The sequence below is a fragment of the Lissotriton vulgaris genome, chromosome 8 (genome assembly GCF_964263255.1).
Source record: "Lissotriton vulgaris chromosome 8, aLisVul1.2, whole genome shotgun sequence".
NCBI lineage: Eukaryota > Metazoa > Chordata > Amphibia > Caudata > Salamandridae > Lissotriton > Lissotriton vulgaris.
In genome coordinates, this window is record NC_141696.1 from 1123053288 (window position 1) to 1124173312 (window position 1120025).

At 47.7% G+C, this 1120025-nt stretch overlaps 1 protein-coding gene across 1 annotated transcript; it reads left to right on the forward strand.

Annotated features, from left to right (window-relative positions):
* The first annotated feature begins 87401 nt into the window (after window positions 1-87401).
* KPNA3 (karyopherin subunit alpha 3) lies at window positions 87402-943389 on the forward strand. Its single transcript, XM_086934956.1, has 17 exons — window positions 87402-87614; window positions 230384-230428; window positions 278946-279035; window positions 279152-279181; window positions 279472-279524; window positions 279604-279699; window positions 346399-346484; window positions 382214-382300; window positions 446242-446411; window positions 448421-448465; window positions 448568-448699; window positions 543542-543670; window positions 651246-651350; window positions 720092-720163; window positions 797129-797291; window positions 892295-892386; window positions 940869-943389. The coding sequence occupies exons 1-17, from the start codon at window positions 87546-87548 to the stop codon at window positions 940965-940967; spliced, it is 1563 nt and encodes a 520-aa protein (XP_086791082.1). The 5' UTR covers window positions 87402-87545; the 3' UTR covers window positions 940968-943389.
* The last annotated feature ends 176636 nt before the right edge of the window (window positions 943390-1120025 follow it).

The window sequence follows — 1120025 nt, forward strand, 5'->3', positions numbered from 1 at the left end:
ACGTCTGGAAACATGCTACTCTCCTCCCGCTGAAAAAAAAAACCTAATGGGGATCCAGAAGACCTCAGTAATCTTCGCCCGATCTCGCTATTTGCTGCCCCGGGAAAAATGTTTGAGAAAGTAATACAGTGCCAGCTGAGTAAATTCATCGAAGTAAATAAGATACTTCATGAGACACAATCAGGCTTTCGTCCCGGCTTTAGTATGGAGACAGCGCTAATTGAGGTAGCCGAGTCAGTAAGGTGGTCGATGGATGCAGGCAACTCAGCGATGCTGGTACTCCTGGATCTGTCGGCCGCCTTCGACACGGTTGACCACGCCAGACTACTGATGCGTCTGGCCGAGACAGGTATCCGTGACAAAGCACTGGGGTGGATACACTCGTATCTGTCCCAGAGAACACAGAAGGTGGCACTAGGGACGGTCTCTTCAGCACCCAAAGTCCTCAGTTGTGGAGTCCCGCAAGGGTCGGCACTTAGCCCCCTTTTGTTCAACATCTACCTCGCTCCTCTCTTTAGGTTGATTGCCAACTGGGGTGTCAAGGTAATTTCTTATGCCAATGACACCAAGTTGGTATTTCCGTATTCAGAGGTGTCGCAGGAGTCCTTCTCCAACTTCAAAGGCTGTCTCCAAGATATAGCCTGTTGGATGTATACGAACAAATTAAAACTAAATGCCAATAAGACTGAAGTGATCTTCTTTGGAAAATGCCCTACTCCTCCCTCAGAACTATGGTGGCCTACGGAGATGGGCCAAGCCCCCTTACCCAGCCGCACGGCAAAAAATCTTGGAGTGAGGTGGGACGATAGCCTGTCCTTTACCTCGCATATCCAACAAGTTGCCGGCTGTTGCTTGAGTAAGCTGAGGAACCTCCGTAAGATCCTGAGACTCCTCCCGGAGAGTTGCCGGAAAACTGTAATCCATGCCACTGTTACATCTAGGCTGGATTACGCCAACGGACTCTATCTGGGCCTACCAAAATACCTGACGCAATAACTTCAGGGGGTCCAAAATGCGGCTGCGAGACTGCTGCTGCGAATCCCTTTCAAGCAGTCAGTCTCTCCGCATCTGCGATCACTGCATTGGCTTCCAGTTGCCAGCAGAATCAAATTTAAGGCACTCACGCTGGCCTTCAGATCTCTGTATGGTACCTGCCCGGAGTACCTGAAAAGCCGGCTCCCGAGATACTCCCAAGCCCGCGCGCTGCGCTCCAACTGCCGCGTTCAATTGGCTGTCCCACGAACTAGAGGGGCTCCATTAGGAGGTCGAACTTTTTCGGCAAATGTTACAATATTATGGAAAGCCCTACCCCCAGCAATCCAGCAAGCCCCCTCCGAACTTTGCTTCAAGAAGTTGCTAAAGACTTGGCTCTTCACTCAACCTCGCTAACTCTCTCACTTCTTACCCCCAGGTCATCTGTGTTCTCCTAGCGCCGGGACACCTCCTAGCGAGGTAGCTGTTCGCACTTTACAAAATGCTGTATTATTATTATTATTATTATTATTATTGGTAAATAAACAAGATATCAAGAAAACAGCAACAGTGGACCTCAGGGTAGGGGTCATGCAGCATGGTATGTGCTTGACAGTGGAGCCACATGCAGCATCAAGTGTGCGTCGGAGTATGACAAATGAGCCCCAAGCCACAACTATCGCTATTCAAGGTTGATGTCTTCACATGAGATGCAAAACGCCCAGAAATGAACTTAGGCAAGTTTGCAGTGATGTTCACATACAATGACACGTCCGTGCTTATGAGATAGATGGCTTACGAGCAGTGGCGGCTGGTGACATTTGAAAGTGTTGAAGCGTAAAATGTATGGTTGAACGCAAAGCGGCGAGCGAGCGGAGCGAGCGAGCCCGATCGGCATAAGGAGGGTTCGGCTGGATTTCCCCCGAGAAATGTTTTAAAAAGAGTGGGCAAATGGTACAATTTCAAGCAAATTTGAGAAAGCAAGGAGGTTAAAAAAGCAATTGTGAAGGTACAGTTATTACATTAATAAAGAGATGTCAATGTCATATAATATCATAGGTAGTTGCTTATTCAGTATAACCACAGAACTATATAACAGACTTCGAGATAACAATGCTGAGTACCATTCATACATAGCACATTTGCCATCAAAATGCTCTTTTTTTTAAGCATTCATCTTAACTGTTTGAGCTCGTAAAATAAGTAAAGCAGTGGCAGCTGGTGATTTATCAAAGTGTATAAAAGTTAGAACCAAGTGAGCCCAACCAATATAAGTCAAGATCAGGGGGAGGGGGTTCTTCTTCTGAGAAGTTTAAAATAGTGTATTTTAAGCTAATTTAGACAAAAAAAATAAACGGCAATAAGAATCCAGACCACATAAAGGTTGCACGACAATTGAGCTGCCTCTTTGTTAATGGCATTATTGTAAGGACGGAGGCTGAACACTTCTAGTAAAGTACACCTGCACCCCAGTAAGCAGTCGAGGGACATAGTTTTGGACTAAACCTGACTTGTATTTTTATTTGTCACAAATCTAACAAAAAATTATAACATAAGTGGGCATTGTAAGGCACAATACCCACCATGAAAGCTTTAACCACATCGCTGCGGCGGCTATTCCGCCGCAGCGCTAAGGGGGCGGGGGGGGGGCCACGCAGCGGGCCCATGCTGGTGACGGAACTGCTCCGTCACCAGCCGCGGTTGAGCTGTGCTCATGACGGAGCGGTTCCGTCATAGCCCCGCCCGCTCAATAGAAACGTGCCGCGCAGGCGCGTCGGGCGGGCCTTGACGGAACCGCTCCGTCATCAGCACAGCGCCACAGTGGCTGATGACGGAGCGGTTCCGTCATCAGCACGGAACCGGTTAATGTGAAAACACCCTTCCTTCTGTAATAACTGAGACATACACAGCGACAGTCCTATCCTGCCTCTGCATTGTGGCTTTTATTGAAGAAAGTACACTAGACGGAATACATAATCTCCAAAATACATTCCGTAACTATTTCTCACAGCGAAACATCGATCATATGCATCAGTGTACAATGTTGTTATTCTATAAAATATAAAATCCAATAGTTGAAAAACTGCTGAAAAAACTATTTAAAAATCATAACAAAGCACAACAATGCATCAATGCTGCATCATCAGTAGATTTGTCTGTAAATTGGGCAGTCACTCGAGGTCAGCTCTGTACCCCCAGAAACATCAAAGTCCAAGATCATATAGGTGTTTTGCAAGGTATGGGAGATTGCATGCACTTTACTTGCTGCAGACAATGTTTGTGGTATTACAGAGAAATAAACAGTAAAAGCAGTCTTCCATACCATAAAACAGGAGCACAAACATAAAAAAATACTGCCTATTCTTTCCCGTTATTAAACGTTACCTCACTGTGTTAGTGATGACTTCACTCGGCCTCAGGAGTCTGCTGAGATAAGGCTTCCCACTTCACCTCTACTCTCACCTTCTGTCAGCAGAATCTGTTGCGCAAATTGCACTGCATTTTATGCTACTAAGTTAAAGGCATCAAATGGTGTGCCAGCCACCTAGCTTAGGTGGCAAGGAGCCTTTGATGTGGTTTCTAACACTTGCAATAATGTGAAACTCTAAGTGGGTATTTTGGGTTTGCAGACCTCTTTACAGCACTAAAGTGAAATAATGTGCTCTCTCTGACATACTTTGGGTGCTCTCGGACACCAATCTATAAATAGGAGCAGATTGGATTAGTTTGGCACACATGTATCCATGTCAGAAATTTGTGGCGGAACCTGCCATTGAGCAGCACTGATACTTGGTCCTGAATCCGAAAGTGGACCCTGCTTTAATTTGAAGAACCCTAAGTGCTTTCTGCCCTCTTACTCTCCCTGCTCTGCCAGTGGCTCTCTAATTACCCATCTGCCTCCTTCTACCCCTCTCTAAATCTGCCCTATTACTCTCCCCTCTCTGCCTGGGGTTCTCTTACTGCCTTTCTTTCTCTGCCCTCCTACTCTCCCCGCTCTGCCTGTCCTCTAACTGCCCCTCTGTCTCTGCCCTGCTCCACGCTCTTTCTCTCGCCGCTCTGACTGCCCCTCTGTCTCCGCCATCTTACAGTCAGAGGTCTGTCTCTGGCCCAACTGCCTCTCTCCTACCTCATGCCACTCTCTGTCTCAGCCCCACTGCTCTCTCTGCCTCCCAGGCTCTCCCTCCTCTTACTCTCCCCTCTCTGCCTGCAATTCTCTTACTGCCTCTCTTTCTCTTTCTCTGCCCTCCTACTCTCCCCGCTCTGCCTGTCCTCTGACTGACCCTCTGTCTCTGCCCTGCTCCTCTGTCCGTGCCCTGCTCCAAGCTATTTCGCTTGCCGCTCTGACTGCCCCTCTGTCTCTGCCCTTCTCTGCTCTCTTACACTCAGAGCTCTGTCTCTGGCCCAACTGCCCCTCTCCCTCCTCCTGTCACTCTCTACCCCACTGCTCTCTCTGCCTCCGAGGCTCTCCCCCTCTTAATCTCCCCTCTCTGCCTGCAGTTCTCACTGCCTCTCTCTCTCTGCCCTTCTCTTCCCTCCTACTCTCCCTGCTCTGCCTGTCCTCTGACTGCCCCTCTGTTTCTTCCCTGCTTCTCTGTCCCTGCCCCACGCTCTTTCTCTCGCCGCTCTGACTGCCCCGAAAAACCACAAACTTTTCTGTGATGTACAAGTTGATGAATATACTATTACAGAATTGTCGGTATATGTATTCAGTATTTCTTAATAAAAATATATCACACTCTCGTGTCAAATCCAATATTAACAGTCATAAACATGTAGTGATTACATACACGTGAGTGGACCCAGTGCACTCCCGGGTAATACTGGTGATGTGTCCATAATGTGGGTCACAGACATTTCTTTTTTATTAAACCTGGTGACCATGATCATTTTTCACATTGTAGATTAACAGGCAGGTAAACATTTCACCTATATTTTTTTCCCTTAGGTTCAGCCCAGAAACTGATGAATCAAACAAAGAAAATAATTACCTAAAAGTAGTAGTTCAAGTTGTGTTTGAGGTGACCCTACGCCTTCGTCGCTGCATTCTTAGGAGGGAAAGAACCTTGCAGTGATCAATAAAGCATTAGTTGTTTCTAAGTATAACTATAATAAAGAAAGTTTGAACATAACCTAAGGTAAAACCCATCCTACAGCCTGTCAGATGGAACCATAAAATACAAATCACTTACCTCGTGAGACAGGATTGGAAGTCTGCAGAGCACCATCTGGACTCTGCAAGTAGTGACGCAGCCATGAGTCCCAGACAACTGAAGTGGACACCTGTGCAACCTTCCCTCCACGCCACCATCGAGTCCAGGGGTCTGCTGCTGGCTGTCAGACAGTCCATTCATCACTGTGTAGTGCCCTACACATGTGATGCACCTACAATTCAGCACCGGAAACAGAAAACTAGAGTCTGCGCAGTGTCTCTTCAGGAATCCTGTGGACACACTGCGCAGATTCAATTTCTACGCTTCCCGCCTGCCTGTAGCCTCTAACCCAGCCCTTGCCAACTCGTCACAGGGTGGGACCAACCCCCTGGGACGAGTTGGAAATGGGTGGGGTAGTCATGCTTTTCACTCCCTGATTGACATGAAGTCCCAGCACTACAGGGCCTGAACCAGAAACGCCCGGGGCTAACTTTACCTCCGCGTCATCAGGGGGTGGAGACTGATCCTTTGGGCTATGTGTTTGCCGAGCTGATGACCTCACAGACCTCAGGTCGATGAGCTCTTCAGCCCAGCAAATAGTTTGCCCAGCGTCACTCAGCGTCAGTGACTCAGGCTGGCATTGTGCATTACTTATGGCCCCATTCACAGAAAACATTTTACCAAGGATGGCATGTATACTATTTACCGACAGAGTTTAGGTGAATGCAGCAGTCTGCATTTTTTTTAAATTTTTTTATTTTTTGAAAACCTTTATTGCACAGTATCGTGAAACAAATACGGGCCTACAACCATCCGGCCGGCCTCGACAACTTTCGGAGCACATCAGCAAACAATACGGCAACCCAGTAGTACTTCAAACAAAATACAGTCGACCTGGGTTACACTGGAGAGATTCGTACTACTGGGAAGCAGGAGAAGTGAAGGTTTATTTTAAAAGTTTTTTATGAAGAATATTAAACTGTAAAGACTAGAAAGGATCAAGGACCAAACATACCATCCAAAACTGAAGTGGGCGACGCGCATCAAATAAATCCAGCGAGCATTGAGACCCAATCAAAATGGCTGCACAAAGACATTACACAAGGATTGACTATCGCAGAATACGTTGTGTGCCGGTTGCAACCCACCCCCTTACAACTAACGCCATTGACCCAAAGAAGAAAGGAGAAAGGAAAAGAATATAGAAATAAAGAGAAAAAATAAGGCCCATAGAAACCAAAACGGACAAAATAAATCCCCCCCCCCCTACCCCCCACCCTACACGCATGCAGAGGCTACGGCCTACCCCCCCCCCCCCTAGCAGTGTGCCTGTCGCCCAAAAAGAGTACCCGAAATAAAGAAGAAAGGAAAGAAAGAAAAAGTAAACATGTATTACCGGAGGAGGGCCAAACGTATGCACCCGAGACAACCATCATGAATATTATCGGCCGCCTCACCCCGACCCCTAATCGAATCATAGCCAACGTCCAGCTCCCCCGTCTATCCATCACAGTCTTAGCAATGCAAACAGCAGTGAGTAAGAAGGGGAAAAGCAGCGTCAACCTTGTCCCTTGCGATCCAGTGTTCCAGTGAGGTACAATAGTGGATTAGCCTTGTGGAATAGGAGAAGCAGCCGGGGTGGCCACAGCAAAACAAGGCACCGTCCATCAATGTCCACCCAATGCAGAGCCATGTGATCCACAAATGTACAAAATGGGGCAGCGCACGGCAGCAATCCTCCAGAGGTGACCAACCAAAGCATAAGCAACATGCCCAGAATTAGAGTGCCAGACTCGCCAACAGATCTCAAAGGAGGTACCAGACATGGCGTCCAGGGGCAATCCCCCAACATCGGTACAAGTTCAGGAAGCATACTTTTCTCAACTGCTGTGGCAGACAATGTCGCGATGGTGTTCGGCTCTCTCACTCTCAGCGCCTCCATGCATCTCTGGAGAGGCAGCTCGCAACAGTCGAACCCAGGGTGTGGCGAAGTGCTCCGCACGCGAACGCCAGCTCGGCCAGTCGAGGAGAGCGGGGGCAGAATGGCGTCCAATCGGCCCCCCAGGTCTTGGGCATTGCAACACAAGGCAGCTCGCAAGCCGTCCAGGGCACTCAAGACATCGCCGATATGTAAGAGCGCCTCGGGAGGGGATGATGTTGCAGCTCCCTGCACATGGGGCTCTCAGGCGTGTGGCAATCCCCGAGCCCAGCCGCCGGCATCCATTCCTAGCAGCCGGTCATCACATCGGCACTCCGACGGGTACAGCCAGGGTGTGGGGACCAGGGTAGCATCCTCCATTCCAGCGCCGCGTACAATGGCAGGACAGCGTCGGTCGTAACAAGCGCCCGCATCAAAGACCGATTCGTCAAGTACAAGTGCTGAGCACTCCGTCCAAAATGGCCCCCTTCAATTCGCTTGAGGATGAGAGACTCACAGAGTCATCCGGGGAAAGGGATACAATTGTTGCAGTGGCGGCGGTGAAGCCGTGGAGGCTTGGATATCCGAGGAAGAAATGTCTCGCTGCTGCGGAGGACCCAGAATAGCTGCCGCGTCCCGCCGGCCGTCTCCGCCCTGCCCTCAATGGCCGATGTTGTCTTAGTCGGGCCGGCCGCCTCCGAGAACAAAGAACCGGTCCCCGTCGTCGAGCACCAGCAAGAGAACAAGGGCGTCCTGTCACTCCCACCGCAGGAAGACCGATGGGGAGCACATCGTTGGAACCGGCGTCGCTTCCCAAGTCCGATACCGCACCACAAATACAGGATAGCTTACAGGAGGAAAGGCGGCACAGTAGGGAAGCGGACGGGTCGGCGGAGCCGAGGGTTCAGGCGGCCATCGCGGTTGCCGGCTAGGCTCCTCCCCCAGCAGTCTGCATTTTTAATAACAAACTGCAAACTCTGTTTTTATTGTGGAGATGGACGGTGATGATGGGGGCAAAAGTAAACGGGGCGAAGCCCCGACGCCCGGTACGAGAAACCGCCACTGCTTACGAGGAGACATCCCAGCACCATGCTTGCTAAGCTATGTCACGACACAACTAATGGGACTTCTGGCCATGATATACCATCAGAGCATCATGGCATCTTGAAGGATTAACTAGTGCTCTTCAGACGGCTTGGAAAGCTGAAGGACACACTTGTCACTCTCTTCGTATCAATGAAGAAATCAAACTTGTAGCTCAGAATCATCCTTGAGTTCCAGTACACCTTCAACCGCAGGTGAAGGAAGAACTCAAGAGCTTACTAGCACAGGACATCGATGAACCGGCTGGAGGGCCAAGCTGTAGGTATCCCCCACTGTTGCCGTGCTGAGGAAAAACGCACAAAAAATACTGCATCTATCGAAGGCAGAAGTAGAAAAGGAAGGGCACCCAGGTCCTCACTTACATGATATGATCAGCTGCCTAAATGGAGCTTGCATGTTATCCAAATTAGACCTTGTCAAAGGCTACCACCAGTTGGAACTTGACTCTGGGTCACGCTACACCACACATTTTACACAAAACTGAGGAGGTTCTACTACAAACCCATAAGCTTTGGTGTGTCATCCGCAGCTGACATTTTTCAAGCAGTGGTGAACAGGGTAAGAATGCCCATAAAGAACTGTCTGAACTACAGTGATGACATTCTGATATTCACCAGTACGAAAGAAGAGCATGACACATCACTAAGGGAAGGGTGCAGTCTGCTTGAAAAAGCTGGGCTGACACCACTGAATGAAGACAAATGTGAGCTGGGGAAAAAGGAACTCATCTTCTTTGGGCATATTTTCTCCTGGAAAGGAATGCAGCTATATCCAAGCAAAGACGAAACACTGCATACGACAAGGACCCCCCCGAACGTTGCATAAGTGAGATCATTTGTAGAGTTAGAAAGCTACTGCGATTGTTACATCAAAGATTTTGCCGCAGTAAGCACCCCACTTCGAGAACTTAACAAACAAGAGCAACCATTCATCTGGACCCCAAAGTGTGAAAAGGCACTTAGGGACATTCAGTATGCTGTCACAGCTGTGGATCACCTCGCTTACTTTGACGCTTCACTCTGCACTGAGCTCACAGTGAATGCTAGCTAGGTGGGGCTAGAAGCCATTATAGCCCACCACAAGCCTGGTTGCAACTCACGAGGCGCATTGTTTCGTATTCAAGCAGAAGCCTAACAGAAGTGGAAAGGGCATACTCTCAACCAGAGAAAAAGAGCCTAGCCATGGGGTGAGCATGTGAGTATTATCAGTTGTTCATATATGGGAAGCCATTCACAATTGTGACGGACCACCAAGGACTACTCTACTTATAATATAATGCAACCTTAATGCAAAAATTCCAGCATGCATTGAGAGGTGGGGGATACATTTGATGGACAATGACTTCAAAATTGTTCCCAAACCAAGGAAAGACCACACCCTGCTGTTAACATGTTGAGACACCCTCTGCCGAGTACAAAACAGATACCTTCCATAGCTAAAGAATACATCAATTTTGTGCTGAGGCAAAATTCTCCAACTCAGATTACAGTGGAGGACCTGATACAAAAAAAACAATTAAAGATGTAAATGCTGGAAGTGGTGAAAGACATTATGAGGCAAAAGAGGTGGAGACACATGAACAACAGCAGCCAAGTGAGTGAAGGGATCATTAGAGAGGAAGTGCTTGCATTCAAACTTGTGAAGGGAAGACTGTCTGAAACGGAACATTGGAAATTTCTTCAAGGCACCAGAATAGTAATTCCACAGACTCTTTGCTGGCAGATAGTCATCCTCTCACAGGAAAACCACAGAGGCATGGTGGGTACAAAACAAAATGCTGAGGGAAAGGTATGGTTCCCAGTTCTTGACCTACTGGTAGAGGAGATGATCCTTACCTGCCATCTCTGTCAGACCACGGGGAAGCCATCTGAGCCAGAGTAACTACGCATGTCGGACCTCCCCGATGCTGTGTGGTCAACACTGGCCACTGACTTCTAAGGGCCATTGGATACTGATGAATACTTATTGGTCATCATTCGTGAGTACTCTCACTTCCCTCTAGAGTTCCAAGTGTCATCCACCTTAGCAGCAGTCACACTACCCGTTCTGGATGATATATTTGCACCTTGGGGCGCACCCCTGACATGCAAAACAGATAACGGACCCCCTTCTCAGGACAAGAATTAGGCAGGTTCATTGTCTACCTAGGAAAACATCATCAGAAAATAACGCTCCTATGTCTGCAAGCCAATGCATTAACACCTTGGGTGCTATGAGGTTTTCCCCCTGCGCACTGGAACTTGAGATATTCCATTGTTCATGACAAAGCCAGCTCGTCATAAGCACAGCGCAGGTAAAGCCCATGACGAGCTGGCTTTGTCATCAGCACTGAAGGGGAACATTTCAGGGGCAACATAAAGAAAGCAGTTCAAAGAGTAAAGTTGATGCAACTTTTGTTTGCCAAGCCCTATGCCAAGTACTCTAGGACTATCGTAACACACAGCTCCACGGGGCGCTGCCTGTCAGAACTAGTGCTGGGAAGAAAAATCTGAACTTGTTTGTCTGAGCTGGAGGACAAGACCTCACAAGAACACAGTGCCATAGTCGAACGTGACCAGGAGGCCAAGGAAAAGTGAAACAGCAGGCCGACACACAATGCTACGTATCCACCTCCAGGCTCAAGCCTGGAGTCCTAGTCCTCGTGCGCCAGCGTCAAACACGGAAACTAGATTGTCCTTCCTCCAGCCAGCCATTGACGATAACGGACTACGAAAGGAACAATGATCACAGCAGCGGAAGGGCCTGAAAGAATGTAATACTATATAAAATAGTAAAATAATCTATTAAGTTAAAATTACAGCAGCACAGCAACAAGACTGCACCCAGGAGAGTAGTCAGCACAACTGACCAGGGCATTACTAAACATTCTTAATTAGGATTCCAATGGAACTGAAACCCTATTTACAAGTAAACCTATGTACAGATGCAATGTAACACATCTCCCTTATATAAAAAGAAGAATGATCAGTGACAAAAAAACAACATGAGAAATTTCATAGAAACTTATCTAACATAATCTAAGAACCTTGCAGGTAGAGACCTAGACCGTGTTGAGTCTTTGACTCTATTTGCTACCGAATCCTGTTGTAGGTCATTAGTATTAGGATCTTGTAACAATAGATCATCGTTTATGTCAGGATTCTGAATCCCAACCTTAACCTTATCGGACATACAATTGTTCTTGAACGTACCAGGATATCTGGCAACATGCCTGACATTCCACACTTTACCATCCTGTGTTATAACAGAATTTCTGAAAACTCTTGTTATTTTAATGAGTTTATAGAACCTGCTGGCACACTTACCAGCCAAACCTGGTTTCTTAATTCTTACATATTCACCAACACAAAAATCATGTTCCTTAACATTCCACCTCTTGTCATACCAAAATTTTGATTTCCTTTGTTTTTCCTTCACTTTTAACTCTGTGTCTTTTCTATTCCATTCACTGTACAAGTTTTCACCAGACTTTTATTTAAGCCACCAAGGACAGATTTTTGAAGCCGGATCTCTGCCCTTTAGCAAACGAAAAGGGTTCACTTCAGTAATGGAATGCAGAGTAATCCAATACATTCATAATCTTTCCCTCAATAAACTTTTCAAATCATCTCCTAACTTGGTGACCTCAGAAATGTAACCCTTTAAAACCCTATTAAATCTCTCCACCTGACCATTTTGATGGGGCGCATACAATGATGTAGTAACATGAGTAATACCCTGATTTTTGTGACAATAATGGCTGGTGAACCTTCCTTAGAAGAAAATTTCCTTAAAAAACTCTAGTACTTTACAATAGGTGAGCATGGGAACCATCTTCACCTCCGGCCATTTAGATTGGTAGTCCACTAATACTAAAGCTTAACGAGAATCAGGTGGTAAATTAAGAAAAGGTCCCGAAATATCGAACGCCAATTTCTTCCAAGGCTCTCGTGGCCATTCCACTGGTTTAAGAGGAGGAACATTGAGTTTCAAAATGTTATCACTTGCATTACAGACATCACAATCTCTAACAACCCGATCAGCCATACGATCCATGCCAGGCCACCAAAAATAGCCCCAGATCAACCTTTTCATTACCAGAATGAGAATTATGAGCTATCTTAAGAATTTTTTCTCTCACTCCCAAAGGAGGAACACACTTACCATCCTTAAATATAAAATTACTGTCTAATTTTAATTCCTCTGATACCTTAAACAAAGGCATAATTTCTTCAGGAATTCTATGTTTCTGTGGCCATCCTTCCACCAGATACTTCTTAAGCAAATGCCATAACTCATCATTTCCTTCACATTCTTTCCAAGTTTCCTCAGATATATCTGCAAAAGCACCCACCACAACATCCTTAATGGTGGTAATAAGATCCAACTCATCATCCTTATCCTTTTTTTTTTTTTTTTTTTTGGTGTAAGACATTTATTTTGTAATAAAGAGACAGAAGATGTACACTGCGTCACGCCAACAACCCGGAGGCAGGCCGCTATCAGGTATACAATGCACAAGGTTCAGTAAAACAGTTCGGGGGCCTTGGTCCGGCCGGGTCTAGTACTCCCAGAGAGATATATAATACAGTAGTAACTTGGGTGTGAGCAGTGCAACTTCAGCGCGTAAATGGTCTTACTTTTCTCTCAGTGTCGTAGACACGCAGATATATCAGAAAGCAACTAGGCCGCCTCGGAGCGAGCAGCGGTCAACAACCTGCCGCAGCGGCAAGTTGAAAGGATACGTCAAACAGCACTGTTTTCTCCCAACGTACCCCGCCAACAAACAGAAAACGAAAACAGCAAGCTTCGGTGCAAGTACATAGAAACTGCTACACAACATATCATCCATCCATTGGGCTGCGCGGACCTGCGCTGGATTGTCATGAGCAAAGACGAGTCATGGTGAGGGTGGGGGTGTGGCGACTTCCACACTTTTCACATGTAGGCGAAAAGGGGAGGGGGAGAGGGAGGGGGGGGGAGGGGAGGATGTTGAGTGGGGCCATCCACCGAGGTCTGAGGTCGCAGGAGGGTCAGGGGGGACAGGGCCAGCGGCATACACAGGATCTGTGGGGCCGCAGGAACGGAACGTGTGACAGGGCAGGGCAGGTCCGCACTAGCGCAGGTTCACTGAGCAGCAAGCACTCTACCACGTAATGAACACAGTCAGCCCATATCATCCGAAACACCTGTATCAGGTGACCCCCCGAGGTGTCCGAGCCCTCACGTTCTCTAGCCCACTGTATGAATGGGTCCCAGATATCAGTAGGTCTGGAAGCGGTGGGCATGGTCTCCCAGTAGTGTGTCAGTTGTGTATGGCCATATGTTACATCCCTAATCCACCCCGTGAATGAGGGGAGAGCCCTTCTGCTCCAATGCAGTGCGATCTGTCTTTTGGCATAGAGAAGGAGTAGTGCATGTAGCTTCCTGTCGCAGGGTTCAGTATCCTTAACATAGCCTAGCAATCCCAGGAGCGGTGTCGGTGTATCATTTCTATGTGTGATTTGATTAATGGCTGTAAAGACCTCCGACCAGTATGCATCCAGTTTGGGGCAGCTCCATGCTACGTGGAGAAAGGACGCATCTTCCCCTCCACATTTCCAGCAGGAGGCATCCGCGCGGATGCCCATTCGGTGTAACAGTGTCGGCGTACGGTAATATCGGTGCAGGAATTTGAAGTGGATGAGCTGCAGCCGATAGTTCGGAGACAGCGCCGTGAGTTGCTTACAGCAGTATTCCCATGTGTCATCTGTTAACGGGTCTGCCAGGTCCGCAGCCCAAGCCTGTCTGGCCGTGGCCACTGTTAGCGGGGCCTGCTCCTGCATGCAGTTATACAGTCTCGATACCAGCTTTTTGGGGGAAGGCCGTGAAAGCAGATTTTGGAGGGCGTCCAGGGTGCATGGCTCCTCCGGGAATTGCGGCCCTATCTTTTTGCAGGATTCCCGAAGGGAATGGTACAACAACGCGTCCGCGAAAGAGTCAGGCTGGACATCCTCGCTCGCGCCCATCTCGACAAAGGTACCGTCCGGATATATATCAGCAAAGGTGTGTAGTCTTTTCCCTCGGATCATGAGGACGTCCCCCCTGGCGGTCAAACAAGGTAGCATCGGGTTACCCCGTAGGGGGATGGCCGGTGCATAAAGCAAGGAGAGTCCCGCCCTTCTCTGAAGTTCGCGCCAGGCCCAGCGAATCATCTCCACGGTATCCACCTCTCGCGACGGGCATGAAACCTTTCCGTATAGTGCCACACGCAGCGGCAATGGGGCGACCATGGCCAGTTCAACCGCCACATGCGGTTGATAGGGAGTAGGGAAGGCCCAGAAGTGTAGGAATTGCGCTTGTGCACAGAGGGAGTAAAGCCTCAAATCAGGAGCCCCAAGGCCCCCTTGTCGGAGCGGTAGTGTGAGCAGGTCCCAGGAGACTCTCGCCTGCCCACCAGCCCACACCAATTTCAGCAACAGCGAGCGAACACGAGCTTGAAAGTGTGCTGTCATTGGTAGCGGAACGTTCACAAACAAATACAAGAATTTGGGGAGAACCACCATTTTTGCTAAGGCTATCCTTGCAACCAGGGAAAGAGGTAGTTTGTTCCAAACCTCGATTTTACCTTCCAGCCAGTCCACCGCCCTCCCGAAGTTGAGTGACCACAACTCTTGCACATCCCGACTGACCCAGACTCCCAAATATTTGACAGCGTCCGTCTCCCACCTCAAAGGGTAGTCCGGAGCCGGGCGACCAGTCTCTTCCGTCAATGGGAAGGCAACCGACTTAGACCAGTTGATGGACACTCCCGCCAGGCCTTCAAACCTCACGAATTCCCGGAGTAGCGGATTCATGTTGTCTTTGGAATTGATGATGTATAAGGTGACATCATCCGCGTATAACGAGATTAGTAAGCTCCGAGAGCTGAATCCGATGCCCCTTGCAGTGTGGTGCTGCCGTATCCGAGCCGCAAGCGGCTCCATTGCAATGGCAAAAAGGAGGGGGGACAGAGGGCACCCTTGTCTGGTCCCCCTGGAGATACTGAAGGGCTTAGATAAGAGTCCATTCACACTCACCCTAGCTCTAGGTTCCGTGTACAGTAGTTTGATCAAGGTCATGAAGTTTTGACTGAAGCCCATCCGTTCCAAAACCTTAAACAGATAAGGCCACTCTAAGGAGTCAAAGGCTTTGGTGGCGTCCAGGAACACCACCGCCGCCTGTACAGATGGGTGCAAGTAGTGGAGGACAGAGAAAATGGTTCTGAGGTTATGCGATGTTGCGCGGCCAGGGATAAACCCTGACTGGTCAGGGAGTGCAGTCATAGGCAGCATTGGCTGCAATCTATCTGCAATCACTTTTGCGTAAATTTTAGCATCTACGTTTATCAGAGAAAGGGGCCTATAGGAATCCAGGCGCAGCTCGTCTTTATCAGGTTTTAGGAGTGTGATTATTAAGGCCTCCCGCATGGAGTCTGGTAGGGAATTTAATTCAAGGGCCTCAACAAACACAGAGTGTAGTTTTGGCGCCAGTTCATCAACATAAGTTTTATAGAAGGATGTTGTCAGGCCATCAGGGCCAGGGGCTTTGTTGGCCGGCATGCTTTTAATCACCTGAGCGATATCCTGGACAGTTACAGTAAGGTCCATGTATTGTCTGTGGTTGTTGTTAAACCATACGAGGGCAATTGAGTCAAGAAAGTCTTGCAAGGAGGTCGGTGTCGTGGGCTGCTTGGAGGTGTAGAGGGATGCATAGAAATCCGCGAAGGCGCCTAACACTGCCTCCTGACCTACTGCTAGGTTCCCGGCCCTGTCATATATGGTGTGGATGTAGTTGGACTGTGTGCGAGGAGCTATCAACCTAGCCAGGGTCCTGCTTGGCCTGTCCCCCTCCCCATACCTGCGTGCCTCTGCCTGTTTCCCCAGGAATCGCACTTCTCGCTCCGCTTCCTCATTAAAGGCTAGCAGCTTGGTTTTCAGAGTCCCAGCAATCTCTAACGACGGGTCAGCGCTAAAGGCAGTATCTAGTTCTCTCAGTTCTCCCTCCAGTTTAGCTAACGTGTCTCTGATGGCGCGTAGGACTCCCGCCTTCCGTGCTATGCACTGGCCTCTGATCACAGCCTTAAAGGCGTGCCATTCGATGGCCTCAGATGAGACTGACCCAGCATTTTCGGCAAAATATTTGATGATGTCTTCTCTAATCTCCTCTACAAATACTGGGTCCGTGAGCGCGTGTGGTGGAAGGCGCCATGTGAACGCCCTGTGAATAGTGTCTGGGGGCGCAACTCCAACATGCATGGGGCGTGATCCGACAGTGATCTAGCTAGTATATCAACATTCGACACCCACGTTGCAACCTCAGGAGACACCAGCCAGAAGTCTAATCTGGACCAGGCAGCTTTGTGGCAAGTGTAGCAGGTACCCACTTTGACATCCGGATGTCTAGCTCTCCACACATCAGAAAGCATACCCTCATTCATTACATCCAAGACTGCTTGACGTGCTCTAACATGCGGTGGTCTGCTCACACCCCTTCGATCCATGTCATCATTTAGTACAATATTGAAATCACCTCCCAACACGACCGACTGGCAGTCCAGCAAAGCAATTTCCGCCCAAACACCCCTGAAGAAGTCTGGATCGTCCACATTTGGACCATAGACGGCAGCTAGCACAATAGGCCGCCCCTGCAAGGAACCATGTAGTAAAACAAATCTCCCCTCCACATCCTGCACGCGAGAGTGTTCCCGCCAATCCAGCCCCCTGCGTATGAGTATAGCAACACCTCTCGCATAATTGGAATAAATGGCAGAGTAGACATGTGCCCATCGGGAATTCTTCAATCTGGGTGAAGGGTCGTGTTAAGATGAGTTTCTTGCAAGAAGCAAATGTCTACATTATGCCTTGACAATATACCATGCATCAAGCGGGCTTTCTTGAAATCTCCGAGGCCTCTAATGTTCCAAGTCCAAAGCTTAATCCCCCCCATCGAGTAGGTGTTGTAGAGTCGGATCCATCCCCAATTGTCCCCATCCCCCAAAGCAATAAGGTCGCCCATACATCATGACTATCAACACAATGCGCAAACAGGTAGTCCGTTGTAACAGTACTTTGCACCAGATTAGAACTAGAACTTGCAACTTCATAAACACCCCCCACCACCCTCCACCCTCAGCAACCCCCCAATCAGGTCGTGACATAACCCAAAAGCAAGCACGCAGGGCGTGCAAAAACCCCAACATCAGTAACAATGGGAAGCACCCCATGAGGCGTGGTGCGCCCAGCGTACACCCCCGTATGGACGGGGTGGCTACATACAAATGTTAAATCTCCTGGTTCCCAACGGAGCCCCCATCCCAGGGTCCACGAAACCCGTAGTTAACCATAGTCACAAATAGAGCATGGAGTCAGTAGCTTCAGCCTGGCGCCCAAGGGCGCATCAGCGACTTACCCCCCACTTACTCAGTTCAGACGCAACAGCCATGTGCCCAAGGAGAACTCAGACGTCCATTCAAGACTCGAAGGGGGGCGAAGGTGCAGTTGCACAGATTCACAGCAGTAGCCCCTTCAGTCATTGTCACTAAGGTGTTCCGAAGCGTCCTCCAGCCGTGGCGATTTTCTTCTGGCCCCAGCGCAGATATGTTTAGCGAACTTGAGCGCAGATTTAGCGTCTGTGAAGAAGTGCGAAGTGTTGTCATGCTGTACCTTCAGTTTCACCGGGTATAGTAGAGAGTATGGCACACCAACCTGCAGCAGCACTTTCTTCGCCGGCAGAAATTCTTTACGGGCCGCTTGCACAAGGGGGGTGAAGTCCGGGTAGAAGGAGATGTTATTCCCTTGGTGCGTGATCTTACCCTTCTCTCTCGCCAATCGTAGGATGAGGTCCCTATCCTGGTAATTGAGCAATTTAGCTAGGATGGGACGAGGTGTGGCACCAGGCGGAGGTTTTTTCCCAAGTGATCTGTGTGCCCTCTCGACTGTGAAGACTGGAGACAGATTCGGGTCGAATAGTTCATGTAGGAGGTCTGACACAAACGTCTCCATCTTGCCAATGTTTGTTGTCTCCGGAATACCCGTAATGCGGATATTGGACCTCCTGGAACGTGCTTCCAAATCGTCTGACTTGGTGCGTAGATTATCTATTTCCCGCTCCAGGGATGTGATATGTTGCTTGGCCTGTTGCTGGAATTCGCAGCATTCAGTCTGTCTGTTTTCTAGGCAGTCCAGCCTGGTTTCGTGGGCGTCCACTTTAGTTTTCACAGATTCTAGCTGCGAGGCCATGGTATCAAGTTTAGCGTCAATACTCTTTAAGCTGGACCTCACCTCCATAATAAGCACCCCGAAGTCTATGTCCGGCGGTGTTCCATGCGACGACGATTCGCCGCCCTCCATCTCTGTCGCTTGGTTTTTCGGGGGCCTCTTGTTATCAAAGCTGATTTTGGGCTGCCTGGCCTCGTTTTTCCCCATCCCTGAAGTCTGGAGGTTTCCGCTAGCGTCGCGAAGGATCAGCGCCTCTTTGTGTCTCTCTCAGCAGTTTTTTCGTGCAATGGATCTCGTGGTGTCAAGGTGCGCCGGACTTATCCAAGGGATATTGATGCACCGGCCAAGTATTGAGCACAAATGGCGAAGCTGCCCAGTGTTACTGTGAAGCTGCAGCGCGTAAAACGGGGCAGCACCAATCCTCAAAATGGCGGGCGCCGGAGTCCCAGCAGCGAGGTAGTGTGCCAGCCAATTAGTCTGTAGTGTCGGAGGTTTAATTGAAACCCCGGGGATCCGGTCAGCAGGGTGCATAAGTGTTCAAGTGGCGCTCCGTTCACCACAACGGTCGGCAGCCGATATGTCCCGGTGTAATGGCGCGGCGGGTGGATTTCCGATCGGCCCCCGCCTCGCCACAGCTCCGCTTTGCACCGTTCCCAATCTGTGTGGGATGTTTACAATCTTGAACACCGCCTCCCAGCCGAGCCCCGGGGCCTCCTACAGCTCACCGCTGCTCCGGGTGTTTGCCCGAGCTCTGCGCGGCGCCCCGGCTGGAGACTTGGTCAGAGAAGGAGCGTTGGTCTTCTTCCGCAATGCCCAGGACCACAGCAGCCAGCTCTCCACAGAGGCACAACCGGGACTCACCGGTATCCTATTCGGCAACAGTCCCTCCGCAGGCACCGTCCTTCGCTGCAGTACGTCGGGTCCCCGGAGGCCCACGAAGCCGCGGTCCGCGGTGCTCCGCAACGCCCAGAGACCTGCACTTCCGGCGAGGAGCAGAGCGGGCGCGCAGGTCGGCAAATGACTGGACTGCCGCCGCTCCTCAGGATTGTTGGCGATGCGCCCCAAACTCAAGCCGAAGGAGCACCTAGGGGGTTGGCGTCGACCCCGGGGATATCTAGGGTCCGCAGGCACCAGGAGTAGGATAAACACAGGATTAATCAACGTAGCCGGCGGAGCTCACTCAGAGAGCGGCCATCTCGCTGCTCGGCTAGCCACGCCCCCCCATCATCCTTATCCTTAGAATCCGATTCACATGGATTCCTTGACATAAAATCTGCCGTAAAAATTATTTTCCCAGGAACATATTCTGTTATGAAACAATATTCTTGCAATCTAGAAGTTAATCTAGCAATTCTTGCGGTCGAATTTCAACCACCACTAGGTGATAGAATATTAACTAACGGCTTGTGATCCATCCTTAAAATAAACTTTGTTCCCCAGATATAGTTCCTGTAATGCTCTATAGCCCAGACACAAGCTAAAAGTTTCCTCTCTATGACCGCGTAACGCCTCTCTGTCTCATTTAATGTCCTTGGCGCAAAGCATACATTCCACTCTTCAAGCCCACTCTTCTGAGACAAAACGCCTCCAATACCATAGAGACTAGCATCAACCGTTATTATGCATTGCTTATTCAAACAAAAAGGTCTTAGAGTGGGTGCATTAATTATGTCTACAGTTTTCCTGAACATTTTGCATTTATGAGCTTTAAGTGTTAAGCCATTTTTCTCTAATCTAGTACAAACCTCAGAAAGGTGTTTAAGATGATCCTGTTTGTTGCCAGAAAAGATCAGAATATCGTCCTGAAAACACTTTACAAACGAATAAACATCCCTAAAAATGTTAAACATAATCCTCTGGAACACCGAGGCCGCTGAGGCTAAACCAAAAGGCATTCTTGTATATTGGTATTATCCCTGAGGTGTGATAAACGTTGTTAATATTTTTGAATCATCAGCCAATGGTACTTGATGATACGCGGATCTCAAGTCCAGGGTAGAAAATACTTTGGCACCCCCCAGCATGGAAACTACTTTGTTAATATTGGGCAGTGGGTGACAATCCACAACTATCTCAGCATTCAACGCTCTCAAATCCACACACAACCATATACTTTTATCCGGTTTCCGGACTAAAACAATTAGAGAAACTCACTCAGATGAATGTATGGGTTCAATAATTTTTTCATTAACCAGATCTGATAACATTTCCTTGAGCTCTTCCCTTGCATTAATAGGTACCGGTCTTGTCCTTTGTCTAACCGGTTTGGCACCAGCTTTAAGTTTGATCAAATGCGAATAATCTTTAAGTTTACCCAAAGAGTCAGAGAAAACTTTTTTATACGAGTCTTTGATAAAAGCCTCCATGTCTTCCTCACCTGTAAAAGAAATGTGATTAGCAACAAACAAATCACCCAATATAACAGGATACTTCAGCCTGGGATTCAATATTATCCCTAATTTAAATTGATCCTTCCAACCCAGGACATTTATCCCTTTGACTGACACATATAATTTGATATTTGCATTTCTCCCTTTAAATAGCAGATCTGTTTTAAAATAGCCAATCATGTCAATGCGTGACCCATTATAACTGACAGGATTGATGTCAGATGGCATAATGTCCACTAAATCAAAAACTGACTTAAGTCTTTCCCAAAAACATTGTTTAGAAATTATGGTCCATGGTGACCCTGAATCAGCCATGAGCATTAATTCCACCTTTTCAACAGATACAACACACATAGGTGAATTTCCAAACGTCATGTCATCTTGATCATCAAGATTGGCCACTCTATTAGTAAGAGTGACAACAAAGCCAGTATTATTTTCTTGCGGAATTGAATTATAAACAACATCAGACCGTACAGAATTTCCTGAAACCCCAACTACAGATGAAACTCTTGGTTTGTATTGCTGAGTAAATTTCCTTCGCTCACGGCACATGTTAGCAAAATGTCCTACTTTCCCACAATTTTTGCAGTCTCTTCTTATCGCCAGACACCCACTAAAAGAGGACACATGGTTTCTGTTTCCACACCTAAAACAATAAATGTTCTTTGCATTCCTCTCAAACCTTCTATTCACATTTGGATTAGAAGTGTGACCTTGAACCGCATTTAAGTATTGATGATCATACTTTGACTCCTCTTCTCGTTTAATGATAGCAACTTCCTCTGTTTTCTCTGATTTGTTATTAATATTCTTTACTGTATGCATCAATTTTTCAGTCTGTTCATAAGCTTTTGCTGTAGATATAGCTTCTGACAACTTTGGATCACCCATGACCCATAATTGTTCTTGTGTTTTTTTACACTTTGTGTGAACAACAATTTGATCACGGATCATCTCATCTGCAATGTTACCAAAATTGCAATACAAACTTAGAGTACGTAAGGCAGTTAAAAAATTAATCAAAGGATTCACTTTCTTCCTGTCTCCTCGTATAAAATTTATATCTGTTTAACGCAATATTACTAGTGGGCGTACCTTTTTTTTCCATTGTCAGTAATGCCTCATTATATACAATAGTTGCCTCTGCATTCTCTGTTACAGTTAATTTAGGAAGTGATTTAAATACCATCTGACCTTCCGAACCTAGACAGTGTGATAAAACACTTTTTTTTCTCCCTGCTCCCATCCTTTCTCCATCAATAGCCTTCATATAGTTCACAAACTCTTCTTTCCATCTCGACCATGGTAATCGTGGTTCTCCTTCACTCTGTAAAAATTTCGCTGGTGGATAAAACTGCATTTTATCCAACAAATAAAAATAATATATTGATCTTCTCCCAATTTTTATTTTTATTTTTTAAATAAGTCTGAAAGATTACTTGTTAAGTATCCTCTGAAGTAGCATCTCCATAAATAAAGCAGGCAATAGCTCCTCTTTTTTTTATAAATGGTTTGGTTGACTCATAAAGCAAATGTGACTAATTCCTATTTTTAAGTACTTGTAAGTAATTTACTTTATATTCATAAAAATAAACTTAAGTGTTAATCACTTACTTATCTTATTCTTCTTAAAACGGCCAATAATCCCTTATTTTCAAGCATTATGAAGAAACGGCAACAACTGGTAATTTTCTCCACAGCACTAGCTTGTTGGTTGCAAAGGCTGTAACTTCAACACAAAAAAATGGCTGCCACGTACAGCGTGTTGATGTCATTTCCTCCCAGCATGCTTTGTTCCAGATCCACGCATTTCCGACTGTTCGCTTCCGACCGTTCCCCAAAGAGAATGGCAGCACGATGCAGTCTCGCGTATGCGATTCAAAGCATGCAGACACCGGTAAGCTTTTGAATGACGCCGCTTTCACAGTCTTCCGTTAGGATTCCCAATTCGATCCTAACGCTGGCCTTCTTTAAAAGATTACTTGTAAATAGTACATTACCAGTTGTTTGTCAACTCCTTCAGCAATATTCTTTTTAACTCCGTAGAATATTCTGCTTTCCAAATCAAATCCGATTTTCCGAAATGTAAAAAAAACGTAAAAATGATGTTGAATCTTCTTCCTTCCTCTTCGTAGACTGTTCCTTCAATTAAAAAAATCTTACCCACTGAGATGCTCTTCCGAAATGGGTTTAACGAACTTCCAAAATTTTTCCAATTTCCATTAAATAAATTTTTCCCGGAACACAACTCCTCTCTGCTGCCAACGCTCCTTCGTTGAGAGCGGTGTCCCGGTCCTCGTCGCCAATGAAAGAATGTAATACTATATAAAATAGTAAAATAATTTATTAAGTTAAAATTACAGCAGCACAGCAACAAGACAATGGAACTGGAACCCTATTTACAAGTAAACCTATGTAGAGATAAATTGGCAATGTAACAGGGCCCTTTTCCATCACAGGAATAGCTCTCACTTCGAAGATTTTCTGATGTCGGAAGATGATAAAGAGGAAGGGAGAAACGACACCTCAACACAGACTCCGAGACACCACCCGAGGAGCAGAAGGATCAACTCTGCCCAATGGTGATGGACCATTTCGTGATGAGGAAGAGGAAGATGGACCAGGCAGCTGGCAACACCAGACACGAGAGAGCTCATGTCCATTGCGAGTGGTTCGGAAGCCCAGATGACTAATTGAAGAAATATGATGTGCAGTTACGGGACAAAGACGGTTTTATTGTTGGCCACTACTCTCCCTCTCATTTTCATCCAGGAGATCTGTTAATTTGTTGACAAAGGGGGAGATGTCGCAGCGATGTATTGTAGCAGGACACTGTGACCCCGAATGCCCTGGTCACTGCTTTCGGGCAACAGGCGTAGAGCGGGATGTACAGGGGGTACTCGGTTAGGCAAGAACATATACTGCATGCAGACATGAGGGCAAGAAGTGTACCAGGGCTCTCCAGCATTCGTGTACTGATCCGGACTAGCACAAGAATAGAGAGTCCTCATCCCCTCCCTGCTTGCCTCTATGTGTTTCTTCTGCCGTGGGGTGGGGTACACAACAGTATAATTGTTTGGAAGATACCTAATAATTCCTTCCAATTCAATGACCTCTGACTGCCCTTGGTTGGGCATCTTTTGTGAGCCTCCTCACTCCCTAATGTTGCTCCCCTGCCTATTGGGCTGGCCCAAGTTACAAGAAAAACACAGGATGTCATGTGCCTCTGCACCTTCTCCCACAACCTCACTGGATCCTTTGTTTGGGATAATAGTGATATAAATGTTGCTCTCAGTCTCACTGCCCTCTCCTCTGGCAGAAATACCATGCCAATGTCTATCCTGCACTTTTTCCAGGTTGATTAAAAGTCCATGTTGATTCAGTCAATCCTTTATCAGTTTTTAACCCTCCATCATTTCCTCCCTTGATGGAGCACGTAGGAGCCAATTGTCTAATTATGGAAAAACATTTCAGTCCTGCAGATGTTGAAATGCCACCCTGGGAGCCATTATTTTCATAAATACTCTTGGGGCAGATTTGATTGCAAAGGCCAAGGGAACTGCTGATGCTACTTTGGTGCACAAAAACAGAGGTATTGCTGATGTATTCTTTTAATAGGAATCTGGAAGTAAGCATTGGTTACATATATCGTGATCATTAAGGCTTTGTCCAGGATTAATAAAATAATCATTTGTAATGTGTCCATCTTGAATGGAATTCTTTTTAGCCATCTATTAACTCCCCTTAGCTTTATAATCTACCTGAATTGTCCTTGCGGTTTAGGGACCAGGAACAAACTGGAGTACACTCCCTTGCCCCACTTCTCTTTTATGAATGGAGTAACAGCTCTTGTCTCCATCAGACTGTGAAGAGTTGCTCTCAAAGCCTTTTTCCTTATTATTCTGGCGTAGGAACGATCCCAGAATAAGTAGGTGTCAGCAGGAATTCCATCTGGTACTTTTCCTTTACCACTTGGTGAACCCAGGCATCAGAAGTATATTCATCCCATTCTGATTCAGTAAATCGTATTCTTCCTTCTACAGGTTGAAGCTGTCTTCTTTGGCACAGTAAGAAGGTCTGCTTTCAGGCGGAAAATCCTGATGCCCCATTTTAATCCCCTAGATTCCGGTTTCCTTTGCTTCTCTGTCTTCTGGAAAAAGGAAATTGTTGCACAGCTCTACTTGATGACTGCTGAAAGGAAGACTTTGAAAAAGTAGATGAGATCCAGAGCCACAACCATTTTCGTGGAATGATTGTAGGAGGCTGGCCCTGTATATTTATTTATTTATTGAGGAGTTTTATATAGCGCTGGCCAGACCCAAGGGTATCAGAGCACTTTACAACAGTTTCAATGCAAGTGTCACACAATAAGGCAGTGGTATACATATTGGTTCAGAAGTCCCAGTGTGCTGTACAACATTGAGGTAAGGAAGTCCTGCGATAACTTGGTTGAGTGCGCGTTGTCTTGGGCTGAACCTCTTTCACAGAGCAAGGAAAGGGATGGGAAGGGGGGAAGAAGCAGGTCTTAACGACACATGGTAAGGTGCTGCAGAATGCAAGCTTTTGCGCTTCGGCGGCTAGCAATTTGGCAAGGAACGGTTAAGGAAGAGGTCTTTTAGGAGTTTTAAAAATTTTATAAAGGAAGGGATAGTCCTAATATCAGCTGGAATGGAGTTCCACATTTTGGGTGCATTACCAGCGAAGGACCATGCAGCGTTTTATTCTTTGTGTGTTTTCATAGGGATGAGTAGAAGGGTGTTGGATATCCTGAGGTTCCTTATTTGACTGGCTTTCTTGAGTTTGGAGGCCAAGTAGTCAGGTTTCCCTGAGTGCAGGGCTTTGTGCGTGAGGCAGGCAGTTCTGAAGCTGGCTCTCCTTTCAATTGGGAGCCATTTTAGTTCTCTGTGTGCGGGTGAGATGTGATCATATTTCTTTTTTTTTTGGAAAACATTTTTATTGTTTTGTCCACATAGTAAAATACTTAACTGGCATGTCATCATCAAGCAACGTCCCCGTTCTCCCAGCCCCACATCCCCTCCATTTTCGTCACATTACAATGTCCCAACAACATAATACGAATGTTCTCTTCATAGCAGGCTGCCTCACAGTTCCACCCACCCTCTTAATTACATTCAGCATGTCCTCCCTTAGCTAGCCAGCATGGATAAGCTCATGCCCCTTCAGAGACCTCCGTCTAAGCCATGATAGCGTCTCCATTTACTCCATACTCTATGGAATTTTTTCGGGCAACCTCTCGCTCTGTATGTGACCCTTTCAGCTGCCATGTACATGTCGAGACCCCTCCACCACTCCTCCAACTGGGGTGTATCAGGCACCCCCCATTTCCTAGCTTAGTCCCTTTTGGCCACTACTATGGCCAACACTAGAAAGATTAGCAGTGGACGGGCCAAGTCTACATCATTAGTCATTCCCAAAAGGATGAGCTTCGGGTCTAATGGAATGTCTATCTCCAGCACCTCACTCAATTTGGCGGTGATCTCCGCCCAGTAAACCTGAATCTTTGGGCAGGACCATATTATATGTAGAAACCCCCCGTCCTCATGTACGCAACGCAGGAAGCTAGGATCAGTTACTCTCCCCATTTTACAGAGCTGTATCCTATCATAGTACGCCCTGTGTAGGACCTTGAACTGGATCAGGCGCAAGCAGGACTTGATTGCCACTTCCCTAGGGTGCATCAAAACCACTCCCCAGTCGACATCATCCATCTCCCCTACGTCATGTTCCCATGTGGCTCGAAGACCCTCCAGTCTATCTGGTTTATTGTTCATGATCGTCTTGTAAGTCAGGGACACAGCTTTTTCAGGAATCTTTTCCTGTAGTAAGCGGCCCTCTAGGGGTGCGTATTCTGGGAGCGGCTCTTGTAATGTGACTTCTGTAGTAGGGGATCTCTGTGTATAGTCATAATCTAGGGAATAGTCCCGCCCATGTGCGTGGACCCCGGCCATCAAATATAATCTCTTAAGTTGTCAAAATAATGCAGAAACTGCAAAGACACTTAAGAGAGAATTTAAAGACAAATAATGTAGCCTATATCCACAGGCTACACTGTCCAGTACTTCAACTAGAAATTCCACCAAAAAACAGCACACACAACACAGCCTGCCAGTTTCTACCATAGAGAAAATTGCCTCCTCCAGTCAAAGACTCTGGAATGATAGAGAGGAAGGTAGGGACAGACAAGCCCCATAGGCTGCCATTATGTGGCTTAAACAGGATACTGTGCCTTTAAGAGAACTTTCCAGAACTTCTCCCAGTATCCCAGAATGCATAGCAGGTCCCTCTACTTTCAGTTCTTTTTTCCGGCTCCTGCTTACAGGACCCTGGCATTGAGCTCTCCCTTGTTTCAAGGGTTTATTGGATATTTTGGCACTTTTGAGTTCTAAAAGTGTTTCAGTTTACTTTCTTGGTGTTCTCTTTCTCTGTTTTGTGCTGTTTTAGGCGTTTTAGGGCTCTAAAATGCCTGGCCTTTTTGATAAGTGCCCAGCATGTGGGAGGAAGAAGGCCAAGAGTGATCCCCATGATGTCTGCATCGTCTGCCTCCCTGAAGATCATGTCCCTGAGGATTGTGTCATCTGCCAGCAGTTTACTGCTCGGACTCTGAGGGACAGACTGAAGATCAGGCTTTCTGGCCTTGAGGAGAGGCGTCTGCAGGCTGCAGGTGGGTCTGGGCAGGCTGGGAAGGTTCCCTCTGCCTCTGCTGGGGCTCCCCAGGGGCAGGAAGTCCAGCAAACGGTCCCGGTCTCCGTCTCCGTCGATTGCATCGACGACGACGTCGAGAGGGATGACGGCGGTGTGCTCCCCTTCTCCCCGGGGCTCCGGGTCGAGACGGCGTGACGGCTCGACGTCGAAGATCATGGAGAAGTCGCCGTCGAAGCCACCGTCGACGTCATCGTCTTCGTCGAGGTCTTCCTATCGACGCCGAAGGCGGAGTGACAAGCATAGACGCTCGCCGTTGAGGCGACACCGTCGACGCCGAGGAAAAGAGGGTCGACGTCGCGGAGGCGGCGATCGACGCCGGAGTCAAGGAAGCGTCGTTCGACGCCAGAAAAGCGACGCTCTGCGTCGAGCAGAAAGCGGTCGGCGTCTAGGAGTCGTTCAGCCTCTCCAAAACGGCGCAAGAGGGATTCTAGTCCCAGAAGTCACGCTGCTTCTAGTGGAGGACGCAAGAGGAAGCGGTCACCTGCTGATGGGGCTGGCTCTCCGCCCCCTTCGCCTAAGGGATCACCGGGCTCGGTGTACTCTGAGGTGTACACACTATCTTGGCCTCGGACTCGGACTCCTCCTCCTGTTCCTAAGGAGGATCCTCCACCCAAACCTCCACTTCCTTCAGGCGACCCTCCACCACCTCCGGTCCCTCCGCATGGGCTCACCCCGCAGCCGAAGGTTCCTCCGCCAAGGTCCACTTCCCTGCCGTCTTTGCCTGTTCCTCCTAAGGGGACCCCGAAACCGAAACCCCGTGAGGAGCCAAGGACGACCCCGCCACGAAAACCGGCGGAGCGGCCACGGGCGGGCAGGTCTCGCTCTCGCTCTGGGAGAAGGGAGAGATCGCGACGCAGATCATCCACAAGGTCGAGACGCCGCCATAGGAGGCGCGAATCTCGCTCACACACGAGGTCCTCTGGGACCAGGGACTATTCTCCTACCCTATCGGGGTCACCGGACACGAGAGTGTCCCCGATAGATGACCTGGTGGCATTCCATGACGTCCTTTTAAGGGGCGCTGCGAAGTTGGGCATCTCCCTGACGGTGCCTACTCCGAAAACGTCAGTAATTTTTGAGACTTTACATCAAAAACACCTGTCTCGTCCTCTCCTGCATCTGGTGCCGGGCCTGGAGGAACCGGCTATGGCCCTGTTTCTCACCCCTGCGGTGACGAGGGCGGCTCCATCGAGGTTGCTGAAGAAGTACCGGGCTCCCGATTCGGATCCGGCCTTTATGAGAACGGAACCCCCTCCTGACTCTGTCATTCTGACGGCGGCCCGCAAGCAGCATGCCACCACTCCGTCCTCCACGGTTCCCCCGGAGAAGGAGTCCAGGTGGATGGATTCGGCGGGGAGGAAAGTCTGTGGAACTTCCGCTACCTCCATGAAAGCTGCGAGTGCCACGGCGCTGTTGGGCCGATAAGACCGCGCCCTCTGGGACTCCCTCGAGCGGTTTGCAGAGCATTTACCTCGGGAGAAGCGTGAGGACTTCATGGAAGTGCTGAGTGAGGGGATGCTGGTGGCGAACCAGATTATCAGCGCTGCAGCGGACTCTTCCCTGTTGGCTGCTCACGGATTTTGCCATGGAGTCAACCAACGACGCCACGCATGGCTCCGGCTTACGTCCCTGAAACCGGACGCACAGCAGAGGGTGGCCAACCTACCATTCTCCATTGAGACCAGCTTCGGGAAGCATGCGGACGATGAGATGGCCCGCATGAAGGCGGAGGCCGAGACGCTAACGGCTGTGGGCCTGGAGAAGCCTAAAGAGACCAAGAAGACGTACCGCCCTTTCCAACGGCGGTTCGGCGGGCAAGGCCGAGGACGGGGCCAGGCTTCGGGGCAATCGCAACAGCAACACCAGTTCCGTAAGCCGTTCCAGAAGCGCCAGAAGGGCAGAGGAGGCCAGCAGTCGGCTCCAGCGCCCAAGGGCCAGGCTGGGTCTAGGCCCTAGGAACCTACTTCCCCCGGATCTGTTACCCACTCCGGTAGGGGGAAGCATTCAATTTTTTCTGGCAGAGTGGAGAAAAATTACTCAGGACAAGTGGGTGCCGAATATTGTTTGCAATGGATACAGTCTTCGGTTCACCAGCCCTCCTCCAGCAATTCCCCCGGTCAGCTCGCAGTTTCAGCTGCGCGAGCTTCAGGCGGAAGCGGATATCCTGTTGAGGAAAAGGGCGATAGAAGACGTACCTCTGTCTCAGAGAGGAAGAGGACTGTACTCCAGGTTCTTTCTTGTTCGCAAGAAGGACAAGAACGAGTTCAGGCCCATTCTGGACTTGCGGCAGGCAAACAAATGGATTCGCAGGGAAAAGTTTTGCATGCTGTCGTTGCATCAGATTTACCCTCAGTTGCAACAGGGAGACTGGCTATGCGCTATAGACCTACAGGATGCTTACTTCCATGTGCCCATTGCACACAAACACAGGAAGTTCCTGCGGTTCCAAGTCGGCACCAATCACTATCAATACACAGTACTCCCATTCGGACTGAAGTCTGCGCCGAGAACATTCTCGAAGTGCATGGCGGTGGTAGCAGCACACCTGAGGAAGAACAAGGTGTTCGTCTACCCGTACTTGGACGATTGGTTGATCAAGGCATCCTCCTTCTCGGAAGCGCGAGCACACTTCCAGAAGACGTGCGTTCTCTTGAACAAGCTGGGGCTGCACATCAACATGGCCAAGTCTGTCCCGACTCCGGTCCAATGCATACAGTACTTGGGAGCCTCCATCAATACGCTGTCAGCAAGCGTGTCTCCTTCGGAAGAGCGACGATTATCACTCCTTCGGAAGGCTCAGGCTCTTATGGCAACTCCATCTACAACAGTGAGGACGGTGTCTTCTCTACTGGGATCGATGGCCTCTTGTATCTTCCTGACGCCACACGCACGGCTGCACATGAGACCGCTGCAGGAGTGCTTGGAGGACCAGTGGGATCAGAGGAAAGGATCTTGGGACGACAAGATTCGACTGTCACTGCATGCTCTTCAGTCTCTGAAGTGGTGGTGTTCGGCGGAGAATCTCCTCAGAGGGGTTCCCTTTCACAAGGACATTCCCACGCAGACTGTCGTGACGGATGCTTCTCTCCTGGGATGGGGAGCGCACTCCGGGACTCTACAGATTCAAGGAAAGTGGTCGCCGATGGAGGCCACGTATCACATCAATTTCCTGGAACTCAAGGCTGTTCACTTGGCACTGAAGGCCTTTCTTCCGTCCTTCCAGACCAACTCTCTGCTTGTACAGACGGACAATACCACCACGATGTATTACCTCAACAAGCAGGGGGGCTCGAGATCACGCACTCTGTCACAGGAGGCGCAGACGATCTGGCACTGGCTCCTAGCCAGAGGACTGACGATAACAGCCACCCATCTGCCAGGTGTGCAGAATGTTCAGGCAGACGCACTGAGCAGACTGGTTCAGGAAAACCACGAATGGGTCATAAACGACGAAGTACTAGGAGAAGTCTTCGCAAGGTGGGGAACTCCAGACGTAGATTTGTTCGCCACCGCCGAAAACAGCAAGTGCAGAAACTTCACCTCCAGGTACTTCCAGCAAGGGACGCTGGGTTATGGATCAACTGGACGAACAGCTTTCTGTATGCCTTTCCTCCCATTCCCCTGATTCCGGCGGTGCTCATCAAGCTGGCCCGGTCCAGGGCTCGGATGATACTCATCGCCCCGGAGTGGCCCAGGCAGTGGTGGTTCACGGACCTACTTCACCGGTCTCTCCTTCCTCACATTCGGTTGCCGTGCAGGCCGGACCTTCTCACGAAGTTCGGGGGACGGATGTTACACCCCAGCCTCTCGTCTTTGAGTTTGGCGGCATGGCTCCTGAGATAGTGCAATATGGCCATCTGAATCTGCCCGATGATTGCATGGACATACTGAAGGAGTCTAAGAGACCTTCCACTCGGACTTCATATGCTTACAAGTGGAAGAGGTTTTGTATCTGGTGCCAGTCTAAGAACCATGATCCTACGACCTGTAAGGAAGATGTCATCCTTCCTTACCTTTTACATTTGGCGCAGTCTGGTCTTAATGTGCATTCCATTAAGGTTCATCTGGCTGCATTGACTGCCTACAGGAAATGCCCTTCACAGACTTCCTTTTTCCAGATCCCTGTGATCAAAGATTTTCTGGAAGGATTGAAGAAAGTATTCCCTCCTGTCAGGCTTCCCTCGCCTTCATGGGAATTGAATGTGGTGCTGTCCAGATTGATGAAGGAACCTTTTGAACCTATTCATAAGGCTTCGTTGCAGCACCTGTCCTGGAAGGCGGCGTTCCTCGTGGCCATTACATCGGCCCGCAGGGTGAGTGAAATTCAGGCGTTGTGTTGTAATGAACCTTATACTGTATTTCATGCTGCTAAGGTTGTTATGCGTACTCACCCTAAATTTCTTCCCAAGGTTATTTCTGATTTTCATGTCAACCAGACTATAACTTTGCCTACGTTTTTTCAGAACCCTTCATCCCCAGCGGAGAGGTCTCTCCATTCCCTGGATGTTAGGAGGGTGTTGAAATTTTATCTGGATAAAACCAAAGATATTCGTAGGTCTGACCAGTTGTTCATCAATTATGGATCGGTCAGGACGGGTCTTGCGACCTCTAAGCAGTCCATTTCTAGGTGGATTGTGTCCTGCATACAATTGTGTTACCAAAAGGCTAATAAGACCTTAGGAGGTAAGCCTAAGGCTCATTCCACCAGGGGCAAAGCTGCCACGACGGCTCTGCTCCGTAACGTGCCGATTGCTGAAATCTGCAAGGCAGCCACTTGTAAGTCGGTTCATACCTTTGCTAAGCATTACTGCCTGGATACTGACGCCAGGGCAGACGCTCAGGTTGGGCAGGCTTCGCTGCGGAATTTGTTCGCACAGTAGTGGCGTTATGTGTTTATTCTCCACCGCCGCTTTGGTGTGGGGATGGGCTTGCCATTCTATTCACTAGATTATGACTATACACAGAGATCCCCTACTACAGAAGGAGTAGTTTCTGTCCTGTAACTCCAGTTCTGTAGTAGGGGTATCTCTGTTATAGTCATAAGCGCCTGCCCTCCTCCCCGGTGGAGATATTTCATAATGTAAAGAATGCGACAGGTCTGGCGTGCTTCGCCTTCAAAAAGAACTGAAAGTAGAGGGACCTGCTATGCATTCTGGGATACTGGGAGAAGTTCTGGAAAGTTCTCTTAAAGGCACAGTATCCTGTTTAAGCCACATAATGGCAGCCTATGGGGCTTGTCTGTCCCTACCTTCCTCTCTATCATTCCAGAGTCTTTGACTGGGGGAGGCAAGTTTCTCTATGGTAGAAACTGGCAGGCTGTGTTGTGTGTGGTGTTTTTTGGTGGAATTTCTAGTTGAAGTACTGGACAGTGTAGCCTGTGGATATAGGCTGCATTATTTGTCTTTAAATTCTCTCTTAAGTGTCTTTGCAGTTTCTGCATTATTTTGACAACTTAAGAGATTATTTTTGATTGCCGGGGTCCATGCACATGGGCGGGACTATTCCCTAGATTATGACTATAACAGAGATACCCCTACTACAGAACTGGAGTTACAGGACAGAAACTACTCCTTCCTCCCTCCAAGCATGTCGTAATTGTATGTACTTAAAAAACTGGGAGCGGTGTAGTCCAAAATCTGCCTGTAAGGAGGCAAAGGGTTTCAAGTCTCCATTTTTGGCTACATCCCCCAGAGTGGAAATGCCGATAGCATCCCATCCCTTGAACCCCTTAAGCTTGGCTAGTTCTTTGAGCCAAGAGCATTCCCATAACCGGGTCTGCCTCGTAGGCCTATGTGTCCACCCAGTAATATACGAAACTCTGTTCCATGCCCTCAGCATGATCTTTGTAGCTGGTAGTAATCGGATCTGACCCTCCCCCCCATATATGTAGTGTAGGCATGAATGTGCACCCATGGTGTACCTTTCCAGAGCATATGTGGGGTGTGTGGCAGGCGCGTGTATCCAATCATTAATGGGGGTGAGGTGTTCTGCCCAGTAGTAGGCCTCAAGGTCTGGAAGGGAAATCCCACCATCATACTGGTGCCGCTGCAATGTTGCCAATGCCACTCTAGGGTGTTTTCCCAACCAGAGGTAGGACCGGAGCTCCGCCTGGATATCCCGAAAGATCTTAGGTGGGACTGGGGAGTAATCATTTTGGAAGGCATAGAGGAATTTTGAGAGTGAGATCATTTTAAACATAGCTTCCCGCCCAAGTATCGTCAAGGGGAGCGTTTGCCACCTACAGGGGTCAAGCTTGAAGTCACGTATGACCCGGTTAATGTTACGTTCGTGGGAGAGGGCACTCTCTGTTGTGATAAATATCCCTAGGTACTGGAATCGGTTTTTGGTCGTCTGTAGTCTCTGTGGCAGCTGGAACCAGTCCGTCCAACCTAGGGGGTCATATAGCATCGATTTGTGCCAGTTGATCTGATATCCCGACTTAGCGCCATATCTTGCCAACTAATCGAACAGCACTGGTATTGTGGTCTTCGGTTGCGTGACATATAGCAGCACATCATCCGCATACAATGATAGCTTCTCGCCCTGTGCATCTGCCGGTCCCATCCGGAACCCCGTAATCCTCTCATTTTGTCTTACAGCGCAGGCCAGCACCTCGATAGTCAAGGCAAAGAGCAGGGGCGATAGGGGACACCCCTGATGGGTTCCCCACTGGATGGGAAAGGCCCTCGACATCTTCCCATTAACCCTTACTCGGGCACCAGGGTCTACGTAGAGTATTCCAATTTTGCGCCTATATTTGGGTCGAAGCCCATGCGTTCCAGCACTCCCTCCAAAAAGGGCCAATGGATAGCATTGAACGCCTTTTCTGCGTCTAATGACAGGAACCAGTGTGGCTCTGTTCTGCCTTCCACCTCACGGAGCCAATTATGTGTTCTTCGCAGGTTGTATCTAGTCGCCCTTTCCAGGATGAACCCCATCTGATCTTGATGGATCAACCCCGGGATGACCTTTCTCATACGAAGAGCCAGTATCGTGGCATATATCTTCGCTTCCACGTTCAAAAATGAGATCGGGCGATATGATGCGCAGTCCTCCGCCGGTTTCCCTGGTTTATGGATTGGGACGATCGTGACCTGCCTGATGTCCGGCGGGAACTGTCCCCCTTCCTCCGCATCTCGGAAGAGGCCCTGTAGGTGTCGGGTCAGGAGGTCAGCCATCTTCTTGAAAAACTCCGCCGGGAATCCATTGGGGCCCGGGGCTTTCCCCACTCGAAGTTTAGTCAACGCCACCCTGACTTCTTCCTCTGTGATATCGGACTCAAGGTCTATTCGGTCAGTGTCTTCGAGAGATGGAAGGGTGATGTCTGACATGTATTGCAATGCTTCCAGTTTGGATCCCAAATCACGAGCCTTATATAGGGTTTCGTAGTAGTCAGCAAATGCGTCAGCTATCCCGGCATCGGTTGATATCCAATCGACTTGACCCACACATAGCCTGTCTACCCAGCGTTCATCTCTCTCTTTCCTGCTAAGCCATGCCAAGAGTTTGCCAGTTTTATCTCCCACGTCGTGTGATCATATTTCTTAACTCCGGTGACCATTCTGGCTGCTGCATTGAGAGTTGTTTTGAGGGTGGCTAGGTGGGATTTTGCTATACCAGTGAGGACTGCATTGCCATAGTCGAGTCTTGATAGCACCAGTGATTGAGTGGCTTGTTTGAGGTCCTTTGGCGGGATGAAGGGTTTTATTTTGTTGAGTAGCTTCAAATTGAGGAAGGCACTCTTTGTGGAGTTCTTAATGTTTTTATTTTTATTTTTTATTTTTGGAGTTTTATATAGCGCTAGCCAGACCCGGAGGTATTGGAGCGCTTTACAACATTTGTTCATAACAGTTTAGTACACAAAGAGTGTCCAGGTAAACAGTGAATCCAAGGAGGTTCTTTAATCAGTAAACGTCTAGTAGTAATCGATGCAGAGTTGAAAGGTTGAGGTACAAGTAGGGGGGAGTAGTGTTCGGAATAGGGGTAAGTGTTATAAGGAGTGAACTTAACGTAATTGCCGGGCCTTCTGTCTTGAGGTAGGAAATTAAAGCAGGTCCGTTGTCACTTTGTGAGGATTCGATTGAGGAAGTGCGCTTTGAGCTGGCTCTTGAAAACTTTGTAAGAAGAGTTCGTCCTAATATGTATGGGGATGGCATTCCAGATTTTGGGTGCATTTCCGGGGAAGGACTTAGATAAGGTCTTTTGTCTGCAGGTTTTTGGAGGGATGAGTAGCAGAGAGTTGGTGGTGCTTTTGAGGTTTCTTGTCTGTCCCGCTTTTTTGAGTTTGGCAGCTAGATAGGTGGGTTTGCCAGTGTGCAGAGCTTTGTGTGTGAGGCAAGCAGTTCTGAAATTGGCCCTCATTTCTACTGGGAGCCACTTAAGCTCTTTTAGAGCGGAATGATATGTTTGTATTTCTTTACTCCTGCCACCATTCTGGCTGCTGCATTTAGTGTTGTTCTGAGCAGAGCCAGGTGAAGTTTAGCCGTGCATGTGAGGGTGGCGATCCCATAGTCTAATCTGGATAGAACAAGGGATTGCGTGGCTTGCTTAAGGTCCGTTGGTGGGATGAAGGGTTTGATTTTGCTCAGTAGCTTAAAGTTGAAGAAGGCACCTCTTGCGGTGTTCTTGATGTGTTTGATCATATCCAAGTTTGGCCATGTCAAGTTTTGAGTCTAGGGTGATTCCTAGTGATTTTACAGAGTTGGCCAGAGTTGGATTGATGTTGAGAGCATTGATTGCTTTTAGCCATTCTACGATTTGAGGGTTTTCTTCTTGAGATGAGGAGGATTTCTGTTTTGTCTTGGTTGAGTTTTAGGTGGTTTATTGATAGCCAGTGTTGGACTTCTCTTAGAGTGTCATTGAGTCTCTGAATGTCCTCAATGGAGGAGGTTTCCAGATAGATCTGGGTGTCATCTGCGTATAGGTGGAAGGGAATGTTGGCTTTTTTGAGTAGGGTGCTGAGGGGTTCCATGTATATGTTGAACAGTTGAGGGGAGAGCACTGAGCCTTGGGGGACACCTCTGCTGACAGAGTGTAGGTCGGACGTAAAGGTTTTGATTTTTATCGTTTGGGAGCAGTTGTGTAAGAAGGAGGAGAACCAGTGTAGGACCACCTCATCAGCACCTACCCTTTCTTGGAGAGCCTTGATGAGTAGATTGTGATCAACCCTGTCAAAGGCTGCCGATAGGTCCAGGAGAATGAGTAGGCAACATTGGTCAGTATCTAGAGACTTGTGGATATCATCCACAACATTGAGGATCGCAGTCTAGGTGCTAAAACCTTTTCTAAAGCCAGATTGGTTGGGATCTAGAAGGTTGATGCTGTCCATGTGCTGAGTTAGTTGTTGGAGAATGCACTTGGAGGATTTTGGAAAGGAGAGGCAGATTGGAAACGGGGCTGAATTTATTCAGATTGTTGGTCTCAAAGCCTGTTTTTTTCAGTAGTGGCGTGACTTGGATGACTTTGAGGCAATCTGGTATGACGCCCGTTTTCAAGGAGCTGTTTATGAACGTGCACCAGAACGGAGCTAGGGAGAGTTTCAGCTTTTTGGTCAATTAGATGGGTATATGGTCTAGGACATGAGATGTGGGTTTGGAGGTGGAGATCAGTTTGAGAATCTCAGCTTCAGGGATGGGGTTGAAGGATTTCCAGGCTTTCATGGGGTGCTTGCGAGTGCTGACTTTGGTCTCTGGGGCTGGGCTTTTGCAGGCGGATGGATGTTGATATCTAATGAGAGCTCAATCGTGGTGATTTTGATGTTGAAGAAGTTGGCGAAGTTGTTGCACAGGTCTTTGGAGGCCTAAACTGAGGTTGCAGGGGGCTTGGAAGTTTGTTGTTTGATGATGTTAAAGAGTTCTTTGGGCCTTTTTTTCGCATTGTCTAGAGCGGTGCCGAAGAAAGTGTTTTTTTCATTATTGATGTGTTTTTTGTATTTCCTTCGGGCTGCTTTGAGTTGCTCGTGGGGACTTGTGGAAGGGTTGTTCCTCCATAGTCGTTCTGTTGCTCTTAGTTGTCTTCTTTCGGCGTTGATGTCCATGTTGAACCAGGATCCGGATGGAATGTTCCTTTTTTTTATTTCAATGGGTCTAATTGGTCTAGTATGGAGGTCATAGTTGTGTTATAGTGAGAGGTGAGCTCTGTTATTGAGCGATCATCTGTGGAGATAGGAAGGAGCGAGCTTACCCTTTCCTCTAGGTCAGCCATGGTGATCTGAGTTAGATTTCTTGTCCATTTGGGGGGGGGGGGGTCTTGGGTGGGAGGTTGATATATGATCGGTTGAGTGATGTGGAATAGGATTAAGTGGTGGTTGAACCAGTCAACGGGGAGGATGTGGTTGATTGTGACTTTGTCACGTTGGGCGATAATGGCATCTAGGATTGCTCCTTTGTTATGGGTTTTATCTGAGCAGTGTTGGTTAAGGTTGTTGCTGTGTAGGAGCTCATTCAGGTTTTGGATTAGAGAGTTGTTTTTTTCATTCCAGTGCAGGTTGAGGTTGCCAAGAATTAGGTTGTTGCCATCTCGGAGTAAACAGCGAGCAATCAAGTTAGACAGGCGTTCAGTGAATGTGGTGGTGTTGCCTGGGGGATGGTACAGGAGATGGCAATGTAGTGTTTTGTTTAGCGTGTGTTAAAGTTGGCGGTTAAGCATTCAAAGGTGTTATAGTTAAAGGTTTCGATTTCCGTCACGGACATACCAAAGTAAGGTATAGTTTGCACAGAGTGCAGTGGAACCCCAAAGATAGGCAGAGGTAAAAGTAAATAATACCTCACTATTTGTGGAGAGTAAGCGATCAGTAAGGTTTTATCAGAGGGTAGTGTTAAGCATTTATTGTACACACCCAGGCAACAAATTATGTCACACACTCAAAGACTGAACTCAGACTAATTTATTTGTATAAAAATATTATTTAGCTGTATTTTATTTACCAGAACCAAGCCAGGCCTAGTCCAGGTAAGTGTAATATTACTTTGCAAGAATAATACAGTTAAATACAGTTTGAATGCCGTTGAATGCAATTGGATTGGTTACAGGTGAATCACTTGTTCATAAAACAGTTGGAATTACTTTTCGGTTACTACTGAGATTACTTTGAACATTACTTGTCAGATTACTTGTTAAGTTACTTTTTCTACTCAGTGTGACATGCCTAGATAACACACTGGGACATTTCCTAGATAAAAGGTAAGTAAATCAGTTTTTGTACATATGCAGTTTCTTAAAGTTTCATACAAACCAACTCCACACTTAAAAAATTTTCACAAGAAAGCAGTTAATGCAATCCTATGGGAGAAAACCAGGTTATCGGTTTAACTGGAAGTACTTAGGTTTGGGAGGTGGTTTTCTGGGGTTAGAACAAGGGTTGCCCCAAATGTCAAGGATGCACTCTCAAAGCCTACTCAGTGGCACTAGGGCGGCTGGGTGCAGAGTGCAGTTTTATCTAATGGGGGATAGGTAGTCTTCAGTTGGTGGCTGCTCACGAGCAGGCTACAAGGTTGTGGGAGCAAAGCACCTAGGGTTTAGCTCAGGGCAAAGGGGGATCCGAGTTAGCACACAAGGTGCACCCACAGTGACGGCCGGGTACAGGGTGCTGATTTGGCATAGGTGTGCCTTGTTGCTTTCAATGGGAGTTGCCGGTTTGGATTTTGGCTGTAGGCTCGGTCCAGGAAGTCTTCCGGGAGGAACCAACAGCTGGGCAGGTAAGTTGGAGGGCTTGGGGATTTAGGTGCACCTCAGTTACTCTTCTCCAGGGCACAGGGTGGACGGATGCAGGGGTGTATTTTGAGGTCAAATTCCACCTTACCAGGCCACAAGCGGTTGGGGAGAGTCTCCGTGTAGAGGCTGCAGGCAATGTTGAGGAGTCCTGGAGGGGTCAACCCACTATGGACTTGGATTCTGGAGAGCTGGGGGACCTCGCTGGTATACCAGTGGGCCACTCAGATTCTGGCCATATGTGTCGGGTGCAGTGATGGTTCCAGGCGTTGGGTTTCTTTGTCCTCAGCAGCCTCTCAGTTTTTCTTTGGTGTTTCTTTTGAACAGAGCTGCTGTTCACAGGAGATTTGGTCTTTGTTGAAGGCAGTCAGACCTTCCAGGGGTTCTGGAGGTCGCTGGCTGCAGGACAAGGACATTTTTGGTGCAGGATATCTGGAAACTGCAGACGGGCCGGTAGGGTAAGGCTGGGGCCAAGTCAGTTCTTCTCTGCAGTCTCCTCTGCTGGGAGTCTTCTTTCATCCTTTTTCTTCGTAGGTTGTGGGAATCTTTCTTCTTGGTTCAGGGTAGGCCCCTAAATACTGTATTTAGGGGGCATTTTAGAGGTCTTGGGCAAGTAGCTAATGGGCTACTGACCTTAGGGTGACTACACCCTTGGTGTGCTCACCCCACAACGGAAAGTGGGCACAATACCTAATTGGAGAGTGCCTGCCTTCTACAAGATGGCGGGCAATGAATAGTGGGCTTTACCTCGCCTTCCCCACCTGAGGGGTGGGGTTGGCAGAGATGGACACACCTTCTGGGTTATTTAATTTTTCCTGCTGTCTTCTCGCCAAAAAGGAGGGTAGACAGGAAGGGGTCCCTCTCCTGATAGCAGGAGAGGCTGGGGGTCACGTTACAAATGCAGCAAGGCCTTTGAAGCTCCCCTGCCACAGATGGTTCCTGACCTGGGGACGTGTGAGCACCTCTGCCCAGGAAAGGCTTTTTTTCTGGGCTCAGGGAGCAAAGGCTTCCACCCCAGGGGTCCAGAAACATGTCTCATGGTGGCAGGCTGGTGTTTACCAGTCAGGGAACCCACCAGAGGTTGGTCGTTTTTCAGGGGGAATCTCTAAAATGCCCTCTGAGTGCATAGTTTAATAAATCCCACACTGGCATTAGTGTGGCTTTATTATGCTGGGAAGTTTGATACCAAACTTCCCACAATTCAGTAAAGCCATTACGGTGCTGTGGAGTTCGTAATGACAAACACCTAGACCATATACTCTTTTATAGCTTTACTGCACTTACAATGTCTAAGAATGGACTTAGACACTGTAGGGGTACAGTGCTCATGCAACTGTACCCTCACCAGTGGTATAGTGCACCCAGCTAGAGGGGTGTCTTACCTATACTATAGGCAGTGGTTCATAGGCATGGCACACAGGTGTGTGTGCCATGTCGACTTTTCACTTTTGTCTGCACCAAAACAAGTGCCAGCAATGGCATTGTGTGTGTGTTAAAGTACAGGACCTCTAAGGGTGCCACAATATGAGCTTCAGCCCTTAGAGGCCTTCCCTGGTCACAGTGCCCTTGGTACCCACTGTACCTTTTACAAGGGTCTTAAATGTGGCCAGAGAGGTGCCAATTGGGGGTACAAAGGTACAGTTTGGGAAATAACACAGGCCCAGGGAACCTGATTGGCAGAGACCCAGGGCATATCAAGTCAAAGTACATCAGAAATCTGGCAAAAAGTGTGGGGGGGGGCAACAGAAACCCAGTGTCCTACAATGATAAAGAATGTTTCTTCTCCTTGAATATTTTGGGTAACTTTTCCACTAAGTATATTCTGAACAAAACCACTGACTTTTTTGCTTTGTCCTGATGTCATTCCTTCAAATAAAACTTCCTTCTGGCTCAAATTGTTGTTCCTGCTGCCAATGTCACTGCTCTCCCAATATCAAAAGAGATATCAGATAAAAATCCATCTTCTTCTCCAAGGCCTCCAAAAGCATGTAACATTCAGTACGTTCCTCAGTTGCCTTAAATAGGCTCTTAATGTCGTAGATTACAGATGAGTCGTTTAGGTTTTATATGTTCCAGGCCACATTGTTAGATTGGCCTCAGCATTCTTTAATGCTCAATCAATCTTCTTTTCTGTCTGATTTTTCAAAAACCTCTCTTCTGCCATGAAAGTCCATCCGACTAAACTGGTCACAAATGGATCCACCGGAACAGACTCTGGATTAGTCTTCTCTACCTCTTCAAAGGGATAGAGTGTAGGCATAAATATAGGGATGTTAATTTTATCAGTCCTTCCATTTTCTCTTCACCAAATTAGTAACATGATGGGGTATTGGTAGAGACTGAAACTGTCCAAAAACTGGCTCCAATGATGTACGAGCCAGTTCCTTCATCGGAAATCCCATGTTCTGCGTTACTGCTGCTAGGATTTCTGGCAGCATTTTCTTATCAGTTTATTTCCCCTTCAGTTCTCAAGGAATAATCTCCATGCCTTCCTATTCTGCTCCAGAACTAGAAATAGAGGAAAACTGGTCCATATTCAAAGGTAGCACTGGCAGGGGGGCAGTAATAGCTGACGTTGTTTCCAACACAATTCTATTGATTTTGTCCTACAGACAGCGACCCTCTTGACTTGCCTTTTTATGCGAACTGGAGGGAGATGAGTTGGAGATGAGTTTCTTAGTGTGCTTGCCCATCCTGGTAGAAACAAATCCCACGGTCTTCCAGCCGGCTCTCTCTGATGCCCAAAATTGTTAGCCAAACTGCAATAAAGACTGCAGCACCCTCCAACTTCCACGAAAAGTCGATCTGTAGCACACACACTGGGAAACATTCCCCATATGCTTATTGCTCCCTTTCATGCACGTGTGGCACCTGTTACATTCACAGAGTACGTACATCCCAATCATGGGCATCTAACAGATTAGGTCCTTTAACCCGCTCCGCACCCAAAGCAAATAATAAGTGGGGGAGACCAGGGACATCTTAAGGATTTTGGGGGCCCTGGGCCAAATGTATTTGCGGGGCCCTGCTGGGAACACCTTTGAATTTATGATAAAATTTCAGCTCTTTGATGCCGCCTTTGATGTGTATTTTCAATATTGTAACACAACAGCAGCGCACTAATATTACTGCAAATAATCTCTGTGACCTCCCCCCCACCAATTTCTCATATGTGAGGTCCATTTTTGATCTAAAGGGATTTTGCATGAAAAATGAACACAACATTTCTTGCAAAATGCCAGTAATATACTCTCAAACATCACCCACATTAAAAATGTATTAAAGGAAAACTATATTTAAAAACAACTGTTTATTAAAACAACTGTTTATGAATTTTGCAATGTCTTTAGAAAAATACTCAGCAGAAGAGAGCTGGCTCTATCATAAGGCCCCCTGAAATGCTGGTCGAATATGCCCATGCCTTAAAACGTCTCTGGGTGTACTACTTAAGACTTGCAATAATAGGATATGCTTAAACTCAGCACTCCCAAAGAGGAGGCAAATTTATTTATTACTGCACCTTTAACTGACACATGTAGAAAAGGAACTTAGCACTCTCGAAATGAAGCAAATTAACTGATCACAGTGCTTTTAAAAAGAAACATGTGTTTTATTAATATAGCACTTTTAAAAGGAATAATGCACCATTCCAGATGTCAAATGAAAGAAGTCAAATATAGAAAGCAAGTATACAACACAAAAATAATGTGCAATATACATTTAGAGCAATGAAACTTATAACATATATACACAAAGTAAGTAATAGAACTACATCACCGAAACAATGTCTTTCAGTATTCTGGCCAGCACGACTGGGGAGCCCTAACAGTCAGTAAGAAGTCTCGATTGGGAACACCGAAGGTCCCTGTGACAACACTTCGCCGGTGAGCTCCTGTCTGAGAGCCAAGATTCCGTGTCTTTAATAACTTTTACTCAACCCCAGGAGAGATTTCTTGAAACCTCACCCCCACCGTCCTTCTGTTGCAAAAACAAGGCTGGCCATACCGGTCTGTGTCGAGGTCACTCACAGAAGCTGGCCAGGCCCCTGTGTTTGCTTTGAGGCAGAACTGTTTATTCCACACATTTCTATGTCAAAAACAATCTCATCCCTGTAAACGGTACCAAGTGTGCATCCCACACGTTATGTCCCAACTTACTCTGCAAAGTCAACAGCGAAAACAGGTAAAGAGCAAAAACATCCACTCCTCACCCTGCAACTGTGTGAGAGCACAAATGGAGTCAATTAAACAAAAAGGAGTCAATGGTCAATGTATCTTTCCTCGTAGCATTACATTGGGGAAACCGCCTTTCCTTACCTTTGTTGGGCCAACCTAGGACCTAGACAGCAACATTCACAGGCCTCACAATCTGAGTCCTCTTCCCAGCAGCCAGCTCCAGTCTTAGGAGCTCTGGGGGAAACAGGTCAATTTCCACCTCCTGCCCTCCCCATATAGTGTTGCACACCCTGCCCAGTACATGGTGAACATGAGTTCCGGTTGCAGATACAAGCTTGGCAAGTGTCCTATGGCCCTGTTCTCGTCCTAGACTAAATGCAGGAGAAAACAACGGGAAGTGATGTGGGTAGGCTAGAGCTTATAGCTCCAATGGGGTGGGTGGGATTATCCCTTCACTTTCTATTTTTCTCCCTGGACTGTGATGGGCTCCACCTCAAAAGCAATGCTGAGACAAGGACCTGGGACGTAGGGATAATAAGCGTAAACTGTTAATGGAAGGTGGTGGCTGGGTAAAATAAGGCACACACAAACTTAATGTCAGTATTAACAATAACTAGAACAGGGCGATTTTAATGCGGTTTCCTCCCCGGCTCTTGACACAACGGGCCTTCCCTCTACCACTAGACTGGCGCAGGTGAAGAAACTATGGAACTGGTCCGAGTCTCTGGGTCTCTATGATGCTTGACGTACCATATACAGGCACGTATTGATGCAATTTTTGTCCCCTTAACCGACTGCTCCGCGATTCTAGATGTCCGTATCCTTCCCAGGGGGATTTCTGACCATTCCCCGGTGCTTCTTAGTACGGACCCCCCCTGGCCCGCCAAACATGGAGAATGAATTCAAAATGGTGGTGGGGACGGAGCTCAGGCAGTATTTTCTCACTAATGAAGGGTCGGTACCCCGGTCTTCCGTGCTGAGCTGGAATAGAACGTTATTTGGCAGACAATGAGGGTACAGCCACGACAACTGCCCTGGAATGGGAGGCCTTCAAGGTAGTGATCCGCGGCTTGTGTATTACCAAATGGGTGGGTGTACGGAAGTTGCTGTTGCAGGAAATCAACGTCGCGGAACAGACACTTAGGGAAGCGGAGAGGGCGCACTCGACTGACCCTGAGGCCTGGGATTTGGTGCTCCAGGCAAAGGAGGCCGTAGCAGTAGTCGTAGAGCGCTTAAGGTGTTTTGATCATAGGGCTTACCTAGCTAGGGCGCCTGCCGAGAGGGATAAGTGGGTACCTTATTGGCTTGGTTGGCCGACCCCATTCCCCTTGGCGCCCCTATCCTGGCGCTGAATTCCCGGACAGGTCAAGCGGAATATACTCAGCGTCAGATTAATATCTACTTTCGCAGTTTTTATGCAGATCTGTTGACAGCAAGCTACAGACTGGTGAGGTAGACGTCCGAACTTTTCTGGAGGACTTGGAGCTTCCTACATTGGAGGCAGAACAGGCTCATTCCGTTGGCCGTGACATTACCCTACCGGAAATTAGAAGTGCTATCAAGCATATGGCGCGAAACAAGACCTCGGGAATTGATGGCCTGCCCATAGAGTTTTATGCGGCATATGCGGAGCTTCTTGCCCCTAGATGGTTGGCGGTCTTTAGAGAAGCGAGAGAACTAGGGAGGTTGCCGGCCTCGACTAGGGAGGCTATCATTATTCCCCTATTGAAACTAGGAAAGGCTCCCACAGACCCTGCTGCGTATCGACCCCTGTCAATGCTCACCACGGATTACAAGATTCTGAGTCGCGTGTTGGCTACCCGACTCCTTCCGCACATGGTGCGCCTGGTCCATCCTGATCAGGCGGGCTTTATCCCTACCCGTAATACGGCGGGCAGTGTACGCCGACTGATACGAATATTGGGGGAAGACCACGATGGGGACCCAGTGGCGGCAATCTTATCTGTGGATATTGCAAAAGCGTTTGACAGTTTGGAATGGCCCTATTTATTCTTCGTTATGAGAGCTTTCGGGCTTGGAGAAGGTTATGTTCGTTGGACCGAAATATTGTCCCCCTCAGCATGCACAAGAGTGAAGGTGGGGATGGTTATTTCCTCCTCCTACCCGGTGGGCCGAGGCACACAACAGGAGTGCCCGCTTTCCCCGCTGTTGTTTGCACTGGCCATAGAGCCACTGGCTGTTAGGGCTAGATTGGGGAGGGCATTCCACGGCTTACAACTCTGGGGTCAGACGCATTTCATATCGTTATATGCAGATGATCTCCTATTGTTTTTAAATGGTGCGGGGACCGGATTGGAGGGGGCTCGAACACTGCTCCACAACTTTGGGGAAATCTCTGGACTAAGAGTCAACTGGGCGAAGACTTGTGTTTTCCCGGTTAATCCTGCGTGTGGCCCGCCTGAGGCGGCGCGGGGCATCGTGTGGGAGCCTCGCTGCCTTCCTTATTTAGGGACGCATATTTATCATACCCAGGAAGATTTACTGGATGGCAATATTGGTTGGGCGATACGAGGCCTCAAGACCAGCATGCAGTTCTGGGGGACGCTGCCATTGTCAGTGGCAGGTTGGGGGTCCCTGTTAAAAATGGTGGTACAAAAGGGGGTGGCAATGGACGGAGCATCTGAACCAATCAACCACTCACACCCAGTCAAAAGATCTGGGTTTAATCCATCACCGTTCTTTAGCCCACTCTGCCACCCCAGTTCAGACATGGCTATATGCAAATCAGTCTAGTCTGACCCTGTGCCTCATGGGAACAGTCCAGCCCAAACTGCCAAGTCATGCCTTCCCTGGACCGGAAACAAGCTTCCAAGGACCGGTTTCTGGCATTCCAGCCGTCTTCAGCCCAGCTTGCTTGAATCCAGTGGCAAAGTGAGCAAGGGACTCACGTCTGAGCATACCCTGCCACACTTATGGCGGCCAAATGCGGTACAAAAGGGGGTGGTAATGGACGGAGCATCTGAACCAATCAAACACTCGCACCCAGTCAAAAGATCTGGGTTTAATCCATCACCGTTCTTTAGCCCACTCTGCCACCCCAGTTCAGACATGGCTATATGCAAATCAGTCTGACCCTGTGCCTCATGGGAACAGTCCAGCCCGAACTGCCAAGCCATTTCTTCCCTGGAAGCTTGTCAGACTGATATGCATATAGCCATGTCTGAACTGGGGTGGCAGAGTGGGCTAAAGAACGGTGATGGATTAAACCCAGATCTTTTGACTGGGTGTGAGTGTTTGATTGATTCAGATGCTCCCATGTTTCTGCCCCATTTGCCGGAATTCGGACCTATGGGCTTTCTTCAGGACCAATCGTGGTGAGTGAGAGTGGCACAAGTCTACAGTACTATTGCAAACAAGTGTGAGAAAAGGGAAATTATCAACCTGTTTCTTCTTGATGGTCTCAATGTACCTGAAGTGTAGAGAACTTACAACTCCTTCGGGTATTACAATGGCTTTGAGGGGGCTAACGCTCCGCTCCTCGCGCCTCGCATTACGCTGAAGCTGCCTCTTGTTACCCGGAAGTACTTCCGGGTAACAAGAGGCAAATGGGGCTGAAACATCTCGGCCATTTTATATTATTCACTAAATGCCAGAGCGTTCTGAAATCCTAACCTTTTCAATAGAACGCACTATTTTTGGAGCATTCCCCTAGAGGGGCTACCCGAACCCAGAATTAATAAAGTTCAATATCTGGTTGTATGGGTATTTTTAATTGAACACTGTCCACATCACTGGGTCACTACTGTTTTTACCATGGGTAAGATCCTCCTGGTGGAGGCTGCATACCAAAAAACTAAACCTATGATTATGCACACACGTGTATGAAGAGCGGAGAATCAAGATATACCGCTACCCACACTTCCTAACACGTGCATGAGGGTTTTTTATCTGAGACACTTTACCTTTCTCTTGTATGGCATGAATGCTGATCCCGACCAAAGGGAACATTTTCTTTAACTTCATGGCTTTTGGGTGCTCCATTCCTTTAGTATATAAAGCCCCCTCTCCTTGATTTCAAGGTTCAAGATTCAGTAAAATATCAAATGTGTTACAGTACAAATTATTTTTGTCTAATTTTGGGAGACATTTTGCATCAGGGATATGATTATTGCAGTTTATGAATAAACGTAAACTGCTCACGTTTATCCTATTAGACAGGGAAGGGGGTCCTGGGGTAAGTTATTCACACAAAGTATCCTGTACTGTTCCAACTCCCAAAACGTCACAGGTGATTGCGTGTTGCTCATCCGTGTACATGAAAGTATTGTTTAATCCTACACAGTATACGAAGGGTATAATAAAATCTTTTGGGCTTGGCTTTGTAGTTAGTTATGTGCCAACCCTTATTCTTAAACAGTGTCTCTGTGCCTTCTTTAATTGTATGCGCAGGGCCCCAATGAAAGTGCAAGGGACCAACAGTAAACAGGTGACTAGGCGGGTACTCAACCCCCAAACATGTGTTGCTACCCAGTTTCATTTAGAGCTGCACGGCTGCTGCGTCGCGGGTAGACAGCGTAGTCGAGAGAAGCAGCTGCACCAAATCGACCCACCCCACCCTGCATCCTGCCCTCGGTGCGTTGATCATGGCTGCGCCCCATCCAGCCGTCGGACCAAGCGCAACGTATAGCCGTTCATACATCCAGGCAGCGAGTGCTCCACCCCTGCCATGCCGGCCCGCCTGCTTTATGACCACGTGGCGCCCAGCCTCACCAGTGGCAGCACCGTGCTGCACTCCCAGCCCCACGGGAACATAAGAGATTGGGCCCTGCCCTCAGCTATTGCTGTACAACTGTGCCTCAGCCTACATTACCAGCAGGGGCAAGTGTATGCCCTCTGAAGTGCAAATGTTCCCTGCCCATCAGACACCTCCACACTCTAAGGCCCAAGGACTAGTTGCCCATAGGCATGCAAGAGGCCCCAGCCAAGGAAATCAGGCAACTCCTTTGCACTGCTCACCCTTACGCCTCCGGAGTTCCTGTTTCATGCATCCCTTGAGAGAACAGGCCCTTGGACAGACTGCTGTGTCACAACACCGTACGTGGATCTCAGCGCTCATGCTGCGAGGTGCCACAGATGCAGCAGGAGGTGCCCATGCACCCTCAGGATCACACAGACCGATGGCCTCAATCCCGGCCATAGAGCAATTTATTGTGCCTCTAATTCTACTTAGAGAGCGCCAAAATTGCTGTTGAACAGTGCAGGGCTCTCATCTCATACCTAGGAGGAAAGGACATTCACAAGGAATACACAAGGTATACAAGACTTTACTCAGGACGCTCAAAGCACATTTTGAGTCAATGTGGAATAGGGATTATGAAGGTTTGTGTTCCGTCAGGCACACCAAGAACCAGAAGAATCCATACACCGTCCCCTGTTGCCTCAAAGAACTAGCAAGCACCTGTGGCTTCCATGATGAACAGGAATAGATTAGAGGTCAGGTAATACAAGGGTGCTCCTTCTCAACACTAAGATAGACAATTCTCCAAGAATCTGGAAAATTGCTTTAGAGCATCCTGATACTCGAACGGTCGCAGGAGCTGCCCAAAGCGATGGCGTCCCATATAGAAGCTGCTCTCCTCCGGCCAATAAAATCCGAACCAGTTAATGTCGTCCAGCCACACCGCAGTCCAGCAGCTCAGAAACAGCCTCCAGAAAAGCGCAAAGACTGCAGATATTGCAGAGGGCCACTCTACAAGCCAGCAGAGTTCCCAGCAAAAGGAAAGAGATGTTCTGTCTGTGGAAAATATAACCACTTCACCAAAGACTGCAGGTCATCAAAGAGCAAGCCTCAGAATGAAACAGTCCAGGTTACAGCTGGTAGCCCAGCCACACCAGAGGACATGGATGACGACATGAAAGAGTATACTATTCACACCGTCTTTGCCGTCGAGGGTTCCCGCTCATCTCACCGCCTGCTCCCACAATGCCAGTTTCTAATAGCGCCACAAAGAGTCACGACAACCATCAACACCGGAGCATCCATCGAACTAATGTCAGCTGACATATACCGCACCGTAGCTGAACCCCCAGAGCTGAAAAAGATGCAGGGCATGGTCTTCATGTATGGACAAGCATATACCATACCCCTTTTTGTGTGTTTCAAATCACTGGTGTCCCACAAAAGTGCAAGTATTGACACAGTCATCTATGTAGATGAAAAAGGACATGGCATGCTAGTTAGCGGGCAGACCGCTGAATCAGTTGACTTGATTTTGTTTGCATCCGGAGTGCATGAGGAAGAATTATCCACCATCCTCAACGAATTTGCTGAACTGTTTGAAGGTAGCAGCTATCTCCAATGTAAAGAGACAAGACTACACATCGACCGCTCCATTCAGCCAATAACTCTACGACATTGAAGGATCGCATTCCATCTCTAGTCAAAGGTAGAAGAAGAGCTAGAAAAGTTGGAACATGCAGGCTTAATAGAGAAGATGACGGGCCCCAACCTGTGGGTCTCACAGATTATAATCGTGAAGAAACAGAAACAGCCTGGGGAGGTCCGCATCTGTGTGGATATGTGTCTCCCCAATGTTGCGAAGTCCTCCAGAGGATCAAAGATTCTGGACTCACTCTACATTGCAAGAAGTGTGAGTTTCTGAAACAACGTATCAGCTTATTTGGGTATATGTTTTCAGGAAAGGTCCGAGATGTATAAGAAGCTCCTACACCCAACGACATCTGAGCAGAACGGAGCTTCCTTTGAATGGTGAATTACTGTGAGAGGTTCATCCCAGGCCTCACGGGCCTCACCCAACCCCCGTTGTACACTCACCAAAACAAACGCCACCTGGACCTGGGATACCGATCAGGAAGAAGCATTCCGCAAGACAAAAGAAGCTCTGTCGATGAACACCACTCTCTTCTACTATGATCCTCAGGAACCCACTAATATTTTGGTGGGTACCAACCCAAAGTACTTGGTCAGTTCTCGCTCAAAAGCAGCCAGACCTAGGTGGACTCTAGTCACTTATGCAACCTGGTCCCTCACAGAGACGGAACATTGATACTCCAAATAGAAAGGAAGCCATTGCCATACACTGGGTATGCAGGCATTTCCACCTCTATGTTTAAGGACAACCATTCATAGTCACAATGGACCACAAGTCCCTGGTGCCCATATGCCAAGGATCTGCTCCCAAGTTGCCACCTTGCATCAAAAAATGTATGCTGCAGCTACAGGAATAAAACTGCTGAGACGAATACTGACGGGTGCCACCAATCTGGCTGGCTACCTTTCTCGCCACCCTCATGCTGCAACCCTCCAAAGAAGCTGAGAAGACAGAAGAGTATGTCTGTTACATTACAGAGCGGTCCCGGCCACTTCCCTTCCACTGGACACCCTCAGACAAGCCACCAGTGAAGTTGCATGCCTCCAACTGGCACTCACTGCAGTCCAGTCAAAAGAATGGAAAACCTTGAAGGCACACCTGTCACAAAGGACCCTGGAATCCAAGAGAGTCCTAGAGGCTCTGTTTCAACATTTGCAAAGAACTCTCAACGGATGCGGGTGGAGGCCTACTCAGAGGACTGCACATGGTGATTCCACGCAGCCTCACAGAGCAAGCTGTGCAACTTGCCCACCATTGCCACGGGTGGTTGTTAAAACAAAACATAGACTTCGCATCAAAGTTGGGCTCCCAAGTATAGATGAGATGGTGGAAACTGCAGTAAGATCCTGCACTTGGTGCCAAGTCTCTGGATCTCCAGAAGCTCCTGCGCCGATACTCACTGAAGAAGGTCCACAGGGAGCCTAGGGAGTGTGCCAGTTAGAATTTTGGCCACCTACAGGATGAAAGGCACGCACTCGTCATGATTGACGACTTCACCAAATACCCAGAAATCAAACTCATTGGGTCGCAGACAGCATCTGAAGTCACTGCAAAAATAGAAAAAAAATTGCCACTCAAAGAGGTGTGAACCGACAAAGGACCTCCTATACCAAGCCTTGAATTTGTAGAATATGTTCTTTAGGAGGCTGGCTTGGTATATGGTGCTCACTTATATAAGTGTAGCACCCTGCACTAATCCAGACAACCCTTATTGTTATTTCACTGTCTTAGACAACCTTAGAAAGCTCTCTAAGTGGTCGATGTTGAGAGCAGAAGGAGTGTAAAGCAGCTTTTTTTACCAGTACTTAATCTTATGGTATAGGTTAAGTGAAAAAAGAACCACACAGTGTAGTTATTATCTATCTATCTATCTATCTATCTATCTATCTATCTATCTATCTATCTATCTATCTATCTATCTATCTATCTATCTATCTATAATTTATTATAAACACCCACTAACACATTGCAATAGCTCTTACCTGGAGACATAAACACAATACAAACAAATACTTTGGAAATAGAACACGTAAGTAGCAGAAATACACAGTGGTCTCTAGGGGAGAACAAACCATATACTAAAATAGTTGAATGCGAACCACGACCTAAGTCGAGAATGGATCCGGAAGACGTTAAAGAGCTGGGGACCAAAGGAACCACCCAAGGTGAGCATTTAGCATCCGCACAGAGGATGTGTGCAGAGTGGGAATATGACCGCATACGCAATGCAAGTCAATGTGTTTGTTGCGTTGCAGTTTTAAAGAAAAAGGACCCTTCCCAGGGGATACTGAAGACACCCTGTGGAAGATGGAAGGTTGGAGAGACACCCCACCCGTGGATGCACCTGGAACCAGGATACCTACACCAGGGAAGCCGGGTGCATAGGTGCGAAGTGATGTCGTAACCACCGTAAACCAAAATGAAGGAGTGTTCTTTGGCAGTCTTTGGCAAAGTCTCTATTATTCTTAATATAAATAAGAGTGCAGAATCTTGTAATAGAAAAAGGTCCGGACTGTTGCAAAGTTTCTTATGCAAATTCTATATTATAGTAATCCAAGACAGGCAAAAAAATCCAAGCACATATGTGGATTTCCCTTCTTAGCCGAAGCGTTTCGTCTCAAACACTGAGACTTCTTCAGGGCTAAGGATAAAACATAAAATGATTACATACTTATCAACCTGTACATAAATCTTTTTCTATTAGTTTTCTAAAAAACACAATAGAAATTTTGGAGCAAAACAATTTAGCATAAATGTTTTGTATACTGGATTCATCCAAATTGGCTAACACTTGGACTCGTATTTTTAACAGAACAAAAAAACAGAATGTACATAAGAGGTATTCTCAATGTAATATACGACAGTATCCTATTTAATTTAAAGGGTACTATAAACTATTAGAAGAAAGATCTGATATGGAAAGACCTCCTTATAACAGATTGGTTTCTAAAAGGTCTATGTAATACACGAACCCCAAGGACAACATGTATGTAGAGTGCATTTCTCAAACATCAAAATTAGTCAAAAAAATCAATACAGCAAAGTGAGATTCCTTGAGAATGGCAGGTTTATGATTCCTGAAGAGACATGTGAGAAATAAATTAAAATTTATGACAGTAGTTATATCTCATATTATCAACTTTTGCTTAGTTTTACAAAGAACAGTATAAATTAAAATTTATGACAGTAGTTATACCTCATATTTTCAACTTTTACTTAGTTTTATAATGAACAGTATAATACTAGTGATCTCTATTTGCTTGCTGAATGGAAATCAAGATTCTCCTATAAAAAGGAGTGTCTAGAAAAAAATGTTTTAACATAGAATGTTTTGGGAATTGCAGCACTTGTAAGGAAAGGTAATCACTAAAACGCCCTTAGTATGGACTCATACTGCTTAATAGATGATATTAGTTCTTAATTTCTCAGCCTAGTTTTACACTAAGAACAGTTGTTAGACCACCATCATAGAGGTTAGGTATTCTCTAAACCAAAGGGCATGTATTTGATTCCTTTTTACCTGTAGATCTTTGAAAAGTGTGATTAAGATAATTTGCTCAAGGAATAACTGTATATGTTGTTCTTGTCAGGCTGTAAACAAGATATAAAAAGCAAAATATTAGCAACATGAAGTCATTAGAAACAAAATTCTCAATTCTCTAGAAGTGAACTAAAGTATCATGTGTAGTTTTTTTTTAAAGTACCTGTATACATTATACTTTGTCTTGTTCTGCTGTGAGTGACGTACCGGGAAAGAGAAAAAAAGACAAAAAACATTTTCTATTACTAACCTTTAATCATGTAACCATTTTTTAGTAATGACTTATACACAATCTTTCAATCTATCAATTTCCCAGGTTGCTCCATTGATGAGTTTTCTAGTAAAGATGTCTAGTTGGCTTGTAATATCTTGACAGTCAGTATAATATCCTAAGCCGACGACACCCCACTCATCCTCTACCTCACCAAGGAACCTATCACCTCCAGACTCAGCTTCCAGGAAGGAATGAAAGACTTCGCAACCTGGATGAGCAGCAGCTACCGTAAGCTCAACTCGGAGAAGACAGAAATCCTCGGACCCTTCCCTTCTCCATGGGACCACACCTAGTGACCCACTGCCCTCGGCAGCCCTCTCACACCCCCGGACTGCGCCCGGAACCTCAGCATCATACTCGACTCCTCCCTCTCCATGACTGGACAGATCAACGCCGTCGCCTCCACCTGCTTTAACACCCTCTGCATCCTTCGCAAATGGATCCCCCTGAATCAAGAAAGGCCGTCACCCATGCACTTATAACCAGCAGATTAGACTACGGAAACGCCCTCTATGCCAGGATCAACAAATCCCTGCTCTGCAAGCTCCAGACCATACAGAACACTGCAGCCAGACTCGTCCTCTGCATACCCCGACACAAACACATCACCCCACACCTGTGAGAACTCCACTGGCTCCCTGTCACGAAGAGAGTAACTTTCAAGATACACACCCACGCATACAAATGCCTCCACAACATCGGACCCCAATTTCTCAAAGATAGAATCGCCTTCCACGTCCTCAAGAGAAACCTCAGATCCGCTGCCTTTAACCTCGCAGAAAACCCTTCGCATCCGCAGAGCCAGAACAGGTGGAAGAACCTTCTCCTATGTCACAGCAAAGACCTGGAACGATCTCCCGATCAACATCAGACACGCACCCACTCTGAACATCTTCAGGAAGACCCTCAAGACCTGGCTCTTCGACTGACCAGAGCTTCCCCCCACTCTCCCCCCACCCCCCCCTGTGCCTGAGACCCTCACGGGTGAGTAGCGCGCCTCATAGTTCCCTGATTGATTGATGGAGTGGTGGAGAGGTTCATGCGAACCTTAAATAAGGTATTCCGCATTGCTTATGCCGACCAACAACCCCTGGAGAGAACGGTTTAAGGATTTCCATGAGAATACTGTCAAACACCACACTTCACAAGTGGATAAGCTCTGGGGTATACCAGAATGGGATGCGTCATTGTGGACACCACCCTACATCACCCAGAATGGACCCAAACCCCATTGATGAAGAAAGAGTCCTTAGCAGAGGAGTTGCAATCAATCAGCGAGCCAGCGACAAACATTCAGACATTCAACCAGGAGATTTGGTGTTTGTCAAGGATAGGCATCCAGGTAGCAAATTCTGAATACCTTTCAATTGCCAACCATGGTCAGTAATGCAGCACCATCGTATCATTTTTTTTTTTTTTTCAAGACGTTTATTAATGTTCAAAGGTGCAGTACAAATAGCAAAGCCTACAACCCTGCGGGCCGGCTGCAAATGAACGGTGAATCGTGAGGTTGTAGGTCAGCATAAGTGGGCGTGTCATTGCGCCCCTTGTGTCCCCGGTGCACTAGGACGTAGATAAGATAGTCACATTACCAGAAGACAAGAAAGGAAAAGTCCATAAATGACGTCTTATTTTTCATTTTTTCTAGAACTGAGCCTTGAAATCGGCAAACTAAACAAAACAATTCGTATCAGTATGTCTCAATGTACCTATCGCGGCTTCACCACTTGAAGTCCGTCCCATTTGCACGGTGTTAGTAGGAGCCACCTCTAAGCGGTGTGTTGTTTGCTTATGCTGTTACAGTACAACTGATGGTCAGAGGTGTGTACGCACAAGCGTGCTCGAACTGAGAGTGGGACAGACCCTGTGGGCCGTGGTGTTTCGCCGGTCGCCGGCCTTGTTAGTGGAGCATGTGTCAGTCAGGTGGTGTAGCCTCGCTGTCGGTGTAGCAATCGGCGTCTATGCCTGCAGCCACCGTCTGGAGCGCCACCGGCGGCTTCTACCCACCTCAACATGGGGGGTCGGAGAGGCCACCGTCCGTGAGCAGGGGTCCGATACTGTAAACATATAAACCTATACATGTAAGTGGGTGGGGGGGGGGGGGTGGGATGTGCTCGCGGGGGCGATGCCGGTAACTCTGTGCTTGGGGCGCGCTGCTGGGCAATGGCCGCTGGTGGGCACGCGTGTGGGCGTCGGGTCGTGTCTGAGGCCTACGCGCTGGTCGATTCTTGTCTGTGCCGGGGGGGGGGGGGGGGGGCCGCATGCGGTGACTCCTGTGATAGAGCATTAGCCTCTGTGACCCACCTCCGGTGTCGCTTATTCTACGTGAGTCCTCTGATATTGCCCTCCCCCTGCAGGGACCCCAGGATACCGTCCCAGAGCTGTGCTATCGGGAACTGCCGCAGGCCCGTTATTTCTTCCCGGTGGAGCGCCGTGCCTTCCGCCCTGGCCCAGTTTGTAAAGGATGTAAACCAGTGTTTCGGGGTAGGCGGTTCCCGCCGCTTCCAGTGCCTTGTAAGCAGTCGTTTGTCAGTGATGAGGCCCAGATCCCAGAATCGTGCCTGTGTTTTGTTCAGCTTGGTTCTTTTATAGAGTCCGAGAATGCACGCCTCCCACGTGTCCGGCAGACCCGGGCCCGTGCTGTGGTTCAGGAGTGAGGTCACCTCCCCCCAGTACGCGGTCAGGGTCGGGCAGTGCCAAAGCATGTGCAGGATATCTGCGCCTAGCAGGTCACATCTGGGACAAACGGCCGTGTCAATCGCGAAGTATCTGTTTATCCTATCCGGCGTTAGGTATGCCTGGTGCAATATGTACAGTTGGATGATACGGAAGCGGGAACTGCGGGGGACGTTCACGGGGCTAGCTAGTACTAGGTTCCACTCCTTATCCGTCCAATCCCTCCCTCGGTGCGCCGCCCATTTTGCCCTAATCTGCTGTGTGGGTTGTTGCGTGTGGATGAGAAGCGCCTGTGCTAACCAATGCGTGATGTGCGAGCCTCTGCCCATTACATGCAGATATTGGATCAGGTGGTGCATTGGCGGCTCATCCTGGATGTCACCCCAGGAGTCAGTGTATGCCCGCAGTACCGACGCATGGAGTAGGAACTGCCCGACCGGGAGTCCCGTAGTGTCAGATAATTCCGCAAACGGGAGCAGGGCCCCGTCGGCATACAGGTCACCCATGGTCTCTACTCCGGCCGTGATCCAGTGGTCCAGATTCCGCGGCGTAACCATCCCGCTCCTCCGGGGGGTGCCCAACAGTGGGAGGGCTGGAGCATATGGTCTGGTAGTGTGTGTCAGCTTCAGGCTGCGGAGGAAACATTTGCGGGCCACGGCCATATGCAGGGGCAGAGGACGGGGTCCCCTGGTCAATGGGTGAAACAGGGCGCAGGTCTGGGGATGAGTCCACTGGTAGTCCGCAGTGGCCGTATCATCCAGGTGCGTGTCGCTGAGCCAGTACGTCACCCATTGGAGCTGTGCGGCCAAGTAGTACACCTCCATGTTGGGGACGGCCAATCCTCCCTCCGCGGTCGGGGAGTACAGTTTAGCCAGCGCCACTCGAGGTCGTCCCGCGTTCCAGATCAAACCGCGAAGCATTGATTCCAGGTCGCGGAATATCCGCGCGGGGACATACGTGGGGATATTCGCGAAGTGATATAGCAGCCTAGGGAGCACTATCATTTTAGAAAGAGCTATTCGGCTGGGCACGTTCAGCGGCAGGGTTTTCCAGAAGGACATCTGGGCTCGCAGAGAGGAGATGGCGCGCACCAGGTTGCCCTCTAGTACGTCCTGTGGGTCTCTATAGATGTGAAGCCCTAGGTATTTAAACGTAGTCGGGTGCCAAGCGAGCCTGGCCCCTCCAAGATGCACATCGCATTCCTCCTGATCGCGGCTGAACGAGTATACCCCGGACTTGGCCCAGTTGACCCTGAGGCCCGAGACCTCTGCGAAGGTCTGAAAGATGTCCGATAGCTCGGCAGGCACCGCGGTGAGGTCCCGCACATAAAGCAGCAGGTCGTCTGCGTAGAGTGAGATTATGTGCGTTCCGTCAGCCAGTGGGATCCCCCACTCCGCTCCTTTGTCCCGTAGCAGAGCCGCCAGCGGTTCAATGGCTAGGGAGAAGAGGAGGGGCGACAGGGGGCAGCCTTGCCTGGTGCCCCTGCGCACCCCGATCTTCTCCGACAGCAGCCCACCCGTCCTCACCCGGACACTGGGTCTCTGGTAGATCAGTCCGACCATGTCAGCAAATGCATCTCCCACTTCAAGCCTGTCCAGCACTGCTCCCAGGTATGGCCATTCTACTGAATCGAAGGCCTTCTCCAGGTCCAAGACCAGGCACCCCGATCTAGGCCAATTTGTCAGAGCCGCTTCCTGAACCCGGAAGAGGCGGCGTAGGTTACGAGACGTGCTCCGTGCCGGCATGAAGCCGTTTTGATCGGCATGTACCAGAGTTGGTGCCTCTAGGGCCAGGCGGCGGGCCAGGAGAGAGGTGAAGATTTTGTAATCAGTATTCAGCATGGCCAACGGCCTATAGGACCCCACTAGTGCGCCATCCCTGCCCGGCTTCAGCAGCGAGACCAGGTTTGCCTCGTTAAGCGAGTCTGGGAGTGCTGATTCCTCCATGGCAGTGTTGTACAATTTGAGCAACTCCGGAACTAGCGTGTCTGAACACGCCTTAAAGAATTCGGCGGGTAGTCCATCCGGGCCAGGGGATTTGCCGTTGGACAGAGCGAAAATGGCCTCGCGTATTTCTTCCGGGGAGAGTGGCGCCCCCAGGGCGTCTTGCTGCGAGCCCATGAGGGAGGGCAGCGGGATGTCCGCCAGGTATTCTGCTATGTGGGCCGCGGGTACTCTCAGTTGCGATTTGTATAGGGTCCAATAGTGGCCCACAAACGCTTGGTGTATCCTGATTTGGGTGTACACTAGCTCTCCCTCAGCCATGCGGATGGCGGAGATGGGCTCCGTGCGCTCCTCCTGCCGGACTAACCAGGCCAATAGTCTACCGGGCTTGTCACTGTGTTGGTGCACTCGCGCCGAATGTGCCACGAAGTTGACGTGCCGCAGCCGTTCCAGTAGCGCTTCGTGCTCCGCCCGGGTCGCCTGCAGCCGGTCACCTGCACCTCCCACCGCCTCTTGCTCCCCGCCGAGCAGGTCCGCTTCCACCCTGCGCAAGTCCTCCTCCAGCTTCCACCGTATGCTCCCCTGAGTGCTCAAACAATGCCCCCGTACCACCACCTTGAATGCGTCCCACTCTATTCTCGGGGAGGACGCCGTATCTGAATTGTCAGCAAAGTATTGCGCTACGCAGGCCTGCAGGGAGTCTCTAAAGGGGCCATCCAGCAGTAATGCAGGTTGCAATCGCCACGCGGGAATTGGTGGGCGCGGGTGTTCCCAGGCCATGTGCAGTGTATGGGGGTTGTGGTCCGAATGTGTCCTACCCAGGTATTGTGAGTCAGTGATATGGGGCAACAGTTCCGTTGATACCATGTATCTGTCGAGGCGAACGTGTAACGTATGTGCTCCCGAGAAATATGAGTACACCCTAGTGTCCGGATTGTGCGCACGCCATGCATCTTTCAGATCCCACTGTGCCGCCCACTGTGTAAGTGCCCTCGTGGCCCCCTGGGATGACGCCTCTGGCCTTGGCGGGGCCGAGCGGTCCAGCACTGGGTCCAGTACTGTGTTGTAGTCGCCTCCCAGGATCCATGGGACGCCGTGCCAGGGTGCTATTGTCTCTGAGATGCGCGCCAGGAAGGTGCCCTGATCCGTGTTTGGAGCGTAAATGGATGCCAGGACCACTGGTTGCCCGTCTATGCAACCCTTCACCAAGACATACCTCCCCTCCGCGTCTATGTGAACCTCTGACATCACGAAGGGGGTTCCCGGCTTTACCCACAGCAGCGCTCCGCGGGCGTATGAGGAGTAGGCAGTGGCATACAGTTGTCCCCTCCATCTCCGCCTCAGCGCTGTCACCTCCTCCCCGCTCAGGTGTGTTTCCTGCAAGAGCGCGACCTGCACGTTCTGCCTCTTCAAGTAGGAGTAGATTTGATACCTGCGCGCGGGTGTGTGCATACCCCTAATGTTCCATGTGCATATTTTTATGGCAGACATTTTAGCAATACACGGTCCTCCCTGACCCTCCCAGTAGTAGCGGCGCCACCAGAGGCCCCGGCAGCGGCCCTCCCATCTCCTCCATTCCCACCTCCCACAGCACACTCAACAAAGTTTGGGAAAACATTAGGACAAGGAAAAAAAACCATAAAGAACAACAACCAACAGCGGGCAATCCCCGCAAAAATACCAAAAGGGCAGTGGCAGAACGTGCCACCGTCCATGCTCTCATGAGAGAGGAACATTCTTACATAGTTAAGGGGCAGTGCGTGCTAAGCACAAGTTCAACAAGACGGATATTTAGTCAGTTAGGGGAAGCAGGTCGCTACCCTGAGCCATTCAATACAGGACGTTAGTAGCCACCCACTACGGTCCAGTGTTCCAAGTGACCCATCCTGTGCGCGGCCAGGCGCAGAAGCGTGCCAAAGGTCCACCCCTTCAGTGCCCTCCCTGCTTACCACTAGTGCCATAAGGGCAGTACTCACTGTTCCAGGTGTCCACAGTTCGGTCAGCTGGCAGGGGGGGGGGTGGAGGTGGCCCCAACAGTGGCGGGCGCCGATTGCGCATCATCGTCCAGTCTGCCACTGTCTGCCCTCCCTCGTTGTGGCAAGGCCATTGCAGACACCTCCTGTAGGATCAGTGAATCAGGTCTGAGGTTTGTGGCGTGACGATGGGCATTTCCACCGAGATCTGTGAGTTCGGGATCCCGTATATGGCCTCGTCGTCGTCGCTAGGTACCGGCTGTTGGCCGTCCTCCTGGGTCGTCTCATGGGAGAGTGAGTTGCTTATCTGGGAAACCTTCTGCAATGCGTCGCGTTGCTCTTGGAGCATCTGGTCCGGTGTAGGGAAGTGTCCCGCCCCCTCCTCCGTGTGCTGGGACTGTTGGGTCCTGTGTCTGCGGCGTCGTCGCGGTCCTCGCGGCCTGGTCCTCGCCTCGCCTCCGCGAGAGTGTTTCGGTGCCGTGTCTGTGCCCCCGTCCAGCCACTCGCTGGCCTCCTCGGGTGTGTTGAAGAAGTAAGTGCTGTCTCCCGCCACCACTCTCAGCTTGGCAGGGAATAGTAGGGAGTACTTGAGGCCCGCAGTGCGTAGTCTCCTCTTCACTTCCATGAAGTCGTGCCTCTGGCGCTGTACCTGGATGGTGTAATCGGGAAAGAACATGATCGACGCGTTGTCTATGCGTACCTCGCCCAATCGCCGCGCCTCTCGCAGCACCGTGTCTCTGTCTCTATAGTTCAGTATCCTGAAGAGCAATGGCCTTGGGTTGGCGCCGGTGGTATAGGGCCTCGTTGGCACCCGGTGTGCGCGCTCCACGACGAATTGCGGTGACAGCGAGCCTTCGGGCAAAAGTGTCCGCAGCCAGTCCTCCACATGTTCGGCCGGGCGGGCCCCCTCCCATTTTTCAGGAACCCCCACAAGTCTAATGTTGTTGCGCCTCGCCCTCCCTTCCGCGTCCTCCGCCCTGTCCTCCAGGAACTCCACTCTGTTCAGGAGGTCCTGCACCTGCCTGTCTGTCTGAGTGACCTTGGGCTCGATCTCCTTCACTACGCCTTCCAGGGTCTTGGTTCGGTCGGACAGCTTTCTGTGGTCATCACGCAGGAGGGTCAGGTCCACTGCGACCCCATCAATTTTGGACTCCAGGGAGGTTCTAGTTTGCTGGAGGGACTGCTCCATCCGTTCCACCGCTGCCAGCACGTTGTCAAGCCTCGCAGCCAGTTGCTCGGCGGCCATTTTGTGTATCTGTCTGCCCGTCTTCCCCCTCGGCGGGGCCCCACCAGTCCCAGCGCGGGTCCGCACCCCCCCGGACATGTGCGGGTGGCGCCCGCCTTGCAGGGTCAGTCCCCGGTGCCACTTCAGTGATGATATCCCCTTTAGTGCTGCGTTCCTGGGATGGGGCTCCGCGAGTGCTGGCTGGTACCTCGGGTTAGGCCGCTGTTGTTGCCCCCTGGGGGGGGGGGGGGGGGGGGGGGGGAGTCCTTCAGCGAGTGTTTCGCCCTGCCGTCCCACAGCTGCGCCTCACCGGCCCGGTTGTTGCTGTGGCCGAGGCGCCCGTGAGGTCCGGGCAGGTCAGTCGGTGCCTGGTCTTGTCCTCACTCATGCCCCATTTTTTCTCCCGCCGCTCTCACCTCCACTTGTGGGGGGGGGGTCTGCAGGGGCGCCCCTCCGCGTGTCTGCAAGGCGGGGCGGTGGGGCGGCCGTTCAATCTCCGGTGGCGCGTTGCCCTTCGGCCAGAGTCCCAGGCCCTCAGTGTCTGGCTCGGGGGGCCGCTGCCTCCTGCCGGCCCCTCGGTGCCCGCTTCAGCGTGGTGTGCGCCCCGGGCGGCGCCGGCTGCTGTAAGGTCCCTCGGGGGGGGGGGGCAGTCCGTCGTCAGTGCAACCGCCGTCGCCTGTGTCCTTTCCGGGTCGTTCTCCGCTCCGTCGTGCCTCTCTTTGGCCTGGGCAGGTCTTGTGCGGGGGCCACGGCGCGAACGGGGGGTCCTGCACTTCCCCTCGCCCGGGCTCGTCCCTGGCGACCTGTGGCTGTGCTGGGTGTCCTCCGGACCACTAGCGGGCCTGCCCGGCAAGGCAGCGTGTAGCCCGGGAGGCCCGGGCGGCTCAGCGAGGGCGGGCCGTCGGGCCTGGCTTCTGGGCCCAAGCCCCGGACTGCCGTGGATGCGCCGCCGGCCCGGGAGCGCTCTGTCCCGCAAGAGGGCTGTGCGAGAGGTCGGGGTCGGCCCCGCCGGAGCTTGAGTTTAAAAGTCCTCCAGACGCGCCGTGGCGGGTTCCGGGGGGGTCCGCTCGGGGTTTCGGGCGGCCTTGTCCGAAATTGCCGGATAATTGGCTCAGGGAAGGGGAGCCTGTAGCGGAGCTCTACCCAAGAGCGTCCGTCGCCATTGCGTGCTTAGCCACGCCCCCCATGCAGCACCATCGTATCATGATAACTTCCCAAAGAGGTGATGAAGAAATCACTGCAACATTTCCTTCTCAAGAAAGTCAACAGATCACCTCAGGAAACTACAGAAGCCTCTCCAGACCCTGCACATTGGGCGGAGCCAGAGAATAGGTCCCCTTCACTGTTGGCAGCCATGTTCCCTAGAGGATTTACTCAGGCTCCACCATAAGAGGTGCAGAGGCGTCAGAATACTTCACTTCAAGGTCCTCAGGCCGAAGTGACTACCGATGGTACCACCTGCGAGCCAACCCAACCCACCTGAAGAACTTCCTGGTCTGATGACCCGATGATGCATATCCCAGAAAAGAACTGTGCCCAGGGTGTGGTAATGTTATATCTGTCAATGTGCAATTCCACAGTCCAAAGACAAATGTTCTTGTGTTTTAATAAAGCTAGAGAGTGATGTACTGTTCCATCTCCCAACCGGTCACAGGTGATCGTGTTGCTCACCGGAGTACGTGAGAGTAAGTCTAGGGCATAATAAAAGCCTGTGAGCGTGGTTTGGTAGTTAAGTGCCAGTCCTTAATATCAAACAGTTTCTTTGTGCTTTTTTTCATTGTATGCTTAGGGTCCCAATGGTAGCGCGAGGGACCAACAGTACATATCCCTCCAGAATTACATTTACAGTTTCCAATATTTCTATCTATTTTAAAAGTTAGATGGCTATATTATCTATTCTGGGGACACTGAAATATGTCAACGTGTTTCCATTGTTCCTCGTGTAAGAAAGCATTTTTGTTAGGTCGAGCCTAGCGGCATCGCGCGTGCGCTGCTCGCTCTGCGAGGCATGCTGTAGTAGAGTATGCTGTGGAAGCCTCGCCCACTCTCCTCCCATATTTTTCATTGGCTGGTGTCATTGTCCTTGGTAAATGCTGGCTTCCGATTGATTTTGAGGCTTGTTAGTCCCTCCGAGTTACCGCCTTGTCGCCTTTTGTTACCTCCCATGAGGACTGGTTCTTTTAGTTATGGCGTTACACGGTCTCCTTCATAAGTCGGAAAGCACTTTTTTCTTTAATGATCTTCCCTATTCCACCCACAACATCTGGGCAGGCCCTCTGGTTTTACTAATGTATATATTTAAATTATAGCGTGTCCAATTTAACTATAGCGGTCGCGCTTATTTATTTACTTAATAACTGTCCGCTTTCGTACTTTATTTATATAAATTATAGCGCGTCTGCTTTAACTGTAGCGGATGAGCCTATTTATTTTTTTTATTATTAGTGAATGCTGCTTTAGTTAGGGCCGAGCAAGGGGGGGTACGCGTGCGGCATATGTGAGAGGTTGTTGTAGGAGTAAAACGCGGCAGGAAAATAAAATACGTAATGAACTTTCCAATTATCTATACAGATTACCAGAAAGGAGCATCTTGTATCCTCCTGTAAATAGAGAGATGGTTACCTCTGCTGCCTCTGTGTTTCAGATAGGTGTAGAAAGGGTGACTCTTGCTGCTGCAGCTGGGCAGGCCTGAAAAGGCCTGGTAGAGTGCACAAGGGACCCTCTACTGGAGTGCCAGGTTGACATCTAGGCAGGACAGGTGCGCAGGCATGGTTACAGGGGTGCCTGTAGAGATGAAATGACACACACGTCTGCATAGAGGTGCTGTTTTCATAGCAGTGCTTGTTCCGTGTATCCTACAGATACAATTGCCTTGAGTTTGCTTTGCTGCATCCTGCTCTGGAGCAGCCATGCCAAACATAAGGAAACACCATTCACTGTTCCTCAGCGTGTGTCGGATCAGATGTGCTCTGCAGGTGTATGGTTTATGCTTTTTTGCCTGGTGTCTGCAGTTTAAGTTACATTTTTGCATAAGAACATTGGAATGTGTCTCAATCCTGAATGGGTCGCATTGTGTGCGTTCCTACAGGAGAGGGAAGGGCAGGCTGGCGGGGTGAGGGTGCTTTTGCCTGTGGCCCTGTCTGCTTGGCACTCTATCAATCCCTATAGAGGCATAACTAGTTGATTCTATCAGGTCCAAAGACTTTTCTAGAGCAGACCTTTAGTTAACTGTTCTTAATGGTCATCCATCCACTATTTGCAGTCATTGAATGTATTACACAAAATAAAACTAACCGTATTGATGTGAAGGCAAAATAATCCACAGTCCTGCAGGTCTTTAGCTTTGCTACTTCTCACATAGAACTATTTTAGTGCGGAGGACAGTATGCATTAATCATTTGCCCTGATGGAAAGATGCCCCAGTACAAAGTCGTTATGGTTGCTCCGGTACAAATAATCCACATAATCTACTATTGTGAAATGTGAATCAATGTGCTGGGTGCAATTCACAATTTATGCATGGACTGGTTGCAGGCGTTTACCTAATTGTTGAACAGCCTCAAGCAGAATGTGTTACGACAGCATGCATGCTTGCAGCCACTTGGCAGGTCTTTTTGAAGAGTCGTAGCTCTGCAGAAGGTGAAGTCGCTCCTTGGTGGCAGTCTGTTGTTTCCCTGCTGGGGTCTACGCGAGCTACAGGTAAAATATAACTGTTCTCGCATCCCTGAATCCCCATTGCTCACCTTGCACCACAAGCAGGTCTTTCTGGCCCATCCTGGCCTGTTTATTTATTTATTTATTTTTGCCATTTATAAAGCGCAAACGTATACCCGCAGGCGTCTAGCACAATGGACAAGATCTTGGGCTTTTAGACTAGTGCGGCCGCTGGGTAAGCTGTATGATGGGTCCTATGTTAATAATAAATATGCATTTTAATTTTACTGAGTTGGTCTAAGGAGCTTTACTAGGAGATTTCTTGATTCAAGTGTGGGGTATGTACTGCTGATCCCTATCCCTTTTCACACTCTCTAAAGTAGCCACCTGTCTCCGTTTTGCTACAGGAGTAGACAAGACTGTCTTGGCGATACTGTGCATCTCTAGCTAGGAGCTACTCTTGTATTTCGGGCAAATTTGTTCCACTGAGCAACCCTGCTTCCTACAGTTGTCTATGCCACCTACCCTAATCACACTGGAAGCATTTTGCCTTAACCCTGACCTGAAGTACCTGCTTGCTTGAACATTCAGGGGATGAAAGCACCCCTAAATAAAAACATTAACATACGCCCTCATCCAGTACTGGCTGCCTCTTCTGATAGGAGACCTGGAGGATTGATGCATCCTGAATGGGGACTTCCCTATTCAGGACTCCAGTACAGACCCAAAGTTTTCCTTCCAGGCCATAACATCTGCAGTGATGAGTGATGGCAGGGGCCGCTGAGGAACGTATCAGTTCATTTTAGAGGCGTTGGTTTTACACACATTTTGCCTTTGGTGTAGCCTTGCAGCAACAATGTATCCATTCCTATAAGTACTTTGGGACATTATCTTTCATTAATTATGTCTCACTGTCCGGGTCCTAAAACGCGATCATCTAAAGCTGTGTTTCCCAAACGGGTGGTCGCGTAAATTCAAGCAATAAAAAAAGATTGCATTACATTTTGTATTCATCTGGTCAAATTATTGCGCTTCAAAGTCAGAAGTCAAATATCTCTATGTCTTCTGACAAATTGCCCCTTATTATTTATATTTTTTTTAACAAGGGTTTTGATGTTTACAAACTGCTCTCACTTTGCAGTTGGAGAAAGCAAAGTATAGTGTATTATGTGTCAAACATGCTGGGGTACAAAGAATGTGAAAGGAGAGGCTACAGGATCTTTTTTTTCTGTAATGCACAAAAAATGTAAATACCTTTAAATGGACTATACACATTAAGCATTTAGGAAAGCAAAAAGAATGCACACATTTTTTTATTCTGAAGTTTTAATAGATTTAAAACAAATTAATACACTTTACTTGGTGATGAACAATTGATAAGTGTTCATGAAGCCCGATTTCCATGCATCTTTTGTGTGAAATAAAGTTTCATCAGTAGAACTGTACATCTGTGCTTTAAATGTAGTGGCCATTTCAATAGAAAATGTGCTCTATGTAAATAAGTGTGTTGCTGCACGATGCTTTAGATGCATTAAAAAATAACCCTCGGGACGTGGCCAAGATGGCGGCCTAGACGGACGTGTCTCTGGGAGGCTCCTCGCTCCAGGCTCCTTTCTCCGGCCTAACTGGGCTCATAGTGTCCCCCAAAACCGCACTTTTTGAGCCGAGGTAGAGAGGAGGTGGGGAGCTTCCCTGGAAAGACCTTCGGGGGAGCAGCCCGCCAGCATAATCATCGGCGCTCACAAGGCCGGGTGTCCTGAAATGGCGTCTGAGCAGCGGCAGTAAAGAACTCAGCAGCTGTCAACGACCCGTGGCCGACTGCACTCCGACCCGCTACCCCGCTCTACTTTGACCCGATCCCACCGATAGCTGGATAAGGGCGGGCCGGGACAATCGTTGCCGAGGCGGAGGTGACCCCCCCACTGCCGAGAGGGGCCGCCAGGGTCCCGGGGCGGCCTTGTTGGATATCGAGGCCAGGGCTGCGGGGCCTCACCTGGCGCGGGGGTGGCCACCCGGTGGGGAGAAGACAGGAGCACCTCGGGTCCAGAGGGCTCCCGCAGGGCAGCACAGAGGACGCGGCACGGAGGAAAGGGTCGGCTGCCGGGAGGCCTTGCAGAGGACGGCGGCGCCAAGATCTGGCGACCAGGACAGGGAAATGGCGCCGAAGGTGGGGAATCTGCTTTGAGGCCTGTGCAGGACCTTCGCTTCACCGGCGGAAGAGCCAGCCGACCCCTCCCCAACTTATTGAGCCCCATTGGTCCATCACTTGCCTGGGAGCCCTCCGGCAGTCCGAGGTGCTTCACATCAGCGAAGCCTTATCACTGGGGCCAGCGGCGCAGGACTTGAGGCCGGGGATGCGGGCCTAGCACCACGAGGAATACCACAAGGAGGTGCGGCAGCCCCGGGCCGGAGACTCCACCCATGGCAGTCTCCGGGAAAGCGGGCACTACACACATCAGAAGGTGAGCGGCGAGGGGGGGCCTTTGCCAACGTGCCCATAACCTAGAGCATTGCCAAGCCACCCGGGGGCCCAGCGGTGGGGAGGAACTTGGAGGGAGATACGGACTTGAGGCCAGGCCCAGTATTGGCGGTTGGGAGTGCCATCCGGGGGCCCGATACCACCCAGCCTGAAGCGAACACTGGTCCCCTTCCAGCGGGGAGGGGCTGCACCACCATATGGGGAGAGCATTCCGCCTGAGGACCTAATCAGTGGTGGGGTGCTGATGGGGCAGGGGCCGGGGGCCTGAAGAGGAAATCGGGGGTGCCCCACGCATGGGCCTGGACATAGGCCATCGTAATAGCTGACATTCTGACGCTCAAGGGGACTCACCGAGTGCGGCGGCCCCACCCCACTGGGGCCCGACATGAACTCCTCTTGGTGGGCATCGTGGGCCTCCTGCCGGGGCGGCGCTCTATGCCTGTACACCCTAGCCGCGACCCTGTGGGTGTGTATTATTTGGAGATCTCACCGAGCATTGGGTCACAGCAGGTGGTTCAACCAGAAGACACAGACAGCTGGCCGGGACTTAACGGTGCCCCAGAGGCACTCCTAACCCAGCACAGGGGACCCGACTGCGGGCTCCAGGGGGTGGAGAGGCAATCATGGCCTCGACGTGCAAAAAAGGAGAAAAATCCCTTACGGACATGCTTATCAAGGGACCCAACAGAGGGAATAAATGCCCTCCGTCTCCATCCCCATCCAAGCTACAGTCGGGCAACGCAGAAGGGGAGGCACCGATCACTCGTACGTTCCTTGAATCGCTCTTTAACTCACTCAGGGAGGACTTCCATACGCTCAAACAGGAGGTGGCAGGAGAAGTGAGGGAGATACGGCGCGACGTGGATGGCCTGGGGGAGCGCGTGGCTGCTCTTGAGGACAATGACCAGTCCAGGAGTGCGGAGGTGGAACAACTCCAACAAGAACTGATCTGTCTCATGGAGCAACAAGTAGACCTTCAAGCCCATGTGGAGGATCTTGAAAATAGATCACGTAGAAACAATATACAAATCCGGGTGGTTCCGTCGTCCGCAGAAGGAGCAGACGTTGCACATCCTCAGCGCTGGTCTGGAGCTGGACATTCGGATTGATAGGGCGCATAGAGTGGGCCCACCGAGACGGGCCTCTGCCCCCCCCCCCCCCCCGCCAGACATCCTTGCCTTTCTGCCGGATTTCCCCCTAAAGGAAAAGATCCTCAAGGAAGCTAGACTGAAACAACCACTACAATATCAAGGTCACACGGTGGCACTCTTCCAAGACCTCTCTACCATAACGCTCCAGAAAAGAAAGGCGTTCAAAGAGGTCACATCTTTCCTCAGAGACAAAGGGGTTGCATACTCCTGGAGCCACCCCTTCAGACTATTTAAGTGGAACGGAGCGCTGCATCAGATGATGTCCCTCCGGGAAACCTGTGACCTTTTGGGTCTCGCCCACACGAACTCGGGAGGCTCGCCTCCCGGTCCCAGCAACCACTTGATGGCGGGTGGCAAAAGGTGTGCCGACAAGGAACCTCGACGGGGGCGAGCTGGAAACCGGACTTAGCCACCTTGTTACAAGAAAGAGAAGCTGCAGTGATGGCGGTGTTCAGAGATACCTCTCCTAATGCCTGATTGAATTCTCAGCGGGGCACATTAGCTGCGTTGAGGTTGCACACTCCAGCAGGTAACTTTACCACATGTCTGCGAGGCGGGAAGACAGACATGGGACTTGGATTGACTGTTGGGGGCATCCAGTTGGGGTTAGGGAGGGGGGTTGGGGAGTTTGGAAGGGTTGGGGAGGGGGGTGGGGGAGGCAGGAGGAGGACAGTTGGGGCTGGGAAGGGGGGTCAGGGGACGGAGGGAGGAACAAGTGTGTCATCTGGCGGGGCCCTCAGCAGTGCATCTCGTAGCGGCTAAGGATTTCTGGATAACGCTGTCTTACCACATCCTGACACTATGTTGGGCCCTACCTTGAAGATAGTTACCCTCAATGTAAAAGGGCTCAACAACCCCATCAAGCGTAGAGCCATTCTTTCCTACCTAGAGAACTCTGGGGATTCCATCTTTTTCCTTCAGGAAACACATTTGCTATCTAAAGCCTGGCACAGGATGCGATCCTGTGTCTTTCCTTACCAATACTATTCCTCCACCGCGGATAAGAAGGCGGGGGTCGCCATACTGGTTGCTGGACACTTCAAGGGCTCAGTGGGGGAGAAGGTGGTGGAGGTCAGGGGTAGACTGCTGGCATACACGATCAAGGTGGGAGGCATGACTCTGGTTGTGGGGTCTCTCTATGTTCCTAATACAGGTCAAGAATCCTTTATTAAGGGTGCAGTGTCGGATGTCTTACTGACTCAGGATAAATATGTTCTCATTGGTGGGGACCTCAACCTTGTTATGGACCTAGACCAGGATAGATCGGGTCACCGTTATGGTATGACAGGGGCAATCTCACTTGAGGGGTGGGCTTGGCTGAGCCGGAGAGGGCTTCTGGATGTCTGGCGGGTTGCCCATCCCAAGAGCACACAATACACATTTTACTCACACGTACATCATACGTACGCCAGGTTGGACCATTTCATTAGTTCCACAGAACTTTACCCACTGGTGGACGAAGTGGAAATAGTCCCTGCCGCACTCGTTGACCACGATGCCGTGTCACTCTCCCTCACAGTCCGCCGCACACACAAACCTAAGGGCAAATTGAGGTTATGAGAATCCCTATTACACAGGAAAGGGGTGCTTCAGCAGCTTAGCAAATGTATTACCGATTATCTCTCGACCAACGATGACAGCGCTCTCTGCAGTGGAAAATAGGGAGCGGGCGGAACAAAGAGCATTACTCACGGCCAAGGTCACGGAACTCGAACGGGTTCATAGCCATACGGGCTCCCGTAGGATTTGGCACCAACTGAAGGCGGCCAGGGCCCCACTCGCAGGCCTAGACCTAGATCGAGCGGAATTCACTGCCCTGAGGCTTAAACACACCTATTATGTGGGGGGGTAACAAAACTGGGTGCCAGCAGGCCAAGATTTCTACCATCAGCGATGCCCGTGGTGACACAGTAACAACCGACAAACTGATCGCTGACACATTTAGGGATTACTACGCGTCCCTATACAGCAGGGACCCGACCATAGACACGGCGGGCGAGGTCTACCTTAGCCAAGCGGCGACCACGGCCCTTAACACCTCGGGGGCAGCAGCTCTAGAAGCACCTATCAGGATTGAGAAGGTCATCGGAGCGATTTTCAGACTCAAACCCTTGAAATTCCCAGGGCTGGACGGCTTCTCTGCGGGATTCTACAAATCATTCTGACCGCTATTAGCGCCAATTTTTTTTAATTATTATTTATTTATTAGCATTTCAAAAGCAATAACATACAGCGTATATCCTTGGGTCGGATGTATGACATTATAACGCATGCTTTTACAACGCATGCTGTTACAACGCAGGTTTTACTACGCATACCTTTACAACGCATTACACTTTGGGGAGCTGGATAGTGAATAGTTTAATTTACTATTCCAACTCCAGTCCCCGTGGACACTAGGGAAGGTGTTGGATAGTAAATTAAACTTATTCCCTATCCTAGAGCGCCCCCCAGTGAATGCGTTGTAAAGGTATGCGTAGTAAAACCTGCGTTGTAACAGCTTTGCGTCGTAAAAGTTTCGTTGTAAAGGATGTTTCCCCATTGGGTCATATGCATATCACGACCAGTATACATCTATATAAATCAGTAGAATGGATACGCTCCAGCACCATTTCTCCATGTATGTTCAATCCATTACAATAAATGAGAAAGATCCCAACTCCCCCCAACCCTCCCACGTCCCCTAACCCATCTACCAGGCACTACAAATATTGCAGAGCCCCCTCACCGAGGAGACTCTGTTATAACATGTGCTACATGACGGCTAGTTCTTACATTGAGTATCAGCGTAACACAGTACAATACAGTATTCGGGACCAACACTGCAGAATTTGTCCAAACTGTGATAGATCAAAGATAAGGACTGCAGCGGCATTATGTATAAAGCCGCGCTTCCCCAAATATATCAGGATGCGCTACCATATATGCAGTCATGGTGCTCCAGAAGTCTTTAGGGCGGGAAGCTTCAGGCAGCTCTTCTTCATATGCCTGCAGCTGGTCTCTACAATAGGCCAGATCAGTAAGCCACAATTTTATAGTTGGAGCAGTCCGCGAACCCCATCTCTTCGCTACCACCCGCTTTGCCATCAGTGTGGAGATCACCACGAGGCGTCGACTGGCAGGCTTCAAGCGGTTTACATATCCCAGTAGACATATCTCAGGTGAACAATTAACAAGTTCTAGTACCACTTCCGACAGTGTGCGAGCCACCTCTGCCCAGAACGCCAAGACTTTCCCACACAGCCAGGCCACATGAAAGAAATCTGCATCATCAACTCCACATCGCACACACCTTGCTGATTCTCTTAGACCATACCTATGAAGTTGTAGAGGTGAATAATATATTTGGTGCAGGAACTTAAAATGAATGATTCTGAGATTACAATTGCCCGTTAGTCGACCAGTGAGTTGACAACATGCCGGACATACCTCCATCAGGATCAGACTGCCTATCGCGGTTTGCCAGTGTTGACGTGACTGATGGTCCTCAAACTCTTGTTCCCTCTGGGAGACAGAGTAGAGTCTAGTAATAAGTCCCTTACGGCTTCTCCCGCCAACATTACCTGTAATGCCCTGAGAGTCGTAGGCTCCTCTGGAAAGTTCGGGTATACGTCTAGGACAGCCTGTCGAACATGAAGGATCGATTAACGTCATTTTTAGCTGCTCCAAGAGTTTTGAAACTACCCCCTTCGTACAGGTCGCCCATGCGCCGAAAGCTCCTTTAAGGCAGCGGGCTCCCTAGCAGCTGAAATTCCCGGATGCAAAGCTATGGGCAGGAGGGGGGCATACAAATATGGAAGCTGAACTCTAGCTGCTAGAGCCCTCCACGCCCAGGACGTACACAGTGAGGGGTTGATTTCCTGCCGAGGACCACCGGAGCCACCCGATAAAACCATAGCCTGCACAGGAATGGGAAGAACAGCGTCTGCCTCAATAGCTACGTGCGGCTGAAAGCGTTGCGGAAAATGGCAATAATGAGCAAAATGCGCTTGAGCGCTGAGGTAATATAAGCGAAGATCCGGAGCCTCAAAGCCACCCCGATCAAAGAGCTGTACTAGAAGATCCCACCGACATCGTGATTGCTTACCCCCCATACAAATACAAGTAAAGCCGACTGCAACGTTTAGAAAAAGGCCAGATTTAATTTAATTGGAATATTAATAAAGAAGTACAGCATCTTGGGCAGAAACACCATTTTTACGACAGCAATCCTATCTGCCAGCGACAGGGGGGAGACAGGCCCACCTCTCCGTCTGCTCCGTTATGCGCGTAATGGCACACCCATAATTCTCTGCGACCACCACAGCTGGCTCTCTATGGAATTATCACCTCCAGGTACTTCACTGGCTCAGAAGTCCACGACAGTGGGAAGTCCAGCTCAACCTCTTTTGTGCATTCAGTTAGTGGAAAGACCACGGACTTGGACCAATAAATGCTCAAACCAGAAAACTCTCAAATCCGACATACTCACTCAGTGGCGGAGAAAGAGTTTGATGGCTCCCAGACATAAAGTAGCATGTCGTCCGCATACAGGGAGACTATTAATGGGCATTGTCGGAATCTTAAAGCCGCGGCCGAATGCTTTTGGCGAAGCTTGCACGCCAGAGGTTCTATTAGCAAGGAGAAGAGAATGGGAGACAGGGGGCAACCCTGTCGAGTGCCCTTTTCTATAGAGAATAGGGACGAGACCCTGCCACTGACACGCACTCTGGTGACAGGTCCGCTATAGACAACTCGAATCCATTGGAGAAAGAAGGGGGAACCCCATTTTGCCCAGTACCGTGAACATATAGGACTAGTGCACGGAGTCAAAGACCTTTGCTGCGTTGAGTAACACAGCAACGGCTTGAAAGTCTGGTTCAAAATAATGCAGCATGGAAAATATTGTACGCAGATTATGCGTGGTGGATCTCTCCATCACGAAACCCGACTGATCTGGCAAAACCAGCAGGGGCACCAGGGGTTGAAGTCTAGTGGCTATCATTTTTGCCAATATTTTGGTATCAATATTGATGATGGAGAGCGGTCTATACGATCCGCACTGATTAGGGGGCTTGTCAGGCTTCAATAATGTGACCAGTAAGGCCTCGCGGAGCGATGGAGGCAGAGACCCGCCGTCGTACACCTCAGCATAGACCTCCAACAACCACTGAGCTAAGATCGTAGCGAATGTCTTATAAAACTCACTTGGCAGCCCGTCGGGCCCGGCAGCTTTATACGTAGGTAAAGCCATTATAGCCTCCCAAACATCGTCCTCCCTGAATGGTTGCACTAAATATTTACAACGTGCATTGGACAACCAACCCAGTGCCACATCATCCAGGTGATCATGTGTTTCCTCATCGGAAGGGGACTCTCTTGCTGCATAAAGATCGGTGTAAGATTTCAATACTACATCACAAAGCTCTTCCATTGATTGCCGGATAGTACCAGAATCGTCAATAAGCTCATTTATGGGCTCATGGCTTCGGGGATCCCTCAGCTTCTGAGCCAGAGAACGGCCAGGCCGCCCACCCTCCCCATAATGCCATGCTATCTGACGCCTAGAGCAATGCTGCAGCTCCTGGTCAACAGTATCATTATGTTCAGTGACCAGTTCACGGATCTGTGCAAGTTTATCCGCCGTTGGATCGTCATCAAAGGCTCGCTCCAGGTCACTGATGTCTGCAGCCAACTTCCGTATCCGGCGCCTAATATCCCGCAGTACTCCCGCCTGCGCCCCTAAGCACGCCCCTCTGATGGTGACCTTGAAGGCCTCTCATAGGACCCCGCACTATCCACCATGCCGTTGTTCTCCTTAAAGTAGTTCCCAATCGCCTCCTCTACAGTGTGTTGAAACACAGGATCTCTCAATTCAGACGGCTGGAGCCGCCAGGCAAACTGCAGAGCCCTATAGTCCGGCAACTTTAACTCCATGAGCACTGGAGAATGGTCGGAAAGTGTTCTGGCTACGTGACAAACACTCTCAACACAGTGACACGCCTCACCTGAAATCAACCAGTAATCAATGCGCAACCTGGAGCCATGCCCCGTAGACACACATGTACTCTCACAAGCTTCCGGGTGGCGTGAGCGCCAAACATTCTGCACATGCCCAGCATCAATCAGGCCCCACAGCACCTCAGATGCACTCTTCTGTCGGATCTTGCCTGCGCCATATCTATCCTTAAACATGTCATGGTACATATTAAAATCTCCACCCCAGATGATTTCAGCAGGAGGAAACTGCATGATCCGTCGCCACACATCCAAGAAGAACACTGGATCATCCACATTCGGCCCGTAAATGTTCACTAGAAGCACGATCTCACCCCCAGCCTACCACGCATAATCACACACTGACAACTGTCATCCGTTTCAGTTTTGATTTCGGTATAGGGGACACCTTTCTTCACCAACGTGAGCACACCTCTTGCGTACGAAGAATAGGAGGAGGAAGCCCGCACACCAGCCCATCGGGCCCCAACATTCCTTACCGATGCCGCAGTCAAATGAGTTTCCTGGAGGAAAGCGACACTCACGCCCATTCTATCCAAGCCTGCAAACACCATCCTGAACTTCCGTGTCGAATTCAATCCGCGTATATTCCAAATGGCAAATTTAATAGAGCTAACCATTAACTGGTGGCAGGAGAGTTAAGTAGCAGATGATATATGCGAAACAATGTGCACTCAAATCACAGCCAACATTGCACATCTTATCTGTACGCCTGGTAGAAAACAACGAACAAACTCCCACCCCCATTCCCAGCCCTACCCGCCCACCACCCACTTCAGCACCCCAACCATGCCAAAGCCATCCCCAATCCCAACCTAACCCTCCCCCCCACAACAACAGTGATCAAGGTTTGGGGTACACCCATAAGAAGGGGGCACAGATGTGCAAAGCCCCCGCATAGCAGGAGTTGACCGAGCAGTCAGTATGGAAATATCCCAGCTCTATGTGACCAGCTCTGTATGTACCGGTGGGGTGGAATAAACCACCACAAACTAAGCAAAGGCAATTCCACATGTCCAGGCAGCCATAGAGCACATGCAGGCATTAAGTATCGGAGTAACCACAAAAAATAGGAAGGAGCAATGCAAGTAGGGCCCCCCATTAATAGCCAAATAGAGAAAACACCTGACAACCTGAACATTTCCAGCATCACCATACATGTGAAGACCCTCCCTCAGATAATCAGAAATACTTATAGGCTCTGTACGAGAAGGAAATATGAAATCGTAGATTGTATATAGAATCTGCCATGCCTAGGAGCCCTCAGTGCAGCAGCTCCAATAAGCACAGAGAAGAACCTTCAGCCCTCAGCATCCCACTGTTCCTCCCCCTCCACAATGAACGTATTTAGACAATTGTTCCGTGCCAAAAATGTCCGTGATGAGGCACTCCATATAGGTCTCAATCCTGCCCACATTCGTGGATTTCGGCAATCCCGTAACGCGGATGTTATTGCGTCGGGACCGAGCTTCCAATTCCTCATTTTTCGCCATTATGAGAGAGAGGACTTTTTCCATATTCAGAGCTTTATCAGTAACAGTGGACAGACCATCCTCTGCAGCAGAGACCTTCTGTTCCACTTCCCCCTTGCGTGCACTTTGTTTTTCTAGTTGTGAGGACATGTGATCAAGTCTGTGGCTGACTTCTGCCATAGCGCCTTCTATTGATTGTAGAGTCCGCTGCATGGCAACTAATGTGGCCTCCAGGGTGGGGGACCCATCAGGCGCTGCGTCCACCTCCGAATCTGATGCGGCTCTTAGGAGCATGTTTGGATTCAAAAGAGAGTTTAGGCTGTGACCTATCCGACCGACCCATGTTCTCAGGCTGCATCGCCGCAATCAAGACAGGGAATAAAGTAAAGCGGGAACCAGCAGCCAAACACAGGGGTGCGATGGCGATACAGACTTAGATCATCACATTCGGTGCCCTTGTATAGGTGTTCCTCAGGCGGCATGCGCTAGCTGGTCATTAGATCTGATGAATGTTGAAACTCCTCTTCTCAGTCATTACACGTAAGTGGTATTTATGCTGAGTGCATTCTCCAATGGTCAATGAAATCTAACAATGTGTCCAAGCTGCCCTCACAAGCACTGCACTTATACAGGTGTTCCCCTGTCAGTATTCGCAGGTGGGACCGTAGGTGTAACGGTGGGTCAAAGCCCCCCTCCCATTCATGATATTGCGGTGCTCCTTCTGCTGTGTGCAACCGCGTATGTTCAGCTAAGGTCAATGATGTTCGCAAAACAGGTTCCACATTCACTGCAAATCTATGTACTTTGCACTGCCTGTCTTCGCTGGTAGAAGCCACCGAGGTGGGAAGGAGACAGCATCCACTGGAATCAACACTGCCACTCGCAACCATGGCCCGCCGCTAATGGCTCCACATATGCAGCATGCACCCCCCGGACCAGGGCCCACACGGCACAGCAGCACCCAGCAACCGGGACCCCAGCAGTTCAGTCAAGTTCTCTTGCGGCCTCGCCGAGAGAGCAACAACACTCCCAGCATGCTATGTCCGTCAGAGGATCTCGCAGGCTGCAGACCCTGCAAAACAACGGCCTCCCGCCGCCGCCACCCACAGCCTGCACCAGATACAGCAAACCAGGCGCAGCCCAGTCCCCGGCCCGATCCCACCTCTGCGGTCCAAGCCGGGAGACAAGCCGACCCTCTCACCGTGTCCGGTACCGATGGGCACCGTTGTCTGGGAGCCTTACTCCTCCGCCACACGTCTCCACTCCCCGCTGCAGGTCTCCACGCCGACTCTGTCCATGCAGTCCGCCGCCGCTACTCGTCACCGATAGACCGGGAGGGCCCAAGGCACACCTCCCGTATCAGCCACAACTCTCCTGCAGTCACTGCCACTGTTGCGGCGTTCTCCGGTACACTGGGGGGCCGCACTCACCACCGCCAGGACGGGAAGGCTCCAGGCACGCCTCACGCTTCCGCCGCCGTAGGCCCGCAGTTGTATCAGGAGACGCGGCACCCTCCTAATCCAGTGAGGCCGCGCTCGATCCAATGGAGGTTGGGAAAGCTCCAGGGACGCCTCTCAGCCGATATTCAATTGCCAGCAGTTAGCACCGTAGTCGCAGCACCCTCCGATACCCAGTGCGGGCTACACAGGCACACGCAGATCCCCCCCAGATCCTTTGCACAGCGGCCTACTAAAGCCCAACGGCCGCCACAGGCAGGCCCCGCCACGAGACAGGCCAGAGACCACAGATCACTGCAAAAGACGGGTGGCTGGCGCCGCAAATTATCTCAAACGGCACAGGAGCTGGTCAGGATGGCACACCAGGCATTCAGGCAGTTCAGGAGCACAGGATGTAGCGGATATTGGTTGGATATATTCTCGGTCATGCAGAGCCTCACAGCAGTGCGGCCATCTTGCTGTGCGCCCTCTAGCTCCCCCTATTAGTGCCAATTTTAACCCAACTTTTTAATTCTTTTCAGGGGCCAGGCTCCATTCAACCGGATATGTTAAAAGCGGACATCATTGTGCTGCCTAAACCAGGGAAAGATGCTACCCAATGCTACGCGTACAGACCTATCTCCCACTATAATCAGTCGGATGCCATGCTACTGTCGATCGATGCTGAGAAGGCGTTTGACAGGGTAGATTGGGGGTTCCTAGATAAGACGTTGGCATCGGGGATCGCTTCAGGGCCTGGGTCGCGAGCTGCTATGACAAGTCGAGGGCATCGATTCGGGTGAATCGTACAACATCGCGTCCATTCGACATCCAGAGGGGAGCGAGGCAGGGGTGCAGTTTGTCCCCCCCTCCTCTTCGTGCTCTACATAGCAACCCTTGCCCAGACAATTCGGGAAATCCCCGATATTCTGGGGGTTTCCTTTGTGGGGAGCACCACACACTCAGACTGTACGCGGACGACATCCTGGCAGCCCTGGACACACCTAAACAACAGTGCCAGCGTTCCTGCGCGAGCTGGAGACCTTCGGTGCAGTGTTGGGCTTTAAAGTTAACACGTGGAAATCCATGCTTCTTCCCCTAGGTAGCAATGTTTCCAGGCCAGTGAATATAACCCCTGACTTTTCGAGCTTACCCAGAGATCCCATACTTGGGGATTACTCTAACCCAGTCCACAGAGCAGACGGTCTCCTCGAACTATGCACGACTCACTTCTCAAATCAAAGGGGATCTGCATTGATGGCAACAACATTTGCTGTCACAGCTGGGCCACATTCCGGCGATAAAAATGTCCATACTGCCTAAAATCTTATATGTCTCCCAAACCATCCCCGTCGGCCCACCCCTTGAAACACTCTGAAAGCTACAAGACACCATCCAACAATTCATATGGGCAGGGAAAAGGCAGCGGATGCCCTGGGACTTGTCTCATCGGGCTCCGAATGAGGGAGGGCTGGGGATCCCTAACCTTCTACAAAACTATCAGGCAGCCCAACTCCGGTACTTAGTGGATTAGAACCGGCCCGAGTCGGAAAAGAGCTGGCTCTTTCAGGACCGAGCAATGGCGCAGACTGCTCTCTGGAAGATACCTTTCCTGAGGCGAATGGACAGGCTGAAATATCTTAATAGATCCCCTATAACTCGCACAATTATAAGGGTCGGGGACGTAGTCACTTGTCGGAAGGAGCTCACTACTTTTCCCTCGCTGCTGACACCTCTGCTCGACAACCCCGAATTTGAACCCAAGATGGACAAACTAGCTTTCTTACAATGGCGAGCATCAACGTGCAAATCAGCAAACCATTTATTCGATCTCAAAGGATTTATGCAATTCTCGGACCTCACTCAGTTCTATGACCGTCCCAACTCAAACAGATACCAGTACTTCCAACTTAGACACTGGCTGATGCACCCGGAGGTACGCCCACTCGTAGGTAGGAAACTGTTGGATTACGAAAAATGGCTAGTCACTAAAGAATCGTATCAGAAGCTGATCTCGGAGCTCTATCAAATGCTTTACCCGCCGATCCCTACACTGCGATCAGCGGGTCAGAAATGCTGGGAGGGTGAACTGGGTAGGGCTCTTTTTGACCAGGAGTGGCAGGCCATATACTACAGAGCAAATCACACCGCGAGCAGGGAGGCGGCGGTCAAAGTAGCCACCTACTGGCATCTAACACCGATCCGCCTAAATAAGGGTAACCCTGATCAGAGCCCTACTTGCTGGAAAGGATGCGACGAGGAGGGAATACTGACTCACCTGCTCTGGGGCTGCCGGGATGTGGAGGCTTACTGGACAGAGGTTCTCCATGAAATCGACAAACACTTCGACACCGAAATCCCTAGATTCCCAGCATGAACACTTTTGGGCCTACCCAATAAACTTACCTTTTCTCTGAAATCAATACGGGGAAAACAGATGGGACTAACACTAGGGGTGGCAGTGCAGCACATCTTGTCGCTCAGGGGTACACAGACCTGACCGACACACAAGGTGGCTCCATAGATTTTGGTATATAGCGGGCATGGAGCGCATTCAGGCTTCCCTCACCCAATCCCGGTCCACTTTTGCTACTACTTGGCAGCCGTTGCTAGCAATCCTGTCAACAGAATTCAATGAAATCACATGCCCGAAATACCTCCACCTCCTGCGACTCACAGATTCTTTCCCTCCGGAGGACACTACTGGGAAATAGGCGTACCCACATCGCAACGGGTTAGCCACACACTGGGCCTATCTCAGCCACACAGATTCTTGGAGGGAAGGGATGGGGGGGGGGGGGGGGGGGGGGGGGTTGGTGGTTTTTGAGTTTCTGCTTGGAGAACTTGCCAAGGGTACTTGCCCTATCGGGCAATTCGGGACATTTGCTATAAAGGCAGACTTTACCAACGCTTCAAGAAGCTGCTTGGAGGGCGGGTGGAGGTACATGGGAGGCCCCTGTATGGTTGCAGCATTATAAGACGCTTGTACGATGTATTTTTCATTGTCTGAAACTCAATAAAACAAAGTTAACCAAAAAAATAATAATGATAACCCTCCCCGTCCATTAAATCTAGGTGGGTCTAGAAAGCTTGTAGTTCTAAAAATTGTGTTGTAGTTCTAAAGTTTAGGAAGCACTGGTATAAAGGAGCTCAAAACCCAGACCCCATTAGTTCCGACTTTTATCTCTGAACAGCACCTAATTTGCTGCACCTGCAGTATGTAGTTAACTATCTTTTTCAGCTCCCTCTAGAGGGCGTATGCCTTTTCTGTGTTCTCTAGACTGCATTATCCTTGTGGTTTGATATGGGTGACTCTTATATTTGCATTTGTTTTTTAGGTTGAGCCAGCAGCGTGCTTGCCCTGCAAGACATGGTGTGTCCAGTACATGGACTACAAGCTGGCCCATCGCTTGCCATTTGTTGTTCTGGATGCCTTTCTAAATTCCTTACTTTTGAATGGTAGATCCATTTGTCCCTCCTTTTGGACTGTCATTCCCTACCATTGCGGTTGGCCCAGTTACAGGGCTCATTTCGCTTCTGTCTATTTCAGTTTGTTTTGCACACTTTTTTTTTCAATTGCCTTGCTGGTGTTCTGGAAACGTTGCAAATGCCAGCAGCTGACCAGTGTTACTGCTTTCCCCTCCCACCCACCGTATCTCCATGTGCTCTCCCTTTTTCACCTTAGCTTTCACTTATGTTTTACGAGTCTGGGTCACTGAAGAACGAGTTGAGCAGTTGCAAAGTTAGAATGTTAGAAATTTGACTTTATTCGCTGCCTCCCTTGCACCTAATCTTTTGTTTTTAGCATTACTGGTGTTTCACTCGCTCTAAACTCTGTTTCTGTAAACAGGACTGTAAATCTTCTTCTTAATCTGGTCAAAAAATGTGGCAGTGGTATCTTGGTTAAGTCCCTTTTCTTAGTCCTGTAGGCAATGCTGCAGCTGTGTCTCTGTGCCCAGTGGTAATGCATCATTCTTAGTCCTTGAGGGGGTGCTGCTATAGTTGCTTCTCTGGTCCCATCAGTAATTCCTTATTCTAACTCCTCTAGGCAGTGTTGCAGCTGCGTCTCTGTTCCCAGTGGTAATTCTTCATTCGTAGTCCTCTATCCGGTGCTGCAGTTGCTTCTCTATTCCCAGTAGTATTTCCGAATTCCGAGTCATCTAGGCAGTGCTGCAGCTGCGTCTCTGTTCCCAATGGTAATTCCTCATTCTTAGTCCTCTAGCCAGGACTGCTAGCTGCCTCTCTGGTGCCAGTGGTAATTCCTCATTCTAAGTCCTCTAGGCAGTGCTTATAGCTGCTACGCTGGTCCTGTCAGTAATTCCTCATTCTAAGTCCTCTTCACAGTGCTGCAGCTGCTTCTCTGGTTCCAATGGTAATTCCCAATTCTTAGGCTTCTGGACAGTGCTGCTAGCTGCATCTCTGCTCCCAGTGGTAATTTCTCACTCTTAATCCTTTAAGCACTGCTGCTAGCTGCATTTTAATTTAACAAGAAGGGGTGGTGATGGACAGAGTTTCTGAATTAAGCAGAATACTCTCACCCAGTCAAGAGATCAAGGCTAGATCCAACACCGTTTTTTAGCTCACTGCACCATCCCAGCTCAGAACCTGGCCATATGCATATTAGTCTGTTCCTGTCCCAGTGCATGATGGGAACAGGGCAAACCAAACTACCAAGCCAATTCTTACACTGGGAAGGAAACAAGCTAACGGGGACCGGTTTCTGGCATTTCAGCCGTCGTCGGCCCGGCTTGCTTGAATCCTGATGGTGCAATGAGCAAGGGACTCACATCTGAGTATACCCTTCCACGCTTAGGGTGGACAAAATATTTAACAACAAGGGGTGGTGATGGACAGAGTTTCTGAATTAAGCAGAATACTCTCACCCAGTCAAGAGATCAGGGCTAGATCCAACACCGTTTTTTAGCTCACTGCACCATCCCAGCTCAGAACCTGGCCATATGCAAATTAGTCTGTTCCTGTCCCAGTGCATGATGGGAACAGGGCAAACCAAACTACCAAGCCAATTCTTACACTGGGAAGGAAACAAGCATCACCACCCCCTTTTCTGAATCATAGCTGCATTTTAAGTCATCCAGACAGTGCTGCTACCTGCTTCTGTTGTCTCATCTGTACTTTCTTATTCTAAGTCCTCTAGACAGTGCTACCCCTGCTTCTGTGGTCTCATTCGTAGTTCCGCATTCTAAGACCTCTCCACAGTGATGCAGCTGCTTCTCTGGTCCAATGGTAATTTTTCTTTCTAAGCCATCTAGACAGTGCTGCAGCTGCTTCTCCTTTCCCAGGGGTAATTCCTCATTCTTAGTCCTCCAGACAATGCTGCAGCTGTGTCTCTGTTCCCAGTGGTAATTCTTCATTCTTAGTCCACTAAGCATTGCTGCAGCTGGATCTTTGGCCCTGTCAGTAATTTCTCATTCTAAGTCCTCTAGTCAGTGGTGCTAGCTGCTTCTCTGGACCAGTCGGTAATTCCTCATTCTAAGTCCTCTAGACAATGCTGCAGCTGTTTCTCTGGACCCAGTGGTAATTCCTCAGTAAATGTCCTGTAGGCGGTGCTTCAGCCGTGTCTCTGTTCATACATCCCCTACACTGCAAACCAAAACACACATATTAGACATAGCCATTTACAATGCCTCTAACTCTGACAAATGCGTGACCTATTGCATTGCAAATGCTGGTTTTAAACGGCACGTTGTAGACACCGTTAACACAATACGAGGTTTGCTTTGGGAAGGGTTTGCTCGATTCACCGAAGCACCAAATATGGCAAATATTGCCACGTGCTTCTTTTCTATGTATTTTCTTGTCATGCTGCTTCAACCCTTTTGACACTTTTGTCCTTTTTAGGTCTCGGCTAGCGTAGGCTGCGCACATGCGTAATCTCGCCAGAGAGACTTAATGACTCTGAGTAGCGAGGGTAAACCCTGCCCCTCTTCTCCATTGGCTGGCCTCCTAAACGGCGGCCAGCCATTGGAGAAGAGCTCTCAGTGTCGTCATTCTCTTGCTCTAAGCCCAGTCTTTTTCGGATTGGGGGTGTGTTTTTTCGTTTTGTTCTACTAGTGACATTGTCAGTCAAAAACACACCCCCCATCGCAAAAGGACGGGGCTTAGATCGAAAGAAGAACCATTTGTCTGTAAGCCCCGTCCTTTTCAGACTGGGGGGAGTGTTTTTGTTTGTTGTTTACATCCTACAAAATATGCCCCCAATCTGAAAAGGACGGGCTTATAGACAAATGGCGAGCGCTCGATCTGCTTGTTATTTTCACGTGCTTGGTTGACACATTATTTAAGATTTGTGGTCCAGGCATCTCACTTCGTGGCCCCGGCTCTTCGCACGAACAGACAATTAATAATAGCCCGACTTTATTTTAAAGCACCGAGTTTTGAAACATTGCATTAAACCCAGACCTTATCGACTCACCTCGGCATGGAGCTCCCTCTCGCCTGCTCAGAGTTGCTGCTGGCCAGCAGAGCGCCATGTTCGCCGCCTCGGGGCAGGGTCACATCCCTGCTCCACCTCCACCGACTGCCATTTCCTGCGCTCGACCGGGGAGCGATGCGGCAGGCGCCCGGCTCAGCTCACACTACGGTCCGTCTCAGAGTTGCCGATGGCCAGCAGAGCGCCATGTTCGCCGCCTCAGGGCAGGGTCACGCCCCCACTCCACCTCCACCGACGGTCATTTCCTGCGCTTGACCGGGGAGCGATGCGGCGCCGGCGGCAGGCGCCTGGCTCAGCTCAAGCTGCGGTCCGTACGTAAGAAGGCCAGCCTCCGCTCTCCCTGGCGGAGTCACTGAGGCTGCTGCAGAGGGAGGGAGGAGAGCCTCCGAGAGGAGGAGGGCTGACAACTGCTGTTTCCAAGTTACTTCTGACAGAAGGCAGGAGGGCTGCGCGCGCCTCTTGTCTTCAGCTGATCTCAGGCATCCTCGCCCTCTCCGATATGTGTGTGGCAGTCCCTGGGCCCCAGGTGAGGCTGTTGTTTTTCGCCTTTACAGTTAGACGATGCGGTCTGCCGGTCTCAGGTTGTGGGTGTTGGCTCAGTTCTGCTCTACGGCACTCTCCTGAAACGTTGGCTGCCACTCCAAATTTACTCCTGTGGATGCACCAGGAAAACGGTTAACTGAATAGGTCGCATCCAGTGAATATTGGGAGTAGGAAGGTATGTAGAATTCGTTCTTAAGGGATTGTACATGCTTGGCAATGCAGTCGCGGCAGCGTTCGATTACGTGGCTTTAATACTCGTGCGTTTGCGATTTGTAAAGTACGAAGCTGAAGAGATGTAAACAAAGACTGAGAGTTTTAACAGCCCATATCAGCAGTTTCCTGCTACTGCAAAGATAGACTGGCACCACCTGGCAGCCCAACACCGTACTCTGATGAGCTCCTCCACTTAGCGAGAACGTGTAAGGCCTGATTCCCCCACCTCCACAAGAACTACCTTGCCGAACAGTATTGCTTTGCCCCACATTGTGGCCTGCCAGCACAGCCTGCAGAAGAATCCCACCCTGTATACCAGGATCACACACTGCACCATGCCTATGGCTCTCCCTGGCACCGCTGGCCTGGTGGTGACATGGGTGGACGCAGTTGAGTGGTAGTTGGGTGTATGGAGTGAGTGGGTGGAAGGAGTTGAGTTGTGGTTGGGTGGATGGAGTCAGTGGGTGGAAGGAGTTCAGTTGTGGTTGGGTGAATGGAGTCAGTGGGTGGAAGGAGTTCAGTGGATGCATGAGTTAGGTGTTGGATGGGTGGATTTGCATGTTGGATGGACAATTCAGTAGGTGGGTATATGTCTGGATGTGGTAAGTGGATGGGTGAATGGATAGAAGATGGAGCTGGCCAATTGATGAGTGAAAGAGTCAGTTGGTGCATATAGTGTACAGGTGGATCCATGGAGCTGGCCAGTGGGTGGATGCATAGATTGAGTCAGCCACTAGTTGACTGGATGGATGGAGTCTACTTGGCTCTTGGAATTAGGCTCTGTGTGTGTGTGTGTGGCTCTGTGTGTGTGTGTGTGGCTCTGTAAGTGTGTATGTGTGTGGGGCTCTGTGTGGGTCTGTGTGTTTGTGTGTGGCATTTGCGAGAGATTAAGCTATTGGCATTGTAAATGACAATGCCATTTATTTGTTTTCAAAACCAACACATAAATAAAAATGTTGTCATTTACAATGACAATAGCTCTAACTTTTGCAAAGACGAGACTCACTAATAATAAATCTCTACTACTCACTCTCTACAACTCAAAATAATTATACTACTAACTTTCTACAATATAATACCTATTACTTTATAGTACTCACTACTACTCTACTACACACTATATAAAACTATCTACTACTCACTATTACTCACTCTACAACTCACTCTCTACTACTAACTCTCTAATACTCATTTTATAATACCCTACTCAAACTATTCTAATAACTATATCTACAAAATACTACTCACTCATTACTACTCACTATAACACTCTGTATTATAACTATCTTATACTCTACTACACTTTACTAACTACTCAATCTACTACTACTGTAAGCTACTCACACATTACTCAATCTCTACTACTCTCTAATACTCTCAATTCACACTCTACTACTAGCTCAACTAATCACACTAATACACCCTCTAACTACTCTCTACTACATACAAGTCAAACTCCTCACAACTCACAAAATTACACTATCCACAATTTTATACTCACTCTCTACTACACTCTAATACTAAAAAGTACTAACTAACTACTGCTCTCTAATATATACTCTACTTTAAAAGTCATTTGCTACTCACTCCACTAAATAGATATACTACTCCATATACTATCTATAACTCACTACAATACATCTATTTCTATCCAGTACTTGTCATTACTCATCACTACTCTGTCTCTACTACTCACTAAATCCTACACGCTCTCTACATACTATCTACTACTCACTCTATACTACTCTCCACTAATCTACACTACTCACTAACTACTATTGCCTACAACTAACTCCTACTCTACTCTATACAAGTACACTCTCTATTAATCAACTAGTCACTCTCTACTATTAATAACTGCAAATACTCTCTAATACTTATCTATTGCCATTGTAAATGACAATACCTTATATTAATTGGTGTAAAAAAAATAAATGAAATCAATAACATTTGCAGTGCCAATAGCTCTAACTTTAACAAAGACAAGACCACTGCATTGTAATTGCTTGGTTTTTTTTTTCCGCAGAAGCCTTAGCCACCATGCCCACCTCAAGTCAACGCTTTCCGTGCTTAAGTTATACCCACGTGAGAACATAAGGCATTCTTACTGATAATCATCCCCACTCGAGATGGCCGCTGCGAAATGGAGTACTTCAAAAAAGATCAAGCGAATACGTTCTAGTCTCTATTAAAAATGGATTTTGCATGGGGGCGACAGAAGGCAGCAATCCCCGTGAAGCTTCTTCTGGCAGCCGCACAGGTTCAGAGACACAAAAGAAAGACAGTGATATTTGGTACTTGACGTTGAACTGATGAATACGGCACCATGGCGGAGTTTCCTCGATTTGAATCTCTTTCGTACACACTCGCTTCATGTGTGCCTCTATTGAATGGGTAGCAGCCACATACATGCCCACTGTTTAGACTATTCGTGTAAACACGTACTCGCAGCTCTAGAATAGAATAGCCACAAGCTGACAAGAAGTGTTAAGGTGAGCTGTCTATATATAAGGGATAAGTTGTTCCTGCTTCGGTTTCTATTGTGCCTCATACTACCTGAACGGTAATCCTGCACCATGGGACACATGGAGTTCACCCACACCCAACATGTCCGACCGGTGTCCTTCTGCCTTTTTGCTGTAGCCTTTAGTTGTTTACGCACCTCGTTCCTGACGTCACAGCCGGCGCTCTGCCGAAGCTGAGGGTGGGGGCAGGGTAGGGCTCGGCCACCTCCTGGCGGGCGGCGCGCGCAGTAGCAGCAGCAGCTCCTCGGAGTCCCGAGCCTCGGCCGCACGCAGCACCATGGCGGAGAGCGCCGGCCTCGAGAATCACCGCATCAAGAGTTTCAAGAATAAGGGCCGCGATGTGGAGGTAAGACTACATGCCGCCGTTGGCTGCCACCGGAGGGGAGTGCGGACTAGAGGCAGGCTCCGGCCTTCCTGGGCGCGGTCTTTTGCGCAGGGGGCCCCCCGAAGAGGTGAAGCTGTCCAGGTGTCACTAGGACCCACACCTATCAGCTGAGCAGGCCAAATTGGGCTGTAGGGAAGTGCTGAATCTAGCGACAGCCTATGCGGGGATTTAAAGCCAAGGGTGGACGGGCGGGCCTGCCTTGAGTGCACTGACAGCCTCATAGAGGGGGCCCGGTGTCCCCGCCCCACCTTCAGCTCATTGAGCTCCTCTTTGACTGCTTGTTGTACGGTTTGGGAGGTGGGCTCAGAGATGAAATGATTTCACAGCACTTTATAGCTATTCTAAGTATATTAAGTAGCAGTAAGTGCCATCCATTGCACCCGTCCTCTTCCAAATGTCGGTATTTCGCCAGTCTCAGTTCCCGATCTTCAGAAGCTGCCGGCATGCGAATGGCTTGGTTCCTCTTGGGCAGAAGAGCGGCTGTACCAGACAACCGGTCCTCTGGGGAAGTCTACTGTGTGGCGGATGATTGCCCGTCTGTTTTAGAATATTATAATCTTTTGGAAACTGTGTAGCTTGGTCTAGCAGATGTTGTGCTTTGTAATCTTGTTTGGTTTACGTATATGTTGGCCAGAGCAATATTGTAATTATGTTCTGTTGTGTGAAAGTGACAGGGATCCTTGATAGGCGCATTAACATTTTAGTTTATAACCCACATAGCATCTCTGTTAAGAAATTCCACTCCTGTGCTGTCATGAGCTTGTCATAATTACTGATGGTTTTCTTTTCAATGATGCATATAACATTTTGGCCGAGTGGCATTTATTGGAACCCAGTTCCACTAGTTAATTGTCAATTTAATTATTTGGCTGTTTCTGACTGCCACTAGTTGTCAAGCTGTCAAGCCCGTTTGTCCTTTCTAGGAGCCACGCTAGGGTGACCTCATGGATGAGCCCATTCCCATCAGCCTGTGCCTATGACTAATTCTTAAACCTGTCACTCTTTGTTTACCTCTCTTATATTCAAGTTTTCATCTACAGTTTTATGGTAGCTTTTATTCTCTTAACATATTCTAAAAGCTTGGACGTATGATATTGTGTTTATACTGCGCTTACTACTCCTGACGAGGTGTAGAAGTGCTTTTCGTCGAGGAGCACGCTACTTCGGAACCCACAACAAATTTGTGGTGGGTTGGGAAATACGTGTTAATTTAAGCAGTGGACATATGAGTGTTAGTTGGGATGTAGTATTTGACAGCCTTTTGACTCATTGTCATTTGTTACACTGTTAAATGTATTGACTATCAATCCACAAGATCTTAGTTGTGAGCGTCTCTAGTATTTTCCTTGAAACTGGTTCTGATCAGAGTGAAATGACTGTCTTCTTAAACGGGCACATCCGGAGTATGTTTTGGGGAGCATGGCTCGCAGTAATAACAATAATGTTTAAATGCATTTGGGCATAGGTGTGGTGAGTTCTTCAGTAGAATTTTATTGCAATGTAATCTGTTCTGGTGTATTATATTATATTTTAATCATGAATATCTAGGACCTTGTATATTTTATAGCTCGTATAGGAACATTTAGCAAAAAATAATAGCATTGTACAGGTGGATATACTGCCCCCCCCTCCCCCCACGCCCTTGGGCATTTCTGGAACATCTATCTTTTAACAGTACCTTAAGAAAAGTAACATTCGTGATAGATGGATATACGATATATGCTTTTTCTTTGTAACAATGATATTAAAGTCTCCCTCATAGTTTTTCGAAAACTACAGATGGTTCAGTTTGGGAGAGGACCATTTGCCTGAACAAGTGAGTATTTAAATACAACTTTATAGTGGAAATGAAGGCTCGTTTCTTTCGGAATACTTGTAAAAATGGCAGATGGGCCCATTTTTAAAGTACATTATCATTTTGCCGATTCTAGAATAGAAACCAGTAGACTGAACATTCGTAATCGCAGGGTGGGGATGTCATGTACTTGATAGTTGATATCATGTACCTGATAGTATTTTGTTGAAAAGTGAATTCATGGCACTACCATTTTTGTAAGATCAGTGCTACAAAATTGTAGTTTCATAAGAAAAACATTTCTTTTTAGCAGTGCAGACTTTTCATGTACTGTTACCATTTCTAAGCTGTAAAAGGCCTTTACAAGTTAGTTGCACAACCCTGGATTGTTGAACAAGACCATGTGCTATTTCTAATGAATCTGCCACAGAGCGCCTACATGTTGCTCTGTGCAGAAACTATATACTAGGGGTAAATAAGTTTTGAGATTGAAAGGCACAGCTATATGAGCTTCTTTTGCTCCAAATGTGTCCAACCCCAATGTTGATTATCCTGTAAGGACATACATCTATCATTAGCATAATCATGTCCAAGTACATTCACGCAAAGCAGGGGACAATGTACATGGTATACGTGGACTTGTCCTCTGCTTTCGATTGCGTATCCCACGCGAAGCTATGGACCCTTTTGAGAGATATGGGGGTGGACCCTCCACTCCTGGATTTCCTAAGAGAACTATATGCGGAAGCTTCTGCGAGAGTGCGCTACGGGACAAAGGGAGAGCTTACTGCGTCATTTAGAGTAGAGCGAGGAGTCAGGTAGGGGTGCGTCCTTGCCCCCTTCCTCTTCTCCCTGTATACTAACGGGTTAGAGGAGAAGATGTTGGGGGGGGGGGGGCAGGACCTGCCAAGATTAAGACAACGCCTGATCCCCGCACTGCTCTACGCGGATATCCTGGCCCACACATCAATAGAACTCCAGAAATCCCTGAATAAATACGCTGAATTTATGAGCGCTTTAGACCTGCACATAAATGTCAAAAAAACCTTTGTTATGGTGGCTGGTGGAGGGCGAAAACGCACAAAGAATATCCACCTAAATGAACAAAAACTTGAGGACCCCCCAGTACCCTTATTTGGGCATAATGATAGACGAAAGACTAAATTGGAAAGCAGCCATTGAGTCCAGGAGACACCTTTTTAAGAGGGCTATCGTTGCTTTGATGAACTTCTCACAAAGACTCGGAAGGAGACCACCAGTTGAGTTGCTAAAAATTTACTCCGCAAAATGTCAAGCCATCGCTCTATATGGGGCCGGTGTATGGGGACACGCTGATGTTTGCTCTCTCCAAATCGCTGAGAACTCGTTTATGAGATTTCTTCTATCTGCCCCAAAGTGTTCTTCCATCTACGCATGTCACGCGGAACTGGGAATCCCCTACATAGAGGATTTGATAAAAGTTCAGCCACTGTTACTCTGGAGACGTAGCTGGTTATCGGACAAAAACATGCTGACTAAAAACATCCTAGAGGACTCAATGGCACTGGATCGCGCGCACAAAATAGCCTGGCTCACCTATGTCAAGCGCTTCTTCACAGATCTGGGCCTGGAAAGATACTATCTCACTCCTACAACTCTAACTGAGATAACTAAGAAAGAGCTGAAGCAGAAAGCCATGAGCCATCTAGAGACTCTTAGAATTTCTCTGCTTTCAACCAAACAATCTGTGCAACATGCAAATATGGTACAGCTCACTCCACAAATTCAGCCCTATCTCACATTGGAAATCAGCACATACGATAAGATGCTCCTGACTAGATTCAGACTCAACCTCTTCCATAGACTAGTGGCTTTCCCAAAAAAGAACACTTGGGATACAAACCTGACTTATTGTCCATGTGACAATACCTCTCTACAGACGTGCATGCACACGATATTGTTTTGTAAATACTTTCACCCCCATAGAAAAATTTGGTTATTCCCACTGCTAAAGTCTTGGGGTTTCAGACCATGCCGCCCGGCTATGCTATCCCTACAGATGCTAGACTCTGAGCGCACCTGCTATCATGTATTGAATTTTTTAAAATGCATTATTAGGCATAGGAATAATCTTTAATACTGAATGAATCTATTTCTTTTTCGGAAATTCTACTAATGTACTATGTTACAATTCTTATTGTTGCTTTTACGGTTTTACAATGACAAAAACCGAATAAAGAATTTATTATTATTAATAGCATTGTACAGGTGGATATACTGCCCCCCCTCCTCCCACGCCCTTGGGCATTTCTGGAACATCTATCTTTTAACAGTACCTTAAGAAAAGTAACATTCGTGATAACAACTTTATAGTGGAAATAAAGGCTCGTTTCTTTCGGAATACTTGTAAAAATGGCAGATGGGCCCATTTTTAAAGTACATTATCATTTTGCCGATTCTAGAATAGAAACCAGTAGACTGAACATTCGTAATCGCAGGGTGGGGATGTCATGTACTTGATAGTTGATATCATCTACCTGATAGTATTAGTATTTTGTTGAAAAGTGAACTTATGGCACTACCATTTTTGTAAGATCAGTGCTACAAAATTGTAGTTTCATAAGAAAAACATTTCTTTTTAGCAGTGCAGACTTTTCATGTACTGTTACCATTTCTAAGCTGTAAAAGGCCTTTACATGTTAGTTTCACAACCCTGGATTGTTGAACAAGACCATGTGCTATTTCTAATGTATGTGCCACAGAGCGCCTACATGTTGCTCTGTGCAGGAACTATATACTAGGGGTAAATAAGTTTTGAGATTGAAAGGCACAGCTATATGAGCTTCTTTTGCTCCAAATGTGTCCAACCCCAATGTTGATTATCCTGTAAGGACATACATCTATCATTAGAGCAACCCATACCATCAAAATATCCGGTAGTGGCTAAGGACATTAATGATCCTTTCTTGACCGATGAAGGAAACCATAAGACTTGTCCTATTTTTTAAGTAACTTTGCATCTGTAGCACAGACCTAACTTTAACCCACACTTCATGCAGTTTTTGCATAAACTACTTGCAGATCTGTGTGTAAAATGGTAATCTCTGTTTTGTCTAGACCATAAGCTGACCTAGAAAAATGCCTTCTTTGATTTATCACAACTTTCATCCACACGTTTTAGGAGACCATCTCCCATAAGGACAATTTTTGAGAATCTGTTGCCACTGCTCCCTGAACGATAATTTATTCAGTCAAGCAGAGACTCTTAGCTACAAATTGGAAGAGAGGGTGCCCACGTACATGGGTATAGCCTCAGAGGTGCCTTATTTACACTGAAACAGACAGTGGCGGGCAGGTTAATAACATCACATGAATTCCTATTATCATACCTCCAAAATTATTACAAACGTTTCTTCTCAGCAGTGGATGTTTTTTTTTTAAATGGGACCTAATCAAAGATATCGACTGGTGAAAACGAACACCGGTTAACAAGCAAAATACTATCATCCTACAGCGTGGTTGAACTCCTATAAAAGATCACAATATATTTGGTAAATGTATTGTTTGTGAATTTTCTTCTAATACCAAACTTTGTACATGCAGATAAAATGTTTGCACTTAATTTCCATTCAAATTATAACGTCAACAATGTACTTTATTGTATATTGTCCCTGCCCACCTAATCTATATTAGGCAAACAAGTCAGAAAGTTAAAAACCACAATGCAGCAGGATATAATATAAAATCCATACAACACTATTGTCATTATACTATTTGGACGCCAGTCCTAATGAGAACCAATCGGTATGGCAAGTGATTAACAAAGAGAGCAAACCCCAAAAGGAGCAACATAGCCCCCATTTGTGGTACATTAGAACTGAAAAGATGGATTATCATCTGGGAATTGAACACTGAATGAATCAAACAACGTGGTCTAAGTCAGTGTTTCCCAAACTTTAGAACAATTAACTTTTGCAACCCACTGTCCTTTAGTGGACTTAAGGCAGAGCAGTTTTTGAATGCAACTAAATCCTTGTTGAACCGCATTATCATTTATATACTACAAATGTTACTTTGAAATAGCCACTAAATTTGCACAGACATACCTTTTTACTGCTACACAATTTATAATTTGTGGAAATCGATTTTCTGTGAGTATTTATCATTTGTGCATCACCAAGTAAAGTGTCAATTTGTTTTGATCCTATTAAAATCTGTTTCCAACACACTTCATAATTACAAAAATGTGCTTCATTTATGCATTCCGAACTCTTAATGCATACAGTTAATTTACAGATATTTACATTTTGTTGTGTTGTGCAAAAACCCCTTACAGCCTTTCCTTTCAAACTTCCTGTACTCCAGCAAGATTGTCACATAATTCACTTTAAAAACTCCTCTCACTTTGTGGTCAAAGAAAGAAAAGTAACCCCCATGTTAAAAGAATATCCTGCAATTTGTCACAAGACTTAGCCCGACATTTGACCTCAGTTTAAAGCACTGTTAAATGTGACAAGATAAACACAATTGAAAGCTCGTTTTATTTATTGCTTGGACTTTCCTCACACACCAAAAATCTTATACCGACCCATTGTTTGAGAAACGCTGGTCTAAGTTTGTAGGTCCCAGTTTTGCTCCTTGTGTTTGGAAATTATTTCATATATTATGCTCTTCTGACAATAGAGGAGTTAAGTGGCAATGAACCAAAATGTATTAATAAGTTAAATATTTCATATATTTTTGTATGCTAATATATTTTTATGTCTTGTAGCACAGAAGTGATTGGATATATGACTTTCTAATGCAAACCTCTGGATTATTGGTTCTGGCCGTTAGTTATAGCTTAATGCACAAAAGGCCTCCAACTCCATTTATTTAGCTAGCAAAAAAGGTTTAGGACTGGGGAAAGAAACGGTAAACTAGACTCTTCCCCCCTCTACCCCTCTTTGCATCATCTCATACCTCTTTTATTAGTCAGATCTCCCAAACAAGCCTTTCTAGACCCTTCTCTCTTACCTTTCCCTCCTCTGCCTCCCCTTTACTCATCCTAGACCTCCTACTGACTACTATGAGCTAAAAAGCTAAACAAAACAACCAAAAAACCTTTCTAGACCCTCCCCTCTTCTATCCATTCACTATCCTTTTCAATCCGGATAACAGACTAACATGTCCACTGCTCAAATTAATTTAATATTTCCCTAAACTAATTCACCACAAATACTTTTTGGGTTCTGTAGTAGCGTGTTACTCGCTGTGAAAGAGATTCAACGCCTCGTCCGGGGTTGTAAGCACTGTATTAAGGCAATTACAGAGGAATAAATATCATTGCAAACAGATCCAAATCAATTTTGAAAACGTATTTCATAAAATTTAGACTTCTTTAATTTTTTTAAAACATTTCGTATATTTTTTTACAGTATTTGCATACATATAAACATGTTTCATCTATTTATTTATTGTACTTCTAAGGCGCATCTGTCACCTTGCAGGCATCCTGGCGCTAAACCTTTCAGAAATACACACTACGAGGCCACACTACAACATGTATTAAATCTTTGGGAAGAGCCATGTTTTTAGCTTATTCCTGAAAGGCAGAATCTCATTAATTTGTCTGAGTTCCAGAGGCGGGGCATTCCAGAGCCTTGCTGCCGCCACCTCAAAAGATCTGCCACCTGATCTCACCTTCCTGAATTTAGGTACTTTCACCAGCTTTGCCCCTGAGGAGCGCAGATTTCTCATAGGTACATTCCAGGAAAATTTCTTTTGAAAGGAGACCGATCCCATCCCATTGAGGGCCTTAAACGCCAGGCAAAGAGATTTAAATTGAACTCTCTGCCTTAGTGGCAGCCAGTGTAGTTCCGCTAAAGCCTGTGAGGAAGAAGACCTTCTAGGCCAACCCAGGGCCAATTTGGCTGCCATAGATTGTATTCTCTGTAACCTATCCAATAGGAAGTTGGGAGCTTCCAGCAATAGGGCGTTACAGTAGTCTAATCTACTGAGAATGGTACTACGCACTATCACTGTACGAGCCATGGAGGGCAGAAGGGGAAATATCTTCCTCAGTGACCTAATGATGGCCAGACTACAGCCCACTGTTTTTGTCACCTGCGCTTCTAGCGTTAGCTGACAGTCAAAGAGAACGCCTAGGTTACGGACTGTCTTTACAGGTTCCAATGGCGTCAAAGTGTCTAAAGGCCAAAAATTGCTAGGCAGCCCACGAGGACTCCCGCCCTGTTTAAAAAAAAATGTTGGCATGTATCAAACACATTTTGCCAAAAGATGATGTAGGGTAATGGTAAAAGTATATGCAAAGTGGATCCGTACTGTAATGTGGCAATTACATGGTTGTCGTTTCAAGGGGGGTTGGGTCTACTTGTTCATCGTCCAAAGTCAACATGAAACTTTTTACCTATGACCCCAAAGAATATGTCCTGGGCGACAGGGATTCCACACCCCTGCTATCTCTTTTGTAATGGCTGTAAATGTACAGTCCCTGCATAGAAAATGTAATTTCACTGGTTCTGTACCCCTATGGTCTGGTTGTTCCTATTTTATTTTCAGTGGTCTCCTGTACCAGGCGAGCTCTCAGGTGTGCACTTTAAACACTTTCTTTTTAATGAAAACTTTGGTTTTGGTGTCTTCACTTTGTTGAGCACAGTATTTGCCGGTGTAGTTGATTATCCTTTTGCTGTATTGGATACTGTGTTATAAGTGGTGGCCTAGAATAGGTGATCTTCAGTTTTCCGTTTGTCCTCTAGCAGTGGTTGCCTGTGATTGTTTCTAGCTCTCTTGAAGCACTGGTGACTATGCATCTCGGATAGCCTCTTTGGGTGAGTTTGTCTGCAAGTTGTCTGCTTCAATATCGTAATCATTGAGTGAACAATTGTGGTGTAAGCGCAGGAACTTGCACCTGCAGATTATTCCGGAGTGTTAGTTTTACACTACAAACCTTTCCATCCTCTGTTGCTATCAGTTGGTTTGTATTGTATGCCTGTTGTTAAAACCTTGTTCTTTGCTATAATTTAGAGGTCGAGGAATGGTGGGGATATTTGTTTTCATGGTATAAGTGAAATGCAGAAATTAGTTGAAATTATTGCCCCATTTAATGACGTCTTTGGCTGTAGTCTCATCTCTCTTCTATATGACCAGCACTTCCTCATTGTACCGCCGCCATATTGTGATACCATTCCTGAAGCTGTTGTCAGAATAAATAACCTAGTCTCAAAGTAGTGGACCTATAAAAATGCTAAACTGGGAGAAAAGGTGCTTCCTATGGAAGTTCCATGTGAATTCAAACTAATTCTTTGTCAAGGCTATTCTTGCAAAGGTAATGAATTCTCTGAAAACCATGTTCCAGTTTTAATTGCATAGGATTCCTTCTATGTCCGTGATCGTCTCTTCTTGCAGTACAATTGTTTGACGTGTTAATATTTTCCATTCCGCTTCTAATTCAGATACGCCAGTGTAATTTTAATCTGATGAATGGACCATTGATATTCTGCCAGGCTGAAAGGTTGGCTGTACGTGAGTGGCTCATCATATCAATTTCATTTGGATAAAAGAACGAATATATTGTTGACCTGATCTCTCAAAAAGTCTGACCAGCCACTTGTCAATCAATGCACTTTACAGTGAAGAAATGCCCAGTTTTTTCTATATTTACAACAAGGGGTGGTGAGGGACAGAGTCTCTGAATTAAGCAGAATACTCTCACCCAGTCAAGAGATCAGGGCTAGATCCAACACCGTTAGCTTGTCTCCTTTCTGGTGAAGAATTGGCTTGGTAGTTTAGTCTGCCCTGTTCCCATGATGCACTGGGCCAGGGACAGACTGATTTGCATATAGCCAGGTTCTGAGCTGGGATGGGGCAGTGAGATAAATAACGGTGATGGATCAAGCCCTGATCTTTGGACTGGGTAAGAGTGGTCTGTTTAACTCAGACACTCTGTTCATCACCACCCCCTTTGCTAAACAGTTTTTTCTATGGGCTGTTTTTTTTTTTTTTGGGGGGGGATTTTTTTTTTAGGTTTGAATACTGCTCAGGAGGCACGTCGTCCTTACATCTGCACCTGTTGTAATGGATATCATTCCTTAAATAAATACATGATGGCATTGACCAAAAAATATTCTCTTGTTGATCCTTTTTATAATTTGTGTTTTTAAACGAATCAACAATTGTTGATGGTATTTATAATGCAGGCAAAAATATGTATAGCTCTTTTGGTGTGGAGCCATTGCTTTTTCTCTGTACTTTTTCTAAGCTGGGCGGCCATACAATAATTTTGAAATTTGCTTTGATTTTTTAAATTTTTTTTAATTTAATATTTTATTGAAACAAAAGTAGTCATCATCCATGTGGCAATCCATACATTACAGAATATGCATAATGGGCATTACATAAAGAACAGTACATCAAGAATCCTGACAACGTAGAGGTCCGGCCCTTGCCATGGCCATATCAGCTGTGGGGGAGCTACAGAGTTCACCCCTGTATACATTCCAATGTCCACATTTCATATCCCATTTCTCAGGACACCCCCTGACCTTATATACAGTTTTCTCAGGCAACATGCATTTGTCCATTGCAGCCACCCAACCCTCCAAAAGAGGTCTCTGTGGGGCGCCCCGTTGCATTGCTATTGCGCGTTTCACCAGCAGAAAGACGAGGGCCACCCACTGAAGTTACATCTCCGTGAGGTCTGTGGCGTCCCAAATGTTAAGGAGCCCTCCCTTAGGTGACAGAGGGAAAGGTTTTCCAAGTGCATCCGTCATTTTTCGGGCCGCCCTCTCCCACAGGTGTTGGATTACCGGGCAGTCCCACAGGATAAGATTAAAGGAGCCCATGAGGCTGCAACCTCTGAGACGTACATCATCCGTGCGCCTACCTATCCTAGCCGGGAGAGGACATATAGGTTCTGTTGGAACCTGGGATGTCAGGCCACCTAGGGTAGCCTGGCCTAGGGTAAGACACATTCACTAGAGGCACATGTGTGAAGGTTGCAAACCACCCAGTAGTAAATCCACGCAATAACACCCAAAAATGACGCTACACCAATATTTGGAAAAATACGTGCTTGTTTATAAAAATATTCTTTGTTTTTTCTGTCCTTTTAATTCACAGCTTAATATGGTACATTTTGTCAGGAGAATTATTAATACTCTTAAAGTTGCCAAAATCATGTCGTAACACAGTTCTGTTAACTTAACAGCACATTACATCTAGTTAGGAATTTGATATCCTTCTCAAAGTTAACAATACAATCCCCCTACTCGGCTTGTCACCTTCGCATCACAGAACAGTAGTTCCCATGTAGTAGAGACTGTCCTCCTTTAAGAAAGGTTACACATTTCCTTCCTCTCCACTACTGATGACCAGGAGGTCTGGCTATACCCTCAAATCTCCCCCCCCAAACATAGACTGGCTCTTCTGGGGAAATGACCTACTGTAGGCAATTAGCCGGTCTGGGTATTCCAGATAAAACAACATTCAATGTAGACCCTTCAGGGATACCTCATGGGCGCTGCACACTTTGGGTCAGATTCTCTGCTTTAAGTATCTGCGATGTCTCACTTCCCTGCCCTCGTTTTAGTTTCCCTTTGAAAACCACTCCCCCTTCTGAATCACCTCCTTACTTGTGGTAGAATTGTCAGTTGGGGTCTTGATACGCCAGAGGGAGGGGGAAATTTTCCGGCAGGACAAAGGAGCCGAACGCTGTCAAGGCTCACCAGCCTCTTGGGCCCCTCAGCTCTCCTCTCCCGCTCGAGCCAGCTCCTCCGTGTGGCGCTCGAGCAGGGAAAGGAAGTTACCGCAATGCCTTCAAGCCGCTGCTGGGCTCCTCAGCTCTCCCCTCCCGCTCACACCAGCTCTTCCGTGTGGCGCTCGAGCGGGGGAGAGATGATACCACAATGCTCACAAGCCGCTGCTGGGCTCCCGGCGCTTCCCCGTCTGGTCCCGCCTCCACCTTCCTCAAGGGGAACGGCGCGACCGGGCATGCGCGGGAGAACAGCGGCTCAGGATGGAGTCTGCTCGGCTCACTGGGACTGCCTCCTCCGGTCCCGCCCCCACGCGCCAGCAGACACGTTCCTTTGGCAGGGCCAGCACTGACTCGAAACCGGGAAAAAGAAAGGGCACTTCTCCTCACAATACCACCACCGCCGCAGCCACCGGATACAGGGCAACGTAGGTGGGCTGAATCGGGCGGCCAGTGCACTCTGTGGCGCCTCGCTGAGAGCACGTTTCCAGCCCCACCACAGTCACTTCAATTCCTCCTTGGCAAGGCTGCCCCAGGTAACGGGGAAAGGGGAAATAGGTTTGAGTTTTATGGCGATTGACTCCTCTCCTGCTCACAGTCCCTTTAGCTGAAGATAGAAGTATCCTGGAGTCACTTCCCTCAAGTTTCGCCCTAACGCCTCTATTCCTACTGGGTAGGGGGGGGGGGGGGGGAAGGCTTCCCTCAGAAACAGTCTCTCTCACCCACGCCTTATACTGGGACCAGGGGAGAATTGGTGCCCAGGGTCTCCAGGATTTCTCACCCAGCGGGGTCAGGTCAAATAACCAAAGGGAGGTCGGGTAGTGAATCAATAAAGAGCGTCCCTAGACTGGGAGGTCAACCCTTTGACTTTCCTACCCCCACCTTCCGCTACAGCCTGTCCTCCAGCCAGCCCACACTGCAAGACAAAATGGCTGACCAGCATTCCGCCTTTTATAGGCTGACTCTCAGAGGTCCAGAAGGGACCAGAAGGCTCTGGAATGCCCTACTCTATCCTATGGGACAGATTCTAGGTTTGTCAGTTGGGACAGTTGGTAGCCACCATTTTGTGTCTCCAACTATATTCCTGTCAGAAAAGGCCTCTCGGCCTGAGGTGAAAAACTATGAGGGTGAAAGAACACCTATCCCCTTGACCAACACCTTAAAAAAAAAACTAGTGGACACAAAAATTAATAAAGGTATGAGGGGCAAAAAGGAGACAAAATAAATAATTAATTGGAGGGACTACGCAAAAAGTCAGACAGGTCTAACAGGTTCTATGTAAGACTTTCAGCTGGATCAGTCTGAAACGGTGGTTGATCGCCGTTTCCCTGGGGGACATCAGTACCAACAGCCACTCGTCGTCCTCTAGGTGTCCCACGTCACCCTGCCATTTATCTCAAGGTCTGGAAGGAGTCAGGCATATTATTGCATAGTTTGCGATAGGTGCATGATATCGCCTTTGTCTGGAGGGGCTCTGAGAGCAGTCTATCCTCAAGAGGTGAGGTCTCCGGAAGGGATGAGAGATCGGGTACATAAGTAAGGATGGCATGCTTAATTTGAAGGTAGCGGTAGGCCTCGCCTTGGGTGAGAGCGTACTTCTGTTGGTCAGTAATTTACCTTTATGGATCATGTCCCCCAGAGTGGAGATGCCGATCATGTTCCACTTATCAAAACCCTGATGATGACCAAGGGAGCCGAGTTTTTGTGAAGCCCAAAGCGGTGTGGCCTTTGTGAAGATGTCGGACCATCCTAAACTTTTATTGGCGTGGTGCCAAATCGCTATCGTTTGTGTCATGGGCCCAACATACCAACTGTGCGGAAGCTTACTATATAGGGCTCCTAGGTAACCCTTCCGTCCCGTTTGATACCGCTCTAGGTGAAAAGCTCGGTTAGTAGGTGGGCCATGGAGCCAAGAATTAGTGGCCACCAATTGGGAGGCCCAGTAGTAGAGGCGTATATTCGGCAAGGCAATGCCTCCATCGTACCACCCTTGCATAAGTTTATGAAGAGCAATGTGGGGAGCCTTACTGTCCCACAAGAGGAGACATAGGTCTCCCTCTAGCGTGCGAAAGTAAGAATCGACTATAGGAAACGGGCAATTCTGTAGGACATATAAAAATCGTGGGAGTGCCAGCATTTTAAAGAGAGCCGCCCGGCCTGGGAGGGACAGACGCAACGCACGCCAGTGAGATATATCATTATGGAGTCTTTGCAGTGGGCCCTTTAGGTTTCGATCATAGAATAACTTGGGATCCGAAGTTACAAAGATGCCGAGGTATTTAAACCCGTCGTGGGCCACTGCGATCGAGTACCCTCTCGGGAGGGCAGGTGGTGGGCCTCACAGCCCATAAAGCACCGATTTGGACCAGTTTATAGAAAAAAACTGAATATTTACCAAAGTTGGTGATGACGTGTAGTAGACTGGTAATGGAGGATCTACGGGAGGAAACGTAAATAAGGATATCGTCAGCATATAATGACATTTTGTCAACCGTGTCATCACTCCACCGGAGACCCCTAATGGAGGCTATGCTGTGATTTTTAAACAGGAGTACAATCCTCTCTCAGTAATAACACTATGCTATTATTGGGACAGTATATCCTCTCTGAAGGGCTGTTGATCATTTACTGGGCAGGACCAACACTACTCTGCATTACACTTCTTAGGAGGACTGATATACTTTTCATAGACACTGTCAACGCTTCTATGCAGGGTTGGTAGGTTATCCATAGGCAGCACCCATAGTTCCCAGTGCAGCTTCCGTTCCTTTCTTTATAGGACAAATCCCACCCTTCTTGTTGGGCTACCATACATTTGTTAGGTTGTCAGCAGGGATGCCATAATGTTGTCGGCTGTACCAATAGCCAAATCTGGTGGCTCATTGGGCTAATGAATCCAGTGCATGCATTTGATTCGTCCACGTGTTTGAATTCCTAATCAACTCAGTATTTCATCCGGTTAACCCATTCTATGCGTCTGATGGTTGGGATCCACCGGACGGCTCCCGGCCGTACTCTCACATGGCACTGGAAATCCCTCAGTGTATCCTTTTAACCAAAACAGCCTCCGCTTCACCAGCTCCGGAAGCTGTTCAGGTTGTTCTAGTGAAATGACGAACAATGCCCACGGCGAACGCTGGGTGGTAGTGTATTTATGCCAGCGCGTTGATCCTATGCAGAAATGGAAGGAAATGTGATTCTTTATTAGCTAAATTTAAGGTTTACAAGGGATTCTGGGTATGGAAATGTTGGGGGGGGGGGATCAATACAAGCCACAACTTTCTGGACTCCCCTGGGTGTCCAGTTTTCAGAAATGCGTGGGTTTGATATTTTTCCCTTGAATGCTGCCGAGCCAGGGACAGAAAACTGAGGTGCCATGCTTTCCAAAACAGGTCGTTTTGCAATAATCATTTTGAGGTCTCCACAATGTTTTGGTACCTTGTCTGTCGTGGGTACTTGGCCCACCCACACAAGTGAGGTACCATTTTATCAGGAGACCTGGGGGAATGCTGAGTGGTAGGACATTTGTGTCAGCCCGATGATCCCGCAACCTTCCCATGGAGAAATGTGAGAAATTTATTTTTTTACCCCCAGCTAAATTGTAGGTTTGTAGGGGATTCTGGGTCCAAAAACCTAGGGGTATCCATGCAAGTCACACCTCTCTGGACTCCCCCAGTTGTATCGTTTTGAGAAATGTCTGGGTTTGGTAGGTTTTCCTAGATGCCCGCCGAGCCCGGGACCAAAAACGCAGGTGCTCCCCTAGCAAAACCAGGTTGTTTTGTAATTAATAATTTTGATGTCTTCACAATACGTTTTGGGCCCTTGACTGTCGTGGGTACATGACCCACCCAAACAGGGGGGGTACCATTTCTATCGGGAGACTTGGGCGAATGCTGGCTGGGTGGAAGTTTGTGACTCCCCACAGATTCCAGAACTTTCCATCACAGAAATGTGAGGAAAATAGGCTTAATTTTACAAGTTTGAGGTGTGCAAAGGATTCTGGGTAACAGAACCTAGTGAGTGCCTCACAGGTCACCTTAAACTGGATTCTCGTTTGTCTAGTTTTAAAAAATGTATACATTTTCTAGGTTTTCCTAGGTGCCGGCAGAGCTTGGGTCCAAAACCACAGCTAGGCACAGTGCGAAAAAAAAAAATCCGTTTTCGCTGGAAAAATGTGACGTGTCCAAGTTGCGTTTTGGGCCCTTTCCTATCACGGGCAAATGCTGGTCGGGTGGAAGTTTGTTGCTCCATGCAAATTCAAGAACTTTCCATCACAGAAATGTGAGGAAAATGTATTTATTTGACAAAGTTGGAGTTTTGCAAGGGATTCTGACTAACAGAAGTTAGTGAGAACCACACTCCATCCTGGATTGCCTAGGGTTCCTAGTTTTACATTTTTAAATACGTTTTCTAGGTTTCCCTAGTTGTGGGCTGAGCTAGGGTCCAAAACCTAAGCTAGGCACATTGCGAAAAAAGGGTCAGTTTTCACTGGAAAAATGTGATGTGCCCACGTAGCATTTTGGGTCGTTTTCCTGTAATGGGCTCTAAGCCTACCCATCTAAGTGAGGGACCATTTTTACTGGAGACTTGGGGCAACATAGGATTGTATAACAAGTGTTATTACCAATCGGCTTTTTATGTAATTTGTGCCTTACAAGTGTAAGGCAATGTGTAAAAAAGAAGTCCTTTTTAAGAATGTCCTCAAATCCACATGCTAGTATGGGTGCCCACAATTTCGGGGATGTGCAAATAACTACTGCAGCTAAACTCTAAATTTTGTTCCCATTTCGGAAATACATAGATGGCCTTGATATGTAAATTTCACACTATATTTTACCACATAAATTGCTATATCTCTTGTACACAATGAAAAACCTTTGCAAGGCGCAGCTCAGTTATTGACTTTGGTTACCTCGGGTTCTTGGTGAACCTGTGGGCTCTTGGTGAACCTACTAGTCCTACATATCACCAGAAGGGTCCAGTGGAGTAACAGTATATCGATTTAAAAAAATGTGCCATACTTAAAAGAAGTTACAGGTGAAAACGATGGCACAAATGGCTGTTTTTTTCCAACTCCTTTACAGTTTCTTTTTATTTCAACTGTTTCTGTAGGAAAACCTTGAAGGTTGTACACAAATGACCCCTGGCTTAATTCAGAATGTTGTCACTTTTAAAAATGTATAGCTTTCTGGGATCCATTATTGGTTTCACACCCATTGCTACCACTAACTGGAAGGAGATTTAAAACACAAAAAATAAGAAAAATAGGCTATGTCACAGTAAAATGACAAAACTGTAGAAAATGTTGATTTTCCGACAAGTGGGCCTGTTTTTGAAAGCTGGGAAGATGGTGGTTTTAGCACCACAAAACCTTTGATGCAATTTGCAGGGGAAAAAACTGATTCTTTCTTCTGCAGCACGTCGTTTGGCTAATTTCTCTGGCCTCTCTAAGGGAATCTACAAACCCTGGGTACCTTTAAAATCCCCAAGATGGGGGGGCGTGGCTGGCAGCCGATCATGGCGGCAGCATAAGGGACGAGCTCCGCTGCTGAAGCGGCCTCTTCGTCAATCCGACACATAATCCGGCACAATTTTCAAGCCCTATAGGAGGGTACCAGAGCCCAGGACCGGGTGGTGTAAGCAGCGACAAGCGGCGATACAATCCGACGTCTGGGGACCGAGATACGTCGTGGCCGAGGTTCGGCCTAATCCGACCTCCTGAGCCGGGGTCTCCCCTGGTCGAGTGGCCCAGCAGGAAGTACAGGCGGACCTGGGAATCTGGACCGGAAGTGCACGCTGACCGCGCGGGACGGCAGAACGAGTGCCTCCCGGGCAGTCAGACGCGGCGAAGCACGCAGGAAACAGGAGTGTGGCGGACAATAGCATTCTCGCCGGTGCCCCGGCCATCCCCGATATCGAATAGGCGGCTCTAAGTGTGAAGGAACCTGTGACGACGAGGGGCATCTGCCATTTTCTAGAACGAGGAAGGTGCTGCGCACTTGGTGAATACCGGCACTCTTCGCCCTACGGAACCGAGGCTTGAACACAATATATTTGGTTTGGGTGGTGCGATTACACCGCTCCGGACACCCTGGAGCGTAGAAGCACGAGGAGCTCGAAATCCAACGGAATGGCGGGGAAAGGTCCCAGGGGCGGCGCCACACAGACCCGCATCGAACGGTACACCTCCGACAAGCCAACTACCTCCCCGGTAACGGGGAAAGATCCGGGAGGCAAGACGACTGACACCCTGGGAGGAAAGAAGGCGACACTGGACGATGTAATGCATGCTCTGGCTCAGCTACAGACGACAGTGGGTGCGATTTCCACGGATGTCACCTTGCTCAGAGCAGACCTCCACAAAATGTCGGAGAAGGTTAAGAACGTGGAGGTGGTTACGAAATCTCTAGTGGAGGACGTCTCCGAACTTCAACGGGAAATGGGGAAGATGGCGCAAGACAATAAACTGCTCCGGGAGAAACTGGATGAACAGGAAGGGCGTTCGAGGCGAAACAACATCCGTATTATTGGGGTACCGGAGTCGGAGGGAATTAAAGTCATGGACCTCTTTGTGGAGAGCCTGATCACGGACTAACTTAAGCCGAAAGGATTGTCAACCTTTTTCTCCATTGAAAGGGCCCATCGGGTACCAGGAGGCCAACCAAAGCCAGGGGCAACTCCGCGGCCCATAGTAGCCCGTTTATTTAACTTCCGCGACCGGGGCGCCATTTTGCAGGCGGCCAGGACTTCTCCTCCTATTAAGATACAGAACGCTACCATCGCCATTTTCCCCGACTACACGGCGGAGGTCGCACGTCGGCGACGAACATTTTTGAGGTCAAAAAGGAACTGAGGTCAAGAGAACTACCGTACTCCATGCTCTTTCCTGCAAGACTTAGAGTGGTGGCTGAGAACAGGACGTGGTTCATCGACAACCCGGAGACGGTACAGGAATGGCTGGAAGGATGGAGGCCGGGACAGAATCCACGACGGACAAATCGACACAAGAAGGATCGAAACGCAGGTCCACGCCAGGGCTCCCAGGCTTCGGGAGGTGGACCAGAAAGTAGCGACTCCATGGGGGCAGAAGGCGGCCAGGAAGAGAATGAGGAACAATGAGCTTCAGACTTTAATATCTTTATAGACATTTAATGCTGCGTAAGCGCTTCCCGCCATTGGACACTGGGTGAAGGTCCTCCGAGGGTGTGAATGAGAGACTGCCAGCAGCGGAGAGTCCCTCACCCCAACGCGCAAGTACACTGTTTTGGGGATGGGGTATGCACTCTGCTCAGTTGGGGGGGCGGGCAGTTTTGAGTCCGTGCAGCAGGGGGGCAGGGAGGGGGGTGGCTAGGGGTTCGGGAAGGTTTGCAATACAGGACCCCTTGGTCCTGCGAGTTTTTGTTCTATGCACACATATGCTTATTGGTATGTTTCATTTTTCTGGTAGCATCTGGTCTATTTGGGACAGTGAGGAATTGGAATGTTGGAAGGAGTTACATCTACCCTACACTTGTCTCCGCACGCCACCTCGCTTACGGCGAAGGGGCTTCATGGTTGTTCACCACCTTTCTCATGGCCGGAACAGATAACCGTACCACACCGAACCCATTGCACGTCATGTCATGGAACGTCAGAGGTCTAGGGGACAAGATCAAGAGGGGTCTGGTGCTACAGGGAATTAGAAGACAGGGGCCTGCTCTAGTTCTCTTGCAGGAGACACACCTGACGGGGGCGGCCACGAAGGCTCTAGATAGGCGAGGTTATCGTATGATAGTGCATGCGGAATTTACTTCAGGATCCCGTGGCACGGGTATTTTGCAGAAGAAATCCTCCCAATTTATAGTGAAATCAACAGCAGTCGATGCTCATGGCCGCTTTGCGGCAGTCCATGGTCAGTGGGAGGGGAAATTGTTAAATCTAGTTTCCGTGTATATACCGCCGGCGCTACACTCCGTAGCCCTGCCGGACCTTGGCAGATTCTTGCTGGACCCCCTGATGGGGACTTGCTCATAGGTGGGGACTTCAATATGACACTCACGGACACCCTCGACCGGTTCCCCTCCCGAACACTCACAGACGGTCCCAGCAGGTTACAAACCTTTCTAGACGCACAGGGATTGGTGGACATATGGCGTACACTACACCCAGGCCAGCAATAATATTCATATTACTCGGCCACCCACAATAGTCTTTCAAGGATCGACTACTTTCTCGCATTGGGCAACGGGCATCTTACCGTGGCCGAGGCAGGTATACAGCCGAGGGGCATCTCGGACCACTCACCGCTCACTTTGACAGTCACCACCACAGGCACTAAACGACAACGGATGTTCCGATCTTCCCGGGATATCTTAAAGTCCCACAGATAAGTAAGGACCTGAAGAAAGCTACCCGGCTTTACTTTTTTTTTTTTTTGATCAGATATATTTTATTGAGTTCCACAGTGCAACAAAATACAGCGGGAGAAGACAAAAAAATACAATCATCATTGGCAAGGCAATAAAATAAATGCTGCGGGTGTAGGCTAGTGTCGCTAAAGTCCAGCCGGCTGAGAAACTGAGCAGGCATTTTAAATCATGCGGCATAAACAAGCCCATCTCCAAGTGCAAGAACTCTTTTCTACCCCCCCTCTGCCCCCAAGCCAACTCCCCCCCCCCCCCAACGAAGCCCCTCCCCCCCCACCCCCTCGGTGTGTTACTAGTAAGCATAACGGGGATCGAGCGAGAGCTGGATTAGACTTTATGTTCTGCCCTGGTCGTCTCCCCCCGGAATTCCTCCGCCAGTCTCAGGACCCTCAGGTATTTCGGGCATGTGAGCTCCGTGAATTCTTGAGACAGTAAAGACAGAAGTGGGTGCCATGTCTCGCGGAAGGCGTCTGAGGCCTGTGTGAGCGAGGCCTGGATTCTCTCCATCCCCATGATATACCATAGCCTTTGCAACCACCCCGTGTGTGTGGGTTTCCTCTGCGTGCCCCATAGTGACAGAATGTGGTGGGTCGCCGCCCCCATGGCCAGCCCCATCTGCCGCCCCCGCAATGACTTAAGAGGGAACATGAGTGCATTGGGGAGCCCAAGAATCGTGTATGCCGGGAAGCGCGGGATGTCAGTGTCAAAGTAAGCGGTGATGTCTTTCAGCACCACCTCCCAGTACTCCTTAACAGCCTCGCAGTCCCATAGTATGTGAAGCATGGTCCCGGTGTGTCCGCACCCCCTCCAGCAAGCGGGATCTCTGCTTGGGTTACCCTGGTGAAGGCGTTCGGGGGTCAGGTGCCAGTAGCATGCAATTTTCACCGCAGCCTCCCTGCTAGCTGTGTTTCGCGCAGTGTGGTGTGCTCTGTGAAATATGTCCCGCCATTCTCTATCGGACAGCGAGCGTCCCAACTCCCGCTCCCACCGTTTCTGGCCCGCGGACCGTTCCTCAGGGGGGGGTGGAGAGAGCAAGAGGTACAGTTCGGTAATGGACCCAGAGTCTGATTTTTTAGTCACAAGCCATTTCTCGTATGGAGTCATTGGGCGGCCCACCAGCGGGGCAACCTCAGGGTGAGTCAGCCAGTGGCGGAATTGGAAATACTGGTAGCGGTGGGGCTTATTGAGGTCGTAGCCCGCCACCACTTCGTCCCACGGGAGGAAGCCATCCGTGTCAAACAAGTGGCCTGCCGAACGACACTCCGACACTCGCCACTGGGGAAACGAGCCCGGCGGGAGCCCCGGGGGGAAGGCTGGGTTGTCCAACAGGGGTGTCATTGGTGATGGAAAAGTCGTGAGGCCCTTCGGGACAGCAGTGGCGTTCCAGACCTGTAGTAGGGTCCTAGTGATAGGGGATTTTCTCAAGTATGCCGGCCTGTCCCGGCGCGCCAGGAAAGGGACCTTCCACAGCGGCATGCCCGCCATGGCCCTGTCCTGGAATAACCAGTGTTTTTCGGAGGTGGGTCTGGACCACTCCAGCAGATATCGGAGTTGCGCAGCCTGGAAATAGCGGCGCAAGTCCGGGATTCCCAGGCCCCCCTCGGCAGTAACCCGCAAAGCCAGGTCGCGACGAAGTCGGGGTCGCTTGCCCGCCCACACATAGTGGTTCAGGGCATCTTGGAGCTTCTTGATCATCCCCAGCGGGGGGGTGACCGGGAGAGTCTGGAAGAGGTAGAGGATCTTTGGGAGAAGAGTCATTTTAACGGCCGCTATGCGTCCCAGCCAGGACAGTGGTTTTTGCCTCCAGCGAGCGATATCCCCTTGCACCCGGGAAAGCAGTGTAGTGTAATTAAGTTCGATCGTTTGAGCAGTAGCGGGAGTCAAATCTATCCCTAGATACGGTACCGTGGTGCTAACTTCCAGTCCCCCTATGCGAAGCGCGCGACTGTGAGCAGGCTTGGTGTTGCGCCCCAGTGGGAGGACCACTGATTTCTGAACATTCATTTTAAAACCCGACACCGCGGCAAAGGCCTCCATGTCAGATAGGAAGGCGGGCAGGGAGACCTTGGGATTGTCCACCGCGACCAATATGTCGTCAGCGTATAGGCTGATCGTTTGCTCCGCGCCCCCGAACCGGACACCTGTGATTGCCCCATTATCTCGGATCCGTTGAGCGAAGGGCTCAACGTATAGGGCGAATAAGAGTGGCGAGAGCGGACAGCCCTGTCGTGTGCCGCGTCGGATATCAAACGGTTTTGAGCTGAGCCCGTTCACCTTTATGGTCGCTCTGGGCGTCGCATAGCAGCCTCCTATCCAAGAGCGAAACCGGGGGCCAACCCCAAATTTCGCTAGTGTGGTCGAGAAATCGCCAGTCCACTCTGTCGAACGCTTTCTCGGCGTCCACTGAGAGCAGTGCGGCGTCCGAGGCGTTGTAGTGGGCCTTGTCGATGACATGCAATATGCGTTTGGTGTTGTCCGCGCATTGGCGGGAGGGGACAAAGCCTGCCTGGTCGGGCTCAATAACGCCCGGGAGGCATGGGCCGAGGCGTGAAGCCAAAATGCTCGTGAAAAGTTTCAAGTCGACATTGAGCAGAGATATCGGCCTATAGGCCGCGCATCTCCTGGGATCCTTCCCCGGCTTTGGCAGGACTACGACGTCTGCCTCCAACATCTCTGCTGGGATCGACCCCGGCCCCCCGAAGGAGTTAAAAAGCTTCATGAGAACCGGCGCGAGGAGGTGGCAAAAGGTTTTATAGAAACCCGCGGAAAAACCGTCCGGGCCCGGAGCCTTCAAGGGTTTAAGTCTGGCAATGGCCGACACCACCTCCTCCAGCCGGATAGGGCTATCCAGGGTGCTGGCGTTAGACTCATTGAGGGAAGTGACTTCCACGGTCTCGAGGTAGGCCCGCCCGGCCTCGCTCTCGATGGCCGGGTCCGCGGCGTAGAGCTGGGCATAAAAGGTGCGGAAAGCTTCGGCTATGCTAGCATCGTCCCGGAACTCCTCGCCGCCGTCCCCCTGTATGACCGGGACCCTGGAGCGGACCGTTTTGGCTTTAAGGGTGCTGGCCAGGAGGCGACCTGTTTTATCGCCCCCCACGTAGTACGTGTGGCGGAGGCGAAGCGCTGCATATTCTGCCCTGTCGAGGTCCAGGCCCGCAAGTTGGGCCCTAGCCGTTTTAAGCTGGCGCCAGATGCGGGGGGCTCCCGTGCGGCTGTGGGCCCTTTCCAGTGTCGTTACCTGCTCTTCCAGCTCCCTCCGGCGGTCCCTGCGCTCTTTGTTGTCTGCGGCCGCTATCGCTATGATGTCGCCCCTGACCACTGCCTTGAGTGCCCCCCACAGAGTCGCCTGGGTTACCTCCCCAGTGTCGTTAACCCCCAAATAATCAGTGATGGTCTGTGAAAGCCTCTGGACCGTCCCCTGCCTGGACAGTAGGTTCTCCCTAAGCCTCCAACGTCCTTTGTGTGGAGGTGTGTGAGGAACGCTCAGCTGAATGACCACTGCGTCGTGGTCCGACAGTGCCGCCGGGGTAGTGTCAATGTCTGTAAGCGTGGGAAGGAGGTCAGTAGAGCACAGGAAGTGGTCAATTCTGGCGTAAGTGTGGTGGACCGCGGAGTAGAAAGTGTACCCTGGGGCAGTGTGATGAAATTCCCGCCAAGCATCTATCAACCCCCTATCCGTGAGCCACTGCTTTCCCGCTGCTGAAAGTGCCCCTGAGTCCCCAAACCTCTTGCCCGATCTGTCTTTCTCATTGTCCATAACCAGGTTCAGGTCCCCCCCGATCAAGACATGCCTCAGGTCGCCAGACAGCGCCTCCGACAGGGCCCCCCGCAGGAAGGCCTCCTGGCGAGCGGTAGGCGCGTAGAGCGATCCCAGTGTGAAAGAAAGTGTGCCAATGTGGATAGTGTAAGCAAGGAGTCTGCCCTTGATCTCGGCCACCTTACCGCCCACCTGCCCCTTAAAATGCCTAGATACCAGGAGAGCCACCCCCGCCTTCTTCTCGGGAGTCGCCGAGAAAAACTGCTGCGGGAAGGCCCTAGCTTTCATGCGGTGCCAGTCCTTAGCCAGCAGGTGCGTCTCTTGCAGTAAGCAGAGTTCAGCCCCGGAATGTTCTAGAAAGGAAAGCACTGCCCTGCGTTTGATCGGGTTGTTAAGCCCCTTCACATTAAGAGATAAGACACGGACCCCTTCAACTGCCATGGGAGAATGTGGAAATGAAGCGCCGCGGGGCCAGCCCCCACCCGCCCTCCCCGTATCCTGCAGTATTTAGCACATCCCGAACACACCGAGTACCCCCCCCCCCAGCCCCGAACATGTCCCCCCCAAACCCAAAACCCAAACCAACAATCCCCAACAAGAACACATTGTCCGGAGCCTATGCGGCAATTGTCCAGGCCCCTGGTGAAGTCTCTGAAAATGGGAAAACGTGGCAATGGCGGACCTGGAGCCCCCCGTCCCGCCCCCCATAAATCGTGCTATGCATTAGTCTACCTTCGTGCACATGACTCCTCAAGGCACAGCCGCGGTGTCCGTGGAGACTTTCTGAATCGCCGCGGCATGTACAATCTCGACCTCCGAGGGGTCCGGCTTGAACCCTTTCCTGGGGGAACGGCGGTTCCGCACAGTTTGCCAGCCGTCCGCCTGGGAGCGGGAAGATCGCGCTTGGGAGGGTCCGGGGCCCTCGTCGTCGTCCTGGTTCTCCTCCTCTGCAGCGAGGCCCAGCACTGCACAAGTGTCCCGTAGGGACCGAAGTTGGTGAAGTGTGCCATTCCACTTAAAAATCAATCTAAAGGGATGGCCCCAGGAGTACAGGATACCTTTATCCCGGAGAAAAGTAGTCGCCACCCTGAATGTTCGCCTCTTTTGGAGAGTGATCGCCGACAGGTCTTGGAAAAGCTCGATGGCGTGGTCCCTGAAGTGGAGAGGTTGCTTTTGGCGGGCAGCCTTCAGGATGCGCTCCTTGAGGGGGTAGTCCGGGAGGAAGGCCAAGATGTCGGGCGGGGGGGCTGGTGCCTTGCGTGCAACGCCGACCCGGTGGGCCCTGTCGATGCGAATGTCGAAGCTGTCTCCCTCTCCCAGGACCTCCCGGAATAAGTCCCGTAGGTAGGCGGCAACATCGCTTCCTTCTGCCTTGAGCGGCACGTTCCTCACCCTGATATTGTTGCGCCTGGACCGGTTTTCCAGGTCCTCGGCATGGGCCTGGAGCTGAGTCTGTTGGTCGTGGAGCCGGAGTATTTCTTGCTGCAAATGCTCCACCTCCGCGCTCCTGGCCTGGTCGGATGCCTCAACGGCCGCCACCCGCTCACCAATGTCGTCCACATCGCGGCGGAGTTCCCTGAATTCCCCCGCCATATCTTGCCGGAGGGTCTGAAAGTCCGCTTTAAGGGAGGAGAACAGGTCCTCCATGAAGGCCTTGGTGGCAGGAGCGTCGCCCTCCTCGCGCTCTTTGCCTTTGGGTGGGGGGGTCGTCGTCGGCTTGTCCGGGCTCTTGTCTCCCTTGGAGGCCCCTTTCGCCAGCATGTCGGGGATAGTTTGGCCCCTCCGGCGGCCGTTGTTGGACATCTCGGGGGAGCCCGGTCCGCGCAGTACCCCAGACCGCGTGGAAAATGGCCGCCCAGCGGCCGGTGAGTAGCGTCTTCGGGCTCTGGCTCTGGCCTCCGGCTGGTGGGAGCGCGGGGTGGAGGATGCCCGACCGGCCGCCCCCCGGGGGTCGTCTCGTCTCGGGGGCTCGTAGTACCTCACCCCCCTGCAGGGGGACGGGGGGGGAGGCCCAAGCCGGGGCCTCGCGTAGATCCTCTGGTCGCCGCACCTCGCTCCTCCGCCGGGCCGTCCGCGGGGACCTCCCAGGGCTGCCGGCGGGGCCGCCGCTTGCACCGCTGACTCCACGAGTGGGTCACTGCTCCTGGCGCCGCTCCTTCGGTCCGGCCTCCCCGATCTCAGGCGCCGCCCTGCGGGCCCGGCCCTGCGGCTCCGCACTCGGCCGCGCCGTCCACTCTGGCGCCAAAGGGCCCGGGGCCGCCGCACGACCTTGGCGGGTGGGTCCGCCCGGGGCTTCCGGGGCCGGACCAACGGACAGATGGCCTCCCGGCTGGTTCAGCGAGCTTGGGGCACCCTGTACCCCAAAATTGGGCGAGATGCTGCGGCGTGGCTCTGCAACGGGGGGATCGGGACGAGGAGCTCCACGAAAACGCGTCCTCTCAGGCCGCCATCTCAGCCACGCCCCCCCACCCGGCTTTACTTTGAGGAGAACCGGTCCTCGGTAGACTCCCCCGCCACATTATGGGAAGCATATAAGACTGTGTTTAGGGGCCAAGCCATCGCCATTATTGCGAATCACAAGAAAACACATAGGAGGGAAGCATTAGATTTAGAGTTGGGCCTCAAAAGGGCCAACACCGCCCATATGGCAAACCCTTCGGAGGACACACTCCACGACCTACAGGTTCACCAGCGTCGCCTCACTGACCACTTACGAAGAGTCACTTTGGCGGACATTGCCGCGACTCAACACAGGGTCTACGACATTGGGGACAAAGCTAGCAAACTCCTAGCATGGCTGGATAAGAAGCAGGGGGGAGGGAGGAATATTCTACAGCTCACTGACTCGTGTGGCGTTGTCCACACCCACCCAGGCGAAATAGTGGAGGTCCTAGCTGATCATTTTAGTGAGGTGTACACTCCTGCGACAGTGGTGGCGGAAGATGAGGCTCGGGATGCCCTCGAATGTGTCCCTCTGCCGAAATTGACGGACGAGGCGTCGAAGGATATCGACGCACCGTTGACTGCTGACGAAATCCAGCTGGCCATCGGCTCCCTTCATTCGGGTAAGGCTCTGGGCCACAATGGAGTACCCATTGAGTGGTTTAAAACCATGTCAGAATCCCTGAGTACGCCCCTTCTTCAGATGTACGAGGAGTGTAGGCTGAAGGAAATGTTACTGCCGGACCAACGGATGGCGACTATTGTAGCCATCCCGAAACCGGGTAAACCCCCCAGCGATTGCTCGTCATATAGACCCATCTCCCTTCTGAACCCAGAGGCCAAAATAATAGCTAAAGTACTGGCGAACAGACTCCTGCCGTGCTTAACTCAATTGATTCACCCAGACCAATCCGGCTTCATGCCGCATCGAAGTACGGCCCTAAACCTTCGCAGGGTGCATGGGGTTGTGGCGAGGCTCTCACTGCTGCGGGAGCCGGCCGCGATCCTATCATTAGACGCCAAGATGGCGTTCGACATGGTAGAGTGGAATTACCTCTTTGCAGTGCTCGCACGTATGGGCTTTGGTCCGGTGTTTATCTCCTGGATACGTATGCTCTACAAAGACCCCATAGCCAGAGTGGTAGCTAATGGCCATATTTCTCGAACCATACACCTAGGACGTGGCACGCGGCAGGGATGTCCGCTTTCGCCCCTCCTTTTTGCTCTGGTTCTAGAACCGCTGGCGGTTACTATTCGTACCACGCAGCTCCTGAAAGGGATCCGAGGGAATCCGCAATGGGAGGATAGAGTGTCCCTCTACGCGGACGACATGTTGATATACCTCACGGACTTGGAGGACAGCCTTCCCAATCTCCTGGCTCTATGTAATTCACATGGGCGAGTTTCAGGCTACACCATCAACTGGGCAAAGTTGACAATCTTTGAGCTCAAAGGGCCACTTCCGCCACTCCCGGACTCTTGTCCGCTGGAGATAGCACCCTCTTCTTTTAAATATCTGGGGGTCCATATTACCCGCGACGAGGCGGAGTTTGCACGGCTTAATTTACAGCCTCCCTTGCTCCGACTCCGTAACGACGTGCTGCATTGGAAGGAACTCCCACTAACATTGCTGGGAAGGGCGGCGCTCTTTAAAATGATGGCCTTGCCGCGCTTTTTGTATATTTTTGAAAACGCCCCACGTTTGATACCGGACAGCTTCCTCCAAAAGATAACGGCACAGATCACGGGCCTGCTCTGGGGAAACCGGCCAGCCCGGATCTCACACATAAAGTTGAACAGGAGTTGGTACGATGGGGGCATCGCATTGCCCAACATACGGCTGTATTACTGGGCGGCCCAGCTTAAGATCCTTAATCAATGGATACATGTCCCGCAGGAGGATCCAGCGTTCAAGGCAGATAGGGCACAACTGGGCACAAACAGTCTGTTGGCCCCACTGTATCACCGCGGTATTGCGGCGAAGCTCATGGGACCCACGAAACACACTGTTTACCTATGGTACAAGGCGCAGGCAAAACTGAAATGGGATGGGACCATCACAAAACTTACACCTTTATGGGACACGAAGGCGCTGGGACATCTGCGACGCACTAAGGGCTTTACCCAATGGGATAACATCGGGATTTCAACTGTGGGGGACCTGTGGACGAGAGAGGGGGTGGTTTCTTTTGCAACTCTTCAGGAACAGTATGAGCTGGGGGATAACGAACTATACAGATATGTACAGATTAGACACGCCCTACAAGCGGCAATTCCACCAGACACATCCCCACCAGAATCCTCTCTGCTAGAGGACCGTCTGCTCACGGACTTCTTACAGGAGGGGGCAACCTCGCTGACTTACCGCAAATTGATTAATAACATGCCTGATCCACTTGAGAAGCTGAAGGACAGATGGATGACTGACGTCGGAGACTTAGACGAATCCGACTGGAATGCAGCCATGGCGTCTCCTCGTGAGGCAGGTATATCCTCCAAATTCCGCCTAGTGCAGTTAAAGATTCTACATAGGATTTACTACACTCGCACGACACTACATAAATTGCAAAGGGCAGAACATCCCTATTGTCTCAGGGGCTGCGGGGCAGAGGGCACGTTTATACACACGCTGTGGGACTGCCCGTTTATTTTTAGTTATTGGCAGCGGGTTCTACGTACCATCGCACAGACACTTCACACCTCACTCACACTGGACCCGCGGATGTGTTTGCTGAATGTGTGGGGACCTACTGACCTTACCTTTTACGCAAGGGCGTGGACCACGATAGGGCTGGTCACGGCCAAACGAGACATAGCACAGAAATGGGGGTCGGCTGACCTCCCCACATTGGCGCAATGGATCCGAAATATGGACATGCTCATGCTGACTGAAAGAGCAGTATACAAACTACGGGACAATCCCCGTAAATGGAACGGGGTCTGGCAGCCTTGGAATTCATATAGGGGAGACGAATGTGAGCCACTGGTTGAAGAGGATCTTGAGGGTTCTGATGATGAAGAAGAACACTGAATGGAGATTGGGGATGGTTGATGGGCAGCACGTATGGAGGAATGGGATGGGTATGTGTTGAGGGTCTGTGGCGGGGGGGATGGGGTGGGGCTTAGGGTACGGGAAATGTTTGATTGGTCCCTCACATGACAACTATGATGCTAGATGCTGTATCGAATTTACCTTAATGACATGCTGATTCATGTGTGCAGTTTTTTTTTAGTTTATGTTCACTGTTCTACAAAAAACACAAAACGCAAATTGTAATTTTTTACGGTACATTTATACGCTCCGTTCATCTGATCGCTTTGCTTAATGATGCTGCTACACGACCAGAAAATGGCCGGGAACATACCTACTGTTTTATATTTACCTTGTGTCATGAGCTGGCCTCACGAATGTAAGCGTTTATGTGATTGATGATGATGATATTTGATTTTTGCAACAAAAATATAATAAAAAAAAAAAATCCCCAAGATGGTGGGAGAAAAAGGGGCACATTTGGAGTGGATATCTTAAGTGGACAAAAAGTTACCGGGGCGCCTAAGCCTGAACTACCCAAATAGCAAAAAGGGGGTGGAGGGGAGGCCTAGCAGTGAAGGGGTTCAGGTTTATTAAGGTAAGTACCACTCAATTGAGTACCAATAAAGATGTATTGTGTCAATTATAAAACATCAATATGGGCTTTTCAAATGTGTTTTGGTGTTTTATCTAACAAAGTTAGCAGTATCTGTAGGGGAATTGAAAACGCTGCCAAATGGTCCCATGTCATTGGGTCATCTTCAATTCGATGCTTTTTAGTCGACACCTTTGATTCTCGGAATATTCTTTTCCCTTAACGAGCGTGTATTGAGATCACAACTTTCACTTTTCCCTGAAACAGCATAGACCCAGATCACAACTTTTTGGACATGAAGTTGACAATCTAGGAAACAGACCAGTGATCAATGCTGGATGAATACTGTAGAAACAAGCATTTGCAATGCAATAGGCCTTGCATTAGGAAAGTTTGAGCTATTGGTATTGTAAATGCCACATTTTTTATTTGTGTTGGTTTTGAAAATAGCTAAATTAATAGCTTTGTCATTTACAATGCCAATAGTTTTAACTTTCGCAAACATGACACCTATAGCATTTGTTATGCAATATGGTGAATTTACGTGATTTAGATGTATTGATATTACAAATAACAATGGCTTTTAATTTTTTTTAATAATTAATACTTTAAGTTATTGTAATTTATGGCAATAGTTTAAACTTTTATAAATAACTTTTGTGAAGATTATGTTCAGTGTATTTTATTGTGACAAATCCAAGAACAGAAGTGAAATAAAGTTTGAAACATTGAGAGAACATATTTGAACCAGTTGTTGTTGAATGGTTGCACAGAGTGATGCTGTGGCGTTCAGTGGTGCTGAGTGATGCTGTGGCGTTCAGTGGTGCTGAGTGATGCTGTGGCGTTCAGTGGTGCTGAGGGATGCTGTGGCGTTCAGTGGTGCTGAGTGATGCTGTGGCGTTCAGTGGTGCTGAGTGATGCTGTGGCGTTCAGTGGTGCTGAGTGATGCTGTGGCGTTCAGTGGTGCTGAGTGATGCTGTGGCGTTCAGTGGTGCTGAGTGATGCTGTGGCGTTCAGTGGTGCTGAGTGATGCTGTGGCGTTCAGTGGTGCTGAGTGATGCTGTGGCGTTCAGTGGTGCTGAGTGATGCTGTGGCGCTGATTGGTGCTGTGGCGTTCAGCGGTGCTGATTGGTGCTGTGGCGTTCAGCGGTGCTGATTGGTGCTGTGGCGTTCAGCGGTGCTGATTGATGCTGTGGGGTTCAGCGGTGCTGAGTGATGCTGTGGCGTTCAGTGGTGCTGAGTGATGCTGTGGCGTTCAGTGGTGCTGAGTGATGCTGTGGCGTTCAGTGGTGCTGAGTGATGCTGTGGCGTTCAGTGGTGCTGAGTGGCGCTGTGGCGTTCAGTGGTGTTGAGTGGCGCTGTGGCAATTTAAAATGTAGCAAGGCAAGAGCTGGAGGGGCCTTGTGATGAACCCGAAACATTTGAAGCTAACGAGAATGGCAGAGAGCTTATGAAAGGGATGCTTGTGGATGCCTGCCGGACGCTTGTGGATGCCTGCCGGACGCTTGTGGATGCCTGCCGGACGCTTGTGCATGCCTGCCGGACGCTTGTGCATGCCTGCCGGACGCTTGTGCATGCCTGCCGGACGCTTGTGCATGCCTGCCGGACGCTTGTGCATGCCTGCCGGACGCTTGTGCATGCCTGATGCTAATGGTGTGTGTGCCTATAAAGCGTGCACTGACGGCTGTTTGTGTCTGCCTGGTGGAAGCGTGCAGTGACGGCTAGTAATGTGTGTGTGCATGGTGGAAGCGTGCAGTGACGGCTTGTAATGTGTGTGTGCATGGTGGAAGCGTGCAGTGACGGCTAGTAATGTGTGTGTGCATGGTGGAAGCGTGCAGTGACGGCTAGTAATGTGTGTGTGCATGGTGGAAGCGTGCAGTGACGGCTAGTAATGTGTGTGTCTGGTGGAAGCGTGCAATTATAGCTGGTGGTGTGTTTGCCTAGTGAAAGTGTGCACTGACGGCTGGTGGTGTGTATGCCTGGTGGAAGCGTGCACTGACGGCTGGTGGTGTGTGTGCTTGGTGGAAGCATGCAATTATAGCTGGTGGTTTGTATGTTTGGTGAATATGTGCACTGACGGCTGGAGGAGTATGCCTGTTAAAACGTGCAATGACAGCTGGCGTTTTGTGTCTGTCTGGTGAAAGCGTGCACTAACAGATGGTAATGTGTGCCTGATGGAAGCGTGCACCAACGGCTAGTGGTGTGTGTGCATGATGGAATTATGCACTGACTGGTGATGATAGCTGGTGGTGTGTGTGTCTATAGGAAGCGTGCACTAATGGCTAGTGGTGTGTGTGCCTGTTGGAATCGCGCACTGATGGCTGGTGGTGTGTATGCTTGGTGAAAGTGTACACTGACGGTTGGAGTGTGTTGGTTAAAACGTGCACCGAAAGCTGCTGTTGTGTCTGCCTGGTTAAAACGTGCACCGACAGCTGGTGGTGTGTATGCCTGGTGAAAGTGTGCACTAACTGCTTGTGGTGTGTGTGCCTGGTGGAAGTGTGCACTAATGGCTTGTGGTGTCTGCCTGGTGGAAGCGTGTACTGACGGCTGGTGGTGTATATCGCCTTTAATGATTATGTGCAGCAAGGGACACCTTCCTGCACATAAACAATCATCCTTGCAACTCGGGCACCCTTTCACCATAGTTCCAGGGTGTCTGTGTTATAGCTAGGCTGGTTTTTTAGCACGAGCACAAGGGTAAACACATGGTTGCGCCGTATTCTTGTAAATACGACCCATCCCTGCGATTTTGGAATGACACAGTGCGGAAGTGCTAAATTGCTTGCAGCGCCACCATACACCATTTCTTTGTAAATATGCCCCTCAGCTCCGGCAAATGTGGTGGGGCAGGTCGAGTGCATGGTGCAGGCTCCAGAGACCCCGAAAACCAGCAGCCATAGTCACAAGAGGACTCGGAGGTAGAGGACTGAAGTGGACTTGAGTGAAGTGGTGTGGAGTAAAGGAGTTTAGTGACGTGGTGTAGAGTGCAGTGCAGTGGAATGGAGGGGAGGAGGGGGAGGGGGAGGGGGAGAGGGGGTGGGAGTGGGAGTGCATTGGAGTGGAGTGCAGTAGATTGAAGTGGAGTGCAGTCACTGAAGGAGGAGAGGACAACCAGACGTAACCATAGAGAGGATACTGTACAGGCAGGCAGGAGAGCAGGTAAAGGGTCTGTGGTAGGAGGTGGCGTTGGAGAGAGCAGGCTAGAAAGGAACTAGTCCGAGAAGGCCTTGTACTTTTGACAGAATGGAGGAGCACGGCCTAGCTTTGAAGACCTATCAAAGAGGATACACCGCAGAGGAGTTCAAAGGATCAGCTGAACTAAAGGCTGCTGCTGGCTGAAACTGAAGGACAAATGTTTAGAGGGGGTGAAGAATGAAGATGGAGATGGAGCTGGAGGCAGAGTGACTACCATGCAGTTATGAATACATATCGGGAAGAGTGCGGGTCTCGCACGTTCAGCAGGAGCCAGCAAATGTGATGGAAAAGGCCAGCCAAAAACTGGGTGGGAGAGAAGCAGGCAGAGGAGAGAGGTGAAATTGCGTCTTTGGGGCCTATAACCAGCGCTCTGGTACAGCACGTCACCCAGTGCTCTCCTGAGGTGCCTCGTATAGTGCTTCCTGAAGATGCTTCCATTGTGTTCCTTTGGAGCCCTTCACTATGAGTCTCTATGTGTGCGTCACCTCGTGTCATCGGCGCCACGTCATGTGCGACACTGATGCAATGTCCCTTGCTGCACAGCTTTAAGTATGGCTGCTGGCCTGGGTACACAGACACCTGTAGGTTAGGGTGTGCATGGGTGCCTGGATGCCAGCTAAACTTTGCATAACGGCCACCTTGATGCGCGCACATGCTTATCTTTTACACACAAGTTTCTATAAGCATTCAGTATGAAAAGGCGCCCGATTGCTTGGCTTTGTCAATACTTGGTTGACGGTTCTGCGCTCCCAGAACATTTCCGTCCTCCCACTAATGCTGTGACTAAGAGCCCTGTGAATATAATTTTTTTTCTCTATTTGTGGATTTAATGATAAGCTGCAGATTGAGCCGATGCTTACCATATGGCGGTGGGGGCTGAGGAGATGACACGTGTGGAGAAGTGTGGCTCACTGGTTAGAGGAGGCAGACCTCGAAGCAGAGGTCAGCCCGGGACCAGGGTTCAATTCCTGGCTCGGCGGGGTCTTGAGTCCTAAAATGTTCATGGACTCGACAATTCTCGCTCCGGTGCCTACTTGATTCACGGGTTCACACTCTGCGACTCTGGGCAATAGCTTGCTTAATCTCCACAACGGCCCCTCGCGGCGGGATGCCTGGTTTTCACCTTGCGGATACCCTGCCGGGGTTATCTCACAGGGGAATACCAGGACGGGTTCCCTAAGCAAGCGCTTAGAAACCGCTCGGTGATTTGCGCTATATAAATTCCTGTACATTTACATTTGAAGTCTGACTGCGGGACCCAATGTGCTAAAAACAGAACGAGCACAGTTCGAGCTGCTGCCTCGTCTTGAGCAGTAAAATAGACACCTCTCGGTTATTTCCTTCAAGTATTTGCAATAAGAGCACCAAGAAGTTTCAATAACAAGCTGAGGATCGCCGGGCGCGAAACTGAAAGCGCGGTGGGAGCGCACAAGATGCCGTCGTTGTGAGCGTGCACATCGGCTGGCCCAGCGCAAGCTGAAGATTGGCGGAGAAGACACACCGAGCTCCGAGTCTGAATTGGAGCCTGCTGCCGAGACTGACCTGCTGCGGAGGGAGAGGGACACGCTGAAAGAGCCCAGTGAGTGGGGGGGGGGAGGGGGAGGAAAGAGAGAGGGAGGGGGCAAATAGGGAGGGTGTGTGTGTGTGTGTGTGCAACATGCCGGAATCGGAGCGAGTGTTCACGCGCGCGACCTGATCCCGGCATGCTGCGCGTGCCCATCTCTTGTCTCCCTTTTGGCTCCTTGTAAGCAGAGCCGACAGCAATAGGTCTTGCTGCGACAGGGCTTTCGCCCTGTATCGCAGGTGCGAGACCTAAAATTTCCTACAGTGCTACATTCCCCATGCTGCAACCCCACTTCATAGTTTCCTACTGTGTATAGAAGAGTACCTTCTAAGCAGAGCACACAGATCCAAAGATACTATCCTATAGGTCTGACACATTTATTAGTAGTGATATTCCCTGTCCTAAGAGACCTGAAATTCAGTCAAGTAGGAACAGATGGAGGAAGCCAGACTGTGCAGGTATGGCTGGAGAATGAGATTGGGTTATGTCCTCAATTCCACGCACAATAGGTTGCACTTTATTTTTTTGTAAGTGTCGTAATTTTTTTTCGGTGTACTATGTGGCATTGATTTTGATGCTGACTACTTTTGATTGTGGTGGGTAGCTGCAGCCATATTCTTGTCTGTACCGGTGTCTTCAGTTCTTATGTCCATGTTACTCTAGTGTGTTTCATGGCCCAGTGTCCATGTCTGTGTCCCACTGTCAGCATTTCTTTGTAATTGTTTTGAATTCTGGTTTCACTGTTCTAATGCCACTGTTGTTGTTGTCCATGCCACTTAGCAAAACATGCAATTTCCTTTTTCCATGGCTGTCTGACCATGTCTACGTTCCAATGGCATTGTTCTCGTGACAGTGTCTTGTGTTCAATCCACCGTTATACGTCATAATCTCAGTGAAGCCTAATGTTCCAATGTTCTTGTTAGTGTCAATGTTCTCCAAGTTAATATCACTATATTAGCACCCCTTTGTCATTGTCTTCCTACATGTGTCACCTGGTCAGTGTTCTAGTATTTATATACCATTGACTATTTCAGTCTTTGAGTTTAATATCCCTGTGCGCAGTGTCTCCTTGTCATTACCATTCTCAACCTCCCAGTCTATGTTCTTGTGTCAGTAACTCAGGGTAATTCAATCAGTGAGTCCCAGGATGGTGTCCCTATATCAGTATTTCTGGTTCAGTGCCCCAATGTCAATTGGTGCCTGTCTGTTTTTTCCTTGTTCCTGTATTCTGGTATTTTCAGTGTCCCTGTGTCAGATTTTGTCTTTAAATTCATGGGTCTCTCCTAAGGTCTCCATATTAGCACCCCTGTTCTAGTGATCTTGTATCTCCATATTGTTGAGAATTCCTAGGCCATTGTGTTTCTTTAGAAGGGTCATGGACAGTGCCCCATGTCCGAATCCACGAGTCCTTGCTTCCCTTTCCAGATGCCAATCCTCCATCTAAGTGTGTCTCTGTATAGATTTAGGCTTTCAGTTTGTATGTTGTTTGTTTAGAGGATTTTGCCTGGCTAAGCCTGCTTGAAACTGCTGTTGGTGCAAAGAAGAGTAAGCAGGTGACGTGATGGATGGATAGGTCCTTGCATTGTTAATGAGTGAGAACCCAAGTGTTGCGAGGGAACCGATTGGGACCGCGAAATCCTTTAGTAAGAATAAAGTGAGAAACAAAATGTAACTTTTTTAAAATAAGAGATTCACGTAACTGTTGACAACTGGAAAGCATTTACATAATTATGAATAAATCTCACTTTACAGCATTACTGTAAACTATGAACATTCTTACGCCTGCTGAAAAGACAGGTTTACTGGTTTTGAAATGTTTCATTCATAATGCAGAACAGATATATGCCCTTTAATTGGACTTAGATGTTTAAGTCATAAGTGAATGTTTTTCTTTTATATAGGCTGAAAATGTCATTTAATATCAGTCACTTGACTTTAGTCACCTGCCTATTGCTCAGGAAGTTAGGGGAAAGACAGAAATTGAGTGTCTGGCTGGGCCATCATGCTCTCCCCACACCCGCCTGTGATTAGAGCCCTGCCTCCAATATCCCATTGACTTACATTCATGTCTGAGTTAGGCCCAGCTACTCGTAGAAAGAGTGGCGCTTTCTGTGATCTGCAGGCCATTCATTTAAATCCTGGCATGGCAAACCTCAGACTTCCATCATTTTGAGGTCAATAAATTGAATGCCATAAATGGGGCAAAAACTCCAGCAGTTATGCTGAATATGGTTCTTAAGGAGGTTTATTCGATCTTTATAGTTCTAGGAAATCCAAAACACTGATCTAAGACATTGTATGGTAATTAATTATGAACATTTGATGTTTTAAGATTGGTCTTGCTCTGGAGATGCTGCCAAACGACCACAGCTGCTGACTTTGGAACTGGGGACCAGAATCGAGTTGCAGCATTGTCTCAATATCCTTTGATTCTGGGAAGATCACTTAATTTTCCCCTGCCTAGAATTAAATAAAATAAGACCTCATATAATGTAATCTGGTGGTTGTGTAAAGCTCTTTAATGCATTTGGGCAAAGCTCACGCTATATAAAACTGCAAAACATTGCTTGAATGTACACACTTTTGAGGGCTGTAAACTGGCTGGATATTCAGAATGTGGTGAGATAAATGTACATGTAAATGTATGCAAGTTAATCTCGAATATTTCTGAAGGGAGATTTGAAAATCAGATTTGTGAGACCCTGGGACTAAATTTAGCGCCTTTTATGTTTGTGTATACTCACACTTGTGTGATCATGCTCACTTGTGACAGTATGCAGACTTGTCGCTGTATATGCATTGGCCACAGTGTCACTGTACACTCAGTAACAGTAATCGGACATGGTACTTTAGAAACACAGCTGTCTTTACAGTGGTATTACTGTGCATATACTTGCTATGCTTTAATCCTTTTGCTGTTACCTCCACCCCCATGCTAATGCTGCTTTTTGGCTATTTGGGGTAGCTCGCACTTAGGCCTTAACATTTTGTCCACAAAGGCTATCCACACCAAATTAGTGCCCTTTTTTTCCAACATATTTGGGATTCTAAAGGTACCCAGGGTATGTGGATTTCCTTGGAGGGGACCGAGAAATTAGCCAAAATATAGCTACATTTTGGTTTTTGGGGAGGAAAAATAGGAAAAAGAGCTGCAGAAGAAAGTGTCTTTTTTCCCCTGCAAATGGCATAAAAATGTTTGCAGTGCTAAACTCACCATCTACCCAGCTTTCAGGGACAGGCAGACTTGATTCAGGAAGCCACATTTCTAACATTCTATCCATATATTGCACATCCCCCCCCTCAAAATATAATCCCTAATGGTCTAGTGGGCAGTTTCGAGGAAAACTCATCCTACCTTCCGGGGGGGGGTTGGGGGAGACTGAGGAGGCGTCCCCAGACATTTATGCCCCTGTTAATAAATCCCTGGTGTCTAGCGCTCCTGATGTGAGGCAGATTCGAGGCTAGAACCTTATGGGCCCGGAGGTGGGGGTAGCACTAGCCTTTTGTTAGGGGGTAGCCCCCCTTAAAAGAAGATTCGGTGGTGTCTAATGAAGTGGAGCCTTGCACAGGGATTGGCCTCTTGTGGCAATCCCCAACCAGGGATCCACTAGGTAAAGGTACTATTGGAAAGGATAGATTCTCCCCTTTCCAATGTATATCTCCAATATGCTTTGATGCTCGGGGGCTGAGAGATGCCCTCGAGCACTGAATCAGTGAAAGTGAAATACGGTAAGTCAATTGGCTAATTTCACTTGAACTTTCTCTGAAATGTCACCGCACCACGTACTCCGATCATCATTTCAGAGGAAAGATTTAAATGGCCTCGGGAGCTGGGGGGAAGCCCCCCTCCTCCCCCCCCCCCCCCCCCAAACTACAGAGGGTAAAATAAATCAAAGGAAATCCTTCTGGTGCTTGCACCGTAGGGATTTCCTGCCACGGGTGCGAGTCCTACTTGGGGACGTCTTCAGGACACGAGGACTGGTGCTGAGGATGACAGAGCCGTCTTCTCCACCGAAGCAGTTAAACTTTTTTTTTTTTTTAATTTTCAAAAACTTTTTTTCACTTACAAAGTATTTTACACGGCTTGTAGCCTACAACCCTGGGGCCGGCAGCATGTGTGACATGTCTGCATAGTGCGGGCACATTGTACACAGCCATTAAGCCGGCATCCCGGAGGCCCGGCGGCGTTTAGTTATGATGTAAGGCGGGAACCTCCAGTCTCTCAGGTTATTCCAAGTACTTGTATGAGTTTCAAGCACCCTAATCAAATGCGTACTTCCACACACGTACAATTATCATGCCATGGCTAGTAAGCCGTGTACCAGCAAACATTTCCTTATACTATACAATCCTAAAGCCCTACCCCAACAACCCTCCCCTCCCACAACGCGCCAGTAGTTACCCAACTTACATACCTAGTAGTTGTCTATCAGCAACCCCTCCTTCTACCCACTAGGGTGAAAGGTTGTCCCATATCCAGGCTCTAATCTTCAGTGTCATGACTGTAGAGCTGATTAGTACTCTTCTCAGTGCAATTCCCCCATCAATTTCGTAGGGAAGTTAAGTATTCCCAGCCTCTATCTCCCCCCCAATTGGCACTATATCCCTCCCATTTCCACAGTACTCAGCACACTCTCTTAGTTTAGTAAGGACCCTCACTAATCATGTTCAGCATGTTCCCCAAGAGTTTCAAGTGGATCTATCGCCTCGGTCTGTTCTGTCTCCTCTTCTTCCCCTGAGCGTACATATGTTTGATATAGCCCCCAGACATTTTTAGGCCGACTCTTGGGCGGAAGCAATTCACTATCTATTTCCGACTGAGTGCAACAATATAACATATCTCTAGCCCATCTCTTCTTGGTTGGCAGTGGACCTCTCATCCAGCAAATAGCTACAACCCTCCTGGCCATTAGCAAAGCTATATCAGCCAATCGTCGTTGTGCAACCGGCAGTGGCTTGGAGAACCCCAGGAGTGCCAGTCGGCTGATATCTCAGAGTCGAATATTAGACTAAGCTCCGAAAAAAATCTCCTTCCAGAACGTATTAACGCCAGGACAGTTCCATGCCATATGGATAGAATCTGCTACTTGCACATGACAACGTTCACACTCCGCTGATTGTCTAAGCCCGTACCTATGTAGTCTCTCTGGAGTATAGTAAACACGTTGCAGAAATTTAAAGTGAACTAGCCTGAGCCTACCATTGAGACAGTTTCCTAGTGCAGCAATATTTCCACATCTCGTCATTAATTTGTATTTGCATATCACTCTGCTATTCTGTCCTAGCTTTTGAGTGTTGGAACTGTTATGTTGTACTCCTAGTTTATTGAGATTGGTGACTAGTTTGCGAGATGGCATCGATTTTAATCACATACATAAATTCCGGAATATCTGGCGGCTCCGCCATGTCCGGGCTTAAGAGGTCTAGCATCGCACTTCGAACCCTGTGGAATTGGAAACGTGATAGAAGTGAAGCCTCTGTTTGCATTGGGGGAATCTGCTCCCAGGATTAACCACCCCGTCTATGAATAAGTCTTCCATCTTTGTGATTCCCAGTTCATGCAATGCTCTTGTGACTCCTTTCTCCTTCAGCGGCGCCAGCCATACCGCCCAGTCTATCTGCATGAGTGGGGAATACAGTAGGTCACAGCCCTGCACCTGTACCAAAGCATGCCAAGCGTGATTCGTAGCTTTGATTGAGTCTAGTTTACCAATGCCACGGTCAACTGGAAAGCTAACAGTGGCCGGTAAGGGGGAGGGGGCCGTGAACAATCGTTCAAGAATTACATGAGGGATATCGGGGTCTCCATGTACCCATGTTTGCAGGCGGGCTGCCTGCGCCACTCTGTAGTATCTCTCCATGTCTAGAGCACCCAGTCCCCCCATTTCATAGGGAAGCATTAAGACCTTCCACCGAACTCTTGGTTGTTTGCCTCCCCAGGCCAGCTTAATGAGCACCTGAGTTAGTTGTTTAAAAAAGGCCTTGGATAGTACCACAGGGATATTATTAAACAGGAAGAGGAATCTTGGCAGGACCACCATCTTCATAATGGGACAATGGGAGCTTACACCACACTTCAACATCCTCCACTAGTTTTTTGTATGCGACCCCATAATTTTCCCGTACCAGTATATCTGGGTCCGTGTGGAGTTGTATCCCTAAGTACCTGACCGAGTCAGTAGACCATTGTAATGGGTATTCCATCTCAAACGGCAGGGTTACAGGTGTCAATGGGAATGCGACTGATTTGGTCCAGTTCACTTTTAGCCCTGAGAGGGCCCCAAATCGAACTACCTCTCTTAAAACTGAGGAGAGGTTAGTTTCCGGGTCACGAACATACAGCAGGGTGTCATCAGCATACGTAGAGATTACAATTTTGTGCTTTGGAAAGCCGATACCCTCCAGGCTATGGTATTCCCTGATCGCGCATGCCAGTGGTTCTGCAACCAGTGCGTATAGGAGGGGTGAGAGGGGACACCCTTGTTGAGTTCCCCTACTAATTTCGAAAGCGTCCGTGACTTTGTCGCCCATTCTGAGTCTCGCTGTGGGTTTGTAATACAAAGCCCCCAATATCTGTAGGAAAGATTCTCCCAGTCCCAGTAAAACTCTGAGCATGAATGGCCACTCCACGGAGTAGAAGGCTTTCTCCATGTCAAGAAAAATTGCCAATGCTTTATTTTCTTGACGCACGTGTTGCATGGTACCTAGCACCGTACGGATATTGTACGTAAGGTTTCTATCGGGGACGAATCCGGCCTGCTCCGGTGCCACCAGCTCCGGTACTAGCAGTGCCAGGCGTGTAGCTAGCACCTTAGCGAACAATTTGGCATTGACATTTAACAGGGAGAGTGGTCTGTAAGAACTACACGCATTAGGAGGTTTCCCTGGTTTTAAAATGGTAACAAGCAATGCTTCCCTCATAGAAGCAGGCATTCTGCCCTCCTTGCAGATGTCGTCAAATAGAGTTATCAGGTGTGGGACCAGTTTGTCTTTAAATGTTTTATAGAAGCCCACAGTCAGCCCATCTGCCCCAGGGGCACTGCCTGATCGCATCCCCTCCAGAGCCTCTAAGATCTTATCTTTCTGTATGGGCGCCATCAAGAATTCTCTCTGTGAGTTGGGCAAGAAGGGCATTTTAATGTAGCTAAGGAAATCCTCTATTTCCCCCTCGACTTGTGAGGATCTGGACTTGTATAGACCCGCATAATACTTTTTAAACTCTTGGAGGATCTCCTCCTTGTCAGTAAGCACATCCCCTGCAGATGTTATCAGTTCGTCAGTTACCAGAGGTAGTCTGTCGCTTCGCATCATTCTTGCCAACAGAGAGCCAGGCCTCTCCCCTTCTCCGTACGTGCACGCTGTGGCGTACTTGCCCATGTGTTGCACTTCCCTGTCCGCCTCCTCATGATACTCTGCGAGTAACCTTTTTGATTTGCGATGTAGTTTCAGCATCAGGGTTGATCTGTAAATGTCCCTCCAAGTCAGACAGTTGGGTCTCTAACTGCCTCAATCTGCGTCGTCTAGTTTTAAGAACACTCAAATGTTTGGACATAGCCATACCCCTAATATATACCTTAAACGTGTCCCATACTGTCTGAAAGCTATCAACAGACCCCAAATTCGTCTCAAAGAAAGTGTCTATGTCCTCAGCTAATTCTCCCCTGAACACCTCGTCTAATAGGGAATAAGGAGGGAACCGCCACGTAAATGGGGGGGATTCTCTTAGCCGGCACCGCAAGTATCAGAAGTAGAGGGGAGTGGTCCGAAAGGGTACGTGGTAGTATCACGCACCTCTTTATACTATTGAGCATTGCCTGAGAAGCCTGCCAATAGTCTATTCTCGTGTGGACATCATGATAGGCCGAGTAATGTGTGTAACCGCCTTTTGTGGGGTGTTTATGTCTCCAGATGTCAACAAGGTCCAACCTAACCAATTCCGCCTGCATGTGTAATGCCGAGGCCGCTGGTCGACGTGCTAGACCAGTCGATCTATCAAGGTCCGGGTCAAACACAAAATTGAAATCTCCCCCCCACAACATTCTAGAGTGAACATGCGATCTGCAATTTGTTTCCAGGGCAGTGTAAAACTCGGGGTTGTCATAGTTAGGCCCATAAGCATTCACCACTATAAGATTGTGCCCTTTGCCGACACATCTGGCAATTATGTAGCGGCATTCCGGGTCATTCATAAGAAGTGCTAATTTTAATTTTGATTTAGGATTGACCCATGTGACCACTCCTCAGGAGTTTGTAGTGAATCCAGCCGCAACACTATTTCCCCCTAACCCCATAGCTGTTAGCATTTTACTTGTAAGAGGAAGGTGGGTTTCTTGGAGAAGAGCGAGGTCAATGTGGTGCCTGTTCAGATAATTCAACACCTTCCTGAGCTTGCGATAATCGTTAAGCCCTCTCACATTCCACGACAACGCATTCAAAGTATCAGAGTCGCATATTGCATTCACTTCACTTATATCAGCCATCCCAAAGGGTAGATTGATAGGCAACCGACGGAGTACCACCGGTTCTGCAAACTATTCTCTGTAGAGCCGGATCTATCAAGGGCTGTCCAGAATAGGCAAAAATGGGCAACACAGTACCTGGCGTCTCCTTGAACTTCCCTCTCCCAGAACCAGACCTCAACCACCCACCCCACTCCAAACTTCCCCTCCCACAGCCGACCTCCCCCAACCTGGCCTTGGCAGAACCCTGCCCCCCCCCCCCTCCCCAACCCCCCCCCATTTCGCTCCTCGCTGGGACGAACTCGAACACCCCCTAAACTGGCTTCCATAGGAACCATTATAGCCAAAAGCGCTAGGGCAGAGGTGGCAAGCACAACCATACAACAGTACATCAGCAATTTATATCTAACCATTGCCCCAGCTCTACCACCCTGTAAGAGTCTCTTAACGTGAGGCTTAAATCAATACTGAATGGAGATTCTAAGGGCCTCGCCCTTCGTTACCCCCCCATCCTAAAGCACACATCATTAGCATTGTTCAGACACCATTTGCATTTGTTTATACGCTAAAATCATGTCCACTAGTAGTCTATGCATTCCCCCACCTGCTATCCGGAACATATTCATTGAAAAGATCTCACCGAGCGATTGTGCCGTTTTTCCATCACAGGACCCTCTGCTCCATCAGCATATCTCGACTTCCAAGGTTCACTGCACTGCGAGCCTCAGCAGCAACAACTTAGTCAATCAACCCGCAAGTCAATCATTATGTAACTCTGAGTGTCTCTCATCCAGTTATTCCTGTTCGTCTAGTTGGCTGTTCTCGTTCTGCTCCTCATTTTGACCTCTGGGACTACACCTCTGCTCCCTGGACCATTCCTTCAAAGATTTCTGGAGTTCTCTTGGATCCGTGAAAAAGTGAGTGACCTTGTCTATTTATCCGCAATTTTGCTGGGTACATCATAGCATAGTCTAGTCCAAGTTCCCGGAGTTGCTTCTTGTATGGGGCGAAGTGCCGCCGCTCCTCTTGTACTTTCACAGTGAAATCAAGGTATAAAGAGACATCCATGCCTTCGAATTGTAGTTTCCCTTTATCCCTTGCAACCCTCAACGCTGTGTCTCGATCCCTGTAGTTCAACAGTTTCGCTATTATCTGCCTCGGGGGCGCGCCCAGGCGCGGTCTGGGTCCCAACGTGCGATGTGCTCTTTCAACTATAAACATCGGCGAAAAGACATCCTCTCCCAATAGGGTGGTCAGGAGCTTCTCCACGAATAGTTCCATTTTCCCTGTTTGTGTTGTCTCCGCAATCCCCGTTGTGCGTATGTTTGAGCGCCTCGAGCGGGCTTCCAAATCCTCCGACTTGTCCTGTATAACTTGGAGTAGTCTCGTGAACTGCTTGCGGTCTTTGTCCCATTCGGACTGTGCTTCTTCCACTTCAGTGAGACGTCTCTCGGATGTGTCAATTCATTCCGCATGTTTGTCCACACGCTCCGACATGCGATCCATTCGGTACATGAGGGCGTCTATCTTCGAGCCTATGGACGCCATGCTGTCTTGTAACCCTTTTTCCATAGTCACCAGCATGTCCTTAATATCCGATCCGCATACAGTGAGTCCTCCTGGCCTCTGCTTGTCGGGGACGGCGCAGGTACCTGCGTTTCCGGTGCCTTGGGTCGTCGCTGTTCGAAAGCCAGCTTGGACTGCGTTTTGTCGTTCTTGCCCATGGTGATATGTCGGAGTCCAAGTCATTCTGTCTGAGAGCCATGTCGTACCTCATGGTTGCAGGAGCCTTGAACCAGTCGCCTTCACCAGCTGCCTTCACACACGTGTCGCATGGGCCAGCGCAGAGGAATTCCGCCGTGGTATTGTAAGGGGGTAGATAGCCGCAACTTGTTACTACACGCACAACTCTGTGCCCGCAGTTTCACTGTGGTCAGCTCCGTACAGTCCGAAGGCGAGCCCTCCTCGTTTTCCTCTCCTGTGAGCAATGATATTCCTCCAGTCCAGACTCCTACCGCTCTCTCAGCATTGTCCGTAGCGGTATTATAGGGTGACCAGGCTATTACAGTACTCTGGTGCGTACCTCAATGCTATCCGGCAGACCGTGCCTCTAGCTGTGTGTGCCCCCTATCCTGTGAGTATACAGGCGAAATGCTGAACTAGCTGGTATAGAACTCCGAGGTGGCGCTTGCACACTGACACCACTCACAGTTCACAGTGCACTCAATCCACACACTCGTGCCCACGGTGTCTTGATGGGAACGCACGTATTCAGCTTGAGGTGTGGGTCCCACAGGGTTTGCAGCAGATGCACTTTCCTTCGGCCGGCCACTTCACCACTAGGCGTACATCGAACTTCTCCCTCCACAGCACCGTGCCTCTGTGCTCTTCCCGCCACCCAGCGCAGGCCACATCGGGGGGATGGGGCAATTGTTCCGATAAGGCGGCTCTCAATATTACAGAAATAGTCCCGAGTGCAGTCTGTCGGTGTGCCTAGGATAATATTAGTGGACTGGGGGCAGGTTCCATTACCTACGAACACTTCCAATATTCTACTGATTTTCCGCCGCCATTTCCAAGGAAGGGAACTCAGCAGGTCTCAGAGTTCCCTTCCCTCCGTCTCCTCATTTCAGCGCCGTCCGAGGTAACTAACCCGCACTAGGCACCGGCATGCGCGGTCTCTCCTCCGCCGATCGCCGTCTTTCTTCGCGCCGCAGGCCGACCTCCAGTCCCGCCACTCCCCCGCCGGCCGCACGCAAGGGCACGTACAGCGGCTCGCAGCCTAAGCGAGTCCGCAGGTTCAGGCCTGGTCCGCGAGGAGACTCAAAAGTGTGCCGCCAGCTCTGCACTTCGTCAATTTTCAGCGGGGTGCCTGTCAGGTGTACCCTACCGTCTCCGGAGTGTGTGCTGAAGCTTCAGGGGTATATTTCCTCAGTTAATGCAGGATTTTTAGCAGGATTTTGTTGCCTGCAAGCTTCACCCCTGAAGCAGTTAAACGTTGTTACTGGACAAAACCATTCTATTACGGTTCATACAGTGCCACCGTATGCATGCTTGTGGTGTTTTTACACGTTCCTCAATTGCACACACATTTGCTACTGAATGTAGAATTATGAGCAGCTGTATATAAATAGAACACAAGGCCGTAATATAGTCACTATTTGCAGTAAACTTTAATTTAAACGTATTACTGTATTCACTGGCTTTGCCTTGTTCGCCAGCTTCACGTGTGTAGTTTTGTGGTACTGCACATACTTTTATTTCTCTGATTGTGCTACGGTACACAGGCAGGGTGGAAATGTAGTGTTTTTCCTGTGCTGGTTCGTGAGTCACCTGTGACTACTGCCATGTCCTTAAGATGAGCCATTTCTACTGTTTGCGTCTGTCTTAACTGAGCAAATATTTTCCCTGAAAACTGTCTCTACAAATTAAAACAAGCATTGGCATAGCCATTAGGTCCTTTTGGACCTTATAAGAGTGTAGCTATGCAGCACATTTTCCTGGGTAGGTGTTAGACGGAGACCCGGAGGGTCGGCCGAGGACAGGGGGAGAGGCCTCCGGTGAGGGCCGTCTCCGGTGATCGTACAGACAAGTAACTTCCTCCCCACAGATGGACACCACACAAAGATGAGTTCTGCACACTTTATATAGAAATCTTGAGGCAAGGTAATCAACGATACAGCGGGACCAGGATACGAGGATCCTGCCAATTCTAGTCTCTTTGGGGAGGGGGTAGAGGGACAGTCTTAGTACCGGGCCGGTACGGGAACAGCAATAGATGAAGCTCACAATCCTCGAGCTTGAGGGTTCGCAGAGATGGGCCGCGGCAGCGCCAGCAGGCTACGAAGATGGTGCGAGGTGGTTAGGGCCGCGGCATCTCCAGCAGGCTACGAAGATGGTGCGAGGTGGTTAGGGCCGCGGCAGCTCCAGCAGGCTTCGAGGATGGTCCACGACGAGTAGGGCCGCGGCAGCAGGCCAGGAAGATGGTTCACGACTAGGAGGGCCGCGGCAGCGCCAGCAGGCCTGGACGATGGTTCACGATGAAGAGGGCCGCGGCAGCAGGCCTCTAAGGAGGAGTTTGTCTCGGTGTCTCTCGACTCCAGGATACAACTGCCTTCCTGCTCTGGAGCTGCCTCAGTTATAGGTCTGGCGCCCTTTGATGTCCGGACCCTCGGACTTGGAGGTCGGGAGGTCCGGGATGAAGAAGTCCAGACACCCAGCAGGGGGCTGGAGCCAGCGCCCGGGGAGGCCGGGGGCGATCGGCACCTGGCGGAGGGGAGCCATTGACACTCCTTCTCCCATTGACCTGCCAAGTGGTCTCTTCACCTCCTGGGAGGATGGTGGTGCCTCGATGTCGGAGCCTGGCCAGGCCCAGGGTTGGGGTCGATCCGAGGCCACGCGACCTTGTCGTGTAGTGTCCAAAAATGGCGGCTGGGCCGGGGCAGTCGTGCTGAAAGGGGCCTGGGCCAGCCGATACCGGGGTGTTCAGGAGCTGGAGTCCCGTTGTGGACGGGCCGTGGGTTGCCCCGGTGGGTTGCCGGGATAGTTCTCGTCTTGGACACAGGGAGAGCAGGGGTCCGGGTCCCGTTATGCGGGGAGGGAGCGGGCCTTCCATGAGGCCTGTCCAACATGTCGTCCCCCCCCAGCTGAAGGCAGGGAGAGTCACCCATCCTCTTGGGTACTCTCCTCGCCGAGGCAGAAGAAGCGTGACAGGCCGTCTGCGTTGGCGTGGTCTTGGCCTGGACGGTGCTCTACAGTGAAGTCCATCCCCTGCAGGGAGATGGACCAGCGCAACCGTTTTGGGTTCTCTCCCCGCATCTGCATCAGCCATTGCAGGGGTCTGTGATCCGTTTGCACCCGGAAGTGGGTACCGAAGAGATAGGGCCGGAGCTTTTTGAGAGCCCAAACCACGGCGAAGGCCTCCCGTTCGATGGTGCTCCAGCGCTGTTCTCGGGCCAGCAGGCGTCGGCTGATGAAGGCCACTGGCTGATCGACTCCCTCGGTGTTGAGTTGGGAGAGGACGGCCCCCACGCCATGATCTGAGGCGTCCGTCTGTACTATGAACTCCCGGCTGTAGTCGGGGGCCTGGACTACGGGGGCGGTGCACATGGCGGACTTCAATCTCTCAAAAGCCGCCTGACATTCCGGAGTCCAGTTGACTATTTCGGGGTTTTTCTTGGAGGTGAGTTCTGTGAGGGGCCCCACAATGCTGCTGTAGTCTTACAAACCGCCGGTAGTACCCGGTGAGCCCCAAGAAGGCTCGGACCTCTGTTTGGGTGACTGGAGGTTCCCAGGCCTGGATGGCAGCGATCTTGAGCTGGAGGGGGGCCACCAGACCGCTCCCCACTTGGTGTCCCAGGTAGGTCACGGACCCTTGGCCAATCTGGCATTTGCTGGCTTTGATGGTGAGCCCGGCCTGCTGGAGGGCGTTCAGGACCCCCCGGAGGTGGTGGAGGTGTTCTGCCCAGTGGCGACTGTACACAGCAATATCGTCCAGATAGGCGGCGCTGAATTCTTCGAGTCCCGCCAGTACCTGGTTCACGAGTCTCTGGAAGGTAGCTGGGGCGTTTTTCATGCCGAATGGCATCACCTTGAAGTGGTAGTGGCCATCCGGGGTAGAGAAGGCGGATCGTCTTGGGCCCCTGGGGTGAGGCCGATCTGCCAGTAGCCCGCTGTTAGGTCGAAGATGCTCAGGTAGCGGGCGGCCCCCATGCGGTGAATCAGCTCATCTGCCCGGGGGATGGGATGAGCGTCGGTCCTGGTAACGGCGTTCAGACCCCGATAGTCCAACCAGAACCTGAGCTCGGGGGCGACGCCCGGGGCGGCAGCCTTGGGGACCAGCACGACCGGGCTGGCCCAGGGGCTGTCAGATGGCTCGATCACTCCCAGAGCCAGCATTTTGGAGACTTCTGTCTGGATGCAGGCGCGTACTCGATCAGGCACCCTGTACGCCCTGTGCCGGATAGGGGGGGCTATCCCCGGTGTTTACATCGTGAAGGCACCAGGGGGTGACCCCGGGGATGAGGGAATACAGGTCGGCGAATTGGAGCAGAAGGTCTCGACAGTCTTGGCGTTGCTCCGGGGATAAGGCATCGGAGAGTCTGACCCCTTCCACGGAGCCGTCTTTTTCGAGTGTTCTCAGCAGGTCAGGAAGGGGCTCGGAGTCTTCTTCAGCCCCACTGTCGGTAGCCATCAGGAGGCTGAGTTCTGAGCGGACGAAGTGGGGTTTGAGTCTGTTGGCGTGGAGGGACCCGCAGGGGGTTCCGGGGTGACTCCATGTCGATCAGGTAGGTGACTGGACCCTTGCGCTCTACTACCTTGAAGGGCCCCATCCATTTGTCCTGTAGGGCTCAGGGTTCAACCGGGGACATCACCCAGACCTGTTGTCCCGGCTCGAACTCGATGGAGGAGGCATGCTGATCATACCATCTCTTCATGTCTTCCTGACTGGCTTCCAGGTTGGCCTTGGCGAGTTCCCTGAATCGCCGGGTCTGGTTGCGGAGGGTCAGGAGGTACTTGTATACATCCGGAGGGGTCTTCTGAGGGGCCACCTCCCATCCTTCCTTGACCAGGCTGAGGGGACCCCGGACGGGGTGTCCATATAGTAGTTCGAACGGACTGAAGCCCAGGGATTTCTGGGGGACTTCTCGGTACGCGAACAAGAGGCACGGGAGCAGCACATCCCACTGGCGACGTAGAGGTTCTTCCAGGCCCATGATCATCCCCTTGAGGGTGCGGTTAAACCGCTCTACCAGCCTATTTCCTTGTGGGTGATAGGGGGTCGTGAATTTGTAGGTGACCCCGCACTGTTGCCAGAGGGACTTCATGTATTTAGAGATAAAGTTCGTGCCCCTGTCACTGACGACTTCCCGGGGGAAGCCCACCCGTGAGAAGATCCCCATCAGGTCTCTGCCTACCACGGGCGCCGTCACGGTCCGAAGAGGAATGGCCTCGGGATAGCGGGTGGCGTGGTCCACCAGGACCAGGATGAACCCGTGTCCTTGTGCTGTTCGGGGCTCCAGGGGCCCCACAATGTCTATTCCCACCCGTTCAAACGGGGTGGTGACGATGGGGAAAGGCTGCAAGGGTGCTTTGAGTTTTCGACTGCCCTTCCCGCTGGCCTGGCAGGTTGGGCAGGCCCGGCAGTGGTTTGTTACATCATTCCGCATCTTTGGCCAGGAGAAGTGGGTCACCAGGCGGCTGTACGTTTTGTCTTGCCCCAGGTGTCCGGCAAGAGGCACATCGTGTGCTAGGTTCAAGAGGAAGTCTCTGAAGCGGAGGGGGACCACCAGCACGCGGCTGTCCCCCAACTCGGCAATATTTTGCTCACTGTAGAGCAGGTCATTGTCCCAATAAATCCAGTGGGCCCCCGAGGTGTCTCCTGCGCTCTGGGTGTGGGCTTGCTGTCGGCGTCCCTCGAGGGAGGGACATGTTCTCTGCTCCTGTCGGAATTGTTCCTGAGTGGGGCCACCCTCTTGACGCCACTGGGCCAGTTCAGGAAGGTCCCGGAGCCGATCAAGTCCTTCTTCGCTGGACTCCGGGGAACTGGGCTCCAGGGTTGCTCCTTCAGGGACGATCGGTGGAGGGGGTTCCGGCCATTCTGGTTCTTCGGGACTGGGGATGGCGCGGGCGGCCATGGACCGGGTCATTACGCAGACCCATTCAGGGAGGCCCAGCATCCCCAGGTTCTCTCTTCGCTCGACTGCTGACCAAGGGGAACTTTCGAGGTCGTTCCCCAGGAGGCAGTCCACGGGGGCATCGTCGCGGACAGTAACTTTCAGCATGCCGGATACCCCTCCCCACTCGAAGGGAACGCAGGCCATCCGACACAGGCTCTCGGAGTTATCGGCCGACTGTACTGGGCAGAGTACATTTGGTAAGATCTGGTCCGGGGTCACCAGATGGCAGCGGACTGCGGTCACACTGGCCCCGGTGTCGCGGAGGGCTTCAGCCCGGTGCCCATTAATGGTGACCCACTGGCTGTACTTCTGCGTGTTGGCGGGAAGGGGCGCCCGCGGAATCAGGTCTCTTTCCCCTAGGCAGACCAGGGACATGGCGGCGGGTGCCCACTCGGGCTGGTCTGGGTCGTACTCTTCGGTGTCTTCTTGGGTTTGTTCTTCTCCCAGGGCGGCGGCAGCGACCTGGCGGGGCATGGGACTCTGGTTTTTCGGGCAGTTAGGATCATTGGCGTAGTGGCCTGGGCGTTGGCATCGGTGGCAGGTAACGTTGGCGCGGAACCCTTGTCGCGTCGGAGGGCTTCCTCTTCCGGCCGGGGGCGGGGTGTTGCTGGTGGGAGCCACCGGGACGGTGTCTCTGCCCCGACCCTGGCCTCCTCCTCCTCCTCCTCCTCCTCCTCCTCCACGGGGGCGATGGGGCCCTTGGGAGGCTCGGTTCTGTTCGCTGGGCCAGTTTCGGGCAACTCGGGTGCTCTCCCATCGGTCTGCCTCGATGGCGAGTTGCCGAGGTTCAGTCAGTTTACTGTCAAGGAGGTGCTGCCTGAGCTCGACGAAGCAGTTATTAGAGAGGTGCTCCCATACAATAAGGTCAAAGAGCTGCTCGTAAGTGGTCACCTTGCTGCCCTTGATCCACCCCTCGAAGGCTCGGCTAAAAAAGTTCACGTACTCCACCCAAGTCGTACCCGGGATCCGTTTGCAGTCGCGGAACCTCTGGCGGTACATCTCGAGCGTGAGTCCGTATCGAGTGAGAAGGCGGCTTTCATGTGGTCGTAGGACGTCATCTGATGGTCCGGGAGTTGCAGCAGGGCGTCTCGCCCTTCGTTGACAAACCTCCCCCATAACCCGGCTCCCCAGTCGCTTCGCGGGATCCGGTGGGAGGTCATTGCTACTTCGTAGGCTTTGAACCATTGCTGGATATCATCGTTCCGGTAATATTCTCTGACGACATCCTTGGGGATGTGGACCTTGGGGTCCGTAGGAGCAGGGGGGCTCTGGTGCCCGGGGACTCCGAGGTCTTTGTTCTGCCTCCGAATCTCTAGTTCCTTCAAGTTGCGCTCATGCTCGTAGGCTAGTCTTTTCTCTTCCAGCTCTCTGACTCTTTTTCTCTTCTCGCTCCTCTCGGAGCCGTAAGTGTTCTAAAGTTATTTTTTGTTCCGGCAACTTGAGTTCTCCGTCTAAGCGAAGTCGGGCCAGTTCCAACTCGTGGAGCCGGCTCTTCTCTCGTTCTCGGGCCTCCTCCTGCGAGAGACCCGGTCTTCTTTCTTCGGTAGGAGTGGTGCTTGTTTCGGCGGTCTTGAGGTTTTGGTCTTGGGGTACGGTCGTTCCCGCCTCCGCCCAAGATTCCAAGGCGTGTTTGAGGTCCTCTTTCGTGCTCAGTCCTGTGGTAGCAATGCCCAGTTCTATGCAGAATTGTTTTAGTTCTTTGTGGCTATATTCTTCTAGTTTTTCCATCAGGAATTTTTCCGTTGTTCCACTTTCCTTTGTCGTCATGGTGGCTGTGTGTCGTGGGGTGAGTTACTCTCTGTACGATTATGCGTCGGCTCGGATCGCGCCGCTGGCCACCAATGTTAGACGGAGACCCGGAGGGTCGGCCGAGGACAGGGGGAGAGGCCTCCGGTGATCGTACAGACAAGTAACTTCCTCCCCACAGATGGACACCACACAAAGATGAGTTCTGCACACTTTATATAGAAATCTTGAGGCAAGGTAATCCACGATACAGCGGGACCAGGATACGAGGATCCTGCCAATTCTAGTCTCTTTGGGGAGGGGGTAGCGGGACAGTCTTAGTACCGGGCTGGTACGGGAACAGCAATAGATGAAGCTCACAATCCTCGAGCTTGAGGGTTCGCAGAGATGGGCCGCGGCAGCGCCAGCAGGCTACGAAGATGGTGCGAGGTGGTTAGGGCCGCGGCAGCAGGCTACGAAGATGGTGCGAGGTGGTTAGGGCCGCGGCAGCAGGCTTCGAGGATGGTCCACGATGAGGAGGGCCACGGCAGCGCCAGCAGGCCAGGAAGATGGTTCACGACGAGGAGGGCCGCGGCAGCGCCAGCAGGCTTCGAAGATGGTTCACAAGAAGGGAAGAAGGGGCCGCGGCAGCGCCAGCAGGCCTCCAAGGAGGAGTTTGTCTCGGTGTCTCTCGACTCCAGGATACAACTGCCTTCCTGCTCTGGAGCTGCTTCAGTTATAGGTCTGGCGCCCTTTGATGTCCGGACCCTCGCACTTGGAGGTCGGGAGGTCCGGGATGAGGGAGTCCAGACACCCAGCAGGGGGGTGGAGCCAGCGCCCGGGGAGGCCGGGAGCGATCGGCACCTGGCGGAGGGGAGCCATTGACACTCCTTCTCCCATTGACCTGCCAAGTGATCTCTTCACCTCCTGGGAGGATGGTGGTGCCTCGATGTCGTGGCCTGGCCAGGCCCAGGGTTGGGGTCGATCCGAGGCCACGCGGCCTTGTCGTGTAGTGTCCAAAAATGGCGGCTGGGCCGGGGCAGTGGTGCTGAAAGGGGCCCGGGCAAGCCGATACCGGGGTGTTCAGGAGCTGGAGTCCCGTTGAGGACGGGCCGTGGGTTGCCCCGGTGGGTTGCCGGGATAGTTCTCGTCTTGGACACAGGGAGAGCAGGGGTCCGGGTCCCGTTATGCGGGGAGGGAGCGGGCCTTCCACGAGGCCTGTCCAACAGTAGGCAAAATGTTTCGAGGCAAGACGAGTAGGCAAAACATACACATCTCAAATAAACTACCCTAGGAAAAAAAATTCGACAAGCACAGTAAACAATTGTGGTGTTTTCAGAGTAGGACTAGAAGCACGGTCCAAAACAAGCACACAATTTAAAAAGAGAAAGGGGTTCGCTCATTGGGAAGTAATACAATTAATGTGAAAGTAAGACCCCTCTAGCACGTTTAAACTCCATATTGGATAATATTTATTAAACCGCTAAATAACCATTCACAAATACAGAAAGGGAGTGAGTATTAACTAACAAAATAAGAGAAATCTTTGATGCAGGCAGTGACGTCCCCTGCTCAGACGAAATTAGTAATTCTATGTCTGGACCGGAGGTTCGATTTATGCTTCTCATTTCTTTGCTTTATTTTTTACAGAAGCCAATCAAAAAACACCTTTATGAAAAACTACAAATCCCATGAGCACAATGCCCACAACAACCATAGAGTATAGCATATAAGAGGCACAACCGAGGCAACTTTTTCCTCTTTCTGTGCTACTCCACAGCCAGTTAAGTGCATCCTTCCTTTTTATTACTTGATTATGGTAGTGGTTTCTTGAATTGTGTTATTCAACGATCGCTAACACTTGCGCAAGGTTGTGACCTGCTATTACATGTCAGAAGGCTTTCCACATGCTTGCGACGCTTTGAGCTTGTAGCGCTTGTGTTCTTTTCCCCTGCAGGGCAGTGCGCTGCAGCGCATACCGGGTTGGGGGGTGGGGGTTGTTGTTGCGCCTGTTTTTTGTTTGGTGTCTGCGCATTTGGGAGCGCTCCTGCCTCCCCTGCAGGGTGTGACGCGTCCATTGCAGCTGCCGGTGGAGAAGGAGTGAGGGGGCAAGGACGCACGTCGCACGATCGCGCAGGCCTCTTTATGTTATGATGGGCGGTCGTTTCCGCGCTCGCGCGGCGGCCATTTTAGCTGTAATTCTCTCGGCAATTTCATGAAAGGAGCCAGTTTAAGAGTGAATTCTCTCTGTTTTAAATTTATAGGTGCCTGTTGCTGCCCCAGGTTACTCCCGCTGCTCAGACGAGTGCAGAGGGCCTTCTATTTGATTGCATAGGCTTTGCCTAGAGAGGTTTAGGCAAGCCCTCCCTCCACCTATATACATACAGACTGTGTCTGGCTTGCCTGGGGTTCTACCTCTCCCCTGTGATTACCCAGGTGCTGGGTCCGAGTTTGAGGATTACTCCTCCCATGTGTGATTTACCTCTGGTATATTTATTTGCTCCTTACTCTGAGATGGAGGATTTCACATATGACTATCAGTACTACTATGGGGAGAAACCAGCAGGCTCTTTGGAGCATGACCTAGTAGAAGCGCTGGACACTGAGGTCCAAAAACCAGTAAATACAGCTTTGGTGAGAGCTATTGCGCCTCTAAAGAGGCACCTTAACAAGTATGCCATGCAGCAGGGATGGATTCCTACCGTGTCTTCTCATCCTCACCCTAGCGCTGTGCAAGGACCCAATCCTCATAAGGAGGATTTCGCAAGGCTTGCTGATTCCTTGGCAAAAAATCAGGCCTCGCCCTCTCAGACCGATATTTCGGATTCTTTTTATGGGGAGACCAGGACTCTGACGATCAGGTAGCAGTTGAACCAGCCAAGAAGAAGAAAATGGAACGCCATTCGGAGACCCCTCAGCTGAAGGTTCTCACTTGTGAGCCGGACGATATCATTCACGCTATTTCAACTGCATGGCTCCCGTCGCAGGAGGTGGCGGACTATGTACAGTCGCACCTCCGTCGCCCTTACGATAAAGATGTCGGGGCTAGACTACGGTCTGAATGCCCTAGACCGGATCTGGCGGCAAAGGTGACTGGTTCCCCCGAAGTGGAACCCACCATGTTAAATTATCTAAAGAAATATTCCAAGGATCCGAAGAAGGGCATTGACCGTGCTTGGCGGTTATGCCAAGACAAGCTTCTTGACTTGTCTGGCCCCATCACCAAAATTCTAGAGATCGGATACAGAGCCAAGGAGACCGGGTCTTCCATCGATCCTGACGAGCTTATAGGATGGGCACAAAGAGTGGTGTGCAAGAGAAGACGGTCCATCCTTCTCAAGCTAGACCCAAGCTAGCAGAACTCTCCACTTCAGAGGCAGGTTCCATCGCTCTGCCTCCTTTTTGGCCAGTCCTTCTTAAAGGAACTTAAGAAATTTGTGGCGACCTTCATTGGTCTTGATAAAGCACAAGAATCCTTGAAACATGCGTTACGTCCTGTTTTCACCAGGGCCGGACGATATGGAGGGCGGTAGTTCGGCAGAGGAAACCAAGGCACCCCAAGAGGCCAGTATCAACAACCGTGGAGAGGATTTCAGGACGCCAATTCCTCCTTCTACTCCACCAGACTAATGCGGAATAGGTTCTGCAGGGGCATGTTCAACGGCAACCAAGTCAACGAGCAAGACACTGGAAATGCAGGTGTTTTTATGTTCAGAGGTGGTGTTGGGAGGACTCATTCAGTTTTTTTTCTTCCGATTTGCCAAACGATTCGCAGGATGCCTGGATCTTGGAGACCATTCAGGGTTACAAATTAGAGATGTACGGCACCCCCACTCAGGGCCCTTCGCCCCCTCCAATATATTTTTCCCAACACAATCAGAATTTCATCTCGAATGAGATTAGGTCTCTTGTGAGGAAGGGAGCCATTGCTCCCTCGCAGCCCCACCTTCGGGAGTTTGTCAGCAAAGTGGTCGTTGTCCAGAAGAAAGGGGGTGGGTCCAGGCTGGTCCTCAATTTGAGGGAGTTCAACAGCTGGATAGTCTAATGCCACTTCAAGATGGAGGGCATCCATCTTTTACGCAATCTGTTGCAAGAAGGAGATTGATGGTGCATCTAGATCTAAAGGACACATACCTCTCCGTTCCTATTTAAGCCCTGCATCGTCTGTTCCTCCAATTCGTCTGGAAAGGCATATGCTAAGAGTAAAAGATCCTTCCCTTCGGGCTATCTTCAGCACCTTGGAGCTTCACAAAACTTCTCCGCCTGGTAGTGGAATCCTTGAGAGTGCGCGGAGTCCGATTGATCGTCTACTTGGACGACATCATTATCATGGCAAATTGTCCTCGACTAGTAATCACTCACCTGGAATAGTCAATCTCTCTCCTTCAGAGCTTAGGCTTTGTAGTGAACCCTCTGAAATCCATCATGTCTCCTATGCAGTCCATAGAATTTCTTGGGTTTCAGATAGATTCGCGGAGCTGCCAGCTTCTACTTCCACCCCAAAAGATCAGATCCATCAAGAACGAGTTGCAGGTGATTTTGAACAAACTAATTGTCTCGTTGAGGTCTTTGGTGTGAATAGTGGGTCTTTTGGCCTCGTTGATACAAGCCATTTTCCTAGGTCCTCTTCATTATCGGGCAATCCAGCGTTTAAAGATTAGCATCTCCGCAAAGGCCTCGGGTACTCGGAAAAGATTGCTCTCTCCAAGGAAGGGAGGTGGGAGATGTTATGGTGGCTCTAACATATGGAATCGTGGAACAGCAGAGTCATATTCTGGTTCTGTCCCAACATTGTGGTTGAATCGGACGCCAGCCGCTGAGGCTTGGGAGCGCGTTGCGGTTCAGTCTCTACGGGGGGTCGTTGGTCTTAACAGCAACTCTCCTTGCACATCAATTAGTTGGAGCTGCTAGCGGGCTCTTTCGCGATCCGCAGCCTCTCACCCCATTTGACAAATTGTTGCATTCTCTTACGAATGGATAATATCTCAGCGGTCTGCTATGTCAACAAATTGGGAGGAACGAAATCCAGGATTTTGACAGAAATAGCCAATGACTTTTGGCATTATTGCCTCATTCACAGGGTCTCAGTGGTGGCAAAGTATCTCTCAGGGCGAAGCAACGAAGTAGCAGATTGGCACTTGCGTTACCTTTGGGACGTCAGCAATTGGAGGCTCCATCCTCGAGTTTTCCGAGCTCTGAATCTCATATGGGGTCCGTGCCATCTGGACCTCTTTGCCTTATGCCTCAACTGGCAACTACCAGAGTTTTACAGTTGGCGGCCGGATCCGGAGGAGATAGCCTCGGACGCATTTCTCCAGATATGTCCCCACACTCTGAATTACACGTTCCCGCCATTCTCGATGATTCCCAGAGTCTTGGCCCAAGCCATGCGTCAACAAGCAGAGATAGTTCTTATCACCCAGTTGTGGAGGGCTGTACCTTGGTTCACGAACTGTCCTGTGAGGTACCCTTTCTTCTTCCATAGAGATGGAATCTGTTATTAGAGCCTCAGAAGCCTCCTCATCTATTGATAGAGGCAGGACCGCTTCCTCTGGTGGCTTCACGAGTTTCTGGGATCGCTGGGAGATCCCAGGTCTTTCAAGAGATGCTCACAAGTTCATTAGTGAAGCATGGTCGTCCAATACCCACAACAGATTGTGTAGCTGGTGTTCTCAACGGGACGCTGATCCCACTACAGCGACTCTCTATGGAAGTGAATTTCCTGGCCTCTCTAGCGTCATCTGGTCTAGCTTGAACAACTATTAACAACTTTCGATCCGCCATCTCGGGCGGACATGTCTAAGTAGATGGTTAGTCAGTTGGGTAACATCCCTTGGTCTGTAAATTACTTAGGGGGTATTAGGATGGTAAAACCCCTGTGCTCTAGATATTCAGTCCTTTGGGACGTGTCCGTGGTTCTTCGGTTTTTAGAATCCTGGCCTGCCTACAAGTATTTTTCTCGAAAGCAACTTTCAGCGAAATTAGCCATGCTGTTATGCCTGGTTTCTTGCAGGAGAGTTTCAGACATCCACGCTCTCGATCTCTCCGGACGTCCCTTTTCTCCAGAAGGGGTAACCTTTGCGATATTCAGACGGACCAAAGGTAGTTCTACTTCAGTGTCTTATCCGGCGTTCCCAGATAACCCTAAGCTTTGTGTAGTTCAGTGTTTGAAAACGTACAAGGTGAGTACTGCTGAATTCAGATCAGATATGGATGGTCCATTGTTCATTGCTTTTCAAAAGCCCTTTAGACCAGTGACCCCAGCCACCTTATCTAGGTGGGTGCGTTGGCTCATGGACGAGGCAGGCATTGATGTTTCAAAATTTGGCGCCCACTTTGTGCGGTGGGTGAAGACATCCAAATCTTTTTCCATGGGAGTAAGTCTTTCTGACATAATGAATGCAGCTGATTGGTCAGCTGACTCTAATTTTAAGACCTTTTATTATAAACCTATTGTGGATGTCCCACAATTTAAACCTGTGGATAGACTGATCCTTAAAAGAAATTGGCGTAAGCTTAAACTGGAGGAGTTTGTCAAGATCTTAGATACGCAGCCCCTAGGCAATCTGCCGAATGTGGAACAGGGATACGAACAGTTTTGTAACTGGGTCCTTACTGCCCTCGACTCTCTTATACCTATGCGCTGGTCGAAATGTCACGCCAAAACGCGCAGCCCATGGTATAATGAGGCCCTTGCCGAGCTCAAGAGAACATGCCGGCAAGCTGAGAGGGCTTGGAGGAAATCCTTTGACCCCACGTTAAAATCGCTGTATTTTGCCCAGCTTAAGACCTACCACAGAGCTATCTGTCAAACCCGGGCTGCATATTATGCCTCCGAGTTTTTCAACAGCCCTAACCCATCCAAGTTAATCTTTAAGGTGCTCAAAGATCTGATGGGGAAACGGGCCACCTCGCTAGAAATCTGCACGGACTCTCACTGTGAAAGTTTGCCTGCACCTTCTCCACGAAAAAGGATGCCAATCTACCGAGGTTTTATGCCATCTATACCCGGGGATGAACCTAGTGACGTGAAGGCTTCGGTTTCCGAAACTCTGTCCTCCTTGCCTGCCATGTCTGTCGAGGTTTTTGACACTCTGAGCCTCAAAATTAAATCTGGCTCTCCCTTAGATCCGCTGAAGCCGGAGCTTATTACTCTTCTCCCGCCCCTCTGCCGTGAGCCCATACTGGACCTGATTAATCTCTCGCTCAGTGAGGGCGTGGTTCCTTCCTCCTGGAAGCAGGCAGTGGTCAGCCCCATTTTGAAGGAGCCCAACCTTGACCCCCTGCTGCCTGAGAATTACCGGCCCATCTCCCTCCTGCCCTGGACCGCCAAGGTCACTGAGGCACACGTGAACTCCATCTTGTCTGCCCACCTCTCTCGTAATAATATTCTTGACGAGAGTCAGAATGGTTTTCGCTCACAAGACAGCACTGAAACTGCTTTGCTCTTTATGACCGAGCACTTGCGTTCAGTGCTGGATGCGGGGCAGACAGCGGCGATCCTCTTGTTAGACCTGAGCGCCGCGTTTGACACGGTGTCTCATGACATTTTGATGCGGCGCCTGGAGGAAGTGGGTATTGAGGGGAAGGCTCTTCAATGGTTCCGCTCTTTCCTCTCGGACCGGTTTTTCAAAGTGGCCATTCCACCTGGTCAGTCCTCTTTCCATCCTTTGGGACTGGGAGTCCCTCAGGGCTCTGCGTTGAGCCCCACTTTGTTCAACCTTTATGTGAAACCGCTGGCTGCCGTCGTCAGGCAATGTGGCTTAACCATGACATCGTATGCCGACGACACGCAGCTGGCGGTGACACTCAGTGGGGACCCTGAGGTGACTGCGCCCAGATTCTGTGCAGGACTTATAGCTGTGGCGAATTGGATGCGCAGCAATTGCTTACAGCTAAATGCCAAGAAAACCGAGGTCCTGATCCTAGGGAAGCAGGCGGAACTTTGGGGTGATCAGTGGTGGCCTCCTGAGTTGGGGGTGTCCCCCATCCCAGCGGCCGAAGTTAAGAACTTGGGGGTCTGGCTGGATCCTAACCTCTCTTTTACCAGCCACACAAAGAAGATTGCAGCTACCTGTTATGGTATTCTGCGAGGACTGAGACCAATCCTCAAATTCTTCGACCCTCCTACTCGGCAACTGGTGGTCCAGGCCTCCATCCTCTCTCGGCTGGACTACGGGAGTGCACTGCTGCTGGGAGTTAACCAGGCTGAGGCCACTAGGCTGCAGAGGGTGCAGAATGCCGCTGCACGGGCCATTGTTGGCCTCCCGAGACGTTGTTCTGTCTCTGCAGTCCTGACCTCCCTTCACTGGCTGCCGGTCAGACAGGGAATCAAATTCAAGGCTCTCTGTCTGACATTTAAGATCCTGAAGCTCTCCTCTCCTCCTGCCCATGCGGGCCTTGTCTCTCCCTATGTCCCCACGCGGTCTCTCAGGTCGGAATCTCGTCATCTGGCGATTAAGCCTAGGTTCAGACTGAGTAGGATGGGAGGTCGCTCCTTTCGTGTCTTGGCGGCTGGATTATGGAACTCCCTCCCTGTCCATATTCGTGCCCTAAATAGCTTGACTCTCTTCAGACGCGCTATAAAAACCCACCTGTTTACCTTCGCTGACTGATTCCCTTTCTTTCCAGCATTTGATCTGTTGTGTTGTGGTACTCGATCAGGCGCCAGGACGCCCCTTCGCTGGGGCAGCTGTGCGCCGAATGAAAGTTATTAACATAACATATTAACATAACATGTGTCGTCAATAGTGGTGGCTCAGCTTTGAGCAAGCATAATCGAGCCTCCTGTCATGACATAGAGTTAAAAATTTGCGAACATACGTGACCAGAATTTTCAATTCTATTAAGGACAACGGAGGCATAGATTATCCCACCCGGACTTATGGGTTTGTTGTCATGCATTGTTGCTAATATTTAGCATTTTAAGCCTCTACTACACTGTATAAGATTCCCCCCCCCTGGTTTCTGATTGACATGTTAATAATCTGTGGAGTTTACCGATATTACGCATTTCCATTTCTATTTTAGGTGCTGAAGGCAAATGAAGCCTGGAACGCATTTACATTGATCACAGTGGCGTGTTCTTTCCGGACCTACGTTGGGGTCATCAGCCGGTTATCCAAGTTGCGAGGAATCTCCTTTACGTTATGAAGTTCAAGGATCTGTTCGCCGTAAAAGATGCTTCCTCCAGGATTACAGTTTCAGGATGAAGTTCGGACTGAGTTCTTTTGAGTTTACCAGGATCAGGCAAAGAAAGAGGAAGAGGTTGCCTCGGTTGTGCCTCTTATATGCTATTCTCTATGGTTGTTGTAGGCATTGTGCTCATGGATTTGTAGTTTTTTATAAATGTTTTTTATTGGCTGCTGTAAAAAATAAAGCAAAGAAATGAGAAGCATAATCTTCGCCTCCGTTGTCCTTAATAGAAGTGAAAATTCTTATCACGTATGTTAGCAAATTTTTAATTTATTTTGAACATTACCACCATAGAAACACGTTAAAAAGTATCCAGGCACTTTAAGATTCATATTCCGGGTCAATTGTGCATCCTAGGGAGGCAGCGTGCCCTGTGGCAGCACCTCACAACTGTGTGTCTGCAGCCACAACGTACGGATTTCTTTGCTCAGGCTAAAAAACGTTAAAGGTGTGATGTGGTTGTGTCTAAAATACACCCATGGTTATGTTCTCACATACTGTTTGAAACAACTCAAATTAATATTTATAAGTGCACATGCCATTTTAACCCCTTCGCTGCTCATGACGAGCTCAGCTCGTCATGCAGTACACTGGTCGTGTGCTCATGACGAGCTGAGCTCGTCATGAACAATGGGAAAAATGTAAAATCCGCACATGAGGAAAATCTCCCTAGCAGCGATGGTGTTAAGCATAAACCCAGCTCCACATGCGCACACACTACAAATGTGAAACACTCGCAGCGGCATTCGCTATTTGATGCTCCCCCCCCTCTGCTCAGTGCCACCCCTCAACCAGTTAAGCAACCAATACAACACAAGAAAGAAAATGTGTTACAAGCGACGAAAAAATATAACCACAAACTACTATTAAAATGTCCCTAAACATGCCACGTTTCCCATGAAAACATACGGTCAATTTAGGCAAACCTCAGAAATGAAGCAAATATCCTCGCCTGAAGTGACTAATTTCATGAGGTATCCGTAACTTATTTGCATAAAGATAAATTATGAAGACAACCCCTTATCTATTACAACTTTTATTTACTAAACTATTTCAGAGAGCAAAAGCAGCACCCGCTAACAGGCAGTCAAGTCTGAAATAATCAAACATTGGCACTAAAAGGGTAGGAGGGTGCTGGTAAAGCATGTGTAAGACACATGGTTATTAAACAGACCATGTGATTGGCTGCTGAGTCCGGAGAATTTGGTGGTTTAGGTGAACTACTAATGTAAACGCAATGGAAGTGTCTGTGCGAGGCCAACAATAACCACAGGGGGTGTTACTATGATTAGATTCCCAAGTAGCTTTATGTGTGTATACACAAATAAGGCTGTTCTACTACCGTAAAATTGGCAACGGTTGGTAAAAAAAATGCAAAATCGTAATATTGATGCCTACAAAATCCATAATTTTCACTCGCATGCCCACAAAATATGACGGCGCTATACTGGCCATTTGACTAAACGTAGCCCTCAGCAGTCCCAATTCTCATCAAGCATGGAGTGGCTTTTGTTCAGGAAGGCACCCTGCACTACTTGGCGCAAGGATGCTTGTGAAATGAATAATTTATTAAAACGCTGATGCTTTTGATAAAGTATCCCTTTCAGAAAAGCTCCCGCTTTGAAGCGTAATGTCACAATACAAAAAGGCAACATTTGGAGGGGGCGTGTGCATTTTATGCACTGTGCTTATGTAAATAGGCAAACTGATGGATGGATGAATGGGTGGATATACGGGAGGGTGGAGGAGATGCAATATATTCTTGCCCAGATCAGAATGAGCAGCAGTCTCTCCTCTGCTGTTTTACTTAACCACATGGCTGCTAGGCGTTTTCCCGTCCTGCGCTAAAAAAACATAAATCCCATAAATCATGACGAGCTGGCCTTGTCATCCGCGCACGGCAGGTAAGCGCCATGACGAGCCCAGCTCGTCATTAGCTTCGAAGGGGTTAACGGACAGGTGTGTAGCCCCAAGGTAAATCAATTGTTGATTATAGCCAAAAGAAGGGGGCGACATAACAGAGTAGTTTTGTTGTACCTGTACTGGTCCTCACAAGTGGATGTCACCCAGAGGCATGAGGAGCGGATGAGGGTCCAGCAGGGTGTGAGGGGTGTGAAAAGCACTGTGAGGACGGAGATGAGGCTGCAGGGGTGCTCAGGGATCCCCCCCCCACCCAGAGACCATCAGAGGACTGCATGGAAAACCCACCCCTGCACCTCAGGCTGGAGCCAGGTAAGAGACCGGGGGTCGAACACCTGCTGCAGCTGATCCCAGGGGGAGAGGAGTCAAGAGCTCTCATCTTGTGAACACGCCCTAACTGCATTAAAGCAATCCCAGTGCTAGGGAAGGAGTCAAGAGCTGTTGTCACGCGAACAAGACCTAAGGGTCTTGCAGCAATCTCAAGCTAGGGTGGAGTCAAAAGCCATTGTCACATGAACAAGCTCTAAGAAACTTGAAGCGTTCCCAGTGCTAAAGGAGGAATCCAGAGCTGTTGTCACGTGAGCAAGCTCGAAGGGCCTTGCAGCGATCCCAGAGCTAGGGGAGGATTCGTGAGCCCTCGTCGCGTGAACAAGCTCGAAGGGCCTTGCAGCGATCCCAGTGCTAGGGGAGGATTCTAGAGCTCTTGTCACATGAACAAGCTCTAAGAAACTTGAAGTGATCCTGGTGATGAGGGAGGAGTCGAGAGCAGTCATCACGCGATCAAGCCCTAAAGGCGTTGCAGCAATCCCAGTGGGAGAGAAGTCGAGAGCCCTCCTCATGTGATCAAGCCCTCTGTGCCTTGCAGCGATCCCAGATCTAGGGGAGGAGTTGAGAGCCCCCGGCACAAGATGTTAACCGCTCTTTTCAAGCACTTGCGCTTGTGCTGGCATCCACCTTGCGGGAGCGAGCAGCAGCGCGCGCAGCCATGCTAATTGGAAGCATATGGCCCGTGCGCTGCTGCTCGCAACCGCAAGGTGGATGCCAGCACAAGCACGAGTGCTTGAAAAAGAGCTGACCAATTTCTAAAGGTCATCTCCTGGTGCAGCGCATGCACGCTGCCTAGGAGAGACCTAAAAAAGGAACACATTAAACTACATCGTTGGAATTGTATTGACTAGGTCCTTCTGTGGCTAATGTGGACGTCTGATTTTCGTTTTGTATGGCTCTAATTTCACTGTTCTGCTGGAGTTGTAACTTACTGAAGAATTTGATAGTACCTTTACGGATTGGCTTTGCAAATTGCATTTCCTATTTGGTGTCCAAGGAACAAGATGCTTCAGAAATCAGCATATCATGTTAAAAAGAAAAATCCACTTGTCCCTTTTGGTGTCCTGCATTAACGTTCATATCACTGCAGTATTGTTTATGATTAATCATTGTTATGATCATAGCATCTGCTTATGCCACGGATCCTATTTGGTAAGTGTATGGACTGTAGCAAGACTCTAATTGTGCATCATTTTGCTTGCACTAAACACTCAAAATACCACCTATTTATCTAAATTCATTGAATAGTCACAGGCTCTTTTGCTCTGATGAAAAAAGGAACAGACTAAATTCGCATGAGGAACAGATTTCATAAAGGATAAGCATTCCTTGACACAAGCTGTAAACGGAATATTAGCGGGTATACTTCACTATTGATTTTAACGAGCCTAGAACAAGCCAGATGCGTGTGATAGAATCCTAAAACGTGGGCTGGCCTATCGCGCCGTAGTGGGCTCATCTAGGAGATTCATACTAATTAAGGAAGTACCAAGCCTCATAGATGGATGGAAGAGCATAACAATTGTTATCAAGTACATTATAGTGTTAAACATCGTTCACCTGCCCATTAATTTTTAAAGGACGGGAGTACATAATATAACTGTCTTGATAAAGAAGGTGGAATGAGATAAAGCTTTCGAAACGCGGCAACGCCTTTTTCTGTTGCCACAAATCCATCTATACCAACATCACCCTAGATATTGATGATATACAAGGCATCAGGCTGTTTGTACACAAGTTTAATTGTGGATTATGGTTATTTATAACAAAGATTACTGTCTGTTTTTAACTTTCGTGTTTTGAAGCATTGGTATTGTGATTGTTTGTAAGGATGATTCTATGGACAAAAATGGATTTAACTTGAAACAAATTCCATTTTTCTTTTTTAATCTCGTATAAAATGTTTTTAATACATTACAATCATTACCTTATGAACAATAGGTGTTTGTGCCAATACATTGTAGACACCAGTTGAGCGGTGACCTTTATGAATGGTGAGTGTGTGTATGGAGTCGGGGTTTGGCATATGAAAGAAGGTGCGAATGAAACAATATACTAAAATAATCCCAAAGGACGTAATTTTTAATCTTCTTTTGCAGGGACTCTGTTTTTGAATAGGTTTTGTTTAAGATCGTTTTCCCTCTGAATGTCAGCACTTCGATTGTGCAGAGTTCAGGTTTTATCATTTCTCACTTTAGTTTGAGGAAGCATCTGGTGAATTGCACTGACAAATTTAATCAGCCTTGATTTCACAAAATATCCTTGTAAATCTCCGGTTCTACTTGCAGCCTACTGCCCAGGTTGCTAAGTGGAATCGCGGAGAATGCTCCTGTTTGACATTATCTTCTCGACCACGTTGTGTAATTATTTGACAGAACATTACACGTTGTGCCAAAGTTACCTTGTTTCCAATAATTAAGTCCATACTAAGTGCTATATCAGTGACTGGGTGCTTTCAGCTTACAATTATATAAACAATGTAAAGTCATGGCAGTCCAAAATGTTTTTCACTCCTAAAAGGATTAACTCGTATGATGATTTTCATGTTAGCTTATCTACTCAAAGGATGAAGTAGGTGGGGGGAGTGGTCATTTCAGGCATGAATGCCATGTGTGTGTCTACTCCCATAAACCTGCTAATTGTTGGTATTCAACTTCTCGTTTCCTACTGTTCTTCAGCCTGAAAAAGGTCAGAAATCTACTCCTGATAAGGACAAGCACAACTTTTTCCTGAAGTGGCAAGGGTGTTTCTCCATGGGGGAAATATCCCATGGAGAATAAATTAATACATTTTAAGAATCTTGCTCACCAGGTTTTCACAAGAGCAAATAAACATTTCTATATTTGCTGATACAAAAATGGAATTCCCAGAAGTTTGTTCGGAATTTGCATGGGAATGTGCAGCTGTCTCCTTTATCCACGCCTACCTCTGTAAACTCTTATGAATTCCTGAAATGTGTAAATCTTCATAATGTAAAGGGTATAGATAAACATGTAAATGCTCTTCCATGATTTAAAGAATGGCCTCTATTGGCTTTACACTAGTATTTTTTTGGCTTTACACTAGTATTTTTTTAGGTCTCGCCTTGCCAATGCGCTTGCGCATTGCTGGCGAGATTATAGAAAGGGCAAAAGAACAGTACCAAAACGGCTGATTAGACCTAGTTCATGTGAGACAGGCACGTGCATGAGGCCAGCCAAGTCACACCACCATTTGTCTGTGCCTCGCATCACACTTCAAAGGCTGCTGCCCCCGCCCCCGCATGCACATTGTACACCACCACTCTCCTACTTCCCCTCGCACCTCCGCTCTTCCTATTCACGCGCTCTGCAGGTCACCATTTGCCAGCATGCGGGTGCTAGCGCTTTCATCCCTATCACTCCCCCCTCTCCCACTTCACCTCCCAAACAACATCGAGCCGGGAAGACTTGTTTAACGTTTATTTGTATCTTCTTACCCTCACCTCCCTCACACTGTTTTGTGAAGTCCAATGGAAAATAAAAGTGAGGCACGACTCGCAGCTCACAGGAACTTCCCCAGCAGTAAGTTTTTGAAAGGGAGGGAATCTAATGCATAATAAAGAAAAGTTCTACCTATGCGGAGTTACAAAGTGGTATTTTACGAGCAACTTCACATCTGTGAAATCAGCGTTAAACAGTAACATGTCTTTAAAAGATTTTCTTGTTAACTACTTTTGCGCAGGACGTAAATACAGGTGCATAACGTGCACATCGCCTGGCATGTATAAGGTAAGAAACCGTGCGCGGTCAAGCCATGAAATGGTTACCTATCACTTAGGTGTCTGGCCCTGGGGTATGGGGGTGGCGGCTTCCCGTCACTAGCACATTTGCTCTGCACACATGGTTTCACAGTCATCATGATTGCAACGTATAAGCCAGGGCTATTCTACTTTTCTTCAGTGTGGCTTTGTGATCTATAGTCTGTAAGCATGAGAACTATCCATATATCGTGTGCGTGATCTCCGTAAGTGAACTGATGGAACAGGGAAACATTTGTCTGAAGGCTCAGCTCTTGTGTCACACTGAACTACCTGTATTTCAGAGATTATTTAGAAACTTCCACCTTCTGGCTTTCTGACTTCATCGTCCTACATGTACAACTACGGCCTTAAAGAGCTGTTTTGTTTTCTACACCTGGATAAACTTAGGTTCTGAGAAATCTACAAATAAGATTTTTTCCTATACTTGAACAACAAGGCATGTCTCGCTATTGATAGGCCTGACGAGATTCTAATTATTCAGGCATAATTAGCAAAATCGAGAATTTTATGTTATGCGTAATTTCGCCATTATGCCGCAACTACAATTACGTGCCGTTCGCACCAAATTTTACATTAAGTAATTGGGTATACATACGGTCAAAACAGGAGCAGCCAATTCTCATGCCACTTTGCTCTTTTTAGTACTGCATAGTGCGCACTCGCACCAAAACCTAATACATTTTGCGCTAAAATCTAGATAACAGATTTGCATTTTGTGTAGTTACATATAATTTTGCATAACTTTCCCAACATTTCATCTAATTAGGCAAACGCAAATTACAGAAATTTTGCATACATCTAGCTACCATGGAACTGTTAGACGGGGACCTGGAGGGTCGGCCGAGGACAAGAGGAGAGGCCTCCGGTGAGGGCCGTCTCCAGCGATCGTACAGACAAGTAACTTCCCCCCCACAGATGGACACCACACAAGGATAAGGTCAACACTCTTTATATACGATTCTTGAAGCAAGGATATCAACGATACAGTGAGATCGGGACACGAGGGTCCTCTCAATTCTAGTCTCTGGAAGGGAAAGGGGGTAGCGGAACAGTCTTGGTACCGGTCTGGTACTGAGGTGGTACGATGAATAGCTCACAATCCTCGAGCTCGGGCTTCTGGAAGGTCGGGCCGCGGCAGCGCCAGCCGGCAAAGGCGATGGTTCATACAAGGATGGGCCGCGGCAGCGCCAGCAGGTCCCGACGAGGATGTAGGTTGCAGAGGGCCGCGGCAGCGCCAGCAGGTCCCGACGAGGATGTAGGTTGCAGAGGGCCGCGGCAGCGCCAGCAGGTCCCGACGAGGATGTAGGTTGCGGAGGGCTGCGGCAGCGCCAGCAGGTCCCGACGAGGATGTAGGTTGCAGAGGGCCGCGGCAGCGCCAGCAGGCAGGATGATGATTCACAAGGCAGGGCTGCGGCAGCGCCAGCAGTCCGTCAAGGATGAGTTCTTCTAGGTGTCTCTCGACTCCAGGATACAACTACCTTCCTGCTCTGGAGCTGCCCCAGTTATAGGTCTGGCCCCCTTTGATGTCCAGACCCTCGCTCTTGGAGGTCGGGAGGTCCGGGATGAGGGAGTCCAGACACCCAGCAGGGGGGTGGAGCCAGCGCCCGGGGAGGCTGGGGGCGATCGGCACCTGGCGGGGGAGAGCCATCGACACTCCTCTCTCCCATTGACCTGCCAAGTGGTCTCTTCACCTCCTGGGTGGATGGTGGTGCCTCGATGTCGGGGCATGGCCAGGCCCAGGATTGGGGTCGAGCTGAGGCCACGCGGCCTCGTGGTGCAGTGTCCAAGATGGCGGCTGGGCCGGGGCAATGGTGCTGACGGAGGCCTGGGTCAGCCGATGCTGGGATGTTCGGGAGCAGGCGTCCCGTAGGGGACGGGTTGCGGGTTGCTTCTGTGGGTTGCCGGGGTAGTTCTTCTGGTGACACCGGGAGAGCCGGTGTCTGGGCCCTATCATGCGGGGAGGGAGCGGTCCTTCCACGAGGCCTGTCCAACAGGAACTGATTGCGAGTGGTAACTCTGAACCCCAAAAGATCGACACTGCATAGTATCACCCTTCTAAAACTTCATAAGTAATGTTTAGTACTGGAGCATATTGTAGGATTTGTCTTTGCATGTTTTCCCACTACTCAGTACATATTCCACAGCATTTGAAAAGTGACAGGGTTTACTGCAACCAGTAATGCCAGGCATGCAGTAAAACCCAGAAACTTGTACACCACACACACACACGTACACCACACACATACACCACACGTACACCACACACACGTACACCACACACACACGTACACACCACACACACCCCACACACACATGTACACCCCACACACACATGTACACCCCACACACACATGTACACCCCACACACACATGTACACCCCACACACACATGTACACCCCACACACACGTACACCCCACACACACGTACACCCCACACACACGTACACCCCACACACACGTACACCCCACACACACGTACACCCCACACACACGTACACCCCACACACACGTACACCCCACACACACGTACACCCCACCCACACGTACACCCCACCCACACGTACACCCCACCCACACGTACACCCCACCCACATGTACACCCCACACACACGTACACCCCACACACCACCCCGCGCGCACACACCACCCCGCGCGCACACACCACCCCCGCGCGCACACACCACCCCCGCGCGCACACACCACCCCCGCGCGCACACACCACCCCCGCGCGCACACACCACCCCCGCGCGCACACACCACCCCCGCGCACACACACACCACCCCCGCGCACACACACACCACCCCCGCGCACACACACACCACCCCCGCGCACACACACACCACCCCCGCGCACACACACACCACCCCCGCGCACACACACACCACCCCCGCGCACACACACACACCACCCCCGCACACCACCCCCGCGCGCGCACACCACCCCCGCGCGCGCACACCACCCCCGCGCGCGCACACCACCCCCCGCGCGCGCACACCACCCCCCGCGCGCGCACACCACCCCCCGCGCGCGCACACCACCCCCCGCGCGCGCACACCACCCCCCGCGCGCGCACCCCCCACCCCCCCTCACACCACCCCCCGCGCGCACACCACCCCCGCGCGCACACCACCCCCGCGCGCCCACACCACCCCCGCGCGCCCACACCACCCCCGCGCGCCCACACCACCCCCCGCGCGCCCACACCACCCCCCGCGCGCCCACACCACCCCCCGCGCGCCCACACCACCCCCCGCGCGCCCACACCACCCCCCGCGCGCCCACACCACCCCCCGCGCGCCCACACCACCCCCCGCGCGCCCACACCACCCCCCGCGCGCCCACACCACCCCCCGCGCGCCCACACCACCCCCCGCGCGCCCACACCACCCCCCGCGCGCCCACACCACCCCCCGCGCGCCCACACCACCCCCCGCGCGCCCACACCACCCCCCGCGCGCCCACACCACCCCCCGCGCGCCCACACCACCCCCCGCGCGCCCACACCACCCCCCGCGCGCCCACACCACCCCCCGCGCGCCCACACCACCCCCCGCGCGCCCACACCACCCCCCGCGCGCCCACGCCACCCCCCGCGCGCCCACGCCACCCCCCGCGCGCCCACGCCACCCCCCGCGCGCCCACGCCACCCCCCGCGCGCCCACGCCACCCCCGCGCACGCCACCCCCGCGCACGCCACCCCCCGCGCACGCCACCCCCCGCGCGCGCACGCCACCCCCCGCGCGCGCACGCCACCCCCCGCGCGCGCACGCCACCCCCCGCGCGCGCACGCCACCCCCCGCGCGCGCACGCCACCCCCCGCGCGCGCACGCCACCCCCCGCGCGCGCACGCCACCCCCCGCGCGCGCACGCCACCCCCCGCGCGCGCACACCACCCCCCGCGCGCGCACACCACCCCCCGCGCGCACACCACCCCCCGCGCGCGCACACCACCCCCCGCGCGCGCACACCACCCCCCGCGCGCGCACACCACCCCCCGCGCGCGCACACCACCCCCCGCGCGCGCACACCACCCCCCGCGCGCGCACACCACCCCCCGCGCGCGCACACCACCCCCCGCGCGCGCACACCACCCCCCGCGCGCGCACACCACCCCCCGCGCGCGCACACCACCCCCCGCGCGCCACCCCCCGCGCGCGCACACCACCCCCCGCGCGCACACCACCCCCCGCGCGCACACCACCCCCCGCGCGCACACCACCCCCCGCGCGCACACCACCCCCCGCGCGCGCACACCACCCCCCGCGCGCGCACACCACCCCCCGCGCGCGCACACCACCCCCCGCGCGCGCACACCACCCCCCGCGCGCGCACACCACCCCCCGCGCGCGCACACCACCCCCCGCGCGCGCACACCACCCCCCGCGCGCGCACACCACCCCCCGCGCGCGCACACCACCCCCCGCGCACACCACCCCCGCGCGCCCACACCACCCCCCGCGCGCGCACACCACCCCCCGCGCGCGCACACCACCCCCCGCGCGCCCACACCACCCCCCGCGCGCCCACACCACCCCCCGCGCGCCCACACCACCCCCCGCGCGCCCACACCACCCCCCGCGCGCCCACGCCACCCCCACACACACACACACACACACACACACACACACACACACACACACACACACACACACACACACACACACACACACACACACACACACACACACACCCACACCCACACCCACACCCACACCAAGCATTGGCATAGCCAATAGGTCTCACCTTTGGGACCTTATAAGTGTTTAGCCGCGCAACAAAGACACACTGCTGCGCGCCGCTCGCTGCTGCGCGCCGCTCGCGGCTGCACCACCACATCACTCTGGGACACCACCACATCACTCTGGGTGTTTAGCCGCGCAACAAAGACACACTGCTGCACGCCGCTCGCTGCTGCACGCCGCTCGCTGCTGCACGCCGCTCGCTGCTGCACGCCGCTCGCTGCTGCACCACCACATCACTCTGGGACACCACCACATCACTCTGGGACACCACCACATCACTCTGGGACACCACCACATCCCTGTCCTTGCTTGTTACCAGCAAGCATTGCCATAGCCAATAGGACTCACATTAGGAAAGTGTAAGCTATTGGATTTGTGAATAACAATGCTATTAAATTATATATTTTCAAAGCCAACACGTTAAAAAAATTGTCATTTACAATACCAATAGCTCACACTTTCCTAATGCGAGACCTATTGCATTGCAAATGCTTGTTTTAAAGTATAGGCATGATCATACACAATCAAATGATGCTTGAGAAGAATGCTCTGTAAAGTTTTCCTTTCAAAGTTCGTTATAAAACCATCGGCATGTTGACGTTTCAAGTTGCAAATATGTTTGGGATTAATTTTATTTGGAAAGCAAACAAATTGCACAGTAGTGTCTGCAGGGTTCACTCATTCGCCCTCTCCCCAACACCATTGCAAATATTTTTTGATACATTGTTAGCTTTCGAAATGAAACCCCCTAATTTACTACCATTCTTTGGCATTTGTGCATAGACTAAACAAGCATTCTGGGAGGGTTTGAATTAGCCCAAAATGTTGACATTTTTCAAACTCGTACACTTTTTTTAAAATTTGGAACCGTGGTTATTAATGTAAGCTGAGTTTACAGCGCACTATAATTTCTTAGTGCTCACCCTGACAGTAAAGAGTTTTTTGTTAATGAAACCTGTACTTTTATGAACATCTTATACATATGGATGCAGGTCTTGCTTTAGTAGAAGTCTGGATGCTTTCCCACAACCATACTGTGGTACTGTAAACTGGAATCCATAGGGCTTATACTGCAGGGGTTTGAAGCTACTTATTCAGTGAACAAAATGAACATACTGGCTTATCCTTGACCCCAAGCAATATTTCCTGGGTTTTGGGTGATAGGAATTTCACACCTTTGCACACTGATACTGTTCTGATGTGAAACACAGCTGTAAAAACTAATATTGATTATTTTTGTTCCGCTCGAGTATGCATGGCTAGGGCTTCCGCCTTAGTGGGAAGGTTGTCTTCAGTTAATAAGTATAATTTGTGCCCATGATGGTGTGGTATTTGATGAAAGCTTTATTGATTATTAAATCAATATCAACCAGTGATGTGTGCAGGTTTTTGGTCTTGTAGTGTACCCAGGCCATTGGTCATATAGTGGCCTCTTTAATGTCAGTCTTGAAAAAAAGTAGTGGCCAATATGAATGGACTGTCAGCAAAAATAGTGTGTGTTTGTGACCATTATTGCCCAACCAATGCTGATTGTGATGGTCATATATCACTGGGGCAGTGGCCTTAGGTTATTTGTTCAGCCTGAGATCTTACTCTTTAACATATTTCACATGGTTTAGGGAGTTGGTGGTTGGTTTTACAGATTCTATGCAAGACTCTGGCCTGTATAATGTTTATCTATTATTACCTTATAACGGTCTATCCTAGTTTTTCAGGGCTGATACTAGGGATCAATTGCTAGCAGCATTTAGCTCCCCCTTTAATAATGGTGTGGTATTGGAGTGGGCTAACTCGGCTAGATTATTACTCCGGATCCTTCTTAGCAAAGAAAGTTTTCAAGAGAGGACCATATTTTTTATGGCTATCCATAGCGAAATATTGACTCATTTATTACATACAGTGGTCTTTCTTGGTGCAGGGACATTTTAGCTGTCTCATGTAGATTAGTGACCACTGCACACATTGTTCACATCCAGAACAACATTGTAGCCATCCCTGGCAAAAAATCCCTATTTATATATTGTGGGCTTTCTTGACTTAATGGTGATCTGTTGCCTAATGATGCCATTGACAGTCTTTGGCTTACTGTGGCCATTCTCAGCTTAATTTAGACTATCAGTGAAATAGTGTTTGTAGTTAAGACTTTTTCTGCATTGTCGCCCCAGATTTGTCTGCTTTTTCTGGGATTTATTTTTGCTGTGTTTAGGACTCTGTGCACTTTACCTCTGCTAACAGGAGTAAAGTGTGTGTTCTTCCTGTCAATCCATTCTAATAATGGTGTTGGATTTTTAGGTCTCGGCCTGGCGAAAAGCAGCGCATGCGCTGCTTTGCCATGCAGAGGACCTTTTGGAATCGATACGATTCCAGCGTGCACCCGGGGAGACAAACAAGACAGAAGATGTGCATGCAGGTATTGGCTCCTTTACTGGCTGTGTGATACTCTGTGGCCTTCTTTTCCGCCGCCAGTAAAGCCCGTCCCTGCGTGCACATCTTCTGTCCGCCCGGTTTAGAGAGATGCACGGGCGCACGCAATGCCAGCGTGCTTTATAGATTACTTCATTCACTGGCCCTCTGAGTGTCATGGAATGCACTGCCACGGAGGTGCTGGCACAGGCTGCTTGAAGATACTGACGCAGGTTTCTTTTCCACATGTGTTGCTGAAACAATTTCTTTGGAGACATCCCAGGCCAGCTGTAAGCTCTTGTTCTCAGTCTTTTAAAGGATTCATAGTTCCTGAGGAGTGAAACACCGGCTTCTTTTAACGTTAAAAGAGAGGAAAAAATCTGACATCATACCTCTAAATGCAATGCAGTAGCATACAGGCGTGATAGTAGTGATTCGACGGATACGGTAAAATGTATGTAACAGACAGTGGTGTAGCAGGTGCAGTTGCACCAGGCCCCAGAGTCTTGGAAGGCCAATTTAACCCTGATAATTGTTATATTTTACTACACCAACTGCATTCAAACACAGAAATTTTTTTAAGCTTCCACCAGGGCCCGAGACATGCTTAAAGCGCTACAGGTAACAACGTTGTATCTCCTAGATGCGAGGTCGAGAAGGTTACACTTATTTACAATGGGATGGAGTAAGGTCATGCTGAGTTGTGTACACCCAGAGGAAGTCTAACCTTTGACCTGCACGCTGCACGTAAATCGCTTTACCATTCAGCAGGTATGCTGAAAGTATGGTAATCCTGCTGAAAGTTGTTGCTAATGCAGTGCTTTGTCCAAGATCACACAATATGTCATCAGATGTTTAAAAAAGCAATGTGACGCCGGTTCTACAGTTGACATGACAGCCACTAGGAACAAATCTTCCCCAGTTTAAAGACCGACACTGCTACTGAAGCGTACCTTACATGAAACATACATGAAACGTACACGAAACATATCACAATGTTAGTGCAGAATGCTGTGCAGTTCTATTTCCATATGTGTCCTGTGCTGAGTGTCAGTGCCACTGTACTAAAGGCAGTATAGTCATGAACAATAGGAGTAGAATTCCATGGAAATTAGTGCAGCCCTGGTTATGAGTGCGAGTAATCCGCGAAAAGCAGCTCAACCCTTCTGAAGAGTATTTGTGCTGCCCCGTGGAAAACAGCCTGCTGAGCTGACAAGCGCCAGGGCTGTACTTTAAATGTAGCACACCCCAGCTTACCAGTTGCAATGTTTTTGCATTAGAAATAGTGCAGTCCTGCGGAGAGTTTTTAGTGCCCTTACATTAAAAGCAACACTTCTGTTAAGTTAAATCCATTTATTTATCGCGCACTGATACTCAGAAGAGTGTCCCGTCGCTCGCTCAAGAAAAGGAACCACTAACCAAGGCACTATTCAAAGAGGAGAGTTTTTAACTTTTTTTTAATTTAAGATCACGGAGTCTTGAATACTGTGTAAGGTCAGGGAAAGAGCATTCCAAGCCGAAGCAGCTTTGTGCACAAAAGAACTCCCACCTAGCCTCTGGCGTTTGAATCTAGGGGTCTCCAGTAAAAGCAATAAAGTCCTACCGAGGTGTGCAGATATTGCCTCCAAAAATGTTTAGCAGCCCTGCAGGTTAGTAAAATAGGTAGACTATTGCTGATTCAGGTGATTAAATGTAGAACTACTCCAAGGGAAGTACAGATGCTCTCCCTTTAAATGCAGATGTCATGTGTCAAGAAGTCAACAGATATCTTTGTACTGTGCCTTTAATTCTCTCAAAACACAAAAGCACGCTTCACCTTGTTCGCGCAGCTAATTTTAGAGCAATCTCCAGTAACCTTGCCCCTATTCGGGAAGCTGCTAGACAAAGACTGGTGGTGTTTGCAACGTACACCTGCATATTCCAAATCTAAATACACGACAATCAAGGTGAATTAGTTCAAAGTCTTCCGGTGCCTTTTGGTGACTGGCAGTTGGTGAAATACAGTGGCTGCCCTGGTAAGTCATCCGCAAACCGAACTGACGCTTTGATCAATTAATTAATATACTTTTACAGCCCACCATATCGATTCCTCACCTTTTTGAATTCCCCCAGGCGCAGTACCGGGTCTGAAAACTTTCCAGCAGTTTCTGTTGCTCCTGCATATGTTTTTCTTGGCGAGGTTTGATAACAGTTTATCTGTGCAGATTGCATGATGGGGGGTCAGGGCTTTAAGTGGACCGGGTCTCATTGGATCTGAGCTCCGGCAGTTTTTCTTAAGGAGGCCTCGAAACTGGTCTCTTATCGGGCTCTGTTTTGTGCCCTGGCACAGGCGGTCCGTGTTTTTTTGGACTGCAGTGACAGCAGTTGGTGTGCGCTGCTCACACTGCTCACTTCTTACTAGTGGAGAAGTTATGACATGACGTCATGCCAGGTGAGCGTTGTAGGGAAGGGAATTCCTTTAAAGAGTCATTTTCTCACTGGATTTCCCTTCTCTTTTTGAAACTCGGCCACAGCAACATCGTCGTGGTGTCACTAGGGCTTTAAGTGGAAGCTTTTTCAATATTATATACAAGCCATAGTTTCTGCTTATTTATCTTATGCAACTAACAACCATTGACAAAGATAATAGTACACGCTTGTTGTAGGTATGATGTTACTTGTTGTATCATATATCTGAATGCAATGACAGAAACAGAAAAATACAAGGCGAACGGCACACTGCTAAGCACAGATTTATAGCATGGGTGTTTTAAGCCACGCCCTTAATTACATTGGCCACGCTTAATTGAGGGTGAACTCATAGATCTGGATGAAATTTAATATCTGAGAAATCTGCATTTTTTGTTGTTGTAATTTTGCATTCCACAATTTCATATAACTTTTGTCCATGGGAAACTGGTTTATAGACAATGTCTCACCGGGAGATATTATCGAATCGTTACAAACAAGCATTAAAAATGCAATAGGTCTCGCCTTTCATTAAGTTAAAGCCATTTGCTTTGCTATACAATCACATTAGCAAAGCAAATGGCTTTAACTTAATCAAAGGCGAGACCTATTACATTTTCAATGCTTATTAAATACATTCGAAATGTAATTTTTTTTAAAGTTACCTTTACCATGCATTTCGATGTTGAAGGCTGATTGGCATTAGCTCTCCAGCAACTGCCCAGCCTGTACTTTGCCTGAATGAGGTGTGTAAGGGGTGTGAAAACTGCTCCTGGAGCAAAGATAATGGCCTAGGTGAGGTGTTTATTCCCCTTGCTGGAAGGCCAGTTAGGGTGGTCCCAGTAATTTCATTAACTTGAAAGGGGATCTGCTCTTTTACAAGTACATTTAAGGGGAGATTAGGAGAAGCATTGTTTGTCCCCCTTGTTAGCTTGGCACTAAACCAGTTTGGAAGAAAACTACCACCGGAAGGCGTTTTCCCATCTTGAATTTTAGGAATAAGGTACATGTGGTATTGTTTGCAGGTGGGCAAACAGGAACTTTTGTAAAAGTAGGAAGAGTTGCCCTTGGGAACTTTCATCCCATTAGATAGGGCACAGCAAGGAGTCACCCCCATTCTTAGAATATGTACGTAAGATTGGAAGAGGACTGGACATGCTTTCTCTGACCTGAAAAGAGCCCCGAAGGCTGAATATGCTCTCATTTGTACCCAGGGCAAAAAAGTGGACTCCAATGAGGTTTGCTCTAGGCACACAACGAGCTGCAAGAGGCCTTTTCTCCCCAAAGTACATAGCTGATCAGTGACTGGACTTCGCTGTTGGCCTTTGGCTGACACCTTGAGATTCTCTAAATGCCCTTGAGGCTTACTCCTGTGGATATATGAGCAGCAGGATAAAGTTTAGAAACTTTGGAAAAGTTTTCATAAAGATCTTGAGCAGGTCTTGACCGGTAAAAAATATGCAACTGACAGTTCCACAGCATCATATTGGATTTCAGCTTCATCCCGCTCAAAGGTTCCCACATCTCTGGGGGAAAAATTGACAAAGTTCCATTGGACCCAGGAAATTTCAACACTTTTCTTCTTCAAAAAAGCGACAAAATCCCTTCCTAAAGTGGAACTTAAAAACTTTTTTTTAAACTTTTTGTCTTCCAGACTTTCACAGAGAGACCAATCCGCTTGCCATATCCGACCAAGGCTCCATCGTAGTCTGCCTCAAATCGTGCCTAGATTTCAGTGTACCTGTTGCTTAAACTATCATTGTCTCTTAGTGCCCTTCGGCAATATTTTTACTTATTTATTTATTTGTTTTCTTTAAACAGTTATTTTCGTACCTTTATGGATAAAATAGCATATGTATAAATCTCATAATTTTGTAAAAAATTTTTTATTTATAAAGTTTTATATAGCGCGAACTTGATCCTGAAGGATATCGGATCGCTTTACAATTTAAGGCATTCCGAATCATAGTGCTATGAGGATGGTAGGAATTTTGTGGATTACTGCTCATTCTGGAAGCTACCATCACAGAAATGTAAGGAAAATGTGTGATTTCAGGCAAAGTCAGAGGCCTACATGGCGACGTGAGCAAAAGTCTCATCGGATCCATGCAAGGTACACCACCCTGGTCTCCCCTAAATGTCAAGTTTTCAAAATGTTAAGGTTTGCTAGGTATCCCTAGGTGCTGCCTGAGTTGGGGCACAAAATCCACAGCTACCCACTTTCCAAAAAACGGATCCGTTTTGAGTGGAAAATGTGATGTATCTGTTGTGTTTTGGGCCAATTCCTGTCTTGGGCACTAGAACTACCCACACAAGTGAGGCGCCATTTCCACCAGAAGACCTAGGAGAATGCTGGGTGGAAGGAAAGTTGTGGCTCCCAGTAGTGGCCGCTACCGAACAGGGGGTGGAGGGAAATATATATTTTTTTTAAAAAGCACCTGACCAGACCCCTGTCCACCGCCTCTTCTTCCTCTGTCTTCTGTTCTCCTTCTACAGGAAGCACACAGGCTGTGCTCGTGGAGAACATGCAGTGCACATGCTGCTTTGGCCAGCCCAAGATGGCCGGCCAAACTATCATGTGCAATTTAGGTGCTGCCAACACTCTTCTCCCTGTGACGCAGTGAGCTCAGCCCCACCCCCATGGTTTCAGCTCCAAGCCGAATACAGAAAACAAAAAGATAATAACAAACGTCGCTGAATACAGAAAATAAAATAACAATGAATGTTATCATTTTATTCCCTGTACTCTGCTTATAGTCCAAGCAGTGGGGCGACGTTGCATCCTCTTATTGGATTTGTTTTGGTGTCATTTTTTTATGAACATTTTTTTTTCTTTTCTAATTCAGTGTTTTACTGTTTGGTGTTAGGACTTATTACTTTTTTAGCACTGCATATTACTATTTTGGTATTGAATACATACTTTACCTATAGCTTCAAGTTATGTCGTTCTTCTCTGTGCAAGGAGGTTTTCATGAACACTTATAGATCTTGCTTGTTAGAATTTCTCTTATTCATCCACTATGGAAATTGTGTATTTCCTGGTAAAGTATCTTGTTTCAGAAACAGTTTGAGATCAAGCAAATGGTTCTACTTAAAAAGCCATCCCTCCTTCAGAACTGGAGGACCAAATCCATCGTTCAGGGGTCTGCACTGAATTAACAATGGGAAAGATGGGGTGCCATGTAATCAGACTTTTCTGCAGGTATAGCTCGGACACCATCCACAGAGACCATTTTGACCGTGATCATTCTCTGTATGTAATCGGCAGACTTTGCCTCCACCAACAAACTCCGAATTATAGCCAGAACCCAATTTATCAGGTTATTTCCTAAAAAAAAAATACAATTAGTTTCAAGTGATCATCAGCTTTTTAATACTCGAGGCAGTTAGAGCTCCTACCACCTGGAGTTGTGGAGCTTTAGGGTTTATATTGAGAAAGAAGGCTTGAGAACTAAACGTGCTCCCCTGTCACTCTGGCCACCTTTTTGCGGGGTGATCCAACCTCGTTTTGGCTGAGAAAACACAGCATGTTACACCTTTCCTAGCCTGTGTTATTAGCAAGGTGGGCAGGAAGGTAAGACCAACCATGTTGCGGATGCGGGACATACGCGGCCCCTGAAAAAACTAGAACAAGACTCTCTACTACTCTACTCTCTACTACTCTACTCATTCTCTAATACTCTACTACTCTACTCTCTATTCATTCTCTAATACTCTATCACTCTACTCTCTACTACTCATTCTCTAATACTCTACTACTCTCTCTTTACTAGTCTCTCATACTCACTTACTACTCACTCTACTAGCCCTCTACTAGCCCTCTACTAGCCCTCTACTAGCCCTCTACTAGCCCTCTACTAGCCCTCTACTGCTCACTCTCTACCTACTACTCTCTACCTACTACTCTCTACCTACTACACTAGTCTCTACTAATCACTCTCTACTTCTCACTGAAAAAACAGCATGACCTTACTGCAACCCCTTACTCTTTGCCTAAAGGCACTAGTGAAAAAACATTCAAAATGCAATAGGTCTCATCTTATCACACTTATAGCAATTCTGTTTGTAAACAGGTGGCTTACTTTTATTAGTGTTCGTAAAACTTTCATGTACATAACATGCATATATATGCATATATATATTCATATGTATGTGCATAAAAAATAAAATATATATATATCTCTCTCTCTCTCCTACTGGCGGTCGCCAGTAGGTGGTTATAGTTAGGATTTTTTTCAATGTTAAATCTCAAAATTCTATTTGGAATAACTTTGGCGCCGGTTGACGAATCTGCCTGAAAATTTCCTCAAAATGGCCTCTTTGAGCTCCGATCCTTCCCTGAAAGTTTAGGGGGGGAATTAGTCAAGCGGGGGCTGAGATAAAAGGGGGGTCCCAAAACGCGTTTTCCCCATGTTAATTTCCATAGGGCGGTCGACCTCACTTTTAGCCCGAACGGCTGAATGGATTTACACCAAACTTGGCAAAATTGTAGGGACTGGTAGCCCGATGTGCCTTTGCTATGTCTCAAGATATGTGCTCCAGTGGATTTTGAGTAATTTTAGGTTAAAACAATATATATATATCTCTGGCAGCGCTCCGGTACGCGCTCCGGGCAAGACACGCGAGGTGCGCACGGAAATCTGATTGGCTCTTGGGTGTCTGTAAACATTCGAAACAGTCCGGAGCGGCCGCCATCTTGTGTCTCGGTAGTATCGAATCACAGAAGGTGGCCAAAACAAAGGGGGAAATGACCATAAGGGGGCAGGGTAGACCCCCCCTGGCACAGGCACGTCGCGTAAGCGCGTCGGATGTTTACGTTGCGCGATCGTATTCGCTCGAGTGCTTCTGGGTGAGTTTACGCCGTGCGTATCACGCGGACGCGGCTACGCGATACGTCACGATCATGTTTTCGTTCGCGATCTTGGCGTTTACGGGACGCTCCCCGGGGCGCTTTATAAAAGTATGCTTTTTGGGGCGCTCCCGGGGCGCGCACCAAGAGGGCTCCAAAGCACAAATAAATAAATAAATAAAAAATTGGGAAAAATTGTAGGGACTGGTAGCCCTATTCTCAAGTGGTTTTTACGAAAATTAACTTTGAAAAAAATATACATTGTGCTACATTGGGCTATATATATGTTAGAGCCCAAATGTAGCCCAATGTAGCCCAAAGATGGCCACCAGAGACGAAAAAAAAAACAAATGTAGCCCAAATATCGGCCAGATGTAGCCCAACTGTAGCCCAATGACAGAATGTACCAGAGTGTTCTAAAGAACAACTAGAGCGCTAACAGTCTTACTTATAAAGTGAGACTTCTAGTTAGGAATTAGCATTTAAAAAACCTATGAAATTCACTGAAAAAAACATAGGTTTCACACCAGTTATAGTTAGGAATTATCATTTAAAAAACCTTTGAAATTCACTGAAAAAACCATAGGTTAAAGACCAGTTATAGTTAGGAATTAGCATTTAAAAACCTTTTAAATTCACTGAAACCATAGGTTTCACACCAGTTATAGTTAGCTGGAAATTTTACTGACATAAAACCAATGAAATTCCACGTTCTAGTTAGTTGGACTCACTATAACTTGCGCGCCTGCAATGCACTGCTGATGACGTCACATATTACATCACTCATGACATGGTCAGTGAGTGCATTAAGATTTTTGATTTTCATGAAAACATAACCTCTTAATTTTGAATGACAGACATGCCACACATGCAAACAAGCATTGGCAAATACAGCAGGGCTGGCTTTTGATGCCGTCCTTCAGATTTTGTCAATGCTTTTGTTTTGTTTGGTCATGGTAAAAATGTATTCTTAGCCACGTCCATCGCCACGGCCACGTCCATCGCCACGGCCACGTCCATCGCCACGGCCACGGCCACCGCCACTTAATATAATACGTGCGGTATGTCTTATTTTGAGAACCATATTTAGTGATAATTTGTCCATTATTAGAAGCTTTTCCTGTTGAGTAGGGTGGGTGTAGATGTTAAAAATTACCAGTGGAGAAAAATACTCCCATCAATCCACTCTCTATTTTGACTGCCAAATCTATGGCTCTTTTTAATTTGAAGACAGTGCTTTTCACATTTATGTCGGATCTTATGTGAATTGCAAGACCGCCCTTTCGAAATTTATTTAGCTCTAATATTAAATTCAATATACTGAAGCTGAGGAATCTATTGTTGGGCCCATATCTCTAGCAAAATTATGATGTGATACTTTTTTCAATTCTTGATTAGTTCTTATTCTTCAATTTTGTTCATCATACCACCCACATTCCAGGAGCACATGTATAGTGAACGTACGATAAACTGATTAGAGACCGGATTGTTCTTTGATATTCAATAAGTTGAGTGGATGGTTAGAACATTCGCCAGCTAGCTCAAGCCATGATTTATACCTGTGAAGTGTTGAACTCTATTACCAGTGTCAGAGTTGTGCTGGTTATGTTGAGGAGAATGGAGTATGTAGGTTCTCCATTCACTTTTAATGACTGTCTGAGGCAGAGATAATCCTTCTGCAATTTTGCTAATACTTACAAATAAGAGTTGTAAGAAAATGCCAATTTCTTTTCTTTTGTTTTTGCATGACCACCCGACAAATTTTAGACTCCTGCTGCTGGTTTTTCAACTGAGTTTACTTGAGGCCTGCTAACCAGACCTCGGTTCCCGTATTCTAAACCATTACAAAATATATGCTGAGTTGGCTACCCCCAAATGGCATAAGCTGACTTATAATTCCCTAGTATATGGTACCAAGAGTACTCTATGCATATAAAAGTGCCCCACCCGGCTACAGCACTGGTTGTGCCACCCTATGGGAGACAAAGTACACAGAGGCTCCCAGCTTGTCACTGTAGCCTGGAAGAGCAGAACTGCTAGTTCGACTTTGCCACTTAAACTAATGAAATAAACTTTACAGTTACTAATGGTTGTTGGCACTGTGGACTAAAGCTGAGACTTATGTTTTACTAAAAAAATCTATACCTCCAGAACCCAGTGGTGCATTTTGCTCATCTTGGTGTCTAAAAATTCATAATACAATATGTTTTTGTAACTTTGGTTAGATTTCTTTCCTGTGGTGGGACTTTCTTATTTTGGTGTATGGGGCTTTTAAATGCTTTACCCTAAATTCTTTATTTAGGCCTTCCTGCTCGAAGCCAAAGCTACCCAGCGTTGAGCTAAAGGTTTGACAAACGAGCTTGACTGGGCCCAATACATTTTTGCGAGTGTATTACACTGTAAGGTCGCACAGCCATACCATATAATACACCACGATGCTCACATACATTTTTATGCCCTTTTCAGTATTCACGTTTTACTTCATCATTATGATGATGCATTTATTCCTTTGGAAATTATGTGCGTGTGGATATCTCTGTGTGTGTATATCTGCTTTCATGACTCCTTTGACACACTCAGCGTTAACATCATTGAAGAATAGGTTAATCTAAGTGGTTTTAAAACTTAATCAATACCCCAAACCAAATGCTTAGCTACATGCAAATTAGTCTGTCCCTGGCCCAGTGCATCATGGGAACAGGGCAGACCAAACTACCAAGCCAATTCTTTTACTGGAAAGGAATTTTGGTCTGCCCTGTTCCCATGATGCACTGGGCCAGGGACAGACTAATTTGCATGTAGCCAGGTTCTGAGCTGGGGTGGTGCAGTGAGCTAAAAAACGGTGATGGATCAAGCCCTGATCTGTTGACTGGGTATGAGTGTTCTGTTTAATTCAGATACTCTGTCCATCACCACCCCCTTTTCTGAATCGTTTTGTCCACCATAAGCGTGGAAGGGTATACTCCGATGTGAGTCCCTTGCTCATTGCACCATCAGGATTCAAGCAAGCCGGGCCGAAGACGACTGTAATGCCAGAAACCAGTCCCCGGAAGCTTGTTTCCTTCCCAGTTTAAGAATTGGCTTGGTAGTTTGGTCTGCCCTGTTCCCATGATGCACTGGGCCAGGGACAGACTAATTTGCATGTAGCCAGGTTCTGAGCTGGGATGGTGCAGTGAGCTAAAAAACGGTGATGGATCAAGCCCTGATCTGTTGACTGGGTATGAGTGTTCTGTTTAATTCAGATACTCTGTCCATCACCACCCCCTTTTCTGAAGCGTAAGGAAATAGTCAATACGTGATAAACTACGGTGACACTAGAGAAATTGTTCACGTATTTATAAGCGGGATGAAGCGCCTGACCCACATCTGTCAAGCCTGTCGCCTGCACAAAGTCAGCCATTAGGTCTTTTGATTTCTCCCTAGTCTTCGGTGGGTGACGATAAACACTGTCATCTAAGGTCATATTGAAGTCTCTCCCCATTGTAAGTGTGCCCTCCCGGAGTCTCGTCAGCCTGTCCCCTAGTTCTTCCAACGCCGCCTTGCCCAGAGCTGGCGGAGCATATACTGAGAGTATCTTGATGTCTTTTCCATCCCACTGGGCCTTCGCCCCCACAAAACTACTTCCAGCATCCGCCCATGTCTTATGAACAATAAGGGGCGTATTTTTCCTAACCAGTATAGCTTTCCCCCTTCGGCCCGGGGTGTAGTCCGCGTGTACCAGGAGTTTTTATCCCTACCTAGTAAGGTAGTTGGTTTTCTGACCTACCAGATGCGTGTTTTGCAACAGGATCGCATCAGGTAAGTGTCTCTTTAGGTATCCCTGCACTATTCCCCGTTTAATTTGATCTCCAACCCGGTTGATGTTCCAGGACATTACTGAAAGGGTATGGTCTCTATCCTGCCCCATCCCCGTGTCACACATTCAATTCCAGTACTCGGATCATCGCTATGTAGGAAAAAACGTGAACCAGTCTACTCAGTAATTGCCGCCCAATGGTCGATATGGCTACTTTACTCTGTCAAATAGAAATACAAAAAACACTTGAACTCCCTTCTCTACCCCTCCCCTTAACCCCTGCCCCCTCCCTGCCCCCCTGCCTGTGGATTTAAAACTACCCACACTAAAACATGGCAGAGTGCCTCTCACCCCCCCTGAAATGCTGAAGTTGCGCGGGGTTGTTAAACTCCCGTCTCCCTGTGTACACATCACAATCGTCTTGAATGTTAGTCATCCACTTTGCCCATCGTTCTAGTCTTAATCAAATTACATCTATTCGTCCCATCAGTCTCAGTATGTATGCTGGAGCAACTCTAACTGTTCTCGCACCAATGGGTATTTCACCCCCATTCCCTCCCCCTCCCCCCATACTTGCGCTCTCAACAAGGTCCCATCACTGCACTGCCTTCTCCAGGGGTCGTCGCTCCTGCGTCCGAGAGTCCTCCTCCATTGGGTCATTAGTTGCTGTCTCTTTGCGGTTACCTCCTGGGTGTCCAGACCTGCCAGAACGATCTCTTCTCTGTCCCCCAGCCGTGTTCCAGCCCTCCATCCAGTCCCACACAGCGTCTGGTGACTCAAAGAACCACTATTTGCCATCTGATTCCACGCGCAACTTTGCAGCGAAGAGCATCGCGTACTTAACCTCCCGGTCTCGTAGTTCCTTCTTGACCGCCTGAAAGCTGCTTCGCTGAGCCTGAACCTTAGCCGTGAAGTCCGGAAAGAAGGCGACCTCGTAGTTGACAATTTTCAGCGGGGGACTAGATTGTGCTGTCTGAAAGATTATGTCCCTGTCTCGATAGTTAAACACTCGGGCTATGAGGGGCCTAGGCGGCGCTCCCGGCTTCGGCCTCCCACCCGGCACTCTGTGGGCCCTTTCAATGGAAAAGTAGCTTGACCGAGTCTTAGGCTTGAGGTGCTTCGTAACGAGATCTTCCACACTTAGGTCCGCTGCGGCCCCTCCGCCCTCTCTCCGTAACTCCTAGGATGCGAATATTATTGCGGCTAGCCCGGCCTTCATAATCATCCAGCTGATGCGACATCCCCTCTTGCTTCCTTTGCAATTCCAGCATCTGCGTCTGTTGTTCCGAGGTATCTGTCTGTAGGGTGCTTGTAACTAGCTTAAGCTCCTTAACTTTTTTATCCATCTTCCGGAAATCCACCCAGATAAGGGAGACCTCAACCGTCCCCGAATCCAGCGAGGTAAGCACCCCATTAATAGCTGCCATAGCATCATGTAAGGTTGGCTTCGATCCCTGCCTAGGGACAGCTGCCCCCCCTTCTTTCTCCATCTACACCAGATCACCTTTTTCTCCCGCCTTAGACCAGGCGAGCTTGACAAGTTGTTTTTGAGCGTTAGCCTTGGGTCCCTTCCCGCCCAATGCCATGAGTATGGGTAGACCAGCAGCACTCCAGACCAGGTCACAGGCCAACTCCCGGGGTAACAGCAGCCCGGTAAAAGGAATGTCCAGGCAGCACCACACTTCCTCTGAGTCGTCTCCCGTCCGCTCCTGCCCCTGTTTCGGCTCTGCAGGTTAGAATAGGCTCTTCGACTAGCACAGGGTCACCCCGGCAGGCTGCATCCCCGCGCCCATTGCCTAATTCAATCTTCACCTTTGTGCTCCTGCTTCACCGCTGCCAGCAATGTCACCTCCTGGAGTCCCTCACCAGGCCCCTCCTTACAGCCGCCTCCATCCAGGCCAGTCACAGTCCACAGGCCTGGCCATCTCACCACCTACGCACACCAAGCGGGGACCATAGATGACATTGCCGGACACCACAGGCCCCAGTCAGCTTACACTAGGTGGCCCTGAGGAATCACGCCCCAGGCCTTTGGGAGATCGTACGTCCTACAGGGATGCTTCACTGTGGGTATTCGAAGGTTAGACAGTTTTGACTCCCAACCTCCTCCACTGCTTCCAGTCTTTCCCCTGCAATAGAGTGTCCGATCCTAGAGGTACCACCAGGCCCGCTCCCCTCCAGTTGTTTGAGTGGGCACCAGTCTTTAAACAGTTATTTCCCATCTTGAAGGAGACGTAGGCCCCACATGTGTCTATGCAGGGCCCTCCTCACAGTAACTTCAGGCACCGAGGGCAGCAGACCTGTCCATGTACTGGCAGTCAGTGCCAGCTGTTCCTGTTGGAGCCTCTTTCACATGTATTTTCCAATTCTTGGCGCCTCCTATCCGGCGTGTGAGCCGCCGCCCCGCCTGCTGCTCTTTTACCCCCAGAAGAAAGAAAGTTGCTAGCCCTCTCAACTGTTTAGTCTCTGAACATTTTGAGACAACAAACAAAAATGAATCAATTGTTTGTAAGGGTAATTTTATTTAGCCCTTTTGAACTTATTTTAGTGGTATTGACCTATTTTAAAGGCGAGAAGAACACTTTACAAAAATTTACAAAACACAATAACACCTATTTACAACTACTATACAATTAACATATATACAGTTAAACAAACAATTATGCACAAACTTCTTTTACAAAAGAAAATAGCGATTATGTCCACAAATAATTACTCTTTGCGAAATTGCAAACCACTACAAAAACCACAAAGTGAAAGAATGGCACAAGACTTGAATTTTTTGTTTAGCAGTCAATTCAGAGATACTGAATAATCCCTTCAGGGGCAGATAATTTATAGTGCCTATCTGCCGATTGCCGACGCGTTTCGAATCTGTAAAGAATCGCAGATTCTCCTCAGGGCTCTTTCATTGTAGTTGATCTATACAAATAAGGATATAAAGGAAGTTTGTTTTAATAAATGATGCTTAGACACTTGTCGACCCCCTATGGTCGCTAAGAGTTACCGGACTAATTACCTTCGTGAAAAGGCGGTATGGTCTCGTGGTCCAATTGCTCACGAGGGGCTGTGAGCCGCAGATATTCAATATAACAGAAGATCAGTTCTGCAAAAAAATTAATTCATATGCTTACTAAACCACCCGGGGCAGCACAGTATGACTGATTCCAGACTGGAAAGGCACAAGTTTCCTACCTTTGTCTGATCTGACGGTAAGGCTGTGTCTAGATCCTTTCAGTGGTCAGTATAATTGCGATGGTACCTGTAAGGCACAAACGTTGTGCTCAGTATTAGAATCTACTTTGACACCCTGGACTAATAAGGTTATGCGAGGGAGTGTTTGAAAACATACCTATTGTTAGAAGGTAGAGCGGAGAACGCCGGTCGCCATGCCGTTTCCTCCTTATCGTTCTCTGTGTGAAGTATTAGTCAATGGCGGGGACCAAGGTTAAACACCTCCGCGGTATTCACAACGGCGTGTGTAAATCACGCTGAAATGAAAGGGGAGATTACCTTAGTTTCCAGCTAAAGATGTTAAGTTTGTCATAGTACTTTCGGAGTCTCGCTTACACTCACCTCGCTCTTGCGATGTCTGACCAGCAAATGCGAACACTTAGGCAGCCGTGTGGCCGTCTGGAGCTCCTACATCATAGTGAACCATGCACTCGGCATTGTGGGTGTTGTAGTTTTTATATTGTTTGATCGCATGGAAAATTTCACAGCCGTGAAATTTCCGAAAGTTAATTCAACCCAGTTTGAGTGCTGTTAAACTTGAGTATTAGATAGGCCTCCTTTCTCAATAGGATTTGTTCGATGTTGGTGCCTGATTTTGGCTGGTTTATGCTAAATAGTACGGTCCATGTGAAATCATTCTCTCCATGTTGTTTATCTAAGAAATGTTGGGCTAAGGGAGCAGTTAAAACTTTGTTCTTGATGCGTGACCTGTGCTGCGTCATACGTGTATTGGCCTGTTGATTGGTCTTGCCTATGTAGATTTTGGAACAAGGGCAAATGATGGCCTAAACAACATTTTTAGTTCTGCAATTGGTAAAGCCTGTATGTGACCATGTTGTGTTGAGATGTTGGAAATTTACCCTCAATAGTTGTGTCGCACGCAATGCAATTACCACATCTGTGGTGTCCTTCAATGGGTTTAAGGCCCCATTGAGACAACAAGTCACTTTTTGGTTTGGCTATTCTTATGTCTGCACGGACTATTTGCTGGCCAATATTTTGATTTCTTTTAAAAGCAAATATTGGGCGGGAATAGGTGTATCCAGTTCTTCAAGTAAATGCCAATGTTTTAACACCATTTGACGTATTTTGTGGGTTTCAGCACAAAATGTCGTCACACAAACCAGGTTCTTCAGGTCACGCTTGATTTTGGTTTCAAGAAGGCACTCTCTGGGTGTGTAGCGTGCTCTCTTGCAAGAGTGTTTCAATAATTTTTTTGGGGTACCCCCGTTGTGTTAGTTCCTCACAGAAGTTCTGCCCATGTTGGTCGAATTGTGCCAGCTCCGAACAATTCCTCCTAATGCGCAGGAGTTGTCCGTACGGCAAGTTAGCCCTCAAATTTCTAGGATGCGAGCTATTATAGTGCAGTATGGTATTTTTGTCTGTCGCTTTCTTGAATAGGGAGGACTTAAGGGAGCCTCCAGTATCTGTTATTTCAACATCAAGGAATGTCATTTTCACATTGCTGGAGTCAACCGAGAATTTTATGTCCCGGTGTCTGGTGTTGAGCCACTGGTGAAAGTCACTCAACTCGGTGTTGCTCCCCTGCCACAGGAGCCACACGTCGTCGATATAACGATACCAGTGCACAATATGTTTGAAAGGGTTATTTTCCTCCACAAATCTTTTCTCGTATTCGGCCATATATAATACAGCCATTTCCAGAGCATAAGGGCACCCCATCGCGGTGCCCTTGATTTGCAAAAAGAAGTCCTCATTAAAGCGGAAGTAGTTTCTTTTGAGGGTTATTTCAGCCAATTTCAAAATAAAGGAGGTGGGAACTCTATGGGGTCTTTCCCTTGAGTCTAGATAGCAACTTTCTTTCTTGTGATATATTTGGTCCAGCTGCCCCCTCGTCCCAGGACCAGACTCCGTTGTTTTGCTCTTTTACCCCCAGCACCTCACCGGTTGCAGGATCTGCGAGGCCTCAAGGCCGCAGCCTCATTTTGCGGATTGGCTCCGCCACTGCCGTCTTTTGGCCTCAGCGTCTCTATTCATGCACTGCTCCCAGTACTCAAGCTCGCCCCTGTCCATCCGCAATCCTCGGCAGCGCGAGCTGAGCACCTCTGGTCGGGCCCTCTCACCGCCACACCTCAGAGGTCTGTGCTGGTCTTCTCACCGGCGGTGCGCAGATCCCCGATCCGGGGTCTCTGGCCCCCACCACGTCTCAGCAGCACTCACTCCTGCTCCATTTGGTCGGGCGTCCACTGGGAAGGCAGCGCCGCTCGACCCTGTCACCAGCCGCAGGTCGTTGCACGTGTCCCCGCCGCGCCGCCACTCAACTCCCCAGGTCTTTGGCACCTCCGTTCTGCCTAGGCCGCGCCTCCTCCACTCTTCCTCTAAGCCGCCATCACCGCTCCGGTCGGAGCCTCGAAAGAACGGGTCCGAAGCTGCACCCACTCCACCGGGCTGGTGGTGCTTTTCGGGGGGGAGTCAGGTAGGGAGTCCAGACCCTTTTGGCGCTTTTGTGACTGTGGGTGGCTTTGTAAATGGCAGGATAAGGACACAGGGAGCGGGAGCCTTGTTAGACAGCGGCCATACTCGGTGGCCGCTAGCCATGCCCCCCCCTCGCCCCACTCAGGGTCGTTTTAGTTGTGCAAGGACTGCCCCGCCCAGAATGCCTACAGATGAGTGCACCCCCACGTCATACGGCTGAAGTCTGCATCAACTGCTGCACATTAGGGGCATGGCTTGGGCTCACCCCCATAAATTGCCCCACTACTGTGAGGGATCAGGAATGTCCTATGTGTATAATTATATTGGGTATATTTTAGTTGGATGTTACAGGACACCCGTTGGTATGCTGGCAGCCTCTCCCCACTCAGCGTCTAGGATGTCTTGGCTGTCTTCTTAGCCTGGCCCTAGTCCATGTCTCATCCCTAGGCCTGACGATTTCTAGACCGTGGCGATTTGCCTTTGTGCCAGTGTTAGAGCCGGCTGGCTCTAGTTGGCAGAGGTATACACTTCTGACAAATAGGGTCACTCCTTTTCTAGTCAGGGCAAGGGGATCACACCCTTTGATAACCCCTGCTCACCCCCTTGGTAGCTTGGCAGAGCAGACAGGCTTATCCCAGAGGCTGTGTGTTAAGCATTTATGACCACATGCAGTAATAAAGTGAATACACTACAAATGGACACGACACAGTAGTTTTATAAAAATAAGGATTTTTATATAAGGCTTAGCACAAGACCAAATAACGACAAAAATATACACAATCTTAATATATACTTTTGGAAGGGAAAATAAAAGTTCAAATGTGGATTCTTCTTTAGTACAAAGTCTTTTCGTATCAAAGCAACTCTTCTTGGCAACACAGTTTTTAGCAACAAGGTAACCCACACGGGAGCTACATGACGTCAAGGCAAAGTTAATCCAAAGGTCCGGCGTTGACCGCGAGGAGCGCTACGTCGAGCCCGGAGTCACACGGACCCCCAACAACACAGTACCTTGGAAAATGAAGCACACGATGATCAGCGGCGTCGAGCAATCCGGCGTCGCATCCTCGGTGTCGATCAGGCCTCAGTAGTCGTCGATGTCGATGATTCTGTTGCAAGTGTGAGCAGCGCTCACGGCGTCGAGAGGGCACGCGGGCGATGCGATCAGCAGCGGTGCAGACACGAGGTCCCTTGGAGCTGGAGCCGAGCTCACTACTCACTGGCATTGCTGCTGGCGTCGATCGGGCCCGGCGGCCTGCGTCGAGGAAGCGGGACACTGGAGCCGTTACTCACTATGTCGAGCTGGATTCGGCGACGTCCGTCGGCGTCGAGATTGCTGGTTCTTTCAGAGGTGCTGGGTTCACAGGTTCCAGCAAATAGCACTTTAAGCAGATGAAGTCCTTTAGCCCTGTGACTTCAGCAGGAGACTGGCACCCTTCCAGTCCTTGGAGATTTTCTTAGCAAGCGTGAGAGTACACACACAGTTCCTCTCTCCTGGTTCCTTGGCAAAAATAAAGAAGCACTGCAGGATTCCCCCCAGCAAACAGCACACTGGCATAAGGGGTAGGCAAGTCCTTAGATCAGCAGGCCTCTTGTCCTTGGTTACAGGGTTCCTTGTCAGAAGTCATCTGATTTCTTGGTTCAGGGGTCCTTCTCTTATACCCCTTTTCGGCTTTGATCCCTTTGTCCATGCAGGGGAATTTCCCAACATCCTGGGTCTGTTGTGGGCGGAGCCAGGCAGAAGCACCTGGCCTATTCACTGAGCAGGGCTGGGTCCTCAGATGCCCAGCAGGAGGTGGAGCCAGCATTTACACCGGCAGGAGCAGAGCTATCGGCCTCCTGGTAGGAGGTGGGGCTAGGATCGTCCATGGCAGGCACAGAGCCATCAGCCGCTTGGCAGGAGGTGGAGCCAGCATTGCATCAGGCAGGGCAGGCTATCAGCAACTACTCTCCCCCTACTCTCAACGCAAATGTCCCACTCATCCCACACTGACTCACTCAGACCTCTGGAGCCACCCAGTTCCTGTCACACACACGCAAGACCAGCAGAAACCAGAAATGGTTAGACAAGAAAATAGACACTTTCTAAAAGTGCTATTTTCAAACCCAGAGTCCAAAAACCATCCACACCAACGGATGCGTAATCAAACCCCGAGTTCAGGGATACCGAACTCGACATTGCACCATGCTCCCCGAGCCAGCTAGGATCATAGCATTAATAATCCCGGCGGCCCATTCTAACTAATGGAGAGCAGGCTACCTCGCCATAGTGAAGAACGAAGATGGCTGTTGTTCACTATTAGGACATGCCAACTTGGTCAGGCGTGTCCTACCTTATACTTACAACGCACCCTGCCCATAGGGGTGACTAACATGAAGTTAAGGGAAGGTTGGAGGGACTGGCAAGTAGGTATACTCGCGCAGCCTGCGTGACAGTACCAGACTGCACGTAGGTCTCGCAATGACCGACCCGTAGACATTCTTTTACGAGGCCGCTCTTGGGGGTGGCACAACACGTGCTGCAAGCCCACGAGCGGCATTTTGGATTTACAAGCCCCGGCACTCCTGGTGCACTACACTAGGGACTGATTGTATCCATGTTTGGCTTATTTGGTTTACTATCGATACATCAATTTAACATCGGGAGCACTTGCGCTGTGGCACTGATCAGCAGTGGCACAGCGCCCAAAGCATTATCCAGCAAAACATCGTAAAACAGTGGAGGCAAACAGAAAAAATGGAGGAGAGACTCAAGCCAATGATGTCGGGTCTAACAGCCAGTATCAAGGCACGGCATTGGAACCTATTACCCTCCTTTTTTTTAGAGTTGGGCCTGGGAAAGGATCCCAAAAAGTAGTGTAGTTCCTATATTCCCAATAGACTCTGCGCATTGGAATAATATATCCTATAGATGTGACGTAGGACTTACGTCGACTAGGTCTCTATCGAAATATATTAGACTTAATTGTGAGTGCCAGCTAGCTCAGAGGTCACTAGAAACATTCTCGAGTTCACAAGAAGGGATTTAGTTTCTGACAACCGCATAAACATGACCACTTTGTTTCCCAAGATAAAACGGATCTTCAGTCGTGGAAACAGTAGATAGATATCATGCTTCGTTTCACCACTGGTGCAGAGAAATAGATAGACTGGTGTTTTCAACAAAAGGATTTATTGAACAGTCTTCTTTCTCAAGCATAAGAAATGAACTGTACATTCGTAAAACTGGTTGCAAAATATAGTGCATACAGTAAAGAGTAGAATAAAATAATACTGTAAGAGCATTGTGTGGTTCCTAGACCATAGCTAAATACATACATTAATAACCGAGGCTAAAAAGTACTCAACTGGTGAGGTGTAGCATAAATTTAGTATTCTTTCCCAGGAATCTATCCAAGATTTCTCTTAGGGTCTAATCCGCTCCGTACCTTGGGTAAGAATGAAGGTCAATCTCCGGACTCTTATTTCCCAACAACCCACAAGGGTAGTTTGGAAACACTGGAACTGGATTTCTCGGAAGGAGAAAAGATAACGCCTCTCTCAGTGCGACTGCTGGAGGTTCGGCTTCCTTCGGCACTTGCTGTAGCATGGTGCGTCAGGCAAGCAGGCAGTCAAACTGCTCCAAACCACTGTGTGTTTGCTATGGCAAGTGTGGGCATATTTATACCTTGAATGTACAGAGTTTGACGTAAAGGTGGACATAATAACGTCATCAAAGAGTCTCAGTTCTCTCAAAACTACATGAGTTCTTGGACAAGTCAGTATTCAAGCAAAGGGAAGTCCCTAGCTGCTGAAGCAGTTTTTTCCAAGAAATCGTTGTGGATTTTCGGAACTAATGGAAGTAGCCCTGCCATATTTGGACTGCATTAGCTATGTCTAAATATGGTTATGATTTCTATGCCTATATAAGTATATGGTGATTTATACCTATATAAGGGCATGAATCAGGGAAAATTACAATAGGGTCCTAAAATGTTATACAACAAAAAGGCAGACTCCTATTGAATTCTCATGGGTGCGGTTCAGGGTCATTTTTAGTTGTACAAGGATTGCCCCCCCCCCCGAATGCCTACAGATTAGTGCACCCCTTAGTCATATGGCTGAGGTGTGCATCAACTGCTGCACATCGGGGGCATGGCAGGTGTATAATTATATTGGGTATATTTTAGTTGGATGTTACAGGACACCTGTTGGTACGCTGACAGCCTCCCCCACTCAGCATCTAGGATGTCTTGGCCCAGTTCAGCGGTCCAGCATTCTCGCATGGTGTCTCGGGGTTTCCCAGACATCTTATTCAGTGCTCTGTAGAACTATGTAATCAGGTGTCTGCTACAAAACCAGGTGGGCTGCTGGTTCTGCGTCTCACTGTCTCTAGGTGTCTCGAAATGCTTGTGAGAGCACCTCACATGTGAGGAATTAGCCTGCCGATAGGGTCGTCTATTCCATCAGGTCCGGCAGTGGGATAAGAGTGACCAGTTGGTAGCCGTCGCTCACAGTTACAATTCCCCACATCAGTCCAGGAGCTGCCCAGCTCTAAAGTATGTGAGCGGTTCTCTGTGATGTAATCTCATCAGTGGGAGTTCAGGGGCATAAAACACCATGCCTCTCGTCTAGTTAACACAGTGGAGCCAGCAGCTCAGGGTGTGGCTAGGAGTAGTCTCGGTTTCTGGATCCTCAGTGCAGGCCGGAGCAGTTTCGCGATTAATGTCCCCTGATTTGGTTCTTTTACTTGTTCTGGTAGTCCTTGTCCATCAAGCCACTGTGTGACCCACTGATGCTGCACCACTAGGTGGTATACTTCGAAGTTGGGGACCTGGAAGACTCCTTCCAGTACCCACAGAATCTCCTCCACCTCCATATGATAATACCACTGGTGATGAAGGGGATAATGAACCTCTAGGGGAAACTAGTCATCATTACATTCCAAATGACCCATGAGAAAATTATGGCACACCAGATGCTCCTAATGTACCACTAGAGGATGTCTACCCATCTACACTCGCAGAGGTTAAACAGCACTTTTTCTTTACTTACAGACAGCGTTGATTTAAGGGACTTCCTTCAAGGTCCTGCAAAGCGACGTCATAAACGTTTCATATACTCCGGTATTTATGCTGCTCATAATGAAGCATGGAAAGTCAAGCAAATGGAAACTGCAGAACGAATACGAGAAATTGATTGTATTCATTTAGAGAAAACTTGCTCTGTAGTTGATCATGGGTTAACAAAAGTCATCCAGAATTTATTCCTTGGACTGCATTGTATCCTCTGCCATAGACATAATGGAACAGGACTTGCTTATGTTACAACATGGTCAGTCTCAATTGCGTTCTAGAATGCTGCTAGGCTGTCCGTTACAAAATCTTCGTTCAGGCTATGTGCCTTGGCGTCTAATCAACACCACATCATTGTTTACTGGATTTAACCTTACAGATAAACAAATCTCTTTGGCACCAAGGGGTGCAGACTATACGGTGCTGAGCATAGAAAAACAGGAAAGATTACCATTGACCGTTTCTGAGAAACCAGCCATAAAATGAATAATACATGGCACCATTACGTTGCCAGTGACTATTTTCCAGTTTCAGTATGGCTTGAAACACCTACCAGCCTGTATGAAAGGTTGGGTAAAGAATACATTAAGTCAACCTGGGATTTACCATACACACACAAATGTTGGAGTGGGGAAAAATAAGTATCTTAGTGGTACACAATGCAACAGCACACTAAGCGGTACACTTTTATGTCCGGGTATTAATTTACACGGAGCCTGTGATGGTTCTTCGACCAGCTTATCCTGCCACCTGCAAACTTTGCCGGCAGCAGTGATAGATCCAATTTTTAGGCAGCTTTCCAAAGGGAGCTACATAATGTTGAATGATCACAAACTGCCCCATACATTTCGCAGAAATGTTAGGTCGTATCTTTAACATGTCTGATACCAGTGGTATTGTACATGTATTTAAGACTTTTTCTGGACTGTTAGCACCTTTTTGAAGCAGTCCTCGGCATATTTCCAAACTTTGTGCACTCTGTGTTTGGCGGACTGCCTCTCGTTTTGGGACTCTCAGCAGGAATTTTATTTTTGCTACTTCTGCTTCGATATGGCAAGCCAATCTACCAACGGCGCCCAGATTACCATCGAGAACACTCTCCTGGCAATGAAGTGTTGTGAGCGCATAATCCAAATTTTGGGCTTGGCTCGTTTAAGAGATCTGAATGCCACATGGTTTCTTTCATTCAGACCAATCTGTTCTATGATGGCTGGTATGTGGAGAACTACCGTTGTTTGGTGACGTTATTATATCCGAATTGATGTCAATCCAAGCACCTTCAAGGTATATATATGCCTACACTTGCTCTGGCAATCACACAGTGGTTTGGAGCAGGTCGACTATCTACTTGCCCGATGCAGCTCCCTACTGCAAGTGCCGAAGGAAGCCGACCCTCCAGCTGGCGCACTGACAGAGAGGCTGTCTTTCTCTCGCTCAGAATCCAGCTCCAGTGTTTCCAAGCTCCCCTTGCGGGGTGTTGGGAAATAGAGCCCGGAGACAGAGATACCAAATCTCCTTTATTCTATACCAAGGTACGGAGCTGATTAGACCCTAAGAAAAATCTTGAATAGATTCTTGGCAAAGAAACTAAACCTATGCACTTCTTCCCTCGTACTAGACTTAGGTTAGGTACATCGGGGTAGGCGAATTTTAGAAGCACCAGTTGAGTACTTTTAGTCTTTGTTATTTATGTATGTATTTTATGGCTTAGAAACCATACCATGCTTTTACAGTATTATTTTGTTATTTATGTATGTATTTTATGGCTTAGAAACCATACCCTGCTTTTACAGCATTATTTTATAATACTCTTCTTGCTGTCCGCATTATACTTTACAGCCAGTATTACGATTGTAGCAGTTCATTTCTTCTGCATGAGAAAGAAGACTGTTCAATAAATCCTTTTATTGAAAACACCCATCTCTCGATTTCTCTGCACCTCTGGTGAAACGAAGCATGCACAATTGACTGAGTGAAATATCTATCTATTGTTTCCACGACTCTGAAGATACGTTTTATCTTAGGGAAACAAAATGGTCATGTTTATGCGGTTGTCAGAAACGAATCCCTTCTTGTTTATTGAAGAAAGTTTCTAGTGACCTCTGAGCTAGCTGGCACTCACAATTAAGTCTAATAGATTCGATAGAGACCTAGTTGACTTAAGTCCTACTTCACATCTATAGGATATATTATTCCAAAGCGCAGAGCCTATAGTGAATATAGGAACTACACTACAGCGCCTCCTAGTGATTGATACAGGACACTGCTGTAAAGTTGTCTAGTCTCAAAAGTACTATGCAGTTCTTTAAGAATGAATTGAAACTCATCAGTGTGTTATAGCCAGTCATCATCTCTAGACAATATATGTGTAGTAGACATTCCTCTTGTGACCATTTGCCCCCTGTCTGTCATACCTAGTCTCGCACCTCATCCTAAATTGCCTGTCTGATTTCACTATGTAATCTGGGACTTTCCCGAAGATTGCCTTCCGAATCCAACTGCCCAGATTGTTCCACCTCCACAGGAGGTCCTCTTGTGCTTCTTGAGACTAGGGAACCTTGTCTGAGTACCAACGTCCGTTTCTCAAACCCAAGGAGTTTAGTCTCTGTAGTGCCCTGTATTGTAAAGGACCTGGTGAAACAGCCTGGATAGCAGATGACAGAAGGCCAACCTCTCTTGCTAAGGATCTTAGACTCCGATTATCTTTTGAAAGGACACAAGCTACTTCCTTCTTTATTTTGGCCAATTTGTTCAGGGGTTATTGTAATTGGCTTGTGATGGTATTCACCTGAAAACCTAGGAACTCTAGATTGTGAGTAGGAGTTGCTACATACTTTTCTGTGTTGACAGTGAATCCTAGTCCCTCCAAGAGGTCTATTGTCCCCTTCATATGTATTAACAATTTCTTCTGGGAGGAGCCAAGACGGCGGCCAAAATGGCCGCATAGACGCCCGGCTCCGCCGCTCGCCCTCTCCTCCAGCAACATCCTGCCCATGATCCTGCACCCCAGCCGTGGTCCCGTGCAGCGGAACTGCGGTGGAGCCCGACCGTGTGACTCCGGTCCACGCACCGCCCCGGACGACCGAGAATCGTCGTCCTGAAGTTTCTGGCCTTCGCTCTGGTGTGAGCCGGGACCTTGGGTTGCGTCACAGCCGCCCCGCAAGGGATACACAACGGCCTCGATCGGCCATGATGGTCCGGTGCCCCGAGTGGTGAAACCGAAACTACATTCTGCCGCAGCCCTTGAACGGGTCGCGGCAACGGACCATTGATCTTTGCAACGCATGTTACCGGCCGGTACCTGTGGCTTTGTGAAGGGTACTCCGTGAGGCAGAATTGCTTGCCCGGACCGGACTTTGGCCAAAATGCGGTAAGGGGCGTGTGGCGCTGTGTTTACGTGAGGGCTTGAGTGTGACTCTCTCCAACTCCTTCAAAACTGCGCACTGTTTGATGGAGCCGGGCCGCCGCTGAGACGGATTTTCTTTGTTCTGTGAGACCCGAGGTCCTGTTACACTGGCAGAGAGGAAATGGCGCTTACGGTGAAAGATGTTTGGCTGGCTCTTCATGACTTGCGCATTGACTTGCAAGGACTGCGGATGGATGTGCATACCTCGCAGTTAACCGCCTCTCCCGCTATGGAACATTTGGGCGCAGCTGCATGCACTGCGGAACGTGAGCCTGATTTCTCCCTGGTTGTAGAAGCTGAGGACCCCCAGGTGTGTGTGATGCTGGATGACGGGACCAGGGAGCACGATGATCGAGACTGTGCCTTTGTTACTCTTCTTGCTCTCCTACCGGCTGAACTGCTTCCTGACTGCCATTGCCCTGCCTTATTGCGGGAGATTGTTACATCCCGGAGGAATGCTCCTGAGTTATTACTATGCTCTTTGTTATGGACCTGTGTGGCCCCCTCTGGTACTGTCGATCTGTTGCTACTACCTGCGCACGCTTTGGGAGGATTGCTGACTTTTTCTCGGACTGGTCAGGGCTGACCACTGCCTGTATACGACACTTCTTTGTGACCTCGGTGCCGAAGCGGAACATTGTTTACACTGGAGACCTTGGGTGGCTGGGATGACCGTACATTAAAGCCCACGTTCCTTCTTAGTGGGCTTACGCTTTTTGGGGGTGGGGGGTGTGCATGGGGCTGGTGCCGCGGCCCTCCTCCGTTATTTCCCACTTTCGGGGTTCTTCTTGGGCGACAGGCATGCCTATGGGGGGGGGTGGGCCGTGGCCTTCCGCTGGTATGCAGGGTGGGGGGTTAGGGGATGGGGTGTGTTTTATGTTCTTCTGTGTTTCTATGGCCCTCTTTCTTTTTCTTATTACGTTTCTTTTCTGTCTCTATAAATTTTTTTTACTTCATTGGGGATCGGGGTTCAGTACCATTGGGGAGTATTATGCAATGTGTCTTCATGCGACTTAGCCGTGGCTCTTGGCCTCCCGAGAGTGGGACACTGTGATTCGATAAGTGCTTATTGTTCGTTATGCTTCCCAATTTGTGCTCCTTCATTGATGACTACTCTCCTGTTCCGAGATTTGCTCAATTTTTGATTTTGTGCATTTGCAAGCTACAAGATCCTCATATCTTACTGGAAAATGGAAGCCTCCCATCTCCTGGAACATTGTGGTCACGTCGATTCATTGATCCTTCCTATAGGCCTCCGTTGCCCTTACAGTATGGTCGCCCCTCGCCGTGAGAGGCTGTATATCCTTTGTCGATGCTTGGTGACTGTTGGCCTGTGCCTGCAATTTCCTGTAATGCTATATTTGAGGTTTCCAATAAAAAAATTTTTTAAAAAACAAAACAATTTCTTCTGACTCTGTGACATTGTCAACATATTGTCTAGATAACTTAGAATCTGAACACCCATTTTTCTTAGAAAGGCTACTACAGGTCCTAGAACTTTGGTGAATCACCAAGGAGCTGATGAGGCAAAAGTGAAGACAGCAGAATTGATAAATTGTTCCCTTCCATGAGAACCTTAAATATTTATGTGAGTTATAGTCCATAGGGATTGTGAAATAAGCATCTTTGAGATCCAATTTCACACGCCAATCTTTTTCCTGTAAAATGTCCCTCAAAAGATGGAGACCCTCCATCTTGAAGTGTCTGCATACTAAGAATGTGTTTAGCTGTTTAAGGTTTGTTACGGGCTGCTAGCCCTGTTCTTTTTTCTTTACTAAAAATATCGTACTCTGGGAAACCATCGTTTGAGTTTAGGACTTGGCAAATGGCCCCTTTCTGTAGCATTTGGATCACTTCTAGTTCCACTAAGGATGACTGTTCTTGGTCTAGGATTGACTCTCTGTATAGGTGTTTTTGATGTGGAGTGTGGGTAAAATCGATCTTTAAACCTCTTGCAGTATTGAGTATCCATAAGTCGTTTTATTAAACACTAGTTTTTTCTGAAGTCATAATCTTCCCCCTACCTTTAGAGGGGAAGAACCAAAAAGGAATTGGGACTCTTACCTTGGTTTCCACCTCCTTGGAATGTGCCTCTGCCGCCACAAGCTTGTGTAACGCGGCCTCTTTGAGGAAAGAAGGTATAGTTCCCACAGTATTGCCCTCCGAAACTACTTGGATTATTTTGGTAAGAATGGGACCTCTGTTGTCCACGGCTGGCAGCCAGTCCAGCCCCGCAAGCCCTTCCGAAAACGCTACCTCCAAACATACGCCTCATGTTAGCTTGAGCCCTGCTGAAGACTGAGAAAGCTAATACGTACTTTCCCAGAGTTTTGATAAGATTTTCTCCAAAGAGTAAACTATTGGAGTCCCGCTTAGGATCATTGTTGGCCAAGTAAGAGTTTAGGATTAATCCTCATAAGTATAGTACTTCTATGCTTTACCAAAAGATCAGCGTTAGCGATAAGCAAAAGACATAGTGCTTGTTGGCTCCAGCCACGCGGTAAGTCGACATCGACATTTGTGCCTTTTAGTGAAGTTTCTTCTGCCAAACCCAAAATTCTCGCAAGGTCGCCCAAAATATGTAGGACTTTGTCCTGGCATTGTTTGAGGCAACGCTCCAAGCCTTTCCTTGGATCCTTGCCAGTTTTAAATAAGGTAATCAATTTGGGATCCAAATTTGGGGTCGTCCCGGCTTTGTCTAGCAGGGGTCTATGGCATTCTGCCCTCTTCAAATTTCGTGTCTCCTTTTCAAGGGAATTGCAACTCCAATGTTTTGGCATACTGAGAACGCTGCGTAAATTCCTCCCCCTTCTGTCGGCGGAGGCTAAAGAAACGGTGGTCCGGGCGTTGATTCTTTCCCGTTTGGACTATTCTAACGCGCTCCTAGTGGGATGTCCGATCTATCTGATAAAAAAGTTGCAGGTAGTCCAAAACGCGGCTGTAAAACTCTTGCTGGGTCTTTCTGCCAGACAGAGTGTGCGGGTTCATCTTCGGCACCTTCACTGGCTCCCAGTCGAGGCTCGCTTGAAATTCAAAATGCTGGCCATTGTCCAATGGGCCTTATATGGACAGGGCCCACTTTATCTTCAGAAGCGCTTTGCTTTTTATACCCCTTCTAGGCATCTGCGGTCAATGGACCAACTCCTCATACAGAATCCGCGGTTTCTGCGTCACAGGTTGGGTGGGCGTTCTTTCACCCGCAAAGCTGGTTTAGCTTGGAATGAGCTTCCTTTTGCTCTTAGGAGGGTCGCTAACCCTGCAGTCTTTAAGAAGAAATTAAAAACACTACTGTTCTGATCCCTTTCCTCTTGATGCTTTTTCTCTTAGCTGGTGGGTGGGGGTCTCAGGGTAGCTGCGCCGGGACACTTTGAGTAGCTGTGCGCTTTAGAAATCCAGTATAACATAACATAGCATAAATTTGCATACGTGGTCCGTGGGCCACCAGTCTGACCCCCTTGGGTGAGTGATCTGATTAGGGTTAAACCTTTCCACCCCTGTTGTGTCTTTAATGGCCTTGGAGCTAGAGGGGTGCTCAAGGTCTTCATTGAGGAGATCATTGTCTAGGTCTTCTAGATGGTCAGATACATATTGATCCTCCTCATCCTCTGGGTACATATCATAGGAGTAGGTTTCATTTTTAGCTTGTTAATGTTAATTAGGCTTATATCGCGCGCAGCTGCCAGCCGGTGTCCTTTGAGCCATAATGGTCACTTGGTCTCCTTGTGTCGCGGTGGACACCTGGGCTTATTGCACCAATACGGCTGCTCTTGCTTATTATACCGCTATGGGTACCAAGGTCACTTGTAGCGCACAGGCTACCTGATGCTTGTTCTCTCTGTTTTGTTGTGGGCTGGCTACCATTAGTAAAGGGTACGTTAGTTAGGTGTTATGTTTTTTTAAGAACCTTACCTCCTTTTTTAGGTCTCGCCTACGCAGCACGCATGCGCTGCATAGGAGGACCTTTAGTAGTCGCTCTGCTCTTTTTGATGCTGGTGGCGGCATCCACCTTGCGGGGGCGAGCAGGTGCGCGCCACAAGTGCAGTGCTTGAAAATGAGCAGACTGTGCACGCACCACTCCCGGGCTCACCTCCTGGTCCCCCTCTCTCTCGCGCGCACCATAAACCGAGTGTTAGCTATTGAATTTCAGAAGTTTAATGGTAGTGAATTTCTTTTGTTGCTTTCAGTAGCTTTTTCACTTTATTTTTATTTGTGCAACCAAATGCCAATATTGTCTCACTGGTCTCGTTAAAAGTAGGCTGGGAATTAGCTGTTCAAACAATTGAGTTTGGCAGCAAATGTCACTGATACACGACACATGACCGAAATATAAGCCAGAATGCACCAATATTACAGAAATCCTTTTCAGTTTTGCAAGTGTTTCTTTTTCTTTGGTCGGTAAGTTCATGAAGGTTTTTATCTAATCTTCTCTGTAGGTGTGCCTTTTTCGCTGGGTCAACAGAGTTATCTTTGTGTCCGCTTCCAGCGTAAAGAACTCTTTCTTTGCTGATCCTTGCACGAGCATTTGCTTTAGCTTTCTCTCCGCAGTCATGGACCTGAAAGGCATACAATAAATACAGTTGTAATTGTGTGACCCGCACAACTTCATTTTTATTGTGTTACCTTTTTGAGTTTACAATGCATTTTTATGTATAAACTTCAGAGCTTCTATTGAGCTTCTGCCGACAACACTCCTTTTTACCCCCATGATCTGGCTTCTCAACGCGCACAGATGCAACACCACTGGCACCCTGAGCATCTTCACAGGATGCCATCCTGTGAGAATGGCAGCAGCTATAGAGGAGTTCCTGGCTGTTTTCTTCACAAGACCGAGGGTGAGCAGGAGCCTCGGCCGAACTCCTGAAACGACTGCAACACATACAAAACGCCTCTGCACGCCTGACCCTCGACATCCCCCACCACAGCCACATCACACCCCACCTGAGACCTGCACTGGATACCTGTCAACAAGAGGGTAACTTTCAAGCTCTTCACCCGTGCACACAAGGCACTCCACAACACCGGTCCAACATACCTCAACAGACAACTCTGCTTCTACACCCCCAAATGCAGCTCCGCTCAGCTGACCTCGCTCTCGCCACAATCCCCCGCATCCGAAGAGCGACCTCCGGCTGTAGACCGTTCTCCCACCTCGCCGCCAAGACCTGGAACAGACTCCCCCCCCTCCCCCCCCCCCCCCCCCCCCCCCCCCCCCAGCGCCTTGAGACCCGCATGGGTAACTAGTATGCTTTACAAATGTCTGATTGATTGATTGTTTGGAGACATCTCTGTAAAACCGCTGGCACAGCTGCTGGAATTCGGCAGTGGGCACCAGATGTCCCCAACTCTCAGAGACAAGGGCTTTCCATCAGGAACTACTTGCCTGGAGCAAATAGGGCATGTGAGACATGCTGTGCGTAGGGCCCAACGAGCATAGGAAACAGCTTATTGGGTTCAGAAGAACACAAGCTTGGGAGTTGCTAGCCCGGGAGAGAAGTAGCACATCAGATCAAGTGGGACCCTGGCAACCCCAGACACAGTAAAAAGGTTTCTCACAGAGGGACACTTTGCTAGGATGAATGAGTGGGTCCATATATAATGTGGCTCCCACCAGATAAAGACCAGTCTGGACTATCCATTTGCTCACAGGAATGGGCTGCTGGACCCTGAGTGTTGCTTTCCTCGAACCAATCAGCCTGCCCTGAGGAAGTGGTAGAGAAGGACATTTTAGGGTAGAATTCTACAACTGGCAAACAGTGAGCTCTTGAAATTATTTGAAAAATAAATTCTCTCTGAAATCATAAAGGGAGCATTGGGCATAGTATAATCAATGAAACCACAATATGTTTTCCTTTGGTTTGAAGCGTCTGAAGGGGAAACAGCCTTGTATTACTGTGTCTCAGGGAGATGTAACTGGCCTATCAATAGTAAGAGTGTGACAAAGCCTTTCTGAGATACTGAGCCAAGTTCCCACAGATTCTGGATGCAGCTACTTACACGATACTGAGCCAAGTTCCCACAGATTCTGGAAGCAGCTACTTACAAAGTGATATAAGTACCTCCCTCCCTCCTGTACCCATGGCTTACCATTGGGTGCATGGAACAGCTTAAAACTTCAATAATGTAATAGGTAATTACCTAAGGAAGAAACATCAAAGCAAACTAACCACCTAAAAATGAAGACTGTAATGTCCAGACAAAACAGATCTTAGGGTAAACAATTCAAGAAGAATATAAGAGCTAAAAATGTATGAACCGAAGAGCCATGTAGAAGGAAGAAAAGGAGGACCCCAGTTGCTTTGGCCCCAGCCCTGCTAGCCTGACCCAACCTCGACCTACTCCAGCGGAATCCCTGGCATGTCACGCATCCAGCAGTCCCTCAGAACCCAGATGACCTTCCCTGCAAAGTCTGTCTCCTGTGAGTACCAAACAAGCTCAAGAAACAGACTCTGGTTCCGGCCGAATCTGCGAGTCTGCTCCACTCTGCACCAGACGCCCACAGCCTGAGTTAGAGTGGCCCAACACCACGAGGAGGTTCCCTAAGTACACATTTTATTTACTTGAGTTTTCTATTGCACTGGCTAGACCCGAAGGCATCCAAGCACTTTACATGAGGAGAGTTGTATAACTTACAAATTATACATTGTTACTTAGGGTACAACAGTTACAACTTATATTTTTAGGTTAATGACATTTAGAGGGGTGAGGGGGTAGAGTAGAAGGGTGAGGAGAGGGAGAATTTAGCGGAGCATGGGTAAAAGGATAGACAAAGCAAGCAGGTGGAGAGGAATTCATGGGAGAGAGGAAGGAAAAAGGGAGGTAGCCAAAGAATGAAGGAGGGGAGCGGAGGTGGAGGCGGTAGGGGAGACAGCGTAGAGACTGGGAAAGTGACTGTGTCTGACGTCCGGTTGGGTGGGACAGGGATCATTCCCAGTCCTCAGTTATGTGTGATTCCCAGATTCACGGTGGACTCTCTCAGCTGGGTCGCTGAGACTCCAGGGCATAGGATGCAGGATCCCTCCCCAACAAGGGGAGAGGAGTGCTTTGTTCATGGGCACACTGAGGAATGAAGGGAAGAGGTGGGGGGTGGGATACCTGGCAGGAACACAGTCCGACGTCAGGCAGGGTATGGAAGGGGATCCGTCCAATTCCTCCACTAGGTGTGTCACCCATTTCACTGTGGACTATCTCAGAGGGGTCTCAGACTCCAGGGCGAAGAAGCTGGATCTATCCCCAGCAAGGGGAGTATGAGTGCTTTGGACACAGGCAAAATTTTGGGGCCAGTTAAGAGAGTCAAGCTGGTAGAGAAAGGCTCTCCCTGACCAGGGGTTTAGTGGTATTGTCTCTTCCCACTTGGCAGATGAATCGGAGTGCTTAACATGAACGTTACGCAACAAATTACAAATTAACATACAATACCAGAGCGTAGAAGATCATGGGTAGAGAGGACAATATAATAGTATTTGGAAGAATAGGAGGGGAAGAGAGTAGGTAACCGCAGGGAGGCGGGAGGAGCTGTGCCCACTGTCCGGCTGGGTAGGATACAGCAAGTTACAAATTGCAAAAGTTTCACAATAGTTACATAAAGGATAAATAGATAACACAGGAGTAAATTAATGAACACGAAAATCCGGTTAAGAAGGACCAGGGAAAGCTGGTAATCCACATGGAGACAGCAGCTGGGAGGAAAACAAGACAAATGTCCGAGATCCGGCTGGGTAGGTGACGGCCATAGCGGTGTGCCAGGGCCAATCTCCCCTAAAGCGTCGGAGCAGCTCCACCGGGAAACGGTCATGCATGTGTTTAGGGCACCGCAAGAGTAGAGTGAGGATCAGGAGGTGATCAAAAGACTAGAGTTCAAAGACTGGTGGTAGGCGCAGGGATGATGGTATAGCAGGAGAGGGAAAAGTGGTTTTGGCAGCCATCATAGTCAAGCACGACCAGTCAGTTAGTCTCTTTGGTACAGTGGCTAGTTCTAGTTGCCACCAGTTCTGAAGTTGGTTAAGATCGCAGTGGCAATAATCCTGGACGAACATCAGGACCCTGGTTGGCAACAAGGGACATCTACCTTCACCGGTGAAAGTACTAGCCGGGAAACTACAGTGGAATTAAGTCTTAACAAAAGTCTTGTTATGCGCCAGAAGGTTATCAAAGCCCACATTGGGAATTGCCTGTGACTGGTTCTTCGGCTCCCCACTCACCGCCACTTAAGCGAGTCCGCTGAGGATCCCGGAGGGCACTGCCGGACATTGACAAATGCCTTTTCCCTATCAAGTAGAGCCAAGCTCCGTAGCAGCGCGGGGAAGCGAGACGGCACAGAGCGGTAGAATCAGCCGGCATTTTGAGGTGAGGGCTGAGTTGTAGAGGTGTAGATTGCCAGTAGGAGCGGGGACCCACGGCATCACGGTGTGCTCCTCTCAGCACCAGGCGCTCATTTGGGGCTCGGGGAGCTCTCATAGCTTGGGAGCCATTTTGGTTTATTCAAAGGGAGGGACATCGCAGCAGAAATCTCAGCAGGGATCGGCCAGAGCAGAGCGAGACCAGAGTCAAAATGAGCTGCCTGCATTCATGCCGAAGAAACCCGAGAGAGGAGGGTTCGGCAGCATGGAGAAAATGCCGCGCCAGAGGCTAGACTGTGGGTTTGCAGCGCAGCAACAGATCCAGGCGGGCATGAAAAGAGCATCATCACGGCCGACTCCAAGCACTGAACTCCACTCCGTGGCCCATATGTGCTCCACGTCCACCAAGCATCCCTCGATGAGGGTCCATACTGGTGTCACCCTCCGATGCGGAGCAGAGGAGAGAGCAGTGTTTGGGCTGACAGCCCAGAACAGCATCTCTTCGCGTCCTGCTGGCTGTCCCTCACTGCCAGCATTAGGGGTGCCCACCTCGGTGCCCTCGCCGCCTGGTGAGTTCCGGTGTCTGCAATCCTCACCTCGGGTGCTCCGCACCTCGTTGCAGGCTCAACCAAGCTGCAACGGTCAGCCAGGCCAATCCACAACCAGTCAGCTCGGGGTACGCGCCGTATAGCTCACCGGTGCTCAAAACCATGAACTCCTGACTCTGGCCAGCCATTCCGGACCTAAGCACCTCACACCACACTCCGAGGCCGGTGGTAGAGAGATCGGCGTCTGCCTGAGTTACCTGGGAGAGAGAACAGCCCCAGGGGAACTCTGCCAATTGCAGTCAGTAGCGTCAGTCCGGGGTTGGCTGACCGACAACCGGAGAACGGGGGTAGTCGAATCCAGTGACCTCCGCTTTGCAAAAATCCAGACCAAAGGCACAGAAATGCGAAAATCCTATTACTTGTTGCCTAGTTCGATTCCTTGGCACAATGGGGTGGGTTCCACAGGGATCAATGCTGATGGCTATCCCTCACCTCAGGAGCTTGCTGAGGTGCTCCTGCTCCGTTGGCCATCTTGGGATATGGTGATCCCCGACCTACCTCCAGCCTTCGGACGAGGCCCCCCCTGCCGACAGTGACCAGAGCTGGTAAGAAACCCAGATGCCGAAAGACACCTCTGCACCGACACCCCCTGGCCTTGGGTGGCTCAGCTGACAGTATCGAGGCATCTCCTTGCACCCTAACTTACCTCTCCAGCCGGTGGTCGCCTCCAGGAAGCCTTTCTCTCCGAGCCTGCAGTCTTTGTTCTGACCTGAGATCTCCCATTGAAAACAGGGTACCCAGCACTAACTAATCACTCTGCACCCGGCTGCCCCGGTGGGTGCACCTTGTATGCTAACTCAGATTCTCCTTTTCCCTGAGCTGAACCATATGAGCTTTGCTCTCAAAACCCAGTGGCTTACTCAAGAGCAACCACCAACCGAAGGCCACCCCCAGCCCCATTGGCTAACATTGGGCCTCAGCACTCGGTTGCCCTAGTACAACTGACGGTGTTCTTGGATTGCATCCTTGACCCTGGGGGAACCCCTGTTCTAACCTCTGAACTCAACTCTCAAAACCTGCAAATCGATTACCACATTTTCTCCCTTTAGGATTGCATTGACTGTTTTTCCTCTGAAAAAGTTCTGTTGAGTTTTTGTATGAAAACCCAAGCACCTATGTTTAAATACAAAAGTGGTTTACTTGCATAAGTAGGAAATGTCCCAGTGTGATATCTAGGCATACCCCACTGAGTAGAAAAGTAGTTCAAAAGTTGTGTCAAACTAATCACGAAGTAATTATAACATAATGTCAACTGTCTTTAAACTTTTTACAAACCTGTAACAAAGCCAATTTCATCAAGCTTGCGAATTCTTATAAACCTGCTTTGGAAAGTTCAACTTTACTTACCTTTGCCAATTCAGGCTTGGTTCTAACAATAAAATACAACTAAAGAAATATTTTTTTATACAATTGGTCGGAGTTCAGTCTTTGAGTGTGACATCATTTCTTGCCTGATTGTGTACAATAAATGCTTAACACTGCCCTCTGATAACGCCTTACTAATTGCCCACACAATGACAATTAGGGAGCAAGGTGATATCTACTTTTAACTCTGTAGGCCTTTGTGAATCCACTGGATTCTGTGCACACTATACCTTACTTTGGTATTGTATATACAGAGCAAGTTTTCTACAATATGTAATCACTTTGCTTCTGTGGGGGGGGGTGTGGTTGGTAGGCTACCCTGCCTTATATAATGACAGCTCCCTTTGATTTATGGACTACTTACTGTGCTGATCGTATTTGTGAGGCAGTTTATTTATCCTGGCACGTATACTGCATACTATTGCACAATCGTTAAAATAAACATTTTAAACTTTTCTCCTGTCAGTCAGATCGTATTGTGGACTAGTATGAGAGTGAGAGCGAAAAAGTGTGTAGTGCAACTGCGATTCCTGGAAGGGTCTGGAGTGTTGTGTTCTGGGGTGTCTATTCACTTGCCCTCCTACTCACTCACAGAGGAACAATTGAGACACTGTAGCTAGTCGGTTCTGTGCTCATTTGTAGTCTGATGTTAGGATGACTTGGTCCCTGTCTACTAAGGTTCTATGATCCCAAGCATAATTCTGTGACTCCTCAGAATCCCTGCAACTCTCCCAAGGTTCGATGCCCAAGGGTCTTCTTTGTACCCCCCCCATACTTTTAATTTGTACATAAGGCCCCCTAGATCATTCCTTGAAATAATTGGAGGTCAGAATGTACAACTATGCGGACGATATGCTATTGCTGTTTGCGATCAATAACTCATCGGAATCGAAAGTAACATTCAAAATGTTATTCATCTATTATTGGATGAACAGTAATCCACTCAAATTATACTCTGAGAAGACTGAGATAGTCCTAACCAGTAACAAGCACAACTTGTGCAACTACACATTCTGTTGACCCTCGCCATCCCCCCGCCCCCTATTTGGGGGCAGTAACTTCGTCCTGTTTCTTGCAGCTTCGCAAAATCAGAAAGATAGGTACATTTCTTGCCTTCTAAGTTTCCATCCAGGTCAGTATCGCATTAGTCATCTCGAGGATTGACTATGCAAACTTTATCTACCTGGGCCTTTCCTTTGGTATCAACCATAACTGCAACTTCCACAAACTGCAGCCCAGAAATCGCCACATCACCCCCTGATAAGGAAACTACACTGGTTGCCGGTAGAGCAGTGAACTGTACTCCAGTCTGGCTGCTTTATTTTTAAATCTGTCTATTGCAGTAGCGCGGGCTTTATTTTAGCTTGTACCAAATTTACACACCTACCCGTAATTTGATATCCGCTCATTTGAATATTCCTACTATCACCCTCATTCAAAAAGAAGAAACTTGGCGGGTCAAGATTCACTGCACTCCCAACTCCCCCCTCTCGAACTGCCTTGCATTTGAGATTCTATGTCGTGTTACACAAGATTCGGGCAACTTCTGAAAACATGGCTATTTAAACAAGCATACAACTGAAATTGTGAGCAATGTGTAATGTTTCTGTTACTCTAGCGCCAAGAAACTGATCAATGTATGTGCTATATATAAATTGCTAGTAACATAACCTGGGTTGGCCAGTATTTATGCTGGGATTTGGGTTTGCTTACCAGTTGTTTGCTTATTGGCAATCTCATTTGTGTTTTTTGTTATTTGATGTCTTTCCTTGCTCTTGTTCTGTTTCTCGATCACCTGGAGCACAGTTTCTTTACCATCATTTGATTGGATGACTTGCATCCTTGCAGTGCTTACATTCAAGGAACTGCTTTTGCTTTTTTCCCCAGCATTTGATGGAAGTACATACGTTTATTGGCTCTCTTGTGTGCTGCTTCCACGTCTAAAATTAAAACCCTGCGCTTTTTTAATGCCTTTTGGAGAAGTGCGGCTCACTGGTTAGAAGCGGCAGACCCTGAAGCAGAGATCAGGACCGGGACCAGGGTTTAATTCCCGTCGCGGCAGGGTCTTGGGCTTAATGTCCGCGGACTCGATAATTTTCTCGCCTCGGTGCCTACTCTAATCATGGGTCCCATGCTGCAACTCTGGGCAATAGCTTGCCTAATCTCCACAACGGCCCCTACATCGCTGGGATACCTGGCTTCACCTGTGGGGGTGCCCAGGAGGGGCATCTCTCAGGGAGAGCCAGGAAGGGTTCCACAGCGTTATACAGCGCCGGGACGCCCCGTTGCTGGGGCAGCTGTGCGCTTTACAAGTATACTAAATTTACATTTATATTTTGTGATTCTCCTACTCCCACCAGCTCTGGATCCATCGCTCCGGGCTTAACTACTGCCACACTACAGACTACTTTGTTGCTTTTGCCCCTGACATCACTGTTCTTCTTTGGAGCAGCTCCAGTTTGCTACTGGGTCGTTCCATTTTCTTTCTTTAATGCACATTTAGGTATATTTTTAAAATCTACCTCCATGATTGACATCCACCATCTTGAAATGGTAAATTAAAAGTATTGTTGAAGTTGTTCTACATCAGCAAAATAAAAACAATGATTCCTTGCTGATGCTGAACAGCATCTGCTAAAAACATTGGGAAAGCTAAAAGCAAAAAGCTATGGATAACACAAAGCGAGAGACCAATTGGTTTTGCCACTGCTTGTTCTTATTTTCAGGCTTCTTTAGTCTTCGTCCTTTCAAGCACACACGCACTGACCTCCGTACCCCCGAGTCCCTCCACCAGGCGTTCTTTGAAAATCAGACACATTTTTCAGTGTTTCACAATAGTTTTTACTTCAGTTAATTTTTTTTACTTCAGTTTCGAAGTTTGAATGAATAAGGGGGCAAAGTAGAGTATGTCGATGATGAAACCACATAGACGTGAATACTAAACTTTCTTATTAAGTGGCAGTGCCTTTTTAGAACTTTGTTCCTTATAAATGTCGTGAATATGTAGGCTTCTAAGCCATGTCCAAGAACTTACAACACATCCAAACCGGAAATAGTATTCGCTGATCCATGATGTACTTCCTAAATTCATGCAGCAAACTCCCAAAACCAAATAGCACAAATGACGTGATGGACGCAGACATGCTCCAGAGTCGATGGGCAGCGTGGACGCTTCACCCCGGACCTGTTTTTGTAAAGCGAAAATGTATCAGTGCTGAGTCAAGAGCTCGAAGTAGAATGTAAAGTGAGCCTCCTATTAATCATGCTGCACTCTGGGAATGTGTGTAATTCGGCTCTGCCGCCTGGGAAGGAGAACACGACGTCACTGCTGCAGAGAAAGCGTACATAGTTTTGCTTTGCGATTGGGAGGCAAGTGACTTTCTTTGCAGTTTTAAGTTTATGTTGAGGTGAAAGAGTTTTCACTCTTATGCTTTTTCCCTAAGCCTTTATTCTGCTTTGCCCTTTTGGAACATAATTTGAAGTACTGCTAGAAGAGTGCGGCTATGTATGAACACATGTATGAGCTACTAAACCGGCAGTGTTGTAAAACTACAGGGAAAGAAGCCTTTTCCCTTATACTCTGTATAATGAATGAAATATTATTTATAACGCGCAACTATGCCCAGTGGGCGTCAAGGCGCCTAAACCAAAATATAAAGCTGTTAGCAGACAGAAACAGAGCCTACTGGTATGCCTTAATAAAGAGCCAGGTTTTCAATGACTTCCTAAAGAGGTCAAGGGAAGGAAGTCGTTTGATTTCGAGGGGGAGTGAATTCCACATCAGAGGTGCCAATATGGAGAAAGCTTTGGACCCCCATCTAGCCTTCTTGGCTCTGGGGATTACCAGTTGATGTTGCTCGCTGGATCGTAAACATCTGCCCGGAACATATCTGGCAAGTAATGAGCCAAGGGCATCAGCCGGGCCTGCAGTTAGAGCCTTATATGTAAGGCAAAGGAGTTTGAAAGTGATCCTTGACGGAATGGGGAGCCAGTGGAGGCTCTTCCTCGCTAGGGTCATAGATGACAACCAGGGCAAAGCGAGAGCAAACCGCGCTGCAGCGTTCTGTATGACCTGTAGACGCTGGAGCAAGCCCTTGTTGGCCCCGGCGTACACTGAGTTACAGTAATCGAGCCTTGAGCCAACAAGGGCAATCACCACCTGTTTCCGCGCCTGTGGGGACAGATAGTGCACAATCCTTTTCAGGGTCTTGATGACACCCCAACAGGTTGCCACCGTTCTATTCACCTGTAGCTCCATGGAGAGCTGGGTGTCAAAGATGACACCTAGGTTTCTAGCAGATTTGGTAGGTATGGGGCAGCTGCCTAAAGAAGGGGGCCACCAGTCATCTGACCATATGTCCTGGTCCTTGCCAAAGACCTGGACCTCTGTAACTCCATGCTACTTTATAAGCCAACAAGATAAATATAAAATGTTTTTCATCAACATTTTTGGTAAAGGCGATATCTATATGCACTCCTTTTTATGTTTAAAGTATTTTATTGCAGTAGGAAAGGAAAAGGGGACAACATTACAGACAAATAACCACAGGTGCACTCCCAAATCAGTGTGTACAATTCAACAGAGGCGTAAAGGCAGTTTGTTCAGAGCGATGGGCACGTTCGTGCCAAAGTCTCACGGCTAGCGCACCTGTGGGTGGGAACAAAACAAAAGGAAGGAAAAAAGACAACCCCCCCGACCAACCTCCCCCTCAACCCCCACCCTCAACCCCCCAACTCCCCCCTCCACCCCCTGTACTGTGCCATCAACCTTCCGCCTTCTCACTGTGGCAGCTTGGTATCCATCCCTCCCTCCAGTTGCCTACTAGGCCAGTTCATTCTGGCGGCGGCGTCAGCCGTAACAATCTGAGATACCTAGGGCAAGTGATTTCCTTGAATTCCGATCTTAACAATGTGTGGAATGGCGCCCACAGCTCTTCAAAAGTGTCCACCTCCCCCGCCACCACCAGGGACAGCTTTTCCATGCCCAGGACATGCCACAGTCTATGTAGCCAGCCAACAACAGTAGGAAGTGTGGTAGTGCGCCAGTGTATGAGTATGTTCTGTACCGCCGATCCCAGGGCTATCGCTATCTGTCTACCTCTCTTAGACCTTAGTGGGTACATAGGCGGGGAAGCGGGGTAATTCAATCCCAAAGCACTGGTCAATCTCATTCAGTACCTCATCCCAGTAAGGAGTCAGCAGGGGACAGTCCCATAGTATATGAGTGAGTGTGCCAGTCTGGCCGCAGTTGCGCCAGCATGTCTTGGGGAGGGAGTGGTCCATTTCATGTCATTTCTCGGGGGTGCAATACCAATAAGTCGTAATTTTGGTGAAAGTCTCCGTGAGCCCAGTGTGGTAGGCAGTGTCGCGCCCGGTAAGAAATGTGGTCCCAGTCAGTGTGGCTCAACGCTCGTCCAAGTTCTCGTTCCCACCGCTCCCTCCCGGGGTTGTAGATGTGAAAGGGGGGAGGTTGCAACATCTTGTTAAGGTCGGAAATAAGCTTGGCGTCCGATGAGCGAGTTACTAGCCATCGCTCATATGCCGTGAGTTTCCGGTCCGCCGTTGCTCGCACCTGCGGCTGTAGCGCCCAGTGGCGCGCCTGCATATATCGCATGCGTTCCGTCTCGGGAAGGCCGTAGTCCCGCCGCATGTCCTGGAAGGAAACCACACCCTCCGGGCCATACATATGAAATAAGGCGGAGCAGCGGGCTGCTCGCCAGAGTTCATAGGCTCCCGAATCCATCCCTGGGCCAAAGTCTGGGTTACCAACTATTGGCGTGAAAGGAGAGGGAAAAGTGGTAAGGTCATGCTTGATGGACACGGAGTCCCACACGCGGAGCGGGACCCGTGTTACAAAGGACGCATAGAGGTTGGGGGGGCGGTGGGCCCTCCGCAGGAAGGGCACCTCCTGCAGCGTCCTGCCCGCCACCGCCTGGTCCTGAAACAACCAGTGTTTGTCCGATTCCCACCGGCTCCACTCCACTAAGTAGCGCAGTTGAGCAGCTTGAAAGTACTTATGCAGGGCTGGTATCCCAAGGCCACCAGACTCAGGCGCCAGCGTGGCAATGGTTCTCTTGATCCTAGGCTTACGGCCCTGCCACACAAAGCGTGTGATAGCAGACTGAGTCTGCGCTAGCCATCCCTTGGGGGGTTGCAGCGGGAGAGCTCGAAATAGGTACAGGACTTGCGGCAGGAGGGTCATTTTCACCGCGGCCACTCTTCCCAGCAACGACAACGTGCCCCTGTCCCAGCGGGCCAGTTCCTCTTTGATCTTCGCACTTAAAGCCGTATAGTTGGCCGTGACCATAGCAGGGAGAGAGGGTGCTAGAAGAATCCCCAAATAGGGTACTCGGTCCTTAGACCAGCTCAGAGGAAAGAGCCTCTGTAAGTCAGTCCTGGTGGTGCTGGACAGCGAAATGTCAAGGGCCGCCGACTTCCCAAGGTTTACCTTGAAACCCGCCACGGTCGCAAAGGTTTCCAGTTCTGCGATACACGCAGGCAATGACCTCCGAGGATCATCTAGCGTCAATATCACGTCGTCCGCGTAGAGACTTAGGGTGTGATGGAACTCCCCCATACGGACACCTACGACGTTGGGGTTCTGGCGAACTCTTTGCGCGAAAGGCTCCATATAAAGAGCAAAAAGCAATGGTGACAGTGGGCACCCTTGTCTGGTGCCTCGCTCTATTGGGAAGTGTTGAGAGCTGCACCCGTTCACCCTCACTACCGCGGATGGGAATCGATAGCAATTGAACACCAGGTGCCTGAACTTCTCGCCTATGCCAAATTTGCCCAAGACCTTCTCCAAATAGGGCCAATGCACTCTGTCAATTGCCTTCTCCGCGTCAATGGAGAGGAGCATACGTTCCCCGGGTATCCGCGAGGCCTTCTCCAGTATATGGGTCACCCTCTTAGTGTTGTCGATAGTCTGCCGGCCTGGTACAAACCCGGCCTGATCCGGGTCAACCATGCCCGGGAGGTGGAGCGCCAGACGTACCGCTAGGATACTGGTGAAAATCTTCAGGTCTGTGTTCAAAAGTGAGATTGGTCGGTAGGACCCGCAAGCAGTACGATCCTTGCCCGGTTTCGGAATCACCGATACCGTAGCCTGAAGGAATTCCGGGGGGAAGGCGCCCGGCTCAGAGAACGTGTTAAATAGGCGCGTCAAAAATGGTGCGAGATCCTGACAAAAGGTCTTATAGAAGAGAGGGATAAAACCGTCAGGTCCCGGGGCCTTCCTGTTTTTGAGTCGGGAGATCGCCGTGACCACCTCCTCAATCCGAATCTCCCGCTCAAGATGTTGGGCCTGATCCGGCGTCAGGGACGGGAGCGACACAGACTCTAGATAGTCTGCTTCAGCTCGCGCTGAGGGGGGAACGCCGGCGTAGAGATCAGCATAGTAACCACGGAAAACTTCCGCTATCCGTCCATCCTCCGTGACCGTCCCTCCAGTGGGGACCGCCAGTTCCTTCACCCGGTGCTGTTGGTGCTGTACCCTGAGTTTGTGCGCCAGAAGCCGGCCGCACCTGTCTCCGCCGGTGTAGTACTTATGTTTCAGGCGTAGTACTGCGTACTCCGCTCTGTCCATGTCAAGCGCAGACAGGAGTTTCCTGGCGGCCTTCAGTTTCCTCCAGACACGGGAGGCACCCGTCCGTTGATGCACCTGCTCTAGCTCCCGCACCCGGTGGGTAAGTTCGTCCTTCTTAAGCTGGCGATCTTTGTTCTCCGCCGAGGAGATGGCAATAAAGTCACCACGGAGCACAGCCTTCAAGGCGGCCCATTGCGTCGCGCGGATGGTGTCGTCGTTGTCATTAATACTCTGAAATTCCGCTATGGACTCACGGATCTGTTTCACCACCAATTGCTTATGCAGCAAAGTGTCCCTGAGGCGCCAGACCCCTCTCGAGGGAAACACCGGAGGCAGTCGGAAAGTGCCTTCCACCGGGGCATGATCTGAGAGAGATAGGACCCCCATGTCGGCGCTCGAGGCCAGTTCGTACATAGGGCCCGTCACCAAGAGATGATCCAACCTTGCATATGATTTGTGGGCGTGGGAATAATAGGAGTATGCACGGGTCGCGGGGTGGAGGCGGCGCCACATGTCGTGCATATCAAGCTCCTCTAAACGGGTACGAACCGAGCCCGAAAGCTCCCCCGATTGTAGGCGCCTCTGCACCAACCTGTCCAAGGATGCATCAAAGACCACATTCAAGTCCCCCCCCCAATCACAATGTCTATCAGGAGTGGACGTCACGTCTTCTAGTGCCCTGTGTAGAAACTGATCCTGATGGTCATTGGGGCTATATATGGAGCCTATAGTAAACACTAAACCTCCCGCCTTGATTCTATACGCCAAGAGCCTCCCCTTCTGTTCCGCTACCTTTTGCAAAACCTCCCCCTTCAACCTCCTAGATATCATGAGCGCTACCCCTGCCGTCTTGGAAGCGCAGGAAGAGAAAAGCTGCGTGGGGAACTTTGGGGTCCGCAGCCTGTGGCAATCTTTAGCCAGCAGATGGGTCTCCTGCAGAAGACAAATGTCTGCCTGTGAGTCCTCCAGGAGGGACAGTACAGCCCGTCGTTTAACCGGGTTATTCAGCCCCTTCACATTCAAGGTAACAATCTTAAGGGCCATCAGTGAGGGGAATACCAGAAACGCACACCAAGGCGGGCAAAGCCCACCGGACAAAACTCAAAGGCCACAGCAAGCGGCTCCAGCGCACAGTGAGAGCAAACCACCCCGCAGCACAGTACAGTCCCCGGGCCCCAAAACCCGCAACAGTGTGAACCCCCGCTCCCCCGGAACCCCACACACACAACCCCACACTCCCCTCGCCTCCCCCGCCTCCCAGTGAACCCCCAAACTCCGAACTTGCCCATCCAACTCCCCTACCCACCCCCCTTTCCCCAAACCATTCAAAATGCGTCATTGTCCCAGTCCGGTCCTTGGCGGACAAGGCCGTGGAAAGTCGTTCTAGTGGACGTCCAGCCACCACCACCAGCACCAGCACCCCCGCCACCTCCCACCCCCGAAACCCCCGCACCTGCAATGAAGATAGGCTACTGTAGACTGCCCCCGGAGCAAGTTCAGGCCGTCAAGGCCACATCGCCATTCGCCGTAGTCCTGGAGGCCTCCTGGATGGCGCTAGACATTTCCGCTCGAATTGTAGGCGAGTCAGGCCTCGCCGGCGGCGGGGATCGTCGCTCCCCGACCAGCTGCCAGCCATCTCGCGTGCTCCGCCTGCAGCGAGGCGCCGGGGTGTCCGATGCAGTGATGCCTAGCACCCCGCATACATCTTGGAGGGACCGGAGCTGGTGCAAAGTTCCATTCCATCGAAAAATCAGGCGGAAGGGATGCCCCCACGAGTACTGCGTGTCGTGTTCCCTCAGGAAGTCCGTGGCAATCTTAAAGGCCTTCCGTTTCTGCAATGTTATCGCGGACAGGTCCTGATAGAGAGCCACCGGGTGGTCTCTGAAGCGGAAAGGCTGCTGCCGCCGCGCCTCACGGAGAATCCGCTCCTTCAAGGGGAAATCTGGTAAGAAGGCCAAAATGTCCGGAGGAGGCGCCGAAGCCCTGCGAGGCCGTCCAACTCTGTGTGCTCTGTCGATCCGAATCAGGAAGTCTTCGGACTCTCCTAGTATCTCACGGAACAGGGCTCCTAAGTAGGCGGCCGCGTCTTCACCCTCTTCGTTGGACGGAACACCTCGGACCCTGATGTTGTTCCGCCTGGACCTATTTTCAAGGTCCTCGGCATGGGCTTGTAGACTGATCTGTTGATCACTCAGCCTCAGGACCTCCTGTTGCAGATGGGTGATTTCCTCGTCCCTGGAGTGGCCAGCCGCCTCCACAGTGTTCACTCGCTCTCCCAGGGAGTCCACCTCTCTCCGGACTTCCCCGACCTCCCCGGCCACCTCCTGCTTCAAGGCCTGAAAGTCTTCCCTCAAAGAGCTGAACAGGGACTCCAGGAACGATCTAGTCACCGGGGGTTCCCCACCTTCGGCGCCCCGTGAGCTAGTCGGGGGGGCTCGGGGCGGGCTGGGTCCTGTCTTGCCTCGGGGCGCCGCGTTCCAGCATGTCTGGCAAAGTGCGATCGCCCTTCCTCTGCCCCCTGGCATTCGACATCGCGGGAATCACGAGAGCCCGCGGGCCGTGGTAAGGAGGTGCTACAGGCCGCGGTCCAGCAGCGGGTGGCAGGTCACACAGCTCGTGCCGGCGTGGGAGCACTCCCAGCGAGGTGCCTCCGCACTCCTCGGATGAGGGTCGATGCAGCTGCTCCGCACCCGTTCAAAATGGCAGCTCGTTCCGGCTTGGGGAACCAGCGCCAAACTGGCGTAGTCTCAACTCCCAGACTTTGTGTCGAGCTGCCCGATGCGGAGGTCCGGTGCTACCAGTGCATCTAGGTCCTCTCTGAGCAGTCTCTCCGGTGATCGCCCCCAAAACCACATCCGATGATTCCGGCTAGGCCCAGTTCCGGGGATCGTGGCAGTCCTTCCCCACTGGTCCACCCGAAGGTCGCACAGCCGGGGGCCAAGTTCGCAGATTGTGCGGCAGCCGGAGGTTGCGAAGGTGATCAAGGGCGCCGGAGGGCCTGGCAGCGCTCAGCAGCGGGCAGAGGAGGGGCTCCGGGACGGGCCACGTGGTGCAGGCCCCGCGGCCTTCCCGATCCTCGGGCTTGCGTAGTGACTTCCTGTCGACTCCGCCTCCGCTTCCACGGTCAATGCAGCTCCGCTCCGCCGATGAAGGCCGCCCCAGCACCCACCGGGGACGATTGCGGTATCTAGTCGTGTGCAACCTGTTGGCCCGCCCCGCGCTACAGGCTCCCCTCGGCGGGACACCAAGGTCTTGTGATCTGGGGCTCCCGGGCCTCTCGACAGGGTCTCCGGCGGCCACCGCCTCGGCTGGTTCTCTAGCGGTACCGCGGCGGCGGCAGGGTAACTGAGGGCTGCGGACTGTTCCACACCACCACGGGGAGCTCTGGGTGCGTTTTCCGCTCGATCCGGGGGAGATCAGCAGTGTAGAGCGGTGCAGGGTTTCCAGGGGCTCGGGAGCTCACGGCAAGTGCGTCCTCTCAGCCCGCCATCTTGGCCACGCCCCTATGCACTCCTTTTTAAAAATATACAGCATGCATTTTAATTTGCTAGCGTGACTCTGTTGCTGAATTTGCGTTCTCCCCCAAGCGCTCTTGCCGTTCTGACCCCTCCGCCTCCATTTTGTTGTTATTGTCCTCCTTAGCCCGCCCCGCCTCCCAGCTGAGCCGCCCTCCCACAGACAACAAACAGCGCTCCCTTACCTGGAAGCGCCGTGACTCGCTCTTCGCTTCCGAGCTGAGTGGTCGCTCCCCTGTGGCTTCGGTATCGTTGTGCAGCGCATATGATCTGATCTGGAATCTGATTAATAACTATTGCCTGCTGTGTGCTTTGATTGCCGCAGCGTGCTTTGATTGCCGCTTTGCCCATTTGCATTGTTTAATTGCCAGCGTGACTTTGTTGCAGAATTTGTGCTCAGTTCGCCGCTTTGCTCATTTGCATTTTAATTTGCTAGCGTGACTCTGTTGCTGAATTTGCGTTCTCCCCCAAGCGCTCTTGCTGTTCTGACCCCTCCGCCTCCATTTTGTTGTTATTGTCCTCCTCCTTAGCCCGCCCCGCCTCCCAGCTGAGCCGCCCTCGCCCCTCCCCCTCCACTATCCATATATGACAGTTGCTCCCGCGCGCAGCGTTCGCGCCCAATCCGCGCCGAAGGTGCGCCAAAGGTAAGCCCGTCTACGCCCGTCCGCGCCTGGACCGCGCCCAGCGCCAGACCCCCTGGCCCTTGCACTGCCCAACCATCCCGCATTACCTACGATGCCACCACCCTCCTAGCCCTTAACCCCGGCCGTCCCCCCAACTGCGTCCAAGCCGCTCCTGGACACACCCATGGACCTTTCTCATGCTACTCCTGCAAATTCATCGGCACCGTCAACAACCCCGCTACGATCACACCTCTGATTCCCGACCCCAAACACCTACAATGCATCTTGCTCAACACCTGATCGGTCCACAGGCACGCCATCGACCTATGGAATCTACTAGACACCTTCTCTCCGGACGTCGCCTTCCTCACAGAAACATGGATGAACGCCTCCTCCGCCCCTGACATCACCATTGCCATCCCAGAAGATTATAAGATCATACGCAAAGACCGTACCGGCCACACAGGAGGAGGAATCGCTATCGTCCATAAGAAATCTATCCACATCTCAACCAGCTCTGACATCAATCTCGCCAACTCTGAACACCTTCACTTCCAGATCCACATAGACCCCAAGACCACACTCAGAGGCACCCTCCTTTACAGACCACCAGGACCCTGCGCACAATTTAGTGAGGACATCACAGACTTCATCACTCCACACGCACTCCCCTCCAAAGATTACATCCTCTTGGGAGACCTCAACTTTCACCTTGAAAAGATCAACGACCGCAACTCCACCACCCTTCTGGACAACCTCGCCAACCTCTGACTTAGACAACTGGTCACTTCCCCCACCCAAATCGCTGGTCACACTCTCGACCCTATCTTCACCTCCAGTAATCATGTCTCCTTCAGCCACACTACGGCTCTCCTCTGGACTGACCACAGCTGCGTTCACTTTACCTACAACAAGCCCAAACCCAACAACCACCCCCAACCAACTCTGCAAAGAAACTGGAACAAAATCACCATCGACCAGATCTCCTCATCGCTTCTTCTAAACCCCCCAGCCCACCCCTCAAACCCCGACCAAGCCGCCTCCAACCTCTCCCTTTGGCTATCCAACAGCGCCGACATCCTAGCACCACTGAAAAAGCGACAAAGCAAACTTGGCAGCAAGAAGGCCTCATGGTTCAACGATGATCTTAAGAAATCCAAGAAACTCTGCCGCTCCCTTGAGAAGGCCTGGAAAAAAGACCCAACCACCAGCACCAAAGACGCCTTCAAAAACGCCACCCGCATACACCACCAACTGATCCGAAAAGCCAAGAAAACCGCCTTCAAGGAACGACTAGATAACAACGCCCACAACAGCAAGGAACTTTTCAACATCGTCAAGGAATTAACCAATCCCTCGGCCAACTCTAACGACATCACCCCCTCTCAAGAACTCTGCGACTCACTAGCCTCATTCTTCCACAACAAAATTGCAGACATCCACAACAGCTTCGACAACCAACCCGGAGAACAACCCTACCAACCATCTACCGGACCTGCACCCCCCTCAAACACCCTTAATGACTGGAACCCTATCTCCACTGAGGACACCATCCGCCTGATGAACTCCATCCACTCAGGATCCCCCACAGACCCTTGCCCTCACCACATCTTCAACAAAGCAGACTCCATCATAGCACCGCACCTCCGAGACGGCATCAACTGCTCCTTCAAATCCGCCACCTTCCCAGAAAGCTGGAAACACGCAGAACTTAGCGCCCTTCTGAAAAAACCCACAGCGGACCCCACCGAACTCAAAAACTACCGCCCCATCTCGCTCCTTCCATTCCCGGCCAAAGTCATCGAGAAAGCAGTCAACAACCAGCTTACAGCCTTCCTCGAAGCCAACAAATCCCTCGACTCCTCACAGGCCGGCTTCCGAGCAAAACACAGCACGGAGACCGCCCTCATCGCAGCAACAGACGACATTCGAACTCTACTGGACAATGGAGACACAGTCGCCCTCATCCTCCTCGACCTATCCGCTGCCTTCGACACAGTCTGTCATAGCACCCTTCTACAACGCCTCAAACATCGGAATCCAAGGAAAAGCACTGGAATGGATCACCTCGTTCCTCACCGGAAAGACTCAGCGAGTCCGCCTCCCACCATTCAAGTCAGAAGCCACTGAAGTCATCTGCGGCGTACCACAAGGATCCTCACTCAGCCCTACCCTCTTCAACGTATACATGAGCCCCCTCGCGACCATCGCACGCCAACACAACCTCAACATCATCTCCTACGCTGATGACACTCAACTGATCCTCTCTCTCACCAAAGACCCGAACATCGCCAAAACCAATCTGCATGAAGGAATGAAAGAAGTAGCCGAATGGATGAAACACAGCCGTCTGAAACTGAACTCAGATAAAACAGAAGTCCTCATTTTAGGTACCTCCCCCTCCGCATGGGACGAATCTTGGTGGCCAGAAGCCCTTGGAAAAGCACCCATCCCGACAGACCATGCACGGAACCTGGGCGTCATCCTGGATTCCTCACTTTCGATGAACAGACAAGTCAACGCCGTCTCTTCATCTTGCTTCAACATTCTTCGCATGCTCAAAAAAACATTCCGTTGGATCCCCACCGAAACTAGGAAAACGGTCACCCACGCTCTGGTCACGAGCCGACTGAACTATGGAAACACCCTCTACGCCGGTACCACAGCTAAAATCCAGAAAAAACTCCAACGAATCCAGAACGCTTCAGCCAGGCTTATATTAGACATCCCGCGTAAAGAACATATCTCCGATCACCTGAAAAACCTCCACTGGCTTCCCGTCAATAAGAGGATCACCTTCCGGCTCCTAACCCACGCACACAAAGCACTCTACGAAATCGGACCAGAATGCCTCAACACACGACTGTCCTTCTACACCCCTTCCCGCCAGCTACGATCAGCCAACCAGGCCCTTGCCACTGTACCCCGCATCAACAAAACCACCATGGGAGGTAGATCCTTCTCCTACCTGGCAGCTAAAACCTGGAATTCACTTCCCACTTACCTTCGCCTTACCCAGAACCACCTAGCATTCAGAAAGCAACTTAAAACGTGGATATTTGACAAGTAATTCCCCACCCCTCCTCAAGCGCCTTGAGACCCTCTGGGTATGTAGCGCGCTATATAAATTCTCTGACTTGACTTGACTTGCTGCCTTCAAGGTTACCTGATGTATTAAAGTAAGCAACAAACGTCCTTTTAAAGTAGGTTGATCTTTGAGTTAAAGTGCTACTTTAGAGGGATGAAACACGAAAAAAATACAGCAAGCGGTAAACCTACCAGGTAAAGAAATGTTTCTTCTTTTAGAAGATGGGTTTCTTTTACTTGTTAGGGTATGATGGCATTGGAGTTTCAGAGCTAATGGCACTGATAGTTTGAAAAGAGTGGTGGACATTTATAGGTCACATGATCTAGCAAATTGTAACAAGCACCGTGGAACTCATTTTTTAAATATGAACGAAGAATGTGCCAAGTCGTAGACCCACCAGAAGTGCGGGAAACTAGAACCCAGAGTCCAATGCTCACCTTGAAACTGGTTCCCTTGCTTTTTAGTATGTGAGATACTTAATCTCCATCTCCTCCCTAAATATGATTTCTCTAGGGAAAACTCCTTTCTCTAAACCCCTATCAAGTAGGTAATTACTGCTTCCATTAAGTTTCCTATCCTGGAACACAACTTACTCTGCCTTTCACAGGCATATATTTGTACACTTCCAGGTTCTGAAATTAACCCCAGGATTTTGTTTTCACATTATTTGAACAATGGCCTACTGCAAAAAATAGTGTAAATTGAGCAAGATTGAAAATTCAATTCATCTCGATTGCTATCAATTTATGATTCAAAAATTCCTCAAGATCTTAATCTGAAAATCAATTTGTGACATGTACTTTCATAAATTGCATTTTTGTTGCCCCATGCAGTGCAACCCCAAGCAACCTCCCCCAACCCACTGCAAAATCCACTATGCCCATTTTCCTCGTCCCATACTACACTACACATCCCCCTCAAAACATCATGACACAAAGAGCAAAGAAACATAACTGGAATCCTTAATTTTCAACACAAGAGCCACAAACAAACGTCAGCGTTTCTGATCTACTCTCAGAAACCACACCAGACCTCTTCTCTCAGCAGTGACTTTGCACCTACCTGGCATAAAGCCATCCCTCCTGAATTTTTCCAAATCTATAAAAATCGTATGCGCAAAATTAGAGGAGGCCTAGCACCATCCGTTTAAAATAAAATATAAAAACACATGAAAACCACACCATTGATTTTTTGGGGGGGGCGTGGGGGGGAGTGTTTCTTTTTCCTTTCAGGCTACTCACACTATTAAAGACTCCTTCGTCTCAATGTATAGACCACCACCCAGCAGTGCAAACTTTTAAGATGTCTTATTAGATACAGTGACCAAGATCCATCTGAAACGCCCAAGAACATACATTGTAGGCGACCTCAACATGGTTTGATCAGAAAATAATCAACAGCGATCACAATCAAACTTGAGGATTCAACCTCCAACTAATGCTTTCTGTTCCAACTTACTCTGCTGGACACACTGTTGAGTTCATGTTTGCCTGCTGTGACAGGCCGCAGTTGCGGATAACCCCTCAGTTCGGTGGAGTGCAAGATCAACTCATCTATCAATGGCAACACTTCTAAGCCATCGAAAGCCTACTACAAACCCGCATACAGACAAGGGTAAAAATTAATTAGACCTCAACTCCCGTCTTGAAAAACTTCAAGAAATATGTGGCTGTAAGACATTCACACCTGGATGTTCACTGCACTGGACAAATGGAAATCAATAAAGACAACGCCCAGGGTTGATCAATAAGACCATCACATAGATAACAACAAAAAAATGAAAGCAAAAGTCAAGGCCCTCCAAGAGAAGTCAGAAACCTAGGAATAAGCATGGATTCAGGCTTATCTTTGCTACCATGTCAACTTAAAACAAACATTGGCATTACCAATAGGTCTCACCTTTGGGACCTTATAAGTATTTACCCATGCAACAGTTAATGTTGTTGCAGTAAGGATATTGTGCTGCATAACTAAATACTTATAAGGTCCCAAAGGTGAGACCTATTGGCTATGCTATGCGTTCAATAAAATCATGTGGAGTAACTGCTGCAAGATTACATTTCAACTTTCCTAAAACGACCAGCTCACACCTGGGGAAAAAGCAGAGACAATACTTTAAAATAAAAGCTGAAACATTCTTTGACAAAGATTCGCATATCACATCAATATTTCATTTCTTCTTCCTGTTTCAATTTATCTTAACTGCCTGGAGATTATGACTCTTTACAGTAGCTTCAAATTTGTAAATGTCTTGGTCTACTGAGTTAGGGGAGACTAATTGGATTTTAACGTGATTTCTGCTGTCTTTTGAAGACATTCTGAACTTCCTGAAAGTTAGAAAGACTAACAAGATACTGAAGCTAAACAATGACACTTCCCATTGTATCACCAATGTCCTGACGAGCTTTCCCAACACAAGTAACCATGCCGTTTTAGGGAATTCAATGTAAACAAACTATACTGTTTGGTACACAGTTTTTAACTTAAAAAGCAGCAGATCTGATTCATTACAAGGTATACCACATCAGTCGCATGTATTAAATAAAAAATGTTAAAACTTAAGAACCTTTCTGATAACACCAGGATAGTTAATGCATCCAGCAACGTAAGCTTGTATATTTCAACCAAGAGAAAGATGTTTATTATATACCATGGGCCACAAATATCGGTTTAATGATTTTTTTTAATGCAAGCTTTATATAGGATGATGGTGTTCAATTTATGGTGTGATCTAAAGTAAATTAGGAGATGTTTGGGCGTCTCAGATTACAGCAGACATATTTACTGCATTGAAAGATCCAGAGCTAATCACAAAAATAATTCATGGTGCATTCTCAAGACAGTGCCTTTATTGGAAAAAAAAAAGTATTTCAGTGCGCCTTTGAAATGCTACAAGTAATACCTTCCTTGCTCTACTAAGCTATGGTTAATGTACATCTGAAATGTCTTGGTGTCATGGGAAAACTTTTTGAATGGGAGATAGCGCTTGTTTCAGTCGAAAGTATTGCATGCATGCAACATTTAGACTTTATTCCGCAGCCAGTAAAGTACTGTTGTCTGATATTTATCTGCCACTAGTGTTTTAAAGTGACAGGCGCTCTCCCCAGTACCTGCAAAACTTAAATTTGAAAGTGAGTACCAGCGTACATCAGCAGGGACTTATTACGTTACCTACCACCTGCAACAAGATGACAATGGTGGTTTAGAAACCCCACGTCAAGACGCCAGAAGGAAAGGAGCAATCTAAATTGACGTCCATGGAGATCAATCTCCGCCCTCCCAACTTGATGTAACCACCAAGCTACTTAAAACACAGCGCACGTGAGCATGATATACGCTTGAGACCAATGCATCATGCAGGACAGTAAACGTTAACTTTTATAACAAGCACTGAAACACAAGGGCGGCGCGGGGGAAGTTAATTGTGAGAGTGAAAGGGGGAGCAGGACGTGAGCCCGCGAGCGTTGTGCGCACTGGGGAGAGCAGTCTGCTCTTTTTGGAAGCACATACTCGTGCTTGTGGCGCTCCTCTGCTCGCTCCTGCAAGGTGGATGCCGCCACAATCACGAGTATGTGCTTCCTAAAAGAGCACAGCGACCGCTAAAGATCTTCCTATGCAGCTCATGCGTGCTGCATAGGTGAGACCTAAAAATAATGCCTTATACACGATGAAAATACAGCGCTGCATCTTTCAATATGCTAGGTATCAACAAACTACAAGCAATCCTTACACTCATAATCTCCTAACTTTACTGTGCCAGCATCCCATGTATACTTTGGCATACTCCAATTCAGTTACTCAAAACGCAGCTAATCCAAAATACTGCTTCAAGAGGACTCTTCCGTCACCTCAGAAAACACATGACTCCAGTCCTACCATTACTCTGCTGGCTACCTATAGCTAGAAAGGGCATTGCTCAATGCATTCTGCATTGTCTAAAGAGCATCCCAAGGAAAAGGACCACTCTACTTACTAAATCAATTCCAGCAGTATAAACCAAGCGGGACATGTGTTCCAGCCTTGCACCCCGAATAATCATACCACTCTACTATAAGAAATCCAAAGGATTCTCTGCTTTTTCATTATAAGCCACCAAGCTCTGGAACGAACTACCAGCCAAGATTAGAAGCGCCTAGGGTCCTTTACTCTTCAGACGACAGTTGAAAAGATGGCTTTTTCCAAGATGACATCATCCCAAAACCTCCAGTATAGAACCCGAAAAGGTAATCACATCTTCAAATTCACTCTGCATTTTACAGCCCACAGATCTTGATCAACCCAACCAGCACAATATTCTCTTTGTCCAGATAAGCTATGAAGGGCTGACTTATGGAAGACGAGTGTCGAAGTCTGAAAGTAATACTGGTCACAAATTATTCTTTTGTAAAAAAATGTCTATTATTGAAAAATTTCTCAACTTCAGATTCCTGCTCAATCTAACTTGTGTTTCGTAACACTAACAGTACATTGTTGCTACGCTAGGGCTTGTATCAATATTTTAAGGTCAACAAAAGATGCAACATTAAATGAGAAGGAACCCCAAATGAGTTGATTCAAACAAGTTAAAATTGAAAAGAGAAGGGAAAATAACAAAGGAAAATGATCTAAAAAGAAAATGTTAAAGCATGAATTGCAACCAACTTCCATAATAGATTACATTTATCCAAATCCATACATTAACTACAACATGATCAGATAAACTGTGCTCAAGAAATCAGAGAATTGGTTGAATATAAACTAGATGGAATCTGAGATGAATAGAATTAGATTTGCAAAAAGCAAAGGAGAAATAGTATAGGTGAGTTTTGACCTGGAGTGCTGCAAACGGACCCCATAGAAGCGTACACCAAAGAGGAGCTGATACAAAAACTTGGGGCAACTCTTTTGAGATCTAGCACTGCAATTATAAAAAACACCATTCCCAGTGAGTTATTGTAAAGATATTTGTAACCTATGGGGGCAAAAGTCAGGTTTCGACAGATGCGGGAAGATTTGGACATATGGTGCTACTGAAGTTCCCACATACTGATTAACTACCTCTAATCTAGTAAATTAATTAGAATATCCAGTCAATGACACTGACTGCTTTACCTTGCAACGAAATTCAGATAAGGGATGATCATATCTTAGCCCATCCAAGCAGATAGCCCCACTGTTTCTCTCTTCAGCAGTACCTGCTTATGACCAAACATGTATACCAGATTGAGGTTGGGCAACCCAGTGCAGTAACCAGTTAACTAGGCTATGATCATAAGAAATACCAAAAAGTACCTGCACAGCTACTCAAAGCTGCCAGCTTACTAAAAACCATAAACTTTCTTTTCTCTCGCATCGCTTCATCCACCAAACTGGTAAGCACTACATTGCATAGCATGATAACCACACACCAGTGGTCACCACGCACAGCATGGAAACATTTCCTGCACAGGCTAAAAAATAAAGACAACACCCATCTAACCCTACACACTAATTCCAACGTGCTTCCAATGTAGGTGAGTTCTTAAATATAAATACTGCAAAATACAATGTGATCATTATGCACACACAAAAATGTTGGGCTCTAGACTTCTGTATCTCGAGTCATCAAATCAAAACTCAGCTGGTTGCAATTTTATTGTTGCAAATTAAATCAAATAAAAGTATTTGCTTAGAGCACTAACTAAATGTACATCTGAAAAAAGCACGTCCCACGGCACATGTAATCTCCTCTTTCTGTTCATCAGTTGTGTGTCTTTTGATTTCTCGCCCCAAGTCAGTATGAAGTGGGTCCTGGCTCACTGTGCCACTGGATTCAAGCTATGCTGGTTGATGAGGGGTGAAAGCAGAAAACCGGTCGTAGGATGCATGTTTCCGGTCCAGAGAGGACCTGGCTTGGCAGTTCGGGCTGGGCTGTTCCCATGAGGCTCAGGGTCACTACTGATTTGTATACGGCCAGGTCTAAACTAGGGTGGCATGGTGAGCAAAAGAATGATTGATTTAACCCAGATCTCTTGACTGGGGGTGAATATTTTGATTTTTTTCTGAATTCCGTCCATCAATTGTGTGTTTTGTAATCTCCATTTCAGTAGTGCCTTCGGTATTTTCTTTGATTTCCTTTTCTAGGAAAGATTTGTTGTATATCTGACTAAAGCTTTTCAACCCTATGTTCCAGGCCGATCACTTCGATCGAGTAATCTCCATTTACTACAGGTCCCTAAAATAAAAAAATCTCGTCAGGGAGGTCGTGCTCTGGCACACACAGGACCCGCTCTCTGGAACTCCCTTCCCCTTAAACTCAAACTCATCACCAACCACTTAACCTTTCGTAAAACCCTCAAGACTCACCTTTTTACTGATAATTAATCAGCTCATGACTCACTACCTCTGTAAATGACCAGGCATGGTACAAATTTCCTTATCCAGCACAAGCGCGGAGATACCCCTTCGGGGATTTATTCAGGCGCTATAAAAGCACATAAATAAAATAATAAATAAATAAATCTGCTTTTTTAGGTCTGTTGAATCATTACAACAATGCTTGTAGGTGATTCCACAAGGCAACATGTTACTTCTATTGGCTGTAATATGTGCACCCCCTTACTTTTTTCTGTTTCCTCATTGCGCTCTTCAGTAATGTAAAACCACAGAGCAAGACCAGGACCAGCTGTTTTTTGTTGTTGTAGAAATTCAAAATATGGAGATTTCATTTGAGTTGGTCAAGCAGACTTCTTTGATCTTCCTATCATTACTGTGTCAGTACATTACAGTAAGATGACACATAAACCATCTAGTTTCTGAAGCAATACATTTTCTGGCCTGCTTTTTGTGTGAGAAACGACTGACTTGAGCTAATTTACACATTTTTCTTCTTTGAAAATGTAGTCTATATTTATGTGCCTCTCACCTCTCCTAACTTGAGCCTCTTCCATACCTTCCCCAGGGAGCATCCAGGCTAATCTGTCTCTAAAGCTTTAATGTTTAGCAAAATAGATGCCAAATCCTTCCATGCAATTTTATTTATAGAATTCATTTAAATTAACATGATATCCTTCAACTGCATACTAAATCAAGTAATTCTATCAACCCTTTTCAGTGATCTAAAGGAGAAACTGGGGCACAACAGCCTAAAGGACAAAAAAATGAGAAGCGCAGAAAGCTGTAATAACAGGGGTGTGCTTAAGCAAGGCCTGTGGGATGAAGAAGCAACTCCAGCAGGAACTATCTCACTGTGAGGGTAAGCGCGCAGAGGTATAGCGGGAGGAGGGGACCTCTACTGACGCTCACTGTCAGTTGCTGGACATATGGGGTAGGTCAGATAAGTATACCCTGAAAACCTATTACCAGGGGCTCATAGGGAAGGGACAAAACAATGCGGCTGCTTGCTTGGATGCTGTGTAGGGAGGTGGAGGTCCCATTGGTGTGCTGCTTGGTACACCTGCACGGCAAGACTGCGATTACACGGAGGGCTAATAAGAGTCTTCACTGATCTGCAGCGGCTATATGCAGAAGTGCCTGTTGACGACCCCAGTGGCATCCGGAGGTATGTGTTGGGGCTGGTTGCAGAAGGATGTCTGATATCGAGAGCCTGAAATGTGGGCCAGGGCACTCGGCAGTGATGTCTGCTATCCCCTCTACTGTTTGCCCTGGCGACTTTAGCCCTCCGTATTCGAGGGGACTGCACGACTGGGGGATTACACTTGGGGAATGCACTTGGTATCTCTCTACACCGGCAACCCTCTATTCTACTTGTGGGAGCCTCAGCCCATGCTGCCCCATATTTTGCGATTGTTGGAGGAGTTTGAGGAGATTTCTGAGCTAACTGACAAAGGAGACCTCCCGCCCAATTATATATAATCCAAGAATCGATTGGCATTCCACACAATGGATACAGAATATGTCTAAATTAATATCCTTTAACACATCATCCATATACAAACAGATTAATTAACACAACAAGAAGAATTGCGCCAAAGCATGTTTCGGTGTGACATAGATTTGTCATGCCTCCTTCATAAGGGGGCTGAACATAGTAAATGGGTGTTGGTTGGGAGCATCCAAGCAAGAGACAGATTTTTCAGGAAGCCCCTTTCCAATTATAATGTCTGTAAACATGAAAATGTAATAAATGATAAATATCTCCAATAAACATAGAGAAAATGATAAAGTATTCCGACAACAATGAAAATAAAATACCTGCAGTCACAGAGATGTGCCCAGTGGGAAAAAGATAGGAAAATAAAGGCAACAGAAAACCTCGTGTGTTGAGGATGGGAATGAAGATAAGAGTCTAAATTTACATAGGCCAACCCTTGTGCAGTTCATGTATCTCAAGTGACAAACATGCATGTGCATCATATAGTACCTTAATAAAATCTCATGCAACTAATCAATCACCCACTGTAGCCATATATTGCTCAGCTCTTCTCCAAAATTATAGAATTAATAGGTAAAGCAGTATACTTCAGCCGAACTCTATTGCAGATTCCAATCAGAAATGGTCCTTCCTGAATATGATGTAGAAATAGGGAAAGGTATTGGTTCTGTTAACAGATACATAAATCAACATTTATGTGCAACAGAAGGAACAAGGGCTTTCTGTTTATCAGATAACTCACCCTTAGAGATACTCCAGATGAAGGTAATAAGAGGGGAAGATCAAAATAGTCAAAGGTGCATCAAAGTTTTTGTATCCCCGGGCTACCCATTCCCAATAGTATTTCTTGAGTGCATCTTTGCTAATGGGAGGTGAATGGTCCTTATTGTCCCAGAGGTTATTAGACGCTTCTTGTGCTTCACCTGCAGGTAGGTCTTCTAATTATCTGATGAATGCTACATGATAGTTCTATTAGATTTTGACTCATGACGAATGCCACATGAGATTTATTGCGATATACGTCCACGATGATTAGAGACAGGGAGTTTCCCATTGTTTATCTTTAACCAACAGGGTCCGATGTATTTCCTGGTTTGAGCTTCATTATAGAGTCATTTGCCGATTAACACCATCATAAAGGCGTACTCATTATAGTTGGGTGCATTGCACTCTGTATAATTTTTCATACTCAGTATGACATTCGTGACCATAAGTATTGGTTAAGATAGAATCTTGGTTTCTCCTGGTCCACGCAGGAGTGTGTGTGTGTGTGTGTTTTTAACGTTGATAAGCGCTATCATTTACTGATAGAAAGATGCTATATAATCGCATTTTCCTAATTAAGATATGATATAACAGCACTTAGCAAATGATTATTCATTTTCTAGATTTTGATGAATGGAAAGTGGATTCCTCCAATTGATTACCGTATGAAAATACATCTATGTACCATGGTAATTTCTGAATCAGTTACTTTACCGCTCACTACGGTCTTTGATATTCACTATCGTTTTTCCCTAAATTCAAATGGGATCTCTCACTTATATTATATTATTTACAGAAATTGTAGTGCACCCCGTCTACACCCTTGTCCTGATGAAGACCCCGATGTAAGGCCACAAGTACGCCTACTGCTGTAGCGTGGGGTCGAAACGTCAACTGCTACCTCCTTTCTTCCTCAGTTGACACCGCCCGCATTTCTTTGGATATTTACATACCAGTGTCAATATAGACATTTTTTATAAATAATGGGATATGTTATGAACCTTTTCTTTGGCTCAGGGACCTGAAGCCGATTATTGTGTTTAATTCTTAATGAAATTGGATATACTCATTTGTCACGACTATTATCATTTCTCAATCTTTCTTTCCTTTTCACAGCATCACGCTATTTCACTTCTTTTCCTTTGGGGCACTGTTACCAAATTTATAAATTGTATTATTTACTCATTGTGATTAATTTACAGTGTGTTGATTGTTGATTGCTTTAATAAATGTGAATAATGATTATGCAGTTCACAGGGACCCTCATTTTGTACACTACATAGCACCCAGGTTGGTTGTTTTGTATGAATAATCGAATAAAGATCTTTGAATTTGACTCTTCCCCTTCGTATTTTTTGGTTTGGCGAACTTTTAGGGACATTGACCATAAAGATCTATTCTATCTATCTATCTATCTATCTATCTATCTATCTATCTATCTATCTATCTATCTATCTATCTATCTATCTATCTATCTATCTATCTATCTATCTTTCAATGCACCTTAGCCTATTTTAATCTTTCCCTCTGTTTGCCTTTATCTGGATTATCTCGAAGGGTGAGTATCTGATATGCAGAAAGTCCTCAGTCCTACTGTTGCACATAAATGCTGATCTATATATCTTTAACCAGGGCCAATAATTTGCCCTATTTATTTTTTTTGGAATTATTTTTTATTAATAAAGTGCATGACAGACAAACAGTAATTACATACAGTACTTGCAAGTTACATTTAACATCGCACCTGGGACAAAGGCCGTAAAAGCATATATATTAAACAGTTGCTTCTCTGTCTCTACTTCTCTGCATTTCCAATTCCACAACAGGTGACATACATCCCCCGAATTGGATTTCCACTTCGACCATTTCCTATCCCACTTCTTCGGGCACCCCCTAGCTATAAATACTTCTTTCTCAGCTACCATACATCTATTGAATTCTTTCAGCCATACTGCCACTGCCGGCGGCGCCACTCTGCTCCACCCTCTCGCTATCTCCCTCTTGATTAGCGTGAAGCCTAGCGTTGCCAATTGCTGTTCCGTCTCAGTTGGGTCTGTATCTTTCCATACATTAAGCAAGCCCAAGCGGGGCGTCAGGCTTAGCGTCTTTCCCAATGCAGTTTGCACATGAGTTGTGGCCCTATCCCATAGTTTCCGCACGAACGGGCATTCCCACACCATATGATAAAAGGTAGCCGGCTGCCGGCAACCCTTCAAACACAGGTCATTTTGTCGAGACCTGATTTTTCTAGTGTTATTCCTGTCAAATCGGAGCGGTGTTGGATACGAAGCTGGATTAATCTACATCTGAGCATAATAGCAGTCTCTCTGGGCGACATAAGCGCCTGTCGCCATTCCTTCTCATCAATCAACCCAAGGTCTCCCTCCCAGTGCTCCTTAAGCGTTCTGAATAAATCGGGCAAATTGTTACTAAGTTTTTTATAGGTCAAGGAGATCGCCTTGGACTGCAACAGCCCATCCAACAAGCGATCCTCAAGGGGTGATGATTCTGGTATGTTCTTGCAGCTAGGGAAGGCCGCCTGCAAAGCATGTCTGATTTGCAGATACCTAAAAACCTCTCCTGGTGCCAATTGGTAGGCCTTTTGCAACTCCTCAAATCTGAGAATCGCTCCTCTTTAACCAGGTCTTTGACTGTCGCGATACCAATGACATCCCACCTATCAAACCCAGAGTGATAGCAAAGCATGCCGAGTTTCTGTGAATACCACAGTGGCGTTGCCTTGGTGAGCACCCCTGCCTATCCCAGACGTGAGTTAGCTAACCTCCAGATCTCTACCATATGTAGAGTGGGACCAATATACTGTTGCTTCTTAGTGCGGGAATACAGAGCCCCCAGATAGCCTGAACGATCCATCTGATACCTTTCCAGGGCACATGCTGGGTCATCTGGCGGGGCGTATCGCAATCTGTTAACAGCCAGCAATTGAGAGGCCCAATAATACAGCCTTACTTCGGGCAACGCAATGCCCCATCATACCATCCTTTCATCAATTTCTGAAGCACAATCCTCTGGGCTTTATCATCCCCTAGCAATGTGCGTATCTCCCCTTCCACCGCTACAAAATATGTATCTGGAATATGGTGTTGGCAGTTCTGGAGAATGTTCAAAAATCATGGGAGAGCCAACATTCTAAAAAGAGCAGCGCGGCCCACCAGCGACAGAGGCAGCGACCTCCAATGCTTGACATCTGTGCGCAGCCTGGCCAACGGGGGTGCCAAATTGCGGCTGTAAAAGAGACCCGGATCTGGTGTGATAGAGACTCCAAGGTACTTAAATCCATCCGCTGAGACCACCAGCAGAGTCTTTAGGGAGACGGGGGGGGGTGGGTTTCTGCCCATGTAGCACATACAGCATGGACTTACTCCAATTAATTGCGTACCCCGAATACTTCCTGAAGTTCATGAAGATGTTAAGAACTGTGTGAATTGATTTATATGGAGAGGCAAGATATAGCAATATGTCGTCGGCATAAAGAGATATTCTATCTTCACACTTCGGCGACCATCTAAACCCGCGTACCATCATGTCACGAAGAATCCAGGCCGCCAAGGGCTTCAGCATGAGGGAAAACCGCAATGGGGACAGCGGGGACCCCTGCCAGGTGCTTCTCCATAGAGGGAACTTTCGGGACGTGTAGTTGTTGACTCTAACCTGCCCCTGGATGTAAGTATACAGCAGCCTCACCCACCATATAAATTTAGGGCCCAACCCAGCTCTCGCCAGAACCTCAAAAAGATACGGCCATTCGATGGAATCGAATGCCATGGATGCATCGAGTGATAATGACTGCATCCTCCTCCAGATACTCCCGACGCGCCATCACATTGTGCAGTCGGCGGATGTTAAGGGCAGTGTTTCTCCCAGGCATAAAGCCGGACCTACCCGGGTGCACCAAAGAGATCACCGTTCCCAGCCTCTTTGCAAAGACTTTTGTTAAGACCTTTGCCTCCACGTTTATCTGTGAGTTCGGCCTGTATTGGCGACAGTCGTCCACCGGCTTTCCGGCCTTATGAATAACAACTATACGGGCCAGACGCTGGTCAGGCGGCAGAACTCCCTTCTCCCAGTATTCCTCATATATTGCCCGCAGGTGCGGGACTACCTTAAAGGCCACAGTCTTAAGGAACTCCACTGGGGTACCGTTCGGCCCCATCGCCTTCCCAGACTTAATTTGGTTGATAGCCTTTTGGATTTCCTCATCCGATCGATCCGCATCTAACATATCCCTGTACATCTCCAAAATAGTCGGCACGTCGCTATCCGCCAGCAGCCGGCGCGAGTCCTCGTTGTGTAAGTCGTAGAGGGAGAATACACCTTCTCAAAGTGATCTGCTACATCGCCGGGGCTGTGCAGGACCTCACCACTGGGCAATGTTAGTCTGGGCACCCACCGCGCACCCTGTTCCTGCCCTGTGTCCAAGCTTATAAAGCCTGTGTTGGGTAGCTGCCTGTTTGGCCAACATGTGTTCATGTGCTTTGAGCTTGCACTCCTTGTGCTTAAATTTCAAACAATGCAGTGCTTCCTCTGAGGGATTTAACACGTGAGCCGCCTCAAGCCCTCGGAGGGCTTCCTCCAGCTGTACCAAGATCTCACGCCTTTTAGCAATAATTTTCCCTTTTTCTACGTCCTATTTAAAAACGACCATTTCTGATTGAATATCTTGTTTGGAATCCATGATATAATTCAGCTGAAGTATACTGCCTTACCTATTAATGCTATAATTTGGAAGAAAATCTGAGCGCCATATCGCTACAGTAGGTGATTTATTGCATGAGATTTTACTAAGGTACTTGTATGATGCACATGTATGTTTGTCACTAGAAAGATACATGAACTGTACACGGGTTGGCCTATATAAAGTTAGACTCTTATATTCATTCCCATCCTCAAAACACAAGGTTTTCTGTTGCCTTTATTTTCCTATCTTTTTCCCACTGGGCACATCTGTGACTGCAGGTATTTTATTTTTATCGTTGTCGGAATACTTTATCATTTTCCCTATGTTTATAGTAATTGGATGCATTTAGCATTAGTTCTATTTTCGGGTTTACATGTATTATTCTATTGGGAAATAGGCTTCCCACAAGGACTCTCTCTCTTGCTTGGATGGTCTCAATCACCACCTATATAATATGTTCAGCGCCCTGATGAAGGTTGCATGACAATCTGTGTCACACCGAAATGCTCATTGGCACAATTCTTCTCTGTGTTAAGTTAACCATTGATATCATTGAAGTATCTGGATGACATGTTAAAATATATTCATTTAGCCATATTCTATAACAATTGTGTGGAATGCCAAGCGATTCTTGGATTATATATAATTGATCAAGGAGTCAGAGTAACATCAGTATGGGATTCTAAGCATTGTTTTTAGTGAATTGGTTGGATATGTATTTCTTTGAATGAATGTGTCTGGATGCTTTGATACAAGAGTGATTTTTCGATTTCTGTAGTAGGTTAGGAAGCCCATGATCAACATAAATGTAAGTTTATGCATCATGTAATAAAATATTTTTTGAATGTCTTATTAATGATATTGATATCTTTTGAGTTATACCTATCTGAAAGTAAGTGGAGGAGCACTGGTTTTGATGCTGTAGTTTTCTGATTTTCCTCCTGGTTTTGTCTCCTCCTATCCTTAGCCTACAAGGCCCCTCTGGTGTCTAATATTGTGAGAGGATGTTAGAGTGCTTGTCAGGAGTCTTGTCTATCTCATCCCTGAAAAGAAATGGTATCCTTGGGATCTGGGGGGCAGGAGACTGCAACAAGGTATCAACGGTTATTCAGTAACATTAGAGTAAGTGCGGATAGCTGCAATATAGTCAGATTGTGAAGATCGCCCCTTTTACTCCTAGAGCATTGTGCAATGATCATGGCTGGCTGATAATCACCTCAAACTTAATGCACAGAAAACTGAGTTCCTTCTGATCTCACCGCCTGCGAAAATCTCCACCACCCAATCCTGGCTCAAGCATCTAACCGCACTCAATATCCAACCCACCATCGTAGACTCAGCGAAATCCTTAGGCATCACACTTGACGCCAATCTCAACATGCAACAGCATATCAGCAAAGCAACTAAGGGAGCTAATTTCCAAATCAACACTTTGAGGAAACTTAAACCCTTCCTCCCAGCTAAGGACTTCCAAACCGCAGTACAAGCCCTAGTCATCCCACGCATAGACTACGGAATTGTGGCTCTCATCGGACTCCCCCGTTCTACAATCGCACCACTAAGAGCCTCCCTGAACGCTGCAGCGAGACTGATCACTGGATCAAGAAAACACTCGCGTATTTCCCCTGACTTAAGATCTTTGAACTGGTTGCCATTTGAAGCCAGAATACAGTTGAAAATTGCCTGCATGACACACATGGCTGTACACCACAAGTCACCCAACTACCTCACCCAAAAGCTGACTGTATCAGGAGGCTCGAGAACCAATAGAAGATCTAAAAATCTCCTCCTGAAACCTCAAAGATTCCGGAAGGAGAAAACATACAAACGCTCCTTCTCAGGAATGGCACCCAGGATCTGGAATGCACTTCCTCCCGAAACGAGGCTGATCTCCTCCACTGCATTTTTTAAGAAAGTAGTGAAAGCCATCCTAATGGCTAAATACACCTGAATTCTATTTTGGCCCGAGCTAAGACTTTACACCGACTCTGTATTAGCAGTCTATTTGATTATCTACATCTATTATGTATTATATATTTTGTATTATGCCTGTATCTGACTGCGATCTTATTTTGTCACTCACGTACTACCTACTACCCGTACTGTAGCAAAATGTCTGCTCCCTTACCCCTTCTTTCTGTAAAGCGCTCTGATATCGGCAAAGATCCAGTTCGCGATATATAAAACTTTGAAAATAAATAAAATAAATAAATAAATAGGGGTTTGCAGGCCAATGCTCTGTACATTAGGATCTGAGTTGCCCCCGAAAGTCTGGTAAAATCTGGAGAGCTTGGACGAACCATTGGGGATGTTCTTTAATACCCTACCTTATAGGAGACTTTTTATACCTCCAGGGGAACACTTAATGATATACTGCTGTATTGAGTTGCAGGGCGGTGGGGTTCAGATGCGCTATGATTCTATGTATTATAAATGTCTTATGCCATGCACTGTATGAGGGTTGCTATAAAAATAAAAAGAATTTGACTGAATAGTTCTATCAACCTACAAAAAGCCTGAGGATCAAGGGTGTGCAGTTGGTAATTGTCATCAGACCTCTCATTCATCCTCCGCTGTCATTGTTCGCTTATTTCCATCAGAACAGTGCCTTGGTTGCATTGGATTTTAAAGATGACTAGTTTTTTAGCATACTTTTGAAGTTCTAAAAAAATGAGATGCCACTTATATTTGGATTATTTTTTTTGAAAGCCAAAGCATAGTTAACAAGCACAGTAGTGTCAGTGTGAATGCTAGGCTGATAAATGTAGCTCCCACAATCTTCCGCTTATAATGAAGTTATGAATGTTGCATGTTCCTTGTTGTTTTTCTGCTTGACTCAGTTGTTGTAAACAAAGGTGCAACATTAAAAATCGGCCACAAGTGTTGACTCTGTAGGATGCAAGTCTAGAAAATGACACTTCACATAAGTTTGCAGCTTGATGTATTGTTAAAACCATTTGGTCTATCTAATCAAGTAACTGTTGTGCATCCAGTCCAGTGCCTTATCAGTCAGTTTGTTAAAGCCCCTTTTTAGAAATAATATACTCCTTGTGGTACAACTGGCTCCGACCAATTACACCAGCACCTTGACCACTGTGAAGAACAGATAATTTACTTTGATGGTATTTTGTTCACGTGGGCATAAAGTTGCATTTACTTGTGGTGGTTCTTTGAGAATACTAAACTGCAACATTTAATCTTATAGTTGTTTAAAAAACAGTTTTCAGACCCCAGTAGATTTCCTCTTTCAGTAGTTGCTTTTAGGTGACTTCTCACTTTAAGAAAGGGTCCCTCTTTAAACATTTTGATCAGTTTTTCTTTTTTTAGTTAAAACATTTTGGTAGACTAATTGATGATCCTATAAATCCCTTGAAAATGCTCTTTTGCTAGCTTGTCTAGCATTTTTCCATTTGCTTTTGTGGCAAGGAGCATTTTTAATGAATGCGGTACATAGTGCTTTTCCTCTTCTCTCTGATACAGGCATCTCCTTTACCACCATTGCTACTTGTCCGGGTGACCAACTGTGCAGAATTCTGTTTTTCGCTCACTAACAGGACGTTGCTCACTGGTTCAATGTCCACTTTTTCTGCCACATGTGCCTAGTTAGATGAGAGGCAATGCAGTAAATTTCTGTTCCTGACAATGGTATATGATGCGAAATGTAACCACATTTTAGCCACTGTGTCTGTGGAAAAATGTATCCTGATCTACATCAGTTATCAACCAGTTTTGTTATTTTGTGTGAGGACTTTCACAAAGTGCTAGCATGTTGTGATGCATATTGATACGTTTAGAGATTTTTGGCTTGAAAATAATCTCTAGTGCTTTTAGTTGAGATAAGATAAACGTAAGAATAATCCTAGGAATCCTTTGCTGACTTTTGTGGCGGTTGATCCACACACCAGAAAGCAAAATGCTCTTATTGTGGGAAAAGGATCAATAGTGTTGGGCAAGTGGAAAAGTGTCTGGCGGCTAAGCGTTGGTTAGGAAATTAGGCAGATTGGCTATGCCATAACACATGTTATTGGTCAACCACACCATTCTGGTGCTGTCTAACTTACTTGCTACTATCTACTGATAAGATTCATATAGTCTTAACTACTCTATCCTTTTATTAGGACAGTTTCACGCAATGAAGGGCTTTGAAATAGTTGAAACCATGCAGAAATGTTACCCCAAATCTTTCATTCAGTTACTCCATTTTCTTTGGCTAATGAATTAACTATTGCATAATTTTGCTTGGGTGAAAAAATTGTGCCTTTTTTTGGAATTTAAGTACTTAGTTTTGTTGTTTCTTTCTAATATATTTATTTTTTTGCAGACCATGAGAAGACACAGAAATGAAGTGACAGTTGAACTGCGAAAGGTAACTTGAGTTCTCATCTCCTTCCTATTTATCACTTGTGAACAAATGATTGTGTATATTCAGTTCGGGTTTTAACATATTCAAAGACTATTCAGTTCGGGTTTTAACATATTCAAAGACCGCAAGAACAACACTTAGTGTAGTTTGAAAATCCATACTCCCTAGGCTTTTACATCTTGTATTGGACGAATGACAAAGGCAAACGTGATACAATATGTTAGCTTGAGGTGCCTGGGATTCTTCTTCTATAGATGTCCTTCAGATATACCTCTTCAGGGATTGGAGTAGCTGAATTAAAGAGCATATAACTTTTCAATCCCCCCAAAAAAGTTTGCTAACGAACCAACAGAAGCGTGTGACATGAAAATTAATTTACTACACATTACCTGCTTTCCTGATTCTTTTTAATTGGGATTTTGCATATGGTCAGGGCTGAGTTGGCCACAACTTCTACCTCAGGCATTGAAATCAGCTTATCCAATAACAGAAACTAACAAATTGCACAGGCAATCCCACTCACTCCACCTCGCCCATCTGCATTAAGTACATCATTATTATCAATCTTGTGTGCGAGCTTCCAGTCTGTCGGTTCCATTTAAAAAGAAATATATTTTTACTTTTAGAAGTGTCATGTTACACATATACCATACAGTGCATAAATATTTCCACATTTACAGATCAGCTCGTACATTTGTAAAGATCATTGCACATTCCGCCAACATTTTACAATTCGAAAAATGGTCTGTGACGCTTTTAACGTAACTAATGAAAAAAGCTCCCCTCCCTCCATATGAACCCATATGAGATTATATGACTGATCTAAAGATACAACACACTCAGGCAAAGTTTGGTCTAGCAGCAGCTCTCTTGCATAGAAAATGTTTCGTACTTTGACTTTTATCACGTCATGGCCGCCTTCTACACATTTGTTAATATATAGTTGCAGGACCCTGTATCTTCCAGACTCCTGCTATATCTCCTTTACAATTCTTTCGCCATAAAGTCTTCCAGTATCGTGTTCCATTCTAGAGAAGTAGGCTTTTTGCGCAAACCCCTGTCTTCTTCACTTTTAAGCTCCGCACTCTCTGCTTTGCCCTATCTCACAACCTCTCTATACCACTCAGTCACTAACTGGGCCTTAGTGGCTTTCCACGCCTGGCCAGGATTAGCGCTAAATTGACAAATCTGATTGTGGGATTGCCACTTTTGGATTTCATACCCACCCCTAGTAGGGAATGTTCCGCTTGTACACCCGCCTCCCCAGGGCCACCTCCCTTAGGACCTCGTGCACTTCCAACCAGTTGTGTTGTAAGCGCGGACACGTCCATAGCATATGCAACAGGCCAGCACTAGGGTTCCCACATCGTGGGCAGGCTTCTGATGTGTTCGGATACATTGTGTGTAGCCTGCGGGGGGGGGGGGGGGGTCAAATACTCATAATGCCCAATCATAAATTGGATAAATTTAAACTTTGCATTGCGTGACACCTACCTTGGATATTCCAATATAGTATCCCATTCCTTACCCGAAAATACCCTATTCAGGTCTGTTGACCATCTATCTCTGAGTGCTTGCAGTGATATCCCTGCATGTGATTGAATACCTTGGTAGAGCCATCTAGTCAAATGGTGGCCATTCCCCATTAAATATTGTAAATGTAAATGTGCGTGTGTCGAGGGTTCTTCACCAGTAGGAGCCCATGTGTTTCTAATTTATCGCAACATGGTTGCATGTAGTCGGAACAGAGTGTTCAGTACTTCCCTCTCCTCTACAAAGGTATCATGATTCATCAGTGTGTTATCTGCGAACAACATCCCAATAGTGTCTACACCCGCCTCCGCCCACGTAAAAATTTGTCTTTGCGAAACTATTCCCAGCATTTTGGCAATAGCCACCCTGCCGGCCACCGAAAGTGGGAGGGACGTCCAGAACTTAATTTGGCCTCTCAGTGAATTTATCGCACAGGTTACATTGCCATTGATGACATCTACTGGTTCCCTATACACGTTAATACCCAGATACTTAATCGTAGTTATCGCTACCTGGAATGACCACTGCCCAAATTGTATGGAGCCCTGCACCAACCTTTCCGTAAACGCGAAGGCATTATAATTAGTTTCATTTATAGCGAGCCCTGACAGTGAGGGAAATGTTTAGAATAGCACAGGGAGGGGCGAGGGGTCACCACCAAGGTCTGTGAGATATAGGATAATGTCGTCTACGTAGGCTGAGAAGGCATGCGTATCATGACCAGCTGTAATGCCCTTATGGATCGCCAGCCTACAAATTTTTTCCAATAATAGTTCCAGAGCTAGTACAAATATTGTCTCAATATATACTGTCCTGTGCGAGCTCTAGCAGTAGGGTTAGTGTATAAAAGGGAGACCCATTTTGTAAATGCATCCGGTTTTCTGAATTTCGGTAGGGTTCGGAACATGTAGTCCCACCGGAGAGAGTCAAAATTCTGACGCATGTCCAATAAGATACACCCCTGATGTTGAGGGTGTATTCTGGAGTGCAACATAAGGTGATGCAGCCGTCGAATGTTATGGGCTGTGCTGCGGCTCGGTACGAACCCGCACTGATCCGTATGCATCAGTCTGGTTATGTAGCATTGAAACCTATTAGCTAATAATTTACTTAAAATGTTAGTCGGTATTGAGTAATGAAAGGGGTCGATAACCTGCAATACCTCTACTGCGCCTGAAGTGTGGTAATTGGCAAAGAGCCAAGTTCCAGTGACTCCTCGTACATTTGCCGTAGGTGTGGGATTAGCAAGGGCATATAAGTCACACAAAACTCAACCGGTAGTCCATCTAATCCCGGGGTCTTATTTCTGGGCTGGGCCCTGATAGCAGTTCTTCTCTCTGCCTCCATCACTGGGTTCTCCAGCTCCTTCCTGATCTCATCTGGTGGGAGGTGGAGTTCCTCAAAGAAAGAGTCAAACTCGTTCTGATCATGCTCTGTCGGGGCGGCATATAATATGTTTGAAAGGCGGTATTTATTTCTAGTTGTGTGTTGGGGCGTACACCCTCTTGCGTATTAATTTCAAGAATCGGAGCCGTCTGTGGGGCGTTACGTATTATCCTGGCCAGACACAGCCCTGCCTTATCAGCCACAGCTTGCTGCTTTTGTGTATGAGGTGTAATCTAGTACTTGTAAGTCTTCCAGCAGTTCTGCATATTAAATATTTGCTTCCTGTAATTCCTCTTTCCCCGGAGCACTCTGTACAGCCTCCTTTTGTAACTCACCTAGTTTATTCTCAACGGTTTTAAGGCGATTGAGTATAGCAGAATGGGCCCCCACCTGTGTACTAATTGCAACTCCCAGCAGCACCGTCTTAAATGCATCCCACTCAATCTGACGCTTGCTGGCAGTATATGCATACACATCAAAATGATTAGTTATTGCTGTGGATAGCGCATCCCTGAACACTGAATCCTCTAGCAGTATATGGGCTGCAGTTTCCATGTCGGAATGGGTGTAGGCACCTTCCCCCATTTCACGACTACTTCTAACGGGTTATGATCAGAGAGGGTTGTACCTTAGTATGTAGTGTCCAACACATTAGCTACCAGTGACCTCGAGCAAAAAATCCTGTCAATACGAGTGTGAAGGCCGTGAGGTGGTGAGTAGGAGTATTCTTTAGCTGCTGGGTGTTTTGCCCGCCATATATTACTCACTCCCCATCCATCCATCCACCCACCCATCTACTCAGAGCCTCAGCTTGTTTCGTGCTTCCTGTATTTTGCAATGGTGGGTGAGACCTGTTCATATCTTTATCAAGCACTGCCTTGCAGTCGCCACCTGTCACCCAAGGGTAGGAGTCCCACCCCGTCAGTACCGTGGACAACAGTTCCAGAAATGTATCCTGTTCCGAGTTTGGGGCATATATACTTCCAAATACCACATGACTCCCATCTAGAGTAGGAATAAACAAATTGAATCCACTAATATAATGGAAGGGTTTCCCTACAATTGTTGGGAGCACCCAATGTTGGTAAAATACCCCTCACACACCAAAAGGACCCTTGGTGTCATGCTTCATCATTGGGGTCTTCGCACCCCTCCACGGGATGCGGCGTGCTGCGACCTACGATTACGCAGGAGCACTTTCAATGATTGTGTGGTGGGTGTGAGGGTTTGTTTTATTTGCGTGAGTGGGGAGGTTATCGATGAGTGATGTTTAAAAAGGGCCTGGCTTGTGGGGTAGACGCAAAAATTATTTTAATGTGCCCCCGGGCTGGCGCTGTTAAAAAAGGGTGAAAGAAGCGGAGGTGTGGTATGCAGATCAATGTGCATCACTCCTGTGTGTGTGTGTCAACATGTTTCGGAGTCGGAACTCATTCTTCAGGACGGGGTACACAAATCCCCGCCTTACTCACGTTTCTCTACTTTTTAAAATGTGTGTGATTTACAAAAAGTGAGATATGGTGCAGGTTATGCAATGTACCTACAAAGTCTGAATTCTTGTCGCTATTCAGCTGCCCTGCAAAGGAAGGGGACTACAATTTTTTTGGGGTGGTCCACTCCTTAGCATCCATAGGCACAGTGACCTGTGGGGAAAAAACCATCAATTGGTGCGGGCTCCGATCTCTAGACCTGAAATGTCATACTATGCGTGAAATCGTGCCTGGCGTGAAAAAAAGAAAGAAAGATACAGACAAGACACAAACACTCAACATAAAGCACACACTCTGAAAACTAACACACTTTAAAAGTTAGGTTGGTTGCTCATCTGTTAGCCGCCTTGTGTTGTCATAAGGGTTAAGGGTTTTAGTTACTACAGTGAACAGTACCAAAAAGAGCATACTATTATAAATCTATTTCAGTGCCTCATGAGCCTCAGGAAAACGTAGGGGTCCTCGTGCTGGTTCGCTACCTGTAAATGATGCATAGTTCAAGCGTTATCAAGTACTTACATTGTAGCAGGATTTAAAGTCTGGGTTCCATTGTATGTATACTCACGAAGCCTGAGAGAGAGTGCCTCCTGACTGCCCCGTACGCGGCTCCGATGAGAGTGCGTGATCTGCATGTCGGGTACTGTTATTTTCTTGTTGTAATTGCCAATTTGCCGGGCAATTAGCAGTTTGATGGTCGGATATGTCCTTACTTGGGTTTTCCGGTGTCCGTGGTCGCCTAACACCTGTGTAGACTGGTCCTGCTTGCTGCGTATGCGTATTCAAGGGACGCGCCTATGGGCATGAGCGTCTCTGAGGTCTCTTACTGGGCCTGCGTGGGTTGACAGTGTTCTATTGACCGAGTTTGCGTGCAGAGATACTAATTGCATTTCTCGTGTTGGTGTAATACGATGTCCACAAAAGTGCCTCCTCACCTCCCAAGGTTATAATATAATTATCTAAGTGGTAATGAATACGCTGAAGATTACGTTAACAAAAGAAGGGTGTTAGATGTATAAACCCTGGCAGTGAATGAATTAATGCTAATAAAGACAGGGGTGCCGCTTTGTTCATTGGGCAGCTAAAGGATAGGTTTTATGTAGCTATGCAGATAGCTGATGTGAACGCTGCTCAACTCCAGATTGGCTATCTAATGCGAAGTGTACAAGGATAGTTAATTGTAGATGATGAGAAGTAGATGGACCAGGATACCAGAGTTACAGAGGGGGGGGGGCGTTCTCAAATAAGTTTGTGAGTTGGCCCCAAGGAATTTCATCGTTGAGGCCTCTGGTGTGGGTGCCCAGCCTGAATACCCACCGTTGTTCCTTTTCAAATAATCCTACCTCTGATGGCAGTTGCTCTATTATTGTCCATGCTCTGTCGTTGACAGTGTTGCGTTTCTAGGAAATGGGTGGCCATTTTGGTGGTGCTTTCCTTGCACCGGATGTTACTTTTGTGTTCGTTTAATCGTACTTTCACTGCTCTAGTGGTCATTCCTATGTATTCTAGGCTGCAGGGACAGGTAATCATGTAAACTATTGCAATTTGTCAATTTGTGTTGGTCCCATTTCGCTCCATTACTAAATGTCAGTTGTTTGCTCTTTTTAGTAAGGTGGCTGCTGCCGCAGTTGCCACAAGGGTAGTGGCCTTGTATTCCATGTAGGGCGAGTGGTAGTTGCTGGTCGTGCTTAGGACGAGTATGGACAAGTATATCCTTGAGATTTTCCCTCTTCTGTGTGCGAACAATGGCTTCTCAAAATGCAATGGTTCGAGGCATGTGGGCTGCTGAATTCATATCTGTGCATAGATCGCCGCCTAGTGTTGGGTCCTGATGATTGCACATTGTTGTTCTGGAAGAGTCTTCGAAGTATCACAAGATAGGTGGCTCCATAGTTTTTTTCCGCCATTGGGTTCGGATATACTTTCCTTTACTCCAAGTTCGGAATCGAAAAAAACTTTTCTAAAAGGCCTTCGGACTTGTCGGTATTGTTTCTATCTGTGCCAACAGCTTTATTTACAGTTTATTCACCTCAGGACGTCGAATCGGGCCGCAGGCCTTCTCGACGCCAAGAAGACCTGTCGTCGATGGAAAGAAGCCCATTCAAAAGATACCCTCTTTGTAATTCTAAATACCCACATGTAGATAAACACCCTGTATGTAACAAGTGTTTATCTACTGAACATAATGAGACCGACTGCCTAGCCTGTGCCCAATTTCGATCCAAAAATACACTTCAGGCTCGACGAGCCACAAGGCAAATCATGCAGAAACTAGCTCCGGAGCCGGAAAATATCTTCGACGATGAACAAGATCTCATCGAGGCCGACGATTCAGATCAACAGTCGGATCAAGATTCAGAGCATGACTCCAACTACTATGTCGACGAGAATGAAGACATATTAGAGGTAGGAGCCGACTAACAAGGGATCGGGGCAGTCGAAGACGACTCCAGTAATGAAACGGGGCCGACCGTGAGTACAACGCCCCAAACATACACGTCTATGGTTCCACAGGCTTAGGTCGAGGCATCGCCGGAAGGCCTTAGCCAAGATCTCGAAACACATTCTATAGCCCCGCGATACAGTTCGGCTAGGAATATTAGAAAAGAGCCATCGGATCAACGTAACCCGAAGTTGTAGATATCGAAAACAAGTTATGGAACAAAAAACGAAACCGAAACTGATTGACAACACAGTCTTCGGACCAAACTATGTCGATCCATCGGAGTCCAACACAAGGGTCGTCGAGCCGAAGGCCGGCGCACCTACATCCACTCCAAAACAGAAGGCCGTCGAACTGAAGAGATCGGCGCCTACAGTCGACAACACAAAAAAGAGACTCAATCCGAAAAAGGTTGTCGAACCGAAACAGAGTCGACAAACCAATGGCTGTGAAACAAAAACATATCGAGCCGAAGAAAATCGACCTGAAGAAAAGCATCGAGCTGAGACAGCAAATCGGTCCAAAAACACAGGTTCCGAAGATGCTACAAAGTCATAAGGGGACTATCGACAACAAAAAATTTCGAAACAATAAAAACCTCGGCTCCAAAGAAACAGGCACAACCTAAAAAGACTGTAGAAACACAGAAAACTCTCGGACCAATCAAATTTGGTCTACCAATTTCCTCTAAAACAAAAGCCTTCTACCCAAAAACCGGTATCGACCCGAAACAAACTAAACCAAAGACATTGGCAAAACAGCCAAGAACTACTGAGCAGGAGATCTTATATCCAGACCCCTCTTCAGAAGAACAATCAAAACTTTACATTGACCCTAATTCTGGCAAAGTCACTCTCTACAAGAGAAAAATCAGACCAGAAACTGAAAGACTTTTGTCATCCCACTCCAAAAGAAAAGGGACTGTTCTACTTCACCTATTCTTTTTGAACCTGTAAAACCAACTATACCGAACACGTACTCATATACACCCTTACACTCGGATGAAGAGGTGGATTATGAGGATAATGAGGAATACAACTACACAGTAGACCCTGACCAAGACAGTCAAGCTCAACCATGGGCAGACCCAGTACATCCTGGTGATTCTCAGCCCATCCCAGATGAACCTGCATACCCTGCTAAGCCTTCTCCTACAGAGGATACAGCTGCTTTTAACACACTTGTAGATAGGGCAGCCCTCCATCACAATGTAGAGATGCATGCAGACCCCATTGAGAAGGATTTCCTCTTTGACACTTTTGCAACATCAGAAAGATCTGTCAAAACACTACCTATGTTAAAAGGGGTACTTAAACATGCAGGTGACATATTTAAAGAAACGACTAGGGCACAAGTCATTAACCCCAGAATAGAGAGGAAGTACAGGCCAGCTCCAGTAGACCCCACATATATTAAGGGACAACTGCCTTTGGATTCCTTACTGGTATCCAATGCATGTAAACGTGCAAACTCGCAAACCACTAGAGAAGCTCCACCTCCTGACATAATCAAAGATCTTGGAGGCCTCAGGGAAAAGGGTAGCAGCTCAAGCTGCTAATATATGGCGAATATCTAATTCACAAGCCTGGTTAGCTAGGTACGACAGGGCACTTTATGACCCCCCTCGAGACACTTCTCCAATATTTACCTGAACCTTACAAGGAACAGGCTGAAGACCTAGTGCAGGAGGGAAAGCTAATAACTAACGCCTCCATTAAATGTGCCCTAGACGTGGCAGATACAGCGGCCAGATCAATTAACACCAGTGTTCTGCTCAGGAGGAATGCATGGCTTCACACCTCAGGTTTCAAAAACGAAGTCCAGTCTACTTTATTGAACCAACCAGTAAATCCTGACTATTTGTTTGGTCCAGCTGTAGATACAATCCTAGACAAAATGAAAAAGGACACTGAAACAGCTAAGTCTATGGGAGCCTTACAATCCCAACGGCATAGAAGCTCCTTTCGTCGCTCCCAATTACGGAGGGGGCTGCAAGAGGTAGCTCATCACAGCAGACCTCACTCTACAAAACAAATACGCAAACCACCTACAATAAAAACAATAGAGGTGGATACCGGGGCAATAACATCAAAGGCAGAGGACTAGGGAATAACACCACCAGATCCTCTACCAACACAAAACAGTGACTTCTTAGCGCTACCCCCAGACCATACAACACCAGTCGGGGGACAATTACAACATTTCTTACCAGTCTGGCAAAACATCACTACAGACAAGTGGGTAAGGCAAATCATCCAGGATGGCTATTGCTTAGAGCTAACCTCCATACCACCAAGACACCGTCCTATGTCTGCAGAACACCTAAACTTATTGCAGCAAGAAGTCATCAGCATGCTGCAAAAAGGGGCCATAGAACTAGTACCATTAGAACATCAGGGTACAGGGGTATACTCACTATACTTCCTCATTCCCAAAAAGGAAGGGTCTCTTGGACCTCAGGCCCCTAAATCAATACATTTTATCAGAGCATTTTCATATGCTCTCTCTACAACAAGTCTTACCACTGCTGCGACAAGGAGACTTCCTCGCAACTTTGGACCTCAAAGACGCATACTTCCATAAACCAATACATCCTGCTCACAGGAAATATCTCAGGTTCACAATACAAAATCAACATTACCAATTCAAAGTCCTTCCATATGGTGTAACAGCCCCGAGGGTGTTCACAAAATCCCTAGCGACAGTAGCTGCACATTTGAGAAGACAACATATTCACGTCTATCCATACCTGGACAACTGGCTAATACAAGCAAAGTCGGCCCAGCAATGTGCCAGCCACATGTCCCGCACCATTCACCTCCTGCACAGTCTAGGCTTCACGTTGAACTACCACAAATCTCATCTTCAGCCGTCCCATGTACAACAGTACCTGGGAGCAACAATCGATACTCTAGTAACAAAAGCATACCCAAGCACTGCAAGAATCAACAGTATACAACTGCTTCTCCAAAAGTTCAAGCCCCAACACTCGCTCTCTGCCCGAGTGTTTATGCAACTCATAGGCATGATGGCTTTGTGCATCTTCATAGTCCCTCACACAAGACTACACATGCGTCCGCTACAAGAGTGCTTAGCACGGCAGTGGAACCAGGCTCAAGGACAATTAAAAGACCTAGTGTTGGTGACCAGTCGTGCATACAACTCTGCATTGGTGGAATCCACAAAACCTTTGCAAGGGACGACTGTTCCAAGAGCCTGTACCACAAATAGTATTGACGACTGACGCATCCCTGATAGGATGGGGAGCCCATGTCCTTCAGTATACAGTGCAGGGCCTATGGACAAAACAACAAAAGAAAATGCACATCAACTTGCTAGAGCTAATGGCAATTTTTCTGGCAATAAAAGCGTTTAAAGTACATTTATGCAACAAGACTGTGTTGATCCGGATGGACAACATGACTGCAATGTACTACATACAGAAACAGGGAGGAACACACTCCCGACAGCTGTCACATCTAGCCCAAAGCATGTGGAAGTAGGCCATTCAAAGAAACATTTTTCTCATGGTGGAACACCTCCCAGGCAAGGACAACCAAATAGCGGATCTGCTCAGCAGACACAGCCAACAGATGCACGAGTGGGAGATTCATCCCACAGTGCTACAACCATACTTCCAACAGTGGGGGCAACCAGAGATAGACCTGTTCGCCACAAGGGAAAACTCAAAATGCCAGTACTTTGCCACCAGGTTTCCACATCCGCAGTCACAGGGCAATGCGATATGGATGAACTGGTCAGGCAAATTTGCGTACGCTTTTCCCCCAGCACCGTTAATACCGCTAGTGGCACACGAACTACGCCAGCATTCACTGACACTAATCCTGGTTGCTCCAACATGGGCGAGGCAACCATGGTACACAACTTTTCTAGAACTTTCCGTGGTGCCTCATCAAAGACTGCGGCTAACACCCACTCTTCTCACTCAGAGCCATGGATACATTCAGCACCCAGATCCACAACAACTGAACCTTGCAATTTGGCTCCTGAAGTCTTAGAGTTTGGGTACCTAAACTTACCTCCTGACTGTATGAACTTATCAAGGAGGCAAGTAAACCTACTACCAGATCATGCTACGCTGCAAAGTGGAAGCAATTTGTCATTTACTGTAATAACAATGACATAAACCCACTAGATGCTTCAACGCAAAATGTAATTTGCTATCTTTTGCACCTACATCGTTGCAATCTAGCTTATTCATCTATAAGAATACACTTAGCTGTCATTGCAGCTTATCTTCAAAACAGGCAGCATCTTTCTCTCTGAGTGCCTGCAATTAAGGCATTCATGGAGGGACTCAAACGAAGTATCCCCCAAAACACCCACCTTCACCTGTCTGGAACCTAAACATCGTTTTAACCAGACTAATGGGACCACCATTTGAACAGTTGCATTCCTGTGAATTACAATTTCTAACATGGAAGGTGGCTTTTCTTGTAGCAATTACTTCGCTTAGAAGAGTTAGCAAGCTGCAAGCCCTAACTATTCAAGAGCCATTCATCCAAATACATGCAAATAGGGTAGTGCTTAGAACAAACCCTAAATTTATGCCAAAAGTGGTATCTCATTTTCATATCAATCGGACAATAGAACTGCCAGTGTTTTTTCCAAATCCAGTCAGTACCTGAAAGGGCGCTACACACAATAGATGTCAAGAGAGCTCTTCTATACTACATTGATCGAACTAAGGATTTTAGGAAAACTAAACAGTTGTTTGTTGCTTTTTCACCACAACACAAAGGCAACCCCATTTCAAAATCTGGGTTAGCCAGATGGATAGTTAAGTGCGTTGAAATGTTATCTAAAGGCAAAACGCACTTTAACAGTTCCCCCAAGAGCGCATTCTACACGCAAACTAGGGGCATCTATGGCTTTCCTAGGAAACATTCCTCTAGAGGAAATATGTAGAGCAGCCACATGGTCTACCATACATACTTTCACAAAACACTATTGTGTAGATGTACATTCCAAACAGCAAGCTGCTGTAGGACGGGCTGTTCTAAAAACTCTGTTTCAGACTGCTGCAGCTGGCACAGGTAGCCACCGCTAAGGGAGAGACTACTATACATTCTATGCACAGATATGAATTCAGCAGCCCACATGCCTCGAACGGAATATGCTACTTACCAGTATGCATCTGTTCTTGGCATGTAGGGCTGCTGACATTTATTTCGCCCACCCTCCTCCCCGGTGCCTGTCGCAGCTGTAACGTTCATTCTTTCTTTCTTTCTTGCATGGACATCTCTTACTGCACCATACTCCATCTCTGCCACAATGGCGAAAAACAATCTAAGGATGGAGAGGATGCCCATGCGCACTGTAGTCCAGGGGAGGAGCCACCTATCTCGTGATACTTCGAAGACTCTTCCAGCAAAACAATGTGCAATCATCCGGACCCAACACTAGGAGGCGATCTATGCACAGATATGAATGTCAGCAGCCCTACATGCCAAGAACAGATGCATACTGGTAAGTAGCATATTCCTTCCACATGTTAGGATGCGCCAATGTCTGTTAATGATCTTGGACACCTCTGTGTCGTGCTGTATGTCCACCACATGGAGACTAACCAGATTCTCCACACCCTCAACCCTTACAGACAGCGCATAATCACTTGGAAAAGGTACATCGATGATGTGCTTATTATCTGGCAGGGGGACCTATTGTCAGTCACACAATTTATGGAGTGGCTCAATGTCCAAAATCGCTACCTGAAGTTACACACTCCGTGTCCAAGGAATCATTGGTTTTCTAGGCCTTAACATCTACCACAAGGAGTGAATCTTGAAAACAAGGTCCCACTTCAAGCCCATGGCAAGAAACTGCTTACTCAGGTATGACAGTTTCCATCCCCGACACCTTTGGGCAAACTTACCTTATGGCCAGTTTCTCTGCCTGAGAAGAAACCTTACAAATGTGGCCGGTTACAAGTCCCAAGCATCTGACCTCAAAACAAAACTACAAAAGAGGCAGTACCCAGACAAAATCATAAATGCGGCCATGAAAAGGGCCAGGAATTACAGAGAAGCCCTACTGGAAGACAGAGTACAACCCAGCACAAAGCAGACTAGACCAGTTTGTGTAACCACATATAGTGCACACTCCGAGGTGTCCAAGATCGTTAACCTTCATTGGCGCATCCTAACATGTAGAACATTGCATTTTGAGAAGCCATTGCTCGCACACAGAAGAGGGAAAAATCTCAAGGATATACTTGTCAATACTCGTCCTAAGCACGACCAGCAACTGCCACTCGCCCTACATGGAATACAAGGCCACTACCCTTGTGGCAACTGCGGCAGCTGCCACCGTACTAAAAAGAGCAAACAACTGACATTTAGTAATGGAGCAAAATGGGACCAACGCAAATTGACAAATTGCAATAGTAAGAATGATGTTTACATGATTACCTGTCCCTGCGGCCTAGAATACATAGGAATGACCACCAGAGCAGTGAAAGTATGACTAAACGAACACAAAAGTAACATCCGGTGCAAGAAAAGCACCACCAAAATGGCCACCCATTTCCTAGAAACGTGACACTGTGTCAACGACATAGCATGGACAATAATAGAGCAACTGCCATCAGAGGTAGGATTATTTGAAAAGTAACAACGGTGGGTGTTCAGGCTGGGCACCCACACCAGAGGCCTCAACGATGAAATTCCTTGGTGCCAACTCACATAAACTTATTTGAGAAGCGCCCCCCCCCCCCCCCCCCCCCCCCCCCCCGCTGTAACTCTGGTATCCTGGTCCATCGATTTCTCATCATCTACAATTAACTATCCTTTTACACTTCGCATTAGATAGCCAATCTGGAGTTGAGCAGCGTTCACATCAGCTATCTGCATAGCTACATAAAACCTATCCTTTAGCTGCCCAATGAACAACGCGGCACCCCTGTCTTAGCATTAATTCATTCACTGCCAGGGTTTATACATGTAACAACCTTCTTTTGTTAACGTAATCTTCAGCGTATTTATTACCACTTAGATAATTATATTATAACCTTGGGAGGTGAGGAGGCACTTTCGTGGACATCGTATTACACCAACACGAGAAATGCAATTAGTATCTCTGCACGCAAACTCGGTCAATAGAACACTGTCAACTCACGCAGGCCCATTAAGAGACCTCCGAGACGCTCATGCGCATAGACTCGTCCTTTGAATACGCATGCGCAGCAAGCAGGGCCAGTCTACATAGGTGTTAGGCGACCACGGACACCGGAAAACCCAAGTAAGGACATATCAGACCATCAAACTGCTAATTGTGCAGCAAATCAGCAATTACAACAAGTATATAACACAGTACCCGACCTGCAGATCACGCACTCTCAACGCGTACGGGACAGTCAGGAGGCATTCTCTCTCAGGCTTCGTGAGTATACAAACAATGGAACCCAGACTTTAAATCCTGCGACAATGTAAGTACTTGACAACGCTTGAACTATGCATCATTTACAGGTAGCGAACCAGCACGAGGACCCCTACGTTTTCCTGAGGCTCATGAGGCACTGAAATCGATTTATAAAAGTATGCTCTTTTTGGTACTATTCACTGTAGTAACTAAAACCCTTGACCCTTATGACAACACAAGAAGGCGAACAGATGAGCAACCAACCTAACTTTCAGAGTGTGTTCGTTTTTAGAGTGTTTGCTTTATGTTGAGTGTTTGTATGTCTTGTCTGTATCTTTCTTTCTTTTTTTCGCGCCAGGCACGATTTCGCGCATAGTATGACATTCCATGTCTAGAGATCTGAGCCCGCACCCATTGATTGTTTTTCCCACAGGTCACTGTGCCCATGGATGCTAAGGAGTGGACCACCCCAAAAATGTTTTTGTCCCCTTCCTTTGCAGGTCAGCTGAATAGCGACAAGAAATCAGACTGTGTAGGTACATTGCATAACCTGCACCATATCTCACTTTTTGTAAAAAAAAAAAAAAACATTTTAAAAAGTAGAGAAACGTGAGTAAGGTGGGGATTTGTGTACCCCGTCTTGAAGGAGTTCCGACTCCGAAACATGTTTACACACACACAGGAGGTGATGCACATTGATCTGCATACCACACCTTCGCTTCTTTCACCCTTTTTTAACAGCGCCTGCTCGGGGGCCCAATAAATTTTTTGGGGCGTCTACCCCACAAGCCAGGCCCTTTTTAAACATCACTCGTCGATAACCTTCCCACTCACGCACATAAAAGATAAACCCTCACACCCACCACACATAGTCATTAAAAGTGCTCCCGATTAATCGTAGGTCGCACCACGCCGCATCTCGTAGAGGGGTGCGAAGACCCCAATGATGAAGCATGACACCAAGGGTCCTTTTGGTGTGTGAGGGGTATTTTATCAACACTGGGTGCTCCCAACCATTGTAGGGAAACCCTTTCATTGTATTAGTGGATTCAATTTGTTTATTCATATATTATCGGGGAGAACGTATCCATCTAAAACTCTCTCTCCCTATTTTGTTATTTACGAGGCCCATCTAGAGTACCCAGCAAAAGCACATATCTGCCATTCACATCAGCTCGCTGTTTTAACAATGAGAAGGGGTTGCCATTCTGTATCCAGATTGCGGCTCCTCTAGCAAACGCCGAATATGATGTGTAGAACTGCCCCCTCCATTTCTTTTGCATTTTAATTGCTTCAGACTTTGTGATATGGGACACTTGAAGGAAAGCGATATGCACCTTCCTGTGGTTAAGCTGCGCAAGGATTCTGTGTCGTTTGTGTATGAAGCCTAGCCCTCGTACGTTCCAAGACGTGAGTGTGTATGTGCTAGAGTGTGCCATCTATGCCTATATTACGGATAGGGACCGGTCTCATCTCCTTTTGGTTGAGTATGTTGCATACCTATAATATGGTTCATGTTAAAACTTTCCAAAACAACTCCCAATACTAGGTTCCCCTGTAAAACGATAGAGGACCAAACTAATAACCGTAGACAAGGGGGAATGCAACCACCTTGTTGTTGCATACAGTAGACTGCGTGCAGTAACATTATTTTCAGCGCTCCAACTCCAGCCCCATCAGCTCAAGTAATCTTAAAGAACGGGACCTACAAGTGGCATTATGTACATTGCAGCACAATAAGCTGCACTGTATACGATACCATCTTCTGGAGGGACCCCTACATCACTTTAACATTCATAGTCTGTGGAGTAACAGATGGAAATAATTTTGGACTAATCTGAGCCTGATTGTATTGTATCGTCCTTCGATGAGTGAACAGTCTTATCACAGGATTGGGAATCATGATCCGCCAGAGCCGCCGCCGTCAGAAGAGCGTCCCTTTGACTGTCCGAGATCTTCTCCGGGGATCGGCTCACACCGGTACCGCCTCCACGTCCACTGTTCCCTTCCGAGTCTGTTGGAATTCTCACCAAGGACCTCGCAGAGCGACTCGGTGATGTCCCGGTCTGCCACACAGACGGTGTAAACATAATCTCCAGCCAGTCTTCCACTAGCTCAGGATTATCAAAAAATAGTTTATTTTGTCATAGATGACCTTCAGACAGGCGGGAAAGAGCAGGGCGTATTTCAGGTTGCGTTGTTGCAATTTCTTTTCAGCATTGTGAAAAGTAGTTCTCTCTTTCTGAAATGCGACTGTAAAGTCCGGGTACAGGCAATTGTTTTGTTCTCATAACGGATGGGGGCGTTCTCACTTGCAGCCCGCAGGATCGTGTCCCGGTACTTCTAGTTCAGAATTCTGGCTATTGATGTTCTAGGCGGTGCCCCATAGGGGGGAGGATTTGACTGCACTCTGTGTGCCCTTTCTACACTATCAAGTTCCGTTAGGCCCTTGCTCGCCACGTGTTCCCGCAGCCATGTTTCCACAAATTGGGTGCGATTGCGTCCTTCACTCCGTTCTGGGATGTCCAATAAGCGAATATTGTTGCAGCGGGAGCGACCTTCGGCCTCATCCACCTTGTTCTGTAATCCCCGCAACTGATGTTGGAATTGCTCCATTTGGGAGGTATGCATAGTTTGTTGGGGTATCAGATACTCCAGTGCCAGTTTGTTTGATTTCTCATTTTCAGCCAGTTTCTTGTGGTCTGCCTGTAGTAGGTTCAAGCTAGTGGAGTGTGTCCCAATTGGTGTTTCAATCGCCCTACACGAGTCCCTTATCTCTTTTAGTATGAGGTCTAGCTTATCCTGTTGTTGGTCAGACCCCGTGGGTGGCACCACCTCAGTGTCCGAACTCTGCGTCCCGTCTTCTCGCACAGCGTTGTGCGCGTCGCCAGACGCAGGAGGATCAGGTTGTTTTGCACTGGGGCGGCCCTTTGGAGCAATTAATAATACATCCACTCCACAGAACTCGTGCAGGAAACACTCACAGAAGAATCCCTCTTCGGCCTTCACACTGTGCACTGCATGCAGACTGCACCACCAACCGGTGAGGTCTGACTCCCTCTGAATATACGCGTTCACGTGGGGCGCTCCCACCAACACACGCCAAGCCATTCAGGGGTGACCAGTATCGTACGACAGTGCACGGGGGACCTCTCTAGTAAACCACTAGCATGCCACAGCAGCGGGGATAACTTTGCCTCTCGTTTGGCATACTGTAGGTTACTCCGCTATGCGAGACAGAGCACAGGGCAGCAACGCAGCGCCGGTATCATCCTTGACCCCACCAGCGGGGCTCGCCCGGCAGGCCCTGTCTGCACTCCCCGGCCAAGTGTCTCGTGGGCTGCAGCTGTACAGCCCTCCACTATCTCTCCTGTCCAGCACTTCCAGCTACTCCACAGGATCACCTGACCCGTGGGATGATTATAACACCCCAGATGTCCCATAAGTCCCTCAGGATGACCTATACCGCTCAAGGCCTTCCCCACCAGAAGACACTATGGGTTTCAATCAATTGATTCACAGGGCTGCACAATATCATGGGGTAGACATGCATACAGACCCTGTAGATGAAGACTTCTTAATGGATACCTTTGATAATGCACAAAGGTCCTCATCCATTTTACCAATGCTTAAAGGAGTGATTAAGCATGCGCCTGAAGTCTTCAAAGACCCAGTCAGAACTCTGGTCATTAACCCTCGCATAGAGAAAAAATATAAAGCTGCTCCCTCAGACCCAGCATATATTAAAGGTCAAATACCACTAGACTCACTTGTAGTTTCCAATGCATGCAAGAGAGCAAACTCAAAAACTCAGGTGAAGCTTCACCACCAGATAAAGAGTCCAAGCTACTTGACGCATCAGGGAAAAGAACGGCGTCTCAAGCAGCAAACATGTGGCGTATTGCCAATACACAGGCATTATTAGCCAGATATGACGGCACATTATGACAAATTAGAATCATTATTGAGACACCTCCTTGATAAGTGCAAGGATAGAGCAAATGAGCTTATCTAAGAGGGGAAAAACATTACAAACACCTTTATCTGGTGTGCACTGGATGCAGCAGATACTGCCTCTAGGGCAGTTAACGCCAGCGTCCTATTACGTAGACATGCCTGGCTACGCATATCAGGGTTCAAATCTGAAGTACAAAGTGCCATTATTAACCAATCCTTTGATAAGCAACACCTATTCGGACCTAACGTAGATGTATCACTTGAAAAAATTAAAAAGGATTCAGATACCGCCAAATCTATGGGAGCCCTGCAATCACAGGCTTCTAGACGTTCATTTCGTCGCTCATCCTATCGAGGTGCCACGAAGGGATACTCTTCAGGCACAGCTTCTACCTTGTACAAAGCCCCTACACAGTCCACTTACAGCAAGGGCTACCAAATGGGTGGTTACAGGGGTAACAATAACAAAGGCAGAGGTAAAAATAACAACTCCCGCTCTGCCTCTACCCCTGCCCAATGACTCCCTTCCCCGTCCCATTCCACTCCTGTCGGGGGACGACTTCAACAATACCTGCCAGCTTGGGAAAACATCACATCAGACAGGTGGGTGCTCCAAATAATTCAGTCAGGTTACTGTCTAGAACTAACATCCACCCCCCCAAACATACCAACGAAGCAGCGTCCAATGTCACAAGAACATTTAACACTGCTCAGACAGGAGGTAATATCCCTCCTGCAGAAAAATGCAATAGAAATAGTTCAGAGCATCAGAAAAACAAAGGAGTATACTCCCTATATTTCCTAATACCAAAGAAGGACGGATCTCTAAGACCCATCCTAGACCTCAGACCTTTAAACATTTACATACAGTCGGACCATTTCCATATGGTCACACTCCAACAAGTCCTTCCACTTCTGGTACTAAACGACTTCCTGTCACTCTAGATCTCAAGGACGCTTACTTCCATATTCCCATCCACACAGCGCACAGAATATATCTCAGATTTGTGCTAGACTGGCAGCACTACCAGTTCAAAGTGCTCCCATTCGGAGTCACAACAGCACCAAGGGTGTTTACAAAATGCCTAGCAGTAGTAGCAGCACACTTAAGAAGACAACATAATCATGTCTTCCCATATCTAGACGACTGGCTCATAAAAGCTAGCTCATACAGCCAGTGTATACAACACACTCACTCTCCTATTCAACTGCTTCACGACTTGGGATTCACAGTAGCTACAATAAACACCCAACTAACACTAGCTTATCCCTCTCCAGCCAGGATAAGTAGGGTACAAACTCTCATAACAAAATTCAAACCGCAACACTCGCTACCAGCTCGAGTGTTCATGCAGCTCATAGAAATGATGGCATCTTTCATATTTGTAGTACCTCACGTCCACTTCAAGAGTGCCTAGCACACCAATGGAACCAGGCTCAAGGTCAACTAACCGACCTAGTGTTGGTAGACGGTCGGACTCCTCGTTCCCTGCAATGGTGGAACACCAAAAACCTTTCCATAGGGCGACCGTTTCTAGAGCCAGTACCTCAAATAGTCAAGACAGTGGACGCATCGCTCTCCTGCTGGGGAGCTCACCTACTGCATCAACCATGCAAGGCAGGTGGATACTGCAACAGAAGTTACTCCACATCAACTATTTGAGTTGCTAGCTGTGTTTCTAGCCCTAAAAGCATTTCAAACGTAAGTGTCAGGCAAAGCCGTCTTAGTCCCCACAGACAATATGACAGCTATGTACTACATAAACAAACAAGTGGGGAAACACTTTCTGTATCTATCTGTTAGCACAGCAGATATGGAGATGGGCTATACCACTAAAAGTCTTCATCTTAGCCAAACACGTCCCAGGAGTACAAATCACTATGGCAGATCTGCTAAGTCGACAAAAAACAGCAGATCCACGAGTGGGAACTTCATCCGTTCTTTCAAATGTGGGGACAACCTCAGATAGACCTCTTTGCCACCCACGAAAACGCAAAATGCCCAAACTTTGCCTCCAGATACCCACACCCATTGTCCAAAGGCAATGCGATATGGATGAACTGGTCAAAACTATTTGCGTACGCTTTTCCTCCTCTCCCACTACTCCCGTTAATGGTACACAAACTACAAAAACATTCCCTAACGCTCATTATAGTCACTCCAACTTTGGCCAGACAACCGTGGTACACCACGCTGTTGCAGATGTCGGTAGTACCACACCAAAAACTCAACCTATCTCCATGCCTATTAACACAGAACCATGGAGAGATAGACACCTGGACCTAGCTCAGCTCAACCTAGCGATCTGGTTCCTGAGGTCATAGTTTGGTTACCTCAACCTCCTTCCAGAATTTATGAACGTTATCAAAGAAGCTAGACGTCTCACTACTAGAGCATGTTATGCTGCTAAGTGGAAACGGTTTGTCATACTGTCAAAACAACCAAATAAATCCTTTAGACGCGTCTATTCAACACATCATAGCATATCTATTACACCTTCGGATGTGTAATTTAGCCTATACATCTATCAGACTACACCTCGCTGCCATTGCAGCATACTTACAAAATAGACAACATCTATCTCTTTTTAGAGTACCAGCTATAAAAGCTTTCATGGTAGGGCTCAAAAGAATAATTCCTCCCAGAACGCCACCTACACCAGTGTGGAACTTAAACATTGTTCTCACAAGGTTAATGGGACCTCCCTTTGAACCATTACATAAATGTGAATTGCAATTCCTAACCTGGAAAGTAGCTTTCCTAGTAGCAATTACTTCTCTCAGAAGTGTTGTGAACTACAAGCATTTACCATTCAAGAACCTTTTCTGCAAATGCATCATAATAAAGTGGTTCTTCGTACTAATCCTAAATTCCTTCCTAAAGTCATTTCACCATTCCATCTAAATAAATCCGCTGAGCTGCCTGTATTTTTTTCGCAGCCTCAAACAGTCGCAGAAAGAGCTCTACACACCTTAGATGTCAAAAGAGCACTACTGTACTACATCGAAAGGACACAAACTTTTCGTAAAACAAAACAACCTTTTGTGTTCTTTTCACTGCCACATAAAGGCAACCCCATATCAAAATCAGGGGTCGCTAGGTGGATTGTTAAATGCATACAAATATGTTACCACAAAGCCAAACGTACATTAACCATTCCTTCAAAAGCCCATTCTACAAGGAAAATAGGGGCTTCAATGGCATTCTTAGGGAACATTCCCCTAGATATCTGCAAAGCAGCTACATGGCTTACACCGCACACATTCACAAAGCATTACTGTGTAGATGTGCAAACTTAACAACAAGCCACTGTGGGCCAGGCTGTACTAAAAACACTGTTTCAAATAACTGCAACAGACACTGGTGGTCACCGCTAGGTGTGGGTACTGCTATACAATCTATACAATCTATGCATAGTGTGTAATCTGCAGCTCATATGCCTCAAACTGAAAATGCTACTTACCAGTATGCATCTGTTCTTGGCATGTAGAGCTGCAGAGTTACACACGCCAACCTGCCGCCCCGGCTACCCTTATCTTTTCCAGTATTATCTTAATTAGATACAAATCACATGGACATCACTATCTCTTGTACAGCTCCATCACTTCCCTAATGGTGAAAAACAATCTGGGGATGGAGCCGATGTCCATGCGCAGTATCATCCAAAGGAGGAGTCAACTATCCCGTGACTTCCAAAGACTTTTCTACAACAAAACAAACTGCAAACATCCGGGCCCTACACTAGGTGGCCATCTATGCATAGTGTGCAACTCTGCAGCTCTACATGCCAAGAACAGATACATACTGGTAAGTAGCATTTTCCTTATTGTCAGATTGCGCAAGCAACACAGGGCTCTGAACCCCAGAGGGCACTGCAGTATCAAATTATACATATACAAGACAGCGTCTGACTTTTGTTTACAGCAAATAATGCAACAATACGTGTCTTGTAATATGCGCTGGGATTTAAACCTCCCTCCCCAACTGTCCCCCCCCGTGAGTTGCCCAAGATCCACTTAGACCAGTCCATATGCGTAAACCATCAGACTAAGAAGAACAGTGAAAGCAAAGGAAAAACAGCAACAGAAGAATCCAGTCTTGGTGCACACACACCCGAGGCTACCCCTCTTTACCCCCTGTGCCACATCCAACAAACCCACTCCAGCCCTCATTCCACTGGAAGATCGTCCACATGGTTCGGAGGCTCCAGCCATAAACCCCTATAGTCCGCCCACCGCTTCCATATTTTATAGTGCTTACACTGGCATCCCCGGGAAACAAAGATTGGTTGTTCCAGCCCCATGGTAAAGTCAAGACGATTCCTCCCAGCGGCCAACGAAGGCGCCCGTGTATCCTTCCACATCCTAGCGATATCATGTTTCGCCAACGTGAGACCCAGCTGCATGCGATGCCTTTCATAGATATTGCCCCCAACCCCTTCCATCACGTGCAGTAGGGTGAACCGTGGAGTGCGTGGAAGTGTCCTCTCCAGAACCTTTGATAAACAGGAGAACACCCCCCTCCAGAAGCAATCGAGTGATGGACATTGCCAGACGGTGTGTATGAATGTGCCCTCCTCCCCGCCACACCGGAGGTTCTCCAGGGAGGCAATCAAACCCGCCTGCCACAATCGCAACCAAGTGAAGTAAACCCGGTGGAGGTATTTAAATTGTATAAAGCGAAGCCGCATTGCTATGGCCGCCCCACCGGGGGCTGCTAAGGCCTCCCTCCAGTCCTCCGCCTCGAGCGTCCCCACCTCCTCCCATACCCCCCAAAGCTTCTCCACTGTAGGCGCGCAGTGGCTGACCAGGGAATGATATATCCGCAAGATCTTCTTGGTTTCCAAATCCCCCCTAAAAACATTTGCCTCCAGCGGATTAAACTCATGTAGCAAGTCTAGACCCTCCAGGTTAGGGGAAAGCGCATGGCGGAACTGAAGGTACCGATAAAACTGGGACCTGGGCATGCAATATTCCTCCTGTAGATCCCGGAAGGTACTGAGGGACCCCTCTCGCACCACATTCCCCAGGGTAGAGATGCCGATGGCATCCCACCCTCTGAAGCCCTGTAAGGCCGCCAGCTCCAGCAGGTGCCCATTGTGCCATAGGAGAGTCTCTCCAGTCGGGGTGTTACACCACCCCATTCGCTTCAATGACTGCCGCCAAATTTGATAGACGACTATCGTCGCCGGTGGCAACGTGCAGTGCAGCGCCGCATCATAGAGAATCGTGTGAAGGGTGTGAGACCCCATAAGGTGTCGCTCCAGCGCATAGGCCGGGTCCCCCCTATCACCACTCATTTAGAACTAAGAGATGCTAGGCTTGGTAGTATGAAAGAATATCTGATGTCGCCAGCCCGCCACAGTAAGTGATAGAAAAGAAGTGCGTAACGCCAAGCCAGCCCCCTCTCTGAGAAATTGCCCCAGCACGGAATTCACCAGCCTAAACCATTTGGGCGCGATCGGGTACGGGTGGCTCTGCAGCTGGTACAGCAGGCGGGGGAGCGCAGCCATCTTAAATATCGCCGACCTGCCATATAGCGTTAAGGGCATACGCGACCAGGTCTTTATATCCACGTGAATGCTCTCCAAAACCGGCGTTAAGTTCCGTTCCCATGAAATGGCTGGCACATCTGACCGGAAGACACCCAGATACCGGAGGCCACCCACCGCCACCTGCAGCGCCGATGCCCACGTGCCCGCATAACCCGGAGCTACCACGACTCACAACGTGGACTTACGGGGATTCATATACAGCCCGGTCGTTTCCCTGAATATTTGCATAATTTCCAGAATTCGTGGCCTGACCTATCCAAAGCAGTAATAAAGAAAAGAACATAGACTGCACACAATTTGATCCTATCGGAGAGACCAGGAGCCCACTCAAGCCCAGTTAGCTGAGCATCCATGCGCACCCAGACCGCCAAAGGGTCTATGGCCAGGGCGAATACATATGGCGACAGGGGGCGCCCCTGTCTGGTGCCCGGCCTGATAGGGAAACTGGACGAGACCGCTCCCGCCACTCGCACAGACGCTGTCAGATCAGTGTAGAGAAGCATCAGGTTCGAGGCATGTGGGCTGCTGAATTCATATCTGTGCATAGATCGCCGCCTAGTGTTGGGTCCGGATGATTGCACATTGTTGTCCTGGAAGAGTCTTCGAAGTATCACGAGATAGGTGGCTCCTCCCCTGGACTACAGTGCGCATGGGCATCTCCTCCATCCCCAGATTGTTTTTTTCCGCCATTGGGTTCGGATGTGTTTCGGTTCCCTCTGTCGGAACCGATAGTAGTTTTGCGATTCGACTTGAGACCAAAAAGTCTTTAGGCTGGGCGTCGGTATTGTTTCGTTCGGGTTATCTTCTTGTCAGCTCCGAACGCTTCCTGCCCCTCCGCGTGCTCTCGGCGCGGACGGGCCTACTCGACGCTCAAAAGTTCCTGAACATGGAACGGACTCCATTCAAGAGGTGCCCGGTGTGCACCTCCAAGTATTCACACCTCGACGTGCACCCTGTGTGCAACAAGTGTTTATCACCGGACCATGACGAGACCAGGTGTATGGCCTGCTCAAAGTTCCGGTGCAAGAAGACCCTGAAGCATCGTCGAGCCGCTCGACTCCAGGCCCAGTTGGCGGCACCCCCCTGCGCCCTTGCCGGACAACATCTTTGAAGGATTTGAAGACGACGAAAATGTCTTTCAGGTTTCGGACTCTAACCCTGCGTCGGAGGGAGAGGACTACGACGCAGAAGATGAAGAGTTTGATGAAGCCGGCGACGAGGTAGGGGACGACGATGGGGCCATTGCCACCGTGGGGGATAGCTCAGAGGAGGAGCACCCCCAGACTGATTCGGGGGTCAATCCCCAACATACGGCCCAGGTCGAGGGATCGCATTCGGGCCTTACCCAAGACCTTACTAATAGTCCAACTGCCCGCCTCTCGGCCCGGCCGCGGACATTTCTGAAGAGCCACTCCCGTTGAAGAAAACGAAAGTGAAGCCATCGGGATCTACACCATCGGTTTCGAAACCGAAAGTGAAAGCTCCACTGGTGGGGCAGAAGGCTCTAGAGGCGTCAACACCTAAAAAAGTCAAAATGGCCGACTTGAAAGGCCACGCCAAGATGGCCGACCCCAAGGCCTCGGGGTCGACGCCGAAGACTAAGGTGGCCGACGCGGCTACGTCGGCGCCGAAGACGGTCGAGGTCGACGACCCGAAAAAGGCTCCGAAGAAGCACCAAAGCGACTCCAAGGCTCCGGCGGTGCCGGCTCCTACTGGGGGAGCCAAGGAGGGCAGGGTGTCGACTCCGAAGACGCTGCCCCTGGCAGACTCGACTCCCGACTCAGGGAAATCGCTCGAACCAGTCAAGCCCTCTCCGGCCCTTATGAAGAAGGTTGTCGAATCCCTCCAACGGATCCGAAACGCTGAGGTTCCCGTACCTGAGGGAGTGAAGCCGAAGCCCGCATCGAAGCCGGCGAAGGCGCAAACGCCTATCCGCTACACCCTGCCGCCAAAGTCGGCGCCGAAAGCCTTCGCTCCGAAGCAGGGGACGGACGTGCCTTCGAAGGAGGTGTCGACGCCCAAAGCGTCGCTGGGGGGGTCGAAGCCTCTGCTCCAGCCACTCGCTGAGGAAGAGCGCCGTGAGGTCTTCATCGACGCCAATACGGGGAAATTGTCCCTCCTCAAACGGAAAATCACCACGGAACCAGTGCTGGAACATTTTCGGATTCCTCTAAAAAACAAGAAGGACTCGGCGGGCGCTTCGGCCCCTTTGGGACCTTCGTCTCCCAAACAAGTGGAACGTTCTCCTACGCGTTCTAACACGGGGGAAGGTGACGATAAGGAGGAGGTCGAGTACAACTATCCGGCGTACTCGGATCCGGAGGAGGAACATGAACCTTGGTCGGCCGGAGCCGACCCAGATGACCCGCAATCGGGTCAGGAACCGCAGCTCTTTGCGGCAAAGACCTCGCCAACGGAGGACTCTGCAGCCTTCAACGCCTTGATTGAAAGGGCCGCAGCTAACCACGATGTTGAGCTCCACTCGGATCCTGTGGATGTGGACTTTTTGTTTGACACTTTCTCGGTGGCTGAGAAGTCGGTCAAAACCTTGCCAATGCTCAAGGGAGTGCTAAAGCACGCGCCGGAGGTCTTCAAGGAGCCCACTCGGGCGCGTGTAATTAACCCTCGAATTGATAAAAAATATAAGGCAGCACCCTCGGATCCAACATATATCAAGGGACACCTGCCACTGGACTCTTTGGTTGTATCCAACGCTCGGAAGAGGGCGAATTCACAGACAACTGGTGACGCTCCTCCCCCGGACAAAGAGTCAAAAATATTCGAGGCCTCAGGGAAAAGGATTGCTGCACAGGCAGCTAACATCTGGCGTATTTCTAACACGCAGGCCCTACTTGCACGCTACGATAGGGCTCACTATGACACCCTGGAGACACTGCTGCAGCACTTACCTGACCAGTACAAGGAGGCTGGGGAGATGCCAATTCAGGAGGGCAAGCTAATCACTAACGCTTCCATTAAATGTGCGCTAGATGTGGCTGACACTGCCTCCAGGGCAATCAACACTAGTGTGTTGCTGAGAAGACATGCATGGCTTCGCATATCAGGCTTTAAACCAGATATCCAAACCACCATACTCAACCAAACAGTTAATCCTGACCACCTGTTTGGCCCCGAGGTGGATGCGACACTGGAAAAGATGAAAAAAGACACGGACACTGCTAAATCTATGGGGGCCCTCCAGTCTCAGCAGTTTCGGGGTGGTTCCTTTCGCCGCTCCAATTCCAGAGGCACCTCCAGGGGTCAAGCATCGCAGTCCACCCAGTATTATAAGGGCAATACCCAGACCTCATACACAAACAAGGGTAGAGGTGGCTACAGAGGCAACAATGTCAAGGGCAGGGGACGTGGAAACAATAGCTCCAGGTCCACCACCGCCAACAAGCAGTGACGTCTTGTCACTGCCCCCCGACCACTCAACACCGGTCGGGGGGAGACTCCAGCAGTTCCTGCCCGCGTGGAAATCCATCACCACGGACAGGTGGGTGAGATCTCTTATCCAGTACGGTTACTGTCTGGAACTTACTTCCACTCCACCAAACATTCCTCCAAGGAGCCGTCCTATGTCCGGCGAGCACTTGCACTTGTTGCAGCAGGAGGTCGCAGTCATGCTGCAAAAAGGGGCAATCGAGCTCGTTTCACTGCAAGAAAGAGGAACAGGGGTTTACTCCCTGTACTTTTTGATCCCCAAAAAGGACGGATCCCTCAGGCCCATCCTGTACCTCAGGCCCCTCAACTGGTATATTCTCTCGGAGCACTTCCATATGCTCACGTTGCAGCAGGTTCTCCCTCTGCTTCAACAGGGGGACTTCCTGGCCACACTGGACCTAAAGGATGCGTACTTTCATATTCCCCTGCATCCTTCACACAGGAAGTATCTCAGATTCACAATCCTAGACCAGCATTACCAGTTCAGGGTTCTGCCGTTCGGGGTCACCACAGCGCCAAGAGTCTTTACGAAGTGCCTGGCGACTGTGGCGGCGCATCTGCGACGCCAAAACGTCCACGTTTATCCTTACCTGGACGACTGGCTCATACAGGCAAGGACAGAACAGCAGTGCGCAGACCACGTGTCCCGCACTATTCATCTCCTGCACGATCTGGGATTCTCGCTGAACTATCCAAAATCTCATCTCCAGCCCGCCCATGTACGGCAGTATCTGGGCGCGACAATAGACACGCTGGCAGCCACTGCGCAGCCGAATTCAGTGAGAATCGCCAGCATCCAGACTCTGATCCAACGATTCAGACCTCAGCACTCGCTTCCAGCGAGGGTGTTCATGCAGTTGATAGGCATGATGGCCTCCTGCATCTCCATCGTCCCGCACGCGAGACTACATATGCGTCCGCTTCAGGAGTGCTTCGCACGTCAGTGGACTCAGGCTCATGGGCAACTGACCGACCTAGTGTTGGTGAGCGGTCGGGCGTACAACTCTCTGCATTGGTGGAATCCACTGAACCTTTGCAAGGGCCGACCGTTCCAGGAGCCTGTGCCACAGATTATCCTGACGACGGACGCTTCTCTCCAGGGATGGGGAGCGCATGTACTCCTTTACACGGTGCAGGGACTATGGACACTACAGCAAAGGAAGATGCACATCAACGTTCTAGAACTGATGGCAATCTTCATGGCTTTAAAGGCATTCAAAGTACATCTGTCCAACAAGGTTGTGTTGATCCGGACGGACAACATGACGGCCATGTACTACATCCAGAAGCAGGGAGGCACACACTCTCCGCAGCTGACTCATCTGGCTCAGAGCATGTGGAAGTGGGCCATTCAGAGGAACATCTTCCTCATGGCGGAGCATCTCCCGGGCAAAGGCAACCAGATGGCGGACCTGCTCAGCAGGCACAGCCACCAAATGCACAAGTGGGAGATACACCCATCAGTACTCCAACCGTACTTCCAAAGGTGGGGTCATCCAGAGATAGACCTGTTCGCCACAAAGGAGAACGCAAAATGCCAAAGCTTCGCCGCCAGGTTCCCACACCCGCAATCACAGGGCAATGCGATGTGGATGAACTGGTCAGGCAGATTTGCGTACGCTTTTCCCCCAGCACCTCTGATACCGCTGGTGGCACGCAAACTCAGGCAGCACTCGATGACTCTCATCCTGGTTGCTCCAACGTGGGCTCGCCAACCAAGGTACACCACGTTTCTGGAACTCTCCGTGGTACCGCATCAAAGGCTTCATCTCACCCCCAGCCTTCTGACGCAGAGCCATGGCGACATTCAGCACCCAGATCCGCAACAGCTCAACCTGGCGATCTGGCTCCTGAAGTCCTAGAGTTTGGCTACCTCAATCTTCCCCCCGATTGTATGGACATCATTCGGGAGGCAAGGAAGCCCACTACTCGAGCTTGTTACGCAGCCAAGTGGAAGCGTTTTGTCATGTACTGTGTAAACCACAATATTGACCCACTGGATGCTTCCATACAGAACATTATTTGCTACCTGTTCCACCTGTACCAATGCAATTTGGCGTACTCTTCCATCCGCATTCATTTGTCTGCGATGGCAGCATACCTTCAGAATAGGCAACACCTATCCCTTTTTAAGGTCCCTGCTATCAAGGCTTTTCTGGAAGGACTCAAAAGGGTCATTCCACCGCGGACACCACCAGCTCCAGAATGGAACCTCAATGTGGTTCTTACAAGGCTGATGGGTCCTCCCTTTGAGCCACTGCACTCTTGTGAGCTTCAGTTTCTGACTTGGAAGGTTGCTTTCTTAGTAGCAATTACATCGCTACGGAGGGTTAGTGAGTTGCAGGCGCTCACCATCCAGGAACCATTCTTCCAAGTACACGCTAACAGGGTGGTGCTCCGCACTAACCCTAAATTCTTACCCAAGGTGGTATCTCAATTCCACATGAACCAAACAATTGAGTTGCCAGTGTTTTTTCAAAACCCAGAGTCACTGGCGGAGCGGATGCTCCACACCCTTGATGTTGAAAGAGCCTTGATGTACTACGTGGACAGAACTAAAGATTTTCGTAAGACCAAGCAACTCTTTGTTGCTTTTGCCTCACACCACAAGGGAAATGCTATCTCCAAAGCTGGGATCGCTAGGTGGATAGTGAAATGCATTCAGATCTGTTACGCTAAAGCTAAACGCACTCTCACAATTCCACCGAGAGCCCACTCCACCAGAAAGATGGGGGCCTCTATGGCCTTCCTAGGTAACATTCCCTTAGAAGATATTTGTAGAGCAGCTACATGGTCTACCACACATACCTTCACTAAGCATTATTGTGTAGATGTGCACTCTAAACAGCAGGCAGCTGTTGGCCAGGCTGTTCTCAAAACGCTTTTTCAAACGGCTGCAGCTGGCACGGGCGGCCGCCGCTAATGGAGGGACTGCTATGTATTCTATGCACAGATATGAATTCAGCAGCCCACATGCCTCGAACTGCAAATGCTACTTACCAGTATGCATCTGTTCTTGGCATGTAGGGCTGCTGACATTCATATCGCCTGCCCTCCTCCCCGGCGCCTGTAGCAGCTGCAGTGTTTTCTTTACACATATTTTCATACTCTTAGCATAGGGCATCACTCACATATGTCACTCCATCTCTGCCAATGGCTAAAAACAATCTGGGGATGGAGGCGATGCCCATGCGCACTGTAGTCCAGGGGAGGAGCCACCTATCTCGTGATACTTCGAAGACTCTTCCAGGACAACAATGTGCAATCATCCGGACCCAACACTAGGCGGCGATCTATGCACAGATATGAATGTCAGCAGCCCTACATGCCAAGAACAGATGCATACTGGTAAGTAGCATTTGCAATACGACAGGAAATGTGGACCGAAGTTAAGTCGACACAGAAGGGCGAACAGGTACACTCAACTAAAGGAGTCGAAGGCCCTTTCCATGTCCGCCAGCAGGAGACCAGCCGGCGCCCCGGTTCGGCAAGCCGCCACCAGTGCCACATGCGCCCGCCTGATGTTGTTGTGTCTCCCTCCGGGGCACCAAGGCCGATATGTGCGTCATGAGGCCGTTGGCCAGTGCTTTGGCCAAGACTTTGGCCTAGACATTGAGAAGAGAAATGGGACAGTAAGAAGCGGACACTGTCCATATTTAACAGGACTGAGGATTGAAAACAATCATTAGTCCAATACTTAACCACAAATTATCCTGCCAGGAGCTTTAGACAATTTATGTTACCTTAGAAGTGACCAACTTCTACCTGTTGAGAAATCTCCCCACCTGGCGCCTTCGCCGGATCTGCTGGTGTTCGATTCTATCACCAGATCGTGGGTGGAGCCAAAGATTGCTCTCCTGTTCCAGGCCTCCGTGTGGGTAAGCAACCACTGTATTTCCTTCTTCCTCTCGATAATCAACGGAACCAACTGGGAGTACATAAGACCCTTCTTCAGATTATGCGCCTTTAGACGCTGTAATGCTTGGTAGTGTAATGGGACGTGACAAATTGCTAAAATGAAAGAGAGCAGACCCACTAGTCGCGCGATTTTCTTGAGACATGCACCATCTGGCCAGTGTTTGGCGGAGTTTCTGTCTTATTTTATCAATCTTCTGAGAGGGAAGATTCAGGGATGAAGCGGTGGACTCTATGACAAACCCTAGAAAGGTCGTCCTCTGCGTCTGGGTTCAAAGAGACTTTTCGTTTATAACGAACCCCAAGCCTTGCAACAGATCTATCGCTGTCTGTAGGTGCACCTTCAGTTTCCTGGGGCATTGAGCTAGAATGAGCATATCGTCCAGGTAGCCGTATACCCTGAGCTTGCAGGAACTCCAGCACAGGCTTGAGGACTTTTGTGAAGCACCACGGGGCAGATGAAAGCCCAAAGGGTAGAGTGAGGAACTCTAAGATCTGATCGCACCAGACGAACTGCAGAAACGGACGATGAGATGGGAAGATAAGGAGGCGTTCAGGCTGAGAATCACAGAGGAAAGCAAAGCTGGGAAGATTAGGGGGGATTCAGGCGGAGAATCACAGAGGAAAGCGAAGCAAGGTGGTGGCTGTGTAGTTTGACTGTGGCAGAGCACCTACCTTAGCTCCGTCTACCCCTACTTGTTGGCTGTTTGTCGTACCTGGCTATTCAACGGCACAGAGATTCCACCCGGTCTTGGCGTGGTTGAACGGATTGATTGGGCGTTAGCTAGGGCACCCTGAAGCGGCATGATGATGGAGCCCAGCATGTCGTGTAGTTCCTAGGAATCCCCAGGACCTGAGCGTTTGGGATGACCTCAACTGAGAGCTTGGTGTCCAGACCGCATCCGGACACCCCCACACCATATGTCGGCTGTTAAACCAGCTAGCTCTACAGTGCCCCTACCACCCTCTTGTATCTTACAGTGGTGTATGTAGTTTCTGGCAACCAGTGAACAGGACAACCCTGATTCCTCAGGGATCATGGAAAACAGTACAGTCCTTTTCGCTCAGTCACCCGTGCTTACTTATTCTCAGAAAGTACACAGGATTCCAGTTAGGACGTTTTCAATAAGCGGAAGTCTTGTGTAAAACATACGTGCTGCGACATTCAGGAAATACCTAGTGCTAAGAAGATGAACATCTACAATTTAGATAAAATAGTAGCATTCGCATACTCCTATAATGCGCCCCTATATACTTTTCTTTAATGTACATAGCCTAGATATGTAGGTGTAGCATGTATATGTGTATGTAGCCAATAATCCCCTAGGGAAGCTCCAACCCCCACACCAGATGGTAGAGAATGAAGTACCCCATCTCTACTCAGAGGATGTCATTCCGCAAGGGATGTCAGACCGCTCCGTGTCGAAGATTCAGCATGCAGGATCCTGTGTCAGCTTGAAAGGAATTCTTCTCTGATTTGTAGGGGGGCTTAAGGGTCTAGTATACTAGAGTGGGCACTCCAGGGTTTCTTCTAGAATCAATATGTTTTGAAAACTATCATAAATGTTTTGGAAACAATCATAAATGTTTCTAAAACAATGTGATCATGCACAGTGGGCTGTTGGCCAAAGATGAAAAAAGTGGTGACTCTTATAAAGAATTATTATGCCGTGCCTGAGGTATGTCAGGTAAGGGGATTATGAAAGAATTCTAAGCATGGTGTCAAAGATACCGGAGCAAGCTACTAGGTAAAAGGTCACCTGTTTCATAACCGCTATTGTCACGTGGATGGGGACACGGTATATAAAAAGGTGTATACATGACATGAATAGCCTAAAGAACATGACTAGCACTGTGGATGTTTTTAGGGGGGAGCGCCGGTGTGCCGTCAGCACTCTTGGAGCGTTTGACCCGGTAGTGCTTCGGTGTCCTGTGGAGGTGGGTGTGCCTTGTTAGAAGAATCCCCAGATCAGCTCCAGTCTCAACGTCTGACTCTGCCTCTGGGTTAAATTCTCCTGCACTGTGTGCGTTATGTATTACGGCTTAGAAAGTTGTCAAACACCCTAAAGAGAAGGGGGATACGCTGCCTTCATCAGCATAGGCTGCTACACATGCATTGGGGCCAGGATCAAGACAGGAGTCCCCCGTCCCCCCAGTCCACATCGAAGAGAGTGTAGGTAAGCTGATAGACTCCCACAGTGCAAACAATCGGCGGAAGGTATGGGCGATGGTTTGAGAGCTGTTTAAGGAGTTTTACTCTGATTTTATAAAGCCTCCCCCACAAGGGTTTCTCGGGCCTCAAAGTTACATGTGGTCTCAGATCCCCACGGAAAAATTACTCCAGAAGAGCGATCCCTATTAGGGGCAGATATTTCTTTAGAAGAATTTCAGGCGTCTCTTCAGGCTCCCCCGTCAGGAAAAGCTGCATGAACTGAATCTACAAGATTTTCTATAGAGAGATCCATCAGTAAATGCTGGGGCTGTTTAAAGAAGTCAGAGATTGGGCACATCCCCTAGGGCTCTTGGTGTACTGCTAATATCTTTTTTTGAAAGACAAGGATCCTACAGCCCTTGGCTCCTATAGGCCAATTACACTAAACAGTGATGTCAAGCTGTAAACATTTTGCGAGTCGGCTAGGTAGTGTAATACAGCACCTAGTGTCGGTCGGACAGCACAGGTTTATCCAGGGGAGAGGGACGGCAGATCACGTGCGGCGAGTAATTTTATTGTTGGACGCCACCGAGGCCCTTTCGAAACCTATGACACTGAGATGGCTTTTCAAGGGTGTTGTGGGACTGTCTGTGGCTGATAATGGAGGCTAATGGCTTGGGGATACCCTTTATTAATGCAATTCGAGTAATGTATCTTAACACCACCGCTTATTTACAAACAATTGGAGGCAAGTCTAAGTCTTTCTCGATTCAGAGGGGAACAAGGCAGGGATGCCCTTCCCCTCCTCTCCTCTGCTTTTTGCATTGTATATAGATCATCTTAGGAGGCTGGAAACCTCGCTGGACATTCCCCCGTTAGACTTCAGGGCTGGGATACCAAAATGTTGACCTATGCTGATGTGGCAATAATCACCACTGAGCCAGACAGGGCTCTCTGCTCTGTGGAAAAAATAGAGGAAGCGTTTGGGAATCAGTCAGGGTTTTTGTTGAATAGAGCTAACACCCAAATCCTGATCAATAAATATACGTCGTCCTCCGTTAGCAGGATTGTTGAGGAACCTACATATTTGGGAGTCACCATAACAGCAAGAGTGGAATGTATAGTTGATTTAAATTTAATCTGTACTAAGGAGAAAGCCAAGAAGGATCTCAGTCGATGAGATAATCTGAAGCCCTCAATAATGGGTAGATGCAACCTTGTACAAAAGAAGTTGCTGCCAAAGTTATTGTATGTTTTTTGGTTCCTCTAGAAGTTCATAATGGCTGGCTTAAATTAATTGAGAGATTAGTGGCTAGATGCATCTGGTTTTACTAGAAGATTAGGAGGGCAAATGCTTTTTTGTGTTTACCCAGAGATGGGGGGGCTGGGGACGCTCCAATTTTAAGCTATATTATCTAGCTGCAGCTCTGCAACACTGTAGCCCTTTATTTAACAAGGCAGCGGAGGGAGATATGTCAGGCTATGTTCCCTCTATTTATGAGCTTCTGATTGGGCCAGCCGCTAAGGGCCGTCTGAAGTTCTTTGAGATGAGCTACTTCAAAAGAATTTGGTTTAAGACGCTGACTACTGCATTTCGAAACAGGCAGGGGTCCGGAAAAACTGAGTGTTGGTGGATATAGTAGTTGTACTTCCTTGATCAGGAATGATCAGCTTCCCAGGACACCAGCACAACTCTCAGTCCTTGCTATTTGGCAGATGGGGGGGATCCAGCCAACCAGAGTGAGGCGTATGCCCCCTTCCCACTGGATGGTGGCATAATAGGGGTTGTACACACCCCAAGGAAGGGGCCCATTGGCCCCAACCTTTTACTTACCTGTTACACCCCTAAAGTTAGTGTTTATGGGCATCCCTGAATCTTGCCTCCTCAGACAAGAATAGACTAAGAAGAAAAGAAGGACCGAAGAAGCCGTGCCAAAGCTAAGAAGAGGACGACACCCACTGACTTGACCCCAGCCCTACTGGCCTGTCCCCACCTTGAACCTGCAGAAGCAAAACTCTGATGTGTCCTGCAGCCAGCAACCTCAATCTGTGAGCACCGGATTTGCTCACCCACAGACTCTGGCTCTGGCCAAATCCGCAAGTCTGCGCTACTCTGCACCAGATGCCCACAGCCTGAGTTTGAGTGGCCAAACAACATGAAGAGGTCTCCCCGGTGATCCTGACCCGAGATCTGGTGATCTCTGATGTGCCTCGAATCTCCCAGCGACGCCTGCAGCCTCTTTCTGGAGGGTCCCCCAACTGTGACCGGAGCTGGTAAGGAAAACCTAATGCCTAAAAGATACCCCTGCACCCGAAGGCCCGCGGCCTTGGGTGGCCCAATCGACTGTGTCCCAGCATCCCCAGGCATCCCAACTTACCTCTCCAACCAGTGGTCACCTCCAGAAGATCTTCGTCCCCGAGCTGCAGTCTTTGTTGAAACCCGACCCCAAACCAGCACCCTGAACCCTGCCGCCCCTCCGCCAATACGGGTGCATTTTGTGTGCTAAACAGGATCCCCCTTTGCCCTGAGCCTAACACCAAGAGCTTTGCTCCCACAACCCAGTGGCCTGTTCATAAGCAGCCACCAACTGGAGGCCCCCTATCCCCCTTTGGATAACATTGGGGCTCAGCACTCAACCCCAAAAACAGAGTACTTACCTGGTAACCGATATCTTTCTCTCCATGGGAAAACATTGACTGTCTCTGAAGAATGTTCTACGTGCGAGTTGAGATGTATGGAAACCTGAAAAACTACAACTGTGCATAACTGATTTTACTTACCTTTTCTTTAGGAAATATTCCAGTGTGATATCTAGGCATATCACACGGAGTAGGAAAAGTAACTGCATAAGTAATCTGAACAGTAATTTCGGTATTTTGACTTATCTGTATTTCAATCAAACTGCATTTGAACCTGTATTCAATTGTAAACACTGCATAAGATTTTGCAAAGCATTTATTTCACTTACCCGTGCCAGGCTTGGCTTGGTACTAGAAATAAAATAACTTAATATTTCTATACTAACAAAATTGGTCTGAGTTCAGTCTTTGAGAGTGTGACATTTGCTGATTGTGTACAACAAATGCTTAACACTACCCTCTGATAAAGCCTTACTGCTCGCCCACACTTGCTCAAATGGAGAGTAAGGTGCCTTCTACTTTTACCTCTGCTTACCCTTGGGTTCCACTGGCTCTGTGCACACTTTACCTCATTTTGGTGTAGTTCAGTTCATTTCACAAACTTTATTCGGATGGACAATGTATCCATAAAAGGGCAACAATAATGAGAGAGAAAATTTGCAATATATAATAGAAAGAATTACAGTTGTATAAACATAATAACTTGAGATTCTTAGATGGTAATTTAAAAAAAAGATTCATCATAAATAGATCACTAGTGTATAAACCAATCCATTAGTTAATTAGGAACTGTCTGTACATTGTTAAAAACTCAATCCATAAGCATTGACTTGCGTGCCCTGGTAGCAATTCTCAAGAATGTGCTTAAACGAAAGACCAATTCTTCATTTTCTAAGGCAAGCATATGTGAATAGGCAGAGGCCATTCTGATAGGCCTACTCTTAGTGAAAAATGGGAGAAGAAGCCACTTAATATATTTCATGTCAAATGTTCAGAAAAACAAAAAATGCTGGGTTGATTGACCACTCACCCCGTCAGACGGGCAGGGTAGTGAATCAAGCTTAGAGCGGTTACCCATGGGAAAACACAATGCAAATTTCACTGTCCCGGCCTTCAAGCAGAATAAGAGGCTCCTTTCCCAACGACTTATGGGTAGGGTGAGATAGCTCGATAAAGGGTAGCAGTGCCGTTCATTGGCCATATAACTGGAGACAAGGTATTTCTTAGATTCCAACGCAGGTCTCGCAGTGCTATATGACGAATAAAGCGCAATTCTAAGTTCTTTTTTATTTACGTTTTCCACTTCACTGGGGTTTAAGAAAATAGATCCCTTGTTAACACTGCATAAGCTCAGGTACACTTCAGATAGCCAAGGAATGGCCATCCCCCTTTCACACTTCAAACAATCTGTTATGATGCTTTGTGTTAATGTGGCTGACTGGTTCTTCCAAACTGATATCCAGAAGAGGGTAGGGCGTGCACGTATAAAATCAGATATGTAATTTAGATTAAATTCCCTGTGGCAAATATATTGTGATGTTGAGATGGGTATGCTCAGCAGCTTTCTACAAACCCGATTTTCTTCCTGCTATTTCAGGAGCTCTCTACAGTGCCCCAAATCTCAGCACCATACGTATCCACTGGGACACACTGAAGTTAAAAAAAAAAAATTAGGATAGCTAAAATAGCACCTGTATTCTTAGGTCGGGAAAGCTAAAAATGGAGTTGATGTTCTTTGAGAACTTGCTCCTGGAGTGAGTAAGGTGCTCAGTCTAGGAGCCGTTCGCAGCAAAGACGACTCCTAAATAAGGGAATTTACTGATACTTGTCAATTTTTGATTGCCAGCAATAATGGCACTAAGCTGGCGCTTCCCGGGGTCACAAGACATAAGAAACTAATAATTAAAATTAACGTATAAATCCAAACTGTCCATATGTTTAACAAAGGACTGCACAAGAATGCACAGGGAGTTAGGGGTGCGGCCCATGAGGACTGCATCATTGGCGTAGAGTAGAACGGGGGAGGTTTCCCATGAATCATGGGAACATCATGAGTCATTGGTACCAGTGACTTGTTCAGACCGTTAATATAAATAATACAAAGGAGGGTGGCCAGGACACAACCCTGCCTGACCCCCCTTCCGACCCTAATGGCTCCCGATACCTCTACACCGCTTCCTATCCTCACCTGTGCCTGAAGGTCTTTGTGGAGATGTGCCAAAAAATGACCCAATGGCTCATCCAACCCATAAGCCAGTAGGATAGCCCACAACTTTGACTGATTCACAAAGTCGAATGCGGATGATAAATCCATAAAGGCCAAGTAAACTGGGGAGTGCCGAGCAATGGTGTACTTCCCGATTAGAAGATTAAGATTGAGACATTGTTCGGTAGTACCAATCTTGCTACGGAATCCTAACTGGTCGGGCTTTAAAATGTTGCATTCCTCACACCACTCCAGGATCTTATTGTATAAGACCCTGGCCAAAATATTGAGGGTGTTGTCAATCAGTGAGATCGGCCTGTAGTTACTAGGCTGTGACCGATCCCCCCTTTTGTATATGGGGACAATGATGCTCTTGGCCTAAGTACTAGGTAACGGAGCATTCTGCAGATTGATAAAAACATTCAGGGGGCGCGGGCCCAGAAATCAGGGTTCCATTTGATCAAATCTATAGGTAACCCATCTGGGCCCTGGGCCTTGTTCCCATCGCTCTGATGAATGGCCTCTTCTACTTCAGGGAGTGTCATCTGGATACCAATGAATGTGCCAAATGCATATTGGTCCATCACCGATGGAGTGGCATAAATATTAGAAAAATAATTTTCCCAAGATTCGCTGGATATGGTACAGCTAATGGGGGGATAGTATCTGTTCAGTGGATCAGAGGTCCCTTACAGCAGACCAAAACATTTTGCCCTTTTTATTTATAGCTGCCTGGGATAATAATTCCCATCAGTCATTTGAGAGATCTCCCTTCCTGTTATTAACAGCTACTTTATAATCCTGCCTTGCCAATTTCACCTCGGAGGCACACCTAGGAGTAGCTGTGAGAGCCCTGCGTAAGTTCCTGTTCTCCAATGAGCATTTATCATCAAACCATCTAGGGCTCTGCTTCCTCGGAGAGGTGGGCTTCAACAGAAAGGTTTTAATAACCCTGCAAAGTGCAGAGAAATCATTAACTACTGCTAGGTGTGATATTTGAAAAGACAGACATGAATTGATAAGTGGTAGATTATATTAATCTTAAATTATTGGACGATGGCGTCAAATTCTTAGCCCCACACTCTACTGAAAATATGGGTCAGGGTGCCAGTTTTAGGGCTAGTTTAATAGGGTTATGATCCCCATGTACCGTAGCGATAACCTCTGCGGCCAAGAAATGGACCATAAGTGCAGAAAAAATAAAAACAAAGATAATTGTAGAAGAGTGGCCCCTACCTCTGAAGGCTGATAACTAGTGGCGTTTGGTGGACGCATCTGGTCCATCACATTAACCAAATGGTGTGAGCTGAGAAATATGGCCAGCTCAGCACCCCTACGGAAGGCGGAATAAGGATTAAATATCTCTATGCCATGATTAAAGTCATTAAACTTGGCATTAAAATCTCCCCCTAAGATTATCCCGGTAATATCACCCGAATGTTGCTGACCATCTAAATTAGAGATAAAATCAAAGAGCGCGATAACATTAGGAATGAATTGGAAATCGATATTATAAAAATGTATCAAGTAAAAAAAACTTTTCTTTTGTAAAGTACACCTTGGTAAATGGGGATATTAGTTGGGAGTACCTTAAAACTACCTCCAGCTGCTACATTAATCCCAATAAATAGTCCCCCCGATGGGCGTCCCGGTTTATGATGAGAGGCTGCTACACTGGTGCAAAGAAACCCTTCAATATGCAAATCATTGGTGGCCCTAGTCTTCTGGAACATAAGTACATCCTTGTCCTTGACTAGGCACATCCAATCCTGGTCCCCAAGCTTAGACTACAACCCTGCAACATTCCAACTTAAGATATTCAGGGCTGCTTCAATGCGACTTTCGGTTGGGGTTAGCATTTCATTAGCATTCAAAGGTAATGCCATAGTGGCAGTCGGAACAGTTATACATCTGGGTAACTTATTGTTGGCGTTATAACATGATACTAAGGTAGCGGAAGGGGCCGCCGGGTTGGACTAGTGATACTGTGAGTCTAACATAAGTGGTGATTGTGAATCCTGTGCGTCTATTCTAGAAAGTGCATTGAACCTGTTAGATAACAAAGGACGGTCATGGGTGTCCCCAAGGGGTTTGACAGGTGGCTTATAAAAATAGCCCAAAGTAAGTGCGCGGGTGCAGGTATTTAGTGTGGAGTGATGCTCAAAAGTATTCGATAAACGGCGAACCATATGGGGTCTACGAAAATTCAATACAATACAGTCACAGTTAATATGCTTTTCAGAATGGCCGACCCACGCTACTCTTCTGGCCATAAGAATATCATCCATATTCGAAGGGTGAAACCCTTCTATTTACAGAGCCAGTCTACGGACTTATTGCGTAGGTCTGCCCAGCACTCCCTTTGATCCTCCACTAGGTTAGGGCCCCAGGCCAACACCAAAACGTAGGGACAGGAGGCAGGAGGTACATTTATTAAATCCGTATTTGGCCTCACAAGAGCCTTCCCAGGGCTACTGAGAGTATCCATCCTGGTTCTCAGATAGCTAATTGGTGGCTGAATGTAAGTACTGCTACCTGGGACAGGATTAGGATAGGCTACATTGGGTTGGGGGTTACCTACCCTCTCCACTGCTCACTAATAAATTGTGGTACTAAGGACACATTGAATCACCACAATTTATAGCATCTTTATTGTGAGCGGGTCAGATTGGGACTCGCCCCCTATGTACCACCTGAGATGACTGATGAGACCCCCCCCCCTTCATTACGAACAAGGTCCACCTCCCCCCCCCACCCCCCCCCCTTAAATTTGCCAGTTCAGAGTCCAAATGTTCAAGTTTGCCCCAAAGTGCATCAAAAATCGTTTTGATCAGATTCTTAAGGTTTGCCAATACGTCCCCAATGGGTGCCACTGCAGAGTTGGTATCAGTGGCGGCTCCTATAGTATATATATATTGGGGTGGTTGCTAACGGTTTTTGGGGAGGCGTCAGTCTGTCTATCCACCGATACGGTAGAGATGGCCATCTGATCTGATGCATTTTTGTCCAATTGGCAACTCATAGTATGTTTTGTCTTGGACTTAGTTGCCCCAAGGTTGTTCCTCCTTATCGCTGTTTTAGCAGTTTGTGATTTCGCTTTAGTGTTCCTTTTTGGGCATGCTGCCTGGGCTCTAGTATTAGGACTAGGTGCATCCAAAGGTAAAGACACTCAAGTGACCATGGCGCTTATTAATGCGCGTTCCCTGAGCAAGCACTGCCAGGAAATAGCCGATCTCATCAATGATCTCAATTTAGATGTTCTTTACATCACAGAGACCTGGTCAGATGAGGCATCTGCCCCAGACTATGTTACGGCGGTTCCCTCAGGCTTTAGTGCCTATCGCCAGGACAGGCCCAAAGGGAAAGGTGGTGGGCTAGCCATCATTGCGCGAGACCATTTGGAAGTTCGCTTCGCGCCTATACCCACTACCTCATGCGAAGCCATGCATTTTAATATAAAGCTGTCCCCGACTTACAACTTCAAGGGAGTGCTCCTCTATAGGCCCCCTGGGAACAGAACTGCGTTCCTTGATAATCTTAGTAATTTCACTGAGTCTATAGTGACAGAAGAGTCTACCACAATCTTAGGGGACTTCAACTTCTATCTGGAGCAAAGCAGCGATAAGGACACTATCTCCCTTATATCCGACCTAGAAATAATGGGCCTTAGCCAATTGGTCACGACCCCCACCCATCAAGCAGGCCATACGCTAGATGGAATTTTTTCTAACGTGGAAGGTTTGTGCATAGCCTCAGTTCTCCCCATGACATGGACTGATCACTCAGTCATTCTTAGCCACCTTACTATTAAAGCCTCGTCGAGAAAAAAGGCTGCTCACATGAATAGTGGCACTTTTAAAGCATGGAAGGACATCAACTCCAATGACCTTACGATGCTGTTAAACAACACCATCCCGGATCTATCCACTGATCCCAATACTGCCACCAACCAATTTCAGACATGGTTGGCTGAAGCCACCACTCAGCTGGCACCTACCAAATCTCTGTCAAAAAACAGAAATTTGCCTAAAGCTCAGTGGTATACTAAAGAACTGAAAATTCAAAAACAATTAACTAGGAATAGAGAACGGCATTGGCGAAGAACTTATGATAGCGAAAATAAGGAAAAATATAAACAAGCTCTTGCTTCCTATAAAGCTATGATAGTAGCTGCAAAAAAACACTATTTCACCACCAATATAGAGACTGCGAAAAATTCCAGCAGACAGCTATATAATATTGCTAAAACCCTTTCTGGAAATACCCCAGATCTCAACCCCCCCCCATCACAAGTACTATGTGATGCCTTATCTAAGTTCTTTTTCACGAAGGTCAATGACATTTACCAAGCTTTTAATTCAGACCCCGCCAGCAGTCCTGCCACGTCCTCAATGATCACACCGAAAAACACCATGACCAATTTTAAACCCCTCACCACCGACCAAATTAAGGGTATAGTAAAATCGATCAAAGCTGGGTCAGCTCTGGATCCCTGCCCAACCTCGGTAATTGCAACCGTACCAGACACAGTCATTCCCATTATCACACATGTCTGTAATACTATACTGACATCTGGAATCTATCCTGCTTCATTAAAAAACACACTGATAAAACCCCTGCTAAAAAAGCCTGGTCTAGATAAAGGTGAATTAAAAAACTATCGCCCTATCGCAAGCCTCCCTTTTCTAGCAAAAGTCACCGAAAAGGCCATGAACCAGCAACTCTCGGAATTCATTGAGTCACAATCTGCTGGATGATACACAGTTCGGTTTCCGCAAACACCACGGAACGGAAACCGCTCTCATCAAGGCAGCTGACGACATAAGAACCATCCGTGATCAGGGAGGTACAGCATTGCTTGTCCTTCTGGATCTTTCAGCTGCCTTCGACACGGTCGACCATAAGATCTTGGTCGACCGTGTCGAAAGGATGGGTATTCAGCTAACTGCCAAGGATCTTCTTGCCTCTTTTCTGGCCAACAGAACCCAGGCAGTCACCATGGGCCTTTTCCAATCAGCGGAACTGTCGTTGCCGTGTGGGGTCCCTCAAGGCTCATCCCTCAGTCCGACACTATTTAATATCTATGTGTCGGACCTTGCTAGTGTCATCAAAGCACACGGGATGAGCCTCACCTCATACGCTGACGACACCCAGCTGGTCTTGGCCATAAAGGGCGATGGACAGGAGGTAGCAGAAAGATTCCAAAGGGGGATGATTGCTATCGGTGAGTGGATGGCAAGAAATTGCCTGAAGCTCAATTCCGATAAAACGGAAGTGGTCATCTTTGGTAACCTTCAGCCAGCCTGGTCGGCAGCTTGGTGGCCATCGGTTCTTGGTGTCCCTCCTACCCCCACCGCTAAGGTTAGAAACCTAGGAGTGACATTTGATGACAAGCTATGTTTCATGGCCCATGCAAACAAGGTGGCAGCTAACGCCCATTTTAAGCTCAAAGTAATAAAAAAGATCATTCCTTACTTACCAGATTCAGCAGCCAAGACGTTAGTCACCTCCTTGGTCCTGACATCGTTGGACTACTGCAACGGTCTTCTGCTTAATGCACAAAGCAGAGTCACGAAAAAGCTTCAGACTGTGCAGAACGCAGCGGCACGCGTGCTATCCAAAAAACCCAAGTTTACTCCCATCTCGGACACCCTGAAAGATTACCACTGGCTAACCATTCAAAATAGGGCTAAATTCAAAGCATTATGCATAGTTTATAAGACCCTGCAAGATCAAGGACCGCGCTTCCTCAAAAAACTACTAATTCCTTATAACCCGTCTAGAACACTTCGGTCCTCCTCACTGAACCAACTTGTGGTTCAACGAAGTAGAACAGTCTCATGGGGTGATCGCCGCTTTTCTATCGCAGCCCCTAAAATCTGGAACTCCTTACCGAACCACATTAAAATAAGTTCCACGCTCCTCCAGTTCAGAAAGAAACTGAAGACGTGGTTATTCAACCAGTAAACCCAGATACCAATCTGCTGATCAGGGATACACCGCATTGCATACCAGCGCCGAGACGCCTACGGGTATTTGCACGCGCTCTATAAATATCATTAAATAAATAAAGGTGCCTGCCTTTCTAGATGCTCACAAATTCAATAAAGATGGACTGGATGGAACAGAACAGACTTCTGTTGGTGGCGCATTTATTGGGATTTTGCAGGTTATGCTGTCTATACCCAAGCCGCCTAGTGATAAACTAGATTGTAGGGACACAGGGTCTAACGACGCTCTGTGAGTTTTATTTCGTGGGTTAACAATGACTCCGCCCTCACCAGAAATGCATCTAATGTCCCGGCTGCTCCCCTACGTTTACTCATTTTCTAATGACCCGAGCACTTCAACTGGGGTCACAGGCTAACAAACTCACAATAAAAATGGGCAGCTGTGCAATTACATAACAGTGCTTGGCACTTACTACAAAGATGCTTTCCTCGATGGCAAATGTCTGGGGGGTGGCCCAGCCCAGCCTCTTACGGCCCTGGACGGGCTCTGACCTCGTTTAATATGCCTCCTGGCGCGAATTGCAGCCTCAGGGCCGCAAAGGATGCTGGGGAATGTAGTTGGTCGGTCCCCCAGGCTTCGGCAAACAATGGCGGCACGCAGCAGTTACCCTCGAGTAGCTGGGAGCAAGCAGTCAGCACCCAACAGCGTGGATAGCAGGTAAGATCTCTGAAATCGGTTTGGTGTAGTATATACAAAGCCAGCTTCCTACAAGAGGTTTCTAAAAAATCCCTTGGGATGAACCACTGATCGACAGATGACTCCTTTCTGCAGGAGGTCTGACACCTATTTGTCTATTAGCACCCCATCGTGGGCTGAGAAGCAAATGGGGCGGGCCGCTCGTAGTGGAGGGGGGAACCGTACAATTCTATTTGAAACCCTTGCAACATCTGTAAAACCCATGCGTCTGATGTAACAGAAGCCCAGGCTGGGAGAACCAACACCAGTTGTCCTCCCACTTGTAACTTGGCAGAGGGAATGGCACTTACTGGTTCCACCACCGCTGGTCACTTGTCTTTTAAAGCATCCACGGAAGCGCTGTCCTCGTTTTGGGTAGGAGTTGTTGAAGCATGGATTAGCCTGACATTGCCAGTGCCAGGAGCCTTGTCCACTGGAGGAAGACGAATAGGCGAAACTGCATAATCCTCGCCTCCGGTCCTGACATAGAATCAAATCTCACCATTATTTAAGTGTGCTCAATGTCTTCTTCGAATATTGCAGAACGACTCCCAGATGTTTAAGTTTATTTTTTTTCGGTATTAAAGTGCCATACACTTCAGCACTGAACTTACACCAGAGGGTATTTTGTATCCAATCTGTCACTTTTGCACATGGTTTGTTCCATCATCCCAGTACCACCTGCCTTCTTGCCAGTAGTGGCAGCAGGGCAGCAAGCTGTCTGACCAGTTTAGGGACATCAGCCAAATATCAAAGTAACACAGCCAGTGGAGTGACCAGCAATTCATATGACTGTTTCTTCAGCTCTTCTCCAATAACCTGTCAGAAACAAGAAGTTCTTGGGCAGGTCCATGCCAATTGCCTAACCCTGGCATGCGATGTCCTATACCTCAAACGTATATTATAATATTTGTGATATATTGTTTGAGGCATGTGAGCTATGCATAGCTCGTCATCTAGTGTTGGGTCCGGATGTTTGCACTTTGTTTTACTTCGAAGAAGTCTTTCCAGTCACGAGGTAGGTGACTCCTCCTTTCGATGATAGTGCGCATGGGCGTAGACTCCATTGTTAGATTGCTTTTTCTGCCATCCGGTTTGGACGTCTATCGCCGAGTTCCGGTTTGACACTGTTCCTTCAGTTTCCATCGGTGCACTAGGTACTCACCCTCGACGGTATTGTTTTCAATTGCATTTTCCCTTTTATCGCGTAAAATATTTACCTTGACAAAACCGAACTTTCGTTCGGAAAGCTCGTGAAGGCCGTCGGGCCTACCTGCATCGGGCCGACCTGCAGTTGATGGAATGAACTCCCTTTAAATTCTGCCCTCGGTGTCATGCAAAATACTCGAGCACTAACTCACACGAAGTGTGTAATCTGTGTTTGTCCCCCTAACACAGAGAGCAGGTCTGTGATGCGTGCCAAACTTTCCACTCCAAGAAGACAGTTTGCGACCGTCTGGCTCGACGCCGCGACATGCAGAGCCAGCACACAAGCTCCATTCCGGACATCTACGGACACCAATCGGACAAAGAGGCCGGTGAGACCAGTGAGGCCATGCGAACCGAGGTGAAGCAGGAGCCAATTCCCGTCCCAGAGCTCGACTCCGAACAAGAGGATGGCATCCCACATGGATAAAGTACCGTGAGAACAGCTACCCCCTCATCCCAAGACCCACCTCCGCAAATGAAGGTGGCTACTGTTCAACCCGCGCCCTCGGACTCCGGTCGGCACCGAGACAATGATTCAGACACCCCCACCTTATGGTTCGGCACCAAAGCCTACCAAAAAGCCTTCCAGCTCCAAAAAGACTCACTCCAATTCGGCACCAAAACACACTTCTGATCCAAAAACATCAACACCCAAGACTTCTGCACCAAAACCTTTGGCGCTGGAACAGTCCGATGTGCTGAAATCACCAAATAGGCACAGTTTCGACACTCTGATCAACAAACTGGATCCAAATCAAAAAGTGCTCTATATTAAGCCTCAGATTGGACATACCACCACTAAAGTGGCTTTAAAAAGGACTGATACTGAGGAAGAATACCACATTCCTTTAAAGAAATGAACAGTTTGAACTAACCCTTCCCCTTCTCCTCTTACTCTTCCTTCACCTCAGCTTCAGCCTATTTCACCTGAACATTCTCCACCACATACACCTGACAACCAGGATGATCGGGATGACAATGGGGATGATACTCCACTAATGCAAGACCCATGGGATGATTACAATACCAATTCGCCCACGGGCAATGATCCTGATTTATATCTTAACAAGCCCTCTCCACCAGATAACAGTGTAGGCTACATTGTGTTACTGGGTAGACCTGCCAACTACCATGGGGTGCAGCTACATAAGGAGTCCTTAGAAGAGGATTTTCTCTTTGAATCCCTGAGTACCACACAGAGGTCTACACATAAACTACCTATGCTCAAGGGGATGATCAGGCATTTAGATGACATTTTTAATGACCCAGTCAGAGTTTGTATTCTTACCCCTAGGGTGGACGAAAAATACAAGCCAGCACCATTGGACCCAGTATATATAAACGGTCAGTTGCCACTAGGCTCCCTGGTTGTGTCCAATGCAAGGAATAGTGCCAACTCCAAGACAACAGGAGATGCTCCATCCCCGATAAAGAATCCAAACTTATAAATGCTTCCAGGAAAACGGTGGCCTATCAAGCGGCCAATTTCTGGCGTATCTCCAACACTCAGGCATTGCTAGCCACAATATGACCGTGTGCAGTGGGACGAGATGGAGCAATTAATACAATATTTGCCACAGGAACACAAATCTAAAGCAGAAGACCTGGTGCGCGAAGGGCATTGTATTTCCAATAATGTTATAAGATGTTCCCTAGATGATGCAGACACTGCTGCTAGAGCGGTAAACAAGAGTGTCCTCGTGATAAGACATGCCTGGCTTCGCATATCATGGTTTAAACCAGAGGTGCAGACCTCCATTTTAAACACTCCCTTTGATAAGGACACTGAATTGGTCCAATCCATGGAAGCCCTTCAGTCAGCACAAAGCCTTGGCTCCTTTTGGCGCTCCTTGAACCACAGAGGTTCTAAAAATACCTCCTTGGAGACCACCTCCGTCTATAAGGGCAATAACCAACCCTCTCCATCCAGGGGTTACTTCAGAGGGGGTTACAGAGGTAACAGCAAAGGCAGGGGTTCAAACACACGTACCTCGCCTCCAATACAAAGCCGTGACAGCAGAGGCCTTTGACGTTTCCTGAAAATTCGAGAAATTTGGCAACAAACATTCAGGAACTGATTTTCACCAAAGTTTGACGTTTGCATGTCATTCTGGTTATCCCGGTTTACCAGCCCACTCCTTGCATTTCTGAAAACAAGAGGCCCAGGGAATCTAGAGTGGTGTAGCTTGTGTTGATTCCACTGCATTTTTGTACTCTGAATGCCCTGCAAATGTCAAAACTATGCCTACATCAGCCACAATTTCCTCTTTTTGCATGTGGGGTGGGGTGTTGTGATATTTAGGTCTTGCTCAGATTGACTAGCACAAACAAAACTCATCAACAATTGGCATTTCTGAAGTCTTGAGACCCAGTAGAATGCAGGGTCCTGTGGCTTAAATGGATCACAACACTTTTTCTTTAACCAAAAGCACTACACATCTAAGCCTAGGAATATGTGCTGTAATTGGAGTTGTCAGCTTTGAATCAGTAGGAAAAGATTTTAAATGTGCTATTTTTTTATTCTAGAACAAAAGAGATGAGCACCTACTGAAGAAAAGAAATGTCCCTCAAGAAGAAAGTTTAGAAGATTCGGATGCTGATGCGGATTTCAAGACGGTAATTGGATTTAAAATGACAATTTATACTATATTCATTAAGTAATACTTAATTACAGTTTTAAAAATGTGTTTCCCCTGTCATTTATTTCTAACAATTTTTTTTTTCTTTTAAAGCAAAACATTACACTAGAAGCTATATTACAGGTACGTTGGATTTCCTTTAACAAGAATTGAACCAGTTTACAGTTATCCAACCTTGTATAGACATTCATAGGAGCGGTTTAAAATATGTGAACCCTAAGTACTTAACATGAGTTTAGAACTCTTATTCTTGCAATGAGCATTTGCGGAAGAGATCTTATCTTTTAGTGAAATGGCATAGGTCGTTGACTTGAGGGCCTAATGTATCCCATTACCTCCAGCTAGTGACATCTGTTTACATGATTGTTGAAGGTTACCTACAATTCCATATGTACTCTTACTTATTTTTGCAGAATGCTACTAGCGATAACCCAGTCATCCAGTTGAGTGCCGTTCAGGCTGCAAGGTAAACACAAAACGAAGCATGTATTTTCCCTGTAGTTTTCGTGATTAAAGGAAACAACAGTGTTCTTTCTTTTTTCCAGAAAGTTATTATCAAGTGACCGCAATCCGCCCATTGATGATCTGATAAAATCTGGAATTTTGCCCATCCTGGTGAAGTGTCTAGAAGTGGATGATAAGTATGTTTTTGTTGTGCTACCGGTTTGTTTTGAAATGCTGCTGAATTTGAGCCTAATATTTGCACTTGCACAAGAATTAAATGTCAGTGTGTTTGTTTGATTCTTTATTTTTATGTTTGCTCTGTGCGAGGGGAAAGAAGGACGATTGCTCCAGTGGGGCTCAATTGATTAATAATTGGCAGATGAACTGTATAGATGTCCTGGTCAGAACGGGTAGGAGAAATGACACTCTCCTCCACAAAAGCGTTAGCCTTTTCTTATGTACATATCTCCACATGGGCAGGTAAAGATGATTTTTTAAATTTGTTGGCATTTAAAAAAAATAGGCGATATCATAGTATATATCAGGATTGCTTAGACATGTAGCATGACCAATTACATCAAAATAAAACAACAATCCAACACAGGCATCCAGTCAGTTGTAAAAAATGCAAGCATTAAATTCCCAGAAAAAGTCAGTATAGTGGGCAGTTGTGTGATGGAATGTGGCTTGAAATCGGGAGATCTATCAGTGGCGCAATGATATATCATATGGACATTTGGTGGATCGTGTCCAGCAAGAAGGTGGGAGAGTTTGTTAGTGGGCTACGCCAGAAGCCTTCGGATTTTGTGCAGTGTCTGCGTTGCGGGAGGATAGCCAAGCAAAGAAGGGACTCCAAGATGCTTGGGGCAGGAGTTCCCAATATGTGCTTAGCTGTTCCTGACAGATTGTGACATCGAGAACCCAGAGTTTAGCAGTAGGTGGACCCTGTTGGCCCCAAGCTCCCTCGCTTGGCCAGTAGGAGCAGCATGGCCAAAAGCCTGTGTAGTCGGGGTATAACATTTTGTACGTGGCCCAGAAGACATAATTTAGGGGACGGGGGATAACTGTATATCAAGAATCTCATTGATAAAGATATGAATCCTGGTCCAGTAGCTCTCAATCCCAGGACGGCCCCAAGCCATATGCAAGGAGGTGGTGTCAGGCGCTGCACATCTCCAGCAGTTTGCCTCAGGACAGAGACCCATCCGTTTAAGCTGCACGGGTGTTCTATAAATGCAATGTCGGTATTTAAAGTGTATAAGGCAGAGTTAATAGTTGGGAGACAGCATCTCTAACTGCCTGCAGCAACATTTCTACTGCGCTTCTGTTAGTGGGTCAGCCAGATCTTCGTTAAGCAAACATGAATGGTTACATTTCAATTCTTAAGTCCTGTATTTTTCAATGCCTGTTCTTGTTTTTTTTAAACAATAATCGCAGCACTTGTGGAAAGCATACAAGCAGCATCACATCCAAGCACCAAATCTCTAAACATAATCACTATTTTTTAGTATGTGAACAAAAGTACAAACAAAATATTTGTTGTAAACATAGTGCAGCTCACCAGAAGTTTGGCAGTTAAAGCCGAGGATAGCACAGAGAGAAACTACCGAGCCCATTACATGTGAAACCCAGAGTAGAAAAATATATAGAAGCGCTGCTGATCATTTCCCCCTGGTGGATTTCTGTTATCTGTCATCAGGAACTAGGCCTTAGAACAACCCTCCAGCCACGAGCCTGAACGCATATGTCACAAACTAACCCAAAATCAGAGATTGTCCCCCCCAGCTCGTCCGAGCTGCCTAGAAAAGCTTTACAAACTTCCACCTGATTGAAGAGGTATCTTCTACTTTGATGGGCTTCCTCCAACTTAACTCCTCAACCAAAATAGGCATGCAGCCTAATAAAAATATAATCTTTTGTTATCACCTGTCGAGCCCCTTTCCTAGCGAGGGTGTTTGGACTCCAGGTCAAGAAACAGAAGGCGGTTTCCCTCCAACATTAGTAACTCATTTCAAAGCACAGCAGGTCTTACTTTTTACGTTAGACTGCCGAATTGAAAACCTCCACCGCCCCCCCAGTGTTTTGTATGCTGCTTATCACTCGAGGACAGTCTACAATTTATGCATCTGCTGCTGTGCTGTCCCCTCTTTTTAAAGTTGAGTAAATCACAGAGGATTTTATCTATCAAATTGGTGAGGATCAGATATCTTACGGTGGTCTCCAAGCATTTAGAAATATGCCATCCTCTACTAGTTGTCTGTCTCTTCCATTTTTAGGTTTCTCCTGCACAACGCTCCTGCAGACGCCTCGAGAAAACCTGGCGAAACTGGAAAACCACAGAAGACATTAACTGCTACCGGAACGCCCTGAAGGAATACCACTAGTGTTTAAGAGACACTAAGTGGACCTTCTTCAGGAACAAAATCCACACCAACACAACGGACACTAAAGAACTCTTCAAAGTCACACAGCAATTCACCAAACCCCCAGCGAAGCCACGGACATCACACCGTCCCAGTAACTCTGCGACAAGCTCAGCTTCTACTTACATCTGAAGATCAAAGCCCTCTACTACAACTTCAGCGAACAGACGCTGGACACCACCCCACGCTCCACCACCTCCGACAAAGAGCTGACCATCACCACCTGGAATCCTGCCACAGTCGAACACCCACTCAGAAGCCCCCACGGACCCTTGTTCACCGCACATCTACCACAGGGCCGCCGCTTTCGCACCCGAACTTGGACGCACCATCAACACCTCATTCGAATCCGGCATCTTTCCCGATGACAGGAAGAGGGCGAAAGTCAAACCTTTCCTCAAGAAGCCCACGGCCGACCCGACAGACTTGAAAAACTACCGGCCCAGCTCTCTCCTCCCCTTCACTGCCAAAGTCACAGAGAGACTTGTAAACACCCAGCTGACCACCTTTGTTGAAGAAAACTCCATCCTAGACGCCTCCCAGTCCGGATTCTGTAGCAACCACAGCACTGAGACTGCTCTCCTCGCTGCCACCGACTACATCCGAAGGCTACTAGAACATGGGCACACCGCAGCCCTTATCCTTCTAGACCTCTCTGCAGCTTTCGACACCATCTCACATTGCACCCTCGCAGCCAGACTCCATGACGTTGGGGTACGAGGAACCACCCTCTCCTGGATCCGATCCTTTCTCTCCTTCAGAACCCAGAGGATCAGACTTCCTCCCTTCCTCTCCAAACCCACACAGATCAACTGCGGAGTTCCCTAAGGGTCATCGCTCAGCCCCCCCCCATTCTTCAACATCTACATGCCCCCCCCCCCCTCGCCGCCGTAGTCCGACAACACGGGCTCAGCATAGTATCTTACGCCGACGACACTCAGCTCATCCTCTCCCTCACGAAGAACACCAGACTCTGTTTCCAGGATGGAATGAGAGACGTAGCTGCCTGGATGAAAAGCAATATTCGAAAAGCAGCTGCCTGAAGCTCAACTCTGAGAAGACCCTTCGCCTGGGACGACACCTAGTGGCCCTCTGCCCTCGGGAGTCCGCTTATCCTGACAGACCACGCACGGAACCTCAGCATCATCCTAGACTCCTCCCTCACCATGACCTGTCAGATCAAACCCATTGCCTCCACCAGCTTGAACTGCCTCCGGATCCTCCACAAGATCTTTAAATGGATACCCCCAGAATGCAGAAAAACAGTCACCCACGCACTCATAACCAGCAGACTTGACTACGGCAATGCCCTACAGACTATCCAGAACGCAGCAGTAAGACTCGTCCTTGGAACCCCACAGCACGAACACATGACCTGACACCTTCGTGACCTCCACTGGCTCCCCTTCAAGAAGAGTTGCCTTCAAACTGATCACCCACGCCTACAAATCCCCACACAACATCGGATCCAAATACCTCAACAAGAGTCTCCTTCCACGTACCCAAGAGGAACCTTCGTTCCGCAGACCTCACCCTTGCAGAGACCCCCTGCAACCGCAGAACCCAAACAGGAGGTAGAGCTTTCTCCTACGTCGCAGCCAAAGCTTTGGAGATCTGCTCATGATGTATGATTCAACCCATTTGAGTACTGCGCCTTCAAATCCCATTCTTTTTTTAGTGTGTCAGAAATGTTATGGTTTACAGTGTCGAAGACTACAGAAAGGCCCAGAAGGATCAGGATACAGGAGTTACTGGAGTAGAGTACTCGCAGGGCATTGTTGATAACTTGTAGCAGTTCTGTTTCAGTGGCAGAGTCAAGGAGGGTTCTGAAGTGATTTGCTTGTTCGCTTCAGATGTGTTTGTGATAGCGTGATTTTGCGCAGTGGAGATTTGAGAGAATAATGATGGAGGGGGACTGCCTCCATTTCTTCTCCAGGTATCTCTGGGGGTTTTCTTTCATCATAGAGGGACTTATTGAACCATAGGGCATAAGGTGTGGACCTTGTCTTTTTGCTTTGTAGTGGAGCAACCTTGTCTATCAAGATGGAAAGCCTGGCGAGACACTGGTTGGTCAAGTTATTGACGTCGGAGTCGGGCTGATGCCTTGTAGTTCCTTTTTTGCTGAGTTGCAGAGAGTGCCTAGGTCGATGTTTTTAGTGTTGTAAAACCAAGTAGTTTTTATTTTGGTTGGCCCAGGGTTACAGAATGAGAGAGGTGCAGTGAGCGGGGGATGAGCAAAGGGTCAGACCAGTTTACTAGTATAGGATCATCAACATTTAGCAGGTTGTCTTTGGAAATCAGGTCAAGCGTGGAGCCCTTGGAGTATGTTGGTTTAGAGTTGTTGTAAAAGTTCATTTCCTGGCAGAAATGTGGTAAGCAGGTTGGCGGTCTAATCTTTCGAGATGCCCCATTGAAGATTAAAGTCTCCTAGAAAGATCAATTTATCGCTTTGTGAATATTGGTCATTTGCAAAGTAAGTGAATTCCTCTTTGAAGGCAGAGTGGTCACACAACAGGTTTTAAACGGCATAAAACTGAAAAGGTGGAGCTGTGCTGCTTGTGAAGTTCCAGAGAAAGGCATTTGTATGTGGGGAAAGAGCTACTGGGAAGTTCCCTGAATTGAAGAGTTTCTGAATATAGCTGCGACGCTGCCCCCGACTTTATCCACCTTATTATTCCTGATAAGTGAATAGTAGGGGGGAGCAGAAGATCGAAAATAGTGTGAGTTGTCCTTGAACAAGGTTTTACTGAGGAAAAGTAGATCCAGCTTGTAGTAATTGATGGTGTCTAAGATTTCCAGCTTGTTTTGTTGCAGATCTGCATTTGTTGAGCATACAAAGTAGCTCTGGGGTGACTGTTTTGGTGAAGCGGGTGTCAAGGCTTTTGGTAGTGATAAATGTGATGTTGCTGGGGGCTGGTGTCTGGGTTGTAAATGGCTGGCGTTTGGTTCGAACCAGGGAGATGGTAGGTATAGTGCATTGATTTGTGTTGTCTGGAGGAGAGAAGGTCTGGGAGCAAGAGATATTGTTGCCAGCAAATAAATTCGAAATTTCTGTTAGGGAGAGATTGTGCACAGCTCTTTTGGGGCATGGGAGAAGAGGATTCGGGATTAGGAGTTTGAGGTATTGTGTACTCGCCAAGAGGAGTACAGTAGACATGTACCTGAGGCCGAGAAGCCTGGATTAAGTACTTCTGATGGCCAGTGTCCTTCCACTGCAGATAAACTTTTTTTTTTTTGTCCCTGCACCCTCCCTCGTCTCACACTTGGGGCTGCTGCACACATACCCTCAAATGGGCCTGTGATGCTCTGAAAAAAAAACCAATGCTGTAGTCCCTCATTCAAAATTCGAAACCCCTTCACACCTGTATATGTACCCTTTTATCTTAGCTTCCCCCACCGTGCCATTGATTTGAAGAATGTTTTATTACGGTCGCGTGACAAGGCTGTCCATCATTCAAGTCCGAACCAACTCCCGCAGTAGCTTTAAACTAGATAATAGTGCCACGAGTCAGGCAATGCGCACATACACTGTGGAAATACGGTGTGATGCACTATATTAAACGAAAAAAACACAGCTTTCTGATGTGCACTGTACAGCCATTTAAAACCTTTCATACCACATACTTTGCCAAATGTGAGTCATGTTGCATAAAAAAGGTTTTTCGGTACTGCCCAGCAGATGGCGAAAATAATTACTACAAAAAGCCGAACCTTCTTTTTATTTTAAATGCAGGTGATATTTTCTTCTTTGGAAGTGAGCGTCATGCGGCTAGAGACACTGGTGATTTTTGTGGCACCAGTAAGTGACCGAATCTCACCTTGCCCTTGTCAGAATATTGAATTAAATCCCATACATCCTGCACGTCGCGAGGCTGTACTTCGACATTCAAGCCGGAACACTCCTGCTGAAGACAAGATGTTCAGCTCATCAAGTGATGAGACAGTTATTTGTATCGTTTGCACACATTGAGCACGTAGACTGCAACTTTCATATCACTGTAGCTTGTACTGATGGATGATCAGATAAGGAAATAACTATTTTCGCAATGGGTGAAGTAATCGACAAATGTGGAAAAGCATATGCGCATTTTGATTGCTACTAAAATCTGTAGGAAAAATAAAGCATCTTGTGCTTATTGAAGCTAAATCTGTATCACACATTTCGAATGCCCATTATTTACTATACAACCAAGAAAGTATCCAAAAGTGTTGTTCAGGGCAAAGCATGTTACTCAATTTCCTTTCCTAAAAAGAGAAACACTTAAAGGTTGAAGCTCATGAGTAAGCACCACATACAACAGGCTATGGTGTTTGTTATTTCTTGTTTGCAACAGTGGTTGGCAGTGTGTGAGGTTTCACCATTGAGTGAGGAAAGAAGGGTGGATTTGCCGTGAACAGCTCCAATTTGGTACTTTGTACCACTTAAAAAGTTTAAGCATTGGTATCTTTGGCAGAGAAGTCTCATGGGCTCATGACGTCATCGGGAAATTTCTGGTTACAGGTCCTGGCGTTTGTTATTCAAAGGGATTCAAACAAAATCAACCAAATTGGTTATTTTTTTCTCTGCATGTTGGACTTTTTGATCTGCAATGCAGGAAATTACAGAATTGCTTAATCAGAGAAAAAGGTCAAATAGAATATAAAGATCCTAGACCACCTTAGTCTAAACTGTTCTCACTTCTACTCCCTCTCCCAACTAAAGATTTAAAAAAATATATATATACATGGAACAAGCTTTGCCAAAATCTATTGACTTTGTCCGTGTTTCTTTTACATGCTGCGCAGCAGTTGATTTGCTGTTCGATATGGCTTTAGGTAAATGCAAAATGCGCTAGGGCCTGGTCAGCACTGATCGTGCCATATCACCCCTTTTTTTTTTTTATTCTTTGAGCCATGTTGCAAAGCTGCTGTACAGCATGTTTAAAAAAAACATTGACAAAGTCAATAGGTTTCACATACCCAAAACCAATTCTTGTTTTATTATGTTTTAGGGCGTGGTTAAACCGTTTTAAAAAGTGTTTATGCCACTATCTGTTTGAGCTCGCGTTCATTGCCGTCCAGAGTGCCGATCTTGGTGGTTGAATCAGACTAACCTCTCTTCCATGCCATCTTTATTAGGTGCCAGATATGAGCTGAGATGCACACACAGAAGAACATATTTTTCTTATGAGCCTTGTCACAACCAGGCAATACAGCTTATCAAGAATCCATCATTTGCTGACTGATTTTTCATAGTGCTGTTTGGAGAGCCCAGAGCAAGGATCCGCCTAAAACCTCAAACACTAGCCAGTGTGTGCTTCACTCTTCAGTTCCCGAAGATGGTAGATGTATACCCAGGCCACGGGGAGAGCTTGGAAATGTTGCAACTGCATTGTTCTCTCCCCAAGCTCACCTCTCCACCCCCTAAGGCATAATTGGAGCCACTTTAGGTCTTGGAGTGGCTCTGGTCCCACTATGGTACTACCCTGAATAATTTCTGCCAGTAAAACCCCCAGCATTGGCACCGCCCAGGTCACTGGGTAGGACTGGTTGGAAGTACCGTGGCAGACACCAGCTGCATATGGGTGAGCGGGTATATACCACTCAAAAGGGTGGGTTATGGGAAGTGGGTGGACAGTCCCCTCAGCTCATGCTGCACTAGTTGACTATGTCAATTCTAGGCAGTCACAACACTTTTTCCCATATTTACAATTTGTGAGCCTGATGCTTCAATGGCCACATGGCGGCTAGGAACAGCTCAGTTGGTGGAAAAAGAGGGCACAACACAGCAGTGGAATGTAGTGGCTATCTGGTCCCTCAGCAGACCATGCCCACCTTTCTTCAACTAATAAGGCACTCTTATGTGTACAGCAAATACACCATAACATAAATTAGAATAACATATAAATCAAATGTGCTTGCTTGGCATCTGACCTATTCTCATTGATGGATTCTGCTGAATGGGCTATAGCTACAGACTTCTTTTAACTTCTGGCAGCATATTTAATGCCAAAGATGACGTCAAAACCCAGATGTCATTTGAAGCTAGAGCAACATTCTACACCTACATCAATTCATTCAATAACTAGACTTTTTGTCCCTGCATTGACTTCAGAGTAATGACTACCTGGGCATCTGTGGCTGAAGTGGATGGTTTGTATATGTACCTCTTTCCATGCCTAATGCTTCTCCATAGTTTGGAAATGTATTTCAGAGACTTTTTTTAATTTGTATAAAAAAGAATGACCAGAGTACTTGTCCGGGAGGTCTTTTTAGGAATCTGCTGTTCTGCCCACTGCAACCTCAGGTGTCACATCTGTGTGTTTATTTTCCTTTCTCTATGATTTTGTCCCTTTTTCTGACTTTCTATTTGATGCTTTTCTTGGAGAGTTGGAAATATGGCGACAAGCTCTAAGAAACATAGAGGGCTACCCAATTAGGCCTGTTGTGTTTTATCCTAACAGTTTTGCAGCATACTACCTCAAGATTGAAGGCCCCCTCCAAACAAGTGGTAGATCAGCCAGTGCATCAGTCCTACCATTGGGCCAATTCCCGACCTCAGGACTAATCCTCTGCCTTCCCATGCCTTTCAGAGTTTGCTCAAATAGTTGCAGAGCTCGTAATGTAGTGGTCGTAAAAAAGTAACATTCTTGTCTTCACATATAGTCAATAAGTGGTTGTCCTATAGCCATGAGTTTCTTCTCGGTGAATGTAAGTTTGTTTGAGATGTGATCCATGGTCAGTATGTGCCAAAGATGACTGAACCGTAGAGCAGTTGCTGGGGCCTTTGTCTTTTTCCAAAATAGTGCTATGAGTGGCTTGGCTGCTCCCATCATGTGGCACAGCAATATCTAGTCTGTGTGTGTCATACCCTCCAGAGTGGAAAGTGGAGGGATCAGCTGGAATGGGATAACTTGGTGGCCTTAATATTTTCCAAAATCTCTTTCCAGAAGGTTTGGATAACCCCACAGGACCATCATATATGCAAGAAATCAAGTTGACTGCCTAAAACTCCAACAGATGGTAGAAGTTGAGGGAAGCGTACTGAGGTGATAACCATTGGCTCATCACCCATTATGCTTCATCTTTATGCTATTTCGATCTCTCGCCTGCTCTTCTTCACCTTTTATCCGCCTTATCTCCCAGTGTGTATCCTTTATTCTTCCATGCAGCTCTTATGATAACCGTAAATGACCACCCTTCACAACATAGTTTCATGTATATTGTTTCTGCTTTCATCAGGGACTATTTAGTTTCCAATTACCTTAGGAATTGATATATTTTCTTGGATAAGGTGAAATGCTAATTTGAGGTCAAACTCTGGGTGTATGGATCCCACTGGTATTTTATGTGCTGGTTCCTGTAATTCATTCTGGTAGCTATACACAGTATTTGACAAATAACAAAAATATTGTTTTTAAACTCAAAAAACCATGATGAAGGGAATTGCATCGTCTTATGTTGATGCTTGTAGCTGAACTTTTGACCAGATTGCAAAGACTACATGTCCACTGCACTGTGGAAACAAATGACATTTGCAGAAATTACATGAATCTGGTGGCAAAATTGCAGTCTATTTCATTCTATTTCAGAATATAGGCTAATCGCGTATGCTTTTTTACCTGCAATAGGAAAACCTGTCAGTGAGTATAATGGCTATAGTATTTCGAATCTCTAATTGAGAGCTTGCCATTATTAAAATGGATTGAAAAGGAATCCAATATAATTTTAGTGAAATTTGCCTCTTCATTTTTGGTATACCCAACTTGACTATCGTTGCTGCTTCATTGAGGATGGCAAATTTACCATACTGAAGTATTGCATGAAGTGAGTTCATGTATGATCTTTCTTTGTTAACCTGTTTAAACAATCAACCTTTAACATACATGGTGTCCAGGGAGTGCATTTTCCCAATTTGGCACAGTTGAGGTAACCGTTTATCTCCACATTGATGGTTTGTATCCAATGGTATTCTTCTCAAATTTGTTTTTCTGTCCAGCTGCGATTCATTGGCAGCCTCTGTTACTGGACCAGGGTTAAATGAACATGTAACTGTGCAGCTCAAGACCTATAGATACATACATTCTAATTGAGCAATGTGCAGTAGGTTTCAAGGGGTTTTCAAGATACAGCATGGATGGGAGGAGGGTATAAATCTCTGTCCTACATGTTACTTGTATGCAGAATATCATGTGTGGTCAAAGGAGTAGGTCTCAACTATAAGTGTGGGCCCAACTTCGCATCAAGTCAGAGGCTAAGTCATCAGACCCGATCAGGGCCGGTGATTGTTTAATGTTTGGTGATACATGTGCATCTACTGAAGTCCCCAGCTAGAGTTCCCCATCTGAAGCAGTGTCTTCCTCTCCCTCAGTGCCATTTTGGTCCTCTCCATCTCCCCACTACGTTCTCGGAGTGTGTAGACAAATACTTGAACATACTTCAAGATCCATTTCTGTGTGCTCATCCATGTGCACTCTCCAAAGCCTCCATTCCTCTTACACTGCCCATCCCAACAAATCCGTCCTCCATTTAGTGAGTACTGGGGTAAATGGACTGGCTCAGTGCACAGCTATACGGCGTTGTGCTAGCAGTAGGCCCAGTTGGGCAAACTTGTATAGCATTTTTCTCCCCTTCCTGGAGAGGGGTAGCAGTCTGCCCTATTTAGACGAGATGGAGTCAGATATGCTTGATAAATGAAATAAAAATGCACCAGTTTGAAGAGGGCATTGCTAGCCACTTCACTCACTTGTGTTCGTGCTCTTCGCCATTCATTACCTGATAATGGCTCTTCTAATTCCCCATCCCAGGCTGCCCGCTTTGGGTGCAACGTTAGTCTTTCTACCCGATTGCAAGGCTGCATTTAGTCAAGAGATAATGCTCTTAAAGGAACCAGGGTTCTGAATTACCGAGAGTACCCGGGGCTGCTCCAGCTCCTCTGGGAATGTGGGCATATTTCGCAGACAGTACGTGAAATACTTACATATTGCAAAAACTGTCTTATCGGCTCCATAGTGCGTTTCCATTTCCTCCATGGTCATAAAGTTCTCATTTAAATACAAGTCTTCCGCTGTCAGACTGCCCATCTATCCAGCCCTCGATATTCATAGATTCACAAATATGCAGGAAGGGGCGCAACCACCAGTGCTGGAGAAGTGAGGTGTGCAGTACCTTCTTGATAGCTTACCTAACTGTCCAATCCCATGCCGGTGCCAGCCCAGCAACACAAAAAGGGGTCTCCGCGGGAGGCCCTGCCACACATCAGCAAATGCGGGAGCTGAACAATGCTGGTGAACCCCGACATCAAACTCTTCCGAGTTGGGATCAGCATCACACTAGATACTGCAAGAGACCTGCCAAGTAGTACAGTTGTAAAATCAAGGCGTCCCAACCCACGTTCTAGATCCAGCTTCAGTGTCTCTAGCCAAACCCTGCAGCTTTTGCTCGCCCATATCAGATCTACTAATAGCTTATCTATCTGATGAAACATCGCCAATTGTAGGGCACAAAAAGAGTACTGCATTGTGTATAAACAACTGGGCAGGAGGACCATTTTGCTTACCATTCTACCCATCAATAACTGGGGCAATGTGGTCCAGAATCGGACTAAGCCTGTGACACCTTCCAGTATCCATCCCATATTTAGTTCATTTGAGTAATCTGGAGTCCAGGATAACGAAAGCTACACGTTTCCCACGGCATTCCCACTGCTGGGAGATCTGCCTCACCACTACTCACAAAAGCAGCCAGGGTGTAAGACCCAGTCTTGTCTGGTTACGTGAACCCTGCTGTATTGCCAAAATGCTTCAGTAACTGCAGGAGAAGTGACAGAGTGTTCAGGTACCCTCAAACAGGCTTCTCCAACGAGTAGCTCGTGAGCTACTTACTGGTAGCTGTCCAGCTACCTGGCAAAAGATCTTGTGTGTAGTCAACTCTACTAACTTAGTAGCTATTGTTTGGCTGAAATAATTTACGGATGCCACGATTGAGAGTGTGTATTTGTGATAAAAATGTATTTATTTTCCAGACTCATGAACTGATATTTTAAGGAAAATTGCTGAATTTTCAAAATCTTATTAACGTTGATATTTTAGTGATAAATGAGGATACATTTTACAGATGTTATTACCTCGGTAGTAGAGGCATTGTAGCTATGGCTTACCCATTTAGAGGCATTTCATACTGACAAATCTTTTTTTTTGGTATTATTGCTGGCAACCATGGCTGATGCACTGACATAATCGCTGGTAGGAAACTGTTAGAAACTTTGCATATGTTGGCCACTATTACAGTGCTAAATATATTCGTAGCTCTCAATGAGTTCCATTGAACATAATTCGCTCTCATTACAGAAAAGGTGGAGACCCCTTTACTAGTGTTTTATCAGCGAACATTGACACAACATGATTATCTCCTACTGGTATGCTCCAATGTTGCAATTGGTCCCTAAGATATATTGCAAGTGGCTCCATTGGCAACGCAAGCAAGAGCAGTGACAATGGGCAGCTCTCCTGCGTACCCCTTCCCACACTGAAAGCCTCAGCTACCTCCGTGCCCATCCACACTCGCCGTGGACAGTTTATAAAGCAACTGAACTCAACATAGATACCTAGTCCCAGACGCCATACAACACAGAACTTCCCATAGGTACTGCTAGGGCAGGGCATCAAAAGCCTTCTCTATGTCCACTGCTACCAAAGCAGCTCCAAAGATGGATGCGCGGGTCTCATGCATCACATGCGACAGTCGCTGCAAATTCATATGGGTACCCCTTCCCGATATGATACCAAGGTGATCTTCCTGCACCAAATGAACCATGACCCACTCCAGCCGGATAGCTAAAACAGTTGCGATTCATTTTACATCCACAGTCTGCATGGAGAGTAGTAGTAGGCGCTGTATAACGCTGTGGAACCCTTCCTGGCTCTCCCTGTGAGATGAACTTCCTGAGAACCCCCAAGGTGAAGCCAGGCATCCCAGTGTTGTAGGGGCCGTTGTGGAGATTAAGCAAGCTATTGCCCAGAGTTGCAGAGTGGGACCCATGATTAGAGTAGGCGCTGAGGCGAGAATTATCGAATCCGCGAACATTGAGCCCAAGACCCTGCCGCGTCTGGACTCCCGGGCCTGATCTCTGCTTCAGAGTCTGCCGCTCTAACCAGTGAGCGCCACTTCTTCTAGAGTAGCCTCTATGACCCTGGTTCCACAGGGTCCTTGCCCAGCTTTGGGAGCATGAGAACAGCTTCTCTCATATGTAGCAGGAGTTTGCACACCTGGTGTGCCTCCAAGAGGGTTTCTAAAAGTGATTGGAGCAAGGTGGCAGTATGTGCTTGATAGTACTCCACTAGCAGTCCGTTGGGCCTGACATTTCCCCCTCTCCTGGGCTCGGAGCTCCTCCCTCAATTCCTCCAAATGTATGGCCTCACCAAGACCCACCGTCTAACCCGGCGTTAATCGGGGGAGCGTCACCCGATCGAGGAAACGGTCCACTCCAGTACCCCCTGCCTGCACTGGCACTGTATAAATCCCGGTGAGGTGGTCATGCAGGAGTTGTGTAATAGCCATCTGATCCATAACCAGCACACCATTGGGAGCCCCCAGAACTAAATTAGTTGGTGGGCGCGTTCCCTCTTGAGGAACCGTTCCAGCATATGCCCAAACTGATCTCACTCTATGGAACTGATGCCGGTTATCTTTCTGGATGTCCGTCTAGCTTATCACAAACAGTTGCCACTGTTCTGTGTGGCTCCCACCCCTGCATCGGTCGCTGCAACCCAGCAAGTTGTGTTTCCTTGTTTGCCAAATCCCACTCCAGTTTCCTCCTACCATACGTCCTACCAAGACTCACCCCTCTGGTAACTACCTTCAGTGTCTTCCATTCACCCTCAACAGAGCCTGCAGTGCCCCAGCTTGTGTTGAAAATACACGTGGAGTATGTCCTGCATGTCAGTGGCATAATCTGGGTATCCTAGAGAGACCGGTATAAGCCTCCACCAAGGGATACTGGGCCCACATTCCAGGATCAGATGGGTGTGGTAGGAGAGAAACCTCACCTGATAAGACACTTTCACAATATTTGAACTCCCTCACCACCAAGGAGCAATCTATCCAATCTGCTGTGGGTGCCATTGGTTGGGTAGTAAAAAGAATACTTGTGTTGTGGGGCGAAGCTCCTGCCACACATCTACAAACTGTAGATGAATCATAACCTTCTGCAATCTAGCCACCATGCTAGGCTTTCTGCCCATCTTTGGTGGATGCCTATCTAAGTATCCATCCAAAACCAATTAAAATCCCCCTTCCAAACAACTGGAGTTCCTACGTACGGGAGCAACTCAGTTTTCAGGGTAGCAAAGAAGTCTCCATAGTCCATGTTAGATGCATAGGTATTCATAGGCCTAACACGACCATCCAGTATACCGTTCAACAATATATAACGCCCCTCCACATCAGCTGTCTGTCCCCTCAATTGTGAGGGAATCCCGGGCCACCCATATCGACATCCCCTTAGCGTCGGAAGAATAAGTGGAAGAGTACAACTGCCCTCACCATTTTTTTTACCAGGTTTTTGAGCTTCTGGCTCCACTAGAGGCATCTCCTGGCGAAAAAAGATGCATACTCCCAACTGTCTAAATTTGGTGTGGGGGGCATGGCCAAGATGCCGGACTGGTGACTCGCATCTCCCAGCGGACGTGGTCGTCGGCGTGGTGGCCACCTTGTTTGGGGGAAGTCCCCGCTCCCTGCCGTGAGGCCAGGAATCTGGGCGTGTGGCTCGATAAGGACCTCACCTTTGGCCCACATGTCGGTCGGGTGGCGGGGGTATGCTTCAGTGTTCTGAGAGCCCTCAGGAAAGTCTTAGACCTGCTTCCCATCTCAGCTCGTCAGACGCTGGTGCATGCCTTGGTCACCTCCCGACTTGATTATGGGAACCTACTCTATCTGGGGGCCACAGGCAGGGTCATCGGTCGCCTGCAGGTTCTTCAAAACGCGGCAGCGCGGTTGGTCCTCAGACTCCCCAGGAGATCATCCGCCAAGCCAGCCTTGCGAGCGCTCCATTGGCTCCCCATCGAGAGGAGAGTGAAGTTTAAGGCCCTTGCCACCTGCCACCGTATTCTGAATGGCAAGGCACCTCTCCCGCTCCAGAGCCTAGTAGCCCACTACGAACCTACACGCAGTCTCCGGTCCTCGCAGACCGGGCTGTTAAAAGTACCTAGAATATCTAAAGCTCGTATGGGAGGCAGGTCCTTCAGATACCTTGCTCCCAAATGCTGGAATAATTTGCCACTGGAACTTCGGCTTGAACCCTCCGAAATCCAGTTCAGAAAAAAACTTAAAACTCATCTTTTTCAGTAGATAGCTTGGTTGGGAGGAGGGGGGACAGTCACTCCACTTGTCATAGCGCGGGGACACGCCAGTGGCGTAACCAGGCGCTTAATAAATGTCCAATAATAATAATAATAATAATCTCCCGGCGGCTCCCCGCTCCTGGCTATCTCGCCCGGTCATTTCAGCGCTTTTGACCCTGTGATCGCTTCCATTGCCGGTGGTATCGCGAGAGGCAGTGGAGGGGCAGCCTCGGAGATGCACACAGTGAGGTTGGGTGCCCGATCAGCGCTTGCAGGCGGCCCGGAGACAAGGAGCAGAGGCGTGAGAAAATGGCGCCTGGACCTGGCAGCGTCTATTGCCGGGACTAGCTACATCCAGGGCAGCGGTAGACTGGCCACACAAGCTGATTACACACCAGGCGGCCGCAGAGCAAAGATGACTGGGTGTGCTGGGTGCCCGGTACTGACACAGCGGCTGGCAGGTCAGGTGCAGAACCTCACACCCCGGCGGTAATCAGAGCCGGTGAGCCCTGCACTGAGGCAGCGGGAAGCGAGGCCGTGGCGCAGCGTTCGGCCAGTGGCATCGCCGGACGGGGGCATAGTGGAGCCTGTCAGGGGCACGCAGAGAACAATACACATAACCCCTGGTCCTGGCTTGATATTACTGCTAACTGCCTCCGGGAGGGCGGCAGGCCCAGTGTGACGGTGGCTGGGCAGGCTGGTGGTCCCATCGATCCACAGTAGTTGGAGCATCACACAGAACCGCAGCGCGTCGGGAGAGGGAGCCTGATACCCGGCCAGGCTAACGAGTCGGGCACAGGCGGGAGCAGGTGGCGAGAAGATCAATATCACCCTAGAGTGGCCTTGTGAAATGCTGGGCACAACTTTGAATGGGGAACTCCCCCCTAATCTTCCCTGGGAGTGTCGGAGGGGTGCACTGGGAGGAAAGTGCTTTGCACTGGACTAGGTTGGTGGGCCCTCTGACCCGGTTCTGAGTGGAAAAGCTGTGGCACAAACAGGGCTTGTCGCGGCCTAACGCCACCCTGTCGGGCCCCCACTTTGCTTAGTTGGCATAGCGGGGATAGCCTAGCCAGTGAGCATCAGAGGCCAAGGTCCCAAGTGGCGGAATTACTGGTGCGGACGCATGCGGCGGAGGGCCCACCAAGAAAATAAGCTGGCTCGGAGGGCGAAGAGCGCCTCATCGAGGGAGTCGACCCTTCGGCCAGACATACCGGCGGGTGGCTGTGCGGCCTGAAGTGCAGAAGGGGTGAGAGGCCGGTACTAACTCTAGAAGTGCGGGGGGCCCCTTTGCTGATACCCGGCCCAGATATGTCCTCGGTGAGGGGGTAGAAAAGAGCCATCATTGAAAGAGATGCTCTGCCAAAGGCTCCCTGCTAGGGGAGAAGGGACCGTCTGGGAGTGCTGCAGGACTATGAAATTCGTATTGACCGAGCGCACTGAGTTGGATTTAGACGACTAGCTCCTGCCCCCCCGCCGGCCATCCTAGCCTTCCTTCCAGATTTCCCCCCCTCAAGGAATGCATCTTGCGAGAGGCCAGGGCGAAACAACTAGTTAAATACCTAGGGCACTCCCTAGCACTCTACCACGACCTAGCCGCTATAACCTTGCAGAAACGGAGGGAGTTTAAAGGGGTGACTGTGCACCTGAGAGAATTAAGGGTGGCTTATTCTTGGGGCACCCTTTCCGCCTGATTTTCGAATGGAATTGCAAGCTGCATCCGCTCCGATCTCTCCACAAAGCTTTCAAGATCCTTGGGATGGAGCAATAGGGCTCTGAGGAAGCGGCCAGCCAGGAGCGGAGGCCTTCGGAGGAGCAGTGGCAAAGAGTAGGACGGAGACAATAGCCTGCTTCCGGTCTATGGCCAGACCCTAATACCATAGCGCAGGAGCATCAGGCGGCTCTGGCAACAGTCTTCAAGGACACAGCATCCCCGGACGGTTCATGACTTTATAAGGGGCAACAATGTGCTTTGTGGTTGGACCGTTGGGGGGTGGGGGGGGGGGGGGGCTGCTGGAGGCGGGGTAACTTGGACCACAAATGCTTCCTACTTCTCTTTCCCCCAAGTTCCTGCTTCTTTGGGTGGCGGGCAATAGACAATGTTGGGGTTTTCGGGTTGATCAGTTGGGGTTAGGGTACAGGAGGTGGGGGAAACTGGTGTGCTAACGAGAAGGGTGAGACGAATGGGGCTGGGGTTAGAGCCACTTAGCGTAGCAGCAATAGGGGATCCATACGCAGCTGAGGTGGGCAGGAATATGCAGACGACACCGACCGCTCCCATGTCACATTCCACCTTCCAGGTAGTCACCCTCAATGTTCAGTGGCTTAACCCCATCAAACGACTATCTATATTGTCCTATTTGGGGAACTTGGGGGCTGATGTGTGTCTCCTTCAGGAGACCCATCTTCGCCCCAGAGATTGGCACTGGATGAAGTCCCGGGCCTATCCCCAACAATTCTTTTCTTCCATAGACAAGAAGGCTGGTCGTCAAGCGATTTCAGGGGAGGGTGGGAGACAAAATGGCAGAGGTTAAGTGCCGCCTCTTAGCCTATAGGTTGTGGGTAGGGGTTGTGCCCTTAGTGGTGGGATCTGTATATGCGCCCAATTCGGGCCAAGAGAAGCTCCTGACCGTGTCCCTATCCGAGGTTCTGAGCTCGCAAGAGCGGAGGATAGTGGTAGGCGGAGATCTGAATCTCATCATGGATGTGGCGATGGATAGGTACAGTCATCGTTACGGCCAAGCAGGAGCGTTGTCCAAGGCAGGGAAAGAATGGCTGCAGTCGAGGGGGTTGGTGGACATGTGGCGGGTAGCACATCCCCAGTCCTCACAATTTTCTTTCTATTCACATACACATCACACTTATACCCGACTGGATTACCTGTTAGGCGCCATAGAATTATGAGTTAGTGGACGTAGGGAACATCCCGGCAGCACTTTCTGACCATGACGCAGTGACGGTGACTATCAAGGTGCCCCTGACACATAGACAGAAAGGGAGTTGAGGACTTCAAGAAAACATGCTGCTCAGGAAGGGTGTGATTCAACAAATCCACAAATGCATTAGAGTACTTAACATTGAACGACACCCAGTCCACTTCTCTCGCTACTTTATGGGGGTCGCTCAAGGCGGTGGTACGGCGGGAACTAATAGCTATCTCAGCAGCTGAAAATAGGGAGGGCAAAGACAAGTGGGAACTTCTCTCGGCACAAGTGTTGGAACTCGAAAAGTCCTTTTGCCCGCTTCTAGTTCCAGTTCTGACACAGCTTTTTAACTCCTTTACAGGCTCTGGGACAATCCCTCCTGATATGATAGCGGCCGCCATTTTGGTGCTTCCCAAACCTGGGAAAGATGAACCTGAATGCGGCTCCTACCGCCCGGTATCCCTCCTCAACATCGACCTGAAGTTGTTCACTGGCGTCTTGGTGGCTAGGCTGGGTCCTCTGATGCCCAGCACTATTGAACTGGATCAATCAAGTTTAATACACAATCGGCAGTCCAGCGACCAAACCAAATGCATTCTTCAGCTCGTTAATAAAGCCCACCGTACGAAAATGGATGCTCTCCTGCTGTCGGTTGATGCCGAAAAGGCATGCGACCGAGTCGCCTGGGACTTTCTGTACAAAACTCTAGCTCACTTCGGTATTGGAGCCCGGTTCAGGGCTTGGGTGGCGAGCTGTTACAGTGCCCCCACAGCAACAATTAGGGTCAATGGGATTGCAAATTGCCCTTTTGAGATCCAACTGGGCACGAGGCAAGGGTGCCTGCTTTCCCCCCTCTTTGTGCTTTATATTGAACCCTTGGCACAGAAGATAAGGGACAACCCTGATATTCTGAGCATCCCATTTAGAGGTGAGAGACACTCTGTGAGCCTATATGCTGATGATATCCTTGCGAGCCAGAGCAATCAGTGCCAGCATTTTTAAGCAAACTGGAGTCCTTTGGCCGGGTCTCCGGTTTTCGGGTAAATATTGGAAAGTCCATGACTCTTCGGGTGGGCCACAGGGGGGGCTCTCAGGGGGAGGGTGGGTGGAACCCTTTGGGGGGTTACATCCCCGGAACTCAGTCCCATATCTGCTGGTGGATCTCAAAATGACTCACTCAGATCAAGAAAGACCTTCAGCAATGGAAGCATCACCAACTGTCGCTGCTGGGGCGCGTCGCTTCAATAAAAATGTCTATTCTTCCTAGTGCTCTGTACTTATTCCAGACGCTGCCGGTCTGGCCCTCACAGGGGACTCTGCATAAGCTACAACAGGCAATACAGCAGTTCGTATGGGCGAGGGCGCAACCTCGCCTCCGCAGGGACCTTGCCCACAGGCCCCCAGAAGGAGGGATAGGGGTCCAGAATGTGTTGGAATATTTTAGAGCAGCACAGCTTTGCTACTTGGTAGAATGGAGTCGACTGGAATCTGAAAAGAGGTGGCTGTACCAGAACGGGGAGCTGGCGAAACTCCCTGTGGAAGGTGACCTTGAAGAAGGCGGATAGACCACCGAACCTCGGGGGCTCAACCATAATTAATTCCTTGCTGTGAGTGTGGGATGGGGTGGCCCTCAGGAGAGGGTTGATGTCCTTCCCCTCACCTATGACTTCCTTATTTGACAACCTTCAGTTCAGTCCAGGGATGGAGGAGGGAGCGTTTTTGGTGTGGCAAGCCTGACTGTAAGGCGGCGGGGCACTTATTTGATCTGGATGGAATCCTCCCATTTTTTGAAGTGCAACAATTGTATGCCATTCCGGAATCGGATCGGTTCCAGTACTACCAACTCCGCCACTGGCTCCTCCAGCCAGAAGTACAGCCTCACAAAATACGAAAAGTGGCTGGTGAGGAAACATTCAGACAAGAAAATGATCTCTGAATTGTATAGCATGCTGAGACCTTCAGCCCCTTCGAGACCCACGGCTGGCCAGAAACGATGGGCGAGGGAGTTTGGGAGGGAGCTTACAGACAAGGAGTGGAGGGACATATATTGTCGGGCCAATCATACGGCACGCAACGCCGCCAGCAGGGAATCTGCAGTCGAGGAAGCCACCTACTGGTACTTGACACCAACCAGTTTGCAGAAGGGGAACCCGGACCGCAGTCCGACGTGCTGGTGAGGATGCGAGGAAGAGGGCACTCTAGTACACCTGCTATTGGGCTGTAAAGAAGTGACTGGTTATTGGACCAAGATTCTAGAGGACATTGACCGACAGTTTGAGGCATAGATACCACGGTTTCCTGCTTATGTAGTGCTGGGGCTCCCTAACCCACTAACGTACCCCCTGAAATCATATGGGGGAGGCAGGTGGGGCTGGCCATAGGTTCAACACATCTTATCACTTTGGGGGACGCAGACTCGACTGACACATACGGGATGGTTACACAGACTGTGGTACATATTAGGAATGGAAAAGATCCATGCTTCCCTTACTAACACCGAAGAGGGATTTAAAACTATTTAGCAACCCCTGATATCCCTGTTAGCTACGTAGATGAATGAAGTGACATGCCCAAAGTATCTTCGACTTTTCCGACTCACAGAGAGGGGGTTTGTGTAGTTTTTGGTATGTTAAATTTTTGACATGACTGAGGGGGGAAAACGTCGCAATACGCTGACAAAGAACAACTCCAGGGCCGCATTCTATGGACACTCGAGTGCCTCCAATTAGACATATCTGAAAGAAATAGGTTAGTGTTAGATTCCTTACGTTAGAATATCACCAGGCGTCCGACTGGATCCGGAAAGTTTTCGTCAGCAGTACCCTTGCGCGTCAGTAGGCGTTGTCTGCGGCTCCGCGTCTGTCGTCGTGGTCGCTAGGATGACGTCGCAGAGTTCTTAGACGCCGCCCTCGCGCACGGACGTCAGTTATTCTTTTTTCTGCACCAGCAAGCGCAGATCCGGGAAGAGCAGTTACCAAAGGTATTTTTTGACTAAATTTTTAGCCTCTTTTTGGCTATTCTTTTCGAGTCGATATCTACTCCTGGTGCCGGTATGGATGCCCAGGTTCAAGCCGTGCAACGCATGTCACCGCCTGATGTCGGTGACCGACCCCCACTGCCGGTGTCTATACTGCCTCTGGGCTGACCATGACGACAAGTGGTGCTCAGACTGCCGGCATTGACCTCGAAAGCTAGTCGGAGCGGTCCCGTAAGCTCCTCGACATCCGGCAGTCGGCTCCGTGCCGCTCGAGGTCCCGGTCGCGGAGCCCCAGCCTTCGACGCTCGTCGAGTCACCACCACTCGTCGGGCACGAAGTCCTCCGGTAAGTTGAGGAAGTCGTCGAAGAGGTCTCATCGCTCTTCTGACTCCCCTCGCCGGTCGCACGACACGGCTGAGGGTTCGGGTGACACCACCAGCACCGCTCCTTCGGAGCCGCGGGCGTCTCATCTGGTTTCATACCCTCCGGTCCCTGGAGTGCATGCGACGCCGGAGGAGATGCGCGACTTCCTCATGGCCATGAGGACTCCCTTCCCTCCGTTGAGGCCTGCTGGTGCGCCTTCGGGCCCCGCAGACCCCACTTCAAGCCTAAGATGGCCGGCGGCTTCGGCCCCGGTGCCGTCGGGGGCTTCGGCCGGTATTGGGAGCTAGATCTGAAAACCTGTATTGGGAGCTAGATCTGAAAACCTGTTCGATATGTGATTAGATCAGATGGGCGCCATCTTGTAGTGGATACCGAATGTTTAATATTGAATTGCTGAGTAGTGATGAAGATTCATTTCTAGTAACTAAAATGTGCAGTACATTCTTATGGCATAAAGTGGTGTTTTTTTCCTCATAAGTGCACTATATTCTATTTTAGATGCAATTAAACCTTGAAAGTTTCCTGGCCTACAATGGTGTTTGGTGTGAGACTCCGTCCTTATTCTACCTCTCTTGGAGTCCATAGGGCTTACAGTCTTATAATCAATGTGTTCCATGTGATTGGGTGTCCGCACTTCTGTTGCTGAATTGAATTTCACAATCATCATTGCCTCATGTCTTGATAATTTTGACTCCAGATCACCTCCTCTCTTATCCTGCTCCACTTTGGACGATTACTGTCCATCGTAACTCGGTTTCTGTATGGTTTTTGAGTTGCCAATGGTGTACCAAGGATACATTGGGGACCTTCCGTTTTATTCTTGATTTATGCTGTTGGATTCTTGTTTTAATTTCCTGATTGGTTTTGCCAATATACAGCAAATCGCACGGGCATTTCACTCCATATATCACGTAACGTGACTTACAATTAGTAAATGCTTCATGCTTCCATGTGACTTCCTTATGTTTGAAAATAGTGTCTTCTTCCGTGGTCGCACAACAATTGCAGCTGCCACATTTGTGGTGGCCTTGGATGGGTGGCAAACCAATCATGGTTCTTAGGGTAACTTGTTCTCCGGCAGGCATTGACGCTCTTACGAGTTTGTTTGCTATACTTCTTTTCGGAAGGCAAATAGAGGTGGTTTCGTGAATTCTTCATTTAAAATCTTTAACAAATGCCAGTTGTTATTGACTACCTTCTTTAGCATGTACGAATTAGGGCAATATGTTGTGACAAGTACCATTTGATCCATTTTTTGCTTAGTTTTCTTCTCCAGAAGGCATTCCCGTGGTGTCCACCACGCTCTTTTCATACACCGTCTGAGCAATTTTTTCGGATATCCACGCTTAATCAAGTTTGCAGTCAGCTTCTCTGGATGTTTCATGAATTCAGTTTTTTGTTGGCAATTCCTACGAATCCGTAGGTATTGCCCATATGGAAGGTTCTCCTTTAGGCTGCGAGGGTGATTACTAGAGAAGTGTAGTGATCTGTTCCGATCTTTTTCTTTTTAGGTTTTGCCTAGCAAATAAGTACGAAGTATGCATGCGCTAGGAAAACCTTATGTTTTTCTCTGTGGGGTCGGGTATCCGCCCCCTCCTCCCATTGGCTAGCTCCATAAATGGAGGCTAGCCATTGGGAGAGGGCTCTGTCCGTCAATCCCGGACCAGATTCGGGGGCGTTCCCGAGAATTTTTCTCTTTTGGCGACGTCACGCTACGTCAGCCAAAAGCCCTCGGAAACGTCCCCGAATCTGGTCCGGCATTGAGCCGGCACCCGCACAAGCACCAGTTGCATTACAGAAGGGCGCATTCATTTTTAGGCACAGAGAGATTAAGTGGTATTATGAAATGTTATTGGTCAATTGCGATTCACTTGATACCAGCCATGTCCATAATTTGCTTAATTGCGGCACATGTATAAACTGTCTCGCTCTGTATACTTTGTCCTACGAGGCCCTTGTACCTACAAAAGGTTCTCTCTCCCCATCCTCACTACCTTATGTCTCATTGTTTGTACCAATAAAGTTTTTATTCCCGTTTCATTCCGTTTGCCTCCGCCCCTCCCACCACCACGCGCCCCTTCCCTCCTCCCGCTGTCACTCATGCGTCACCCCTGATGCCCCTCCCAGTCCCACCATAACACCAGAGTAGCCCCTGGCACGTGACTTCATGACGTGCTGTACCCGGAAGCGCATGCTTTACTTAATCTAAGCAGCTTCACTATCGCTACATCATTTCAACTAAACCGCACACGAATGTGGCGGCCCGTGATTGATGCCTGCACTTGCCGTAGGCTCTGGATTTCAGTCTCCATTCACTTTACAGTAAGCCGCCCTGCTGGTATCCGCTTGTATCTGCACGACCGCACCCTCCGGCATCCCCTAACAATAGTCCTTTCCTCCCATAGATTCTGTTTTTTGCCTGGTGCTGTGCTTGGCACAGATCGCCACATACAACACGGCTGGCTTCACTCGGCGCAGCCCACAAGATATCGTCCTTGGGTAAGTTCCCCGCAGCAGCTAATTCCCATGTGATTCTAGTGAGAAACGCCAGGGCAATTGATAAGCTAGGGGAGGCTCCGTGTGGCAGGGTGTCGCTCCTCTGAGCCTGCAAGGCTCCCTCGATGTCCGGAGCCCTCTCCGGCCCCTATTGCCCACCCCCCCTTGTTCGTGCTTGCTTTCCTGTCGCCCCCCCCAGGCTGGCCGTGGGTCCGGCTGGGGGTTTGCCTGCCGGCGCTGGTTGGTCTTTTTTGTATTCTGCATCCAGTCCTAGTGGCACTGACCCTACGTGCATGCAGTGAATCAATAAAACTGTGAAGAGCACAAAGTCGAGTTACATAGTGATAGCCATGTGGTAAATAGTGTGTAATCTTCTTTTCAAGTAATGTGTTTATGGCAGTGCAGAGGTTACTCAAATAGGACCGTTTGTCTCATAAATAAGGTGAATGAATGAGAAGCTGTCTAGCAAAAAATAATTCCCATGTGATTCTAGTTAGAAAACGCCAGGGCAATTGATAAGCAGTGTAGAGATTGCTCATTTTATTTCATTCAGGAGAGATGGAAGAGCTGCTTGAATGAGTAAAAAATCAAGATAACAATTAAAATATAAAACAAGTGCCATCCATCAACTTTAAGCTTTCTTCTTCCCTGGAGACAAACCGATTTCCCTTCTTTTCCTGCACAGAATTTCCTACAGCATCTGCTCACCCCCCTTTCGGATCACAGAAGCAAGACAAGCCTGCATACATAAACACTGGATTTATTGCTTTCGAGATTGCGGTGCTTGAATCATTCTGTATTTTATCTGTGCATGTGATCGAAACAAATGCATTTAACTTCAATGACCCCCCCCACTTTCACCCTTTCTTTCCACATGAACAATCTGCTCCGGCCTCAACATTGAACATTGAGTAGAATAAATAACCATTCTTATTCTTAAAATTTGCATATCCACGTCCGCTAACGTGGCAGCAGTTACCAAGAGACTGCTAAGGGTTGACATGTAAATTCAGCAGTTCGGTAGAGTTCACCCCTACCTAGCACTGAAGTAAACAAGTAAAAATGATTTTTGTGCATGGGCATGTTCAGGCCAGCCAAGGCTGTTTGCTTCTGAAAAGCAAAAATCACAGCAGCTCAGAAGCTGAGTATGGGGCCATAGTTGACTTTTTCGGCCTGAGTCCAGTATGCCTGGATAGGGACAATCTGCATTGGAAGACCAATACCAATTATCGTGAACCTCTCAATTCAGAAGATGCAGTAAGTGCCTCTTTGAGGACGGGCCTCCAACAAGGACTAAAAGCTCCAAGGACTGTTAGCAGTTCTCCTGCCACGGTGGGAACCTTGCCATTTGTGCAGACAATTCTGTGCTGACTAAGCCTAAAGGAGGTCCTCAAACCATATTGTTGCAGCACTGGAAATTAAAGAGTCATGCTTTAGTATAAAGATTGAAGAGATGGCTGATGACCCTGTTTTCGTGCCTCTGTTGCCTGCTTGTTGTGTATTTCTTCCCTCGGTCTGCCTGGTGTTTTGTGCCGTTCTACCCTCTGTTACAATCATCCCCCCTCGTTTTTCTGTCCTTCTGCCCTGTCTGCCTCGTGATTTGTGCCATTCTGCCCTCCGTTACAATCATCCCCCCCCTCGTTTTTGTGTCCTTATTCCCTCTGTCTGCCTGGTGTTTTGTGCCGTTCCTCCACCTGAACTGAGCCCTTTAAAATAAGGCCATGCTCCAACAAGTACTGCAGCCCCCTGCCCTGAACCATAAAAAACTGCCCCCTACCTACGTGAAGTACTCGGACACTGCTCCCTACCCTCCCTTGGCGCCTAAAACCGTCCCCTGCCATGCGGCCTACAAAGCCTCGACTTAGTAAACTGTCCCTTTTCTGTGTGCTTCGAGGCCGTAAAATGTAAGCCTAGGCACAAATGGATGGTTGGATTTGTGGGGTAAAGTTTTATTTAACCACATCGCTGCTGTGCATTTTCCCCTCCTGTGCTGCATGAGGCTCATTTCCATTGTTCATGACGAGCTCAGCTCGTCATCAGCACAGCTCCACTGTGCCTCATGACGAGCTGAGCTCGTCATGAGCATCGAAGGGGTTAATGTAATTTTATGTAGCGCAAACTTTACCCGAAGGTGTCAGAGCGCTTTACATAAGAACCAGTTGCCAAACCTAAGGACTTTGATTTACATGCGTTAAGTAAAAGATACAAACAGGAAAACAATTGAAATGTACTACATGTAGTCACACAAAGAAGAGACTGTTGATTCTCGTTATATTTCTATATACATATGGAAGGGATATGAATAGATGTACTGCAAGAGTCACATAGGAATGAAAGGTCTACTGCATATACTAGTGAATACAGTCATCTCTATATACAGAAAAAATGAGTTATATTTAGAGGGGTCGGAGTGGGACACAGTGGGTGGATGGATGCATGATGGATGGATGGATGAATGTATGCATGATTTAGCTCCTTGGTTTTATCATCACTGGATTACTGTAATGGCCTATTTCTGAACACACAAACCAGAGTCTTGAGAAAATTACAGTCAGTGCAAAATGCCGCGGCTCGCCTGGTTTTCGGAATTCCTAAATATGTGTCCACTTCAGAAGCCATCTCGCGACTTCACTGGCTGACGATCCAGAATCGGATCAAATTCAAGTCACTATGCATTGTCTATAAGACGCTTAACGGACAGGGCCCACACTCACTGAGTGAGCAACTGATACCATATCAGCCTTCCCGTCAACTCAGGTCCTCCAACAGCAATCTCTTAATGATTCCCAGTGTCAAAACAGTATCCTGGGGCGACCGGTGTTTCACGGTCGCGGCACCAAAACTGTGGAACACCCTCCCGTTGGACATCAGAACTTGTCCAACGCTGCTCCAATTTCGCAAGAGACTCAAAACTTGGCTGTTTACTCAATAACTTTACATGGGTAAATTCAGAGAACTTTAATATCATCTAGACTTCTGCAAACAACTAGCGCCAAGACGCCTACGGGTATATGCCGCGCTTTACAAATAGCAATAAATAAATAAATAAATAAATAAATGATGCATGGATGTATGGGTGGATGCATGGATGGGTTGTTGGTTGGATAGGTTGGGGGATTGCATAAATTGTTGAGGGATTGGCTGTATATATGCATCTATCCATCCATCCACCCATCTGTGCATCTATCCATAGACACATCCATACACCCATCCATGCATGCACCCATGCATGCACCAACTCATCCATGCAAGCATTACAACAAGAGCCCGCAGCTCTCCTTCGTCTCTCCTCGCCCCCCCCTTCCCTGAGCCCGCAGCTCTCCTTTGTCTCTCCTCGCCCCCCTACCCTGTGCCATGCCCTGCTATTGTAAATGACAATGCCATTTATTTATGTTAAAAAAAAACATAAATAAAAAAAATGTCAAGAGCAATGCCAATAGCTCTAACTTTAACAAAGGCAAAACCATTGCAATATAAATGCTTGTTTAAAAAGAGTTGTTATTAAACCTCCTCCTTCTTCTGATGGATACATTTCAACGTCAAGAAAGGGCATTTTACTCCTAGAGTAATTGAGGCTGAATTTGATTTCATGTGTTCTGTTATTCAACCAGTGGTGGAAATTTATTAGTTCATCTTCTGGGCCTGTCCACACAAAAAAAACATTGGCGATGTAACGATTCCAATTTTTAATCCATAGGTTGAATGGGTAATTTTCGTAAATAAATTTCTCCTCATAGCTTGACATGAACTGCCAATTCTGGAGCAAATGGACAGCCCATTGCTACGCCCCCTACTTGGAAGTAAAAGTCTCCGTCAAAATTGAAATAGTTACGTTTCAAGGCGAATTCTGCAAGTAGGACAATAAAGTCGGTTGGCACCTTTTGTGGTTTCTCTCTTGTGTCCAATATTTTTCTTAGAATTTGTATACCCTCATCTTGGGGTATTTGGGTATACAAAGATGTTATATCCATTGTAACCATCCAGTGATTATTTCTATCAAATTCAATTTCACTCAATTTATTGATGAAGTCCATCGTATCTCTGATGTATGATTTAACGTTGGGCAAAAATGGCTTCAGGAAAAAATCCACAAATTTGGATATCGGTTCGATTAATAATTTGCACCCTGAAATGATGGGGCGTCCAGGTTTTTTTTCTTCATTTTTATGGACTTTTGGCAAGATGTAAAATAGACGGGGATTCTTGGATATTTGATCTTTAAATATTCAGATTACTTTTTGCCAAGGAAGCCTTGTTGGAAGGCTTCATCTATAATTGAGTGTAATTCATTTCTTAATTCTGGTGGGGAGTCTTTATTGACCTTTCGGTATCAGTTGACATCGCTTAGTTGTTTTTTAACTTCCTCAATGTATAATATACGATCCCAGACCACAATGGATCCCCCCTTATCAGCTTGTTTGATAATTACTGATGTATCTTTCTTCAGAGTGGTCAATGCCATGGATTCAGATTTCGTTATATTATGTTTAATCCATTTTTTCTTTTTCTCCATTTCTGAGATTGCGGACAGTATAGTTCGTTCAAAAGTTATCACTTCTTGGGGTATTTAGTGGTTTGGAGGGCAAAATGTGGATTTATTTCGTAGGCCAGTTGTTTCAGTCCCTGGATCCATTGGATTTTCTGAAAAAAGGGTTTTCAACCTAATTTTTCTACAAAATTCAATTGTTTCCGTCTTTAATTTAACAAAGTCCGGGGCGGTATGCAGCATGCTACTCTATCAGATGTGGACTTGATCCCACTGACTCGCTGGGCAGAGCGATTTCCACGACAGTGGCGATCCGTCGCCACGCCTGGCTGAGGTCCGCCAATTTTTCTGGGGATGTCCAGGCCAAGCTCATGGACATGCCCTTTGATGGCCTTTGCCTTTTTAGTGGCAAAGCAGACAGTGCCCTTAAGCGTTTCAAGGACTCCAGGGCTATGGCCTAGTCATTGGGCCTGTCGGACCAGCGCCAGCAGACTTCTGCTTTTTGCCCTTTTCGTGGCCAAGGAAGGGGCACCACCACATGTTCGTACAGCCACAGGCCACAGAAACCAGCCTCAACGCGGTCGCGGACGTGGTAACCGCCGTGACATTGCCCGGGGACAACAACAAGGTCCGTCCACATCCACTCCCGCAGCGTCTGCCTCAAAGCCTTCCTAGTCCGAGCTTTCAGGCCCATTCGACGCCAGTGGGGGGCGGGGTCTGCCCTCACCTCCTCCACTGGCGTTCCATCACGTCGAACAGGTGGGTGCTGAAGTTATGGCCCTCTTGGCCAAGGGGGCTATCGAGCGCGTTCCTGAGCCAGAAGTAGGACGTTGTTGCTACTCCCACTACTTTCTGGTACCCCAAGAAGGGCAAAGGAGGCCTACGCTTTATCTTTGACCTCTGGAGCGTCAACGCTAGAATGCGTTCCTACATTAGTAACATTAACTCACTGTGTGCCTTTCCAGTTCAATGTGGGCTTTTCTCTCTTACCATCTGGTGTTGACGTGGACCCACACCCACATTCCTCAATCACCCCTTCTTTACTTCCTTCAGATAGTGGCTATGTCCGCTGGCGAACTGCCTATCTCCTCCTGCAACTCTGGACGCTGGTGGTGCTGCTGATGTGACTTTCTCCACCAGCCCCCTGGCCTCTACTCTTTCCTGCTGCTGGGATTCCATTGTAATAGTGCTATCCGTTCTCACCACCACCCTTGCATCTGATCGTGTTCTTCTGCGTTTGCTCCATTTCTGCAGATGTTTACCCAATTCAGTTTGTTTGCAGGATAGATCATGTCTCCGCACCATGAATGTATCTTGCATTCGATCACCACTCCTTATATCCAACCAGTCCCACGTTTCTTCCTGTCATAAAAAAGAAGGTTCGATCATCATGGATCACTTTCATCCTGGTTGGATATAACATGTATTGTAATCCCATAGCTGACAGTTTTTGCTTAACACCCTGGAACAATTGCCTCTGCAGCTAAACAGCCCTGGTGTAACCTGGAAAAACGTGAAGGGTGACTTTATCAAAGCGCAGGTCTCCCTTCTTTCGGACCGTCTGCAGGATTTCATCTCTCACTCTATCATTCAAACATTTGGCAATAAATGTCTGAAGTGGAGCTCCGGGTTGCGGCGGGGCCAAGGGTTTATGTGCACTTTCTTCTGCAAAAAAGTTTGAAAGCTGTGCGGTCGGTAGCGTGGATTGTAATCCAGTCCTCCAAGAAAGGTTCTTGTGTGCCCTGTAGGAGAGTAGGATCCACTTACAATGGTCCCCCCCCCCCCCCCCCCCCCTTTTTGCTAGTGTTTCACTGTTTTTCGACTTTTGTCTGACTGGGGCCCTGCTATCCAGGACCCCAGCCTAGCTGCTTCCTCTCTAAATTGATTGCATGTACTTTAGGTTCACTCTAGATTGGTTACTGGGTTACCCTTGTGAGTGCCTAGTATATGGTACCTTGGCTACTAAGGGCATAGGTACCCCAGGAGCCTACCAGGGGCTGAAGCATGTATTATGCCACCCCTGGGAAGCCTTCCAAAATGGCTCCACAGGACTGCTACTGCATCCTGGGTATTGTGGTACATGCACCCCTTACTAAGATATAGGTTACCTATATCTAACTTTAGTCACTGACCATATAAACCTATAAGTCACTTATCAATCCTGAGGGCAGAGTGCTTGGTCTTGTGTGAGAGGGTGCCCATGCATGAGCAGGACCCCTCTGCAGCTTTTGGAACTTATTCTCTGCGGCTGTTCTGTGATGCTGCCAGACCATATACTCTTAAGTGCATTATAACCTCACAGTAAATGCTAACTTTGGAATGGTTGCATGGAAACATGTTGTGTTTGGTGTCAAACACTTTGCAATCCTACCCCCCCCCCCCCCCCCCCCCCCCGCCCCAGTCCTGGCGGTGGGGGTAGAATTCCACCCTTCTAGAGGGAGAAGACTTGTACACACTAACCTAACCGGTAATAGTCTGAAAGAGCCCCAGCATCACAAAATGGATGCTGCAGCCACAGACACTAGTCTGACCTCCTACTAATGTACGAAACTCTGTAACCATCTCCAAGACAGGCTTTAGTGTATTGGGGCTGGTGGGTGCATTCATAGAATGCTTTTCAGACTGTGCTGGGGGCACACTTGATGTCCCTGTGCATACCACAGTTCAAACCGGTTGCAGGGGCACTCAGCCCCTGCTCTGGTGCGGAACTGGACAAAGGGAATGGGTGTAACCACCCCTCTTCCCTTACCCTCCCATAGGTGGGTCCCCAGAGTATGTCCAACCCCCTAACTTAGTATAAGTATGGGACCCCAGTCCTTAGGACTTCAAGTACACCTGGACGAAACTCTGCAACATATATCCTGGAACTTCAACATTCTACACGACTTGAAGACGGAAGAATCTCCCTTGGGGTCAAGGAGTGGCTCCCCTGTTCCAACAGGCACCAAAGAAGCATCTTGCTGGTCTGCATTTCCAAGGCTACCGCCAGATCCCAACAGGTTTGCGACTCAGGACACGGACTTCCAGACTTCTCAGAGGCTGTCACGAGATCCCAGCAAAGCGGAGACCCGCAGCCCTCACGATTGACATGGAACCGGAACTCCTGGACACCGTGGACATTTGCTAGTGCATCCACTTTCCGAAGTTCAGCATTGGGCTACTTGTAGTCCAAGTCCCGAGCACCATTTGCACCGAAGATTGTGGGCCTACACTCCACGAGTGTTCCGTGGGCCTGCTTCTAGCATTTCCACTCGTGGCTCCTTCGCGAACCCTAGTCTGTCGACTGGTGGGTCCTCGCGAAGGTAAGCCTTCTGTTTCTTGGGCTTTCCTGGTTGCTCCAGACGTGCCTTGACTCCCCTCCAAAGGGTTAGTCCCTCAGACCTTGCTGATCTGCACCGAAGCCAATCTTTGCTTTTGCGTGGGTTGCTGTTTTCAAGGCTTGTTGGTTCCAATACGGATAACGACACTACAGCACTGGACATCCTTCGTGGGACAGCTCGAATCCAGCTCCTGGTCGTCGTCGACGCCTCTTGGTCCTCGTGGCTGAAGAGTCGAGCTTCACGTGAAATCCCCCGACATTGGTTGGCGTCTTCTCATCGCTTTTCTGGTCACTGGCAAGTGACCCAGACTCTGTCCCCTCTGCTTTCAGGTTCTTCACATCTCCAATACACCCATGGATCCACTCTGACATTTTCGACTTGGTCGCCAGCAGCACTTTGCAGCAGATCGCCATTGAAAACGACGACTAAACCCGACACCAAAATACACCTATGTACCAAGCTTCCCTGGGTGGGGTAACTCGAGTACTCCGGTGCTCCCGTGGGTATTGACTCTAGGTCTGCCTAGTTCTAATGGGGTTTGCTCCAAGTCCTCTTCAAAGTGTCCTTAATCTTTAAAATCCCAACGCGACTTTCCCCATAGAAGTTAATGGGGATTCGCAGCTGTGTTTAGACACTGCACTCGCCCCACGGTTCCCCTGTGTCACTACCTTGGGTGGTTCCTGGTGGCCCCAGCGGTTCTTAAGTCTCTAGGCCTTGTATCGGTCAGTCGTGGTTCTTATACCACTTTCTTAATATATGGTTTGGTACGCCCCTAGGGCTCGACGTATATTGTGCTAATTTACTGTGTGCTAAATAAGTTTACTGAATTTACCTTTGCCTCTAGCCTCATAAAGGGACTAGAGGGATGTGTTTAGAATAAATACATATATTTTATATATATATACCTGGTGTGGTTCTCCTTTCATTTGGTCATTCATGAGATTATAGATTGGTAAAACAAGCTGCTTTACATTACTTTAAGACTTAGCCTGAAGGCTGCTCCCCACAGCTACCACTAGGATAGCTTTCTATATAGGTTGTCTTTAAACCTACCATCAATAAGGGTCGTTTGGACTGGTGCAAGGTGCCCACTAGAATAGTGGACAGCATATGCCAGGTCAACTTATCACATGCCCCTCTGGACATCCTCCGGAAACCCCACAAATTGGAGGTTGCACCTACTTGAGAGCCCCTCTGCATCTTCCATCCTGGCCTCCATTTTATTAGAGAGATTTGAGGGAGACCACTGTTTCCCAGTTGAGAAACTTCTTCCCTCATTCAGTTTCATTCGGGTGTTCCGCCACCTTGTGCAGGTCTGCTTTCATCAAACTGACATTGATCTCTATTGCTTCAATTTCTGCTTGCACTCCCATTCCAAACGCTTAGATGGCTGCCAGAATTCAGTTCCCTGTTGGTTCAGGCGCCCCAGAGGGCGTATCTCTCTCCTTTGTCTTCTGGCCATTGCTCCTAGTTGGAGCAGTCGATTGGTCCATTTTTGTTTGTCGTATGGTCCATGCTACTTTACCTTTATTCGTGGGGCGGCCCAACATAGTTGCAGGTCTTCACCGGAAACGGTCACCACTGTCGCTATCCTCAGTGTTTGGATGTGCTGGGCACTGAGAAATCAAGTTCCCGTTGAGGTCTCCAGTGCAGGCGATGTCTGGGCTTCACGAGGGTGGCAATCACCATGCACACCACTGAACCGGTCCGAACCAGCACCTCAAGTAACAATGAACGACTGCTGACGCTGCAATAGAAAAAGTCTTGAATACGCAAGTGGCGTGTGTATAATGGCATGCCCTGCAGTCCGGGATGCACCTGATAGGGCCTAACGGGACAGTCCAGAATCAATCTTCCCTTTGGCAGGGTCAACCGCAGGGTCTCATGCTCCAGTTGGTGGCTCAGTCAATAAAGGAGGCACTATTGGCCTGTCGTTTCTGACTTATTATCGGACTTCTTAATCATGTGGGGAGGATGTCTGGTGACCCCTAAGGCTCAACTTCTCATAACCACCATGAGATATTGGGGCCACCTCAACCCTTCACTACCATTCAAGGTAGGTGAGATGGACCCACAACACACTGCCAGAACTCAGCTCCTGCAGAGATGGGGGAGCAAAGGTGATCTCGCTTCAGACAGCACAGCTGTTCACTCAGTGATGGGGGAGCCAACACCATCAGACCTCACTGCCTACTTTGGCGTGGGCTCTACAATGCACAGGGGGTTACCTCCGGGGCGCGTGCCGCTGCACCGTTACTCCGCTGCTGCACCACCCAGTCAGCTCATTCACTATACTGGTGACCGGCACCCAGGACAGCCCTCTGCCTCACTACTATGTCTGTAGTGGTTGCAGGTGGTCTGCTTCCACTCCTCCGCTGCCACACAAAGCATCCGGCACTCCGCTACTGCCGAGGGAGAGGATTCCGCTCCCCTATGTGGTTCCTTTCCATCAGGTATTGGACATTCTTTGTTTAGGGGCACGGGGTAGCAGGATTGACGGATTATGTGTTCGAGGCATATGAGCTGCAGATCTCACACTGAGCATTAGATCGCCATCTGGTGTTGGGCTCGGATGATTGCATGTTGTCGTCTTGGGAGAAGTCTTTTTAGTCACGAGATAGATGACTCCTCCTCTGGACGATGGTGCGCATGGGCATCGACTCCATCCTTAGATTGTTTTTCTCCGCCACTGGGTTCGGATGTAACTTTTCCGCTTTGGTTCGAAATCTACTTCTAAGTAGTTTGACGCGTCAAAACCTTACTTAAACTCTTCTAAACAACTTTCAACATCAAGAACCATTGACTCTATCTCTTCAGCTCGATTCCGGTCGTCGACGCGGGCCGTTGGGCCTATCCACGCCGTGAGGCCTACAGCTCATGGAAAGGACGCCGTTCAAGAAATGCCCCCAGTCTAGCAAAATTCCCGCACAGTGACCATCACAAGGTCTGTAAGCTGTGCTTATCACCAGAACACGACGAGCCAGCTGTCCAGCCTGCGCAATCTTTCGATCCAGACCATTCGGGATTGGAGGGCCCATCAACACATCATGCAGAGATCAGCGCGGGAACCAGAGGACATACTCGAGGGTCCAGGTGTCCCAGAGGAAGAATCCGATGATCTCCAAATCGTATCTGGGGCAGATGACTCCATACCTTTGGGTCAACGCGTGAGTACTACTGCCCCTGCCCCTGCCCCAACCCCAACACCTAAATCGAAGGCAAAGTTCAACACTCCGCCTCTGGGGCCCAGTTGAGACTGTAAAACTACTTCAGAAGCCCTGCCTTCGAGCCCGGCTCCGAAGAAAATAAAAAAGTCTTCCATTAGCTCTGGACCGAGCAAACCGCATGTGTCGATACCATCAGCTCCCTCGGCACCGAAATCAAAGTCCTGGTTCCGAAAGCCACTCCGAAACCATTGACTCTAAGAGACAAACCGGCTCTGAACATAAAGCCTGCTTTCGACCCTTCCAAGCCGACAAAACCAGCTTCGGCTCCAAAGCCTAGGTCTTCGGAGCAAAACCATACGCCAAAGGACCCTGCCACAAATCCTAATGCTAAGGACAAAGAAAAGTCAACCATGCTCTGAACTGAAAAAATCGGCTTTTTCACCCTGATCCTACACAGAAAAGATCTATATTGATCCAAGGACAGGACATGTTTCTACTGTACCAGACAGAAAGAGGAAGTTAGATACAGCACCTCCACCTCCAGTGCCTGTAAAGAAGGACTCTGCCACATCACCTATGCACCCTTCTTCTATACCTCCCTCTATTCCACCTCCTCAAAATTCTCCTCATTTTTCACTACAACGCACACCTCCTCATAATAATAATGATGATGATGATATTATGGGGGGTAGGGAATGACCCAAATTACCCTTTTAACGACCCAACAGATCCACCTGACTGAGAGTATCCAATCCCACCGGATGTCCCACCGGATCTACCAGATATCCCTGACACATATACATACCCATCCAAACCATCTCCTCCAGAACATATTGGGTTTGGACACTCACTCAATAGGGCTGCCATCCATCATGAGGTCACAATGTACTCAGATGAGGCAGAAGATGATTTTCTACTTGACACTTTTGAACAATCCCAAAAGTCAGTTCAGATATTACCTATGATCAAAGGGGTCATTAAGCATGCACCAGAAGTGTTTAAAGATCCTGTACATGCTAGGATCATAAACCCCAGAACAGAAATATAGGCCTGCTCCTGGGGATCCAGCCTACATTAAGGGACATCTACCTTTAGATTCCCTAGTCGTTTCAAACTCAAGAAAACAAGCAAACTCCCAAACATCAGGTGAAGCGCCACCTCCTGATAAAGAATCAAAGATCATAGATGCTTCAGGCAAGAGAATAGCTGCCCAAGCAAGTAACACTTGGCTCATAGCTAATACACAAGCCCTCCTCGCAAGATACGACAGGGCTCATTATGATCAGCTAGAAACACTCTTACAGCATCTACCTGACAAATATAAAGCACAAGCTAATACCCTTATCCAAGAGGGAAAGTTAATTTCTAATGCTTCTATCAATCTGTGGAGTGGTGTGGCTCACTGGTTAGAGGTGGCAGACCCGGGAACAGAGGACGGCCCTCGACCAGGGTTCAATTCCCGACGCGGCAGGGTCATGGACCAGGGTCAGCGGACTCGATAATTCTCACCTCGGTGCCTACTCTAACCAGGGATCACACTCGGCAACTCTATGCATTAGCTTGCCTCATCTCCACAAAGGCCCCCCCACATACGCCGGGGATGCCTTGTTTCACCTTGGAGATACCCAGTAGGGACCATCTCACAGGGAAAGCTAGGACAGGTTCCCCAGCGGTCTATTCGCGCCAGGATACTCCGGTAGTAATTGAGCGCAGTATAAAACAGCATATAACATAACATAACAAGTGCACACTTGATGCAGCAGACTATGCTTCTAGAGCAATAAACTCTAGTGTCCTCCTTAGGCGCCATGCATAGCTATGCATCTCAGGCTTTAAGCAGGAGGTGCAAACTATCATATTAAATCAGCTATTTAAGCAACAGCTTTTTGGCCCAGCTGTAGACACAGTACTTGAAAAAGTGAAACAGGACACTGATGCAGCCAAATCTATGGGAGCTTTGCAGGCCTCACAAACAAGGTTTCTTTCGTCGCTCCTTCTATAGAGGAGGCTCCAAAGAAGCTGGAGCAGACCATTCACCTTCCTTTAAAACCAATACGCAAACATCCTCCAATAGAGGATATTTTAGAGGAGGCTACAGAGGCAACAGCAACAAGGGTAGAGGTCGAGGCAATAACAACAATCTAACCTCTCCCACCACAAAGCATTGACTTCCTTCCGCGTCCCCAACAGCATTCCACTCCTGTAGGGGGGAGACTAACACAGTTCCTACCTGTCTGGAATTCAATCACCACAGACAATTGGGTAAGACAGATTATCCAGTATGGCTACTGCCTAGAACTTATAGCTACCCCTCCACATATACCACCCAGACAGCGTCCAATGTCTACAGAACATCTTACTCTGCTCAAACAAGAGGTTCTATCATTGCTTCAAAAGGACGCATTAGAAATAGTTCCATTACAACATCAAGGAACAGGGATTTACTCGCTGTATTTCCTAATACCCAACAAGGACGGGACACTAAGTCCAATTCTCGACCTCAGGCCCCTCAATCAGTATATACACTCAGATCATTTTCATATCATCACCTTACAAGTGCTCCCATTGTTAAACAAGGCAATTTCCTAACTACACTAGATCTCAAGGACGCCTACTTCCACATTCCCATACATCCTTCTCACAGGAAGGATCTAAGGTTTTTACTAGAAGGACAACACAATCAGTTCAAAGTCCTTCCATTCTGGGTCACAACTGCACCAAGAGTGTTTACAAAGTGCCTAACAGTAGTAGCAGCACATCTCAGAAGGCAACACATCCATGTCTTCCCATACCTCGACGATTGGCTCAAAAAAGCCAAGTCATTCAATCAGTGTGTCCAACACACATCTCAGACAATTCAAACATTGCACAACTTGGGGTTTACAATCAACTACACCAAGTCGCATCTCCAGCCCTCTCATGTACATCAATACCTAGGGGCTACAATAAACATGTCTACAGCTCTAGCTTATCCCAGTCCAGCCAGGATACAGAGCATTAAAGCCTTAGTCACAAGGTTTCAAAACCAACACTCTCTCCCAGCCAAGAGTGTTCATGCAACTAATAGGCATGATGGCATCTTGCATTTTTATTGTACCATATGCAAGACTACAAATGCGCCCATTGCAAGAATGTCTAGCACATAAGTGGAATCCGGCTCAAGGGCAACTTACAGACCTGGTGTTGGTAGACTGCTGCACACATCGCTCTCTGCAGTGGTGGAACACCAAAAACTTGTCCAGAGGGCGGCAGTTCCTCGACCCTGTTCCACAAATTGTACTTACAACAGACGCCTCCTTGACAGGATTGGGGAGCCCATCTCCTACACCATACAACTCAGGGAAGATGGACCACTCAACAAAAAGTGCTCCACATCAATCACCTGGAGCTGCTAGCAATACTCCTAGCACTGAAGTCCTTCCAAGTGCGTGTACAGAACAAAGCTGTCCTGATCCGGACGGACAACATGACAGCCATGTTCTATATTCAAATACAAGAAGGAACACATTCTCTGCAACTGTCCCAGCTTGCACAGAACATTTGGAGATAGGCCATTCCACAAAACATATATCTAACAGCAGAACCCCTTCCAGGAGTTCACAATCAGATTGCAGATCTGTTAAGTTGACAGACACAACAGATTCACAAATGGGAACTACAACCGCAAGTTCTACCATTCTTTCACAAGTGGGGTCACCCAGACCTAGATCTGTTCGCCACACACAAACCCAAAATGCTCACCCTTCGCCGCCAGGTATCCACACCCGCTGTCCAAGGGCACTGCGATATGGATGAACTAGTCAGGCAGATTTGTGTACGCTTTTCCACCACTCCCACTAATACCACTAGTAGTGCGCAAGCTAAGACAACAGTCTCTCAAAATTATCTTAGTAGCTCCCACATGGGCACGCCGTTTGAACTCTATTTCCACACCAAAGACTGTGTCTGACACCATCCATGCTGACGCAGAACCATGGAGACATCAGACATCCAGATCCAAGTCAACTGAATCTGGCAATCTGGCTCCTGAAGTCTTAAAGTTTGGTTACCTTAACCTGCCACCAGATTGTATGAATATCATTAAGGAAGCCAGAAGACCTACTACTAGAGCTTGCTATGTGGCAAAATGGAAAAGATTTGCCATTTACTGCACCAATAACAAAATTGGTCCCCTGGATATTTCCATCCATGATATCATCTGCTACCTTCTACACTTACAAAGATGTAATCTGCCATATTAATCTATAAGGCTACATCTTGCAGCCATTGCTGGGTACCTACAAAATAGACAACATCTGTCTTTATTTAGAGTACCTGCAATTAAAGCATTTATGGAAGGATTAAAAAGAATCATTCCTCCCAGGTTACCACCCTCTCTAGTGTGGATCCTAAACACTGTTCTTACCAGGCTCATGGGACCCCTTTTTGAACCTTTACACAAATGTGAACTGCAATTCCTCGCATGGAAAACTGCTTTCCTTGTTGCTATTACCCCTCTTAAGAGAGTGAGTGAGATTCAAGCTTTCACTATAGAAGAACCATTTTTACAATTACACCGTAACAAAGTGGTCCTAAGAACAAATCCCAAATTTCTTCCTAAAGTCATTACTCCATTTCATCTAAACTAATCAGTAGAGTTGCCAGTGTTTTTTCAAAACACAGACTCAGTAGCAGAAAGAGCTCTACACACCCTAGACGTGAAAAGAGCCCTTCTCTATTACATTGACAGGATCAAATCCTGTTGCAAAACATTTGTTTGTAACTTTCACGCCACCACATAAAGGCAACCCCATCTCTAAAGCTGGGATTGCAAGGTGGGTTGTAAAATGCATAGAAATATGCTATCAAAAAGCAGAACGTACATTAACAATTCCTCCTAGAGTGCACTCCACACGCAAACTAGGAGACTCTATGGCTTTCTTAGGGAACATTCCCCTAGAAGACACGCTGTATAATCGGATGTATGACGTTACAACGCATACTTTTACAACACATACCTTTACAAGGCATTTTTTTACAACGCAACATCCATTACAACGCATTCCATTACAACAAATTTTTAAAAACTACCTTTACAACGCATTCCATTACAACGAATACTACCTTTACAATGCATACCATTACAACGCATAACATTACATTGCATGTATGGTAAGTATTGGATAGTGTAGGGGTAAAAATTACTATTCTAACTCCAGGGGGTGCATCAGTAGGGTAAGTGTTGTATAGTGTAGGGGTAAAAATTACTATTCGAACTCCAGGGTGTGCAACAGTAGGGTAAGTGTTGGATAGTGTAGGGCAAACAATTAGTATTCTAACTTCAGGGTAAGTGTTGGAAAGTGTAGGGGTAAAAATTACTATTTTTACACCACGGGGTGCAACAGTAGCGTAAGTGTTGGGTACTATGTGTTGGGTACTATGTGTTGGAATGGTATGCGTTGGAATGGTATGCGTTGGAATGGTATGCGTTGGAATGGTATGCGTTGGAATGGTATGCGTTGGAATGGACTGCGTTGTAATGGACTGCGTTGTAATGGACTGCGTTGTAATGGACTGCGTTGTAATGGACTGCGTTGTAATGGACTGCGTTGTAATGGACTGCGTTGTAATGGACTGCGTTGTAGTGGACTGCGTTGTAGTGGACTGCGTTGTAGTGGACTGCGTTGTAGTGGACTGCTTTGTAGTGGACTGCTTTGTAGTGGACTGCTTTGTAGTGGACTGCTTTGTAGTGGATCTTGCGTTGTAATGGATCTTGCGTTGTAATGGATCTTGCGTTGTAATGGATCTTGCGTTGTAATGGATCTTGCGTTGTAATGGATCTTGCGTTGTAATGGATCTTGCGTTGTAATGGATCTTGCGTTGTAATGGATCTTGCGTTGTAATGGATCTTGCGTTGTAATGGATCTTGCGTTGTAAAAGTTTCGTTGTAATGGTAGTGCGTTGTAAAAGTTGCGTTGTAAACGTTGTTTCCCATTATAATCGATGCTCAGTGTGAGATCTGCAGCTCATATGCCTCAAACGTAAAATGCTACTTACCAGTATGCATCTGTTCTTAGCATGTAGAGCTGCAGAGTCTCATACACCCCCCCCCTCCCCAGGACCTGTATCTGTTCCAATTCTTTCTTACTTAGACATACACGCATGGATATCCCTTTTTTTTCTTACTAATAACTCCATCATTTCCCATCCTGGCGAAAAACAATATAAGGATGGAGTCGATGCCCATGCGCACTATCGTCCAAGGGAGGAGTCACCTATCTCGTGACTGCAAAGACTTCTTCCAAGACGACAACAACATGCAATCATCCGAGCCCAACACCAGGTGGCGATCTAATGCTCAGTGTGAGACTCTGCAGCTCTACATGCCTAGAACGGATGCATACTGGTAAGTAGCATTTTTTCTTTCATTGCCGGAGCGAGCGTTCACCGCTGTCGCTCGTCCATCTTAGTAGCAGGAATATTTGGAGCAGGCCACTTCCTAATGAATTCCTTTTTCACTAATGCAGTACCATGTCAGAACAAGTAAAGCTTCTGGGGGGGGGGGTTTACTTGAGTGTATCTTGTGAAGGGATAGTTTTGCAGCACAAACCTTTTCTGGACTCACATGCTGTCATTATTCCGACATCTGGTGGTTGGGTCCGAAATTCTTCCTAAACACTTTTGTCCTGTTACTGTGTTTTTTGTCGTTGGTGGGCGTCGAAGTGCCTACATTTGGTGCCTCTTGTGATATCATTGTACATTTGGTCCCCATCTTCAGATTTTTTTCTTCTGCCGTTGGGTTTTGATGTATTCGGAAGGCTCTCCAAAAATCAGAAGGAGAAAATTGTCGAAAATCGAGGAACAATTTGCCTAAGTCTACCGGAGTGCAGAAGACATCAGAAGAAGGTACCGGAAATGTTCTAGGTGCAGGACAAAATACCCTCCACGACGGTTCCGTAGAAAGTTCGTGTTGGGGACTCCCTGTACATGGTGATGTACAGAAGACACTTTTCCAGTTTTGTAAAAACTGCCATAAGTTTGCAAAGAAGGACTAGCACCCGGTCTGCTACCTCTGCTTGCTGGTAGATCACAGAAGTGAATGTAACGCCTGTTCATTGTTCACCCCAAAGACTCTGAGGGTGACAGCGACAGAACAGCCCAACATATCATGCAGAGCCAATATCCCGCTCTATCTCTACGAGACTTGAGTCTTTCCAGTGATGAAGAGGAGAAAGTTGCCGAAAGTCCAGAAGGGGATACGGAGGCTGACATCCAGATAGTGTACTCCGACCAAGGTGGCAAGTAGACTCCTCGAACAGATTTCATAATATCTACTGCTAGGAAGAAAGCTAACGTTTCCAGCACAACAGGACTTCCTCCTGATAAGAAGGGTAAAAGGATGGACCTCATGGGGTGAAAGGTTGAAAGGGGTGCTGCAAACCAGTGGCGTATTGCAAATTCCAGTTCACTGCCTAATCATCACGCCTACCATCATTGGGAGGAATTTGGTGAATTAATGAAACATTTTCCAGAGCTGTACCAAAAGAAGGCAGCACACTTGGTGGAGGATGGGAAAAACCTCACCAATACCCGTTTAAAATCTGCATTGCATGCAACAGAAACATCAGACAAATGATGATGGGTATTATAGAATGATGCCATGCCTAGTACAAGCTAATATACTAACTGCACCATTTAATGGGGAACAACTATTCGGGAATGCCGTTGACGAGGCTCTGAATCAGTTGCAAAAGGACAACGAAACAGCGACAGTCAATGGGAGCTCTACAGTTCAGAGGCCAGATGCATAGGGGAATGGTACCCTCACAAAAACGCATAGGAAGGGCTCCTTCCATCCAGGAACATCACATCAGTCGTACCAACTGACATATCAGGGAAGTAGTAAGGCAAGTCAACAATAACCACACAACTTGCATTACCAGCACAAAAGACAGTCCTTTTGTGGATGCCCATGCGGAAGATAACCACAAAGGGGAGGGACTCCTCCACTAAATAAGTGGCTAGTCAAAGTTCACATCCACTAAATAAGTGAGTAGTCAAAGTTCACAAAAGACACTAGTCGAACATCCATGAGTGCAGCAGTAGGAGTACAGACACACAAAGGGGCAAAAATAGAACATCAAGAACTTCTACATTCAACACCAGTAGGAGGCAAAATAATAAATTCCCTCCAGAAGTGGAGGAAATTCAGCACAGACAAGTGTGTTTTAAACCTAATGCATTTCAGATATTGCATAGAATTAGACAAGACACCTCCATGAAAAGGGCAAAAGAAGTTGCATTCAAAGGAGGAAGCATCCAGTCGACTGAAGCAGGATGAGGAAATGCTGTCAAAAGATGCTATAGAGTTAGTACAAAGACTAGAAAGAAACCAAATGATCTACTCAACATACTTCCTAATACCAAAGGTAGGTGGGTGACTCGGACCAATTCTAGACTTGAGGTTTTACATTTTTATTTTTGAAAAAAGCAAAAATTGAAAATGACTACCTCAACTACAAGTAGTGGATAATATGGCGACAGTAGATTTAAAGGACTCTACTGTACAGAAGCCACAAATTCCTCATATTTGTGGTAGTAGACAAACACTACCAGTTCTAGTTCAAGGGCTAGCATTTGGAATAAAATCAGCACCAAGAGCATTCACAAAGTGTCTGGCAACAGCAGCAGCATACTTGTGAAGGCAGGGCAAACATGTTTATCTTTATTTAGACGACTGGCTGGTAAGGGCAAATGCATACAAATGATGCAGTTAGCACATGAATAAGTATAATGAGAATGCTATATCAGCTTTAGTTCTCAGTACACATGGGGAAGTCATCGCCTGAACCAAAACAAGAGAAAATGTTCTTACCGTTTAGAATAAATTCGATCCAAGGGAAAGTATTCCCCTGCGAGAAAAGAACGTAGTACTATTAAAGGAGCTTCAGCTGTACAGGAAGGGGCAAGCTCCAACAGTGAGGATGTGGGGAAGCTACTAGAAATGATGGATTCTTGCACCCTGTTGATACCAAACACACGACTTTACATGAGACCATTTCAGAAATGGCTTCGAGGGGCGTGGTCTGACCAGCGACGCAGTGAGACGTGTCCCTTGGGAGCTCCGGTCATCCTCTCCACCCTTGAGGCTTGATCCAAGATGGCGGAGCTTCTGTTGTTGGGGGCTCACCGACCCGGGGCAGCAACTGCAAGTGGCCGACAGGGTAATGTCCAGTCCTTTAAGACAAATTGCATGCACCACTCCGACCCCCCTCCATAGCAGGTAATCGAGGAGCTTAGTAGAACAAAGGAGCCCGAACTACTAGGTCAGGGTATCCTACCATTCAGCCACACCCCGCTAACTTTCTCCTGACTTGCCACACAGCACCCTCAGCGCACCCCACGTGGCGGCTCCAATATGTAATGTGCCCCCCCCACCCCCGATAGCAGAGGACGCATAGTCAGTACAGGCAGCGCAGGGCCCCCAACCCTGCAGCAGCGCAGGGAAATCAATGTTTTACGGCCACATGGGGTACAAGATCCAAAATGGAGGGGGTGCACTTGCCTCACTGCGCCCCCTCCCTGGTCGCTCCCAGCTGTAGCTGCTCCACACCCTCCTCGTGTGTCCCCGAGGGCGTAGTCCAAAGTCCGCTCACCCTCTGGGCAAGTGAAGTAAGGTTGTAAATACACATCTCCAACCAAGTGAAGTAAGGTTGTAAATACACTTCTCCATCCATCGAGGGGCGCAAGGTGGTCTCCTCCCGACCCCCCTCAAGGGACCTAATATGCGCGATGATGTCCTGTTTAGCCTGTGAAGCGGACAGTTCGTCCAAGGAAGGCGTGCGCAGATGGCGATGGACAGTAGTCCAGGACGGCATGGCTGGGATCCGCTCTTGACGCCGTGTGCGAGATGGGCTTATCGGCAGTGATGTCGGTAGATGAAGCAGCTGTACCGCCTCCGTGTAGGTCCATATCACTTTTCGCTTGGCTTCCCACTGGAAAATGAAAGCGAAAGGGTGACCCCATTATTAGGAGAAGCCCATGGTTTGCAACTTCACTGGTTTGAAGGCCCGTTGTCAGAGTATTGGGCGCCAAGTCCTGGAAGATCTGTATCTTGTGCCCCTTGTAGCTAAGTTCTGGTTTGTCTCGTGCCGCCCTCAAGATGGCCTTCTCTGTAAAAAAGTGGACCCTTGTCAAGATGTCTGGAATGAGCCCCCCCCACCCCCTCGCGCACCCGGAAACTTGATGTGCCGGGAAACTCGATGTGCCCGGTCCAAAGCCGGCAGAGAGGCGTCCACATCCCCCCATACCTCATGGAAGAGTTGTGCCACAAATGTCAGGATGTCCTTCCCCTCCTCCCTGAGAGGAACCACCGGGATGCAGAAGTTATTCCGGAGGCTGCGGTTCTCCAAATCCTCCTGCTTCACTTGTAGCTCTGTTTTGCTTCTCCAGCACCGCCAGGCGTTGCCACAACTGTTCTTGGTCCTCTGTACAGGCATCCACTTTTTTTCCAGCCCATCTACCCGATCCCCCATGTCCGTAACCTCCGTCCGGAGTTCCCGCATGCGGGTGTGCACCTCGGAGCGTAGGGAACCAATCTCAATCTCCATCTTGAGCTCAGACATGAGAGGTCATGAATGCCTGGGTCACCAGCATAGAGTCCCCGGTGGCTTATGGTGGCCCCTCAGTGTTAGCTGTCGAGTCCTCCCAGCGGGCATTCACACAGTGCTTTTTATTGTTGCCTCTGCTTCCCGCCCTCAGGTCGAGCCTGAGGGGACCTGGGTGTCACTTTTTCTCTGAACAAGAAACTGCTCACAATTTCACCTTTTTGTTGTCTTCGGGGTTCTGTAGTAGATGATCTCTGTGTATAGTCATAATCTAGTGAATAGTCCCGCCCATGTGCGTGGACCCCAGAGCAATCAAAAATAATCTCTTAAGGTGTCGAAAAAATGCAGCACTGCACAGACACTTAAGAGAGAATTAAAGACAGATAATGTAGCCTATAAAACCAGGCTACACTGTCCAGTACTTCAACTAGAAATTCCACCAAAAATCCACAAACAGCAAAGTCTGTCCAGATTTCCCTTGCCTCAGCAGCAAAAACCCCTCTGGAATGATGGAGAGGAAGACCTGGACAGACAAGCCCCATAGGCTGCCATTATGTGGCTCAGAACAGGATACTGTGCCTTTAAGTTGGAGAACTTTCCAGAACTTCACAGTATCCCAGAATGCACTGCAGGTCCCTTTTACTTTCAGTTCTTTTTTCCAGCTCCTGCTAACAGGACCCTGGAGCATTGAGCTCTCCCTTTTTCAAGGGTTTATTGGAATTTTGTGTACTTTTGGTGTTTGAAAGTGTTTCATTTTGTGTGCTTAGTGTTTTTCTTCACTTCTGTGCATTTGTTCAGGCTTTTTAGGGCTCTAAAATGCCTGCTCTCTTCGACAAGTGCCCAGAATGTGGAAGGAAGAAGTCCAAGTCGGATCCACACGTCTGCATCCTCAGTGTCCCTGCTGCACATGCCCCTGAAGAATGTGACATCTGCCAGAACTTTTCAGCAAGGACCCTGAGGGAAAGGCTGAAAAGCAGGCTTCAAGGCCTAGAGGAGAGACGACTGCAGGCTGCAGGTGGGTCTGGGCAGGCTTGGAAGGCTCCCTCAGCCCCTGCTGAGGCCTCTGGGGGGCTCCCCAGAGGCAGGAAGCCCAGCAAAAAGTCCCGGTCTCCGTCGGTGTCGATTGCATCGACGACGTAGAGAGGGATGACGATGGTGTGCTCCCCATCTCCCCGGGGCTTCGGGTCGAGACGGCGTGAAGGATCGACGTCGAAGGGCCTGGGTAGGCTGTCGTCGAGATCACAGTCGACTGATTCTTCGTCGTCGACGTCAGCGTCGAGCCATCAACGTCGAAGAAAGAGCGGCAGGCGTCGGCACTTGCCGTCGAGGCGATACCGCAAGTCGCCGTCGAGAAGACGGTCGGCGTCGAGGACCTTGAGAAAGCGGTCGGCGTCGAAAAGGAGTCAACGCTCGTCGTCTAGGACTGAACGTTTGACGTCGCGGAGACGGCATTCGGCGTCGAGGAAGAAGCGCTCGACGTCACGGAGGCGGTGTTCGACGCCTCTACTACCGCTTCCGCCATCACGGCCACCACCACCTCTGCCTCCTCGGTCCGTCCCTGGGCCGGAGGTACCTCCTGTTGTTGCGCCGAGGTCGGTGCCGCTGCCTCGCCTCCCTACACCACCTAAGGGGACGCCTAAGCCGAACCCCCAGGATAGGCCACGAAGATGCCTCCGCGGAGACCTGTGGAGCGTCCACAAACTGGGAGGTCGCGATCTCATTCCAGGAGGAGGGAGCGTTCGCGGAGTCACAACAGGTCATCCGCGCGGTCGAGACGACGCCATAGGAGGTGCAGGTCCCGTTCGCATACGGGGTCTTCTGAGACCAGGGACTATTGACGGACGTTGTCGGGGTCGCCGGAGACAAGGGTGTCACCGGTTGACTATCTTGTGTCCTTCCATGATGTCCTGTTGAGGGGTGCAGCGAAGTTGGGCATCTCGTTTACGGTGCCCACGCCCAAGACATCAGTGATCTTCGAGACGCTGCACCAGAAACATCTGTCTCGGCCATTATTACCACTGGTGCCGGGCCTGGAGGATCCGGCCATGGACCTGTTTCTCACCCCGGCGGTGACTAAGGCGGCCCCCTCGAGACTCCAGAAGAAATACCGGGCGCCCGACTCGGATCCGGCTTTTCTGAGGGTGGACCCTCCGCCAGACTCGGTGATGGTGACGGTGGCTCGGAAGCAGCATGCCAGCACTCAGTCATCCACAGTCCCACCAGATAAGGAATCTAGATGGCTGGATTCGGCGGGGAGGAAGGTTTGTGGGACATCGGCGACTTCCATGAAAGCGGCGAGTGCCACGGCTTTGTCAGAGCGGTATGACCGAGCCCTCTGGGAATCCCTCCAGCAGTTTGTAGAACATCTGCCTCGTGACAAGAGAGATTTCCAAGAGGTGTTGAAGGGGATGTTGGTGGTGAATCAGGTCATCAGTGCTGCAGCCGATTCTTCCCTCCTGGCGGCCCATGGTTACTGCCATGGAGTTAACCAGCGAAGACACGCCTGTCTCCGCCTCACGTCGCTGAAGCCTGACGCACAGCAAAGGGTTGCCAATTTACCATTCTCTGGCGAAACCCTGTTTGGAAAACATGCAGATGACGAAATGGCCCGCATGAAGGCGGAGACCGAAACGCTCACGTGTGTGGGTCTGGAAAAGCCCAAGGATACCAAGAAATCTTACCGCCCGTTCCAGAGACGGTTCGGTGGACAGGGCAGAGGGCGTGGCCAGACTTCGGGGCAGCAGCAGCAACAACAGCAGCAGTTCTGAAGACCGTTCCAGAAGCGCCAGAAAGGCAGAGGCGGCCAACAGTCGGCAGCAGCGACCAAGGGCCCGGCCGGGTCTAGGCCCTGAGCGTCTACTTCCCCCACATCCGTTACCCACTCCGGTGGGGGGGAAGCATTCAATTTTTTCTGGCAGAGTGGAGAAAAATTACTCAGGACAAGTGTGTGCTGAATATTGTTTGCAATGGATACAGTCTTCGGTTCACCAGCCCGCCTCCATCAATTCCTCCGGTCAGCTCGCGGTTTGAACTGCTAGCGCTCCAGGCGGAGGCCGATATCCTGTTAAGGAAAAGGGCGATAGAAGACGTACCTCTGTCTCAAAGAGGAAGAGGTCTGTACTCCCGGTTCTTCCAGGTCCGCAAGAAGGACAAGAACGAGTTCAGGCACATTCTGGACTTGCGACAGGCAAACAAGTGGATTCGCAGAGAAAAGTTTTGCATGCTGTTGTTGCATCAGATTTATCCTCAGTTGCAACAGGGAGACTGGCTATGTGCTATAGACCTACAAGATGCGTACTTCCATGTGCCCATTGCACACAAACCCAGGAAGTTCCTGCGATTCCAAGTCGGCGCCAATCATTATCAGTACACAGGACTTCCATTTGGACTGAAGTCGGCGCCAAGAACATTCTCGAAGTGCATGGCCGTGGTAGCAGCACACCTCAGGAAGAACAAGGTGTTTGTCTACACATACCTGGACGATTGGTTGATCAAGGCCTCCTCCTTCTCGGAAGCTCAAGCACACTTCCAGAAGACGTGCATTCTCTTGAACAAGCTGGGGTTGCACATCAACATGTCCAAGTCTGTCTCGACTCCGGTCCAGTGCATTCAGTACTTGGGAGCCTCCATCAATGCGCTGTCAGCAAGCGTCTCTCCTTCGGAGGAGCGACGATTATCACTCCTTCGGAAGGCTCAGGCTCTTATGACCACTCCATCTACAACAGTGAGGACGGTGTCTTCTCTACTGGGATCGATGGCCTCTTGTATCTTCCTAACGCCACACGCACGACTGCACATGAGACCGTTGCAGGAGTGCTTGGAGGATCAGTGGGATCAGAGGAAAGGGTCTTGGGACGACAAGATACGACTGTCTCTGCATGCTCTTCAGTCTCTGAATTGGTGGTGTTCAGCGGAGAATCTCCTCAGAGGGGTTCCCTTCCACAAAGACATTCCCACTCAGACTTTCGAGACGGATGCTTCTCTCCACGGTCGGGGGGCGCACTCTTGAGACTTACAGATTCAAGGAACGTGGTCCCCGATGGAGTCCACGTATCCCATCAATTTCCTGGAACTCAGAGCTGTTCACTTGGCACTGAAGGCCTTTCATCCAGACCAACTCTCTGCTTGGAAAGACGAACAATCCGACCAGGATGTATTACCTCAACAAGCAGGGGGGCTCGAGATCACGCACTCTGTCGCAGCAGGCGCAGGCAATCTGGCACTGGCTTCTGGCCAGAGGAATGACAATAACGGCTACCCATCTGCCAGGTGTACAGAATGTTCTGGCGGACGCACTGAGCAGACTGATTCAGGAAAACCACGAATGGGTCATAAACGACGAAGTAGTAGAAGCCTTCGCAAGGTGGGGGACTCCAGACGTAGATCTGTTCGCCACCGCCGAAAACAGCAAATGCCGAGACTTCGCATCCAGGTACTACCAGCAAGGGATGCTGGGGAATGGGCTATGGATCAACTGGTCGAACAGCTTTCTGTACGCTTTTCCACCCATTCCCCTGATTCCGTGGTGCTCATCAAGCTGTCCCAGTCCAGGGCGCGGATGATCCTGATTGCCTCAGAATGGCCCAGGCAGTGGTGGTTCACGGACCTGCTTCACCGGTCTCTCTCTCCGCACATACGGCTGCCGTGCAGGCCGGACCTTCTCACGAAGTTCGGGGGGCAGATGTTGCACCCCAACCTCTCGTCTTTGAGTTTGGCGGCATGGCTCCTGATATGGGCATTTGAATCTACCTGAAGATTGCATGGACATACTGAAGAAGGCTAAGCGACCTTCCACTCAGACTTCCTATGCTTACAAGTGGAAGAGGTTCTGTATCTGGTGCAAGTCTATGAACTATGACCCGACGACGTGCAAGGAAGATGTCATCCTTCCTTACCTTCTACAATTGGCGCAGTCTGGCCTTAATGTTCATTCCATTAAGGTTCATCTCGCTGCATTGACTGCCTACAGGAAATACCCTTCACAGACTTCCTTCTTCCAGATCCCTGTGATCAAAGATTTTTTGGAAGGCTTGAAGAAAATATTCCCTCCTGTCCGGCTTCCTTCGCCTTCATGGGAATTGAATGTGGTGCTGTCCAGATTGATGAAGGAGCCTTTTGAACCTATTCATAAGGCTTTGTTGCAGCACCTGTCCTGGAAGGCAGCGTTCCTCGTGGCCATTACATCGGCCCGCAAGGTGAGTGAAATTCAGGCGTTGTGTTGCCAAGAACCTTATACTGTATTTGATGCTGCTAAGGTTGTTATGCGTACTCACCCTAAATTTCTTCCCAAAGTTATTTCTGATTTTCATGTCAACCAGACCATAACTTTGCCTACGTTTTTTCAGAATCCTTCATCTCCAGCGGAAAGGTCTTTACATTCCCTGGATGTTAGGAGGGTGTTTATCTGGATAAGACCAAAGGTATTCGTAGGTCAGACCAATTGTTTATCAATTATGGATCAGTCAGGACGGGTCTTGCTTCCTCTAAACAGTCCCTCTCTAGGTGGATTGTGTCCTGCATACAGCTGTGTTACCAAAAAGCTAATAAGACCTTAGGGGGTAAACCAAAGGCTCATTCCACCAGGGGCAAAGCTGCCACGACTGCTTTGCTCCGTAATGTTCCAATTGCAGAAATCTGCAAGGGGGCCACTTGGAAGTCGCATACCTTTGCTAAGTATTACTGCCTGGACACTGATGCCAGGGCAGACGCTCAAGTTGGGCAGGCTTCGCTGCGAAATCTGTTCGCACAATAGTGGTGTTTTTTCTCGTTTCTCCACCGCCGCTTTGGTGTGGGGATGGGCTTGCCGTACTATTTACTAGATTATGACTATACACAGAGATCCCCCCACTACAGAAGGAGTAGTTTCTGTCCTGTAACTCCAGTTCTGTAGTAGGGGTATCTCTGTTATAGTCATAAGCGCCCGCCCTCCTCCCCGATGGAGAGAGATGTTCATGTAAGGAATGCTACAGGTCTGGCGTGTTATGCCTTCAAAAAGAACTGAAAGTAAAAGGGACCTGCAGTGCTTTCTGGGATACTGTGAAGTTCTGGGAAGTTCTCTTAAAGGCACAGTATCCTGTTCTGAGCCACATAATGGCAGCCTATGGGGCTTGTCTGTCCAGGTCTTCCTCTCTATCATTCCAGAGGGGTTTTTGCTGCTGAGGCAAGGGAAATCTGGACAGACTTTGCGGTTTGTGGATTTTTGGTGGAATTTCTAGTTGAAGTACTGGACAGTGTAGACTGGTTTTATAGGCTGCATTATCAGTCTTTAATTCTCTCTGAAGTGTCTGTGCAGTGCTGCATTTTTTTGACACTTTAAGAGATTATTTTTGATTGCTCCGGGGTCCACGCACATGGGTGGGACTATTCACTAGATTATGACTATAACCGAGATACCCCTACTACAGAACTGGAGTTACAGAAACTACTCCTTCAGAGGAAATAATGACGCGAATGGTTAGCCTTTGTGCTTTGAGGAAAAGAAAACTGTCTAAAGTATTCTGCCTTCTCAGCTAATGATTGAGGGCATTTTCTAATTCGTTCTGTAGCGATTTATCTGTAGCCCTTACTTGGAACTTTATTTGTGTGAAACTAGTACTGGTTAATGTTTGTTATTCATCGAGTTCGTAAGAAAGGCTGAGCTGACCTTGCCGGGTTCTGAACCCCTGCTGCAGGGCTTTAAGTGGGATGAAAAAACTGCGGGGTCTCTCAAAGGGGCGTGGCTTTAAAACACCTACACTAAAAATCTGTGCTTAGCATAGTGTGCCGCCCGACTTGTATTTTGCAGTTTCTGTCTGTCATTGCATCCAGATATGTGATATAACAAATAACATCATACCTACTGCAAGTAAGGGCTATTGGCTTTGTCAATGGGTATTAGTTGCATAAGATAAATAAACTGCAACTATAGCTTGTTACATATAATATTAAAAAAGCTTCTACTTAAAGCACTGGTGACACTACCACAATGTTGCTGCTCTTGCGTTTCAGAAAGAGAAGGGAAATCCAGAAAGAAAAAATTCTTTAAAGGATTTCCCTTCCCCTACAATGCTCACCTGGCATGACTTCATGCCGTATTCTCCGCTAGTGAGAAGTAAGAGCAGCCCACATCGGTGTGCCTGCTGTCTCGAAACGGTGCTTGAGAAAGGGTGTGGGAGACCATAGAAGGGTGCCGTAAACTCTGGACTGTGTCAGGGTGAACAACTGACCGTTTGTCAACCACTATAATTATGGGCTGAACAAGGATAACCTGTCCCTGGGAGGTAAAGATCACTCACTCCAATACTCTGTGCAATTTTTTAGTGGGGATTGGACGCAAATGGCTGTGTGTGTGGGGCTGTGTTTGTATGTGTGTGGGGCTGTGTTTGTATGTGTGTGGGGCTGTGTTTGTATGTGTGTGGGGCTGTGTTTGTATGTGTGTGGGGCTGTGTTTGTATGTGTGTGGGGCTGTGTTTGTATGTGTGTGGGGCTGTGTTTGTATGTGTGTGGAGCTGTGTTTGTATGTGTGTGGGGCTGTGTTTGTGTGTGTGTGGGGCTGTGTGTGTGTGTGTGTGGGGCTGTGTGTGTGTGTGGGGCTGTGTTTGTGTGTGTGTGGGGCTGTGTTTGTGTGTGTGTGGGGCTGTGTTTGTGTGTGTGTGGGGCTGTGTTTGTGTGTGTGTGGGGCTGTGTTTGTGTGTGTGGGGCTGTGTTTGTGTGTGTGGGGCTGTGTTTGTGTGTGTGGGGCTGTGTGTGTGTGTGGGGCTGTGTGTGTGTGTGGGGCTGTGTGTGTGTGTGGGGCTGTGTGTGTGTGGGGCTGTGTGTGTGTGGGGCTGTGTGTGTGTGGGGCTGTGTGTGTGTGTGGGGCTGTGTGTGTGTGGGGCTGTGTGTGTGTGGGGCTGTGTGTGTGGGGCTGTGTGTGTGGGGCTGTGTGTGTGGGGCTGTGTGTGTGTGTGTGTGTGTGTGGGGGGCTGTGTGTGTGGGGGGGCTGTGTAGGGGGCTGTGTGTGTGGGGCTGTGTGTGTGTGTGTGGGGGGCTGTGTGTGTGGGGGGGGGCGCTGTGTGTGTGTGGGGGGGCTGTGTGTGTGTGGGGGGGCTGTGTGTGTGTGGGGGGGCTGTGTGTGTGTGGGGGGGCTGTGCGTGTGTGTGTGTGGGGCTGTGTGTGTGTGTGTGTGGGGCTGTGTGTGTGTGTGGGGCTGTGTGTGTGTGTGGGGGGGGCTGTGTGTGTGGGGGGCTGTGTGTGGGGGGGCTGTGTGTGTGTGTGTGTGTGTGTGTGGGGTTGTGTGTGTGTGTGGGGCTGTGTGTGTGTGGGGCTGTGTGTGTGTGTGGGGCTGTGTGTGTGTGTGTGTGTGTGTGTGTGTGTGTGGGGCTGTGTGTGTGTGTGGGGCTGTGTGTGTGTGTGTGTGGGGGGCTGTGTGTGTGTGTGTGTGGGGGGGGCTGTGTGTGTGTGTGTGTGGGGGGCTGTGTGTGTGTGTGTGTGTGGGGGGGGCTGTGTGTGTGTGTGTGGGGGGCTGTGTGTGTGTGTGTGGGGGGCTGTGTGTGTGTGTGTGGGGGGCTGTGTGGGGGGCTGTGTGTGGGGCTGTGTGTGGGGCTGTGTGTGGGGCTGTGTGTGGGGCTGTGTGTGGGGCTGTGTGTGGGGCTGTGTGTGGGGCTGTGTGTGGGGCTGTGTGTGGGGCTGTGTGTGTGGCTGTGTGTGTGGCTGTGTGTGTGGCTGTGTGTGTGTGTGTGGGGGGCTGTGTGTGTGGCTGTGTGTGTGTGTGGCTGTGTGTGTGGCTGTGTGTGTGGCTGTGTGTGTGGCTGTGTGTGTGTGGGGGGGGGGCTGTGTGTGTGTGTGGGGGGGGCTGTGTGTGTGTGTGTGGGGGGGGCTGTGTGTGTGTGGGGGGGGCTGTGTGTGTGTGTGTGGGGGGGCTGTGTGTGTGTGTGTGGGGGGGCTGTGTGTGTGTGTGTTTGGGGGGGGCTGTGTGTGTGTGTGTGGGGGGGCTGTGTGTGTGTGTGTGTGTGGGGGGGCTGTGTGTGTGTGTGGGGGGGCTGTGTGTGTGTGTGGGGGGGGCTGTGTGTGTGTGGGGGGGGCTGTGTGTGTGTGGGGGGGGCTGTGTGTGTGTGGGGCTGTGTGTGTGTGGGGCTGTGTGTGTGTGGGGCTGTGTGTGTGTGGGGCTGTGTGTGTGGGGCTGTGTGTGTGTGGGGCTGTGTGTGTGGGGCTGTGTGGGGCTGTGTGTGGGGCTGTGTGTGCTTGTGGCTGTGTGTGTGTGGGGGGGCTGTGTATGTGTGGGAGGATTACCTGCAAACTGTATCTGCTGTTGCTCGGGCTGCTGACCGAGGGTGCGCCTCTTCGTGGGATCCTTAGCGCTTCATCTGGGACCTTTGACCTCGCCGGACCCGCTTCGCGGGTCCCGCAGCGCCTGGTCATCTGGGGCTGCTGGTTGTCGAGAGTACACGGCTGAGGAGCGGGCAGGCAGAGGAGCCGGCGGGGCTGCGAGCACAGGCAGGGACTCCAGTATCCAGGAGTCCCTGCGCGCCCATTGCTCACACCTGGGCTGCTCTCCCCGCTGGCCACGCCCCCCGCCTTGGAGTTGAAAACCGGGCTGAGTCCATCGACCTGTGGATTACCTGCAAACTGTATCTGCTGTTGCTCGGGCTGCTGACCGAGGGTGCGCCTCTTCGTGGGATCCTTAGCGCTTCATCTGGGACCTTTGACCTCGCCGGACCCGCTTCGCGGGTCCCGCAGCGCCTGGTCATCTGGGGCTGCTGGTTGTCGAGAGTACACGGCTGAGGAGCGGGCAGGCAGAGGAGCCGGCGGGGCTGCGAGCACAGGCAGGGACTCCAGTATCCAGGAGTCCCTGCGCGCCCATTGCTCACACCTGGGCTGCTCTCCCCGCTGGCCACACCCCCCTGTCCACCAACCAATGACTGACACTGATAGGGAATAAAACGGACCAAGACACCCGCGTCGCGGGAGCGCGCCGGGAGAAGCCCGGGACAAGGGCGGGACCGTCTGTGGCCGAAGGAGGCTGGGCTGGGCCACCCCCCTTACCAGTGACATATAGCATCTCCTCCAGTAAGTGGCATAGAAACGTTGGTTTGATTAGTGATTAATATGGCAATGTCCACATCAACAAGCTCTGTAAATAGCCACCTGATAACTCCTCCTGTAGAGTCTGGTCCACTGGCAATTGGCCCCTTAGACAAATTCTTTTTTAACCGTTCACTGGCAATAGACAAAGAGCTAACCTTGGCAGAGAAGCGCGCAGAGCGTAGACTATCAATCGAAATACTTAAGAATTCAACGGATAAGTTTCCAAATCTAGCTTACCCCACCCTGGTAACTCCCTTGTCATCAGTGAACCTCCCAGTTGCAAATGAACATTTTGAGGTTCAGGCCCAAAAACTAAATAAGGATGTTGTGACAGAATCAAATAATCCTTGTGGTAGTAAAACCCAACCAACACCGCTCCCTGACTCTGGTGTTCAGGTTACATTGGCCCAACCCAAAATCGGGTCCAAAAGGAAACGACCAGCATCTGCAAGAAAATGTAAAAAGGTGGTCAAACCCCCACAAAAACTCAGGAAGTTACACAAACCCGTGAACATTGGAAAGGTCGTTACCGAAGAAACTCAAAGTACAGAAAGTGTCACACCCATTAATCTTGTCTCCTTGGATAGCCAGGACAAAGAAGACAATCCTTGTACTGACTCCACTGTACCATGTAAAGAAAAGGTGCTATCACTTGCAAATGTACTCCCTGAATTGGAAAAATTGTTTAGATCACTACTCACCCCTATTGAGGATAGAATTGCCAAGCTTGCAGATAGGCTAAACCATTTTGAACAGACAACATTAGACAATTTCTATTCTACAAAATCACTGATTAAAGCGAATAGGGCGGAAGCAAGCAGAAACTCTCAGGTCCTTAATAACCCAGTTATCCAGGATAAGGGAAGAAACCCCCGAAATAGCTCTCCTTTACCTCCCAAACAAAGCAAACCTACAGCTAAAGCCATTGTAAAATCCTCAGATAGAACTGAGAGAGCGAACGTTGGTTCTGATCTATCTCAGTCGACCATAATACACCTTACACAGCCCACAATTCCCCTGACACAAAATCCACCAACCGTTATGAGTGCTGAGGCTACAGCGAGTCACCAAGCGGGCAAAGTACCAACAACTGCAAACGTAATTAATAACATGCAGATAGCTCCGAACATTCCGGTGGGAGGGAATAGGGCTAACGTATGTCCGTTGGTAGGTAAAACTCCAGTACCGTCCCAAATAAATAACAAACAGGCGCTGAAGCCTGCCCCCCAACATGTCCCCCAAGTTCCCAAATCTATCCCACCGCCCTTGGCAAAGCCACCTCATAGAAAACCCCCAATTAATCTCACCCCAGACTCCTTCCCCTATGTAGCAGTTCTTATAAATGTACCACCACTACCCCCAGGACAGAGAGAAACTTTCCAGATGCTCAAAAACAAGATCATGCACTGGCTAAAGGAAAACCGTCCTCTGCCTGGTGATATCGACGGGCTAATCATAGGGGTAAGGAGAATAGATTGGATGGGATATACACCGAAAACCTTGGGTGGGGATTGTATAGTGGTTAATTTTCAAGATCCAAGGGTGGCGGGATGGATAACAAGGCAGGGATGGGGAACAAACAAGGGAGGTATCGGAATTGTAGACCTTACCTTTTTTTACCCCCGACCCACTAGTGTAACGACTAGTTTACTCAATGAACCCCTAATTCCCCCTACTGTATCATGGCCAGTCAATCCCTTACCACCTCCTCCTATTGGTCATAACCATACCACATATACATATTACAACTCTCATGTAGGATGGCAGGACCCGGGATGGGGATATTGACAAACCAGCACAGATAGTATAGGTGGGAATAATAACGAGCCAAAAGGGCTATGTGATGTTTATGGTAATACCATTGTTACAAACCAATCAGTCAATAATATCGAGACGGGGGGTTTGGCTGAAGAAGGTGGTTTTAAACTGGGAATCCTAAATACAAATGTCATGATAACATACCCAGCGACAGTTAACACGACTGTCGATCCAATAGATGACCTAGAAAGGCTGACTAATTCTACTGAAAGCCCAATGTTAGCCCAAGTATTTCCATTCACTAACACTCGAGATGGGCCAGATGCTAGCATTGGTACGCTTTTATCTTGGAATTTTTCTGGGTTGGCCAGTAAGTTGGATTCCCAATCCTGGGTGAACTTTATAAGTGGGTATGACATCTGCTGTTTTCAAGAAACCTGGGCTTGTGATCCCCTCTTTTGTTTTGGTTATTTGAACTATTGTATACCAGCGTTAAAAGGGGGAAGAGGGCGGCCCAAGGGAGGCCTAACTGTTTGGGTTAGACAGGACCTGCACATCAACATCAAAATGCTGGACCTGGGAAATAGTGATCTGCAAGTATTAAGAATCTCCATAGCCAAGGGTCAACCAATAGATTTGTATAATGTCTATGTGAGAGGTAACAATGTAACCAATTTACCCACTATTGAGCTGTTGTCTGCTGCCATAGAGGCCAAGTCCCAGGAAAGTGTAATGATAATCGTAGGGGACCTCAACATGACTTTTGAACCTTAGGACTGCACAAATGACCTCTTGGAGAGTGAAGAGGATAATCTCTGGGGAGTACCATCTCTATGCCTAAAACCTGTAAAGAGATGGACAAAAGAGATCTTATTACTGAATGGAATTTGTATGGAACATGGTTTAAGAGCACTGAATGGGAGGACACCTGGGGACAAGGAGGGCAGCTACACTTTTGACAATGGTATCAACAGGAGCCGAATCGACTACATATTGTGTAGTCTCCAGCTGTGGAATGGGGTTGTTGATATGACTGTTAGGCCCCGGGTTGAAAGTGACCACAACCCCCTCTGTGTGACTCATAGGTGGTGGAATACTGGTGCGGGAAACCCTCTAGAGACATACGATGAATCCCCTGTTATGAGTAATGATGAACGCAGGTTAAAATGGCCCAAGGTACTGGCAAATGAGGCCACTATGACTTACATCAATAACGTGGTTGATAGTGCAATTTCCGCAATGGAAGCAGCGGTTCCAGGGGATAGTGGTATCACCGAAATCCACAATAAGTTATTCTCCCTCCTGAGACCATGTTTCTTCATCAAAAAAAGGAAAGGGAAGAAACCTAAAGAAGTGGGAAGGTGGTTTGATAGTCATTGTAGATCAGCACGACTAGACCTGGGACAAGCCATAAGGAATAGGGACCGCGCCGCAGTGATAAAGAATAGGAAACTGTACAAAATGGCCATCTATCGTGCCAAAAAGAAATGGGATGAAGACCACTGGGCCGAACTAAAAGAGGCCTCTGATAACAAAGACTCCAGGTCATTTTGGAAAATTATCAAGTGGGGTAGTGGAGCTGGTCCTGCGAAGCCAGATAATAATGTAGCAGAGGGAGCTTGGGTTGATTATTTTAGACCACAGTATGCGGAAGTTAACCATCCCGTGGCACCTGATAGTATAACACCGGTTTATGCAACCGACGATCTGTTCTCCCTTAGAGAAGCGGAAATTGCCATTGGTTCCGCGAAATGTGGGAGGGCGCCAGGTCTAGACGGTATTCCCCCTGATATTTTCAAATATGATGTGACTAGATGGGCGAGATATACCCTCCTTGTAGCAAATGCCCTAGCGAAGGGGGAAGTGGTCCCAGACCTTTGGAAAGGTGCAACCATTATCCCCATCCACAAGAAGGGTGATCGTTCACTGCCTGCTAATTATAGGCCTATAAGCTTAATAGCCACCATACAGAAAGTAGTTGGGAGAATGGCAACAAACCAGCTTCTGGACTGGGTTGAAGACAACAATGCCCTTTCTCCATACCAAGCGGGATTCAGACGAGCAACCAGTACCATTGATCAGGTCTTCCGCTTCACCATATTGCGGTGGAAGACCGTTGTACTGGGAAGGGGCTGCCTGTATGTCGCGTTCGTCGACCTGCGGGCGGCGTTCGACCTAGTCCCCCGGTTTAAGCTATGGTTGGTTCTGCAAAAGTTGGGGATTCCTGCTGATCTGCTAACATTAATCATGCGATTGCATGAATCCAACTTCGCTAGAGTCCAGTGGGGTGGAAGTGGGGAGACAACAGCGGATTTCCCAGTGGAAAGGGGAGTCCGACAAGGCTGTTCCATGGCCTCTTTACTTTTCTCGTTATTCATTAACGGGATTGTCGAGAGAATGTTGAAGGCTAGTGTAGACGCCCCATCGTTAGCGGACACCAGGGTTCCGATCCTGATGTTCGCCGACGACACTCTTATCTTGTCTAAGACCCCCATGGGGCTGCAACGTGCATTAAACATTTTCAATGCTTTTTGCACAGAGCATGGGCTAGAGGTAAATGTGGGAAAAACAAAACTAATGGCCTTTTCCCCAGGACGCAGGAACTACCCCAAGGTAACCTTAAACAGCAGCAGGTTAGATATTGTCACGGAATTCACGTATCTGGGAGTACAGATCGCAGAGGGCATTGGCTGGACGCATCATGTGGATAAAGTGGTCTTAAAGCACCAGCAGCTTTCAGGTGCTCTAAGGGGGGAACACCGCAAATCCAAAACAAAACCTATAAAACCTGCAATAATAGTGTATGACGCGAAGGTTTTGGGTGCCACATTATATGGTGCTGAGCTATGGGCTTGGGATAGTCTAGCGGCTCTCCAGACTTCTGAGAACAAGTTCATGCGAGGGATTACAGGACTCCCACAGAGCACCCCCCTAATCCCATTGTTTTTGGAGCTGGGTAGACGTACCATTGTAGACAGAGCCCGATTGCGCCCAGTCCTCTACTGGAGACGCCTTTGGACGACTCCAGAAATAAGACAATATGTGGAGGGTTTTCTATGGATAATCAAGGAAGATATCTTCCATAAGATAAAATGGCTAAAACATCTGAAGTCCATGCTAGTAAACTTAGGGTTTTCAAATCTTTGGAATAACCCTGAGGGAGAAATCTTCCCTAGTAAAGAAGCCCTCAAAGAACAATATTGGGATTGGGTGGGTGGTAAGATGCTGAAAGACACCAGGGCCGACTCTGTCTGGTCGCTTCCTTGAGACAAAAATCCTTCCTGTCCTAGAAAATTACTGGGATAACATCACGGTACCAATGGACAGGAAACTCGTCTTTCAGTTAAGATCAGGATCTATCCCCCTTAAGAAACTGACATCTGGCTGGCACAGACCCACCAATAACTTATGTCCAGCATGCGAAAATGCCGAGGAGAGCATAGGCCATTTCCTTTTCGTATGTCAAGCTTACGCAAATCCGAGGAGAAAATGGCTCTCGCCGGTATGTAAAAACCTGGGGACACGAGACAGCGTAGTGGCTCTAAGAATCTTACGTACAACAACTCAGGATTCGATAGTCATAGGGGTAGCTAAATACCTGGGTTGGGCATGGGCAATTAGACGACGGTCCCTGGGGGGAAGCAGGTAATCAGGTATTCCTTTTAATAATGATTCATGTAATATTATCTGCTACAAATGGTTTTTATATGCAAACGTAGTATGAGCTGTACTCCATGTTTAATGAACTTTTACTCTGTAATTATGTATTATTGTATAATAGTTTTGATTTTATGTGCTTTTATGAGAACTGTCTCGAATAAAGCTTATACAAACGCAAACGTATGTGTGGGGGGGGGCTGTGTGTGTGTGGAGCTGTGTCTGTGGGTCCATGTGTGTGGGGCTGTGTGTGTGTGTGTGGGGCTGTGTGTGTGTGGGGGTGATCTGTGTGTTTGTGTGTGGCATTTGCGAGATATTAAGCTATTGGCATTGAAAATGACAATGCCATTTATTTATCTGTTTTCAAAACCAACACATAAATAAAAATGTTGTCATTTACCATGCCAATAGCTCTAACTTTTTCAAAGGCGAGACCGTTGCATTGTAAATGCTTGTTTACCTGTCTGTGTAGGTTTGAAGCTTGAAGAATTTTCTGGATTCACAAGCAAACCCACCCTCCGCAAAGAAGATGAGAGGAGGAAGCAGCAAAAAAAAGAGGAAAAAAAGAATCTGAAGATGGGGTAACCAAGGGAGTGAACTTCCGGGGGCTGCACGACTAAGTCACAAGCAGCACCAAATGGAGGCACGTCGACTCCCACCAACAGCAAAAAACAAAGCTAGTAGACGTTCAACAGTTTTTAGGGAGAATTCCGGACCCAATAACTAGATGGCGGAATAATGCACAGCATGTGAATCCAGAACATTTTTCAAGCTGCAAAACCACACCGACCGGTAATAAATTAGGGCCAGATGCAGGTAATCCGAATTTTAACGATTCGGTATTTAAGAATAGGTAAATGTGATGTAGATACATTTTCGGTAAAAATTACCGAATAGGTAAGATTCGGTATTTACAGAATCGGTAATTGCCATTCATTCTTATGGGCCTGAATGGCAATTACCGAATCGGTAAATACCGATTCGGTAAAATGGGGGAAACATTCAAGGGTGCCAGGGTGTAACTTTGACACCCTGTTGCACCCCTGAATAATGCTTGTGTGCAGTTGTTCAAAATAAAAAGTTTCTAACAATGAGAAAACACAGGATGTTACCACACTAACATCATAACTAGAGTTAATGAATAATAAAACATGAAACCAGGATAGTTTTTGTCTGAGGAGTTATTATTTTTAAATTCAAAACAAAGAATAGTTCTGTACAAAAAAATCAATCAACAGTAACATAAAACAGGGTACATACAAAGATATATGTTGGATATTAAAGGTTTTGGTTGCTTATCCTATAGTATATCCAAGGGCAATTGTCCAGACTGTTAAACAAGGGGGTGACAACTTGATTTCTACTATCAATCAGGAGAAAATCAATAGTCGGTACAAATCATATGGTGCAGAATTGGACAAGGTAGGTCGACGTTTCGGTCTTATCTTGATTATTTACAAGACCATCATCAGGACGGAATATTGATATATACAAGGTTGACCCTTTATTGTTCAAAGTCACAACACTTATAGACTTGGGTGGCCGCCTCAGCTAATTTCTTTAAGAAGCAGGCAATGTGCAGACTCAGTTTTTTGGTGTCACGCACTTATGCACACAGCAGAGTTGTGACAGACCGATTCTGGTGGTTTGTTCAAATCGCGGTTCTTTTGCCAAGTATTCACAGTTATTTGTTGTAATCGCGGGACGTCAGAAATGAACAGTCAGATTTGGGTACTCTGTTTATTTTTTAACAAGTCCTAAAGTAGTGCTGCAAACTCATATAAATGAAATCCCTTGCTGGCCAATTCATATTTTACTAAACTCTGCCCGAGCCCGCAAGGGTATATTGGGTTACTCACCTTCCTAACCATTTTGTGTGCAGTTGTGGCACACATACATGCCCTCAGGGCATGTATGTCTGTCACATGGCACAGTTGAAAATGCACAGATTTGCGATTTCAAAGGTATTCCTTATTTACCATTCACAAAACAAGACCTAGACCAAATAGGCATATAACATTCAATCAATTAATGGTGTACCATCAAGTGCAAACCTTTTTGCCCAATAAGAAGTGTGGCTCAATGGTTAGAGCGGCAGACCCTGATGCAGAGGTCTGGCCCGGGACCAGGGTTCAATTCCCGCCTCGGCGGGTCTTGGGCTCAAAAATTCCACGGACCCGATAATTCTCGCCTCGGTGCCTATTCCAATCATGGAGTCCCACTCTGCAACTCTGGGCAATAGCTTGCTTAATCTCCACAACGGCCCCCACAACACTAAGGATGCCTGGCCTCCACCTTGGGGGTGCCCAAGAATGGACACCTCACAGGGAAAGCCAGGATGGGTTCCACAGCGGTATTCGTACAAGCACCTTGAGACCCTTGCGGGTGAGTAGTGCGCTATACAAGTATCAATTTACATTTACTCCTCTCTTTTAATTGCTGAGGTAGGAGGTATATCCAAATTATGCCATAGTTTAAGGAAAGAATGCCCAAACCTTTGAAAAACATAAACCAGTTGTGAGACAACAGATAAAACACACCTTAGTGCCTAGATAGGTAAATGGAGAGAATTTGGAAAAAAGTGTTTTGAAACAGATGGAATAGGCATCCCTGAGGACTCATGTTTGTCAACCACTACTGGCGTACCCGCAGGAGCATTTTTTCCCAATAAATTACCGCTATCCAAAACATTCTGCAAGACAATCTCCGGGGCGGGAGTAGTACCATTTTCTGTGCTTTTTGCCAATAATACTTTCAATATCTGTGTAACTGAGTCCAAGATGCAATCAGAGCTCCCAACAAATTTGCCCAATAAAAACAATATGGAAGCCAGTAAATGTTCTAGTGCTATCAAGGAATCAGAGATAGGTCTATCGTCTTTGGGAAACTCAGGAACGGTGAAGGGGCAGATACCGGATAGATTAAGTGGTGGGCTCCTAGAATCATTCTGCATTGAAGGAATGTCATTAGATGTTATAGAAGGAGTACTACTATATAGCAATAATCCTGACGGCGTGGCCCCATTTGCTGTCTTACTGGGATCAGGGTGTTTCAGATTTCTATCCTCCATATAGCGACCACACAATTCAAGGTCGATACTGGACAAAAAAGACTCTTTTTATAGCCACGTCAGGACATTCTGCACCATTAGGAATGTTAGGTAGAGGGACCTTCGTATCTGCTATCCTATTATCGGGAAGCTCTCCCCCTACAGTGCATGCTGGGAGATTAGCAGCAATAATTAGTGGCAGGGGAGGCAGGTTGTTTACAGAGGCTGGCTCAGTGTTGGAATCTTTCTCCACATCAGGTGGTGCACCCACCAAAGGCACCATCTCAGAACCAGCAACTACCGGGACTTCTAAAGACTTATCAACGGGTTTTTCCCATAATTTCAGTAACTGCATCTGTCCCTTCAATAACACACTGTTGTCGTATTTATTCCTCAGGGGGTTAGATCTGGTTTTTATACATGACCTCCCCCCTAGAACTCTTCCAGAGCGTAATTTCTTTGCAGTCATCATAAACGGAGAAGTAACCAAGCAGCGGGATATTGTTCAGAAGATATATATATAAATAACAATAACTAGTCCATAAAAATGAATCATTGGAGAAGTAGACAATAGTTACTCGGCCAGTAATCAGAGATATCTCCTTCAAAGCGACACACCTCAAATCACGGAAATAGCTAATATGCAAAGAAAATGACGGGGCCCAGCCCAGCCTACCTCTGCCACAGAGGGCCCGCCCTTTGCCCGGGCTTAGCCCCACGACGCGGGTGGTGCCGGTGGTTTTGAAGGCGCCTCCGGGCGCTCTTGCGTCACTTCCTGTCCCCGAGTGCTGGGGCACCTGGGAGATGTAGTCTCCCTCCGCTCGGCGGCCGCGATTGGAACTGCGGCGGCGGGAGGGAGACAAGTCAAGCAAGCGGCGAGTCCTTTGCTTGAATGGTGAAGGCAAAGTGAGAATCCAAAGTTGCCTCGCAGAGAAATTACCCTGCCCCCCTGAGCTGCACTTCAATTCAACACCTCACCGCTATATAGCATCCAAAAGTGCCCTGCAATGGTATAATCCCGAAATCCCTGTTGAGTTGGAGAATGGTGAGCCTGGTCCTGGCTCACTGAGGTTAGTAGGAGCACTTGAGCAGACCGCGCATTGCAGCAACAACGGCGTCATTCATTTCCTCGAACTCCTCTGCGGCGTCACCTTTCTCCCCCCCACGGCCTATCTGCTCAGACTCACGCTCGTTTCTTCTCCGCCAAGCTCCGCACAGCCCAGGTGAGCCAGCAATGCAGCGCTGTGGGGAGGGAGGTTGAATCAGCGGTTTAATCGGCGGTCAGCCGGAACGCCGCCGTCCACCATCCGCCGTCCGATTCATCCAAAACGGCAGACACGACAGCTTGCAGCACGGGAGGGCCGAGGGGTCCGACAAGTACCGGTAGCCTAAAGTCTGATACCGACAAGCACTGCACGGCTCGGCTTCCAGCACCCTCTCAGCACGCTCCCAGCGTGTCCTCCCGCGTCCTCGCTGGTCGCGGCTCGTAACGTAGCTCCTCCTTCTCTCTCGTATCGCAGAGCACTCACTCACTCAGTGACAGTAGCGTTTCACTCTCTCCTCCTTGTTGGTAACTATTCCTTATTTACCACCAACTTATAGTTGGTGGTAAATAACGAATCCTAAAATGGGAAGAGCACTCATTTGAGTGCTTCCTACATTGCAAATTCGGTAATTTACCGATTCGGTATTTTGAAGAATCTGTAATTTACTGATTCCTTAAAATACCAAATGGGTAAATTACCGAATTTTCAATTTAGGCAACCTACGTCCCAAATGCCCAATACCAGTCAGTAATGGCCGAAATTCTCCGACCGGTATTGGGCCACCTACATCTGGCCCTATGCGTTTTGCATAAAGGCTGTAACACTAACTATTTTTTGTTTTGAAATGAGACATTGAAGCTCATATGCTAGTGCATAGTAGTGATTCATAATGTGTGTGAGTGATTATTCAAGTGGTAAATACGACCTTTAATCCAGTAACTGTGGAATCTTCATTTGTATTAATAGATGCTGGTGTGACTTTACTCTTTAGAGATTTCAAACTGTCCAGCAGCAGTTCTAGAATAGCTTTGCCATCCTCTGAGGAGCATTTCTGTGTCAGATGATTTCAGTTCAGATTGCTGGCTATAGCACGTTACTCTTTACTCCAATTTCCCTCTAGGGGACAGAAGGTTCAGCCAGTTTTCAATTCATGTTCTGCTGAGCACATTTTAAAATAAAATGAGTGTTGTGCTGCAAGTGTTTGCTGAAGCTAGATTATTTTAAAATGCAGTCATTTTAATTATTTTTGTTGTTGTTTATTAGCCCTTCGTTACAATTTGAAGCTGCATGGGCGCTGACGAACATAGCATCTGGTACTTCCGCACAGACGCAAGCTGTTGTCCAGTCAAGTAAGTAATGCTTGAAAGTTGCTTAGAAGCTAGTCTTTCATCCACTTTTGTAGCATCAACCAGAAGACATTTCTTATGACTGTGCATTTTTTAGTTTTGAGATGTCAAATTGTAGTGGCATTCGTATGTATGGAATGCATTCTCCTCAAACAGTAAAATAACCATAGAAGTCAGAAGTGAGTTGCAATTGGCGTTGCTTAAATTCAAATGAGTTTCTCTTTTTGACTGTCTGCAGTCCATAAAAATTACTCATTTTGAGCATCTGCATAATTTTTTGCAACCATCACTCAAGTGTACATGTTTAGTGAACCACTATTTAATGCAACAATTTCAAGTGGGTTAGATATCTTACAATATTGTTGCATTGAGAACATTAGTCACCAGAACCAGTATTAAAAAGTGTATGGCCTAGACAGACTTTACAACGGCTATCAAATAATTTTTTTCCATGCAATTTATTATTCCATACATTGCACAAAAACAGTTATGGTAATCTGAATACAGTTTTGAGCTGCAAACTTCCTTGCTTTTTTGGTATTCTAACTAGACGTCCTTCGATTCTCTGGCATTACAGAATTTATTATTCTCTTACATCTTTAGTTATTGATCTGTTGACTCTGGCAAGCAAGACTTTAATCACTCAAGTCAATTTGAAAGTAAAGTTGGTGATCTAGTAACATTATTATACAAAGATGTAAATTGATTGCAAATTTTATAGAGCTGGCTGCTTCCCAAAACAGGATGCCCTGGGGCTGTGCCAATCAGGTTTTCAGGGCCTGTGTTCTTTATCAAAACTGTACTTTTGTACCCCCAATTTGCACCTCTGGACACATGCAAGTCCACCAAGGGCACTGTGACCATGGGAGGGCTGCAACACACACACACACGCATGCCCGCATATGGTATAATTAAGACACCTTCTAGCTGGGTGCACTATACCGCTGGCTAAGGTACAGGTGCATGAGCCCTGTACCCCTACAGTGTCTAAGTCCATTCTTAGACATTGTAAGGGAAGTAAAGTGATAGAGTATATGGTTTGAGCGTTTGTGATTACGAACTCCATAGCACCATAATGGCTTTACTGAATTCTAGGAAGTTTGGTAGCAAACGTCTCAAGATAATAAACTCGTACTGATGCCAGTGTGGGATATATTATACCATGCACTCAGACGGCATCTTAGAGATGCCCCCTGAAAAACGACGAGCCTCTGGTGCGCTCCCTGACTGATGCACACCAGCCTGCCACCACAAGACACGTTTTGCGATCCCTGAGGTGGAAGCCTTTGCTACCTGAGCCCAGAAACAAAGCCTTTCCCGGGCGAAGGTGGTCACACCTCCCCCAGGCCAGGAAAAGCCATCTGTGGCAGGAGAGCTTCAAAGACCTTGCTGCCTTTGTAACATCACCCCCAGCCTCTCCTGCTATCGGGAGCAGGCCTCCTTCCCGTCTCCGCTCCTTTTTGGCAGGAAGACAGGCGGAAAAAATTAGAACAGCTCAGAAGGCGTTCCCCCCTCTGCCAACTCCAGCCCTCAAGTTGGGCGGCGAGGTGAAGCCCACTCTTCAGTGCCTGCCATCTTGCAGATGGCAGGCACTCTCCAATCAGTGTTGGGGATTGTGCCCACTCCCCCACGGAGTTAGCACACCAAGGGTGTAGTCCCACTAAGGTCAGTAGCCCATTGGCAACTGACCTAGAGACCTCTAAACCCCATAAATACAGTATTTAGGAGGCAGCACTGAGGCAAGAAGCAGATTCCCGCAACCTACGAAGAAGGATGTCTCAGGATATAGGTCTCATATCATGAATGGGTGCATATCTGGGAGATACCTGGTTACAAGGAACATAGAAACTACAGTAGCAATAACTGCGTTGAAAATAACATTTCTTTTTACTGGGAGCCGGTGCAGTTTATGTATATGAAAGGAAATAGGCTCATTTTTTTTGTGCTAAGCAGCGCATGTGCATTTTATTTTTATTGCTGTTTTTATAGCATTTAAACAATAGGTGTCCACATAGCAGAGGTGAGAGGGAAAATGAACAATCAGCAGTTTAAGCATCATTAAGATTATTCATAGAGGCGTCCATTCCAGTTTATACATCACTATAGCTTGATCATCCAAATACATGCGTTGCAGTAGTGCGGTTTGTCCATCATAGGGGAACCATTCTCTGGAAGGTTGCCTTGGCATGTGAAGGTAAGATTTGGCTTGTCCCGGTGACCTTGTGCTGAGTGGCGAAGTGCATGATCCTATAAATAATTTTGGAGGTCAAAGGAGAGGAGGTGGGGTGTGATGGGAGGGGGTTAACTAGGTGATAGCACGAGTGAGGGAATATGTGTGGGAGGGAGGACCCAGAGAGCAGCTGTATGTATGGTAGCTACTCGAGCAGCCGGGTCTTCCTCTTGACAGATGGCAGCTGCATTTTATGTCTTGTAATCTGCGAAAGTGCTTTTGGACAAATGCAAAAACAATAGTTGGACAGAATGCAGAACAATGTCTTACATTCACCCCAGTACAGAGATCTGGGCCGAAATCCATCGTTCTTTGCTCACCATGCCATTCCAGTTTGAACCCAGCCATATGCAAATCAGTCTTGACCCTGTGCCCCATGGGAACAGTCCCGCCCGAACTGCCAAGCCAGATCCTCCCTGGACTGGAAACAAGCATCCTAGGATCGGTTTCGGGCTTTCAGCCCTCATCAGCCAGGATAGCTTGATTCCAGTGGCATGGAGAGCACTCGACTCACGTCTGAGCATACCCGTCCCACTCGGGGTGACAAATGCAAAAACAATAGTTGATGGACAGAATGCAGAACAATGTCATACATTCACCCCAGCACAGATCTGGGCCGAAATCCATCTTTTTTTTGCTCACCATGCCATTCCAGTTTGAACCCAGTCATATGCAAATCAGTCTTGACCCTGTGCCCCATGAGTGTTGGATTTGCTCAAACGCTCCGCCCTTCATCCCTTTTGGTATCGCTTTTGGACAAGGCAAAGGAAAATGTAATTGCAGTAATCTAGTCTCTATATAAAAGATGTCTGAATTAAGGTCTTGTAACAGTTTTGGGGTATTTGTGTGTAGGCCCTTCTTTCAGATGATTAGGATTAAGCAACATTGAGACCTCTTTAGAGATGTGTTTTTGAAAAGTGTTACTGGTATCCAAAATTGATTCCCAGGTTTCTAGCTGAACAGGAAGCGGCAGGTAAAGCGATTACCGTTTTAGGCCACCAATTAAAACTCCATACTAGAGGATCACCAGATACTAAGAATTCCGTTTTTGGGGAGTTTAATAGCGAAGAATTAGAATTCTTTTAGTGTTGGAATCATAAATTGAAGGGAAAATAAATCCCGCTCATGTCTGAATATTTGTGTGTTTTTGGTGTTAAAAAAATAAATAAATTAGGCGAAACCAAGAGCAAATCAGTTTTGCTGACATACGGATTAAATAACGTTCGGCTCAAAACACAACCCTCTTGAACCACCTCACAAAAGATGTTTGAAGTTCATTGAAAAGGTGGTGTGGTGTCAGCATGTGATCTTAGTTTTACAGCAAGGCCTTCCATCCCTGGTTCCTCAAGTATATGAAGCAAAATGGGGTGGGAGACAATGTCAAAAGTGACTGATAAATGCAGTAAAATAAGGATGGCAGAGTTGCCATCCCCAAGCAAAGTCTGATCTCAGTCTCAGTTACCAGAACGGTTTAATTGCTGGGCATATAGTGCTCAGTTTGTCTGTACTTTTAGAAGCCAGTCCAAGCCAAAAGTGTACAAGAAGTGAGGTGCAACACTCTATTGTAGAACCAAGCATTAGGAGAGTGGGATGTGATTATGTCAGAAAACCATGGATGGAGGAGAGAGCAAGAATGGTCTGTCTTGGTTGTGAGGTGAGTTGGGAAGAGAAACCCATTTTTTTGTGGAATGAGATATGAGTGGGACAATTGTAAAGCTTATTAGTTAATCCGCTTTACCTTCTTTTTGTGAAATAGGCGAAGGCTTCCTTGTCTGTCTTTTATTTTTGTTAAAGGAACCTTTCGGTAAATTAGAAGTTTCTTATCAATTGATCAGTTTTCAGTTTATTTCTCTTCTGCCATTCCAGGTCAAAATTATGAAGATATAAGTCGATAAATTACTGTCAGATTTTCTGAAAAACCATGCCTGGTTAGATTCGGCCCCATTGGGGTTCTGACTGGCCTAATGTACAGATTCAGCTCTGGTCCCAGTTCTTGATGACCCTGGGATAACGATGAACAAAGGTCGCACAATGGCCCTTGTCCTGCTTGACCTGTCGGCCACCTTCAAAAGGGTTAACCAGAGCACCTATATTTTGTTTGGCTGCAATCATCATAAGAGGTAAAGCCCTGAAACAGTGCCAATCTTAACTTGACAATAAGGCCCGGTCCATCTTTCTCTCAAGCTTTCAGTTCAAATTTGGAGCTGTTGGACAGGAATTTCCACCAGGTTATTTTGACTCTGTTCAACATGTACTTAAACATCCAACTCTTTTGATCAGGCCCATGGTATGCAGTGAATGAATTATGCTAACGGCACCTAGCTAATTGTTTCAGTCACTCTGGAGATGGAACTGACGGCAGAGACTCAGGAAGCGATCCTGCGTTTGGAAGGTAAACCGTTCAGACCATGGCTGAACAAGGGTTGGAATGTCTCAAAATCCTCAGCTAGAACATAAACTACCTGAGGAACAAAGTTAAATGAGTAGTTGTGGCACAGTATATTAAGTAGTTACACCCAATTTTGTCTGCCTGTGGGAGACGCATATGCTGGGGGGAGAATGTTAGCTCCTCGGTCTGAATCAATACATTTCATGCAGGATCTTTCCGGGGGTTCATGAGAGCAGAGGCAGACTAGGATATACACTTGTCATTGTATATGCCCCTCCCTGCCTGCAAGGGGAAAGTTGGAGAAGATAGGCCTGATAGTTCTGGAAGTGGGTGAGGCACTACGGTAGTCGAAGGGGACTACAGCAACACTATGACACAGGACCTAGACAGAACGAGGGTCCTGTAAGAAAGAGATCTGCAATGCATGCCTGTAGGAAGCTGGCTCTTAATATGGTATATCAAAATTAGATATTGTGTAAAGAGTCCTGGTGTTCCTTTATGAGTTGTCAGGAGGCTTGCTATGTCAATCCCGAGGTGCTCTATTAGGGGAATTGTGTGGTCCAGCAGCATTAGGCTTAACACAGAGGTGCAAGATATCTGAAAATACAGACAATGGTCAATAAACGAGACACATGCCTCAAGGAGGAGATAATCAACAATTTATAAAATTACCCAGTATTTTTATGTTCAAGGCATGTGCGCAGTAGATCAGATGCTGTGCATAGCCCGCCTTCTAGTGTTGGGACCGGATGTTTGCACTTCTTCTTTCTTCGAATAAGTCTTTTCAGTCATAAGGTATGCAACTCCTCTTTGCGGTGATAGTGCGCATGGGCATCGACTCCATTGTTAAATTGTTTTTTTACGCCATCTGGTTTGGACGTGAATTACTGCGCTCCGGTTCAACACCGTTCCTTCGATTCCCTAGGTGCGCAAAACTCTCACCCTCGACGGTATTGTTTTCGATTGCGTCTCCCATTCTATTGTGTATTGTATTTACTTACTAAAATTAATCTTTCGATCGGAAAGCTTGTGGAAAGCTGTCGGGCCGACCTGCAGTCGATAGAACAAACTCACTTCAAATTCTGCCCTCTGTGACACCAAATACCCGCGCACCGACTCACACAAAGTGTGTAACCTGTGTTTGTCTCCTGGACACAGAAAACAAGACTGCAACGCGTGCCAGGATTTTCGTTCAAAAAAGCATTTTGCGACCATCGGGCTTGACTTCGCGACATGCAGAGACAGTACTCAAGCTTCATTCCGGACATCTTCGGGCACCAATCGGATGAAGAGGCCAGGGAGCAAAAGACACACAATTAATGGCCCTCTTCAGCCAGGATAGCTTTGATTCCAGTCCCCTCTTCAGCCAGGATAGCTTTATTCCAGTAAGAAGCCGGGAAGGCCATGGGAACTGAGGAGGAGCAGGAGCCAGTCTCGATCTCAGAGCTCGACTCTGACCACAAGGAAGAAATCCCATATGGACAACTTAATGTGAGTACAGATCCCCCCTCGTCCCAAGATTCAACTTCACATAAGAAGGCTCCGGTCCAACCTGCACCCTCGTGCTCCGGTTGGCACCGAGACCACACTTCCAATGCCCTGCTTTCTGGCTCGGCACTGAAGCTTACTAAAAAGCCTTCTGGCTCTGAAAAGAACCACCCCAAATCAAGCTGAGCCGAGACCTTCGAGGTTGAAACACAAGCCCAGCACCGACCCCCACCATTTGGCACCATAAGACACTTTGGATCCGAAAACACCAACGCCTAATCCGGCACTGAAACTTTTGGTGCCCAAACTCTCAGATGTGGCGAAATCACCGAAAAAAGCAGGTTTGACGCTCCCATCGACAAACCGGATCCAAAACACAAGTGTTGTATATTCATCCACAGACTGGACATATCATCACCAAAGTGGCTTTAAAACGAAGGACTGATGTAGAAGAGAAATACTGCATTCCTTTGAAGAAAAGAACGTACGTAACGCAGGTCGCAAGAGCAGGTGATAAGGTAGATAACATTATCCGTATTGCAGTTTGTGTGACATTTTTGTGTCCATGTTTTCCCGGGTTCAAGTTCAAGGGTTTTGGTGTGTGTAGTAAGGTACAACACACAGCAGTTGGCACAAGTTACGTAGGAATGACGACACGCAAAGTAAAACAAAGAATATGTGAACACCGCTCCAATATCAGGTGCAAAAAACTCCCCACAAAACTGAGTCGCCACTTCCTGGAACAAAACCACACTCCCAACGACATGCGTTGGACTGTTATTGAGCATGTAAGTGGTATGAGAAACACTACAAACCTCCTGTTTGAAAAAGAACAAAGGTGGGTGTATAGACTGGGTACCCATCTTACAGGCTTGAATGACGATATTCCCTGGAGTACAGTAATCAAATAGGTCGGAGTCTTATGATATCAGGTCTTTCTATTTTCAGATGCCAGAAAAACATAATAATGTAAACCCCTTGATCACTCTTGAATTTACTTCCTTGATAATCCATCAAGGCAAACCGATATGTCCTTAAGCCTTCCGATTACCAAGGCAACTAAAAACGCCTTCCCTCTGTCAAATTCGGCCATCCATAGCCTTAAGCACGCCCCGGCGTAGCCACGCCCCTATGACGTGCGAGACGCCAACTGACAACGCCCACCGGGAAGCAGCCTCTTCGTAGCAGACGCGAATGCCTCCCGGTTACCAAGGTAATCTAACCTGGCGCAGCTACGCTACTATGACGTGCGAGACGCCAACTGACAACGCCCACCGGGAAGCAGCCTCATCGCAGCTAACGCGAACGCCTCCCGGTTACCAAGGTAATCTAACATCGCGTCCACTCCTACGAGGCGGACCATTTTCCTGCAACACCAATAGAACGTGCACGTTGAGCGACGCCTCCATGTCGTTCCACAACGTCACTTTGGCCACGCCCACCCGGAAGCATTTGCCGCCTCGCTACCTTGCATTTAAAACACCGAACCCGCTCACTCATCTTCGGGGTCCGGTTCGAGGGCGACGTAGGTACACTACGGGTGCCGAGCGTCGAGGGCGTAAGTAGGAGCATTTTGCCTGCAACAAGCTAAGTATCGATCGCGCCCCACCTGCCATATGGGGTAAGAATGATTCTGATGCTGGTTTTTGTTTTCCTTGTGTTATGCCATGATTTAGGGTGTGCCAAATACGCTCCCACCCTCCTCCTGAGACCCATGGTGTTTATTCCCAACACCTCAAAAGTGAGACAATTTTAACTTGATTACTATTTGTATATATTTTAACTTGATCGCTAAACTGATGGTCTTTTTGAAGATCTTCACCTGTTTTTTTCCCTAGTCACTACTAGCCTGTGCCACAAATAGTACACCACACCTCTCCTAGCTCTTACGAACCCAGGGCTACCAGGTGGTGTTAAACATAACGCTATTTTGTCCACAGCTAGAGTGCCTTTCACGTTTGGAGCACTATTTTACCACAAAACTGATGACAACGAAGGAAAATTCTAAATGTTTGTCTTGTACCTTCTATGTGTCTCTGTCCCTTACTGTACAGGTGCAGAAACGGTCAGTAGAAGCCTCCTAAACCAGGAGTAATTAGGAATTACTTTAATATTCCTAATTTTTTTGCACTTTTTTCACCATCTATTTTTATAATTTTCACATCTCACGTCCCTAGGTAAGGGTGGGCCTTAGAGTGCCCATACCGCCAGGGTTTATCACACCCAGTCCTGAAGAATTGCCGGGTAAATTAACACCGTTTCGATGGCAAGAAACATGTTGACAACTCTCTAGGATCCCATCACTCAATTAACATTGGACTGGATCCTCACATATTTTATACCTTTTGTCTTTAGTGATCACTTAATAAAAATACTTCAGATACACTACTGACAATTTAAAATACCCTCATCACTCACTATTTGTTCATTCTCACCCAACACGCCCTGAAACTCACCAACCAGCTCCGCAGTAATCCTGGCGTTGCAGCACACCAAAGAGACATTCGGTCTCTTTGGTGGGGCCCGATGATGAAGCATGTCATCACTAGGTGGTGAGTGAGGGCCTTTCTAAACACCCTAGTGGGGTTGTTATTGTGCTCCAAATTTGGTTCCTATCCCTCCCAGACACTCTTCTTTTGTTGATTGATCCATCATTGGTAGCCAAGGTCATCCTGGCAACACTAAGGAAACATGGCATTTCTCAACTATATTGCTCTTTGGCCATAAATTCATCTGACATCACTCTATTAAATTAGCGTGGGATGAAGATATAAAGATATATGGCCTTTTGAAAACAAAGAATGGACGCAGGTTAAAATTGATCCTTGCCTTGTGAGCTGGCTACGTCAGCACGTTTATGCCTGATTGAGTTTAAATTCCCCGGAATAGACTGTACACTGGAGTATCCAGGAATCCCATTTTCCACACCCATTGTGGAATGGATTATGGGGACAGGTTCCACGTCCTCTGGAAAGGCCCAACAATTCTTAATTATTGGCACAGGGTGTCCTTGGTTCACTTGTGGACGTATCCACAAAACTCTGCCTATTGGATGTAATGGGAGAATAGAATAGTTCACGTTCAGCACTAGGTTTTGTTGTAGGGCTCTATTGTTTAATCATTAAGAGTATAGTGAGGAACTGGAAGTCAGGAGGGGCTCCTGCATGTGGAATTCATTCAGGGAATGGACTTGTATATCTGATTATTGAGGTGGTGTTCTACCAGGTGATAGGGTTCCTGAAGAAACTTAACCTCTACATACCCTATCGCAACCACTTTAACCTGGGCATGAATTGAAACTGATGTGCAACTTCATATGTGAGCTTGACTGATTTGTCCGATCTTTATATAGTAATTATAATGCTGTTTTGAATGCATATATTTGATTCTTCAATATGAACTGTTGTGTTTTAAATTCAGTAAAGAATACCTATGTTTATTTTGTTTTTAAAGAAAGGATGTGCAGGCTGCGTTGTATCAATAAATGCCAAAAAGGCCTTTGACTGCAGAATAATTGCTTTTTAGGTCTCGCCTGGCGTTGGAGCGGGCATGCGCTCCTCGCCTGCGAGAGCTATAGTTAATATATTTTAGAAGGGGGATTTAAGCGCATCGTTCTTTATGCTAATCGCAGCCTCGCGATTAGCTTTTCGTCATTTCGGTTACCACTCTGTGGACATTTAGGCCCGCCCATCCGGACAAGCGAACACCAACTTTGTTTCTGCACGTTATCTCGGACCTCAGAGAGGAGCTGTGCTGGGATTGGCTCCATCTGGGGGGTTGCCCGGACACAAGGGGCTTGTCACAAAGAGGAGCCACGTTGAGTGGAGGAGTTGGGAGACGTCAACAAGCAACCTGACTGCATCCCCCGATCAGCTGCTACCCGCCTGGAGAATCCGAACACACCGCACTACCAAGGTAAACATCCGGACCGGAGTCCTGGGAGCGGGAGTGTGTGGTTGCCTCAGACGGGGTTCGGGCTGCGGGATAACAGTCCTAGCGTAACAGCGAGGGGCATGGGGCAGTCTATACCCCGTTCCTTGGTGTTAGAGGGGCTCATAATTTAATTAAACTGCAGGACTGTGAGTATTGGCATCTTTAGTAGCGGGCACGCCCTGTAATTATCAGCATATGTAGTAGAGGACCAGCGAGGGGCATTGCACAAGTGAAAGACCATCCAACCAGCATAAACGTGGCATGCATTTCTAACCTGGTGACTAGCGCATTGATCTATTGGACTTGAGGAACTGTTGGGCGTTTTATTTTCCAATCTGCAGGCCTATTGACTCTCCACTTCTTTACCGCCACTGGTTTCACATTGTTTTGCCCCCAGCCTGGTGTTGGGAAGGCAGAAGGCAGCTGTATTGTTTGGTGTCTCAGGTGCCACACAGGTCTGCCAGCCAAAGCTTCTCACACTGCAAAAGGAACACCCCGCCTCCCGTCTCTATTTTAAATATATTATTTGTATGCAGATGATGTATTTTATGTCGGCAGGGGGGAAAAAACTGCAAGGAAATACTTTGCTTAACCGCTTTTCCCTGGATTGTTTGTTTTTAAAAGGACGTGTGTCGCATATCATTTTCCTGTAATTAATTAAAAAGGAAGGGGTTTAACCTAAGCAACAACACAGTAAAACACGATTATATGTTTTTTTTCCCCTCCCCTTGGCAGCTTCAGTGGTGATAAATTACCACCTTATGCCCGGAGTGGAGAGAGACCGCACACACAGCAGCAGCTAAACTAGCTCAACAATTTGCAAGAGGGAAATATTTAATTTTCTTCCTTAAAAGGCTAAGGGGCATATTTTTTAATGCAACTTTATTGTTCCGTTCCCTGCGGTGCTTGTTTTTTATTTCCCACCTAGCAACTAAAAGTCTTAATTTACATTGTGTTGGACCCGGCCCTTGGGGCAGGTTCACCCCAAGACTTTTTGCTTTTTCCTAGCCTGTTTCTGGAACCTGGTGGGGGTGATTTTAGGCCTCTGCTCACTTTTTCACTGTGGTACAGTGTAAAGTGCTTGAGCTCTCTGTATGTGTGGTGAGTGACCTGCCCTCCCATAGGAATGAATGGGGAATATGTATGCCCATGGATGTGTGGGGAGTGCAGGGGCGAGTTTGATATGTGCGAACTCGTGAGATTGAATGCTGCGTAATGGTATATGCGGCATGAGTGTGTCTAGTCTAGAAGTGCCACTTTTAGAAGTTGGCATATTTGTGTAATTTGTGTCTGGCGTGTGATTGGCTGGTGAGCCTGGGTCAGGAGTGCCTGGGCCTGCTTGTGGATTGACTGTCTGGTTTGAGGGTGACAGGGGTTGGAGAGCCCAGGAGGTTGTCTGAGTCAGCCCATGGATGAAAGGCAGCATCTGCTGCCAGGGAAGTGGGAGGAGATGGCACCTGATAGTGAAGGGCTGTGCCTGCCAAACCACAATGCTGGCTCCACCCCCTGCTGGGTGACTGTCACCTCTGTCCCTGATACTGACAAGACTTCCCTATAACCAGTTCTAGCTGGTTCTCACACTGCCTACACAAAGACTTCAAAGACTTTTCTGTGTATAAGAAGGGACTGTGTCCCTTTCCAAGTTGTTCTTGTTTCTGACTTGAATTTACCAGGGGCGGGCGCTGCCCAGCCCCTGGATGCCCTGATGGACTCCTGGGGGACTCTTCCTGACTGTCCCCCTGCCTGCTGCATTTCTTGGAGGACTTTGCTGGTCAATAGCGCTTAGGAGCGCTTTATTTGCCTTTCCTAGCGCTTGGGAGCGCTCTGCCTATTTCCTAGCGCTTTGGAGCGCTTTATTGCCCCCAAGCGCTGGAGAGCGCTTTATTTGTACTTACGATTCAGAAAAGGGGGTGGTGGTGAACAGAGTGTCTGAATTAAACAGACCACTCTTACCCAGTCCAAAGATCAGGGCTTGATCCATCACCGTTATTTATCTCACTGCCCCATCCCAGCTCAGAACCTGGCTATATGCAAATCAGTCTGTCCCTGGCCCAGTGCATCATGGGAACAGGGCAGACTAAACTACCAAGCCAATTCTTCACCAGAAAGGAGACAAGCTACCGGGGACCGGTTTCTGGCATTTCAGCCGTCTTCGGCCCGGCTTGCTTGAATCCTGATGGAGCAGTGAGAAAGGGACTCATGTCTGAGTATACCCTGCCACACCTATAGTGGCCAAAAACGATCTCTTGACTGGGTGAGAGCTTTCTGCTTAATTCAGAGACTCTGTCCCTCACCACCCCTTGTTGTAAATATTTTTGTCCACCCTAAGCGTGGAAGGGTATTCTCAGATGTGAGACCCTTGCTCATTGCACCATCAGGATTCAAGCAAACCGGGCCGAAGACGGCTGTAATGCCAGAAACCGGTCCCCGGGAGCTTGTTTCCTTCCCAGTGTAAGAATTGGCTTTTGTAGTTTGGTTTGCCCTGTTCCCATCATGCACTGGGACAGGAACAGACTAATTTGCATACAGCCGGGTTCTGAAACTGGGATGGTGCAGTGAGCTAAAAACGGTGTTGGATCTAGCCCTGATATCTTGACTGGGTGAGAGCTTTCCGCTTAATTCAGAGACTCTGTCCCTCACCACCCCTTGTTGTATTTATTTGTACTTACAGCGCTACTTGGCCCCAAGCGCTTAATAGCGCTTTAACTTTTATTGTTTTTTTTATCGAGGGTGCCACCCCTCGGATTGTGGTTCCCCGCCTGCCTGCCTGCGCTGGGCTGCTGCGCTGCCCGCAGCGACCCGGAAGTGGTTGGCCGGCCAATCCCAGCGCGGCCTGCCGGAAGTGCCCGCCCCCCGCAGACCGGAGTGGTGAAGAGGAGAAGATGGCGGCCGTTGCGGGGCTCCCGTGACCGAGAGAGAGCCCCGAGAGAAGGAGAGAAGCCTGCCTGCCTCGTTGCCAGTCTCCCGTGTGGAGAGGGAGACCGGAATTGCTGGGAACGGCATGAGGAGACGAGCGGAGTGGGCGCGAGGCACATTGCCGGTGCCTGCCCCCACCGCGAGCACAGGAGAGCCACAGGGAGAGAGAGGACGGCGCGCTGAGCCGGTGAGTGGGGCCGGTACTGTTTTTGGCAGCAGGGGGCGTCGGGGCACATTTCCGTTGCCCGCCCGCCCTCCCTCCAGTGTGAAGCGCCGGTCGTGTCACAGCCTGAGAGGCTCCGGGGGCCATGCTGGTTGTTTGAAGGCCACAAGAGGCCTTGGGGGCCACGACGATTTAAGGAGCCGGTGCGCTCCACGATGGTGGTGTAGTTAAGGGCGGCCCCGGTTGGCAGCGGGTCGCCCCAACGTTGTAGAGCCCTGAGAAGGCTCTGAGGGGTTATTTCTTTCTGTAGAGCCCCGAGGCCCCCTGCCCAAATGTTTGACGAGCCCCGAGAGGCTCATGGGGGCACATTTGTTTAGAGCCTGTGTGGCTCCCACAGTGGGTGCAGTTTGCGCCCAAGGGTCAGTGAGGACCCTGTCGCAGTTTCTTTCATGATTCTCCAGCTGCCCAGCAATTAGTGGGCAGCTGCACCGTTTAGGTGCAATTTCAGGAGAGTCCCTGTGTGGGACAGAGGGCACAGTGGTGCCAGGTCTTCACAGGTGCCCAGCAAGTAGTGGGCACATGCTACGTTTAGGCTTGTGCTTGAGACTGGCGCTGCATGGCAGCGCACCCTGACATTGGACACAGGGCGTCTTAGCCCCAACAAGGCCAGTTGGCCAAGGGACTGCCACAGGTGGTGGCTTATGTAAGTTTTGCGCAATTGTATGGTTATTGCACCTCTGAATGTGTTTTCTTGCATCATGTGTTATTCCTGCACCTCTGAATGTTTTTAGGCATTGTGTGATTTTTGCGCTATTGTATTGTTCTGGCACCTCTGAATGTTTTTAGGCATCATGTGTCTTCCTCTTCTTGCGCTGCACCTCTGAATGTATTTTATTGCGTCATGTGCTTTGTTCTGAACACCGCTGAATGTGTAGGTTTATGCATCATGTGTTTCCCTTGTCTTACACCTCTGAATGTTTTTTTTTTTTCTTTTTTTTTTTTTATCCTTATTTGCGTGCATGGCTCTAATCTATCAAGACTAAACACCGCCACAGAGCAATAAAGCGTAAAGTCGTGTTCTGTGCTGTCTCAGCATATAGCTGGCGGGAGATTTCATTAGGGAGGGAGGAAGACCAATTCCCAGCAGCACAATTCACACAGGCCACACATGATCTTGCTTAGGGCTGTACTTTAGTAGATAGTGCCCGAGTTACCGAGACCCCCATAACGCCATGACACTTGGTCAAGGAAACAGGGGTAGGCAATACGCGCATTAATCATAGGACCTGGGGGGAAAACAAAAAAAACCCCAGGCTTGTCGCTACTATCCAAGCATAGTCCAGAAAACTCTCCTACTGGGATTTCCTACCCTGGCGAGGTCGAGTTTGGAAATTCGAAGAAGTGATGCTCGCCATTCGTGCACTGTGGGTGGTTGGGCATCTTTCCAGTGTCTGCATATCTCCCTACGTGCCGCCAGTATGGCATAAAATAGCAGATTAGTTGCGGCATTGCGGGCTTTGCTTCTAAGGCCAAAGATGACAAGAGCGAGGTCTATAGAGATATGTTCACCCAAAGACTGTGATAATTTATTACTAATAGTTTCACTATAAGCGGATAGATTTGGACATTCGTAAAACATATGGATGTCTGTTGCTGCGATTAACCCTCATCTTGGGCATAAGACCGGGCCCGTTAGAGAAAACTTGGTCAACCTATGTGGGGAATAGTATGCCCTATGTATAGTAAAAAGGTGGTTCCTGCGAAGCCACGCAGGTTTAACTAAGTCCCAGAGTGTAGAGCAAGAGGCCGTCCAGAGCTCCTCCACATCTATACCTGGCATTAATGCAGCCCATAATGACGTCGGTAAGTGGAAGTTAGTATCTATTTCATCAATTATTTTATTATACCAACGTGAAATTTCTTTCTTTGCCACCGGGCTATCAAATAGGCAAGTCACCAAATCACTATGACCACCTATAAGTAGCTTACTAATCCGTGCTGGCTGCTCTTTATATGACTGTGACCAGCTAGAGATCTGGATATATTTAAATCACGACAAACTTGGTCCTACTTTGTTAATTAAATAGTCCCATGGAAGCAAAGACCCATCCATAAACAGATCTTCCCAACTATTAATACCGGCTTCTATTAGCGGATTGGTAAGTGCATCCATTGTCCATGGAGGGGGAACGGGTAAGTTCTATATAGGAGCCTTCCCAGAATAATAGCCCACTTTGGTCGCTTGCCTCACTTTATACCAAGTAGATGCTATCCCTTGTAAGACTTTCAATTTTATTTTCTTAAAGAATTTGGGGTCACCAAATTCAAACAAAAAACCGGATTGGTCTACTCTTTCACAGTCCAATAGTGTAGAGAATAAACGGCCCATCCCTGTAACTGTAGGAGTTTTAAGCAACATACGTGTGTGCGAGAGCTGGAACGCCCATGCGTAGATTTGAAGGTCTGGTCCAGCCAGCCCTCCCTTCTCCCTACGACGTCTGATTTTTTTCCACGAGATTCTAGGGCTCTTACTATTCCAAATGAAACTGGTAATCACGCTCTGTAGCTTTGAGATTAACTTTGAATAAAAAAAAAGTGGAATTGAATTGAACAAAAAAGAAATCTTCGGTAAAATGCTCATCTTCACCAGGTTAACCTTGCCCAAAACAGTGAGCGGGAGATGTGACCAGTCTCTCATGAGTTTCCGGCACTCTGCAGCTACTTTGGTAAAGTTTAGAGAAGCAATTAAGTTAATGTCTTTGACTATGTTTATCCCCAGGTAACGTATTTGAGTTTTGGATGTCCCATTGTTATCTGTTGTATTAATATTCCAGGACATTGACTCTGTCTTTAAGGCGTTAATCTCATACCCTGAGACTTTACCAAATTTGAGAGCCAGATCGATTATCTCTGGGTATGCTTCATCATAGCTTGTAGTGAAAATCATAATATCATCCGCATAGAGTGCCACCTTTTTATCCCAGCCACCAAAAATAAAAGGTTTAATGAGTGTATTGTCTCTTAAGGTTTGGGCAAAGGGTTCGATGTATACATCAAAAAGGAGGGGAGATGGGGGACACCCCTGTCTAGTTCCTCTCGTAACCCTGAATGTCTCAGTTAGACCACCGTTTATCAGAAGTGAAGCAGACGGGCAACGATATAACAGATTTATCGCTCTACAAAATCTATCACCAACATTGAACTTCCTCAAGGCCCCCGACAGGTATAGCCAATTCACCCTGTCGAAGGCCTTGGTAGCATCCAACGTGAGGACAGACAAAGGGGTAGCCTCTTTTATAGCTATATCTATGGAGCCTAGTAGTTCATAGGTGAGCTCGCATAGCTGTCTCCCTTTTATAAATCCTTTTTGGTTAGGACCTATGATATCAGGCGCTACCCGGCCCAACCGATTGGCCAATATTGTGGCAAAGATTTTGTAGTCGGCATTTAAAATGGAAATAGGCCGATATGAACCACAATCTGAGGAGGGTTTGCCAGGCTTCACGATAAGGGTTATAGAGGCATTATCCCATGATTCAGGTGGCAATTCGCCGTCTCTTAGGATTTGATTAAATAAGGTTACTAGGACTGGAGACACCTCTGTGATCAATTTTTTATATATTTCGCATGGTAAACCATCAGTGCCTGCAGCCTTTCCACCCTTTGCCCCCCCTTATAGCCTCCTCTACCTCCGTAATACTTATTTCCTCTTCCAAGGAGCAGCTCTGTTCTGATGTTAAAGATGGTAGAGAGATACCTACGTCATTCTGAGTAACATCAAGGTCATCTTGGTATATAGATTGAAAGAAGGTTCTAAAAACTTCTCTGATTTCTTCGTCCCTGGAAAAGGTACCCCTCACTGATGTAACAGAGGAAATGTTGTTTCGGGCCCGGTCTGATTTTGTTTTCCAGGCAAGTAATTTCCCTGCCCCTTCCCCATATTGGAAATGAGAGAGCTTACTTGCCTCCCATCTCTGCAAGATACATTTCTCTAGAATTTCCGATAAAGCATTCTTTAGTCTATCCAACTCTGCGTGTTTTACGGAAAGGTCCTGGTTATCTATTAACCCAATTCTGTCGATGTCAGTCTGAACTGTCAAAATGTTATCCTCGATAGAGGTTACTTCCTCTATATACTGTCTTCTTCTGTAGGCTACTTTGTTCTTAATGAGGCCTCTTAATGTACATTTAAATGCGTCCCATACAGTTCCTGCTGAGGCTGTGCCATTGTTAGTGTTGAAGAAGTAACGCGTTTCTAACTGTAAAAATTCTATATCCTCTATTGATGAGAGTAAAGACCTGTCAAAGGACCACATTCTTGTAGGAGGTGCCATACCCAGTTTTAATTCTAGCTCCATTGCTGAATGATCAGAGAGATGTATTGGGATATAGTGTATTGAGGTGATGTCATCAACCAAAGCTCTACTGGTAAGAATGAAATCTATTCTAGATTTATGTCTATACTTAAAGTTCCTGAATGAGAAGTCTTGTCTTTGGCCCTCTCTAAACCGCCAGATATCAATAAATCCATACTGGTTCATTAAACCTAAGAGACAGTTTCTAGATTTAGAGATAACTTTTTGTCTGCTGTTAGGGGATTTATCCAGAAGTGGGTTCAAAGTGATATTGAAATCCCCAGCTATGATCACCGGGTCTGGGAATCTTAACAAGTGATTGAATAGGGATTCCAATGCTGAGGGATCGTCAATATTTGGGCCATAATATCCCACTAGTGTTAACTTCATTCCTCCTAACTCTATTGCTACAATGGCCCATCTTCCTCCAGAGTCCACTTTCTGTTGTATTATCTTAAACCTAACGGATTTCTTGAAAAGAATAGAGACCCCCCGCGTATTAGATCCTTGTGATGTTGAAATCGAGGATTCTATCCATCTATTCCTTCCAACCAACTCAAGTATCTCGCTATCGATTAAATGCGTCTCTGGAGGATAATGATCCCGCATCGGCATCTCGAAGATATTGCATGATTTTATTAGCACGAAGCCTGGTACGGAGACCATTAACATTCCAGGATAATATTTTGAGTCTACTCATTATGTTGTGAGTCTGGGTTACTTGGTGAGACTGACAGTTTGTATGACAATTTATAAGAGTTCATGTTGTTTTGCTTACGATGAGTATAAAACCTTATATTCAAAAATTTAATTACATAGAAAGATTGGAGCTCATTCTTTGAAGTGTGATTGTGCCCCGCCACCCCCCCGTGCCCTCCCGACCCCCCCCTCCTCCCCTGGGAAAACCCTGTACTCACCAACCGTAAGTTTCCGGAAGTAAGTGCCCCTAGCTCTTCCCCATCTCGACCTCGTGTGCCTCTTATATTTATAGTGTAACTCGCCTTTGGATATACTACTTGTCTTATGGGCGAGTTTTTTTTTTTTTTTTTTCCTCCTACTCTCTTCCCTTTTTCTTTTTTTTTTTCCCCCTTTCCCCATGACAGTTTCACTCCTTTGTTTTCTTATTCTGTATTTTATCCTCCCTACTTGGTTGATAGAGGCATTAGAACTGTTGAAAGTGCTTTTACGGCTGTATTTCAACACAGCTCAGTTCTAGACCCTCTGTTTCCTGCTGCCAAAAGACAGTAAAAGTTCATCTGCAGCCTGCACTGATCTAATATTGTGCATTTTGTTATCTAGCATTATCTTGAGAGATGCGGGGAAACCCATCTGTACTGTAGCACCTAATTTGCGAAAAGCATCCATCCTCTGGCCCAGCTCCCACTGTTTGTCTAGGGTGAACCGGGATAGATCTGAGCGAATCTGAAAATTAAAGCCTTTAAATGATTGTGACTTTAGCTTAAGTGCTAGATTTAGGATATGCTCCTTCAAGGAGTAGGTATGGAAATTTACAAGGATTTTCCTGGGTTTAGTCCGCTGTGGGTTGCGTCTAAAAGGATCTCTATGTATGCGTTGAATGTCTGTAGCTAGCTCTTCAATAGAGTGCGTAAGATTTAAAGTTTCTTTTAGTAAAGTGATTATATAGCTCTTGATATCCGTGCCTTCGCTACCTTCAGGAACATTCAAGATGCGTATATAGCTACGCCTTGCATTGTTTTCTAAGAGCTCCATTCTCTCCGAAAGGGCCTGATCTTCTTTTTTTAATCTTGTGATGTCGTCCTCGGTACCCTCGGCCCTCATCGATATTTGCCCCACAGTTTCCTCCAGCGCTTGGGTTCTCACCGACAAGGTGCCTATTCTCTCATCAAGAGACTCGCAGAAACTCCTTATCTCCCTCTGGTTAGAGGCTGACTCAGCAAAGCCTTGCTTTATCTCCGCAGATAGTGCTGCAAACATCAGTTGTATCGAAGCTACAGAGATAGTCTCTGGACATGACCCTGCGGCGCCATTTGTTTCTTGGGACGTTATCAAAGGGGGTTCAGAAAATATTCCAGCTTCAAAATTGTCTTCCATGTTAACTGTTTTATCCGAGATAGTTACACTGATAGGGTCGCTGCAGCAATCTACTGGTACTGAGGGTAGTACTGTTTCCTCAACTGTCAAAACAGAGTCTTTTATGATTAGATCTGCTGGATTTTTGGGCAATAATCCCTCTCCCTCTCCCTCTGTAGAGGGCTTCTCTGCTAGTTGTAGTATGTGAGCGGAACCAATATCAGCCATTTGTAGCTGATTAGCAGCAGAGGTCGCTTCAGCTTACTCTTTAGACAGAGACAAGACCTGCTCTTTGGTAGTCATAATCTCCGAACCTGGGTTAAGCTTCGTGATAGAGTTACTGCACTGCTGGTGTTCTTTCCCAATTTTCAGGACTTGAGGAACTACCTTAAAGTAGGAGCGCAGGGATGGAGTGATTTTAGGTATGGAAGCGGTAGGGGGTTTCACCTTGCCGCGTTTTCTGCCCCTTTTTGCTTTTACTTCAGTAGAGAGGTAAGATGACGATTCCTGATCTGAGTGTAATTTTGCTCCGTTTCGAGATCTTTTTCCTAACTCAGAAACCTCCCTTCCAGCCTCCTCCTCAGCAACTTGCACCGCGCCTTTAACTCTTTTACGGGATATACTAGTCCCCACCAAGCCCTTAGCTGCGCTCTTACCTTTTAACTTCCTAACAGATTCTGCAGTGCTCCTGTGTGCCAAAGGTAAGCTTGTGGGTTCTCGGTAGCTTCTGGTGTTTTTCACCTCTTTAACGTGGTATTCATTTCCACCGGCTATTTCCTCGACTTCGACCTCATGTGAGGCTCCTGTGAGCGGCAGAGCAAAACAGACGTCGAACTGTAGGCTGTAATGCACTGGCCCCAAACGCTGACTTAATATTGTAGCAGGAACCGCTTATACGGGAGTCTCTGCGGAGACTTCGAATCCGCCTAGTTCTACGGAGCTCCAGGGCGGCTCGCTCCCAACGCAGCAGCTCAGGTGTGGGCTTGCCTCGGGAAGGGCGTTCACCTCTGCTGTTGCAGCTGATCGACTCCGCTGAGCCGCCGCGCCCTCCCTCCTGAGCTCCGTAGCTCGCCGCTTCCACAAAGCACATCAAGGTACGATCAAAAATCCCTGGTTCAAGCTTCGTCACGTACCGCAAACCGAGCGTATTCCAAACGTGCCCAATACCTCGCTCAAAACACCCGCATATCTCAGCGAGTCAAGCGCAGAGAGCAGGCACCTGGGGCTGAGACGTAGCGGAGCACCGCTGCAGTCAGCCGACTGCCGCCATGTTTTCCCACACCTGGCCTCTGAATGTTTTTATGCATCATGTCTTTCTTTCCTGCGCTGCACCTCTGAATGTTTTAGGCATCATGTGTCTTCTGGCGCTGCACCTCTGAATGTATTTTATTGCATCATGTGCTTTGTTCTTAACACCGCTGAATGTGTAGGTTTATGCATCATGTGTTTCCCTTTACTACTCCTCTGAATGTATATTTATGCATCATGGGTAATGTGTTCTTTCCTAGACCCCTAAACGCTGTGTGATACTTAGGTGGTTGTCCTTTTAGTACAGGTGGTCCTAGTGAGGTCCTGGTACCTGTTCCCAGTAGTTACTGGATGTGATTTATAACTGTTACTTTATGCTACAGTGATGTTATATCCTTTTATTCTAATTTCTGACAAGTATTTCTATTTCTAAAAGTGTTGATTATGACAGTGGCCTATGTGGCCCTGTCTTGTAAATAATCCCTTGTGAATATTGCCCGTGCCTGTGTATTTTGTGTGATCCTATCTGATGTGTTTTTACAATACAAAAGTTATCTTATAATAACCTTGTGTGGAGTTCATTTTGTGGTGTGCCTAGTATGTTGTTGCTGTTGTGTGCTGGCGCAAATGCTTTACACATTGCCTCCGAGTTTAGCCTTACTGCTCGTGCCAAGCTACCAAGGGGGTGAGCAGGGGTTATCTTGGCGTGTGACTTCCTTGCCCTGACTAGAATGGTGGTTTCTGCCTGGCTTTGGCGTCAGCCTTAGCCTACCAGAAATAGCCAGTTCTAACACATTGTTGCCAAGTGGCCTAATATCACATGTTATCCTCAAGTCGCACATTTTTAAAAATCCTGTAGTGCTTTAGTTGCTGAAAGCTTTCAATGCCTTAAATACAGTGATAAAACGAAACTACAAGTCCCAGAATGCAAAGTGCAGTGAACTCGAGCCAGGGCCGGTCAGAGTTTCACTCTGTGACACAGGTGTAGTTCTCAGCTAAGGATGCAGCGCAATTTCCTAAGAGGTGTGGGCTCGCTCCGGGCAGAGTCAGCCGTGAAGCTATGTGTTCGAGGCATGTGGGCTGCTGAATTCATATCTGCGCATAGATCGCCGCCTAGTGTTGGGTCCGGATGATTGCACATTGTTGTCCTGGAAGAGTCTTCGAAGTATCACGAGATAGGTGGCTCCTCCCCTGGACTACAGTGCGCATGGGCATCGTCTCCATCCCCAGATTGTTTTTTTCCGCCATTGGGTTCGGATGTGTTTCGGTTCCCTCTGTCGGAATCGATAGTTGTTTAACTTTCCTTACTTGAGACCAAAAGGTCTTTAGGACTCGCGTCGGTATTGTCTATCGTTCGGGTTGGTTTATTCATCGGCTCCGAACACTTGCTGCCCTTCCGCGTGCTGTCGGCGCGGACGGGCCTACACGACGCTCCAGACTACTTCAACATGGAACGAACTCCGTTTAAGAGGTGCCCAGTGTGTGCCTCAAAGTATTCACACCTCGACGTGCACCCAGTGTGCAACAGATGCTTGTCGCCGGACCACGACGAGGCCAGGTGTATGGCCTGCTCCAAGTTCCGGTCGAAGAAAACTCTCAAGCTACGTCGGGCCGCAAGACTGCAGGCCCAGTTATCGGCACCCCCACCAGCCAACATCTTTGAAGAAGATGTTGAAGACGACACCGTCCTACATGTTTCGGACTCTAACCCGGCGTCGTAGGACGAAAACTACGACGCGGGAGATGAAGAGTTTGAGGAAGTCGTCGAGGAGGTAGGGGACGACGACGGGGCCATTGCCACCGTGGAGGATAGCTCGGAAGAAGAGCATCCTCATACTGACTCCGGGGCCGAACCCCAGCATAAGGCCCAGGTCGAGGGATCGCCTTCGGGCCTTACCCAAGACCTCAATACTCGTCCCACGGCCCCGCCTCCGGGCCCGGCCACGGACATTGGTGATGCGCCACTCCCGGTGCAGAAACCGAAAGTGAAGCCATCGGGGTCCGCACCATCTGTATCGAAACCGAAAGTGCAAGTCGCACTGGTGGGATCAAAGGCTCCAGAGGCCTCGGCGCCGAAGAAATCCAAAATGGCCGCCGAAATCAAGAGCCACGCCAAAATGGCCGACCCGAAGACCCCCGTGTCGAAGCCGAAGGCGAAAACGCCCGACGCGGCTGCGTCGGCGCCGAAGAAGAAAGCCTCGAAGAAGCGTCAGGGCGACCCCAAGTCTCTGGCTGCACCGATCCCGGTCGACAAAGCCAGCGGAGGTGCTGTCGGCTCCGAAGACTACGCCTTTGGTCGCCGACCGAATCCGGACTCAGAGGACTCGCTCGAGCCGGTCCAGCCCTCCCCCTCCTTTACCAAAAAGGTCACGGAGTCCCTTCAGCGTATTCGGAAGGAAGCAGTGGCTCTCTAGCCGAAGGATGTGGCGCCGAAGCCTCCACAGAAACCGGCGAAGGCGCAAACGCCGATCCACTTCACGCTGCCGCCGAAGACTTTCGCTCCGAAACATGGGGCCGGGGTGCCCTTGAAGCTGGTGTCTACGCCTAAAGCATCCTTGGTAGTGCCGAAGCCACGGCAACAACCACTAGCGGACGAGGAGCGTCAAGAGGTTGTCATCGACGCCAACACAGGCAAGCTCTCTCTCCTTAAAAGGAGAATCACCCCGGAGCCTGTGTTGGAGCATTTTCATATTCCACTTAAAAAGAAGTTGGACTCTGCGGGTACTTCTGCCCCTATGGAGCCTGCATCTCCACAAGGTCTGGAGCTCTCACCCACTCACTCTAACGCTGGGGAGGGTGACGGGGACGAGGAGGAGGAGTACAATTATCCAGCGTACTCGGATCCAGAGGAGGTCAATGAGCCATGGTCTGCTGGAGGCGACCCTGAGGACCCTCAGTCAGGACACGAGCCGCAGCTTTTTGCTGCAAAAACTTCCCCAACAGAGGACTCTACAGCCTTCAACGCTCTAATTGAGAGAGCTGCGGCCAATCATGATGTCGACCTCCATGCGGACCCAGTGGATGTCGATTTTCTGTTTGACACTTTCTCGGTGGCTGAAAAAACTGTCAAAACATTGCCAATGCTCAAAGGAGTGCTAAAGCATGCGCCTCAGGTTTTCAGGGAGCCCACCCGGGCAAGAGTCATCAAGGGCAGTTGCCACTGGACTCTTTGGTTGTCTCCAACGCACGTAAGCGGGCAAACTCGCAGACCACGGGTGATGCTCCTCCCCCAGACAAAGAATCGAAGGTCTTTGAAGCCTCAGGGAAACGTATTGCGGCGCAGGCAGCTAATATTTGGCGCATTTCAAACATGCAAGCCCTACTTGCACGCTACGATAGGGCACACTATGACACCTTAGAAACCCTACTACAGCACTTACCTGATCAGTACAAGGAGGGAGCGGAAATGTTGATTCAGGAGGGGAAGCTTATCACCAATGCTTCAATTAAGTGCGCACTGGACGTGGCTGATACCGCCTCCAGGGCTATAAACACTATCGTGCTACTGCGTAGGCATGCATGGCTTAGAATATCAGGCTTTAAACCAGACATACAGACTACCATCTTAAACCAAACAGTTAATCCAGACCACCTGTTTGGGCCTGAAGTGGATACAACCCTTGAAAAGATAAAAAAAAAAAGACACTGACACTGCTAAGTCTATGGGTGCCCTACAGTCCCAGCAGTTTCGGGGTGGTTCCTTTCGCCGCTCCAATAACAGAGGCACCTCAAGGGGTCAGGCATCACAATCCACGCAATACTATAAAAGCAACACCCAATCCTCCTACACCAACAAGGGTAGAGGTGGTTACCGGGGCAATAACGTCAAAGGCAGAGGACGTGGAAATAACAGCTCCAGGTCCTCCACCGCCAGCAAACAGTGACGCCTTGTCGCTGCCCCCCGACCACACAACACCAGTCGGGGGGAGACTCCAGCAATTCCTGCCCGCGTGGAAATCCATCACCACGGACAGGTGGGTCAAATCTCTTATCCAATACGGTTATTGTCTGGAACTCACTTCCACTCCACCAAACATACCTCCAAGAAACCGTCCTATGTCCGGCGAGCACTTGCACTTGTTGCAGCAGGGAGTCCAAGTCATGCTGCATAAAGGGGCAATAGAGCTCGTTCCACTGCAAGAAAGGGGAACAGGGGTTTACTCTCTGTACTTTCTAATCCCCAAAAAGGACGGATCCCTCAGGCCCATCCTGGACCTCAGGCCCCTCAACTGGTACATTCTGTCAGAACATTTCCATATGCTCACGTTGCAGCAGGTTCTCCCTCTGCTTCGGCAGGGGGACTTCCTGGCTACTCTGGATCTCAAGGATGCATACTTTCACATTCCCCTGCATCCTTCACACAGGAAGTACCTAAGGTTCACCATTCAAGACCAGCACTACCAGTTCAGGGTTCTGCCTTTTGGGGTCACCACAGCGCCCAGGGTCTTTACGAAGTGCCTGGCGACTGTGGCGGCGCATCTAAGACGTCAAAACATCCACGTCTACCCCTATCTGGACGACTGGCTCATTCAGGCAAAGTCGGAACAACAGTGCGCCGACCACGTGTCCCGCACCATTCATCTCCTGCACGATCTGGGATTCTCACTAAATTACCCAAAATCCCATCTCCAGCCCGCCCACATACGGCAGTATCTGGGCGCGACAATAAACACTCTGGCGGCCGCTGCGCAGCCAAATTCAGTGAGAGTCGCCAGTATTCAAACGCTGATCCAACGATTCAGACCTCAGCACTCGCTTCCAGCGAAGGGGTTCATGCAGTTGATAGGCATGATGGCCTCCTGCATCTCCATTGTCCCGCACGCGAGGTTACATATGCGTCCGCTTCAGGAGTGCCTAGCACGTCAGTGGACTCAGGCTCACGGGCAACTAACAGACCTAGTGTTGGTGAGCGGTCGGGCGTACAACTCTCTGCATTGGTGGAATCCACAAAACCTTTGCAAGGGCCGACCGTTCCAAGAGCCTGTGCCACAGATTATCCTGACGACGGACGCTTCTCTCCAGGGATGGGGAGCGCATGTACTCCACTACACAGTGCAGGGACTATGGACACTACAGCAAAGGAAGATGCACATCAATGTACTGGAACTGATGGCAATCTTCATGGCCTTAAAGGCATTCAAAGTACATCTGTGCAACAAGGTTGTGTTGATCCGGACGGACAACATGACGGCCATGTACTACATTCAGAAACAGGGAGGAACACACTCTCCGCAGCTGTCTCATCTGGCTCAGAGCATGTGGAAGTGGGCCATTCAGAGGAACATTTTCCTGATGGCAGAACATCTCCCAGGCAAAGACAATCAGATGGCAGACCTGCTCAGCAGGCACAGCCACCAAATGCACGAGTGGGAGATACATCCATCAGTACTCCAACCGTACTTCCAAAGGTGGGGTCATCCAGAGATAGACCTGTTCGCCACAAGGGAGAACGCAAAATGCCAAAGCTTCGCCGCCAGGTTCCCACACCCGCAATCACAGGGCAATGCGATGTGGATGAACTGGTCAGGCAGATTTGCGTACGCTTTTCCCCCAGCACCTCTGATACCGCTGGTGGCGCGCAAGCTCAGGCAGCACTCGATGACTCTCATCCTGTTTGCTCCAACGTGGGCTCGCCAACCATGGTACACCACGTTTCTGGAACTTTCCGTGGTACCGCATCAAAGGCTTCATCTCACACCCAGCCTTCTGACGCAGAGCCATGGCGACATTCAGCACCCAGATCCGCAACAGCTCAACCTGGCGATCTGACTCCTGAAGTCCTAGAGTTTGGCTACCTCAATCTTCCCCCGGATTGCATGGACATCATTCGGGAGGCAAGAAAGCCCACTACTAGAGCATGTTATGCGGCTAAATGGAAGCGGTTTGTCATTTATTGTGCGACCCACGACATTAACCCGCTGGATGCTTCCATTCAGAACATCATCTGTTACCTGTTCCATCTGTACCAATGCAATTTGGCGTATTCTTCCATCCGCATTCACCTGTCTGCGATGGCCGCATACCTCCAGAATAGACAACACCTTTCACTTTTCAAGGTGCCTGCTATCAAGGCATTTCTGGAAGGACTCAAAAGGGTCATTCCACCACGGACACCACCAGCTCCAGAATGGAACCTCAATGTGGTTCTTACAAGGCTGATGGGTCCTCCTTTTGAGCCACTACACTCTTGTGAGCTTCAGTTTCTGACTTGGAAAGTAGCTTTCTTAGTAGCAATTACATCGCTACGGAGGGTTAGCGAGTTGCAGGCCCTCACCATCCAAGAGCCTTTTTTCCAAGTCCATGCTAACAGGGTGGTGCTCCGCACTAACCCTAAATTTCTACCCAAGGTTGTGTCTCAATTCCACATAAACCAAACAATCGAGTTGCCGGTGTTTTTTCAAAATCCTGAGTCGCTGGCGGAGCGGATGCTCCACACCCTTGACGTTAAAAGGGCCCTAATGTATTACATTGACAGGACCAAGGATTTTTGAAAGACTAAGCAGCTTTTCGTTGCCTTTGCATCACACCACAAGGGTAACGCTATTTCCAAGGCTGGTATCGCTAGGTGGATCGTGAAATGTATTCAGATCTGTTACGCTAAGGCTAAACGCACTCTTACAATTCCACCAAGAGCCCACTCCACCAGAAAGTTGGGGGCCTCTATGGCTTTCCTTGGGAACATTCCCTTAGAGGATATATGTAGAGCAGCCACATGGTCTACCACACATACGTTTACTAAACATTACTGTGTAGACGTGCACTCTAAACAGCAGGCAGCTGTAGGTCAGGCTGTTCTCAAGACACTTTTCCAAACTACTGCAGCTGGCACGGGCGGCCGTCGATAATGGGGGGACTCTATGTATTCTATGCACAGATATGAATTCAGCAGCCCACATGCCTCGAACTGCAAATGCTACTTACCAGTATGCATCTGTTCTTGGCATGTAGGGCTGCTGACATTCATATCGCCCGCCCTCCTCCCCGGCGCCTGTAGCAGCTGCAGTATTCATGTATATGCTCATAGCATGGTCATCACTCACATAGTTCACTCCATCTCGGCCACAATGGCTAAAAACAATCTGGGGATGGAGGCGATGCCCATGCGCACTGTAGTCCAGGGGAGGAGCCACCTATCTCGTGATACTTCGAAGACTCTTCCAGGACAACAATGTGCAATCATCCGGACCCAACACTAGGCGGCGATCTATGCACAGATATGAATGTCAGCAGCCCTACATGCCAAGAACAGATGCATACTGGTAAGTAGCATTTGCATCACTGTTTTATGCCTTCTTTCCATGCCAGTCGCTGCTGTAATGCCAGTTTTTCTTTTGTGTGTGTGTATTTATTTTTTGCCTGGTTTTGGTGCTGCCCCTGAGTGTGTGGTAAAAGCAGCTCAGCAGGCACTTGCTGCCACTGTTTGCTTCCTACTTCCCCAGCCCCGAAGTCGGCAGGCCGCCTCAAGCACAAGACCCTCCCCCTCACCACAATCACCCACTGCTGTCCGCCGCCACAACCCCGCGGTCCTGAGCCCAGCACGCTTCAGAGACACCACGCTTTAAAAAAACAACTTTAATAAGCATGCTGCCCACTTCACAAACATCGCACTCTGCAATACAATGGGTGTTGCTTTTGGTATTGTGAATGACCATGCCTTTTAATTTTTTATAAAAGGCATTGCCATTTACAATGCCAATAGCTCCAAAACTCGCAGTTGCGAAACCTATTGCATTGTCAATGCTTGTTTTTATCAAGTAGTTCAGAGGGTAAGGGTAAAGATTCTTCTCGATGTTAGTGGCAGGTTATCACACACCAACATCCAGAATAGGCATGAGTAGTGGAACAGGTGGCTCATTTTGGCTTTCCAGGAGAGCAAGGGTGGTGGGAATGCCCTGCCAGACTATTATTTGCCTCTAGCATTGAGTCAATTGCAACTCACATAAGAAATGAGATTGCTAGGATCCCTTTAGACTCTGATGTCTGCAAAATATTCAATTTTGCCAGTCATGTTCTTCTTACCTTGTCTTCCCCTGAATCATCCCTCTTGATAAAGCAGTTGACAAATTTGGAAAGAGTGACCGTTTTTAGGAGCAGTATAGCAAAGTCTAAGATTTCTAACTTTACACTGACTCTGGCAAACCTAGACACCCTACAAATGACCTCCCCAAAAATCTCAACGTGGATGAAACAAACATTCCATTATGCACAGCTGAGACTCTCCGTGATGCTTCCAGAAGAGAAAGCAGCAGCCTATTGTGGATTGTACCCTCTGTGAGAAACTAATTGTGGCAGCCACTGGGTCACAGGTCTATATTATATAGAACACACATAAAATACTGACCATTGTCACCTCAACTCCACAATGTGAATATTTCGAAAGATGGAACTGTATATTTGGAAGAAACCGGTCTGATAAATGAAAACTTTTTTTAGTGATACGTAGGAAAGGAATCCTCTACTATGCAAGGGAAGGAGGCTTACTACAAGGTTATGTTCAGTTGGTGCCTTCATCCTGCACAACAACACTTGTACTATCAATCTACCAACTCACTCTCTTGGAGAGGTTGTCGTTTGCTGGGGAATTGTTATCTTTCATGAGGGCAAGGAAGGGAGATATAATCACATTTACATAAAGACTCCCTGCGCCCACATATTTATTTAGACTTTTACTCTGATGCACTTTGTGGCAAAACCCGAAGAGTTCATATATCTTACTTTTATTTTCTCATCTAATTATTTTTTTGCATTACAAAATCCGTAATTTATTATATAAATCAAGACATTATTTAATCCAACACAATTATAAAAGAACACATGTTCGAGGCATATGAGCTGCAGATCACGCACTATGCATAGATCGCCATCTGGTGTTGGGCCAAGATGTTTGCAGTTTGTTATTGTCTTGGAACAAGTCTTTGGAAGTCATGAGATAGGTGACTCCTCCTTTGGACAATAGTGCGCATGGGCATCAACTCCATCTTCTGATTTGTTTTTTTTTCCGCCTTCGAGCTCGAATGTGTTTGACGCGTTCCAGTTCGGTGTTGTTACCAATCTAACTTTCGACGCACAATCCTTACCTTTTCTTCGGTATTGTTTTCAATGGCGTTTCCCTTTTGACGCGTAGTACTACAAGCTTCTACTTTGGTTCTGGTTGTCGAACAGACCTTCAGGCCTATCTGCGCCATCAGACCTTTTGGCTCATTGAAAGGACTCCCTTTAAAATGTGTCCTCAATATGGATCCAAGTTTCCACAAGCCGATCTTCATGAGGCGTGTAACCTCTGCCTTTCACCTGAGCACGAGGCCAAATAATGTTCAGCTTGCGCCTCTTTCCGCTCCCAAGAAAACCATAAGGGATCGTCTAGCTCGAAGAAGCATGGCTTGATCATCAACATCGATACTGGACGACATCTTCCAGGAGGGCATCAATGTACCGGAGAAGGAGCAGATGGAAGAAGGCACCTTTAGTGCTTCCGAAGTCGAAGACATCCCACCGGGGCAACTGGTCGTAAGTACGGACGTTGACCCCTCCCCGCCCCTTCCCCAGATCCACCCCCCCCCCCCCCTTCCCTGCCCATCTATTCAAAGGCTTCGGTAACCCCTTCGGGCCTAGGTGCACCCCGGGATAAAACTTCCCACGCCCTGCCTTCGGGACCGGCAAGGAAGTCAACATATAAGCCTTCAGGCCACTTTGGATCGAGCCAGCCTACCGTCTGTGCCAAAACCCTATCCTCAGCACCGACCAAAGAGAAACCAAAAAAGAAACCATTGTCTTCGTCCGCACCGAAGCCTGGTTCCACATTGGCGCATTCGGCACAGAAACCTTTAGACACTACTTTCGGATCCGAAAAAATCATCCGAACCAAGGAAGCAACTGGTTCCAAAAACCAATAGTAGTCAACCTTAGGATCCGAAAAAATCATTGGAACCGAAAAAAAAAACTGTTCCAAAGCCATATGGCACACACACACTTAGATCTGAAAAAATCATCGGAGCCGACCCAGCAACCGGTTCCAAAGACTCCAAGCAAACCTTCGGAACTCAACAAAACTCCTGATTCCAAACCTAAGGAGCATAAGACAACTCCAAAAACTGTGCCACACAAGCACTCTGACCCGAAAAAATCTGCACTGAAACATACTCTAAAGGAGGAGCTTTTTCGAACCCGATCCTACACAAAAAACTCTGGAAATCGACCCAGAAGCAGGTCATTTTAGGAGTAGTCCTTCCAACAAAAGGAAAATGGACAAACCTACACCACCTCCAATTCCTCTAAAGAAAAAAGACATTGCTGCTTCTCCTTTAAGAGTTCCATCTACACCTCCTCCATTTCTCCTATTCCATCTCCAGTGCCCAAAGAATCTCCTCAACCTCCAGATGATAATACCACTGGTGACGAAGGGGATAATGAGCCTCTAGGGGAACCTAGTTATCATTAAATCCCAAATGACCCACGGGAAAATTATGGCACACCAGATGTTCCTAATGTACCACAAGAGGATGTCTACCCGTCTAGACCATCCCCTCCAGAGGACACTATAGGGTTCACTTAGCTTATACACAGGGCTGCAGAATACCACAGGGTACATTTACATACAGACCCCAAAGAAGACTTCCTCATGGACACTTTTGCAACATGTCAAAGGTCCACCTCCATTCTACCAATGTCAAAAGGGGCAATTAAACACGCTCCTGCAGTCTTTAAAGACCCCCTAAGGGCTAGAGTAATTAACCCTAGGATAGAAAAAAAGTACATGGCTGCTCCAACTGACCCTGCATACATTAAGGGACAGCTTCCCTTAGATTCCTTGGTTGTTTCCAATGCCAGGAAAAAGGCGAACTCTCAAACCTCAGGTGATGCTCCACCGCCTGCCAAGGAGTCAAAACTCTTGGACGCTTCTGCTAAAAGAACAGTGTCACAAGCAGCAAACATATGGAGGATTGCCAACACACAGGGTTTACTAGCTAGGTATGATAGGGCGCACTATGATGAACTAGAGACCCTACTACAAAACCTTCCAGATCAATATAAGACAAGAGCCCATGGTCTTATACAGGAAGGTAAACTAATAACCAATACCTCCATTCGATGTGCCCTAGATGCCGCAGACACAGCCTCCCGAGCAATTAATACCAGTGTCCTTTTACGCAGACATGTCTGGCTAGGGATTTCAGGGTTCAAACCGGAGGTTCCGACTACCATACTGAACCAACCCTTTGACCAAGAACACTTATTTGGACCTACGGTGGATTCATCTTTAGAAAAGATACTAATACCGCCAAATCAATGGGAGCGTTGCAATCGCAAGCTCTCAGAAATTCCTTTAGTCGTACCTCTTATAGGGGCGCCTCTAGAGGCTTTAACACCGATAACTCCTCCACTTCCTATAAAAGTCCCACACAGACCTCCTCTACCTGATGTTATTACAGAGGAGGCTACATGGTCAATAACAACAAAGGTAGAGGCAAGATTACCAATACTCGCACTGCCACCACCTCCAATGACTTCCCGCCTCTCCCCACAGACCATTATGCTCCGGTTGGGGGGAAGATTAACACAGTTCCTACCTGTCTGGAACACTATCACCACGGACAGGTGGGTGAGACAAATAATCCAATCCGGTTATTGCCTGGAGCACACTTAGACTCCCCCCAACATACCACCCAAACAGCGTCCAATGTGAACAGAACATTTAACGCTTCTAAAACAAGAGGTGCTTTCCCTACTGCAGAGACATGCCATAGAACCAGTTCCCCCTTCACCATCAAAACACAGGAGTTTACTCCCTGTATTTTCTGATCCCAAAGAACGATGGAACCCTGAGACACATCTTAGACCTCAGACCATTAAACCTATACTTATAATCAGACCATTCAACGGGTCCTTCCCCTTCTCAAACAAGGCGATTTCTTTGCCACTTTAGATCTCAAGGACGTCTACTTTCCCATTCACCCTGTTCACAGAAAATATATTCGATCTGTAGTGAACTGTAAGCATTACCAATTAAAGGTTCTCCCATTCGGAGTTACCACAGCACCCAGAGTATTCACAAAATGTCTAGCAGTGGTAGCAGCCCACTTGAGAAGACAACAAATTCACGTCTTCCCATACTTGGACGACTGGCTCATAAAAGCCAAGTCACATACCCAGTGTGTAAATAACACACACACCACAATCCAGCTACTACCCAACTTAGGGTTTACAATAAATCTCCCAAAGTCTCACCTCCAACCATCCCGCATCCAACAAGATCTAGGTGCCACACCTGAAGAGGCCTTGCAGATCCCAATCCAGCCAGGATAGCAAGTATGCAGGCCCTTATAATAAAATTCCAACTGTAACACTCACTGCCAGCTTGAGTGTTTATGAACTAATAGGGATGATGGCCCCTTGCATATGCATAGTACCTCACGCAAGACTCCAGATGCACCCCTTACAGGAATGCTTGTCACGTCAGTGGAACCAAGCTCAAGGTCGGTTAACAGATATGGTGTTGGTGGACGGCCGCACACATTGCTCTCTGCAGTGGTGGTACACCCAAAACCTTTCCAAAGGGCGACCATGACTACAGCCGGTTCCACAAATCGTGTTAACAGCAGGCGCATCGATCACCGGCTGGAGAGTTCATCTACTACATCACACCATACAGGGCAGGTAGGACACTGCACCAGAATTTGCTCCACATCAATCATTTGGAGCTACTAGCAATATTTCTGGCATTAAAAGCATTCCAGAAACATGTATCAAACAAAGCTGTTTTAGTCTGGACAGACAATATAACAGCAATGTATTTACGAAAACAAGGGGGGACACGCACTCTACAGCTCTCTCAACTAGCTCAGAGCATATGGAGATGGGCAATTCCTCAAAACATATTCCTTTTAGCCCAACATCTTCCAGGAATACAGAATCAGATGGCAGATCTGTTAAGTCGTCAGACACAACAGATTCACGTGTGGGAACTTCAACCACTAGTCCTTCAACCGTATTTCCAAATGTGGGGGCATCCAGAGATAGATCTCTTCGCCACACATTCAAACATGAAATGCCCAAGCTTCGCTGCCAGGTATCCACACCCATTGTCCAAAGTCAATGCGATATGGATGAATTGGTCAGGCAGATTTGCCTACGCTTTTCCGCCTCTCCCACTAATTCAACTAGTGGTATGCAAGCTGCAACACCAGTCACTAACACTGATCCTAGTTGCTCCAACATTGGCCAGACAGCCATGGTACACAACCTTGCTGGAACTATCAGTAGTCCCACACCAAAAACTACATCTCTCCCCACAACTCTTAACACAGACCCATGGAGAGATCAGACACCCAGATCCAGCACAGCTCAACCTAGCGATCTGGCTCCTGAAGTCCTAGAATTCGGTGACCTCAGTCTCACGTATGAACGTCATCAAAGAAGCTAGGCGTCCCACCACTAGAGCCTGCTATGCAGCTAAGTGGAAAAGATTTGTAATATACTGTACCAATAACACAATCAATCCTCTAGATGTGTCTATTCAACACATCATATGGTGCCTACTGCATCTTCAAAGATGTAATCTAGCCTACATATCAATCTGATTACATCTCGCTGCCATAGCAGCCTACCTGCAAATTAGACATCTATCATTATTCAAGGTACCTGCCATTAAAGCATTTATGGAAGGCCTCAAAAGAATAATTCCTCCCAGGGTACCACCCTCTCCAGTGTGGAATCTAAACATCGTCCTCACTAGGTTAATGGGTCCTCTATTTGAACCTCTGCATAAATGTAAGCTGCAATTTCTTACATGGAAAGTCACTTTCCTTGTGGCTATCACATCTCTCAGAAGAATCAGTGAGCTACAGGCACTAACTATTCAAGAACCATTTTTACAACTCCATCATAACAAAGTTACAGAAAGAGCTCTTCATACACTAGACGTAAAAAGAGCACTTATTTACTACATTGATAGAACAAAACATTTTCGCAAAACAAAATGGGTTTTTGTTTCCTTCTCAACATGGCAATACTCTACATAAAGAGGGTGGAAAACGTTCTCAAATCTGTCAACAAAAGTTCAAAAATTAAGACATTGGGCAACTCATAACCGAGTTATCAACTATCAGTCAGGTTGCATTAGCAGACTGTTAGAGGATTGTCACGAGGAAAAAGTGGTAATTTATGGTTTACAAAGCGCTGTATACATGAAAATATGTATTACATATATTTGATGTTTTAACAGGATTGATGTTTTTTCTGTTATGTATCTTTTTTTGGAAAATGAATCTTTTTAAAAATTGAAAAAAAGAAGAAAAAATATAAAATTTTATGATGTATATAAAGAAATGAAATAATAAAAGAAATGAGAACGGAAATTAAACCGAGTGTCAAGATGATTTAATGTGTTATTGAGCCCATTGGTGAATAAATCCTTAATGGAATGAATAGATAAGCCATGAGGGAGTGCTTCTAGTACCTTTTGCAAAGAGTTGTATACCTTTCAAATAAAATAATAGTCTGTGGTTGCCTGAATCTAATAGCAATCTAACAGGTAGTTGTGTGTTGTGCCAAGTAATGAGGTGGGTGGGCTAACAAACTGGGCACTGCCTGCGAGTTTTCTAGCTGCTTGTGCCTAGAACTGCAATTTTAAGTTACTGATGGACTCCCACTTCGACTAGAAAGGGTTGAAGCATATGAATCTATGAAAGATGCCAACGTTGCAGAAACACAACAGGTAAGTAACTTTTTGTTCTCCAGAAAAGTCAGCAATTCAGTTTATCAAAACCACAGTTAATAAATTAGTAAAAATATTTTAACAAACTCAGGACGATGGTGGTTATAAATGTTGCATTTAGGGTATACTGCAGTTGATACCATGACCCTGAATTTAGTTTTGTTTGTGGTGACTGCCTTGCTATGGAACTTGGGTCATCTGATCTCATGTGAAGCCTTTTTTAATTAGCCTTCTCTATCTTACAGATGCAGTGCCGTTGTTTTTGAGGCTATTACATTCGCAACACCAGAATGTTTGTGAACAAGCAGTCTGGGCCCTTGGGAATATTATTGGTAAGTTCAGTTTTAATGATTTGAAATATGCTTTTCTGGTTGTGTTCACGTATGCAAGCTTGAGCGGTTTATAAAACATAACTTGAAAAAGTGGGAGGTCTGTAACTTGAGAAGTAGGGCTACCTAGGGCACACCTTTGCTCTCAAAAACAGGAACTGTTGGGAAAAATGCAGGTACTCCTGTCAGATCTTCAAGATGGGTAAATCCATACATTTGAAAGCACTTTTCCCTCTGATAATTGCCTGTTGGGTTTAAAGGTTCTATTGTATATTAGAAATCACAAAGAAAAACCACATACATCTCTGACTGGAATAAGCATACGCAATTGTTATAAAAGGGAGTTCAGTCTAGACTAACAAAAAATGATTTCTGGTAGTCCACCAGAAAGAACAGCAACATCTTCCTCCTATGTTCCACTCTCAACCTCACTTGATGACCCATAGACTCTGTCAACCTTTCTGTCATACAGTCATCAACTCTCTTCTGAACTAAAGAAAAATCTGATAGTGGCTATTAGTTGTAGATTCCTAACCTTAGAATTCCCTCGGGCGTCAGTCTGGATCTGGAAAATTTTCAACAGCAGTACCCCCTGTGTGTCGGTAGGTGGCGTCATTCGGCTCTGTTTCCATCGTGAATGCCGGGATGATATCGCCGATCCTATAGAGACGCTGCCCATGCGAGTTGATGTCAGTTCTTTCTTTTTCTGCACCAGCCTAAGCGCAGATCCGGATAGAACTACCCCGTTTTGGCTAGCCCTTTTTCGACTTTTTGTCTGTCTTTTTTCGAGTCTTGGACTTGTGGTGCATCAAGGATGTCCCAGGGTAGCACCGTCTTCAAGCCCTGCGGCTACTGCCACCGAATGATGTCCATGATGGATCCGCACCTCGTGTGCCTCTGGTGCTTGGCGCGCGATCATGACCCGAAGTCATTCTCAGTGTGCTGGGCCATGAATTCTAAGGCTTTGCTGTAGCATAAGTTGTTGGAGGCCAGGCGCTCTGCTTCGCTCCTGTTCTCATTCGAGAGGACGGTCCCGAGAAAGTTGGGCAAGCCCGCACTCCTCGTCGCATTCCAAGTCGTCGGTGAGGTCAGGTAAGCACCAGAAGTATAAGAATTACAGGCGTTCTTTTACTTCACCCTGTCGGTCGACTGATGCAACATGGGATTCTGAGCATCGTCTATCGAAGGCCCTGTCCCCGTAGTCTCCTTCTGAGACTACTCTGCGTGCGCCCCCCCCACTTTTCCAGGAGCCAGGGCATCCCCTGCCCAAATCCAAAAGTTCTATGAGGCACTCTTCCTCCTTTTAGGGCAGCCTGGCTTCCCTGGTACGCATTCAGGCCTGCTGAGTCGTTTGGGGGTCATAGGCCTCCAATGCCGTTTGCTTCGGCCCCAACTCCGGATGGCTCCTGATCATTGGTTCTCGATTTCAGACGGACGCCCATTGATCTTACTTGACCTTCCCGTACATCGTCCCAGTTGGTCACAACGTTTTGCTTGCCCCTAGGAGGGGCAGCTGGACCCTTTAACAGTCCAGCTCGAAGAATCTATGGACTGTCGAACGACCTGTGTGAGGCCAGTGCCTCAGCCTATGGCTACATCTTCAGAACCCCTTTTACTCTTCAATGAAGCCCTCATCGATGTCTTTCTGGGCACTTGGTTCAAACCCAGTACAGGGGCTTCTGTGGATAGGACAATCGCCTGCTGCCACTGCCCTGCTCCGGGCAACCCAGCGTTCCTCACGCAACATCTCTCCCATGAGAACTTGGTTGTCCAAGCCTCATCTTCAAAGTGTGCATTCCCTTTTGCACCCTCAGACAGCTGGACCACCTTGGGAATAGAATGTTTTCTTCCTCTAGCTTGGCATTTTGGTTGGTGAATACCACATGCCTCTTGGGCCGATACTGCCATACCATCTGGGATATTGTTGCGCATGTGCTGCATCAGTGCTCGGAAGAGGCCCGGGTCGTTCTTTCACAGACCGTTGCAAAAGGTAGAGACGCAGCTAAATTCACCATATGTTGTGAACTGGACACCACCTACTCATTGGGCAGAATGGTTGGCTCGTCGGTAGAACTTAGACGCTATTCCTGGTTGAGGACATCTGGTTCCTCGGTGATGTCCAATTGGCTTTGATGGACATGCCCTTAGATGGCACTCGCCTTTTTGATGACAAGGCAGACTCAGTGTTTGTGCGCTTTAAGGATTCTCGAGTTATGGACCGATTCTTGGGTCTCACGGCTACCTCCTGTCCACCTCCGTCTGCTTTTCGTGGTTACCCTGCTTTTCGTGGTTACGGAAGGAGGGCGCCCAGGCACATCCTGTCCAGCCCAACCACAGTCATGCAAGCTGTTCAGCCTCTGTGTGGCCACGAATGTGGGACCCAGCGTTCTTGTGGGTCACAGAGCCAGCAGGTGGGCCAGTCTACCCTTTCTCCCCCTGCCACCGTCTCTAAGCCTTCCTAGTCTGACATTTCAGGCCCATCAATTGCCAGTCGGAGGCTGGATTTGCTATCACCTCCTCCGCTGACAATCCATCACACCGGGCATGTGGGTTCTGCAGATCGTCCGAATGGGCTACTCACTCCCCTTTGAGACTACCTCTCCTGCCATTCAACCCTCCTAAGACTGAAGGTCCGAGGATCATATGGCGCTTCTCCATGATTGTTACAGCTCTCTTGGCCAAGGGATCCATAGAGCGAGTCCCAGTGAGAGGAATGAATCTGAAACAAATGGTCACAAGCCACCAGGAGTTGGGAGCCTCTAGTGGTTGTCACAGCAAAGGTAGAGAAGTAAATACAGTTGTGGTAATCAAAAAATGTGACCATAAGAAGACCATGCAAACCACCAATCCGAATGGTGAACAGGTGGATTCCCCAAGGATTGGGTAGCGCACACAGGCAACTTTAAAGTACGGGGACAGTGGAACAGCACAGATGCGCTAAAGTACATCAATTACCTGGAACTGAAGACCGCTTTCCTAGCCCTGAGGGTTTTCCAATCACACATAACCGGTCCAACCGTACTAATTCAAAAGGAAAACAGCCATGCTTTATCTCAACAAACAGGGAGGCACAAAATTGTCCACCCTGAGCAAACTAGCCCAGGAACTATGGAGATGAGTGATACCAAGACATATCACATGGCAAACAGTCCTCCTACCAGGAAAACAGAATACAACGGTGGACAGACTAAGGCAGGAAAGCTCCTCCCATGAATAGGAACTAAAACAAGAAACACTGGAGAAAACTTTCAAAGTCTGGGGGATGCCAAAAATAGACTTTTTACTGGTACTCAGAACTACTAGAGATGTCCTTAAGACAGACGACCACGGGACAGATGGCCACAATCTAAGTAGAACAAGATCCGCTAACAATGCGATACTGGAGAGTATACCACCCCGAGCCAGCAACACGCCTAGAAATCTGGCACCTGAATATCTAGAATTTGAGCATCCACAGCTTCTATCCAGCACAGTGCTTTCCTTAGAGAAGCAAGGAAAGCAAACACAAGGAAAGCAAGCACAAGGAAAGATTACACTGCAAATGGAGACGATGCTTTCAATGGTGCACAGAGCACAGGAAAATGGAGACAAAAACAGAACAGGAAACCTATCTCACTCACCTGTTAAATAGCAAGCTAACCTATGCATCATTAAAGGTATACCTGGCAACAATAGTAGTCTAAACAAGGGGAACTTTAGGTAACAGCTTCTTAACATCCTCAGTGGTGAAAACATTCTTGGAAGGCTAAAAGACAGTGGCACCACCATGATCAGTTCCAGCACTATTGTAAAACGTAAACACTGTGCTAACACAGTTAATGACAGACCCTTTTGAACCTAAGCACAACGCTGATCTAAAGTCACTCACTCTTAAGATGGTCTTTTTGATTGCAATCACATTGCTACACGGAGTGAGTGAGCTTAAAGTGCTAATAATACCAGAACCATACTTGCAAATACACAAGGACAACCCACAATTTCTGCCCAAAGTGGTGACTCGCTTTCATGTCAACCAAATCATAAAGCTACCAACTTTCTACAAAGACCCTAAAACACAGATGGAAAGAGCCTTGTACACCTTGGATTTAAGGAGAGTTTAATGTACTATCTGCAAGAAACAAGAGTTAGGAACGCCATGTTGTGTCAACTGTGCATAGACTGCCGGTCAGCAGTTGGCCGCATAGGTTGCGCCATAAGTAAACTATCATGTATTCAAAGTGTAGCACAATGTGGGTAGAAACCTTTTAATATTCATGCTTGAAAAATCACAAGAACTAGGTGTTCCTAAAAACTGTGGATGATAAACCCCTAACAACATGGATGTCTCCAGTAAAAGATGCAAGCACAAGTATTACTCAGGGTTCCCGCGAGTAAGTATCAGACCAAATCGTTGGCAGAGCCATGTTGCAGGGATTCTGCTCTGGAATAACTATGCTTTGGACCATTGAACATAGGGACTAGGCCACCTTACCACCTCAGTATCTATGAGCCGGAGTCCAACTAGCTATAGTGTCTCACTTGCCCTCCTAACCTTAACCGAGAGCGACAAGTGACTTGACATCCCAGAACACAACACTCTTGACCCTCTCGGGTATTGGGGTACCAGGACACACCATTTTCTTCTCTCACTTGTACTTGTCCACAATAAGATAAACAAGAGACATCAAGGAAGAAGTTTAAAATATTTATTTAAACTATTGTGCTGTAAGATGCAGTATTTGTGCCACAATTGGAAAACAAATGCGTATCAAAAAAATTGCTAGCATGGTTAATACACCATATACCACAAAAAGCCCTGTCATGTTCTAAGACAGATTAGCCTAAACTCCCCCTCCCTATTAAAATTATATAATTATATCTAACAGAGATGTGGGATTAGTGGCACACCCTGTACCTTAGCATACATAGATGGATGTTCTACATCTGAGCTGCCTCCGCAGTCTTGTCTAAGGCTCTTCGTTCTCAGTCTGTGTTTAAACTCCTACACTCAGTAATATGACAAGACGTGTGTTCATAAACAGCAGCTGCATTCTCTAGTTATGTTTAGGTGCTGGTGTCTGACCAGAGAGAATAACAAGGGGCATGGTTTGATCAGGTCTATGGTGCTCAGGAGAAGACCAGAACACGAAAAAATATGCAGGTTCTGTGTGAAAATACAGTGCAACACAAAAGCAAACCTGTTCCTATAGTAACGCGTGGAAAGAAAAAGCTGCCTATAACGTGCACAGTTAGGCTAACATAGGTAAACTACAATGGGCCATGCGAGAAACAAACAGTACCATCACCTCTGCATACGGTTTGAATGAACTGCAACCTCTTTGCAGCTGCCCTAGACAACTTTCTTCCCGGACAAGTTAGTGCTCAGGTCACGGATGGCTTTCGTACTCAGAATTGTGATGCCTTTCCCTGTTAATGTTTCTCTTTCCAATTTTTCTCCTCCTCCTCACCCTTCATATGTGAAGGAAAAGACTACACCAGCTCTATCCTATAAAGTAGTTTATTTGATATCCTGTCCGGCCAATGGGATCCTTGTATGGATGACCAGCTTTTTGTAACATTTTCTGCAGTGAAGAAAAGGAAGGCAGTGCAGAAAAGGCATTATTGTAAAGGCACCAGAAACTGCTTCACTGAAAGTATGCAACTTATTTGTTCGTTTGTATGTCTTGTAGAGGATTCCTGTTTGTAGGTCTAAAAATCCTTTGGTTTGCCTATCTAGTTACGTTTGGTCACTCTTCTTTTACTTTCAAGCAATTTGAAACCCACCTACATATCTGGATAATTTTTACGAAAAGAATGAAATCTTTCCACAATACTTTTTTCCGAAATTGTTTCTCCCCATCAATTCAGCATGCAAGATGGCCGCTGGCAGGCTGTAGTGTGAAGTCGCATCTCACTCCTCCTCCCTCTCACATAGTGATGCCCTGGCGGTTCTCTTTACAGCAATGAGACAAGGCCCCACCGGCCGAGGAATACGAGCAGTCACTGGCCCAAGAGATCATCCAACTTTGCTTCCCGTAATGATTCTGCTAAATATAATCCTGTTACGTGCACAAAGAGGCTCAGAATGCCACCGTGCCCTACCAAGCAGGTCAAGGATCAAAATGAGTTGGCACTTAAGGAGAAAGACGAAAGCAAGGCTGCAGTGGCTCCCGGCATGGTGCAACGATCTGTCAGTGTCAGTGCTACTAGAAGAATTCAACAAAAGGCTGGAGAGCAACGGGGTAATAACACCGAGGCCCCCGCCCTTGGGATCATTCGAGATGTCTTTGCGCAGAAAACCCTCAGGGGAAAAAGGCAAGACCAAGGACGCTTTGATGCGCCACCCACCTTGTCGGAAATCTGTGCAGCGAGACACCCAGAGTCAACGGAATCAGCAGACGCCAACGCGATCAGAGGTGAAGTCGATAGCAGCACCGTCCTCGAGGACGCTGAAGCGCTGGTAGCTAGGCGACAGCAGGAGCTGGTGAACGCGGCCGAGCACCACCCGAGCATGAGCTCTCGAGGCTGGAAGCGCTATCACGGACTCATCCAGAGGCAGCGGGCTAGAACAGACAGAGCTTGCTGGAGGATAAAAGACCCCCACAAATGAAAACAAGGGTGAGTCAAGGGCACGGATGCTGGGAGGGAGCCCATGCGATGCAGGCAGTGGTTAGCACTTGGGCAAGTAACCCTCTATTTGCATACCAGAACAACTCCAATGACAGCAGTGGCCCTGGGGAGAGGGGGTGCTGGCTCACCGGATGGGGATCGATTCTTCTCAGTAAATAAACTCCGAATCACTTTTGTCAAGTGAAATTAGTACTGAAGAAGATACTGACTCTAAAAGCAGTTCTACTGCTCAGAAAAGTTATGCAGAAAAAACGTAGATCTAGAAGGAAAGCCAACCCATCTGAAAGTCCTTCAGACCCTACAAAAAATTAACCTGGGATTATTCAGCTACATCTCGGGTATACCAGGATCACGGCAACCCACCTATGCAAACAGGGGAACACTCCTCTCCTCACCCCCAGCCTGCCTTATTGGACTTACTGTCCGGCACTTTGAAACAGATGAAGAGTAAAGCAAGGGTGGAGAGTCGCAGGGCCAGGCAGGGAACAAAAAAAATACAAAACTCACCAAGAAAGATGAATAAACTTTATGGAGAGGTAGCAGTGAGAGTGTCACAAGTCGAAGAAAGGACAGGGAAGCTGGAGGACGACTTTAGTAGTTTACAAACTTTTAAACAAGGCACACACAGTACACACAGCACAGCACAACGTCTTTGGTTTTTCCTAAAAAGCTGGTTGATAAGGCAGGAGAGCTCTTTGATGTGTTTTAATGACCCTCCGGATTGCCACAATTAACGTTTGTTGGCTTAACGATGGCACCAAAAGGAGGCGGGTTGCTGCACTTGTCAGGACAATGCTGTTAGATCTTCTCTGCCTACAAGAGACGCATATAGAGAGGGCAAAGGGATATCTTCTGGAGCAGCTGATTTGCTCGTTGTTAGCACACACAAAGCATGGTTCCAGGACTAGAGGTGTGGCCATTTTTGGTAAAGAAAGGGACGTTATTGTAAATGGGAAGGAGGATCAGTGGGGTAGATGGGTGCTGCTGGAAATAACAACTAGGGAAGAAAAGTTCACGCTGGTTTCCGTATGTGGGTCTACAGAAGACGACCCAGAATTTTTTTGATCAAATTTGTTTTTATTGGCAACAACATAGTACAGTACAGTGATAGGACAAATGCAATCTACCAACTCTTGTGTGCTCCAATCAGGGCTCCTGGTGTGGGGCTCCAAAATCGTAGGCCTCGGGCCATGTGTCCATGTATGCAGTGGAAGCCATTTTCAAGTAACAAGATACCCCAACAAACCCCTCTCCCCAACCCCCGCCCGTAACCCCTCTTATCTCACCAACCGTAGTTCCCGTCCCGCCCCCCCTCTCCCAACCCTCCCCCCCCCCCCCTGGTGTGTTCTGCCGAGACCTTATTAGGGAATCACCTGGGCTTTTGACGTTTCTTCGTCTGTCCTTGAGCATCGTTAGGTTTGTGAAACTCATCAACTAGTCTGAGAACTCTGAGGTATTTGGGGCATGTCACCTCGTGAAATTGAGTGGTGAGTAGTGCAATCAAGGGCGACCATATCTCTCGGAACGAGTCCGTGGTTTGTGTGAGAGAGGCCTGTATGCGCTCCATACCCATTATAAACCAAATTTTGTGGAGCCATCCCGTGTGAGAGGGTTTGCGCGAGCTGCCCACAGTGAGAGGATGTGTTGTGTCGCTGCGCCCATTGCTAGCCCCATTTGCTTCCCCCGGATTGATTTGAGTGGAAAAGTCAATTTGTTAGGTAGGCCTAAAATCGTGTATGCCGGGAAGCGTGGGATCTCCGTTTCAAAGTGTAAATCTATATCCCTCAGTACCTCCTCCCAGTAGTCTTGCACCTCTGGGCATTCCGACAGCAGATGGATCATGGTCCAAGTCTGTCCGCATCCCCTCCAGCACTTAGGGTCTCACCTAGGGTTACTCTGGTGGAGGCGTTCCGGAGTCAGGTGCCAGTAACAAGCCACTTTGACCGCGGCCTCCCTGCTCGCCATGTTCCTAGCCGTGTGATGGGCCCTGAAAAATATATCGTGCCATTCCCTGTCCGAGAGTGCCCGCCCTAGCTCTTTCTCCCACCTTTTCTGCCCCGCTGACTTAGCTGCCGGCGCTGGTGGGGTCAGTTTTTTGTAGAGCTCCGTGATCGCCCTCTTATCGTCCGATTTGGCCAGAAGCCACTTCTCAAAGGGTGTGAGGAAGCGGCCCACCTGCGGGGCAACTTTGTGAGTGAGCCAGTGTCGTATTTGAAAATATTGGAAGTTGTGCGGGCGTTCTATCCCGTAGCTCTCCTTGAGAGCCTCCAATGTCATAAAGCCCTGCCGGTCTAACAGGTGTCCTGCCGAGCTACATTCTGTAGATCGCCACTGAGAAAAGGCGCCAGGGGCCGTCCCGGGGGCGAACGCCGGGTTATCAAAAAGGGGTGCCATCGACGACGGAAAGGAGGTGAGATCTCTAGTTGTTGCTACAGCGTCCCACACTTGTAAGAGTGTCCTGGTGATAGGGGATTTCTTGATATATGCCGGTCTGTCGCGTCTTGCCAGGAATGGGACTCGCCAGAGTGGCATACCCGCCATCGCCCTATCTTGAAAGAGCCACCTTTTCTCTGAGGTCGGTCTGGACCACTCCAGGAGGTAGCGCAGCTGGGTAGCTTGGAAGTAGCGATGCAGGTCAGGGACCCCTAGCCCCCCTTCGGCTTGCGACCGTGAGATGAGATCGCGCCGCATTCTAGGGTGTTTCCCGGCCCAGACATATTGCTGTATGGCGTCTTGCAGCTTTTTAATCATGCCCAGTGGGGGAGTGACCGGGATGGTCTGAAACAGGTATAGCACCCTCGGCAGCACAGACATCTTGACGGCGGCCACCCGGCCTAGCCACGACAACGGTTGGTGTCGCCATCGGAGGAGATCTCCTTGAATACGGTGAAAGAGCTCGGTATAGTTATTTTCCACTGTTTGGGCTGTCGAGGGAGACAAGTCTATTCCTAAGCATGGTAGTTCCAGACGTTCTTGTAGCCCTCCGATCCGGAGCGAGCCTGTATGAGGCTGTCGCGCATTGGACCCCAGTGGTAGGATCACGGATTTCTGGATATTCATCTTAAAGCCCGAAACCTTCCGAAAATGCTCCATTTCTTGCAGAAATGCTGGGATCGTGACCCCCGGGTTTTCAACAGCGACCAGAATGTCTGCGTACAGGCTGATGGTCTGTTCCTCGCCTCCGAAGGTGACGCCCTTGATGATCCGGTTATCTCGCACTCGTTGGGCAAACGGTTCCATATACAGGGCGAACAACATCGGCGATAGAGGGCAGCCTTGCCTCGTGCCTCGTCGGATGTCCAGTGGCTTGGAGCCCTTCCCGTTCACCCTAATAGTTGCACGGGGGGTCGCGTAACAGCTTGCCACCCAGGCTCTGAATCTCTCCCCAAGCCCGAATCTCAACAGTTTCCTATCTAGGTGAGTCCAGTCCACTCTGTCAAACGCTTTTTCAGCGTCGACCGACAGTAGGGCAGCATCCGAATCGTTGTAGTGTGCTTTATCGATTACGTGCAACAGGCGTTTGGTGTTGTCTGCGCATTGACGTGAGGGTATAACACCCGCCTGGTCTGGTTCAATTATGCCTGGGAGACATGGCCCCAGCCTTGCAGCTAAGATTCCGGTAAAAAGCTTCAGATCAACATTCAGAAGCAATATTGGCCGGTAAGCCGCGCATTTAGAGGTGTCTTTTCCGGGTTTTGGCAGGACGATTATGTCTGCCTCAAGCATCTCTTGCGGGATCGAGCCCGGGCCTCGAAACGAGTTAGAGTTTTGTCAACACTGGGTCCAGAAGTTGGCAAAAGGTTTTGTAAAAGCCCGCGGAGAACCCATCTGGGCCTGGCGCCTTGAGTGGTTTAAGGCGCGCGATAGACACCTCCTCCTCCAGGCGGATGGGAGCGTCTAGCGCCTCGGAATTCGCACCATTCAGTGCGGTCACGGATTCATTCAAATACTCTGTCCCGACCTCTTCCTCTGAGGCCGGTTCGGCCTCGTATAGCTTGACATAAAATGCCCTGAAAGCCTCGGCTATGTGCTCGTCTTCGCAGTGCTCACTTCCGTTATCCTCGCGTATGACTTGCACCCTGGCCTTGACTGTTTGCGCTTTGAGTTTGCTGGCCAGCAGGCGACCGGTCCTGTCTCCCCCCACATAAGTGTGCTTGAGGCGTAGTGCTGCATATTCTACCCTGTCCAAGTCAAGACTTGCAAGTTGTGCTCTGGCAGCCTTCAGTTGGCGCCATATCCTGGGGGCCCCCGTCCGACAATGCACTCGCTCGAGTTCTAGTGCCTGTGCAGTTAATTCCTGGCGCCTTTCTTTTCGTATCTTGTTATCTGCGGCCGAAATCGCCATCAGTTCCCCTCTGACCACTGCCTTTAGTGCCCCCCATACCGCTGGCATGGCTACCTCACCTATGTCATTCCTGCTAAGGCAATCTGATATATTCTGGGAGAGTTGCTGCGTGACCCCTTTACGCGTGAGCAGGGAATCCCTGAGCCGGCACCTACCCTTGCCATAGTGGATGCGGGGGACTTGCAGGTGTTGTAGGATTGCGTCGTGATCGGAAAGGGCCGCTGGGGTGACCTCTACGTCCTTTACCATAGGGGCCATATCTGCCGATTAAAGGAAGTGATCTATCCTGGCATATGTCCGATGTACGTGTGAGTAAAAGGTGTACCCCGGAGCTGTGTGATGTAGCTCCCTCCATACATCCCGGAAGCCCATGCTGGCGAGCCAGCGCTTCCCTTCCGTAGAGAGAGCACCGGAGTCACCAAATCTGTGTCCTGACCTGTCTAACGCATTATCCATCACCAGATTTAGGTCACCTCCCACCAGTGTATACTTGGCCGCTGTCCCCAGAACCTCCGACAACGCCGCCGTGAGAAACTAATTTTGCTTAGTGTTGGGTGCGTAAATGGATCCCACTGTAAATTCCACATTACCTATGCTAACAGTGTGCGTTAGCAGTCTGCCCTTTATTTCTGTCACCTTGTCCCTTACCTTGCCCTTGAAGTGCTTAGCGAACAAAATTGCCACCCCCGCTTTCTTCTCCATAGTGGAGGAATAGAGTTGCGTCGGGAAGGCCCTGGATCGCATACGATGCCAGTCCTTTGCCAGCAAATGTGTCTCCTGTAGGAGGCAAATTGCCGCGCCGGAGCTCTCTAAGTATGAGAGCACCGCCCGCCGCTTAATTGGGTTATTGAGGCCCTTAACGTTGAGTTAGGACCTGCAAAGTGTCGGACGCCATTCAGGAATTAGGCCCTGCCCTGCTACCACCTTGCCTGTGCCAGATGCGCCCTCGAGGTCTCGTGTCAATCGCCACAAACCACTGTACGTAGCCCCCTCGGATCCCCGCTTGTCCCGCCTCTCTGGAACGAACACCCTGGGGCCTCCCACCCCTGTCCCCCCGGCAAAACTGAACCCCATCCCAATCCCAAACAACCCTTCGGGCGGCAAATTGTCTGTCCTCCCTCTTGCCCGGAATCAACCTTGTCCCTCCCACCCAACAATGTTCCCCTCCCTTTCCCACCCTAACCCCAACTTGTGGTTCCCAACCCAAAATCATAGTCTCAGGCCTATCCAGAGTCAGTTCAGGCCCGCAGATTAGAGAAGTAAAGGAGACTGTGGCAGTGGCAACCCATGCAGCTCCCCGCCCTTCTCCCCCCCCCCCTCCCCCCATTCAGAGAGAGTGCGTTAAGCGTGGCCCCCTGTCCGAGACACGCTTAGGATTTAGTGGTAGTGTCTTTAACGACCTCTTCGATAGCTGCGGCTTTGTCCTTGGCAATCGTCCCCGGGTCCGGGCAGAGGCGGTTTTTGGGCGCGCGGCGTCTCCTCACTTGTTGCCAGCCTCCTCCAGACGGCCCGGTCCGGGCTGCTTGCGAGGACCCCGGAGTGGAATCCCCGTCCGAGGTGTCGTCGGGAAGCTCGAGGCCTAGCAGGGCGCAGGTGTCCTGAAGTGAACGGAGTTGGTGCAGGGCACCCTCCCATTTGAAGATCAGGCGAAACGGGTGACCCCAGGAATATGGCACTCCTTTGTCTCTTAGAAACGTGGTGACGATCTTGAAGTCTTTGCGCTTCTGAAGGGTGATAGCTGAGAGATCTTGAAAGAGTTCAATGGGGCTGTCTCGGAAGCGGATGGGTTGCGCCCGACGCGCGTCCCTCAGTATCCTTTCTTTCAGGGGAAAGTCCGGGAGGAACGCCAAGATGTCCGGCGGTGGGGCAGGAGCCCGGCGGGGCACTCCTACTCGGTGTGCTTGGTCAATGCGAATGGGGAAGTCAGCAGGTTCGTTGAGGACCTCTCGGAAGAGGTCTTGGAGATATTCCGTGACGCTATTCCCCTCCGCTTTCAATGGCACTCCCCGAACCCGTATATTGTCCCGCCGAGAGTGGTTCTCAAGGTCCTCTGCGTGGGCCTGCAGGCCCACCTGCTGCTCTTCAAGACGGATAACTTCTTGCTGGAGGTGCACCAAGTCTACACAGCGCGCATGATTAGATTCCTCCACCGCTACCACTCTTTCCCCATAACCATCCAGGTCCCGGCGCAGTTCCCTTTGTTCGCTCACCAGTTCTTGCTTTAGAGTCAAAGTCTTCACGTAACGTGTTGAAGAGGGTTTCCAGAAAGGACTTTGTGATAGGAGCATCTTCAGCCTCCTTGGTCGGGCTGGCTGTCTGCGCCTTTGGTGATGTGGACGCTTGGGATTTCTCTGTTTTAGAGGAAGTTTTCATAAGTAGTTCGTTAATCGGCCGGCCCCCTCTACGGTTGGTATTCGACATTGTGGGGTGACAAGAAGAACAGCCTATGTCCCAGTGGAGTTGAAGTACAGCGTCAGATTTGGGCCTGCAGTTCTAGTCTCTTGATCGCCCTGACGCTGAGCCTTGAGATGTGTGCGAGTGTTGAGTGTGTCTTACCCTCGCCGGAGGTTCGGTTTGCGCCCCCCGAATGGCAGGGGGCAGCGCAGACAAGGGCAACACACCACTGTCCAGTTGATCCACAGGACTCCCAACACGCGCCCAGGGCGTGTCCGAAGCTCAGCTTTTGCCCACCCGGGTGCTGTAGGCAGTTTTGTAGTGGGTCCTGAGGGGGATCCGGCCGTAGACAGACACCAGCTCTCCTCCCGCCGGGGGCGCGATCACCAGGCCCCCGAGCACCCCCAACTCCTCACCTCAAGTGATGCCGTGTTCCGGATCGTCCACTCTATAGACGGGATGCAGGTGCCACTCCAAGGTCTCTCACGACTGGGTGGGAGGCCTGAATCCACAGGCCGGGGCAGACCCAGAGTGTGCTCAGCAGCCACCCCGAAGCAGGACCGTTATTCCCTGCCTCCGTCGAGCTCACAGTCGCAGTCCATAAGCTCAAGCCGGGGCCTGACTGAGGTGCTATTATCTGGGGCACAATGTGGGGCGTCTTGTGCCGCAGGTGGGCTTCTCTGGAGACGGGGACCGTGGGCACACCTCTATCGTGCTTGGCGGGCTCGCGCCAACTGTCCCTTTCTGCCACGTAGGCCCAAGTAGGCCCAAGCCGCGGCGTCCTCCGCTCCACAGCACAGGTCCAGAGGGCAGTGGTCCCATGCCAGTTCCAAGTAGGCCTCCCCGTCGGCAGCCTGGGCGGCGCAGTGCAAAATCCGTGCACACCCTCACCACTGGGTCTAAATTCGGGGACCGCCCGGGATCCGGCGCATTCCAGTCGCGAGGTGAGTCGGCACTCCAGGCTCCCCCCCCCCCCGTGTCCCGGGGGGCACCTCACACTGGGGATCGGCCTCCGGTCCGATGATGCAGCACTGCGGTGAATTCCAGGCGGCTACAGGGCCGCGGCAGGCCCGGCCAGCGCAGGGTCCGTTCCTCGGCGCTTTCCCGCCTCAGTCGGCGGTGGCGGCGGGTATGGGCGGCCGCAGCTCCGAGGGCTCACACACCGGGGCTCTGGGTCTGCCCCGCGAGTGCAGTGCGTGGGGGGCCAATTCAGCTATTTTCAGGGGGCTATTGTGGGGGTTACAGGGGATCGGGGCGAGGAGCTCCGCGGCTACACGTCCGTCCCGGCCGCCATCTTGGCCACGCCCCCGACCTAGACATTTTTGAGTTTTTAGATACAGAACTAGCGCGCTGGCCAGAACCCATTATATGCTTTGGGGACTTTAATATTAATGGGCTCTCGGGCTCAGGGATGCAGGCAGGTCTGGTATATAATTGTCGGAAAAAAAATGCATCGTGCAATATCCATCATGGCGTATCACAACTCGCTAATAGACCTCTGGGTAAAATTGCATCCTCAAGATTCTGGCAGTACATTTTACTCAGCACAACATCAAATTCTGGTAAGATTGGACTACTTCTGGATGTCCAACTCCCTAATTAGCAGAGCCGAAAAAGAAAAACACCCTTGAATAGTATCGGACCATAACCCGTTGATAGTTACGATAAAACTGGATAGGGCTGGAAGCAGGGAAAGTACTTGGACCTTTGAAAGGGCATTACTTAAGGATGATGAATATGTTAAATATATGAATGTTCGGATAAGGGTATTTTGGGAGATCAATAGAGGAAGCACATCTTCTGGCATAGCTTGGGACGCATTTAAGGCAGGAGTCCGAGGGGAGACGTTGAGTTATATGCTTCATAAACCGAAACAAGAAAAGGCCAGAGTAGAGGAAATAGTTAAAATACTAGCCAAGGCAGAGGAGAATTTAAACTTAGCAATCCAGCAGAAAGTACCTCTGGAACCATTTCTACTTAAAATAATTTCGGATAAAGCCAAAGCAGTAGTGGGCATTTCAAGTAAAGCAGCAGCAAGCTATCTAGTTAAGAAAGAAAGGTGCTATGAGTTGAGTGAAAGGGTGGGACACATATTAGCAATTTGCACTAGGCAGAAACTCTCGGCAGGAGAAATAAAGGAGATCTCAGACGATGGAGGTAACGTAGTATCTGATTCTGGGGGTATAAGAGAAATTTTTAGACAATTTTATGAAAATCTATATGGGCTGGAAAATGGAAGTGGTGTTGCGGATATACAGGGATACCTTAAACATATTCCATCACCGATCCTCCCTGAGGAGAAGTTCGCCTTAGACTCCCCGATTAAGCTCGAGAGGGTTGCCTTAAACTCGAGAATCCTCCATCTGGAAAGGCGGCTGGCCCGGACCAGATTGCTGCGAGTTTTATAAGGTTTTCCAAAGGGCTCTCATCTCCGATATCCAGAATACTGTACTTCAGGCACAACGGGGGGGACTCTATTCCAAGCTCTTGGGGGAGGAGGGGGGGGGGGGGCGACATCGTAGTAATTTTGAAAAGGGGCAAGCCACCAAAAGAACCGTGATCCTATAGGCCCATCACCTTGATGAATGCTGATGCTAAGATTTTTTCCAAATTCTTGCTACAAGGCTAGCTAGAGTGATCGAGGGTATGGTTAGCCTTACGCAGCATGGTTTTATACCAGGGGAGGGTACAACACAACACGCAAGACAAGTATTTACCCTGTTTGACGCCACGGGAATCTCAGGGGACCCTATGGCCGTTCTACTACTCACCGAAGAAACAGCGTTCAATAGGTTCTCCTGGGACTACTTGTGGATGGCAATGAGATGGAGTGGTATAGGAGAGAGATATATCCAGGCCATTCAGGCTCTGTATAGGGAATTTACAGCCCGGATTAGAATTAACAGAGGGTACACCGCCACGGTGCAGATTATGAGAGGAACAAGGCAGGGCTGCCACTCCTTGCCGCTTCTGTTTGCGTTATACATGGACCCTCTATTACGTAGGTTAGACTCCAACTCAAGGATCCCCCTCGGTAAAGATAAATGGCCAGGAGTTTAAGACAGTGGCTTATGCGGACGACGTGGCAATTGTCACTCCAGACCCCGTCCTTGCTATCAGGGAAGTCGAAACCGAAGCCCAGTTATTTGGTCAGGTTGCAGGCTACAGACTTAACAGGGCTAAAACCCAGATAGTTAAAAACACTAATACAGACTGTGATGATAGTCGCGTAGTCAGCTCTGTTGTTTATTTAGGGATCGATGTCTCGGCAGATCTGGATAGGGTTGTGGAACGGAATATGGCACCCTTGATGACCAAAGTAAGATCTGATCTCGAGAGGATGCATAATCTTCTGCTATCATTAGTGGGCCGCACGAATGTTATTAAAATGATAATTTTGCCCAAATTTCTTAATTTTTTCACGGCAATACCGTTATTTTTTTTAAGCTAAATGGTTTTCTGCATTAGAAGTAATATTGAATAGATTCATATGGGCACATGGCAAAACAAGGAGGGCATATAGATTTATCACTCTCCCTAGGGATAGAGGAGGATGGGGAGCCCCGGACTTCAAGATGTATTATTCGGCCGCTGCACTGCAGTACATGCAGGGATTGATAGGGAGCGGAGGTGGAGACCCAAAAATTACCTACACTTCCACTAACGTCTACGCAACGGTGTTGGGGGCAGACGCAGAGAACTGCTTTCTTAACTGCACTGACTCCACCTACTATAAAAGATTTAAGACTGTGCACACTGCTTACAAAATTTGGGCAGCCTTCGCGAAAAAATTTGGGCTGGGGAGGTTTTTCAGATACACTTGCTTGTTTAAAAATATATCCCTCCCAGGGGAGATATTCGCAGACTCTGTTATGACCGAATGGGCGGAAAAGGGGATTTTGAAGATAGGCGATGTTGTTGGCCCTGGTGGGATGTTGCAGTTCACGGAATTAGAGGCTACATTCCGCATTGATAGGAAGAGCTTCTTAAAATATTTACAGGTACAGAGTTTTATTTGTAACAAACATGGAGGGGCCGCAGGGTTTAGTAACAATGGAATCTTGGACAATATTGAAAAGGGTGGGGATTGCACAATTCGTAGATTCTATTTCAGTCTTGGCTGCAGCTAAACCGGATGATCTAGAGCAGCATGGAACTAAATATTCTGAGAAACTGGTATCGAACAAAACCGGTTTCAGGAATTATTAGAACTGGGCCGGACGATCCTATGCTCAGCTGCACTCCAGGCCCAGCATTATAAGACACTATATTCCCTTTACTTTACCCCTGCAAGAATAGCTCAGTGGGGGGGCACTTCAGGGATCACCTGCCCATGCTGTGACTCATCTGAGGCGGATATAATCCATATATGTGTTACCTGTCCGCAGCTCTACACACTTATTAGGGATATTGAACTATTCTTTCACAGATCTTTAGGGATTAAAACTACTCTCTCCAGTTTTGATACTACTTGGGGTTTCTTCAGACCTGGCTGGTCCCCACGACGAGTTTTTATTTGTGGCCATGGCGGTCTTCCGACTCTCTATAGCCAGGGCTTGGTTGGATAAAGTACCCCCTACACTACAGCAATGGCTCGCAAGCCTTTTGGCTGTGTATAACCTAGAAAAGGGAATATACGCTAGGAAAGGGAAAAGGGGGAGATTGTTTGGGAGAAAAATCTGGGAACCGATACAGAGGTGGAAGGAGGGTATGTGAAAGGGTTGAATGTATGTAATGTATAGTTTGTGTAGGGACAGCATCTTTGAAATGTTTAGGATTCCCCGGTTGGGAGAAAGGACTGCCCATAAGAGATGGATTTATGTTGTTGAGCCCTGTTTTGATTATGCTTTCTGTGCTGTATCACACAAACTTTTTAATAAAAATATATATTTTTTTAAATCAATTCGGCATGCTATTCATTGTAGTTAGGAGTATTTCCAATGACATGCATCAAGTCTCCCCAGTGTAACAGCATAATGGGTGCCTTCTCATGCAGCCCCTTTACTGTTTCACACAAAATAGGAATTGGAGATCATTCTAGCTCCATCAGTTCCACACCCGCTTTTGCAAAGTATAATTGTTTCCTGTAATGGTAAGCTAGTGGCATTATACTCACATGATTGGCTTCCATAGATATAATGTCTGGATCAAATCTAAAAGACCTTTACATTGCTCATATTCGGTGTGATATTGTGTATTTGTGACTTTCATCAATATGTATGCCATTATGTAATGGCCGGGTCTATTGGTTCAGATAGAGAATTCAGGCTGTTACCTAATGCAGTCCATTCATAACCTTGAAAGTTAGAAAGGATCCATTCTTCACACATAATTGGAAGTTGCAGCACCTTTAACACGTTTGGGCTTTTTATTTTTCCCTATAAGCCAATAGATAGCTGATCTGCTGAACTAAAACCTTGTAAAGTAGGTGGTAGGAGCCTATATAGGAAGGGCCATAAATTGATGTAACTGTTTGGACAAAGTAGCCAATTTGACTACATTGATATGGGTGACCAGTGACAGTTAAAGTGAAGTTTTCTCTCCTCTTTAGTAATTGAGTACAATCTTGTTATACATGCTTGCCAGCGCTAACTCTAAGCACCAGTTTCTCTATCCATTTCCTTCAAGGTTGAGAGTGCACCATGTTAACATATCGATTTGAGTAGGAAGCTGGCTCTGTATATACTATAGCATAGTAAGGTATAGTGTGCAGTGCAGAGTCCAGTGGATCACCAGAGGCTTAAGTAGATAATACTGTTCTCTCTTTTATGATAGTGTGGTTGAGCAGTCGGGCTCATCAGAGGGTAGTGTTAAGCATTTGTTGTACACACTCAGGTAAGAAATGTCACACTTAAGACTGAATCCAGACCAATAATTTGTATAAAAAGTTAATTTATTTTTATTACTAGAACCAAGATTTACTCAGCAGGCAAGTTATACTTTAAATACAGTAATACTTTTCCAAGATACTGTGTGCACTGGTTTTACAGAAACATACTAATTACTTTGCAGCCAAGAAAATGGTTTTTAAGCTCTTTAAAATACTGATAATTACGTTAAGATTACTTTTAGTTACTTTGTAGTTACTTTTCAAGTTTGGGATGATACAACCTCCCAACCTGTTTAAGCATTATAGTACAGCTGTAAGGAGGTTAACTCTTGTGAGGACACTCATTTTATTTGGTTGCAGTACAAGACAGTTTAACACTTGAAATATTTTTCAATAAAAACCCACTGTGCAATCCTAAGGAGAAAAACAAAGTGTTAGGTTTGCAGATAAGTAAATGGTTTTGGTAACAGAGTTTTTTGGGGGGGGGGGGGTGGCGGGTACATCCAAGGTTCAGGTTGGCACTTAAGGTGCACCACCAGCGGCACTAGTGCGCCCTGGCACAGAGTGCAGGGCGCCATGGTTAGTCAGTTAGACCTTGAATGCTTGGACCTACTAGCTCGTCAAGTAAAATCGGGATCACCATGCGATCCAGCCCCGCCAGAGATAATGTTGCTGGCAAGCCAGGCCGAGCTTCCCACCATAATGAACCTCCTGAACGCCTCCATCTCCTGCACCGTCCCGCCTGCATGGAAAAAGGCCAGGGTCCGGGCTCTGCTTAAAAAACCAAATCTTGATCCCGAGGATCCCGGCAGCTACCGCCCGATCTCCCTGCTCCCATCGGTGAGCAAAATTCTCGAGAAACATGTCAACACCCACCTAATGGACTTTCTCGAGAATAACCAGCTGTTAGACGCCACTCAAACGGGCTTCCGACCTAAGCACGGAACAGAAACCGCTCTGTTAGCAGTCACTGAGGAAACCCGAAAGATCCTAGATCAGGGGGGATCAGTGGCAGTCGTCCTCCTTGACCTGAGTACTGCTTTTGATACGGTCAGCCATGTCACCCTGCTGAGCCGCTTATTGGACGTCAGAATAGCAGGCAGGGCACTGCAGTGGCTCGAATCATTTCTGAGCACAAGGTCTTTCCAGATCTTTGACGGAGACACCGTCTCAACGAGCAGGCCACTGAGCTGTGGAGTTCCGCAGGGCTCCTCTTTAAGCCCTGCGCTTTTCAATATCTATATGAAACCACTGGCTGAGGTTGTTCATCCGTTTGGTATTAAAATCATCTCATACGCGGATGACTCAGCTAGCGGTCTCTTTGGCGCAGGAGGGCGGTCAATCATCTTCATCAGGATTATTGAAATGCCTGGAGGAAGCCAAGGGATGGATGACGACATCCTCCCTCAAACTCAATGGGGATAAAACGGAGCTGATGCTTCTGGCACCCACATCTCCGGTACACTTCAACTCTCTCTGGCCTCCTTGCCTAGGCAACCCCCAGCCTCCAAAGACAACATAAAGAGCTTGGGGGTCTGGCTGGACAAAGCTCTCTCCTTTAACACTCAGGCCACAAAACTGTCTGCAACTTGTTTTGGTCTTCTTAGGATGTTGAAAAAAGTCCTCCCTCTCCTGCCTATGGAGGCAAAACAGGTAGCCGTCCAGGGCCTGATACAATCTCGGCTGGACTTTAGTAATGCCCTGTATCTCGGTACCCCGGAATACACATTACGAAAGCTGCAGATAGTGCAGAACTGCGCAGCCCGCACACTGCTCCAGCTGTCCTGCAGACAATCAGCCAAACCTGGGCTGAACAAGCTGCACTGGCTACCAGTACGACAAAGAATCGCCTTCAAGGCGATGTGCATTTCCCATCAGGCATTTTGGCACACAGGACCAGCAATCGGCCGCCAATTAATAACCCAGTACTACCCCACCAGAAATCTTAGATCAAGTCAGTCCTTTCTGGCCTTAGTGCCCAGAATAAAAAGGGCAAGAGCTGGAGGGAGGATGTTCTCCCTCAATGCCGCCAAGCTATGGAACTCCCTTCCCCTCCAACTCAGGTCCAACCCCAACCTCCTTTCGTTTCGGAAACAACTGAAAACTTTCCTGTTCAATGCCCATCATTAATCTCCTAGCCGAACCCCCTTCGTTCAGCAACTACACCTCACACTAGCGCTTGGACGCCCCTGGGCAGCAATCGCGCTCTATAGATACATATTTCTTTTCATTTCATTTCAGTGGGGCTAGGGGGCATCTTGGTTGGGGGCTGCTAACAGGCAGGTTACTCGGTCTTGGGAGGCAAGCTTCTAGGGCTAAGGTAAAGGCACAAGGGGTCCCAGTGTTGGCACCAAGTCCACACCACCAGTGGCGCTGGGGCAGCCAGGTGCATGGTGCATAGGAGGTGTTGGGAGCCCAGTGCTTTTCTATGTAAGTTGCCGCTTGATAAAAAGGACTGCAGGCTGGAGCCAGAAAACTGGACAAAGGGAACGAAACACTGGAGAATGAAGTTGTAGAGTTGATGGACACCTGTACACTGTGTGGCACCTCAGGACTCGGGGGCTGCCAGTGCAAGGGTGTCTTTTCGTGACTGGTTCTTCTTGCAGGTTCTGCTTCCGGTCGGAGGGACCCTTCAGGATGAGCCTTCAGTTGTCAAGGAGAAGGTCGTACGAGGTAGTCTAATGCTGGAACCCAGGTCAGGATTGCCGAGGGGACCTCGCTGGGGTGTTGGGCCACTCATATTCTGGCCGTCGGTGTCTGAGTGGTGAGGACTCGCGGTTCCAGCTGGAACTGGAGTCCTGGCTTGGGTTGCTGTTGGCCAAATCCAGTGTCCGTGATATATTGGGGTCCTTAGGGATTGCAAGGCAGGTCCCCGGGGTTCTTGGAGGCTGCTGGTTGCAGGACACGCCGGTTTCAGCTTGCAGGGGTTCTGTAGCAGGATACAGGCTGGTAGGGCTGGGGCCAAAGCAGTTCTCGCCATCCTCTTCTGCAGCACATCTCTTGGTCCTTCTTCTGATACCCAGGCTCAGGACTGACCCCTAAATACTGTATTTAAGGGATGTTTTTGGAGTCTTGAGGTAGTGGCCTATGGGCAACTGACTTTAGGGTGTCAACACCCTTAGGGTGCTGGCCCCATGTGGGGGGTGAGCACCATCCCTATCCCGGATTGGACGGTGCCTGCCATCTGCAAGATGGCGGGCACTAAAGAGTGGGCTTCACCTCACCTCCCACACCCGAGGGGTGAGGGTTGTCAGAGGGGTACACACTTTCTGTCTTTTCACTTATTCCTACCTGTCTTCCTGCCGAAAAGGGGGGAGACAGCAAATGGGCCTGCTCCTGGTAGCAGGAAAGGCAGGGGGTTGCTTTGTAAAGGCGGCAAGGCTTTTGAAGCTCCTTGCCACAGAAGGCTCTCCAAGAAAGGCTTTGTTTCTGGCCCCACGGAGCGAAGGCTCCCACCCCAGGGGTCTGTAAGTTTGTCTTGTGGTGGCAGGCTGGTGGTCACTAGTCGAGAACCTACCAGAGGCTGGGTTTGTTCAGGGGTCCCCTCTTGAAGGGACTCCTGGGTAGAAGGGACCTCTGGGTTCAAGGAATAATAAATCTGACCCTGGAATTAGGGCAGGTTTATTATTCTGAGATGTTTGATACCAAACATCCCTAGATTCAGTAAAACCATTATGGTACTGGGAAACTTGCAATGACAAGTTTCCAGATCATATACACAGGATGGCTTTACTGGGAACTTTATAATATCTAAGAATGACTTTATATAGGGAACAGTCTGCTCTTTCAGATAGACCCTCACATGAGATATAGGGCACACTGCCTTAAGGGTTACTTACCTAGGCCTTATGCAGTGCTGCGCAGGCATGGCACTCCGGGTGCCATGTCGGCATGTTTTAGCTGCACCAAAACACGCAGACTGCAATAGAAGTGGTGCATGGTTTTGGTGAGTGGTCTCTGAGGGTGGCACAATACATGCTGCCGCCCTCCGAGGCCTTTCCCTGGCTACCATTCCCTTGGTACCATAGGTACCCCTTACAAGGAACTTCTAGGTAAGCCAGAGTTGTGCCAATTGTGAAGTCTATGGTACAGTTTAGGGAAAGGACACAGGCCTTAGGAACCTGATTGGCAGGAAGCCCGGGTGTCAAATTACATCTGGTATTTGGAAAAAAAGTTAGGGATAACAATGCATCCATCCCCACTCTGGGCTAAATTCAATTGCCAATTTTTGTGCTACTATTGTTGCACATGTATTAATTGTGTAAATCAGGACATTGTCCGTATAATTTGGATATAAGGGCAATTTTCTCACACTTAGGAGTCATGATTGTATCATGGTTTTGTACTGCAGCCAAAAAAGATTTCAAATACTCTATGGAGAGAGTCTGCATCCTGTCTGGTTAAATGCGTTCTGAGAGGTTCTGACATTTATTTACTAAAAGCCTTTGTTGAGGTTTTTGATAGAAGTGCTTTATCCATTCTATACATTTCAAAGGCCTGCCAAACCTTTCCAGTGATTTCCAGAAAAATGCCTAATGCAGGTAGTCCATGGCATTCTCAGCATTTAATGCGCTGAGAGTAGTCTCATGTTTTGTTAATGTCCAGTTGATAATAGAAACTCCAAAGATGGTGTGATCATTGGTATTTTTACCAGGTACACCATCATGTGGTTCAGCTGATACTAGCATAGAGCTGATTTATACACGTCTCTGCTAATGTACTGTTATATATCTTAACATTGACCGTTCTATGATATTGGGTGGTATAAACTAGTTTTATGCTGTTGATTCCCTTTTTTAGGGAATACTACATTCCGATAGATACTTCTACCTTCAAATTCCTCACCTTGATTCCTTCAAATTCCTCACCTTGATTCCCCCGAGATGCCAGACTGGATTACTGCAAGTTGTAAGTTTTGCACCGGCAGCTGGTGCTTGGTTCTGTTTCGACATCAAATTCAATCTAGATATGACATCATCAGATGTATACAGATGCCACCACGGCACCCTGATGTCAGTTACTTTTTTTTGGTGCCCTTCAACAGAGCAGCTCCCCGTGAAACTTTACTTCAAAAAACTTAGTTTCTTGTCAGTGGTAGGCAGGGTATAGCCTACAAAAAAGACCAAATTATAGTGCTGTCGTTCCTACTGTGGGAGTCTAACCCCTATAATGTCTTGACCTCAATATTGAATTGTCTACAAACTTTACCATAGGCAGTTCAGCTCCACAAATCTTCTCATTGATCTTATGGCAAGAAACTAACCTCCCCTCAATAGCACAAGCTTTGCAAAGTAAAATCATAATCATAATTGGAAAATGAGACCACACATGGACTAAGTTCTAGATAAAAATTAGTTTAAAAAAAGTTTAATATAGACTTGTCAAAATGTGCAACTCTGAGAAATTTGCATATTTTGCCGTGAAGGCCCAGACACAGAATGCAGAATCACAAGTCCTAACAGAAATCTTAGTTAGTAAATAAAAATCTCTCAAAGGTCTTAATGTCAAACTCGTGGGGAGTACTGACCGCATCCTAAGTGAGCAAAGTCAAAATAACCAGACACTTTCCGGAGGAAAATGAAAAGTCCCAGTTTTTCAAAACCAGTGTTTTGTTTTTAAATACAATGCATGCTTACAAATAATTAAACTGAATATTCTGCATTACCTGATCCTGGTAGGTCACATTGGCAAATGAAAACCATTTTTGTAAATTTGAAAGGTTCATAATACCAACCCATTTCTTAAGGTAAAAGAAATGTTCTGCTTGCATCCTCATAAACTGCACACCGGAGATGTACAACACAATATAAAACATTTTCTTTACAATACTTCATGGAATTATGTTCTACACATGTACATCAAAACTAAGAGTGGAAATCCTTCAGTCACAATCTAACACCACAGTACATTTACGTCCGTGCTTTCCATGTTCTGTGGAAGGCTTGCAGCCGGCAACTAATTGGGAGGAGGGATAGGCAGGGGCAGGGTGAGCAGAACACCAAAAGCTGCATCCATCACGGAAATGTGGCCTATATTTACTATTACACTTGCTGCTAAATGAGATATTCATATAGTTTTAAGTTCAAAATCACTTGTTCATTGGTATGGTCATATGCATCGTTAAAATTACTTATTCATACAAATAATTTATCAAAGAAGATTGAACATTAGGAAATAAATTTAACACTACCATAGTCAGATGTCTATTTTGGACTCCCACAAGGTTGGTCTGTTGTCCTTGGGACCGAAACATGACTTAAAGTTGTGCGAGCACTGTGGTCTCTTGCACTAGGAAGGCATTAGAGTGGGAAGCTAAGCTCTTTATGGTGCGAATGTGTGATGGGTGACCAGCCTGGAGCCATTCTTAATCGAGGTCCTACTCGAAGTCCTGGTCCTCCCTGGTTTCAAGGACAAGAAGAGGATATACAAGAAATTATGCAAGAGGATAACAATGAGTTCAGAATATATTTCTATCCTAGCGAATGGTGAGAATGTCTTTTGGGTCTTTTCCGTTGGGGACGCTACTGAATGTTTTGACACATTTTGTGTGTGACTGGGATAATTAAAGTAGCACACAGCAGTATTAAGTGGGAGTAATTCTGCACCTTCCAGGAACCCACCAAGTAAGACTTAACAGCTTATACCCTCTTTTCTGATTTCTAGAACTTCTGATGAATTCGTTAAAAATTCAGTTGTCTGCAGTTTGTCAGTCAGCTGTCCTTCACCCTCAATGACTGTTTACAGATGTTGCCTGATGTTTAGTAATTGCAGGCTGTTGTGTGCCCCTGCTACCATTATATTCTAAAGCTTTACATTTTAAATTCTTGTTCCTCTTAAGTCTAGATCTAGTTAACTCCATCATTTAGACCTAGAATTTCTTCCATTTATCTTGCTTCATATTGAATGATCAGCTACCTCGTAAATATTTTTGGAGCCTCCCATGTCACTTACTGGTGTGGCTATAATATTAGGTATACAAAATTGCTTATTTCATTCACTAAGAGTTCAGTGATCTACATCATCCAGTTACTTGATTGAAGGTCCATAAGCCAAATTTAACTTTTAAAGGAATTCTGATAAGCTGTAGGAGGAACAGATTTTGATCTGAAACCACTATAGAGCAGGTGACTAAGTATATGAAAACCGGTTTAGTGATCTGATATTAATGATCAGGAGAGTAGAATGTATATGCGTAACCCTTCTGGTACTTTGTTCTCCAGATATCCTCTAGTTACAGGATACTTACAAGGGACTTGATTGTGTCTTCCTTTAGCCATTATGCTCTTGTATTGTGTAGAAGTAGTCAATTTTCTGTTCAAATATACAGTTAAAAGGCTCCTCTCAGTGGATGGAAGATTAACCATTCAGTATATCAATGCTTTAAACAATCAGGGAATATCTTCATTGGGGGCAGTGCCTTGTACAAGTGGTCAATATATATATATATATATATATATATATATATATATATATATATATATATATATATATATAGCATTGTCCACTGTAAGTGTAACCAATGCCCATCTGCCTTTAGAATCAATCATGCTTTAAGTTTCATTTTTCGTTTTCTATTTCAGTGTGGATTTACTAGAACTATTGCTCCCTTCCCTTTCCTCCACCCAAATGACTGTTGGGCCATGCGTTGTATAGCAGACTCTTGAAAAGACTGTTTGAATATATTGTTTTGGCCCTTGTACAAAATTGACTCCTACATACATGCTATAGCTGGCTTGTAACTATTTGAATGCACAGGCTCGTTGCTGATGAAGGTGGCACAGCAAGCTAGTTGTGCATTGGAGTCCTACCGTTTCCCATATCGGGGGTTTTGTTGCTGTTTAAGCAGTGGTCCTGATCCCTCCCTAGTGTTGCTATTCACGTATCAAGGACAGCAATACTGGGTCCTCACCTGGACTGGTGGGCTACAAGGGGCTATTCTTTGTCTGCGGACAATGGGCATACTTTTACCTACCTACCTACCGTCCCAGGTGCCGAAGTAGTATACACCTCCCAGAGGATACATGAGTTAGCTAGAATGATTGAGGATCTGGCTGACTCTACTGCAGCAAGGCTGGGAAACATAACAGAGCTGTCCGCCATGAGGGCTGTAGTGATCCAGAATTGGGTTGCTTTAGACATCATCCTAGCCAAGGAGGGTGGGCTCTGCCACGTCATCCATCAAAAGTGCTGTTCGTATATTCCTGACAACAGCCGGCACATAGATAGGGCAATCCATAACATAAAGGATATTATGGAAATCCATAACATAAAGGATATTAGGGATGAGGCAGATGGCATACACACTGGGGAGTTTTGGGACAAACTGATGCTATGGCTGTCTGGTTGGGGGTCATGGGTCATAAAGACTGTCCTAATAGCGGCTGCATTGTTGACACTCTGCATTATGGTACATGTCTGCCATGTCTGCTGTGCATCCCTTGTCTCCTGCTGCTCACACTTCAAGCGCCGTGGCCATAAGCACAGCCATGAGCCGGAGCCACAGGCAGTGGCTGAGGGGCCTGGTATGGGTATGCGTCTGATGGCGCATAGGGTATATTGATTCGGTATCAGATGTGGGAATGAAGAAGCCATCTTTGATTTTTGATACCAAAAGTTGTAGCTTCAGGCCCTTTTAGCTTAGCCTATATCTAAATCCTCCATATTGGGTAGTTCTGCCCTTTCACAGAACAGAGAAATGCTGCCCTTGCATATCTCTATGCCCAGACGAGATACGTGACACCGCTTGCACAATATTCTTTTAGCGATAACAGATTTTGCAACATCACTCGTCTCCTTGCTTATGTTGCAGTTTTGGATGGAAATATACCAAGCCATGACAGCTTGCATTTGATTGACTGACCCCAATACTGCCCATTCAGATCACATGGTTAGCTACAGTATGTATGTGTCGGACCTTACAAGGAGATTTCTTGTTACAGATCTTTGTCCATTGGCTGTAGGAATCATGGTGGACTGTGCTACATATATTAAATCTTGCTACGTATCATATGGGTGGTTTTGTGGTTTATGTCTATAAATTATACCAAACACATCCTCTCTTTGGACGTTCAGGCTTTTATGCCGATTGTCTCCGTGTCACATGTATTTGGTGTTTTGTTTTTCTGATTAAATCTACCATCTTCTGAGCTGACTAAGAACTGTGGTCGTGTTATCATTTCTTTTATTTAATATTTCTCATATTACAGATTTCACTTCTACACAGCCACATCCCCTAGTTTTACTTTCCCTGCCACATGTTGCAGCTGCTTGCCTTTGCCCCAGCCGCCTCATCCTTTGCCCTGAATCTTACCACTTGCAACTCATCACCTGCTATCAGCACACATGGCCGGGCCTTCTCACGACCACCAGCACTCAGTGGAGTGGGCATAATGGTTCCTGGGCTCCATCTACATTGCAGTTCAAAGGTTCCCCTTCCTGTTACCATATGGTGCAGATTGGGACATTGTTATAGATAATCCTTTGTTCTTCATTGAAGATAGAGCAGGATTAGGCTATGTGATCGGGCAAGCGAGGGTAATTGTGACAAAGTCCTTTAATAGTGTGTCTGTTGAAGGCTTGGGGTGTTCCTGTGTGACAGTACTCAGTAGAATGCGGACTTCTTCTTTTTTTTTGGTTGTAATTCTTTATTGAGATATTAAAGGTATATACAACCATCATAAAACCATAATACATTATAGTAGAGCCATACAAGTCTAGGTATTTAACATGTATAGTATAACTAGCTTACCCGTCGCGCGTTGCTGCGATCTCAGAAGAAAGGAAATTTAAGGAAAATTGTTGTGATAACATTCAATTTACATTGTCATTTTTATTGAAACGTATTCATTTTAATATGGAAAACATTTAAAAGTGTGTTTTAATTCTGTTTATTTATTAGAGTGCTTGTGGATACACTGTATTTTTTGTTTTTCCGTCTGGTGCGTACACGAATAAATCGGAAGGTTTTCCCGACGCGCGAGCTGCCCACATACAGTTGTTCATGTGAGAAGCACGGATTCTCCAAATCTAGTCCACACATTAGCAGCGATTTGTCCTTGTGCAAGTTTGATGGTCATTGCAAAAGCGAGTCGCACCGGAAACTGTAAACGTTCAGTATTGGAAAGATTATGGGGGGGCCGATATTTAACAAATGTTTTTTTTTTTTGCCAGAAACTTTCGTGGGAGTGTACTCTACAACTTCCCAAAGTTTCATGCCGATCGGATGAATGGTGTAGTAATGCATAAAGGAAAAACAGAAAGACATACATTCGTTTTTATTATATATAATATAGATATGAAGAAGAAAAAACTTGCATATAATAAAGTAAAGGGGAGGAAATAGGAGAAATTAAATAAGACAAAGTGTAAAGAAGAGAAAAGGAGAATAGTGGACATTGTATGTTAGGAAATCTAACTGAATGCGGACTTCTAACATTGAATCCCAAAGTAAAGGATTTATTTTTATCAAGATTGTATTTCTGTGGGGGGGCATGGCTAACAGCCCGACATGTCGCTGCTCCTTAGGGAAGCTTCAACTCCCTAAACACCTCTTCCGCTATCCGTCCTCAATCTGCCATTGCCCCTGCTCAAAAACGACCGGAAATTAAAGAGGGCTCCACGGGTTCTCCAATCATACCTTGCCACCCTCCAGTGGAAATTGAGTTAAAGCAGCAAGGGGGCCCAAACATCCTCCATCCGCGCGGCCCTGGATTTGAGAAGGTCGTTGTGGCCATCTTGGAAACCACGCACTGCGATCACAAAGAAGCAGCATGATTCAAATGAAGGGATTTGCCTGTGATGGGGGGATCCCCCATGACTCCTGGAGGCTACAAGCGAAGGCTGCTTGCTCTGTTGCGGGGACTCTCCAGTGAGAACAAGATACAGTGGGTGCCAATGCTTGACTATTGGGGGCCCTTGAGGCGAATAAGGTCCGCTGAGAGCCCTCAGGATTGGGAAGGCGCAGTGAGCATGGGGAAGCACATGACACCTCCTATGTACCTCCGTAAAGACAGAGTGTTATAGAGGGGCCTACTCCTGAGTCACACCTGACATGGCCTGATATATATATGTTCGAGGCATGTGGGCTGCTGAATTCATATCTGTGAATAGATCGCCGCCTAGTGTTGGGTCCAGATGATTGCACATTGTTGTCCTGGAAGAGTCTTCGAAGTATCACGATATAGGTGGCTCCTCCCTTGGACTACAGTGCGCATGGGCATCCTCTCCATCCTCAGATTGTTTTTTCCGCCATTGGGTTCGGATGTACTTTCTTAACTCAAGTTCGGAATCGATATAAAACACTTTTTCACAAGGCCAAAAGGCCTTCGGGGCGTTGGTATTGTCTTTTCGTTCGGTGCCACGTACTTGTTCCAGTTCTTCGAGCTGGACGTCGAAGGCCGCTTGCCTTTTTCGACACCAAAGGCCCGTTCAAACGATGCCCCGTTTGCAACTCTAAATACCCTCACGTCGATGTGCACCCGGTGTGCAATAAATGCCTATACCCGGACCACGACGAGGCCAGCTGCATGGCCTGTTCTCGGTTCAGGTTGAAGAAAACGCTTCGGCTTCGACGCGCCGCAAGACAGTCGGCGCAGAAAACGGCGCCCGACCCGGAGAACATCTTCGAGGCTGAAGACGACAAGGGCGTCTATGAAGAGGATCCTGAACAGCAGTCGGATCCTGCGTCGGAGCAGAACTCTAACTATGATGAGGACGAAGATGAAGACTACGTCCATGATGAAGACGTCGTCTAGGTAGGAGACGACACACAGGCTATCGGAGCCGTCGATGACGACTCGAGCGATGAGCTAGGCCCAACCGCAGTCGCGGGGGCCGATAATGACACTGTACTTTCAAAGGCTCAGGTCGAGGCATCGCCGGAAGGCCTTAGTCAAGATCTTCAACCACGTTCTATAGCCCCGCGTCACGGCCCGGCTAAGAATATTTCTAAGGAGCCATCGGTCGATCAACCACAATCAGCGGTGAAATCGAAACCGCCGACAGACGCTAAATCGAAACGGAAACTGCTAAAGACAGTCCTCGGATCGACGACTTCGGATTCATCTGATCCAATCAAATTGAAGAGTGTCATCGACCCTTCGGGGTCACAAGGGGGTGTCTGCCCGAAAATCGGGGCGCCGAAGCCTGTACCTAAGGTCAAGCACGTCGCCCTGACGCCCTCTACGTCGACGTCAAAAGATGGCGACGCTAACAAGGGACTCAAGGCTCAGAAGACTCTCGATCCGAAGCTTCCAGCCTCCAAGCCACTGGTGGTCAAGGCCTTCGAGTCGAAGACCAAAATCGGCCCGAAAGAACATGTCAAGTCGAAGCAGAGGAGCGTGCCGGCTGCGCACTAAGAGCTTGAGTTGACGCAAGGCCACAAACAAACTAGTGATAAGACGAAGTCGGTCGGATCGAAGACTGCGCCACCCTCGAAGGTCAGTCCGTCTCCTATGCTTACGCCACCAATAAAGTACGGACTGCCCCCGTCCGCACGACCTAAGGCGTTCGAGCCACAACAAAGCACCGACACAGCCAAAAAGGTGTCGGTAGTCTCAAGAAATCAGCCCATAGAAGAGGACATCGTGTTCCAAGCGCCCACCTATGATAATCAGTCGAAACTATTCATCGACTCGGATTCTGGCAGACTCACTATTTATAAAAGAAAGATCATTCCAAAAAATCCTATGGAGTCATACAAGATCCCACTCAAAAAGAAGAGGGACTCTGCTACCTCACCTGTTCTTTTTGAGCCTGTAGAGTCCTATGGACAGGATTACATCTATTCTCCCACACGTACCACTGAGGATGTGGTGGAAGGATACAATGAGAAAGAATTTAATTATCCTATTGACACAGATCAGGAGGAGCCTCAACTCTGGACTGACCCTGGTGAGCCACATATCACGCCTGACACTCCTATACAGTGAAAACCTCGCCTGCTGAAGATACGGCTGCGTTTAACGCATTGATTGAAAGGGCAGCCAATAATCATGATGTAGAAATGCACGCTGACCCGGTAGAGGAAGACTTTTTGACACTTTCTCAACTTCAGAAAGATCAGTAAAGACTTTGCCTATGCTAAAGGGTGTCCTTAAACACGCTGGTGACATTTTCAAAGAAACCACAAGGTCAAGGGTTGTGAACCCAAAAATTGAATGGAAATACCGGCCTGCGCCTGTAGACCCTACGTATATCAAGGGCCAGCTCCCATTGGACTCCTTAGTAGTGGCTAATGTTCGTAAGAGAGTGAACTCTCAAACAAGTGGTGATGCTCCTCCTCCGGACAAAGAATCCAATATCTTGGAAGCTTCTGGCAAACGAGTAGCGGCTCAAGCGGCGAATATTTGTAGAATCTAAAATACACAGGTCCTATTAGCCAGATATGATGGGGCTCATTACGACTCGTTAGAGCAGCTACAACAACACCTGCCTGATGCTTTTAAGGAGGGAGCAGAAATGCTAATACAGGAGGGTAAGCTGATTTCAAATGCATTCATTAAATGTGTGCTAGATGCAGCAGACACACCAGCTAGGGCCATCAACTCAAGTGTGATGCTCAGAAGGCATGCCTGGCTACGCATCTCTGGTTTCAAGCCAGAGATCCAAACAACTTTACTCAATCAGCCGGTTAACCCTGACTTTGTATTTGGTACTGATGTAGACACGACCCTAGAAAAAATTAAAGACACTGACCGCCAAATCCATGGGGTCTCTGCAGTCACAACAGTTCAGGGGAGGTTCCTTTTGTTGCTCCAGTAACAGGGGAGCCTTTAGAGGTCAATCATCACAGCAAGCCCAATACAACAAAGGAGGCATACAGACCACCTATAACAAAAACAATAGGGGTGGATACCTTGGCAACAGCACCACAGGCAGAGGAGGTAATAATAATGCCAGATCCTCCGCCACCAATAAACAGTGACGTCTTGTCACTGCCCCCAGACCATATAACACCGGTCGGGGGAAGACTTCAGCAGTTCCTGCCAGTCTGGGAAGGCATTACCACAGACAGGCGGGTAAGACAACTTATCCAATACAGCTATTGTCTAGAACTAACCTCCACCCCACCCAACATACCCCCAAGGCACTGTCCTATGTCCGCAGAGCACATGCACTTATTGCAGCAAGAAGTCATCTGCATGCTGCAAAAAGGGGCCAAAAAAACTTGTGCCTTTAGAACAGGTTACAGGGGTGTACTCGCTGTACTTCTTAATCCCAAACAAGGACGGGTCTCTCAGGCCCATACTAGACCTCAGACCCCTGAACCAATACGTCTTGTCAGAACATTTTCACATGCTCACTTTGCACCAATTTCTACCATTGCTCAGTCAGGGAGATTTCCTAGCAACCCTAGACCTGAAGGACGCATATTTCCACATTCCAATTCACCCAGGACACAGGAAATATCTCAGGTTCAACATAAACAACCAGCATTACCAGTTCAACGTCCTGCCTTTCGGGGTCACTACAGCCCCCAGAGTGTTTACCAAGTGCTTGGCAACAGTGGCTGCGCACCTTCGGAGACAACACATCTATGTCTATCCTTATCTGGACGACTGGCTTATCCAAGCAAAGTCAGCCCAGCAATGTGCCAGCCACATGTCCCGCACAATTCCCCTCCTACACAGTCTAGGATTTTCACTAAATTACCTGAAGTCTCATCTTCAACCCGCACATGTACAACAGTACCTAGGAGCGACAATAAACACTCTGGCAGCAACAGCACAGCCAAACTCAGCAAGAATCAACAGCATGCAATTGCTGATTCAGAAATTCAGACCCCAACACTCACTCCCAGCGCAAGTATTTATGCAGCTGATAGGCATGATGGCCCCCTGCATCTTCATAGTCCCTCACGCGAGGATACACATGCGTCCGCTTCAGGAGTGCTTGGCACGACAGTGGAACCAGGCTCGAGGACGGCTAAAAGACCTAGTGTTGGTGACCGGTCGTGCATACAACTCTCTGCATTGGTGGAACACACGAAACCTTTGCAGGGGACGACCGTTCCAAGAGCCTGTACCACAGATTGTGCTGACGACGGACGCATCTCTCCAGGGCTGGGGAGCGCATGTTCTCCATTATACAGTGCAGAGACTATGGACGACGCGGCAGCAGAAGATGCACATCAACCTGCTGAAACTGATGAGAATCTTCATGGCGATGAAGGCGTTCAAATTGCATTTGTGCAACAAGGTCGTGCTGATCCGGACGGACAACATGACTGCTATGTATTACATCCAAAAGCAGGGAGGGACACACTCTCCACAATTGTCACACCTAGCCCAGAGCATGTGGAAGTGGGCCATTCAAAAACATGTTCCTCATGGTGGAACACCTCCCAGGCAAAGACAACCAGATGGCGGACCTGCTCAGCAGGCACAGCCATCAGATGCACGAGTGGGAGATACATCCCTCGGTGCTACAACTGTATTTCCAGCAGTGGGGTCATCCAGAGATAGACCTATTCGCCATGAAGGAAAACGCAAAATGCCAAACCTTCGCCGCCAGGATCCACACCCGCAGTCTCGGGGCAATGCGATATGGATGAACTGGTCAGGCAGATTTGCGTACGCTTTTCCTCCAGCACTGCTCATACCGCTGGTGGCGCGCAAACTGCGGCAGAACTCAATGACACTCATCCTAGTTGCTCCAACATGGGCAAGGCAGGCATGGTACACCACGTTCCTAGAACTTTCAGTGGTGCCTCACCAACGACTGCGACTCGCACCCAGTCTCCTCACTCAGAGCCGTGGAGACATTCAGCACTCAGATCCGCAACAGTTGAGCCTTGCAATATGGCTCCTGAGGGCATAGTTTGGCTACCTGAACCTGCCCCCTGACTGTATGAATATTATCAAGGAGGCAAGAAGACCTACAACCAGGGCATGCTATGCGACAAAATGGAAGCGATTTGTCATTTATTGTTCCAACATAAATCCGCTAGATGCATCAACGCAAAACATTATATGTTATTTGTTGCATCTACACAGATGCAATCTGGCATATAGTTCCATCAGGATACATTTAGCTGCACTAGCAGCTTATCTTTAAAACAGACAGCACCTTTCCCTTTTCAAAGTGCTAGCCATTAAAGCTTTTATGGAGGGACTCAAAAGAGTAATTCCTCCCAGACACCCGCCTTCACCTGTCTGGAATCTAAACCTAGTTCTCACCAGACTGATGGGACCACCTTTTGAAACTCTTCACTCTTGTGAGATACAGTTTCTAACATGGAAAGTGGCCTTTCTAGTAGCGATCACATCGCTAAGAAGAGTTAGTGAGCTTCAAGCCCTAACTATTCAAGAGCCTTTCATGCAGATGCATGCTAATAGGGTAGTGCTACGTACCAACCCTAAATGTATGCCTAAGGTGGTATCGCAGTTCCACATTAACCAAACAATAGAACTGCCAGTATTCTTCCCAAATCCAGATTCAGTGGCAGACCGAGCACTGCACACACTAGATGTTAAGAGAGCTCTCCTGTATTACATAGACAGGACAAAAGATTTCGGGAAAACTAAGCAACTGTTTGTTGCCTTCTCTCCACAGCACAAAGGCAACCCCATTTCCAAATCAGGTATAGCCAGATGGATTGTTAAGTGCATACAGATCTGTTATCAAAAGGCTAAACGCACATTAACAGTTCCCCCAAGAGCGCATTCCACACGCAAGTTACGGACATCCATGGCTTTCCTAGGTAACATTCCTCTAGAGGATATATGTAGAGCAGCCACATGGACCACCATACATATATTTACCCTAACACTGCTGCGTGGATGTACACTCCAAACAGCAAGCTGCTGTAGGACTGTCTGTTCTCAGAACTCTTTTTCAGACTGCTGCAGCTGGCACGGGCAACCACTGCTAAGGAGGAAACTGCTATTTATTCTATGCTCAGATATTAATTCAGCAGCCCACATGCCTTGAACGGAATATGCTAATTACCAGTATGCATCTGTTCTTGGCAGGTAGGGCTGCTGTCATTCATATCGCCCGCCATCCTCCCCCGGTGCCTGTCGCAGCTGTAGCACTCAGAATTATTCTCAAGCATGGTCATCACTCACTGTATCACTGTATCATACTCAATCTCTGCCACAATGGCGAAAAACAATCTGAGGATGCCCATGCGCACTGTAGTCCAAGGGCGGAGCCACCTATCTCGTGATACTTCGAAGACTCTTCCAGGACAACAGTGAGCAATTATCCGGACCCAACACTAGGCGGCGATCTATGCACAGATATGAATGTCAATATATATAGACAGCGTGAACAAGGGTACTTGTACTCGAAACGCGTCGCTGATGGTTCTGTGAGAGACTAATAAACTACATTTGCTGATTTCTGTGGTCCGTTCCTTTCCTTTGTTGGCGTGGAGGCGTGGGTCCCGAGCGCAGAGCAAGCGAAGAAGGAAACTTTGGTATTTGTGTGTGTGTGTGTATATATATATATATATATATTGACTACAGGAGGCAGCAGGGAGTAGGAGATCCTCTGTGAGGGAGAACTGTTCCTGCAAGATATTTTGAGGTTTTCCACAATGCCACAGCAGGCCTACCTTGGGACGATCAACTTCTCGTGGGTGTGCAATGACTTGTGGTGGGAGCGAGTTCGGTAGGGGGTGCAGGAGCTAACATCAAAAGGCTGCTGTGTCGAGGGACATTGACGGGGGGTGGGGTTTACCCTTCACCAGGTGGCCGAGGACCCCCAGGGAGGTCTAACCAAAGACTGATACATGCCCTGTGTGGGGGGGGACCACAAACACTCACCCAGTAAGGGTGAGTTCTACAAATTATTTTACCTGCCTGGTAAAACTCTCCCCCAGTTAAAAGTATAATATACCATGTTCAAAGGGGTGACCGGCACTCAGCAAGTTATGAGAAGGTGAGCCGGGTGGCCTACTACACAGGGTGACAGGGGTGGATGTTGGTTAAGGGGACACATTCAATGTTAATGTTGAAGAGTGGGTCCGATCTAACCTATGGAGATAGCATACAGGGTACTGGAACTTATGTGCAAGGTGGGACAAGACTACTGGATCATGAAGGAGACTTTGATGACTAAACACTTTAGTAACCTTTTAAAAGTACTGTCCTGCTGGAATGTAAACGGGTTGGGTGACTAGCTAAAGAGAGGGATAGTAATGCAATACCTTCAGAGACATAACTTCAATATTGTTTTCCTTCAAGAGACTCATCTTTTGTCAACTCCTGTAAAGCAATATCTAGATGTGGATATAAAATGTCAGCTCATGCAGGTTTCACATCTGGCTCCTGAACAATGGGGGGGGGGACACTGCTTAAAAATAGCATCCCATTCACTCCACATAAAACTTTGACTGACCCTCTGTGTAAATATTTAGCGCAGAAGGGCACGTGGGAGAGCCTGACTATAAACGTGTGCTCTGTATATCCCACCAAGGCACCAAAAGATCACACTCCCTGTGCTGAGCACCTTCTTGTTACAAATGCCAGAGGGCATCATGATCTTGGGAGGAGACTATAACGCTGTCACCACCCTTGCCTCCTTTATCACGGTTCTTGGCCTCGTAGACATGTGATGCCTCTGGCACTTGGAGAACGCCGGTATACCTCTTTGTCTGGGTACACTACAGTCTCTCCCGACAAGATTACATATTAAAACATAACTCCAAAATGATCAGAATGGCCGAGGTTTGGCATTTAGCCAGGGGCATCTCCGACCACTTGCTGGTTTGGCTAGAGCTCAGGGGGAACTCTGGGAGGAATACATGTCAACGTCCCATTACACATGCGGAATTCAAAATATCATAAAGAAGCTGCAGCACACTACTGACATGAATGTTAAAACAAACGATGGGGCAGTCTATTCGGAACTGATATTGTGGGAAGCTTATATGACCGTAATCAGGCGGGGGAGACTTATTCCCTAATTGCCTGGGTGTGGTGTGGGGGGTGTGTTTTGGGTGTGAAGACTTGCAATAGAGAGACTTGATTGCCTAGAGGAGGAAATCCACGACATAGAAACAAATACAACTAAAACCCAGACTCATAACTTTGCACACACTCTTACACTGAAGCAGAAGTAGTATAGGGACTTGCCAGATACGGCCATACAATGTAGGCAGTAAGATGGGGGAAATATTGGTGTGGCTGGAAAAGCGCGAACAAGCCCATGCCTGAGTCCTGCAGATAACTAATGACAGGGAAGAGACGAAGCCCAGCGCTGATGACAAAGTGGAAGAATTTGCTAGGTACTTTGAGGATTTATTCAAAGGGAGGCCCCTGAAAAGCAAGATGTAGAGTGGTAGGACCAGGGGAGAAAAACTACAGAAGTATACAATATACCAACTCCTCAACTAGTTGGTATCGGTGTGACTCATCCAATATCAACATACAAAGTATAATCTTGAGCCCAAATATACAGTATAAAGTTATGATTTGCAATGTGCATACCTTTCTCATATATTGACAGTTGTATACAATGTTATATACATTGTCCACATTAAATTAACAAAGCATATGATACATCATGCCTGAGACGAGTATGCCATCTCTTAGCTAAGCCACCATAAAACCAACTCATGCTAAAATATCACATCACCATTCACACATGTCAATCATACTTCATTCACTCTGGCTCATTCAAACGAAAGACAATTAAAACATAGTTCAACCTAGGGAACCAGTCAGTACCATTCTATGCAGGATATATTCACAAATGAGACTCTTGGTATGCTCCAATGACTTCAGTTAAAGAATGAATAAATAAGAAAGCAGCTTTATATCTAGGTAACCAATTCAATAATATCTTCAGATTTATTTCACACATAGACATGATTATATTTGTGTATTCTCTTAAGCTATGGGTCATTCTGACAACCCCTCTTCTCACATGTAGATAATGTGGTCTTCTGGCTCCCATTCTATTTGTAGTGGTGCTGACTTGCATTTTGGTGCAAGTCCAAATACTGTACCACCTTCAGGGCGCTACTTAACAAGCCCAGAAATGTGGTACAAAAAGGAAAGGGGAAGACTGGAGCCCACTATACACTATTAACTAGATCTGCAAAGAAAGAAGGCTCAAAGTACTAAAAATAAAAAAACAAAACCCATATTTCTTAGAGGACATGTACTCAGACAGCAGGCACCATGTAAAGACATAGCTTCAAAATGCCACAGCAGAGTAAATGGGGGTCTTTACCAGAAGAGAGAGATCCTCACATGTAGACCAATTGTACCAGGTGTGTGACAGAGAACAAAGCAATTGCACCCATCTAGGAAAAGAGACTGAACAACTTGGTGTGAACTACAGCATTTACATGCAACATACAATAACTGAGCATTTCCATATAATGTAAATATATATTGCTTATATCATAGAACGGACTAGTAGAGTACTAGTAATAGCTATTGATCAAACCAAAGGTGCAGCTAAAATAGCGAGGCCTAAGTAGTAGCAGATATGTACTATACAAATGCAGCTGGATGGTCCGGGATAAGCACAACTGGACCTAGGGGCCTAGTCCGGACGGAGCACCCACTGATATGGAGAAAAGAAACTCCAGTTGTAGAATATGCAATACATAAATTACATTATAAGACTGGTATATAAAACAATAAGTGCTTATCTAGGACGGGAGACAAACGGATTCAACTAAAAGGTGGCACGCTTTTACTGGTTTAACGGCCTTCATTCTATCAACATATTTCAATAGGGTATCAAACAAGGTATAACCTTGATATGAGATACTCCGCATCGCAGCTTTCAAGGATGCTGCAAGAAGAGAAAGAAGGGCATGAAAAGTCCTTGGTCTGAGACAACTGAGCTAATCCAGAAGCATGCTAGTCAGTTTAAATGGGGCATTGTGTGTTACATGCGGCAGGCAGGCTCCAATGAACTTGCAGCTCAATGCAAACCACTTCAGGTGGGGACTAAACAGTAACTGTAATTAGGTCAACCCAAGGAAGTGAGTCCTAAAGAAACTGGCTTAACTCCATCAAAAGAGCTCGACAGAATTGCATGTCACTTGTAAATTGATGAAGTGAAAATTTCTGGGAGGAATGGACCTTGTTGAAGAGAAATAGTTTGCCAAGGAATTTTGAGGAATAACAACATGGTTATCGTAAATTGAAAAACTAACCAGATAAACAGGTGGGACTAGATAGGCGCCACTCGATCCAGTGTCCCAAATTGAGGTAAGCACTCGTGTGTGGTGCCGCAATGCCATGTGTTAGCAGGAAAACTAATTAAGATACAAAATGCAGTCAAGATCTGCACAGTGTGGTGCCACAATGCCATGAGTTAGCAAGAAAACTAATTGCGGTATATAGTGCAGTAAAGCGAAGTACAGGGCCAACCTGTATCCAGTTTCATGTGACTCCCTCCGGCGTTCCCATATCATTTTCAATTGTCTATTTCGATAGGAGAATCATAAAAGAACATGACAATAAAAATTCCATTCAAGCACAGAAGATACATAAACAATTTTTAAAACTGAGATAATTTCGCTAAAAGTTAAAATGCGTACCAAGTTAACAGATTGACATTTTCAATTAATCAGACAGCTTTTACTGCATTAGTAATCTTGGTTTTAGAATGTATATAAAGTGCAAATGCATACTAGATTAACACAGTCCGAATAGAGAATTTGACTAAGGTTATGTTGAAAGAAGGTAACAGATACAATGATACATTTATTGGATACTAAGCTATTCTCTTCCAGCCAATTTAGTTTTTATTCAAGTTGCGCTGGAGTTTAATTGAAACATGGTCTGGTTTCGGAACCAATTGGTAGAACAAGACTTTGATATGACTACATTAAAATTTTAACCCTCTCTTTTTCCGTAGATAGCTAGCAGCCAACAAGAATCTGCTAACACCAAAAACAATGGGTCGTGAGCTGTCTGATTTTAGTTTTCTCAGCGCCTCTAGGTGTTTCCTAATATTCAGGCACAGCAGCTTAATCCATTTTCTTCACGGAATTGAGTATACTGAACTATAGGAAGCTAGCTCTGTATATACTATACCAAAGTGAGGTATAGTGTGCACAGAGACCAGTGGAAACCCAAAGGTAGGCAGAGGTGAAGTTGGATAGAACCTTATTCTCTATTTCTGGTAGTGTGGTCGAGCAGTAAGGCAGTATCAGTGGACAGTGTTAAACATTTGTTGTACCCACTCAGTCAGTAAATTAATTCACACACTCAAAGACTGAACTGCAGACCAATTGTTTTTGTATAAAAATGTTCTTTTAGTTTTTATTTTCTAGAACCAAGCACGCCTGGCACAGGTAAGCAATAAATACTTTACAGTAGTAATGTAGTTTGTAAACAGTTTGGATTGCAAAAGTAAATGTACTTTGATTTGACTTACAGTATCGTTTCAGAGAACTGCAATGATTTGTAATTACAGTACATAGACTTGAATGGGATTTTCAGTAAAATACCAGGTAAGTTACTTTTTGGATTACTTTTCTTACTCCTAGTATACCTGCATACTACTCTGCGACATTTCTTGCAAACAAATAAGTAGAATCGTTTTTGTTAAAACAGTGACATTTTAAGGAATTTCTTTAGGTTTTCAAACTAGACTCAGAAACTTTTCCACGAAAAACAGTCAATGTTATCCTAAGGAAGAAAATATGGTTATCGGTTTTGAGGTAAGTATTTGGTAGTGGGAGTTGAGGTTCTGGGGGAAGACTCCGGGGTCCCCCAGGGTCAGTGATGCACTCTTGTTACACCCTCGGTGGCACTAGGGTGGCTGGGTGCAGTGTTGAGGCCCAATGTTATCCAGTGGGGGATAGGGGGCCTCTGGTTGGTGGCTGCTGACGAGCAGGCCACTTTGCTGTGGGAGCAAAGCTCCTGGACTTGAGCTCAGGGCAAATGGGGAAACAAGCAAGCACAAAAGCTACACCCTCGGCGGCGCTGGGGCAGCCGGGTGCAGAGTGCTGTTTTGACGTTGGGTGCCCTGTTTTCAATGGGGATTTTCTGGTTTGGTTTCTAGCTGCAGGCTCGGTCCAGAAAGACTTCCGGGAGGAACCAACAGCTGGGCAGGTAAGTTGGAGGGCTCGGGACGTAGGTGCACCTCAGGTTCTTTTCTCCAGGGCAGCTGGATGCAGGGGTGTCTTGAGGTCGGATTTCACCTTATCCGGCCACTCGTGGTTGGAGAGGGGGGGGGGGGGGGGTCTCCGTGCAGAGCCTAAAGGGGTCGTCTGGGAGTCCTGGAGGGGTCAACCCAGGTTGGACTCGGACTCTGGAGCGCTGGGGGATCTCGCAGGGACGGTGGGCCACTCTAACTCGGGCCGTAGACCGGTGCAGTGATAGTTCCAGGCGTTTTAGTTTTTGTCCTCAGCAGGCTCAGAGTCTGTTTTCGGAGTTTCTTTTGAATAGGGCTGCTGTTCACAGGAGATCCGGTCTTTGTTGAAGTTAGTCAGTCCTTCCTCCCAGGGGTTGTGGAGTTCGCTGGCTGCAGGACAAGACGATTTGTGGTGCAGGATCTCCGGAAACTGCAGACGGGCTCAGTTCTATGTAGTCTCCTCTGCTGGGCGTCGTCTTTCATCTTTTTTTTTTTTTTCTTAGGGTGTGGGAATCTGGTTTCTTGGTTAAGGGCTGCCCCCTAAATACTGAATTTAGGGGGAGTTTTAGGGGTCTTCAGGTCATTAGACAATGAGCTACTGCCCTTGGGGTGATGACACCCTGGGTATGCTCACCCCATGTGGGGGAGTGAGCACAATCCCTATTCCTGATTGGGGAGTGCCTGCCATCTGCAAGATAGGGAGCACTGAAGAGAGTGCCTCACCTCGCCTCCCCCAGGCTGAGTGGTAGAGTTGGCATAGGTGGGCACACCTTCTGGGCTGGCTAGTTTTTCCCGCCTGTCTTCCCGCTGAAAAGGAGGCGAGACAAGAAGGGGGCCTGCTCCTGATAGCAGGTGAGGCTAGGGGTCACATTACACAGGCTGCAATGCCTTTGAAGCTCCCTTTCCACAGATGGCTCTTCCTGGCCTGGGGGAGGTGTGAACACCTCCACCCAGGAAAGGCTTTGTGTTCGAGGCATGTGGGCTGCTGAATTCATATCTGTGCATAGATCGCCGCCTAGTGTTGGGTCCAGATGATTGCACATTGTTGTCTTGGAAGAGTCTTCGAAGTATCACGAGATAGGTGGCTCCTCCCCTGGACTACAGTGCGCATGGGCATCCTCTCCATCCTCGGTTTGTTTTTTTCCGCCATTGGGTTCGGATGTACTTTCTCAACTCTAGTTCGGAAACTTTGTATTAACTCTTTCCTAAGGCCAAAAGGCATTCGAAGTGTCAGTATTGTCTCGTTCGGTGCCTTTTTCTTTTCCAGTTCTTCGAACCGGACGTCGGAAGCTGTTTCTCGCTTTCGACACCAAAGGCCCAGACTACGACGACGATGGATCGATCAAACGATGCCCCGTCTGTAATTCCAAATACCCCCACATTGACGTGCATCCAGTGTGCAATAAATGTTTATCCCCCGAGCACGACGAGGCCAGCTGTATGGCTTGCTCGAAGTTCCGCTCCAAGAAGACTCTTCGAGTTCGACGTGCAGCAAGACAGTCAGCGCAACAGTCTGCACCCGAGCCGGTCAACATCTTTGAGGCCGTTGACGAAGGCGCCGACGAAGAAGAAGCTCCTGACGAGCAGTCGGAACCAGCGTCGGAGCATGACTCCAACTTCGAGGTGGACGAGCAAGATGAGGAATACATCCACGAAGAAGACGTCGTCGAGGTAGGGGACGACGAAGGGGCCATCGCAGCCGTCGATGACGACTCCAGCGATGAGCCAGGCCCAACCGCAGTAGCGGGGCCTATAACTGACAATACGCTCCTTACGGCTCAGGTCGAGGCATCGCCGAAAGGCCTTAGCCAAGATCTTCCTTTACATTCTATAGCCCCGCGTCCAAGCCAGGCTAAGAATACTTCGAAAGAGCCATCGGTCGATTCTTCCAAATCGAAACCGAAACCCACAGAGCCAAAATCGAAACCAAAACTACTTAAGATGGTCGTCGGTTCGACGTCGACGCCAGTCACATCAAAGACTATCGACGACCCTTTGGCGTCGAAAGGGGCCGTCGCCTCGAAGACTGGAGCATCAAAGCAGGGCTCAACCGTCAAACACGTCACCTCGACGCAGTCGGCGTCGACGCACAAACATGATGACCAGGCCAAAGGCCTCCAGACGAAGTCTGTCGAGCCGAAGATTTCAGCGCTCAAGCCGATGCTAACCAAACAACTCTGGTCGAAAACCAAAGCCGACCTGAAACAGCAAGTGACGTCGACGCCTAAGGCCGTGCATGCTACGCACCGGGAGCTCGAGTCGAGGCATTCAAGCAAGCGTACTACTGAGTCGCCGAAGCAGCTCGGATCGACGACTACGGCAAGCTCCAAAAAGGTCGGCCAGCCTCCGATTAAATTTGGTCTTCCGCCAACGGCTCGAGCGAAGCAACTCGAACACCACAAAGGCACCGACCCTTCCAAAACGTTGTCTGCGCCTTCGAAGCCCACCCCTGAAGGGGTTGTGTTCCACGAACCCTCGTATGACAACCAGTCGAAACTCTTCATCGACTCAGAATCAGGCAGGCTTACCATCCATAAACGGAAGATCGCACCTGAACATCCCTTGGAGGGTTATAAAATTCCGCTTAAACGGAAGAAAGACTCGGCCACATCACCAGTTCTCTTTGAACACGTTCAGAACTATCCATAACAGATGGCATTGTCTCCAGCACAAAGCGAGGAGGACATGGGTGATGATTATGGTCAGGGGGGCCTTCACTTATCACGCTGACACTGATCAGGACGAACCTCAACAGTGGTCTGATGCTGTAGATCAAACTGTAGATCCTGATGATCCACAAGCTGCACCGGACGCTCAGTCCTACAACGTCAAAACCTCGCCAACTGAAGACACGGCGGCGTTTAACGCTTTGATAGAGAGGGCAGCCCTCAACCATGATGTGGAAATGCACGCAGAACCTGTGGAAGAAGATTTCTTATTTGACACTTTCTCAACCTCTGAAAGATCCACAAAGACTTTGCCTATGCTTAAAGGGGTCCTCAAGCATGCTGCGGACATTTTCAAAGAACCCACAAAAGCAAGGGTTATCAACCCACGGATTGAAAAAAAATATAGGCCTGCTCCAGTGGACCCCACCTATATCAAAGGCCAACTCCCATTGGACTCCCTCGTAGTGGCCAATGCCCGCAAGAGGGCAAACTCGCAAACTAGTGGTGACGCTCCTCCTCCGGACAAAGAATCAAAGATCTTGGAGGCGTCGGGAAAGCGAGTGGCAGCACAGGCTGCTAATATTTGGAGGATTTCAAATACACAGGCCCTATTGGCTAGATACGATAGGGCTCACTACGACACACTAGAACATTTGTTGCAACATCTGCCTGATGTTTACAAAGAGGGAGCAGAAATGATCATACAGGAGGGGAAGTTAATTTCTAATGCATTCATCAAATGCGCACTGGATGCGGCCGACACGGCAGCTAGGGCCATTAACACTAGTGTAATGTTAAGACGTCACGCATGGCTCCGCATCTCTGGGTTCAAGCCTGAGATTCAAACAACTTTGCTCAACCAGCCGGTTAACCCAGACTTCCTTTTTGGTCCCGAGGTAGACACAACCCTCTCAAAAATAAAGAAGGACACTGACAGCAAAATCCATGGGGGCTCTGCAATCACAGCAGTTTCGGGGCAGTTCCTTTCGTAGCTCCGGTAATAGGGGAGCCTCTAGAGGACAGGCTTTACAGCAAGCCCAGTACACCAAAGGGAACACGCAATCCACCTATACAAAGAATACCAGGGGTGGATACCGTGGGAACAGCGCCAAGGGCAGAGGACGTGGCAATAACAATGCCAGATCCTCCGCTCCCAACAAACAGTGACGCCTTGTCACTGCCCCCCGACCATCTAACACCTGTCGGGGGAAGACTCCAGCAGTTCCTGCCAGACTGGGAAGGCATTACCACGGACAGTTGGGTGAGACAACTTATCCAATAAGGCTATTGTCTAGAAATAACCTCCACCCACCCCCCCCCCCCGCCCCTTCCTCCCCCCAACCTACCCCCAAGGCACCGTCCTATGTCCGCAGAGCACATGCACTTATTACAGCAAGAAGTACTCTCCATGCTGCAAAAAGGGGCAATAGAGCTCGTGCCTGCAGAAGAACGAGGTACAGGAGTGTACTCTCTGTACTTCTTAATCCCAAAAAAGGACGGTTCCCTGCGGCCCATTCTAGACCTCAGACCCCTCAACCAATACATACTGTCAGAACACTTTCATATGTTAACCTTAGAGCAGGTCCTGCCGTTGCTCAGTCAGGGCGACTTCCTAGTGACCCTGGACCTCAAGGATGCATATTTCCACATTCCCATTCACCCAAGTCACAAGAAATATCTCCGGTTCACCATCAACAATCAGCATTACCAATTCAAGGTCCTGCCTTTCGGGGTCACCACTGCCCCCAGAGTGTTCACCAAGTGCTTAGCGACTGTGGCTGCGCACCTTCGAAGACAGCACATTCATGTCTATCCTTACCTGGACGACTGGCTTGTTCAAGCGAAGTCAGCCCAACAGTGTGCCAGCCACTTGTCACGCACAATTCACCTCCTTCACAGTCTAGGGTTCTCACTCAACTACGCAAAGTCGCACCTGCAGCCCGCCCATGTGCAACATTACCTAGGGGCAACATTGAACACTGACGGCAACAGCGCAGCCGACTTATGCCAGAGTCAACAGCATGCAGCTGTTCATTCAGAGGTTCAGGCCTCAACAATCGCTCCCAGCGCAGGTGTTCATGCAGCTCATCGGTATGATGGCATCCTGCATGTTCATAGTCCCGCACACGAGGCTGCACATGCGTCCCCCTCAAGAATGCTTAGCACGACAGTGGAACCAGGCTCTTGGGCATCTAAAAGACCTAGTTTTGGTGACCGGTCGTGCATACAACTCTCTGCATTGGTGGAATCCACAAAACCTTTGCAGGGGACGACCGTTCCAAGAGCCTGTCCCACAGATAGTGCTAACGACGGACGCATATCTCCAGGGTTGGGGAGCGCATGTCCTCCATTACACGGTGCAGGGACTATGGACGGCACAACAGCAGAAGATGCATATCAATCTGTTAGAGCTGATGGCGATCTTCATGGCACTGAAAGCGTTCAAGTTGCACCTGTGCAACAAGGTCGTGTTGATCCGGACGGACAACATGACTGCCATGTATTACATCCAGAAACAGGGAGGCACACACTCCCCGCAGCCATCTCACTTATCCCAGAGCATGTGGAAGTGGGCCATTCAGAGGAACATCTTCCTCATGGCGGAACCTCTCCCGGGCATAGACTACCAGATGGCGGACCTGCTCAGCAGGCACAGTCATCAGATGCACGAGTGGGAGATTCACCCCTCGGTACTCCAGCCATACTTCCAGCAGTGGGGTCATCCAGAGATCGACCTCTTCGCCACAAAAGAGAACGCAAAATGCCAAAGTTTCGCCGCCAGGTTCCCACACCCGCAGTCTCAGGGCAATGCGATGTGGATGAACTGGTCAGGCAGATTTGCGTACCCTTTTCCCCCAGCCCCACTCATACCGCTGGTGGCGTGCAAACTGCGGCAGCACTCCATGACGCTCATCCTGGTTGCTCCAACGTGGGCACGGCAAGCTTGGTACACCACGTTCCTGGAACTTTCAGTGGTGCCTCACCAACGGCTGCGCCTCACTCCCAGCCTCCTCACTCAGAGCCATGGAGACATTCAGCACCCAGATCCGCAACAGTTGAGCCTAGCGATTTGGCTCCTGAGGTCATAGTTTGGCTACCTCAACTTGCCCCCCTGAGTGTATGAACATCATCAAAGAGGCAAGGCGACCTACAACTAGGGCGTGCTATGCAGCCAAATGGAAGCGTTTTGTCATATACTGTTCCAACAATGACATTAATCCGCTAGATGCGTCCACGCAAAACATCATATGTTACTTGCTGCATCTGTATCAATGCAATCTAGCGTATAGTTCCATTAGGATACATTTGGCTGCTATGGCCGCTTATCTTCAGAACAGGCAATACCTTTCCCTCTTCAGAGTGCCTGCCATTAAAGCCTTCTTGGAAGGCCTTAAAAGAGTAATCCCTCCCAGACACCCTCCTTCGCCTGTATGGAACCTAAACATCGCTCTCACCAGGCTCATGGGGCCCCCCTTTGAGCCACTCCATTCTTGTGAGATACAGTTTCTTACATGGAAAGTGGCCTTTCTGATGCCATCACATCGCTACGAAGTGACCCTTCGTAGCTTCAAGCCCTGACAATTCAGGAGCCCTACCTACAAATTCATGCTAATAGGGTAGTGCTGCACACCAACCCCAAGTTCATGCCAAAGGTCATCTCGCAGTTCCACATTAATCAAAACAGAGAACTGCCAGTTTTCTTTCCAAACCCAGATTCAGTGGCAGACCGAGCACTGCACACACTAGATGTTAAGAGAGCTCTCCTGTATTACATCGACAGGACGAAAGACTTTAGGAAAACTAAACAACAGTTTTTTGCCTTCTCTCCACAACACAAAGGCAACCCTATTTCCAAATCAGGTATAGCCAGAAGGATCGTTAAATGCATACAGATCTGTTATCAAAAGGCTAAACGCACTTTAACAGTTCCCCCTAGAGCGCATTCCACACGCAAGCTAGGGGCATCCATGGCTTTCCTAGGCAACATTCCTCTAGAGGATATATGTAGAGCAGCCACATGGACCACCATACATACATTTACCAAACACTACTGTGTAGATGTACACTCCAAACAGCAAGCTGCTGTAGGACAGGCTGTTCTCAGAACTCTCTTTCAGACTGCTGCAGCTAGCACGGGCAACCGCAGCTAACTGCTATTTATTCTATGCACAGATATGAATTCAGCAGCCCACATGCCTCGAACGGAATATGCTACTTACCAGTATGCATCTGTTCTTGGCATGTAGGGCTGTTGACATTCATATCGCCCACCCTCCTCCCCGGTGCCTGTCGAAGCTGTAGCACTCAGAATCATTCTCCGGCATGGTCATCACTTACTGTATTACACTCCATCTCTGCCACAATGGCGAAAAACAATCTGAGGATGGAGAGGATGCCCATGCGCACTGTAGTCCAGGGGAGGAGCCACCTATCTTGTGATACTTCGAAGAATCTTCCAGGACAACAATGTGCAATCATCCGGACCCAACACTAGGCGGCGATCTATGCACAGATATGAATGTCAGCAGCCCTAGATGCCAAGAACAGATGCATACTGGTAAGTAGCATATTCCTTATGAGCTGAGGGAGCGAAGGCTCCCACCCTAGGGGTCCAGAAACCTGTCTTGTGGGGCTCCCACCCTAGCGGTCCAGAAACCTGTCTCGTGATGTCAGTCTGGTGTGTACCAGTCAGGGAACCCACCAGAGGCTTGTCGTTTTTTAGGGGGCATATCTAAGATGCCCTCTGTGTGCATTTTTCATTAAATCTCACACTGACATCAGTGTGGGTTTAATGTGCTGAGAAGTTTTAATACCAAACTTCTCAGTTTTCAGTGTAGCCATTCTAGTGCTGTGGAGTTCGTACTGACAAGCTCCCAGCACCATATACTCCTAATGGCAGCGCTGCACTTAGTGTCTAAGAATGGACTTAGACACTGTAGGGGTACAGGGCCCATGCACCTGTACCCTCACCACTGGTATAGTGCACCCAGCTAGAGGGGTGGCTGATCTATGCCAGGGCAGTGGGTTGTAGGCATGGCACACAGGGATGTGTAAGATGTCAACTCTTAACTTTGTTCCAAACCGAAACACGCAGCCTGCAAAGGTAGGGTGGCAGTGGAAACGTACAGGACCTCTAGGGGTGGCACAATTAGTGCTGCAACCCTTAGAGGCCTTCCCTGGTCACACTGCCCAGGCTACCTTGGGGACCAATTACCAGGGGCTGACCTGTGGCCAGAGTGTCAATTGGGTTTGGTACAGTTTTGGGGAAATAATACAAACCCTGGGAGCCTGAATGGCAGGGACCCATGGCACATCAAGTCAAAGTGCATCCGTAGTTCTGGCAAAAGTGTAGGGGTGGGTGGGAGGATTACTGCAACAGAAACCTACTTTCCTACATGGACAAAAGAATAAAATGTGTTCAATGTCTCAGTTAGTGCCGGACGAGCATAGAATACACTTGGGATCACTTCCCATACCCTGTGGTGTAGATCACGTGGCTGAGAAAGTTGATCTGCAACGTCTCGTATCGAAATTTCAAATGGTGTCCTTGCTAACTGGGATTCGATTTTGTCCAGATATTGTTTAAAACTAGGGACCATTTTAATAGAAGAAAAATGGTGTGGCAATTCTCCATGATGTGCAGTCTAAAGTGACTCTTTGCAGAATAAAGTTCCAAATGTGCTTAATCTCGCTTTTTGAGTCTGGCTTCAGCAGGTTAGAGTTTGCCTAATACCTACTCGGGCCCAACTCCTGAAGCCATTTCGCTGCATTCTCAATATAAAGACGCCAAAGTATCCATATTGAATGGGATGTCATGAAAGACCTAGGTAAACAGACTTAATGCCCGAAATCAACTCCTTGCAGTCCCCCAGATATCGGAGATGCTTCACTCTTACCTGCACGAGAGGAAGAAAAAGTTGACTTCCTGACTGGTGCATGTTAAGGCCGTAACTGTCAGCTTCAGAATAAATAATCTCAAACCTGTACGTTAGTGGGTATACGCAACTGAGCATGTGTACCTATCCAGCGCAAACCTCTAGATAGAAGCCCAGAAATCCGACGGACCTCATCTTGGATGAGGCGAAGTGTCAGGAGCAAAATAGTTCACCAAATAAGTGTGGCAAAAAGGCAATAGAAATTCAGAAGTATACGCCTGGCAAAAAATCTGTGGCACTATAAAGGGGACAAGAGACATTGCACTGGAGGGGGGGCGTGGTCTGGACGCCCATGGCGGAGGCGGCGTGAGCGGCGAGCTCCGTCCCTGAAGCCGCCGATTATCCTGAAAAACTGCCCTGATCACGGTGATGGAGACCACAAAGGACATCAGAAGGTAGTCAGTGGCATCTGTGCCCACCGGGTGGTGAATTGGTTCCTCCGGGAGCCCCTAGACACGTGTTACGATCAGTGGCCGCATCGATCTGAGCGGTGGCAAGATGGCGGCTGGACCCGATCGAGGGAGCTAGTTCGAGGACACGCGGGAACAAGGTGTAGTGGCGCGACTCTGGGCACGGACAGCAGCAAAAGTGCTCTAGACCCACCATGCCTTATATGTGCTTTTTGAGGCGGATGCAGGTGGAGGCGGATTGGGACTCGGCCGGAGGAAGGGCTATTTAGTGAAACTAAAATGGCGACTGTGGTGACGACAGCATCAATCACAAGGCCCACCGCTGAATGTACAGCGCAACCAGGAGCAGGCTGGCCTTTGGGCGTGGGCAGGTTCGATACGCAGCACGTGAGAGCGGGCATCCGGTGCCCTGGTTCTGAGGTTATTGGAGCTACGGGCACGACGACAGAGGCCTGAGACGGTGAGGCAAAGGCAGGCGTGCCCTGGAGTGGTGTGGCTGGAGATGTGAAGCTCGAGGCTCCCCTGCTGAGGTCATCGGTGAGTGCGATGTTGCGGGCCTGTTCTTAGCGCTGCGGAGGTGGGAGCGGGAGCAGGCTCGTGGCGCTGTTCAGCCGGGACTACGGAGGGCTAGACAGCGATATACCCCCCATGGCGGATATTGGTTACGACTAGTGGCAAGAGCTGATCGCATGGACCAAGCTTTGAGGGCCGAAGACTGGGCCTATTCACTGCTGAGAAATTAAGCCCAAAAATAGGATGAGGAAGACGCGGACCCCGCGGGGGCCCACGGAGGCGGCGATGTCGACGACACGTCGACGTCTGAGCGGAGATTGAACAAACGCTTTGATCAGATCCTGGATGCTATAAAAGCGACTAAAGAGTCCCTACATCAGGACATATCTCAGGTGGCAACGGGACTGGGGCTACTAAGAGCAGATCATTCGAAATTGGCGGATAGGGTCAAAGAAACTGAACTCCTTCTTCAAGACCTAAAACCAGCGGTCGTCACAGTAGAACATAAAATGGACGATGCACTGAGGCGGCTGGAGTCCCTGGAAAGGAGGGCCGAGGACGTGGAAAGTCGCAACCGGCGCAATAACGTCTGAGTGGTGGGTTTGCCGGAGCGGATTGAAGGGACTGATATGGTTGCATATCTGGAGAATTGGTTTAAAACTACAGTGGCCCCCACAGGTCTATCACCCTTCTTTACACTCGAAAGAGCACATAGGGTCCCGGCCAAACCACCTGCGCCGGGTCGCCCTCCTCGCCCGGTGGTGGCTAGAGTCCTCCATTACAAAGATAGAGATCTCCTTATCCAAAATGCACGATCTGTTGGCCCTTTTCAAGTGGACAATAGTGCTGTAACGATATTCCCGGATTACACCCAGGAGATACAAAGGCGTAGGGCATTATACCTCTGTTAAGAAAGAGCTTAGGGAAGAAGGCATACAGTACTCTTTGCTGTTCCCTGCTAAACTGAGGGTGATAATGGACGGGTCGACGCAGTTCTTCCAGAAACCGGAGGAAGCTTGGTCGTGGCTTGAAAAGTACAGGGCAGGCACGGACCGTAGGACTATGGGGGATAATGGAATGCCCAAACCACAACGGATGCGCCAATCACAGCGTCTCCGCTGGAAAAATAAACTACAAAAAGAACTGTAACGTGCGCGGATGGCAGCTGATAAGCAGGGAGCACTGGAGGCTACAGCCGCGATCACTGGTTCGCAGCAAGAGGACTCAACCAAGGGGACTGACTCCGAAGGGGATAGGAGGCGATCTGCATCAGAACCGTCGGACGACGAAAGTACCAGGGGACCGGAGGTGACACCCAGATCGGCCGATGATCTGTAGGTAGTTTATAGATGATTGAGATCAAGGGAGACAAACTGCCATACTGACATTGGAAAGCCAGGTAACGAATGTGAACTTTATCATTGTGCCTTATTATTGCGGGGTGACGGGGGCGGGGGGCTGGCGCGGTAGCTACCGCCTGTCGGAGTCAGACCACAATCCCACTGCCCTTAAGGGAGCCTGTAGTGGCTACTGCAGGATAGTAGTATGTGTTTTGGTTTGGTAGTTTGGACGGGAACTAATGTGTTATTGGGACCTGTTCTGGGGGAGAGGGTCAGGGAAGTTTTAAGGGGTTCATCGAGTTTGGGGTTTGGCAGTGCTGGTGTGGGCACACGAAACTTAGGGGGGGAGGAGGACTGGAGGAGCTGCAATGGGAACATTACCTGAGTTAAAGTGTATCACATGGAACAAGCGTGGATTACACACCATGTCAAGGCGTCACAAGGCACATGCATATTTAATGAGGGGGGTACAAATAGCGTTGTTGCAAGAGACGCATCTTACCAAACAGGAATGTGTTGCACTACAGAAAAGATGGAGGGGTCAGGTGTTTGGAACAACTTACTCTGCGTTTGTAAGGGGGGCATTAGTGTGGGTGAGGGCGGGAATCCCGTTCCAGGCAACACAAACAGTAGTGGATCCTGAAGGCAGATATGTGGCGGAAGCGGGGAGGCTATATGGTAAAGAGATGGCCCTATGTAGCATATACGCCCCAATTGTGGACCAGCCCCGATTCTTTGACTCCATATCTGGAAAACTAGCGTATTTCCTGGCAGGTCAGGTAATATTGGGTGGAGATTTTAACTCCATTACGGATGTAGAGCTGGATAGGTCACATCCCCCGTTAGAGGAATCCCATGTCAGAAAGATGGCAAAGAAGAGAGTGGAGTGGCAGAGTAGGTGGGGGTTAACTGACGTGTGGTGAGTGCAGCACCCTGAGGATAGAGACTGCTCCTTCTTTTCTGCTCTTCATGAGCTACATGTTAGGATTGACGCAGTACTGTGCAAACAATCACTGGCACCCTTAGCAACACATTCAGAGTACCTAGCAAGGACTATATATGATCACAATCCACAGTTGGTGTCCTTTGAATGGCAGCAGGTGAGGGCGGAGGTTCCCACATGGCGACTTAAACCTGACACACTGGAAGATCAGGCCTTTAGGGACGATATCCAGAGGGGTATTGAACAATATTTCACTATAAATAGGAATTCAACATCTGCTAGAGGAACGGAGTGGAATGCTTTTAAAGTAGTAGTGAGAGTGCTCTGTATTGGTAAATATAGGGGGGAAAGGACTGTGGTACTGAATAACGTCAAGAAGGCAGAGGAGGAATTAAGGGAAGTTGAGAAATTGAGACCGCAACCGAGAGAATTGCAGGATCAGCTTCTGACGGCTAGGGAGCGCTTGGCTACAGAGACAGAAAGGTTACGTAGTTATGACTATAAGCAGTATAGAGCAAAGATACACGCGGAGTGAGACAAAGTGGGCACGCTCCTGGCGAGAATGGCGAACCCAAGAGAGGGGGGTGGGGGGGGGGTGGTGTGTCTATGGTCCTAAATGTTCGATCAGAGTCCGGGGAGGTGGTCTATTCTCAGACTGAAGTTATTTCGCGCTTCTTCAGGTACTATACCACTTTATACCAGAGTCACTTGGAAGCGGAAATATCTGCTATTGAAAACTATCTAACGGGGATCACGCTTCCGCAGCTGGAAGAGGACGTAAAGGAAATTGGCCAGGCCATCACAATAGCGGAGATTAGAGGGGCAATCAAACACATGGCTAGAAACAAGACCCCGGGGGTGGATGGTCTCCCAATAGAATTTTATGCAACATACATCGACTCTCTAGTGCCCCAGTTGCAGGAAGTGTATAATGAAGCGTTTGAATTGGGTAACCTACCGGAATCCATGAGGGTTGTGCTGGTCGTCCCCTTGTTGAAACCTGGAAGAGAGAGTGAGGACGTGACCTCCTGTAGACCGTTGTCCATGCTGACAGTGGACTACAAAATACCGAGTCGTATTCTGGCTTCGAGGTTGCTACCTCATATGACTGCCCTGGTTCATGCTGATCAGGCGGGGTTTATACCAACTAGGAATACCTCCCATAATGTCCGGCGCTTGGTAGGAGTGTTAAATACTGATTTTGGAGTGGAGGTGACGCCAGCGGTACTATCAGTGGATATAGCAAAGGTGTTTGACAGCCTTGAATGGGAATATCTGGATAGGGTTCTAGAGAAATTCGGACTGGGCGAGAATTTCAGACGTTGGACAAGGGTCTTGTACTCTTCAGCAGCGGCCAGGGTGCGTCTGGGCTTGACCATATCGCCAGAATACCCGGTACGGAGAGGTACGAGACAGGGGTGTTCGCTATCACCACTGCTGTTTGCATTAGCAATAGAACCCTTAGCGATCTATGCCAGTTCAGGGGCGGAATATAGCGGCTTGGTCTGCGAAGGTTCTCCGCACTATATATCATTATATGCGGATGATTTGCTCCTGTTCTTAGCGAACACAACGGTTGCCCTGGAGGGGGCAGTGAGTATGCTGAGGAACTTTGGAAGGCTATCGGGACTGCGGGTGAATTGGACCAAAACATGTGTATTCCCACTGAGGGCGGATACACCCCAGCCGCAACTAGATGTTGGTTTGGTGTGGGAGCGCTCGTGCTTTACTTATCTGGGAGTACGGATATTTCATACAGTAGAAGACTTATTGGAAGGAAATATAGGGCGCTGCATAAGGGCACTGAGGGGCAACTTAGCATTTCGGGCAACACTACCCCTATCAGTATTGGGGAGAGTTGCACTACTTAAGATGGTGGCCTTACCACGCCTACTCTATTACTTCCGTACACTCCCGATATGGATGCCTCCTGGACGGAGAATGGTTGCCATGGATACGTTGTTGCGGCCGAAACAGGAGGGAGGACTAGCAGTCCCTAATTTTGAACTATACTATTTGGTGGTTCAACTGCAAATCCTAACACAACATATAGCACTGGAGTTTAGGGGCCCAGAAGAAGCGCGTGGATTGGGGATTCTGAGGCATGTTCTATCTTATATAGTTATGCAACAGCGCCTAGTGATCCGGGATTTAACCTTGGAGGAGAAGACCCTGACGATGTGCTGGAATAGGAGTCAAGAGAGCAAAAGTGGTGCACCCGTACGCACCCGAGATCCCTCTAGGCATGCTAACCGCATTGCCGCATGGAGGGGACTGGTCCCAATTGCTGGAGTGGTAGGAGATGGGGCTGCAAATGGTGGGCGACCTATATGCAGATGGGGAGTTGTTGCCCTATGGGGCGCTACAAGAACAATTCGGACTTCCTGTCGGAGGTTTTCTATTGCACATGGCAGTTACTACTGCTTTGCGGAAACATTAGAAGACTGGGCAGTCAGAACCGCAGACCACAATGGCTTGCCAATACGTGGTGATGGCGGAGGGAACGATCAAGGCGGTCACTTGCCTGCACTCACGAATGCTAAATGAAGGTCTGATGCCTCTAACGGGTCTCAAGCAGAAGTGGGAAACGAGTATAGGGAAATCGATACCAGATGCAACCTGGGGTCGCATCATGTTAAGGACCTGGAAGGGATGCAGGAATGCACGATTTCAGCAGGTACATTTCTTTATGATCCATAGGGCATACCTAACACCGGGGAAGATCAGGAAGTATTTCCATGTGCAGGACGCGGCGTGTCCCAGATGCCTGGCACCCGATGTAGAGATAGAACACATGATGTGGGAATGTCCGAAAATCGGAACATATTGGACTGAGGTGGGAAGGCTTCTCAATGAGGTAACTGAGAGGCAAGTAGAATACACTATGGCGACTTGTTTGTTGCTGTGGTTTCCTCACACCAGGAAGACCAAGTTAACTAGCAAATTCATTGATCTGGGACTCATTCTGGCCCAGTGGGAAATACCTTGGCACTGGAAGTCAAGGGAGGGTCCGACCAATAAGCGATGGGCGACCGAACTCCATAAATGGGCCCATAGTGAGAGCATGATCAGATTGCGCCAGGCAGCCCGTACGGCTAATGAGAAGTTTAGAAGCAGCGCGCGCATGGACCGAACTAGTGAGGGTGTTGAGTGATACCCTATCCCCAGACGAAGAATAAAATGTGAAAGATTAGAGAATTGTTCCATGTGAGTTGCGAATGCATAGAGGGAATCCAACAGGTCTCCTCCTTTTGAGTTGTCGAAATTAAATGTCGTTGCCCACACCACCTGCAGTTCGGGGGGAGGGGGGTTTACAGTTGGGAGTTCGAACCACCTGTCAACTGTAGCATATTAGGACCTATCAGTACCCAACAAATGGTGTGTTTCAAAGTAATAAGTAAATGAACTTTGGCTGATGACTCCACAAGAATAGGATGGGGAATAGAGCACCACTAGTAGTTCACTACAGGTAGATAATCCATACCACTAGGACGAAGCTCCAAATTGACAGTACTTGAGTAGCGCAAATCACCAAGTGCATGGGTTTGGTTAGTTAGATAAAAGATAGGGTGGGGAAGTAAAAAAGCAGATGCTAGACGTCTGACACACGATGACTAAGGGTTTATCACGTGGGTACTGCTTACAACACTGATCAAGAATGCCGCCCGACCTCCCGGATGTGGGCTAAATGGCTGTGTCATACTTATGTTGTACTGTAAATGGCCATGTCGCGTTGTTTACTGGTGAGTAAACCAGAATGAATAGATGTATAATGTCTAGCTATGCAACAAAAATAAAGTTTTAAAAAAAAGACATTGCACTGGATAAGGGGGGGTACACTAGTTCTTTGCACATACAGACTAATCCTCACAGAAGTCACAGGGAGTGCGACCATGATGTAAAGGTGCCTACATAGAAGGGAACTCAAAGAGACAGGGTATAACAAAAAAACGACTATGCCACCTTGTAGCTGACAGAGCAAGATATAAAGCCCCCAAATACGGCCAGATCCAAGAAAAGTAGTGTAAAGAGAGCAGGGGTTTCCCTCACGGATTTTCCCCTAGAATCATTTTGCTTTGTTCTGCCACACTCCTGACACAGTCGGTCTACAGGTGATGATCTAACTCTTCTGGTAAGGAACCCGATCTACACTGATGTGGCATTTTTTGTCCTCTACGAAATACAGGTTTATTTATTTTTATTTTTTTTTATTATTTGAGCCTTCTTTCATTGCAGACCTAGTAATTAGTGTATAGTGGGACCCAGTCTTCCCCTTTCCTGTTTGTACCGCATTTCCTGCTTTATGTAGTGACCTGAAGAAGGTGGTACCGCATTTGGTCTTGCACCGAAGCGCACGTCACTACAAAGTAAATGGGAGCCAGAAGAAGACCACATTATCTACATTTGAGCAGAGGGTTTGTCAATGTATGACCTATAGCTTAAGAGAATACAAAAATGAATCAAGTGTCCGTGTGAAATAAAAAATCGGAAGAAGATATGATTAAATTGTCTACCTGGATATAAAGCGGTTTTCTCTATAATTGTTATTGGATTCATACTAAGAGTCACGTTTGTGAACATTACCTGCATAGAAGGGTACTGTCTGGTTTCCTAGGTGGTCTTTATTTTGAAAGAGCCAGAGCGAATGAGGTATGATTGACAAGTGTGTGCGGTGATGTAAGATTTTAGCATGAGTAAGTTATCGGGTGGCTTAGCTAAGAGACAACATACTTGTCTCAGACATCATGTATCATATCCTTTGGTAATTTGATTTAATGTTGATCATGTATATGGAAATTCATAAAAGTGTCAATATATGAAAAAGGTATGCACACTGCAATTCATAAATAAATTAATTCTGTAAATTTGGGTTCAAGATTATACTCAATGTTGATATTGGATGAGTTACACCAATACTATTTGAGTTGGAAGATCTGTGTACTTCTGTACTAAGAGGACCTATACTCCGTTGGAGAACACTATGGGATAACTGACCTACGTTTTTCTCAATGAGATTGATGTCCCTAGATTTTCTAACTTGCATATACCGTCTTTGAATAGCGACTTTCAACTCAATGAGATAAACCAAGCGCTACGTTCACTAAGCTCTGGGAAGGTGATTGGACCCAACTGTATCCCCATCGAGCTCTATAAAGGATTGGCGAGGAAATTCAAACCCCATCTGCTTAAGATGTGGTTGGAAGCAAAATCATCCGGTCAGCTCCCAGAGGATCAGAGGCAGGCCACGATAGTGTTCATACACAAAGCAGGAAAACACCCAGACAGATGTAGTTTGTGTTGGAAGATAACGCTACTCAATGCAGAGATCAAATTACTCACCAAGCTGCTGGCTAATAGAATCTGTTAAATCTTCATGTCCCTTATACTCCCAGACCAATCTGGCTTTATGCCGACTAGAGGGTTGAGACTTCATTTCCGTGGCCTTTTTGGATGTGGGGCGGGAGATGAATGTCCCCACCATTGTACTGGTAATGGACGCTACCAAGTCCTTTGACACGTTTGAATGAGATTACATGTTTGGGGTGCTGGCGAGGCTGGGTTTCAGTCTCAATTTTGTAGGCTGGATACGTCTCCTCTACCAGGGTCCTCTAGCCTGAGTCAAGGTGAATGGGGTGATATCCTGTACATTTGCCCTCCTTGAGGGACCAGACAGGACTGCTTCGTATCTCCACTGATATTTGCCCTGGACCTTGAGCCACATGCAGCCTCGGTAAGGAAACACCTCCTAATACAAGGAGTCAGCTGGGGGGCGATTTGGGAAGAGCTTATTTTCCTGTATGCCGATGATAATTAATTTGACATCACTGAACCCCACCCCTGCCCCTCACGTACCCAGATTGATGCAGAGCCTAAAAATCTTTTGGAAATACTCGAGATACACCATTAACTGGGGCAATTCCCTTATGACCTGATCACAGGTCCCAGATCCTACATGCCTGAGGGTATGCGCATGCCAATGACTGTAGATGGGTTTAAGTACTTTAGGATATGTGTGACGAGAGACCCCAAATTATTATTTCGGAAAAATATTTCCCCCATACTGGACTGTTTTGCCGCAGATGTACAGTACTGGAGAAATTTACCGCTCTCCCTGTTGAGGGGAGTGGCTATGTTCCAAATGATGAATTTACACAGAATGCTTTGTGCCCTTCAAAGTACCCCCCTATCAAATCCCCGGGAAATTTTCCGCAAGACAGAGGCCTTACTTAGACTACTCCTTTGGGACAATGGAATGCTGCATATAGGTCCACATAAACTGATGCATGGAGTGTACGATGGTGAGATTGGTCTTACAGACATATAAAAATACGATTGGGCCGCTCAACTAGTGGTAGTTAATAATTGGGCATTTGCAACTTTGGACGAAGCGGCAATCCAGTTGGAGAGGCTGGCTTGGGGCAGGACAACTACATGGGGCACTGTATAAAGAGAAGTCTGCGTGGTCGCTACCATGCACCAGTACTGTGATACACACTTTGAGAGAGGCTGCTGCCTTTCTGGGGCAGAAGACAGAAATGGAGTCCCTTTGGATGAGTGACAACCTAGCAGAAGAAGTTGGTAGGCTCCAGGGGTTTTGAAATTGGGACCTTATTCGAATATCCAAACTAAGGGACTTTTGGCAAAGTGAGGACAGGCTTTCATTCCCCGACTTGGAGTGCCAGTATAAACTGAAACACACGGAGTTATATCAATACCTTCATCTTAGACATACACTAACAGCACATGCTACCAGACACACTATGCTAAAAAAAATCCTCACCTCTAGAGGATCATATACTGTCCGAGCCACTCAGTAAGGGGGCAATCTCATTGCTATATAAAAACGGATTTATAAATCCCCCTCCCCCCCCCTAACCTAATGCAACTGCTTGATACTAAATAGGATTCTGAGATGGGGGACTTTGTGGATGGAGAATGGGAGGAGGTCACTGGCGTGTTTCGAGAGATAACCATTCAAACTGGGTTCAGGCGAATACAATTGCTTATTTAGCATCAAACTTACTACTGCAGCACGGCATTACACGCCATGAGCAGATGCCCCATGAACATCTGCTTTCGAGGGTGTGGGGAAGTGGAATGTGGACCTGCCCTGCATTACTGGGCAACACAGATCTCATGAAAACGTAATGGCATACTATGCCTGATTTGGCAGCATGTTGATTATTTGGGGCTATGATCCCCCAACTAGATATAGCAGGAAGCGGTTATCCTTGGGGTTGGGAGTGGCTAAATGGAATATAGCCAGGAAATGGAGAGCGAGCAGAGATCCTGAAGTGGTGAAATGGAGTGAGGACACGGACTGGTGTATGCTTGTGGAAGAAACGATCTATCCCAGCAGAGGGTGCCCCAAAAATGGAAGAAAATCTGGGCCTCTTGGTGAGAGTATAGAGGATTAACGTGAAAGTCACTCAACTTGGACTTTACTCTTGCTATAAAATGCCTGACAAAACAGCACATGATGATGTCCATTGCTAGCTGTCTGACTGCTCGTCTCAATAAACCGTCACTGATTATGACTATGGCGGGATACCTTGAAACCTGTCTTTTGTTTTATTGGTTTATATTTCTTTCTCTCATCTGGAAAAGCAATGGAATTTTATATATATATATATATATATATATATATATATATATATATATATATATATTCATTCTTTCCACAAGTTGCCAAATTGGAAGGTCGCTCACGAGGGGGTTGATGCACACTTGCCGCCGGCAGCAACACAACAGCCTGCAGCACATCCGTCCATTTACATGCCAGACGCGTTTCGGGCGTCGTCCCGCCCTTGATCACTGGCTGTACAACGAGAAACAGAGGCTGATAATATGCACATGATTTATTGAATAACAAGTCCCACCCATGTGGGTGTGGCAAAGTTGCATTCTGGTCTCAGCAGTCCATTGCCCAAACTTAATCGTGCTACAACCCCAGTGGGCACCTCTGATTTATCGTTGTTTGTCAATGTTTTACCCCAGTGGGTGGAAGGAAATGTCATGCAGCGCCCTCATGCTGCCAATATTTACCAGCGGCTCAGGCCCCCCTTGTTCTGTTCGCTGCACAAGATGCTGAGCAGTGTAGATCCACTAGTTTCAGCGGCGGGACCTTCCGCGACCGGACTAGCCGCCTTAAATTCTTTCCACAAGTTGCCAAATTGGAAGGTCGAACACAACAGCCTGCAGCACATCCGTCTATTTACATGCCAAACGCGTTTCGGGCGTCGTCCCGCCCTTGATCACTGGCTGTACAACGAGAAACAGAGGCTGATAATATGCACATGATTTATTGAATAACAAGTCCCACCCGGATCCTGAGTGCCGGGAAACACTGACACTCGGTGGAAGGCAAGGGGCCCTAATCACAGGAATATATTGGCTGGCATGCAGTGTGGTGTGCGGGACTCCCACCCAACAGGGTATGATATTTTAATGGACATTTGGTTGGTCGCCACATGGAGAGAGAAACGCTGAGTCTGGGGGCATTAATTCAAGGACTACTATACCCATAATGCTTGCGCCCACAGGGGCGGGACTCTGAATTTCAATAAAGCATTGTTTTGAAACAGCCAGCCTCGAGTCCATATTGCCAGTGATCAAGAGCATGTTAGATGCTTGAAACGCGTTTGGCTTTCTGGGATGCCTGCTGCTTTCTGCATTTCCTGCTGCCTGTGACGGTTTGATGCAGTGACCCTTACCTGTGCGACTTCTTCTAGGGGGCAACCTTGGTGGAAAGAGATATATATATCTATATATATATATATATATATATATATATATATATATATATATATATATATATTTCTGGACTTGACCAAAATGGTGCAGCATATGGCTATAGAATCTACAAAACTGTTAACAAAAAACTTCTATATAACTGAAGGAATATCTTCAAATAAGTATCAACAAAGTGAGCGTTTATTTAACGTTCTTTAGGAGTGCTGGCCTGCCACGTTCATTATTATGATAGTGCAGGTCAGTATATGGAAAATTTTGTTAGCGGGCATATCCCTTGGGTTGAGAAATTAATTTGAATAGAATATGTAACAGTAAATATGTAACGTTGAGGAAACTTCCCCTGAATGCTTACACTGCCTAATAGACTCAGTCTGACATGACATGACAGCTCAACAATGCATTCAGCAGTACATGGCTGGTGGCTGGAGGGCAGTTGTGAAAGAGTCTGTCCTTGTTTTACCTTGTTCTCAATGCAAATGGTAAGAGTAGCCAGGAAGTTCTGAGTTCATGGTAAATGAAGTGACATTGAAAACTTAGACCGAGGGGGGAGTACTGGTTTAGCTCACTGCAATACAGATTTGAAAGGGCAGGTGCTGACTGTTAGTTTCCCGTAGGGTCTATAGCACTTCAGTTCACATTATATGGACCTAGGTTATATTTGCTGACTGTTTATATCACCAAATGGAAAAATAATTACTACTTGTAGAACAGGGAAGGTATAGAGTGTTTAGTTATGAATGAATTTAGAAATGTTTCTTTCAGAAACGTAAACCCTGTGTAGTTTCATCATTTTTAAAACCAGTATTTCCAATTTACTTCAACGTAGGTTTCTCTCTCCCTCACACAAAATAAATGTCGAATGTAAACTTGCCAGTCATGTTTTCCTGATTTATACCTTTCACATTGTCGTTATATAGCTAATCTGTTATTGTGTGATCGGATCCAATCCATGGGCATTGCTTAATAGTCTGGATAAAATTAGAAGTCTAGTGAAATAAAATGAATTACATTAACAATTAGTATACCTGTTTCATTACAAATGTGCTTTTTCATAAATTCTTCCCAACAGTCACATAACAGAACGTAAGCCATAGTCTACCTATTTTGGTGTAGTGTTTTTTTTTAAAGCATTTGAATTTTCTGTAGGTGATGGTCCTCAATGCCGAGATTATGTCATCTCTCTGGGAGTTGTGAAACCTCTTCTGTCCTTCATCAATCCCTCCATTCCCATTACCTTTCTCCGGAACGTCACATGGGTCATTGTGAATCTCTGCAGGAACAAAGACCCACCACCCCCTATGGAGACTGTACAAGAGGTATATGACCGATTCCATTAAGTGTTAATTGTTTTGCTTTTTACCTTTATCAACACTATATTTTGTTATAAGAGTTGCCCCTCGTGGCCTTTGTATCTAAGCTTGCTGCAGTTATTCTCCACTCTTGTACTGGAAATATTTTAATTTGCATTATTGTTTTAATGTTTTCATTTGTCTCCCGTGCACAGTTGAATTTTCCTTTTGTTAAGGTTTACACCAATGACTAGCTGTCAGTGGTGTTGGTTTTATTTTTCCAAAAAGTTGTTCGATTGAAGTCATTATTATACACTTTGCTTACGTGTCAAAGAAAAAAATGTGCGTTTCTGAGTAGAACTAGTGAGCCATGGTCACACAGTTCTAGTGGGATTGACTAATATGCATATCTCTTGCAAGTACGCTCTGCTGAGAAATTAATGTATTCATTTTGCGACGGGCTAAGTTCTGTATACTATCTTTCTACTTGTAACTGCTTGCAGTACTACTTTATTTATGCCGGTTCTCCATGTTAATATTTTTTGAAAGCCTTGCCAACCGAGGGTAACTATAGCTGGGTGACTTGTGTTGTGTAAAATTGACTAGATGCTGTCTTGACAAGATTGTGGTGAGGAGAGCCAGATGCTTCGTAGGCTATCCAGTTTCGCAATCATTGCAGACACTAATTGTCTTGCTGGCGTATTGGTGTAGCTCACTAGCTGGGCTGTGCAGACACATGGTCAAGACAATATGCTGAACAGATATGTAGAAGCACTGCTGCAGGGAGCCACACAAAATTACCAGTTCCGGGACTGATCATAGATGAAGGCACCAGCACACAGTCCACATGATTTCCTCACAATCATGGAAGGGGCAGACTAATAATAGGGAACTGGGTCACTCTGTCAAAGGTCACATCTGCTTCAGTCCCTGGCCAGTGCCTGCATAGCCTACAATCCACAGGCCACACCTCCTCTGCTGTGCTGCATACAACCATCACCAGAAACTTGCATACAGACCTCTGCTTGTCATGTGCCCACACAATTTGTTCTTGGTGATATATATGAAAGGGGCGAGCAGTCCATGGATAAACAGGACCTTCTGATTGTTTTTACTGTTCACCCATCTACTCTTACAGCTCTCATGAATAGCTAGATTTGGCAAAAGTCATCCCTCTATAGATGCAGAAACCAGAATTTGTCACCTGCCAAGACACACTACCACCACAGAGGACCAGCAACATGTGCCAAGAACTCGGTTATTCCTCATGTCACATGTCGCTGCACTCATTTCTGCTGCCAGACCACTGTGATCTGACACTATTTGTGTAGGTAACACTCCAGAGCCCCCTATCCCCTGTACAAAGGCCTCCACAAACCTATGGCTTTCCACATGATCCATGGGATGTGCCGTCCCAGTCTTAACCCCCCCCACAATCCTTAGTTGACATCTCTGATGTGTGTCCGGGTGCAGAAGGGGGCCTCTTTTCTGACCCTAGACAGCTATCACTTAAATGTTCCCTTCTCCAGGGGCCTCATTTTTACACCATCTCACCTGTGTGTCCTTTCTTGGTTCTGTGGCAGGGGAATTGGGAACTCCCACTCTACAATTTTTGGTGCATTTTCAATTTCATACCCATTTGCCGACAAGAGTCTTAAACTGCTGCTCACGAAGTCACACAGATGCATAACCCCCTTCCGCACAGGTCTGTCTGTCCCACACTTCTACAATAAGGGTTCTGTTACCTCACCACTTGGTTGAGACTCCTCCTCTCGATTCTCCAACCCGGAGACAGTCCAGCCAATTTTGACATTTTGTAAATGCCTTCGGACCCCTAGCTCCCAAACAACTGCTTTCAAGAAATACTGCAGCTTTATTCCACCAATCTGAGCTTAGCACATGATGGTTCTTCATGAGACATGTGCTTTCATTGCAAACGTAGTGGCCCTAATTGTGATGGTTTGGAAGCTTAAGAAAAATTCCATTAATCAGTTTTGTTAATTTGTTTTTGACCTAGATGTCTTATTTTTTTCCAGATTTTACCTGCATTGTGTGTGCTCATTTATCATACGGATATAAATGTAAGTAAGAGTTCCTATTTTTTACATTGAGTTTAGTAGCAAGTCTAATTTGTTTGTTAGTGTGTGAAGGGGACAAGTAAATACTGAAATTTTCTTTTTCAGATTTTAGTTGACACCGTGTGGGCATTATCCTACTTAACAGATGGAGGGAATGAACAAATACAGATGGTGATTGATTCTGGCGTAGTACCTTTTTTAGTGCCTCTTTTAAGCCACCAGGAGGTTAAAGTACAGGTAATGTTTGATTTTGTTCTTTTAGAATTACAAATGCTTTCATCAGTCATGCATAACATGATTGGTTCTCAGTTAAAGGTAACATTTTAAGATAAATAACGAGTAGGTTTAAATCTCAATTTAGTGGAGGCTATCTTAAGTATTTTGGGGGCCCTTAGCCTTTACATGTTTGGGTCCTCTTTAGGAACATTTAAACTTAGTCTTAGAAATATCACCATGACCTCAGCTATCCGGGTATCATCCTGATCATTTACTCTAAGAACCCACTTCCATTAATTCTTCATAACTACTTGCCACTTTCTCCTTTAAGCTTCTTTCACAAGCACCATTCATCTACTCTGCAGGTGTGATATCCGATAAAGATGATGCAAAAAATGGAGAAATTAAACTGAACAGGAAAAATGAAAAGGGGAAAAAAAGAGAATGTAACACAGAAGGGGGAATTTGAACATTTAACGGTGGAGAGCATAATATAGTAGGCAAAACAAGTTGACAGGGTGGGAAGCTAGAAAATAGACAAGCTAGATTTGGGACAAAATGGGTTTAGTCAAGAGGGAGTGTGAATGAATGTAGGAAGAAATCAAAGACCGAGATAGGTTTGCTGTGGGAAATTGTAGGAGGATGAGAGAAAGATTTAGGCAAGAGATTGGAAAGCAGACGAGCAAAGCTGAGAAATGAGGTGTTCATATGAGATAGATGGTTTGGTCTCATTAGTTTTTATAAACATCTGTTCGAAGCATATGGGCTGCAGACCCCACACTATTGCATAGATCTCCATCTGGTGGTGGGCCCGGATGATTACACTTTGTTGTTGTCTTGGAAGAGTCTTGGTCTGTTGGATGACTCCTCCTGTAGATCGTAGTGCGCATGGGCACCAACTACATCTTCAGATTGTTTTTTCTGCTTTCGGGCTCGGATGTGTTTATCGTTCAGTCCGGTTACTGATCGCTTTAGACTTCCAGTCCTACATCATACAATTGGTATCGTCTTCAACAGTAATTCCAGTTACCCGCGTCGAAGAATGGCTTGCACTTCTCGATTCCAGCGTTCGTCGGGCCCAACTGCGCCATTGGGCCTTTGACCCATGGAAAGAACACCCTTCAAGAAGTGCCCTCAGTGTGGACACAAATTTCCTCACACTGATCTTCATGAGGTTTGCAATCTGTGCTTGTCTCCAGAGCACGAGAGTCGAGATTGTGAGGCCTGCACTTAGTTTCGGTCCAAGAAAACCTCTTCATCGACACCAGACCTCGTCATAGACGAGGCTCCGATTGAGGTAGTCAGAAGAACAACAGCAGGACGACATTGTTTCGGAAGCAGAGGATTCAGCTTCAGGAGCAGAGGATCAATCGGAAGACGGCGATCTTCTTCCAGCTGGTCAACAGGTCATGAATACAAGCGTCAACCCTGTTCGAGAACGGGGATGCTCCACCCCCTGATAGAGTCCAAGCTTTTAGATGCTTCAGGAAAACGCACCATCTCACAAACAGCCAATGTTTGGAGAATTGCTAACACTCGAGCTTTGTTATCGAGATATGATCGAGCTCATTATGATGAGTTAGAATCACTCATCCAACATTTACCAGAGCAATATAAGACCAGGGCTTCTGACTTAATACAAGAAGGCAAGGTTATTACAAATACCGCAATCCGCTGTGCACTTGACACTGCCGACACAGCATCTAGAGCAATTAATACGGGAGTACTGTTGCATAGACATGCATGGCTACGCATCTCTGGGTTCAAGCCAGAAGTGCTAGCAAGTATCCTAAATCAACCCTTTGACCAGCAACATCCATTTGGTTCAACAGTTGATGCATTAGAGAAAATGAAAAAAGATACTGATACGGCAAAATCCACGGGAGCTTTACAAACTCAGACCCATAGAGCGCCCTTTCGTCGCTCCTCCTACAGGGGCGCCTCTAAGGGGTTTCAAACTGACAACACCTCCTCTTCTTATAAAGCGCCCACCCAAACCTCACCCAGTAGATGGTATTACAGAGGAGGATCTAGAGGTAACAAGAATAAGGGTAGAGGCATAGGCAACAATAACCGCAATGCCTCTACCCCCAAACAGTGACTTCCCTTCCATCGCCCCAGACTATTCCATTCCTGTCAGGGGGGGGGGGGGGGAAGATTGCAACAGTTCCTACCTATCTGGAACTCCATCACCACAGACAGGTGGGTAAGACAGATAGTTCAGTCAGGTTATTGCCTGGAGCTCACTTCCACTCCTCCAACACCACCCAGACAACGTCCCATGTCACAGGAGCATCTCACACTCCTAAGACAAGAGGTTGCATCTCTTCTGCAAAAGAATGCAGTAGAACCAGTTCAAAACATCATCAAAACACAGGAGTTTACTCCCTATACTTTCTCATACCCAAAAAGGACGGGTCCCTCAGACCTATACTAGATCTAAGGCCCCTAAACCTTAACATACAATCTGACCACTTCCATATGGTCACACTACAACAGGTTCTGCCGCTGTTAAAACAAGGCGACTTCCTTGCCACATTAGATCTCAAGGACGCCTACTTCCATATTCCTATCCATCAATCTCACAGAAAGTACCTTCGATTTATACTAGGTCAACATTACCAATTCAAAGATCTCCCTTTCGGAGTAACTACAGCACCTCGAGTGTTCACTAAGTGTCTACCAGTAGTAGCAGCACACTTAAGAAGGGACACCATTCATGTCTTCCCATACCTAGACGACTGGTTAATAGAATCCAAGTCATACCACCAATGTGTACAGCACACGCATCAGCCCATCTGCCTGTTACACAAGCTAGGATTCACAGTAAATCAAAAGAAGCCACAACTCCAACCATCCCTGTCTCAACAGTATCTAGGTGCGACAATAGATTCCTCCAAAGCAATTGCATACCCCAATCCAACAAGGATACAAAGTATGCAAGCTCTTATACAAAAATCCCCACCACAACACTCACTACCAGCTCTAGAGTTCATGCAATTAATCGGAATGATGGCATCTTGCATTTTCATAGTACCATACGCAAGACTACAAATGCGCCACATTCAAGAGTGCTTAGCAAGTCAGTGGAATCTGGCTCAGCAACAAATAACAGATCTGGTGGTGGTGGACGACAGGACATATCGCTCTCTGCAGTGGTGGAACACCAAAAACCTTTTCAAGGGCAGGCTGTTCTTGGAGCCTGTTCCACAGGTGGTGCTAACCACAGACTCATCTCTAACAGGATGGGAAGCGCATTTAGAAGAACACACAGTACAGAGTACATGGACACCGCAACAAAAGCTACTCCAGATAAATCATCTGGAGTTTTAAGCCATTTTTCTAGCTCTAAAATAGTTTCAACATTACCTATCAAGCAAGGCTGTACTAGTCCGTACTGACAATATGACAGCCATGTATTACATCCAAAAACAAGGAGGAACACACTCCTTACAGCTCTCCCGGCTGGCACAGAGCATATGGAGGTGGGCCATTCCTCAAAACATCTTTCTGTTAGCAGAACATCTACCAGGAGTTCACAATCAAGTTGCAGATCTGTTAAGTCGTCAAAGACAACAGATATACGAGTGGGAACTTCTTCCTCAAGTTCTTCAACCGTTCTTCAACAAGTGGGGTCAACCAGAGCTAGATCTGTTCACCACTCACTGCAACTCCAAATGCCCAAGCTTCGCCGCCAGATATCCACACCCATTGTCCAAAGGCAATGCGGTATGGATGAGTTGGTCAAACAAATTTGCGTATGCTTTTCCACCTCTCCCACTAATTCAGTTGGTGGTACGCAAGTTACAGCAACATTGCCTCACATTGATTCTCATAGCACCAACATGGGCAAGACAACCGTGGTACACCACACTACTAGAGCTCTCAGAAGTACCACATCAAAAATTAAAACTCTCCACATCTACTGACCCAGAACCATGGAGAGATCATACATCCAGACCCTATGTGGCTCCTGAGGTCTTAGAATTTGGATACCTCAGTCTTCCGCCTGATTGCATGAATGTCATAAACAAAGCGAGACACCCCACCACTAGAGCATGCTATGCAGCCAAGTAGAAAAGGTTTGTTGTGTATTGCACAAATAACATTAACACTTTATATGTTTCCATACAAAACATCATATGCTACCTTGCTCCATCTACAAAGGTGTAATTTAGCGTACTCCTCGAGGTTACATCTTGCTGCTATGGCAGCCTACCTTCAAAACAGACAACATTTGTCATTGTTTAGAGTACCTCCCATCAAAGCGTTTCTGGACGGACTCAAAATAATAATTCCTCCCAGAACACCACCATCTCCGGTATGGAATTTAAATATTGTTCTCACTAGACTTATGGGTCCTCCATTTGAAATATTACATAAGTGTGAGTTACAGTTCCTAACATCGAAAGTTGCTTTTTTAGTTGCTATTACCTCACTCAAAAGAGATCGAGGCATTAACAATTAAAGAACCATTTATACAACTCCATCACAACAAAGTGGTTCTTAAAACAAACCCAAAATTCCTTCCAAAAGTCATTTCACCGTTCCACCTCAACCAATCAATTGAGTTGCCAGTATTCTTTTCTCAACCACAAACAGTTGCGGAAAGAGCTCTACATACATTAGATGTAAAAAGAGCGCTCCTCTACTACATTGATAGGACAAAACCGTTTTGTAAAACAAAACAATTGTTTGTGTCCTTTTCTCCTCCACACAAAGGTAATCCCATTTCAAAATCGGTCATTGCAAGGTGGATTGTTAAGTGCATTCAAATCTGTTACCAAAAAGCAAAACGCACTCTATCCATTTCCCCTAGAGCTCATTCCACCCGAAAATTAGGGACATCTATTGGATTCCTGGGAAATATACCCCTAGATCTCTGTAAAGCCGCTACATGGACTACACCGCACACATTTACAAAACACTACTGTGTAGATGTGCAGGCAAAACAACAAGCTAGTGTGGGCCAGGCTGTACTCAAAACATTATTTCAAACTACTGCAACAGATACGGGTGGTCGCCGCTAAGAGAGAAAACTACTGTGCAATCGATGCAATAGTGTGTGGTCTGCAGCCCATATGCCTCGAACGGAAAATGCTACTTACCAGTATGCATCTGTTCTTGACATGTAGGGCTGCAGAGCCACACACGCCCACCCCCCTCCCCGGCTACCTATATCTGTTCCAGTAATATCTTAATTAGATACACAAGACATGGACATCCTACTCTGTACTCTTACAACTCCATCTTTTCCTCAATGACGAAAACAATCTGAAGATGGAGTCGATGCCCATGTGCACTACGATCTACAGGAGGAGTCATCCACCAGACAAAGATTCTTCCAAGACAACAACAAAGTGTAATCATCCGGGCCCACCACCAGATGGTGATCTATGCAATAGTGTGCGCTCTGCAGCCCTACATGCCAAGAACAGATGCATACTGGTAAGTAGCATTTTCCTTACAACAGCAGGTTATGAGCAAATTCAACAACATCCCTCCATTTCTCTCCAGAGTGTGAAGACGTTTGTAAGTCTTTACTCCGCAAGGTGTAGGGGTCTCAAGCTCCCCCTATTTTATTTTTTACTATTCACACTATTGATAAGATCTGTAGGTCCCTTAAAGACCTTGGGCAAATGAGTGGTCTACTCCTAGCAAAGAAAAATTCTAGTTAAGTTTGTGAACTCTGTCTCATTTCTATCTGTTTTGCAAGATTGTGTCCACTGCAAGCTCTCGCCAGTCTTTGATTTGTGTAGTGTTTGCTTTGCCCCCAGAAGTAATGTCATTGTAAGTTTGTTTTATTCACGGCGGAGCTTGCCGGCAACTATGGCGGATGCATAAACCCAGAGCTCTGCGCCGCCGCCAGCAAAATCCGTAATTTATCCTGATTTTCGCTGAATCTTCGGCAACATTATAGATACCGCTGGTGCTGACTGTCCCCCAGGAGGCGTTGGGGGCTGGGCTGCTCGGGCTGCTCTCCTGGGCGCTGCTCCGTGCCGCTTTCACCCTAAAGGTTCCGGGCTGTCAACCAGGTGTCAGACAGCGGACTCGAGTGAACCCGGCGCTGCGGCCTGAAGCGACCGCCTAGGTCCGACGGACTTCGGACGCCGGACTCCTGACCGAAAGACTGTGGCGACATAAACAATCGCAAGGCCCTTGACACCTGGGGCGGACCTGGAGGTCAACAGATTTGGCTACGTAGTGCAGCCGAAAGGGAGTAACAATCGACCCCCCTACATCGGGCTCCTGGCACATCACCCGCCATTTTGAAACCTACGCGGCCTGGAAGCCCTGAGGTGCGGTACCACTCCAGCAGGATTGCCGCCATGGGGAAAGGTGACAAGACCCAAAGCAAACTCCAGTTCGAGACCCGCCGTACCAAGACGAGCGACCTGCAGGATGGAGCCCAGATCTCCCCCACGAATGGCGTCGAAGGTGCAGACTACTCTGATATAAAAACTATGCTGCGTTCTATGGAGAAGGGCATACAAGACAGTTTAACATCTATTGGCACTAAAATAGACACCCTCACATACCGCATGGAACGCATGGCGGAGCGCGTGGACAAGCACGCGGAGCGCCTGGACATGTCTGAGCGTCGAATCACGGAGGTGCAGGAGGCCCATACGGAGCTGGATAAAGACCAGCAGACCATTAACCGGTTACTACAAGTCACCCAAGATAAGACTGAGGACTTGGAGGCCCGCTCTTGGGTCTTCCAACATACGAATCACGGGCCTGCCTGAAACGACGCAGACAGGGAACATGGAAACATTTGTAGAGAAACTCTTGGTCACTCTGCTGGGAGACGACGTTTTTTCACCGGTGTTCATCGTAGAGAGAGCCCACCGCTCGCTGGGTCTGCGCCCTCGCCCAGGGACCCCGCCGCGGCCCATCCTAGCCAAGCTCTTGAATTATAGGGACAGAGACACTGCCCTAAGAATTGCCTGTGATAAGAAAAGCCTGCAGTATGAGGGATCCGCCATTTCCTTGTATACGGACTTCACTGCAAGGGTGCAGGAGGAGCGCAGACACTTTGCGCCATATAAAAAGCAGCTCCGGGAACTTGGACTAGATTATGCCATGCTCTACCCTGCAAAGCTTAGGATAAACCGGCAGGGTCACTCCCATTTTTTCACGGACCCAAAAGCACTACAGCAGGCCCTGAAAGGGTGGGCCAAGGACCATCCAAGAGACAATGGTAACCGCCCGGAGGCAGAGGTCGGCGGGAGTCAACTCTACGAACAGGAGTGAGGAAGGATACCAGCATATTGAGTGGGTCGTCTTGGCCCCCCTACTTAGTAAAGGTGCATTGACTCGTTCTTGAGCCTGACAATCGGGCTGGACATACCTGCGCATCAGCCCAGGCGACCAGTTATCTGAAGTGGTCTGGGGACGTGGCGCCGCCACAACAGACTTAGGGTGAGACTGTTCTGATATACATGTGCCAGGTCTTGGGGGCTGGTGGCTAAACTTTGATACCCGTCATGGAGTGTGCGGGCGCAGCGGTTGGGGGCGGCTGTGCCCTCCGTGCTCCAGCCCAGGGCGATTATTCAGTGCTGTAAAGACACTTTTTGAACTTTCTAGATCCTTATGGCGGCGATGCGCGAGGCGGCTCTCAGGCTCGTTTGGAAACCACTTGGTTACTGTTTGCCTGGCGAACTCGGCCGCTGCGCTGTATGCATTTTCTGCCCCACAGTGGGGCTTCACTTGTTGTATAACGGGGTAGGGTGGGGGGACCTGAGGGTCTAATCATGCAAGGCCGAATTGGGGTTGGTCTGCTGTGGGTGGGGGGGTTGGACTTGTTTGAGAGGGGATTGTTTCGTTATTTTTGGGGTTCTGCTCTATCTGGCTCTATACTCTGAATGTGATCAGCACTGACGTAAGCTTGCTCCATTTATGCCCAACGGTGTTGTGTTATGGCTGACTCCACCTCAGACAGCGGGACATCACACACACCTAGACTTAAGGCACTTACTTGGAATGTCCGAGGCCTAAATGACCTCCGCAAAGTCAGGAAAGTCCTCAGTTATCTACAGCGCCAACATACAGACATTGCCCTGCTCCAGGAGACACATCTCCCTACACACAGTCACATGCTCAGATGCAGGGGGCTTGAGGGTAATATCTCTGTAGCGGGGTTCACCTCCAACTCCAGAGGAGTTTTGACATGGGTAAACCCTAAGTCCAAATTGCAGATACAAACCCTGGAGACAGACGCCGAAGGCAGATTCGTAATATCTAGATGCCACGGGCACTGTTGTCAACACCTATGGCCCCATCTTTGATTCACCGGAATTCTATAAGACTCTTGCTGCCAAGGCCAAACACTATGACCAGAGAAACATGCTTCTGTGGGGGAAAGACTTCAACCTCAACATGAACCCGACTCTTGATAGATCGTCCGGGCCTGCTCGCAGACCTTCGGCTGCTGCTCTAGAGCTGTAGAGTGCAATGATCTGCGTGGGATTGGGGGACGTATGGCGTTCTCGCAATACTCAGCAGGGTGGGTACACGCATTACTCAGCATATCACGACGTCCATACCAGGATAGATTATTGGCGTGCTCCCTCTTCCCACTTTGACCGAATTAGAGACTGCAGAGTGTTGCCCAGAACACTGTCCGATCACTCGCCAGTGCTGCTGGAACTACGCATCCCAGGTAAATCCATACTGCCATTCACATGGAGGTTTCCGCCTAATTCTCTCTTGGACCCGGTGTTTAGGGGAGAACTGGCTGAGGCCATAGATGTATTCTTCGAAACTAACATTGGCTCGGTGGATAGCTTCCAGGTGTCTGGGAGGCTTTCAAGGTCTATATCCGAGGGGTTGCGATGTCGAAACACTCGGGCATACTTAAGACCATACGGCGGAGACTGACAGACCTTGAGGAACAACTAGGCGAGCTGGAGCGTAGACAGCGCAACCTGGTAGACAAAACAGTGGGAGAAGAGATTAAGACTTGCTTGCAGAATATCATGAAGAAGCAGATAGGGAGGTTAGACACATGGGCAAATATGCCACTGCCAGGGTGTACGGTTAAGGTGAGCGGCCAAGTGCTGTTCTGGCCAATCTCATGAAGGGTGCAAGACTGCGACAGCACATTACGGTGGTGAAATCTGCCGCTGGAGAGCCGCTTACAGACGAGAGGGACATAGCTGATGTCTTCAAAGGATACTACTCAGATCCGTACTCCTCCAAGTGCGGTGATCTGGAAGAAGAAGTCAATGACTATCTTGGCCACATTGACATCCCCAAATTGACCAACTCAGACAGAGAATTCCTCATGCTTCCTATTGAAAAGGATGAAATCCTTGATGCGCTGGCCACATTGAGGTCGGGCAGTGCTCCGGGAGCGGATGGACTTACGGCGGGCTTCTACAAAGCTTTTAAGAACCAACTACTCCCGCACTTGCCGAGTCTTTGATGAAATATGCGTGGAGGGCAGCATGTCCCACTCTATGAGGGACAAAAGGGGGTGGTGATGGACGGAGCATCTGAATCAATCAAAGACTCACACCCAGTCAAAAGATCTGGGTTTAATCCATCTCCATTCTTTAGCCCAGTCTGCCAGCCCAGTTCAGACATGGCTACATGCAAATCAGTCTGACCCTGTGCCTCATGGGAACAGTCCAGCCCGAACTGCCAAGCCATGTCTTCCCTGGACCGGAAACAAGCTTCTGAGGACCGGTTTCTGGCATTCCAGCCCTGATAATAACCTATCATCGGTGCTCAGGGAGATGGTTCGCTTTGGTGCACTCTCTGGCTTGAGGGTCAATTGGACCAAATCGCTGGTTTTTCCACTGACTTCGATCACTCAGCCCACACCAATGGAATATCCGCTCCAGTGGACCACAGATTTGGTCCGTTATCTGGGGATTCAGTTACATACGGATGCGGAAATCCTTTTTAGAGCTAACTATGGCACTGCTGTCGGTAAGCTAGAAGAAGACGTAATTAACTGGAGTAAGCTTCCTTTGTCCTTAATGGGACGCATATCAATAATGAAAATGGTAGTCCTCCCCAGATTTTTGTTTCTGTTCCTGACCATCCCAATGGTTCTTCCCCAAATCATTCTTTACACTGCTGCAGCAGCAGATGACCAAGCTGGCCTGGGCGGGCGGCAACCGCGTGTCCGCTGGACGATACTCACTATGCCATATTCTATGGGGGGGCTTGGAGCCCCGGATCTAGAGGCATACTACCGTGTGGCTCAAGCGGCACATCTGCACACTTGGCTACATGGGGACCGTAACATACCGCATGTCCTCATGGAGACTCTTTGCAAGCCCTAACTCACTCCCACATACGATCTTCCAATCGGATCGCAGAACGGGCCTATTGGACTCTGTCACAGCAACAAATCTTGCATGGCATAGCCTCTTACAGATGCAAAACGGCGTGCTGCTATATTCGCCGGAGATGCCAGTAGACTGGGCCAGATGGTTGCCCCTGCTTAAGGAGAAGGGAGTAGTCATTGCCTTACAGAAACTGAACATAAAAACGGCGGGTGATCTATTCATTGACCGGGTTGCAAAGACATGGGAACAGGCCCTGGGAGCCTGTGATGCGCCCCCCCACCTCCCCCCTCCTGACACGATTCCAGTTCCACAGGCTGCGCCGCGCTCTGTGACCTGCTAGGCGGGGACATGGCAGAACCCCCTGAGGTTCCTGAGCTCACGTATGTCCTTAAAACTGCTTCTCCCCGGAAACTGCTGTCCAATCTATACAAACTAATGCAAGCAAGCATACAACACACATACACTAAGGCGCGATTAGCATGGCAGACTGATTGAGACACTATTTTGGATGATGACACGTGGCGATATTGCTGTACTAACACTAAGATAGCATCACTCAATGGCCGACATAGACTGGTTCACTTCAAATTCCTAAATCGGGTGTACTACACCCCAGATAGACTCTGCAGATATGGCTTGAGGGATTCTGGGCGCTGCGAGAGGTGCAGTACCCCAGAGGCAGACTTTCTACACCTCGCTTGGCAGTGCCCTGGCGTCTGGGACTTAGGGAAAAAAATTTCACTGATATCAGTGAGCTGGCTTGTTGGTGGATGAGAGGTACACAGCCCACTCCTAAGAGCTGGGCGCATGACATGCTCTATTGCTGCACTCAATCTGAAAATTATAGCGAGCTACAGACCCCCACTAGCAGACCCAAGAACTTCTGGGGCCTGTACCAAACTTACTTGACTAACAGAGAGGGGACCGACGGGGCAGCAGAGTGAAAGTGTACTTTGTGCTATAAAGAAGGATGGGTCTGGGCTGGGACTCTGAGTGTTGCCTTCGTATTGCTGTTGCGCACTGTGCAGATTGTCTCTTAACAGATGTATACTTTGCAAGTATCGTTGAGCGCCGCCTGCCCTACTACGGGTTGTTGGCTAAATGGCTGTGTATATACTTGTTAGAAGGATGCAAGGATGCTGTGCACGCAGAGGAAGTCAACAATGTCAGATGGGGGGGAGGGGGGATTTTGAGCTTGACTGTTTTATATTGAAGTTACCCCAGTATTGGAACTTTCATAGATTCCCATGCTTTGTATCATTCCCTGTCGTCGGAATGGGAGCCTTGGTAAATAAAAAAAAAAAATTATCATAACCATAGGTACAAAAGAGATAACCAGGCCTAGGCCTCATCTCATTTGGTAGCCTATAACCCTCTTTGTGTAAAACAGCCCAAACTTTCCACAAACACCAATCAGAATAGCCTCACCCCATAGAACCTTCGAGAGAGCTTCAGATTTTTCTACCGCACGTTGTGCTAGGGAGTCTCCACTGAGCTCTGCTCATTTTTCCCTTCTATTCAACTTATTTCTTCAACTTTTCATCTACAATTCAACTGTCCGATAAGGAAAAGAAGGCTTTATTCAGGTCCTGTGCGTCTTGTGGGAAAAAGAGGCTTTTTGTAGAAGATAAGCATGAGAACTGTATTTATTGCTTATACCCGGACCACAAGGCCACAGACTGCAAAATTTGTAGAACATTCTCTACAAAGACTTTGCGAGACAGGGAGGGCCGGCTTCTGACCTGGCTGCAGAAGATGAAGACTCGGAAGGAGGTGCTCTCATCGGATGAGGAAGATTCTACTTCTATGTCTTCCTCTAGGAGATCCAGGAAGAGGGGTAGGTCTCCTCCCTCTACTTCAGCTGAGCCCCCTTTCAAGGCCCCTCATAAGATCTCTGACTGATCTGTGAGGGCTGGTCCCATGAAATCTCCTCACGGAAGTGAAAAGGAGAGGCTGGGACAGGCTACTGGATTGGACACAGCTGCAAAGGACAAAAAGGAGGTTTCTATCACTTCTCCTCCGTCCAAAAAGGAAAAAAACTGTCGAAAAACACTCTGCAGTTACTCCAGGGACCATGCCAGAGAAAAAACGTCTTCTGTCGACGACGAAAACATCTGGTACGTCGCCGATGATTTCTTCCCTCAAAATTTCAAGTATTTCATCGACTGTCGACGGGACCGTCGACGATGGCGGAGTTGACGTCGACGACTCAGTCGGCGTTTTAGGTACCTGGTTGTTCGTCGACAATGACTTCTTCCTCGTCGATAATGGTGTCAGGGAAGGTGCTGTCGAAGGCTTCGTCGATGACGAAGACTATGACGACGTCTTCGACAACGCTAATGGTGATAACGACGAGCTAGACTACGAAACCGTTGACTATAATGCCGTCGACGACGATAAAGACTCCGTCGACGAAGTCCAGTGTGCTGTCGATGATCCCATCGACTATTCAGTCGACGAAGGTGGCTCCGACAACAACGTCGTCAACGAGGCCGTCGACGGGTCAAAAATTGCAGTTTCCATTACAAAAACTGAAAATTACTCCAGAAATGATGTCTCCTAGACGGGTTTCGTCTCTTCCACCATCAATGCTTCTGGATGACGAGTCGGATGAAGAGGAGGAATTTGGAGGCCATTATGGGGATGCCTACAGTCCCTCTGATTTGAATGTAAAATTATAAGAGACTGACACAGAGGAATACTATAAGCATGCGTATGAACTACAGGTGCATCACTATGTTCCTCCTGAGCGACGTCCTCCAGGGTTGGGCCAGGATATGGTGGCCATGCCGGCCTCTCTAGTCTCTGACTTACAAATGATGCTGCAGGTCTACAGGACCAGGTTTCCATCACAACCTACAGTACAGCCTGAACGACCTCCTGCTCCGGTGCTGCCACAGGCGCAGACAGTTGTCATGCTACCTCCTACACAGGTGGTACCTCGGACACCACCAGTGGTAATACCAGCGGTGCTATCACGGACAATGGACCCTGAACCAACAAATGTCGTTCTGCAGGATACATCTTCCGATGAGGAAGTACATGCAGATCCTGTGACTGATACATTGCAGGACCCAAACTTGGATCCCGGTGACAGTGGGTTGCAAGATCCGGATGCCACTGGACGGGATACGTCCGTGTCGCCGCCAGCAGATATTGGGGAGTTCCATAACCTCATGGCAAGAGCATCGAAAAGGTTCGGACTGCCAGTTACAACGGAGCAGCCTGACTGTTTCCTATATGATTTCAAAGAACAATTCAGAAAATCTGTCATCCATTCCCATAATTGAGCATGTGTGGGATGAAGGGATCAAGATCATGCAGAATCCGGCCACTGTCATCCCTGTTCTTCCCCGGCGGGAGAAAAAATATAAGGCTCCAGATGGCAGCCCTGCGGGTCTTCTTGGACAACCTAAGCCTGATTCGGTGATCTCGCAGGCAGCACAGAGCAAATCCAAGAACCCATCAACGCCTCTGACTACGCCTCCGGACAAGGACGGTAGGTGCTTGGATAACGTGGGGAAGAGGTTTTCTTCCATGGCCAGCTTGCTTGTTCGAGCAGCAAATGCTCTAGCCATTCTAGGCAGATACGACCGCCAGATGTGGTGTGACTTGGAGCCATTTGAGGAACAACTGCCAGACTCCTCAAGGGAAGAGGCCAGGAGAGTACTGATGGAGGTTGAACAATCATCCTCCGAAATAATTAATTGTGCTATGGATATAGCTTCTACGGCTTTTCGTGCCTTAGCAGGGTCGGCGGTGTTGCGCCGTCAGGGCTGGTTGCGGGCCACCTGGTTTCGTCAGGAGGTCCAAAACAAGATCCTGGACCTCCCATTCGACGGTGAAATGCTTTTTGGTAAGCATATTGATGATGCCCTGCAAAGTATTAAAAAGGATACGGACACGGCTAAGTCCTTGGGGTCATTGAATTATCGAAAGGTCCCATTTAAAGGAGCACGAGGCAGAGGTTTCTCTTCTTATAGAGGCAACAACCAGCAGAGGTATTCATCGCAGTCTTCGCAGTCTTATAGGACTCAATATTCGAACCAACGCCAGGGCCACTCGGCGTCTTTCTCTCGCCAAGCTCAGAGAGGGCGTCGGAACCGCCAGGGACGCGACAATGCCAAGAGACAATAGCGGCCTCGTGGCTCTTACTACTGTTCCTCCCCTCCCAGTCACATCAGTGGGGGGGCAGGATATCTTTTTGTCTGCACAGCTGGAAGAGTATAACATCGGACCGGTGGGTCCTGAATATTGTTCAGAGTGGCCACACGTTGGAATTCCAAGATCTTCCTCCAACAAGAGCTCCAGGCACCAACCGCACAAAACATCTGGGGCTGTTACATCTCGAAGCCCACCAGCTATTTATCAAGGGGGCAATAGAGCCGGTACCTCTTAGAGGGGCGGAGGTTTTTATTCCAGGTTCTTCCTGGTGCGGAAAACAGCAGACACTTGGCGCCCCATATTAGACCTACGAGAGCTCAACACTTATCTCATCAAACTGTCGTTCAGGATAGTTACACTCCAAGATATTCTTCGTCTACTGAACCCAGGCGACTATTTGGCGTCTCTGGATTTAGAAGATGCGTACTTCCACGTACCGATACACCCAGCTCACAGACAATATTTGCGCTTCACAGGAAGGAAGCAGCCATTTCCAATTCAAGGTGCTTCTGTTTGGCCTTCGGTCTGCACCTCGGATATTCACAAAGGTGTTGGCACCAGTAGCGGCTTTTCTCCGAAGACAATCCCTGGAAGTTTTCCCCTACTTGACGACTGGAAACTTCCCAAGCCGTGTCAACTTGCATCCAATTGTTCAGTCACCTGGGCCTTCAGCTCAACAAGACCAAGTCAGTTCTGCAACCCTCCAGGTCCACAAAATTCCTTGGGGCCATTTTGGACATGAAGCAATGCACAGCTCGTCCTTCAGACAAACGTCAGCAAAAATTGACGCCAGGTGTTGACAAAGAAATACCTTTCAGTACGGCTTTACAAGTCCCTGCTCGGGTCTGTCATCTTGTATACCATTAATACCGCATTGCAGGCTGCGAATGTGTCCTCTGCAGGAGGAACTAGACAAACAATGGTGCCAAGCAGAGGGCTCTTTCAACGACAAGGTGTTGGTAACGCCAGAAATGAGAGGCATGCGAGTGGTGGCCGGTAAAGGACAACCGCGCAGAAGGGCTGACAATCAGAATTCCACCATCTCCTATGATCATGACCACGGATGCCTCCTTGGAAGGCTGGGGAGATGTGCTCTGAGAGTTTCAAGTCAGCGGGCACTGGAGTCCAGAGCAACGCCAATGCCATATAAACCTTTTGGAGCTGACAGCCATTCGGTTAGCTTTGCAAGCTTTCCTTCCCAGAGTGCGGAATCAAACCGTGCTGGTCCGGACGGACAATACGACGGCCATGCACTACTTCAACAAACAAGGGGGGACAAGATCACAAACTCTGTCCAAAGAGGCTCAAAGAATCTGGGATTTTGCGATTCTTCACAAGATCAATCTGCAGGCCGAACACATGGCAGGTTCTCTCAATATCACAGCGGATGCTCTGAGTCGCCAGACAGATGTGAATCACGAATGGGAATTGAACCACCAGTCCATCCTGGAGGGTGTGTTCTCGGTCTGGGGAACACCGACCATAGACCTCTTTGTGTCTCCAGAGAACGCCAAATGCCGGTTTTACGCAAGCAAAGTTCACCATCAGGGATCGCTGGGGAACGCACTTTCGATTGCCTGGTACGGCGCATTTTTTTACGCTTTTCCTCCAATCCCCCTCATACCACGGGTACTCAGGAAAATCAAGGCGGAGCCATGCAGGATGATTCTCATTGCACCAGCGTGGCCCCGGCAGTTCTGGTACACAGAACTCCTTCTACTCTTCCAGGATCATCCCATTCGCTTGCGACAGATTCCGTCTCTATTATCGAGGGATCCAGGGTCAGGTGTTCCATCCGGATCCGAAGTCACTACACTTGACAGCGTGGCTCCTGAACACAGAGAGTTCCGTCATCTGACTCTCCCCAAGGAGTGTAGAGAGGTTTTGTCCCAGGCTGGAGCACCAAGCATTAATAAAACATACAAGGCAAAATGGAAAAGATTCTGTCTTTGGTGTCAAAGACAAGGTGTCAATCCTTTCAAATCTCTGCTTCATCAAATTTTGCCATATATACTATCATTGTCTAAATCTGGATTGGCACATTCTTCTGTAAAGGTGCATCTTGCTGCCATATCGAGGTTTCGGCGCACTTCTTCGGGCCCGTCCCTATGGTCCTCTCGAATTGTTAAACAGTTTTTGAAAGGATTGTTTCGGATGTATCCTCCAGTTCGCCCACCTCCGCCAATTTGGCAGCTCAACCTAAACCTAGTGTTGTCTCAACTCATGAAAGCTCAGTTTGAGCCGGTTCATAAGGCGGACTTGAAATTCCTGTCTTGGAAACTGGCCCTCCTCTTAGCGCTAACATCAGCAAGAAGAGTTAGTGAGCTCCAGGCACTTTCAATAGTGGATCCTTTCCTTCAATTCAGAAACGATGTGCTTATTCTTCGCACCAATCCAAAATTCATCCCGAAGGTGCCATCTGAATTCCATTTGAATGAACCCTTGATCTTAAAGTCATTTTTTCCGCGGCCTTCTACTCCGGCGGAGCGGGCATTACATTCTTTGGACGTTTAAAGATGCTTGAAATTCTACTTAGAACGCACATTGTCCTTTAGAAAGTCATCGCAATTATGTGTCCTACAGCGCACCACAGAAGGGGTTTCCTTTAGCAAATAGTGGCATTTCTCGCTGGATCTCTAGTGCGATTCAATTCTGCCATCAGGAGGCAGGCAAGCCCCTGGACAGAAAAGTCCATGCGCATTCCACAAGATCTGTTGCATCGTCGGTGGCTCTTTTCTCTGGAGTCGCTATCAGACATATGCAGGGCGGCAACGTGGAGCAGTACACATACCTTCACGAAGAACTACTGCCTGGAGTCCGCAGGACGGGACGACGCTGCTGTTGGTCAAGCAGTCCTTAGGAATCTTTTTCAATGAGAGGTGAGCTTTACCTACAATCCCTCCATCCTGGTAAGCACATTTTTTGGTATCAGCAATGTTTTATTTCTTGTCTACAATTTAGCAAAGTATGCTATGAGAATTGTCATATGGTTATGTGATGCCAGGTATACAACATGTGCTTTGGTGACTTACTGCTAGCTATTCTGATACAAAGCATGGGAATCTGAGAGTTCCAATACTGGGGTGAGAAAACAAGTTACTTACCTGTAACTTTGGTTCCCCAGTATTGGTAACTTTCATAGATTCCCATGCGCCCACCCTCCTCCCCTGGGAAAGCTCGGCCTTTTACTGAGATAGTGGCTGTTTGCACAACTGCTACGAAAATCTGAGGCTCTGAGGCTCTCTCAGGAAGTTTCTATGGGGTGAGGCTATTCTGGTTGGTGGTTGTGGAAAGTTTGGGGTCTTTTACACAAAGAGGGTGATAGGCTACAAAATGAGATGAGGCCTAGGCCTGGTTTTCTATTTTGTACCTATGGTTATGATAATTTTTTTTTTATTTACCGAGGCTCCCATTCCGACGACGGGGAATGATACAAAGCATGGGAATCTATGAAAGTTACCAATACTGGGGACCAAAGTTACAGGTAAGTAGCTTGTTTTCTTCTCAATGAAAACGCAATAAAGAAAATAAAAAAAAAAATTAAAAAAAGTTTGTTTTATTCACACCTTTCCTTTCTACCAAGTGACATCCAGGACCCATCCTAAATGAATACTAGCTGGTTCTTTGGGGATAATTGGTTAGTCTGATTTGGTGTTTCTCTGTGAGAACTGCATCCCAGAATTTTTCAATATTGGGATGCCTACTGACACTTGATTTGGATTAGGGTATCCCTGTTTCCGCACTGCCTCCAGGTTGAGTCTAGGCAATTTGAATCAAATATTTGTTTTAACTGTAATGTAATGCCATGTATAGAGAATCTTCCTACTCCTTTCTATACTCTCTACACTCTTTGCCCGGTGACGTGCCCCATTCATTACAAGTCCCATTCTGATGGATACATCTGCCTGTGTATTTCTCACCTTATGAAGATCCCCTGTGCCAGCATTCTGAAGAATTTTTTCCTAGCTCCACACCTACGAGGATGTCTGCTCCGCTTGCGACTACGCATGACGTGAAAGGAGCATAAGAGCCTCGTCGGCGTGATGACATCAGTTCCCTTTTTTCCGCAACGCCGGGCGCAACGGTTTACTTGCACTCTCCAAATTTTTGTGGAGTTACTTTGTTTTTCCTACTTCTTTAAGCGTTGCTAGAAGTCATGTCATCCTCGAGGAAGTCTGGTTGTAAGCCCTGTAGGTCGAATGTCCATCACTGACATGTTTATGGTGCTTGTCTTCGGATCATGATATGGAGGATTGTTCCTGTTGCAGGAAAATTAATCCTAAAGCATTTAAAGAACTAGAAGCTACGTTGTTTCTAGCTAAGGCGAAGCAAGGAGATAGAGGGCGTAAGCGTGATAAGCCGAAGTCGTCGACTTAACAAACATCGAAGTCGTGAAAGCACAAGAAAAAAACAGACATGGATCTCGGCACCGCTCGACTAAGGGTAAGGCTTCGAGGTAGACTTCGCCTGCCCCTCGACGTCTCCTTCGCACTCTCCTTCGCACTCTCCTTCTCCTTGTGCGACTCCGGAGAAGTCTTTTTCTCCTGGAGGACCTCCGGCACAGACTCCGGTGCCGAGGGGTTAACCAGCTTTAGACGCCGAGCTGATTCATGGTGTTCCATCTTCTCCTGTGCCTGAGATTGAACCAGTGGATTCGGCAGTGGATCCGAAAGTTGCGACGCCGGACACTCCCCATTTGGGTACTAGCTCGAATCCATATCTACAATTCCCGGCTCCAGGGGTGGATCCGTCACATTTTTTAAATGCTATGTACAGTGTTTTTACAAGGGCGGCTTTCCCATCTGGAGCACCTTCTGGTCCCGTGGGTCCGCTGGCATTCAACTTGGGTGTACCCCAGCACTATGCCCAGGCACCCTTCATGCCTTTCATGCCGATGGCGCCGTCATGGCAATTCCGGCGTTGAGACTTGATGGAATCCTCGGCGCCGTCTGGTGAGCCCTCCTCTTGGCCTCGTGTGGACCTTATGCCTCCTTCAGAGCCCCCTTCTACGCCGGCCCCGAAGCAGTCGGCGCCGCGTACGACGCGTTCACGGATTCGTTCACGGAGAGAGGCTGAGGCTTTTCGAAGATGAGCAGTATCGTAGAGAGGAGGTAGAAGAAGGCAAGTTGGAAGAGTCTCTGGATGAATTTGAGGTAATTTAGGAGGGGAGTGGTTTAGATACCTCTCCAGAGTGGGAACTCTCTTCTACAAGGGCTTCACCACCTCAAGAGATAGCTCCCTACCATTTGGTGATAAGGAAAGCTGCAGAGCTTTTGGATTTGCAGTTGCCTACTGCTGAATATAAACCTAATTTATTGACAGAGGTTTTGCATTCACCTTCCTCCACAGTTGAACCTCTGTTACCCTTTAATGAGGCTTTGTTGGATACTATTCTTGGGGTTTGGCGTAAACCACTCTCTTCGCCTGCTGTTTCTAAGGCTGTGGCCAGAAGGTATAGGACTGCACCAGGTGATCCAAGTTTTCTCTCTTCCCATCTATCTCCAGAGAGTTTGCTGGTGCAGGCATCCTGCTCCAAGCAAGCTTCAGTTACTTTTCCACAGGCCCCAGCTGACAGGGACTCAAAGAAGATGGAACTGTTAGCTAAAAAGGTTTTCTCCTCTTCAAGCATGGCTCTGAAATCGACCAATGCCACTTGTCTGTTGGGCCGTTACTTGCATGCTTTGATGGACTCGCCAAAACAATTGGCCCCTAAGTTACCTGATGAGGACTGGGAAAGCTTTATGGAGGTTCTGTTGGACGCTCAGGCTGCAGCTAGACCGGTCATTCAATCAGGTCTGGATACGTCTGACTCTGTAGCCAGAGTTATGGGCTCCTCCATAGCTACAAGAAGGCAGGCTTGGCTTCGTTCTTCTGTGTTTTTCCCTAATGTGTGAGAAAGTGCCATCTTTTTTGCATTGGTATGCCACCACATTTTGCTAAACTGCTGATTTGCTTAGATTGAGAGTGCCCTGGGCTCCTGCCAACTAGGTGCCCAGGGCCTGTGTTCCTTCCCTAACACTGTGTGAAAACCAACACCCAATTGGCATCTCTGGCAATCCTATCCATCCCTAGTAAATTGTACTCTAGGCACCCAGGGCATGGTGACCAGAGAATACCCCTAAGGGCTGCAGCACTTATTGTGCCACCCTTAGGGGCCCTGTCCCCTGACACCCACACACTGCCTTTGCAGTGCAGAACTAAACAGAGTTGACATGACACACATCCTTGTGTGTCATGCCCACAAAACTCACTGCCCTGGCATACCTCAGCCACCCCTCTAGCTGGGTGCCCTATGCCAGCAGTGTGGGCACAGGTGCGTGAGCCCTGTGCCCCTACAGTACCCAGGGCCATTCCTGGGCACTGTAAGTACAGTGATGCCATTAAGAGTATATCGTGCTGGGAGGTCGTCATTACGAACTTCACAGCACCATAATGGCCACACTGAAGACTGTTTGGTATCAAACTTCTCAGCACATTAAACCCGCACTTATGCCAGTGTGGGATTTAATGTAAAATGCACCAGAGGGCATCTTAGAGATGCCCCCTGAAAACCTAACCTACAATCCACGTCCGGACTGAGAGGCTGCCTAGGCTGCCACACAGCAGACATGTTGCTGGACTCCTGGGTGGAGAGCCCCCGCTCTCCTGGGCCTGCAACAATTCACATCTTGGCTGAGGTGCTACGTCTCCTCCCACAGGATGGGCAGGGGGAAGCTTCAAAGGCCTGCCGCCCTTGTGAGCTTCGCCAGGTCACTTGCTGTACTCGGCAACCGGCCCCCACCAGTTCTGACCCCACTCTGGCAGGAAGACTGGCAAGAAACCCTACGTCAGGAAGGGGGTGTGCCAGCCTGTGCCAACCCCCCACCCCCTCAGGTGGGAGAGGCTAGGTGTAGCACGACCCTGGGCTCCAGCCTTCTTGAAGATGGGGAGCCGTGCCCAATCACAGCTAGGCTCCTGCCCCCTCCCACAGGAGAGGAGCAGGCTATGGGATGTACCCACCCCAGGACAAAGACCTATTGGTCCCTGCCCTACCTGTAACGCCCCTAAATTCAGTATTTAGGGGCACCCTGAACCTTCCTTCTCAGATCCCAATAAGAAAAGAAGAAAGAAGATCATGAAGACCCGTCGTGCAGCTGCTAATAGTTCGACACCAACTGACTTGGCCCCAGCGACTGGGACCCGAAGTCCAGTGCCCAAAGACACTTCTCGACGAACCAGACGACACCTGCAGCCCCAGAACCAGGACCCCCCCAACCGCGACCAGCTGAGGGTAAGCTTTTCCCGACCCCAAGACACCCCAGTACCCGGCGCCCCACGGTCCCCTGCTCCTTCCTTTGGGGTACCTACCTCTTCTCCAAGATCCCAACTTACCTCTCGAAGTGGTGGTCGCACCTGAAGAATCTCTGTCCCAGAGCCTGCAGCCTTTGTTCACTTTTAACTTTCCCATTGGCTAACATTGAGCGCCTGACGGCTCAAAAGCACCCCGCACCCAGCTGCCCGAGTGCCGCTGGAAGTGCAACTACTACCCTACTCTACTTCCCCACTTGCCCTGAGTAAGTGACTAGGAGCTCAGCTCCAACAGCTGTGTGGCCTGCTTGCTAGCAGCCACTAACCGAAGGCCCCCTATCCGCCATTGAATTGCATTGGGCCTACTCTCTCTGCACCCGGCTGCCTCTGACGCTGAGGGTGTAACTACTGTACCTTCCCGCACCTGGGAGACTCCGGAGTCGATGGCCAGAACCTTAACTTCACCAGTTGAGTCTCACCTGGAAACCGATAATTCACTTTCCTGCCATTGGATAACATTGACTGGTTTGACTCGAAAAATCTTTTAAGTGTGAAGTTTTGAAACTCTAAAATATTTCTATAAAATCAGGCGAGTAACGAATTTCGAATTACTCACCTGGAGTCAGGAGAGGAGCAAGAACTGTACCTCTCAGCCCAGTACTGAACTGCAAAAAAAAAAAAATTAGAACTGTACTTACCCATATCCGGAATTTTCTCCCATAGGAACCCATTGACTGCTTTTCTCTGAAATTTCTTCCAAGCGTCTACTTTTGAAAATTACAAATATTCCTTAAAAATCGTACGAACTACTAAAACGTAAATACTTTTTTTTTTTTGTAAGACCTTTATAACAATTCGTCAATCACACACAGCCACGTGCCTACAACCCTGGGGCCGGCTGCAAATCAATAGACAGGATATAGCGACGTGTTATACATACATTTCTAATCACAATCACGTTAATTCCGGCATTACAATGCAGATCATGAGGTCTTGGAGTTTTTATAATTTTGTAGATTGTCAACTGTGAAGACAAAATAAACAAAATAGTAACATAAAAATTACTCTTACAAGCTACCTGGCTCATTAGTAGTATGGAATTGTATCATGGTGTCTATAGACATATGGGACCGAATGCTGCACAACTCCCATAGAGTAGCTCTTACATCTGGGTCAATCCTCCTCGCCTGTATTCAGTGTCAGTATATAGTCCGTGAGATAGCACCAGAAGTCTTTGGGCCTGGATTTTGCTGGCAATTCTTCTTCGTAGGTCTGTAGTTTGTCTCTACAGCTGGCCATATCTAGCAACCATCTGGATGTTTTGGGCACCTGCTTGCTGTGCCAGCATTGCGCAATCTGTCTCTTGGCCAACAATAGTGCTATCGCGCAAAATTTACGCCGTGTAGCTCGGAGTTGCGGTACTACACCCAGCAGACAAGTGCGGATTGTGCATTCTATCTCAACCTCCAACATAGTGGATAGCGCAGTTACAACTTCCATCCAATAAGCATGCACCGCAGGACAGTACCAAGCCAAATGTGCAAACCCTGCTCCCTCTCCATTACATCTTTTACACCTGTCATTATCCTGTAGTCCAAATTTGTACATGCGCGCGGGTGTGTAATACGCCTGATGCACAAACTTGTAATGAATAATTCTTAAATTACCGTTTGGAGTAAGGATTTGTGTTAATGCACAAGTTTGTTGCCATTCTGTTTCGGATAGTGGTTCCTCTAGTACCTCGTCCCATCTTGCCTTGGCTTTATCAGTGGCATACGGTATCTCAGCCTGTGCTGTGGAGTACAATCTAGACACCAGGTGGGATAGATCTTGTATGGTAATGACCAGCTGTAGTGTGTTCAGGCTAGCGGGTTCAATAGGAAATGTTGGATAGTGCACCTGCATTGCACGTTTCAGTCTATAATGCGTGAATTGAAACATGGGCGTTTTATTTTGGATATACGTCAGGCCTCCTGTGTTTACAAAGGAGCCCTCATGAAACATGTCACCCATTTTTACAATACCTACTTGTTGCAGTAGGGACATGCCCACAGTTTCCCCCGTGACCGATATTACATGATGGTAATGTAAAGGCATTGCGGGCGCGTACAATGGTGTCTTATGCGCTAATTGTCCCAATTTTCTCCAAGCCGTAACGGTGGTGTCAACTGTTGATGTCCTGCGCATGTAGGGGATGTCGGATATGAGATAGTATCGACGTCAATGGTATCGGCAACGCATCTCCCTCCTCGATAGCAGTGTGCGTTCAAGTGCTAACGCGAATAACAGGGGTGAGAGCGGGCATCCCTGTCTGGTGCCACGCCGAATATGGAATGAGTCTGATACATGACCATTGATGCGCACCCTGGCACACGGTTTGGTGTATATGAGTGACACCCACTGTACAAATCGTTTGGGGAACCCCATTCTATGTAAAATAGTAATTAAATATTCCGACTCAATGGAGTCAAAGGCCTTGGCGGCATCTAGCATAACCGCCACTGCTCCTGTGGATGGTTGAAGATAATGTGAAAGGGCGAACAATGATCTAGTATTATGGGAAGTGGAACGCGTAGGGATAAACCCTGCCTGATCTGGTAGGACCAGACTCGTCATTAGTGGTTTCAGTCGCGTGGCCAGTAACTTCGCCAATATCTTAGAGTCGGCGTTGATAAGTGAAAGCGGCCTATAAGAGTCGCATACCTCCGGGTCTTTGGAAGGCTTGAGGAGCGCTATTATTGCCGCCTCACGTAATGTTGGGGGTAATTCTGACTGTTCAAATGCTGCTCCATACATTTGTACCATATGTGGGGCAAGAATGTCCACATATCGTTTATAAAATTCATTAGTGTACCCATCAGGGCCTGGTGCTTTCCCATTTGGGAGAGACACAATTACTTCCTCTACCGTGATGGGTGATGCTAACATTTCCCTCTGTCCGTCCGACAGCCATCCTATTGCCACATTCTCTAAATAGTTAAAAGTGTCGTCCCTCGATGCTATCGGTCGTGACCTGTACAGTTCCTCGTACCATTCTGCAAAGCACTTTAAGATGTCTGTAGCCTGTGTGTGGAGCGAGCCATCATCCGCTTTAATACGTAGGATAGGAGTGTGCCCTTTGCCATCACAAATTTTGGCCGTCAGTACACTGCCTGGTCTGCCACCCTCCCCTATGATCTGGCTGAGTATTTCTTATCTAAGTACTTAGAACATCAGACATTCGTTGACGATGAAATTGAGTGTAGTGTTCTCAGTTCGCCCAAAAGGGTGATATCTTGGGTGGTTTTGTAGGCCAACTCTAATTCCCGCATGCGTGTTTCACAACGTTCAATTTGCCTCCGGATATCTTTTAAAATACCTATCGTGGTGCTCATGCATACTCCACGTATCGTGGCCTTGAATGCTTCCCATAATAGTCCTGGGTCCTCCACCACAGGTTCGTTTAGTAGGAAGCATTCTTTGATCACTTTGTGAATAGTGTCTGCGTAGACTGTGTCTGTGAGTGCGGGGGAATTAAATCTCCAATGAAAAGGGGGCGTGGTATAATTCGGAAGTACGAGGGCCAGCAGCACAGGGTTGTGGTCCGAAAGTGTCCTGGGTAGGATTCTTATCTCTCGTGACCACAACGTAATGCCGTCCAAACCCAGCCAGTTGTCTAAGCGTGACCAGCTATGATGGGCCGCGGAGATGTGTGTGGCTCCAGGGATATCAGGGAATTTGTGCCTCCAGATGTCTGTCAGTGATAGGTCTGAAAGCATGTGCAGAAGTTTAGCCCTGGCCTGTTTATGTGGTTCAGATGAGTGTGAAGAACGGTCAACCCCCTCTACCATCGTCACATTCCAGTCCCCTCCGCATATGATGTGAGCGTTCGCTAGTGTTTGAAGATGCACCCACAGTTCTTGGAAGAAATCTGGGGCGTCCGTATTCGGACCGTACACATTGAGAAGCGTTATCTTTTGCCCACGTAGTGTGCCTGCAAAAACAACAGGTGATGGACCGAATGAGGATCAATGTCACACATTCAACCCAGTCAAAAGATCTGGGTCCTAATCCATCGTTTTTTTGCACTCCACACCACCCTGGGTTAGACAATGGCGATATGCAAATCAGCTCTGACCCTGTGCCCCATGGGAACAGTCCAGTCCGAACTACAAAAGCCATGTCCTTCCCAGAACGGAATCAAGCATCCGAGGACCGGACCGGTTTCGAGGTAACACCTCATCAGCCCGGCTAGCTTGACTCCAGTGGTGTGGAGTGCCTGGGACCCACGTCTGGGCATCCCCAGTACACTTATAGCGAGTTTGCAAAAACAACAGGTGATGGACCGAATGAGGATCAATGTCACACATTCAACCCAGTCAAAAGATCTGGGTCCTAATCCATCGTTTTTTTGCACTCCACACCACCCTGGGTTAGACAATGGCGATATGCAAATCAGCTCTGACCCTGTGCCCCATGGGAACAGTCCAGTCCGAACTACAAAAGCCATGTCCTTCCCAGAACGGAATCAAGCATCCGAGGACCGGACCGGTTTCGAGGTAACACCTCTCATCAGCCCGGCTAGCTTGACTCCAGTGGTGTGGAGTGCCTGGGACCCACGTCTGGGCATCCCCAGTACACTTATAGCGAGTTTGCAAAAACAACAGGTGATGGACCGAATGAGGATCAATGTCACACATTCAACCCAGTCAAAAGATCTGGGTCCTAATCCATCGTTTTTTTGCACTCCACACCACCCTGGGTTAGACAATGGCGATATGCAAATCAGCTCTGACCCTGTGCCCCATGGGAACAGTCCAGTCCGAACTACAAAAGCCATGTCCTTCCCAGAACGGAATCAAGCATCCGAGGACCGGACCGGTTTCGAGGTAACACCTCTCATCAGCCCGGCTAGCTTGACTCCAGTGGTGTGGAGTGCCTGGGACCCACGTCTGGGCATCCCCAGTACACTTATAGCGAGTTTGCAAAAACAACAGGTGATGGACCGAATGAGGATCAATGTCACACATTCAACCCAGTCAAAAGATCTGGGTCCTAATCCATCGTTTTTTTGCACTCCACACCACCCTGGGTTAGACAATGGCGATATGCAAATCAGCTCTGACCCTGTGCCCCATGGGAACAGTCCAGTCCGAACTACAAAAGCCATGTCCTTCCCAGAACGGAATCAAGCATCCGAGGACCGGACCGGTTTCGAGGTAACACCTCTCATCAGCCCGGCTAGCTTGACTCCAGTGGTGTGGAGTGCCTGGGACCCACGTCTGGGCATCCCCAGTACACTTATAGCGAGTTTGCAAAAACAACAGGTGATGGACCGAATGAGGATCAATGTCACACATTCAACCCAGTCAAAAGATCTGGGTCCTAATCCATCGTTTTTTTGCACTCCACACCACCCTGGGTTAGACAATGGCGATATGCAAATCAGCTCTGACCCTGTGCCCCATGGGAACAGTCCAGTCCGAACTACAAAAGCCATGTCCTTCCCAGAACGGAATCAAGCATCCGAGGACCGGACCGGTTTCGAGGTAACACCTCTCATCAGCCCGGCTAGCTTGACTCCAGTGGTGTGGAGTGCCTGGGACCCACGTCTGGGCATCCCCAGTACACTTATAGCGAGTTTGCAAAAACAACAGGTGATGGACCGAATGAGGATCAATGTCACACATTCAACCCAGTCAAAAGATCTGGGTCCTAATCCATCGTTTTTTTGCACTCCACACCACCCTGGGTTAGACAATGGCGATATGCAAATCAGCTCTGACCCTGTGCCCCATGGGAACAGTCCAGTCCGAACTACAAAAGCCATGTCCTTCCCAGAACGGAATCAAGCATCCGAGGACCGGACCGGTTTCGAGGTAACACCTCTCATCAGCCCGGCTAGCTTGACTCCAGTGGTGTGGAGTGCCTGGGACCCACGTCTGGGCATCCCCAGTACACTTATAGCGAGTTTGCAAAAACAACAGGTGATGGACCGAATGAGGATCAATGTCACACATTCAACCCAGTCAAAAGATCTGGGTCCTAATCCATCGTTTTTTTGCACTCCACACCACCCTGGGTTAGACAATGGCGATATGCAAATCAGCTCTGACCCTGTGCCCCATGGGAACAGTCCAGTCCGAACTACAAAAGCCTTGTCCTTCCCAGAACGGAATGGACTGTTCCCATGGGGCAACAGGGTCAGAGCTGATTTGCATATCGCCATTGTCTAACCCAGGGTGGTGTGGAGTGCAAAAAAACGATGGATTTGGGCCCAGATCTTTTGACTGGGGGAGTGTGTGACATTGATCCACATTCAGTCCATCACTTGTTGTTTTTGCAATTGCCGCCCTAAGTGCGCTGGGGATGCCCAGACGTGGGTCCCAGGCACTCCACACCACTTGGAGTCAAGCTAGCCGGGCTGATGAGAGGTGTTACCTCGAAACCGGTCCGGTCCTCGGATGCTTGATTCCGTTCTGGGAAGGACATGGCTTTTGTAGTTCGGACTGGACTGTTCCCATGGGGCAACAGGGTCAGAGCTGATTTGCATATCGCCATTGTCTAACCCAGGGTGGTGTGGAGTGCAAAAAAACGATGGATTTGGGCCCAGATCTTTTGACTGGGGGAGTGTGTGACATTGATCCACATTCAGTCCATCACTTGTTGTTTTTGCAATTGCCGCCCTAAGTGCGCTGGGGATGCCCAGACGTGGGTCCCAGGCACTCCACACCACTTGGAGTCAAGCTAGCCGGGCTGATGAGAGGTGTTACCTCGAAACCGGTCCGGTCCTCGGATGCTTGATTCCGTTCTGGGAAGGACATGGCTTTTGTAGTTCGGACTGGACTGTTCCCATGGGGCAACAGGGTCAGAGCTGATTTGCATATCGCCATTGTCTAACCCAGGGTGGTGTGGAGTGCAAAAAAACGATGGATTTGGGCCCAGATCTTTTGACTGGGGGAGTGTGTGACATTGATCCACATTCAGTCCATCACTTGTTGTTTTTGCAATTGCCGCCCTAAGTGCGCTGGGGATGCCCAGACGTGGGTCCCAGGCACTCCACACCACTTGGAGTCAAGCTAGCCGGGCTGATGAGAGGTGTTACCTCGAAACCGGTCCGGTCCTCGGATGCTTGATTCCGTTCTGGGAAGGACATGGCTTTTGTAGTTCGGACTGGACTGTTCCCATGGGGCAACAGGGTCAGAGCTGATTTGCATATCGCCATTGTCTAACCCAGGGTGGTGTGGAGTGCAAAAAAACGATGGATTTGGGCCCAGATCTTTTGACTGGGGGAGTGTGTGACATTGATCCACATTCAGTCCATCACTTGTTGTTTTTGCAATTGCCGCCCTAAGTGCGCTGGGGATGCCCAGACGTGGGTCCCAGGCACTCCACACCACTTGGAGTCAAGCTAGCCGGGCTGATGAGAGGTGTTACCTCGAAACCGGTCCGGTCCTCGGATGCTTGATTCCGTTCTGGGAAGGACATGGCTTTTGTAGTTCGGACTGGACTGTTCCCATGGGGCAACAGGGTCAGAGCTGATTTGCATATCGCCATTGTCTAACCCAGGGTGGTGTGGAGTGCAAAAAAACGATGGATTTGGGCCCAGATCTTTTGACTGGGGGAGTGTGTGACATTGATCCACATTCAGTCCATCACTTGTTGTTTTTGCAATTGCCGCCCTAAGTGCGCTGGGGATGCCCAGACGTGGGTCCCAGGCACTCCACACCACTTGGAGTCAAGCTAGCCGGGCTGATGAGAGGTGTTACCTCGAAACCGGTCCGGTCCTCGGATGCTTGATTCCGTTCTGGGAAGGACATGGCTTTTGTAGTTCGGACTGGACTGTTCCCATGGGGCAACAGGGTCAGAGCTGATTTGCATATCGCCATTGTCTAACCCAGGGTGGTGTGGAGTGCAAAAAAACGATGGATTTGGGCCCAGATCTTTTGACTGGGGGAGTGTGTGACATTGATCCACATTCAGTCCATCACTTGTTGTTTTTGCAATTGCCGCCCTAAGTGCGCTGGGGATGCCCAGACGTGGGTCCCAGGCACTCCACACCACTTGGAGTCAAGCTAGCCGGGCTGATGAGAGGTGTTACCTCGAAACCGGTCCGGTCCTCGGATGCTTGATTCCGTTCTGGGAAGGACATGGCTTTTGTAGTTCGGACTGGACTGTTCCCATGGGGCAACAGGGTCAGAGCTGATTTGCATATCGCCATTGTCTAACCCAGGGTGGTGTGGAGTGCAAAAAAACGATGGATTTGGGCCCAGATCTTTTGACTGGGGGAGTGTGTGACATTGATCCACATTCAGTCCATCACTTGTTGTTTTTGCAATTGCCGCCCTAAGTGCGCTGGGGATGCCCAGACGTGGGTCCCAGGCACTCCACACCACTTGGAGTCAAGCTAGCCGGGCTGATGAGAGGTGTTACCTCGAAACCGGTCCGGTCCTCGGATGCTTGATTCCGTTCTGGGAAGGACATGGCTTTTGTAGTTCGGACTGGACTGTTCCCATGGGGCAACAGGGTCAGAGCTGATTTGCATATCGCCATTGTCTAACCCAGGGTGGTGTGGAGTGCAAAAAAACGATGGATTTGGGCCCAGATCTTTTGACTGGGGGAGTGTGTGACATTGATCCACATTCAGTCCATCACTTGTTGTTTTTGCAATTGCCGCCCTAAGTGCGCTGGGGATGCCCAGACGTGGGTCCCAGGCACTCCACACCACTTGGAGTCAAGCTAGCCGGGCTGATGAGAGGTGTTACCTCGAAACCGGTCCGGTCCTCGGATGCTTGATTCCGTTCTGGGAAGGACATGGCTTTTGTAGTTCGGACTGGACTGTTCCCATGGGGCAACAGGGTCAGAGCTGATTTGCATATCGCCATTGTCTAACCCAGGGTGGTGTGGAGTGCAAAAAAACGATGGATTTGGGCCCAGATCTTTTGACTGGGGGAGTGTGTGACATTGATCCACATTCAGTCCATCACTTGTTGTTTTTGCAATTGCCGCCCTAAGTGCGCTGGGGATGCCCAGACGTGGGTCCCAGGCACTCCACACCACTTGGAGTCAAGCTAGCCGGGCTGATGAGAGGTGTTACCTCGAAACCGGTCCGGTCCTCGGATGCTTGATTCCGTTCTGGGAAGGACATGGCTTTTGTAGTTCGGACTGGACTGTTCCCATGGGGCAACAGGGTCAGAGCTGATTTGCATATCGCCATTGTCTAACCCAGGGTGGTGTGGAGTGCAAAAAAACGATGGATTTGGGCCCAGATCTTTTGACTGGGGGAGTGTGTGACATTGATCCACATTCAGTCCATCACTTGTTGTTTTTGCAATTGCCGCCCTAAGTGCGCTGGGGATGCCCAGACGTGGGTCCCAGGCACTCCACACCACTTGGAGTCAAGCTAGCCGGGCTGATGAGAGGTGTTACCTCGAAACCGGTCCGGTCCTCGGATGCTTGATTCCGTTCTGGGAAGGACATGGCTTTTGTAGTTCGGACTGGACTGTTCCCATGGGGCAACAGGGTCAGAGCTGATTTGCATATCGCCATTGTCTAACCCAGGGTGGTGTGGAGTGCAAAAAAACGATGGATTTGGGCCCAGATCTTTTGACTGGGGGAGTGTGTGACATTGATCCACATTCAGTCCATCACTTGTTGTTTTCACGTAGTGTGCCTGACACAATAACATATCTGCCATTGGGATCACTTATAACCTTATGTACCGTGAAGTTCACGCCTCTACGGATTAGCGTGATCACTCCCCTCGAGTAAGAGGAGTAGTTAGCCATGTACGAGGATTCCGACCAACGCCCTTCCATCTGTGTATGTGTGTTAGGTGCAATATGTGTCTCCTGTAATACAGCAATATCCACTTCCCATCTTTTCAAGTTGGCAAATACCTGTCTGATTTTTTTCGGCTGAGTTAAACCCATGACATTCCACGTGAGGAGGTTGATATGATTCCTACTGGTACCTCCAACTACCTGCGCCATCTATACAGGGGTCCATCTTAGTAGCAGAGGATAATCAGATACAAAACAGAGCTTCTTTCCCCCAGTTGAGAACAATTGTGCTCCATCAGTCCCCTGCCCACTGACACTTCGTAATTGAACATGTGGTATCTGCTTCGGTCTCAAAACTTGACCAATTCTCCCATGCCCCCCACCAGCAACCCAATTCTGCCGAAGCCATTTTCCCATTGTATACATCCCCTGAAAATAGCCAAATACAAACAACTTTGGTGGGGGTTACCCTTTTGGAGGTCCGCCTGGGGCACAACTCGACACCCAACTTACTGGGTGCGGACGACTCGCATTTTACGATTCATACATGTGTAATTTGTCTATCCATCCCGGTTCCACCCGCAGACCCCGGACACTCTGGTGAGTCAGTGTAGTTCTCGGCAGCAGGTGAGTCCACATTCACATCTGAGCAACGTTTCACCATCATATGGAGAGGGTGCGCCTGCAGTACCAACCTAATCGTGCAACACAGTGTTTTATAATTTCGTAGTCCAGACTCCCCCATTCGTGGTCATCCACACAGGAGAGCGATAGTGCGCTGTTTTATACATTACGGGTCACCAGTGTAAGTGTTCCTGCAGATTAACATTTCAGAAATATGAGTCAACGTCCCATGCATTGCAACTGATTGGTAATTATTAGTACCGTACATAGAAATAAACCGGTTTCAAGGATGCCAATTCTGGTGGGGTGTGTTTGGCCCCAATGGCCATTGTTACCCCACCTTGAGCCGTAGTAGGACCTGTGGGAGCAGCACATAATCAATCAGAATCATAAGGTGTTCGCCCCTGCGGTACCATACCTGCCCTGCCACCCGGCTCTGGAACCACATTGTCATGACCCCCTGAATTACCAATCCCATTATCAGGTATACATTGCCCTGTATTATATCTGGGGTTCTGTGATGTCAGGATGGTACCTCATAGGAAAAGGCCAAGGCAGCCGGCACCAGTATCATGTCAATAGTTTGTGCGCTTTGCGTTGGCTTCCAATCCTATACCCACCCCTGTACACAGTTAAGAGCATTAGTGCCCCCTTTGTGATCCCCGTTATGTGCCTATGGCTAAAGCAATCTTTGCGTTTATGTTGCTCATTCATTTTGAACTTGGTCAGAGGTCCAAGTGTTAACTTGCATTCAGCTCCATTCGTGTGAGTCTTGAGTTCGGGCCAGTGCCTATGCACTTGAGCAAAGAGCCTCTAAGTCTGTGGTCCCTTGGGTCTATGCATGCAGGCCTCCTGGGGATATAGAAAAAGTGAGTCTTACCATAAGCCTGTAGAATTCCACCCCCATTCTTACTCTGCTCCATCTGAATCCGTGTGCTGATCGTCTCGTGCTCGCTGCTTGTTCTGCTGTATGACCTTTTTAACGAATTCCTGGGCTGCCTTTGGGGACGGCAACACCACTGCTTTGTCATTCCATGTTACCCGCAGCCTCGCTGGATACAGCATGGAATATCCCACGTTCAATTGTTGAACCGCCACCGTGTGATCCGGATAAAACTCTAGGGTGTTCCCTTGATATGTGATCTTCCCTTTCTCACGTGCCAAACGCAGGATGGTATCTCTGTCGCGGTAATTGAGGATTTTCGCCACAATCGGTCTTGGCGTCGCTCCTGGTTTCGGTCTGGGCACCAAGGTTCTGTGGACTCTCTCGACTATGAAAATGTGAGACAGGGCCTCCGTCCCAAAGATGTCTCTGCATAGTTGCTCTATGTAGACCTCCATCTTGCCCGTGTTTGTGGACTCTGGCAGGCCCGTGATGCGCACATTATTGCATCTGGAGCGCGCTTCCAAATCTTCCTCCCTTGCTTTAATCACCTCCAGGACGCGTTCCATACTTGTACACTTGCTAGTCGTGGCGTGCGATTCATCTTCCACTGTTGATATTCTGGATTCGGCATTATCCAGTCTTTCGCCATGTTTCTCAAGTTTGTCTGCCATCCCGTCCATTCTGCACGTCAGGCTGTCTAGTTTTCCGTTGATATCCTGTACATTCGCTTGTATGGACAGCAGTATCTTTTCCATGTTGGATGTAGGTTCCATAGTTGGCGTCCCGTCCCCCTCTGGCGCGTGTTCTGTGCTTTTTGGCACTTTCTTGTTCTCAAAGGAGATTTTCTGTTGTTTATCCGGCTTCCCCATTATGGATGTTCCAGGAGGTCCTTTAACCGCCAGTTGTCGCGTGGGTCTGGTGGTCCTGGTCGCCGCCGCCGCAGTCTCACTTCGAGTGGCGAACCCGGGGGGCTCCACCGTACAGTGGTATCCAGAGTCCACCGTTGCTTTTCCTCGCCCCCCTATCTATCAGGAGCCGTCAGGGAGCGTGTCTGGCTGCGTGCGTGCATAGCTCTCCAGCGTTTGGTACCTGCCTTGGTCAGCCCTGTTACTTCGGATCAACCCTCCGCACTATTCTGAATTGTTTATATTACATGTTCACCTGGCCGCCATCATGCAATTCTTTCTGACGCATCGGTTCTGTTTTTTACAACGTCTCTGTGTGTAGCAGCCTTTGAGTGCTTAATGTCCACAGGACTATGGGGTGTCCGTGCTAGTGGTCTGCCGTGTGTTTTGGGTATCTTCCCTGCCGAGGTTCATGTTCCTCTATGCTGTGCTGAACCCTCGCATTAATCTGCTTCACGCTGCCTCAGCTTTATTGTTACTCGGCGCGCACCATAGCCCCTACACGGATCCCTGGACTGCAATTTGATGACGCTGCAGTTGCAGGCATGCGCTGGCTATTTTTGAAATGCCGATGTCAGCCTCTCAGACTCGTACTCCGCTTTTACCCGGGCTCAGGGGCTTGCTCACTGTCCAATTGGAGGCGGATGTTAGTGGATGCACGCCGTACCTTCGCCCCAGCGTACAGAGTATTCCGTTTTCCAGTGGTCGAGAGTGCATCAGTTTCACGCCTTAGACCCCCTTCCGAGTGCCACACCACTGCTGCTCCGGTCCAAAAGTGTTGTCGTCGGCGGGAAGTGCACCAACCTCCGATGGTATTTCTGTTATATCCAGCTCTGATTTTGCCCATCCCCGGTTTAAACAATAACAAGTCGCGCTGTGCCGATGGGCGCCACCATTTTGTGCATCGTCGGCCAGGGTTCTTAAAGGAGCCACTCGTGGTTGCTTCGCATCGTCCCCTGGTCACCCAACAATTGTACACGTAGAAATCCTGTGTTTATGTGGTTAGCACCTGTAGATCACCGTTGGATAAGTCGCAGGTGCCCAGAGGGTCGCAGTGTCTCGGCGGTCAGCAGACTCTCGCGGCGCCGGCCGCCATCTTGCCATCTCGCGCCGGCTACTTCCAAAGTTATTGCTGGTTCATGTCGATGGATCGCCGTTTAGGCACCTGCACACGTCTCGTTCAAGGCTAGATGTGCTCACATCCCTGAATCTGTGTTTTTCAGCGTTCTTGGGGGCCAAGATAGACAGCTTAGGACGCGTTTTGTAAGCCGTCCGGCGGAGCTGTGCAATCACCCAGCCATTCCGCTGTGCGCCCCCTAGCGCCTCTCTAAACCGTAAATACTTACTTGTCTTAGGTAGAGACCCCAGTACTGAACCTAGGAGTCCAGTCCTGGATTACAAAAGTAACGAGAACCTACTTTACCTGTGACTTGAATATCCTTCCATAGGATAACATGGCTAGTTTTTCACTGAAAAGTTTCTAAGTGTCAACTTTTAAAATACCTTTATATTCCTTAAAAATCATTGCAATAACCAAAACGTTTTTACTAAACTGTTTTCAGCTTAGACCCCAGGACTGAATCTAGGATCCAGTCCTGGAGTCACAAAAGTAATCTATAAAGTAATCAACTGCATTTATGTAGAAAAACCCATTGAGCTCAATGTTAAATTGTATTTAGAATTGTGTTGCCTACTGCAACCCCTGTACCTATTATGTTTACAACGTTTATTACCCGAGATCACTCATATTGAGAAAAGTATATTTTTGATACCTGTTGATTCTAAAAAACATAAAACTATATTGTTTGATATAAAAACAATTGGCCTGGAGTTCAGTCCTTAAGTGTGTGAAACCTTTTGCTGACTGAGTGTGTACAACAAATGCTTTACACTGTCCTCTGGTACTGCCTTACTGCTCGACCAAGCTACCACTTTGGAGAGTAAGGCCAGCCCTGACTTTAACCTCTGTTATACCTCTGGGGGTTGTGGTCTCTATACACACTGTACCTTACCTTGGTCCAGTATATATAGACCCACTTTCTCACATGATGTCCAGGCCACTCTTGTTGATTTGCCCTTTGACAAGTCGAAGCTCTTTGGGGAAAAAGCCGATTCGGCCGTACAAAGGTTTAAGGATAGCAGAGCCACTGCGAAATCCTTGGGATTGCAGACCTAGTCGAGAGGTTGTGGCTACAAGAAATATCGAGGCTTTGGAAGGTGTTCCTTTCGCAACTACCGTAAATCTTATAGAGGAAGAGCCGGAGATCGCCAACGTGGTTCTGCCCGCACTCTCTCCTCCTCTTCTGCCTCCCTGCTCCTTCTGGTACCACAGGAAAGCAGCCCTAGATCCCCCATCCTGGAACATGTGTGTCCTGTAGGGGTCTGCTGTCTCATTTTCTGCAAGGTTGGAAATTGGTCACGACAGACCTGTGGGTTTTAAACCTTGTGGACAATGGGTACACCCTTCCCTTTCAGGAATTTCCTCCTCCTTACCCTCCTTGCTAAGGTTTTTGCTCAGAGGACCATTTGCTTCTTCTGCAGAAGGAGGTTCTTGCATTATTTCAAAAAGGCGCGATAGAGGTGGTTCCAGCGCAGAAAAGGGGTCTGGGTGGTTCCAGAGCAGGAAAGGGGTCAGAGATGCTACTATAGTATTTCCTGATCCCCAAAAAGGACGCCAGGTTACGTCCGATCATGGACCGCAGGGTCTTGAATTTTTACCTGAAGCATGAGAAATTCAAGATGCTGGCCCTTGCTCGGATTCTTCTGGCACTGCAGCAAGAGGACTGGATGGTGTCGATCGACTTACAGGATGCGTATTTTCACATTCCCATTCTGAAGTCACACAGGAAGTATGGGTCGCAGCACTACCAGTTTGCGGTCCTCCCGTTTGGTCTTACTACTGCACCTCGAGTCTTCACAAAGATGATGGCAGTGGTGGCAGCTCATCTCAGAAGGTCAGGGATTCCTATTTTCCCCTATCTGGGTGACTGACTGCTCATAGCTGAGTCGCGAGAGATGGTGCTACATCATCTGCGGGTAACATCTCAACTGTTGTTCGACTTGAGTTTTTCAATCAATGTGCCCAAATCTCACCTGGTGCCCTCTCAGCGCAACCGGTTCATAGGGGCATTACTTGACACTACTGTGTCGAACATTTCCTCCTCCAAAAAGAATTCTCGACATTCAGGAGATGATCCCTTCGTTCCACAATGGAGCGATTGTTCCAGTTCTGAAGGTCCTTCGCCTGCTCGGTCTCTTCGCTGCCTGCATTCTGTTGGTCAGCCATGCACGCTGGCACACGATGGTGCTCCAGTGGTGTCTCCGCAGGCAGTGGTATCAGCACAACGGAGATTTCAGGGAGTCAGTCGGGATCTCCAGAGAAGCTGCGGCGGATCTGTCTTGGTGGAGCGTGGAGGGCAACCTGTCCCAAGGAAAGATTTTTCATCTTACTCCATCGGTGGCCACAGTGATAACGGATGACTCTACCCTAGGGTGGGGTGCTCATATGGGGAATCTGGAGATCAAGGGTCTTTGGTCTATGGAGGAAAGGTTGCTTCACATCAACCTTCTGGAATTGCAGGCAATACGTTTGGCGCTCAAGTCCTTTCTCCTCTCCCTTCCCTTCGTGGTCAGTCGGTTCAAGTCCTGACGGACAACACTACTGCGATGTGGTATGTCAACAAGCAGGGAGGAGTAGGGTCATACCGTCTATGCAGAGAGGCTTTGCGTCTCTGGTCCTGGGCACAGGATAATCGAATTTGTTTGATGGTAAATCTGGCCGGGGTGCTGAACGTGCGTGCGGACAGTCTGTCAGCAGTTATCCACCAACCACGATTGGAGGCTTCATCCGGATGTAGTTCAACACATCTTCCGGACGTGGGGAACTCCTTGGATGGATCTGTTTGCCACTCTCGAGAATGCGCACTGCCCGTCATTCTGCAGTCTCCTGTTTCCGAGGCAGGGTGCGTTGGGGGATGCGTTTCAGTTGAGTTGGGGCTCACATCTCCTTTACGCGTTTCCTCCCATACCCTTGATTCCTCGGGTTCTGAGGAAGATTCGCCAAGGCCGGGCCCAAGTTACATTGATCGCCCTGGATTGGCCAAGAAGGGTGTGGTACACAGACCTCCTTCACCTCTCGTCGCACCCGCCCGTCTCCCATTGAGGGTAGACCTTCTCTTGCAGTCTGAGGGGCAGGTTCTACACCCCCACCTCCAGAGCCTGCACCTTCATGCCTGGAGATTGAGCGGGGCAACCTGAGTTCCTTCCTTCTCTCTCGCGCGTGACGTGGTGGATGTTATTTTATCACCAAGTCTATTTGCTCCAATAGGTGGTCTAGGTTTGTAAAATGGTGTGGAGAGAGATCCATTGACCCTTTAAAGGCCCACTTGTCCAATGTTCTTAAGTTTGCTCTTTATTTGGCTCAGCAGGGTTGTGCTGTGGCCACGGTTAAGGGCTACTTGTTGGCCTTATCGGCTTTATTGTGTCTACCTGATCAGCCTTCTTTATTTAAGTCTCCTATAGTTTTGAGGTTTATTAAAGGCCTTACCAATAGGTTTCCTACTACTCCCTGTGTTATGCCCCAATGGGATCTTAATCTTGTTTGGACTTTTTTGATGGGTTCCCCGTTTGAACCCCTTCCCCTTCATAGCTGTCCTTTGAGGCTTTTGTCTTTTAAAATGGTCTTTCTGATAGACATTACCTCAGCAAGGAGTGTGAGCTGCAAGCTCTTAGTTCAAACCCCCCCTTTTTTGACAGAACATGCTGAAAGGATGGTCCTCAGGACTAGGGCTTCTTTTCTGCCTACGGTAGTTACTCCCTTTAATCTGGGGCAGTCCATAACTCTCCCTGTGTTTTTATCCTCTCCCTCACCCTTCCAAGGAGGAGGAGAGACTTCACCGCCTGGACCCTATAAGAGCGGTGAGCTTGGACAGGACAAAGGACTTATGTTTGGACGATCAGCTCTTTGTCGGCTACTTGGGACATTCAAAAGGCAAGGCTGTGCACATGATCACTCTGTCCAGGTGGATCATCTTGTGCATTAAGATCTGCTACGCCCTTGCTGGTAAGGAACCACCTGAGGGTATTAGAGCTCATTCTACTAGGGTTAAGTCTTCCACCTCTGCTTTAGCCAGAGGTGTTCCTGTGTTGGACATTTGAAAGGCAGCGACTTGGGCCTCCCTCCACACTTTCGCAAAACATTATTGCTTAGATTCTGAAGTGAGTAGGGAGGGCTATTTTGCCGCTCTGTACTGCAGGACTTTTTGGTATAAGAAAGGTGGACACCATCCTCCGGGAGTGGGACTGCTGTGGGAGTCTATTCATAAGTTGAGTAATCCAAAGGCAGATGTATCCATCAGAAGAACAAGTTACTTCCCTTCAGTAACGCTTTGTTCCAGGCATATGAGCTGCAGATTGTACACCTTAGCATTAGACCTCCACATGTTGTTGGGCTCCGATGATTGCAGGTTGTCATCGTCTTGGAAGAAGTCTTTGTAGTCATGCGCTAGGTGACTCCTCCCTTGGACAACAGTGCGCATGGACATCGACTCCATCCTTAGATTGTTTTTTTCCGCCACTGGGTTCGGATGAAAGTTTCTCCGCTCCGGCCAGAAAAACATTTTTCAGCAACTTCGAAGCGCAGAACTTCCAAAAACTTCAAACTACCTTCGACATCGAAGACGAGGCTTTTCGACGACATAACTTCCATTCCGGTCATCGAAGTGGGCCGTTAGGCCCATCGACGCCGTGCGGCCTACACCACATGGAAAGAACTCCGTTCAAGAAATACCTGAAATGCCAGGCAAAATTCCCACATAGCGATCACCACGTGGTCTGTAACCTCTGCCTATAGCCGGAACACGACGAGTCGACCTGCACAGCCTGTGCATCCTTCCGATCGAAGAAAACCATCCGGGATCGAAGGGCCTGTCGACACGAGATGAGGAGATCAGCCCCAGCACCGGAGGATATCTTCGACGAAGAGGTTCCCCTCGTTCCCGAAGAAGACTCTATGGAGCTCCACATCATATCAGAGGCAGATGACTCCATTCCATCGGGTCAACACGTGAGTACTACTGCCCCTGCACCACATGCTCTGCCCAAATCGAAGGCAAAAGTCAGCACTCCGCCCAAGGGGCAAAAATCCACTAAGACCGCCCCGCCATTGAGCCCGGCTTCGAAGAAACCATCAAAGCCTTCTAGTGCCTCGACACCGTGTAAACTTCTCCTGTCTGCACTGAAACAAAGACACCTCGGCATCTAAGCCAGAAGACCCTTCGGTACCGAAGCCAAAAATCGTACCAGCACCGAAACATTAAGACGTATCGATACCGAAACCGAAAGAAGCACCGGCTCCGAAGCCGTCCACTTCTACATCTTAGGTGCAGAAGACCAGGAAGCCTGATTCTGAGGTGCCCAAACCCTCGAACATGCCTACGAAGCCGAAAACACCACCTTCGTCACTGAAAACTTTGCCACGGGATGTTACAACACCTCCCAATGCTAAAGAAAAACCACAACCTCCACCGGAGACGGAAAAAATCGAAGCCCAAGAAGGTTGTAGAAGATGAGGAACTTTTTACACCAGATCCTCAACAAAAGAAGATCTATATAGATCCAAAGACAGGTCATGTGGGCACTACACCTCACAAGAAGAGACCAGCAGATGCACCACCCACTCATGTGGTGCCTGCCAAGAAGGACTGTGCAACATCTCCTATGCACCCTTCCTCTCCTATACCTCTTCTTCCTCCTTCTCCAATACCTCCTCACATATCACCTCATATATCTCCTGCACATTCTCCATTATCACATTCCTCACAGCAAAATGATGATGAATATAACTTGGAGGATGAGGAAGAGCCTAGCTCATACCACATAGATGAGGGTATATGGGATTATTCAAACCCAACAGAGGTACCCATATATGATTTTCCAAATCCACAGACTATGCCTGACGTTCCAGAACTGCATTCATACCCATCAAAGCCTTCCCCTCCAGAAAACCCAATTAGTTTTAGTCATCTGTTAAACAGAGCTGCTGTATACCATGGAGTGTCTATGCATTCTGACGATATTGAAGAGAATTTTCTCTTAGACACCTTTGAGCGTACTCAGAGGACTGCTCAAATTCTTCCAATGATTAAGGGAGTAATCGAGCATGCTCCAGAAGTATTTAAAGACCTTGTACGCACGAGAATTTCAAACCCTAGAATTGAAAAGAAATATAGACTAGCACCTACAGAACCAGTCTATATTAAAGGACCCCTTCCACTAGATTCATGAGTGGTGTCCAATGCTAGGAAAAGGGCCAATTCTCAAACATCAGGAGAAGCGCCACCAGCTGATAAAGAATCAAAGGTAATTGATGCATCTGGGAAAAGAGTAGCTGCACAAGCTGCAAACATGTGGTGTATAGCAAAAACACAAGCCCTCCTCTCTCGTTCTGATAGGGCTCATTATGATCAACTAGAAACTACTTCAACACCTACCAGATCAGTAAAAAGATCAAGCAACTGACCTCATACATGAAGGCAAGCTAATATCTAATGCCTCAATAAAATGTGCACTAGATTCCGCTGACACAGCTTCTAGAGCCATAAACACCAGTGTCATACTTAGGAGACATGCGTGGCTATGCATTTCAGGGTTTAAACAAGAGGTGCAAACTACCATTTTAAACCAGCCTTTAAATCAAAACCTATTATTTGGTCCTGAAGTAGACCATATACTAGAAAAGATGAAAAAAGACACTGACAGGGCTAAGTCTATGGGAGCTTTACAGTCTACACCAAATAGAGGCTCCTTTCGTCGCTCCTCCTACAGAGGAGGCTCCATGCAGACTGGAGCAGACACTACATCTTTTAAGTCACAAACCTCCTCCAATAAAGGATACTTTAGAGGAGGATATAGAGGAAACAATAACAAAGGAAGAGGTCGCGTTAACAATAACAATCGATCCTCTTCCACCACCAAGCAATGACTTCCCTCTGCTCCCCCCACAGCATACCACTCCTGTAGGGGGCAGATTAACACAGTTCCTGCCTGTCTGGAACCCCATTACAACAGACTGGTGGGTAAGACAGATTATCCAACATGGTTACTGCCTAGAACTTACAGCAACACCTCCAAACATACCTCCAAGACAGCGTCCAATGTCTACAGACCATTTAACTCTGCTTCGACAAGAAGTGTTATCATTTCTACAGAAGGGTGCTATTCAAATAGTTCCTTTAGAAGAATAGGGAATAGGGGTTTACTCGCTGTATTTTCTAATTCCCAAAAAAGACGGGACACTGAGACCAATACTCTTCCTCAGGCCCCTCAATCACAACATACAATCAGATCATTTCCATATGATCACTTTAAAACAGGTGCTTCCACTACTACAACAGGGCACTTCCTTACAACACTAGATCTAAAGGACGCCTAATTCCATATCCCCATACATCCTGCTCACAGAAAGTATCTAAGGTTTGTACTAGAAGGACATTATCAATTCAAAGTCCTTCCATTTGGGGTAACCGCGGCACCAAGAGTATTCACAAAGTGCCTAGCAGTGGTAGCAGCAGATCTCAGAAGACAACTGATACATGTCTTCCCTTACCTAGACGACTTGCTAATAAAAGCAAAATCGTTCAATCAGTGTGTCCAGCACACACAGCAAACGATTCAAACATTGCATGACTTAGGATTCACAATAAACTACACCAAGTCGCACCTACAGCCTTCGCATGTACATCAGTATCTAGGAGCTACACTAAATACACCCACAGCTCTAGCGTATCCCAGCACAGCCAGGGTACAGAGCATTCAAACCTCAGTCACCAAGTTTCAACACCAGCAGTCTCTACAAGCCAGGGTGTTCATGAGACTAATAGGCATGATGGCATCTTGCATCTTCATAGTACCAACACGCAAGACTGCAGATGCGTCCCCAGCAAGAGTACTTAGCACAACAGTGGAACCAAGCTCAAGGTCAACTAAAAGACCTGGTGTTGGTGGACAGCCGCAGATATTGCTCTCTGCAATGGTGGAACACCAAAAACCTGACAAAGTGGCGGCCGTTCCTAGAGCCTGTTCCACAAGTAGTGCTTACAACAGACTCATCACTCACGGGGTGGGGAGCCCATCTCATACATCGCACAACTCCAGGACAATGGACCATTCAACAGAAAAGGTTCCATTTCAACCACCTAGAGCTGCTAGCAATATTCCTAGCACTCAAGTCTTTTCAACTTCAAGTACAAAACAAAGCTGTTAATCCGGACGGACAATATGACAGCCACAAAACAGGGGGGACACACTCTCTGCAACTGTCCCAACTTGCACAGAACATTTGGAGATGGGCTATTCCTCAAAACATACATCTGCTAGCGGAGCACCCTCCAGGAGTCCACAATCAGATAGCAGATCTGTTAAGTCGGCAGGCACAACAAATCTACGAATGGGAACTACATCCACAAGTTCTTCAGCCATTCTTCCAGAGGTGGGGGCATCCACACATAGATCTGTTTGCCACCCACGAAAACGCAAAATGCCCAGCCTTCGCTGCCAGGTTCCCAAACCACAGTCCGAAGGCAATGCGATATGGATGAACTGGTCAGGCAGATTTGCGTACGCTTTTCCGCCTCTCCCACTCATTCCATTAGTAGTGCGCAAGCTCAGACAACAGTCTCTCACAATGATACTGGTAGCTCCCACATGGGTACGCCAACAGTGGTTCACCACACTACTAAAACTGTCTCTAGCTCCGCATCAAAAGCTACGCCTCACACCATCCCTGCTAACACAGAACCATGGAGAAATCAGACACCCAGATCCCAGCCAACTGAATTTGGCGATCTGGCTCCTGAAGTCTTAAAGTTTGGTTATCTAAACCTACCACCAGACTGTATGAATATCATTAAAGAGTCTAGAAAACCCACTATTAGAGCGTGTTACGCAGCTAAATGGAGAAGATTCGCAATTTGCAAAAATAATCACATCGATCCACTGGATGCTCCCATCCAAAATATCATCTGTTACCTTTTACATTTACAAAGGCCTAACTTGGCATATTCTTCCATACGCCTGCACCTTGCAGCATATCTACAAAACAGACAACACCTGTCTCTCTTTAGAGTACCAGCAATAAAAGCATTCATGGAGGTATTAAAAAGAATAATCCCACCAAGGTTACTACCTTCCCCTATGTGGAACCTAAATTTAGTACTCGCAAGGCTCATGGGACCCCCGTTCGAGCCCTTACATAAATGTGAATTGCGATTTCTAACATGGAAATGAACAGCTTTCCTTGTTGCCGTTACCTCTCTTAGAAGAGTAAGTGAAATTCAAGCTTTCACAATACAAGAACCATTTTTTCAAATACATCCTAACAAAGTGGTTCTTGGATCCAATCCAAAATTTCTTCCAAAGGTCATCACTTCCTTTCACCTAAACCCATCGGTAGAGTTACCTGTGTTTTTCCAAAACCCAGACTCTTGGCAGAAAGATCATTACACACATTAGATGTTAAAAGAGCTCTTTTATACTACCTAGATAAAACAAAATCCTTTAGGAAGACAAAACAACTGTTTGTAGCTTTCTCTCCTCCTCATAAAGGCAACCCCATCTCCAAAGGTGGGATTGCGAGGTGGATTGTAAAATGTATACAAATATGCTATGCTAAAGCTAAACGTACACTAACAGTTCCTCGTAGAGCGCATTCTACTCGCAAACTAGGAGCCTCCATGACTTTCTTAGGAAACATACCATTAGAGGACATATCAAAGGCAGCTACATGGTCTACACCACATACCTTCACTAAACACTATTGTGTTGATGTGCAAGCCAAGCAGCAAGCTGCAGTAGGCCAAGCTGTCCTTAAAACTTTATTTCAAACAACTGCAACGGATACAGGTGACCACCGTTCAGGGAGACACTGCTGCACAATCGATGCTAAGGTGTATAATCTGCAGCTCGTATGCCTCGAACGGAAAATGCTACTTACCAGTATGCATCTGTTCTTGGCATGTAGAGCTGCAGAGTTGTACATGCCCTCCCGCATCCCCGGGACTCGTATCCGGTCCAGTTTTCATCTTATTTAGATGCACATGCATGGACATCCTTTTCCTACTATATCTCTACTAACTCCATCATTTCCCATCATGGCGAAAAACAATCTAAGGATGGAGTCGATGCCCATGCGCACTGTTGTTCAAGGGAGAAGTCCCCTATCTCATGACTACAAAGACTTCTTCCAAAACAACAACAACCTGCAATCATCCGAGCCCAACACCAGGTGGCGGTCTAATGCTAAGGTGTACAACTCTGCAGCTCTACATGCCAAGAAGAGATGCATACTGGTAAGTAGCATTTTCATTCTAGTGGATACAGTATCTGCCTGTGGATTCCTCACTGACCCACCCTCCTGTCCGTTGTCCACCTTTGTATACCTTAAAGGATGCCTTATTTGGCTTGTTTTGCATTGTATCTTCTTTCTATCTGGTACATTTATAGGAAATGCTGATATTCTTTAGCTTTCCTTTTTGATTTTGTACTGTGTATATTGGTTCAAATGTTGTGTACTCTGAATCTGTTGTCGGTCCACCTGTATCGCCTCGGAGGCACAGAAAAAATGGGTGGAACTGACGTCATCACTCCGACGAGGCTCTCTTATGCTCCGGTGATGTCATGTGGAGTCGTGAGCGGAGCCGGCATCCTCGTCATGGAGAGCTAGGAACAAATTCCACAGAATGCTGGCGCAGGAGATATTCATAAGGTGAGTAATCCACAGGCAGATACTGTATCCACCAGAAAAAGTGTTACCGAAGGTATGTATGTATGTATGTATGTATAGGCATTTATATAGCGCACTACTTACCCGGAGGGTCCCAAGGCGCTTCGACCGCTGCGAAACCCTTCCTGGCTTAAGTAACTTGTTCTTCCAGTTCTGCGAGCCTGAGGCAGCTTCTTCTCCCACACGATCTGGAAACATTTCCTCTGTCTTTCAACCTTTGATCTGAGTAGTCTGTATATTTTCGATGTTCTATGCCAGTCTCTATCTGAGACTTGAGGTAGTTTTCCAAAGTAGTGAATTGTTGTTAGTTCTTGTATAATCGATTGGTTTAAGTCCCAGTGTTTGAGCTGCGTACTGGAGTCTTTCTCCCTTCTCTAGCCCATATTCTGATTGGTTTGAAGGGTTTTTCAGAGAGATTGCTAAGCTGATTGCAGCTACTGTCATCCCATTTGTTTAAGTCTCTCTATTTAGGCCTTGCTGATGTCTGTTATCAAATAGTGGAGCTTATTGGAAATAAAAGTTAGTTAGTTACTTCGAGATCCTCACCGAGTCTCATACATGTAGAATAGTGCTAAAGCTGTTGGATCCCTAGATCTTCAGACTTTAATCATTACTTTTAGTAATTGTGAGTGTCCGGTCAAGGTATAGTCTAATACACACCAGTATTTTTCTGGTTCTGTTTTTGGCTGGTTCCACATGTCTGGGATCCCCAGCCCACATTTGCTATGGAGATAATAGCCCTATCCTCCTTTTCTTCCCTCCACCTATGCACTTTACACATGCCTTTTGTAGCTGTCATATGATTGTTTAACGGTTGGGTGTGGGTGGCTGGTATCGGTGGACCTTGAAAAGATATACTGCACTTAGTAAAACTTCATCCATGACAGTTGGATATTGTGCCAAGCTGAAGTTTATTCCTGACTTATTGTAATAGTTTAGCCTAGCTAACTGAGCAAAGAGGTAATTGATTTCTGAAGTTCTGTTGACTCCCCCAGGATATGTAAGTGATCCCATTGCTCATTTGAATAGTGTTTCTCTCAACATGCATTCAGAAGGTCTCACAGTACGGAGTCTGCCCTCACTGCAGTTTTTGATAACATACAAGTTCAGGTGGATGCTGGTCATAACGCCCTCCTGATTTTACTCGATCTCACTGCAGCATTCGATACCCTGCCTCCCCTCAGATTGGTGGAGCGTCTCAGGGAGATAGGGGTTGGGGGCTTGGCCTTGGACCTACTTGCCTCCTTTTTGGGTGAGTGGTCTCAAACAGTTAAACTGGGAAGTTTCTTTTCGGATTCTACCCCCCTTGTCTGCGGAGTGCCTCAGGGCTCCTCCCTGAGCCCCACTTTATTTAATATCTATGTGGACCCGCTTGCAAGGGTGGTGAAATCATTTGTGGTGGAAGTGTTGTCCTATGCGGACGACACCCAAATAATGGTGTCAATCACGCAGCAGAATTGTAAAAACTGCATGTCAGCAGTCTTGTCATGGATGGTACAAAACTATCTAAAATTGAATGGCGAGAAGACGGAGGTCCTGATTTTTGGCAACAGGACTGACATTTGGTCTAAGGAGTGGTGGCCTGACTCCCTGGGCACCTGTCCAACTCCTGTCTCCCACTGTAAAAATTTAGGAGTGGTGGTGGATGATTCACTATCTATGAATTCGCAGGTCTCTAGGACAGTGGCCACCTGCTTTGGGCTCATCCGGATTATAAGGAAAATTTCTCAGTTCCTTTCATTTGAAGCACGTAAAAAAGTGGTGGTGGCATTAATATTGTCCAGATTAGACTATTGCAACGCCCTCTATTTAGGCACCAACAAAGGTCAGCTGCGCCGCCTGCAGTTGGTGCAAAATGCCCCTGCGAGGCAGTTGATGGATCTACCCAAATATCATTCCGTCTCGTCTTCTCTCCGTTTGTTGCACTGGCTCCCGGTAGCTCGCAGAATTGGTTTAAGACCCTCTGCCTCACTCAAAACGCCTACTACGGCCTGGGCACATCAGGCATTAAGACCATATTCCAACAGTATGTGCCCTCGAGGAACCTTAGGTAAGCAAAAAAGAATCTCCTTGTGGTTCCAAGGTTCAAAAGAATGAGATGGGGCGGGAGAGCCTTTTCATTCGCCGCTGCCAACGTTTGGAACTCTTTCCCGGGTGATCTTTCGGGGCAACCAGCACACTCAATCTTTCGAAAGACTTGGTTGTTTCCTGAGAGACTGGTTTGAGCAGGAAATTCGGTTTTGCGTGCATGTTAGTCTGTATTGCAGCGCCTTGATGCCCTTGGGCTAAGGCCACACTTTTAATTTTTTCCATTAATTCATTAATTCATTCTTTCTTCACAGTCGGATTTGTGGATGGCCTTGCTTTCAAGTTTAACATTGCAGACTTTTGTAGGTTAATTTTATAACCAGAGTTGGTGCTAAAGTTTTGTAGCTCGACTGTTAATTCCCGAATGGAGCTGGTAAGAGTGTAATGGGATCATGTCCCTGCCCCTCTCCTCTTGTATGTCTATTTTCTCAGATCTTTTGTGCCCACATTTTCAGGTACAGTACATATACGAGCTGGGACAGTGGCCAGCCGTGTCTTGTCTTCCTATTATTGTATCCAATTTGTTCCTTTTGATGTGGACTCTTGTCTTTGGGGACTATAAAACTGGTCCATAGCATCCTCGGACTGTCTCCCCTCTATCTGCGAAGTTCCAAATGCTTATGTTCTTTTTAAAGTTATCCCCACCCCACCCAAACAAAAGCTTTTTCTGCAGCTATTGAGTGGACAGCTTTCTTTACTTTTGGGGTTGCAACAGTGATGTGGTTGATCTTTCTTTTTTGTGTGTGTGTGTTACAGACACTCTTGTCACTGGTAGGATTCTGTTAATTGTATAGATTGTGACTTCTCCATATTCAAATGGAAAGAAAAATATAAATACACCCCATATTCTTCACTGATTTTGCACTATTTACGTATTACTAAAATCTGCTTCAAACAGGGTGTTATATTCTTAATGTGGCAAAAATTAAATCTGGTCATTAGGTCCGGATTTTTGGCTAATATGTTTCATAAAATGGTAATGTAAATCTTTCAATCAGGTTGCTTTGGCTGGCATGAGGGCCAATTCTTCTATGGATTTTGGGAGATCTTGATTGATGTTAAATGCAGATGTTCTTTCACTAAGGTTGGTTCATCTTTATTGGCAGAGCAGCCCAGCACCATGTGACTGGGCAATAGCTCGCATAATCTTCCCGACGGCCCCCAGTGCCGGGACACCTCTCCGGAGGTAGCTGTGCGCTTTACAAATACTGGACATTTATATACTGGACATTGTGCATGATATGATAGACTGATGGAACATTGCTAGGATATCTGCTTGCCAGTGCAGCAAGTCTCCAATGACCCCTTGTTTTTTTAAAAAACATATTTTATTGGCATTTAATAATCAGCATTACACCCACAATTCTTTTCACATTCATTGAAATTCCCAGTGACCTTTCTGATTGCCCTTCCCAGCTGGTCATCTGGTCTCTTGTTCAGATCTCCTCTCACTCCAAAGACCTCTTGTCTCAAGGTTAAACGATATTGTGTTCATCTCTCTCCTAGCAAGGGGTCTGTGCACTTAAAGTTCCCTCTTTTTAATGCTGACCAAATTTAGCCTGAGTATACATGCTTTGTTTAAATCAAGAAACATTTCTAACTCGCCCCTAAAGTTGCTTACTTGTTTCCAGAGTTTTTGTGTCTAGGACTTCTTTTGTTCTCCCTCCCAGCCCCACCACCCCCACCCTCCTCACCCACCCTAAATCTAATGCTTTTCAATGTGCCTCTTCAGTCTACCACTCTGCTGCCACAGATCACTGCCTTTAGGTTATTCCAGGTTGCATCTATACATCGATTTGTGTGGAGCATGTGTTGTTTTCTAGCTAGTCCTTTATTTGACTCCTATCACCACATGAAGTATCCGATCTTTCAATATGGTATCATTTAGGAACCAAGTGTGGTGGTTCTTTGACCTGATTCTCAGGATTTGACTTCTCACTGGGTTATCTGATAGTGAAATATTACGATGTTCAGCGTTCTCCATTTTGTTTGCTGCGTGTGGTATTATTTGTTATCATATCATTACCATAATGAGCTGATGAATAACATCCATAATCTATTTGGCGTTGGTACCTTACTTGTCAAACTTCAAGGATACCTATTTCCCAAGCCACTGTATTCCTCCCTTGGATAAAATCATTGTGTTCTATGTTTGTTTTTACTTGCCAAATTTCTCATTCATCTGTAGATTCCAATGGCACATATTAAATGCCACAAGTGTCTGTTTTGTGTGTCTAAGGAAGGACTCTTGACCTTCATTCACTCCCCTGCACTGAGAAGTTTACAAGCCTTTCATTTGAAGTGAGCTAGCTTCCTGTATCACAAGGCTGGATGAGACAACAACACTTTGAACTGTAAAAGAAGCCCTTGCCTCATTCTGCCCTTTTCCAAAGTGGTGCTACTGCAGACAATTTTCTGCTGCATGGGAATGTCTCCCTTTTATACGCCTTTATCACATATGCCTCATCAGGTCATACCTCAGTCCTTACCTTCTTCCTGTTAAGTCTGCATGTCACCACCACTGTGCCTTGTATAAACCCAAGTCAATGTGTCAGGGTCCTTTTGACCAAGGAAGAAATCACACAGGAGTGTGCCTGAACGAGCTTTGGTTCTGCGGAGCTAAAGTGTTTGACTGCTAGTTAGGGACCTGAAATTTAAATCCTGCAACAAGTGTAAAGTTCTTTGAAAGAAGGACCCCAATTCCTGTAGCAACAAAGGTGCAGGAGATACTCCTACTGGAGAATGCAACCTAGAGAAGGAATAAGCTACCTGTGACTTACAGAAAATGAATTGTACAGGAGGACTGTAAGTAACACAATCAAGTATTTCCTGGGTTCCAAGTTATGAATCAGCCTGCCTGGAGTTAGTAAGCCTGCTTTAGCCCTAATCCCACAGTACGCCACCTTAGTGCCCCCAAGGACCTGCTATGCTTGTTCTCCTTTCTAGCCTGAAGGGAAATCAAAATGATATCCATGTAAGAAGCAATAATTGGCCTTTATAGTACTAAAGCTGCTGCTGTTACAGAGCTTTTTTCAAAGAGGCACCAGGCTGCCCCCTTCTTTCCTCCCTGCCTTAATAGTCCACTCACTGCTGTGGGCTTGTGCACCTTTAGTCCTCCAACAGAGTCCTGCCATCATAATACCTGGACCCTCTGACTTTGCTCCCTGGCCCCAGAAAGCTCTCCAGCTTGTCTAAGCTGGCTCTTCGGTTCCCATCATCATTGGGCCATTGTTACCTTGGAACAAAGGTTGCCAAGATCTCCAGAGCCCCAAAGTGTGTGAGGCAACCACATTGACATAGTTCCCCGTATTGAATCTACTGCACTCTGACTGACTGGATGTCATAGAACAAAATTGTTGCTGCCTGTAAGAAAGTAGCTCTTCATATACTGCACCAAAGTAAGGTGCAGTGTGCACAGAGTCCACAGTCCCCAGAGGTTTGGCAGAGGTTAAAGTTAGATATAACCTTACTCTCTAAAGTGGTAGCTTGGTCGAGCAGTAAGGCAGTATCAGAGGACCGTTTAAAGCATTTCCTGTACACACTCAGTCAGCAAATGTTCTCACTCACTCAAGAACTGAACTCTAGGCCATTTGTTTTGTATATAAAAATATATTGTTTTATTTTAGAACCACAAGTAGGTATAAAAATACTTTCTCAGAATGAGATGCTACAGTTGAATACTTTCAAATAGCAATAGACTTTTCAGTGCAATAGATACAGTTGTTGCAATATGCAACACAATTATAACATTGAGCTCAATGGGAATTTTAAGTAAATGCAATATCAATTACTCTGGGCTGGATCCTGGATTCAGCCCTGGTGCATCTCCTGTAAACAGTTGAAAGAAATCGTTTTTTTTGTTACACAGGCGATTTTTAAGGAATATTTGTATGTTTCAAAAATCGACACCTAGATGAATTTCTGGAAAAAACCAGGCAATGTTATCCTATGGGAGAAAATCAGGTTTTCGGAAAATCAGTTGTAATTACTTTTTAGGGTCAGTGCTGGGCACAAAGATCCAGCACTGTGATCTCTCCTGGTAACAGGTGAGTAATTTCGTTTTCGTTGATCGGATGATTTTTAGTGAATGTTTCAAAGTTGCAAAACTCAACACTTAAAAGAATTTCCAAGTGAAAACCAGCCAATGTTACCCTCTGGAGAAAATGTGAGTTATCGGCTTTCAGGTAAGTACTCGACTGGCCGAGGTAAGGTTCCCAGGGTTAGACTCAGGGGTCTCCCAGGTTCAGGTAGGTACAGTTGTTACACCCTCAGTGGCACAGGGGCAGCCGGGTGCAGAGAGAGTAGGCCCAATGCTAGCCTACGGGGCGGGTAGGGGGCCTTCGGTTGGTTGCTGCTAGCAGGCAGGCCACGTGGCTGTGGGAGCTGAGCTCCTGGTCACTTACACAGGGCAAGTGGGCAAGTAAAATGGAACAGTTGCTGCACTTCAAGTGGCACTAGGGCGGCAGGGTGCTTTTGGGCCGTCGGGCGCCCAATGGATTTCAATAGGAAAGCTGCAAGACGAACAAAGGCTGCAAGCTCGGGACCGAGATTCTTCAGGTGCGACCGCCACTTCGAGAGGTAAGTTGGGAAGCTGTAGGTCAGGTAAAAACCCAGGATGCAGGGGTGTCATTTGGGTTGGAAAACCTTACCCTCGGCTGGTCGCGGTTGGAAGGGTCTCTTGTTGTGAGGCTGCAGGCATAGTCAGGAGCTTAGAGGAGGGTCCTTGGGTGCTGGATTCTGGGTCACAGTCGCCGGGGGGACGTCCTCGTGGTCTTTGTTCACTCGGGCACAGGCCAGGTTCGGCAGGTGCAAAGTGTGCTGGATTCGCGGTTCCTGGCTGGCACCAGGGTTTGTAGATCTTTCAGCAGAACCACTGCTCGTGGGAGTCCCCGTCTTTGGATGAGCAAGGCAGTAGGGTTCTCCGGGGTATTCGAGGTTGCTGACCACAGAAGACGCCGGGGTTTCGCAGGAACAGGCTCGTGGGAGTCCCAGTCTTTGGATGAGCAATGCAGTCCGGTCCTCCAGGTTTTTCGAGGTTGCTGACCACAGGAGAAACCAGGGTTTAGCAGGAGCAGGTTCGAGGGTCAACAGGCCGGTAGGGCTGGGGCTAAGTCAGTTGGTGTTGTCCTCTTGTTAGCAGCTGCACGGAAGGTCTTGTTCTTCTTTGTAGTTACGGAATCAGGATCTGAGGAAGGAAGGTTCATGGTGCCTCTAAATACTAAATTTAGGGGCGTTAAAGGTGGGGAAAGGTCAGGGACCAATGGGTCCCTTTCCTGGGGTGAGTACACCCCCTATCTTTCCACTGTCCAGTGGGAGGGGGACAGGAGCCTAGTCCTGATTGGGTAGGGCTCCCCATCCACAAGATGGCGGCAGCCCGAAGTTGTGCTTTCACTTGCCTCCCCCACCTGAGGGGTTGGGTTTGCAGGGGCTAGCACACCCCGCTTTCCTCACTTGGGTTTTACCGCCTGTCTTCCCGCCAGAGTAGGGATCAGAACTGGTGGGGACCAGTTTCTCAGTACAGCAAGTGGTCTGGAGAGGCTCACAAATGCGGCATGCCTTTGAAGCTTCCCCTGCCCATCCTGGGGGTAGAGGCCTAGCACCTCTCCCCTGGATGTGCATTGTTGCAGAACCATGAGATCGGGTTGCTCTCTACCCAGGGGTCCAGCAACTTGTCTGTTGGGTAGCAGCCTAAGCAGCCTCTCAGTTAGGACGCAGGTTGTGGGTTAGTTTCAGGGGCAACTCTAAGTTGCCCTCTGTCGTGCATTTTACATTAAATCCCACACTGGCATCAGTGTGGGTTTAATGTGCTGAGAAGTTTGATACCAAACTTCTCAGTCTTCAGTGTAGCCATTATGGTGCAGTGCAGTTTGTAAGGACAATCTCCCAGCACCATATAATCTTTAATGGCAGCACTGCACTTACAGTGCCTAGGAAAGGACCTGGGTACTGTAGAGGTACAGGGCTCATACACCTGTACTCACACCACTGGCATAGGGCACCCTAGGGGGGTGACTGAGGTATGCCAGGGCAGTGTTTTGTGGGCTTGGCACACAGGGATGTGTGCCATGTCGTCTGTGTCTTGCTCTGCACCAAGACACGCAGCCTGCAAAGGCAGTGTGTGTGTGTCAGGGCACAGGCCCTCTAAGGGTGGCACAATATTTGCTGCAGCCCTTAGAGGTCTTTCCTGGTCAAAGTGCCCTGGGTACCTGTGGTACCATTTACCAGGGACTGACCTGTGGCCAGAGATGCCAATTTGGTTTTGGGGAAAGAACACAGGCCCTGGGGGCCTGATTGGCAGGGACCCAGGGCACATCAAGTCAGAGGGCATCAGAAATCCAGCAAAAAAAGGGGGGTGGGGTACTGCAACAGAAACCCACTTTCTCACACTGCTGTTACCCACCACAATGCACTGTTGTGAAAAATGCAAACAAAAAGAGCAAAAATAAGGGGCAGGGGCAGGCACGTGTGAACTACCCTGACCCCCATTCCTATGTGGGAGGAGGCCCAAAGAGACACCTTGTATTAAACTTACTATAAAACACCTCCCAGGGCTGTGCTTGGCCAAACGCAGCTAAACATGCCAAGCAAAGTACAACTCCATTTTACCCTTTGTTTTTATTTTTCCCAACAGTTCCTTGTGGACAGCATCCTTCACGGGAGCCAACCTTCGACCACAGCATTGGTTGGCTGTCTAAAGGGTGATGTAAACAAAGATTATCCTTTGGAAAGTTCTAGAACTTAAGTGGATGTGATAATTTATCCGCTCACACTCTATCTTCACTCATCAACATTCAGGTGCTCACCATACCACAAGAGAGATATACATACAAACCCCCTGATCAGCAGACTAAAAACAAAGTTTATATGAACAAAAATAGCTCTATTTATTCATGTTAATGTCATACATAAACGTTCACCTTAGTCAATATCTTCACAATGTCCTAGACATTGAATTAAAAAAACAAAAACAATTAGACACTTACTATACATTTAGAATTTAAAAACAAAGGACATAAAACAAAAATAAATTTGTAGTAACTAAATAAAATGAGTACATCAGAACAAGTCAAAGAAATATATCATTGGAATGTACACATCAGTGATCCCACAATGATTTATTTATTTTATTTATTTATTCAAAGTTTTATATAGCGCGAACAAGATCCTTACAGATATCAGAGCGCTTCACAATGGCAGGGTAGTGGCAGTAGGAAAGAACAGTGGTAATGGGAGCAATGTAGTAGTCACAACATGAAGGATAATAAGAAAACAACATACATAAACAAATCAATATACAGTCAGGTGAACAGGTAATAAAACTGCACAAGTCATGGATCACATTATATAGGTGTTGAGGTACACCTTGGGTGTGTGGCAAGCTTATAACAGTGTTTTAGTATAGAGAGCGCACTGAGTGAGGGCATCGGGAGGGTGAATCTGTGACCAATGTATCTCATATATTGGTCGGTAGGACGAATGAGGCGAAGTAGTGTCACCATCAGGTAGAGGTATAATGCCAAAGGACAAGGTGAGCACTGATACCAGGCAATGTAGAGTCTCTGAACCAATACCTATAATGTTCAGGAGATCTTGGCCAGAAGGATGGTTTTCACCTCTTTCTTGAAGAGTGCAGCGGAGGAGATACGCCTAGTTTCAGGCGGGAGCGCATTCCAGATCCTGGGTGCCATTCCTGAGAAGGAGCGCTTGTAGGTTTTCTCTTTCCTGAATCTACGGGGTTTCAGGAGTAGATTCTTTGAGCTTCTATTGGACCTTGAACCTCCTGATATGGACAATTTTTGAGCGAGGTAGTTGGGTGCATTGTGGTGCACGGCCGCGTGTGTCATAACAGCAATTTTTAGTTGTATTCTGGCTTCAAACGGCAGCCATTTTAGGGACTTTAAATCTGGGGAAATATGTGAATGTTTTCTTGAGCCAGTAATGAGTCTTGCGGCAGCGTTCAGGGAGGCTCTTAAGGGTGCTGTTGTGGATAGCGGGAGTCCACTGAGGGTCACAATTCCGTAGTCGATTCGAGGGATGACTAACGCTTGTACAGCAGTTCGAAAGTCTTCAGTTGGAAGGAAGGGTTTGATTTTCCTCAGTGTGTTTATTTGGAAATTGGCTGCTTTTGTGGCTTTGCTGATGTGTTGCTGCATGTTGAGCTTGGCGTCCAGTGTGATGCCTAGAGATTTCGCTGAGTCCACGATGGTGGGTTGGACATTAAGTGCTGTTAGGTTGTTGAGCCATGTTTGGGTGGTGGAAATTTTCGCCGGGGGTGAGATGAGAAGGAACTCGGTTTTCAGAGCATTTAGTTTGAGGTGATTATCGGCTAGCCAAGATTGAGTGTTGATAAGCGTGGAGTTCAGATGTTTGATATCTTCCGGAGATTGAAGCTTTAGGTACAGTTGTGTGTCGTCGGCGTACATATGGAATTGGACATTAGAAGCTTGGAGCAAGGTGGCGAGCGGTTCCATGACGAGGTTGAACAAAGTGGGGGAGAGGGAGGATCCTTGTGGAACACCTAGATCCGCAGGCACGGGTGCAGATAGCACATTATCGATCTTGAACTTCTGAGATCGGTTGTGTAGGAAGGACGAGAACCATTTGAGAACCGTTCCCGATAGACCCATTCTAGTGCTTAGCAGTTCCAGCAGGTTCTCATGTTTGACCGTGTCAAATGCTGACGAGAGGTCAAGAAGGATGAGGAGACAGGACTCATTGCGGTCAAGAATTTGGAGGGCGTCATCAATTATGTGTGTCATAGCTGTTTCCGTGCTATGTTTCGCTCTGAATCCTGATTGATGAGAATTGAGGAGGTCAAATTGGTCAATGTGTCTTGTTAGTTGGAGTTGGACACATTTCTCCAGCAGTTTGGCCAGGGTGGGAATATTGGTGATGGGTCGGTAATTGTTTAGGTCAGTTGGATCAGCTGTAGGTTTCTTGAGTATAGGAGTGACTTGCCCCACCTTGAGGGAGTCCGGAATGAGGCCTTGTTGCAGGGAGCAGTTGATGATTTTGGTCCAGAGAGGGAGGAGCAGGGGGATGAAGTCTTTTACGGCATTAGCAGGTAGAGGGTCTGTGTGGTGGTTAGATGGCTTTAAGGTGCAGAGCAATTTGTGTATTGTTTCTTCCGAGTAGGTATCGAAGTACTGCCAGGAAGCCATGTTTTTAGGTTGAGTGTTAGCCATTCTTGTGTGGTTGGGGAATCGGCTTACATCCATGATGAGGTCGTTTCTTATGTTGTCAGTCTTTAGCTTAAAGAAAGCAGAGAAGTCTTCACAGTGTGGGGTGTCGCTTGTTGTGCTACTTGATTGTAGGGGTTGTGCTTTTGTTTGGGTTTTGATTAGTTCGAAGAGTTTTCTTGGCCTGTTTTTTGCTTGGTCCAATTGGCGGCTGAAGAAGTCCCGTTTTGTGCGCTTTATTATCCTGAAGTAGGCATTTCTCTTGTTTTTGAGCCTTTTGAGGTGCAGTGCTGAGGGGTCCGCTCTCCAAGTGCGCTCTGCCATTCGCATCGAACGCCTATCGTCATTGAGTCTATCATCATACCAGGGGTTGGAAGTTTTGGTGGAGACTCTCTTCAGTTGCAGTGGGGCGACTTCATTGACTAATGTATTCATAGATTCAAGGTAGTGGTCAGTCAGTGATTGAACATCTGCGGCACCTGAAGGGGGAAGGAGCAGATTGCCGATGTGGGGAGGCAGAGTAGTGGCGTTGAGGTTCTTCATGTCCCTTTTCCATATTTTGGATTTGATTGGTTGTGTCGGGTTAGGTTTAACTTTTTCATTGATATAGAAGGTGATGATGTGGTGATCTGACCAGTCGCAGGGTAGAATCGTCTCCAGTTGTGTAGAATTCTCTTTGGCAATGATGAGATCAAGTATCGCGCCTTTGTCGTGTGTTGGTCTATCGCATATTTGGGTGAGGTCAAGTGCATTAAGGAAGGTTTTGAGACTGTTTACCACTGTGTCTTTCTGGTCGTTCCAGTGGAGATTGAAGTCACCCAGGTAGACTTGGGTGGTCTGCCGACCGGTATTGGAAGTGATCATGTCCATGAGTTGTTGGGTGAATATGAGATTGTCACCAGGCGGATGATAGATGAGATGTAGAGCACAAACTTGTTTGGCCTCGCTGGTAATGTCGAGGCAGAGGAGTTCACAGGAGGAGAGGGAGGGGGAGGTGACTTTAGTAACGGAGAGGTTGCTTTTAAAGATGCATGCAATTCCCCCGCCCGTCTTGTCTGAAGACCTGTCTAACCTGATGATGTGATAGTTGGGGGGGACTAGTATGTCCATAATCGGAGTAGAGGTTTCAGTGAGCCAAGTTTCTGTTAGAATGGCTAGGTCCAGATCCCTATCTGAGACGAGATCTGCGATGTCGGAGGAGTGTCTCTGGGCCGATCTGCAGTTGAGTAGGATGCATTTGAGTTTGGGAGAGAGAGGGGTGGTCGAGCTTTCTAGAGTGAGGGGAACTTTTCTGAGGTTGTTAGGGACGGAACCTCTGTTATTGAGTGTTGGGAGCCTCAGAGGGTTTGTAAGAATGGTGGGTATGGGGATGTGTGTGCTGGGTATGTGTTTTACCGGACCCGCGCCATAAGAGCGTAGTAGTGAGCAAAGTTCGCGGTCCGACAGTGAGTTGGGGACACGGCGGGGGCGGTGGGAGTTGTTGCGAACGGGGATAGTCGGCCAGCGCGGGTGACGTTGGAGGCGAGGGTATGTAGGGCGGGTGCGTCCTTTGTAGGGTAGAGGGATGATGGGAGGAGGCAGGAATCTGATACTGTAATCATAAAATTCTGTAATTCCAGCCTAAGCAAGCATTGTGTCCCTGTGAAGTACATCGACGCGTTTCGATGGTACCAATTATAAAACCATCTTTCTCAAGACTGTGATATGTAACTCTCTGCTAAAATAATCGTGTCCAAGACCTGTTCACATCTGTATAATAAAACACATATATCACTATATGCTCACATTGGCGTAAAAGCATACATTTTATAGACATTGCTGTTGATAACTTTAAAAAACTACACATTAAGGGCTATTTTTCTAAAGTCGGCATTGTAATTTATAACTAACAATCTCAATCATTAGTTAAATTAAAAGTTGTCATTCTACCTTCTCTAAATTGAAAAGGATCCCAATATTTAGCCAAAACAGTTTTATTCCTGTGGTATTCTGTTTTAGAAATGTACTTTCCCAGAATTATTCACAGTCCTTTTCATCCTGAACTATCTTCCCAACAGAGAATTTTTAGTTTATATATACATTTCTCTATAGGTAGCACGTTCATCTTCCTTTTGCAATGTATCACTCTTACTCATGCAAACTAGCACAACCTTTCATGGTAGTGACTTGGTGTTTAATTATAACTAAACCCCTCACCTCAAAATGCCGCTTGAGGTGGTTAATCAATTGATTGGCGTCCAAGCTTGGACCTACAAGGCTTGTGTTGTCACCTCCGTCTTTTTTGAATTGTCACCACACTTGCAATTGGGCAGACTTCTATAATAGGATTAAATATTATATGACACGTTTTGGCCCAACACTATCATTCTATGTTTGAGGCATGTGGGCTGCTGAATTCATATCTTAGCATAGATCGCCGCCTAGTGTTGGGTCCGCATATTAGCACTTTGTTGTCCTGGAAGAGTCTTTGAAGTATCACAAGATAGGTGACTCCTCCCCTGGACTACAGTGCGCATGGGCATCTTCTCCATCTTCAGATTGTTTTTTTCCGCCATTGGGTTCGGATGCTATTCCTGAACTCCAACTTCGGAACCGAAAGCTTTCAACTTTCTAAGACCAAAGGCCTTCGACCCTGACGGTATTGTTCTCGTTGGGTAAACCTTTACTGTATATCACTTTCCATCTCGATCCGGTCATCGACGCGGGCTGTTGGGCCTTTTCGACGCCACGTGGGCCTGCTGCCGATTGGAAAAGACCCCATTTAAAAGGTGCCCACAATGTCACTCCAAGTTCCCACATACTGATACACATACAGTATGCAACAAGTGCCTCTCTCCCAAGCATGAGGAAGATTGTCCAGCTTGTACTCAGTTCCGGTCGAAGAAAACTATCCGGAACTGACGGGCCGCTAGACAAGAAATGCAGCGGCAGGCACCGGAACGGAGAACATTTTCGATGAAGAACACAAACTCCCAGAAGCGGTGGACTCCGACCTCAAAATTGTCACCGTAGAAGACCAGTCGGACTCCGATGACCAGATCACACCGGGGCAAACCGTGATTACCACGCCCCCTACCCCGCTTCCATCTCAAAACAAGGCTCCGGTCGAAGCATCGCCTAAAGACCTTAGCCGAGATCGACCAACCCCTTCAGAGACCCCGCTTTCCGGCTCTGCTCCGAAGACCAAACCCAAGCCTTCTGAGACCCCGGGAACAAGCTACACTATTCCCAGAAAGGCCGCCGAACCAAAAAAGGTTATCGAGCCGAAGAAAACCATCAAAATAAAAAAGGTTGTCGATCCCAAGAGAATAGTTGACCCGAAAAAGGCTGTCGAGCCGAAAAAGAGTGTCGACCTCCCAAAAACAGGTCACACTAAAACTCCAGGTGACCCGAAGAAGGCAGCTGAGTCGACGACAACCGGTCGATCCGAAAAAGGCTATCGAACCGAAAACCACGGTCGATCCGAAAAAGGCTATCAAACCGAAAACCACGGTCGATCCGAAAAAGGCTATCGAACCGAAAACCCCGGTCGATCCGAAAAAGGTCGCCGAACCAAAAAAGACGGTGAAGACGAAACACGTCGAACAAAAGGGAGTCGCCGAGCCAAAAAAGGTCACCGACCCGAAAACAGCAGTCGAGCCGAAACAAGTTCCACAGCCAAAGGCCCTCGAGCCAAAGACTCATAAACAAGTGACTAAGCCAAAATCATTGGCGCCAAAACCACGGACAGTCGAGGAAGAACTTTTCCACCCTGATCCAGTGGAGGAAGAACAACCTAAACTGTATATAGACCCTAAGACAGCACGGTTGACAGTTTACCACAGGAAGAATAGACCTTTAGACACTGATACTACTTCCTCTGTTCCTCCAAAGAAGAAAGACTTTGCAACATCTCCCTCAAGGCCCTTCACTCCTCCTCCTTTCTTTCCTGACATGCCTTATGTACCTTACTCTCCTTCACATTATGATGAGACCGAAAACATAGGGAACGATCCGCAAGATAACTCTGTAGACCCTGAGGATCAGGATGTACAGGATAACACATGGGATGACCAAAATGATCCTTATGATACATATGACCCACAACCCATCCCTGACACCTCTACATATCCTACAAAGCCGTTGCCTACTGACGACACCATTGTCTTTAACCAACTAGGGGATAGGGCAGCTAAATATCACAATGTAGACATGCACACTGACCCAATAGAAGAGGATTTCCTATTCAACACTTTTCCTACTTGAGAAAAAAAGCGTACGTACACTTCCTATGTTAAAAGGGGTACTAAAACACGCGCCAGTCATATTTAAAGATCCAGCCAGAGCGCGTGTCCTTAATACCAGAATTGAGAAAGTATAAGGCAGCCCCTACAGACCCTTCTTATATTAAATCACAGTTGCCTTTAGACTCATTAGTGGTAGCAAACGCTCGAAAGTGAGCTAATTCACAGACAACAATGACAGAGTTAAAGATACTAGAATCCTCAGGCAAAAGAGTGGCATCCCAAGCAGCAAACACTTGGAGAAAGGCGACCACACAGGCTCTATTAGCCCGATGCGATAGAGCACATTATGACCAGCTGGAAGGTTTACTACAACACCTCCCAGAACCATTTAAATCTAAAGCGAACGACCTGATACAGGAAGAAAAATTTGTAACAAATGCTTCCATTAAATGTGCACTTGACGCAGCTGACACAGCAGCTAGGTCTATTAACACTAGCGTATTACTATGCCGGCATGCGTGGCTACGCATTTCCGGATTTAAAAATGAAGTGCAGTCAACCATCCTCAACCAGCCAGTTAACCAAGACTTTCTGTTTGGCCCTGCAGTAGATACCATCTAGGAAAAGATGAAAAAGGATACTGATACTGCTAAATCAATGGGCGCACTTCAGTTCCAACAATCCAAAAGTTCCTTTTGTCGCTCCTCTTTTTGAGGCTCAGGTAGAGGCAACACATCACAAACTTCCTCTACATTCAAAGGTAATACCCAGAGCACCTTTAATAAAGGCTCCAACAGAGGAGGTTATAGAGGCAATAATAAAAAGGGCAGAGGACGTGGTGGCAACAACACCAGAGCCTCCACCGCCACCAAACAGTGACTTGCTCACACTCCCTCCAGACCACACAACACCGGTCGGAGGCAGACTAACACAATTCCTACCAGACTGGAATGCAATTACCACAGACAGGTGGGTGAGACAAATTATCCAGTATAGTTATTGCCTGGAACTCACTTCTACTCCACCCAACATACCACCCAAACACCGACCTATGTCCAAAGAACACATCGCGCTGTTATAGCAAGTAATATCCATGCTAGAAAAGGGAGCCATAGACCCAGTCCCTTTTCAACACCAAGGGACAGGAGTATATTCTCTATACTTCCTTATTCCCAAAAAGGATGGGTCCCTCAGACCAATATTGGACCTCAGACCTCTGAACCAATACATACTCTCAGAGCATTTCCATATGATCACTCTTGTTACTCCAACAAGGCGACTTCCTCGCTACATTAGACCTCAAGGATGCTTACTTTCACATACCTATACATCCAGCTCACAGAAAATACCTCAGGTTCACGATAGAAGGTCACCACTATCAATTCAAAGTTCTTCACTTCGGGGTAACTACAGCACCAAGGGTTTTCACAAAATGCCTAGCAGTAGTAGTAGCAGCACACCTAAGAAGACAACACATCCATGTGTTCCCCTACCTGGACGATTGGCTCATGAAAGCCAACTCATTCGCACAGTGTGCAAACCACACATCCCAGAAAATTCGGCTGCTGCACACTCTGGGTTTTTCCATAAATTACACAAAATCACATCTGCAACCATCCCACATACAACAATATCTGGGAGCAACAATAGATACCTCAGTGGCAAAAGCACATCCAAATCCAAACAGAATAGCCAACATGCAGTCTCGAATTCAAAGATTTCACCCCAAACACTCCTTGCCAGCTCGAGTGTTCATGCAGCTCATAGGCATGATGGCCTCCTGCATATTCATTGTCCCTCATGCCCGACTTCAAATGCGTCCATTGCAGGAATGCCTAGCACGGCAGTGGAACCAAGCTCAAGGTCAACTAAAAGACCTAGTTGGTAGACAGTCGCGCTTACAACTCTCTGCAGTGGTGGAACCCACAAAACCTTTCCAAGGGGCAACTGTTCCAAGGGCCGGATCCACAGATAGTGCTAACAGCGGACGCATCACTGACAGGTTGGGGAGCCCACCTACTTCAATACACAGTCCAAGGGCTCTGGACAGTCAAGCAGAAGAAACTGCATATAAACCACTTAGAGTTGCTAGCGGTATTTCTAGCAATGAAAGTCTTCCAGAAATACTTGTACAAAAAGGCTGTATTGATCCGGACGGACAACATGACAGCCATGTACTACATACAGAAACATGGAGGGACACACTCTCCGCAGCTGTCTCACCTAGCGCAGAGCATATGGAGGTGGGCTATTCCAAAAAACACCTTTTTATCCTGGACACCTCCCAGGAATAAACAATCAGATCGCAGATCTACTAAGCAGACATAGCCAACAGATACATGAATGGGAGATTCACCCTCAAGTCCTCAAACCATTCTTCAAAAAGTGGGGGCATCCAGAGATAGATCTGTTTGCCACAAAAGAAAACTCAAAATGCCAGTCCTTTGCCGTCAGGTTCCCACACCCCTTGTCACAGGGCAATATGATATGGATGAACTGGTCAGGCAGATTTGCGTATGCTTTTCCGCTAACCCCACTGATTGCATTAGTGGCACGCAAACTAAAGCAACAGTCCCTCACAATGATCCTAGTTGCTCCCACATGGGCAAGACATCCATGGTACAAAACACTCCTAGAACTCTCAGTAGTCCCACACCAAAGGCTGCGCCTATCGCCACAGCTGTTAACGCAGAACCGTGGAGAAATCAGGCACCCAGATCCCAATCAGATGAACATAGCGATCTGGCTCCTGAAGTCTTAGAGTTCAGATATCTTAACTTGCCTCCAGACTGTATGAACATTATCAAGGAAGCAAGACGTCCAACTACTAGAGCATGCTATGCAGCTAAATGGAAAAGATTTGTAATTTACTGTAATAATGACAAAATCAATCCATTAGATGCCTCCACCCAAAACATAATGTTATTTATTACATCTTCAAAGATGCAATCTAGCATACTATTCCATAAGACTACACCTTGCTGCTATAGTAGCATACCTCCAGAACAGACAACACCTGTCCCTGTTCAGAATACCGCTTATCAAAACTTTTATGAAATATCCCTCCAAGACATCCACCTTCGCCAGTCTGGAACTTAAACGTAGTATTTACCAGACGGATGTATGACGTTAAAACGCATACTTTTACATCGCATACCATTACAACGCGATATTTACAACGCAGGATCCTTTAAAACGCATGCCTTTACAACGCATGTCATTACATAGCAGATGCTATTACAACGCATGCCATTACAACGTAATAGGTAAGTATATCTTTTAAAAAAAAATTGTAATTAATAAATATTTAATTTAATTAATTTAATTTAATTAATTAATTTATTAAAAGTAGTTTTTTAAAACACTGAACCCTTAAAATACCCCTGTACCCCTATACACAAAACCTATCCCTAATCCCTAAAGCTACCCCTCTACCCCAAAACCCAAACTAGCCCTGAACCCTAAAAATACCCCTGTACCCCAAAATCCAAACCTAGCCCTGAACCCTAAAATACCCCTGTACCCCATAACCCAAACTTAGCCCTGAACCCTAAAAATACCCCTGTACCCCATAACCCAAACCTGGCCCTGAACCCTAAAATACCCCTGTACCCGATAACCCAAACTTAGCCCTGAACCCTAAAAATACCCCTGTACCCCAAACCCAAACCTAGCCCTGAACCCTAAAAATACCCCTGTACCCCATAACCCAAACCTAGCCCTGAACCCTAAAATATCCCTGTACCCCATAACCCAAACCTAGCCCTGAACCCTAAAAATACCCCTGCACCCCATAACCCAAACCTAGCCCTGAACCCTAAAAATACCCCTGTACCCCTTAACCCAAACCTAGCCCTGAACCCTAAATACCCCTGTACACCATAACCCAAACCTAACCCTGAACCCTAAAAATACCCCTGTACCCCATACCCCTGTACCCCATAACCCAAACCTAGCCCTGAACCCTAAAAATACACCTGTACCCCATAACCCAAACCTAGCCCTGAACCCTAAAATACCCCTGTACCCCAGAACCCAAACCTAGCCCTGAACCCTAAAAATACCCCTGTACCCCTTAACCCAAACCTAGCCCTGAACCCTAAAAATACCCCTGTACCCCATAACCCAAACCTAGCCCTGAACCCTAAAAATACCCCTGTACCCCATAACCCAAACCTAGCCCTGAACCCTAAAAATACCCCTGTACCCCATAACCCAAACCTAGCCCTGAACCCTAAAAATACCCCTGTACCCCATAACCCAAACCTAGCCCTGAACCCTAAAAATACCCCTGTACCCTACAAATACCCCTGTACCCCATAACCCAAACCTAGCCCTGAACACTAAAAATAACCCTGTACCCCATAACCCAAACCTAGCCCTGAACCCTAAAAATACCCCTGTACCCCATAACCCAAATTAAATAACGCATGTCATTACATAGCAGATGCTATTACAACGCATGCCATTACAACGTAATAGGTAAGTATATCTTTTAAAAAAAAATTGTAATTAATAAATATTTAATTTAATTAATTTAATTTAATTAATTTAATGTATTAAAAGTAGTTTTTTAAAACACTGAACCCTTAAAATACCCCTGTACCCCTATACCCAAAACCTATCCCTAATCCCTAAAGCTACCCCTCTACCCCAAAACCCAAACTAGCCGTGAACCCTAAAAATACCCCTGTACCCCAAAATCCAAACCTAGCCCTGAACCCTAAAATACCCCTGTACCCCATAACCCAAACTTAGCCCTGAACCCTAAAAATACCCCTGTACCCCATAACCCAAACCTGGCCCTGAACCCTAAAATACCCCTGTACCCGATAACCCAAACTTAGCCCTGAACCCTAAAAATACCCCTGTACCCCAAACCCAAACCTAGCCCTGAACCCTAAAAATACCCCTGTACCCCATAACCCAAACCTAGCCCTGAACCCTAAAATATCCCTGTACCCCATAACCCAAACCTAGCCCTGAACCCTAAAAATACCCCTGCACCCCATAACCCAAACCTAGCCCTGAACCCTAAAAATACCCCTGTACCCCTTAACCCAAACCTAGCCCTGAACCCTAAATACCCCTGTACACCATAACCCAAACCTAGCCCTGAACCCTAAAAATACCCCTGTACCCCATACCCCTGTACCCCATAACCCAAACCTAGCCCTGAACCCTAAAAATACACCTGTACCCCATAACCCAAACCTAGCCCTGAACCCTAAAATACCCCTGTACCCCAGAACCCAAACCTAGCCCTGAACCCTAAAAATACCCCTGTACCCCTTAACCCAAACCTAGCCCTGAACCCTAAAAATACCCCTGTACCCCATAACCCAAACCTAGCCCTGAACCCTAAAAATACCCCTGTACCCCATAACCCAAACCTAGCCCTGAACCCTAAAAATACCCCTGTACCCCATAACCCAAACCTAGCCCTGAACCCTAAAAATACCCCTGTACCCCATAACCCAAACCTAGCCCTGAACCCTAAAAATACCCCTGTACCCTACAAATACCCCTGTACCCCATAACCCAAACCTAGCCCTGAACCCTAAAAATACCCCTGTACCCCATAACCCAAACCTAGCCCTGAACCCTAAAAATACCCCTGTACCCCATAACCCAAACCTAGCCCTGAACCCTAAAAATACCCCTGTACCTCATAACCCAAACCTAGCCCTGAACCCTAAAAATACCCCTGTACCCTACAAATACCCCTGTACCCCATAACCCAAACCTAGCCCTGAACACTAAAAATAACCCTGTACCCCATAACCCAAACCTAGCCCTGAACCCTAAAAATACCCCTGTACCCCATAACCCAAATTAAATAAATGTTTTAAAAAAGATAAACTTAGCTATACTTACATTGTAATGGCATGCGTTGTAATAGCATCTGCTATGTAATGTCATGCGTTGTAAAGGCATGCGTTGTAAAGGATCCTGCGTTGTAGTAGTTCCGTTGTAATAGTATTCCGTTGTAACAGTTGCGTTGTAACTGTTGTTTCCCCTTACCAGACTTATGGGGCCACATTTCGAACCACTCCATTCAGGCGGATTATAATTCCTAACATGGAAAGTGGCATTTTTAGTGGCCATTACCTCCCTCAGGTGAGTGAGCGAGCTACAGGCACTAACGATTCAAGAACCTTTCATGCAAATACATCATAGTAAGGTAGTGCTCCGTACTAACCCTAAGTTCATGCCAAAAGTTATATCAACATTTCATCTCAATCAGTCAATAGATTTGCCAGTTTTCTTCCAAAACCCGCAATCGGTGGCTGAAAGGGCTCTACACACACTAGATCTAAAAAGAGGGATGTATGACGTGACAACGCATACTGTTATCACGCATAGCTTTACAACGCGGTATTTACAACGAATACCGTTACAACGCATAGCGCTTAGAGGTGCTGGATAGTGGTAAGTATAATTTTATATTCCAACTCCAGTCCCCGTGTACACTAGGGAAGGTGTTGGATATAAAATATACTTATTCCCTATCCTAGAGCGCCCCCCAGCGCAATGCGTTGTAATGGTATGCGTGGTAATGCATGCGTTCTAATGGTAGTGCGTTGTAAAAATTCCGTTGTAAACGTTGTATACCAAAAAGAGCTATGTTATATTACGTTGACAGAACTAAAGCTTTCAGAAAGACAAAAAGGCTATTTGTTGCTTTTGCTCCACAGCACAAGGGGAACCCTATTTCAAAATCAGGAATAGCCAGATGGATAGTTAAGTGCATTCAAATATGCTATCAAAAGGCCAAGCGCACTCTTACAGTTCCCCCAAAAGCCCACCAAACGTGCAAAATGGGGGCATCTATGGCTTTCCTGGGAAATATTCCACTGGAAGACATATGTAGAGCAGCTACATGGTCTACCATACACACGTTCACTAAAACTACTGTGTAGACGTGCAAGCAAAGCAGCAAGCTGCTGTAGGCCAGGCTCTCCTAAAAACTCTTTCAAACTGCTGCAGCTGGTACAGGTGACCACCGCTAGAGGAGATACTGCTGTACAGTCTATGCTAAGATATGAATTCAGCAGCCCACATGCATCGAACGGAAAATGCTACTTACCAGTATGCATCTGTTCTTGGCATGTAGGGCTGCTGACATTCATATCGCCCACCCTCCTCCCTGGTGCCTGTCACAGCTGCAGTAATTATTTCTACATACATTTACATGTTGATCTCTTGCTTATCTATACTCCATCTTTGCCACAATGGCGAAAAACAATCTGAAGATGGAGAAGATGCCCATGCGCCCTCTAGTCCAGGGGAGGAGTCTCCTATCTCGTGATACTTCAAAGACTCTTCCAGGACAACAAAGTGCAAACATCCCGACCCAACACTAGACGGCGATCTATGCTAAGATATTAATGTCAGCAGCCCTACATGCCAAGAACAGATGCATACTGGTAAGTAGCATTTTCCTTATCTAGGAAGCTACTGAATGGCACCCAAGTTACTAGTAGTATGGAACCCGCATGTTAAAATTCATATACACTTGTATACTATTGTAACCTATGGGATTATCATAATGTTTTTATATAGATAGTTGAGGTTAAAAGACTGGATAATTCTGGGAAAGTATATTTCCATGACAGAATACCATAGGAATTAAAATGTTATGGCTAAATATTGGGATACTTTTCAATTTATAGAGGGTAGAATGACAACTTCTTTTAGTTTTACTGATTGAGATTGTTAGTTATAAATAATATGTTGTTTTTAAATACTAAATGTATATCAAGTGTCTAATTGTTTTTTTAAATAATTCAATGTCTAGGACTTTGAAATTATTGACTAGCGAACTTTTATGTATGACATAAACATGAATAAATAGAGCTATATTTTTTCATATAAACTTTGTGTTTAGGAGGCTGACCTGGGGATTTGTATGTATATCTCTTGTGGTATGGTGAGAGCCTGAATGTTGATGAGTGAGGATACTGTGTGAGCGGATACAAGATCACATCCACTTAACTTCTATTGCTTTCCAAAGGATACTCTTTGTTTAAAACCCTGTTGTTATGAACCCTATTCCTTTGGAGTGAAGGGGTCGCTCTCTTTTTCTTCTCAATGAAGGGTGTTGTCCACAAGAAACTGTTGTATGTGATGTATAAGTGGAGAAAAAAAATCATGAAAAAGAAAAAACAAAGGGTAAAGTGAAGTTGTGGTTTGCTTAGTTCTAGAATCTCAAGGTGTTGTAAGTTCCTACTCATTCAGTATGACTATGCGTTTGAGCACCATAAGCTTCAAATCTATCAGGGACTGTGTCCACTCATACCATAAGAATATGTTGACCAAGTTCCTGGCTAGCTCCTAGAGTGCGCCATCTGGACCTCTAGACCTTACAGGGTACTTGATGGTGTCTGCAACTCAGAACAGGATACCGCTTATTTCCTCAAACAAATCATGGAAACAGATATGCCCTTTCGTTGTTAACTCATTCATGCCCAAACGGAGACACAAGAAATACACAAATTTGCCATTCAAAGGTATTTATTGAAGCAATTGGATTCTGGTGTAGAATGTGTGCTGCAATGATTAGTAGAATAAAACAAAGCATAGTAACTAGCATTACAAGCATGTGAAGCTGAATAATTTAACAATTATAATTATTGTATTTCTATGAATACATATAATTTTACTTCTCCCAAGCACTACCTATCCTAGTGAGCCTAGGGTCTATGTGATTCTGCCAGATATGTTAGGGTGGTCTAACTTCCCATTTACCTGAGGGTTTATGTCACCTGGTAGGCAGTTGTAGAAGAGGCCAACGTCCCTCTCAAGATTTTTCTTTTACAAATATATTTTAAGTTTCTGAGTTTGTAAGAGTGATTTACATTTACATATTTCTTTTGATACATTGCGCATATGATGAATCATTATTTTAAACAGCATCACAAATATCCGTTAACACTTCTTGTCAGCATTTAAACAGTATTCGTGCTGGCTGTTATGCACTTACAAACATTGGTCCTGGTAATGGCAGCATATCCATGCAATTTCTAAAGAAACTTCAAAACCCTCCCGCTAACTCCCTCCCACAAAAATTACCCTCACATTACCATTCCCTAAAACTTTGCCGCTGTGGTCTAATTAGCCATGTCCAAGATTACAACAAGTTTGGGTGTCGGTTCCTGTGTTTTTTTAAGAGGGGTGGTGGGGGGGGAGAGTGGAAGGATTGGGGGGGGGGGGGCGAAGGCAAGGAAGGGGGAGATTAGGCACACCTTATCGCCTCGCACTGTAGTCATGAACAGCACATTTCATGTAGGGTAACCTTGTGTAGCCGGTTGATCCTTAGCCTCTTCTCCCAACTCTAGTCAAAATTGTACAATCAATGCGACCCATTCCATGGAAATCGGCTTTTTTTCTTAGTACTCTATATTCCTCGTGTTGTAGCGCTTCCCTTCGGCTGTGGCCCATTTAATAGCTTCTTCCCTTCACCTTCCTTTACTAGGTGTGTGCGGGATTTCCAGCGTTGTGTGATTAGTCTTTTAGCGAGCATCAGGCCAAGTCCCGCAAAGCGGTGCAGAAGTGCTGCCTTCTTGGCTAGAGAGAAAAGGCCCAGGAGGCAGACCTCTATAGTGGTCCAAAGGGAGCGCTCAGTAATTTGGGTAAGATCTCAAGTGATCGCAGACCAAAACTCTTCCCATAATGGGCAAGCCCATAACATGTGAATAAAGTCGGCATCTGGTAGAGTACATCATGGACAGTCCGAGGAAGCAGTAGGGTTCATTTTCTGTATTCTCAATGGCGTGAGGTAAGCCCTGTGCAATATTAACAGCTGTATTGTTTTTAGTCTGAAGTTGGCGGGAGACCCGTCTGGGGTGTCCTTGGGCCGGAGCCCACTCTGTCATCCAATTCCCTAGCTACCGCTTTTTCCCATTTTTGACGAGGGGCCAGTAGAGGATGAAAGAAGATGTTCCCTCAGCCTACGATGTAGCCATCTGACCAAGTGACTCCCATGACCCATTATGTGGATTGCCTACAGCAATTGAAAAGTGGGGGGTACCCTCTGGTCTACCAACCAATACCTGCAAATGAACTGTGTGATCGTCGTGTGCGTCAAGAATAATGTGTCTGGAACTGCGTTTGTCCGTACAAGCTCATTATGAGGCATTAAATTACCATCCAAAAATAAGTCCCACCATCTCTCTGCCAACCTTTATCCAGCTCCGTAATCTAGTAGTAGATATTCCACACCTGGTGGTCAAGCCACAGAGTGAGCTATTTGGTACATATGGAGTATGTATTTTTACATATTTTAATGCCTGTTTCCAGTATTGTAGTGCTATATGTAGGAGAAAAGGAGGATCCCTTACCCTATCGGCCCTGAACATAACAGTGCCTCCAGTGTTCCAAGTTGTAGTCGCTTGGGGGAGTAACCAATTTCTAGTAGATGGTTGCCAGCTAACCAGTATGCCAACCATTGCAGCTGCCCAACCACGAAATACACCTTAAAATCGCACGCGGTGGTCGGCAATTGCATCTTGGCCAATTCTAGTCTGTCGACCCATTCCCCAGAGTAAAGATGACAGTAAGGTATCAAGTGTTTTAAAAATCCATGCCGGAAGGGCTACAGGTAGGTTGACGAATTGATATAGGAGTCTGGGCATCATGATCATTTCAGACACTGCTAGTCGGCCCGATATCATTAATCGCAAGGTATTCCAGAACGCAACCTGAGACTGGAGGGAATTATTCGTCCTAACCACGTTTCCATCTATGGTGTCAGTGCTGGACCCATAGATGTGTATTCCAAGGTACCTAAAAGTAGTGGGCTCCAATCTGAACTGTAATAGACCAAACTGCAGATTGTTCCTGTTGTATGTGTCATAAAAGGAGTATGCCACAGGCTTTGAGGCATTAAGATGTAAGCCAGATATTTCCCAGAACTGCAAAAATACGGAGGCTATATGTTGCATGCCTATATTCAGATCTTTAAAATATAATTACATGTTGTCCGTGTAAAGTGATACATAATGGATTGTCGCTCCTGTTGGGATGCCATATGGGGTCATAATGTGACGAAGATGTAGCACTAGGAGTTCCAATGCTAGTACGAACAATAAAGGGGATAGGGGGATCCCTGCCCTGTTCCACGATATATATGATATGCGAGAGAGATGGTGGCGCTTGTCATAGTACGAGCTGTGGGATCAGTGTAAAGCAATTTCACCCAATTGCAGTATTCCGGGGGTAATCCAAACTTGAAATAATAAATACAACAAAAAGGGAGAGGAGAGGAGGGATGTAGTGGATTCGGTGTCCCCAGATACAATTACTTAAAGAGAATCCACACAGGGATGTGGTTGGAGTGGCCCCTACAGTGGTGGGGAGCACATAGTGTTCTTTTAATAGCCCTCACACACCAAAAGGACCCTTAGTGTCATGCCTCATCATTGGGGTCTTCACACCCCTCTACGGGATGCAGCGTGCTACTAACCGACTAAATACGTGGGAGCACTAAGATTTTGACTGTGTGGTGTGAGGAGGGGGTTATGTCATTAAGTGAGTATTGGGTTCGAAAAAGTGTGGGTAGTGAAAAATTAAAAAGGGCTGGGCATGTGAGGTCTAATAAATTTTAATGGGCCTCCGTGCTGGCCCTATTAAAAATTGGGTGTGTCGAGGTGTATTTGTATGTTAATGTACAACACCTCATGAATGTGTCGTTGTCGTGTTTCGAAGCAGGGCTTCTTCAGGACGGGGTTGCACAGATCCCCACCTTACTCATGTCAAGATGTCCCTTTGACATCAATATTTAAACTTAATTAGGTTTAATTCGGCTATCCAAGGCTAATATGTGCCTATATTTTATTTACTTGTCTGCCGCCGACGGAGCCGCGGTCAGGGGCAGACTAGGACAGGGAATCTCCTGCTGGTAGTTACTAATTAAGCACCACACCCCTACCGTTTTGGAGGCTCATGGTGCTAACAATGTGTTTGGCAGCAAGTATACATTGCATATATCTAAATAAATAAAATATAAACCCATATTAGCCTCGGATAGCCGAATGAAACTTAATTGAGTTTAAATATTGATGTTAAAGGGACATCTTGACATGAATAAGGTGGGGATCTGTGCACCCCCGTCTTGAAGAAGAAGCCCTGCTTCGAAACATGTTGACGACGCTCTCATGAGGTGTTGTACATTAATATACAAATACACCTCAACACCCCCAATTTTTAATAGTGCCAGCACGGAGGCCCATTAACATTTATTAGACCTCGCGTGTCAGGCCCCTTTTAATTTTTCACGACCCACACTTTTTCGAAGCCACCACTCACTTAATGACATAACCCCTCCTCACACCACACATAGTCAAAATCCTAGTGCTCCCACGTAATTTGTCGGTTAGTAGCACACCGCATCCCATAGAGGGGTGCGAAGACCCCAATGATGAAGCATGACACCAAGGGTCCTTTTGGTGTGTGAGGGTGCCACTCCAACCGCATCCCTGTGTGTAATCCAAACTTTGCCAGTACAGCCAGGATATATATGGCCAACTCAGGGTATCAAACGCTTGACGTAGGTCTAATGACAGGCATCCCGCTTGTGGGCAGAGTGCATCGGAGCGTGTAGATGATGAATGTTTAGTGAGGTGCTACGCTTGGGTATGAACCCACATTGATCTGTATGTATTTGTTTAGGTAGCAGGGGAAGCAGTTTCGACGCTAAGATTTGGATGAGAATTTTATATTCAGTGTTGAGAATTGATAGAGGTAGGTCGTAAGATCAGTTGGGGGCTGAACGGGTTTTTTGCAAGGAAGTCACTATTGCGTCTCTGGTCGTTGGAGGCAGCGTGCCCTCTGTGTGTAAGGTGGTATAGAGTTGTTATTTTTTTGAACTAGTGGTGTGGCAAAAGTTGAGTAGAATTCAATGGGGGTCCCATCTGAACCCGGAGTCTTATTACCGTGCCAGTGCCTTTATAGGACCATCGATCTCCGCTAGGGTAAGCGGGGTTGCCAAGTCCTCGGCGTTCTTGTCTGAAATAGTAGGGAGTTCTACCATTTCAAGAAATAAAGCGGTTGCCTCTGTATCAAGGGGAGGAGCTGTATAAAGCTTTGTATAATATTCCTGAAATGTCCGGTTTATTTTGGCTTGGGAAGTGACCAAGGTGCGGTGGCTACCGTGGACTGCTAGAATTGGTGTGGGTGATGTTTGCGGTTTTAAAAATAACGCTAATAATATGCTGGCCCTCTCTGCTTGTGCGTAAGGTATATGCATTTAAGTCTATCGTTCGTAGGCGTTCTAATAATTCAGCATATTTTATTCTAGCCTCTTGTAGTTCTTCCGCTCCTTTCGTGTCTGTTCGGCTGCTAGTTCCGGTGCCTGCAAGTTATTCTCCAATCCTGTTATGTCTCTGGTTATCTCCTGTCTGGCACCCCCTAATGTCCCCATGGAGACTTACCCGCAGCTTCACTTTAAACGCTTCCCATTCCAGTGATCTAGTCTTGGCCGTGCCCTCATTCTCGCCAAAATATGTAGTGATGGCAGTTGCTAGTGAATTACCAAACACTTGGTTTTCTAATTGTAAGGGCTGCAAACGCTACGTTGGAATAATCATAGGGATACTATCCCAGTTTAGCGATAATTCTATTGGATTATGGTCTGATATGGTTTTACCCAAATAAGTACTCGGCATGATCGTCTGGTGTACAAAGGAAGTGATTGAGACAGGTATGCAAATTGTTCGGATGGGAATAATAGGAATATTCCTGCATATTATCATGCTGTAATCTCCAAATATCAAGCGAACCCCATCCCTGTATCCATCTAGTTAGGTTAGTAGCTTGTGTGGTAGCGTTGGTGTTCAGTAGGGGAGGTTGGGATCGGTCTAGGTGTACATCGAATACCACATTAAAATTCCCTCCCAATATCCACGGGTACTAGATCCAGTCTGAGAGCGCCTGAGACACTCTGGACAAGAAAGCATCCTGATCTACATTTGATGCATAGATGTATCCCAATACTATTTGTTTGCCATCTAGGGCCCCACGTAGTAGACTTGCTCATCTATTCTGCTTTTGCTGAGGGAGAAGGTAACTCCGGCCCGTTACCAGATCGCTGCCCCACTTGGAAAGGCGGATTACGCAGTTGCATAAAGCTGGCCTCTCCGGCGTCTCTGTAGTTTACGGGTTTCTGAGGTTATCAAATGTCTCTTGAAGGTATACTATTTGGGCTTTACGGCGGTGTTAACTGTGCAACAATTCTATGGTGTGTGTGTATCGCCCCAATCCCTCGAACATTCCAGGAGATAATAGTATAAGATGTGATCAACATCATTTAAAATATACTTGCAACGGCAGCCATACCCCCACCCCCCACCATAGCACCCCAGACTGAAATTGGACAGAGCAGCAGCAATTTAGCTAATACAACCATATTCCATATCTGGGTCCAACGATGAAACTTTGCTCGACCAAACTGTGCAAGAAACAGAAACCTATTACACTTTAAACAATTGCTTTCGCTTGTGGGGTAAGATGCGTTTTTGGTTTATGTATGGAACATTTGCGATAAATGGGCTTGTCGAATCATTCTTATTGTACATCTCTAATCCCTTGTCTACATCATAATATGATATATACTTGCTAAAGACTAATTGGCATCATTTTTTAATTTTTGCCGGAGATGCGTAAAATGACTAATTTATTTGGGGGCACCATCCCATTTTGTTCGCTACAGGGTCAGCCTAACTGATCATTTCTTAGTTGCGTGGTCTCTGATGGGAACAGTGCCACACTCTGTCAGAGTTCACCTCATCAGAAGGACTAGTGCTAATAGGCAGGCGGAGAGTTCGGATAGCCCTGGCAGACCGGAGGGCCTCCTGTCTACCCTCCAATACTAGCTGACGAGACGGAGGGCTGGATCCGGTGCTTTGTGTCATAACTCCTTTTCTTCACCTCCGAGGGACTCATTGCGCTTGCTGTTGTGAGTTCTTTGGACGTCTGGGAGGTAATGTATCAGGGAAGTTCCTGTCCCGCCACTGCCATGCGTTTTCCGGCATGTCGAAGAATAAGGAACGTTGATTATAAATGATTTTCAATTTGGGCGGGAATAGAACCCTCTCAGGATAGTAATGAGATTCAGCTAGGCTAGAATTCGGGCACAGGCCGACCACGATAATCCATAGAAATGCTCCTCTATCTAACAATGGCTTTTGTGACAAGATGAATAACTATCTTTTTTCAAATTAATGAGTATTCTCCTTCTTTTCTTGACAGTAATGCTGTATGCATGCATAATTAATTGCCTACACACTATTACCTGTCAGGACATTGTTTCTCAAAGGCAACTTTTAACCTGAGCATATAAAAATGAAAGCGCTTGTGCACAGAGCCTGTTAACCTCACCTCTAAGGTACACTTAAAAAATAAATTAAAAAAACATCTCCCAGGAATTTATTTAAAAGAATGTTAAACTACAGTTATGATTTAAAACAGAAAAGATACTGGCATTTGCTAGTTGTTTGACCATAATCCTTAACTCGCACAAAGCCATGCAAACCTTAACCTGCGCAAAACTTATGACATCAAATTGATTACCCCAAGAAATAAAATCTGAAAGCAAAGGTAATTAATGATAATTAATACATTTTACAAAGATAGTCTTTGCTTTCAAAGTGATGAGGGTAAAGTGATATGTACTGTCCACTGTAAGATTATGTTCGAGGCATATGAGCTGTAGATCGTATACTTGTGCATGGATCACCATCTGGTGTTGGGTGCGGATGTCTGCACTTTTTTTCCCTTGAAATTAGTCTTTGTGGTCACACGGTAGGTGGTGACTCCTTAGGACGCTAGTGCGCATGGGCATCGACTCCATCTCCAAATTGTTTTTTTCCCCCATCAGGTTTGGATGTGTATTGTGCCGCTCCGGTTCAGGATAGTCTTCGAACCTTTTCGACACGCAGTCCTTACCACTCAACGGTATTGTTTTCGATCAGTTTCCCTTTCGACAAGCATCGTAAAAATCCAACGACTTCGATAGACGCTTCGATGCGGCCGTGAGCCCTGCTCGCGCCGACCATGCCAGCAGTCAATGGAATGGACTCCATTTAAAAAATGCCCCAGGTGTGGTGCTAAGTTCCCACGCATGGACTTGCATGAGGTCTGTAACCTCTGTCTTTCCCTGGAGGACAAAGAAAGCTGAGAGGCCTGTCGATCATTCAGATCAAAGAAAACGATTTGTGACCGTCTGGCTCGATGGCACTAGATGAAACGTGACTCTAGTCCAGTGCCAGATATCTTCAGAGACTAATCTTAATTCCACCCAGACGCTGAATAAGGATACATTTCCTTGTCTGAAGCGGACGACTCAGACATGGGAGAGGACTCTAACATCACTCCGGGTCAACGAACTGTGAGTTACAAGTGCCAACTGCCCACAAAAACACCAAAGACTCCGGTTACATCTTCGCCTTCGGGCTCAGATCGACACCGTGACACTATTTCAGACTCCCTGTCTTCGAGCCTGGCTATGAAACCTAAAGACAAGTCCTCCGGCTCGGTATTGAGCCAATCCCATGCAGGTGTCGACCCCACATCTTCGGCACCGAAACACAAGGCTAAGTCTGACGCTCCGCTATCGGCACCAAAGACCTCTCGGCACCGAAAGATTCACACAAACCAAAGACTTCGGAGCCGATTCCACCGAAAGCTTCGGAACCAACACCGGCTAAACTGAAAGCATCGGAGCCGAAACCAGTTAAACATTTTGGAATCAAAACCCTTCGGGAAAGCCTTTGGATCCGAAAGATGGGAAAACCAAGCACTCCGAGCCAAAACAACCTGCACCTAAGGGCACTGAGCCTAAAAAAAACACGGAAGCCCTCCTAAACATCCATCCAAAGAATTTCCTCCACAAGGCTCTTTGGATCCAAAGCAAAAACTGTATATTGACCCAGACACGGGTAAACTTTGAGCAACACTTCCCAAAAAACTGAAACTGGACCTACCTAAAGACTACCCCATACCTCTTAAGAAAAAGGACATGGGTGCTAACCCCTCTCCCGCTTACATACCACCCTCTCCTCCACCTATTAACCCACATTTGCTACTTTCACCAGAAAATTCATCACCGACACGTTTTTCACCTGGGCCACAGGATAATGATTGGGATGGGGATGAAGACTTGGAAGGGGATGGGCACAGGGATGGGGATGGGGTAAGGGATGGGGATGATCATCAGGGCACCATTCCACAGGACCCAGAGCCCTGGGATGATTATGATAAAGACCCGGATCATACTAATGACTCCAATCTATATCCCTCAAAATCATCACCACCTGATGACAAAATTGGTTTCGCAGAGCTCATTAATAGAGCTGCTCAATACCATGGGGTGGAATTACATACTGATCCCTTAGAAGAGGATTTCATGGTGGAAGCTTCCACTCCCTCGCAAAAAACCACAAACACTCTGCCCATGCTCAAAAGGTATGATTAAAAAAAAGCCAATAAGGTATTCCAATACACTGTTGGAGTTAGAATACTAACACCAAGGGTAGACAAAAAATATAAAGCAGCTCCTACAGACCCAATTTATATCAGGGTTACATTTATATTTGCTTTTTGTTTCAAACGCATGAAAAATGGCAAATTCTCAGGCAACAGGTGACACCCCTCCACCTGACAAAGAATCAAAATTTATAGATGCACCCGGCAAGAGAATCGCATCTCAAACTGCCAACCATTGGTGCAATGCCAATGCACAAGCTCTCCTGAAGCGGTATGATAGAGCTCACTATGAGTGTTCAAACCAGAAGTACAGTCAGCACTTCTTAATCAGCCATTTGATCAACACCTTTTTGTGTCCCAGTCGATTCTTCATTGGAGAAAACGAAAAAAGACAGACTGCTAAAGCCATCGGGGCATTGCAACTACCCTTTAATAGAGGTTCTAATTGTCACTCCTTTAATAGGGGAGCTGAAAGACGACTGCATCAGAAAACACCTCATCTTATAAAAGCCCCAATCCTCCTCATCCAGAGGATATTTTCCGGGAGGATACTGAGGGAATAACAATAGAGGAAGGGGCAAGGGAAACTCCACCCGCACTTCCCCTACCACCAAACAGTGACTTTCCTCCACTACCCCTGATCATTCCACTCCTGACGGGGGACGTCTATCACAGTTCCAACTGTCTGGAATTTAGTAACAGACAAGTGGGTAAGACAAATTATCAAGTACGCTTACTACCAGGAACTCTACCCCCCCCCCAAACATTCCTCACAGACAACTGCTAATGTCTACGGAACATCTAAGACTTCTTAAACAAGAGGTTCTCTCACTATTACAAAACCATGCAATGGAATTAGTCCTTGCCTCACCAAGGCACAGGAGTTTACTCCCTCTGTTTTCTAATCCCAAAAAAATGACGGCTCTCTCAGGCCCTTATTGGACCTCAGACCGCTAAACCTCTACTTTCAGTCGGACCGCTTCCACATGGTCACTCTTCAACAGGTGCTACCACTACTTCAACAAGGTGACTTTCACTCCACACTGGATTTAAAGGACGCCTGCTTTCATATTCCCATTCACCCCGCTCACAGGAAAATATCTCTAGTTCATGGTAGATGATCAACACTACCAGTTTATGGTCCTCCCATTCGGGGTGACTGCTGCACCCAGAGTATTCACCAAGTGTTTCGCAGTAGTTGCAGCCCACTTACGAAGACCTCACATTCATGTCTTCCCTTATCTGGACAACTGGCTCATAAAAGCCAAGTCACACAGCAGCTGTGTGCAACACACACAGAGAAAACAATCCAACTGCCTCACGACTTGGGATTCATGCTAAACCTCACCAAATCCCACCTTCACCCATCCATCATACAACAATATGTAGGGGCTACAATACACACTTAAAAAGCTATAGCATACCCCAGCCCAGTCAGGATAACTGTCATACAAGCGCTAAAACAAACATTTCAACCTCAACCCTCACTACCAGCACGAGTGTTCATGCAACTAAGTGGGATGATGGCCTCTTGCATTCTAATCGTCCCTTATGCAAGACTCCAGATGCATCCCTTACAGGAGTGTTTGGCACGTCAGTGGAACCAGGCTCAAGGTCAGCTAACAGATCTGGTGTTGATAGACCCCATCCATCACTCTCTGCAGTTGTGGAACAAACAAAACCTTTCCAAAGGGCGGCCGTTCCTCGACCCGGTTCCTCAGATAGTGCTTACAACAGATGCATCGCTCACCGGCTGGAGAGCTTATCTTCAAATCCATACCATTCAGGGCATATGGAACCCTCAACAAAAAAGATTCCACATAAATTACCTGGAATTGCTGGCAATCTTCCTACCGTTAAAATCGTTTCAACTCCTTCTTGTGAGCAAAGCTGGTCTAGTCCGTACAGACAACATGACAGCAATGTTTTATATACAAAAACGGGGGGGGGGAGGGGCGCACACTCTCTGCAGCTTTCACACCTTGCTCAAAGCATATGGAGATGGGCCATTCCTCAAAACATTTATCTCCTCCCAGGAGTACACATCAAATTGCGGATCTACTCAGTAGCCAAAAACAGCAGACCCACGAATGGGAACTTCATCAAGTTCTGCTGCCATTCTTTCAAATGTGGGGCCATCCAGAAATAGACCTGTTCGCCACACACCAAAACACAAAATGCCCAAGCTTCGCATCCAGGTATTCACAGCGATTGTCCAAAGGCAATGAGCTATGAATGAACTGGTCAGGCAAATTTGCTTACGCTTTTTCGCTCTCCCACTCATTCCTGGTAGTGGTTCGGAAGCTCAAACAGCATTCCCTCACAATGATCCTGATTGCTCCCACATGAGCCCATCAGCCATGGTTCACAACCCTCTTGAACTATCAGTAGTTCCTCACCAAAAGTTACGCCTCTCACCCACGCTTCTCACTCAGAACCATGGAGAGATAAGACATACAGATCCCAGTCAATTCAACCTTGCCATCTGGCACCTGAGATCTTAGTTTGGCTGCCTCAATCTCCCGCCAGACTGCAAGAACATCATTAAAGAGGCTAGACGTCCTACCACTAGAGCTTGCTATGCCGCAAAGTGGAAAACATTTGTAATTTACTGTACAAACAACCAAATCAACCCACTAGATGCTTCTGTTCAAAACCTAATCTGTTACCCTTTGCATCTACAACAATGTAACCTAGCGTATACTTCCATTAGACTACATCTCGCTGCCAAAGCAGCCTATCTCCAAAACTGACAACGCTTGTCTTTGTTTAGAGTACCAGCTATCAAAGCTTTTATGGAAGGACTTAAAAGAATAATTCCACCTAGAGTTCCACCCACTCCAGTATGGAACTTGAATGTGGTCCTTACCAGACCCATCGGTCCCCCATTTGAACCTATGCATAAATGTGAATTACAATTTCTCACCTGGAAAGTAGCTTTCCTGATTGTCATCACCTCTCTCAGAAGAGTCAGTGAACTCCAGGCATTAACCATACAAGAATAATCTCTGCAAAATCACCATAACAAAGTGGTTCTTAGGACTAACCCAAAATTTCTACCTAAAGTTGTATCTGCTTTCCTCCTTAACCAGTCTGTAGAACTTCCAGTGTTTTTCCCTCTACCAGAGTCTGTAGCAGAACAAGCTCTTCACACGCTAGACGTGAAAAAAGCGATACTTTACTACATTGAAATAACAAAATCCTTTAGAAAGACTAAACAACTTTTTGTTGCTTTCTCCCCACCTCATTAGGCCAATCCTATCTCAAAAACAGGGATTGCAAGTTGGATTGTTCAATGCATCTAAATGTGCCAAACACACATTAACCATTCCTCCCTAGAGCCCACTCCACACTTAAATTAGGGGCATCTATGGCTTTCTTATGGAACATTCCCTAGATGACATCAACAAAGCAGCAACTTGGCCTACATCACACACCTTCACAAAACACTATTGTGTAGGCGTGCAGGCAAAACAACAAGCTAGTGTGGGACAGGCTGTATTAAGAACACTTTTTGTAACCACTGCAAAATATACAGGTAGCCACAGCTAAAGAGCTAACTGCTGTATAGTCTATGCATAAGTATATGATCTACAGCTCATATCCCTCAAACGGAAAATGCTACTTACCAGTATGCATCTGTTCTTGGCATGTAGAGCTGTAGATTGGTATACGCCCACCCGCCTCCCTGAATATCTTTTTGTTCCAGTAATATCTTACTTAGACACATTACACATGGACATCCTTTTCTATTTCTTACTAACTCCATCATACCACTCCATGGCAAAACAATCTGAAGATCGAGTTGATGCCCATGCACACTATCTTCCTAAGGAGGGGTCACCTACCTTGTGACAACAAAGACTTTAGAACACTTCCAAGAGAGGCTTAGTCCCTAAGAATGTCACCGCATGTCTTGTGTGAATGAAGTCTCCCTAAGTTCTGCTCAGTTTGTCTTCTGAAACAGCTTTTTTCAACCTCAAATATACGACGTCAGACAAGAAAGGTCTTTTCTGTCCCTGCAAGACCTGTGGGAGAATAAAGGTTCATGTAGAGACCCACTAGAGACACAATCTATTGCCTTCATTAACATGAGGTAAAACAGTGCAAAATCTGTCACACTTTTTTTAATCTAAAACATTAAGTGATGGAGAGGGCAGACTACCCTTCTGGCTCAAAAATCTAAGTTATAGAAAACATCTTCAGATGAAGACAGCTAAGCCATCCTAGTCTTAACAATCGACTCCTTCTGCTAAAGAGAATAAAAGTTCTTCTGCCTCTTCGTTCGATCCAGTGAGGTATAAATCCTCTCAGAAGTACCTTTCAACTGCGCCATTACAGTTGACTATCTCCACACTCTCGTCGTCAAAATCATCAATGGTGGCCACTGGAGCTCCCATCTCGTCAATAGAAATTCTACCATTGTCTATGCCAAGACTAAAACATTGTCGATAATGGCACCACCAACGATGATCCCATTGACGACGGTCTCATCATCTGTTGAAGCTGGTCTCGCCTACTTCTAAGAACGGCATCTCCATCCCACTGATAGTATCGTTGATGCCTCCATCGACTACAGGGCGTATTAACAAAGCGACTAAGACATTACTCCGACGTGAGGTTACTTCATCAAGCAAGGTCTCACCTTTGCCGCCAAGCCACTTACTAGACATGTAAGAATCGGATAATGACGACCCGTTTGGGACAGCTCACAGCCCTTCAGAGCTACATGGCAAGTGCCAAGAGGAGGATGAGAACTATGATAGTGAGGAGCAATACTACCAATGTTGTTCTTGCTCCTACAAGGCAGTTTGAGCCTTAGCGGTATTACTCGATCCCTTCTAGACCGGATACTGCACATCTACCAGCCTCATTGATCCAGGATTTGGAGGCTATGTTATCAGGTTACATGAAGCTGTTCCCTCAACCTCAGGAAGCAAACCTTCGGGATGATTTTACACTCAAACGTCCTTCAGCGCCTCAGCGATGGAGATTGCATGACATCTCTAGATCTGGAAGATGCCTATTTCCATCCCAAACATCAAATATACCTCAGAATCACAGTAGCTGGTACTCCTTACCAAATTGAGGTCCTTCCCTTCGGTCGCAATTCCGCTCCTCAGATATTTACCAAGTGTTTGGCCCCAGTAGCAGCCACTCTAGGAAAGCAAGGTCATTAAATATTCCCCTACTTGGACACCTGGCTGCTAAAAGCTCCAACCTCTGCAAGCAGCCAAAGCTACGGAGGACTGCCTGGCACTTTTTCACAAGCTCGACCTTACCATAAACCATCAGAAGTTATTCATCATTCCCAGTCAAGCAATGGCATTCCTTGGAACCGAACTGGACACACGAGCAGTTGGCAAACTTAACACAAAGCATCGCAGGAAGACAGTGCGCTTTAGTGAGTATATACAAGTTGCCTCTAGACATGCTTTATTCGACAATCAATTTAAATCACTAGCTCGCCTCAAAATGCGGGACGAACTTAATGTACAGCAAATACAGGCGACTGGGCCCTTCGAAGACTTGATCAAGATCACTCCACGCTTGAGGGAAGCATTAAGATGATGGTATCTCAAACTACATCTTTCAGAAGGTTTCACCTTTCTACCATTACTTCCAGATTACATAGTCACAAAGGACACTTCCATGGAGGGCTGCAGAGGCCATTTGTAGTACCTCCAAATTCAAGGGAAATGGTATTTCTCCTGAAAACTAATGCACATCAACAAACTGGAGCTCAAAGCTATATTCATCTCCCTGCAAGCTTTCCTTCCACGGATCTCAAGATGCTTTCTGCTGGCTGGTAAGGACATCACGACTACCATGTATTACATCAACAAACAAGGAGGAACCAGATCCCTAACACTGTCCCAAGAAACCCAAGAGCTTTGGAGTTGGCTCATGGATCACATGATATCCCGAAGAGCTGAACATGTTCTGGGACTTCGCAGTACTCTCAGCAGGACAAAGGACAGTTGCCAAGAGTGGGAGTTGACTCACCATCTGCTAGACAAGGTATTCTCAAAATGGACCTCTACGCCACTGATAGCAATACCAAACGCCAATTTTATGTCCGCAGATTCCCTCTCCCAGGATCATGAGGGAATGTCCTTTTGCGATGGTCTGGGATTTATACATACGCTTTTGCCCCCATCCCACCGATTCCCAAGGTCTTCACCAAGATGAAGGTGGAACGTTTTAGTCTCCTGCTGATCACTCACAAGTGGCCAAGGCAGCACTAGTTTTCAGAGTTACTATTCATCTCGGGGACAAACCCATTCACCTTCCACCAACGCAACCTCGCCTGACCATAAACAGGGGTCAGATATGTCACATGGAACCAGCATCACTCCAATTGCATGCATGCCTCCTGAATTCTATGAATTTCGAAACTTAAAGCTCTCACTAGAATGCTGAAATATTCTCTCCAAGTCTATAGCGGATGGCACCAACAAGACTTACAAGTAAAAATGAAAAAGATTCTACATTTGGTGCAAACAGAAAAATTTGAATCTGTTCCACCCGTCTCCAGGGCAGATCTTACCTTATCTACACTCCTTGTCTAAGCCAGGCCTGGTCTATGCATTGGTAGAGGTCCACCTCGCTACAATCTCTTGATTCAGGAGCTTTTCTACGAAATTGTCTCTGTTCTACTAGGTTTGTAAAGCAATTTATGAAAGGGTTCTAATAACCTCCCCTCCAGTGAGAGCCACTCTGCCGGAATGGCATCTTAATCTGGTTCTCTCACAGCTCATAAAGCTACCTTTTGATCCCATTCATCTAGCTGGCCTTAAATTTCTCACATGGAAAGTCGCTCTTCTCTCACATTTACCAGACGAGTTCATGAGATACAGGCTTTTACCATTAAAGAACCTTTCCTTCGCTTTACGGATGACTCCATTATCCTTAGGACAAAGCCTACGTTTATCCCAAAAGTTCCTTCACAGTTTCAACATGATGAGCCGGTTGTTCTCAGGATTTTCATTCCCAACTCTGTCACATCAGCTGAACAAGCTCTACACTCTTTGAATCTTAAACGATGTCTCCAATTCTACCACCAAAGAAGAAAGAGAATCCGCAAGACAGACCAGCTTTTGGTGGCCTATGGACAAGTCAGTCAAGGCACCACAGTGACAAAACCAACCGTTGCCAGATGGATCTCGGCAGCAGTTCCATTTTTCAATACTACAGTGGGCAAGCCTTTGGCATGAAGAGCTAAAGTTCATTCAGCGACAGCAGTCTCCACATCGGCTGTTCTGTTTGAATGCATTTCACCAGAGAAAATATGCTGCGCTTCAACGTGGAAGAGCACCCATGCGTTCACGTAGCACTACTGCCTGGAATCAGCGCAGCGGAATGAGACAGCTGTGGGTCATGTAGTATTCTGTCATCTATTCTAATAAGGTGAGCCTCTTTAAATAGTTTTTTTAGGTCTGGTCTGGTGTGGGCAGTGCATGTGCTGCTCTGTGAGCTATGATGTATTGGAGTATGTACTTGAAGCCCCGCCCACTTTCCGCCGATATTTGTTATTGGCTTATGTCATTGTCCTTCGTAAATGCTGGCTTCTGATTCCTTATTAGGCTTGTTAGTCCCTCCTTAGTACTGCTTTGTTTTCTTTTATTACCTCCCTTGATGCCTGGGACTTTTACGTCGGTTGTTACATGGTACGTCATCTTTAGTCTGTAAGCACAATTTTATTTAACAAGCTCTCTTACGGCAGGAGGGTCTCTCATGCGCAGGTGTGACCACCGGCTTGTTTAACTCACTTAACTCATAGCAAACGGTGAGCTCTTCAGGAGCAATGAGAGACAGAAGGGGGCAACTCTGTGCTGCCTTTAGAGAGGTCAAAGGTGCGTGATGTAAATTCCACTAGATCTGGCATGTTTATTTTCCGAACAAACATCTACGTTACACATGAATATGCTTTAGGTTTGCTCCTCTGCTCACTTGCTAAAAACCATATCTTCAACAAAGGGTTCTTACCCTCTTTACTCACTTTGATCCTTTGATGAAACGTTGGCTGCAAATGTCTCTTTGGACACACTCCCGCAAGTGCGAACCCTGCCGAAAGTTATTGGAGCGCTTTATTGAGCAGTACTCCAGTTCCAAAGTAGCAGCTCGCTGCGTTTTGCTCTTCGGCTCAGATTACCTTAAAGGGTGTGCTTTTACCCCCAGCGTAACGTTGCTCTCGCTAATTTGCTTTTCTCCCCCTGCCTGCCACATTGCTCTATAGTTTGCTTCCCTATGCCCTCCGTGCCCCTTCCCCCACTGTGCCATTTTTGCTTACCCGCACCCTCAGTTTTGCTTCCACACTCCCTCCCCATCTGTGTTCCTTCTGCTACCTTCTGTTTGCACCCCCACCCCACAAACATACACTTTTAAACCAGCATTTGGAATGCAGTGGGTCTCGCATTTACGAGAGTTTAAGCTATTGATATTGTAAATTGCTATGCCTTTTATTTATGTTTTAAAAACCAAAACATGAATAAAAGGTGTTGTCATTTACAATGCCAATGGCTCAAACTTGCGTAAATGCGAGACCTATTGCATTGAAGGTGCTTGTTCTTTATTATATTCTACATAATTAATGTCCCCTGACATTTGTATGTGACTGCTTAACAGGTTCTATCATTTTGCTTATTTAAAGTTTACGAACATAAATGCTTATCTTAATGTTTATAATGAAGTTGTTTGCATGTTGATGTGTGTATTTCCTTCATTTAGCTCTTTAAATGCTTTATCTACATATGTATTTTAAAATTACCCACGATCCACTAGGGGTAATCATATTTATCATGATACTGCTTGCTATTCTGTTTAAAGCATGTGAAACTATGAAAGATTCCCCAAAACTGGATAAGAAAATGAGTTACTTACCTGTAACTCCAGTTATCCACTATTGGTATCAATCATAGATTCACATGCGACCCACCCTCCTCCCAGTAGAGGCTCCCCTTATAGCTTGGATATTACTCACACTGTGCTGGAAAATCTGAGGGACTCAGCTTTTCTTGGGATTGTGCTAAAGGGTGCTAGCAGTTAAATGTTTAGTTTAACCTTGCGTCCTTTCTTAAGAAAAGGACATAGGCTATTAATCTAATGATAACCTATGATAATTTTATTATACTGCTTCATTATGGTACCGTGAGACTCACTTTGATTCTAGGGAATGATTCAAGCATGTGAATCTACTAAAAATACCAATACTGGATAACTGCAGTTACTGGTATGCATCTTATTTTCTTATACATCCAGACTTGGGCAAAATCCTCGCCAAGGCCCTGATTCCAGAGCTTATCTGGATCCCGAAGAAGTGCAGGCTGGCTTTTTAGGCTGAAACAATCCTTGACCCCTTGGAGCTACCCACCCCCAACAGGGTCAGGGACTCTGCCACTTGTCTGCCACCGTTTCTGCCCTTACCTACAGCACCTCGATCACCATCACCACTTTGACACACTCCTCCACAATCCAGATCCTGGGAGGCCTTATTCCTTACAAGACTCTTATGATGAACACTTCAGGTCCCTGGAGAGGAAAAAGTTTAGGACTAAACAATCAACCCCACTCCTTAAACGGGGAACCCAACCATAAACCCTACCATGCCCTCACCACCCAACAATACGACTACCTCCTATGCGTTACTACAGCAGGCCACTGAATACTATCAAGTTAAGATGCACTCTGATATGATTGAACACTGTGACTACATACTGGAGTACACAATTTTCTTCCTTACTATTTAATGTTACGCTTGAAAGAGCATCTGTGCCAATGTTTTTATTCCAGGCTGTTAAATGCAATAGAATGTTTTAAAAAAAAGTTAAGATGCACACAGTTCCGGATCAGGATGTCTTCCTAGTAGGGATCCTCTCCAAATGAAAGTGGACTGTCAGTACACTGCCTCCCCATTTTAAGGGTCTGCTTAGTCAGCCATTGAGAACTTTAAAAAGCCCATAAAAGTCAGTGGTCACACCCACGGATTGTGAAAAAAAAGTTTGAACTAGCCCTGATGACCCTTGTATATCCATGGCCTGGGTGTCCCAGACTCTTTTGTTGTGCAAACCACACAAGATGGAGTCCCCACTAGAAACATGGTCCACCCGATAAGGAGTTGAAGCATGTAAATGCAACAGAGAAGCACTTGGCACAACCATCCATTAGTTCATTCCCACATATGTAGGCTTCCTTTACTGGTACACTGGAAATAGGCAGAGTTGAACTGGCCAGTCTCCCAGGAAAAGTAGTTGTAGAGGGAAAAACCAATCCGTATCACCAACATAAGATGTAACCTTGTTACAGCAGGCAGTGCCACTAGAGCGATTAACCCCAGCAATCTCTTCCTCCACTGGCTCAGGATAGCAGGGTTTCGACCCAAAGTGCAGCAGCACCTCTTTAATATCCTTTTTATTAGTAAGCATTTGTGAACCCCAAGTTACTAGATGTTTAAAAAAAATGAAAAGTACATGGATATCCTACAGTTCCCCAGTCCCAAATCTGCCTTTATCACACAGCAATCCAAGGTTGGTGTTAAACCTGCAGTCCAAGGCCAGCAACTATTGTACCCAAAACACCAAGAGCCCTTTCAAGACCCCCCAAAAACTAAGATCTGTCTGCTTGGGGGGGGTCCACCGAGGTAACAGCTGTGGCAGAGGTGGCTCAACTAGAATTACACACCAGGTCACCTCACCGCTGCATTCTCATCTCAGACCACTTAACTGCCATGGTCGGCCATGGCAGAGGTGGCTCCACCAGAAACCCTCTGCCGGAAAGCAATGACTCTCCATCCATCACCCCTAGAAATCCACACCATCCCACCCAGTATTCAACCTCACTGCGGCGTCTTTATTTGAGATCGCCTTCAGTAGCTAGAGGACCGGTTCATGACTAGGTGCAAAGGGTACCATTGAACCTGTGTCCGCAGAACAAACTGGGAAAGGAGTGTACCTCCTCAGCCCCAAAAATGACAGCTCCCTTTGGTTGATTCTAGACATCTGGCCTTTGAACAGGTTCAGCCTCTCTGAGCACTTTCACATGGTCACCCTGAAGGACGTCATCCTGCTGCTCCGCCACAGCAATTGCAGGAACATGATCTTACCCATACTGGGGACTACCCCTGGCTCTTGATAATCACGGTGGAGGTACATATGTTTACCTATTGTATAAGTGATCACTTCCCCTTGTTGATGATGAATTAGGTACTTCTTACGGCCTGGTAGAGTTCCCATTGTTTATTTTACCAGGATGTTATTGTTTTATATTGTTTTATAGTCGCAGTGTCTGTCTAATTCATATTTTAATTGTATGTATTGTGGTACTTTTTTTATGGCTATATATGCCAAATAAAAATATAATAGCAATTTCATGTCTACGCTAAGTCTGAAAGATGCATACTTTCACATCCCAATTCACCCAGCGCCTCACCAGACGTTTGATTTGTGGTAAACTGACAAGGCTAGCAGTTAACGATACCACTATAAATCACTACGGGCCAAGAGTGTTCACCAAGTGCCTATCAGCAATAGTAGTGCATTTGCACAGAACACCATGCATGAGGTAACCTGCATGCTAGTGTGCATTATGGGCAACGGGTGGAGGCACAACAGGTCTTGTGACTCAAACTAGATTGAATTCAAACAAGATGCAAACACCTGGGCCCCACATTAGGTGGCAAGAGTATTCAGACCATATGCATCTACAGAACTACCTGCTTTGAACAGATGGTTACAGGGCAAGTACCATTTTCCATGTGTATTTTATTTTTTAATAAAATTTACCAATGGACACTTTTTTTCAAGAAACGACTGTCCATGGTGCACAAGCAATTCAAGGGATGAAGCTGGCCGTAACAAACATATGCACCCCCATAAAGCTCTTTATTATCTGATTTTAGGTGCATTTTTGCCTCCCACAAATAGGTGGCAGGGCAATATGGCATCGGCATAGAGGCCAAGAGTAACATTTATCATAAAAGTAAATCTATCTCCTCTCTGTGCCATATAAAATAGTAGCCAGTATATTAAATTCTAGAATCTCATTAACTGCAGTTGTACAGCATGAAGCTGTTTTTTTGTTTTTGGTGTGCTCATCAGTCACGTCATTTTCAAAACCAGACTTTGAGGGAAGATGACAGTTTCGTGGCTGAAATGGCAGAGGTAATCCACTTTCCATATCTCTACTACTTCCTGTAAGATCTGGTTGGGCTGTGTTTGCAGTGTTTTGTGTGAATATCCTACTTTTCTTTGTCAGTTTGCTGAGCATCTCCCCCAAAAAAATGAAGCCTCTATTATTTACCAGACTAAAACATTGTCGCAGATAAAGTCCAAGACTGATCAAATGGGAGCCAATTAGCTTGTGAGTAATGGAAAGAGGCCAAGATGGCTTTCATACCATCAGACTGCTCAATTTACATCATCATTGGTAAAATAAATCAAGTGACTTCAGGAGTGTGGAGTTTAATAAAATATCTACTTGTCCATGGGGCAGGTTGCCTCATAAATCTACTTGTCCTGTAACAAAATCCACTTGTCCCTTTGGTGCCATGTAGTGCGCCAACAAATTATGGCAGCAATCTTATTATATAAGAGCTTTGATATAGCCTCTCTGATTATGCCAGGGCTCATACCATAGTAGTGTTTGAATACTTGCAATCCCCTTATGTTGCCTCGTTTCCACAGATCTACATACTGGGGCTGAAGGTAGTGGTAAGCAATAGTTCCAGGGTTAGAATGCCCCTTTGAGTCTGTGCAAACTTGCTAACTTGCTTGTTATAAGGGTTTTCAACAACTCTTCCCTAATCTTTTCCCGTACTGAGAAATGTTGTAAATTTACTTCTGACAATGGCAGACATTAACCTTCTTCCAGAGTTGAAGAAAAAAGTGGTTGGAGGGAAAGTGATCTTGCAAACACCGATTTTCGCATGAGCAAATCTACAAATGCATATTTGCTCATGCTAACATGAAGTTCACAAATATTTTCTAAGAGTATTATTTCTTGTCCTACTTCTGTAAATTCTTGGGAATTCATGAAGGCCTTATAGTGGCACATAATGCAAATACCATGGGTGCACTTTTGAGACATTCTTTAATAATTGGGCCCCTAATTTGGTCTGGCTTTGAGCATGACCTTTAGCATTTATTAAAATTCTGTATCTCTTTAACGGCTGGCTTCACTGCGAGTAGCAGCAATCTGCTCTTTTACTAGGAGCATATCGGCACACAAAGTAGTTTTGTTCAGTGACAGTAACTACTGTGGCAGTGTGCTTTTTTGAGACCAAAAACAATTTTTGCTTTTGCCACTGTTGTTTTTAATGGTGAGGGCCCGACAGCTCCAACAACAATAAGGTTTTACAAAAATCATGCCAAAACAGGTCACTCAGTTACAAAACTAAATAGCTGACCACCAATTTCAGATCTACTGGCTTAGCTAATGGTTGTTGATTTTTGTTTCCCATAATTTTATTGAAACTGGTTACACTGATTTTCCATTATGAATATTTTTGGGAAATAGTAGCATGCATCAACACATGTTACTAAATGATGCTGCAAAGAAGTGGCACCTGAAATGTTATAATAGTTTTTTTCCTGCTTTAATTTTTTATCAACATTTTATTTTGAAAGCAATGAATCATCAATCTTGCTTTCAAGCTTCTGCAAATATTTGCATCAAACCAGAGAGCATTCTGGGAGCATTATACATAGCCCTTCTATTGTTAAACTTTGAAAGCGTGTGTTCACATTTTTATACTGGAACCACGGTCAGTAGTGCAGTCGGAGCGTACAACATTTTCATAGAGCCCTCATCCTAATAAAGGCTTTCAATTAATGAACCATAAATACAAGCTTGAACAGCATTCACATACGGACAACCTTAACTGCAGACAGTGCCCTACCCTGATCCATAATGTGGTACTGCAAACTGGCAGCCAAAGGGTTTGTGCTGAAGGGGTTTACCAAGGACAACATACACATGAAAACTTGTTGTCCTTGACCCCAAACAATATGTCCTGGGTGTCGGGCTATAGGAATTCCACGTCCCTGTGACTTTTTCTCATTGGTAACTAGTTTGGAATCTGTATCCCTCCTCTTTTCACCCCCCCCCCCCCCCCCCCCCCCTTTAGGGGTGTTGCTGGTCTTAACCATAGTACTTGGATTTTGTTTTCTTTTTCCACAGGCAACCAGTTAATTTGCATGGATACATAGATAGCCTGTATACTTTCTCATCAGCCATTTAACATGGCTGTTCGTTGCTTCCTGCTGAGGTGTGTGGCATTAAGGCAAGGCATTATGAGGTATTATCAACTGGACACTAAACTTGCTTTGACTCCCCAAGTGTGTCCTACTTGGGCCATGGTCGCCATCATATATGGACTTCGTTTTACCCAAACTGCAGCAAAGAGGGCAGTCCTGGGTAGTCTCACAAGGAGCCTCTAGTTGTTCCCTACTACGAGGGTGTGTGGTATTCAGAGGCTGAGGGTCCAGGAGAGGGAAATGAAGAACCAAGTAAGTTAATTGATGTTTGTCTGTAGGGAGCTGACCCACCTTATAAGCGGAGTACTGTTCGAAGGCAGTGTAAGTGGCTGGGAAGAGAGAGGGAGGGAGGGAGGGATGAGTGGATTTTATCCAGTCCCTGCGTGATCACGTTCCGGCCCCAGGAATCGCTCTGGTGTTTGTACAGTGGTACGAAGACGCTGCTAAATTCTGGTAAAAGGTGTGCTGAAGATTCTGATGCTTACGAACTAAGAGTTCCCCAGGCAGCAAAAGGTAAGTGTAGGCAACAGCTTTCTTGATAGAGAGATTGTACCTAGTGAGTACTGTGATTCCGATGTGCGCACACCTTGGAAACCCACTAGTACTGATAGATGAGCAGACTCCCAAAATTACTTAACCCCCCCCCCCCCCCCCGGAAAATCTAGAGCTGGTTTATTGTAGTAATTGTAGTACGATTTTCTCACCAGCTCATGATACAGACAGCCTAGACTCCTGAGGTTCTAAGCATAAGCAGTAGTGTATGGTAGTCTGAATATGTACTTTCAGGAAGCGCTATTAGTATAGCGCATTGTTCCACATTTTGTCCGAGTGTTTTGAGAATACATCGTGTGGTATATTTACAGAGCAACATATGAGCATGTCCCTGATGCACATAACTGCATGTAAGCCAGTAGAGAGAGAGAGCGGTTGGGTAGTCAAAATGCTTTTCGGTAACCTAGTTAAATGGATGCCCAGTCTGTTTCTGAACAGCATTAATTTGTCCTTGAAAGTGTTTAAATTGATTGCATTCTGGATTGGAGACCTTTAACTGGGGAGATTTTTCTTAGTTAACATCCTGTTAGGATTTAGATTATTTAAGATTAATGCGTCATAAGCTGTTGAGGTGTTGTATAGCCGTCCTTCTGCAGGTATATGGGGTTACTGCTCTGGAAGGCTTTGTGAACTGGGCAAAGTCAAAATTAATATCTTGCTTCACTAGTAACCAAAGTAGTCTCTTTATTGTGCTTTGCATTTTTGGTACATATGTTCCTTTTGGATGCAATTGTAGGGGAGGTTGGGGGGATGAGGGAGAAGATTCATTTAGAGCGGGATTGAAAGCCAGATTTTTCAAAATGAGTGGAAATGGTGGGTATGTTTTAGGTCTGGCCTAGAGACCACTTTGTTTCACGTTTACCTCATGTAATATAAACATTCATAAATAAAAAATACATACATTTATACATTCACAGGGAGGTTTTGGGACAGCCCTCTTCTCAGTGTTTCTATTCAACTGTCAATCGCATTTTTTTCCTACCCACCTCTGCATACATAATGGAGTAATAGGTCAGCCTTATTCCGCCATTGATTCTCCTGCACAGTGATGGCATTTTGACTTATCCAAATGCACATTTGCCTAAAAAGAATAGCACTTCGGTGTCAAGGCTGTTGAATCAATGCTTTACTTTGTCAATGCCTTTTCCCCTTTAATTCTTCTTTATTTACTTTTCAGTATGTTTTTTTTCTCTTCTTTGTGGCATGTGTATGGCAGTAAAAATGCATTTGCCTGGGAGGGTTTTCAAACATCTGGTATTGAAGATGGCTATCAAATCCACACTGATTTGTCTTGGTAGCAGTCAGTGAGCTCTGAACTGCAAATGGTATGCAATGTGTTTTTTCCTTATGTTATTACTTTCATTATTTGCAGACTGCTGCACTGAGAGCAGTGGGCAACATTGTGACTGGTACAGATGAACAGACACAAGTGGTTTTGAACTGCGATGTCCTGGCGCATTTTCCAAATCTTCTGACTCATCCAAAAGAAAAGATCAATAAGGTAAATGATTCATTGTGCCTTATTATATGGGCAATATCATGCACTTTTTTAAGCCACAGTAGATTCTGGTTAAGCTGAAGTGATCGGTTTAAAAATTCATAGGTGAAGTTCTTGGCAACGATCCCAGATATTTGGTAAAACCACATCAAACCTGCTGTGCTCTACTTGATGTGTTAACATTTTTGTTTCTTAAGAACAGCTTCTAAATATAGTATCTGAAAGAGACACGTTAGTGATAGATTCCTTACCTTAGAATGTCCCCAGGCGTCAGACTGGATCCGGTTTTTTTTGCGTAGCAGTACCCTTGCGCGTCGTGGGCGCTGTGATGACGTCGTCGGAGTACTTAGACGCCGCCTCCGCGTGCTGACGTCAGTTCTTCTTTTTTTCTGCGCCAGCAGCGCAGATCTGGAAAAAGTGGTACCTTAGTCACTTTTTGACTAACTCTTTTTGATCTTTTTGATCCCCCTTTTCGAGTCTTTGACTCCGATCGGTGCCGATAGGGAAATGCCTGGTTTCAAACCCTGTGAAGATTGTGATCGACTGATGTCGGTCACGGATCCTCACCGTCTGTGTCGACCACGACGACAAGGCCTGCCTCGACTGCCGGGCCCTTACTTCGAAAGCTAGACGGGAGCAGTCCCGTAAGCGGCTCGAACTCCGGCAGTTGGCCCCGCGCCGAGAGTGGTCCCGGTCCGGACGGAGGTTCAGGGACCGGTCGCGGGAGCGGAGCCGTCATAGCTCCAGGAGTCGACATCACTCCTCTAAGTCGAAGTCGTCAGGTAAGCACAAGAAGTCGAAGAGATGTCATCGCTCTTCCGACTCCCTCCGATGCTCGCGCGACGCGGCCGGGGGTTCAGGTGGCACCGCCCACGCGGCTCCGTTGGCGTCGCAGGCGTCGCGCCCGGCTTCATACCTTCCGGTCCCTAGGCCTAACGCGACGCCGGGGGAGATCGAGCGGTTCCTCATGGCCATGAGGTCCCTCTCTCCCCCGACGGGTTCTGCGGCGCCTTCGGGCCCAGCGGTCCCGTCTGGGAGTCCTAGCGGGTCGGGGGCTTTGGCCCCGACGCCGTCGGGTGCATCGGCTCTGACGCCGCAGGGCCCCGCAGGATCCGGTTCCGGATCCGGGTCGTCACCGGTGGACTTAACGACCTCCCCGGCGCCGATCCCACAGACACAGTTTGGTGAGTTCACTTTCCATGAACCGGCCCTATCCTTTACTTAACCTGAGTTCCAGGTGATGGGTGATGAGGAGGATTGGGAGGGGTCTGAGGACCCTCTGACACGTGAGTGCCAGTCTTATGAGGACTGGGCAGGTGACCTTGGGGAAGCCAGTGGGTTAGACACTTCACCTGACACTGGCTTTGTCTCCCCTCCTAGCGTGGCTACGGAGGAGGGGACAACCTATAGCGTGGTATTGATGAGGGCAGCCAAGGCCCTGGGCCTTGAGCTCCCCGTCGCGGCCGTGAGGACTAACCTCCTCACTGAGGTCCTTAAACCGCAGTCATGCTCAGCCGAGCCTCTGCTACAGTTTAACGAGGCCTTGACTGACGTTCTTTTGGGCACTTGGTCCAAGCCCGCTATGGGTTCGCCCGTAGATAGGAACGTGACCAGACGCCACCGCCCGGCTCCGGGTGACCCATATTTCCTGTCCACCCACCCCACCCCTGAGAGCCTGGTCATCCAGGCCTCCAATTCCCAAACCGCATTCCAGTTGGCTCCGCCGGACAGGGAATCCAAGAGGTATGAGCAGTATGGCAAAAAAATCTTCTCATCTCTTAGTCTGGGACTGCGGTCTTCCAACACCGCATGCCTCTTGGGCCGCTACACCCACTCCCTGTGGGATACGGTCGCGGAAGTGCTGCCAGAGTGTCCGTTGGAGGTACAGGCCAAACTCGGCCAAGCCCTTGTGGAAGGTCGGGATGCAGCCAGATATTCCATTCGGTGTGGACTGGACACCACCGACTCACTGGGTAGAGCGATGGCAACGACAGTGGCAGTAAGACGCCATGCCTGGTTGAGGTCCGCCAACTTCTCAGCTGATGTCCAGAACACACTTATGGACATGCCGTTCGATGGCCGTCGCCTCTTTGGCGACAAGGCAGACCATGCGCTGGAGCGTTTTAAGGACTCCAGGGCTACGGCCAAGTCCGTGGGTCTCTCGGCCGCACGCCAGCAATCGGCGGATGCGGGCTCTGCAGTGGGACCTGAAGTTTCAGTGGCCCCAGCATCAGGGCAACCTGTCCGACCACGTCCTGATCTTGGAGGGCACTGCGAGACAGCTGCAGTGGTGGCTCACGGACCGCGATTGGGTCAGCGGCAGATCCCTCTCCCTTCCCCAACCGGAGCACGTAGTCGTGACGGATGTGTCCCTCCAGGGCTGGAGAGGCCACATGGGAGAGGCGGAGAGCAGAGGTCTCTGGTGGAGTCCCGGCTCCATATCAACCTTTTGGAGCTGCAGGCGATTCGTCTAGCACTGAAGGCATTCCTCCCCTCTGTCCGAGGGAGTGTAGTGCAGGTGTTCACGGACAACACCACCGCCATGTGGTACTGCAACAAACAGGGCGGGGTGGGGTCGTGGACCCTCTGCCAGGAGCCTCTGCGCCTCTGGCAATGGCTGGAACATCAGGGCGTGACTCTGGTGGTTCAACACCTGGCAGGTTCTCTGAACGCCAGGGCGGACGACCTCAGCCGCCGGTGCATGATGGATCACGAATGGCGTCTGAACTCGGATGTGGCGCAAGGTCTCTTTCTGCAGTGGAGAGAGCCTTGGTTAGATCTATTCGCCACCGAAGAGAAAGTGCAATGTCATCAGTTCTGCGCGTTGGAATTTCCAAGGCGGCGCTCGCTCGGAGACGCTTTTCGTCGCGAGTGGAGTTGCGGTCTGTTGTACGCCTTTCCGCCTATACCACTTCTGCCCAGAGTGCTGAAGAAGATCAAGCGAGACCGGGCCCAAGTCATCCTTGTGGCTCCGGACTGGGCACAAAGGTACTGGTATCCAGAGCTACTCAGTATGTCAGTCAATCCCCCGGTTCGTCTGCCTCTTCAGGAGGACCTTCTGTCTCAGCAGCAGGGGACGGTCCTCCACCCGAACTTGTCCAGTCTCCACCTCTCTGCTTGGAGATTTAGGGGCAACAGTTGAGGCCATTTGACTTGCCTCCTGAAGTCTGTAACTTCATTCTGGGAGCCAGGCGTCCCTCCACAAAGTCGGTATACGCCTGCAGGTGGAACAGATTTGTGGCATGGTGCACAGCAAAGGCTGTGGATCCTCTCTCTGCCCCTCTTTCTGAGGTTCTTCTCTTTCTTCTTTCTCTTGCCCAGCAGGGCTCTGCTCTGGGCACTATCAAGGGCTATCTTTCTGCCCTTTCTGCCTGATCAGCCATCTTTGTTCAAGTCCCCTATTGTAAATAGATTCCTAAAAGGCATCACACACACATTTCCACCTGTTCCGTTTGTGGTGCCTCAGTGGGACTTGAACCTTGTAGTTACATTTCTGATGTGCGCTCCCTTTGAGCCACTTCACAACTGTCCTCTCCGCCTTCTTACACTGAAGACTGCTTTCCTGGTTGCCATCACCTCTGGCAGGAGAGTGAGTGAGCTCCAGGCCCTGTCTTGTACTCCTCCTTTCCTTTCTGTCCATCCGGACAAGGTTGTGTTGCGTACTAAACCATCTTTCCTGCCCAAGGTTGTCACAGCCTTCCACATCGGGCAGTCCATCACCTTGCCAACCTTCTTCCTGCCACCGCACCCCTCTAAAGAGGAAGAGCTGCTCCACCGTCTGGACCCAAAACGTGCGCTCTCATTCTACTTGGATCCAACACGCCAGCTCCGGGTGGATGACCAACTCTTTGTTGGTTATGTGGGCACGAAGAAGGGAAAGGCGGTACACAAGAGGACCATCTCCCGGTGGATCATCTTGTGTATCCAGGCATGCTACTCCTTGGCTAGAAAGGAGCCCCCTGTTGGATTGCGGGCTCACTCCACCCGAGCCACGGCAACAACTGCCCTGGGCCGGGGAGTGCCCTTGCAGGACATTTGCCAGGCAGCTACGTGGGCCTCGCTGCACACGTTTGCAAGACACTATTGCCTGGACAGTCAAGTCCGGAGGGATGGCTTCTTTGGCCTTTCTGTCCTCCAGGACTTTCTGGTGTGATTATTGGTTCGCAGACCCACCACCGGGGTTGGTATTGCTGTGGTATCTATTCTAAGGTAAGAATCTATCACTAACGGGTCTCTTTCAGATGCACAAGTTACTACTTGTGTAACGATCTATCTGTAAGAGACATTAGTTAGTGATAGATTCCTTACCGACCCACCCATCCTCCCCGTTCTGCGAACCTATATCTAGGGTTAAGGTCTTCCCCTTTCAGGGCCCTAGTTTCAATGGCACCAGTGTTGGTTTTTAACACGGCTCAGCGCTTCTGGCGCGAAAAAGCTGTGGCTAAGAACTGACGTCAGCACGCGGAGGCGGCGTCTAAGTACTCCGACGTCATCACGGCGCCCACGATGCCGACGACGGACGCGGAGCTGCAGACGACGCCTACCGACGCGCAAGGGTACTGCTACGCAAAAAAAATTCCGGATCCAGTCTGACGCCTGGGGATATTCTAAGGTTAGGAATCTATCACTAACTAATGTCTCTTACAGATATATCGTTACACAAGTAGTAACTTGTGCATTCCTTTAACATGCTATACTCTTTGGGATTTCTTCTAAAGTGTACACAAAGTTGTATGAGCTCTTCAACCATTGCTGCACAATGTATCAACATGCTTGTAAATTTTGAAATGCTCTGAAACCCCCAATGCCCTTGTTCATGCCATATAAAACCTCAAATAAGTAAACATGGTTATTATCAACAAGGGAAACGATATCACTGCTTTTAAACTAGTAATTATATTTATATTATGTTGAACGAAGTTTATTTGAATTTCAATATTCTTATATTTCTGTGCCAGTTCTCCTGACAAATATTTCCAGTTTTAGGATAGGAGTACTGCTATTCACACCTCAGAAGTGAATCTCTAAGGTGTTTGAGACTCCTCATCCCATGCCCCCAAGCTTCCCAGTGCAATTTTCTGACCGCAAAGTGACAAGTTGGCAGCTTTCTTTCTGCTTTGTTTTCAGTTTTCTTTCAATAAAGCAACATCTGTACATCTCTAATTATGAAGGTTCTGACTGGTGCTGACTTATTTTTTCAGAAAAATAGCAGCTAGGTGAAGATAGAGCTGTCGATAAACAGCCTTCTTCAGTGACCATTCTACTTAGGATGTCTGAGAGATGCTTATTCATTCTTTCGTTAGGTTGTTGGTTCTGAGGTGCTGCAATTTTTACTACACCAAACCTGTACTGAGGTGCTTTGTACTATTCAAAGCGGCATGTTCCATGACCTCAGTGCAAATCCTTCAAGGTGTGCAATTCATCCTTTCGAAACTATTGACAAACCTGAAAATAAATGTGCGCACATTGTGTGGCTGTAAATATCCATGCTTAGCATATTGCTGTCCAAATCCAATTGCTGTCACCTAGTTTTGGGCTTGGATATTCTCAAGTCACCATATCTGGTGTAGCTCCTCTCCTTTATGTATATTGTACATGAACATCAACTTCATATTATGTCAAAAAACCTAAATGGGCGGCAGGAAAAATTATATCGCCTCTCACAAGGTTCTGAAATGTTGTATCTGGTGCACAAAATTCCTAGTCCAAGCGACTGAGTGGTACTACTGTGAAACAAATAAAAATAGAAGAACAAATGTGGCGGTGCACCCATAAGAAAAAAGTCCAAATCTTCCAAATTCTTATATCTTCTTTAATTTTCTTCTGACATGCATTAATACATATTCACAGAAAAGGTATGCCTCAGCCAAAGCAGTTGTTAAAAAAACGAACTTCAGGGCTTTTCAGTCCCGTAATTCTTATATTTCCAGCTGAGCGACTACCCTGACCAAATTCGTGTTTTCACAGCCCTGAAGAAGTCTCGGAGCAATTCTCCTTAACGCGATGAAACGCGTGTCGGCTGGCTTGTTCGCCGTTCATTGAGTCTGGCAAGGAATTAAAAGACCTGCACTAAATTAAGGGGTTATAGGGCTTATCCCCTTGCCTAGTTTGCTCCATACACACCACTTTGCAGAATTGTACCACATTGCGTATATGAGTTGAGGGCCTGGAATAATCCCTGACCTAAAAACCCTTCTCTCAAGTATATTTCCCTTATATTTCCATTAGTCCCGCAATTGTGACAAATCTGGTGAATAATATCGTTACAATTTCAGTTCTTGGGATATTTCATCCGCATATCGATCTTATTTTCTATCATCGATCATTATAGTCGCACACTGGTTGCATTTATATATTACAGGTCAGTTGTACCCTATCTTGACACCCAAATCTGTCTTGCAAAGTAACAAACATTTCACATCTTGTTCAATCTGAGATTGAAAATAAGTTTGATATGGGGCTGAAATTAACTTCATAGTAGATTAGGTTTTTTCTTTTTCATCCGGTTCTGATATATTCAGAGAGGGCGCGAGTTCTTCCTGGGTTGGAACATGTTTCTTCTGATCCAATTCCCTTGCTTTGGATACCACCATCAGGCTGGTTCCTTTGACTTTTCAACATGTGAATACCCTCAGTAGCACTGAAAACGGTGTTCAACTACCTTGGCATCTAGAAGCTTCACACCCCTCGGGGGCTTTTATTCTTCCATAGCCAAAGAAAACTAATCTCACGTGGGTGATCAAACAGGCACCCATCCAAAATTGACTTGCTGCAATTCTAAATACCCATGGGCAGACCACCACAATATTTGCCTGTTCCCCAACCATGACAGAACCTCCTGTGCCTTGCCTCCAATATACAAAATCTGAGGTACCGAAGTGAACAGCGTTGGGCACACTGGAAGATGTAGCAACCACCCACCTTGGACCCCTCAGACTCTGTCGGTGAGAAGATCCCTTTGGCATTGAAGAGGAGGGCAGCGCTGGCCTGTCTGGTCTCCCAACTGTGCAGACCACACCCAGTATAGACATTGCCTCTTTTATCACACCGGCGTACAAGGAGATTGAGATGTTGAGATGAATAGTCGTCTTTGCACCAGGACCATGCACAGGATCTTGAGTATGCCATTGAGCCAGAATGCCCATACCACCAAGCTATGGTCACAAAAGAAGTATCAAGCCAAGGTAAATCACCACTCATGTGGGAGATGAGCCCCAAGCATAACAATACTAACTCAAGGGTCGCTGCCAACTTTGGTCTCGAGTGGGCTATATGGAAAAAGCTTCCAATCTGAGCAAGCCACCACTCAAGGGAGTCAAGCCCCATAAACCGGCAAGCCCAAGCTGTGCCAAGGAGCATCAGTCTCCCCCAAAAGCAAGCTACAAATTGGCTCTGCCTGTGCATAAGACTGTATTCAGTGAACCTTTTCTTGACACACTCACCTTCATATGCACCAAAGACTGAGTCGAACTCAAAGCTTCAGTCAACAGTCTGAGCCAAGTTTGTGAATGCTCCAATCTTCGAAAGACTGCAGCAGGAGCTTGATGCCTGAAAGAAGTGCCTGTTAATTTACTCCTTCCCACGAGCCAGCACCAAAGAGGTAGAAAGACTGCTACTACTCTTCTTCCTGTTTCACAGAGACTACCACTACCTCCACCGCCACCTCCTCAACTACCACACGTATGCACACCATCCCCTATTTTCTCCCTCAGAGTCGCTCGAGCTGTCCTCCTTATTGTACTTAAAGCTAGGCAATCTAGGACCCACTGATAATTCCTAGGATTATTATAATGTAGACCCCTTCACCTAAACCTCGCAAGTTGAATGACTGCGATCAGTACCCTTTAAAAGTGTCACACCCTTGAATACACCACAGCTTATCATAAGTTCAATGAAAGGGCTGCAGCAGGGCTGCAACTTTCCACAAGTTGAAGATGCATGTTACCCACAAAGAAGACAACTTCTTTGTGGAGACACACTCAAAATCAGAACACACCATCCAGTTTATGCCATCATTGAAGAGCATACTGAAGTCTACTATTTGTAATCTCAAGGAACATGTTAAATAGCGTGTAATGATGCAAAAGGTCATAAAAGTTCAACCCTTCCCCTAGTGACTTTGTGTACATAAAGGTCCAGGTTCGAGGCATGTGGGCTGCTGAATTCATATCTGTGCATAGATCGCCGCCTAGTGTTGGGTCCGGATGATTGCACATTGTTGTCCTGGAAGAGTCTTCGAAGTATCACGAGATAGGTGGCTCCTCCCCTGGACTACAGTGCACATGGGCATCGCCTCCATCCCCAGATTGTTTTTTTCCGCCATTGGGTTCGGATGTGCTTCGGTTCCCTCTGACGGAATCGATAGTTGTTTAACTTTCCTAACTTGAGACCAAAAGGTCTTTAGGACTCGCGTTGGTATTGTCCATCGTTCGGGTTGGTTTATTCATCGGCTCCGAACACTTGCTGCCCTTCCGCGTGCTGTCTGCGCGGACGGGCCTACACGACGCTCCAGACTACTTCAACATGGAACGAACTCCGTTTAAGAGGTGCCCGGTGTGTGCCTCTAAGTATTCACACCTCGACGTGCACCCAGTGTGCAACAGATGCTTGTCGCCGGACCACGACGAGGCCAGGTGTATGGCCTGCTCCAAGTTCCGGTCGAAGAAGACTCTCAAGCTACGTCGGGCCGCGAGACTGCAGGCCCAGTTATCGGCACCCCCTCCAGCCAACATCTTTGAAGAAGACGTTGAAGACGACACCGTCCTACAGGTTTCGGACTCTGACCCAGCGTCGGACGATGAGAACTACGACGCGGGAGATGAAGAGTTCGAGGAAGTTGTCGAGGAGGTAGGGGACGACGACGGGGCCATTGCCACCGTGGAGGATAGCTCGGAAGAGGAGCATCCTCATATTGACTCTGGGGCCGAACCCCAGCATAAGGCCCAGGTCGAGGGATCGCCTTTGGGCCTTACCCAAGACCTCAATACTCGTCCCACGGCCCCGCCTCCGGGCCCGGCCACGGACATTAGCGATGCGCCACTCCCGGTACAGAAACCGAAAGTGAAGCCATCAGGGTCCGCACCATCCATATCGAAACCGAAAGTGAAAGTCGCACTGGTGGGACCAAAGGCTCCAGAGGCCTCGGCGCCGAAGAAGTCCAAAATGGCCGCCGAGATCAAGAGCCCCGCCAAAATGGCCGACCCGAAGACCCCGGTGTCGAAGCCGAAGGCGAAGACGCCCGACGCGGCTGCATCGGCGCCGAAGATGGTCGACGCTCTGAAGAGCCGCGTCGACGCCAAGAAGGTCGATGACCTGAAAAAAGCCTCGAAGAAGCGTCAGGACGACCCCAAAGCTCTGGCTGCGCCGATCCCGGTCGACAAAGCCAAGGGCGGTGATGTGTCGGCTCCAAGGACCGTGCCTTTGATCACCGACCCGAATCAGGACTCGGAGGACTCGCTCGAGACGGTCCAACCCTCACCGTCCTTTACCAAGAAGGTCACGGAGTCCCTTCAACGTATTCGGAAGGAAGCAGTGGCTCCCGAACCGAAGGATGTGGCGCCAAAGCCTCCACAGAAACCGGCGAAGGCGCAGACGCCGATCCACTTAACGCTGCCGCCAAAAACGACGCCGAAGGCTTTCGCTCCGAAACATGGGGCTGGGGTGCCCTTGAAGCTGGTGTCCACGCCTAAAGCATCTCTGGTGGTGCCGAAGCCTCGGCTCCAGCCACTCGCGGACGAAGAGCGTCGAGAGGTTGTCATCGACGCCAACACAGGCAAACTCTCTCTCCTTAAGAGAAAAATCACACCAGAGCCAGTGTTGGAACATTTTCGTATTCCACTCAAAAAGAAGTTGGACTCTGCGGGTACTTCTGCCCCTATGGAGCCTGCATCTCCACAAGGTCTGGAACTCTCACCCACTCACTCTAACGCTGGGGAGGGTGACGGAGACGAGGAGGAGGAGTACAATTATCCAGCGTACTCTGATCCAGAGGAAGTCAATGAGCCATGGTCTGCTGGAGGCGACCCTGAGGAGCCTCACTCAGGACACGAGCCGCAGCTTTTTGCTGCAAAAACTTCTCCAACAGAGGACTCTGCAGCCTTCAACGCTCTAATTGAGAGAGCTGCGGCCAATCACGATGTCGACCTCCATGCGGACCCAGTGGATGTCGATTTTCTGTTTGACACTTTCTCGGTGGCTGAAAAGACTGTCAAGACATTGCCAATGCTCAAGGGAGTGCTAAAGCACGCGCCAGAGGTTTTCAGGGAGCCCACCCGGGCGCGAGCCATCAATCCTCGTATTGACAAAAAATACAAGGCAGCACCCACTGATCCAACGTACATCAAAGGACACTTGCCACTGGACTCTTTGGTTGTATCCAACGCACGCAAGCGGGCAAACTCGCAGACCACGGGTGATGCTCCTCCCCCAGACAAAGAATCGAAGATCTTTGAAGCCTCAGGAAAACTTATTGCTGCGCAGGCAGCTAATATTTGGCGCATTTCAAACACGCAAGCCCTACTTGCACGCTACGATAGGGCACACTATGACACCCTAGAAACCCTACTACAGCACTTACCTGATCAGTACAAAGAGGGAGCTAAAATGTTAATTCAGGAGGGGAAGCTTATCACCAACGCTTCCATTAAGTGCGCACTGGACGTGGCTGATACCGCCTCCAGAGCTATAAACACTAGCGTGCTACTGCGTAGGCATGCATGGCTTAGGATATCAGGCTTTAAACCAGACATACAGACAACCATCTTAAACCAAACAGTTAATCCAGACCACCTGTTTGGGCCAGAAGTGAATGCAACCCTCGAAAAAATGAAAAAAGACACTGACACTGCTAAGTCTATGGGGGCCCTACAGTCCCAGCAGTTTCGGGGTGTCTCCTTTCGCCGCTCCACTAACAGAGGCACCTCAAGGGGTCAGGCATCACAATCCACGCAATACTATAAAAGCAACACCCAGACCTCATACACCAACAAGGGTAGAGTTGGTTACCGGGGCAACAACGTCAAAGGCAGAGGACGTGGAAATAACAGCTCCAGGTCCTCCACCGCCAACAAACAGTGACGCCTTGTCACTGCCCCCCGACCACACAACACCAGTCGGGGGGAAACTCCAGCAGTTCCTGCCCGCGTGAAAGTCCATCACCACGGACAGGTAGGTCAAATCTCTTATCCAATACGGTTACTGTCTGGAACTCACTTCCACTCCACCAAACATACCTCCAAGAACCCGTCCTATGTCCGGCGAGCACTTGCACTTGTTGCAGCAGGAGGTCCAAGTCATGCTGCAAAAAGGGGCAATAGAGCTCGTTCCACTGCAAGAAAGGGGAACAGGGGTTTACTCTCTGTTCTTTCTAATCCCCAAAAAGGATGGATCCCTCAGGCCCATCCTGGACCTCAGGCCCCTCAACTGGTACATTCTGTCAGAACATTTCCATATGCTCACGTTGCAGCAGGTTCTCCCTCTGCTTCGGCAGGGGGAATTCCTGGCTACTCTGGATCTCAAGGATGCATACTTTCACATTCCCCTGCATCCTTCACACAGAAAGTACCTCAGGTTCACAATTCAAGACCAGCACTACCAGTTCAGGGTTCTGCCTTTCGAAGTCACCACAGCGCCCAGGGTCTTTACAAAGTGCCTGGCGACTGTGGCGGCGCATCTAAGACGCCAGAACATCCACGTCTACCCCTATCTGGACGACTGGCTCATTCAGGCAACGTCGGAACAACAGTCCCGCACCATTCATCTCCTGCACGATCTGGGATTCTCACTGAATTACCCAAAATCCCATCTCCAGCCCGCCCACATACGGCAGTATCTGGGCGCGACAATAAACACTCTGGCAGCCACTGCGCAGCCAAATTCAGTGAGAGTCGCCAGTATTCAGACGCTGATCCAACGATTCAGACCTCAGCACTCGCTTCCAGCGAAGGTGTTTATGCAGTTGATAGGCATGATGGCCTCCTGCATCTCCATTGTCCCGCACGCGAGGTTACATATGCGTCCGCTCCAGGAGTGCCTAGCACGTCAGTGGACTCAGGCTCACGGGCAACTAACAGACCTAGTGTTGGTGAGCGGTCGGGCGTACAACTCTCTGCATTGGTGGAATCCACAAAACCTTTGCAAGGGCCGACCGTTCCAAGAGCCTGTGCCACAGATTATCCTGACGACGGACGCTTCTCTCCAGGGATGGGGAGCGCATGTACTCCACTACACTGTGCAGGGACTATGGACACTACAGCAAAGGAAGATGCACATCAATGTATTGGAACTGATGGCGATCTTCATGGCCTTAAAGGCATTCAAAGTACATCTGTGCAACAAGGTCGTGTTGATCCGGACGGACAACATGACGGCCATGTACTACATTCAGAAACAGGGGGGCACACACTCTCCGCAGCTGTCTCATCTGGCTCAGAGCATGTGGAAGTGGGCCATTCAAAGGAACATTTTCCTGATGGCAGAACATCTCCCAGGCAAAGACAATCAGATGGCGGACCTGCTCAGCAGGCACAGCCACCAAATGCACGAGTGGGAGATACATCCATCAGTACTCCAACCGTACTTCCAAAGGCGGGGTCATCCAGAGATAGACCTGTTCGCCACAAGGGAGAACGCAAAATGCCAAAGCTTCGCCGCCAGGTTCCCACACCCGCAATCGCAGGGCAATGCGATATGGATGAACTGGTCAGGCAGATTTGCATACGCTTTTTCCCCAGCACATCTGATACCGCTGGTGGCGCGCAAGCTCAGGCAGCACTCGATGACTCTCATCCTGGTTGCTCCAATGTGGGCTCGCCAACCATGGTACACCACGTTTCTGGAACTTTCCGTGGTACCGCATCAAAGGCTTCATCTCACACCCAGCCTTCTGACGCAGAGCCATGGCGACATTCAGCACCCAGATCCGCAACAGCTCGACCTGGCGATCTGGCTCCTGAAGTCCTAGAGTTTGGCTACCTCAATCTTCCCCCCGATTGCATGGACATCATTCGGGAGGCAAGAAAGCCCACTACTAGAGCATGTTATGCGGCTAAATGGAAGCGGTTTGTCATTTATTGTACAAACCACGACATTGACCCGCTGGATGCTTCCATTCAGAACATCATATGTTACCTGTTCCATCTGTACCAATGCAATTTGGCGTATTCTTCCATCCGCATTCACCTGTCTGCGAAGGCCGCATACCTCCAGAATAGGCAACACCTATCACTTTTCAAGGTTCCTGCTATCAAGGCATTTCTGGAAGGACTCAAAAGGGTCATTCCACCACGGACACCACCAGCTCCAGAATGGAACCTCAATGTGGTTCTTACAAGGCTGATGGGTCCTCCTTTCGAGCCACTACACTCTTGTGAGCTTCAGTTTCTGACTTGGAAAGTGGCTTTCTTAGTAGCAATTACATCGCTTAGGAGGGTTAGTGAGTTGCAGGCCCTCACCATCCAAGAACCATTTTTCCAAGTCCATGCTAACAGGGTGGTGCTCCGCACTAACCCTAAATTTCTACCCAAGGTTGTATCTCAATTCCACATAAACCAGACAATTGAGTTGCCAGTGTTTTTTCAAAACCCTGAGTCGCTGGCGGAGCGGATGCTCCACACCCTCGACGTTAAAAGAGCCCTAATGTACTACGTTGACAGGACAAAGGATTTTCGAAAAACTAAGCAGCTTTTCGTTGCCTTTGCATCACACCACAAGGGTAACGCTATTTCCAAAGCTGGTATCGCTAGGTGGATCGTGAAATGTATTCAGATCTGTTACGCTAAGGCTAAACGCACTCTTACAATTCCACCAAGAGCCCACTCCACCAGAAAGTTGGGGGCCTCTATGGCTTTCCTTGGGAACATTCCCTTAGAGGATATATGTAGAGCAGCCACATGGTCTACCACACATACATTTACTAAACATTACTGTGTAGACGTGCACTCTAAACAGCAGGCAGCTGTGGGTCAGGCTGTTCTCAAAACACTTTTCCAAACCGCTGCAGCTGGCACGGGCGGCCGCCAATAATAGGAGGACTGCTATGTATTCTATGCACAGATATGAATTCAGCAGCCCACATGCCTCGAACTGCAAATGCTACTTACCAGTATGCATCTGTTCTTGGCATGTAGGGCTGCTGACATTCATATCGCCCGCCCTCCTCCCCGGCGCCTGTAGCAGCTGCAGTGTTCATGTATATGCTCATGGCATGGTCATCACTCACATAGTTCACTCCATCTCGTCCAATGGCTAAAAACAATCTGGGGATGGAGGCGATGCCCATGCGCACTGTAGTCCAGGGGAGGAGCCACCTATCTCGTGATACTTCGAAGACTCTTCCAGGACAACAATGTGCAATCATCCGGACCCAACACTAGGCGGCGATCTATGCACAGATATGAATGTCAGCAGCCCTACATGCCAAGAACAGATGCATACTGGTAAGTAGCATTTGCAGTACCACCTACATTCTTAATAGACTGCAAGTGCCACTCTACCCAAGCCACTGGTGTTGCTCCTCTGCCGTAGAAGGAGAGTGAAAAGATAGATGCAGTGAGCAAGAGGGTTACAGTTGGGGCAGGAGTTCATTGGTGCATAGCCAGTTCCATGGCACTCCTTTGCCGATAGGAGATGACAGAGGAGTCTAATAAAAGGGGGATAAAGTAGTGTCTGAGAGCACGATCATCTCCAAGACCAGTATTTGTTGTGCCTGGAAACAGCCTCTATATACATTAATGTGAGTGTCATCCTTGGGTGCCATGCCTGGTTCTTAATCTCCGGATTCAAGCCTACGTTCCAGCAGCATCACCTCAACCTCCCGGTTAGACCAGGAGCACCTCTTCAGGCCACAGGTTAATGAGTAGCTGGAGAAAATAAAGATCCAGAGACAGCGAAAGCTATGGGGGTGTTGAAAACACCATACTAGGGCCCTTTTGTGAAGAGCTACCCTGAGGGGGGAGGAGCGGTTGCTGGAGCAAAAACATCCTTTCTGATTGAGGCTTCTAACTGCAGATTCCTCACCTTTCGAATACTTTCATAAGAATCAGACTGGATCTGGACACTTTTAAGCAGTACCCCTGCACACCGTCAGGGGGTGCCATGCAGATCCACACTGCTGCCTTTCCGCTCTGTTAATGACATGCAAGGCCAATAAAGGCACCTCTCCTGCACGCGGACATCAGTTTCTTTCTTTCTGTGCCACCAGATGTGGTTCTCGAGCTACCTCTCATCTCTTGCAAGATCCATTTAACTCAGTTTTACACAGTGCGTAAGGGAAATGTCACCTCCCAAGGAAACAAGTTTTAACATTGTAAGGACATTTGCAAGCAAATGTCTGACAGTCCACATCAGGTTTGCCTGTGGTGGCTAGGGTGGGGCTTGACTCTTGAGATGTGCAGTGAATGTGTGTTGATGAATCTGAAGGCCATTCGTGAATGTGAGGTGAAGCTATGCATTACCAAGCATCAGAAGACTCTGCATTGAGATCCGTCCACATCCAAAAGTCAGTCTCTGTCCTGATCTCAGTCCAGAATTCGGTCCAGAGGTTGATCGTCTTCGTGCTCCAAATCTTGTGGTAAGTTAAAGAAAAAACATAAACAATCCAAACAATACTCCCTTCCTGCCACTCTTGTTCAGATGAGAATGCGCGAGTGCTTTGCTATGCCTCCAGCTGCCGATGTCTAAGTCAATCCCGCAACTTGTCCTGGCACAGCGTTTCTGGAGCTGTCGCCAACACCAAGGCAATTCCAAGAGTTCTGTTAGGTCTTTAGATCCCTTCTGACCCCCTCTGGAGCACCTGCAGGCCCCAACATTGCTGTGACTTCCTCCATCAGGCATACCGCTGGCAGGTTCTACCTCAGATCCAGTTGCACCCTCTGACATGGTTACTGGACTTCTAGCAGCATCTTTACCAACTCTACTTATGGCTTCATGCTGGTTCCTTGCACGTCAACACCTACTCAAAGGCTGAAGGACTAGGCGCAACCCATTGTGCGCTTTGACTTTGAGTCAGCCCCACTCCTAATTCGACCAACGCCATGCTTGATGTCCATCGAACCACAACCTTTGCCCATTCCATCATAGCCACTTAGCGTCTTATAGTTTGATGCGGGTCATAAATTTGAACAATCCCACCATGAAGAAAACTAGTATGAAAACCACCAGGATGCCAGCTTCATTGACAATTTTCCTTACACCAGTGCAGTCTCAGCTCCAGGCTCTGCCACTGAGGAAAGTGCCTCCATCATTATTGTTATGCAGAGAGATACCCAACCCAAGCTCTCGATCTCCAGCTCCCCCACCTTGTTGGCTTTTTAATGAGGCACTCACTGACACCCATTGAGGGGCCTGGGCCAAACCTTGCTCAGGTCCTCTGGTGAATCGCCAGTTTGCGTGGCATCATCGTCCTGCCCCCTGCCGCCACACTTTTCTGACTCTGCACCTCTTCCCAAGAGTTTGGTGGTACCAGCTTCCACCAATCAGACAAACCAAAATGCCTTCCTTATTCCCAGATAGAGAATATAGCAGAGTACAGGCCTCTGGGAAATGACAACTTTCTTCCACAATTCTGTCTCTTTGGTTTGTCAATGCCTGTTGCCTTTTGGGCAACTATTCTCACACACTTGTATTCTGCAGCTCAAGTTCTCCCAAGTGTCCTTGAGGTCCTACCTCCTCTACTGACCCAGGCCATACAAAATGGCAGTGATGATACTAAATTTACCATTGGTTGTGGCCTGGATATAACTGATTCCATTGAGCGGGCCATTGGCAATAGTGTTGCTATCAATTGTCACTCCAAGTTGCAATCTACTGGTTTGTCGTGCAGTGCTCAAGTTGCCCCATCTGGACATGCCCCTTGAAAGGATTCTCCTTTGGGGTCAAAGCAGGCTCTGCTCTGGAGCATTTCAAAGACAGCACGGCCTGTCTGCTCTGCCACGCCTGTGAGAAAGTGACATCTTTCTTATGTTATGCCCCCACTTTTTGCTGAATTGCTGGTGTGCTTTAACCGAGTGTGCCCTGGGTTCCTGCCAACCAGGTACCCAGGGCCAGTGTTCCTGCCCTAAAACTGTGTTGAAACTAAAACCCAATTGGCATCTCTGGCCACATGTCAGTCCCTGGTAAATGGTAACCTAGTTACCCAGGGCATTGTGACCAGAGAAGACCCCTAAGCGCTGCAGCACTTGGGGGCCCTGTACCCTGACACACACACACTGCCTTTGCAGGCGAGTGTCCTGGTGCAGAACTAAAACGAGTCGACATGACACACATCCCTGTGTGCCATGCTCACAAACCCACTGCCCTGGCATACATCAGTCACCCCTTTAGCTGGGTGTACTATGCCAGAGGTGTTGGCACAGGTGCATGAGCCTTGTGCCCCTACAGTACCCAGGGCCATTCCTGGGCACTTTAAGTGGAGTGATGCCATTAAGAGTACATGTGCTGGGAGGCTGTCATTACGACTCCACAGCACCATGATGGCTACTCTGAAGACTGAGAAGTTTGGTATCAAACTTCTCAGCACATTAAACCCACACTGATGCCAGTGTGGGATTGAATGCCAAATGCACTGCAGAGGGCATCTTAGAGAGGCCCCCTGAAACCTAACCAACTCCCAGTGTCCTGACTGCATGGCTACCAAGGCTGCCACCACCAGACCTGTTTCTATACCCTGAGTTGATAGCGTGCTGCTTTCTGGGGCCTGAAACAATGCCCATCCTGGGACGAGGTGTCAAGCCTCCTCCCCCAGGATGGGCAGGGGAAGCCTCAAAGGCATTCTGCCTTTTGTGACCTTCCCCAGGCCAATTGCTGTACTTCGCAACTGCCCCCCACCGGTTCTGACCCCCACTCTGGTGGGAAGACAGGCGGGAAACCCTAGGTGAGGAAATGGGGTGTGCTAGTCTGTGCCAACTCAACCCCTCAGGTGGGAGAGGTGAGGTGAAACACAACGCCATGCTCCGGCCATCTTGAGGATGGGGGAGCCCTTCCCAATCAGAGATAGGCTCCTGCCCCCCTCCCACAGGAGAGGAGCAGGATTGGGGGTATACTCACCCCAGGGCCGGGACCCTGACCTTGCCTACGTGTAACACCTCTAAATTTAGTATTTAGGGGCACCCTGAACCTTCCTCAGATCCCGATTTGAAAATAAGAAGACCTGCCGTGCAGTTGCGAACAAGAGGACAAAGACCACAAGGAAGTCCCCCTGGCAACTGTGACCCGGAATCCAGTGCCAAAAGACCCTTCTCGACAATCCTGACGCCTGCAGGCTCACAACCAGGGACACCTCCAACCACGACCAGCTGAGGGTAAGATTTCCTGACATCCAAAGACACCCCGGCGCACCACTGCCCCTTGTGCCCAACTCCTGGGTGTCTACCTATCCTCCAAGATCCTAACTTACCTCTCGAAGTGGTGGTCGCACCTGAAGAATCTCCGCCTGAGTCTGCAGCCTTTGTTTAACTTTCGAGTCTCCCATTGAATAACATTGAGCGCCTGACGGCTCAAAAGCACCCTGCATCCAGCTGCCCGGGTGCCCCTGGTAGTGCAATCTGTCTTAATCTACTTCCCCATTTGCCCTGAGCAAGTGACCAGGAGTCCAACTCCCACAACCGTGTGGCCTGCTTGCGAGCAGCCACCAACCAAAGGCCCCTGCGTCCCATAGAATAACATTGGGCCTACTACCGTGGAACCCGGCTGCCCCTGTTCTGCCGAGGGTGTAACAACTGTGCCTACCTGACCCTGGGAGACACCCGAGTCTAATCCCAGAACCATAATTCTGCCAGTCGAGTATTTACCCAGAAGCTGATAACTCACTTTTCTTCCATAGGATAACATTGACTGGTTTCACTTGGAAATTCTTCTAAGTGTGGAGTTTTGAAACTTTAAAATATTCATCTAAAATCAGCCGAACAACGAATTCCGATTTACTCACCTGTTATAAGGAGAGAACCCAGTGCTGTATCTTTTAGCCCAGCACTTAACCTGAAAAAGAACTAAAACTGTGATGTACTGTAAACTCAATTTTCCTCCATACGAATCCATTGTCTGGTTTTCACCAGAAAAGTTTCTAAGTGTCGATTTTCAAAAACTACAAATATTCCTCAAAAATCGCCTGTATGATTTAAACTTATTCTTTCAATTGTTTACAGGAGATACACCAGTGCTGGATCCTGGATCCAACACTGAGTAAAAAAAGTAACAATAACATTATTTACCTGCTAAGTGAATTTCCTCCTGTAGGAGAACATTGGTGATTCTATGTGAAAAAGTTTCAAAGTGTCAACTTTTAAAATATAATAATGTTCCTTAAAAATCACTACTGTAACCAAAACGCTTTTACTTAATTGTTTACAGGAGATGTCCCATGACTGAATCTAGGATCCAGTCCTGTGGTTAGAAAAGTAATCTATAAAGTTACTAATTGCATTTAATTAGAAATTCCCATTGAGCTCAATATAACATTGTGTTTGAAATTGCGTTGCCTATTGCAACAACTGTAACTATTGTAATCCAAAAGTCTATTGCCGGGGCCGTGGTTTGGACGCCGGAGAAGATGTCCGCCTAAGCCTTTCTCTCCTCCCGTGGCGCCGATCTTTAAAGTATTATTGGTGCTCTCCTGCGACTACCGACTATTCCAATTGATGCATTGAGGTGGGGGAACACATCAAGAGCCTGACGGTGGTCTCCGAACATTAGGGTCGCTGCATGGAAGCCTAAATGACGACCGACTGCTGTGGCCGCATGGTCTCGGACACGGGACTCTGCCCGCACCGCTGACCTACCAGGGCACTCCCTCAACCTATCTGTGTGACCGCTGGACGCCCGCGACCCTCACTGCTGACCCGCGCACACACTAGGTGCCACTTAAGGGGATAATTGGACGTCTTGGGACTTTGCCGATAATTGCAGGTACCGCGCTTAGCAGCAGACAAAATGGCGGCCACCCAGCTCTACATCGGCCCGATCCCGCGAAGCGGCTATCTCACAAGCTCTTGAAATCCGCGTGCGAAATTTAGCGGGGAAGGCACATCAGATGAGCAATACCTTAAAACACACCGCAGATAAACAAATACGTCCGCCAGTGCGCATGCTGCTCCCTCGGTGCACCCGACTCGCCGTACCTTAATTGCGGGACGCTGCCATGATCTTTATGCCTACTTACAGCCCCTGAGTGTCTGCTCAAGGTGGAGTCCGTTTTCTGCCTGCTCCAAAGCTGAACTAAGTGCTTGATACTATGTGTACCTGGAAATTAATTGAAAAGAAGGAAAGTGTCCACCTTCTGCCTTGCCTGACTCCAAGATGGCCGACGCTCAGGACATACTTATTTGCTGATGGTCCAAATAGTGTTATTTGATCCACCATTTCACTGAAAGGGCAATGTTCACTCATCTAAAGGCAATGTACACTCCTCTACAGTCTGAGATATATAGGATCACTGCCTGAATGCTGTATTATGTCACTGGCTGTGGCGATATTTGCGAAGCTGCAATACTTAGATGACAGTCATAAATCGCAAGGTCACTGATGAGTAAACATAACTACTATCTCAACCCCCAGGCTGTTATCATATAGTCTACCACAAAACCACGTTTGCTGACAACGTAACTGCGCCCAACAAACGCACGGCACGCAAACTCCCATCCCGGTACTACTGCTATCTGGCGCAACTGCTGAGTACCTGGAGCAGATCAATCACTAACCATGGGGGAAAAGGAAGCTAAAAACCTCAAAAGCTTGAAGGCCGAACCGCCGAATCAAATTTCAACAACCGAAGGGGCGCGTGACATGAACGCGACGCTGGACACGATACTCCTCAAACTCGCTGAGGTCCACGAAACCTACCAGGGAAGAAATTGCGGCAGTAAGACAAGACATTAAAGACACTAATGTAAGGCTTTCTGAAACTGAGTGCAGGATCAGCCAACTTGAAGACTCGGAGGTGAAGGTGAACAAATCTCTTAAAGACCTCTCCCTATCTGAATCATCCAGGTCACGGCGCCTCTCTGAGTTGGGAGACAGGAACCAAAGGGGGAATCTGCGTATATTTGGGATCCCGGAAGGAGCAGAAGATAAAGATGGATCGTGCATATCTTTCTTAGAGTCCTGGTTTCCTCAAGCCACAAATCTCTCCTTCAACACTCCGCTGGAGTTCGATCGACCCCACAGGGTCCCTGGTCGTATCACGCATTAACAAAGAGGTTGTAAACCTCTGAGATACCAGCACGTGGAGCGAATGTTAGCGTTCATGCGCAAACATAATCACATCCTATGGAAGACCAACAAAGTATACATTTCTCAGGATTATTGCAAGGAGACTGTCAACTTGAGAAAAAACTTCCTTGCCCTTCGACCACGGCTTTGTTCACTCGAAGATCAATATGGCTTTGTTGGCCCTGCACGCTTTCGAGTAATGATTCAAGGTGTACCACAAATCTTCACTGATCCACTACACCTAAAGAAATCTCTCAATTGCCCTGAGGACTCAACAATGGATACCGCCACGGCGGCGAACACCCGGTCAGATGGCACCTAGCCCCTGTGATCAGCGTTGCTCGGCGTAGTGTATACGCGAACCCACTACAATCAGCCTGACGTATCCTCTCTGGTTCGAGGCATGTGGGCTGCTGAATTCATCTGTGCATAGATCGCCGCCTAGTGTTGGGTACTGATGATTGCACATTGTTGTCCTGGAAGAGTATTCGAAGTATCACGAGATAGGTGGCTCCTCCCCTGGACTACAGTGCGCATGGGCATCGACTCCATCCTCAGATTGTTTTTTTCCGCCATTGAGTTCGGATGTCTTCGAATTCCCTCTTGTCGGAATCGATAAAAAACTTTCTTAAGACCAAAAGGTCTGTAGTCTAATACGTCGGTATAGTCTTGCGTTCGGTCTTAGTTCTTCCAGCTCGGTCCCGAGCCGGATTCCCTACACCCGCGTGCTTTCAACACGGAAGGCCCAGTCGACGCTTCAGACCCTATTGACCGTTCTTCATGGGCCGTAGTCCATTTAAAAGATGTCCCGTCTGCAACTCGAAGTATCCCCACATCGACGTCCACCCGGTGTGCAACAAGTGTCTGTCGCCGGACCATGATGAAGCCAAGTGTATGGCTTGTTCCCGCTTCAGGTCCAAGAAGACGCTTAAGCTTCGACGAGCTGCGCGCCAGGAGGCCCAGCATGCTGCACCGGCGCCTATGGACATCTTCGATGCAGGGGATGTCGAGGAAGAATATATCCAGGACATTAGTGAGTCGAACCCCGCGTCGGACGTCGACTACGACGCGGATGCCGAGATGTTCGAGGCCGAAGAAGTCATCGACAAGGTAGGAGACGATGACGGGGCCCTCTGGGCCATGGAGGATAGCTCGGACGAAGAGCTTCCTCAAACTGACTCTGGGGCCGTGCCAATTCATAAGGCTCAGGTCGAGGGATCGCCATTAGGCCTTACCCAAGATCTTACAATGGGTTCTACGGCCCCGCCTTCGGGCTCGGCCACGGACATTGCTGCTGAGCCGCACCCTGGCAAATCAAAACCGAAAGTGAAACCTATGGTCTCGACACAAGAAACTTGCGCAGGTGCCGTCCTCGAAACTGAATGTGCGCATCGCTTTGGTCGGATCCAAGGCCTCGGAGCCCTCGGCGCCGAAGAAGCAGAAGGGTGCTGTCGAGCCGAAGGCTCAAGTCAAGGGCGTTGAGACAAAGTCTGCCGCGCCGAAGACTAAAGTCAAGGTGGTCGAGCCGACTGCGTCGGCGCCGAAGACGGTCGACACCAGCAAAGGACTCTGCGACCCGAAGAAAGCTCTCGGTGACCCGAAGAAAGGACTAAATGACCCGAAGGTTCTCGTGACTCCGCGTCAACAGGACAGGGCCAAAAGCGGCGCACCCCGGGAGTCTACTCCTGGTGAGGCCTCGAAGGATTCCGTCGAACCGGCGCACCCATCCGCCGCTTTCACCAAGAAGGTGACGGACTCCCTACAGCGCATCAGGGACAAGGCCTTATCGGGCGGACCGAAGGATCCTCCGCCTCTGAAGCCGGTTGAGAAACCTCATAAGGCGTCCACGCCCATTCATTTTACGCTGCCGCCGAAGACTGTGCCGAAGGCTTTTGCTCCTAAGGCGGCCGCCAGCTTCCCCGAGAAGGTTTCCTCGGCGCCGAAGTCATCAACGGTGGTCCCCGGCCCACAGCCTCGACGACCTTCAGTGGACGAGGATCAAGAACACTTCATTGATGCCGAAACGGGCAGGCTTTCCCTCCACAAGCGGAAAATTGCCCCAGAACGTCCAATGGAGTCCTACAAGATTCCTCTCAAGAAAAAGGACTCTGCTTCCACTCCTGTCTTGGTGGAACCACTTTCTCCACAGACTCCTAATGTTTCGCCCACTTAATATGATGTGGACGCTGGTGAGGGCGGTGATGAGGATGAGTACAGCTATCCTGTCTATACAGACCCTGAGGATACCAACAAACCCTGGGCCGCTGGTGCTGACCCAGGTGATCCTCATTCAGGACAAGACCCTCAACTATTTTCAGCAAAAACGTCTCCTACAGAAGACTCTGCAGCTTTCAATGCCCTCATTGAACGGGCAGCTAACCATCACAACGTCCAGCTCCATGCTGACCCTGTTGATGTCGACTTCCTTTTTGATACCTTCTAAGTCTCCGAGAGAACTGTCAAGACTCTGCCTATGCTGAAAGGTGTCTTGAAACATGCTGGCGAGATCTATAAAGATTCAGAAAAAGGGGTGGTGATGAACAGAGTGTCTGAATTAAGCAGACCACTCTTACCCAGTCCAAAGATCAGGGCTTGATCCATCACCGTTATTTATCTCACTGCACCATCCCAGCTCAGAACCTGGCTAAATGCAAATCAGTCTGTCCCTGGCCCAGTGCATCATGGGAACAGGGCAGACTAAACTACCAAGCCAATTCTTCACAGAAAGGAGACAAGCTACCGGGGACCGGTTTCTGGCATTTCAGCCGTCTTCGGCCCGGCTTGCTTGAATCCTGATGGTGCAGTGAGAAAGGGACTCATGTCTGAGTATACCCTGCCACACCTATAGTGGCCAAAAACGATTCAGAAAAGGGGGTGGTTATGATCTTTAAAGAGCCTACCAGGGCGAGGGTGATAAACCCTAGGATTGAAAAGAAATATAAGTCAGCGCCTACTGATCCTACCTACATCAAAGGACAGTTGCCTCTGGACTCCCTTGTCGTCTCGAATGCCCGGAAGAGGGCTAATTCTCAGACTACGGGTGATACTCCTCCCCCAGACAAAGAATCTAAGGTCTTTGAGGCATCGGGGAAGAGGGTAGCAGCACAGGCAGCCAACATCTGGCGCATTTCAAATACACAAGCGCTTCTGGCGAGGTATGACAGGGCACACTATGACATGCTGGAGACCCTGTTGCAGCACCTGCCTGATGAATACAGGGAGGCAGCTGAGATGCTTATTCAGGAAGGGAAGCTGATCTCTAATGCTTCGATTAAGTGCGCTCTGGACGCGGCTGACACCGCAGCCAAGGCTGTCAACACTAGTGTTATGCTACGACGACATGCCTGGCTGAGAATCTCTGGATTTAAGCCGGAAATACAAACCACCATTCTTAATCAAACCCTGAATCCAGATCACCTGTTTGGCCCGGAGGTTGACACCACCTTAGAAAAAATTAAGAAGGACACGGAAACTGCTAAATCCATGGGTGCCTTACAGTCCCAGCAGTTTCGGGCTGGGTCTTTTCGTCGCTCAATCACTAGAGGCGTTTCCAGAGGCCAGCTCTCCCAATCCACGCAGTACTACAAAGGCAACACTCAGTCCACATACACCAACAAGAGTCGAGGTGGATATCGTGGTGTTCGAGGTATGTGGGCTGCTGAATTCATATCTGTGCATGGATCGCCGCCTAGTGTTGGGTCCGGATGATTGCACATTGTTATCCTGGAAGAGTCTTCGAAGTATCACAAGATAGGTGGCTCCTCCCCTGGACTACAGTGCGCATGGGCATCGCCTCCATCCCCAGATTGTTTTTTTCCGCCATTGGGTTCGGATGTGTTTCGGTTCCCTCTGTCGGAACCGATAGTTGTTCAACTTTCTACTCGAGACCAAAAGGTCTTTAGGCTGAGCGTCGGTATAGTTGCGTTCGGTTTCTTGTCTGACTCTCAGCTCCGAACTCTTGCTACCCTTCCGCGTGCTTTCGGCGCGGACGGGCCTACACTACACTTCTGCTATGGAGCGGACACCGTTTAAGAAATGCCCGGTGTGTAACTCCAAATATTCACACCTCGACGTGCACCCCGTGTGCAATACCTGCTTGTCACCGGACCATGACGAAGACAGCTGCATGGCGTGTTCGAAATTCCGGTGCAAGAAAACTCTGAAGATTCGTTGGGCCAGTCGGCTCCAGGCTAAGTTCTCGGCTACCGCGGCGCCCCCACCAGACGACATATTCCAAGAATCTGTCGGAGACGAGGACGACGTACAAGGTCCGGAATCTGGTCCCGCGTCCGAAGGGGATGCCTACGACGCGGGTGATGAGGACTTTGACGAAGTCGCCGACGAGGTAGGGGACGACGATCGGGCTATTGCCACCGTAGGGGATAGCTCGGAGGAGGAGCATCCCCAACCAGACTTAGGGGTCAATTCCCTTTATACGGCCCAGGTCGAGGGATCGCCTTCGGGCCTTACCCAAGATCTACTTATAAGTCCTACGTCCCCGCCTCCGGTCACGGACATTTCTGAGGCACCACTCCCGTTGAAGAAAACGAAAGTGAAGCCATCTGGCCACGCACCCTCGGATGCGAAAACGAAATTGAAAGTTGCGCTGGGGCAGAAGGTTCTGGAGGCGTCAACTTCCAAAAAAGTCAAGATGGCCGACTTGAAGGGCCACGCCAAGATGGCCGACCCGAAGCCCTCGGGGTCGGCGCCGAAGTCGACCGACGCGGCTGCGTCGGCGCCGAAAGGGGTCGGGGACCCGAAGACGGCTCCGAAAAAGCGTCATGCCGACGACGCGCACAGGGCTCGGCCGGCGCCGGCCCTTGCGAACAAGGCGCATGAGGTGTCGGCCCCGAAAAAGGTGCCTGTCATCGATCCGACTCTCGACGCGGAAAGATCGCTCGAGCCGGTCAAGCCTTCTCCTGCCATCACAAAGAAGGTATTTACAACAAGGGGTGGTGAGGGACAGAGTCTCTGAATTAAGCAGAAAGCTCTCACCCAGTCAAGAGATCAGGGCTAGATCCAACACCGTTTTTTAGCTCACTGCACCATCCCAGTTTCAGAACCTGGCTTTATGCAAATTAGTCTGTTCCTGTCCCAGTGCATGATGGGAACAGGGCAAACCAAACTACAAAAGCCAATTCTTACACTGGGAAGGAAACAAGCTCCCGGGGACCGGTTTCTGGCATTACAGCCGTCTTCGGCCCGGTTTGCTTGAATCCTGATGGTGCAATGAGCAAGGGTCTCACATCTGAGAATACCCTTCCACGCTTAGGGTGGACAAAAATATTTACAACAAGGGGTGGTGAGGGACAGAGTCTCTGAATTAAGCAGAAAGCTCTCACCCAGTCAAGAGATCAGGGCTAGATCCAACACCGTTTTTTAGCTCACTGCACCATCCCAGTTTCAGAACCTGGCTTTATGCAAACTAGTCTGTTCCTGTCCCAGTGCATGATGGGAACAGGGCAAACCAAACTACAAAAGCCAATTCTTACACTGGGAAGGAAACAAGCTCCCGGGGACCGGTTTCTGGCATTACAGCCGTCTTCGGCCCGGTTTGCTTGAATCCTGATGGTGCAATGAGCAAGGGTCTCACATCTGAGAATACCCTTCCACGCTTAGGGTGGACAAAAATATTTACAACAAGGGGTGGTGAGGGACAGAGTCTCTGAATTAAGCAGAAAGCTCTCACCCAGTCAAGAGATCAGGGCTAGATCCAACACCGTTTTTTAGCTCACTGCACCATCCCAGTTTCAGAACCTGGCTTTATGCAAATTAGTCTGTTCCTGTCCCAGTGCATGATGGGAACAGGGCAAACCAAACTACAAAAGCCAATTCTTACACTGGGAAGGAAACAAGCTCCCGGGGACCGGTTTCTGGCATTACAGCCGTCTTCGGCCCGGTTTGCTTGAATCCTGATGGTGCAATGAGCAAGGGTCTCACATCTGAGAATACCCTTCCACGCTTAGGGTGGACAAAAATATTTACAACAAGGGGTGGTGAGGGACAGAGTCTCTGAATTAAGCAGAAAGCTCTCACCCAGTCAAGAGATCAGGGCTAGATCCAACACCGTTTTTTAGCTCACTGCACCATCCCAGTTTCAGAACCTGGCTTTATGCAAATTAGTCTGTTCCTGTCCCAGTGCATGATGGGAACAGGGCAAACCAAACTACAAAAGCCAATTCTTACACTGGGAAGGAAACAAGCTCCCGGGGACCGGTTTCTGGCATTACAGCCGTCCTCGGCCTCACAAAGAAGGTAGCGGAATCCCTGCAGCGGATACGAAAGGACAGTGACACTGTAGCGCCTAAGCTCACGCCGAAGCCGGCGAAGGCGCAAACGCCTATCCGTTTTACCCTGCCGCCAAAGTCGACGCCGAAGGCTTTCGCGCCGAAACCTGGAGGCCCCTCGAAGGAGGTATTGACGCCGAAGGCTGCCTTAGTGGTGTCAAAGCTTCGGCTCCAGCCACTTGCTGACGAGGAACGTCGAGAGGTTATCGACGCAAATACTGGGAAACTGTCTCTCCTCAAGAGGAAAATCACCACTGAGCCGGTGTTGGAACATTTTCGGATCCCTCTCAAAAATAAGAGGGACTCTGCGGACTCTTCGGCCCTGATGGAACCTATGTCTCCACAAGCCCTAGGACACTCGCCGACGCATTCCGCCGCAGGCGATGCGGACGAGGAGGACGCCGAGTACGGCTATCCGGCGTACTCCGATCCGGAGGAGGAACACGTACCGTGGTCGGCCGGAGGCGACCCGGAGGACCCGCAGTCGGGCCAGGACACGCAGCTTTTTGCGGCCAAGACGTCACCGACAGAGGACTCAGCGGCCTTCAACGCTCTGATCGAAAGAGCTGCGGCTAACCACGATGTCGAGCTTCACTCGGACCCCGTGGATGTGGACTTTTTATTTGACACTTTCTCAGTGGCTGAAAAGTCGGTCAAAACACTGCCAATGCTTAATGCTCAATCGCCCCATATCCTTGGAAGACATCACGCAGACCATTAAATCCCTCAAAACTGGGAAAGCCCCGGGCTCTGATGGATTTAGTGCAATGTTCTAAAAAAGCTTCTCGCCTGTTCTAACAGAGCCACTAAAAGATTTATACGAACAGTTTGCCACAAGAGGGCAAGACCACGGCACACCTGAAGAGGCCATTATTGCTGTTCTCCCAAAAGATGGGAAGGACCCCACGTCTCCGAAAAACTACAGGCCGAATCCTTGCTCAATCTTGACTGTAAGATCTATGCCATGATTTTGGCCAAATTGATTCAAAAAGTGCGGCCCCAACTAGTTCACCCATCGCGGGTAGGGTTCCTCAAAAACCGACTATCCAGAGATAACACGCGAACCCTTGCGCACATCTTAGAAAAAGCAAAATTCACTACCTCCCCCACGGAGGCCGTGACCTTGGATGCCGAGAAGGCCTTTGACTAGGTCGACTGGGCCTACCTAGACGCCACCCTACATAAATTTAAATTGGGATCCGATTTCATCCGTATGGTGATGGCCTTATACTCTAACCCTTCAGCAAGAGTAAGAGGAGGTGGATGCCTCTCGAGTTCATTCGAGCTAAAACAAGGCACAAGACTGTTGTAAACGTATCTAGGACCCTAATTAAATATTCCAGATTTATGCCCTTATGTGGTTATAACAAATCATATCCTTATAAAAGCATAAGAATCATATCTATATTTAGTAATAGCCAATGCATTCCAAATACGGCAAGGCTACTTCCTTAGACTCCTAGAAAGTACAACGCGTTCTTTAAACAAACCAAACCTCCAGCAACCCGGGAATTCCCCCTGCTTTGTTTTGATTTGTCCTAGAACTCCTGCGAGGCCTGAAAGAACTGCCAGTTCTTAGTGACAGTTCTTATTGACGTCTTCTGTCCAACCCTACGTCAAACACAGCACCTTCCAGGTATAAATATACCAGCATTTGCCTTAAGCAACACACGGTGGTTTGGAGCAGAGCGGCTATCTACTTACCCAAAGCCCAGGTGATGCGAGTGCCGAAGGAAGCCGTCCCTCCCATTTGACGCACTGAGAGACTGTCTTTTCTCCTTCCGAGAAAATCCAGCTCCAGTGTTTCCAGGCACCCTTGCGGGTTACTGGGAAATCGAGTCCTGAGAATGAGATACAAGACCTCCTTCATTCTAAAACCAAGGTACGGAGCTGATTAGATCATTGGAGAATTCTTGATTCAAATTCTTGGCAAACTAACTTAACTTAAACTGCAACTCCCTTACTCCTTCCCACGTACTAGGCTTAGGTTAGGTACACTGGGGTAGGCGTAATTTAGAAGCACCAGTTGAGTAAGTTTAGTCAACTTTGATCATTGTATGTAATTTCATATATTTTATCCATTTTAAGTATCCTATGGCTCAGAAACCATATCAATGCTTTTACAGTATTATTTCATAATACTCCTTTTACTGTACGCACTTTACTTTATGATAAGTATTACAATTGTGGCAATTCACTTCTCTTGCATGAGAAAGAAGACTGCTCAATAAATAACCTTTTATTGAAAACGCCCGTCTCTCTATTTCTCTGCACTCTGGTGAAACTAAGTATGCACGATTGACTGAGTGAAATAGCTATCTATTGTTTTCACACGACTCTGGAGCTATACTCCTTATTCTGGAGGGAGCAAAGTTGTCCTGTTTATGCGGTTGTCAGAAGCTAATCCCTTCTTGTCTAATCAGGGAAGTTAACTCCTCCCTGTTCATTCGAGAAAGTTTCTAGTGACCTCTGAGCTAGCTGGCATACCTAATTAAGTCTAACATATTCAGTAGAGACCTAGTCGACCTCAGTCCTACGTCTAAACTGACGTTTATGTCATTCCATTGCGCAGAGCCTATTGGGAATATAGGAACTACACTACATGGCGCCCAACGTTTGGTAAGGCGATAATCTAACGCAAAATACTAGAGTAACTCAGTCGTGCTTTTTCACACAGACCCCCTTTTCCCGTAAAAACTCCAATAGACTTCTGGAGTGGGTGAAAGGTAAATATCCGCCAAAACTTTGTAGGAAGAGATTCCTATGCATTAGTTTTTGGTTTAGTAAACGTTGAAGTATACAGTGTTTCAAAATATTGTGCACTTAATCTTTGTTTCCTCAAAACTTGCTCTGCAAAAACTTTCATTAAACAATGTCAAATAACGGCGACAACAACAAAACCGGTGGAGCCGCAGTAGATGCGAATCAACCGGGTGCAGACCTTACAGGGTTTAATGAAGATAACGACCCGGATGCAATAATCATCCTGGTCAATATAGGGAAAACCATAACTATAAAACTTAAAGAGAATGGAGTAACATCAAGAGGTGGTACGGTCGTATTTGTGGTAGAGGCACATGAATTTCGGCGGACAGAGGCATTCTATTCCTGGATAAATTTCCCGGCAGCACATGCTGTAACACATGAGTTCCACTACTACAAACTAGCGGAATCTCCAGAGGAATACTCTGTTCGAGGAAGTTGAAATTCCACTAACATACCAAGAGCACCTGCTCTGGTTTAATGGCGCCCTAAAACATCAAAATCACATTACCAGGCTCGGTCCACTAGGTAGACCAGGAGCCACATGGCCGGTTCTAGCCAGCTACACACCACATCCCAACATTGAAAAAATGTCAAGCGAAGAACTCTTAGTTAAAATAAAAGAATTAACAAAAGCATATAGAGATTTAGTTTAATTAACAGTTGACGGTACAACCTACCGACTAAATACACTAATTGAAAATCCTGAAAAGACTTTCATTACAAATAATCTCAATTCCCAAAAGAAGTGGGAGGGTAATAAACCACTCCCAGTGAAAAACAGTTTCAGTCCAGAGGAAGGTCTCCCCAACTAAGAAATAGATCTCCAGAAGGGGGAGGCAAGTCTCTACAACGGGAGCCCTCTGAAAAAAGATACAACCTTAGAAATAGGGAAAATTTGAAAAAACCTGACAGATATCAAGATATTGATACACGTCCCTCTCAATCTTTTCAGACTTCCTCAAAGAAATCGGAAAGAAGAGGACGGTCACAACATAAAGAAGAGCACGTCAAGTCCAAAGACAAGGAACCTGCTCCTCAAAGTAAAAAATGGCATTATCCAAGAAAGAAGGTAGCCAGTATTAAAGTAAAACATGCAGAGAATCCTGAGGACACAACTGAAAAACGGAGAGTGGGCCCAGTCAATGCTAGACAGCGCAGCAGAAGTGACCTTAGCTCGCAAGTTCCTGATGAATCTTCTGGAGATACGAATGAATACATTCAAGTGGAAACTGCAGACACCTGAGTGAGCGTGCCCCATAAACTATATGAAATAACATTACGTATAGAGGGAGATAAAACTAGGAAAATAAATGGTCTCTTTTGGGAGAATCTATCTAAAGGCTATGATATCCTTCTAGCGGAAAAGAGTTTGTCAGGGAGTGCCCACATGGCGAAGAAATGATTATGCCTGCCTTCTCAAATCACATTCCAATTCATAAAAAATACACATTTGCAAGAAAATGGGCAGTGGCCCAAGCCCCTGCATTATATAAAAATCATGTAGGATGGGATGAGGATTCTCCTCACCATAAAATCCAGTTAAAAAATCAACCTACTGCACAGAGGTTAAGCACAGAGTTAAGCAAGAAGCTAAAAAAACAAGTAAGATAAATTTTAGTTCAACTTGAATATCAGGGGGTGATTGAAACATGCACCTCACAAATGAACAATCCTTTGTTTTCTGTCTCCAAGCCAGATGCTCCATATCGTCTAGTTTTGGACTACAGACATCTAAACTCCTGCTGTAAAACTTTTGCAGTACAAAACTCACACAGTGCAGCACTAATGAATAACATTGTGCCCAAGAAATGTAAAACGACATTAGATATTTCAAATGGTTTCTTCTTTCAAAACATAGCACCTGAAAGCAGATATTTGACCGCTTTCTCTAGCATGGGGACACAAAAACAATTTTGTCGTCTCCCACAGGGATTCAAGAACAGCCCAGGATTATTTTCAGCCAGGGTAACAGTTACTAAAAATATATGATGATGAGGCATTATCATGTCTATGACATCTATCTTACAGACGATGACCTGGAGACTCACTTGAAAAGAGTGAACACCATAATACTTGGGTTCGCATCTGAAGGGTACAAATTTAACTTTAAAAAATCTCTAATTGCCCACCTAACTGTCCTATTTTTAGGATATGAATTATCAAGTGAAGGCAAAAGCCTAGCAGACAACTTCTTAGAGAAGTGTGCTGTACTCCAAGCTCCAAAAACGCTGAAAAACTTACAATCAATACTAGGTTTCCTGAATTTCGGAAGAACATACATTCTAAATTCTGCAGAGAGGGTTAAACCTCTCTACGAACTAATAAAACCTGATTTTAAACCAATTAATTGGACTCAAAACACACACATTTTGAGATCATTACAGACATTTTAACTAAAACAAAACTGCAAACACGCGCAAACGAACGCAACCTTGTGATCCGAGTCATCGCGGGAAGATGCGGATTCACATACCTGACCTCTAATGAGGGAGAAACGGTACCAATAGCTTACAAATCACACTTGTACACATAAGCTGAAATGAAATTTAGTTCTACTGAAAAAATTCTAACTGCGGTTCAAACTGCTGTAGCAAAAGAAAGAGCCCTCGCACAAGGTACACGAATAATAATCGTTATACCGATACCTGCCCTAGAAGCAGTAACAAGAGCAAGCATCCCCAATGCTAAAGCTTTACATCCGAGATGGATACAATGGGTTAATTCTCTTGCTGCACCAGACGTAGTATACAAATTTATCCTAACTTAAAAACACAGGAATTTCTACAATATGAATATGAATGTCCTCTGCCGACCGAGATCCTGCCTCTGGAACATTACGGCTGTATAATATATACAGACGGCTCAGCACAACCCACAGTTGAGGGTAAACAAGCCTATAGTGCTGTGTGCGCGATTGTTAAAGGACGTTGGCATGAAGGAAAATTCAAACCTTTGGTCACTAAAACTCAATCACTCGTAGACTGTACAGCTCAGTGAGCTGAACTACAGGCTTTTAAGATGGCACTTGAAAATACCGTTCGCGAATTCCCCACACTAATAGTGTGCGATTCCTATTACTGTGTCCTGTCTTACAATGAATGCTTGCAGAACTGGGTTCAAAACAACTACAAAGATGCAAAAGGTGGCACAATCAAGCATAAAATGCTTTGGGAACAAGTAGTTCTTTTAAAGAAAGAACTACAAAAGACTCGCATGATTCATACACTGAGCCATCAACGTGATGGCGTTCACGTTGCGGGGAATTCATTGGCTGATGAGGCAGCGAAAGCAGCTGTACAAACTGCTTCCGTAGCTGCCATTACTCGGTCAAAAACAAAAATAGACAGCGAGATAATGCAAGCTGTCAGTGCTTCAGTAAAAGACAGTGTTAAGACACTCCCGAAAGGCTTTCCAGTAAAGTACTCATACAAAACTAATGCAAGCAACATTCCGTTTGCTCAAATCCCTGGAGTGGGGGATAGAGCAATTCCAAACACGGAACATAGGTTAGGACTAATTTTAGCGGCACACAAAGGGCTCGCTTCTGCACATGCTGGTGTTTCCGCCACAGTATCATTATTAAAACGGAGATATTGGTGGCCACGCATGAGAAAACAGACTAGGAACTATGTTCTAGAATGTGAAATATGCCAAAAAATAAAAGTATCAACAGTGAAACGACCAGCGCAGGAGCCCCTTCTAATCTCAGACAAACCATTAGCATGTGTTTACCTGGACAACTGTGGTCCCTTACAAAGGGATGGCAACTATAAATAAATCATGGTCGCAGTGGATTCCTGCCCGAGATTCCTTTGGATGTGGCCCCAGCGCTCGGCTGACGCCAGAACTGTTATAAAAGATTTGCGAGTCTTTATCGGTACATACGCAATTGGCATTAAGCATTCTGACCAGGGTCCTGCATTTAGCTCTCGGGCTTACAAGGAGGCCATGGCCAGCATGGGCATTGCATTGCGGTACTCTAGTCCATTCCATCCCGAGGGAAATGCGGTAGTGGAGAGACAAAACCGTGACATAAAGCAATCTATAACAGCGAGGGTATTAGGTTCGGGTGACGGGTGGGTCAAACATCTAATAAGTGTCCAACGTAGTCTTAATAACATGCCAAGAAATTCTCTAGGAGGTATCAGTCCGCACAAACTTTTATTTGGTACTAGAATGATCATCCAGGATTTGGATTGTCAGACTTCAGTGGTGAAACAAAAAACCTTCGATATCAAAGATCGTTTGGCTATTTTACAGGACTTAAATGAAACAAGAAAAAGTCTAAGTAACAAAAAGAGAAAGCCAATGACCACTGAAGAAAAAACACCTGTCCCAGCAAGACCTGTCTGGATTCCAAAAATTGGGGATCTAGTCAGAGAAAAGATCGCGGTGAAGAAGGATTTTGGGCCTTCTTACAGAAAAGCAGTACCTGTCTTAGCTGTCAGCGGAACAAGATCAGTAGTACTACCGCCCCTTGCTGGTAAAAAGGAGAACTGAGTTGTATCAATCGACCTGGTGAAACCACAACCATGTGGCCAATAATAAGTAGTAGGCCCAGTGGACTCCCAGAAGTAGCAGAAGACCAAATCTTGCTACAATCCAAGAGGTTCAAACTGAGAGACTAATCACATTTGATGAACCTGCAGTGAATAAAAAAGGACTATGCAACAAAGCCATGGAACTTGTGCCTCTTGAAACCCAAATCGCAACAGTCCGTCAAGAAACACCTGTCTACAATGATGTAGCCTCTGACTATACAAATGTAACAAAAGAAAATACAAAGATCAATGTAAATCCGGAAGCAATTCCACCAATTGACAGAACTGCATCTGGCTACTTTATCAACTTTGATTACTTTTCCGATGATCCAAGTGAACATGGAGACAAGCCAGCAACAACAATATTTAAAAAGAAAATAACAGAGCTCTTTCATCAACTCAGGGAAACATATCTAATTTCACCATGGATTAAATTATGGATTGTGTTAGGTGTACTTTTCCTCCTTCTATGGCTCATCTTGGTTTTAAGTTTGGGTAGATTTATTGATGGAAAATATAGTACAATGGACACAGCAAGTCAGAACATCAACTTGGTCCTGAAACCACACAGATCTTCTCACATCCAAAAATGAGAACTATCATCAGTGAACATCACAGCCATCCCTATACCTGGTGGTATAGCATGGGACAAAACTGACTATGAAATCTATGGCCCGGTTGAGCTCTTTAAATATCCACACCAATTTTAGATCTCCTTAAGTGACTTTGTATCACCTAGTACTTTCTCTGATGATTGGGGCTTTAAAAATATTATTATGATGTCAGATTTAGAAATGTCAGCAAAATTTACAGAACCTAATTATTTACAGGGTTCGTCGAATTATGAGGAAATGTATTGTTTCGATCACTTTGGGCATCATTATCTGCATATGTCTCCTAATCCTAGAAATGTTTTCAGTTATAATCAATGGGAACATTGTCCGACTGCGCCAAAAGGCAGTTCAAAAACATTTTTTGCGAAATTTCCATACTTCTCAGGGTTTAATTACACTAATCCAGAAACATTTTATTTCAAAATGTTAATTAAGACAGGAGTGTAAAGCATGTTGACACATACTAAACTGATTTATTTTGAAAAATGTTATGAAAAAATGTCTACGTTTGGTTTTGAATGTTGGAAAAATAACATTGAGACAAAAACCATCTGGGGTACAAAAGAGTGGCAGGTACAAGGTCTAGAATCATTATTTAGAGGCTGCATGATCCCAGAACAAATAATGTTCCTGAATGACACCATTCAACAAACAACCTGTCTTGGCCTAGCCAAAGCCTATGCCTGATAGAAACACCACTACAGATGAGGGGTTAGACGTGTCATATATTTTGAAACAAAACAGAACAATTCCTGATTGGAACAAATGGTTGATCTGGCCCACAGACACTAATAACTGTCAAGATAGATTCCTGAATAAAATACAGGGGTTCAAACAGAACAGGCCTGACCCGAGATATTCCCAGAGACAACATCCAGGGATAATTACGACATACAGTGTAGGAAAACTATGCCTCGACTGGCTACAGAAATCCACACTACCCGAAATTAAGCAACACTTAACTTTACTTAAAGAAGGTGCTGACTTGCGAGGTTGCATAATGGGACCTCGCAAACAGCGTCAAAAACGTTTTGTGTACGCTGATATATACGCAGCTTACAATGAAGCTTGGAAAGTAACACAAATTGAAACTGCAGAAAAAATACGAGAAATTGATCGTATTAATTTGGAAAAATCACTTTCTGTAGTGGACAACGGGTTAACGATTCTGTCCTCCAGAATTTATTCATTGGACAGAATTGTATCATCTGCTATTGATATAATGTAACAGGATATGCTAATGTTACAACATGGTCAATCCCAATTGCGTTCTATTGTACAGCTAGGCTGGACGTTACAAAACCTCCGTTCAGGCTACGTGCCATGGCGTCTAATCAACACAACGTCATTATTTTCTATCTTTAACCTTACTGATAGACCAATCTAGTCAAAGGAGCAGACTATACGGTGCTGAGCATTCAAAAACAAGAAAGATTACCATTGACAATGTCAGAAAGACCTGTCATTGAATGGATAATACATGGCACCATTACAATCCCGATAGCAACTTTTCAGTTTCAATACTGCCGAAAGTATATACCAGCAGGCCTGTATGAAAGGTTGTGTAAAGGATACATCAAATCAACCTGGAATTGACCTTATACACATAGATGTTATAGTGAAGGGAAAAATGAGGTATTTTTTAGTGGTAACAATTGTAAAACATCACTAAGTGGTACACTTCTGTGTCAAGGTATCCACTTGCATGGAGCCTGCGAAGGTTCAGCAAACAACCTTTCATGTCATCTGCACGGCACCCCTGCTACACAGGTAGAGCCCTTTTCAGACAACTTTCCAACGGTAGCTATGTTATAAGTGACCACAGCTGTTGTGGCATGAATTGAATTTGAATTTAAAATACTTATAAAGCGCTGCGTTCACCGTGCGGTTTCTTGGCGCTATGGAGACAAATTTAGCAGAAAGAAGCAGTAGATACTGGTGCAATGAAATGGGCGAAAGATAATTTACATAGAGAAGGCCTGATTGAACAAGAAGGTTTTAAGATCTTTACGGAAGGAGGAGTAATGTTTAGCAGACCGTAAGTGGTCGGGGAGGGAATTCCAAAAAGTGGAAGCCAAAGTTGAAAAATTGGCCCCTCCCCACTTTTTGCGTTTGTAACGTGGAATTCGCAGAAGTGATTGGGATGATGAGCGAAGCTCTCTGGCAGGGACATACTCCCTAATCAAGGAGGTAATGAAGGCGGGAGCAGTACCCTGGCGGGCCTGAAAGACCATACAGCCAGTTTTAAAAAGAGATCGTTCCCTGACAGGAAGCCAGTGGAGCGCCTTTAGTAAGGGGGTTGAATGGTGGGAGCGGGAAAGGCCGTACACTAATCGGGCCGCCTGGTTCTGAACCATCTGGAGCTTCCGTAGGCTGTACGCCGGGATGCCGTTGTACAGGGCATTGGCGTAATCCAGCCGGGAAATCACCAAAGCAGACCTAATCAGTTTAAGTGCCAGGGGGGAAAAGAAACGGGAAACAGTGCGACTAGTAAGAAGAGTGAGAAAACATGAAGAAACAGAACTAATTTGTGAGTGTAGAGTGAGATGATTGTTAATTTTGATACCTAAGGTCTTAACTGTGGAAGGAGTGGGAGGGGGGCCAAAGGAAGAGGGCCAGAATAGAGAGTTCCAGGGACTGGAAGAACCACCCGTGAGAACCAGCTCGGTTTTGTCCGGGTTCAGCTTCAGATGGTTGTGGTTCATCCAGTCCCTGATAAAAATCATAATAGTCTGAAAATTAGAAACTGAATAAGAAGAAGAAGAGAGATTGAAAATGAGCTGGAGGTCATCCGCGTAGTGTATACGGTGACCTCCAGCTGCTGGAGTGCAAAGATTAAGGGATAGATATAGAGATTAAACAATAAAGGGGAAAGAGAAGAACCCTGGGGAACACCACAGGTGACCTTGAGTGGGGTGGCCGTGAGATCCCCCAACCGGACCGCCTGTGTGCGGTCCCTCAGGAAGGACGAAAGCCAAACAAGGGCTGAGCCCTCGATTCCCGCCGCTCTGACACGTGAAAGCAAGATGGAATGGTCTACCATGTCAAAAGCGGCGGAGAGATCGAGGAGCACCAGGGCCTGGTGTTTGTTTTGGTCCATGCTCTCCCTGAGGTTGTCCAGGACCGACACCACGACGGACTCAGTGGAGTGCCTAGGACGGAAGCCAGCCTGACGAGACGCCAGGCCCCCATTTGCTTCTACATGGGCGCTGAGTACCGATGTTACATGGCGCTCAAGCACCTTGCCCAAGTAGGGCAGTAGTGAAATGGGGCGATAGTTTGCTGGGGCGGAAGGATCCGCACCGGGCTTCTTCAAAATAGGCACTATTGTGGCTGATTTCAGTGCTGGGATCACAACCCCTTGGGCAAGGGAACTGTTAAGAAAAGTGATCGGGCCTGGGTGCAAACAGAATAAATCTGTTGAAGAATACGTGCCGGGCAGATGTCCGCCGGAGAGCCTGATTTGACCTTTGGGAGTATCTCCAGGAATACTTCAGTAAGAGGGGGAATCGAAGAAAGACAGCACTGGACAATAGGAGGGAAGGATTCAACAAAAATCAGAGAGGGGGGTGGAATATTGGCCTTGATGATAGTAATTTTTTCCAAAAAGTACGAGTTTAACGAATCACACAGGGACTGGGTGGGAGAAGGTTTAGGTGTAGCCCTGTCGGAATAAGCTAGATCGTTAATTATTGTGAAGATCTCCCTAGATTTATTCTCTGCCACCAGAATTTTTGTTGAAAAGTAGGCAGTTTTAGCAGCTAGTATTGCTTTTTTATAATCACTTAATAGTGTAGAGTAGTGGATTTTTAGAAGAGGACAATAGTCCCTTCTCCATTGCCTTTCAGCCTGTCGAAGGGCCAGCTTTTGTTCCTTCAGGTCTTCACTAAACCACCGATTTGACTCCTTAGGTCGTCGAGTTGAAGTCCGACGTAGGGGGGCTACCGAATCGCAGCCACCAGCGAGCCAGGTGTTGATAGCGGTGGCTTGTGATGAAGAAGATAAGCCTGTCAAGTTAGGTGAGGAGTTCAGGAGCAGGGAAGACAGTGAAGGGAGATCAACACAGTTCCAGTTCCGCGCCCAGGTGTTTTTGGCGAGCGGGACCTTAGTGACAGGGTTAAGGAGAAGGGAGAAGGAGATTAGGGCATGGTCTGACCAGGGACATGGGGATACAGACATGGAGGAAACGGAAATATCGAGAGACCAGACCTGGTCTAATATATGACCGTGTATGTGTGTCGGAACATGTATATGAGGGACAAAATTCAGGGATTGAAGTGATTCAGTGAACTGTTTGGAGGAAGTACACTCAGGGGGGTCAGAGGGCCAATAATTGAAATCGCCTAGCACTAGGACTGAGGCGTAATTGACCGCCAAGGTGGCCAATAAGTCCTGAAGGGCTGGCATAAACAAAGGTGAAGACTGGGGCGGACGGTACATTAGGAGACAGGTAAGCTGGGGAGAAAAAGTAAGAGAGCGGACCACAAGATGCTCAGTGGGGGTAATGAGGGGGGAAGGAAGAAGTTGAAAATTATACTCGGACCGGGCGATTAGAGCCACACCACCCCCTGTCTTGCCCGCCGGGCGGTCTGCACGGAGAGCCACGTAGGAAGGGGGAGAGCAGCCAAGAGGCAGGGTAGAGAGGACTCACAAAACCAGGTTTCGGTTAAAAACAGGATGTTGGCTTGTGGGAGTCAAGCAGAACAAACCATGCCAGGAAAAGCCTATCTCATGAGCGTTACTTCCAGGGTCATTTGTTGTATGCAAGTATTGTATCCAAACAGCAATCCAGACATGGAGGCAGCAATATGGCCTTCTGTGAATATCTCTTCTATTCGAATTGATACTTTAAGCAGAATGAAGTCTATTCTTTTACAAACAACTGTGCCTTTAACCTCGTCCAAAGAGACGTATGACCTGCAAGTTGCAAGGACAGAGATACATACCCTATTATCGACAAATTGCCCCAGGCATTTCGTAGAAATGTTAAGCCAAATCCTAAACATGTCAGATACCAGTCGCATCGCACATGTATTTAGGACAATTTTTTCGTGACTGTTAGCACCCTTTGAAACAGTTCTGGGCATCTTCCCAAATTTTGTGCATTACTTTTTCGGTGGCCTGCCTCTTATTTTGGGACTCGTAGCAGGAATTTTATTTTTGTTCCTTCTTCTCCGATATGGCAAGTCACAGACAAAACTCAGGCTACGATGGAAGAAACGATTCTGGAGAAGTGTGGCTCAATGGTTAGAGCGGCAGACCCTGATGCAGAAATCTAGCCCGGGACCAGGGTTCAATTCCCTTCCTCGGCGGGTCTTGGGCTCAAAATTCCACGGACCTGATAATTCTCGCCTTGGTGCCTATTCCAATCATGGAGTCCCACTCTGCAACTCTGGGCAATAGCTTGCTTAATCTCCACAACGGCCCCCACAACGCTAAGCATGCCTGGCCTCCACCTTGGGGGTTCCCAGGAGTGGACGCCTCACAAGGAAAGCCAAGATGGGTTCCACAGGGGTATTCGTACAAGCGCCTTGAGACCCTTGCGGGTGAGTAGTGCGCTATACAAGTATCAATTTACAATTTACATTTACATCCGAGCAATAAGATACCGAGACCGTATCACTAAGGTCCTCGGATTGGCCCGGCTAAGAGATCTGAATACTACCTGGTTTCTTTCATTCAGACCAATTTGGCAAAATTGCATCTTACCTGTGCTTCGATGTCTGCTATGCGGAGAAGAATGCGTGTTGGACGTCTGTCTTACAGTACCATCAGCAGTACCAATGGATATCGATGCTTTGCTTTGTCCGGTAACGACTCATGCAACGTGTTGTCCCCAGCGGCTACCTATTCTGATGACTACATTCTTTGAGGCTTCACCATTACGATTAGGTGGCGGTGAAGTACGAGATGAAAGCGGCACCACACCGGACAACCTTCCGTGAACATTGCTGATCTAGACACCGACGATAGCAATGCATCGCATATATGCACTATTTCAACTTTTTCGGAGTTGGCCCAACTTTCACCTACTGTGGTAGACACGTATTTTGCTGGCCTATCTGAGGTAATGTTCTCTTCTAACAACGAGAATACTAATTGAAATAGCGAGCACACAGCATTCCCTGAACTTTGATTTCGGCTTCAGTTTTGATAAACAGCACTGTTGAAAACATTTGGAAGTATTTTTCCCATGAAAGCGAAATTATTTTTCCCCATTTTCCAAAATATTTACTTTTTCTTGGCACAAGGTACTCTGCTTAAAGTAGAACTATTCTTAGAGAACAGAACTTCTATTCTGTTAGGCCAGTCCGACCCAGTGCTCTTCCGATAGCCTGACCTCACTTCCGGCTAGCATCTACGCCTGGGCTGAGTTACTTGTCCTGCTGCTGCTGCCGAGCGATCTGCATCCGCGCTATCCACCCTAGCTGTAGCCGGGCCTGCCGTCACACACGGCCTTGCCCACATAACACTGGCGACGAGCGGAGGGGGCCCAACCCTCGCCCGTGCCTTATCGTGGCCACCGGAGCACTCCGCTCCCTTGCGCGGCTCCGCCACGCTTCACCGTGCTACCAGTGTCTCCTCGTGGTGTGGCCTGCTACCCCTGCCTGGAGCTAATTGGGGGCCTGCTGTGGACCTGCCTGCCTCCTCCCGCCACCCAGACCTCACCTGCACTGCCTCCGCTGCTCTCCCGGTGCAGTCTGCCGCCTCCCCGCACACGCTGCTCGGACGGTGTGCGACACTGCCATTCCCCACGCATCTTGCGTGCGCGGAGAAAGAAGAGGGTGCCAAACCTCAAGCATCTCGCGTGAAATTCAGAATTTGTGCCCCAGGAGCTCCAGAAGCACACAAGACAGCCTGCGGACGTCGGCACGCTGCTGGAGGCGCCCAACCGCAGCTGCAGTGGAATCCTGGAGTGGAGCTGTGATTAGTGGCTGGGAGGATTGGTGGGTGGGAGTGGAGCCAGATAAGGCGGGAAGGTGCCTCAAGATCTGTGAGTCCCCTGCTGCGACAGCCCTGCAGTGACCCACCAAACTCACCCACCAAATTCAATATGAGGTCAGGCAAGAAAAGGGTCCAACTCGAGCGCAAGTCAAAGCCGAAGCCTAAAGATGAAACCAATTTAAAAACAAAGTTGGAGATCGCACTGAACGTCGTTGAAACAGTTCATGAAACATAAATTGCCCAAGAAGAAAGCTCCCAAGGAGAGCTCAGAGTGTCTAGCGATCGAGTCTCACCAGTTGCGATTCCTCGTTCTATTCTTAGGCAACCGAAGATCACATCTAAATTCAACTTTTTGAAGGATCCATTTTCCACCATCTTCTCGACCAGCGGTAAAATCCTGGGCCTCCAGGACTCACTTCACCCCCTATCCCCGGTGGATCCACACATTAATCAATCCTTGGACCAAGCTAGTTGCATTTCAACCAACTCTTCTATATTGGTCGGCCAACCTGCATAGAGTTCAGTGACAGCAGGGGAAACAGGGGCTTCAGTTGAAGGCAAGCCCTCTTACACGGCCACCTGCACCCCTTCAGTGCTCCAGGAAGGCTACAGTGGGGCCAAGTCTATCCGTCATCTATCTTCATCTGTCACGGATCTCAATTTTCCATCAGCACTAACAGGTGCATCTCCATGCGGAATCAGTCAGACACAAAAGCATTCTGTGCCCAATTTTATAATCAGCAGTGGCAGGGAGGGTTTTCAATCGCAAGAAGTCCCCAGCAGCGAAGATCCAGGCAATATAATCAACTTGCCGATTACAGACAAAAGCCATCTAGCCCATCAGGACAGCACAATTCCTCACTTACAGCCCCCTGAAGGAGTTGCTAAAGATCAGCTAGGCCAAAGTAAAGAGGATGTGGTAAATTTACCAAACCTTGGGAGCGGCGGCCCCGTTAATACTACCTACTTGAGTTCACAAGAATGGGCCGATCTAGTTGCCGCATACATCCCGACTACGGGCATTAATCCATCTTCGCCAATAGCGGAATCAATTAACAGCATCCAGGCTACTGAACGGGGTCCAATCCGTGAGGGTGTCTACTCAAATTCAACCTCCTTACCAAATTCTTCACTGTCTTCAACTCCTAAAAAAAGAGCAAATGGTACCGGGCCACCATCAAGATCCCAAGCGACTGAAGTATCAAATACGTGGGACATCTTGCTTAATACTAATCAACGAACCGTTGACACTCTGCATTTCCAATCGGACAAAATGGACCTACAGCTGACCCTACTCGACACCTTGGCTGTCTGTCGGGCGGATAGATGACAAACTTGGACAACTAAACACGCTAATCAGCAGAGCTTAGCAGGAGGCAAAGCTGGTATGCAGTTGCGGTCCTATAATTGACAAACTTGCCGCGCTTCCAGAAATTGTATCCTGTTTAATAGAAGGGCTGCCTAAAGAGACACCCACAATGCCCCGGTGCACTAATCCGGCCGATACAGCCGTCCATGCAGCACCAACAGGAGGGTCAACTACATAAAGTACCTTTGAAAAAGTCTTATTGGTGTCACCAGCTGGGTCTATGGCGCCGAAACCGGCTCACACCTTAACTTGTTCCACTCCTCCTCTAAAGGTCAACAAGCCCCCCCTCAATGTGAAAGGGCGGCGACAATTGAAAAGGAAAGGCCGCAAAAAACAAACACTAACAAGCATACCAGAAGTTTATCCACTCTTTCAGCCAAGGAAAAGACATGAGCAGCAGGACATGGGTCCTAACACAGCAAGCAACCTTGGAAGAGACCAACCTTCTACAGGCCCCAGACTTTCCACCAATGTAGTACATGCGTCAGTAAGCACAGCAGTCTCCACGTTGGAGGATGACAGTGTCTCACATGGAGGGGACATCGGGAAGCAGAACACGGTGGACAAGTATGTCCTTAACAAAGTAATAGAGGGGAGCCTCCTCATTCCACTTCGAATATCTGTACCTGGAGAGATACAGGTAAATCAGACCATGGATCTTGCACGGGATGATCCAATCATGTCTCCATGTGAAAGGTCCCGCCCCCAAGAACTGACGGAACCACGGCTCCCGAGCCCCCAAACTAAGCTCTCTTCTACTATAGCAAGCATCACCGCAGCTCCTTCTGTGCCCGTTTCAATAACCTTCCCCTCTGGAGACAGTTCCATTGAAACATTGCCTCAGTTTGACCATAATAATTTAAGAACTCCAGGCCCTAACTTTCAGTTAACTGCTCTGTCGCATGTTCAGAACAAGTTCCCGACTAGCATCATCATTTTCACTCCTGAGTACCAATCAAAGGGCCGATTCAATATCTTAAACAGAGGGAATCTACTACGACTACTCGGCACCATACCAGCGCTAAAAGACTTATCTTCAGCAGACCTGCTATCTATAGAATTTATAAGAACTGATAGGTTGGATGGGAATGAGGCGACAAAAGCCACATAGATTTCGCCTGAAATCGCTAATAAAATCATCGAAGAGCAAGGTCTCCTTAAGATATGGGGGATTAGCACAGCCGTCCACCACAATACTGGACATCCGTTGCCCTTGCTCGAGAGGCCCAAGCAGCTACCACACAAAACAACTCCAACGACAAGGTCTGTGCTGAGGAGCGCATTGGGTTGCTCTCCTACAGTAGTCAATTCAATTTTATTTATTATGATTTTGGCTCTCAAAGAGGGCCACATAAAATATACAAAATATAACACACAACAGTTACAGCGCGACCATTACATTGCTCAAAGAAGAGTACAAAAAATATCCACAGGTAAATACGAAACTGACATATGAATCAAAAAGCTACACAAATCGGGCAGTCAAGGTACATCTCCATAGACATATTAATAAATAGCTAAAAACCCTTTAAAGAAGTTAAAAATATAAAAACAGAACATTTCATTCGGGGGGGAATAAAGTGCAAGCAGGAAATCGTTCAAAGTGACAATGCCAAGATTCAAACAGATTACTTTTATCCATCTGCATCGTAATTTACGAAGCGCCGGGCAGACCAGCAGCACATGCATACAGTCCTGGATATTTACTTTACAAAAATTACACAGAGGAGAGGAGCCATTCCATTTAGATAACAGTCGGTTTAACGGTAATAAATCATAGCGTAAAAGAAACCAAAATCTACGGATACCATGTGGTAGGTTCCATCTTACATAGGGCTGAGGGAGTTTCCACAGATAGGAATCAAGGAGATGTTCTACCTTTCTTTTTCCACAAATTACTTTTTTATCCGTCTGGAAACACAAGTCCCATGAAGCTGCTTTTAAAACTAATTTTAACTGTAAAGAAGAATACAAAAACAAAGCAGATTCATCTAATTTGAGGAGGATTACAGCTTTTCGAAAATTACGCACAAGTTGAGAAAACTCATTGAAATTACCTAGTAGTTCACTTTTGAGGATAGCTCTCATTGTCCCTACCTTAGCTCTTGCAAGGCAGGCCACCCATCTAACAAGGGCAGATAGTCCCTGTACCCAGGTACTCCTGAGTCCAAAATCCAGCCTGCAGGCCGCTAAGGGACACGCGTTGTTTAGGGAGGAGAGAGATCTTAGAAGTTTACCCTCTATCTTATGGCAAAAGTCCCACTTTTTCATATCAATAAGTTCAATACCATACAATATTGTTGCGGGGATTTTTGATCTGTACACTTCCAATAAAATCGGAAAGTGCCGTTTCCCCGTTGCATGGTAAAGAGAGTTTAGACCTTTGCCATGGGCAATAGCTTTGCGTGTACAATGTTCTATGTGGAGTTTCTCACTCAAGTTAGCCATGATAATTTTCCCCAAAAAAGTATAGGACTTTACCACCTCAAGTTTTTGGCCTCCTAAAAACCAACCAAAATCAGCGGAGCGGTACCTCTTCTTACCAGCTATACACATAATTTTGCTTTTAGTGATGTTGATCTTCATCTGATGCGCCACAGCAAACATATGAAGCGCATTTAGCCGATCTGCCAGTCCTTTGTGGGATAAATCTAAAATGAGGACATCGTCGGCGTACATCAGGCAAAATATAGGGGACCCCCCGAGCACCGGGGCAATGCCTATACTAGAGGAAAGGGCAGCAGGTAGGTCTACCGTATACAGAGAAAACAAAAGGGGGGCCAACAAACAACCTTGCTTAAGGCCATTCAGTGATGGAATTATATCTGAAAGACCCCTATCGCCTCCCATCAACACCCTGCACCAGGTCTCTGTATGTAGAGCCTGCACCAGCTCCAATAGGTAGGATGGCAGACCAAGCGCTGCCAATTTTCTCCACAGCGTTCCACGATCCACTTTATCGAACGCTGTGGAGAAATCGATAAAGGCAGCATACACCACCCCACCTCTCACCTGAACATACTTATCCGTGACCACATGCAGGGCGGTAAGGTTGTCTAACGTACCGTGGTCCCTACGGAATCCAGTCTGTTCTAGCGGCAGAATATTATTCTCCTCGACCCAATCGGAGAGGGCTTTTAGTAAACATTTAGCGAACACTTTTCCGATGGAGTCGAGGAGAGCAATAAGCCGATAATTACTTGGGCTGTCCCTAACTCCCTTCTTAAAAATAGGGACCAGGATACTACCCCTCCATGAATCAGGGACTATTTTTGTCATAAAACATGCTTTAAACAGGGGAAACAGGATTTTACTCCACCTTACAGGATCAGATTTCAGCACCGTCATGGGGAGTTCATCGGGCCCCATTGCCCCGGAGGCCCGCATGTTTCTTATCGCCATCTCAATTTCCTTCTCAACGGGGTAGTTAATGAGCCCCAAGGGAGTAGCACTATTGTCATTATCTTTGCCTAAACGACCACTGGTGTTAGTATTATTACTTGAAAACCCATTCCCAGCATAGAGTTCCCGAATATAAGATATCCAATTCTCTTCCGCTATAGGGATAGGCGAGGGGCCAAGTCTAGACCCACACCCTTTACCAATTATTGTCCAAAAATCTCTAATCCTGCCATGGACCACCGATTCCCTCAAATTAATCCATGCATTATCCTCCCTTTCTTTTTTTAATTTTAATTGGACTCTGCTTCTCTTTCTTTTTAACCTTGATATTTCTTTACCCCGATCGATAACCCTATCAAGATATTGTTTGCGAACCAGTTTGTTTATTTCCTTATTCAGGCAATGCAGTATACTCGGGACCGCTGCCCTATTTCTTGGTCGAAAAATTTTTTGGGCATAAGAAGTGATATTACCAACAAATTCTTCAAAGTATGCTATTTCATTCCCATGCCACGTATTTAAAACTAATAGGGTCTCGTCTAAAAAATCCTGTACCCTATTAATGGCCTTGGGATTCCAATAGCACCTCCCCGAGGTGGCATGAAAAGCGACGTCACTACCCTTAAAAGACCAAGGTGCCATTGTCAAAGGCTTTAAGGAGAGAGTAACAAACAATATACTATGGTCGCTCAACGGAGTAGATATTATCTTAATATCCTGCACAAGGGGAAACAAACCGTAGTCTGAGATAACATAGTCCAATATAGAGGTCCCAAACGGAGACTTGTGAGTGAATTTTGCAGGCACATCAGATGGAAATCTACCATTTAATATCAGTCCATCGACGGCCTCTAATTCATTTAGTAGGATCTTCCCTCTTTTATTTGTCACTAGTTTATCAGGGAAGAGTGCCTGTGGAACAAAATACGCCTCTTCTTTAGGTTTATTCCTAAATAAGTTCAGGCTAAAATTAGATATTTTACAATTCAGGTCTCCTACCAACAGAATGAACGGGGGGGATGGGGCATTTTTAATTAAGTCAATATAACGAAATACCTGCTTTAAAAGCACATTAAAACACTCTTCCGGAGGAATATAAACATTCAAAATTACCACAGGGGATTTTATCCCATTATAAAACAAATTGTCAATGGTTATAGCATGGAACAATTTGCTAGGATCCATGTAATGACTAAATTTCCACTGTATTTTATTAGATAATAGGCAAGCAATCCCGCCCCTGGCATGGCCTTTCTTAGAGGGAACGGCGGGAACTTCCAGAACATAGTAATCCTTAGAAACCTTCAGCATATCAATACACCACGTCTCCTGCAGGCAAATCACATTTGCTCCTAGAGAGAAAAGCAACTCAAACTTCTCAGGGCTACTGTGAATCCCTGCGGTATTCCAGGAGATAATATTTAGTGGGGTGTTAAAGGTGCTGAAACAATCTTGGATCATCTTTACATTTAGTAGATAAGGCACTTTGGAGCCAGTTCCACTGGTTATTATCATCTTCCAGTGAGGGGTTCTGAGTCAGCGGAAGAGGCTTCACTTGTGATACCAATCGTTTTCCCTTTGCTACCCAAATCTTTAGGTCCCTAAGAGGGGAGGCTACCACATTGTGTCCCTCCCTTCTGGGTACCTCCCCAAACTCCAAGATTTTATTTCGAGGGTTAAAGATCGGGAGGATATCAATGCCTATACGTTGGAAGTTTTCAGCTTGCTGAAGTATCAGATTTACAATAATAGGAGAATAAAATTTCACCCTTATACTTCTTACATTGGCTTCACCAAACAGGGAGACTAATTCAATATCCCTAGTTTGGATATGATGTAAACTATTAATTTCACTAAAGCGCTTAAGAAGCCAAGCTCTGTTTAAAGGCAGGTCAACGTCGAATAAGGGTAGAAAGTCTAACACAAGAGTTTCAAGTGGGATGTTTAAAGTTGTTAAAGAGCGATCCGGGAAATGGCAATCTCCATCCCCCGTAACTACACAGAACGGAGAGGCCAAAGGGTTAAGGGCCCCAGGAGGCTTTTGTATAGCTCCTTCAGTCATTGGTGGTTGAGGCTGACTGATAAGGAGGCCCCCCCTTTGAGAGGTAGTTTCCAGGGGCATTGGGGGACACACATCACTTTCTACCTTAAAAAAGGTACTAATGGGTATATTTTGTTCAGTATCAATCTCTGCCTTTCCAGAAGTAGAAGATAGCTCCAAATCAATCACTTCATTCTCCAGTGCAGAGACCGGGTTTTGAAAAATTATCCGGCGCTGCCTTTTCTTCCTATATTTGCGAGTTGGTTTCCTTTTATTCCCCTTGTTGCTTCTGGATTTCATATTTTTTGCCTTAGCCTCATTTTTAACCTCGGGAGAGTTTATTTTATTTTCCGACATGAAGATGGGAAAAAGGTCTTGAGCCACTTTAGGTTCAGAAATGGATTTGTTTTCCTCCGTTATTACTAAAACTGAGTCATTTATACAGTTAGGCACTGCCGTTAAGGATGAAGCCGCCGTATGTGGCATCAAAACCGATGTCCCAGCTTTCGTGTCAAGCTCTACTAAAGCCACGTTTCTTCCCCCCCAGTCCGACCCTGTTCGGTCATGGGGGGAACATTCCCAGAAACAGATGACTTTTGTAGCAGTCTTCAATATTTGGGTAACGGATTCCAAAATACAATCCGAGTTGCCAACAAATTTCCCCAAAAGAGTTAGAATAGAGGCTAGTAACTGTTCCAACGCAACCATGGAATCAGAGATAGGTTTTTCACAAGCTTCCAATGGACGGCAGATGCCAGAAAGATTAAGGCCAGGGGTCCCGGAAGTGACTAACAAGTCCGACATATCCTGAGCATTCAGTGAGGGGGTACTACTATACAGCATTAGACCAGATGGGGTAGCCCCCCCAGAGGATTTATTAGGGACCAGGGACCCCCTATTCTCTATATCTACATACCGGCCACAGAGTTCATGATCAATAAGTAATACGGATAGCTCGCCATCCAGCTTATCCTTCGACGTGGTTTGAGACATAGGAGGAAGATTCATAGATTCCCTCTCATGTACTGATAAATTGACTTTACTTTCCCCATTCCCTTCAAGGAGAAGAGGGGAAGAAGGCACCACGGGCACAGGGATTTGTAGTGCAAGCTGCGACGAAGAGGTCTCCAGGCATGCACTAGGTTGCATCGGAACCTCCTGAGATGGGGCGCCGGAATCTTTTTTAGGAGGTAAATTAGCGTTCTTAGGGGAGGGGAGAGCCCAAAGTTCATACAGATGGCATTGACCCTTAAGGGGGGGATTATTTACTGATTTATTTCTTGTGCGACTAGTTTCCTTATTCGCACTAGGCATACCACCCACTTCCCTACCAGAACGAAGTATCTTAGACATATTAACAACAGTGTGGCCAGGAGATTTCAGTAGCAACAATAAATTACCTCCGGATGAATGAATAAAATGTAACAATGTACCACAATAATAATAAATGTCCTGGAGATGCAGCAAAGGCTGCCCGAAAATAAAGTCAAAGGAAGATGACTTGCAATGACGTCTTCCGCATATGGTCAGGCGTATTTCTGGTGGAAAAGGTATCAATCACATTTAGGGCATGAAGTGAACGGTGAAAATAACCGGGCCCAGCCCAGCCTACCTCGGCCACTGAGGGCCACAGAGGGCCCGCCCTTGTCCCGGGCTTCTCCCGGGCGCGCTCCCGCGCAGCGGGAAACGAAGATTCTATTTATAGACTGACCTTAGGAGGGGCGTGGACTTGAGGGAGAGCGTCACCAGGTGTGTTCGGTGAGGCAGCTGCTGGGACTCTTGGGAGTTGGAGTCCAGCAGTCTGCGCGCTCGCAGCCCTGAGTGCCTCAAGCCCTTACTTCAGATGGCGATTCCAGCAAGGAGCTGCTCCAGATGAAGCGGGACCCGCGGAGCGGGTCCGGCGAAAAGTAGCGCTTTCTGATGCGCTTTAGCAGGAACTCAGAGCGCTATAACAGTCCTCCAGCGCTAAACACAGGAACAGCACGACAGGCAAAGGGTGCAGCAAGGTATCCGCTGGTGTTTGAGGATCCGGCGCCTTTTGCAGGGAAGAAGGGGGCGTGGCCTTGAGGGAGAGCGTCACCAGGTGTGTTCGGTGAGGCAGCTGCTGGGACTCTTGGGAGTTGGAGTCCAGCAGTCTGCGCGCTCGCAGCCCTGAGTGCCTCAAGCCCTTACTTCAGATGGCGATTCCAGCAAGGAGCTGCTCCAGATGAAGCGGGACCCGCGGAGCGGGTCCGGCGAAAAGTAGCGCTTTCTGATGCGCTTTAGCAGGAACTCAGAGCGCTATAACAGTCCTCCAGCGCTAAACACAGGAACAGCACGACAGGCAAAGGGTGCAGCAAGGTATCCGCTGGTGTTTGAGGATCCGGCGCCTTTTGCAGGGAAGAAGGGGGCGTGGCCTTGAGGGAGAGCGTCACCAGGTGTGTTCGGTGAGGCAGCTGCTGGGACTCTTGGGAGTTGGAGTCCAGCAGTCTGCGCGCTCGCAGCCCTGAGTGCCTCAAGCCCTTACTTCAGATGGCGATTCCAGCAAGGAGCTGCTCCAGATGAAGCGGGACCCGCGGAGCGGGTCCGGCGAAAAGTAGCGCTTTCTGATGCGCTTTAGCAGGAACTCAGAGCGCTATAACAGTCCTCCAGCGCTAAACACAGGAACAGCACGACAGGCAAAGGGTGCAAGCAAACTCCTACAGTAGTTCAGGCAACATCTGCGGAGAATATTTCAAGGCCTACCAACATGAATCGCACGATTGAACATCGGCTCTTCAGCATAAGTAATGCAACAATGATTTCCCAATGACAAGGATATCCAAAAAAGCCGGAAATGTCCATAGAAGCATCACACCTAGAACTATGCTCGTGGAACATAAACGGGCTTAACAACAAAGTAGCGGACACTGATTTCATACAATACTTGAAAACATTTGACATCATCCTTCTCCAGGAAACATGGCTGGAAGAGCCGGTTCAACTAGAGGGTTATACCTGTTACCATTCTGCAGCAACAAGGAAAGCAAGTTTGGTCGGTTGTCAGGAGGTCTAGCAACCTACCTCAAAATATCAACCATTGGTAGCGCAGGGCTTTAAGCAATAATTCCTCGGCTACAAATACAGTAGAGATATCACTTAACTTTGGGGGCATAAAGAAATAAATCCAGCTGACCAAGACTTATATTAACCCAAAAAATAAGTCATGAGGGGAAACTTCTAATGGACCATTTACATCACGTTATCACTACTCAAACATCAACAAACCTAATTCTGTCTGGAGACCTTAATCAATGCATCTTAGGGTCTTCCGCAAACAGTGATATTCAAGCCCAGTCGAACCATTGGAATATACCAACTCAATCATTTAGTAGCCAATGTAAAACATCCAAGCTTGCAAAATCACTATTGGAATATCTGGAACATATGGGCCTAAGGGCTCTAAATGGTAGATTTCCTTATGATTCACCATCTGTGGCCTCATTTACTTCAGGCAAAACAACCTCCTATCGACTACACTCTAGTCTCCCTTTCATTGTTCCATCATATATTGGGCTTCAACTTGGGGGACAAGGGTGATAGCGATCATTGCCCTCAAGAAGTCATCCTAGGAGCCCTTCCTGAGGCCATACTCTCAAACCCAACAGGACTGCTGGACAGTCACACCATAAATCATAAACGAATCAAAACTTCGGTAGCAAATACTGTGGAGGGACTTCAAGCTGCAAAAAGGCACTTGAACAACTTAAACTACCCTTCGGGCAATACAGTAGCAGGTTGGGAAAAATTCACGACTGAGTTTGCAAACAATTATTCAACAACTGTACGGCACTTCCCACCATCTGCATCTGGTATTGCAAGGAAGATCTCAGGCACCCAGAAACTGGCCATGAAATCCCACAAAAAATGATTAACAAATCTTTAAGACTCTTGAAGAAAAGCCCGGGTGACGGAACACTTCTAGCGCAGCTTCGTAAGCATCGTGCTGATCTCAAAAAGCTGAAATGGGAAATCAAAAGAACCAATGATGAGGATTTCTGGGCAAAACTCCATTATGCTTTCAAGGATAATAACAGCGCCCAATTTTGGTCTACTATAAACAAAATGTTAAATCCGAGAAGTAATGGCATAACATCTTATATAACCAAATCGTCTTGGGAATCTTTTCTTGACTAACATTTCGATCTACAGGTCGCAAAAACAAGCGAGCCGACCACTTCAAACAGTCTCATCATGTGAAGATGTCAAACCTGAACCTTCTGCGGTCCTAATCAGGAAATTAATCTCCAAAGGCAGGAAAGACGGCGCAGCCGGGCCTAATGGAATTCCGCCGACCCTCTTTAAACTCGAACCGGAATATTGGGCTGACACGCTGACCTCCCCTCTTTTTGTCAATAATTTGGGGTGGTTGCCTGCCTCATGGAGGGGCTCAATCATTTCACCGATTTACAAGGCAGGGGATAGAATACTCCAAAAAAAACTACCGCCTGATTGCACTCCAAGACATTGAGGCTAAATATTTTGCAGGCCTACTATTGACCCAGCTGCGAGAATGGGCAACAAACCATAGCCTAACACCATCTAGCCAAACGGGATTCTGCAGAGACACCGGAACAACAACAAATCTGGTGGCCATTTCATTACTCATCGATAAGGCAAGTGGGACCAAACAGGCTCTTCATCTCTGCTTTGTGGACTTTAAGGCAGCCTTCGATAATGTTAACAGAGGAATCCTTTGGCGAAAATTGGCCTCCTGGGGGATTCCTTGTCATTATTAAGTCTTCTGATTGAATTGCACACTAACACGTGGGTCCAGGTAAAGCTTGGAAATGGCTCGCACCTCTCTAGGTGTATTCCAACTACAAAAGGCCTAAAGCAGGGGTGTGTGCTAGCTCCTACCCTCTTCAATCTATTTACAGCTGACCTGCCACCCGCACTAGAGGCTTGCAATTCCCAAGCCCCCCGGTTAGGGGGAAAAGCATTATCCAGCATATCTTATGTTGATGACATGGTCCTGGTCAGCCACACAAATGTGGGCCTTCAAAATCTGATTGTCGTCGGCGTACCCATGAAGCGTGTTAATCTATTAGAAGTCAACATCAACAAAACTAAAGTGTTGTCCATAACTAGGAACAAAACGTTGCACACTTGGTCCCTTGGCACAAAAGTAATTTCTAACTGCTCAGATTCGTTTAGAATTTGGTCGGACGAGCCAAATGCTTGCACGTAGAGGGTCATATATAAAGTGTTGTTTTTTTATTATATATAACAGAGATCATCATCAGGACAAGATATTGCCTAATACTTACAAGCCATGATAGCCGGTGGGTGGCCGCAAAGGAGATGGCCCGGGAAGTAATTCGAGTCGATTGAGAAGGCTCCCTTCCCCTACGCGACCGAGCATCCAGCTGGTGCGCTGCTTAAATCATTATCGGCCACTCCGCGGGAGACATTTCCCCACGCAATTCAACTATCGGAACTCTACTCCTAGTCAGTTCCAGCTTTGGACCCTTATCGGCGTCCACACGTACGTGGCCCACATCCTTTGCGGCCACCCACCGGCTATCATGGCTTGTAAATATTAGGCAATATCTTGTCCTGATGATGATCTCTGTGATTTAGTAAATGAGATCGAAACGCCGTCGACTTTAAAAAACACCATATACTGTAAAAATGTATGGAATGCCATGTCTGGCAAGTAATGGTGTTTAATGGAATTTCTGTCATTGAGATACTTACAGAAAATAACAGCTTTTGCCTAAGAACTCTGTTCTACTCTCTGGCTAATTTTCCTTTTTATGTCAAATTGTACATGTTTGGGTACAGGCTTGTGCCCCTCTCTATGAAATGTTGAAGGTATTCCTTCAGAATATTCATTGTTTATAGTAAAAATTGGACCTCTGTCCGGCTGGACAAGTCATTTTTCAAAATAGTGTGTCTATATTCATTGCATGTTACTATCTTTCTTGTGCTTGGGACCATTGTTGTTTGTTTAAATATATAAAGTGTTGGCACAAAATAAAGAGTTCACCAGGAAAACTCCTTGAATCAACAGCTCTGGCAATACCTGACCAACTCCTCTGGAACACCGGCGAAAAAATACTTAGGAGTCCCTGAGTATTACAGGTCTAAAAGAGCTATGGGAGATTCCTCTATCGCATGCACAATTTAAGCACGCAGTGAACAAGAGCTTAAAAAGACATTCTCATGTGGAGGACAAAGCCACCTTTTCTCACAGGCGCCATGCCTGGATGACTCTGTGGACATACAAAACACCGGGGCTCCAAGCATATTTTTGTCTGGGATATGGCTGGAAAACAAAAGAAGCCTTTTTAAAATATAGGTTGGGGAACCTACCGCCATTCCATATCTACCACCGTGGCCGAGAACGAACTATGGGACTAGATGCCGGCTGTGCGGAATAGGAGTCGTAGACTTAGAACATTTACTATGCACTTGCTCGAGGCTGAACGAGGAGAGAGCAGCCCTGTTAAAAACAGACTTTAACAAACTAAGTATCCGCTCACGCAGACAAGCAGTCCTTGCTTGTTTTGATCCTGGTCTTCCAACGCTAAAAGGGAAGCTGGTGAAATTTCTGATACTAGCAGAACGGAGACTACCATGCCAGGCAGTCGGCTAAAAAGGACATTTTGGGCTGTGACCAGCTGCTATGAACAATTTGCGGCTCACGTTTATTGATTTTAGTAATGTTACTTTTTAACTAAAGTTTCTTGCTTTTACTTTTTTTTTTTAATTCTACTTGTGGAGATTGTTTTAATGTATTTTTTGTAATGGTTTTAATTAACCTAAACAATAAAAGTTACTTACTTACACTATTCTTAGAGACTCTAGAGACAATATTTTGAATCGGCCTCTAGCACATTTACAATTTTGTATAAATATGTGATGAAATGGTCTCGACCTTTTTTTCTGTATTAAGAGCCATTTTATAAATGTAGATTTTCGTGATTCATTCAGTCAACATTCTAAATGAACAAAATGTTATCTGAATGAAACCACAGCTTGAAAGCGTACAGTATAATACTAATTTTCGTGTATCTATACCATTTCAAATGCATTTGATGTATTTTGGGGTGGGCTGGAAAACAGATGCATACTTATATGTTTATATATTGCTTAGTATTTAGTAATGATGGACATTATACGTGGAGTGGGTGTTGTAAACATATCTAGGACCCTAATTAAATATTCCCGATTTATGCCCTTATGTGGTTATAACAAATAATATCCTTATAAAGGCATAAGAATCATATCCATATTTAGTAATAGCCAATGCAGTCCAAATACGGCAAGGCTACTTCCTTAGACTCCTAGAAAGTACAACGCGTTCTTTAAACAAACCAAACCTCCAGCAACCCGGGAATTCCCCCTGCTTTGTTTTGATTTGTCCTAGAACTCCTGCGAGTCCTGAAAGAACTGCCAGTTCTTAGTGACAGTTCTTATTGACGTCTTATGTACAACCTTACGTCAAACACAGCACCTTCTTGGTATAAATATACCAGCATTTGCCTTAAGCAACACACAGTGGTTTGGAGCAGAGCGGCTATCTACTTACCCAAAGACCAGCTGATGAGAGTGTCGAAGGAAGCCGTCCCTCCCAATTGACGCCCTGAGAAAGACGCTGTCTTTTCTCCTGCTGAGAAAATCCAGCTCCAGTGTTTCCAGTCACCCTTGCGGGTTACTGGGAGATCGAGTCCTGAGAACGAGATACAAGACCTTCATTCTAAAACCAAGGTAGGGAGCTGATTAGATCCTTGGAGAATTCTAGATTCAGATTCTTGGCAAAACTAACTTAACTTAAACTGCAACTCCCTTACTCCTTCCCACATACTAGGCTTAGGTTAGGTACACTGGGGTAGGCGTAATTTAGAAGCACCAGTTGAGTTCGTTTAGTTAACTTTTATCATTGTATGTAATTGTATATATTTTATCCATTTTAAGTATCATATGGCTCAGAAAGCATATAATGCTTTTATAGTATTATTTCATAATACTCCTTTTACTTTACGCACTTTACTTTATGATAAGTGTTGCAATTGTGGCAATTCACTTCTCTTGCATGAGAAAGAAGACTGCTCAATAAATAACACCTTTTATGGAAAACGCCAGTCTCTCTATTTCTCTGCACTCTGGTGAAACTAAGTTTGCACGATTGACTGAGTGAAATAGCTATCTATTGTTTTCACACTACTCTTGAGATATACTCCTTATTCTGGAGGGAGCAAAGTTGTCATGTTTATGCGGTTGTCAGAAGCTAATCCCTTCTTGTTTAATCAGGGAAGTTAACTCCTCCCTGTTCATTCGAGAAAGTTTCTAGTGACCTCTGAGCTAGCTGGCATAGAGCCTATTGGGAATATAGGAACTACACTACAAGACAAGGCTGTCCCCTCTCTCCCTCACTCTTCCTTCTAGCGATCGAGCCCTTCTTGTACTCTCTACGAAACAACGACCTAATTAAAGGCATAGGTTTCGGAGATGTCACAGTCAAAATTTCGGCTTACGCCCATGACGTTTTGGTAGTCTCTGAAAACGCGGAATTAGTAATCCCAGCCCTGATATCCTCTATTGCGGAATTTGCAGAAGTGTCAGGATATAAACTTAATACTGAGGTAAAACTGCTTAACAATATAGGTGATAAAAGCATTCTGGGTGATTCTGGTCTATGCTGGCAAACAAAGAGCTTTAAATACCTTGTCATTGACTTCGAGAAAGATTTAATCAGTACTCTTAAAATTAACGAGCTTGCCTTATATAAAAAGATTTCCTCACTATTGGACGGCTGATCCCCAAAATGTTTGTCCTGGTGGGGCAGAGTGGAATCTCTGAAAATGATGATCATGTCACTCGTCAATTATTTAATAAGCATGTTACCCATGTTACTGTCTGATGACTTCCTCACCAAGATACATAAGATTTTTAATGTTTTTCTGTGGCAAAATAAGAATCCAAGAATCTCCTTACGTAAACTCCAACTGCCAAAAGATAGAGGAGGCGTAGGCTTACCAAACTTTAGATGCTACCAGACGGCCTATTTACCGCTCCCCACTATAATGACTATGGATGCCACAGCCTTCCCTCATTCCAAGTATATATTCCTCAACTCTAAAAGGGCTCTCCTCAATCTAGAGAGACACTGTAAAGCAAAAATAAAGTTTTCCAAATCCAATTTAACATAGTTTTGGTTTAACCCGGCTTTAAAGGATGAAGGCCAACTCCTCTTCTGGGAAAACTGGTCCAAGAAGGGACTGAACTTACTGCAAGATATTTATGAAGGACCCACACCTCTAATTTTTGCCACCTTACAAACACGGCTTGATCTCCAACCACTTGACTTTTACAAATTCCTATGCCTCAAAGCACTTGTATCTGCCAGAGTCATCCCACACACCACATCCCACTAAACTTTGCAATAAACTAATCCAGCTCATGTCAAAAGGTCATATGGTTTCAAAAGTCTACAATATCCTGGCTCCTATGCCTCAGAAAGCACACAGAAAGTGTGAACGGGACTGGGAAAATGAACCTAACTCTTCCAATATGGCTTTTGACTGGGATAAAATCCACCTTACTCCTTTCTACAACAAAATATCCCTGATAATCTCACAGACCAAATTTATGTTGATAAACCGGTCGTACTGGACACCAGAAAAACTCTTCAAGCTCAAACTCTTAGATAATCCCCTCTGCTGGAACTGCAAGTCAGAAGTGGGTGACCTAGCACATATGCTCTTTTACTGCCTGTTACTGCAAAAGTTCTGGGATGAGATCTATAACTATATCCAACGTACCTTCCACTATAGGCCGCCCAGGGACTTCACATATGTCCTACCGGGGGCAATTGACCCGAACATAACAAACGACCATGACAGACACCTTCTGGACCTCATGATCACACTTGCATGCAAGGTCGTCCTCAGCAAATGGAAGAGCGCTTCAGATGTTTCCTTCAAAATTTGATAGGAATGGCTAGCGTCCCTGAGGGGAGCTGATAATGACGTCCTCCACTCATCCCCTTCGCAAAAACCTCATACCAAACTATGGAGCCTATGTGACTCACTAGAACTTTGCTACAATCCGCCTTAGGCAAACTTTGTTTCACACTACGCCTGTGACAGCACACTGATTATTTACACCAGTGCTGTGTGGCTGTGAGCTCGCAGTCTTCGCCTATGCATACTGTTTCATGTCATGTTGCTGCTGCCTAGCCCCCTCCCCCCCCCCCCCCCCCCCCCATCTCACCTTACCCCCTATCTCTGCTCTACGGCTCCAATATAATATGTATGGATGGTAAGAACATTGCTTTCAAAGGAACAATTGTCCATAAAGGATCCGCTTCATGTATCTCTTAAGCGCTATTGTATCCTGGCCATATTATCATTCCACTGACCGTATCGTATGTATCCACCCGTGCATTATTTTCTGTCTCCCATTTTTCTGTGAGCCATTCTTGTATCTTTTGCATTTTTTGTATTTGTATTCTCGAATAAAAAAGATTTGAAATCAAAGTCTATTGCCTATTTGAAAATTATTTAACCTAAAGTAACTCTTTCTGAGAAAGTATATTTTGATAACTATATATTTTGATACAAACAATTGTCCTAGAGTTCAGTTCTTGAGTGTGTGAGACCATTTCCTGACTGTGTACAACAAATGCTTTACACTGTCCTCTGATACTGCCTTACTACTCGAACAAGCTACCACTTTAGAGAGTAAGGTTATATCGAACTTTAGCCTCTGCCATACCTCTGGGGACTGTGGACTCTGTGCACACTGTACCTTACATTTGTCCAGTATATACAGGGACACTTTCTTACAACGGCAACTGCAGCAGCCCTTTAAATCTTTCTGTGTCCCTGCCAAGGGTACCCTATACAGACAGCCTCGCCAGGTTTTCCTCCTGTTTCACGGCACCCACTGATCCTGGGGTCAGGGACAGTGTCGGTCAGTCCACCACCCTCACCCTCCCCGGCGCTACCTGCCAAACCCCTTCAGCTTGTCCTGTTCTGAAAGAGTATGCTGTACACTTCCTGACCGCACTGCTTTAACTTCCACCATACCTGTAACGAGTACAGAGGAACATCTGTCCAACAGCAGGAAGTGCAAGCCCTTTTTGCCAAAGGGCCTATAGAAAAGGTGCATGATACGGAAATGTATTGACTCTTGCTACTTTGTTTCCTTAGAAAGGCGGAAGCCTTTGTCCTATTTTAGACCTGCGTTCTCTCAATACCTTCTTTCCGAAGGACACGTTCAGATGCTCACTCTGGACCAGGTCTTGTCTGCTCTCGACTCTGGAAACTGGATTGTAGCTGTGCACCTGCAGGACGCTTATTTTCACATCCCATCCTGCGGACCCACAGACGGGATCTGCTGTTTTGTGGTGGTACAGGAGCAGTTTCAGTTTGCTGTACTCTACTTTTGGGCTCACCATTTCCCCTCTGGTGTTCATGAAACTCTATTCCTCTTCTTCCCTGCATTCTGAAGATCAAGACTGACCGGGTTTAAGTCATCTCAGTGGCACAGGTTTGGACGTGGAGAGCATTGTATCCCAGAGGTCCCTTGGCATGACTATCCTCCAATCAGCCTGCCCGGCCAGTAGGAACTACTGTCGCAGTAGGAGGGTATGGTCTGGCACCCAGCCCTCCACAATCCCCACCTTTATGCTTCAAGATTGAGCAGTGACAGTTAAACACTTTCGAACTTCAACTGGAGGTAGTTGGCAGCTAGACATTCCTTGGCAAAAACGGTATACGCCTGTCATTGGGATAAATTGGTGGTTTTGTACGGTACACAACAAATAGACCCCCTCTAGGCCAGGTTATCTAATTCTTCGTTTGTTCTGTTCTTTGCTCGGGAAACCTTTGAATTGGGCACAGTTAAAAGGTATCTTTCCGCCTTCTTACAGTTGCCAGTCCAGCCCTCATTATTTAATGTACCTGTTGTCATGCGTTTTTTAAAAGGACTCACATTTGTTTCCTCCTTTTGTGATGCTGCATTGGTATTTTAACCTTGTCCTCAAATATTTGAAGTGTACTCCCTTTGAGCCACTTCACTGTTGTCTTTTGCTGCTTCTCACCCTCAAGACCATATTCCCTGTTGCCATAACATTGGCATGGCAGTGGAGTGAGCTCCAAGCTTTTTGTTGACCCACCATATACCACCTTCCCAGACAAACGTTTTATGCAAAATCTGATTGGTTTCTTTCCAAAAGAAGTGATATTGTTCCACGTCAGTCAAACCACAACTTTACCAACATTTGATGCTTCACCTCATCTCTCTGAGGAGGAAAGATTCTATTGTCTAGATCCCAAAAGAGCGTTTACATACTGTACCAGAGACCACCAAGTGGGTGATTAGCTGTTTGTGGGTTTCTCAGGATCAATGAAGAGTAAAGCTGTACAAAAAAAGATCTCTGGCAGTATTGTGCTCTGCATCGTGATCTGCTGTGCACTGACCAAGATGCAGCTCCTGGAAGGGTTAAGGGCTTGTTCTACCACAGCCAAGTGTACTACCATTGCATTGGCACTTGGGGGTTCCTGTCCTGACATCTATCAGATGGTTACTTTACTCGGGCATTCCTCAATTTGTTAATAAAGCACTACTGTCTGCACAGTCTGGTTCACTGAGCGGGTCATTTTGCCTGCTCAGTCCCACAAGACTTGGGGGTTTGAGCAAATTTGCATACCTACCTCAAATAGGAATTGCTTTGGTATCTATTCAAAACTTGAAGAATGCCGTTAGAAGTCCCCATCAGAAGAAGAACATTACTTGCATTCGGTTAACCCTGTTTCTGATAGAGATTCTGTCTAACCACAAAGTCTTCACAGACCTTCCAATCCTTTCCGTGCTGTGAATTGGGCTCTGTCCATTGAAAAAGATCCCAAGTTTAGGAATCTGCACACTCGTCAAAGTGAATTGAATGCTGGGGCTCTGCTTTGTCTGGGGCGTGTTCCACCTAAAAGGAATTGATGTTAGCTTGCTAGAGTGGTGCCTATTTTGGCTCCACCTGTCATTTCCGGAGCCGATCTGCATCCTTGTGGAGCCGCACGGAGCCACCAGACAGTGCTCAGGGGTACAGCTGAAAAGTTTCCGGATCATGTCTGACGCCTGTGGAAGCATTCAAAAGATGACTAATCTGCTGTTAGATAAAGTCTCTAAAAGAAAGAGTGTTTCCTCAGGTAAGTAACTTGTTCATCAGAGACTTCAGTAATCATCTCACCAACAGCCTCCGCTTGGACACAAAAATGGATCCCTGTAGGGGTAACTACAGAGGTAAGGGCTGAGCAGGCTTCAATATTAGGGGCTACCACCTCCAGACAGTGACTTGCACAGCTCCCCCACAACCCCGATCACAAATAACTTGTAGGGAATAAGGATACAAGATTTCTTCACTCATTGGGAAAACATCTAATCCAACTAGGGTTCTACCGATGGTCCAACACGTTTGTTGCCTCTAACTACACTCCACCCATCCTACCCCTTACACATACTCTCAGCAAGGAACATCATTCCCTCCTTGAGGAAGATGTGTGGACGTCCTATAAGCGAACGCCATAGTGAAGGTACCACAGCAGCATTAAAATAGTGGGTGTATACTATCTCTTCTTTTTCATCCTCAAATAGATGGTTCCGAGGCTTATCCTCATGCTCTTACCTCTCAGCCAATACATCCTATCAGAACATTTTCTCATGACAACCCTGCAGGATGTCTTCATCCTCCTCCAAATACAAGATGGCTTTTGATCCCAAGGCTGCCTGTTTCCTCATGCCCATCCACTCTGCTCATCTATTATACCTTCGCTTTGTGGTGAATGAAAAACACTACTAGTTCAAAGTGCTTCCTTTTGGGTTTACCACTGCTCCAAGGGTGTTTACTAAGTGACTACAAGTGGTGCCTGTGTGTGTGTGTGAAAGGAGACATTCACTTCTTTCCCCACCTTAATGATTTACTAATCAGGAGCAGCAGCAGACTGCAGTGTCAATCCCATACAGTTTCCCTGCTCTTCACCCTGTCTCATTTACAGCTTCATCAGATCTAACCCCACTTTTGTTCCGTGTTACATAGTTAAGGGTAAAGCGCACCCTAACCAGCTGAAAGTTACAGCCTTTTAGCTGCTACTACCTCTTCCAGCTCAGGCAGACATGTGATTTGCCTTCTCTGGTTAATGGCCATGTGCATCTCAATTGTACCTCACACAAAATTTCACATGTTCTCCCTACAAAAGTGCCCTGTGGGTCAGTGGTCCCAAGCTGAGGGTCACTGGGAAGATTTAATGTTGGTACAAGGAAAGGCTCACTGCTCTCTGCAGTGGTGGAACAGCTACAGAGTTTGCAATGCATGCCTTTCACAGACCCCTAACACAGACACACTCAAAGGGTAGGGTGCACCTTTCAATAACATTACTGTGCAGAGAATATGGCCCCCTCAGTCGTCACATCAACTACATGGAGTTGGTAGCCATTAACCTAGCTCTCCAAGTTTTTCTCCAATTCAGGTGGGACAAAGTAGACTTAAGACAAACACTATGACCACCAGGTACTACCTACAAAATTAGCATGGAACACGCTCTCTCCAGATGTCTCAGTGCAGGGGACTGGACAGTGAGTGCTCCCGTACAACATAAATCTGAATGTGGAACATCTTTTGGAAGCAGACAGCGACTTTGTGGACCTGCTCAGCAGGAAACATCAACAAGTCCACGAGTCCGAACTCCACCTGCAAGTCCTACACAAGTACTTTCAACAGTGGGCATCCCACAGGTAGACATGTTCTCCACTGCAAAAAACGCAGACTTACTTTGCTCCCACTTCGCATTTATCTACAGGTACCTGCACCCGAAGTCCAGGGCAATAAATTACGGATTAATTATTAGGGATATTTGTCTACGTTTTTCCACCTCACCACTATGTGGTGCGGAAGTTGAGGCAAACAGCACTTGCAACATTCTAGTAGCTATTTCCTGGTCCAGACAATCCTGGTACTACACACTTCAGAAGATGTCCGTCATCCACACACTAGCCACCGCTTTTGGAGAGCATGGATTTACAGTATGCTAAGCATGTGTATTTATAGCCACACATGCTAAGAGCGGAAAATGTTACCATATAAGCATCGTTCGTACCATGTAGTACTGTAGATATCAATGCACCTGCCTTCCTGGCCAGAAGTCTGTTTTTTGCTGGGTTTTTTTGCAGATCTATTGCTTACTATATTCCACTCCACTTGATGCCCCACAACGAAGTTCACTTGACACTCTATACATACTCTCATCCACTGTGCGAAAACAAAGTAACATGGAGTTGATGCCCAGGTGGTGTGTACACCAGAGGAGCCACCCAACTGCGTCTCATGACTTTACTGACTTCTTTGAAGAAAAACAACTTGCAAATGTCCGAATCCAACTCTAAATGGGAGGAGTATGCTAAGCATGTGAGTCGACAAGAGGATGCTTGCAGGGTAACATTTTCCATATGGAGTATCGAACACAACTATTCGTAGCATGTGTTGGCTGCAGATGCACATGCTATGCACACTCCTGCCATCTAGTGCTGGGCTCGGACTTGCAAGTTGTTTTTCTCTAGGAAGTCTTTTGTTCGAGGCATGTGGGCTGCTGAATTCATATCTGTGCATAGATCGCCACCTAGTGTTGGGTCTGGATGATTGCACCTTGTTGTCCTGGAAGAGTCTTCGAAGTATCACGAGATAGGTGACTCCTCCCCTGGACTACAGTGCACATGGGCATCTTCTCCAATCTCAGATTGTTTATTTCCGCCATTGTTCGTCATCAGTCTTCGGGCTCGAGGCACAAGATGTCGAAGAGACGACATTGCTCTTCTGACTCCCCTGACGCTTGCGCGATGCGGCGGGGGGATTCGGGCATCACCGCCCACGCGGCTCCGCCGGAGCCGCAGGCGTCGCAGCCTGCTCCATACCCGCTGGTCCCTAGGCAGAACCCAGACGCCGGAGGAGATCGAGGCCTTCCTCATGGCCATGAGGTCGCTCACTCCTCCGTCGGGTTTCGCAGCGCCTTTGGGCCAAGCAGCCCCGACTGGGTCCCCAAGCGGGCCGGGTGCTTCGGCCCCGGCGCAGTCTGGTGCTTCGGCCCCGGCGCCGTCGGCGACTTCGGTCCTGACGCCGCAGGGCCCCGCTGGATCTGGGTCGTCGCCGGTGGACCTTACGACCTTGCCTGCGCCGTCCCAGGATGTCGTCCCCAATCCTACCCTCAATTTGGGTCCAGCGCCGGAGCGGCGCCGCTACAAGATTTTTACTTCTACGACCCGGCCCCATCCTTTGACCCGGAGTATCAGGAGATGGGTGGCGAGGACGATTGGGAGGGGTCCGAGAACCCTCTGGCACGTGAGTGCCAGTCTTCTCTGAACTGGGCAGGTGAGCTAGGGGAGGCCAGTGGTCTGGACACTTCGCCAGACACTGGTTTTGTCTCCCCTCCTACTGTGGCTATGGAGGGGGGACTGCCTATAATGTGGTGCTGACACGGGCTGCCAAGGCCTTAGGCCTTGAGCTCCCCGTCGCGGCCGTGAGGACTAACCTCCTCACTGAGGTCCTTAAACCGCAGGCAAGCTCGGCTGAGCCTCTGCTGCTGTTTAATGATGCCTTGTCAGACGTTCTTCTGGGCACTTGGTCCAAGCCCGCTACAGGTCCGCCTGTAGATAGGATCGTGGCCAGGCGCCACCGCCCCGTTCCGGGCGACCCTTGCTTCCTGTCCACCCACCCCACCCCTGAGAACCTGGTCACCCAGGCCTCTAACTCCCAGACCGCATTCCAGACGGCTCTCTCCGATCGGGAATCCAAGAGGTACGAACAGTATGGCAAAAAGATGTTCTCACTTAGTTTGGGGTTGCGGTCAGTCAACACCGCATTCCTCTTGGGCCGTTACACCCACTCTCTGTGGGACACGGTCGCGGACGTGCTGCCACAGTGTCCGGAGGGGGTCCGGACTAAACTCACCCAAGCCCTTGTGGAGGGTCGAGATTCAGCACAGTATTCCATCCAGTGTGTGCTGCATACCACGGACTCGCTGGGCAGAGCAATGGCAACGATTAGTCGCCACGCCAGGCTGAGGTCTCCAACTTTTCGGCTGATGTCCAAACCACCCTTATGGACATGCCGTTTGATGGCAGTTGCCTCTTTGGCAACAAGGCAGACAGTGCGTTTGAGCGCTTTAAGGACTCCAGGGTTACGGGCAAGTCCTTGGGCCTCTCGTCTCCGCGCCAGCAAACTGTTGCCTTTCGCTCCTTACGTGGCCAAGGAAGGGGCGCCCCCACACATCCTGCCAGCCATGGCCCGCAGACTAACATCCAGCGCGGTGGCTGACGTGGGAACCGCCGTGGCGGCGGTCTGGGACAACGGCAAGGTCAGTCCACACCTACCCCTGCAGCATCCACCTCAAAACCCTCCTAGTCTGTACTTTCAGGCCCATGTGATGCCAGTAGGGGGGCAGGGTTCGCCATCACCTCCTCCACTGGCTTACTGTCACATCGGACAGGTGGGTGCTGCAAATTGTCCGAAGGGGCTACTCCCTCCCCTTCGAGGCGACCCCTCCAACCGACCCCTCCAGCCATGCCACCGCAGTACCACCGCGTGTCGGGTGATCACTTGAGTCTTCTGCGAGAGAAAGTTACGGCCCTCTTGGCCAAGGGGGCCATCGAGCGTGTTCCTAGGCCAGAAGTAGGGTGTGGTTGTTACTCCCACTACTTTCTGGTTCCCAAGAAGGGCAAAGGGGGCCTACGCCCTATCTGGGACCTGCGGAACGTCAACGGCTTCCTCCAGAAGGAGAAGTTCAAGATGCTGACTTTGGCTCAGGTCTTAGCTGCCCTGGACCCGGGAGACTGGATGGTAGCATTGGACTTGCAGGATGCTTATTGTCACATCCCCATCCTGCCGGCCCACCGGCGTTACCTGCTGTTCACAGTAGGCCACGAGCACTTTCAGTTTACCATACTCCCCTTCGGCCTTACCAGCGCCCCACGGGTGTTCACGAAAGTGATGGCGGTGGTCGCAGCTCATCTGCGCAGGTTAGAGGTTTCAGTCTTCACCTACTTCGACGACTGGTTGTTAAAGGCGGGCTCGCCCCAGACAGTCGTCAGCCACCTCCAGACTACGGCCGACTTCCTGCACCTGCTGGGGTTCTCCATCACTGTGCCGAAGTCGCACCTGTGTCCCTCTCAGAAGCTCCTCTTCATCGGAGCGGTTCTAGACTCGGTGCAGTTTCGGGTTTATCCTCCCGAACAGCGGGTTCGGGATATTCAGGCTCTGATTCAGATCTTTCAGCTGTTATCCCGAGTCTCGGTCAGGTTGACGCTGCGGCTTCTGGGGCTGATGGCCTCCTGCATCCTTCTGGTGCATCACGCCAGGTGGCGGATGCAGGCTCTGCAGTGGGATCTGAAATTTCAGTGGGCCCAGCATCAGGGCAACTTGTCCGACCATGTCTTGATCTCGGGGGGGCACTGCAAGACAGTTGCAGTGGTGGCTCACGGACCGCGATTGGGTCAGCAGCAGATCCCTCTCCTTACCCCAACCGGAACACGTAGTTGTGACGGACGTGTCCCTCCAGGGCTGGGGGGGGGCTACATGGGAGAGGCGGAGATCAGAGGCCTCTGGTCTCCGGCGGAGTCCCAGCTCCACATCAACCTTCTGGAGCTGCGGGCGATCTGGCTTGCACTGAAGGCATTCCTCCCCTCTGTCTGGAGGAGTGTAGTGCAGGTGTTCACGGACAACACCTCCGCCATGTGGTACTGCAACAAACAGGGCGGGGTGGGGTCGTGGACCCTATGCCAGGAGGCTCTGCGCCTCTGGCAGTGGGTGGAACATCAGGGCCTGACCCTGGCGGTTCAACACCTGACAGGTTCCCTGAACGCCAGGGCGGACGAACTCCGCGGTCGGTGCATGATGGTTCACGAATGGCGTCTGAACTCGGACGTGGCGCAAGGCCTCTTTCAGCAGTGGGGAGAGCCTTGGTTAGATTATTCGCCACAGATGAGAATGCGCAAAGTCATCAGTTCTGCACGTTGGAATTTCCAAGGCGGCACTCGCTCGGAGACGCTTTTCTTCGTGAGTGGAGCTGCAGTCTGTTGTACGCCTTTCCGCCTATACCACTTCTGCCCAGAGTGCTGAAGAAGATCAGGTGCGACCGGGCCCAAGTTATCCTTGTGGCTCCGGACTGGGCACGAAGATACTGGTATCCCGAGCTACTCAGCATGTCTGTCGATCCCCCGATTCGTCTGCCTCTTCAGCGGGACCTTCTGTTGCAGCAGCAGGGGATGTTCCTCCACCTGAACCTGTCCAGTCTCCACTTACATGCGTGGAGATTGAGCGGCGGCAGTTGAGGCCATTTGACTTGCCTCCTGAAGGCTGTAATGTGATCATGGCAGCCAGGCGTCCCTCCACAAAATCTGTATGTTCGAGGCATATGGGCTGCAGACGGTACATTATGAATAGATCGCCATCTGGTGTTGGGCTCGGATGATTGCACTTTGTTTTTCTCTTGGAGAGTCTTTTGTATGTTGGTGACTCCTCCTTTGGTTGGTAGTGCGCATGGGCATCGGCTCCATCCTTAGATTGTTTTTTTCCGCCATCGGGTTCGGATGAGGATTGAGACACTCCAGATCGACTTCGAAAAGAAGTGACTTATCGGCGCGTATTCCCTTTCCAATTCGACGGTATTGTTATCGTACGCGTTTCATTTCCATTCCGGCGCGTTTCGACTTCAACATCGAAGAAAAAACTTTGATCTACGTCGACGAACAGGAGGCCTTTCTCGACGCAGTCAAGCCCGGGGTCCATGGAAAGGACTCCATTCAAGAAATGTCCAACGTGTGGTGCTAAGTTCCCACACAAGGACCTACACGAGGTGTGCAACCTCTGCCTATCGCCTGAACACGAATCCAGGGACGGAGAAGCCTGCGCAGCATTCTCCTCCAAGTCGACGATTAGAAATCGTCGAGCTCGAAGACACGAGGTTTCCAGAATGCAGTCGGAGGCGATCCCGGAGCTGTTCGGAGACGAGCAACTTGAGGAAGAAGAGGATCATGAGGATCAGTCTGGGTCGGAAGGGGACGAGTCGGATGTTGAAGAATTCGACGTGCAACAAACCGTGAGTGACGACGTCCCCTTACCAAAAAACCGACCCCGTGTGGTAACGACCCCGCCTTCGAGCCCAGTCAAACCGCAGAAAAAAGTTTCCGACGCCCGGCCTTCGGGCCCGGCAACGAAACCGAAACTGAAACCGAAACACTCGGCCTCCCACCATGTCGGATCAGAGAAACGGTCGACATCGACTTCGACGCCGAAGCTTCATGCAAGGGAAAGCTCGGCATCGAAACATTCCATGTCGAAACAGAAACATGATTCGACGTCGAAGACTCACTCGACACCGAAGAAGTCGGAATCGAGTAAACACTCGGTGCCGAAAACACCGAACATTGACGATCGAAAACAAAAGCACCTTTCGGAACCAAGGCCTTCGGTGCCGATACAGGAGCAGCAGACAGATCCCAAACAAAAGATTTTGTTTATAGATCCGCAAACTGGCAAAGTAGTGACGAAGAAGAGGAAAAATGAACAGATAGAAGACAAAACTCTTCCTTCAAAAAAGAGAGCACTGGGGACAAATACAACTCCTCCTACTTCTCCTCGGCCTAAAGTCACACCCTCTTATCCTATTCCTCACACTATGCCAAATATTCCTGCACCTTCTACACCAAAACCATCTACACCTCAGTCTGATGTAGACAGTGATTCAGGGGAGGGAGAACCTCAAGGGGATGATGAAACTATCCCAGATGAGGATGACCCATGGGAAAATTATAACGTAGAGTCAGATGATAACGACCCACAGTTATATCCCTCAAAGCCTTCACCACCTGATGATAACACAGGGTTTGTACAGCTCATTAATAGGGCAGCAAAATATCATAAAGTAGATATACATACAGAACCTCAAATAGAGGACTTCCTATTAGAGACGCTACCTAATGCACAAAGAACATCAGGTACTCTTCCTATGCTAAAGGGTCTTCTCAGTCACACAGAAGAAATATTCAAAGACCCAGTGAGGGCTAGGGTGTTCAACCCAAGAGTTGATAAAAATATAAGCCGGCTCCAAAGGATCCAATATTTATCAAAGGGCAGGTACCTCTGGACTCGCTTGTAGTTTCAAACGCTCGTAAAAGAGCGAACTCATTATCTACAAGAGAGGCTCCTCCACCTGATAAGGAGTCAAAATTAATAGATGCATCAGGCAAGAGAGTAGCATCACAAGCGGCAAATAGCTGGCGTATAGCCAATACACAGGCACTACTTGCACGTTATGACAGGGCACATTATGATGAATTAGAAAAACTCATCACACATCTCCCCAAGGAACATCAGAAAAAGGCAGATCAGTTAATACAGGAAGGAAAGATAATAACTAATACTTCCATTAAGTGAGCCCTAGACGCAGCAGACACTGCAGCAAGATCCATCAACACCAGTGTCATGTTAAGGAGACCTGCATGGCTTAGAATCTCAGGGTTCAAACAGGAGGAACAAACATCTTTATTGAACCAACCCTTTGATCAAAAAACACTTTTTGGCTCAAGCACAGATGAGACCTTAGAAAAAATGAAAAAAGATACAGAAACGGCTAAGTCAATGGGAGCATTGCAACAGCCAACACAAAGAGGTTCCTTTCGTAGATCCACCTATAGAGGAGGCTCAAAAAATACAGGAACAAATCAGCAATCCACCTCTTTCACACCTACATCACCCAAAGGTAATTCAAGAGGTAGTTACAGGGGTAACAACAACAAGGGTAGAGGCCGCGGAAATAATAACAACCGCAACGCCTCAACCCCAAAACAGTGACTTCATAGAACTTCCCCCAGACCACATAACACCGGTCGGGGGACGTCTATCACAGTTCCTACCTGTCTGGGAAAACATCACATCAGACAAGTGGGTGAGACAGATTATCCAACCTGGTTATTGCCTAGAACTCACAGCTACCCCACCAAACATCCCCCCCAAACAGCGTCCAATGAGTCAAGATCATCTGACATTGTTAAAGGAAGAAGTACTAGCACTGCTACAAAAGCATGCAATAGAGAAGGTTCCAAAACATCAACAAGGGACAGGAGTATACTCTCTATACTTCCAAATCCCCAAAAAAGATGGGTCCCTAAGACCAATCTTGGACCTAAGACCTCTCAATGCATACATAAATTCGGAACATTTCCACATGGTCACGCTCCAACAGGTACTCCCTTTACTGAAGAAAGGGGACTTTCTTTCTACACTGGATCTAAAAGACGCTTACTTTCATATCCCAATTCACAAAGCCCACAGGAAATACCTAAGGTTTGTAGTGGAAGGACGACATTATCAATTCAAAGTCCTTCCGTTCGGGGTCACAACGGCACCAAGAGTGTTCACAAAATGCCTAGCTGTGGTGGCAGCACACCTAAGAAGACAACAAATACATGTCTTCCCCTACTTGGACGATTGGTTAACAAAGGCCAAGTCACAAGAGGAATGTCTTCACAACACACAGAAGACAATTCAATTGCTGCACCACCTAGGGTTTACGGTGAACTACAAAAAATCACACCTGCAACCAAACAAGATTCAGCAATACCTGGGGGCTACTATAGACACAGAAAGAGCAATAGCATACCCCAATCCGATCAGGATACAAACAATGGTCGGGTTAATACAAAGATTTCAACCACAACACTCACTACCAGCACGAGTGTTTATGCAACTGTTAGGCATGATGTCCTCCTGCATACTGCTAACACCACATGCCAGACTACAAATACGTCCACTACAGGAGTGTCTAGCGACACAGTGGAATCAGGCTCAAGGTCAGATTACAGATCTGGTGTTGGTAGACGACCGGACGTATCGCTCTCTGAAGTGGTGGAACACAACAAACATTTCCAAAGGACGGTCGTTCCTAGAACTGATTCCACAAGTGATAATAACAGCGGACGCATCGCTCTCCGGATGGGAGCGCATATGGACAAATACACAGTGCAGCGGAAGTGGAGTGTGCAGCAAAAGAAACTGCACATCAACTACCTGGAACTATTAGCGGTATTTCTAGCACTAAAAGCTTTCCAAATGCAAATAACAAACAAGGCAGTCCTGATCAGAACAGACAACATGACTGCAATGTATTATATTCAAAAACAGGGGGGGGGGACACTCTCTCCAACTATCCAAACTAGCACAGGACATTTGGAGATGGGCCATTCCTCAAAAGATCTATCTGTTAGCTGAACACCTACCAGGAGTTCAAAATCAGATAGCAGACATCCTAAGCAGACAGTCAGAACAAGTACACGAATGGGAGCTGCACGACCAAATACTGCAACCATTCTTCCAAAGATGGGGGCAACCAGAGATAGATCTGTTTGCCAATCAGAACGCAAAATGCCAAAACTTCGCATCCAGGTACCCACACCAACGGTCCCAGGGCAATGCACTATGGATAAATTGGTCCAACAGATTTGCTTACGCTTTCCCCCCTCTCCCACTAATTCCGTTAGTGGTTCGGAAACTGCAGCAGCACTCAATGACAATGATACTAGTGGCACCCACGTGGGCAAGACAGCCGTGGTTCACCACGCTACTACAACTCTCACAGGTGCCACATCAAAAGCTAAGATTATTACCCATGCATCTTACACAGAACCATGGAGAAATAATGCACCCAGATCCCAAACAATTGAACCTAGCGATCTGGCTCCTGAGGTCATAGTGTTTGGATATTTAGATTTACCACCAGAATGTATGGAAATCATTAAACAAGCAAGACGTCCTACCACCAGAGCATGCTATGCAGCAAAGTGGAAGAGGTTTGCTATACACTGTAACAGTAAGCACATCAACCCTCTGGACGCATCCACTAAACAGATCATTTGCTATTTACTACACTTGCAGCAATGTAACTTAGCATACACCTCTATCAGAGTTCATCTCGCAGCTATAGCGGCGTACCTACAAAACAGGCAACATCTTTCCCTGTTTAAAGTACCAGCAATTAAAGCTTTCATGGAGGGACTCAAAAGAGTCATTACACCAAGACGACCACCTTCCCCAGTCTGGAATCTCAACATAGTACTTACCAGACTAATGGGGCCAACATTTGAACCTATGCATAGGTGTGAAATACAATTCCTCACATGGAAGGTAGCCTTCCTCATAGCTATCACGTCACTTAGAAGAGTACGTGAGTTGCAGGCTTTTACGATTCAAGAACCATTCATGCAGTTACACCAAAATAAAGTGGTTCTTAGAACAAACCCAAAATTCCTACCAAAGGTAATTTCTGCATTCCACATCAATCAGTCAGTGGAATTACCGGTTTTCTTTCCAAAACCACAAACGGTAGCAGAAAGGGCCCTACATACATTGGATGTCAGAAGGGCAATATTGTATTATATAGAAAGAACACAAACTTTCAGAAAGACAAAACAACTGTTTGTTGCGTTTTCTCCTACACATAAGGGCAATCCCATCTCTAAAGTGGGCATTGCCAGATGGATTGTTAAATGTATTCAAATATGCTACTTAAAAGCAAAGAGAACATTAACTGTTCCTCCTAGAGCTCATTCTACACGTAAACTAGGAGCATCTATGGCATTTTTGGGAAACATTCCACTAGATGACATATGCAAAGCAGCTACCTGGGTTACACCGCACACCTTCACAAAGCACTATTGTGTAGATATGCACACAACACAACAAGCTAGAGTGGGACAAGCTGTATTAAAGACTTTATTTCAGACAGTTGCAACAGACACGGGCGACCACCGCTAGGGAGAGAACTGCTGTATAGTCTATTCATAATGTACCATCTGCAGCCCATATGCCTCGAAAGGAATATGCTACTTACCAGTATGCATCTGTTCTTGGCATAGAGGGCTGCAGAGTGGTACATGCCCTCCCAGCCTCCCCGGAAACCTGTGTCTGTTCCAACATTCTTATTTAGATACACTTACATGGGCATTCCTATCTGTATTCTATCATACTACTCCATCTAACCCTACTATGGCAAAACAATCTAAGGATGGAGCCGATGCCCATGCGCACTACCAACCAAAGGAGGAGTCACCAACATACAAAAGACTCTCCAAGAGAAAAACAAAGTGCAATCATCCGAGCCCAATACCAGATGGCGATCTATTCATAATGTACCACTCTGCAGCCCTCTATGCCAAGAACAGATGCATACTGGTAAGTAGCATATTCCATACTTGCAGGTGGAACAAATTTGTGGCCTGGTGCACAGCAACGGCTGTGGATCCCCTTTCTGCCCCTCTTTCAGAGGTTCTCCTCTTTCTTCTCTCTCTTCCCCAGCGGGGCTCTGCTCTGGGCACTATCAAGGGCTACCTCTCTGCTATTTCTGCCTTCTTAAGGCTCGCTGATCAGCCCTCTTTGTTCAAGTCCCCAGTTGTAAATAGGTTTTTGAAGGGCATCACTCATATGTTTCCTCCTGTTCTTTTTGTGATGCTTCAGTGGGACTTGAACCTTGTTCTGACCTATCTGATGTGCGCTCCTGTCGAGCCACTTCATAACTGTCCTCTTCTTCTCCTTACTCTGAAGACTGCATTCCTGGTTGCCATCACCTCTACCAGGAGGGTGAGTGAGCTCCAGGCTATTTCCTCTAAACCTCCCTTCCTTACTGTCCATCCGGACAAAGTTGTGTTGCGGACGCGACCCTCTTTCCTGCCCAAGGTAGTCACACCCTTCCACATCGGGCAGTCCATCACCTTGCCCACCTTCTTTCCGCCTCCACATCCCTCGAAAGAGGAAGAGCGGCTCCACCGTTTAGAACCAAAACCTGAGCTCTCATTCCATTTGGATTGCACACGCCAGTTCCGGGTGGATGACCAACTCTTTGTTGGTTACTTGGGTGCTAAGAAAGGTCGGGTGGTGCACAAGCGGACCATCTCTTGGTGGGTCGTGTTGTGCTTCAAGGTATGCTACTCTTTGGCTAAAAAGGAGCCTCCTGTTGGGCTGAGGGCCCATTCCACTCGGGCCACGGCGGCTACTACTGCCCCAGGTCGGGGAGTCCCCCTGCAGGACATCTGTCAGGCAGCTACGTGGGCCTCGCTGCACACGTTTGCAAGACACTACTGCCTGGACAGCCAAGTCCGGAGAGATGGTTTTTTCGGCCGTTCCGTTCTCCATGACTTTCTGTTGTGATCATTGGTTCGCAGACCCACCACCGGGGTTGGTATTGCTGGGGTATCTATTCTAAGGTAAGGAATCTAATTCTAACCTGTTTCTTTCAGATGCACAAGTTACTTCCCTTCGGTAACAATATATCTGTAAGAAACAGTAGTTAGTATTAGATTCCTTACCGCCCCACCCATCCTCCGCGTTCTGCGAACCGATATCTAGAGTTAAGGTCATCCCCTTTCAGGGCCCTAGTTTCATGGCACCAGCGTTGGTTTTTATCATGGCTCTGGGTTTCTGGCGCGGAAAAGCTATGTATAAGAACTGACGTCCGCGCGCTAGGGCGGCGTCTAAGTACTCCCTCAACGTTATTTTGGTGCCGACGACGGATGCGGAGCCGCAGACGACTCCCACCGACGTGCAAGGGTACTGCTACGCAAAAGTTTACGGATCCAGTCTGAAGCCTGGGGATATTCTAAGGTAAGGAATCTAATACTAACTACTGTTTCTTACAGATATATCGTTACCAAAGGTAAGTAACTTGTGCATTAGTTCCTACCCCATGTCCCAAACAACTGATAAAAAAACCTTGGGGTCCGATTGGACCACAATGTCACGCTGGGAGACCATGTGTCTTCCACAGTTGGAGCTTGCTTTCATAGCCTCAGCAAGCTCTGAGTTTTCCCCTTCCTGCCTTTATCTACCCGGAAAACCCTGATCCTGGCGCTAATCTTAAATCGCCTGGATTACTGTAATGTGCAACTGATTTCAGCTAATGAAAGTGCCATAAACAGACTCCAAGTGGTCCAGAACACCGCAGCCAGACTGGTGACCAATGCCCCCCGTAGAACCGCTTCCCTCCCGTTGCTTCAAAAACTATACTGGCTACCAATACGGAAAAGGATAAAATTTAAGATCTGCTGTATGGCATACAAAGCCGTAAACATACTTGGCCCCAGTTACCTAAATGACAAATTTGTAAACTACGTTCCCTCCAGACCCCTCGACTCTGGAGCCAAAGCTTTGCTCCAAGTTCTGCGCTTCAAAAAAGCCTGCCTCTGTGGTAAGGCCTTCTACCATCTGGCCCCAAACTACTGGAACGAACTCCCCCTAAATCTGCGTCAATGCACTGACTACCTAGCATTCAGAAAACTGCTTAAAACATCAATGTTCTAATCATTCTTTATCAGCTCCTTAGGCGGTCCTAGCGCAGATACCCTTATGGGGTGAATCGGGTGCTCTATAAGCTATTAAAATAAAATAAAGGGAAAACGGTTGTCCAACGGCTTTTTGATTAATTTTTCCACCATCTGATTTGGATGGATGTGACAGAGCACTGTGCAGCTTCAATGCCTTAACAGCCTATGGACGCCTAACGGTTCGTAACGGCCTCTATGCCTTGGACAACAGTTCACAGCAAATCATTGGCGACTAGCGGATCTGAGTTCTCCATACAACGCAATACTTCTACTGTCAACTTCACAAACACAAGCTCCCTTCCAGGATCCATTGCAAATGTTCTGCTTCGAGGAATGGAAGGTTACAAAGACAGTCTCGTCCATAAATTCCCTCAAAAAGCACACTGAAAAGGACATAACCAATAAAAAAACAGTATCTTAGGAGACAGAATGGAATGTTTGCGAAAACATTCAGGAGATAATGAGATTAAAGCACCTAACAAGAGTCTTAACTTTTGCCAGAAAAATCACAAACAAGGAAGAGGCAGGACCCTGGCATTTCAGACAACTGCAGAGCATAAGGCCATAAGTGCTGTGCCACTGGACTTTAATGCATCGCCACAGCCTTTATCACCATCTTCCACACAGTGGAGGAAGAGACTGAGTCAAAGCCACTAAACCCATGGCTCAGGAGAGCTCCCATATAGCCCACACCCATGTGATGACTGACATAGTGCTACCAGACACAGATAGAACCCCAATGCCAAAACAGGGATGTATGACGTTACAACGCAGGCTATTAAAACGCCTGCCTTTACAACGCGGTTTTTACATCGCAATCCATTACAACTCATAGCGCTTTGGGGTGCTGGATAGTGAAAAGTTTAATTTACTATTCCAACACCAGTCCCCGTGGACACTAGGGAAGGTGTTGGATAGTAAATTAAACATATTCCCTATCCTAGAGCGCCCCCCAGCGCAATGCGTTGTAATGGTTTGCGTTGTAATGACCTTGTTGTAATGGTAGTGCGTTGTAAAAGTTTTGTTGTAAAGGTTGTTCACCCCAAAACAGACCTGTCCCGCAGATGATAAATCATCTTACCAGTGTTATATAAAGAGCAGCTGTATACCACAAGGTACAAACTCACACCACAGAGGAGGAAACAGACCCTCTAAAACAGAGCGCACAGTGCAATATCGCTGAATGATAAGGTCCATGCTCAAAGTCTCAACAGATTATTAAAGACCCTGTCAAAACCAGAGCCCTTACTCCACGTATAGAGTGGAAGTACAAACCTTTCCCCAGTGACCCTCTTTACATTAGGGGACATCCAACAGCTGATTTCCTGGTAGTGACAACCGCGAGATTGAGAGTTGCTTTCCATCCAGCCACTGGAAACACACCACCTCCATATAAGGAAGGTAAACGTATTTATACTGCAGGGGAGAGGGTAGCAACTGGACTCGCCAATCACTAGTGCATTGCTAATTCAGTGGGTCCCCTGTCCAAATTCAACAGGGCAACATGGGATGATACAGAAAATCTTATTTGACATCTGCCTGAACCGTACAGAAAAAAAAGGGAAGACCTATTTTCAGCGGGTAATCAAAAATCTAATGCAAGCATACGTTTAGCCCTAGACAGTGCTGATACAGCTGCAAATCCTACTACACTGACATGCATGGTTATGCACCTCTGGGTTTAAGCTGGAGGTGCAACAACACCAACGTAATATCCCATTTGATGGGGGGTTGGGGGGGCACCTATTGGGGCCAAAGGACTGCCAACTATAAAAAATGTCAAAGTACACAGACTGTTAAGTTTATGGGAGCCCTGTAGTCTACTACACCAAATCACCATTCCTTTTGGAGATATCAAGAAAGAACAGCTTCCAAAAACACAGCCCCTGACACCCAAACTTACCAAAAATAGCAGCAGCAATGCAATCAGCCAACTGTCAAAAGCTTTTACAGGCAAGGTTTTAAACAGCTAGTAATAGGAATAGCAATGCCTAACTGGGAAGCCTCTGCCTTTAAGCTGTGACTTAACTTCCATTCTACCCGATCATACAAGACCTATCAGGAGAAGGTTACAACAGTTTTACCAGTTGTGAACATAAGTAACATCAGACCGGTGGGTGCTGAACAACGTGAGGAGTATTGCCTAGAACTAAAAAGCCAACTGCCAAACATTTCTTCTAGCAAACAAACTCTCAGCAAGTAGTAGTAACAGCTCTATAGATGTGTGTGTGTGTGTATATATAGATGTGTGTGTGTATATATATAGATGTGTGTGGATGTGTGTGTGTGTGTGTGTGTGTGTGTGTGTATATATATAGGTGTGTGTGTGTATATATAGGTGTGTGTGTGTATATATAGGTGTGTGTGTATATATAGGTGTGTATATATAGGTGTGTGTGTGTGTATATAGATGTGTGTGTGTGTGTATATAGATGTGTGTGTGTATATATAGATGTGTGTGTGTGTGTGTATATAGATGTGTGTGTATATAGATATAGATGTGTGTGTGGGTGTGTATAGGTGTGTGTGTGTGTATATAGATGTGAGTATAGATGTGAGCATATATGTATGCATGTATGTGTATATATATGTATGTATGTATGTGTATATATATATATATGTATGTGTGTATAGATGTGTATGTGTATATGTATATGTATGTATATGTGTATATGTATGTATATGTGTATATGTATGTATATGTGTATATGTATGCATGTATGTGTATATATGTATGTATATATGTGTGTATTTATGTATGTATATTAAAAATTGGGTAAAGTCGAATGGCAAAGTGGCTATTATTTAATAACTCTAGATGTCTCATCATTGTACACGTGTATTAGAAACCCAGATGGACTAAGAGCAGTGGAATATTTTCTTGCGAAAAGGCCAATTGAATTCACAATGCATAACAAAATACTCATGGACGTGTTAATTTTTTGTTTGGAGCATAATTTCTTTCTCTTTAATAAGCAAATGTATCGTCCGGTTCAGGGGGTTGCCATGGGGGCCAGCTTCTCCCCCAGTTACGCCAGTTACGCCGGTTTGTTTATGGGCTGGTGGGAGGAGCTGGTCCTCAAAAGGCAATATAGCAACACCTACAAGGATAAAATTGTATCTTGGCTAAGGTACATTGATGATCTGATAATTGTTTGGAAGGGCACACTTGAGGAAGCAGAGATATTCATTGAATGTATCAATAATAATGATGTGAACTTGAAGTTTACATCCCATATTAGTAATGGTCAGGTCTCCTTCTTGGATGTGCAAGTCAACATAGAGAGTAATCAAATTAATACCACATTATTCTTAGAGATGTACTATATATTTTTTATATAATGTAGGCTTTTTATAATGACAATTATTTATTGAATTTTACCAACTAAATGACTGAATTATTTAGTATCTTAATAGAATACTGGTCTAATTAATTGTGGGAAGCATTCTATAGATGTTGGAAAAAGATCTCATCTACTTAAGCCTAGTGGAACACTGTCTCTGAGTAAAATATTCCTTTGTGCACAATTAGCTATTGGTTGTATAGATGCTCTAGATAAACGTTAAAAAAAATAATAATAAAAATAATCACTATGGGTGTCACTTGTCGGACACCATTAATACACGTTTAGGTTAAGAATTTATTTCGTAACACGGTTAGATATTAATTTGTTTAGGGTTCTGGGGATACACATTAGTATTGTGTTTATTAGACATGGAGGAGGATAACTTTTGAAATTGATATGCTTAGGGGTTAAGATACAGGTACAACATCTAGAACAAACTGTATTGTAGCTAGCATTGAATATTAAAATAATGTATTTTACATTTATAGCTAGACCCATCCATAAATGCATTCGAAGCAATCATTGGAAATATAAAATTGATTTTATATGTATTTTACATGTATTTTCTTAAAATCGAATTGTTCTAGAATGACAATGAACAAGAAATACAAATAAGTTAAATATTTCTTCTATGTCTATTGAAGCAGTGTCACTTTAAAAGGAGGTGTGTCTCACGACACTGTTGTCATGTGATCAAGGCAGGGATCTGCCGAAACGCGTCGTGATGACATGGTCGCACATTTGAAATAAATTTAAAAGAAGCACCAAACTGGGTCTACCTCGTCTCATTGCAAGTCTTTGGAGAAGTTGTGGAGAAGGCGAGCTTTGCAGCGTATATGTATATATGTATGTATATGTGTATGTATATCCAAAGGAATCCCGCTCCGTGAAGAACAGGGAGAGGCCACACGGGGGGTAGTTTTGGAAGATCTTTATTCAAATGCAGCTTACGCATGATGCATTTCAGCTCATTGGCCTTCTTCAGATGCTGCTGCCTTAGCAAAGAGTGACTCCACCCTCACCTTTGAGTGTCCAGAAGCACTGCCATTGGCGGAAGTCGGCTGACCACAGGTCACATGAATGTAACTCGACTGCAGCTCTCTCACGACTACAGCTCCCAGAGTGCTGTACGACTGGGTAAGTGTTAGTAGGCAGTTGCTGAATAAATCAATCCTCATAGTTAAAGGCTTTGAGTTCTGGAAAGGTGCGAAGTGTCGAATTGGGAGTTTTTGCACCAAATGAAAGTTCATCTTCCTCCGGTCCCCTTTGAACGTTACAACCTCGCGGTGTGTGTGTGCGCCTGCTGAACCACAAGACAGCAATCCAGTGACCCTGTCTCCCGGTCAGTGACAAGCTGTACCACACAGTAGTTCAGGATGCGGGCGTGCACCTCAGGGTGTGCTGGAAACAATTCAATCCCTTGAAACGTCTTGTCGCTGCGTGCAGTGGATGCCAGTAAGATTCCAGCCTCTTTTCGTAACGGGACCTCTCACGCGCCTCTGACTGGCGCAAACAATATCCAAAGGAATCCTGTTCTGTGAAGAACAGGGAGAGGCCACACAGGGGGTAGCTTTGGAAGATCTTTATTCAAATGCAGCTTACGCATGATGCATTTCAGCTCATTGGCCTTCTTCAGATGCTACTGCCTTAGCAAAGAGTGACTCCACCATCATATGTATATATGTATGTATGTGTATATATGTATGTATGTGTATATATGTATGTATGTGTATATATGTATGTATGTGTATATATGTATGTATGTGTATATATGTATGTATGTGTATATATGTATGTATGTGTATGTATGTGTATATATGTATGTGTATGTATGTATGTGTATGTATGTATGTATATGTGTATGTATATATATATGTATGTATATGTATATGTATGTATATGTGTGTGTATGTATATGTGTATATATGTATGTGTATATATGTATGTATGTGTATATATGTATGTATGTGTATGTTCGAGGCATGTGGGCTGCTGAATTCATATCTGTGCATAGATCGCCGCCTAGTGTTGTGTCCGGATGATTGCACATTGTTGTCCTGGAAGAGTCTTCGAAGTATCACGAGATAGGTGGTTCCTCCCCTGGACTACAGTGCGCATGGGCATCCACTCCATCCTCAGATTGTTTTTTTCCACCATTGGGTTCGGATGTATATTTGTTAACTCAAGTTCGGAATCTATAAAAAACTTTCTTTTTGGCCAAAAGGCCTTTAGTTATCGTCAGTTTTGTCTTTGCGATCGGTGCCCAGTACTTGTTCCAGCTCTGTCCCCGAGCCGGACGTCAAGAGGAGCCGCGTGGCTTTTCGGCACTGGGCCGCGGCGTAGAAGATAGCTCGCGCGAGGAGCTAGGCCCAACCGTTGGTACGGGGGAACAAGACCAAAACACTCGATAAGGCTCAGGTCGAGGGATCGCCACATGGCCTTACCCAAGATCGTATGCTTGGTTCTACAGCCTCGCCTCAAGGCCCGGCTATGGACATTTCTAACGAGCCATCGGTTGACCGATTGAAATCGAAACCGAACGCATCGGTGTCTACACAACCGAAAGCACTAGACACTAAATCAAAACCAAAGTGCGTGTTACTTTGGTCGGTTCGAAGACCTCTGAACCATCAGCACTGACAAAACAAAAGAGTGTTATCGACCCGGTGAGGTCGCTAAAGGGTGGCGAGCCGAAGACCGGGGCACCGAAGAAACTGGTCAAGGACATCGACCCGAAGAAGTCGGCGCCGAAGGCCGTCGACACAGACAAGGGACTCGGAACTCAAGGTTCTCGATCCTAAGCGTCGACCCGACAAGGCCAAAAGCGGTACAGACCTAGAGTCCACAACTGGCGGTGGCTCGAAGGAACCCGTCGAGTCAACACAGCCATCCGCCTCTTTTTCGACGCAAGTGTCGGACTCACTGAAACTCATTGAAGAGAAGGCCACTCCTGTCGGACCAAAGGCTACTCCACCCCCGAGGCCGGTCAGTAAACCTCCAAAGTCGTCTGCACCCACCCAGTTCACACTGCCGCCGAAAGTGGTACCTAAGGCCTTCGCCCCTAAGACTGCCGTCGAAGCTACCAAGAAGGTGTCCATGGGGCCGAAGCCTACAACTACGGAGGTGGCCACCAAGCATAGACAGCCTTCGCCGGAAGATCAGTCTAGGCAATTCATCGACGCCAAGACGGGTAGACTTTCTATTTTCAAGCGAAAGATCGCCCCAGAACAGCCTAATGAGTCATATAAAATTCCATTAAAGAAAAAGAGGGTTCTGCTACGTCACCTCTTCTCTTTGAACCTATAACACCACATGGACAAGACACTGCTCCTATCTCACCCACATACTCAGATTTGGAAGCAGTGGATGGTGACCATGAGGATTACAGTTATCCTGTAGACACGGATCCAGAAGATCACACTGAACCCTGGACAGACGCTGCTGACCCAGGAGATCCACAAACAGCCCCAGACAGTCATGTCTATGCTATTAAAACCTTGCCTACTGAAGACACGGCTGCGTTTAATGCACTTATTGAGAGGGCAGCAAAAAATCATGATGTCCAGCTCCATGCTGACCCTATTGAAGAGGATTTTTTGTTTGACACCTTCTCAACCTCAGAGAGAACTGTCAAGACTCTACCAATGCTGAAGGGTGTCCTAAAACATGCTGGAGACATTTTTAAGGAGACGTCAAGGGCAAGGGTGATAAACCCCAGAATTGAGAAAAAATACAAACCAGCACTGGGGACCCTATGTATATCAAGGGACAGTTGCCGTTGGACTCTCCGGTTGTTTCCAATGCCTGGAAGAGGGCGAACTTGCAAACAACGGGTGATGCTCCTCCCCCTGACAGAGAATCTAAAGTGCTAGAAGCATCAGGGAAAAGGGTGGCAGCTCAAGCGGCCAATTTCTGGCGAATCTCCAACACACAGGCACTCTTAGCCAGATACGAAGGGTCTCATTATGATACACTTGAAACCCTGTTACAACACTTGCCAGATGAGTATAAGGAGGCAGCAGAGATGCTCATACAAGAAGGGAAACTTATATCAAACGCATCTATTAAGTGTGCTCTGGACGCAGCAGACACCGCAGCCAGGGCAATTAAGACAAGTGTGATGTTACGGCGACATGCCTGGCTGAGAATCTCCTTTTTCAAGCCCGAGATACAAACCACCATACTAAATCAGCCTGTTAACCCCGATCACTTATTTGGCCCAGAGGTGGACACCACCTTGGAAAAAATCAAAAAGGACACTGACTGCAAAGTCTATGGGGGCTCTACAGTCGCAGCACTTCAGGGGTGGTTCCTTTCGTCGCTCCAACAATAGAGGAGCTTCCAGAGGCCAGCTGTCCCAGCAGACACAATACGGTAAAGGAGGCACGCAGACCACCTACACCAAGCATAGTAGGGGTGGCTATCGTGGAAACAGCACCAAGAGCAGAGGTTGTGAAAATAACAGCTCCCGATCCTCCGCCACTAACAAACAGTGACGTCTTGCCACTGCCCCCCGACCATACCACACCGGTCGGGGGGAGACTACAACAGTTCCTGCCTGTCTGGAAATCCATCACTACAGACAGGTGGGTGAGGCAACTTATCCAATACGGTTATTGTCTGGAGTTAACATCCACTCCACCCAACATTCCCCCAAGACACCGTCCTATGTCCACAGAGCATTTGCAATTATTGCAGCAGGAGGTAGTCTGCATGCTGCAAAAAGGAGCCATAGAGCTCGTGCCTGTGGAAGAAAAAGGGACAGGGGTGTACTCGCTGTACTTCTTGATACCAAAAAAGGACGGGTCCCTCAGACCCATACTGGACATCAGGCCCCTAAACCAGTAAATTCTCTCAGAACACTTTCACATGCTCACATTACAGCAGGTTCTACCGTTACTCAGTCAGGGAGATTTCCTCGCAACATTAGACCTGAAGGATGCATATTTCCATATACCGCTACACCCGTCACACAGAAAATACCTCAGGTTCACCATTCAGGATCTGCATTATCAGTTCAAGGTCCTCCCTTTCGGAGTGACAACAGCGCCTAGGGTGTTTACCAAGTGCCTGGCGACAGTGGCTGCACACCTAAGGAGACAAAATGTTCACATCTACCCTTATCTGGACGACTGGCTTGTCCAGGCGAAGTCGGCCCAGCAATGTGCCGCCCACACCATTCACCTTCTTCACCATCTGGGGTTCTCACTGAATTATCCAAAGTCCCACCTTCAGCCCGCCCACGTACGGCAGTATCTGGGCGCGACAATAGATACTCTGGCAGCCAAAGCACAGCCAAATTCAGTGAGGATCAACAGCATGCAATTGCTGATACAAAAATTAAAACCACAACACTCGCTTCCAGCACGGGTGTTCATGCAGTTGATAGGCATGATGGCCTCCTGCATCTTCATAGTCCCGCACGCGAGACTACACATGCGTCCGCTTCAGGAGTGCTTAGCACGTCAGCGGAATTAGGCTCACGGACAATTGAAAGACCTAGTGTTGGTGACCGGTCGCGCATACAACTCTCTGCATTGGTGGAATCCACAAAACCTTTGCAGGGGCCAACCGTTCCAGGAGCCTGTGCCACAGATTATACTGACAACGGACGCATCTCTCCAGGGATGGGGAGCTCTGTACTCCACTACACGCTGCAGGGACTATGGACAGTACAGCAGAAGAAGATGCACATCAACCTTCTGGAACTGATGGCTATCTTCATGGCGATGAAAGCATTCAGGGTACATTTGTGCAACAAGGTTGTGTTGATCCGGACGGACAACATGACGGCCATGTACTACATACAAAAGCAGGGAGGTACACACTCTCCACAGTTGTCTCATCTGGCTCAGAGCATGTGGAAGTGGGCCATTTAGAGGAACATCTTCCTCATGGCGGAACACCTCCCGGGCAAGGACAATCAGAAAGCGGACCTGCTCAGCGGGTACAGCCACCGGATGCACGAGTGGGAGATACATCCATCAGCACTCCGACCGTACTTCCAGCAGTGGGGTCATCCAGAGATAGACCTGTTCGCCACAAGGGAAAACGCAAAATGCCGAAGCTTTGCCACCAGGTTCCCACACCCACAGTCACAGGGAAATGCGATATGAATGAACTGGTCAGGCATATTTGCGTATGCTTTTCCCCCAGCACCTCTAATACCGCTGGTGGCACGCAAGCTGAAGCAACACTCGATGACTCTCATCCTGGTTGCTCCAACGTGGACACGCCAACCATGGTACACCACGTTTCTAGAACTCTCCGTGGCACTGCATCTAAGGCTGCACCTCACACCAGGCTTTTGACGCAGAGCCATGGCGACATTCAGCATCCAGATCTGCAACAGCTCAACCTGGCGATCTGGCTCCTGAGGTCTTAAAATTTGGCTACCTCAACTTGCCTACTGACTGTATGGATATCATAAGGGAGGCAAGAAAGCCCACCACTAGAGCATGTTATGCGGCAAAATTGAAGCGGTTTGTTATTTATTGTGCCGACCAAAACATCAATCCGCTAGATGCATCTACTCACAACATCATTTGTTATCTGTTACATCTATACAAATGCAATCTGGCCTATGCTTCCATTCGTATACATTTGTCCGCAATAGCAGCTAATCTCCAAAACAGGCAGCATCTCTCACTTTTCAGAGTGCCTGCAATCAAAGCCTTTCTGGAGGGACTCAAACAAGTTATTCCTCCCAGACACCCACCTGCACCTGTATGGAACCTAAATGTGGTCTTCACCAGGCTGATGGGTCCACCTTTTGAGCATATACACTCATGCGAGATTCAATTCTTGACGTGGAAAGTGGCTTTCCTAATAGCAATCACATCGCTACGACGAGTTAGTGAACTTCAGGCACTGACTATCCAGGAGCCATTCATACAGATTCACTCCAACAGGGTGGTACTCCGCACTAACCCTAGGTTTCTGCCTAAAGTGGTTTAAAACGGTTCCCCCAAGAGCCCACTCCACGCGAAAGTTGGGGGCCTCCATGGCTTTCCTTGGAAATATTCCTTTAGAAGACATATGTGGAGCAGCCACATGGTCTACCACACACACATTACAAAACACTACTGCGTAGATGTGCACTCCAAACAGCAGGCAGCTGTAGGGCAGGCTGTTCTAAAAACGCTTTTTCAGACTGCTGCAGCTGGCACGGGCGGCCGCCGCTAATGGAGGGACTGCTATATATTCTATGCACAGATATGAATTCAGCAGCCCACATGCCTCGAACCGAATATGCTACTTACCAGTATGCATCTGTTCTTGGCATGTAGGGCTGCTGACATTCATATCGCCCGCCCTCCTCCCCGGTGCCTGTAGCGGCAGCAGCACTCGGAATTACTCTTAGCATGGTCATCACTTACGGTATTACACCATCTTTGCCACAATGGCGAAAAACAATCTGAGGATGGAGTGGATGCCCATGCGCACTGTAGTGCAGGGGAGGAGCCACCTATCTCGTGATACTTCGAAGACTCTTCCAGGACAACAATGTGCAATCATCCGGACCCAACACTAGGCGGCGATCTTTGCACAGATATGAATGTCAGCAGCCCTACATGCCAAGAACAGATGCATACTGGTAAGTAGCATATTCGATATATGTGTATATATATATATAACCCCCCCGACACTCTACATTTCCAAACGGAGGTTACCGGCACAAGGGGAGAGAGGAGGCAAAGCTTTTGCCTGAAAAGGGAGACTGGAACTGACTTACACCCCTCAAAGGAACTGCGAAGGAGTGGGGCCCACCATCCAACCTGGTTTGGGGCATCACCTGGTGCCTGAGAGACCCTATCACTGTATGGGCACTCATGGAGGACTCCAACTCCCAAGATGCAGCAGCCGGGGGTGGAGCGCGAGATGTCCTGCAACCCCGCAGGTGGAGGAGGGGCAAGTAACCACCTGACTGGGCGTGGCCACAATATCAGCTTAAACATCAGCAGACCCCAGGACATTGTTTTAACTTTGGAACGGGCCCTGAGGAAGCTATTTATGCGAAACGCGTCTGCCTTGAGTTTCAAGGTTGCTGTACACAGAGCGCTGGAACTAATAAAACTCAGCAGCGGTTTATCCCGGAGATATCTCGTTCTTTTGTCCTTACCTGGAGAAAGACTAGCTATATATATATATATATATATATATATATATATATATATATATATATATATATCTTCGCACTCGTACCCTCTCAGCGACGCGCCCACCATCCAGAGCCATCAACAGGAAGAGAACGGGAGACCCAGAGTGCAGGTGAGTTCTTTTATTTCTCAGTACACCACGACAGCATAACGTTTCGGCCTACGCAGAGGCCTTGGTCACATGACGCACCGAGAGTTGCGTGAATTTAAATTGCTCGTGCATTCAAAATAGTACATTTTGATTGGTTAGGTGATTTATGGCTTCCTTGTGTTCAGTCATGAGGACCAGCTCCTCCCACCAGCACATATGTTGGCAGGCATAGCTTGGGGAGAAGCTGGCCCCCATGGCAACACCTCTCAGTTGTTTGTACAGAAGGTTGTTAAACATAAAAAAATTGTTGTTCAGACAGATTATAACCATATTCAATATCATCATCTTGTGTTGTCTCATGTTACCCAAAGATTTTTCCAAAGAGTAGTCTAATGCCCTTAAGCAATCCACATGATTAATACTAGTGTAAAGTAAACTAACGTCCAGTGCCATCAATAAGAACCCTGGTTCCCACTTTAAGTCTTTGATTTTACATAAAAAGTCGCTAGTATCACCAACATATGAAGGTAGGGCTTTCACATGACTTTAGAGAAAAAAGTCTACATACTGTGAAGCATGTTCCAGGCATTCATTCCTTGCTGAGATAATGGGCCTACCAGGCGGGTTCACTGGATCTTTGTGCAGTTTGGGTAGAAAGTAGATATTCGGTACTACAGGAGAGTTGTTTTTTATAAATTTGAATTCTTGTCCAGTTATTAAACTCTCTGATTTCCAATTTGAAAGCTTTTTTATAAAACATTGTATACATTTGTTTTAGATCTGAGCCATTGCATCTCATATAGCATTCCCTATCGTTAAGTTGGTTTTGGGCCTCCTTTATGTACATTTCCTTGGTCATTAACACAATATTACCCCCTTTGTCCGAAGGTCTAATTATGACTTTGTTGTCCTTTTTAAGTTTCGTTATAAGTGCAGAATAGACCATTTTCGCTGTGTTGTATCTTAGCTTGCTTTTGTGTGTCCTGATGTTTAATTCTTTTAACTGATTCGTAACTTGGTCATGATAGTCTTTAAGCATGATTGGATTAAAGGTAGACTTTGGTCTGAATTTAGTTAAAGGATGGGTTGCTGTGGCCATAGGTATAGTCAATTTGGCACCTGTTGTACTAGTTTCAGTTTCATACCTATTCATTGCATTATCGCTACATTCCTAATCCTATAGTTCCTGCATTTCCTCATGGAACATTTCATCAATTTGGGTGTTTTCCATTGTATTTGCTTCGTTGCTAGTTGTTACTTGTATTAGGTCATTTTTGTTGTGTTTATTCAGTAAGTGGTATTTTTGTAATTTCAATTTTCGAGTGCCTTTAAAAATGTCCAGTCTAGTTCTGACATAATTAAAATCATTGGTAGGCCAGTATGTTAGACCCAACTTGAGTATTGAATTTTCTTTTTCATCTAGCTGTACATGAGACAAATTTACAATTGTTTTATTTTCAATGGTAGGAGGAGGCGTAGTTTCTTCCCTCTCCTCCACCCTCCTTGTTTCTTGCGATTTGAGCAGGTTTCTTTTGGCCTTACATCGTTGTCGTCGTTTCCAGTTCTTGTTGTTTGGTTGTAATTTGTACGCTGTATGCATGGCCGGAGTGTTTGTCTCCGGTCCTCGCATAAAAAAATTAGTTCCTCATCCAAAGTGCGTTTTGGTTTGCCTAGCCGTGATGCACATTCACGTTCTGAGTCACTGTCCGGTATAGAGCTTAGATTCGTTTGAGAGGAGCTTGATGATCCTGCAACCGCTTGCCAGGTTTAAAATGAGCCGTGTTGCTTTTCTGGGCATCTTTCTGGTTTCGAAGTGCCTCCTATTTTTTCGAAAACGTAAAGATTTGCCCCATCTCATAATCCGTCTTGTCCCTGAAAAATGTATAAGTTTTGCGTTTTTATCTTTTGTTCTTCCTTTTTCAGTATTGAAACCATTTCTGCCCGCATTTTGATTTTGTCTTCCGGTATGTATGTATGTGTATATATGTCTATATATATATATATATATATATATATATATATATATATATATATGTTTGTATATTTATGTATATGTATATATATGTGTGTTAATACAATACAGATGTAGACAACATTTTGTCAATTATCAATGCTAAGATATGAACAGCCCTTTACATTGTTCATAGTTTGTTCCTGTCGCTTGATTGCGAGGTCGACCGGGTAAATTCTTCAAAACCCTTTTAGTGTTGGGCCCTGAGAGTGCGGGTGCATAACCCTTCCCTATAGGTATTCCTTACTCAACCAAAACCTGTTCCCATTTCTTGGGGCATCCCCTGCTTATATAGACTGCCTTCTCGGCTACAATGGCAAAATACATATCTTTGCACCATTCTTCGTGGGTTGGTGCAGGCTGCGCTCCCCAGTGTCTTTCGACATTACGGTTTGCGATCATTGCACCTAGCGTCTCCAAGTTCTGATTTTTGCGATTGAGGTCTCCTCACAGATGTTGAGAAGGTGGTACAGGGGTTCCGCTTACCCGTGTGATTGTGTGCATAATTGTCGTCCAGTAAATCCTGATCTCGGGACAGTCCCATTTGATGTGGTAAAATGTGCCTACCTCCCCACACTGACGCAAACCTAGCTAGTATTTCTCTGGGTAGGTAGGTTCTGTGGATCACCTATAGTTGTATTAATCTCAGTCGATGGTATTGCCACCTCCCGCGGGGATTACAGTGCTTCCTGCCAGTCAGTGTCGTCTAGTTCCCCCATGTCTTTTTGCCATCTCTCTCGTAGGCCTTACATTGAGTCTGGCAAATTATTGATTCATTTTTGGTAAGTCAGGGAAGCTTGCCTTGCGATCCATCCTTTCTGTGAGCAGCCTATCTTCTAACGATGGGGCCTCTGGGAGGATCGTGCCCACTGGAATCACTGCCATAAGTGCGTGTTTGATCTGTAAATATCGGAATATTTCTGTTCTCGCCATGTTGTATTGCTGTTGTAGCTTTGTGACTGGAATTACTTTTCCATTGTCCCAGAGATCTCCCACCCTTGTGATTCCAATGAGATCCCATTTACTGCATCTGGGACAGTTAATTAGTTGACCTACTTTCTCAGTCTCTCAAAGTGGGACATACTGCGTCAGCTTTTTGTGCCAGCCCAGTGTCCTGTGTGCGATAGATGGACCGTTTGTGCGGCAGGCCCTGTGTAGCTCCTGTTGTTAGTTTTTGCGTATAGTGCTCACAGGGCTCCTCCCTCTCCCATGATGCATCTATCAATCCGGAATGCGGGTTCAGTATGTGGGTGGTGTGTCCAATAATTGAAAGCTGTGATGCCCAGTAATAAGCTTCTATGTGCGGCAGTGCTATGCCGCCGTTATACTATCCCTTTACTAATTTTTGGTAGCTATGTCGGGGTGGTTTCCGATCCCGTAGTATGGTACATACTCCTGTTCTGCATTCTGTCCATTAGGTGTTATTTTTGTATTGGCGACCCCGAGTGGGACGGGTATGTCCAGATGTGGGTCCCGTACTCTCCATGCCACTGGATCAAGCTAGCCTGGCTGATGAGGGGTGAAATCCCGAAACCGGTCCTAGGATGCTTGTTTCCAGTCCAGAGATGACCTGGCCTGGCAGTTCGGGCAGGACTGTTCCCATGCAGGGTCAAGACTGATTTGCATATGGCTGGGTCCAAACTGGAATGACATGGTGAGCAAAAAAACGATGGATTTAGACCCAGATCTCTGTACTGGGGTGAATGTATGACCTTGTTCTGCATTCTGTCCATCAATTGTTCTTTTTGCACAAGGTACGCACTTCAGCATCTATTGCCTGAAAGTAAGTCTGTGGTATTCAAAATGGTGTGTTCTGGAGGGCATGTAGAAATCTGTGTAGTACCATCATCTTGAAGTGCCCTAGTTACGTCAAGGGGAGGGAGCACCAGTGTTTGACATCACTCCGTAGGCGCCTCAGGGGCTCCTGGGGGTTCCTATCTATCCTATCTGTAAACTCTTCGGAGTTCGTTGTAACAGAGATACCCAGATGGCGAAAGCCATCCTCTGCCACCGTGACCTCTCACTCCTGTTGTAATTTTTTTGGGGGGGCGTTAAGGAAGTATTAGATTTATTTGGCCCAATTTATCGTATATCTGAAATATCTCCTGAAATTTGTCAATATGTTCATTATTCTGGCTAGGGAGCATGTTGGTGATGCGACATACTGTAAGATGTCGGCATATAGAGATATGCGATCCTCCCATTCCGCTGTCCAACTTAGTCCACGTATCAGGGGGTCTCCCCTGACCCATGCAGCGAGTGGTTCAAGTACTAGAACGAAGAATTTTTGTGACGGGGGCAACCCTGTCTTGTCCCTCTTCCTAGGGGTAAAGTCTGAGTGTCTTGCATTTACCACTACCTGTGCCAAAGGTTTCGCATAGAAGAGGTGAATAGAGGACCTGAATTTGGGCCCCAACCCCATTCGTTCTAGGACTGAGAAGAGAAAGGTCCATTCAGTGGTGTCTAAGGCCATACGAGCGTTCAAGGAGAGGACAATGGCCTCCTCTTGGATGTCCCTATATTTTTTAACCCCTTCCATGCGGCCGCGATTCCCCTCGTGTGCTGTAAACAACACGAACAGGGGCGGGTCGTGACGAACCCCAGCCGTCATCAGCACACGAGCACCGTAGTGCATGACGGCTGGGGTTCGTCATCAGCATGGAAGGGGTTAATAGCCAAAAAAAGGTGGGACACTAAGACCAAAACTGAATCTACGACCTCTCAACCTACACTTCTTTTCCGAACGCTTCCACATCATGACACTAGAAGATGTGACGCCACTACTACAAAGTCGTCTTCATGACCGCAGTAGATCTGAAGGGCGTTTATTTTCATATACCAATTCACCCTGCAAATTGCTGGTACCTCATGTTTGTGGCAAGTGGTAGTCATTGCCATTCAACAGTACTAACTTTCTAAGTAACAGCAGCCCTAAGGGTTTTCACAAAATGTTTTGACACAGAATATTCATGTATTCCCATACTTAGACAAATTGCTGATCAAGAGTACCAGCACACAGAGGTGCTTGCAAGACACACTGACCACCATCAAACTGTTGCACAAACTGGGATTCACACTGTGTTTGTGAAAACAAGAGGAAAGAAAAGTGAACTCTACACGCATAGAAGAGACCGATACATCATAGGATATTCATAAATGGCTAACCAGTCCAAAGCAATTAATGCCTATAAAAGGGCCCTTTTATAGGCAGATATTTGTTACTGTCCTTTTTGCACTGTTCTGGTTTTTTAATTAGGAGGCGTGCCTTGTCCGTAGAATAAAGTTGTCAGAAGGAGGGCATTCCATCCTATTTTAAGTCAAAAAAAATTCTGTTGCACTTGTCTATTCTACCATCAAAAGATCAGTCATCATGGACGTTTTGTTTATGTTGGTGGACCAAATCCCAAAACAGCAATAAGGTGCGGTTTTGTCCCAATGATCAGGGGACCAGCCTTTTATGCACCAGGGTTTGGCCAAATGATATGACTGATCGTTGAGTCTTTTTGATGGAAACCCTACATTAATTGTTTTTGACTGGTTAGCCATTTATGAATATCCTATGATGTATCTGTCTCTTCTATGCATGTAAAGTTCACTTTTCTTTCCTCTTGTTTTCACAAACACACTGTCTATGTGATACACACGCTCTGAGATCTTGTGGACCCGGTTTTGACAGTGCAGCTCAAATATTCAGCTGGTAGACCCCCTGTATTTCGTATGTTGTACATAAGTCTGCATCTAGCAACAGTTGCAGCTTATCTGCGAAATCGCAAACATCAGTAACTTTTTTTAATACCAGTCCTCAAAGCATTTACATAAGAGTTGAACAGGGTGATCCCCGCCACGTACACCTCTAATCCCGTCATAAAACTTAAATTTGGTGCTTGCACAACTGATGTCCACACCCTTTAGACCTACTTGCAGTGACTGACGACGTACATTTCTGAGATTAATGGGCTAGCCCTTGTGACCTTCTGCTTCCCTGCAACTTTTTGAAATATACAGATGGTGGCGACAATAAACTGCAGAGGTGTCTGCTGGCCGGCAGCAAAGAGCTCCCCATGCGATTGATAAGTTATCTTTAAGCACTTTAACAGACTCGGGGATCAATTAACGTTAATGCCCATGGATCACTTCTACTTTATCAAAAAACAGAATGTAATTTTAACAGTGATCGTACTTTGGGCCTGTCCTGAAAATGTCAGGTAAAGTGCTAAGAGACTTATTTAGCTGCCTTTGAATAAAAGCGAGAATAGCTACACAATCTCCAATTTTATTTTACTGCAGTTGTAATAGAAGCTTTTCTCCTTACTGGTCGGTTACTACAATGTGGTGAAAGCTTTTCCTGGGCTAATTTCAATACCCCTAATACCATGAGCTGTAATTGCTGCTTTGGGCTGCTTTATTCTTTTTAATTGTCTTCCTGCCGGAGTAGTGATATGTTTTACAAGTTGAGGGTGGATAGCACAGAGTCCATGGACAGTGAGCATTAGATGGCAAAGTAACTCTGTATCAAATCATTCTAGATGAGGCCTTTATATACCGCTCTGTTTACTTATTTAATTTCCATTCCACCTACAGCACATTTTAGCTTGTGGAGTTAACGCTCATTGGCTTCCAGAGTAAACATTGTGCTGACTCAAGGCTTCCACAGCATATATGGAGTCCAACAGAACCACAGCAAATGGCACAGCAGCTCATTCACCTTCTACAAGAGACTCAGAAGCCGCTGTGAAACCCAACAGCCGGTGAAGCAGCTCAGTCTCCAGGTACAATAAATTCCTGGGGAACAAGTAACTTTGATTAGTTATTTTGCTCCACCTGTCTTTGGCCCGGCAGGACTCTGCTCTGGGCACTCTTAAGGGCTACCTTTCGGCCATTTCAGCCGTCCTCAGGCTTCCTGATCTGCCTTCTCTTTTCAAGTCCCCTGTTGTAAATAGATTTCTTAAGGGCATTACTCATTTGTTTCCTCCTGTTCCCTTTCTAATGCCTCAGTGGGACTTGAACTTAGTGTTGAACTATCTTATTTGCATTCCCTTCGAGCCGCTACATAACTGTCCTCGCAGACCCTTAACTCTCAAAACTGCTTTTCTGGTGGTCATCACTTCTGCGTGCACGGTGAGTGAGCTACAAACTCTGTCTTCCAAGCCTCCCTTTCTGGCTGTTCATCCGGATAAGGACGCCCTCAGAACTCGACCTTCCTTTCTTCCAAAGGTGGTCACTTCTTTTCATATTGGCCAAACTGTCACTTTGCCCACCTTCTTTCCGCATCCTTCAAAAGAGGAAGAGAGGCTCCACTGTCTGGATCCAAAACCTGCTCTCTCCTTCAATTTGGATCGCGCCAAACAATTCCGGGTGTACGACCAGCTCTTTGTTGGTTACATGGGCGCTAAGAAGGTCGGGCAGTGCACAAACGGACCATATCCAGGTGGGTCGTTCTGTGCATCAAGGGCAGGCCTGTTACTCTTTGGCTAAGAAGGAATCTCCAGTGGGGCTGCGTGCCCATTCTACCAGAGCAACGGCTGCTACTACTGCTTTGGGACAGGGAGTCCCCCTAAATGACATCTGTATTGCAGCTACGTGGGCATTGCTGCACACGTTTACGAGACACTACTGCCTGGACAGGTAAGTCCAGAGAGACTGCTGCTTTGGCCGTTCTGTTCTCCAGGACTTTCTGGTGTGATCTTGGTTTGCAGACCCACTTCCGGGGTTGGTATTGCAGGGGTATCTATTCTAAGGTAAGGAATCTACAACAAACTATTTCTTTCAGACGAACAAGTTACTTAACTTTGGTAACTATATATCTGTTAGAAACATAGGTTAGTTATAGATCCCTTACCGCCCCACCCATCCGCCCCGTTCTTCGAACTGATTTCTAGGGTTAAGGACATCCTTTTTAGGGCCCTAGTTTTGTGCACCAGTGGTCAGTGTCTTGCAGGGCTCTGCGTTCCTGGCGTGGAAAGTCGTGTACAGATAGACACCGCCCTCGCGAGCTGTCTAAGTAACTTCCAAGACTTCATCCCGGCGACCACGACGCCGACGTCTGACGCAGTCTCGACCGACGCCACCTTCCGATGTGCAGGGGTACTGCTGATGAAAAACTTTCCGGATCCAGTCTGACACCTGCGGGATATTCTAAGGTAAGGAATCTATAACTGACCTATGTTTCATACAGATATATTGTTACCGAAGGTAAGTAACTTGTTCAGTATGTCCACACCTGTGATATAGTGCACCCTGCCTTAGGGCTGGTAAGGCCTGCTAGGGGACTGACTTACCTATATCTTGGGCAGTGCTAGATGGCATGGCTTACAGACAGTGTGCCATGTCTACTTTGTGTTTTTTTTGTGTTTTTTTTTTTTTGCACAAGACCATGCATACCATAATGGCAGTGTGCATGGTCTAGGTGATGGGTCGCTAGGGGACCCTGTCTAGTTCCAGTGCCCTAGGTACCCATGTACCTTTTACTAGGGACTTGCAGGGGGCCTGAAGGGCCAATTGTGGATCACTTTTAGTGAAAGAACACTGGTACTTGAAACCTCAACAGCAGGGACCCATTACTCTACAGTCAGTTGCATCAAAAGCTAGGCAAAAAGTCTGTGTTTGTGGGGGCGGGGGTACTGCAACAGAAACCCATTTTCTTACAATGGGTATTAATTTACCTGCCTTCTGTAATGGCCATTCCGGATTTCTAATAGCTGGTAGTTGTTTGGTTGATAATTACCTCTGTAATTGGTCTGATATTGAGCCTTCTGGAGTCTCCTTTGGCCTCCTTGTAGGGCTAAAAATGTCTGTGCTCATGTCTGATGAGTATCAAATGGATGAGTCTTCCCATTTGGTCAAATTGATGGGAATCCTCTTCGTTCTCCGAATCCAATCTATCAGAAAAGGTCAATAACTGTTTGGGCCCTGATTCCCATAGTGATGGTATTGTTCTTGATCATGTTCTGCTAAGTAGGGATCTGTCTTTAAGTGTGGTGTACCGGAGATCCTTTTTTCAGTTGATATGCCTTTCGCTTTATTAGATAGTCTGGAAATAACCCCAATTCTTTATTCACTTCCTTTAGTTTTTTCTTCGCTTGATCTAAAACATTGGCTCTTCTGAATTTTTTTGTTCCAATTCCTTTAATTAGCTCATTATTGTTTGGATCAGCTCCTTAGCTGTTTCCACAATTAGCATCAGGTCATGTGAACAACAACCATTTTTCAAGAAACTTACATATTTGAACCAACAAGCCAGGAATGTTGCATATCCTCAAACCTTGTTCGATAACCTCTGCCCGAAAATATTCCTACATGAATTCCTCATGGACTACAATGCTTTTGATTTTGAAGGAAAATGTTTATTCATATCTTCATTGCTAGATGAATCCATGTGGGCTTAAATGTCATATTGAGTATGATTACCTACCAATTTTGCAAAGTCCTCATCGGGAAATACAAAAGTCTTGAGTTTCTCCATTTGTACTGGCCACAACTAGTAAATCTAACCTATAAAAACAATGAGAGAAGACGGACAGTCCCGCACAGACAAGCTGTGGGTTAGTAAATTATAGAGGAATTTTAAAAATGTAACGAAATATACAAATATATAGCGGCCAAGCGAACATGTATATATGAAACAAGTGGTTTTTGGTTGATACAAATGGTAAAATAAATATGATTCAAAACCCTGTAAGATATATTTTTAGGGTTTAAAGATTGAGCGGTGACAGTTGATAGCTTTCCACTTTCTGCCCGAAGATTGTAATGTTATCCTGGCAGCTCGGGTCACTCCACCAAGGCGGTATACGCTATTCATTGCACCAAGTTTTTGTCATGATATACAGCCAAGCAAGTTTGACCCTTTATCTGCACTCTTTCCCAAGTTCTTTTGTTTATTCTTACCCTGACCTAGCAGTGCTCTGCATTGGGAACATTGAAGGATTATTTATCTGCCGTCTGTTTCCCTGCAGCTTCCAGATCAGCCTTCCCTTTTCGAGTCCCATTTTGTTAACGGGTTCCTTTAAGGTCTGCAACACCTATTTTCTCCAGCTCCCTTCATTATGCCTCAATGAAACCTTAACTTTGTTCTTACCCTTCTAATGTGTGCTCCCTTTGAGCCACTCTAAGGCGTCTTCCCCTCAAGACGGTCTATCTGGTGGCAGTTGCATCAACCTGGAGGGTCAGCGAACTGCAGGTGCCATCATCTCAGTCTCCATGCATCTTTCATCCCAAACAAACTGGTATTTTGGACCCGAGCATTCTTCTTGCCGAAAGTAGTTACCCCTTCCATGTAGGCCTATCCTTTTGCCTACCCTTTAACTGCCGCTTCATCTCTCTAAGAAAGAGGAGAGACTCCATCGATTGGACCCAAAAAGAGCGTTGTCGTTCTACCTTAATGGCAGAAAACCGTTCAGGATGAACGATCAGCAGGTTATGTCTGAGCTAAATAAAGGAAGGGCATGCAGAAAAAAACATCTCCCGGTGGGTTTTACTGCATTAAGATCTGCTATGCGTTGGCCAAGAAGAAACTCCCAGAGGGTTTGCCTGCTCATATCACTAGTGAAAAGGCTGCAACCACTGCATTAGCATGTGGAGTTCTGGTCCTGGATATCTGCCAGGCAGCAGCATGGGCCTCACTGCATATGTTCACCAAGCACTACTGCCTTAACAGTCAGGTACGTTGAGACAGGCATTTTACCAGTTCGGTCTTGCAGTAGTTCCTAGTCTAAATCGAATTCACAAACCCACCTCCTGAGAGGTATTGCTTGGTTATCTCGTCAAAGATAAGAAATCTGCAGCTAGAAGTCTGTCAGATGAACAAGTTGCTTTCCTGTGGTCGACCCACCCATCCTCCCCATTCTACGAATTGATCTATATATATATATATATATATATATATATATATATATATATATATATATATATATATATATATATATATTTGCTCTCTTTTTAGGCCCATAGTTCAACCAACCAGAGGTAGGTGTTTTTCGAAGCTCCATGCATGGAAAGTCGTGAAAAGAAACAAATGTCGGCACACTGGGGTGGAGCCTATATATGTACCCCACGCGTCACTTCCGGCACGGAGGATGACTCCACACAGAGCTGAACGATACCGCCTAATGCTCCCCAAACATTTCCAGATAGTCTGACGCCTAGGGAATATTCTAAGGTAAGGAATGTACGGCTAGATGGTCTCTACCAGGTAAGGTGTTATCGAAGGTAAGTAACTTGTTAATCAAGTTGCTTTCTTTAAAATAATGGTTCTATCTGCCACATTCACTCCTTCTTTTCACCCATCTTTTGTTAGTGTTTTTGCCTGATGGTTGCATTAAATTATTCTCATGGCTGTTATGTGCTAGATTACTGCTGTAAATAATATTATAGAACTGAAATCCTTTACTCCTGCTACATTCATCCACTTCTTTATCCACTGTCCTATGACGTTGGCTGCTGAAATAGCACAGAATCCATAAAAAAACGAATTTATGGTAGTGTATGGCAGCAGACACAATATTCAGTCTACTGCCTGGTCTAATGAGTAAGTATCAACCATTGTTCTTTGTAGTTACAGATTGAGACTTCAGTTTTGTTGTAACCTTATAGGCTCCCCTTTCAAGCCCATGCCTTTTTCTTACTTCTCATAGAAGAGCAAGCTCTTTTGGCAACTACTCCTTTTACTGTTTTTTCAAAGGCATGAGTTACCCTCGCATCTTCCCTTCCTAAGGTAATCCATTTTAACTGTCTGAACGGATTTCTGTGCCTTGGTTTTATCCTTCTGCTTAGTCTTGTAAAGGAGAGGTTTCACAGGTTGAGTCCTGGGAGGGGTCTGAGCAATTATACCCATAGATATTCGTATTTTAAACTGGAGGATATTTTTTGTTGGTTCTGAAGGACAACTATGGGCAAGAAAGGTATGAAGCACACTGTTCACATGGAATATCTCTGTTTGTAAAAGACTTGTGTTAGTAGGTAAAGCTGTAGGACATCATTCCAATACAGTGACATCTCACCCTCCTCCTTGAGAGTTCCTGTATTACAGGTTCTTAAAGGAATCTGCAGGAGCAATATTCATTTGAAGAAAGTGACTAACTTGTGGTGATGATCTTTCTGCTGGAAGTGACCCCTCCTGCATATTCCCTAAACCCACATGCATACCTTTCTTCTCTTGAGGATCTTGTGTAATTTTTTGTGAATATCTGTTATATGCTCTGTCTTACTTCATCTTAGCGTTCCTATTTGCATCTGTGACACAATTTCCAATATACTCTCAACTTCACTGTTTAGTGTAGCCACTGGTCACCGGTGACCTGGGACTGCTTTAAAGTTTTTTAAATCCAGTCTGTCAACTTTAGAATCAAATTTTTATTATCAGGCCAGTTAGCATCATACACAGCCCAGCTGCCTACATCGACTCGCCGGCAGGGCGTTAGCAAGTAGTGATTAAACACAGCATTCGGACCTACAACCCGGAGGGCGGTCCTGCGTAGTAAAAGCCAAAGGCACTCCCCACCGGCATAGCGGGGTCCGCAATTTCCATAGAAGAGAAAACCACCAAGAACAAAATAGGAAAAAGGTAGAAACACCCCCCACCCCCTCTCCACCCATCCCACCCTAGTCGAACCCCCTCATTCCCCCCCACCCTCCCTCCCCCCTCCGCATCAACCATCAGCCCAGGGAGGTGCATCACACCCATCGCTCTGATCCAGACAGATCCAACTCTAAAAGCTAGGACCCTGGCACAGCACCCATCGAATCCAGGGGAATAAGTTGTAAGACTTGTAGGTTCTTTGGGCATGTAACTTCTCTAAACTCCTTGGACAGAAGTCGCAAAAACGGGGCCCATAAGGTAGCATATTCGGATCCTCTGCCATCCATATTTAAAGAAAGACGTTCCATCGCCAGGGCATGCCACAAGCGCATCAACCAGTCACGCACATCTGGAAAATCCGGGGAGCCCCAGCGCGCCAGCAGGACCTGTTGCGCAGTCAGCAGTCCCAGTGCAATTTGTCGTCCTAGCGGCGTGCGCAGAGGGAAACAAGTAGGGGATGGGAGGCCTAGCAGTGTATGCTCGGGGAGCCTGGCAATGTGACCTGAAACGCAGCATCTAGTTCATCGAGCACCGTTTTCCAATATCGTTTCAGCTTGGGGCAGTGCCATAACAAATGCAAGAGATTGCCCGACATACCACACCCTCTCCAGCAAAGACTAGATTTAGCCCTGTCCCAGGATGCAACGCGCGCTGGTGTATAGTACCAATATGTTGCTAGCTTGTAGGCCAACTCCATACCCACTGTGTTAGCTGTCGTGTGATGTGCGCAATAGAATACTTGCTCCCACTCTTTCTGCGAGAGTGGCCGCCCCAGCTCCACCGCCCAACGCACCTGCGCTTTTGTACGCTGCCTCCGTGGGTCACGCAAAATCATGGCATATAGCTCAGAGATAAGGCTCCGATCATTCTTTTTGTGCAGGAGCCATTGCTCGAAAATCGTGAGGGAGCGCGACATCAATGCCACGTTGGCCGGCTGTGTCACCCAGTGTGCGACCTGTGCATAGGCAAAACAATCTGACACATCCAGTAGGGAATGTTCTGATCACAGCTCTGAGAAGGGGACAAGCCCCTCGAGATCAAAAAGCATGCCCACTCTCTTACAATCCTTCTCTCGCCAGCGGTGGAAGACTGGCGATGCAAGGCCAGGGGGGAAGGCGGGATTGTCCACGATCATTGTCATGGGTGAGGGGAAGGTCGTCCAGCCCTTACGAAGCGCCTATTGTTCCCAGGCCTTAAGTGTTGGTGACGTCACTGGCGAGGAATATAGCCCCCACGCCCTATCTTTGCGAGGCAACCAGAGTTCCCGCCAAATGTTGCAACCCGCCACAGTCTGGTCCATGAACAACCAATGTTTACTCGATTCTGGCCTATTCCATTCAACCACGCAGCGTAGGCAGGATAGGCCATGAGATGAGGAAAGCCCAATCTGCCAGCTGCTTTCGGGAGTGTGGTCGTCGCAAACGCCGCTCGGGGGCGCTTGTTGTCCCAGAAAAACCTGTTCAGCAAGCCCTGGAGTTTCTTCAGAGCTCCCTTCGATGGTGTGAGAGGGAGCATCTGAAAGACGTATAGTATTCTGGGAAGAAGAGTCATTTTAATAGCAGCTAACCTGACAAACCACGGCAGGTTAAGGCGCGACCATGCAGAGATAGATTTGGTAATCTGCTCTATCAGGTTAGTGTAGTTCAAGGAAAGCGTCCGGGGCACAGTTAGCGCGAGGCGGATGCCCAGATACATGATGTCCGATTGCGTCCAGCGGAAGTCAAAATCCTGCTGCAATTCAGCCTCCTCCTCCGGCGGGACCGAAATGTTGAGGTTCAGATTTAGTAAAGTTAACCTTAAAGCCAACGCGTCATGGAAAGCCCGAATCTCCGCGGAGAGGCAGCGCAAAGAAGCAGCGGGGTTCTGTAGAGCCAGAATAACCTCATCGGCATACAGACTTATTTTATGTTCGTCAGCTCCAAATCGAATGCCAACAATGTCGGGGTGGGATCTGACACGTTGGGCAAAGGGCTCCATATAAAACGGGAGCGGCGAGAGAGGGCACCCTTGCCGCGTCCCTCTGGTGATAGAGAATGGAGCCGATCTACAGCCATTGACCCGCACGACCGCTGTCGGGCGCATATAGGGCCTGAATCCAGCGCAAGAAATTACCTTTGAGGCCGAACGCCTGTAGCACTCGGAAAAGGAATCCCCACTCGACCCTTTCAAAGGCCTTCTCCGCATCGATGGATAGGAGAAGGCCTGGGTCTTTGCGCGATGGACTCCATCCAGCAGGTGCAGCAACCTCTTAGAGTTGTCACTGCATTGGCGGGTAGGAATAAAGCCCTATTGGTCCGGTTCAACCACGCCATCCAAAAGGGGGCTAAGCCGCGCCGCAAGAAGCCCGCGAAGAGCTTGGCATCGATGTTAGGAGGGAGATTGGCCGATAGGAGCCACAATCAGCGGGGTCTTTGCCAGGTTTAAGTATGACCGTTATGGCGGCATCGGACATGGAGGGCGTGACTGAGCCCCTGTCCAGGAACAAATTAAAAAGGCGGGTCAGAAACTGAGCCAGTTCCCGACGAAAGGTTTTATAAAAAAGTGCTGAGAAACCATCGGGCCCAGAGAATTTAGCTAACTGAAGCCGGGCAATGGCAGAAATAACCTCCTCCACACGGATCTCCGTGTTCAGGTCCTCGACAGCATTCTCCAGGGGGTAATGCCAGCCGCCTCAATGTACCGGTCACAATCTACGGGCGGTGTACCCTCCTTCGTGTACAAGGTCTGGTAAAAATGGTGAAAGGCCACTATGATCTCGGAGTCGGTGGTGTGCGACACAGATTGGTGGTCACGGATTTCGGGGATGGCCTGAGATTGGGCCTGGGCCCGCAAGCGATGTGCCAGCATTTTGCCCCCCTTGTCCCCGCTCAAGTAGAACTTAGGGCAGAATATGCGCTGCTGTGCTTGCGTCCTATCGAGATCCAGATGTTTCAGCATGCGCCTCTTGGTTTCAAGCTCCCTCCAAACCCTGCGAGCACCAGTACGTTTGTGGATAGACTCCAAGCCTCGCACCTCCCCCTCCTCCCTCTTATCACTTCGAAGCTTGGAGTATGTGGCTGCTAAAGCAATAAGGTCCCCCCTAACCACCAGCTTCAGCGCCTCCCAGATAGATGCTATCGCCGTTTCTCCGATGGGGTTCTCGGCAAAGTAATGTGTGATAGTGTCCCTAATCTTCTCCACTACAGAGTAAGCGCGGAGCATGGAGTCGCGTAGCCGCCAGCCAGCAGAGGGAGGGCGCGTGCTGCATAGGGTAAAAGCGACCGTGAGGGGCGCTTGATCTGAGAGGGAACGGGGGGCAATATCCGCGTCATGGAGGTGGGGCAACAGGGCAGAAGAAGCCAGAAAGTGGTCCAAGCGCGCGTATGTCTGGTGTGCGGCCAAATAATGTGTAGTCGCGCTCCTGGGGGTGTTGTAGCCGCCACACATCATGCAAACCGCCATCTGACAACCACTGCTTCCCTTCTGCCGACCAGGTCCCAGAGTTGTGCAGTCTATTCGCCGATCTATCGAGGGTCTCATCCATTACAAGGTTAAAGTCCCCTCCCACCAAGAGGAAAGCATCAGGGGAAGCAAGGACCTGGGCCAGAGCTGCGCGCAGAAAAGGCTCCTGTTGTGTGTTCGGTGCGTACATGTACCCAATGGTAAAGGTCACATCCCCCCACTGCACCCGCACCGCCAAAAATCTCCCCTGTATGTCTACCAGGTGGGCCAAGATCTTACATCGCATCAGGGTGCTGAAGAGGAGGGCAACTCCGTTCTTCTTAGCTGGGCCCGATGACCATAGCTGAAGGGGGAATCTCTTATCTCGCATTCGACGCTCATCCTTATGCAGAAGATGCGTCTCCTGCAAGAGGCATACATCACCCACGGATTGTTCAAGGAGGGATAGGATCGCAGAGCGTTTCACTGGATTGTTTAGCCCCCGGACATTGAGGCTCACCACTTTAAGCTCCCTAGCCATCCCAGTCTACAAGATCAGCAGCGAATGTGCCCCAGAGCGAATCCAGGGCTAAGCGTACCCTTCCCACACGACCAGCGCACATACCCACCGTCATAGAGGGAAGGAGCGGAAATGCACATATACACAAGAGCAGCATAGGTCTGATGCGGAGTCCAGCCCCCCGCCCCCCCCTCTACCCACCCCCCCTCCCCCAACACACATACTGATCCCCCCTACAACAGAACCAAACAGAAGTAGAAAAAGGACAGAGTGAGGTACGAAAGTTCGTAACATAGGCCCCAAAGGCAAGGGGAATGGGTACCAGTCCACAGTCTTCTAGTTCCCGATACGGGACTCACTCATCCAGCAGGACATACTAGAGTACCTTCAGGGGGTGCCCCCCTAAGACGCCAGCAGTGTACCCTCCCGGGCCTCACAGCACCTCCGAGACATCATCTGGAGCCGCCTCCATAACCAGGGCCACGGAGGCCACAGCTGCGCCCCTCTCCTGGAGGCACACTGAGGGATCAGGCCCTTTCTTGGGTGTAGAGCGACCCACTGTCTGCCAGTCCGTCGAGCGTCATCGCCTGGGGGTATCGCCCCGGCCCTCCGTCTCCGTGCGTTCTATACCAAGGAGGTCCATGGCAGCTGTGAGCGAGCGCATCTGAACCAGTTTGTTTTGCCAGCGGAAAATGATTCGGAACGGATGACCCCACATGTATGCGATGTTGCGATCCCGCAGATAGGACGTGACTGGTTTGAAGTCCCTGCGCTTCTGCAGTGTTGATGCCGTCAAATCCTGGTAGAGCACTGGATTATGCCCACGGAACTGCAGAGGGATGACGTCTCGTGCCATCTTGAGGATATGTTCCTTCTATTGAAAATCATGCACGCAGACGAGAATGTCCGGTGGCGGTGCCTTCGCACCCTTGGGTAGACCCACCCGATGCACTCTGTCCATACGAATGTCCGAGACCACCTCGTCTTGCAGGATCTGCTTAAAGAGGGCCTCGACGTACTCCCGTAGATCCGCTCCCTCACCCTTCCACGGCACCGCTCTGATCCGAATATTGTTGCGGCGGGACCGGTTCTCCAAATCCTCTGCATGTGCCTGAAGGTCGATGTTCTGCTCGGTGAGCCGGATAACGTCCTGCTGAAGCTGGTGGATATCGCCCCCTGTCCCAAGGTCGTGCTCTTTCAGCGTGGCCACCCGCTCTCCTATGTCATCCACGTCCCTTCAGACCTCCCTCAGATCCGCGGCCAGCTGAGTGCGCAGTCCTGCAATGTCCTCCTTGATGGCTGCCAAGAGTTCCAACATGAAGGCTTTGGTCACAGGTTCCTCCGCCTGGCTCCGACCCGGAGACTTGTCAGCCACTGGGGACACGGTCTGCGCCGCGTTTTTCGGCATTCCGTCCTTGCCCGGCTTGTCTTTCCTCACCCTAGCGGCCACCATGACCGAGCCAAGCAGGCCCCTCCTCCGCAGGACGCTCCCGTGGTAAGTAAAGGCTGCTGCACCGCCCTCGCAACCGGGCCCAGGCACGCATGTGGCCCACCAGGCCTCAGACCAGCTACGTGTGCCTTACTTCACTTCGAGGCATCCAAACTCGGCCCCGCAGCGCAGGGGGGCCGGTAGTGCCAGTCCTCCGCAGAAAAGGGGCACTTTGCGGAGCCGGCTGCCACCCGGTCAGACAGTAGGCAGGGCCGGGGCGCAGGGCGAAACAGCGCGGTGTGGAGGTACAGCGCGCCCCAGCCGGGACTCACCAACACTCGAGGAGAAAGCCTCCGTAGGCCCCAAAGGTCCGGTCTCTTGATGGGTAACTCAGCTCCTCCATGCACAGGTCCGCAGAGCCGGGGGAAACCTTTCGCGCACCAAAATGGCCAGATTTAGCTCCAACCCCCGCTGGCAGGAAGAACGCGGCGTCTAAGTTCGGGAGGGCCGCTCTAAACCGCGGCAGGTCTCTTATGGGGCGAGCTGCACCCGCTTCCACCAAACGCCGTCTCCAGTAACCACTGCTGCAACGATCGGGCCCTGGACCTTCCCTCTCTCCGCTCCTCTGCTCAGCAATGTCGGGCCGCATAGGCCCAGAAGCCGCGGTCTCGCGTAGTCTGCCGAGCCGCAGGCTGCTCTCCTCCCCCGCCGGGTACTCAGGCCTTCGGCTCCACCAGAACACCGCCTCAAAAGCACCTCTCGGTCCGCTCCCGGCACCACTCACCTCACGGGTTGCCGGCGGGGTCCCAGGGAAAACCCCGGCCAGGTTTCACGATCTGGAGGGCTCCGCAGCCGTCCCCTGCGCAGGCCGGAGGTCGCCTCGCTTGTGGGCCGGGCACAGGTCACAGGCCGCGTCCAGAGCAGCTCCCGGGTCGCCGCCCTGTCAATAGTTGGGCACCAAGAACAGAGCACACTGCCTCGGGGAGAGGTAGAGGCGTACAAACGTCGGGAGCCGGGCTCCGAAAGGGTGCTTTTACAACACTAAGAACGGCCAGGCGCTGGAGGGACACAGAAGCACGTCCTACTCCGCCGCCATCTTGGCCACGCCCCCCCCCAGTCTGTCAACTTTAGAGGGTTTGTAGAAGGAATCCTATTGAGCCATAATTTCCTTCAGAAAGAATATTTCCGAAGGTAACCTGTTTTTCACAACTGTATATAGGAAATTCAGTTTAAAAAGCTGTTATTAGTAGGTGGAATATTAAACGTATGCAGATAATAAGCAGAACCCTTTAGTAATTGTGGCAGTGTTAGGCCATTGATGACTTCCAAGCTACTTATTCTGGAGCTTCTAAAACATCTTTATCTTGTACTCCACAAAGTGTTAATATTTCTTTTTGATCAAAGCAATAATACCCTGTTCATGAAATTGTAACTCACTTTTAAAAAGAATTTTGAAGTTTCATTCTTTTCTATTGTAGGAAGCGGTGTGGTTTCTTTCAAACATCACAGCAGGAAATCAGCAACAAGTCCAGGCTGTGATAGATGCTGGTTTAATTCCGATGATCATTCACCAGCTGGCTAAGGTGAGGTTATCAAAACATGTAATCTTCTTTATATTTTCTGTAGTTTCTTGAAAAAGTGGCAGTACTCTAGTTTTAACCATCACAGGACAAACTATTGAGTTGCTCACTCATTCAGTCTGTTTTAAAAAAAAAAAAGTCAAAACCTTAGAAAAAAATTACAACACAGAAGAAACTAGAAAAAGCTTTCAAGCTGTTAAAACACTGACTTTTTCCCAAATTTACAAGAGTGAATTAAGGCAATAATGTCATAAAGAGAAAGAACAGGGTGGGTGATAGCAAACAGAAAAGTGAGACAGTGAAAGGAGGTTCACGACCAGTGGGAGAGAAGTTGGAGAAGAGGACAAGCGGTGAGTGAAACGCTGATTGGCGGGGATAAAGGAAAAGCAGCAGCTAGTGAAACTGGTATCCAGCCATAATATCACTACAAAATATCAACATGCAAATATATTGTGGCCATACTATAGATCAGCATCTCAGAAGTAGTTATGGTCTCGATAAACCTGTAGGTTGATATTTTGACCACAGTATTGTGGCACAATACTACAGAAGTTGACACCCCAATTGTCGAATGGGAAGTACAAGACTGATGTTAAGGTTTGTGGGATCAGGGAAATGGTTTGGATCTCTCCGGAAAGGGTCAGGAGAAATGCTTATCAAGTACAGTTCCTTTGCATTCATACTAGAAATGCATACTTTTCTGTCAAACTGAAATCTATGTATATCATTTATTTGCATTTTAAGAAAATCTAGGGGAAATTTAAAAAAGAAAAAAAAGCTGATTGACAGTACATCTTTTTGGGTTGGCAGTAGATCACTGCAGTGTGTAAGAAGTATGCACATACATCAAAATAGGCATAAACTCACCAGATTTAAATTTCAGTAATAGTTTAATGTATCTTTACAACAAAACTCTAGTCAAATAAATTAGTATCAATTAAATCTTGGTCCTGTCACAAAAGAAACCAACACTATTCTAAATTTAGACATAAGCCCAAGTGTTAAAGATGGATATTTATACCTATAATTTGTGAAATAAAGCAAACAAATGTATTAAACAAGATTTTGCAGGAAGCAATTAAATATGGCTATGCCACAGTTCCCTGTAACATGTGGTTTTCGTAATCCTGACCACCCCAAATCTTTCAGCTTAGCTTTGCCATTGTCGATGCTGTGAGCATGAAGTGGCATGGAAGACCAAATTATGCAGTATTACCATCCAGGTTAGATAGCAAATGAGGCTAATTATGCATCAGATTTTTTAAAGTATTTATTCAATAATTTGAGCAAGAAAAAGCATGGTTGCGGCATGTGTGGCTGTGTGTATGCACAACACATGTTGTGCATACTCTTGCCATCTAGTAGTAGGCTCAGATGTGTGCAGGTTGTTTTTTGTCGAAGTCTTAAAAATCACGAGCCAATGTGACTCCTCTTGTCGATGGTAATGTGCAAGGTCATTGACTGCATTGTGAGATTTGATTCAGACGTGTGATTAAGTGGTCCAGGTCGACACCGTTACGGTGCTCTCTTCAGTTCACTTTATTCAGTTCTAAAAAAGACTCTTCATGACCATTGGGCTCATGGACTTGATGTCGCACAGGAGTGGCAATGACATCTCAAACCTCTTTGGTCCTCTGGACATTGAGGGGGGAACATCATTCTCATCCCTTGGCTGCAGATGAGGAATCCTTCTCTGCTGAGGAAAGGGCTAGCTCTGATCTGGAAATATTGGATCTTCTGAGAGCCCTGCAGTCTCTGTGAGTACGGTACCCCTTCTCCCTAGACACAGCTCTCAAGGCGAGCAGCCTACCACCTAAGGGGACACAGCCATTGTGGTGCGCCAGAGTCAGGCCTGCGGCCCGCCTCTGCATTTGGGCTGGTCGGCACCGACAAACTACTTCAGATGCTATGCACTGCTCTGGCTCGGCTCCGAACAAGCGCTCTAAGCCCCTTAGGTGCCAGCTACTCTTGACACTGAGCTGCACTTTAATGCAGACTACATATGCCTCAGCTATGAAACCGAAAGCGCTCTGAGCTGAGACCTTCGGCATCAAACAGCATATCTGCAGTCTGTACCGGCTCTGTGGAACTGATCCTCACAAGCTGCAAGAAGAGATTGATGAAAGGCAGAATTACCTGGTCATTAATCCCCATACGCGTCGGATCTTTGCCCAGCCTCTGGGGTCAACTGAGTCAGATAGAGGTGAGGGAAAAAGTGTTCATTTGCTAATAACATTGGCATTACATGATGAATCTGCACAAAATCTGGCAAAAAAAGTTTTAGGTTTTGATTGGTATGTCAAGTTTTGTATTAATCCATTTGGGGGAATACATTTTCAGTTACTTATAGCTTTAGCATTATTTGATCAGTCTGAGCAAATGTTAGCAAGTTACACACAGTGCAGGTATTTCAGGTTTTGTGCAGATCTAATTGGCAGATAAAGAGGGGTCAAACCATTTTTGATTTACTAACAACTTTGCATTGAATGATGGATTTGCATGAAATTTTACAGAGACTTGGAATGTTTAGCCTATTACTTTTAGGACTGAAAGTAGTGTGGATATGCTAATAATTCTGGCCCAGTGTTGTAAATCCACCGAAAATGTGACAGACCTTTAGCAGATTTAGCTTACTGTTGGTAATGTCAAGATTTGAGCAGCTCCATCATTGGAGCTAAGATAAATTGCAAGGCATTTGGAGTTTCATTCACTAATTCCTTTGCCATTGTTCAATTACTCTGCATGAAATTTGGCAGCTAGCACAGGATACCTGCTGCAAGGCAACCCCCCTGTTCGAGGCATATGGGCTGCAGATGGTACATTATGAATAGATCGCCATCTGGTGTTGGGCTCGGATGATTGCACTTTGTTTTTCTCTTGGAGAGTCTTTTGTCTCTTGGTGACTCCTCCCTTGGTTGGTGTGCGCATGGGCATCGGCTCCATCCTTAGATTGTTTTTTTCCGCCATCGGGTTCGGATGAAGATCGAGACGCTCCAGATCAACTTCAGAAGAAAGTGATTTTTCGGCGCGTATTCCCTTTCCAATTCGACGGTATTGTTATCGAACGCGTTCTTTTACATTCCGACGCGTTACAAATTCAAAATAGAAGAGAAAAACTTGGATCTACGTCGAAGAACAGGAGAACTTTCTCGACGCAGTCAAGCCCGGAGTCCATGGAAAGGACTCCATTCAAAAAATGTCCATCGTGTGGTGCTAAGTTCCCACACAAGGACCTACACGAGGTGTGCAACCTCTGTCTATCGCCTGAACACGAATCCAGGGACTGCGAAGCCTGCGCAGCATTCTCCTCCAAGCTAACGATTAGAAATCGTCGAGCTCGAAGACACGAGGTTTCCAGAATGCAGGCGGAAGCAATCCCGGAGCTGTTCGGAGACTAACAAATCGAGGAAGAAGAGGACCAGTCGGGGTCGGAAGGGGACCAGTCGGAGGTTGAAGAACTCTTCGAGCAACAAACCGTGAGTGACGACGTCCCCTTACCGAAAAACCGACCCCGTGCGGTAACGACTCGGGCCCGGTCAAACCGCTGAAAAAAGTTTCCGACGCCCCGCCCTCGGGCCCGGCAACGAAACCGAAACTGAAACCGAAGCACTCGGAATCCCACCATGTCGGATCCGAGAAAAGGGCGACATCGACTTCGGCACCGAGGCTACATACAAGGGAGAGCTCGGTATCGAAACATTCCATGTCGAAAAATAAATATGATTTATCGCCCAAAAGACACTCGATACCCAAAAAGTCGGAATCGAACAGACATTCGGTGTCGAAAACAGCAAGATCTGACGATCGAAAACAAAAACAGCTCTCGGAACCAGGACCCTCGGTACCGATTCAAGAGCAACAAACAGATCCCAAACAAAAGATCTTGTTTATTGACCCACAAACTGGGAAAGTGGTCACGAAGAAGAGAAAGAGTGAACAATCAGAAGATAAACCTCTTCCTTCAAAAAAGAGAACAATGGGGACGAACATAACTCCTCCTGCTTCTCCTCGTCCTAGAGCCACACCCTCTTCTCCTATTCCTCACAATAGGCCACATATTCCTACACCTTCCACACCAAGACCAGCTACACCTCAGTCAGATGTAGACAGTGATCTAGGGGAGGGAGAACCTCAAGGGGATGACGAAACTATCCCAGATGAGGAGGATCCATGGGAAAATTATGATGTAGGGTCAGATGAGGACAACGACCCAAAGCTATATCCCTCAAAGCCTTCACCACCTGATGATAACACAGGTTTTGTGCAGCTCATTAATAGGGCAGCAAAATATCATAAGGTAGATATACATACAGAACCTCAAATAGAGGATTTCTTGTTAGAGACTCTACCTAATGCACAGAGAACATCAGGTACTCTTCCTATGCTGAAGGGTCTTCTTACTCACATAGATGAAATATTCGAAAACCCAGTGAGAGCCAGGGTGTTAAACCCAAGAATTGATAAAAAATACAAAGCGGCTCCAAAGGACCCAATATTTATTAGAGGGCATGTACCGCTAGACTCGCTGGTGGTCTCAAACGCTCGTAAAAGAGCAAACTCATTATCTACAAGAGAGGCTCCTCCACCAGATAAAGAGTCGAAGTTAATAGATGCATCAGGTAAAAGAGTAGCATCACAGGCAGCGAATAGCTGGCGTATAGCCAATACACAAGCACTACTCGCACGTTACGACAGGGCACATTACGATGAGTTAGGAAAACTTCTTACACATCTCCCAAAAGAACATCAGAAGAAGGCAGACCAATTAATACAGGAAGGTAAAATAATAACAAATACTTCCATTAAATGTGCATTAGACGCAGCAGACACTGCAGCAAGATCGATTAACACTAGTCTCATGCTAAGAAGGCACGCATGGCTTAGAATCTCAGGATTCAAACAAGAGGTACAAACAACCCTACTGAACAAACCATTTGATCAGAAGACATTGTTTGGTTCAAGCACAGACGAGACATTAGAAAAAATGAAGAAAGATACGGAAACGGCTAAGTCAATGGGAGCATTGCAACAGCCAACACACAGAGGTTCCTTTCGTAGATCCACCTATAGAGGGGGCTCAAAGAACACAGGAACGAATCAGCAATCCACATCTTTCACACCAACATCACCCAGAGGTAATTCAAGAGGCAGTTACAGAGGTAACAACAATAAGGGAAGAGGCCGCGGAAATAATAATAACCGCAACGCCTCAACACCAAAACAGTGACTTCATAGAACTCCCCCAGACCACATAACACCGGTCGGGGGACGTCTATCACAGTTCCTACCTGTCTGGGAAAACATCACGTCAGACAAGTGGGTGAGACAAATTATCCAACATGGTTATTGCCTAGAACTCACAGCTACCCCACCAAACATCCCCCCCAAACAGCGTCCAATGAGTCAGGATCATCTGACATTGTTAAGAGAAGAAGTGCTAGCACTTCTACAAAAGCATGCAATAGAGAAGGTCCCAAAAGATCAACAGGGCACAGGAGTATACTCTCTATACTTCCTGATCCCCAAAAAGGACGGGTCCCTACGACCAATATTAGACCTCAGACCTCTCAATGCTTACATAAATTCGGAGCACTTCCACATGGTCATGCTCCAACAAGTACTCCCTTTACTGAAGAAAGGGGACTTTCTTTCTACACTGGATCTAAAAGACGCTTACTTTCATATCCCAATTCACAAAGCCCACAGAAAATACCTAAGGTTTGTGTTAGAAGGACAACACTATCAGTTCAAAGTCCTTCCATTCGGTGTCACAACAGCACCGAGAGTTTTCACAAAATGCCTAGCTGTGGTGGCAGCACACCTAAGAAGACAACAAATGCATGTCTTCCCATACTTGGACGATTGGCTAATAAAGGCCAAGTCAAAGGAAGAATGTCTTCACAACACACAGAAGACAATTCAATTGCTGCACCACCTAGGGTTCACGGTGAACTACAAAAAATCACACCTGCAACCAAACCAGATTCAGCAATACCTGGGGGCTACAGTAGACACAGAAAAGGCAATAGCATACCCCAACCCAATCAGAGTACAGACAATGGTCGGGTTAATACAAAGATTTCAACCACAACACTCACTACCAGCACGAGTGTTTATGCAACTATTAGGCATGATGTCCTCCTGCATACTGCTAATACCACATGCCAGACTACAAATGCGCCCACTACAAGAGTGTCTAGCGACACAGTGGAATCAGGCTCAAGGTCAGATTACAGATCTGGTGTTGGTAGACGACCGGACGTATCGCTCTCTGAAGTGGTGGAACACAGAAAACATTTCCAAGGGACGGTCGTTCCTAGAGCCAATTCCACAAGTGATAATAACAGCGGACGCATCGCTCTCCGGATGGGGAGCGCATATGGACAGATACACAGTACAGGGGAAGTGGAGTGTGCAGCAAAAGAAACTGCACATCAACTACCTAGAGCTATTAGCAATATTTCTAGCACTAAAAGCTTTCCAAATGCAGATAACAGGCAAAGCAGTCCTGATCAGAACAGACAACATGACTGCAATGTATTATATTCAAAAACAGGGGGGGACACACTCTCTCCAACTGTCCAGACTAGCACAGGACATATGGAGGTGGGCCATTCCTCAAAAGATCTACCTGTTAGCGGAACACCTACCAGGAGTTCAAAATCAAATAGCAGACATCCTAAGCAGACAGTCAGAACAAGTACACGAATGGGAGCTGCACGACCAAATACTACAGCCATTCTTCCAAAAATGGGGGCAACCAGAGATAGATCTGTTTGCCAATCATCAGAACGCAAAATGCAAGGAATCCGCATCCAGGTACCCACACCAAAGGTCCCAGGGCAATGCACTGTGGATAAATTGGTCCAACAGATTTGCTTACGCGTTCCCTCCTCTACCACTAATTCCATTACTGGTTCGGAAACTGCAGCAACATTCAATGACAATGATACTAGTGGCACCCACGTGGGCAAGACAGCCGTGGTTCACCACGCTGCTACAACTCTCACAAGTACCACATCAAAAGCTAAGGTTATTACCCATGCATCTTACACAGAACCATGGAGAAATAATGCACCCAGATCCCAAACAACTGAACCTAGCGATCTGGCTCCTGAGGTCATAGAGTTTGGGTATTTAGATTTACCACCAGAATGCATGGAAATCATTAAACAAGCAAGACGTCCTACCACCAGAGCATGCTATGCAGCAAAATGGAAGAGGTTTGCTATATACTGTAACAGTAAGCACATCAACCCTCTGGACGCATCCACTAAACAAATCATTTGCTATTTGTTACACTTACAGCAATGTAACCTAGCGTATACCTCTATCAGAGTTCATCTCGCAGCCATAGCGGCGTACTTACAAAACAGGCAACATCTGTCACTATTCAGAGTACCAGCAATTAAAGCTTTCATGGAAGGACTCAAAAGAGTCATTCCACCAAGAAGACCACCTTCCCCAGTCTGGAATCTCAACATAGTGCTTACCAGACTAATGGGGCCACCATTTGAACCTATGCATAGGTGTGAAATACAATTCCTCACATGGAAGGTAGCCTTCCTCATAGCTATCACGTCACTTAGAAGAGTAAGTGAACTGCAGGCTTTTACGATTCAAGAACCATTTATGCAGCTACACCAAAATAAAGTGGTTCTTAGAACAAACCCAAAATTCTTACCGAAGGTTATTTCAGCATTCCACATCAATCAGTCAGTGGAATTACCGGTTTTCTTTCCAAAACCACAAACAGTAGCTGAAAGAGCCCTACATACACTGGATGTTAGAAGGGCCATATTGTACTATATAGAAAGAACACAAACTTTCAGAAAGACAAAACAGCTATTTGTTGCGTTTTCTCCCACACATAAAGGCAATCCCATCTCCAAAGCGGGCATTGCCAGATGGATTGTAAAATGCATTCAAATATGCTACTTAAAGGCAAAGAGAACATTAACTGTTCCTCCTAGAGCTCACTCTACACGTAAACTAGGAGCATCTATGGCATTTCTGGGAAACATTCCACTAGATGACATATGCAAAGCGGCTACCTGGGTTACACCGCACACCTTCACAAAACACTATTGTGTAGATGTGCACACAACACAACAAGCTAGAGTGGGACAAGCAGTATTAAAAACATTGTTTCAGACAGTTGCAACAGACACTGGCGACCACCGCTAGGGAGAGAACTGCTATATAGTCTATTCATAATGTACCATCTGCAGCCCATATGCCTCGAACGGAATATGCTACTTACCAGTATGCATCTGTTCTTGGCATAGAGGGCTGCAGAGTGGTACATGCCCTCCCAGCCTCCCCGGAAACCTGTGTCTGTTCCAACATTATCTTATTTAGATACACTTACATGGGCACTCTTATCTGTATTCTACTATACTACTCCATCTAACCCTACTATGGCAAAACAATCTAAGGATGGAGCCGATGCCCATGCGCACTACCAACCAAGGGAGGAGTCACCAAGAGACAAAAGACTCTCCAAGAGAAAAACAAAGTGCAATCATCCGAGCCCAACACCAGATGGCGATCTATTCATAATGTACCACTCTGCAGCCCTCTATGCCAAGAACAGATGCATACTGGTAAGTAGCATATTCCTTACAGAGTCTAATGTGGTTGGACAGAGTCTGCTGAAGGCTGTGCACAGAATGGGTATTCGTAAGGCAGTGTGCAGTGGGTCTTGGGCGACCATGGTGGCTTGAGCACACGGCCTGGTCCTGCAGCCAACCCCTGGATCTACTAATTAAAAGCTATGTGCAGCTTGGCTTGGGCAGCAGAGCAGAGCCTGGCAGCAGGTGCTACTGCATATACACAGTAGAACAGAGAAACAATATCACAATAGGTAATATTTCAGAGACAGTTATGTATGTATGCAAGAAGCATTACAATAGCAAGAATAAAGGAGACTCAAATTGAATTAAGTTTGGGTTGTTATTACCATATATTTCAAGTAATAGCTCAACAGGGTATACAGTTGTAGCAGCACTGTATGAAAGAAATCATGTAACAACCCAAAGGCACTTGGTGCAAAAATATATACAAGTGAAGATAAGTGGCGACGCAAGTGGTTAAGTGAACAGCGTGAATGGCGCAAAGTGAACAATTGTGTGAATAATATACAGTGGTGGGCTCAAAGATAACAATTTGCATTGACTGTATTTGTAAATTCGCAATTTCTAGTGAGCCATTGTAGAAGGTGCGCCTTGTATTGGTGTTTCGATCTTCTTCAATTGGGATAGTCTTCAGGACAGTGTTGTCCAGTTCGTAAGGTGCTGGAGGCAACGCATTGAAGGCGGATGCCAGGGAGAAGGGTGGAAGCGAACGACGTTTTCCTGGGAATTTGGAGGAGGAAGCAAGGAGACCAGTCAGTGAAAGTCTCCGAGGGTCCGGGTGAGGCGGAGGTTCCATGGGAGCAGTACCTGACTAAATCGTGGTAACACAGCAGGGATTGAAAATAAGTAAATCATAAAAATGTATTCAGGCTCCAACCCTCTCCAGAGGCTACAACTACCAATTTTCTTACTGCCTTGTAAAAGGCAACATTTGATCTCCTGATCTCTGCTCAGAATCGGGTGAAATGTCAACTTGCAATCTTCACTTCCAGTGAGCATATAGTTAAACAGCCTAAATATTTCAGGGCCTGAGATTTTTTTTTTCTTTTTTCTAAACCATGTTCGAGAGGACTGATGATCCAAGAAGATCTTCACTGAAGACTCCCTCGCGTGAAGTGTATCTTGTACCTCTGTGAATTGGACCATTTCCCCAAGGTCTGAGACTTATGTCCTTCAGCAGCAAAACTGTAAAAGGCAGACACAGCAGGCTGCTGTGTTTTCTAAATGCAAAGTCCCTCTTGGAATCAATGGAAAAAATTGCTCAGAATAGAAAGAAGGGCAAGTTAGAAGCATCTACACCAAAGTGCCTTTATTCTTAGGTGGCTTCCAAGTCTCATGGACCACCTTCAAAGAGACCCTCTGCCCTTTTCATAAAGAAATAGACATCTGGTCTATTTGGCATCATCTCTTAAAAACCTCACCGTCAAATAGGACATCTGAAAAACACGATAGTCGCACCTCCACCGGCTAAAATAGTACCACATACTTTGGCCCCTTTGAAATCTACTACAACACCACCATTGATGTGCACACCGTCGATTAAGACTCCATTTTAGGCTACATCTCTGAAGCAATTTTAGCCTTTGACAAAAACCCCTTAATTAATGCGTAAGTCTACTTCATAATGCCCTACACCGAAGGCCAAACATCAGACTGTTCCACCCTTGACGGAGGAATTGTCGACTAAGCCAACGTCACCCAAAACTCTTTCGAAAACGATGATGAAGAGACTGCAGTGGGGGACTACATCTATGCCTTTGTATTTTAAATTACCCCCATCAGGAGGAGCTTCGCGGGCGACCAAGATGGCCGCGTAAGCTCGGAGCTCCGCGGACCCTCCGATCCTCCACAAATATCCTGCTGACAATCCTGATCCACGTTAGTGGATTCTGCTTGGTGAATGGTCGCAGACGCGGGAGCAGCTTTCCGCTTCCGAATCGGTGGTTCCTAGGCGAAACTACGTCGAGCTGAACTCCGTGCCAGGGATGCGCCATTGTCTCATGGGTGGCTGCTGCTTGTCCGGACGCTCCGCATGATTGGAATGCGAAGCGGGTATTTGTGATCCCTGCTGGCGAAGTACTTGTGGCTGCGGAGTTGCCTACTATCGGCCTGCTGTGTTTACTGACTTTGCCTTCGTTCTACACATCTGCTTCCTTGATCGGGCGGTGTAGCCCTTTGTTCTCCCTGGATCTGTCATGGCTGGCAGAGGGGACCCCGACAGGACGTCGAACAGAGGTGTTCGCAGGACGACTCAGACGCAGCTGAATAAAATTGACCGATACGCCCAGCAGCGAACATCACCCACGGTGGTGGCCTCATCTAAGGACTTTCAACGTGCTGGCTCGCCTGAAGGCTCTGAGCCTACTCTGAGTGACGTTATGGGGGCCATCGCGGGAATTCGGTCAGAAATGCAGAAACAACATGAGGCCCTGAATCATAAGGTGGACACTCTGGCCGTGGATCTCACCCTGATTAGGGCTGACTTGGGAAAGACTAATGATCGGGTGAAGTCTCTCGATCTCAAGACCTCCAGCCTCACTACCGACGTTTCGGACCTGCAGACGGAGGTCCGGACCCTGAGACTGGTCAACGATCAATTTTCTAGACGGCTGGAAGACTTTGAAGGACGTGCCAGGCGGCAGAATGTCCGTATTATTGGTGTACCGGAGGGAGCGGAGGAGGCGGCAGTGGACTTTTTTGTGGAGGACTTGGTGCAGATGCATCTCGCACCTTCTGGCCTGAGCAATTTCTTTTCAGTGGAGCGTGCCCATCGGATACCGGGCGGCCCGCCGAAGTCGGGTGTTGCGCCTAGACCCATCATTGCCCGGCTCTTCAACTTTAGAGACCGGGATGTGATCCTTCAAGCGTCTAGGAGACATGGGCCGCTCAAATTTCAGAACTCTGAGGTGCACTTTTATCCGAACTTCACCAGGGCCGTTCAGAGGCAACGTCAAAGCTTCGTAGGGGTGAAACGACGCCTGAGAGACATGGGCTTTAAATACTCAATGCTGTTCCCTGCTAAACTTCGGATTGAGCATGAGGGCCGTGCCCTGTTTTTCGATGTGGCCGAAAATGCAAGTGACTGACTGGACACTTTGCCGCAACGCCGGGAAGAACACGATGAACATTCCGGAGGCGCAACTGGTGGTATTGATCCCTAGGACTGATCTCTGATGTGCTACTTGTGGCGGTTGGTGCCCTGCTGTCTGTGACTGCTACTACCAATGCTATTCCGTCTTCGCTAGTTTTTCCTGTTTCTCACATGGAGGATGGCGGGAGGGGTTTGTGGAAATTCCTTACTCCTCTAGGGACTTTTTGTAGGCTAGTTTATGGGGCGACAGGCACACTGCTCGTTGGGGGGGCTTTTTAGTCTGATGCAGGGGTGCATAGTGGGGGGTGGTGGTGGGGATGTTTGTTTGTTCATTTTTCTCTCTTTCTATCTCTTTGGCAATGGGCTGTACGCACTGTTCAATTTCATTTGTGGTTGAGGCTTGTTGGGGTTGGGTGGGGCTGGGGACACGATGATGGGGGGGTAAGAAGCTACGAGTCCTCAGTTGGAATGTTAACGGGTTGGGTGACCGTATCAAGAGAGGGGTAGTGATTCAATTGATTAAACGCCATATGCCTGATGTTGCTCTCCTACAAGAGACGCATCTGGTTGGAAACACATGCAAAGCACTCAATCGTAAAGGGTACAAGATGGTGGCCCACTCGGGGTTCTCTTCTGGATCTCGGGGGGCGGGAGTTCTTGTTCGTACGTCCCTTCCGTTTGAGGTCGACGTCACTGTGATCGATGAGAGAGGGAGATACGCCGCAGAGGCGGGACGATGGGAGGGGCGTGCCCTGCAATTACTTTCAGTTTACGTTCCCCCGGGCTTGCAATCTAGCACCTTCCAGGACCTTGGTGGCGCCATTTTAAATTTGCCCGCTGGCTTGTTGATAGTGGGGGGTGACTTCAACTCGGTTTGCTCCGGCTCCTTGGACTGCCATCCGCCTAGAGACCTCCGAGGCTCCCAATTGTGGCTGCCGTCTTTCCTCGAAACCATGGGCCTAGTAGATAGCTGGCGGCTCTTGCATCCCACGCTCTGTCATTTTTCCTTCCATTCCGGCGCCCACGGTAGTCTTTCTAGGATAGACTATGTTCTTACATTGGCTGCACACGCGCCGGCCGTTTCCGAGGCCCGTTTTCTAGCACGGGGTATTTCTGACCACTCCCCGCTGTGGGTCTCTTTTGACTTTGACGTTATCATGTCGGATCGACCAGCGGTTGTTAACCCGTGGTATTTCCGCAATCCCAAGACTCGCAATCTCCTAGCCAAGGCCATCGACCTCTATTTTGCTGAAAACGAGGGATCGGTTGCGTCGACCGCGACTCTATGGGAGGCGTTTAAGACAGTCTTGAGGGGTGAGGCTTTCGCACTCATAGCGGAGGCCCTTAGGGCCAGAGATGCTGATTTGGTGCGCATCGAGGAGGAGATCATGGAGCTTGACTCCCAGTTGGAGGCAGAACCCGATCCCGCTCTCCTGCACGACCTCTCCCTCAAGCAGTCGGAATACCGCGACCTTGCTACAAACGCTTCCCTTGTTTTAGCTAAAGAACAGCAGGGTCGGATATACGATGTTGGCGATAAGGCTGGGAAGTTGCTGGCCTGGCTGGACAGGAAAGAAATGGCTAGCCGTGTTGTACCCGAGATAATGGGGGAGGACGGAGTTGTCGTCTCTGATCCGAGTGCCATTGCCGGGGCCTTCGCTGATTATTTCCGAGGCGTCTACACCTCTGTTTCGGACAGATCCGAGACCGATTCGACAGTGCTTCTTTCGACCGTCGACCTCCCCTGTCTTTCGGATGAGGAGCGTGACGACCTCGACAGGGACGTCTCTGTTGATGAGATCGCCCTTGCGATCCGCTCGCTGCGATCAGGCAAGGCGCCTGGTCCCAATGGTATTCCGGTTGAGCTATATAAGATTAGGCCGGATGTGGTTTCCCCACACCTGCGTAACATGTTTCTGGAAGCGTGGGACACCGGCCTACTTCCCCTGGACCAGAGGCTGGCCACCATTGTGGTCATCCATAAGGAAGGGAAGCCGAGAGATTTGTGTCGGTCTTATCGTCCCATTTCTCTCCTTAATGCCGAGCCTAAGATTCTCGCCAAGCTACTCGCTAATCGACTGATTGGAGTTATCGGCGACTTAGTGCACCCGGACCAGTCGGGCTTTATCCCTCACCGCAACACTGCCCTCAACTTGCGTAGGCTCCACGGCGCCCTGGCTAGGGCCCACACCCTTGAAGAGCCGGCAGTCCTTGCTTCCTTGGACGCCACGATGGCCTTTGACTCTCTCGAGTGGAGTTACCTCTGGGCGGTGTTGGCGAAGCTCGGTTTTGGCCCAGTGTTTGTGGGATGGGTGAAACTCTTGTATGCCGACCCACTGGCTAACGTTGCTGTCAATGGCCGCATCTCGGCGTCCTTTGCCCTTCATAGAGGCACCAGACAGGACTGCCCCTTGTCGCCCCTCTTGTCTGCGCTCGCTCTTGAGCCACTTGCGGCCCAGTTGCGTACGCACCCGGATCTACACGGCATAGGCTGGGCCCCTGGTTACGAGGACAGAATTTCTCTCTATGCCGATGATATTCTGCTTTACCTCACCTCCCCCTATAAGTCACTTATTGTGGCGTGCAATGTACTTAGACTTTTTGGACGGTACTCTGGCCTTGTTATCAACTGGGCCAAGTCCTCCCTCTACGTACTGAAAGGGGACACGCCGCGCCTCCCTAGAGGCTGCAACATCCAGGTGGCCAGCCAGGGCTTTAAATACTTGGGGATTTATCTCTGGTAATGCGAAGGCGCGATACGACCACAACTTGCTTCCCCCCCCTTCTGCGCCTCCGGCGTGACGTGGATGGCTGGCGCAAGCTTCTGCTTTCTTTACTCGGACGCGCGGCATTATTTAAGATGATGTCTTTACCCAGGTTCCTGTACGCCCTACAGAACACTCAAGATCCGGTCCCCGCCCGCTACTTCCGAGAGATTGAGGGCCTTCAACGTGCCTTACTCTGGGACGGCCGTCCCCGCGTTGCTATCACGAAGCTCACGCTTCCGTGGTACGAGGGGGGTATAGCTCTACCAGATGTGCGCAGATATTACTGGGCCTCCCAATTGGCGGCTATCAATCATGGTTTCTATGGTCCGGAAAATAACCCTGGCTATGCAATGGATAGGTGGCTCTTGGGTGACGGCAATTACTACAGGGCTCTGTACTCGAGGTCTCTGGACAGGCGGATGTCGGGTCCAATGAAAACTGTGGTCCATATTTGGCGGTCAATTACCAAGGCGCAGGGCTGGCAAGGCAGGCGGACTAGGTTTACCCCACTGTATGACTCGGATATTTTGGGCAGGTTATGGCACACCAAGGGCTTTGATAAATGGGACCTCATAGGCATCTCCAGGGTTGACGATATGATCTCGAGGGGTGAGATTAAGACCTTCTCGCAGCTGCGGTCTGAGTTCCAGCTGGGCAGCTCGGAGTTCTTCCGGTATGCCCAGTTGCGACACGCACTGCTCTCTTCCAGGCCGGCTGAGGGGGCAATCCCAGAAAGCTCCCCGTTGGAGGACAGGGTACTGGATGGCCATATGCCTGACAGTGCCATCTCACTGTCGTATAAGAAACTCATTAATGTTCGAACTGACCTCCTCCTGGGTGTACGTGAACAGTGGATGCGAGATGGACTGGAGATCGATGATGAGGATTGGCAGAGTGCAGTCTCCTCCCCTAAGGAGGTCGCCATTTCCTCTCGTCTCCGACTGGTGCAGCTCAAAATCCTGCACAGGGTGTATGTGACCGGCCCCCGGCTTGTGCATATGGGCTATTCGATCGATGGGCTTTGTCGCCGCGGTTGCGGCGCATCGGCTACTTTTATGCACATTCTTTGGGAATGCCCCGACATAGCCTCCTACTGGAGACGTGTGCACTGAATTATGGACGAGGTGACTGGGGTGGTGGCGACTGCGGAAGCTAGGCGGTGTCTCCTCAACATTTGGGAACCGTCCGATCATAACGTGGCTCAAACGCAGTGGGTGACCCTTGGTAACATGGTGGCCAAACGCGACATCGCGCAGAAGTGGGGGGCCTCGACGGCTCCCCTGGTGGTGCAATGGAAAGCCAACATGGATTGGTGTATGTTTAGGGAAAAGACGGTCTATGTTGCCAGGGGTAAGCCCAAAAAGTGGTTGAAAGTGTGGGGAGCCTGGAATGCTTATAGGGGAGATATTTGCTTGCCCCCGGAACTTGTTTCTTTGGAAGAACATCTGTCACCATAACCTGTGACGCCAACTGTGAAACGCTGTTATACTGAATCCTGTTTCCTTTTCTTTCCCCCCTTCTATCCTGATCCATTCACCCTGAATCCCGTGTTTGTGTGCCCGCTACTCCCCCTGCCCCACTGCCAACACCTCGATGGGCTCTTCTACTCCATTGCCACTCCCATTGCGCCATCTGGCGCTCTTTTCTTTTTCTTGTTCTATGTTCCTTTCATGACATAAAATAATAAAAACAACCTTCATTGTACTGTGACAATCGTCCTTGCACTATTGCTCTCCTGTTTCACTATGCTGCCTTGCCTCCGGGATGTTAGGCTGAATAGCTGTGTGCACTTTTCAAAATAAAGGTTTTAAAATTTTTTTAAAAAAAATAAAAAAATTACCCCCATCTGTTCTAAAGCCACTGCATTTTTAAAACGATCTCTCTGTTGGCCCTATACTGACTAAGTCGGGGATTATGGAAACCAGGCTCTCCTTCCCTGAACTTGACCATTTCTCTTACACCGCAGGAAACATCCAGAGACAAGATATCCGTGGGATACAGGCACGAACAATCATATACCTAAACTCTTACTCCCTGGCTAACCACAAACTAGATTTATTTCATCTACTGGACTCAACTAAACCAGATTTCCCATTACTAACTGAAACCTGGCTTTCATAGAAGTCCGCCCCCGATATCTTAGCTTACCTCCCCAACAATTACCATATCCTCCAGGCAAACCGACCTGTTGAGAAAGTTGGTGGAGGGGTGGCTACCATAATATGCAAGGAATTGTAATTCACTAGACTTGCTACATTAGGCATCACCTCGTGGAAAACCTTGTTATTAAACTAGATTTGACGGTCACCCCTAATATGTGAACTGCTATATAGGCCCCCTCAGAACATGCCCCTCAAACCCCAAATATTAGATGAACATATGGTTCATTTAATAATCAACCATGACAAAATTATGATCGGTGACTTTAACTATTGGGCCATTGATATGACAGGTGGTCCACACTCAGCATAACTGCCTGCCTTACTTAGTGAACTGAATTGCACCCAACACGAAAAATCCCCTACACATATCAAAGGGGACACACTTGACCAAATTTGGACATCTAACCTTAGTGTCAGCACTTACGGTGTCTCTGCAAGTGATCAGACCACTTTTTAATAGAATTCGTGATCAACAATACGACGATAGACAAACCCCTAGTAAAAGAAGGACTCATGACAAGAAACTGGACCATCTACATTAATGCCTTCTGCAGCTCACTGGCAAACACTGTTCCTGCCAATTAGCCTTCTGTAGACCTAAGCGTGGAAAACATCACTGCATGGCTTACAGCAGCTAGTAACAAACATGCCCCTGTGAGGACAATAAAAACAGCCATGCATCATGTTGGTTCTCAGAAGATTTAAAAACTCAAACTAGTCCTGCGCCAAACAAAGGAAATGGAGACGGAATTTCTCCTCACATAAGAGACTTACTTGGCTAAACTTAAGGAATATAAAAATCTATCCAATCTACTAAGGCCACTTACTTCTCCTCTAAGATCTTGATTTCCACCAATAAATCAAAATAAATATTCCCAATTGTCAATGAGCTATCTAATCCTGATAGTTATTATAAACCCCACCCCTTCTCAGGCACTGTGCAGCGCGTTGAACACCTTTTTTTATCGACAGTCACTTCAATTAAAGCCAGCATTCATGCTAGCCATGCTCATGAGGCTTTACCAACGGCGCTAAGAAACCCTTGCCTCCTCCATCCCTTCCCAGCAATCAGCAAAGATACTCTTTTGGGCTTGTGTCCAAAGTTTTACTGATAGCTGTCCTCCCTAAATATAAAAAAAGTTTTCACTGCAAATTCTGAGCCTGCTCTTTATCTCATGATTGAGTTATTAACTCAGGGCCATGTTCGTAGAACCTTTCAAAAAGCCATCATAGTTCCCCTTTTTATTAACCCCGGGGCAGATCCCCTGACACCGATGAACTACCTCCCCATTTACCTTCTCCCTTTCCTAGCTAAGGTATTCAAATCTTATATGGAAAACTGCCTGTGCTCATTCATTCAACATTCCCATTACCTGGAACCTACACAAGCTGGTTTTCGACCTGCACATTCAACTGAGACAGTAATATTGACTGTATTGGTTGAGCTAAGGAAGGATGCCGACAGGGGCATCCCTTAGGCCTTTGAGTTACTGGACCCGTCCTCTGCCTTTGACACGGTCGACCATGGCATCCTGGTAGATCGTGTCAGGTAAGCAGGTATTCAGGGGTCGGCTCTCAGCTGGACTATTCCTTTTTGGAGGTCCATTTCCAGTCCGTTCGCCTCTCCCACTTTTCTGAACCTAATATGAATATTATGTGCGGTGTACCTCAGGGCTCTTCACTATCCCCGCACTTGTTTAACTTGTATCGATTTCCCCTTATACTGTCCTTAAGAGCAAGAAATGAGAGCACATTTAAATATGCAGACCTGCAAGTAATATTTTCCATCAACAATACATTCAACTCCATATCTTAATTCCAAGCCACCATGCTGGATATCCGTAACTGGATGAACAGCGCCACCTAAAATTGTATCCAGATAAAACTGAGCTGATCTTGATAGGTGGCACTTGCAATACTTGGAGCCCACACTTCTGGACAGCTGAGCTGGGTTCTCTCTCTACTCAAGCCCCATCAGCTAGGAGCCTTAGAGTCACAAGCTACTGTGACTTATCTATGAAGTCCCAGATTGGAACTGAAGTTTCTACCTGTTTTTATCAGCTTTGGAAAATTAGAAAAATCTTATGAAGAAGTTACAATGGCTCCCTGAATCCCATCGATGTGCCTTCAAAATCTGCTGCCTTATTTTCAATTCTTTACATGGCACATGCCCAGAATTCATCTCCAATCTCTTTGAGATACATTCCCACCCGCAATTTGCGATCAGCCCAGAAAAACTTACTGGTCACCCCTACTATAAATCAAAGCTGTTGGGTGGCTGCAGATTTGGGATGCTGGCTCCTCGCTTTTGGAACGCCCTGCCCCTTGACATCAGATCCTGTACAGACCTCCTTAGATTCAGGAAACTCCTCAAAATATGGCTGTTTACCCAGGCATATGATTAACCTCTAAACATGGCTGCTTCCCCAGGCATATGATTAACCCGCCAGGACTTTGGTCACTCCTACTTACAGCGCCAAGAAACCAACCAGTGTATGTGCACTTCATAATTAATTTTAATATAACATAACATGCCTTTGTTGACGACGTAAGCAGTGACAACTAAGACTGCAATGACAACTTTGGCTTCTAGTACCCTATTGACTACTATTACCAAGGCTTTACCTCAAACACTTAAATTTTAATTTTCCCTTGTCATATTTGGTGTCCCCAATTAGAATTACACAAGAGCCACTGTAGCAGCTGTTGGATGAAGCATCATCTAAGTTTTGGCATGAATGTTTTTCAGACAACAATCTGATGATCAACTAACCTCGGTCTAGAATGATGTACAGTCATATGGCATGTCTCGTGCTAAAATGCTGCATGATCTGGCATAAACATTCTTGATCATTCGGATGAACAAAAGCCATGTGGCTATCAAGAACCTACCTACTATGGTCAGCCTACAGAAATCCTTCCCTCACTGTCTCTTCATATGCAGATGGTACATGTGCCTAATGGCATTCAACACTCAATTAAATTGTCGATGGCGGGTTTTTACAGGGGACTACCTCTACACAGCAATAGCTAACTTCATCAGATACAGCCACCAGATTTTACATTGCAACCAATAGAGCCTCCCAAACTGCATATGGGCCTTGCACTAAAATTGTTGCTCAAGCCGATCTGGTCACTCAACCTCAAGAAACCTCAAGAGCATGGCAGAGACATTGGGGATGACAGGCATTCAGAAGTAGGTGATCAAGATATGGTTGACTACCAGACTTAGTTATTTTGATGCTTAACAACCATAAACCAATTGGATGATTGTCCAAGCGGTGCAACCAATTCCAATGCCGAAGCTCTCCCCGAATGTGTACGCCTTCCACTTGTTAGTGTACAGAGCACATCAAAAATGCAACTTGCCTGTGTCAACTTTGGAGGAGAAAACTTTTCTTTTAGAATTTAAAGTTGCTGCCAAAAGGTCAATCCGTAATATTCCAGTGTTGAATTATATAAAGGAGGAGGGTCTCCTGCATCTGTAAGATTGGAGCCACTCTAGTTTCCAGAGAAGAGATACAAAGCCCCCAACACAGCCTCTGCATCTCTAACTAACCAAATGAAAACACTGACATTTCAGCAGAAGTACAGCAGAGATCAGGTAACCCTGCCACACTGTGTCTGGTTTCAGTAGATAACAAGCATTTACAATGCAATGGTCTCGTCTTTGGTAAGTTTAGAGCTATTGGCATTGCTCATGACATTATTTTTGTTTTTAAAACATAAATGGCAGTCATTTACAATAGCTTAATCTCTTGCAAATGCGAGACCTATTACATTTGCACCCACACACACACACAGACAGAGCCACACGCACACAGACAGAGCCACACACAAACACAAACACAGCCACACACACAGACACAGCCACACACACAGACACAGCCACACACACACACACAGCCACACACACACAGCCACAGCCACACACACACAGCCACACACACAGCCACACACACACAGCCACACACACAGCCACACACACACACACACAGCCACACACACAGACACAGCCACACACACAGACACAGCCACACACAGCCACACACACAGCCACACACACAGCCACACACACACACAGCCACACACACAGCCACACACACAGCCACACACACAGCCACACACAGCCACACACACAGCCACACACACAGCCACACACACAGCCACACACACAGCCACACACACAGCCACACACACACACACAGCCACACACACACAGCCACACACACAGCCACACACACACACAGCCACACACACACACAGCCACACACACACACAGCCACACACATAGAGCCACAGCGCCACACAGCCACAAACACACAGAGCCACACACAGAGCCACACACAGAGCCACACACTCATACACAGAGCCACACACAGAGCCACACACTCATACACAGAGCCACACACTCATACACAGAGCCACACACTCCTACACAGAGCCACACACACACACAACTGTTGTATACAGAAGTTGGTATAGATAGGCTCACAACAAATATAATCAAGGGGCCTTTTGTCAAAATCCAAGCAGACCTCTGTGAGATGGCTGTCTGCAAGAGGGAATACAAAGAAAGCAATACAAAGGAAGAGAGTAAGAGAGGAGGTGAGGTGCGAGAAGTAGGGAAAGGTCGAGAAAGAAAATGAGAGAGAGGGCTGTGACGAAGGAAGATGGAAGAGAGTGGAAAGAAAAATTAGCAGAAAAAAGAGGGGGAAATAGAGAAAGGAACCCACAGAGAAGAAAAACAGTGAGAAAGAAAAGAAAGAGAAAAGAGAAGAAAGGGAGTGTAGAGAGCGATGAAGGGAGCTAGAGGGGAGGGTAGAGTGTAAGAGTCTGGAGTAAGGGAAAATAGAATGAGAGGGAGAAGACAGATGAGAGGGTGCTATGTAGAAACAGAGGGAAGGCGAGACGGAGAAAGAAATAGAAGTGAATGAGAGAAAGGATGAGAGGACCGGAACAAGAGTACGAGAGAGAAACAAATGTAGAGAGAGAAAAGAGGGGAAGAGAGAGAGAGAGACGGTATGTGAGAGAACAGGGAGAAACTAATAGGGAAAACAGAGCGAACTAGAAGGAGAAGAAAGATGAAGGTTGAGAGAGAGAAGTGAGAAAGAAAAAGAGATCGAGCGAGAGATTAAGAAAGTCTAGAGAGACAGACAGGGTGGAAGAGAGAGGAGGAAGCAGGCCCGGTTCTAGAGGGTAGGCCAGTTGGACCAGGCCCTCCCAAAGGATCTCCTGGCCCACCCAAGGCCATTCAGTAGTTGACAGCCACTCTATGGGTCCTGCCATGGCCATTAGCCATCTAATTATTTAAGTGATAATATGGCTGCAGGTGTGGAACGAGCAGGGATGGAAGCTGCTGATTGCATTCACACATGAACAGTAGGGATATCCTGCTGCATTTCCCCTCTAGTGTAAAGACGAGATCCTCTCACAAGCTACTTCAGTGATAAAACCAGAGAAACAGCACGAACAATCTGGAACGGATTTTACCTTCCTAAGAAAATGAAATTAAAATGTACATACACTTGGAACATATGTGCTTAGAAGTGGTTCGGTTTATTTTCTTCCTGCTTTGAGGTAGTTTCTAACTTGCTGCATAGTCGTGAAGATTAGTTCAATAAAAAGCAACTTGTTTTTTATATATAGCTATAAATACTACAATTCTGGCAGTTTCAAGTGCTATAAAATTAAGAGATGTTAATATTACCCATTTTGTGGCACTTTATTTACCCACTTTAGAATGAAAGGCAGAGTTAATGATTTTGTATAGCCCTATTATATGTGTAATTGCAGTCTGTACCCGTAATACCCCTAAATCATGATCAATTAGGTGAGTGGCAGTGATTAGACAGAGCTACATAGAATACAGTAAGCAGTTATGTTTCTGTGTCGACTGCGTCAAGGACATGCACATGAAATATTTAACAAGTTGACTTGGTACATGCCAAGTTGAATCCGGTTAATGTGATGCTGGTGGACCATGTGATTCGTGAATGTACTTTCGTAGGTCTACACATACATTCTTTGGTGCAATTGAAGGTTCAAATGTACGTTATTGGTTCAAATATACATTGGTTAGAATGCATACAATTCTTTACCCAAATTTACATATATTTATTTAAGGATCAGTTTCATGTGCTCCAGATAGTTAATGAAGTGGACTTTTTACCAGCTTCTTCAAGGAAGTCAGTTTCAGTTTGTCCACATAGTCATGGCAGGGTTGGTAGTTGTTCTACAGAAACTTCTTATCAATTTTTACTAGCAGTGTATTCCCCCTACTGAATACGCTGACAGTCACAGGACTTTTGGCTGTTAGGAAGGGCAACTCTGCATGTTGTTGGGCAGTGCCAACTGTGTGTCCCTGCTGTCACTCGTCCCCTGAGCGAGAGCAGAGAATGCAGTTTTCCACAGCTGGATATGCAATGGGATGGCACATGAGCAAAGTTTATCATTTGCAAACCTCGGGTTCTATAATGCCAGTGAAGGGTTCCTTTGACATGATTTTAAGCATGGGATAATTTGTAAATGTTAGACGAACTCTACAATATGTTACGTGATATGCATTTATTTGTTACAACTTTCAAAATAATAAAATGGCCTTTTTAAAATGCTACCATAACTTACTGCTTCATGCTGTAGTATTCTATAATACCTTTTCGCCATATCGTTAATTGGAATCTGTAATTTGCATGACTAGTGTAATTTCCACCAATTATGGAAAGTAATTAACTCAAAGGCTTGGAATACTTTCGGTGAAACACATTTTGAAACTATTGTCGACAGTACATTATAATTGCTTTTAAAAAAAAACCTTGATTTTCATCATTTATGGTTCGGTGTGGTGCCACAGCACCCCATGGCTAACCAGTCATACAATGCAGTGATAATAGGGCAGGTCTATGCCTATTGGGCGAAGTGGCGTAGCTAGCCCTTTGGCCACCCGTGGAGGTCCATGCCGTTTGTCACATTGAAGAGCAGGGTGGGGTGTTGGCGATTGCCACCCCTAGACGGCGAGTAAGAGCCGGAGGAGGCTGCAGCCTCCAAAACTCATGCCACCCGGGGAGGACAGCCCCACTTTGCTATGCCACTGAGTGGGCGCTGGTGCAGGTAATGGCTAGAGCCAGACTTGTGCTCAGTACCCTGCAGTCAGTGCCCATGGCCGTGGCCTGCAGCAGACCGCCTCGTGGGCACAGGGCATAATCTGCACCGATGCCTTGTGACAAATACTCCTCCAACCAGTACAAATTGGGCTCTGAGACTACAACGTGGGTAATGGTCCTAAACATGAGACTCCACATTACAAAGCTAAGTAAATTTCTAGACTTGTCAAAACGAGATAGATGTCCTAGTCTAAAACAGCATATGTTATGAAAGATTCTCTTTTGACTATGCATGTTCCTCAATGAATCTTCGTGGCCCACCCCTGCACCCTTGTTGCCCACCAGATCCATAATTCTGGATCCGGGACTGGGAGGAAGAAAGATATGACAGAGGTGTGTGAGAGAAGGGCAGAGGAAATAAATAAAGGTACCGAAAGAGGGGGAAACGAGAGGGCAAACCATGCAGATAGGAAGAGTGAGGGGAGAGAGAAACAACGGGAACGAGGAAATGAGCAAGCGAGACACAGCTCCTTTCAAGGCAAGGAAGGCACAGGGAGCAGTATCACCCCTAAACAAAGCAACATGCTTGGAGTGGGCTGAGAGGGCTCCTGTCCCATCACGACAAGGGCTCTGTCACGATAAGGTCAAAGAGCTGAATGCAGGTCGTGAACTGTCCTACAGTTACCGGGGCCGTACGCCGATTTTAGCAGCAGGCAGTATTCACAGTTGTCTTTCCTGATGGATGGCATTACATCTACGCACTTAGGCGTCTAACTCACTGAGCGATCTTGCTGGGGTTTGATTTAGGTGACCCGCTCGGCACACACAGAGCTGTGCAGCGGGAGCATTAGCCCGCCGAGCTGCCTCCTGTCCTGGACCATTCATTAACCCGGACTTGGTTCCAGGCCGTGGGTTCTGATATCACTCAGTGAATCAGCAGAAAATGTATAATTTTTTCCTGTGCTGTTACCATGGTAACGTCTCCAGCAAGCCAATGGAAGGAAGACACCCCCCCCCCCCCCTTTCTGTGCACTGCGAGGAGCAAAGGAAGGCGGGAGATAAGAGGGGGCACGGGGTAAGAAAGGTGGAAGGGGAGACAAGAGACGGAATGGGGTGAGACAGATGGACGGGAAGAGGAGAAAGGGTAGTGTGAATGAAGGGTAGCAGGGGGTGAGAGGGAGGGGCAACGGGATGAGGCGGAAGCGGAGGAGGGGGTGACAGGGTAAGAGATAGGAGCGGGTGAGGGGCCACAGGGTGAGAGAGAGAGGGCGAAAATAAAACAAAACAGCGAGGGAGGAAACGAGCAAAATGGTGGCAGCAGCTGCGGATAAGCCCCGTCCTTTTCAGACTATGGGGCGTGTTTTTTGATGAGTGACTTGTGATGTCACGGATAGAAAGGACAGCAAAAAGCACGCCCTTCAATCCGAAATGGACAGGGCTTAAAGGGACGGACACAGCTCTTCTCCAATGGCTGGCTGCCGTTTAGGAAGCCAGCCAATGGAGAAGAGCTGGCTCGTTTACCTCCCTACTCTAAGGCATAATTTCTCGCACAGCGAGACTGCGCAAACGCAGCCAACGCAGGCCGAGACCTAAAAAGGGGAGTCTTGACAAAAATAGTAAGACTTACTAAAGCAAGTACCATGCTAGCTCGGTACTATCAACAACTGTAGAATGACACCTCTACATTCCTTAATGAATTATCTGATGACTGTAAAGAGCAAGCAAAAGCTGTTGAGGAAGACGGCAAAGGAACATAGCCCTTAAAGATGCATCCTTTCACACATTCAATACGACCTTCAGACAGGTGCCATATTATGAATTGTCGCTTTGCTGTACTACCTTTAGACCCGAAATCCAGTCAAGGGTAATTGATACTTGGTAAACATGCAGGCGATGTTCATCAAATAATCAAGACCATATGCTTACAGACTAATCACCAGGAGTTCTGCAATGAAGGCAACAATACTCCATTTATCGTTTTATAGAAAGCATCAATTTGGCCAGAATGTTTTCAAAGTTTTTCCTTTCATCTCTATAGGCAGGGCTTTTCGTCACAAGTTCACAACACCACTACATAGGCATCTATAAGGAGAAAGGCAAAAGGGAAAATGGGGGCCCTCCTACTGACAAGTAGCAAGAAAGTTGTTGAATCTCATCCTGCCCTTTTCCTCAAGCGAGCCAGTGGGAGGAAAAAGGCAAAAACAAAATTCAAGCATGGAGAAGGATTGCATGGGATTGTTGAGTGCTAGATGTAGTGTCTTAGTCATACAGTAATTTGTACTGTTGCCACCAGTAGCCCCGCCAAGCAAAAAATACAATTTCCATGTGTAAGTCTTAAAAAATAAAGGGGGGAGGAGCTACGCGCCTGACTAAGATGGCTGCGTGAGATCTCGGCTCTCCGGGACCTTCCCCAGCCTCATCATCCTGAGCATTATCCTGCCACCTGAGCGTGGTGGCTGTCGTCGGAAGGTGCGTGGTGCACCTAGAGCCAAGTCTGCCTCCCCGGGGGCGCTGGAAAGCCGAGATACGGGTGGCGCGGTTCCGGGACTGAGGCCAGGGCCTGGCATGGAGAAGCGGCCGCCACGAACAGTGAAAACAGCGGGGGCCCGGACCGGAAGTCGCCGGTCGTGTCAACCCCCCCGGGAAGCAGCAACTGCAGGACGCGGCTGCAAGGTGAGCGGTGACTGCGGTGGTGGAGAGAGGCCCCCCCCCCTCACGCTGCCTTCTGAAGGCAACCGGGCGTAAATTGGAGCCCTTTGGAGTCTCCGCGGAAGTGGGGGCGGCTGAGGAGAGACCGGAATGGCGGCAGGCTGCACCCTGAGAGGGGACTGGGGGTGAGCTGAGCCTGTGTCCTTTGGCCCCCGTTTCACGAGCCCCCCCCCCCCCCCATACCCCCCCGCCTTCCCCCCACGTTGCCGAAGGTCGAAGTGGAGAGGGGTGAAGAGGCCAATAATCAGGCCTTGATCTCTGTGTGAGGGGGTTCCGTGAATGGGCCTCCTGCCTGCACATAGGCCTGTGTGAAAAGACCCAAAGCATAGGGCCCCCGCTCTCTGGTGGCGGAGGAAGTGGTGCGATTAGCTGTGCCAGTGCTAGTAGTGGGGATGCGATTTACATACAGAGCCGTCCTAGCGGAGATTCGGGCGGATGGGAGTCCCATATCGCTGTGGTGGTCTGCTCCTGGCCCCCCGGCGAGTCTCACGCTATTGATCCTAAGAGGACTGGTGGACATTTGCACAAGCCCTTGGTGGAATTGAAAAGATACATCCTGCAACCAATCCTCGGACTGAGGCTCGTGAGCGTTCCGAGCAGATCAAGTTATGGCGACCAAACTGGATAGCGAGAGGCACTCATCCAGGGTATCGGAAGGGCTTAAGCAGGTGCAGACTAATAACTTGGACCTCTACACTATGCCTAAGGGTTCCCCATCTGACTCGAGGCACGGCGCAGCGGATGGAGGAGATTCATCGGGCCTGTTGGCTGAATTGACGCTGCTTGATGTCATGGCAGCAATAGAGGGGATCAAGTCTTCTATAGGGCAACAGATGGAAGTGCTGGACACGGTGTTGATATAGGTAAACCGAATACGGTCAAACCATACCAAAGTAAATGAAAAGGTCAAATCTCTGGACATCAAAACCGCTAGTTTGATGGAGGACATGGGGCAGCTGCAGCAGGAAGTGCGTGATCTTAAACTGTCTCACGACCAGGCAGAGCGTAAGCTGGATGAATATGAAGGGAGGGCTTGGTGCAATAATATCTGCATCCTAGGAGTGCCCGAAAAATCCGAAGGCACCGGCCCCCTACCTGTTTGTGGAAGAATTGATTCTCCAGCATCTCAAGCCCAAAGGGATTGAAAAATTCTTTACAATCTAGCGGGCACATAGGGTTTTGGGGGGGGAGACCGAGGCCCGGAGCGCCTCGCATCCCATGATCGCCAGGGTCCTGAATTTTAGGGACAGAGACGCTATCCTGCAGGCTGCCCGTCTGGGAGGACCCCTACGGTGCGAGAATTCCACACTTTACTTCTTTCTGGACTTTACTCAACTAGTACAGAAGCAGCGCCGGAACTTTCTGGCAGTCAAGAAAAAACTGAGAGAGAGGGGGTAGAAATATGCCATGATGTTCCCAGCGCGTCTAAGGGTGGAGGCCGGGGGAAGGGCATGGTTTTTTGATAATCCGGACATCGTATCAGACTGGGTTCACAGCTGTCCCCCCCCCCCGACGGCCCTGAGTCCCAAGCCAGAGATGGGAAGGAACCACTGAAGAGCAGGAATAAGTCAGAATATGATTGTATGGACTGTCTGTACTCTGTCATGTATTGGATGGATGCACGATCACTGGCCTGGTAAGATCCTCCTGGGGAGTTCGGAACTGTATCCAGACATGCGAGGTCAGATGGGCAATTGTGTGTTCGAGGCATGTGGGCTGCTGAATTCATATCTGTGCATAGATCGCCACCTAGTGTTGGGTCCGGATGATTGCACATTGTTGTCCTGGAAGAGTCTTCGAAGTATCACGAGATAGGTGGCTCCTCCCCTGGACTACAGTGCGCATGGGCATCGCCTCCATCCCCAGATTGTTTTTTTCCGCCATTGGGTTCGGATGTGTTTCGGTTCCCTCTGTCGGAACCGATAGTTGTTCAACTTCTACTCGAGACCAAAAGGTCTTTAAGCTGGGCGTCGGTATAGTTGCGTACGGGTTTCTTTCTGACTCTCAGCTCCGATCTCTTGCTGCCCTTCCACGTGCTTTCGGCGCGGACGGGCCTACACTACATTCTTGCTATGGAGCGAACTCCGTTTAAGAAGTGCCCGGTGTGTAACTCTAAATATTCACACCTCGACGTGCACCCTGTGTGCAATACCTGCTTGTCGCCGGATCACCGCGAAGACACCTGTATGGCGTGTTCGAAGTTCCGGAGCAAGAAGACTTTAAAGATTCGCCGGGCTAATAGGCTCCAGGCTCAGTTATCGGCTACGGCGCCCCCACCAGATGACATTTTCCAAGAATCTGTCGAGGGAGAAGACGACGTGCAAGGTTCGGACTCTAATCCCGCATCCGAAGGTGAAACCTATGACAAAGGTGCGGAGAACTTTGACGAAGTCGCCGACGAGGTAGGGGACGACGAACAGGCTTTTGCCACTATGGGTGATAGCTCAGAGGAGGAGCATCCCCAACGAGACTCTGGGGTTATTACCCCTCCTACGGCCCAGGTCGAGGGATCGCCTTCGGGCCTTACCCAAGATATAACTATGAGTCCTACGTCCCCGCCTCCGGGCCCGGTCACGGACACTTATGAACCATCACTTACGTCGAAGAAAACGAAAGTGAAGCCAACTGGTCACGCACCCTCGGATGCGAAAGTGAAAGTTGCGCTGGTGAAGAAGGTGCTGGAGGTGTCAACTTCCAAGGAAACCAAAATGGCCGACTCTAAGAGCCACGCCAAGATGGCCGACCCGAAGTCCTCGGGGTCGGTACCGAAGGCGAAATCGTCCGACGCGGCTGCGTCGGCTCCGAAAGGGGTCGTGAACCCGAAGTCGGCTCCGAAAGGGGTCGTGGACCCGAAGTCGGCTCCGAAGAAGCGCCTGGGCAACGACGAGCGTGGCCAGGGGGCCTCGGCCCCGAAGAAGGCGCATGTCGAGCCGGTCAAGCCCTCTCCGGCCTTGACGAAGAAGGTGGAGGAATCCTTGCAGCGGATTCGAAAGGACACTGTGGCGCCGAAGCTCACGCCTAAGCCTGCGAAGGAGCAGACGCCTATCCGTTTCACCTTTCCTCCCAAGTCGGCGCCAAAGGCCTTCGCGCCGAAACAGAGTGGACCCTCGAAGGAGGTGTTGGCACCTACAGCGGCCTTGGTGGTGTCGAAGCTCCGACTCCAACCCCTTGCTGAAGAGGAACGTCGTGAGGTAATCATCGACGCCAACACCGGAAAACTGTCGCTCCTCAAAAGGAAGATCACGACGGAGCCGGCGTTGGAACATTTTAAGATCCCTCTCAAGAACAAACGGGACTCCGAGGGCTCTTCGGCTTTGGTGGAACCTGTGTCCCCACAAACCCTGGGGTACTCGCCGACGCATTCCGTCGCAGCCGGTGCGGACGAGGAGGATGCCGAGTACGACTATCCGGCGTACTCGGATCCGGAGGAGGAGCACGTGCCGTGGTCCGCCGGAGGCGACCCGGAGGACCCGCAGGGGGGTCAGGACGCTCAACTTTTCGCGGCCAAGACGTCCCCGACCGAGGATTCGGCGGCCTTCAATGCCCTGATAGAGAGAGCTGCTGCTAACCACGACGTCGAGCTGCACTCGGACCCCGTGGATGTGGACTTCTTGTTCGACACCTTCTCGGTAGCCGAAAAGTCAGCCAAAACGCTACCGATGCTGAAGGGGGTGCTTAAACATGCAACAGAGGTTTTCAAGGAGCCCACCCGAGCGCGTGTGGTCAACCCTCGCATCGACAGGAAATATAAAGCAGCGCCCACGGATCCGACATATATCAAGGGACACTTGCCATTGGACTCCCTGGTCGTTTCCAATGCTCGGAAGAGGGCGAACTCTCAAACTACTGGTGACGCTCCTCCCCCAGATAAAGAGTCCAAGATTTTCGAGGCCTCAGGCAAACGGATTGCTGCACAGGCAGCTAATATTTGGAGAATATCTAACACCCAAGCCTTGCTTGCACGTTATGATAGGGCCCATTATGACACATTAGAGGCCATACTGCAACACTTGCCTGACCAATACAAGGAGGCGGGGGAGATGCTGATTCAGGAGGGTAAACTCATTACAAATGCAAGTGTGCTTTGGATGTGGCAGACACAGCCTCCAGGGCTATCAATACTAGTGTGCTGCTTAGACGCCATGCCTGGCTTAGAATTTCGGGGTTCAAACCCGACATCCAAACCACTATACTGAATCAGACAGTGAATCCTGACCATCTGTTTGGCCCAGAGGTGGATGCCACACTGGAAAAAATGGAAAAAGATACGGAAACTGCCAAGTCCATGGGGGCTTTACAAAGTCAGCAGTTTCGGGGTAATTCCTTTCGCCGCTCAAACTCCAGAGGCACCTCAAGGGGACAAGCAGCCCAGTCCACACAATATTTCAAGACTAACACCCAAACCTCGTATAACAACAAAAATAGAGGTGGTTACAGAGGCAATAATGTCAAGGGCAGGGGACGTGGAAACAATAGCTCCAGGTCCACCACCAACAACAAACAGTGACGTCTTGTCACTGCCCCCCGGCCATGCAACACCGGTCGGGGGAGGCTCCAGCAGTTCCTGCCGGCGTGGAAGTCCATCACCACGGACAGGTGGGTGAGGTCTATTATCCAGTACGGGTACTGTCTAGAGCTTACGTCCATTCCACCGGACATACCCCCAAGGAGCCGTCCTATGTCAGGCGAGCACTTGACCTTGTTGCAGCAAGAAGTTGTAGTCATGCTGCAAAAAGGGGCGATAGAGCTCGTTCCATTGCAAGAGCGGGGAACAGGGGTTTACTCCCTGTATTTTTTGATTCCCAAGAAGGACGGATCCCTCAGGCCGATCCTGGACCTCAGGCCCTTGAACTGGTACATCCTCTCGGAGCACTTCCATATGCGCACGTTGCAGCAGGTGCTTCCCCTGCTTCAACAGGGGGACTTCCTGGCTACGCTGGATCTGAAAGATGCCTATTTTCATATTCCCCTGCATCCTTCCCACAGGAAGTACCTCAGATTCACGATCTTAGACCAGCATTACCAGTTCAAGGTTCTGCCGTTCGGGGTCACCACGGCACCAAGAGTGTTTACCAAGTGCCTAGCGACTGTGGCGGCGCATCTCCGTCGCCAGCACGTCCACGTCTTTCCCTACCTGGACGACTGGCTCATTCAGGCAAGGACAGAACAGCAGTGCGTCGACCACGTGTCACGCACCATTCATCTCCTGCACGATCTGGGATTCTCTCTGAACTACCCAAAGTCCCATCTCCAGCCCGCCCACGTGCGACAGTACCTGGGTGCGACAATCGACACTCTGGCAGCCACCGCGCAGCCGAATTCAGTGAGAAACGCCAGTATCCAGGCGCTGATCCAACGATTCAGACCCCAGCACTCGCTTCCGGCGAGGGTGTTCATGCAGTTGATAGGCATGATGGCCTCCTGCATCTCCATTGTCCCGCACGCGAGACTACATATGCGTCCGCTTCAGGAGTGCCTTGCACGTCAGTGGACTCAGGCTCATGGGCAACTGACAGACCTAGTGTTGGTGAGCGGTCGGGCATACAACTCTCTGCATTGGTGGAATCCACACAACCTTTGCAAGGGCCGACCATTCCAAGAGCCTGTCCCACAGATTATCCTGACGACGTACGCCTCTCTCCAGGGATGGGGAGCGCATGTACTCCATTACACTGTGCAGGGACTATGGACACTACAGCAAAGGAAGATGCACATCAACGTGTTGGAACTGATGGCAATCTTCATGGCCTTGAAGGCGTTCAAAGTACATCTGTGCAACAAAGTCGTGTTGATCCGGACGGACAACATGACGGCCATGTACTACATCCAGAAGCAGGGAGGCACGCACTCTCCACAGCTGTCTCATCTGGCTCAGAGCATGTGGAGGTGGGCCATTCAGAGGAACATCTTCCTCATGGCAGAGCATCTCCCGGGCAAAGACAATCAAATGGCGGATCTGCTCAGCAGGCACAGCCATCAGATGCACGAGTGGGAGATGCATCCATCAGTACTCCAACCGTACTTCCAAAAGTGGGGTCATCCAGATATAGACCTGTTCGCCACAAAGGAGAACGCAAAATGCCAAAGCTTCGCCGCCAGATTCCCACACCCCCAATCACAGGGCAATGCGATGTGGATGAACTGGTCAGGCAGATTTGCGTACGCTTTTCCCCCAGCACCTCTGATACCGCTGGTGGCACGCAAGCTCAGGCAGCACTCGATGACTCTCATCCTGGTTGCTCCAACGTGGGCTCGCCAACCATGGTACACCACGTTTCTCGAACTGTCCGTGGTACCGCATCAAAGGCTTCATCTCACTCCCAGCCTTCTGACGCAGAGCCATGGCGACATTCAGCACCCAGATCCGCAACAGCTCAACCTGGCGATCTGGCTCCTGAAGTCCTAGAGTTTGGCTACCTCAATCTTCCTCCCGATTGCATGAACATCATTCGGGAGGCAAGGAAGCCCACTACCAGAGCTTGTTATGCGGCTAAATGGAAGAGGTTTGTCATCTACTGTGCTAACCACAATATTGACCCGCTAGATGCTTCCATTCAAAACATCATTTGCTATCTTTTTCACCTGTATGAATGCAATCTGGCATACTCTTCCATCCGCATTCACCTGTCTGCTATGGCAGCGTACCTCCAGAATAGACAACACCTGTCACTCTTCAGGGTCCCTGCTATCAAGGCCTTTCTGGAAGGACTCAAAAGGGTCATTCCACCAAGGACCCCACCAGCTCCAGAATGGAACCTCAATGTGGTTCTTACGAGGCTGATGGGTCCTCCCTTTGAGCCACTGCACTCTTGTGAGCTTCAGTTTCTGACTTGGAAGGTTGCGTTCTTAGTAGCAATTACTTCGCTACGGAGGGTTAGCGAGCTGCAGGCGCTCACCATCCAAGAACCCTTTTTCCAGGTACATGCTAACAGGGTGGTGCTCCGCACTAACCCTAAATTCTTACCCAAAGTGGTATCCCAATTCCACTTAAACCAAACAATTGAATTGCCGGTGTTTTTCCAAAACCCAGATACGCTGGCGGAGCGCATGCTCCACACCCTTGATGTTAAGAGGGCCTTGATGTATTATGTAGACAGGACAAAAGATTTTCGCAAAACCAAGCAGCTTCTTGTTGCTTTTGCCACTCACCACAAGGGAAACGCTATCTCTAAAGCAGGGATTGCTAGGTGGATAGTCAAGTGCATTCAGATCTGTTACGCTAAAGCTAAGCGCGCTCTCACTATCCCACCGAGGGCCCACTCCACCAGGAAGTTGGGGGCCTCTATGGCTTTCCTAGGTAACATTCCCTTAGAAGATATCTGTAGAGCAGCCACATGGTCTACCACACATACTTTCACTAAACACTACTGTGTAGACGTACATTCCAAACAGGCAGCTGTTGGTCAGGCTGTTCTAAAAACGCTTTTTCAGACTGCTGCAGCTGGCACGGGCGGCCGCAGATAATGGAGGGACTGCTATGTATTCTATGCACAGATATGAATTCAGCAGCCCACATGCCTCGAACTGCAAATGCTACTTACCAGTATGCATCTGTTCTTGGCATGTAGGGCTGCTGACATTCATATCGCCCACCCTCCTCCCCGGCGCCTGTAGCAGCTGCAGAATTCATTCATTTACATACATATGCTCATAGCATGGTCATCACTCACATTCTTGACTCCATCTCTGCCAATGGCTAAAAACAATCTGGGGATGGAGGCGATGCCCATGCGCACTGTAGTCCAGGGGAGGAGCCACCTATCTCGTGATACTTCGAAGACTCTTCCAGGACAACAATGTGCAATCATCCGGACCCAACACTAGGTGGCGATCTATGCACAGATATGAATGTCAGCAGCCCTACATGCCAAGAACAGATGCATACTGGTAAGTAGCATTTGCATTCTTGAGTGCTGGGTTGGGGGGGTGGGAATGGGTTGCCTGCACCCTCCCTCTTTTACTACCTTTAGTAGCTTTGTAGTTTTTGTGTGTAGGTCGACAGGCACTCTGCTAGTTGGGGATGGGTACGCTGTGTGCAGCAGGCAGGGTGGGCGGGTGGAGGGTAGGCGTCGTATCGCTTTTTGTGTTGATGTTAGTCATGTTTGACTCTTGTGTTTTTTTCGACACTAATGAACGGAAGCGCAGGGCTAGACTCATAGAGGCGTTGGGTCGCTTGGTTGCGTCTCGCAAGAGATGCATTGATTTGGACTAAACAAGAATTAGGGGTCAGAGTGCTTACTTGGAATGTGAATGGCCTGGGGGACAAGATTAGCCAATTTATTAGAATGCACACTCCAGATGTAGTCCTTTTACAGGAAACACACCTAGTTGGCAATAAATGTATGGCTTTACATAGAGGGTATAAGCTAGTAGAGCACACAGGATTCACCTCAGGGTCGCGGTGTGTTGGCATACTGGTTAAAAACTCATTCCCCTTCACTATCCAGGCAACGCAGGCAGATATATTGGGGCGTCGGGCCAATGGGAAGGGAAGATGGCCACATTTATGTCGTTCTACGTCCTACCAGGCTTGCAGACAGACACTTTCAAAGCCATAAGTACGATTTTCCTCTCACTCCTAATGGGTCTTCTGATACTAGGGGGGGGATTTCAATGCAGTAATGTCAGGAGAGCTTGATCGCCACCCACCGAGTGCAATTAGGCCCGCTCTGAGTTGGTTAAAGAACTTCACAGAGACAATGGGGCTAGTAGATGCTTGGAGGACACACAACCCAGTTAGGTCACAATACACCCATGTGTCAAGCGTGCACAATAGTCTTTCTCGCATAGACTATGTCCTTGTCCCGGCGATGCAGGCACAGACTATACGGGAAGTTAGGCACGTAGGTCGAGGTATATCAGACCACTCCCCAGTGTGTCTAAGAATTGGGTTAGAGCAGATGAGCGTTGGTAAGGTGTCTCCTCTCTGCCAGTATTTATTTATTTGTTGATTAATTAAAATCATTACAAACAAGTATAGATAAAAGCAACCCACATAAACAAACATATACTATGCACAAAGTTATTATCTTAAAATGATCATCTAAAATTGCATTAATACAGTAAATTCCATAATATTAAAACGTTTACACAATGATTAAAATGCAGGTATTAACTAAAGTACAATATATTAGCAGCAATCACTATTATAGCAGCGTTTAACTAAAGTGACAGGTGTTAGCAGTAGGAAATACAAGTATAAGTACATTTTTTGCTGTTTTCCATTTGCAAGCTATAATAAAGTGCAATGTGCATAACTATAGTAAATTATACTAATAAACCCTTCAACTGGCATACATTTTGATTTAAACAATTCTTAAAATAAGTTTCTTTAAGTATTTTATATCACGAAAAATTGTATTTTACTTGTTCTTCGTCTTTGAGTTTCTTCTCAGCAATAATGATGAACTTAACAAAGTGATAAGTTTTATATTGGCCCCACTCAAACAGGTAATAATTGCTTGCCTGCATGTTCTAATTCCTAGTTCATTAAAAATTGGTTTTAGGATCAACTTCCGAGCCTCTTCCGAAGCTGGGCACAAGGTCACTATGTATGTTAATGTTTCCTCCCTTTGACTACAAAGCCTGCAAATGCTCGATGACCATTGATTTTCCCATTTTGCAGGGGAGGGGAATTCATATCGCCCGACGCCCGAGACAAGCTGATTTCTGTCAGGGGCAAGAAGATTTAATGTCTATTTTGTCCCACGGACAACTAGACATTAAATCAAAGGAAATGGAGACGTCCCTACTTGGCCCCGCCCCTACAGCTATCGGCTCGGTGAGTGGCCGGTAGTGTTCTCTCAGATGCAACTTCTCTTCGCTACTGGTTGTGGCTTCTGCACGCATGCATAGCTCTTGTGGGCACAAAACAATGGTCTGCCTATGAGAGCTCTACAAGCCTCTCTCGCTTAGTTTACTAATGCCATAGTATTCGTGACGACACAGGATGCCAAATACAGAATGAATGCACAATTTATTTTCCTTGCAGGCTACGATTTTAAAAGCACGTTTTTGTGTTTTACTAGCAGCTAATGCCTGTGTGGCTAGTGCTGAAAACTGGACACTTTTCCTCCGCAAGCTTATGAAGTAGGAGATAGAGGCGGCATAAAGAGAATGAAACCGGGATGAGCAAGGAGCGGGGTCTTTGAGAGCGGGCGTAGACTCTGCCAGTATATATTATTTTCCCTCACTAATTGCCACAACAGCACACGAAGGAACTCCATAGTAAAGTCATGTTTTCTTTCTTTAGATGATAATAAGAACGCAATATAAAATCTGCCCCTTTCTTCCGTCTGTTTTGTTGTCCGTTTTCACTTGCTCCTGTGGTGCGGCTGTTCAAAGAAATCGAAAGTGTGGTGGAGATAGCTCATGCAGGATCATAGCGAGTTTGCATTTACAAGTCTTATTTATTTGCTGGTGCGCCAGGAAGCATTCCTGCATGGGTAGCACCGGAAAGGACTGTCTCATCTGGCGTGCGGGGTACCATTTGGCTCAGATTCTCCTGACTATGGGGGCTCTGCAGGGGTTGGAGTAGTCGGCTGTAGCTGTGCTAAAGAGAGCAGTGGAGTTGGATCGGATGGTGCATCAGGTTCCGGACCAAGAGACCCTGATTTGCTGCTTGGAGGGCACAGACCTTGTTGTTCAGCGTCTGAAAGGTGATCTTTTGTTTGGGAGAGACGCTGACAAGTTGTCAGTGTGCTTAGGCATTTCAGGGTATTTTTATTTAACGTTGACATATGTGTAAAATGTAAGAGTTATGCTTTTTGCTCTTTTAGCTACACACTTAGCCCAGCATTTTGAAGGCCTTTTGTGAGATGTGATACTCATAGCTGCCGATTTTTCATTGCTTATGGGTGACATTTCCGTGGTTGCAGTGTACTTAAAACGAGTGACATTCTGCTGCCAAATGTTGGCCACCTCAAGGGACATTTTATTGAGTAATAAATAACAAAGACGTAAAGAAATGCATATCAGAAATTAACCCTTTTGAGAAATTAAAACTGCAGCGAAACACCTGAAATAGACGACCTAGCCTACAGGGCATGTTTTGAAAACAAAACAAGTAAAGAACGTGAGGTTGTCTGTCTGAGGAACCAATGCCTAATATTAGGAATTAATGTAATCTACAATTAACCAATGTAGGAATATGGTCAATATAATTCTCAAAAATACTTTGCCATCATACGGGTCCGGGCAGGATATTCTTTTCAGATCTGAATAGTATGGATCCTCAATGGTCTGAAAGAATACCTTTTAAAAAGAAGCAGTAATCTTTTATATAGTGCTTCAACCTGCACTCCTGCCATTTCTAAGCACAAACAAAACACAAAGCTGCACTCTACAAGGGAATTATTGATTGAAACATTTATTGATCTATTACGCATTAGAGTGAAAACAACATACTTTTTTAGTCCACACGTACTTTCGTCTCCATTTTCTCCATGCTCTTTGGAAAAGGAACTACAAAGCAAGCAGTGAGACCTTTCCCTACAATCCCACCAAATTAGGTGGTGTTTTCTTCCCACTTCCACCCCAAAATTTATTATGAGCAAGTATTTGCCCATGTCCATGATGCGAATAGGCTGTGGCAAGATTTGTGAAAACTCCCAAATGCATTATTTTGTGCGTGTGCACAAACGTCCCAGGGGATTCCAACACTGAAACACCCTCTTCTCACACCTCAGAAAATATTAATTCATAAGAAAATGTAGGTGTATCTTTTACAAGTGCACATCTGCACTCTGAGCCCAACAAACTGAAAAGCTGTGCTATTTGTGAACCGAAGTTGAAGCAAGTATTGGCAAACAAGAGCCTTAAACAGCCAAAGAGACTGGGGGTGTGCAACGTGTGCCAAGGACAGCCAAACGCATTCTAGATTTTCAGGATTATCACATAAAATAAACAGATACTAACTTGATCTCATTAGAATGAATTTGAATAGTAAGTGGTCATTTTGAAAGTCTGGCCATGGATTCTATTCTGACCTGCCCTCATGGACCTATGCTGGACATCCTTGCCTCCTAATCCTAAACTTCCTACAAACTCTTCCCCTTCTGCAACATACATTTGTATTTTTTATACATTTGTAGAATGTCCTACTTTAGAAGATTAGTGGCTTCTTCCAGCCTTTTTGGAAATCTGTGGTATCTGTGCGGGCAGTATTTCTGCTCCAGTCAGTGCCAAATTAGGCACATGTTATGCAAACCGTTCCGGTCAGGTACAGCTTGTTTATAGAGAGCGCTTGCGTCTATCTATTGTGGGTGTGTTTATGTCTGCACGGGGGTAAGTCTCTAGGGGTGTGGTCCTGCATGTCTTTGTGCGTTTGTCCATTAAGTGATTTACAAGTCTATGCATCTATAGCTTAGCTATGTGTCAATGCAATGGAGTGTGCAGTGGGTGTGCTTGTTTGTCCCGGGAGGGTGTGTCATTGTAGTTGGGTTGTGTGTATGTGCAGTGAGTGTGTCAGTTTGGGCAAGATGAAAGGGGAAGAACCAATTAGGCTGGAAGCAGGCCAGACGTCTCATGACAGACATCACCTCCTCAACTGCACAGAATTTCTCATCTATTTCTTTTTTACTGCAACCCTGAGGTACTCTACCTTAATTTTGACTTCAGAATATTGTGCTACCAGAATATTATATACAAAATATTGAGGGCCAAAATTTTGAGAAGGTAATTGGTAAGTAAAGATTTACTATTCTTAACTCCAGACTCTATATTTTGGTTCTCAAGTTTTGGCAGCATGATGTTTCTGCAGTAGGTATTTCCACATACAACCAACATGGATCGATGTGCAAATAAGCTGCAGCTTATTTTTGGACCAGTATATCCAAAATACCATACCTAAAGTCAGCTATTCCAGATCCTTCCAACATTTTTGCAAATCATTGATAAATCACTGGTCAGTTTTATTAAAACAAAAATCCATTAATGGCTCTGTGCCATCCCACGTAATTGATTTGGGAATAGGTGGGACAAGTTGATTGTCTTACAGGACATGTAGAATTATGTTGCATTTTGTCCCATGGACAAGTAGATTATTAAAAAATTTCCACACCCCTGATTTTGGTATACCATCCTTTGTCGGATATCTTCCCAGCCTTAAATACAAAAATGTATTCTTAAGCCTAGGTTTTAAATAGTAAGACAAGTAAGATTGAGGTGACAGCCTACCGAAAGAGTTAGCAATTGTCCAGAAATAACTTCTTTTCCTCAATTCTTCCTTGTCCGCTATAGTCGTTAATAATGCGGCCATTTGATTCATTTCTTTTTTTAAACTATCCTGCTCCTCATTTCATCAGCCAAATTAGAGCATTCAAAGTTACTTATGCATTCATTAAAATACAGCTGCCAATTTTTTGAATATTCACCTTCTGAGATTTCAAGCCAGCATAACTTTGCCAGTGATCCTTCCTCCGAACGGACTAATGTTAAGAGACTTCAAGAATGTAGATTGACGCGCCAGAGATTGGTTTTTCAAGCCAAATTCCAGTCTTATGTTTGCTCGACTAATATATTTGGGGATTTTAAATCTGTTTTATATATTCTAATTTCTATATCGTCAAGCACTTTCGCGTCTTTGCCCCTAAAGATAATTGAGCAATATTCCAAAGATGGCATTAATTTTGCTCGCATCACCTTTATCAGATGGTCATAGTTGGGGCATAATAGTTTGTCACTTAATTTTCTAAAAGCAAATGCAAGTGAGCAACCCCTGTCTTCAAGACTGTTAAAATGTTGTCTAAAAAGCAAACCGTCGTCAAACGTGATTCCAAGGTATTTGTACAATTTCACATTTTCAATTACCATACCGTTAATATTCCACTCTTTAATCCTAGGCTTCCCTTTTCCCATAGTCATTATCTTTGTCTTTTTTATATTAATTGTCAGACCATTTGGTGTAACATAACCATTAAAAGAGTTAATTAGCCTTTTTAATCCTATTTCTGTTTGGCTCATTAAAACCGTATCATCTGCATATTGCATATATTTAATTTCCTGAACATGAATAAAAGGCGAATGCGAATTTATATTTTTAAAATGGGCTGGTAAATCAGCCATAAAAAGATTAAAAAAGCAAGGAGCCAAAACACAGCCTTGTTTTAGTCCCACATTCGTAGCTAATCGTTGGGTCATATGTTTACCATTGCCTACAGGTGTTGGAGTATAACAGTATAATCATTTTTAATAGAGTCTCTGGAATTCCCCAATTCCGTAGCTTCCCCCAAAGAATATTTTGTGGCACAGAATCGAAAGCTGCTTTTAAATCAATAAAACAAACATATAATCTTTTTTTTCCTAGTTTTGGCTCTCTCACCTAATAACGTTAATAACATCAAATTCGTATGGGTTGATTCGCCCCTTCTAAACCCAGTTTGAAATTTAGGAATCCGCTCCTCCTGTGAGGCGCAAGCCTCTAACTCATCCAGCAAGCAACTAGCAAATATTTTTGCCTCTACATCAGTGAGTGTAATTAAACGGTAATAAGCCGGATTATCCTGCGGACCACATTTATAAATCGGCATTATGATACTCCCGTGCCAGGATATCAGAAGAAAACCTGATTTAAGAATTTCATTAAATAAAAGCATTAATAACTCCGGCCAATTACTTAATTCAGCCTTAAATATTGCATTCAGGATACCATTTGGACCTGGTGCTCCGTTGGATTTGATCCTTTTTATCGCTTTTTTTACTTTGTCGAGCGACCAGGGTTCCGTATCCACTCTCAACCCCTGGTACTTTAAGGACCCGCCCACTCGTAAGAACCTAGTCAAAGCCGAAGACAATTATTTTCAGGACAATGTGGGCACAGTGGATTCTGATCAAACCCTGTAGGAGGCCTTCAAAACAGCCAGAGAGAGAGCTAGGGTGCAGAGTAGAGAGATCTAAAGTAGGATAAATGAACATGGGGATAAAGCTTGGAAACTTATTGCGTGGTTGGACAGGAGGGAGTGGGCGTCGCGATTGGTGCCGGAGGTGCAGGGAATAGACTCCATTCCCACAACAGACCCACAAGAAATAGCAGATACTTTCGCGGAATATTATCAAGGGGTATGTATATAGCTCGATGGAGAGATACACTCAGGAGGCGAATGGTGAGCTGCTCAGGGACATAGGTATTCCTGTACTCTCGGAAGAAAACTTCCAATACTTGGAATCCCTGCTGACAGATAAGTTGGCGCAGGCAATTAGGGGGGTGAACTCCAGGAAAGCAACAGTACCTAACGGTAATTCCATTGAAGTATACAAATTGACCCGAATAAACTAGCGCCCATTATCCGCGCAATGTGGCTCGAAAGTAAGGACAAAGAAATACTCCCATATGATCAGAGAGTTGCCAGTATAGTTGTAATATACAAGGATGGCAAAACCAGGACCAGCTGCGCCTCATACAGGCCAATTTCACTATTGAATGTGGAACCTAAGATCCTAGCGAAAATGCTGGCGACACGTTTAGTCAGTCATAAGCACACTGGTGCACCCTAATCAATCGGGCTTTATGCCACACTTTAACACTGCCCTTAACCCGCGTATATTACACGGAGTGCTTGGGAGAGCTCCCACTATACAGGAGCCGGCCGCAGTGATATCGTTAGATGCTACCATGGCATGGTCGAGTGGCCCTACTTATTTGCGGTCTTGCGCAAGCTGGGGTTTGGCCAGGAGTTTACGGGATGAGTTCGTCTTTTGTACTTCGGCCCCATGGCCCAAGTAGTAGTTAACAACCACAAATCCGCAGATTTCCAGCTCAGGAGAGGGGCACGCCAGGGATGCCCCTTGTCACCGCTTCTTTTTGCATTGGATCTGGAACCCTTGGCAGCCTGGATCAGGCAAGTTCAGGTAATCCGGGGAATGAGGTGGTTGCTTGATTGGGAGGATAAGATATCTTTATATGCAGATGATATCCTACTCTACGTAACTTCCCCCAGGGTGTCGCTAATTGGTCTTTTGGACATACTGGCTATATTCGGGAGATACTTGGGGTTTACTGTTAATTGGTCCAAGTCAGTCATTTATGCCATCCACGGGGACCCACACAAAATTCCATCAAACTGCCCAATCCAGATTGCGCCCGAAGGCTTTCTGTATCTCGGCATATACGTGATGCTGGACTCGGCTCCAATTTGCTCGTAATTTGGATCCTCCCATGCAGCTCCTTGAAATGTAGAACACTGGAGACCCCTTCCCCTCTCTGTTAGGAAGAGCGGTCCTATTTAAAATGATGGCCTTGCCTCGCTTCCTACATGTGTTCCAAAATGCAAAAGACCCGGTCCCAGCGTTTTACTTAAGGGACGTGGAGAGCCTCCAAAGGCAATTCCTTTGGGAAGGTAGACCTCCTATAGCGCTTTCTAAACTAACTCAATTGGTACAACGGGGGATCAGCCTTCCAGACCTTAGGAAATATTATTGGGCGTCCCTGATTGCGGCTATCAATCATGGGATATATGGCCGTCCGGATATGCTATGGACAGGTGCCTGCTCCCTGGAGGTGACTATAATAGAGTTTTGTATGCCAGGCCTCGAAGATTTCCCCGGACTGAATGAATGAATGAATGAATAAAAACTTATAATGCAAGACTTTACCAAAAGGCATCAAGGCGCCTATAATCAGAACATAAAAGAAAAGGCAATCCGATCATAAAAGAAAAGGCAATCCGATAACTAAGGATAGGCTTTGACAAAGAGCCAGGTCTTCAGGGCTTTTCTAAAGGACTGCATCGATGGCAGGGTCCGGATGTCACAGGGTACAGAATTCCACAGTCTAGGGGCGATGTTAAAGGCTCTGCCACCCCACTTAGCTCTTCGCACTCGGGGAACCAGAAGGAGAAACTTCTCTGAAGAACGAAGATGTCTGGAAGGAGTATAAGGAGTCAACAGATCTTTTACTCCTCCTGTCTCCTTTCTGGACAAAGCTCCATATACTAGACAAAGGACCTTGAAGGAAATCCTGGCTTCGATTGGAAGCCAATGTAAGGATCTCCTGGCAGCCGTGGCTGACGACCTCCTAGGCAGATCTAGAACAAACTTAGCCGCAGCATTTTGCACAATTTGCAATCGCTGTAGCAGGCCTTTATTTATTCCCGCATATAGGGCGTTACAATAAAGCCGAGAGGCTATCAGTGCAACCACCTTTTGTTTACGGGCTTGTTTGGATAGATAATGTTTACTCTTCCGTAGGATAGATAATGTTTAATCTTCCGTAAGATCTTAAGAGTGCCCCAACAGGTAGAGATTGTCCTGTTGACTTGACAATCCAACGCAAGGGCTGGATCAATCATGACCCCCAGATTTCGTGCTAGGAGAGTAGGCACAGGGCAGGTCCCCAGGGAGGTAGGCCACCATTCCGTTGACCAGATGTCGTCTTACCCGCCGAATACAAGGATCTCCGTCTTCTCGCCATTTAGCCTCAATGAATTGTCAATCATCCATTGAGCCACTGCCTCCATGCAGTGTCTACAATTGGAGGCAGAGGAGCTGACAGACTGGGCGAGAGACAGCAAGATCTGGGTGTCATCGGCATAGGAAACTACCTCCATCCCAAATGATCTAACAAGCCTGGTCAGTGGGGTTACATAGATGTTAAACAGGGTCGGGCTTAACGCCGACCCCTGTGGGACCCCAAACTTGACCGGCAGGGATGGAGATAGGAACTCCCCCAGCTTCACTCTCTGTTCCCTCTGGCCTAAGAAGGAGGCCAGGAGACTAAGAGCAGGCCCCTCCACCCCTATCTCCCTCAGTCTAGATGTAAGTACGAGGGGAGATAGGGTGTCAAACGCAGCCGAGAGATCTAGCAGGATCAGCAGAGTACTTATGCCCTTGTCAACTGTGGTACGGATGTTATCGAGTACCACAGTGAGGGCCGACTCAGTGCTGTGTCCTTTCCGAAATCCGTGCTGCGAGTGATCCAAATGGCCTGAGGCTTCCAGAAAGGATGCAAGATGCTGGTTGAGATGGATTTCCAGCATCTTACTTGGGGCAGGGAGCAACGAAATGGGGCGAAAGTTTTTAAATACCTCCGGGTCTAGGGTTGGCTTTTTTAAGAGGGGTTTAACCACCGCTCTCTTCCATTGAGAAGGAAAAAAGCCATCCCACATTGCTCTATTCATAATCTCCAGTAAGGGGGGCAGGAGAGTATCCTTGCACTGCTTCAGAAGTTTAAGGGTGCAAGGATCGAGAGGAGAACCCGACCTAGTCTTAGCTAGTAGAACGTCCAGTTCCTGCAAAGAGAGAGGGGGAAAGCTCGATAGACCGACCATCATGGCGGGTCCAACAGATAATTCAGAGGCCGAGGCCTGAGATGTAACAGCCTGTGAGATGGAAGAGGATATCGAGGCCTATTGTGACTCCAGAGCCGAGACAATATCGGAAATTTTAGTGTGAAAATAGAGGGCTATATCGTCACACACCTTCTGAGTGCAGATAAGGGGATCCGGGATCTGCAAGGTAGTCAAGGAGTCAACAATATTAAATAACTCTTCGGCGATGAAAGGGCAGCAGTGAGATTCGATAAATATTCCTGTTTAACTTTTATCACCTCAGCCTTATATTCCCTCAGAAGGATTTTATGGGTTTTCCTGTCCTGTATGTTCCAGCTAGCTCTCCAAAGACGTTCCTGCTTTCTACAGCCCTGTCTTAGGTGTCTTAATGACTCCGAAAACCATGGGGCCGACGGCCTTTTTCTGGCCGAATAGCGTAGAGAAGCAGGTGATAGTTCATCCATGGCTGCTATAATAGCATTTTCAAACTTACTAACCGCTGAGCCCACATCCTCCTCTGAGGAAATCGCCATGATAGGGATTAAGGGAGCCAATAGGTCATTTGTTATTCTCTTCAAGTTGCGTCTTGGTTCCATTTTACTGGAACCCTTCGGGATATTATCTATATAAGTAATATCCAGTTTCAAAGGGACTGCAAAGTGATCTGCCCAAGTGAGTGGGATGGGAGCTTCTGTGGTCAGCCGGCTATCATTTGAGAAAATCCCATCTAATGTGTGACCCGCCTGGTGAGTGGGGCCCCTAACTAGTTGTTGCAGGCCACAAGTCAAAAGGGTATCAAGAAGAGAATGAGTTTCTTTCGCCTCTAGATTTTCAAGATGGAAATTTATGTCTCCCAGAACCGTGAGGTGGTCTGATCCAAAATAGGGTTCTAAGAGACCAAGCAGATCTTGTCCAAAGTCTACTCTGGACCCAGGCGGTCTATATATGAGGATGCCACTAAAGGGCACAACATATGAAGCATTCATGGAAAAATGCAAGGCCTGAAAGGGATCACCAGGGGCTGATAAAGGTGTAATACGACTGGAATAAGAATCCCTATATAAAATAGCCAGTCCCCCTCCTATACGACCCACTCTTTCTTGCCTCACTAAGGTATAACCTTCTGGCACTGCTTCTACTAAATCAGGTCCCGATGATTCATGGGCCCATGTTTCAGTGATGAAGACCCAAGCGGGTCTTCTATCTAGAACAAAATCTTTAAACGAAACATTGTTCTTGATTGAAGATCTCGCATTGATCAAGAAACCATGGTCCCTGTTTGTGCTAGTTGGTTTTGTGCCTGCAGAGCCTACCTTCAGGGATCCGGGAGATGGCTCAGCCTCAGTGATGGTAGATATAAAAAGCATCTGCAGACCGGACCCGCGACTCATTCCACCTATGTATGGCATGAATCTAATAGGAACATGCAATGGGAAAATAAACTCACTCTGGCTACACCACTGTGGGGATCGGAGAAACTTGGGAGCCTTTGGCGTACTAAGGGGTTTGATAAGTGGGACACTATTGGGATAGCTCGAATAAAAGACGTCTGGGGGGAGAGTACAGTCCTTTCCTTTGCCTCACTGAAAAAAAAGTATGGTTTGGCTGATACCGAGCATTACAAATATCTCCAGGTCCAGCATGCCTTACTTTCCCAGATACCGAGGAATGCCACGCTCTCTGAAGCTTCCCCTCTGGAGGATAGAATATTAGACGGACACTTTCCCGAAAAGACCATCTCTCTCATCTACAAGGAACTAATTAATAATATGGCTGATCCGTTTCAGGCCCTCAAGGGGAAATGGAATAGTGATGGGTTGGAACTTGATGAGGAGGACTGGCAGGTGTCGCTATCATCCCCACGGGAGGTCGCAATTCCGGCCAGATTGCGGTTAATACAGCTTAAAATACTCCACAGAACATATGTGACAGGTCCCCGACTGGTCCAGATGGGGAAGACTGCAGAGTGTAAAAGGGGCGTTCCTCCACATACTGTGGGAATGTCATTACATACAAACATATTGGAAGCACATACATGACACTCTGCTGGTAGTGTTGGGGGTACACTTGCAACCCAGAGGCGCGAAGGTGTATTCTCAACATTTGGGAACCCACAGATCTGAATACCAATGCCATGCAATGGGTAACCCTGACATACATGATCACGAAAAAGAATATTGCGCAGTTGTGGCGGGCGCACCAACCGCCCCACCTAAGGACATGGGAGGAAGATCTAGACTGGAGTATGTATAGGGAAAAGTCAGTCTATGTGACCAGAGGATGTCCTGGGAAATGGAGTAGGGTGTGGGGAGCGTGGAACCACTATAGAGGTGACATTTACGCCCCACCGACTCGACAAGTTGATTTAGGCACTCTAGAATCCCCTTGATTTAAGTACCTCATTAATTCTGATTGTTATTGCAATTTCAATGTCAATAATGTGAAATGATGTGGTCATTGGCCTAAATGTAACTGTTGTGATATATGTCAGAAGTGTTTAACCGCATCGCTGCGGCGGCTTTTTCCGCTGTGTGCGGCAATTTTTAAAAAGCTGCGTTACATGACGAGCTCAGCTCGTCATCCGCACATGGCCACGGTGGCTGATGACAAGCTGAGCTCGTCATCAGCAGCGAACGGGTTCATAAAAAGAATTATTATAAAAAAAGGCAAATAAAAAATATTGCTGAAAGCTGCAATATATATATATATATATATATATATATATATATATATATATATATATATATATATATATATATATATAACTTAGTCTGAATGCTGACACTTTGGGCTATGCTGCAATCCATAAACAAAGATTTCCTAGCTCCTATAGATGTTGAGGATGCTTACCTTCACCTGCCCATCCATCACAAAACACTTTTGGCCTCATGTTGGCACCCATGGTATTCACAAAATAGTTGGCACCTGTTGCCGCTTACCTGCGCCGTCTATGGATAATAGTATGTCCATATCTCGACGACTTACTCATTCAAGAGAATGTCATCCAAGCAAACCTTGCATGCACCTCTATATGAGGCAGTAAATCATCTGCAACAATTAGCCCTTGCTCAGTTATAAGAAGTTGGTACTAGCATCAACAAAACAAATGCAATCCTTGGGCGAAAACATTTGGACCAACTGCTTAAATGCTTTCCCATAACAAGAGAAAGGGATGAAGTTGAGTCTCTTACTACAAGAGAGGACCACAAAAGGTGAATAATAGTAAGAAAATACAAAGTTGTTCTAAGAATCCTTTCAAACACTACTCCTCTCATACCACAAAGTTATCCAAGAAATAGGATGAACTAGACAAACAGAGGTGACAAGTAAATGTCCTCTGGAGCCATTTGCTTCAAGTCATAAAAAGGACGAGACCTGCCATGCTTTGGTGAAAAGATTAAGCCAGGGTCTATGGAGGTCTAATTTCAACCACCGATTCCCCAATGAAAGGTTGGGACCACACTTAAAGTACCTCTTGGGAAGCAGAATGCCCAAACTTCGCCGCCAGGTTCCCACACCTGCGGTCTCAGGGTAATGCGATATGGATGAACTGGTCAGGCAGATTTGCGTACGCTTTTCCGCAAGCCCCGCTCATACCTCTGGTGGCACAGAAACTCAGACAGCACTCGATGACTCTCATCCTGGTTGCTCCAACGTGGGCGAGGCAAGCATGGTACACCGCGTTCCTAGAACTTTCCGTGGTGCCTCACCAAAGACTGCGTCTTACACCCAATCTTCTCACCCAGAGCCATGGCGAAGTTCAGCACCGAGATCTGCAACAGTTAAACCTTGCGATATGGCTCCTGAAGTCATAGAATTTGGGTATCTGAATTTGCCTCCTGATTGTATGGACATCAAGGAGGCGAGATGGCCTACCACTAGGGCCTGCTATGCTGCCAAATGGAAACGCTTTGTCATTTACTGTTCCAACCATGACATAAACCCGCTGGATGCATCAACACAGAACATTATTTGTTACCTGTTACATTTATACAGATGCAATCTGGCATACAGCTCTATACGTATTCATTTGGCGGCAATAGCGGCTTACTTACAGAACAGGCAACACCTTTCACTGTTCCGAGTACCAGCCATAAAGGCTTTTATGGAGGGACTCAAACGAGTCATTCCACCCAGAAGACCACCTTCACCGATCTGGAATCTTAATATTGTTTTGACCAGACTGATGGGACCACCTTTCGAACCTCTCCACTCTTGTGAGATACAGTTCCTCACTTGGAAGGTTGCCTTCTTAGTAGCGATCACGTCGCTCAGACGGGTTAGTGAGCTGCAAGCCCTAACCATTCAAGAACATTTTATACAGGTTCACGCAAATAGGGTGGTGCTCCGCACTAACCCTAAATTCATGCCCAAGGTAGTTTCTCAGTTCCACATTAATCAAACTATTGAACTGCCGGTTTTCTTCCCTATTCCAGACTCCGTAGCAGAAAGATCACTGCACACTTTAGACGTCAAACGAGCTCTCCCGTACTATATAGACAGGACGAGGGATTTCAGGAAGACTAAACAACTCTTTGTTGCTTTTTCACCGCAGCACAAGGGCAAACCCATTTCCAAATCAGGTATAGCCAGATGGATTGTTAAGTGTATTCAGATTTGTTATCAGAAGGCTAAACGCACACTAACAGTTCCCCCAAGAGCACATTCCACACGCAAGCTAGGGGCATCCATGGCTTTCCTGGGTAACATTCCATTAGAGGACATATGTAGAGCAGCCACATGGAATAACATACATACATTCACCAAACACTACTGTGTTGATGTAGTTAGCGGCCCACATGCCTCGAACGGAATATGCTACTTACCAGTATTCATCTGTTCTTGGCATGTAGGGCCGCTAACATTCATATCACCCGCCCATCCTCCCCGGTGCCTGTCGCAGCTGTAGTAGTCAGAATTTTTTGTAAGCATGGCCATCTTGTATTGTATTGGACTCCATCTCTGCCACAATGGCGAAAAACAATCTGAGGATGGAGAGGATGCCCATGCGCACTGTAATCCAGGGGAGGAGCCACCTAGCTCGTGATACTTCAAAAGACTCTTCCAGGACAACAAGGTGCAATCATCCGTACCCAACACTAGGCGGCGATCTATGCACAAGATATGAATGTTAGCGGCCCTACATGCCAAGAACAGATGCATACTGGTAAGTAGCATATTCCTTTATAAGTATTTCCCTAATTTGTACAGGACCCCACCCCCTGTGCAACTAGGGGAGACTTTAGGGGTTCTGAGTCTGCAGAAATATTGCAGATCCTCCTTACCCAGTGCTCCTAGCATCAAAGTCGAATTTGAGCAGCACTTTAACACCATGTGGGGAGTGAAATATCACTTTACCCAGGCATATAAAAACTCTTTTTTATAAGGGTATAACTTATAGGTAACTGACGCCCAGCTGCCCCCCACCCCTGGGATACCTAGGGGAGACCCTGGGGGGTCCCTAATATGCAAACACATTGTAGGTTTTCCATTTTTAAGTGCCTTTACCACCAAAGTCGAGTTTGGACACAATTTACTGTTTAGAAACAGTCGTAGCACCCAGTGCTGCTTTTAAACTCACCCCAGGCTTCAGCACTGCGCACATGCTAGTGCAGAAAAAGCGGTTGGCCTCTAAACTGCCATACCCCAGGGTTTGGAGATTTCTAGGTAGTTTCAATCTCCTGCCCTATTATATACTAGGGGCCTATGGGGTAGGTCATGCCTATTACAGCGGTACCCCACCATACCATAGTGTACCCTAGTGTATGTTGGGTGTTTTAACTGTATTCTAATGTGTTCCTTTCAGCTCAGGACTGGCCCTGGGCCTGGTCTGCAGAGCCCAGAGTCAGTCAAAATCAGTTACCACCAGCATCAGTCAGCAAAAAGGTGGGGTGTGTCCAGGGCTCAGGATGACTTTGCAACACTATTGAACTGGTTTTTCCCTTTACCGAGGCCCAGAACTGATAGTTTATTCCGCAATCCAACTTTTGTTGCACTCCAGTTCCTGTATTCTATTTTCTGCGACATGCCTAATTTTCTATTTGTTTCAATTCAATAAACCGATATTAAACAAAAAAAAAATTCTTGAAAAGCAGGTAGTGGAAGTAATGAAGGCAATCATTCAAAAGATGTGAAAGGCAGTGCTCCGATCAAAAGCACAAGATTGACAAGCTGATTACGAAGCAGACAAATGAGTTCCAAGGAAGGCTCCAAACTCCTGTATGTTCTTAATGAGCTATAATAGGTCTTGCAACAAAGACCTGAAACGCCAGGTTATGGTCTTTTTGTATTTATGATGCCGGCAAGATGAACTGCACGTACCTCATCGCTTTAAGGTGGTTTACTTCCTTGATGCTACCCTCAAACAGAACTTCACTTAACAATTTCTTCACAGCCAGGGGCCACATTTTACCCTTTGTCAGCAATTTACGTCCTACACCTGCAAGGCTTCTGTCCCTGTCAACTGTTTTTCAGCACACTAATGTAAAGTATCTCTTGGAAGTCCATAAACAGCATGAATTACTGCATGAATGTGGGATATGTTTATACTACTTTAAAACTAGTTGCAATGGATAACCTGCACATCTTTTTTTAGTTTATTCTCCTTTTGTTTTACTTTGTTTGGTGATATCTATCTAACCAATTGGTGCAACCCTGCGTATGCGGGCATGGGAGCCCTGCAGTGATATCCGCTGGTCTTCACCCGGGCCCCCTCCTGGGACCTGGGACTTCAGCTGCCGCACTTCGCTTTGGCGCTGGGGCTCCCTCTTCATAACAAATAGCGCGCATGCGCGGACAGCCCCCACCCTCTGTCACAGCCCGGATACTGAGCTGATTTCTGTTTCGCTGTCAGAGACCCGGTCCCCAAGGTACGTCGGGGCACTTGGGAGCGCGGTAAATGATATATTTCTCATTTACTCCGGCTATAAATAGCCCGGGCTGTGTTTTCATCTCAGCCAGCCCTGGGGACTCCCCGGTAAATGAGCACCAAGTAACTGCACGGTAATTACAGGTTTGTGCGGATTACTTGGTAATCAACAAAAACAAGTCTCGAAATGTTTGCATGAGACGGCGAATCCCTGCGGAGGGTGGAAAGAGTGCAGGTCGAGGATGTTTGTCAAGGTGAGGAATCAGGGCAGAAGGTCAGCTGCACGAGTGCTGTTCACAAGCAGCAGACAGGCCCGCGTCGCGTCGGCTGAGGGCTTCTGAGCAACCCTTAGGGCTGAGGGGCGTATTCAGAAATTAACCACTGGGCGCTATGTGTTAATTATAAAAACATTTATCCAGAACCTGGTTCCGTTCTCTGGCACTTTTGTGACTATGGCACAAGCGCACACTAGGAGATACGCAACCCCCTGCCCACACCCACACAACTCCAATCCTCATTGTAAACAGTTCTCCCGATGACTCAAGGGGACTCCCCTCCCTCATCCCGGGCCCTCGGTCAGCCCAGTGGGTAACCCCTCAAATCACCATTACTGTCAGCTCAACCTCTCACACCCTCACCCCACCATCGCCCCCAGGTCCTTCCACCCCTATAGTGCTGTGCTCAGCAGTATGCACATGTAGCGGCCCCTCTCCCATCCACCCCCGCGTGCTTTCCTCCATCACACCCAGGTCCCCCGCTCACCCACCGTCAGCTCAGGGTCTCACCCTTCTACTCATCGCCCCCCACCACCTCCAGGTCCTTCCACCCCGTAGCGCCTCGCTCAACACAAGGGCCACGTAGCGCCCCCTCCACCCCAGCGCGCACTTCTCAGTCACCCCCAGGTCTCTGCTCACCATCAGCTCAGGGTCTCACTCTCTCACCCCTCTACTCACCATTGCCGCTCTCTGCCTCCAGGTCCTTCCAGCCCTGTAGCGCCTCGCTCAGCATTAGGGCCACGTAGCGCCCCCTGCGGGCCTTGGGATAGACCGCAGCGCCTCCGCCTCCAGCCCCCCTCCGAGGGCCACTCTTCCGCGGGCTCCAGTCCTGACTCCGCTCCTTCCCAGTCCAGAGAGCAGCGCAAGTTCAGCTGGGGCTCCGGGGAAGGCTGTACACACAAGGTTCACACGCTACTGCGGCCCGATGCCAGGCCTAAATGCCACCAGGGAGGGGCACCGGAGCTTGCAGCGAAGAGGAATAAGCAGTCCAGCTTCCTCTTGCAGACCCCAGTGCGGAGAAAAGAGCAGAGCTGTATTGGAGGGTCTGGGGACCTCTGGGTAGGGATACAGAACCATTTCCAGGAGAGGCTGGTGGGGCTGGGTCAGCTGAGGGCCTCTTCTACAGTCGCCGCCTTCCTCCCATTTTCCAGTTCTGACTGGTTGGAGAGCAGATTTGCAACCAGCCAGGGATTCCTCACTGAATCCAGTTTCTACTTTTTCAGGAGGTGGTGTCCGTCAGTCTGCATGAGCCCGAAATTAAAGGGCACATGAGGACAAGGTCGGGGTTACCAAAGCTTCCTGATGTGACTATTATTTTCGTCACAGTGAGGGCAGCCAGGTATCGTCGGCAGTAAATGATCTGTAAATCACTGCAGCACCAGAGCCATCAGAGGTAGCAATTTTCCCACTGACAGCCCTTTCAGTGGTGTTTTTCAGGCCCCGGTCCCTAGTTGCTTCTTTCTACCTCCCGTGCGTTTCATTTCTCAGCGAACTAATACATGCACCCACTGCATGAATCTGTGTTAGACCCCATAGTCACAGCCTCAAATACGTGTGGGTCTGCTCAGTTCATCAGCCTCCCAATGTCAATAATTCCTCTGTAATTCATCAGACACTGCACTTAACTATCCCCACGGCCAAACATACATATATATCACTGTACTCAAATCCCATGTCTTCCTATAAGACTATGTATTGGAGGAAACATTTGCTCTATGTCTCAAGTCAGTACTGCTACCCCATTCCTCCTCCCAAAGCTACTGCCCCGTTCCTTTCTCCCACATTCTGTCCTATTCCCTCCCCTGGTTCCACTGTCCCATTCCTTCCCCCCCAAAGCTCCCAGTCGTTCGTTTCTCCCACATTCTGCCCTATTCCCTCCTCCCGGTGCTACTGTCTCATTTCTTCCTCCCAGTCATTCTGCCCTATTCCCTCTTCCTGGCGCTACTGCCCCATTACTTCCTCCTAGTCATTCTACCCTATTCCCTCCTTGCAGAGCTACTGCCCCATTCTATCCTTGCAGTCATTCTGCCCTATTCCCTCCTCTCAATACAGCATCTCATTTCATTCTTCTCTGTACTGCTTAACCATTCCCTCCTCCTAGTACTACTGCCCCCTTCTCTCCTTCAGTTTTACCTCGATAATCCTTCCTCCCTCATGTCCCCCAAGCCTTGTTCTTTCTTGTGGCTCATGGGTCTCTCACCCTGCTAAATACCTGCCCCCGACCTCTGTTGCTCCTGTCTCTCGCATGCTTTTCTTATCGTGCTCCGCTTTACTCTTTTCCATAGAGATGATGCTTTTATTACTCCCTCTCTCCATTGCTTCACCAGACGTCGACTCTGCCCAGAAAAAGAGTTTGTAGTATCATCCGTTTCCAACACCTAGAGTGCATCTAAAGCAGCATTGATTTATTTCTCCCCACCCCGCGTACTGTAGTTCAGCACAATAGGTCTTGCATTAGCAAGAGTATAACCTATTGGCATTGTAAATGACAATGCCTTAGACTTGGGTTCTAAAAAAAGGCATTGTCATTTACAATGCCAATAGCTCAAATTCATGTAAATGCGAGACCTATTGCATTGCAAATGCTTGTTTGTAAATGCTTTGTTCAATCTTGGTATGGGGAACTGGCACCAGGACCAAGAAGATTGTCACCTCAACCATGATCAAAGGCTACTCTGCAGTGGAAACCACCATCTTTTCAATCAAGCACCTTTGTTGTCCCTGTGGACACCCAAATGAAGAATATGTACCTGGAAACTAGAGTTTAAAGGGCTGCGATGAACTGGCCCATCACTATTTCCCTAGCATTTTAAAGCTGCTGAGGCCTCCTCTACTCGAAGATGTGAATGTGTTGATAAACACCTGTAAAAGTACTGCTGAACAAGGCATAAGAGATAGCATATTAGTGAAAAGAGCATCTCCACACCAACACCAGCATCCTCCAGACACCAACCAGCACACATTCACAAGCCTCATCTTACATTGCCAGACATGACTGTACACTTTTGGGTTTCATGCTGAAGTACAACTTTATTTCCTTAACTTGCCATTCAGTACCAGTGCTTGATCTGTCTGAAGGTGGATAAAGTTTTGTTAAAGATAAAGGGACACTCCAATAAAAAATAAAAGGAAGGTTTCTGTCGGCACTGGCCCTTTATCCCCTGACTCGAAGAAATACAGGAGTCCTTTGTCACCAAACCATAATCTAGAAGACCCAGAACTAGTGGCATGTAGTTTACAACATGATCAGGGTAGATTTTGAGGGAATATTTATTCCGGAAGTAGAAGTTTGCAGAGAAAGAGCAGGTCTACTAGTGAAGGGACTTTCTATACTACGAAGCTGCCCCAACCAGAAAATCTCTAAGTGGATTTCAGAGTCATTGTCTTCATTTCAGGTAGGGAGATATGGAAACTCTCTAACAGTTTTTTTAATCAATTTCAACATTACCACTTCAAGCGAACACAGTTCAAGAAAGGGCTTCTACACATTAGAGGAAGTAAAAGCATTGTTCTTAAAGGTCGTCTTAAAGGAGGTTGATGTGACAGGAAAGGGACACCATTTATTCAGTATTCAGTCTGCAAAAATGATAGACCTGAGAATACTCAACTACTTACAGTTGAACTCTCTTAGGAGGTCGTTATAGTAGGAAGGAAGAGGACAATCACTACACTTGACCTCAATATGTATTTTCATGCTTACAGACCACCAATAGTACTGGATGTTTGGTGAGGGGTAAGCATTATTCATTTACTGTTTTCATTTGGCACCTAGTCTGCCTAGAAATCTTTCCAACATCATATCAAGCAAACCAGCTTCAGCACAAGCAGTGCTTGTGCATTAATATGCTAAAATCGTTAATGCCCAAAGAAGATGATTACATAATTTTGGGGCATGCAGGAGAACATTCTTCCCACCAAAGTGAACATAGGTATCCTGAAAATAGTTTTCTTAGATGTTAGTATTTGATTGACAAAACAAATGCGCCTTCTGGGCATTATGTCATCATGCATTACAATTGTCCTCCGTCTCAGATTTCACATAAGATTTTTAGCACAATAGTTGACCATATTGTGGTTACAGGGGTATGAATCGTGGGAGGATCTAGTGTTTGTAATAGTTAGGCTAAAGAACAAGCTTTAGCAGTAGAACGAGCACTAGTTGACAAAAGACAGACTTCTTGTACCCACATATGCAGGTGAATATTTGCAGTACAGGATCAGCAGACCTTGTTTAGGTACACTTACACTTTTTTTTTTTTTGCTGAAAGTCATAGACTATTAGAGTTGCATTAATATCTAATAGGCACTTTGTTTTTGATTTTCAGCAGACACAATATGTTTTTCTTGTTGGAATAAGAGCAGGGAAGTACACTCGCAGGGATTGCCCAAAGCTGTACAGCAAGTATGGCATTAATTTACAAGGCGCAAACATTTGTTGCCACAAAATGTGCCTAGCATAGTAAACAATCTGGCTGACAGATGAAGTGAAGATGAAGAAGAAAACAAATTTGAATCCATCTATAATTAAGAAGCACTTCAGCAGTGCTTGGTCACCAGACATAGATCTGTTTTATGAAAGGGGCAAACACAGAATGCAAAAACTATGGCTCCAGATACCTTGCAGCAGTAACAACCCGGGGACTTTGCAGTGGATTAATTGCTAGGGCACATTTGCTTATGCTTTTCCACTTTTGCCACCTCAGCACTCCGTGGTGCTCCTGTACCGAATGTAAATGCCATTCTATTCACAGGGGAATTTGAGGTAAACATACTACATGCACTTTAAGAGTAGCTATATTGTAATATAGGTTAGGCCTGGACGTCACAAAAGAAATTAAAGAAGTTTTTGTATTTTGCTTGAAAGTTATTTTAGCAGCTTTAGTTAAGACATTGGTAGAAATGTTATTCTCATGGCTTATAAGTAATCGGTTATTAGGTTGGGTTTTTTTTTTTTTTTTGCTGCAAAGGTGACTTTCAAAAGGTTGACGTTTTCCTGTCTTTCGAATAAGCAGCCTTACAATAGCCTTAATAAGCTTTGCAGGTGCTCAGACACCTAGGACTCACATGTAATTGGTGTCATAAACACCTCCTCCAAAAAGGGAGACGATTTCCTTCAGCTCTCCAAAACATTCCTTTGAAGGATATATGGTTCACAAATAAGATGAACCATTTCACCATAGAATTGGAGCAGATGTTCTCTGGAGGGGTTTGATTATTAGGAGAATGAAATTCCAATCACCTGATGCCCAGACTAAAATATTTGGGGTCAGGGCAACACGTTTTTTGTTTATTTTATCCCCTGGATGAGTATACCCAAGCCCCTACAATGCACAATAAACTCTGTAGCTGTCAGTTTACGGTACCGTCATATGAATCTTCAAAATAAAATTGGCTGCCACTAAGGCTAGGCTTGTATCCATAGGTTTAAGTTGCTCAAGCTTGTATATGTGTTGCATTAAAACTAGGACTTCACTTTTAGGGTTGAGCACTCTGTGGAAATGCTTTGAACTCAGCTTATAGTACTGACTGGGGTTCCAGCATAGAAACGTGCATGTTTGCAAAATATAACAATTTGAGGCTATTTATAATGCTCCCAGAATGGTTTCCAATAATTAGCTCAATGGAAAGGAGATGGCAAATACCTATAAACATGTTAGCTTCTTGGCGTGGAGAGGCTTGCAGGACATTCCCACACTGGAACTATGCTTTTCATCTTCATCCAGCTGTCACAGCATGTATGTACATTTGTGTAAAGTTGTCTAAATTGGAGCCGCTCTATAGTTCAAACCCCACACATTATATAATCTCTACCAGAATAAGAGAGTCTATTATCAGAGTTCTGTTACAGAGTTAAGTCAACTCACTGCATGGTACCAACAGACAAAAGTGAATTTTCTAGAGTGCAAGTAGGTTTCTGTGGTAGGCTGACTTTGGGACAATGTTTAGACAGCGGAGGAGTTGAATATTTCAGTTAGGCTTCGATATGCCATTAAGATTTTCTGTAGCATTCTAAACGTTGGTATCTCATGTTGTCTAGTGCCGAGCTGAAGCAGGAAATGTCAGTGTGTGGGGCGTGGCTTGCACGCCAAGGAAGATGGCAGTGTAGAGCGTCTCTCCTCCCGTCACAAGCTCTCTCATCAGGAATTGGGACGTTTTCGGCCGTCTGCATCACAGATGTGACCGAGGATTCGGACGCCGGAATACTTTCCGAATGCGGTGAGCTGCTCTGTGGCTGTAGCTGCAACAGATCTGGAGTTGCACCGAGCGGGACTCCGGACGTCCATGGCGGCAACGTGGACAGAGGAGTGAAAGCGGGGCACTGAGCAACCACCGACGGGGCAGTGAAGTCTGCAACCACGCGGTGGACTGGCATATGTTGCAGCGGTAATGCCCAGCGGAGAATTGAGTCCCCGACCCAGGATAATGATCGCGTGAGTAAAGTCCGATCGGCCATGTGGGATCCCAGGGCTTCATTTACCTTAACCAAGATGGCGGCCACCACTCGGTATTGCCGAAAAAACGAAAGGGAATGACTTTTCACACTGCTATTCACCTCAATAAGCCTTAATAAGCTGCCTGACTAGCAATACTGGCAGAGTTATTAGCCTCTGGGAAGGAAAAAAGGCACATATTCCCGATCTGGCTATGGGGGTTTAATGCAGCTGTGCTATGTGCCTGGAATGCCTGACATCAGATTAGAGTGACCTCTCCTATGATACCACATGCACCACATACACACCCTGAATGAATCTATGTGACACCCTACACTTCAGGACCCACCTGGTGGAGCGCTATACCTACTGAGTGCACTGGGAATTGGCCAACCATTTTCTTCTGTTGATCTGCGTTGTCTAATCTACCCCACGTGCTTGCCGGGGAAGGGTTTTCAAGGCACCACTCAAGGCTCTAAGTATTCACGATGGATACCAAAAACCAGGGCACCCTTAAAAGACTTAAATCGGATCACTCGAACCCGGGATCACCGAACAAAACAAAGAAAGTTACTACGGAAGCACTCAACATGATACTGAATAGGCTGGATGAAGTGAAGGACCTAGCCAAGGTCACTAAAGAGGAAGTGGTGGCAATCTGTCAAGATATCAGAGACACTAATGCGCGTTTGACAGAAACGGAATCCAGGATTAGTCGTTTGGAAGGTATAGAGGTTAAGACTCTGAAACACCTACACATTTCCTCTGACCAAACTACTAGAAGACTGGCCGAGTTGGAAGATAGAAATAGAAGAGGGAACCTACGCATTTTTGGGGTCCCGGAGGGGTCCGAGGATTCAGAGGGGTTGTGTATTCAGTTCTTGGAATCATGGTTTGCAGCAGCCACGAACCTGACTTTTACCAACCCTCTAGAGTTTGACAGAGCGCACAGAGTGCCAGGAAGAATCACTAAGACGCAAAAAGGTCCTAGGCCCATCGTATGTAAGCCGTTGCGCTATCAACACATGGAGCAAATACTTGCCTTTGTTCGGAAACACAATCATATCCTGTGGAGAGACGTAAAGATCTATATCTCTCAAGATTACAGTAAAGAGACGGTGGAAATAAGGAAGGCCTTCTTGGCTCTGCGACCACAGCTGAAATCGAGGGGATATCATTTTGGCTTTGTGGACCCGGCAAAGTACAGAGTAACAATCTGTGGATCACCTCACTTTTTCACGGATCCTATGAGACTCAAACGCATGCTCCAGGAGTTGGAAGAACGCGACATGGAAACAAACAACCCGGACAATATGGCGGCCTCGGCCTCAGGCTATAAATGAACATCTCAGGGAGTTGCTGTCTACAATTGATCATATTTACCCAGATAGGCTCGCAGGACTGGTGGACCTAACACATGCTGGCGTTAGGCTTTATAATTTATTTATTTTATTTGGGCATTTATTAAGCGCCTGGTTACGCCACTGGCGTGTCCCCGCGCTGTGATAAGTGAAGTGGCTGCCCCCCCCTCCCACAGAAGGCTACCTGCTGAAAAGATAGGTTTTGAGTTTCTTCCTGAACTGAATTGAGGTCACCTACTGACACTGGGAGTGATACCGTGAGTTATACTAAAGCGTAATAGTCTGGCTCAACTTTTGACAATTTCTTTGCCCTTTACTCCTTGTATCGAACTGCTGTCGAACTGCTATTGCTGGTCTACCTCCTTAGACTTGACTTCTTTGTTTTAAACTGTCACTAATTCAGAAGGGGTGTAGAATGGTGTGATTTGTTTGATCTCAATATATCAATGTATCAGCATTTCTACATGATACTTCGGCATTAGTCAGGCCTCCTCATGGCCTTGCTGAGACTATTGTCTAAGGGACCATTCACTGGTAGTTTATTATTCCTGTTACTTATCACTATTGCATATGCCTAGAGTCTACTAATTCCTAGGGTACCCTGGACGAAGGATATGATGTTATAATATCTTGCAAGGGTCTTCATTGTACTTTATATTGCTTCCACATGCTGTTCTACTACTAGAATCTCATGGAGTATTTCAGAGTATGTCAGGTTATCAAGAATGTACTCTCTTAGTTAAACCACACCACTTAAATGTTCTCATTGCTTAAAATGTATGGTTTTATACATTATACACAGTTGTTCCAATGTTCATTCAAGATTGGTATCGACGGGAGGACTGTTGCGGGTTTCCTCACGTCGCCATGCTTCTACATTGCAGTTGGGGTGGGTGGGGTGGGGGAATGGGGGGGGAGAGGGGGTGGGGTTGTTGTATGTTATGGTTTGCATTTTTACTTTCACTTTTCTTTTCACTCCTAGTCTATTCCTCCTCTCTTGACTGGACAAGTCGTATCATTTACATGCTGTATCTGTGTACCCATATTTGGTTCATTCAAATGCAATATCTATGTACCCGAACGTCGGTCCAAGGGTTCTGTCAATTTTAGTTCCACACTCATCGAGGCAGGAGACTCCTTACATAGGATGCCACACGGCGCACTACTCCTTGGGACTCATAATGCACTCATGATGTATGAAATAACATAAATGTTACATTCTACACTCAACACTCCGCTCGGGTCGGCCTCACTTGACCAGCTTAAAATTCTGTCTATGAATGTAAAAGGTTTGAACCAACCCATAAAAAGACAGAAGATATTAGATTATGTACGTAGACAGAGAGGCAACATTGTCCTGCTACAGGAGACCAAACTAGATACGAAACAGTTTTATACACTGCGTAACAAGTATTACTCGGAGGTTGTGGGGTCAAGTGCCATTGGTAAAAAGAATGGGGTGCTGATACTATTATCAAAGAGATCCAAAATAGAGCTATTGTCTTCATCGGGTGACGAAAAGGGCCGCTGGGTCACAGTAAAGCTCGCCAGGGACAATGTAGAATTTTTTGTTACGAATATTTACGCACCTAACACTAATGATCTAAATTTCTGGCAAGATTTTGTCAAACAGATTGCAACGATACCTGATACGGCAGTTCATCTGTTAGGAGGAGACTTCCTCCCATTTGGTCCTGCCCTGGACAGGGATTCGCAGTGTGTGTTCAAATCGAACAAATCGCATAACGCATTCATTAAATTGTGCCAGCGCTTTACTTTGGTTGGCACGTGGAGAATACAAAACCCTACTGACCGGGATTACACATTTTACTCTTCCCCTCACGATTCGTACTCCCGCATTGACTACATCTTCATTACACAAAATGGAGTTGCAAGGATAGAAGACCCATCCATAGAACCAAGAGTACTGTCAGACCACTCATGCATTTCCCTTTCCATCAGCAACATCAAACCCTCCCCTAAACAAACGTCATGGAGACTCAATGAGGAAATCTTAAACAAAGAGCAGAATAAGGCTGCCATTCAAGTAGCCATCCGGTCATATTTGGAAATAAACAAGAGAGGGGACACTTCAGATCTTGTTTGCTGGGAGGCTTTGAAAAGTACCTTAAGGGGGGGTGTGTATCAAGATCCGTTCGGCAATGAACAAAGATTACAATGCAAAATTAGAAGCACTAGAAAAAGAGATAACCAACCTAGAAATCAGACACCAATTGACAAGGGACCGGGAGACACTTAACACTATGACTAATAGAAAATACGAATATAATAAGCTGGTGAGCGAAAGGGCAGGAGTATGGCTGGACAGAAGGCGGAAATTTAAGCTTTGCGAATCTAACAAAGCCGGCAAAAGCCTGGCTGCATATCTAAAATTCAAGGTGCAGAAAAATTCTATTAATTTCATAAAGGACTCTGCTGGAGTAAGACACTCTGATCCCCAAAAAATCACTGAGGTCTTTAAAGATTTTTATGAGGGCCTGTATGCTAAAAACGAATTGGTTGATGAGGTCAAAGTTCAAGGGTATTTGCAGGAGTTCGATCTGCCAAAACTAAAGCCGGAGGAGCAAAGCACCCTAAATGAACCGATCTTGTCTAGTGAGGTAGAGAAAGCAATCAGAAGGCTGAAATGTGGTAAGGCACCTGGCCCTGATGGCTTTACTGCAAAATTTTACAAAAGTTTTGCAACAGATCTAGTAGAACCTCTCCTGCACCTTTTCCACAAATTCATGAAATCAGGTGAGGTAAAGGGCACACTAGCGGAGGCAATTATTGCAGTTCTCCCAAAGGATGGCAAGGATCCATCACTACCAAAAAATGATAGGCCAATTTCCCTGATTAATCTAGATTGTAAACTGTTAGCCATGATCTTATCAGCCCGATTACAAAAAGTTCTCCCTACCCTCCTACACCCATCTCAAGCGGGTTTCTTAAAACACAGACTATCAAGTGATAACACCAGAGTATTAGCCCACGCACTAGAAAAAGCAAAACTTCTGCATACCCCCACAGTAGCAATCACACTAGACACTGAAAAAGCCTTCGACAAGGTAGATTGGACCTTCCTTGAGGCAGTTTTACACAAATTCAATCTAGGGACAACATTCACTAAACTCGTAATGGCTCTGTATGCCGGACCGACGGCTAGGGTTAGAGCAGGAGGCTCCTTCTCCTCATCCTTCTGCCTTAAACAAGGAACAAGACAAGGATGCTCATTATCACCATCTCTGTTTTTACTAGCGATAGAACCTTTTCTATACCATATCCGGAATAATGAAGCCATTGCCGGTGTGCCGTTTGACGGTTGTACTGTGAAATTAACTGCATATGCCGACGATGTGCTCATTATGTCGGAGAGAGCTGACGAAGCTATTCTGGCTTTGATGGACACGACTGACGAGTATTCTAAAGTCTCAGGGTACAAGCTAAATAAAGACAAAACTGAAGTCAAGCTTTTAAATAACGTTGGAAACAAAGAAATACTTGGTACATCTGGTCTCACCTGGCAGCCGAAAGCTTTGAAGTACCTGGGTCTGGATTTCGAGAAAGACTTAATAACAACCCTGAAGGTGAATGAAGATCTAACCTTAAAAAAGATATCTGCGTTATTAGATAACTGGTCGCCCAAGTTCTTGTCCTGGTGGGGTAGAGCTGAGACCCTTAAAATGATGTGTACGCCTCTGGTTAATTACCTGGCCAGCATGCTCCCAATGACTTTTACAGACGAGTTCATTAAAAAAGTGGATAGGTTGTTTGGGGAGTTCTTGTGGCGAGGGAAAAAAGCCAGGATATCATTGAAAAAGTTGCAGCTGGCAAAAGAGAAAGGCGGCCTGGGCCTTCCCTCGTTCAGGAACTACCAGACTGCTTTCCTTTGTAAACAGGGAGCTCTTTGGCTAGTTGACTCTTCATCATATACTCCAGTATGGCTATCGATTGAACGGTCATTAATTGCACATGCACCCCTCTCAGCACTCCTCAGCATGGACTTAGCCCATTTACCTCACTCCAAATACATTCTACTAAACACCAGAAGAGCCCTCCTCAGGCTCGACCAGTCCCATAAAACTGATTCGGTGATAAAGAAATCTACCCTAGTATCACTATGGCATAATCCTATGTTTCGGCTGGAGGGGAAAACCCTTTATTGAGAGTTGTGGGCTGAACGTGGTATCCATTTGGTAAAAGACCTTTATGAAGACGGTCGGCCCATCCCTTTACGACACTGCAAACGACATTTCATTTACCACCCATAGAATTCTATCAATTCCTGAAATTGAAATCCGTCATTTCTAAACGTACCCTCGCTACTGATTTACCATGGCTAATGATACGTCTACCGATACTGTACCATGCTGATCATTTCGTCTCCAGAATATATAAACTGCTCCTCCCCCCTCCCCAAGAAACCCCATAAGTTAACGGAAAGCAAGTGGGAGTCGGAACCTAACTCGACAGGGATAGTGATAGACTGGGAGGTAATACACAACACAGCACTATCAAATAAGGTTTCCCCGATTCTCTGTCAAACGAAATGCATGTTGCTGAACAGAGTATTCTGGACCCCTCAGAAGCTGTTCAAATGTCATCTAAAAGATACGCCCACTTGTTGGAACTGCCAGGCAGCACCTGGAGACCTGGCGCACATGCTTTTTGATTGCTCCCTATTAAGAACATTTTGGAGAAAAATCTTTGCTTATATTCACCAAGTATTTGGAATCACACCCGCTCAGGAATTCTTATACGTTATTTTGGGCCCATTAGAAAAACAATTACCTGACATACATGACCGACAATTGCTAGATATCATGCTGACATTGGCGTGCAAGGTCATCCTCTGTAAGTGGAAGAATTTTGCGGGAGTCAACTTTAAAATATGGTTGGAATGGCTCTCCTTTTTGAGAGGGGCGGACAATCCGGCACTGCAGTCAGCTACATGGAAGCCTTCTAACAGGAAAGTGTGGTCCTCCTTGGACTCGTCATCCTCCCACTTTGAACCTCCATGATCCAACTTTCAACAGGTTGACTGCCTTTATGTGATTCATTGTCTCCGTTTGGCCCCATATATTCCATATATTCCACAGATTATGTATTTTATTGTATACTTATTGTCGCCTGTCCTGCGGCCCATGCTTCTGTAGACCGACTGTTATTGATATATTGATACACTGATACACCTGTCCTTATCTCTTATTCTTACTTTCCTCTCTACCTTTCCTATTTTCCCTATTCCTTTGACTTTCGGTAAGCGCCATTATGGTCACTATTGTATTATTCTATGTATTGAAAGATTTATTGTATTGTCTTTGCTTTTCATTTTTCACTCTTCAATAAAAAAGATTTGAAATAAAAGTGTATGGTAGGAGAGTGATGTCCAGGAATTCTAACTTGAATAGTTCAAATTTGCCAATATAATTTGGGGTGAACTAAAAAAAAAAAAAAAAAGTATGCAACTGTTCATTACAGAGCTGACTGGATCACGTGGTATTGAAAAATGTCTGCTCTGTGCTTAAAGAATTCCTACTGGCCTGACAGAGTACTGAGGAAAGCTGCACCCTGTTTTATCCTGATTTTCTGAAACTGAAAGGATGTTCTCAAGGCTTAGGTAATTCACTGTGACCCATGTATACCATTTCTCTGCTGTCTGTTCAGATGGAATCTGCCTCCTAAGCAACCTTTTCCTCGAACAGGAAAAATATGGAAGAGCGCCAAAACGTCCTGCGGACACCTGGAAGACGACCGTGGTAACTGGACTTGGGACTGTGACCTAACTGAAAGTGGCGAAAATCCTTTTTAGATCTCACCTAAGACAGTGCACATGTGCTGTCTCTTGCGAGAGATCTTATTTCCTACAAGGGGCTCCAAGCCCGTCAATTGCTTACCATTTGTTGTCTTCATTGTCACTCGTATGTGCTGCCTCCTAGTTGACAAGTGCTTGCCACTTTCCCTTCTGCTTCTTTCATGTGAAGCTTGGACCAAGTACTGATTGCTTCAGTTTGATTAGTGTCATTCCGCTCCTCGAAGTGTAATTGAGTCACTATTTTCTTTTTTTCTTGTGTTTCTTCTTTGCGCATGCTGCTTCTTACCCTCCCACTGTCAGTGCTGCTTCTTCCCCCTGTCTGAGCTGCTTCTTCTCCCCCCTGTCTGAGCTGCTTCTTCTCCCCCTGCCTCCTTGTCCGTGCCACTTCTTGCCCTTCCGCCTCCCCATGTATGAGCTGCTTCCTCCCCTCCCGCCTCCCCCTGTCTGTGTCGCTTCCTCACCTACCCTTTGTCCGACTGCTTCTTAGCTCCCCACCTGCTCCTTGCTCTGGCTACTTTTTCCCCTATGTGCGGACTGCTTCTAATCCCTCCCATGATCCTTGCTGCTTCTAATCCCTCCCAACCCTTCCCGCTTCTAATCCCTCCCAACCCTTCCCATGTCTGTGTTGGCTTTGTCATAGCCTTTTTTGTTTTTACCATCTTGTCAAAAGATGAAAAAAACTCTATGCTGCTGTACAACTTGTCAAGCCAATAGCTCCTGCTTATGTGAAACCTGTTGGCTTTGTCAATGATTGTTCTCATTTGAACCAGATTCTTTGTATCCAACCGGCATTCCTTGGGGTAAGGGAAGGCTTAAGGTTTGGTGTGCTTCACATTTGTTAAATGCTTTCTATGTCCTTTCTTATAAATTGTTCACAACTTCTAATATCTTATTGGAGCAATACCATTGAAGCCTCAATACTCAATGGTTGATATCGGTGCCCGAAAACGGTTCCACATATGGGTCTCCTCTGAGAATGAGCACACGATCACCATTCCATTATTGTTCTCAGTGCCATGCTATCTATCCGTGGACCGGCCATGGCCTGGTCTGAAATCTGTCTGTCACCCAATCGCGATGACATTCTGATTTGGGGAGCTCTGGTGTACAAGATAAGAAATGCCAGTCCTGACAACCTGGGCACTGCTAGAGTACGGTTGAGATTCAATTCCTTCATCTGATATGTTTCGATTTTCAACATATGATCCCACTTAGGTTCTTGGATACCTCTGTAGCCCTACATTCAATTTAGGTAAAATTTTGTGTTTTGAAAATGTAAATGTTTGGTCACTTTATTGTTGTTTTAGAGTTGCTGTTAATGTATCGCACACATATCTGAGGAAGGCCTTGATACGGGTGCTAAGCTACTGAGGCTAAACTGAGGATTACTCGCTGAAACCTGTTTACTTCCAAGTACTGCATTGTTTTCTCTTTGTGTGAACTCATCTAGAACTCATATCAGGACTGAGGCCTCTGTCTCAAAGATTAGGAATACTGCTTTATGCAGGGTACACCCCAAAGTGGACACTCTTAGCAATTAATTCCAAAGCTCCTCCGGTCAACCACTAAATGCTACTGTCCAGGTTGTTATAACATTTTTGCAAACTCTCAAGCAATATTTCCTGGCGTGTAAACTTCTGCATTCACATCTGGCTGCCATTGAACTTGCTATTGATACAAGAGTTACAGATTTATATTCAAAATCCAGATTACTCTGCTTTTTGTAAAAGGCTTAAAGTAGGAAGTTCCCCCATGTAAAATACCAGTACCATCAAGGGTTTTGTATAAGATTCTCACCTGGCATACAGGGCTTTTCTAACCCATTCACTCATGTAATGTTGCAACAGTCGAGTAAAGAAGTGCATAAAATGATAAAGTTAAGACTAATCTCTTCAAAGTGCAGTGGAGTGGAGACCAAATGCAGTGGCGTGTTGAAATGCAAATCAAATATTGTAGTGGTGTTACATGAAGGAGCCCCTCTGCCGGTGAAACAGCTAAATATATTAAAGCCAGTCCACAGACGGCGACTAAGAGTAAGGCATGGGTCTACAAATTACAAAGTTTCCTAACAAATGACCCAGAACCATATAAATCTTCAGACCTAAAGTTCTTGATCAACAGCAGTCTGGGTCCCTTGCTTCATATGCGCTTTCAGAGATGGAAACAGAACACAGCCAGCCAATAAAAGGTGAAGGAAGGAGTTTTACTGACAAAATTGTAAGGCAGAGCGCTGACAGATTTAAAAACATTTTATTGGCCAGGCTGTAAGGCATAGAACTTCCATAACCAGATTTTCAGATGCCTTTTCTTTCGTCGCATGACATGTCTCTCAATACCACCACTAGGCTGCCTGCAATTGTAGCTACCTCAGCTAGTCCTGCCATTGCCTACCCAGACTTGGTTACATATGGCTGACATCCATGGGATTTAACAAAGGCACAGGATTCAGACTTATACACTGAAGCTACACAGCACTTGTGTACTCCTTGTTCTCGACACCTCATTGCAGCACTTCAGACTGAAGTAGACATTGAACAGGAAGCAAATAAATGCAGCACTTTACAGACTGAATCAGGCCTGCAACAGTAGACAGATGAAAGGGTATACATTGCGTTTCGTACCACCTCCAGGTTGGCTGCTCTCATTATCTAGACATCAAAACCTTTCCACACTTGTAATCAGCTTAGTTGCCTTAGCATAACTGTGTGAAGGGAAGGGCATTTCAAAGCCTGAATTGGCTTAATGAATGCATCTTGTATTAAAACATGTTCTGGGCAGGCTAATTGCCTTATTGTGGCTACAGCTAAACTGAATTTGACGCACACATAAGGAGCTATAATCACTCAGGAAACCCAAGACTTAATCACATCTGCAGGGCAGCAGTGTGGTCAGTTTCTTTTCACTATACGGTTTATTTAAATTGACACCAGAATGGAGGGTAAAGTTGGCCTGACAGTGTTATGTTGAAGACTGTGTCAATACTTTTGTCTGAAGAGTACTGCATGTGACTCTACCCTAGTTACATATTGTAAATGATAAAAGTTACCTTTAACAATCGGCTTGCAGTTTGTACTCTACTTATGACCCTCGTCCCCCACTTGGTACTTAAGAACCTGTGATGGCTGTCTAGGCACAGGTAGATCTTAGATTTCCAATAGGAAATATTGGCAGAAAGAGAAATGCAGTATAGATATTCATGAATTTCTTAAAAGAAAAAATGTTATGGAAAAATGAAGCTAACGTGTTATGTTTTGTTTTTTAGGGAGACTTTGGGACGCAGAAGGAAGCTGCCTGGGCAATAAGCAATTTGACTATAAGTGGCAAAAAAGACCAGGTTAGTGGTTTACCTTTTAGCGTTTACAAAGCGTGGCCCCTGATTTGTGGGTTTGTGATTGCATTTTCTTAACATTGAAATCCATGTTTATTGCCTTTCACATTTTTGCTATGAAAGTCTTTGTTTCTACTTTTAGGCACCACCAGCTCAGACTGTAGCTTGTTTTTTTTCTTTCAAAGATAGCTTTATTCGGTATTAGTAAAAAGACCATAAAAGCACATTAGAATATAAAAACATTTCATCCATATCATACATTTGTTCGAGTTAATACACCAAATTATACGAGGAATATTTAAAAACTAAGAGAACCACGTTAATAAACAATTCATAGAGCACTTAAAATGGGGCCTAGATAATTGTAATGTACTATTAAGTGTAATAAGGTACAGTATAATACAAACATACAAATTATTTTTCGTTAAACCATCGTCCCTCTTCATCTTACTATGTATTTCAAGAATGTAATGGCTGCATACATAGTAGGTTCATCTTGCAACATGTAAAGTCTGATCAAGGCTGGTTTACATTGTCTTAGTCCCCACATCTTTAAAATGGGTAACAGATAGCGCTTTCTACCCCAATCATAAAATTTGCAAAAAAAGATGCAATGAATGTTAGACTGGGTAGATAGGTCGTCACAGGGACAGTTTATTAGAGTAGCAGACCAGTCATTTGGGGCGGGGAATGAAATTAGCCTATAAAAACAATCCGTTCTCATCCGTGTCAATAGCATTCTATGATAGCTGGAAAATGCCGGGGCCAGGTATGGATGTAAGCCTGGTCCATGAAGAATGAGACGGTGGAAAATGATCGTTGACTTGTTACCATCCAGATACCACCGCCTGTCTTCTAATAACGTGAAGCAGATTTCCTTTAAAGTTTTTTGGGACATTAGTGTACAAGAACTTGGGGTTGTATAAAGTTCTGGATGGCCGATAGAGTACAAACATTTTTTAACATAAGAAAGCCAAATGAACTTATTAGCAGCTGATTGATTCATGCAGTCTTGAATTACTTCCCTGCTAAAGGCTGTATCCCCTGAAGACCATATCTTGTGCCACAGCATGACTGGTGTTATCTTTATTATGTCAGTGATGTGGACTCGGTCTAGTTCTTTGTGACATATGGTCGTAGAGGTAGATCTTGGGACTGCAAGCAGATACCTAAAAAAAAGCATTTTCTGCTAGTTGAATTTGAGTGCAATCGGCCGTCCCCCAGATACCTGCACCGTATGTCGCAGTAGAAACACATTTTGCTGCATAGATCTTGAGCAGGGTGTCAATTGGTTTCCCGCCCAGTCTTTTGGCGAATTGTTTTACTGCGCCTATGGTGCGGGTGAAGGCCAGGTTGCGAGTGGTGATGGCTGTAGTCCATGTTCCCCTATTGTTAAAAGTAATACCTAAATATGAAAAGGTTTTTGTCAAGCCTATCTTTGATTGATTAACGAAGGTTTTGCAGTCAATTTTAGAATTATATTTTGAGGTGCAACACATGGTGAATGTTTTTCCCACATTAATCTTCAGCCCTCTGGTGCTCATGAAAGTTGAAAACCCGGTTAGGGCCTTCTGTAGGCCCGTCTGAGTTTGTGACATAATTACAGCGTCATCGGCGTATAATAGTAAAGGTACCGATTCGCCGTTTATTTTAGGGTAGTCAACTTCCAGGTTTATTAGAAAATCTGCCACTTTGTTAATGTATAAATTAAAAAGAAAAGGGGCAGGAATGCATCCCTGCTGTACGCCCTTTTCTATGGGAAACTTTTTAGTTCGTTCACCATTTTTGCCATATCGTACCGTTGCTCCTGCATCTCTGTAAAGTTCCTTAATGAAATTCAGGACATGTGGGTCTATCCCCATCTTGGTCAGAGTATACCATAGCACTTTGTGATCCAGGCAATCAAAGGCCGAGCTTAGATCGACAAATGTCGGAAACAGGTTCCCTTTTTTGACTGTCGTGTATTTGTTCATTATTAATGTCAAATTGAGACCCTGCTCGACTGTACCCAGGCCACTCTTAAAACCGTATTGGAGTTTGGAGAGAACCCCTTTACATTTGGCCCAGGATTGCAATTTAGTCAATAAAACCCTGCCTGCTACTTTCATCAGGGAATCAAGCAGGGAAATGGGTCTATAACATTTTGGATCCTGCCTGTCACCTTTTTTGTAGATAGGGATTACAATGGCTTCATGCCATGTGGCGGGAAAACCTGTTTGACTAGAAGTGTTTATTACGTTTGTGAGAAGTGGGGCCCAGAGTTCTAAATTTTCTTTGAATAAATCGATGGGTATTCGATCTGGCCCTGGGGCTTTTGAATTAGCACTCTCTCGGATGGCTTGCTCGACCTCTAGTGGGGAGAAAACTATATTCAATGGAAAGGAGTCCAGGGAAGATGCTACTTCGGGCTGTGGGACAGTGTCAGAGTGTTGTGAAGTCACAAAAAGGTTTGACATCTCTAGATCGTCATTTTTATACAAAGCCGTGAAGTAACTAACCCACACATCTTCAGCTATGGCAATCTCCATGGAATCGGTCTTGTTCTCAAGGAAAAAGGGGGAGTTGACTTCTCTCCAAAATGAAATATTATCCCTGAGGGCGCTGGCCTTAATTAGAGCCTCCCAGGCGAGAACTTTAAGTTCGTTCTTCCTGTGTTGTAATGCCCGTTTGTAATGTGACCTGGCAGCTCTAATTAAGCTGGTATCTTTCGGTATAGTCTTTATTGCCTGTATAAGAGCTTTATGGGCTTTGGTACAGGTGAAATCAAACCAGCCTGCTGATCTAATTTTCTCTCCAACTTTTTGATTCCTGGTTAATTTATCATTTAAGTGGCAACTATCTTATCATAAGCCACTCTAATCAGGTGAGGATTAGAATTTTGCTCCAAGGACGTTGTAAAGTGCTCACGCTCTTTGATAATTACCTCTTCTAAGAATTTTTTAGGGTCGACCTTAGCCCACTTAAAGGCGTACCCATTTCTCCTAGACAGGGAAATAGAATGGCGGTATAGTTTTTCAGGTGTACTTATTTCATGGCTGTCGTAGCTGCCCGTGTCAAGACTGACCCTTATTGGGAAATGGTCACTCATAGCTAGTTCTTCAGTTTTAAACCCTTTAACGGAGCCCTGGTTATTATTAGATATCAACACAAAGTCTATCACGGTACCTGCCCCTCGGCCGTGAAAGGTTGGTTGAAATGCAACCATGGGCTCACAGAGTTCATTAGCGTGTCCTAAATCCCAATCGTGCATAAGTTGGTTTAACATATTACCAAAAGCGGTGTGTACAAAGTGCGTGCAAGGTTCCCCTTTTAAGTTTATTATGCCGCAAATTTTTGAATCACCGTAAGTTCATAGGTGGCAATTAAAGTCTCCAACTATGAGGATGCAATCAGCCTCCCCCACTCCTTTATTTAGGATAGAAGTCAACTCACTTATGAAAGCTTTAGCATCTTCTTTCTGAATGTTGTTGTATAAATTAATCAGAAGAAGGCGCCGCCCTTTCCCTTTTACAGAGAAGCCATGCAATGATTTACACTGCCTGTTCTTAAGCCCCTCCAGTTCGTATCTCTTCACTGACAAATTAGCCAGGTTGGAGATATACGTGCACAGACCTCCAGATCCCCTACCTCGATTTCCCTGAATGGAAGGGGTGAAGAGGGTACTAAAACCCTGTATGTGAGTTTCCTCTTGGTCCCAACACTCCTGAAGACATATGATGTCAAATGTATCCATAAAAGCTAAGAGTGTTTGATCCTTTGATTTTTTGGAGAGGCCAGCGATATTCCATGATGTTATTGTCACGCTGGCTCTCCTCTCGATCTGTGATGAGCCAGGTTCCAGTTGGAATGAGCTTGTGGTAATGGCTAAATTCTGCCGTGGCGTGTTCAGAGTGTCTGTAATTATTTTATCACAGGAGAGTGTATCCGTATTCTCGTTTGTCTGTGAACAGGCAACCTTCAGATGTTAATTCTATAGCAAGATGTTGTGAAAGGGGCTGAGCCTGGGGTGCTGACAACTGGCTAGAGGTGAAATTAGTGTTTATCGGTGTCGGGCTGATATAATAGGGAATCTGTTTATTATTAGACAGGTTGTGTACTCTTCCTGGGGTTAAGGAGACAAATGAGGTACTGGGTGTCTGACGTACCTCATTTATGTATCCTGTTGGTCAATCGACCATATCTAAACAGTCGAACCTGTTTCTAGTAGGAAATCCCCTCCAGCCTTCCAGGCTAGACTGTTCTCTTCTGGGAAACCAAGGACGTGGTTCCCAGTCTCTAGTCCAGTTTCTGTTTCTATGTCTATTCCAGTGACCCACATGGTTCCAGTGACCCACCTGGTTCCAGGACCAGTCCGGACCCTCATCCCAGCTAGGGGGTTCTCCATACTCAATATTCGAAGGTGGATAGAAGGACAGACGATGTGCGTCGATCCCCCCCTTTTTTGCCAGGGCAGGCCAGGAGCAAATATAGTCAACTGTGGAAGGATCATCACAATTGACTATAACTCAATCGCCCTGTATACTTTTTTTTGATTCGCCGATCCAAGGCACTCTTCGTACCGATGAGATTCTGCTAAGATTTGGTGATTGAAGAGGTCTATTTTGGCTCAACCTCTGCGGGACCTTATTTCGAAGGGACCAAGGGGGTTCGTCTGTGCTGTCCGGCAACTCTGGGACCCCAGTAAGAATGACAGTGTATGGGCTCGCCTCAGGTGGCAAATGTGTCGGACGCCTAAACCTCACTCCCTTTCTCCCTTCACCCAGGGGTTGTGAGGCCGGCCCTTTCGGAGGTATGGATAGTGTCGCTTTCGGCTTAGCTGCCTGAGTTGGACTTTTAGATGAGCCCGAGGGTGCCTGGGGGGTATCTAAAGTATGGTTGGATTTTACCTTCCCGTCTCCTATTATAGTCTGAGATGTGTCTTGTGCAGATTTCTGCTGCATGTTTACAGCTTTTGGAGCTGGTGCGGGTTTTACTCGGGTATCAGATTGGGCTGGTTGAACTAATTTGCTAGGGATTTTGGGGGTCAAGCAGTAGGCGGGCCTAGTGATTTCTGAGAGAACGGTGGTGTGTTCAATTTTGCCAGTTGTTTCTCGATATTCATAAGACTTTTTTCTACTGGTTGCAGGTAACGTTTAAAGAGCTCCCCCACGCTCTTTAGGAGCAGTTGGTTATTCGATACACATGTATTACATGTATTACATGTGCCTCCCACTGCCCCCGCACCAATTAGGTTCTCAGGTGCTCCTGTGATGTTAGTTGGATGAGTACTGCTGACATTTATAGAGGTGTGTAGAGACTGGTTAGAGGTGGATGTTTGAATACCTGTTGGGGGATGTAAGTTTGTTTGAGTTAGAAGTGTTCTTTTTTTTCTTTGCCCTTTTTGCAATCGCCCCCTCCCTCTTACCCTTGGCATTTTTCCCCGGGGTTTCAACATGGGAGTGTGTTAAATTTAGATCAGGAGTTTTTTCTAAGTCTTCACTTGAATGCAATTCAAGGGACAACTGAGTAGCACAGAGGTCCACAATGCTAGAGAGAGTGTGTATCTCTGCGATGGTTTCTGATGGAAGTAATAAGGGTGTGATCGTCCCCTGATGAATGGGGGTTTGGGCAGAGGCGAGGGGCCCCATGGAGGATCTTCTAGCTATTTCCAGTTCCTGGGATACAAGACGCTCCAGCAGAATAATGCTCTGGTCTATCACCTCATTAGTCCTGGTGATAAAAAGATCTATAGGTCCTGTTACCTGTACGGCGTTCGACGTCGTTTTGCTTCTAGTGCCTCTATTCATGATTAGACACAGTTTCCAATTAATTACAGATGAAATGTCATAGATAGCAGGGAGTAGCAGCTATGTAAATAGTGTCAGTTAACAAAGGATGTATCAAAAAAACAAAAATGCAAAGGACATAGCCCAGTCCAGTCTTACCCGGTCTTTAACGGGCTAAAACGAGCCCGCCCTTGGCCCGGGCTTCGCCCGGCGTCCCGCGAGACGGGTCTGATGCGGTTTTAAGGCGCCGCCTGGCGCTCCCAGGTGACACGGACCCCAGCAAGGGTTTCTGGGGGATGTAGTTCGCTCCTCGCCGGTCTCCTCTCGGCGGCCCCGCTCTAGCTGGATACAGAGCAGCCGGGCAGCAGGAGACAGGCGGGCGGGTCCGTGGCAGCAATCAGGGGTCCGCAGTAGACTCGGGGCAAAACAGAGCAACAGCAACAAGGGCAGCAAAAGTTCCCCTGTAGCTTGTTAAAAATGTCTATTGCGATTTAAAAATGTACAGCTTGGTGTAGAGTGAATTCCCTTGCGCCGTGCCTTTTTGTTCCCTGCCCCAAGCTTTGGCTTTTTTATAGTGATGAAAATTGAACTCGAGACCTTTGTTTTTTAGGCCACCGTTTTGTTACTAATTTGAAGTCGGTAACATGAGGTGGAAGGGGAGCTATCTTTCCAATTCTTAAGGTCCATTATTTTAAGTATTTCTGTTGCCACTGATGTCAAGTCCAAGATTTTAATGTTAAGCCTTTAGCAGTGGAGATTTAAATCCTCCTGATAGTGTTATTACCACTGTCCGCATTTGCCCCTCAGGCCAATTGCTAGAACATTCTCTTGATCCCAAAAGACTTAATCACTCTGCAAACAGTATTGAGGTGTCCTGTACATTCATTATTGGCTGTACCAAAAGGAGAATGTCTCCATATTGGTTTGTTATATTGGCTGTGCTCCAACTAGGCTACTTTTCTGGTTGGTACTACAAGGAGGGTAAATGTGCTCTTGGGCAGTCACTTAGTATAGGTAACACTTGTGAGCAAAGATTCTATTTATTTTTGCCTTCAGATTGGTGCTCACTAACCCATCAAAAATGTACAGCTCAATAAGTTCCTCCTCTGTCCCTATCATACATTTAGGCACCAGAAATAACCGTTTAAAGGACTAATCATGATATATGAATAACTGATTTTTCTTCGACTTCTCTAAATGTTATTGCCCAATCCGTTTCCCAGTTTCTGCAGACATAGTATATGCTGAGTCATTGGGAATATAGTTGCATTATTGAAAAATATAAAGCTGTGATGTAACGAAATCATTTAACTCTTTTAGGCAACATGTTTATTAAAAGCAATCTTGCAGTTGAGGCTGGTCTAAATGTTGCGCCTTGATACCCAAATGGGTGGATCCTTGTAACTGGTAATTTATGTGCTCACTTTACAGTTGTTACAGCTGCTTTAGCAAAAGGTATTGGTCCTTCCAATTAAACACCTTCCAGTCTTGGCAACCATACTCCACGAATCTTGAGGCAAGAAATTGTGCTAGATTACAGTATTTTCATTATGCAAATGAATCCAGCTTTGTTAGCCAGTTAATAGCCTTTCAGTCCCATTGTATTTCATTCCATTCTTCAGCCAGTTAGGTGTAGTATAAGCTCTTACCCTAGAGTGCATGTTTAGATTCTCTGTGCAGTGTCAATGGAATTACTCCTCTCAGGTTAAAAATGAGATTTATAAAGTGTTCTGAGGGGTTTTCTGGGCATTTTTGTTTTTATCCCATTTAGGATGATTTGGGAGCTTAGCTCTTGTTCAGTGTCACGGGACCAACTTGATGTATTGCATAATTAAGGTAATACATAAGATTTAAAACCAGATAGTCCTGTTTAAATGTGTTTTATTGTTCCTGGAAAAGCATGGTAAATGTAGGCGATCCTCTGCTGGACTGGTGTCAAAATTCGACGCTCTTAGATCTTATGCACCTTTTAACATTGAATCTCTCCCCCCCCCCCCCCCCCCCCCCCCCCCTTGCTCACCCCCACTCACTCCCCGCTCAGGTCCCTGCATTGTTAGTAGTACATCCCAGGATAGCAGCCTTTAGATTTACAAGGTTAATCTAGTTCAATTGTGGGGATGGATCTAGTTCAAGTTTGGGGATGAATCTGTCAAGCATAACAGCCTGAGATATCTAGGGCATGTGAGCTATGTGAATTCTTGAGAAAGAAGTGTTATGAATGGACGCCAGGTCCTTCAGGTTTGTGTTGATGCAAGCCTCTCCATCCTCAGAAAATCCCAAATACGATTTAGCCAGGACAGCCTAGATGGGAATTTGTCTGTACCCCATGAAGCCAGTATTGATTGGTGCACCGCCCTCAGGGCCCATGTAATGTCTCTGCCTCTCTTGGATTGGAGTGGGTAGGCTATCAAGTTGGGTAGACCTAGTACTATAAAGGAGAGTGGGTTCAAAATGTGTGTCGATCTCCGATAGGACCGCTTATCAAAAATGTGCTGTGAACAAGAGTCCCAGGTGAGTCTTTGCTTCTCCAACATTTGTCCCCCCATTCTGGGTTGATTTTATGTAGGCGGCCCAAGGTCCAATACCCATTGGAGGCGATCTTCACCAGTGTATCTGTGCTAGAAGTGTTGGATGCCGTGTACCTTGCCCCATAGTGTATATCCCTCCACTCCTTTTGTATTAAGTTGCGTCCCAATTACCATTCGCCCTGCAGCTGTTCAGAGGATTTTGTCCCTGGTTCTAGGCCCATCAAAAGTTTATATAGATTGAAGACTAATTCTTTGCCGTACTCCCTACTAAGGAGCCACCGCTCAGTTAGTTGGATGTCATTGTGCAGCTTCCCTCAATTCAGGGCCCATTACCCAATACCTGATTTGCACATAGTGGAATCTCTCGTTTCGAAGGAGTGTAGGGTCAGCTTTAAGTGTTGAATAGGATGAGACCCTATAGATCTGTACCCCGGCTTCTGCAAGGCGTTGAATGCAGAGCGGTTCAGTTCAGGTGTGAATTCTGGGTTCTCCATTATTGGGGTCAATTGGAGGGGAATGATGTGAGGCTTCTCTTTGTCCCCACCGCATGGGTGCAGTGATCGCCAAGAGGTACAGGTTAGGAGGGCAGCCTACTTTTTTCAAGAACGAGATCTACCACAGGGAAGTTCCCACCAGCACCCTGTCCATAAACAACTAAGATTTTTCAGATTCTGAGCGCGATCACTCCACTATATATCTCAGCTGTATAGCCTGGTAGTTATGCAATATGGATAGGACGCCCAGGCCTCCCTGCCTTAAAGTCCGCAATCTCATTACACACCTCATCCGAGGGCGCAGATTCGCCCAAATGAAAGTCTGGAAGACCCTTTGTATAGATTGGAGTGCTCCCGGTGGGTGCCAGAGTTGCCAAGCCAGAAATTGGTATAGTACTCGGGCACAGCTTTCATTTTTAGTGCCGCAACGTGCCCCAACCAAGACAGTGGGTATGGTTGCCTGCGGGACAAGTCCGACTTCACTCTGCCCACTAATTCTCGGTAATTGATAGTCACGGTCTCTTGAATAGTCGGGGCGAGTTGGATACCCAGATACCGAATATTCTTTTTCCAGCTAAATGAGTGTCCGCTTGAGAAGTTCCTGAGTGGCTTGGGAAACTGTCAGGCGAGAGCCTGAAATTTGGTAATATTAATTCGGAGGCCCGATTCTGTTCCAAACCTCTTGACTTTTTGTAGGAAACTCTAAAGTGTCGCCCGGGGATTGTTGATAGAGACTAGAAAGTCGGCGTAGACCGTGATCAAGTGCTCTTCACCCCCAAAGCACCCCCCCAACCCCCACATCTAGATCTCATCATAGTCTCTGCCGCTAAAGGCTCCATGCAGAGCGCGAACAAGAGAGTGGAAAGGGGGCATCCCTGTCAAGTGCCATGTCCAATTGAGAAGCTTTCAGAATTTCTGCAGTTTACTCTAACCAAGGCTCGGGGTCTCTCATATCCTGGTAGCACCCACAAGCAGAACCTACCTCCCAGCCCAAAAATGTCTCGAACTTCTGCTAGATAGGGACAATGCACCCTATTGAATGCTTTCTCCGCGTCTTTAGAGAAAAGCTTCATCTCTCGCTGGCAGCGGGACGCCTTGTCTATAAGGTGAAGACGTTTTCTGTTATCTGTGCATTGTCTATTAGGGATAAATCCTGACTGGTCTGGGCCGCCCAGCTGTGCATGTGGCAAGACATGCTGCTAGGATCCCTGTGAACAGTGTCACATCTACATTTAAGAGTACTACGATAAGACCCACATAATTTCTTGTCCTTGCCCGGTTTCGCAGTTACCATGATGGAGGGAGTGTCGATGAGCTTGTGATTGTGTTGAATACCTTTGTGAGGAGGGCGGCTAAAAGGTTACAGTATGTTTTGTAGAAAGCAGCTGAGAAGCCGCCGCCAGGAGATTTGTTCGGTTTTAACCTAGAAATTGCAGATATGACGACCTCGATTCTGATAGGCATATCAAGGTCTGCCCCTTGTTCTGCCGTCAAGTTAGACACCCACGCTCTTTTCAGGTAGTCAAAGATTGGCTTGGAAGGGAGCTCCTGGGCAGCGTATTGGTCCATATAGAATGATCTGAACCTGGCTGTCACCATCTCATCCCCCTCTATTACCTCACCTGTGTCTGTGGTCAGAGCATTCACGGTGTTAGCCTGTCATTGCCTTGTAAGTGTGTTAGCTTGCCTTCTCCTGCTCTTATTCCATCCCATGTAGAATGCGTGTTTAAGATGTAAAATTAAAAATGTTCTGTGTGGTCTAGGCTAGCCAGTTGTTTCCTGGCCATCTCTAAATGCCTCCAGACCCTCGGGCCTAAGTGCGATGGTGGATGCACTTGAGTTCCCGGACCTGTTCCTGGAGTTGTGCCAGTTTGTGGCGTCTAGCTTTATTGTCCGCCACTGATATAGCGATCAATAAGCCTCTGATTATCTTCTTCAGGGTGTTCCATATCATGGCTGGTGAGGTTTCAGAAAGTTCGAGGCATGTGGGCTGCTGAATTCATATCTGTGCATAGATCGCCGCCTAGTGTTGGGTCCGGATGATTGCACATTGTTGTCCTGGAAGAATCTTCGAAGTATCACGAGATAGGTGGCTCCTCCCCTGGACTACAGTGCGCATTAGCATCGACTCCATCCCCAGATTGCTTTTTTCCGCCATTGGGTTCGGATGTGTTCGGTTCCCTCTGTCGGAATCGATAGTTCTTAACTTTACTTTGATTGAGACCAAAAGGTCTTTAGGACTTGCGTCGGTATTGTCTTTCGTTCGGGTTCGTAACTTCCTCGGCTCCGAACCGACATTGTTCTTCCGCGTGCTTTCGGCGCGGAAGGGCCTACTCGACGCTCCAACCTCTTCATCCATCATGGAACGAAGTCCATTCAAACGATGCCCGGTGTGTGCCTCGAAGTACCCGCATATCGATGTACACCCGGTGTGCAACAAGTGCTTGTCGCCGGACCACGACGAGGCCAAATGTATGGCCTGTTCCAGGTTCCGGTCCAAAAAGACACTCAAGCTCCGTCGAGCTGCGTGCCTGGAGACCCAGCAATCTGGCCCACCCCCTACGGACATCTTCGATGCTGGGGATGTCTGGGACGACGATATCCAGGAGATCACGGAATCTAACCCCGCGTCGGAGGTCGAGGACAGCTACAACGCAGAGGCCGAGGATTTCGATGAAGTCGTCGAGGAGGTAGGGGACGACGGCGGGGCCCTTGCCACCGTAGAGGATAGCTCGGACGAGGAGCTTCTTCAGACTGGCTCCGGGGCCGTCCAACATCATGAGGCCCAGGTCGAGGGATCGCCTTCTGGCCTTACCCGAGACCTTTATGTACGTTCCACGGCTCCGCCTTCCGGCCCGGCCACGGACATTGATACCGAACCACTCCCGGTACCTCAGAAACCGAAAGTGAAACCTACGGTCTTGACGCCAGAGATATCGAAACCGAATGTGCGGATTGCGCTGGTCGGGTCGAAGACTTCGGAGGCCTCGGCGCCGAAGAAATCGAATATGGCCGTCGAGCCGAAGAGCCACGCCAAAATGGCCGACCCGAAGGCTACGACATCGAAGCCAAAGGTTAAGGGGTCCGACGCAGCCGCATCGGCACCGAAGACGGTCGACGCCAGCAAGGGTGGACTCGATCACAAAAAACGGTCGACGACCCCAAGAAGTCCACTCTCGATCCAAAGAAGCGGCAGGACGACCCGAAGTCCCTCTCTGCCTCGCTTCCACTCGACAAACCAAAGGGGGCAACGCCGAGTGCGTCGACTCCGAAGGGCGCATCGTCGGTCGCCGCTCCGAAACCAGCCGCTAAAGACTCTCTCGAGCCGGCGCGCCCATCCGCCTCGTTCACAAAAAAGGTTATGGAGTCCCTCCAACGAATTAGGGAGGGGGCCGCAGCAGTCGAGCCGAAGGACCCTGTGCCGCCCAAGCCTCTGCAGAAACCAGCGAAGGCGCCTACGCCAATACTTTTCACCTTGCCGCCTAAGACGGCGCCGAAGGCTTTCGCAGCAAAACCGGGAGCCGGAGTGCCCGAGAAGGTGTCTTCGACGCCGAAGCAGTCGTTGGTGGTCCCGGGCCCACGGCAACGACCACTGGGAGAGGAGGAGCGTCAGGAGCCTTTCATCGACGCCAACACGGGCAGACTCTCCCTCCTAAAGAGAAAGATCACCCCTGACCCACAATTGGAGTCGTACAAGATTCCACTCAAAAGGAAGAGAGACTCTGCTGGTAGCTCTGCCTTGATGGAGCCCATTTCGCCACAGGCTCACGAACTCTCACCAACTCATTCCAATGTAGAGGCAGGTGAAGGCGACGACGAGGATGAGTACAGCTATCCCGTCTACACAGACCCAGAGGATGTGACTGAACCATGGTCTGCAGGTGGCGATCCTGGGGACCCTCATTCTGGACAGGAGCCTCCGCTTTTCTCAGCCAAAACTTCCCCCACAGAGGACTCTGCGGCTTTCAATGCCCTCATCGAGAGGGCAGCAGCCAATCACAACGTCGAGCTCCATGCTGACCCAGTGGACGTCGACTTCCTCTTTGACACCTTTTCGGTCTCTGAAAAGACTGTAAAGACTCTGCCAATGCTGAAGGGTGTGTTGAAGCACGCAGCTGAGGTGTTCAAAGAGCCCACCCGGGCAAGGGTCATCAACCCGAGAATCGACAAGAAGTACAAGGCGGCGCCCCCTGATCCGACTTGTATTAAGGGACAGTTGCCTCTGGATTCCCTGGTTGTCTCCAATGCCCGCAAAAGAGCCAACTCACAGACTACGGTCGATGCTCCTCCCCCAGACAAGGAATCAAAAGTCTTTGAGGCTTCAGGGAAGAGGGTGGCGGCGCAGGCAGCCAATATGTGGCGCATATCCAACACGCAGGCGCTACTAGCGCGTTATGACAGGGCACACTATGATACTCTAGAGACCCTTTTACAGCACTTACCCAATCAATATAAAGAAGCGGCAGAAATGTTGATACAAGAGGGGAAGCTTATCTCCAATGCTTCCATTAAGTGCGCTCTGGACGTGGCTGACACCGCCGCACGCGCAATTAACACTAGCGTGATGCTTCGTAGACATGCATGGCTGAGGATATCTGGGTTCAAGCCGGACATTCAAACTACCATCTTGAACCAGACGGTCAACCCAGATCACCTGTTTGGCCCTGAGGTTGATACCACCCTTGAGAAGATGAAAAAGGAAACCGACACTGCAAAATCTATGGGTGCCTTGCAGTCCCAGCAGTTTCGGAGTGGGTCCTTTCGTCGCTCCAATACTAGAGGCACCTCAAGGGGTCAACTTTCACAGTCAACGCAATTCTACAAAAGCAACACCCAAACTTCTTATACCAACAAAGGTCGGGGTGGATACCGTGGCAACAACGCCAAGGGCAGAGGACGTGGCAACAACAGCTCCAGGTCCTCTACCGCCAACAAACAGTGACGCCTTGTCACTGCCCCCCGACCACGCAACACCGGTCGGGGGGAGACTCCAGCAGTTCCTGCCCATGTGGAAGTCCATCACCACGGACAGGTGGGTCAGAACACTTATCCAATATGGTTATTGTCTGGAGCTCACATCCACTCCACCCAACATACCCCCAAGACACCGTCCTATGTCCGGCGAGCACTTGCACTTATTGCAGCAGGAGGTCACAGTCATGCTGCAAAAAGGGGCAATAGAGCTCGTGCCCTTGCAGGAAAGAGGTGCGGGAGTTTACTCCCTTTACTTTCTTATTCCAAAGAAGGACGGATCCCTCAGGCCCATCCTAGATCTCAGGCCCCTCAACTTTTACATCCTATCGGAGCATTTCCACATGCTCACACTGCAACAGGTTCTCCCACTGCTTCAACAGGGGGACTTCCTGGCAACTCTGGACCTGAAGGATGCGTACTTACACATTCCACTACATCCTTCACACAGAAAATACCTCAGGTTCACCATCCAAAACCAGCATTACCAGTTCAAGGTTTTGCCTTTTGGGGTCACCACAGCACCCAGGGTTTTCACAAAGTGCCTAGCCACGGTGGCGGCGCATCTGAGGCGTCAAAACATCCACGTCTACCCCTATCTGGACGACTGGCTCATTCAGGCGAAGTCGGCCCAGCAGTGCGCCGACCACGTGTCCCAAACCATTCACCTTCTGCACGATCTGGGGTTCTCACTGAATTACCCAAAATCCCACCTCCAGCCCGCCCACATACGGCAGTATCTGGGTGCGACAATAAACACTCTGGCGGCCACGGCGCAGCCGAATTCAGTGAGAATCGACAGCATTCAAACGCTGATCCAAAAATTCAGACCTCAACACTCGCTTCCAGCAAGAGTGTTCATGCAGTTGATAGGCATGATGGCCTCCTGCATCTCCATTGTCCCGCACGCGAGACTACATATGCGTCCGCTTCAGGAGTGCTTAGCACGTCAGTGGACTCAGGCTCACAACCAGTTGAAAGACCTAGTGTTGGTGAGCGGTCAGGCATACAACTCTCTGCATTGGTGGAATCCACAAAACCTTTGCAAGGGCCGACCGTTTCAGGAGCCTGTGCCACAGATTATCCTGACAACGGACGCTTCTCTCCAGGGATGGGGAGCGCATGTACTCCAATACACTGTGCAGGGACTATGGATGCAGCAACAGGGGAAGATGCACATCAATGTTCTGGAACTGATGGCGATCTTCATGGCCCTAAAGGCCTTCAAAGTACATCTATGCAACAAGGTCGTGTTGATTCGGACGGACATGACGGCGATGTACTACATTCAAAAGCAGGGAGGCACACACTCTCCGCAGCTGTCTCATCTGGCTCAGAGCATGTGGAAGTGGGCCATTCAGAGGAACATCTTCCTCATGGCAGAGCATCTCCCGGGCAAAGACAATCAGATGGGGGACCTGCTCAGCAGACACAGCCACCAGATGCACGAGTGGGAGATACATCCATCAGTACTCCGGCCGTACTTCCAAAGGTGGGGTCATCCAGAGATAGACCTGTTCGCCACAAAGGAGAACGCAAAATGCCAAAGCTTGGCCGCCAGGTTCCCACACCCACTGTCGCAGGGCAATGCAATATGGATGAACTGGTCAGGCAAATTTGCGTACGCTTTTCCCCCCAGCACCTCTGATTCCGCTGGTGGCGCGCAAACTCAGGCAGCACTTGATGACTCTCATCCTGGTTGCTCCAACGTGGGCTCGCCAACCATGGTACACCACGTTTCTGGAACTGTCCGTGGTCCTGCATCAAAGGCTACATTTCACACCCAGCCTTCTGACTCAGAGCCATGGCGACATTCAGCCGCCAGATCCGCAACAGCTCAACCTGGCAATCTGGCTCCTGAAGTCCTAGAGTTTGGCTACCTCAACCTACCTCCCAATTGCATGGTCATCATTCGGGAGGCGAGGAAGCCCACTACTAGAGCCTGCTACGCAGGCAAAATGGAAGCGGTTTGTCATCTATTGTGCGAACCACAACATTGATCCGCTGGATGCTTCTATTCAGAACATCATCTGTTACCTGTTCCATCTGTACAAGTGTAATCTGGCCTATACTTCCATTCGCATTCATCTGTCTGCAATGGCCGCGTATCTCCAAAATAGACAGCACCTTTCACTTTTCAAGGTACCTGCCATCAAGGCTTTTCTGGAAGGCCTCAAAAGAGTCATTCCGCCACGGACTCCACCAGCTCCTGAGTGGAACCTCAATGTGGTTCTTACCAGGCTGATGGGTCCTCCCTTTGAGCCACTGCATTCCTGCGAGATTCCGTTCTTGACATGGAAAGTGGCTTTCCTCGTAGCAATTACATCGCTACGGAGGGTTAGTGAATTGCAAGCCCTCACAATCCAAGAGCCATTTATCCAAATTCATTCCAACAGGGTGGTGCTCCGCACTAACCCTAAGTTTCTGCCCAAGGTTGTGTCTGAGTTCCACATCAGTCAAACAATCGAATTACCTGTTTTCTTTCAAAATCCTGAGTCACTGGCCGAGCGGATGCTCAACACCCTTGACGTTAAACGGGCCCTAATGTATTACATTGATAGGACCAAGGATTTTAGAAAAACTAAGCAGCTCTTTGTTGCCTTTGCGCCACATCACAAAGGTAACCTTATTTCCAAGGCTGGTATTGCTAGGTGGATCGTTAAATGCATCCAGATCTGCTATGTAAAAGCAAAACGCACTCTTACCATTCCACCAAGAGCCCACTCCACCAGAAAGTTGGGGGCCTCTATGGCTTTCCTTGGAAACATTCCCTTAGAGGACATATGTAGAGCAGCCACATGGTCTACCACACACACATTTACTAAGCATTACTGTGTAGACGTGCACTCCAAACAGCAGGCAGCTGTAGGGCAGGCTGTTCTCAAGACACTTTTCCAAACTGCTGCAGCTGGCACGGGCGGCCGCCGCTAATGGAGGGACTGCTATGTATTCTATGCACAGATATGAATTCAGCAGCCCACATGCCTCGAACTGAATATGCTACTTACCAGTATGCATCTGTTCTTGGCATGTAGGGCTGCTGACATTCATATCGCCCGCCCTCCTCCCCGGCGCCTGTAGCAGCTGCAGTATTCACATGTATACTCATAGCATGGTCATCATTCACTGAGTTTCACTCCATCTTGGCCACAATGGCTAAAAACAATCTGGGGATGGAGTCGATGCCCATGCGCACTGTAGTCCAGGGGAGGAGCCACCTATCTCGTGATATTTCGAAGACTCTTCCAGGACAACAATGTGCAATCATCCGGACCCAACACTAGGCGGCGATCTATGCACAGATATGAATGTCAGCAGCCCTACATGCCAAGAACAGATGCATACTAGTAAGTAGCATATTCATTACGTTCACTTCTAGGTATTCCCGAAAGGTCTTTTCCACCTCTTGGACAGTTTCTGGAAAGCGTAGTAGTGTTTCTCTTTGTCTCCGTGTTAGGTGTTCTCAGCTTTGGGGTGGAAGAGCGAGGTCTAGCTGAACTGCGGAGTGGTCGGGCAGGGCCCAGGGGTTCAATCTCCACCGATCACAATGCCTCCTGTACCTCCCTGGAGCCCAGAAAGTAATTGAGTCTTGTGTAGAATCAATCAAACACTCACACCCAATCAAAAGATCTGGGTTTAATCCATCACCATTCTTTAGCCCACTCTGCCACCCCAGTTCATCCCATGAGGCACAGGGTCAGACTGATTTGCATATAGCCATGTCTGAACTCGGGTGGCAGAGTGGCCTAAAGAACGGTGATGGATTAAACCTAGATCTTTTGACTGGGTATGAGTGTTTGATTGATTCAGATGCTCCGTCCATCACCACCCCCTTTTGTACCGCTTTTGGCCGCCATAAGTGTGGCAGGGTATGCTCAGACGTGAGTCCCTTGCTCACTTTGCCACTGGATTCAAGCAAGCCGGGCTGAAGACGGCTGGAATGCTAGAAACAGGTCCTCGGAAGCTTGTTTCCGGTCCAGGGAAGACATGGCTTGGCAGTTCGGGCTGGACTGTTCCCATGAGGCACAGGGTCAGACTGATTTACATATAGCCATGTCTGAACTGGGGTGGCAGAGTGGGCTAAAGAACGGTGATGGATTAAACCCAGATCTTTTGACTGGGTGTGAGTTTTTGATTGATTCAGATGCTCCGTCCATCACCACCCCCTTTTGTACCCTCCCTTGCCATTGGGTTGAGCGGCCCAAGTAATTATGAAACACCAAGTTCGAGGCATGTGGGCTGCTGAATTCATATCTGTGCATAGATCGCCGCCTAGTGTTGGGTCTGGATGATTGCACATTGTTGTTCTGGAAGAGTCTTCGAAGTATCACAAGATAGGTGGCTCCTCCCCTGGACTACAGTGTGCATGGGCATCCTCTCCATCCTCAGATTGCTTTTTTCCGCCATTGGGTTCGGATGTTACTATTTAGCTCAAGTTAGGAAAACTTCCTACAAAGCCAAAAGGCTTTCGACAGCGTCGGTATCGTTTCGTTCGTTACCGGTAACTTTTTTTCGAGAGGACATAGAGGAATCAGACGGTTTTCTTTCCACACTCGACCCGATCTTCCATCTACAATGGAAAGAAGCCCATTCAAGAGGTGTCCACTTTGCAATGTAAAATACCCGCACATCGATGTCCACCCGGTGTGCAACAAGTGCCTGTCCCCGGATCACAACGAAGCCAACTGTATTGCCTGTGCCCGGTTCAGGTCGAAGAAAACTCTTCGGATTCGACGCGCGGCTCGATTGGAGTCGAAGTCAGCGCCTGTTCCCGAAAACATCTTCGAGACCGAAGACGAAGAGGTCGTTGATCTGGAGGATCAGGAATACCACTCAGATCCGGCTTCGGGCCATGACTCTGAGTATGACGCCGAAGACGAAGAGGTGCAAGAAGAGGACGAAAACGTCGTCGAAGAGGTAGGAGACGACGCAGAGGCCCTTGGGGTCGTAGAAGATGGCTCAGGCTAGGAGCTAGGCCCAACCGGCTATACAGGGGCCGACGAAGACTCACTCAATAAGGTTCAGGTCGTGGGATCGCCACTAGGCCTTACCCAAGATCTACAGTCTTGTTCTACAGCCCCGCATAAAGGCCCGGCTTCGAACATTACTAAAGAGCCATCGGTTTCAAAACCGCCATCGGTCGATCCAAAGAAATCAAAACCGAAAGCATCAATGCCGAAACCGAAAGTGTAATTAACTCTGGTCGGCTCCAAGGCCTCAAACCCCTCGGAGCCGAAGAAAAAGAAAATGGCCGTTGATGCCGAAAAGCTCAGGAAGGTCATCGAACCGACGGTCGGGGCACCGAAGACCAAGGTCAAGGCTGTCGAACCACCAAGGCCGACGCCGAAGGGAGTAGACGCACACAAAAGACTCGAATCGAAAGACTGGATCGATCCTCGGTCGAGGCTTGCGGACAAGACGAAGACTGGCTCCAAGGACCCTGTCGAGTCGACGCGCCCCAGTCCGTTCGTAGCCAAGGAAGTGTCGGAGTCACTCCAATGCATCAAGGATAAGGCTACAGCTGTCGGGCCAAAGAAGGCCCCGACACCAAAGCTGGTTGGACACGTTCAGACCGCGTCGACACCAATCAAATTCGGGTTGCCACCCTCAGTGCGTCCGAAGATGTTCGAGACCAAACAAGGTATCGGCGCCATTAAACAAGTGTCAGCGGAAATGGAGGCTACAGAGGAGCCTGAAGAATAGGAGTTGAGGCAATTCATCGATTAGGAAACTGGTAGACTGTCCATATATAAAAGGAAAATAATACCAGAAACACCCATGGAGTCATATAAGATTCCCTTGAAGAAGAGGGTTTCGACAACGTCACCAGCTCTTGTGGAACCCCTCCATTCCTATGGGCAAGAACCTCAAAATCTTTCCCCAACATACTCAGATGTGGATGCAGGGGATGACGAACATGAAGAGGACCCTTATCATGTGGACACTGATCCCGATGATCAAAACCAACCATGGGGAGACCCAGCTGACCCAAGGGATCCGCAGACTGTCCCTGACACTCATGTGTACAGTGTGAAAACATCTCCTACTGAGGACACAACTGCCTTTAACGCCCTTATTGAAAGGGCAGCCAGTAATCATGACGTCGAGCTACATGCTGACCCTGTGGAGGAAGACTTTCTGGCCGACACCTTTTCCACTTCAGAAAGAACAGTCAAAACCCTGCCCATGCTAAAAGAGGTCCTTAAGCATACTGGTGACATTTTTAAGGACACCTATAGAGCCATGGTGTTAAACCCAAGGATTGAAAAGAAATATAGACTGGCACCTGTGGACCATACTTATAAAAAGGGGACAGTCGCCATTGGACTCATTAGTTCTTTCTAATGCACATAAGAGAGCAAACTCCCAGACTACAGGTGATGCTCCTCCTCCTGCGAAGAGTCAAAAGTTCTGGAAACTTCAGGAAAAAGGGTGGCTGCGCAGGCGGCTAACATCTGGCGCATTGCCAACACTCAGGCACTCTTAGCCAGATATGACAGGTCCCATTATGATACCCTTGAGACACTGTTGCAACACCTACCAGATCAGTACAAGGAGTATGCAGAACTACTAATCCAAGAAGGGAAGCTTATAACCAATGCTTCCATCAAGTGCGCGCTAGACACAGCTGACACTGCAGCCAGGGCCATCAACACTAGCGTTATGTTAAGGAGACACGCCTGGTTGAGAATCTCAGGATTCAAACCTGAAATACAAACTTCTATCCTTAATCAGCCAGTTAACCCGGACTTCTTATTTGGACCTGAGGTTGACACCACCCTTGAAAAAATGTTAAGACACAGACTGCAAAGTCTATGGGGGCTCTGCAGTCACAGCAGTTTCGGGGTGGCTCCTTTCGTCGCTCCACTCCTAGGGGCCCCTCAAGAGGCCAGTCCACACAACAGACACAGTACAATAAAGAAAGTACACAATCCACCTACAATAAAAACAACCGAGGTGGATATCGTGGAAACAACATCAAGGGCAGAGGCAGAGGAACCCGTTCCAGATCCTCTGCCAATAACACAGTGACGCCCTGTCACTGCCCCCCGACCATATAACACCTGTCCGGGGGAGACTACAACAGTTCCTGCCAGTCTGGAAATCCATCACCACAGACAGGTGGGTGAGACATTGTCCAGTACGGGTATTGTCTGGAATTAACATCCACTCCACCAAACATCCCACCAAGACACCGTCCTATGTCCGCAGAGCACTTACACTTATTGCAGCAGGAGGTCGTCAGCATGCTGCAAAAAGGAGCCATAGAGCTCGTGCCTGTAGAAGATCATGGCTCAGGGGTGTACTCTCTGTACTTTTTAATACCCAAAAATGACGGGTCTCTCAGACCTATACTGGACCTCTGGCCTCTGAACAGTTACATTCTGTCAGAGCATTTTCATATGCTCACCTTACAGCAGGTTCTGCCGTTACTCAGTTGGGGGAGACTTCCTCGCAACACTGGATCTAAAAGATGCGTATTTCCATACACCCATCACACAGACAGTATCTCAGGTTCACTATTCAAAATCAACATTATCAGTTCAAAGTCCTCCCTTTCGGAGGAACGACGGCACCCAGGTTGTTCACAAAGTGCCTGGCCACAGTAGCAGCACACCTAAGGAGACAGCATATACATGTCTACCCTTATCTGGATGACTGGATTATTCAAGCAAAGACGGCTCAGCTATGTGCCAGCCACATGTCCCACACCATTCATCTTCTTCACAGTCTGGGATTCTCACTGAATTATCCGAAGTCACATCTTCAGCCCGCCCACGTGCGACAGTACCTGGGCGCGACAATAAACACTCTGGCAGCCAAAGCTCAGCCAAATTCAGCGAGAATAAACAGCATGCAATTGCTGATACAAAAATTCAGACCTCAACACTCGCTTCCTGCTAAAGTGTTCATGCAGTTGATGGGCATGATGGCCTCCTGCATCTTCATAGTTCCGCATGCGAGACTACACATGCGTCGGCTTCACGAGTGCTTAGCACGTCAGTGGAATCAGGCTCAAGGACAGTTAAAAGACCTAGTGTTGGTGAGCGGTCGGGCATTCAACTCTCTGCATTGGTGGAACCCACAAAACCTTTGCAAGGGCCGACCGTTCCAAGAGCCTGTGCCACAGATTATACTGACGACGGACGCATCTCTCCAGGGATGGGGAGCTCATGTACTCCACTACACAGTGCAGGGACTATGGACAGCACAGCAAAAGGAGATGCACATCAACCTTCTGGAACTGATGGCAATCTTCATGGCGATGAAATCTTTCAAAGTACACTTGTGCAACAAGGTCGTGTTGATCCGGACGGACAACATGACGGCCATGTACTACATACAGAAGCAGGGAGGAACATACTCTCCACAGTTCTCTCATCTGGCTCAGAGCATGTGGAAGTGGGCCATTCAGAGGAACATCTTCCTCATGGCGGAACCCCTGCCGGGCACGGACAACCAGATGGCGGATCTGCTCAGCAGACACAGCCACCAGATGCACGAGTGGGAGATACATCCATCAGTACTCCAACCGTACTTCCAGCAGTGGGGTCATCCACAGATAGACCTGTTCGCCACAAGGGAAAACGCAAAATGCCAAAGCTTCGCCAGCAGGTTCCTACATCCACAGTCGCAGGGCAATGCAATATGGATGAACTGGTCAGGCAAATTTGCGTACGCTTTTCCCCCAGCACCTTTAATACCGCTGGTGGCACGCAAACTGAGGCAGCACTCGATGACACTCATCCTGGTTGCTCCAATGTGGGCACGCCAGCCATGGTACACCACGTTTCTAGAACTCGTGGTACTGCATCAAAGGCTACACCTCACACCCAGGCTATTGATGCAGAGCCATGACGACATTCAGCATCCAGATCCGCAACAGCTCAACCTGGCGATCTGGCTCCTGAAGTCTTAGAATTTGGCTACCTCAACTTGCCGCCAGAATGTATGAATATCATCAAGGAGGCAAGACGGCCCACAACCAGAGCATGCTATGCGGCTAAATGGAAAAGGTTTGTCATATATTGTAACAACAATGACATTAACCCACTGGATGCATCTATTCAAAACATTATCTGTTATTTGCTGCACTTATACAGGTGTAATCTGGCGTACAGTTCCATTCGTATACATTTATCCGTTATAGCAGCTTATCTTCAAAACAGGCAGCACCTCTCACTATTCAGAGTGCCTGCCATTAAGGCTTTTCTAGAAGGACTCGAGTGATCCCTCCCAGACACCCGCCTTCATCAGTCTGGAACCTCAATGTGGTCCTCACCAGACTGATGGGACCACCTTTTGAACCTCTCCACTCTTGTGAGCTTCAGTTTCTAACCTGGAAAGTGGCTTTCCTAGTAGCCATTACCTCACTACGAAGAGTTAGTGAACTCCAGGCCCTAACCATTCAAGAGCCGTTCATACAGGTCCACGCAAATAGGGTTGTATTACACACCAACCCTACATTCATGCCTAAGGTGATTTCGCAGTTCCATATGAACCAGACCATAGAACTGCCAGTTTTCTTTCCTAATCCAGAAAATGTCGCAGAGAGATCCCTACACACATTAGATGTCAAAAGGGCTCTTATGTACTATATAGACAGAACAAAAGACTTCAGAAAGACAAAACAGCTTTTTGTTGCATTTTCACCACAACACAAAGGCAACCCCATTTCCAAAGCAGGGATAGCCAGGTGGATCGTTAAGTGTATACAAATTTGCTATGCTAAGGCTAAACGCACACTAACCATTCCACCAAGGGCGCACTCCACACGTAAATTAGGAGCGTCCATGGCTTTCCTGGGAAATATTCCTTTAGACGAGATATGTAAGGCAGCCACATGGTCCACCACACATACATTTACGAAACACTACTGCGTAGATGTGCATTCTAAACAGCAGGCAGCTGTAGGACAGGCTGTTCTCAAAACTCTTTCAGACTGCTGCAGCTGGCACGGGCAGCCGCCGCTAACAGGAGAGACTGCTATATAATCTATGCACAGATATGAATTCAGCAGCCCACATGCCTCGAACCGAATATGCTACTTACCAGTATGCATCTGTTCTTGGCATGTAGGACTGCTGACATTCATATCGCCCACCCTCCTCCCTGGCGCCTGCAGCAGCTGTAGCATTCAGAATTACTATGTAGCATGGACATCACTCACTGTATTACACTCCATCTCTGCCACAATGGCGAAAAACAATCTAAGGATGGAGAGGATGCCCATGCGCACTGTAGTCCAGGGGAGGAGCCACCTATCTAGTGATACTTTGAAGACTCTTCCAGGACAACAATGTGCAATTATCCGGACCCAACACTAGGCGGCGATCTATGCACAGATATGAATGTTAGCAGCCCTACATGCCTAGAACAGTGGCATACTGGTAAGTAGCATATTCGATTTTAGTCCCCCCCCCCCCCCCCCCCTTGGATCACACACCTATCCTGCTTTGCCATGATTTCTTCCTGTGAAACCAGCTCCTGCCTTTCATTAGGGGTGTAAATAGATTCCAAAAGTATGGAGTGTGGGCCAAAGTGGATTCTGTATCCGAATAGATGACCCATAATCTCCACCACTTTTATCCCCTCCTTCCCCTGGAAGGAGCTCAAAAACAGCATTGCGATTCCTGCCGACCTGTGTCATAGAGGAGAAAAACTGCTGGGGAAAAAGGTTCAGACTTGAGCCCGCTCCAGTCCCTGCGCAGAAGATGCGTTTCTTGTAAAAGGCATACATCCTCGGCGAATGTTAAAGGTAGGTCAGTACTGCCTTCCTCTTGACCAGGTTATTCAAACCCTTGATATTGAGGGTCAGTACCCTCAGGCTCTTTGTGGACGATGTAATGTCAGGATTCCAGGACGCCCTCGTCTACTCTCTCAGGACCCCCACTTGGCTTATTGCTATTTAGAAGTAAAAGAATATTCGGGCTCCCTGACAGGCACCTGTGACCAAGCCCCATAACAATAAAACAACTATAGTCCCCAGATAGGAGATGGGGATATACAGGCCATCTCATTACCAGGGGTGTAGTCTCTGCGTGGGTTTCTGGCCAGATCTTAGATGGTCTGCTGTGTCTTCAGGCGCTTCGCATATCCGAATGTTTCATCTGGATCGATTTTCTAAATACTCTGCGTGTGCCTGGAGATTCAGTTGTTGCTCTGAGATGCGGATGATTTCTTGTAGTAGTTGTGCTATTTCTTAGTCTCGTGATTGTCCCTCTCTTTTATCATGTCTACTCTTTCTCCAATCTGTCACGTCTTCCGGACTGCCTGCAATTTGCTTGTAAGATCCCTTCTAACTGCTCATAGGACTTCTATCAGGCCCGAATACAAGGCCTCCAGGTATAGGCATATAACTGGGGTCTCTGAGTCCTCTACCATTGGGGAGGTTGCCCTGCTTCAGCCTCCCTTGTTCTCTCCCTCCTGGAAGCATTCCAATTTCATGAGCATGTCTTTGATAGAGCCCCCTTTTTTCACCCTACAGATGCCATTAGTTCTCTCTTGACTTATTTTCTGTATGGGGAAAGAGCGTTCTACGTTGGATCCCAGTCTCCCGCTCGTCGTAGGCACCCGAAGCACAGGTAGATCCTGGGTTTGGTCACTAGAAAGCCCTTTTCTGTAGTAGGGGATCTCTGTGTTTAGTCATAATCTCTGTGAATAGTCCCGCCCATGTGCGGGGACCCCGGAGCAATCAAAATACTCTTAAGTGGTCTTCTTCTGCAGTCCTGCATAGACACTTAAGAGAAAATAGGACAAATACTGCAACCTGGCATTAACAAGGCTACATTGGCCAGCACTTCATCCTGAAGTGAAAAGGATAGCCAAATAATATCATTACATTTTACACATTTTATAGAGTTTCACCACACATATAGAAACTCCCCTTTACAAAAATCCTTTGCATGATCAAGAGTAAGGGTTGGACAGACAAGCCTCATAGGCTGCCATTATGTGTCTGGAAAAGGGATATTGTGCCTTCAATGAACCTTCCAGAGACCCTCGGTATCCCATGATGCACAGCCAACGGCAAGTTACTTTGAGTTCTTTTTTCCGGCACCTGCCAGCAGGACCCTGGAGCATTGAGCTCTACCTTTTTGGGTATATCTTCAATTTTTGGATATTTTTCAGTGAGATTTGTGTCACTCAACGTCTGGGGTCTTCCTCTTCCAGTTGCTGTCTTTTCTGACCAGTTTTACACCTATATCTTGTCGAAATTCCAGATTTATTCGACAAGTGCCCGGAGTGTTGTAGGAAGAAGGCCAAGTCAGACCCCCCACAGAGTGTGCATACTCTGTCTGTCTGCCTGCTACTCATGTACCTGACTCCTTTGATATTTGCTATTCTTTCTCCAGGAGGACCCTGCGTGACAGGGAGAAGATTTGTCTCCAAGGCCTGCAGCAGAGGAGACATCAAGAAGCAGGTGGGACCTCTATCTTCATCCTCTGCCCGTGCATCGGCCTCTGGGGGGGCTCCCCAGTCAAGAAGAGGCCCGGAAAGGGCACTGGTCCCGGTCGACGTCGAGGGCTTAGACGTATGTCAAGAGGTATGACCACCATCTGTTCCCTGTCAACCCAAGGCTCTGGGTCGAAGCGACATCGATGTTCGACGTCGAGACCTCAGAAGATGTCGACGTCAGGGACTTCACCGTTGCCGACACACCATCGTCGTGCTGAGTCCCGAAGAGGCAGGCGCTCGCCGACGAGGCGACACCGCCGTTTGCCTTCGACGTTGACACGAAGATCGACGTCGAGGAGATCGACGTCGAGGAGATCGACGTCGAGGAGATCGACGTCGAGGAGATCGACGTCGAGGAGATCGACGTCGAGGAGATCGACGTCGAGGAGATCGACGTCGAGGAGATCGACGTCGAGGAGATCGACGTCGAGGAGATCGACGTCGAGGAGATCGACGTCGAGGAGATCGACGTCGAGGAGATCGACGTCGAGGAGATCGACGTCGAGGAGATCGACGTCGAGGAGATAGACGTCGAGGAGACCGACGTCGAGGAGACCGACGTTGAGGAAGGAAAAGTCGATATCGAAGAGGAAGTCTACTCCCCGGACGGGGTCTAGTGTGGTGAGCGTCTCCATCCGAGAGTTCCCGGTCGCGGCGGCACCGGTGTTCCTCCTCAGGAGAGTCTACCTCCAGAGCATCCTCTCCGAGGCCTGCTCGTAAGAAGAGGCGAGTACTTAGGTCTCCGTACTCTGATTATTTGAGGACCTACTCGCCCTCAAGGCCTAAGACACCTACTCCACCTCAACAACTACCTCCTCCTCCGCCTCCTCCTCCTCTTTTTCCTCCTCCTCCTTCTCTTCCTCCTCCTCCTCCTCCTTCTCTTCCACCTCTGCCTCTACAACCTAGGCCTTTGATTCCGGCTCAGCCGCCTCTTCTTCCGCAACAGCCAGTGCAGGTCGGTCCGGCGAGACCCAGGAAACAGAGGTCACGAACACGGGGGCGGCATCGCTCTCGCAGTGAGCATAGATCTTCAACCAGGTCACGACATCGTCGTCGTAGAGAGAGGCCGCGGTCCAGGCATATCAGTTATACAGACTCTTCCAGTGACAGGAGGTATTCGCCTGCTTTGTCTGACTCTCCTCCAACAAGGGTGTCGTCAGTGGATGACATTGTGAAGTTTAGGGACGTGCTGTTGAGGGGAGCAGCAAAGTTGGGGATAGCACTGTCGGGTGGCCCCACTTCCACCTCTGTCATCTTTGAAATGCTACAGCGTAAGCACCTGTCTCGCCCTTTGCTGCCTTTGGTGCCAGGGTTGGAGGAACCTGCCATGGAGCTGTTCCTGACGCCGGCCTTGGTGAAGTCTGCCCCATCCCGGTTTCAGAAGAAGTACAGGCCCCCGGGTATGAATCCGGCGTTTCTGAGAACAGATCCTGCCCCGGATTCGGTTATTGTTACAGCAGCAATGAAACAACACTCGACTGCTCCTTCGTCAACGGTCCCTCCGGACAAGGAGAGCCATCAAATGGATTCGGCAGGGAGAAAGGTCTGCAGTACGAGAGTTCGACAGCACTTCTGGGTCGGTAGGACCGCTCCTTGTGGGAGTCCCTGCAACAATTCATTGAGCTCCTCCCGAGGGACAGAAGGGAATATTTTCAGGAAATCTTGAATGAGGGCATGATGGTTTCCAACCAAGTCATCAGTGCGGATGCGGATACCTCTCTCCTGGCTGCTCACGGGTACTGCCATGGAGTAAACTTGAGACGCCACTCCTGGTTGTGCCTTACCTCTCTTAAGCCGGAGGCGCAGTAGCGTATTGCCAACTTGCCCTTTTCGGGCAGTACCCTCTTCGGGACTCATGCGGATGAGGAGATGGCCCTCATGAAGGCAGAAGTTAAGACGCTGAAGGCGGTCGGTTTGGAGAAACCAAAGGACCAGCGGAAGTCTTTCCCCCCCCCCCCCCCCCCCCCCCCCCCCTCCTCCCCCTCCCCTTCCAGGGGCGCTACTCCCAGCGAGGGCAGGGTCGCCAAGCTGGCCAGCAGCAGCAACAACAATATCGGAGGCAGCCCTTCCAGAAGCGTCAAAGGGGCAGAGGCGGTCGGCAGGTCTCATTGGGGAATAAGGGCCTGGCTGGGTCAAATCCCTGAGGGATTACTTCCCCCCAGTCTGTTACCCACTCCGGTGGGGGGGAAGCATTCAAAATTACCCGGCAGAGTGGAGAAAAATGACTCCGGACAAGTGGGTGCTGAATATTGTTTGCAATGGATACAGTCTTCGTTTTGTCAGCCCTCCTCCAGCTATTCCACCGGTTCGCTCTCAATACCAGCTGCGCGAGCTACAAGCGGAGGCTGATACCCTATTAAGAAAAAGGCCGATAGAAGATGTCCCTCTGTCTCAAAGGGGAAATAGTCTACACTCCAGGTTCTTTCTGGTGCGCAAAAAGGACAAGAACGTGTTCAGGCCCATACTTGATTTGCGACAAGCAAACAAGTGAATCCGCAGGGAGAAGTTTTGCATGTTGTCCTTGCACCAGATTTATGCTCAGCTGCATAAGTGGAGACTGGCTTTGCGCAATAGATCTGCAGGATGCGTACTTCCATGTACCCCAGTGCACCGAAACATCGGAAGTTCCTACGCTTCCTAGTCTGCACCAACCACTATCCGTACAACTTACTTCCGTTTAAAGTCTTCACCCAGGACTTTTTCGAAATGCATGGCAGTGGTGGCGGCGCACCTGAGAAAGAACAAGGTGTTTGTCTACCCGTACCTGGACGACTGGCTGATCAAAGCCTCCACCTTCCAGGAAGCACAATTGCATTCCAACAGGACGGCTGTTCTGTTGAGCCAACTGGGTCTACACATCAACATGTCCAAGTCTGTTCCGACTCCTGTTCAGTGTCTGCAGTACTTGGGAGCCTCCATCGATACACTCAGAGCAAGCGTGTGTCCTTCGGAGGAGCGACGCTTATCGATCCTTCGGAAGGCTCAGATTCATGTCCATTTCATCAACGACGGTGAGGACTGTGTCGTCTCTCCTGGTGCCGATGACTTTTTGCATCTTCCTTACACCACATGCACGCTTCCACATGAGACTGCTGCAGGAATGTCTGGAGGATCAGTGGGACCAGAAACGAGGGAGCTGGGAGGACAAGATCACACTGTCCCAGCACGCTCAGCAGTCACTGAAGTGGTGGTGTTCAGCAAGAATCTACTCAAGGGGGTTCCATTCCACAAGGACATTCCAATACAGACCATTGTGACAGATGCTTCTCTCCAGGGCTGGGGAACGCATTGGGACCATCTGCAGATCCAAGGAACGTGGTCCCAGGTCGAGTCCACATACCAAATCAATTTTCTGGAACTCCGAGCTGTTCACTTGGCACTGAAGGGCTTTCATTCGTCCTTCCAGACCAACTCCCTACTTGTACAGACGGACAATACGACCACAATGTATTACCTCAACAAGCAGGGAGGCTCGAGATTGCGAACACTGTCTCAGGAAGCGCAGGTGATCTGGCACTGGCTGCTAGCCAGAGGACTGACTATAACTGCTAACCATCTACCAGGTGTGCAGAATGCTCAGGCATTGGCACTCAGCAGGCTTGTTCAGGAGAACCACGAGTGGGTTCTTAACGACGAAGTGCTAGGAAACATCTTTGAAAGATGGTCCACGGCCGAAAACAGCAAGTGCAGAGACTTCGCCTCCAGGTTTTACCAACCGAGGACTCAGAGGAATGCGCTATGGATCAGCTGGTTGAACATCTTTCTGTACGCTTTTCCACCCATTCCCCTGATGCTGGCAGTGCTCATCAAGCTGTCTCAATCCAGAGTGCGAATGATCCTCATTGCTCCGGAGTGGCCTTGACAGTGGTGGTTCACAGACCTGCTCCACCGGTCTCTGCAACCCCATCTGCGGCTTCCATGTCGGTCGGACCTTCTAATGAAGTTCGGGGGGCAGATGGTGCACCCCAACCTCTCATCGCTGAGTTTGGCGTTATGGCTCCTGAGATAGTACAATATGGACACTTGAACTTGCCTGACAACTGTATGGAAATACTTAAGGAGGCTAAAAGGCCATCCACCAGGACTTCCTATGCCTACAAGTTCAAGAGGTTCTGCATTTGGTGCACATCCAAGAACGCTGACCCTACCTCCTGCAAGGAAGATGTCATCCTTCCATACCTCTTGCATTTAGCTCAATCTGGCCTTAATTTCTATTCTGTTAAGCTTCACTGTGCAGCATTAACTGCATATAGGAAATGCCCTTCACAAACATCCTTTTTCCAGATACCTGTAATAAAAGATTTACTGGAGCATTTGAAGGTTCCCCCCCCCCCCCCATCCCCCCCACCACCATTAGGCGTCCTTCGCCTTCATGGGAGCTGAATGTGGTGTTGTCCAGGTCGGAGTCTTTTGAGCCTATTCATAAGGCTTCTCTACAGCATTTGCCCTGGATGGCAGCTTTCCATGTGGTTATAACACCAGCAAGCAGGGTGAGTGAGATTCAGACGTTGTGTTAAGAGCCCTATACAGTATTTCATGCTTCCAAGGTTGTCATGAGGACTCAACCTAAATTTCTCCCTAAGGTGATATCTGATTTCCATGTCAACCAGACCATCACATTACCAACGTTTTTCAACATCCCCCCTTTCCGGCAGAGAGGTGTCTTCATTCACTGGATGTGAGGCGGGTGTTGAAATTTTACTTAGATAAGACCAAGGACATTCGTAGGTCAGATCAGTTGTTTGTGAATTATGGTACAGTTAGAACTGGCCTTGCCACCTCCAAACAGTCCATATCTAGGTGGATTGTGTCCTGTATACAACTATGCTACAAGAAGGCTAACCAGACTCTAGGGGGTAAGCAAAAGACTCATTCAACTGGAGGCAAAGCGGCTACTAAAGCTTTGCTACGTAACGTTCCTATTGCAGACCTCTGTAGGGCGGCTACGTGGAAGTCTGGCCACACATATGCGAAGCATTACTGCCTGGATTCTGATGCCAGGACAGATGCGTAAGTTGGGCAGGCTTCGATGAGAAATGTATTTGCTTTAGTTTTTTTCCACCGCTGGATTTGGTTTTGGGATGGGCTTGCCATTCTATTCACAGATTAGGACTATACACAGAGATCCCCTACTACAGAAGGAGTAGTTTCTTACCTGTAACATCAGTTCTGTAGTAGGGGTATCTCTGTTATAGTCAAAAGCGACCCACCCTCCTCCCAGGTGGAAGTTAACTTTTTTTCCTGGATGCTACAGGCCTGGCTTTAAGAGACCTTCAAAATTAACTGAAAGTAACTTGCCTTTGGCTGTGCATCATGGGATACCGAGCGTCTCTGGAGGGTTCCTTAAAGGCATGGTATCCCTTTTCCAGACACATAATGGCAGCCTATGAGGCTTGTCTGTCCAACCCTTCCTCTCTATCATGCAAAGGATTTTTGTGAAGGGAAGTTTCTATATATGTGGTGAAACTCTGTAAAATGTAATGATATTAAATGGCTATCCTTTTCACTTCAGGATGAAGTGCTGGCCAATGTAGCCTTGTTAATGTCAGGCTGCATTATTTGTCTTTAATTTTCTCTTAAGTGTCTATGCAGGGGCTTGGCGGCAGCCAAGATGGCCGTATAACAACCCAGCACGGCCGGGGGAATACTGAAAGCCCCAAATATCCGTCACTTTATCCTGAAGTTGCCGCAGCTAGACGACGGATCCCGTAGCTGGAAGTGTTCCGGTGACTGAGGTATGCTCAGATCCTCTCCCCGACATCGGGCTGGTAAGTGACGTCTCCCGGCGGCTTCAGGGCCTCTGGGGCCTACATTCGGCCAGCAGCCCTGGGACTCTCGTGCCAGCGCGTGCTGGCATTAGAAGAGACGTACCAGCGCGGGTTGGCATTAGAAGGGACGTACCAGCGCGGGTTCCCCTGACTGCGTGGTGCTCTGCCAGAGGCTGCCGGGAGACCCGCTTTGTTGGAGACTCGCCCAGGAGAGGCTATATTACACTGTTGGGTCCCCAAAACCGCCCTCAAACTTTGTCCTTGGACGGCGGAATGCCCCTGGTACCTAGAAGCGGCGAATTCCAGCGCGGCAGTCGGGACCTGGGACCGCGTGGGTCTCTACTCCCTGCTGGCTATTAAGCTACGCCCCATTGAGACAGCGGATTGCGGGCAGGAGCCCCGGATGAGAGAGGTTTGGGTCAGTGGCGGAGTGGAGCCTGAGACCTCATGAGGCAGGCGCTGCTATAGCGGTGCCAGATTTTCTGAGAGAGATCGCGTACATCACGGGACACCCACCCTTGACAGCGGCACCCAGACGGAGTGACACTTGCGTTGCAGGTGCCTAGTGGGGTGCCGTTCTTCCTGCTCCTCCCCCTTTGCGGCGGAGACCGTCACTGGGTTCACAATAAAACCGAAGAAATCCACCACACTATGGACAATTATACGGCGTCGTTTGGGGGGGCGGAGGCTGCCCCTCCCCCCCCCCCCCTGGAGCCTCCGGAAGCACCACAGAGCCGTCCCTGGCCTCTATCATGCAGGCGATTCAATCGCTGGGGGCGACGTTGGAAGCAAAAATATACACTGTTACGATAGAAATGGCACTCCAGCGGGCTGATTTGAACAAAACCTCCGAGAAGGCTACCCAGAATGCCACGGCGATTGCTGAACTCCAACAAGCCACTAAAGTTCTGAAGGATCAGGTCCAGCAGTTAACCCGGCACCAGCAACATGTGGAGGTCCGCCTGGAGGACCGGGAAGGGAGGGCCCAAAGGAACAACATACGAGTGGTAGAGGTGCCGGAGAAAATGGAAGGGCAGAGTGATTTATTCCTAGAGGACGTTATCCTGAATCGCCTGAAGCCCAGGAGACTATCTAAGTTCTTTGTGATTGAGAGAGCGCATAGGGCTCCGATTCCACCGCCCTGGTGCCCCCCCAGGACAATTATTGCCCAGATCCTAAATTATAGGAACCGGGACGCCATCCTGCAAGCCGCTCGGCAACATGGGGACCTGCGGATTGACAACGCCATCATTTGATTTTATCCAGACTTTACCATCAAGGTCCAACAGGAGCGCAGATGGTTTAATGCAGTCAAGAGGGAGCTGCAAACCCGTGGCATTGAGTATATGATGTCCTTTCCTGCGCGCCTTAAGATTCTTTTGCATGGAAAATACTTCTTCACATCCCTGGAGGACGTCTACGCGTGGCTGGAGGCACAGGCACAACAACCCGACAGTCAACGGTCAAAAGACAGTTGGAGAGATACAGCTGTGCGTTCCCCAACATTCCTCCACGGGATCGGTGGAGAAAGAGAAACGAAGGCGCACGGGGTCTCGGAGGCCGGGTGGTGCTAGGACTCGAAGCCTCTCTACCTCGCCCGACCTAGGATGAGTCTAAGGAGGGAGCCCCGGACTGAAGAGTTGCTGGGAAGAATACGTAATGTATGAACATTCCACTGCTGAGACTTTGTGGTACAGGGAGGCATTTATTACAATTGACTGGTAGGCGAGACACCTGATCCGCATTTGACTTTCGGGAAGGCATGTGCAGCAGAGGGGGGGGGGGGGGGAGAGATTGGTTAGATTCCTACTTCCAGGTGCTTTGTTCCTATTGTTAGTCCAGTGTCAGCTAGAATTGGATGCTATGGCAGCTGCTAATATGGGTGGTGGGCTGGAAGTCACCCTCTGGAGACCTGACTGGTTGTAGCACGCATCCCCAAAGTTCTCGTTTTCATGGGCGACAGGCGCTCTGCTGGTTGGGGTGAATCTGGTCACGTTGGCCTGGGTAGCAGGGAGTTGGGGGGGAGGAGGGGGGAACGGTTGGCTGTTCGATCTTTGTCCTTTGGTTTCTACAGAATTTTGCTTGAGGGGCTCAACTAGCAATGATGATGGACATGCGGGTGGTGGTGGGGGTGGGTACCCATCCTCTGGAAGCTTTTTATTGATGTTCTTTGATACATATGTCAATGACACAGCAGATTAACATTTTGTCTTCGAACTTAATGGTCTGCAGAACAAAATCAAACGCAATATGGTTCTTCAATGCCTCCACAGACTTGCCCCAAATATAGTCTTCTTGCAGGAGAAACACCTGATAGGCAATCACTATAAGGCCCTTATTAGGTTTGGGTACACCCTACTGGCTCATGCGGGCTTCACTACGGGTTCTAGAGGGGCTGGGATCCTCGTGAAAAATTTGCTCTCATTGGTCGTCAGCCTTAAATGGCTTGACCCATTTGTGCGTTTTGTAGCTATCTCAGGGCAGTGGGAGGGATACTTGATTAATCTTTGCTCTGTTTATATTCCTCCAAAGCTCCACAGCACCACACCTTCGGACCTGGGGAAATTGCTCCTGGAAATACCGGATGGGGTCCGGGTAATGGGCGGGGATATGAATGATGTGATGGTTAGGGGAGTTGATAGGTCTGTGGCGCCACCCGATCGAGGAGTGGGTACACCAGCTGGGGGCTTTTGTAACTGCACTGGGATTAGTGGACCTCTGGAGGGCGCATAACCCACACATTCGACAATACACGCACAGATCTGCAGCGCATGGTTCGGGGTCTAGGATTGATTACCTCTTCACACAGGTGGGACACATGGGGCTCTTCCACAACAGTTGTCACAAAGCCAGAGGCATATCCACCCATTCCCCGGTGGGAGTACAGCTTAGAGCCCCTGCACGGGATTGGTCCACTCCTAGGTTGGATGTCTTCCTGCTCAAAGATCAGGAGTTCCAGGAACGGTTTGGGGAACGTGTGGACCTCTACTTTGAAGAAAGTGTGGGCTCGGTTGAATCTCACTGTACCCTCTGGGAGGCATTTAAGACCGTGACCAGGGATTTTGTGTAAGCAGATACCAGGAGACGTAGGAAGGCAAAGCAAGCTCAAGTTGATGGCCTCCAAACTGAAATTCATGACTTAGAATGCTCTAGTGGGGAAACATAGGAGCAGGAGCGGGAACTGAGACACAAACTACGACTTAAAGAAAAAGAACTGAGGGATGTGTTAACTGACCAGGCGAGGTCGCATGCCCTTGCTACGCAGCGGCGTGTTTATGATCTAGGAGATAAAGCAAATAGGATGATAGCATGGCTTGAGAAGCGTGATAGGGACCGCAACTGGGTTCTGGGAATCCGGATGGCAGTCGGGCCATGCGGGATACCAGTTTAGGAATAGCTTAGGCGTTTGCGCACTACTATGAAACCATCTACCAGCCACACACTGAGAAGCGGGCGGAGGAATGTGCCAACTTCCTATGTGACATAACCCTCTCGACATTAAACCCTGATGAAAGGGACCTTTTGGAATCTGACCTAACAGTTGAAGAGATAGAAGCGTCCATGGGTGATTTGCAGGTAGGGAAGGCACCGGGACCCAATGGGTTTCCAGCGGAGGCGTTTCCTGTGTTTATCGGGACAGGTCGCCCCGCATATGCTAAAAATGTTTAACGATGCCAAAGCGGAAGGGTTGCTTCAGAGTGATCTGCGCTCAGCAACGATAGTTATCCATAAGTCCGAGGCATTGACTTAGGGGGCGGCTGGGAGGAGCGTATCTCGCTATACGCGGATGACGTGTTACTTATAAGTATGGGAGCCGACGGTCTCCATTCCGCGGCTTATGTTGATGCTGCGGTCTTTTGGAGAGTATTCTGGATATCACATCAACTGGGACAAATCCTTGGGCCACCGGTTGTCTGGACCTCCTCTGGACTTAGATGGGGACGGTACGGGGCTGGTATGGAAAGAGACATTCCGATACCTGGATATTTGGATTATGGCGTCAGAGGAAGAGTTCATATGTTTGAATATACAGGCCCAGCTGGAGCGATTATGTGGAGATGTGGCGCATTGTAGAGCTCCCCTGCTCACCTTGATGGGTCGTGCCGTTCTATTCAAAATGATGGCCCTGCCCCGCCTGCTCTATGTTCTGCAAAGCACCCCCTTCCTGGTCCCTGAGAGGATCTACCGGATTATAGATTCCGAGCTCCGCACATTGCTTTGGGGAGGCGGAAGTTCGAGAATTGCCCTGAAGAAGCTTCAACGGGGTATACGAGGAGGGCTGGCTGTCCCGGATATCAGGCTCTACTACTGGACGTCGCAGTTGGTGAACGTTAGCGGGTGGGTGTTTGCCACGATGGATGAGCCGGCAAATAGAGTAGACCGTATGGTCTTAGGTAATGGCACTTACCTGGACGCGCTATATCATAGGGGCAGACGGAGGCCACGTCTGCTGCCTCTGACGGCAGCGGTGGTGGAGGTCTGGAGGAAAGCGACAAGATTGTTAGGATGGGAGGCGAAACTCATGGCTCAAACCCCACTGTGGGCGGGGGACTAACTTCCCGAAGTGACGAAACTGAAGGGCCCTAGCAAGTGGTCCCTGGTTGGCATTGACGTCTTGTGGGACTTATGGAAAAGAGGGGCAATGTTAGAGTTCTCTACTTTGCAGAAGGAATTCCAGATGGGGGGGGGGCACAGGGGGGGAGAATTTCTCCACTATCAGCAACTCTGGCATGCCGTCCTACAACATATCCGGCAGGGAGTTCAGCTACGGGACTATGCCCGTTAGAAGACAGGCTATTGTTAGACCCGATGATAGACAAGGCTATTTCCCTCACGTACAAAAAACGTATCAATAACTTAACCGACCCCCTGGAGACTACCCAAGAAAAATGGGAATCTGATATTGGGTTACTGGAGGAAGATGACTGGAGAGAGGACCTACAGAGCCCCCGGGAAGTGGCCATTCGTGCAAGGTTTAGGTTGGTTCAGTTGTGCATGCTTCACCGCTCCTACACTTCCCGTACGACACAATATCGTATTGGGTATGCTGATTCACAGTTCTGTCTGCAAGGCTGTGGTGAGAAGGGGGTACCTTCTTCCACATTTTGTGGGACTGTGCCAGGATCAGAGTGTATTGGTCCAGCTTGACAGACATTATGTCCGAGGTGATTGGGGCGGAGGTCCCGATGGAGGCCCGATGGCACATCCTGGGAGTGACAAGTGATACCACATGGCCTAAATGGCATACGATTTGGTTGGCATTAGCAAGCATGGTTGCCAAGTGCAATATAGCCAGGTTATGGGGTAGTGACATACTGCCGACCGTGGAAGAATGGGGTCATGACTTAGACTGGTGCCAAAGGGCTGAAAGAGTGATATACAAAAGCAGGGGGTGCCCCAGGAAAAAATATGGGGGGCGTGGAAAAGATACAGAGGGGAGGTGATGGATACTCAAACAATTTCTACGCCGAATTCATGGGGTGTATGGATTTAAGTCCGATTGTACAGACCATGATGTTCGCATTGACTTTTGTGTATGTATCTGTCGCCTGTATGTTCAACTACCATCAATTGCAATGTGCTATGTCATTGTCAACAGAGCCTGTTATCTTAATAAAAAGACTTTTAAAAAAAGTGTCTATGCAGGACTGCAGAAGAAGACGATTTAAGAGACTATTTTGATTGCTCCGTGGTCGCCGCACATGGGCGGGACTATTCAGAGATTGACTATAACCGAGCTACCCCTACTACAGAATTGGAGTTACAGGTGAGAAACTACTCCTTTCTACCCACACACCTGTTGTCCGAGGCTATGCAAGTGGTTTCCCACATGCGAAGTTTGGTGGGTCCTATTTCTTGCGGGGTATTCGTGGTTGGAGGTTGTCAGCCCTGTTATTCTGGTGCGACTCTTGTAGGTGAGGAACTCTCCAATCCCACGACAACTCTCGGACCTGCCACACCAAAGAAATGCGGCTGCGTAGTTCAGGGTCACTGACCAGCTTGCCCCCTTTGCTGTGGTTGTCGGAGTTCCAGTCCCCAGGACCGCACTGAACCAGCCGTTGCCGCTGATATGTAGGCACTATTATGGTGCCTCTACTCCTAGGTGTGCCCTCCGGGGTCTGATTCCCGCCCCCAAACCCCTCCCCGCACTTCCTCTTCAGCAGGGACAGTCTACGCTTGGCCTCACGGTTGTTAGGGAGCGCACTATCCCAATGTCGGTGCTTGGGCCCCCGTCCGGCCCTGAGATCCAGTGAGGCATTCCCCTCCATGTACTCTGCCCTGGGGATCTGTGGTGTATCTCTGCATGGACCCGAGTCTGCCACCCACCTGGCCTCTCTCTGAGCTTGGTCTCCTTGATTCTTCTTCGGGCGTTTCCTGGCGTGCACCGGCACCTCCGCGTTAAGGCCTGATGGCTGCTTCACCGCTCTGCGTGTTACTATCAGCTAGGGCCTAGAACTACCAGGCGTGGTCGGCTCATTTCTCTGCTGTGGCTGGCCTCACCCCTCTCCTTGATCGACAACCCCGCTGTCTCCAAAGCTCACTGTAGGACTGCTCCATCTGTCGCGGCCTCCGGAGATGCAGGTCTGCGAGGAGCCACTCCAGTCATGCCCTGGTGCCTGCTCACCTCGGCCCGCCTGGGCCCACTCTCCGCCATGTGCTGCTTCTCTCAGGGAAGGCACGCTGCCAGCCCACACCCCGCCTCCTCAGCTCCACCTCCGAAGAGGGCTGAGTCCGCTGCACCGCGGCTGCCAGTCGATGGCAGCAGCCACTACCACTACCAGTGCCCCAGGGCAGCATGAGTCTCCAGCCTACGCCGCAGGCTAAGAACTGTCTCACTTGTTCCGCAGCCCCCAGCAGCTGGGTGGGGTGGGGATCCTCTCTTCCTCGGGGGGGCTCAGGAATTTGCCCCCACCGCTCTGTTTGCTGCTTTGTCCAGGCTCAGATATCACAGGGGTGGCAGGGTAGTTTCAGCAAGGCATAGACAAACCGACAGACAGATTTCACTCTGTCGCCATCTTGGCCACGGCCCGATAGTCCTGTTTATAGAATGCCAGCCCTGTGCTCTAATGAAATTTGCCAACAATACGCCCAATCTATTTGCTGTTAGAGGTTCATCATCAAGGACAAGACATAATAAATGGGGCACATGGAAATACTTATCTAAGTGAGTCTTCCACAGAACCAGTACCTGTGCATTTGGGATAAAAGCAGCCTGAAAGCGGTTTCTACAAGCAGATAATGGACCCACCATTGTATCTTAAAAAAACAAAAGAAATAAGTCTGAAATCTAGTTGCCCATCCTGCTACAAATTTTCCTACTAAGCTTTTTGGTGTATGAAGCTCTTATGGACTAAATCTACACTTCCTGGTCACCATCTTGGTCATCAACCGCACCTAAAGGCCTGGTTTACGAAAATGTCACCTTACTTGAATGCATCTACCACTACAGGTAGTTCATTGTAATAAAAAAAAACGGAAAACTGAAAGGCATTAGCTTTTCATACTTGAAACTTTACTAGGTACACTTGAGATTACCCAACCAGATTAGAGAGGAATTCATAAAGGAATAGGAAAAAGGCCCCTCATATGTTTCTCCTACAGGGCATTTTGATGGAGACATTCAGAACTCTGCAGATACAGCGAAGTATGTGAGCATGCTTTTTGCCACTCCGTTCCAGGAGCCCTTTTCCACCTATTTCTACATTTCCTTATCCTGAACTTGACAAATTTCACAATCACATGTGCCTTTACCACCACCAGATAAACTCATCCCTATGTACAAATCCTGGTTGTAGACATTCCATGCATAGCGCATGTAAAATCCTTCTCCAAAAGCCAATGTCTCTGAGGGTGAGGGAGGAGTTGGAAAAAAAGGGAGTGGCAAATGTGATCTTCTAGAAAAGGCAATCAATTAAAGGTATGCAGTCCCTGGGAGGGAGGGTATCCGGTCAGACAAGTAGGAACCTCACACACCCTTGTGGGTCTCATGCTTCATCATAGAGCTTGCTATTCATCTGGCCGGCGCTGCAATGCCCGACTGGCACCCTCAAGGGGGGCTCTTCATTAGAGTACTTTTGTCCCAGTGTCGTTTATGAAGTGCAAGTATAGGGCCCTGTGTGTAGAATAGTGTAGGTTGGTGTGAGTGGATAGAGGATAGTGACGTAAAACCGGCTTAGCAAATCTCTGACAAGAATTTTAATCGAGTTTTCTTGCCCAATTAAGAGCGTTGTAGCCACCAGTAGACAAAGATTTCTAGTGGCCAAAAATATAGGAGTTAAAATGTTGTAGTACAAACAATGAGAGAACGAGGCGCAGGAGGGTGGGTACATCCGAATTCACTGCAGGACCAGGAAATAAGGAAAACCCATTCGTTTTTTTAAAAAAGAACCCTGACCCACCAACCTAGTTGGTGGCATGCTTCATCATTGTGTTCCCATCTGAGGTGCCGAATGCATCTCCGGTATGCTTCGACCCTTAAGTTACAGCGGAGCGGGTGTTTTATTTTTTGGTGTGTAGGGTGTGAGTTCAATGTGAAGGTTTTAAAATTGCCTCAAGGATCCTCCTTCATAAATGATGTGCTTTAATGATGAGGTCCTGGGATAAGGTTAAAAAGAAGACATGGAGCGGATATTAATAGGACTAAATTGGTCTGGAATATCCTAGGGATAGTCTACATGTTACAGCCTGTGTTCTAAGATTTACTAGGCTTTCATCAGGACCAGGAAGTGGTATGAAGACAAATCAATGGCCTCTTGAAATATCAATGGGCATGCTAAGGTACACGGTGAGTGCAGGGGTGACCGCACTTACAATTTTCACCAACGCCCTGTATCTGTAAGACAAAGCAAAAGCATCACTGTGCAATGTTAATGTCAAATAGGTAGGTGCTAAGTGATTCTCATGTCCCCCATCCCTATTACAGTCAGCAAATAGCAATCCACCTCAACATCACCGTGACTTCTGGCATACGTTGGTGCAAGATGTGTTCAGAGAACTATACACATGGATTCCCTATGAAATACCCAGAAGACCGTTATCTAAAAGGCATGCGATCGGTAGGTTAACCACAGAAACCTATAGTGCGTTGTGGTTGCTATGTGATCCTAATAAAACAATGATTGCTAACATGGGCAGGAAAAGTACCAATGTAACCCACAGGGTCATTGAAGACAGTGGGCAAACCCGTCTTACATGGGTATAGGACCTCCTCATTAAGGGCCTCTGCCCTTCGGAAAGTTCCAAGTAAAGTGAGATAAAACAAAAAAGATGGCAGAGAAACAGGTACACATAAAAACAGAATAAAAGTTTCCGAAAGATCTTACTTCAGTGCAACTGCTTATTAGCAGCATGGATCCCGGCGGGGGTCAAGACCTGTAGTCAGTCACATGCTAGGAAATTACAAAGATGGGTGGACCATGTCCTTAAAAAAAGTCAGACTACCTAAATACAAGGCCTCCCCAGTTTTTTAACCGACAAACCCCATTTACTGCATTGGTACTTAATGTGGTCCTGCGATGCGGTATCCCAAAGATGTTTGAAGTTGAGTTTCGCCGGGTAAATGCAAAAAGTGGCAGACGCTGGCTCGTACTCAGCGGGTGTGGCATCTGCTCGTAAGCGTCCGTAGTGACGTCATTGTTACGAGCCTACATCATTAGCTCGGTTGGACTGTGCTCCTACGAAGATGGAGTCAAGAGCAGAAAAAGGCTGTTCAATGTGATTTTTTTGAAAGGGGACATTAGGAAAAAGTATTGGGTTAGCCCTTAATAACAGCCCCTTATCCAGTGTGTTTTAAAGGAAATATGTGATTGGACACAGAGACTGGAAAACGATAAGCCAGTGTGAACACAGATAATTGTATTGCAGGAAAAGTATATTCCGTGGCTTGGTGCAAAATTTGCAAAACTATGTATGGTACTGCGAAAAATTCAAAGGCACGTCATAGTACTTGTACATAACAAGGAACTCTAGCCAAATATTCTGGAGTATGGTAAAGACCCATATGGTTAGCCGTATTTTGTGTAGGAGAGCCATCGTGTTAGGTAATCGAGGTACAGTGATCCCCAGAGTCTGAACTTGTCTATAAATAGCATGTATACCCCCTTCGATGCTCATGACGAGCTCAGCTCGTCATAAGGCACGGTGCCATTGTGCTCATGACGAGCTGAGCTCGTCATGACCGCACCCAGTTCTATTATGGCCCAGCACCAGAGAAGAATATCTGCAGCATCGATGAGGATACAGAAACTATACTGATGTTTCAGACACAATGTTTAACTGCTGTTAAGGGCATTCCAGGGGATATTATCGCTCTCTTTGTGAGTTGACAAGCGATAGACCCATCTCTGTTCTTTTTCGATTAGGTGGCTCTGTAGGTTAGATTTGCACTTTTAAATTTGTTTAATGACCACCCATTAGTTGCCCAGTAGACCGAACGTGATCAGTCATTCTCATCATGTTGCGTCTGCATCTAATATTGATACGATGTTCGCAGATTCTTATTTTTACTTTCCAGCTTGTCATTTCGATGTAGTATAAGCCACAAAGGCAGGTGATCGTATATATCACATTGTTGGAGTTGCAATTTGTATGTTTCCTGAGATGCCAGGTCTTTCCAGATTTAGTGTCTTTGTGGCGTCAGTCAGGTGACACACTACAATTGAAAAACAAAAAGTTGAGGAGGGTCAAGGGGACTATATTTATAGACCATCCAAACTCAATACCCCTAATCAAACTACAACGAACATAAAGAGTTGGAGGGTCTGTTGACTAACGTCGCTGAGTCTAAAAGGTCCTATTCAAGTAACCCTTTTGGATTGCACTAAATCAGACCACGTGGTCACATGACACGGGTATATAGTAGATATCCTATCAGCCCACCCATTTGGCGGAGCCTCGTCATGTAGGACGTCTGGCCAGGGTGGTGAGTCCAGGCCCAGATGAATCGGCCAGACAACACTCACTTCTGGTTTATATTTTTACAGTGTCCATGCCACAGAGTGGTGCTGAGAAATTGCAGTGCAAAACAGGGAGTGAAAAAAAGTGAGACTAAAATGACGGTCGAGGCAAAGGAAAATGATTTTATTGAAGATATTCACCAGGACGTCAGGTTAAAAAGAAGTGTAAAACAGTGTTGAAAAAATCACTGTGATGCTTTGCTGTACTATGGATTAGGCCAACATGTTTCTGCCTAAGGTGAAACTACACCGGCATTCTTCAGGGCCAGATACAAAGAGATGTTGCTACTGCAAAGGTACACTCAAACTTATTGTGCAAAGTGAAAAAAATATGAAACGGACAGACCAAGTTAATTATTAAAGAGCTGTCCAGATTACTGGAGCGGTCTTGTAGACCATCCTACCGTATCCTCCTGACCAGTAGTTGATGGAGGAAGAAATCCCAGCAATGTGTGGGAGTCGAGCCTCACCTCACCCGGCAACGGCTCGGAGATTGAGGCCCCGCTCTCTCCGTCGGTACCTCTCGGCTGCCACCTAAGCCGAAGGGGAGGCCGCTCCAGTAATCTGGACAGCTCTTTAATAATTAACTTGGTCTGTCCGTTTCATATTTTTTTCACTTTGCACAATAAGTTTGAGTGTACCTTTGCAGTAGCAACATCTCTTTGTATCTGGCCCTGAAGAATGCCGGTGTAGTTTCACCTTAGGCAGAAACATGTTGGCCTAATCCATAGTACAGCAAAGCATCACAGTGATTTTTTCAACACTGTTTTACACTTCTTTTTAACCTGACGTCCTGGTGAATATCTTCAATAAAATCATTTTCCTTTGCCTCGACCGTCATTTTAGTCTCACTTTTTTTCACTCCCTGTTTTGCACTGCAATTTCTCAGCACCACTCTGTGGCATGGACACTGTAAAAATATAAACCAGAAGTGAGTGTTGTCTGGCCGATTCATCTGGGCCTGGACTTACCACCCTGGCCAGACGTCCTACATGACGAGGCTCCGCCAAATGGGTGGGCTGATAGGATATCTACTATATACCTGTGTCATGTGACCACGTGGTCTGATTTAGTGCAATCCAAAAGGGATACTTGAATAGGACCTTTTAGACTCAGCGACGTTAGTCAACAGACCCTCCAACTCTTTATGTTCGTTGACACACTACAATTACCACATGGGAAGGGGCCTGTCACGTTCGGTAGTCCCCAGGCATTGAGAACTGTGTGGGTCTGTAATTTCAAATTTCTTGCTCGAATTGTTACTAAACTGTCTTTTAAACTTGTCACTTTCCTTTAGGAGAAAAGTGTTTTTCCCAGCATAACTTTCCTGTTTGCAAAATTTTCCAATGTTTGTTGATGATTTTAGATACCTGGTTAGAGACAGTGCTTTATGTGGTTACACAGGTGAGCGGTATCCTGGTGTCCGTTCTGGGTGTTTCTTCTAAAAGGGCTTCCCTGTTCTGGTTCCGGGCACGTTTCTGGGAGGTCTTTAAAATCCTTTCTGGGCAGCCATGTTCTGTCAGTTTAGTGGAGATGGCTGATGCATGTTCTTTAAAGTCTTTAACATCACTGCAGTTATGCAGAAAGAGATCAGTCATTCTCGTAGTGTTGCATCTGCATCTAATATTGCTACGATGTTCGCAGATTCTTATTTTTACCTTCCAGCTTGTCATTCCGATGTAGCGTAAGCACCAAGGACAGGTGATCATATATATCACATTTTTGGAGTTCAGTTCAGTTCATAATCTTTATTTCGGTACATCAGTACCATAAAAGATACATCAATAAACACATACATATACATTAAAACATGATTGTCATGGTTAGAGAGTGCCAAGCAAGGAAAAATGGAATACAAACAAAAAAAACGAAAAACACTTACGGAGATAGTTGTCATTACATTAAAAACTTTATTAAATAATTTTAAAAATTAAAAAGGCGTATACAAATTAAGATTTCGTTCTTTAAAACAGTTTTGGATGGGATAGTTCATAAATTTCAAGACCAGATTTAACTCTTGTAAAATGTGAGGCTAACAAAAATATGCTAATGCCAAAGACAATGACCTGACTGGTATCATTTTTTAGGATCCTTCCTGCCTCTTTATATGATCTTACACCTTTATTTAAGCAGAGAGGTCTGATCCATCTTTTCTGGGTACCGCGTAGGACAAACAAAAGAACAAAACATGAAGATCATCTTCCCTGACATTGTTGGAACATAAACTGCAGGTATCATTACTATTACTTGTCCACTTTGCTATACTTGCATTTATCTTTAAGATGCCATATCTATTATTCCTATACATTGTCTTTGCGAGTGGTGGATGTACCACATCAAGAAAACATTCGTATAGTGCTGTATCTTTAAACATGAGGAAGTTAGTCGTCAACGATCCATACATTCTACCATTCAACACGTTCTGTTCTAAGTAAGCCCAGAATGATGATTTCAATATCTTCTTCAAAGTTCGAGATAGACTATGTGGATCATCCCAGAAATTGTGCTAGGCCAATCCTGATTAACCAAGATCAGACATGTCTTAGCCATAAAATGTTATTACAACAATCCAATTCCATTATTTCTTTCAGACCATTCTTGTAAATGGACAGCTCGGGGGTCGACCAAAGTCTCGCCCAAAGGTCTCAGAGTAGCATGGTGGTCAGTACGTTTTATAGTTAAATCTAAACTAAGTGGTATTAATGGTGTGCTGACAGACAGTCTTAGCAATGCTCTATGAAATGTATTTTCGCCAACCAATTTCAAAGGCCTTCTTACAGATGGGTCCCCACAATTCTGCCCCATATAAAGCAGCTGATTGGGCTTTAAATTTAAAAATCTCTATAGCTGGCGTAATTGCTGCCCAGAAACTATTTCCATGCCTTTTCAGAATTGGTAGCGTGTTTTGCGTAAGTATTATTTTGCTTTTTTCTATCTGGGTTTTCCATGACATGTTGTAGTCCAGGGAAACACCTAGGTAGCTAAAATTCTTAACATGTTCTAATTTATGGTCGTTTAGAGACAGGGTTTCCTTAAAAATTTTATGGGGGTTTAGGGCCATGTACTTCGTTTTCTTAGTATTAATTTCAAGGCCCTTTTTGCTGCAGTATGTCTGGAATGTGTCTAATAGGCTCTGTAGGCCCGTTGGTGTTTGAGATATGAGTATAGTGTTGTCAGCGAAAAGGAGGGCTGTTATCCTTTCTCCCCCCACTTTTGAAGAATCGTTAGTACAATCCTCCAAAAAAGCTGGTATATCGTTGACAAACAATGAAAACAGTGTAGGGGCCAACACACATCTTTGCCGATCCCCTCTCTATCGGTATTGATCTAGTTAACTCCCCTCCTGGGCCCCACCTGACCCCGGCATGATTTTTTTCATGTAGCCTTATAATCTGCTCTGAAAGGTTGGCTGGAAGCCCTTGATGTCTAAGTGTCTCCCATAGGAGTTTTCGGGGTATTAGATCAAAAGCAGCTCGACGATCTACAAAAGCTACATACAAGTGGCCTTTTCTTAAAGTGACATACTTCCAACACAAACAGCAAAGCCTCAGGACTTGATCTGTGGTACTTATTTTGGCTCTAAACCCTGCTTGAAACTTTGTGAGAACCGCTTTTTCCTCCATCCAAGTATTTATTAGATTTAAAATATGCCTTGCATAGATCTTCTGTAAGATGTCTATTAAACTAATTGGATGATAGTTTGCAGGATCGCTCCTATCGCCCTTTATCTAAAAATTGTAATGACTTTGGCCCCCCACCATGTTTCCGGAAAGTCTTCGCTCGTGGCTATAGCATTACATAAACAATTTATATAAGAGCCCCAAATACTAGTATCATGTTTGTAAAGATCTCCCGGGATTTTCTCTAGTCCAGGGGCCTTCCCATTTTTTACTAAATTAATGGCTAATTCTGTTTTCTGTAGGTGAAAGCCTAATGTTCGAGGCATGTGGGCTGCTGAATTCATATCTGTGCATGGATCGCCACCTAGTGTTGGGTCCGGATGATTGCACCTTGTTGTCCTGGAAGAGTCTTCGAAGTATCACAAGATAGGTGACTCCTCCCCTGGACCACAGTGCGCATGGGCATCTTCTCCATCCTCAGATTGTTTTTTTCCGCCATTGGGTTTGGATGTTATTCCTATACTCCAACTTCGGAATCGAAACTAAACTTTTCTAGAGGCCAAAAGGCCTTCGACTTCGACAGTATTATTCTCGCTCCGTACTTCTTGACTCGATCAAGCTTTCCATCTCGACCCGGTCGTTGCCGCAGGCCGTTGGGCCTTTTCGACGCCACGTGGGCCTGCTGTCGATGGAAAGGAGCCCGTTCAAAAGGTGCCCACAATGCCACTCCAAGTTCCCGCATACGGACAAACACACAGTATGCAACTAGTGCCCATCACCAGACCACAAGGAAGAAACCTGCCCAACCTGTGCCCAATTCCGTTCGAAGAAAACCATCCGGATTAGACAGGCCGCTAGGCAAGAGATGCAGCGACAGGCACCGGAACCAAACAACATCTTCGAGGATGAACAAGAACTTCCAGAAGCGGAAGATTCAGACCTAGAGATCGTCACCGTCGAGGACCACTCTGACTCAGATGACGAAATTCCACCGGGGCAAACCGTGAGTAGACACCAATTACCCCGTTACAGAAGGCTCCGGTCGAGGCATCGCCTAAAGGCCTTACCCAAGATCCAAAACATCATTCAGCAGCCCCGCCGTCCGGCCCGGCTCCAAAGATTAAGTTTTCAGAGACCCCAGGTCCAAGTAACGTTATCCCAAAGAAGGTTCTAGAACCCAAAAAGGTTGTTGACCCGAAGGGCGTCGTACGAAAGGCCGTACAGCCTGAGGGCGTCGACCCGAAGAAGGCTGTCGAGCCAAAGGGCGCCGAACCAAAGAAGGCCGTCCAACCAATAAGCGCCGAACCAAAGAAGGCCGTCGAGCCAAAAAAGACCGCCGAACCGAAGAAGGCAGTCGACCCAAAGAAGGCCACTGTGCCGAAGGTCGTCGAACCGAAGAAGGTCGTCGACACAAAGGGCGTCGTACCGAAGTCTGTGGTCCAGCCAAAGAAGGGCATTGAACCAAAGACAAGTGCTCTTAAAACAACGGTCGATCCGAAAAAAGTCATCGACTCGACAAGACAGTCAACCTAAAAAACCTGTCGAGCACAAAAAGCGTATTGAACCTAAAGATCCGGTCGATCCGCAATCACTCGTCGACCCGGACAAAGAGGCCGAGAAAAAGCAATAAGGCACCGAAAGTCGTCGAACCAAAAAGGGTTATCGACCCGGAGGCAATAGTCGATCCAAAAAAGTCTAAGCCAAAGAAGTCAAAGACACAGCCATGGACAGTGGAAGAAGAACTCTTCCATCCAGATCCATTAGACGACCAGGCAAAGATATATATAAACCCTGAGACTGGTGAAGTCTCAATCCTACACAGGAAGAAGAGGCCATTGGACACGGACTCTCATTCCCCCATTCCTCTAAAGAAAAAGGACTTTGGGACTTCTCCCTCTAGACCCTTCATTCCTTTCTATCCCACTATGCCTTCTACGCCTTTTGCTCCTTACTCTCCTACGCACTGTAGGGACAATGAGAGCGACACAGGGGAAGATCCTCAACATGACTATGACTATCCAGAGGATCCTAACTCTCAAAATGAACCATGGGATGAACCTACTGGTCCATATGACACATACCCAACAAAGCCGTCACCTACTGACAACACCATTGTCTTCAACCAGTTAATAGAAAGGGCAGCGCTGTACCACAACGTAGACATGCAAAATGACCCTATAGACGAAGACTTTTTATTTGACACATTCCCTACTTCAGAGAAAAATGTCAGAACACTTCCTATGTTGAAAGAGGTATTAAAACATGCGCCAGATATATTTAAAGATACAGCCTGGGCACACGTAATCAATCCCAGGATTGAAAAGAAATATAGAGCGGCCCCTACAGACCCTACTTATATCAGAGGTCAGTTACCTTTAGACTCACTAGTAGTGGCTAATGCATGCAAAAGGGCCAACTCACAGACAACAGGAGAAGCTCCACCTCCTGATAAAGAGTCCAAAATACTAGAGGCCTCGGGTAAAAGGGTAGCATCACAGGCTTCCAATTCATGGAGAATTGAAAATACACAAGCTCTACTAGCTCGTTACGACAGAGCACACTATGACCGGCTTGAAAGTCTAATGCTACACCTGCCTGAGCTTTTCAAAGCCCAAGCTAATGACCTCATACAGGAGGAGAAATATATTACTAACGCCTCCATTAAATGTGCGCTTGACGCAGCTGACACCACAGCCAGGTCCATTAACACTAGCGTCTTACTACGAAGACATGCATGGCTACCTATTTCTGGCTTTGAGAACGAGGTACAATCCACCATTCTTAACCAACCAGTCAATCAAGACTTCCTTTTCGGCCCTGCAGTCGACACCATTTTAGACAAAATGATAAAGGATACAGAAACTGCAAAATCAATGGATGCATTACAGTTTCAACAACACAAAGGTTCCTTTCGACGCTCCTCCTACAGAGCAGCTACACGGGGCAATACCTCACAAACCTAGTCTACATACAAAAGCAACACCCAAGGTTCCTTTAACAAGAACTCCAACAGAGGAGGTTATAGGCGCAACAATAATAAGGGAAGAGGACGGGGAGGCAATAACACCAGAGCCTCCACTGCCGCAAAACAGTGACTTCATCACACTACCTCCAGACCATTTAACACCGGTCGGAGGCAGAATCCAACAATTCCTACCAGTCTGGAATGCAATTACCACATACAGGTGGGCGAGACAAATTATCCAGTATGGTTATTGCCTAGAACTCACTTCTACTCCACCCAGCATACCACCCAGACACCATCCTATGTCCAAAGAACACATCACCCTGCTACAACAAGAGGTGAAATACATGCTGGAAAAGGGGGCCATAGAGCCAGTCCCTTTGCAACACCAAGGGACAGGAGTATACTCACTATTCTTCCTTATTTCCAAGAAGGACGGTTCCCTCAGACCAATATTGGACCTCAGACCCCTAAATCAATACATACTGTCGGAGCACTTCCATATGATAACACTACAGCAAGTGCTCCTGTTGCTCCAGCAAGGAGACTTCCTAGCAACATTGGACCTCAAGGATGCATATTTTCACGTACCCATCCATCCAGCTCACAGAAAATATCTCAGGTTCACAATAGAAGGTCAACACTACCAATTCAAGGTTCTCCCCTTCGGGGTAACCACGGCTCCAAGATTGTTTACAAAATGCGTAGCGACAGTTGCTGCACATCTCAGGAGGCAACACATCCACGTGTTTCCATACCTAGACGATTGGCTAATACAAGCAAAATCGTAAAAATAATGTCCAAGAGACGCGTCTCAAACACTTCAGCTGCCACACGGGCCTAGGTTTTTCAATAAACTACCCAAAATCCCACCTACAACCGTCCCACACACAACATCATCTGGGAGCTACAATAGATACCTCAGTAGCAAAGGCATATCCAAACTCTGCGAGAATAAGCAGCATGCAAATGCTCATTCGCAAATTTCTGCCACAACACTCTTTGCCAGCTCGAGTCTTCATGCAGCTCATAGGCATGATGGCCTCTTGCATATTCATTGTCCCCCATGCCCGACTTCAAATGCGTCCACTGCAAGAGTGCCTTGCAAGACAGTGGAACTAGGCTCAAGGACTACTAAAAGACCTAGTGTTGGTAGACATTTGCGCTTACAACTCTCTGCAGTGGTGGAACCCACAAAACATTTCCAAGGGGAGACTGTTCCAAGAGCAAGTTCCACAACTAGTGCTAACAGCGGACGCATCACTGACAGGCTGGGGAGCCCACCTACTTCAATACACAGTACAGGGGCTCTGAACAAGCAAACAAAAGACTGCATATCAGCCAACTAGAGTTGCTAGCAATATTCCTACCCCTGAAAGCATTCCAAAAATACTTGTACAACAAGACTGTGTTGATCCGGAATGACAACATGACAGCCATGTACTATATCCAGAAACAGGGAGGAACACACTCTCCACAGCTGTCCCACTTGGCACAGAGCATATGGAAGTGGGCAATTCCAAAAAACATCTTTCTCCTGGCAGAACACCTCCCAGGAAAAGACAATCAAATAGCGGATCTGCTCAGCAGACACAGCCAACAACTACACGAATGGGGGATTCACCCCCAAGTTCTCCAACCATTCTTCAAAAAGTGGGGGCATCCAGAGATAGACCTGTTAGCCACAAAAAGAAAACTCAAAATGCCAGTACTTTGCCGCCAGGTTCCCACATCCGTTGTCACAGGGCAATGCGATATGGATGAACTGGTCAGGCAGATTTGTGTACGCTTTTCCCCCAGCACCACTGATTCCGCTGGTGGCACGCAAATTACGGCAACAGTCACTCACAATGATCCTAGTTACTCCCACATGGGCGCGACAGCCATGGTACACAACGTTCCTGGAGCTTTCAGTAGTTCCTCATCAAAGGCTACGCCTCGCACCCCATCTTCTAACTCAGAACCATGGAGAAATCAGACACCCAGATCCCAATCAGATGAACCTAGCGATCTGGCTCCTGAAGTCTTAGAATTTGGATACCTTAACTTGCCTCCAGACTGCATGAATATCATTAAGGAGGCAAGAAGACCAACTACTAGAGCATGCTATGCAGCTAAATGGAAGAGATTTGTTATTTACTGCAACAATAACCAAATCAACCAGTTGGATGCTTCCATACAGAACATTATATGTTACCTGTTGCATCTTCAAAGATGCAACCTAGCATACTCTTCTATAAGACTACACCTCGCTGCTATAGCAGCATATCTCCAAAACAGACAACACCTTTCACTGTTTCGGGTACCAGCAATCAAGGCTTTTATGGAGGGTCTCAAAAGAGTGATTCCTCCAAAACACCCACCTTCACCAGTCTGGAACCTAAATATAGTACTCACCAGACTCATGGGACCTCCTTTCGAACCTCTACACTTATGCGAATTGCAATTCTGAACATGGAAGGTGGCATTCTTATTTGCCATTACTTCACTCAGGCGAGTTAGCGAACTACAAGCACTAAAAATTCAAGAACCCTTCATGCAGATACATGCTAACAGGGTAGTACTTAGAACAAACCCTAAGTTCATGCCAAAGGTCCTATCCACTTTCCATATTAAGCAATCAATAGAACTGCCAGTGTTCTTCCAAAATCCACAGTCGGTAGCTGAAAGAGCCCTACACACACTAGATGTAAAGAGAGCTCTGCTTTATTATGTGGACAGAACTAAATCATTCAGACAAATAAAACAATTATTTGTTGCTTTTTCACCACAACATAAAGGAAATTCCATATCAAAGTCAGGAATAGCCAGATGGATAGTTAAATGCATTCAAATATGTTATCAAAAAGATAAACGCACGTTAACTGTCCCCCCAGGAGCACACTCTACGCGCAAAATGGGGGCATCCATAGCTTTCCTAGGGAATATTCCTCTTGAAGACCTATGTAGAGCAGCCATATGGTCTACTATACACACTTTCACAAAACAATACTGTGTAGACGTACAAGCAAAGCAGCAAGCTGCTGTAGGCCAGGCTGCCCTCAAAACTCTCTTTCAAACTGCTGCAGCTGGCACAGGTAACCACCGCTAGAGGAGATACTGCTATACAGTCTATGCACAGATATGAACTCAGCAGCCCACATGCCTTGGCATGTAGGGCTGCTGACATTCATATCGCCTGCCCTCCTCCCCGGTGCCTGTTGCAGCTGCAGCATTATCTTTTGCATGGCCATCTCTTACTTTACCATCTCCATCTCTGCCACAATGGCGAAAAACAATCCGAGGATGGAGAAGATGCTCATGCACACTGTAGTCCAGGGGAGGAGTCACCTATCTCGTGATACTTTGAAGACTCTTCCAGGACAACAAGGTGCAATCATCCGGAACCAACACTAGGCGGCGATCTATGCACAGATATAAATGTCAGCAGCCCTACATGCCAAGAACAGATGCATACTGGTAAGTAGCATATTCCTTATCCTCACTTGGAATCAGCAATGACTCAGACACAGAAGAAGCAGAGTCATCCTTGGGGGCTTCCAATAACTTGGTAAAGTGCTTGATCCAGGTGGTTTTATCAAGAGACTTCCCTCGATCCTTTCTTTTTTGTTTTCTTTGGCCACTATTTGCCAGAATGACATTTAATCCCTGCTTTTAGCAGCAATTAGCATATAGGCCCAGATCTCTTCGTCCCATGATGCTTTAGCCTTTTCTCGTGTCTTCCTAAATTTGAGCCTGGCCTCTTTGACTATCAACATATTGTTGTTTTTTAATGCCTGGAATAAATCGCCCTTTGCAGTACGACATTCTTTGTTGTACCAGGCTTTCCCAACCCACTGTGGATTACTGACTCTACCGATCCCCTTTGGTGCTTTTGTTACCAACAGGATGAGTTTTTTGAACTACCATATGTAAATCTAAGAATGTTTTTTTGCCATTGTGGGCGGCCACATACAGGCCGAAAGTTTTGGCAAGGGTGCTATAGACAGTTGCCAACAATTCATCGTGCTCTCGGATGTATGCCCATTTAACTGAGAGGCGATTATTGCTAACTATAATGTCGTCTGGACTAGTATATATTATACTTTCGCTCTCTGAAACACTCTGCATTAACCTACTGTAAAGGCGAAGCTCAAGCGGGCGATGATCGCTTTCTATTCTTGGTCTAATTTCCATATCTACAGCATACGCCCAGGTGTCCAAGGATAAGATAATATAATCAATTTTGCTCTGACACTTACTTGTAAAAAAGGTTGGAGCCTTAAGGCTGTCAGATAGTAAGCATCCATTACATGCCCTTAAACCATGGCCAGATATTACCTTCATAATTTGAAGAGCTAAGGTAGTGCATGGGACCCTACCAATACTATTCATTATGGGTATCTTGTTGGCACTATCTTCTTCATCAAAGCTATTGTCAAGCCCAGTAATTGGTTCGTAATCGCAATTAAAATCACCACCTAGTATTATGCTTGATCCCGTATCTAGTGCATTTAAGAGTGAGTCTAGTTTCTCTATTATTGGTGACTCCCTATGTGCTGGGCATGGCCTATTATAGATGTTATATAGATAAAGTACCCTTTTGTCTTTAGTAATCATTTTAATTCCGAGGATATCTAAAGAATCGGTGCTTAGTTGTTTAGCAATGATGTATATAGTCACCCTTACCCAAATTACAAGGCCACCAGAGGGCCTTTCTCTTGCGGATTGAATAGCGGCAATATGGAAGGTTTTATACCCTACCCTATGTGGAGTCTTTGTGGCCCAAGTCTCCTGGAGAAAACAGATGTCACTTGTTTCAATATAGTTATTCCATTCAGGGTCACTGGAGTTCCTACCTAGACCCGCTATATTCCATGATATAATTTTTAATTCTACAACATGCTTGGGTCTAATAACACTCAAGGACACATCTCTTTTCGTGTTATCAACATCGTTAACTCCCCGCGCCAATGTATTATCGCTTCTTATTCTTACCGTTGGCATGGGGAGTATGATTTCACACGTGCGTTGTTCAACTCCAACTAACAATACTTCACAATGAAAATGTTACCCTTCTTGGTTGTGCTTTGCAGGGACCTCCCGCAATTCTATATCTTTTGCGATCGACAATTGCAGTCAATCGACAGCCTAAGTTTGAGGAAAAGCAAAGCTTCCAGGGGTATGAGTTGGTCCTATTACAGCAGGTTTATAAAAATAACCCAAAGGTAGGGCATGTATACTTGTACCTTGGGTTGGCATCTCTTCATGCGCTTTCAAGAGCTTACAAACAGTATGGGGGTACCTGAAATTTACGACAATACAGTCGCCTTGAATATCTTTTGATGAATCATCCAACAACCCCACCCTACGCACCATTAAAATTTCATTCAACTTGTGGGGGTTGAACTTTTTATATTTAGAAAGCCAGTTAACAACTTTATTCCTAAGATTGTCTCGAGATTCCCTCTGATCTCTTCTTAGGACTGGAACGCCCACTAATACAAGTACATAGGGGCACACAGCCAGAGGTAAGTTCAAGATATCTGAATTTAGGGTCAGGTCAGTGGCCTTTGGGCTGTGTATAACTGCATTCACACTATCGTTTTCCACATAGTTTATTCTATTAACAGGTCGTGCTGCAACATTGTTTTGAGGCACACTATCCCCGATCCCTCTAGTCTTCTCCCTACCATGGAATGAATTACTGGTGCGGGTCTGGAATGCTTTGAGATTTGTTCATCATCGTTTACCTTATCAAATTCCTTGTGAGCTGTCCTCAAATCTGATATTAAACAGGCTCCCTCCTCAATTATTCTGTTACCATCTTCAATTGCTGCACACAACTTAGCTATTGTGAGATTTAACTGATTAATTTTGCTATCAAAAACCATCATTTTTGTATTCAAACATTCCTCTATTTGGGTCTGTATTGCGTTTAAGGCATTTTTAAAAATGTCCACCACAGTACGATCATCTCCTCCATCTGCATCGTTTTGTTTGCTTTGGATTAAGGAAGGTTCAACATCTGTTTGTACTCTAATTGTCCTGCATAATACCTCTTCGTATTCCTGCACTTTAACGACCCCGTTGTTGGTTTTTACTGTGGCCCCAGGTTTCCCTTTCCTTTCTCCAATATTTTTCTCCTTTCTTGATTTTTGTTCTCTCGTTTAATGCTCCTACAGTCTTTTGGACCCGTGAGCTTGTGAATATCCCGACCATCCTCGATTCTTTAGTTCTTGATAGACCCTCTTCGTTTGTAGGGCTTCTGACGCTGTGTTATTTGGGGTGACTAAGGGGATTTGGGAACAACTGACCTCATTCTGATGCGTAACAGAAGCTGGCGAAATGGAGACAGGTTGCCTGTACATCGATAGGTTGGAAGGATCAAGAAATAGCCTTTTATGTGCCAGTTCAATCGCAAGGGTCAATATAGATTCGGCTCTAGTTATGAAATCGAGCATCCCAGAAGTGCCCTTCCGTTTTCTCATACTGGTTAGTAGCGGGGCTCCAAATCAGACTAGCAGCAGCGGCAATCCTCTATGCAATCTGCAACCTTACTACAATCTTAACTACTAAGTATCACGCCAACAGTACCTTGCTTTTGTTGCTTCCGTGTGGGCCAAGGGTGGTGGCCCAGCCCAGCCTCCTCCGGCCTCGGACAGCCGCAGACGGCCCCGCCCTTGTCCCGGGCTTCACCTGGCGTCCCGCGTTGCGTGGGGTAAGGTGGCCGGATGACCGCGCCTCCCCCTTCAACAGCTGTGAGCACTCGGGCAAGGCAGGAACGATGCAGTGGTGCACCCTGGGATCGAGAGTCCCACCAGGGTAGAGCTCCGCGTTTGTCAAGCGTCCCCGTTCAGGCAGGCAGAAGTACCGGTAATCAGCAATGTGGCAAAGAAAGTGTCAAAGGGCTTTGGAGTTGCAAAGGGCTTTGGAGTTGCAATTAGTTTGTTTCCTGAGATGCCAGGTCTTTACAGATTCAGTATCTTGCTCCTAGTCCGGCCGGAGCAACCACTATGGTGAGGCATGACATCAAAAGAGGTGTGTGAGGGCCCTATTTCCAAAAGGAAGCATTCCCCCAACTTTGGTTCCTACATGTCAAATTTTTTAAAGCATAAAAGACATAATGGGAACTAAGTCAGGCCAAATATATGTAACAAAACATATTGGAACGATTTGATATTATAAATGCTAGCTTCCATCAATACCTGGATCCTTCAAATGATAGTTTGTTCGACAGACTTGCCAAAGGTAAATTATATAATGTTGAGAATTGAGAATTGCAGTTTTCAAGGTTGATTCAGCAATATATTAGTATTATTCCTAATTTTAATTGAATTTTTTGTAAAATAATTTAATTAATTTATAAATGTTTCCTAGCAATTTCTTTACAAATTCTAACAGTCCACATATGTGTTTGTGTATGTATATTTTTGTAGCTTATGTGGCTGTAGATTTACATGTTTAGCATACTCCTACCATCTAGTGTTGGGCTTGGATGTTTGCATGTAGGTTTTTTTTTTCCAGAGAAGTTTCTTGAGTCACAAGATACAATGGGATTCGTCTTCTTGACGTGCATAGTGCATGGGCAACACGCTCCATGTTATATTGTCTGTTTTTTCTGCCTTCGTGTTAGGACGTGCAAAAAGGAAGGCTTACAGTTTTGGCATGTTCGTTAGATCCTTTCTGTGTCCTTTCCTTATAAATTGTCAACTTTTAATATCCTGTCGTGGGGAAAAATCATTAAAGCCTCATTACTCGGGCCCGAATACTCTTCCACATGTGGTGTCTCCTCTGAGACATTCCATTACTAGTCTCAGTGCCACGGTATCTATGGACCGGCCATGGCCTTGTCTGAAAAATGTCTGTTGCCCGACCGCAATGAGGCCTCCTTCCCAAATGCCTAAAGTTAAGGTCGAAGAAAACCATTTCATGCTCGAGGCAACGCAAGTGGGCGCACACCATGCAACAAGAACATTATCTCATGTCTTCAGGCATCATACAAAGACCTATCAGCACACAGCAGTTCAGCAGCTCTGACAACAATCAAGAGATGGTCCTGCGATTGAGGTTCATCCCTCTGAGGAAGACAACTCAAGACCGGTGATTATGCCGTCCCCAGAAAAGCAGACGACCACTCTCCGTGCTGAGGTAGAGCACCACTCCGGAGTTAGTAGGGTGTTTAGCCCTGACCATGCAGTTAAACAAAGGCTACTCTAGGGTATCCACCCTCGTTAGGGTTCGGTTGGCACCGACAAAAGCTGCCATATGGTGTCCAGCATTCTCTGAAGACTGGCCACTCCCAGACTTGAGTTCAGATGCTGAAGTCCATATTGGTTCCACTCCCATTGGCCATTCGGCACAGAAGCCCTCATCGGCTCTGAAGACTCCTGCTCCACCGACCATCCATTCGGCTTTGAAAGTCACATTGGCTCCAAAGCAACCGTTGACATCACAAATTGCCCTCGATGTTGAAGCCTCAGTCGGCACCAAAGACTGACTCAGCATCACCCCGAGGGCCCAAGGACACAGACATATGCAAACCTTCAATATCCCCTTAGAATAGGACAATAAGGCACCCATCCTCCAGCAGATGCAACAAGAACTAGACTTCTAGACAGCAGTGCCTCTTTAATAATCCACTCCTAGGGAAAATTACCACCAGGGTTTCTCCACCATCAGACACTGTACTGTGCTAGAGGAAGCTGGCTTTTGACACGACAGCCTCTCCAAAGAAATGCACAGTGCTACTTGGCTGTATCCATGTACCACACAATCCGCCACTTCTACCTCCCATGTCTCCTCCACCAGCCACTGATTCGACATTGCCCAGCTTAGACTTCCTGACCAGTGTCATCTGACTCCACCTCTCCACAAGACATCCCTTAAAGCCAATTTTACCCTCTACATCAATCAGTAAGTGGGCAACATAAATAATTATTTGGAGGACTAAAATTTACACCCACCAGGGTAATTACCATAAAGACCACTACCCTATTAGAGCCTCCCCTCCAAACGATAAGTCTTCCTATCCTAAGGTCTTTCAGCAGGTTGCCCCCTACCGCAAGGTGGATATGCATGTGATGTAGGAGAAAGAAGACTTCCACATGGAGACACTCTCTAAAACAGAGGTCCACCCATTTCCTTCCAATGTTAGGCAAAATATAATCTGCCCCAAAAAACTTTAAAGACAAGTACCCTGTTAAAGCTAAGGTAGTAGCCCCCCACCTTCAAACTTGTTAAAAAAGGAGACTGTTTAAGCTGTGCCTGAATGACCTCCACATACATCAAGGTCAAGTGCCTCCTGACTCCCTAGTTGTCTATACAACCCGCAGGCACTCCTTTGCCCAGGCCACTGGCAATGCTTCTCTTCTAGACAAGGACTGCAAGATGATAGATGCAGCGGGTAAGAGGGTAGCGGTAGGAGCAGCTAGACTTTGTTAATAGGCAAAGTAAGCAGGCAAAGGATATACTAGGGGGACTTAAAGAGGGCAGGGGAGGTTCCTGCAGGCCTTCCCCTCAGAACAATGACTGTCCACAACCTGCCCCCGCCCACCCCAATCACACTTCATCTGTCATGAGAGACTACGCAATTTCTTCCATCAATATCAGCAGGGGGCCATATAGCACCTATCCCCGCAAAACCAGGGAACTTGCTTTACTTCCTCATCCCCCAAGAAGGGTAGATCCATCAGACTAATCTTCAGTCTCAAGCCCCTCTTCCATTACATCCTATCAGAACATTTAAAATTGACCACACAAGAGGTCATCCCCGTCCTATATGACCGCACTCTATCTTTGACTAGTTGCGTATTCCCATCCACCCTGCTCATCCTAGATACCCTGCACTTTATGGTAAGTGGGCAGCTCTACCATTTCAAAGCGTTATCTTTCAGTTCACCACCGCCCTAAGGGTGTTCACAAAATGACAGTTGTAGCGGCACACCTACGCCCTGCGAGAAGCCACGTAATCCCATATTCAGCCAATTGGTTGATCAAGAGTAACGGTAAGATACAGTGCTAGCGTACAAACAAGCTACAGTCTCCTTGCTTCACTCATTGGGTTTTACCACAAACATCCCAAAAGCCGATTATGTGGCCTCCCAGGTCATTGGCTCCATGCTGAACAACCACACTGCCTAGGTCTAGCCCAACCAACAAAGGATTGCGGCACGACGACAACTGCTGCCTATTTTGCAACCAAACTGCCATATTCCAGCATGCGCAGTCAAGCGGCTTCTGAGGATGGCATATAAACAGTACTCCCATAAGCAAAACTACATATGACACCCTTGTCAGTGTCTGGCAGTCCAATGGTCACAAGCTCATGATCAGGGGGAAAGGTCTAGTGTTGGTGTAGGAAAAAGTTCACCACTCTGCAGTGGTGGACACCCACCAACATGGTGCAAGGCAATCTTTCCTGTCCTGTATGTGAGCTTTAACTATGTACTCCTCTCTCCAGGGAAGAGGTGCTCACTTAGCTCACCACGCAATACAGGGGAAGTGAACCTCTCAGTATAAGGATCCGCATAACAGTTTTCAGGTTCTTCTGGCTAATCAACTCAAGGCCTTTCCCCAAATCATTCATTGGAAAGTGGTTGTCATCAAAATAGACGACATGAAAGCAATGTATTGCTTACAAAAGCAAGGGGGCATTCATACACTAAAGCTCTCCCCCTTCGCACAGATCTGGCTTTGGACAATTCCCCACAAGGCCCACTTAATGGTGGAACATTTTCCAGGAGTAGCATCAGTAATTCCAAGAGTGGTAACTCCACCCACCAGTCCTTCTCACATACTTCGAGTTGTGGGGCACTTCACAAAAAGAGCTATTGACTACAGTCGAAAATGCTAAATGCTCAAGCTTTGGCTAGGCCCCCACCGTCCATGGGTAAAGAATCATGGATGAACTGGTCATGGATATTTGCCTATGCTTTTCCACATCTTGCACTGCTCCCATTTGTGATCATAACATTGACTCCCTCATTCTAGTTGCAGCAACCTAGACCAGGCAGCCCTGGTACTCCATTCTACTGGAGCCGTCAATCAGCCCCAACAAGAAGCTTCCTCTCAGACCACACCTCCTGACGAAGAGAAACGTTCAGATCAAACGCCCGGACCCACCATAGCTCAGTATTGCGATTGGCATCTAACATCCCAGAGTTTAGATACCTGCACCTATCCCAAAAATGCATGTCCATCCTTAAAGAGCCTGGTTGCTTGTAATGCAGCAAAGTGGAAAAGATTTGTCTACTACTGGATTGACAATAAATCTGACCCTTTAAACCCTACAGTACAACAGATCTCTATCTACATTCTTCACCTACAAAAGGCGGGATTAGCCTACACATTTATCCACCTTTAACTAATAATAGTCACAGCTTGCGAGCAGGTCAGACCGCATACACCTTTGTTCAGATTACCAGTGCTCAAGGCTTTCAAAGAGGGACAAAAAAAGTACTAAAGCGATCACCACCTGGATCAGGGCCGGCTGAGTCGGTATCCGACTGATCTTCCTGATCCTATGGAACTGGAAGAAACAGGACGACACCACCGTGCCTACTTGGGTTTTTAACGACAGATCCTCATCGATAAACACCCCCAGGCTCTTTACTGAGGTGGAGGGAGTAGGTGGAGAGCCAAGTTCTGGAGGCCAGTAGTATGGGCCCTGGAGTGTTTGACTTTTGCCGTTAAGGACTAGTTCGGTCTTGCCGGTGTTCAGCTTCAGGTGATTAGAATCCATCCATTGACTGATGTGAAGCATGGTGCCCTGAAACTCCCGGATGGATTCAGGGGAGTTATCTATTGTGAAGATAAGTTGAAGATTGTCGGCATAATTAAACATAATGGCCTTGAATGCTTTCTGGGACTGAATCAAAGGAAACAAATACAAGTTAAACAGTAGGGGGACAGTGAGAAACCCTAAGAAAAGCCCACAGGGGGTGTGAAGTTTAGGAGAACTGAAGGGAGCTAGACGGACCGCTTGTGTGCGGTCGCTAAGAAAGGACCTGATCCAACTGTGGGCTGGGTCACAGATGCCGGCCTGTCTGACACCGTCCAATAAGATGGTATGATCGACCATGTCGAACGCGGCCGAAAGGTCTAGTAGGACCAGGGCCTGAGGAATTCCCTTGTCCGCATTATCACGGAGAGAGTCCATGACTGCAGTGATAACTGTCTCGGTGGAGTGGGCAGGACGGAACCCGGCTTGATGGGGGTCCAGATAGTTGGACTGCTCGAGGAAGTTGGAGAGGTGGGTGGTTACATGTGCTTCAAGGACTTTGGCCAGGTAGGCGAGAAGGGAGATAGGCCTGTAATTGGAGATGGTTGAGGGATCTGCCCCCGGCTTTTTCAAGAGGGGTACGACAACTGCCTCCTTAAAGACTTTAGGGACCTTGCCCTGGGACAAGGATGCATTGAGAAAGGTCAGAATGGGGGAAGAGAGGGCCTAAAAAATATCCTTTAGGATGCACAGGGAGCAGCAGTGTCTGGGGGAGCCAGATTTTACCCTAGTCAATAGGGCCTGTAGGAAGTGTACATCAAGAGGTGGCAAGTGATCAAAGGAGCAGGTACTAAAGATGTGTGCCGGGGAGACCGGCTTAAAATCGATGACTGGGATGCTGGCTTTGATGGTGGCGATTTTATCAAGAAAGTATTCATTAGGAGAGTTGCACAGATTTTGGGTGACCACCGATTTAGAAAGAATTCTCTCAGTGTTGGATAACTTGTTGACAATTGCGAAAATGTCTTTAGATTTGTTTTTCGAGTGTTCGATTATATCCAAGAAATGAGGCTTTAGCTTGGATGATGGTTTTCTTGTAATCTGCTGGTGCAGCCAGATAGAGAGATTTTACGAGTGGGTCATAGGCCCTTCTCCATTTCCGCTATTTTTGGCGGATATCTAGTTTTTGGACCCTCAGATCGTGCGAAACCACTTCTGGGCATCCAAACGACGGGCGGTTGCAAGTCTTTTTAGTGGGGCGTGTATATTACTTGCTGCTAGTAGCCAGTCTGAAATGTTGGCTTCAGCCTGATCAAGGTCCAGGTTGTCTGCTGGAGTGGAGCTATCTAAACTGTCTGAGTGGAGCTATCTAAACAGGGCCCGGCCTGGCGCGGATGGCGCAGACAGGCTTGCCTTTGGCGCGCCCGCTGCGCGTCTGGGTGGATAAGGCCATTTTTTCCTTGTGAGGGCAGGAGGGGCAAGACAACTAGTCCTCCACCCCGAATACTCCCCCAAGATGGTGGCTATGAAAATGATCAGCGTTCCTTTCTGATCTTCCCGACAGCGCCTAATCGGCTGAGGGTGAGAAATGCGCGAAGGTGCAGGTGAGTAAAGGGAAGTGCAAATAGTTTTAAAAACACACAGTAAAATTCAGACAGCTTAGCTTCTATTCCCGGCTTCCGCCTCAGGAATGGCAATCTACTAAATAAATACCTTGGAGCTAAAGGTAGTCAAGAGGGCATTACAGTTATTGTTACAGAGCTTTTTTGTCAATGAAAATATCTAAAAATAGTGCTACCAACAGATAGGGCCCAGTGGGCAGCAGAAAGTGTCAGGTTATAGGAATACTGTTTGATGCAAGTCTGACTGCAAAGCACCTGCCCGAAGAAAATAGATGCAACAGCAAGAGGGTTCATAGAGCCTGTGATGCATTGTGACTGGATCATTTTCAGGTGCAGTAACATTTTTAACTGTGGTGCTAACCTCCAAGAAATCTGCAACAAAACCTCACAATAATCCCACCTTTCAGCAAACAGTTACTTCCAATATTATAGCTTAAGTTACATGTTCGCCATCCTGTGTTCTTGGAAACCAGTTTATGCACTAACACTGGTTCCATGTTTTCTGAGGTATCCAGAAAATGAGCCAAAGATTGTGTACAATGATTCTCAGTGCTTCATTTTAGTCAAGTGTTTATAATATGCAGATCTGCAAAAATGTTCAAATCCGTAGTCTTGTATGCAATTCCCATCATCTTTAAAGGTAAGAGCCTACCTATTCCTAAGAGGTCTAGCAGATATAAGATGTGAAAAAGATTAAATGTTTGTTTTTCAACAAGGGACAGCATCGGCTTCTTCACATCCAATTATACTGTCTTGTGTATATATGCTAAATTCAGAGCTATACCACATCTTCATCAAGAGTTCTGTACCTGATCTTGCAAGTCGCCTCCAAGAACTGAGTTGGCAATTAGTCTCTACTGTGAGAGGTAATCATGCAAAAAACTGTGAAACTGTAGTGTCCGCTGTATTTTATGTATGGAGAAGAGGCTAAGAGGGCAGCCCTATGACTTGGAGGCATCAATTTGGAGTAGATATATACATGCTGTTCCTCCATTCTGGATATTTGAGGCCCCACGGAGAAGCCGAGATTGTGTCTCTTCCAGCCTTTCAGCAGAGGCTACACCAAGATTGTGACCATTGTCTACTTGGTCATTGTTTTCTCAGCGCTGATTCCAAACCCCTTGGGAATAGGTAGATAACTGTTGCTGGACGCGGGTGCTCATTTTGGGAAATTGGCAGTATGGGGGACTTGGTCCCCCTCAAAAAAATAAATGCCCATCAGGTTGGTTAAGTTGCAAACAGTCCCCCTTTTCCTAAAAGCGGTTAATTCCTCCTACTCTGGAAATACCACCGTTTGTTATCAACAGGCAAAGTGTTTGTGGACCTTGTGTTTGAGAGGGGTTGCATTTGTGCCAATAGTCAAGTCAAGTCAGAAATTTATATAGCGCGCTACATACCCAGAGGGTCTCAAGGCGCTTGAGGAGGGGAAGGGAGTTACTTGTCGAATAACCAGGTTTTAAGTTGCTTTCTGAATGCTAGGTGGTTCTGTGTGAGACGTAGGTGGGTGGGGAGAGAGTTCCAGGTTTTAGCTGTGAGGTAGGAGAAGGATCTGCCTCCCATGGTGGATTTATTGATGCGAGGAATGGTAGCAAGGGCTTGGTTGGAAGATCGAAGCTGGCGAGAGGGGGTGTAGAAGGAAAGTCGTGTGTTGAGGCATTCGGGTCCAAGTTCGTAGAGTGCTTTGTGTGCGTGGGTTAGGAGTCGGAATGTAATCCTCTTATTGACGGGGAGCCAGTGGAGGTTTTTCAGGTGGCTAGAGATATGGTCTTTGCGTGGGATGTCTAGTATGAGTCTGGCTGATGCGTTCTGGATGCGTTGGAGCTTTTTCTGGAGTTTTGCGGTGATACCGGCGTATAGGGTGTTTCCGTAGTCCAGGCGACTTGTAACGAGTGCATGGGTGACTGTCTTTCTGGTTTTGGTGGGGATCCAGCGAAATGTTTTTTTGAGCATGCGGAGGATGTTGAAGCATGAAGATGAGACTGCGTTGACTTGTCTGTTCATCGAGAGAGAGGAGTCCTGGATGACGCCCAGGTTTCGTGCGTGGTCCGTCGGGATGGGTGCTTTTCCAAGGGCCTCTGGCCACCAAGAGTCGTCCCAAGCGGAGGGGGAGGTGCCTAAGATAAGGACTTCTGTTTTGTCTGAGTTCAGTTTCAGACGGCTGTGCTTCATCCACTCTGCTACTTCTTTCATGCCTTCATGTAGGTTGGTTTTGGCGGTGTTGGGGTCTTTGGTGAGTGATAGGATCAGTTGGGTGTCGTCTGCATAGGAAATGATGTTGAGGTTGTGTTGGCGAGCAATTGTTGCGAGGGGGCTCATGTATACGTTGAAGAGGGTGGGGCTGAGTGAGGAACCTTGGGGTACGCCGCAGATGACTTCAGTGGCCTCGGACTTGAATGGTGGGAGGCGGACTCTCTGGGTTCTTCCGGTGAGGAATGAGGTGATCCATTCCAGTGCTTTTCCTTGGATCCCGATGTTATTGAGGCGTTGTAGGAGAGTGTTATGGCAGACTGTGTCGAAGGCTGCGGAGAGGTCGAGGAGGATGAGGGCGACTGTGTCTCCGTTGTCTAGTAGAGTTCGAATGTCGTCTGTTGCTGCGATGAGAGCGGTCTCCGTGCTGTGTTTGGCTCGGAAGCCGGATTGTGAGGAGTCGCGGGATTTGTTGGTTTCGAGGAATGTGGCTAGCTGGTTGTTGACCGCTTTTTCGATGACTTTGGCCGGGAATGGAAGGAGTGAGATAGGGCGGTAGTTTTTGAGTTCGGTGGGGTCAGCTGTGGGTTTCTTCAGGAGGGCGCTGAGTTCGGCATGTTTCCAGCTTTCCGGGAAGGTTGCGGAGTTGAGGGAGCAGTTGATGACGTCTCGGAGGTGTGGTGCTATGATGGAGTCTGCTTTGTTGAAAATGTGGTGAGGACATGGGTCTGTGGGGGATCCTGAGTGGATGGAGTTCATCAGGCGGATGGTGTCCTCGGTGGAGATTGGGTTCCAGTTGTTAAGGATGTTCGAGGAGGGTGCAGGTACGGCAGAAGATTAGGTGGGATAGTTTCCGGGTTGGATGTCGAAGCTGTTGTGGATGTCTGCAATTTTGTTGTGGAAGAATGAGGCTAGGGAGTCGCAGAGGGCTTGCGAGGGGGTGATGTCGTTGGAGTTGGCTGAGGGGTTGGTGAATTCTTTGACGATGTTGAATAGTTCCTTGCTGTTGTGGGCGTTGTTGTCTAGTCGGTCTTTGAATGCGGCTTTCTTGGCAGTCCGGATCAGTTGGTGGTGTATGCGGGTGGCGTTTTTGAAGGCGTCCCTGGTGCTGGTGTTTGGGTCTTTTTTCCAGGCCTTCTCCAGGGAGCGGCACAGTTTCTTCGATTTCTTAAGATCATCATTGAACCAGGAGGCGTTATTGCTGCCAAGTTTGATTTGACGTTTTTTTGGCGGTGCTAGGATGTCGGCGCTGTTGGATAGCCATTGGGTGAGGTTAAATGCTGCTTGGTCGGGGTTTGAGGAGTGGGTAGGTGGGTTTTGAAGAAGCGAAGAGGAGATCTGGTCGATGGTGATTTTGTTCCAGTTTCTTCGTAGAGTAGGTTGAGGTCGGTTGTGAGTGGTGGTTTTATTGTAGAAAAAGTGTACGCAGCTGTGATCCGTCCAATGGAGGGTAGTGGTGTGACTGAAGGAGACATGTTTGCTGGAGGTGAAGATGGGGTCGAGTGTGTGACCTGCGATGTGGGTGGGCGTAGAGACAAGTTGTTTGAGTCCGAGGTTCGCGAGGTTGTCCCGAAGGGAGGTGGTGTTGCTGTCGTTGCTCTTTTCCAGGTGAAAGTTGAGGTCTCCCAGTAGGATGTATTCCTCGGAGGGGAGGGCGTGTGGGGTGATGAAGTCGGTGATAACGTCGCAGAATTTAGCACGGGGTCCTGGAGGCCTGTAGAGGAGAGTGCCTCTGAGTGTGGTCTTGGGGTCGGTGTGGATCTGGAAGTGAAGGTGTTCGGCGCTAGCTAGGTTGACGTCTGAGCTGGTTTAGATGCGGATGGAGTTCTTGTGGACGATAGCGATGCCTCCTCCTGTTTGGTCGATGCGATCCTTACGGATGATCTTGTATCCTTCCGGGATGGCAATGGTGATGTCAGGGGCTGATGAGGCGTTCATCCATGTTTCTGTCAGGAACGCGACGTCGGGAGAGATGGTGTCTAGTAGATTCCAAAGTTCGATGGCGTGTCTGTGGACTGAGCGGGTGTTGAGCAGGATGCATTTTAGGTGGTTGGTGTCGGGTCTCTGCTTGGTGTCGGTGGATGAGGAGTTGGTTTTGGTGCCGTCGAATTTGCAGGAGTAGCATGAGAAGGGTCCATGGGTGTGTCCAGGAGCGGCTTGGACGCAGTTGGGGGAGCGGCCGGGGTTAAGGGCTAGGAGGGTGGAGGCATCGTAAGTAATGCGGGAGGGCTGGGCATTGCGAGGACCAGGGGCTCTGGCGCGATCCGGGCGCGGACGGGCGTAGGCGGGCTTACCTTTGGCGCACCTTCGGCGTGGCCGTAGCGCGTGGACGCTGCGCATGGGGGGATTGGCCATAAATGGATGGTGGAGGGGGCGGAGCGTGGGAGGGGCAGCAGCTGGGAGGCGGTAGCAGGGAGGAGGGGCGGGCCAGGGAACAAGTCAACAAGATGGAGGGTCAAAGGGAGAGTAAGGCAGGGGCAGCAGATGCACCACGGCACCGGGGGCACAAATCAGTCTGTACTGTACTCTGTAGTCTGTACTGTAGGGCATTTTTCTGCTGGTGGACCATCTGGTGCATGCTCTAAATGTGAAGGCGGACACCTTGAGTCACCTATTGTATGAAGTTGGCTCGTTATTTGGTATATCAATAATCTGATATACTGTGTAAAGTGTCTGGGGGTTCCCTTATGAGTGGATATGGGCTTGCTATGCAATCCCAAAGTGCTCTATTAGCCGGTAGAGTGGTCGAGCTGCCTTAGGCTTAACACAGAGGAGTGCAAGGCATTTGCAAATGCATACAATGATCAATAAATGACACACACGACTTAAGAAGGTGATCCACACCAATTTATAAAAATAGCAAGTATCTTTATATATGTTTAGGCATCATAGAAAAGTTGTTCAGGCGAATTAAGTTTTTAAATATAAATTCTTTTCACTTTAAAAAGTGCCCACAGTGCAATTTTGGAGTTCGGCAATGTTATCCTATGGATTGAAGTACCTGTTCTGCAAATAGGTAGAATACAGCGACTTACAAGACCAATCTCCAGGAGTTAAGGAGTGGTGGCCAAGGTCCAAGACAGAACACCAGCAGCGGCACAGGGTGCAAAACAGCATCATGAGCCCAATATATTTCGATGGCGATCAGTCACTGCATAAAGAGGCTACAGGCTCTGCTTAGGAGGCCAGTTGGGCTGAGCCTGCAAGTGGGCTCAGGCCTTGTAATGCTCCGGGACGGTGGGACACCTGGTCCTCGTCTTACAGGCACAGGGACCACAGTTGCATAGGTGTCCTTAGGCGTCTGATTTCTCCTTATCGAAGCAGTCACTGTTGATGGGGCCTGCGTGTAGAGGCTGCAGGCAATGTCTGGAAGTCTAGGAGGTGTGATATAATGATGGAATCGAGCTCTGGAGGGCTGGGGGACCTTGTTGATAGCGGTGGCCACTTCAACTCTGGCCGGAGGCAACTGGTGCATTGGTGACTTCGGGTGTCTAGTTTTGACGGTTCCAGATCAGTTTTCTCTTTTGGAGCTTCTTCAGAAAAAGTCAGCTGTTCACAGGAGGTCTTGAGTCTTTTTGAAGGCTGGCAGTCCTCCCAGGTTTCTGGGGTCAACAGCTGCAGGACGAGTCGACTTTAGCGAAGTTTTCTATGAAGGAGGCAGACAGGCTCTCCATGCCACTGGAATCAAGCTATCCTGGCTGATGAGGGCTGAAAGCCTGAAACCGGTCCTAGGATGCTTGTTTACAGTCCAGGGAGGACCTGGCCTGGCAGTTCGGGCTGGACTGTTCCCATTGGGCGCAGGGTCAAGACTGATTTGCATATGGCTGGGTCCAAACTGGAATGGCATGGTGAGCAAAAAAAGATGGTTTAAGGCCCAGATCTCTCTACTGGGGTGAATGTATGAAATTTTCTGCATTCTGTCCATCAATTGTTCTTTTTGCATTTGTCACCCCGAGTGGGACGGGTATGCTCAGACGTGGGTCCCGTGCTCTCCATGCCACTGGAATCAATCTATTGGGCGCAGGGTCAGGACTGATTTGCCTATGGCTGGGTCCAAACTGGAATGGCATGGTGAGCATAGACCCAGATCTCTGTACTCGGGTGAATGTATGACATTTTGCATTCTGTCCATCAATTGTTCTTTTTGCGGATGCAGGTACCAACCCTGCCGGACAGGCCGGCAGGGTTGGTACCAGGTCAGCTGCTTCTTTTCCCCTAGTCTACTTTAATGGCTCTTCGGTGTCCTCTCTTCTTAGGGCATCAGGATCTGTTCCTCTGATGCCAAGCACTCCCCTAAATACTGACTTATGGGGCATTACAGGACTATAGGGTAGTAGCCAATGGGCTACTGACCCTTGGGGTCACTAAGCCCCGTGTATGACCACTTCCTGTGTTCCAATTTCCAAGTGTGCCATCACAAATATCTCTACTTCTGATAAATCGTGTTCACCTCACAGTAGCCCACTTAGGGATGATACTAGCTTGGAGGTGGTACGCCTAACATACTAACTAATTTTCTGATGGATACATCTGCCAGTGGATTCCTCACCTTGTGAATATCCCCCTGCGTCAGCAGCGTTCGGAAAATTCTTTTGTAGCTCAGCGGCGTGAACGACGTCACAGGAGCACGACCTCGCGCGCGGCTCCGACACCGACACCATAATAGGCCCACGCCGGCGTGATGACATCAGTTCCATTTTTTACGCGTCATCGACGCTGTTTTGAGGGATCTTCTGTTGCATTGATAGTAACTTTACTATTGTAGGTTTTCTGTATCTTTCCAGTGTCAAGGTCTTCTGTCGTGATGTCGTCTAATAAGACTGGTTTTGGACTGTGTGGTGAAGGTGGGAAAATGATGTCCATCACAGATCTGCATAACGAGTGTTTATGGTGCCTTAGTTCAGATCACGACGTCCAAGGTTGTCGATTCTGTTTGAATATGAATCCAAAGGCTCTTCGTGAACAAGAGGCGAAACTCCTGGTTGCCAAATAAAAAGGTAAAGGGGCCAAGAAGAGTTTGAGAGCGAGGCGCTCGAAGTAGAGGTCCCGGTCGGCTTCGAAGTCGACTTTGGGACATGCTTCCAGGTCATCGAAGAAAAAACATAAGAAGAGGAAGCATGGATCAAGGCACCATTCGGGAAAGGAGTCGGATTCGAGGGCGAAGTAGTCTGGTCGACGACATCGTAAGTAAATGGTAACTTCTTCTCCAGAGCGGAATCCGGAAGGTGAGGCCTTACCGTTTGAGTCACCAGAGCATTCACCGGCTCCGGTATCGAATCCGGCTCCATCTCAGTCTTCAGAATATGAAGAGGAAGAGGTTCCTGTTCCTAAGGGCTTGTCGACTCCGGTTCACCAACCCAAGGAACAAGAGGAGTCTATTCCGGTGCAGCCTCCTCAGGAGCAGCCGGTGGGTTCATATCCTCCTTTTCCGGGTCCAGGACAGGATCCTTTGCATTTTTTAAACACCATGTATAGTGTTTATGCGAGAGCCATGTACCCCTCTTAAGCACCAGCTGTTCCCATGGGTTCTTTGGCATACAATTTGGGAGTTCCCCAAGCTTATGCTCCGGCACCTTTCATGCCGGCGCCGACTCCGCCTTGGCATCTCTCGGCGCCGCCGAGGTCATCGATGCCGTTTATGGCTTCACCCGCTCCGGAACAACCTAGAGATCTTCCAACTCGAAGTTCGGCTCCGGCTCCGCGTTCGACGCCGGCTCCGGCCCCTTCGGAGTCCATTCCGGATCCGACGACGTCTCTTCGGAAGGAGTGGTCTAGGTGTGAAGCCCAGCGCCTTTTGGAGGAGAGGAGTCATAGGGAAGCTGAGTTTGAAGAGGGTGAGCTTCAGGAACTGGAGGATTATTTCGATGATTTAAGAGAGGCAAGTGGTCTTGAACTGGCCCCTGATTAGGAGTTAGTCTCGGTGTCGGATGCTGCGTCTAAAGATGTTGCACCCTATCATGTTGTTATTAAAAAGGCAGCATATTTACTCAATTTGACTTTGCCCACTGCGGAGTATAAATCGAACATTCTGACCGAAGTCCTCCATTCTCCTTCATCTGTTGTTGAGCCTATACTTCCATTTACTGATGCTCTGACTGATCCTATCCTGGAGGTGTGGAGTTATACCTCTTACTGCTCCTGCGGTTTCCGAGGCCGTTGCAAGGCGTTATAGAGTGGCTCGTGGTGACCCTGACTTTTCGTCCACTCATCCCTTGCCGGAGAGTTTGGTTGTGCAAGCTGCCTGCTCTAAAAAATCTGCAGGTGCTTTAACCAAGGTAGCTGGTGATAATGATTCCAAAAAGCAGGACCAATCTGCAAAAAAAGTATTTTCATCAGGTAGCATGGCCCTTAAATCTACAAATGCCACTTGCTTACTAGGTCGTTATATCCATGCGTTGATGGATACTGTTATGCAATTGTCTCCTAAACTTCCTGAAGAGGATAGAAATAATTTTAATGAGGTGGTTGCTGAAACTCAGGCTGCTGCTCGGCAGGTCATACAGAGCGGTATGGACACAGCGGATTCAGTGGCTAGGGTCATGGGGTCTTCAATTGCCACCAGAAGGGCTGCCTGGCTGAAGACTTCTGAGTTCTCAACGGATGTTCAGGCTGCTTTAATGGATTTGCCCTTTGACGGCTCAGGCCTTTTCGGAAAGAAAGCTGATGCTGCATTGGAAAGGTTCGAAGACAGCAGGGCAACAGCCAGGTCTTTGGGATTGCAAATTAGAGGTTCTGTGAGCAGACGGTACAGGGGCTTCGGAAGATCTTCTTTAAGTCCCTATAAGCAGACACAGCAGCAGCAGCAAAACCCATTGTATAACTCATACAGGGGTAGACAAAGAGCTCGTCCTCGTGGACGTCAGGCCTCCTCCTCCTCCTCCTCCTCCTCTTATTCTACCCACCCCCCTCCTACAACAGCAAAGCAGCCCTAGATCCGCCAATCCGGGGGCCGGCTTACCTATTTTGTGGGGGGCTGGTTTACCTATTTTCTACGGGATTGGGAATCTGTTATATCGGACCTTTGGGTTCTCAAGCTCTTAGAGAATGGGTATGAACTTCCCTTTCGGGAATTTCCCCCAAATTATCCTCCTTGCCAAGGTTTTTGCTCAGAGGACCACCTGTTGCTTCTGCTGGAGGAAGTCCTGGCACTGCTAATAAAGGGTGCGATAGAGGTGGTTCCGGAGCGGGAAAGGGATAAGGGATGCTGCTCCCGGTATTTCCTGATTCCCAAGAAGGATGGCAGACTTCGTCCAATCCTGGATCTCAGGGTCTTGAACCTGTACCTGAAACAGGAGTTCAAGATGCACACCCTTGCACAGGTTCTTCAGGCGTTGATGAAAGAAGACTGGATGGTGTCCATTGACTTGCAGGATGCTCATTTCCATATTCCCATCCTGAAGTCCTGCAGGAAGTATCTCCGTTTCTACGGTGGGATCGCACAATTACCAGTTTGCGGTCCTTCCATTGGGTCTTACAACTGCACCTCGAGTTTTCACTAAGGTGATGGCTGTTGTGGCAGCACATCTCTGAAGGTCAGTGATACCAGTATTCCCTTATCTGAACGAGTGGTTGATCAAAGCGGGATCCCCAGAGAAAGTGCTCCATCATTTGCAGGTCACTACTCAGTTGTTGTACAGGTTGGGTTTCTCGATAAATGTGCCCAAATTTCACCTGGTGCGCAACGTGTTTATAGGTGCGGTACTGGATACCACTGTGTGTCGGGCATTCCCTCCACTACAAAGGATTCTCGACATACAGGAAATGATTCCTTTATTTTACAATGGAGGGTCGTTCCAGTCCTGAAGGTCCTACGTCTGCTCGGTCTGATGGTTTCCTACATTCTGCTGGTCAACAATGCACGCTGGCATATGAGGGCACTCAAGTGGTGCCTCCACAGGCAGTGGTATCAACACAACGGACATCTCGGGGAGTCTGTGAGGATCTCCAGAGAAGCTGCGGCGGATCTGACTTGAAGGGGCGTGGAAGGCAATCTGTCTCAAGGAAAGCCTTTCAATCTGCCTCCATTGGTTGCCACGGTGATTACGATGCATCCACACTAGGGTGGGGTGCTCATCTGGGGGATCTGGAGATCAAAGGTATTTGGTCTCCAGAGGAAAGGTTGCTTCACATCAACCTTCTGGAGTTACAGGCAATACGTCTTGCACTCAAGGCCTTCCTCCCTTCCCTTCACGGTCGGTCGGTTCAAGTCCTGATGGACAACACCACCGCAATGTGGTATGTCAACAAGCAGGGAGGCGTGGGGTCGCAGTGTCTCTGCAGAGAGGCTCTGCGCCTCTGGTCTTGGGTTCAGGACCATCAGATTTGTCTGATGGCAAATCATCTGGCCGGAGTTCTGAACGTGCGTGTAGACCGTCTCAGTCGGCAGTTCTCAGCCGACCACGAGTGGAGGCTTCATCCAGAGATAGTTTGTCACGTCTTTCGGACGTGGGGGACTCCTCAGGTGGACCTGTTCGCCACTCACGAGAATGCTCACTGCCAGTCATTCTGCATTCTCCAGTTTTCGATGCACGGAGCCTTGGGGGATGCGTTTCAGTTGAGTTAGGGCTCACAACTCCTTTACGCGTTTCCCCCCCATACCCTTGATTCCTCGGGTTCTGAGGAAGATTCGCCAAGACCGGGCCCAAGTCATATTGATCGGATTGGCCAAGAAGGGTGTGGTACACAGATCTTCTCCACCTCTCCTCGTGCCTGCCGCTCTGTCTCCCTCTCAGGGCAGATCTCCTCTCTCAGAGGGAGGGGCAGGTTCTACACACCCACCTCCAGACCTTACACCTTCATGCCTGGAGATTGAACGGGGCAACCTGCATTATTTTTCTCTCCCACATGACGTGGTGGATGTCATTCTATCGGCCAGGTGTGATTCCAGCAAATCTATCTATTCTTACAGGTGGTCTAAATTTGTTACTTGATGTGGGGAGAAGTCCATTGACCCTTTGAAGTCTCGATTGTCTGACATGCTTCAGTTTGCTCTTTCCTTGGCTCGGCAAGGGTTTGCTGTAGCAACAATCAAGGGTTATCTTTCGGCCTTGTCGGCTTTTCTCTGCCTGCCGGATCAGCCGTCTGTTTAAATCTCCTGTGGTTTTAAATTTTCTTAAGGGCCTTGCAAATAAATTTCCTCCTACTCCCTTTATTGTGCCTCAATGGGACTTTGAATCTTGTGCTTACTTTTTTGATAGGTTCACCTTTCGAACCTTTGCACAAGTGTTCCATGAGACTTTTATCTTTTAAGACCGTCTTCCTGGTTCCAATTACCTCAGCAAGGAGGGTCAGTGAGCTTCAAGCTCTTAGTTCAAAGCCCCCATTCTTGACCATTCATGCTGAACGAATGGTTCTTAGGACCAGGGCTGCTTTTCTGCCTAAGGTGGTTACTCCCTTCCATCTGGGGCAGTCCATTACCCGTCCTACCTTCTATCCTCCCCCTCATCCTTCCAAGGAGGAGGAGAGACTTCACCGCCTGGACCCTAAGAGGGCGGTGAGCTTTTATCTTGATGGGACAAAAGACTATCGAGTCGATGACCAGCTCTTTGTTGGGTTTGCTGGCTGCAGAAAAGTAAGAGCTGTGCACAAGCGCACACTTTCAAGATGGATTATACTATGCATCAAGATCTGCTACTCCCTAGCGGGTAAGGAACCTCCATCAGATATAAGAGCTCACTCTACTAGAGCAAGGTCATCAACATCTGCTTTGTCTAGGGGTGTTCCTGTAGAGGATGTTTGTAGAGCTGCAACTTGGGCCTCCCTCCACACTTTTGCAAAGCATTACTGATTGATACCGAAGTGAGGAGGGACGGCCACTTTGCGGGCTCTGTCCTTCAGGACTTTCTGGTATAGGAGAGTGGCCACCCTCCTCCGGGAGTGGGGACTGCTGTGGGAATCTTTTCACAAGGTGAGGAATCCACTGGCAGATGTATCCATCAGAAGAACAAGTTACTTACCTTCGGTAACGCTTTTTCTGGTGGATACAGTATCTGCCTGTGGATTCCTCACATGCCCTCCCGCCTCCCCGTTGTCCACTCTTCTATTCCTGGGATGATAGCAAGGTTTTAATGTTTGCACGTTATCTTCAAAGGAAATGTGTTGTACATGATTTGCTATGTTGTAATCGCACTGTTACCTTGACTATTTTGTACTGTGTGCACTGTGTATATATCTACTGTTGTCGGTCCGTCCGTGTGCCTCGAAGGCACGGAAAAAAATGAGGAACTGATGTCATCACGCCGGCGTGGGCCTATTATGGTGTCGGTGACGTCAGCGGAGCCGCTCGCGATGTCGTGCTCCTGTGAGGTCGCTGAGAAATAGAATCGTATTTTCCATGTGGAATATTTGAGCACATCATTAATTGGTGGCTGACCTCTTTGCTGGGGCGCTGTCTTACTACAATTTAGGTCTCTCCCCTCACCCCCTATCCGTCCTGAGGAAGACCCATAGCTGAGGGGCTTATTCCTCAACAGCGCAAGGGTCGAAACGTCGACAATCTCCCCCCTTTTTGAAGCCTGTACCCCTGCTTCCCCACAACAACTGTATGTAAACCGTATGATTGGATACGTGGGGTAGGCTCTTTCAAAGGGAATAGAACATTAGCTCTTGTGTAAATTATTTGATTTTCTTTTTCATTTATTTTCTCTTTCACTTGAGCACGACTTTCGACTGCACCTGGCAGCATTCCCCTGATCTTGTTGTTTTTAACAATGTATATATAAAAATGTGAAATAAAATGCAAATTTATATTGCCCCATATAAATTTGGTGTTCTAAATATTTTGGGTAACATTAACAAGAATAATTACTTATTTGGCTGTTTGTATGTTCTTTCCTTTTTATTTTTCAGGATTAAATCTCGTGAAGTAACTTAAATTTAAAAAGAAGAGTGTTACATTGAAGTGTTTTGATCGAATTGTGTCTAGGAGCACTGTTTGCTGTTTTATTTGGTACCCAGGTCCTTTGACTTTCTCTGGGTTAGACCCCATTTTCTTAATGGAAAATCTTCCAATAGCATAAAGTTACAGAGCACTAAAATGCTTCTTGGAAAGAACAGACGAGAGGTGCAATTTATTCTACAAGTTAAATTAAGCAGGACTGAAAAAAAGCTGAATGCCGACTTGTGTGAAAATGTGATGCAAGGTAGACTATGAAAGCAACCTGATCTTTCAGTTTTACACCTTTATTGGTTTTGTGATATTGGTCTACATCTAATATAGATAATGATTTTGCTATCACATAACTACTGGTTCACCGTTTTGCAAGATGTCAGTCCTCTTGATCTGCTAATAATCTCCCTGAAGATGTGCCGAAGTAGTAAGAGACCAAACAAGTTGACTGGCAATGTGTCTGTATGTTAGAATTGAAAGCAATAATGATGAAGCCTGTTGAAGTTTAAAGACTCCTATCTTTGTGGATAATTATAAGACCGAAATGGCCACTGACAGTCACAGATGTGAAATAAGAAAGCTCCTTTGTTGCATATACATGAATGGAACGTGAAAATAATTTTTAATAGGTGTTGGTATTCAATTTTGAATGCATCAAACGTATTGTTCTTTTTCAGAGTACATTCCAAAGCTTCATTGTCAGTTTGGTAATCTGACTTCTGTGGAAACGTGCCGAGAAACATATATGTTTGCAGGGACAGTAAGCAACACTACTGCAGTAATATCTGACAAATTAAATCTTTAAGTTTGTCAAATTTTAGCACAGCAGTAATTTGTAGACAAGTAATCTTTAGTAAAGTTACTTGTCATGTTGGCTGATCGAACTCCAGGTACGGGTTTGATGGTTCTCACACTCTGGTTGCTTTGTTTACGATTGGGCATGCTTTTCTTATTTCATTTCTTTCTTTTTTTTTTTTTTTTTTTAAAGGAGTGTTTCGCTGAACAATTGTGATGTGATAACATTTCTAAAATTGTTTTGTTTCTTAAGGTGGAGTATTTGGTGCAGCAGAATGTAATCCCACCATTCTGCAACTTGCTATCAGTCAAGGACTCACAGGTTGTACAGGTAGTCCTTGATGGCCTCAAGAATATCCTGCTAATGGCCAGTGATGAGGCAAGCACAATAGCTGAAATAATTGAAGAATGCGGAGGTAAGGATTTTTTCATTACACAATACATGCTGTAGCGATGCATTGTTAAAGAATGGGTGTGTACCCCTATTTCATGAAAACATCTTCACTAGTTAGTACTTTGTGCCTTGCGCACATTAGTGTTTAATTGTATATTTGTATTAGGCCATCTAGTGTGAAATTATAATTACTTTAATGTGAGAGCCCATTTGTCCGCACTAAAAGTGCCTACTGCACAATTGTCAGAAGTGAAAGTATTCAAAGTGAAATGATTTTCGGATGGATTCTTCTAAAGTCAGATTACATACTTTGTAAATATTTCCCAGACTTCAGACTGGATCTGGACAACTAAAAATCAATACTCCTGCATGCTGGCAGGTGGCATCATAGGTCTCCACATCGATGTTCCGCTCTGTATTTGACAAACAGAGTATCATATACATCTGATAAAGAATCTGCGGCTAGATGTCTCTAACTTAGAATATCCTCAGGTCCTTCTCTTTGGTCTGCAAGAATTATCAAGCAATTCCTAAAGGGCCTTTTCAAGGTTTTTCCTCCAGTCCGGCCTCCGCATTGGACTGGATCTGGAAAACTTTCCGCACCATCACCTCTGCGTGCCAGAGGCGGCGCATCACGACATCGCCCTGACGTCATCCTCAGACATGACGTCAGCAGAGCGCTAACGTCAGTTTTCTCCTTTTCCACGTCCCAGCGCAGATCCTGGAAAACCAGCAGTTCCTTGGCCTGGTTTTTAGGACTTTTCGACACCTTCGGTGTCGCCAGAACAGTGTGCAATGACTTCGGGTTTTAAGTCTAGTGAAGCCTGTGCGCGTCAGATGTCTGGCACTGACCCGCACCTCATCTGTATGTGTTGCTTCGGCATGCACCACGACTCCAAAGAGTACAATGCCTGTCAGCGAATGAAGCCCAAGTCCCTGAGAGAGCACCATATGAAACTGCTGGCCGCACTGCTGTCTGGTCCAGCACCTTTGTGTCGTCTCTTCCCCCCTCCGGATCGGGCTCGTTCCAGGGGTCGTTCCTGTGAATGTTGCTCGAAGGCAGCACCAGCGGCAAGCACGGAGGTCTTCCTCCCATTCGCGTACTGATGGCGCCTGTTCCTCTCGCTCTATGCCAGGTAAAGGTGCCCGGCAGTAGTTTCCGCCATACTCACCCTTTCCGGGGGTTGATGCGACGCGTGCCCAAATGGAGGCGTATTCTATGGCACTTCAGACTTCCCCACCTGTCCCTGGAGCGCCTTTGAGTCCCAAATAGGTGGAGGACACTCATGTCGGGTCCTCGCCAGCGGATTCTTCCTCGGTGCCGGCAGTGTGCATTGACTCCGGTTCCAGAGACGATACAACGCTGACAGGACACAGCCCAGTGGGTCTTCCCAGTCACCCGTCCAGTCCACCCCGTCAGTCTTCGCATAGCCCTGAACGGCTTCCTGCGCTGACGTCGTGCCGGCCCCGATGCCCCGCTCAATTTCTGGTCTGACAAACATGCACGTTTTGCTGTGGGACTGACGTCGGACGGCGTTCAGGTCCAGTCCCCTGCAGAGTTCGTCTACCTCCAGACGACTCTGCCCCGCCGTCCATCTACGCTAGTGCCGACACCTAAGCTTCCTCAGGACTGTGTTGATCGACGCCGGTGCCGGCAACAATGCCTCTTCCTTGTCAAGAGTTTGACGCTTCTATGGATTCCCCGCATCGGGGGCCCATGGTGCAAGTGCCTTTTGTTGCCTGGCCTTCGGGTCAGTCTCCAGCTTATCCACTTGAGATGACTGCTTAGTCTTCAACAGTCTCCTACCGACGGTTTGTTATCGCCTAGCCGGATGGCAACTGAAGCTGGTGCTGCTTACGCACGTGCCATTCACAGGGCGGCTGCTATTCTGCTTTCAGATCCTTTACTGGATTTGCTCCATATGGAGCCTGTAGATGTGGAGCCTTTGCTGCCATTTGGCGGCTCTTTATTTGACATTTTGCGTGGTACATGGGCAAGACCCTCTTCTGGTGACCCTGTTGATCGGGCTATTGCTCGTAGGCTCCGTCCTGCTCCGGGTGATCCACTCTGCCTGTCCCCTCATCCTACGGCTCAGGGACTTGTGGTTCAGGCGGCCTTTGCCTTGCAGTCTACATCTGCATTGCATTTATTGCCTCGCACTAGGGAGTCTAGGTGGCTCGACGCGTGTGTTCGCCAGCTTTTTGCTTCTACCAGTGCTGGTATCCGTGCTTTAAATGCTGCGTGTGTGTTCGCACGTGCATCCTCGACCCTTTGGGACTTGGTAGAGAACCTTCTCCCTTCTGTTCCAGAGGAGCCGCGGTCTCAGTTGCTTGGGCTTCTGCTTGAGGGCAGGGGAATGGCGCAATTATCACTCCGTTCTTCCCTTGATGTCACTGACTCTGTGGGGCGAGCTCTTTCTCGGTCTGTGGCTTTGCGCCGCCATGCATGGCTGCGCGACAGTCGTTTCCCGGATAATATTCGGGATGCCCTCCGAGATCTACTGTTTAATGGTGTGGACCTTTTTGATCGCCATGCAGATTCGTCAGTCTCCAGGCTGTTGTCCGGGTTGCCATAACTTTTGCACAAATCTCTGCCTTATTTTACTATACCTCTATAACGCACGTGTATAGTAGGTTCCACGGTTGATGTCTGCGGCTGTTAGGCCTTCTCTCATTTGTTAAAAGTTCAGCCATATGGCTGATTTGGTCTTCTTTTCAGTCCTCTGACTGTGTTTTTGCCCAAGAGGATCCCCTTATCATGGGTTGACACTTACCCTATGTGGAGTATATGCCGGTACTAGACGATTGCCTTTACCTTGATACTCTCCTATGGAGTATTCCTCACGGACATCCTTCGGGGAGTCCTTCTCTGTTTTAGCATCGCTCTATCGCACTTCGGGTGCCTTTGGTCCTGCTTGTCTGTAGTGCTTCAATCCTTGATTTACGGCTCACACCTTCTCTGCTGCCGTTAAGCAATGCTTAGTACTATTAGTACGGACTTGGGCACGTAGTCCTTATTGGGCTAGTCCTCCAAGGTTCTAGATTAGCATTTATATCTCTGCTGTATGTGGCCTCTTTTTCTTACCGCTTTTCCCACAGCGTTTTTTTCCACATTCTCTACTGCCCCGCACAGGTGTTTCCACACTTCTCCCTGGACCTTATTGTGATCTTTCATGGGGAGTATCTCTTCGGAATACTTGCTTCTTGTGGTCCATGGCACTTACATTGATCCTCACTGTTTTCACTGTCATCCCTGGTTCTCTCCCACCTAGCTTGCAAGGGACCGTGGTTCCTCCTGGGCAAGGGGAGGATGTTGCTTATTACCTTATCTAGTTTCTTTTTTTCTCTTCTGGATCTGCTCGGTCTTGCACAGAGGGTGCATGCAGGTTATTTCCTTTATGCAGTGTCCTTGGTTGGCTTGTGCCACCACCGCTATGTGGTGCCTGGTGTCCCTTTTGGGCCGTTACCCTCTTCATGTTGTACGCATCGGAGCTGCTCACGTTGCCCTGCAGGAGGTCTTTCCTTTCTTCGTGTGGTTCTAACATCCACACAATGTGCTTAGGTGCCTTCTGGAATGCTTACATATCTTAGTGTCACTCCTACTTTGACTCTCGGCTGTGTGCCCTTGGCCTTTCGCCGTTCGTGACAGACCACCTATGTCTTGGCGTGTCTCCCTTTTACTACCGGTCTTCTGTCCATTTGTTTGGTCGCCTGCCCGTGTTTTCACATGCGTCTAGTTGCTGAAGCTTGAACACTGCTTCTTTCGCTATTCTACGTACTGGGAAGGTATGCTCTATCTATCATACTGGTTGCCATCCCTCTGGGTTTTGCTTACAGCGATGCATTGCATCTGGTGGATCTTTCAAGCCCTAGCTCCAGTATGCGTTTCTTGTCCCATACCAGCATTTGCTGGGCAGGAGTCTGCCTTTGGCTTCCATTGTACCATGTATCTTGCAGGTTCAACAGTTTTTTCCACTGTTCTGCCTGTTTGTCAGTAATCACCTTTTTTTTAACACTTCAGATCCTGCACATCCCTCCGGACCTAGGCTTGGTTTATCTTCCCCTTTGAAGTTGTAAACTTTTGCTCCAGTACGTGCATTTTAGCTTGGGCTTTCCCTCTCTCAACCAGATATATACAAAAGGGGTTTTGTGCTGTTCTTGTCGGCTTGTGGTGCCTTTCATTATTCTCTGCTCTCTTCAGATCTTCATGGTCTAGAAGTTAGCTGCGCTGACATTACTGTCCCCACTGTGCCTCATCACATGCTTGACTGCACTGTTTTGGTCACATTCTTTTCGGTTAAGTTCTCTCTGGAACTTGGTGGGGTTCAGTCGCAGACCTGCCTCCTCTAGGGGTATGGCTTTGGTGTCCATTCTAAGTTAAGGAATCTGCAGCTAGATTTCTCTATCAGATATGAGAGTTACTTACCTTCGGTAACGATGTATCTGGTACAGACATAGTCCAGCCACAGATTCCTTAACGCCCTCCCGTCCTCAGGGTGGGCTTTCTATACTCGCCCCATCTACATGGCTTGCCCTTCGGCAGGGTGACATTTCTTTTCATTCCAACACAGTATACTTCCTCTATTTTCATTGCTACTCAGCCCATTCTTGGGATAGGGCGGTATGCTCATGTTGTGTGTTCTTTCCAGCGCTCGGCCTGGATTGTGTGATGTGAGATCTTTCATGTTTTTCCCCCACCGCGTACTCACCTTTGCTTTGGGGTCTTTTACCACCCTGGTGACCCATTGGTTCAAGTCTAGTGGCTCTGCCACATTCTATGGGTCTCTTATTGGGGTTACTACGTCTCTCTCCAGTGACATCTTGTGCTGAATTATCCTTAACCCTGTGTTCCGGACTTGTTGTCTTTCACGGTTATACATTATAAACGTGAACTTTCGGTCGTCTGCCAGACTGTTTTTTCACATCCTCAGATCCCTCTAAAGGTGATTTGGCCTTCACTTTGTAGGGTTGTTTTTCAGAGCAGTGCTCTGCTCTAACTTTTTTTACTTTTTACATCCAGTGCCTGACACTGTCCTTTATGGTGCTGTTTTCCACCTTTCAATTTCTTTTTCATCCTTTTTGCACACCTTCCTATATTCTCACAGTTTTTGATGGTGGCTCCGTGTTGTGACACAAAGTTATCTCTGAAGAAAACTGACGTCAGCGCGCTGGGAGGGGCATATATGGCTCTGTTGACGTCATGTCAGTGGACGACGTCAGGACTGAGTCGTGCAGCTCCTCCCCCTGGCGTGCAGAGGTGCTGCTGCAGAAAGTTTTCCGGATCCAGTCTGACGCCTGGGGATATTCTAAGTTAAGGAATCTGCGGCTAGACTATGTCTCTACCAGATACATTGTTACCGAAGGTAAGTAACTTGTTCGTCATTTACTTTATTTTTACGCCTTCAGGTGCGGATGCAGAGCAGTGCCCCTTTCACCTGATGAGATGTTTCTAATTTTTCTTAACTTAAAAAATGTGCAAGAGAAATGGCCCCTCCTAAAATGACATGGTTTAAACCTAGTATGTACTGTTGCAAACAGATGCCTATGAAAAGTCCCTACCGGGTATGCCTTTGTTACTCCGGATCAGAACACGACTCAGACCTCCGACGACTGCGCGCCGATGAACCCGAAGGACATCACCTAGTAAGACTCTGCACCATGAGTGGTCAAAGTGGAAAGGACGGCCCGTTTCCCACAGTATCTTCATCGCAGTCCTCAGGAAAGTCAAATAAGAAACTCAAGAAATCCAAGCGAGAATCTTGCCTGCCATGGTCGATATCCAGAGAATGCTTGATCTCCAGAGAATGCTTGAGGGAGTCAACATGCCACCTGGTGTCGCTCATGAACCCCTGATGAGCTGATTCCAGTCTGGTCCCAGTGCAACCAGACTTTCCGGATCTGTGGCGACATCGCAGAAAGTCGAGGCCTTTTCGGAGGCCAGGCTCTGCATTTCCGACATGCTTCCTGCTCCCTATTGTGCACCTTTGGGCCCCAATGATCCACAGGGGCCACCAGTTGGACTTCTGCCGGTGTGTTCACCCTCTGCATCATCTGTAGCTCTCAACTTTGGTTATTTGGAAAAGCAACAAACACCGGGCATAGTGCAACTTTGGTCCCAGCACCACAGTGAGGACCAGTTACTTCAACATCGACATTGGTGGATCCACATCCGATATTAGTTTTTGACTCCTATCCAAATTAGTCTCAACCGTGGCTAAGACTGATCTTCGAACCCAACTAAGCATAGCCTTTTGTCAGTCATCTTAATTCTGACACACGCAGCCATTAATGCACGACCCCAAGCATACATTGCATCAACTTTTTGTCACTAACTCTTATCAGAGTTAGAATAACAGTGATGTCAGGGGGACATGTTTCCACAATATGATGAAGACAATTGATATGGAGAATTAAAAGATACTTGAGGTTTAGACAACTTCCCAGACACTGGATTGGCCCCTGAGGAGAGCACATCTTTTGCTGTTGTGATTTAAAAGACAGCAGAAGTCCTTGACCTGCACCTGTCCTCCAGTGAGGATAAAACCAATGCTGTAACGCAGATGCTTCAGTGACCACTTAATACTAAAGACAGAAAACATAATAGCCATGTTCTGCATCCAGGGCAAGGTGGTGTCATCATCCACCCTCCACAGCTCCAAAAGCACTGCACTAGCACAACACATTTGGCATTGGGAATTCATAACCGCATTTTGCTGACAGAACATTACGTTTGCTGGGAGTGTAGAATAACTTTAAGGATCTACTCAGCAGGGTGCATCAATAGGTCTATGAATGGGAATTGCTCCAACTAGTCCCTCAGTTACTTTAAGTGGTGGGTGATTCTCCCAGCAGTAGACCTGTTTGACACTCCCGAAAACATGAAATGCTAAAACGTCACCTCCAGGTACCTGCACCCAAGGTCCATGGGCAATGCACCATGGATGAACTTGTCCGGAATATTTGCCCACGCTTTTCTGCTTCTACCCTTCATCTTGTCCTGATGAAGATGAGAAAATTGTCCCTGACCCTTATCCTCGTGGCTCCAACATGGTCCAGACTGACCTGGTATTCGGTGCTCCTAGAGATATCAGTCAACTTTCATGAGAAGCCTGCATATACTAGACCTTGTCACTCAACACCATGGTCAGCCTAGACACCCCGATCCCGAACAGCTGAACCTTGCAATTTGACAACTGAGCTCTTAAAGTTTGGTGACCGTATTCACTCAGAGCAATGCATGGTTTTATCTTGCGGAAAGTGCAAAAGACTGCTACTGGCACCTGCTGTGGCACAGAATAGAAAGGGTTTATGCATTACTACATTTCCAAGCAGGTAAGTTGTCTTAACATGCAGGACATTGTTTCCTACCTCCTACCTTTATAAAACGTAGGCCTTCCCTGCACTTTTAAAAGCTTACTCTCAATAGCAGCTGTAGAATTCTGCCAAAACAGACAACACTCTCCCTTGCTTAGCATACCACTCATTAAAGCATTCATGGAGGGACTACAGGGGGTAATACTGCTAAATAGGTCACTGGCACCTCTGAATAGTTCTCAGACAACTCATGGGTCCTCCTTTTGAACCCCTACACTTATGTCAGCTACAAGTCTTGGAAGTTTGATTTTCTAATGGCAAACCACCTCAGACACAGTGAGTTTCAGTCGCTAACAGTTCAAGAACCCTTCGTTCATGTTGGCAAAGGGAGTGTTCTCCGTCCCTACCGCAGATTCCTGCCCACGGTTGTTTATCCTTTCCACATGACCAAAACAATGCTGCCTATCTTTTTCCGCAACTAGAGTTGTGGCTGAAAAGTCCCTTCACACTTTGTGTTAAGAGAGTGCATATGTACTATGTTGATAGTACTGAGCCCTTTAGGAAGTCTACTCTGCTCTGTGTAGTCTTCATCGAATCCGACAAGGGTTGTGCCACCTCTAAAGTAGCCATTACCATATGGATAGTTAAGTGTATTGAGACTTGCTAAGCCCGGGCTCCCCATGCCTTTGTGAGCCCACTCTACATGCAAAAGCGTGAAGAACTGGCATGCTTGGGTAACATCCCTTAACAAATATCTGTAAGGCTGCTACTTGGCCAGTACAACATACTTTCCATCAAGCATTATTGTGTTGACACTCTTCAACCCCAACATACTTTGTTTGGTCAGTTGGCCTTAAGAACACTTTTGCAGACCTGGGTCATCTAATCCCTAGCCACCACTTTTGAGAGGGACAACTTTATAGTCTATGTAGGCCATGTATATTACAGCCACATCTGTTACAAATGGAAAATATTATCCTGTCCCCATTCTGTTTTAGTATGTAGTGATATATATTCAAATGGGCCCTTTGTTCCTCCTGGGAAGTAAGTAATGATTACACAGATTTTCCATGTACTTTAACTAACTTTGCTATGCACACCGCACTGCCATTGACACCGGACTCCACTTATACTCCCCGGTGAAGGGAAAACAATCTGAGGTGGCGGTAGTATGCTGTTGCATTGTAGAGTCGCAGCAGGTCTTGTGACCCAATCTTCTGTAAAGAAAAAACAAGTTATCCAGTATTGGACTATCTTTCATAGATTCACATGCCTGAATCATTCCCTGTCGTTGAGATGGGAGTCCCACAGTAAAATATTCAAGTAGTGCTTTAACAGCTTGATAGGCTATAATGGCCTTAAGCCATATCAATGGTAGCATATCTGTTCTTTTAAAAAAATGACCTAATGTTGGAACCCAGCCAATCAGCTGCCAGCACCCTGTAGAACACACTCTGCAGAGGCAGGTACTCTCAGATTTTCCCTGCACCTCGTGTGGAAGGGAGTCTCCCTGAGTGCTATTGAGTTTTTTTCTTCAACTTTTACAAATCTTGGCATCTTGCAAGAAATGCCTTTTCCGCCCAAGTAAGACCTGTGGCAAGAAAAGAGTCCACAGATAATCCCATAAAGAGTGTATTTACTGCCTTTACCCAAGGCATGAGGTGAGAGAATGCAAAATCTGCTACACCTTTTCAACTTAAACCCTCAGGGACAGAGAGGGAAGGTTGCGACTGTAGCTTCAGACAACTAAACACCCATGCCTTCTATGGAGGAGGATATTGAGAGATCCGCCATCTCAGAAGAGGGCCTAATCCAAAGACTGTTCCTCAAGTGAAGGTAGGAAGCATCATAAGCCTTCCCAGGACATCAAGAGTTCGAAAAAAGACAAGGGAGCTAACACTCCTAGGAGCCGTCATTGTCTGTACCTGCTATGCCTTCTAGAAGGGAAGGAGATCGCCAAATAGCCTTCTCTTCAGATCCTGTGGGGCGAAAATCTAAATTAAAGTAAATTGTCAACGACATTCCCTCACTCGTCAACGACAATCTGAATTAAAAAGACAACTTTTTCGATGGCAACAGTAAAGATGACGGCAATCCAGGCTCCAATACCATCTATGAGAGTCTCCAGTAGCCCGTTGCGGACGAGGACTCTATCGCCGTTGAAGACCATAGACACTACCTTGTCGACTAAGATACCGTTGGCGAAGATCCCGTCGACGACAACTGCTCTTCTGTTGGCGACCCAGTTGATGATGGAATTTTCTTCTCCTGTCATATCTGCCCCATCTAAGCCACTGTCGACGAGGGTAACTCAGGTTACCAGAGTGACCAAGACTTTCCTACGACCAGCCATGTAAAATATCAGGATGAGGACTACCATGACGAATCGCAATACTATCAGCAGGGATATGGCTACATGTCACCGTTACCATTCATATGGTTTTCAGCCAGAGCCGTGCCCCTGAGAAATGGCCCATATGCTTCCATCACTGATACAGGATCTTCATGCTATGTTGGCGGATTACTGGCTGTGGTTCCCGTCACAACAGGATACGCCAATCTGGCCGGAACCTTATTCAGATACTCCAGGTACATTTACCAAGCACACCTGTAAATGTTCCTGACCCTGAGCCACCTATCCCTAAGGCACCAGATGCCTTAGCTTCAGATGAGGATAGAGAGGAAGGTGAGCTGCAGATCCAATCTCTGCTCCTGATCCTTGGGACGATTGTTATACCAACTCCACCGCCAACAAACAGTGACTTGTTCACACTCCCTCCAGACCACTTAACAGCAGTCGGAGGCAGAGTAAACACAATTCCTACCAGTCTGGAACTCCATAACGACAGACAAGTGGGTGAGACAAAATATCCAGTATGGTTACTGCCTGGAACTCACTTCTACTCCACCCAACATACCGCCCAAACACTGTCCAATGTCCAAAGAACACATCACACTGTTACAACAAGAGGTGCTATCCATGCTGGAAAAGGGTGCCATAGAGCCAGTCCCATTTCAACATCAAGGGACAGGAGTATACCCTCTATACTTCATCATTCCCAAAAAAGGCGGATCCCTCAGACCAATATTGGACTTCAGACCTCTAAACCAATACATACACTCAGAGCATTTCCATATGATCACTCTACAAGAACTCCCACTACTCCAGCAAGGCGACTTCCTTGCTACAATAGACCTCAAAGATGCATACTTTCACATCCCTATAGATCCAGCTCACAGGAAATACCTCAGGTTCACAATGGAAGGTCACCACTATCAATTCAAAGTTATCTCCTTTGGGGTAACTTCAGCACCAAGGGTCTTTACAAAAACCCTAGCAGTAGTAGCAGCACACCTCAGAAGGCAGCACATCCATGTGTTCCCCGATCTCGACGATTGGCTCATAAAAGCCAACTCATTCGCACAGTGTGCAAGCCATACGTCTCAGACAATCCAGCTACTGCACAGTCTAGGATTTTCCATAAATTACCCAAAATCACATTTGAAACCCTCCCACATACAACTATATCTTGGAGCAACAATAGATACCTCAGGAGCGAAGGCATATCCAAATCCAGCCAGGATAGCCAACATACAGTCTCTCATTCAAAGATTTCAGACACAACACTCCCTGCCAGCTCGAGTGTTCATGCAGCTTATAGGCATGATGGCCTCATGCATATTCATTATCCCTCAAGGCCCGCTTCACATGCGTCCCTAACAGGAATGCCTAGCGCGGCAGTGGAACCAAGCTCAAGGACCACTATAAGACCTAGTGTTGGTAGACAGTCGCACTTACAACTCTCTGCAGTGGTGGAACCCACAAAACTTTCCAAGGGGCGACTGTTCCAAGAGCCAGTTCCACAAGTAGTATTAACCGTGGACGCATCACTGACAGGTTGGGGAGCCCATCTCCTTCAATACACAGTCCAAGGTCTCTGGACAGTCAAGCAAAAGACACAACATATAAACCACTGAAGTTACTAGCACTATTTCTAGCAATGAAAGCCTTTCAGAAATACTTGTACAACAAGGCTGTGTTAATCCGGACGGACAACATGACAGCCATGTACTACATCCAAAAACAGGGAGGGACACACTCTCTGCAGTTATCTTTCCCAGCACAAAGCATATGGAGGTGGGCAATTCACAAAAACATTTTTCTCCTGGCAGAACACCTCCCAGGAATAGACAATCAGATAGCAGATCTACTAAGCTGACACAGTCAACAAATACACGAATGGGAGATTCACCCTCAAGTTCTCCAACCATTCTTCCAAAAGTGGGGACATCCAGAGATAGATCTGTTTGCCACAAACGAAAACTCAAAAAGCCCGTACTTTGCCGCCAGGTTCCCACACCCGTTGTCACAAGGCAATGCGATATAGATGAACGGGTCAGGCAGATTTGCGTACGCTTTTCCGCCAACCCCACTGATTCCATTAGTGGCAAGCAAACTAAGGCAACAGTCACTCACAATGATCCTGGTTGCTCCCACATGGGCAAGACAGCCATGGTACATGACGCTCCTAGAAAGCTCAGTAGTTCCTCACCAAAGACTGTGCCTTTCGCCACAATTGCTAGCACAGAACCATAGAGAAATCAGGCACCCAAATCCCAATCAGATGAACCTAGCGATCTTGCTTCTGAGGTCTTAGAGTTCGGATATCTTAACTTGCCTCTAGACTGCATGAACATTATCAAGGAAGCAAGGCGCCCCACTACCAGAGCATGCTACGCAGCTAAATGGAAAAGATTTGTAATTTATTGTAATAATAACCAAATCAATCCATTAGATGCCTCCATCCAAAACATAATCTGTTACCTGCTACATCTTCAAAGATGTAATCTAGCATACTCATCCATAAGGCTACACCTTGCTGCTATAGCAGCATATCTTCAAAACAGACATGTGTCCCTGTTCAGAATACCACCTATCAGGACTTAAAAGAATTATCCCTCCAAAGCATCCACCATTACCAGTCTGGAACTCAAACATAGTACTTACCAGACTCATGGGACCACCCTTCGAACCACTTCATTCATGCAAACTACAATTCTTAACATGGAAGGTGGCATTTTTAATTGCCATTACCTCCCTCAGGGGAATGGGTGAGCTACAGGCACTAACCAATCCGGAACCCTTCATGCAAATACACCACAATAAGGTATTGCTTCGTACAAACCCTAAATTTATGCCAAAAGTTATCTCCACTTTCCACATCAATCAGTCCATAGAATTGCCAGTTTTCTTTCAAAACCCGCAGTCAGTGGCTGAAAGAGCTCTACACACACTAGACGTTAAAAGAGCTCTGCTATATTACGTTGACAGAACAAAATCATTCAGAAAGACAACGCAACTATTTGTTGCCTGTTCACCACAACATAAGGGTAATCCCATTTCTAAGACCGGAATAGCCAGATGGATAGTTAAATGCATTCAAATATGCTATCAAAAGGCAAAGCACACTTTAACAGTTCCCCCAAGAGCCCACTCACCGCGCAAAATGGGGGCATTCATCGCTTTCCTCTGAAATATTCCGCTAGAAGAAATATGCAGGGCAGCTACATGGCCTACCATACACACTTTCACTAAACACTACTGTGTTGACGTGCAAGCTAAGCAACAAGCTGCTGTGGGCCAGGCTGTCCTGAAAACTCTTTTTCAAGCCACTTCAGCTGGTACAGGCGACCACCGATCGAGGAGAAACTGCTATATAGTCTATGCTAAGATATGAATTCAGCAGCCCACATGCCTCGAACGGAAAATGCTACTTACCAGTATGCATCTGTTCTTGGCATGTAGGGCTGCTGACATTCATATCGCCCACCCTACTCCCCGGTGCCTGTCACAGCTGCAGGGTTATATTTTTACACACATTTACATGGTCATCTCTTACTTTCCTATACTCCACCTTTGCCACAATGGTGAAAAACAATCTGAAGATGGAGAAGATGCCTATGCGCACTGTTATGCAGGGGAGGAGTCACTTATCTTGTGATACTTCGAAGACCCTTCCAAGACAACAAGGTGCAAACATCCGGACCCAACACTAGGCGGCGATCTATACTAAGATATGAATGGCAGCAGCCCTACATGCCAAGAACAGATGCATACTGGTAAGTAGCATGTTCGAGGCATGTGGGCTGCTGAATTCATATCTGTGCATTGATCGCTGCCTAGTGTTGGGTCCGGATGATTGCACATTGTTGTCCTGGAAGAGTCTTCGAAGTATCACGAGATTGGTGGCTCCTCCCCTGGACTACAGTGCGCATGGGCATCGACTCCATCCCCAGATTGTTTTTTTCCGCCATTGGGTTCGGATGTGTTTCGGTTCCCTCTGTCGGAATTGATAGTTGTTTAACCTACTTTGCTCGAGACCAAAAGGTCTTTAGGACTCGCGTCGGTATTGTCTATCGTTCGGGTTCGTTTGTTTCATCGGCTCCGAACCAACACTGCCCTTCCGCGTGCTTTCGGCGCGGACGGGCCTACACGACGTTCCAACCTACTTTCATCATGGAACGAAGTCCATTTAAATGGTGCCCGGTGTGTGCCTCGAAGTACCCACATATCGACGTGCACCCGGTGTGCAATAAGTGCTTGTCGCCGGACCACGACGAGGCCAAGTGTATGGCCTGCTCCAAGTTCCGGTCTAAGAAGACACTCAAGCTCCGCCGAGCTGCGCGACTGCAGGCCCAGCGATCGGCGCCCCCTCCGGCAGACATCTTCAACACGGAGGATGTCGGCGACGACACTATTCAGGATATCACAGAATCTAATCTGGCGTCGGAGATAGAGGAAGACTACGACGCGGAAGACGAGGATTTCGATGAAGTCGTCGAGGAGGTAGGGGACGACGACGGGGCCCTTGCCACCGTAGAGGATAGCTCGGACGAGGAGCTTCCTCAAACTGACTCCGGGGCCAGCCACCATTCTAAGGCCCAGGCCGAGGGATCGCCTTCGGGCCTTACCCAAAGCCTTGATTCCCGTCCCACGGCTCCGCCTTCCGGCCCAGCCACGGACATTGATACGGCACCACTCACGGTACAAAAACCGAAAGTGAAACCATCGGTCTCAACGCCAGACGTATCGAAACCGAAAGCGCTAGTCGCGCTGGTCGGGTCGAAGACTTCGGAGGCCTCGGCGCCGAAGAAATCCAAGATGACCTTCGAGCTCAAGGGCCACGCCAAAATGGCCGACCCGAAGACTACGGTATCGAAGCCGAAGGTTAAAACGACCGACGCGGCTGCATCGGCGCCAAAGATGGTCGACGCACTTAAGAGTCGCATCGATACCAAGAAGGCCGACGACCACAAGAAGGCCACTCTCAACACGAAGAAGCGGCAGGACGACCCCAAGTCTCTCACTGCCCGCTTCCACTCGAAATGGCCAAGGGGGCACCTGCGTCGGCTCCGAAGACTGTGTCATTGGTCGCCATCCCAAAACCAGCTTCATAAGACTCTCTCGAGCCGGTGCGTCCCTCCGCCTCGTTCACTAAGAAGGTCACGGAGTCCCTTCAACGTATTAGGGAAGGGGCCGCAGCAGTCGAGCCGAAGGACCCTGTGCCGCCCAAGCCTCTTCAAAAACCGGCAAAGACGCCAACGCCGATTCTGTTCACGTTGCCGCCAAAGACGGCGCCGAAGGCTTTCACAGCAAAACATGGGGCCGTAGTGCCCGTGAAGATATCTTCGACGCCGAAGGCATCATTAGTGGTTCCTAGCCCACGGCACCAACCGCTGGCAGAAGAGGAGCGTCGAGGTGATCATTGACGCCAACACAGGCAAGCTCTCTCTCCTTAAAAGAAAGATCACCCCTGAACCACAATTGGAGCATTTCCAAATTCCACTTAAGAAAAAGATGGACTCTGCTGGTGCCTCTGCCTCTATGGAGCCTGTATCACCACAAGCACATGAACTTTCACCCACTCATTCTAATGTGGAGGAGGGTGATGGCAACAACGAGGATGAGTATTCCTATCCAGTCTACTCAGACCCGGAAGATGTAACTGAGCCATGGTCTGCTGGTGGCGATCCTGGGGACCCGCATTCAGGGCAGGAGCCTCAGCTTTTTTCAGCCAAGACTTCCCCAACTGAAGACTCTGCAGCTTTCAATGCTCTAATTGAAAGGGCGGCAGCCAATCATGACGTTGATCTCCATGCTGACCCAGTAGACGTCGACTTTCTCTTTGACATCTTTTCAGTCGCTGAGAAAGCTGTAAAGACTTTGCCAATGCTGAAAGGGGTGTTGAAACATGCGGCAGAAGTCTTCAAGGAGCCCACCCAAGCAAGAGTCATCAACCCACGTATAGACAAAAAGTACAAGGCGGCGCCCACTGATCCTACTTACATCAAAGGACAGTTGCCTCTGGATTCCCTGGTTGTCTCCAATGCACGCAAAAGAGCCAACTCACAAACTACGGGTGATGCTCCTCCCCCAGACAAGGAATCAAAAGTATTTGAGGCTTCGGGGAAAAGGGTGGCTGCGCAGGCAGCCAACATATGGCGCATATCCAACACACAGGCGCTACTGGCGCGTTATGACAGGGCACACTATGACACTCTAGAGACCCTTTTACAGCACTTACCCGATCAATATAAGGAAGCAGCAGAAATGTTGTTACAGGAGGGGAAGCTTATCACCAATGCTTCAATTAAGTGCGCTCTGGATGTGGCTGACACCGCCTCAAGAGCAATTAACACTAGCGTTCTACTTCGTAGACATGCATGGCTCAGGATATCCGGTTTCAAACCAGACCTTCAAACTACCATCTTGAACCAAACAGTCAACCCAGACCACCTGTTCGGCCCAGAGGTTGATACCACCCTCGAGAAGATGAAGAAGGACACCGACACTGCGAAGTCTATGGGTGCCTTGCAGTCCCAGCAGTTTCGGGGTGGTTCTTTTTGTCGCTCCAATAATAGAGGCACCTCGAGGGGTCAACTGTCACAGTCGACGCAATTCTACAAAAGCAACACCCAACCTTCCTATACCAACAAGGGTCGGGGTGAATACCGTGGCAACAACGTCAAAGGCAGAGGACGTGGAAATAACAGCTCCAGGTCCTCCACCGCCAACAAAAAGTGACGCCTTGTCACTGCCCCCGGACCACGCAACACCGGTCGGGGGGAGACTCCAGCAGTTCCTGCCCGTGTGGAAGTCCATCACCACGGACAGGTGGGTCAGATCTCTTATCCAATACTGTTATTGTCTGGAGCTCACATCCACTCCACCCAACATACCCCCAAAGAGCCGTCCTATGTCCGGCGAGCACTTGCGCTTGTTGCAGCAGGAAGTCAACGTCATGCTGCAAAAAGGAGCAATAGAGCTCGTGCCCCTGCAGGAAAGAGGTACAGGAGTTTACTCCCTGTACTTTCTGATTTCAAAGAAGGACGGATCCCTCAGGCCCATCCTAGACCTCAGACCTCAACTTTTACATTCTGTCAGAACATTTCCATATGCTCACGCTGCAGCAGGTTCTCCCTCTGCTTCGGCAAGGGGACTTCCTAGAAACTCTGGACCTCAAGGATGCGTACTTCCACATTCCACTGCATCCTTCACACAGAAAGTACCTCAGGTTCACCATTCAAAACCAGCACTACCAGTTCAAGGTTTTGCCTTTTAGGGTCACCACAGCGCCAAGGGTTTTCACAAAGTGCCTGGCGACGGTGGCGGCGCATCTGAGACGTCAAAACACCCACGTCTACCCCTATCTGGACGACTGGCTCATTCAGGCGAAGTCGGCCCAGCAGTGCGCCACCCACGTGTCCCACACCATTCACCTTCTGCACGATCTGGGGTTCTCACTGAATTACCCAAAATCCCATCGTCAGCCTGCCCACATACGCAGTATCTGGGTGCGACCTTAAACACTCTGGCGGCCACAGCGCAGCCGAATTCAGTGAGAGTCAACAGCATTCAGTCGCTGATCCAAAGATTCATACCTCAACACACGCTTCCAGCAAGAGTGTTCATGCAGTTGATAGGCATGATGGCCTCCTGCATCTCCATAGTCCCACACGCGAGGCTACATATGCTTCCGCTTCAGGAGTGCTTAGCACGTCAGTGGACTCGGGCTCACGGGCAGTTGAAAGACCTAGTGTTGGTGAGCGGTCGGGCATACCACTCTCTGCATTGGTGGAATCCACGAAACCTTTGCTAGGGCCGACCGTTTCAAGAGCCTGTGCCGCAGATTGTTCTGACAACGGACGCTTCTCTCCAGGGATGGGGAGCGCATGTACTCCAATACACTGTGCAGGGACTATGGACACTACAGCAAAAGAAGATGCACATCAATGTACTAGAACTGATGGCGATCTTCATGGCCTTAAAGGCATTCAAAGTACATCTGTGCAACAAGGTCGTGTTGATCCGGACGGACAACATGACGGCCATGTACTACATTCAGAAACAGGGAGGCACTCACTCTCCGCAGCTGTCTCATCTGGCTCGGAGCATGTGGAAGTGGGCCATTCAGAGGAAAATTTTCCTCATGGCAGAACATCTCCCAGGCAAGGACAATCAAATGGCGGACCTGCTCAGCAGGCACAGCCACCAAATGCACGAGTGGGAGATACATCCATCAGTACTCCACCCGTACTTCCACAGGTGGGGTCATCCAGAGATCGACCTGTTCGCCACAAGGGAGAACGCAAAATGCCAAAGCTTCGCCGCCAGGTTCCCACACCCGCAATCGCAGGGCAATGCGATATGGATGAACTGGTCAGGCAGATTTGCGTACGCTTTTCCCCCAGCACCTCTGATACCGCTGGTGGCGCGCAAGCTCAGGCAGCACTCGATGACCCTCATCCTAGTTGCTCCAACGTGGGCTCGCCAACCATGGTACACCACGTTTCTGGAACTTTCCGTGGTACCGCATCAAAGGCTTCATCTCACACCCAGCCTTCTGACGCAGAGCCATGGCGACATTCAGCACCCAGATCCGCAACAGCTCAACCTGGCGATCTGGCTCCTGAAGTCCTAGAATTCGGCTACCTCAACCTTCCTCCCAATTGCATGGACATCATTCGGGAGGCTAGAAAGCCCACTACTAGAGCATGTTATGCGGCAAAATGGAAACGGTTTGTCGTCTATTGCGCAAACAACAACATTAATCCATTAGATGCTTCTATTCAGAACATCATTTGTTACCTGTTCCATCTATACAGGTGTAATCTGGCATATACTTCCATTCGCATTCACCTGTCTGCAATGGCCGCATACCTCCAAAATAGACAGCACCTTTCACTTTTCAAGGTGCCTGCCATCAAAGCTTTTCTGGAAGGCCTCAAAAGAGTCATTCCGCCACGGACTCCACCAGCTCCTGAATGGAACCTCAATGTGGTTCTTACAAGACTGATGGGTCCTCCCTTTGAGCCACTACATTCCTGCGAGATTCAGTTCTTGACGTGGAAAGTGGCTTTCCTTGTAGCGATTACATCGCTACGGAGGGTTAGTGAACTGCAAGCCCTCACAATCCAAGAGCCTTTCTTTCAAGTTCATTCAAACAGGGTTGTGCTACGCACTAACCCGAAGTTCCTACCCAAGGTTGTGTCTCAGTTCCACATCAACCAAACCATTGAGTTGCCGGTGTTCTTTCAAAATCCAGAGTCACTGGCGGAGCGGATTCTCCACACCCTTGACGTTAAGCGGGCCCTGATGTATTACATTGATAGGACCAAGGATTTTAGGAAGACTAAGCAGCTTTTTGTTGCCTTTGCGCCACATCACAAAGGTAACCCCATTTCCAAGGCTGGTATTGCTAGGTGGATCGTGAAATGTATTCAAATCTGCTATGCAAAGGCGAAACGCACTCTTACCATTCCACCAAGAGCCCACTCCACCAGAAAGTTGGGGGCCTCTATGGCTTTCCTTGGAAACATTCCCTTAGAGAACATTTGTAGAGCAGCCACATGGTCTACCACGCACACATTTACTAAACATTACTGTGTAGACGTGCACTCCAAACAGCAGGCAGCTGTAAGGCAGGCTGTTCTCAAGACACTTTTCCAAACTGCTGCAGCTGGCACGGGCGGCCGCCGCTAATGGAGGGACTGCTATGTATTCTATGCACAGATATGAATTCAGCAGCCCACATGCCTCGAACTGCAAATGCTACTTACCAGTATGCATCTGTTCTTGGCATGTAGGGCTGCTGACATTCATATCGCCCGCCCTCCTCCCCGGCGCCTGTAGCAGCTGCAGTGTTCACATATCATTTCATGGCATGGGCATCATTCACTGAGTTTCACTCCATCTTGGCCACAATGGCTAAAAACAATCTGGGGATGGATTCGATGCCCATGCGCACTGTAGTCCAGGGGAGGAGCCACCTATCTCGTGATACTTCGAAGACTCTTCCAGGACAACAATGTGCAATCATCCGGACCCAACACTAGGCGGCGATCTATGCACAGATATGAATGTCAGCAGCCCTACATGCCAAGAACAGATGCATACTGGTAAGTAGCATTTGCATTTCCTTTCCATTTGCTTTGTTTCTTTGCTACACACCACACTCTCTTCACCGCCACACTCCTCTTACTTGCTCATTAAGTGGGAAAATAACCTGAGGTGGAGCCAGTTTGATGTTGAATTGTTTGAGAGCTGCTTTGTAGGTAAGTTTGGCCTCATTGGTGAAATTAAGTTGCCATTAAGTCTAACTTTTTGCATTTAAGTTGTTCAGCCTTCAGCATGGTAGAAATCCAGGAGGCTGAGGCAGAATTCCTTTTGCTACTAGACTTTTTCAGGAATGCAATTTTTATCAAAGGTCACTTCGAGGTCCACGTCAAATGATTTGACTGCAGTATCAATGACTACGGACTGATTCACCATTATTTGAGAGCAAATCATATTCTAGGCTAGGTCTGAGATAGAATGGCAAGGCCTATATGTGGCTGCCTGCTTGTTCTTGGATGCTGCATCGGGAAAAACGTTAAATGAAAAGGTACTAGGGGATGGTCAGACCAGGCTTGAGGTCCCGGATTCCCCACTTCTAGAGAGGGAATAATGGGAAAAAAACATCTTAAGTGTGGCTGCCATAATGCTTGGGGCTGTCTATTTTTTGTACCCATTTTAAATCCAACATAGCTTCAGTCAGCTATTCGGCAGCTTTGCAATGGGGGGGGCGGGGGGGGGGGGGGGGGATGTCAATATGTAAGTTGCAGATACCCAGCACCTTGAAGTTGGGAGTATTGTAGAAAATACTATAACTCTCCTGTTCCTGATGCCAGATGCCAGATGTGGGTTCAGCAGTGGTATATCCGGTTCCCATGGCCCAGCATCAGGACTGCCCCTCTGACTCCATGCAGATCTTGCAGAAGATGGCAGACACACACCACCCTGAGCTCTCAGGCAGGCCACCCACAGATGTATCTGCTAGGCGAGGTGAAGATTAGAGGCCTCTGTCAAAGAACCAACTTCACATCAATCTTTTGAAGCTGTAGGCGTTTCATCTGGCCCTGGAAACCTTCCTGCCATTCATTAAAGGGAGGCTGGCACAAGTCCACATGCAAAGTACAGCTGCCATGTTGTACTGCAACAATCAGGGCCGAGTGGGTTAGGGAGGCCTTTGGCAGTATGCCCTACACCTATTGAAGTGGCTGGACCAGCTGAACTACTTTGTTCCACCTTCATCAGACCCTGGACGCACTCACCTAGGGTGTCAGCAGGCAGGGCTGCGGCAGCACGCCCAGCATGCCCAGCACCAGCAGCAGCAGGAGGGAGCCCCAGCCGGCTTCCTGGCTCCCCGGCGGCCATTATCCATTATCTTATTCCTACAGCAGGCGGTACAGTGGAACCAGCCAAGCAGCAGGCATCACATTAGTATACAAGATGTGCGCACGCACTCCTGAAAACGAAACTTAGCGTGGAGGCGGGACTTCCGTCATGTGCGCGAATCAGCGCCCACGGAGTTCCGGGCCCGAGTAGCAGTGGTGACGCGGGGCTCCCATGCCCGAGGGAGAGCCCCGCGGAGGCTATAGAACACCGGATTGGCGGTAAGTGGGACTGTATTCGGGAGGGGGGCGTGGGGGGGGGGGGCATGTTTGTATGTGTGCGACGGCGGGGGTGTCTCTGTATACATGCGTGTATGTGCGCTCGTGTGTGTGTCTCTGGTGAGGTAAGGGGGGGAGCGTGTGTGTATGCGACGGCTGGGGTAGCTTCTCTGTATGTATGGGTGCTTGTGTGTGTGAGCGAGCGAGTGTCTGTGTGTGTGTGTACATGCGCGCGCATGTATGGGAGGAAAGTGCGCGCACCCAAATCCGGCTTTCAAGCTCGTAACACCCTGTTGTCCCTCATTCCCCCGAGTCAGGCAGCTATAAGAGAAGTGTGGAGAAGTGTGGCTCAATGATTAGAGCGGCAGACCCTGATGCAGAGGTCTAGCCCGGGACCAGGGTTCAATTCTCCGCCTCGGCGGGTCTTGAGCTCAAAATTCCACGGACCTGATAATTCTCGCCTCGGTGCCTATACTAATCATGGAGTTCCACTCTGCAACTCTGGGCAATAGCTTGCTTAATCGCCACAACGGCCCCCACAACGCTAAGGATGCCTGGCCTCCACCTTGGGGGTGCCCAGGAGTGGACGCCTCACAGGGAAAGCCAGGATGGGTTCCACAGCGGTATTCGTACAAGCGCCTTTAGACCCTTGCGGGTGAGTAGTGCGCTATACAAGTATCAATTTACATAAGTCTCTGCCTGGACGCATCCTTCGGATGCTTATTCCAGGCTCGACCTAAAAAGGCTTCGGGTAGACCCTTGCCCTCTGGTGCACACCGGACACTGCTTCCACTGCCCCGCACTCGGGCCCGGCAAAGAAGCTTACTAAGCCCTCTGGCGACCCGGGCTCGAGTCTGTCTGCCCGCGGTGCAGGCGCACACCTACCGGCACCAAAAAAGATATCACCGGCTGCCACACCGACATCGAAACAATCGGCGCCGTAGCCTACTGCTAGTCGCTCGGCATCGAAACCCAAATCGGACCCAAGCAAACACGCTTCGGATTCGAAAAAATCGGATCCGAAAAATCCATCCCAAAACACCTTCGGATCCCAAAACACCATCGGAGCCGAAACATTCATCAGAGCCGAAAAAAGCACCGGAGCCAAAAAAGACTCCGGCTAAAGACACTACCAAAGTTTCAAAGCCAAAAGAAGCTTCGGTGGCAAGAAATCCCTCTGCACCAAAAGATCGGGCTCCTGCAGAGGACTTATTTCATCAAGACCCTACACATAAGACTCTTGTTAAGGATCCAACCACTGGTCAACTAACTCTTAGTTCAAAAAAACGCCCACTGGATACACCTGCACCGGCTCCTCATCCAAAGAAGGACATTGCTACCTCTCCTCAACGGATCCCCTTCCCTACTCCTCCACCTATGCCATCACCACCTGCTCCCCGACCACAGCACTCCCCTACATCTTCTATCATACCAGATGATGACAACAGGGATGATGGCTCTGACGATACAGGGGTTGGTGCAGATGATCCCTCTATTCCTACAGGCTCACCTGACCCATGGGATGATTACAACAGCCCAGACGTCCCTAACGTCCCTCAAGACGACATATATCCCTCTAGGCCTTCCCCACCAGAAGACACGATGGGATTTAATCAGCTAGTACACAGGACTGCACAATACCGTGGGGTAGACATGCACACTGACCCTGTAGATGAAGACTTCCTAATGGATACTTTTGATAATTTGCAAAGATCCTCGTCAATTTTACCCATGCTTAAGGGAGTTATTAAGCATGCTCCTGAAGTCTTCAAAGACCCAGTTAGAACGCGGGTCATCAATCCACGCATAGAGAGAAAATATAAAGCTGCCCCTTCAGATCCAGCATATATTAAAGGCCCAGTACCATTAGACTCTTGTGGTCTCTAATGCACGCAAAAAAGAAAATTCACAAACATCAGGTGAAGCTCCCCCACCAAATAAAGAGTCTAAGCTCCTGGACGCATCAGGTAAAAGGACGGTGTCTCAGGCAGCAAACATGTGGCGTATTGCCAATACGCAAGCATTATTGGCAAGATATGACGGGCCACATTATGATGCATTAGAATCATTAATGCAGCACCTCCCTGATAGATATAGAGATAGAGCAAATGAGCTTATCCAAGAGGGAAAAAATATTACAAACACCTCTATTCGTTGTGCATTAGATGCAGCAGACACTGCCTCAAGAGCAATTAACACCATTGTTTTGCTGCGTAGAAACGCATGGCTACGTAATTCAGGGTTCAAACCTGAAGTCCAAAGTGCTATACTTAACCAGCCCTTTGATGAGCAACACTTATTTGGACCTAATGTAGACGTATCCCCTAAAGATGAAGGATACAGATGCAGCCAAATCTATGGGAGCCCTGCAGTTGCAGGCTCCCAAATGCTCATTTTGCCGCTCCTCTTAGAGGAGCCACAAGAGGATACTCTTCAGATGCACCCTCTACCTCTTACCAAGCCCCCACACAATCCACCTATAGTAGGGGCTACCAAAGGGGTGGTTACAGAGGTAACAACAATAAGGGCAGAGGGGGAAACAGCAACTCCTGCTCTGCCTCTACCCCTGCCCAATGACTTCCCTCCCCTTCCCCTGCCCCATTCCACTCCTGTCGGGGGAAGACTACAACAATACCTACCAGCCTGGGAAAACATCAGACAGGTGGGTGCTAAAAATAATTCAGTCAGGTTACTGTCTCGAACTAACATCCACACCCCCAAACATACCACCCAGACAATGTCACAAAAACATCTGACACTGCTCAGACAGGAGGTTATATCCCTCCTGCAGAAAAATGCAATAGAAATAGTTCCAATGCATCAGCAAACCAAAGGAGTATACTCTGTTTTTTTAATCCCAAAGAAGGACGGATCTCTAAGGCCTATCCTAGACCTCAGACCCCTAAACCTGTATATGCAGTCAGATCACTTTCATATGGTCACACTGCAACAGGTCCTTCCGTACCTTTTACAAGACGACTTCTTGTCACACTGAATCTCAAGGACTCCTACTTCCACATTCCTATCCACCGCGTACAGAAAATATCTCAGATTTGTACTAGACGGTCAGCACTACCAGTTCAAAGTACTCCCATTCGGAGTCACAACAGCACCAAGGGTGTTTACCAAATGCCTAACAGTAGTTGCATCACACTTAAAAAGACAGCATATTCACGTCTTCCCATAGCTAGACGACTGGCTCAAAAAAGCCAGCTCATTCAGCCAGTGTGTACAACACACCCACGCCACAATTCAACTGCTCCACCACTTGGGATTCACAGTAAATTACACAGTCACATCTGCAACCGTCACATGTACAACAATATCTGGGCACTACAATAAACACCCAATTAACACTAGCGTATCCCTCTCCAGCCAGGATAACAAGTGTACAAACTCTCCTAACAAAATTCAAACTGCAATACTCGCTTCCAGCTCATGCAGCTCATAGGAATGATGGCATCTTGCATATTTGTAGTACATCACGCAAGACAACAAATGCGTCCACTTTCAGAGTGCTTAGCACGACAATGGAACCAGGCTCAAGGTCAACTAACAGACATAGTTTTGGTAGACAGTCGGACTCATTGTTCTCTGCAATGGTGGAACACCAAAAACCTTTCAAAAGGCCGACCGTTTCTAAAGCCAGTTCCTCAAATAGTCATGACAGCGGACGCACCGCTCTCCGGCTGGGGAGCTCACCTACTGCATCACACCATGCAAGGCAGGTGGACACCGCAACAAAGGTTACTCCACATCAACCACTTGGAGTTACTAGCTTTATTTCTAGCCCTGAAAGCATTCCAAAAGCAAGTGTCAGGCAAAGCTGTCTTAGCCCGCACGGACAATATGACAGCAATGTATTACATAAACAAACAAGGGGGGGACACACTCTCTCAGTTAGTGCAGCAGATATGGAGATGGGCTATACCACTAAAGATCTTCCTCTTAGCCCAACATGTTCCAGGAGTACAAAACACCATGGCAGATCTGCTAAGTCGACACACAGCAGATCCACGAGTGGGAACTTCATCTGCAAGTTCTTCAACCGTTCTGTCAACTGTGGGGACAACCTCAGATAGACCTCTTCGCCACCCACGAAAACGCAAAATTCCCATACTTCGCCGCCGGATATCCACACTCACTGTCCAAAGGCAATGCGATATGGATGAACTGGTCCGGAAAATTTGCGTACTCTTTTCCTCCTCTCCCACCAATTCCGTTAGTGGTAAGCAAACTACAGCAACATTCCCTAACACTTATTCTAGTTGTTCCAACTTGGGCCAGACAACCGTGGTACACCACGTTGCTGCAACTTTCTGTGGTGCCACACCAGAAGCTAAGCCTATCTCCTCGCCTATTAACAGGGAATCATGGAGAGATCAGACACCCAGACCAGCGCAGCTTAACTTTTCTATCTGGCTCCTGACGTCATAGAGTTTGGTTACCTTAACCTCCCTCCAGACTGTATGTACGTTAAGAAGCTAGACGTCCTACTAGAGCATGTTATGCAGCTAAGTGGAAACGGTTCGTAATATACTGTCAAAACAACCACATCAATCCTTTAGATATGTCTATTCAACACATCATAGGATACCTACTACACATTCAAAAGTGTAATTTAGCGTACACGTTCACCAGACTGCACCTTGCGGCCATTGCCGCAAACTTACAAAATAGACATCTATCTCTTTTCAGAGTACCTGCCATAAAGGCTTTTATGGAGGGACTCAAAAGAATAATCCCTCCCAGAACACCACCTTCACCAGTGTGGAACTTAAACATTGTTCTCACACAGTTAATGGGACCCCCCTTTGAACCGTTACATAAATGTGAATTGCAATTCCTAACTTAGAAAGTAGCTTTCCTAGTAGCTATTACTTCTCTCGGAAGAGTTGGTGAACTAAAAGCATTTACCATTCAAGAACCCTTTCTGCAAATGCATCATAATAAAGTGGTTCTACGTACTAATCCTAAATTCCTCCCAAAAGTCATTTCACCCTTCCATCTAAATCAGTCTGTTGAGTTGCCTGTATTTTTCTCACAACCACAGTCACAGAAAGAGCTCTTCACACCTTGGATGTCAAAAGAGCATTGCTTTACTACATTGAAAGGACACAATCTTTTCGTAAAACGAAACAACTTTTTGTTTTTTTCACCACCACATAAAGGTAACCCCATATCAAAATCTGGGATAGCTAGGTGGATTGAGCTAAACGTACATTATCTATTCCTCCCAAAGCCCATTCTACAAGAAAAATAGGGGCTTCATTGGCATTTTTGGGGAACATTCCCCTAGATATATGCAAAGCAGCTACATGGTCTACACCGCACACATTCACAAAACACTATTGTGTAGATGTGCAAACTAAACAAGTAACTGTGGGCCAGGCTGTGCTAAAAACCCTTTTTCAAACAACTGCAACAGATACTGGTGGTCGCCGCTAAAGGTGGGTACTGCTATATAATCTATGCACAGTGTGTAATCTGCAGCTCATATGCCTCGAACGGAAAATGCTACTTACCAGTATGCATCTGTTCTTGGCATGTAGAGCTGCAGAGTTACACATGCCCACCCTCCTGCCCGGCTATCTTTATCTGTTCCAGTATTATTTTAATTAAATACAAATAACATGGTTCCACCTAAGAGTCGACCCAAGAATTTCTGGGGTTTATATCAGACATATTTACGTGCAGGGGAGTGTGAGGAGACGGAACAGGGTGAGGTAATTGACATGCAAGAATCACTTGAGGAGAACACTGAGCATGATTAACAGGGGCCTCCACTGAACGAAGGGAGTGTAAAGGGTTAAGTAGGAACCTGGAGGTGGATGGCCTTTAGTCTAAAGGGAGGGTAGGGGCGAGGTGCGCTGATCTAGCTAACTATAATGATAGGGGAGTTGAACAGAAGGGTGATCTGAGCGGAATTGTACGAATGATTAAAAGGGTTAGAATACGGATGAGTGTAGGCTGCCCCCTGGTAGGTAGGGGGAGGGGTTGTATGATAGTCTACTTTCAAGACGGGAGAGCGAGTAGCTGGCGTGTTGAGGGTGGGGGGTTGTTGGGGTAGGAATTAAAGATTAATGTGTTTAGAGAACTGCTCCCAGTTTACAACCTACCGGGCTTGGCGTGATAATTGTTCATAAATGAGAGAATGCCTCTGCACAGGGTGGACAAGGAAAGTACAGCGCTTTGGAGCCAACGATAAAAATGGAAGTTCTTGCATTATATTCAATCTAACGCCCCCGGGCCTCCGGGCTGTCGGCTAATTGTCTGTGTAAGGTACGACCTGATCATCCAGACATACTGCCTAAAAATTCGCTGCCGGCCTCAGGGTTGTAGGCTGCACGCTGTGTATAATGTTTTAAAGGAAAATAAAGGTTTTTGAAACAAACAAAAAAAATACAAATTACATGGACATCACTACTTTCTTGTAATACTCCATCACTTCCCTAATGGCGGAAAACAATCTGGGGATGGAGCCTATGCCCATGCGCAGTATGATCCAAAGGAGGAGTCCACTATCCTGTGACTTCCAAAGACTTTTCTACAACAAAAACAAACTGCAAACATCCGGGCCCAACACTAGGTGGCCATCTATGCACAGTGTGTAACTCTGCAGCTCTACATGCCAAGAACAGATGCATACTGGTAAGTAGCAGTTCGAGGCATGTGGGCTGCTGAATTCATATCTGTGCATAGATCGCCGCCTAGTGTTGGGTCCGGATGATTGCACATTGTTTTCCTGGAAGAGTCTTCGAAGTATCACGAAATAGGTGGCTCCTCCCCTGGACTACAGTGCGCATGGGCATCGACTCCATCCCCAGATTGTTTTTTTCCGCCATTGGGTTCGGATGTCTTTGGTTCCCTCTTGTCGGAATCGATAAGAATTGACTTAACTTTACTTGAGACCAAAAGGTCTTTAGGACTTGCATCGGTATTGTCTTGCGTTCGGCTTCGCAACCTCCTCGGCTTCAAGCCAAGCTTGTACTTCCGCGTGCTTCGGCGCGGAAGGGCCTAGTCGACGCTCCAAACTCTACGACCATCCATCATGGAACGAAGTCCATTCAAACGATGTCCGGTGTGTGCCTCGAAGTACCCACATATCGACGTACACCTGGTGTGCAACAAGTGCCTGTCGCCGGACCACGACGAGGCCAAGTGTATGGCCTGTTCCAGGTTCCGGTCCAAGAAAACACTTGAGCTCCGTCGAGCTGCGCGCCTGGAGGACCAGCAATCTGCACCGCCGCCGACGGACATCTTCGATGCTGGGGAGGTCGAGGATGAAGATATCCAGGACGTCTTGGAATCTAACCCCGCGTCGGAGGACGACTACGACGCCGAGACCGAAGATTTCGGTGAAGTCGTCGAGGAGGTAGAGGACGACGACGGGGCCCTTGCCACCTTGGAGGATAGCTCGGACGAAGGGCTTCCTCAGACTGACTCCGGGGCCGTTCAAATACATAAGGCCCAGGTCGAGGGATCGCCTTCGGGCCTTACCTGAAACCTTGTTGTGAGTTCCTCGGCCCCGGACATTGGTACCGATTCACTCCCGGTGACACAGAAACCGAAAGTGAAATCTACGGTCTCGACGCCGGAGATATCGAAACCGAAAATGCGCATCGCATTAGTCGGATCGAAGACTTCGGAGGCCTCGGCGCCAAAGAAATCTAAAATGGCCGTCAAGCCGAAGAGCCACGTCAAAATGGCAGACCCAAAGGCTACTGCATCGAAGCCGAAGGTGAAGGTGTCGGATGCGCCCGCATCGGCGCCGAAGACTGTCGACGCCGGCAAGGGTCGACTCGATCCCAAGAAGACGGTCGACAACCCCAAAAGCTCTCTTACCGACCCGAAGAAGCGGCCAGACGACCCGAAGAACATCTCTGCCCCGCTTCCACACGACAAGGCCAAGGGAGCTGCGCCGAGTGCGTCGACTCCGAGGGGAACCTCGTCGGACTCTGCTCCAAAACCAACCGCTAAGGACCCTGTCGAACCGGCGCGTCCATCCGCCGCGTTCACTAAAAAGGTTACAGAGTCCCCACAGCGCATTAGGGATGGCACCGCAGCGGTCGAGCCGAAGGACCCTCCGCCGTCGAAGCCTCTGGAGAAACCGGCGAAGGCGCACACGCCGATCCTTTTCACCTTGCCGCCAAAGACGGCGCCGAAGGCTTTCGCTGCTAAACCGGGGGCCGGCGTGCCAGACAAGGTGTCTTCGACGCCGAAACCATCGTTAGTGGTCCTCGGCCCACGGCCTCGACAACTTTCAGAAGAGGAGCGTCAGGAGCACTTCATCGACGCCGAAACGGGCAGACTTTCCCTCCTGAAGAGGAAAATCACCCCTGAGCCCCAGTTGGAGTCGTACAAGATCCCACTCAAACGAAAGTTGGCCTCTGCTGGTTCTCCAGCCTTGGTGGAGCCCATTTCACCACAGGCTCACGAACTCTCACCCACTCACTCCGATGCAGAAGCTGGTGAAGGAGAAGACGAGGATGAGTGCAGCTACCCCGTCTACACAGACCCAGAGGATGTAACAGAGCCCTGGTCTTCTGGTGGCGATCCTGGGGACCCGCATTCTGGCCAGGACCCTCAGCTTTTCTCAGCAAAAACTTCCCCCACTGAGGATTCTGCTGCTTTCAATGCCCTCATTGAGCGGGCAGCGGCAAATCACAACGTCGTGCTGCATGCTGACCCTGTGGACGTCGACTTCCTATTTGACACCTTTTCTGTCTCTGAAAAGACTGTAAAGACACTGCCAATGCTGAAGGGTGTTTTGAAGCACGCTGCTGAGGTCTTCAAAGAACCCACCAGGGAGAGGGTCATCAACCCGAGGATCGACAAAAAGTACAAGGCGGCGCCCACAGATCCAACTTACATTAAAGGACAGTTGCCTCTGGACTCCCTGGTTGTCTCCAATGCCCGGAAAAGGGCCAACTCGCAAACTACGGGTGATGCTCCTCCCCCAGACAAAGAGTCGAAGGTCTTTGAGGCTTCGGGGAAAAGGGTGGCTGCGCAGGCAGCCAACATATGGCGCATCTCTAACACGCAGGCGCTCCTGGCGCGTTATGACAGGGCACACTATGATACCCTAGAGACCCTTTTGCAACATTTACCCGATCAATATAAGGAAGCGGCTGAAATGTTAATACAGGAGGGGAAGCTAATCACCAACGCTTCCATAAAGTGCGCTCTGGACGTGGCTGACACCGCCGCACGCACAATTAACACTAGCGTTATGCTTCGTAGACATGCATGGCTGAGGATATCTGGGTTCAAGCCGGACATTCAAACTACCATCTTGAACCAAACGGTCAACCCAGATCACCTGTTTGGCCCTGAGGTTGATACCACCCTTGAAGATGAAGGACACCGACACTGCAAAATCTATGGGTGCCTTGCAGTCCCAGCAGTTTCGGAGTGGGTCCTTTCGTCGCTCCAATGCTAGAGGCACCTCAAGGGGTCAACTTTCGCAGTCAGCGCAGTTCTAAAAAAGCAGCACCCAGACTTCTTATACCAACAAGGGTCGAAGTGGATACCGCGGCAACAACGCCAAGGGCAGAGGACGTGGCAACAACAGCTCCAGGTCCTCTACCCCCAACAAACAGTGACACATTGTCACTGCCCCCCGACCACACAACTCCGGTTGGGGGGAGACTCCAGCAGTTCCTGCCCGTGTGGAAGTCCATCACCACGAACAGGTGGGTCAGAAAGCTTATCCAATTTGGTTATTGTCTGGAGCTCACATCCACTCCACCCAACATACCCCCAAGGCACCGTCCTATGTCCGGCAAGCACTTGCACTTATTACAGTAGGAAGTCACAGTAATGCTGCAAAAAGGGGCAATAGAACTCGTACCCTTGCAGGAAAGAGGCTCGGGAGTTTACTCCCTGTACTTCCTGATTCCCAAGAAGGACGGATCCCTCAGGCCCATCCTGGATCTCAGGCCCCTCAACTTTTACATCCTATCAGAGCATTTCCACATGCTAACACTGCAGCAAGTTCTCCCACTGCTTCAACAGGGGGACTTTCTGGCAACTCTGGACCTGAAGGATGCGTACTTCCACATTCCGCTACATCCTTCACACAGAAAATACCTCCGGTTCACCATCCAAAACCAGCACTACCAATTCAAGGTTTTGCCTTTCGGGGTCACCACGGCACCCAGGATTTTCACAAAGTGCCTGGCGACGGTGGCGGCGCATCTAAGACGTCAAAAAATCCACGTCTACCCCTATCTGGACGACTGGCTCATTCAGGCGAAGTCGGCCCAGCAGTGCGCCCACCACGTGTCCCACACCATTCACCTCCTGCACGATCTGGGGTTCTCACTGAATTACCCAAAATCCCATCTCCAGCCCGCCCACATACGGCAGTATCTGGGTGCAACCATAGACACTCTGGCGGCCACAGCACAGCCAAATTCAGTGAGTCAGCAGCACTCAATCGCTGATCCAAAAATTCAGACCTCAACACTCGCTTCCAGCAAGAGTGTTCATGCAGTTGATAGGCATGATGGCCTCCTGCATCTCCATTGTCCCGCACGCGAGACTACATATGCATCCGCTTCAGGAGTGCTTGGCACGTCAGTGGACTCAGGCTCGCAACCATTTGACAGACCTAGTGTTGGTGAGCGGTCGGGCATACAACTCTCTGCATTGGTGGAATCCACGAAACCTTTGCAAGGGCCGACCGTTCCAGGAGCCTGTGCCACAGATTATCCTGACAACGGACGCTTCTCTCCAGGGATGGGGAGCGCATGTACTCCAATACACTGTGCAGGGACTATGGACGCAGCAACAGGGGAAGATGCACATCAATGTTCTAGAACTGATGGCGATCTTCATGGCACTGAAGGCTTTCAGAGTACATCTATGCAACAAGGTCGTGTTGATCCGGACGGACAACATGACGGCAATGTACTACATTCAAAAGCAGGGAGGCACACTCTCCGCAGCTGTCTCATCTGGCTCCGAGCATGTGGAAGTGGGCCATTCAGAGGAACATCTTCCTCATGGCAGAGCATCTCCCGGGCAAGGACAATCAGATGGTGGACCTGCTCAGCAGGCACAGCCACCAGATGCACGAGTGGGAGATACACCCATCAGTACTCCAGCCGTACTTCCAAAGGTGGGGTCATCCAGAGATAGACCTGTTCGCCACAAAGGAGAATGCAAAATGCCAAAGCTTCGCCGCCAGGTTTCCACACCCACAGTCGCAGGGCAATGCGATATGGATGAACTGGTCAGGCAAATTTGCGTACGCTTTTCCCCCAGCACCTCTGATACCGCTGGTGGCACGCAAGCTCAGGCAACACTCAATGACTCTCATCCTAGTTGCTCCAACGTGGGCTCGTCAACCATGGTACACCACTTTTCTGGAACTGTCCGTGGTACCGCATCAAAAGCTACATCTCACACCCAGCCTTCTGACGCAGAGCCATGGCGACATTCAGCACCCAGATCCGCAACAGCTCAACCTGGCGATCTGGCTCCTGAAGTCCTAGAGTTTGGCTACCTAAACTTACCTCCCAACTGCATGGACATCTTTCGAGAGGCGAGAAAGCCCACTACTAGAGCCTGCTATGCGGCAAAATGGAAGCGGTTTGTCATTTATTGTGCAAACCACAACATTTACCCGCTGGAAGCTTCTATTCAAAACATCATCTGTTACCTATTCCATCTGTACAAGTGTAATCTGGCCTATGGGGGTTCGACAATGCAAATGAGCTAACCTTAGCAGAAAATAAGTTTTTGAGAGATGTGGTGGCACTCCCTGTTTCCACCCCGCTTATCCCCTTGCGGTTAGACCTTGGTAGACGTGCCCTAAAGGATATAGTGAGGCTGCGACCATTGCTTTTTTGGATCCGCCTGAGACGGACTAAGGAGTTGGCTAAATATGCGGAAGTACTAGACGAGCTAATTTTACTCGACTCTGGGTGTAAAATTGGCTGGTTGAAAAATTTGAGGCTATTGGTCTGCCAATTGGGTTTGAGAGATATTTGGGAGTCGCAAGCGCCCCCGCCCAAAATGGTGATCAAGAAATTATATTGGGATTGGGTTCAGGCTGAAGCATCACGTGGTATAACAGGGGGTTCACTTACAGAGTCTTTTCTGGAGTGTAAGAGTGTAAGGAAACTTGAACCCTTCCTTGATTTGATAACTAAGCCTCTAGACAGGGCCCTCTTTTTAAAATTAAGGTACGGTACCCTCCCGGTACGCGAATTTACTTCAAAATGGTCCAACCAGGGCGGCCCCTTGCGATCTTGCCCTGGCTGTGCGGCCCCTAAAGAGTCCGTGGCCCATCTTCTTTTTGCCTGCCCCGCGTATAAAGTGGCGCGGAAAAACTGGTTGAAACCAGTATGTAAAGGTTTGGGGATGAGGTGCCATCGCTCGGCCTTACGAGTGATTACATCGGATCTATCATCTACCCCATTGATATGCGGGGTGGCAAAGTTTTTTAGGCAGTGCCTGGATTATTAGATCAAGATCTCTGGGAATGATTGCAAGGCCTCTACCTACCTAGAGTGGAGTTGTTTGAAGCTGCTAATTCTGAGTGCCTGGAGTATTTTTTTTGTCTGTGGTTTTATTAATTATGTCAGTGCTCAGTCGTATTTTAAGTATGGCCAACCCTTGTTGTTGCTAGTATAATTTGATTTGATGAAATGTATTTTAAAATTGTATATTGTTGTCTTTTATGGTGATCAATTTACCGAATAAAGATTTATCTCTCTCGTAATCTGGCCTATACTTCCATTCGCATTCATCTGTCTGCAATTGCCACGTATCTCCAAAATAGACAGCACCTTTCACTTTTTAAGGTGCCTGCCATCAAAGCTTTTTTGGAAGGCCTCAAACGAGTCATTCCACCACGGACTCCACCAGCACCCGAGTGGAACCTTAATGTGGTTCTTACCAGACTGATGGGTCCTCCTTTTGAACCACTGCATTCCTGTGAGATTCAGTTCTTGACATGGAAAGTGGCTTTCCTCGTGGCAATTACATCACTACGGAGGGTTAGTGAATTGCAAGCCCTCACAATCCAAGAGCTATTTATCCAAATTCACTCCAACAGGATAGTGCTCCGCACTAATCCTAAGTTTCTGCCTAAGGTTGTGTCTCAGTTCCACATCAACCAAACTATTGAATTGCCCGTTTTCTTTCAAAATCCCGAATCATTGGCGGAGCGGATGCTCCATACCCTTGACGTTAAAAGGTCCCTAATGTATTACATTGATAGGACCAAGGATTTTAGGAAGACTTAGCAACTCTTTGTCGCCTTTGCACCACACCACAAAGGTAACCCTATTTCCAAGGCTGGTATTGCTAGGTAGATAGTTAAATGTATCCAAATATGCTATCTCAAAGCTAAGCGTACTCTTACCATTCCACCAAGAGCCCACTCCACCAGAAAGTTGGGGGCCTCTATGGCATTCCTTGGAAACATTCCTTTAGAAGACATATGTAGAGCAGCCACATGGTCTACCACACACACATTTACTAAGCATTACTGTGTTGATTTTTTTTTTTTTTAAATATATTTTTATTGCAGGAATCAGTAAATTATTACAAGGTGGACCAGCATTATAAGTTCAATCAAAATTAGTAGGATACATCCCATCGTCCCTCAGCAGGATGGTCCATTACACAGCCATTTAGCCCACAACCCGAGGGTCGGGCGGCGATTACCAGTGGGGACTCAACAGGAAGTCGAAGCCGGTCCGGATGATCTACTATCCGTCATCTGCTTTTCTAAACCATCCTACAAACCCCCCCCCTCCCCCCCAAACACTATGAACCAAACAGAACTCCCCCCCCCCCAACCCCGCCATCAGTGCACGGTAACAGCCGCAACAGGATCTATGAGAGGACCCCCGGGGAAAGCAACAGACATGTAAAGTGCAATCGTCTATCGGGACTCAGGGCGAGCTGCATCCTCACTTTCGGAATCGCTGGGAGCGCAATAATCCCTGAGGGCCTGCCCTAATGTCTCCCATTCTAGCGCTGCCTCCTGCGCCTTCTCGTTGTGTTGTCTCCTAGCTAACTGGTACCGCAGCGTACTTTCCCCCGCCGCCCATTTCAAGAGTTCGCTGTGCCATCGGGCCCCCGTTGGGCCAACCCGTGCCTTCCAGTTCCTGGTCACCTCCCGTTTAGCAAGGAGAAGCCCCAGATCGATGAATTTACTAGAGATTTTATTTTTGGGGGTATGCCGAAACCAGTGCAGGAGGCCCACTGCCGCATCGACCGATCAGGATCTCCCCGTTACCTCCTTCAGGGTATCCCCCACTTCCAGCCAATAGGAGGACAGCCCCGGGCAAGACCACAACATGTGGAGGAGGTCTGCATCAGGCGCATGGCACCTGGGGTAGTCCGCAGAGTCCGTGGCAAAATATTGACGGATCTTCGCCGGGGTCAAGTATGCCCTGTGGAGTACATAGTAGTGGACCAATTGAAAGCGGGCGTGGCGCGTGCCCTTCCAGGCCCGCCTCATGAGTTGGGACCAGGTCGTCTCCGGGATCTCCTTCCCTATATCCTCCTCCCAACGGGTTCTTAGGGTAGTGAGGGGGGGCCAACCCCTCATTGAACAGTCTGCCGTATAGGCAAGTAACCGCCTTAACCGTTCCCGCGGACATCATGACATACTGGCACACAGGAGATGTAGGAGGTTCCTCCTGCCCGTGCTTCCAGTGCGCCTGAATCGCTCGGACCAGGGCCGTGTGCAAGAGAAAATCGCCGCGAGGAACTTCGAAGCGATCAATGAGCTCCTGAAAGGGCAATAGCGCCCCGTCAAGTTCACCCACCAACTGTAGACCCGCGTCCTCCCAGTCCGCTAATCGTGACCAATCACCGCCATGAGGCAGGGCCGTCAGCATGCCCAGAGGCATTTCGGGTGCGTACGGTATCCACACCTGGCCCCGGGCGTGGGCTCGGTTCCAGCATAATCGAATAGTCCTCTCTTCGAGCGTCAGGTCCCGCAAGGCCAAACGTTGTCGCAGCGCTATGAAGGAGAGAACATGCCTAGCCATCCCTGTGCCCCTCCTGTCCTCTGGGCCTCGGAACTCTCTGGCGACCTCCTGGGTGAAAGTCTGCAGCTGCGCTGCCAAGTAATACTTTTCAAAGTCCGGTACCGCAAGCCCACCCTCAGCTTTCGGTCTCGTCAGGGTCTTGAGGGCCACTCTTCGGCGGCCCGATCCCCAGAGGAATCCCACCATCATACACCGTAACAGTCGAAATGTGGCTGGCGGGACCCAAATCGGCAGCGCCCGGAAATAATACAGCAGCCGGAGGAGCGCCACCATTTTAAGCAGAACGATCCGTCCCGCTACCGAGAGCGGTAGAGTAGCCCAGAAGTCCATGCTACCACGCAACGCGCGAGTGCTGCGAGCTATGTTCCCATCCAGAAGGTCAGACGGTTCATGGTAGACGTACACCCCCAGGTACTTAAAGCAGTCAGGTTCCCACCTAATCTCTCTGCTGATATCGGGGCTGGGTGTACCCTTGCGAACCGGGAAAAGACAGGTCTTAGCCCAATTCACCCGGAGGCCCGAGACCTCCCCAAATGCCGTGAGCGCCGACGCAGCCCCATTCAAGGCAGCTACCGGGTCCTCAAGGAAGAGCAACAGGTCATCGGCGTACAACGAGATATAATGTGGGCCCGAAGGTGTCCATAAACCATTATAGTGGGCCCCCGACCGGAGTAGCAGCGCCAGTGGCTCCACCGCTAACGCAAAGAGAAGCGGGGATAATGAACAACCCTGCCTCGTGCCTCTCTCCACCGGGTATTGCGAGGAGATCAGCGGGCCTGCCCGTACCCTGGCTGACGCCGAGGCTAAGCATTACTGTGTTGATGTGCACTCCAAACAGCAAGCAGCTGTAGGGCAGGCTGTTCTCAAAACACTTTTTCAAACTGCTGCAGCTGGCACAAGCGGCCGCCGCTAATGGAGGGACTGCTATTTATTCTATGCACAGATATGAATTCAGCAGCCCACATGCCTCGAACTGAATATGCTACTTACCAGTATGCATCTGTTCTTGGCATGTAGGGCTGCTGACATTCATATCGCCCGCCCTCCTCCCCGGCGCCTGTAGCAGCTGCAGTATTCACATATACTCTTAGCATGGTCATCATTCACTGAGTTTCACTCCATCTTGGCCGCAATGGCTAAAAACAATCTGGGGATGGAGTCGATGCCCATGCGCACTGTAGTCCAGGGGAGGAGCCACCTATCTCGTGATACTTCGAAGACTCTTCCAGGACAACAATGGGCAATCATCCGGACCCAACACTAGGCGGCGATCTATGCACAGATATGAATGTCAGCAGCCCTACATGCCAAGAACAGATGCATACTGGTAAGTAGCATATTCATTTTCCTTCGCCAACACAAAGTAGGCATAAAAGGTGTACTACATGTAAAAGACGATTCACAACATTACAACACACATTAAAAACATGTATTATGTGGCCCTACCTGTTCACGGTATTGGGGAAGATAGGTTTTGGGCCGGAGTTTATTAACTGGGTGCATCTTCTGTATGCAAAACCCCTGGCCAGAGTGGTGGTAAATAATCGAAAGTCGGACGACGTTCTCCTTGGGAGGGGCACGAGACAGGGATGTCCCTTGTCCCCGCTCCTGGTTGCCTTGGTCCTCGTGCCCTTGGCGGCAGGAGTTAGGTGGGACAGATCAATCCGAGGCTTGCGATGGACATTGGAATGGGAGGACATTATTTCACTGTATGCTGACGATATCCTGCTTTACCTCACCAATCCAAGGGGATCCCTAATGTGTTTTCTGGATGTGCTTGCCATATTCGGGAGGTACTCCGGTTTTGCTATAAACTGGTCGAAATCGGTGCTCTTCGTTCTCAGAGGTGGCCCGCCGACAACTCCGCAGACTTGAACGATACAAATTGAGACGACAGGATTTAGGTATCTCGGTGTTTGTCACGCTTGACCCGAAGTAAAGATATGGTAATAATCTGGGCCCTCCCCTTCCAAACCGGATCCGAAACAAAGGGAGCAATATATACACCCAACTACTGGACATATCTCCACAAAAGTGACAATAAAACGCAAACCTAAGACAGAAGAGGTCTACCTCATTCCTTTAAAAAGGAAAAATGTTGGTACTAATCCTTCTCCCCTCCTCATTCCATCACCTCCATCTCTCCAGTTTCAACCCTTACTAATTTCACCTGAGCACTCCCCACCACATACACCTGAAGATCAGGATGATGGGGACAATGAGTCAATACCCACAGATCCCAGGACAGCCTATAACACCAATTCCCTCCCGGGGAATGATCCTGATCCGTAACCTAGCAAGCCTTCTTCACCAGACGACTGTGTAGGATACATAGAACATGTTTGGCCTCCCCCCCTCCAATACCAAACAGTCACTTGCCTACACCCACCTCGACCATTTAACACCTGTTGGGGCGTCTTTCACATTTCCTACCTGTCTGGCAGTCCATTAGTACAGACAAATGGGTACTGGAAATTATCTGTTCTGGTTATTGCCTGGAGTTTACCAATAATCCTCCAAACATTCCTCCACGGTCACACAAACGGTCACTGGATCACCAACACCGCCTCAAACAAAAAGAAGTTCCATCTCTCCTTCTAAAGGGGGCTATAAAGCCCGTGCCACTACAATACCACTGGTCGGGCTTATACTCCTTTTACTTTCTGATACCCAAAAAGGACAGTTCTCTAAGACCAATCTTGGACCTCAGAGAACTAAATCTTAACATACAGTCAGAACATTTTCACATGGTAACACTTCAACAAGTGCTACCACTTCTGCAACATGGCGACTTTCTATGAAATGAAATGAAATGAAAACGGGATTTATAGAGCGCATGGCTGCCCGGGGGCGTCCCAGCGCTGGGACGCCCCCGGGCAGTCTACTATAGACTTAAAGGACGCCTATTTTTATATTCCAATACAATCGCTCGTAGCAAATTTCTTGGGATTGTGGTAGCGGGCCAACATTACCAGTTCAAGGTACTCCCGTTTGGAATCACCACTGCTCCCAAAGTCTTCACAAAGTTTCTGGCAGTAATCACTGCTCACCTGAGGAGACAACACATTCGTGTCATCCCCTACTTGGACGGCTGGCTCACCAAAGCCAGTACGTATTCAAAATGTCTCCAACACACTCACAGGACACTAGAGTTACTACACCAACTGGGGTTCACAGTCAATCTGTTACTCAAACGGTTCTGGCCTTTCCCACCGCAGCCAGAATTCGCAATATTCTGACTCTAGATCTCCAGTTTCAATCCAATCACTCGCTTCCAGCTTGGGTGTATATGCAACTACTGGGTATGATGGCAGTTTGCATCATAAAGGTTTACCATGCCAGGCTTCACATGCGTCCCCTACAAGAATGCTTAGCAAGTCAGTGGAACCAATCGCAGGGTCTTTTAATCAATCTAGTTTTGGTAAGCAGCTGTAGTCATTGCTCTCTGCAGTGGTGGAACACACAAAATGTATCATAGACCCAGTTCCACAGACCATGCTAACAACGGACGCGTCCCTCACTGGTTGAGGGGTGGGGGGTGGTGGGGCTCATCTTCAGCACCATACAGTGCAAGGCAGGTTAAGACAACAGCCATCTTCTCTCTACATAAACCATCTAGAGCTGCTAGCAGTCTTTCTAGAGCTCAAAGCATTTGAGACTCACCTGGTTGGCAAAGCTGTCCTGATTCGTACCAACAACATGACTGCTATGTACTACATACAAAAACAGGGGGGTGCACACACTCCATCTGTCACACTTGGCTCAAGACGTTTGGAGGTGGGCCATTCACCACAAAATCTATCTCCAAGCGGAACACCTCCCAGGAGTGAACAGGCAGATTGCTGATCTCCTCAGCAGACAGAGACAGCAAATACACAAATGGGAATTACACCCTCAAGTTCTCCTCCCATACTTTCAAAGTTGGGGAGTCCCTCAGATAGATTTGCTTGCCACACACCAAAACGCAAAATACCCAAACCCCGCCTCCAGGTACCCACACCCGCTCTCTAAAGGCAATGCACTATGGATGAACCAGTCAGGGATATTTGCCTACGCTTTTCCACCTCTCCCACTCATTCCATCAGTGGTTTGAAAACTCAGGCAACCATCCCCAACACTGATCCTTGTAGCTCCCACATGGACCAGTCGGCCATGGTTCACAACCCTGTTGGAGCGGTCTCTGGTTCCACATCAAAAGCTGCACCGCCCATCCAGTCTCATCACACAGAGCCATGAAGAAATCAGACACCCAGATCCCAGACAACTGAACCTCGCGATCTGGCTCCTGAAGTCATAGTTTTGTTCTCTAAATCTCCCACCAGACTGTATGAACATCATCAGAGGCCAGACGGCCTACTACAAGAGCCTGTTCTGCAGCTAAGTGGAAATGTTTTATCTTTTGCAGTAACATCATCATCAATCCTCCTGATTGTTCAGTACAAAACATCATTTGTTACCTGTTACACTTGCAGCAGTTAGGATTGGCTTACACTTCTATCTGACTACATCTCGCTGCGATATCTGCATATCTACAAAATAGGCAGTATTTATCGCTTTGCAGAGTGCCTGTAATCAAAGCTTTCATGGAAGGACTTAAGAGTCATACCACCAAGACTTCCACCTGCCCCAGTGTGTAATATTAACATAGTCCTCACAAGGTTAATTGGCTCACCTTTTGAACCCATGCATAAATGTGAGCCACAGTTTCTCTCTTGGAAAGCTGCTTTCCTCATTGTAATCGTTTCACTAAGGAGAGTGCATGAACTCCAAGCACTAGCCATAGAAGAACCTTTTTTCCAACTGCACAGGGACTAAGTGGTTCTTCGTACTAACCCCAAATTCCTACCTAAGGTAGTATCTACCTTTCACATCAATCATTCTGTTGAATTATCAGTATTCTTTCTGCAACCTGATTCTGTGGCAGAACGAGTTCTACACACCTTAGATGTCAGAAGAGCCCTTTTATATCACATTGAGAGAGCAAACTCATTTCGAAAAAGTAAACAACGTTTTGTTGCTTTTGCACCTCCACGCAAGGGCAATCCTATCTCCAAGTCGGGTATTGCCAGGTGGATTGTTAAATGGATTCAAACGTGTTATGCAAAAGCAAAAAGAACATTAACTATACCCCCTAGAGTGCATTCCACTCACAAACTATGGGCTACTATGGCTTTCTTAGGAAACATCCCCCATAGTTGACATTTGTAAAGCTGCAAATTACAAAAAACAATTTGATGGACAGAATGTAGATCAATGTCTTGCATTCACTCCAGTACAAGGATCTGGGCCTAAATCCATCGTTTTTTGCACTCCACACCACCCTGGGTCAGATAATGGCTTTATGCAAATCAGCTCTGACCCTGTGCCCCATGGGAACAGTCCAGTCCGAACTACAACAGCCATATCTTTCCCAGACCAGAATCAAGCATCCGAGGACCGGACCGATTTCGAGGTAACACCTCTCATCAGCCCGGCTAGCTTGACTCCAGTGGTGTGGAGGCTCTGGGACCCACGTCTGAGCTACCCCAGTACACTCAGGGAGAAAATTACAAAAAACAATTTGATGGACAGAATGTAGATCAATGTCTTACATTCACCCCAGTACAAGGATCTGGGCCTAAATCCATCGTTTTTTGCACTCCACACCACCCTGGGTCAGATAATGGCTTTATGCAAATCAGCTCTGACCCTGTGCCCCATGGGAACCAGTCCAGTCCGAACTACAACAGCCATATCTTTCCCAGACCGGAATCAAGCATCCGAGGACTGGACCGGTTTCGAGGTAACACCTCTCATCAGCCCGGCTAGCTTGACTCCAGTGGTGTGGAGGCTCTGGGACCCACGTCTGAGCTACCCCAGTACACTCAGGGAGAAAATTACAAAAAACAATTTGATGGACAGAATGTAGATCAATGTCTTACATTCACCCCAGTACAAGGATCTGGGCCTAAATCCATCGTTTTTTGCACTCCACACCACCCTGGGTCAGATAATGGCTTTATGCAAATCAGCTCTGACCCTGTGCCCCATGGGAACAGTCCAGTCCGAACTACAACAGCCGTATCTTTCCCAGACCGGAATCAAGCATCCAAGGACCGGACCGGTTTCGAGGTAACACCTCATCAGCCCGGCTAGCTTGACTCCAGTGTTGTGGAGGCTCTGGGACCCACGTCTGAGCTACCCCAGTACACTCAGGGAGAAAATTACAAAAAACAATTTGATGGACAGAATGTAGATCAATGTCTTGCTTTCACCCCAGTACAAGGATCTGGGCCTAAATCAATCGTTTTTTGCACTCCACACCACCCTGGGTCAGATAATGGCTTTATGCAAATCAGCTCTGACCCTGTGCCCCATGGGAACAGTCCAGTCCGAACTACAACAGCCATATCTTTCCCAGACCGGAATCAAGCATCCGAGGACCGGACCGGTTTCGAGGTAACACCTCTCATCAGCCCGGCTAGCTTGACTCCAGTGGTGTGGAGACTCTGGGACCCACGTCTGAGCTACCCCAGTACACTCAGGGAGAAAATTACAAAAAACAATTTGATGGACAGAATGTAGATCAATGTCTTACATTCACCCCAGTACAAGGATCTGGGCCTAAATCCATCGTTTTTTGCACTCCACACCACCTTGGGTCAGATAATGGCTTTATGCAAATCAGCACTGACCCTGTGCCCCATGGGAACAGTCCAGTCCGAACTGCAGCATGGTCTACACCGCATACATTCACCAAGCACTATTGTGTAACTGTGTTAGCGAGACAACCAGCTAATCTAGGCCAAGCAGTACTTAAAACACTGTTTCAGAAAACTCCAACAGTTACAGGTTAGCGACTGCTTTGGGAGAGTACTGCTGTATAATTTATGAAAAGCATGTGATCTACAGCTCACATGCCTCGAACGGATAATGTTACTTACCCAGTAAACATCTGTCCTTGGCATGTACAGTTGTAGATTCACATTCTCCCACCGCCTCTCCGGTTCTCTATTTTTATTATACATACTTGCACATGGACATCTCTATTCTTTACTACTAACTTCAGTCTCACCCTCTGCGGGAAAACAATGTAACAATGGAGTCAATGCCCATGCGCACTATCACCGAAAGGAAGACTCGCCTACCTCGTGACTGGAAGGACTTCTAAGAAAAACAACTTGCAAACATCTGGACCCAGCACTAGATGACAGGAGTATGAAAAGCATGTGAATCTACAGCTGTACATGCCAAGAACAGATGTTTATTGGGTAAGTAACATTATCCTTCTGGTGGATACTCTAGCTTCAGATTCCTCATTACCTTCCTGCTGCTTTATTGTGTGGACTTTGGACCTTTAAGAAGTTATAAGATTGAGTTGAATTTGTTCACTGTCGGATATATATATTGTCGGTCACTGACACTCTGAGACACCTTTTAACCAAGAGCCACTCTTTGCACCGGAAAGGCCTCGAGTCAAGGGCCTCAGGCCTAAAAAAAACACTGGCCATTCACTGAGGTTGTAAACGAAAAGAGACTGCATCCATCCTACCTCCCAAATATCCTGGCATGCCCTCTAGCATCACAGGAGCTGGACCTCATGCTCTTATAGAAAAGTCTACTTGCCTTTGAGGAAGTAGTCTCCGATGAACTTGAGGGATACCCTATACCCAAGAAGCCCAGACAGCTAGGGCCTCAACCAACCCAGCCCTATACACCACCTCCCAACCCAAGAGCACCCCACCGCAGTCCGTGCATAAGCCATCATCACCAGAGGGGTTGCCCCACACATTCTCCAACTAATTTCATAATTATCCAGGGTCCCTTTGACCAGCCACTGCCACTACATGAGGGTGGTGACCCATGGGAGAACTATAAATCTGATACAGTTATAGATTCCTTACCTTCGAATTACCCCCAGGTGTCACTGGATCCAGTAAGTTTTTCGTCAGCCGTTCCCCTGCGCGTCGGAAGATGACGTCGGTCGACTCTGTGTCCGTCAGTGGCATTGTCGTCGCCGGGATGACTTCACGGAAACTACATAGAAGCCACCCTCGCGCGCTGGCGTCCGTTCTTTTTCCGCGCCAGCAAGTGCAGATCTGGAGAGAGTAGTCCCCCAGTCACTTTTTGACTTGAGTTTTTTGCGACTTTTGTCAACTTAATTGAGTCTAACATAGACTCCTGGTGCACAAGGAATTCCTGGTTTCAAGGCCTGCGGTTCCTGTACCAGACTGATGTTGGTGGCGGGTCTGCACCTAGGCCTGAAGTCTTTGTGGGAGCGGTCCCGAAAGCTACTCGAGGCTCAGCATTCGGTTCTGCGTCGTTCAATTTTCCAGTCGCGTGGGAGGTCGAGGGACCGATTGAGAGCCATCACCACTCCTCGTCTAAGTCTCCGCACTCTGAGTCAGGTAAGTTGAAGCACAAGAAGTTGTCGAAGAAGCATTGTCGCTCTCAGACTTCCCCTCGTCCGTCGGCCAACGCGACGTAGGGTGCTGGTGGTGCCTCTCCCGCGGCTCTGCGTGCGGAACCTTCAGGGTCAATTCCGGCCTGACCGGTACCGACCCCAGCTTTGTCAGTTCTACAAAGAGATGCATGCCATCTTTGGGCAGCCCCACTCTGCCAGTGCGCCTTCGGGCCCCGCGGACTCGGCTGGGGCCTTAGACTTTCGAATACGGCAGCATCGGCACCGCAGGGCCCCCTTGGATCTAGGCCTGTATCCGGATCGGCGCCGGTCGACCTTATTACACCTCCAACTGTGCCGATTCTACCTGCACCATAATCGCAGCGGACACCAGCTGGACCTCCAGCCGGCATCAACCCCGGCTTCCACCTCGATGTGGATACGAAGCCTGACCTGCGTCGACAGACGCCGGATCCGGCGCTGAAGGGTACTTTTGTGCCTGTATTTCACCCTGGCCATTTCAAGCCAGTTTGGCAGTCAGAGGAGAGTGCGGAAGACTGGGAGGGGTCTGGTGACCCTCTAACTGACCAGTTGCAATACGACCAGGACTGGAGAGAGGAACTGGGGGATGCCAGTGGTCAGGACACCTCACCAGACATTGGCATGTTATCTCCTCCTACAGCGGCTACGGAGGAGGGAGCGTCTTACGCAGTGGTGTTGCATAGGGTGGCCGAGGCCCTAAACCTCGAGCTACTTGCCGTGGCAGTTAGGACTAACCTCCTGACAGAGGTGCTTCAGCCGGCATCGAGCTCTTCGGAGCCCCTGCTGCCGTTTAATGAAGCCCTCACGGACATCCTTTTGGGCACCTGGTCCAGGCCCAACACATCGGCTGATGTGGATCGGATGTTGCCAGAGGCCACCGCCCGGCTCCGGGTAACCCCACTTTCCTCTCCCAACACCCCTCTACCGAGAGCTTGGTGGTCCAAGCTTCAACGTCCCAAAGTGCAGGCCCTAAAGCACCACCGGACATGGAATCCAAGAAACTGGGTCAGCTTGGGAAGAAGTTATTTTCTTACTACAGCTTGGGGCTGCGGTCGGTGAACTCTGAAAGCATGTTGGGCCGGTATTCCCACTCCGTGTGGGATACGGTGGCGCAAGTGGTGCCTCAGTGTCTGGAGGAGGCACGGGACGTACTCTCCTGTGCTGTTGCAGAGGGGAGAGACGTAGCAAAGTTCGCCACCCGCTGTAGACTGGACACTGCTGACTCACTGGGTTGGACCATTTCAAAGTCGATGGTGCTTCGCCGTCACGCCTGGTTGAGAACGACTGGCTTTTATGGGGATGTCCTGAACACCTTGATGAATATGCCCTTTGACGGCCGTCGCCTGTTCGGCGACAAGGCAGACAGTGCGCTAGAGTGCTTCAAGGACTCTCGGGCTACTGCGAAGTCCTTAGGCCTCTCCACCACGCACCCTGCACGGTCTGCCTTTCGCCCCGTTCGAGGCCACGGAGGGGAGCCTCAACACTTTACTTTCAGAGCCACAGGCCAGCGCAAGCTGTTCAGCCCCAGCGCAACTGGAAACATGCAACCACCGACGTGGTTCTGGGGGCCAGAGGGCGGGTCAGTCCACCACCACCACCACCTCCTCTGCGGCAGCCTCCAAACCCTCCTAGTCTGACCTTTCAGGCCCATCAAACGCCAGTGGGCGGCAGGATTTGCCATCACCTCCTCCACTGGCACACCGTCACGTCGTACAGGTAGGTTTTGCAGATAGTCTCAAAGTGGAGGGGGTAGTCCCTTGGGACTATCTCTCCAGCTATGCCACCCCAGTACCATTGCATGTCAGGGGATCACCTGCCACTTTTCCAACAGGAAGTTATGACTCTCTTGACTAAGGGAGCCATCGAGCTCGTTCCTGCCCCAGAAGTAGGTCGTGGTTGCTATTCCCACTACTTTCTGGTGCCCAAGAAGGAAAAGGGCCTGCGTCCTATCTTGGATCTCAGGTAAGTCAACCGCTTCCTCCAAAAGGAGAAGTTCAAAATGTTGACCCTGGCTCAGGTCTTGTCTGCCGTCGACCCTGGAGACTGGATGGTAGCGTTTGACTTGCAGGACGCTTACTTTCACATCCCTGTCCTGCCGGCCCACCTTCTTTACCTGCGGTTCACAGATGGCCACGAGCAGTTTCAGTTTAACGTGCTCCCCTTTGGCCTTACCAGCGCCCCTTGGGTGTTCACGAAAGTGATGGTGGTGGTCGAAGCTCATATGTACAGATCAGGGGTTCCAGTCTCCAGTCTTGCCCTATCTTGAGGACTGGTTGTTGAAGGCGGGCTTGCTCCAGGCAGTAGCCTCCCACCTCCAGACTAGGGCCGACCTCCTACATTCGCCGAAGTCGCACCTGACCCCTCTCAGAAGCTCCTCTTCATCGGAGCGTTTTTAGACACAACACAGTTTCTAGTTTATCCTCCCGAACATAGAGTCCGGGATATTACGGCTATGATTCCGATCTTTCAGCCTCTATCCCGGGTTTCGGTCAGGATGACCCGGAGGCTGCTGGGCCTCATGGCCTCCTGTATCCTGCTGATCGATCATGCCAGGTGGCATATGCGGGCTCTGCAGTGATACCTGAAGTTCCAGTGGGCGTAGCATCAGGGGAATCGGTCTGATTGCTTCCAGATCTCGAAGGGCACTGCACGACAATTGCAGTGGTGGCTCACGAACCAAGATTGGGTCAACGGCAGATCCCTTTCCCTTACCCAACCAGAACACACATTGGTGACCGACGCATCCCTTCTGGCATGGGAGAGGTGGAGATCAGAGGCCTCTGGTCTCCGGCAGAGTCTGCACTCCACATCAACCTTCTGGAGCTTCGGGTGATCAATCTGGCTCTAAAAGCCTTCCTTCCCTCTGTCCGGGGAAGAGTAGTGCAGGTGTTCACCGACAACACCACTGCCATGTGGTACTGCAACAAGCAAGGCGGGGTGGGGTTGTGGACGCTATGTCAAGAGGCCCTCTGTCTCTGGACATGTCTGGAACATCAGGACATATCTCTGGTGGTTCAACACCTGGCAGGTTCACTGAACGCCGGAGCGGACAAACTCATCCGCAGGTGCATGATTGATCAAGAATGGCGTCTTCACTCTGAGGCCGTGCAAGGTCTCTTTAAACCGTGAGGAGAGCCTTGGTTAGATCTATTCTCCACTGAAGAGAACGCGCAATGTCAGCAATTCTGCGCGTTGGAATTTCCAAGGCAGCACTCGCTAGGCGACGCTTTTCGTCGCAAGTGGAGTTGCAGTCTTCTATGCACCTTTCCGCCTATACCACTTCTGACCAGAGTACGGAGAAGATCAAGTGCGACCGGGCCCAAGTCATTCTTGTGGCTCTGGTTTGGGCACGAAGAGTCTGGTATCCCGAGCTGCTCAACATAGCCATCCATCCGACTGCCTCTTCGGGAGGATCTTCTGTCGCAGAATCTGTCCAGCCTCCACCTCCTTGTGTGAAGATTGAGCTGCAGCAGTTGACGTCATTTGACTTGCCTCCCAAAGTCTGTGATGTAATCTTGGCATCACAAACAGAGGGGGGACCTAGGAGCTATTAATGGTCCAGTATCCATGCTCCTAATTCATATATTGTAAACCAATAAGAGAACACTGTTCCTAAAGCAGGGTGCAAAAAGTCACCTATGCTCGAAAGGTGCAAAAAGTCACTTGTGCATATAGCGTTAAAAAGAAATGTGAAACGAAGGAAACCACCTAGGTAAAATTAATAGTGCCCAGAGAGTGCTTACCTAGCCCTGCTGAGTGAATATCTCTAATAGCAAGTGCCATAAACGCCGCATGTGGTAGGGCTGAAACGACAATAAAACAGAAATATGTGGGTACAATGACGGAGAACGGTTAATGCGGAGCTACACGGCTCAGAGGATCTATCCGGAAAATTTGTCTACTCACAATTTTGTAAGCGTGCTCCCTCTTCCACACCTACCCTTTCATAGCGGTTGCCAGAAGTAAACTGGTAATGGCAAGACGCAATGCTCATATATTGAAGGGGTCTGGTGTGTGGGCGGCATCCTTTTCCGGTAGTTGTCGGGGATTCTAACTTAGAGTGCATGCGCTAATGCAGATCCTAAATATGCATGTGCAGGTATTGGCAACACTACTCCCCAGTCCATGCGCACCAACATTTTAGAGCTCATTAAACCAATGAAGGCTATTCACCATATATGCCCACCATCTAAAGATGGTGAAGGTGCATAACTGGACTGACAAGCACTCAATACCTAATTACTACATCCTCGTGGACACACCAGATACCCAGTATAACTAATTATAATGAATAGTGTGTGTGTGAAAGAGACATTCTCAATTGATGCTCTGCATACCCTCGTGCCCCTGGTCTTTCTTACCCTCATTTGACTCACACACCCCATGCACCATCCGGCAGTCCTTGAAAAGATCTCCAATAAAGTGACCCTACGGGGACCCATAGGGAATTGCAGCGCCGGCCCTACGAGGAGCAAATGTCCGATGATGAAACATGACACCCTTTTGGGGTGTGTGAGGGCATTATAGGACGAAAAGTGTCTTTTCCTTCACCTGTGGGTACCCCTTACCTAGGTATTTTCCTTTGTTTCACATTTCGTTTTCACTCTATATGCACAGGTGACTTTTTGAACCTTTTGAGCATGGGTGACTTTTTGCACCATGTAATCTTGGCAGCCAGGCGTCCCTCCACTAAGACTGTATACGCCTGCAGATGGAATACATTTGTGGCATGGTGCACAGCAAAAGCTGTGGATACCCTTTCTGCCCCTCTTTCTGAGGTTCTCTTGTTCCTCCTGTCTTTGGCCCAGCGAGGCTCTGCTCTGGGCACTCTTAATGGCTATCTCTCTGCCATTTCAGCATTCCTCAGGCTTCCTGATCAGCCTTCTCTTTTCAAGTACCCTGTTGTAAATAGATTTCTCAAAGGCATTACTCATCTTTTTCCTCCTGTTCCCTTCGTAATGCCTCAGTGGGACTTGAACTTGGTTCTTACTTATCTGATGTGCGCTTCCTTTGAGCCGCTACATAACTGTCATCTCAGACTCCTCACTCTGAAAACTGCTTTTCTGATGGCCATCACCTCTGCGCGCAGGGTGATTGAGCCACAAGCTCTGTCTTCCAAGCCTCCTTTTCAGGCTGTTCATCCAGACAAGTTCGTCCTCAGAACTCGACTTTCCTTCCTTCCAAAGGTGGTCACTTCTTTTCATATTGGCCAAACCATCACTTTACCCACCTTCTTTCTGCCACTGCATCCTTCAAAAGAGGAAGAGAGGCTCCACCGTCTGGATTCAAAACATGCACTCTCCTTTTATTTGGATCGTACCAAGCAATTCCAGGTGGGCAACCAGCTCTTAGTTGGTTACCTGGGCGCTAAGAATGGTCGGCTGTGCACAAACAGACCATCTCCAGGTGGGTCGTTTGGTGCATCAAGGGCAGGCCTGCTACTCTTTGGCTAAGAAGGAGCCTCCAGTGGGGCTGCACGCCCATTCCACCAGGGGGGACAGCAGCTACTACTGCTTTGAGACGGGGAGTCCCTACCAAAATGACATGTGTCAGGCAGCTAGGTGGGCATCACTCCAACATTCACCAAGCACTACTGCCTGGACAGCCAAGTCAGGAGAGACTGCTTCCTTGGTCCTCCTGTTCTCCAGAACTTTCTGGTGTGAACTTAGACCCACCTCCGGGGTTGGTATTACTGGTGAATCTATTCTAAGGTAAGGAATATATCACTTTCTTTCAGGTGAACAAGTTACTTACCTTTGGTAATGATATATCTGTAAGAAACCTAGGTTAGGTATAGCTTCCTTACCGCCCCACCCATCCTCCCTATTCTGGGAACTGACTTCTAGGGTTAAGGATTTCCTTTTATGACCATAGTTTTGTGCACCAGTGGGCAGTGGCTTGCATCGCTCTGCGCTTCTGGCGTGAAAAGTCCTGTACAGAACTAACGTCAGTGCGTGAGGTCGGTGTCTATGTAGCTTCTGCGGATGTCATCCCGGCGACCACGACGCCAACTACTGACGCGGAGTCGAGCGACACCACCTTCCGACGCGCAGGGGTACTGCTGACGAAAAACTTTTCGGATCCAGTTTGACGCTTGGGGGTAATTCGAAGGTAAGGAATCTATAACTAACCTATGTGTCTTACAGATATATGTTATGTTCGGTTACCAGGATTTGTATAGCGCACAGCTGCCCCAGCGAAGAGGCGTCCGGGCACTGCCAGCAATCAGAGTAGCGGAACTAAGAACCAAGACAGAGGGTGCCAGAAACCAAGGGGAGAAAAAGAATGACTAGGCAGAGGGGAAGAGAGAAGTTTTGATTGCTTTCCTAAAGTCCGGCAGACGTTCCATCCTGCGGATCTGAAGAGGCTAAGAATTCCATAACTTGGCTGCCAAGCAGCGGAAGGAACGACCCCCTGCCCGAAGACGTTTCACACGGGGAACACTAACCAAGTGCTGCCCCAAGGAGCGCAACTGGCGAGTAGAAACATATGGGGTGAGCAGGTTAGTTAGTAGGCTCGGCGAAGCAAGCTTCAAGATCTTAAAGGAAAGACACAGCGTCTTAAATTGAATACGCTTAGCCATGGGTAGCCAGTGAAGTCTCCGGATAGCACCCACAGAGGGGCAGGTCCGCGGAAGTCCCAGCAAGGCTCTGGTGGCAGCGTTCTGAACACGCTACAACCGCAGAACCTCAGCCTGGTTGGCCCCCAGCAGAAGACAACTAGCATAATCTAGTCTAGATAAAATAGCTGATTGAACAATCAGCTGGCGCGTTTAGTGCATCAAAAAACTTCAGGAGGGGCTTAAGTCCCCAAAAGAGGCCAAAACCGGTGCCTGCAACTTTTTTTCCATGGTCTTGAAAATTAAGGGTGGAGTCCATCCATACCCCCAAGTTCTTAACCACCGACTTAGGGGTGGGGGTTTTACCAAGAAACTTCGGCCACCATTGCTCACTCAACATATCGTTACCGAAGGTAAGTAACTTGTTCTTCAGACCCTCCGGAAAACTGCAACTTGGATTTTTACTTTAAGCCTTCTCCCCTCCGACAACCTCCTCGACACTCGCACACACCCACCCAAATGTTGCATATAATGCTACCATTCAGCTGCTAGCTGCTCACCATCAAGTCAAACTTCCTGTGGTAGATGGTAGAGGAGGGTGACATTTTCGTCGTCTGGACCCTGCAAGATGGCATGCTTTGTCAGTTTTTTGCCCATGATTAAAAGTATGGGCCAGGTGTGCGCCAGAGAACTTCAAGAAGCGAGTGAAGTCTTCACTCCTAGAATTGAGAAGGTACAAGGCACCCAGAAGACCCTCATATACATCAGGGGCTATGTGAGGTCTGACTCTGTAGCTGTGTTAACATCTCAGAAGAAAGCTTTGGCTTAAGCACGGGTGACTCTCTTCCTCCATACAAGGAGAGCAGGAGATGGATGCCACCAGCGAACATGTGGCATTTGGGGCTGCAGTACATTGGAATATCACCCATACAGTACGATAGGTACCATTTAGGAGATGGAGCAACTGGTTTAGCATATTCCTGAAGCCTACAGGAAGTGTGGTAGGGAATTGGTGCTGGAGAGCAATACCAGCTCCAACATAATCAGGTATTCCCTAGAAGCAGCAGACACTGCCTCCAGAGAGGTCAATACCAGTGTGACTCAGACATGCATGGCTCAGGGTAAACAGGTTTCATTCTTAGGCAACACCATTTCATAAATGTCCCCTTCGACGGAGAGCATTTAATCTCCCCTCAGGTTGACTAAATGCTCGAAGATTCAGAATGAGACTGGTAAGACCAAAGCCATAGACTCGCTGAAGAACAAGCTTACAAAGTCAGATTTTCACCATCAACAGACAAGAGAAAGCCCCAAGAGTGCTACACCACTGCAGCGATCAGGTTACCAGGCACACCTGTCCTATCAAGAGATTCAAGGACAGAAGTCTTTTCAGAGGGGAGGATTGAAGGAAAACGATCAAAGCTAAGTTTGAGATGGCTCCAGTGAGGGTGCCTGTACCTCCTAGAAGTAACTTCATTGTGATTCACCCTAAATACTCAGTTGGGGGAAGAATTGGTTGTTCCTTCAATAGCGAGAAAAAAATATCTGACAAAAATTAGCCCAATCCATGCTGCAGCATGGATACTACTGAGAGTTCCACACCACCACAATGGAAACGAATAAGCCTAGAACATCAGTAGCTGCTCAAGGAAGAAGCCCAAGCACTTCACAGCTAAGAAGCAATCCAAGCCTCACCCGCAAACCAGCAGGGAGTAGGATTGTCCTTGTTGTATTTCCTCAGTCTTATAAAGGACAATGCGCTGCAGCCTGTCCGTCGTCTCAAACCTTTCAACTGCTATATTCTTTTGGAATACTTTTGAGTGACATTCCTGCAGTTTGTCATCCCTCTGCTCAGCACAGGAGACCAAATGGCAACTCTTTACATAAAAGATGTCTATATCCACATCCTCTTACATTCTGCGCATCACAACTACTTAAAATTCAAGGTAAGTGTCCAAACTACCAGTTCAGGGTGCTGCTTGTGGAGACACAACAGAATTCGCAGTGCCATCTGTGTTTCCAAATTTCAACAATTTGCTAAACAAGCATTTGCAAAGCAATAGGTCTCGCATTAGGAAAGTTTGAGCTATTGGTCTTATAAATGACAATTTTTTTATTTATGTGTTGGTTTTGAAAATAGCTAAATTAATAGCTTTGTCATTTACAATGCCAATAGTTATAACTTTCGCAAATGTGACACCTATAGCATTTGTAATGCAACATATGTTGTATTTACGTGACTTTGATGTATTGATATTACAAATAACAATGGCTTTTAAATTTTTTTAAATAATACTTAAATAAAAGCGATTGTAATTTATAATGGCAATACCTTAAACTTTTGTAAATAACTTTTGTGAAGATTATGTTCAGTGTATTTTATTGTGACGAAATCCAAGAACAGACGTGAAATATTAACATATTTTTGTGACATTTGTAATACAGCTTGAAACATTGAGAGAACATATTTGAATCAGTTGTTGTTGAATGGTTGCGCAGATTGATGCTGGGGTGGCGCTGAGTGGTTCTGTGGTGGCTCTGAGTGGTTCTGTGGTGGCGCTGAGTGGTTCTGTGGTGGTGCTGAGTGGTTCTGTGGTGGTGCTGAGTGGTTCTGTGGTGGTGCTGAGTGGTTCTGTGGTAGTGCTGAGTGGTTCTGTGGTAGTGCTGAGTGGTTCTGTGGTGGTGCTGAGTGGTTCTGTGGTGGTGCTGAGTGGTTCTGTGGTGGTTCTGTGGTGGTGCTGTGGTGGTGCTGAGTGGTGCTGTGGTGGTGCTGAGTGGTGCTGTGGTGGTGCTGTGGTGGTGCTGAGTGGTGCTGTGGTGGTGCTGGGTGATAATGTGGTGGTGCTGAGTGATAATGTGGTGGTGCTGAGTGATAATGTGGTGGTGCTGAGTGATAATGTGGTGGTGCTGAGTGATAATGTGGTGGTGCTGAGTGATAATGTGGTGGTGCTGAGTGATAATGTGGTGGTGCTGAGTGATAATGTGGTGGTGCTGAGTGATAATGTGGTGGTGCTGAGTGATAATGTGGTGGTGCTGAGTGATAATGTGGTGGTGCTGAGTGATAATGTGGTGGTGCTGAGTGATAATGTGGTGGTGCTGAGTGATAATGTGGTGGTGCTGAGTGATAATGTGGTGGTGCTGAGTGATAATGTGGTGGTGCTGAGTGATAATGTGGTGGTGCTGAGTGATAATGTAGTGGTGCTGAGTGATAATGTGGTGGTGCTGAGTGATAATGTGGTGGTGCTGAGTGATAATGTGGTGGTGCTGAGTGATAATGTGGTGGTGCTGAGTGATAATGTGGTGGTGCTGAGTGATAATGTGGTGGTGCTGAGTGATAATGTGGTGGTGCTGAGTGATAATGTGGTGGTGCTGAGTGATGCTGGGGTAGCGCTGAGTGATGATGTGTTGGTGATATTTGTAATAAAGCTCGAAACATTGAGAGAACATATTTGAACCAGTTGTTGTTGAATGGTTGCGCAGATTGATGCTGGGGTGGCGCTGAGTGGTGCTGTGGTGGAGCTGAATGGTGCTGTGGTGGTGCTGAGTGGTGCTGTGGTGGTGCTGTGGTGGCGCTGAGTGGTGCTGTGGTGGCGCTGAGTGGTGCTGTGGTGGCGCTGAGTGGTGCTGTGGTGGTGCTGAGTGGTGCTGTGGTGGTGCTGAGTGATGCTGTGGTGGTGCTGAGTGATGCTGTGGTGGTGCCGGGTGGTGCTGTGGTGGTGCTGAGTGATAATGTGGTGGTGCTGAGTGATAATGTGGTGGTGCTGGGTGATAATGTGGTGGTGCAGAGTGATAATGTGGTGGTGCGGAGTGATAATGTGGTGGTGCGGAGTGATAATGTGATGGTGCGGAGTGATAATGTGGTGGTGCGGAGTGATAATGTGGTGGTGCGGAGTGATAATGTGGTGGCGCGGAGTGATAATGTGGTGGCGCGGAGTGATAATGTGGTGGCGCGGAGTGATAATGTGGTGGCGCTGAGTGATAATGTGGTGGCGCTGAGTGATAATGTGGTGGCGCTGAGTGATAATGTGGTGGCGCTGAGTGATAATGTGGTGGCGCTGAGTGATAATGTGGTGGCGCTGAGTGATAATGTGGTGGCGCTGAGTGATAATGTGGTGGCGCTGAGTGATAATGTGGTGGCGCCGAGTGATGATGTGGTGATGCAGAGGGCAGAAAGGCACAAGTGCAAATTTCTTTTAAAACCATCCCTATTTATAACGCTTTCCCTGGCACCCTTGGCTGTGTGTGTGGGCGCAGTGCCGGTGTGTGGGCGCAGTGCCGGTGTGTGGGCGCAGTGCCGGTGTGTGCGCGCAGTGCCGGTGTGTGCGCGCAGTGCCGGTGTGCGCGCAGTGCCGGTGTGTGAGCAGTGTCTGTGTCTGTGTGAACAGTGTCTGTGTCTGTGTGAACAGTGTCTGTGTCTGTGTGAACAGTGTCTGTGTGAACAGTGCCTGTGTGTGTGAGCAGCCTGTGTGTCTGAGAGCATTGTGTGTGTGACAGTAACTTGTGTGTGTGAGGGCAGTGTGTCAATGCAACGGGGCTCATGTTATCGACCTCAGAAGCATGAAAAGTGTGTGTCTTGGAACGTCTGAGGGCAGCTCGTGTTACAAGCTTGCTTTGAAGACGGTCTTTCAGCGCTGGGAGTGGAGCAGATGGTCCTGTTTATGACCTGCAGAGCGCGTGTGAAGTGGACGCGGATGAAGTGACTGGGGGTGAGGTGGTGTGCAGCCTGGTGTGCTGAAGCCTGGAAGCAGAGGCGGCGCGCGCACACTAAGTGGCTGGTGGCAAATTGACGCACATCAAAGGAGCCGCGAAAGTAGCATGCAAGCTGAGGGCTTTTGTTATTGATTTATTTCCTCCCAGATGAATAATTAAAAACGCAAACAATTAGCGTTGCCTGATTTTGGGCTGCAGGACAAAAACCTAGGTAAGAGATTGCAGAAGCTCATGGGCCGTGTGTTGTCCCTTAATAATGTACACACTCATTCTACGGGGCTGACCTTCCTCAAAGGGCAGGCCCAAAGACCGGAGGAGTACAGCTTATGAATCAAGCAGCACTTTAACGATTTTATGTCACTCCCTGAAGAATGACATTCAATAAAAATAGGCAACTCATCACTGGTCTGTTTCTTGAGTAGTGTGGCGTGAGGCCTTGCACACGACAGGAAAGCGCTACACAAACGCTGATAAAATAACATGTCATAACATAAGTTGTCATGCTGTAGGTAACAGGTGCAGAAATGCAAACATAAAAAGATCTTCCAAACGTATCACACTGCTATGTCATTAGTCGTATCCCTCCTAACAGTTAACAACAAGTAGGCAGTAGTGCTTGTATATGCTATGTCTGCCACGGGCCTTATGCAATCAAGGAGAATGGGTCGTCAGCAGGGCTTTAAGTGGGCCGGGTCTCAAGGGGTCTGAGCACCGGCAGTTTTTTTCAGGGGGCCTCTAAACGGGTCTCTATCGGGCTCTGTTTTGAGCCCTGACAAGGGCAGTCCGTTTTTCCCCCCAGACTGCAGTGACAGCAGCTGTCACTGCAGTCCGGAAAAAAGTGCCAGGGCGCAAAACAAAGCCGGATAGAGACCTGTTTCGAAACAGAAGGCACATGGATGTGCTCTGCTCACACTGCTCACTTCTCAGTAGTAGAGAAGGTACAGCATGACGTTATGCCAGGTGAGCGTTGTGGGGGAAGGGAAATCCTTTAAGAGTCATTTTCTTGCTGGATTTCCCTTCTCTTTCTGATAGGGTCACCAGGGATTTAATTGGAAGCTTTGTCAATATTATATACAAGTCATAGTTGCAGCTTATTTATCTTCTGCAAGTAATAACTATTGACAAACCCAATATCCTTTACTTATTGTAGGTATGATGTTACTTGTGTCAAATATCTGGATGCGATGACAGAAACAGAAAATACAAGTCGGGCAGCACACTATGCAAAGCACAGATTTTTTGCGTAAGTGATTTAAAGCCACGCCCCTAATTACACTGACCACGTCCCTTTGAGAGACCCCCCCAGTTTTTTCACCCCACTTAAAGCCCTGGTCGTCAGGCAATGAGTTTCTCTGGTGAAAGTGCTCTCTGAGCAGGTCATGGACACAGTCCGTGTACAGATGGCAACAGCCTGACTAATCTCGGTGGCTGATCCACTGGCGACTGAAAAATTCATCCGCGGGGTTAAAGTTAAATGTTCTACATTTAGTGGGCATGTGGCATAACACAAATGACCGTGGCGTGCTCGTGGGAAGTCTATATAGCATTTGCTGGTAACTTCCCCAACTTCTCTACAGCTAGTTGCTGTTGTGCAGAGTCAAACTTACTCGGCCATATACTGTTTTCTTAATTTTATTATGTTGTTAAATTATTAATGTCATTAACAGCGACCCTGACATACAAATTCCCTGACATACACTTATAAATTAAACAGTCTTACCTCTTGTTTGGAAAAATGAAAAAAAAAAACCTGTTATTTGCCCCATAAAATCCCTGACGCTTCAGACTAAAATGTTTACCTGCGTTTTGATTTGCTGCTACAGGTGTTTGTGGTGTCTGTGGGTGTCGAACTATCTGCACGCTTAAAAGCACATCAGACAGAGCATTAAAATATGGAATATTCACAACTGGTGGAACAACATGATTTAGAACTGAACTAGCGAACAGACATCAACATATCTAACCCTTTAAATAATTAAACTTCGAATTTGGAAAAAGGTCATTTTTAGGTCTCGGCTAAAAGACGCGCGTAAGCGCGTCTCCGCCGAGATCTTATGTCACCGAGCGTGCTTCCCAGGAGACAGTCCTGGCCACGCGCATCCTTCCAGGCGATTTGTAACTGGAACGCGCGCTGTGGCCAGGCGCTGTCTCCTGGGAAGCGCAAGCACCACACACGCATGCGCATACACACACACAAGCGCACATACACACACACAAGCGCGCACGCACATACATACATACAGAGACACCACCCCTGACTCATACACACACGCGCGCACACACACAAGTGCACCGAGGCCCCCCCCTCCCCCGCCGTCACCGTCGCACACATACATACACACACGCACACACGAGCATACACACACACACAAGTGCACCAATCGCGCTCCAGAACTTACCTTACATCAGCACGCGGCGCCCAACCTCCTGCTGGCGCGGCCCCGGGGCTCTACACCGCTCACAGGAGCCCCGGGCCGCGAGACGCTACGACTCCGCCTGCCTCCTCTTCCGGTGTGAACGTGGCCCCGCCCCCGTCACAGGCGACCGTGCCTGACTTCCGGGGCGGCCGCGAAATGAGTAGGCTTGTTTTTTTTTTTAGCAGTCGCATAATATGTTTCACACTCTGTTCACATACTTTTTACAGAAAATGTTAACGACATTGCTATTTAACTAATGCATGTTACATTGCCAGTATTTACAAGGCAGCTTGCCTAATTTATTTTTTGATACAGCTGTCTATTAATTGTAATGCACCAAATTGTAATAATAACTGTTTTTTCTACCTTATTTTATTTTGTGACACACCTATTGACATTGTACAATGTACATTAAAGCCTTTTGATTGTGTTTTACTGAAATGCAAGTTTAATAACAAACACTTTGCTCTGATCCGTGGGTGTTAGCTGTGTGGGAATGCTTGCTTCGACCACAATGCTGCCTGTTTCAAGCACATAGGTGAGGTGGCTGCTTCTTTACCTCTTCAAATGCTCCCCTTTATTACCAGTATTTATGAACCGCTACACGCACGCCGGAGTCGATGCAGCAGCACTCCTGCTCTCCTGGCCACATACGCTCGCTAAAGCCCTGCAAGGAAGGGACTGAGGGCTTCATGGCTGCTAGCAGCACCCACTGCTATCTACCAGCAAATGTCGTGTGTGGAGTCACAAGTGACAACTTTCACATCCTATCTTCAAGACTTTTGGCCCTTAAAGACTCGCTCAAGCCCTTCTATAGCTAAAATCGAACCGCCTTTAGCCTCACGGCTACATGTTGTAATAGCGAACACTATAAAATAAATTAAATTTTTTTAGGAGCATAGTCAAGGACAATTGTGGCACTATTTGTCGGCTGTTTGACATTACCTCGTGTATGGAACCAGGCACACTCTTACTTTTGTGAAAGAAAGTGTCAGTGAGCAGACAGAGGGCCATAAACAAAAGGAAACAAAGAAATAAACAAGCATTGACAAAACGGGAACAGTTTTTCGTGCAAGCGAAAACTTTTGCTATTATTGGGGTCTTACAGTGTTGCACAGAAGCGCAGAGTAGTGAGTAGTGAGTGCAGAGTAGTGAGTGCAGAGTAGTGAGTGCAGAGTAGTGAGTGCAGAGTAGTGAGTGCAGAGTAGTGAGTGCAGAGTAGTGAGTGCAGAGTAGTGAGTGCAGAGTAGTGAGTGCAGAGTAGTGAGTGCAGAGTAGTGAGTGCAGAGTAGTGAGTGCAGAGTAGTGAGTGCAGAGTAGTGAGTGCAGAGTAGTGAGTGCAGAGTAGTGAGTGCAGAGTAGTGAGTGCGCAGAGTAGTGAGTGCGCAGAGTAGTGAGTGCGCAGAGTAGTGAGTGCGCAGAGTAGTGAGTGCGCAGAGTAGTGAGTGCGCAGAGTAGTGAGTGCGCAGAGTAGTGAGTGCGCAGAGTAGTGAGTGCGCAGAGTAGTGAGTGCGCAGAGTAGTGAGTGCGCAGAGTAGTGAGTGCGCAGAGTAGTGAGTGCGCAGAGTAGTGAGTGCGCAGAGTAGTGAGTGCGCAGAGTAGTGAGTGCGCAGAGTAGTGAGTGCGCAGAGTAGTGAGTGCGCAGAGTAGTGAGTGCGCAGAGTAGTGAGTGCGCAGAGTAGTGAGTGCGCAGAGTAGTGAGTGCGCAGAGTAGTGAGTGCGCAGAGTAGTGAGTGCGCAGAGTAGTGAGTGCGCAGAGTAGTGAGTGCGCAGAGCATTGTGTGCTGTTGAGTGCAGAGTGCTGTGTATTGGCAATGTTAATGACAATGCCGATTATTTGTGATTTAAAGAAAAAAAAAATGTCATGAGCAATGCCAATAGCTCTACCTTTAATGATGCCGAGACCATTGCATTGCAAATGCTTGTTATTTGCCTACAAAGGGATGGGCCGTTCATACATAACAGGAGATCGGTAGGGGCGCAATGAAAGTCCACTGAACACAGCCTGTGCTCAACAGCTCGCGTCAATTAAATACATTACAAACCTGAAGACATGATCTGATAGTAAAAATAGTTCCTCGACAATGTGAAAACAAGTAATACCATCCTCTGTGCCAGCCTGTTGAATAGGGAAGTTGAAAAACAGTGTCCTCTTGCCATCACTAATGCCAATTTGCCTTGAGGGGTTAGAACAGGTAACTTTGAGGGGAGATTGTGTAACAGTGCATGTTTGAGGCCATTGGAACAAAGAGTTATACGTTAATTGCCAAAAGAGACACTGTGTCCCCATTACTCCGCCCTAGAATGCGCTAAAGCACTGGGTACCTCGTGCTGACTTGTTTTTTTTACAATGTCTGCTTAACGTGTCCCGGCTGTCTGTAAAATAAACGCACACTTTTTGTTTAAAATATAATTTTTGGTCATCTAGTGTTTTAAATTGTTTGATAACTTAAATGCATATAATCTTTAAATGCAAATATCTACAGATTAATAAATGTTATTGCTTGCTAAAAAGATTTATTAGAATCGGAGCCTTTACCCGTTTCTTTAAAATAATCTGTGGGATGCTAATGTGAAAAAAAAAGACTCGCAGTGAAGTTTACAAACAGCTCCCTGTTGGAGGTATTGAAAAGATTCTGCAGGCACTTGTCACCTTCTTCAGTTAATGAGTTTCACATACTTCACGCATGTGGCCCGCAGTAATCATGGCCGGCCGAGCCTCTTTCTACCCGCCCGAAGTATTAATGCCGTCACTGTGTGTAGTACTTTTCTATTACAGAGCTCCGGCGATGTTGTGGTTTCTTTTTTAAAGCAGTTGGGCGCTGTTTAGGATGCCATATCCTAGTCTGTGTTGAATTTTAACCCCTTCGCTGCTAGGCCTTTTCCCCTCCTGTGCTAAGCCGTTTTTTGGTGATTTGGGGTAGTGTGTACTTGGGCGCCTGTAACTTTTTGACCACATAAGGTATCCACGCCAAATTTGCGTCCCTTTCTTCCAACATCATGTGGATTCTAAAGGTGCCCAGGGTTTGTGGATTCCCTCGGAGGGGTCCCAGAAATTAAGCAAAATACAGTGAAATTTTAGTTTTTTGTTTTTTTTAAAAAAATGGGAAAAACGGGCTGCAAATGAAAGCCTCTGGGTTTCTCCCTGCAAATGTTATCAAAAAGGGTTTGTGGGGATGAAATCTCCATTTTCTCAGCTTTTAGGGAATGACAGTCTTTTGTCAGAGAGCCAACATTTTTCACAGTTTTGGCATTTTTCTGGGACATAGCCTATTTTTGCTATTTTTAGAGCTTTCAACCTCCTTCCAGTTAATGGCAGAAATGAGTTTGAAAGCAATAATGGATCCTGGATAGCTATACATTTTCGAAAAGTAGACAAAGTTCTGAATTTAGAAAGGGGTCATTTGACTAAATCCATGAAGGTTTCATTATAGAAACTAACAGTTAAATATTGGAATAATTGAAAATTAGTTGAAAAAAACTGCCTTTTGTCAACGTTTTCACCTATAACTTCTTGTAATTTTGGCAGTTCTTTGAAAGCAATATACCGTTACATCCGTTTGACCTTCCTGGTTGTGGGGATATATAGGACTTGTAGTTTCACCAAGAACCCGACTAACCCAGAGCCAAAAACTGAGCAGCAACTTGCAATGGTATTTTTGTATTTACTGGGTATAGAGCACTTATTCTTTGAAAATGTATACATGAAAAAATCGGTATGAAAGACACCTATGTATTTCTGAATTGGGTACAAATTATAGAATTTAGAAACAGTATATATTTGCACATTTTCAAAATTGGGAATACTCATACTAGCCTGAGAATTATTGGTCATTTTTCAAAAAAAAAATTTTTTTTACACAATGTCTTTCATTGGGAAGGGAGAAATGCATGAAAACTCAAAAGGTAATAACAGTTTATTTACAAATCTGAATTACCCTAAGTCTCCCGATAAAAAAGGTACCTCACTTGTGTGGATCGGCCTTGTGCCTGCGACAGGAAACGGCGCAAAATGCAACGTGGTCGCACCTCAATTTCGCAGTGAAAAATGCCCTTTATTGGCAAAGAACCTATTTTTCGTTTTTGAACCGTAGCTCTGCCAGCACCTAGGGAAACCTAGCAAACCTATACATTTTTTAAAACTGCACACCTTGGGGAATTCAGGATGGGGTGACTCAACTGCCTCCCACCAGGTTCTGTTACCCAGAATAGCTTGCAAATCTAAAAAATTAACAAAAAAAACACATTTTCCTCACATTTCTGTGGTGGAAAGTTCTGTAATCTGCGTGGATCAACAAATATCCACCCACCCAGCGTTCCCCCAGGTCTCCCGAAAAAAATGGTACCTCACTTGCCTGGGTCAGCCTAGTGCCTGCGACAGGAAACAGCGCAAAACGCAACTTGGTCGCACCTCAATTTTGCAGTGAAAACGTGCCCTTTTTTGGCAAAGAGCCTACCTTTTTGTTTTTGAACCCTAGCTTTGCCGGCACCTAGGGAAACCTAGCAAACCTATACATTTCTGAAAACTACACACCCAGGGGATTTCAGGATGGGGTGACTCGACTGCCTCCCACCAGGTTCTGTTACCCAGAATCCCTTCCAAAGCTACAAAATTGACAAAAAAATGCATTTTCCTCACATTTCTGTGGTGGAAAGTTCTGGAATCTGCTTGGATCAACAAATTTCCACCCACCCAGCGTTCCCCCAGGTCTGCCGAAAATAATGGGACCTCACTTGCCTGGGGCTGCCTAGTGCCTGCGACAGGAAACCGCGCAAAACGCAACTTGGTCGCACCTCAATTTTGCAGTGAAAACGTGCCCTTTTTTGGCAAAGAGCCTACCTTTTGTTTTTGAACCCTAGCTCTGCCGGCACCCAGGGAAACCTAGCAAACCTATACATTTCTGAAAACTACACACCCAGGGGATTTCAGGATGGGGTGACTCGACTGCCTTCCACCAGGTAATGTTACCCAGAATCCCTTGCAAAGCTACAAAATTGACACCCACCCCGCGTTCCCCCAGGTCTCCCGATAAAAATGGTACCTCACTTGCGTGGGTAGGCATAGTGGCTGCGACAGGAAAAGGTCCAAATCCTACGGTGGAGAAATTTAAATAACCTATAGGAAAATGACCTTGGGGGGGCATCTTTGGAAACTACCAAACCCAAACAGTTCTGAAAACTAGACACCCGGGGGAGTCCAGGGAGGTATGGCATGCGTGAGTCCTCCAATGTCTTCCTACCCAGAATTCCTTGCAAACCTTAAAATTAGGTTAAAAAAAATCCCTTTTCCAAACTTTTTTGCGTGGGTTCTCCGTGCCGGCAAAAATGTCATACCACCCAGCGTTCCCCTTGTTCTCCCGAGTAAAATGATACCTCACTTGTGTGGGTGCCCCAAAGCAGAACAGGCTAGAAAGGAATTTTTAAAAAATGCAGTATTTAGGTTTGACAAAATCAGCACCCCACCTTAGTCACAGGCCTTTGTCCCACCCACACAAGTGAGGTATCATTTTACTCTGGAGATCAAGGGACACTCTGGGTGGTAGGACATTTGTGCCGGCAGGGAGATCCCACCCTAAAATGTATGGAAAAGTATTTTTTTTTAACCTAAATTTAAGGTTTGCAGGGATTTCTGGGTAGGAAAACATTGGGGGACCCACGCATGCCATACCTCCCTGGACTCCCCCGGGTGTCTAGTTTTCAGAACTGTTTGGGTTTGGTAGTTCCCAAAGATGCCCGCCAAGCCCCGGGCCAAAAGCTCAGTTGACCCCCTCAAAAAATAAGATAGTTTTGCACCATATGAATTGGGCTTTTTCCTATTGCAGCCACTATTCCTACCCACGCAAGTGAGGTACAATTTTTATCGGGAGACCTGGGGAAAGCTGGGTGGGAGGTAATTTGTGTGAGCCCAGTGATGCCACGCTTTCCCACACAAAAAAGTGTGAAAAAACTGATTTTTTTTTAAAGCTAAAATTGAGGTTTGCAAGGTATTCTGGGTAAAGGAACGTTGGAGGATCCACGCAAGCCATACCTCCTTGGAAGCCCCCGGGTGTCTACTTTTCAGAAATGTGTGGGTTTGGTAGGTTTCCCTAGATGGCAGTCAGCTTTTGCAAGAGGGGTTACCTGGGTTTTTGGCCCCGTGCTAGACGGCCATCTAGGGAAACCTACCAAACCCACACATTTCTGAAAAGTAGACGCCCGGGGGCTTCCAAGGAGGTATGGCTTACGTGGATCCTCCAACGTTCCTTTACCCAGAATCCCTAGCAAATCTCGAATATAGCTAAAAAAAAAATCAGATTTTTCACACATTTTTGTGTGGGAAAGTGTGGCATCACTGGGCTCACACAAATTTCCTCCCATCCAGCGTTCCCCAAGGTCTCCCGATAAAAATGGTACCTCACTTGCGTGGGTAGGCATAGTGGCATCAACAGGAAAAGGTCCAAATTGTACGGTGGTGAATTTAAAATACCCTTTTGCAAAACTACTTTGATTTTTTTTGGGGGGGGGGTGGGGCACCTGAGTTTTTGGCCAGGGGCTCGGCGGCCATCTTTGGAAACTACCAAACCCAAACAGTTCTGAAAACCAGACACCTGGCGGAGTCCAAGGAGGTATGGCATGCGTGGGTCCCCCAATGTTTTCCTACCCAGAATTCCTTGCAAACCTTAAGATTTGGTTAAAAAAAATCACTTTTCCAAACTTTTTCGCGTGGGATCGCCGTGCCGGCAAAAATGTCCTACCACCCAGCGTTCCCCTTGTTCTACCGAGTAAAATGATACCTCACTTGTGTGGGGGCCCATAAGCAGAACAGGCTAAAAATGAATTTTTCAAAAATGTAGTATTTAGGTTTGACAAAATAAGCACCCCACCTTAGTCACAGGCCTTTGGCCCACCAACACAAGTGAGGTATCATTTTACTCGGGAGATCAAGGGAAACGCTGGGTGGTAGGACATTTGTGGCAGCAGAGAGATTCCACCCAAAAATGTATGGAAAAGCTGTTTTTTTAACCTAAATTTAAGGTTTGCAGGGATTTCTGGGTAGGAAATCATTGGGGGACCCACGCATGCCATACCTCCCTGGACTCCCCCGGGTGTCTAGTTTTCAGAACTGTTTGAGTTTGGTAGTTTCCAAAGATGCCCGCCAAGCCCCGGGCCAAAAACTCATGGGAACCCCCTTGCAAAACCAAATTGTTTTAAATGAATTAAGTTTTCAATTTGAGAGCGTGCGATTCTTGGGACAATATTGCATGGAAATTGTGACAATTTCAAGTTTGCAGGAGATTGTGGATAAAAAACAACAATAGAATTCACCAGAAAGACATGACCATATACTCCCATGGTTTAACAATATCTAAATTTTATGAGTTATTTATAGCTATAATGTACACCTTAACAGAGTTACTCAAAAGTCAGACATTCAAGCACGGCTAGCTATTCCTCAAAGACACACACATACAGGTTGGATTTGGCACAAGGGGAGTGATGGTTCAGTACATAAAATTTTATTAACAAGATATTTCAAAAAAATGAAATGCTCTGTCAATAAATAAATGCATAAAAACCGAACCAGTGACTCGCAACTCGTGAGCTGTAAAGCCATGACAAGGCACCAACTGTTTTACAGGCCATTCACGCACCTTTCATACCTGATACAAACAAGACCATTGACACCATCCGGAAGGAAAAGCAACACATTACAACAATCACAAAAAGGGACATGGTACACCCTACTTCAGAAAAAGAAAAAAGACAAATATTACTGCACAGCCATCTAATCCGCAAGCACACACACACATACTGGTTGGATTTGGCACGATGGTGAGTGATGATTCAGTACATACAATTGTATTCGCAAGTAATTTCACAAAAATGAAAAACACTGCGTATAATTGAAAGTATGATAAACTGAACCACTGACTCACAGCTCGTGAGCTGTAAAGCCACGTCAAGGTACCAACCTCTTTACAGGCCATTCATACACCTTTCGTACGTGTGACACATACAAAACATTCACACCGCCAGCCGCGGACCCATCACATTTCAACACTCACACAAGCAGACAGCGCCATTCAAGGGCCCATCCCTTTCACACGCCCACATTTCTGACACTGCAACTACACAAAATGATGGACTGCGTCGAGTGTTACTCAACTAGCAGTGTGTGTAGTGACCAACAGAAAGTAACTACTGACACACCGCCAGCCGAGCGCCAGTCCACCCACACCACCATCCAAGCACCAGACCATGCACACCGCCAGCCAAACACCACTCAGCGCGCACCGACAGCCAATTACCACTCCACACACACCACCAGCCAAGCACCACTCCACGCACACCGCAAGCCAAGCACCACTCCACACACACCGCCAGCCAAGCACCACTCTGTGCACAGACAGCCAAGTACCACTCCACGCACACCATCCAGCCAAGCGCCACTCCACACACACCGCCAGCCAAGCGCCACTCCACACACACCGCCAGCCAAGCGCCACTCCACGCACACCACCATCCAAGCACCAGACCATGCACACCGCCAGCCAAACACCACTCAGCGCACACCGACAGCCAAGTACCACTCCACACACAAACACACACCACCAGCCAAGCATCACTCCACGCACACCGCAAGCCAAGCGCCACTCCACACACACCGCCAGCCAAACACCCCTCCGTGCACAGACAGCCAAGTACCACTCCACGCACACCACCAGCCAAGCTCCACTCCACGCACCCCACCAGCCAAGCACCACTCCACAAACACACCAGCCTAGCACCACTCCGTGCACAGACAGCCAAGTACCACTCCACGCACACCACCAGCCAAGCGCCACTCCACGCACCCCACCAGCCAAGCACCACTCCACAAACACACCAGCCAAGCACCACTCCGTGCACAGACAGCCAAGTACCACTCCACGCACACCATCCAGCCAAGCGCCACTCCACGCACACCACCATCCAAGCACCAGACCATGCACACCGCCAGCCAAACACCACTCAGCGCACACCGACAGCCAAGTACCACTCCACACACACCACCAGCCAAGCATCACTCCACGCACACCGACAGCCAAGCGCCACTCCACACACACCGCCAGCCAAACACCACTCCGTGCACAGACAGCCAAGTACCACTCCACGCACACCACCAGCCAAGCGCCACTCCACACACACCGCAAGCCAAGCCCCACTCCACACACACCGCCAGCCAAACACCACTCAGTGCACACCGACAGCCAAGTACCACTCCACACACACCACCAGCCAAGCATCACTCCACGCACACCGCAAGCCAAGCGCCACTCCACACACACCGCCAGCCAAACGCCACTCCACGCACACCACCATCCAAGCACCAGACCATGCACACCGCCAGCCAAACACCACTCAGCGCACACCGACAGCCAAGTACCACTCCACACACACCACCAGCCAAGCATCACTCCACGCACACCGCAAGCCAAGCGCCACTCCACGCACACCGCAAGCCAAGCGCCACTCCACACACACCGCCAGCCAAACGCCACTCCGTGCACAGACAGCCAAGTACCACTCCACGCACACCATCCAGCCAAGCGCCACTCCACACACACCGCCATCCAAGCGCCACTCCACGCACACCACCATCCAAGCACCAGACCATGCACACCGCCAGCCAAACACCACTCAGCGCACACCGACAGCCAAGTACCACTCCACACACACCACCAGCCAAGCATCACTCCACGCACACCGCAAGCCAAGCGCCACTCCACACACACCGCCAGCCAAACACCACTCCGTGCACAGACAGCCAAGTACCACTCTACGCACACCACCAGCCAAGCGCCACACACCACCACCAAGCTCCACTCCACACACACACCACCAGCCAAGGACAAATCCAAACACAACACCAGGCAAGCGCAAGAGCACGCACACCGCCAACCAAAGAACAGACCACGCACACTGCCAGCCAAGCACCAGTCCACAGACACCACCAGACAAGGGCCAGTCCACAGACACCGGCAGCCAAGCGCCAAACCATGCACACCGTCAGACAATGGACACTACACGCAAACCAACATCATACTTTAGTTTTTTTTAAATAAAAGAGAAACAAATTGCAAATTGATACAAATCTACTAACTCAACAACTAAATCTAAAAAGACTACACAAATGCCAACTTTGAAACTGAACAAAAGGTTTTCAAGAATAAAGACCAACCAGTTCACTTTACCACTCATGGATGCTCCCAAAAATTCTTTTGCGTGTGGTACAATCTAAAACAAGCAGGTACACACAGCCCGGGGTTTGAAGGACAGTCTGGGCAGTACATACGAACCTCCTTCGGCAAACCTCTTCGCCAACAGACTCTACATCTCCGACTGGGAATGTCTTTTGAAGTTGTAGGAGGAATTTGATCAGGAAAGTGCCGATCTTTCAATCTGGCAACATCCTCCACCACTCCAACTCTAGGAACACTTGCCTGTTCCACTAAAACAAGGCTGCCTATTATAGACTCCTGAAACTTTTCAAAAGTCAACTTTGACAGGGGACAAGATTTCTGGAACACAACAAAAGCATTAAAGGTTGCCAAGTGGAAAAGATGGATAGCCAACTTCTTGTACCAAGTGTAAGCCTTACGAAGAGCAGCATACGGTTCCAACCTCTGATCTACTCTGTCAACACCACCCATGTACTTATTGTAGTGCAATATGCACACAGGTTTGAACACTTCTGCAACCTCACCCCAAACAGTCACTGCTTCAGTGCTTTCATCATGTATTGTAGTCAACATGTAGACATCTCTCATGTCTGAAAACTTCACAGCTAGAAGCTCCTCGCAGCGCAATGCACTGCACTGTCCCCGATCAAGCTTTCGACAAACAAGTTCTTTTGGGAAACCTTTACGGTTTGAGCGGATTGTGCCACAAGCAACAGTGTCCACTTTGGCCAATTTCCTGAACAACCGCACACCAGTGTAGAAGTTATTGACATACAAATGATGGCCTTTGTTAAAAAATCCACGACCAAGTTCCCACACAATTTTCTCAGTCACTCGCAAAGTCGACGGGCAACCAGGGGGGTTAATCCTGGATTCCTTACCAGTGTACACCCTGAAATTAGAGACATATCCAGTCTCACTGTCACACAGCATATAAAGCTTAATTCCATAGCGTGCCCTCTTACTAGAAATGTATTGCCGAAAAACCAAGCGGTCCTTGAACAACAGCAAAGACTCATCCACTGCAATTTCTTTCCCAGGATAAAAGATCTCAGGAAATCGATCAACAAAATGATCAATGACAGACCGAATCTTGAAAAGACGGTCACAATCAGGGTGATCTCGTGGCAAAGCAGAACTATTGTCAACAAAATGCATCACCTGAAGCAGAAGCAAATACCTATCACGACTCATGACTGCCGGAAATATAGCTGTTGCCATCAAGGGACTAGTAGACAAATATGAAGCCATTGTTGGTTTCCTAAGCAAGCCCATCAAAAAAGTTAAACCCAAAAACTTTCATCTCCTCCAAATTTGTGGGAGTCCACCGGGTAGCTCTAGCGTGGGGCTTAAGGCTGGCACTGTTCACCCTCAAAATAAATTTCAGCATACAAATTAGTCTGCTCTACAATCTCTGCCCAAAACTTATCATCCATAAACAACTTGAAAAGATCAATAGGCAAAAAGTTTTCAGTGTTCACCCTACACCCTGGAACACCAGTAAATTCAGGCAATGCCGGCTGCACCATGCCTGGGGCAACCCAGAGGTCAGAACTTTCATCGACAAATCTTGCAGCCTCAGGCTGCCGCCCAGCTGCCTCTTGTCTCACTACACCAACTGGAAGTCTACCAGCTCCAGGCTGCCGCCCAGCTGCCTCTCGCCGCACTACACCAACGTGAAGTCTAGCAGCCCCACGCTGCACCACAGATGCCTCTTGCCACACTATTGGCACATCAATGTCCTCTACCACAGGCACTTCATCCACACCAAAAAAAGCTTCATCAGCACTCAGTGTCTTCATCATCAGATGAAGACATGTGTAGAGAAAACTCACTACCTGAATCTTCACCTCCCACCTCTGGCTCAGAATCATAGTCAGTCTCTGGACCATGGTCAGAGGAAGAATCAAAAAGCATTCCAACAACTTGCTTAGCAGTAATCCGACGGCTAGCCATTATCCTTACTAAGAACGGAGTCTGCACAAACAACTCAACAACCCCAACACTGTACAAAGTAAGATAAAAAAAATGTAAGCCTTTATCACAAATATCTATATTTAGAAAAAATATACAATTCACTTACAAGAGACAACTACACTCACCAGCACCTACTTTGCAAAGACACAGCAAATAGGCAACGATATCCCACTAGAAAGAAGAAGAAAAAAAACTTACATCTACAGAAGTACACATCAAAAACAAATGCAAAACATGTTTTACAATCACAAAAAAACAGAAACCAAACCTACTCTTATTACTACACACTTTGCAAAATAAACAATTACATTACAACTGAACAAAAAAAGAGGTCTCTTACCAAACACATGCAACTACAGAAACAGCAGAACAACAGAACCACCAGTAACGGAACCGCACACTGCAACAATCTAAAGAGAAAAAAATCAATACACATTAGAAGAAACAAAAACAACACACATTACAACAGGGTATGTCACAAATGGGGTGTCTGTCCCCAAGGGGGGAAGATTATAAATCATTCTAAACGTGAGCCCCCCTGGAAGCAACCCTACGGAGGGCAGAGAGGCCAAATAAAGACACAGCTGAACATACTTTTGTAAACAAATGGGCCCAAGGAAGCAACCCTTGGCCAAGGGGTCGCTCCCTATTAAAAAAAAAAAAAACTGGAGTCTAGTGGGCTTTTCTATCCCCCCCCTGGGTCCAGAAACAGTAAAAAACAGCCGATCTGCCCCCAGGGGGGCAGAACAGTCTACAATATTTATAATGCCCCCTGGAAGCGACCCTTGCCCAAGGGGTCCCTTCCTTTATAAATATAATAAAATCCCTGGTGTCTAGTGGGCTTTTCTGCCCCCCCTGGGTCCAGATGCGGCCCAAATAACGGCTGATCTGCCCCCAGGGTGGGCAGACAAATCTAAAAGAAATTATGGGCCACTAGGAAGCGACCCTTCCCCAAGGGGTCGCTTCCTTTATAAACATAATTAAATCCCTGGTGTCTAGTGGGCTTTTATGCCCCCCCCCCCCCCCCCCCCCTGGGTGCAGATCGGCCAAAAAAAACGGCTGATCTGCCGGGGGGGGGGAGGGGGGCAGAAAAATAATTTGTCCCCCTAAGGTAGCGACCCTTGCCCAAGGGGTAGCTTCCTTTATAAATATAATTAAATCCCTGGTGTCTAGTGGGCTTTTCTGCCCCCCTGGGTGCAGATCGCCCAAAAAATCTGCTGATCTGCCCCGGGGGGGGGGGGCGGGGGCAAGGGCAGAAAAGTCTTAAAAATAATTTGTCCCCCTAAGGAAGCGACCCTTGCCCAGGGGGTCGCTTCCTTTATAAATATAATTAAATCCCTGGTGTCTAGTGGGCTTTTCTGCCCCCCCCTGGGTCCAGATGCGGCTCAAAAAACGGCTGATCTGGCAGAAAAGTCTAAACAAATAAAAAATACACTAGGAAGCGACCCTTACCCAAAGGGTCGCTTCCTTTTATCAAAACAAATAATCCCTGGTGTCCAGTGGGCTTTTCTGCCCCCTCTGGGTCCAGATTGCTCGCTAAATCGTCCGATCTGCCCCCAGGGAGGGCAGAAAAGTCTGTACTATGTAATTGTGCCCCTGGAAGCGACCCTTGCCCAAGGGGTCGCTTCCTTTTCTGAAATAAACATCCCTGGTGTCTAGTGGGGCATTACTGGTGCAGGATCGCGACGCTGTGCGCGATCCTGAACCAGGAATGCCCTGCATTGGGACATCAGGGGAGAGGAAACCGTGTTTCCTCCCCCGTGATGCCTCAAGGCACCTAGAAATGGCCCCCCCGCCCCACCGGAGAGCAGGATACAGACCTGCCTGCTCGACGCGCTGGAAGCAAATGGCTTCCAGCGCGTCTAGCACTTCCTGATGACGTCGGCACGCGCAATCCGCTGCCACCCCCACTACTGCCACCACGATCGGTGCCCCAGGGGGGGAGCGCCAGCGCTCCCCCCCGAGGGCTGTACTGATGACGGAGCGGTTCAGTCATCAGCACAGCCCAACCGATGCTGATGACGGAACCGCTCCGTCATCAGCATTGAAGGGGTTAAAGGCCCCTTGAACCCGCTATCTTGTTTGTAAACACAGATGCGAGCCTGGGTTCTGTTTATGGAAGAGTGGCGTGTAAGTGCCTTCGATGTTGTCCACAACTAAAGCCGTTCAGCTGGCTTCCCTCTGCTTTCGAAAACCAGAAGCCCAATTTGTAATCTTCAAAGAGGTGGACATATTTTGGGAAATTTCGAAAGCGAGCCATTTTGCCTGGAAAACTACTTTCCCATCTGAATAATTAACTATTCGTCTACACAGTATTTAATCTGGGGGCTTGTTGTTTTGGTAAACTTAATCCTGCAACGAGCCTTAACAAGGCGGGTGGGGGAGCGTTAGCTACACAGGGATGGTGGGGAACAGAGAAAACAAACAGAGGACAGCAGAGCGAAACAGCGAAACAACAAGGGAGGGGACTCAAAGGCACCAGGGGTGAGAGATGGAGGTGACACAAAAGCAATAGGGGAGGACAAGAGCGAAACCAACACGGGCCTGGGGAAAGGAACACAGAGGGCGTGGGTGGGGAAAGCAATGGGCAGAAGCACAAACAAAAGCGGAAGAGGGCGGGGGAAACTGTCAACAGATGATAACATGGAGTGTGAAATGCACATGATGGAGAAAGCTTGAAAACACGCACTTTAACGGAGTGCTTCAAACAGAACAAGGCAGCGCTGGGAGGGGGGCTGGGCAGAAATGCGAGTCACGGCCTGACGGCCGTGAAGTGTGAAGCAGTGGGCGGGGAGGCAGGAGCAAGCAAATGGTAAGGGGAGCCTTTGAAGAGCAAGGCAGGGGGATAGAAGCGCTTTCATGAGCACGTACACTTCTACAAATCCTCAGTTTTCTGGTTTGACTGCAATAGGTCTCTCTACGAGACCTAAAAGGAGTAGCAGCAGCCCGAAGTGCCTAGCATACACTCAAGTAACAGTGTTACTATACATGACAAGGTTCACAGTGAATGCCAAAAGTTCATTTTGAAACACAACAAATTGAACTGTTTCTAGGAACGGTGTCCGGCTGGAGCACAAACAAGCCTTGGCAGCAGCAACAAACGTGGAAAACAAAGAAGATGCAGTGCCGGGACCAGCAAGGTCCAGTAGACTCACCAAATACAGGAGAATCTGAGCAGGCCCGAGCAAGTAGGCGACCCCACTGAAGCCAAAGAAGACCCTCAAGAGAATTCCTAGGCCAATGGCACAGAGTCGCAAGAGGACTTACAGGAAAAGCCTACCCAAATCAAGAGAGGGTGATGTCATTTCAAAAACTGCTGCTTCTTTTTTAGACCACACATCCATTAACTGTAAGAACTGTAATGACACTGTTGTGGATGATTACCTCATGCCTATCCCTGTACCGTACACACAACTGCAGCTGTGCGCATTACAGTAGGGTCTGAGCAGACAATAATAATGAGCTGGTCAGTGAGAAGCTGTAGTGTTGTCGGAACCAAGAGTACAGGACAGGCTAACGTGGTGGAACAAAAAACATTTGTCACTGTGCAGGCATTTCTTTGCCACTATAAAAAATGTAAAATGCCAATGTTTCGCTCCCATTTACCCACACCCATGGGCAGCATGGATCAGCTGGTCAGTGATATTTGCTTTTCGTCGACTGCCTATGATTCTATATGTGGTGAGGAAACACCAACATCTGTAACGCATTCTGATGGCACCAACCCATGCAAGGCACCCCTGATTCTCAGCACTTTTGGAACTATCAGTCCATCCACACGAAAAGCTTCCCATCTTGTCAGCCTCAAGGAAATGACAGTTGCAGTTTTTAGCAGAGGTCATAGTTTGTGAATCTCTAGTTCCCCAAGGAGTGCATGTAGTTTCTGTATAAGGCCTGCAAGCCCACTATGTTGCAAAATGGATCATTTCTTACATTACTTCTTAAGTAAGAACACAGCATCTCTGACAGATTTGGTGTAAGTCATGATTTGCTAGCTGTTGCTCCTTCAGAAGGCAGGATTACCATAAATAGCTATTTGGCTAATTCAATGGCAATGGCTGCATTTATGCAAAATGTGAGGGCATTCTTAGAGGGCTTAAAAAGATTATTCTGTCCAAGGGCTCCTCCAGTCTCTACGTGAAACCTTAATATGGTGCGTGGGTGGCTCATGGGTCAACCCTTTCAGCCGATTCACTATTGTGCAATGCTATAAGTTTCTTCGAAAGTGATCATCTGATTCCAAGTACTTCACCAAACCAAGAAGAGACATTTAGTTGCATGCTTTAACTATGGAAGAAACTTTTATTTAAACAGCGATAGTCATCCCAAGGACTAGTCCCTGCTGCCTTCCTAGTGTGGTTTCCCCTTTCCATGTCAGTCCAGCCGTAGAGCTACCAAGTTGCATTCTACACCCACAGTCTGTAGCTGAAAGAACACTACACTCATTAGATGTTAAAAGAGCCCTAATATTTTACATTGACAGAACAAGGTCCATCTCCAAAACAGTCTTACTAAATCCAACTTGAGAAACCCCATTTCAGACTCTGATTCAGCAAGGTGGATAGTCCAGTGTATAATCTGCTATACAAAAGCAAAGCATTCCTTGTCTTCTGTGCCAAGGGCACTTGCAGACATGCAAATCAGCTACTTCAACGCTACTCACTTTTACTAAACACTGTCCGAATATTCAAGCCCATCAGAAACCTACAGTTAGCTTACCTGCTTGAAACCTTGTTTCACGCATCGGATTCATCCCACTAGCCACAATTTTTGGGGAAGGCACTGCTTTAGAGGCAGGTGATCTAATCTACAGCAACACAGGCTAAAAACAGAAATGTTACTTACCTTGAAACAATTAGCTTGTAACTTGTAGTGCTGTAGATTCACATATGCCCCCCTCCTTTTCCCCGGATGAGAGTCAGTTTTTTTTTCCTTGCACAATGTATCAGTTGCCCATAACTTTCAACTACACTTTTTACTTCAAGCAATCGCCTGAAGGGCATGCGGTGGTCAGTGAAACAGTCTAAGATGGAGTCTTCGCCCTAGTGTTTTGGAGGGGTCATGAGGCCTCTTGTTAGCAAACCCTTCTTTGAACAAAAACAACTTGCAAACATCTGAGATCAACCTTACATGGCACGAGTGTGCAGACCATGTGAAGCTACAGCCATATATCCTACAAACCAGTCATTACAGAGTAGCATTTTCCTTAGTGGTCTTCAAGACGTTAGTTTTCTTTTTTAACTCTTGGAAGTGCAGTGTCTGGAGTTCTTCAAATTCTGCAGAAAAAAAGCTTCTGGTTATGTGGCGATTGAAGATTGTAATTGGCTGGCAGAGGTGAATTCCTATGTGTAAACTTACTGACCGGACATTTCTGAAGAACCAGTGTTGACTTGAATGGTTTGTATGGTGAGGCTTCATTTTGGTTTGGTTGCAGTCTGATATTGTGTATGATCATGGGGTTGGATACACAATTGTCTGAGGAGTTGATACTGCTAGTTAAGGCCAAGTTCAATGGTTAGAGCAGGCAGACCCTGAAGCAGAGGTCAGACCCGGGACCAGGGTTCGATTCCCGACGCGGCAGGGTGTTGAGCTCAAATGTCCACGGACTCGATAATTCTCGCTTCGGTGCCTGACCTAATCATGGGTTCTCACTCTGCAACTCTGGGCATTAAGCTTGCTTAATCTCCACAACGGCCCCCCCGCGGCGGGATGCCTGGCTTTCACCTTGGGGATGCCCTGTAGGGGCTATCTCCACGCCCCGCCCACCCGCCGCCCACGGTACTTAAACGCTGCCTTCAGCGCGACAATTTCACAACCTTGAAAGCTCCTGAGGCGGAAGCCGGGAGACGAAGCACTTTTTTAAAAATTGTTTGTGTCACTATTCGCCGAAATACTCTGCTTTTTAAAACCTCACTCACCCGTTTACCTCTCTGGAGCGGGCTCAGAACCACCAAAACAGCGACCCCTTCGCTGCAACGCTAAACCACCTAACAAACTTCTCTGCCGCCATTCTCGGCGAGGGAGAGAGGCCACGCCCACTTTAAGGCCACGCCCACCCGCCGCCCACGGTACTTAAACGCTGCCTTCAGCGCGACAATTTCACAACCTTGAAAGCTCCTGAGGCGGAAGCCGGGAGACGAAGCACTTTTTTAAAAATTGTTTATGTGTCACTATTCGCCGAAATACTCTGCTTTTTAAAACCTCACTCACCCGTTTACCTCTCTGGAGCGGGCTCAGAACCACCAAAACAGCGACCCCTTCGCTGCAACGCTAAACCACCTAACAAACTTCTCTGCCGCCATTCTCGGCGAGGGAGAGAGGCCACGCCCACTTTAAGGCCACGCCCACCCGCCGCCCACGGTACTTAAACGCTGCCTTCAGCGCGACAATTTCACAACCTTGAAAGCTCCTGAGGCGGAAGCCGGGAGACGAAGCACTTTTTTAAAAATTGTTTGTGTCACTATTCGCCGAAATACTCTGCTTTTTAAAACCTCACTCACCCGTTTACCTCTCTGGAGCGGGCTCAGAACCACCAAAACAGCGACCCCTTCGCTGCAACGCTAAACCACCTAACAAACTTCTCTGCCGCCATTCTCGGCGAGGGAGAGAGGCCACGCCCACTTTAAGGCCACGCCCACCCGCCCTTTTTCCTACACATTTAAGATGTGCAACTACCGGACGCGCAGCGGACGGGCGCAGCGGGTGCGCCGTCAGCGCGCCGAAGGCGCGCCAAAGGCAAGCCCGTCTGGGCCCGTCCGGGCCCAGACGGCCCCAGGCCCCGTCACTATGCCGGGTACTCCTCAGGTTCGAGTAATGTACACAGCGGATACTTTACACGACTTACGACCTAAGAACATCCTAGCCTGCCACCACTCGTTTACTGCAGGTAAGGCATTCTCGACCTGTCCACAATGCAATCCGACTCCTATCCTGAAATCAACCACCCCTGCTTTGAAACTAGGACTTCTTAACTGCCGCTCCCTCCCCAAACATGCCACCGAAATGAACCTCCTGATCCAGAACCAGGAGCTTGACTTACTGTTCATAACGGAAACATGGCTCACTGACAACACCGACTCGGATGTTGTCACGGCCCCCCCCACCGGGTATATCTGCCAAGCCCTTAATAGACCTAGAGGGAGAGGAGGCGGGGTAGCTATAATCCACAGGGAACAATTCACCTGCCGGATGACCAACGCTGGTATTGAGGATTGCGAGAGCGGTCAATTCTCCATCCAAATCTCCCCAGCTCTTACCCTGGCAGGGCTTCTAATTTACCGCCCCCCAGGGGCCCCGGGTAATTTTATCAACGCTGTATCCGAATCCGTTTCACAACTAGCTTCTTCCACCCCCAACTTCCTTATATTAGGTGACTTGAACGTCCATTTTCTGGACCCCACGGATCGAGCAGCATCGGACATTAGACACGACTTAACTTCTTTAGATATTCGTCTAGTGAATAACGAGCCTACCCACGACAAGGGCCATCTATTGGATCCGATCCTCACCAACATAGCAACAATGACCACTAACCGACCGGTGACCCTACCATGGACGGACCACTTTCTGGTCCCCTTTTTCTGGGAAATCCCCACACCCACTTACTCAATCCCTAAAACCCAAGTCACCGACCGACAATGGCGCAAACTATCACCTGAGATATGGGCAGACTCTCTTGCAGAGTCCATCCCTGCGCTCTCCTCTGACCCCGATACAGCTGACAAACAATTCAGCGATTGGATCACTTCCTCCCTGGATACGCTGCTTCCGAAAACTACCACCCTCAAACAACCTAAAAGAATACCCCCTGCTTTGTGGTACACCCCAGAGCTCAAAGTTCTGCGTCAAGAGTGTAAAAAAACCGAACGCTCCTGGAGGCGCGACAAAACAACAGCCAATAAGAACATCTACTCTATTTCTCTTCTGACCTATAAAACTGCTATTCTTAAAACCAAAAGCATGTTTTTTCAGGAGAGAATAGAGAAAGCAGGAAGCTCCAGTAAGGAAACGTACGCCATCCTTAAAGAGCTGTCAAAACCCCAAGGACAAGGACTAGGACCCACTTCCGATCCTAAAGTCGACCTGGAGAAATGCCAGCAACTGGCCAACTTCTTCCACGACAAAATCCGACGAATTCTGGAATCTATCCCCCCCTCCAGTCCTGAGGAAGAAATCGCTCTCCCACACACCTCCACCTGTCTGTCCACGTGGGGCCAGGTCACGGTAGACGAGGTGAGAAATACGTTCAACTCCATGAAGAGCGGTTCTCCTAGTGACCCTGCTCCTCTCCGCATCTTTAAAGAGGTAGCCCCTACTATCATCCCCTCCCTTACCCACCTAATTAATACCTCACTCCAACAAGGAGCTGTACCCTCAAGCTGGAAGAAGGCGGTGGTAAAAGCCCTACTGAAGAAACCTACGCTCGACCCCGAGAACCTGGCTAATTACAGGCCCATCTCCCTACTGCCTGGAGTGAGCAAGGTCGCAGAAAAATTGGTCAACAGGAAACTCTCGCAGTTCCTAGAGGCCAATAACAAATTAAAAAGCTCCCAGACGGGCTTCCGACCTGGACAGGGCACGGACATCGCCCTCCTGGCTGCGGTAGAAGAGGCCAGAGCGCTATTGGATGGGGGAGGATCAGTGGCAGTGATCCTCCTCGACCTTAGCGCAGCCTTCGATACCGTAGACCACCAACTCCTCATCGAAAGATTGGCTAGAGTTGGAGTGGAAGGTACAGCCCTATCCTGGCTTTCTTCTTTCCTGGCCCAACGGTCTTACCAGATCTGGGAAAAGAACGCCCGCTCCTCCGAAATGCCCCTGCAATGTGGTGTTCCTCAGGGCTCTTCCCTGAGCCCTACTTTATTTAATATCTATATGTCCACATTGGAGGAGGTTATCACCCCTTTCGGAGTGAGCGTCGTCAGCTACGCCGACGACACACAACTAGTGGTGTCTCTGTCCCATCCCAAGCAACAGAAAGCTGATCTCTTCAACTGCCTTACGCAGGTCCATCGTTGGATGAACAGATCAGCCCTAAAGCTTAATGGGACAAAAACCGAGGTCCTCATACTTGGCCCGAAAGGAACCTCACTTCCCCTGGACAGCTGGCCAGCTTGCTTGGGTCCGCCCCCTGACCCAAAAACAGAGGTGAAAAGTCTGGGTGTGTGGATCGATTCCGATCTCTCTTTCACTTCACAAGCGAAGAAGGTGGCGGGGACCTGCTTTGGTCTCTTAAAATCTCTGAGGAAAGTCCTGCCCCTTCTCCCCCCTAAATCCCAACAACTATTAGTCCAAGGTCTCATAATATCGAGGCTGGACTATAGTAATGTGATTTACCTGGGCGCTCCCGAAGCGACCCTTACTAAATTGCAGACAATTCAGAACACGGCCGCCCGGATCATCACTAACACCCCGGCCAGATCATCTGCTAAACCCGCTCTCAAACTCCTCCACTGGCTCCCCATAAGGGAGAGAGTCAAATTTAAGGCCCTATGTCTCGTCCACAAAACGCTGCATAACCAAGGTCCTCCTGTTCTCAGTAATTTTGTCACCCCCTACAGAAATTCTAGATCCCTCCGTTCCAATGCAGAAAACCTTATCAACACCCCAAGATTCAGGAAAACCCGAACAGGAGGAAGACGTTTCTCGGTACAAGCCTCCCGCCTTTGGAATTCTCTTCCTCGTAATCCTACGACTTGAACCTCAATACCTGCGCTTCAGGAAGCTGTTAAAAACCCATCTCTTTCCCTAACCTGTGCACCCCCCCCCCGTCTCTGATCTTTCATCCTCCCTTTCTTCCTATCTCAGTCTCAGTTTCTTGCCCCGCGGTTTGGTGAATTCAGGGTTCCTCAGCGCTGGGATACCTCCGGGTGACTATCGCGCTTTATAAAAATAAATAATAATAATAATAATAATAATAATCTCACAGGGAAAAACCAGGACGGGTTCCCAAGGCAAGCGCGGAGATACCCCTTCGGGGGTCGATTCTGGCGCTATATAAGAAATACAATATTAATAATGTGTTGCCTACTTAGTGAGCCGGTGAATTAGTTGAGTAAAGACTAGACTAACATTGTTTACTCGCCTCCTTACCTGCTCGCCGCTTCCTCTGCCCAGTGCCCCGTTCCACCGCGGGTTTTCCCGTTTGTGTGGAGGGCGCGTCGGCAAAAAGCTGGTGTCCCCGCTCCCATTGGTAGCACTAGGTCAGGCGGGGCTCCAGACTTGGGCTCAACCCTATTAAGGTGGGGCGTCTAGAATTCTCTGTTGGTCTCAGGCACCGAGTGCATGATTACGATGCCTCTGCTATTAGCGCTGCCAAAACTGATTTCTGTTGCATGATTAATATGCTCTTTTAAAATCGCTGCTTTTTAAAATACCTTACTGTCAATTATATTGTGCTTTCAGACTTTTTACTTGTTTACTCGCCTCCTTACCTGCTCGCCGCTTCCTCTGCCCAGTGCCCCGTTCCACCGTGGGTGTTCCCGTTTGTTTGGAGGGCACGTCGGCAAACAGCTGGTGTCCCCCTCTCCCATTGGTTGCACTAGGTCAGGCAGGGCTCCAGACTTGGGCTCAACCCTATTTAGGTGGGATGACTTTCTCCGTGCACAGCGGTCGCACACAGCGTGAGCGCGCCAAAGTCGTGCCAAAGTTAAGCCCATCTGCGCCCGTCCGTGCTGAGGACGCGCCAGGGGCCAGGCGGGCTGAGCCTCGCTACTCCCTTCAAGCTGACCGTGAGTTGTATTCCCATTCTACCCTGCTCTCCGTAAGACCTCCTCCTAAGTTATGTCATCATACCATAGCTCCTGACAATCTTCTAACCATGCATTGCTGTAGGGGTGCTTTAAGACCAGTTCGGAATCAGCACTCCATAAGAAACCGGGCTCGTCCTGGGCTAGTTAAGTCCACTGAAAATCCTATAAAGGAGGCAGGCCTACGTATAAACGCCAGATCATTGGTCAGAAATAATGTGGCCTTTAGTGACCTTGTCTTGCAAAGGAAACCCCATGGGTTTTTATAACTGAAACCTGGGGATCGGATTCCTCAGGCTCAGATCTGGTGGATGCCATCCCAGAGGGCTATGTCCTGACCAGGATGGACAGAACCGGTCGCAGGGGTGATGGGCCGGGAATTCTATTCAGAGATTCCTTTATCTGCCGCACTGACCGGGCCCGGTGAGAAGGGTACGCATAACTGGCCCCGACACAAGCAGTAGAAAACCTAACCTCTATGGCTTTTCCCTTGATGTCAGACCCACCGGGTACTGTTGACACCCCATAACTCTAACCTTTAGGCAAGAGCGGTGTCATACAGGTAGTACAACTTATGTGCTTTATTGGAACTGATACTAATCATTAGGTCATGTTTTGTAGATTGTAGTTTTTTTACTAGGTCCTGAAGAATCGCAGTCAATGTACTAGAAGCAAGAAGCATGTTGACCACACCATTTGCACTTTATCCCAAGTCCACTCTGATAAACCACAGTTCCCATGAGCACCGGCTATTTTTGATTTTACTTGTGGCAGAGTACCACCAGAATTAAATTGTTTTCCTGTACCTTGTGCCACATTTTATCCTCACCCACACTATCTACTCTGTCTTGGCCCCTCACCCCCACTACACCCATAGGCAGTTGGATAAAAGATCTCCAATAAAGAGCCCCTCTTTGAGGTGAGCCCGTTGGGCTTGGACCGCCTGCCCAACGAGGAGCATTGCTGATGAAGCATGACACTCGCAAGGGTGTGTGAGGCCATTATATCCAACACATTGGATACCCAGGGATGGTCCTCCATTGAGCACTAGCCCTTATACCCTAGTGACCTTTTCCTCCTTTTCTTCCCATAGGAACAGCCCAGTCTCTCTTTTGTTGTCTTCACCTTTTATGGATGCCCTTAGCTCCCTCTCTCTGTCAGACCCTAACACAGCAGCACTAAGTCTGTCTAACACTCTATCCAATGCGATAGACACACTAGCACCTGCCAAGCAACACTACTCTGCCCGGAAAAATCCCTTGCTGCCCTGGTACTCTGACCGTCTTAGGCTTCTACGACAGAAGTGTAGACAAAAGGAAAGGTCTTGGCACGCCCATCCTGATTCCCTGGGAAAACCCCAACACAAATTATTGTTGAGGGAATACAAGAAGGCTATAGTGGAGGAAAAAAAGAGCTACTATACCAATCTTACCGCCTCTTAAAATCCTCTTGAGACCTTTTTAAAATCATTGACACATTATCGGCACCCAAATCAGCTGACCCTACAGTCGAGACACAGGAGCTCTGCGACGACATTGCAAGCTTTTTTCACTCAAAAATTGCTGATATCCATAGCTCACTTGAAACTCTCAACTTGGAGCTGAATACTAACTCTGCATCCTTATCTCTTCTGCCCTTTCCTTTTCAGGATGAGGCTATCGAACCCAGCTCTAAACTGCGCTTCACTGGTTTCCCTCACCTGACCCTGGAAGAACTAAATCGCCTTCTTGATGATACCAAGTCATGCTCGCCTCTGGACCCCTGTCCTTTGAAAATTTTGAAGGCCTTTAGAGAGGTGGCTCTTCCCCCTCTACTAGAGGTTATGAACCTGGCCATCACGGAGGGGATATTTCCCCTATCCTGGAAAGCAGCTGTTATTAAACCACTGCTGAAGAAGGCTTCTTTAGACCCGGGCGTTCTAAAGAATTAATGTCCTATTTCACTTCTTCCAGCCCCGAACAAGATACTTGAGACCCATCTCAATCGTCATTTGTCCACTTTCCTGGAGAGATATAACTTGTTCGACACTTCCCAACACGTGTTTCGGGACGCACACAGTACAGAGTTTTCCCTTACGGTTGTGATCAACAACATCCGTTCTGAGGTTGATAGGGGACACACTACTCTGCTGGTGTTGCTGGATCTTAAGGCAGCCTTTGACACCCTGTCCCCGTCGATCCTGGTCTGCAGGCTCGAGGGGATTGGGGTGTATGGCATCGCCCTCCGGTTACTTGCCTCTTTCCTTCACCAAAGAGAGCAGAGAGTTAAGATGGGCAACTTTCTCTCCTCCTCCCAGTCGGTGCAATGTGGGGTACCGCAGGGCTCTTCATTAAGCCCGCTCTTATTCAACCTCTGTTACCCTACTTGCTAAAGTGGTGAGATCGTTCGGATTTGAGGTACTGTCGTACGCCGGCGGGGACAGCAGTGGGGAGAATCTGGGAACATCCTATGTATACTTTGAGGGGTGAGGTATGCCCTGTGCAGTACCATAGCTTGTATAAATTTGAACTTAACATTCCGGGACACCTTTCTAGGATGTTCCAGGACAGTCTTTCAGGCACCATCCGTCAGCGCCTCACCCAAGTCCAATGCCCAGGAGTCTGAGTGGATTAAGAGATATGGCAGTGTGATCCCTGACCCCAGTGTAGAGCCAGTGCACCAAGTGTCCCCCGGTTCCCATGTAATAAAGCAGATGCACTAGTCCGTGCTGTGCGGGTTTTACTCGTCGTGGGGCCCATGTATTTCATACATAGTGTGACACTGTGGCGTGAAGGATGTAGAGCATCGGGGGTACCACAGTAAGTTGCAAAAAGCAGTCATGATCTAATAGTGCGTCATCTCCATAAAGACCTCCCACTGTGTCCACCCCCGCGTCTGCCCAGGGTTGCAATCTACCTCGCGTCAGTCGTCCTTGCGGCATCTGGACGCCTAACAGAGGGATATTGTCTGCATAAGGCGTGGCCTCTGACGTGTACTCTAGTGCTTTCCGCCAGCACAGCAGGGCAGTGTGTAATAGAGGGTGGCAGTCCCGAGGGATCCTGGCCCCAGGCAGAATTAGAGAGTGTAGTTCACCGCGTGCCAGTTGATCTGTCGTGAAGTCAATCTCATGGAGATCCCTACCTGCTATCCATCGCGCCAACCACTGGAGCTGGCTCGCATAATAGTACCCCCTTAAATCCGGTACCCCAAGACCTCCCTTTCTGGTACTCAGTTGTAGTTTCCGGAGACTGATTTTCCTCCTTCCAGTTCCCCAGACTAGGGTGATCAGGAGCGTATTCAGTGTGTTAAAGATTTGCTGTGGGAGGAGAGCCGGTAGGTTTACAAAATAATATAGCATACGAGGGAGCATGACCATCCTAGAGACGGCAATTCTGCCCATGACGGACAGGGGCAGGGACGTCCAGAATCCCACACTACCCCGTAGACCATTAATGGCTCTACGTACATTTCCCTCGATCTGGTCTTCAGGCAATCTATAAATGTTAATGCCTAGGTACTTGAACGTAGTCTGCGCTATTGGAATCAGGTGTCCACCAAAATGAACATGGGGAGGGTGCTGTAGTGCCCCAAAGAAAAATCCTGTAGATTTTGCAGGGTTAACTGCTAGTCCCGACACTGCTTCAAATCGGTCAAGTATGGACGCTATTGGTGAGTGGTTGCCCTCCAGGTCCAGGAAGTATAGTAAGATATCGTCAGCATAGATCGCTATCAAGTTATGTGTCCCCCTAATGAAGATGCCCACTCTGCGTGAGCTCTGAGAGCGATAGGTAAGGGTTCTAGCGTCAAAACAAATAAGAGGGGCGATAGTGGGCAGCCTTGTCGGGTGTCCCTGTGGATGGAGTAACTGTCCGAGATGTATCTGCCAGTACGTGGCCTGGCTGAAGGGTCTGTATATAGTAGTTGTATCCATTTAATTAGTGATTCCGGGAAGCCAAAGCGTAGCAACACTTCGAACATGAACGACCACGACAAGGAATCGAACGCCTGTTGGAGATCCAATGCAATACAGCCTGCCCGGGGAAAGTCCTTCGGTGTGGCCGACATGAGGTAATGGAGTCTCCGCGTGTTTTGGGAAGTACTCCTACCCGGGAGGAATCCGCACTGGTCTGGGTGGATCAGGGCAGGGAGTCGGGCCTGTATTGTCAGAGCAATGGCCTTACTGAGTATCTTATACTCTGTGGATAGCATCGAGAGGGGTCTATAATTAGTCCGCTCGAGAGTATCCCTGCCAGGTTTGGGTATAGAGGTAACAAGGGCCTGCATCGTCTGAGCAGGCAGATGTCCAGACTCGTACGATGTCTTGTAGACGTTCTCTAAAATAGGCACCAGGGTTGTAGAGTAAGTCTGGTAAAACTCCACAGGAAGTCCATCCATGCCCGGCGTCTTACCGCGATTAAGGGATCAGAGTGCTATTCGAATTTCTTGCTGCGTGATGGGTCCGTCCATCTCAGCTTGCTCATCTCGAGTCAGGACTGGGAAAGGTAAGTCTCGTAGGAAGTCTATTATCCTGTCTGTGGCGTCCGTGGCAAAGGGGGCGTATAGTGTTCGCATGTGAACCCGGAATGAATTGTTAATTTACAGACTGTGTATGCACGACTCTCCCGGACCCGTCTAGGATCTGTGTAATTACCGGGGTTTCGGGGCAGTCCCGTACTAGGCGGGCCAAAAGGGCTCCCGATCTGTCTGATTCGGCCTGCTGACGGCGTAGATACTCTTTATGGTCTATGACCCGTAGTGTTTCCAACAACTCCGCTTGTTCGATATTGCTGGTCTGCAGCTCCCCCTTCCGGTCGGGGTCTAAGCTTGCCTCCCTTTCCAGGGTTTTCAGCCGGTCCTCGACCACGCACAGCTTCTTATGAATTTCCTGCTGGGCCTCCACTAATTGTCCTATGGCCGCCCCTCGAATTACAACTTTCAGGGCATCCCACACCACCAGATTGGACGTTGCTGTGTCCCAGTTCTCCCGAAAGTAGTTATCCAGGGTCTCTGACAGTGACACGCGGAAAGGGCCGTCTTTTAACAGCTGTGGGTTGAGCCTCCAGGTGGGCACCTGGGACGGCACCCTACCCCACTGCAGGTCTAATGTGAGTGGTCTATGGTCCGGGAAGGTTTTAGCCAGGTATTCCGATGAGGTACACTTGGACAGCAGAGAGCTAGTGCAAAGGAATCTATCAAGTCATGTATGAAGGTTGTGTACTGGGGAATAGTAAGAGTATTCTTTGTGGGTCGGGTGTAATGCACGCCATACTTCACCAGTCCCCAGCCCGCAAGCCAAGTCTGGAATGTTTCCGCCACTCTATGTATCCCAGTCAGTTGCAGTGGAGGGTGCGATCTATCTAGTCCTACATCCAGCAACATATTCCAGTCCCCTCCCAGGATCCAGGGAATATCCACCCAATCCGCTAAAGCCCGTCCTACCTTGGCAAGGAATGTTTCTTGGTCAAAATTCGGGGCATAAACACTACCTAGGACCAGCAGGGTACCGTCTAGTGTGCCTTTTACCAAAACATATCTCCCTTGGTCATCCACCCTCTGTTCTAGTTCTACAAAGGGAATACCGTGACGTACCCAAATTGTAGCCCCTCTGGAGAAGGCCGAGTAGGAAGTGGAAATTACGGTTCCTCTCCATCTCTTCCGTAAAGTGTGTGCTTCGGTCACTGTCAGGTGTGATTCCTGCATGAAAGTGATTTGGGCGTGATGGCGTTGTAAGAATGCATGAATCCTATGCCTCTTCTGAATGGCCCCAAGCCCTCGCACATTCCAGGTAGTCAGTCTATACTTCCCTATTGTTTCAGCCATGGTCGGACCCAGGCGAAATCACTGTAGGGTGCCATGCACCTCATAGCGCATGGTGTAATTATAAGCCAGGAGACGTACTTCTCCCCACCCAAGAACAAAACTAATATGCGCAGCCTAAAAACATTGCTGGGCCGAACAAGAAAACCTGCAACATAACCAACCAAGCACTAGTGCATATGCCATTGGTGGGATGGCCAAGCACTGTTCTAGTCCAGTTAACCATTCGCTTCTGTGCTGCCGGCTCGACGGCGCCGCCAGGGATGTGGTTATCAGGAAATTAGTTCTGTATAGCCTCTGGGGAATCCCACTCTAAGAGTACCAAGTTCTCCTGGGACCTTATATGCAAGGCAAGTGTTACTCTCTGCAATTTACTAGTTAGAGAAGTGCGTGTAGTCTGTCCCATGCCCATCATGTGTACGGTACCTTGTAAAGATAGCCTCCCGACCACCCTATCGCTCTCCCAGCCCGTGTAGGTGTTGGTATCAGGCAAGTAACAGAAAAAAGGATATCAGTGGTCCTCAGGAGATGCCGTTCACGCCTCCCCAGGAGGTTACTCTTGTCCATTGTCCAATATTTCATCCGTAGCTCTGGGCGTTAGTCGGGAATAAGACCATGCTGTGTTCCGAGTCAGAGTGGATCGTGCTATTGTCTGTGTCCGTATTGATAGTTGCTCGATCTTCTCTGAAGTTGCCTACCAAGGCAACCGCTCCCAGCTGGTCATCCTTCTGTTGCTCTTGTGAGTGTCTCCTCCGTCCTGGCCCTGTCGTCGAGGTGAGAGATGATTCATCAGCATGTTCCAAGCCCTGACGGGGTTCACTGGCCGACGCCCCTGGGGTCATGACCTGGCTGCCTTCAATGTCCATCACCTCCAGCCATTCCTCCACGTCAGTGGGGCTTTCGAAGAAGTGCGTCTTTTTGTCGTACACTATCTTGAGGCGGGCCGGGAATAGTAGAGCGTAACGTAGCTTGGCCTTCTGGAGTCTCTTCTTGACTTCAAAGTAAGATGATCGTTGTTTCTGTACCACATTGGTATAGTCCGGATACAGGGAGAAGCGCCTATTTTCAAACTCTGAGGGATTTTTCTCGGGCCTTTTGCAGTAGTATATCTCTATCTCGGTAGTTGAGTATCCGGACGATCAGTGGGCGCGGCGGCTGGCCAGGTCTAGGCCGCCTGGTGGGGATACGGTGTGCCCTCTCCACACAAGAGTGGTGATAGTCCGTCGGAGGCCACATGGTCGCGGAACCAGTGTTCCATGAATTCCGTCGCGTGGGCCCCCTCACTGCATTCCGGACGGCCAATAACGCTGATGTTATTACGTCTATTGCGGCCTTCCGCATCCTCCACGCGGTCCATCAGAGATGCCACCTGTTGCTGCAGTTGTTGAACGGAGGCGGTGTGTTCCGCCACCGTCTGAGTCAGGTCTGCTATCGCAATGCCCTGGTTTTTTACCTTATCGGCCAATTTAGTATGGTCCGCTTTAAGCAAGGAGAGGTTGGTAGTGAGGGTTCCCATCTACGATTCTATCGCTGTTCTAGAGTCTCTAATCTCCTTTAAGATCATGGCCAGTTTGTCCATCTGTTGGTCCCCGGCAGGATCCTGGCCGAATGTTCCCGGAAGGGCTTCTCCCGTTGCATGCCCTTAAGTGGCCACCGGTATAGCGGGGCCATCCCAGCAGTCCAGTGGTTTGGCGCTTTTCCGCACCATGGCTGTCACAGATCAGGCGTGTCCGGCCCTCCCTGGGGAAGTGCCTACCAAAATGTGGCCAGTATCTCAGGGCGGCCACGCTGGGCACCTCCTCCTCGTCGCTGTACTCTCTGCGTGGTGCGGGGCCCTTCCGATTTGTGTCAGGGGGCGTCCGGGCTCCTCCTCGCTTGGATGTGCGGCTTCTGGGCCCACCTCTACCCCCTCACCGTCGTCTCTGTGCCAACAGCTGTGGATCGGGGGGGAGCACCCTTCAGGTCGCCAGGTCAAATTAGCACTTCGTGTTAGGGCCCGATGCTTGGCAGTGTCTGGGGGCCCCAGCTCGTCCTGGGCGACACCAGTGGCTGCGTAGCGTCCCGGGCCCGCCTTGCGGTCACCTAGCGTCGGTGGTAGGAGATGGTCTTGGTGTCCCCCAGCGACAGCGGTCTTCTTTGCAGCATAAAAGGGGGGGGGGAGAGAAGAGGGAGGGAGAGAATGGAGGAGGGGGGGGGGGGCAAGGCGAAGGATATGGCCAGCCAATGTCACCCTAAGTGGCCCTAGCCTCGCCCCCCTACCTTCGGGGTTGTTGCTTAAGGATCACGCTCCAGCACACAGGAGCACACGCCTCCTCCTCCCTCAGAGTCCGCCAGCCTCGCTCCACGCTGGTTGTGGGCCTCGCCTTCTCCGAGCGTCCCCTGTGACTGGGACGGCCAGGTCGGGGGGCAGTCCCGCCGATGCAGATCCCTTGGACAGTCTGTTAGGGGTCCCGGTGTCCCGACCTCGCTCCGCGGATCAGCAGCGGCACTTCCGGTTGCTGGCGCCCGAAGCCTATCGGGTCCTCTCCAACCTGTAGCCCCCGGCTGTTCTCGAGGGGGAAGGCCGCAATCGCCTCGGGCGCGATCTCCGGCTGACGCCACTCGCCGGGCCACCAAAAACGTCCCGGAGCTTCCGGATGTCACTGCGGCGTAGACGCCTCTCGTTTGGGCCAATTGTGGGCTCACCAGAAGCACTTAACAGGATGATAAATCCCCAGCGGCACGGGAGCACTAGCAGACTCCGTCCGCCATCATGGCTCGCTAGCCACGCTCCTGACCAGGAGCTGTTCACAAGGTGTCCCACTTCGGAAGTCAAGCATTTTGGTTGATGTCCGGCGGCAGCACCAACAAGCCTTGGCAGCAGCAACAAACGTGGAAAACAAAGAAGGTGGTGTCGGGACCAGCATGGTCCAAGACTCGCCTAATACAGGCGTTCCCACTGAAGCCAAAGAAGATCCTCAAGAGAATTCCCAGGCCAATGGCACAGGAGTCGCAAGAGGACTTCAAGCAGCTAACCTAGGATGCAGGCAGGACGAAGATCTTGATTGCAAGGAGTCAACAAGTCTTGGCAACAGCAAGTCGGCGTGATGCACAGGGGTTCTGTTCCAGCGGTTCCGACGAGGGATACTGACCTCAAACTTAATGTGAAGACAGTGCAGGCCTCTAAGCAGTTGCAGAACCACCTCCTGTGTTGCTGAACCTTTCGGAGTCGGTGGGACCTCAGGAGCAGCAGACCAGTCAGATTTGTTGCGGTGCCTGCAGATGCAGGGTAGTGACTCCTTCACTCCAATGGAGATTACTTCAGGTGTCTTTGATGCCCACCGGCCTGAAGAAGAACCTGGATGAAGCACAGGCACAGAAGACTGGCAGGACGATGAGGCCAGGAGCAGCAGGAGTCTTCCTTGATGCTGTCTTGGTTCCAGGCAAGCCCGGCGAAGTCCATGTTGCCCAGATGGTTGAAGTAAAATGGTTTCGGATCTGAGTCTTGCCCAACAATGAATCTGAAGTGCCACCCACAGGTAAGCCCTTAAGTATCGTAATGAAAGGTTTGTGACGATTCAGGGTTCCCTCCCAGAGGAGGGGCTGGACAGAGGGGAGGTTACTCCAATGTCCTTTGTCCAGTTTTGCAGCAGAGCGGGCACCAGCAGTTCCCTGAACTAGTCTGAACAGGAGTATGCAAGGAGGACACCAAATGTGCCCTTTAAAGCAGTCTTGTGGCACTGGCAAGTGCCTCCACTCCAGCCCTGTACACCAAGTCCTCTCTGGGGGGTGGTCACACCTCCCTGTGACAGGAAACCTATTGTTCTAACTTCCCCTGCTAAAGCTCAGCAGCAGGAGAGCAGCATCGTGTCTGTGGTCAGCAGCAGCACTAGCTTGCTGTTAGACCCTAGAAGGCTGCTACTGTGAATACAGGGGGGCTCCCTAGGGGAGCCCCACAGTTCATGGGATCCTACATCCAGCTCTGGAATAGGTGTTTGGGTAGGATTCTAACATGTTTGATACCATACACGACCGGTTTCGGTGCAGCCAATATATAGTTAGACATCCTCTAATTGATGTGGTAGCCACTATATGTCTAAAATGGCTAACACACTTACAAAGCCTGGAGAATGGACTCCTAGGATTGTAGGGGGTGTCCTGCTCATGCAGGGCATCCTCACACTTATAATCCTGTACCCTGCCTTCAGGATTGAAAGGCCTACTTTATTTATTTAAAGGTTTTATATAGCGCTAGCTGGACCCAGGGGTATCGGAGCGCTTTACATTTTGAGACCAGGTCAGTAAGGCATGGGTCATACATAGCATTAATGGATATAAACAACATAATAAGTCTCCGCCTGACAAATTTCAAAATGATAAATATGGGAAATAAGAACACCGAAATGTGGGAGATATGAAAATCAAAAATAACCAGGCATAGATTGAAAAGAGAGGCGGAAAATTGCAGAGGAGGATAGGGAGGTTGGTGGTAAGATTTAGTTTGTAAGGAAGAAGAGCAGGAGGGGCAGAACTGAGGGCAGAGGGTGGACAAGGGGAGGGGGGATGCAGGGAAGAGTGAAGGTGGTAAACAGGGAAGTGGAAGTGACGAGGGGGAAGGGCGAAGTAAGGCTGAAAAGAAGGGCGGGTGGATGCATCTGAGGTCGGACAGATGTGGCCAGTGGAAGAGAGCAGATATGGATTATGGTCCCCAATATTTGAGGAGATGTAGTTTGAGTTCTTTTTTGAAGCTAGAGTAGGAAGGGTTGCAACGAAGGTCAGTTGGAAGGGCATTCCAAATGCATGGAGAGTTGCCGGAAAAGGATCGAGACTGGGTGGTTTTCTTTTTTAGAAGGGGGGGGAAGAAGGAGGTTGTTTGTTCTTCTCGAGGAACGGGAGCAACCAGCTTTTGTGAGTTTGTTAGCGAAGTAGGTCAGTGTATTCTGATGGAGAATTTTGTGTGTAATGCAGGCTGTTTTGTACGTGGATCTACCTTCAGTGGGAAGCCATTTAAGGGTTTTAAGGGTAGGGGAGATGTGGTCGAATCGCTTGCAGTCTGAGGTAAGCCTAGCTGCAAGGTACAGCACAGATTTGAGCGGTGCTAGGAAGATCTTGGGAATTCCGGTGAGAATGGCATTGCCATAGTCGATGCGAGAAAGAACAAGGGATTGTACTGCTAGTTTGAAATCATCGATAGGGATGAAGGGCTTGATTTTCTTAAGGTGGCGGAGAGTGAAGAGGGCTCCTTTGGCAGAATTATTGATGTGTGTCTTGAGTATAAGGAGGTTATCAAGGGAGATCCCTAGTGATTTGACTGAGGAGGACAAAGATAAGGAGCAGTTGAGGGCATTAAGGTCGGAGATCCAATTCTGAATGGGGAGCTGGTTGTTTTTAGGGGAGAAAATAATTATTTCAGTTTTTTTAGGGTTAAGTTGGAGGTGGTTAATGTGGAACCAGGCTTGAATCTTGATGAGTGTTGTTGAGGTGAAGGATGTCAGCCTGAGTTTTAATCTTGTAATAGAGTTGGGTGTCATCGGCATAGAGATGGTAGTTGATCCCGGCTTGTTTAAGAATGAGTGTGAGGGGTTCCATGAAAAGGTTAAAGAGAGAGGGAGAGAGGATGGATCCTTGCGGAACTCCTAAGGAGATGGAGGTAGGGTTAGATAGGCATTTTTGGATTTTGATTTGTTGAGAACGGTGTTGTAGGTATGAGACGAACCATTTGTGTGTCGTACCATTCAGGCCAATCGATCTCTAAGAACATTGAGTAGAGCAGAGTGGTTAACAGTATCAAATGCTGCAGAGAGATCAAGGAGGATCAGAAGGCTAGATTCACCATTGTCAAGTGAGTGGTGGATGACCTCAGATATAAGGAAACTTATATCTGTGGTGAGTGGTGCTAGCACCAGCGCACACAATCTGCAATAGCAGGCCTGCAGTCAGTTTGTGTGGTCTCGCATGGGTGCCATAATACATGCTGCAGCCCATGAGAGACCCCTGGTGTACCAATGCCTTGGGTACCTCAGTACCATATACTAAGGACTTAGAAGGGTGTACTAGTATCCAATTAGGAAGGTACCAAATTACTTACCATAGTCCAATTTAGGGAGAGCGCTCAGTGACGGTGGTCCTGATTAGCAGGATCCCAGTCAGACTAGTTAGAAAACAAAATAACAGCAGCAAAAAGTGGGTGTAACCATAAAAATAGATCCTACTTTGCCACACCAATGATCATGAAATCTTTAAAAAAAAAAGCACATGTGAGGGTGGCAGTCGACCATGTAACACAGCAACATTATCAGCAAAGTCTATAAAGCCACTAAAGAGCATCCTTGTTATTGCTAGATGATATTTGCAATGTTGGAACTTAGGAAAGAACCCTTTTTAAGTGTTCTATTTGTTAGAGGGAGGAAAATCAAATCTAATCTGCGTTGATAATGTTTTACTTTATTTTTCCCACTGGGGCAATAGTAGTCTGAGCAATCTATAAATGCTCTCTGATACAGATTCAGTGGCATGTTGTTATGGAAGCTCTGTATTGTAGTGTTTGCTGTGATTATTTCTTTCTAGTCCGTCAGGCTGTTGGTACTATAAGTTTAGTTCCTCCCTGGTTTATCTTATAAGTTAATATTGTATTCCTATTGTAGTTGTGGAAAGTGGAAGGGACCTATTGTTGTATTAGAACGCCTATAAATTGCATCGGTAAACTAATCCGAATGTTCAGAATCCTTCCAGTATGTATGATACCAAGTTTCAAGCCCAATACTCTGTAGTATTTTGCTATAATGATATGGGCTACTATGGTATAGCTGCAGACTGTGTTCGGTGATTCCTTATAATGGAGAACCAACAGCAAAATATTAACTGTGTATAACTTGTTCGCTCAAAACGACTTTGTTTACTATGGTGGTCAAACTCATGGGAGGCAGTCATCCTTGGTAGTCTAGTTTTTGTTTTGTAGATGGCTGCCCCTCAATCTATCTGCAGACGTATATGCATTCTAGTTTTATTAACAGTATTGTGGTTCCTATATCTGACGTCACCTGGAAATTATGCAGGCAGATTCTGATGAGTTTGCTGATCGCGAGGATGAGAAACCTGGTTCAGGTGTTGGGCTCAATGCAGGGATGCCAGATCCAGTTAGGCACTTTTGAGAATCAACCGTGTTCTCAGCTGGGTTTTGGCCTTTCCTTGGTCGAACCTTCTCCCGGTGATCCTGTTTTTTGGGATGGTGGTTATGTTGTCCATCTGCAGCCCTCGCCTTTGATAGGGTTTTAATGGAACAGAGGTTAGTGTCAGTCTTGACTGTTTGTGCGCAGCTTGATGGGCAGTGGGGATCCCAGAAACTTCAGGAACCATGCCATATTTATTTATTAGTATTGATATTAATAAAAAAAGTCCATTATTAAGGAGAAGTTACTAGAAAGGTCTTTGTCATGTTTATCTTCATTAAATTAATAAATTATCCTGCCATTCTCACTAGTAAATACAAGAAAGGGAATATTTTAATAGTGATTACGTTTAAACGAGGTCTTCACTGTAGCCAGATAATATGGTAGAAGCATATTCTATAACTTTGTTAGCCCATTTGAAAAAAACAAGCAAATTATAAAATGTATACTTAACCCTCTGATTAGACAAAAAAATATTAAATATTCAATTAAAATCCCCAATAAATATTGACTGGTTAATTTTGGGTAATATTTTTGTAAGGAGAGTTGTATTCATACATCTTGCAAGAAAGATTTGACTTGTCTTTTGGAAAAACGATTGCTCAGGTCTGCATATATTTCATGTAATTTTAAGTAAGAATGTTACTAGTTGAAAATCGTATTCCTAGAACGTTAATTAGCATTGGTAAACTCAACTTTGTGTTCTGTTTTCTTTATTAGGCTTGGAGAAAATTGAAGCGCTGCAGCAGCACGAAAATGAAGACATCTATAAGCTAGCTTTCGAAATCATAGATCAGTATTTCTCTGGTGATGTAAGTTTGACAGTTGTTTGTTTCCATGAATCATTTCACATTATATACATGCAATTGACTTCTTTAGTTCTATGTTTGTTATTAATGAGGTAAGCCAGTTTCCGCCAAATAGTGCACTAGCAAACAATCAACTAAGAATAGCATAAAGAACACATTTGGCTTATCATTTGAGTTTCTTTTTAGATATTCTGTCTACATTGTCTAAACACATCTCTAATTTCTTTATGAAAGGCGACTTGTGTCTCAACCTAGCAGGCTGTTATAAAGAAATTATGTAGCCTCTAAACTGCAATAACTTTTTATACAGTTGAGTTCTGACTTTAACAATGCCTGCTGCCGCAGTTAGTGGCTGTGGGTAAAGACAGGTCAGATCATGGGTTAAAGCATCTGTTTAAAGAAAAAAACAAAATATTGTTTTTTTCCCTTCTGCTCTGTTTTTAGCTGTACAGTGACCAGCAGAAATGGGATCTTTATGGCAATGCGGGTTTTTTTCAACTTCTTATGCAATTGTTGTAAAATTAGAATCTTTCTGCACGTTCTGAGCATGTATGTTTATTTATTCTTTAAAAAAACTGATTCTAATAGTATTTTGCAAAAAACAGGTGACAGCTTTTTTCGATGTGTGTAATTTTGATCTAGAGATTTTATTTATATTCATGTTTGCGCTCTGTCATATGAAAGAGCTACTCACCAGGGATTTAATTGTTTGGGAAAGGTGCTGGTGTGACCATGTATTAAAACTAGGACCACAAACGGGTATGGCTCTAATCAGCAAGGCCAAGCCCAATACACAATATAACGAAAAACATGCCAATGCTGATTGCTATTCAAGACTTGTTTCTTCAAAATGTATAAACCATACACATTTGAAAGCTCATTAGTAGCTCTTTATTTTTAATATTTTATATACATCTCATTCAAGATTTCATACAAAGGAATTATATCAACTGTATCACGAAAATGAATCCATACAATTGAACGATTTTCACACAAAATTCCCTTTTACATTCAGTGTCATTATAGTACAATTCAATGAAACCCAATCAATTTTGGCAAAAACAATTGAAAATCGTTCAATTGTATGGATTCATTTCCGTGATACATTTGATATAATTTCTTGTGTTAATTTGGTTTTTTGGCAGACCATGTGCTACTCCATTGGTTTATTTTAATTACCTATGGTGTGTGTATGTACCTTGCAGGTGGGTTGTGAGTGGTATGGTGTGGAATATGAAATATGATTGCATGTATGAGTGATTGTTTGTGTTATTTTCCATTAGTCCCCTTGTCCCCAAATCATTTTTGTAATTGTTCATTTCAAAAAAAGAAAAATTTGTATGAAATCTTGAATAAGATATATATAAAAATTTAAAATAAAGAGCTACTAATGAGCTTTCAAATGTGTACGGTTTATACATTTTGAAGAAACAAGTCTTGAATAGCAAACAGCATTGGCATGTTTTTTGTTGTATCATGTATTATGTGGAGAAGTGTGGCTCACCGGTTAGAGGAGGCAGACCCAGAAGCAGAGGTCGGCCCGGGACCAGGGTTCAATTCCCGACGCGGCAGGGTGTGGAGCCCAAATGTCCACGGACCTGATAATTTTCGCTTCGGTGCCTACTTGAATCAGGGGTTCACGCTCTGCAACTCTGGGCAATAGCTTGCTCAATCTCCACTACGGCCCCCGCGGCGGGATGCCTGGCTTTCACCTTGGGGGTGCCCAGCTGGGCTATCCCACAGGGAAAAACCAGGACGGGTTCCCAAAGCAAGCGCTGAGATACCCTTTGTGGTGATACGTGCGCTATATAAGAAACTGCATTACCATTACCATAAGGAATAAAGTACACCCCCACCCAATTTAAGACCTTTGTGGTTGACCATACAGGAAGTGTGTGTGATGGATATGAAAGCTGCGGACATGTGAAGTAGGACTAGCACTCAGGGAGTTTCTCTTTATCTGGGATGTGGAGTGAGTGAATTGTTGATCATACACATGCTAGCTGTCTCCATACATAAGCAATGAGGGATTCCTGATTAGTAGGTGCGGAGTAACTGTTGCTGGTTGGTATGGGCTTTGAGTCCCTTAATCCCCATTTAAAGAGCAAACCAATTACATTTGAGTGCGTTCTCCTTGGCTGCAACAAGGTTGGAAAATTAGGCATATGTCTCAAAGGCAAGAGGGTTGCCTCCTTCTTTCAATGTGTTTTTATTCCTTGGACCATGCAAACTGATATTAATGTTTTTCTATCCCTTCATCATTGGAATTTTTCCTAGATTAACCTGCTTGAATCATTCTCCATTTTCAGGCTGGGAATCCCATGTACTTTGAAAATAGCAGCGAGTAGTGTTAAAAAGGCCATCTTTGCAAGAACAGTGTTTGGTTAGTAGCACAACACTTTATCTGAAATAGCCCAAGCTTCAGCCAGTAAGGTGGAATTGCTGAAATAACTCCTCCCTCTTTCTCTTGTGTAACTTACGAGCGCTGCCCCCAAACCACGGTGCAAGCATTGGCATCAATGATAGCTTGGAGTGGTGGTGAGATCAGAGCTGCGGTGCGAAGCGGGCGGTGCTATGTGTTCTCCACAAGCGGTATCCACAGGTCATGGTGTAGGAAGCACTGTCAGTGACTGCGTCTTCGCAGATACCAGGGCAGCGTGGCGGTGTGGACTGCGGTGCCAGCAGGTTGCGGTTCAAGCAGACGCTTGGCGGCGGCGGATGGCAGAGTGGGTAAGACCAGTGTTGCAAAGTGCAGCGTCGCTGTTGACCGCGTCAGGTTGCTTTTATGCTCTGTGGCAGCTGAAACATTCCAGTTCCCAGAAGCAAGCTCTACATCAAGCCCTTGGAGATTCTTAGTATGTAGAAAAACAGTCCGGTCCTTTCCCTGCCCAAGACAGAAGCAGCAACTGAGGCTATCATCAGAGGCTCTTACCCTTGTCATCATGGCCCTGGTCACCTCACGTATAGACTATGCCAACTGTCTATATGTGGGGATTCCCGCATACCATCTCCATCGACTTCAACTGGTGCAAAACCAGGCAGCCAGATTAATTTTTCAGCAGCCCAAACATCAACACGCTACGCCGATGCTGAAAACCTTGCACTGGCTCCCGGTTGCGCAACGCTGCATCTTTAAAATGGGATGCACCATCTTCAAATCTCTTTCAGCCTCTGCCCCTGCCTTTATTTCTCTCCGCCTGCACCCTCACGTCCCCCCTCGGCATCTCAGATCCTCTGCTCACAATCTCTTGATCACTCCTAGGTTCAAACGCAAGAAGCACGGTGGTGCCGGTTTTTCTTTTCTTGTTCCGTCCACTTGGAACTCCTTTCCCCTTTCAATCCGGCTCACTCCTGATTATCCCACTTTCCGCAAATCCCTGAAAACGTATCTGTTCCGTCTTGCTCATGACTAGCTGCCCCCACTCCCCTGTGTCCTTCGCCCACTAGTCCCCGAGCGCCAAGAAACCAATTGGTGTATGTGCGCGGTACTAAATACCTTTAACATAACATAACAAGCCAACCCAGCAAAGCACACAGCAAAGTGGTAGTTTCTCCTCACAGCTCTTCCAGCCCTTGTGCCTGGCAAGTTCCTTAGTCAAGAAGTAATCTAAAATTCTGGGTTCTGGGCCCCAATATTTATACCGCTTTTTCCTATGAAGTTGGTACAAACAAAGTTCCTATCTCATACATAAACCAGTTCAACTTGGCTCAGGCCAGGTTCACCACAGGAGGTGGAGACAGCTTTGTGGAAGGCAGCCACCGTCCAGGTGCAAGTGTCAACTCCTCTCACTACTCTAAATGCAGCCTGCTCTAATCAGCCTGGCTACGAGTCACCCAGGGAAAGGCAGAACACCATCAACCCCCCCTTGTCTCTCTAGTGTGAAAGCTCATCCCCTGCTCCTGTCACTCTAAACCCAGACAGGATATTCACAAAAGACAGAGGCACACAGGATGGTTAGACAAGAAAATAACCACTTTCTTTAAGTATTTTTAAATCTTGAGTTTAGGCATACTAAATTAAATTTTTCCATCCGCTCCCGCTGGCAATCTACCTTGGTAAAATGTTACCAAGCAGCTCTCATGTTAACTTATGGGCGAAATAGCCTTTCAACTGTGAAAACAAAATACATGGTATTTCACTATTAGGACATGCAAAAATATACCACTACATGTACTACCTTTTAAATACACTGCACCCTGCTCATTGGGCTACCTTGGGCCTACCTTAGGGGTGACTTTGATGTAAGAAAAGGGTATGGCCTGGCAAGTGGGTGCACTTGCCAGGTCGACATGGCAGTTAAAAAAGGCCACCCAGGCACTGCAGGGTCAGGTCTGAGACACCTTTGAAAAGCTACTTGTGTGGGTGGCACAACCAGTGCTACAATCCCACTAGTAGCATTGGATTTACAGGCCCTGGGCGCACACAGTGCACTATGCTAGGGACTTAGTAGTAAAACAAATAAGCCAATTATGGAAACACCAATCCATAAACACAATTTACTTGGGGAGCATATGCACTTTACACTGAATAGCAGTGGTAAAGTGCCAAGAGTCCTTATACCAACAAAAACAAGCTCAAGATAAGGAGGCCACAAAGAAAAAAGTCTGTGGGTGAACCCACTGGAAAGTCTAACAGATACCTGTACTGGAGTAACAGGTAGGTAACTGTTTGTTCAAGGCATATGAGCTGCAGATTACACACTATGCATAAATGGCCGTCTAGTGTTGGGCCCGGATGTTTGCACAACTCGGACAGGACGGAAGTCCTCATCCTGGGATCCTCACCCTCCGCCTGGGATGACACCTGGTGGCCCCCCGCCCTTGGCAGCGCACCCAAACCAACAGACCACGCACGCAACCTGGGCTTCATCCTGGACTCCTCCCTCTCCATGACCAGACAAGTCAACACCGTCTCCTCGTCGTGCTTCAACATCCTGCGCATGCTACGTAAGATCTTCCAATGGATCCCCACCGAGACCAGGAAGACGGTCACCCAGGCCCTCGTCACCAGCCGTCTGGACTACGGCAACTCCCTGTACGCCGGAACCACCTCCAAACTCCAGAAGAGACTCCAGCGGATCCAGAACGCCTCAGCACGACTCATCCTGGACATCCCCCGTCGCAGCCACATCTCCGGACACCTGAGAGACCTGCACTGGCTCCCGGTCTACAAGAGAATCACCTTCCGGCTCCTCACCCACGCACACAAAGCCCTACACAACCAAGGCCCAGGATACCTCAACAGCCGCCTCAACTTCTGCGCTCCCAAACGCCAGCTTCGATCGACCGCCCACGCCCTCGCCGCTGTCCCCCGCATCCAAAGAGCCACCACAGGGGGGTGGTCCTTCTCCTACCTGGCCGCCAAGACTTGGAACTCCCTTCCGACCCACCTCTGCCTGACCCAGGACCACCTCGCCTTCAGGAAGAAGCTCAAGACCTGGCTGTTTGAGCAGTAGCGGACCCCCTCCCCTAGCGCCTTGAGACCCTCCGGGTGAGTAGTGCGCTATATAAATGCTATGATTGATTGATTGATTGGTTTTGTTGTAGAAAGTCTTTGGAAGTCACGGGATATGTGACTCCTCCTTTGGATGATACTGCGCATGGGCATCGGCTCTCTCCCTAGATTGTTTTTTTTCCGCCCCCGGGCTCGGATGTGTTTCCTGCGCTCCGTATTGGAACCGATTTCCTTTGGCGCGCAATCCTCACCAACTTACAGAAATTAAGTTTCAAACGCTTTTCCAGTCGACGCTACTCTTCAACATCGAAAACTTCGATTCCGGTCGTCATCAACGGCCTTCGGGCCTAACTAGGCCTCGACTCCAGCTCATGGAAAGGACGCCATTTAAAAAGTGTCCTCAATGTGGGTCGTAGTTTCTCCACACCGACCTTAATGAAGTGTGTAACCTTTGCCTCTCCCCGGAGCACGAGGCCATTTACTGTTCCGCTTGTGCCTCTTTCCGCTCTAAGAAGACTATCCGAGACTGAAGAGCGAGGCGAACAATGGCTCGATCTTCAGCTTCGATTCCGGACGACCTCTTCGAGGAAGGCGTCAACGTTCCAAAACAACACGACGTTGACAGCAATTCCGAGGCAGAAGACTCCGAAGTCGAGGACATCACTCCAGCACAGCGTGTCGTAAGTAAGACAGTCGACCCCGACCCTTCCTCGACACACCCAAAGAAGACCCCAGTCACAATCTCTCCCTCGGGCTCGGGTGCACACCGGCACACTGCTTCTACTTCCCCACCTTCGGGCCCAGCTAAGAAGCTAATGAAGCCTTCAGGCGACTCGGGTTCGAGTCAGCCTTCGCACGGTGCTGGCGCACACTTACCGGCACCGAAAAAAGACAACTTCACCAGCCACGCCGACATCCAAACCATTGGCGCTGAAACATACCACTACTCCTTCGGCACCGAAACCCAGGTCGGAACCAAGCAAACCCGCTTCAGATTCGGAAAAAAACACAGGAGCCAAATAAACCCTTGAAACCAAAAAAAGCTTCAGAACCGTAAAAGACTTCTGCTTCTCCGGTTAAAGACCTTGCCAAAAAACCAAAACAAACCGATTCGGTGCCAAAACCTTCCTCCGCACCTAAAGATCGGGCTCCTGCAGAGGACTTACTTTATCCAGACCCTGCTCAAAAGACTCTAGCTAAAGATCCAATCACTGGACAATTGATTCTGACTTCAAAAAAGCGACCACTGGACACACCAGCTCCAGCTCCGCATTCAAAGAAGGACATGGCTACCTCTCCCTTAAGACTACCTTCCCCTTCTCTTTCACCTGTACCACCACCACATCCTCCCATACCACAACGTTCCCCAGCATCATCTATCATACCAAACGACAATAGGGATGATAGCTCTGATGACATGGGGGCTAACATGCCTGATCCAGCTACTCCTACAGCATCACCTGACCCGTGGGATGATTATAACACCCCAGATGTCCCAAATGTCCCTCAGGATGACATATACCCCTCAAGGCCTTCCCCCACCAGAAGACACTATGGGTTTCAATCATTAATTCACAGGGGTGCGCAATATCATGGGGTAGACATGCATACAGACCCTGTAGATGACGACTTCTTAATAAATACCTTTGATAGTGAACAAAGGTCCTCATCCATGTTACCAAAGCTTAAAGGAGTGATTAAGCATGCTCCTGAAGTCTTCAAAGACCCATTCAGAACTCGGGTCATTAACCCTCGCATAGAGAAAAAAAATAAAGCTGCACCCTCAGACCTAGCATATATTAAAGGTCCTGTACCACTAGACTCACTTGTAGTTTCCAATGCACGCAAGAGAGCAAACTCACGAACATCAGGTGAAGCTCCACCACCAGATAGAGTCCAAGCTACTTGACGCATCAGGGAAAAGAACGGCGTCTCAAGCAGCAAACATGTGGCGTATCGCCAATACACAGGCATTATTAGCCAGATATGACAGGGCACATTATGACAAACTAGAATCATTAATGAGGCACCTACCTGATAAGTACAAGGATAGAGCAAATGAACTTATCCAAGAGGGGAAAAACATTACAAACACCTATTCGGTGTGCACTGCATGCAGCAGATACTGCCTCTAGGGCAGTTAGCACCAGCGTCCTATTACGTAGACATGCCTGGATACGCATATCAGGGTTCAAACCTGAAGTACAAAGTGCCATTCTTAATCAACCCTTCGATGAGCAACACCTATTCGAACCTAACGTAGATATATCACTTGAAAAAATGAAAAAGGATACAGATACCGCCAAATCTATGTGAGCCCTGCAGTCGCAGGCTCCCAGACGTTTATTTCGTCGCTCATCCTATCGAGGTGCCACCAGGAGATACTCTTCGGACACAGCTTCTACCTCATACAAAGCCCTTACACAGTCCACTTACAGCAAGGGCTACCAAAGGGATGGTTACAGGGGTAACAATAACAAAGGCAGAGGTAAAAAATAACTCCCGCTCTGCCTCTACCCCTGCCCAATGACTCCCTTCCCCTGTCCCATTCCACTCATGTTGGGGGAAGACTTCAACAATATCTGCCAGCCTGGGAAAACATCACATCAGACAGGTGGGTGCTCCAAATAATTCAGTCAGGTTACTGTCTAGAATTAACCCCCCCCCCCCCCACCCCCCACCCCCAAAAAACATACCACCCAAGTAACGTCCAATGTCACAAGAACATTTAATTTAACACTGCTCAGTCAGGAGGTAATATCCCTCCTGCAGAAAAATGCAATAGAAATAGTTCCAGAGCATCATAAAAACTAAGGAATATACTCCCTATATTTCCTAATACCAAAGAAAGACTGCTCTTTAAGACCCATCCTAGACCTCAGACCTCTAAACATTTACCTACAGTCAGGCCATTTTCACATGGTCACACTTCAAGTCCATCCACTTCTGGTACTAAACGACTTCCTGGTCACCCTAGACCTCAAGGACGCCTACTTCCATATTCCCATCCACACAGCGCTCAGAAAATATCTCAGATTTTTGCTAGACTTGCAGCACTACCAGTTCAAAGTGCTCCCATTCAGAGTCACAACAGCACCAAGGGTGTTTACCAAATGCTTAGCAGTAGTAGCAGCACACGTAAGAACACAACATACTCATGTCTTCCATTATCTAGAAGACTGGCTCATAAAAGCCAGCTCATACAGCCAGTGTGTACAACACACTCAGGCTACTATTCAACTGCTTCACGACTTGGGATTCATAGTAAATCACACCAAATCACATCTGCAAACCTCGCACATACAACAGTATCTCGGCGCTACAGTAAACACCCAACTAACACTAGCTTATCCCTCTCCAGCCAGGATAACAAGTGTACAAACTCTTCTAACAAAATTCAAACCTCAACACTCCCTACTAGCTCGAGTGTTCATGCAGCTCATAGGAATGATGGCAACTTGCATATTTGTAGTACCTCACGCAAGACTGCAAATGCGTCCACTTCAAGAGTGCCTAGCACACCAATGGAACCAGGCTCAGTGAACTAACAGACCTAATGTTGGTAGACGGTTGGACTCATCATTCTCTGTAACAGTGGAACACCAAAAACCTTTCCAAAGGGCGACCGTTTCTTGAGCCAGTTCCTCAAATAGTCATGACAGCGGACGCATCGCTCTCCGGCTGGGGAGCTCACCTACTGCATCACACCATGCAAGGCAGGTGGACACCGCAACAGAAGTTACTCCACATCAATCATTTGGAGTTGCTAGCTGTGTTTCTAGCCCTAAAAGCATTTTAAATGCAAGTGTCGGGCAAAGCTATCTTAGTCCGCACAGACAATATGACAGCTGTGTACTACGTAAACAAACAAGGGGGAACACACTCTCTGTAGCTCTGTTAGCACAGCAGATATGGAGATGGGCTATACCACTAAAGATCTTCCTCTTAGCCCAACACGTCCCAGGAGTACAAAACACTATGGTAGATCTGCTAAGTTGACAAACACAGCAGATCCTCGAGTGGGAACTTCATCCGCAAGTTCTTCATCCGTTCTTTCAAATGTGGGGTCAACCTCAGATAGACCTCTTCGCCACCCACGAAAACGCAAAATGCCCATGCTTTGCCGCCAGATACCCACACCCATTGTCCAAAGGCAATGCGATATGGATGAACTGGTCAAACCTATTTGCATACGCTTTTCCTCCTCTCCCACTACTTCCGTTAGTGGTACGCAAACTACAACAACATTCCCTGACTCTCTTTCTAGTCGCTCCAGCTTGGGCCAGACAACCGTGGTACACCACGCTGTTGCAGATGTCTGTATTACCACACCAAAAACTAAACCTATCTCCACGCCTATTAACACAGCACCAAGGAGAGATCAGACACCCGGACCCAGCTCAGCTCAACCTAGCGATCTGGCTCCTGAAGTCATAGTTTGGTTACCTCAACCTTCCTCCAGTATGTATGAACATTATTAAAGAAGCTAGACGTCCCAGTACTAGAGCATGTTATGCTGCTAAGTGAAAACGCTTTGTCATATACTGCCAAAACAACCAAATAAATCCCTTAGACGTGTCTATTTAAAAACATCATAGGATATCTTTTACACCTTCAAAAGTGTAATTTAGCCTATACGTCTATCAGACTACACCTTGCTGCCATTGCAGCATACTTACAAAATAGACAACATCTATCTCTTTTTAGAGTACCAGCTATAAAAGCTTTCATGGAAGGACTCAAAAGAATAATTCCTCCCAGAACGCCACCTGCACCAGTGTTGGACTTAAACATTATTCTCACAAGATTAATGGGACCTCCCTTTGAACCATCACATAAATGTGAATTGCAATTCCTAACCTGGAAAGTAGCAATTACTTCTCTCAGAAGGGTAAGTGAACTACAAGCATTTACCATTCAAGAACCTTTTCTGCAAATGCATCATAACAAAGTAGTTCTTCGTACTAATCCTAAATTCCTTCCTAAAGTCATTTCACCATTCCATCTAAATCATTCAGTTGAGCTGCCCGTATTTTTCTCGCAGCCTCAAACAGTCGCAGAAAGAGCTCTACACACTTTAGATGTCAAAAGAGCATTACTGTACTATATCGAAAGGACACAAACTTTTCGTAAAACAAAACAACTTTGTGTCTTTTTCACCGCCACATAAAGGCAACCCCATATCAAAATTGGGGATCGCTAGGTGGATTGTTAAATGCATACAAATATGTTACCACAAAGCCAAACGTACATTAACAATTCCTCCAAAAGCCCATTCTACAAGGAAAATAGGGGCTTCAATGGCATTCTTAGGGAACATTCCTCTAGATGATACACCGCACACATTCACAAAGCTTTACTGTTTAGATGTGCAAACTAAACAACAAGCCACTGTGTGCCAGGCCATACTAAAAACACTGTTTCAAACAACTGCAACAGATACTGGTGGTCGCCGCTTGCTGTGGGTACTGCTATACAATCTATGCATAGTGTGTAATCTGCAGCTCGTATGCCTCGAACGGAAAATGCTACTTACCAGCATGCATCAGTTCTTAAAATGTAGAGCTGCAGAGTTGCACACGCCCACCCGCCTCCCTGGCTACCTTTATCTGTTCCAGTATTATCTTAATTCGATACAAATCACATGGACATCACTACCTCTTGTACAGCTCCATCACTTCCCTAATGGCGAAAAACAATGGGGGATGGAGCCGATGCCCATGCGCAGTATCATCCAAAGGAGGAGTCACCTATCCCCGGACTTCCAAAGAATTTTCTACAACAAAACAAACTGCAAGCATCCGGGCCCAACACTAGGTGGCCATCTATGCATAGTGTGTAACTCTGCAGCTCTACATGCCATGAACAGATGCATACTGGTAAGTAGCATTTTCCTTTTTTATCTAGCACTCGAACTTTCATAGATTTTCACACTTGAATCAGAGTAGCAAGCAGTATAAGAATTAATAAACTGGAAGCAGGCTCACCTTCAATGCAACAGGTTGTGTTGTACTGCTTGGCCCACTGAAGCTGTGTTCATCTGCTACTGTGTTTAAGCCCAGGCAGCAGTGCTAGTGAGCCTGTGCCTGCTTTTCCACATAGCTCCTTGGCATATGACATTGAGTGGTGTACATTGCAACTGTCGCAGATTTTTTCTGGTGAAATTCACTGTTGCGCTTTCTACCAGAAAGTGGTTTGCTTTCTAATGGCAGAAAGTGATCGAGCCAGTGTACACCGATGAGTAAAGAAAGGGGGGCAGCCCTTGCCCGGTTTCCCAAGAAATTAAGATTTATCGATCTTCTTAGTTCTGATGGACACTTCTAACTTCAGGTTCCTCATCCTGTGAATATCCACCAGGCAGCAGACTGGATCTGAGGAATTTTGTCAGCAGCACTTCTGCACACCGGTACGTGGCGCCATGCTACTCTGCGCTAGTTCCTTATGGCCCTAGAAATCACAGAGTGGAACTGCCTATAAGTGGCACCCCTGCATGCTGACTACAGTTCCTTTCTTTCCAAGCTTTCTGATGGTTTTGAAATTCTCAAAAAACTGTGTGCTAGGAAACATTATCCCTACTAAAAGCAACAGGCTTCAAGCCGTGCTTGCAGATTTTGGCACGGACCACCGCTAGGTCTGTCTTTGCATCTGATGTCCTGTCACAACTCTACAAGTTACTTGACCAGTGCGCCCCAAATTACTCAGACAATCCAAGACCGGCAGGCAAAGCTGTTCGTCACCAAGCTTAAGTAGTAGTCATGAATATCCCACAGGTCCCTTTCCTGCTTCACCCGGCTCCAGTTCCTGCTCAAAATCTTCAGGTAAGTCCTGGGACAAATGTAAGCACAAGAAAGTGAAGCAATGCTTGAGCCCCCCCATTCCACCACTCTGGTTTAAGAGAGAGCATGTAGGCATTAAGATCTAAGAGGTCTCCAGCTAGGAAACCAACAAATCTACTGGTCCTGAGGTGTTTTGAGTTTCTCTAGTAATCATCCACTCTAGAGGAGATAGTCCTTCAAGGAGCCAATACTACAAATATGTAGTGTGCTTCTGGCTCCCTCTGTGTGTGCTTCTGGACCCCACAGAGCCAAATATTTCTCCTGTCGTTTTATGACATAAAGGTCCTCCCTTGCTGCAGTCTGCCCCTTAGACCTGTTGTCCAGTTCTGTACCAATGCTTGTACAAGCGCCCACGCAGGCAGCATGGCCCATACTGGTTACTGATGTGATGCCACCAGCATGGATCAGTGACCTGGTGCCGATGTCCAGGTTGGAACCTGAATCAGTGTTGACCTGAGTTAATCTGTCGTCACCCAATGGCAGAAAGTAATCACAAGCAGTTGTCGTGCAGCCTTATTGTAACTCCGTGCCACTAACGAGATACACCTATCAGCAGAAGTTCTCTTTTTGTGTTTTTTTGACTTAGCCTATGACTTTTCTCTTCTACCAGAACAGGAAGCACCCAACACTACAGATGATTATTGGGAGGGAGATGGCTTGTTTCCCCCACTATACTTTCTCGAACAGGAATACCGTAATATCACAATTTCTTTCTTTCTAATTTAATATGTCCGCCAACCCCAGAACACCTCATTTGCTACAAATGTATGTGATTCTTATTACTCTAAGCCACCCAAGCCTTATTGTCGTAGTTGACTTGAATACATTGTTCCAAACACTGGATAAACCATCAGCTACTTAAGACAATTGAGATACTTGTGTAAATATGTTCATTGTTGACCTGATCTATATTGATGGCTCGATGAAATCACTGTTTAGTGAGAACTGTATTGTATTTTATACTATTTAGAAAGGGAATGCATCCGCAAGATGACAATCTCACAGACCCAATACACAATGAAGGATGTACCCACAGTGAAATCTTTGCTCGAACCAGAAACATAACTATTCTCTGACAGATAGTTGTAACTGCAGAATACTCTCCCTATGACTCGCCTAGGGCTCCAGACTGGGTCTGAAAAACATATGCAGTAGCTCTTTCGTACCAGCAGGTCCTGCAATCAGCCTCCAAGCTGACTTCATCCTCTTCCATGCAAATCCTGAGTTTCATTCCTACGGAGTTTGACACTTACAAATTCTTTTGAACTTCTTAATGTCTTGGCAGTGTGCAGATCTGTTTTCCCTGTAGATGACCCGTTCCAAGCAGTCTTGTATTTGCTGAAAGCAGATGTTGGTTACCCATCCACATGACATCTGCCTCTGGTGCCTGGCCACCAAACATGACTCCAGGTCATGTAACCGTTACTCTCAGATACGCTCCAAAGCCTTCAGGGGGCAAGCAGCCTCTCACTTTCAATGAGCACAAAATGCAAAGTGAGTCCCGATCCAAGTCATAGTCAGTCACTTGACTTGGAATATCCCTTGTCTGGTAAGTAGAAGATGAAATGCAGGGGCAAGTCGAAGAAGCATAGTAAAAGTGATGTTCTTAATCCAGAGCGTGGAGATTTTACTACCTGGACCTTCTCCTTCAGTGCCTCCCTTGCCATTTAACAGGGCTTTGGTTGACCAATTCTGCAAGTCTAGCGCAAGTGTTTTCTGCATGGCGGTGAATTGTACATTGATGGGCACCATCTGGCTTTTCTGGTGGTATTTGATGCAGCATCCCATTCCTGGGCGTTGTGTGACCAATTTCCTCTTTGTAGGTAAACCAAACTCCTTCGCTCTAGCTCTTCTGGACAGTGGATCTAAAAGAATGGACTTGGTGGCTAGGAAAGTGTTTTGTATGAACGGTCTGGCAGTGCATTCTTTGAATGATGTTTGTCCGTTGGGTCGCTACTGTCACACCCCTGGAGACATGGCCTGAGGTTCTTCCTTCGCTGCCTCAAGACCTCCACTATCTCTTTGAGTTTATTATATAGTGAGTACAGTTGCTTGCAGTTTGCAAAAGCATTCAAGCATATCAATAGTTACCAAATGCATGCCCACAACGTAGTGCATATGCAACACAAGACATGGAAGTTATTACAACTGCCCCTCATCCAGGGAAACATACCTATTAAACAGGTTCCTATGCCACTGCTGCTGACTCGAGTATAATACCTACGCGAGGGGTCTGGGTGCCTGTCCTCTCTTTTACCTGTGCTGATTACAATAATCTCCCATCATAAGTGTAGCAATTGCGTGCACCCTTTCCCCTTAAGACCTACTTAATACCTTGGCACAAACGCTCAATGATGAGCAGTATGCAGCTAAACAGATTTTACCTTCTGGCCTGGACACCACTGACCTGTTTGCTTCTGCTGTGGACTCCATTGTCTGTACCAGATAGGCCTAGGTGGGCTGTACCAGGTTTTCTGGCGAAGCCTAGGTATCTTTGATGGAAATACCCTTTGATGGTGCCAGACCTTTTGAAAAAAGGGTCTATGCAACTGTTAAACATTTCAAAAATCGCAGAGGTACTGCTCGCTCCTTGGGATTATGATCCCCGGCCCGCCAATTCCCGGAGCAGCACGGAAAGTACAGAGGTGAAGAAGTTCCTTGTATCTCACCAGTGGTTGCTGTTGCAGCCTATATAGCCACCTACAGAAACTATTCAGGGTACTAGAGGCAGTGAGGGAGGAGTGTGGCTCAATGGTTAGAGCGGCAGACCCTGATGCAGAGTTCTGGCCAGGGACCAGGGTTTGATTCCCGCCTCAGCGGCGTCTCGGGCTCAATTTCCTCTGACCTGTTAATTCTCGCCTCGGTGCATATTCAAATCATGGGCCCCACGCTGCAACTCTGGGCAATAGCTTGCTTAGCCTCCACACCGGCCCCAACAGCGCTAAGGATGCCTGGCTTCACTCTGGGGGTGCCCAGGAGTGGACACTTCACAGGGAAAGTCAGGAGGGGTTCCACAGCGGTATGAGTATCAGCGCCAGGAAGCCGAATAGGCGACACCGCAAGTTGACCGTCTGGTGACAGTGCGCTCTATAAGTATGACATTTACATTTACAGTGACATTGTCAAGAACAGCATCATCATCAATCCTCCTTGTCTCCAAGCAGCTCTTCTAAACTGATTTAATTTCGCCTCATATAGGCATCTGGGGCCTGTGGGTGGCTGGATAAGACGTTGCATACTCTACTGAGCACTCAATCACAACAGACCTGTGGGTCTCCTAGATTTTCCAAGTTTTTTATTCCCTTCCTTTTTTAGACACCACTCCTCATATTCTCCCCATTTTCATCCAGCGGTGTGCACACCATGCCAAATATCCTTTCCAAAGAAGAGATGATCTTGCTTCCCAAGGGGGCTATCAATCCTGTGCCAGAGGTGGCATGAAGAATGGGCTATTACTCTTGTTACTTCCTGGTCCCGACGGAGCACAGGAGCTTGAAACTGATCTTAGACTTCAGAGTTATTCTCCCTTGTGCAGTTTCTGTTGGCCTTGACCTTGTGGATTGGATGATGCCCCTGGATCCGCAAGACATGTACTTTCATGAACCATTCATGAAGTCCCCATGAAACATCGCCACTTCGTTGTGGAGTCAGACCCCTCCATTTTCAGCCTTACATCACCCCTTAGACCTTAACGTAAGTCATGTTTGTGGTCACAGTCGATTTTCTCAGTTGAGATCTACACTTGTCAGTCCTCAGTGTAGACATTATGGTGCTGTGGAGTTCGTAATGACAACCTCCCAGCACCATATACTCTTAATGGCATCACTGCAGTTACAGTGCCCAGGAATGGCCCTGGGTACTGTAGGGGCACAGGGCTCATGCACCTGTGCCCACACCACTGGCATAGGGCACCCAGCTAGAGGGGTGACTAAGGGATGCCAGGGCAGTGTATTTGTGGGCATGGCACACAGGATGTGTGCCATGTCGACTCTTTGTTTAGTTCTGCACCACGACACTCAGCCTGCAAAGGCAGTGTGTGTATGTCAGGGTACAGGGCCCCTAAGGGTGGCACAATAAGTGCTGCAGCCCTTGTGGGTCTTATCTGGTCACAATACCCTGGGTACCATTTACCAGGGACTGACCTATGGCCAGAGATGCCAATTGGATTTAGGTTTCAACACAGTTTTAGGGAAGGAACACAGGCGCTGGGCACCTGATTGGCAGGAGCTCAGGGCATACTCCGTCAAAGCACATCAGCAATTCAGCAAAAAGTGGGGGCATACCATGCAAGAAAGTTGGCACTTTCTCCCACCCAGCCAAGCTGGTTCTATGAACTAGAGCTCCCTTTCTGCCAAAAGTACTTCATTTCATCTAGGCCAGTCCATCACTACTATTTATGCTTTGCCACATCCCTCTAAAGAAGGCAAGCTGCATCCCCGACTGGACCCAAAAAGAGTTGTTGTTCTACCTTGACCGCACAAAAGAGGTCCGGGTCGGCGACCATCTGTTTGTGGGGTTATGTCGGAACAAAGAAGGGAAAGGCTCTGCAGAAGCAGACCATTTCCCGATTTATCATGCTTGGCATTAAAATCTCCTACACATTGGCCAAGAAGCCACCCTCGAGGACATGGCGTGCTAATTCCACCAGAGCCATTGCTGCGCCCATTGCGTTAGCATGCGGAGTCCCGAGCCTGGACATCTACCAGGTAGCAATGTGTGCCTCTCTGCACACGTTCACCAAACGCTACTTCCTGGACAGTCCAGTCCATCCTGATGGGCACTTTGCCCTTTTTGTTCTGCAGGACATTTTGGTGTGAAAGTGTTTCGCAGACCCACCTCTAGGGAGGTATTGCTTGGGTATGTATTCTAAGCAGTGGCGGCTCCCCCATTGGTCAGCCCTGGGGCCGACCAAACAGTCAGTACCCACAACAGTGGGCAAGCCACTTCCCCTCCCCTGCCCTCGAGCAGGATCGCATACTCTCCCTTTTTCTCTATGTAGGCTGCTGCATGGAGCAGCCTACATAGAGAAATTACAGCGTTGTGATTGGCGGAGGGGAGGGAGACTGCCTTTCCTTGATGACGCTGCAGGAATTGGAAAACGCACGACGGTGAGTGCGGGAGTCGGGACCCATCTAGAAGCTGAAGTGGCGCTGGACGGTAAGTTTTATTTCATATATATTTTTTTTAATTAAAAACCCCGCCCGCCTCCCCCCTCTGATGACCCCATTTACAAACCCACCTGCCAGTCATGCCGGCTACAACTGGCCTTAAATGTCTTTCTTCCTGTGTTTTGGCTCCAACTTCTTTAGTGGCACAGTAATTTGGCACTGATTACTTTTGAGAAGTGATGTTTGTATATCAGTACCGAGATAGGTGTTCCCTCCAGGGAGACACTTTCTGCTGCGTATTTAGTATCAGAGAAGGCGGTTCATTAAAGCAGAACTGATTTGCGTGCTGCATCGGTAGCTATGCAGATCTGGTCTCTTCCTGCCGAACAAATCCCTGGGCTGTTTATAGTTCAAGAGAAATCAAATAAACCAACCCCAACTATTGAAGCAGAAATGAAAGCCACAAGCTTGCATATTTTTCTTATTATATCAACACACTCTCGCAGGCTTCAGATGAGCGTGGTGGGAAGCTGTCTCGTGCAAGGCGGGTGAGGTTGGTGCCTCCGTGCAATTTAATCAGCGGGTGATGTGTCTCAGCCGGAGAATGCACCAAGACTTCAGGTTTGCAGACCCAGCTTGTGAACATTCTTGTAGCTTTTCACCAGCCTACTCTCACCTGTGAAAGCCTAGCCCTCTTGCTGTCAAAGGGTGTCTCCTGCGACGCCTTTCTTTCATGCCTGCAATGAAGGGTCTGTAGAAAAAGTTCCTCGTGGGGAGCAGCTCGGCAAAATTCTACTCTGAGTCCTTAACGCAAAACAGGTACGTTTTCTAAGAATTTACTGTCACTGCTTTTGATATTACCCTATAAATAGAAATAAATAGAAGCGTTTGCCTGTGAGTCCTGCCCTTGGGTACATAATGCCATGTGCCTGTTTCATAGCAGATGTGGGATTGTAGCTGTGGATGGTTTTGTAGATGGCTTGAGGTTTGGGGCTAAATGTAATTCTGTACATTTTTATGCACTATCATTATTAAAGACTCGGTCAGAGGGACGACTTTCCATTTAAAGCCAAATAAAAGGAACCCAGCTTATAAGATTAAGGGGCAAGCAGCTTAAATGATAATGGAAGAGGGTCTGGTGTGTACTGAGAGAAGCTTGCAGTAAGCAGGCCCGCCCCCCTTTTGATGCCTGTAACCTTGTAAAATCTTGGGGGCGTGGCTAACGGCCGAATAAGATGGCTGTTTAGTTGAAGAGCTCTGGGGATAGCACAGCCCTTCCCATCAATCTGTATACTGATCTGGAAATCAACAGCACTCCAAAGGCTTGTGCCGAGGTCTAGGACCAAGTGGTGAGGGCCGGTGAAACTCTGGAGAGAATCCGGTGCCGGGATCGCCAAGAACAGAGGGCGATCTGTGGGGTCCTACACAACACGCAAAGACCGCGGCCTAAAGTTGCTCGAGGCCCGGGGGAGCGGCGAAGGTGAGGCGGGGTTCTGCGAGCAGCACGCCGTAGGCTGAATACACGCCCCGTTCTCCTAAAAACAGAGCACCCCGGAGGGGCCCGCCGGCAGCCAGCAACACAGGCACAGCAGCTCGAGAATCGGCTAGAGTACGGTGGTGACCCGCGAACAACGCGACGGCAAGAAGCTTCGGCCCCAGGGGGTCGTTAAAATAGCCGCTCTGCAAGACGCAGGAAAACGACACTTCCAGCAGATGGTGAGGCGATTATAGCGCCGCTAAGAGAGCGCTGGTTGTGAGCCCCCCCCCCCCCTCCCCAAGGTGGAAGGCTGACGACGGGGAGCGAAGGATAGCCTGCGATGGCCTACCTCGTGAACTGAGGCAGGGATCTAAATTAGCTTGAGGCCCACGAAAAAGGGAGGGGCGTGGAGGAGCGCAGCAAGTAGCAAGCTGGTGGTGAAAGGCACACAGACCATCAGCACGAGTAAGACGCTCCCCAAAGGCACCGTAGCGGTAAGTGGTGCACTTGTGACTGCGAGTGCAAAGATAAAGGGGCAGTGAGGCCCGGTAAAAGTGAGACGGCCTGGAGCTCGCGCCCGGTGGGGCCAACAGGGCTACCGACCAGCAGGCGCTGAAACGCGTGAACTCCATAGTCTGACCGGGCAAGCCTAACGCAGGTGGGAGTGGGCGGAGTGAAAGTCCCCCCCTCCCTTCCCCCATATGGTTATTACCTGAATACCTGACGACTCTGCAGGCACAGACCGACGTTGGGAGCTCCAATAATTAATACCTAGGGCGCAACTAGATGAAACACCGTCGGCGGAACGGGTTAGCAACATAAAAGTGTGGCCAGAAACACGCCGAGACCCAGACCCACTGCGACCACCTGCCGGGAGTCCTTGACGAACACGAACCGCTGCCACAACAAACCACCACATCAATCCTGGTGCTAGGATCAACAATCAGCAGCTCACAGATCTTGCGACCAAGAGACAGTCTATCGCTGCGCGGCGGGTTGCTCAACCCACCAGTGAAGGTTTCATGCCGGGCAGGGGCGCACGGAATCAGACCACGCAGGCCAAACTAGACAAATAGGCATATGACCAAAGTTTCCCGCCACTGCCAGAGGGGCGCCCATCCACGGGTAAGGCGCCTGATGGCGAGGTGGTAAAGAAGGTCATGCAAACGTGGGTCACCCTGGGGCTCATGGTGGCAAAAAGGAACATTGCGCAGAAGTGGGGAGCTGTAGACATGCCATCGCTAGAGACATGGTGCAGAGATATGGATCTCACTATGATAACTGAAAGAACAGTGTACGCAAACCGTAAAAGCCCAAGAAAATGGACAAAAATTTGGGCGGCTTGGAACGCTTATAGGGGGGGACATATGCGACCCAATACCAGATTTAGACTCATGTAATTCAGATGAGGATTAGGGGGGGGAAACTGGGCTCGATGGGAACTGCTTAGCCGAATGTTGAAAACTATAGGACACATAGATTTCTCTTGATTGATAGCAACAAGGTGTTCAAGCGTGTGATCTAACTGTAAAATGTGATTATTGTGATTGGCATCGTTGCTTATCTGTTAAATGAATAAAAAGTTTTTAAAAAAAATCTCAGCAGAGCACACAGTTGGGCTTTTCGTAACTTAGATTGCAGGTTTGACTGTATGAAAATTTGGAGGAAGCTTTGTAAAGTTAATCTCTGTACTTCTAAATTTGACACGTTCGGAGAATTATCTTTATCTGTGTAATTCACACAGTACGCTAAAGTAGAGCTCAACATTGCAAACAATTTTATCAAATAGACCCAAAAATAATTTTTCCAAATGGTGCTCTCTAAGGGCCAGATCACACAACATTTTCGACTAGCGTTGCTTCACGTTTTTGGTGGTAAATTAAAGCAGCACTTGTTGCAAACCGTATAATAAACACAGGTTTCTAGAGATGTTCATATGTGAAAGGAATATTTGTGCACTTAGGTTATATGGTCGTCAATCACCTTCCTACTTTCTCAAATTTGCTTGAAAATGCACCATTTGCCCACTCTTTTTTCCAAAATTTTCTTGGGGGAGAACACCCCAAACCCCCTGAAGGTGGTTCTGGTTCTCTTGCTGCGTTCGCTACAGTGCTGTACGGCAATTGTTTTAACGCCGCACCACTTTCAAATGTCACCAGCCGCCACTGATTCCAAGGTAAGGAATCTGCAGATAAAAGTCGCTATCAAGTTACTTGCCTTCAGTAACGTCTTATCTGGTAGAGGCTCTATCTAGCCGCAGATTCCTTTCTGACCAACGCATACTTCCCACTCTGCTGGCTCACAGGGGTACTGTTCACAAAGTTCAAACAATGAAAGAAAGGCACCCCCTAGTTACTTTGAGGTCTAAGGTGAGGGGGACACAGAAAACTAACAAGAAAAACCTCTAGACCTACCTATACCAATTTTGGTATGACCATATATGGCTCAAGACTACCACAACCCCAATGAGACTGTTGTGCGACACAATTGGTAACATAAATGTTTTTTATTTAATGTTTCTTTATTCAAAAAAGTTTGGGGGGGATTACTTTATCATTATATAATTATTTTAAAAGACAAGATCATCATTGTCTACTCACACATTTGGACAAAAATTAAATACAATACAAATAGCAATTAGTTACATAATTATATGAACACAAATACTTGGGTCTGCAAAAGTCACATATCATTTGTTCCCTGCAAGCATAAATTAGCATTTGAAATATTTTATATTTCAGTTGTGTAAACTAGGTAATCTCCTATGCAATCTTTAAATCATAATGTAGTACAAGTCAATAAGTAAATAAATACATAACCCAATATATGCCATCAACAAGTCACTCTCACCATTCAAACCTGCTACATTTTGATTCAAAGATTGCATTGGAGATTACCTAGTTTTCACATAATGGATATATGAAATAATTCAAATGCTAATTTATGATTTCAGAGAACAAATGATTCGTTACTTTCAAGAATTTGTTATCGTATAGTTCTCTAGGTAACTGCTCACAACATTTCCAGATCCAGCGATGCCTAGGGATAATTCTAAGGTAAGGAATCTGCGGCTTGATAGTCTCTAGCAGATAAGGCATTACCGAAAGAAAGTAACTTATCCTTCAACCAAACATAGGCTAGATAGAGATATTTCACAGTATATTTGTTCTTTTCCGTTCTTGGAATAATCCCTAGCAAGCATGTAGTGGGTTACATAGTGGCGGTTTATTAGTTCAGCTAGCACTTCTGTTGCTGGTTTCCATACCATATTACTTTGTTTCATGTCGAAACCATGTGGGGGAAGTCAGCCTGTGGACAGACTCATCTTGACATTTCAGTGACACACCCTGCAACATAAATTGTGTTACCTTAAGTCATGGATTCCTCGACATCCTCTTAACATGTTCCACTGATTATCTTTTAGGTTCTGATTGATATTAATTGTCCATTTCTCCATGAGATTAGAGTTGGCATGGTCTTTCCTAATAAAGCTCATTACACTAGAGTGACTGCTTTCCTTACTTGGCAAAGACAGAGTATCAGTCGTAGTGCGCCAGAGTGCTGTGGTTCACCTTGTCCCTGTTCCCAAATACGCCTCAGCGCATATCTCGGAGCAGTATGCGTCAAAAAGTGACCTTGTCTGATCCCTTCTTCCTCACTGATATTTTTGTAGTACCCGACTACATACTTGAAATCAATAACACAAAGTCAAAGATGGGAGCCTACCCAAGCAGCTGACAGAATGAACCACTAGTGCATTGCAGGCTTTGAACAAGGGCCTGTACAGTCAGGGTATAGCCTCAACAGGCTTGGGAGTGTCATACGCCCACACTCACTGCCCCATCACATGCACCCTCACCCACCACACTCTTCCGCAGATGTGGTGAGTTCAGGCAAAGCGAGTGACAATATACATTCAACCAAGTTTGCCAGCACCTACGGATATGCCTGGCATCACTCTCAAAAGGAGGACACCCAAACCAAATTCAAATCTCATTTCACAAAAGACTGAGACAGCAGTCCATATCCGTCATCAGCCCCCTGTAATTAGGACGTTTCACAGCCACAGGGAAAACATCCTCAATGTGTACAGTAAAGCAACCGCTGGAAGATGTCAATCTGCCACTACTTCAGGAAGAAATCGTGGAACTGGAGCTGCTAATCTGCCCTTTAAGACCCCTAACCTTTTTCAAATCTTTCTAATTTCAGTGTGCAAGGGAAATATTACATCCCAAAATGACAGCCCTGTCAGGACTATCACAACCAAATGTCTGTAATAGATCCTCATCAGATTTGCTTGGGTCCGAGTCACAACTATAAGACCTGCAGTGATTGCACATCAATGAACTCGAAAGCCTTTCAAGCCCACGGATGCAGTGGTCGGTCTTTGTCTTGATCAAAGTCAGCGAGTAAGTCAAAGAAAAAGCACAACAAATCTAATCCGGATTTGGCCCCTTCCGCAAATTCTTCTTCTCCTGAAAAGGTGCAGGGTGACGGACCATACATCTCGATCTTGCTCCAGAAGTTGGTCGTCTTTGGAGCCTAACTCGCAATTTGTCTCTGCACGACCAGAGTTTACAGGACCTTTGTCTACTCCTAAACAAATCGAAGAGTTAAGCAAGGTAATGCTGAGATTCTTTAGATTCTAGCTGACACTCCTTCTGGCATGCCTTCCTGACCCACAGAGTCAAGAGGTTCTCCATCTAGATTACTGCTGGTGGGATCAACCTCTGCACATGTAGGAACCTCCAAGACTAAGCTGAGTCCAGTGCTAATTCGGAGCCATGGTCCATGCTGGTTCCCGGCACTTCGATCCAGATGCCAACTCTATTGACGCCAGAGGGCAAAGTACCCATTGTCCTCTGACTGCACATGCTCACCCGCCATAGAGTCCCCACTTCCTCTCTTTGACCTGTCGTCTGCCACTAAGGATAGCACTTCATATGCCCTGGTGATGCATAGGGCAGCCAAATTCCTTGACCTTCATCTCCCTATCTTGGAGGTCAATATCAAGGTCCTGACCAAAGTTCTCCTGCCGGGGCAAACATCATTGGAGGCCCTTCTCACTTTTCAATGAAGCACTTACTGAAACTTTATTGGGGCATGGGCCAAACCTTGCTCTGGTCCTGCAGTTAACCGCCAGATTGCACATCACCACTCTGCTGAGCAACCTCACATTTTTATCTCCGCGCCCTTGCCCTGGAAGCTTGGTGGTGCAATGCTGTATGGATTAATTGGTCAGGGATATTTGCGTGCAACTTTGATCCTGATCGCGCCCTCCTGAGTTGTTCAACCATACTACACAACACTAGTGGTGCTCTCCCCACAACCTCATGAGAAGATGCCCAAATATCCAAATCTTCTCGCACACAGCAAGGGCAGGGTGAGACGTCCCAATCCTCAACAGCTCAACCTTACAATCTGGCTCCTGCGGTCATAGAATTTGGGTACCTCAATCTACCTGAAGTATGTATATCTGATAGAGACATCTAGACGCAGATTCCTTAACTTGGATTATCCCTAGGCGTCGGATTGGATCCGGAAAACTTTCTGCAGCAGCACCTCTGCGCGCCGGGGGCGGCGCTGCCTGGCTCCGCCCTGACGTGACGTCAGCGGAGCATATATGTCCCTCCCTGCTAAGACTGGGGCCTCTTTGAAAATGGAAGCTAAAACACGGACAATGCCCTTAATAAAAAGTGAGAATAATGTAGGCGCTAGGACGCAACCTTGGTGTATTCCCATCTCCACTGGAATCTGGTCAGTCTTATTTCCCTGAGCACCCAGTGAATTTGGGCATAGTTTTCGTGGAGGCGTACAATTAAGAAAAGTAGATCAGGGGGCAGCCCGAGCTCCTATGTTACTATGTTACCTGGTACTTATAAAGCGCACGGCTACTCCTTGGAGTGTCCCGGCGCTGGGAAAGAGAACCAGTGACCAAGCAGTGAAGGCAACCCCAGGCGAACTGACTTATTGTGAGAAAAGCGAAGTTTTTAATCTGCGTCTAAAGCTGAGGAGGTCCTGCGCCTGACGTAAGGCTGGCGGCAGGTTATTCCAGAGCTGGGAGGCTCCCACCTGAAAGGAACGCCCGCCCAGACGGGAGTCGGAGATCCTAGGGATCAGCGAGAGCAGCTGACTAGAAGACCTCAGACTTCTGGATGAAACATAGCGCTGGCATCTGTTTCTCAGATATAAAACCCCAATATTATGAAAGGCTTTATAAGCCAGCACCAAGGCTTTGAAATTTGTCCTCTTTCGTAACGAAAGCCAGTGCTAGGACTTGAGGTGAGGAGTCATGTGTGTCCTGAGGCCCACCATTAGTATGGCTCTTGCCGGGCGTGTTGCACCACCTGTAGACGGCCAAGAAGGTAGTCAGGAAGGCCGACATATAGAACATTCACATAATCAAGGCGGGACAAAATCAATGCTTGGCCTACTGTTTTCCTATGGGAAACCGGGAGTAGTACCCTTCACAATATGTTCCTTGATGCTAAATCAAAAGCAGACTTAAGGTCAACAAAGGCTGCACAAATGCTTTCTTTTACAAGGGTCACTGTCGACGAGTAAATTAAAATGAATCGGAAGACCTGATCAGAGGCACTCATGTTTGCCCAGAAGCCTGCTTGGAGAGGGCTCAAAATGTCATTATCAATCCAGGTTTGGATTTTTGCTAAAAACAAGTCAAGTTACGACTTTCTGGATTGAATCTATAAGGCTTGTTGGCCTGTAGTTCCTGGGTAAGGATGGATCTCCTTTTTTATAAATCTGTACGATCTACGCCCCTTTCCGGGTATCTGGGATCGTAGCTCCATGAGCGATTGCGTTTGCTAAAAGCATTATGTACTGGCTCCATTTGGTTTTGTCCTGAAGGAAAATATCTGCAAGCACTTTATCAATGCCTGGGCCTCTCCAACTTGTAACAGTGCTCAGCGCAATAGTAAGGTCAGCTAAGTTAAAACAGTATCTGATCTCTGGAAGGTTGGGGCACCTTCCTTCAAGACCTCCAGGTCAGTGGTCGTTGGACGTTTCAGGAGCTGCAACTTCTCATCAACATATTAGAGCTCAGGGCTGTGGGATTAGCATTGCTGGCTCTCCTGCCGAGGATACAAGGATCGCTGTACTAAATAAGGACAGACAACACAAAAGCAATGCATTATCTCAACAAACAGGGAGGTACAAGATCACTCTCCCTGTCTCAGGAAGCGGAACATCTTCCGGGAGATCAGAATGTCAAGGCGGACACTCTGAGCAGGCTAAAATCAACCTGCCACAAGTCGGAGATCAATCCTAGAAAACATCTTCTTAAGATGGGGAGGACCAACATTGGACCTCTTCGCGATAGCTCAGGACAAGAAATGCTGGTTCTTTGCAAGCTGGCTTCACCAACGGGGATCTTGGGGGAATGTGTTTTTGATGGCATGGTCATGCGTCTTTGCCTACGCCTTTCCTCCAGTTCCCCCCCTGCCAGCATTCTTCCGAAGATAAAAAAAAGGAACCATGCAGAATGATCCTGATGGCCCTATGGTGGCCCAGACAACACTGGTTCACAGAGCTTCTTCTACTGTCGGAGGTTCACCCGATTCGCATTCAACCGATACCTTCGCTCTTGACGATGTCCCAGGGACAAGTACTTCATCCAGATCCGAAATCATTACGTTAAGCGGCTTGGCTCCTGAACACTGGGAATTTCAACATCTAAATATTTCAAATATATTGTCAAAGGCCAGAGTAGAGAGTACAAACAAAACCTACAAGATGAAATGGAAGAGGTTTTGTATATGGTGCCAGGAGGCTAATATTTATCCTCTGAGGTTGGCAGCTCATGAGATTATCCCATATATTCTGCACTTAGCAAAATCTGGCTTGGCTCCCGCCTCTATTAAAGTGCACCTGGCCGATATATCACGTTACAGAAGAACTTCCTTTGGACCATTGCTGTGGTCTGCTAGAATCATCAACCAAATCATGAAGGGGTTATTTCTAACTTTTCCTCCAGTAAAGCCTCCACCACCTCTCTGGCAGCTAAACATTGTGTTATCTCAACTGGTGAAGCAGCCCTTCGAACCCATTCACAGGAAGGATCTCAAATTCCAATTGTGGAAGGTATCTCTTCCATTAGCACTCACTTCAGCCAGGAGTGTTGATGAGTTGCAGGCTCTCACTATAAAGGAACCTTTCTTGCAGTTTAAGGAGGGCCAGATTGTACTCTGGACTAATCTGAAATTCATACCCAAGGTGCCTTCAGACTTTCATTTGAATGAGCCTCTAATTCTTAATAGATTTTTTCCTCAACCGACTACAGCAGCAGAAAGTGTTCTTCACTCACTAGATGCCCAGCGCTGCATCAAGTTCTATTTATACAAAACTAAACCTTTCTGAAAGTCTTCACAACTTTTTGTATCTTTTAGTGCACCCATGAAGGGTTTTTCTCTATCCAAAAGGGGAATTGCCAAAGGGATTTCCAGTATGGTACAATATTGTCATCAGGCGGTGAGGAAGCCGTTGGATGCACGAGTTGGTGCTCATTCTACAAGAGCAGTGTCGGCTTCCACTGCTTTGTTTGCTGGGGTGTCTGTCCAGGATATCTGCAGGGCGGCTACCTGGAAGAGTATGCACACCTTCACCAGACATTACTGCCTGGATGCAGCAGCTGAGACGGATGTGGCAGTGGGGCAAGCGTCTCTGAGAAACCTTTTCCAGTGACGATGGTCTCTCTCTCTCTCTCTCTCTCTCTCTCTCATCCCTCCCTTTATTTGTTACTTATTCGCATTTTATTGTTATGCTTTATGATGACACATGTTTAGAGTGGTATATTTTATTATCTTTATCGAAAATGGCTGCCTTTTGAAGCCAGAATACAGCTAAAAATTGCAACTATGACACACGCGGCCGTGCACCACAAGGCACCCAACTACCTCGCTCAAAAGCTGTCTATATCAGGAGGTTCGAGATCCAATAGGAGTACTAAAAATCTACTCCTGAAACCTCGTAGATTTCGGAAAGCGAAAACTTACAAACGCTCCTTCTCTGGAATGGCACCCAGGATCTGGAATGCGCTCCCTCCTGAAACAAGGCTAATCACCTCCACTGCACTCTTCAAGAAAGAGGTGAAAACAATGCTTCTGGCCAAGATCTCCTGATCGCTACAGATGTTGGGTCAGAGACTCTGCATTGCTTGTACCGCTGCTCTGCCTATCCCCTGGCACTATACTTGACTTGTTGGGGGCACTATTACGCTACTCTCTTACTACCGACCAAGATATGATACACGTTGGTTTACTGATCCACCTGTACGCCATTGTAGTCGGATCAATGACCTGTGCTGCTCTATACTACTCCCTTACCTTATCATATATGGATTGGTTTTATGTTTGTTTTTATCATCCATGTTATTACCATGTTACTTACCATGTTATTACCATGTTATTACCATGTTACCATGTTATTTACCTGATCATATATGGATTGGTTTTATGTTTGTTTTTATCATCCATGTTATTACCATGTCACTGACTATTATACTGTTCCCATTATCTCTGTTTACTCCTATTGCCCCTCCCTGTCTTTGTGAAGCGCTCTGATATCTGTAAGGATCCTGTTCGCGCTATATAAAACTTTGAATAAATAAATAAATAAATAAATATATGTATGTAAAGTGCAGTTTACAGTCCATATGCTGCCTGCGGTCAGATTTCTGCACAATAAAATGTGCTGTTTTACTGCTCGCTATTCTGATTCAGGCATGTGAATCTATGAAAGCTCCAATACTGGAGTAAGAAAACAAGTTACTAACCTGTAACTGTAGGTTCAAGGCATATGGGCTGCTGAATTCATATCTTAGCATAGATCGCCGCCTAATGTTGGATCCGGATGTTTGCACTTTTTTGTCCTGGAAGAGTCTTCGAAGTATCACGAGATAGGGGACTCCTCCCCTGGACTACAGTGCGCATGGGCATCTTCTCCATCTTCAGATTGTTTTTTTCCGCCATTGTGTTCGGATGCTATTCCTCAACTCCAACTTCGGAACCAAAACTTTTCAACTTTTTAAGGCCAAAAGGCCTTCTACCTCGATGGTATTGTTCTCGTTAGGTAAACCTTTACTGGATAACACTCATCTCGATCCGGTCGTCGACGCAGGCAGTTGGCCCTTTTTGACGCCATGTGGACCTGCTGCCGATGGAAAGGTCCCCATTTAAAAGGTGCTCACAATGTCACTCCAAGTTCCCACATACTGATACACATACAGTATGCAACAAGTGCCTTTCTCCCGAGCACAACGAGGAAAACTGTCCAGCTTGTGCTCAGTTCTGGTCGAAGAAAACTATCCGGAACCGAAGGGCTGCTAGACAAGAGATGCAGCGGCGGGCACTGGAACCGGAGGTCATTTTCGATGACGAACACGACCTCCCAGAAGCGGCGGACTCCGACCTCAAAATTGTCACTGTAGAAGACCAGTCGGACTCCGATGACTAGATCACACAAGGGCAAACCGTGAGTACCAAGCCCCCTACCCCGCTTCCATCTCAAGACGAGGCTTCAGTCGAAGCATCGCCTAAAGGCCTTAGCCGAGATCGACAAACTCCTTCAGAGAACCCGCCTTCCCGCTCGGCTCCGAAGAACAAACCCAAGCTTTCTGACACCCAGGGAACTAAATACACTCTTCGCAAAAAGGCCGCCGAACCGAAAAAGGTTGTTGAGCTGAAGAAAATCATCAAACAAAAAAGGTCGTCGATCCCAAGAGAATAGTCGAACCGAAAAAGGCCGTCGAGCCAAAAGACTGTCGACCTCCCAAAAACAGGTCACACTAAAATTTCTGGTGACCAGAAGAAGGCAGTTGATTCGACGAAAACAACTGTTGATCCGAAAAAGGTTATTGAACCAAAAACACCAGTCGACCCGAAGAAAGGTATCGAACCGAAAACACCGGTCGATCCGAAGAAGGCTATTGAGCCAAAAAGCACGGTCGATCCGAAAAAGGTCGTTGAACCAAAGAAAGTCGCCGAACCAAAAAAAAGACGGTAAAGACGAAACACGTCGAACAAAAGGGAGTCGCCGACCCGAAAACAGCAGTCAAGCCAAAAGAAGCTCCACAACCGAAGACCCTCAAGCCAAAGACTCATACACAAGTGACTAAGCAAAAAAATCATCTGCACCCTGATCCAGTGGAAGAACAACAACCTAAACTGTATATAGACCCTAAAACAGCACAGGTGACAGTTTACCACAGGAAGAAGAGACCTTTGGACACTAACATTTCTTCCCCTGTTCCTCCAAAGAAGAAAGACTTTGCAACATCTCCCTCAAGGCCTTTCACTCCTCCTTTCTTTCCTGACATGCCTTATGTACCTTACTCTCCTTCACATTATGATGAGACAGAAAACATAGGGGTCGATCCTCAAGATAACTTTGTAGACCCTGAGGATCAGGATGTACAGGATAACACATGGGATGACCAAAATGATCCTTATGATACAAACGACCCACAACCCATCCCTGACACCTCTACATATCCTACAAAGCCGTCCCCTACTACGACACCATTGTCTTTAACCAACTAGTGGATAGTGCAGCTAAATATCATAATGTAGACATTCACACTGACCCAATAGAAGAGGATTTCCTATTCAACACTTTTCCTACTTCAGAAAAAAGCGTACAAACACTTCCTATGTTAAAAGGGGTACTAAAACATGCGCCAGACATATTTAAAGATCCAGCCAGAGCGTGTGTCCTCCATCCCAGAATTGAGAAAAAGTATAAGGCAGCCCCTACAGACCCTTCTTATATTAAATCACAGTTGCCTTTAGACTCATTAGTGGTAGCAAACGCTCGAAAGCGAGCTAATTCACAGACAACAGGAGATGCTCCCCATCCTGACAGAGTCAAAGATACTAGAAGCCTCAGGCAAAAGAGTGGCATCCCAAGCAGCAAACACTTGGAGAAAGGCAACCACACGGGCTCTATTAGCCCGATGCGATAGAGCACATTATGACCAGCTGGAAGGTTTACTACAACACCTCCCAGAACCATTCAAATCTAAAGCGAACTACCTAATATAGAAGGCAAATTTATAACAAATGCTTCCATTAAATGTGCACTTGACGCAGCTGACACAGCAGCTAGGTCTATTAACACTAGCGTATTTCTACGGCGGCATGCTTGGCAACGCATTCCCGTATTTAAAAATGAAGTGCAGTCAACCATCCTCAACCAGCCAGTTAGCCAAGTCTTTCTGTTTGGCCCTGCAGTAGATACCATCTTGGAAAAGATGAAAAAGGATACTGATACTGCTAAGTCAATGGGCGCACTTCAGTTCCAACAATCCATAAGTTTCTTTCGTCGTTCCTCCTTTCGAGGCTCAGGTAGAGGCAACACATCACAAACTTCCTCTACATTCAAGAGTAATACCCAGAGCACCTTTATTAAAGGCTCCAACAGAGGAGGCTATAGAGGCAATAATAACAAGGGCAGAGGACATGGTGGCAGCAACACCAGAGCCTCCACCGCCACCAAACAGTGACTTGCTCACACTCCCTCCAGACCACAACACCGGTCGGCGGCAGACTAACACAATTCCTACCAGTCTGGAACGCAATTACCACAGACAGGTGGGTGAGACAAATTATCCAGTATGGTTATTGCCTGGAACTCACTTCTACTCCACCCAACATACCACCGAAACACCGTCCTATGTCCAAGGAACACGTCACGCTGTTACAACAAGAGGTAACATCCATGCTAGAAAAGGGAGCCATAGAGCCAGTCGCTTTTCAACACCAAGGGACAGGAGTGTACTCCCTATACTTCCTTATTCCCAAAAATGACGGGTCCCTCAGACCAATATTGTACCTCAGACCTCTGAACCAATACATACACTCAGAGCATTTCCATATGATCACTCTTCAACAAGTACTCCCGTTACTCCAACAATGCGACTTCCTCGCTACATTAGACCTCAAGGATGCATACTTTCACATACCTATACATCCAGCTCACAGGAAACACCTCAGGTTCACGAATGAAGGTCAACACTATCAATTCAAAGTTCTACCCTTCGGGGTAACTACAGCACCAAGGGTTTTCACAAAATGCATAGCAGTAGTAGCAGCACACCTAAGTAGATAACACATCCATGTTTTCCCCTACCTGGACGATTGGCTCATAAAAGCCAAATCATACGCACAGTGTGCAAACCACACATCCCAGACAATTCAGCTGCTGCACAGTCTGGGTTTTTCCATAAATTACACAAAATCACATCTGCAGCCCTCCCACATACAACAATATCTGGGAGCAACAATAGATACCTCAGTGGCAAACGCATTTCTAAATCCAGCCAGGATAGCCAACATGCAGTCTCTAATTCAAAGATTTCACCCACAACACTCCTTGCCAGCTCGAGTGTTCATGCAGCTTATAGGCATGATGGCCTCCTGCATATTCATTGTCCCTCATGCCCGACTTCAAATGCGTCCATTGCAGGAATGCCTAGCACGGCAGTGGAACCAAGCTCAAGGACAACTAAAAGACCTAGTGTTGGTAGACAGTCGCACTTACAACTCTCTGCAGTGGTGGAACCCACAAAACCTTTCCAAGGGGCGACTGTTCCAAGAGCCGGTTCCACAGGTAGTGCTACCAGCGGACTCATCACTGACTGGTTGGGGAGCCCACCTACTTCAATACACAGTCCAAGGGCTCTGGACAGTCAAGCAGAAGAAACTGCATATAAACCACTTAGAGTTGCTAGCGGTATTTCTAGCGATGAAAGCCTTCCAGAAACACTTGTACAACAAGGCTGTATTAATCCGGACGGACAAAATGACAGCCATGTACTACATACAGAAACAGGGAGGGACACACTCTCCGAAGCTGTCTCACCTAGCACAGAGCATATGGAGGTGGAAAATTCCCAAAAAACATCTTTCTCCTGGCAGAACACCTCCCAGGAATAGACAATCAGATCGCAGATCTACTAAGCAGACACAGCCAACAGATACACAAATGGGAGATTCACCCTCAAGTCCTCCAACCATTCTTCAAAAAGTGGTGGCATCCAGAGATAGATCTGTTTGCCACAAAAGAAAACTCAAAATGCCAGTCCTTTGCCGCCAGGTTTCCACATCCATTGTCACAGGGCAATGCGATATGGATGATCTGGTCAGGCAGATTTACGTACACTTTTCCACCAACCCCACTGATTCCATTAGTGGCACGCAAACTAAAGCAACAGTCCCTCACAATGATCCTAGTTGCTACCACATGGGCAAGACGGCCATGGTACACGACACTTCTAGAACTCTCAGCAGTCCCACACCAAAGGCTGTGCCTATCGCCACAGCTGTTAACGCAGAACCGTGGAGAAATCAGGCACCCAGATCCCAATCAGATGAACCTAGCAATCTGGCTCCTGAAGTCTTAGAGTTCGGATATCTTAACTTGCCTCCAGACTGTATGAACATTATCAAGGAAGCAAGACGCCCAACTACTAGAGCATGCTACGCAGCTAAATGGAAAAGATTTGTAATTTACTGTAATAATAACCAAATCAATCCATTAGATGCCTCCATCCAAAACATAATATGTTACTCATTACATCTTGAAAGATGCAATCTAGCATACTCTTCCATAAGACTACACCTTGCTGCTATAGTAGCATATCTCCAGACAGACAACACCTGTCCCTGTTCAGAATACCGCCTATCAAAGCTTTTATGGAAGGACTTAAAAGAATTATCCCTCCAAGACATCCACCTTTGCCAGTCTGGAACTTAAAAGTAGTACTTACCAGACTTATGGGGCCACCTTTCGAACCACTCCATTCGTGCGGATTACAATTCCTAACATGGAAAGTGGCATTTTTAGTGGCCATTACCTCCCTCAGGCGTGAGCGAGCTACAGGCACTAACGATTCAAGAACCTTTCATGCAAATACATCATAATAAGGAGTGCTCCGTACTAACCCTAAGTTCTTGCCAAAAGTTATATCAACATTTCATCTCAATCAGTTAATAGATTTGCCAGTTTTCTTCCAAAACCTGCAGTCAGTGGCTGAAAGAGCTCTACACAGGCGCAGTGCGTCCATCGGGGCGTGGGGGCGTAGCCCCCCCGCCCGCCTGCAGCCGCCCGCAGCTCCCCCTCGGCGTTAAGTAAACTGAATCAGTTCAGTTTACTTAAGTTCAAAGTAAAGACGCCAAGGCAGGCGGGACTCGGGAGAAGTGACATTCCAATCAGGTCAGTCAGCATGACATCACATCGCCCACACCCTTCAGAGTCTGAAGGGGGTAGGCGGGGTGGCGTCATGTTGACTGACATGATGATGTCATGTCACCAGGGCAAGCAACACAAGTGCGCATTAGTGGGGACGCAGGGTGAATTTTTTACCCGTGCCCACTCATGCGCACTTGCGTTTGCACTTTTTTGCGCATGCCCATTAGGAGCCCTTTGGGCTCCTAATGGGTGTGCTCCGGGCAAAGAGAAACTTGTGTTCCAAGCGCCAGGATTGGCTGCGAGGGGCTGCCAGTCCCCATTCGTGCGTGACGTGAGGCGCCAAGGGGTCGGTGAGCAGAGGTGGCGCGGACCCGGACCGGCGTTGACTTCACCTTCTCTCCCCCCCAGCCACGACTGATTGTCGTTTGGTTTTATGCTTAAAAAAATTTGCAGAATTACGAAGAAAGTACCCTAAATACCATGATGGATACACGAAGTATGCTCGGTGCGCGCAGCCAGCAGCAGGTTCCATTACCAGAGTGAAGTTGGAGCCTGGCCAGGGAGAGATGCAGAGGTCCTGCTGCCTGCCGCTTCCCCTTTCAGTGGCTCACTGGCAGGGGTAGGGTGTTGGGGTATGAGAGCTTTCCGTGTTGAGTGAGAAGTGTGCCCGGCCCGTGTGTGCCATGGTCCATGTCTGGTGTGTGCCTGCGCAAACTGAGGGAACTGGCCCCAATGGTAATTCCTACATTTTAATTCCTCTAGGCAGTACTTCTGTAGTGTGCTGATCCCTCATCTCTACCCACCCCTACCTAGGGCTCTGCTGTTTGTATAGGTTTACTGTCAGCACTTTTCATTTAATTATAGATTAATACTGAGGCTTAATTCTTTAAACAGCTCATAGATTTTGGTTTTGCATTGTCATCTGCTAGCTTATGCGAAAAGCCAGTTATGTAAACTAATTTGCAGGTACACATAATCTGTTCTTTGTAAGCATTAAACTCGTTCATATAGTCAGGTAAATATTATACAAATAAAAACAATCATGTAACAAAGTGAAAGACTGGTCAGGCCTCAGCGTGCAGTAATTGTCTCATTGTTAATGTTCATTCACCCCTCAGGAGGCATGGGCATATGCATTGTTCTGATGTTTACTTTACCTGTCATTTTATACAGTTAATATTTTTGCGAATAATGAAGGTTGGAGCAAGAAAAGCACTCGTTCTGTGGCTGTATTTCTATTTCTAGTTCATTTTGGGCTCTCCTTGCAGCTTTCACCGACTATCAATGAGGTTTAAATTCAAGGGTATGGATGTGATACAGGGTATGGTATGCTGTGGTTGAAATTTGCTTGAAAATGCACCCTTTTTACACTCTTTTTACAACCCCCCGTAGGTTGTTTAAGCTCGCTCGCTACACTCGCTCGCTACAGTGCAGTATGACAATCATTTTACGCCCCACCAGTTAAAAAAGTCACCAGCCACCACTGGCTCTACACACACTAGATGTAAAAAGAGCTCTATTATATTTCGTTGACAGAACTAAAGCTTTCAGAAAGATAAAACAACTATTTGTTGCTTTTGCTCCACAGCATAAGGCTAACCCTATTTCAAAATCAGGAATAGCCAGATGGATAGTTAAGTGCATTCAAATATGCTATCAAAAGGCCAAGCGCACTCTAACAGTTCCCCCAAAAGCCCACTCAACGCACAAAATGGGGGCATCGATGGCTTTCCTAGGAAATATTCCACTAGAAGACATATGTAGAGCAGCTACATGGTGTACCATACACTCTTTAACTAAACACTACTGTGTAGACGTACAAGCAAAGCAGCAAACTGCTGTAGGCTAGGCTGTCCTAAAAACTCTTTCAAACTGCTGCAGCTGGTACAGGTGACCACCGCTAGAGGAGATACGGCTATGCAGTCTATGCTAAGATATGAATTCAGCAGCCCACATGCCTTGAACGGAAAATGCTACTTACCAGTATGCATCTGTTCTTGGCATGTAGGTCTGCAGCTGTCACAGGCACCGGGGAGCAGGGTGTGCGATATGAATGTCAGCAGCCCTACATGCCAAGAATAGATGCATACTGGTAAGTAGCATTTTCCTTCTCCAGTATTGGAAGCTTTCATAGATTAACATGTGACCCACCCTCCTCCCCTAAGAGGCTCACCTTTGAATTTTTGGCACAAAAGATATCTGAGGCACAAGTGCTAGAAAATCTGAGGGGCAAAAGGTTCTCTTAGGCGTGTTCTAGAGGGTGAGGGGTTCTGATTGGTTCAGGGACAATTTTGGTCTCTTTTACATAACTAGAGTTATGGGTTGCAAAATGGAAATGGGCCTAGGCCTCTTTTCAGTTTTGTACTTATCTAAGCATTGCTCTTTGATATACCAGGGACTCCCATCTTGACGACTGGGAAGGATTCAGGCATGTGAATCTATGAAAGCGTCTAATACTGGAGAACTACAGTTACAGATAAGTAACTTGTTTTCTTCTGGTAAAGACTAGCCGCAGATTACTCACTGACCCTCCCTTTTCTCCAGTTCTGTGATTGGACTCTTTCAATTAACAAGATTCAAAGTCTAGGAATCTGTACACTGGTTCCAACCAATTTGCTAATAGGGCTCTGTGTTTGGGGACGTGCACAGCCCCGAAAGCAACTGACGGCACACAAGAGTGGTGCTTATAAAGGCTCTGCGTGTCAGTGTAGTGCCGCACAGCACCACCTGACTGCGCACAGAGGTACTCCTAAAATGTTTCCAGATAGTCTTGACGTCTGGGAATATTCAAAAGAGGTGAAAAAATTGCAATAGATAGTCTGTGCCAGAAAGTACTTTACTGAAGGTAAGTAACTTGTTCATCAAGTCGATTTAGCAGCCTTTCGGGCCATCCCCCTCAATTACAACCGCTAATCTAAATAGGTTGTTCACTTTTATCCTTCTTTTTCCCTTCATTTCTAGCTTGATTATCCTAAATAAAAGCATTGATGACTTGAATAATTATATTTAGTGATTTTATGAACTGATCTTGCTAAACAAATACATTCGAGGCCACAGCTTTGAATTCGAATTCCTATAGCCCGACGCCCAGGACATATTGTTTAGGATCAAGGGCAACACGTTTTAATGTGTATTATGTCCTTGGGACAAGTAGGCCCAACCCTACAGCACAACTCGTTTGACTTCCAGTTTAAAGTAAACATATTATGGATAAGGAAAGGGCATTGTCTGCGTAGCAGTTAAGTTAATGTTTGTGTCCATGTGTTAAAGCTGTTCAAACTTGTATTTATGGTTCATTAATGCAAAGCCTTTAATATTAGGATGAGCCCTCTAAGTAAATGTTGAAAGATCGGACTGCACCACTGACAGTGGTTCCAGTATAAAAATGTGTACACACAATTTCAAAGTTTAGCAATATGAGGGTATGGATAATGCTCCCAGATGCCAATATTTACAGAAGCTCAAAAGCAAGATTGATGAGTCTGTGCTTTCAAAATAAAATGTTCACAAAAATATGCAAGTAGCTAAACTACTGTCAAATATTAGGTACCATTTCTGAGCAGCATCGTTTGGTAAAATGTGTTGATGTTTGCTAGTATTTCCAAAAGATATTCATAATGGAAAACCAGTGTAACTAGTTCCAATAAGATTGAGACACAAAAATAAACAAGCATTTGCAAAGCCAACAGGTCTGAAATTGGTGGTTAGCCTTTTGGATTTGTCAATGTGCGACTTCTTTTGGCATGGTTTGTGTAAAACCTTATTGGTGTGGGAGCTGCCGGGGCCTCGTAATTATAACAAACATTGGCAAAAATCGGTTTTGGTCTAAAAACACACATTGGCACAGTAGTTCCTGGCACTGAACAAAACTACTCTGTGTGCAGATATGCTTGTTGTGAAAGAGCAGAATGCAGTCACTCACAGTGAAGCCAGCCGATAGACCAAGAGAGACCACATTTTAGTAAACACAAAAGCTCATGGTTAACACCAGATCTAATTAGGGGCCCAATCATTTAAGAAAGTCTCAAAAGTACACACATGGTATCGAATATGCTACTTACCAGTATGCATCTGTTCTTGGCATGTAGGGCTGCTGGCATTCATATCTGTGCATAGATCGCCGCCTAGTGTTGGGTCCGGATGATTGCACATTGTTGTCCTGGAAGAGTCTTTGAAGTATCACGAGATAGGTGACTCCTCCCCTGGACTACAGTGCGCATGGGCATCCCCTCCATCCTCAGATTGTTTTTCGCCATTGTGGTAGAGATGGAGTGTAATACAGGGAATGATGTCCATGCTACATATTAATTCTGAATGCTACAGCTGCTACAGGCGCCGGGGAGGAGGATGGGCGATATGAATGTCAGCAGCCCCACATGCCAAGAACAGATGCATACTGGTAAGTAGCATATTCGGTTCGAGGCATGTGGGCTGCTGAATTCATAGCTGTGCATAGATTATATAGCAGTCCCTCCTGTTAGCGGAGGCTGCTCGTGCCAGCTGCAGCAGTCTGAGAAAGAGTTGAGAACAGCCTGTCCTACAGCTGCCTGCTGTCTTGAATGTACATCTACGCAGTAGTGTTTCGTAAATGTATGTATAGTGGACCATGTGGCTGCTCTACATCTCTCTTCTAGAGGAATATTCCCCAGGAAAGCCATGGATGCTCCTAACTTACGTGTGGAGTGTGCTCTTGGAGGAATGGTTAGTGTGCGTTTAGCTTTTGCATAGCAAATCTGTATACACTTAACAATCCATCTGGCTATTCCTGCTTTGGAAATGGGGTTGCCTTTGTGCTGTGGAGAAAAGGCAACAAACAGTTGTTTTGTCTTCCTGAAATCCTGTGTTCTGTCTATATAGTACATGAGAGCCCTTTTGACATCTAATGTGTGTAGAGATCTCTCTGCGACATTTTCCGGATTAGGATAGAAAACAGGCAGTTCTATGGTTTGGTTCATGTGGAACTGTGAAATCACCTTAGGCATGAATGTAGGGTTGGTGCGTAGTACAACTCTATTTGCGTGGACCTGTATGAATGGCTCTTGAATGGTTAGTGCCTGGAGTTCACTAACTCTTCACAGTGAGGTAATGGCTACTAGGAAAGCAACTTTCCAGGTCAGAAATTGAATCTCACAAGAGTGTAGAGGTTCAAAAGGTGGTCTCATCAGTCTGATGAGGACCACATTCAGGTTCCAGACTGGTGAAGGTGGATGTCTGGGAGGGATCACTCTTTTAAGTCCCTCCAGAAAAGCTTTAATGGCAGGCACTCTGAATAGTGAGAGGTGCTGCCTGTTCTGAAGATAAGCTGCTATTGCGGATAAATGTATACGAATGCAACTGTACGCTAGATTACATCTGTATAAATGCAACAAATAACAGATAATGTTTTGAATTGATGCATCCAGTGGGATAATGTCATTATTGTTACAATATATGACAAACCGTTTCCATTTAGCCGCATAGCATGCTCTGGTTGTGGGCCGTCTTGCCTCCTTGATTAAATTCATACATTCTGGCGGCAAGTTGAGGTAGCCAAATTCTAAGACTTCAGGAGCCAGATCGCCAGGTTGAGCTGTTGCGGATCTGGGTGCTGAATTTAGTCATGGTTCTGCGTTAAAAGTCTGGGTGTTAGCCGCAGTCGTTGATGTGGTACCACGGAAAGTTCGACTAGCGTGGTGTACCATGGCTGGCGTGCCCACGTCGGAGCAACCAGGATGAGTGTCATCGAGTGTTGCTTCAGCTTGCGTGCCACCAGCGGTATTAGAGGTGCTGGGGGAAAAGCGTACGCAAATTTGCCTGACCAGTTCATCCATATCGCATTGCCCTGTGACTGCGGATGTGGGAACCTGGCAGCGAAGCTTTGGCATTTTGCGTTTTCCCTTGTGGCGAATAGGTCTATCTGTGGATGACCCCACTGCTGAAAGTACGGTTGGAGTACTGATGGATGTATCTCCCACTCGTGCATTTGGTGGCTGTGTCTGCTGAGCAGATCCGCCATCTGGTTGTCTTTGCCCGGGAGGTGTTCCGCCATGAGGAAGATGTTCCTCTGAATGGCCCACTTCCACATGCTCTGAGCTAGATGATACAACTGTGGAGAGTGTGTTCCTCCCTGCTTCTGTATGTAGTACATGGCAGTCATGTTGTCCGTCCGGATCAACACGACCTTGTTGCACAGGTGTACTTTGAAAGCTTTCATTGCCATGAAGATTGCCATCAATTCCAGAAGGTTGATGTGCATCTTCTTTTGCTGTGCTGTCCATAGTCCCTGCACTGTGTAGTGGAGTACATGAGCTCCCCATCCCTGGAGAGATGCGTCCGTCAGTATAATCTGTAGCACAGGCTCCTGGAACAGTCGGCCTTTGCAAAGGTTTTGTGGGTTCCACCAATGCAGAGAGTTCTACTCCCGACCGCTCACCATCACTAGGTCTTTCAATTGTCCTTGAGCCTGATTCCACTGACGTGCCAAGCACTCCTGAAGCGGGCGCGTATGTAGTCTCGCGTGCGGGACTATGAAGATGCAGGAGGCCATCATGCCGATCAACTGCATGAACACTCTTGCTGGAAGCGAGTGTTGGGGTCTGAATTTTTGTATCAGCAATTGCATGCTGTTTATCCTCACTGAATTTTTATGGGAGCTTTGGCTGCCAGAGTGTTTATTGTCGCGCCCAGGAACTGTCGCACGTGGGGGGGCTGAAGATGTGACTTTGGATAATTTAGCGAGAATCCCAGATTGTGAAGAAGATGAATGGTGTGGGACATGTTTGGCACACTGCTGGGCCGTCTTTGCTTGATTAAGCCAGTCGTCCAGGTAAGGGTAGACATGTATGTGCTGTCTCCTTAGGTGTGCTGCTACTGTCGCCAGGCACTTTGTGAACACCCTGGGTGCAGTCGTTACTCCGAAAGGCAGGACTTTGAACTGATAATGTTGATCTTGAATAGTGGACCTGAGATACTATCTGTGTGATGGGTGTATGGAAATACGCATCTTTTAGATCTAGTGTTGCGAGGAAGTCTCCCTGACTGAGTAACGGTAGAACTTGCTGTAAGGTGAGCATATGAAAATGCTCTGACAGAATGTATATGTTTAGAGGCCGGAGGTCCAGTATGGGTCTGAGAGACCCGTCCTTTTTGGGTATTAAGAAATACAGAGAGTACACCCCTGAGCCTTGGTCTTCTACAGGCACGAGCTCTATGGCACCTTTTTGCAGCATGCGGACGACCTCATGCTGCAATAAGTGTAAGTGCTCTGCGGACATAGGACGGTGTCTTGGTGGTATGTTGGGTGGAGTGGATGTCAGCTCTAGAAAGTACCCGTACTGGACAATGTCTCACCCACCTGTCTGTGGTGATGGATTTCCAGACCGGCAAGAACTGTTGCAGTCTCCCCCCGACAGGTGTTATATGGTCGGGGGCAGTGACAGGGCGTCACTGTTTGTTATTGGCAGAGGATTTGGAATTGTTGTTTCCTCTTCCTCTGCCCTTGATGTTGTTTCCACGATAACCACCCCTGTTGTGTTTATTGTAGGTGGTTTGTGTACCCCCTTTATTATACTGTGTCTGCTGTGTGTTTTGGCCTCTTGAAGGACCTCTAGTATTGGAGCGACGAAAAGAGCCACCCCGAAACTGCTGTGACTGCAAAGCCCGCATAGACTTTGCAGTCTCGGTGTCCTTTTTAATCTTTTCAAGGGTGGTGTCAACCTCGGGTCCAAATAAGTAGTCCGGGTTAACTGGCTGATTGAGGATAGTAGTTTGTATTTCTGGTTTGAATCCCGAGATTCTTAACCAGGCATGTCTTCTTAACAGGACACTAGTGTTAATGGCCCTGGCTGCAGTGTCAGTTGCGTCTAGCGCGCACTTGATGGAAGCATTAGTTATAAGCTTTCCTTCTTGGATTAGTACCTCCGCTCCCTCCTTGTACTGATCTAGTAGGTGTTGCAACAGTGTCTCAAGGGTATCATAATGGGACCTGTCATATCTGGCTAAGAGTGCCTGAGTGTTGGCAATGCGCCAGATGTTAGCCGCCTGCGCTGCCACCCTTTTTCCTGAAGTTTCTAGTACTTTCGACTCCTTGTCAGGAGGGGGAGCATCACCTGTAGTCTGGGAGTTTGCCCTCTTACGAGCATTAGAAACAACTAATGAGTCCAATGGCAACTGTCCTCTTATATAAGTAGGGTCCACAGGTGCCGGTCTATTTTGTTTCTTCAATTCTAGGGTTTAATACCCTTGCCCTGGTGGTCTCCTTAAAAATGTCACCAGCATGCTTAAGGACCCCTTTTAGGTATGGGCAGAGTCTTGACGGTTCTTTCCGAAGTGGAAAAGGTGTTGACCAGAAAATCTTCCTTAACAGGGTCAGCATGTAGTTGCACATCACGGTTACTTGCCGCTCTTTCAATAAGGGCGTTAAAGGCAGTAGTGTCCTCAGTAGGAGATATTTTTACATTGTATGCATGTGTATCAGGGGCTTTTTGCGGATCCCTTGGGTCAGCTGGGTCTGCCCATGGTTGGTTCTGATCGTCGGGATCAATGTCCACATAAGTGTCATCCTCATTTTGGTCATCCCCTGCCTCCACATCTGAGTATGTGGGTGAAAAAGACTGAGGTTCTTGTCCATAGGATTGCAGAGGTTCCACAAGAACTGGCGATGTGGTTGAATCCCTCTTCTTCTTTAATGGAATCTTATATGACTCCATGGGTGTTTCTGGTATTATTTTCCTTTTATACATGGACAGTCTACCAGTGTCCGAGTCGATGAACTGCCTCGACTCCTGTTCTTCATGCTCCTCTGTAGCCCCCAGTCCCATCGACACTCCTTTAATGGCTCCGATACCCTTTGTTGGTTCGAACATCTTCGGTCGCACCATCGGTGGCAACCCGAATTTGATTGTGTCGATGCGGTCTGAATAATTACGACCAACTTCGGGGTTGGGGCCTTCTTCGGCCCGACCGTTGTAGCCTTTTCTCTGATGCGTTGGAGTGACTCCGACACCTCTTTGGATACGAATGGGGTCGGTTGAGTCGACTCGACAGGGTCCTTGGAGCCAGTCTTTGTCTTGGCCGCAGGCCTTGTCCGAGGATCGACTCCCTCTCTCGGTTCGAGCCTTGTGTCTGTGTCGACTCTCTTCGGCGCAGACTTTGTCGGTTCGATAGCCTTTACTTTGGTCTTCGATGCCCCAACTTTCGGCTCGATGACCTTTTTGAACTTCTCGGTATCGACGGCCTTTTTCTGTTTCTTAGGCTCCGAGGGGTTTGAGGCCTTGGAACCGACCAGAGTCAGCTGCACTTTTGGTTTCGGTTTTGGCAGTGATGCTTTCGGTTTAGATTTCTTTGGATCGACCGATATATGTTCATAGCCGGGCCTTTATGCGGGGCTGTAGAACGAGTCGGTAGATCTCGGGTAAGGCCTTGTGCCGATCCCTCGACCTGAGCCTTATTGAGTGCTTCATAGTCGGCCCCCGTATCGACGGTTGGGCCTAGCTCCTCGCCTGAGGTATCTTCTACGGCCCCAAGGGCCTCTGCGTCGTCTCCTACCTCATCGACGACGTTTTCTTCTTCTTCCAATATCTCTTCATCTTCGGCGTCATACTCTGAGTCATGCTCCGAAACAGGATCCAAGTGTTCTTCCCGATCCTCCAGATCAACGACCTCTTCGTCTTCGGTCCCGAAGATGTTTTCTGGATTAGGCGCTGATCTCTGCGAGTCTAATCGAGCCGGGCGTCGAATCCGAAGAGTTTTCTTCGACCTGAACCGGGCACAGGCCATACAGTTGGCTTCGTTGTGATCCGGGGACAGGCACTTGTTGCACATCGGGTGGACATCGATGTGCGGGTATTTTGCATTGCAAAGTGGACACCTCTTGAATGGGCTTCTTTCCATTGTAGATTGAAGATCGGGTCGAGTGTGGAAAAAACCCGTCTGATTCCTCGATGTCCTCTCGAAGCAAAGTTATCGGTACCGAATGAAACTATACCGACGCTGTCTAAAGCCTTTTGGCTTTGTAGAAAGTTTTCCTAACTTGAGCTAAGATAGTAACATCCAAACCCAATGGCGGAAAAAAAACAATCTGAGGATGGAGGGGATGCCCATGCGCACTGTAGTCCAGGGGAGGACTCACCTATCTCATGATACTTCGAAGACTCTTCCAGGACAACAATGTGCAATCATCCGGACCCAGCACTAGGCGGCGATCTATGCACAGATATGAATTCAGCAGCCCACATGCCTCGAACATGTCTTTGCATTAAGAGCAGATAGACAACTTTTGCAAATTCAAAAGAATTTCAGAAGTTGGCCTAGAAATAGTACTCGTAGAAAGTTTTTCTGAACAGTATTTTTGCATGATCATGTATGCTTGTGTAGTTTTGCTCATGCAAAAATAGAGTTGGTGAAAACCCTTAAACATGCAAGTTAGTAGGTTTGCACAGACTCAAAAGGGCATTACAACCCTAGAACGATTGCTTACCACTATCTTCAGTTCTGGTATTTAGATCTGCAGGAACGTGGTAACATATGGGAATGATTCCCATGAGTCCTGGCGTAATCAGAAAGGCTATGTCGGAGCTCTTTTATAGCAAGATTGCTGCCGTAATCTGTGGCAGCATTACATGGCAGAAAAGGGACAAGCGGATTTTGTTACTGGACAAGTAGATTTATGAAGCAACATGTCCCGTGGACAAGTAGATATTTTATTAAATTCCACAACCCTGCTTCTAGGTTAAAAACTGGAGAGGCTGTTTTATATCTGAAGTGATCTTATGCAAGGGTAAAAAAATTACTTTAATTTCTCACAAACATATTGCAGAAACCAGGTGAAGAAGGTTAGTAATTATGAGTGAGGCTGAGATTGAGAACTCATCATAATGTATACTCGTTTTATACACACGTAAATTAGCCTACATTTTTCAAAAGCATATTAAAGTTATCTTTGGTGCACAATACATTTTATCATTGATTAGCAGCTTCTTCAGTTAGTGACAGTCATTTCAGTGGCTTTTCCAAATGCTTTATTGTTGTGTTCGTGCTATCTAGTCATTCTGTGTTTGGGCTAGTGTTTTGGTGATTGAAGATTCGTGCAATTGAAATTACTTGCTGTGTATTTCATGTTGCCCAGAGATTTTTGTGCCACACATACCCTGCTTGTTCCCCACAACAATCGGGGTAAATCCAAGCAACTTGATGATGTAAAGTATGTAATCACCACCCACGTCCTCCGGCATTTGCACTGATTTACGAGCTGATACTGAGCTTTGTGATCTGTGAAGCGGTGAGGCAGAATGCAAAGATATTTTCAGTGTGAAGGACAGCATAGACTTTAGAACAACATCTGTATCCTCATGATCACACTTCAGCACCAAGGGCCTTCACATTGTGAGGTTTTCACCATTACCTTGTGTGGTCTTGACAAGGAAATCCTCACAATTTAACTGGCCAGTGGGATTTTAAAAAAAACAACATACAATTGTATCTATCATACGCACCCTGCTGTTTACATTGCAAAGTTGACTACTCTTCAAGTAAACAAGATTTCATTGGTAAAGTTTACTATTTATCCCCATGTTCCTTACCTAAACAGACTCATTAAGATTTTCCCCAGCTGCCTTATTTCAGATTTTGGAATGTTGATGGATGTACTCAATTGAAACTCTTCATTGTGTATGGTGCCCTAGACAGCCTTATTTCTGATGATGAAGGGTTAAGGGGGAAGTACTAACCCGGTATGATATGTTAACAAAGACCATTAATGTGTTAAATATATCTTCATGTTCCCTTCTTTGGGTGGAGATATTTGTGTTAAGACTGCAGGAAAGATGTCCCAAACAGGAAACAGTATTACCTTGCCTCCCAGTTACAATGGTGGCTGGCAGGCTTACACCTGTCGGACAAAGCCACTGTCACCACCCTCGACTTTCTCAGTAATCCTTCGGCTCTTACACCCACGGGAAACCGCCTGAATCTCTGCTGTTTAATGTTGTGTTTCATTGCTATTGTAGGAGTTTGTATCTTACCTTATCCGTGAGCCCTACTCACCAGTGTTAACCCTACTCTGCACACCTAGAGGCGGCGCCACCACCACGACCGCAAACCTTGCACCTGGCTCTAGGCTGGTTTACACACCTTGGGGAACCTATACTAGGATGATGCTCTAGTAGTGCCTTATACCATACTAGTAGAAGTAGAGGGCCTACACCCAGGCTAATGTCTTCTGTGCAACTCACTACCTGTGGCTCTAGTCGCCAAATTGGGCGAGATGGTGCAGGAACATTCCATGCACCTTACCATACAATACTTGCATGTTATGGGAACGAGCAGGCACCCCACAGGCTGGTTTGTAAGCTCGCTGCACCCCCACACTGTGACACCACTTTTTATCGTTTCGGCGCCACTGGGAAGAGGATCTAACTTATCCATGTACAGAGAGAGTGGGCTACCATATTGGAGAGCCTGGTCCAAGTCTCTGCAACGCACACTTTCACCTTATTCGGTACTACATTGTCCACAGGGCATACCTCACTCTTGCCAAAATTAACCACTACTTTAACCGCACGAATACGGTTTGTCCTAGATGTCACCTTCCTGATGCTGATCTCCTTCATGTGTTATGATGTCCACTCCTAACCATCCTATGTCGGGGTGTCACAGCCCAATTTGGCCGCCTGCACAGGGCGCACAATGTCCCACACGTGGGAGGTATGCATTTTGGGCCAAGGTCTAAGAGGGACAGAGTCACCTCCCGATTTCTCGATTTAGGTTTGTTGACAGCTAAGTGCCTCATTACGATGGTCTGGAGGCCACCAGAACCCCTATCAGTTTTTTCTGAAAGCGGTCATTCCTGGCGTGGTGCCCAGGTGAAGAGTGCAGTGTTACATAGAGAGGATAATTTAGGATGGCACAAAAATCCCTATAGCTGCCAATTGGGACTGGTGACTGCATGATTTTGACTTGATCACGCACAGATTCAGCTTCCACGGACGTCCCCACAGAGGAAAGGGAGGCAGACAGAGGAACCTGATTACTTGGTTCGCAATATGAACTTCGATTCTCATCCCGCAACTTGCCTACAGATTTGTTTAGTTGACTGTTGGCAACACGAGTACTACTGATTATTATGGGTGATAGATTGGGATGGAGGAGGGCTGAGAAGTTTGGGCGAATATATCTAGTTTGTTTTCCCTTTTGTTATTAATTTTGTAACGCACTTACCTCTTTGCTAATACTATACGTCTTGAACTCTACAGCTGGCTACACATGTACAGTGAGCAGCGGCATTCATACACTGAGATGGTTGTACACTACATTCGCCATGTATTACCGGATACTTGCTTTGCTGTTCATATGGCAATGTCGTATGTCACTAATTCTGCAATCCAATAATGCTAGCCAACTTTTTATGCACTGTACTCTTGTCCTTATGGCACGGTCTGTTGCCCTGCTTTGTTAACCTCTTACCTTTGGTATAAAATTCAATAAAAGAGATTTAAACCAAAAAAGGGCTGCAGGAAAGATTGGCACAATGCTTTATGTGCACAGTATGGATGACCTAGAACTTGAAAATGCATTACGAAGAGGCTTATCCCAGGACCCATATAGGAAAAAGAATGTGTCCAATTGGTTTGACATTGGTTTATATTTATTTTGTTAATTTCATACACAAATATTGCACAAAGGTTTCAGGAAAATGGTACATAGCGCTATTTAGGTCCTGCATGACGACTACAGGACCGTTGGTGTGGGGATGGTGACACAATGTCACCAGTATATGGTAATACAACGGTTACGTAGTAGTTCTTGAGTGATAATGCACTACTTTGTCGAAATGAGACCAACAGTGAGGGGCAGAGGTAATAGTAAACTTCAGTTGAAGGCTGTCTGCTTGTTTTAGTGGTTGTACTTAGTAATATTCAGATTGGAGGCAGTCCCTTGCTTAGGAATAGAACATCGCAGTAGTGGATGCCAAGACAGGAGAATGATCATATTTATTAGATTGTGAAGGGAGATTTTGGGGCAGTTTTGGCATTGCTAGGGTTTCAAACAACAGGAGCAAATTGGCACGCAAAAGTACATTTGGGGGTGAGGAAGGTGAGGCAGTAGAATGATCTGCATTCAAAAATAACACACTTGTAGATCAATGGGTCAACTGCCGAGTGAACTTGTGAGTAGGTTCTAAGATTTTTAAAAAAGTACAAATATAAAAGCAGAGCACTTTTGAAAGGGGTATTAGAGCCCAGGTATGAGTTTATTAATACTGAATTAAAAAAAAGTGGTACTGCCAAACAGAATTTACCACAAATTATATTCATTTTATAAAATGTAACGGGCGCTAAAGCCAACATGGTTGATTTTTATTACTTGCATGTCAAAAATTTTTGATCGTTTATTAAACACATTTCAATGTCTTCTGATTCACTTCATAGATTGATGAAGATCCCAGTCTCATTCCGGATGCCAACCAAGGAGGTACTTACAATTTTGACCCAACATCCAATCTGCAAGCAAAGGAGTTTAACTTTTAGAGCAATGCATTGCAACTTATCCCACATCAACCTGAAGCACCACCAGACAACCATGACGTGAAAAAGGCGCAAAGACGCACTTGCCTCTTCGTTTTGATGCCTCTAAAGCAGGCCATGTATCGGTCACTTTGCAGTTGCCAAAAGTCACTATCACATGGACTGTTAAATGCATGATATTGTGAAGCTGTCATACAATTTCTCCACTTACAGACTCAACTTTTTGCCCTTCCTGTGGTGCGACTTGCAGATAACATCCTGCAGTTTTGTTAAGAATATTCCATAGTGGTGGCACATCAGCTTTTCACAGAAAAGTAGCTCCTCTAGATAATGGCACGCTGTGGATAAAGACATTTTGGTATGATGTATACATTTTGGAAGACTTTACTTGGGACACTCAGTTCAGAGCCGTCACCATCGCCCCCTACGCACACATGTTCATGTACTTTGTGGAAGAGTAAATTTACTAACAGAAAAGCGAGCCAAATGATTTCATTGGTGAAAATTAAAGTTGGCCACTAATGAATCCAGTAAAAAAACTCTACTTGACTTGTCTGTAATTGATGTGTTTATTAACTGCCTCAGAACCCAGAGTTTCTGCGAACTGGACTGGTAACGGATTTTCCATTTCACCTAAATTTTGAAAACAGCGAGGTCTGAAAGGCCGTTCGTATCAACTTGTTTTCCTGCTGTTTTTAATTATTACAGTGCTCTGCATGGAATGTAAGCCGAGTTACAGTATGTCATTGCAGACATAACCTTTGGATTAAGGTGAAAGTAAGCGTCCCGAGTTTCTTTTGAAAACAATGTGCACTGCGTTGCTCAGTGATTGCCGGAATCTTGCTTTCGACTTTCAGTAGAGTCAGTATTTTTTCTTAAATTGACAGCTGGATATGGTTGATCTGCTTTGGGTTTCAACTTTAGCGCTTTCAAGTTCACTGTAATTTAGTCTTAAACTATTTTTATTCCGTAGCCACGGCTTTTGGTAATGTGGGTGGCAACAAACTATAGAATTTCTTTAGAAGCACCGTAAAAGTTTTTGTCCTCGAATATTGGAAGCGTTTAGTTCAGAAATCGGTCCTAAACTGTGTTGGCAAGAAATATGTGGAATCCATTTTGAGTGTTTTAAGGTTAAGAAGCTGTGGTTTTGAAACTGCTCTTGTAAATTGGGTTTGTTCTAGCGAATTATGCATAAACTTGTGACAAAGCTCTCGGGCGGCAGTGAGGGGTGTTGGCCATTGCTTTACAAACCCATAAGCAGTATGGCCCAACTACTTGTTAACGAGTAATTGTTAAAGCTGCTGTGGAAACGTTCAACCGCAAGCGTGTCACGCCACCTGGTTTTGTTGCCAGTGTTAACGTGGTGTTCAATCTCCCAATGAATTAATGTAATAAGTTAGAGAACTAATCCGAACTAATTTAGTTTTCAATGTGGGTCATATTTACCCTGATGAAGAGGACGGATTAAATCCACACTTTGTGGATATGCTGTCCCCCTCCCTACCCCTTTTTCCTTCACTGATGAACAACATATAGCAGGTGTGCATTCATTGAAATATATATCTGCCAAGGTAGAGCCACTTTAAAGAGCAACTTTTGTCTTGTATCTAAAATAGATACAAGCGTATGTTTAAACTGCAAGATTTTTACTTGCTAGAGAATCTGTTTTAATATAGTGGTTTGGCCTCTGATTATTTATAGGTTTTATAAATTTTAGAATCAATTTCTCTTTAAGGTGGCTCAGATTTTTTTCAACTCTTGTGCACATAAAATTGAGTTGAAGTTCATTGTGCCTTTTTCTTTCCCCAGAAGTTTAGATTTAAAGCTTCATATGGTAACTGCATCCAAATCGCACATTATAGTCGTCAATCCTGAAACTGTGTGGTGTTTGCAAAAACAATATATATTTAAGTCAAAACTAAGTAAGGTCACAAAAGTTATATATTTTTTTCATTTCCAGTTTATAATGTGAATGAAATTGTTTGTTATACATATATATATATTATTGGCCTTTTGCTTCCCTGTTCAGACGAGACACTATGTTCTTAAGAGGAGATGAATATTTTTTCACTACTGTGAAGATTTTTGTCGTTGCACTTTTCAAAGTATAGCTAAGTGTACCGAGTAAGAGGGCAACTCACTAGTTTGAGCTTTAGATACAAAGTCATTCAGAGTGGTGCATTCATAATCACTTTTTTATTTTTTTATTTTGTGACCTTTCCGAAGTTTGATTGGGATTTGAACCATTTCTGAGTTTATCAAAATATATTGCAGCACTTTTTAAGTTTTCAGAACAGTGTTTATTTTTGTCAAACTATCAGTTCAGATAGACTAAAACCTTCTTTTAAAAGAGGCATCTAAATGTGTTCCTAATTTTGTATATTGGCTTAGGTTTTGTAACCAATAAAAAGCTGCTATCAAATACTATGAAACATGTAAGGATTTATTTTGAAGCTATAAAATAGCTGCAGTAACTTGAGATTTATTAAAGATTTTTTGTCAGTCGAGACTTCATACCCTTGAAACTATTGTCAGTGAGTAAGTGATGCATTACTTCAAGAAGTTACATGCTTTTTTTCTCAAGTTCTCAATGACTAAAAAAAATCTGAGTAGCCAAGCTTCTTGTGATCTATACCGGAGGTACAACATAAAGAGTTAATAATGCATGTCTCATGAAATTGTACACTGGTGGGCAGCATATCCAGTGTAACTGGGGGACAGTTAGTATCGAAAGGTTTATCTATGATATTTGTGAATTTGTCTCGCACATCTTACTCTAATACAGAACGATTCAACAACACATTTTTTACTAAACTGCCCAAAGTATTAGTGTGTTCAGCGCACGATTTTAAGGGGTAAAATCATCTTCTTGGATCCATTTTCCCCACCAGGAATAGTGTTAAAGCAGAAATGTAACTACTTAAAGTCATGTTTTCAGTGGGTTTGCAAAGGGGACTATGGAGCAGGTAAGAATTCAAATCTATTCTAGAACGTTTTATTCATGATATTTTTACTGTATGTATGACTTTTTACAGTGAACAGTTTACTTGAGTTCCAGCTACGTAATTTCTCTCCCGTTTACCTTCACATTCACCTTCAGCTGCCTGGCATATAAAGGAAGGACGCTTTTGTTCTGATACAGCAAGGATATAGGTATTTGTGTTGTAAATCCTATCTGTTTAATCAAGGCAAATACCTACATTCTGTGGAACAATACATACATCAATGTAATGGCGTTTATGCTCCATCCATGCTGAATAAACAAAATATTTACCTCCTATTTATTAATCTTTTCATCATTCCAACCTTCACATTTGTTGATGCCCATGTCCAAGCAGAGAGAGCACTCTCAAAGAACAGAAAATACCGTAGAGATGTGTTCGTCCTTGCATTAGCTAAAGTCCGTTGCAACACACTGTTAGAAAACTAGCTTTTGGCTTTGGGTGTTCATGCCTTTAAGTAGGTTTGTAGAGTGCATCATATACTGTTAGTAGATTAAAGTAACAACTGTCTTCATGATCTAACACATCTTTTAAAATGCATAACTTATCCCCTCAGATTATACATCTTTTAAAATCTCCTGGCCATCAGACTAGACCAAGGGTATCCAGCATTGATTTATGTGTGCCATTCCGTGGTGTATTTTGAAGATATCTGTAAGAGGTGGTTTTATATACAGTGAATCTAAAGGAGCCATTTAGGTAGGCAATGATGATCCCTAAAATGTGGCATGTATTTGTCCCTCTTGGGACTAGACCTTGATCCTTCACCTTGGTGAAACATTTTCTAGGTTCAGCTATACATTCCTAGCAGAGCCACAGATTTGGGAGAAGTCACAAAATCCTGCGAATGTACATCTAATAACTGTTACCCTTTCCATGTGCTAATCTGCATGCACTAGAAATTATGCTAGTTTTTCTAATTATGAATTTTTTAAAGGTTTTTCCCAAGTGTTTAGAGAACTGCAGGTGATGGAGTCGGTGAATGCATTTCAGCATTTTTTTTGTGTTCAAATCATTTTTATTAAGCAATAAGAAAATTTAGAGCAGCAATAAAGGATCATTAATCATACAGACATATTGGAGTAGTGCCGAAATCAGTCGTGGGTCAAAACATATAAAATAATATATGAATAAAGACTAAATAATAAAGTATAACATCGTACAAAATAAGACAATAATCACTGTACCGTTCTAAAGAAAAGAAAAAGAAGTGATAAGAATTTAGAGAACAATAAACAATCAGCATCACATTATTACCATTGCATACAATTCCGTAGAAGCCTTCCATCTATAGCCAGGCATGAAATGTCATGCAGGTCCTCATCATCCCTGCACATTACGACTCTGATTATCATGCTCATTCTGTGTAGAAGTTACCCCATGGAATAACTAAACATTAGGTTTGTCGGACAGTACCTTATGGTGGGTCGAAGGTGAAGGAGGAGGAAGCCTGGTCCAAGGAGGACCACAACTTGTTGTTGCTGACCTGCCATGGTGATGTGTGTAGGGCAGGGTTGTCAGTGCCCCTAATGCAGGACAGCCATTCCCTCCAAGCATTGAAAAAGACCTCTGTCGCTGATTTCCAATTGCATAGGATCACCTTGCATGCTAGTGTTAGTAAGAGATCTAGAAGCTGGCGGTCATGGTCTCCCTTTAGTCTCGGGTCTATGGCTCCCAGGATAATATAAGAGAATTCCCTTGTGGAATGTATCCCAAGTATGTGTCCAATATAATCAAAAATCTTGGACCAATATGTGTGGAGTATGGTGCAGTTAAATAACATGTGTGGGAGATCACCAACATCCAAAGAGCAGTTCCAGCATGTCGGTGTATCTCGTAGGCCAGCCTTATGTAGTCTCTGTGGGGTCCAGAATGTCCTGTTGAGTATCATGTACTTAGTTTGCGACAGGATCGGTGAAACCTTGTGTGTGAGCGCCGATGCATGTATCCTGGTCCAGTCTATGTCTATACCAGTGTTGTTTGCTTCAGCTTCCCATTTGAACTCATTACTCCTCATTGATTTGTTAGGTGAAGGTGCAAGTAGTTTATATATTTTGGAGACAAAATGTCCGGAGGATTGGAAGTGCAGAAGCATAGACGTTAGCCACGGTATCGCTGGCTTGAAAGTACGTGTGGACAGAGCCGATTTTATCTTTAGGAAGGCGTAGAAGTCAATCGGTGATAGGGAGTGTCTAGCTTGTAGGGTCGAGAAGGGCAATGGCATATTATTCTCCTAGAGATCTGAAATTACGTTAATACCGTTATCAGACCAGTGGTCTCATATGGGGGGCGAGCCGTTTATCTTAATCAATGGGTTGCGCCATAAGGATGCAGAGGTTGATTTGTGGAATTGCAGACCAGTCTTGTGGAGCTGATCCAATCGCAAAAGTGCTCTCTTGGTATTGAGCATGATGTATTTAGAGTGTGTAAGGTTTGAGAGGTCCATTGTAAGTACTGCAGAAAGCGGGGCCTTGCCTATAATGGATTTCTCAATATCAATCCATAGAGGCGTATATTTAGGGTCTTCAGCAAACCAGGAAGCACCTTGCTTGCAGAGAAAGGCGGCTTGGTAATTTCTGAAGTTGGGTAAACCTATACCGCCTTTTAGTTTTGGAAGTTGTAATTTTTTTATGGCAATTCTCGGTTTCTTCCCTTTCCACAGGAAGTCCGTGAATGTCTTCTCTATTTTGTGCAGGAAATCCTCTGTGAAGGTCATGGGAAGCATACACGCCATATAGTTAACCAGGGGGCTAATCATCATCTTTAACGTCTCTGCTCTACCCCACCATGAGAGGAATTTCGGCGACCAACCATCTAACAGTTTTTGTATTTTCTTATAGAGTATATCTTCATTGATTTTCAAGATGGTGATCAAATCCCTCTCAAATTCCATACCTAAATACTTAAAACTCTTCTGTTGCCAGGTAAGTCCAGAGTCACCCAGTATACTTTTATTACCCAGGTTGTTTAGTAATTTCACTTCTGTTTTATCCTTGTTTAGGGAGTATCCAGATACACTCGAGAATTCTTCAATTGTAGTGAGCAAGGCGGGTATAGCTTTATCAGCCTTCTCACTCAGGACCAGTACATCATCGGCGTAGGCCGTGAGTTTGATTGTGCAGTCTGTGAATGGAATCCCAGCAATGTCAGGGTTTTCCCGTATATAATACAGGAAGGGTTCGGTTGCCAGAAGGAACGGGGACAAGGGGCAGCCCTGCCTAGTTCCTTGCTCCAGGTTGAAAGGGGAGGAAAAAGCGCCACCAGCTCTCACTCTAGCGGAGGGACAGGCATAGAGGGACACTAATTTAGTAAATAGGGGACCCAGGTCGAATTTATGTAATACCGCATTCAGGTATGTCCAGTCCACTTTGTCGAACGCTTTCTCAGCGTCTAGTGTAAACGCCACAGTGGGTGTGGATAAAAGCCTCTCCTTTTCATTAACGTGAGCCAGAATTCTAGTATTATCGCTCGACAACCTGTGTTTCAGGAATCCCGCTTGCGATGGATGTATTAAGGACGGCAAGACCTTCTGGATGCGTCTAGCTAGAATCGAGGCCAGGAGGTCTGTGAGGTCTGTCTACTCACGGCCCAGGTGTCTCAGGTCGCCAGTCGGCAGCAGTGGTCCCGTTAGTGTGGGCATTCCTTCCAGCGCGTTGTAGCTCGGCCGGAGCTCCGGGAGATCGCGTGGACATTTCCCGGAAGCGGGCTCCGCAGTGCAGCGCAGGTTCCTCCGGTCAGGGTAGAACGGCAATTTATGCCCGTTTCCTTCGACGGATTTGCCTCAGACTTTCTCCATCGCTGGTTTCAATGCCACGACAGGCAGGCACTCGTTCTCGGCCAAAAGCGGAGTCGGATTGCAGCTTTTTCGGCTCACTGAATTACGGCCGCATGGAGGAGGAAAAAGTTACCCCGCCATTTCTCCGGCGTCCAAGCCACGCCCCCGCATTTCAGCATTTTATTAGCAAAGCCCCAAAACAGAAAAAAACAGACTTAATGATGTAAAGTCCTACTTCTATAAATTGTTCAGTGTTTGTGTCTGGATAACTGAGCCAACCCTCAAACTATTTAGGAATGCATGCATGCCCACTTTCCTTAAAAACATGTGCTGATTTCACTCCAAGAGTACATATCAGCCTTTGCATGTTCGAACTCCGAGGTCTCCTATTTCAAATGGAGGAAAGAGCAAATCCCTCAGTCAAAGAACAGCAATAGCTCTACTTCCCATAACAGTAATCACTAGGGTAATGATCATTGGTAAACTACTCCATCGTCATCTACAAAGTTGTTTTTTGTTAATTTAAAGGAAGCATCATTTTCACTGGGTTGGGTGAGTAACTCCATCCCCTTCATTTAAGAGTTTGTCGGAGTCAAAAATTGGGCTAATGTATACCTTAGTCTTTTTTTCTCTACCCAAATGCTTATTTCTTCTCCTGTATTGGAGGGGTTTTCTTCCAGGGCCTCTTAGTTTTTCTTTCTTGACTTGCTTATTCATTCCAGCACTTAAGTTTATGCCACGGTTTGCTAGCTTAAAATAATGCAGTTTGTATAGCTCACATTTTTCAGACGGTGACCCTTACTAGTTTGCAATCATAGGGATAGCATCTTCAGTTTATCGTTTTGGGTAGCACTTGGAAGAACCATTTACATCACTGGTTGGACACTTTTGAGCTCTTCTCTGTTGGAGTACACTGAAGGGTAATTTGTGATAAAGTAGAAATACTTCCCAGAAGCGGTTCCTGTAAGAGAAGGACGCAAATTACAGGCATCATATGTGCTGCTCCATTAGGTACAGGCCATCACTGGCATCATACAAGTGTAGTCAGCCTCGTCTTGTGCTTGACTTACTCATAGCTGCCTTTATCAATAACTTTATCCCAGTTTAACCTGGGTTCATACTGGTGGTACAGCTAAAACGAAGTTGTTTCTCTGCATCCAGGTTCAAATTTAATGGCACCCAAGCCGTCAAGCCCACACTGGTGCTCCAGCTCAGGGAAGAAGCATTGGTCTAAGAACACATGCATGAAGAGCCACTGTTCCGACAAAGAACAAAAATGCTTAAAAGTGATAACAAGGCTATTGTGGCACTTACTGTATGGTCACACCTACTAATGTGCAAATAAATTTACCAGTAACCCAATAGCAGAATGGTTACTGTTCCTCCAGCTTTGCCAAGTCACCCGCTAAGCCCTATTTTTTAAAATAATCGATAACTCCCTTTATACAATCTTGTGAATACTGGCAGCATGCAGCTGTGTTGGGGGACCACTAGAGGAATCTTCTAAGAGTTCCCAGTTCCTTCAGCAATTAAAAGCATCCAACCATGTAGAGAAGTACCGCTTTTTGACTTGGTCCCAACCTCTTTTTGCCCGATACCTGATGTGATTTCGATTGAAAGTTCAATGGATCCCTACTAACCAAGTCCCCAGTGCCGGAGCTCTTTCCCAAAAATGTACCATTGTTCTACAATTGGCATGAATTCAGCCCCCTTGTAAATCCCTAGTAAATGGTACCCCTGGTACCTAGGGCTTTGGGACAGAAAAGAGTCCACTGGGGCTATGGCACAAATTGTGCTATCATAGGGACCCCTCACCACCACGATCATGCAAACTGCCATTGTAGGCTGCGTGTCTTGGTGCAGACAAAGCTGAAGTCTCGACATGGCACACAGCCCTGTGTGCCATGCCTACAGACACTGCATATAGGTAACCCACCACTATAGCAGGCCTTACAGCCTGGAGGCAGGGAGCACTATGTCCCATTTGTGGACATATCTGCCTCAACAGATATGACCCTGCTATGCCGAAGTCACTTTTTAGCGAAACAGAACAAACTAGCCAGTCAGGTTTGCTTTGTAATGATTTAGGAGGCACCCAGCCTGTCTGTACTGAGTGATCCACAAATTTGTTTAGAAAAGATTTTTATTTTATTTTATTCAAATTTCATTAATTTATCAGTATGTCTTCAAAGGCACATTTATCAAAACAATCAAGTAAACATCCAGAAAATAATGTGCGTAATATATACAAGTGTTGGAACGGTACACAATAAATGCTCAAAATTCAGGAACACCAAAAACAAAACTATATACAAATCAATTGAGACATGAAAAACATTTAACAAAGAGCACTAGTCCTTCAAATTATATACCAAAAGACACGGGGAATTCAATGATACTGCCTGCCTGTCTCAATAGGCCTGTGATTAGGTGTTTTGAGGATTAGACAACTAGGGAGAGAGAGAGTAGTGTTATTTAATCCCTAGCTGCACCCTTCTTCCTTGTCACAGGTTGGGGATCAACGCGTTTCGAACCACTGGTAAGTTATGGGTTCTCCTCAGGACGTGTACATCCAATATTTCAGTCAGAGAGGCCACTACTATGTTCCCGCAACACAATATTTACACCATATCCCCTGTTTTACAGAAACGGATTCACCAAGTCCACATCCTGAGGAGAACCCATAACTTACCAGTGGTTCAAAACCTGTTGACCCCCAACCTGTGACAAGGAAGAAGGGTGCAGCTAGGGATTAAATAACACTACTCTCTCTCTCCCTAGTTGTCTAATCCTCAAAACACCTAATCACAGGCCTATTGAGACAGCAGGCAGTACCATTGAATCCCCGTGTCCGCCCTGTCTTTTGGTTCCAAACAGTTCCAAACTTGTATATATTGTGCACATTATTGTCTGAATGTTTACTTGATTGTTTTGATAAATGTGCATTTGAAGACATACTGATAAATTAATTGAAATTTGAATAAAATAAAATAAAATCTTTTCTAAACAAATTTGTGGATCACTCAGTACAGACAGGCTGGGTGCCTCCTAAATCATTACAAAGCAAACCTGACTGGCTAGTTTGTTCTGTTTAGCAAGATAGTTGAGGTCCAAGCTGGTCAGAGACAGGACCCAAACCTTTTTTGAAGTCACTTTTTAGACATTGTAAATGAACATGAAAGCCACCCCTGAGTACATGAGCGGAACACTCATCATTACAAAGTCCCCAGCTCCATTATTGCTTTGTTGTACCCCAAGATGTTTTGTACCAAACAACTTGTCTTAATAAACCCGCACTGATACCAGTGTCAGAGTTAAATAATAAATGCACCCAGATGGTACCTTAGAGGTTCCCACCTGACAACCTACCGACTACTAATGCGGCTGCTGATTGGTCTCAGCCAACCTGCCTTTACTAGACATGGTTTCTGGCATTCTGGGGTGAGAGCCTTCACTCTGAGGCCGGGAGCAAAGCCTGCTCTGTGGGGGGGGGGGGGGGGGGGGAGAGAGTGGTCCACACCTCGTCCAAGCAGGAGCTGCCTTCTTAGGCGGGGAGCTTCAAAGTCCATGCTGCATTTTGATATGGGGACCAAGTCGTTTCTAGATAGTGGAAGATGCCACCCCCCTGTCCTGACCCACTGTTTGGCAGGGAGGACTTGTGGGAAAATTGTAAGAAAGTGGCTCTGTATATACTGTTCCAAAGTAAGGTACAGAGTCCCACAGTCCCCCGGAGGTTTGGCAGAGGCTAAAGTTAAATATAACCTTACTCTCTAAAGTGGTAGGCTCGGTCGAGCAGTAAGGCAGTTTCAGAGGACAGTGTAAAGCATTTGTTGTACACACTCAGTCAGCAAATGGTCTTACACACTCAGGAACTGGACTCTAGGCCAATTGTTATGTATATAAAAAATATATTGTTTTATTTTAGAACCACTAGTGGGTATAAAAATACTTTCTCAAAATGAGATGTTGCAATTGAATACTTTTAAATAGCAGTTGACTTTTAAATGCAATAGATAGTTATTGCAATATGCAACCCAAGTTAAACACAATTATAACATTGAGCTCAAAGGGAAGTTTTAAGTACATGCAATAAAACCACTTAACAAATGTTTTTCTTACTCCGGGCTGGTTCCTGGATTCAGCCCTGGTGGCATTTTCTGTAAACAGTTGACAGAAATCATTTTTGTTACACAGGCGATTTTTAAGGAATTATTTGTATGTTTTGAAAATCAACATTTAATAAGTTTAATGGACAATTACAGTTGTAATTACTTTTTAGGGTCAGTGCTTGGCACAAAGATCCAGCACTAGGATCTCTCCTGATAGCAGATGAGTAATTTTGTTTTCGTTGATCAGATGATTTTTCAGGAATAGTTCAAAGTTGCAAAACTCAACACTTAGAAGAATTTCCAAGTGAAAACCAGCCAATGTTACCCTATGGAAAAAAAATCAAGTTATCAGTCTTTGGGTAAGTACTCAACTGGCAGAGTTAAGGTTCTGAGGTAATACTCGGGGGTCTCTCAGGGTCAGCTAGGTACAGTTGTTACACCCTCAGCGGCACAGGGGCAGCTGGGTGCAGAGTGAGTAGGCCCAATGTTAGCCTGTGGCGGACAGATGGGGCCTTTGGTTGGTGGCTGCTAGCAGGCAGGCCACGCGGCTGTGGGAGCTGGGCTCCTGGTCCCTTCCACAGGGCAAGTGGGGAAGTAGGATAGGACAGATGCTGCACTCCCAGTGCCTATTTAAGGCAGTCCTCTGGACTTTCCCGCCTTGTTGGAATAGTGTGCCAGGTTTGGCAGCTCTATATTGTCTTGAGCGCTGCGTGATTACCGCGTTGCGTTTTTAAAACTGCCCGATCTTCGGTAATCTTGTTTATTTTCCCCTGATCTTACCTGGGAGCCGGCCCTATACTTGCACCATAATAGGCTTATACACCGCTGCTTGAGCGGGTCCGGTTCTGGGGTTGGTGGTGTTTTGACTCGCCTGTCTTTCTAACTTAGGCGCCATCTTGGGAAGGGCTTTTGACGCTTTCTGAGCGCCATCTTGAGCGTCCTGGTGGGGCGGTTTGCACCTCACCTGGAGGTCCTATTTAAACCAGTCCCCCTAGCGCAGCGGGATCGCGCAGCGGGGTTGCCTTCTCTTTGCCTGAGTCTTGCCAGAGTCCTGCCCGTCTGCGCCCGTCAGCGTCCCGGAGGCGGCGGGGCGGCGAGACATTCTGGTTCGACATCTTTCATTTCAGTCGCAGGAAGAATGATTTGCTATTCTTTAGCGACCCTTCGGGCCTTGAATATTTCTTCCTGTACTTGTCGAACAGTTTTTCCGGGTCGGTTTAGGGGTAAACGGTTCTGCCCTGGGTGTGGATGGTCGCCTGTTCATGCCCCCTCCCCCCCCCCCCCCCCCCCCCCCCCCCAACCGTCGGTCAGGCAAGGCCTGTGTGAAACATCTATGCATACTGCTTAATACGAGATCAGTAGGCAGGCATGCCCTGGACATATTTGATCTTCTCGTTAAGGAAAAACCTTCTTGCCTTTTGTTGACCGAAACCTGGTTGTGGGAGACGTCCAATCCGAACATCTTAGCGGCTATTCCATCGGACTATAACATGTTCCGACAGGACAGAGCCAATGGAAGGGGAGGGGGGGTGGCAGTGGTTGTGAAGAAGAGTGTTTCATGCTCTATCCTCCCCTTGGACACTATCGTAGGCTCTGAGTCTCTTGCCTTTACTATTAGGCTGACCCCGCATCAAGCTTTGAAAGGGCTGCTGGTATATAGACCTCCAGGACCTGTGGGCTCTTTTTTCGAGGACCTCCAGGCTGAGATTTCCAAATAAGGGAAGAACCCGGGGCACACACCTTAGGTGTGAGAGACAGCGGGGCTGTCTCTTCCCGCCCTCTCCAGCCTCAGTCAGTCTCCGAGTCAGGCACAGTCGGGCTGGGCTGCAGGCGACACGGGGGTGGGGCACGGAGGAACATGAGCTCATGTACCTGGGGGTATGAAAGCTGTTTTTGAGCAGAAGCAGGCAGGAAAAAAAAATACACAAATAAAGTCCTGGTTGGGCCGTGCTTACTCGACTCTCCTCGCGCTGCTCAAACGTGAGGGAATTTCGTTGTTTGAGAGCGTCTGAGAGAAACTTCAGCGAGCAGACACAGGCGGGAGGCGTCGCGTGCACGTTCACCGGCTGAGGCCGCCCAGAAACGCACAAGCCGCCTCCACTTCGGTCCCCAGCGCGATGTGACTAAGAGGAACCCTATCTGGTGTCTCCCTCTGTGTCAGATTGTGTTGGCGTACTGCCTCAGGCGGCGGACTCTACGGCTCCACACACAGGTCGTGCCACGGATACTTCTTCGGACTCTCCCTCTTTTCTGGATGTTGGGTGCCTACTGGTGACAGGCCGCCACGTGGTGTCTTTTTCGCCAGCGTCATCGAAGGGCGGCTCCCCGCCATTTCCGAGGCCGAGGTGTTTACCGGAGGAGGGGCAGGTTCCCCATTCTTTGGGTCCTTCTGACTTCCAGGTCTGGCCTTTGCTCGCCCACGGAAGAGCTGCTTTCTCCACCGCAGGGCCCTACAGAGATTAGTGCGGCCTTCGCTCACGCAGTGTCCACAACTGTGGGTATCCTGCGCATGGGTGACCCAGTTGCTAATTTCCTGGCGGAACATCTCTTGGACGTTCTCCACCAGGGCACTGGTGGGAGGGAGCTGTTGTTTCCCAATGAGGGTACGCTCCTTTCCTCCCTGATGGGAGCTTGGAGGCGCCCCGCCTCAGGGGATCCGGTGCCCGAACACCTTCTGCACCAGCACTTTCCAGCGCTGCGTGACCCGGCGTGTCTTTACCTCCACCCCTCTGCCTCAAGTCCACTTTTGCATACTGCTTTTCCTTCCTTGCCGCCACTGTTGACTCTGCCATCCCGGGAGGCCCGCTGGCTGGACTCTTGGGGGCAAAACATGTTCGCCTCGACCAGCGCTGCTCTGCGAGCCCTTAACATCTTATGTGTGTTGGCTAGGACCTCCTCTTGTTTGTGGGACTGGACTGAGGCTTTGGGGTCCGCTGCTTCCCAGGAGACTGTTCAGGTGGACTTATGGCATCATTCGTTGGATGGCCGGGAGCTCGCAGCGTTTATTCTCCGCTCCACTCTGGACATCTCGGAGGTGCTTGGCCGGGCCATGGCTTTCTCAGTCACCCTCAGACCCGATTTTATCTGCTATTGTTATTTTTAAAATACGTGTTCAGAGGCTGTAATCTAGTTGTGATTTTACTTATTTTTGCACTTACCACTCAGCGCTTTCTCCCTGAACCAAGGTTTGGCGACTCCTACCCGCGACCGCCATCTTGGGAGGGAAGAGGGTTACCGGGCTAGTTGTTCCAACTCCCTGCCTACAAAACCGGAAGCTGGCACGAACGCGCCGAAGGCGTGCCAAAGGAAAGCTTGTCTGCGCCCATCCGCGCACGACCGACACACAGCGTAAGCCATGCCGCCGGCTTCGTCAAAGAAGCCCCAAACCCATTTACCTACTCCAGCAAATTTCTCCATATTCTAAACACCATGGAACATTATCCTGCATGTACGATATTTTGGCCACAACAATTTATGAGAAAAGGTCTGGGAAGTTGCCCAGGCTGCAAACATACTGCAACCTGTACTTTAAGGGACCTACAACAAAGGAAAACAAAACAAATAAGTGTGGGCAAAACAGAAAGCCAGGTAGGAAAACAATGGAAATGTGCCTTATTGAACGCTAGATCCCAAGTTAAGCATTGCTTTAAGGCTGCAGACCTAATCCAGGAGGAAGGGATTATGATTGCCTTCATCACCGAATCATGGACCGACGAGGGGTCAGGTTCAGACCTGATAAAAGCCACTCCCTCGGGGTATACATGCCACACATTAAATAGGATGGAAAAAAAGGGTGACGGTCTAGCTGTGATATACCTACAAACGCTGAAGGCAAATTTTAGCGCATCTCCCAATTTGGAATGTGAGGCATTAGACTGCAGCTTCTTGTCTCACCACTCCACATTTAAAGGTACACTGATCTATAGACCACCGGGACCGAGGAGCCGGTTTATAACACAAGCAGGAAACCGGCTTGGAAAAGGGATAATTACCAGCACATACACCATATTGGGGACTTTAATTTTCACCTAGAAAGGGGTGAGGATGGAGACACAGCCAGTTTAACTGACCTAATGAAGCTATTAGATCTAGGTCAAATGGTCACTGAGGCTACACATACAGCTGGGCACACGCTCGATGGCATTTTTTCCAACAGTCATCTGAGGTTTATAAATATGCTCCCAGTTGTTTGGTCAGATAATAGGATCGTGTTTTTTGAGGTGACATCAGCAGCTCAAGACACCCTGAAACCAGGATCGAAACAAACAACCATTAGAGCATGGGGTCGAATAAAGGCCAGTGAACTACAAAATCAACTGCTCTGAACCGCTCCTCTGCTACCAGGGTATTTAGAAGGGACCACTTTGGCTTACAACACCTGGTTGGAAGCAGCGACAAATAAATTAGCCCCGATAAAAACTGTCCACAACAATGCCTTGGTATTCCCAGAATCTTAGAGAAAGTAAACTTCTGTGCAAACGTCAAGAAAGGGTATGGAGGAGGGAGTATAATGACTAGGAAAAAACTAAATATAAACTCTGTCTGGCGGACTATAAGAAACTAGTGCAAAAACTAAACAAGAGTTTTTTGTGATGAAAATACAGTCGACAGAGAACTCTACTAAAGAACTATTTAAAACAGTTACAGCCCTAGCCCACCCTCTGTCAAATCCTCTCATAGCTAGTCAAGAGCTATGTGATGAAATAGCCAGCTTCTTTTTTAAGAAAGTAGAGGATATCTACACCACATTCACGGGAGACCAAAACGCTACCTCTCTAAGGAAAAGGGGCAATGGGGAAGAAGTGGAGTATAGCAAGCGGCAACTATGCAACTTTGTACCGTCTACAACAGCAGAGGTCCACACTGTCCTGTTAAAAATTAAATCTGGATCTCCAATGGACCCCTGTCCTCCCTCCATAATCAAGTTGGTATCCGAATCAATTGTACCTACTTTGACAGTAAGTATCAACAAGGTCTTACTGGAGGGTTATTTTCCAAAAGCCTGGAAATCAGCGTTGATTCTTCCTCTACTAAAAAAAAACCACGTTGGATCCTATGGACTCAAATAATTTTAGGCCTATCTCTATCAAATCCACCGAAGAAATAAGGGCCACTCTAGATCAAGGAGGGAATAGGGCTCTGATCATGTTGGACCTCTCTGCGGCGTTTGATACGGTCCATCATAATCTTTTGATGGACCGGCTGCATGAGATCGGGGTCACAGGCGAGGCCTGGAAACTGATCAAATCATTCTTAGCAGACTGAGTACAGACAGTCACACTTGGTAACTATTCTGCAAAGTCTTTTTCCCCTCCCCTGTGAGGTCCCACAGGGGTCATCTATGAGCCCCACGCTTTTCAATGTTTGTCTCTCAGCTTATTAGATCCTTAGGGTTCAAGCTGACCTCATACGCTGATGACGCCCAGATCGTGGTGTTGATGCGTCCTAACGAAACTCAGGGATCAGCAGATCGGTTTCACGACTGTATGATGGAAGTGGGTGGCTGGATGGCCCGGAATTGTTTAAAGCTCAATTCTGCCAAAACGGAGGTGATACTGTTCGGAAACAACCCCCAATTCTGGACCCCAGCATGGTGGCCAGATTCCCTGGGCCCTCTGCCAACACCAGTTAAAGTAAAAAACCTAGGGTTCCTAATCGATAATAAGCTGTCCCATAAGGATCAAGTAAATTCTCCACCTCCTATATTTTAAAATCATGTAAAGAATGCTGCCCTATCTTCCCACTGAATCTCAGAAGGCAGTGGTTACAGCCTTAGCAATGTCCAGGCTGGACTATTGTAATGGCCTTTATGTTAACCTGCAGGAAGGTCTTTTAAGGAAACTGCAACTCGTACAGAATGCAGCAGCTAGATTACTGGCAGGCACTCCCAGGCATCAATCTATTTCAGGCGAAGTTAGAAAGCTGCACTGGCGGCCTGTTAGGAAGCGAGTCTTGTTTAAGGCCTTATGCATCACTCACAAGTCACTCCATTCCATGGGTCCAGACCATCTGATCCAAAATACCAACTGGTATATTCCTACAAGATCCTGGCGCTCTTCTGAAGCCAAGCTACTTTGCATCCCTCAGGCAAAAAAGGGCAACTGGGGAGGTAGGAGTTATTTGGTAGGTGCCGCCAAAGCGTGGAATTCCCTGCCTCCTTCTATCAGAGGCATCACAGAGCTGCTTGCCTTTAGGAAGGCCCTGAAAACTTGGCTATTTAACTCTTAAAGGAGGAGGTAACCCCGTGACTAGGCCCTAGGAGGACAACTTAAATAGCGCCAGGAAGCCCTTCGGCAGCAGTGCGCTTTATAAATATCACTAACATTAACATTAACTCTCCGTCGCCATGCTTGGCTTCGGTACTGCGTGTTCCCTGAGAACATTCGGGAGCGGCTGATTAATTTCCTGTTTCCTGGCAGCCTGTTATTCCATGCCCCGGCGGACTCCGCCATCCAAAGGTTCCTGGCATGGCTCCGTCGTCCTCCTCCGCTTTGTCCTCCTACCTCCTCCTCCTCCTCCTCTTCATCCTCCTTCCCCTCCTCACTGAGTGCTGAGTTGAGCTGGTTCTGGACCTTCTTTTGGGCCGGTTGCCCTTGCTGTGGAGTGTGTTTTTTGGCCATTCATGTCCTCCTTGCTGGGACTATGGCGTTGTTGGCTGCTGGATGGCCCTTTGTGACTGTGTGTGTTTTGCTGGTGTTATCTACACAATAGGGTTCCCATGTCTTAACGTACCCTATGTGGGGTACTGGTAGCGGTTATATAGCTTGCGCTCCTCTAGGGATTTCTGGTAGCCTTTGGGTGCCTGTTCTCCATGGTGTTTCTGTATGTTGTTATTGCTTCTTGAGGTCGTGTGCGCGGCCCCTCGTGGTGGTGTGTCCGGGCATTTCCTCACCTTCCTGCTCCTGAGAGCTGAGATGTGCTGTCCCTTGTCAGGCATCGCCCCCCCCCCCCCCGTCTTCCTGGGGCCCGGGCTGTTTTTCTTGCTTCCGGTGGCTTATGTCTGTTGGTAACGCTCTGGCTGGCCTGTTGCCTTCAATTTGGGGTGGGCTTGCCTTTTCCCTCGTTTCCTTGGGCCTTCTAAGCTTCTCCTCCTGGCTTTGGATGGAGGTTTTGTTGCCTTGGAGTGTGGGGGGCTTAGGCCTCTCTGGCCTTGCCCTCGGTTCCTCTGTTGCGAGTTTAAGGGCCTCTTCAGTCTTCTTTCTTCTTCCTCCATCCCTCTTGGGGTCGGTGGTGTTCTGCTTGTGGGGGCTCCTCTTGCCTGGAAGGGACCAGGTTACTTACCTGGTCCGTAGGTCTGGTCCCCTGTGGGACCCTCTGTCCTGGCTGGTGGGGTCCTTTCGCAGACATTTCTTCCCCGTGGGTATTGCTAGGGTATCTATTCTACGTGAAGGAATCTGCGGCTAGTAGTCTCTATCAGATGTATGAGTTACTTACCTTTGGTAACAATGTATCTGGTAAAGACGATTCTAGCCGCAGATTCATTCACGGCCCACCCTTCCTCCCCTTTCTGCGAGGACCCTTGGGTTGGTCTCAGCAATCGCCTCCCGGTGGGGGGCTGTGTCTCCTGTGAGTGCATTCTTTCGCTCTTGACAAGATGCTCTGTCTTGTTGCTGTTCCTTCCACCTCTTGGTTCACTGGAGGATGGGGTTATAGTGCTCCTGTACCCCGCTACTACGGCTGCTCCAGGGTTTGCACTGCCCCTCATGGTGTCGCTTGTCTCCATCCTATTTTTCTTCTCTTCGCACACTGTTCCCTTACTCCCATAGTTTTGTCAGGTGGCTCCGCGTTGCGGCGCGGAAATGTTCTCCGAAGAAAACTGATGTAGGCGAGCTGGGGTAGGGCTTATGTGATCTCGCTAATGTCACGTACGCAGACGATGCCTGGATGGAGTCGCGTGGTGTCGCCCCACCCCCCGCGCACAGGGATGCTGTGGTGTCACCCCACCCCCGGCGCGCAGGGATTCTGTGGCAAAAGTATCCGGATCCACTCTCATGCCTGGGAATAATTCTATGTGACGGAATCTGCGTCTAGAATTGTCTCTACCAGATACATCGTTACCGAAGGTAAGTAACTCGTACATTTAGGGGCGCCCTGAACTTTTCTTCTTCAGATCCCGATTTTGAAACAAGAAGACCAAGAAACAAGAAGACATGCTGTACAGCTGCTAACAAGAGGACAACACCAACTTACTTGGCCCCAGCCCTACTGGCCTGTTTATCCTTGAACCTGCTCCTGCTAAAACCCCGACTTCTCCTGCGGACAGCAACCTCGAAAACCCCGGAGGACCTGCCTGCCTTGCTCATCTAAAGACTGGGACTCCCATGAGCAGTGGTTCTGCTCAAACAGCAACAACCCCTGGTGCCAGTCCGGAACCGGGATTCCAGCACACACTGTACCCGCTGAGCCCGGCCCATGCCTGAGTGGACAAAGACCCTGAGGACTGTGACCGGGAATCCAGTGCCCAAAGACCCTCCTCACCGATCCTGACGACTCCTGCAGTCTCACAACAAGGGACCCCTCCAACCACAACCAGCTGAGGGTAAGATTTCCCGACGTACAAAGACACCCCTGAACTTGGTGCCCCACAGCCCCCTCTGCCCAACTCCTGGGTTTCTACCTATCCTCCAAGAGCCCAACTTACCTCTCGAAGTGGTGGTCGCACCTGAAGAATCTCCGTCCCTGAACATGTAGCCTTTTATCAATTTCCAAGTCTCCCGTTGAATAACATTGGGTGCCCATAGGCCCAAAAGCACCCTGCCCGAGGGCCGCTGGAAGTGCTGCAACTACCCTACTCTACTTTCCCCTCTTGCCCTGTGTAAGTGACCAGGAGCTCAGCTCCCACAGCAGCGTGGTCTGTCTGCTAGCAGCCACCAACCAAATGCCCCCTATCCTCCATAGGGTAACATTGGGCCCCAGCCTACTCACTCTGCACCTGGCTGCCCCTGTGCCACTGAAGGTGTAACAACTGTACTTACCTGATCCTGGGAGACCCCTGAGTCTACCCCCAGAATCTTAACTCTGCCAGCCGAGTACTTACCCAAAGACCGATAACTTAATTTTCTCCATAGGATAACATTGGCTGGGTTTCACTTAGATTTTCTTCTAAGTGTGGAGTTTTGTAACTTTAAATATTCGCTAAAAATCAGCTGATCAATGAATTCCGAATTACTCACCTGTTATCAGGAGAGATTCCAGGGCTGTGTCTTTCAGCCCAGCACTGAACCTGAAAAGTAATTATAACCGTGATTGCCCCAGTATTGGAACTTTCATAGATTCCCATGCTTTGTATCATTCCCCGTCGCCGGACTGGGAGTCTCGGTAATAAAAAATACCATAGTAGTAGGTACAAAAGAGAAAGGAAAGGCCTAGGCCTCATTCCCTTTTGTAGCATATCATCCTCTTTTTGTAAAAGAGACCAAACTCTAGGCATCAGCCAATCAGAAGAGCCTCACCCCTAGAACCTTCCTGAAGGAACCTCAGAGCCTCAGATTTTCTACTGCACGTTGTGCTAGGGAGTCTCCATTGAGCTCTGCTCTATTTTCAACTCTTTCTAAGACCTTTCTACAGCTATTTCTTCAGGATTTTGAATGTTAAATGTTGTATACTTGTAAAGCGCACAGCTGCCCCAGCAAAGGGGCGTCCCTGCGCTGTATACCGCTGGGGAACCCATCCTGACTTTCCCTGTGAGATGGTCCCTCCTGGGCATCTCCAAGGTGAAGACAAGCATCCCCGGCGCTGATGGGGCCGGTAGTAGAGATTAAGCTAGCTATTGCCCAGAGTTGCTGAGTGGGACTCATGGTTGGAGAAGGCACCTAGGCGAGAATTATCGAGTCCGCTGACCATGGCCCAAGACCCTGCCGCATTGGGAATCGAACCCTGGTCCCAGGCCGACCTCAGCTTCCAGGTCTGCCGCCTCTAACCAGTGAGCCACACCACTCCAATTTTCTTCAGATTACTTCAGAAAACTCTCTTTGTCATCAAGATGTCTGAGGTTGAGAAGAAGAAAGCCCTTTTCAAGCCCTGTTCCACCTGTGGGAAGAAAAGGCTTTTTGTGGAGGACAAACACAAGGATTGCATCTACTGCCTTTATCCAGATCACAAGGCAGAGGACTGTAAGATTTGCCGCACTCTCTCCACCAAGACCTTGAGAGATCGTGCTGGAAGGCTTCTTACATGGCTGCAGAGGCAGAAGGAAAGGAAACATGGAGTTTCCAGTGATGAGGAGGAATCGGCTTCATTTGCTTCCTCAAGAAGGTCAGTGAAAAGGGGTAGAGGTTCCCCATCTTCCTCTATTGGGCGCCCCTCAAAGGCTTCAAAGAAGACCCCCAGGGAGTCTGATGGCCGGGGTTCAGGAAGTTCCCCCCCCCACCACAGTAGGACGGACAAGGCAGAACTGGTTTCGCCTCCTAAGGGTGAGAAGACAGACCCAGCCTTCAAAAAACCCTCCTCACATTCTTCAGAGAGGAGTTCCAAGTCCTCTACGACGGAGACTTCGGCGGTGGCTCAGTCGATGACGAAAATGAAGCCCAAGATCCAATTGGTCCCGACGGCAGGGTCGACGACGAAAGGTCCGTCGTCGAAGAAGAGCTCGTCGACGGCAGCGTCGACGGAGAGTATGCCGACGACATCGTCGGCGAAGACTAAGACATCGTCGACGAGAAAACCATCATCGTCGACGGCGGTGACGACGACAGCAGTGACGACGACGACGTCGACGACGGTCATGTCGTCGACGAGTGCATCAACGACGACGACAATATCTACATAGACGGCGGGCTCGTCGTCGGTGGCGTCGACATCTATAATTCCTATATCGTCGACGAGGATTTCTCCGGCGTCGACGGAACAACCGACGATACTGGCTGCGGAGAGACGGGTGACGATTTCTTTGACAAGGATCACGCCTGAAATGACATCCCCGAGAAGGATGACCTCCTTACCTCCCACTAGGTTGTTGGACCAAGAGGACTCTGAGGGAGAGGGACAGGATGTTTTTGAATATGCGAATAGCCCATCCCAACTTCTCATCAAGAGTCAGGACACCGATTCAGAGGAGGCATATGAACAAGGCGGAGGCGAATATCAACAGGCGGCCCACTCTAGGGACTATGAGCCACAAGACATGGTTTCAGTTCCGACGACATTCCTGCATGACCTACACAAGATGCTGCAGGACTACAAGTCGAAAGCTGAAAGACCAGCACCGCGTAGGTCTGCTCCGTCGACACCAGTGAGGAACCAATCTTCTGTAGTCCCTCGGGTGCACCCGATACAGACTCCTCCTCAACCGCAGCGGCCAGTGCCTCAGGCTACGTCGTAGCCGGCCGATGATCCGGATGGGGATCATGATAATGATACCGATGTGTCATCCGATGATAATCAAGACTCGGATCAGGAGGGGGATGAATACAATGACTACATCATCCCAGATCAAGCTTCGCCTCATCAAGACTTAGGAGATTCTCCTCCTGCTGACATCGGCAGTTTTCATCAGCTGATGGAACGTGCAGCTGGAAGATTTAAATTAGTGTTGCCTGCTCAAACCACAGACTGTTTCTTGTACGATTTTAAAGAAACTCACCGCAAAACAACAAGGTTGATTCCAATTGTGGAACATTTATGGGAGGAAGGTTTGAAGACCATGAAAAACCCAGCGACGGTGGTCCCTGTGCTACCGCGCCTGGATAAAAAGTATAAAGCGCCAGAGGATGGACCTGCAGCGCTAACGGGACATCCCAAGCCTGACTCTGTTATCTCACAGGCAGCACAAAGGAAGTCACGGAACCCTTCTGCTCCCTTGACGGCCCCTCCTGACAAGGATGGACGACGGCTGGATAACACGGGCAAGCGGTTTTCATCCATAGCTAGCCTTCTAGTTCGCGCCGCCAATGCTTTGGCAATATTGGGACGATATGATCGCCAGTTATGGTGCGATATAGCTCCATATTTAGAACTACTTCCACCAGAGTCAGGGCTGGAAGCCAAGAAAACTTTACAAGAAGGTGAAGCGGTCTCCATGGAGATAATAGACTGTGCCATGGACATTGCCACAACGTCCTTTCGAGCTTTGGCAGGAGCGGCAGTGTTGAGACGCCAAGGATGGCTAAAGGCGACTTGGTTTAGACCAGAAATCCAAAACAAGGTCCTTGATCTACCCTTTGATGGCGAGGCCCTCTTCGGTAAATTGATTGACGATACTCTTCAAGAGATCAAAAAAGACACGGAAACAGCTAGATCGCTGGGAACCCTCCAGTATCGCAAAACTCCTTTTAGAGGCGCGAGAGGCAGAGGAGGTGCTTACAGAGGCTCATACCAACAACAGCAGCAGCGCTATTCTTCGAACAGCTCTGTATACCAGCCTAACCGCCAATCATACCAACAAAGACAGGGCCAGTATTCTGGTTACTCACGGCCTTACAACAAAGGCAAGCAGGCTGCCCGTGGACGGGACTCGTCCAAACGCCAATAGCGGCCTCCTGGCTCTGCCTACTGTTCCCTCCTCCAAGAGATCATTAGTTGGAGGCAGGGTGTCAAAATTCCTTCAGAACTGGTCCCAAATTACATCGGACCGTTGGGTGCTCAACATCATCAGACGAGGACATACTTTGGAGTTTATGGAAGTCCCTCCACCCAGACCCCCGGCAGCCATTCCATCAAAACATCTGCGTCTCCTAAGACTCGAGGTACAACAAATGCTCCGCAAAGGGGCGATAGAGCCGGTCCCCTCCATCCAACAGGGCCAAGGTTTCTATTCCAGGTTCTTCCTGGTGAGAAAGACGCGGGAAAAATGGCGCCCCATCCTGGACCTCAGGGAGTTAAATGCCTATCTCATCTCCTTATCCTTCCGGATGGTGTCTCTACAGGACGTTTTGAAGATGGTCAACCCGGGGGATTTCATGGCCACGCTCGATCTGGAGGATGCATACTTCCATGTCCCGATTCACCCAGCACACAGAAGGTTCCTTCGCTTCACAGTAGCCAAGAGCCATTTTCAGTTCAGAGTTCTGCTGTTCGGCCTTCGCTCTGCCCCAAGGATTTTTACGAAGGTGCTGGCACCTGTAGCAGCATTTCTGCGAAAGAACCACTTCCAGGTCTTCACTTACCTGGACGATTGGTTACTAAAGGCCCCGACCAGAGCATTCGCGCAGGACGCGGTGCAGGCTTGCACCAATCTGTTCCAAAATCTGGGTCTCACCTTGAACAGAGAGAAATCCACGCTGGTGCCATCACGGACAGCGCGGTTCCTGGGAGCAGTGTTGGATTCGAACCTCTCAAAGGCATTTCCTACTCGAGAGAGGATGCAAAAACTACAACGATTGGCACGAGGCCTTCGAGGAAAAAAGTGTCTTTCTGTACGCAGCTACAAGTCGCTGCTGGGGGTGATAATGTATTCCCCTGATCCCGCACTGCAGACTGCGGATGCGCCCCCTGCAGGAGCAACTAGACCTTCAGTGGCAGCAGGTACACGGATCGTTCGACGACAAAGTGGTTGTCACTCGAGAGATGAAAGAGGCAGTGCTTTGGTGGTCGCATCAACACAATTTATGCCAAGGTCTATCCTTCGCAAGCGTCCATCACCTCACATACTGACAACGGATGCACCATTGGAGGGATGGGGAGCAGTGATACAGGACCTGCAGATCAGTGGCCATTGGTCTCCGCGCGACCAAAAGCTACACATCAACCTGTTGGAGCTGAGAGCGATCAGGCTAGCTCTTCAAGCCTTTCTTCCGCGACTCCAGGGTTCACAAGTGCTAGTAAGGACGGACAACACCACGGCTATGCATTATGTGAACAAGGAAGGAGGAACGAGGTCACTCCTCTTGTCGCGAGAGGCTCAACAGATTCTGGAATGGACAATTCTTCACAGAATTTCTCTAAAGGCGGAGCACTTACCAGGAGTGCTAAACGAGGGCGCCGACAGGCTGAGCAGACTCACCTCAGTCAGTCACGAGTGGGAGCTGAAACAGGTTCTGGATCTGCTCTTTCAAACATGGGGCACACCAGAGGTGGACCTTTTTGCGACGCCAACCAACAGGAAGTGCCGAGCCTACGCCAGCAGGTTCCACCATCAGGGCTCATTGGGCAATGCCCTATCAATAGCCTGGACGGGGAGGTTTCTTTATGCGTTTCCACCGATTCCCCTGATTCCACGCCTCATCAGGAAAATGAGGACAGAACCGTGCAAGCTAATCCTTATAGCCCCGGCATGGCCGAGACAATTTTGGTGCACCGAGCTCCATCTGCTATCGCTAGTCCCTCCAAAAGGGCTGGAGGATGTTCCGGATCTCCTGACAATGTCCCAAGGACAGGTTTGGCATCCAGACCCAAGGTCGTTACACCTGACTGCATGGCTCCTGACCAGCGAGAATACATGAATGTTCCTCTTTCCAAGGAGATCAAAGACATCCTTTCCCAGGCAAGAGCGCCTTCCACAAACAAGACGTACAGACTGAAATGGAAAAGATTCTGTATTTGGTGTAAAAAAGAAAAGGTTGATCCTTTCACTTCAAAACCGCATCAACTCCTGCCTTACCTACTCTCGCTAGCTAAGTCTAATCTGTCCCATTCTACAATCAAGGTCCATTTAGCGGCGATTTCAAGATTCAGAAGGTCTGATTCTGGTCCTTCGTTATGGTCTTCAAGAATTGTCAAGCAATTCCTCAAAGGCCTGTTCAGGGTCCATCCGCCAGTGAGATCTCCTCCTCCGACGTGGCATTTAAACTTAGTCTTGGCTCAACTAATGAAGGGTCCCTTTGAGCCGATTCACCGCTCAGACCTGAAATACTTGTCATGGAAGTTAGCTTTACTCCGCAATTACAGTGGGTGACGGCCTGGCTAGCGGGCAGAAACCTGGCAGACACAGCCACAGCTGCTGGTATGTTGACACACGCCCAGATCCACTCCCTCTTCCACCACTTGGCAACCACCAGGAGAGCGACTCAACTGCACATGGCCGTAGCTGTTACATGCTACACCAGGAGCCTGAAACTTACTAAACATACTAAACCGTACACACCCGCGTTGCCACTCCTGGGCACGCCCACAGCCTCGACTGTCATCTCAGAGGCAGCACTAGAACATTGGACACGCACAGGGGTGGACACCATGGCGGACCTATATGCCGATGGCGCATTACTACCCTTTGCGACACTAGCTGAAGATACTGGTCTCCCGGCGGGGCAGTTTCTACTACACGCCTCCATAGTACTGACATACTCGCAAAAGTGGGGAACAATAGCGGAGGAACCACCCACACACCAACTAATACAGCATCTACATGTAATGGGAAATGGCACACATGTAATACACACGCTGACCTACGCACTACTGTCACACGCACAACAAAACCTACAGCCATTACGAGACAAGTGGGCGGCTGACAGGGGCAGGGACTGGACAGAGGGGGAGTGGACAATGATGTTAACGGGCCCGAGAAACATCCCACGAAATGCGCGATTTAAGCTGATCCAGTTCTACATCCTGCACCGTGCGTACCTATCCCCAGACAAAATTAATTTATACTTCCCGGGCGCCGCGGCCAGTTGCCCACGGTGTACACTGGAGGGCGCAGACATTTTGCACATGCTATGGCGCTGCCCACACCTCCAAACATATTGGCAGACACTCCTACCGATACTGGAACATTGCACCGACATGAAAATACCACACACGTGGGAGGCATGCATACTAGGCATATACAAACGAACCAAACACAACAAAGTCCCCTCTCGTTTCTGGGATCTGGGCCTCATAACGGCCAAACGGCTGATCACGAAACACTGGAAACGACCCACCCCCCACCTCCCCCCCGATGATGCATTGGCGTGCCTCCCTAGACAACTGGGCGAAAGCGGAAAGCATCACACTGCGCAATGAGGAAACGGCGGGACTGCGGAAGTTCCCGATCGCGACATTGTGGGACGAAATGCTGGGCTCCGTGCACAAAGATAATCAAACGGAGCCTACCGCAGCAACAACCATAAATTGTGACCTTGACACCCCCGGTAGGGACCTAAACACCCAACCTCAAGATGCCACTGCAGCACCCGCTGGCGCAGACACACAGTGACCAACGCAGGGCAACTCCACCTGGCGCCCTAAGCACATTCCACACCCACTGCCCCGGACCCCTTGACCCTCCCGCCGCTGAGAGACGACCCACAAACACCACTCCTAGGCACCCATGGCTCCACAATGCACAGGCAGATCCCAGCCCTAAAACCACACACCCAGCATCCGAGCGTTCGATGACCACACTCCCACCTCAGTCCCCTTTTAGGCTTAGCTCCTGTTTCATATTGTTCATTCATTTCTTTTTTCTTATTCTTTTTTGAAATATGTACAATATACTGAACAGGCGGGAACAGTTATATTACATCATCGTTGAACTGTATGTAACACTGTACCATTGAGAATTGTGATGTGCCCCACGACTGTGACAGACATCTTTGAGATGTGACCAAACGCATGATGTACCAATTGAATTGCCTTTTATTCTGTGATTTCAATAAAAGATATATTTTTTTTAAAAATAATGGAAGTTGGCTTTACTCTTGGCCCTCACCTCGGCAAGGCGAGTGGGGGAGTTGCAGGCCCTTACTATCCAAGAACCGTATTTGCAGTTCAAGAAGAACACAGTCATCTTGCGGACGAACCCAAGGTTCATTCCCAAAGTTCCTACTGACTTTCACCTGAATGAGCCTGTGATCCTAAAGACATTTTTTCCGAACCCAGTCACTCCAGCGGAAAAAACATTGCACACTCTGGATTTACAAAGATGTCTAAAATTCTACATAGACCGTACCAAAGACTTTAGAAAGTCTTCGCAATTGTTCATTGCCTTCGGCGGTCCAAACAAAGGTCTCCCTCTGTCCAAACAGGGGATCTCAAGATGGATTTCGAGTGCTATTCAGCATTGCCACAAGATAGCAGGAAAACCTCTGGTGGGCAGGATCCGTGCTCACTCAACGAGATCAGTGGCATCTTCTACGGCCCTCTTTGCGGGGGTACATATCAAAGACATTTGCAGGGCTGCTACCTGGAGCAGCGTGCACACGTTCACTAAGCATTATTGCTTAGAGTCATTGCAGCAGGATGACGCGGCAGTGGGCCAGGCTGTCCTGAGAAACCTCTTCAAGTGATTGGTGAGCTTTCCTTTCTATCCCACCTTCCATAGGTAACACATTTTGTACTTTTATTTCTAATGTTATGATGTACTTCTTTACAAAACGTGTTTATGGTGTTTACTGCTTGCTATTCTGATACAAAGCATGGGAATCTATGAAAGTTCCAATACTGGGGCAAGAAAACAAGTTACTTACCTGTAACTTTGGTTCCCCAGTATTGGTAACTTTCATAGATTCCCATGCGCCCACCCACCTCCCCGGGGAAAGCTCAGCCTTCAGCAAGTATGGTGTCTGGCACACTACGGCTACGAAAATCTGAGGCTCTGAGGTTCCTTCAGGAAGGTTCTAGGGGTGAGGCTCTTCTGATTGGCTGATGCCTAGAGTTTGGTCTCTTTTACAAAAAGAGGCTGATATGCTACAAAAGGGAATGAGGCCTAGGCCTTTCCTTTCTCTTTTGTACCTACTACTATGGTATTTTTTATTACCGAGACTCCCAGTCCGATGACGGGGAATGATACAAAGCATGGGAATCTATGAAAGTTACCAATACTGGGGAACCAAAGTTACAGGTAAGTAACTTGTTTTCTTTTCTGTTAACTCAATTTTCCTCCATAGGAATCCATTGTCTGGTTTTCACCAGAAAATCTTCCAAGTGTCCAATTTCAAAACTTACAAATATTCCTTAAAAATCGCCTGTATAACAAAATTGTGTTTAAACTTGTGTTCCATAGTGCAACCACTGTAACCATTGCATTTAAAAGTCAACTGCTATTTGAAAGTATTCAATTGCAACATCTCATTCTGAGAAAAGTATTTATGATACTTACTGTGGTTCTAAAATAAAGTAACTATATATTTTAATATACAAAATAATTGGCCTAGAGTTCAGTAGTTGAGCGTGTCAGACCATTTGCTGACTGAGTGTGTGCAACAAATGCTTTACACTGTCCTCTGATACTGCCTTACTGCTCGACCAAGCACCACTTTAGAGAGTAAGGTCATATCTAACTTTAGCCTCTGCCATACCTCTTGGGAATGAGGACTCTGGGCACACTGTACCTTACTGTTGTCCAGTATATACAGATCCACTTTCATACATTGGTGGATCAGCGGTGGGATACAAACTTGAATATGTTGGACTACTTGGTTACCATCTGATCACACGACAGAACTCATAAATTGTCTTTAGAATTCTGAAATAGTTTTTTCCAAAATACTAAAAGTCTTGTCAGGGCCTTGCTTAAGTCCCATTAGAATTTTAGAAACTAACTCACTTTAGTCAGGGTAGAGGGTTAGAACTGTCAGGTTAGAATGTCTCAAAAGAACCCAGCTACTAGTGAAGCTTACAACATGCAGGACCTGGTGGAGGAGCTTGACCTCACACTTTACTTACGCTTGTCTTTCAAGGAATTGAGGTCCTTAAGTAAAACTAAAGATATCCAAATGGGCCAGCATCCAATGAAACAAGGGCTCCAGGAGCTCCTGGCTGAGTATGCTAAAGGCCACCCCTCTGAGTATGGTGATGACCAGTCAGAAGGGGAAAGAGGAGGAGGAGGAGGAGGAGAGAGCCCCCCTCCCATCTCTATGGAAGAGAGGGCTCCCATACCCTTGACACCAAGAATAAATATATGGGGTCCTAGAGACCACACAGGTGGACCAGTCCCCAGAGAAAACATTTGGAATAGCCCCAATGAGAAGGACAGCTTTTTAGCAGAGCTGGCCAAAAGGTTAGACCAAGAGTCCAGACTCCTGGCTCTAGAAAAGGATAGGAAAGAGGTGGGTTTAGCACCCGTCAATGGTGGCAGGCAGCAAAACTAATAATAAGGACAAAGAGCAGGCTTATGATCCTAAAATCCCCAAAGGGATTGTCCCTAAATTTGAGGAAGGTGATGACATCACCAAATGGTTCACAGCCTTGGAGAGCGCCTGTGACATGAGCAAGCTAAAGAAACCTCTCTGGGGGGCACTCCTGTAAGAACTGTTCACTGGTAACTGCAGAGACAGGCTTCTGACACTCTCTGGGCCCGATGCAGGGTCCTATGACCTCATGAAGAAGACTCTGATGGAGGGATTTGAGCTCACTACTGAGGAGTACAGAATTAGGTTCAGGGGGGCTCACAAAACCCAGACACAGTCCTGGATACATTTTGTAGACCACTCAGTAAAGACACTGGATGGTTGGTTAACTGGAAACAATGTGCATGATTTTTCTGGACTTTACAATTTGTTTATGAAGGAACACATTTTGAGTAACTGCACAAATGAAAAGTTGCATCAGCATTTGGTAGACCTAGGTCTAATTTCTCCCCAAGAATTGGGAAAGAAGGCAGACCATTGGGTCAAGACATGGGCAACAATGACAGCCACTGGGGGTGACCAGAAGAAGGTGGTTACAAAACCTCCCCAGGGGCAAGGTGGTGAGAATGCCAAAGATAAAAAGTCTGAGTCTTCGAAAGGGCCCCAAATACCTGTGCAGGTGGGTGGGCCCAAAACTACTCCCTATGGGCCTCAACCCTATAGGGGGAAGAACTTTGATCCTTTAAAGGCCTGGTGTAACAACTGTAAGAAGTTGTGACACTTAACTGTAGATAAATCTTGCCCCCACAACAAAGCCCTAAGGCACCCACTCCAGCTACACCTGGGATGGCAAATACACAGATATGATCAACAGTGTGCCCAGATCAAATCAGGATGCACACTGAAGCAGTTCTGGTTTCAGAAGGGGAAGTTGACTTTGCCACTGTAGCTGTGTGGCCACTCAACTTAAAGAAGTATTTGCAATACCCCTGGGTTAATGGAACTAGGATAGAAGCTCTAAGGGATACAGGTGCCAGTATGGTAAGAAATACACTGGTTTCTCCTGAGCAATACTTGATTGGGAAGACTTTTCCAGTCACCAATGCTGACCGTGTTACCACTAATCATCCTATGGCTGTGGTGACATTAGGCTGGGGAGGGGTTACAGGCCTGAAACAGGTAGTGGTCTCTCAGAAATTATCAGCTAACTGTCTGCTTGGCAATGACCTGGAAACCTCAGCCTGGGCTCGGATTGAAATGGAAACCCATGCAATTTGAAATTTAAACTTTATTGTTTAGTTAATTAAAACCATAACAATTTGATGTATTTCGCACACACATTATAAAAGTTTGTAAATTATCATTTAAAAAGGATTCAAAACATTTTATAAGAACAAGAATTAAGAGTCACTGTTTTTCCAGATTATTAACAGTTGGGATCTTCGTGTTGTTATTTCTCAAATGCTTGCAAGAACTTCACCAACTTGCAATGCATTCGAGGGGCAGTTATGTCCAAGCTTCCAATTATAGCACATCTACATGTTCGTAGCTTCTTGATCCGAAAACTTTGCTTTAAAAGGTATGAACGTTCCTTAGACAACTTCCTGCAGTGGCAGATTATGTGTATTAAATCTTCTTTGGGGCTACCACACAATCGACATTTTACAGCTACATGCTGTTTCCAAGCTGGTTCCTCTGCCAATGTCGGGAATTTGCCAAATCTCAGTAACATCAGCTTTCTTTTCATGAAAATGGAATATGTTGTTTCCAGGTACACTGCTGGGGTTAGTGTTTTATAGCCGTTTATCACAGCCCAGGAGTGCGAGCGATGGGAAAAAATCTCTTTGTCCAATACCAATGAATGGAGTTTGGCCGCTTTATTTAATGCCTGTTTTAGTGCTGCAAGTGACAGATTTTTGTCCCATAGGGTTTTTGAACAAGTCACCTCCAAAGCGTGCGTGAGGAATTGATTTGCTTTGGATTTTTTTGGGGATTCAAGCTCTTGCCATAGGTGTGTATTAAGGTTTTTATTAGTTGCTCTTTGCTTGATCTGATACCATACCTTGATATGAGTATAATCTGCCCACAGTTTCGTTTTTTATGCCAAATTCTAGTCGCATTTGGGCTGGCGATGCCATCCTGGGTAATCGTAAGACCTTCTTCTGGATTTTTTGTTGTTAAGTAGGTCCAAATCCTTTCCATGCAATGCCTCACTTGCATAGGACAGTGTTGGAAAACCTTTGTTGGCCATTACAATTATTAAAGGTTTAAGTGATGGACCTTCAAGTTTTTTTTGTCAATGTACTTAGTCCGAATATCAGGGCACCCGCTCTTTGCGTCAGATATTTCTTCTGTTCTTTAAAATCAAGCTTATCATCCAGATAGAAACCCAAATACTTATATGCTGAGACTCTCTCTAATGGTTTTCCTTTTAGCCAGATGTTGCAGTTAGATCCACGGCGATTGGAAAACTGTATAGATAAGCCCATAGGGCCTGAATTATTTGGTAACCAGACCTCCTCATTGTTTGGTCCAAAACTCAGCCAATCCGCACCACTGCCCTGACATCACACTCCCCAGCAGAACCTTCCTGCCTCAGATTTCCAACCGCCTTCGTGTGAGAAAGGAGTCTCCCTGAGCTCTGCTCAGTTTGTTTATTCCAGTGTGAACTTTTGACCTTTCTAACTAAATCCTTTCTGGATATAAGGTATTGTGATCTATCTTTTTACCTTATAATGGCTGAAAGCTCGGAAAAGAGGCTTTTCAGACCTTGCAGATCCTGTGGAAAAGCTATGCTTTTTTCTGAAGACCCACATAAGGACTGCTTGTACTGCCTTCATCCCAAGCATGTTGCTAAGGACTGTAAATACTGCAGAACTTTCTCTGCCAAAACCTTAAGGGACAGAGAGGCTCGCCTTCTGTTGTGGCTTCAAAATAAGAAGATTCTGATTCTGGAGAGGAATTGAGGTGCCGGGTTTTTAGGAACCTGGTGGTGCCAGGGGATAACACCCGAAGACCTCTGAGTTCTCCCTGTTCCGGACCACAGAAACACAGAGTCTTCTAAGTGAAGTCAGAGATCGAGTTTTATTGGTTGCAACCAAGTAACATGTGTCCTAGAATTACAACAGCACGGGCTGTAAGTTCTCAGGAGACTGTTCGTTTTTACAGAACCAGCCTTCCCTCTTTATACGGAAATAACAGCTGCAGGCAAGAATTCTTGAGTTTATGATATGGCTATACACATATTTCTACAATAATACAAAGAGCGAAGTCATACTGGTCAGCACATATTTTAGATGTTTGGATCGTGATGGATGACCTAGCTCGGCCCAGTATTACCATCAGATATCGACAAAACCCCAATAAAACAGGGCACCTCCTCGTCATAAAACTGGCCATAAACAAGGAACATGGACAGGTGTATGTGTGTAGAAAACATGGTCTGTATGTGGTGAATGGTTTATGGCATGTTGTGCTTTGATGATATCTTACTCGGCCACTGGGCGAGGAGCTTGCCCAAACAGGTTTGGCTGGAGGCGGTGGAGTCAGTTCGGCCAGGTCATGGGGAAGTCAGCTATGGTGGACGTGTCCTTTCAGATCAAGCTCGACCTTAATCAATTGACTTATATGAGGGCAAGGCATAAGATGGATGCCGTTCACAAAATGGAGTCCGAGGGTTCGGAACGGAAACCACGATTTGAGGGTGTTGGCATCGCTTAATCACGACGCAAATATACAGGGATAATGTCCTAATCATTACCGGTCCGCCGATACCAAATTCGTCATGGTGCGACGATATTTTGTGACACGAGTGTTGGTCCTCGGTACCGGTATTACAGCAGGGTCCAGAATTTCAGAACCACAGACCCTCCTTTTACCCTCATATTAGGCAATAACTCATGCTAATCTGAATCCAAATCTGAATTAATGAATTCATGGAGATGTTGCTGTAGCATCATTCTGTTGCTTAATTCGTCCCTTGACACAGGCTTTCTTACACATGGAGTAGCACAGAGGCCACATACTGCAGGAGCGCACTGTACAAACAGGCAGAACATAAACAGAACGGCTAAGATTATCCCAATGAATATCAGAATTTTCCATCCCCAGGCAGAGATCAGTTCCCAGAACCACCCTAGCAGGGACCAATCCCCTTTTTCCACATGAAGGGAATCAGAGATTTTGTGCAGTTTGGAGATGGCCTGGTACACTGTCGGAGCATTATCAGGGATGAAAATGCAGCAACTGGATTGGATCACCCTACATACACCACCACAGTCTGCAAGTATGACATCTAGGGCAACCCGGTTCTGAAGAGTCATAAGCCGGTCCGACTGGAGCTCAGCTGTCAAATTACTAAGGGCACCGGCCGTTTCGGTCACGCGGATTCGACTACCCTTGTTAACTGGCGAATGTTCCTGCTGTTCACCATAGGCCCCCAAAACGGCAGAAAACACTTTGCGAAGTCCCCAAACTCTTGACCCGCAGTGTCGTCTTGACTCACAACACCCCTAACTGTCCTTGTCCGATGGTAATCTGCCCCGGCCGTGTAGGTGGGTGGCAGCAGAAACGAGATAAAACACGTGCCCGAGAAGTCAGGGGGCAACCATGTGTATGCTTTGTCATGGCAGATGAAGTATGTACCCTTAGCTGCTAGGAATGGAGGGGAAATTCGGGATGCGAACACATATGTTTCCGTGCATACGCTCTTCCCCAACTGTGCTTTGGGATCCCTGCCAATACCTTGCAGACATAGGTGACCTCGGTGGGGTACTATCCAAACTGGGGAGGATTTCTTTGCTTTCTGGTTTTTACTCAAGGAAACCCCATATTTAGTTATGTTCCAATGACTGTATGGAGTGAGTTCGTCTTTAGGAATCGTTTGATACGTGTCAATATCCCTGCTCATATTTCTTATTCCTGCCACTAGTGCCTTGTTGCTGGAATCGCTCTCTGTGGAACGGGGCGGGTATGGTTCTAGGGCGAACAGGAACATGGTCTGGAAAGCCCACAGAGAACCATAATAACTGAATGGCAGGATGAAGTATGGGATGCCCTTATCCGTTGTGTGGGGCATGAGTCCACATATCCAACAGTTCGATGTGTTCATTATAGACTGGTGCTGATGTAGGAGCTGGATGAATGAGTTATTTACAAATTCTATTCTTCTGGCGGACTCGTGTTCAGGTAGAGGGTGAAAGGAGTGTGTAGGAACAGTAGGAGGAGGTGTGCGCTGAGTGTTATTTACAAAGGTAACTTGGAACGTGGATAGAGTGTAGCTAATCAAGAACATCGTTATGCTGCACAACAGTAGAATACATACTATCAAGAATCTCTTTCTGGTCATCACGGTGCATATTTGCTTTTTAAAGTTTGTGGGTCTAGCAGGTCTCTCTACCCTCGGAAACTCCATCCTCTAGTTGCTGCCCGCGGTGGGAGTTTGATTCTGCCAAGGAGTGCGCTCTGTTCAGTCCGGGGTAATTCCCTCAGACCGACCAGAACCGTTGACCTAGGCGTCCCCAGCTGCACTCCTCAGACTAGCAACCGCGACCCTAGCAGCAGAACCGGATGGCGGTTCGAAAATCAAAAATGAGCTAGTTCCCTGGGCGAGAGAGCTGTAAAGTCAAAAATAGTTCTTAGGAGAAGAGAGAATCGTAGTAATTTGTTTCCATTAGTCTCTTGTTCTTGACCTCAGATTGTATCGTTGTTTTCCAGGTACAGTGTGGTCTTCAAACAATGTTTCAGGTTCGGTAGTGTCCAACTGCATTGACGGTGGCACAAATCCTTGCAAAATACGATCACTCTCCTGTTCCAAACCAGTTCCTTTCAGTCGTGCATCGCTGAAGAGTGCGAAGCGAGGTACAGATTCGGTCTCAGAGTCCGCAATTCCGTCCTGGACCCACCGGTCATATGGAAGGGGCGGAGGGACCCGTTTACAGTGGGTCCCGTGGATCCAGTTCTTTTTTCCTTCCACCCGAACGGCTGATCTTGTGGAAAGGACGAGGTACGGCCCGGTCCACCTGGGCTGCTCGTTGTTTGTGCGCTGAAAATTCCGCACCAAAACCCAGGTGCCGGGTTCAATGGAGTGACCTGGATCATCAGAGGCTGGCGGAGAGGAACTTTGAACCTGTTGGTGTAAGACACGTAATTTAGTTGTCAATTCGTGTAAATAGTCAAGCAGTACAGGGTGCTCTATTTCACTGAGTCTCCTGGGCCTTGGCACACCCCAGATGTTGGCTGGGCGGCCAAATACGATCTCATGGGGGGCTAAGTCCTAATCTGGAATGGACAGTCATTCTGGTTGATAGGAGTGCTAAAGGCAAGGCGTCTGGCCACTTAAGACCTGTGCTGGCTTGGATCTTGGCCAATTGTAACTTTAACGTGCCGTTATAGCACTCTACTAATCCAGCTGATTGGGGGTGATTCGCAGCGTGAAATTTCTGGTGTATGCCTAGACACTCGCACACTCTCTTGATCACTCGTCTAGGGAAAAACTCCTTGACAAGGGCTTTGGCAGTTGACAAGGCAGTGTTGTCCTTAAGGGGATACGCTTCCACCCACCTGGAGAAGGCGCAAACAACAACAAGCACATATTTCAGATTGTTGCACCTTTCCATGTGAATGAAATCGAGCTGCAAGACCTCGAACGGATACGTTGTGGGTGCAAAATGACCAGCTGGAGTTGGGGTTCCCCTACCAGGATTGTACTTCAAACACACTATACAGTTCCTGACCAAATTCTCCGCGCATTTTGGGATACCACTATTCTGCCATACTGGGGCCAATAGTTTACAGATTCCTTTCATGCTGACGTGCGCCATTCCATGGGCCATTGTCACCACTGCGAGTACATATGCATCGGTTAGCAACCATCGTTGGTGCTCTGACAATTCGACCCAACAACCATTCGCGTCCAATTTACCCTTGTTTTCTCTCCATTCATTCACCTCTTTTTCGGTGGCCTCAGCTTGTATGGACTTCACACTTTCAATAGTGTCCTCACACATACCCACATCAGCAATCCATCTAGCAGGACCTACAACATACATCCGACTCATTGTGTTCCTTGCAGTCTCTTTCGCAACCTTGTCTGCAAATGCATTCCCACGACCAACGTCATCTTGAATCTTTCTGTGCGCACTGCACTTCACAATTGCAACTTGTAGGGGCAAGGTCAGTGACTCGAGAAGCTCGTTAACTAACTGACCATGTTGGATTCTTGCACCATGTGATGTCAGGAACCCACGTTCGCGCCACAATCTTCCAAAACTGTGAGCCACGCCGAAGGCGTATTGGCTATCAGTATACACATTCGCTCTCTTTCCTTTTGCCAACACACATGCTCTTGTGAGCGCAACTAACTCTGCTGCTTGCGCGGAATTGTGGGGGATGCGAGCTGTCTCTACAATCGTGTGTAATGTCGTCACCGCATATGCTGCAGTCGTATCACCATTTGGCAACTTGAAGCATGAACCATCAACCCATAAATTATCATTACATTCAGGAAGGGGAGTGTCCTGCAGGTCTACTCTCCCTTTTGTCTCTTCCTCTGTCCTAAAGCAGCAATCATGTTTTTCAACCTAGTCTGTCTCTGCCGGGATGGGTAGTAACGTAGCGGGGTTGAGTGTATCGCACCTCTTTATGTGAATGTGACTCGCTAATAGTGTCAGTTCATAGGTGGACAGTCGAGCACTAGTTAAATGCTGCGTCTTCGTTCTGTTTAGTAAAATGTCTACTGCATGTGAGACCATAACGATCAGAGTATTATTCATGACTAACCCAGCAGACTGTCGAATACAGACAGCTGCTGCAGCAGTGGCCCTCAAGCAACTTGGTAATGCCTTAGCTACAGGATCTAGAGTCGCTGAGAAATACGCACATGGGCGCTGTTTGTCCCCAAAGTATTGTGTCAGTACTGATAATGCGCAACCTTCCTTCTCATGGACATATAATGTAAAAGGCTTACTGTAGTCGGGGTTGCCCAACACAGGAGCCGAACATAATGCATCACGCAACTCGTGGAAACTTGTCTGACAATCTTCAGACCAAGGCATAGGAATGGGTGTGTCTTTGCAGAGTAGTGCCAGCAAAGGTTTGGCCAACAGGGAGAAATTCGGTATCCATTGTCTACAGTACGATATAATGCCCAAGAAAGCCAGAACTTCTCTCTGTGTCCTTGGGGCACTCAATCTTGCGATTGCCTGTATTCTTTCTGGGGTCAGTCTCCTTCCCTCCTTCGATAAGATGTGACCTAGGTAGGTCACTTCTTGTCGGCAAAATTGTAATTTTGGAAGGGAGACTTTATGCTTCATGTCACATAAATGACGCAACAACTACAGTGTGGCTTGCTTGCAAATCTCTTCAGTATCTGCAGAGATCAGCAAATCGTCTACATACTGAATCAATGTCGCACCATCAGGTAGAACAATCGTATCAAGTTGTGTTTTCAGAGCCTGACTGAATATGGATGGACTCTCACAGTAGCCTAGAGGAGCGCGTTTGAAGCGGAAGCTTCGTCCTCCTAAATTGAATCCAAAAATGTCTCTGCTCTCCTCGGCAATCGGGATGCTGAAGAAGGGGTTCTTCAGGTCAATCACCGAAAACCGAGAGGCTGAAGCTGGAACCATTGTCAATAAGGCAGTAATGTCGGGGACGACTGGAAACTGCGGTACAACAATTTTATTCACTTCTCTGAGATCAATCACAAATCTGTACACAGGGGGCTGTGAAGGATCAGTACGCTTTAAGACAGGCAGAATAGGACTGTTACAAATGTTGCCTGATGTCTCTTCAATGACATCTTTCTCAATCAGATCGTAAATGATCGCTAACAACGCCATTTCACATTCGCTAGAGATCTTGTATTGGGGAATACGTGGCAACTTAACATTGGCTTTCAAAGCTATGACATACGGTGTTATTTCCAAACGACCTACATCATTAGAACCGGTAGCCCAAAGTATATCTGGAAGAGATGACAATTCCGTTGGAATATCTTCCTTTGACAAATACATTGGGGAAATCACTTTCTTACCAAGGGTAAGTTGTACTCCCGAAGGAGAACAGTACAAAGTCACATATAGTCTTTTTAACAAATCCAAACCTAACAAATTTTCGCCACAACCTGTTGTAAGGATGAGGGGTGCTTCTAATTCGCATGGGCCAACAGAAAGGGGCATAGGGCTAGAGATCGGGTTCATAACGGGGGCGCCAGAAAAACCCACTGAAACATTCATTTCCCCAGACAAAGGTGCGCCAGGAAGTTTGGAGTGCATAATAGAACTTTTTGTAGCACCAGTATCCAGCAGAAATGGTTCTGACACTCCTGATGTGGTCACCTCGACATAAGGTCCATTCTGATCTACTGGAACTGAAACAACTCCCTCTCTTTGTCCATGGCTGTCCTAGCAATTATTACCCTCATTCTCGTTTTCTGCGTAATAGTCATCAGCATAGTACTGAGCTGACCTAGACGACGCATTATTCTGTTGGTCAAAGCTATTCATAGAATTCCGAGGCGGAAAAGAAGTGTTATTCTCGGGGAAATTTCCACGGCCCCTACCCCTAGGAGCCTGCTGAACACCTCTACCTCTTGCGCCGGAAACACCGTTTAAACGTCGCGCAAGAGCTGGACAATTACTTTTGAAATGACCCTCTTCTTTGCAATAGGCACATTGATTCGGGCCATATGGCGAACGCTGATGGGAAAACTCATTTCCTTGCGCGTTTCTCGAATACTGCTGTGGTTGCTGATAATTGGGTTGACTAGGAGTGCGAGGCGGATAGGCTTGCTGGAGAAGAACTTTGGTCTTTAAATCTTTAGCCTTTTTGTCTGCCTTATCTAGCTCGTCTTTGCGCCTGTTTTCGTAGTACTGGGCTGTGGCTAAAATCTGCGCTCGTGGAAGCAGCCCAAGCACTCTCTGAATCTTTCAATTTATTGCACAGTTCAGGAAGCAGATTATGTACAAATTTGTCTACAAACAATCTTTGGCCACCCTCGGTAGCCATATCCTGACAACTATGATCGGTGAAAGTCTCCTCAAATCTCGTGAAAAAGTCAGACACATTTTCATCTTTCTTCTGCTTGCACGCAGATAGCTTGTCCCAATTAACACTTAATTCAGGCATTAAAGTTTTCATGTACGTGATAATTCTACCGGGAAGTTCTGCTATTAAAGGCTCAGGTTTGGAACCACCAACTTGTCTAGCATCCGTAGCAGTAATATTAGCCCACGTGTCACCTAGTTCTTGATCATGATCTGTATGACGAATTTTACTCCATAAAGGCTGTGGAACGACGTTCCCAAACAACATGTCTACATCTGCTAGATTCATTATACATGAGGTGGCACTCTGTGATAACTCCTTATAATACCCTGCGGGATTTTTACGTGGATCAGGTAATGTCTGCTTGAGCGCTAACACTTCAGATCTTTTCCAGGGGACATGTACCCATACACGCTGAAAATGCAGCAGAATTGGTGGATTTACGTTTGCATCACCTTCCCTCCATACTGGAGGAACCTCTCTCATAGGGTACTGTCGCGCCTTTTTTCTACCTGACACGTCATCTTCATACAAGGATCTAGAGACATTTCCCTTACTCCTGTAGGATAATAACAGATCTATTGCTTTTTCAACATCGGCACCTACAATCATGCCTTCATAGAACTTAAAACGCATACGAAATAATTCCTGCATTTTGCGCTTTGGATCGTTTGTCTCCAAATCTTCACAAAGATATACACACATCTCTTCGAATACATATATCTGAGTGGGTGCATCCCATTGTCGGAAAACTTCAATAACAGACTGAACATCGTATCTAACAGTGTCAGTAACCCATTTGCGTGCTAACTCATTCAATACTACTCTCTCCTCATAATCAGGTAGATGACTACGCAACTGCCTACGTCCTGTTTTAGGGGTCGTTTTAGGCGACCCAAAGAAAGGTGAAAACAGACCAGTGACGGTACTTGCCACTCTCTGTCTAACAGAAGGAGAATCTTGCGGAGAGGCAGATGCGTCAGAGAAGACAGGCTGATGTAAAGAAGAAGTCGAAGCAACAGCAAAAGAAGTTGAGGCAGTGGCAGAAGTAATATAAGGATAAACAGGTGGAGCGGTAGGCAAAGTTGTAGGAGAAGTAGATGGAGTGTGTAGCAAAGGCGGCGGCCCTTGAGAAGGCTGCGCCGGAGAAGTAGGAACCAGCTGAAGAGGAGCTGGTGTTTGTGCAAGGGCAGCGTTTCGTGCACCGGGGCGTGGTATAACAAAGCTCTTCGGGGGTCCAACAATACTCGATGTATAAGGGGGTGGTGAATTCAACAAATGGGACATTAATGGATCTTTGTCAGATGCTCCCTTTGAATCTTGTCCCTCATGGGGCAACATCGGGTAGCATTTATCTACTGCTAGTTTCTTACTCCTAAGCATTTGTTCGCTTTCCTGTTCTTCCTCATTATCCCTGTATGCAATGGCAGCTTTCACCATCGACATACCTCTTTTATTTTTCTTAGCTAATTTTATTTCTTTCTGTTTGGCTTCTTTGCGCCACAAGCGAAAAGAGTCAAACATCGCCGGCCGGGCTTTCTTCTTGAACAGTTTGACCTCGAGGTTATCCAAAATTTCTGCGTCAAAACTACCATATTGGGGCCATTTTAAAACACCATCCTTGCGGGTGTATTTTATCCATACCTCATTATATGTGATAGGGCCTACTCCGTGCTTTATGTATAATTCATATGTTGGAGTTCCAATCGGAGGAACCGGACACGAATCCTCTAATCGGGAGTCCTTACTACAACCAAGACAAAACAAGTTTCCAAGTCTGCTAAGACCAGGCATCTTTGCTCACTAGTCTAGCTTCAAACTTCAAGGGTTTATCTATTTATGATATTCTCGTGAATACACGAATCCCTCGGTTTTGGCGCTTGCAAGTTCCAAACAAGGTGTACCTCAAGGATACCAAAGACTAAGAACCAAACTAAGGACTAGGAGACGCTCCACTTATACTTAACTGAAGTATTGAAGATCGGTGACGTCACTAGAAGACTCGTCTATCGTTTCGCTCTACCAAGGATCACTGGGTCCAAAACAGGGCGATAGTCAGGGCAGCAGTCCTTCGTAGCCGTCGGGACGCGGGGAACCTCGCAGCAAAGACCTTCGGAACCACGTCGACATACAGGGGTCGCTGAAGTGGCTGGCCGTCCTCTGGAATTTTCACACGAAGCTCCTCACGAACATCTGGCTTGGACCGTCACCGCTTGATACCGCCCCGAGTTGGGCGCCAACTGAGGTGCCTGGTTTTTAGGAACCCGGTGGTGCCAGGGGATAACACCCAAAGACCTCTGAGTTCTCCCTGTTCCGGACCACAGAAACACAGAGTCTTCTAAGTGAAGTCAGAGATCGAGTTTTATTGGTTGCAACCAAGTAACATGTGTCCTAGAATTACAACAGCACGGGCTGTAAGTTCTCAGGAGACTGTTCGTTTTTACAGAACCAGCCTTCCCTCTTTATACGGAAATAACAGCTGCAGGCAAGAATTCTTGAGTTTATGATATGGCTATACACATATTTCTACAATAATACAAAGAGCGAAGTCATACTGGTCAGCACATATTTTAGATGTTTGGATCGTGATGGATGACCTAGCTCGGCCCAGAATTGCCATCAGATATCGACAAAACCCCAATAAAACAGGGCACCTCCTCGTCATAAAACTGGCCATAAACAAGGAACATGGACAGGTGTATGTGTGTAGAAAACATGGTCTGTATGTGGTGAATGGTTTATGGCATGTTGTGCTTTGATGATATCTTACTCGGCCACTGGGCGAGGAGCTTGCCCAAACAGGTTTGGCTGGAGGCGGTGGAGTCAGTTCGGCCAGGTCATGGGGAAGTCCGCTAAGGTGGACGTGTCCTTTCAGATCAAGCTCGACCTTAATCAATTGACTTATATGAGGGCAAGGCATAAGATGGATGCCGTTCACAAAATGGAGTCCGAGGGTTCGGAACGGAAACCACGATTTGAGGGTGTTGGCATCGCTTAATCACGACGCAAATATACAGGGATAATGTCCTAATCATTACCGGTCCGCCGATACCAAATTTGTCATGGTGCGACGATATTTTGTGACACGAGTGTTGGACCTCGGTACCGGTATTACAGCAGGGTCCAGAATTTCAGAACCACAGAATCCTCAAGTCAGCCTCCCAAGAAGAGGAAAGCTTCTCATTCTGAGGAGGTGGTGGATCCTAAAAAGGGTAAAAAGAATGGAAAGGAGGAGTCATCTCTTCCTCCTACTCCTTTGAAGAAGCCGTCTAGTCAAAAGGGGGCATCTTCTGCTCCGTCGACCAGTTCTGTGGTGTCTCCTGTCAAAATTGTGGTGAAACCGTTGGCGGCTCCGTCGACGACTACAGTGTAGACGACGACCATTTCGACGGCGACGACTGGGACCAAAACCATATCGTCGTCGATGACTACTACGTCGACGAGACCAGCTACCCCGTCGACGAGGCAATCTTCGTCGACGACCACATCGTCGACGACAGGATCGATGACGAAGCCCTCGACTACCTCGACGCTGACCTCGTCGACGGTAATTCCGTCAACGATGACCTCGTCGACAACCGCTCCGTCGGCGATGAATATAGTGTCGACGGCGAAGGCTTTTAAGTCTCCGCAGTCGAAAACTGTGATCTCTATAAGATCATTTCAATCGTCGACGGGATCGTCGACGATTAGGAAGTCATCAGAATTTACGGCGTGGACAAAGCCTCCATCCACATTACTGGAGCAGAAATCAGAGGATGAGGAATCTTCTGGAGTGGCGTATAGTCCTTCTCAGCTTCGGATTAAGAGCCAAGACACGGATGAAGAGGAAGTTTTTTCTTTTAAAGATACTGCTCAGACCAAATCTTCGAGATATGAATCTTTTCAAGAACCTTGTGACTATGATGAAGAGGAGCAGCAGGAGGAGGCAAGAGAGGAATCAGTCTCGCTACCAGTAACACTTGTAACGGATCTGAGACTCATGATTAATGATTACTATAGTTGTTTCCCCGAGGCTAATGCCCCGGTCTCGACACCTACAGTACCTCGAATGCAAGATCCAATGGCTCAGTCTACGCCTCAGACGCAAAAACTGCGATCGCCACTTGTGGTTACAATCAGAGATGATCTGACCGACAGTGATGGGGATGATCAACCTGAAGAAGGTGAACTTCTACAGGATACCACAGGGGGACAGGATTGGAATGAATATGTGTTACCAACAACTCCTTTACCTTCGCCTACTCCAGCGTCTTCACCTCCTCAGGACATCGGAGGATTCCACGATATCCTGGAAAAGGCAGCTAAGCGATTTGATCTGGAGATACCGGTTCAAGAAACTGAATGTTTCTTATATTATTTTAAGGATGACTCCAGAAAGTCATCAAGATCAATCCCAATTATTCAACATATTTCGGATGAGGGTCTAAAAATCTTGAAGACACCAGATCCTAGAATCGAAAAGAAATACCGTGCACCAGAGTCCTCTCCGGCCTGTCTGATAGGGCATCCAGGCCCAGAATCAGTGGTGACGCAGGCGACGCAGAGAAATTCGAAAAATCCGGTTTCCACTTCCATGGTTCCGTCGGATAAGGAAGGAAGGAGAATGGTGGAGCTGGAAAAAGATTTGCAGTTATGGCAGCGTCTACCATTAAAGCTGCCAATGCTTTGGCACTGCTCAGCCGCTTTAACAGGCAGATGTGGTCGGATCTAGCGCCACTTTTGGCTATGCTTCCAGGAGATAAAAAGGGAGAGCCGGCAGCTGTTCTCTAAGATGGGGTGAAAGCGTCCTCAGAGTCGATTGATGTCGCCATGGACGTCTCCTCAATGGCTTTTCGACAAATGGCAGGGGCTGTCTCACTTAGCAGACACGGCTGGCTGAAAGCGACTTCTTTTAGACCAGAAGTGCAGGCAAAAATTATCGATATGGCTTTCGATGGCGAGAATCTGTTCGGAAAGCACATAGACGCGGCCTTGCAAGGCATTAAGGCAGATACGGAAACAGCGAGGGCGCTGGGGTCACTTCAGCAAGGAAGATTTCAATCCTTTTGGAGAAGAGGTACTAGAGGGCAATTTAATCAAAGATCTTCGTACCAATCTAATCGATACCAGCCCTATAACCAACAGGGGTATTGTCAGTACAATTCAGGACAGCAATACAGACCTTCCAATTCCTCCTTTCAACAGCAGTCCAGAGGCAAGTCCTCCACACGAGGAAAGAACCAACAGTCTAATAGGAGGCAATGATCTCAGAATGGCGCTCTCCGCTTGGCGAATCCTCGACAACAACTACTATCTGTCTCTATTCTCGAAAAATTGGATTTCTAAAACATCAGACAAATGGGTATTGGATATAATAAGCAAGGGCCATACCATGGAGTTTGTGCAAATACCACCAAATCATCCCCCGGGATTCAGGCAGCAACAGCATTGGTCGGCGCTGCAGAAGGAGGTTCTTTCGCTCCTAGAAACGGGGGCTATAGAGGAAGTGCCTTTTCAACAGAGAGGAAAAGGATTTTATTCACATTTCTTCCTAATAAAGAAAAAGCAAACTACAAAATGGAGACAGGTACTGGACTTGAGGGACTTAAACCAATACATAAAGAAAATTCCCTTCCGAATGCTTTCTCTACAGATTGTACTTCTACTGAAGAGAAAAGACTTCATGACTTCATTAGACCTCATGGATGCATATTTCCATATTCCCATTCATCAGAAACACAGGAAATATCTTCGCTTTGTTGTGGAGAGTCGCCATTTCCAGTTCAAAGTGCTTCCCTTCTGCCTCAAATCGGCCCCAAGAGTATTTACGAAGTGCATGGCCCCGGTTGCGGCTCACTTGAGGCTGCAAGGACATCAGATTTACCCATATCTGGATGATTGGCTTATAACGGGTCCATCATACAGGAAAGCCAAGATGTCTCTGCAATGCTGCAGGAATCTGTTTCAACGGTTAGGTCTGCGGCTCAACTTGGAGAAGTCGTCGCTGGTGCAGTCGCAAACCATTCAATTCCTAGGAGCATTGCTATGCACTCAGGAAGCAAAGGCATACCCATCAGAGGAAAGGATCAGAAAGATAGTAGGATTGGCATCCACCCTTCAATCAAAAAAGTGCACTTCTGTAAGAATATACAAATCCTTGTTGGGAATGATGTCGTCTTGTATCCCACTGGTTCCAAACTGCCGTCTTCGGATGAGGCCTTTACAGGAGCACCTAGACGAGCAATGGATTCAATCAAAAGGTACATTCGAAGATCGGATCGTCATATCTCATCAGATGAAAAAGGCTATGTCATGGTTGAAGGTTCTGGAAAACTTGAGTTAAGGCCTGGATTTCGAACCTCAGTCACAGATATGTGATGACATCAGATGCTTCGCTGCAAGGTTGGGGAGCGCATCTGCAGGAACTGGAAATCCAGGGACACTGGTCAGAGTGGGAAGCACAATTGCACATAAATATGCTGGAGGTGAAAGCGGTTTTCTTAGGTCTGCAAGCTTTTCTGCCCAGAATACAGGGGTATACAGTGCTGATAAAGACGGACTGCACCACAACAATGTTCTATCTCTTGAAACAAGGAGGAACGAGATCGAAGATGCTTTCCTTGCTAGCACAGAAAATTTGGAAATGGCTGATCCGTCACAGCATTTCAATTGAAGTACAACACATTCAGGGTCTTCACAACACAAGGGCAGATGTCCTAAGCCGCACAGCAAGTGTGTCACACGAGTGGGAATTGGACCAGGTTCAACTATACAGAGTGTTTCAAAGATGGGGCACACCAACATGCGATTTGTTCGCAACCCGGGACAACACAAAGTGCGAACAGTTTGCAACCAGATACCCTCAGCAGGGATCGCTGGGAAATGTATTACATCTCAATTGGACGGGAATGTTTGCTTATGCGTTCCCTCCATTCCCATTGATTCCAAAGGTACTTTGCAAAATGAGGGCAGAGTCATGCCATGTAATTCTAATAGCGCCAGCTTGGCCGAGGCAAGCCTGGTTTTCGGAGCTTCTGCAACTCTGTGTGCGACAGGATTCAGCTCCCGATTTTCCAGAACCTGATATCAATGAGCAACGGGCAAATTCTTCACCCAAGCTTGACATAGCTGAAATTATCAGCATGGAACCTCATGAGCACGAATTTCAGGCCATGAACATACCTCAAGATTGCAAAGAAATCTTATCACAATCTAGAGCTGTGTCCACAAACAAAACGTACGCAGCAAAATAGACAAGATTCTGTCATTGGTGCGCTGCTAATGCGCTGCATCCGTTCACAGTGTTTCCGGAACGTATTTTGCCTTACCTGCTGTCATTATCGAAAGCGGGTCTCTCGCATGCCTCCTTGAAAGTACACTTGGCGGCAATATCAAGATACAGGAGAGTTCCAAATCAGCAGTCACTCTGGTCTCACAGAGTAATTAATGAATTTGTCAAAGGGCTTTTTAGAGCATTTCCCCCAATTCAAAGGCCGCCAATACCCTGGCATCTCAACACAGTATTAGCTCAGCTTATGAGACCTCCATTCGAACCAATACGTAAGGTAGATCTCCAATTCATTTCAACAACACAGAGGGACAAAAAAAGGACAATATTTATGGGGGTCCAGTGTACGTGTCCTATAAACTAGTAACCAAGTGATGTACAAAGTTCCCCAAAAGATAATGTTTATATGGCTGAGTAGTCTCTCTCTCTCTGAATGGATGTGTGCAAAAGCGTCAGGGAATCAAGGTAATCCCTTATCGGAACTTAGGATGCCTCACACAACTAATTAGTTGTGTGAGGCATCCTAAATTCCGATAAGGGATTACCTGACACTTTTGCACACATCCATTCAGAGAGAGAGATCTCCAATTCATATCATGGAAGACGGCACTACTCTTGGCCCTTACTTCAGCGAGGAGAGTTAGCGAGTTCCAGGCTTTCTCAATAGAAGAGCCTTTCCTTCAATTTTGACAAGACAAGGTAATACTAAGGACAAATCCCAAATTTAACCCTAAGGTTCCTACGATATTTCATCTTAATGAGCCAATTATTCTACCTACTTTCTTTGAAAATCCTTCATCGGAAGCAGAGAGGTCCCTGCACTCTCTCTATCAAAAGGTGTATAAAGTTCTATATCGAAAGAACAAAGAGCTTTAGGAAGTCAAGACAATTGTTTATTGCCTTTGAGGGCCAAAGGAAAGGACTTCCGCTGTCAAGATCGAGCATTTCCAGATGGATCACGTCTGCTATCATCAAATGTCACGAAAAAGCTGGAAAGCCACTTCAATCCTGGGTGCAAGCTCATTCCACAAGAAAAATGGCGACATCTATGGCCTTCTTTGCAGGGGTGTCGCTGCCAGACATTTGCAGAGCAGCAAAGTGGAAGAGTATACATTCATTTACTAGACACTACTGTCTGGAAACTGCGGGAAGGAGGACACGGCAGTGGGGCAAGCCGTTCTGCGGCGACTATTTCAATAAGGTATTCTTTAATTGGTGTACCTGTTGTCTACAGTATATAAGTCTGTGCACGCATTCTCATGTTTCCTAAGTTTCTTTTTGAAGTTCTTAATGTCTATATTCTTGATCAATGTACGAATTTATTCTCATTTGCTTCAATTATATGCAAGTTATATTATTTAAAAGGTAATTATGGATTTATCCATTTATCATGTGGTGTTTGTAAAAATTTGGACATCACAGGATTTAGCAACAGAACCATACTATTGGGGTTCTATCCTGGAAACGCCAACATTTTTTCCGGTACTGCTTGCTTCTCTGATACAAGCATGTGAATCTATGAAAGATTCAATACTGGAGAAGAAAATAGTTACTTACCTGTACACTATAGTTCTCCAGTATTATCTTTCATAGATTCACATGCACCCGCCCACCTCCCCGTTTCTCAGGAAGAACCGGTTTCCTCTGGTGTATCCATGTCTCTCACTTGGGGCTTGAAATCTGAGGCAGGAAGGTTCTGCTGGGGAGTGTGATGTCAGGGGAGTGGTGCTGATTGGCTGAGTTTTGGACCAAACAATGAGGAGGTCTGGTTACCAAATAATTCCGGCCCTATGGGCTTATCTATGCTGTTTTCTCTTCTCTATGATACTGCTTTGGTCATTCTATTACCGTGAGACTCCCACCATGACAACGGGGAAGATACAAGCATGTGAATCTATTAAAGATAATACTGGAGAGCTATAGTGTACAGGTAAGTAACTATTTTCTTCCCTGACCCCTGGTCTGACAAACTGGTGTACCCATGATGTGGACACTGGTGACAGTAACCCTGTCAGAAACAAGATCTATCGCCAGTCAGACCAAGTTAAGGAAAGCATGAAAGCTGAAGTCAGCAAGATGTTGGAGTTAGGGGTTATTGAACCCTCTGAGAACCCCTGGGCTAGCCCTGTGGTTCTGGTCCCCAAGCCTCATCCACAGGGTGGAAAGAGAGAAATGAGGTTTTGTGTGGTCTATAGAGGGCTCAACTCTGTCACCAAGACAAGCTCACCCTATTCCAAGAGCAGATGAACTGATAGACAAATTGGGGGTAGCCAAATTTTTCAGTACCTTTGACTTAACTGCAGGGTACTGGCAGAGTAGCATGGCCCCAGGATCAAAAGAGAAAACAGCATTCTCCACACCTGATGGGCACTATCAATTTACTGTAATGCCTTTTGGGTTAAAGAATGTCCCTGCTACCTTCCAGAGGTTGGTGGAGCAAGTTCTGACTGGGTTGGAGTCCTTTAGTGCAGCTTATCTTGATGATATTGCTGTCTTTAGCTCCACCTGGCAGGATCACCTGATCCACATTGGGAAGGTTTTAAAAGCCCTGAAATCTGCAGGCCTAAATATCAAGGCATCCAAATGGCAGATAGGGCAGGGCACTGTGGTGTACTGGGGCCACCTTGTTGGTGGAGGCCAGGTACAGCCCTTACAGCCCAAGATCCAGGCCATCCTGGACTAGGCAGCACCCAACAACCCAGACCTAAGTCAGGGCATTCCTTGGCATCTTTATTCTTTATCAGTCTCATGTGCCCATCTATCTCTTTACCACTCTCTGGGCTTCCCTCTATCCTGCAATTAAATCTACAATTTTACGCAGTATGTGTGTATGTTTCATTTTAATAGTGTGCCCTCAGGAGCTTAATATCCACCCTCATCTCTTTCCTAACAGGGCAGGTTTGATATTGAATTACACTTAAATTATTGTTGTTGCAAGACAGAAAAATCGATATCTAAGCACAGAAAAAATGGCTTTGGACAATAGCTGTTCAAACTTTCTTTTGCTCACAATTTGGCTTATGGATGCCAGGTAGATTTGTGTGCCCTTTTTCCGAAAGTATAATTTACCACGGCACCTGGAGTTCTTGAATAAACTGATATTGAAGTCTCTAATTGTTCTGACAGAGAACCCCAAATATGTTTGCCAAGGCTCTGAAAATCCTTACCATGACCCTGTGTAGGCCATGACTTGTTTATCTCACTCTTGTTCCACCCATATGTCTTTGCACAGATTTTCCACTGTTAGTGCAGATTTCCCCCTATTTGGTTCCCCAGTACCACACTGGTTTTCCTTCTGTCACTTGTTATCTAGCTGTCACACACTTTTTAATTCTCACAATCACAGGCCTTCACTCACTCGCTCCCCTGAGACCCTTTGTTGTTTTATCCCCCACTCTTTCCTAATGCCCCTTAATCATTCATTGGCTCCTCTCTCATCCCTTTCCACTTCCCTTTCTGAAGGCCTTCACCAAGTGTCATATGTCATGAGGTGAAAGACACACAATTGATGGACAGAATGCAGAACTAATCAAAACCTTCACCCGTCAAGAGAACTGGGTTAAATCCATCATCCTTCATCCATCACATGTCACAAGGTGGCCACTTTCCCCATCACATTTCACAGGTCATCACTCACCTTGCTCAGACTCTTATTCAATACCATCATCATTGTTCTTTTAAAGCAGTATACTAACATGCTTCTGGTCTTCTGAGTGCTGTGTAGGGTGCCAAATTGAGTGAACTAGAATGGCAATTTTTATTTTGTCCATTTATCTCAATCCCCTCTATCAGGCAAATCTCTGCCTCTGGTCACTCGTCCCTCAATCACACTCCCTTTCTAAATTATAACCCCCACCTTCCCACACACTCATTTGTAATAATGCACACTCTTTACCCCATTTCCTGCTCCCCAGATCTTCATTTTACTGCTTCTGTGACCCAAGCTGGCACTAATTACCCATTATATTCTCCCAGGCACACACCCAGTTTCCCTCATCTTTTATAGCAAAGCCCCAACCCATTTCCTCCCACAGCTTTGCCTTGCCACCTCAACCTTTTCTGGTTTCCTCTAAATTCTGCAGACCCTCACATGCTTATTTCCCGCTCATTCCCCCTTTCTTGCTCTTCCACATCCTGACTCGCGTTTCTCCTTCTCTGGACTCACAGCCTTCTGTATCTTTTCCACGTTCTAGTCTGCCAGGCTCTCCCTCACTCCCTCCCATCTCTTCATTCTGAAGATCTGAACATTCCCTGCTCTGAATGGACAGGACTTCTTTAACTCCAGTCTGGTAGCACAGTCCATATCACTCACTCCCTCATCATGGTTCCCAGAACATAAGAGCCCGCTGTCATTTTCCAGACCGTTACTCACCCCCATCTTTTGTTTACCCAGCCATTATTCCCTCTTTTGAAGCTTACTCCGCCCCTCTCTTTTGTTCTGTAGCCTCCCTTTCTCGTTCATTGGATCTGCACTCACCACCCCAACCAAATTCCTCAGACCTTCTCTGAGATTCAGCTCTCTTGCTTCTCTGGTAACTCACCCCTCTGATGTCTTCCGTCTCAGTCACATCCCTTCAGTTCAAATCTTCTCTTTTTCGCTTTCCTCTCTCATTTCTAAGGTCTTCAGCTCCCTTATTCTCAAGGGCATTACTCACAGTCCTCTCGTTTTCTAAGCGCCTTTCCCTCGTATAATTTATGAGTTCATTTCTGCAGCAACCGGTTCCTGGTGTATTTCCCTGCTGCAGCCCAGGTCTCTGGTTATAACAAGCATTTGCATTATTAAGGCATTATTGAGCTATTGGTGTTGCATTATTTAGGAATGCCAATAGCTCAAACTTTAATAATGCGGGTTCTATTGCATTGCAAATGCTAGTTTCCTTTTCCATGTGCAACGCGGATCCGGTCTTTGCTAGGGCCTGTTTTGGGCCCTTTTTTCTTCCTAATTTTTCATGGAACAGTGTGAGAATGCCTCTGGCTCTAAGACTTGAACATCATGTGGGCGTCTTACATCAACGACGGACCCTCACCTCATTTGTATGTGGTGTTCAGGGGAAGATCACGGCACCACTGATTGCGAGGCCTGCTAACTGTTGAAGCCGAAATCGCGGCAGGAGCGCCGGATGAAACTGCTCTCAGCGCGTCTCTCAAGGTCGGCTTCATCCCCTCGATCTTCCTCGGCAGACAGCTTCAGAAGCGGCCGTTGTCGTCGTCCTCGCCCCTCTCCGATGTTGCGGGAGCGTCGCTCCCGGTGGGTAAGTGTCGCAGTTTTCCCCCGGGGGCTGGTGTTCGGACTGCTGGGTGCGTGGCCTTCCCGCTGGTGATGCGGCCTGCGTGTTGTCCTCCTATCCACCATTTCCCGGTGAGGGGAGTCCAGAGTCCAGATGGAGACATACGCGGCGGCTTTGCAGGCCTCGCTGTGGCATCTCCTCTTCCTTCCCCTTCTGGGGCGCCAGCGGATCCCTTGCCCTGCACGGGCCCTCCGTGGCGCCGCCTGCGGCTCCGGTCCCGGCGCCAACTGGTTCAGATCCAGGCTTGAAGGATGTGGTGCTGTTGGGGTGCGGCTCCTCAGAGGTTACTCCTTCGGACCACGGCACCTCTGCCTCGCTGTAAACTCCAGTGGGAGTCCCTGTGGTGTCGCTGGGGCTCTGGTCGCATCCCCGAGCCCCTCTCGGCCCTCTGGGCAGGCGGAGACCTTGTCCACGGCTGAGCTGACACCACCACGGCGCCGGTACCTGCTGGTCCGGGCGGCGCCACAGGGGTCGGTGGGCCCTCCTCGTCCTGTTCTGGGTCGAGGTTGGGCTGGGACCCCTCGTCCCCCTCTGGGCCCCTCTCGTCTCTTCCCCACAGGCGGCTGCCGCATCGGAGGGCGAGTCGGAGGTTGAATTGTCCCCGGCGCTGCCGCATGTGTCGCCGGGCCACCTCTGTCACAAACTGGGCCGATGCTGGCGGAGGGCTTTATGTCACTCCTCCGGTCCCTCTCGTTCCTCCACACAGGCGGCTGCCTCGGCGGAGGTAGAGTCGGTGTCGTTCTGGCGCCGCCCCTTGGCTGCTCCGGCTCCACTTTGGTCCCCAGCGTGGTGTGACTTGGAGGAGCCCTATTCGGCATCTCCCTCTGTTTCAGATGGTGTTGACGTACTGCCTCAGGTGGTGGACTCTACGGCTCCACACACAGGTCGTGCCGCGGATTCACTTTGGACGCCCCCTCTTTTCTGGATGTTGGGTGCCTACTGGTGTCATCCTCCCCGGAGACAGGCTGCCGCGTGGTGTCTTTTTCGCCAGCGTCATCAAAGGGCGGCTCCCCGCCATTTCTGAGGCTGAGGTGATCGCCGGAGGAGGGGCAGGTTCCCCATTCTTCGGTTCCTTCTGACTTCCAAGTCTGGCCTTTGCCCACCCCGCTTGGCTTCGGGGACAGCTGCCTTAGTTTGCAGCCGTCACCCATGGAGGAGCTGCTTTCTCCACCGCGGGGCCCTACAGAGTCTGGTGCGGCCTTCACTCATGCAGTGTCCACGGCTGTGGGTATCCTGCGCATGGGTGACCCAGTTGCTAATTTCCCGGCGGACAGTCTCTTGGAGGTTCTCCACCAGGGCACTAGTCGGAGGGAGCTGTTGCTTCCCAATGAGGGTTCGCTCCTTTCCTCCCTGATGGGGGCTTGGAGGCGCCCCACCTCAGGAGATCCGGTGCTCTAACACCTTCTGCACCGGCACCTTCGAGCTCTGCGTGACCCGGCGTGTCTACCTCCACCCCTCTGCCTCAAGTCCACTTTTGCATACTGCTTTTCCTTCCTTGCTGCCACTGTTGACTCCGCCATCCCGGGATGCCCGCTTGCTGGACTCCTGGCGGCAAAACATGTTCGCCTCGACCAGCGCTGCCCTGCGGGCCTGTAACACCTTATGTGTGTTGGCTAGGGCCTCCTCTTGTTTGTGGGACTCGGCTGAGTCTTTGGGGTCCGCAGCTTCCCAGGAGACTGTTCAGGTGGACTTATGGCATCATGCGTTGGATGGCCGGGAGCTGGCAGTGTTTATTCTCCGCTCCACTCTGGACATCTCGGAGGTGCTGGGCCTGGCCATGGCTTCCTCATTCACCCTCCGTCCCCATGCTTAGCTTCGGGACGGCGTATTCCCTGAAAACATTCGGGAGCGGCTGATTAATTTCCTGTTTTATGGCAGCCTGTTAATCCATGCCCCGGCGGACTCCGCCATCCAAAGGGTCCTGGCATGGCTCCTCCTCCTCCTCCGCCTCCTCCTCATTCCCCTCCTCCTCCTTCCCCTCCTCAGTGACTGCTGAGTTGAGCTGGTTCTCGACCTTCTTTTGGGCCCGTGTCCCTTGCTGTGGAGTGTGATTTCTGGCCATTCAAGTCCTCTTTGCTGGGACTATGGCGTTGTTGGCTGCTGGACGGCCCTTTGTGACTGTGTGTGTTTTGCTGGTGTTATCTGCACAGAATTGGCCCTGAGATTAGGACTTCTGTTTTTCTCTTGGGCTGCCTTACAAGCCTTCCCGGGTTTTTTTTTCCCTGTGGCTCTTCCGTTTTTTCCTCTACTGCAGAAATTCTTCCAAATAGGGTTCCCATTTCTTAACGTACCCTATGTGGGGTACTGGTAGCTGTTATATAGCTTGTGCTCTGCTAGGGAGTTCTGGTAGCCTTTGGGTGCCTGTTCTCCATGGTGTTTATGTATGTTGCTATTGCTTCTTGAGGTCGTGTGCGCGGCCCCTCGTGGTGGTGTGTCCGGGCATTTCCTCACCTTCCTGCTCCTGAGAGCTGAGATGATTCTGTGCTCTCCCTTGTCAGGCGTCGCCCCCCGTCTTCCTGGGGCCCGGGCTGTTTTTCTTGCTTCTGGTGGCTTATGTCTGTTGGCAACGCTCTGGCTGGTCTGTTGTCTTCCATTTGGGGTGGGCTCACCTTTTCTCTCCTTTCCTTGGGCCTTCTAAGCTTCTCCTCCTGGCTTTGGATGGAGGTTTTGTTGACTTGGAGGGGTGTGAGGGTCTTAGGCCTCTCTGGCCTTGCCCTCGGTTCCTCTGTTGCGAGTGTAAGGGCCTCTTCAGTCTTCTTTCTTCTTCCCCCATCCCTCTTGGGGTCGGTGGTGTTCTGCTTGTGGGGGCTCCTCTTTCCTGGAAGGGACCAGGTTACTTACCTGGTCCATAGGTCTGGTCCCCTGTGGGACCCTCTGTCCTGTCCTGGCTGGTGGGGTCCTTTCGCAGACCCTTCTTTCCCGTGGGTATTGCTAGGGTATCTATTCTACGTGAAGGAATCTGTGGGTAGTAGTCTCTATCAGATGTATGAGTTACTTACCTTTGGTAACAATGTATCTGGTAGAGACCATCCTAGCCACAGATTCATTCACAGCCCACCCTTCCTCCCCTTTCAGCGAGGACCCTTGGGTTGGTCTCAGCACTCGCTCCTGTCAGTGCATTCTTTCGCTCTTGACGGGTTGCTCCGTCTTGTTGCTGTTCCTTCCACCTCTTGGTTCACTGGAGGATGGGGTTATAGTGCTCCTGTGCCCCGCTACTCCGGCTGCTCCAGGGTTTGGGGGGGTTTGCCTTCAATCTCTGCCCTCCCCTCACTACCTCTTGCTGCTAGGGGTCCTAGCCCCTCTGCTAGGCTCTGTGTTGGGGTCATCTGTCCATTCCTTGACCTTGTTCTTTGGGGGATGGTTGCCCTCTGTGCTGGGGTGGCTTCGAGTTTTGTTGTTCCTGTCTGTCTTGGGGCTGGCTCCCCGTCCCTGTTTCCGGGTGGGGGTTGTAGGCCCGCTGCAGGTGTCATGACTTTTTACATATGTTCCCTGTCTCCGGGGGAGGCTGTTTACATACTGGCGGGGTGGCTGCTCAGGGCTCTGCTCTGTTCTTTATTCTGCCCCTGCCTTTGGATACTGCAGTGTTGCACTGCCCCTCATGGTGTCGCTTGTCTCCATCCTATTTTTCTTCTCTTCGCACACTGTTCCCATACTCCCACAGTTTTGTCTGGTGGCTCCGCGTAGCGGCGCGGAAACGTTCTCCAAAGAAAACTGATGTTGGCGCTCTGGGGATAATTCTATGTGAAGGAATCTGCGTCTAGAATCGTCTCTACCAGATACATTGTTACTGAAGGTAAGTAACCCATACATTTAGGAGTGCCCTGAACTTTCCTTCTTCAGATCCCGATTTTGAAACAAGAAGAACAAGAAACCTGCGTGGCTAGCGGCTGAGAATGGCGGCTGCCTAAAAGGCGAGCTCTGTGGATAGAGCAGCCTTTCCAACTATCCCTGCAATTATCCAGTAACTAAGAGACCTCTGCAGGGGTGACCCGACGCCCGTGACCGGGCGGTGCATGGCGCGCTGCCGCTGAGCGAAATCGGACATCGTGGGACAAAGATATCACCGACGACAGCCGTGGCCTAGGAAGGAGAAACGGACATGGGGCTCTCCTTGCTGACTGACCCGGCCGGAAATGCGGCGGACCTGGGCACGATCTACCGGAAGCGCCCGTCCGTGAACGACCAGGCACTGGCACTCAACTATTGGCAGTGCTGCATAGGGGAGAGCAGCGGGAAACCGGCGACTGCCACGGGAATGCAACAGATGTGGCACGAGCGGCATTGCGGACTGTGAGGCGGGCTGACTCCGGCTGTAATAGAAAGCTTCATTGACTTCAGATAAAGGATGTTTGCAAATGCAGAATAATTGGCAGACGCTTGGCCCTTGGAGTTAGATAAATACAGTAGGCACAGAAAGCTTCTCTGACTAGAGATATGAGATGCTTGAACAGAATAATTGGCAGGAGCTTTGCTCCTGCAATGAGATCAGCATTTGGCAGTGATTCAATATTACATCGCAGTGTAGCCCGGCTCCTGCTTGTTATGGTTGGAGCTGATTAAAAACTCTGAGCGCTGACATCTTTCTGGAGGGAGGAGTAGCTAGGCCCCAGCCCTTCTGGCTGTGTATGACAAAATTAGATTTTGCCCAAACAAATTTAAAGAATATGGTATAGGTAGAATGTTTAAATCATTCCTTGGATTTAGAAGAGTTCTTTTCATGAATTAGGAGGTTTCTTTCGAAAATAAAAAGCACTTGGGGTGCTTTTTGAATGTAAAATGTGTTTTTGCAAGATTGATGATGCGTGTTTCTCGTTTCAGATGGCTGGCTGACGTTTGGGGGCCCTGGATGAGTGTGACTTTCTTATTTTGGAGTGATGAGTTTTGTTATTTTCGGAGTGAGTGCCCCTCCCCCATAAACCCCCGAGCCTGCACTCTGACCAGAAGCAGACGTACCAGGAGGACCAGAGTGGAGGGTGTGCTTCCTTGGCACAGGATACAGATGAAGATGGAAGATCATGGCCTATAAAAATGAACTGTTTTCCTAAAGAAGAAACCAACCACAGAAGAGAACTTTTTATAGTGACTGAACTTTTAAAATTGGCATGACAATCTACAGTTGGCTGCGTCAGCAGTCAGGTTAAAATTCTTGAGTCACTAAAGAAAAACCTTTTTTCTTGATAAAGCCAATAGTTCTTTTTTTTTTAAAAAAATTCATTGACCTGAAATGTAATTCCTTGGCCTGCATTCTTGAGTCTTGCATTTTTCCCATGTTTCTATTTCAGATGGACATTATGCCACTTTTGCAGTTACCATACACAGGCCCCACTTGAAAAAAAAAAATTCTCAGTCCTGTTCATGGTTTTGATTTTCCAGTTTAAAAGATGCAGTGCCACATTAATGCAATGATGCAAATGATATTATTTGAACATCATAGGGTGTAGCGTGATTAGTGAGCTGCTTTAATAATCTGATGCCCTGTGATACATGATATTTTGATTTTAGTATGCTACGCTATTTCATTATTGATCACCTATTTCATAGTTTTCCTGTTTTCTCTAAAAACAGTTTTTCCAAATGAAAGAAAGCAATGTTTTAAATGATGGTGCACACATGTGTTCCACAGATTGATACAGAGGGATTAGGTGCAAACTGTTTCCTGAGTTAGATGACTTATGACCTTTACCTATTGCCTTTGGCATGGTCTACTATTACTCAATTTCCCAAGTTTAAGTCTATGATCTTTTAGTAGAATACCACACTTAGATAACTTTCTTTGATTTATTGCTTGATATGCATAGTGCTACACCAGCTATTTTGTAGGAATGGAGTTGTCTTCGTTTCCCTGTTATTACACTTTTACTTTGATCCATCAACTCTTAATTAGAACAGTGGGATTAGTTCCAAGGGTGGTCACCCTAGACTTTAAGTTGTCCTGGGAGGTGTGTCTTTTAGTCAGGTTATTTCCTACATCTATTAGTAATTGTTGCCCAGACCTTGAGGACCCATTGTCATGTTTATTTGTCAGATTTTACCAAATCCTTTCTTAAGTTGACCGAAGTAGGTAGGCCTCATTTAGGCCCTTTGTTGTTTTCATTTCACAAACATGTACCTACATCAATAGATTTCATGAATTATCACTAGAAGTTGAGGCACATTTACAGGGGTGGGGGAATCATATCGCCCGACGCCCGAACCATGTTGTTTTTATAGAAGGGCAAGAAGATTTATTGTCTATTATGTCCGACGGACAAGTAGACATTAAATCACGCTAGAACAACAGGCTGTGGGCCCTCTGGGGCTCACAGCCAATCCGAAGCTTGCAGAGAGTCTTTGGAGGCATCTGATTGGATAGCGGCCCATGACTGGGCTCTAGCCAGTGATTGGCTGTGGGGGTTAAACGTCACTCAGCTTATGCAAGCAGAAGTCCGTGGCCGTAGCGGGGCTCGCTTTCAGGTAAATTAAGCAGTTTTGCCCGCTTCAGCTTTGCTAGTGTTTGAAAGCGTGATGTTGGATGCTCCTATTAAACTATTCTGTACTTGATTGCATAAAATTGTGACGGAGGTGCGATTTATTTTATTAGCAACTATCGGTATAATTACGGTAGTTCAAAAGCCTAGACCTGGCCCGCCATGGCGCCTCAGAAGAGGACGTCAAAAAAGCGTATTGCAAGCAGGCGCGCTGCGCCACTACCGTGACAAAAAGCGGGAGCCAGGCTCTGAGGACAGCTTAATGGTGATTGCAGAGGCTTCAGACGTGGTTAGTGACCCCAAAAAACGAGAGTTCTTCGACAAGTGAAGATAATTATGAAGGGCGTCCGTGGCGGGCTCGGTGGACCCGTCACGGCCCGGGGCCGTCTGGGCTGGCGCTTATCGTTGCAGAGGCTGGCGGGCGGCCTATCGTTGAGTGAGTGAAATGAAATCGGTGCAGGGATATTGTGCGAGCGGGGAGCCAGAAAACAGGCAGAGGAGCAGCTGCTTGGAAGGCCTCTTCACAGTCGGTGGCAAAATACTTAAGAGCACATTCAGAGGGTTCGCTCTGGTAAACTGCGTCGACGACTGCAGTGATTTGCAACTGTAAATAAAAAGTTGGAGCCAACTAATATTGCCGTTGCCTGGACCTGTGGCTACCTGGCCTCACCCCAGACTTTGAAGTCAATAATGTTACACTCTGGTGCCGAAGTAACTGTTCGAGTATGTTTTCTATTGAACAAAACCAAATCAGGTCTGCTGAAAACATAAGTAGTTTGTGTACATTTCTTGCCACTTACATTCTCTTGATTGTGACTTACCTTAGTTACAAGTTCCAAATTACTGCAGCGAGGTGCGTAAAAACGTGAACGATCAACTACCGTTTATAGTGATTAAAAAAACAAATAGCATGAGAAGATACAGTAATTTTATACAGAACCCCGATGTAATTCGACAAGCCACTGTGACGTAACATGCATATTTGTAAAGTGCACATTCTCCCAGGTGTTGCTGTCTTCTCACTGTGAAAGCAGTGGCGCAGACCTCAGTTGTGCAAGGTGCAGTGACACCTGGGGCTTATTAAATCCTGATAGTTACCCAGCTCAATAATAACCATTTCAGCAACGTAGGATAAGACTGAGTGGACAACAATGGTGTAAACATTAGGCAATGTGGTCAATTGGAGACTTCTGCAGTAAGTACAGTAGTATTCCGAACCACCAAACCTGGCTACATATTGCAAAATTAAATGGGTGAGGTCTTGGTTGTATCGTGACCTTTAGAACTGTGGAACCTTCGTTCAAATTGTGGCTTTCCCATTTGACTAAATTGTGTGATATGTAACAAATAACTTCATTTCCCATGATGTGATTTCTTATCTGATAGGCGGTAAGAGTTCCTCTAAACAAGGTAGAACCAGAATGGGATTCTGCCTCAGACAGGAAGAGGTATATGAAAAGTAGTCATGTTGTTGGATGCTGACTACACTGCCCTTGGGACTACTCCGGGTGAAGGCCGGTATGTCTTAATACTTTCAAGCAATAAACCTGCCACTCTGCTCATTTACAACCAAAGGGTGCTGTGATTCAAAACAGCATACCCAATTTGGCAAAGCAGTGCTTCAAAAAGCCCTCCTCTTTAGAGAACATGTTCGTGTTCTGTATTAAGTAATAAAGGCAAACATAACCCCTGGGGCTCCTAAAAGTTACCTTGCATCTTCTTAAACTCCACAGTACACTATGTGGATATTATAAATTACGCACCATTCCAGAAAACTGTCCAAGCTGTCCAACCTTCCTTGGAATTTCCTCTTGTGTAATTATGTTTAATGTCATTCAGTTACACTTTCCACTGCGATCCTCATAATGTTTGCACAGTTCTTCAGAGGCCGCAATTCTTTTGATGCGTGCTACTGTGCACGAAGCGCAACAAACACAAGTAAGTTAATGACCCATTTGCCAGCTTTGGGATGGGGGTCGGTGGATTCAGTAACGGGTTTTCTGCAGGCTCAGCGAGGACGTAATCACGTCAGCAAAAATCAAGTTAGTGTGTGTGAAACTTGGGGTTGCATTTTGCAAGCTGTTGTTTTTTCACCGATATACAGCAGGGTAACATGACTTCACTGTGCACCAAGATAAAATACTGGTAAAATGTTTAAAAAATGTAAACCCGTATTTGTATAGTGCACTTGAACATCTGCATTAGTGCATTAATGTTTGTTAAAGTCAATAAGCCAGACAGCAGAGAAGCAACTAGACTGAGGCCCAATTGGAGGGAGGGGGGGCCCCTAATCTTCCAACTATAGGCAGAGAGTGGCGATGCAGGGGATCTAAGGAGGGGTGAAAACACAATAAAAAGCTTAGTTAACAAATGTATGGTCTTTGAAAGACGTCACCTGTGAAGTACTCGGTTGCAGCTGCGTGTGTGTGTGCCGGGAAGCTGTCTCGGCCCAGGCTGACACACACGGGGGTGGGGGTGGGAGTGGGGGGGAGGGGGCAGGGGGTTAGTACGGTCTGAAGCCCTTTGATCCCAATCAGCGTTGCGCTGCGCGCCTGCCATACAGGGATACCATTTCTCCTGCCTGGATCATGCAGCTGTGTGAGGGGTGTTCTCAATGAGGTGGGACACCACCCTATTTGTGAAGTGTCAAAGTCGCTATCAGAAGTTACTGGAAGGGGAGAGGTTTTAACTTTCCCATCCTTTGCATGGACTTTTGAGGGGGCTGGAATGCTTTCATTTTTTAAATCCTTTCATCGCTGGTAATGTCCATTTTCAGGTGTAAGGGCCTTTGCTTCTGTGGAACTTCTGAGAATCGTGGACAGTGTCTCTGTAAATCTCACCGGCTCTTGTAAGTAATGTTCTTAATACACTAAGTGATTAATTAATTTTTTTAAAGCATTGCTAGGGTGTTTAAAAGGGTTATTTTTTCGAGCAGATCGCTCTGAATAGAATAGAACTGCTGCGCCTGCTGTGACGGACTGTGTGTACTGAGAGACCCTCATGGCTGCAGGAAGCGCAGGCTCCCATCAACCTCATCGCTGCTATTGGAGTAGTGCCACTCAGTGCACCTTTCCATTGGTGGGCAGAGCAGATGCAAACTCCCTTTCACACCAGACGTGTGACAGAGATGCCAGATTGGGCAATTTCCCTTTACAAATGGGTGATATTTTTCCCATTTGGGCGAGAAAATACTCAATTGACCAGTGCCTTCTATTTTTCAAGCTTAATCTGGCACATTGTGCGCATCTTTTTAAGCTGTGGCGGCGCCTCAGCGTCAGCACTACAATTTATCATTCTTGAGCTGCCATGCTTGCTAAAAAATTGTAAAAGGACACTGGCATTACTGGATAATGGGTAAGGAGGTACCCGAGAGGGAGGCGCAAAGGTGGCATTGCATTTGCGGGACTCACTACGATGATTTTCTTGAGGGTGGGTCCTGTCAGTCTGGAACAGAGGCACGACGCATAAATTGCACCATTCTCATTGTTTGTTCAGACCCAAAACGCCATGGCATGAATTCAGACCCAGATCTGAATATGGGTGAAAAATACATTTATTTCGTAAAGTGATCGTTGTTTTCCATAAAACACAGTAGCCGCCTCAATGTACTAATAATATCAAATTCTGCTATTTGTGTCATGTTGCAGAATGATATGTGATTGAGTCATCACTTTTAGGACTGGCTTTAGCCAAGACCTTTTGATTTTACTAAAATATGTATAATATTACTTAATGGTGCTTTCCGCCACCTCTATTCACCCATTGGTCTGTTGTTGGGTCATTCCCATTTTGCTTCAACCCACTACCTCATACAGCATGGGGTAGTGGGTCAGCATCATTACTTAATCCTCTGATTAAAGTCACTTTGAGTAGCTGCAGTGCATTTTTCTCTTTCACAAGGTGCACATCCACACTCAAGGAGTTTCCTTGAGTACCAGAGTTACCAGATGTGATTGTAGGACACATTTGAAGTGAGCCCATGGCATATTTCAGATTTATCAGTTCCTATCTCCTCCCAACGCTGTTGTAAATTCTGTTTGAAGTGGACTGCTGCTCTCTCATGGCATCTCCCGACTCTCTTTCACCAGTGGTTATTTGATCCACTTTGCCCAGGGAAAAAAACAAAATGTTATGGTGTTTAATTTGCTGTAGTTTTATTGAAACATAGGTGGGGTGTGTAACTTGGTTTTTAGTATTCAATATTTCTTTATACTAAGTACCCTCTTTCCTTCCATTTTCTTTCTTGCCTTTGTCTTCCTTCTTTTTTTCCATCTTTCTTTTCTGCCTTTCCTGTTTATCTTCCCTTTTTCCTTTCCTTTCTTTACCTTCCTTCATTCTTTATTTTTCTTTCCTTTCTTTTTGCCTTATTTTCTTTTACCTTTCATTTTTCTCCTTTCTGTTCATTCTTTCCTTTATTTTTATCCATCAATCATCTTTCTCGAGCAGTCAGTTACACATGATTTCTAATGTTTTTCATTAACTTTTTTATTGGTAACATGGATGGTAGCTTTGAATTACCTTATGTAAGCTTGTACTTTTCCAAAGCTCAAATCCTTGTTCTTAGTGTACATCTTTTCTTGGCTTTTAGGTCTAGAGTGCCAACCAGTGTAGCACCAGCTGTGAGTTCACAACTTGGCATGAAACAAAATCACTACGAAGCGTAGAGGCAGCATAGAGGTTCATTGCAGCAGGCAGCCGCAAACCTTGATTCTCGAAGAGTTTGGAAAAGTGTAGGAGGAAACCTGTATCTTTCAAGATTTAGTGTAATTTCCTGTCTGTGAAAAGTCAGAAGCTATAAATAGCTCAACATTTCTGGACAGTGAGTTTAAAACTGAATTAAGTATAGTATCATACTTGATTACTTTGTCCAGTTGACAGGCAAATATGTCCCAACAAAGTCTATTCAGCTTTGGATTCAAAAAACATAAAGACAGTGATAAAGATAGCCCAGGAGAAGGAAACCAAAAAACAACAACTGAGGTTGGGCCATGCACCCCTGCACAGAATCCTAACATAACTAAAAACAAAAAGTATGACGCTGAAAAAAGAAAACTAGTTTTTCAGTCACACTGGGTGGAATCCTGGCCATGGCTAGCCCTGAAGGAAAGTCCTGAGGGGGAAGGACCAAAAATGTACTGCACTATTTGCCAAAAATATCCTACTATAGCAGTCAGCTATTCAGGTTCCGGTAGGAATGCATTCTTAAGTGGATGTGACCAGTTGCGCATTGAACCAATCAGAGCTCATGAAACAAGTAAGGCACATATGACATGTGTTTCATGGCACCGCCAGGAAATTAAAGAAACCACTTTGCAATGTGAGACTGCTACAGCGAGTACCTCAAATGTCAGTGTCCATACAGAGCAGCCCCTCATCATGCAAGCACTGCAAAAACTAAAGGAAACAGAAAGAAAGAAACTGACCATCTTGTTTAACAATGCTTACCTAATTGCAAAACAAGGTAAGCCACTCTCAGACATGGACACCCTATGTAGGGCTATGAAGAAAGCAGGTGTGGATATAGGAGAAAATTATGCAAACCGCGAAAAAGCCTCAGAGTTCATTAGATGTGAGGCGGATATACTTCGACAGGACATCAAAAAAATTGTTTCAAATTCTCGCTTCATCTGCATTATTGCTGACGGAAGCACAGATAGTGGCATCACTGAACAGGAAACTGTGCTGGTCAGAGTAGTCCATGGTGGAAAACCCTACACTCTATTTGCAGATCTTGTTCCACTTGAACATGCACATGCTCTAGGAGTTCTGGACGGTATAGTTAAAGGAATCAAAAGGTTATCTTTGGATTTAGTAGATATGAGGTCTACAGAACATCCGGGTCCATCACTAATCGCTGTCAATTTCGATGGTGCTGCAGTTATGATGGGATCTAAGGGAGGGGTTGCAGCACTCCTAAAGAAAGACATTCCTTTTCTTCTGCCGTTCCACTGTGTAGCTCACAAGCTTCAGCTTGGGATTCTAGATGCTGTAAAATCCCATCCCTCTATTTATCAGTTTGAGCAAACTTTAAAATGGATTTTCAAATTCTATTGGTATAGTCCTTAGAGACGAAGAGATGCCAAAGAAATTTCAAGAATAATTGATGAAAACTTTGCTCATTTCACTGATATTAAACAGGTTAGATGGGTATCCAGCAAAACCAGGGCTTTGGCAGCCATGCAACAAAACCTGCAGACAGTGGTTCTACACTTGGGACAGGTCGCAGCTGGTAGTGATGATTCTGCTGCTAAGGCAAAAAAGTACCTCTCAGTTGTTACTAGTTTTACATTTATAAAAAACCTTTACAGTCTGAGAGATGTTCTGAAGCCAGTGTCTCAGCTTTCAGAATTCTTTCAGTCTAATGAACTGCTTTTATTGCATGTTCCACCTGCTGTAGAGAGGTGTGCGTTGACCCTAGTAGGCCTAAAGAGTGAGCTTGGTGAATATATGCAGCAGTTTAAAAAACTGTACCACCCGGAAGAAAAGAAGTTTGGACACATTTCTACTGATGGCTGGGAAATAAAGTTATCAGGACACTGCCCACCAGCAGCAACAATCCAAAGTGACAGTGAGCTCATTGACAGTATGGTTAAGTACATTGATAAGAGGTTTGAAAATTTTAATTGCATGCCGGTTCAAGGTTTTCAGGCATTCGATTATACACTGTGGCCAGAAAGTAGAGAGGAGCTTTATACATATGGGCTCTCTGATATTGAGGCAATTGTGCAACATTTTGAGGTACTTTTCACAACAGACGAGAGGTTGGCAATTGTAGAGGAGTTTTGTGGACTTAAAACCCATATGAAAAGCTTTCAGACCAAAGGTATTCCTGTATTGCCTGCATATTCCACCCTGCTAGCAACAAAACCTTACTCGTTGACTAATATATTAAAGCTTGTGGAGATGATGTTCACATTCAGTGTATCTACAGCAGAAGCTGAACGTGTTTTCTGCCATGAATATCATTAAGAACCCACTAAGAACACGGTTAAATCAAGATGTTCTCCAAGACCTAATGCTTCTTAAGGTAGAAGGACCCAACTTTGAGGATTATGACCCCAGCAGAGCTATTGATCTCTGGCTTACAACAGGAGGCACAAAGCATGTGTGCGGACATAAAAGGCCACATCTATCATAACTGTTGAAGTATTGCTAATATGGGTTTTAGAGCATCCTGCCATGCATAATCGTTTATTGTTGTATTTCTATTCAATTTCTATATGTTTGGATAAAAGGGATAATCACGCTTGTCAAGTTTTCCTTTAGCATTATTATTGCACAGCATTTCATGGTTTACTGAATAAAGGAAAAATATATTAATGTTTCTCTGTCAGCCGGAGCCCTTATGTTTGATGTGGGACGGGAGTAGGTGGGACAAGTGGATTTTGCAGGACATGTAGATCTCAGTGGTATTTTGTCCCTTGGACAACTAGATTATTTGGAAAATTCCACACCCCTGCATTTAGTTCAAGGGTGCTTTGGTTAGTTTCTGTTGTTTTCAGATCAATCTTAGTTACATTTCAACATTCAGGTCAAGGGTGCTTTGATTTGTTTTCAGTTGGTTGTTAGATTTACATTCCCTACATCAAGTCTTAGGTGGTATTTCCTTAAGTTGTCATTTTATTTTAGGGAGTCTTTTGGTTTTTGGTTTTGTTGATAGATTAAGTTGATGTTTGTTTATTTGTTTGTTGTTGTTTACGGATGTTAGTAATTTAAAGTCAAGGGTGGAATGTTCTGACCGGGTTTTTGGCTCTATTTCTGAGTGATGGTGACTTTAAGCTTGCTACCATCCTGAATCTCTATTCTTGCCTTGTGTTGGTCCTTTTCAGGCCTTTTTCAGAACCTAGAAGCATAAACTAGAGGATAGCTGCTTAATATGATGATAGATCCCTTATTCTTGACTTTAATCAATCTATTGCCTATTGGCTTTGACATAATTATGTGTCCTTTCATCATCCTACCTATAGTAGAGGGTGGATCCTGTAGTCCTGACTTTATATTACATATTGGTATGGTTTGTGTATGTACTCTGACAGAGCTAAGTGTTATTTCATCCTTCTCAGGCCTACAAGGCCCAGAACTAGAGAGACTCCATTTTGCTTTCTGTCCCTGCAGACTGAGATGCTTGCAGGGTAAAGGTGATGTTTTAGTTATGAGGTGTTGTTCGCCCTATGCGAACTGGAGAGAACCGGCCAGAGCTGAATCTAATCAGGAAGTGTCTCTGGGCTCAGGTCTCTAGACGAAACAAGCAGCTGGTCACTGTGGGAGCGTCTAGCGCAAGGAGCCCGGTACATGGAATCGGTGGGAGGAGGCTGCTGGCTAGAACTTTCCATGAAGAGAGAGCATTCCATATTAGTGAAGTGCAGAGGCGGAGTCAGTTAGTTGAGTTGAGTTGCCGAAAGAGTTGACTTCAGAAGGAGAAGGAGAGCAGAAGGAGTGTAGTTGGAAGCAGAAAGAGTTGGAGCAGAGGAGAAGAGACAGTGGATGCTTGGAACAGAGAGAAGTCAGTTAGTCAGTTTGTCAGTGAGACAGTTGGAGCCAGAGAAAGAAGAAGATGCTTGGAACAGAGAAAAGACAGACAGACAGTCAGTGAGCTGGAACCAGAGAGAGAAGTCAGAAGCAGTTGTGAGCAGATGGTGTTTTGAACAGAGAGAAGTGAGATGATGTTTGGAACTGAAGGAAGCAGTCAGAAGCAGTTACTTATCAGGAGGAGTTGTGTTCAGCTAGAGTCTGAAGTGATGCCTTTTGGAAGAGACTGAAGTTATATCGTGGATTAGTCTGTGGGAGCAGCTGGAGTGAATTGGACATTGGAACTGAGATAATCAGACAGAGCGAAGAAGCTAGTGGAGCGAACGGTTATCAGAGCGGCAGAAACAATTAGGTGGAAGGTGGAGAGAGTTCGTGGGGGAGAGGAATCCAGTGCAGAGTGATCAGCGCAGATGCGTGTATCTGAGACGAGCTAAGGCACAGACGAGAGAGGAACCTAGATGACAGCTAGAGCAAGACTTCATACTTACAAGGTGATACCTTTCCTGTACATAGTTTGCTTTACATTTAAACATTAACCTTGTCCCTATTGTGTTGCTAATCCTTTTCCTTTCAGCGGTGTGCAGTCTATTTACAGTCCCTGTTAGTTACATGTGAATGTGGTATAGTAATAAAGCTTTACAGAGACCCCGCAGATCTGTGCATGTGTCAGGCTATGTGTTATAGTATAGTGTTATATTGTTATTGTTATTGTAATAAAGATACCCCAGTTCTTAGTGAACCAGCGTATGCCTTGTTCTTATATAGTGCAGGTAACCTTTTCTTCTAGTCAGGTGTCAGTGCACGAACGGAAGCGACCCCCGATCAGGTAAGTGACCACTGAATAATTAGGGAGAGAGGAGCCCTCGAGCTAAGAGAATAAGTTATACACTAAGTAATTCGGCCTTTATTCATAATATCGTAGTATTGTACCTTTAGTGAATAGTGAGAGAAACTTCCCAACATAGAGAGAGAGAGCTGAAGGTATTCATAGGAAAATGATCGTCATTGGGATGCGGCGTTATACCCACAAGATTGTGGCTTGTAATGTAAGTAAGTGAGCACCAGGGGGGACACTGGTGTGCATACCCACAAGATTGTGGCTTGGAGATTATAGAGAGGGCATCAGGGGGGATACTGATGCCTGTACCCACAGGATCGTGGCTTGAGTGAGCACTGGTTGCGGCCAGTGTGTAATGGTATATAATCAGAACTGCCCCAAGGTAGATTAGTCTGGGCCCATGTGGTCGCGAGACTATATTGTGTGAGTGTGGTGTAGGGCATGGACGTCCTTAGTAATCAGTGAGTATTCCTAGTAATCCCTATAGATTTAGTGGTGTTTCTGATGATATGAGCTTGTATATTGCTAATTCCCCATCCTCAGGTAGGTACCCAGGTGCCTGGATAGATGGGTCCTGAGGAGGGAGGTGGTTGCATTTCGGCTGGGTTGGTGGTGCTCTGGTGAGCTGATTCTATCTCGTCTGAAAATCCTGTCGTTACAAATGGTTCAAGACTGTGTCTGAGAAGGTATGCACACCATTGTTAAACATGTATAACGATAGCCTGGAAAGGGGGATTATGCCCCTGGACCAGCGGGTTGCAACCATTGTGGCAATCCCGAAACCAGGCAAACCGCCGCTTGAGTGCTCGTCCTATCGTCCTATTTCCCTCCTCAATGCGGAAGCCAAAATATTGGCGAAACTACTGGCTAGTAGATTGCTACCCCATCTCACACAACTGATCCATCCGGATCAGTCGGGATTCATGCCGCATCGGAGCACAGCGCTTAATCTCCGCAGACTCCACGGGGTACTGGCACGGGCCCAATCGCTGACGGAACCGACAGCTATCCTGTCACTGGATGCCCAAATGGCATTTGACATGGTAGAATGGAGCTACCTTTTTGCAGTTTTGGATCATATGGGCTTCAGCCCCAGATTTATTTCCTGGATTAGATTGCTCTACACTGACCCGGTGGCGCATGTGGCGGCGAATTGACATATCTCTAGGGATATCTCCTTGGCGAGAGGGACACGGCAGGGATGCCCGCTCTCGCCCTTATTATTTGCTTTGGTCCTGGAACCATTGGCAGCGGTCCTTCGAACATCCCAGATGCTGAGAGGGATACCGTGGGGGGACACTTGGGAAGACAGGGTCTCATTATATGCAGACGACATGCTGATCTACATGTCGGATCCAGAGAGGGGGATCCCGATGTTGCTGGCGCTGTGTGATCGACATGGACACACCTCTGGATACAAGATCAACTGGACTAAATCGGTAGTATATGTGCTTAGTGGCCCCGCCCCAAATCTACCAGCCGATTGCCCGTTGATGGTGACGAATGACACATTCAAATACTTGGGGATAGTCATCACTCGAGATAGTAAAGCCTTCTACGACCTAAACTTGATGCCTCCGCTCACGCGGCTTCAGGCGGACGCAAGACACTGGAAGTCACTTTCACTGACGTTACTGGGAAGGGCGGCCTTATTTAAGATGAAGGCGCTGCCTCGTTTCATATATATATTGGAAAATACACCAATATTAGTGCCACCTTCATATTTTCGTAAAGTAACCTCAGTGGTCGCGGGACTATTGTGGGGGGACCAACCGGCTCGAGTGGCATACAGGAAACTGGTCAGAGACTAGTAGAGTGGTGGGATAGCCCTGCCTAATCTACAACTATACTATTGGGCGGCTCACCTTAAGATTGTCAACCAGTGGCTCCATGCGCCGCAGGACGAACCTGCCTATCTAGCAGACAGAGCACAACTGGGTACCCACACTCTCTTGGCCCCGTTATACAACAAGGGACTTCTAGCGAAACTCATGGGACCTACTAGGCACACAGTGGCGATATGGCACAAAGCGCAGGCAGCACTGAAATGGGGGGGTGTTATAACTAGACTTACACCGCTATGGGACTCCAAGGCCTTGGGACAGTTACGACACAGTAAAGGTTTCACACAGTGGGACTGTGGAAAGGTCCCGGTCCCTACCTTAACGGAGAGGCATCCTCGCGCGGGGGCGAATTCGTCTAACCTAGATGGCACCTTGTTCCCGCTCCCTAGGACTTCTTCTCTCTCTCTCCCTCTGCAGGTACGCCCCGGTCAGAACGCGGAAGATGGAAAACCGGAAGTAGTTCTACGTGACCCCGGAAGTCCCGCCCTCGGCTACGTCCCGGAAGGTAGAAAAACCATCGAACCACAAGGAAGGGGGTTCCAACCCGCGGACTCGTGGCAGGAGGCAGCAAGGAAGGAACCGGAGCTGAGAGCGAGGAGTAAGGAGTCGGAGAGTTGAGCTGAAGAAGTGGAGGAGGACGCCGACGGCGACGTGTGGTCTGAGGACTGGTGGAGTCCTCAGGAGGTGGCTGGAGAGCGGCCGCAACTCACCAGGGAGTTGCGGCGGGCCACGTGAGTAACCATCATCCGTTTCCGTGTGCCAATTGTAGATAGTTGTAAATAGTGTAAAGCTGCACAACTCTGAGCACGATAGCACTGTAGATATATATATAGGCCCCTCCTACACAGTGAGCACCCTGTCACCCCTTATTTCCCTCCTATTGTCGGTTTCTTCCACCTCCCCGTTTACCCTTCCCTCACCATCATTTCTTCCGTATCCTCACATCCCGGTGTCGGTGGCAGTTACGTTACTTACGAAGAGCAAACGACTAACGGCTCTGTGTTTTCTCTCGCCCCAAACCTCCGAGGCCCACCGGTGGAAGCCCAAGACCCGACGAAGCAGACGAGAGTGAAGGTGCACCCTACCCCTGACGACTTCAGCCCCGCGGCAGGACGTATTCCACAACCCTTCCCGATCCGACGCCTTGTCTCCTCCGGATATCACCAAGGACCCCAGCAACCCCTTCACAGAGACTTCTTACCACCACCTGACTGTGTTAACAATAAAACTCGTTAATCATAGCGCACTATATCTGGCCTCCCCGCTTGTTATTCCGGCCCGCCGAAGCCCACACCCCACAAGTGGTGTCAGAAGTGGGATCTCCCGGAGGCATGGAGGCCGCAGTCAAGAAACTGGCCGAAAGCCAGGAACAGCTCGGACAAATGATGGAAAGGTTCCTGAAAACCGCTGAGGATGACCGTGGTCAACTACACGATGTCCTGAAGGGTGAGGGCACTGCGCAGGATCAGGCACTCGGGAAACTCACGGAGGCAATGGGACAACAGCGGCCCGTGGCACCCTTACCTTCTGTGGTCCTACAAAAGTATGTAGCGGGAGAAGACCCCGACTTCTTCTTCACGAACTTTGAACGACTGGCTCAAGCAGCAAATTGGCCTGAAAATCGCTGGGGGCATTATTTGGGGCCATTGTTGACTGGAGAGTTGCAGTCTGCCTACCAACAGGCCAACCTGCAAGGGCAGACCCCGTATGCCGACATCAAGACCTGCATCCTTGAGCGCTTAGGGATAGACGAAGATTCCTATAGGATGCGCCTGAGACAAGTCCGAGAGGGGCCCCAAGAAACCCCGCGGGCCCTCTCCTACCGTATCCAGGACCTAACCACCCGGTGGTTGAAACCCGCTACGTCCACTAAAGAAGAGATAGTGGCTAAGATCAATCTAGAACAATTCCTCGCTTCTCTTCACCCGGCCACCCAAAAATGGGTGCGACAGCATGCACACCTGACCCTCGACAGGGCGGTTGAGATAGCCAGTGCCTACAGCAAAGCCCAAGAAGTACAGAAAATCAAAGAAGAACACCTCCCTCGGGGGCCACATAGTAGTCACATCCGCTCGCCACGACCCCCTATCCCCAGAAAACCGGACCCTGTCCCTTTCGTGCCCTATCCGGTGATGCCTCGTCCAACCCCACCCGGACCTCAATGTTATCACTGTGGCGGTTTCGGACACATCGCTCGTCATTGTCCGCAGAAGGAGGAACCCATGGAAGTAGGTGTGTCCCGGAATTATGTATGCCTCACGGCAGGAGCCTCACCTCCACCATTTAGGTGCCCAGTGAAAATCAACGACCACCCCCTGATGGCACTAGCTGACACCGGGTGCCGACACTGTGTTACGACCTCAGGACATGCCGAATCCAGTTGGTCCTGTCACCGGGTCCGTGGCCATCAAATGTGTGCATGGAGACACCAAGTGCTACCCCACAGCACGAGTTACTGTTCAGACCAGCACCGACCATGGAAGGACCCTTAATGTAGGACTGATACCGAACCTACCGGAACAAGCAATTTTAGGAAGTGATTATAGTGGTCTCCCCCGTCTCCTCAGAGACACTACCTGTTCCCTTGAGAAGTGGTGGAAGGAAGCCCCGTTTGCACAAAATCAAACACCGATCCACTCTTCAGCGAAACCGAACAAAACCAAGAGCCAAAAGAAAAAAGAAAGAAGGGGGTACGTTGGAGTGTATCCGGTACAAGAGGCGCTGCATCCCTGGTAGACAGATCGGGAATTCCGAGCAGCTCAGCAGGAAGATCCTGTACTACAGAATGCATGGGGACAGGCCCAAGACAACGAGGACCCACTACATGTAGGTCCCTACTTCTTCCGGTCTAAAGGCTTGCTATACCGGAAACCGGGACCACAGCAAAAACCTCAATTAGTTATCCCAGGTCCGTTCCGGGACAAGGTGTTGTTCCTCGCCCATAGCCATCTCCTGGGCGGACATTTCGGGGAAGAAAAGACAGGACAAGCAATCCTCGAAAAATTCTACTGGCCCGGAGTGTATAGCCAAATCAAACAATACTGCAGGGAATGTGCCATATGTCAAAAAAACAGCCGCTACCGACCCCCTAAGGCCCCCCTCCGTCCTCTGCCCCTCATAGATATACCCTTCAGTCGGGTGGGGATGGACCTTATAGGCCCGATGTTGCCTTCTAGGAGCGTCTGTAGATATGCATTGGTGGTGGTGGACTATGCTACGCGCTTCCCGGAAGCCGTTGCCCTGAAACAACCCACCACCCAAAATATAGCGAAAGCCCTCGTGTCTATCTTTGCCCGGGTTGGGTTTCCACGGGAGATCTTAACTGATCAAGGGACCCCATTTGTATCCGCCTTAATGCGCCAGGTATGCTCCCAGTTAGGCATTAAGCAATTAAGAACCTCGGCATACCACCCACAGACCGACGGATTAGTTGAACGTTACAATGCCACCTTGAAAGCTACTCTTAAAAAACTGTTGGGTTTGGAAAGCAAGAGGTGGGAAGGAATGCTACCTCTGGCTCTGTTCGCCATCCGGTGCAAAACCCAAAGTAGCACCGGGTATTCCCCATACGAGCTGTTGTATGGGAGGCCTCCCAGAACACTGTTAGATATGGCCCGCGAGGCCTGGGAAGCGGAACCCGACCGTACCCGACCCTTGCCCGAGTATGTTGACAACTTGAAAACCCACCTAACCCAGATCCGAGACATTGTAAGGCAGAACCTCAAATGCACAAACAACCCAAAAACAGCAGTATGACAAGGGAGCGAAGAAGAGGTCCTTTGCTATCGGTGATCTAGTGTTATTACTCCTACCATCCTCTGATCACAAGCTTTTAGGGCAATGGCAGGGCCCGTTCTCCGTTATCAGACAGGTAACCCCAGTTACATATGAGATAGAAACCGAACCTACTCGAGGCGTCCGCCAAATATACCACATCAACCTCCTGAAGAAATGGGAGGGCCCCCGCCCCGTCCTGTCCGGTGACCAGACGGATGCCCCTAGGCCCTTTGAAGGATGCATAGACTCGGATCTACCCCCTGCATTGAAAGAAGAACTAAGACATATGTTGTCCCCGGTACAGAGCGTCTTCTCCTCACTACCCGGACGCGCAAAATTTGTAGAACACGCTATCCAGACTGATCCCGGGATGACTGTGAGACAACGGCCATACCGTGTCCCGGAAGCTCGCCGAAACATAATAAGGAAAGAGACAGAACAAATGTTACAGATGGGCATTATCGAGCCGTCGGTTAGCAGTTGGAATTCTCCGATAGTCCTTGTCCCCAAACCCGACGGCTCGGTGCGTTTCTGTATTGACTTTCGAGAAGTAAATAAAGTCTCACGATTTGATTCCTATCCCCTTCCACGGGTCGACGAGATGGTGGAAAGGATAGGCACAGCGAAGTACATCAGCACGCTCGATTTATGCAAGGGGTACTGGCAGATACCCCTGAAGGAAGACGATAAGAGGAAGACCGCCTTCTCCACCCCTGACGGCCTGTTTCAGTTCCGAGTGATGCCTTTTGGGTTACAAAGGGCCATGAATAGGGTCCTGCAGCCACACTCCAACTATGCGGGGGCTTATTTGGATGATATAGTGATACACAGCAACACCTGGGAACAACATCTGGGACATTTACGAGCGGTGGTGTCCGCTCTGGGCAACAGTGGTTTTACCATAAACCCGGCCAAAACAACATTAGCTTCTCAAAGTGTCAAATACCTGGGCTATCTTTTAGGCGAAGGCCTCATCCGTCCCCAAGACAACAAAATAGAAGCCATTCGATCTATACCCTTCCCAAAGACCAAAAAAGAACTTAGGGCCTTCCTGGGACTACTGGGCTATTATAGACGGTTTATACCGAACTTTTCACAAACCGCTGTTCCCCTGACGGATTTATTAAAGAAAAGTAACAAAACAGAAGAGGCCCTAAGACATCCCACCGTTCCTTTGCTACATGCTTTTGAGACACTAAAACAGGCCCTGATGTCAAGACCCGTCCTTGTTAGCCCAGACTATAGCCAACCGTTCATCCTACAGACGGATGCATCAGATCAAGGGTTGGGGGCCGTCTTATCCCAGAGAGACCCCTGTGGGAATGAAAGACCCATATTGTACATAAGCAGGAAACTCTATCCCAGGGAAATGAACTATGCCTGTGTTGAGAAGGAGGCTTTAGCAATAAAATGGGCAGTAGACAGTCTCCGCTACTACCTCGAGGGACGTGAGTTTGTGCTGTATACAGACCATGCCCCCTTGGCATGGATGGCCCGCAACCGAGGCCATAATGACCGTGTCCTCAGGTGGTTCCTTTCCCTCCAGCCCTATAGGTTTACAACCGAACATAGGAAAGGGGCCGAACAGGGTAATGCGGATTACCTCTCTCGATTTCCTTGTTCTCCCACCCCCACAAGAAAGACAGCTAGGGAAAGGGGATGTGGAAAGGTCCCGGTCCCTACCTTAACGGAGAGGCATCCTCGCGCGGGGGCGAATTCGTCTAACCTAGATGGCACCTTGTTCCCTCTCCCTAGGACTTCTTCTCTCTCTCTCCCGCTGCAGGTACGCCCCGGTCAGAACGCGGAAGATGGAAAACCGGAAGTAGTTCTACGTGACCCCGGAAGTCCCGCCCTCGGCTACGTCCCGGAAGGTAGAAAAACCATCGAACCACAAGGAAGGGGGTTCCAACCCACGGACTCGTGGCAGGAGGCAGCAAGGAAGGAACCGGAGCTGAGAGCGAGGAGTAAGGAGTCGGAGAGTCGAGCTGAAGAAGTGGAGGAGGACGGCGACGGCGACGTGTGGTCTGAGGACTGGTGGAGTCCTCAGGAGGTGGCTGGAGAGCAGCCGCAACTCACCAGGGAGTTGCGGCGGGCCACGTGAGTAACCATCATCCGTTTCCGTGTGCCAATTGTAGATAGTTGTAAATAGTGTAAAGCTGCACAACTCTGAGCACGATAGCACTGTAGATATATATATAGGCCCCTCCTACACAGTGAGCACCCTGTCACCCCTTATTTCCCTCCTATTGTCGGTTTCTTCCACCTCCCCGTTTACCCTTCCCTCACCATCATTTCTTCCGTATCCTCACATCCCGGTGTCGGTGGCAGTTACGTTACTTACGAAGAGCAAACGACTAACGGCTCTGTGTTTTCTCTTGCCCCAAACCTCCGAGGCCCACCGGTGGAAGCCCAAGACCCGACGAAGCAGACGAGAGTGAAGGAGCACCCTACCCCTGACGACTTCAGCCCCGCGGCAGGACGTATTCCACAACCCTTCCCGATCCGACGCCTTGTCTCCTCCGGATATCACCAAGGACCCCAGCAACCCCTTCACAGAGACTTCTTACCACCACCTGACTGTGTCAACAATAAAACTCGTTAATCATAGCGCACTATATCTGGCCTCCCCGCTTGTTATTCCGGCCCGCCGAAGCCCACACCCCACAGGGACAACATAGGCATCTCCACGGTAGGAGACCTATGGACTAGAGATGGAGTGATTCCCTTTGACCAGCTGCAGCAGCAGTACGGCCTGGGAACCAATGAAACTTACTGTTACATCCAAATAAGACACGCACTGCTGGCAGCGATTGAAGCGGGTACGGATGTCCCAGAGTCATCCCCACTAGAAGATCGTCTGTTGACAGACTACATGCAGACAAGCGCCACCTCCCTTACATATCGGAAATTATTAAGTAATCTGCCAGACCCACTGCAAAGATTGAAGGAAAAATGGGAAAGTGAGATAGCGGAGATGGATGAGACGGAATGGAATGAGGCAATGGCCTCTCCAAAGGAAGCTGGCATCTCAGCGGGCTTTAGACTTGTGCAGTTTAAAATATTACATCGGGTGTATTATACAAGGACCACATTACACAAAATGCGTAGGGCGGATCACCCATATTGCAAACAAAACAGGTGATGGACAGAATGTGGATCAATGTCACACATTCACCCCAGTCCAAAGATCTGGGCCCAAATCCATTGTTTTTTTGCACTCCACACCACCCTGGGTTAGACAATGACGATATGCAAATCGGCTCTGACCCTGGGCCCCATGGGAACAGTCCAGTCCGAACTACAAAAGCCATGTCCTTCCCAGAACGGAATCAAGCATCTGAGGACCGGACCGATTTCGAGGTAACACCTCTCATCAGCCCGGCTAGCTTGACTCCAGTGGTGTGGAGTGTCTGGGACCCACGTCTGAGCATCCCCAGCGCACTTATGGCGGTATCGCAAACAAAACAGGTGATGGACAGAATGTGGATCAATGTCACACATTCACCCCAGTCCAAAGATCTGGGCCCAAATCCATCGTTTTTTTGCACTCCACTCCACCCTGGGTTAGACAATGGCGATATGCAAATCAGCTCTGACCCTGTGCCCCGTGGGAACAGTCCAGTCCGAACTACAAAAGCCATGTCCTTCCCAGAACGGAATCAAGCATCCGAGGACCGGACCGGTTTCGAGATAACACCTCTCATCAGCCCGGCTAGCTTGACTCCAGTGGTGTGGAGTGCCTGGGACCCACGTCTGAGCATCCCCAGCGCACTTATGGCGGTATTGCAAACAAAACAGGTGATGGACAGAATGTGGATCAATGTCACACATTCACCCCAGTCCAAAGATCTGGGCCCAAAAAAAACGATGGATTTGGGCCCAGATCTTTTGACTGGGTTGAATGTGTGATTCCGTTCTGGGAAGGACATGGCTTTTGTAGTTCGGACTGGACTGTTCCCATGGGGCACAGGGTCAGAGCTGATTTGCATATCGCCATTGTCTAACCCAGGGTGGCGTGGAGTGCAAAAAAACGATGGATTTGGGCCTAGATCTTTTGACTGGGTTGAATGTGTGACATTGATCCACATTCGGTCCATCACCTGTTTTGTTTGCAAATTCCGCCATAAGTGCGCTGGGGATGCTCAGACGTGGATCCCAGGCACTCCACACCACTGGAGTCAAGCTAGTCGGGCTGATGAGAGGTGTTACCTCGAAACCGGTCCGGTCCTCGGATGCTTGATTCCGTTCTGGGAAGGACATGGCTTTTGTGGTTCGGACTGGACTGTTCCCATGGGGCACAGGGTCAGAGCTGATTTGCATATCGCCATTGTCTAACCCAGGGTGGTGTGGAGTGCAAAAAAACGATGGATTTGGGCCCAGATCTTTTGACTGGGTTGAATGTGTGACATTGATCCACATTCGGTCCATCACCTGTTTTGTTTGCAAATTCCGCCATAAGTGCGCTGGGGATGCTCAGACGTGGGTCCCAGGCACTCCACACCACTGGAGTCAAGCTAGCCGGGCTGATGAGAGGTGTTACCTCGAAACCGGTCCGGTCCTCGGATGCTTGATTCCGTTCTGGGAAGGACATGGCTTTTGTAGTTCGGACTGGACTGTTCCCATGGGGCACAGGGTCAGAGCTGATTTGCATATCGCCATTGTCTAACCCAGGGTGGTGTGGAGTGCAAAAAAACGATGGATTTGGGCCCAGATCTTTTGACTGGGTTGAATGTGTGACATTGATCCACATTCGGTCCATCACCTGTTTTGTTTGCGGATCACCCATATTGCCTCAGAGGATGTGGTAAGGAAGGGACACTATTACACACACTGTGGGACTGTCCACTAATTGTAGAATACTGGAGGCAGGTACTGCGCACGATTTCACAAGTACTAGAGGTATCGATCATACCTGATCCACGCATGTGCCTGCTAAATATATGGGGGCCTAATGATCTGACACGCCAGGGACAACAATGGGCTGTTATAGGTTTCATGGTGGCCAAGCGTGATATAGCGCAGAAATGGGGGGCGATAGAGGTCCCGACCCGAGCACAATGGTGTAGGAATATAGATATGCTCACGGTAATAGAGGGCTGTGTATAAACAAAGGGCTAATCCCCGGAAATGGAACAAGGTATGGCTTCCGTTGAATAGTTATCGGGGTGATATATGTGAACCACTGTCAGAGGAGGACACGGACGATTCAGAGGAAGAGGATGATATAGACTAGGATTGGAGTGCTGGAGTACTGGTTGGGAGGAGACGGGAATAGGAGGGATAGCGGGAGATTAATTTAACAGGAGGGGCTGAGAGCGATGGAATGTACAGAAGTACCGGACTGAGCTTACTCATATAAGTCGAAAAAGTGGAATGCAAGGTTGTGAACTGCTCAATTGATCTATCGAGTCACAAGTTACTTTAAGTTTATAAAAACTAAAAAATAAGGCGTCACTTAAACTTTTAGCACAGGCTGCCGTGTTACTGATAAATGTCTTTAAACTGCTACTAATACTGAAACTTTTTCGCAGGAATGGAACTCAATTGTTAAATGACATTACGGAAAAATTAGCAGCCGGCCTCCGGGTTGTAGGCAAATGCTGTGTAAACTGCACGGATGTCAATAAAGCCTTACAAAAAAAAAAGAACAAGAAACAGGAAGACATGCTGTGCAGCTGCTAACAAGAGGACAACACCACCTTACTTGGCCCCAGCCCTAATGGCCTGTTGATCCTTGAACCTGCTCCTGCTAAAACCCCGGCGTCTCCTGCGGACAGCAACCTCGAAAACCCCGGAGGACCTGCCTGCCTTGCTCATCTAAAGACTGGGACTCCCATGAGCCGTGGTTCTGCTCAAACAGCAACACCCCCTGGTGCCAGCTCGGAACCGCAAATCCAGCACACTCTTCACCCGCTGATCCCGGCCCGTTGCTGAGTGGACAAAGACCCTGAGGACGTCCCTCTGGCGACTGTGACCCAGAATCCAGTGCCCAAAGACCCTCCTCGCCGATCCTGACGACTCCTGCAGCCTCACAACAAGGGACCCCTCCAACCATGACCAGCTGAGGGTAAGATTTCCCGACGTCCAAAGACACCCCTGAACCCGGTGCCCCACGGCCCCCTCTGCCCAACTCCTCGGTGTCTATTTATCCTCCAAGATCCCAACTTACCTCTCGAAGTGGTGGTCGCACCTGAAGAATCTCCGTCCCTGAACATGCAGCCTTTGATCAACTTCCAAGTCTCCCATTGAATAACATTGGGTGCCCCTAGGCCCAAAAGCACCCTGCACCCAGCTGCCCGAGGGCCGCTGGAAGTGCAGAAACTACCCTACTCTACTTTCCCCACTTGCCCTGTGTAAGTGACCAGGAGCTCAGCTCCCAGAGCAGCGTGGTCTGTCTGCTAGCAGCCATGAACCAAATGACCCCTGTCCTCCATAGGATAACATTGGGCCTACTCACTCTGCACCTGGCTGCCCCTGTGCCACTGAGGGTGTAACAACCTTACTTACCTGACCCTGGGAGACCCCTGAGTCTACCCCCAGAACCTTAACTCTGCCAGCCGAGAACTTACCCAAAGACCGATAACTTCATTTTCTCCATAGGATAACATTGACTGGGTTTCACTCAGATTTTCTTCTAAAAGTGTAGAATTTTGTAACTTTAAATATTTGCTAAAAATCAGCTGATCAATGAATTCCAAATTACTCACCTGTTATCAGGAGAGATTCCAGGGCTAAATCTTTCAGCCCAGCACTGAACCTGAAAAGTAATTATAACCGTGATTTTCTCTTAACTCAATTTTCCTCCATAGGAATCCATTGTCTGGTTTTCACCAGAAAATCTTCCAAGTGTCCAATTTCAAAACTTACAAATATTCCTTAAAAATCGCCTGAGCTCACCATTGGGCTCAATGAGGATATCCAAATAAGATAGTTCGCGATTCATATAAGCGGGCCCGCTTTTATGATCAACAACTATTGTTGGCACCAAGTAAAGAAAAAACTAACCCCAACCTGGTGTTTGTTACTAAACATTCAGTACTAAACGAACGAATTCGACAAACTGTTTGTGCCCACTGGCCAATACTGAATGTGAACATACCAAAAGAGAATCAGTTATCAAGACCAATGTTCGCCTACAAAAGGAACAAGTCTTTAAAAGATCATATAGTACGTTCCCGCATGACACAAGGTACCCCCGGCAGACAACAATCCATTGTCAATACACTCCCAGTTACAGGCACCTTCAAATGTTCAAACTGCAAATCATGTGCCACAGTATTGCAAGGTGCAACCTTGACCTTTAACAAACAACTGATCAAACCCACAGACCTAAATAATTGTAAAAGCTCCAACGTGATCTATTTGATCATTTGCCCATGTCAGAAAGGCTATGTGGGACAAACAGGCCGAGCGTTACATGTAAGACTCACAGAACATAGGTCGGCAATTCGGACACATAAACTCACAGCCCCCATGGTTTCCCACTACTTATCACAGAATCATGAGCCAGACCAAATGTCTTGGTATGTCCTGGAAAGAATACACCCGAAATCAGGCATAGATATAGATAAAATAAGAAAACTGCGAGAAGTCTATTGGATTTTTCTGTTGGGAACAGCAGTGACAGGATTAAATGCGGAGATACCTTGGGAACAAGCTATTATGAAGGAACACAGGCCCTGGGCACCGGATTTGCAGGAGTCCAGGACACACTCAGTCAAAGTACATCAGCAATTCAGCAAAAAGTGGGGGCATACCATGCAAGAAAGATGGCAGTTTCTCACAAGCATTACTTAGATTGGGAGGCGGACCCACTCCTAGCCAGCACCACCCCTAAGGTGAGGCAGCTGATGTGGACCCCACATTTCTGAATCCTCCATCTTTTGTTGGAGAGACTTAGCCTATTTAGGGTCAGGGTTATACTCACTAGAAGGTGTAGTCACCCTAAGGTAAGTAGCCCATTGACTATTACCGGGTACTCCCCTTGATCCAGAACTAAATATTCAACTGACCTAAAGAAGAAAAGGACAAAGAAGAGCTGCTGAACCAGAGAACTGAGACCCTGCCGCAGAGTTTGGCTCGAAACCCTGCCTGTTGCTTCAAAACTCTACAATTGAGGTGATCTGTCTCCTCCTGCTGCTGTGTAACCTCTAAGAACCCCGCAGGACCGACCGGATCTGTGCAGTACCAATCCACGGGGTACTGGATGCCCTGTACCAAGACTGCCCACACAGTCTAGTTGGGACTCCCCAGGAAGCAAGCACCCATCAAGGGATATCAGCACCCTTGAGACCCACTCAGGGAGTGGCCCAGCAGTCCTGAAATTGTCCCTGCCAGCTGTCTGCTCCTGACCGACTTTCCGCACATAGTCCGGCCAACCTACCTGCTCTGTACCCAGCCCGTCTGGCCTGGGTCACAACAAACTGGCTATACTCCCACCTGCTGAGGCCCTTGCTACCTGAGCCCCTGCTTGGAAACTGACTTCCCTACAAGTCCCCTTCTGCAGTCTGTTTTTAGGTGGCGCCCCTTTTTAGTAGTGCATAGATTCACATGCCTGAATCATTGTGCTCAGGATACTGTCTGTCTCTTCCTGAGCTCCTTGCCAAAAACTAATGCATCTGCGGATTCTTCAGCTTCCTGGTTGCTGCTTTCATAGATTCACATGCCTGAATCATTCCCCGTCGTCGAGATGGGAGTCCCATGGTAAAATATTCAAGCAGTGCTTCAAACACTGCATAGGCTATAATGGCCCATGGCCTTCTAAACTGTAGCCCATCTGTCTTTTTAAAAAAAAGAACAAATTGTTGGCATCCAGCCAATCCGCTGTTGGCACCCTCTAGAACACATTCCCAGCACAAGCAAGTTCTTCTCAGATTTTCACCGCACATCATGTCGAAGGGAGTCTCACTGAGTGCTACCCAGTTTTCTCTTCAGCAAATCTTCACATCATGTCAGACAGAAAAGGCCTTTTCCGCCCTTGTAAAATGTGTGGCAAGGAAAGAGCCCATGCAGATGATCCACACAAGGAATGTATTTATTGCCTTTATCAAAGGCATGAGGTAAGAGATTGTAAGATCTGCACACCTTCTCAAATAGGACCCTCGAGGACAGAGAGGGAAGGTTGTTATTGTGGCTTCAAACCACTAAACAGTCACATTCTTCTGATGAAGAAGAGGACTGAACCTCTACATCCCATAAAAGGGCCAGATCCAAGGACAGTTCCTCAGGTGAAGGAAGAACACATCATAAGCCTTCCCAGTACTCAAAGGCTTCAAGAAAGGAGAAGGTTACTAAGCACCCCTCTGAGTTGGGGTTATCTGTGCCCTCTACACCTGTCGGGAAGGAAGGAAGATCTTCCAAGACACTCCTCATCAGATCCTGTGGGTAAGAAAACCATTAAAAAGTCATCTTCGACGACTGTTCCTCTTGTCAACAGCATTCTGTGTGACATCGACATCAACGTCAACTGTGACGACGAGGATGACGACAGTCCAGGCTCCTATACTGGAGTTTCCACATTGACGACTAGAACCCCATCGTCCGACTGTCAACGCCACCACGTTAACTAGAATACCGTCGGTGAAGATCCCGACGACTGATTTGTAAACGAGTGGTCTGTCGATGACAGAGACACCGTCGACGATGGAATTTCCTTTTCCTGTAGTTTCTGAACCGTCAACGCCACCATCTACGAGGATTACTCAAGTCACTAGAGTAACCAAGACATTCCTAGGGCCATCCATACAAGAGTATAGCAAGGTTTCACCTTTTTTTCCGTCCCATCTGTTAGAAGGGTACGTAGAAGAGGGGGAGGATGATGATGGCCTTTATGGGGTGGCTCACGGCCCATCTGAGCTTCATGTTAAGTGCCAAGATGATGACGATGAGGAGGACGAAGACTGTCATGATGAGACGCAATGCTACCAACAAGGGTATATGCTATATTACAGTTACGAATGGCAAAATACAGCATCGTAGTGTGAATTAAATCAGAGAACAGGATAGAGAAATAGGTATGAAGATAGCTAGGATAAAGTAAAGTGTATATATGCAGGAATAGATTTCTAAGTGAGTCAATAATATTCTGATCTTAATGACTATATCAAGAATACATCTCTCATAGATGTAAAATAATAGGCCATATATACAAAGCTATAAAAGTTTAGGTATAGATCAATAGATAGAAAAAGATAAGTCGCAAATGACCCAGAACAGATTGTGTCATACAGAGAGTAGTTAAATGTGGGTGACTGTAGTATATAATACCTGTATAGCTAAGACAGGAAGCCTGGGTATATGTTAGAGGATGAATGTTTCTGTATGGAATAACACCTAATAATATTGGATAATAAATGGATGTAAGCATTAGCTTATATAGAGAAACTCAGATGGTAATGATTTAGGCGGACTATATATTATACACAAGGTAACAAACCTTATTTTGTCATATAGATGAAGGTAGTAAAGGGCGACCTTTAATGTCAAATTTCTCGAAGTGATTTTAGGGTTAAATTGTCCTTCGCGTGATACAGGTATCAGAGGATATAGAATTAAAAAATCTATGAATGAGAAAATAATGACAATAATTAATACTATTTCAAGGGGAATATTTCAAAAATGTATTATCTGGGCTGTTAAGAATATATATGCTTTACCTTATTATGGAAATGTGCAATAAGGCAGCGAGTGCATCATTTGCAGATATTTAAAGTCAATAGTTCGGCAGAAGCAGCGCATATGCAGGGATGGATGGATGCCCTGGAAAATAACAGATCATCTAATGTCTTCTTTAGGAGGTCTAATAACTATATATTGTCTCTTGATATAAGTTGTACCAAATGAGTCTTAAAAGCATGATCTTATTAGTGTGGAAACAGATAGGTAAACTGTATATATATTTTAACAAGGGGGCAGAGGAATATAATGCATAACTCAACAGAATGATAGAAGCTTGGTAAATGGGGTGTTAAGACCTCAACAATGCTATCTATTGAAAATGAAGGCCCCACACATCCATATGATCCTATTAATACATATAGGTCTTTTAACCCTAGTAACAACCAGAAATCTTTTTTAGGACAGCGTGGGCCACGACGGGGCAAACAGAGAGTCCGGTTCCAACCTCAAATGTCACACAGAGGGAATTACCAGGGACAACACTACCAGCCAGATCCCCAATATTTACTGGAAACTCGGAACCAGCAATATTGGAAACAAGGAATGTGATTCCCATTTTCAATTTATCATCGCATGTATTAAACCCTGTTGACATAGATCTTCTCTCTAAAGGCTTATCATATGTACCCGCGCATCAGCCAATAAATTTGAACTCTTCCAAGACATCTTTTCTTTCTTCCGAAACATTAGACTAAAAAAGTTTTGGGAATCCCATGAATCAATTGAGAATCCACCAAACACCATTAAAAGTCTATCGTTAAGTGCCGCTTCGCCCGCCCTGAAAATCGCGAGAGAGGCGCTTCCAGAGAGGGTGGCGGTCAGTGCCTCTCCCCGTGGGGAGTCTCCAGGAGTTGTGAGCGGTGGTGGGGGCTACACGGGGGGATGATTGCCGGGCCATCGTGAAGGAGGTCCATTAGCCTGGCGGATGCACACAGTGTTGCGACTGGTTGCCGCCTGGGAGGCGCTCCCCACCTGAGGCAAACCTGTGAGGGAAAGGCTGTGGCTGGAGACGGAGGCACAAAGAATTGCTGGGGTGACGCTTGGGAGTTGGAGGAAGCGCAAGGCGGATACCCCTGTATACTGGCCGAGATAACGATGAACTCCTGGGGATGACCAGTCGGGGACTCTGCGCTGTTGAGCACTTGGCCTGCGTGGTGGCATACAGAGTCTGAGCCGACCAGTTGCCTGGTCCGGGGGTGTACCTCAGAGGCGATGCAGTAACCCCAAGGAGGTGGCCGTTTTCCCCTAAAGCTGCGCAGCTGGCTGGATGTGTTGTAGACCAGGAGGTGAGGTGAGGCCCGGTGGAGATTCGTGGGGCGAGTGCGGAGAAGGCTGTCGTTTAGTTGTGTAGCGGCATGACATGGGCGTGTGCGGCAAGATGACAACGAAAACTGATCAGGACAAAGCCCTGCCTCGAACCTCCAAAGGAGCCAGGAATGTTTAGTCCAATAAATTAGATCGCTACACCGTACCAAAGGGGTCCCCGGCGGAGTCAAAACGGGACCAAGTGGGAGGGGAGTCTGACACTCCTTCTTTGGTGGAGCCAACATTATCGGATCTCATGGTGGCCATTACTGGTGTCCAAATGTCTCTGGGACAAAAGATGGAGGCCCTGGATAACAAGATAGACACCGTTGCAATCGAAGTGGGGCTGATAAGAGCGGATCTCACTAAAGCAAGTGAGAAAGGTAAGTCGCTGGAGGTCAAGACAGCCAGCCTCCTAGATGACGTGAATCTGTTACAACAGGAAATGTGGGTCCTTAAGGCCTCAAGAGTCCTCACAGATCGGATGTTGGATGAATTTGAAGGTAGAGCACGGCGTAATAACATTCGCATTTTAGGGGTGCCCGAGAGGTCGGAGGGTCAAACGCCTGACCTGTTTGTTGAAAATATTGTGCTCAACTACCTCAAGCCGAAAGGTCTCAGTACATTTTTTACAGTTGAACGAGCACATAGGGTCCCGGGGGGCAGACCCAGGCCAGGGGCATCTCCCCGTCCTATGTTTGCAAGGGTCCTGAATTTTCGCGACAGAGATGTGATATTACAGGCGGCTCGATCAGGGCCCCCATTGAAATTTGAAAACGCGACCCTTTCCTTTTTCCCGGATTTTACTCAAACAGTGCAAAAACTGCGACAGGGGTTCTTGTCGGTGAAGAGGAGCTTGTGTGACAAAGGTATGAAATACGCCATGATGTTCCCAGTCCGTCTTCGAGTGGAGTATAACAGGAAGGCCTTGTTTTTTGACAATCCTGAGGTGGTGGCGCAATGGTTGGACAGCGCACATGCAGCGGAGGCGGAGAGCCAAAATAGAGGAGAGGCGGAGGATCAATAAATAACTGACCATGGGGAATGAGCGGGCCCGAATTGTGGAGTGCTATGCGCGGGAGGCGGGGCGGGTGAGAAATACTCCCCAGATACCGTTAAGTTGGAAACAATGCTTTGGGGGAATGATGCATGCAGAGGCGGTGTAGGGGGAGTGAAGGGGGGGCGGGGCTTGTCCTGGGGCCCTCCTCCATTTTCTACTTTTAGTTAGTTGTAGAGTAGGTTGGGGCGACAGGCACACTGCTAGTTGGGGATGAGCGTAAGCTACAGGCAGGGGTGCAGGGTGGGGGGGTGGAGGAGTGAGAGTTGCGGGGGTTTGAGAATCCGAAGTTTTGTTACAATTGAGATTATAACATGTGTAACATTTTTAGAAGTTTGTTTTATTTGTTACTTTTATGCATCAGGTGACTTAGATATGATGTACCATCTTAATGTCTTCTGATAGACAAGGGTTGTGGATTGCCACGCTCAGTTGGAATGTGAATGGGTTAGGAGACAAGATAAAACTGGGAATGGTTAACCAGCTGATTAGGATGCACGCTCCGGATGTAGTGTTGTTACAGTGGGGGGGGGGGGTACAGGCTAGTGGCACATTCTGGATTTACCTTGGGCTCCAGGGGGTGGGGATCCTAGTGAGAAATTCCTTCCCACAGACCGTTCAGGCCACCGTTCAGGCCACATGGGCTGATAACCGCGGCAGATACATTGGCATTTCGGGGATGTGGGAGGGGAGGACTGTTACCTTTTTGTCTGTATATGTTCCACCGGCCCTGCAGGCTGAAACCTTTTGTGACCTGTGTAGAATTTTTTTACCTTTGCCTGCCTGAATTCTGCCAACGTCTCGGCGGTGGTTGTCAGACTTTGTAGAAACCACTGGGCTGGTAGACGGGTGGAGGCTGAGGAATCCAGGAGAAACATATTATATGCACACCTCTGCCGCACACAACTCCCTCTCAAGGATAGATTATGTCTTGGTGCCAACGTCACAGGTAGCAGGGGTCAGAGAGGTGCAACATTTGGGCAGGGGGATCTCTGACCACTCACCAATCTGGCTTCTATAGAGGGGGGACAGAGAGACGTCTGTAGGGTCGCTCCCATAAATTCATGGCAATTAAGAGACCCTCCCATCAAGAAGGAGATTAGGCAGGTCACAGAACGGTATTTCCAAAATAATGTGGGAACGGTGGAGTCAAAGTGCTCCCTGTGGGAGGCATACAAAACCGTTCGAGGGGAAGAAATGTCTTTGATCTCTGGAAAGAAGGAGAAGGGTCGGGCAGAGATGGATAGAGTGGAGGCCGAATTGATGGCCTTGGAGGGGGAGGAGTTGAGGGCTAGCACTCCGGAAGGGGTGCACCGCCTGAGACTCCTCCGGGATGAATATAGGAACCTGGCGAGAGAAAGAGGTACGGTGCAACATGCAGACACTCAGAGTAGGATCTATGAGCATGGTGACAAAGCCGGGAAATTGATCGCATGGCTCGTGAGAGGGGCGAGGGCGTCACGATTGGTACCAGAGTTGCACTCGGAGAGCTTAGGTAGAATAACCGATCCGCAGCAGATAGTAGAGGAGTTCTTGACTTATTGCAGCGTAGTGTATACGGCGGCAAATGCATATACGGAGGCTGATAATGCAGATATGGTACAGGATATCCAGATGCCGACGCTCTCAGAGGAGGACTGGCAATATCTAGACTCCCCTTTACTAACAATGAGGTTGCGCGAGCTATTATAGGGGTGAATTCTGGGAAGGCCACTGGCCCAAACTGAATCCCTATAGAGTTGTATAAATTGAATGCGAACAAGTTGGCACCCTTCCTGCGAGACATGTTTATTGAGAGCAAAGAAGAGGGTCAGCTCCCATATGATCAGCCTGTAGCCAATATAGTCCAGGTTCAGGTTTCAAGTCTTTATTTCGATTTTTGACAAATCATAAAAGACACATTAAAATACAAAAGTAATCGATCAATTCAAAATTTTTAAACAAGAAGACTGTTTAGAAATGAGGAAAAGAACAACCATCAATAAACAGATAGAAAACACATTTGAAACAGACCAAAAAAGAGAACGAATAAAAAAAGTATTAAATATCAGATACAAAACACATTTGAAACAGACCAAAAAAGAGAACGAATAAAAAAAGTATTAAATATCAGTTAATGAAAAACTTGAATAAAATTAAGAAGGAATGAGTTATGTTAAAAAAAAAAGCATTTCAGTTCATGTTCATTATCAGTGAGCCCTTTCTTGCCAAGTGTGCAAAGGATGCAGATGGAAAATACTAATAACAAGTGATTTAAACTGGTACATATTCTATCAAGTTACGAGACAGTATGAGTGGCCCAGGGAGCTATAGCATGTGTTTTAGCCTTAAGAGCCAGGCCCAGCCCAAATATTTTGCCAGACTTACAACAAAGAGTTCAGAGGTGTTGGTCTTAAGCGCCCAAATGGCTCCCGCAGATGTTTTAAATGGTAATTTTTGAAACAGAGGTTTTAACCATTTCTTTCGGGGTGCAGCATATCTAGGACAAGCAAAAAGAAAATGTCCCTCGGATTCATTGTGACCTAGGCAACATTTACAGTTGGTTGATGACCCTGTGGACCATTTGTTTGAGAAAGAGTTCAGAGGCAAAGAACCCACTCTAAACTGATGGTACAGCTTTTTGTCTAGCGGTCTGGTTATTATATCCCAATAGGGCTCTCGCAATAGGTCAAGTTTGAATGTTAAAAACCGGCCCGTAAGGCTATTATTGTTAGAGAGTGAAACTCTTTTTAGACGGATCGAGGCCCAGTACAGGGATTTAAACTCATGTTTGGAGGGGAAAACATTGGATTGGGGGGATGACCAAAGATGTTCTAAGCCCATATCAGTGAGGATGGTTTTTACAGCAGAAAACCATGGAATTTTCCCAGATCCAGTGATAGACCTGACTTCAGCCAATTCTTTTGCAAAAAGAGATAGATCTGGGGATGTCCATATACGTCTCCACAGGGCCACCAGCCTAAATCTAGCCATCTCGTTGATCGGAGGGGACCCTAGATCCAGGCAGAGGGGAATCGAGGGGGTCGACTGTGGAAGACCTACTAAGTTACGAAGAAACTTACATTGGGTTTTAAATAAGTTGAGCAGGTCCATATAGCCCCAAAGATCAGCGCCATAAAGGATGGTGGTGGACATTTTAACGTCATAGATCTTGAGGGCCGGTAGAACCCGCTTTGTGGTCGATTCCTTTTGCTCTTTAACGAGGCAGCCAGTCAGCCTTGTAAATTTGAGATGTTGGATGTTAATTTGGTCTTTCCATCTCAAACGGCTGTCAAGGGTAACCCCCAAGTAGGTCATGGTATCAACTTGCTCGAGGTTAACTCCGTTCAACCTCACGGAGCTCCGAACTGGGTGATTTTTAGTAAAAACCATAAACTTCGTTTTCCCCACATTTACCACCAGGTTGTTGATAGCACAGTACTCCTCAAAGCGGTCCAAAGCCCGCTGGAGTCCGCTACGTGTTCTTGAGAGGAGTAAAGTGTCGTCGGCGAAGATGAGAAGGGAGAATCTCATCCCAGCCAACATTGGGGCATCAGTAGGGGTATCCATGAAGAATTTAACAACTTGGTCAATAAAAAGGAGGAAGAGTGTTGGGGCCAGAACACACCCCTGACGGACACCTCGAGTTACGGGAAATGTTTCCGTCACTTGTCCCTGGCCACCCCACCTTACCCTCGCATAGTTATCATCATGGAGTTTAATAATGAGGTCTAGTAGTTCTAATGGGCATCCCAAATTTTCCTGCACACCCCACAATTTGTCCCTTGGCACCAGGTCGAAGGCGGACTTCAGATCAATGAATGCAGCAAAGATGGTACCGCCGCCGAGCCAAACCACTTTCCAATAGATCAGGCAGAGTCTAAACACCTGATCTATGGTGCTTATTCCTGATCTGAAGCCCGCCTGCATGGGAGATAGAATGCCCTCTGTTTCGATCCATCCCTGGACCCGTCCCAAGACCATACGTGCTATAATCTTTTGTATCGAATCGATCAAACTGATAGGGCGGTAATTCCCTGGAATGGACTTGTTGCCCTTTTTATAAATCGGGACTATCTCAGCTCCCTTCCATGATTTCGGGACTGTGGCTCCGTAGGCTAGGGAGTTAGCTATCATAGTTATATACGGGAGCCACTCGGCGGGGTTGGATTTAAATAGGTCCGCCGGAATCAAATCCATACCAGGGGCTTTCCCTCGTAGAGTCAAGGCCAGGGCCAGCTCGGCCTCAGCAACTGAAAAGATTATTTTTTCCCCGTGGGGAATCAACGGGAGTGTCCTGCCCAAGCTATTTATAGCTTTGGGGTCATCGGCTCTGAATTGGGCAGAGTAAAATAATACCCAATCCTCAAGGGGCACATTGTTAGCCGGGGTGGAAGAGTCCAGGTTTTTCCCCCATTTGACTAAATCCCAAAACTTTTTTTGGTTGTTTGAGGTGGACGCCTCCAGAAGATCAGACCAGAACCTATCTTCCCACTCCCGTTTAGCTTCCTGAAGAGTTTTCCTATAATGGAGCCTGGCTACCTTAACTGCAGCCATGTCCCATGATTTAATAGATAAGATAAGAGCCGAATGTGCCTCCCTGCATTTTCTATTATACCATTTCTGGGGCAAGGGATTGGTTTTAGTAGAAGCACTTCGGCACGGGAGGGAAAGAAGGGATTTTAACTGGTCGAAGCATCTAGTATGTAGTTTCATAACATTGTTAGCCAAGCCAGAGTCTGCCCCCAACAAATCAATTTGCGACATCTCATTATACACGTTATTTGCCACTATATTAACATTGTCCCATAAAGACTTATCCTCCATGATCCGGGACCATTTCAGTCTCCTCCTATCGTTGGTTAGTAGGGCATCCCCTGTATAAGAGGCGGTAGACTCCTCTTGTCTCTTTAGGCCTGGTAGTTTCAGTGACAATGACAGCGGGTTGTGATCACTTTCCGGGCGCTGTAGTACTGCCATGTCAGTTAATAACGGCCAATGTTCCATATTTAACAAAATATAGTCAATGCGGCTCTGCCTCTGCCCATTGTCGAAGGTGCAATTTGCTTCTTTGTCCGAGGTTGAGCGGCCATTACATGCACGAAATCCCCTATTTAGGCAGAATGCCATCCAGGACACTGCCGCCTCTGTTGCTTTTGCCCTCTTCGCCACTTTTAGATCGGGGATGTCCCAAACAGAGTCCTCAGCCATGCTCCAAGTGTCTCCCATGTCAAACAATGGCTCTATAGTGCAATTTAGATCTCCAGCTAGGATAGTGACATTCTCGCTGCCCATTTCGGAGATTTTGTAGTCGATAATGTTCAACAAGGGCGGACTTTGACCACCGGGCAGGCCTCTAGCGTAAATATTAAGAATGTGCACATGTCGTTGGTTGACTTTGCTTAGTTTGATTTGGAGGAGATCCGGATGCTGAACAGAGAGCTCAGTTGGGTGGAGACCCAGAGACTGTTTCACCCAAATCGTCAGACCACCTGAGGCACACCCTTTGCCCCCTTTAATCACAGGTTTAAAAAAGTTAATGAAACCCAACTTGTAGACAGGCTCAGTTGCCCAGGTTTCTTGCAACAGGATGATGTCGTAGTTGTCCACAAAGTTCAACCAGTCAGTAGAGGCGAGGCGGGCCTTAATTCCTGCTATGTTCCAGGACAAGATTTTCAAGTTGTCATTCGATTGGACCAAAGGGGGAGGTTGCAAAGATGAAAGCGGCGTAACAGCCTGTGGATACCCTCTATCATTTTTAACCTCAATGTGCCTGACATGGTCTATTGGAGCTATAGGATCATCCTTAGTCAAGGTCTCTTGAGCATCTCTATGGAGTGGTAGATTGGGTAGCCTAGACTCTGGGCCTCCGCCCACAACTACTGAGTTACAGAGTGGGTATGGGCTTGTCGTGCTGTGCCCAATAAGCTCTTGGGCTACTGCTTTAACAGGGGAAGGCTCACTGGGTGGATCGTGGAGTCAATCGATGGCCTCAAGGCCAGAAAGCGGGCCAAAGTGATTAAAAGGGAAAGGGCGCTGACGGTCGAGAGGGGTTAGTGCCAGGGGGTGTCTTACGGCTGGAACCTGATGAAATAAAGGGTAGGGTTGGGGGGGTATTTGCCTATGTGGGTAGAAATATGATAGGGCTAAGGTTTGTACATCACCCTGTCTTGCAAACCTAGGTTCTCTTCGGATGGCATCTACCACCCACATATCTTTGAACGAGATTAAGATGCAATCACCCTCCAAGTCTTTGGTCCCATGACCCACCCAATCTACTCTCCTCACAAATAATATCTCCGTAGGAGAGGAGGGTGGTAAATGGCGGTTTTTATTTAGCCAGAAAATGACTTTATTACGAAGGTCCCCATATGACTCCTTGCTGCCTGGTTTTAACGGGGCAACACCCGTCAGGACAATAGTGTGTTGAGCTGCTTCAGGTGGTAAATCAACACGAGGGGTAGTTAGTCTTTTGCGTCCCCCCTCCCTGTGGTTGTTGTGGATAGTGCGTTGGTCTCTTTGTGTGCTGGGGGGGGCAGGGTTTGTAATAGATTGTGGGGGAGGTCCCGTGCTTTGATGCCCACCAGTATTTTGCTTATCCACTGATTTTGACTTTGACCTGGGTGCCTGAGTGAGGGTGCTAGTGCCTGGTTTGGAAAATGTGATATTTGGTTTTTCTCCCCCTTTAGGCGTGATGGTGTTTGGCCCTGAGGTTTTGTTAGATGGTGGTTTACCCCTTGCCATGTTATTACTAACAAGGGCCTTAGTGGCTATTTGTGTTTTGCTGGCACCCGTATGGTTAGTGCCAAGTAAGGTTTGTAACATAGCATGGTTTGAATTAGTCATAGCCTCCATGCTATCAATTTTTGAGGTCATGAGCCTTGTCCGTTCCAAGACAGGTAGTAATAAAGTTTTGAACATGGCCTCCATTTTTACTAACAAAACTTCGTCACTATTAAGGCACATGGGGCAAGTGCTAGAGGAACCCAAGGCCGAGAGGGAAGGGCATAGCATATTGGCGAGTACAGAAGGGTTTAGAGGGTCTGGAGGAAGCTCAGACCCCTGACTCCGTTCGTCTTGGGCATCATTTGTTTTAGGAATTTTCCGGTCTCTCTCCCCCGACAATCTGGAATCCAACTTTCTCTTTTTAATGTTAGGACCAGGATTGGGTGCAGGGTGGTTTGTAGTTTCAACAGGGTTAGAGTTGTTAGAGTGATTAAGGGGAAGGTGTCCGGAAAGCTGGCTGGGATCGAGCCCCCCACTAATCAGTGAATCATCCCCCTGACTACATTGAGAGACATCTATACTGTGCCTTTCTTCCTTCGAGATACAGGCTGTTGGACTCGCCCCTACACTTTCTAAATGGACGATGGCGTCCGTGGAGGAAGTATGGACACAGTTAAAGGCAGCATGTGGAGCGGAGGGTGCAGGGGAGGTAGATGTAGCTAGAGCCCCCAATGATGAACGCTTGCCACTAATAAGATCTATTGAGAGTCTTTTCTCGACCATGGCAATTTCCTTCTCCAGGATTCCAGTAGCCCGTGAAATAAATGCATCAAGGGGACCAGATACGACTCCCTTGGTGGTGTGGATTTGCACGGATCGTTCTTTGCCTAACCGTAGCGGCATTGCAAGGGGCACAGATGGGAGAGAGTCTTACAAGAGTTTTAGGCTGTCTTAGCAACACCAAAGGGCAGGAGATGTAAGTGCAAAACCCGCCGCCTACCTTAAGGCCTTCCGATCGGCCGGGGGGGTGGGCCTAGGCCGGACTCTGCCGTACTCGAACGGCCTCAAACGGCCCGCTCTTTGCCCGGTCTTCGCCCGGTCTTCGCCCCGGTCGCTCCAGCGCGCTCCCGCGCAGCGGGTACTCCGCCCAGAAAAATAGAGGAGGGCAGGGGGCGTTGCCGGCAGGGAGAGCGGCCACAGGTGTTGCACGCAGGGATTCCTGGTCACTGGAGTCCCTACTAGGCAGCTCGCAGCCCCGCCGGTGTCCAGAAGGTGTTGTTGTGAAAAGGGCTCCCCCTCAAAGCCCCACAGGGAGTCTCTCCACGCAGCGGGTCCGGCAAGTCGTCGGCGCTCACAAGCAAAGTCCCAGTACACGCTGAAAGATTCAAAGTTTCCCGCTGGCCAAGGGAGACGCTGGGCTTTAACTCCACTTGACAGGGGCGTTGCCGGCAGGGAGAGCGGCCACAGGTGTTGCACGCAGGGACTCCTGGTCACTGGAGTCCCCGCTAGGCAGCTCGCAGCCCCGCCGGTGTCCAGAAGGTGTTGTTGTGAAAAGGGCTCCCCCTCCAAGCCCCACAGGGAGTCTCTCCACGCAGCGGGACCCGCGCAGCAGGTCCGGCAAGTCGTCGGTGCTCACAAGCAAAGTCCCAGTACACGCTGAAAGATTCAAAGTTTCCCAATATAGTCGTTATTCATACGGACGGTAAACCTAAGACAGCGTGTTCTTCTTATCGGCCAATCTCACTTATAAATGCAGAGCTGAAGTGCTAGCAAAATTGTTGGCGACCAGGCTGGTCAAGGTCATTGCAGCCCTGGTCCATCAGGATCAATCTGGATTCATGCCCGCCGTAACACAGCTCTCAACATACAGAGGCTGCACAGGATTCTGGCCGGCGTGTCGCACATACATGAACCGGCGGCCTTTGACAGAGTCGAGTGGCCCTATCTAGTTGCAGTTTTGAGAAAGATGGGCTTTGAACAGGATTATATCGGATGGGTCCGTCTCTTGTATACGGATCCCCGTGCCAGGGTAGTGGTGAATAACCACAAATCTGCTGATTTCCCTCGGGGAAGGGGCACACGGCAGGGATGTCCTCTCTCCCCATTGTTATTTGCACTGGCGCTTGAGCCACTGGCGGCGTGGGTCCGTTGGGACAGGACGATTAGAGGACTGAGATGGATGTCCGACTGGGAAGATTAAATCTCGCTATACGCGGAGGACATCCTGTTCTATCTTACTACCCCCGGTGAATCATTGATTCATTTTCTGGATGTCCTGGTCATATTTGGGAGGTATTCGGGCTTCGCCATTAACTGGGCGAAGTCAGTGCTTTTTGTTATCAACGGTGACCCTCCGGACATCCCGAGCACCTGCCCACTGCAGGTGGAATCGGTGGGTTTTCGATATTTGGGAATGTTTGTGACCATGGACCCGAAGCTACGATATGATAATAATCTGGGGCCCCCGTTGGCTAGATTACGGCGGGATGTGGCGAGATGGAAGGAGTTTCCGCTCTCCCTGTCGGGCCGTGCAGTACTGTTTAAAATGATGGCTCTACCCCGTTGTTTATATGCGCTTCAAAATACAATGGACCCGGTACCCCCCTCCTATTTTAAGGAAATAGTCCCTCCAGCGACAGCTCCTCTGGGAAGGCAGACCGCGTATTGCATTTTCCAAGCTCGTCCTGCCCTGGTATGACGGAGGGATCGGTTTGCCTGACCTCCGTAAGTACTACTGGGCCTCCCAGTTGGCGGCGACTAATCATGCGATTTATGGGTTGCCCCTGATGCCAGATGCCAGGCTGAGACTATATGAGAGCCCTCTATGCTAGAATGGGCCGGGTCTCCCTTGTTGGACCGGCAGCACATGCGGTTCAGGTGTAGCATGTGGCTAACCGGTATCAAGTGGGAATGGGAGGATTACATTGGCTACTCCGTTATGGAGTGCGGAAGGATTGGGCAACCTGTGGAAGACGAAGGGCTTTGACAGATGGGATCTCATCGGGATCTCACGGGTTGAAGATGTGTGGGGGAAAGACGGGATTCTTACTTATGACGCCCTGCGGGAAAGCTACCAGCTGCAAGAGAGCGAGCGATACCGGTACCTCCAGATGAGACATGCCCTATTGGCAAATATCCCCGAGGGCACTACGCCGCCAGAGGCTTCCTCATTAGAGGATCGGGTGCTAGACGGTCATCTTCCTACCAAAACTATTTCACTGATCTACAAAAAATTGATTAACCACACGGAGGATCCACTGGTAACAATTAGAGAGCAATGGGGTGCCGATGACCTAGTCCTAGATGATAAAGACTGGAGGGAGGCAGTCTCCTCCTCTAAAACAGTGGCTATCCAAATGAGACTTCGGCTGGTGCAATTGAAAATATTGCACCGGTCCTACATAACAGGACCTCGATTGATGCGGATGGGCTTGGTGGAGGATGGGAGGTGTCGGAGAGGATGTAGAGCGACTGGAACATTCATGCATATTTTATGGCATTTTACAGAAATACAACTATATTGTGTCAAGATCCATGAAAAGTTTCGAGAGGTGCTGGGAGTGGAAGTACTGTTGGACACCCGACGTTGTGTTTTGAATGTTTGGGAACCTTCGACCTTACTGCACATGGGAAGCAATGGGTGACTCTCGCATGCATGATTGCTAAGCGTAACATCGCTCAGCTGTGGGGTGCCAGTCAAGTGCCTCAGATGGGGAAATGAAAAGAAAATTTTGACTGGTGCATGTTTAGGGAGAGGTTGGTGTACCTGGCCAGGGGTCGACCCGAGTGGGGGAGAATTTGGGGCGCTTGAAATAGCTACAGAGGGGATATTTGTACTCTTCCGACTGTGCACGAAGATACTGTAGCGCTGGAATCTCAATGATCCCCAAGAAAATCCTACATGTATAATTTGGTGTATTGTAATGTACATATGATTATTGTAATGATGTTGATTGTCACCTGATGCTTTTATTTTGGTTTCTCAATAAAAAGATTTATGAAAAAAAAAGTCTATCATTACCTTCTACTTTCTCCCCCACCCTTGAACAAATAGGACCAGAAGTATCTACTTTTGAAAATGTAGTTCTAAAACAATTAGAACAGCAACTCAGATTTATCCCTAAGCCCCTGTACAACCTCAACAAAAATGAATTTTAAGCCATGAAAGATCTTACATCTATTAAATCACTTACTATAAAATGTGTTGTCAAGGTCGGAGGAATTGTGATTCTTAACACTGAGTATGAAAATAAAATGCTCAATATGATAGTTTTTATTCAAGTATTAAAACCAATGGGGGCGCTAGAGGGCGCGCAAACAAAATGGCCGCCTATCGTTTAGGCTCCTGCACCCTGGAACGAATATCCTGCATTTATCCTTACCAACTGGCAGAAAATAGCACTAAAAAGTAACTCTGGAGGCAGCGTATGTGCTTGAGCAGACTCGGTCTGAATTTGGAGCGGATTCGGCCGGCGGTTCTTGAGAGATCGGCATCGGCAACTATCCCCGTAGGCGGTACGAGAGACCCAGCACTGCGAGAGGCGGACCAGTCAGCTGGGAAAGTCTGGGGATTGACCCGCGACGGTGGGCCTGGCGACTCCGGTGGCCTACGCGCCTAAGAGATCCTGGTGGTACGATCGGGTGGAGGCAGACGCTTGAATTACCTGGAGGCAGCATTGCATGTTTGCTGGACGGTGGCTCTTCTGGGGAGTTGGAGCTGAGTGACGATCGCCTCTGCAGACCTTACGGGCGGCACTGTGTGTGCGGCGCAGCGTCCTTCCCGCCTTAGCCCCTGGGCGCCGAGTGGAATCAGGAACATAGGCGGGGAGACGAACAAACGCTGGTCTGCTACAACACACTGGGCTTCTGAGCGATTATTATCAAAAATTGAAAGGTACGCCCAGCTATTACCTATTGAGAACCCGTGGCGTGATCAGTGTTGCTATTACCGCGTGGCTGGGAGGCTGTGCGAGGCGCCATAACAGTATCTACGCAATCGAAAACGGCGCCGAGATCGTGCTCTGGGATACACGCGCCCCCAGTAAGGAATTCTGGCGGCAGTTCGAGTGCAGAGCTGTGCTCATAAATATTAGCAGACAGGTGGACATGCGAGAAGGTTGGTCTGGGCGATGGGAGTGGTGATCTAACTTTCGAAGCTACACTGCCTCTGGCGGGACTGGGATTGTACACTCCGCTGGACTGTGAAGTGATTTTAAGGAGCAGAAGCGGCGTAAAACACGCTAGGAAACGGCGCCAACATTGCACGGCACGATACACGCGTCCCAACGAAGTACTATAGGCGATAGCGTAGAGTGCGGGCCAGTGCTGTTGATAATTGGCAGAGATACGGTCTCGCAGGTCGGGCCCTCTGGTCGCTCGGTGATATCTCCATTGTGCACGACTCGACCGCACACTGAGGAACCGGCCGGCCGGAGACATCATGGTTAGACAAGACAATCGGCAACCTAAACTGTCATTCAAAGCTCAAAAAAAGGGGTCAAAAGTGCCGCAGGCGGTCCCGCCGGTGAATGGCGCAGGAATGGCGGAACAGGACGCTGCTTCGTCTTCAGGAGGGTCGGACATCCAACGAGTCCTGCAGGAAATGCATCAGGGGTTCGCCACAGTGGTGGACAAGGTGGACAAGATATCCTCGAGAATGGATGCTCTGGTTCACAAGGTGGACCAGCATGAAGAGCGCTTAACAGTTGCAGAACAGCGGATATCGGATGCTGAAGACACCACGGCCACGCATACTACCCAATTGGCTCGGATGGACAATATTCTCCGAGTAATAGCGGCCAAGAATGAGAATTTGGAGGCCCGCAGTAGACGCAACAACATATGCGTCACGGGCATTCCAGAGTCCACATACACTGGCAGGATAGAGCACTATGTGGAGAACCTACTGAAAACGTCTGTGGGAGAAGATGCATTCTCGGCTCAATTCATCGTAGAAGGAGCGCATAGAACATTGGGACCTGTCCCGAAACCAGGTACTCCGCCAAGGCCCATAATTGCGCAGTTGCTGAATTACCGCGATCGTGACGTCGCCTTAAGAGCAGCCCGTACTACACAGCAACTGGCGTATAACGGCATAAAATTCTCCATCTATCCAGACTTTACCCCGCTTGTGCAGGAACAGAGGCGCAAATTCCTTGACATCAAGAAAAAGCTGCGTGCTGCGCAGATAGACTATGCGTTACTATATCCGGCGAAGCTGCGCGTGATGCACCAGGCGAAGCAGTATTTTTTTTACAAATCCCCAGAAAGCGGAGGAATATCTAAAAACTGTCAGGAAAGCCCAAAGAGGAGCTAAGGGTGGAGCAGATGTGCACGGGGAGGATCAACCTGATGTTGAAGAGGAGGCCTGAACAGCTGTGTGATTACATTATCTTGAACACTACCGAACTATTGCTTACTCTGCGTCTCAGTGCACTGGAAGCGGTTTGTGACTGATAATACATATGTGCTGCTCAATGAGAAGTGGACTTGATGGACTGGAGCCAGTGGTAATGTATTCCAGGGGCCACTGCCTCTCCCCAGCCGAACCCCAGGGCGATACAGAAATCACGGCTGGAGGCGGGGGTAGTGGTTGTGCGCTCTCGAGGTGTTTCCCCTAGAGGGTGTACCCCATGTATGAACAATTTTTTTCTCTCTTTGGAAATGTTCAAAGTTATTGCAAGGTTGGAGGGAGGAGGGCGGGGCGATGTTTCTGGCAAGCTGGGGATGCTACAGTGGGAGGGGGTGGGAGGGGCGGATTATCATCCACATGGATCAAACGAGGGATGGTCAATGCAAGCCTATCTGGCTAGAGTTGGAAAGGATGGTGCAGACACACACCACATTGTTGGGGTAGAACGGGCATTGGGGGGTGGGGCAGGTTAGTTGGTTTTTTATGCAGAACAGGGCATGGCGCAGATTCATGGTTGCAGGTGTATGAGGGATCATGTGGGGGAGGTACAGGACATAACCTTCACAGACATGAGAATTGTGACACTACTCGGAAATGGCTGACACTGACAGAACAGCTTATATGACCGTGCTCTCCTGGAATGTTCGGGGACTTATTGATGCCAGAAAATGTAGAAATGTCCTTGCTTATTTAGACCGTTATGGGGTGAACATAGCATTGCTACAGGAGACTCACCTTCCACCCCGCTCGGCTCCTACATTTGCGGGTCGATGGGCGGCGTTCAGGGTGTTCTCTTCATATTCTTCCTATTCCAGGGGCACTGTTATTTTGGTCAAGAAATTCACTCACTTTACTCAATTTGGAGAGTTCAGTGATACAGGGGGAAGATACGCTATGCTGTGGGGCAGACTTGGTACTGATACGATCACTATAGTGAACTGCTATGCCCCCAATGTGGATACACCTGAGTTTTTTACAATATTGGGGGGCAGAATTGTTGATATTGGCTCTACTCATGTACTTTGGGAGGGGGGGGGGGGGGGGGGGGGGGCTTCAATTTAGCATTAATACCTGCCTTGGACAGAGCGGCTGGAACTGTGCAATACAATGCGAAGTCCAAAGATGTTGTATGTGGTATTGTGGAAGAGGGGGGGCTTGATTGACAGCTGGCGTTTCCTTCACCCAGGGAAGAGGGAGGGCACACACTTCATTTCTCATACCAACACATGGGCCCGGCTGGATTATTGCTTCCTCTCTAGAGGACTGACTGTCGATATGGGTAAGGCCTTGCACTTAGCTAGGACTTACTCTGATCATTGTCCGGTCTTAGTACAATTGAAACCTCCGGGGTTTGATGGAGTTAAACCCACATGGAGATTGCAACCCACAGCGCTGTTGGACGCTGCCTTTAGTGCTGAACTGGGAGAGGAAATTACAACTTTTTTCCCTCGCAATAAAGGATCAGTGGAAAGTGTAGAGACAATATGGGAGGCATTTAAGGTCACCGTGAGGGGGTTCTGTATATCTAAAAGCTATGGGATACTTTGAGATATTAGGGGGTACTATTTGCAAATTGGAGAAGGAATTGAAAGCGCTGGAAGAACGTATGGCAGGTAATGGCGATATGAGACTACATAAGGTCTTCAGACAAAAGCTGTCTGAATTTGAAGAAGAAGCACACAGAGAGATAAAGTTCAGGGGAAAGCATGGGTGGCCCGTAGGTATTGTGAGGGTGAGCGACCAGGACGGGCTCTGGCGGAGCTGATTAAGCGTCCTAAATTTGGTAACACAGTGCAAGAGATCACTACATCGGAGGGAGTACAATGCTGGAACTTGGAGGGTATCCTGCAGGCGTTTCGGGCTCACCACAGTACACTATACACGACTCAAGGGCACACGGTTGAGGGCTCTGATAAGTACTTATGACATAGCACTGTGCTAGCTCAGCGACGTTCACAGGCAATTCTTAGCAGCCCCCCTAGAGATAAAAGAGATTAGAGAGACGATTATGTCGTTACAAAATGGCAAGGCACCAGGCAGCGACTGGCTGCCTGCAGAATTCTACAAACAATACATTGATATAATGGCGCCTGTTCTTAAGGAAGTGTATGAGGAATCCTTGGAGATCGGAATTTTACCAGGCTCGATGCGTGAAGTGATTATTACCTCCCTCTTGAAACCAGGGAAGGAGCCAGGGAACTGTGATTCGTATCACCCATTGTCCCTTATGAATTGCAACGCTAAAATATTGGCCAAGGTGCTGGCCAAACGTCTCTCCCTGCTCATGACTACAATAGTGCTCCCGGACCAAGCGGTTTTTATTTGAACCGCGTAGTCTAGGACTTCGCGGGTCAAATAAAAACCGCGTTTAGTCCTGTTCTCACTGTTTTTAATGAGACCAGCTGACCACGGAATAAAGTAATTTTTGGTACATCTGTTTTCTTTTAACTTTGCACTTAACACACATGAGCACTTATCTTTTTGCTTCAATAACACCAGCTCCGCTGTAAATCAGGCGTTGTAGCACACTGGGGGGACATTCGGTCTCCCCAGTGGGAACCCCATGATGAAGCATGTCACCATTAGGGTGAGTGAGGGTTCTTTTTAAAGACTAAAGTCTTTCTTTCCTTGTTTTCCCTGTTTTTCACGTCTTATTTTGAACACTTTATAGGCCTTTGCTATATTTCTATTTTATGACTATACCACCTGAGTCACTCTTATGTTGGTGTTATATACCTTATCTTGTGTCCTTGCAATTTAGGTTATGTCGGGGAGACTGCTAGAGCCACACACATTCGCATTGCAGAACATAGATCATCAATTAAAACCTTAAAAATGATAGCTCCGGGGTAGGAGCCGAGCCGGCGACCAAGATGGCGGCTTGAGTCTCGGCTCCGCCGGCCGCCACACCCTGACTAGCCATCCGGCACACTATCCTGATACCCGTCCCTACCATCGGGTGGGGGACCAGCACCTGAGTCACTAGGTGAAATTCTGGCTCGTTTGGAAGTTCCGGTTAAAGAATATCGTTGTCCAAAACTTTGAGGCCTACGGACGTGGAAGCCGGGACCCCAAGTTTGGAGGGGTTCGGAGTGGAGTGCAACAACATCGGCCTCGGGGATCGGAAGTGGTCGGTCGGAGCTTCGCTCATCTTGGGGGAGTCTCGACTGGATGCCTTGAACCCATCTACATTGGCCTGGGTCACACTGCTGAGAAGTCACCAGGACCCTCTCGGTGGTAACGATGGCGTCGAGAGGAGACTCCGAGAGGTCCCAGTCAAAATCATCAAGGAACACCAGGCAGATCCAGACCAACAAAATTGACAAATATGCCCTCTCTAAGGGGTTCCCGGTTGATGCGAAACGTACCCCGACTGGCGGCCGGGATGTCAACTCGGTCGTTGAAGACCCTACAATGAAAGACTTAATGGTAGCGATCACCGGGGTCCACTCATCCTTGGATAAGATGGACACTAAATTGGACTCTGTGTCGATCGAGGTGGGCCTCATACAGGCGGATCTGACCAAAACGGCCGAGAAAGTTAAGGACTTGGAAATTAAGACAACGAGCCTTATCGAGGATGTATCGGCGCTCCAGAAGGAGGTGCGAGACCTTAGGGCGGCCCGGACCCAATTCGATCGAAAGCTCGATGAATATGAAGGACGGGCACGCCGCAATAACGTCCGCATTTTGGGTGTACCGGAGAAGTCAGAAGGGTTGACTCCGGACCTCTTTGTTGAAAACCTCGTCCTGCAGCATCTCAAGCCCAAGGGCCTTAGTAACTTTTTTACGGTTGAGAGGGGCCATAGAGTTCCTGGTGGTCGTCCAAAGACGGGGGCACCTCCCCGCTCCAATAATAGCCTGGGTGCTAAATTTCCGGGACCGGGACGCTATCCTGCAAACGGCAAGATCCACGGGCCCGCTGGCCTACGAGAATGCTTCATTATCGTTCTTCCTGGACTTCACTCAGTTGGTGCATAGGCAACGGTAGAGCTTTATGGCCATCAAGCGACGCTTGAGGGACCGAGAGATGAAATATTCGATGATGTTTCTGGCCCGTCTTCGGATCGTCCATGATAAGAAAACTTGGTTTTTCGATAATCCTGAGGTTGCTGTGGACTGGCTGGATCGGATCGTGGGCTCGGACCCTGGGGGTCGGGCCCGGACAGATGAGGAGGAACAATGATTTGTTGCTGTGACTGTACCATATCAAAATTACTAGTGACTTGATGGAACTGATCGGGGTAGTTTTTTTATTTTTCCCCCTCCTGGACTATTATTTGTGATTTCCTCTTGTGTATGACTGAACGGGGGGACAACGTTTGGTTCGGGGTGGTGGGGGCAGGCGGCCTGTTGTAAGGTCCTCCTCCGTTTTCTACTTTTAGATATCTGTAGTTAGTTGGGGGTGACAGGCACACTCCGAGTTGGGGATGTGCGTTTGCTACATGCAGGGGTGCAGGGAGGGGGGTTGGGGACCGTTACCTGGGGGGATTTGTTTGTTGAGTTGTTTGTTTTTTGTGACCTGAGTTCGCTATGGGTGCCCAAGGATATTCTGTTCTTTTTTGGAGATAGGAATGGCCTCCGCTAGGTTGGGCTTGGGGTTCTCCGTACTTAGTTGGAATGTGAATGGCCTGGGTGATAAGATCAAGCGCACTATGGTGAGTCAACTGATTCGACGGCACTCGCCCGATGTGGCGCTACTACAGGAAACACATCTCATGGGTAAGCGTTGTATGGCACTTCACAGAGGAGGCTATAAATTAGTGGCTCATGCTGGTTTTACCTCTGGCTCTAGAGGAGTGGGGATCTTGGTAAAGAATTATTTTTCCTTTACTATCCAATCTACGTGCTCTGACAACAGAGGCCGTTATGTTGGCATTTCTGGATTATGGGAGGGTAGGACTGTCACCTTCTTGTCCATCTATGTCCCCCCAGCGTTACAGGTTGATACTTTCCGCAATTTGAGCCGTGTGTTTTTGACTTTGCCCATTGGGACTATGGTGCTGGGCGGGGACTTCAATGCAGTATTGGATGGTGAGCTGGATAGGCACCCCTCCCGTGTGCTGTTGCCCTCCCGTAGATGGCTGGCAGATTTTACTACCGCATCGGGCTTGGTGGATGGATGGCGCCTTCGGCATCCCAGCGATGTTAGTTACACACACGCCTCTGCGGCACATCACTCACTCTCCAGGATAGATTTTTTTTTGTTACCGGCGGCTCAGGCGGCCTTTATTCAGGAAGTGACTCATTTGGCGCGGGGGTGTCTGACCATTCACCAATATGGCTTTGTTTGCGGATGGGACAGGGCGATGTGAGTAGGGTGGCACCGATTAATGCGTGGCGTTTGAAAGACCCTTCGGTCAGGAAGGAACTCGTACGTGTCACTGACCATTATTTTCAGGAAAATGTAGGTTCGGTTGCGTCAAAGTGTTCCCTGTGGGAGGCGTATAAAACTGTCGCAAGGGGGAAGTTCTCTCACTTGTATCGGGCAGAAGAAGAAAAGCAGGGCGGAATTAGATAGGGTGGAGGCGGAGTTATTGGTCTTGGAGGCTGCTCTCTCCTCTGGGGATGACCCTGGGGCGGGGCACCGCCTCGGGTTGCTCCGGGACGAGTGCAGGACCCTGGCACGTGACAGAGCAAAGACGCAACACGCTGCCATGCAGAGTAGAATATATGAGCATGGCGACAAGGCCGGGAAGTTGATTGCATGGCTGGAAAAGGGTGATTGGGGCTCTCGATTGGTGCCAGAGCTACGTATTCCGGGTGCGGCGGTCTCGTCGGACCCTCAGTTGATCGTAGATGAATTTGCCCGGTACTTTGAGGAGGTTTATGCCTCGACAGGGAACTTCACGATGGGAGAAAATGCCGACATGATTCGAGATATTCCGATGCCGGTGTTGTTGGCAGAGCACAGGGATTTTTTGGACTCCGACATTACGAACAACGAGGTGGCGATGGCTATCAGGGGGGTTTATTCTGGCAAGGCTTCAGGCCCAAATGGTCTTCCCATTGAATTGTTTAAGCTTCACGCTAACCGTTTGGTCCCGCACCTCAAAGACATGTATCTTGAGAGCAAGGACCGCGTGAGTTACCATATGATCAGCGCATAGCCAATATCGTGCTCATTCATAAGGAGGGCAAGCCGCGCCTGGAGTGCTCTTTGTATCGTCCAATCTCCCTGTTAAATGTAGAGCCCAAAGTGTTGGCTAAACTGCTCGCCGCCCGCCTTGTGAAGGTCATCACGACGCTGGTGCATCCAGACAAATCCAGTTTTATGCCGCGTCGGAATACCGCCCTCAATCTTCGACGGCTCCACGGTGTGGTGGCGGGTGCGTCTCGCATTCATGGACTGGCAGTGTTGTTATCTCCAGATGCCACAATGGCCTTTGGTCGAGTGGAATGGCCGTACCTCTTTGCGGTTTGGAAAAGTTGGGGTTCGGCCCGAATTTATTGGTTGGGTTCGCCTTCTCTACTCCGCTCCCCTGTCTCGTGTGGCCGTTAACAACCACAGATCCCGCGACGTTTCCCTTGGGAGGGGCACCCGTCAGAGTTGCCCTCTCTCACCGCTGTTGTTCGCCCTTGCACTGGAACCGCAGGCAGCTTGGTTGCGATGGGACTGTTTGATTAGAGGGTTGCGTTGGACGCCGGAGTGGGAGGATAAGATCTCGTTTTATGCTGATGATGTCCTGTTCTATTTGACCTCCCCCCATAGCTCTCTGGTGGTTTTTTGGATATCCTTGCTATTTTCGGGAGGTACTCCGGCTTTGCCATTAACTGGAGGAAGTCGGTCCTTTTTGTGCTAAGCGGTGATCCACCTAGAGTGCCGGAGAATTGACCGGTAAAGCTAGAATTGACCAGTTTTCGTTATCTGGGGATCCAGATTTCGAGAGACCCCAAAGTACGTTTCAGCCTGAATCTACTTCCCCCGCTGGCCAGATTGCGAGGTGATGTCACTAAATGGAAGGGATTGCCGATCTCTATGTTGGGACGCGCGGTCCTCCTCAAGATGATGGCCCTCCCGCGGTTTTTGTACGCTCTGCAGAATTCCTTTGACCCTGTGCCTCCGTCGTATTTCAACGAGATAGAATCTTTGCAGCACGGCCTATTGTGGGAAGGGAGACCGGGTATCTTTTTGTCAAAATTGATGTTGCCCTGGAATGATGGAGGCATCGGTCTCCCCAATATCAGGAAACACTATTGGGCGTCACAACTGGCTCCTATCAACCAGGTCATATATGGCTCACCGGTCGATCCGGGCTATGCGATGGATCGTGGCCAGGTACCCGGGGTAGAGTATACTAGAGTGTTGTATGCGAGGTGCGGTCGTTTCCTTTTGGTGGGTCCTCCATTGATAGCGACAAGGGTATGGCATGAGGCCAACAGGGCCATCAAATGGGAGGGACAAATTACTTTAGCTACTCCTCTGTGGAGTTCGGAGAAGTTGGGCACTCTTTTGAAAACGAAGGGGTTTGACCGGTGGGATTTGATTGGCATTACTCAAGTGCGTGATGTGTGGGGCAAAGATAGGGTGCTAAAGTTCGAGGAGTTGCAGGCCAAATATCAGCTGCATGAAACGGACGGTTCAGATACCTTCAAGTCAGTCACGCTCTGAATGCTGTGGTTCCCAGTGGTGTGACCCCTCCAGTGGCCTCCCCGCTTGAGGACAGGTTGCTGGACGGCCATTTGCCTACTAAGGCAATATCACTGACCTGTAGGAAACTTATTAACCATTCTGGGGATCCTTTGGTCGACTAAGGGAACAATGGGTGGAGGATGGCTTGGTTCTGGATGAGGAGGATTGGAGTGAGGCGGTGTCATCTCCTAGAGTAGTGGCTGTTCCGATGAGGCTCCGTTTGGTCCAATTACGGATCCTACACCGCTCCTACACCACAGGCCCGGGATTGTTGAAAATGGGGCTGGCTGTATCTGGGGATTGTCGGAGAGGATGCGGAATGCCTGGTACGTTCCTCTATATCCTGTGGGAATGTGAGAGGGTCTGTGATTTCTGGACCAGGACACATCTGAAGATGAGTGAGGTCTGGGGAGTGCGTGTGGAGTTGGAGGCGCGTCGCTGTTTGTTGAATGTATGGGAGCCCTCTGACCTCGCGATTCATGGTAAACTTTGGGTTACACTAGCTTGTGCGATTGCCAAGCGTAATATTACACAACTCTGGGGTGCTGCTCGAGCACCTCGGATTGGGAAATGGATGGAGGATCTCGACTGGTCCATGTTCCGGGAGAGATCCGTGTGTGTATCAAGGGGACGACCCCGCAAGTGGGGCAAGGTCTGGGGAGCGTGGAATGCCTTTCGGGGTGACATCTGCACACCTCCAGATGTGGATCCTGATAATGTGGAACCGGAGGACACCTAAGCCCGTTCTGTATATTTTGATATTTTGCCAAGTCATTTCTGGTGGAGGTCTACGTTCTCATTGTATATATTGGCGGTCACTCAATGCGCTCAGGTCGATTTTGTATTGTGTTATGTTCTTTATTGTTTAATAAAAAAGATTTTAAAAAAAGGCTCCCCTAACTAAACATTTTCATGAGTTCCACCATAAATCAGACGATCTGCGTTGGCGCATTCTAGAGAAAATTAATACATCTGACTCCAATAATGGCAATAACATAAGAAAAAAACGTGAGGTTTTTTGGATATTTACTTCAAACACTTTTAAAAATGGTCTTAATAACGACCAACCTGGGAAAATGCCATAATTTGCCCCAGCAATCTGTCTATGTTTGTAGTACTGCCTAAGTTCATAACAGTTAATAGATAACCATCTGAGTATATATATTTTTTTTTTAAAAAGCTATATCAGTGATATAGCTCTCCCAGGTAACTATCTTATGTCATTTTGACATTTGATTTAATATATTTAATTAGATTGTGAGGATAACTGAATGATCTTTCATCATAAGATACTATAATAAATATTATTTTAAACCTTACTATATAAATACAGGATTGCCCTATGCAGTTCCAGGGTTAATCTTGATTTCAATTGAAATACCTTACACATAAATGTTCCACTGGTCCCTCATAGTGGAACATGTTGTGAACTGTTTCTCTTTATTTATCATTCATTTTTCTTTCAATTTAGAAATTATCATTGTTTTTTTGGCACTATAATAATTTTTTTCATCTTCTCTTTTCACTGATGTAGACTCCACATATTTTATACTTTCATAATCGTTGCCCTCTTAAGTGCTCGATCCGCAGCTTTCTTCCGTGTCTATGATGACATCAGTGACATGACACGAAAGTCGCGCCGGCAGCACTCATTACGCAATACGCCAATTATCATTGTCGTTTCCGCGGTTTCACAGCATTTAAACCGTGACATTTTTGCTTCGCCATTCGGTATCCAAGAGAATATCAGACTGCCGTCATTTTATGACAATCCATAGCGCGCGCCAGTATTACTAAACAAGGTAAGCGCTAATAGGCTCGCATTAAAAACGAGCCACAATATTTCAGTCATGTAACTTCCATGACTGTACCAGTCCCCCAAACAGAGCTCTTGAAGGATGCATAGAACTGCAATAATAGATAGCATTGTTGAGGACTTAACACCCCATTTAACAAGCTTATATCATTCTGTTGAGTTATGCATTATATTCCTCTACCCCCTTGTTTAAATATATATACAGTTTACCTATCTGTTTCCACACTAATAAGATCATGCTTTTAAGACTCATTTGGTACGACTTATATCAAGAGACAATATATAGTTATTAGACCTCCTAAAGAAGTACCTCACTTGACATTAGATGATCTGTTATTTTCCAGGGTATCCATCCCTGTTTATGCGCCGCTTCTGCCGACCTATTGACTTTAAATATCTGCAAATGATGCACTCGCTGCATGATTGCACATTTCCATAATAAGGTAAAGCATATATATTCTTAGCAGCCCAGATAATACATTTTTTAAATATTCCCCTTGAAATAGTATTAATTATTGTCATTATTTTCTCATTTATAGATTTTTAAATTCTGTATCCTTTGATACCTGCATCACGCTAAGGACAATTTAACCCTAACGCCACTTCGAGAAATTTGACATTAAAGGTCCCCCTGAACTACCTTCATCTATATGACAAAATAAGGTTTGTTACCATGTGTATAATAGATAGTCTGCCTAATTCATTACCATCTGAGTTTCTCTATATAAGCTAATGCTTACATCCATTTATTATCCAATATTATTAGGTGTTATTCCATACAGAAGCATTCATCCTCTAACATATACCCAGGCTTCCTGTCTTAGCTATACAGGTATTATATACAACAGTCACCCAAATTTAACTACTCTCTGTATGACACAATCTGTTCTGGGTCATTTGGGACTTATCTTTTTCTATCTATTGATCTATACCTAAACTTTTATAGCTTTGTATATATGGCCTATTATTTGACATCTATGAGAGATGTATTCTTGATATAGTCATTAAGATCAGAATATCATTGACTCCCTTAGAAATCTATCCCTGCATATATACACTTTACTTTATCCTAGCTATCTTCATACCTATTGCTCTATCCTATTCTCTGATTTAATTCACACTACGATGCTGTATTTTGCCATTCGTAAATGATCGAGTGTAATATAGCCTATGGTCATCATAGCCATACATGGAGTATAAAACTCCTATAAAATATATATACATCAATGATCTGTTTCTCTTTTTGAGCATTTGCTGGTCTGAAGGCATACTAAATATCTCTTTTTAAATATGTGTCCAATTTCATGATTGTCTGTTTTGTAACTATATTTCAGACCTTATAAATTGTATTACTATGTCAAACATCTATAGGACTATTTACTTAAGTAATGTTTTTATGAATTGTAGGAATTTGTGGCCTTACTTCCTGACAAAGGCGTCAAAAAACACCGAAACGTGCGTCGAATAGTATACAGCTCAGCCACAGCACTAATCATTGGATTGTAATTTTTCAAATATAACTGTTATATACATGATTTGTATTTTTAAACTTTTTTAATAGTGAATATTATATGTTGAATATCTATATTTTTATCTTTATACTTTAAGTATCTAATAAAACCTAATAATTTGTCGTCTTATAAAACAGTTTCAATGTTATTGTTCATGTTTGTTTGACATTTTCTGTACATGATTTATGAGACACATATTTTACATTTGTTTATGGTGGTTTATAACTGTCTAGGAAGATATTTACATTGTGTTTTGCCCTGTCCTAGAAGATTTCATATGTCAGGGGGTTTTTGTTACTTCATATACTAATACAGGTAGCAGCCAACAAGTTTCATCTGCCTATTACAGTAAAACAGTCTGAATGCTTCCTATACCACTTCAAGGAGGATACATGGAAATTGGTTTGCTCCATACCTATTATAGATCGTATATGGCAGGAGGGCATCAAGATAATAACCTCCAAGGCCATACCACTGGTGCTGCCCCGTGTTGAGAAGAAGTATAAGGCTCCGGATGACTCCATCTTGCCTCATTGGGCATCCCAAGCCGGATTCGGTAATTTCGCAGGCTGCACAAAGACTATCTAATAACCCTCCTACCGTGGTTAACACTCCCCTGGATAAGGAAGGGCATAGAATGGACATTCTAGGAAAATGATTTTATTCAATGGTAGCTGTGACAATCAGGGCAGCAAATGCTCTAGCCATTATCTGCCGCTATGACCGCCAGATGTGGTCTGACATGGCAGGGCTAATAGACCTTTCCCCTGAAGGTAAAAGGCAAGAAGCGCGTAACATACTACTGGAGAATGAGCGTGCAGCTTTAGAGACCATTGACTGTGTCCTTGTCGTGGCCAATACTGGCTTTAGACAACTGGCTGGAGCTGCTTTGCTCCGAGGTCCAGGATGGCTGAAAGCAACCACCTTTAGACCTGAGGGACAGACTAAGGTTTTAGATATGGCTTTCAATGGTAAGTCCCTCTTCAGAAAGCACATAGATGAGGCGCTATTGGCAATTAAAAATGACACGGACACCGCAAACTCGTTGGGCACACTACAATACAGAAGGGTACCTTTCCGAGGTGCTTGAGGGTGAGGATTCGCCATTTACAAGGGAGGGTACCAGAGGGCTCAACAGTATCAGCCATACCAGTCTCCATATGGACACTTGTAATCCTGCATCTGACCGCCAATCCTCTACCGCTGGTTTCTCTCGCCATGGAGGGCACAAGCGAACACCTCGACAAGGCCGCGATTCAGGCGGAAAACCATGATCACGTCAGGGTACCAGCCCCCCTCCCAGCCTGTGGGTGCTAAAATTTCCAGATCTGTCATTCAGCCCCCACCAACTACTCCACCTGTGTCCCCCTCGTCTTCACTTACTACGAAAAGAACCAATAGAGGAGGTGTCAAACACACTAAAGGGAAAAGGTTTTTATTCTTGTTTATTCCTAATAAAAAAGGAGAATGGAGACCGATTCTGGACCTAAGGAATAGCAAAAAGTTTTCCAAGAAACAGAAGTTGAGAATGGTAATTCTTTCCGACATCCTAGGTCGCTTAAACAAAGGAGATTTCATGTCCTTGCTCGACATGAGGCGCATATTTTCATATCCCAATTAATCCGAAGCATCGTACATTCTTAAGATTCACGGTGGCTGGTACCCACTACCAATTCAATATACTTCCATTTGTCCTCAAATCGACACCACAGATCTTCACCAAGTGCCTGGCACCAGTAGCTGCGGCCTAACGATCTCAGGGGCTTCAAGTTTTCCTGTAGCTCAAAGCAGCAACAGCACGGGAGGCCAGTCGAGCAACAAGATTCTGCCTTCACATGTTCAGGACGTTTGGGCTCACTATAAACAGGGAGACATCTTTGTTGCTTTCATCGCAAGTAATATCTAGTCTGGGAGTGTCCATAGATACTGTTCAATGCAAAGCGTTCATATCTTACAAAAAACATATACATCTGCAAATGCTTGCAAAGACCATGTAAATAAAAGGTCAGTTTCTGAGTGAATGTACAAGTCAAGTCTCTCGTGGGGTGTATTCCCTTTTTTTTTCTCCTGAGAATGTATTTATTTGCATTTTCTTAATTACATTGCAAAGATAAATTAGATATTTAGAGCATCTCATTTCTATTTTCATTACAAGCAGAGCTGAGTTCAACAATATTGTCACATAGATACTCAACAATACCAAGATAGTTCCTGTCAACGGGATCCCTTTTCCCCCCTCACTCTCCCCATGTGCCCTCCCCCCTCCAATTTACTGCGAGTCCATGAGTGCAAGACCATAATGCGCTAACCATGGCTTTCATATTTATACAAAAAAATTTCGGGCACCCCCTTGCTTTATAGGTTGTTTTCTCCCCCAGCATATACATGTCCATGCTCCTTCACCATTCTTCTAGCGTTGGATTAGACGCAGCACCCCATGTCCTCACCAAGTCTCTTATGGCTACTATCAAGCCCAGCTGGAGCAGCGTCAGTTTCACTTTGGGGAGATCAATTTCTGTTGGTATGCCCAACAAAATAAACAAGGGATCTGGGGGTATTGAGTCCTGCAGTATAAGTTCCAGCTCCTTCAGCATCGTGCCCTAGTATATCTGCACTTGTGTGCACCCCCAGACAGTATGAAAGAAGGTCCCTTCCATGGTCTTGCGTTTCAGACAGTTGGGTGATTCTGCCCTACCTATCCTATGCAATCGGGCTCTATCATAATGCATTCTGTGTTAATACTTGAATTGAATCAGTCGAAGTCTGGATTTAATAGCTTCTTCCCAGGATGCATTAGGGCCATTTCCCAATATAAGTCATCTATGTCCCCCAGATCCGCCTCCCAGTGCGATCTCAGTTTTCGCAAAGGGCTGGTTTGTTATTCATAATTGTCCTATAGGTCCAGGACACTGCCTTTTCCCCAATATCATTCATCAAGAGCCGTCCTTGAGGGGAAAATTCTGGGAGGTCCTCCATATCAATTAGTTGTGCCCTTCAAGCATGTTTCAATTGCAAAAATGTTAAATGCCGAGTCTTATTCATGTCATACTCAGTCTGGCGGCGCGAGAACATCACCAGCTCCTTATGATATACTAAGTCTTTGAGCTGAGAAATACCCACCAAGTCCCATTTCTGAAAACCTGTCAGCTTGGCAAATTCCTTGAGTCGTGTTCCCACCCAGAGCGGGGTTTCCTTGGTCACCCGGCCGTCCCATCTCATCCGTCCTCTGCTTTCTTCCATGCCAGTATCACAGTTTGTGTGGCCAGCAACATTTTTGCGATGGCTTTTTGACGAACTATGTGTGTTCAACCGCGTATGTGGGGTGGTCCCTCTCTCCGAATGCCCATTCATTTATTACTATCAAATGGGCTGCCCAATAATAGGCGCAAAGGTCCTGCAGGGAAATCCCGCCGCTGTATTGGTTGCATTGTAGCTTTCCCAGTGCTACCCTAGGGGATTTTCCTCCCCAGAGGAACTTTCTCAGAATATCATCAATCTTGTTAAACACCTCTTCTGGGAGTAGGAACGTGGCCAGGTGCCACCACCCGGCTCCAGGTGACCCTTGCTTCCTGTCCACTCACCCCCACCCCCGAGAGCCTGGTCATCCAGGCCTCTAACTCCCAGACCGCATTCCCGACGGCTCCCCCCGATCGGGAATCCAAGAGGTACAAACAGCATGGTAAAAAGATGTTCTCTTCACTTAGTTTGGGGTTGCGGTCAGTCAACACTGCGTGCCTCTTGGGCGTTACACCCACTCTCTGTGGGACACGGTCGCGGACGTGCTGCTACAATGTCCGGAGGGGGTCTGGACTAAACTCACCCAAGCCCTTCTGGAGGGTCGAGATGCGGCACGGTATTCCATCCGGTGTGGGCTGGATACCACGGACTCGCTGGGCAGGGCGATGGCAACGACGGTGGCGATGCGTCGCCACGCCTGGCTGAGGTCCGCCAACTTTTCAGCATGTCCAAAACACCCTTATGGACATGCCGTTTGATGGCCGTCGCCTCTTTGGCGACAAGGCAGACAGTGCGCTTGAGCGCTTTAAGGACTCCAGGGCTACGGCCAAGTCCTTGGGCCTCTCGGCCCCCGCCAGCAAACTGTTGCCTTTCGCTCCTTTCGTGGCCAAGGAAGGGGCACCCCCACACGTCCTGCCAGCCACGTCCTGCATACTAACATCCAGTGCGGTGGCGGACGTGGTAACTGCTGTGGCGGCGGTTGGGGACAACGGCGAGGTCAGTCTACACCTACCCCTGCAGCATCCGCCTCGAAACCCTCCTAGTCCGAGCTTTCAGACCCATGTGATGCCAGTGGGGGGGCAGGGTTCGCCATCACCTCCTCCACTGGCGCACCGTCACAATGGACAGGTGGGTGCTGCAAATCGTCCGATGGGGCTACTCCCTCCCCTTCGAGGCGACCCCTCCAGCTATGCCACCGCAGTACCACCGCATGTCGGGGGATCACTTGAGTCTTCTGCGAGAGGAAGTTACGGCCCTCTTGGTCAAGGAGGCCATCGAGCGCGTTCCTGGGCCAGAAGTAGGGTGTGGTTGTTACTCCCACTACTTTCTAGTTCCCAAGATGGGCAAAGGGGCCCTACGCCCTATCTTGGACCTGCGGAACGTCAACGGCTTCCTCCAGAAGGAGAAGTTCAAGATGCTGACTTTGGCTCTGGTCTTAGCTGCCCTGGACCTGGGAGACTGGATAGTACCGTTGGACTTGCAGGACGCTTATGTTCACATCCCCGTCCTGCCGGCCCACCGGCGTTACCTGCGGTTCACGGTAGGCCACGAGCACTTTCAGTTTACCGTGCTCCCCTTCGACCTTACCAGCGCCCCACGGGTGTTAACGAAAGTGATGGCGGTGGTCGCATCTCATCTGCGCAGGTTAGGGGTTTCAGTCTTCCCCTATCTCGACGACTGGTTGTTGAAGGCAGGCTCGCCCCAGACAGTCGTCAGCCACCTCCAGACTACGGCCGACCTCCTGCACATGCTGGGGTTCTCCATCAATGTGCCGAAGTCACACCTGTGTCCCTCTCAGAAGCTCCTCTTCATCGGAGCGGTTCTAGACTCGGCGCAGTTTCGGGTTTATCCTCCCGAACAGCGAGTTTGGGATATTCAGGCTCTGATTCCGATCTTGCCGCCGTTATCCCGAGTCTTGTTCAGGTTGACGCTGCGGCTTCTGGGGCTGATGGCCTCCTGCATCCTTCTGGTGCATCACGCCAGGTGGTGGATGCGGGCTCTGCAGTGGGACCTGAAGTTTCAGTGGGCCCAGCCTCAGGGCAACTTGTCTGACCATGTCTTGATCTCGGAGGGCACTGCAAGACAGTTGCAGTGGTGGCTCACGGACCGTAATTGGGTCAGCGGCAGATCCCTCTCACTACCCCAACCAGAGCACGTAGTTGTGACGGACGCGTCCCTCCAGGGCTGGGGGGGCCACATAGGAGAGGCGGAGTTCAAAGGCCTCTGATCTCTGGCGGAGTCCTGGCTCCACATGAACCTTCTGGAGCTGCGGGCAATCCGGCTTGCACTGAAGGCATTCCTCCCCTCGGTCCGGGAGAGTGTAGTGCAGGTGTGTTGTGAACTTATCTAGGACCCTAATGAAATATTCCCGATTTATGCCCTTATGTGGTGATAACAAATCATATCCTTATAAAGGCATAAGAATCATATCCATATTTAGTCATAGCCAATGCAGTCCAAATACGGCAAGGCTACTTCCTTAGACTCCTAGAAAGTACAACGCGTTCTTTAAACAAACCAAACATCCAGCAACCCGGGAATTCCCCCTGCTTTTGTTTTGATTTGTCCTAGAACTCCTGCGAGTCCTGAAAGAACTGCCAGTTCTTAGTGACAGTTCTTATTGACGTCTTATGTCCAACCTTACGTCAAACACGGCACCTACCAGGTATAAATATACGAGCATTTGCCTTAAGCAACACACAGTGGTTTAGAGCAGAGCGGCTATCTACTTACCCGAAGCCCAGCTGATGCGAGTGCCGAAGGAAGCCGTCCCTCCCATTTGACGCACTGAGAAAGACGCTGTCTTTTCTCCTGCCGAGAAAATCCAGCTCCAGTGTTTCCGGTCACCCTTGCGGGTTACTGGGAGATAGAGTTCTGAGAACGAGATACAAGACCTCCTTCATTCTAAAACCAAGGTACGGAGCTGATTAGAGAATTCTTGATTCAGATTCTTGGCAAAACTAACTTAACTTAAACTGCAACTCCCTTACTCCTTCCCACGTACTAGGCTTAGGTTTGGTACACTGGGGTAGGTGTAGTTTAGAAGCACCAGTTGAGTATGTTTAGTCAACTTTTATCGTTGTATGTAATTGTATATATTTTATCCGTTTTAAGTATCATATAGCTCAGAAACCATATCAATGCTTTTAGAGTATTATTTCATAATACTCCTTTTACTGTACTCACTTTACTTTATGCCAAGTATTGCAATTGTGGCAATTCACTTCTCTTGCATGAGAAAGAAGACTGCTCAATAAATAACACCTTTTATTGAAAACGCCCGTCTATCTATTTCTCTGCACTCTGGTGAAACTAAGCATGCATGAATGACTGAGTGAAATAGCTATCTATTGTTTTCACATGACTCTGGAGATATACTCCTTATTCTGGAGGGAGCAAAGTTGTCATGTTTATGCGGTTGTCAGAAGCTAATCTCTTCTTGTCTAATCAGGGAAGTTAACTCCTCCCTGTTTATTCGAGAAAGTTTCTAGTGACCTCTGAGCTAGCTGGCATACCTAATTAAGTCTAACATATTCAGTAGAGACCTAGTCGACCTCAGTCCTGCCATATGTTATTCCAATGCGCAGAGCCTATTGGGAATATAGGAACTACACTACATGGCGCACAACGTTTGGTAAGGCGATAATCTAACGCAAGATACTAGAGTAACTCAGTCGTGCTTTTCACACAGACCCCTTTTTCCCGTAAAAACTCCAATAGACGTCTGGAGTGGGTGAAAGGTTAATATCCCCCAGAACTTAGTAGGTAGAGATTCCTATGTATTAGTTTTTCGTTTAGTCAATGTTGAAGGATACAGTGTTCCAAAATATTGTGCACCTAATCTTTGTTTCCTCAAAACTTGCTCTGCAAACTTTCTGTCAGTAAAAATGTCAGACAGTGAGGACGAAAGGGAGAGAGCTAGACTAGCAGCTCAACTCGTAGCGGACGACACATTTGTCCAAAATAACGACCCGGATGCAATAATCATCCCGGTCAATATAAGAAAAACCATAACTATAAAACTTATAGAGAATGGAGTAACATCAAGAGGTGGTACAGTCGTATTTGTGGTAGAGGCACATGAATATCGGCAGACAGAGGTATTCTATTCCTGGATACATTTTCCGGCAGCACATGCTGTAACACATAAGTTCCACTACAACAAAATAGCGGAATCTCCAGAGGAATACTCTCCTTTCGAGGAAGTTGAAATTCCACTAACATACCAAGAGACCTGCTCTGGTTTAATGGCGCCCTAAAACATCACAATCACATTACCAGGCTCGGTCCACTAGGTAGACTAGGAGCCACATGGCCGGTTCTAGCCAGCTATACACCACACCCCGACATTGAAACGATGTCAGACAGAGAACTTTTAGTTCAGTTAAAACAACTAATTGAAATATATAGATAATTGGTCCAATATGTCATGCGGACTTCAACAATCAAACCTGCAATTAAAATTCCACAAAACACGCCGCAACAGGGGAACACAAATAAAATTACACCACAGAATATACAATCATGTCTTGGTAAAACACTCGCAAAACAGGAACAAATTACATTCTGGTTAGCTCAAAAAATCACTCAAATAGAGGCAGTATTTCCAGATACTACCCCTCACGAAAAACACAGAATTCTGACTATCTGTCTCCCAATGGGGATCACACCACATGTGGAGGACTGTGACACTTGGGGCACAGTCTTTGCTTCTATCTACACAAAAACACATGGTGTTCCGTCTATGGCGGTTATACCAGACGTACTAAGACAGATTCAAAATGAATATGGTCCAGAACCTGCTTTAACTCTAGGTATGAAATTACTGAAAGACTTTAAGCAGGTCTGGGCTATATTATTAGCCAACATAAAAGGAGAACCAGCATCTGTGGCCATCCACCAAAAATTGAAAGAGACGGATATAGCAGAACAACTTTTTGAACTTGCTAGAATATTTGAAAATCCTATGAAGAATTAGGTAGAGATAGCTTGGGTGGTAAACCAGTAAAACCCCAACTAATTGAAAATCCTGAAAAAACTTTCATTAAAAATAATCTTAATTCTCAAAAGAAGAAGTGGGAGGGTAATAAACAAACCTCTCCCAGAGAAAAACAATTTCAGTCCAGAGGAAGGTCTCCCCAATGAAGAAGTGTGGCTCACTGGTGTGGAGAAGTGTGGCTCACTGGTTAGAGCAGGCAGACCCTGAAGCAGAGGTCAGACCCGGGACCAGGGTTCAATTCCCGACGCGGCAGGGTCTTGAGCTCAAATGTCCATGGACTCGATAATTCTCGCTTCGGTGCCTGACCTAATCATGGGTTCACACTCTGCAACTCTGGGCATTAAGCTTGCTTAATTTCCACAACGCCCCCCCCCCCGCGGCGGGATGCCTGGCTTTCCCCTTGGGGATGGCCTGTAGTGACTATCTCACAGGGAAAAGCCAGGACGGGTTCCCAAGTCAAGCGCGGAGATACCCCTTCGGGGGTCGATTCAGGCGCTATATAAGAAACATAATAATAATAATAATAATGAAGAAATATATCTCCAGAAGGGGGGGGGCAAGTCTCCCCAAAGGGAGCCCTCTGAAAAAAGATACAACCTTAGAAATAGGGACAATTTGAAAAAACCTCACAGATATCAAGATATTGATACACGTCCCTCTCAATCTTTTCAGACTTCCTCAAAGAAATCGGAAAGAAGAGGACGGTCAGAACATAAAGGAGAGCACATCAAGGGCCCGATGTAGGTAAATCTTTTTTACCACTTCATAAATACCGATTCATACCGAATCGGTATTTAAGAAGTGGTAAAAAAGAGAAGGGCAGATGTAGGTAATTTTATTTTAAAAATTACCGAATCGGAAGGAATCGGTATTTACCGATTCGGTAAATACCGAATCGGTAATGCCCATTGATTCCTATGGGCATTGAAGCCCATAGGAATCAATGGGCATTACCGAATCGGTATTTACCGATTCGGTAATTACCGATTTCTGCAAGGGTGCAGCGGGTGTCACTTTGACACCCTCTAGCACCCCCAATACTGGCTTGTGTGCCATGTGACACACAGACATGCCCTAAGGGCATGTCTGTCTGTCACATGGCATAGGTGTGCATGCACACATGTGCATGCACACCTGGATTCGGTATTTTAACTCCCAATTGGATTGGGTGTTAAAATACCGAATCTGAAAGGCCTGTGGGACTCAGAAGAGTCCCACCTACATCTGGAAGATACCGAATCGGTAAAAATACCGATTCGGTATTTTACAGATTCTGTAAATTTACCGATTCGGTAAATATACCGAATAGGTAAATACTGGCCCCCTACATCTCAAAGTGCCAAATACCGGTCGGAAACGGCCGATTTTGGCCGTTTCCGACCGGTATTTGCCACCTACATCGGGCCCCAAGTCCAAAGACAAGGAACCTGCTCATCAAAGTAAAAAATTACAATTTCCCAGAAAGAAGGTAGCCAGTATTAAAATGAAACATGCTGAGAATCCTGAGGACACAACTGAAAAACGGAGAGTGGGCCCAGACAATGCTAGACAGCGCAGCAGAAGTGACCATAGCTCGCAAGATCCTGATGAATCTTCTGGAGACAGTGGACACGAATGAATACATTCAAGTGGAAACTGCAGACACCAGAGTTAGCGTGCCCCATAAACTATATGAAATAAAATTATGTATAGAGGGAGATAAAACTAGGAAAATAAGAGGTCTCTTTTGGGAGAATCTATCTAAAGGCTATCATATCCTTCTAGCAGAGAAAGACTGGCCACCAGAGTTTGTTAGGGAGTGCCCACATGGCGAAGAAATGATTATGCCTGCCTTCTCAAATCACATTCCAATTCATAAAAAATACATACTTGCTAGAAAATGGGCAGTGGCCCAAGCCCCTGCATTATATAAAAATCATGTAGGGTGGGATGAGGATTCTCCTCACCATAAAATCCAGTTAAAAAGTCAACCTACTGCACAGAGGCAGTATCCTGTTAAGCAAGAAACTAAAAAACAAGTAAGAGATATCTTAGATCAACTAGAATATCTGGGGGTGATTGAAACATGCACCTCACAAATGAACAATCCTTTGTTTCCTGTCTCCAAGCCAGACGATTCATATCATCTAGTTTTGGACTACAGACACCTAAACTCCTGCTGTAAAACATTTGCAGTACAAAACTCACACAGTGAAGCACTAATGAATAACATTGTACGCAAGAAATATAAAACAACTGTTGCATCCTGCTTTCTTTTCTTCTCAGTCCTTCTTTAGTGTTTGTCATTACTTTGTCAGCAGGCATCTATGATGTCACATAGTGTTCCAATTGTGTATGCTGGAAAGCAGGGACAGTTACATCTGAGGCTGAGCTGGAGTCCAACTGCTCCTGGTGGGGTTTCTATTATTGGATCTACTTTATTCTATTTTATCTACCTGACCTGAATCTTATCTTCAATAAACCTAATCTGTTTCATATACTGGACTTAAGGACTTCAATTTGTTACAATGACATTAGATATTTCAAATGGTTTCTTCTGTCAAAACATAGCACCTGAATGCAGATATTTGACCGCTTCCTCCAGCATGGGGACCCAAAAACAATTTTGTCGTCTCCCCCAGGGATTCAAGAACAGCCCAGGATTATTTTCAGCCAGGGTAACAGAGTTACTACAAATATAAGATGATGAGGCATTATCTTATGTCGATGACATCTATCTTACAGACGATGACCTGGAGACTCACTTGAAAAGAGTGAACACCATAATACTTGGGTTCGCATCTGAAGGGTACAAATGTAACTTTAAAAAAATCACAAATTGCCCATCTAACTGTCCTATTTTTAGGATATGAATTATCAAGTGAAGGCAAAAGCCTAGCAGACAACTTCTTAGAGAAGTGTGCAGTACTCCAAGCTCCAAAAATGCTGAAAAACTTGCAATCAATACTAAGTTTCCTGAATTTTGGAAGAACATACATTCTAAATTATGCAGAGAGGATTAAACCTCTCTACGAACTAATAAAACCTGATTTTAAACCAATTAATTGGACTCAAAAACACAGAAATGTTAAGATCATTACAGACAGACATGTTAACTAAAACAAAACTGCAAACACAAGCAAACGAACTCAACCTTGTAATCCGAGTCATCCCAGGAAGATGCGGATTCACATACCTGACCTCTAATGAGGGAGAAACGGTACCAATAGCTTACAAATCACACTTGTACAAACAAGCTGAAATGAAATTCAGTTCTACTGAAAAAATTCTAACTGCGGTTCAAACTGCTGTAGCAAAAGAAAGAGCCCTAGCCCAAGGGAAAAGGATATCTGTTTTAACAGCAGTATCAGCCCTTGAGGCAGTAACAAGACCATGCATTCCAAATGCTATAGCTCTAGATCCAAAATGGATACAATGGGAAAATGCTCTTGCTACAGAAGACGTGAAACACGCTTTTGGTCCGAAAATGAAAAAACTAGAAGATCTGGAATACGAACATGAATGCCCTCTGTCAATCAAAATTCTGCCTCTCGAACAATACACCTGTGTAATCTACACGGACAGATTTGCACAACACTACGTTGTGAAAAAACAAATTTACAATGCTGCGTGCGCGATTGTTAAAGGTCGCTGGCGCTTAGGTAAATTCAGACCGATGGTCACTAAAACTGAATCACTCAGAAACTGTACAGCTCAGTGAGCTGAAATAAGATCTCTAAAGATGCTGCTTGAAAATGCCGATCGCGAATTCCTGACACTGATAGTGTGCGATTCGCATTACTGCGTCCGGTCTTACAATAATTCCATGCAGACCTGGATTAAAAACGGTTACAAAGATGAGGTAGGTGCCACAATAAAGCATAAAAAACTATGGGAACAAGTAGTTCTTTTGCAGAAAGAACTACGAAACACTCACGTGATACATACGCAGAGTCTTCAACGTGATGGTATTCACGTTGCAGGGAATTCATTGGCTGACAGAGCCACAGCGGCAGCTGATCACTCGGCTTCCGTAGCCACAAAAAAGCGTACGAAAAAACAAATAGATGGCGAAACACTTCTTGCAGTAAAAGCCTCAATGGAAGGCAATTATGCGGCGTTACCTCTAAATTATCCACTCGGAAATACATACATAATTGATGCGAACTCCGTTCCGTTTGCTCAAATCCCTGGAGTGGGGGATAGAGTAATTCCAAACACGAACCGGAGAGTCTTCTTGATTGAAGAAGCACACATGGGATTGGGTCTGAGGCACCAAGAGATCCTGAAATCTCTAATAGAATTACAATCAAAATACTGGTGGCCGAGGATGAGCATGCAAATGTATAACTTTGCAGTGAATTGTCTGGACTGCAACAGAGATCGCAGTTGTGTACCGGACCAGACACCTGCCCAGACACCACTATTAGACAGCATCAGGCTATCTATACGCAGACATCCAGATGGAAGAATGCGATCCCATAATTATTAAGACGAGATTCATTTGGATGTGGCCCCAGCGCTCGGCTGACGCCAGAACTGTTATAAAAGATTTGCGAGTCTTTATCGGCACATACGCAATTGGCGTGCTACATTCTGACCAGGGTCCTGCGTTTAGCTCTCGGGCTTACAAGAAGGCCTTGGCCAGCATGGGCATTGCATTGCTGTATTCTAGTCCATTCCATCCCGAGGGAAATGCGGTAGTGGAGAGAAGAAACCGTGACATAAAGCAATCTATAACAGCGAGGGTATTAGGTTCGGGTGACGGGTGGGTTCAAACGTCTAACAAGTGTCCAACGTAGTCTTAATAACATGCCAAGAAATTCTCTAGGAGCTATCAGTCCGTACAAACTTTTATTTGGTACTAGAATGATCATCCAGGATTTGGATTGTCAGACTTCAGTGGTGAGACAAAAAACCTTTGATATCAAAGAACGTTTGGCTGTTTTACAGGACTTAAATGAAACAAGAAAAAGTCTGAGTAACAAAAAGCTAAAGCCAACGACCACTGAAGAAAAACCACCTGTCCCAGCAAGACCTGTCTGGATTCCAAAGATTGGGGAACTGGTCAGAGAAAAGATCGTGGTAAAGAAGGAATTTGGGCCTTCTTACAGAAAGCAGTACCTGTCTTAGCTGTCAGCGGAGCAAGATCAGTAGTACTACCGCCCCTTGCTGGTAAAAAGGAGAACCGAGTTGTATCAATCGACTTGGTGAAACCACAACCATGTGGCCAATAATAAGTAGTAGGCCCAGTGGACTTCCAAGAAATAGCAGAAGACCAAATCTTGCTACAATCCAAGAGGTTCAAACTGAGAGACTAATCACATTTGATAAACCTTCAATGAATAATAAAGGACTATGCAACAAAGCCATGGAACTTGTGCCTCTTGATACCCAAATCGCAACAGTTCGTCAAGAAACACCTGTCTACAACGATTTAGCCTCGGACTATACAAATGTAATAAAAGAAAATCCAAAGATCAGTGGAAATCCGGAAGCAATTCCACTAATTGACAGAACTGCATCTGGCTACTTTATCAACTTTGATGACATTTCCGATGATCCAAGTGAACATGGAGACAAGCCAGCAACAAAAACCTTCAAAAAGAAAATCACAGAGCGCTTTCATCAACTCAGAGAAACATATCTAACTTCACCATGGATTAAATTATGGATTGTGTTAGGTGTACTTTTCCTCCTTCTATGGCTCATCTTGGTTTTAAGTTTGGGTAGATTTATTGATGGAAAATATAGTCCAATGGACTCAGCAAGTCAGAACATCAACTTGGTCCTGAAATCACACAGATCTTCTCACATCGAAAAAAGAACTATCATCAGTGAACATCACAGCCATCCCTATAACTGGTGGTATAGCATGGGACAAAACTGACTATGAAATCTATAGCCCGGTGGAGCTCTTGAAATATCCACACCGATTTAAGATCTCCTTAAGTGACTTTGTATCACCTAGTGCTTTCTCTGATGATTGGGACTTTGAAAATGTTAATAATATGATGTCAGATTTAGAAATGTCAGCAAAATTTACAGAACATGATTATTTACAGGGTTCATCGAATTATGAGGAAATGTATTGTTTCATTCACTTTGGGCATCATTATCTGCATAAATCTGCTAATCCTAGAAATGTTTTCAGTTATAATCAATGGGAACATTGTCCAACTCCGCCAAGAGGCAGTTCAAAAACATTTTATGAGAAATTCCCATACTCCTCAGGGTTTAATAACACTAATCCAGAAACGTTTTATTTCAAAATGTTAAATAAGACAGGAAGGAAAACCATGTTGACAAATATTAAACTGAATTATTCCGAAAAATGTTATGAAAAAATGTCTACATTTGGTTTTGAATTTTGGAACAAATGGTTGATCTGGCCCACAGACCACAGACACAAATAACTGTCAAGATAGATTCCTGAACAAAATACAGGGGTTTAAACAGGACAGGCCAGACCCAAGATATTCCCAGAGACAACATCCAGGGATAGTTACAACATACAGTGTAGGAAAACCATGCCTCGATTGGCTACAGAGATCCACACTTCCCGAAATTAAGCAACACTTAACTTTACTTAAAGAAGGTGCTGACTTGCGAGATTTCATAATGGGACCTCGCAAACAGCGTCAAAAACGTTTCATATACACTGGTATATACGCAGCTTACAATGAAGCTTGGAAAGTAACACAAATTGAAACTGCAGAAAAAATACGAGAAATTGATCGTATTAATTTGGAAAAATCACTTTCTGTAGTGGACAATGGGTTAACGACTCTGTCCTCCAGAATATATTCACTGGACAGCATTGTATCATCTCCTATTGATATAATAGAACAGGATATGCTAATGTTACAACATGGTCAATCCCAATTACGTTCTATTGTACAGCTAGGCTGGACGTTACAAAACCTCCGTTCAGGCTACGTGCCATGGCGTCTAATCAACACAACGTCATTATTTTCTATCTTTAACCTTGCCGATAGACAAATCTCGTTGACACAAAAAGGAGCAGACTATACAGTGCTGAGCATGGAAAAGCTAGAAAGATTACCATTGACAATGTCAGAAAGAGCTGTCATTGAATGGATAATACATGGCACCATTACAATCCCGATAACAACTTTTCAGTTTCAATACTGCCAAAAGTATATACCAGCAGGCCTGTATGAAAGGTTGGGTAAAGGATACATCAAATCAACCTGTAATTTACCTTATACGCATAGATGTTATAGTGAAGGGAAAAAAGAGGTATTTCTTAGTGGTAGCAATTGTAAAAAATCACTAAGCGGTTCACTTCTTTGTCAAGGTATTAACTTGCATGGAGCCTGCGAAGGTTCATCAAACAACCTTTCATGTCATCTGCACGGCACCCCTGCTACACAGATAGAGACCTTTTCCAGACAACTTTCCAACAGTAGCTATGTTATAATAAGTGACCATAGCTGTTGTGGCATGATGCCAGGAAAAGCCTATCTCGTGAGCGTTACTTCCGGGGTCATTTGTTGTATGCAAGTATGGTATCCAAACAGCAATCCAGACATGGAGGCAGCAATATGGCCTTCTGTGAATATCTCTTCTATTCGAATTGATACTTTAAGCAGAATGAATTCTATTCTTTTACAAACAACTGTGCCTTTAACCTCGTCTAAAGAGACGTATGACCTGCAAGTTGCAAGCACAGCGGCAGAGATACATACCCTATTATCTACAAATTGCCCCGTGCATTTCGTAGAAATGTTAAGCCAAATCTTAAACATGTCAGATACCAGTGGCATCGCACATGTATTTAAGACAATTTTTTCGGGACTGTTGGCACCCTTTGAAACAGTTCTGGGCATCTTCCCGAATTTTGTACATTATCTATTCGGTGGCCTGCCTCTTATTTTCGGACTCGTAGCAGGAATTTTATTTTTGTTCCTTCTGCTCCGATATGGCAAGCCAAGTCACAGACAAAACTCAGGCTACGATGGAAGAAACGATCCTAGCAATACAATACCAAGACCGTATCACTAAGGTCCTCGGATTGGCCCGGCTAAGAGATCTGAATACTACCTGGTTTCTTTTATTCAGACCAATCTGGCAAAATTGCATCTTACCTGTACTTCGATGTCTGCTATGCGGAGAAGAATGCGTGTTGGACGTCTGTCTTACACTACCATCAGCAGTACCAATGGATATCGATGCTTTGCTTCGTCCGGTAACGACTCATGCAACGTGTTGTCCCCAGCGGCTACCGATTCTGATGACGGCATTCGTTGAGACTTCACCATTATGATTAGGTGGCGGTGAAGTACGAGATGAAAGCGGCACCTCACAGGTACAACCTTCTGGGAACATTGCTGATCTAAACACCGATGATGGCAATGCACCGCATATATGCACTATTTCTGATTTTTCGGAGTTGGCCCAACTTTCACCTACTGTTGTAGACGCATTTTTTGCCGGCCTATCTGAAGTAATGTTCTCCCCTAACAACGAGAATAATATTTGAAATAGCGAGCACACAGCGTTCCTTGAACTCTGAATTTGGCCTTCAGATTTGATAAACAGCACTGCTGAAAACGTTTGGAACTATTTTTTCCCATGAAAGAGAATTTTTTTTTCCCAATTTCCAAAATATTAAATTTTTTGGCACATGATACTCTGCTTAAAGTAGAACTATTCTTAGAGAACAGAACTTCTATTTTTAGAGACAATATTTTGAAATCAGCCTCTAGCACATGTACAATCTTGTATGAATATGTGATGAAATGGTCTCGACCTTTTTTTCTGTATTAAGAGCCATTTCATGAATGTCATTTTCGTGATTCATTCAGTCAACATTCTAAATGAACACAATTTTATCTGAATGATACCACTGCTTGAAAGCGTACAGTATAATACTCATTTTCGTGTATCGATACCATTTCAAATGCATTTGATGTATGTTGGGGTGGGCTGGAAAACACATGCATACTTATATGTTTATATATTGCTTAGTATTTAGTAATGATGGACATTATACGTGGAGTGGGTGTTGTGAACGTATCTAGGACCCTAATTAAATATTCCCGATTTATGCCCTTATGTGGTTATAACAAATCATATCCTTATAAAGGCATAAGAATCATGTCCATATTTAGTCATAGCCAATGCAGTCCAAATACGGCAAGGCTACTTCCTTAGACTCCTAGAAAGTACAACGCGTTCTTTAAACAAAACAAACCTCCAGCAACCCGGGAATTCCCCCTGCTTTTGTTTTGATTTGTCCTAGAATTCCTGCGAGTCCTGAAAGAACTGCCAGTTCTTAGTGACAGTTCTTATCGACGTCTTATGTCCAACCTTACATCAAACACAGCACTTTCCAGGTATAAATATACCAGCATTTGCCTTAAGCAACACACAGTGGTTTGGAGCAGAGCGGCTATCTACTTACCCGAAGCCCAGCTGATGCGAGTGCCGAAGGAAACCGTCCCTCCCATTTGACGCACTGAGAAAGACGCTGTCTTTTCTCCTGCCCAGAAAATCCAGCTCCAGTGTTTCCGGTCACCCTTGCGGGTTACTGGGAGATAGAGTCCTGAGAACGAGATACAAGACCTCCTTCATTCTAAAACCAAGGTACGGAGCTGATTAGACCCTTAGAGAATTCTTGATTCAGATTCTTGGTAAAACTAACTTAACTTAAACTGCAACTCCCTTACTCCTTCCCACGTACTAGGCTTAGGTTAGGTACACTGGGGTAGGCGTAGTTTAGAAGCACCAGTTGAGTACGTTTAGTCAACTTTTATCATTGTATGTAATTGTATATATTTTATCCGTTTTAAGTATCATATGGCTCAGAAACCATATCAATGCTTTTAGAGTATTATTTCATAATACTCCTTTTACTGTACGCACTTTATTTTATGACAAGTATTGCAATTGTGGCAATTCACTTCTCTTGCATGAGAAAGAAGACTGCTCAATAAATAACACCTTTTATTGAAAACGCCTGCGTCTCTATTTCTCTGCACTCTGGTGAAACTAAGCATGCACGAATGACTGAGTGAAATAGCTATCTATTGTTTTCACACAACTCTGGAGATATGCTCCTTATTCTGGAGGGAGCAAAGTTGTCATGTTTATGCGGTTGTCAGAAGCTAATCCCTTCTTGTCTAATCAGGGAAGTTAACTCCTCCCTGTTCATTCGAGAACGTTTCTAGTGACCTCTGAGCTAGCTGGCATACCTAATTAAGTCTAACATATTCAGTAGAGACCTAGTCGACCTCAGTCCTACGTCTAAACTGCTGTTTATGTTATTCCAATGCACAGAGCCTATTGGGAATATAGGAACTACACTACAGGTGTTCACGGACAACCCACCGCCATGTGGTACTGCAACACACAGGGCGGGGTGGGGTCGTAGACCCTATGCCTGGAAGCTCTGCGCCTCTGGCAGTGGCTGGAACATCAGGGCGTGACCCTGGTGGTTCAACACCTGGCAGGTTCAACACCTGGCAGGTTCCCTGAACGTCAGGGCGGACAAACTCAGCCGTTGGTGCATAATGGATGACGAATGGCATCTGAACTCGGACGTGGCGCAAGGCGACTTTCAGCAGTGGGGAGATCCTTGGTTAGATCCATTCTAAACAGAAGAGAACGCGCAATGTCATCAGTTCTGCGTGTTGGAATTTCCAAGGCGGCACTCGCTTGGAGACGCTTTTTCGTCGCGAGTGGAGCTGCGGTCTGTTGTACACCTTTCCGCATATACCACTTCTGCCCAGAGTGCTGAAGAAGATCAGATGCGACCGGGCCCAAGTTATCCTTGTGGCTCAGGACTGGGCACGAAGATACTGGTATCCCGAGCTACTCAGCTCATCTGTCGATCCCCCGATTAGTCTGCCTCTTCAGGAGGACCTTCTGTCACAGCAGATGGGGACGGTCCTCCACCCGAACCTGTCCAGTCTCCATTTACATGCGTGGAGATTGCGCGGCGGCAGTTGAGGCCATTTGACTTGCCTCCTGAAGTCTGTAATGTAATTCTGGCAGCCAGGCGTCCCTCCACAAAATCGGTATATGTCTACAGGTGGAACAAATTTGTGGCATAGTGCACAGCAAAGGTTGTGGATCCCCTTTCTGCCCCTCTTTCAGAGGTTCTCCTCTTTCTTCTCTCTCTTGCCCAGCAGGGCTCTGCTCTGGGCACTATCAGGGGCTACCTCTCTGCTATTTCCGCCTTCTTAAGGCTCCCTGATCAGCCCTCTTTGTTCAAGTCCCCAGTTGTAAATAGGTTTTTGAAGGGCATCACTCATATGTTTTCTCCTGTTCCTTTCGTGCTGCCTCAGTGGGACTTGAACCTTGTTCTAACCTATCTGATGTGCGCTCCTTTCGAGCCACTTCATAACTGTCCTCTTAGTCTCCTTATTCTGAAGACTGCATTCCTGGTTGCCATCACCTCTGCCAGAAGGGTGAGTGAGCTCCAGGCTCTTTCCTCTAAACCTCCCTTCCTTTATGATCATCTGGACAAAGTTGTGTTGCGGATGCGACCCTCTTTCCTGCCCAAGGTAGTCACAGCCTTCAACATCGGGCAGTCCATCACCTTGCCCACCTTCTTTCCGCCTCCGCATCCCTCGAAAGAGGAAGAGAGGCTCCACCGTCTGGACCCAAAACGTGCGCTCTCATTCTATCTGGATCGCACACGCCAGTTCCGGGTGGATGACCAACTCTTTGTTTGTTACGTGGGCACTAAGAAAGGTCAGGCGGTACACAAGCGAACCATCTCTCGGTGGGTCGTGTTCTGCATCAAGGTATGCTGCTCTTTGGCTAAAAAGGAGCCTCCTGTTGGGCTGAGGGCCAATTCTACTCGGGCCACGGCGGCTACTACTTCCCTGGGCCGGGGAGTCCCCTTGCAGGACATCTGTCAGGCAGCTACGTGGGCCTCGCTGCACACGTTTGCAAGACACTACTGCCTGGACAGCCAAGTCCGAAGAGATGGCTTTTTCGGCCGTTCAGTTCTCCAGGACTTTCTGGTGTGATCTTTGGTTCGCAGACCCACCACCAGGGTTGGTATTGCTGGGGTATCTATTCTAAGGTAAGGAATCTAATACTAACCTGTTTCTTTTAGATGCACAAGTTACTTACCTTCGGTAATGATATATCTGTAAGAAACAGTAGTTAGTATTAGATTTCTTACCGACTCACCCATCCTCCCTGTTCTGCGAACCGATATCTAGGGTTAAGGTCATCCCCTTTCAGGGCCCTAGTTTCATGGCACCAGTGTTGGTTTTTATCATGGATCTGCGTTTCTGGGGCGAAAAATCTATGTATAAGAACTGATGTCAGCGCGCGAGGGCGGCGTCTAAGTACTCCGGCGATGTCATGCCGGCGCCAACGACGCCGACGAAGGACGCGGAGCCACCCGCAGACAACGCCTACCGACGCGCAAGTGTACTGCTACGCAAAAGTTTCCGGATCCAGTCTGATGCCTGGGGATATTCTAAGGTAAGGAATCTAATACTAACTACTGTTTCTTGCAGATATATCGTTATCGAAGGTAAGTAACTTGTCCTTTTGGTGTTATTCAGCTGGATTTCCCCTTTCTTTCAGATTTCTTGAAAGACGAGGATCCTAATAGTTGAGGAATTTTGCTAACAGCGGTCTTGGCTCACCTCCACTGTAGGCCGAGCCCCTGGAATGCGGTGCACCCTCTCAATGATGAAGCGCGGCGAGAAGTGTACTTCTGGGAGCGAGTCTAGTATCCACTGTCTCAGAAAGGCATCGGCATCCTTCCCCTCAATGTTCTCCTGAAAGCCAATAAAGCGGAGGTTGTTCCTCCTAGCCCTGTTTTCAGCATCATCCACTCTCCATAGCACATCTTTCATAGCCGTCGTCAATTCTGTGACCTCTTTCCGGAGCGTATATGTCATGTCTACCACTTCCGATATTATTTGTTCTGCCTGTGTGACTTTTTCAAACTCATTCTGTAGATCTTGACGGAGCAGGTTGACGTCTATCTTGATGCTGTCGCTTTTACCCTCCAGCGCCTCCCTAGAGGAGTGGATCACCTGAAGAAGAACATTTTTGTCTAGCGCATCTATGCTGGCCAAGCCGGGGAGGATCTCCCCCTGCAGGGCTTTAGCGAATTTGTCCAGCTTCCCCTTAGTGTCTTTGTTCTGCGCCATTGGTAATCCTTCTTCTCAATTCCCGGTTCTGCAACAACACAGCAGGGCTTCCCCTTTCTGATCCCATCCGGGAGCCCCACTCCAGCTATTAGTTCAGGGACTTGCTGTCTCAGGTAGTATTGCTGGGTGGGGCGCCCTGCTTCACCTCAGGGCCAGCCACCGTAGTCCCCCAGTCTCCACCTGGTTGTCTCCGTCAGGTCTTATTTCTCATCACTGATGCACCTCATGTCTGCTGGCCTCATACGTCGCCTTCTGCCAGGTAGGTTAACTATTTTTCTCTCCCACCATTCCAGTTGGTGTCTGTGGCACCCATGCCGGAATTGTGTTCCAGCCGGTGCTTTCCGAGGGCCTCAGGTGCCTGGCTGCGAGGGGTGCTGTCTTGCCCTGGCGTCAGTGAGCCCGCCTGCCCCCTTAGGAGTCTGTATCTGTATTCCCTGGCCCCTCACAGGGTTCGCACAGCCACCTTGTCTCACCATCTTCTCTGCGGGGGGAGGTGCCCCACCTCAGCCACACCTACGCCCACTATTGCGCCTGCAGCCCGCTCTTTCCAATTCCCTCGGTGTACTCCGGGGGCCAGGCCATGTACTAGCAGCTGAGTCTCTCCCCCATGGTCGCGTGTGCCGTGCTCCACTCCGTGTGGTTGCGCCTCGGCTTCTCCCGGCCTCTCCTGGCCTCTCCTCCACTCCTACTGCGTCAGTCACCGGGCAGTCCCCTCCATGCACCAATGTCTTGCCCCGTGACTTCTCAGGGCCCACCGCTCCTGTGTAAGCACTTCGTTGCTCTGGGGTGCACTTTGGCCCGGCGCGCTAGTTACGGAGTCCGGGCGCCCCCCCTCTACTTTCCCAAAAGCCTCCCTTTTGATGCGGACTGGATCGCGGCTTGTCCGCCTTGGCGTCCGCCGTTTGTTTCCACAGCCTACCCTCTGCTGGTGTGTCCTCCGCTGTTGGCAGATAGCTGCATCTGGACCACGACCGCCACGCGCCGCCAGCCCCGCACACACTCACTGCGGCCGCCCGTTCGTCGAGGAGACAGGAGGGGTGGAGGAGATTCTTGACTGCGTACACCTTCCGGATGTTTTCAGTGTCTCTGTGCCTACCCCAGGGGCACAGCTTGGCTCCGCATCGTCTGCCTCAGGGTGGTTTCAGTTTATCGAACTACGCCGATCCTCTCAGTGCCATCTTGTCTTTCGTGCGGGGTCTCCTCCGCTCATCGGTTCTCCAGCCAATGCGGCACGACACGTGGCCCCACCGTCCCCCACCACTGGCACACCACGTTCCCTGATACTCTGATTTGGCGTGCAGAGCTTTGCAGTGAACGTGAGCTCAGGATGATAGCAGGATCAGTAGCGGGTTTACGGAGCTCCAGCAGGACAAGTCTAGTTCGCCATGCTGCTGGCACGTCCCCTTGGGTCCTCTCAGTGCCATCTTGTCTTTCGTGCAGGGTCTCCTCCGCTCATCGGTTCTCCAGCCACTGCGGCACGACACGTGGCCCCACCGTCCCCCACCACTAGCACACCACGTTCCCCGATACTCTGATTTGGCGTGCAGAGCTTTGCAGTGAACGTGAGCTCAGGATGATAGCAGGATCAGTAGCGGGCTTACGGAGCTCCGGCAGGACAAGTCTAGTTCGCCATGCTGCTGGCACGTCCCCTTGGGGTGTATTCTTCATAATAAATCTGGTACCACTAACCAGACAGTAGATGAGACTGTGTAGGAGAGTAGGGTCTTGTTCCTATGGTCACACCCACTTTTTGCTATGATTTTCTGGTTTTTCGACTTTAGTGTGGCTGTGGGCCTGCTAATCAGACCCACAGCCCAGCTGTTCTCTCTCTAAATTGATACCATGTACTTTAGGTACATACCTGATTGGGTATTGGGTCACCTTTGTGAGCCCCTGTATAGCGTACCATAGGTACCCAGGGCATAGATGCATCCAAGGCCTACCAGGGGCTGCAGCATGTATTATGCCACCCCTGGCTGGCCATCCAAACTGACACCACAGGCTGATCACTCAGCTTGGGTAAGGTGGTGTAATCACCCCTTACTTAGATATAGTATACCTCTATCTACCCATATATATATAGACACACATGCACCTATAAGTCACTCCTATGGTAGGCCTCGACTATCCTGGAGGCAGAGTGCTTGGTTTTATGTGAGAGGGTGCCCGAGCATGAGCTGAGTCCCTCTGCAGCTTTCGGAACCATCTCCTTATAGCTGTTCTATGATATAGCCATACCATATACTCTTAAATGCATTATAATCCTCGCGGTTAATGCTAACTTTAGTTTGTCTTTATCAAAACATGTGTAAGGTGTCAAACACTTTGGAATTCTACCCCCCCCCCTCCAGTCCTGGCGGCGGGGGTAGCATTCCACCCTTTTAGAGGAAGAAGACATGTAGTTACTGCTTCACCCGGTTAAAGTTAAACAGAGCCTCAGCATCACAAAATGGATGCCGCTGCCACAGACACTAGTCTGACCTCCGGCTGCTGGGGGAAACTCCAGCAAAGGAGGCCTGGACAATAGGTTTCCTGTCGAAGGAGGTGCTAGCACCTCCCCAGACAGCATGTAGTGTATTGGGGCAGGGTGGGTTGAATGGAAAGATCCTTTTCCAGACACTGCCAGGGGCACACAAGGTGCTCCATGCATAGCCCGGTTCAAACCAGTTTCTGGGGCACTCCAGCCCCGCTCTGGCGCGAAACTGGACAAAGGGAAAGGGGTGTAACCACCCCCTTCCCAGGTCCACCCATGGGAGGGACCTAGAAGGTAATCTAGACCATTTCTTAGGACTTTAGATTATCCTGGAATGAAACTTTGATACAGAACTCTTGGACCTTCGACGTTCTATTTTGACTAGAAGACTGAAAACATCTCCCTTGTGGTCAAGGAGTGACAACCCTGTGCAAACAGGCACCACCAGTAACTTGCTTTTCTGCTTTGTCGATGCTCCCGCCGGAACCCGAAAACTCAGCGACACAGGAACTGGACTCTCAGACTTCTCTGACTCCGACCCACATCCACAGCAAAGCTGAGACCCGTGGCAGACACGAGAGATGTGGGACCGGACACCCTGGACATCCTGCATTTTGTTAACTGCATCGACTCCTGAGGTAACTCGCAGTTGCGGATTGGGGTACCAGAAGCCCCAGACCCGAGCACCATTTGCACTGAAGCTCAGCCCTCCACACTCCATGAGTGCCGCGTGGGGCCCGCTCTTGCATTTCAGCTCAACGCGTCTTCCCGGTTGCTAGCCCGCTGGCTAGTTAGCCCTCTGAAGACTTTCCTTTGAAACTAAACTGCTTTCCTGGTTGCTCCAGGCTTGCTCCATCTTCCCTGCAAAGGAAAGCTACCCCGACCTTGCTGGTCTGCACCGAAGCCAATCTTCACCTCCTGCGTGGATTGCGTTTGCCAAGGCTTGTTGGGTACAGTCCGGATACCAACACCGCAGTCAACTAGATCCTTCGTGGGACAGCTCGAATCCAGCTCCTGGTCGTCGTCGACACCTGGTCCTCGTGGCTGCAGAGACAAGCTTCACCTCTTCACCTGAAATCAACTCGACATCGCCTGGTTCCTTCCTGGTTCCTTCCTGGTTCCTTCCTGGTCACTGGCTAGTGACACAGACTCTGTCCCCTCTGCTTTCAGGTTCTTCAGCTCCTGGATCCACCTGGACACTTTTCCTCTGGTCGCCTGCAGCACTTCTTTGCAGATCTCCATAGAAAACAACGACGAAACCCGGCACGAAAAAACACCTATGCACCCGGCTTCCCTGGGTGAGGTAACTCGAGTACTCCGGTGCTCCCTTGGGTCTTGACTCTCGAAGTGTCCTGTTCTAAAGGGGTTTTGTCGTAGTCCATCCGGAAGTGCCCTAAAACTGTAACTTTGTAACTTTTACATTCCCAGTATAAGTCAATAGTAACTTGCAACTGTGTTTAGACACTGCACGCGTCTCCCGTGGGTCTCCTACTCCCTAACCTTTGGTTGTTTAGTGTAGCCCCAGCGATTCCCTAGGCCTATTCACTATTTCTGAAGTGCTGCTTATACCACTTACTTAGTATATGGTTTGTGAGGACCCTAGGGCATAACTGTATTTGTGCAACGTATCGTATGCTAATTGAGTAACTTGTGATGTATTTTGATCTCTGACCTCATAAAGAGTGCAGAGGGGTTGTGTTAGAGATAAATCAGGTTCGTGTAGAGGGAGGCCATCCATCAACAGAGGAAATTCCAACTGGAGAAGATCCACTGGTCTTTGATGAGGATGATGACCAGGATGCAGTAGATGAACCTGACCTGGGCAACACAGGACTATCTGGAGGTGGAGAGGGCCATAGTAGGCTCCCCTCTAACCTTCCAAGTAGGCCTAACTGTGGAAACAGAAGGGACAGATTACTGTCCAGTGGTTCTGGACATTCTGATTCCTCAGTATGGTCCAGTGCCTCTGCTGTGAGGAGGATGACTTCCCCCTCAGAGGAGAGAGCACAAAGCTAGGATGTAGGAAGTAAATCTTAGGATCAAGAGGCAAGAAATTGCCCTTGCAAAAGAAACCCTGGCTCTTGAAAGAGAGAAAAGGTTAAGTGGGTTAGAACCCACTGGTGGCAGCAATATTCCTAGAGGTAGGGAAAGGTCTCATGACCATAAAAACCTAAATAAGATTGTCCCTCCCTACAAGAGAGAGGATGACATCCACAAGGGAATAACTGCTTTGGAGAGGGCCTGCAGAGTACATCAGGTACCCAAGAGTCAGTGGGCAGCAATATTATGGCTCTCCTTTTCAGTTAAGGGAGAGACAAGCTCCTTACAGTTTGTGATGAGGATGCTAACAACTACACTGTCCTGAAGAGTGTTCTGATAGATGGGTTTGGCTTAACCACTGAGCAGTATAGGTTGCTGTTCAGAGGCACCCAAAAGACCCAGACTCAGGACTGGACTGACTTCGTAGATTGTGCTACGAAGGCTCTGGAAGGCTGGTTACTGGGCAGTAAGGTCAATGACTATACAGGATTGTATAATTTGATTATGAGAGAACAGATTCTTAATAATTGTCAGAACCAGTTATTGCATCAACACCTGATTGACTCTGATCTGACCTCTCCCCAAGAACTGGGAAAGAAGGCAGACAAATGGGTCAGAACCAGGGTGAAGCAGAAGGTACAGAACCAAGGTGGTGATCAGAAGAAGCAAGACCAAAAGGGTGGGGAGAAAGCAAAAGACCAGAAGTCTTCGCCAGGTCCCCAAAAAGCTTCTAATGAGGGGGGTTCTAAGAAATCCAAAAAGAAAGAAGGTCCAAAGAAACCATGGTGCAACTTTTGTAAGGTTAATACTCACTGGTTTAGTGATTGCGCCAAAAAGGAGTCAGCTCCAGCCCCTAAGGTGACTGTTCCCCCTAGTACAGCTAATAGTGGTGGTTCTCAACAGAAGGGTGTAGTAGGGTTAACCCTGAGAACTGAGTTGGATCCTGGCCTAGTCAGGATACCAACTCAAGCTGTTCTTGTCTGTGATGTGGACATGGCTATGTCCTCTAATGTGAGCCCCAGTAACTTGGGCAAGTACAGACAGACTCCTTCAATTAATAACAAAGTGGCTCAGGCCTACAGGGACACATGTGCTAGTGTCACAATGGTGACACCCAGCTTTGTGAACCCTGGATAGATCATACTAGGTGACAATTACCTAGTGACCAATGCAAGCAATGTCACTACCACCCATAGCATGGCAATTGTTAATTTCTCATGGGGAGGGGTAACTGGCCTCAAAAGAGTTGTTGTTAGTTCAGACCTCCCTGTAGAATGTTTGCTTGGCAATGGCCTAGAATCTTCAGTATGGGCTGAAGTGGAGTATAGGACTCATGCAGAGATGTTAGGTATGTCAGCACATGTTCTTGCTGTGACCAGGTCACAGGCCAAAAAGTGCAACACTGAACAGGCCCTGGATCCTGAAATAATGGACCAGTTGCCTACCAGGAGGAGAAGCAGTAGGGTTAAGGCAGTGCCTTCCCCCTTACCTCATAATGAGGATCAGCCATCCAAGGAAGCTGATTGTGAAACCCAAGAAGGAACTGTCCTAGAAGAGCTTGAGCCTGATCAGGTTAAGTTTCTTGGGACAGGGGGACCTTCAAGGGCAGATCTGAGGCAGGTACAGTTGGACTGCCCTTCTCTTGAACCCCTCAGACAGCAAACTGCTGCTGAGGCTGCTGGGAATGCAAATGGAACCCATAGAGTCTATTGGGATGAAGGGCTCCTGTATTCAGAGGCTAGAGACCCCAAGCCTGGTGCTTCCAGGAGGTTGGTCATACCTTTGGCATTCAGGGGCTTCCTTTTTACATTAGCCCATGATATTCCCCTTGCAGGACATCTTGGCAAGAACAAGACTTGGGACAGTCTTTTCCCTCACTTCCACTGGCCCCACATGTCAGAAGACACCAAGGAGTTTTGTCGCTCCTGTGTCACCTGCCAAGCAGGTGGCAAATCAGGTGGCACCACATAGGCCCCCCTAATACCACTACCTGTGGTGGGGGTTCCCTTTGAAAGAATAGGGATTGCAATTGTTGGACCAATGGATCCCCAAACAGCATCTGGGCACAGGTTTATTCTGTTGGTAGTGGATCATGCCACCCGATACCCAGAAGCTATTCCCCTAAGGACCACAACAGCACCTGTTGTGGCAATAGCCCTCCTGGGAGTTTTCCAAAGAAGGTTGTCTCAGACAGAGGTGCAAACTTTATGTCTGGATATTTGACTGCTATGTGGAAGGAGTGTGGAGTGAACTACAAGTTCACCACACCCTATCATCCACAGTGCAATGGTCTGGTGGAGGGATTCAACAAGACCTTAAAGGGCAGGATTACGGGTTTTCCTGAAAAGCTTAGGCGAAGATGGGACATCCTCCTGCCCTGTCTTTTGTTTGCTGACAGAGAGGTCCCACAGAAGGGGGTTGGCTACAGCCCTTTTTGAAATTCTGTTTAGGCACCCTGTAAGAGAACCCCGTTGTCTGGTGAAGGAAGGATGGGAGTTACCTCTCAAAAAGCCTAAGCAAGACATTGTGGATTATGTACTTGGTCTCCGCTCCAGGATGGCTGAGTATATGAAAAAGGCATCCAAAAACCTTGAGGCTAGCCAGGAACTCCAAAAAGCCTGGCATGACCGAAAGGCTGTGTTGACTGTTTATCAGCCAGGGCAGAAAGTGTGGGTGTTGGAGCCAGTGGCCCCAGCAGCAGTCCAAGACAAATGGTCTGGACCCCACACTATTGTTGAACAGAAGGGTGAGGTAAACTATCTGGTTGATTTTGGAACGCCCAGAAGCCCAAACAGGGTGCTTCATGTCAACAGATTGAAACCATATGTTGACAGGGCAGACATGGGCTTGCTCATGCTTACAGATGAGGGACAGGAGGAGAAGAGTGACCCTCTCCCAGACCTGCTTTCTCAGAACCCTGATGATGGTTCAGTTGATGGTGTAGCCTTGGCAGGCAGCCTCACTGACCAACAGCAACAGGACTGCAGAGAAGTTCTCCAGTCCTACAGACATATGTTTTCTCTGACTCCAAGTCAGACTACCTGGTGCACTCATGTAGTGGACACTGAGGACGGTCTGCCTGTCAAGAGTAAAATCTTCAGGCAACCCGACCATGTCAGGGACTGTATCAGGACAGAGGTCCAAAAGATGTTGGTGTTGGGAGTCATTGAGCCCTCAGAGAGCCCTTGGGCCAGTCCTGTAGTCCTAGTGTCTAAACCTTACACCCAAGGTGGTAAGAGAGAAATTAGGCTTTGCGTGGATTGCAGAGGCCTCAATGCTGTCACTAGGACAGATACCCACCCAATACCAAGAGCAGATGAGCTCATTGACAGATTGGCTTCTGCCAAGTTTTTGAGTACATTTGACTTGACAGCTGGCTACTGGCAGATCAGACTAGCTGAGGATGCAAAAGCCAAAACAGCATTCTCAAACCCTGGAGGTCATTATCAATTTGTGGTAATGCCCTTTGGTCTGAAGAATGCACCTGCCACATTCCAAAGGTTGGTGAACCATGTCCTCTCAGGTCTTGATGACTACTGTGCAGCTTATCTTGATGATATTGCTGTCTTTAGCTCCACTTGGGAAGATCACCTGATCCACCTAAATAATGTTTTGGAGGCCCTGCGAAAGGCAGGCCTAACTATCAAGGCTACGAAGTGCCAGATAGGGCAGAGCAAGGTTGTATACCGGGGTCACCTGGTAGGTGGAGGTCAGGTTCAACCATTGGAGAGCAAGATCCAGACCATAAAGGACTGGACTGCTCCCACCACCCAGACACAGATCAGAGCTTTCTTGGGCCTGACTGGGTACTACAGGAAGTTTGTTAAGAACTATGGTTCCATTGTGACACCTCTTAATGACTTCACTTCCAAGAAAATGCCAATGAAAGTTCAGTGGACAGTAGCTGTCAAAGGGCATTTGATGACCTGAAGCAGGCCATGTGCACTGCACCTATACTGCAAAGTCCAGACTGCTCCAAGGAATTCATTGTTCAAACAGATGCTTCTGAGTTGGCTGTAGGAGCTGTTCTTTCACAACTGAATAAAGATGGTCAAGACCAGCCAATAGCTTTTATTAGCAGAAGGCTCACCCCTAGAGGGAAACGTTGATCAGCTATTGAGAGGGAGGCCTTTGCTGTGGTTTGGGCCCTGAAGAAGCTGAGGCCATACTTGTTTGGTACTCACTTCAAGGTTCAGACAGACCATAAGCCCCTCTTGTGGCTAAATCAGATGAAGGGTGAAAATCCCAAACTGCTTAGGTGGTCCATTTCCCTACAGGGGATGGACTTTACAGTGTAACATAGACCTGGGACTGACCATGGCAATGCAGATGGACTCTCCAGATATTTCCACTTAGAATATGAAGACTCAACTGGTCAATGTTAGTTTAATGTCCCTACGTTTGGGGGGGGGGGGTTGTGTAGGAGAGTAGGGTTTGCTTTTCCATGGTCACCCCCACATTTTGCTGTGATTTTCTGGTTTTTCGACTTTAGTGTGGCTGTGGGCCTGCTAATCAGACCCACAGACCAGCTGTGCTCTCTCTAAATTGATACCATATACTTTAGGTACATACCTGATTGGGTATTGCGTCACCTTTGTGAGCCCCTGTATAGTGTACCATAGGTACCCAGGACATAGGTGCATCCAAGGCCTACCAGGGTCTGCAGCATGTATTATGCCACCCCTGGCTGGCCATCCAAACTGACACCACAGTCTGATCACTCAGCTTGGGTAAGGTGGTGTAATCACCCCTTACTTAAATATAGTATACCCATATCTACCCATATATATAGACACATATGCACCTATAAGTTACTCCTATGGTAGGCCTCGACAATCCTGAAGGCAGAGTGCTTGGTTTTATGTGAGAGGGTGCTTTAGCATGAGCTGAGCCCCTCTGCAGCTTTCGGAACCATCTCCTTATAGCTGTTCTATGATAAGTGCATTATAATCCTCGTGGTTAATGCTAACTTTAGTTTGGCTTTATCAAAACATGTTGTGTAAGGTGTCAAACACTTTGGAATACTATTGCAGCACCTACCTGACGCTCCTGTGGAGACACGAACGCCGCCACCGGCCAAGAGTCAACTTCCGCATTTTCATTGCGCCGCCGCCCCGGGACCACAACTCCCGGAAGCCTCAGCGGTGACGCATTCTTGTGACCACGCGCCAGCGCCTGGAGGCGCTTTAAATCCGCGCTGAGGACCGCTTCGCGGGACGCTGGACGAAGCCCGGGCAAAGGGCGGGCCCTCTGTGGCCCCCAGAGGCCAGAGGAGGCTGGGCTGGGCCCCCTCCCTTTAATTCCAAAGACGAATCCATGTTTTGGATTCCTCCATTTATGCTACATTCTACACTTCAGTAAGCAGACTCATTTAAGTACTCTGTCCTTGGTAAATGCATACTTACTGACCGGTTCGATATAACTTCCTCTTTTCCTTGGTAACCAAGATGACGTCTTTTCCCAAGGATAAAACATCATTCCCAGGAGGGGCAAATCAAGGGACACTTGACAACTATGTCACTAGGACTACCATAGGAACAGACAGAGAAATTGCGCTTGCAGAGCGACGGGCCCATACGCGCCGCTCTATTGAACTTATTAAGAATAAGTGTTCTTCTCTGGGTTCAATACAGTCAGCCTTATCACCGCTTCCCGCCACACCTTGTGAGAACGAGGGTTGTGAGGTTTCCCTTAATGATAGTATCCCGTTACTTTTTCAAGACAGAACCTCGCCATTAGTTGTAACTAATGACCCAGTCATTAATATGTTAACTTCTTCATTTAACTCAACTCCAGAGCCAGAGGTCCTGCCAGATACTTCGTCACCACCAGCAGAGCCAATCCCAAAAACAAAGATTTCACTAAAAACTCTCCGAGTTCAAGGACCACCCCCCAAAAAAAGGAGGAAAAGGCGGAATGCTCCTCAGTTAAAAAAGTTTAGCCATACCAACTTTGGGAATGCAGTATGTTCTTCATCTAATGCACCCACATCACCTGCAAAAGTCATTCCACCTGATTTCCCAATACAAGATCCACCTAGCATTGATCTAATGGGTAGTATGGAACAATTAATTAAATCGCTTATATTGCCAGTAATAGAGAGGCTAAAAAGAGTAGCAGAACAACTGGGAAATTTAGAACAGGCAATTGGGGAAATTAAAGGGGTAATTAAAGATCTACCAAAGGCCATACCAGCTTCCCCAATTCTTGCACTACCCCCAGCTGTTGTCATCCAGAAAGCACCAAAAATTGCTAACCAAGCTACATCAAAGCCATTGGAACCAATGCCCTCTAAAACAACAGTGGTTAATGCTAAAAGTGTAGATAAAGAGCCTCGGACAGGCGGAAAACCAAATATTCCTGGAAAATCCAATACCCCAGGAAATGCTCCCAAACCAAATGACTATGGAAACATGGCTAGGGTATTTCCACCTAAGAGACGTACAGTAGAATTTCCTCTGGAAGCTGTTCCGTATGTGGTGGTCCTTACCGGAGTGCCAGTTCTAGAGGAGGGTGGCAGAGAAGATCAGCACCAGTTGAAAAATAAAGCTATGTTCTGGCTTAGACAGAATCGCCCGTTACCACCAGAAATAAATGGCGAAATCTTATTCGCCAGGCGTCTTCCCTGGCTGGGACAAAGATTAAAGGACATAACGGGTGACATCATTATAGTAAATTTCAGGGATGCTAGGGCTGTTAGTCATATTGTGAACTGGTTTCCGAAACGGGGTAGTAGCGGAATCGTTGTGCGTGACTTGACTTACTTTTACCCTAGAGGGCTAATGGACCCCCCAACAAATCTAAGGCCCTTGTTTCAAAATAACATTGGGCCTTCATTTAGAAGTCAGAATGTTTGTCCTAGGCCCCTATATCGAACACAGAAAAAGTTATTTGAGGCAGTTTTTTCAACATCCGACGGACTACTCTATACCCGTTTATAACCGCTATGCGGCTTTAACGGGCATGGAGGGTGTTGATTGACTTTTTCCTGGGGGCACAGGAAATGATGTTGCGGATAGTTCCCAAAAGGTACTTTCCATGACTACAGAACCTACTCCTAACAGTAACGCATTTGTTCTTCAACCAAAACATATATGTTCTCAGGACATAGGGATTAATCACGGGGGGAATATTAATAAAAACCAAGTTCACTCAGCGAGGCAGCTAGCAGTAGGGGAAAGTGGTGTTGTCAAGCAGACAGACAGTCTTAATTCACCTATTGGGGAAGTACCGCAAAATTCTGATAATAGTGGTATTTCAACTGATTTACATGCAGAGTTAGAACTAAAAATGGAGGAACGAGTGGGAAATGATCCTTCCAATAGGGAAGTTAGTCGCTTAATGTTTTAGAATGTGGCGGGGCTTACATCCAAAATATTAAATCCTATGTGGTTAAAAACAATAGAAGAGTTCGACATCCTATGCTTTCAGGAGACATGGGCCTTAGAACCTTTCCATCTCTCCGGCTACAAAACTCTGTTTACATCAGCAGTAGGGGTCCATCATGGTAGGGCTAAAGGGGGATTGTCAGTTTTCATTTCTAATTATTTAAACTGCCAGAAGATCCAACTATTCTCATGCAATCCTTACTACCAGTTAGTACGAATAGACGCAAATAAGGAATTGTGTCTTTTAATTATAAACTTTTATAATAACATTCCTCCTGCAGACTTGGAATTAATACTTAAAAAGCGGGGCAATGAGGTGAGCAAAGAAACAGACAATAATGCTAAAGATGTATGGGTTGTTTGGGGGGGAGACTTCAACTGCACTATATGTAAGAAAAGCCGGAAAGGTGTATGTGGTATCATGCTGAACCAAGACATCGATTTAACACACTTTGGGCACTCCACTTGTGGAGACTTGCTAAATGATATTGTTCACTCTGAAGATCTAGGGTCTGCAAATGAAATTGGTTAATTAGAGCTCCCCTTTACACATACGTTCATTGGCAGGGGCGTGTTATCAACAATAGATTTCATAATAACTTCTGTTAGGCATAGGCATATGGTTAAAAGGTGCTGGATCCTCCATACTGCATTAAGTGATCACTATCCAATAATTATGGCGATCATAAACCCGTTCCGGGGAATGGGCGCAGAAAAGACATCCATGCAGAAAGTTTCTGATATTAGCATGGTAAGGTAAAATGGTTATGTTCTTAAATGGGATAGGGTGGTTCCAAATGACTTTTTGTGTACCTTGCTAATGAATTGCTTGCCTAGTTTTCTGACTGTTCTAGATGAGAGTGTTGGCAGTCAGGAGATCCTTAAACAGTTTAAGGTCATTGCTTGTTAAATTAAGGACAACCTATGGGTGGCCTCTAAATCATGTAAAAAAAGCCGGCGAAATGGTTTGATACCACATGTACAAAGGCTCATTCTGAGCTCAAGAAAGCGCTACATGTTGTCCCCCGTGATCCTACATTGGTCAGGGAGGCGCGGAGATCTTATCAGTGCGCACTAAAAAGGAGGAAGTTGGCAATTAAAACGGAGGCCTTGGAGACACTTTGCGAGGCCTCACAGAGTAAGGATGCTTGTGCTTTCTGGAAAGCAGTGAATGCCCCTTTCTTTGGTGCAGATAAAGCACGTGTTGAAATTGCCATTACCGAGGACTCTTGGGTGGATCACTATTCTAGTCTGTATAGTACTTTAACTGATGAGCAGAATCCTCCGTTGCGGTCACTAGCGCAGCAGCTGGGGGAAATTAAAGCTAAGGATCTAGAATTAAATGTTACCTTAAAAGAAGCAACTGAGAGCCTTAAAGCAACACGGGGCGGTAAAGCCCCAGGTCCGGACGGCATACCTCCCGATTTGTTTAAAAATAACATCGATTTATGGGGCCCATTTTTGGTGCAACTGTTTAATGCATCCTTAAAGACGAGCCTACCTCCATCATGGTTTATGTCAGTTATAGTGCCTATTTTTAAAAAAGGAGACAGGGAAAATCCCACGTGCTATCGACCTATCTCCTTATTAGATAGCATTGTAAAAATTCTAGGAAGAGTGATATTAGGTAGGCTGCAAAAATGGGCGGAAGACAATTGCATCATTAGTGACCTCCAATATGGGTTTCAAAAGGGGGTAGGAACAGTTGATCAGGGCCTGAATTTATTTATCCTTCAACTGAAATATATTAAGGCATGGCAGGAACCTATTTATTTTACTTTTGTTGACTTGACATCAGCGTTTGACTGTGTTTCACACAGCAAGCTATGGGCCATTATGGAATTCCTTGGTATAGAGGGAAGTAAAATTTCCTTTCTTAAGGAATTGTACTCAGGAGCTATCGCAACAGTGCGATATGGAATAAACGGTGACTGTATGAGATCATTTGATGTAGGGCGTGGGGTACGCCAGGGTTGCGTCCTAGCACCATTTTTATTTTTGGTATACATTAACGGATTAGAGGATGCCCTGGTGGAAACAACTTGTGATATACCTAGGGTAGCCAAAAGACCCATCCCTGCGTTATTATACGCAGATGATGCGGTCTTAATGGCTCGCACGCCAGTGGCCTTACAATGCCTTGTAACATCTTTTAATACATTTATGACAAATTTGGATTTGCAAATCAATTGCTCTAAAACATTCACCATGAACTGTGGCCCTGGTTCTATTAGAAAAAGGAGGCCGATGTTCATTAATGCCAGTCCTCTAGACTTTACCCCTACCTTTCCATACCTTGGCATTTTATTCCATGAAGCAGGGACCTGGGCAGATGCCATAAAAGTAAGGAAAGCCCTGGTCTGCAAATCCATCACAGCCCTTAAAAAATTTTCTAAAAAGGTGGGGAAAAAAGCTACTGTAGAACTTCTGCGAATTTTTAATGCCACTTGTGTCTCTATTGCTGTCTATGGTGCTGGGATCTGGGGGTATGACAACGTACAATCTATTCAGGTTGTAGAAAATAAATTCTTGAGATTCATCTTAGCTGTACCTGAGAGTGTCTCAAGTTGCATTTGTCATATGGAACTTGGCCAACCCCACATTGAAGATACAATCAGAGTCCAACCAGTACTGCAGTGGCATAGGGCTTGGACCAATGATGGGTGCGTATTGAATCGAGCTATTTTAAGGGATGGATTAAGTTTGGACTATGTGAGCAGGATAAGGTGGTTTACTTACATTAGGGACTTTCTTGGAGACATTGGCTGTATGAGTTACAATGACGATCCTTTGTCTATGTGTAATATTACTAGGAAGTCACTAAAAATAAAATGTATGAAACGCCTGGAAGACATTAGAATGACAGCGGAAAATGAGAAAAAGTCTGTTGTAGCCCATCAATTCATACTATTGCAGGGTTAAACTCAACCGTATTTAACCCTTTCTATGTCTCAACACTCGTGATTCATTTTGACCCGCTTTAGGTTAAGTATTCTTTTTAGGGTTTTAAGTTTCCCCGTAATGAACTGTTGGTCTCGCAACTTAATTAAATGCCCTTCTGACTTCTCATCAGAGCAGTCTGACATCCACATCCTTTTATTCTGTAAATACTATACTTTACCCCGGAAAAGATTGATTGTACCGATTTTAAAGGAAATGAATGTTAGACGATGTTGCGCCGCCTTTTTAGAACTCCAGAAATTAGATGTTATTTTTGTTGTAGCTTCCATTTCGGAATATTTTAGTAATGTTTTTAGATTACGTAAATCAATTTGCACTTGAATTCAATGTACGTTGTATTTAAATCTACTGTATATTGTATCCATATTTGCATTGCCAATAACCTTGTGGTTTTAATTGTTTCTTTTAATAATAATGATGATGTAGTATTATGAATTGTTTTTATGTACTTTTATGGTTATTACTTTCTTAACCGAATAAAGTCAAATTGAATTGAATACTACCCCCCCCACCCCCCCCCCGCCAGTCCTGCAGCGGGGGTAGCATTCCACCCTTCTAGAGGGAGAAGACATGTAGTTACTGCTTTACCCGGTTAAAGTTAAACATAGCCTCAGCATCACAAAATTGATGCTGCTGCCACAGACACGAGTCTGACATCCTGCTGCTGGGGGAAACTCCAGCAAGAGAGGCCTGGACAATAGGTTTCCTGTCAAGGGAGGTGCTAGCACCTCCCCAGACAGCCTGTAGTGTATTGGAGCAGGGTGGGTTGAATGGAAAGATGCTTTTCCAGACACTGCCTGGGGCACACAAGGTGCTCCATGCATAGCCCGGTTCAAACCAGTTGCTGGGGCACTCCAGCCCCGCTTTGGCGTAAAACTGGACAAAGGGAAAGGGGTGTAACCACCCCCTTCCCAGGTCCACCCATAGGAGGGACCTAGCAGGTAATCCAGCCCATTTTCTTAGTATAAAGATAGGAGCTGTGTCCCCAGGACTTTAAATTATCCTGGAACGAAACTTTGATACAGAACTCTTTGACTTTCGACGTTCTATTTTGACTAGAAGACTGAAGACATCTCCCTTGTGGTCAAGGAGTGACCACCCTGTGCAAACAGGCACCACCAGTAACTTGCCGGTCTGCTTTGTCGACGCTCCCGCCGGAAACCGAAGACTCAGCGACACAGGAACTGGACTCTCAGATTTCTCTGACTCCGACCCACATCCACCCGAAACGAAAAGACACCTATGTACCCGGCTTACCTGGGTGAGGTAACTCGAGTACTCCGGTGCTCCCGTGGGTCTTGTCTCTCGAAGTTTCGTAGTCTAAAGGGGTTTTGTCGTAGTCCATCCGGAAGTGCCCTAAAACTGTAACTTTGTAACTTTTACGTTCCCTTTATAAGTCAATGGCAATTTGCGACTGTGTTTAGACACTGCACGCGTCTCCCGTGGGTCTCCTACTCCCTAACCTTTGATTCTTTAGTGTAGCCCCAGCGATTCCCTAGGCCCTAGGCCTATTCACTATTTCTGAAGTGGTTCTTATACCACTTACTTAGTATATGGTTTGTGAGGCCCCTAGGGCATAACTGTATTTGTGCGACTTATCGTTTGCTAATTGAGTAACTTGTGATGTATTTCGATCTCTGTTCGAAACTGTTGTTTTGCATTTGTCACCCAAGTGGGATGGGTATGCTCTCCCATGCTCTCCACACCACTGGAGTCAAGCTATCCTGTCTGAAGACGGCTGATAACCAGAAACCGGTCCTAGGATGCTTGATTCCGGTCCAGGAAAGACATGGCTTGGCAGTTCAGGCTGGACTGTTCCCATGAGGCACAGGGTCAAGGCTGATTTGCATATGGCCATGTCTGAACTGGGGTGGTGTGGAGTGCAAAAAAACGATGGATTTAGGCCCAGATCTCTGTATTGGGGTGAATGTATGACATTGTTCTGCATTCTGTCCATCAACTGTTGTTTTGCATTTGTCACCCCGAGTGGGATGGGTATGCTCAGACGTGAGTCCCATGCTCTCCACACCACTGGAGTCAAGCTATCCAGGCTGAAGACGGCTGATAGCCAGAAACCGGTCCTAGGATGCTAAATTCCGGTCCAGGAAAGACATGGCTTGGCAGTTCGGGCTGCACTGTTCCCATAAGGCACAGGGTCAAGGCTGATTTGCATATGACCATGTCTGAACTGGGGTGGTGTGGAGTGCAAAAAAACGATGGATTTAGGCCCAGATCTCTGTACTGGGGTGAATGTATGACATTGTTCTGCATTCTGTCCATTAACTGTTGTTTTGCATTTGTCACCCAAAGTGGGATGGGTATGCTCAGACGCGAGTCCCATGCTCTCCACACCACTGGAGTCAATCTATCCTGGCTGAAGACGGCTGATAGGCAGAAACCGGTCCTAGGATGCTTGATTCCGGTCCAGGAAAGACATGGCTTGGCAGTTCGGGCTGGACTGTTCCCATGAGGCACAGGGTCAAGGCTGATTTGCATATGGCCATGTCTGAACTGGGTTGGTGTGGAGTGCAAAAAACCGATGGATTTAGGCCCAGATCTCTGTACTGGGGTGAACGTATGACATTGTTCTGCATTCTGTCCATCAACTGTTGTTTTGCGTATTTCGATCTCTGACCTCATAAAGAGTGTAGATGGGTTGTGTTAGAAATAAATACATATATATTTGATTTATTTGTGTGGTGTCCTTTTATTTGGTATTCAAGGAATTATAATTGGTAAAACAGCTTGCTTCACATGCTCTCTGAAGTTTTAGCCTAAGACTGCTGGTCCATGCTACCACTAGGATAGCTTGTCTATAAGGTTGACTTTACAACCACCACCAATAAGGGTCGTTTAGACTGGTGCAAGGTGCCCACTAGAATAGTGGACATCATATGCCAGGCTAACTTCTCACAGGCCTCTTCAAGAAGAACTGCAAAAGCAGTGGCAACAGGCTTCGGGATCCTTCGAGGACGTAATTAGAATTACAGCACAGATGTTAAAAGCACTGAAATGGTGGTTTCATGCAGCAAATCTTGTACAAGGCCTTACTTTTCTCCAGATTACCCCAGATTTCATACAAACAACGGACGCCTCCATGGAGGGGTGAGGAGTTCACCTGCAAGACTTGCAAATTCAGGGCAAATGGTCTTCTGTGGAGAAAAATCAACACATCAACAATTTAGAACTCAAAGCCATATTCCTATCACTTCAAGCTTTCTTGCAGAGAATAGCAGGCTCCTCCGTTCCGGTTCATTCAGACAATACGACCAGCTTGCACTACGTCAACAAACAGGGAGGAACAAGATCCATTACGCTGATCCATTACGCTATCTTAGGAAACACAGGAATCCTGGGATTGGACGACACAGCACTAGATCTCTTTAAAGGCCGAGCATGTCAGAGGTCTACACAATACTCTGGCAGACACGTTAAGCAGAACTCAGACCAGTTATCACGAGTTGGAGCTCGAACAGTGCCAACTAGACAAGGTATTTCGAAGGTGGGGTAAACCAGGGTTGGACTTCTTTGCTTCAGAGGAGAACGCAAAATGCCAGTTCTATGCCAGCAGATTCTCTCTACCAAGGTCAAGGGGTAATGTCCTTTTAATGCGATGGTCAGAGATATATGCTTGAGCTTTTCCCCTATCCCATTAATTCCCAGGGTATTAACCAAGATGAAATCGTAAGGCTGTCGTCTGATCCTGATTGCACCACGATTGCCCAGACAGTACTGGTTCCCAGAGCTACTCCTACTGTCGGAGTCGAAGGCCATTCACCTGCAGCTATTTCCATCTGTTATTGAGGGACAAGGGCCAAGTGAATCGTCCAAACCCACACATCATTTGCACGCATGACTCCTGAATTTTTAGAACTCAAGGACCTTGATATCCAACAGGAGTGCAGGGAGGTTATTGCCAAATCTCGAGCAGATATATTGTTTAAAATGGAAGCAATTTTTTTTCCTGGTGCGATCAAAACAACCTGCACCCGCTCCATGCACCTGCAGAGCAGATCTTGCTGTACCTCCTCTCTTTGGCTAAATCAGGTCTCACTTTCTCTTTAGTGACGGTTCACCTGGCAGCAATTTCCCGTTATAGGAAATCTCAAGTTCCTTCTCTAGTCTTATAAAGCAGTTCATGAGAGGTCCGTTCCGCGGATTTCCCCTCTCCCACGCATTTGCCCCGGTGCGAGCGCCTCCTCTGGAATGGAAGCTTAATTTAGCCTGGCACAGTTGATGAGACAACCGTTTGAACCAATTCACAAAGCAGAGCTCAAGTTTCTCACAAGGAAGGTGGCTTTCCTACTTGCTCTTACATCTACGAGGAGAGTTAGCGAAATACAAGCTTTTACAATCAAGGGACCTTTTCTACGTTTCACTGAGAACTATGTAGCTCTGCGAACGAGCCCGACTTTTATTCCAAAAGTCCCGACAGTTTCACCTCAACAAACCGGTAATATTGCAATCTTTCTTTCCAAACACCTCTAGTCCAGTAGAACAGGCTTTGTATACTTTTGATATTATATGTTTAAAGTTTTACCTACACAAGGCAAAGGGCATAAGAAAGACAGATCAGTTACTGGTTGCTTACGGATGAAGAAAACAAGGAACAGCAGTAACTTAGGCCACAGACTCAAGGTGGGCCTCTTTTGCGAGCCAGTTCGGTCACGAAAAGGCTAACAAGCCTCTGACAATAAAGACTAAAGTACTCTCCACCAGAACAGTTTCTAGATCAGCAGCTTTGTTTGTTGGAGTGACATTGGACAAGATATGTTGTGTTTCAACATGGAAGAATGTCCACACTTTTACGAGACATTACTGTTTACAATCTACACAGCGTGAGGATGCAGCTGTTGGCCAAGCGGTACTGTGTCATCTCTTCAATTAAGGTCAGCCTCTTTGTTTGAGATAAGAGGAGCTCTTCTTTTATCTTACTCAAGGTATATGCATGCATATATATATATATAGACATATAGATATGTAACTGTACTTGATTATTGTTAAAAATGTGAATCATTGTATAACTTTGAAGGTTTAGCATAGCCTTGGTTGTTTTACTATTTTATCCTGCAAGAACGTTTCAGTACATGCATCTTGAACAGTTTAGTATGTAATTATTGAAAATGTTACTGATATATGTCTACAGCTTTGGGGGTGATAAGTTACATGTCTCCCACCTTCCTCTAACGACAGTACAGTTTAGGGTACTGCTTGCTATTCTGATTCAGGTATGTGAATCTATGAAAGATACCCCAATACTAGATAAGAAAATAAGTTACCTGTAGCTACGGTTATCCAGTATTGGTATCTTTCATAGATTCACATGCAACTCACCCTCCTCCCCGTAGAGGCAGTTCTCTTTAGTCTTTGGGATCCTTACTTCCCACTTGTGCTTAGAAAATCTGAGTAGAACTGCTGATTGGCTGGATGCCAACATTTAGCAACCAGGAACCAGGAAGTTGAAGAGTCTGCAGATGCATTCGTTTTTGGCACGGAGCTGAGGATGAGACAGACGCTATCCTGAGCACACTGAAAGTGTCTCCGCTAGGCATAGTTTACCTAAATAAATTGAGTTTTTTAAAGTTAATATGTATACGTGTTAAACTGTTGAATTTTAAAGTGATCAAACATACGGAGAAAATCAGCATCTATTAGGCCAATTCAGGTAAAATGATTTGGGAGCGCTATTTAAATCCAATTCAGACACTGTTCATAGCGCAGAAGAGGCCAGTTCACAAGTATAATCTGTGATTGTCAGGGGACGGGGTTGGGAGAGGGGTGCAACGGGTCAATTTCACACAGTGTATGTTCATCTCTGTTGGTTAGGCAGAAAGGTCTTCCACCACTGTGAGTATGATGATGATTTAGTTTCTTTTCATCTGGGGGTGATTCGTTGGGATGCTACTGCAGTCAAGAAGTTAAGCAGCTTGAATTTGTGAATTTGTCTTTATCTATGTGTTGCTAGTGAATTAACAGATCTGTGCGATAGTCTGCCGGTTTTACAAGATGTTGGGTATTGTCTGGAGATTGTGTTCCAAAATGCTTGCAATTTAGACTACAAAAAGTGTACGTGTTTAATGTTGACCAGCAAAGGTTGTCCCTTAAGAGACAGCTTTGAAGAGCTTGCTAGGAGACCTTTGCGCTCTACTTAAAACAAAGATCAATTATGTGATTGACGCCAACGTGGGGCAGTTACTGGCTCCGTTCCAAACGAGTTAACGGATAGGTTCTGTTATTTAAATAGCAAGCGAGTTCAACCATTGTTCGAACAGATTGGACGTTGGAAACCCAGTATAAACGTATCTGATGTATTTGTAGATGGTAGCAGCTTATGATGGAAGTTTGGTTGGAGTGAGAAGTTGGTCGGTGTTGCATACAGATTTTTTGGTAAATTGCTTCAAGGTTATGGCCATGAAGAAGTTTTGCTCGCTCTTCATATTTTTCCTTCATGGTTCTCAAAGTTAAAGCACCGCTGGAGGGTCAAGAATTGCCTGGGATAGTCTTGTTCTTATAGCTGGCAGTTGGTATATATGCCACTTTAGACCCAAGTTCTACAGAGTGACTGGTGAGTGGCAGTTTGGAGTGCACTGTACTAGAAAGAGTTGTTCTGCCATTCGATTTTGGATAGGCCATGGTGTTTCCTATGTTTGATTTCTTTTTTCTTGTTTGAAATCAGGAAATTGATTTTTTGTCTTTCCTATTGATTCCTGCTACTTGAGAACATGGCCTCTTGGAATGAGACAATTTGTCAATCAACTCACACATTCAGCAGGTCATATTCTTGACCCTATTTTTTTCAAATTGTCAGGTGACTGTACTGATATTAAAATGACCGTTTGGTGTGACCACATGATGATTCGTTTTGCAGCGGAATGGCCGCTCTCTGAGTGAGCTCCGCCGGCTAGGTTAAAAATCCTTCAGGAATCCTGATATATGGTGCTGTGGGAAGCCTAAACCTGATGTCCCTGCATCCCTGACCTGCGTCGGATGGTAGCGGTGGACTTTTCCCGACCTGCGACGGCTCTCCGGAGGGGTGACGCGAGCGCTGGCTGGGCCCTGCGCGGCCTCCATCTGCGGCTAGGTGGGGGAGACGCCGGTCTCCAAAATTGAGCCTGGGGATTCGGCGGCGCTGCGGGCCTGAAGCTGCCGATGGAGGAAAGAGTCTTTGCTGCTGCCCGACTGGCTTCGGTTGGTGCACAAAACACTGAGGAACAGCGGAGAGGCATTCGATCCTCGGGATGCCTGGCTCCTAAGCTGCTGGGAACCACTTTTGACTGTGCGGTGTTGAGACCGGAGAAAGTGTGGGGAAGTCCTGACCGCCATCTTAGCGTCCTCGTGCTCAGAAGGTGTGGGCCTGCAGGCGAGATTGGTGGAGGAACCCTCCCTTCCCCCTGAAGTCAAATCCTTGTGGGATGCACCTGAGGGGCTGGCCAACGAGGCTGGAGCGCTCGAGGGGGTGAGTGACAACATCCTGTAACCTGCGGGATAGGGAAAGGCAAGAGACGTGTCTTTGTTCTGGGAGGTTTTATTTGGTGGCGTAATAAATCTGTACAGGTCTTTCTTGGTGCACTCCTCCTCGGTGATCTACTCCTCTCTCTCCTTGCTTTTCTTAGTAGTCCTTCCTCCCTTCTCCAGATCGGGCTCCACCTCCGGCTTCTCTCCTCCGGCTCCGTTGTGACCCAGCCTCCGCAGGTGAGGGGGAAACACAAGAGAAGGATGTATCAGAACATGCTCTTTACGTAACACAATCAGGGGAAGGGGAGTGAGGGGAACCCAAAGTGCTGGAGTACACACGGGACGTGAGTGCGGTGGACACAGGGGATCAGGGAAGGTTCAGGGGAGGCTTCTGCCCTTCTTTCTAACGCAGCCCACAAAACGGCTACGCACCTCGGATAGCCCCACCCCTCCTGGTGTGCAGCTGGGCGAAGCGTGGTGATGTTGGCCTCCTGGCTTTCTCCTCTCTGCCGGGTCCCGTTCGTTCTCGACTTCGACTTTTCCTTGCGGCTCCTTCGCCTCCGATGACACTCGTGTTGTTTTCTCCTCCGTGGCTTCCCCAGTCTCCAGCTTCTCCTCCTCCTCCTCCTCCGCTCTCGTTTCTCCTCTCTCGTTTTCTTCACTGCTTCCCGCCGCTCCTCTCTCCAACTCTCTGCCCGCTCCTCCAGTGTAGTAACACACCTGTGTTCTCTCACTTCTGACATTTAAGGTAGGTCTTGGCTCCTCCTCCTCCGCACTCCCGCTAGTCCAGTTAAAGGGTCCGATCCCGCCTTCCTCATCGCAACTGTATTGCTCTTCCATCCGGTTCCAGGCCGGGGGCATCGGGGGCTGTGGAGACAAGAGGGGGGTTCACAGGTTAAAGGCTCGCCCCGGGTTTCGGGGGGCGGCGGCACTCCTTCGCTCTCCTGGTTACACAGCCCTATGCTGAGGGAAGGCCGCAAGCAGGGGGAGCCATTTTGCGGCGCCGGCCACGGGCGGAGACTCAGTGCTGTGGAGGTTATGCGCGCCCCTTGGGGTTTCTCCTGCCACGAGTGACCTGCAAGATGCTTAGAGATGTGGTGCAGAGAAGAATCCCAAAACGTTGGCTGTATATGCACCCTGATGCCCGGTCGCGTTGTTGGTGGGAACTGCTGATTGCAGGAGCGGTGGGGAGTCCCGGGGGGGTCTTCCTGTGGCGATGTGAACTGCTTCTCTTCTCCTGGCCACCTACCTGGGATCTTGCGCTGTGCTTGTGGCTGGCCTCCTGCGCTGGGCCGATGAATCTATGAAGCCCATACTGTCCACTGGAACGGATTGGAGGCGGCTCTGCCCTGTTCACCTTCCACTGTGCGTGGCCAGGGGGCCTGTCCCTTCTATACCAACTGACTAATTCCGGAGCTGTGGTTCATTGGAGGTACTAGTACACAATTTGACATGGCGGGCCATTGCAGCTCCGTGGTGTGACTAGGCTGTGTGGAGCTGTGCTGGAGACCCCATGTTGTGCCGCTGGGCTGAGGAACCAGTGACTGAGAGACACCATAGCGTATTTGGAGCGGGGGCCTCTGCCTTGCCTCTGGCCTAGGGCGACTGGCGCTTGGCTGCTTCATCATGGGCAAGCCAGACGCCAAGCAGCCCAAGCTTAATTTTGACAAACGCTCCACACGCCAGAATGATCCGTCTTCGGGGCCACAATCTGAGGAACAGCGGGAGGAGCACTCGGAGGATCAGGGAGAAGACCTGCGCACCCTCATGTTAGAAATGCGCTCCAGCCTGCGAAATATCGACTCAAAGCTGGACACCCTGACCACACAGCTGGACTCTGTGAAGGCCCAAGTCACTGTCCATCAAACTCAGCTAGATACCTTGGAGAACCGACAAACTGAATTTCACGAGTTTCAAGTGGAAATCAAGGAGCAATTGCTACATATGGACAAGCTCTTGGGAGTAATCCACGCAAAGAACGACAAATTGGAGGCGAGGTCCCGGAGGAATAACCTACGCATTCTAGGAATTCCCGAGATGACTGCAATTGCCAAGATCGAAACCTATGTGGCAGACCTCCTACATGCGTTGTTTGACCCTCACCTGTCCCCTGTGTTTGTGGTCAAGAGGGCACACAGGGCCTTGGTCAGAAACCTCCGGTGGGGGCGCCTCCGAGACCGATTTTGGCCAAACTGCTGAATTACCAAGACAGGGACAACATCCTGCAGATGGCGAGAGATAGGAGCCAACTGTCTCATCAAGGTAACAACTTATTGTTCTACCCGGACTTTACCCCTGCTGTTATGGCAGCGAGGCGTGAGTTTTTGCCGGCTAACCGGATTTTTCTCCAGGCGCAAATTCCCTACTCGCTACTTTACCCTGCCAAATTAAAAAATTCCTATGACGGAACTGCGCACTATTTCACTGATGCGAAATCTGCCCTAAAATTTGCTAAACATATCAGAGGAAAGAAGGGTAAAGAATCTCGTGGAGCAGCGGCATCGGCAACTGGACAACTTAGTGATAATGATTGACTGGTAGGATACTATATTGGTTGTCTGAAGTGCTTTTCCACCGCTACGCTGAAATGTATGATCACTCTCATTGATGCTACTGTGGGTCTAACTGTCCTTGTATTTTGTTCTTCTTTCCTAGTGGATTAGTCTGGGAATGTTGGGGAGGGCTGGTACCAGGCACTGCAAAATCCCAAGCCACCCTGTTTACTCAGGGGTGAACGCTGGTGCCACTACGCCCCCCATGGGAGATCTCCCTTATATTTTCCAGAGATTGTTATGTTTTATGCTGCTGGGGAGGGTTACTCTGCAACCTGATTGGGGGGGGGGGTTGGAGTGGGTGCCGGGTGGGGGGTAGGGTTTGTCAGTTTGTTTTATGCCATTACGAAGACTAGCAGCTGGACATGATTCATGTTTTATTATTTGAATTTTATGCTGACGGGCTACCTCCTCCCCACGGTTGAGACTCTTTCAGATGTACACAGGCTAGACCATTGAATTTGCTAACATGGTACATTCGAGGGCTGAACGATTGTCGAAAGGCCAAACTTGTACATGCTTATTTAACCAGACATAATATTGATTGTTTTTTTAAACCGTTTTTATTGCAGAAAACACAATACACAGCATATCTTTATGTCGATCCAGCTCGGCTGACGCTAATGCTCATCTTTTGCACCATTTGAATTGTTCGCACACAGCCAGTAAGCCCACAACCCGGAGGTCGGGCGGCGTCAATCGGTGGATCCCCCTTCTTGACAATTTTTGACCATGGTTATTCTACTTGCCAGGAGTTCCTTATTCCGCTTTTTACTGTTTTCGCCCTTCCGACCCCGATCTCCACCTTTCCTCAACTCCCTCCACCCTGGTTCCCCCTCCCTCCCACCCACGAGTGCCCACACCTGCGCCTGAGCTCTTCGCTGAAGTACGTGTGTCGGTACTGTTAGGAGTTACTAATGTACTATTCAGAATGTGCTCCCAGTGTGTGTGAAGGGGCCTCATCGCCTAATTCAGAAGGTTCCTCCTCCTCCTCCACTGTGCTGTCTCGCAAAGCCTGCACTAGCATCTCCCACTCCATTGCCGCCTCCATCGCTTTGTCATCAGACCTACGGCGAGCTAGCTGGTATCTAAGTGTACTTTCACTCACTGCCCACTTAAGCACCTCATTAATCCATCGTCTGTGCATAGGACTTTTCTTTGATTTCCAATTTCTTGTTAGCTCTCTTTTGGCTAAGATCAGACCCATATCTATAAATTTGCTCGAAATCCTATTCCTAGGCGTATGCGGAAACCAGTGCAGCACATCCACAGCCTTGGTGAATTGTAACTCATTGTCCGTCACGCTGTTTAATGTCTCGATAATCTCTCTCCAATAGTCCCGTAGGTGTGTGCAGTCCCAGAGCATATGTCCCAGGTCCGCTCCTATTGTGTCACATCTAGGGCATGCGGCATTCTCCACACCAAAATACTTCCCGATCTTCTCTGGTGTAAGGCAGGCTCTATGTAGGACGTAGAAATGTATCAACTGAAAACGTGCGTTTCTCGTGCTCTTCCTCGCCCGCCTCACTATCTGCGCCCAAGTTATGTCAGGGATCTCTACCTGTATATCTAATTCCCATGCAGTTTTCAGCGCCGTTAAAGGTTGCAGCATCTTGCGCAGCATTCTTGAGTAAAGGCACGTCACCGCTTTATGCGTGCCAGCTGCCATCATGGTGTATTGGCAAGCCATGGACGTGGTGGGCTCTTGGATCCCTTCCCCCCAATGTACTTGTATCGCCCTTATTATAGCCGCATGCATCAGGAAGTCCCCCCTCGGGAAGTCAAAACGATCCTGCAGGGTTTGGTATGGGATCAGCGCCTCATCCTCGTATAGGTCCCCCAGCATTTGCAGACCTGCATCCTCCCATCCCTGCAATCGCGACCAATCGCCGCCATGAGGGAGTGCTGTCACCCTGCCCAACGGTATATCAGGCGCATACATGCGTTGTACCCCTGCTCGTCTCTGTGTCTGGTTCCAGCAGAGCCTGAACGTCTGCTCCTCCAGCGATAAATCTGTGACGGTCAGCTTTTGCTGCAGGGCAATAAACGCCAGCACATGCCTGGGGGTGCCCCTCTCTCTCCCGTGCTCCGGCCCTCGATACACCCTCGCCACCTCCTGCGTGAAAATCTGCAATTGAGTTGCCAAGTAATAGAGCTCGAAATCAGGGACCGCTAGGCCTCCCTCATCTTTCGGCCGAAGTAGCGTGGTCAGAGCTATTTTACGCCTGCCCGTACCCCAGAGGAACGATATCAGTAATGATTTCAATTGCTGAAAGATGGATCTAGGTATCCACACAGGCAGCGTGCAAAAGTAGTAAAGGAGGCGTGGCAAGGCTATCATTTTCACTAGGGATATACGTCCCGTCACCGAATTGGGAGGGTGGCCCAAAAGATCATACTGCCCCGCAATGCCTGTAAACAGCGGCCCACATTACCCTCAAGCAGGTCCCCAGCTCTATGTTATATGTGCACTCCCAAATATTTCAGACAATTGGGCTCCCAATTGAGCAGTGGGCGGGTGGCAGGTCTCATTTCCCCCTGTCGCAATGGAAATAAGCAAGATTTAGACCAGTTGACTCTTAGGCTAGATAGCCTGCCAAAGAGCATCAGGAGTCTCTCTGCACCCTCCAACGCCTCACTGCGTTCTCTAGGAATAACAAGAGGTCGTCCGCATACAGCGAAATAATCTGTGGACTTCCCCTGTAGACTAGGTCCTTATAATAATGTCCCTTCCTGCAAAGGGTTCTATCTCTAATGCAAAGAGCAGGGGGGAAGGCGAGCACCCCTGTCTAGTGCTGCGGCACACCGGGTATTGGTGCGACACGAGGGAGCCCACCCGTACTCGTGCCATCGCCGCGGTTTATAGCACTTTCGTCCAGTATATGTAGCCGTCTCCAAGGCCAAAACTTTGCATGACCCTATACAAATATTCCCACTCTAAGCTGTCAAATGCTTTCTCTATGTCAATCGATAGCACTACAGGCGTTTGTGTTTGTGGCATCGGCTCTTCTAGCAGGTGTACCAGTCGGCGAATGTTAACAGTTGTGTTTTCGAGTGGGAATAAAGCCAGATTGATCATTATGGACCAGCTCTGACATGTGCTGCAATAACCTGGTCGCCAATATGGTGCTCAAGATTTTGTAGTCCGTCGTCAGCATGGACAGCGGCCTATAGGATGCTGGACTCCTACTCTCTCTCCCCTGTTTCAGCAACGGTATCATCAAAGCTTCGCACATGGTTTCAGGTAATCTTCCTCAAGACTTAGCTTCATTATATACTATCTGGAGCCGCGGAGCTAGTTGCTCTATATATTTGCTGTAAAATTCTATGGCCAGCCCAGCTAGACCCGGGGTTTTGTTACGAGCTATATGCTTCACCGCACTCCTAATCTCTCCTAATTCTATATTCCTGCCCAGGGCCTCCGCCTGCTCTTGTTCTAGTTGCGGCAACTGCAGTCCCTCCAGAAAGGCACCGTTCTCACTGTCCAGCCCTTCCAGCGCGCTCCTGTAGAGCGTTTCATAGTACGAGTGGAAGCAGTCCAGTATTTCCATTTGGTGTCGTAGATATGGCCATCCTCCCCCTCTATGGCTAAGATCGGGTGGCTACGCCTAGTGGGGTTAGCCAGCTAGGCAAGCAACGTCCCTGCTTTGACGCCCCTCCGCATGCGCTCTCGTCGTATAAGCTCTATGATCAAAGCTGCGGAGTCGCTCCATTTCGACGGCAACCGCTTCATTGGCTGTGCATACCGCCTCCTGCAATTCCGGATGATTAGGGCGCGCTATTTCGGCCCTCCGCAGAGTTCTCTCTGCCTTATCCAGATCATCCAGTAAGGCCTTGCGCGCTCCGGCATATTTCCCGATACAGTGGCCTCTAACAACAACCTTAAAGGCGTTCCACTCCATCGCTCTGGATGTCGTGGTGCCATCGTTTTCTTCAAAGTAATGTGTAATCCTATCCCCCAACGCTTCTCGAAACACTAAGTCATCCAGTGTGTCCGGCCTCAGTTGCCACATCGGGACACGCGAGGTCTCAGTCATCCAATTCAGCATAAGCAGCAAAGGGTTATGATCGGATAACGTGCGGGTTAAGTATTTGGTATTAGTCACCGCCGGGAGCACCTGTGGGGAGCACAGGAAGGTGTCAAGGCGGACATGAAGGTCATGCAGGCTAGAATAGTATGAGTAATCCCTCGCAGTTGGATGCTGCACTCGCCAGGCATCCCGCAACTCCCAACTCTCTTGCCATTCGAACCTACGCTTCGCCAGACGGTGCACTGGGGACGTTCCCAGGGGCGGATGGGACCTATCTAATGCAGTATCTGCCACTGAATTAAAGTCTCCACTCATGATAATGGGGCCCGCTAAGAAACTTGCCAACGCTCCAGAAAGTTTTGTGAAGAAAGATGATTGATCAGTGTTGGGTTAGTACACACTACATAACACTATATCCTTGCCCTTCGACTTCCCTGCAACTGCCCCAAACCTTCCCTCTGGGTCTATTGTGTGCCTGATCACCTGGAAAGGAGTCCCCGCCCGTATCCAAACTAGCGCGCCCCTTGCAAATGCAGAGTATGTGGTATTGAACAGTTGCCCTCTCCATCTTCTTTGCAGCGCAATGCCCTCCTGCTTTGTCAGATATGTTTACTGCAAAAGCGCAATCTGAAACCCTCTCCGAACCAAGTAAGCGTGAACTTTATGCCTCCTAGCCATCGTATGTAGTCAACTCACATTCCAGGTTACACATTTCACTGTTCCTGTACTAGCCATAGTCCCATGTTGTCCAATGTAAACCAGCAGTAGTTCGCATCCAGGCGCACAGGGTTGCACTCTCCCAGCCCAACCTCAGAACAACAATCCCCCCTCCCCAACCACCCTGCCTCGAGCCCCCCAACTTCTCTCGGCTCCCTCCCCCCAGAACAGGACCCAGCTTCGCGAAAGCAGCTCCCATCCAAACCTAGTGAGGGCTAGTTAACCCCCCAACTGCCCAACTATTCCGTAGTCTGCACCACGGTGGCCTTAGGGGCCTGGAAGGCGTAACTCGGCTCCGAAGGTGGTCACCACAGTCCCATCCCCCCACCCCACAATCCCCCACAAACACTCACGAACATCCATCCTGCTTTGTTGTGTGCTTCACCAACGGTTGGCTCCGGCCCCCCCAGGCATCATACAAAGCCAGCATGAATCGTCTCCGTTATCAAGCGTCAATTAGTCCTCCCGACGTCTGCGGTGTCACCTACGGGCCCTTGGCACCATTTAGTTCCGATAGGTCCGTTTCCGAGCCAGTAACAGTAACATGGCCCTCCAAGTCGGAGCTCCCGCATGAACGAGTCCTCACAGTCCCCGACAAATCAAGTACTGCTTGTAGCACTGCCCTCCTCTCGCCTTCCATTTGTGACTCCGTCGGTTTTCTGGATCTTTGCTGGTGCTGCCGGAGCCTCTGCGATTTCCGGATTGGTTGCCGATTCTGCTCCTCTTCGGCTCTGAATTTCGCACCATCCGTTCCGGCCTTGTAAGTGTCCCACCACGCCCAGTCGTGCGCCGAGGGAGGGAAGAAGAGCGTCTTGTCATCCACTACTACTCTGAGTTTGGCTGGGAAAAGGAGCGAGTATGTTATGCCCTCCGCTCGTAGTTCTCGTTTGAGTGATAGGAATGAGGCGCGCAGTTTCTGGGTCTCAAACGTATAGTCAGGAAAAAGCGTGACTTTACTGTTGTCCACTTGGAGAGGGCCCATGTCCCTGGCCCTCTGCAACAACCAGTCTCTGTCTTTGTAATGTAACAGTTTTATTACCACTGGGCGGGGCGGTTGGCCCGGTCTGCAGGGGTCGAGCTGGGACCCGATGCGCCCGCTCCAGCGTAAAGAAAGGCGAGAGGCCCTCCGGCGCCACCTCCGTCTTCAACCAGTTCTCTAGGTATCCCACCATGTCATCACCTTCCTTTTTCTCCGGAAGGCCCACCAAGCGCACGTTGTTGCGTCTGCCGCGGTTTTCCGCATCCTCCGCTCTCCTCTCCAGTGCCTGTATTCGATTGAGCGCGTCTGCCAGCCTGCCCTTCACGGATTTGTGCTCAGGCAATATCTCCTGCAGGGTGTCCTCTGTACTTTTAACCATGTCTTTCAGTTTATCATGATCGGCTCGCAGAAGTCCCAGCCCCGTTGCCACCTGGGCTATATCATGCTGCAACGCCTCTTTCGTGGCCTTGATAGCTTCCAGGATACAGGTTTGTAACTGCTGTAGGTCCGCAGTGCCCTGTGTCATGCCATCCGAAGCCCCAGAGCTCGCAGCATCCTCCACTCTCCCCTTGGGCTTCCCCATCTTGATCTGTGTGTCAGCCGCCAGCGCCTGCTTCGCTAATTTGGATGAGAGGGGGGGGGGGAAACCTCTTCTCCGCTCACTTCCGGATGTCGGGATCCAGCGGGTTCACTCTTCAGGTGTAGTGAGTAGCGAGTGCCAGGCCTCAGGTTGCCTCCAATACCCCTCAGGCAGCGGATCGTTAGCGTCAGTTAGCGCCGATATCCCAACAGTTTTTAAGCGCTGCGCTGTCTCGGCTTCCCGTTCCAGTGGTTCAGTCCCGCATCAGGTCCACATAGTCGTTCCCTCCCGGATTCGGCCAGCCCCGGTATACCGTTCGGTACTCCAGTGTTCTGTTCTAGCGGCCGCTCTCTCAGGATTCAGGGGACCGTTCGATGCCCTGCGCCCTCCTCGCCCCACGCACCGCCCGCGGGGCCTAAGGCCGCCACAGCGCCCGGGCTCTTGCTCTTATTCCCCTCTCAATGTTCCACTATTCCCTGGGACCTCCGGTGCTGCTACAGCCCAGGCCCAGCCGGCAGCGAGTCTCGGGGTTTCTTAGCGCTATTCCAGGGCCATATCAGGGCTCCCCAGCCAGCTCCGCAGCACCAGTCTTAGCCCCGCCCAGGGCATGCATCTGCAGGGGTCCGTTTGTCTTCCTAGTCTCCCTCAGGTTGTACCGATGCAGTCAGCTCCGCTGGCAGCCAAGCCCCACGTCTACCGGGACTCAGTCTCCTTCGTGGTGTTCTCCCTGCGAACAGCCGCGACAGCGCTCGTAGATCCGGCACCACCAGAGGCGTAATTAGGCCCAGTGCAGCCCAAGTCCCGTGCTCCGGTCTCCGCGGCGTGCCAGCAGAGGCTCCCGATCAGGCGGCCATCGCCTACTGCTCTCCGCCATGCGTGGCCCCGTCGGGCTCGGCTAGCGCCGGCCCTCGTCCTCCAAAGGATTCACCCCCTGAAGTCCAAGTTCGCCGCTCGTCCCGCAGCAAAGCCCGTAGCAGGGTTTTCCGAGACTCAGCGTGGCTATCACCTCTCTGCCCTGCTGCTACTCACAGGGCCACGCTCGGCTACCAAGTCCCGGGGCGGCCGCCATCTTGTTCTCCGTCGCCGCAGTCCGTCAACGACCCAGTTCGCCCCAGCCGCCGGAGTGAATGGCTCCACTGTTCGTGCTTGTGGGAGCCCAGGCAAACCCGAGCGGCACCGCTTCTTCCTCTAGTCGTCGCTGGGGAAGCGCCGCGCTCCCTCGGTCTCTAACCCCTACGGCTCCGGGTCTCGTCTGCCATCTTAGACCAGCGCGCTCGGTGTCGCTTTGTTCTCCTGCCGGGCTGATGGGCCGCTGGAGAAGCCTTAAGACCCGTGCCTGGGGGTCCGCCGCTGTTCCGATTCCTTATGGTGTCCGGAGAACCCTGCGCACGGCGGATTTCGTGCTTGTATCAGGATAATAACGAGGATCGGGCGCGGAGCTCCGGGCTCACGCTGCCTATCCCCTCGGCATCCAAGCCACGCCCCAACCAGCCATAATATTGATGTTTGCTTGCTACAAGAGACACATCTAATTGCTACGACGTCTCAGTGGCTGCAAAAACGCAGATGGGGGTGCTTATACTCGTCCATATATTCTAATTATGCTAGAGGGTGGCTTACCTGATTAGGCAGGGGTTGGACTGGTGGAAGAGAGAGGTACACGGGGACCCTGAGGGCCAGTATGTAATTGTATGTGGGGTGCTGCAGGGAATGCCCCTGGCGATTGCTGCCATTTATGGCCCCAATATAGACTCTCCTGACTTTTTCTGTGATGTATAGTCAAGAATTAAGATGACAGGATGTGACACTGTGCTGTGGGGTGGAGATTACAATGCTATACTTGACAATGCCATGGACAGGAGGGGAACAGCTAGGACCTTACACCCGGTCGCGAGCGCCGCTTTGCAGTCCAATGTTACAGAAGGAAACCTAGTTGACATTTTGCGCAGTAGACACCCATTGCGACAGGAAGGCACATGTATATTGTATTGTATTGTATTGTATGTAGACTTGTAGAGCGCGATTGCTGCCCGGGGGCGTCCAAGCGCTAAAAAACTAACAGATCGGGGGGGGTGACCAGGGAATTATTGGGGGGCATTGAAGAGGAAAGTTTTTAGCTGTTTCCTAAATGAAGAGAGATTGGGGTTGTTTGTTAGGTAAAGGGGTAGGGTGTTCCATAGCTTGGAGGCGTTGTGGGTGAAGGTCCTACCGCCAGTTCTGGATTTTTTTTTTATTCTGGGTATATCAGACTATCATAATACATGGTCTCGTTTGGACTTTCGGTTAATCACTAGGGATGCCACGGTCTGGACCGTGGATATTTCACATCTATCCTGCACTCTGTCCGACCATGCACCATGTCTGTTGCGGCTACTGCTCCCGGGATCCCTGCCCCGCGCGTTCACCTGGAGACTCCCACCACACGCATTACCAGACAAGGCCTTTAAAGAGGAGATAATTGGATTACTTTGCAAATATTTTAGGCTCTGTTGATACTGAAGCTTCGCTTTGGAAGGCCTTTAAAGCGGTGGTCAGGCGTCAATGCATTGCGCGACAGGCGGGAGTGTTACAGGCAATTCGTGGTACACTGGCCTCCTTAAAAGTCAAAATTAAGGCACTGGAGGGCACGTTTTACTCCACGAACGATCCTCATACTGCGCAAAAACTAAAATTACTTCTATTAGAGTATGCAGAGGAGGCACAGCGTGAAACGAAATTCTTAGGCAAATATGCGGAGGCTCGCAGATACGGCGAAGGGGACAGGCCGGGTCACACACTGGCGGGTATGATTAGACCATCTAGGTCAGCTTCCTTTGTTCATGAAATATGCAATGCGCAGGGTGACATGGTTAGAGGTCAGGAGGGGGTTTCCGGTGAGTTTTTTGCATTTTACTCCCGCTTGTACGTGACTACACAGGGGACCTGCACCAAAGAACTTAAGGCATTCCATGACACACTGGCGCTGGTTTGGTTCAACTATACCCATAGGGTGTACATGGGCCTCCCTTTTACAGTGAAGGATGTGGTCCAGGTCATTAAAAGCCTACCCATGTGGAAGGCTCCTGGCCCTGATGGCCTCACTATGGCCTTTTATAAGGCATATGCTGAGGAATTGGTGCCTATGCTGCTGGCAGTATATGAAGAGGCACTAGAAGAGGGGGAGTTACCACAGACTATGAGAGAGGCAATGATTCTCGCGCTCCTTAAACCTGGGAAACCTGAGGAGGAACTTGGTTCCTACCGCCCCCTTTCCATGATCAATGTAGATGTCAAGATATTAGTGAAACTGATTGCCAATAGATTACAGCCACTCCTGACAATGATTGCACTGCCAGACAAATCCGAATTCATTCCAGGGAGGTCGACACCCCACAATTGGCGGACCATATTTTCAGTGCTACACTACCTACATCCTAGCGAGAAGGCCGCATTGGTCTTTCTTGACGCAACAAAAGCGTTTGATATGTTTGAATGGTCCTACCTCTTTTCCATTCTAGGGCGCATGGAGTTTAGTCCGCTTTTTCTGAACCCCATTAAATTGCTGTACTCCGAACCTACTGCACGTGTGCAGGTGAACCATTTTTGATATCGCGTGGCACCAGGCAGGGATGCCCGCTGTCCCTTCTACTTTTTGCTATTGCTATTGAACCTCTGGCTGCCCGTGTCCGGCAACATCATACAGCACGTGGCCTAGGCTTCAGCTCTCGTAGTCTGCTTATCTCATTGTACGCGGACGATGTCACGCTTTACATAATGAACCCAGAGGACAATTTAGACCCATTGCTGAGAGTTTATCCGGTTTGGTGGGCTTTCCGGTGTCTTTATGAACTGGACCAAGTCTGTGGTTTTTCCACTGACCAATAACACCCCCTCCGTGGTGTCGGAATTGCCTTTGCGCTGGGAAGCTGATGAAGTTAAATACTTGAGGATATGGATCAGCCGAGACACGCAGGAGGTATGGCGGCTAAATTTTTGGTCGAACGATGACATGGCTAGAAGATAAGGTACTGGTGTGGGCTAAATTACCGCTATCATTAGCCGGTAGGATATCACTAGCCAAAATGGTTATCCTGCCAAAGTTCCTATATCTCTTTGTTAACATCCCAGTCCCCCTAACCAAACATTTTTTTGACATCCTAAAATCTCACTTAATCACGTTGGCATGGGCCGGAAAACAGGTCAGGGCTCATCGGATTTATTGACTCTCCCTCTGCGGCAGGGAGGGGTCGGGAGTCACGGATAGGTGATTATATGCATTATGTGCACAGACACAGGTTTTAAATTATAGGGTGCTTCTGACCCACTTTCAGCCGCACTTAGCAGTCGAGACTGATGTTATGGCCCCAATTCCGTTGAAAGTCGCTCTATATCAGAAGCCACGTCGACCCCGAGGCGATCTAGACTCTGCTGGGACCTTGTGCTGGTCATGGGATGAGTTGTGTAAGAGGGCGGGAGCCCCGCTGCTATTCGCCCCCTCTATTCCCCTCTCACAAAATCCAATGATGCCCTGCATACGGGATACTATGAGTAAGTCACTTGCCCAGAAAATGAAGCTCCAAACTTTTGAGGACGTATATCCTGGAGACTAATTCAGACCCCCCCTGGGGCATCTGAGGGACAAGTGGTGCCATTCACTGAACTTTTTTTATATCATAGAATTCGCACCCCGTGCTGCTCGCGTGGGGAGGACTTCTCGAAAGTGCCGCCGACATTACATGCACTAGAAAACGTGCTAAAGTTCCCATCCTCACGTAAGCTTGTCACGCGTCTCTATACTCGCATGCAAGACACTGCGCCGATAATAATACCACCCTCTCTCACGCACTGGAATGCAGAGCTTGATCCACCGCTGACAGACGCGCAGTGGGACTACTGTTGTGGGCAGCTCTCGAAGCTTTCTCCGAACTATAAGCTAAGGCTGATTCACTTTAAGTATCTGCATAGATACTATAGAACGCCGGTGAGTCTGCATCGAATGGGCCTCGGAGCTGACAGCAACTGCTGGAGATGTGGCTATGCCCCGGCCACTTTTCTGCATGTGGTGTGGCACTGCCCCAGCCTTGCGGACTTCTGGGCGAAGGTTTTTGAGTCCATAAACAGTATGTTGGGGGTGTTGCTAGAGCCGTCCCCCATTCTCGGTATATTAGGATATGTAAAAGACACCCCACCCAAACTGCATGAGCTACATGCGCTCCTCCTGTTTGCGAAATGCCAGGTCGCAGTACACTGGGGTAGAAGGTGAGTGCCCTCCTTTAATGATTGGGTTAGAGACATTGCATATGGGCACACACAACTCACTACTTTCTGGGAATTGTTGCCGCCTACCTCTAGAGCACAAAACATTTGGGAGCCGTTCATCTCTTGGAATGCCAAGATTCAAATGGCAGCTGGAGGTGGGAAGTTCACAGTGCTCCTTGTAGGACTGATGTATGTATATACCCATTCACATGCCGCCACAGTGAGCGGGGGAGGCTGCATTTGGAATGTAGGTTGGGTGGACGGTTGTACTGCTGGTCTTCTCGGCGTCACGTATGTGTAGTAGTGCAACCCTCTGTAGCAGCATTGATATAGTATGTGTGCATGAGTATGTAAATTTCACATCCTGTTAGATATTTGGGAGGGGGGAGGTGCGGAGAAGTCTGCTAAAGCAAATATGTACTGAACTGCAACTATGACTAATTGCTCATTTTGTTGGTTTATATCAGACTGGCTAGTTGGATTGTACCGACATTGTTTGTTGAAAAATCAATAAATATATATATATATATATTTTTTTTTTTAAAGGAGCAGAAGTCTGCACATTTCACTAGCAGATTTTCTTCTGCTCCTTGCTTTAATGAGGAACTTAGGGTTTGCATAAGCAGTGTAAAACAGCTTGAGTCTGTAGAAAGAATTGCTTCCAGACAAAGAACACTATAAAAAGTTCTTCACGAATACCATTGTTCTATCAAGAAAGCTCAAGCTTCCTTCTTTTCCAACCAAATTGCTGAATCCGGCAATAAATTAAGAGACATTTTTAAGATTATCAAGATGTTCAACCTCACTGATGCTCTCTTTCAGCCGGTACAAAAGGGGGTGGTGATGGACGGAGCATCTGAATCAATCAAACACTCGCACCCAGTCAAAAGATCTGGGTTTAATCCATCACCGTTCTTTAGCCCACTCTGCCACCCCAGTTCATACATGGCTATATGCAAATCAGTCTGACCCTGTGCCTCATGGGAACAGTCCAGCCCGAACTGCCAAGCCATGTCTTCCCTGGACCGGAAACAAGCTTCCGAGGACCGGTTTCTGGCATTCCAGCCGTCTTCAGCCCGGCTTGCTTGAATCCAGTGGCAAAGTGAGCAAGGGACTCACGTCTGAGCATACCCTGCCACACCTATGGCGGCCAAAAGCGGTACAAAAGGGGGTGGTGATGGACAGAGCATCTGAATCAATCAAACACTCACACCTAGTCAAAAGATCTGGGTTTAATCCATCACCATTAGACATCTCCAAATCTGTGCGAGCAGCTATCTGATTTTTTTGACTGTAAAATCATTGGTATTGTTTAAACACTTTATCTCCCAGCCTCAATACCCAAGAGCCTAGCAGCTATAGGCCTATCTCCAGGCTACGATTTCCAGCCAAAATCCTTGGTTAGACACTAAACCTTGAACTGGCCTCTTTCATCGACTCCAACAAGCTTTTGGACTCATCACAATTCTGCTCTAGAGGGTTTCATAGCACCAAGTCTGCTCTGATTCTCGCAGCAGAAGAGTTGACGTCCACACTTGACAAGGGCAGCAAGGCAGCTCTGGCCTTGTTGGATCTCAGTATCCAGTAATCCAGATGAAATCGCGATGATATTTAACAACTGCGTGGGACAGATAATTGGATAAAAATCCACCACCTCTTGTTGAACTCGGGGAAAACTGACATCCTTCTGGGAAATGTCACCTCCTTTTGGACATCCACTTGGTGGCCACAAGAGCTGGGCTCATTGCCCAAACCTGTGGAGGTAGTTAGAAATCTCAGTATCATATTCGACATTAGACTGATCCTCGGTAATCAGTTCAACTCCTTAGCCTCCTCAGTTGTCTACAATCCCATCATGAACATTTTTTTGGCATGAGTGTCCTTTCATTCCCACAAATCTGCATAAAACCATAGTAACTGCACTCGACGTATTTAAGCTAATTACTGCAATGCTCTTTTTCTGAATGCTCAAAATGGATTTCTTCAGAATGCATCTGCATGTCTTCTACTAGGAATTCTCAAACATCAATCTGCTTCTCAGGCCTTGGTTAAGCTCCTTTGGCTTCTCATAAGAAAAAGGCTCGAATTCAAAGCAGTTTGCACAGCTTTCAAGGCCTTGCCAATCTCTGGCCCTAAATATCTGAGGAACAAATTTGCATGTTACTCTCCAGCTAGAAAACTCAGGCACTCTGTCAAATATTTGGTTGTCCCAAGAGTGTGCGTCATTGATGAGAACTGATGCACGGGGGGTTGGTAAGCGGGAGCATGCCACTCAAATCCACTCACCTCATAGGGTTGCTTTGTATGCATTGCCAAATAATTTACTTGGAGATTATTTGAGTCATTTTTGAAAACATTTGGCCTTGAATGACATGAGGTGGTGTATAGTATTTTGGATCATTTAGAAGACTGCTGTTCAGCCCCTATATTTAGTATTGCTACTGGATTTTATGTTCTAGAGTATAAGCAAGATTGGTGCATGGCACAAAAGAATAATTCAATCAATATCTGTTGCCTTTATGGGTTGGAGGAGAGAGGTTTGGATGTAAAGAGATAATCTTTTTTGTGAATTATGCAGGTTGGAGTAGATTGTAAATTCTTATCTGATAGAGACCTCTAGCCTCAGATTTCTTATCTTAAAATCATCTCCAGGCGTCGGACTGGATCTGGAGAATTTGTGGCGAGCAGTACTCCTGCTCGCTGGTGGGTGATGGTGTTCAGCTTTGTGTGGCGTCGTTGGCATCAACTGCGCTGGAAGTGACGTGCACTGTGCCTATGTAGGTGCCACCTCAGCATGTTGACGTCAGTTGTTTTCTTTCTGCGCTACTCAGCGCAGATCTGGAGAAGACCTACCCCCAGTCTTTCTTTGCTGACTTTTCTCAACAAATATTTTTAGGCTTTCTCCTAGTGTGGCAGGGATGTCCGCAAGAAAGGCTGGTTTCAAGCCCTGCAGTGCCTGTCACCGACAAATGTCATTGACGGACCCACACCTCATCGGTCTTTTGTGCCTTGAACATGGCCATGATGCCAACACCTGCGCCAATCGCTGTGTCATGCACCCCAAGGCCTTTAGGGAGCAGTCCCTCAGCTCCTTGTACCTCAACGTGCGTGCCAGAACGATCTGGATCCTGATAAAAAGGAAGGTCACAGGATCGGTCACAAAGCCACTCCAAGCGTTCGTCATCACTATGTCAGTTGTCCAGGCATTCAGGTTAGTCCCACGAATGGAAGATGAGTAAGAAGTTGAAGAAGGCTTCAACTTCGCCCTGTCCATCAGTCATCCGATGAGACAAGGATGCATCTGATTTGAGGCCTGGCTCCACGTTTAAACCAGGGATATCGCTGCACCTCTCCAAGTTTCCTGGAGCGGAAGCTACCCCTGGCCACCTCCTATTTGGACGGCTCATCCCTGCTGGAGCGCGGAGACAACAGCAACGCTAACAGCCTGTGTGCAGCCCAGGCAGCAGTAGTGCAAATGTTACTCACAAACAAGAAAAGGCGGGGATAGAGTGAGATTCTCCCAGAGACAGGATTGGCCAGGAATAGGAAGAATCAGGGTTGTAAGGCTCCTTCACAAACAGAACAGACCGTTGTCAACAGCAGCACTGCAAGTGTCCCTAAAAACACGAGGATGAACCAAAAGTTCAACCATCCTTCACATAGAACAATCAGAAGCATGTGCATATCTCACTTTCACAAAGATAAGGTACAGCAAGGGCAGCAGCACTGCAAGTTGTGTTCACACAGATACACAGCTGGTACTGAATATTAACGGACGACAAGCAAGCTTTCCTCACACAAGTGAAATAGTGCAGACTAGCTGAGCACTATGCTTAAAAGCGGAACAAGGGCTCTGCAAGGGTCTGAATGTTTCCTTGTAGGAATATATTATTCAAATAGATAGAGAACGAATAGACAAAGGTGCTCTCAGCAATGACTCTTGTTTAGGAAGCTCTTATGAATGGGCAGACCATATGTCAGCTGCCTTAATGTTAAAATATGCTAAAACATAAAGTAGCTGAGGAATGGAATGCAAAAACAATATATAAATTTTTAGCCACACAATAGTCCGTGCTCTAAATGTGTTTATCTCTACTATTCCTATTACATGCACCAGAAGGGACTATAGTATCTCTGAGACTTTTTTATGAATGGCATGGAATTAAAGAAACATAAGCACAACATATGTCTACACAATTTCTGTAACAGGCTCCCACCCATCATCCTGACTAAAATTAATTAAAAGACAATGATATTACCATCTACTTCTAAAAATCACTCAAAATCATCAAGCAGGGCTGGTTGCAGAACACAGCTGGGTCAGGCAAACAGTTGAGAAGTTATCAGCCCCCCCCCCTTCATCCCCCGAAAGGTTGGGGCCATGGGCCAGTGCCCACTTTGCCCATGCCTTAAAATATCTCTGATGGCTTTATGCTATTCCGCAGCATTGTTATTGATTTATTGCAGATGACACATGTTTTACCACATCCTGCATAATTTGCAGATTCCTACAAAAAATTGTTTCTAAATCATATGGATCAAAAGCTACAAAAAAAATTCCTATGTAGTGCAGGGCAGTGGCAACCCATATGCAATGATTAACTGGTTACATTTTATCCAAGACAGTACTAATGTGTGTTAAAATCAAAAATAGCACTGCCACAGAATGTGCCACATTATACCACCTCATTTCCATCCGCTTGCCCCATAATTGCACCAGACTACTTATCTTCTGTATGTTGTACTTATTCCCAGTGCTTAATTTGTAAAAGTGCAGGTGCCAGATACTCCTGCTCAGAAGACCGAAGTAGGTGCTATTAAACGCTGCTGCACAAGCGCATCTTGAATCCACCTTATGACTATTTAATTCACTACCAGACTCTCCCTGCACCTTTATCTCACTCTTGCACTTTTTTTTGTCACGCAGAGCTCTGCAAACCAGAGTCAGCTGCCAAATCAAACCAAGTAAAATCTTGACAGTAATCGACTTTTGCAGAAGCAAACATAAAATACATTTGATCATTGAACAATATTGCGCCTGTTCCCCAACTCCCATCCTCCCGCTCCCCCCCAAAGATCGCACTAAACCCACACTGTGTCATCCGCACCTTGTAGAAAAGATACAAATGACCAAATCCAAACACCCACGCCCACCTTTCTTCCTCCCTCTCCCCCCCTGCATCGGCCCAAGCGTCTCATTCTGGTTAAAGAGATTCCTCCGTCACTGGGGGCTCCAGACAAATGCCCCGATACTCCGCCCATCGCTGCCATATTTTGTAGTGTTTGCACGGGCACCCCCTGGCCACAAATATGGGTTGCTCCAGACCCATGCAAAAGTCTAGACCATTTTTCCATGTAGCCACTGAGGGGGGCCTTGTCGCCTTCCATGCCTTAGCAATATCCCGTTTAGCCAACGTGAGGCCCTGATACAGTAGATGTCGTTTATAAATATTGCCACCCACACCCTCCATGACATGAAGCAGCGCAAACCGTGGCGTGCGCATAAGCTTCCAGCCCAGGACCTCAGACAGACATGTGAACACCCTACTCCAGAACCGATCCAGTGATGTGCAGTGCCATACAGTGTGTAGAAACGTACCCTCTGCCTGAACACTACGGAGACACTCCGGGGACGCAATCAACCCCGCCAGCCACAGACGAGCCCTAGTATAGTAGACCCTGACGAGGTATTTAAACTGGACTAGGCGGAGCCGTGCTGCTATGGCTGCCCCCTCGGAGCTGCCAGGGCCTCCGTCCAATCCTCCTCCTCTATCCCGCCCACATCCGCCTCCCAGTCCCCCCGGAGCTTCTGAAGTGTCGGGGAGCAGTGTGTGACCAAGGACCGATAAATGCGAGAGATCTTCTTGTCCAGCAGATCCCCCATAAAGACTTTTGCTTCGATGGGGCTAAATTCAGGTATCAAATCCAGGCCCCGCAGACTAGGGGAGAGTGCGTGTCGTAGCTGTAAATAGCGATAGAATTGTGTCCGGGGCATATAAAACTCCTCCTGTAGATCCCGGAATGACTTAAGTGTTGTGTCCCTCAATACGTCCCCCAGAGTGGAGATGCCGATGGCGTCCCATCCCTGAAACCGTGGAAGGGTCACCAATTGGGGTAATCACCCATTGTTCCATAGTGGGTTCTTCTTGATCAAGACATTCCACCAGCCCAGGCGCCACAGCGCCTGCTTCCAAACCATAAACACTACCTGTGTGGCTAATGGCAGCATACTACGGAGCTGCGCTGAGCACAGCAGTGTGTGCAGTGAGTGGTTTCCCATTAGACAGTGTTCCAGTGCATACGCTAGGACTCCCCTGTCACCATACCACCACTCGTTGAGGACCAGCAGGTGCGAAGCCTGGTAATATGAGAGAAGGTCCGGAGAGGCCAGACCTCCACAATAGGTGGATAAGAAGCATGTGCTCATAGCCACGGGCACCTTTCCCACAGAAACTGCCCCAGCACAGAGTTCACTAGCTGGAACCATTTAGGCTGGATCGGGTACGGGTGATTCTGCAGCTGGTAGAGAAGTCGGGGGAGTGCCACCACTTTGAAAATGGCCAATCTACCGTACAGTGTCAGGGGCATACGTGACCAGGCCTTAATGTCTTTACACAGGACAATGGTCCCTAGACAAAAGGAATTTTAGGGAAATAAATATAGACTAAATAGCAACTATATTCATTGTCCAGCCGGACAGTTTTAATTTCTGATAAGTAAAATGTACAAGGAATTTAGTGTGATACAAGCAGGACACCAGCCGATGTCCAACTAACACACTTAAGGAAAGGACAAACAAGAATTTAGAGGCAATTCAGATAGTCTGTGTATTACAATCCACAGTCAGACAATACAGTTAACACACTATTGCTAGCGTCCAATAGCACAATTCGTATGCATATAATGTGACAGGGTCTACGACGTTTCGAACCTATTACTTATTCAAGGTTCATCTTCAGGACAAACAATGCATGCCTTCTTATTTAAAAAGTCAAGATTAACTTTAAGCCCATACTATGGGCACCAATTTCCACAACATATATTGATACAAAAAGTAAGAACAAAGGGGGAGGGAAGGAAATAGAATACACAAATTAGGGCATTTTTTTAGAAAAAGGAGATAACACACTTAAAAAACAATTGTATGTTGGTTACAGCCATAAAAGATGTGCCAGCCGTCTATACCCACAGTCCCGCATTCAATTGTGCCGAGATACAGAGCCACGCATTCAAGTGTGTCGAGATAAAAAAGGTTCCAAATTTGACCAAAGACAGTTAGTGAGAGAAGTGACGTAGCGACAAAAATTAGCTAAAATTATAACGCCTATGTCCCAAGTGAAATTAAAATACCAACAGTGCTGTGATGCACGAAAGATAAGTGCCAGCGCGTGAATTCCTCGCAAAGAAGTGTGACGAGTTAAAGGGCAGAGACACCTGACCAATAAAGCAAGCGGACCCAGTAAGCCAGTAAAACCAACACCATAGACTAGTAATGCAACATGTGATAGAAGCAGTACTAAAAGGACAGGCAAACAGTACCGTAAATACAGGAGGTACAAGGGTCACGGTGGTCAAGGCAGAGTAACTATCTTAATTATGCAAAGCTCTTACCGACAAGGCGCAAGGAACGGGTCGTCAATGCGGTCCGCGTTCGGGGGAGAATTACCCACACTCAAGTGGTAGCCGGCAACCGGGAAGTAGAAGTACCGAGGCCAGGTGATTTCCAGTGGTCCAATCACGCGCGTGCATCATACAAGCGGCCATTTTGGAACAGTGAGGAAGTGAAGGGGATGTAGAAGTGAAACTCACATCGGGCATACTCGTTATATATTTTACATTTTAAAGTATAAACAGTTCATGCGTAGGTACCCACTGGAATTTAATAGGGCAAGCCTCCAACGGGGAGAATTAACTTCACTCAGATAGTAGATCGTAGCTAGGAAACAGACCCAGGGCCACGTGATTTACAGCGGCCCAATCCCAAACAAGCACCATTTGGGCAGTCATATTGGAACAGTCAAGGAATAGAAGAGAGAACCCGTGACAGACCTATTCGTCAATTAATTCATGCAAAAGTAAATGGTGCCACATTAGAAATTATTCCCCGCACATCGTGATATAATTCATTAAAACCTGGTAATTACACATTCATATTAAAAGTACTCAGTTGGCTAGGCACAAAGATGTACAGTTCTTAATTGGTAGGTCGACAGCGTGTAACAAACTACATTTGATAGGGACTACATATATAGTTATTTGCATCCATAATTAGAAGAAACAGTTTTAGAACAAAAATCAATTACAATTAGCAATTGTTATTTACATAGTCATACCACAAGTATATATACAAAATCAGACATTATGACAGGATTACAGAGCCATCAGAACCGGTATTTAAGACAATTTCCAGTGTATAATTTATAATAGTGAAGTCCAGTCCTCGGCGCGGTTGAGCCCATTGTGAATACTTCTAGTCTTAAGTATCCAGTGGAGTTCTTCTTTATTTAGAAGCTGCTGCACATTCGCCCCTCTCAGAGGTATTTTAATTGTGGAGATGATAGTCCATTTGAATTCCAATTCTGGATGGGCTAGTGTGCTAAAATGGTCAACCAGCGGTGCGTTGGGCGTCTTGCAGCGTATGCGATGTCTATGTTGACACATCCTGAGTCTTGCTTTTTGGGTGGTCTGACCTTTATAGATCTTTGCACACGGACAAAAGATAGCATAGATAACGTTTATGCTGTTGCAGTTTGTAAAATGTCTATGTGCAAATTTAACATCATCATAGGTAAATTCTTTTCCCTCAATGGTGGTATCACACATAGAACAATTGCCACATTTGACATGGCCTGTCAAGCGAGGGAGGCCCAATAGGTCATCCAGTGTTTCAGTACTGTTGGTGGAAGGTAGAGCAGCCCTCACTAAATGGTCTCTAATATTTTGGGATTTTCTGAAGGTAAACAGTGGTTTGTCCACAGTGAGCACTCCTGCATTTACCACTGGCCAGTGTTTCTTAACACTTTTGGTAATGGAGTTTGATGCAGGGGAAAAAGTTGTGACACAAACTAGTCGATTTGCAATAGTTTTAGATTTAGGCTCTAGTAAGATGTCCCTGGGACAATACCAGGCTCTTTTAAGGGAGCTCCGAATGAGTTTGTGGGGATAGCCTCTCACCTTCAGTTTCAAGCTAAGACATTGTGCTTCACGAAAATAGTCTTCTTTCATATAACAGTTCCTTCGTAAACGCAGGAATTGAGAATATGGAAGAGAACCGAGCAAAGCGCGTGGGTGATGGCTTTGATAACATAGCAGAGTATTGCGCTCCCTGGGTTTTCTGTACAATCCTGTAATAAGTCTCCCTTCAAGGAACTGGATGTTAGGGTCCAAGAAGGCAATGGAAGAATGACTGGTAGATAATGTATATGTAAGACAACTGCAGTTACTGTTTAGCCAATGTAGGAATTGCGCAAGAAGGGTTTCAGAATCTTGCCAAATTAGAAAAATATCATCAATATACCTCTTCCATAGGGCAATGCCACCATGGAAGGGGTTAGTCGAGGCCAAGATCTGGCCACACTCGAGGTGATCCATATATAGAATAGCAAAATTGGGGGCAAAAATTGCCCCCATAGAAGTACCCTTGATCTGGTGGTAGTATTGGCCATCAAAAAGAAAAAAGTTTTTGGTTAAACAAATTTCAAGGAATTGCAAAATAAAAAGAGTGTGAACCTGATGAGGCCGAGGGCATTTCCTACATTGGCTAAACAGTAACTGCAGTTGTCTTACATATACATTATCTACCAGTCATTCTTCCATTGCCTTCTTGGACCCTAACATCCAGTTCCTTGAAGGGAGACTTATTACAGGATTGTACAGAAAACCCAGGGAGCGCAATACTCTGCTATGTTATCAAAGCCATCACCCACGCGCTTTGCTCGGTTCTCTTCCATATTCTCAATTCCTGCGTTTACGAAGGAATTGTTATATGAAAGAAGACTATTTTCGTGAAGCACAATGTCTTAGCTTGAAACTGAAGGTGAGAGGCTATCCCCACAAACTCATTCGGAGCTCCCTTAAAAGACCCTGGTATTGTCCCAGGGACATCTTACTAGTGCCTAAATCTAAAACTACTGAAAATCGACTAATTTGTGTCACAACTTTTTCCTCTGCATCAAACTCTATTACCAAAAGTGTTAAGAAACACTGGCCAGTGGTAAATGCAGGAGTGCTCACTGTGGACAAACCACTGTTTGCCTTCAGAAAATCCAAAAATATTAGAGACCATTTAGTGAG

Excerpts from the sequence above, each read along its gene's own strand:
- KPNA3 (XM_086934956.1), top strand. The coding sequence starts at position 87,546 with ATGGCGGAGAGCGCCGGCCTCGAGAATCACCGCATCAAGAGTTTCAAG. Across the intron at positions 448,466-448,567 it reads TTTATCATACGGATATAAAT|ATTTTAGTTGACACCGTGTG; the intron begins GTAAGTAAGAGT and ends TTTCTTTTTCAG. Across the intron at positions 448,700-543,541 it reads ACCAGGAGGTTAAAGTACAG|ACTGCTGCACTGAGAGCAGT; the intron begins GTAATGTTTGAT and ends CATTATTTGCAG.